At 39.5% G+C, this 1,077,670-nt stretch overlaps 3 protein-coding genes across 15 annotated transcripts; 1 reads left to right on the top strand and 2 right to left on the bottom strand.

Moving 5' to 3' along the window:
- Window positions 1-147,378: 147,378 nt before the first annotated feature.
- On the bottom strand, window positions 147,379-273,657 carry COL21A1 (collagen type XXI alpha 1 chain; the record flags this gene model as incomplete). 2 transcript variants are annotated; one of them, XM_079712152.1, is made up of 29 exons in its annotated part: window positions 147,379-147,566; window positions 148,937-149,014; window positions 149,825-150,025; window positions 150,531-150,585; window positions 150,675-150,821; window positions 151,403-151,435; window positions 153,898-153,942; window positions 156,665-156,700; window positions 158,382-158,453; window positions 160,058-160,111; window positions 163,006-163,059; window positions 164,673-164,726; window positions 166,867-166,911; window positions 196,225-196,278; window positions 210,899-210,952; window positions 211,071-211,124; window positions 211,702-211,755; window positions 212,270-212,323; window positions 224,643-224,696; window positions 224,788-224,841; window positions 238,345-238,407; window positions 245,566-245,649; window positions 245,950-245,958; window positions 247,943-248,020; window positions 249,107-249,280; window positions 252,286-252,502; window positions 252,594-252,762; window positions 267,443-267,994; window positions 273,570-273,657. In XM_079712152.1, 29 exons carry the CDS (start codon window positions 273,655-273,657, stop codon window positions 147,379-147,381), a joined length of 2,874 nt encoding a protein of 957 aa, XP_079568278.1. The 2 variants fall into 2 exon arrangements, with proteins under 2 accessions (XP_079568278.1, XP_079568277.1); XM_079712151.1 differs by lacking the exon at window positions 245,950-245,958.
- A 272,216-nt stretch (window positions 273,658-545,873) lies between these two features.
- DST (dystonin) lies at window positions 545,874-1,033,090 on the bottom strand (the record flags this gene model as incomplete). Of its 12 annotated transcripts, none has more annotated exons than XM_079713903.1 (104): window positions 545,874-546,895; window positions 548,078-548,201; window positions 551,083-551,193; window positions 551,609-551,808; window positions 552,741-552,812; window positions 553,711-553,828; window positions 556,589-556,606; window positions 557,723-557,797; window positions 557,969-558,123; window positions 559,448-559,610; window positions 560,613-560,776; window positions 562,745-562,871; window positions 563,990-564,178; window positions 564,839-564,982; window positions 569,968-570,096; window positions 570,605-570,799; window positions 573,174-573,333; window positions 574,857-575,026; window positions 577,671-577,790; window positions 580,857-581,063; window positions 581,267-581,422; window positions 582,263-582,433; window positions 585,036-585,164; window positions 585,509-585,706; window positions 591,942-592,097; window positions 592,416-592,589; window positions 594,876-594,977; window positions 597,018-597,119; window positions 597,251-597,373; window positions 599,046-599,272; window positions 600,092-600,323; window positions 601,589-601,792; window positions 605,216-605,434; window positions 607,371-607,478; window positions 607,647-607,766; window positions 618,303-618,509; window positions 619,413-619,654; window positions 620,998-621,082; window positions 621,857-622,183; window positions 622,382-622,541; window positions 624,991-625,157; window positions 627,757-627,927; window positions 629,432-629,593; window positions 644,930-646,401; window positions 648,260-648,755; window positions 650,168-650,367; window positions 653,308-653,437; window positions 654,317-654,558; window positions 655,152-655,214; window positions 657,269-657,395; window positions 658,548-658,704; window positions 660,331-660,497; window positions 661,277-661,594; window positions 662,811-663,019; window positions 668,364-668,487; window positions 673,295-673,471; window positions 675,516-676,064; window positions 679,129-679,395; window positions 680,063-680,296; window positions 682,378-682,530; window positions 683,743-683,976; window positions 685,363-685,512; window positions 685,686-685,901; window positions 686,042-686,191; window positions 686,294-691,732; window positions 692,831-692,966; window positions 693,985-694,073; window positions 696,525-696,653; window positions 706,687-706,785; window positions 707,305-707,412; window positions 708,143-708,226; window positions 709,069-709,231; window positions 710,388-710,581; window positions 711,647-711,785; window positions 712,715-712,893; window positions 713,804-713,961; window positions 714,911-715,094; window positions 715,565-715,691; window positions 715,898-716,052; window positions 716,241-716,393; window positions 716,996-717,121; window positions 717,964-718,059; window positions 720,721-720,825; window positions 720,915-721,076; window positions 721,155-721,232; window positions 721,386-721,514; window positions 721,596-722,058; window positions 723,107-723,261; window positions 723,554-723,647; window positions 726,716-726,843; window positions 727,334-727,429; window positions 729,530-729,649; window positions 736,993-737,099; window positions 737,195-737,307; window positions 758,696-758,862; window positions 783,661-783,753; window positions 785,424-785,501; window positions 787,121-787,219; window positions 787,757-787,846; window positions 826,053-826,114; window positions 943,767-943,974; window positions 992,520-992,720; window positions 1,032,281-1,032,342; window positions 1,032,910-1,033,090. In XM_079713903.1, 104 exons carry the CDS (start codon window positions 1,033,088-1,033,090, stop codon window positions 546,633-546,635), a joined length of 23,430 nt encoding a protein of 7,809 aa, XP_079570029.1. The 12 variants fall into 12 exon arrangements, with proteins under 12 accessions (XP_079570029.1, XP_079570034.1, XP_079570033.1 ...); XM_079713908.1 differs by having other exon boundaries at window positions 1,032,308-1,032,342; XM_079713907.1 differs by lacking the exon at window positions 552,741-552,812.
- Window positions 1,033,091-1,052,381: 19,291 nt separating this feature from the next.
- BEND6 (BEN domain containing 6) lies at window positions 1,052,382-1,075,045 on the top strand (the record flags this gene model as incomplete). The annotated part of the gene is made up of 5 exons (XM_079712352.1): window positions 1,052,382-1,052,501; window positions 1,058,241-1,058,418; window positions 1,071,577-1,071,797; window positions 1,073,335-1,073,527; window positions 1,074,918-1,075,045. 5 exons carry the CDS (start codon window positions 1,052,382-1,052,384, stop codon window positions 1,075,043-1,075,045), a joined length of 840 nt encoding a protein of 279 aa, XP_079568478.1.
- Between the last annotated feature and the right edge of the window lie 2,625 nt (window positions 1,075,046-1,077,670).

Genomic DNA, 1,077,670 nt, shown 5'->3' with positions numbered 1-1,077,670 from the left:
TATTAGTCTCAGGTTGTGGCTGAATTAACATGAGATGTATCTGTTCTGTATTTGAAGTTATTTCTAGTTTTTATAAGTTATTAAAGCTTACTTCTTGAAAAATAAAAGGAAGCGTCATAAATTGAGGTTAATTTGCTGTTTGTTAATGACGGACAGATCTCTTTAGAATAAAATACAGTAGAGAATTCACCACCAGTAAATATATTCTAGCTCCCAAAGCAGTAGTTATAATAATTCCATAATGGTGATGAGATGCCCAGGTATAATGATCTTTAAACATCAAAATTTTAAGCAGAAAAGTGTATTCACATTTCTCTTGTTAACTCGGTGCATTTGAAATAAAAATAGCCTAAGATATGGTGTCATGATTCTCAACTTCCAAGTCACTTCAGTTGAAATGTAAACTGACTTACAAATTAGATATTTCCCATAAGTTGTACTCAGTACTTTGATTTGCCTTGACCCATGCAAATAAACACAAGTCAAATATTCTTCATGACTACATGCAGATTGAAATTTGTGTTTTTAAAATCAGATGGGTATAATGGGGAAAGTGCACACCTTTCTAAAATACCATACTTAATCCGGGGAAATGAGCAAAGTAGGTGTTTATCCTTAATGTTTAATGCCTTTAAAATTTGGAAGTCTACAACGTTTTTGTGCAGCTATAATTTTCCTTACAAGCTCCCCCTTAACCTTAGGGCTCACAGTACTTTCATTGTCTGGGATAGTATTCTGATACCAGTTACAGATTTATCAAGCAAATTCTCAAACTATTATGAAATTTTAATGTTTTCCCTTTACTCTACCTAGAGGCGCCTGGTTTCTTATTTAATTTCTTTTTAAATATTTCCTCTGAGTGTCTAAAGCAAAGCCATATTTCTCATAAATCTACAATTTATTGGTGAAGGCAAGATACCAAAAGGGCTTGTGGAATCTTATTGTCTGCATAATTTTTCTTATACAAACTCACTGCAAACTTGATGATGCTGTTGAATATTTGCCCTACTGAAAATACTTTATTAATAGCCAGGTAGGATACCACAGTAGCAGACCCAAATACTGACATACATGGAATACATCTATAGCATCGTTATCCCATGAATAGCAGTAGGGCAGGTTGAAAGGAGGTGAAAGAATACCGTTTCAGTAAGAAATGGTTGAAAGCACTAAAATTTTTGAAACTGTTGATTTCATATACAAACCAAACTAAGAATATTTTGGCCATGGGTGCAGATCCAAATCAATTACTTGGAGATAAAAAAAATTCTCCATTTTTCCTCTGCATTTATTAAACATATCCCAGATAAAGGATACTACCGTTTTTCTCTCTACATTTTAAAAGAAATGATCAAGGTTATGAATTTGCTTCCTGTCTCTAGAGCACAGCATAGAGTTATAAGTAAAAATTGGTTACCCTTGAGGAAGAAACAATTCTTATCTTCCACACGTGCTGATTTTTTTCCCTAAGATCCAACAGAAAAATAAAAATGAGTTTAGGTGTCACAAGTCCCCCAAACTCATTTTCCCAAAGTCTGATTTATAATATCAATCAGTGTAATTGTAATTTAATTGCTTCACCAGGCACAGAGCCTACCTCTAGACTGGAAATCAGTTGCTAGCATTCTTGGTCAGAACTTCTCGTATCCACCCTCCCCCCACCTTCCCTTCCAACTCAGACTAGATTTGGCAAACATTCATTTTTCAAAAGGATCAACATGTGCAAAGAGAGAAAGAAAATAAAGAAGAAAAGAAACCTTCCAGGAAGAGAGGAGAAATGCTAACCACCAAATGAAAAGTCAGGTTCATTTTTAATTAAAAGTAAAGGTGTTTTACCACATCATTGGGATTGCCAGGTTTTTGTGTATCTAAATAAATATGTGAACAATTTAGAAGATTAAGTATTTTGCAGTGGCAAGGTATAAACGTTCCAAATTTCAGAGCATGTATTTAAAAGTCGCATAAGTCACTGAACAGACTGAAGAACTATATTCTGTATGAAAGAAGTTGGGACAGGAGAAACATCCAGGGCATCATAAGAATTGTTCCTAAAGATAAGCACATTCCAAGAAGAGGGGCCTTCATAAAAACCCAACTCTCAGGCGTAGTATTTGCCTGAGGTATATACTAATATAAGAGGCTTTCTGGTGGGAAACAGAGATAATCGAATGCATGGAAGAAGTCCTTCTCCACTACCATCGCTCCTGTTCATTTTTCTCTTTCGCTCACAAAAACTGGACATATTTAGTCTATGGATATGCAAACTGACAACGGAGAGACTGATCCCATTTTCCCCAGCCCTTCAAAAGAAAGTTGGAGCATTTGTAAATCTGTGCTGTTCTGGATGGGTCTTTCTATTTCACTCCTGGTTTTGTTGTTGTTATGTTGGTTTCTCCTTGAAACAAAAATTCCTAACTGAAAGATGTGACTGCAGTGAAAGACAGATACCCAATGTCAGTGGTGTCTGCACTTCTAAATTATCTTTTAAGTTCGAAAACAATTCAAAATCATCTGAATAGGATCTTAAAATTCTTAAGCAGAAGCTATCTTAGATTGCATTGGAGGAAGTGGGGGGTGAGAATGCTTAGGAGGTTGAAGAGGCTACAGCCGTGGGAGAGTCCAGGGGAGACACCATCTTCTAGAATCTTCTTGGTGAACAACTGCACAAGTGCAGAGCAGAGCAGCATCTGTGATATGAAATTGCTCTCAGTTTACTCAAACATAGCACATATACAAACAGAGAATATGGTGTGCATAGGAAAGGTCTGAAGGAAAAGAGTGGAGTTACAACACCACCATCTGACTTGGATTTGCCTGCAGTAACCTGAAAGAGATTGTAATTGTGGAGGCTATACCAGCCTCCACTTTCTGTCTAGTTAATAGTTGTTAAAGAAACCTTGGGGATGAAAAATAAAAGATAGTGACCCAAAACGTTTAAAATGTTTAGTTTTTTTTTTCTTTTTAATGAATGGTGACATCATGTAATACTTGTAAGTGAACAGAGGCTGTGTCAATATGCTTTGTATTATTACATGTTCCTAAGATTGCTTTATATTATTTAATTAGGGTAGGTAGTCTAGTAGTTACTTAAGTGAGAATGAACCAACATTTATCATTAAAAAGGAAACACTGTTAATGAAATACTGTTCTAAGGATTCATCTGACAGATAGACTCGAATTAACTGACCCCAAGACATTTGGTAAGTCAAATTATTAGGGGAGATATTTTATCCATCATCCAAATTGACAGAATATTTAGATAGGTAGGTTGAGCATTAAGCAGTTATATAGTTAATCATGAAAGAATAATCTCATTTGTAGAGCACTTTATAATTTTAAAAACTCATTCACAATAACTCAGCATTTGGAATGATTTATTCATTCAACAAGCATTTACTGAAAGCCTATGTGTGACTACTATGTGCTATATGCTTTACATATACAAAGAAATCAAATAAGATACTTGCCCTCACAGAGTTTACAATCATATATTATAGTTTCAGTTGATTTAAGGGCATAAAATTATTGCTTAAATGTGGTTGTTAATCAAGAGATATTTCTACTTTTTCCTTGAGAGTTTAGCTAGAATGCAAGCAGCATAAAAGTAGGGGCTGAGTTTATTTTTTTCATCAGTGTCAAACAGTACATATTAGCAGCTCAATCAATATTTGTTGATGAGACAATTTTTTAACAAAGATGAACAATATTCCAGGGACTTTTTTAAGGGCAATAGTCTCTGGAAACATTATAAGTTACAAGGATTCATTAGACACACTTGTTTACAAATTGCTGTATCTCTTAACAGGTAGGCTCACCTACACTAGGAAAGGTTCCTTTCATGAGGAAACTGGTCTATTACAGGCTTCATCCCACAGCTGCGAATCAGAGTGCAAATGTCAAAAAAACATCATGTAATGAGTCACATTAGCACTTGCAAAATACCTTGGTCTATCATTACAGGGAGCTCTGATGAGGTGACTGCCCACTGAATTAAAGTGGCCTTTGACCCAAAAGAGCAACTTCTGTTCCTGTCAATTAATATCTCATTCCTTTGACTTTCAATGGCTTATTTGTTTAGTTTAGTTTTGGGTTTTGGTGCTGTTTTTATGACCCATATTACAAGGCAAGAAGCCATGAAAGTGACCACTTTTTGTTTAACAGATATTAACAATGAACACCACACCTGCCAAGACTCGAGTAGGTATATACAGAGTTGAGACACACACTGGGACGAGGTGAAGTCTGAAAATGCCTGGAGCGTGGGAAGAGGCATTTGATAAAGTATGCTGGGGAGTCCCAAAGTCAAAGTCTTTCAACCCACATTTTTCATCCTTCACACTTTAGCAAATGGAAGACTCTAGAAGTATCTGCCAACATACTAACCAATTCAAAATTTGTAGGAGTCTTACAGATCAATGAAAGCCATGACTTCCATTGTATCCCCATAATTCCCACAAATGGTGATTTAGTCCTCAGTGGGAAATACAATTGATAAATGTCACTAGTCATGATATGTTCAAAATGAGACAAGTCAAAGGAAATTTTTAAATTATTTTACCTAATACAAACGTGTCTCAATAGCATACCTACTATTATCTGTAATGCTTTAATTAAATAGCCCTACTTTTCCACTTTTTTTATATAGGAAATAGACACTATTTCATAAACTCCTCATCAAACATTTTAAGGTAAAGCTTAAGGATAAATTTAGAGCCTAATGAATTAGCCCCAATTGTATAACAAAAACTGTCTAACAGCAAAAGAAAAAAAATGTGTAAATGTCACCCAAGATCCATTCCTATTCTGCAATATGAGAGGATATGAACTCTGTTCCCTAAGACAAAATATGCTGAGGAAATATAACTAATAATGAGGATGGACATTAATGATTAATATTCAAACTGTAAGCATATAACACTATCCCTTTAACACAAAAATTTTCAAACCAGGTTACACATTACAATCATAAATGGGGAGCAGGGAGAATTTTTAAGAAATACTAATGGCATTGCTAAGAGAGGAGATCTTACTAAACTAGACTTTTTATATTGATCATTTTGCAATATATACAAATATTAAATCATGTTATACATCTGAAGCTAATATAACATTGTATGTCAATTATGCCTTAATTTTAAAAAAGCACACACACACACACACACAAACTAATGGCTGGACCACACAGAAGACCAATTAAATCATAACTCTTAAGGAGACATCAGTTTTTTTTTTAATACTGATTAATAAGTAGCCAAAGTTAAGAACCCTTAACAAATAGTCTTGGCAACATTCAAACCACTACACACATAATAAGAGGATGTTTCAGTATCATAATAGAGTTTCCAAATTAGAACAAGACCTTTGATTTTTCCTTGATTCCTGCTAAGATTCCCTGGTATACACTAAACTGTTGTTTAAATTTTTAAAGACATACGCAATGCTTGCATCCAAAAAACCTTTTGCACCCGTTTATACACTAAATACAACTTATTTAGCACCTACTATAGCAATGAATAAAACACACAGTCCCCACTCTTTCCAAATTTAGAGGTTAGTTGTTTCTAAACCAATTTCTTTAGATATCTGTATTTGAATGTTGAGCTCAAAATGCGATTTCTTAGACACACAATGCTATTGCATCACAGAAAGAATATATTCCTCAAAATGGCATCTGGTTATTGCACAGTCTTCTTTGCTCTCATTTCCAGTTCCTTCTTGGATTATAACGTAAGGTGAATCGCACGTGCTGCTCCATTACATAACTCTTTAAAGTTCAATTTAAAAAAATAGTCATCTTAACTCACATAGCAGGTGTCCTTCATGCCTATACTGGGTATGTTCATTTCAGAAAATTTCCTACTGTCCTGATTGTTGGAGGGTTGTGCGTGTCGTGTGTGTGTGTGTGTGTGTGTGTGTGTGTGTGTGTGTGTGTGTGCTTGTGTGTGAATGCACGCAAGTTCCTCAGAGCTGCACATGCATTTCTGAAGTTCCCTCTGGCACTGGGACTTCTCTCCATCTTCATTTCCCAGGTACTTTCTATATTTAAGAGCTATTGATTTTCTCTTCTTCACCCTTGCATTCTCTCGATATCTTTTGTTCTTCCATTTTACAATAAACTCTTTATCTTGGTGTCTCCATTTTTAAAAGCCTTATCCTGCCTAGCTCCCTTATCTAGAACTCTCTTTCAAGTATGTGACTGTTTCCTTTATCTCTCACCTTTCACCACCTCTCTCTTCCTGCAGGGTAATCCTACTCTCCCCCTTCCTAATCTCCACTCCTTTCTTCCTTCTAGAATGGTTGTATTTTCTATCACTGTATGTTCATTAGAAAGGCAGTGATAACATCAAATTGCAGTACAATAATATTCTTCCCATTGGATAAATTCATTTTACTTTTAAGCTGTTTCAGGAGAAATAGAAGCAAATATTGTAACCTATCAATCCAACTCTAGATCAGTGTTTTCAGATGCAGATACAAATACTTTTGAAACCTCCACAACTTTTTAATATTTCTGGCTAATATATTAAAAATAGCAACAATAATAATAACTCTGAATTTGTATGTGATATGCAGTGTTATAGTGAAAATATAAGAAAATAACTAAATAGGTACTGAAATTATATCCTGCTGCCAGGCCACACCTAGCATAATAGATAATTATCTTTGAGTGCAAAGAATTAACTTTTTATTCTCAATGTTTTTATATTCTGACATGAGATACATTTCTTTAATAGAAGGCCTTAATTATATATGCAGTATGATTTAATATTGTCTTCTAAAATGTCTTTTAATACTTTTCCTAGAAAATTCTCTAGATATAATGTTTATCAATTGTATGTTATCTTTCAATTTTTTAAGGAAAAAAAGTTAAGCCAAATCATCTACAATTTCTAATGTAATCCAGGAATTCCTCATATGTAGGTATATGACTCATTTACCTATATTTTCAAACATGCTTTCTAAATCAGTTAAAGGCTCATTAGATAAAGACCAATCTGATAAGGTCCCTTAAACTGAGTGGTTTATATGCAGCATTCAGGACTGCTTAAGCTTTTCAAGTGCTTTCTGGGTGGGAAAATTTATTTCCCTGGAAGGCTGGAGCAGTTCAGTTACCCTGAGCTTTTCTCTTCTAAATCTAAAGATGTTAATGGTTGTTTGATTCAAGGAGAATTTGCTGGTATGACCCCTCTAACCAGAATGAAGTACTGAATTATTTATACACGTGGAATCAGAAGCACTTAGAAGCATAAAATCAATAACTACAAGACATAAATTTAAAGCTCACTGCCCTATAATATATACTGCCCTATAATCTATATACCATTTTCTTTGCAAGTATCCAAATGCCATCTGGATGCTTGAATCTTTTCCTAGGAACCCACTATACTTTATCACTTAACACGTGCTCAGAGAAAGTCAGCCAGGAAACTAGATTTATATCTTGGTTTTGCCACATAACTATCTGAATGACCTTGGAAAAGTCATTTTGGAATCATCCAACTAGAGAATAAATAGGAAGGAGTAACTTTTTGGAATCTAAGTTTCTTCACCTGTGAAATCAGAAAAAAACAAGACCTCAGCATGCATAAGATTGAGCCCATTAAAAGGAGAGAATACATGAATAAATGCTTTGTAAAAGTTGATGTATTTCATAACTCATCATGGGCACGTGGCCCAGTAGAATTCAATTTGTGTAAGCTTTTCCACTGGTTGATGCTCATTGATAACTGGAGACAATGTTTGTACCACTGTTTAATCACTGGATGGGGAGAAAAACACTTAAGAATTACTATGAAAAGATCATTCTCCCAAAGAAGGTTGTGATGTCTACAAATAGAAAAAGGTAGACAAAGCCAGGAATTTTATGGTTATCTTTACACACAATCTCCTAACACCTCAAAGGACACAAAGCCTCTCTCTCCTTGGTGATATCCCCTCCCTGTTTTATCAGCCCATCTCCATTCTGGTCCTAGGGTATCCCAGTGCAGTGGTCAAAAAAAAAAAAAAGAGAGTTTTGATTGGCTAACTGCTCCTCCACTGCACAAGAAAGAAAATGTAAAATGCACATCTACCCCAAGATTTTCCATTAGTGTTAATGGAAACTTGGTGAGTGAAAAGAGGGGAAGAGTTAGCTTGCTTAGCTTTGACTCAAGTAAGCCACACATGACCAAGGACTGGGAAAAAGGATTGTCCAAAGCATATGGGCAAAGACAAAGGAAAAGTTTGCTCTACTCAATTTAGAGCACTAGGTTTCGGATCAGAATTGATTCAAGCAGTTGTCCCGGTACTGCCCACTTTGTTCCAGGTGAGAAAGGTCACTTAACACCTCTGCTTCAGTTACTTCATCTTAAAAAAAGTGGCTCTGCATTTATTACTCAGAATACTGTCTTTGAGAGATGTACTGAACAATTCTCACACCTTTACAGAGCGGTGATCCAAAGCATTTAGCAATAGAATAAGCAAAGATATTTTAATGGCCCTGGTGATGCAGAGGAGTTATAGTATGCAGTATTTTCCAAGCAAATTTTACCATTTATCTAAGGAGCTGACTGCTGTTTTGCAAAACACACCCTAGGACTAATCTGCAACCAGCACATTTTGGGAAAGAATTAATCTGTGTCTTGTTATCATTGGAAAGGCAAGATAAAACAGTGATTAAGAGCCTAGGCTCAGAAACCAGAATGAATTTGAATCCTGGCTCCACTATTTTCTAGCTGTGTAACCAGGCTTTGCCTCAATTTCCTGATCTGTAAAATGGGGTTAATTGCAGTTCCTCCCACATAGGGTTTTATAAGGATTAAATGAGTTAATAAGTGTAAAAAAACTTAGCACTGGGCCTGGCACATAATAAATAATAAATGTCACTTACCATTAGATCTCACTGCTTAGTGACCAATTCCTGGAGGACAGGATTTTCTTCTGGTGTCTCACTAGACCTACCCTTCACCCGTCCCCACCCCCGCATGCCTGGCACACACCATTTGGCACAAAAATACCCAATAGAATGAATGTTCATTCATCTGTTTCAAAAATGTTTACTAAGCATATATCTGTAGCTAAACAACAGCAACCATTAAACAAATCAATAAGTATTTACACATCTAATTACCTGACTCATGTAGCATCAAAGTCTATGGAAGGTAGGCCATGATTGTGACTGGTCCACAAAAGTGTTTTCACGTTGATAATACAGCACAAAAAAATTCATCCACAGTTGAATACACAAAATGTCCAAATGCTTATCTCCTAAAGGACGTTTTCTTGTGCCAATGTGACCTTTACCATCACTAGCCAAGGGCAGCAGATGAGCTATAATAAAGGAATCTAGAAATAGGTGCTTTTAACGGTAGTTTTCTTTAGCTGAAAAGACAGTTTCACTTTTTCAGATAATACCTTGAGAAATACTCCATGAACAAAACCAATCGTAATACAAGTCCAAGGTGAAAAAGTCAGTTCATGACTTTCTCTCCTCTTGCTCTCCCTGACCAACTGGAGATAATTTTATTGTCACTTGCATTCTTTCTTTGGCAGGAAAGGACACAGAAGAAACATGAAATAAAAACTAGTCAAACCTGTTCTGTCCTAGAAATTTTTCTTACGTTAGATGGTAAAGGAGCTTTAAAGGAATAAGTAAAGTCATTTAAAAAGACTTTGCCACTAACACAGATAGCTGAAAAAAATGTTTACTCATTTTGATAAAATCAGGTATAAAAACTAATTCTGGTTCACCAACTAAAAACAGCTATCAAGTACATAAAGGCTGTCTTTGAAAGTCATTTTAAAGTGAAAAGTACTATGGATGGTTCATTAATTTGTAGCCAGTATTATTTGCCAAATATAGCCAATTATAATTTTTATATATAGTAGGTGTACAGAGATAAAATCCCCAAGTCCAAAAATGCAACCATAATAAATGGAAGAGTTTATTTTCTCCCCACATTTATGAGAATAAAAATGAAAGTTTTCTGGTGTTCGGACCAAACTTAAAACAAAATTCCTCAACTTCTGTTTTGAAATTTTGATGCCAAGCCTTAGCTAAGGAAGCAACAATCCACAGCACTGTTGCAAAGCTTTAAGAAAGAGGGTTTTATGCAAATACTGAGAGGCTCTGACCACCAGAGGCAATAGAAGGCGCCACCGTAATTGCAGTCTCCTTAAGACGTAACTTATTTCAGGCTAAGAAGGAGAGCCAATATTTTGTATTTTAATTAAGAAATCTGGACTTTGTTTATAATAATTGACTGTTAGGTCAATTCTTGCCAGGATACACTCATAAAATAAATTTTGCCTCATGTAAGCTTTCACTTAAGATTTTGTAGCAGATTTAGGATTTGGGATTGAAATCGTTTTCAATTACTTATTTTAGTTGCTTTCATTGTAATATTAATAGCCTAAGAATATATTTGCATATATTTTCAACCTACTCATCGGTGGCCTTAAATATTTATTATTCACTTGTTGAATAAAAATTTTAATCATAGTGATGAAAATATTTTGTCTGCTATGAACACAAAAGCCAAATTTTTTCCCTCATTAACTAGTTAGACCTGAAAATGAATCTATGCTTGCATAGTGTTATAAAATGAATCAATTAATATTCAAGACAGAGTAGACCAAAGATATAATTGAATAACAAATGAAATATCTTATATGTGAATCATCCATATGCTGATTTTTTAAATGTCCTGTTATTTTTGTTGTTTTTGTTTTTTTGGCTATTCAGGTTAGTGCATTCTATACAATAAATCCTTTAAAGTTCCTGTTGTCAAAAAAAATTTCTTTTCTTCTCAATCATAATTATCTTTTGGCACATGTGATAATAGTAATATTGCTTAATGTTTGTTTTAAGTGTAAATTAAAGACAGAATACATCTGAAAATTATACCTCTACAAAATGAGGTTCCAGAGGAAACCAAATGGAACACTGCCACCTTTTGGTTATACAAATTGTAAAGCTGCAGAAGTTCACTGTAGGTTTTTTTAATGAAAATGTGTAGACATACTTTCAGCTTTTAGAAATAGTAATCCTATCTCTGTTGGTATGAAAATATCCATCTTTCGTTTTTTGTTCCTCAGTTGTGGTCCTTTATTTTTAAGCATTTTGCAAGTTTGTCCCCAAACTCTTGAACTTTAGAACCTGGAAACAATTCTTCCTGTTTATTTTGTAAAGAATGGCAAGTAATGACCCAGTAATGAAAAACACAAAGGGACTTTTATATCCTAGGGCTCTGTTGTGAATATTTCTATTACTTTTCTTTATACCAAACCACACCGCTACCCGGCAGAACAGGATTTTGCAATGACATACTCAAATTCCCTGAATCACATATTGCATTTCTTTCAGCTAGAGGGATTTATGCCTTCTCACCCATAAGTATTTTATGTATACAGTTTTAAATTATAGGGTAAAAGAAATGATACAGTAGGTGCCTAGGTACATATAGGGACTAATTGGTGGGTAAGAAGAAATAAAGGCCTATATATAGACATAGATTTTATTTAGGGCAGGATCTGAAATTATGATGTTTTTCTAAGCATGGGGACAAAACAAGGAAAATAAAGAACGGAAGAGTAGACAGACTATAAATAAAGTAAATAAAGGAACTGGTTGAACAGCATATTATACTATTTTTTTAGTCCAGTTCCTACAACATGGCCCTCTGGCTATAAAAATAGAAAAACAGTAAATAACATATAATCAAAATAATAATAAAAATATACATATGAATTTAAAGAAAAAAAAAGAGAAATTCCTGGGAGCCAGCAACAAAGAAGAAATGTAAAACAAAAGCTTTGTAAAGTGACTCAGTAGATGTTCAGGGGGTTATTAGACTCAAGAAAGGCCTCATTACTAGAGGACACAGATTACATGCCTGTTTGGGATAAGAACACGACCTTGGCGCATGTGAATTTAGGTGCAGGACCTGAGATCCCTATAAAAAGCTGGGTAAATGAAAGAGTGACTCCTGAGTGATAGAGGAAAGGGATAAAATCACTGGGAAAGTAACAAGGATATTGGATTTGGCTTGAGGAACTTAGTGGGGAAAACATAATTCCCCTTTAAAAATTAAAACAAAAGACCACGATACTAGTCTCCAAGGATGATAGTAGAATCCTCAAGCTTAGAAATTAAAGAAAAAAAACAAAAAAAAAAACCCACTAGTCCTAAACCAATTGAACAAACATGAGTACATAGCATCACATCTTAGGGTACACAATATTCCAACAGAGGATATCCTTACTGAAGAGAAGTTCAAAATCACAAATTACAAACTGCACAAAGAAACAATCTAACAATAGCAGGAGTCATCAAATAAAACAGCAAGAGGTGTTGCCCATGCCAGCCTAGAGACAGTGAAGCCAACTGAAGTAGACTGTTTTAAAATATGCTTAAAATGGGGAAAGAGACAGCAGAAGAAATTGAAACCATATTTTTTTTAAAAAAAAAAGCAGGACATATAGTATGACTGGTTCCCTTTGTTATAAAGCAGAAACTAATAAAAAAATAAAAATTTTAAAAAATTAAATAAATAAATAAATAAAAAGCAGGACATTTAAAAAAAGAATAGGATGATTTGGAGAAAAAATTTAACAAAATTTTTAAAAATGATTACCAAAAAATTTTTTTTAATCAATGAATGAGTTAAACACCCAACAAGATACAACTGAAAGAAAAATTAATGAACTAGAAGATCTATCTGGGAAGTTTACCCAAATGCACTACAAAATATAAAGTGAAAGACATGAAAAGGAAGTGTTGGAAATCTCTGCAAAACATTATGGCAGGTTTCTCTTCAAGAAACTTAGGGTCTTGGTCTCAATGTAATATTTTTAAACAGATTTTAGGAACTTCTACCCAGGTGATCACCACTGCCGTACTATCAAATATTGCTTGAAATAATCAGAAAAGATTCTATGTGCAAGTTGCCAAAGAGTAAGTGTTTTTTAAATTATTGTAGTGAAGAATTTTCACATGATCTACAATGCTGAAATTTGAATTCTTCAAGACAATTCTAGCTTTGCAGTTAGGTCCCCTTGAGTACGACAGGCAGCCTCTAAAATAGCTTCCTGGTATTTGTGCCCTAGTGTAATCGCCTCCCCTCGAATGTGGGTTGAACTTATTGACTTGCTTGCTTCTATGAGTAAAAGAAGTAATGGGGAGCTTCCCTGGTGGCGCAGTGGTTGAGAGTCTGCCTGCCGATGCAGGGGACAAGGGTTCGTGCCCTGGTCCGGGAAGATCCCACATGCCACGGAGTGGCTGGGCCCGTAAGCCATGGCCGCTGAGCCTGCGCGTCCGGAGGCTGTGCTCCACAAAGGGAGAAGGGAGAGGCCACAACGGTGAGAGGCCCACGTACCACAAAAAAAAAAAAAGAAGAAGAAGTAATGGGGGTACTTCCCTGGTGGTCCAGTGGTTAAGGCTCCACGCTCCCAATGCAGAGGGCCCGGGTTTGATCCGTGATCAAGGAACTAGATCCCATGTGCTGTGACTAAGACCTGGAGCAGCCAAATAAATAAAATATATATTTTTTAAATTTTTTAATTTATTTTTTGGCTGCTTTGGATCTTTGTTGCTGCACATAGGCGTTCTCTAGTTGTGGTGAGTGGGGGCTACTATTCATTGTGGTGCACAGGCTTCTCGTTGTGGTGCTCGGGCTTCTCATTGTGGTGGCTTCTCTTGTCTTGGAGCACTTGGGCTCTAGGTGCACAAGCCTCAGTAGCTGCACCACGTGGACCGTAGGGTGTGCGGGCATCAGTAGTTGTGGCGCGTCAGCTCAGTAGTTGCGGCACACTGGCTCTAGGGTGCACGGGCTTTGGTAGTTGTAATGCATGGGCTCAGTAGTTGTGGTACACAGGCTAAGTTGCTCCACGTCATGTGGGATCTTCCCAGACCAGGGATCAAACCCGTGTCCCCTGCATTGGCAGGTGGATTCTTAACCACTGCACCACCAGGGAAGTCCCTAAATAAAATATCTTTTTTTAAAAAAAGAAGTAATGGGATCTTACTTTCAAGATTAGGTAATAAAAAAACTGTTGGGCTTCCCTGGTGGTGCAGTGGTTGAGAGTCCGCCTGCCGGTGCACGGCACACGGGTTTGTGCCCCGGTCTGGGAAGATCCCTCATGCCGCAGAGCGACTGGGCCCGTGAGCTGTGGCCGCTGGGCCTGCGCGTCCGGAACCTGTGCTCCACAGCAGGAGGGGCCGCAGCGGTGAGAGGCCCACGTACCGCAGAAAAAAAAAACTGTGGCTCCATCGCAGGTGCTCTCTTTCTCCCTCTCTGGCTCTCTCTCCTGAACCACCAGCTGTCCTGTCATGAGCGCATTCCATCAGCCTATGCAGAGCCCAGTGAAATGAGGAACGGAGGGCTTCTAGCAACCACACGAGTGAGCATGGAAGTAGATATCTCCCCTCATCCACTGCCATCAAACCATCAGAGGATACCACAGCCACCACCACCAGCTGAACTGCAGCATCATTAGAGGTCTTGAGCCATAGGCATCAACTTAGGCTGGGGTCAGATTCCTGACCCACAGAAACTATGAAATAATAAATATTTTTTGTTTTAAGCTTCTAAGTTTGGGGGTTATTTGTTATGTAGCAATGTTTCTTACGTGAGTGAGATGTCCTTTAACTTAGGAAAAGTATTTGTACCAGTATTTCAACAACCATAATGGAATGTGAAAATATATCACCTGAGAGTCCAGTTTCTGAAGAATATGGGTCAACCATCAATCAACTTTACAAATATCAACTCATCAAATAAATTAATATCAAACTCTGTTTTCTGATTTTTAAAAACTGCTAAGAAACAATCTATTTAGAAAAGATAGTCTAATGGACATGTCATCCATCCACTCCTTGAGAAAACTTGATCTAAGGGTGAAGTGTAAAATAAGCTATATTAGTTTAGAACATCTATGATATTGATGTTAAGAACACTGTCCATCTATAAATATATTCCTCTTAAAACATCACATGGAAAATTTGTTTTAAAGTTTAGTACCAGAGGAAAAATGTTTCTTCTGTAATTTCATTCATTCATTCTTTCACTCAATAAATATTGTATTTATTGTCTTACCATAAGTTAGTCATTTAGATTGGTACTGGGAATACATTTGTTAGGAAAAAAAAAAAGGTGTCTCTGCTCTCATAGAAGTAAAAGTCTAAGGAAGAAGGAAACATTAAACAGCTGATCACAAGTAAAAAGATGATAAGGTGGAAGATTTAACTAACACTTTAAGATGACAAATATCAGACATCAAACATAAAATTGTTCAAGGGAGGTTTATAAAAACCAGTTAAGCATTCCATAAGTCCTTCACCTCAAGAGTAGCCAGTGGTCAGAAGTAGAGAAAACTGCTAGTGTGTTGTGGGTCCCTCTTCCTTTTTAGGGGAGGGTGTCTGCTTCTAACAACAAACTGAATTACAAGGATTTCAATGAGTCCTTCAGAGAACTTGACATGTATGCCTTAGAGTTGAGAGTTGCAATGGATGGTGTTATACTCCCACCTAGAAAATGTTAAAGGCAAGAAATCATTTGTTAATGATTCCAATGGTGGGCAAAGGACAGTGGCTGAGTTGAGATGGGCTCCTATTCCAAGAATTCAATAAAGCAAAAGTTATTTGAGGGTTTTCTATAGACCAGATTTGGGCCACAGATGGTGAAGAGTCAATGTGTTGAACTGTGTTAGGATCCAGCCCACAGAGGCTACCTCAAGAGTGACCTGGCTATAGCAGACAGACCTTAGAAGCCATAATCCTGTATGATCTCATCTTAACTAGTTACATCTACAAAGGAAATTACATTTCCAAACAAAGAGGCATTCTAAGGTTCCAGGTGGACGTGTAAGCTTTTATGACAAAATAAACAAAAAATAATTTACATTAATGATGATACAACACTAAAGACAAGATAGATTAGATAGATAGATGATAGATAGATAGATAGATAGATAGATGCATATGCATGTGCAAATAAATTTAAGCTCAGGCATTAATATAATTGCAAAATGTACTTTCTTGGGAAAAATTTTTATTTTCTTATTCTGAGATTTTGCCTTTTCTGATTTTTTATATTAAAATATGTTTTTATGTTTAGTACATTATAGTGAGAGCAGATGGCAGTTCTTTTTTTCATTGTCCTTAATTGCCAAAAATAAATTTAAAATCTAGCAAATTTATGTCACTAAAATTTGAAATTTTATTGGCTTATGAAATCTAAAAGTCTGGGGGTCACACAGAATCTAAGGATAACACTTTCATATGGGCTGCTAGGGAGCAAAAACACAGAAAAATACTCATCAAATAACAAAGGTACTCTCCTTCCACTAATACAATTGCCTGTTTTCCTGTTTTTTACTCTCTTGCCCTCACAGCTGTTAAACTTGTTTTAATTCCTATTTTTACCTCTGATCTCTACACCATATTTCTCAATCCATTCACTTTTTGTTGTCTTACTCATCATAGTTAAAATGATCACTTACTTCAGTGTGACCATTCACAAGGTCTCTGAATTCCTCATCTCCTTACTTTCTATTATTGAATGAAAAATTCTTTCAATTCTATAATAGTGCTTCACAATTTTCAAAAGTTTCACACACATGATTTCATATAATCCCATACTAACCCTTTTTCCCCCATCCCAAGTTGCCCCTCCTCTCTACCCTCTCCCCACTGGTAAACACAAGTTTGTTCTCTATATCTGTGTTCTCTATATCTATCTCTTTTTAGATTCCACATATAAGTAATACCATACAATATTTGTCTTTCTCTCCCTCACTTATTTTACTAAGCATAGTGCTCGCCAAGGGAATCCATGTTGCTGCAAATGGCAAAATTTCATTCTTTTTTATGGCTGAGTAATACTCCATTGTGTGTGTGTGTGTGTGTGTGTGTGTGTGTGTGTGTGTGTGTGTATACGACATCTTCTATATCCATTCATCTGTTACTGGATACTTAGGTTGCTTCCATACCTTGGCAATTGTAAATAGTGCTCTATGAATAGTGGGGTGCATGTATCTTTTCAAATTAGAGTTTTCCTCTTTTCCAGATATATGCCCAGGAGTGGAATTGCTGGGTTATATGGTAGTTCTATATTTAGATTTTTGAGAAACCTCCATACTGTTTTCCACAGTGGCTGGAGGAATCACACTCCGTGACTTCAGACTATACTACAAAGCTACAGGAATCAAAACAGTAAGGTACTTGCACAAAAACAGACACAGAGACAAATGGAACATCTCCTTAAATTTTTAACATTCTCATCTAACAGATATATTTCCTCAGGTCATGCCTACTGACTGTATTCTCTACTTCTGTTCACAGCACCATGCTTCAAGAGCTGGGTCCTCACCATTGCACCATAAGTCATTTATTACCAGATTGCTGCTTCTGTTCACAGCACCATGCTTTATCAGCTGGGTCCTCACCATTGCATCACAAGTCTTTTATTACCAGATTGCTGACTCTGTTTAATGTGTTCCCAGTGGCTCCTCCACTAGCCTAGTCTTCTCAACCTCCCACCCCAATTCTATACTCACCTTACCCATCTTCAGCTGATTGTCATAACTTACTGAGAACTTTTAACAAACCTGAAATGAATCCCCATTTTACCTCAAGATGATTCCATGCCTCCACCTACTTTCTTTTTCTTTTCCATATCCTGTGAAAAGAAGCCTTGACCTTTCCCATCTCCTCCACTTGCAAGGATCCATACCATCCTACTTTGCCCAAGATCATCCTCTACCACTCATTCCCTTTTGAATGTTTTCCACCATCAGCCATTGTCAGTCATTGGACAAACACACACTACTTCCAAATACACATTGGTCTCAATATAATACAAACTCTTTGCTTTCACTTGTCAATCCAGCAAATTATCATTCAATCCCTCTCTTATCCAGACTTCCACAATTCTATCACTATGCATTTTGTTAACTATAGTATTAAGACTTTTTCTCCACCACTTAGCTGAAACTGTTCCCTTACATGTCAACTGTGATATCCTAATTATACTAGAAAATGGGTTTTCTCCATTCTTGACTTCTCTGATAGATCTCAACAGCATTTTGACTGTTGAGATCAACAGTCAAACTCCCCTACATATGAACCTTCAAGTTGCAAACTTTCAAAGATATGAACATGCATTCGCATGTCCAATCACATAAGTTAGTTCACATGTCTGGCATACGTTGTCACATGCATGCATCCTCTACAAGTGGTTGTGCTTTTGTGTACTTTACCATACAGTACTGTATAGAGTACAGTAGTACAGTATCTTTATTTCAAGTCCTGGATGTCCGGAAGCAAGTGTAAAAGCAATGGTGGTGTAACTGCTACTGCTGAGAAGCGCCAAGTGAAATGGTGGAAACAAAAGTGAAAATAACTGAAGAACCAAAGAAATTCATGACGCAGGAAATGGCAAGGGGATTTTCTTTATTTGAGGAAGCACTGTTAGTTTTTGAGGCACAAGACCCAAATATAGAACAGTATGTACACGAAGGTTGCAGCAGCCGTTCAGAATGCAATCCAGTGCTACCGTGTTATCTATGATGAGGAAAAAAAGAGCTACTACCTAGACATCACTGGATCATTTTTTCAAGAGGGTAGATAGAATTGAATCCAGCAAGGAACCTGTGCCATCAACGTCAGGCATGAGTGAAATTGCAGCTTGCCTTTCATCTCCTATTGCTGCCGATCCTTCAGCTCTACCATCTCCCACCTCCTCTTCTTGCCTGTTCACTCGATGCCAGCCCCTGTATGCCAGCTGTTATACTGTACTACTGTACTTTTCAAGGTACTGTACTGTAAGATTAAAAATGTTTTCTTTATTTTTTGTGTTTGTTTGTTATGTATTATTTGTGTGAAAAGTATTATAAACCTATTACAGTACAGTACTGTATAGCTGATTGTGTTAGTTGGGTACCTAGGCTAACTTTGTTGGACTTACGAACAAATTGGACTTATAAACACCCTCTCAGAATGGAACTCGTTTGTATGTAGGGGACTTACTGTAATTACAATATTTAACAATGTTGACTCATTATTTCACCATGAAATTTTTTCTTCTGCTGAATTATATGGGACTGATTCTCCTGTTTGTATTCTAGGGAAGTTTCTGATGTATATTTTTCACTAGCTCTTTGTTTTCCACTGCTCCTCTAAACACACACACATATATATATATGCAATTATATATAATTTTATAACATATTAATATAATATATATGTAATTTTACATGTATGCAATTATATATATTTTATAATATAGCATAATATGTTATATATAATTTTATAATATAATAATATAGTATATTATGTATAATTTTTATAATTTAATGATATGTTTTATATATACATGTGTATGTGCGTGTGTGTATATATATATATATTTTTTTTTTAATCTCAAACTTCTGTAATTTGGCCTCTTTCAGCCTCACTTTGCCCAAAGAGATAAAGTCTACTTTTCATGTGTTAGCTAATACCATCCTGAAGGTTATGACCAAACCAATATTTTCAGTCCTGACTTATTTCTCAACTTCAAGTTCCACATCCCCAGTTGTCCATTTGGTACTTAAAACTGAATAAGCCAATGGCACCTTGGTCTCAATATATAAAAAATGAAATTTATTTGTTCCCCTTTAAAACTAGAGTCCCCTTTATCCCATAAAGGCACTCATACCCTATAGTCACTGCCTGTTAAATGCTCTCTACTCTGATACTATACAAGGCTTTGGATACAGATACAGTTTCTATCCTTAACAAATAACATAGTTTCTACCTTAGGTCTAGTGGAGAAGACAGAAGTATATCATTTGGTGTATTTTCTGAGAGCTAAGCCCAGATTGCTGTAGGTGCCTATCTCAGACTTCAGATGATTCTAGAAGAACTTCTGAAAGGATTGTCTCTAAGCTTTGTCCTGAACAAAATGTAAATCACTAAAAGAGCTCTTGTTCCTTTTTTCTTTGAGATTATTTAACAACAGTACTCAACCTTGTGTGTGCATCACAACAACCTGTAGAACTGTTTTTCAAAATTGAAATGCCTGGACCACAACTGAAAATCTTGATCAGTGGGTCAGAGTGGTGTTAAAACCATTTTATTTTTCCAAAGTCCCCGACTTTAAACCTTCGTACTCATTTAGAATATCACTGATTCCTCCCTCATTGGAAAGAACCAGGATCAACCACAAAGGGGAAGATTTCCTCTGAACATGGGAAAGCACTTCTTGGTCACAAAAACTGGAGGAATGCCCTGGGTTGCTCTCAGATGTTCACCCTTAGATTAACCTTCCAGTACCTTTCCCTCAATTATCGGGATACCACCTGCAATGTATTTCTATCAACATGAGTAAGAGTTGTCTTATCTCTTTTGCCTGCCTGCCTCCTCCAATAGATAATGAGCTCCTTGAAAGCAGGGATTTTTGCTTTTTCCTAAAATGTTTATGAATTAATTAATTAATGGAAATTAACCAAATGAACACTGGCTAAGAAATATTCTAGGAAAATGTAAGAGCAAATGTACAGAGTCCTAAAGGTCAGAAAGAGCATATGCATTCAAGGGTAAGGTGTAAGGAAGGTTGTGGCCAGGGATAAGGCTGGGGAGGTCAGCATGACCCAGGTTGTAAAGGGTCTTTGATCCCGTGCTATAGTTTTGGGACTTTATCCTAAAGGTTATGAGGAGCCTCTGTAAAATGTTTATAAGTACATTGAAATTAAACAAATTTAAGTCATAATTTAAAGTCATATACTCAGGTAGACAAAATTTTAATATCATTTTTCTATAATTTCACTTCAAACTCAATTTTTAATCTACATTATCATACTGTAGTGAATTCTATGGAAACATGTTTAGTTTTAATTTAAATGCTTTCTACCCAAAATTTTCCTTCCACTCTCCTTTCTCTTCAGGGGTATTTAATTTTATGTAATGAAAACAAGGCATCTGGTCTCTGGCCATTGGTATCTGTCCATGCTGTCATCTACTGAAATGCAGAGTCAAGCATGGCTCCTGGGGTCCTAATTGAGTCAATTGGATGATGAATGATATTACCATTTGCCAAGAAAGAGGATAGACAAATAAGAGCAGGTCTGAGGAGGGATCAGAATGGAGAATGTTATCTTTGCAGAGCCAGGGAGACAATAAAGAGATTAACTCAAGCAGGTAATGAGCATCTGGGTCTGGAGCTCAGGAGAAAAAGCCAGGTTGGTGATTTGGGATTAATCAATGCCATGCCTGGGAAAGGTAGATGCTCAATAAACACTTGTCTAAAAAGCATTAGAAGTGACTGTTGAAACAATGCCAGTGCAAATATAGAATAATAAGATATAATGGCTGAAAACAGAAGGTTAGGAAATACCAGTATGCATGAAACAGGTTAAGGATGCATTCATTGTTCTTTAAAGAGCCAGCTATGTAGGAAAAGAAACAAAGAAATAGTGATGTCACAGTACCCAAGATAGCAGAGCATGCAAAAGGGTGGGTTAGATACAATTCTCAAATAGTTTAGTGAGGTCAAGTAAGATAAGGATTAGAAATCATCTGTCACTTTAAGCCACAGATCAATCATCAAAGACCTTTACCTAAAAATTTTCAGTGGTGTGACCTTGATGGAAACCAGATTTCAAAGTGTATGGAAAATGAAATAATGGAAATAATAAATGAAAACAACGATTTTATGAAAGATCTGAAAAGTAAAAAGAAGGGGAGAGATAGTTGTACTAAAGGAAAGTTAAAATACAAGAAAATTGTATATTTGCCTGTCTTTAGAATTGCAGAACATACTTTTTTCACTAGTCAGTTTAATTAGTCTCAGATTTTGGGTGATAATCTTTTCTTCATTATCTATCTATCACCTTTATCAAAATTACTTGCTAAATTCTCCGAGTTCTTTCTAGGTAGCAGTTTCCACATTTGCTTATTTCATTCTCCTATAAAAACTTCTCTAAAGCATGAAGGTGTCACTGTCTTCCTTAGCCACCTTTTACAACAACTGAACTTTATCTTACTGAAGTCTTGCTTTGGTCAAATCACACACCTCCAAAACCTTTTTTTTTTTTCAGTGCTTTACTATTGCCTATTAAATAAAGCAAGCACTACTTTTATTTATGGAGAGAAAAAAACTCAAATTGTTGCTCAGTTCATACAATTAAACATTTCTACAAGATGTTACCACTTTTCATGCCATTTCCTCCTCCTAGAGATAACGTCCTCTCTTTTTTCTCCACTTATCCAAATTCCACTCACCATCTAAAGCTCAGGCCAGATGTCATCTCAACAAGGATATTGCCTTTGATCTCCTCAAGTGGAAGTGAACCCTCTTTCCCAGGCAATCTGGCAGTCTTAAATTTTGACAGCTTCTATCACAGTTTTCACACACCATGTGTGCTAAAATGATTGTTGTGTTTAACTCTCCTATCAGATAGAAGGAGCTTGAAGATTGAGAGTTTGTGTATTTCTCAGCCCTCACAGAGCTTTATAGAGTAGATTTTTTATAACACCAGTAAATATGTGGATCTGCTTGTCAGGATTGTTAATGCAATAAGAATGAGGAAAAAGGTCAGGTGCAGAAGAGTGGAATAAAAAAATTTTACTATCTATTTAGTAATTGCAGTATTCAAATACCTCTATATGTACAAAGACTTCTTAACTAAGTCTGTGAAAAATAAGTTTAAAAAGGAATTCAATATATACAAATAATAATGATACTAATAGTAGGATCCCCAATATACATTAAAAACACCATGGAACTGTGCACTATGAAGGGATTCTATGCCTTCTGGGAAGTGCTGGGTTTTTATCCTGAAGGAGTGTAATAGTGAATGAGGACATTAAGAATGATGGTCCAGGGCTTCCCTGGTGGCTCAGTGGTTGAGAGTCCGCCTGCCGATGCAGGGGATGCGGGTTCTTGCCCCAGTCCTGGAAGATCCCACATGCTGCGGAGCGGCTGGGCCCGTAAGCCACGGCCACTGAGCCTGCCCGTCCGGAGCCTGTGCTCCAACTAAGATGTAATTCCCATTTGATTCATAAAGTAAGTTTGTAGTGCATTTTATGTCCAAAACACTCTGTATTAACATAGTGTGTAATAGAAAGATGGTAAGATACAGGACCTCCCCAAGAATGTTATAGTCTAATAAGACAGACAAGAAGTTGTTAACAGCAGAAGTTTATTACTCCAGCCTCAAAGGCCCAGCACCAAATTTAAGATGTCCATGGTGGTCACCAGGGATCCCAATCATGGCCCCACTGTGGTCCCCAACTGGCTGCCATCTGAGGTAGCCATGGCAGCAGCACCTTGGCCTACACAGACAAGAACCAGAAATCCCCCACTAGACACCTCCTGCAGCTCCAGTTGTGGCTTCTTATCCTGTGGAGCTGGGGCCTCCCAGGTGTGATGGCTACAACCCAGGGGTGACAGCTACATCACAGTGGTGATGGCTGCCACCTAGTGCAGAGGATAAGCCGGGCTCTTCCTGCATCCTGCCAACATTTATGCTATCTCCTCCCCTCTCATCCTGGTTTAATGCCCTTTAACTCATATTTATTGTAGACCAGAGCTATCCAGTAGAAACAGAATGCAACTCAGTGTCCCACATATATAATTTTTAATTTTCTACTAGCTACAACTTTAAAAGGTATAATGAAACTAGTGAAATTTGTTTTAATAATATATTCATTTAATTCAATGTTTCCAACATATTAGCATTTCAACATGTTATCAAAAATTTATTAATGACGTATTTTGCTCTTTTTATACTAAGTCTTTGAAATACAGCGTTGTATTTTATGCTTATAGTACGTTTCAATGCAGACTAACTACATTTCAGCCACATGTACATAGTAACCACCATGTTGCAGAATTCAGCTGTAGACATTTGATATCCATGGGGAGACTGAGGTAGGAAAAGATACTCAACACAATGGATGTCTGCCTTGGCCACCCTAGACTAGCCCAGTAACTGGATTCTGGCAGGGGCATGTGGTCCTCTGAGCCCTGACAGTGGGAATTATCATGCATACTCTTATCTTTAGGACCTGGACATCCTAAACAATGTTGATTATAAGCAATGATACAGAACATTCCTCTTATTCCTGATTCAAAAAGGAGTGTATCTAACTCTCCCCATTAAGCATAATTGCTTTAGATTACCAGTATACACTGTCTTCTAGTTTTAACTTGCTAAGGTCTTTTTTTTTAATCATCAGAGGGTCAGTGGGTTTTGAATCTTATCAAATAATTTATGAAATTCTATTAAGAAAAGTACCTAGATTTTTTTTCCCTCTCTTAAACCATTAATATCACAAATTCATTAACAGACTGTATAATGTCAAGCCAAACTTGAATTTCTGGAATATTAGAATTTCAGTGGGTTTGGGGGTTTTTCTTTTTCTTTTTTTTTTTTTTTTTTTTTGGTTTGGTTTTTGTTGGGGTTTTTTCTTTCTTTTTTTTTTTTTTTTTTTTTTTTTTTTTTTTTTTTTGGTTTTTGTACATCATCTAAATTCAGTTTGGCAATATTTAGCTTGGGATTTTTGGCATATATGCTTAGCAGTAGATTGGCCTGTAATTAACTTTTCTTTTATTATCTTTATTGAATATTGACATCAAGATTATTATAGCATTATAAAATGTGGAGGAGAATATTTCCTGATTTTCTATTGTGGGGAAATATTTGTATGACTGAAATGATCTATTCACTTAAAAATTTGTAGAACTCACTTTATAAAATTACCTAGATCTGAAGTTTTCTTTTGTGGAAAGATTAACTAATGATTCCATTCCTTTAAAAATTATAAACTACTCAGGTTTTCTATCTTTAAAAAACCATAAGAAAAGACCAACTGATATAACTGCTTTACTAGAGATGCAGACCTAACTGCTGTGGAAACATCAGGATGAAGATCACTAAGGAGAAATGGAAAACAGGTTGGAACGCTGACGTATGGTTTTAAAGAGGAGTGAGATGTGATAGAGAACTATCCCTAGTGGTTCTCCCAGGTGGGGCTGGAGAAGGGGCAGAGATCTTACACAGTGTATCACATGAGCAAAGTTTCCAAAGCATCACCTTCAATTTACGTAATCCATTCATGGAGGAGCAAGTGGTCCAGCCTGGGTGTGCTGTGCGGGAAAATATAGAGCAATATGAAAGACAGACTGAAGATTTGAATTCAGGGCTTAAGTGTTTGGACCTGATCTTGATAATTATATGTAGAATGTCAAAAAAATACAATTGTTTCCTTATCTTTGTTCTTTGGCAGATTAGAATTGCCTAATGACATTACGAATCAGCATGCACTACACTATTCTAGACTACTTTTCTCAAAATTTGTCAAAGCTAACAACTCCCATCTTCTATTGTGTTCCAAGAAGGTAACTCTCTGAGGGTCTAGCCAATAGTCATACCACATCTTGAGTGGCTTTGCCTTTTAAATTTTATCTAAAATGAGAGAATCAGGCCCACGATTAACCACTTATTTCCTGGGATAAGATAATTATTTTATTTGGAAAATAATAATTTTATCTGGGAAATAAAAAGGTGGAAAAGTGGAAAAACATAGAAGTTGCTTCAAAACTGATTGAATATATATCTAAATTATCATTTTTATTTTATTATGACTTTAGATTATTTCTATCCTAGCCTGTTTAATATTAGAAATTGCTATGAACTATTATGATATGTAAAGAATGAGCTTCTAGCAGATTCCTGGCCCTAGGAATTTACAGCTTGATAACTGCTGGGGGAAGGGAGAGAGCTACAGTTTATTGACCACTGGTATGTGCCAAGTGCTAAGCTAAGTGTTTTGCATATATAACCTTATTCAATCCCGACGATAACTCTATGAGTTAGATATATCATTTCCTTAGATTAATGATGTAGCTTCAGTTCTGAAATGTACACATTCAATGAATAATCTTAAATTTTATGATGAATTCAAAAATAAATAAATGGCATGTATGGTCTCAAAAATAGTTTTTGCATAAAAAATATTTAATAATATATGGAAGGTCATACATGTACTACTTAGCAGACACAGAATTGAACCCAGGTCTTTAATCCAAGGACCACAATCCAAAACATTGCAGCATGGTTTATAAAACACAATATTGACTAAAATGAAAGGCTGATTTTTATTTGATAAATCTAGGTTTCTTATATGACTGTAAACAATTTAATTCAGCACTAGGCATATTAAAAAAAACAATCAGTTGATAGTGATCATTATTACTAATATAATTAATAATATTAAGACAAGCCTAGCCAAAATATTAAGCAGTAAAATTTCTATTTAAAAAATTGAATTACTGTGTTGGAATTCACCATATGACTATAAATTCTTCGCTGCACTCTGGAATAAAAGAGCACATTTCTATGTGAAATGGATACGGAGGCTTTGTGTCTGCTGCAGAAATGCAGAAAGGGTAGGAGCCAGGCATTCTTCAGAAAAGTTCATAGTATTTGTTTTTCTTTTCCCCAGGCTCAGATTTCCAGAGGGCCCAAACATAAGCAAAAGAAGAAGAAAAAAAACTAAAGAGTTGAAAGGTAAGGTTTAGATAAATGTGACTCATTTGTTCAGAGAGAGAGGCTGAATTCCAAAGAGATAATGGGAAAGAAGCAGCCCTGAGGACCAAAGCTGTCAGAGAAGGGCCTGGGCTGGGTCTGGGTTTTGAAAAGCCATGAAAGCAAGTGTCTATTATAGCAGAAAAGCCAAATAGAGATTTCGATGGCAGGGAGAGCTTATAAACCAAGAAATAGTTCAGAATTGGTTAGGGAACCCCTGACAGCAGAGAATGATACAGTCTCATTTCCCAACTAGATAGCAGCCAAGCTTGAGTATTCAACGTTTGGCCAAAAGATACCAAGATAGATGTTTTTAAAAGTACACAAACTAAAATAAACAGTATTTAAGATAAAAATCCTTGTGGTCTTAGGAGGTGATGTTTAAAAACAGGGGAAAACAAAGGACAGAAGCAAAGCTATACCTTGGCACTCCTCTCTGTCTATCAACAGAAGAGAAAGCAAATGAGAGGCAGAAAATAAATATAATTAGTAAAGAGTAATGATGCCAAGACCTCTGACTTTAGAAAAAGTTACTTCAATGCCTAATTCAAAAGGAATGGTGGTAAATACAAGCAACAAAAACATTTTACCCAGAAGAAAATGATTCCTGTTAAAAGCATTTAGTAGGGACTTCCCTGGTGGTACAGTGGTTAAGAATTGGCCTGCCAATGCAGGAGACACGGATTTGATCCTTAGTCTGGGAAGATCCCACATGCCGCGGAGCAACTAAACCTGTGGTCACAACAACTGAGCCTATGCTCTAAAGCCAGCGAGCCACAACTACTGAGCCCAAGCACCACAACTACTGAAGCCCATGTGCCTAGAGCCTGTGCTCCACAACAAGAGAAGCCACTGTAATGAGAAGCCCGTGAACCGCAATAAAAAGTAGCCCCCACTTGCTGCAACTAGAGAAGGCCCACACGCAGCAATGAAGACCCAATGCAGCCAAAAATAAATAAATAAAATAAATCAATTTAAAAAATAAAAGGAATCCGTTTAAATAAAAAAAGAAAAGCATTTAGTAGTAAAGAACTATTAAGTAACAAAGTATCTAAAGAGAATTAATTTCTAAAAAGGGACCCAAGGAAGAGATCTCCTAATTTAGTTAATCTTGCTCCAACTGAAATTTGAAATAGAACATTTCCCACAGATGTAGACATAACCTATTCATTAAAAAAAAAAATTGTCTTACAAATGTAAGACACCTATTCATTTTTTTTCCCACTTAGGAAACACCCAGGCACTGGGCTCAGTCTCCAGGGAGTAATGAAGGGTAATGACCATAAGCTCAACCCAAGCTTCCAAGTTCCTGACCAATAGGAGGAAGTGGGTACATTTAAACTTTTTTCTAGACACTCTGTTTCTGTTCTGTTTTAGTTTTTTGTTTTTGCAGTGGTGTTTTGTACATGTATTAACTTAATGAAACCAATACCACACTAATCATTGTTGGAGCTCATATGTATCATCAATAATTTTTCCTAATTTGATCTGAGTCCTCAAGAAGACTTTACTCTTTATTACAGAAAGGCCTTTCTTTACCTGAAAAGGTCACTCTTTTCACAACCTTGTGCTTGAGCCAGAATTGGACAGGGAGGAGAAACAGTAAATCTCCTTAGCCATTAGATAAATGAATTCTCACAATGGATTTTGTAGACAAGTTTTCATGCCTATCAAAACTGACCCATAAGAATTTGAGAAGGGAAAGAATCTCCTGGCAATTACACAAAAGTTTAAGACAAGAAAATTCACTTCATACCCCCAAGACCTTTAAGTAGCTAAACTGTAGGGCATGTTTCTAAGCATAGAAGGAAATGAAATCAGGGAAATGAGATGGGGCCAACATGTAGATGATCCTGCTTTCCATGCAAGAACATTTAGTCTGTCAAGAGTGGGAAGTGAAGTTTTTTAGGAGAGAATTTACAAAAGGGAACCCTCGTATGTTGTTAGTGGGAATGCAAATTAGTGCAGCCACAATGGAGAACAGTATGGAGGTTCCTTTAAACACTAAAAATAGAGCTACCATATGAGCCAGCAATCCCACTCCTGGGCATATATCCTGAGGAAAACCGTGGTTCAAATTGATACATGCACCCCAATGTCCATAGCAGCACTATTTATAATAGCCAGGACATGGAAGCAACCTAAATGTCCATCAACAGAGGAATGGATAAAGAAGATGTGATATATATATACAAAGGAATATTACTCAGCCATAAAAAAGAATGAAATAATGCCATCTGCAACAGCATGGATGGACATGGAGATTATCATACTAAGTAAAGTAAGTCAGACAGAGAAAAACAAATATCATATGATATCACTCATATGTGGAATCTACTAAAAAAATGTTACAGGGCTTCCCTGGTGGCGCAGTCGTTGAGAGTCTGCCTGCTGATGCAGGGGACACAGGTTTGTGCCCCGGTCCAGGAAGATCCCACATGCCGCAGAGCGGCTGGGCCTGTGAGCCATGGCTGCTGAGCCTGCACATCCAGAGCCTGTGCTCTACAATGGGAGAGGCCACAGCAGTGAGAGTCCTGTGTACCACACACACACACACAAAAAGATACAAATGAACTCATTTACAAAACAGAAACAGACTCACAGACATAGAAAACAAACTTATGGTTACCAATGGGGAAATGAGGAAGGGATAAACTGGGAGTTTGGGATTAACATATACATACTACTATATATAAAATAGATAACTAACAAGGACCTACTGCATAACACAGGGAACTCTGCTCAATATTCTATAATAACCTAAATGGGAAAAGAATTTGAAAAAGAATAGATATATGTATATGTGTAATTGAATCACTTTGTTGTACACCTGAAACTAACACAACATTGTAAATCAACTACAGTCCAATATAAAATAAAATTTTTAAAAAGGAGAGAATTTTCATAATCACTACCAGTGTGGAAGAGGTTGAAATAGGGGAACATTGAGAGGAGGGAGACCCAGTGAAGGTAATAATTTAGAACTTGAACTAGAAGGAGAATGAAGAGTAGATGTTTCTTTTGTTTTGTTTTGTTTTTGTTTTTGTTTTTTGCTGTACGTGGGCCTCTCACTGTTGTGGCCTCTCCCGTTGAGGAGCACAGGCCCCGGACGTGCAGGCTCAGCGGCCATGGCTCATGGGTCCAGCTGCTCCACGGCATGTGGGATCTTCCCGGACCAGGGCACGAACCCGTGTTCCCTGCATCAGCAGGTGGACTCTCAACCACTGCGCCACCAGGGAAGCCTGAGTAGATGGTTTTTAACTGAATTGCAGAGATGGATTAAAACAATTTTAGAAATAAACATTTTTTTGTATCTCCCTTTTGCTTGGTTTAGATTTGTGACCAATTTTCCTACCTGTAAAATTGAAGCACCTTAGTCAATAAGATTTACCAAATTTTTATACCAGTCATAAATAAAAGGATTTTAATCTTTAAAAAACAAGCAAAATGTTGGGAGTTAAAAAAAAAAAGTCAAAACTTTAAATTGGCAAGCTAATGAATGAGTTATTCAAAGCTTGCCTTAAAAAGTGATATTTGAGGAAGTAACAGTGTTGGAAAGTTTATTCAACTGTTGAATTTAATTAAAGCACCTCCTTAAGTAGTGACCAATAGACTCATAACTTAATTTTACAATATATTTCTTTAAAATGTATAGCTCACCCAATCTATAAGGGATTTCAAATATCTGATAAATGTAATTATATATAATAGAATGGGGGGAAGTTAAACCCCAGAAAGTTAAATGACATAAAGGAAAGCAGCTATAAATACTACTGAAATATGGGCTTATATCATTCTTTCAACTAAGCATTTAAAATTGAGTACCAAACTTCCTGGGAGCATTAATCATTTTTTAATATTGGGGAAAATTCTGCATCAACCATTTCATTTTAAATTCTCAAAAATTCTGTCTTCAGTCATTTCACTTTAAATTCTCTATAGTCAGACTCTTTCAAACTGATATTCAGATATATCCAGTTAGATTTTTCAACCAGACTCTCAAGCAGCATCTAAATCATCACATTCCCCAGTAAACCAGTAGCCCATACTGGCTTCTCTGAAGTGCCTATTAATGACATCATCATTTTTTCAAAACGTAGTTTTGCATTATCAAAATATAAGGCAATAGAGAAAAACACACTGACATAAGCATTGTTAAAATTATATACACATTTTCAAATATGTTCTATATATGCATACATATTATTTTTTAATGATATAATATTTTACATATTATTCTGTGACCTACTTTATTACTTAGATTGTGAATTTTTCCATGTTCAAATATATGGATTTATATCTCCATTTTTGGTTACTCTATTCTATTGGGGTGGCCAAAATTTTCATTCGGACTTTTTGGCCAACCCAATATTTTGCTGAATTATATAGATTTGTTCTAATTTGCTACCTTAGAACCAAACAAGTAAAACCTTTGTTCATACACTTTAACATGCTTGTCTGAAGAGTCCCTTAATTATTAATAATGGTGGAATTGCTGGAAAAAGATATTGTACTTTTGTTTTCACAGTATCTAGTATATATTACCAAATTCCCCACTTAGAGATTTGGCCTATTTATATTTCCATCAGCAATGAATGAAAGTTCTTCTTTTCTAAAATGTGGGTCTTTGACCAATAGTATTTTTATTCTTTTTGTTTCTACTTACATTGTGTGAATTGCAATACATATTGTCTCAATGAGTCACTGTAACCTTTCTTACCACCACCACTATTGTACGTGTCTGCCTTACCCCCACCAGGATGATTGCACAGCAACCTAACCCATCCCCAACTACCAACTACCAACATTTACCCAAATCATTTTACATGCTCTTTTTCTCCATCTTTTTTTCTTTTTAATATCAGAATTTTAACCATGTTATTCTCACATTTAAACTTCTCATTGCCTCCCATTGTTTGGCAGATTAAGTACAAACTCCAGTGTATCACGCAATTCATAAGAAATGAATTGGGCTCCCCTGGTGGTGCAGTGGTTGAGAGTCCGCCTGCCGATGCAAGGGACACAGTTTCGTGCCCCAGTCCGGGAAGATCCCATATGCCATGTAGCGGCTGGGCCCATGAGCCATGGCTGCTGAGCCTGTGCGTCCGGGGCCTGTGCTCTGCAATGGGAGAGGCCACAACAGTGAGAGGCCCGTGTACCACAAACAAACAAACAAACAAAAAAATGAATTTATGAGACCCTAAGATTGTTAACATACATAGACAAATAGCAGAAAAAAAAATCAATCCTCACGAACCTCAACCAAGGTCTCATCCCCCTCTGACCCCCACCCTTGCCCCTCCAAACACAGATCTGTGAAGAAACCATAGGAAAGAATCAGCACTGAGGGAAAAAAACAAGCAGATTTGATCTCACAACACCTGAGATATTGAAGTCTTGAATACAAAATATTAACATTTTGAATGTTTAAAGAAAAAGAATAAATTAAAAAGGTGAAGAAATTAAAAGTCTACTGAAAATGGATGAAGTATATTTTCAAAGAAATAGATTTTTTAGAAATATAAAAACATACCGTCATTAAAATTACACATATTTACTTACAAATTAATTACAATTAGTTATTTACTTTCAGTGTGTGAAAGTAAATATTTGCAACTTATATTACTTACAAAGACCTTATATCCAAAATATATGAATATTTCCTCAAATCAATAAGAGAAAGGCAAACAACTCAGTAAGTGACTTCAACAGACATTTTGCAAAATGGAACAAGCAAATGGTTAGTAACCATATGACAATCATCAAGGGAATAAAAATTATAACTTGAATGAGATTCCACTTCCCACTTTCCAGAATTACTAGTGTTGACTACAGGAACTCTCATAGATTGATTGTGAAAGTGTAGTTGATATAATACTTTGGAAAAGAGTTTCACATTATCTACTAAAGTTGAAGAGGATTATAATCTATGAATTCCACTACTAGGTATAGACCGAAAAGAAATGCCTACACACATATACTGAGAGACGAGATGGAAATGTTGATAGTAGCGTTATTTGCAATAGCTTTAAACTAATAATGACTCAAATTTCTATCAATGAAAGAATGTGGCTTACTCACATGATGTCATGCTATACCAAAAATTAACAAATTGTAGTTATGTCCAACACTATAGGTGAATCTCACCAAAACAATATTCAGTGAGAGAAGACAAAAACATAATATATATTGTGTAATTCCATTTATATAAAGTCAAAAATATAATTAAGCAAAGTTAACCTATGAAGTTAGAATTCAGAATAATAGTTACCTTTGAGGAGGAGGGTAGAGATTGAACAGAAGTTGATTTGCAATGAGATAAGCTTCAGGCCCCTCACTTGCATGGGCCCCTTTCAAGGTCCTAAGGAAACCTGATCAATGTGCTCATGTGATCATATGTTTTTGTAAAATGTTTAAAAGAAGCACACTTAACTGCAGTTGGTTAAGACTGATGACTCATTCCTGTCCAAATTCCGGTCTGTCACATTTCCCCTTTTATTGGATGCCTTAAGAGAGGTAATGGGCATTCAAGGGATCCATATAAAAGGAGGTTGAGTTGGCTATTCATTTAGTTTGACACTAGTGTCAAACTCAACTGCCTAGTATCTAGTATATTTATTTAGTTCACAATTACTTCTGTATATGGTTAAGTTATTGCTACCATTCCAGTGCAGGACTGGCTTCCAGGAATACTTCTATCACTCAACATGTTGACTCCTTAGGTTTGTGACCTAACGGTGTAGAGCCAGAGGTCATATGACAATATAAGTGTATCTTACAGTGCTAGGGTCTGGAAATATTTGGGTAATGGAGAAGAGACAACGTAAAATGAACAGAGCCAGAATTTAGTCCAGGGAAACTCTTCCAATCATGATGTATAAAATTATAGGCAGAGAATTTATATCTCAGTGATGTCTAGTCAAAACAGAAGTCGTCGCTCGACAGGAATATACCAGATAATGCAACATAAACAGTATAAAGCCACCATAAATAGGTTTTCCCTTTTGTGCTGGGAATTAAGAGAAATCGAATTTATTAAAATTCTCAGATTTAGGAAACAATAAATCTCAAGCAGAATCTTTTTAAAAAAGGAAAGAAAACCCCCTATTAGAAACATTGTGGTCAAAATAAACAGAACTTAAAAGCAGTGAGAAGGAAATGAAAGATTACCTACAAAGGAAAAAAAAAACTAAACTTGCAGCTGAAATGTTCAACAGCAACACAGGAGATAATAGAATAGTGGAATCCATTCAAATTTGGGGAGAAATGTCTCTCATATCTCGGTACACAATTGTGTTTCCAACAAAACTGTTTTTCAAGAACAATGAAAAAAAGACTTTTCATACAGAAACAGAGTTTTATGAAAATAAATTCTTAATAGTGATCCAAAAGGAAAAGAAAGGATTTCAGCAGGAAGGTTTGAGATACAGGGAGGAATGAGCAGAGAAACCGGTAAAAGTGTGAATATATACAAATAAGCCTTACCTATGAGGGAGAAAGAAAGAAAGAAAGAAAGAGAAAGAAACAAAGAAACAAAGAAAGAAAGAGAAGGAAAGAAAGAAATTAACATTAGATAATATCCTGAGAGAATAAAGATGTTGATTCACTTTAAAATTCATTATTTTAGGCTGCATGTTATAATTTCTAGGATACTAATTAAAAGAATAGAGAGCAAATAAATCACCTCTAAATGAGAAAGAGAAAAAGGTGAAATAGGGAGGCCAAAAAGAAAATTTAATCTAAAAGACCACAAGAAAGAAGAAGAAAAATAGGAGAGAAAAGGAGAGAGCGATAGAGAAAAGGGAAGAAAGAGAGAAGGAAGGAAGGAAATGAAAGTAGAAGGGAGGGAGGGAGCTGTTCAAGGACAGGCCATACAGGTCACAGAGGAGATGTGCTGGAATTCAGAAGCCACTCTGGATTGAAAGTCAGAGATGAAAAATATTTCAACTGGCAGATACCAAGTGTTGGCTTCACAAGGAAGCAAGAGCTACTGTGGTGAAGATGTCACAATAGAAACAGGTCAGGAAACAAAATGGTGTTCACCAAAAATTCTTTGAGTCTCCTCTGCTACTAATTCACGTTCCATTCTCCTAATTACTGACAGTGCTCGACCTCAGAGTCACTCTGGTGTCATGGTTTTCAAAGCATCCTTGGAAGTTTCTCGTGGTCCCTTCATGGTCACCCATTGATGTATGAAACTTCCTATCCAACAAAATCTCAGGTCGTAAATTCAAGCTATCAACCATAGATAATAACTCTACAGACCTCAGTTTCCACCAGCCCCAACACTTGCATTACATGGGATTTAAAATCAGAAGATTATTTTGAAAAATGGGAAGCAATTTCTTGAAATATTTTAAAGGAAAACATATGTTTAGAAGGTTCCAAATTAGAGAAGTAAATGAAACTGGAAAAGAATTATTCTCTTGTCTTCTTTTCTCTTTTCTATATTAAAGAGAGACAAATGATTAACATTTTTAGTTATAATTTGGGGTCAAATTCTGAGCATTTGTAATTGTATAAAAAAAGGAGAGAATATATTAGCAAAATATATCAGAGACAAATGATCAGATATCATAAAATATTAAGGGCTTTATAAATTGATAAAGATACAAATATACCCTATAGGAAAATGTATAAATGATATGAGTAAGTAATTCATTACAGAAATATAGATGGGCACTAAACATGATAAAATGTTATTTTCAGTAGTAACTGAAGAAATGCAGACTAAAATGGGATATCACTCTCAAGGATCACATTTGATTAATAGAAATATACAATATTATCCAGCTACTATTTCTCATAATTACAGTTTATCATATATAAGGGTGTTTTATGTGTTTAAAATAAATATGATTGAATTATGATTTATTTAACATTTTTAATTTATGAAATCTCTTTCAAACTAAGCTCATTTCCAATTGCTTACTCCTCAACACCTGAAACTCAACATATCAAAAACTAAATTCATCTTTCCACCAAGTAGTCTCTACCCACCACTTTCTCCATCTCAGTAGATAGATACGCTATCCTCCCAGGTCTTTGGTCAAAAACCTTCCCATCATTCTTTATTTCACTCCCTTATCCAATATGAAAAGAAATTCTGTTGGCTCTCCCTTCAAAATCTATCTTGGACGGACAATTTCTCATCCCCTTCACTGCTGGTGGGATGGTCCAAGTCACCATCATTTCTCATTAGTATAATTGAAGTAGCCTCTTATCTGGTCTCTCTGTTCTACTCTTGTACCTCTGCAGCCTGGTACCAACAAAGCAGCCAGAGTGAAATTCTTAAAATGTGAGTCAGATCAAATCACTCTTCTGCTCAAAACCCTTCCCTGGCTCCCCAATTCACTCACATTCAAAAGTAAATTCCTTATATTTGCTTCTGTATTAGTCAGAGTAAGTAATGATAGTTTCCTGTTTAAAAAAGAAATCTTGATGGCATAAGTGTCACAATGTGATGTAGGTTGGTTGGCTCTCCTAGATGTCTCTCCTCCCAAGAGTGACTCAGTAGCCTAGTCTCCTTCCATCATATGACTCTGCTGTTCCCTAAGGCCATCTTGGAACACTCTGCTGGATCTCCACCCAACTGGCCAGTAAGACACACAGACAGAGACAGAGTCAGTTAGAGGAGGTGAGAGTGAACTTGCTGAGAATATGACTGTAGGGTTTAAGGGCCACCTTTAGAAGAGGCGTAAGTCACTTCTGCCCACATTCTGTTGGTAAGAATTCATTTTGTGTCCCCTCCCAAGCTACAGGGAAAAATAATCTAGCTATGTGTCCATGGGGATGGGGCACCAGCTCTTTCCTCTGCCTGGATCACTGTTCCTCAAAATATCAAGACGATGAAATTTTTCATCTTCCTCAAGTGTTGCCCAAATGTCACCTTCTTACCAAGAGCTTTCAGACCATCCAATTTATAGTTGCAACCTGTAATTCCAATCAGCTTTTCCCTACTTTACTTTTTCATTTTTCCAAAGCATATATGTATATCATTTCCTAATATAATTTACCTATCTATTGCGGTCATTGCATAACAACATATGATATAATCTCCACCAGGGCATAGATCTGTGTACGTTTAGTACTTTGTTGTACCTTCTTTTTTTGTGTTGGTGGACCATTTTTAAAGTCTTTATTGAATTTGTTACAATATTGCTTCTGTTTTATGTTTTGGTTTTTTGGCCACGAGGCATGTGGGCTCTTAGCTCCCCGACCAGGGATTGAACCCGCACCCCCTGCATTGGAAGATGAAGTCTTAACCACTGGACCCCCAGGGAAGTCCCTGGTGTATCTTCTAGAACAGTGCTTGGCACAGAATAGGTACTCAGTAACTAGTTTGCAATAAGTATTATAAAAACGGTTATGATCTCATGGCTATCATCTTTGATTTTAAGTTTAAGCTCCTATATGTCAGTTCTCAGAGGTGTGATCTTTTAAACATAACTAGATAAAATTTTATATATTTTTTCCTATGGAAAACAATTCACTTTACTTATTATTTCTCATTTTTTAATGATTTCTACTTACTCATTTCGGCTTTTATGCTTCTGAAAATTACCATGATATTTTCTTATTTTCTGATGTTTTCTAAGTTTTTATTTCAGTATTTAATTATCTGTTAGTCACTTATTTTCATTCTTGTATAATTCCTCCATCCATTACTCTTTCTCAATCCCTGATATGCTATCAACAATATCGTCTGATATTTTAGACTCAGTTTATTATTGTTATTTTTCAGTGTATTTCGCATTTTAGCATTCTCACAACATTTGCATTTTGTACATAATTACAATAATTTTAATTTTTAATAATATTTATTGTTTTCTTTCTAATTTTACTAGCAATGCATGTTCATTGTAGACAACTAGCAATATAAAAAAACATAAAATAAAAAGTAAGAGTCACCCATAAACTCCACCCCCTAGAGATAACAACCATTAACATTTTGGTGCATTTCTTCCCAGTGTCTAAATATTATTTTTGATTGAAGTATAATTGACCTACACCTATATTAGTTCCAGGTGCACAACGTAGTAATTTGATATTTCCAAATATTACAAAATGGTCACCATGATAAGTCTAGTTGCCATCCATCACCATAGAAAGATACTGTAATTGACTATATTCCTACTGCTGTACATTTCATTCCCATGACTCAATTATTTTGTAACCTTGTACCTCTTAATCTCTCTCACTTATTCTCACCTCCCCCCCCATCTGGCAACCACCTGTTAGTTCTCTGTATCTATGAGTCTGTTTCTGTTTTGTTATCTTTGTTCATTTGTTTTGCTTTTTAAATTGAACAGGTAAGTGAAATAATACAGTATTTGTCTTTCTCTGTTTGACTTATTTCACTTAGCATAATAGCCTCTAGGTCCATCCATGTTGTCCAAATGGCAAGATGTCAATCTTATTTATGGTTGAGTAATGTTCCACATCTTTATCCATTCAGCTATGGGTGGGCACATAGGTTATATCCATATCTGGGCTATTGTAAATAATGCTGCAATGACTGCTGGGTTCATATATCTTTTCAAATTAGTGTTTTTGTTTTCTTTGGAAATACACCCAGAAGTGGAATTGTTGGATCATATGGCAGGTCTATTTTTAATTTTTTGTGGAAGCTCCATGCTGTTTTCCATAGTGGTTCAATTTGCATTCCCACCAACAGTGCACAAGGGTTCCCTTTTCTCCACATCCTTGCTAACACTTGTTATTTGTTGTCTTTTTGATAACAGCCATTCTGGTGTGATGTGATATGTCACTGTAATTTTGATTTGCATTTCCCTGATGATTAGTGGCGTTGAGCATTTTTTCATGTGTCTGTGGCCATCTGTACATCTTTGGAAAAAGATAATTACAATGATTTAAACTTCATTTCACTTTTTTCTTTCAATTTTCACTGCTTACTTTTTACAAAATGATGTATTTATAATTTAAATAAATACCAGTTCAGCTGGTAGAGAACTCCTAGATCACAAGTTTTCCCTTAAAAATATATTGTTCCACTATCTCCTTGTATTTAAAGTGTTGTAGATTTTGGGTTGAGCTGGCTTAACTTTCTTTGAAGCTGATAGTTTTATTTCATCCCCTGACCAATTGCTATAGGACTGTTTCCCTGATTTCCAAATTCAAATATTTCACTAGATTTTGCCTTGATGTTAGCCCCTTTTCATTAATATTTTTCTTGTTCCAGGAAAGACTTGTCAATGTATAGATTCAAGTCCATCTTTGGCTCACAAAATGATCTTCCTTATTTCTCTATTGCTTATTACCTTCTTTTTTAATATTATTTTTTATGAGAGCAACAATCTATATTCAAGTTCAGCTCTCAGTTCATAGTTTTAATCCATACCTCCCAGATCTTCCATTGGAATTTAATTGCCTTCATTAGATTTATCTCAGACTATAATCTTTATAGTTTATAATGCAGGTTTTAATTAGGTTATTGCATGCTTGATTTTCTTAGATCACACAGCTAATTCCCTTTGTATTTCTATCTGTTTCTAAACAGGTTCTCATGCTTTCACCATTCATTTTATTAAATTTTTGTCTTTCATTACTTTTAAAGTTACCTTATCAGCATAAATCTGTAAATAAGGTTCCTATCTTAGTGGCAGATCTACAGTTACCTGGGGTCGGTGGGTCCTTGGCTGCAGGTCCTTTTAAATGCCTTAAATTTCAGTAGTGAGAGTCCAAATGGAACGTATCTTTCTCTCCTTAGGGTGCTGTCACCTTCTAAAGGAGATTTCCAGAATTCTCTATGCTAATCTACTTCATCAAAAGGGAAAATTTCAAATTTGGCTTTTAGAGATCCCATCAATCTATACCATATCAAGTATAAATTCCTGAAATGTTATGGACAAACTTACAGTATTTTTTCCTAGCTGCCAGCGTTAATTCTGGATTCCTCTATTATTCTGTCATTACAATCAGAATGCAAGAGGTGAAACTAGAAATCAGTGTTCAGAGAATCATTTTATCTGAAAGTCCTTCAAATAGGTTTTCAATTAAATGTTTTGCAGAGCAGGGAAGAGTAAAGTTAAATTTACAGGGAGTTCATGTCATTGACATTGGTCTTTTTCTCTTACCTTATAACTCCAGCATCAAAAAAGACCAGTGTCATCACAAATTAGTTATATTTAGTGGTATCGGCCCCTTCTTGGCTAAATTTTTCACTCAGAAAGCTTGGGAAATCAGCCCATCTAAATAAGCTTAAGCTCTCCTGTTTGTCATGATGATATTAAGAATGAGCCCCACAAATATTTATTAATAGTTGACAGGCAAGTCTGGCTGCTTTCACTGATGACAAGGGAATTAAAATCCTCAAAGTCAAGTAGGATTATTGCCTACTTCCATTTTTCTCTGCTAGAGACTCGCGATAATCTAAAAGATCTTTATTTCATTAATTAGCCATTTTTTCCTTCATTCAAACATTTCCCAATATAATCCATAGAAGCTGCCTCTGCCTGAAAGAATCTCAATTTTCAGTAGTGTGTCATACATCTTCGGACACAAAGAAAACAAAGGGACAACTGTAATAACCTCAAATTATGTGACTTTTTCATCTGTGCAGCTCTAGAATCAAGTGTAACATCAGACTCCTTTCGAATGCTCTGTAACTACCCAGAATCAACATGGCCACAGTTGCTTCTCATCATTAACTGTACCAAAGACATAGTCAATTACATTCTTCTTGAAAGTTCTATCTCCTCAGTGTCCTTAAACGCAGTTTAAGAGAGGGAGGAATATTTTCCCACCCAAGGTTTTACCGTGATTCCACAAAAAGAGTCATTTTGTTTTTTCTTTAGTTTATACCCATATGGTGCTTAGGAACATTTTTAAATTTTAAAAGAAAAAATGGGGGCTTCCCTGGTGGCGCAGTGGTTGAGAGTCTGCCTGCCGATTCAGGGGACACGGGTTCGTGCCCTGGTCTGGGAAGATCCCACATACCGCAGAGCAGCTGGGCCCGTGAACCATGGCCGCTGAGCTTGAGCGTCCGGAGCCTGTGCTCCGCAACGGGAGAGGCCACAACAGTGAGAGGCCCGCATACCGCAAAAAAAAAAAAAAAAAAAAAAGAAGAAGAAGAAGAAGAAAAGGGGGATAACTTTAGCTTGAATGAAAATGAACTTAATGATTATTAACTATAAAGAAAAAGTCAAGGACCTATTGAAATCCTTTCTCCCAACCTACAAACAACTTTTAAAAAAGACTAGTTTAATTTAATTTTTTTCTTTTCTGTTATGGTTTTTCACAGGTTATTGAATATAGTTCCCTGTGTTATACAGTAGGACCTTGTTGTTTATCCATTCTATATATAATAGTTTGCATCTGCTAATCCCAAACTCCCAATCCTTCTCTCCCCCACTCCCCCCTTGGTAACCACAACTCTGTTCCCTATGTCTGTGAGTCTGTTTCTGTTTCATAGATAAGTTCATTTGTGTAAAAAGACTAATTTTAGAATACTTCCCATTGTGTTATAAACTGAAAATGTTTATATTCAGGCAAATAAACTGCTTTAGCCATTAATGATAGTTTTAATTCCAACTGAACATGATGATATCTATGAGGTTTGGATGGTGGAAAAAAATTAGTCATTGTATCATATTATATGTACACAGAATCTTTATTTCCAGATAGCCTCAAACTGTAAAATTGGGTCAGGACAGAGAAAATAGGTTATAAACAAACACGGTATTCTTGAACAGGGATATATAAACAGGTTTACTGATATAAGTAGACTCGCAGTACCAGCAGTTACTTTAATTTTCAACTTTAGTCCCTTAGTATCTCATGCCAGAATGGTGTTTTGAAGTCCTGTGCTTTCATTTTGAAGAATCTTTACCAAAAAGTCATGAAAGGACTGGCTTTGAATCTGTCAGAATCAAATCTTTCATGAAAGTTCTAATCTTATACTATCATAAAATTCTAATCTTATTTTACACTTTCATTTACATATTATGTATCCTGTGCAAAATATGGAAGACACCGTGCACAGAGTCAATAGGCCAATGATGTTCTAAGAAATGTTCAAAACCAGTTTTCTGGGGAGAGGAGGGGAGGGAAGCTCTGATGTGTATTGTCTGTCAATTGTTATGGTGTAAATATTTCCAGATCTATCTTTCAGCTAGGGTTCTGGATGAAAAATAGATGCCAACAATTAGATGGACTTGCTAAATACTTGGAATGGGAAAAATGAGCCAGAGGCCAATTTCCTCCACTGGAAAACTATGTTGTAAGGGTGTGAGAAGTTCCTGCAAATCATGCCACTGTTCCCTCTCCAGTTGCTGGGAGCCCACAGTCTACTGTGATGGCAGCTCCCTAATCCCAGGATTCCAGTTCCCTTGAGGTCTTCAGGAACTTTGTAGTGCCCACAGAAATCTTAGAGGAAGCAGGAGAAGATTCTGGTGGGTCAATTCTGTGAAGCTGTGAGAGTTTTTCCTGAAGGACCAGCATAGGGTCCAACCCTTCAGCCCTTCCATGCATTGTGTGAATCCTTAATTCCCTCTGTTAAGCTCTTTATGCTTAAAATTTGCCACACAGGACTTCCCTGGTAGTCCAGGTTAAGACTCTGTGCTCCCAGTTCAGGGGCCCTGGGTTCAAACCCTGGTCAAGGAACTAGATCCCGCATGCTGCAACTAAGAGTCTGCATGCCACAACTAAATATCCCACATGCCACAACTAAGACCCATTGCCGCCAAATAAATAAATATTTTTAATATAAAAAAATTTTTAAATTGCCACACAAACTGGATTTCTTGTAGGATCCCATTTAGAACTTGAAATTCTTAACTCCGCAGATCTGACCATATCCTCGCCTCAATTCTCTTGATGGCAACTCCAATATTCATTTGTGAAGTCTTCTTAGACAAAGGTTTCCGTTCCGTTCTCTAAAGTTCCATTACTTCCTGTCTGTTTGCTCTTATGTTACAGGAATCCCAGCTAGGTATAAATCCTTCTCCTTTTAGGATTTAGAGAAGTTCAGGACAGATGAGGTAGGCACAATAATACATCTGCATAAAGACAATAATCTGTGGGAAGAACATTAATCTAAGGGAAGTAAGGGTGACACACAAGATTGGGCCAATATCAACACACTCATTATTAGAGGATCCCAGGGATTTCTGAAACAGACTTCCTTCCCTACCCCTGAGGATTTATGTCTGATCCCAGGGAGAGAGGGAACTACCGGAAAGCAAAGATAAATGACTGCATCACTGAAATTCTGAGTATTATTGGTATACACACCATAAAGGTAGAGAGAAAGAATTTTCCATATTTTTGGTAACACACCATAGCTGTAGAGCCTGAGGACCATCAGCTCTCCCAGCACGGGAAGGGTTTCCACGGCTCACAGAGAAACTGCCACTGTGCCAGCTCTTTGGCACTGAATTTTCAGTAGTGTGGTTAAACAGCGTGTTTGGCAGAACCATGAAAATCCTGTAGGTGGTATCCATGGCTTTGCTACTCTTCTAGTTTGGGCGGTGAGGGGGACAAAGTCATCCCAAGGCAGAAAATGAGTCTGGTATCTTTTAGGATGAAAAGAGGCAACAAAGATAAAATAGATCATCAGCAAGTACCTATTGTATAGCACAGGGAACTCTACTCAATATTCTGTAATAACCTATACGGGAAAAGAATCTGAAAAAGAATGGATATATGTATATGTATAACTGATTCACTTTGCTGTACACCTGAAACTAACACAATATATTGTAAATCAACTATACTGTGATATAAAATTAAAATTTTAAAAAGAAAATAAGAAAAAAAAAGAAGAGGCAACAAGGTGTACACACGCACACACAAATGAAGCTTTTGTTGGCATTCAGTAGCTCTGGTTATTCACCAATAGTTTTTTTGAGCACATGTAACCAAATCATTTCAGGAGAAAAGAAAAAATGGCAGATGGTTACTGTATCCAAAACACCCTATTCTTAGATGGTGTTTAGCCCCCTAAGGAATCCTATAAATAGTTTTAGTGTTGGGGAATATAGTCTAAGAAATAATGTTTTTGAAAAATATGATCCTGTATTTACTTCCAGTTTTTTGTGACTTGGCATTAAGATTAAACAAGTAATGGGAATCCTGTGGTGACATGAATGTCTGTTATCTTCCTATCTAATTGAGCCTATAAACTCCTTCAGGCTTAGTTATGAATTCCACTCAGTACCTATCACAGTGCCTCATACATCATAGGTGAGAAAGATGTGTGGTAAATGAGTGAATACCTTTTACTTTTACACATTTTCTTTTCTACTAAACACTCACACACATACACAAACCTTGCCAACACTATAACTTACATTAATTCAAATTCAACTAATGTAGAAATTGTAAGAACAGGATTTAATATTTGTCCTGAACAAACCCAAAGAACTTTCAATTTTATTTTCTTATTTAAAATCACAATACTTTTCTCAGGTAGTAAAAGTAGAGATTGTTAGTTTCACATTATAAATGAAAATTTGGTATCAATCATTTATTTTTTCTCAGTTTATTTAGTTATTTCACCCTGGAATAGAACTAGAGAAAAAAATTAAATTAAATAACTTGACAATAAGTTTTGTACTAATTTCTCTAAAATATGGTATGTTCTTGAATGTCCACAATACTTCTGATTATGGTTTCTTTTGAAAAATATTTAGTGGGGTTAAAATGATTTTAAAATGTGTAATTATGGATGTAGCAGAAAGTCCTTTTTTCTTTTGGTAGAGTAATTAGAGTTCCTTTTTGGAAAATAAAAAGTGAGTAAATACATCAGCAATTCCAATGTGTGTCTTTAAATACTAGCTCTGCTGATTTCAAAAGAAGCCAATGGTACCATATTTTGCCTTTATGCTCTCAAGAGAGAGCAACCTCATACAAGTCCTGTGTACCTTGAAGACCACCTAATGCTTTACAGCTACAGTGTCTAAAGAAAAACATGACAAAAACATGGCCTGAGGCAGTACCACTTTTTGAAAAAATGTCCCTAAATCACAACGAATATCCTACACTTGACCAAATTTGCATGATTTCTATGTATGTCAGTAACAGTAGCCATTTAATACCATGAGAAAATGTATACACACATATATACACACATTCCTCCTTAAAATCACATCCTATGAAATTCTTAAAAATAATATTCACCACAGATGGACTTCTGATGAGGTTTGAGTCACAGGGACAGAAAAATCTGCTAATCTCCTATCAGGCAGAGTTAAATAACATTGTTACTAGAGACTCTGATGATTTGGGAGGAAAATTTAATAATGACATAAATCAAATGTAAAAATAATCCTCTAAGGAAACTTACTTCATTTGGGAGAAAAATAAAGTTTCACCAGTAACCATAGTGAGTTGATATTATTGCCGTTGTTTTTATAAGTTGTTGCCATGACTTTTTTGACTTTGGGGCTAGATTTTACTTCAAATACAACAGATGGCAATGATTACATTTCTGCAACTTTTTTTTTCTTGAATAACTAAACAGAGCACAATAAAATAAACAGTCGTACACACTAGAGAGTTTCATTTTGTTTCACATTTTATTAAAACTAAAAGTGAATAAAATAACTCAAACCAAATATAAAGTGAGACCTCCATATATCCCAAATTTTACCCACAAATTTTAAAATATCTTATTTTTTACTTCTTTCATGGTTTCAAGCAAACTAAAATAAAATGGAACAAAAATATTGTAAGGAAGAAAGTTTGCAACATCAATGGCTCAAATCGGAAGCAAATGTTGAAAGCCTAGGAGAAAGTTCCTCTGTATCTGTCTCACTTGCTACAAAATTTGAGAAACCGGAATTTAATAGAATTAAAATCTGAAAAAAAAATCTTATAATGGAATCTTTATTCCAAAGATATTCAAATTTATTTCTTAGTATTATGTGATATCTGTGGATACCCTGAATTTTCCTTATCATGACCTCTCCAAAAAAGAAAATTTGGGTAATTTTTAAAATTCAAACTAAAGCTTAAAAAAAAAAAGCCAAATTATGATTATTGTTCACAGGGCATATTTTTATATTAATTCTATAAGGATTATTTAATCAAAGTGGCATAGTTGATGGGAAATATGCTCTAATGAACAGAGCACTTAATTTGAAGTTAGGGACCAGATTTCGTTTCCAGATGTTTAAAATGTTGATGTGTGTCCTTGGGTAACTCATTAAACTTTCATTCTTTATTTTTCCCATTCTAGTAAACGAAGATAATAAATGCTCTGATAAGATAGAATTTGTAAATTATGCTCAAATATTGATATATTATAAATAGATCGGGACTTTAATGCATCATAATAATATCAATGTTGAAATTCTTAGTCATTTCATTGGCATAGATAAAAGTCTTTCTTCAATAGCATGTGGAATGTTTTCTCAAGTGCCAAATTGCCTTTTTAATGATCTCATCGTGATTTCATCCTTTGGTTAAGAGCTTGAGAATTTAATGAAATAAAGTGTTCTGATTAAGCAATACCCAAAGTATTTGCCTATAAAATTTTTATTTTAAAAACAAATCCTGCAGAAATTCAGCAAAATTACTAAAGAAGACCAGCAAAACCAATCTTAGTAATGCTTAAAGATCTAATCCTTCTAGTAAGAATAACTGACACCACAAATCAATACTTAATTACTAAGTATTACAGACCCAAGGCTACTGATCTGAGAAAAAATAGACTGAAGTTTCATATTCAAGACATGTTTCCTGACTATAAAAATAATACTTGATGGGGACTTCCCTGGTGGTCCAGTGGTTAAGACTTCGCCTTCCAATGCAGGGGCTGTGGGTTCAATTCCTGGTCAGGGAGCTAAGATCCCACATGTCACAGGGCCAAAAAACCAAAACATAAAACAGAAGCAATATTGTAACAAATTCAATAAAGACTTTAAAAATGGTCCACATCAAAAAAATCTTAAGGGCTTCCCTGGTGGTGCAGTGGTTGAGAGGCCGCCTGCCAATGCAGGGGACACGGGTTCGTGCCCCGGTCCGGGAAGATCCCACATGCCGCGGAGCGGCTGGGCCTGTGAGCCATGGCCGCTGAGCCTGGGCGTCCGGAGCCTGTGCTCCGCAACGGGAGAGGCCACAACAGTGAGAGGCCCGCGTACCGCAAAAAAAAAAAAAAAAAAAAAAAAATCTTAAAAGAATAATAACAATAACTTGATGATGATTTTTAAAATTCAGAAAAACAGAAAGAGTGAAAGAATATAATAAGCATGCATAATGTTCCAAAACAAACTGTTATATTTTTACTATATATCCTTTCAAGATTTTTTTTTAATGCATGTCCAGGAAGCCCTCTATTTACATATGTTTCTTTCCTGGAAATCTATTTAAAAGTTAGAGGCCTAAAATAATCAAATTTTTAAATAGTACATGTAAATAAATCAGGTTATATTCACAAAGAATTAAATTCACACGTGCACAAGTGTATGCCACACACGTCACAAAGCCTTCTTATTACAGTTCAGATGGGCGCAGGTAGACGAGAAGATCACAGCTCACAGAGATCTCCAGGAAGACGCACGCCCTCTTGTCCAGAGCTGGCCTCTTCCCTCCCTCAATCCTTCTGCAGGGCCAGAAGCAGGAACTCCTCAACCTCCCAGCCTGGATAAGCTGAAGGCCTGGATGGGTGGTGGGGAGAAGGGGGTGGTCTTCCTTGCACACACTCTGACCTGATGGGTCTCAGCAAGCCCTGTACTCTGTGACCATCAACATGAGTGTCCCAACTTGGCTGCCTGTATACAAAACACCCAAGGCCATCTGCCACTCAGTCTATCCTCATCCTGCCCTGACTCCACCATGCAGGAATCATGTAAGTAGGAGCAAAGTTTGAATCAACTCTTCAGGTAGCCATGAGCTTCATGGAGCTCCCTTAGCAAACAGGATGGGAGCGTCAAAGATAAGGGCAGCCCAGAAGGCTGGGTCAGGGTTCTGTCTGCAAGACATGGGGATAGCAGGACCACAGACCAGCCAAAACATACTATCAATGCTGTGTCAACCTGCCCTTTCCTGGCACCTTACTATGGAAGAACTCGAAAGCATTCTGCAAAAATCAACTCTGTACATTACATGTAATGTAATTATGTGTACATTAATCATATGAACTTGTATGCTGTAGAAATGTCATATAATAGGTTTGTATACTGATATATTTATACATGCACATCTGTATACATATGTATATGTATGCATATGTTTAATGATAACACTGGACTATGTGAGCTTTTTTTTATTTTAATAGTTGTTTCCCCATGTTGCTCATTGTATTGTTACTCTCACTTACATTAAGGATTTTATCTTTGCAGGGTGTGGAGAAAAGGAAACCCTCCTACATTGTTGGTGGGAATGTAAATCGGTGCAGCCACTACAAAGAACAGTATTTAGGCTCCTTAAAAAACTAAAAATAGAACTACCATATGACCCTACAATCATACTCCTGGGCATATATCAGAGAAAACTCTATTTCGAAAAGATACATGCACCTCAATGTTCATAGCAGCACTATTTACAATAGCCAAGACATGGAAACAACCTAAATGTCCACTGACAGATGAATGGATAAAGAAGATGTGGTATATATACAACAGAATATTACTCAGCCATAAAAAGAATGAAATAATGCCATTTGCAGCAACATGGATAGACCTAGAGATTATCATACTAAGTGAAGTCAGACAGAGAAAGACAAATACCATATGGTATCATGTATATGTGGAATCTAAAATATGATACAAATGAACTTATTTATAAAACAGAAACAGACTTACAGACATGGAAAACAAATTTATGGTTACCAAAGGAGAAAGGAGGTGGAAAAATTAAGAGTTCTGGATTAACATATACACATTACTATATGTAAAATAGATAAACAACAAGGTCCTACTGTATAGCACAGGGAACTATATTCAGTATCTTGTAATAAACCATAATGGAAAAGAATGTGAAAAAGAATATATATATGAATATACACACACATGTATGTGTGTATATATATATATATATATATATATATACATATATAAAACTGAATCACTTTGCTGTATACCAGAAACTAACACAACATTGTAAATCAAATATACTTCAATTAAAAAAATTTTTTATCTTTGCATCATCATGGCATCCAGCGGGAATTTTATTCCTACAGGTGATAAGAAAAAAATCACATTTTTAAAAAGCCAGGAGAGCTACTGGAGGAAGATGAAAGTGCCCACCTAAATATTCCTGATGTAACATCCTAGGACATGGTGGGGCAGAATGGTTCCAAAACTATTTCCAGAAGGATTGCACAGGAACACCTGATGGAATTTGGAGTTAGAAAATCCAGGGTGAGGTCAGGATCTTTCCAGCTCTTAATGGACATAAGATCTTGGAAATGACACTTAGGTTCTCCTTTCCTCAGTTTCCTTAAGATTTGTTTGTGGATTAAATCAGTCTTTAATCCACTCCTTCCTCAATACTTTAAAAATGCATGTGAGAATAGAATTCACTGATGGAGACAAAACAGGCCAGGAAAAGAATGAAGCTTGGAATGAGCAGAGGATAAACAGAGACAAGTCCACAAATGATCTCGGGGGGAATGTAGCCAGAGAGATGGTGGAGGCGACCCTGAAGTGGAGGGAGAAAAGGGTTTCAGGAAGGAGAGAGGATGTCTCAGAGAAGTCAGGAATGAGAACACAGAAAATCATCTGTTGTCATTTTAGTTTAGTCAAGAGAGAAGCTTGGGGGACCCGGGGAAGATGGCGGAAGAGTAAGACGTGGAGATCACCTTCCTCCCCACAGATACATCAGAAATTCATCTACACGTGGAAAAACTCCTACAGAACACCTACTGAACGCTGACAGAAGACCTCAGACCCCCCAAAAGGCAAGAAACTCCCCACATACCTGGGTAGGGCAAAAGAAAAAAGAATAAACAGAGACAAAAGGATAGGGACGGGACCTGCACCAGTAGGAGGGAGCCGTGAAGGAGGAAAGGTTCCACACACTACAAGCCCCTTCGCGGGCGGAGACTGCAGGTGGTGGAGGGGGAAAGCTTCGGAGTAGCGGAGGAGAGCACAGCAACAGGGGTGTGGAGGGCAAAGCGGAGAGATTCCGGCACAGAGGATCGGTGCCCTCAGGCACACACCAGCCCGAGAGGCTTGTCTGCTCGGCCGCCGGGGCGGGCGGGGCTGGGAGCTGAGGCTCGGGCATCGGCTTTCATTCGGAGCGCAGGGAGAGGACTGGGGCTGGCGGCAGGAAGAGAGCCTGAAGGGGTTAGTGCACCACGGCTAGCCCGGAGAGAGTCAGGGGAAAGGGTCTGGAGCTGCCGAAGAGGCAAGAGGCTTTTTCTTCCCTTTTGTTTCCTGGTGCGCGAGGAGAGGGCATTAAGAGGGCTGCTTTGGGAAGCGCCGGAGACGGGCGCGAGCCACGGCTAAAGGCGCGGACCCCGGAGACGGGCGTGGGACGCTGGGGCTGCTGCTGCTGCCGCCGCCGCGAGGCCTGTGTGCGAGCGCGGGTCACTGTCCGCCCCGCCTTCCGGGGGGCCTGTGCACCCCGCCACTGCCGGGGTCCCGGAACCCGGGGACGGCTTTCCCGGGAAAGCGCACGGAGCGCCTCGGTCTGGTGCAACGTCACGCCGGCCTCTGCCACCGCAGGGCCGCCCCACACTGCGCGCCCCTCCCTCCCCTCTGCCTGAGTGAGCCAGAGCCCCCGAATCAGCGGCTCCTTTAAACCCGTCCTGTCTGAGCGAAGAACGGACGCCCTCCGGCGACCTACGCGCAGAGGCGGGGCCCGGTCCAAGGCTGAGACCCGGGAGCTGTGAGAGCAGAGAAGAGACAGGGAAATCTCTCTGTGCAGCCTCGGAGGCAGCGGATTAAAGCTCCACGGTCCACTTGATGTGCCCTGCGTCTGTGGAGTGCATGAATGGACAGCAAATCATCCCAAATTGAGGAAGTGGACTTTGAGGCCAAGATTTAAGACTTTCCCCCCTTTTCCTCTTTTTACAACGAATTATCCCAAATTAAGGAGGTGGACTTAGAGAGAAAGATTTCAGACTTCTCGCCCTTTTCCTCTTTTTACAACGAAGTATCCCAAATTGAGGAGGTGGACTTGGAGAGCAAGATTTTTGATTTTTCCCCCTGCTCTCTTTTTGTGAATGTGGATGTGTATTCTTCTGTGTAAGATTCTCTCTGTATAGCTTTGCTTCCACCATATGTCACAGGGTTCTATCTGTCCGTTTTTTTTTCAATAATTACTTTTTAATTTTAATAACGCTACTATATTTCATACTTTATTCTATTTTACTTTACCTGCTCTTTCTTTTTTTCCTACCTTCCCTTCCTCCCTCCCTCCCTCCGCCCCTCCTTTCCTTCTTTCTCTCTTTCTTTCCTTCCTCCCTCCCTCCCTCCCTTCTTCCTTTCACTTTCTTCTTTCCTTCCTCCCTCCCTCCTGTCTTTCTTTCATTCCTCCCTCCCTCCCACCCCTCTTCCTTTCACTTTCTTTTTCTTTCCTTCCTCCGTCCCTCCCTCCTGTCTTTCTTTCTTTCTTTCCTTCCTCCCTCCCTTCTTCCATTCACTCTTCATTTTTCTTTCATTCCTCCCTCTCTCCCTCCTTTCTTTCCATCCTTCCTCCCTCCCTCCCTCCTTTCTCTCTTTCTTCCTTCCTTCCTTCCTTCCTTTCTTTCCTTCTTCCTTTCTTTCTCTCTCCCTTTCTTTCTTCTACTAATTCTTTCTTTCTACTTTTTCTCCCTTTTATTCTGAGCCGGGTAGATGAAAGGCTCTAGGTGCTGCAGCCAGGAGTCAGTGCTGTGCCTCTGAGTGGGAGAGCCAACTTCAGGACACAGGTCAACAAGAGACCTCCCAGCTCCACATAATATCAAGCAGCGAAAATCTCCCAGAGATCTCCATCTCAACACCAGCACCCAGCTTCAGTCAACGACCAGCAAACTACAGTGCTGGTCACCCTATGCCAAGCAACTAGCAAGGCAGGAACACAACCCCACCCATTAACAGAGAGGCTGCCTAAAAATATAATAAGGCCACAGGCACCCCAAAACACACCACCAGACGTGGACCTGTCCACCAGAAAGACAAGATCGAGCCTCAACCACAAGAACACAGGCACTAGTCCCCCCCACCAGGAAGCCTACACAACCTACTGAAACAACCTTAGCCACTGGGGACAGACACCAAAAACAACGGGAACTACGAAACTGCAGCCTGCCAAAGAGAGACCCCAAACACAGTAACATAAGCAAAATGAGAGACAGAAAAACACACAGCAAGTGAAGGAGCAAGATAAAAACCTACAAGACCTAACAAATGAAGAGGTAATAGGCAGTCTACCTGAAAAAGAATTCAGAATGCTGAGAGTAAAGATGATCCAAGATTCTATTTCCAAGATCCAAAATCTTGGAAATAGAATAGAAAAAATGCAAGAAACAGTTAACAAGGACCTACAAGAACTAAAGATGAATCAAGCATCAATTAAAAACACAATAAATGTAATGAAAAATACACTAGATGGTATCAATAGCAGAATAACTGAGGCAGAAGAACGGATAAGTGAAATGGAAGATAAAATAGTGGAAATAACTGCTGCAGAGCAAAATAAAGAAAAAAGAATGAAAAGAACAGAGGACAGTCTCAGAAACATCTGGGACAACATTAAAAGCACCAACATTCGAATTATAGGGGTTCCAGAAGAAGAAGAGAAAAAGAAAGGGACTGAGAAAATATTTGAAGAGATTCTAGTTGAAAACTTCCCTAATATGGGAAAGGAAATAGTTAATCAAGTCCAGGAGGCACAGAGAGTCCCATACAGAATAAATCCAAGGAGAAATACGCCAAGACACATATTAATCAAACTGTCAAAAATTAAACACAAAGAAATCATATTAAAAGCAGCAAGGGAAAAACAACAAATAACACACAAGGGAATCCCCATCAGGTTAACAGCTGATCTCTCAGCAGAAACTCTACAAGCCAGAAGGGAGTGGCAGGACATAATTAAAGTGATGAAGGAGAGAAACCTGCAACCAAGATTACTCTACCCAGCAAGGATCTCATTCAGATTTGATGGAGAAATTAAAACGTTTACAGACAAGCAAAAGCTGAGAGAGTTCAGCACCACCAAACCAGCTTTACAACAAATGCTAAAGGAACTTCTCTAGGCAAGAAACACAACAGAAGGAATATACCTACAATAAGGAACCCAAAACAATTAAGGAAATGGGAATAGGAACATACATATCAATGTATGTAAATGTAAATGGACTAAATGCTCCCACCAAAAGACACAGATTGGCTTAATGGATACAAAAACAATACCCATATTTATGCTGTCTACAAGAGACCCACTTCAGACCTAGAGACACATACAGATTGAAAGTAAGGGGATGGAAAAAGATATTCCATGCAAGTGGAATTCAAAAGAAAGCTGGAGTAGCAATTCTTATATCAGACAAAATAGACTTTAAAATAAAGCCTATTAGAAGAGACAAAGAAGGACACTACATAACAATAAAGGGATCGATCCAAGAAGAAGATATAACAATTGTAAATATTTATGCACCCAACATAGGAGCACCTCAATACATAAGACAAATACTAACAGGCATAAAAGGGGAAATCAAGAGTAACACAATCATAGTAGGGGACTTTAACACCCCACTTTCACCAATGGACAGATCATACAAAATGAAAATAAATAAGGAAACACAAGCTTTAAATGATACATTAAACAAGACGGACTTAATTGATATTTATAGGACATTCCATCCAAAAACAACAGAATACACATTTTTCTCAAGTGCTCATGGAACATTCTCCAGGATAGATCATATCTTGGGTCACAAATCAAGCCTTGGTAAATTTAAGAAAATTGAAATTGTATCAAGTATCTTTTCCGACCACACTGCTATGAGACTAGGCATCAATTACAGGAAAAGATCTGTAAAAAATACAAACACATGGAGGCTAAACAATACACTACTCAATAACGAAGTGATCACTGAAGAAATCAAAGAGGAAATTTAAAAATACCTAGAAAAAAATGACAATGGAGACACGACGACCCAAAACCTATGGGACGCAGCAAAAGCAGTTCTAAGGGGGAAGTTTATAGCAATACAATCCCACCTTAAGAAACAGGAATCATCTCGAGCAAACAACCTGACCCTGCACCTAAAGCAGTTAGAGAAAGAAGAACAAAAAACCCCCAAAGCTAGCAGAAGGAAAGAAATCATAAAGATAAGATCAGAAATAAATGAAAAAGAAATGAAGGAAACGATAGCAAAGATCGATAAAACTAAAAGCTGGTTCTTTGAGAAGATAAACAAAATAGACAAACCATTAGCCAGACTCATCAAGAAAAAAAGGGAGAAGACTCAAATCAATAGAATTAGAAATGAAAAAGGAGAAGTAACAACTGACACTGCAGAAATACAAAAGATCATGAGAGATTACTACAAGCAACTCTATGCCAATAAAATGGACAACCTGGAAGAAATGGACAAATTCTTAGAAATGCACAACCTGCCAAGACTGAATCAGGAAGAAATAGAACATATGAACAGACCAATCACAAGCACTGAAATTGAAACTGTGATAAAAAATCTCCCAACAAACAAAAGCCCAGGACCATATGGCTTCACAGGTGAATTCTATCAAACACTTAGAGAAGAGCTAACACCCATCCTTCTCAAATTCTTCCAAACAATTTCAGAGGAAGGAACACTCCCAAACTCATTCTACGAGGCCACCATCACCTTGATACCAAAACCAGGCAAGGATGTCACAAAGAAAGAAAACTACAGGCCAATATCACTGATGAACATAGATGCAAAAATCCTCAACAAAATACTAGCAAACAGAATCCAACAGCACATTAAAAGGATCATATACCATGATCAAGTGGGGTTTATTCCAGGAATGCAAGGATTCTTCAATATATGCAAATCAATCAACGTGATACACCATATTAACAAGTTGAATGAGAAAAACCATATGATCATCTCAATAGATGCAGAGAAAGCTTTCGACAAAATTCAACACCCATTTATGATAAAAACCCTGCAGAAAGTAGGCATAGAGGGAACTTTCCTCAACATAATAAAGGCCATATATGACAAACCCACAGCCAACATTGTCCTCAATGGTGAAAAACTGAAACCATTTCCACTAAGATCAGGAACAAGACAAGGCTGCCCACTCTCACCACTCTTATTCAACTTAGTTTTGGACGTTTTAGCCACAGCAATCAGAGAAGAAAAGGAAATAAAAGGAATCCAAATTGGAAAAGAAGAAGTAAAGCTGTCACTGTTTGCAGATGACATGATACTATACATAGAGAATCCTAAAGATGCTACCAGAAAACTACTAGAGCTAATCAATGAATTTGGTAAAGTAGCAGGATACAAAATTAATGCACAGAAATCTCTGGCATCCCTGTACACTAATGATGAAAAATCTGAAAATGAAATCAAGAAAACACTCCCATTTACCATTGCAACAAAAAGAATAAAATATCTAGGAATAAACCTACCTAAGGAGACAAAAGACCTGTATGCAGAAAATTATAAGACACTGATGAAAGAAATTAAAGATGATACAAATAGATGGAGAGATATACCATGCTCCTGGATTGGAAGAATCAATATTGTGAAAATGACTCTACTACCCAAAGCAATCTACAGATTCAATGCAATCCCTATCAAACTACCACTGGCATTTTTCACAGAACTAGAACAAAAAATTTCAAAATTTGTTTGGAGAAACAAAAGACCCCGAATAGCCAAAGCAATCTTGAGAATGAAAAACGGAGCTGGAGGAATCAGGCTCCCTGACTTCAGACTATACTACAAAGCTACAGTAATCAAGACAGTGTGGTACTGGCACAAAAACAGAAAGATAGATCAATGGAACAGGATAGAAAGCCCAGAGATAAACCCACGCACATATGGTCAACTTATCTTTGATAAAGGAGGCAGGACTGTACAGTGGAGAAAGGACAGCCTCTTCAATAAGTGGTGCTGGGAAAACTCCACAGGGACATGTAAAAGTATGAGATTAGATCATTCCCTAACACCATACACAAAAATAAGCTCAAAATGGATTAAAGACCTAAATGTAAGGCCAGAAACTATCAAACTCTTAGAGGAAAACATAGGCAGAACACTCTATGACATAAATCACAGCAAGATCCTTTTTGACCCACCGCCTAGAGAAATGGAAATAAAGACAAAGATAAACAAATGGGACCTAATGAAACTTAAAAGCTTTTGCACAGCAAAGGAAACCATAAACAAGACCAAAAGAGACCCCTCAGAATGGGAGAAAATATTTGCAAATGAAGCAACTGACAAAGGATTAATCTCCAAAATTTATAAACAGCTCATGCAGCTCAATAGCAAAAAAACAAACAACCCAATCCAAAAATGGGCAGAAGACATAAATAGGCATTTCTCCAAAGAAGATATACAGACTGCCAACAAACACATGAAAGAATGCTCAACATCATTAATCATTAGAGAAATGCAAATCAAAACTACAATGAGATATCATCTCACACCAGTCAGAATGGCCATCATCAAGAAATCTAGAAACAATAAATGCTGGAGAGGGTGTGGAGAAAAGGGAACACTCTTGCACTGCTGGTGGGAATGTGAATTGGTACAGCCACTATGGAGAACAGTATGGAGGTTCCTTAAAAAACTAAAAATAGAACTACCATATGATCCAGCAATCCCACTACTAGGCATATACCCTGAGAAAACCATAATTCAAAAAGAGACATGTACCAAAATGTTCATTGCAACTCTATCCACAATAGCCCGGAGCTGGAAACAACCTAAGTGTCCATCATCGGATGAATGGATAAAGAAGATGTGGCACATATATACAATGGAATATTACTCAGCCATAAAAAGAAACGAAACTGAGCTATTTGTAATGAGGTGGATAGACCTAGAGTCTGTCATACAGAGTGAAGTAAGTCAGAAAGAGAAAGACAAATACCGTATGCTAACACATATATATGGAATTTTTAAAAAATGTCATGAAGAACCTAGGGGTAAAACGGGAATAAAGACACAGACCTACTTGAGAATGGACTTGAGGATATGGGGAGGGGGTAGGGTAAGCTGTGACAAAACGAAAGAGAGGCATGGACATATATACACTACCAAACGTAAGGTAGATAGATAGTGGGAAGCAGCCGCAGAGCACAGGGAGATCAGCTCGGTGCTTTGTGACCGCCTGGAGGGGTGGGATGGGGAGGGTGGGAGGGAGGGAGATGCATGACGGAAGGGATGTGGGAACAGATGTATGTGTATGACTGATTCACTTTGTTATAAAGCAGAAACTAATAAAAAAATAAAAAAATTAAAAAATTAAAAAGTTTTTTAAAAAAGAGAGAAGCTTGATGGCAGTGGAGATGGCAATCATACACAACTCTTTTCAGAATCTTGAAAGCGAAGGAAAGAAAGGGATGGTGTCTGTTAGCCAACTGAAATCTATAGTTTTCTTCTGAAGAGTGGAAGGGGATCTGGTATCTTCACTTAATTAATTAGTCATTTCTTCTTTATTCAAATATTTCCCAACAGAATTCATAGAAAGTGCGCCAACCTCCATGAAGCTCCATTGTTAAACAGTTATGTCAATCACACTCAGAGCTCTAAGTACATAAAGAATGATAGTAAACTCCTCAAATGTATGTGGCTTATTCATCTCTGCAGCTCCAGAAACTATTATAGTGCCAGTTTTGAGTGTTCAACAAAGGCTTAGGGCTCAACATCATTGAAGATCCTTTATGTCACTGTGCTAAGAAAAGCTCAAAGGAGGGTTTGGGGGTTGTTTATTTTGTTTTTATTTTAGGAGGATGGCAATTTAACTTGCTTATGTACAACAATGAAACAACAAAGAGAAACATGAAAATGAAACAACCAAGAGAAACATACAGAAGAAAGGGAGAGATTTCTGACAGACTAAAGATCACCAAGGAGGTGACAGAGGATGGGATCTGGGACCCAGATAGAAGAAGAATTCTTTTCACAGAAGGGGGCAGCGGTGATGGAGATAAGAATGTATGCAGATGCAGACAAGGGTCTCTGGGACTGAGTGGGAAGAGTGGAGGAGGGTGACAGGAAGGAATTTGAAGGAGTTTCAGTCCATGAAGTAGGCAGGTTATCTGCTGGGTGTGAGAGGAGGAAGGGGCACAGTCTGACTCCAGTGGAGCTTCAATGGCTTGGAATAGTTGTTGAGGGTGATAAACTGTTTGAGATTAGGAAGTGAAAGGACCTTCTACATTAAGAAGCCAGAGAGGGATTTTCCTGGTGGTCCAGTGGTTAAGACTTTGCCTTCCAATGCAGGGGGTGCAGGTTCGATCCTTGGTCAGGGAGCTAAGCTTCCACGTGCCTTGCAGCCAAAAAACCAAAACATAAAACAAAAGCAATATTACAACAAATTCAATAAAGACTTTAAAAATGGTCTACATCAAAAAAACAATATTAAAAAAAAAGACGCCAGAGACATGTGTTAACTTAGGTTCTTAATACTATATATGTAAATGTGGTCACAAGACATAATATAAATGCATCTGAAATAAGAAACCAAGTTTATTAATTTAAATACATGAAGACTTCTAAATTGTACAAGAAAGGAAAAAAACTAAAATAGTAAATTTGTAAAACTTGTGAGCATACAAATCATAAAAGAAAAAATGGAAACAAATACTGGGGGAAATTCTTCAATGATGTCAGGAATCAAATAATATATGTCAAGAAGCAAATGTCACCATTTCTGTCTTTCAAATCAGAAAGTGTTTTTCTTCTATAAAAATTACCACATGAGTAATATGTGTTCATCTAATTTAAAAAGTTAATAATGGAAAGGCCCTGAAGAAAAAACAATTCAAAATTACTTGAAATTCAAACATAGGGAGATATTCACTGTTTAAATTTTGCTATATCTGCTTTCAAATTTTTCCTATGCACACACATATATAAATGTGTGCCCGCATTTAGAAATATACAGAAGTATCATATATATTTTCCCAAAACTTGCTTCTTTCACTTAATGTACCACAAATATCCTTTCATGTTATTAAATATTCACACAATTATTGTTAATAGCCATTTATTATCATAATGTAAAAACAGAATCTATTTAACAAAACCTCTTTTGGATATTTTAACTGTTACAATTCGGTCCTATTACAAAGAATCCTTCAAGGAACAGTTTCCTATGTAACATCTTGGTGCATCTGTGTAATTATTTCCTAAGGGAAAAAAAATTTTAAGTGAAATTTCTAAGTCAATGATTTTGCCCATTAAACCCTTTGAAACAAGTATCCTCCAGAAAAGTTATGACAATTTCTGCCCTAAGAGCAGTGAGTAGAGTTTTTCATTTCCCTACATCCATGCCAGTACTGGGTATGGTCCTTTAATCCTTGCCAAACTAATAAACAAAGTATGCTGTTACTTAATTTGCATTTCTTTAAAAACAAATGAGATTGTAATATTTTAACTCCTTTTAATGGTCATATGTATTCTTCCTTTCTAAATTGCTAATTAACATCCTTTGTCTACATACGGTAAATATTTTTAATGGTGATAATATTCAGTGCCAACATCACCAACTATTGGTAAAATTGTAAGTTTAGTCATTGTTGCCTTAGCTATGCCTCATATGCTGTTTAACCCATTCATTAAATTTTCACCTTCAAAAATTTCATGTTATGGATGTTCCTATTTTATTTTTTTTCCTGATTTTCTATTTTATCTTTGTTTTCTTCAAATAGTTCATAATTTAGATTATTATTTCCTCAACAATAGAAATTGCTGTTGCTGCCACTTACTTTCTGTGTCAGTAGTTTGTTTCATTTTACATTTGGTGTCTTTTGAATGTGAGCTTCTCTTGCTGCAAAAAGAGCTTGAATTCAGGGAGGAAGGAAGAAAATGGGCATTTTTATTTATTTATTTTTTTTTTGTTATACGTGGGCCTCTCACTGTTGTGGCCTCTCCCGTTGCAGAGTACAGGCTCCGGACGCGCAGGCTCAGCGGCCATGGCTCACGGGCCCAGCCGCTCCGCGGCATGTGGGATCTTCCCGGACCGGGGCATGAACCCGTGTCCCCTGCATCGGCAGGCGGACTCTCAACCACTGCGCCACCAGGGAAGCCCAGAAAATGGGCATTTTGTAATAAATGACAAGACACAATTTGTCTCTTCTTTTTGTTAGGAATTGTCTGAATTTATGTAACTTAGAGAAGTGCTCACTGCTCTTTCTTTGTTTCAAATGGAGAATCTCCCTCAGCAGGTTTGTGAATGGAAGTGACTACGGTTGCTGGTACCCCAGGCCCCTAGTGAGGTACCCTGTGCCCCTGCCACGCTCCTCAAGACACTGTCTCCTCTCCATTTCCAGATTCTAGAAATTTCTATAAACTTATCAGGCATGTTTCCTCAGGGCAAAGACAATGCCTGCATGTCAACTCACAATAATTTCATCAGTATTTTTCTTAAGTCTGTGAACCCACCATATAATTTCATGGTTCATGCCTCCAAATTTTCCCCCTGACTCTGAATTAGTTGGAAAACCATTCAAACTAAGGGTTGGAAAACCATTCAAACTAATGGTTGGAAAACCCTCTGTTTTTTGGACTTCAAACAGTAAGAGATAAAATTGACAGAGGTTTTGAGAAACAAGTCTTAACCAATTACTCTTTAAACCTGATGCAACGATCCTATTAAAAGTGTGACTTCTGAGCACCCATTAAGTGACGAAGAAGGTGGGTAAGGAAGCAAAGAATTAAACCAGCTTGAGAATTAGGTATAGAAGAGAACTCTGAGTGTGGTGATGGAGAGATGGAAGGGGCTGGAAACAAAGAGCTCAGAAGCCCACAGAGTTTTTGAGCAAAATGTGCTATCTAAACAACCAAGAGTCCAGATGATGAAAAAAAAAAAAAAAGATTGATCGATTCTTAAAGGTTCCTAAGGGACCCTAAACTTTCACTGCCTTTAAAAACTAGGGCAGGTTATAAAGGTATATGGCCACCTTTAAAACAGCCATTTCAGACATTGGCAAGGAGGATGTGGATAAGGAAAATCAATACATAGGGCAAAGGAAAGAGGCACCAAAAATACTGGATAAGAGATTCTATCTTACAGAACAGAATAGGAGATCAACCTACTTTACAAAGAGAACTTTCTACACAGGATTTCAGTACTGCTGTGGACCAGTGATTTCCAGAGGTCTTCCTTCCTCCCCTTTTCCCAGTAAGAGACTTACTGAGTTTATACTTTCTTGATCACTACTGTTCATCAGATGTGGGGAGTGAGGAGCGGGAGGGATGAGGTGCTATGTTAGCATGTAGATTAAAGGATCAAGAGGAGGCAGGTGTGGTCTTGATGGAAAGGACCACAGAGCCTCATGGACCTGGGCTGATGCAGTGACTGCCTGGGATTCCACACTGTCCCCCTGGAGAAGGGGGTGAGTGTGGTCTTCATGGCAGAGGGGAACCCACCCGAGCTTTGGTGTCCAGAGGACAGACAGTGGCAGCCTAGCCCATACGCATGCATTGCTATCTACTCCCCAGCCTTTCTTCAGAGAGGGACTTTCGTGAAAAAGTTTTATCACCTCTTGAGAGAGAAGACACACCCTTGCCCATGTACGTGGAATTGATGTACGCTGCTTATAAGCCTAATCCCAAGTGTGTCTTGAACCTGCTTGTCTTTATCTTCATGTCTGGGACCAAAGGCTTCTGGGATGGAGTCGTTGCTGGATGGAGGCCCAGTCCCTGAGTGACCGTTGTGAAGACAGCCACTCAACCGGCCTCAGACAGCAATGAGAAATAAACCACTAAGATTTGGCACAGGTGAGGATGTTATTTACTCTGAATAACACAAAGCAGATTGTTTGACCGCTCCCAAACCAGGTCATACCCTATAACTGAACCAATGAAGTGCGATTTACTGTAGACACTAAACTTGTAGAAGAATGTTTCTGGGGGGGGGGCAAAAGTGAATGCAAAAAAGGCAGTAATGGACTTACAACCTCCTCCCAGAGGACCAGTGGCGTGTTAAAGGCAAATGATGTATCAGCCCTAGAGTAGGAGAAGCAAGGTGGGGAACGTGGGGGCAGCCATGGAACACAGGATGGCTGTCCTGGATTTAACATGGAATAGGCACTCTTTTTTTCTAAAAGTCAGCTCATGTTTTGAGAGGAAAGGCAGGTCCATGGATGATATATTGATACTGGCTGGGACAGGCTAATGGTATGTAGGAGGCCACCTCAACATCCAGGAACTGCTGAACTGGGGCACACATTAGAGAAACAAGGCAACCGGTGTAGATGCTGCTACATTCTGGAAACTTCAGGATTTACAAAGACCTATGTGGGGTGCTCCGGGAGGCATCTGCACCATAATCTGACCACACGATGGTGAAAATGGAAAGTTTTGGAGACATAAAAATAAAGAAGAGCTGTGGAAACTTCCTAAGTCTCCTCTCTTGAGGATGGCTTGTGGTTTCAAAGCTACAAATGTATCCGTTTGGACTCATGGCAGCTCGTATGCCTTATAATAAGTCCTTTACTGTGTGGTATGCCAAATACCCTAATCTGGCAAAAGCTGAAATTTGTACACACTAACACAGATATACAAAAAAAAAAAAAAATACACTTTTAAAATTCAGAGATGATGTCATCTGTCTCAAGTTTCATTTTCTACTCAGTGGATTAAAAAAATCTTTCAAATATTTTCAAGGGACCTTGGTCCTTTCAGGTTCAACAGACTCTTTGGGGGTATTAGTAACTCAGATTTTTTCATTATACAAATTCATTGAGTTTATAATTATTCCCTGCCTCATTCTTCCTATTTCCCTCCCAAGTGAACCTATGGTTTCAGGAGGTTAAGCTACCTTCCCCTGCAATCACGCTTAACCCAATGAGTCACTGAGAATTTTCTGCCAGTATCTGCTGAGAGGTGTTTGGTCCCACCTGCTTTATTTGGTCTCTGTGCTAGCATCAGCTGAGCTGCCATAGAACGAAGACAAATTTTCCGCAGCCCCCTTATATAATCTGGTTCTTCTAAGCACTTCTGTGTCAGCTGGCAGAACACACAGGAAACTTCTGGGTGGCTGGGACACGATGCTCAGTTTGTGAGGCTGTGAGACTACCATCTCAGCCTGAACCTAGACGTCTGCCTCAACCAGTTCCAATATATTGTCCTGCCTCATCATTCTCAAACCATACTGAGTAGAGAGCTTGGAATTACCCAAGGTCTATCCAGAGATGAGCAGCAACCTTGCTTCCTCAGCATTGTCCTCTACCTTGTCTCCTCCCCCAGGGAGAGGAAGCTCAGACCCTCAATTCTAGTCCCTGACATAATCCCCACCCTCCCTCTCTTTCTCTCCGGCTCCACCACCCAGCAGGGGACAAGATTTCCATTTTCCATGCCTGTAAGATAAGAATTTCCCTGATGATATATTCTTCTTAGATGCAAAAAAGCCTCAGTGCAGAATAGCTTGAGGGGTTGCAGAAGAAACAAGATAACGAAAGCTGAGAGCTCACCCTCCCTGGAGGAAGGGACTTCATGGTTCCATAGTGAATTTGGGGAGTAATCCAAACACTGGTAGTATCTTTCCAAGGAAAATGGATACCTACTTTCCCACGTTCATAGAGGTGGAGTGAACGAATTGTAAAGTACCAAACTGAGAGACTACTCTGAGCAGCTTATAAGCAGACTCAGTAAAAGAGGTCAGATGGAGAGTCTACAGCGTTAAGACAAATGAAAGTAGGACAGCTGGAAGAAACACCTGACTAAATTGTCACAGAAATTATTTTCTTACACATGATATCTAATGGTAATAAATCCTTTATGAGGAAAAAGAACCCACTATACACCCTTTTATAATTTTGGAGTATTTAATAAAATTATATAAATAGAGGGTTCAGTAATTCACAGTGTATTTAGAAGCCTTTGAAAATATAAGGTAAATCTCCTCTATAAATATTTTTATAGATAAATACTTGAATTGGGTAAGTATATCTGACAATGAGAGTCAAAATTCTAGCAGCCAGTGGCCCAAAACTAGGTAAATAGTACCCCTTATAATTGTCTTAACCCTCAGTTCTCTCCAACCATTTGGGCCTTCTTGATTTTCCTCAAAAAAAAAAAAAAACCTGCCTCTGGGTCTTTGCACATCCTGTTCCCTTTGACTGAAAAAGTCCTCCACCCCACATATCACAGAGTTCCCATGCTCCATTCACTCAGGTTTCTGCTCAAATGTTAGCCCATTACAAAAGCATTTTTGGAACAAATTTTATAAAAATAGTACCTCCTTTCAGTCTTTACCTTCTTGCCTCCTTTATTTTTCTTCAAAGCTTCTATTACCTAATGTAATAGATACTTATGTATCTGCATACTATTTTACCTAATAGAATTAGAATCTGTACAACCAAAAACTGTATGACTTTGATGAAAGAAATTGAAGAAGACAGAAATCAATAGAAAGGTGTTCAATGCTCATAGGTTGGAAGAATTAATATTGTTAAAATGTCCATACTACCCAAAGCAATCTATAAATTTAATGCAATCCCTATCAAAATCTGAATGGAGTTTTTCACAGAAATAGAACAATCTTAAAATGTGTATGGAACCATGAAAGACCTCAAATAGTCACAGCAGTCTTGAGAAAGAAGAAAAAATTTGAAAGTATGGGGGCTCCCTAATTGCCAACTATATTACAAAGCTACAGTGGTCAAAACAGGATGCTACTGGCATAAAAACAGACACATAGATCAACGGAGCAGAATAGAGAGTCCAGAAATAAACTTAGAATTTTAGAATTGTAAATAATGGTAATTACATGCATATCATAACTTGGGAGTAATAGTACTTTTTCAGTTTCCAAAAGTGTTTTTGTGAGGATCAAATAAGGTAATAAATGTTAAGTTTTTCTGAAAATGTTATTTTGCTTAGTGGAAAATATTGCATAAATGTAATATTATTTAGGTTAAGGATATATGGTAAAAGTGACTTAGTAAGATAAATAACAGCTAATAAATGATATAGAATACAAACAGATTTGGGAGTCCCTGAATAATCCATATTATCTATCTGCACTTACAGGATTATCTATCATTTTCCTTTACTTATCAGGATACAACCTTCATTAACATCTCCTTCTACTTTCTTCTCTTTCTCAGTATGACAGGTAGCCTTTGAATTATTTCCTAGATTATATATTCCCCAAACCACTTCCATAAAAATATATCTCATATGTAAAAGCAAAACCGGAAATATGTTCTACTAAATATTATGACTTCTAAATTTAATTAAACCATGTTGGAGAACATAGGAAATCTTTTTAGATCACAAATTTTAAGAGGAAACAAACACCTTATTTATGGAGGGACACAGGAAGGATTTGTGCTTGGGAAGGGCCCACAGGGTCCTGCTCTGCTTCATACTTCCTTGAATTAGTACAACTAAGCAAAAGCAATCGAATACAAAGGTAAAAGTAAAAGAAACTGATCCAGTATGGGGTCAGATTTGTTCTTCCCAATTACACATTGAGTTTCTGCAAGGGACCAGGCATTGTAATAGGCACTAGAGAAACAAGGATATTCCCTGTCCTCAAGGATCTTATGTTCTGGTTTGTGAGGAAATGTATAAACTCCATGAAGCCAGACTTTTTGTGTGTGTGTGTGTGTGGTACGCAGGCCTCTCACTGTTGTGAACTCTCCCGTTGTGGAGCACAGGCTCTAGAGGCGCAGGCTCAGCAGCCATGGCTCACAGGCCCAGCCGCTCCGTGGCATATGGGATCCTCCCGGACTGGGGCACGAACACACGTCTCCTGCATGGGCAGGCAGACTCTCAACCACTGTGCCACCAGGGAAGCCCAAAGCCAGAGATTTTTGACTGCTTTTTACTACTGAAATACTTGGACCAAGATTAGTTCCTGGTTCATAAGTTTCAGAAGGACTGGAGAAGAGTAGAGATGAGAATGACTCTCATAATTGTAACAGCTTGGAAATCCTGAACAGAAGCCAGTCTGACAAGGTAGAAAACCATGTGACTGGCAGGGTCTTGGTGCTCCGGCCAAGTATCAGGCCTGAGCCTTCAAGGTGGGAGAGCCAAATCCAGGACATTGGACCACCAGAGACCTTCCGGGCCCACATAAAATCAATCAGCAACAGCTCTCCCAGAGATTTCCGTCTCAACACTAAGACCCAGCTCCACCCCAAGGCCAGCAAGCTCCAGTGCTAGATGGCACACGCCAAACAACTAGCAAGGAACACAACCCCACCCATTAGCAGAGAGGCTGCCTAAAGTCATACTAAGTTCACAGACACCCCAAAACACACCACCAGATGAAGCCCTGCCCACCAGAGGGACAAGATCCAACCCCACCCACCAGAACACAGGCACCAGCCCCCCCACCAGGAATCCTAAACAAGCCACTGAACCAAACTCACTCACTGGGGGCAGACACCAGAAATAAGAGGAACTATGAACCTGCAGCCTGCCAAAAGGAGACCCCAAACACAGTAAGTTAAACAAAATGAGAAGACAGAGAAAGATGCAGCAGATGAAGGAACAAGGTAAAAACCCACCAGACCAAACAAATGAAGAGGAAATAGGCAGTCTACCTGAAAAATAACTCAGAGTAATGATAGTAAAGATGATCCAAAAATCTCAGAAATAGAATGGAGAAAATTCAAGAAACGTTTAACACTGAACTAGAAGAACTAAACAGTAAACAAACAGTGATGAACAACACAATAAGTAAAAGTTAAAATTCTCTAGACAGAATCAATAGCAGAATAACTGAAGCAGAAGAACTGATAACTGACCTGGAAGATAGAATAGTGGAAATAACTGCCACAGAGCAGAATAAAGAAAAAAGAATGAAAAGAATTGAGGACAGTCCCAGAGACTTCTGGGACTACATTCAATGAACCAACATTCGAATAATAGGGGTCCCAGAAGAAGAAGAGAAAAAGAAGGGTCTGAGAAAATATTTGAAGAGATTATAGTTGAAAACCTCCCTAACATGGAAAAGGAAATAGTCAGTCAAGTCCAGGAAGCACAGAGAGTCCCATACAGGATAAATCCAAGGAGAAACATGCCAAAACACATATTAAACAAACTATCAAAAATTAAATACAAAGAAAAAATATTAAAAGCAGCAAGGGAAAAGCAACATATAACATACAAGGGAATCCCCATAAGGTTACTAGCTGATCTTTCAGCAGAAACTGCAAGCCAGAAGGGAGTGGAAGGACATATTTAAAGTGATGAAAGGGAAAAATCTACAACCAAGATTACTACACCCAGCAAGGATCTCATTCAGATTCGACAGAGATATTAAAACCTTTACAGACAAGCAAGAGTTAAGAGAATTCAGCACCACCAAACCAGCTTTACAACAAATTCTAAAGGAACTTCCCTAGCCAGGAGACATAAGAGGAGGAAAAGACCTACAAAAACACACCCAAATGGGACTTCCTCAGTGGTACAGTGGGTAAGAATCCACCTGCCAATGCAGTGGACACAGGTTCGAGCCTAGGTCCAGGTCCAGGAAGATTGCACAGGCAGCAGAGCAACTAAGCCCATGTGCCACAACTACTGAGCCTCTGCTGTAGAGCCCACAAGGCACAACTACTGAGCCCATGTGCAACAACCACTGAATCCCACGAGCCTAGAGTCTATGCTCCACAGCAAGAAAAGCCACCGCAATGAGAAGCCCACTCACTGCAATGAAGAGCAGCCCCTTCTCACCGCAACTGGGGAAAGCCCACGCACAGCAATGAAGACCCAACATAGCCAAAAAATAAATAATTAATTAATTAAAAAATAAAAAATAATTAGTATAAAAAAACCAAAAACAATTAAGAAAACAGTAGTAGGAACATACATATCAATAATTACCTTAAATGAAAATCGATTAAATGCTCCAACCAAAAGACACAGACTGGATAAATGGATACAAAAACAAGACCCATATATACGCTGTCTACAAGAGACCCACTTCAGACCGACGGACACATACAGACTGAAAGTGAGGGGATGGAAAAAAATATTCCATGCAAATGGAAATCAAAAGAAAGCTGGAGTAGCAATACTCATATCAGACAAAATAGACTTTAAAGTAAAAGACTATTCCAAGAAACAAAGAAGGATACTACATAATGATCAAGGGATCAATTGAAGAAGAAGATATAACAATTGTAAGTATTTATGCACCCAACATAGGAGCATCTCAATACATAAGGCAAATGCTAACAGCCATAAAAGGGGAAATTGACAGTAACACAGTCAGAGTAGGGGACTTTAACACCCCACTTTCACCAATGGAAAAATCATCCAAAAAGAAAATAAATAAGGAAACACAATGACACATTCCACCACATGGATTTAATTGATATTTATAGGACATTCTATCCAAAAACAACAGAATAAACTTTCTTCTCAAGGGATCATGGAACACTCTCCAGGATAGATCATATCTTGGGTCACAAATCAAGCCTTGGTAAATTTAATAAAATTGAAATTGAATCAAGTATCTTTTCTGACCACAATACTATGAGACTAGATATCAATTACAGGAAAAAATCTGTAAAAAGTACAAACACATGGAGGCTAAACAATATGCTACTAAATAACCAAGAGATCACTGAAGAAATCAAAGAGGAAATCGAAAAATACCTAGAAAAACATGACAATGAAAACACGATGACCCAAAACATATGGCATCAATTTACATTCCCACCAATAGAGCAAGAGTGTTCCCTTTTCTCCACACCCTCTCCAGCATTTATTGTTTGTAGATTTTTTGATGATGGCCATTCTGACCAGAGTGAGATAATATCTCATTGTAGTCTTGACTTGCATTTCTCTAATGATTAGTGATGTTGAGCATTCTTTCATGTATTTGTTGGCAATCTGTATATCTTCTTTGGAGAAATGTCTATTTAGGGCTTCTGCCCATTTTTGGATTGGGTTGTTTGGTTTTTTTTGTTACTGAGCTGCATGAGCTGCTTGTAAATATTGGAGATTAATCCTTTGTCAGTTACTTAATTTGCAAATATTTTCTCCCATTCTGAGGGTTATCTTTTGGTCTTGTTTATGGTTTCCTTTGCTGTGCAAAAGCTTTGAAGTTTCATTAGGTCCCATTTGTTTATCTTTGTTTTTATTTCCATTTCTCTAGGAGGTGGGTCGAAAAGGATCTTGCTGTGATTTATGTCATAGAGTGTTCTGCCTATGTTTTCCTCTAAGAGTTTGATAGTGTCTGGCCTTACATTTAGGTCTTTAATCCATTTTGAGTTTATTTTTGTGCATGGTGTTAGGGAGTGTTCTAATTTCATACTTTTACATGTACCTGTTCAGTTTTCCCAGCACCACTTATTGAAGAGGCTGTCCTTTCTCCACTGTACATTCCTGCCTCCTTTATCAAAGATAAGGTGACCATATGTGCGTGGGTTTATCTCTGGGGTTTCTATCCTGTTCCATTGATCTATATTTCTGTTTTTGTGCCAGTACCATACTGTCTTGATTACTGTAGCCTTGTAGTATAGTCTGAAGTCAGGGAGCCTGATTCCTCCAGCTCCATTTTTCGTATGGAGACCAGTATAGAAGTTCTTTAAAAAACTAAAAATAGAACTACCATATGACTCAACAATCCTACAACTGGGCATATGCCCTGAGAAAACCATAATTCAAAATGAGTCATGTACCAAAAATGTTCATTGCAGCTGTATTTACAATAGCCAGGACATGGAAGCAGCCTAAGTGTCCATCATCAGATGAATGGATAAAGAAGATGTGGCACATATATACAATGGAATATTACTCAGGCATAAAAAGAAATGAAATTGAGATATTTGTAGTGAGGTGGATGGACCTAGAGTCTGTCATACAGAGTGAAGTAAGTCAGAAAGAGAAAAACAAATACTGTATGCTAACACATATGTATGGAATGTAAGAAAAGAAAAAAAAAGGTCATGAAGAATCTAGGGGTAAGACAGGAATAAAGACACAGACCTACTAGAGAATGGACTTGAGGATATAGGGAGGGGGAAGGGTAAGCTGTGACAAAGTGAGAGAGTGGCATGGACATATATACACTACCAAATGTAAAATAGATAGCTAGTGGGAAGCAGCTGCATAGCACAGGGAGATCAGCTCCTTGGATTGTGACCACCTAGAGGGGTGGGATAGGGATGGTGGGAGGGAGGAGATGCAAGGGGGAAGAGAAATGGGAACATATGTATGTGTATAGCTGATTCACTTTGTTATACAGCAGAAACTAACACACCATTGTAAAGCAATTATACTCCAATAAAGATGTTTAAAAATAAAAGAACAAAATATGGGATGTAGCAAAAGCAGTTCTAAGAGCGAATTTTATAGCAATACAATCCTACCTCAAGGAACAAGAAACATCTCAAATAAACAACCTAACCTTACACCTAAAGCAATTAGAGAAAGGAGAACAACAACAACAAAACAAAAAAACTAAAGTTAGCAGAAGGAAATAAATCATAAAGATCAGATCAGAAATAAATGAAAAAGAAATGATGGAAACAATTGTAAAGATCAGTAAAACTAAAGGCTGATTCTTTGAGAAGATGATAAACAAAATTGATAAACCATTAGCCAGTCTACTCAAGAAAAAAAGGGAGAGTACTCAAATTAACAGAATTAGAAATGAAAAAAGAGAAGTAACAATTGACACTGCAGAAATACAAAGGATCATGAGAGATTACTACAAGCAACTATATGCCAATAAAATAGAAAACCTAGAAGAAATGGACACATTCTTAGAACAGTACAACCTTCCAAGACTGAACCAGGAAGAAATAGAAATTATGAACCGACAAATCACAAGCACTGAAATTGAGACTGTGATTAAAAATTTTCCAATACACGAAAGCCCAGGACCAGATGGTTTCACATGTGAATTCTACCAAACTTGTAGAGAAGAGCTAACACCTATCCTTCTCAAACTCTTCCAAAATATAGCAGAGGGAGGAACACTCCCAAACTCATTCTACAAGGCCACCTTCACCCTGATATGAAAACTAGACAAATATGTCACAACAAAGAAAACTACAGGCCAATATCACTGAGGAACATAGATGCAAAAATCCTCAATAAAATATTAGCAAACAGAATCCAACAGCACTTTAAAAGGATCATCATACACCATGATTAAGTGGGGTTTATCCCAGGAATGCAATGGTTCTTCAATATATGCAAATCAATCTATGTGATACACCATATTAACAAATTGAAGGAGAAAAACCATATGATAATTTCAATAGATGCAGAAAAAGCTTTCGACAAAATTCAACAACCATTTATGATAACGACTCTCCAGAAAGTGCACATAGAGGGAAACCACCTCAACATAATAAAGGCCATATATGACAAACCCACTGCCAACATCCTTCTCAATGGTGAAAAACTGAAACCATTTCCTCTAGGATCAGGAACAAGACAAGGGTGCCACTCTTACCACTATTATTCAACATAGTTTTCGAAGTTTTAGCCACGGCAATAAGAGAAGAAAAACAAATAAAAGGAATCCAAATCAGAAAAGAAGAAGTAAAACTATCACTGTTTGCAGATGACATGATACTATACATAGAGAATCCTAAAGATGTTACCAGAAAATTACTAGAGCTCATCAGTGAATTTGGTAAAGTAGCAGGATACAAAATTAATGCATAGAAATCTCTTGCATTCCTATACACTAACGATGAAAAATCTGAAAGAGAAATTAAGGAACCACTCCCATTTACCACTGCAACAAAAAGAGTAAAATATCTAGGAATAAACCTACCTAAGGAGACAAAAGACCTGTATGAAGAAAACTATAAGACACTGATGAAAGAAATTAAAGATGATACAAACAGATGGAGAGATATACCATGTTCTTGGATTGGAAGAATGAACATTGTGAAAATGACTATTCTACCCAAAGCAATCTACAGATTCAATATAATCCCTATCAAACTACCAATAGCATTTTTCACAGAACCAGAGCAAAAAATTTCACAATTTGTATAGAAACACAAAAGACTCTGAATATCCAAAACAATCTTCAGAAAGAAAAAAGGAGCTGGAGAAATCAGGCTCCTGGGCTTCAGACTATACTACAAAGCTACAGTAATCAAGACAGTATGGTAGTGGTACAAAAACAGACAGATAGATCAATGGAACAGGATAGAAAGCCCAAAGATAATCCTACACACATATGGTCACCTTATCTTTGATAAAGGAGGCAAGAATATACAATTGGGAAGGACAGCCTGTTCAATAAGTGGTGCTGGGAAAACTGGACAGCTACATGTAAAAGAATGAAATTAGAACACTTCCTAACACCATACACAAAAATAAACTCAAAATGGATTAGAGACCTGAATGTAAGGCCAGACACAATAAAACTGTCAGAGGAAAACATAGGCAGAACACATTATGACACAAATCACAGCATGATCCTTTTTGACCCACCTCCTAGAGAAATGGAAGTAAAAACAAAAATTAAAAAATGGGACCTAATGAAACTTAAAACTTTTGCACAACAAAGGAAACTATAAACAAGCCGAAAAGACAACACTCAGAATGGGAAAAAATATTTGCAAACAAAGCAACTGACAAAGATTCATCTCCAAAATATACAAGCAGCTCATGCCACTCAATATCAAAAAAAAAAACAAAACAATGAAATCCAAAAATGGGCAGAAGACCTACATAGACATTTCTCCAAAGACATACGGATTGACAACACATGAAAGGATACTCAACATCACTGACCATTCAAGAAATGCAAATCAAAACTACAATGAGGTATCACCTCACACCAGTCAGAATGGTCATCATCAAAAAATCTACAAACAATAAATGCTGGAGAGGGTGTGGAGAAAAGGGAATCCTCTTGCACTGTTGGTGGGAATGTAAATTGATACAGCCACTATGGAGAACAGTATGGAGGTTCCTCAAAAAACTAAAAATAGAACTACCATACGATCCAGCAATCCCACTACTGGGCATATACCCTGAGAAAACCATAAATCAAAAAGAGACATGTACCACAATGTTCATTGCAGCACTATTTACAGTAGCCAGGACATGGAATCAACCTACGTGTCCATCGACCAATGAATGGATAAAGAAGATTTGGCATGTATATATAATGGATTATTACTCAGCCATACAAAGAAATGAAATTGAGTTATTTGTAGTGAGGTGGATGGACCTAGAGTCTGTCATACAGAATGAAGTAAGTCAGAAAGAGAAAGCAAATACAGTATGCTAACACATATATATGGAATCTAAAAAAAAAAATGGTTCTGATGAACCTAGGGGAAGGACAGGAATAAAGACGCAGACGTAGGGAATGGACTTGAGAACACGGGGAGGGGGAAAGGTAAGCTGGAATGAAGTGAGAGAGCAGCACTGACATAAATACGCTACCAAATGTAAAATAGATAGCTAGTCGGAAGCAGCCGCATAGCACAGGGAGATCAGCTCCATGCTTTGTGACCACCTAGAGTGGTGGGATAGGGAGGATGGGAGGGAGGCACAACAGGGAGGGGATATGGGGATGTATATATACATATAGCTGATTCACTTTGTTATACAGCAGAAACTAACACAACACTGTAAAGCAATTATACTCCAATAAATATGTTTAAAAAAACACCTACTTATAACTAATGACAAAGTAATGCTCGAAATATTAACAATGATATTGAACTCTAGTGCAATGAAAGAAAGAATAGACTAAAATATCAGATATGACAACACATTAAAGTGAGAAACACTCTACCTCATACATGACTTCATACGTGACTCCTCAGGGTTGGAAGCAACCCCTAAAACTTAAATAACTTATAAAATTTTCTGCATCTTCACATCACCCTTAACACTTCTTATTTTATGCTTAGGTAAATATTTTTCCTTCTCCCATCTTCCTATCTTTTGAACACACTGGCCTCTTCCCAGAATACTTAACAAACAGCTGTAAAATCCATTCTAGTATCATTTATGGCTTTGAATTCAAGCCCATAAAGCCAAGAAACCTAAAAGTAGACTATTATTTCTTAGAAATACAGGCTTACTGATACAAAAAGGTAGTAGTAGTAGCACAACTTGTGATAATGGATGCCAATGACCTAAAATAAAAAGTGAATATTTTGTCCTAGCATTGTTTTTACAACCACTACCTGGTATTCTAGTTAGGGACTATTGAGCCAATCAACAAGGTGTTTAATGGGCATAGTGAAGTGCCAATTATGTGATAAAATGCACTTGGTGGTAAAGCTTCTCCAGACCCTCCTTCCCACCAGGCAGACACACAAGCCTTGAGCTCATGCATTTGGATCTAATATTATTTACTAAATGATCAATTTATCTTTTTCTTGTTATTTTTTTCTCTTTACAAAGTTAGCACATGCTTATTGTAGAAAAGGCAAATTATATCAAAAGTATTGCATATCAATACAATATTAAAAGATGAATATCCTCATCTCTAAAATAGAGGTTGTTAAGGGACCTGCTTCAAAGGTAGCTGAGAGGATTCAGTAAGTTAAAACATATAAAGCACTTTCAACAGTGTCTAGAGTTTAATAATTGTTCAATAAATGCTAATTGTCATAAATATTGTTAATATCATCACATCTGGAATACCTAAGATGGTTCCTGAACAAAATAGGCACTTAAGAAACGTTCAGTAAATTCACCATTGAATGAAAAATGGGCTGGTCATGAGCCATTTGGTTCTTTATTAATGATGATAATTCCCTATTCTGCCCTGCAGATAGGTTCTTCTGTACCATTTTTTCTAGATTTCACACATATGTGTTAATATACAATATTTGTTTTTCTCTTTCTGACTTACTTTACTCTGTATGACAGACTCTAGGTCCATCCACATCTCTACAAATGACCCAGTTTCGTTCCTTACACAGACATAGAGAACGGATGTGTGGACACGGCGTGTGGGGGGGGGGCGATTTGTGAAGAGGGGGTGGGATGAATTGGGAGATTGGGATTGACATATATACACTACCATGTGCAAAACAGATAGCTAATGGGAACCTGCTGTGTAGCACAGGGAACACAGCTTGGTGCTCTGTGGTGACCAAGATGGGTGGGATGGGGGGAAGGAGGTCCAAGAGGGAAGGGATACATGTATATTTATAGCTGATTCACTTCGTTGTACATCAGAAACTAATACAACATTGTAAAGCAACTATACCCCAATAAAAAAAATAATGATAATTCCCAAGAGTGTCAGGACAGGCCCCAGCTTGGTGTAGAACTCTGACCATCTAGAGGTCGAGTTTTAGCAAATCAGTTTTTAGTTCTCTATATGTGTGTTCTAAAATGGTTTCAGTGATTCTCAAGGCATCCAGGAAACTCAGGTGATACTGGAATACTGTGTGCTTGCTCAGAATGCAATTGAGAATTAGCAAGATTTAGTAAAGGACCTACTCAGGGTGCCATTCGTGCTCTGTGACCTCATAGCTGGGTGGGTCTGAAGATATTACACCCGATGAATCTGTTTCCTTACATGAAAACTAATGGAGGTAGTACAAGAGATTCAAAGTACTGGGATTATAGTGGGTGCTCAAGAAAAGTTTGTTTACTTCTTTTAATTCCACCATATAAATTAATAACTCTCATCCCTAAACAGGTAGAGACCAGGCAGAGGCAGAATGTATCTGTTACAGTCACACTCTGTCAAGCTTCTCAACTGTGAGACAAGGGGAAAGTGTCTAATTCAATCCAGTCACAAGAACACTTGATTAAACCAAGCATCTAGTGCCAGGAGGGATGTCTTCAGTGACAGGATGCCAAGGTTCACACTGCAGTTGCCAAAACGCACCCACCTCACACTACTATATTTAAAATAGATAACCAACAAGGACCTACTGTATAGCACGGAGAACTCTACTCAATATTCTGTAACAACCTAAATGGGGAAAGAATTTGAAAAAAATAGATACATGTATAACCGAATCACTTTGCTGTACACCTGAACCTAACACGACACTGTTAATCAAATATACCCCAATATAAAATTTTTAAAAATGTGTAATTAAAAAAATTATTAAATGCATGGACAATAGTCAGTGATGAATGTGCAATAGCAAAAATAATACAAGTTTAAAATTTTTTAAAAAAGCAATGCACCCACCTCCTTCTCAACCTGGGCCGCCTGGGAGCATCTTCATGTCAGAACTCTGCTGATCCTGGGTCACTGCTAAACGCCCATCTCTCTGACCATCTTTCCTCTTCCTGTATGGTCACTTCTACACTGTTAGGTACAATCCATTTTCCACCATCCTCTTCACAATCAACTACAGTCGATCTTTGAACAACACAGGTTTGAACTGTACCGGATCCAGTGATACACACATTTTTTTTTTGACTATATACATACTATAGGACTACACCTTCCACAGTTGGTTGAATCTGAGGAGGTAGAAGGGGTTCATATGGAGGGTCAACTGTAAAGTTACATGTGGATTTTGGAATGTGCTGGGGTTGGCGCCCCTAACATCCCTGTTGTTCAAGGGTCAACCGTATTTGTTTACTGGAGACCTTCATTCTATTTAAACCAAACGCATCTTCACTGCCAGCCCTCCCCATCATGCTCTGCACCTGCATTCTTTAAGGAAAACCCAGCTCTTCCCAGACATAGTTCCTGCCACAGCCTCCCTGGGGGGTGACTTCCTTTCCACACCTTAGTCCTTTGCTGCTCCATGTTCACCTACAAAGTCTCTGCTCCTATGAAGCTTACGGTTCCTTTCCCGGTCACCTGGGATTCCTGGTCCCAAATTCTCCCAGATATTTTGCCATCAAACTCCTAGTACTCCTTCCTTCCTGCCTGCCAAGTGCAGAGTTCGCCACACTGTAAATGTGAGAAGGAAAAAAAAGGAAGGAAGGAGCGAGAAGCCTGGCTCTCTGGAGCAGCTGGGGTCTGGAGATATTCCCAGAGGTCTTTGCAAACATATCAGACCTGCATGGGCCTTGATCAAACCCAGCAGGAGAGATCAGCAACACCATAAAGATTTAGGATATGAACCAAAAAAAAGTCTATTAGGTTAGTTAATTATAAGTACTTTATTTGGCAAACAGTGGTATCACTTTTATCATGCTCACAGTGTGATAAATGCTACTCCAAGTTTCTTACATGTATTAATCAATTCGATTCTTACAACCATACAAGGAAACCATACTCTTATGATATTCATTTTGCAGAGAAGAACTGAACGCAAGGGGAGATGACATAACCTGCTCAGATCACACTGGCAGGGGGAGGGTTTGAATCTAGGCGGTCTGACTCTGCAGCCCATGCTCCTCGCCGCTGTGCCCATATGTCTCTTTTAATGACATCCATTCATATAGAAACACTATCCATTACTGATTTCCACAGCTCTGTGTAGAAATTGTTTTTTATTTCATATTTGTTTATAACATGAGCTGAACAAAACACACACACACAAATCAAGAACCAGCTTAGAACTGCAATGGTGGTGAAAGCATCATTTTTTCATATTCAGAGCAGCCAGGAGTTAAAGTAAGGAGTGTCTAAGAACAAGGATGTATTCAGCAGGGAGCTGGGGCTGGTCACTTACTTTCCTAGCAGGTAACATACTAAGTATATGGTATTATTAATATTTAGAGCCCTCTAAGAGCTGTGCTCAGATGAACACTCGAACCTTCTCTCCTCCCTGCTTGTGAGCCAAGGCATGAGACATGAGTACTCTTAGAAAGCCAACAAGTACACAATCTTTCCAAGCAACTAGTCCAACTTGTAAGATTCTACATTACTTTTTCTTCAGTTCAAATCTCTCTCTGTATTGCTACAAATGATGTAGAGGTACGATTTCAAAGAAATGGCATTTGACCAATTTTCTACCTTTGAATATAAAAAAGTTCATCCAATTTTTTTTCCAGACCCACATTTAATGACTGATTAAATGGAAGATGCTCCATATTTATAACAGATTTGTAAAATCTGTATTGCATTCATAATTGCCTTTAAATTGTCTTTCTGGAGTTAATGGAAGATATTCTGTTCTTCAAATGCTTGTTGATGTGCTATAGTTTTGTAGCAAAACTATTAAAGATTTTGGAGATTATAAAGCACTTCTTATAATTTCTCAGGGTCACTTTACACAGCCTGTGGCTCAGTCAGTATAAACTTACCCACTGCCTGACCATTTACAATTTTAATAGTAATATCCATAGCATATTGCATCGAATAATTTTTGAGAAAGCACTGAAAAGCTGAAAATAAATCTTTAAAAATAAATACTTCTCTAGTGAAATAAACATTAAATACACGAAGAGGTGAAAAACATAACTTATTTGTAACTTCAAAATATCTAACACATAGGGAGTATTGCATGATTTTTGTCTACCTTCTTTTCAGAAAATATTTTTCTGTTTTTCTAAATCTTTTTTTAGTTTCCAAAACTTTGAACTTTTCTCTTACCGTGTGCACTCTCGCAAGGATCCTGTGGAGACCCATAAAAACATGTTCTTGTATCCCAGATGGCCCTCTTTTTTTTTTCCACTTTTTAGAGGCACTACTATTTTTTTTTAATTTTATTTGTCTACTAGCTCCCTAGGTTATTTCAAACATTTTCATTGCTTTATTTATTTATTTATTTTTATAAACTTATTTATTTTATTTATTTTATTTTTTCCTGTGTTGGGTCTTCGTTGCTGTGCACGGGTTCTCTCTAGTTGCGGTGAGCGGGGGCTACTCTTTGTTGCGGTGCACGGGCTTCTCATTGCGGTGGCCTCTCCTGTTGTGGAACACGGGCTCTAGGCGTGTGAGCTCAGTAGTTGTGGCTCACGGACTCTATAGCGCAGGCTCAGCAGTTGTGGCGCATGGGCCTAGTTGCTCTGCGGCATGTGGGATCTTCCCGGACCAGGGCTCAAACCCGTGTCCCCTGCATTGGCAGGCGGATTCTCCACCACTGCGCCACAGGGAAGCCCCGAGGCAGTACTACTTAATAGCAGATGGTTAGCAGTTCCTCTACTGAGCGGACTGTTTTTGGTGTTTGAGAATATAATTCTCTAAGGATTTGGGAATATAATTCTCTAAGGATCCATGCTTAAAGAGAAACATAATAGCTACCTATGTGTATTTTAGTAGTAAATTCTGTATTAGCTGAAGTCTGAAGAGTGTTTATTTATGAACATTCAAGGAATACTCAGTAGAAGCTGTACACACCCACACCCACACTTTAATTCATGACATTAATTAGATTTGTCAATAATTTTTTACATATGGAAGAGATTAAGAAATACATTTTAAACTGTGAGTTAAAACAGGGCCAGATCTTAGGAAAACCAATAATCTCAAACAGCTACAAAGCCTGAGCCCAGGCCTAGGTAACCACAGGTCCAGTCACTGACTCTCTTTTTAACGTGGCAACAGGACTGGGCTGGTGTACAGGATTCTTGTCATATCACATAACCTGCCTCAGTAACCTGTTTTCTTTAATCACCTACCTGTCATCATCCGTAGATGGCAGTATAGCTAAGTGCCTATCATGGACTGAATTGTGTCCCCCCAAAATTCATATGTGGAAGTCCTACCCACCCAGGACCTCAGAATATGACTGGATTTGGAAGTAATTAAGAGAAAATAAGGTCCATCCAGTGGGCCCTAATCCAATATAATCGGCATCCTTGTATGAAGAGATTAAGGTACAGACATCAGAGAGCACAGAGGGGAGACCGTGTGAGGACACATGGAGAAGATGATCATCTACAAGCCAAGGAGAGAGGCCTCAGAAGAAACCAACCCTGCCCACACCTTGATTTCAGACTTCCAGCCTCCAGAACCGTGAGAAAATCCATTTCTGTTGTGTAAGCTACCCAGTCTGTGGTACTTTGTTAAAGATGTAGGTCTGCTTCCCTGGATTCCAAGCCCAAAGCATCACATAACCAGTCTCATTCCCTATTTTCTTTAATCACCTACCCAGCTAGTCATCTGTAGAAGGCAACACAGTTAAGCTAGCTTTGAGCCCTTAGCATATACGTGGCTTCAGACAACAGGAACTAATTGAGTAAGAGGAATCAGAAAAATATTTTTGAAAATCAAAGGCTAAGCTGTCTCTTCAGTAGTTAAGAATTTCACATCACCCAGGTTAAAAACCACATGAAGGAGAAAACAAGAAAAAGAATTCATCTTATTTCCCATGAACATATTGTCAACAGTAGTACTGGCAACATTTTCATTTTCATCTCTGTTTTCTATTTCTTAAAGATTATTTGTTATCTAGTCTTGATGAGTACCTTGTGTGGGAGAGTCTCTTGTCTTAATTGTGCCTTCTTGCACCTCATGTGTCTACTGCAATTCCATCAGTAACAACTAAGATGCTTGTTCTAATAACTCCGTCTTTGAAAAGGAAACTTCAACTCTTCGATTACTAAGAAAATATCTTCAGAATTGCATGGGATTGTAAAGGCTGTTTTAGCACTGTGAAGTCAAATCCGTCTCATCTACAGTTGCTTAGTATAATCTATTCCCAAGATCATGAAAAGAAAGTGTGTAAATCCATAAATACTTAGTGCTTTGCAAGTTATAGTGTAAAGTGGTTTAGTGAATCATGAGAGACCCCTATTGACCTTTTCAGGTATTATGAGAAATTCATCACTAGACTAACCCTTCTCTGCATGTCCTGGTGCTTGTGAGTGTTTATATAAATCAAGGGCACTTGAGATCTTGAGATCGGTGGTCGTGTCTGATTTATCTTTGTTTCCTAGTGCCTACTACAGAGCCCAGTAACTATTAGCAGCCCAATAATATCCATTTAGCAATATTGAGTTGGACTGGCTAGAAGTGAACTGTTTACAAGTAAGAGGCTCCCCACTGAGAAGAGGTTAAATGCAAGGGAATTTAAAGAAAGGATAGGGGAAACTCTCACAATTCCAAGAGTGGGACCAGAGTTGGGTCTTAGATACAACTGGAAACTGGCATCTGAATGCAGTCAGGGCTCTCTGTCCGTCTCCCTGCTTGGTTCCTCTCTGGTCATCTCTTTCATTTTTTCCCTCTCTATTCACTTCTCCAGTCCATACAAAAAAAAAATACAGGGAGACCAGCAGAAACTTTTTAAATGTTGTAGTTTTTCACTCTGTTTGGAAAGCCTGCTTTGATTGGTACCTGGTCCAGATTCTCTAGTGGGGTTTAAGCAGAAGAAGCTGCAAGCCTCAGAAGAAAATGAAGACCAGACTTTCCCATTGGAGTCCATTCTGTAGAAGAATGAATGAATGAATGAATGAATGAACAAATAGCTGTCAGCACCAGAATATTAAAACAACCTGAGAATACAAAAAGTATAAAAGGCCCAATACTAATTATCTCTGTCAGATGGCTGTGAAGGGTTAATGTAGTCAATTAATTTAGCAAAGGATATATTATCAAAGTGGCGGGAAAATTTGTTAGTAATGGAAAGTGCCAGAAACACTGAAGAAACTCAAGTCTCATTCATAAACAATGATTTGATGGGGAAGCTGAACTGCATAAAAATTCTTAAAGTGTGAACATTCTTTTTCTTTCCAAAAAAAAAAAAAACGTTGACAGAAAACTTCAGGGTTCGCGGCCTGACAACCTTGTTGCTCCCTGTGAGCTCTGGGTTGGGGAAGCCAGGGGGTGAGGGGGTTACCTGCCAAACCTGGGTTCGCTGGGTGTCACGGGTGGATGCTTGGGTCTGAGACAGAGGCTCCCCAAGAGCAGAACTGACAGGTCTGGAGCAGGGAGTTTCAGCGACCCGTTTGTAGGAGCTCGCAGGACTGCACAGACGCACAAGGCACCGGCTGGTCCTCGGTCTTGGGTGCCACATTACCCATCACGTCCTGGTACAGGGTGTGCACTCGCCTCCTACACAAGTGCACGCGTGCCACCTCTAGAGATGCTCGCTTTCTGCTTTTGCCTCCTTTAGATAATAAGCCCCAAGTAGGGAAGCCAACTGTGTTTTGCTCGGTGGATGAATGACAGAATTTCTCACATACAGATCCAGCCTGGATAATAGTTGGTGCACTGATAAAACATCCATATATGCCCCATCTTCACATTTGTTGGGAGTCCAGTCCTGGCTTCCTTTTAAGAGTTATCTGGGGTCTGTAAGGTCATCTCTACTCAGTAAAATACACTAATTAGGCAGACCTGGGGCTGTGGGTAAGAGCAGGCCGGGATCAACCGCAAACAAACAGTAGGGATCTCTTTGGTGTGATGGAAATGCTCCGAAACTGGATTTTGCTGATGGTTGTGCTGTAATTTTACTAAAAATCGTTGTGCACTTAAAATAGGTAAATTCTACAGTACATAAATTATCTCAGTAAAGGTGTTTAAAAATATTTTTTAAAAGTTTTTATATATAGAATGGATAAATAACAAGGTCTTACTGTATAGCACAGAAAACTATATTCAATATCCTATGATAAACCAGAGTGGAAAAGAATATTTTAAAAGGAATGTATATATAAATATGTATAACTGAATTACTTTGTTGTACAGCAGAAATTAACACAACATTGTAAATCAACTATACTTCAGTAAAAAAAATACTTTTTAAATAAAAAAATTAAAATGTGCTTAATAGCCAAAAAAAAAAAAAAAAAGAAAGAAAAGCTGACAGAGATTTATTTCAAATGTGCATTGACTAGACTACAATATTGGAATATTGGAAAACAGAGCAAAAATCCCCTTTCTGTTGGACATCTGATAAGTTTGCTTTAGTTTTATGTGCATTGTCACTGTTTTTCCCCCCAAGCAGGATTAGCCAGATTGGGTGTGGATTTCATGATTTTTTGCACAGGATTTCTCCCTCTGTCACAAATCTTTGAGGCATGGCTTCTAGAAGTCTTCTGAAGAATTAAAACAATATTTCAGCATCATCCCATCTCCTGCTGCATAGGTTCTCAGTAAATATTTGTTGAAGATGTGAATCTCCTCTGCTTACTTTCTCAACCCTCTGGCAGCAAACTCTGCAGTTTTCTGATAATTTCTGAAGTGGAAAAAGAAGAGGGTGACTAATGAAGTGTAAAGAGCCGAAAATGAGACGGTTTATATGATTTTGAAAGTCAGGGAATTCTATGATAAAATTCTAAATGGCTATGGGTTAGATATTTGGTCTGCCCTTTAGATCAAATTAGGTGTTCTGGGAAGCGCTGATGTCATATGATGGATACCTATAGGCTTTGATGATTCTACAGCAGCTGAGTGATTCCCTAATGTTCCTGTCCATCACGTAGAACTAGCAAATGTTCAAGCCACAGACTTGTGTCAGCAGATCATCAGAGAATAGCTCAGTTCTTTTTTTTTTCTTTTTGCGGTACATGGGCCTCTCACTATTGTGGCTTCTCCCGTTGCAGACCACAGGTTCCGGACGTGCAGTTTCAGCGGCCATGGCTCATGGGTCCAGCCACTCCACGGCATGTGGGATCTTCCCAGACCAGGGCATGAACTCGTGTCCCCTGCATTGACAGGCAGACTCTCAACCACTGCGCCACCAGATAGGCCCAGCTCAGTTCTTTAAAATCTTTGATAGCCTGATAATTTCCAAGAATTTCTAGAAAATAAGGTAATGAAATAAACACTGGGAAATTTCCAAAGACCAACATGTCAACTAGCCCTCATCCTAATGAAATGTACATGAGATGTCTGCAAGGTTGACAAAAAAATACCATCACTTGGTCTGTGCTCTCCATTTTTCCGGTGTATTCCTACATTGAATGTGATAAGGTAAAAATATACCTCCCTCCTCCCCTCCTCCACCCTCTCCTGGAGTTCTTGCTTTATTTCTATTTCTATTTAATTCTAGTTCCATTTATCCTCCTCATCTTCCACACCATGGTCACTTTAACCAAATAATCTCTCATTTTGTCAAGAAAAATCCTGGATTATGATTTGCATTTTCCTTGTTTTTACTGAATAATAGAATTGAGGTATTACAAATCCTACTGGTTTATCCTGTAGAGCTGAAGCATTATTAGTAAGGGGCATGATTTGTTTATGTAGAGATAGAGTTCACTCCACTTCCTCTCTCTGATTCATCTGGAAACTGGGAATTCAATAACCCTTCTCTGACTAAAGCTTACATGGTTCTACCAACACAATTCAAAACAGGCATTAGGTTTAAAGATCCTGTATAATAAATTTTAGTTCTTAGTTTCCAAATCCCATGAACCATCCAAATAAACGTTAGATGATTTGCTTAAATGTTCCCTTTCAGAGCATTTATTTAAAGTGTACAAGAGTTAATGTGCTATGTTATACCTGACTAATGCCCAGTTAAACATTCCAAATTATAAATTTGGCATATTTACCCAGGAGTTAATTTCCCTTATAAATTAAGGTATAGAGTCTTTATTTCAGTCATTTTTCATGCATTTTATCTTTGAATTATATTATAAAATTGCACCATTGCTACTGAAGATGCACTGAGCTGTTAAATTTCCATTACACAATCATAGATGAAGTCACTGTTAACACTCAGCTTAAACTCTCAGCTTCAACAGACTTACCAATTACTCATTTTGATTTTGCATTTTCTCAGGATGCTACTACTGATTTATTCCTCTTCAAAGGGGATTTTAAACGATTTTCATTCCACTCACCATATCTACTCAATATTGTACTGATAATCTAATAGGCTTAGGTATTGTCTTTACTTGCTTTGTTCTCCTAGTCTTAAACATAAGACTTCAGGGCATGTTGATTTATTTGATAATATATTTTAATTGCCTTATTAATTTAAGCTGCTGATTTTTTCACTTCATTTAGAACTAATTCCAAATGAATCAGACCTACATTCAAACATTCATATTGTATATTAGGACTCAGGAAAGGTGTTATATAAGGAGACTACCACTATCTCTTACCTTGATAACCAAAAAAAAAAAAAGGATGATATTCTCAAATGACTTAATTAAATCTTTTAAATGTAGGTTTAATTAACTTCCTAGGATACCTACCATGCCCTTGGGTGATTTAGTATTGGTTTCAGATATCATCTAAATATTATAATTAAAGCTAAGCTCACTAGTTTATAAAGCTTACTAATTTATAAAGTCATACAATTTAATTACTAAATTAGGAACTTTAATACATACAATTTCAAACCAAAGTGTCTTCTAAAATTCTTGCTCTTTTTTTCAACTCTGTGCATTCTTTAAAAACTACTTTCTAAATGTTAAAAAAAATAATTTTATCATTTTAATCGACATATGTTGTAGAATTGGCTTCTGAGATAGTTTTGTAATTAAATCTAGTCTGCTTCAGTTTTCCACAGTCCATCTGCATGTTTTGAACAATATAAACAATCTCACCATGGGGGACTATGAAGAAGAGTGTGTGGAGTAAGTCTTTTTATTTGGATGCAGTTGAAAGTAAAGAAAAGTAAATGCGACAAGTTGTCTCACTCCCTAACAGTTCACTTCTGGACACAAGAGAAGAAATTCTCCCAATATTTGTATTGCTTCTCAGATTGGATGTGGCTGACTCAACTTGGGCTAAGACATTTTTAGTAATCTGAGAATTCACAGAAGTCACAGGAAAATCATTGTGTATTTGATAGGATGAGGGTTAGAGGCTTGGGCCAATTGCACTGAATATTTACATTTCCAAGCACAGGTCTTTCCACACAGAAATTGAAAAAACAAAAACAAGGGAGGAGATCAAGATGGCAGCGTAGGATGTTGTGGAGCTCACCTCCCATGGCGAACATATCAAAACCACATCAAGCATACATGTGGAGCAATTCTCACTGGAAACTACCTGGAGACTGTTGGAAAGACTCTTATACAACCAAGGCTGTAAGAAGGATCCACACACAATCTCGTAGGAAAGGAAAAGAAACAATCAGGTGGGGGAGAGGACACAGAAGAGGAAGATTACATGGGTAGAGACCAGCCCCAGGGAGTAAACAGTTCAAGCTGCATATTGAAGACCCCAGCCCTGGGGTCCAACACTGGGAAGATGAGTCCTCTTGGCTGGTTGGAGGGCCAATGGTACTAACAAGAGTGTTGTGGGAAGTCTGGATCCCTCTCAGGAAGAATGTCCACAGGCTTGCTTACTCCCAAAACAGAGCAGAGAGGGTGGAATGAAACTGACAAAAAAATGTCACTGGCAGTCCCACGACTGCCCTGGCACACACCCAGCCTGAACCTAGCAACTGCTAGGGCCCCACGATATTCACGATGCAGCTTCACACTGGGGCGAGTGCTGCAGTGGCCAAGGAGAGAGAAGAGCTGTGAGGCACAAAGGGCACTCAGACCTGAGGTTGGGGGGAATATTACTGCTGCTAAAACAGGCAGCACCTCAGAAGAACTCCAGGTGGCTAACTGCAGCTGGTCCAACACAGCCCGTCCCCAGACCCCCACCGAGTACCCACACCAGCCCCACTTGCTCCAGCACTGCTCCCCTCTGGGACCAGGGTGCCGGTTCTGGGAACAGGGAGAGCACACAAGGGAATGGATCTGGCTCAGACCTGACTCTCAGGACTTCTGCTCCAGCAACTTGGGACCTGACCCTCCCTCATTATGGCAGTGATGACCACTGAGCAGAGGAGTGACCCCAGCTCACACCTGGCTCTGGCCCTTGCCAAACAACAAGGGAATAAGCTAAAAGAAGAAAAGAACAGATGAGAACTACAAAAATAACCAGAAAACACATAAAGAAATGGCAGTAAGTACATACCTACCTACCTACAATCACTTTAAATAGACTAAATGCTTCAAGCAGAAGACATGGCACCCCAGTTAATTTCATATTCACCCTAAAGTGCTGGAGAACCACTAAAGGATCTTTAAAAGATATTCCCTTTTGGGCTTCCCTGGTGGCACAGTGGTTGAGAGTCCGCCTGCTGATTCAGGGGACACGGGTTCGTGCCCCGGTCCTGGAGGATCCCACATGCAGCAGAGCAGCTGGGCCCATGAGCCATGGTCGCTGAGCCTGTGCGTCCGGAGCCTGTGCTCTGCAACTGGAGAGGCCACGACAGTGACAGGCCCGTGTACCGCAAAAAAAAAAAAAAAAAGATATTCCTTTTTTATCTTTTTTTTTTTTTTGCGGTATGCAGACCTCTCACTGTTGTGGCCTCTCCCGTTGCGGAGCACAGGCTCCGGACGCACAGGCTCAGGCCATGGCTCACGGGCCCAGCCGCTCCACGGCATGTGGGATCTTCCCAGACCGGGGCACGAACCCACGTCCCCTGCATCGGCAGGCGGACTCTCAACCGCTGCACCACCAGGGAAGCCCAATATTCCCTTTTAAATATCCCTTTTGAATATTACTTATGCAATATATATGTATAAAAATACATCCTTCAGCCCCTAGACCCACCTTCCAGGTATGTTTGGGGTTTTTTTTTGGCCACACCCCATGGCAAGTGGATCTTAGTTCCTAGACCAGGGATCAAATCCGTACCCCCTGCAGTGGAAGTACAGAGTCCTAACCATTGGACTGCCAGGGAATTCCCCAGAAATGTTTCTTACACATCCATCCATAAAGAGATTGAGTTAAGCAGAAATGTGGAGTAAACACTAATATAGATCTTGTTATATACCAGATGCTGTTCAAAGTAAGGTGTATTTATTAACCCACATAATTCTTACAACAGCCTTATTAGGGATTTACTATTATCATTTCCATTTTACGAAGAGGAAACTGAGGCCCAGAAAGACTAACTAATTTGCCCAGAGTCGTAGAACTCGTAAGGGGTAGAGTTAGGCTTTGAACCCAGCCAGTACAGCTCCACGATCTATGCTGTTAACCACTAGGCTACACTGTCTCCAATACTTACATGAATTTGCATGTATGCATGCAAAAAACATGAAATAAATATTCTAACACAACTGATTCATACTCTACATTTTACTCTGAACCTTGTTCTTTCAATTAGTAACATACCTTGAAGGTAGTTCCTTGTCAACACATTTTGATCCACTTTATTCTTAAGCACTGCACAGTATTCCATTATGTTAACATTCCAAACTATACTTAAACATATCTATATTGATTAATATTAACATTCTTACAGGTTTGCGTCTCAGAAATAAAGCTGCAACAAAAATAATAGCAGAGGAATTGTTCAAATGAAATATTTATTTTTAATATTCAAAATATGACACAATTGCCTGTTTATAAATAGAGAAGTTCAACAGCCCTCCCATCTGTAGCTGTTAACCCCACGTTCCCACCAGTGGTGAGTTTTCATCAAATTTTGTTTTTAAATTTTCTGCCCATCTGATAAGTAAAAAGTGATCCCTACAGTATTTTTAAAATAGCCTGATGTGATGAAACATGTGTTTCAGAAAGATCATGATGAGGCAGCACAGAGGTTAGCTTGGTCACACCAAGATTCAAGACAGAAAGGACAGATAGGAGACAATGACAACAAACTGTGTAAGAGATGAGCATGACTTACACAGGGCGCTGCCATGAATGTACTGCGAGGAATAAACAAGAGGAAAGGCCCTATCAGAAAGGCCAGCTGTTGAAGTAGATCAACAGACCTTAGTTCATCATATTTAATATTGTGTTAAAATGGGCGAGAAAGAGGAAGGATTTAAGAATGTTATTTCTTAAATAACAGTTATTTAAGAAAACAACTGTTCTAGGAAATACAGAAGAACACAAAGATTTTGGGGGCTTGCCAGAGGACATGGGATGACAAAAGGTCCCTTACAAATTAAAGATTCTATTATTTACTTAGAGAAACTACCTTCATCTGTTGCAGGCACTATTTTAGAATATTCATATATATTTGACGTCACTAAATGAATCATTGAATTTTGCAGAGATATGAAGACCCTTATATCACATTACTTAGCACATTTGTGAAACCAACTGTACCATGCCAGAACATTCTTTTAGTATTCTGCCATCTAGTAAATATCAATCACTGGTGCAACTTGACCTGTAAACTGCTCTTTCAGAACAAAGAAACGGGAATTTTATGCCTTCTTATCGTGCATCTTTTCAGTTTCCACATCATAGAAAAATAAGTTGAAAATGCCTTACATTTTTGGCAAAATCTAATCTCATAATTATTAAATTCTTAAACATAGAGGAAAGAATGAAAGCATAGAACCTATCAGCTTAATCCCAAGTTTTGACCTTGGGCTCATCTTGAAAATGAGTTTCATTAAAGTCAGGGAGGAAGTTATTATGAATTTCCTCTACATTATGCTGTCTCCTTCCATGTAGAAAAATGACAACAAAAGCACAAAAACAAAACAAACCTTTACTCATTAGCAACTTTCTTCTTTGTAATAAATATATTTAAGTAAACAATTTTCATCCATTCCTTGAACAATGCTTAATAATATTATCAAAAATTTATCATCTGTGAGACTTCCCTGGTGGCGCAGTGGTTAAGAATCTGCCTGCCGGGCTTCCCTGGTGGCGCAGTGGTTGAGAGTCCGCCTGCCGATGCAGGGGACATGGGTTCATGCCCCAGTCCGGGAAGATCCCACATGCTGCGGAGCGGCTGAGCCCGTGAGCCATGGCCGCTGGGCCTGTGCGTCCGGAGCCTGTGCTCTGCAACGGGAGAGGCCCCAACAGTGAGAGGCCCGCGTACCGCAAAAAAAAAAAAAGAAAAAAAAAGAATCTGCCTGCCAATGCAGGGAACACGTGTTTGATCCCTGGCCTGGGAAGATGCCACATGCCGCGGAGCAACTAAGCCTGTGTGCCAGAACTACTGAGTCTGCGCTCTAGAGCCTGGAAGCCACAACAGCTGAAGCCCGTGCCCCTACAGTCTGTGCTCCGCAACAAGAGAAGCCACCGCAATGAAAAGCCCTCACACCACAACAAAGAGTAGCCCCCGCTTACCACAACTAGAGAAAGCCAGCATGCAGCAACAAAGACCCAACGCAGCCAAAAAATATAAATAAATAAATAAATAAATAATTTTTGAAAATTTATCATAGAGCTTCCCTGGTGGTGCAGTGGTTGAGAGTCCGCCTGCCGATGAAGGGAACACGGGTTCGCGCCCCAGTCTGGGAAGATCCCACATGCCGTGGAGCGGCTGGGCCCATGAGCCATGGCCGCTGAGCCTGCGCGTCCGGATCCTGTGCTCCGCAACGGGAGAGGCCACAACAGTGAGAGGCCTGCATACCACAAAAACAAACAAACAAATAAATAAAATTTTATCATCTGAAAAATTACCCTATGTCACATGTTATAGATTGTATTTGAATGTTATAGAAGTATTTTAAGAAAAATTTGTTTCCTCTATATTTTTATGAAAACTTCTCTCTCCTGACTTGATTGCTTGTTTTTTTGATTGCTAATACATATTACTTATCAAACTTTATACATATACGTATTTTAATTGTTTTTTGAAAGCCTATCTCCCCAAAGGACCTTTGAATTTCTTGATTGAACAATGTCATATACAGTTTTATATCCCTTTTAACTCTTATGATGTATATAGTACCTATCAGTTTTCAATAAACGTTAATGAATGAATGATTTGAAATGACTGAAAGAATTAATGGCAAATGTTTGAAGTTTCATTAATTTTAATTCAAATTATATTAATATGTAATTTAAAATAAGCAATCACTGCACTCAGCTTCCTTCATGAAGCCTAGAAGAGTCAGACTGGACATATTGTCCAAGTACCTGTGGTGCACTAAAATATAGATGTACACTCATTAGACTTATTGTAGGTAGGCAGACAAAAATCCTCCTTTGAAATTTGTTCTCATAGGTCATGGCAATATCTCCAGGCTTGTCAACTTCTTTCCCTTGGCAGCTCTCTGTGGTCCACTTTTGAACCTGGATGCTGAAATGCTCCAAAGGGAGTATGCCTTATGGATATCTTTATTCTGCATGATTATATGCCAGCAGAATGTATAAACTTGAGCTATCTTGGATTGTCAACTGAAACGGTTCCCAAGAGAGTATTTCATTGCCTTATGGATGACCATGGATGAAATCTCAAAATTATGAAGTTTGTCCTAAGAATTTAGTTGATATTAGTAACGTGCATTAGTTGCAAGTCCTCTGAATCCATCTACATATCTAACCTCTAATTTTACTCTAGCCAAGCTAATTCTAAGGAGTTCAGATAAGGGCCCCATCTATTTTTGTGGTTTTTTGAAATTGTTGTTACCAACTTCTATTCCTTTGGGCAGCATTCCTTTGCATTTTTCTTTTCATTTTAGCACCTCTGCTTTTTAAAAACAAACCTGAGTACTTTGAGGGGATCATTAATTGTATTTGTGTATTTCACAGTGCATTATCCCCTATCTTGTGGTATGAAGGCTGCAGAAAGAGAAAAAAAGCACTATTTATCTTAAGAAACTTAGCCGATTGTAAAATTTATGCCTGATCTCTACAATATACATTTGCCAAAGCTACTGTCTCTTGGACAGCTCTGTGTCTCAGAAAATTTAGAGATGATAGAAGTAATCTTCCTGTTCAGAGTCCCATCAGCGTATACTGAGTGGCGTGCTTGGGAGAAGGAATTAAGCACACATTTTTCCCCTTCTGGGGCCTCCCTCCTTCTCCTTCTCTTTGACAATGGCTTTTCCTCAAGAAACACACATTTCTGCTCCATTAAGCGGTGATGTTGTAGGGTTCACTCCATCATCACCAAAACCCGGGTGGGTGGGGAATGGAGCTGCAGTCATCCAACTCTGGCTATGCATAATAACTTAAATTTAGAATGAAATACTAGAAAATGCCACTTGGCCCCAGGTCCCAGCTATAGTTGGGATCTAAATTAAATTTTGTCTGTAATAAGTGGATATAGTGATAGGCATTTGCTGGATACTTGTGTCTTAGTTCTCAATTAATTCTGAAATTTAAAGGTAAATGGTGTAACATTATTAAACTCCTCAGATGCCAATATATATTGTTAATTATGCTTTCTTTTTTTCAACTCTTGCTATTGACCTGGCTTTTCTTTTCATAATTTTGATGAGGTACCTGATCTGTGAAATACACTGCCTACATTAGGATCTTTAATAGAAAGAGCTTGAAAAGTTGTAAAAAGAACCAATCAGCAAATACAGTCAGCATTCTGCACCTACAGTTTCTGTATCTGCAGATTCAACCAACCGTGGATCAAAAATACTTTTTTTTGTTTTGTTTTGTTTTTTTGCTGCACCACACAGCTTGCAGGATCTTAGTTCCCTGACGAGGGATTGAACCCAGGCCCATGGCAGTGGAAGCACTGAGTTCTAACCACTGGACCACCAGAGAATTCCCAAAAATAGCTATTTTTAAAAGTTCCAAAAAGCAAAACTTAGAGTTTGCTGGACAAGCAACTATTTACATAACATTTACATTGTATTTACAACTACTTACATAATATTTACATTGTATTTTCAACTATTTACATTGTATTAGGTATTATAAGTAATCTAGAGATGATTTAGAGTATATGGGAGGATGTGCATAGGTTATATGTAAATATCACACAATTTAATACAAAGGATTGGGTGTCTGAGGATTTTGGTATCTTGGGGTGTCCTGGAACCAATTCCCATACAGATACTGAGGGACAACTGTAATAGGGAAATAAGAAGTCTCACAAAGTTTGCTTGTTTGTAAGCAACACATTTAAAATAATTATATAAAAGTGATTAAAGGTAATTTTTTAAAAGATTCATACTTAATACTTAAGTAAAAGGAGTCATAATAATATGAGAGTGAACACATTAAAAAGAAAAAGAGCTTTCTCTTTCAGAAAAACCTGAGATAAAAGAATTCTCTCAAGAGGACCCTGAGAACATGAAAGAATTCATGGATTTAATGAATCACCAGATTCTAAAAACATTAAATTATACCTGGCAATTCAGACTCCAGAAAGAATGGCTCAGTCAAGCCATTACCTCAAGGCTTTTTGGATGAACACAGGCTTGTAGGACCGTACAAAGATTACCTCTGGTATCCAAGTGTTCTCCAGACAGAAGACATCTTCGTGCCATAGAATCAGACTTAATACCGATTCAGTAGGTGAGCCCAGACAAGACCCTTTTCTCTTTCAATCCACGTATTGTGGATTTAATAGAGAAAACGCTAGATGCTAGAGTGACTGGGAATCAAAACCTGAGAATTAAGGAGCTCATCCATCTGTTAGCTAAAGAGGCCCCTCTTTGGGTGCTGATCCAACCCTGACTCTTTTTGTCAATTACCATAATTCTTCAGCAGCACCCTGCCATGTCCCCTGCCTCTTTTTGCTAGAAAAACTTTAGCCTTCTATGCCCTCCCTGAGTTCCAAAGAGAAAATTTAATCAGAGAAGTGAGAAAATTCAGAAACAAAGGAAAACAGTCAAGGAAGACATAAAACAAAGTCAAAGACCTTTAGTTCCTCCTCAAAGGCTGTAGGTAATATTTTGATCCATATATTCTGAGATAATATTCCAAGCTGTTTTGCAGGTACCAAAACCCCCACCAGGTGGAAGAAGTTAAATGCATGCTGACCACAAACATGCAGACCTCAGACTGGTTGGAACCAGGAGGTTGATATTTTTGACTTCCAATTACCTCACCACCAACCAATCAGAGAATTATGCACAAGCTGATAATGCACACACCCTGCAACCCTCTCCCTCACCCTGTCTTTAAGAACTTTTCCTGAAAGCCAATGGGGAGTCGAGTCTTTTGAGCGTCAGTGGCCCATACTCCTTGCTTGGCACCCTGCAATAAATGCTGCATTTTCCTCCACCACAACCATGTGTCAGTATGTTGGCTTTACTGTGCATGGGCAAGTGGACCCAAGTTTTGTTCTGTAATAGAAGGAGGTATCTCACTGACCACAGGTGAGCCTGTAGACAAATGCTGTGTAAGACCCACTTAAGACTATAAGACAAACCCAACGGATGTCAGGAAACCAAACCAGTAGCCTAGAAAAGGTGAGAATAGTTTCCTACTATGGAACAAAAAGAAGCCAACATAGGATAAACACAAAAGAAGGCATTAGAATGAAAATGCTGAAGAGAATAAGGACATGTTTAGAGACACTGGTCATTTTCACTTTGTGAGATCAGAGAATCCATCCTAGTAATCTAGGAAGCCACCCAGGAACTGAGTACTGAGGAAAGTTCAGCCATAAGTATCAACAAAGATACCCCTACAGACTTAGAGGATTGGCTACAAAGTAGATCCACCAGGTCTTAGAGCCTTTGATAGTGGAGATTTTCCAGACACCACTGGCTGCCCTGGCTGACTAATATCAGCCTGACCTCATTTCTGTGAAGAGGCCTTAGAGTTGACAATGCTTGCTTCTTGGAAAGTGTAAGGAAGGTCAGGAACCTGTCTTGCATGTGTGTGTGTTGTAACGAGATTTTAGCTATAGATTTGCTATATAAAACATCAGATTTTAAAACTTAGAAAATGGAGAACATTGATACAAATTTAAAATTCAGTAAAATATAAATACAAACAAATTTTTTTACTAATTTTTACATTAGCACAATTGATGTGATCCCTACACCAGCAACATCAGTATCACCAGGGAATCTTTGAGAAATGCCAATTCTTCTTCTATACCCCAGACCTACTGAATTAGAAACTCTACTGGGGGAGGGGGTGGCAATAAGAGTCACAAGCCCTCCAGGTGATTCTGATAAACACTAATGTTGGAGAGCCACTGGGATAGACTATAAAGAAATATATTAACCTCCAAGCCATTTTTTAAAGAATCTCATTCGCAGTTGATGTAATAAACAGATGTTGGGAATTTAAAGTAAAAGAAGTCAAAACCTTATATGGTCACATGGTAATGACGGATGCATTTGATATTACTTACAGGTGGGAGTTGAAAAGTGAGTATTTGTAATTGATATCATGAAGTTTTTATGAAGCTAGAATATTTTCTTAAATCTCTTAAATGTACTCTAACTAGGAAATAATAGAAACAGTGTTATATCGTGTTATATTGTATTGTATTGTTTATTATTTCAGCTCATCTACTCTTGTAAGGAAGTCAATAAAATTTTCAAAGTTTACCCTAACGAAACTAAACTAAATGAGGAAAAAATCAAGTACAAACTCTTTGTGTTTAAGAAGAAAATGTCGGGCTTAAGAAGAACATAGAGCGGGAGGGAGACAGCTGAGTTCAGTGAACAAACCAAATTAAATCAGAAATCTCAGACATCCAACTTCTAGCTCACAATATGAGTGAAATTAGTCTGAATAATTGCACTTTACTGATGATGGAACTTGTTACTGATTCTGAATCTCATGGCATATCTGATAAGAAAGGAAATGGATGGAGATGAAATAAATTCAGCCAACTAGCATACCAGTGGTGTGAGGAAATTGAAAATAATGGATGCCTCACAGATAAACACTGTAGTAACAAGAGTTGAAGATAGAGGCTATTGACAACCCCAGCTGAATGATGAGCTGTCAGGTAGGGGTGAACTGAAAAACAGATAATCTGGCAAATGACATTTTTCCCTGAAGATGAGCAAAGCTTGATGAAAAAAATAAATGTAAATGCTTGCCATGGGAAGTGGAGATCCTTAAAGGAAACCCAGGGACAAACTGACATGTGAAATAAACTGAATTAAGAAGAGGATATGCTAGAGGGGAGGTGGCAGGTTGTAAGATACAGAGAAGAGCAGACTTAAAAGCTAAGAATTTAAGAAATAGAGGGTGAATTGCAGAAGATGAAGCGATTCTAATGAAACTGTATCGCTCCCCTCTGAAGACAATCAATGCCCATGGCTCAGTGCTTCTCACAGCTCTTAAAGTGGGGGGCCTTTAAGGAAGGAAGCCTGTGAGTTTCCATTCCAGCTCATGTACCTTGATTAATTGACAAATGATATAAAACTAAGTGCCATGAAAATATAATGCTTTTCAATAAATTTTAAGCAAAAACAAAAGAAATCCCCCACACCAAACTGTTTACTTACCTGTTATTAGCCTATTACTAAGGACAGCTGATATAAAGAAAGACCTTGTGAATAAATCTGATAGATTTTAAAATAAATATTTATTTTAAAATAAATATTTGAACCAATATCTAAATCTATCATATTTATTCACAAGAGGCATAAATAATTATAATTCTTAAAAGAAAACAAAAACTTGATGATAATAATAGAAAAGTCCCCAATAGGAAGGAAGGGAGTAAAAGGGAGAGAAGTAGAGAAGGAAATAAATTTAGATTTAGTGAGAAGAAAATATCTCTATGAAGGGGTAAGAGGAGATCTGATTGTAGCTCTTACTTTTATCACCAAATCTAAAGGACCTGAGCCACAAGGCGACGACCAGACCTTCCCTTCCCACCAGAGCAGACAGTAGAACACAGACTTCTACTAGAACAGAGACTTGGAGAACTTCTTTAAAAATTCCAAAAGACAAAGGATAAATGAGGTACTGTGCATATGTTTAATCATTCATATTGCTATTATGCTAGGTCACCACTTTTTAAAATTTTTGCCATCTTTTCTGTAAATATTTTTCTAAGCATAGCCATACTGGAACCATGCTATGCTTTTGTGTGTATGATAACAGTGACATATCTTTTTTTATACAATTTTTTAAAGTTACACTGCATTTACAGTTATTACAAAATATTGTCTATATTCCCCATGTTGTATAATACATCCTTGTAGCCTATCTTACAGCCAATAGTTTGTACCTCCCTCCTCCCAACTGCTGTATTCCTCCTCCCACTGGTAACAAACCACTAGCTTGTTCTCTGTATCTGTGAGTCTGTTTCTTTTTTTTTTTAATATTCACTAGATTGTTGTATTTTTTAGATTCTACCTATAAGTGATAACATACAGTATTTGTTTTTCTCTGTCTGACTTACTTCACTTAGCATAATGTCTTCCAAGTCCATCCATGTTGCTGCAAATGGCAAAATTTTGTTCTTTTTTATGGCTGAGTAATATGTATGTATATATATATACATATATATATATATGTATATATATATATATCACATCTTCTTTATCTATTCATCTGTTGATGGACACCTAGGTTGCTTCCATCCTTGGCAATTATAAATAATGCTGCTATGAACATTGGGGTGCATATATGTTTTCAAATTAGTGTTGTTGTTTTTTTTTCAGACATATACCCAGGAAGGTCATATGGTAGTTCTACTTTCAGTTTTTTGAGAAAACTTCATACCGTTTTCCACAGTGGCTGCACCAACCTACATTCCCACCAACAGTGTACAAGCATTCCCTTTTCTCCACATCCTCACCAACACTTGTTATTTGTGCTCTTTTTGATGATGGCCATTCGGACAGGTATGAGGTAATATCTCATTGTGGTTTCGATTTGCATTTCCCTGATGATTAATGATTTTGAGCATCACTGAGAAGTCCCTTATTAGATATATGATATATGATTTGCAAATATTTTCTCCCAGTCTGTGGGTTGTCTTTCCACTTTGTAGATAGGGTGAAGCACAAATTTCTAATTTTGATGAAGTCCAACATGTTTTTCTTTTATGGCTTATAATTTTGGTTTCTAAGACATCATTGACTAATCCAAGATCATGAAGATTTGTGTCTATGTTTTCTTCTATGAGTTTTATGTTTTAACTCTTGCACTTTGTTCGTTGATTCATTCTGAGTTGTTTTGCATCTGTTGTGAATATAGGGTCCAAATGAATTCTTCTGAATGTGGATATCTAATTCCAGCACAATTTGTGGAAAAGAGTATTTTTCCTTGTGAATTGTCTAGGTATTTTGTTGAAAATCAATTGACTACTAATGTAAGGGTGTATTTCTGGGCTCTCAATTATATTTGATTGATCTGCATGTCCATTTTAACAATATTGAGTCTTCTGATCTATGAACACAGATGCTTTCCCATTTATTTAGATCTTCTTTAAGTTTTTCCATTATATTTTGTAGTTCATTAGTGTACAAGTCTCAAACTTCTTTTGGTAAATTTATTCCCATGTAATTTTATTCTTTTTGAATAAAATTGTAATTGCTTTCTTAATTTCATTTTCAGATTATTCATTGATAATGTATAGACATGCAATTGATTTTTACATATTGATCTTGTATCTTACAATCCTGCTGAACTCGTTTATTAGGTCTAGTGTTTTTTTAGTGGATATATATTGTTTTAAAAATCCTTTTTTTCACTTCACAACATATTGATGTGGTTAGCTTTTCAAGTTAGTTCATATATACCTTTTTAATTCCCATTTTAAGAGTGGCATAGTATTCCACATTATGATATAACAAAATGTATGTATTCATCTCCCTATTGGTAGGCACTTATACTGAGTTTTCCTTTTTTGTTTAACTATTATAAAAATACTGAAATGAAAACTCTTCATCATACCTCTGACTACTCACACAGGTTCAAAGAATCTTAAAAACAGAATTGGCTGGTTATAGTGTATATTTATCTAAAATTTATCATATGCCACAAAATTGCCCCTCAGAAGGGTCCGTATTTTTCCATCATCAAAAAAAAGCTAGATTTATTAAAGATGAACAACAAAACAACTAACAGTTCCTCATAATGGTCCTTTAACTCTGATAAAAAGAGTTTCTTTCCAATAAAGCAGCAAGACTCCTCTTGTGATTGTCAGATTAACTTGAGGCTAAGTGTAGACATCCAGCAGAAGTCCTGGGGAAAGCATCTTCCTTCCCCAGACAATTTTAAGCAGAAATAACAGAGAGGAACTAAGAGGATTTACTATGGTTTGTTCAATCAATCAATCAATTATACATGCTTTGAGGCTTTGACATTTTTGCTTACTGATCCTCAGAGGAATGTGGTTTACTAGGTCTCAGAAAGGGTAGCACGTGTTTGGAAAGCAGAAACACATGCAGACTGGTTAGAACCATACACTCAATGAGTTCTTCTCTAAATAAATGATCACTCAAGTTTGTATATTCCTAAAGCACTGATATACAAACATAGACATAGCATCTCTCTGAATATTGGCATGAAACAGTCAACCAGATACCCCCTTGCTGCTGCCAGAGGGGTATATTATAATCATAATCCAAAGGAAGTGTGAAGGTGGTGCCCCCCACCACGAGGTCCTTGTTAAGTTACACCCCAACTTCTTAAGAGCTTTTAAGTACTTCTCCATCACCTCCAAATGCAGGGGCCCTTGGCCATGAAGGAAAGGATGAAGACCAGAGGCCAAATGCCCATACCTTGGAGCAACACTGCCTTATTCTATTTATGTATTTATTTATTTTCTTAAATGACATAGAGTTGATTTACAATATTATATTAGTTTCAGGTGTACAACATAGTGATTCAATATTTTTATAAATTATACTCCATTTAAAGTTATTACAAAAGTCTTATTCTCTTTATATAGTGAAACTGTCCACCAGCAGTGTGCAGAGAAGAAAGAATGGAAACAAGATCTTCAATAGAAATGACTTAATAAAAACTATTCTCTAACTAAGCATATTAGAAAAGGTGAAGGTCTTTCTGCCTTACTAATATGTTCTCAGAAGCAAGAAGTCGACTGAAAATATGACCCCTGTATAAGATGACCAACAGAACCTGGAAAATGAGAAATGTAGGCCATCCCAGACCATAAACTATAACTTTAGCCACGAGATACAAGATAAGGTTAATGAATGATTTTTTAGACAGAAAACTAGTTGACAGTAAAATCCAGGGTACAGGATTTCTAGTTGATAGGAATGTATTTGGAGCTAAGGTAACACTAGAGTAAAATCTGAACTAATATTTGTCAAGATTCCTTGTCTCCAAAATTTAAAAAAAAAATTTTTTTTCCAGTTTTTCTCTCACCCCCAAAGCATATATCTACTAAGAAATTCCTATATAGAATCTCTGGGCAAAACAATAATGGTGATAATGGTTAATAAATAGACCAATAGCCTTGAAATTCTACATTTTTAATATCAAAAACAAAATTATAGTGACTGTCTCTAGATTTGGGGGGGAAGTGTCCTGTGTCATTTATCTCTCTATTTTGACCTTTTTAAAATTACCATGCTTAGATAATGACTTTTGTATTATAATATCTTGTATTCATATTTTAAGAGGTTCCTGTTTTTTAGGTGTAGCATTCCAGTTTCTAGACGATTCTTTCATGTTTATTTTTTCTGATAAATCTTAAAACTGAAAATGGTTTTCTCCCCTAATCTCTTGGAATTGGTTCTGGGATTCTCTGAATATTGTTTAAACAACTCCACCGGGTAGTTATTCTGTCTGATTTTATTTTAACACAATTTCAATAATTATGAGACTTTTTGCAAGAAAACAGCAATAAATGGAAAAATAAGTATAATGAGAAAATTCAGAACGTCAAACATCTCGTCAACAAAGATACACGGAACTTTCCTTACTAGGGAGCCTTGGGGTAAACTGAAAAACCAAAAAAAAACAAAACAAACAAAAAAACACTGCACTGTAACCACCAGAGGGCAGTGCACTCTAAGTAATGGACCCTAGCGATCTTTTAAGATGAAGTCCCATTTCATTTATCTTGAAGATCAAATTTACATAAGAATAACATTAGACTACAAATTTACTTGAAACTCGGTAATAATTACAAAACCAGCATAACATTTATTTAACATATTTAAAGAAGTATAATCACCAGTGAATTATTCATGTTAATTGGTGAGATGCTCCTTCACAGACATATTGGGGAAGACCTCCATAAAACTGGAAGACCTCCATGAAACCGGAAGTGGCTGTGTATGCATGAAAACCCCGTGGATACAGAAACTGTCCTGTCCACCCAGCTGTTTCTTCTGTACATGCATTAGGGTCCAGTTTATAGTGACAATTCAATAAATGTTTGATGAAGAAAAAAATTAAATGATCATAGTTTCAGCCCTACTCAGTTGGTACTCTCCTCAGTCTCCTGCCCTGGGCCCTGCACTTTTCATTTTACAAGAGTTTTGGATTTACAGAAAAAAAATGTAAGCTAGTATGGAGAGATCTCCGTACCACCCGCACCCAGTTTTCTCTACTTTTAAATATCTTAAGATCAGTGTGATATAATTGTTATAATTAATAAGGTTACACTGATACATTATTATTAGCTAAAATTTATACTTTATTCATATTTCCTTTGTTGTTATCAGATGTCCTTTTTCTGTCCCAGGGTCCCATCCAGGATATCACGTGACAAATATTTATGTCCCCTCAGGCTCCTGGAGGCTCTGACAGTTTCTCTGTCCTTGTGTTTGATGACAGTTGTGAGTAGCATTTGTCAGCTACTTTGTAAAATGTCACTCAGTTTGGGTTTGTCTGATGTTGTTCTCATGATGAGACTTGAGGTTATGGGTTTTAGGAGGAGATATAAAGTTTTCAATACAAAATCTCGTGGACGGAAGGGCAAGCTGGCCTTGGGCAAAGTTGGAGAGTGAGAAGAATCCCTGTTTTCTCACTTCGTAGAATCACCCTCAATTCATCCTTCTCTACATCCACACACACCTCCCCCACTTTCCAGCCTGAGTACCCAGAGCTGGCTCCATCCCCTTTGCATGCCTCTCGCATTCTTCTCCGAGGGATGCTTCCACTGCCTCCCTCTCTCCCTCTCACTCTGTGCATCCAGGCTCACTGGCTCACCTTCAGATCCTAGACTCCAGAGCTGTCACACCTGCCACTCTCTGCCTGGAGATTTCTCACAACACATCCCAGAACCCTTGATGCCCACCTGACCCTATTCCACACCCCATTTACCTGTACGTACCTCCCAATCATTCTTCAGGTCTCCAGCAAATGTCAACTTCCTCGAGAAGACCATCTGCCACCTCTGGCCATAGCCTGCCTCTCAGAAAGCCAGATCCTTTGACTCTCAGAGCAGCTTGAGCTGTTCAGAGCATCTGTCTCCGATTGCGATCAGGCACCCTGCAATTCTGTGATTCATGCTTACTCCCTCCTGTAAGCTACATGAGAGAGGGCAGAAAATATGTCTGTTTTATTGACCCAATGTCATCAGTGCCTTGCAGGAATGGTGGACACTCACTACATCTCTGATAGAGGGAGGAAGGGAGATGGGAAGACCATGGCAGTTGCTGGATTTGTCCTTTGACTTGATTCAGCCACCATCTGGGATCTTCAAGATTGCAGCAGTGTAGCTTGACAGATGACACCTCTGTTTTGGGCTAGGCATCCAGTGGGACAAGAATGGACGCTGTTTACTAAGGGGAGAGAATGGACAATTTGAAGCACAAGGGGAAAGGGAGAAGGAATCAAGTGTTCCTAGTTCTGCATGTTAAATGTGGAAGGCCTAATAAAGTGATTGTCTACAAGCAAGGAACCCAAAGATAATTATTCAGGTAACTCGCCCAGGATCGTACACAGCTGGTACATATTCTAGTATTTGAAGTTCAGTACTTTTTCCAAAGTGAATTTGGAGGGGACTTCAGAAATTATCTTATTCATCTTGTATACATACCAGAGAATTAGCCTACTCGTTGCCAAAGATAGATTCAATCTTCTCTGTATCATTCTGGATACTTGAAGAGCAGTATTACCAACAATAAAAGCAAAAATAATTAAAGCATGATCAAATGGAAATCTTTCTCAAATTTGCCTAATGTTAAGGGTCACTTAGCACTTTGTAAGTTCACGATTAACTCAGCCAAGTGGAATTGGGTTGCAAAAATTTGCGTGTCTTCAGGGGGGAATTCACTAACAAGGGTAACTGGTCTAAATATAACTTTGATTGGGTCCTGGAACAGAAAAAGGACATTAACAGAACAACTGCTGAAACCCAAATAGAGCCTGTAGTTTAGTTATTAGCACTACCCCAATGTTTATTTCTTCATTCTGATGAATGCACCATGGTTGTGTAGGATGTTAGGGAAGGAGAGTGAAGGACATGCAGGAACTTGCTGAAATACCTTTGCAACTTTTGTGTAAATCTGACATTATTCCAAAATGATGTTATATAAAAACAACAAAAGGATACTGATATATCTCACAGACCCAAGTGGTTGAAATGCCTCCCAAGGAACTGGAACCATAAAGGAAGAATTAAATAGAGATGGTCATACACAAAATGTTCACCTCACCAGCAATTGAAAAAACACGAATCAACAGGAGATAAAATGTGTTTTTTATGAAATCAGCCAATATAAAGATAACCGATATTGAGTAGATTTGGGGAAAATGATCCTTTATGCACTGTGAGGGATATTCATTGTAACACGCTCTTTTTATGGCAGCTAATAGAAAACTCATCTCAACTGAGACAAGAGGGAACATTTTGGCTTAGGTGTCTGAAAGTTCAAAGTTAAGCCAAGCGTCAAGTAAGGCCTGGCTCCAGTGAGTAAAAATTTGCCTTCTTTCTGCCTCTCCTCTCTGCTTTCTGTGACGTCCACTTTACCCAAAGTTGACTCCCCATATACCACAAGACTTCCAGCAATTCCCACAGCTGTATTCCTCCTCCTTTCCATCAAGGAACAAAGAGAATGATTTTCCTAATAGTCCTGAGAAAGTACATATTTCTCATCTCAATGCCCTGAGTTAAGTCTCGGGTCCAACCCTGAGCCATTCACTCTGGCCAGAAGGATGGCTTCACAGATGGAGCCAGTCTCTCCAAACCTGCTGGATGAGGATACCAGAGGGAAAGTCCATCAAAGGAAATGGACAATACAATTTCCATGAGGGTAGGGTACCCATTAATTTCATTTTTATGGAAGCCTTTTTAAAACAAAGAATTTCAAACAAATCCAACTTTTAAATTTATTTGCAGTAATCAAATTTGTACAGAAAAAGGAATCATGCACAAGAGATGTTCTGGTAATTTTATGCATAAAAAACTCGAAACAATCTAAATTCACAGCAATAGTATGTTTGTTATATAAATTACAATGCACTACTTAATGGACTATCATGCAGCCATTAAATATGATGTTTTCAAAGAATATTTACAGATAGTGAATAAAAGTCATACTGTACTGGTAAGTTCAACAAATATTTATTGATGGCCTGCTCTGTGCCAGGCATTGGGATACATCAGTGAACAAAACAAAGAGCCTGATCTCCTGGAATTAAATTTTAAAAAATACTACACAAAGAACACGTGTCAAAATTTTAAACACCAACATTTGCAGATGCATGCACACAAAAATATCTGCCAAACAACCAACAATTCTTATGTCTGCAGACACAAATATCTGTAAAGTTGTACATCAACATGTTAACAGTAGTTTTTTTTTTTTTCAGCCAGTGGTTTAAATGGGATAGTTTTTATTTCTTCTTGGTCTTTTGCTCTGTTTTCAGAACTGTCTACCATAAACATATGTTTCCTTTAAAGCCAGGAAATAAGTAGCAAATTTGCTATTTTTTAAAAGAGTGGATATTGGTTTCCGTTGATAGTTTGGCATTTGCAGAACACCTGTTAAATGTTTCATCCCCTCTTTCCACTCTTACCAAGCTGGGGTTGGGTGGTGAGAAAAATAGGAGGAAAGGAGGACATTGAACTTACGTTTCTACACTGAGTTCTAATTGCATCTAATTTGCCCAAGTCAAACACTTCTTGCATCAAATCCCGTTTGTTTTTGCAAATGCTGTGATGAATTGATATTTTCCAAGATAGACTTGCCAGTTTTAGATTTGTGTAAAACCAAGATTGCATGCAAGAAATGAGCATCACCTGTTCATATTATCTGAGATATGATTGCAAAGAGAATGACTCTCTCACATTTCAGAATCCCCACAGCATGACTTCTGTCCTGTGTTAAAAATAACTCTAATACTGTCCAAGACATTCTGTATTAACCTTGGTGTGCGAATGCCAAAGCCATTCCCAGAGTAGGGATGTTTCTAGAGCATTTTCCCATGAGAAAGCAAAGCATCTGACCTAGGGTGATATGAAAATACAAAATTCTGCTCAAATAGCCAGCTTTTCTGTTTTAACTACTCATGACCATATCATCAGTGGTAACAACCTTCTTGGCATGTATGGGCTAAAAGTGTTTTGAGATATGAATTCCTATACACAGTTCATACAATGTATTCAAATGAATATGATCGACTTTGACCTTTTAAGGTTGAACAGTTGGTCAAACAAAAGTATAAAGATTCCTTGGAATTCATTGAGAGACTGATGAATGATTTCAAATTGATTCCCAGGAGTATCATAATTATGTAACTATCCACTCATATATTGAAAAAAATCTCTGAAATCCTTGTAGAATTAGGGAAGTCTAAAGACGTCTTAAAGCTGCCCTAGGATTTATCCCAGAAAAAACAAGAACAATTTGGTCACTAAATCTTTGACATTTGTCCTATCACTATTTTAGGGACAACATTTAAAGAATCTTGATTCATCTGAAATAAGTTTCAAGTACCAATTATTTTCATGAATAGGGCACCCAGTGAAGTTATACATGTATCAGATACCTCTCACTTCAAAATGTCTTTGCAGATCTTCAGTAATAACAGATTTTTGCTGTATAAAAATCCATAGTCATTCAGTATGGTTGACTGCTCAAAACCCATGAACTGAACCCATCACTTCCAGAGGGGTGCAGCCTTCATTTACAAGGAATCAAGGCAGCCCAGTCTTCCCATGAGATATTTAATTACTTTTGGAGCAAGGGACTATTACATGACAGAGGCCAATGACAGCCCAATGCTTGACTGCAGGTATTTTCTACAAAAAAGGAAAGTAATTAGAAATAATATCATGCATAAACATGTTAAAATTCCTAACCAGATTAATACTTTTATCAGTGTTATTATTAATATATTTTATGACTTTCTCAAATTTTGAAACTTTTATTAAGCTGTAATCTCAAATAAGATTTGGAGAATAAACATAAATGTTTTTATTTTTTAAAGACTCTGAAACACCCTTCAAAATCAAGGTCCATAGAGCAATGGCAGCAAAAAGTCTTCAGTATTGTTTTTAAATTCTTCTGCAAAATGTCCTATCAATACTGCTCAGGTTAAACATAGGTATATAGAGTTGACACTCATGGCTCAGTACTAAGAAATTCAATGAGAAGAAGGGTTTGAAGATCTTCTAATCCCCAATACCAATCACAGTGCCCAAGTGGAAATTAAAACTGAAGAAAAGTTTCACTCTGGCAGCCAAAAATCACAAAGTCTCCATTACTGCTGTAACACAATATTCTATTTGCCAACAAAATGTACAACTGCTTGGCATTATAAAAATTACCATTTAAGATCACGGAATAGAATAAACTAACAAGCTAAAAATCGGGTAACTAATTGCTAACAATCCACTAGAATGAATGTCAGTCCTGACCTGGCCTTAATCTTCAGGAATTTACACTCTGAGACAGTTGAAGTTAATCTGGACTTTGAGCCTGGAATTAGCAAATTCTGTTATTTATAGCCTTCTACCCTAAAATATATTTACTGTAACACTAGTAAACTAAACACTTCAGCATCTTTCGGGACTTCCCTGGCGGTCCAGTGGCTAAGACTCTGTGCTTCCACTGCAGGGGTCTCAGGTTCAATCCCTGGTGGGGGAACTAAGATTCCATATGCCATGGGGCAAAAAACTTCAGTATCTTTAATGTGCAGGGGCCTTTTTCAAGGCCCTTGAAGGTTCTCTAGTCACTCAGACCTCTTCCCCATCACACCTCTCCTTACACTGGGTCATGCTGCAGGGGCATGGACATTCTGAGAATCTGGCTGAGAGGATGTACAGCTGGGTGTCCCTTTAGTTTTGGTTTGATGGGTTATCTTCACGTGGTTTGCAGTCACTCTCATGTAGAGTTAAATACTTGTTAACCATCTCAGTGTATGAATGGTGTCCAGGAACTGTCCCCCTCCTCCAACTCACCCAGCATCAAAGCACAAGGGTGAAAGACACAAAAGTAAGGATACAAAAATGTCCTATGGTGTCTGGCACCGGAAATATGTGGGTGATAAAGGAGAAACAAAATGATTCAGCTCCTCTGTGATCTGATGAGTGGATTTCAGATCAATTCATGCATAATCTAATCTAATTAAATGGTATTCCGTTTTAGATTATTCCCGCAAAAAATTTTCAAAGCATATCATCTTAATAACACACACTCAAGAGAAAAAAAGGAAGGCTTAGAGTTCTGTTCCTAGTATGAACATATAGTCTGCCTCATTAAAAGATAAAATAATGGTGATCTAATGATTATGTGCCAAGAAGCTACTGTAAATTATTTTTACTGCACAAGAGGAATACTGAAATGTAGGTTTACATCCTTGTCCTAAAGGTACGTTATGCCTTAAGATATTAACTAGTGCTAATAAGAAGACACTCTTCACAACAAGAGCCTTAAAAGCAAACATGCAGAATAAGAAGATAAAACTCTACTGTGAAGTTGTCTCTGAAGATGTCTGAAAATGTTTCTGATATTAGTAAATTTTTTAAATGTTTAAAATATACTATCTCAATATCTTAACTTATATGGTTATAAAGCACACAGTGTGTTAATATTTCTAGCTAACATTTATATTATTCCAGGCAGTGTTCTAAGCACTTTACATGTAAAGACTAATTCTCAAAGCAAATCTATGAGGGGGGTATTATTGTCCCATTTTACAGAAGAGGAAACTGAGTATCTTGCCTTGCTTGGGAGCACACGGCTAGTACAAGATGGAACTGAATTTGAACACAACTCCTTTCCTTACTAGTATTAACCCTCCCCTTTCCTGTCCCCCATCTCCTCCCATAGCACTTTTCACCTTCTGGAACAGGAAACAAAAGTAATAATGACAAGTGATGAAATCAGTAAAAAGTATTCTGATGATGAAAAGGAAGTTTTAATGTAAAAAGATTAGATCACCCAGAGTCCAGGCTGATATGGACAAATTCTTTTACCATCTTCCTTCCCCAAATGGGTAAATTTCTCCTAGCCTTCCAAGGGACATGCTTTATCTTGAGATTTAGTTTACACTCCATGCTTTCCATGGACCCAGTCTCCTATCCCCACTCGGATACAGCACTCAAGATCCTGGAATATTGAGAGCAACATCCGTGCCCGGAGCATCACGCTCTGCCTTTGTTTCTGGCTCCTCCGTATTTCCCTTACTTTCTTTGAGAGCCTCTAGCCCCATGAAAAAAATTCTGTTTCTAACATTTCTAGGTGTCTTACTTGGAGGATTTTCAGGTTTTCTATTCAAAAACTTGTGAGAAACCCCCCACTTGTGTTCCCTTCATCTCCCTGCCATCCACGGCGTCCCTACGAGAGACATGGTACCTCCTCTCCTACCCATTCAGGGCATCCCCGCATCTCACTCACCCTTTCCCAGGCAGAGGCATTTGTTTTTCTCCTTTCCTGAGGAAGGGCAGAATGGCTGACGGGGAGCATGAATTTGGGGAGAGAAGAATGGAAAAATATCAATTTTGAAATGTTAAAATTGTATCTCTTGTGGTGGAGGCTAACTAAATGCTGTCTGATCCTGGTTCCTCTTCCTGGGCGGTCACGAAGGTGACACTTCCCAGCCATCCTTTGCCTTAAGGTGAGACCGACCATCCGGGTAGTTTCCAGCCAATGGGACGTGGAAGGAGGAGGAGGACCACACCCTCAGGCCTGCCGTGCAATCTTCCAGTGATGTACCCCACACCCCGCTCCTCGTTTGTGGATGCTGGCGCTTCCCAGCAGAAGAAACCTGAACCCCTGAATTAGTGACGGCAGGAAAGCCACAAAAGCGCTGCCACACCCTCATGAGATTGGATGTCGGCAAAGAATGAACTTTTATTTTGCTAAGTAACTGAGTTTGGGGGGTTGCTGGCATTAATTATCCAGTCCAATATATTCCCATCACAGTTATCTGAAACATCATTTTAAGCTGAAATGCTCAAATATTTGGTAAGTCCAAAAAATGACCTCATTAGAGTCACAATTATGTTCCTGATTAAACTGAAAAATGCATTTGTAGAGTCTTATCTGTAAGTTTAGGTATAAGTATGAATTGCCTGATTGTTTAATTCAAGCAGCACATCAAAATATTGATGATAATATTCCTGGTAGCTGTACATTTATTTATGCAATAGCAACCCCCAAAATGTTCATTTATAAAAAATAATAATAATAATGGCTTCCTGGAATCTAAATGAAATGCTAAAAACCTGAGTCAATACCAGAGAAAGCAGAGAAGGGGACCCCAACCCACCTGGGTTTTAGGCTGGCCAAAAAGAGAGAGAACCTGGTGGCAAATCTGAGAACAGACTCTAATTCTTCCTTCTCCATTTCTCTCCTGCTTTATGTCTCATTATAAAGATCTTCTTATTCTGAAATAAATCTAAAAATTTTAAAAATAATTTTGTGTTCTGCTTTTTGAAACATATGTACATAATTTTCATGTTTGAGAACAACTTTCCAGCATCAAAATATCTTGTATATTTTCTACTTTTTTGATTTTCTAAACAAAAATATCAAATAAGAATTCCCTTAAACATATTCTTGCAGAAAACTCTGTCTCATTTCCTAATAGAATCCCAGAGTATATAAAATCTTTAATTTCACTGAAGAGGTTTCCGGTTGTTCTTAATCTTTTTATTGTAAAAAGTGTCATAATTTAATATTAGGATGAAATGTGAGTTTCCAAATGAACAAGAAACAAGCTGGATTTTGCAAGCCAACTCTTGTGGAAGTCCTTTTTGATGAGAGTTTCAAGTTAGAATCCTCAAATCTCACTCTCAGAAGCTGTATAATTGTCATCTGAATATAATTTTCCTACAGTTCAATAAACTTCAAATTGTTTGGCTGCAGAATAAGTGACTTCAGCTATTTTAGTGTTAAATCAACATATGTTTAAATCATTTTCAAGATTCTGTTGATGAGGCTAGCCAAGCAATGAAAATACCTTCAATATGAAAGAAATGAATGTTTCTGGGTTTAAACTTACTATTTCATGGGCTAAACTAATTTGCAACATCAAATATTAGTAGTTTAATAGATCAGTTGAAGGATTTTTATCAGATAGGACTCACCTCCTTTGTTTCCCTAGTCTCTCAGGGACCACTGTCTTTTCTTGTCTGATGTGCAGTAGTATCTTGAAAACTTGTTTCATACATTTTGTCTATATTTTTCTTATTGTTGCTTTGGGGAGGGGGTGATAAATATGGTCCTTATTATTCGTCCTCTGCTAGAAGCAAAGTGATTGAACTGATTTTAACAAGGAAGGATTCATGAAATATTTTTGGAAGAAGGAAAGCCTTATGTTGAGATAATTGAAGATGCTGACACTCCAGGCTTTGTGGAATAGCATGGAAAATAATGAATAAAATTTAACTGATATACTGTTTAACCCAAGCACAGGAAAATGGATTTAGTCTGCTCTAGAAATGGGGAAATTGACCATCTTACTTATTAGACAGCTTAGGGTAATTTTTTCAGCAGAAACAAAGAAAACCCTCAAACTCCAATTACTGCTCCAAGACAGGACGCAGGCTGACTAAGCGCCCTCCATCTGGAACATAGCTAGTCTGATGACAGAGGTGAATCTGAAGGCACTGAAACAGCAAAATGTTTTATAGCTTCTGCTCAGATATGGCTCACAGGATATTTATCCATATTTTATTGACCAAAATTAGTCCCATGTTTGGATATAGGTCCCTGTAAAGAGAGGTCCCACTTGTAAGTTTCCTGAATATTTTTAACAATTGTAAAATCTACCATGTTCAATAAAAATTAAACTAGTGGTCCTTAATCTCCTTTGAATTCTTATGACATCTTCCCAGAAAAAAAAATATATATATATGTAACAAACATGAATACTTTTCATATAATATCCTAGGCTTTGTGAAGTCCGTGAACTGTCACCAAGGACCAGAGGCCAGAGACTATAGGATAAGAGCCCCTGATTACATAGCTTTGATGTGTATAGCTTCAGGGCAAGGAGAAGTCTTAGACACTTTACCATAAATTTTATAGAATTGAAAGGTCATATTTTGAGAAAACCAGAATGTACTCTAATTCTGTTCACTATAAACACAAATCTGTTTGTAAACATATCAAAATATTCCATAGAGTGAATATACGTGAATGTATTAAACATTTGTAGGAACAACTCCTACAGAACAACTACTGAACGCTGGCAGAAGACCCCAGACCTCCCAAAAGGCAAGAAACTCCCCACATACCTGGGTAGGGCAAAGCGGAGAGATTCCCGCACAGAGGATCGGTGCCGAGTGGGACTCACCAGCCCGAGAGGCTTGTCTGCTCGCCCGCCGGGGCGGGCGGCGCTGGAAGCTGAGGCTCGGGCTTCGGTCAGAGCGCAGGGAGAGGACTGGGGCTGGCGGCAAGAACTCAGCCTGAAGGGGGCTAATGTGGCACACCTAGCCGAGAGGGAGGCCAGGAAAACTCTGGAGCTGCCAAAGAGGCAAGAGACTTTTTCTTCCCTCTTGGTTTCCTGGTGCGCGAGGAGAGGGGATTAAGAGCGCTGCTTAAAGGAGCCCCACAGACGGGCGCGAGTCGCGACTGAAAGCGCGGAGCCCAGTGACGGGCGTGGGACGCTGGGGCTGCTGCTGCCACCGCCAAGAAGCCTGTGTGCGAGCGCAGGTCACTGTCCACACCGCCCTTCCGGGAGCCTGTGCAGCCCGCCACTGCCGGGGTCCCGGGATCCAGGGGCGGCTTCCCTGGGAGAACGCACGGTGCGCCTCGGGCTGGTGCAACGTCACGCCGGCCTCTGCCGCTGCAGGCTCGCCCCGCACTCAGTGCCCCTCCCTCCCACCCGGTCTGAGTGAGCCAGAGTCCCCGAAGAGGCTGCTCCTTTAACCCTGTCCTGTCTGAGCGAAGAACAGACGCCCTCCGGCGACCTACACGCAGAGGCGGGGCCAAATCCAAAGCTGAGACCCAGGAGCTGTGAGAACAAAGAAGAGAAAGGGAAACCTCTCCCAGCAGCCTCAGAAGCAGCGGAATAAAGCTCCACAATCAACTTGACGTACCCTGCATCTGTGGAATACATGAATAGACAACAAATCATCCCAAATTGAGGAGCCAGGAGTCAGTGCTGTGCCTCTGAGGTGGGAGAGCCAACTTCAGGACACTGGTCCACAAGAGACCTCCCAGCTCCACATAATATCAAACGGCGAAAATCTTCCAGATATCTCCATCTCAACACCAACACCCAGCTTCACTCAACGACCAGCAAGCTACAGTGCTGGACACCCTATGCCAAACAACTAGCAAGACAGGAACACAACGCCACCCATTAGCAGAGAGGCTGCCTAAAATCATAAAAAGTCCGCAGACACCCCAAAACACAAAACCAGACGTGGACCTGCCCACCAGAAAGACAAGATCCAGCCTCATCCACCAGAACACAGGCACTAGTCCCCTCCACCAGGAAGCTTACACAACCCACTAAACCAACTTTAGCCACTGGGGACAGACACCAAAAACAACGGGAACTACGAACCTGCAGCCTGCAAAAAGGAGACCCCAAACACAGTAACATAAGCAAAATGAGAAGACAGAAAAACACACAGCAGGAGAAGAAGCAAGATAAAAACCCACCAGACCTAACAAATGAGGAGGTAATAGGCAGTCTACCTGAAAAAGAATTCAGAATAATGATGGTAAAGATGATCCAAGATTCTATTTCCCAGATCCAAAATCTTGGAAATAGAATAGACAAAACACAAGAAACAGTTAACAAGGACCTAGAAGAACTAAAGATGAATCAAACATCGATTAAGGACACAATAAATGAAATAAAAAATACTCTAGATGGGATCAATAGCAGAATAACTGAGGCAGAAGAACGGATAAGTGAGGTGGAAGATAAAATAGTGGAAATAACTGCTGCAGAGCAAAATAAAGAAAAAAGAATGAAAAGAACAGAGGACAGTCTCAGAGACCTCTGGGACAACATTAAACGCACCAACATTCGAATTATAGGGGTTCCAGAAGAAGAAGAGAAAAAGAAAGGGACTGAGAAAATATTTGAAGAGATTCTAGTTAAAAACTTCCCTAATATGGGAAAGGAAATAGTTAATCAAGTCCAGGAGGCACAGAGAGTCCCATACAGAATAAATCCAAGGAGAAATACGCCAAGACACATATTAATCAATCTGTCAAAAATTAAACACAAAGAAATCATATTAAAGGCAGCAAGGCAAAAACAACAAATAACACACAAGGGAATCCCCATCAGGATAACACCTGATCTCTCAGCAGAAACTCTACAAGCCAGAAGGGAGTGGCAGGACATAATTAAAGTGATGAAGGAGAAAAACCTGCAACCAAGATTACTCTACCTAGCAAGGATCTCATTCAGATTTGATGGAGAAATTAAAACGTTTACAGACAAGCAAAAGCTGAGAGAGTTCAGCACCACCAAACCAGCTTTAAAACAAATGCTAAAGGAACTTCTCTAGGCAAGAAACACAACGAAGAAAAAGACCTACAATAACGAACCCAAAACAATTAAGAAAATCGGAATAGGAACATACATATCGATAATTACCTTAAATGTAAATGGACTAAATGCTCCCACCAAAAGACACAGATTGGCTTAATGGATACAAAAACAAGACCCATATTTATGCTGTCTACAAGAGACCCACTTCAGACCTAGTGACCCATACAGATTGAAAGTAAGGGGATGGAAAAAGATATTCCATGCAAATGGAAACCAAAAGAAAGCTGGAGTAGCAATTCTCATATCAGACAAAATACACTTTAAAATAAAGACTACTAGAAGAGACAAAGAAGGACACTACATAATGATCAAGGGATCGATCCAAGAAGATATAACAATTATAAATATTTATGCACCAAACATAGAAGCACCTCAATACATAAGGCAAATACTAACAGCCATAAAAGGAGAAATCGACAGTAACACAATCATAGTAGGGGACATTAACACCCCACTTTCACCAATGGACACATCATCCAAAATGAAAATAAATAAGGAAACACAAGCTTTAAATGATACATTAAACAAGATGGACTTAATTGATATTTATAGGACATTCCATCCAAAAACAGCAGAATACACATTTTTCTCAAGTGCTAATGGAACATTCTCCAGGGTAGATCGTATCTTGGGTCACAAATCAAGCCTTGGTAAATTTAATAAAATTGAAATTGTATCAAGTATCTTTTCTGACCACAATGCTATGAGACTAGATATCAATTACGGGAAAAGAGCTTTAAAAAATACAAACACATGGCGGCTAACCAATATAGTACTTAATAACGAAGTGATCACTGAAGAAATCAAAGAGGAAATTAAAAAATACCTAGAAACAAATGACAATGGAGACACGACGACCCAAAACCTATGGGATGCAGCAAAAGCAGTACTAAGAGGGAAGTTTATAGCAATACAGTCCCACCTTAAGAAACAGGAAACATCTCGAATAAACAACTTAACCTTGCACCTAAAGCAATTAGAGAAAGAAGAACAAAAACATCCCAAAGTTAGCAGAAGGAAAGAAATCATAAAAATCAGATCAGAAATAAATGAAAAAGAAATGAAGGAAACGATAGCAAAGATCAATAACACTAAAAGCTGGTTCTTTGAGAAGATAAACAAAATTGATAAACCATTAGCCAGACTCATTAGAAAAAAAGAGAGAAGACTCAAATCAATAGAATTAGAAATGAAAAAGGAGAAGTAACAACTGACACTGCAGAAATACAAAAGATCATGAGAGATTACTACAAGCAACTCTATGCCAATAAAATGGACAACTTGGAAGAAATGGACAAATTCTTAGAAATGCACAACCTGCCAAGACTGAATCAGGAAGAAATAGAAAATATGAACAGACCAATCACAAGCATTGAAATTGAAACTGTGATAAAAAAATCTTCCAACAAACAAAAGCCCAGGACCAGATGGCTTCACAGGCGAATTCTATCAAGCATTTAGAGAAGAGCTAACACCTATCCTTCTCAAACTCTTCCAAAACATAGCAGAGGGAGGAGAACTCCCAAACTCATTCTACGAGGCCACCATCACCTTGATACCAAAACCAGACAAAGATGTCACAAAGAAAGAAAACTACAGGCCAATATCACTGATGAACATAGATGCAAAAATCCTCAACAAAATACTAGCAAACAGAATCTAAGAGCACATTAAAAGGATCATACACCATGATCAAGTGGGGTTTATTCCAGGAATGCAAGGATTCTTCAATATATGCAAATCAATCAATGTGATACACCATATTAACAAATTGAAGAAGAAACACCATATGATCATCTCAGTAGATGCAGAGAAAGCTTTCGACAAAATTCAACACCCATTTATGATAAAAACCCTGCAGAAAGTAGGCATAGAGGGAACTTTCCTCAACATAATAAAGGCCATATATGACAAACCCAGAGCCAGCATCATCCTCCATGGTGAAAAACTGAAACCATTTCCACTAAGATCAGGAGCAAGACAAGGTTGCCCACTCTCACCACTCTTATTCAACATAGTTTTGCAACTTTTAGCCACAGCAGTCAGAGAAGAAAAGGAAATAAAAGGAATCCAAATCAGAAAAGAAGAAGTAAAGCTGTCACTGTTTGCAGATGACATGATACTATACATAGAGAATCCTAAAGATGCTACCAGAAAACTACTAGAGCTAATCAATGAATTTGGTAAAGTTGCAGGATACAAAGTTAATGCACAGAAATCTCTGGCATTCCTATATACTAATGATGAAAAATCTGAAAGTGAAATCAAGGAAACACTCCCATTTACCATTGCAACAAAAAGAATAAAATATCTAGGAATAAACCTACCTAAGGAGACAAAAGACCTGTATGCAGAAAATTATAAGACACTGATGAAAGAAATTAAAGATGATACAAATAGATTGAGAGATGTACCATGTTCTTGGATTGGAAGAATCAACATTGTGAAAATGACTCTACTACCCAAAGCAATCTACAGATTCAATGCAATCCCTATCAAACTACCACTGGCATTTTTCACAGAACTAGAGCAAAAAATTTCACAATTTGTATGGAAACACAAAAAACCCCGAATAGCCAAAGCAATCTTGAGACCGAAAAATGGAGCTGGAGGAATCAGGCTCCCTGACTTCAGACTATACTACAAAGCTACAGTAATCAAGACAGTATGGTACTGGCACAAAAACAGAAAGATAGATCAATGGAACAGGATAGAAAACCCAGAGATAAAGCCACGCACATATGGTCACCTTATCTTTGATAAAGGAGGCAGGAATGTACAGTGGAGAAAGGACAGTCTCTTCAATAAGTGGTGCTGGGAAAACTCCACAGGGACATGTAAAAGTATGAGATTAGATCATTCCCTAACACCATACACAAAAATAAGCTCAAAATGGATTAAAGACCTAAATGTAAGGCCAGACACTATCAAACTCTTAGAGGAAAACATAGGCAGAACACTCTATGACATAAATCACAGCAAGATCCTTTTTGACCCACCTCCTAGAGAAATGGAAATAAAGACAAAAATAAACACATGGGACCTAATGAAACTTCAAAGCTTTTGCACAGCAAAGGAAACCATAAACAAGACCAAAAGACAACCCTCAGAATGAGAGAAAATATTTGCCAATGAAGCAACTGACAAAGGATTAATCTCCAAAATTTATAAGCAGCTCATGCAGCTCAATAGCAAAAAAACAAACAACCCAATCCAAAAATGGGCAGAAGACCTAAATAGACATTTCTCCACAGAAGATATACAGACTGCCAACAAACACATGAAAGGATGCTCAACATCTTTACTCATTAGAGAAATGCAAATCAAAACTACAATGAGATATCACCTTACACCTGTCAGAATGGCCATCATCAAAAAATCTGGAAACAATAAATGCTGGAAAGGGTGTGGAAAAAAGGGAACACTCTTACACTGCTGGTGGGAATGTGAATTGATACAGCCACTATGGAGAATGGTATGGAGGTTCCTTAAAAAACTACAAATATAACTACCGTATGACCCAGCAATCCCACTACTTGGCATATGCCCTGAGAAAAACATAATTCAAAAAGAGACATGTACCAAAATGTTCATAACAGCCCTATTTACAATAGCCCGGAGATGGAAACAACCTAAGTGTCCATCATCAGATGAATGGATAAAGAAGATGTGGCACATATATACAATGGAATATTACTCAGCCATAAGAAGAAACGAAATTGAGCTATTTGTAATGAGGTGGATGGACCTAGAGCCTGTCATACAGAGTGAAGTAAGTCAGAAAGAGAAAGACAAATACTGTATGCTGACACATATATATGGAATTTAAGAAAAAAAATGTCATGAAGAACATAGGGGTAAGACAGGAATAAAGACACAGACCTACTAGAGAATGGACTTGAGGATATGGGGAGGGGGAAGGGTAAGCTGTGACAAAGTGAAAGAGCGGCATGGACATATATACACTACCAAACGTAAGGTAGATAGATAGTGGGAAGCAGCCGCATAGCACAGGGAGATCAGCTCGGTGCTTTGTGACCGCCTGGAGGGGTGGGATAGGGAGGGTGGAAGGGAGACGCAAAAGGGAGGGGATATGGAAACATATGTATATGTATAACTGATTAAATTTGTTATAAAGCAAAAAAAAAATAAAAAATAAAGATGACAAAAAAAAACATTTGTAATACATGAAAATTACAAAGTCTTTGAATCTACCATGTTTTATACTCCACTTTCAGAAATCTTAGTTCAGCCATTTTAACAAAACTGTTCTTTAGACTGAATCCAGTCTGCTAAACTTCATCTGAACTTTTAACTCAGTCATTGGATCAGGCCTGTGAGAAAAACAAAACACCTGTTGGTCAAGCAGTGTTACTTCTTTTTCTTTTAAGAAATCTGGCCAGATTTGTCAGGCTGTGAGCCTACACTTGCTCCATTTAAAGTCAGAGAAGAACTCAAAGAAGTACTATTCATTTCTCTTTTGAAGAATAGAAGAGAATAAACCAAGAAGAAGAAACACCAAGAAAGCCCATAGAGTAAATGATTTCTGTTTAGGACACAATTTTATCCATCTCATTTTGTATGTAACATCTGTATTTTTGTTGTTTATACTGATAATCATGATAAAGTACATGAAAATGTGTACGAAAATACTTTGTTTTAAGAAAAGAATATTATTTTTATGTTTGTAATATTTAGTTAGATTCAGATAGTTTACAAATTATAATTTTGTATTTAAAAACAATTAAAACCACATAGATTTTCTTAGGGTTTTTTTTTTTTAGAATAAGCCAAGACTCAAATAAGGTACAGTATGAAGACTGAAAGACCACTGTAATAATCAATCCCAACATTCAAAATAGAAAAATTCTAGGAGTGTTGATTTACAAAGGAACTATTTTCAGAAGGGCAGGCAGAGGGTAAAGGAAGCACAGGAATATTACAGCACTTAGAGTTTACTAAAAAGAAGCTCAAATACAGCAGTGAGAGGACACAGAGCCCAGGACCAGAGTCTTGTAGGGAAATCTACCTGGGGAAGGGAAATGACCTTTAGTGGAAAGTCACCATCATCTCAAATGAACCCCCAGGGAAGAAGGGGTCAATGCCTACCTCACTGTCTGCCTCCCTCTGATCTGCTGGGGCTCCTGTTGGTAAAACCAGCTCAAAGAAGTCAGAAGTCAAGGAAACCATTGACGCTGGGACTAGAGCTCAAGGAGGAAAGGGGAGGAATCTGCCCTAAAGTGTATAAGTACAGAATTGGACAGTTTTGAGAAAATTAAATATTATGAACATATGAGTGGATTGCACTCTAGATCAATCTTTTCATTGCAAAATAGTATTAAATTTTGCTTCATCATTATTTTCCTCCACTCCTCCCATGAGGGTGGTGAGGAAGGGGAACAGGTTTCCTCAAAGTCTCAACAGTCTACAAACTCCTTGAGGCAGGTATCACATCTTATAAATCTTTCTAAGCTACAGCATGTATTTAGCACACAATAAATATTTACTAAATTAGTTGACTGAATAAGTGAACAAATCATGTTTAAGTGGGAAGGGATTGATGTAAATAAATCCCAACAGTGAAAGTGGAAATCTATATAACACAGATTGTTAGTCCTAAAATGCAACTCCTCGGGTGGTTTCTCATAAACTTACGTGAAACTGAGATATTTTAATTCTGTGACACTCTGTTCTATGTTTCAAAATTATTCCTTTAGGTAATTCTATGCAATTCTCTGTATATCTACTCATACAAAAGGTCCTATGTTTCCAATTTATTTTATGGTGAGATAGCTCTCAAATACATCATTACAAATTCCGCCAGTTTTCTTTGGGTGATATATGGTAACATATTCATCTCTAACTGAAAACAGGATGATTTGTTGGAATGAATCAGGACACACTTGGGCCACCCCAGAGAAATAAATCTCAACACTTTCAGGAGAGCCAGGGGAGCCTTTTTCTTTTGGCCTCAACTTGGCTCACCCAGAGAGTGATCCTCTTTAAATAGCAAAACTAAAATCAAAGTCCCATAGAGACCTAAAACGTATAGCCAAATCCATTTTCAAATCAGTTCTCACTTGACTGGAAATGCTGCTCCATGTGTAACTCACTCTCAGAAAGCCCATATCCTCGGGCTAATTATGAAGTCATTCTTCTCTGTCCTTCCCTTTTCCTCCTTTTTTCTCCTATACCAGTGTTACCAAATTTAAGCTCTTTCTGCTCACTTGCGCAACAGGCCAATAAACCGGGAGACAAGTTTTTGGAGCAATGAATAGCGACTTTATATTGAAAGCCAGTGACCAAGAAGATGGCAGACTTACGTCCTAGAGAACCATCTTCCAGGAGTTATAATCCAGGCTTCTTGTATACTAAAAGGGGAGGGAGTGTGGCTGGTTGTTGCAAACTTCTGGTGTCAGAATCCCTTGTTCTTGCATCTGTACCCATAGGGCAGGTCATGACGTTCCTGTAAACCTCTAACAAGACAAATGTTATTCTCTGTTCTGCAACTTTTTATCTCTATATGAATGGAAAATTGTTACCTTTAAAGGTCAGAGCCTTGAGAATGGGCTATCCTGTATATTTCAGGTTATAGGCAACATTCTTTTATAAAAGGTGCTGAGCCAACATGACAGGCAACAGAGGACAAAGGTCAAAGTAACAGAAACAAATCCAACATGGAGTCAGATTTGTTCTTCTCTATTATACCAGGAGACATCTATAATGTTTTATAGATGTCCCCAAGCGACATAGATAATTATACAAAGAAAGAAGGAGGGCAAGAAATAAACATACAATTTGCCAATTTATAGACTTTCTGATAGAACCTGAGGGGTTTTTGTTCAAAGTTTATGCATTCTACCTTGAATGTAGGTACCACAAAAATATCAAAAATCTAGTAGATGGTGGAGGAAGAAATTGAAGAAAGAGGAGGAGAACAGAGAGAAGGATGGAGGGAAGAGGGGAGGGAGAGAGTGAGAGAGAGACTTTTCTTTTACTTATCCATTCATAATTCTTGAGTCAAATTCTTTACATCAAAGTGATAAAGAAAAAATAGAGAAAATGTGTAAGAGAGACATTGTGTGTCACCCCAAATCTTCCAGAACCTTAAATAGATCATGGTCATACTTTGATGGACTTTATACTACAGAGGAAAAGGACTAGAAAGGAAAAGGGGCTTTTATAATACAGGAACATTATATTGACTTGGGTAAACTTTAAGATGAAGATAAAGCAATTTAGGGAAAAGAGATGTGACCTCCATATAAAGAAAGGTCACAGGTTTTGGAGTCACTATGTAGGTTTCTGTTGTGGCTATGACTCCAAGTTTGTCTTTTGACAAAGAAAAACAGGATTCTGATCAGTTACACAATTAAGTATCCATAAGATGAACTAAAAACAGTTACTGAGAAGAAACTTCTCTTCAAACGGAGAAAATTTCTTCTGTGGTTGCTCAGTAAGAAGATATTATGTGATGCAGAGGAAGAAAAACTAAACAATAAATAGGAGGCATTGTTAGATATAACCCATAAGAATATTTCCAACTCCTCCAGAGTGTTCCAAGAACTCTGAGGTCTATTGGGTTACTTCTTTAAATCAAAGCTTTCGTCTTTGGAAGGCTGCTTTCAACAATCAGCCAGCATACAGCTAACAGTCTTACAAAGCATTTCGATACAGTTCATTATCAAAGGGTACATTTTGACAACTAGTTTTTCTTAGTGGTCACAACATGAAATTATAAGGTTTAAAGCTAGACATTCGTTGGATGATTGAGGCTTTAATGGTGGGAATTTAATGACATAACTTTTTTAACTTTACATTTTTAATGTTTTCAAACATGCACATGTCTTGGGATTTGTCAGATGCTAAGATGGGTAGAACCTAGTGGGAAAATGGGGGAAACACAATGAGAATGTCAAAGTAGAAAAAGAACTAGATAACACAGGTTCTGCTGAGCCATGGTAAGAACTCGTATTTTAGTCTCAGAGCAACATGAAGCAATTAAAAAGTTTAAAGCTTAGGGATATATGGCCTGAATTATTATTTCTATGTTGTTTTTGCAGTCTACTGGTTCATGTGCTAAACTACAGATTTTCTAAGGGCAGTGGAAGGAACTTCATCCTTGTTTTTGTTTTTGTTTTTCTTAATCCCCAATCATCTAAAATAATGCCTGATATATGGGACTTGCTGAAGTAACTAAATACTTATGCAGTTGATTGATAGTAATTATGGGGCATGTGGTAGACACCACCCCGCATGATCTCTGCCTCCTGGTGCTCATACCCTCTGTAATCCTCTTCATTTGAGTGTAGACAGAGCCTGTGACTTGTTTCTAACCAACAAAATTTCCATTTGTGATGGAAACTCATTTCCATGCTTAAGTTAGCAAGTTCCATCTTGCTAGCGGACTATGTAGCTTTTCTGTCTACTTTGGTGGAGCAAGATGTTGTGTTGGAGAGATCCACATGACAAGGTATCACCAACAGCCAGCTAGGTACTGAGACCTTCAACCCAACAGCCCTTAATCAGTTAGTTTCTCCTTCCTCAGTCAAGCCTTTGGATGAGACCCCAGGCCTGGCTGACATCTTGACTGCAGCCTCATGACAGACCCTGAAGCAGAGAACCCAGTGAAACCTTGCCCAGACTCCTGACCCACAGAAACTGTACAATAATACATGTATATTGTTTTAAGCCTATACATTTGTAGCAATTATTATAGGACAATAGATACATAGTACTACAAGGAGGGGGCACTCAATTCACATTAATTCATTCTGCTCTGAGGATGTCTTTTCCATGAAGGTGTGCGTGTTCAGGGGCTTTATTTGGGCTAAGACACCAGGCACTCTGGCCACAATATTAGTTAATCCATGGGTCATTTCCTGAGCTGAACTGGGCCATTTGGAATCTGTCTCCCAAGAATTTGACAGTTGGAAAAGAGAGATAATGGCACATTACCACTGCCACTCTAGAGAAAAGGTTGAAATAAGATATTCATTGCTGAAGGTACAAGTCAATAAATTATATTTCTGTCAATGGTAATGGCAAGGTGGGTGAATTTCAAAGAATGTCCTACAGATTTAGACAAAGAACTTGAATTTACACAACCTTTTAAATCATAATTCATGTGTGAAAATAAAATGTTAGAAATTTTTAGTCCCATAAACATAACCTTTCATTTTATATGAAGGGAACTGAGTTAAATTTGTAGACAATACTATTTTTTTGTCAACAATTTTCATTGTGGAAACTTGGGAATACAGGATGCCATCCTTAATCATGGGACTGTGGTTAAAGAAAACAATAAGTGATAAGAATTTAAGCTGGAAGTGGAGGAAGATTAAAATAACTTGTAATTTTGAAAGAATAATATGGAAAATGCAGAGGTATCTTCTTTCTTTCAGGAAATGGAAACTAAAGGAAGGATAAAGTGTGATAAAAATCCATTGTTCTATTTGTAAAATAAATAGATTAGACAGAATGTATTCCTAACCTCTTTTGAAGTTATAACTGTTTAGGACCCTACAAAGAACTCACTATAAGGAAAAATAACAAAACTGAAAAAATGAAAGTGAGAAAACTCCCTTATCTATACTGCTGCCACTCCATCCTCCACCAGAAGAGGGCAGCCCTAAAGAACAGGATCGAAGACGTAACACAGTAAGCCTTCTCATTGACTACCATAAATAAACCACGTTAAAAGAAAGATGCTTGTATCCAAGAAAAACTCAGATAAAACATTCAGAATGTTATTTGTGGGCATAATGCAAAGGTATAAGCTTGAATTATTATTTACTATGATTTATAATTAATCCTGCATCATCCATCAATACAATTACTAATACATGAAAATCACCAACAATCTAATGAGGCCTTAAATTAATATCAGTTTCCTTCCTAAAAGAAGCAGTATTCTTGGTTCACCGGGAGGCATAAAGTGATACTCAAAACGTCAATGTTAATTCTAGGCACAAGGAGGTAGCAGTCCCTCTGACTCTGGAGGCTGTAATCTGAGCAGCATGGCATTCCTGGCTGGGTGATGAGAGCATGGAAATTTGAATAGCCACTTTCCTTGTCTTAAATGTGTACGCATTATCACAAGAGATGGAGAAACTGACTTGTAAAGTTGAAATAAGATGCAAGATTGTTTTTCTGTGTGGTCTTTCTTCTTGAAGTCTAATTCAAACTATTTGCAAAGTCTACCAAAAACATAGACAAGAACAATGGTGGAACTAAATTATTTCAACCTCTTCTTTTTTTACCCCTCAGGCTGTACACAGACGTAACCACCAAAATCTAAATTGTGCCCTTAATTGTGGAAAGGATGCCTTACAAAAAGTCTTATGTGTGGATTTATGGTAGAATTTGACCCAATATCCTATCTTAGGCGGACCCAGTTTTGTTTGTTTGTCACATTTTTCTGGTTCAACAGCCATTACCTTAACTGTAATTTGTTGGCATATCTGTTAGTATATTCTGGAAAAAAAGCTAGAATTATGCAACACATTTTGAAAATAGGAGATATTAAGAATTTATTCAGTTCAGGCATATTTTTCTATAGTGTATGGGCATGTATATATTTTAATCATCACTAGCTCATGTTTATGCAAATACATTTTGCCTGTCAGTAAAAGTCATAGGGTACCCAGTTATTTAAGGGATCCATTTTTTAAATAACTCAAGAAGAGAAACATAATTCAAGAACAAAATTATTCAAATGTCATATAATTCAAGTGTAAAAACGGGGAGGCAGAATTCTAAACTTTATTTTTTATCAATGAAATAATTGTGCTTGAGAATAATGTGATACAACAAAGGTAGTTTGATTTATAGAAAACATTCATAGAGCCTGAAATAAAACATCTAAATCATTTGTATAACAGTGAAAATTGCAGTGTAGTAAATATAAAGATACTGGACTACAGTACAAAAGACAAGGAATTAGAATAGATCTGGCTTCAGCTCAAGTATTAATTCCAAATAACAGGAACCACTTGGAACATTTTGTTGAGAATGAGTTATGAACCATAGCTGGGTTCAGTAAGACAGATACTGATGCTGAATCCAGCCTCTGTACAATGACACCAAATCAAATCTTGGAGACAGAATTTTGGGTGAAGTAGAAAAGAATAGTTTTATTGTTTTGCCAGGCAAAGGGGGCCACAGCAGGCTAATGCCCTCAAAACTATGTGGCCCAACCTGGAGGGGGTATTGAGGCATTTTATAGTAATGATTCAAAGAAGATGTGGTCAGCTTGTGGACATTCTTCTGATTGGTTGGTGGTGAGCTAAGTGGGAGTCAGAATCATCCACCTTCTGGTTCCAACCGGTCTGGGGTCTACATGCTTGTTGGATGCATAGAGTTAACTTCTCCCACCTGGTGAGGGTTTCAATACAGTAAGTCCCCTACATACGAATCTTCAAGTTGAGAACTTTCAAAGATGCTAATGTGTGTTTGCATGTCCAATCACGTAAGTTAGTTCATGTGTCTGTCATTATCTGTGAAAGTTGGGTACATAGGCTAACTTTACTGGACTTATGAACAAATTGGACTTACAAATGCACTCTCAGAATGGAACTTGTTCGTATGTAGGGGACTTAATGTATTTGCAAAATAACTCAAAGATATTGTTATCTGTATCCCTTGAGGGGGAACCAGGACACTGCCCCAAGGCTGAACAATTGTTTCTTGACTGCTCCTTCCTTGTTTCTGTATCCCCTCCCTTCCCTGATTAGCAGCTATTTGAATCTGCCCTTTGGAACTCAGGGAAGGTCATGGAGGCTGAATGAAGCCTATCTCCTACAAATAAGAAACAGGGGACAAAGAAAGACTTTTGTGCCTAGGAGCCCCACAGGGTCCTGCTTGGTTTCGAACTAATTAACAATTTTTACCACAGATAGGTATGGGAAGAAGTGTGTTTATGGGTGGAAGGAGGGAGTCCTGAATGTGTGGCATCTCTGTCCTAAGCAACATTGCCCACAGGTGATCACCTCTGTGTTTTTCCCCATGTCTTTTTTTCAGTTTCACTAGCTGTAAAACAACAGTGTTGGATGATCTTATATTTAATTTTTTTTTCAGTTTTATCATTTTAAGTCTGTGCAAAGTATACCCATGCATTTTAAGGAATCAACACTTAAGAGTATTAAGAACATGAAAACATTGTAAATATATAACCAAATATAATGTTTTTTCTTCAAAAAATTGAGTGAGAAGACATAATTCAGGATTGTCATAAAATCTGACTGAAAAGCTTGTTAAGAGTTTTGCTTACTGGGAACATTACAATTATCCTCCATATATGGATGTACAAAAACAAAATGTACAAAAACAAGAAGAAATCATTGTTTATTGTTTTCACATCAGTAGCTAGAATAATTCCATAAAGAAATCTCATGGCTTAACAGCATGAAAGGTTGAGCACAGTTTAGAGATCTGCCTAAGTGTTTACCTACTCCTCCAGCTATTAAGGACTATATGCCATGTGTAACATGTTTGGAAGACATTATTAACCACAGATACAGATCCATCAATATTTTGTTTATGTCCAACTTTAAAAAGGAGGAAAAGCATGCTGTCAAGATATGACAGGAAAGAAAACCTGTAGTGATTATGGTAAGATGTCTTAATATGGAGTGTTTTAAATCAAACCTGAATCCTTGGTGTCTTGATCTGTGTTAACCCATACCTGAAATTATGACTCCAAATTAAGCCCCAAACTATTGAAACCTTACTGGTAAAATGGAGGTGATGGCGGTGGGGGGGTGCCTCTATTACTTTGATCTTCTTTTTTCTAGTTCTTTTACAGAGGAAAGGAGTAGAAGATGTGGAAATAACCACGTTTTTCTACCTAGAAACTGTTTTATTCAAAAATGGTTCTAAGATTCAGAAGGAAAACCAGAAATATTGAAAGAGAGAATCTGTGTTAAATGCACCAAATGATTTGTAAAACAGCTGTAATTCTGCTCCACCAAACGATTGTTTTTATTTAAGCATAGATGGCAATCTGGATTAGTTGGAGAAAATAATTTAGACACACCATTGCCAAGGTAACTTTTTCTCATTTGGGCAAGATGTTCACAAGTTCTAACATGTAAGAAGGAAACAACCTTCCCCTGTCTTCGTTCTTTCTTGTGAGAAGATAAGTGAGAACATGCGATTGAAAGGTGAATTTAAAACCAACCACATAGGGCTTCCCTGGTGGCGCAGTGGTTGAGAGTCCGCCTGCCGATGCAGGGGACATGGGTTCGTGCCCCGGTGTGGGAAAATCCCACATGCCGCGGAGTAGCTAGGCCTGTGAGCCATGGCTGCTGAGCCTGCGCGTCCAGAGTCTGTGCTCCGCAATGGGAGAGGACACAACAGTGAGAGGCCTGCATACCGCAAAAAAAAAAAAAAACACCAACCACATAGACCAGAAAAAGACGTGTGGCAGACAGCTAAGTTTCCTCACAAAGAGAGTTAGTAAATAATGGCGAGAGATCCAGTGAGGAGGGTTATAAAAGCTGTTAATTATTTTTCTCTTAAGTCTTAAATAGGTTGTTTCTCAGATAAAGCCAGACAAGGCATATTCTCTGGAGGTATTCTGACTCTAAAATGCAGAATTTCTCCTCTCAAGGAAGATTAAATGGTAACCAATAGTATTTGTAGATTTTTGAGCAATGAAGAAAATTGTACATAGGTATTGATGTCTTATTAAATCATTCTTTGTACACAGTTTTCAAAAAGTCCCTTCAGAAAAAAAAAAAAATGGCTGGTTTTCATCAAAATCTATTCCTTCTTTCTTCCTCAGCAAGAAAGTTGAAGCTGGGCTCATCGCTGGGCAGGAAAGACACTTCCCAGATGCCCTTCCAGTCTGCTCTAGCAATGGGCATCCATTCTTTCTGGTCTGGGTCTTGTTTTAACCTTGCAATTTCATGGTCTTTTCTTCCCTCCTGTGAGCTGGAGTGGACACACCTGTGATCCAGTGTGTACTGTGCCAATGAAGACAGAGCCTTGTAGGAATAAGTCTCTGCATGATTCTGTGGAACAGAACTTCCCCAACAACCTGGACTGTTTCTCTAAGGATTCTTATGTGAGAGAGGAATAAATTAATTTTTCTTTAAGCTGTGGCATTTGGGAGGCTCTTTGTTCTAACAACTGAAGTTTTACATTACAAGATTTTCTGCAGGTATTTTTATACGTATTGAGCAATATCATATATATGATAAAACAGTGACCACCCCCATACCCTTCATTCTTATAATCAATGAAACATTACCAATATGGTTATGGTTTCTTTGTGCTCTTTATCAGTCAAAATTCTTCCTTTACCCAACCTCTGAAGTAACTATCAAGTAATCCTGAATTTGATGTTTATTATTCCTAGATATGTCTTTATAGTTTTACTAAACACGTCTGTTAAATTAAACAATATATAGATTTATTTGCATTTTATAATATTATATAAATAGTATCTTCATCAGCTGAGAACCTTAGTTGCAAACGCAAAAGAATCTACTTAGGTTCATTTAAGCAGAAAGGAATTAAGGTTGAAAATCAAGTAGTTCATAGAATCCTCCAGAACTCTCAAAAATGCAGAAACTACATTGTGAAACTACACAATCCAACCACATCACAAAACTTGCTTTAATGAAAACATCAATGTTTCTAAGCAACATCTGTGATACTGTGGGATCTAGAGAAAATATTTTTTGTGTTTCTGCATCTTTTGGGCTTCCTGAATACATTTTGCTGAAAACTAGGAATCCTGGGATATTACAGTGAGAGACTTCCTGAAAGATTGACCTAACCCCAAAGGTATATGTTTACATTTCAAGAGAAAATGAGGCCCAGGACCTTGGAGGCATCTGTAGGTCGTAAAAAGTCAGAGAGATACACAAGGCTCATGCAGTCCCTGGAGAGATGTGTGTACATTCCAGAAGGTTACAGTGAGAACCTAGAGTCCTCCCTATCCCATCTCTACAAAGCAGAGGTTTCTCTCCCTCCTTTCAGGGAAGGCAGCTGCCCTGTGTATAAAGAGAGAGTCCACTCCACTCACCAATGGAGTGTCCAGCTGCTTATGGAGGAGGATTTTCCATCTGGCTCCCATCACGTCCCCTCGTGGGTAAGGACTGAAGTGAGAGAGAATCACACTTGTATTAATGGTAAGGTAATAAACATGAAATCTGTCTCTGATCAAAAATACCTTATGTACACATTCAGAATTAATAAAGATGACTATTAAAATCTCAACAAGTGCCTGAAACTAGATTCTAGAAAGTCCAGCACTACTTCCCACAGAACACTGTACACAGATGCTGTACTAATCTGATGCCTTAGGTCCAGTTATTGGGGAAAACCCTTGGTCAAAGATTTTGGTGCAGGAAGTTTATTGGGAACAGCACTTATGAGAGAGTGAGGGCAGTCATACTGAGCAGAGGGAGAAGATGAACTGTAATAAAGTTGCAGCAGAAACCTCACTCCATCCCTTAGGGAGCTCTGGACATTCTGAAATGTCCCAGATTCAAATCAAGAGATTAGACCCTTAGAATCAACCAGTCATCACATACAAGCTGTCTCTCAGGAGGGGGATTTGGCTGCCCACTGTGGGTAGTTCCTGGAGACAGACTCAGCTGACAGCTATCAGCAGCAACATCCTGGCCACTTGTGTTATTACTGAGTCCAAGCTCATACTGCTGGCTGCACAAGGGGCCAATAAATCAAGAGGTGAGTTGTTGGGGCAAGGAATAATAACTTTATTTGGAAAGCCAGCAGACTGAGAAGATGAGGGACTAGTGTCCCAAAGACCCATCTTGCCCAGGTTTGGATTCTAGTCTCTTTTATAGAACAAAGAGGGGGAGGTGAGGGGGTAAAATAGAAAAGGCAATAAGTTGTTGCAAACATTTTCTGGTTCCAACCAGACTCTGGAGGGGATGGATTAATTTCTTCTTTCCTGCAGCCATTCACAGGAGGGCTGGTCAGGATGTTTCCTGTGAGCTAAACAAAGGTATTTTAGCTTAATACTCAGGCATGGGAGACAGAGTTCCCTGAGATGGGTCATTATGTATACTTCAAGCTATAGGCAACACCCCTTTAGTGATTAAATTGTAGCAAAAGCAATAGTATACAAACCTTAAAGTAAAAGAAAGGGATCCAGTATGGAGTCAGGTTTGTCTGTCCCTGTTACACTTGGAGACTTAGTCTTCAAGGGTGGGATCTGATCACTTCTTCACATTGCTCACTTCTGAATCCAAGGTCCACATGGACGTGTCTGATGGGAGGAAACTTTCAGAAGTATGGTAGTCAGGAAAGGCATACCTAAATCCAAATGTGTATTCCATTAAAGATAAAGTGCTTTCCTGTCCCTGATAGAAGGTGTCATTATACTCAGCCTGCCCTCAGTTGACAACCAGTCCTCCATGTTTTGTGTAGGGCAGGGTGGAGGTGGCAGGGATGGGAAGGAGAGGGTTGGCATCAGGGTTGGGTGCTGCTGCTGGAAACCTAGGCACTTAGAAGTGCCAGTGGCCTGGCCAGCTTTTATGGAGGAACATCTGCACTGAGCAATGAGACCACCATGTTAACAAATATTAATAGTAATTTCAGATGGATGATGAGAGCAGACACAGACATGACATATGGAAATAAAATAAGGTTTACTTATCTAGTAAAGTTTACACATCTTGTCATAGAAAGAAGTTAGTGCCATCAGAATGTTGCCAAGAAATCAGTAACATCATCTTTTAACAGATTTCAGTATGAATTCGCATGATCTCCTAAAAATGGGAATAATTGCAGGTGAAAAGTCTGATTGATAGTTGAGTCAAACTTTCTGAAAGCTCAAATGCTCCCCTTTATCCCAATGTCATATATTTAAACCCAGAAAAGCTCTTCACATAGGCTAGTCTGGATATGTACCAGGAACTGCATCATCTGAGCCAGCCAGACTTCATTAGTGTGGGTGCTACACAGTATAAAACAAGATCATAGAATAGAGCAGAGTTCAATCAGAGGGCTCATTGTCACCTTTTTCACTCATCACCTTTGGCCTCCCTGGTTCTCTCCCAAAATGAGAACTAAGAAACAATGATTATTATTAAGAAGCAAAGATTACGTCTGGGCGTCATGGTACCAGATCCTACTCCTGTTGAACTTGAAGTGGTACGGCTGTCTCTGCAAGGGGAAAGCCAACTCTTTCTGGTTCAGTTATTGAAATGAGGGTGAGGAGGATGTATTTTCCAGATCAATAGCTGCATATCAAGTACCAGGGGCTGTGTCAATTTACTCTGCTAAAACGACTACATCTTCGGTGGAATCCCCACTTGATTAAGCTTATATTCAAACCCTTATTCTCCAAGGCCCAAGTACAACAAAGATAATCACACCTATATCTTTCAAGTTTTGATAGAGCATCTAATCTCTGGGATTCCCCAGGGACACAGTATTTCTTCAGCTTATATTTTGGTGGGGAATTAATATTCCAGTGTTTACCACTTGACTCCATAACAGTCTTCAAGCCATTTTGGAAACCGGCTGAGTATGTGTAATACAACAATATGCTTAGGAAATAGAATGAATAACAGAAAGCTGTGTTTGCACATCTGACTGGCCCACAGTGACATGGTCCTGAGCCAAAATTCCATTTATCACCTAACCTCTGCTCCATTTTAGCCCATCATGACTGGTAAACCAAAAAGATGTTCTGGGTATCAATGTCAGTTTTCTTTTGTTGATGTAAAAAAATGATCACATATTTAGATGCCTAAAACAATGCAAATTTATAATCTCTCAGTTGAGTAGAGTAGAATTATAACAGAGATCTCAGCAGGTTAAAATCAAGATGTCACTTCCAGGCCCTATTCAGCTGTTGGCAGAGTTGAGTTCCATGCACTTGTTGAACTGAGGTCCCCTGTCCTTGCCGGCTTTCATGCAGGGGTCACTCCCACCTTCCAGAGGCCACCTGCACTCCCTGGCTCATGACCCCCTTCATCTTCAAAGCCAGAAATGGCCAATCAACACTTCTTATTCTTTGACTCTCTCTGATGCCCCCTCTGAAGCAGCCCTCTCCTGTCATCCTCTTGTGGTTGTATCACAGTGTACTTTCTCAAGGATGACTGATCTTTTTTCATTACAGAAGCTCTGGGTTTTTGAACTAACTATGGGTTGGGAAGCTGGTAAGATGTCAAGCCTACATTATGTGGCTAAATGGAGTTAGACTATTGGAAAGTAGCACAATATAAACTTGGCTAAAACAAATCTCTAATTCTAATAAGGTTTTAAAACATCAGTTTCCTGTAATAAAGCAATACCTCAAAATGTTTATAATTTGTAGTAATTTAAGTGAGTTGCAAACTTTGTCTTACATGAGGGTTGTATGGTTTCAAATACAGAAAGATAAGACTATAAGCTATTTAAAAATTGGTGCATATATATATAATACTATATGGTGTGTATGTGTGTGTGTACATGTGTGTGTTAATATAGGAATAACAAGCAACAGGTACAACAGAGGACACAGAAAATGTGTTTAGTGTCATATGCAAAATGAATAAAGTAACAACTTGTATTGAAAATGTGCACATGTATTTTTGTACTTCATGTAAAAAGGTAGTATGGTTCACATTAAAGAATAATTGGTATTATTTGTATATTGACAAACCAAATATTTTGGTAGTTAATTTAATGTTTATTAGAATATACATTCAGGAGTATACAGTAGATTTCTAAACTAAGCAAGAAATTTATTTCTCTGTCATCTTGTAACAGTCTGGCCCTGAATGGTCCAAAGCCGGTATGAAGAATCTGTTTCACCAAGTCATCTGTTGGTCTGCTGTCTCTAGCATATTGGCCTGATCTACATAGTCTGAGGACTTGCGATTATGTCCACATTCCAAGAAACAGGATAGAGGAAGGTGACAGAGAGGGCAAGTTCTTCCCCTGTGTGAGCACAACCTACAAATAGCCCCTGGTCACTTCTGAGTACATCCCAGGGGACAGAGCTTGGTCACATGGCCACACAGAACCACAAGAAAGGCTGTGGAATATAGTGGACAGTAAGACCTGCATTTATGAAGCACCTACTTAGTTACTATATAAGCCCTTGATATGGAGTTTTGTTTCTTTTCTTTTGATCGTCACGAGGAAGGTCCATATAACAATTGGTTTGTCTGGAGTCACAAAGTTGAAAAATTAGTACGAGCACTCAAGTTCCCTGATTCCTGGTTATTTTCCCTTTTTGCTGTAGCCCACGTTGGTGGCAATGTGATGATTTTGGAGCCTAGGGCAGAAGAGGTGTATACACACACTACGGTGTAACCTCAAGTTCCAGGAAATCCAACATGAAATTAGAACACCATTTTAGATGTCTTTAGACTATTCCTTTGAGAAGAATAATAAAAATGGAAGGCCCATTGATCTACAAATGATGTTTAACCAGAAGATTTTTGCAACTAAATTCCACATGAGGGAATGAGCATCTCTAAGTTTCAGGACCAGCTTCTGACTGGATGATGCCAACTAAATCATCATGAAAATGCAGTTGTGCATTTTCAGTCACTGTCTTGGGCTTTCTCTACAACACAAGACCCTTTAACAAACTCCCTGCTGAGAACCTTGACCCCAAAGATTTCCCTTCTCGGTACAAATCAAGTTTCCCTTTAAGCAGCTCTTTCCATTGTTGATTAGTGAGATGTTTAACAATGGCAACAAATATTTTATTAGCATCATGATACAGAAAGAACAATGGTCCAGAAAGTCATTCGTGGGGAGCATGGTGCAGCTTAGCAGTTGAATTGGGACAAAGATGACAGTTTATAAAAGTGATGTTGGGGCTTCCCTGGTGGCGCAGTGGTTGAGAGTCCACCTGCCGATGCAGGGGACACGGGTTCGTGCCCCGGTCCGGGAGGATCCCACGTGCCATGGAGCGGCTGGGCCCGTGAGCCATGGCCGCTGAGCCTGCACGTCCAGAGCCTGTGCTCCGCAATGGGAGAGGCCACAGCAGTGAGAGGCCCGCGTACCACAATAAAAAAAAAAAAAAAGCGATGTTGGATTTTAAATATCTTAAAAAAAAAATGCCTTGAGCAACAGCAGTTTACTAAGCTTGCATCTTTCATAAGGACAGAAAATTTAGCCAAACATCAAGGGTCAAAAACTCACCTGGGAAAGTTGGTAAAAGAGAAATGGAAAGCTCATGGCTCTGAGTAGAAAAGTGATGCTACAAACACGTTCAGAAGCAAATCGTCCTGGTGACCGAGCTCTATCATCTTAGGTGCCTTCAGATGTAGAAATGCATCATACTTCCCAGTGGCTCCTTTCTGTGCTTTGAAAAAGAGAAGAGAGAAGGGAGTGGCAAAGTGCTAGCAAGCTGGGACAAATTCCTTTCCAGGGAAGGAACTGTCTCCTCTGACATCTCATTGCACTCGGATGGCCCTTAACTCTCGTGGCAGAAGGGAATGTACGTAACTAGAAACAAAGACAAGATTTCTCCTGCTGTAGCCACTCATCGTTCCACTTCATGGGGGCAATTCCTTCTTTTGCAACCCTTTCCCCTCAAGTAGCAATTATCAAAAGTGGTGAGCGGGGTTAGAAATTCTACCAGGGTCACGAAGGGCTTGATCTCAGCACAAAAGCATGGAACATCTCACGCCTCCTGGCTCCTCCGAGTTTACTGTCCTCTCATGCAAGATGCAGAAATAGACTGAGGAGATTTTGTGGTCTCTAACACAGATCCAAAAGTGCTTTTAGGAGGGGGAAAATATTGGACGATTTTGTCATGAGCAAAGCACACTGGAAATCTTCAGATACACAGATGACTACACAGAAATCCTTGCCTACTGTGGTTTTACATTTTGAGCTAAAACGTAAGTTCAGAATTCATCTTCAGAGGACGGACATGATCTCCATCCCATCCTTCCACCCCAAAAGTTCTTCAGTGGAGAGCAGCTGTGTGGGCAAAGGGTGAAGTGGCTGAAGCTGAGATGCTGTGACATTATCGAGATGTTTCTTATTCCAGTGACTCCTTTCTTTTGAGGAAATAGGAGACCTCCTTCTCTGTCAATGACTGGATGAACCATTTTGTCTGGAAGAAACATCTCCCCTCCCGGACAAACACAATAAAAGAGGGAGAAGGCGGTGGGGAGGAAGCCGTGGGGGCAGGGCTGTCTCAGGGGAAACACACCTGGTTAGTCTCTGCCACCTGGCCCAGGTAGGTGTGGAGTGGCCAGAGGGCAGCCAGGGCCATCTGGCCCCTCCTCTGGTCTCGCAGGCAACTCCTGGCAGCCTTAAAAAGCTTAAGTTCTTGGTTATTTTGGAGGCAATGCTTTTGAAGGCCATGGCGATGCAGATACTCAAAGTGAACCTGGTTGAGAGACCTCCCACGCTGTTTGCACATCTGTCTTCTGTGGCAGGAAATCCTTTGGGCTCTGCACCACGCCTGTGCAGCAGCGGGGATTTCTGTCTCAGCTGAGCTGGCAGCCTCGGCTCATCTCCCAAGTCATCTCTTTGGGCTCCATGGGCTGGGAATTTTCATATTACGTGTAAAGTGCAGTAAGCACAGGTAGCCTCTGAAAACTCCTTTCCTTCCGCTCTTCCTCCTTCCCTCCCTCCTTTCCTTCCTTCCTTCCTTCCTTTCTCCTTCCTTCCTTCTTCCCCCCCACCCCAATCATTGTCTTGGCATCCACCCCCTGAGGTTGGAGCTTCTCTAATTGGTCTGTGGTTTCAGGTTCATTCAGGTTCCTTCTGGCAAACATGATACATAGATTTCTGGGTTTAAACCTGAAGCTGAACTTGTTGAAGGAGCTCCCAACAGCCCCCTGCCAGCCTTGGCTGTTGTCAGAGGGAGAGGGTGGGGTCACACCACAGGGCAAATCCTCCTGTTCACTCACCTGTCTCAGCTGCCCTTGGTGAGGTTACCTCGGTGAGGTTACCCTTGCCAATGCTCTTGAGAAATCAGGGGCTGCCCACATGGGTCTCCTCTTCAGCAGATAGGGTAGCTGAGAGGCACTGCAGCATGTTGGACTTACTGTTGACCTTGGAGTCGTGTCCCAGGGTCATCTTAAAATTTGAAAAAACTGGTGAAAAACTTGGTCCAAATCACCTTAAAAGAAAATCACTTCCAAAGCCCACCTGATGAACTGATCTTCATAATGGAGGCAAAACAATGTACTAGCAAACTAAATTTTAAAAATGAGAAAAATAAAAATAAAAGATAAAGGAAAAAATGAGAAAAAGAATAAAGAAAAAAATTTTAATTAAGAAATAAAAGAATAAAGTGAGGAGAAAAGAAGAGTAAAGGAAAAACACAAACTAATAATAAACTAATAATAATAAAACAGACAAGAAACCCACCATGTCAAGGAGGAGACAACCTGACTTGAATCAAAGTCCCTCAGATCATCAAAAACCAGTTAGAAGGATCACACACCTAGGCCTAACCAAGGCCTTAAAACAGGGGCTTGGAATTCCATAACAATGGTCTAGAAAAGAGCAGGGAATGGACCAAGCCTGGGATAATCCACAATGGTTTTCTCATATTTTAGTCTCAAGGACACTTTACTCTTAAAAAATCAAGGATCTCAAAGATTTTTTGGTTTATGTGGGTTATAGATATCCGTATCTCCTTTATTGGAAATTAAAACCTATAGGATGCTTCAGTGGCCTTTTCATTTCTAGACTGAAAATCTGTAATAATTTTTGGCTCTCAAAGAGCTCATGATATCTATACTTAAAATTTTCCATTTTTTTCTCTGTAAACTCTGAGTGATTGGTGTCAAAATGATGCCAATATTTAACTGGCATCATGATGCCATATGAGAATGTTCTGTTGCAGAAGGTGCATGATTGACATCCATAAAGCTGAAGGAAAGACAGCTTTCATCATAGTTTCATTTTTTATTTACAGATTTGCCAGTTGCTTTGGAATAGATTACTCCTTTCCAAGAGCCAAAGAACTCGCTATGTATGTATGTTTCAGTATCTTTAAATATAGAGTTTACAGCTGTAGGTTGGGAAAGCAAGTCTTCTACACTTTCTTCTTTAAATTGACAATCCATCATGCCCCACGTCCCTTTTATTTAGCATGGGTAGCAGGGTCATGGACATGGTACCAGTACCTCAAGGGAGGGAACCAAGATGCTCCTACATGATTATTTTTACAACTGTTTATTGACATATAATCTAGATTCAGAAAGGTGCACAAATCATCAGTACAGCTTGATAGCTGTTCACACATTGTATTCCCTATTCAACCAGCATACAGATCAAGAAATTGAAATAGAATGATACCAGCTCCCCAGCTTCCCCCAGCCTGCTTCTCAGTCACATCCTCCCCAAGAGTATCCACCATGCTGTTAACAGAATAGATGATTAATTTTTAAACTTTACACAAATAGAATCACACAGCATTAAGTCTTTTATGTCTGTTTCCTTTGCTCAATATTTTTGTGAGATTTAGCTATACTGTTTACTTGGCTATTCTAAGATGCTGTGTAGTAGCCCATTTTGTGACTGTAATGTAATTTGCTTATCTATTCAACTGTTCCTGGGCATTTGAGTGGTTCTCAGTTTGAGGATATTAAGAATAATACTGCTCTAAATATTCTTGTCCAGCTCTTTCAGTTTGCACATCTGTTCTTTTTTGTTGGATATATACCTAGCAATGGAATTGCTAGTTTATAAGGATGCGTATTCTTAATTTTAATAGATACCACAGTTTATACCAATTTAAACACCCAACACCAGTGTGTGAGAGTTGTTTCCTCTCTAATACCTAGTATTGCCTGTTTTTCTAATTTTAACCTTTCTGCGGATGTGTCCTGATGTAGCATTGTGGTTTTAATTTGCATTTCTCTGATGTCTAATGAAGCAGAGCATCTTTTCATGTTCTAATTGGCCATTTCCTCCCTGTGAAGGGCCTGTTCAAATCTTTTGCCCATTTTTGTGTTAGGTTGCCTGCCTTTTTTTCCCTCTTGGTTGAAAATGTTCTTTATATGCATTGGATATGCACTCTTTGTCGGATGTAATCTTGCATGCATTTCCTCTCCTCCCCACCCACTCCTGGTGACTCTTCAATGCCACCTCCTACTATTTTACCTGTTACTTGCTCCTGTCCAGCCACTGGACTTCCTGTTTCTGGAATATGACAGGCCCACCTCCACCTCAGGGCTCTGCACTAACCCCTCCTTCTGCCCAGAACGTACTTCCCCAGAGATCCACACAGCTCCCTTCTTCAAATCTTTGCTTCAAGGTCACCTTAGTGAGGCCTCCCCAATCTCCCTACTTGGTCTTGGAACACCTCTTACCCATCCCATCACCCCCTTTCATTGCCTTTTACTTTTTAAAAAAGCTTTGTATTATAGAAATTTTCAAACATGCACAAAATGAGAAGGAATAGTATAAATACTCTCTCTCATGCATCTGTTATCCAACATCAATAATTACCAACTCTTATAATTCTTTTTTATTTATCCATAAATACTTCAGTTTGCATTTTTAAATAAGTACTTAAAAAAACCACAGACACCAGGACATCGCCAAATTTAACACATCAACAGTATTGTGTAATACCAGTCTGTATTCAAATTTACCAGTTGTCTCAAAGACGTTTTGTTTCAGTTATGTTTGAATAAAGGTCCAAACAAGGTTTGAAAAAGTAATCAATGACTACTTTTTTACCATTTATTCTAGGCTTCAAGCTCTATTCATTGTATCTTTTAATTTTATTTCAAAAACCTGAGGAATTATATGCATTTCAGAGGAATTGTGAGTACATGTTCTGGAAAAGCAGAAGCCAAAGTAAAAATTAGTTCCAAATATGATCTTTCTTCAATATCATGATTATCCAGACTATTTATTGGAACGCAGAGCTACAGATGATGTGCCAAGATTCTCAATTCTTGAAAATCCAAGTGAAAAAATAATTGTAATCCCCAGAGTGGATAGCTTAAAAGTTCATACAAATGTGCTACAGTGTGAAAAATATGTCAATAAAAATAATCAAATATGCGCTAATCTTCATATTAAGAAAGAACAGTGTAATGAAGTTCACAATTGGGAAACATGACTATTTCAAGAAATTAAATTGCATGCATTAAAAGATATGTATTAAATTCTTATTGTTCGTATCCAAGGTCTACATTGTGTGCAGTTATTCAAAGGCTATTAAAACTAATAAAATGTTTATTTATATTGCCTTAGACTGCCTTAGACATAGATTTACAAAAGATTTTTAAAGATTATTTTGATATGGGCACAGAGTAAGGCAGCAGAGATGAGAAGAAAGAAAACACATTGCACTGAGAATTAAGAGATCAAAGCATTGGCATATTCTCTATTTTTAACCAGATATTTTATATTCGTGATGTCAACAATTATTTGCCTCAGCACCCTTCTCTAAAATGAGTTTAAAATCCTCACCCTATCTTTTTCATAGGGGGTAAGTTTGGTTGTAAAGAAGACTTCTCTAAAGATACCAGTAATATTTTCCTTCCAAACATACCATTTTTTTGACAAGCTGTTTTCAACAAATACAAGTGTTTTCTAACTTACTCCTTTTCTTTCCTTTTCTTTGCAAAAACTATAGATACACACATTTAATTTTGAATTGAAAAGAAAATCTCGTAATGTTGAGTTTTCAGTACATGGTGCATTTGGTGGCTATAAACATTGAGGGAAACATGGCCTTCCACATTGGAGTAAGGTCATTCTTTCCAGCTGCAGCCACATCCAAGGGGATTTCACCATTCTCTCCACACACCAATTGAAATACAGTGTTGTGAAGTTGCAGCAACTTTAGAGACACCAAGTGTCCTCATTTCAAAGTTCAGCCAGCTCCCTTGTTCTTTACTGAAATCCACAAACAGGATGGTACTTCACTTGACTTTTGAAAGTACTTCCATATAAATGTTTCTCTCTCCCTTCTTTCTTTCACAGTCAATTTTCTCTCTTCTCCTAATACCTAAGAGAAATGAAAGCATCTCCATCCAGACTTGTAAATGAATATTCATAGCAGTGTGACTCAGAAGAGTCCCACACTGGAAATAACCCAACTTTCTATAAACAGGTGAATGAATAAGTGAAATGTAGTCATACAAAGGAATACTATTCAGCAACAAAAAAGGGAATAAACTATTGGTAGATACAGCATCATGGATGAATCTCAAAAATGTTATGCTTAATGAAAGAAGCCAGAAACAAAAGAATATGTAGTGTATGATTCCGTGTATATGGAACTCTAGAAAAGAAAATTCTCAATCAATAGTGTCAGAAAGCAGATCAGGGGTTAATGCAGCCTGAAGAGGGGTAAATTATCTAAAGAAAGGCTCAAGAAAATGTTTTGGGGGTGATGCAAATGTTCTATAGCTTAACTGTGGTGATGGTTTCACAGGCACATACGTTTGTCAAAGCCTATCAAAATATAGACTTAAAAACAGATGTATGTTATTGTATGTAAATTATCCCTCAATCAAGTTGTTTTTAAAGTTAACCTATTATATTTATTAAATACTTACAGTAAACAAAATCAAGTTTTAGTTTATATTTTGGATTTTAGGAAGAAAAGAAGAGGAAAGAGAAAGGCAGGAGATTAAAAATATATAATACAGATCAATTTCAGGCAGTTTTGAAATTGTGAAATAGTTATTTGATTTGTTTATTTTTGTTTGAGGATCTTTTGTGTACTCAGAAATACAAAACCATTGCAATTATTTTTGCTCTCAGAATTTTCTTTCCCCTGAGTAATATTATGCACAAATTTCATTTCATAGGCTTTCATGCAGATTTTCATATAAATACATATATTTGGGAAATAATGTTTCTTTGCCAATTTCCAACACAGAAATTAGATAATACTAGGCATAAAAAGTTATGTGGTTAAATACTTTTTTTAAATTCCATGCCTAAAGACCAGAATCTCTAAATTCAACAAGCTCTTCTAATTTCATCAGCAGTTAGTCTTATGGAATTCAGAATTTGGCACCAGAAAACCACATTATTCCACTGACAATTAGATAATGTGGTCACGTCCTTAGAAAGCACCAACATTAAACTTCAGAAAAAATGAAACTGGAAATTATGATTTTCCTTAACAGCATGTATATTTTTTTCCTATTATCCACCGTTCCCTCCTTTTCCCCAAGCTGACTAATTTTCTATCTAGTGTTCAATGTTTTCAAGGCATTTAATTAGCTTGAATGCTTAAAATTCTTCAGAGCCTTATTTTCCTATTGACTTTAAAACAATATGGGATTTGGGTATGTTAACAAAGACATCACAGCACTTTTTGCTTTTCACAAAATTTAAAATGGAATAAAATATGTTTGAGTACATTTTTTGTTATCTAGATACAGCAAGTTTCACTCAAATAATAAAAACCAGTTTCACCAGAAGCACAGAAGAAAGTAAGTACTCCACTTCCAAGGAGTTATTTAATGAATGAATTGAATGAGTAAATAGATGAAATAGGAGAAATAGTGGCAATTATCAACAACAATGAGGTTTGATTCCACACAATCTTAGTCATGTCAGATGCATTTATTCAGGAAAAAATGTTATCACCTCTTCCAGGAATTGTGCAGCATTGCCCATTGGCACTTCAGACAAGGGACCAAAGAAGCCACAATCTGGACTGCAGGCAGCCTGTTTAGTTAGTGTAAAAGAGAGCAGTTCCCTAGTTGGCTAGGGTAACAGGGGTGTTACCAAAGGTTTTGCTGGCATTAAAGTAGCAAGGGTGAAAAACAGGAATTCTGTTCTACACATTCACAGTTGTGTGATGGCAGGTTACTCCTAGCAAGTCTGTTTCATAAGCCCTCACCTCCTTGGAGTCACCAAGGATATGGTGGATAGATTCTGGGAGTTTTCCATGATTTTAGTAGGACTAATACTGAAACCAAGCAGGACCCTCTGGGGCTCCTGGGCACTGAAGCCTTTCTGTGTCCCCCTTTCGTGTTTGCAGAGAATAGGTTTCAGCCTCCATGACCTTCTCTGAGTTCCAAAGGGCAGATTCAAACAGTTGCTAATCAGGGAAGGGAGGGGATGCAGAAACAGGGAGGAACAGTCAAGAAACAATAGTGCAGCCTTGGAGCAGGGTTCTGGTTCCACCTTAAGGGATACACATAATAATATCTTTGAGCTCTTCTGCAGAACCAAAGCCCCCACCAAATGGAAGATGTTAACTACTTGATTCCAGAAAGAAGGTCACAGTTTGATAACCTCAAGGACCACAGCTCATCAGGAGACCACCTGAGGCCAGATTTAAGGAATACAAGCCTTGCACACACCCTGATCCTTATCAGCAACCCTGCCCTTGAACCATTGCTATTAAACTCCTCACCAAATCACCCCCAGGTTGGGACACACAGTTTCTGAGGGCACCAGACCGTTGTGTCCCCCTTTGCCTGGCAAATCAATAAAGCTATTTTTTCCTACTTCACCCAAAACTCTTTGATTTCAATTCAGCACTGGCGCACAGAGGCCAAGTTTTGGGCATCAATATGTTGATGTTCTTTTCCCCCATCCCCTCTGCCTCTGTCTTATCCTTTTATCCCCAGGGCCACTGGAATGGCATTTAATTAGCTTTTCCACTTCCAATCTTGTCTGGTTTTATCTATTCTCACTGCAGCCAGAGTGATTTATCTGCAATGCACACCTCTTCCTGCTATTTCCTCATTACAATCTTGAAAGATTCTTTGGTATCTGCTTTCTCCTTCTCCAGCCCTTTTCCCATTCCCTATATCTCTACTCTTATCTTTTGTCACCCTCAACACCAGCTTTCCAAAACCTAAAAATATAGAATGACTATCACTCCCATGGAGCTGTGTTCTCTGGTTGGAAGCCTCGAAGGCAAGGCAGTGATCCCAGAATGTCTGGTGGAACCCCAGCAAGGGAATTTTTTAAAGCTCTCCTGGTGATTCTAATGTACAGCCAGGGTTAAAAAAACACAATAACTTAAACCCTTTGTTTTAAAGATTAAAAAAACAAATTCAGGGAAGTTATCAGATTTATCCAAGGTCACATATCACAGACAACTCCTTTTTTTTTCTTTTGTCAAAATGATTTATTTCAAAATTTCACTTTAAATTTCACTGTATAAGATCTATAGATACTTTTCAAATTTGATTTAATATTATTTTGAAATGGCAACTGAACTGGGGACGCGACAGAAAAACCTTGTTTTTGCTTGTCATTCTCGCTTATTCAGAATGACACTCCAGTCAGCTACTTCAAGTTGTCCTTTTGAAATCTATTTACTCAAAATTTCTCTGTGAAACCTACCTTGGGGAAGGCAGAACCCAGACATAATTTAATGCGTAGGAACAGTAACGTTCCTTATTTCAAATGTGTTATGCAGGGCAAAATAAGATTCTCTATGTAGCTTTTAAGATTAAATTTTGTTAAAACATTTGCAGCCCCATTTTACTAAAGTACAGGTTTATTCCTGGTCTTTGTAAACTACAGACAGACTGTTCATTTGAATTTCCCTCTGTCTCCCCATCACGCCTCAGAGTTTTCGAAGATTAGGCTCACAGTGTCTCAGCCACAGAGTGAGTACTTCGCTGTGTTGACAGCTTACACCATGTACTGTACCAGACCATACGATGTGTGGTTTGACTCTTCACTGTAATCTCTATATAACGATAAGGACAGTTTTCTGCCTGCCTCAGACACAACACAGCTGAGTCGTAGCTAAGGGGCCAGATCTACAACTGAGGAATCCCAGGAGCGAGCTTCAGAACAGCTCCCTGACAATAAAGTTACCACTCTGAAGCTATAATCGAAGGTCCTAGCCAGGGCACTTTAAGTCAATAAACTAAATCATACCAAGGTAAAGCAGATAGGCAAGATATCAAAATATAAACGGCTTCATGAACTCTGGCTTAGGTGTTCAATTTATAAAAACCTTGTGATTATTTTTCTCCTTTGGAATAATTAAGGTTTTAAGGATATAAATCTAACTATGCATACAAAACCGAGAAAATGTTCAGGCTAAATATACACAGTGATAGTTTATATGATTAATATAATGAGAGGAAATTATCATAGCTTATTTCTGTGTATGTGGGTATATATGTATTTTGCTGCCCTCTACTGGGGATAAAAATAATGATCTAGAGATGTAGCTGCAGCTGCATCTCAACTGAAAAATCTCTTCATGATGGAAGTGAAATAATTACCTGGTAAAGTTCTAGGAACCAAGGATAAAATACAGTTGATATAAATACAGCTAATAGATAAAATACAGATAAAATAACTAAAGACTATAAACCCCAGGGGTTTCCTGATTGTTTTCCCGCCTAAATTGTTCCCACTTTATGTTTTAGACCAGGATGAATCAAAATCTGGTCAAGAGAGTCTTTACTGAGAATCGTTGTTACACTTAAGACTGAGGGTTTCATTCTTAATGGCAATGAATCAAATTAACTTTATCAGTGTTAGTTGCACAAATATAAAATGTTTTGAATACGTTTTTTAAATATTTCATCTCAAAATTTGCTAATCTCACATTTTCTGTGTGGCTCTGGTAGATGATCAGACTTTATTCTATGGATTAATATTTTTGTTTTATCTCATTGAATCCTCATAATCCTAATCCTTACTATTAGGTAAGTACTATTAATATTCCTTATTTAACATATGAAGAGACTTAGGCACAAAAAGATAAATACATTTTCTAAAGGTTCCTACTGGAAAAAAACAGTGGGAATTTGAACACAGACAACCTCACTAAGGAAGCCATGCCCTTGTAACTACGCTAAAAGGCCTTGCATGTAAGATGCTGGTACACCATTATGGTCAAAATGTAGTTGCAGGACAAAACCATTCACCTTTCCATTCTTAAACATCAGTGTTTTATGAGTTAGTCTCGAATTTGTACAAGGCAAAAATATGTTAGGACATATATACCATGATAAATTACAGAAATATTTCATCTTGAGGTACCAATTTTAAAAGCAGATACTGAAAGTGAATACGATTTATATTCCCTAGTGATCCCTAGTGAATCGAATCTCAGAGACAGAGTTTTGGGTGAAGTAGAAAAGAATCGGTTTATTGCTTTGCCAGGCAAAGGGGGACACAACAGGCTCACGTCCTGAAAAACTATGTGTCCCAACCTGAGAGGATTTGGTGAGTAGTTTTATAGCAATGATTCAAAGGTGGGGTTGCTGAGAAGATTAGGGTGTGTGCAGGCCCTGCACTCCTTTAATCTGGCCAGGTGATCTCCTAATCTTGATGAACTTCTCTGGTTCCTTTAATCTGGCTTCAGGTAGTTTCTTGGCTGCTCTTCCCTTGTCTCTGTATCCCTCTCCCTTCCTTGATAAGCAACTGCTCGAATCTGCCCTTTGGGACTCAGGGAAGGTTGTGGAGGCTGGAAGCTGTTCCCTAAAAACAAGAAACAAAGAACACAGAAAGTCTTCTGTGCCCAGAAGCCCCACAGGGTCCCACTTGTTTTCACTAGTTTTTGTTCTCAGTTCTCCAGGCCTTTCCTAATCCCCTAGACTTTGCTCATTTTTATTCACTTGACATGACTTGGTGGGCTGCTAATGCCTCCTGGCCTTTCAAATCTCAGTTTATAACTATTGTTTTAGGGAAGCTTTCCCCACGCTCATCTGTTTTATGACTTGGGCTCCCACACAAAACACCACACATGGGGTGGCCTACACAAGAGAAATGGATTTGCTTTTAGTTCTAGAGGCCAAAAGTGCAAGATCAGGGTGGGTGATCTTCCTGGCTCTTTTTTTTTTTTAATGCAATTTTTAAAAATTGAAGTATAGTTGATCTGCAATGTTGTGTTAGTTTCAGGTGTACAGCAAAGTGATTAAGCTATACATATGAATCTATTCTTTTTCAGATTCTTTTCCATTATAGGTTATTACAGGATATTGAATATAGTTCTCTGTACGATACAGGACAGCCTTGTTTGTTATCTATTTTATATACAGTCGTATGTGCATATGTTACTCCCAAACTCCTAATTTATCCCTCCCCCCACCTTTCCACTTTGGTAACTATAAGCTTGTTTTCTATGTCTGTGAATCTATTTCTCTTTTGAAATAAGTTCATTTGTATCATTTTTGTCTTTCTCTGTCTGGCTTACTTCACTTAGTATGATAATTCCTGGCTCTTAAATCATCACCTTAGCACTGTGTGCTCACGTGGTCTTTTGTCATATGTGTGCATGTGGAGAAAGAGGGATTTCCCTCTTCTTCCTTTTATAAAGCCACCAATCATATAGGATTAGTATGCCATCCTTATGACCTTATTGAACCTTAATCACAGTCTAAAAGCCCTACCTCCAAACAGGGTCCCATGAGGGTTAAGGCTTCAACATATGAATTTGGGAGAAACACAATTTAGTCCATAGCATCACCCTATACATTTCTATAGCACTTTCTCCTTTCTTAGAATGTATAGCAAGCACCTGTTTTCCTACCTGTGCCCCATTAGACATGAGTGTCCTCAGGCCAGACCACATGACTATGTCACCAATGTATCCCTGGCCCAGTCCCAGGCATTACATGGCCATGTGAAACAGAGCAGGACCCTGTGGGGCTCCTGGGCATGGAAGCCTTTCTGTCCCCCATCTCTTGTTTGTAGAGAATAGACTCCAGCCTCCATGACCTTCCCTGAGTTCCAAAGGGTAGGTTCAAACAGTTGCTAATCAGGGAAGGGAGGGGGATGCAGAGACAAGGGAGGAGCAGTCAAGAAACAATAGTGCAGCCTTGGGGCAGGGCCGCCTTAAGAGATACACATAACAATGTCTTTGAGCTCTTTACAGAACTAAAACTCCCAATAAATGGGATACGTCAGCATTCTTAATTCCAGAGAAGACCCCCTAAGGCCAGATTAAAGGAACCAGAGAAACTCATCAAGAGGCCAGATTAAAGGAGTGTAGGCCCTGCACACACCCTAATCTTCTCAGCAACCCCACCTTTGAATCATTGCTATAAAACTCCTCACTAAATCCTCCCAAGTTGGGACACATAGTTTTTCAGGGCATGAGCCTGTTGTGTCCCCCTTTGCCTGGCAAAGCAATAAAGCTATTTTTTTCTACTTCACCCAAAACTCTGTCTCTGATATTCGATTTGGCACCGGTGTATAGAGACCAAGTTTTCGGCATCACGTGTGCTCAAAGCTGGTCGAATGAATAAGGGGCAGGAGGAAGTTCCTATTCTGCCCCTTCACCAGGTCTACCAGGAAATGCTACAATTACCAGGAGTAGGTTGGTCAGGTCTAACAGATATCTGGGGCTTTGCTGGAGACAGAACATCAAAACAAGCCTTAAACTAATTCAGCTGCTGAATGTATGGGCTTCAGTCACCTCCAAGGTTCTCATCAAAGTCACAGAAGGACACGTCATCAGTTAAGCTAAACTCTGATTATCAGCCATTCCTGGGCCAGGAAGCAGACGTTGTACCCATCCAGGTGAGTAGCACACAACCCAATTTCTAAGTTTTTATTTCGTATGAGTCAGTGATTTAAAAATAAGGTAAATAATTTAATAAATTATACCCATTGAATAAATGACCATGTCAAATGGATAATATACTCAAGAATCAGTTAAAATTAAGTATAAAAAAAGACACTGCATTCAGGCCTGTACAAAACTTTATTGTACTTTGAATAATAAGCAAAGTAACAAAATTTAGAGCATGATAAAGGATGGAATATCTCAAATTATGTTCCTTACAAAAGCATTAAGTACAGTACACAAAGACTGTTTATAATATTTTAAAGTCTGCTAAAAATATCAAGATATCCTAGGATTTGTGGAGTTACCTTTCCTGTCAACTAGAGCATTGATTCCCACTAGCTTTGCTACAATAAAAGTTAACATATATGAATGTACACATGTAATAACTGAAATGGAAAATGAAGGCATGCAACAAACATTCCAATTACTAAGCAAGTATGAAGAAGAAAGTCTTTTTCGTATTTCTGAACTTACAATTCCTTTGAACATATTGACCAGGTCCAGTGAAACTTTTTTTCCAGAATGTTCAGAGGTGATATTCAAAACACTGAACAACCAACAGTCCATCACCACTGTCTGGTAAGCACAGACACTGGAGTAAGTGCTGATATGGCAATACGGTCTGTTCCCAAACTGAATATCAACCCTGATCTCATCTCCCATGTCCAGATGCATGTTTGGACTAATGTAGAACTGTGAGCTATGAGCTATGAAACATGAAATTCACACAGACAGGGAGTTGAACTCAAATATTCTGCTGCATGGAGGCTGAATGTGAAATTTTTCACAGTGACTGAAATTGACTGGCTGACAGGCAATGGTGTTTTTTTATATTTGACTTTGATTAAAATGAATGGACTTACAAGAAACCCTTGAGATTTAGTTAACGCTACTAATCTAAAGGCTCTGAAGAACTGAGGAGCCTTTAAAATCAGTATATGTGACCTTTTCTGTATTTTTCCTTAAGGAAAGAAACAATAATAAAAACACCGAGGTACATGAGTTTCTTTTCAAGGGATTACTGTTGTTATCTTCCTGAGATGCAAAGACCACAAAAGAAGAGCACCATGCCTAGGCTGCTGAATGAGGCATCAGACACTAATAGTTTGGTCCTTTTCTAAAGGGATCTCTTCTGACAATGACACTAAAACACAGCGATGGATCACAGATGCCCGGGGGTCCTGGCTGCCCTTGGATTCCAGGTTTTCCGTGGTCTCCGTCTTTGCCGGGGAGACCTGGGTCTCCTGAAGGACCTTCTTTGCTTATTCCAGGCGGGCCCTCTGGACCTAGGATGGGACATTAGCAATACATGAACAGAGGAGTTTGGTTTTGTTGCTGACACAGCTGAATCTGCAAAACATATAAACTGGTGAAAAGACTCCCTTGAAACTTTTACGTATTTGCACTAATATGAAAAGAGGAGGTATCCTCTTGCTAATTTTATACACCTTCCATTTTGAAAAGAACTATCCAAAAGTAATTTTTGTAAAACTAGGCCAAGCTATGTTAATATGCAATCATGCTGCTGCTGAAGACACAGAGCTAACATTCTAATATTTTAATTTGTGGATTGTCCAAACTATTTCTTCCTCTCAGCTTATCTTTTGCCAATATTATTATAAATTAGTAGGTAATATATCAGTAAGCTAAAACTCTAATAAAGCCACTTTTGTACCATATTTGTAGTCAAAATGACTATTTCCATTATATACATATATATATATATATATATATATATATATATATATATATATATATATTTTTTTTTTTTTTTAGTTTCCACAATGAAATACATTGTCATTACCATAGTATACTAGTAATCAATACACAGAGGTAATATAACACTAATTTGTGAACCATAACTTAGTTCAATTAGCATGTTCAAAAAAAGAAAAATTAACTCAAGATATTGGCCTTTTAAAGTTGATGACCCAAAATAACAAAAACAAAATATTTAGGTTTGGGGATGGAGCAGAGAGGACTGGGGCACTTTCTACCACTAATGCTTCCTGCTACTACTAATAATAAACATTTATTCAGCACTAAACTACAAATGTAGGTATTGTTCAAAATGCTTTACATACAAAGTATTAAATGACTTGATCCACCCAAAAGCCTCGAGCAGTAATAACATCTACAATAATAATGATAGTACACATTTTTTGAAAACATAACTTTTTCATGCACTGTTCTGAAAGCACGACATGTATTAATTCATTTAATCTTCCACCAATGTCATGATGCAAAAGACATCACATCACTATTTTACAAATGAGGAAACTGACACATGGAGAAGTTAAATAACGCAGCTAGCAGAGGCTGGCTTACAAGTCCATCTCAGCATTATTCTGCTTCCCTGAGAATCATAAAGATTAAACAGTGATATACACTAGGTAAACCTGGGCGACTTGGAACCATCTGAGAACTATTCTAAGGAGTGGTATTCTAAGGAGTCTAAATGATAAGTGATAGAGAATCCTGAATGATTAATGGATATAATATAGGATAAAACTTCTAGTAGTTAGAGCTCAATGTGTTGAATGTGAATCACTCAAAAAAGGAAACTAAAGTCTTGGTTTCAAATCTTTGGACAGAGATTTATGATTTTCTTAAAGCAAAATGTGCAGCAACACTTATGAGCATCATCAGTTCATACCTGGGGGACCAGGAGGACCTTGTATTCCAGGGTACCCAAGCCCTTGGCTCCCCTTTGCCCCATTTCGTCCTGGTAGGCCTGCAGAGTGTCAGAGAGGGGAGTAAGTTTACTTTTCCCATAAAATCACTTCCTCCTAGATTGTTTCTTTCAAAGCTGTTAATACGCACATTAAAAGAAAAATAAATCTTTAAAAATTAGCCAGCCACCTATTCATTATTATTAACAGGACACAGAATTTTTGAAGCAAAAATTTATAAAATGATCAGTGGTCTAGAAAAACTTAATGAAGATTAAATATTAAGAAAGGAAAATGGTTTGGAATTATTAGCTCTTTTTGTTACTCATAGTTGTTCTTTGATTACTTTGATGAAACATCTAAATTGTTCCTATAATATTAAATTAAAAGGAAAGCATCATCAACCAACATTTCACATAAATATTCAAAAACAAAGAGCAGTAAGTTGTGGGCTATTAGGGAGTCTGGTCGCAAAACATCATTTTTCTTATAGAAATGTATAGAAAACAACTTTGAATATGGTTACAGAAGTTACCAAAGTCAAAATAAAAGAAATGGTGTCTGTGATGTTCTATTTAAAGACCTAATTAGACTCAAGCAAAATTTCTAAGTGCATTGTCATCATTTTCTGATTTACGGTTTCACATGCTTCATGACATTGACCTCTCTCTTGACTTTAGTATATTCTTTCATGAAATAGAATGACTGTTCTTTAACTCAGCTGACAAATTATTTAAAGACTTAGGGATAGAAAAATTTTTTTGTCTTCAAGAAAACAAACAGGAACTCTTGCCTGTTAAATAAGTTTAGGATGTGAATACAAAAAATACCCTTTTCTGTTGTTTATTTGCTTACAAATACAAACTAAGTACCTTTTAATCCTTTGGCACCTGGGCGTCCCGGAGCTCCCATTAATCCAGGAACACCATCTCTTCCTGGCAAACCAGGGAATCCTCGGGGACCTTCTGGGCCCATGGGACCAGGTGGCCCAGGAATACCAGGGGAGCCATGCTGGGACTGGCAGTGATCACAACTCTGAATTCTTCCACTTTGAAGTAAGACAGGTAGCTGGGCTTAAAAGCAAAGAAACCCCATCCCTTATGTTTAAATGGTGAGTGAGCATTAATAATATCACTCATATTTTTTCTAAATTTACAGATGCATATCTCTTGGCCAATAATTTCACTTCTAGAAATTTAACTATGGAAATATCCATTGCTCTGTGCAATAATTTTATTGTGGCAATTGCTTCAAGTAAGGGAAAAAAGGAAGTGCCCCTCTAAAAGAAACTGGTAAATTAAATTATAGACATCATATTATGAATAAAATTACCAGAATTATGTCAGGGAAGAAAATTTAATTAATGGTGAAATAATGATAAATTGCTTTATTAAAAAGATTACAAAGGGTACATATAATATTTTACCTTTATAAAAATACTTATCTGGGACAAAAAACAGAGGTTGATAAATGTCCTTTTTTTCCCTCATCTTACTTATATGTTTTATAAGTTCTACAAAGAATTTGTATTACTTTTGAAATTTGAAAGTTATTAAAATCTCTATGTTAGAGACTTACCTCTTAATACATCAGTGCAAACTTGTCGAATAAACTGTTCTGAAAATTCTCTCCCCTGCATCAAATTATTAAGGGTTATAACATTGACTTACCAAGTAAAAAGCAACAGAAATATGAAAACTGTGAAAGAAGCAGAATACATACGGGCTTCCCATCCAGTCCTGGGGGTCCCTGAGGACCTGCTTCCCCGGGTTGCCCCTGGGGACCCGTAGGCCCCATCAGACCATCCACTCCAGATTCTCCTTTGGGTCCAGTGGCACCTCTGGCACCAGGTTCTCCCTTTTCACCTCTCTAAAAACAAAAGAAATCTTTAAAAGTTCTATTTAAATATTTCAGGAGGTATAAATGCATCATAAAAGCCTTAAGGATATGGATATGAAAATATACAAACATATATCTAAGTTATATAGGGAACTGTTGGGAAACACTGTAATTGATCAGGAAGGAAATTTCATATTATATTAAACTGTCATTTATCCATCCATCCAACCCTACAAATAACCACTACCTAGTACATATATTGATTAAGCAATATGCATAGTGCCAGAGATACAATGATGAACGTGACACAGTCCTGTCCCCAAGGAGTTTAAATCCTAGAGAGATAGATGTAGAAATACACAATATTCTTCATTGAAAAACATGCAGAAAAACTTAGCTCCTAATTTAGAAGAAGAATCAATATTACTGGCAAATATGTAACATTTCATACCTAATTCGGTGAAACTACATATTCTGAAAATCTCTATTTAGGAACTATTAAAGAACATGAAAGATATTTTCTGTTTGTGATGTCAATAGCTAGATTTATACAGTATTAAAAATCAAGCCATGAGGACTGAACAGACAGCATAATACATGAAGAAACATACCTCTCCTTTTGTACCATGATGGCCTTGAATTCCCTTTGAAAATTAATAGGGAAAAAATAAATAAATAAGTAAATAAATGTGTAAGCTACAGTACTAGCAATGTGGCATGCACCCTTTACCACACATTTAATCAAACATTAATTTTCAGTTTGGATCTATGTTCATCGGTGATATTGGTCTGTAGTTTTCTTTATTTGTAACATCTTTATCTGGTTTTGGTATCAGGGTGATGGTGGCCTCGTAGAGTGAGTTTGGGAGTGTTCCTCCCTCTGCTATATTTTTAGTGAGGTGGATGGACCTAGAGTCTGTCATACAGGGTGAAGTAAGTCAGAAAGAGAAAAACAAATACCGTATGCTAACACATATATATGGAATCTAAAAAAAAAAAAAATGGCTCTGAATAACCTAGGAACAGGACAGGAATAAAGATGCAGACATAGAGAATGGACTTGAGGACACAGGGAGGGGGAAGGGTAAGCTGGGGTGAAGTGAGAGAGTGTCATGGACATATATACACTACCAAATGTAAAATAGATAGCTAGTGGGAAGCAGCCACATAGCACAGGAAGGTCAGCTCAGTGCTTTGTGACCACCTGGAGGGGTGGGATAGGGACGGTGGGAGGGAGACACAAGAGGGAGGAGATATGGGGATGTATATATATGTACAGCTGATTCACTTTGTTATAAAGCAGAAACTAACACACCACTATAAAGCAATTATACTCCAATAAAGATGTATATAAAAAAGTCGATCAGCAAGTAAAACACTCTCTGTAAGGCTATTGTTTAAATATGGAAGTTTCTGAAGAAATGCAGGGGTTTCTACCAGACAGAATATTACAAATGGAGCCAGAGTAAGAGGAAAGATAAAATAGTAAGCTCTCTGGACTAGAACCAAATGAGAGCTAAAACTGAAAACAGCTGTCATCTGAGAATCCACTAAGATGATTTCATGAGGGAAACATTCGCTTGGACCCCATTCACAACATGAACGCCAGAAAAATCACACACGTGCAGCCCTTGGTAGGATGACAGTTAACTAGGACTTTGTTTACTTTGAGAGATTGGGACAACTATTCAGCTGCTGAGAGGCAATGGCTGTCCTGCTCCCCCCCACCCCGCCCCCTGCCATTCTCCCTGTAGACTCAGTTCCTGGTGGTGGAAAACACAGCTTCCAACACACCCAGGATAGAAGCTTTCTAGGGAACCCAAATCCTGCCTTGGGGGAGGAAACTTCCTCTTTTCCTTGAGAAGTGACATTTAAAAAAAAAAAAAAAAAACGTTAGGGGAAACTTGCAGAGAGTGTCATCTGTCAACCAGTGAGCTAACCAAGTTGTGAACTCAAAATCCAAAGAAAATATCCTTCTATCAGAGAGTTACTGTGAATAACAATTTGGGGTATAAAGCCTGGGTTGCGGAGGGTGATGGGTGAAGGGCTGAGGGTCCTCCTACGAGTAGAGCTGTTTAAAGATGCTGTGTGATTAACTCAGGGAAACAGAGCAGGTCAGAGCAGAATAGGGACAGAGCTTGTTGTCATCCAGTGGTGTGAGTGGAGTGAAGAGACAGGAAAATGAAGACCTTTTGTATTGCACATAACTGTACGCAGGCAAACTCTGTCCATTTCTCCTTTCAGTGACTCTTGCTCTGAAGTTCACTTCTAAGTTCTCAACTTCTTGACATATAACACTCACCCTCCATCTTAGACAACCTTGGGGCCATGTGCTTTCAAAGACTCCCCCCCACACCAATGGTCTCCCCCATTCCTCCAAGTGAGGGACCCAGAGGACCCTGTCCTTGGAGACATCACCTCACAGTTTTATCCCGCTACCTCCAGAGTCAGTGTAATCACTGAATCTTTCTCCCACCCACACTCCCTAATCAGTTGGATGCTTTTATTTGTCCAAGTTGGCTCTGACTGAACCTACATGCCACTTGGCAATCTCACCGAAACATGGCTTCATGAGGAGAGCTTAGTCAAGGAAGAAGCAAGGCAATCTTATTATGTATCTATTGCACAACACAGTTCCTCAAGATGGCATTTTAATTCATCTCTAGTGTAGTAAATTATATCTTTGAACAAACTAGAGGGAAACAAGGACATTCCTTCACTATGTATGGCCTCAACTACTCACATTTCAAGAAGAAAATCAAAACTCAACAGTAGGTACAGAGATGCTGCCACGTATGGCTGCCTTGGGCCAACACTACTCCAAGAAATGGGTGGAACTGTCCACCTTTAGTCATTTATTTGGTCAGAAGAAAAGCATTGAAAATCAAGTTTCACAGCCACTGAGAATATCAGCATGGGAAAATGAAAATATAAATCAAAAGATTAAAGTTGTGATCACCATCACCACTAGAATTCTCATCCTTGGGCACTTAGAATGCAGGCTACATCTCCCCTTCTCCCCACCCATTTTCATTTGCAAGTAACCCTCTCTCAGTATTGTTCATTATGTGATTCATTATTTCATTTTCCATAAAAAAAAGAATACCTGTGGCCCTGGAATCCCTGGTCTTCCATTCTCTCCCTTTTGACCCTTTAAAATTGAATAAATGTTATTCATTAGTTTGCACACATATGATGCAATCATATATACAACACACACTATGTACTGTGCTGTCGTCTAGAAGAAAGGTCACAAGAGCAGTGATGCAAACATGTAAAATGATGTAAGAGAAGAAAAAAAGAAGTGAGAGGAACGTCAACCTAACCTTACAGCTAAAATGGATAAAGACAAGGAATGAACTACTGAATTTGGGGAACGTGTAAATAATGGTAGACAGTTGAGGATGTTCTGCTGAGTCCATGTTCACAGCATGAAAATAATTTAAAAATCCAGTGGCTGTGGTCATTTTCTTAATTTCAATGACATTATTTATGTTTGGTGTTGATTATACACATGTGAGGGCAAGAAGATCACTTGAAGGACATTTTTAAATTAAAAATATACTGTAAAATACATTTTGAATGAAGATCTTTAGGACAAATAGAGAAAAAATTAATAAAGATATAAACACATTTGTCCATTCAATTAATATTTTGGGACATCCTCCTTGTATAAGACATTGGGCCAGACCCTGAAACTCTACTATTTCATCCCTATGTTGAACAGGATAATTAGCAGTTTCTAGCGAAACATACACCTAGATATACAATCAAAGATCTAGTGACTGAAATTGTAAATCACTCCTGCATAGAGGTTTGTTCACTTACTTACTTACATCAATGAATTCCCAGGGGCCCTATATGCTGTAGGGACACTGTTGCAGTGTCCCCATGTTGCCTTCAAGTTGTTTACTGTGTGGTGCAAAAGCTAAGCAATTAATCTCCTTAATAAGCAGTTAAATTCTAAATTTCAAAGTGGCTAAGATACTAAACCTTAACTGTTCTCAACACAAAAACAAACTAACGTGACATGATAAAGGTGTTAGCTAACTGTACAGTAGTAATCATATTGCAATATATAAATTGCACTTTGTACACCTTAAACTTACACAATGGTGTATGTTAATTATATCACCTTAAACTTGTACACCTTAAACTCGTACACCTTAAACTTACACCTTGTACACCTTAAACTTATACATTATTTTATATTAACATTGTGCCCTGTATACCTTAAACTTATACAATGTTATATGTTAATTATATCAATAAAAATATATACAGCTAAATTCTATTGGAATTTTATTGAAAAAAAGAATAATGAAAATACTGTCTGATAAGGATGGTATATAATTATATATCTGGAACGGATACTATTGGGACATAGGGTGGGGCATCTGATAAAGAGGGTAGGAAAAATGACTCCACCTTGAGTGCAGCCCTCAGGGATGTGTAGGTGGTACCCAACTGGAGAAGACAGGGGGGATGTGGCAGGGAGAGCAGACACAGGACAGAGGTGTATAATTTCTTCCAGCTAAAGCAGCAGGGCAGGAGCAGATAATAGTGGGTAGACTGGCAAAGAGATAAGCCTAAAGAAGATTCAGTCCAACAAGGAGGCACTTTATGGGCCGGACTTTATCTTGAAATGTGTGTGGAGCATCACTGAAGGACTCCTAAGCAGTTGTGTAACTTAGTTATTGATGCTGGTAAAAGTGTGGGGGGAAGGGGTGGACCGGACTCAAGGAGACCAGTTAGAAGGATATTACAGTCACCCAGGACCCATGACAAGAAATGGTCAGGACAGTGGGATGGGGGGAAGGGGCTTAGTTCAAGTTTCATTGTCTGAAACACTGTTCAGACTGTGACCTTAGCAGATTTTGATGTTATTATTACCTAAATTTGAAATTTCCTTTTATGCCACCAGATATTTTAGAGTTTTCAAAGTTCTGTGAATTTTGCAAAGTGTTTTACGTAGCAAGACTCAGCCACTGTAGCTGAACTTTTTTTTTTTGGCTACACCGCACAGCATGTGGGGATCTTAGTTCCCAACCAGGGATGAAACCTGTGCTCCCTGCATTGGGAGCACAGATTCTTAACCACTAGACCATCAGGGAAGCCCCTATAGCTGAGCTTTGTAATCTTAAAAACATCATTAAAGTACTGTCTGGACACTTGATTTGTAATTGATGGTTGGAAAAGTCTTACATTTCTAGAACTTAAAAGACTGAAAGACCAACAGATATAGTTTATTCCTGATGAGTGTGTCACTGATTCAGCCAGCGGCGTCCTACTCACGGGTCAGGGTTCAGTTAATGAAAAAACCGTCTGAGGGCCACTCGGACTGAGGTGAAACTGTCCTCATCTCCCAAAGCTGTAGCATGTTTCTCCTCTTTGCCTTTGTTGCTAAGACACCCTAAACCAAACGTCCTTCTAAATCACCCTAGATTTCCTCAGCCTGATCTAATTTTCTGGTATAATTCTCCTTCTGTTTATTAGTTTGCATATGTTTTATATATGGTGTTAACAGTTTCTTATCAAATTTATTTATGCCATAAGCCACGTCAAATCATTTGTGGAAACCAATACACCATAAAATATATAAATAAATAGATATTACAAGCATGTGATAAAATCCGTATATTATTTTGTTGAATCGCTTGGTTCCCAAGTTTCCTACAATAGTGGTGTAGTGAAGAATGTTAAAGTTAGATTTGATGTGTTTTGAGAAGTTTAGTAAAATGAGAAAGCTGGGATTGAACAGATATTGACGGTAAAACAGGAAGGCGCTGGAAAAGCCATGTAAGAATTAAAAAGAATGAAGCCCTGAGTTTTTTGCCAAGCCAAAAAAAAAAAAAAAAAAGCCAGTAACATACCTTAATGCCCTTTTCACCTTGATTTCCTTTGTCCCCCTGCAAAAAGGCCGTTTAATATGTATCATAATGTCATATATTCTGTATCCTTTCAAATAAACATGCTTTTCTTCAGCCAAGAAAAATATATGGTCTCATGCAAATTCGACAAGTGCCTTATAAACAGAAGTTGACTACAACATGATACTTGAGAAGAGAGTAAAAACACATTATGTCAAGATGATGTTCTAAATGAATACTTTCTTGTGCTCTTACATTCAAAAGAAAATTTACTACAATTTCTATTTTATAAGGAAGAAGAAAACTTTTCTATATTGATCACAATCTGAAGTTAAAGAGAGAACTTATTTTGACAAATCTTGTTTTATGAAATCAAACTGAAAAGTCTTCTACTATTAAGCTAATAATGACCACAAATTTATAGGAAAAAATGAAATAAAATAATGTTGAAATAAGATTTTAGAAAACATATGCTTCAAAAATTAACTTTTGGGGGGAAATTCATATTCCTTAATATTGTTTCCTGGAATTTCTCAGCTAGAAGAGATGTTTGAAACCAACTAGTTCAGTGTCTTTGTTCTTATAATGTACCCACAGATCAGGAAAGGTAAGCATTTGCCCAGGGTTGAACTTGGACGCTCTTTCCAAATTTCCCTTCTACCATGCTATCCAAACATAAAGAGTAGAGTTTTGTGTTTATGACAAATAAAATACAGATTTTCTTTTAACTGGCAGGTTTCTGAACAAGGAAATTCTCTAAATCCAAACATATTCACAGTAGATTTACTTAATATTCACTGATGGTCTAACACTTAATTAATTGCTGCTGTGAGGGTCATTCCTGTGTCAGCAAGTACTGCCTGCCGCTCATCAGAGCAAAAGGGACCACACTAGGCACAGTAATCTAGGGGCTGAGCAGGTAATACATGAGGGATAGAAAAAATGAAATGGTAGAAAAACTGAAAAAGCAAGGGATACAAAGACGGAGAAATAACAGTTTGTATCCTTTGCAGAACAAAAGCCGACACATCCACTTTTAACCTGAACTGTATATATCTGCTGGGGCATGGACTTCTCTGACAGGTGGGCAGTCAGTTCTTGCTCAAAGCCTTCAAGCCAACAATAATATTTGTACAGATACAGCTCAGAGTTCCTTTACTTAACAGGAGAGAGAGGGAACCCAAAGTGATGCTGTTTTATCTCACCAAAACATTTTAATGAATATATATGCTTTGTATTTTAAACTCCTTAAATTAATTTTAAGTGAACTATTATGTAATATAATTGTTTCACAGATAAGAAAACCATGGTCAAGCATTCTGGCTGTAATTTTTATTGTTTCAGACTTTTGCCCCAGTTTTTGTAAGAGTGATATTCATATCTTGGTGAGACTGCCTCACATGGAATACTTTCCCTAAAAAGTTCTTGACACATCTGGATTGACCACAGAACAATCTGAATTTACAAGATATTATTTAATTGTACGTTTATATTTTTGATCTGTCTCTTTGAAGATCCTCATCTAGGAGACAGTACCTAATCGGGGACATGAAAGGTGCCACAGCTCTTAGCATGAGGTCGAACATTTTATATGTACACCAAATACATAGGTCAGCTCATCATTGAATGCATAATTGGCCCTTCTATGCTACGTGCACAAAAAGAAGACTTACATAGTAATAGCTGATTAACATTGAATTATATGTCCTAAATATCATACCTTTTTCCCTTGAATTCCAGGTAAACCCAGGTATCCTGGTTCTCCTGGTGGACCCAATGCTCCTGGTTCTCCCTAAGTAATACAGAATTCACATGAAGATCACAGGCTTACTGCTTGTGAAAAACCCCACTGTTTTTATCTCTATATACGTCTCAAATTTAAAACTGATAGTGAAAAATTTTGTTAGAGTTATTACTATAGAAATAGTAAAGAATAGTAAAGTTCACTGAAGTCCCAATAAAACTTCTTATATCTTTTCCTATCTTTGCTAGTTAAGAAATTCTGAGATCATTTCATATTTTAAAATTTTATAAACATTTGGTATTTTTATTATATTTATAATGTCAACAATAAAAAATAAAGCAGTGAAAATAATAAACACAGGTTATGTCTCTTTGTATTTACTAATACTTTCCCATCCTCCTTGAAATTGCTTTTTCTCATAATCCTCCTTTAAAAAACTTATTTTATTGTTACAAAACTGGTAAGTAAATAGAAGTAATAAAATTATTGAAAATCTCATTACCCACTATTTTTACTTGGTTATATGTTTTTCCCTCTACCTCTCACAAACACATACACAACTTAGATACTAAAATGTGCTGTGTATGCATAACTTTATATCATTTACTTCAAAATATATTAATATTGTGAGTTCTTTATATGCCATTATGTTTTTTAAAATTTTAAATTACAGAATAGTATTCAACTATATTGATTTACCATATTTAATAAAATTTCTATTGTTAAACATTCACTTTCACAGTTTTTATTTTTATAAACAATATTGGGGTGAACACCCTTGTAGTTAGATATGCAAATTTATGATTTTTACTTTATATATGTGGAATATTATTTTCTTAGACATAAATTCTTGAGCTGTTTTCAGAACAAGGAATAGTCCATAAGTTATCCTAACTCAGTTTTTCTACTCCCTATCATGTCATAGAGATTATTTCCTTTTTTAAAAAAAACTTACAATGTGAAAGTATATAATGATGACGTATCAACAATATTTAGGTTAAAATTGTAAGAGATAGGACATGCTCCTGAATATGCTTCATGGAGTTTTGGTTTTGCTTTGTTTGCTTTACCATTAGTCCCAAACTCTGTCATATTAACTAAAAACAACTCTCTTCTGTGGAAACTAAGTTCTGTTCTCTTTGCTCACTGTGAGTTGTTGAATATTACTCTAGATTTTTAAAGGCTAGAACAGAATTGAAAATCTGATTGAAATAAACATCAACTATTTGGTTTGGAGGAAACTGGTAAAGGCAAGTGTGACTCCCAGACTGAAAATAAAGTCCCGTCAATCAGCAAACAAAGAAACGGCACCACCAGGGGAGACACACACTCATTCAGCCACATAAGAGCGTGATGTTCTCTGGACCAGAGATGTTCATATTAGCATCCAAATTTTACTAATTCTAGAAAAACCAAACTAAAGCATATTTCATGCCTTTATTACCTAAACTATGATAACATATCCAAAAAACAGAAATGAAATTGGCCCACATTCACCACTGGCTTTCAGGTACCCTAATTTTATGATAAAAGGTAATCCTTCATTTCATCTACCTTTTCTTAAGGGATACAAATGTTAATCTCATCAAATAATGAGAGGAACTCATACTTCTTTGAAAAAATTTCCAAATGCTTCAAAACAAATTAATTACCTTGAGCCCAGAAGCCCCAGGCAGCCCTTGAAGTCCAGGTTCACCTTTATTTCCCTGTCAATGCATCAAAACCATTTGAAATTTTTTGAATTTAGTCACCATATATCTGATACAGACACTTAAGGGAATACCTTTTAAACAACTTTTACATTTACAACTTTCCAACTGTTTGAAATATAGAATCTATATGTTAAGCCTACTTATTAAGAAAAACTCTCTTAAGCAGGGAAGTGAGTCCGCATATTTATAAAGCTTTCTACCAGCCTGTTTGATGCAGGCAGCTCCAAGTAAAAAGAGAGATTCCAATCTTTAGGGACTGGAACTAATTAGCTTGGTCTTTGTGCTGCACAAGCCAGACCCATGTATCTTAATAGCATCCTCTAGGCTGGAAATCTTCATCTTTCTCTGTTTTGCTTTCTCTGTATGACTCATTTTCAGTATGCAACTGAAAAAAAGAAAATTAGCCTCAAATGCACTTTTGAGTGGCTTTTGGAAGAAGCATGAATCAGAAAACTTTTAGTTTGCGTTCTTTTTCAGGATTCCAGTGCAGTCCTTGCTAACAGACATTTGGAAAGCAAGACCAAGTTGTCAGAGCAAAGAATGTAAGATAGGAAAAGAGGATTGGTTATAAAAGACAACCTGCCTCCTGGATCATCAGGAGAGATTGTCAGTAGTGGTTCTGGCTTTCAAATATACTTGGACACCTGAAATCACAACCCAATATTGAGGTTGGTGTGACACCTAGAAGTGGGGGGCGATGATCACCCAGAGCCAGGTCAGGCTCACTGAGCAGTAAAGGGAACCACTTTCATTCTCAACTCACGTTGAGAACCACGTGAGCATACTATTTGGACTTAATTAAAGCATTTAGCACATAACAGCATGATTATACCATAGAACAATGGTTCCTTAAATTGTCTAATTTTACAAATGATTAAGCTGAAACTCAGAGGTGACAGGACTTGCCAAAAGCTACATGACTTGATTATGTTAATATATCCTGATGTCATTTAGATAATATTTTATAAAACTGGAATATGATAGGGTAAAATAGACTTATAAATGGTTCAATGGCTATTTTTAAAAGAGATATTATAATCTAAATTGGAAGTTTTCTAAAGATCTACCACAGAATTTCAGCCTCATCCCTGCCTTGCTTAACACAGCTTTTTTTGTCTTACTCTTGAACTTATATCAATTGTTATTGAAGGCATTAGTTCACAAATATATTAGTTGACAAAACCAGAGGGATAAGGTAACATAGAGGCAAGTAAACTATGGCCTGTGGGCTAAGTCAGCCCAATGCCTCCTTCTGTAAATAAACTTGTACAAAACACGGGCACATCCACACCGTGGCTGCTTTTACATTTCAATAGCAGAGTTGAGTGGCTGCAACAGAAATTATATGGCCCTCAAAGACTAAAACACGTTCTATCTGGCCCTTGGCAGAAAAACTTTCTAAGACCTGAGGTAATATACTGCATGAAAACAAGTTGAAATGTTTCACTGAAAAGATTACATTTAAGAGGTATAATTTTAACATCTTGAATCTATTTTTAACAAAATAATCGTAGAAGGACAAGATGAGGGAAATCAAACTTTATAGTAATTTATGTAAAAACAAACTGTGATGTTAGGATCAGCCATTTGACTCCCTAGCCACAGCAGCAGACCTACCCAAGTGGTGGATGCCACAAATACATTGTTCTAATGTCTTTTATGGAAAATATAGCAGGTTTAGTTGACCTCCAGCTCAGTGTGAGCCAACGATGCTAAGTGGCTAATTAAAAATGCTGACAAAATCTTAGGCTGAGTTCTTAAGAATTAGAGGATCCAGAACATCATGGGAGAGTCCATTGTACCCCAGTTATTTAAGGAATATACAACTACTCCATTGTATCCCAGTTATTTAAGGATTATAAAACTACTCTATTTTTTCTTACAACATGACCTTGCAACATGATGGAGAACCTCCACTTGACAAGTGCACACTTACTACTGCTAGGACTCACAGTGTCCCAAGCACCCACAGGGTCCACCTCTGGTGAGAGGGCAGCTACTTTTCCCTAATCACTGGACTCCCAATGACATTTTATCCTATATCTTTCTCTAGGTACTTTAGAATTAAAAGTAGAGTAGATTAGGCCATCTACTCATTTTGTATACCAGGATCTATTTCCCTGGTCTAGTTAAAGGTTGAATGCTTCCAAAACAGCAATTCCATCACTTCCTTTTAGAAGGCTATCCTAGAATCTACTTATTAAGTAGTCGAGAATAGTTTCTTGAGTTGAGCCAGAAGGTACCCGGTCTGATCCTCTAATAAAAATCTGATCCTCTAATAAAAAGAAATTCTCTTACACATGACTCTGTACACCTAGAAAATGGTCGAATCATGGTACTCAGATTTCCAGTTCTACCTTAAGAATAACCTCACCTGACACCTAAATATATTGTCAAGCGTGCCTTACTTTTTAAATGTGAAAGTTAAGATAATGTGCCATCTTATCCACAGTCCCGAGGGAGGATAAAACTCACTACAAGGCATTTTACAAATAAAAATTCCACTAAATAAAAAACCAAGAAGATGACTTGGAAGTTAGTACAGTTACCCTCAGTGGTCACTACAGATACTCTAGATGGTGGGCTGGGTACAGAGCCCCATAGAGCCCCATAGAGCTCTGGGTATTCCTCAGTCCCCTGAGCTGCCAGTCAGGGAAGAGGGCTGAGTCATGCAGGATCTTGGACCTTTTCCAGCTTAAACCAGACCTGCTTTACGTTAGCATGTTTTATATGCTTAGTTTTTGCCTAAGACTTCATTCCTACAAGTGCTTGTTCATAGAATTCAAACCACATTCAAAATAAAATCAATGTAGTTAAAACTTTGACTGAAGCACCTAAATGGTCATTTTGCACAAAGCCCTCAATCTTGTTAAGTCAGTTTTCTTTACCTTAGATCCTGGGGTTCCAGGCTGACCTGGTGAGCCGTCGCTTCCCATCAAACCCTACATTTTAAGTGGAAATTGCAAGAGCAATTTAGAGAATAATATTTTTAAAATATTCAATCAGTTTTCAAGTTATACATTATCATAATAATCAATCCACTAAAATATAATGCAAGATATGGGAAACATCCCTACAGACATCCAAATAAAGGATAATAAAGAATCAAACTATGCAAGATAACATGAAGGCTGGCAAAGCCCTTGTAAATTGGTTGCTTAAATCACCTACAAATAGCAAAAATGACTGGAGAGCTAGTAAGAGACAAATGTAAAGAAAAGTTTTTTTTTTCTACACTCTACTTTCTTCCTTTCTCATGATGGCCAAGAATTAGATTTCTTCATAGATGTTATTTTGGTCAATTTTACTTATGTTTTCTATTTTCTTGAATAATGATTTTAAAGAATTAAAATCTATAATTTCTCTGAATGTAAGAATGTCTATTCAAGTTACAAATGGCCATATTTTTAGTAACCATATAATTCAAAATAAGACACTGATAACTACTCTAGCAACAAGGAACTAATTTAATTTAGATTCCATTTAAATAGTATTACATATATAAAAAACATTTGCTTTCTCTTAATCACAGCAAAGGAAATGTGATGAGCAAAAAAATATTCAATTGGTATTATCAGAAAACAGAATCTCAGTATAGTCACATTGAAAACAGCATGTCATCACTACTATGGTTTGCTATCAATTCAGGGTCTATTACAACTATAAGATGTAAAATATACTAGTCTTAGCATAGTGTTTTAAATATTAGAAATATTAAATATAGATATTCTTGAAGTTCAATGAAGTTCTAGTCAATGTCTTCATTTTCTGGAGGCTAACTTAAATACTGGTAAATAATCAAGTTTCATTTAATATTTAAATGAAAAAATAATTTGGTCTTGATGATGGAAGTAGAGGAAGAATATTCCATTTAAATCTTTCACCAAGATCTTATCAAATCTTTTCACTGGGTAAAATATCTGCTTTTTTAACTTACATAATTAAATGAAAGGTCAAAAACTGTCCATGTTTTTTTTACTTAAAAATAAGCTATTACGGGCAATTTGATTCATAGATTAAAATACACCTTGCTTCTAACAATTTACTTTTAGAAATTTTTTATGGAGTCCTATACACCATAGGATTATCATAATTTCTAATATCATACTCATATGTCCCTTTACTCCCAAAACTTCCAAAATTACTTGTTCACTAATTTAGGATCTTCCTATACTACCTGTTCTGAATATATTCTCCTTCATTAGTGTAATAAATTTGTAAATTTTCTAAAAAATAACAAAGAATATTTATTGAGTTTTAGATCTTCTCATCGTACTCAGTATTTTTTTTTAGCTAGGATATTTGTTTTCTGGTTTATCTACAGTAAACATTCTTAATCCTTACTTGGGTAGCCAACTTTTTGAGAATCTGAAGAAATCTAGACTCCTCTAGAAAAATGAATATAATCTTTTTCATACAAATGCATGGAATTTGTGGATCCCAAAAATCTCATTGCTGAATCCTCCCACCAGTTTTGTGAATTTCAGAATAAGAACCCCTGGTACATAGTGACAATATTTCAAACACCCCAGTAATAATAATGACATTAACATACAGGTATCCCCGGAGATCCTTTTTTTCCTACTGGTCCTAGAGGCCCAATTTCTCCCTAAAAATCAAATACAGATCAAGTTTAAAATTGCAGAGTATCAATTCATCTTTAGAAATTTCCTACCAAAGCATTATGAAATGAAAACTCAATATCAATCAACCCAATGTGTCTGCCTTTCCTTCCTCTACTGTAAGACGAAGCAATGCAAGGTAAAAATTCAGGAATCTAACACCTTAAAGACGTAGGCCTAGGGTCTGTGGAATTACTAAGGAAAATATTTTCATTAGGAAATCAGGAGTGGCACTGTTATTCTTTCAAAGGAAGACCTAGCAGTTCACACCCAGTTGGTGAGGTGAGACAACAGAGGGAAAAAAATCAAGTGAAAATATTTCTTATTTACCATAATTTAAGAGCTATGATAGTAAGTACAGATTAAGAAAAATTAGGACACAGTTTAATAGCATTTAGACTTCAGATTTTGGGATTGTGGCTGACCTGATGCTCCAAGGGATTTTCTGATTCCAGAACAACAACCCTGAAAAGAATATCCTCTTTGAGAAGCAGGAGAAGTCTTCAAAGATGCCTCACTTTAATAAAATATACTCTCGGCTATGATTGTGATTATGAGGATTTGGAAGTGTGCAGAAACCTCGCTAGAAGTTGAGCTGCAGGAAACAAGAGGGCTGGAGGTGTCTGAGGGGACATGCTCAGCTTTTAGGAAACTGAACACTGGGCCAACCATGGGCAGAGGGCAGGAATCTTTAGTACCTACAATGGCTCAGGACCCTCAAAGGACACTGAAATGGTACCCGTGGCTACCAGCAGGATGCTCTCCATGCCCCAGTTAGGCTGAGAGGAAGCCCACTAACTAGGATGAAGCAATGAGCTCAGCATCAACAATTAAGACAGGAGAGGTAGAAAACCACAAGACTGAGAATCAAGAGGAATAACAATGAACCGCAGCTGTCAGAATGGCTAGAAAGAGAATTTAGAACTATATGTGAAATCTTTACAAATGAAAGAATGGAATCATGAAAGACTACTAGGACTGAAGATAGAACAAGAGACTAGACTATCAAGGATAAAAAGATGTTATAACACAGGGATGTATGTATATATATATATATGTGTGTATATATATATATATATATATATAACTGAATCACTTTGCTGTCCCTTGAAACTAACACAATGGTGTAAATCAACTATACTTCTATAAAAAAAGAATAAAAAGATGTTATTAAAATTTGAAATTCTAGAAATGAAAAATATGATTGTTTAGATTTTTAAAAGATCAATTGATGGCTTAAACAGCAGATTAGACACTGTAAAGGGAGAATAAATAGACTGGAAAATATATCCCAAAAAATTAACCAGAATTTAAGAATCAAGGATATGGAAGTAAGCAATTTAGAGATGTAGAGGACAAAATTAGAAGGAATAAAATTATGTCTAACTAGAATTCCAGAAAGAGGGAAGAGCAGAAGATGAAGAGGAGTAGCATGGAGATTAACAGCTCATGTCTTCCAGAGATAATGGAAATAATTCTACAGAGCCAGGAAGCAAACTAAATTCCCACCTGGATGAATAAAGAGAAATCCATATCTAGATACATTGCAGTGAGTTTTAAGAACACTAAAAACAAATAAAATACCTTAAAAGAATCCCCAAAGAAGGGATAGATCACTTACAAAAGAATGATGATTAGAACAAGAGCAGATTTTTCATAGTTAACCATGGAAGCCAGGAGATGACAGTAGAAAAATTTCAGTGTATTAAGAGGAAATAATCATCAATCTTGAACTGTATACTCTACAAAATCCTCTCTCAAAAACATATTGGTAATTGAATAAAAACTGAAAGTTTATAACCAAAGTAGTTGTACTAAAAGAATTTCTAAAAATACAGTTCAGGAAGTAGTACAATTATCCCAAAAGTATGGTCTAAGAGCACAAGATAGAAAATAACTAAGTAAAATAGAAAGCATGTATGTAAATCCAAATTTATATCTGTATAAAACAACAACAAAAACTAATTGTAAGGTCAAAATAATAGCTTCTGAAATTATATCATGTTTGAACTATTAACTGTTGCCATGAATATGATAAAATGTATTCTATGTGAAGAGACATCACCACTTTGCCCTTTTCATAATCAGATTCCAGTCCCAAATCTTTCAACTTTCATTAGTACTTACTTTTTGTCCCATTAATCCTTGGTTTCCAGGAAATCCTGGGATTCCCTAGAAAGAAATAAAGTAGATTTTTAATCAAAAAAAATTTAGACTGTATCATTAAAGAAGAATAGGCCATAATTGGAGTTTTACCTTGTAAATAATGCAAATCATCAAACATATCTCTTGACTACATGAAACCACTACTTATATTAATCAAATTTTGGAAAAGAAAAAATTTGAGATTTAATATTATATGAACATCTACTGATATTTAAAGTTTTAAATACAGGCTTTTAAAAAAAGGAAGCTATGAAGATATTAATCTTGGCTTTTCTTTCAGACCAACATAAGTGATAAAATAAGAAGAATATTTCATTTGAACACTTTCTTATGTTACTTATAATGATTAATGCAAAAAGACTGTCAAATCATAGGAGTTCAGATTCAGTACAACAGTTCCAAAGGCCCTCATAGTCTCACAACCATAACTGAAAACTAATGAAACTAAATAATTTCCTCCAAATTGAGCCTTGAAACATCAAGGAACCTAACTCCTTGTATAAGATATGGCAATCTTTCTCCTAATGATTCCCTTGCTGATAAAATTGTGGAGCATATCCAGACCAGTTTGTAGAGAGACAGAAAGAAAAAAATAGAGAACTCTTTCACATAGCTGAGCCCAAATGTATGAGTTCTCTAACAAGATTCAGAGAAAATTAATGCTAATTGTCTGAATTTGAGAATAACGTGAGCACATTTAATAATGGGAAAGCAGTTCTATTGTCATTCACTGCATTTTCCAAAATGATCATTTATCACTCCAAACAAACAGTGATGGTACTAATTAATTTTTATTTCTTATTCATTTTTCTTAGCTCCTTTTCTTGATGATACTTCAATTGAAATAATGAATAACATTTGTGTATATATATGTATATATATATATATATAGATGTATATATATATCTATATATAGATAGATAGATAGATATATGTATTGACTTTGGCAGAAAAGGGAATTCAAAGGACAGGGAAATTGGGCACCATCAGTATTTCTTTGAAAGCCCTCTGCATCTTCAGGGCTTTCAAAGAACAGCAGTTGTACTCAGTAAATCAGGGCAACTAGATCAAGTATTTTCAACAACAGGGAAAGTCTGCCATTGTTTTGATTTTCAAATCTTGACTATTAATACAATACTGGTCCATGTGGTAGCCACAATTATGGTGCAAGATATGGCACACAGTTCTAGTTTTAAGATCCAAACTTAAATGATAAATTGGAATTCCGTTTGATCCTATTTGGCTCAATCAGTTCGCCATGGCACTACCTCCTTTGCAGAGAAAAGTTGTATGAGAGCAACGCCCATCAACAAGGGACTAACATACTGGTTGCTTTATAAACATACTAACTAGAGAATAACATAAAACGATATAAAAATTTAAAGTAACATTATAAAACATGAGCACAGTATACCCTATCAGCACTCTAAACATAAAGCGATAGTAAATAATTGAGTTACGAGTATAAAGAAAACAGAGTGAAACGAATTGTGTCCTTTCTAAGGCAGAAAATGCATACTCTCAACACAATCAAAGTCAATATTGTTCAAAATAAAGGCTTCCGTTTCAATAGACCATGACTTGGCATGAAACCACCCAGAACCAACTCCCATTCAAATACACACTCATACAAACTCGCCATAATGATTAAGTTCTGAATTTAAATAAAATTTAAATAAAATCTGTCTGTAGAATCTTATCAGATGCAAGGTGGCCATACATGGTTCTGCAGCTGTGTCAGTGCCGTGTTGCTTGGCCCCAAGAATCTCTAAAGTGGTCCTGCAATTGCCCAGATACTTCTCAGACCTGAGAAGCTGAATTTCGTGCTGTACAGAACTCTTTGTTACTTAAGTTTTCAACCCTATTCAAGTTTCTATGCTCTTACACAATCTATATTAGTAGGAATTAGTTACTCCTCTTTTTGCAGCCAATCCCACTGTCAGCAAGGCTATATTCTCACTCTGGGGAAAAATAAAATTATGCCCAAGCAGTGCCCTGGCCTCACTTCCCAGGAGATCTTGAGAGCACCCCCCCACCCAGGTCACTCCCTGAATTTGATTTAACACCTTTTATCTGAATAATTCTAATTCTGAGCATGGTCTGCATTAGGACATAGCCACAAATCTTATATTATTTCAACATATCCAATAATTAGAGTGCTTGGGGGGATCTCAGATTAGGAAAAAAATAGATTCCTTTTCCTACTGCCTGTGTTCATAAGTTAGTAAAACATGAATACATGTCATAGATATGAAAAAAAGTCATAATGTTTTCTAGGTCCAACTATACCAAGAACTACTAAATACTTACTTTATAAATACCAAGCAAAAAATACATAAAACTATATAATATTAAAAAAACAAAATGTAAAACTGATTTATAAAAGTAATTCTTGGCAAAACTAATATAATGCCATGAGCATGCATGGAATAAAAAAGTGTTGAGAGGGAGGTTCACCAGAAGAACTGAAATCACTCAGAGCTATATTAGTTAATAAAATTCTCCTAGACAATATTTTCCTGGGTTCCCAATACATTCATTGAAATTGACTAAACTTTGCCAATTTTACATGAGTAGAAATATTATTCAAAACCATTTGAAAGTTACCAGTTTGTTGATCCAAAAGTATTTAGCAACAATTACTTCATAGGGTAAATGTTTTTCCAAGCAAACTATTTTATATTTCATTTTCGGCCTGTGTGGTTTTGGGTTCAGGCAACTGTGAACATGTGTAAGTAAAGACAGAAGCAAGAATTTCATCTGGTGAGAATAAAGGGACATATTTCCTCCACTTCTGTGATTTCAGTTTGGGTTTGAGGAAGAGCAGAAAGTCAAATGGAAAATCCTGTGTAATGTTGTGGTGAAAGAATGCTGGCATGAAAAAATGTTCTAGAAGCTTCTCTGTAACCATTAAACCATTGTTGTATAACAAAAAAGCCATTAAAAGTAGAAATGCATAATTTAGAATAAAGGGTTTGGCCCCTATTTCCTAGAGACCACTTTATAATGAAGGAAATGTGTCTATGATGCATTACTTAGAAAAGACAGGATATCACTTTATACTTTTCCACATGCAATGGAATACTTTACTCCTGAAATTAGAGCATCTTGGATCAAATCTGCTGTTAAGTAATGCAATAATTTCAATGTGCTTAAAACAAATCTAATCAACTAATGGTATTTTTAAATCAAAAATTTTAACCTTCCTACAGAGTTGTAGAGATATTTAATATTATACAGTTGTCAAAATATTAGAAGCATATTATGTTTTCTTCTATTATATCAAGAAGTGATTTGTGGGCTTCCCTGGTGGTGCAGTGGTTGAGAGTCCGCCTGCCGATGCAGGGAACACGGGTTCGTGCCCTGGTCTGGGAGGATCCCACATGCCGTGGAGCGGCTAGGCCCGTGAGCCATGGCTGCTGAGCCTGCGTGTCCGGAGCCTGTGCTCCGCAATGGGAGAAGGTCACAACAGTGAGAGGCCCGCGTACCGGGAAAAAAAAAAAAAGAAGTGATTTGTTCGTTATTAAAGATGCAATGAATACAAAACCCATATGTTGAAAGTATCATTCTTATTAGCTACAAAGATTACAATCATTATTAATAAAGAGCATAGAAGAGGCAGTTAAAAGTTTAGATGCTGGAGTCAGCTAGCCAATTATCTCGTGCTGATTGACTCCAGGCCAGTTATTTAAATTGGAATCTCAGTGTTCCCATCTTATACATGAGCAAAAAATAATAGAACTTAGCTCTAGGGTTGTTACATTATATGAATTAGCTCTCACAAGCACTTAGCTCAGTGCTGGGACTAAAATGAACAAATTTTCATGACTTTTCACAGCTCCTCCCTGAACTTTGAAAGTCACAAAATAGATGAAGTCAATTCTTTTCCATGTCTCAAAATTTGTCCTCCTCCATTATGAGGATATCTTTCTTTTTTTTTTTTTTTTTTTTTTTACCATGTCTTTCCACCTTGCCTTTGTCTACCTCATTCCCCAAAGTTTACACTGTATTCAAGATGACTTTGGCAATCTAAGGCTTCTCACTGGGAGGCCCCAACAGGTTTTCATTGCCCCTCATTCATTATCCTTGCCTCTTCATGTTTGGCTGACTTTGATTATAGAAAAATACTACTATGGGGTTCCAGGATCAAGATGGAAAATTAGAAACATCCTGAGCTCACCTCCTCTCATGGACACACCAAAACCACAACTACATATGGAACAAGCATCTCTGAGAACAACCTGAGGACTAGCTGGACAGACCTTCTACAACTAAGAACAAAAAGAGAAGGCCACACATTGAGAGGCAGAGAAGCAGTCTAATTAGAACCCACATCCCCATTGTGAAGACCCACAAACAGGAGGGGTATCACAGCTGGACAGGTGGCCCCGGGGAGTGAGGGGTGTGAGCCCCATGTCAGGCTTCCCAGCCTGAGGCCCTGAGCTGGGAAGATGATCCCCATAATGTCTGGCTTTGAAAACCAGTGGGATTACACTCACTCCAAATCCCAGCACAGACACAGCAGCTTAAAAAGTATCTGGGTCATAGGAGAAGGAGATTCACTGACTAATTTTATGGCAGGTGCTGGGAGGACAGGGATCTGGTCGAACTTGCTCTGGGGACAGAAGCACTGACAGGCATCATTCTTTTTTACTCTCCTTCTACCTAGCTGGCCTGGGGGGGATGGGCACCACTTCTGTCATTCTCCATCAACCTAGCTAACACCATGCGTCCCAGCCCAGCATTCCCCAGAGGACCTGCCCAGGCTAGCTCCTTTAAAGCAGCTCCCACTCTATCATACCCAGCAGACTGTCCCAGCTCCCCTCCAAAACAGCTCCTACTCCAGGGGGCCAGCCCTGCACACCAGGTTGCCTGCAGCAATCACAGCCCAATCACAACAAGAGGGCACATGTGGCCCACATAGGGGATACTCTAGGAGCACCTGGCTCTGGTGAACAGAGGGGACTGCACCACTGGGACCCCATGGGACATCTTGTACATAAGACCACTCTTTCAAGACCAGGAGATGTAGCTGTTATACCTAATGCATAGAAACAGACATAGAGGTTTAGGCAAAATGAAGAGATGAAGGAATACCTTCCATGTGAAAGAAGAAGACATAACCTCAGAAAAAGAACTAAATGAAATGGAGATAAGCAATTTACCAGATAAAGTGTTCAAAGTAATAGTCTTAAAGCTGCTCATTGAACTCTGGAGAAGAATGGTTGAACTCAGTGACACCTTCAATAAAGAGACAGAAAATATAAAAAAGAACCAATCAGAACAGAAGAATACAATAACTGAAGTGAAAAATATACTAGAGGGAATCAACAGCAGATTAGAAGATGCAGAAGAATCAGTGATCTGGAAGACAAGGTAGTGGAAATCACCCAATAAGAAGAGCAAAAAAGTCACACACACACACACACACACACACACACACACACACACACACACACACACACAAATGAGGATAGTTGAAGGGATTTCCGGGACAACATCAAGCATACTAGCATTTTCATTATAGGGGTTCCAGAAGGAGAAGAGAGAGAGAAATGGATAGAGAATATATTCAAAAAAATAATGGATGAAAATTTCCCTAATCTGGCAAAGGAAAGAGACACCAAGTCCAGGAAGCACAGAGAGTCACAAATAAGATGAATCCAAAGACACATTATAATTAAGATATCAAAAATTAAAGAGAGCATCTTAAAAGCAGCAAGAGAAAAGCAAATAGTTACACACAAGGGGATCTCCATAATACTATCACCTTTTACAACAGAAACTTTACAGGTCAGAAAGTACTGGCACAATATATTCAAAGTACTGGAAGGAAAAAAACTTACTACTAAGAATACTCTACCCTGCCAGGTTATCGTTCAGAAATAAAGGCGAGGTAAAGAGTTTCCAGATAAGTGAAAGCTAACGGAGTTCATCACCACTAAATCAACCTTACAAGAAATGCTAAAGGGACTTCTTTAAATAGAAAAAAAAAGGTCATCACTAGAAACAAGAAAATTATGAAAGAAAAAAAATCTCACTGTTAAAGGCAAACATAGTAAATGTAGTAGATCAACCGACTATAAAGCTAGTATGAATTTTAAAGACAAAAGCAGTGAAATCATAATATCTAAAATAGTTAAGTGATACACAAAATAAAAAGATGTAAAATATGACATCAAAAACATAAAACATGGTTGGGGGAGTAAAAATGTAGTGCTTTTTTAATGTGCTCCAACTTAAGCAGCCATCAACTTAAAATAGACTGCTATATACATAGGTTGTTATATATGAACTTCATGGTAAATACAAACCAAAAACCTGTAAGAGATACACAGAAAATAAAGAGAAATGCAAACATAACACTAAAGAAAGCCATCAAATCAAAAGGGAAGAGACAAGAGAGGAAGAAACAGAGAGGAACTATAAAAGCAACCAGAAAACAATTAACCAGATGGCAATAAGTATACCTATCAATAATTACTTTAAATGTAAATGAACAAATGTTCCTATCTCTACAAAGTGGTTATAGAGGGAACATATCTTAACGTAAGAAAGGCCATATATGACAAACCCACAGCTAACATCATACTCAAAGTGAAAAGCTTAAAGCTTTTCCTGTAAGATGAGGAATAAGACAAGGATACCCAGTATCTCCACTTTTTTTCAATATAGTACTGGAAGTTCAATTAGATAAGAAAAAGAGAAAAAAGTATACAAATTGGAAGAGAAGTAAAACTGTCACTATTTGCAGATGACATACTATATATGGAAAACCCTAAATCTCCACTGAAAAACAATTAGAACTCATCAATGAATTCAGTAAAGTTGCAGGATACAAAATTTCTATACGGTTACCTTGAGGAACACTGGATTGAACTGCACAGGTACACTTATATGAAGATTTTTTTCAGTAGTAAATACTACATGATTTGCAGTTGGCCAAATCCAAGGATGTGGAACTCGGATATGGATACGAAGGAACTGAGTATATAGAGGGCCAACTAAAAGTTATATGCAGATTTTTGACTGAGAGGAGTGTTGGTGCTCCTAATTCCCTCATCATTTAAGGGTCAACTGTACAGAAATCTGTTGAATTTCTTTATACTAATAAAGAACTAGCAGAAACAGAAATTAAGAAAACAATCTCATTTACAATTGCATCAAAAAGAATAAAATACCTAGGAATAATTTTAACCAAGGAAGTGAAAGATCTGTACTCTGAAAACTGTAAGGCATTAGGGAAAGAAATTGAAGATGATACAAATAAGTGGAAAGATATACCATGCTCATGGTTGGAAGAATTAACATTGTTAAAATGTCCATACTATCCAAAGAAATCTACAGATTCAATGCAATCTCTAAGAAAATATCAAAAGGCCTCTCTCACAGAACTTGAACAAATAAACCTAAAATTTACATGGAACCACAAAAGACCCCGAATAGCTGAAGCAATCTTAAGAAAGAAGAACAAAGCTGGAGGTATCATGCTCCCTGATTTCAAACTGTACTGGAAAGCTGTGGTAATCATAACATTGTGGTACTGGCACAAAAGAGCCCAGAAAGAAACCTACACTTACATGGTCAATTAATTTACAACTAAGGAGTCAAGAATATAGTGGGGGAAAGAAAGCCTCTTCAATAATTGATATTGGGAAAACTGTACAGCTACATGAAAAATAATCAAAGTGGACCACTTTCTTACACCGTGAATTTGAAATGGATTAAAGACTTAAATGTAAGACCTGAAACCATAAACTCCTAGAAGAAAACAAAGGCAGTAAGCTCTTTGACACTGGTCCTGGCAATATTTTTTTGGACCTGTCTCCTCAAGTAAGGGCAACAAAAGCAAAAATAAACAAATGGGACTATATCAAACTGAAAAGCTTTTGCACAGAAGGAAACCATCAACAAAATGACAATGTCACCTACTGAATGGGAGAAGATATTTGCAAATTATATATGTGATAAGGGGTTAATATCCAAAATATACGAAGGACTCATACAACTCAACACCAAAAAAGTAAAATAATGCATTAAAAAAAATTGGAAGAGGACCTGAATAGACATTTTTCCAAGAAAGACCAACAGACACATAAAAACATGCTCAACATCTCTAAACATCAGGGAAATGCAAATCAAAATCATAATGAGATACCACTTCACACCTGTCAGAATGGCTATAACAAAAAGACAAAAAATAACAACTGTTTGTAAGGATGTGGAGAAAAGGGAACCCTTGTGCACTGTTGGTGGGAACGTAAATTGGTGCACCCACCATGGAGAAGAGTATGGAGGTTCCTCAAAAAATTAAAAATAGATTACGATATGATACAGCACTTCCACTTCTGGGTATTTATCCAAAGAAAACAAAAACACTAATTTAGAAAGATATATGCATCCCTATGTTCACAGCAGCATTATTTACAACAGCCAAGATGTGGAAGCAACCTAAGTGCCCATAAATAGATGAATGGATAAAGAAGTTGTGGTATGTGTACACAATGGAATATTACTCAGCTACAAGCAAAGAATGGAATCTTGCCATTTGCAACAATATGGATGGACCTGGAGAGTATTATGCTAAAGTGAAATAAGTCAGACAGAGAAAGACAAATATCATATGATTTCACTTATACAAGGAATCTTAAAACAAAACAAATGAACAAACTAAACAAAACATTAAAAGTCTCATAGATACAAAGAACAAAGTGGTGGTCAGCAGAGGGGAGAGGTGGGGTGCTGAGTAAAATAGGTGAAGGGGATTAAGGGTCCCAAACTTTGAGTTATAAAATAAATAAACCACAGGGATGTGGGGATGTATTGTACAGCACAGGGAATATAGTCAATAATGTTGTAATAACTTGGCATGGTGATGAATGGTTATTAGACTTATTGTGGTTATCAACTCATAATGTACATAAATGTCTAATAGTAATATAGTATAGTGATATTGTATACCTGAAACAAATGTAATATTCCATGTCAACTATACTACATTTTTTAAAAGGGAAAAAATACTATAATAACTTTTGCTTTTTAAACATCATAAGTATATTTCATTACTATTTTTTCAGAAAGAAATATGGCTAAAAGCTTCAAACATGTAAGTCCACAATGTTTTCCAATTTTTTAAAATTCCACACTAACTGACAGATCATCATGAATGATGTACAAAAGATTATTTTGTGGTAAGATAACTCTAAAGAGAAGTAATTCAAAATCATAGCTGCCAGACCAAAAAGAAACCAATATACAAGTTCTTGCACTAAACCCTTAATAAGGAAATTACCAGCTTTACTACTCCCTTTAATACTTTAATACAGTTTTACTACTCCCTTTCATCTTTAAGGAGAAAAAAGTAACCTAAGTAATAATGGGTGAATTTATTCTCCCCAGCCTACAGACCAGGACTCACATGGGGCTGGGACCAAATTACCCAAAGATAAATAATTTTAACAGAAAATGCTTTGGTAAATATTTTTGATCTACTTGAGTTTATAGACAACAGAAATGTCACCAGTTTGACATAGTAAGTTACAGAATGAGACCAGGGCTATCATAGGAAGGAAGACTACCTGGTAGCCCATGCAAAGTTGCTTCATGTTACTTGCATTTCTCTTTTTCACTTGAAGTCATCTCGACATTTTTTTTCTTTTTAAATTTTTATTGGAATGTAGTTCATTTACAATGCTGTGTTAATTTCACGTGTACAGCAAAGTGAAGATACACATATGTGTGTGTGTGTGTGTGTGTATATATATATATATATATATATATATATATATATATTCTTTTTCAGATTATTTTCCCATACACGTTATTACAGCATATTGAGTAGAGTTCCCTGTGCTATACAGTAGGTCCTTGTTAGTTATCTATTTTATTTATAGTAGTGTGTACATGTTAATCCCAATCTCCTATTTTTTTAAAGCCAAGAAGATATTCTAAACAATTTTGCTGTTGTAAAAATATCATTTTTCAACACAAGACAAAAAAGAAAAATGTTTAGCAAATTAAAATAACATATCTGAAAACCCAGAGGATGCGGGGAAGAGGACTGAGAGTGCCAGGGACAGAATCTGCACTGCCACATAGTGGGAAAGTCACATAACTGCTCTGAACCCCCAAATCTGGGAAAGTAACTTACCCCTTTACATCGGTCAACCGAGATCAAGCACGTAAAGTACTTTAGTGAGTTAAAGGAACATATGCATGTAGATGTATGTAAAACTGAAAAACAATTCCACTTGAAAAAAACCTCCAAAATCATACCAGAGTTGTTCTAAAGTGAGCTTTGACCCTCTGAAAACCTGAAAAGTGCAGACTATACTTTGGGGTCCATGGAATGTTACTGTATTACTCAAAACAAATCATGGTGAATTTCTCCTTAAGGAGAAAACTGAAAATGGATGTTTCAAAGACCTTTCTAGCTGACTCAGTGACTAAGTAGAAGTTGTACACCATTTTTCAGAGAAATCTGCAAATTGTTTTAAGTTTTTTGCAATTTCACATATGATAGAAGTCACCAAACAAAAATATTTTAAAACACCAAATCAAAGGTGAAGCTAGTTTGATGAAGAAAACAAACAGATGAATTTTTAACCTTAGTTAATTTATATGGTAAAAAGTAAATAACCAATTATTTGAAAATTGTAACTAATTTGCTATCTTCTATAACCTCATATTTTTGAAATATTTTGTCTATCTATACTGTTACATCTAAATCACTGTATTTTTCATTGTGTAACTCAGTCCATTGTGAATCTTTTTATGTTTATGTAATACATATCACCATTTTTCCTATTGAAAAATAATGAGATGATAGATTCACTAAAGGAAAAAAATTTAAGGAACTCTTATTACTTTTCTATTAACCCATGACAAGTTACCACAACACACATTTATTATCTTACAGTTCTGTAGGTCACAAGTCCAGCACGGAGCTAAATTCAAGGAGTTGGCAAGGCTGCACAACTTTCTGAAATCTCTAGGGAAGAATCTATTTCCTGTCCATTCAGGTTACTGGCAGAATTTAATTCCTTGCAGTTGAAGGGACCAAAGTCTCCGTTTTCTTGAAGGCTGGAAGCAGAGTGCCATTCCCAGCTTCTGGAGGCATCCACATTCCTTGGTTCATGGCCCCTTCCTCCATCTTCAACACCAGCAATGGCCGGTCAAGTCCTTCTCAAGTTGAATGTTTTCGACCAATTCCTCATTCAGCTTCTTCCACGTTTAATTAGTCATGAATAGTTTGGGCCCATAGGTAATCCAAGATAATATCCTCCTCTCAAAGTCATTAACCTTAATTATATCTGCAATGTTCATTTACCATAGAGGGTAACATATTCACATGCTCCAGGGTTCCAGGGATTATGATATGGATATTTTTTGGGGGGAGGGGGAGTCATTATTTTCCCTACCACAGAAATAATGTATCAATATCAGATTGATATCCTAGGACCAGATAGTTTCCATGTTATTTAAACTTACCCAGGGCATTAAAAAAGATGGAGCTCACTGAAATCCAAATTATGAGGCCATCTTAACCCTAATAACAAAACCAGTCAAGAATAATACCTAAAAAAGAAATCTACAAGCTAAACTAATTTGTTAATACAAATGCAAATAGATTTACTATAATGTGAGTAAATCAAATATAGCAGCACATGAACAAAAGTAAAGCATGATTAAATAGGGCTTGATTCAGGATGCAATGAGTGTTGAACATCAAGAAATATATCCAATTAATATGTTATGTTCATGCAAGTTACTATATTAATAATTTAGAGGAAGAACAATACACAATCTTCTCAAAAGATACTAAAAATGCATTTTGCAAAATTTATCATGCATTATTTAGTGAAAACTCTTACTAATCTAACATTAGAACTTTGTAAACCTGAATCTGAATCAATCAGAAACCAATTGTAAACATCATACTTGATGAAACACTAGACATTCCTGCTTAAAATCAGGAATAAAGCATAGGCTATATTTTGAAGTCATAAATTCGACTTACAGGAATACTTCCTTCCCCAAAATATTGCATAAACTATTTATGCAATAAAACCTTAACCCTAACCCTAAAAGAAGAAAAATTTGGGGGCTGACTGTGGCCTCAGGCAAGGAAAAAATATGTGACATCAATAGAAGTTGAATGAAATGCATCCATGCTTAAACAAAATGAGATGAGACTGATTTTATGTTCTCTTTTATAACCAGATAGGGTAGAATGTCCATAATATTGTGAAGTTAAAGTTTCAATGGACACAATTTTTTATTTTAAAAACGTGTGCTTTCTTGGGCTTCCCTGGTGGTGCAGTGGTTGAGAGTCCGCCTGCCGATGCTAGAGGACACGGTTCGTGCCCCGGTCCGGGAAGATCCCACATGCCGCGGAGCGGCTGGGCCCGTGAGCCATGGCCACTGAGCCTGCGTGTCCGGAGCCTGTGCTCCGCAATGGGAGAGGCCACAACAGTGAGAGGCCCGCGTACAGCAAAATAAATAAATAAATAAATAAAAATAAATTTAAAAACGTGTGCTTTGTTTATGTATTTTTTAAAAATATTTTCAAATTTACTTCTAATCTTCTTTCATTGCATATGCAAAGAAAAAGTTTAGAAAGAATTTCTTTGAATGAGTAACAGTTATTGTCTTTGGTTATGGGAATAGGATTTGGGTAAATGAAGGCAGATTTTCAAACTTCTTTATTTTTTGTCCATTTAATAGCAGTTAAATAAATAAGAATGTATAATAAATAATAAATAAAAAGAATAAATATAACTATAAAATATAATTAAAATGTACAATAAATAATAGTTAGCCTGTAAAATTTTTATCTTTCAAAAAATTCTCAGAAAAAATTCTAAGATCTTTTTTCTTCACACTTAAGTCATCCAAGAAACTATTGTTAAACATCAGTCTTTCAAGTTTTTTCATGGTTGTGGCTATCATTTGCTTAAAAGAAAAATAACAAAAAATCTAAAACAACAAGTAAGAAGCAAGCTGGAAGATCAATGCTGGAAGCCTCTTAACATGACTCACACTTGTGACCTCAGAGACTAGTAACACATTTGCTTAGTTTTCATGCCTCGGGAGGTTATTTCCATGGACAATTTTTCACACATTGCTAAGGATACACTGTTAGACAAAGGCATCAATATTTCTTAGGAAAGGACAACACTGTGTTTAAGAAGCAATTTCTTTCATTTAAAAAAAAAAAAAGGCTAGGAATGTGGCATTTGACAAGATTAGCCTTACCAGGGAGCATGTATCTATTTCCCTACAGTAAGAGTGGTTAACTTTCCCAAATAAAAGTGTTAATACATCAGATCTAAAGATTGTTATATCTTTAAATACTACATAACCTTTAAAGTAAATTTCCAGGAAAATTGATAGCCTAAAAATTCATGTAAAATTGAAGATATAATAAAACAAATTTAAATGACCGAATTCCTATCTTTATCTATCATCATATAAACAAATTTAGTCTTGTTCAATTGTATATAGATGCATCTTTATTGTACAAGACAGAATTGTGCTTTTGTCAAAAATTAATAAGGTACTTTAAACATACCAAGAGAACTGAATCTATTTGGAAATATAATTTCATAGTCTCTTTATGGCAATATTAAAGTTTATTTAGCCAGAGAAAGATATTAAAGCACATATGGCCTAAAATGATAATAAGATGTCATAATTCCATTTTCCTCTACCAATGTCACTAAAATTAAATTTAGTGACATTAATTAACCTACTCGAGTAGGTGACTTTTGTCTTTCTACTACCTTCATATTCCTCTTTTTTGATCATTCTGTAACATAACCTCTATTTCACTAGTTATTAAACTTTACATCAGACCCACACAGGGAAGCCATTAACAATGCAGTTTCCGAGAAGGAGCTTCAAGATGGCGGAAGAGTAAGACGCAGAGATCACCTTCCCCTCCACAAATACATCAGAAATACATCTACACGTGGAACTGCTCCTATAGAACACCTACTGAACGCTGGCAGAAGACCCCAGACCTCCCAAAAGACAAGAAACTCCCCACATACCTGGGTAGGGCAAAAAGAAAAAGAAAAAACAGAGACAAAAGAATAGGGACGGGACTCACACCGGTGGGAGGGAGCTGTGAAGGAGGAAAGGCTTCCACACACTAGGAAGCCCCTTCATGGGCGGAGACTGCGGGTGGCGGAGGGGGGAAGCTTCGGAGCCACGGAGGAGAGTGCAGCCACAGGGCTGCGGAGGGCGAAGCTGAGAGATTCCCACACAGAGGATCGGTGCCGACAGGCACTCACCAGCACGAGAGGCTTGTCTGCTCAGCCACCGGGATGGGCGGGGCTGGGAGCTGAGGCTCGGGCTTCAGTCGGATGCAGGGAGAGGACTGGCGGCGTGAACACAGCCTGAAGGGATTAGTGCACCACGGCTAGACAGGAGGGAGTCCAGGAAAAAGTCTGGACCTGCCAAAGAGGCAAGAGATTTTTTCTTGCCTCTTGGTTTCCTGGTGTGCGAGGAGAGGGGTTTCAGAGTGCCGCTTAACGGAGCTCCAGAGACGGGTGCCAGCTGCGGCTATCAGCTCGGATCCCAGAGATGGGCATGGGATGCTATGGCTGCTGCTGCTGCAGGCACCAAGAAGCCTGTGTGCAAGCACAGCTCATTATCCACACCTGCCCTCATGGGAGGCTGTGCAGCCCGCCACTGCCAGGGTCCAGTGATCCAGGGACAACTTCCCCGGGAGAATGCGCGGTGCGCCTCAGGCTGGTGCAATGTCATGCTGGCCTCTGCCACTGCAGGCTTACCCCTCCATTCCCCCATCCGGAGTGAGGCGGAGCCACTGAATCAGCTGCTCCTTTAACCCAGTCCTGTCTGAGCTGAGAACAGACGCCCGCAGGCGACCTACACGCAGAGGCGGGTCCAAATCCAAAGCTGAACCCCGGGAGCTGTGCAAACAAAGAAGAGAAAGGGAAATCTCTCCCAGCAGCCTCAGGAGCAGAGGATTAAATCTCCACAATCAACTTGATGTACCCTGCATCTGTGGAATACCTGAATAGAAAATGAATCATCCCAAATTGAGGAGGTGGACTTTGGGAGCAAATATATATATATATATATATATATATATATATATATATATATATATATATATATATATATATATATATATATATATATTTTCCCCCCCTTTTCTCTTTTTGTGAGTGTGTATGTGTATGCTTCTGTGTGTGATTTTGTCTTTATAGCTTTGCTTTTAACATTTGTCCTAGGGTTCTGTCTGTGTTTTTTTTTTTAATTACTTTTTAAAATTTTTTTCTTAATAATTATTTTTATTTTAATAATTTTATTTTATGTTATTTTACTTTATTTATTTTATTTATCATTTTCTTTCTTTCTTTCTTTCTTTTTCCTCCCTTTAATCTGAACCATGTGGATGAAAGGATCTTGGTGCTCCAGCCAGGCATCAGGGCTGTGCCTCTGAGGTGGGAGAGCCAAGTTCGTACACTGGTCCACAAGAGACCTCCCAGCTCCATGTAATATCAAACGTCAAAAATCTCCCAGAGATCTCCATCTCAACACCAAGACCCAGCTTCACTCAAGGACCAGCAAGCTACAGTGCTAGACACCCTATGCCAAACAACTAGCAAGATAGGAACACAACCCCATCCATTAGCAGAGAGGCTGCCTAAAATCATAAAAAGGCCAGAGACACCCCAAAACACACCACCAGATGTGGACCTTCCCACCAGAAAGACAAGTTCCAGCCTCATCCACCAGAAGACAGGCACTAGCCCCCTCCACCAGGAAGCTTACACAACCCACTGAACAAACCTTAGCCACTGGGGACAGACACCAAAAACAATGGGAAATACGAGCCAGCAGCCTGAGAAAATGAGACCCCAAACACAGAAAGTTAAGCAAAATGAGAAGACAGAGAAACACACAGCAGATGAAAGAGCAAGGCAAAAACCCACCAGACCTAACAAATGAAGAGGAAATAGGCAGTCTACCTGAAAAAGAATTCAGAATAATGATAGTAAAGAGGATCCAAAATCTTGGAAATAAAATAAATACAAGAAAAGTTTAACAAGGACATAGAAGAACTAAAGAGCAAACAGTGATGAAAAACACAATAAATAAAATTTAAAATTCTCTAGAAGGGATCAATAGCAGAATAACTGAGGCAGAAGAACGAATAAGTGACCTGAAAGATAAAATAGTGGAAATAACTACTGCAGAGCAGAATAAAGGAAAAAAGAATGAAAAGAACTGAGGACAGACTCAGAGACGTCTGGGACAACATTAAACGCACCAACATTTGAATTACGTGGGTCCCAGAAGAAGAAGAGAAAAAGAAAGGGACTGAGAAAATATTTGAAGAGATTATAGTTGAAAATTTCCCTAATATGGGAAAGGAAATAGTCAAGTCCAGGAAGCACAAAGAGTCCCATACAGGATAAATCCAAGGAAAAACATGCCAAGACATATATTAATCAACCTATCAAAAATTAAATACAAAGAAAAAAATATTAAAAGCAGCAAGGGAAAAACAACAAATAACACACAAGGGAATCTCCATAAGGTTAAGAGCTGATATTCCAGCAGAAATTCTGCAAGCTAGAAGGCAGTGGCAGGACATATTTAAAGTGACAAAGGAGAAAAACCTACAACCAAGATTACTCTAACCAGCAAGGATCTCATTCAGATTTCATGGAGAAATTAAAATCTTTACAGACAAGCAAAAGCTAAGAGAATTCAGCAACACCAAACCAGCTTTACAACAAATTCTAAAAGAACGTCTCTAGGCAGGAAACACAAGAGAAGGAAAAGACCTACAATAACAAACCCAAAACAATTGAGAAAATGGTAATAGGAACATACATCTCACTAATTACCTTAAATGTAAATGGATTAAATGCTCCAACCAAAAGACATCAAGTGGCTGAATGGATACAAAAACAAGACCCATATATATGCTGCCTACAAGAGACCCACTTCAGACCTAGGGACACATACAGACTGAAAGTGAGGGGATTGAAAAAGATATTCCATGCAAATGGAAACCAAAAGAAAGCTGGAGTAGCAATTCTCATATCAAACAAAATAGACTTTAAAATAAAGACTATTACAAGACACAAAGAAGGACACTACAAAATGATCAAGGGATCAATACAAGAAGAAGATATAACAATTGTAAATATTTATGCACCCAACATAGGAACACCACAATACATAAGGCAAATACTAACAGCCATAAAAGGGGAATTCGACAGTAACGCGATCATAGTAGGGGACTTTAACACCCCACTTTCACCAATGGACACGTCATCCAAAATGAAAATAAATAAGGAAACACAAGCTTTAAATGATACATTAAGCAAGATGAACTTAATTGATATTTATAGGACATTCCATCCAAAAACAACAGAATACACATTCTTCTCAAGTGCACATGGAACATTCTCCAGGATAGATCATATCTTGGGTCACAAATCAAGCCTTGGTATATCTAAGAAAACTGAAATCATATCAAGTATCTTTTCTGACCACAACGCTATGACACTAGATATCAATTACAGGAAAAAATCTGCAAAAAATACAAACACAAGGAGGCTAAACAATACACTACTTAATAACCAAGAGATCACTGAAGAAATCAAAGAGGAATTCAAAAAATACCTAGAAACAGGGTTTCCCTGGTGGCACAGTGGTTGAGAATCTGCCTGCTAATGTAGGGGACATGGGTTCGAGCCTTTGTCTGGGAGGATCCCACATGCCACGGAGCAGCTGGGCCCGTGAGCCACAACTACTAAGCCTGCATGTCTAGAGCCTGTGCTCTGCAACAAGAGAAGCCGCGATAGTGAGAGGCCCGTGCACCGTGATGAAGAATGGCCCCTGCTTGCCACAACTAGAGAAAGCACTCACACAGAAACGAAGACCCAAACAGCAAAAATAAATTAATTACTTAACAAACTCCTACCCCCAACATCTTCTTAAAAAAAAAAAAAACCTACGAACAAATGACAATGAACACATGACAACCCTAAACCTATAGGATGCAGCAAAAGCAGTTCTAAGAAAGAAGTTTATAGCAATACAGTCCTACCTTAAGAAACAAGAAACATCTCAAATAAACAACCAAACCTTACACCTAAAGCAATTACAGAAAGAACAAAAAAACCCCAAAGTTAGCAGAAGGAAAGAAATCATAAAGATCAGATCAGAAATAAATGAAAAAGAAATGAAGGAAATGATAGCAAAGATCAATAAAACTAAAATCTGGTTCTTTCAGAAGATAAACAAAATTGATAAACCATTAGTCAGACTCATCAAGAGAAAAAGGGAGAAGACTCAAAGCAATAGAATTAGAAATGAAAAAGGAGAAGTAACAACTGACACTGCAGAAATACAAAAGATCATGAGAGATTACTACAAGCAACTCTATGCCAATAAAATGGACAACCTGGAAGAAATGGACAAATTCTTATAAATGCACAACCTTCCGAGGCTGAACCACGAAGAAATAGAAAATATGAACAGTCCAATCAGAAGCACTGAAATTGAAACTGTGATTAAAAATCTTCCAACAAACAAAAGCCCAGGACCAGATGGATTCACAGGTGAATTCTATGAAACATTTAGAGAAGAGCTAAGACCTATCCTTCTCAAAATCTTCCAAAATATAGCAGAGGGAGGAACACTCCCAAACTCATTCTATGAGACCACCATCACCCTGATACTAAAACCAGACAAAGATGTCACAAAGAAAGAAAACTACAGGCCAATACCACTCATGAACATACATGCAAAAATCCTCAACAAAATACTAGCAAACAGAATCCAATAGCACATTAAAAGGATCATACACCATGACCAAGTGGGTGTATATTATCCCAGGAATGCAAGGATTATTCAGTATACACAAATCAATCACTGTGATACACCATCTTAACAAATTGAAGGAGAAAATCCATATGATCATCTCAATAGATGCAGAGAAAGCTTTCGACAAAATTCAACACCCATTTATGATAAAAACTCTCCAGAAAGTAGGCATAGAGGGAACTTTCCTCAACATAATAAAGGCCATATATGACATACCCACAGCCAACATCATCCTCAATGGTGAAAAAGTGAAACCATTTCCACTAAGAATAGGAACAAGAAAACGTTACCCACTCTCACCACTCTTATTCAACATAGTTTTGGAAGTTTCAGCCACAACAATCAGAAAAGAAAAGGACATAAAAGGAATCCAAATCAGAAAAGAAGAAGTAAAGCTCTCACTGTTTGCAGATGACATGATACTATACATAGAGAATCCTAAAGATGCTACCAGAAAACTACTAGAGCTAATCAGTGAATTTGATAAAGTAGTAGGATAAAAAATGAATGCACAGAAATCTCTAGCATTCCTATACACTAATGATGAAAAATCTGAAAGTGAAATTAAGGAAACACTCCCATTTACCATTGCAACAAAAAGAATAAAATATCTAGGAATAGAGCTACCTAAGGAGACAAAAGACCTGTATGCAGAAAATTATAAGACACTAATGAAAGAAATTAATGATGATACAAATAGATGAAGAGAGATACCATGTTCTTGGATTGGAAGAATCAACATTGTGAAAATGACTCTACTGCCCAAAGCAATCTACAGATTCAATGCAATCTCTATCAAACTACCTCTAGCATTTTTCAGAGAACTAGAACAAAAAATTTCACAATTTGTATGGAAACACAAAAGACCCCAAAAAGCCAAAGCAATCTTGAGAAAGAAAAACGGAGCTGGAGGAATCAGGCTCCTGGACTTCAGACTATACTACAAAGCTACAGTAATCAAGACAGTATGGTACTGGCACTAAAACAGAAATATAGATCAATGGAACAGGATAGAATGCCCAGAGATAAACCCACGCACATATGGTCACCTTATCTTTGATAAAGGAGGCAAGAATATACACTGGAGAAAAGACAGCCTCTTCAATAAGTGATGGTGGGATAACTGGACAGCTACACGTAAAAGAATGAAATTATAACACTCCATAACACCATACACAAAAATAAACTCAAAATGGATTAAAGACCTAAATGTAAGGCCAGACACTATCAAACTCTTAGAGGAAAACATAGGCAGAACACTCTATGATATAAATCACAGCAAGATCCTTTTTGACCCACCTCCTAAAGGAATGGAAATAAAAACAAAAATAAACAAATGGGACCTAATGAAACTTCAAAGCTTTTGCACAGCAAAGGAAACCATAAACAAGATGAAAAGACAACCCTCAGAATGGGAGAAAATATTTGCAAATGAAGCAACTGACAAAGGATTAATCTCCAAAATTTATAAGCAGCTCACGCAGCTCAATAGCAACAAAACAAACAACCCAATCCAAAAATGGGCAGAAGACCTAAATAGACATTTCTCCAAAGAAGATATACAGATTGCCAACAAACACATGAAAGAATGCCCTACATCATTAATCATTAGAGAAATACAAATCAAAACTACAATGAGATATCATCTCACACCGGTCGGAATGGCCATCAACAAAAAGTCTACAAACAATAAATGCTGAAGAGGGTGTGGAGAAAAGGGAACACTCTTGCACTGCTGGTGAAAATGTGAATTGATACAGCCATGATGGAGAACAGTATGGAGGTTCCTTAAAAAAACTAAAAATAGAACTACCATATGACCTAGCAATCCCACTACTGGGCATATACCCTGAGAATACCATAATTCCAAAAGAGTCACGTACTAAAATGTTCATGGCAGTTCTATTTACAATAGCCCAGAGATGGAAACAACCTAAGTGTCCATCATCAGATGAATGGGTAAAGAAGATGTGGCACATATATACAATGGAATATTACTCAGCCATAAAAAAAAACGAAATTGAGCTATTTGTAATGAGGTGGATAGACCTAGATTCTGTCATACAGAGTGAAGTAAGTCAGAAAGAGAAAGACAAATACCGTATGCTAACACATATATATGGAATTTAAGAAAAAAGTATATATATCATGAAGAACCTAAGGGTAAAACAGGAATAAAGACACAAACCTACTTGAGAATGGACTTGAGGATATGGGAAGGGGGAAGGGTAAGCTGTGACAAAGCGAGAGAGAGGCATGGACATATATACACTACCAAACATAAGGTAGATAGCTAGTTGGAATCAGCCGCATAGCACAGGGAGATCATATCGGTGCTTTGTGACTGCCTGGAGGGGTGGGATAGGAAGGGTGAGAGGGAGGGAGATGCAAGAGGGAAGGGATATGGGAACAGATGTATATGTATAACTGATTCACTTTGTTATAAAGCAGAAACTAACACACCATTGTGAAGCAATTATACTCCAATAAAGTTGTAAAAAAAAAAAAAGAGTCATGTACCAAAATGTTCATTGCAGCTCTATTTACAATAGCCAGGACATGGAAGCCACCTGTGTCCATCAACAGATGAATGGATAAAGAAGATGTGGCACATATATACAATGGAATATTACTCAACCATAAAAAGAAACGAAATTGAGTTTTTTGTAGTGAGGTGGATGGACCTATAATCTGTCATAAAGAGTGAAGTAAGTCAGAAAGAGAAAAATAAATACCATATGCTAACACATATATATGGAATCTAAGGGGGAAAAAATGGTCATGAAGAACCCAGGAGCAAGACGGGAATAAAGACATAGACCTACTAGAGAATGGACTTGAGGATATGGGGAGGGGGAAGGGTAAGCTGTGATAAAGTGAGAGAGTGGTGTGGACATATATACACTACCAAACGTAAAGTAGATAGCAAGTGGGAAGCAGCCGCATAGCACAGGGAGATCAGCTCGGTGCTTTGTGACCACCTAGAGGGGTGGGATAGGGAGGGTGGGAGGGAGGGAGATGCAAGAGGGAAGAGATATGGGAACATATGTATATCTATAACTGATTCACTTTGTTATAAAGCAGAAACTAACACACCATTGTAAAGCAATTATAGTGCAATAAAGATGTTAAAAAAAAAACCCAAAAAACAATGCAGTTTCCTGTGATTCAGTCCCTGATTCTGACTCATTAGGATGGGGTTCGGCCCAGGAAACTGAATTTTAATAACCATCTCTGGTGATTCTGGCTAAAGTTCTCTGGATCACAGTGCTATTTTTTTTAAGACTCTCTTGAAAATTATTTGCCTTGAGGGTTAAGCTAGGATAGTTATCAAGGGGTTTCTTGTTTGATTTATAATTTTCTACCAATTGAATTTTCATATAATTTACATATGCCTCTGGTTAAAAACTACTACAGTTCATTTTCCTACCAGTCTTTAAACCTTCATCAAAAATCTTAATAGTCTGCCTTTCATGATTAACTTCACTTGTCTTTTTTTTTTTTTTTTTTTTTTTTTTTTGCGGTACGTGGGCCTCTCACTCTTGTGGCCTCTCCCCTTACCCGTTGTGGAGCACAGGCTCCAGACGCGCAGGCTCAGTGGCCATGGCTCACGGGCCTAGCCGCTCCGCAGCATGTGGGATCTTCGCGGACCAGAACACGAACCCATGTCCCCTGCATCGGCATGCGGACTCAACCACTGCGCCACCAGGGAAGCCCTTAACTTCACTTGTCTTTAATGGCTTTCAAGAGTCTTAATCCACTGTAGGATTTTGATATACACCTCTGTACAGTACGTTTCTTGAGTGAATTTTCTACTTCCCTAACTGGAGAATAAATGTCCCATCCAAAACCACCTGGTACAATGTTGTACATTCTGTGATTGTTCAGCAAATATTAGCACCTGACTACACATCTCAATAAGAATCTGCAACAATTTTAAAGCTCTCTACTGGCGGTTTCAATCCATTTTTGAGATACATTGTTCAGAAGTTCTTCACATTTCACCTAAATCCACCAAGTAAGTGCCTTCTTTTTATGTAGACAGCAGAAAGGAATAAAATTATATCACAACAAAGAAATTATTTGTAGTTCTTAGAACAAATAAATCATCATTCAACTCCTTTCCCCTGGTTTAATTTTAATTTTAGTTCATCAAATTACTCTTTATACTTCATTTGCAAGGAAATGAAAAAGTCTAGTGCCTATGTTCTAATTAGTTACTAAAAGAAATTTATATTCTAATATCTTGTGTTGATAATTTCCGTTGGATTAAATTCATTGTGAACCATTAGAGTACTACAGCACTTGTGGAATGTATTCATAAATACTAGTCTACTCATGATTAATATAATCTTTTGTTAAAACATAGCATGTTTTTTTTTCTACAACCCCCAAAGTGTGTATCTTTGCCAAAAGCATTTCAAAGCCATAATCTTTGAAAGAAACAAAATTAAAACCGAGTAGCACACCTAACTATGACTTAACTATTTCTACTTCAAACAATGGAACACTTCAGTTCAGTATTCAACGTTACAAAATTCACTTTATAGATATCTAAGTATCTAGAACTATTGGCAATCAGTTACCTAATCATTAGATGCTTCCCTGATTCTCAGAAATAAAAATGTATTTTCATATAAGCAAAAATTTTCAAGTGCTATTTCCCAGAAATTCCCCATCTGTGTTTTTACATCACTTAAACAAACCTAGAACATCAGTGATTTTCTGGTGTCAACTTTCAAAGGCATCAAACATTTGTGTAGTGCTCAGTGTGGTACACACTGAAGCATTTTGAAAATGTTTTTTAAACATAAAAACCAAGAAAGAGATCTCTAGAATGAAACAATCTAGTTACCAAAGGGTACAGTAATCAAATCATATAAAAAAACATAATTTCCACACTCATGAAAGTAGATTGAGTGCAAAACTTTCTCATTTCATCTGCTAACATAGCCATCTATATGGATCATGAACCGAGTATTAAAATAAATTATGCCTTGTCTTGAACAACACTGTTTTATTAATTCTGTATTTTCATGTTTTGAAAATGGAGAACGTATTTGCACTAATTCAAGAATATTGTATAAGGACCTTATACCAAAGGTTTTTAATGAAAGTGTGCAAAACCACCCCTGGCCCCCATATGACTACAGAACATAATTTTAAAGTCAAAGTCCTAAAAGCTTGAAACCTAGACTCAATATCTTGTAGCAATTTTCCTCTCACCCACTCTCTTCAAAACAGAGATGGGCATCATCAATCCCCACACCAATGGGAACACAGAGGCCCTGGAAACAGCAATGACATGCTATTGACTTGGAGGATATGTCACCCATTCTGAGAATTAATCATGCATTATTTCATACGTTCAATTGATTTAATTCCTCTTGTCATTTCAAGGTTCAGTAAAGCCTCTTTCAAATTACAAAGAAATGAATAAAGAAGATTCATATAAGTATTCTTTTAATGCTTATTAATGGTCTTACAATGATCACATTTAAAAAGATTTCTTCAGAACAACAGTAAAAAAATGATCAGTACCATAGGCACAAAGCTTCTAAATTTAAAATCCATGATGTTGCTTTTTAAAGTCATTTGATGGTGGTCTGGTTTTACTATATCAATAAAATCATTCATGGTAGAAAAGAAACAGATCCATAAGTAAACCTAGTGGGACTTGATTAATTTGTACAGATAATGGGCCAACAGTTGCTTAGTAAGGTTAAAGAAAAAGATATAATATTTTTGCAGTCATGACAATGCCAAATGCCATGCTTTGGGAGACCAAAAAGTTGTAGATATTGCTTACAAATGTAGTCACTCCTGTAGATAAACTGGACATTTACATTATTTAACTCAAAATGCATTCTAAGAGTTATTCTCAATCAGGTTTTAAAACATAACCCTGGAACTAGAATTATTACAATAATAAATACAATTGAATTTTCCAAATTTTCTTAGTTGTTAAATGTGGGCTGCCTTCACACTAAGTGCCATATGAAATTCCTAATGGCAGATATCAGGTTAAGGTTCTTTCACTCAACACATACGGAGGATGTGCCCCTCCTGGTTCATGAAAGAGGAGTGGGAAAAAAAAATCTTACAAACATGTACCGACTTTAAAAAGCTTGCCATACAATTGCAAATCAAATAAGAACAGCATCTCAACTAGTGGGGCTTTTTCCTCCTACCTTTCTCCTAAATCGAAATAAAAAAATACAGTGAAGTGGGTAAATAAAGACACCTCCACAAAGCTAGTATAACAAAGTAGATTATTCCACGTGGGAAACGACCACAGCAAGTCAACATTAACTTCCCCCGAGGATTTTATGCCTTTGACCTCTATGCATAACATGGCATATCACATAATCGCACCATAGAAAAGGTGATTAAACAAAAGATCTACTTGTCTTAAGGCATCCTTAACTAAGAAAGATGTGCTCACCTCTGTAGGTCCAGGAAATGTGGCATCCTTTCTCTCTTCATGGGGCTCCAGGGATCTCAGCTCCAAGAGTAGAACCCAAGTCCTGCCTACAAGTCTTCACCATGAGTCATCATGCCCTGTGCACAGTGGGCAGGCTGGTGATCAGAAAACTAGGGATCTGATGGATCAGATGCCTGAGAAGAAATGCTACACTAAACACAGGACGTCATCAGGCTGGGACCAGCATAGAACAGCTATGATGAACATCAGGGGAAATGATGACAGTTCAGGTAACTTGGTCAACAACAACTGGCCAAAGCCAAGTAGCTGTTCAATGTAATAATTTGGTCGATAAGCTGATTTGATCAAAAATGAATGTGTGCAGTTATTGTTTTTCAACTATGAGTAAATTTGGTGTGCTGCTGCTCCTGTACTGCCCTGTCTCCCCATCCACCTAACTGCACAAGGTAAAATCAGAATGATTTTGCAAGTTAGGAAGACACATTTCCAACAACTGAGCATTCCTTGAAGCAATCTGATGGTTCTCCATTCCTTGGCACAAAAATGGAAACGCAGTCTGACAAGCTTAATATGTTTGAAAAACAAAGAAACACTGCACAACACGCAAAAGCCATGCCTTAATTTTTAAATAATGTATTACAAAAACAATAACATGCTCACAGGAGAAAATAAAGCACAGACAAGCAAAAACTGGAACATAACAGACATCAAAAAGCAACATGGCTGGAAATAAGCAAAGTAACCAAAACATGACTAAACCACATGTTTGCCATGTAGATCCTTCCTTATGCATACATATTCATAGAGTATTATATTTTTACATGACGGTTTACATACATAACACATTACGTATCAGACATTTAAGTTGTTCCAATTGTGCAATATGATGAATAATAGTACAGAGAAGACATATGGGCTAAAAGTTACTAAATAGAATAATGCAAAGATGTAGAAAAATATGAAGTGGACAAAAGAAGTTTTGCAAAACATGTGACAGTTTAACAAACTGATGAATCAGAAAATATTAGTGATTGAGTAGTCTCATTTTTAACCAAATTGTCATTTAAACCTGCTTATCTACTTGCTTTAAGCCCAAATATTTTTGATCAACACATGTGCTACAAAGAGTTTGATATGTATCAGTAGGACTCACAGGCTTTTTACATAGATTCATTACATAAATGATTGTTAAAGATTAGACTAGATGAGAAGCCCAGTGTACTCGTCTACCATGGCTGCTGTAAAAAGTTTCCAGAAACTTGCTAGCTTAAAACAACAGAATGTTATTCTCTCACAGTTCTGGAGGATGGAAATCTGTACTCCCCCAGAGGCTCTAGGGGAGAATCCATCCCTTACCTTTTCTGCCTTCTGCCAGCATTCCTTGACTTGCAGCCACATCACTCCAATTTCACTGCCTCCTCTGAGAAATCTCAGTTCTACTCTTAAGGACTTTCAACTGATTAGATAATCCTCCCTTCAGACAAGCCAGGATAATCTCCTCAAGACCCTTAATTTAATCACACCTGCAAATACCCTTTGTTCAAATATGATAACATTTATCAGTTTTAGTTATTAGGATCTGATATCCTGGTGGGGGGAACACTTTTCAACTTATTACACCTAGTATTCACAGAAATTCTTCTAAAACTGTTTTGAATCTGACCCACTATTTCTTATTGGAACTATATTAGTCCCCATGTTTCCATGTCTGCTCTAAAGATGCAAAGTATAGGCCTCTTATTTGAATGCCTTTCCTATTGTCTGATGTGAAAATATCATAGGATCACCTCCCCAGATGAAATTAATTCTTCTTGCTCTATTTCTTGTTTATTGCTTGGTCTTCCTGTGCCTCGATCCACACAGCAAGACTTTGAGAGTCATCCTTTTTCATGTTACCCACATCCAGTCAATCCCCGAGCTCTGCTGATGCTTTGTTAGTTCATTTCAGATCAGTCCCACTCTCCCTCTCCCAATTCTGAATATTCTTGCCTTAGCTGGAGGTGGAGGTGGCAGGGCTCAGCTGGCCTGCTGCTGGGCTCTGCCCTCTACCTCTGCCCCCCTTTACCCATTCTCTTTTCTGCTGTCAAGTGACCTCTCTAAAACTTTCTAAATCTGAACACCTTGCTTCCCTACTTAGAACCTTTGAATGCCTCCGATTACTCTCAGATTTAAGTCCAAATAGCACAGACATACAAGGCCTTTCTTGATTTGGCCTCTCCCTACCCCTGCAACCTCATCTAGTATTTCTATCCCATCCCCTCCATCTATCCTAAGCAATTTGACATAATTTCAGTTTTCCCAAAGTATCACGATTTCTTTCATTTCTATATTTTGGAATATGTTACAGGTTTCTGCCTTAGGGGACAAACAAGAAGACAACTCCTATTTATACTCCACAATTTGGCTAAGAGAACATCTTGTTTAAGAATGTATCCTTATACTTTTTAAATAGGTAAATTTTATACAGTAGTATGTGAATCATATCTCAATAAATGGTTATTAAACAAGAAGAATGCATCCTTTTCAATGATGTACCAAAACTCATTTAGCATCATATACATCTCCTACAACTTTGCAAGCCTCCCGCACCTCCCTCTATAACATTTATATGATGTTTGCATCTATTGGCTCATCTGACTCCGGAGGGCAGGACCCTGACAAATTCATCTTCATTTTCTCCTCAATTAATATAATGTCTGGCACAAAGCAGACAGTAAATGCTTGTTGAATGAATGACTAAAGGATTATAATCCTTAAACACAGTGATACACAGTTGAAACAAATTCTAATAAATCTAGCAAGTGTTAGAACTGAGTTTATCTCCTGGATTGAAGTCAACTGGGTATCATTTGTCACTTAGAATGTAAATTACCCTAAGGACTAAATTACTCTTAGGATTGACCAACACCAGCCTTTAAATTCCAAGGCACAGTCATGTACATGTAATTGTACTTTAAAGCAATGTAATCATTTCCCAATGAAATACATCCTTTGTCCTCAATTTGAATTCTAAGAGTTAGTGTTCATATTTATCAATCTGCATGCAGGAATGAATCACCATCTGGCTACTATAAGCTGTGTTTAATTAGCTTTAAAGCATTTTTCTAAGAGTGTCCGTCCTTCCAACTTAAGCACCACTAATTTTCTTGGTTGCCACATTATAGAACAAATAAAGTAAACATATCCTTTTTAGTGGGGCCAAAACATTCATTACAAATACTTAACACCAGCATCCACACACAACCCACGAGTCTTCATTTCTTTGCATCACCAAATATATAAACTTTCTTTTTTTTCCTGTTTTCAAAGCTTTTTCACAAATGGTAAAGATCAATCTTCATGAGATATATTACTAACAACGAAGTTTTCATTAATTGTCAAAATAACAGAATAACATAATGCTATATGTTCTTAGTTGGAAGAGAGTACAGCCCAGAAGAATTATATATGGATAACATGGGCAAACTTTAGATACATAGTCTACTGATTACTTTCCTAACAGAGTACATCTCCTGGCACAGCAACCTGGCTTCCTCTCCACCATTCAGCAAGAAAGACAGAGGAGTCAGAGAAAAAGGAATAAGGGATCCTTTCTTGCCTTCTCTGAGCTGATGGGGTGGGGTGGGAGAGGGGATAAAGTCTCACTTAGTAACTCCCAGTTTTCTATCTGCTGGTTTAGGAGGAGAGATTGTATCTAAATAACCTCCACTATCCCACTGCCATGATTCCTTGTCTCAGCACCACGCTTGTCTTTTTTTAGAACTTTGTGATTTAGACTCATCACATAAATTTCTTGTTAGCAAAATTCTTCCCAGTTTGTAAAAGAGGATTGAATATTTTAATATTTTACAGTATTCCACAAAGAGCTTCTACAATCCTAGTCTGGAAGTCACTGAACAAGCATAGGGCATCTGGGAGGAGAACTTAAATAGTCAAAGGATTTCATGACAGGAGAAGGACGTCATTCTTTAGAACTGAATCGAGAAGGTACTCACAGGCTCACCCCGTGATCCATCCTGCCCTGGAGCACCTGGAGGTCCTGCTTCTCCCTTTTAATGATAAAAAGAAATAGAGAATTCCGTTTGTACATATGCTCACTAAAGTAATAATATGTGACATTACATACTAAAGCATGTTAAATATAAACAAAAACAAAAATTACTTCTGTATTTTTTTTCCCTTTCCTTTCTTTTTTTAAAAATTGAAGTATAGTTGATTTACAATGTTGTGTTAGTTTCAGGTGTACAGCAAAGTGATTCAGTTATACATATATATTCAGTTTTATATATTTTTTTTCAGGTTCTTTTCCATTATAGTTTATTACAAGATATTGAATATAGTTCCCTGTGCTATACAGTAGGTCCTTGTTGTATGGATTATTGATATCAACTTTTCCTGACATCAGATAACTCATTCTGAAATTCATAAGGTGACTATATAAATATCAAATCTATACATGACAGCAGATAATTGAGTTGTTATAAAATAACTGGGGTACTTGTATACTTCTTATGAGAATAGGATTATTCTTCTCTTCAAAGTAAATGTGACTTATATCACATTTATATCAGTCTTTTTCATATCTATTTGTATTTTTACTTTAAAATTTTTCACCTGTCGGACATAATGTGACCTTGCCTCTCAAGACTTGCATTTTAAAATCAAAAGAAAACTTTCATTAAGAATGCAGCTATTTATAGGTTATTACTTGAAATTATTTAGCACTTTAATCCAGTATCTATTTAAAATAAATATCTAAAATGTGTATTTTAAGTAACTGTTCAAATTATAATAGTTTTCAGTTATATATCTTTAAATTACTCTGCTCAAATTATTTATGCACCTTATTTTACACCCACTTTCTGGAACGCTATAAGTTTTTCCCAAATGAATCAATTGCTAACATGTAAAAACGTATCTGACACTATGCCTACTAAAACAATAAGTATTAGTTGAATTTAACCCTAAAATGTATAATATCCACAGATCAATACAGGTATTAAAATGCCTGGACGAAAATAAAGAGCGGTTGGGGAGAGTCCCTTGAAATAGACACAGATGCACACCACACACACACCCTCAAACATTTAGACTTTTTGAAACCTATCAGTCATCAAGAGCCTTGATGCTGTGTGCCTGCTCAGCAAAGTATTACATCTTAACAAGCAAAGTTCTCTGCAAACAATTGTGCCACACTTGGCATTGTGCCAGAGAGAACATTTCATCCTACATGAGAGCAAGAGAGAAAGTAAATCAAAAACGAAAATATTTTTCTTGTAAATAACTCAAATACCTGAGTCAAAATAAGTTTAAGGGGGAAAAAGTCTCAGAATACATGTGCTGAAGTATATGCCAACACCATTTTCCATAGTTTCATATTCTAATGAACTCCCCAAATTGTACAAAATGAACCACAGAGGGAAGAACCAATAATACTTGGCTAACACAATCAGCTCTTAGGAAAAAAAATCCAGCCTTATCACATTATATAAACACTGCTTCCCCCACTTTTATGAATTCTTGCAATTCATTAGCACAGTGAAATACCAGCTAAAGCCAAATGTTTCATCTGTTCCAATTTTATTTACAAACACTAGATGACAGTTGAGGATAGAAGGGAAAAGGATAATGTTTTCCTGTAAATTAACCAAACTAGAGGGCAGGGAGGTCCTGCTTACCCAACGGTTCTACAGAAAATCTTATGAAAATATCAGAGAAACAGAGATGGATGTTAGATTCACAAAAGCCACAAGTTAAAAAGCCTAAACGATTAGAGAAAAGGGCTGTGGCAGGGCCTAATGCCAGAGGGAAATTATACAATAACAATCCTGAACTCGACACTCACAGCAGTAGTCAGTGTAAGCAGCTTTGGGCAGGAAAAATCTCTTTGCAGGAAAGAGCTTTCTGCAGGGGGCACCCCTTTGTCTTGACACTAACCTTACACCAGGCACCCCTGTGCTCTACTCATCTCAGGCCCTAGCACACCTTTCAAATATTTTGATCACATAATACTTTGCCTAACTTGTTGGTTATTTCTGTAGATCAAAGAAGTAGAAATGAAGAATAAGTAATTACCAGATGACCAGAATTTTTCCCTAGCTTCCCATTCAGTAATCTCGCAAACTGTGTGAACAAGATAGGATCTAAAGAAAGATCACGAGGAGTTGACAAGTCTGCACTCAAGCTGGCATCCGGGTTGGGGGGGAATGGCAACCACTCTGACCCCCTAGCCCAATGATTAACTGAGATTACTTCCTGTTTCCCTTTAAAAGCTTTCATGGCTGAGCAGAATCTTCGGAGGTGGTTTTTGGGATGACACTGAGTCCATCATCTCCCCAGATTGCTGGCATTCTGATTAAAGGCAACTTTCCTCTCTACCAACATTTTATGAGTATTGATTTTGTAAGTGGTGAACAGTGGGACCAATTTGATAACAGCAGGTGGAATCACCTGTGTTAGTGGTTCTCAAGGATGGTCCCCACCCCAGCCAGATCAGCTTCGCCTCACTTGGGAACTTCAAAACGCAAACTTTCAGGCCTTGCTGCAGAACTACTGAGTCAGAAACTCTGGATGGTGGGACCCAGAAATGTATGTGAAAGCTAATTCTGATGATTTGAGAACGGATGGCAGAGTTGTAAGTCATTAGGTCGCTTAACTTCCCTCACCTCCAGGTACTGTCATATGTGATTGTCGTACTTAAGCAAATCTGTAGTTTAGATCATCTGTATATAAATTAAAAGCGGGAGGAGACTTGTCCAACAGCAGAAACAACTAATTTGGGATTACATGGCTACTTTGGTTGGTAAAGATCTCTCCTTTTACTTTGGTGACCATTAACCCAGTCTTAATATTTTATTCTAATTAGGAGATTTTTTTTAAAAAAAGTAACCATCAGCAACATATATCAATAATGGAGTTCCACAATTATTTGAGAATTTAATTTCTTCTTATTCTTTCTGCTTCTTGTTAGGACAGATAATCAGAATGATACAGAATCATATGAATAAAACAGCATCTACTCTTTATAATATACGGCAGTGATTCTCCAACTCTAGCTGCATCAGAATCACCTGGAGTGTTTGGTAAACTGCAGATGGCAGATCCCATTTCAGAGTTTCTAATTCAGTAGTTCTGGGGTGAATTCCAAGAATCTTCATTTCTAACAAGCTTCCAAGAGGTGCTGATACTGCTGGTCTTGCAATGACACTTTGAGAACCACTGATCTAGCCCAGATCTTAAGAAAGAGACTCCACACCCTTTCTGCCCTCCCCCACCCCTTTCTGTGGAACCACAGTGGCTTTGTATGGCTTTTCACTTGGCACTGAGTTTTACAATGGCCAGATTGTTCAGCAGGTGTCTCTAGGTAGGAACTGTTTTCCTGGCTTGCACATTCTTTAAAGGTAAGAAACACATCCTATGTGAGGTTTTTTTGTTTGTTTGTTTGTTTTAATCACCCAGAATACTTAGAATAGTGCTGAACACAATATACGAATATATGTAAGACTATATGTTCCCTGCTTTGCAAACATTGGAGCACATTAAGGAAGGAGGAATGGATGATTTATTCTTAAGTACTCGATTTTCAGAAGATAAAGGAAATGGGAAAAACATTTGCAGATAGGCCTATCACATATGCTGTTGGATGATTATGCAGTGTAATTATGACAAGATGATGGCCAGTAATCTTTACGTAGGAAAGTTCTCTTCATTCTTTTAATAATGTTTCATTGGGATGATTTCTGCTTAGTCATTTTCTATAAAATTATCCAGTGTGATACACAACTAGTATATGAAATTCAATACTGTAACCAGAACTTAATCTGATCACTTGATTGCTTTTATGACCTGGAGATTCTGGTATAAACCAATATGTTTGGATGGTGGAGAAAAAGGCATATAGCATGTCCTTACCTCTAATTTATCATTTTGTTATTCTATTATTAATTCCTTCTTGATGTAAGATAATTGAGAAAATATCATGCTAACATTATTCCTCAATCCAGTATCTGCAGCTAATGTCAAAGATGATTTATTCCACAAGAAACCAGTTATTTTTAACAAGTAAATTTAATCCGAAACAGAGATGTGAAACTGACATTGCTTGTGTATTTCCTTTCATGTGGTGGTCTTTGGTACTCACCCACAAAAAAATAAAAGGATGGGGATTAATGTAGTTTGTGGCCATTTCAATCCTCAAAATCTGGTGGAAGGTGTGTGACCATTAAAATATAATTTAATTTGGAAGAAGATCCTTACTTTGTTATTAAATACTTTAATTTGACTTTGCTCTTACTTCATGGTTTATTCTTAGTATGTAAACACATCTCTAGCATGCCAGAGAATATATTGAAGATGTAAGGCTGGGGAAGCTTCTCCTGGCTGACCAAATAAACAGACAAGAAGTTTGGAAAGCATGATGCATAAAGGGAATCACACAAACCAGGCCTGGAATTCTGGCTCTGCCATGTAACTGACTGTGCACTTTGGGGTAAATTCTTTAATTGCTCTTAATCTGATCTTAATGTCAAAATGACATTGATATTCCCAACTTCATAGATTTTTTAGGAAAATAAAATAAGAGCCTCTGTGAAAGTGCCTTGCACAGCTCTAGAAACAGAAGGAGAGATCCAGAAAAGTTAGCTAGTCTGCTGCCACCAAAGAATGGGAGTTTTAACGGTTCTTTACTCTTACGATTTGCTTCAGGATACACTATTTTCAAATAACGTTATTTTTTAATTTGTACCGCTATGGTTTGGCATTATAATTTAGGCAGAGTGAATTATTTGTTAACTGCTTGAAACAACACATATTGATTATTTCATAATTTCTGGGGCCAGAAGTCTGGGCATGGCTTTACTGAGTTCTCTGTGTAGGGTCTTATAAGGTGCTAATTGGGAGGTCTGCTGGGCTGTTTTCTCATCTAGAGGCTTGACTGCAGAAGTATCTTCGTCCACATTCACTCACTTTGTTGGCAGAATTTGTTTCATTGCCACCAATGGCTACTTACTTCATCAAGCCAGCAAGGAAATTCCCCAGAGCAAGCAGGCTCTAAGTGGAGCTTTTCATAATGTAACATCGTTACAGGAGTGACATCTGTTGATTAGAAGCAAGTCATAGGTCCTGGGCACACTCAAATGTAGAGGTTTATGAAAAGGCTGGAGCACCAGGAGGTGGTGGCCACTTTCAATTCTGCCTGGCACAATTATTGTCACATATCCCTGTAAGGGTTGTACTATTTTGCTTTGCTTCCAGCAATGTATGAAAATGCTTGTTTTCTCACAGCCTTGCCAAGCAGACTGTACTATCAAGCTTTTGAACTTCTGCCAACCTAATGGGTGGGTAATTATATCTTAGCATGGTTTCAATTTGTATTTCTCTTATTATGAGTGAAGCTGAACATCTTCATACATTCAAGAGCCATTTTACATCTTTTTGGTTTTGAGAATTATATATTCATGTCTTTTTCTCTCTCATCTATGTATTTATTTTTATTGAAATATAGTTGATTTACAATATTATATTAGTTTCAAGAGTACAGCATAGTGATTCAATATTTTTATAGTTTATACTCTCTTTAAAGTTATTACAAAATAACAACTGTATTTTCCTGTGCTGTACAATATATCCTTGTTGCTTGTCTACTTTACACAGAGTACTTTGCATCTATTAATCCCTTATCCCTATCTTGCCCCTCCTCTCTTCCTTCTTCCCACTGGTAACCATTAGTTTGTTCTCTATGTCTGTGAGTCTGTTTCTGTTTTGTTATATAAATTCTTTTATTTTATTTTTTTAGATTCCACATAAAAGTGATAACATATAGTGTTTGTCTTCCTCTGTCTGACTTATTTCACTAAGCATAATACACTCTAGGTCCATCTACATTGTTGTAAATGGCAGAATTTCATTCTTTTTTATGACTGAGTAATATTCCATTGTGTATATACACCACATCTTTATCCATTCATCTGTTGATGGACACTTGGGTTGCTTCTATATCTTAGCTATTGTACATAGTGCTTCTATGAACACCGGGGTGCATGTACCTTTTTGAATTAGTGTTTTAAATTATTCATATATATACCCAGGAGTGGAACTGCTGGGTCACATGGTACTTTTATTTTTAGTTTTTTGAGAAGCCTCCATACTGTTTTCAAAAGTGGCTGCATCGGGCCTCCCTGGTGGCGCAGTGGTTGAGAGTCCGCCTGCCGATGCAGGGGATACGGGTTCGTGCCCCGGTCTGGGAGGATCCCATATGCCGCGGAGCGGCTGGGCCCGTGAGCCATGGCTGCTGAGCCTGCGCATCCGGAGCCTGTGCTCCGCAACGGGAGAGGCCACAACAGTGAGAGGCCCGCATACCACAAAAAAAAAAAAAAAAAAAAAAAGTGGCTGCATCAATTTACATTCCCACCAACAGTGTACAAGTGTTCCTTTCTCTCCACATCCTCTCCAACATTTGTTATTTGTGTTCTTTTTGATGATAGCCGCTCTGACAGATATGAGGTGATATCTCATTGTGATTTTGATCTGCATTTGTCTAACAGTGATGTTGAGCATTTTTCATGTGCCTGCTGTCCATCTGTATGTCTTCTTTGGAAAAATGTCTATTCAGATCTTCTGTCCATTTTTTAACTGGTTTTTTTTTGATATTGAGTTGTATGAGCTGTTTTTATATTTGAGATATTAATCCCTTGTACATCATATCATCTGTAAATATTTTCTCTCACTCAATAAGTTGTCTTTTCATTTTGTTGAGGGTTTCCTGTGCTGTGCAATAGCTTTTAAGTTTAATTAGTTCCCATTTGTTTATTTTTGCTTTCGTTTTTTTTGCCTTAGAAGACAGATCCAAAAAATATTGCTATGATTTATGTCAAAGGTGAATATTGTTAAAATACCCATGCTACCCAAAGCAATTTACAAATTTAATGCAATCCCTATCAAAATACCCATGAGATTTTTCACAGAAGCAGAACAAATAATCCTAAAATTTATATGGAACCACAAAGTTCCTTGAATTGCCAAGGTTACCTTGAGAAAAAAGAACAAAGCTGGAGGTATCACACTCCCTGACTTCAGACTACACTACAAAGTTACAGTAATCAAAGCTGCATGGCACTGCCACAAAAACAGACATACAGATCAATGGAACAGAACTGAGAGCCCATAAATAAACCCACACTCCTATGGTCAAAGGAATCAAGAATTTACAATGGAGACAAAGTCTCTTGAATAAATGGTGCTGGGATAACCAGACAGCTACAAGTAAAAGAATATAATTAGACCACTCTCTAACACCATATACAAAATTAATTCAGAATGAATTAAAGACCTAAATGTAAGACCTGAAACCATAAAACTTCTAGAAGAGAGCATAGGCAGAAATCTCTCACTTCCAATCCAAGAACATGGAATATCTTTCCATTTCTTTGTGTCATCTTCCATTTCTTTCATCAGTGTTTTATAGTTTTTGGAGTATAGTTCTTTCACCTCCTTGGATAAGTTTACTCCTAGGTATTTTATTCTTTTTGGTATAACTTTAAATGAGATTTTTCTTTGGTTTCTCTTTATGCTAGTTCATTATTAGTACATAAAAAAGCAACAGACATTTTATGCATCAATCCTGAATCCTGCAACTTTACTGAATTTATTTATTAGTTCTAATAGCTTTTTTGGTGGAGACTTGTGGGTTTTCTCTATATAGTATCATGTCATCTGGAAGTAATGACAGTTTTACTTTTTCCTTTCCAATTTGGATGCCTTTTTTTTTTTTTTTTTCTGATTGCTGTGGCTAGGACTTCCAATACTATGTTGAATAGAAGTGGTGTGAGTGTGTATCCTTGTCTGGGTCCTGATTTTAGCGGAAAGGCTTTCAGCTTTTCACTGTTAGTATTATTTTGGCTGTGGGTTTGTCATAAATGTCCTTTATTATGTTGAGATATATTCCCTCTATATTCATGTTGATGAGAGGGTTTTTTATTATGAATGGATGTTGAATTTTGTCAAATGTTTTTTCTGCATCTATTGAGATGATCATATGATTTTTGTGTCTTTCCTTTTGTTAAGGTGGTGTATCATATTGATTGATATGTATACGTTGAAGCTTCCTGTGACCCTGGAATACATCCAACTTGATCATAGTGTATGATCATTTTTATGTATTGTTAAATACAGTTTACTAATATTTTGTTGAGGATATATGCATCTACATTCATCAAAGATATTGCCTGTAATTTTTTTTTTTTGTAGTGACTTTGTCTGATTTTAACATCAGGGTAATGGTGGCCTCATAGAATGAATTTGGGAGTGTTACTTCCTCTTCAGTTTTCTGGAATAGTTTGAGAAGGATAGGTATAAATTCTTCTGTATATGTTTGCTAAATTTCCATAGGGAAGTCATCCAGTCCTAGGCTTTTGTTTACTGGAAGTTTCTTTTTTTTTTTATTACAGATTCAATTTCACTTCTAGTGATCAGTCTGTTCAAATCATCTGCTTCTTCTGACTCAGTCTTGAGAGACTGTACATTTTAGAAATTTATCCCTTATTCTATGTTGTCCAATTTATTGGTGTATAATTGTTCATAGTATTGTCTTATGAGTTTTTCTCTCTTTGCGGTATCAGTTGTTATTTCTCCTTTCCTTTCTTATTTTGTTTATTTGGATCCTCTCCTTGTTGGTGAGCCTGGCTAAAGATTTATCAATTTTCTTTATCTTGTTTCCATTGATGTTTTCTGGGATTTTCTCTTTCTTTCTTCTTCTTCCTTTTTTTGTCTCTATTTTATTTGTTTCCTCTTGATCTTTTTTATTTCCTGCTTTTTGCTGACTTTGGGCTTTATTTGTCCTTCTTTTTCTTATCCTTCTAGGTGGTAGATTAGGTTGCTTATTTGAGATTTTTCTTGCTTATTGAGGAAGGCCTATATAGTTATGAACTTCTCTCTCAGCTGCTTTTGCTGCATCCCATATCTTTTGGAAAGTTTTGTTTCCATTTTCATTTGTCTCAAGGTAAATATTTTCTGATTTTCTCTTTGATTTATTCATTGATCCATTGGTTTTTTAGTAGAAAGTTTAGTCTCTGTGTTTGTGTTTTTCCCATTTTCTTTCTGTAATTGATTTCTCATTTCATACTATTGTGGACAGAAAAATTGCTTGATGGAATTTCTATCCTCTTAAATTTGTTAAGATTTGTTTTGTGGCCTAGCATGTGATCTACCCTAGAGAACATTCCATGTGCACTTGAAAACAGTGTGTATTCTGATGTTTTTAGATGGAATGTCCTATAGATATCTGTTAAGTATAAGTGGTTTATGGTGTCATTTAAGACCAGTGTTGTCTTATTGATTTTCTGTCTGAATGATCTTACATTGATACAATTGGTGTGTCAAAGTCCCCTAATATTATTGTATTATTGTCACTTTCTCCCTTTATCTCTCTTAATATTTCCATCTAAGAAGGATATAAAGATTCAGAAAGTGATAGTGGTAGAAGACATTCAAAGAAGTCTTAACATGTCTATAATTGGAGTCCTTAGATATAAACAAAAACAATGTAATAGAATGTCTATTTAAAACTATAATCCAAGAGAATAGTCCAGAATTAACAGTCCTGAATCTACTTATTGACAGGATTTGGGATAACTGAAATTCTTAATTCTGGGACACAACTTATACTATAAACTTTAAACATAAAGAGTTTTTTGTTTTGTTTGTTTGGTTTTTGTGGTACACGGGCCTCTCACTGTTGTGGTCTCTCCCACTGAGGAGCACAGGCTCTGGACGCGCAGGCTCAGTGGCCATGGCTCACGGGCCCAGCCGCTCCACAGCATGTGGGATCCTCCCAGACCAGGGCACGAACCCGTGTCCCCTGCATCGGCAGGCAGACTCTCAACCACTGTGCCACCAGGGAAGCCCAACATAAAGTATTTTTTTAACACTGTGGGCTTTCATGCAAAAAGACAAAGCCACTTACAAGGGAAAGACAATTACCTTGGTCTCAGCAACATACAGGACAGCAATGAAGCAACATTTCAAAGAAATTCAGAGAAAAGCAGTGAAAAGCAGCAGATAAGCATTTAAAGGGATAATGGCAATGGCAAAACAGTGACAGTCAGGCTGTTATTAAAGTAACAAGAATATAGAAAAACATGTTAAAATATAAGAATTCAGAGAATACTGTGTTCACAAGCCCTTCCTGAGGAATATACCAGAGGAGAAGTTTCATCCAGCCCAAATGATGACTATGGGATATTGGTGAAGGGGCTGGTGATGCACATTGAATATATTAATTGCAAATTTGAAACAAAGGTGGGGAAAGAGTGGAAAAATAGTTTATAAATATTATATGATCTGACAAAGTAAAAGTATGATTAAACAATTAAGAAGAAAAGGAAAAGGGAAAGAAGAAAATAGAATAAATTGATTAATTGCCACATAGATGATAGGGTATCATTTAAAGTTAATAAAACGAATAATATATGCCTAAGTAAGGCAAAGGGGGCATAAAGGAACTCTAAAATGTATTTTTATAGACTATTAAAGGTATTAGTATAAAGACCATTAGTAGTTAACTCTGCTATATAGTATATTTGAAAGCTGTTGAGAGTAGATCTTAAGAGTTCTCATCACAAGAAAAAAATTTTTTTCTATATTTTTGTATCTATATGAGTTGATGCACATTCACCAAACATTGTGGTAAACATCTCACAATATGTAACTTAGACAGTGCTGTATGTCAATTATCTCAATGAAACTGCAAGAAAAAAAAAGACCACTAAGAAAAATATACAAATTTTCCTAAATCCCAAATAAAAGCAAAAAGGAAAAAATAACAGATCACATTAAGAAAGAAGTATAGTAAATATAGCATAATGCACATAGTAAGTATAATAAAATTATAACATAATCATTATGACAGAGATAAGACCAATCCTATCAGTCAATAGTAAAAATACTTCAGACTGCTTTAGAAAGGAAAGACCAATTCTATGCTTGATAGAAGAGAAACTAGACAGAGTGATTCAAAAAGCTTAATAAAGCTACACAACAGCAGGATGGGCATTGTTTCTGCAAACAATACAAATAATCAGAAAGGAGAAATGTAATCCTGGTAAAGACAAGGCAGAATTCAAGCTAAAAATTATTAAAAGAGACAAAAATGACATTTTTTAATGCTAAAGCCACAATTCAAAATGAAGTTATAACAGTTGCAAATAACTATGCAACAAACAACATAAAAACCACCTTCACGAAACAGAAGATGGAAGGAGAAGTAGATGGAAATGCATTAAGAGGGACACTAACAAATCACACTCTGTCCAAAGCATGTCAAACAAACCAGAAATTAAGTATATAGATGATCTCAAAAAGATAGTCAGTGAAATAGATCTAATGAATGGATACTGAATTTCACATCTCAAAATAGAGATTCACCTTCTCATATGCACAGGGAATACTCCTGAAAACTGAACATATAATAGTTCAAAGACTAAAATTCAATAAATCCCATAAAGAAGAAATTATACAAATAATATTCTCTGCTGCAGTGTAAGAAGACCAGAAACTGATAACAGAATCAAAATTAAATGCCTCTCAACCTAAAAAAAAACTTTTTTAACTTTTAAATAACTCTTGGGAAAACAAAAATAAAACCAAAATTGCAAACATTCTAAAAAATAATATTAATGGCAACATTACACATTAAAATCAAGGGGGTATAATTGGAGTAATGATCAGAAAAAAATTTATAATTTATATACTAAGAGCAAAAAATAGTGAAAGAATGATAATAAATAAATTTAATTCCCAATTATGAAATATAGAAAAAATATAAGAAAAAAAGATAGAAAGAATATAGATTAACAAGTTTAAAAAACTGGAAATATCAATGAAGTTAATAATTACATTACAATGTTAGATATTTAAATAAAAAACAACTTAGTAGAGAAACCAAAAGCTTACATAATCACACAAAAAAGAGTGGAAAGGGAAAGTATAAATATTCTAAGAAACAACAGAATAATCATTGAAACAGAAAACTTTTCAAAGTTTTAGGGGGTAATCTATATATATATAATATATATATATATACACACATGAAAATATAAATATTTATTTTGATATATATGGTATATAAATATACAATTATATATTGACAAATACATTATAAATAATGTAAATACACACACACATCGTATTTGTTTTGTTTCTCTGGAACAACTCTGACTAATACACAACCAAATGCAGTGCACAAATCTTGATTGTATCAGGTGAAAAAAATAGCTATTTAGAACAATTTTTAAACAATTAGAAAAATTTGAATATGGGCTCATATTAGAAAATAGTATTGTATTGATATTAAATCTCTTGGACATCATAATGGAATTAAAGTATTCTTAGGAGATATAAGCTAAAGTTTTTAGGAGAGGAATGCACGGTGTCTCATTTACTTTCCAGTGGCTCAACAAAAAAAAATTATAGAAATAAATGTTCATATATTTATGAGGTTCAATTTTCTGTAGGACTGAAAAATTCCAAAACAAAAATCTGGGTGGCAGGAAGAAAATAGATTTTAATACGGTCAGAGAAAATTAGGGATGATTCATTATCCGAAGATTCCAAAAAGGAAATATAAACTGTGGACTATCCAGACAAGAATATTATTCAGTACTAAGAAGAAATGAGCTATCAAGTCATGAAAAGACATGGAGAAGGCTTCCCTGGTGGCACAGTGGTTAAGAATCCGCCTGCCAACACAGGGGACATGGGTTCGAGCCCTGATCTGGGAAGATCCCACATGCAGCAGAGCGACTAAGCCTGTGTACCACAACTACTGAGCCTGCACTCTAGAGCCTGCGAGCCACAACTACTGAAGCCTGCACACCTAGAGCCCATGCTCCACAACAAGAGAAGCTACCGCATTGAGAAGACAGTGCACCGCAACAAAGAGTAGCCCCCACTCAATGCAACTAGAGAGAACCCACACACAGCAACAAAGACCCAATGCAGCCATAAATAAATAAATAAATTTATTTATTTTTTTTAAATATAATAATAATAATAATAGGGAGGAAGGAAATTTTTGGAGGTGACAGATATGTTTATGGCATTGATTGCAGTGATGGCTCACTGCATATACTTACATACAAACTCACCAAATTGCCTACATTAAATATGTACAGGTTTTTGTATGTCAATCATACCTCAATAAAGTGTTTTTTTAAAAAAAGCTCAAAAAGGCACCTTAAGGCTATGTTCAAATAAAAAAATAGGCAGTAAATGAATTCCTTATTGAACACTTATTCCTTTATCTTACTCTGTCTCTACCATACCATTCTAAGTAGGTAACATTTACTCCATTTTTGAAATGGAGAAAACTGAAGGTCAAAGAATTTGACATACAACATACAGCTAGTTAGAAAAAGTCATTGAGAGGTGGAACTCCAACTCGCTTCTATTCTCTAAACTCTAGCACCCCAGAAAAAGTATAATCTCATTTCTTGGGGCACAGGGCCTTTTGACAACAGAAGACAAAGAAAAATTAAATTAGATGAATCCCTAATCTGCAGGTAAGGAGAAGAATCTGTGTTCTCTAACATAGAGAAACTAGATTAGCTCCATGAGAGTTTTGTTTTCTTCTATATGTCCAGCCCCTAATAAATATCAATAAATATCTGTTTAATCAACAAACAAATGGGAAATAAAATACAAAACCAGTCAAATATAGTTAACAACACATGACTAAGCTCTTGAAAATGGGCCCCCATATTTTACATTCAGGAAGTACTATCTATAATCTTTAAGGAATCATTGATATTTGGAGAACTTTCATAACCTTTAAGTGAAAAAATGGACAATGTTTCCAAAGGAAAGGAAAACATCTATAGACCAAGAAAATTTGGACTGAATTTCTGAGAAAGTTTGGCCTTCAAAGTGCTGACAATTAGGAAAAATGATGACATCTCTAAATCCAATGCTTGATCAAGTGGTCTTGGTGGTTGATGGATTTACACAAATTCTCTCCTTAGGGATCAAAAAAAACAAAAACAAAACAACGTACAGTAGGACAATGATGTGGATTGTTGGCTCATTCTAGATACACTGACTTGAATACATATACCTACCTGATGTCTTTTGCTTTAATAAGCCACACTATAGAAAGCCTGTTTCTATTTGATAATTGACCCAAAAAAGTTTCTTTATGTAAGAATAAGATGATGCTAACCCACCATCGTAAGGGCATGTGCCTTTGAGTTTTTCCAGGACTGGTGAGTGATTGGCACTTTTGCTGTTCTTGCTCTAATTCTCCCATATTCACACCACACAAGTTGTCAGGGTTAAGGTTGAAATTGTTAGGGTTAAGGGTTCCGTCCCTACTCTCTGAAAAAAAAATGTAATCCCTTGGGAGACACAACTAAGTACTTCTGCCTCTAATCCACCAAACAAACCCATCTGAATGGCTCATCAAAGAAGCTCAACCTTCTAATATCCTGGGATTTTATTTCCAACACAGAAGAATTCATGATAGACTCAAAATAAATTTATAATCATTTTAAAATTACACTAAAACAACTTTTAGTTCATTCATTTTATACCAATGTCATACATAAAAAAAGTCTAATATCTGTACATTTTTCTCATATTCACTCACAAGTTACAGAAATCTTTTTTCTTTTTTGTAAATACCTTGTAACCAGGGCTACCCATTAATCCATCCTTTCCATGTCTTCCTGGTTCTCCCTGAAAAAATAAATACAAGTATTTTAATATTTTTTGCACTAATTTTTTTAAAAGAAGATAGTAGAGGTTACATTTTATTTAAAGTAAAATATTTAAGAACTTTTTCTGTCAAACTCACAGCACGTCCAGGAAGGCCAGGAAAACCAGCATTCCCCTTTTCACCTTTTGCACCCTGTATTAAAAATAAACACTTAAAAACAATCCTTACAATAAGGCTTTAAAATTCCAACTCGAACTTAAATAGGAAAGTAAGCTAACTTCCTTATGGAGTGACAGAATTCATAGAACCACAGCTTACGTTAGCCCTGCAGCTTTCAGCAAAGCATTATTTTACCAGGACACAACATGACATTGAGGATAAGATGGATGCAGAATTACAAGCATCTAAACACAGAAACCACTACTTGGCAAAAGTAAAAAGCAATGGGCATCTTAAATATAAAGAGACTAACATTTCCTTCAATGTGAAAAAATAGGATTCTCAATGGACACTGTTAAACAGCTATCACTTCCAAGGAATCTCTCTGTAAATATTTTTAAAGTTCAGAAGGCTCAATAACACAAAGTATTCTTATAGAATACCATGCATAACAGTCAACAGTTATTTTTCCATTGCTCTGAATAAATCCCCTGAGAAAGGTGAACAAAGCTAATTGCTACAACAGTGGGCTGGGACTGAAATTCAAATTTTCTATTTCCATTGTATTGAAAGTTCAATATGGATACTTTCTTTTGGGATCTATACTTCCCTTTTTGCCATAAAATCCGGGTGATCCTTTATCTCCTTTGGGACCCATTTCACCCTAAAAGATAAAAATATAAATCCTGAATTTTAGAGACATTAATATTTTAATGTCTCTAAAACTAATATTTTGCTTATATATTAAAGAAAAAACAATTCCAATTATAAACAACAGAGGTTAATATGCCCACATCAAAATAAAATAGAAATAAATTATTTAAAGTTTGTTTACAAAAGTCCTATTTCCCAGGCTTTATAACCAAAAGCAAGGAAAAATCAGGGCATTTGTTACTATAACAGGGCCTTATACTAAAAGGCTTATAGTTAAGAGAATTTCTATGTAATGAAAACTACTCATCAATTTTTAAATACTATAAGATTTATGGCTGAAAATTTTAAAGGAAATTTGTAAAAGCTTTATGTAAACTATGATTATTAATCTTAACCCAGTCATTTACTTTAATATACTTTAATTTATATATCAACACTTATTTATAACCCATTTATAACATAAAGTACTTTCAATTTGAAATAAAATATGGCATTGCTTAAGTTTAAGAACAGATTTCTTCAACCTTTGATCCTGGCATTCCATGAAGCCCAGGAAAACCAGGAAGTCCACGGTCACCCTGAAAATGAAATAAATTAATTAAATAAAACACATTTCAGTCTAAAAAAAACAACATATATTCTTCCACCTCATTCTTGTCAAAATTCATTGGAAATAAATCTGCAAACTGTTCAGTGCACATCTACATTAAAACCCTATCTCTATGAAAGACCAATCCTCATTTAACAGCGTTTCATTTATAATCAGAGAAGGAAAGTATTTGGGGCCAGGGGAATCTTATCAGCAATGCTGACTCCACCCTTAGAGAGTAGCCACCTATTCTAAAAATATTTAGGCTCTTACATTGGCAAGGCCTAGGAGTTAATAGAAATGATCAAGTGCCAAGACTGTGGAGAGAGCCATCCTCTGAGGTCCCAGCTCAGTGAGGACAAACCCTGAGCTGAAGGCCTCAAAACACTCTAGGATTCTGTGGAATTTTCTTCCAATTGCTGATCTTAGGAAATTGTTCATAGTAGGTATCTATCCAGATGAGTTTATGAAGAGGAAAGGCCATCTCTCAAAAGGAGGAGAGATGGAGAAAATCACAACAGCTTGATATTTAATGGACATTGTTTTAAGACTTATTTCTGTGGGACATACTGGGTGCTATTGCCTTAGCTTCAAAAATCTTAATTGTCAAGACACAGTTAAGAGAAGCCCAATGGCTGGCACAGCAAGATTTGGGTCAATTCACTTTTATTTAGGCAAATTAAGACATTACCTACAAACAATTCATGATCTTTTTAGCTTGTCTGGTAGGGAGAGAAGAGGATGTGACCAGTTATCTATGATGGATGTAATTCTTAGAAATCTTAATTTAATGAGGGTTATTAATCCACATGTTTTAAAGAGTGACACAGTTATTCAAGGCATAGAACACTTCAAAGGCAACATTACTACTCCATTTTCAGTTTCCAGCACTATCTAATAAATTAATGGTGAGAGAACCACCTGTGCTAACTCAGGCTGAATTGAGATGAGCAGTTGAAGGCCAGGTAGACTAAGATACACTCTTGATAAGATGGAACTTAGCTGGGCAATGAGTACTTAATAAAAGTACAGAAGAAAGGGGCAAAGCAGGATTCCCTTTAAGGATGAACCAAGTCCCAGCTAAGACTTCCCTTCTCTGGCTACAGTTTATAGAGGACACCATCTTCAAACTTTATTTTCCTGAAGATAAGACAAACTCATCTCAGATGAACTGAAAAGACCAGGAGCATTAACCCACATTGGAACCAAAAAAATATATAATCTGGACAAAGCTACCCACATAGTCATAAGCAAGATTTTAAAGTAAAATAAAAGGCACAGCATCCATGTTAACATACAGCAATGAAATGGGGGAGGGGCAGAGAAATTTAGCAAAATGCTTGGGGAATACTAAGACAATACCTACAAAATACAAAACACAAGAAAGTGTGACCCAAATAAAATATACTCAGTCAAGTTGTGTCCAAGGTTTAAAAGTAATGGGTAGCAAATAAGTGGTAAATTTTAGCCAACATCTATCTACAATAGGCACATAACATGAAAGACAAAAAAATGCTCTTGTGCTGGCCATTGAGCCATTGGATCATCAGTTACTGCAGTAAAACTTAGCCTAAGTTAATTAATATAAAAATTGGTATACTAGGCAAGAAGAGGCTGCCAAACAAAAACATTAAAAAATACATTTGGGGGCTTCCCTGAGACTTTGTAAGTCTCAGACTTCATACTAGGAGTCAACCACCATGTTCATAATCCTTTGCCCAAAGAATAAAATAATCGGGTAAAAACAACACTTTGTTTAATACATTAAAAAGAATCTGGGGCTTCCCTGGTGGTGCAGTGGTTGAGAGTCCGCCTGCCAATGCAAGGGACACAGGTTCGTGCCCCGGTCCGGGAGGATCCCACATGCTGCGGAGCGGCTGGGCCCATGAGCCATGGCCGCTGAGCCTGCGCGTCTGGAGCCTGTGCTCCGCAACGGGAGAGGCCACAGCAGTGAGAGGCCCGCATACCGCAAAAAAATAAATAAATAAAAATACATTTGGCAATTGCTTTGGGACTAGGTAGTGGGCAGTGAAAAATAATTTTTGGAGGTTGGAAATACAGTGATTCATGGAATGCAGTGGTGAACAATTGATTTTTTAAAACTTTGCTTTTAATAAATTGCAAAGGCAAATAATGCATCCAATAAACATAACTAAAGAACTGAGAAAAAAGAATGTTGGTATCATGAATCAATTAGCGTTGGCTGTATTTGACAAGGTAACTATAAAAGAGATGAGTTCAGAAAAGAATCGGCCAGTTTGCAAGTCATAGTTAGAAGGCATACAACAAGTCCCAAAATACTGGTATTGGGAGGATACACCTTTTTCTTCTCATCTCTGACAGGTAAATAATGAAACTGGAGAAGGCCTTTAAAAGAACTTCAGTCGAAACTCAGCCTCTGGGAAGGACCAATCAAGAGTGTGGCCATAAACACCATTCTCAAATTCTCTAAATCAGTTCAGGTGGGTCCAAAACATTCTCTCAAGATGGACATAGTGGCTCAAGAAAAAGAAATTATTAATTATTAATAACTAATTAATTAATGTAGAAAGGCCATGACTAAAACAGGACTGTGGATGTTACTGGCTGGAATCAAAAGTCAAAGATACAAAATTACAAATATGTATTTTGCTGTTGAGAGAATTATTCTTCCAAAAGAGCCACAAACCTGCACTAAAAGAGATTGTGACTGTTTGAAGTTTAAAAACAATGTTGCCCAGTATTACCACTATTTTTAATGTTTTTCTAGCCAGTTTTGACTAGCCCATGAGTTTAGACAAAATATAAAAATAAGAGAGGTAAAGCCTAGAAGGAAGAAAACAAATTGTCTTTATTTATGATTACATGTCTAATATGCCGACATACTTAATACCCTGAAATAATTAGTACGAGAAATCAGTTAATTGCTGTCTTAAAAATTAATATACAAAATAGTTTTTATATGTATAAACAATAACCAATATAAAAATATATTAAAGAAAAAGTTCCACTTATAATAGGACCAAAACAGATAAAAATTCCTACATATAAACTTAGGTAATGTTGAGAACCAATAAAAAATAAAATTTTAATATTATTCCATTGAGTTTTAAGTTTGAAATAAAAAGATAAATCACAATCTTGAATAGGAAAATTCAGTATTGAAATTATGTCAGTGCTTCTAAAGCTAATCCATAAATTCAAAGGAATCCTAATTAAATCATAAATAGGAATTTCTAAAAAAAAAATTGAAGAAAAGATACTGAGCTTTATCTGCAAAAATAAACATGTAAGAATAGCCAGGAAATTTTTGATCATAAAGAATAATGAGGAAGGACTAGGCCTGCCAGTATTAAATCATATTATGAAGTGACAATAATTAAAACTGTTTGGCAGTGGAGAAGATGTAGACAGGTAAATGCAACAGAAGGGAAAGCCAAAAACAGCAGACCCAAATGAGAATGGAAATTTAGTGATAATGATGGTTTTCAAATAAATGAGAAAAAAAGTGAAATTTCAAAAATACTGTTTAGCAACTGGCTATCCTTTTAGGAGAAGAAAGGAGAAAATATGAATACTCATCCAACTTTACTCCAAATATCAAAAAATTTAAGATTAAAATATAAAAATTCCAAAAATCAAAGCAGGAGTAATTATATTCAAAATGTTAGAATGCTGAACCTTTCTATACAGATACAAACATAGGAGAAAAGAAATAAAACTTTATATATATATATAAATAGTTAAAATTTCTGTATGTCTAAAATTCCAAAATCCAAATCAAAACACATAAGCCAGAAAAAATATTTTCACACAATTTATGACATGCATATAAAAATCAATTTTTAAAAAGATGAACAGCCCAGTAGGAAAAAATAAAGGATATAAATAAAAGGCAAATTACAGAGAACTAACAATATTTCCAAAAATCATATGACAGGTACTTTATCTTATTCACTAATAAAGGATTGCAAATCAAACCAGTACCATTTTTAACATATATTGATGAAAATCAGAAATTTATTGAAATTCAGTGCTGATAAGGGTGTGAAGAAAGATATTTCACACACTTGTTAGGGGAGTACACACTTTCTGTAAGGTAAATAAGCAATTTGCCTCAAAATTTAATTATGAACTTAACTCTTTGATTCTCTAATCAGTTCCACTTCTGGGAAATTTTCCTATGGATATACTCAGAAAAAGTTACTGAGAAATATATACAAAGATGTTCATACAGTCTTGTTGATAATACACACAAACACATGCACATGTGCACACACACACACACACACACACAAAGTACAGTAAGGAACCACAGCCTCCCTAAGTTATAGAGGTTTCTTAAATTGGGTAAGAACAGCCCCTATAAGTCTGTATCTATGATTAACCTTCGGTTTACAGTTTCTTTCATGAAGCCTTTTTGAATTTTCAACTTTCCTCTCAACTCCTAGAGTTTTATTCAACTCTAATCTTTGGCACTTAACATTTACTCTCTTAAAATAGTTACTTTGTATGTATTGTGTGCTTTATTAGACACCAATCTCTTTGAAAAAAATGTGTTCTTTTTTTTTTTTTTTTTTCGGTATGCGGGCCTCTCACTGTTGTGGCCTCTCCTGTTGCGGAGCACAGGCTCCAGATGCGCAGGTTCAGTGGCCATGGCTCACGGGCCCAGCCGCTCCACTGCATGTGGGATCTTCCCGGACCGGGGCACAAACCCGTGTCCCCAGCATTGGCAGGTGGACTCTCAACCACTGCGCCACCAGGTAAGCCCAAAAATCTGTTCTTGATGCATTCTTATTTCATCTTAGTAGACATGATTATTATTTATCAATATTCAGATTCTCTCTACTTCTAAGCATATGAGGAGGGGGAGGGAATCACGCTTTCCTGACTCTTGAAGTTGGTGTGGTTTACAAAATTTGCTCTAGCTAATTAAAGATGAATAGAAGTGGTTTATGAGCCACTCTTTGATTCTCTAGGGACCTGCTACTGTAATTAGCTATAATCTAGAGGGTGATACTTTTGTTAGCCTGAGTCTGCTAATAAGTGTTCAGTTTGACGAGCAATAAAGCTTTTTTGCTTTAAGGCATTAGCATTTGGCATTTGTGTGTTATTGCAACATAACCTACTCTATCCTAGTGGATGTCTCGCTTGTGATCAATGATAATTTACTGAATATGCAAATACTTTCATTTTCTAAAATATAGTAAACACTCTTGAGTCCTCCAAGAAAATTCCAATGAAAAAATTATTTTGAGGAGTCACACTCTTGATTCCCACTGAGTTTACAAGAGATTAGAATCAAAGAGAATCCAAGGATTGCAGTAAGTTGGTTCCATTTTCCCCAGGTTGCCTCGAAGCTTCCTGACTGATAACAAGACTTTGATGAGCCTGCCAATCTGACAGGTTGATCTAGAGTCTCAGTCTCCAAAGTTACAACAAGATTATTTATTTGAGTAGCAAGAGAATATGAAAACTAATATTTTAAAAATCTCATTCTTTCAAAATTTCTCAGTGTGTCTGTGTTTTGAATGTACATGATCCTTTATTCAGTAGCACTGCATATAATTCATACATATGTATGGGACTACATGCCCCAAAGACTTTCACTGCAATGATTTTGCAGTTTAAAAGTTTGATGATCTACAATCTACAGGGAACTATCCCTCCTCCCTTAAGAGAGTTTTTTTCTTTCTTTCTTAAAGCCTTTATTTTTGAGACATGGAGGAAACATCTCACAGGTACACATGCAAAAGTAAGACCATGAATCCACTATCATGGCACAATCAGTGCAAACCATCACTCATCTAGCCAACCTCCTCCTTCCTCCCCTCCTCCTCTGCCTTCTTCCCCCCTCTCCTCCCCCTCCTCTCCCTCTTCCCTCCCCGCTTCCCTCCCCCTCCTCCTCATCCCCCTCCTCAGCTGCTCACAGGCATTGGGCCTTCTCATGATGCAGGCATAGAGCAAAAGAGGAAGAAATCACACTGTTAAAAACAATTTTGGCCAAAGCAGAAAAATATGGTGAAAAGAAAAGAAAAGAAAGCCAGACTGAGATCCAGACATTTTATTTCAACTCCTGATCCTTGAGTAACTTCAGGCAGATGATTGAAGTTCCTCATTTCTCAGTTTTGAAACTGTACAATAGGGTTCATTTACTTTACAATTAGTGTAAAACGGGCAGAGCATGACTTACTCTACTAACCTCATAGGACTTTTTGTGAGGATGGCATGTGATAGGCAGTGTATGTGGATAATATCCACACAAGACATTTCTAAAAATAAAACAGAAAAACATACACACAACAGGAAACACCTTCAACACCCAACATGTCAAAAGCCTTACACATCTTCCTGTTCCTTCTCTTCTCAGTTAAAAACCACTAAGTGTCACACAGGACCAGAACAAATAATGATTTCCTGGGAAGTGTTTAAATCTACTAAAATGTTCCCTCTCTAACGTGTGATGGGCCTTCCCCTTGGATTTGGGCATCACCTTTGGACTACTCAGGTCTAGGAATAAAGTAGATTCCTAAGCTCCTAATATACTGTCCCTGCCACAGTTTATCCATGAAACAGAGCACACCCAAAATGAAGACGAGAAATAAGAGTTTAGAACCAAGATGAAGCATCTTGTAAAAATTCAGTAAAAGTTGTAAGTTTCCTAATGATGCCAGTAGAGAAAAAGGAAACAGGACAGAAAGCAGCCAAGCAGCCAAGAAATGAGGCAGGACATAGAAGGAATGGTTCATCACCATAAACTGAGATGCTGAATCCATTATAGGGCCCTAAAAGAAAAGAGGCTGAAAGATCAGAAAACAATCAAAACTTTGCAAAAACATTCACAGAAGTAGTGAAAACCTGAGCATACACAGGTCAGCACCACATGGACAGACGGAGGGATGCTCAACCAAGCCTGACTTTAGAGAACATTTTGGGAGGCCCTGCTGCTTTGGAAGAAAAGCCTCTGAGGAAAGGAGGTAGGAAAGAAGGAAAATGTGGTACCACTCCTTGCATAAGAAGGAGGGAAAGTTTTCTGAAAAATCCCTGCTTGTAACAATTTCACAATTTCTCCAGATTCAGATGAAACAAAATATTTATTAGAAAAAAAGAGTGTGTAGATATGTATTTAATAATATTTTATTATTTATTATGTGAATTATACCATTAATTATACCAATATATCAATTATTGCTATGCTTATCACAAATATGTATATACATTTGACACATACATTTAAACTCATATACATTTATATTTAATAATATTACCATAAAAATCTCAAGGGAGGAGAGGAAGATATGGTACATATACAATGGAATACTACTTAGCCATAAAAAAGAATGAAATAATGCCATTTGCAGCAGCACTAGAGATGATCATACTAAGTGAAGTAAGAAAGAGAAAGACAGATATCATATGATGTAACTTATATGTGGAATCTAAAATATGACACAAATGAACTTATCTATGAAACAGAAACAGACTCACAGACATAGAGAGCAGACTTGTGGTTGCCAAAGTGGGTGGGGCAGGAAGGCGTTGGGAGTTTGGGATTAGCAGATGCAAACTATTATGCAGAGAATGGATAAACAACAAGGTCCTACTGTAGAGCATAGGGAACTATATTGAATACATTGTGATAAATCATAATGGAAAAGAATATGAGAAAGACTGTATGTGTGTGTATATATATATATGTATGTGTGTGTGTATAACTGAGTCACTTTGCTGTACAGCAAAAATTAACACAACATTGTAAATCAACTATATTTCAATAAAATAAATTTTTTAACATCTTTATTGGAGTATAATTGCTTTACAATTGTGTGTTAGTTTCTTCTGTATAACAAAGTGAATCAGCTATACATATACATATATCCCCATATCTCCTCCCTCTTGTGTCTCCCTCCCACCCTCCCTATCCCACCCCTCTAGGTGCTCACAAAGCACCGAGCTGATCTCCCTGTGCTATGCGGCTGCTTCCCACTAGCTATCTATTTTACATTGGTAGGGTATATATGTCCATGCCACTCTCTCACTTCATCCCAGCTTACCCTACCCCCTCCCCGTGTCCTCAAGTCCATTCTCTACGTCTGCGTCTTTAGCACAGGAATAAAATAAATTTTTTTAAAAAGAAAGAAAAAACTACTAACACAGTAGAGAGGAGCTAATGAATAACACAAAGTAATGGAGAAGGATGAGACCCAGAGCACAGAGGAGGGCTGGACATTATACATGGACAGTTCATCCATATTAACAGAAGAGAGGGTAGAATATAGGTACACACACAGCAAAGAGGTTAAGTGGGTTGGGAAGAGGTTTAGGGAATTCCTGTCTGATTGCTTCATAAGGGGCACTTCAACACTGTGAGAAACAATAAGGGATAAACTAAAGATATTTTTGGAAACATTTACAAATCGCCACCATCATCATCACTAACTTACCGTGTTTAATTTTGGCCAGGTACATGCATGATTTTATTTAGTCTTTACAGAAAGGCTATGAAGAAATACTTATAGTCCCACTTTCTAGATTTGGGAAACCAGGTTTAAAGAGATTAAGAAGTATGACTAGGAAGGTTAAGCAGTCTGAAATTGGGGAACAGCCTGGAACCTGTCACTGCATTAAGCCTCCCCATCCTGCAAAACACACACACATAACCCCGTGTTTGGGTCATGGTGCTATCAGAAAGCTACATGGGTAGATTACTCTCCCTATTCGAGAAATAAGAGAAAGATGGCCACTTTCCTAAGTTAGTTCTATTTCTCCCTCTTTGTCATTACTGGCTTTGTTTTAATTTTTTAAACTTTTTTTTGTCTTCAGGAACTCTGCAAGAAATAAAGCCACTAGCATGTTAAATTTTTTACATATTATTCCCTAATAACACTTTTCAGCTTGGTCCTTTATTACTGTTCTCTCAACGTATATATTGGAGTTCCTTGATTATGACCAACTATGTAATAGATATCGCTATAACATCACTTCAGCTTTTGCCTTTCAAAGTGCAGATAATGGGGTTTATTCATGTAAGAAAGGCTCGCTCATTACATGATACTCTGTTCTGGATGCTGAGAGCAACGGGACAGTGAGATCTTGAAAGGACAATTCAAATGTTTAACACTCTAATGAAGAAACTAAACAAAATGTATAATTGGTTCCATAAGGATACCTTAGATAGAATTAATATATTTTATTTCTTAAACCCAGAGAAGCCAAGTGATGAGTTGGTATAAATCTGGCTAGATTAAAAAAATTATTAATACTTCCTGTGTCTCCAGAATTGCATTGCCATAGAAAGTTTCATACTCAGTTACAAAACCCATATAACCAATTAGAAATACTCAATTAGAAAACCCATAAAACCCATAAAAACCAACCCAGCTTAACGTAAGTTTTAACAAAGTATATTTCTCCACACGATTTAAATATATTAGGTTTCCTTAAAGCTGAGGAAGTTCTTTGAAGTACTTAAAGTATTTCTTAGAGTCCAAGGAATATCTTTAAAGCATGTTATAAAATGAGTTACCAATTGAAGACAATTTGGTGGATAAAGGGTCCTTTCAATTTTGTAAATTCAGGGGAAAAAACCCATGCAAAATCTATACACATTCTATTTTCTGATATGTGAGGAACAAAGGTTATAGTCAGCAAGAAAGTGCATATAATTTTAATTATCTTAAGTGGAAACTCCCATGGGAATTTCAGTGGAAATCCACAAAATGGAAATTATTCTGGGAAAATATCCTAATAGAGAACATTACCGTGTGGAACAATCCCCTAAAGACCATGGGTGATGTCTGGAAAAAATGCCCTGAGCGATCACAAGTCAAGGCCATCTCCAGGGTATGTTTTCAACCTTCCCATTTCTGAAAGTTAACAAATTGTATTCCAGAGGAACACCCAAGGAAACGCCTTTAACTAACTCACTAAATTATTGTAGCTCTAAATAAAGAAATCCCTGCAGCCAGAAGGAATGTAAGGGGGAATTTAGAGGCAGCACATGGTGATTTTAGGCCCACAATGACGGTGCCAATCAGAGCTGACACCCAAACAACGAACTTCAGAAAACAACACTGAATGAAATCACTACTGGTCTGAAAATAAAGAACTTTACATAAACATACATCTTATTCATCTTATCTTCTTTAATAGAATGTGTGACTTTGTAAAAGTTACCCACTTCTATTTTAAACACAGTGCAATGACCCAAAACAATAGAGCAGTTACCTTAAGATGTGACTAATAGAAGTATTGTTCTTTTAAAAATTTTTTGTTTTATTGAAGTATAGTTGATTTACAATGTTGTGTTAGTTTCTGGTGTATGTCAAAGTGATTTTATATATATATATATATATATATATAATTCTTTTTCATATTCTTTTCAGTTTGGTTTATCACAGGATATTGAATATAGCTCCCTGTGCTATTCAGTAGGACCTTGTTGTTTATCCAGCTTATATGTAATAGTTTGCATCTGCTAATCCCAAACTCCCAATCCATCCCTCTCTCCCTTGGCAACCACAAGTCTGTTCTCTATGTCTATGAGCCTGCTTCTATTTCATAGATTATTGCTCTTTACTTTTAAATAAGGTATTTTACTCCAATTCTTTTAAGATAAATGAATAAAAAGCCTCCTTTTTATTTTGGGTCTCTAAAACCCAAGTCAACACAAAAACAAATAAATGTATTCATCCATCCATTCCTAAATACACTTATTCATACATGCATATTTTTATATATTCCCCACATCCCCAAATCAGGCTACTTGTGAGAATGTTAAAGAAAGAGCAACAATCTTGTAAACTAGAATGTGGGTGAGGTGCCTGGCATGTGGTCTCCTGGGAACAGGTATCCACACCTTCATAGTGGAATCCCCCATTCCCCTAGAGGAGATCAGAGGTCTCTCATGATACCCCCAGAGCATACAAATAAAAGACGTCTCCATTCCTGTGGGCCTGGCCTGCTCTCCAGCACCTCTTAAGATGCACCTCCATCATTTTAAATAGGCAGAGATTGCCAGTGGCTAAAAAGATTCATAGAGGCCCAGGGCCACTGAGGAGATAAGAGGATTTTGTACCACTTCTTCCAGAGTTCTATCAATTATTGCTGTTGTTCTGACTTCCCTGGCTCTCCCCACATTATAGAGCTGTCCTGACCTATTCCATCTTCTCTGTTTCTTTTCCAGACACTAACCCTCTGTTTGCTCTAACATTTCTTGCCCATGACACATGCCAACCCACCCCATGTGACATTCCAACCACAACCTCACTCCTTGATAAGCAAAACAGAACGACAGAATGACAAAACAACAGGCATTTATTTAAGGAAAACCCTGTACCAGAGACCACACTAAGTATTTTTCATATATTATCACATTTAATCCTTACAACAAATCTAAAAAGAAATCCCCACTGAGTCAATGTAGAAAATAAGATTCAAAGACATCAAGTCACGTGCCAAGATCAAACAGTTTGAAAGCAGCAGACCCATCATGAGGTCTGCCAGGAGTCCATCCAGAGATCGTACTTGAGCAGCTACAATTTTCTGTAACCACCATAAGCAACCATAAAAACATAAAATAGATGGAGTCCAGATCAGTGTTTCTCAAGTGTGAATGCTGTGCACACTATTTTTAAAAGGCAATCATTTTGCAAGTATTGGAGCTAGAAAATTAGTACAGGTTTTTATCAAGAGCAAACAGAAGGCCTTCAAAGAACGTAGAAATATGACTGTGCTTTAGGAATTAAGCTAACACATCATCATGGGGATTCGAGCAAATTCCAATGGGCATCTTGGATGTGGACCAGCTACCTGGATGCAGGACTAGATCCCTGGGGAGGTACTAAAATATTGAACATATTTAAAGAACATAGCAAATCTCAAAGCTGTAAAAAAGGAAATCAGACAAATGTTGTGTACCCACTGAATCCTTACAAAAGAAAGAAGTCCAGAAAGGCTGAGATAGATTTCTGCTGTGGAGATGGACAAATGGCTGTCTGTGGCTAACACGGGAACACACTCTATTCACATAATGCTCTTCCCTCTAAGAAGGTAGGTCCCTACAGAGCTTAATCACAGAGAAGGAATATGGTACCAGGACAATGCCAATACCTGTGCCATCTGACAGTGGTCATCTAATGATAACCACTTTGATCTAGTGATAAAAGCCTCCTGTGAGATTGATCAGCCAACGGCCACTGACACATTTCTGAGCTGACATCTTGGAATTCACCAAGACGAACACTATTGAATGGGAGTCATCACAGATTGCATCCTTTGTCTTTGAGTGACTAAAACAACTGAACACACATTTGCTTGTATGTATTTACCTTTTCTCCATCTCTCCCCAATTCTCCTTTATAACCTGGTAGTCCTCGTGCGCCCTAAATTAATCACAAAATAAAATTCTGTTAGTTATGTGTTTTGGTTCACTAGAAATGGTATTTCTAAAATATGTATATACAGATCACATACTTGTATTCCTGGGGATCCTGGAACACCTGGTGATCCTGACATTCCCTGATATCCCTGAAGAAGATGAAACAAGAACTCATTAATATTTCATCATATTTACACAGAGCAGCCCTCCATTTCAGAATTCATTCCTTCTCACATTTCTCACACCTTATGATTTCACTTCATGATTGTTTAAGAAACCAAAATAACAAAGTGGCAAAATTCTTAATAAGGAATTCACATCCTTCAGTCTTTAGGAAAAAAGATCTGAAATATCTCTAGCTCAATAAAATTATCCAGAAATGCTTTGATTAAAAGGAAGGCTCTGGGAGGGAAATAGAGAGCCAATGTTCAGAGTTCCTGGAGAAATGTTCTGCACATTAGAAACATATTCAATGTATTCAAAAGAAAAACATCTAGGATTGGAGGATTAAACAAATGTAATACATTTTTAAATTACCTGATTATGGCCATCCGAGTTAACCTCTGGAATAAACTACACCTGGATGAATATTATTCTTCAAGGTAAGTCTATAACAGCCTTTGGTTTGCCCACTTTAGAAAGTTTACCCCCCGAACATGGCTGTGACATGTCCCCACACCTTCCAAGGCTGAGCCATCTGCTGAGGTCACTTTCATCTCCACTTCTTCCTACACATCCCTCCAGAATCTGGAGCTTTGGTAAAACAGCACAACTTTTTCAGACAGAGTCAAAGTATTCAATCTTCACTCAGAACACGGCAACTAAACTCCAAAACAAACTTGCAGTCTCTCAAAATTTATCTAGGCTTACCAGGGTCAATGTTGGGTTGACTTGGACCACTTGGCACCTGCAAACATTTACCTCTCTTATTCACATCCCATCTTCCTCGGATCTTACTGTTTGGGTACAGTATTCTGTTGTCAAGAGTTATTTACACAAATCTCATTAATGTTTCCAATAACATCTTCATTCTTGAATCTAAAACCTTCATTTCCATGTGGCTATTCATGGGTGTCTGCATGGATCTTTGTATTCACCTACTCAATTGTCAGTACATTTTTAGCTGTAATTTCAGAAACATCAGAATTCCCTGCTTTTCTCGTCCCATTTTCAAATATGCCTCTTACTATTCTTTGCTAGCTGTAGTAACAATAATAGCAATACTAATGGTTGTCCCAGAAAGATCAGTCTTAGATTATTGTTTTTCTCCTTTTATATGCACTTGAAGTTCTAATTTTATAAAATGCTCTCAGCTACTCCCAGAATGAGGATGACTATATAATTTCCATAACCAACCATCAGCCTTTCCCCATTCAGTTGTTCACAGAATTATGTTTTCTCCTGTATTCCTCAAACTCAAATATTTCTCGAGTCCATTGGCCCCATCCTTAAACATTTTACTTCACTGTGAACGAGTCTCATAACGAACCTCTTCATACTCCATACAAAACAACCTGCAATTTTCAAACTCATCATCTGCTCTCTGGGCTGGCACTGTCTCTGTGTCACTGGATTATGCTCCCTTGAGATTAGGGACCAGGTATCATTTATTTCTATATCTCTAGCATTGAACAGAGCATCTGCTACATATTTTGTTAATCAAACGTTGGAAGAATTCACTTCCAAGTTATCCACGCTGCACGCAAGTGTGAAAAAACTCTCTTTCCCCAAGGAACCACGTTTGCTTGAGCTGCTTCCAGTGCCAAATTGAAACTGTTAGTAATACTGCGTGGCTCACGATCAGTGAGGAGAAAGAAGAAAGTCAAGCTACACAGTTTGTTCAGCCTGGTATCTCTGCCAGTCTAGTTATCACTGAATCTCCTTCACTCTGGAATCAGATGGGTCTAGAATTGTATTTCAGCTGTCACTGCTAGCAGATGCCTACACAGAACCAGGTTACTTATAAATGCCACCTCCTAGGATGTTCTTTAGATCCTTCAAAACCCATGTGCACCCTCTGGATAGTCTGTCATACTTGAAACATGCTATTGTAACTGGAATAAATAATAGTAACAATGACTTATATAGTATTTATCATGTTCCAGACTATGTACTTCACATATGTTAATTCACTTAATCCTCATAGCCACCCTTTAACGTAGTTTCTACATTATCCCCATTTGCAGATGAGGAAACTGAGAACTTGCCAAAAGTTGCATAACTAGTAAGTTGATAGAGCAGGTGGAAATACATTCTTATCAGAAAATGCATCATGGCACATCCAATCTTAGGATTCTAGAACAATTCATCGGATTCAAGGGAGTCCATTTGCTAGACTGGTTTTAAATTGGTTAGAATTCTGAAGACCCAGAGGAAAGGAATGTTCATAAAATTCCTCAAAAGAAAGTTACTATGTATCAAAATGGTTGGTTATCAGCAAAGTTCACATTTAATCAATTATTTTCTTTCACTTTTTTTTTCAAAAGTTAAGCCAAATGTCATATCTGCTTTATTACTTTTTTTTCAGAAAGTTAATCTTTTGTAGAAGATCAAAAGTTGCCATGCCATCTCTCCCCTTCTAAGAAGAAATCAATGAACGTGTTGAATTTGTTAGAGAGGACACATCATATTTTAATGGAGTAAAGCAATGCAGAGATGCCCCAAACAATGTTCCCAGCTCACCTCTGACTTAAAATGTGACCTCAGGCAGACTCATCACATTCCCAAATGCTGGGAGGCAACACAGTGAAGTGGAAAGGCAATGAATTTTGAAATTGGAAAAGACCTGGGGCTGAATTTTTCCTCCTCCGTTGACTTTCTGTGGGACTTGGGCTAAGTCATTTTGCCTAGCTAAGCCTCAGTTTCTCACCATAAACTAGGATAATAATACTCACTTTGCTTCTGAAAAGAAACAAATGGACTCACAGGTGAAGAACTCTGGCATAAGGAACTCAGTAAAGGTGAGCTTTTTTTTTTTTTTTACATCTTTATTGGAGTATAATTGCTTTACAGTGGTGTGTTAGTTTCTGCTTTATAACAAAGTGAATCAGTTATACATATACATATGTTCCCATATCTCTTCCCTCTTGCATCTCCCTCCCTCCCTCCCTCCCTCCCTCCCTCCCTCCCTATCCCACCCCTCTAGGTGGTCACAAAGCACCGAGCTGATCTCCCTGTGCTATGCAGCTGCTTCCCACTAGCTATCTATTTTATGTTTGGTAGTGTATATAAGTCCATGCCACTCTCTCACTTTGTCACAGCTTACTCTTTCCCCTCCCCATATCCTCAAGTCCATTCTCTAGTAGGTCTGTGTCTTTATTCCTGAGCTTCTTTCTTGTCTTCAGACTCAGTGACTATTGTGCAAAGCCATGAGAACACTTCTGCAGAATGTTATTTCGTAGTCTTAATGGCCACCGTTAGAGTATGAAGAATGGCATGGCTGGGCATCACATCATGACAACCTTTCTTCAGAATGCATACACATCTAATGCTGAACATGTGAACAAGGTCTCTGTGTATTTTTTAATGGCCCTGTTTGCTTTGTCTTTAGAAGAACTGCAATACAGGAATGCTCAATGCTTCCCACACTATAAGAACCAGCTTGTTGTTGTTTTCTTAATGTACAATGAGATGCATTCTTGAAAACTTAGCTGTATCAATATATTCAATGATTATTTTAGAAGCTAGAGGAAGCGTGATTAGCAACAATAAAGAAAAACCAAAACCACCTTCAAGCTGGGAGATCCCAGGGCAAATCACCAGAAGAAACTGGATGAAATTCAGAACAACAAATTTTGGACTAAAAATCAGGAAAATAAAGGTTAATGGGGAGGAATATTACAACACAGAACACTTTCCGAGAGGAGCAAAAAATAAAACATTGGTTGACTCATAGCAGGGTACATTAAAACAAGAAAAATGCCCTGAAACAGGAAAAATGATAAGCTTTTTATATAGCTTAACTGAGTTTTCCTTTTTCTGAATATATGTGTCTGTCTTTTCTTGTAGAACTGTAACTTTCACATGATCATTGACCAACTAATTGGTCAATAACTAATTGTTCAACATTAATTTTGCCATTTCAAAATTATTAGCAGGCCCAGATACCCACCCTACCCCCAATTGCAAGATTTCTGAGAGTATGTAAGTCTTTTCCATGTTTACACAAAGTCTCTTTGTAAATGAGTCATTTTTAGGAAAAAAATATTCTCGCTGCCAAATTGTAGGGTTGAAGAATACAGAATCAATTTACTTTCTTCCATGATTCAGAGTTCCGATGCTCTAGGAAAGATGTATAGCTTTGAAAAGGAAATTAAGAAAATAAAATCATCAAACGTGCAAGGGTCACAATCTCTTCTGAACCCAGTTCTAACCATACCATAAAATATTCTGCCAATCTAAATGTACAGATTTGTTTCAGTAGTGAGGGTAGAGTCCTTGGTTTCCTTTAAATATTCTAAACTTAAAAACGAGAATGAAATCTAGAGAAATCTCTCTGGATGTCACTCTCCTTTTTAAAATATAAGAAGGTGATTTAAATTTTATACTATTACATAATTTTCTTCAATGTTTCCCAGAGTTCCAACAGAGTCTCTTATGTACCCAGCCAGGGTAATTAGGTAACCAAAATTAAGTGTATACTTTTAATGTGCACTGTGGATTCCTCTAGGCACTGGCAGAGTTTATAACTCTACACAACTAAATTCTAAGAATATTCATAAATCTGTCTTTCTAGGTATATCTACTATAGAAACTAGTTTGTTTGTCACCTAACCCAACTATGAGTCAAGGAGTTTATAGGCTTTAACTGATTGCTCAAATTACTTGAGTAATAGATCACATGAATATCTGTAAAATTTCACCTGCGCTGAGATCTAAGAAAGAACTGTGATGCCATAAGGGTCAAAGGGTAGCAGTCAGGGGAAGCTTCCGGAAGACACAGGCTCAAAGGAACAGTCAAGGAAGCACAGTGCAGCAGAGGGAGCCCTTCAACGTGTCCTGCGGTGTGACGGGATGAGACACATCCACGGAGAAGAAAGAAGAGAGAGAGCATGAAGAAGCAGCCTGCAAAACAGGACCAAAATGGGAGGACGGAGGCTATGCACATAGCATTGTGGGTCTGATGAAGGACTTTGATCTCTATCCAAGCCACTCAATCAGGGGCTCACACAATCAGACTTGAGCTTTGCACATGAAAGGAAAACACTGCCTGCCTTTGACAAATAATCTCTGCAGATACGTTTCTGTTCTCAGATTCACAGATGCAATTAAACTTAGCTAAACTGCCTCATTCCCTGAGTGAGGTTACACTTAAAGTTATACTAAGCTTATTTCAAAAGGAGAATGCACAGCTTTTTAAGGTAACTGATACCTTCTTAGTAATTCTTATTTCCCACCCTAAATCTCTATAGTTATGCTTTACGTTCAAAGGACGATGACCAATAGCTAAACCTCATTCCCTCTCTTGCTGTCCTTTTTTCATAGTATTTTCCACCATCTGATATTATTTACGTATTTATTATTTTATAATTATGAATTTATTACCTCTCTCTCCCCAGTGGAATGTGATATTCAAAACAGCAGGATATTTTTTCTGTTTTCTTCACTGTTATATTCCCTTAGACTAGAAGAACACCCACCAAATATCTAGTATGTGAGTGGATGAATAAAAGAATAAATAAATAAGCAAATATATAAATATTGAGTCCAACCAGTCACCAGTACCTAGGGCTCTAAAAATAATAGTAGAAACAGCCCTGCATTCATATAGATTACAATCAAAAGAAGACACAATGTCGGCATGAATTGACCTTTAAAATCACAAGTGCTAGATGTGACACCAAACAATTCTTTGACTAATTTAATTAAATATACAGATAGCATTCATATACATGTAACGATTATGCACATATTATTATTATTGTATATACTACCTATATAAAGTATAATGTAATCTATTTAAGAGATGCATGACATAAACATGGAAAGATCCATGTATGAGATGATCCATGTATGAGATTTACATAAGGGGTGTGTTGAAGAAAAATGAAGTAGCTAATCCACTAAGCTTTGTCTAGGAAAACTTTATAGAAGAGATGAGTTTTAAATAACGTTTTATTAGAGAAAAGGAAGATAAACTGCCCAAGCAGTGGATACTTCATTTGACACAAATGGTCCACATTTTTTTTTTTTTTTTTTTTTTTTTGGTGGTACACGGGCCTCTCACTGTTGCGGCCTCTCCCGTTGCGGAGCACAGGCTCCAGACACGCAGGCTCAGCAGCCATGGCTCACGGGCCCAGCCGCTCCGTGGCATGTGGGATCTCCCCGGACCGGGGCATGAACCCGTGTCTCGTGCATCGGCAGGCGGACTCTCAACCACTGCGCCACCAGGGAAGCCCAATGGTCCACATTTTAATCTATCAGTGAGACGTTCATAAGGTGTGGGGTGGGGGGTTGTTTAATGGCAGCAGGAGACAGGGAGACCATAAGCATTTTTGGTAAGGAACCAAGACTGAAGGGAAGTGAGTTCAGGTGGAAACTGTTCTCTCTAGAAGGATATTTCATATACTTCATAATGAGGCCGCTTCCTGTTATTCTTTTTTCCAAGCTACATCATAGCCATTTCTTTGGCCTGTATCCTAATGTATCCCGTTTTCCAGGTCCTTCATCTTCATGGCCCTTGGACCCCAAACCCCCACAGCTCTTAAAAGACTGAGTCCACAGTTGGTACCATATTCAATTCAGAGTCGGAAAAGAGGAAAGCATAAAAATCTTGTCTGCTGGGTCCTATTGTTCTATTACTAATTATCCACCCCCCGTCAAACTTACTCTGCAAGCCTAGTTCTCCTCCCTTTCCTCCTTCTCTCTACCACCATTCTGGAGGATTTTAGAATTTGAGAAGAGCATCTTTGCTGGGTTAACACCTGAAGCTCAGTAACTGCCCCCCCACCCCCCGCCGGCTGTCTTCTGAGTTTACTCTCTTCTGAATGAATGAATTCCAGATCCTACATACTTCTAAAGTGTAATATCCCAAACCAAATCCAACACTCCAAAAGCAGGATTGTAGTCTTCCATAATACATACATCACATATTACTAATAAGACCAAAAATTGCATTAGCCTTTGAGGCCACACATTACATATGTTAATTCCTCTTTCGACAAGGTTAAATTTAAATACCGTCTCACAGGCAAATATTCTGGTTGAATTTCAGTTTGTTAGAATGGCCATTCTCCAAGTTGACCAGAGCTTTTTGGATCGTCATGTCATCCCAAATGCCAAAATAAATTCCCAAAATGAAATCAAGAATCAAAAATTCTTGAAAATCATATTAAATCAATGAACAAAGAGTATCGAATGCTCAAAAGAAGAACACTGGAAGAAACAGCAAGAGAAAATATTTAATTGTGGGGAAATTTTACTTTTCTAAAAATTAAAACCAAATTTGTAAACCAAATAAAGAGAAGAACTATTGACAACATCTATAGCAAAGGATTCATTATCTTAATGTATAAGAAGCGCATTAATTGAGATGCAAAATACAAGAAAGGACAGTTCACAAAGAGAACTCCCTCTGAATGCCAGACTTCTATCCTCAATCACCCACTTATAATTTCTACTTGAACGTCTAACATAAAAATCTGATCTATCCAAAGGCAAACTCCTGACTCCCCTTCCCCGATTTTCTCTACCACATCTCATTGGAGTCACCCTTGACTGCTCTCTTGCAAACTCACATCTGATACATCAGTAAATCCTGGGGGCTCTAACTTCAAAATATCCCCAGAGTGTAGGCAATTCCCTTCCCCTCGCTCCTACCATCCTGACGCCAGTCGCCCTCATCTCATTCCTGGATTATTTCAAGAGCCTCCTGTCCTCATCTCCCTGTTTTTGCCCTCATCGCCCTAACATCTATTTTCAACTCAGAAGTCAGAGTCATTTCTTTTACAAATAAGTTATGTCACATCACAGCTTTATTCAAGACCCTCCCATGGCTCCTGAGTTCACTCCAATTGAAACCAAAGTCAAGTGGTCACAAGGGCCTGAAGGCTCTAGGAGGCCCCTCCTTCCTCCCACCTACCTTACACCTTCATCTCGAGTACCTGCCCCACCCCTCTATGTGCAGTGTGAGAAGCCCTGTAACTTTGAAATTCCCCACCTGTGCTGACTACCACTTCTACAAGGTTTAATCCCCCAGAGAAAGCGGGCCCCTTCTGGCATCTCTAGACCATCCAGGGGCACTGCATCACTGAGGTTGACCTGTTGACCAGTGCACTCTTGTCTATCGGAAGTAGTGTATGGTCAGGCTTCCTGGGTCAGTTCTTAAGGCCAATATGGAAAATCGTCTCCAAAATGCTAAAGCTTGGTCTAGTCCACCTTTCTCTCTTAGCAAATATGACTTTAATGAAATCTTAGAAAATCAGCATTGGAGAGAACCTTCTTATTTTCCAGATGAAAAAACTGAGGCCCATAAAAGCAAACCAACTTTCAAAAGCAAAGAAGAAGGCAAAACAGCCCCAGATCTCTCCAACAACTAGCTGGGGCTTTGAGTTCAGGGAAGTACTTTCCTTCATGAAGAGTAATTAATGGCGACAGAAAAGAGATGGAAATGAGCACCATAAAAATACAAACTTCTACAAAATCATAAAATAGTCCTATTATGTTTCAATAAATGGCCTTCTTTTAAAAAAAATCAGTGCTATAGCAGTGCAGTGCCTTTCATAGCTGTACTACTCTGAAGTACCTAACAGGATATATAAACATTTCCTCTGCCTCTGTTTTGATAATGATAAAATAGTAAAATAGTAATATGCTCAGACACTGTGATGAGAGAAGTTATTTAACTGATAGAGAAATTAGAAAGCAGTGGAAGGATTTGAAAATAGTTCTTTAATTTTGGTTGAAGGCATTTTCCTTATGAAAATTACTATTTCTCCAGAGTGGAATAATTTCCTATTTAAAGCTTCAGTTGACTTGGCTTGGTTATGTGAAAAAGATTCAAATTACTGATTGAGGGGGGTTGCACAGAGCCAAATCCAAACAAAGCAGAATTCCCTTAGAATTGTTCCATCCAAGTTTCCTTGGCCAGATGGCTTCAATCACCAGCCAGAGGCCCCACCCACACTGCCCCACTCCCGCTGTGCTGGCCCTGGACACACACTAATGACCCTCAGCTGTTCTGGCTCCCAGGCTCACTTTCTCTTCCTGCCTGGTCACCTAACCTCTTATCTCCAAAGACAAGGGAAAAAGGAGATATTTAAGAAAAAAGTCATCCCTTTAGGTAAACAGGATCAGGGTAGTGTATCAGTTTCCCACTGCTGATGTAACAAATTACCCTAAACAGAGTGGCTTAACACAGCCCATACTTATGTTTCCGGAGGTCAGAAGTTCATAATGGGTCTTAGGGAGCTAAATTCTTGGTGTCACTGGGAGGTTGAATTCCTTCCAGAGGCTCCAGGGGAGAATCTGTCCCTTCCCTTTCCCAGCTTCTAGAAGCTGCCTGCATTCCTTGGTTCACAGCTGCTTCCTTCTGATTTCTGCTTCCATCACCCACTACATCTCCTTCTCTGACTGATACTCCTGCCTCCCTCTTATAAGAACCCTTGTGATGACACTGGGCCACTCAGATTAACCAAGAAAATGTCTTCATCTCAAAGTCCCTTTTGCCATGTAAGGTACCATACATATTCACAGGGCTTGGAGTTAGTATGTGGACATGATTCTGTCTACTACAGTAGATTTCTTCTTTCTCTAACATCAGATATTACCTAATAGCATCTAACATCTAATGTCAGATACTACAGAGCTATATCTATACATACACACACACAAAAACACAAATATACATGTACTGAATGAGATGAGCCAATAAGCCTACTATAGCTTAAATGAGAGTCACAGAGTATAATATCCATGATTATTGTATCAAGCTAATTATAACTAATTTCCAGTACTTCACTCGTGGCAAAAAGGGCAAACTAGAGCTGATAGCCTGTGGAAGGCACTCACCTCTCAATATTGCCTAGGACTTTGCACCACTAGAAAGACAAAAGCCTAAATAATTTGGCAGTGCTGTCAGGGGAGCTCCGTGTCATCACAAAAGGCCAGCAGGTGACAAGTCGACATGTGAAGTGTCTCTGCTTTGGAGTTGAGACAGCACTGCAGCTGCCAGCAACAGAGAGAGCACGTCCCATGGAAGGGGTCTCCAGGCAGAGGGCTCATCTTCATAAAACCCATCCCCCTCAGTATGATCAGGGTAGAACTCCCCCAGGCCCTCGGGCAGTATCTTCAGCGGGATGAAGGGGTTGCAGTGAGGGAATTCACCAAGGTCACATGACACCTGCAGTTATCGCAAGAAAGGGGTGGGTTATAAGAGAAACGACAAGGCAAGGGTTGGCACATAATGGGAGTTGAGGATAAAGGCAAAAGGGGGAGATGCTAGGTTTGGAATCTATTCATTTCATTCAACTCAAATAGAATCAGTCTGATGATAAACTTCTTATCCTTGCACCTAGCAATTTCTGTACTTTTTGGCTTGGCCCTCTAACTCCAATTTGAAGTTTTAACTGCCTAGACTCTTAACCAGGCCACACTTTTCCTCTTGTGACTGGAACCAATGCCCTCTTACCTACCCAAGGATTTTCTTCCTGTAACTATCCCTTATCTCCCAAATCACCCAATTTTCCACTTCTTCCTCATTTTCATCATCATAAAAACATGTTCTAACATCTCCTATTGTTACAAAAAACCCTTTATCCCATATCCTCCCCATGCTACTGCTCCAGTTCTCTGTTCCCCATTACACCCCTCAGAAGTATCTATGTTCACTGTTACCATTTTATCTCCCACTGTCTCTCTTGAACCCATTGTTTAAACCTGCTTTTCCCTGAAACCCCATTTATCAAGGCCCCTAATGACCTCTATCAAGCAAATCCAATGGTCTAGACACAGAGCTCATTTTTATCAACCTCATGGCAGCAGTGACACAATGAATGGCTCCCTTCTTCAAATGCGTTCTGCACTTGGCTTCTGGGATTCCACACCCTTCCCGTGGTCCTCCTACTTCACTGACTATTCTTTCCCAATTTCCTCAGCTGGATCCTCCTCCTATTTTTCTCTGTAACAGAGCCCTAAGCTCAGCTCCCTGCCCCCTTCTCTTCTCCCGTTGTCTGTACTTACTCCCTGAATGATCTCATCGGCTCTGGCAGGCTTAGATACATCCACATGCTACAGAGTCCTAACTGTGTGTTTTCATTCTCCAATACATTCCTGATTCAAGATTCCTGTTTCTAATATCCTAGGAGACACCTTCAGCAGGTTTACAAATGCATTCTCGATGTCTCCCCCAAAAACTTACATCTCTGCCACTGTCACCCAGCTCAGGAAATGGCACCACAATTCACCCAGCTGCCCAAGCTAAGATCCTCTGGGGCTTCCTTGGCACTTTCTCTCATGCCCTCACATCTAACTTGGCAGTGATTCTTCTCAGCTTCACATTAAAAAATACTCCAGACTGACCACTTCTTCCCTCTTCCAGCACATCGCCCTAATCCAGGCCACTCTTACTTCTCACTCAGAATGTTGAAATAACCTCCTGCATGGCCTCCTGTCCCCACTCTTGCCCCATGTGAATGAAAAATGCCACCTGCCATGTCAGTAAACAAAGGATATTGTAGCCATCAATCCGTCACATTACAGCCACCCAGACTGTAATCCCTGAAGCAACTCAGGATGGAAACAGGATGCCCACCATCAAGCCCTCAGCCACTGCAGCCACCCCCAATGATGTACCCTGAGGGGGACTCAGGATGAGAAAACACAGGACACTGGCCCCAGATAGCTGAGGTGCATATCAAAGGAATGATTTCAATGAGCCTGGACTCTTACATCTTCCCATACATAGAAAAGCACTAAATCCCTTAACTTGAGATGTCTGGTTTTCTTTAATGAACCGTAATCTTTTGATGTTTGGACTCCCTGACCTTTGTTGCAAAAACCCCTCTATATCCTGGCCCCTCCCTCACCTCTTCTGAGCAGTCCCTTAGAGCTCTCTGAGAGGCTGCCTTCCAGGCTTGAAGTCCTCAGAAAGTCCGCCGAATAAAACATAATTCTCAACTTTTAGGTTGTGCATTTTTTCAGTTGACACATATAATCTGCTGTTCACAGAATATTCATATTTATCTTTCTAAATAGTAAGTCAGACCACGTCACTTCCTTTCTGCAGGCCCCCTTATGGATCCATCACACTTGGAGTGAATCCACTGAGTCGGCTCAACAGCACCACCCCCATCTCCTGGCAGCGCTTCAGCTCCAAGCTGGCCACCACTTTGTCACCCCTTCAGACTCCTTTCTTTGACATCTCTCTCAGAGAGGCTCACCTGTATATTTAACCCCTTTCTCATGCAACACGGGTGTGAAAGGTGCCAGCACACTGCCACTTCGAAAGTTGGCTGCATTTTTTGTATTAAATTTGTCAGCACACCTCTCTCAGGGACTGAACAAGCTCCCTCTATCCTGATGGTTGGGGTGTTGGTGGTTTAACATGAGGCCTGTGGTTCTTTCGTGCCTTGAAAATTATTGACACATAGTATAAACCTTCCCATGCTTCATGGAAAGAGTTAACATCTTGTGATAAAGTCTCCCAGGAGATACCTTTTTTTGGCGACAACTGTTTAACATTCAAAAGCTATTACCTCATGTTTATTTACTGTGATAAACATGCTGACTTACCAGTAAAAATCTGCCTAAGTTGCTTTAAAGTGGTTTTGCTTTGTTTCCTTAATTCATAAATATCCCTAAAATTCTCTTGAACCTTAGAGGATATTTGTGTAAGTCAGATTATAAGTATACTCCAGTGCATATATTCTGAGGAAAATAACATCACCTTTAGAAAGATTTTTAACTTGAAAACTTTAAGACATGAAGGGAAAAAAGTAAAAGGATTTCTGAGCCCGTATATTCATTGATATTGAGAACTCACTCGGCAATATTTTAATGTAGCAAAGATGTATGCAGTTGTGAAGATACCTAAAAGGAGACTAGAACACTAATTCTATTGACCAAGCTAGCCTAACGTGGCCCTCAGCTTGACTAAACTTTAGCTGCCTTCCTCCCAAGTCTACACCCCTGATCTCCCTTTTCCTACAGCATTTACTTTAGAAAACTGAAAATCAACCATAAATTCTTTATCTGCCCCTTTGAGATGTAAATCTTTTTAAAAGCTTCTTGCCAGTTTTACAACCCAGGTCTCTCTCCAGGACCTGAGAGCCATCTCATTGAAATGGAACCATTAAGGAAACAGCACCCCAACACCCATTAAGGAAACAGAGGAGATGACCCTAAATTGGACAGGTGCCAAGTAGCAAACACAGATGGCCTAACCTTGAGGAAGACCTTTGCCATGCTCAGGAATAACTCCACTTGCTCATCCCATTGATCAATCTCTCCTCAAAGTCCTCCAGTACTTTTCTCCCAGCTCACCCAGCCCTCAGGAGCCCTCCCTCCCCCTGTTTCAGCTGCGTGGAGTTGAGCCTCTCTCCCCTATTACAATAGTCTTGACTAAAGTCTTCCCTGCCTGTTTAATTTTGCCCAGTGCAATGTTACATTGACCCTATAATCCCAGTACTGGAGATGACTAAGCTTTCAGTACTCACAGGCTTACCATCTTGACCAGGTTGTCCAGGGTATCCAGGGTTCCCAGGCTGTCCAGGGTCACCCTAGAGAGGAAAACAAACTTCTCAGTCCAACACAACCAACCACACTGATTCAGCCAGAGGCCATCAAGGTTCAAAGCCAATTCCATTATTTGCAGCTTTTTGTATATTGAAAAACAAACAAACAAAAAATAAACAAACAAATATGGAAATCCCAAAATAGGGTTAGAAAAATGATATCATATCTACCTTAAAAATTAAAGGCATTTTATTATGTAAAACTTTCAGGGATTTAATTCTGTGAGCACAACAGGTATAACAAGGAAAGTACTTTTCGCTGATGTAAAACATCAGTATTTATAACAAGAGACATTTTTAGAATTCTGAACAAACTGTGCAATGTCAGAACAACTATGGTTTCAACGACAGTAGTATTTCACTCAGAAATCTCTAGATTTAATTCTATTCTAGATGTTACACTACAGATATCCATGACCTATGATATAATAATTCAATTGATAATTATTTTTTAATATGATATTGCTTTCAGGTGGAATCTAAAATATGACACCAATGAACTTATCTATGAAACAGGAACAGACTCACAGATATAGATATAGGACAGACTTGTGGTTGCCAAGGGGAAGGGGGGTGGGGGAGGGATGGATTGGGAGTTTGGAATTAGCAGATGCAAACTATTAGATATAGAATGGATAAATGACAAGGTCCTACTATATAGCACAGGGAACTATATTCAATATCCTGTGATAAACCATAATGGAAAAGATTATGAATAAGAATGTGTATATATATGTGTGAGTGTGTGTGTGTGTGTGTATATATATATATATATATATGTTTCATTGAATCAGTTTGCTGTACAGCAGTAATTAACACAAAATTATAAATCAGCTATACTTCAATAAAAAACAAGAATAATTTCTACCTTAAAAAAAAGTATTTTAAAAAAAAACAGCCCATAGGCTAGTGATCTTCCATGTGGGACTCAAGTTTACAGCTGCACAACAGTTATTTCTTTCATTCCAGTCAGTGTGTCTCTGCCTATATTTATAATCTCATTTTAACATAATGATAAACTTCCAGATTTGAATATTTTCGTGAAAGTGAGGCCCAAGCCAAAGAACTCTGTACAACCCCCAGAGTCCCTGAGTACATTTCACACCTAAAAAAGGACCTTTGTCCTCACAAACCAGAGACCTTCAAGGAACATTATTCCATACAGCCTGGCAACGAGCCCAGGCCCAATGGTCAGTACTGACCAGTCAGATGGTCACCACCATGAAAAAAGGCAATGAAAGCAACATTTTTGGTGAAGTGAGGGTGTTTTATAATTTAATTCTAAGAAATACTTCAAAAAATAATATGAGGGAATTCCCTGGTGGCCCAGTGGTTAGGATTCTGTGCTTTCACTGCCGAGGGTACAGGTTCAATCCCTGGTCGGGGAACTAAGATCCCACAAGCTGTGGGGTGTAGCAAAAATAATAATAATAGTAGTAGTAGTAATAATAATAATATCATATCCACGTATTATGGAGTCCATGAGGTCCACATGCGGTATCTCCCCTAAAAACATCACGTCTCGGTCGTCAGTATTGGTAAACTACTACAGACAGACAACTGATTTCAATTCAACAGTGCTTCATATCTACATCAAGAAATCAGTCACACATACCACAGTGATTATACATTAACTAAACACCAGTGCTAAGGGTATTTGCACAGAGCCAAATATGCTGATCTGAAATTCTACTTCAGGCTACTGGCTAGGGACGTTTGTTCCTGAAACATAACAGGAAAAATGGAAAGAACTGTGTGAACTCTACCAAGGAACCAATGAAGAAAGGATGGGTTTTTCACCTACGATTGCCCAAGAGGTTTAGCTTGTGGAAAGGCTGAGAAGAAGGGAAATGCCATTTTTAAGAGATTGAAAAAGAGTAGCTGTAAATCCAGGGAGAAAAATAACACAGGAACATGTAATTTCTTGCTGAAGAGGTACAATTTGTAATTCTAATCCAAAGACACCCAGTGTCAGCTGGACATTAAGGGAGCAGCATTCCTGTTCTCTAGGGTGTTAGATGTCTTTCTTCTTATTTTGAGAGGTTCCACACTAATCTCTGGCTTCCCTGCCATGTTTCTTTAACCATGTTGAGATTGGTCTCACTGACTTTCAACAGATTCGATCTTTTTTTTATCTCCTGGGAAGACTCTTCCTTTTCCATTTGAGTTAATATAACAAAATTTCCAATCACTGCACCTTCCTTGTTACTGCATTTTCTCCTGATGTCTTTTTCTACTGAAATGCTACAGCAGCTCCCATATCACTGATCATTTATTCATAACAAGAGTTTTCTCAAAGTTTTCCCTTGATGGGTCTTCATTTATCATTTGGATTGAGACTCCTTGAAAACATGGTCAGTATTTTCTCCTTTTTTGGACAATGCTGGGTACCAAGTAGAAGTTCAATAACTATTTGCTGACTATTTCCAATCAGATCCAATCTCCTGTTAATGACCTCTTTACTTGCAGAATATTAATTATCAGCAAAATCCAGGACATCAAAAGGATCTGAGAGGCTTTAACTTCTACAATGATGAGGCTGAAATAAAACTTTGGCATGAGAAGAAAAGGGATTTGTGTTTTTATGTTGCATAAAAGTACAAAATATACTTAACAATAATATTTTAAATGAATCAAAACTAAGTTACCAAGGGAAAAAAATCACCCACAAGATAAATCCAATGTGACTTCTTAAGGCACAGGTCAACAGCCCCAAGAGGGAAAATAATCTCTTTTGCAGGTTCTATTATTTCTAGTAGGTTTTACTGGTTATTTTGACTGTTGTCCTACTGGTTTATTTGCAAAAACTCGGGTAGGTTTGCCGTTGTTTCCATAAAATTGGAAGAATAAAGTAAAACCCGAACTGATTTTCGAAGAAAAGCCCAATTAGAATAAAAATTCAATTTTATTACTGTAATAAAATCTGACACCTAACCTTTACTGACTGTTTATTATATGCTAAGCACTGCTCTAAGAGATTTACATGTATTAAATTACTTAATCCTCACAATAACCCCACGAAGCAGGTAATTTTACTGTTCCCATTTTACATATAAGAAAACTGAGACCCAGGAAGGTTAGGTAACTTGCCCAAGGTCACAAAGCAGCAGAGAGATGGGAACTCAGCCAATTCAGCTCCAGACTCCATGCTCCTAAACACTGCTCTCTTTGCCCACATCAAAATGCATACACTGATCAGAACCCAACCCAGGGAGAGCTAGCAAATTTAACATGGAAAAATTTTTCCAAATACATCAAATTAGACATATGACCTATAATTATATAACTGTGACTAAATTCTCAATCTGCTTTCTTCTAATTTAGTTGAAACAGTTGCAATTCTAAAAAATAAGTATTCAGCTGAAAAGCAATTCTTACTTATGATGAACTGATTTTGTGCCACAGGATTTCTGAGTTGCTGACAGGAATGGAAACATCATGGACTAAGTTAAAACATCCCTGCACATGGCCTTGCAAATGTGCAAATGTGAATAATTAAAGTGAGAAACAGTAATGCTTGCAAAAGTAAGCTAATATTTTAAGTTGCTCATCTAAAACAAATGTCTCCTAGGTCCAAATCCCATGTTTTCAAGCTCTCTTCTCAAAACACTTGTGCCTTCAGACTAACTACTGGCCTCCACAAAAGTATCTGACCTAAGACCTATTCCTTTCTCCAAGACCAACCTCTCCCCTCCCTCAAAACTCAAACATTCTCTTCAGCTAAAAGGAATCCACTTAGTTTAGGAAAATTAACATAAAAATGTGAATGCCTAATGGCTCCTGAAATTTTCCAAAGGCTTTTGTATTTTAGACAGAGGCTACTTTGATAATCCAAAGGCGTCTCTAGTCAGAAGAATTATCAGGGTGAAACAAAGGGCATCAATATAGTTGTAGAAAGAATGGTATTTCAGAGAAAATAAGTTATTAAGAAATTGCTCCTTGCTAAAAAAGGGGAAAAAATGCTTTCTTTCCACTTCTGCACTCATAGATTTAAGATTAGATCAAATATGGGGAGTTTGTCCCCATAAATGTTCCTCCAGCTATGAAGTGGGAGAAGAAGCTGCCATTTGAATGGATAGGTCTTTTGGAAGGAAGCTGTTTGTAAATTGGGGATTGCCTGGATCTTTCACATAGAACAAAGGCATTCCACATAGGTTAATCAGGAGGAGGGGTGAACCTTATTTTTGCAATGATTTCATAATTTTTTAAATAAAAAATATATTATTATTAAGCATTGTGCTAGACAGTGGAATTCCAAAGGAGAATTTAGTTTGTATTAACCTTTATTGTGTTTGCATATAAAAGTCATTCCCAGAGAGTCATTAATTTAATCACTCCTTTTGACATTAAGGACACAGAATAAATAAGCCAGCCTCATACAGGGGCTCACAGCCCCGTGACAAATATATTTTTCTATGCATATTGAAGAGTTATAATGTCATGAAAAGTCCAAGTATGGGATACCATAGTTAATTTAACCTGGTTTTGCAATAGGCATGTCATATTTGTTGGAAATTGAGAGAACTTGAAGCAGATGACTGACTTTATCTTGGAATAAGCACTTACCCACCTATCCACACACAAATTTCTCCTCTGTTTCAGTTTCATGACCAAACTCTCAGCTCTGAGAACCCGATTTCTGGCTAATAGGAAGACTACATTCTCCTGCACAGGTAAGTCTGCTTGATGGAAATCTGTAAAACTTTCCAGAGAGCATCTCACAAAAACAGCCAATACGCCTCAGTTGGATCTATAGTAAAATCGATTCACCTGTTTTAGTTCTGATTCTGTTGAACTAATTAAAACTCTATCAATTTCCCAGGCCAGAAATTCTCTAAAGGAAGAACAACTCAGGGTGTTGCTAGGGATTCTGTTTTTCACATGCAGGTCTCCAATGTGGGTAAGGAACCACCTCCAGGGGAAAGAGCCCTAAAAGGATGGAAGAGTGTGTGTGTGTCCTGTCCTCCTGCCAGATTTTCTGAGGAAAATGGAAAGCAGATTAAGAAGGCACGCCAACTTGAAGATCTGTGGAAAACTGCAATTTCACTTAAAGTAGTAGGTGGCAGTGGGGCTAGATGATGACTAAGAAAAGAGAATGAAAATGAGGAACACATGAAACTTGGAAATACTGAAGATCAGAGGCTTTCCCAGATAAGACAAAGGGAGTGCTAAAAATTTGCTATAGAAACATACAGGCATAAAAATTGGTGTCACTTCAAGATGCCTAATGGACCACTAATGATGAATCAGGAAACATGAAAGGCATCAGGTACCCCACACCCGGAAGTGGACAGCCCCTTAGAGCCCCTGGGGGTGGCCTGAGGGGCTGGAAGGTCCTCTGGGCTTAGAGAAGTCAGATGTCATGGGACTCTGATCTCTTACAGATCAAATCATTTCTATGTATAACAACCCAAGTTGAATAAGCTGTATAACTATGTTTCAAAAGATAGTCTGGTTGGAGGTCACGCCATGCTGCCTTGCAAGGTAAATTCTCCCAGAAACATCTTATAGGTATTTTTCCTTTGTATCAGGCATCCTAAATAACATGGTTACTTTAATAGAGAACACTTGGATTAACTTTCCTAAAGGCAATCTAAAAATTGTTCACAATAGTAAATTGATTATAATGGAATGAAGTCAAGTTCCAAGCCAAACAGATTTACTTTGAATGAAGTATTGAATGTATTCTTTTATTTCTTTTTTTTTTTTAAGATTTGATTTTTGATGTGGACTTTTTTTTTTTTTTTGAAGTCTTTATTGAATTTGTTACAATATTGTTTCTGTTTTATGTTTTTGGTTATTTGGCCCCAAGACATGTGGGATCTTAGCTCCCCAACCAGGGATCAAACCTACACCCCCGTATTGGAAGGCGAAGTCTCAATCACTGGACCACCAGGGAAATCCCATTCTTTTAATTCTTAAATTGCATTTCTTTCTTGATTTTAACAGCTAAGTTTGAAGTAGGTCATGAACTATCATCTGAAAATAGAAGGGGAAACATGCACAAACGTTAGGAAGAATCCGACTCTCAGATTACCCGTCTAAAAACTGAAAACTTTTAGTTGTGATGAAAACTAAAACTCTTAAAAACTTAGAACTCTCAGAAAATTCCATCTAAATGAACATTACAACTCATATTTAACAGAACTTATTATGGCCACTTCAAGTAATAGATGAGCAATACACGAACCATTCTTTCTGGCTAGGAAGTCATACTTGCTTTCAAGTTAGACATTATTTTTACCTAGATGATATTTTTAAATAATATTAAATAAACAAGATTTATCTATAGTGGACAAACCACTTAACATCTCAATATCTTAGGCTGAGTCTAAGTGATGCCACGATTAGTATCAACTTACTTAAAAAAATTTAGTCATTCATATTTAACAACACAGAAACATATTCAGAGTATTTGTTATGTTAAAAAGTGACTAGTTATAAAATAGTATGCACATCATGGTTCCAATCATATACAAATGTGTACACAGATGAATATGTAAGTTTTCATATATATACACACACAAATAACACATATACACACAAATAATATATATACAGATACACACACAAATAAATATATAAATGTAACTGAGAGATATGCATGTATGAATATAACTAAAAGTAATTATTACATGATTAAGTAAAATAAATAAATCAATACACATGCACACACATATACACACTTGCCTCTCTTTTTAGAATTGGACATCAAACACAACATTCAAACCAATTTGAAATTTTTTACTTCATTTTTCTATCTGAATAGCATTTTGACAGAATAAGCATTTAGACATTTAAGAATTTAGAACATATTTTAACAAATGACCTTTCTTCATTTTTTACCAGGTTGTAAAGAGGTATCATTCTTGGGATACAGTAGTGGTATTAGGGGAAAAAACAGACAGATAAACAAGCAAACAAACTAATAACACTCCCTCTTTATGTGGTATCAGTTTTAGGTTCAAAGGCAATTACAGATTAGAATCACTTTTTTTAAAAATCACTAAAACTCCCATTTTAAACTATTCTAAGGTATTAGGCAGAAATTTCATAACAGAGTCAATGGTGATTAGGAATTTGGTGTCTACTCAGCTCTTATTTGTGTGTTTTATCAAAAGTAGCATGTTAGGTATTACTCACTTTGGGACCTTGTAGTCCTGGTTTTCCTGGAGGACAAATACAGGGAGCTGCCGTTGAACCAACATCACTGGGACCATTGAAGCACTAAAAGACAAAAATGGAGATAAAGGCACACGGCAAGACACATACATATGTGCACATATGCTTGTGTATGTCTGTATGTGTGTGTGAAATGGTAAAGAGATCTTATATTTACTGTCCAATTTTATTTAGCCCAATCCAATAAGAAATTCAGAATCACAAAAAAGCTATGAATACTAGATACATTCAAACTGCATAAAAATGGGTTCTATTTATCTAACATACTTACAATTGTTGGAAGGAAGCTAAACAGTCCCACAATGCAAATATTACCTTAAGGAGAATAATAGTATCCAGGCCTACCTCACCGTTCTGAAAGAAAAACAACAACAAATGTGTTTTAAGACATGTTTCTAATTAAATTTCTAAATTATCTTCCTAATTTACAGATATTTCCTTGTCCAGGGTAGAGATAAATGAAGTATCAAAACCAGCAAGAGCTAAAACATTTGCTTGCAACGATCCTAAAAAATTACCTATTTATGTTATTCCTATACTTATAATAGGATAAAGGAAGGAAATTAGCAATGATGGAGAGTGTGCTTGGTATAACGGCCACACAGGAACAAAAATACCTCAAGGTGGGGTTTATACGCTCTCTTGAACTTTCTGGGAATCACTTAAGAACCAGAGAAAAAGCCAAAACACATCTAAGAAAGTCACAAACTGCATGCATTCAATTTTTTTGGCAGTATGCGGGCCTCTCACTGTTGTGGCCTCTCCCGTTGTGGAGCACAGGCTCCGGACGCGCAGGCTCACAGGCCATGGCTCACAGACCTAGCCGCTTTGCGGCATGTGAGATCTTCCCGGACTGGGGCAGGAACCCGTGTCCCCTGCATCGGCAGGCGGACTCTCAACCACTGCGCCACCAGGGAAGGCCCTGCATGCATTCAATTTTATGCAAATTACTTTAGAAAAGCTTCTTACTAAGCAATCTCTTTCTTACTGAATGACGCACAATTTTAAAATAGGTTAATAATCTTTCCAAACAATAACAGATTAGATCAGAAAATGAGAAGGTGGGAATGAAGATGAAAAGGGTAAACAAGCCTGAAGAAGTCATACCTGAGAGTGAAGAAGGAGTCATAAAAACACAGAAAAGTGGATGTGAGAATACAGAATCTACAATTTCACTCTGTGCTTCTATTATATGGGGGGGGTCATAGTCATGGCATAACATCAATGGAGAAATAGCAATAAATCAAGTATGTACAATGGACTCTCAAAATGAAATAACTTCTTAATGCTTTTAGGAGAGATTTATATTCCAAGTTATAAGTATCTAAAATAAACATTATAGTGTTTAAACAAAAGAGATTTATATTCCAAATTATAAGTATATAAAATAAAAGTTACAGTGTTTAAACAACTACTTAAGTAGAAAATCCAGAATGAATCATTTCTAGAAGCTTCCATCTTTGATTTTATTACAGATCCTTCAAATGTGCTGCCCTACATCCTCAAATTTTCAGAATATGGATCCATAATTTATTCAGTTTGATAGGAAATAAGAAAATGATGACAGCATGACTATACAAATGAAAAGAACTAGGTAGGGCTCAAATATGACTGGAAATCCACATTGTCAAAAAGTTTTACAACATTTTATCTTATTTTCACTAGCAACAATATACTGTTTCTTGCCCAGGGGAAAAGGGCTTGATCTCACACACACACACACACACACACACACACACACACACACACGTATATGATCAGACTCTATAACATTTTAGCTTATAATCTTTTTCTTCCTAATGCATTAATGAAAATAGCTAAATAAATAGAAAGTTGCTTATATCCTAGAATTATAAGAAAATCCTACTTGGGTGGCAACAACAACAAAAAGAAAAATTTATACTCATTATGGTTTGAGAAAACGTGCTAGTAAACAGGAAAATGAATAATTTTCCACTCTTCAGAATTGTGCCACGTGAGGTATTTCACACACATTTAATAAAGTATAGAAATGTGTTTTACTTACTGGACATTCAGACTACGAATTCTATGTTTTTCTAGAGCAGGTCTATCCCTGCTTCACTTGAGTAGTGGAACAATCAATCTGAGATGAGAAAATATTTCCCGTGGTCTTCCATTTACAGTTGTACACATTATAATTTTTTTTCAGTTATGAACCTCAAAATATGTTTTAATCAGTGTCATTTTATTTACATTGACAATGAAGAAACAAATTAACTCTATATGTTAAATTAAAGTTCGTATATTATCTGCGTTTTATTTCTTGCTTTGAAAGTACTGAAGCAACACTTAGGAAAATATAATCCATCCTACTCACAAATCCAGGAATCTCACATGCTGTCTCCCGGTTGTTCTGCTCTGGGTCACAGTAGATTCGTAACTTTTGGACATCAAACTAGAAACATAAAACCAATCAAGTTAAAGTTGAGGCCCAAGCAAATTGGTTTATAAAAGCAACTCGCATACACAGAAGCAGCCAGTGTAGTTAGCAATCATGTAAGATATAGATCGAAACACTTAGCTTCGTTAACAATAAAAATACAATAAGCAATAAACATACAAAATTTAAATACTTAACATATAGTATAAAGATGCGACGCAACAAAACTCCTAAGAAAAACTTCCCTAGCACCAAAAACAAACCTCTGTCTTCTTTGGGAAACCCAGTGGCGCTTTTGTAGTATCCTTCTATTAAGAGCTCATCTAGACAGCATTTCCTAGACAATTTAAAAGCTTTCCCAGGCTTTCTGTGTTTACCCTATATCTCTTCACATCCCTGATTGCATAGAGTTGCGTCATGAAACCATCTTTAGTTTCAGAGATTTAGTTCTTGGCATGGAGTATTGTGTGATGAGTAAGCCCAGCACCTGTCACTGTTTAAATATTTACTACAATTTGACGTGTGACATTAATACATAGAGACCATATGTGTAATCCTACATTTGAATATGACACAGTCTTCCCTTAATAGAAACAGAGTAGGAAAGACATACCTTTTCAAATAAAGGATTTTTCAAGAAATGGCTATCTTTTACATACACACTTCTCAACCCACACACAGATACTCTAGTTTAAAGAGATACCAAAAAAGTCACCGTTTTGTTTATGAAGAACACTGACATGCATTAATCTAATTTTATCCTCACAGCTGCAAAGAAATTTTTACAACCCCCAATCACAGCTGTAATCCTTTCCCAAATTCATGATATATTCTATACTTCTCCTGGGAAATATGAAATTGATGGTTCATAAGAACATAGAATTCTACCCTGCACCTAGGGGAACAAATTTCTAAGAATTATTATATTAAGTTTGATTTTTCATTTTCACACACACACACAAATACACAATTTCACTAGTGAACTGACCACATTTTCATTAAGTCTCTTAAAGGAATTAAGTTAAATACAGTTAAATGGAATAAATACTATCACCAAAGCTCCATTTTATATAATACGAAAAGCAGATCATTTTTACTCACCTGAACGGTTTCTTGTTTCCCAGTGTATTTTCCAATTTGGGTTTGCCCACTGATGAACATCCCTAAAACTGGATGTAAGGGCTTGTTTTCAATTTGTTGATCATCAATATACAGAGTTACATCTTGTTCAGTTACTAAGAGACGAATTTGATGCCAGCCTTCATCAAATAATGTCTGTAGGAAGAAAATACAGCAGATTCATAAATAGAGTTCCAAACAATCTTTTCATTTCTTTGTTTCTATTCTGTTGTCATCAAGTGTAAATCCACACCACCCAGATTGATCATATCATATTCTAACTCACCCTGACCCAAGCTGGGTCTCAAAGGCCACCCAGCAATTATTTTAATCCCTAGCTGCATTTCCATTTCACATCCCAAAGTGGCTGTACCAAAGTATTTACTGAAACAACTCCCTCAAGGTCACAGATAAGTACCTAATGTCCCAATCCAAGTGGTTGTTTTCATTCCCTCATTTTATTTACTTTATGGCAACTGTGGACCCTGTAACTAGTCCATCCGCGTTGATGGTCTCACTCAGCTTCTGTGATTCAAACCATCTTGATCACCTTCATTCCTTCTTCTACAACTGTCCATTCTCTCTTTGAGGGCTCATCTTCCTCAACCTGACTTTTAATGAGGGCATTCCCCACAGGTCTGTCCTTGACCTTTTCCATTCTCCCCCTGATGATTTCATTCATTCCGACAGTTCAGTTATAACTTTTATGGAATATCTCCCATATCCACATTGACAGCCTGGACCTCTTTCTCACATATGGTAGCTATAATTCTAACATTGGCTAGAATAATTTTGCCAGGAGTTTCACAATCAGTCTGACAGAGTATGTAACAAAATGAACTTGAACAATCCCCCAAACTTTCTTCCTCTCCCGATTTCCCTGGGATAATAGTATCCTCAGTTTCTAAACCATACAAGTGCCTTTACCTCTTTCCCCTTCCCTCAGTTGCCATAACAAATAGATGCAAAATTCTACCAAGGATGTGTCTTAAACACGACTCAAATTCACTTCTCCATTGCCATTCTCATTACCATAATTTAGGCTCATAGATGTCTTGCTTTATTTGAATAATTTTCAAACACATCTCAATCCCTATCCCTTCCCTCTCCAAGACAACCTTCTTACCTCTACTAGAATTAATATTATTAATTTCTGTATTCCTAGGACCTAGCCCAATTCCAGGAAAGGGTCAAAAGTATTCTTTATGAAAGAAGAAGGGAAAGAAGGAGAGGAGAGAGCTACTTTGACCATGACACGCTTGTGATCAAGACCTTTTGATGGAATCCAGTCATCCACTGATTGAAATGCAAAACCCTTTGTAAGGTTCCCACGTCCATGCAAACCGAGCTTATACCTTTCTAGCTTTTGCTTTCATGTATCTTATACTCCAAACACAGGGAACACCACGTTCTATTCTATAAATAAAAACCCTGCATTTCACCACACATGACTACTCAATAATGAACCATTGACTTCCATGTCCTTCTCTCTCTCCAACAAAATCCTGTACATCCTTCATCCTACATTCCAAAAACCATCTCATTTATGAAGACTGGCCCATATTCTGTATTAGAATCCACTTTTCCTTCCACAGTCCACTAACTTTTCATACTTCTATTAAATACCAGAAGCACTGAATATCCCATTATAAATAAATTCCTTGAAGATTAGAAACATGCCTTATTCATTTGTCATTTCTTACATAACTTAGCACATTGCCTTTAATGAAAATGGTAGACAACAATTTTTTTTAATTTATTCTGCTTACCAAATGAAGAAATTGGATAAATGCATAATTTCATGTACAGGTTTGTATATTTCCTAAATTATATAATGTATGATTTGACTATCATAATTACAGTAATAATCAAAATGTAATTGATTTTAACATGGCATCTATATTCTGAACACATTTGACTTGAAAAATACACTTTTAGTTTATGAATTTTATTAAATATATGCTCCTTTTGGGAATATAAACTGTCCTCCAAATAAATGTGAATTCTGTGCATATTTCCTACCTGTATTTAATGTTCTGAAAAATATGAATTTATCTCAATATCCTGTAGGACATGGCAGTACAAAATAGACAAACACAGACTTTGAAAGTGACCAGACCTAAATTAAATTCCTGATGTCACCACTTACTAGCCATGTTACTTGGAAAGAGAATTTAATATCCTTGAACTTTGTTTTTTTGTCTTTAAAATGAGAGCAGTAGCTTCTTCCTTGGGTGATTATTATAATTAAATGTTCCTGGCACCTAGAAGCAGGCATTCAAAAATGTTAGTTCATGCACCCCTTAATCTCATATGAATTAAGAAACAAATTTTCACTTAAAATAGAGTTGCCATATATGATCAAGCAATCCCACTCCCGGACATATATCTAGACAAAACTATAATTCAAAAAGATACATGCACCCCTATGTTCCTAGCAGCACTATTTACAATAGCCAAGACATGGATGCAACCTAAATATCCATCAACAGATGAACAGATAAAGAAGATGTGGTACAAATATACAATAGAATATTACTCAGCCATAAAAAAGGACAAAATAATGCCATTTGCAGCAACATGGATGGACCTAGAGATTATCATACTAAGTGAACTAAATAAGACAGAGAAGGACAAATGTCATACAATATCACTCATATGTGGAAGCTAAAATATGACACAAATGAAATTATCTACAAAACAGAAACAGACTCACAGACACAGAGAAAGAACTGTGCTTGCCAAGGGGAAAGGGGGGTGGGAAAGGGATGGGCTGGGAGTTTGGGATTAGTAAATACAAACTATTATGTATAGAACGGATAAACGACAAGGTCCTACTGTATAGCACAGGGAACTGTATTCAATATCCTGTGATAAACCACAATGGAAAAGAATATGAAAAAGAATACATATATATATGTATGTATAACTGAATCAGTTTTCTGTACAACAGAAATTAATGCCACATTGTAAATCAACTCTACTTCAATTAAAAAAGAAACAAATATTCTTCCTTTGTTCCTTTTAGTCAATGAAGCAAAATTAAAATATGAAATCAATGTTTTTTCAGTCAGGTTCAAATTATGGCTCTCCTCCCCCAAAACACACAAACCTGATGGTCATTCCCCATGAATACCATAATCATACCCAAGCGTCTTTACCTTAACTCGAGGGTCAGCAAAGTTGACCAGTTGTGAGCCATTAATGATGCTGGTTGTTGTAAATAATAAAGTTTTATCCACTCCATTTAAGGTAACTGCTATTTGTGGCCTTCCGTCAATGGATAAAATTCTCCATAAATCCCACACTTTCTTGACCTTAAATCTCTGAGTGGAGACAAATACATATGATGGAGGAAGACCTTCTGGGAAAACGTTGCTGGAAAAAGAAGAACATGTATGAGCTTAAAGAATTCTCAACATGTCTACAGAAACATCAAGAAAACACTGTATCAACACATAACATTTACCTTGTGAGTTCTGATAAATCAACTTTTGATGTCACTTCATATCCTTTTATCTTTGTTGGTGAAAGCTGAATTCTTTTCTTAGCCTTTTTCTTTACACCCAAGCCTAAAAGAATATCAAACCCCTTCTCATCACGAGCTGCCACTGGAATTCGTGTTGGACAGACAGATTCTATAAAGCAAAAGTAAAAGGGGTAGAAGTTGATTAATCATGGGTTACTTCAACAAAAAGAAAATCAAGGGAAGAATATTAAAGAACATAGAATTATAAAATTTCTATATGCACACAAATGTATGTAAATGTATTTCTGAGAAAACATGCGGGAGTGTATTTGGTATTTGAGAATGAAGTCTCAATTACCTTCTTTCTCCCTAAAAAGGGATGAAAGTAAAGAGAAATGTAAAAGGCACATTTATTCATGGATTGTTTTAAGGGCAACACTATGCTGAAATTTACACTTCACTATTTTGCATATGAGGCAACCTAACACCTGGCCAGTAGGAGAGGGCTGGAGCAGGATTCGTGATTCTCATCCAAGATTTTCTGGTAGTCACGCACCCTTGGATAATGCTCTTAAATTTCTTGGATCTAGGAGATGAATTCTGATTGCTTTCTTGCATTCCCAGTATTTGAGGGGTAAAAAATGTGTGTTGTTCCCAATATTCTTTCCAGTTCTAGCAGTTTATAATCCTACAGTTCAAATATCTTGGTTCTCTCACTCTGGAAAAAACTTAACTGTACATCTTTTCTGTTCATGGAAATTCTTCAAATGGGACTATTATCTCATCTATGATTAATCAGATTATATATTATATTAATCACACTTATAAATGAATAAAGACTTTTTCCTTAAGAAGAATCATTAAGGTTTGCATTATACAGTCATTTTTTTAATTTAATTTTATTTTTTTTATACAGCAGGTTCTTATTAGTTATACAGTCATTTATATAAATTATAAAAATGTGATATGCTTTTCAATTCTCTGGGAAACCAGTGTCTCAAATTATGTGGAAAATTCTGTTTGGTTGTAATGCTATTAAACTGTTATATTGTAGGAATATTGCAATATTTTCAGATTCTTCCAAGGCCATCGTATAACATACACATTGAGCCTGACTGCTTATATTTTATAGAGCAACTAAGAGAATAAAAGAACAAACTCCACTAAATGTACTTTAAGACAATCACTCTCTAACAAAACATTAAGAAAAGGGAAAAGTATCATATTTATAAAACAGTAAAAAGTAAGGAGATGAATTTTATTAGCCTAATAATACTGTCATAACTTGTACCATAGAGTATTAGAAATTAAATAAAGGTTTGATATAAATAAAATTAGCTGTATTCCTGGGAAGAGAGGGGCATTTTCCTCTTCAGGTCTGAGGATGCTGAGTTCTTGTTTGTTTGTTTGTTTGTTTTTTAAGTAGCTTTACTGAGGTAAATTGATACTCAGTAAGCTAAACATAAAGTTTACCATCTGATTAGTTTTGACATATGTATACACCTGTAAAACCATCACCACTGACAAGATAACGAACATATGCATCACCCCCAAAAGTTTCCTCATGTTCATTGCAATCTCTGTCTGTCACCATCATCCCACTCCCATCCCCATTCTCAGGCACCACTGACATGCCTTCTGTCATTACAAATAAGTTTGAATTTCATACAGTTCTATAAAAATGGACGCATATTGTATGTACTCCTTCTTGTCTGGCTTCTTTCATTCAGCATGATTATTTTAGATCCACTCTGGTTGTGTGTTTCAGTAGCTCATTCTTTTTTGCTGCTGATTAGAAGTCCATTGTATGGATATATCACAATTTATCTGTATACTTATTGATGGACATTTGGAACATTAATATTGGAAATAAAATAAAGGTTTGATATAAATAAAAATAGATGTGTTCCTGGGAAAGGAGGGGTATTTTCATCTTCAGGTCTGAGGATGCTGAAGTTTGAAGGGACCTATTCAGTCACATTCTTCTTCCTCTGGGAAGCTTAGAGCTAACTGATGGGAAGATACAGAAACCAGGAAAACAGAAGATGCTGGTTAGAGGTGTGATCCAGTGAGTCTGATGAGACTGTACACTGTAATTAACCACCCCCACCTGGCAGCCCAGCAGGGCTGCTTCAATCCCCACCCACCTCAGGAGCAGGACTGCCTGTTAAGTTCACATATGATCTAAAGAGGAAACGGAACACCAGCTCCACACACCTGCTGATCCAAAAGGAAGAACGTCTAAGGTACTTCGCCAGCTAGGACCAGCTTCTTTTATCAAAGTCCCTTATCCAAAAATGCATCTTCTCATCAGTGGTAAAGAGTGAAAGAAGGTGGGGAGAGATCAGAAAAGTCAATCTATATACTCATTGCAGCATTGGTTTTAATTTTGAAGAATAAGAACCAAAAAGAAATTGCCTGAGTCAAGAAAAAAGCCAATTCAGGTGAATTTTGAGCAGAAGAGTGACAAATCAGACTTCACTATTAAACCATCTTTGCACTTTGAAATAATACCTATTCTGACAAATAGTATTCCTTTACTACATTACTGGACTACTGTTTTATTTAGCAAACCTTTTCACCTCTACTTAAAACTGAGATTTGTTATAATTTTAAAACTTTTTAATATAAAATCAAGATGACTTATTAAAAAAAGTCTGGCTGAAGTCCCTCCACATGAAAACATAAGAAGCAGGGAATAAGTTTCCCAATAATACTGTATGACTGAGTTGAAATCATAAATCAATAAACTAAATTAAATTTTTCCTGTCATTATGATGCAGGGCTTGTTTCTAGCTGGGGGCAGGGTAATATAGAACAATAGGAGGCCTCACTTCAAATGCACTTGATTTAAAACTGCAAAAGAAAGTTCAGCTGAAAAGAAAATGTGTTAAACATTACATCATACAAATATTCAGATTTGAATTGCTCCTCTGATTTGCTTTACAAAAGAGAAGTTATAAGATGGTAAACAAAGAGCTCCAACTGAAGACCAGAATCTGAGGTTTAGACCTCAGCCACTCTCTTAACCTCTCATGAACCTCTGGCTTCTCATCTGTGAAGTGAGAATAATGATCTCCTTCACAGGGATTCTTTGGGGATCAAATGTGATGATGTATGTAAAAATGCTTTGTAACTTCAAAAGAGCATGCAAGTGTGGGGGATAAAGCAAGTATTGTGTTCATCCTTTTTCTTTAATCAAATTTTTGCACTGTATTCTAATCCCCAGAATTGTATAGGAAACAGTGTGGCATGGTTCGTGAAATTAGGAATATAAATTAACAATCACGATACAGCCACATTTTCATTACCACCTAGCACATCTCATTAGGAGAAATGTATTTAGATAATTATATTTTCTTTTTTGGCTTTCAATTTTTTTTTAATTGTAAAATATACGTAACATAAAATTTACCATTTTGACTATTTTTAAGTGTACAATTCATTGCCATTAACTACATTCAAATGTTGTATAACCATCACCACTATTTCCAGAAAAGTTTTATTATTCAGAAGCAGAAACTTTGTACCCATTAGACCATAACTCCCCATTCCTCTTTCCTCTCAGCCCCTGGTACACCCATATTTTTTTGAAGAAATAATTCTTTTTCCAAATTTGCTCACCTACAAGAATAATAAAATACCCTTACACATGGAAACTGGAAAGTAAAATGTAGTTAAAATGCTCAAATACAGTTTATATGTTTGCATATACCTAGCTATAGGAAACAGATAGAAGAAAATTTCTATATATAAAAAGCTACTTTGATTGCCAACCAACAATTCTTCCACAAACTTCTAGGGAAACAGAGGTCAATAATTAACTTCCCTATTGTGTAGAAAAAAAGAAATCTATGTATAACTATACAAACACATAGGGGAATGGATACTGGAATTAAAAACTGGAACTTGGAAGCTGTCATTTTAAGTACCAGGAAAATCAAATGCTAAGAGAGAGTCAGTTGGGACTTGCTATAACACATACAACAGGTAAGTAGAACAATCTAGATAAAGCAAGTTAGTTTAAAGGAGTACATTCAGGAGCAAGAACCAAAAAAACCACCTCAAAGCCCTAAGCTCACAAATGGTTTCCTACACAGACCACACAGTTATAATTTTATTTGACTCTAGTATATTCAGAGAGTATTCAGAAAAGGAACACTTTCTGGAGTGGAGCACACATTAGTCCACTTATTTTAAACACTGGGGTCCAGTAATAATTGATTTTCTGTTAAATCCCAGGGCTTAGTAGTATAAGTAATTCAGTCTTATTAGGATCATAAAAATGTGTTTTATTTAAAATCCTGCCATGGACAAGAACACAAAAACTGTGTATCTCTTGAGTCTAACCAGGGAAATCACATGTGTCTAGCTACAGCTTTCTACTTGTAAGTTAATATGATAGGGGGACTATCATATTAATTAATAATGAACACATTATTCCAGATCACACCTAGCCTAGTTTATAAGTGCTTACTTAATCCAATTGCAAGATTGTTTGTAACTCCGCCCTCTGCAGAAGTCACATATTTTAACTGACAACTGGGAATTTTATAAGGAGATTTGTAGTCAGAGACCAAAAGTAATTTTAGTGATCCAGACCCGATAATCCAACAAAACATAGTTGTCTACAGTGCCCCTGGTACAGTTCAGGTCTGTGAAAGCCAGCTTCTTTAAACTTTCCTGGATTGAACTTGGTTTTACTGGTAAGACAAACATGAGTATAGGTGCCAAAGGTGCACAACCCTCAATGGCGTGCAGTGGCAATTTAAAACATTTGCCTTCCTGAAGGTCTATTATATCACCATGGACTTTAACATCATGTACAAATTCATAAAAAAGGAGGCACATTCACCAAGATTGTGATAAGAACTTAGACTCCATCCCATCATATTGGAAATACACTAAAATAACAATAGCAAATCTGAAATAAATTATCCAAGCAGAAATTCTCTTACTAAAGCCCAACTTCACAAAGTTTCTTTTCTCATCACATGACTGAATGATCTCATTCTCTTTTACCAGCAAGTAATCCCACTGTCTTGAAATATAGGTTGATTTAGAATCCTTCATCAGAGGAAGATGTCTGCCAAACGCATGGCTGACATTGGGACATAGTACGTGTAGATTTTTATAACACTCCTTTCAGTGGTGAGTCAATAGGATCAATAAACTCCAATTAGCCTTAAGTACAACTTATGCACAAACCAGAAAAGTCAAAATCTTTTTCACCAGTAAGTAGCCTCACCAACATAGAATATATTATTTTTCAACACTAAGAAAAAAATATAAGAAATGGAAACCCATCCTTGCCTTTAAAAATAGCGAAGGAGAATACAATTTTAAAGGCTTACAAAATTACAGAATAACTCATCTTCTTTTGCCATTTTTCATTGTAAAACCATTGATTATGTAATGAAATGCTTTTTATTTTATTTTTTATTTTTTGGCTGCATTGGGTCTTCATTGCTGAGCATGGGCTTTCTCTAGTTATGGTGAGCGAGGGCTACTCTTCATTGTGGTGTGCGGGCTTCTCATTGCAGTGCTTCTCTTATTGTGGAGCACAGGCTTTAGGCACACGGGCTTCGGTAGTTGCAGCACGCGGGCTCAGTAGTTGTGGAGCACGGGCTTAGTTGCTCTGTGGCGTGTGGGATCTTCACAGACTAGGGCCCAAACCCATGTCCATGCACTGGCAGGTGGATTCTTAACCACTGTGCCACCAGGGAAGTCTGAAATGTTTCTAAGTTACTTTTTCCTGTGACCAAATACTATAGATGAAGAAAGGTAGTGTGTCTTGCCTTTACACGTATCTAGACAATAGTCTGTGTCCAATTCCTGTAACTCATTCTTTACTCCTTTTCTTTTCCATTTTTAATTTGAATGGGAAGATTTTTGTCAGATATTACATTTATGCATCATTTTAACATACAAACTCTATTTTTTAAACAAACATCCATGCATCTTAACATGTCCCTCCGCTGCTCTAGTATCTAGCACACTGATATTAACGTTCATTAGATGTGGTCTCTCTCACGGACAGGGCTGGCCTTCATAACCAATAGGATATTGTAGAAATGAAGGGGTGTGGCTTCCAAGTCTAGACCATGAAAGACGCTGCAGCCCCCCCTTGCTCTCTTGGACCACTCACTTTGGGGGAAGCCAGCTCCCATGTTGCAAGGATGCTCCAGCAGCTCCTTGGAGACGTCCATGTGACCAGGAACTGAAGCCTCCTGCCAATAGCCAGCACTGACTCGACAATCTTGTAAGTGAGTCACCTTAAAAGCAGACCCTCTAGCCCCAGTCATGCTTTCAGCGGCCTGCTGCCTCAACTGACATCTTGACTGCAATTCCTTGGGAGAATCTGAATCAGGACCATTCAGCCCAGCTTCATCCATGTCCCTGATCTACAGGAACTGTATGAGATAATAAATGTTACTACTATTTAAACTGCAAAAAAATAAAATGAGATAAAATAAGGTCTCTATCACCAAGGTTGGAGTCAGCTACTTAGCCTAAGATTTCACTTCAAGAAAGTGATGTTGGGGCTTCCCTGGTGGTGCAGTGGTTAGGAGTCCACCTGCCGGTGCAGGGGACACGGGTTCGTGCCCCGGTCCGGGAGGATCCTACATGCCGTGGAGCGGCTGGGCCCGTGAGCCATGGCTGCTGAGCCTGCACGTCCAGAGCCTGTGCTCCACAACGGGAGAGGCCACAACAGTGAGAGGCCCGCATACCGCAAAAAAAAAAAAAAAAAAAAGAAAGAAAGAAAGAAAGAAAGTGATGTTGACAAAGTCAGGAAACAAACCTGGATCTCATGCTGACTCCAGAGATTGGTCTGGACCACCATTTTCATATGGCCTCAGGTTTAAAGAAAAAACATTCAAGTGCTTTACTTTAATAGATATTGTGCTTACTGAATTTTTAAAAACTTTTTTATTAAGATACAACCTATATTCAGTAAAATGACTTAATCTCAAGTATACAATAGTTCAATTGCTACACATGCCTACACTCACATAGCTAGCCCCAGACAAGACACAGAATCTGTCTAACACCTTGAAAGCAACCTCATGATCCTTCACAGAGGATAACCACCACCATCAGAAGCCAACACTGTTATGATTTCTGTCCCCATTGATTAATTTAGTTTTGTCTGTTCTTGAACTTAATATAAATGAACAATGCAGTATCTTTTTTTAAAATTTGACTTCTCTTGCTCAACATAATGTCTGTGGATTTATCCATGGTTTTTCACATAAGAATGATGTGGTTTTTGTTATGGTATTGCTGTGTAGTATTCTACTATATGAATTATACTATGATGTACTTATATTCATTTTTCTGTGGGCAATCATTTGAGTTGTTTCCAGTTTGGAATTATTTTAAAGAAAGCTGTTATGAACATTCTTGAATAGTCTTTTGGTGAACATATGAGCTTATTTCTTGTAGTTAAATATCTAGGATAGAATTACTGTTTCATAAGATAGCAGTACATTTGCCCTAATAGATAATGTCAAAGACTTTCCCAAAGTGGTTGTACCAATTTTCACTCCTACTGGCTTGCCAACTGTCACTTAAAAAGGATGAAGCTGTTATGAGCATAAAATAGGTAATTAGGTGATAGTTATTATACATCATATTTTAGAGAGAGAGAAAGGATGGGAGAATGAGCATTTTATACAAGCTTTAAATATTCCTAAGAAAATTATTGTGAATGTTTTCTTGTTTATTCCTTTCCTAGAAATAATTAACTTATACAGCTGCATCTAGATCCAATCATAAACACTGAGAGAAAAGTCTGTATGCTATAATTTGTATATTCTCTGAATCATGCCATAGTCATCCTACTTTTTCCAATTTAATACCCAAACATCGCTTTGCACATAAAATATAAACACATCATATTACTTTATTTGAAACATAGCTCTAGCCTCTCTAATTAAATGAATGGAAAATTCATATTTTTGGATATACTACAAGCCCTTGACAATGCAGGTTGTCACCAATTCAGATTAGATTTAAATTCTTTTAATCTACAGATAGAATACAAAAGTATTCCCCTGAATATTCTATGAGGTTTAATGAAATATTATACTCTATCATATCCCATCTGCCCAACTTCACCCCACCTTCCACCTCTCATTTTTCCATGCCCCATCTCTGTGGTTGTGAATTCAAGCATGTGTGTACCAATAGTGGAGAGACAGAAGGGAAGGATATGAGTTTCATGTGAGGGTAGAAAAATTAATCACATACATGTTATGAAATCATGTAAGCTAAAATACTCACTACCTCCAAAAACAACTCTGTTGTCCTGGCCATGGCACCTGATATGTGTGCCTTTACCTTTATGTCTTCTACTGAAATGGAAGTTAAACTGAGTAGGATAGAGTAATATACCAGGCCATTATTATGAAGTATTATAAAGTATTATAAGACTTAAATTAGATAATCAAATTATCCAGCAATCACCAAGCAAAGAGTCATAGAAAATATGAGTAATTTTCAGTGACAGAAAAAGAAATTCAGAAGTCCTGAACATCATTCCAAGTTAAAGTGCATCATGGTGGAAAGCACTGGAGGGAAAAAAGTGCCTAAGTTTTTGGGATGAAAGACACCAAAGTTCCACTTGGGCAAGTGGTATCCCTCTCTCTCTCCCTCCCTCCCTCCCTCTCTCTCTCTCTCTCTCTCTCATCTCTATCTCTATCTTTTTATCTTTCTATCTCTCTGTCTCTCAAGATATGGCTACATTTGCACAGCTAATTGCTAATTCTGACCTCTGGTCTCTCTTGGGTCAAAAACATATACTCTTTTAAGAAATAGATAAGTTTACTGCTTCATCCAAAAGTCAAGATAGTGGAAAATGGAACAGTAAGAATACACAGGCAGTTTTCTAGGGCCTGGTCTTTTAACTACCCACACCTGTGCACAGGCAAGTTCAGCTCACCTGAATCAAAATATGGGCCTTGAAACCCCATCATTCAAGCCACAAGCTGTTGGAAGCCCTTGAAGACACCTAAGGAAGGTATCTTCCAGAGAACAAGGGGAAATTACTTTCTTTTCCCTCCTCATTCTGTTGCACCAAGCCCATGCCTGGTTGACTCATAAAAAGAACAGAGGAGTGAAGTCAGCAAGATGGCAGAATAGAAAGTCCCAACCCACATTCCCCCACTGAAACACAGATTGGACCAAAATACCTTTGTGAGATTCCAGTTAGGAAGCTGAAGTTCCCCAGGTGAGCCAAAGCCAAGAACAGCCTCAATGAAACAGGTAATTAAGAATAATTTCACCTTACCCACATCAGTCCCTCTCCAAGCTGACAAAAATAAGTGCCAGGAGAGATGCCCTAGCTTATAATGACTCCCTCAGGAGGGAAAAAGAAAAGTGGAGCATGCATCCAATGCTCCAGCTTTCAGCTTGTCTTGCCTCATTTGCAGCACTGAAGGAACCAGAATCATTTGGATACCTGTGGACTGCTGAGAACAAATAAAAGTGGGAGGGTGACTTGTTGTGGCTGGCATGGCTCAGCATGATCAGGAGGAGACACACAACCTGAGACTTCTCTCTCAGGAAGAGAAAAGAGTGGAGCATGTATTCAGCATTCTAGATTTTCAAAGGGCTGCCTGAAGGAATGATACTGGTCTTGCCTGACTAAGGGTGCTGACAGGGAACCAGCACACCTGGACATCTGGTGGCCACTGAGAACAAAGGAGTGGGAAACTTGTGGTTAGAGAACTAGAGAACTTGAAGTATTACAGACAGACACCAAAGGGACAGACACAAAAGGGAGTGAAAGATTATGAGCTCCTGAAAAAGAAACCAGTCTCTCTAATTAATGAATTGCTCACACAATTCCAGAGACATCACATTCCTCCAAAAAAAGGTTTCAGAATCTCTATCCAGAGTGATTGCTGAGGTATTTCCCCTGTGCAAAGCCAGTTGGTAAAGACTGGGAGAGGTAACAGTTTTTTCAAATGTGTGAATCTTGAAACAAACTATGAGATACATGACCCAATCAAAAGAACAAAATAACCCTCCAGATACTAACCCTAAAGAAAGGGAGGTATATAATCTGACAAAGAATTCAAAATAGACATCATAGGATGTTCTATGAGCTCAAGAAAATGATGCATCAACAAAGTGAGAAAAAAGACAGAAAATGTAAAGGAGAACCAAACAGAAAGTTTTTGAGCAGAAAATAATAATTGAACTGGAAAATTGACTAGAGGGGTTCAAAATCATCCTTGATCAAGTAGAAGAAAGAATCAGCAGACTTGAAGACAGGTCCTTTGAAATTATCCAGGCAAAATTATAAAGAATGACAAAGATTGAAGAAAGCCTAAGTGTCTTATGCCCACCATCAAGGAGACCAATATATAGATTATGGGAGTTGCAGAAGAAGAAGAAAGAAAGAAGCAATCTTGTTTAAAGAAATAATAACCAAAAACTTTACAAATCTAGGAAAGGAAATGGACATCCAGATTAAAGAACTCAAAGATATCCACATTAAGACACATTATAATCAAATTGTCAAAAACCAAAGACAAAGAGAGAACTTTGAAAGCAGCAAGACAAAAGCAACTCACTATGTACAGGGCACCCCATGACACAATCACCAGATTTCTGAGTAGAAATCTTACAGATCACAAGGGAACAGGATAATATATTCAAAGTGCTCAAAGGAAAAAAACTGCCAACCAAAAATACTATATCTGGCAAAACTGTCCTTCAAAATAGAAAGAGAATTAAACACTTTCCCAGATTAAAAAAAGCTGAGGAAGTTTATTACCACTAGACCTGCCTTATAAGAAATACTAAGGAAGTCCTTCAAATTGAAAGAAAAGAATATTAAACAGCAACACAGAAGCACTGGAAAGTATAAAACTTGCTGATAAAAGCAAATATATAGACAAACTCAGAATACTGTAATTCTGTAACAGTGGTATTTAAATCACTTTTAATTCTGATACAGAAGTTAAAAGACTAAAGTATAAACTATAACTGTGAAATTGTATTAATGAATACACAATATAAGATGATGTAATTTGTGGCATCAATAAAAAAGTGTAAAGAGGGCAGGAATATGCAAAAATACAGAGCATTTGAAGTTATCAACTTAAAATAGATTGATATAACTATATGATGTTTTATGTAACCCCCATGGTAACCACAAAGAAAATACCTATAGAAGATATGCAAAAGTATATTTAAAAGGAAACAAAGCATGTCACTACAAAAAAAATCAATGAAACACAGAAGACAGCAAGAGAGAAAAGAGTGACAAAAAAAAAGCTGAGTCAGAAAACAATAAATGACAGTATTAAATCCTTCCTTATCAGTAATTACTTCAGATGTGAATTGATTAAAATCCCCAATAAAAGGCATAGAGTAGCTAAATGGACTTAAAAAAAAACAACAATATCTATACTATCTGCAAGAAATTTACGTTAGAATTAAGGACACACACAGGATAAAAGCAAAGGGATGGAATAAGATACTCCATACAAATGCTAACCAAAAGAGAGCAAAGGTGGTGACACTTATATTAGTCAAAAACTGTCAAAAGAGACAAAGAAGGACATTATACAAGGAAAAATGGTCAATTTGCCAGCAAAACATAACAATTATAAATACATATGCACTCAACATTACAGCACCAAATATATGAGGCAAACATTGACAAAACTGAAGGGATAAATAGACAGCAACATAATAATAGCAAGGGGCTTGAATGCTCCACTTTTAATAATGGATAGAACATCCAGACAGAAGATCTGTCTGGAAACATCTGGAAACAGAGAATTTGAACAACACTATAGACTAAATGGATCTAAAAGACATATATAGAACAGCGACCCACTGCCACCCCCCACCACCACAGCAGCAGAATACACATTATTCTCAAGCACAAATGAAACTTCTCCAGGACAGGTAACATGTTAGGTCAAAAAAAAAACAAGTCAACAAATTTAAGAAGATTGAAATCATATCAGGTATATGTTCCAACCAAAATGGAATGAAACTAGAAATTAATGCCAGGAAGAAAACTGGAAAATTCACAAATATGTGGAAATTAAACAATATGCTCTTGAACAATCATTATGTCAAAAGGGATATTAGAAATTATCTTGAGATAAACAAAAACTAAAACACAACATACCAAAACTTATGGGATGCTGCAAAAGCAACACTAAGAAGGAAATTCATAGCAATAAAAATCTACATTAAAAAATAATAAAAATCTCAAATAAACAGTCTAACTTTACAAGTCAAAGAACTAAGAAAGAACAAACTAAGCCCAAATTAGAAGAAAGACTCTCAGATAAAGAAAGAAATCATTGTGCATCACTTTTAGGCCGTCCTGAAATAAGGAGTGTATTGCAGAATACACCTCCAAGGAAACAGTAGGTCCATGAAGATGAAATAATCCATGTGGGAACAAAGAGGTGGATAATATTTTGTACATCATGGATCAACCACAGTACAGTATAAAAGTGAACGATATTAAGAAATAGTAATCCTATATGCTAAACACCTCAAAGTAGAAGTTAACTACTTGTCCAAAACAAAAAGTGAATTTGTTAAATAATCAAACAAAAATTACATGATTTGAAGAAGCTGCAATACAGCAATGCATTAATTTAGTGCATTAATCATAACCTAATACAGTACAAAAAGTCAAGTGCAAAAAAGCCCATATCTTCCACAAGTACAATTTCAAAAAGTACATTTTAAAAGATGTCTATTGTACAGTGAACATGCGAACTGAATAGACACAGACATTACTTACATTCTTTTTCTGAGTGTAGATGAAGAAATATTTGGCAAGATTTCGAATTTGATTTTTTTTTACAGATCATACATTTTAACTGAAAGAAATTTTACCCGTTTTCACACAGCAACTCTTTCATGTGTATTTTAAAATTTTTATATAGAGAGAATGCATTTGCCAAAATACAGATCTACAGGAAAAGTCTCTGAAGCAAATACTAAACAGACATATTTAATCAAATTTATATTTTAGGATTAAGATGAATGGTAAGTGGGACTTCCCTGGTGACTCAGTGGTTAAGAATCCACCTGCCAATGCAGGAGACACAGGTTCGAGCCCTGGTCCTGGAAAATCCTACATGCCGTGGAGCAACTAAGCCCATGCGCCACACTACTGAGCCTGCGCTCTAGAGCCTGCAAGCCACAACTACTGAGCCCATGAGCCACAACTACTGAAGCCTGCGTGCCTAGAGCCTGTGCTCCTCAACAAGAGAAGCTACCGCACCGCAACGAAGAGTAGCCCCTGCTCACTGCAATTTGAGAAAGCCCGTGCGTAACAATGAAGACTCAACGCAGCCATAAATAAATACATAAATAAATTTATAAAAAAAGAAAAAAAGACAAATGGTAAGTGAAATTTCACCATGAAAAGTCTATTTTAATAATGAAATATACCTAGCTTCAAAACCAAAGAATTCTAACAACATATTAAAAATTTAAATCCCTTTGACCTGTTCAACACAACAACACAACAAAAGTCAACACAGTCTTACTGTTAGAGATTCATTAAAAAAATAACTGTAATGATCATTTGTACTTACTTGTTAGTACCTTTTTTAAAGTTTTATTAAAGAAAATGCTTAATCTTCTATGCTTTTTTCTCTTTGTTTTGAAGTAGTTGTTTAATATTTCCATGCTTTTTAAAAGAAATAATCCAAAAAGCTTTAAAATGTTTTTCCCTACCATACCTCCCAAATATGAAGAAAATGAAGGAATTAATTTGTTTTCTAAGCCACAATCATTTAGAAATTTTTCTATCAAATGTGAACCAACCTATTTGTGTATTATTTTGTAGGTAAACTAGGAAAAAAGTATTTCCATCTACATGAACATTATTTTTAGGTATACAGTATATTAAGTGCCTATAATATTAAAAATAAAAGATATGAATAAATTATTCTTCCCCCAAAATAATGTGAACACAAGTATGTCTATACACTAACAGGATTAATGTTTACCAAAAACTGGAACTTTCCCATGGGGACCTATCATACACATGAAGTCAGATTTTATGAAATGATATAAACATAATTAATAGACTGGTAAGTACTATATTTTCAAATGTTCCCTCATTGCTGGTGGGAGTTTAAGTTTTTCTCATGTGGAATTTTTAACATCCTTCCAAAGTTTTTAAAATGTTAGTAATTTGATCTTTGTTTTCTGAAGAAATTATGAGAGATTCCCATTCAGAATTAAGTAGAGGAATATTCACTGGTATTTGTATTAGAAAAACTTAGAAATAAACCAAACATACAAAAATGGAGAAATTATTAAATAGATTATCTTAAAAGACTGTCCACTATCATATTAATAGAGTATTAAAATTATATACACAATGAGTATAAATAATATGAAAATAGAGTATGAAATTATTTATACAATATTATCCTTATTTAGGCACATGAATAAATTCTCAGACACACTGAAATCAAAAAAAGAAAAGATTAGGATGAAAAAGACAAAAACTTGTTAGCAGGAGTGATATGATCATGTGTGGTTTACATATATTTTAATTATTTAGGTGTTTTATTTTCTACCATCTCCACAATAAACATATTGTAATTGAAAGGAAAACACAAAATATTATATTTTCCAACTGTAGATTTTATAAGAAAGCAATTGTTTCTAAAAACAAAATTTATCCAGAAAAATATAGCACAAAAATACGTGCTCACCTCATTTCTAACTTAAATAATTTGACATTAAATATAACCATCTTCCCCAGTTCCCAAATGAACAGGTTATAGCAAAATGTAAGAAAGCATCATTATTACTTGTTTCCACATTATATTAAGGCTTACCTTCACAAAGTTTCTGCTTCATCACCTCCCTTATTTTGGATATTGCAATATAGTCTTCCACATAAAACACATAAGTAGATGAAGGCTTGTTGGCAATAGCTCTAAGTTCTGCCTCTTCTGTTTCTGAACCAACACCGATGGCAAATAATGTTATTTTACTGTCTCTTGCTGCTTCTGCCACATCCTTGACTTCATCTTGGGATTTACCATCCGTAAGGACTACTGCTATCTTAGTCAGCAATCGTGAAGACTTGGCAAAAAGGTAATCAAGGGCAAACTGGATGGCCTTTCCAGTCTTTGTGTTTCCTCCCAAGTAGTGTATGGACTCCATGGCTGCCATCAAATTCTCTCCTGATTCATGGCTCCCAAGGGGAATCTCCAGGATGGGGTAGTCACTATACTGAACCACTCCAACCTGAATAAACTTCGGTCCTATGTCAAAGTTTTTTGTGATATTGACAAGCCACTTTTTCACTATTTCAAAGTTTTCTGGGCCAACACTGTAAGAGCCATCCAAGATGAAAACTAAATCTGTTGGAGCAGTACGACAACCTAAGTGAAAAAGAAAACCATCAGAGTATATGTGTTACATAAAAAACAAAAATTAGAGGTTTTAAATGCATGAATTTTTAATTAACCAGACAGGGGGAATCCTTTCACATGTATATACATAAAGTCGCCACAATGTATAGTTTAACTATCTTATAATTTTATATGTCAATTATACCTCAATAATGTTGAATTTTTTTAAAAAAGATAACAATAACCAGTAGTTCATAAGAGCTTTGATTAACTATTGATACACTGCTTAGCTTATGAAATTTTTTTATAAATGAAGGCTATGATTTTTGTTATTTTTTAATTAGCTTATCTTAATTTAAGTATTAATGATTCAGCTTTAAAAATAGGGAATAGGGTCTCTCCCTCTCTCTCTCTCTCTCTCTCTCTCTTTTTCTCTATTACTCCTCTTCCTCTTCCTCTTTCTCTGCTATGTGAGGACACAACAAGAAAGCAACCACCTGTAAGCCAAGAAGAGAGCTCTCACCAGAGCCCAACCACGCTGGCACCTTGACCCCAGACTTCTAGCTTCTAGAACTTATGCAGGCCTCTCACTGCCATGGCCTCTCCCACTGCAGAGTGCAAGCTCTGGACACGCAGGCCCAGCGGCCATGGCTCACAGGCCCAGCCGCTCCGCGGCACGTGGGACCCTCCCGGACCGGGGCATGAACCCGTGTCCCCTGCATCGGCAGGCGGACTATCAACCACTGCGCCACCAGGGAAGCCCTGAATGTGGATCTTGATGTTTGAATATGTTTTAACCTTGCACGATGTCTATACTAACAATGTATGGGTTGTTTGATAAATAAATATTTAAAAATAAAAATTAAAAAATTTAAAAAAAAATAAGGAATAGTGACTTCCCTGGTGGTCCAGTGGTTAAGACTCGGCACTTCCACTGCAGGGGGCATGGGTTTGATCCCTGGTCCGGGAACTAAGGTCCCACATGCTGCGCCACGTGGTCAAATAAAAAAAAATTAAAATAAGGAATAAAAAATGGATGCTGTATATGAATATGATATCTAGATATCTCTTTGTAGGGGCAGGTATTACTATAAAGCAACATTTTATTGTATTTCTCCACTGAATAAATGAAAACACAAAAAATTTTAATAAATGAATGATTTTCAGCTATAGACTAACATCATTGTTTTAAGTTATCAGTGAAACATGTTTAGTTTAATGCTAACCTGAAATATTTATAAAAATTTATATAAACCAATGAATGTGGGGAAGAAATTAAAAACAAATTTTCTGTCATCTTCAGGACTAAAGTAGACAGCAAAGATCCACATTCTTGATATAGTTGAGAAAATGTAAATGAACCCAGGTTACAAAAGCAGTCACTCTTGCACTACATGCAAGATGAATGTTTAAAGGTCTGATTGCTCATCTTCAGTCACAAATGTAGCCAAAACAATAGCTCATGTGAAGTGAATCTATGTTCAAGGGCATAAAGCTATTCCTTTCTCTGTAAAGATTCTTGTTTCAAGATACCAGGAAACATGTGATCAGCACATCTTAGAGTTCTACTAGGGAAAAAAAAGACTATCTGTGGTGTAAGTTATACCCAGACAAGTTCTAAGCACTTGTGAAAAGAAAAAATAATCTTCTTTGCAGCCACTATGGAAAACAGTAAGGAGGTTCCTCAAAAAACTAAAAATAGAGTTGCCATATGATCTAGCAATCCCACCGAGCATATATCTGGACAAAACTATAATTCAAAAAGATACATGCACCCCTACATTCATAGCAGCACTATTCACAATAGCCAAGAAATGGAAAAAACCTAAATGTCTATCAAAAGATGAATGGATAAAGAAGACGTGGTTCATACATTCAATGGAATATTACTCAGCCATTAAAAAGAATAAAATAATGCCATTTGCAGCAACATGGATGGACCTAGAGATTATCATACTAAGTGAAGTAAGTCCGAAGGAGAAAGACAAATACCATATGATATCAGTTATATGTGGAATCTAAAATATGGCACAAATGAGCTTATCTACGAAACAGAAACAGACTCACAGACATAGAGAACAGACCTGTGGTTGCCAAGGGGAAAGGGGGGTGGGGGAGGGATGGGCTGGGAGTTTGTGATTAGTAAATACAAACTATTATGTATAGAATGGATAAACAACAAGGTCCTACTGTATTGCACAGAGAACTATATTCAATATCCTATGATAAAGTATAATGGAAAAGAATATAAAAAAGAATGTATACATATTTATAGCTGAATCACTTTGCTGTACAGCAGAAACTATCACAACATTGTAAATCAACTATACTTCAATAAAAAAAGATTTCCTTAACTCTCTTTTCCACAGTACACAACATGCTTCTAACCCTATCTCATTCTTTCAGTATGTATATATTGAATACCTGTTCTGTCCTTGATATCATGCTAGGTACTGGCTTCAAACATACTTGAGATATCTCAAAAAGCTCCCAGCCTAGTTAAGATGGACAGCTGGCTGGTTAGAGAAAGTACAAAGAATTATGAGAACATTGAGGAGAAGGTGGCAACCTAACTATGTCAATCCAGGGGCAGTTTTGTTGGAAGGCTGAGATCAGAAAGCAAAGTTTTAACCAGGTCAAGAGGATGACATTCTAATCAGAGGGAGCAGCAAGTGCAAAGGTCCAGAGGTGAGAGACAGACACAGCCCCAAAGACAAACTGGTTTGTTTGAGTAATTCCAATGGTTTTGAAACTGCACTCCTCGGGTAGGACTTGAACTCACTCACACCTCAGAGTGGGGCTTGAACCCGTAATCCCTGACTAGGAGGGGACTCGAAACCACTGTCTTTGGATTAAAACCACTCACCTGGGGTCAGGACTTACTGAAGCTCAGGTTCTTCTGTCTCCTCACAGAAGAAATTCAGCGTGAGGCAAAGTGGAAAGCAAAGAGTGAGTTTATTGGCATAGGACGCTTGGGACAGATAAGCGGGCAGGCAAGGGAGTGCAACCCCAGGAACAAAGAGCCCCAGGAACAAAGAGGGCTACATTTTTATAATGAAAGAAAAAGTGGGGAGGGGAGAAGACGACCTTCTTCCTCGTTCTTGGGCAGACATCAAGACTCATATCACTAGTTCCTCCTTTGGCCCTATACGGTCTAACCAGGTCTAACTGCCATAGCACTGTTTAAATCATATGTATATCAGCAAAAGGGTGGTGACATACACTAAAATATGGTAATTCATCTCAGGTTTGGGTATAATATCCCCTTTCACCTGGTTTCTTTCCCTTCACCTCTATTTCTGTCTTGGTTACATGCAGAAACGTTACTCTGCAAGGGCTATCAACTCCCTGACTTCATGTAATAAGATTCAGAGCCAATATCTATTGTCTTGTATTTTAACTATCAGGGTTTGTGGCTTGAGTGTGCCTGGCATTTGGATGCACCTGGTCTTCCTTCAAGGTAGGGTAGATTGTTGCTAGGTTACTGGATTCTTTTCTTGAGTGGTCATTAGCTTACAACGGTCTCCCAAACTCCCTTAAAATTCCCTTTCTGTCTTTAATCCCTTGGTGGGATTTCTAATCTGACTATTTAACTATCCTACTCTATCTCTATCAGTTTGAAGTGGCCAACAGGAAGGAACAGCTGTACTTGCTGCCTTTTTCTCTAACCTCTGCACTCAACTCAGCCAAAATACTACATGGGACAAGGATCCCATGTCCTTGGACATGATGAGTTAGAAGAGGATGAGGTGAGTCACGGTAATGAGATACCAAATTTTACATCCTGTGGTGTTACTCAGGTTAATGGTCTCCCTTAAGTAGTGTCTGGATGCCCAATTTAAAGTTATAATAAGGATGGTTTATTTTCTGTATATATTGCAAATAAGGTATTATAATTGCAAAGATCGGTATCGGAGAAAAAAATGTTTGGTGACAATTAGTATTTTTGCAACTCCTTGGAGTAAATCAATCAATCAACCCATCTCTCCCTCTCTTCACCTTCCTCACTTCCTCCTTTTCTCTCCTTCCTTTCCATTCTTTTCCTTATCTTTGTCCACTTACATATTTGGGATGATGACAAAGCTCCCATGAAGAGGCCTCAATTTCACCATTATCTCACCTCACCTATCACAGTAACTAGCAGAAGTAAACACTATTGTCAGGTGAACACGTATCACAGTCAAGAAGTTCCCCACCCCCCCAAAAAAAAAATTGTCAAAACATGTGTTTGTCTCACAAATATAACTGTGATTATGACACCATCGTAAGATGCTATATGGCAGATGATGTCTCAGTGCAGGGGGTGTGAGGGACACTATTCCAACAACCTCTGTCATGGTGACCACTGCCAGACATCAGGGTAGGGATGGCAAAACTGGGATTCTGCCCAAAGGCATATTTTTTAACCCAAGGGAATGAAGTTTTCCTGTTATTTTTGGAAGCTGAACAGGGATGACAGAGTTATGCTTTTATTGGGGTTTTGTGGGAGAGACAAAAGGACTGGAAGGTTGTGTTTGCAGGACTCTTCGAGGTTGCCCTTCCTCGATGCTATGAGGCTCATTATTGCCTGGACCTGCGAGTGTTTGTATATAACTCGATTCAGTGGTTACAAATTCTTACAGGGTTATTCTTGGCCCTTTCTACCCCTTTCTAGAGCCATGGGGCATTTATTTCATAACTGCATGGACACAAAAGCAAGTACTGCCATTTATAAACCCCAGACAAAATACCACTCCAAGAAACCTCCTCCTCAGAGAGGTGAATCACCAGTGTCATAGGAAAGGAATGCACTGAGGATGAAAAGAAGTGTTCAAATACTAGTTACAGCTCCGACCAGATGTATGACACTATGCAAGGCCCATACATTTTATGCATCTTTTTTCCCACTCAAAAAACAAAGAGTATCTACCCCATAAAGTGCTTGGGTGGATTAAACTATAAAAGGGTTAGGCAAACATTAAATATTATTTTTTTAAATATTTTAAGCCAAATTGAATCAAATTATCAAATCATCTGATTTAACTGTTAGAGAAACCATAATTCATTTATAGTTAGGGGGTTTATGTTTATGAGTTTTAAAATATGCATATAAACACACTTTTAAAAAGAAGTAAACTGTCTTTTTAAAAGTGTCTTTTTAAAAGTAGGATGGCCTACTTCTCTCATGCAAGCTTTCCTACAGGCCATCATAATAACAGTCACCACTTACTGAATGTCACCATGCTAAGTCATTTATATGCATTATCTTATTATCTCTATGAGATAAACTCATAGGATGGTCCTGATAGACATCCTGGGAAGGAGGTACTTTCTTTATCTCCATATTATGAAGCTTATATAAATGGCTGAACATGGACTCAATACCAGAGTGTTTATTCCAAAGCCTGGGTCAATAAAATGCACTATTACCATAGAATTTTCTCAAAATGACTTCTGATAGCTTTTCCTCCCAGTTAATGTGTAACATAGCAATTCATTTATTTTAGGGAATCACAGCATCAAAGACAGTAAGAATAAGATCCTTAAAGCCATTGTTAGAGCTCCTCTAATTTGATTTCCACAATCAATGTGTTGATAACAAAAAGACAATGCTGATAGTTCTTACTTGATCTTATTTCCCCATCTTCAGCTAATACAGAATTCTGAAGAAGCAGGACCAAAATTATCCAAAGGAATGTAATATGGTGAGCCATGTTTCTGTTTTTGTTCTAATGCTTTGGTTTTATGATTCCTAAAAAGAAAGAGAAAAAAAAAGAAAGTTAAATATATTAGAAAAATAAGACAGATACCTTACAATCATAAGTTTGAATTTTTAAATTGCAATACCCAGTCAAAGCACAGTTAATTTTTGCTAACCTTAAAATTAACTTATGTGCCCACAATAGCCACATTTCAAATATATAATACAAGACAACAATGAATGGGAGCTGAGGATGAATGTGATAAGTTTTTAATTCATAATCATCTTGGACAAGCAAAAACTTTTCTAAAACTTTAAGCTTTGTTCAAAATATTTACTAGAATCCCCCTTTTAGCATAGCCTGCAGAGCCCTATCACATTCTTTTTATTATCTCAGTGGTAGCACATATCCTTCTTTTAAATGTGTATTTGCATTTAAGAAACATTCAAAGGGTATCTGGTAAAAAATATCTATAGGATAAAGCTGAATAATAGGATTTAATTTTTTAATGGGCTGTATTTATAAACACTAAGATCTATTTTATTTAATTCATCAACATTCGGTTATGAGACTAATATGTTTTCTAAGTTAGTCCAAGGACTTCACTCCTGGTTAGAATGTGGAACATAGCCAAAGACTGTCACTCTCAACAATGAGAACATGTCAGATAAACTATAAAACTATAGGTTTTTAAAACCCAGCAGAAAAGACAGGGTTTAAAGAAACCTAAAAGATCTAAATTCCAAAAGTTATTAATACTTTATAGGACAGAAAAGATTCAAGGCTGCTTTTGTCCATAGTAGAAAGGGAAACCTGCTCAGGAGGAGGAAGAATTTGCTACAGTACAGAAGCAACCAGTCAAAGCTGGAGTGACATATTAGAATCCCAAGGGGTCCCAGCCACAGAGCAAGGATGCCCCTAGCCAGCAATTCTTCCCCAGGGGCCTTAACTGGGTACACGGAATAGACAAGTAATACAGAGAATATTGAAAGCAGTATAAAACAGTCCAGAGAGATCCTCTCCTTCCCTCTCCCTGTTCAAGTCCCCAGGGAATTCCTCAAATACAAATCCTTGTCTTGCTGAAGGTTAGGGGAGAAGCCACAGAACTGAGAAAAGTCCCTCCAAGGTACTCCAGTCCTTCACTACTGTGGAGAGACATATCTCAAAAAGCAGAAAGGACAAGAGAGAAAAATAGAACTCAAATACAAAAAGCTGGAAACCATACCAACAAGCTGAGACAAATCTCCCAAGGGTCTCCCAAAATATGCGAAGAAACAAAGTTTTATGTCTGATCTGGAGAAAAACACTCAATATAAGCAGATCCAGAAATTATCTAAATGTCAGAAGTATCAAGCAGGGTTTATAAAAAGGCTATGATGAACATGTTAAAGGATCTAATGAATAAGATGGACAACAATTGCAAAAATATGTGAAATTTCAAAAGAGGAATGGAAACTATTAAAAAAAGATACAAGTGAAATGCTTGCAATGAAAATATATATCAAAAAAGAAATCATGCAGTGAGCATGCATACATCAGAGGGAAAGATCAGTAAACTTGAAGATAAGTCAATAGAAAGTATCCAAAATGAAACCCAAAGTCAGGGGAAGAGGGGTGAGAAATAAAAGGAACAGAGCATCTGAAATCTGTGGGACAGTATCAAGTGGTCTTGATTTAGCTTCTCAGATGGAAAGGAGAAACTGAATGAAGAAATATTTTTAAATACAATGGCCAAGAATTTTCCAAATTGACAAAAGCTACCAACAATCAGATCAAACACACCACAAGGAAAGTACAAAGTAAGTCATACCTAGGTATATCATAATCAGTTGAAAGTCAAAATAAAAGAGTAAGTTCTTAAAACAAACCAGAGAAAAAAAGACACATGACATACAGAGGAACAACAATAAGAATTTTAGATGGAAATTTCATGGTAATAAAATTGGCAATGGATCAGAAAGATATAAAAATCCTAAATATGTAGATATCTAATAATAAAGCTTCAGAATTCCTGAAGAAAAGATTTTTTTAAAAAAACTAAAGAAATAGACAAATTCAAATCATAATGTGAGATTTTAAACATCCACTTTTCAATGATTTTTGAAGTAGATAAAAAAATTTTAGTAACAGTACAGAGGTTTGAAAAACTTTATCAACCAACTTCACCTAGTTGACATTCATAGAATGCTCCACCTAACAACAGCAGAATATACATTCTTTTGTAATGCATATGAAAGTCATCAAAATAGACCATATGCTGGAGAAAAAACAAAACTCAAATTCCAAAGAAATGAAATCATGCAGATTATGTTCTTTGACCTAAATGGTATTAATTAGAAAAGGAAGAAAATCCCAAAATACTTGGAATTAACCAATATATTTCTAAATAATCCATGATTTAAAAAAATATCAGAGGGGAAATTTTAGAATATTTCAACTGATCAATAATTGTTTAAAAAATCAAAATTTTATGATACAGCTAAAGCACTACTAAGAGAGAAATTTTGGCTTTAGAAGCATATACTAGAAAAGAAGAAAAATGAAAAATCAATATCTAGGCTTCCATCTTAAGAAAATAAAGAACAACAAATTAAAACTAAAGAGTAAAAAAAAAAGAAGAAGAAAGAAAGAAAGAAAATTATAATCAATGAGATAGAAAATTGAAAAACAATAAAATTAAAGTTAATTCTTTGAACAAATAAATATGCTTATAAATCCTAGCAAGAATAATCAAGAAATAAGACAAAAAACATAAATTACCTAAGTCAATATTGAAACAGGAGATGTCACTATAGAGCTTACAGATCTTAAAAGGATAATAAGTAGACAGATGAAATGGACAAAGTCTTAAGATACACTATTTATTGAAACTGGTCTAAACTGAAATTATTAAAGAAATAAAATTTTTAACCAAAACTTTTCCCACAAAGAAAATTCCAGTGCCAGATAGTTTCACCAGTAATTTCTACAAACATTTAAGGAAAAAAATAATAATCATTTTTATGAAATAACATTAAATGAAAATAGAAGAAGAGGGAACTCTTCTCAACTTTTAGTATGAGGCCAAAATAAAATGATATGAAAAGTCTACAGCTTAGATCACACTGAGTGGTAAAAGACTGAATGCTTTTTCCCCAAAATTAGTAAAAAGTTAAGGATATATTCTCACATCACTTCTATTCAAAAACGTACAGGAAGTCCTAGCCAGTGCCATATTCAAAATAAGAAATAAAGACTATAAAGGAAGAAATAAAACTGTAATTATTTACAGACAACATGATTATCTACATAGAAATTTGAAATCTACCAAAACAATATTAGAACTAATAAGTGAATTTAGCAAGGTCACAGGACACAAGGTTAATAATTTTTTACGTGTTTCTATATAATAGCAACAAAATGGTGGGGGGATATAATATATTCAATAGTATCAAGGCATCATAAACTTAGAAATAAAGTGAATGAAAAATGTGAAAGACCTCCACACTAAAATATAAAATACATTGTTGAGAGAAATTAAAGAAAGCAAATAAGTGGAGTAATCTATATTCATGGGTTAAAAGACTCAATATTGGTTCCATCTTTATCCTCAAATTGATCTAAGGATTCAACACAATCCCAATCAAAATCACAGCAGATTTCTAAAAGAAACTGACAAACTCATTCTAAAATTCTTATAAAATGCAAATGATTTTGAATTAGAAGAACAATCTTCAATGAAGAAGAACAATCTGCATAAAAAACAATCATGATTGAGAAGAACTAAGTGAGAGACTTTATACTATCTGATTTTGACTTACAGTCATCTAGCTACAGGAATCAAGAAAGTGTGTATTGGTGTGGGGATAAATATATTAAATGGAACACAATAGAGTTCAGAAATAGACCCACACTTACATGGTCAGTTGATTTGCAATAAAAGTGTCAAGGTAATTGAATAGAAATGGAAATTCAATAAATGGTGCTGGATCAACAGAATAAACAATAAAATTAACCTTGACCCCATCTCATTCCATATGCGAAAATTAGATGAAGCATATATCTAAGTGTAAAAGCTAAAACTATAAGGCTTCTAGAAGAAAACAGGAGACTCTTTTCACAACCTTGGGATTAGGCAAAATTTCTTAGGACACAAAAAACACTATCAATTTAAAAAATAGATACACATTAGATTTCACCAAAATTAAAAGATACCATTAAGAAAGCAAGTCAATATTCAGAATAAAATACTTACAAAAATGACTCTCATAAAGATTATATATTTTTAATACTCTTACAAATCAACAATAAAAAAGAAAACAATCCAATTTTTTAAATGAGTAAAAGTCTTCAACAGACTTTTTAAATTATTACTTAAGAAAATACAGAAATGGACAATAAGCATATTAAATGGGTCTCATCATTAGTCATCAGAGAAGTGTATGCTAAAACCACAATAGGATATCATTTCACACCAACTAAAATGGCTAAAATTAAAAGACAAAGTATCAAATGTTTATGAGGCTATGTGGAGAAATTGGAACTCATACATTTTTGGTCAGAGTGAAAAATGATGTTACCCCTTCAGAGAAGTGTTAGGTTCAGTTTCTTACAAAATTAAACTATGACCAGCAATCCTTCTGCTAAGTATATAACCTAGAGAAATGAAAACATGTTCCAACAAAAAAGACTTTAACAGTGTTTATAGTAGTTTTATTCATAATAACTCCAAACTGAAAATAACTCAAATGCTATCCACAGAAAAATATTGGATAAACAAGTTGTGTGGTTATATTCACATAATGGAAGAGAGCAACAAAAAATAATAATAAACTTTCTTTATACCCAACAACATGAATAACTTTAAATACATTCTATTTAACGAAAGGAGCCAAACACAAAAGAATACACAGAGCATGATTTCAGGTATACAGAATCCCAAGATAGAAAACTAACCTGCAGTGTTAGAAATCAGGAAACATTTGCCTTTGATGGGAGAAGTCAACTGGAATGTGGCACAAATAAACTTACTGGGTGTTAGAAATAGTCTACATTTGCAGTGATGATATTTGTGCACATAAATTTTTCTAAGGCCATTAGACTGAAGGCTTAAAAACTATATAAATTGTTGTATATAATTTATATCTCAGTGGAAAACAGTAAGTCCAAAATCATCACTGTCAGTTTTTAAATTAGGCTGGCCCTCTGGACAAAGAGCTATAAAGGTCAAAAGATGTCAGCGAGGGGCTTCCCTGGTGGCGCAGTGGTTGAGAGTCCGCCTGCCGATGCAGGAGACACGGGTTCGTGCCCCGGTCCTGGAAGATCCCATATGCCGCGGAGCGGCTGGGCCCGTGAGCCATGGCTGCTGAGCCTGTGCATCCGGAGTCTGTGCTCCGCAACGGGAGAGGCCACATCAGTGAGAGGCCCGCATACCGCAAAAAAAAAAAGATCTCAGTGAGAAGAATTTTTGGTGAGTCATCATCAGGATGTACTGTTTTACGGCAACAATGTGTACTAATAAATACTGACTAATTTCCTCCCCAAAAGCCTCAAATTTAAGTTATTCTGCTCCTCTACCAAAAATATCCTCATTATTTCTATGTGGTATCTAATTCCTTCAGAATCCTTGGGCTAAAGTGAATTGTTTACTTGTATTATATTCTAGATTGACAATCATTAATGTAGACCATATGAAAAGGGCATTAAATAAATACTGCCATCATGTTACCTCACCATTGAAACATAACTCATATACTTCATAAATATACTTTACGGCTATTTAATTGTACATATGCTTATGCACGATGCATATAAACTGAGGCATTTCAAGTTTTACCATTTACTTTAATCACCTGGGGAGCTTGTTAAATATATGGATGCCTTAGCCCTACCCATTAGCTTCAGATTGCAGGGCAAGGAAAGCACCAAACATTTAAAATAAAATAAAGTAAAAAGCTTCCCATAGGCTAATGTCCACCAAAGTTCTAGAAATTCTGGTATAAGGCAATGCAGAAATGATAAGAAAAGAAAAAAAAAAAAAAACCTCCTATTCCCCCAGTAGAGAAGTAAGTTAGCAACCCCAAATAGGAAAGCATAACTCAGAGAACCTCTACAATCAAAACTTTCTAAAGATTGGCTACTCAGAGAGTAGTCAGGCAAACTTAGCATCCCCAATTTTCAAAGGTTAATATGCATACAAATCTGTTAGAAATTCATTAAAATGCACATTCAGTAGGTTTGGTTTACCACCTAAGATCGTTCATTTGAATGAAGGCCTCTAAGGAATATAGGAACATATGCCATCTTTCAACAAAGAAAATTCTGTTTTGGAAAAATTTAACTTTTTAATGCTAAATAAAGAGCTCTTCGTGGATAATGAAAAAGGAAATTACTTTTAACAAAATGTAGGAATGTGGGAATCTAAACTGAGCTCACCTGTTAATGTGGAATATATACTAGGCTAACTATCCATCCACCAGGCAATCCAGATTATAGATTTAACACTGCCTCCAACCCACTATAATTTCATATCTTTCTTATAGTGTTCTAGTGTTCAAAAAAAAAGGAAATGAAACTGGTGATCTGTAATCTTCCTTTCAACTACAAAGACAATAATCCATATTCTACAGCCTCATAGAATTATTGTGATAAGGAAAATTTACAATGTACAGTGTGTGAGACAACACTATGTCATTTAATCTCGGTAAGTGTTTGAGGGAAATAAGGCTGCCTTAGAGAACACGGCTTGCCTCTAAGAAACAGGCTCACAACTAACACTCAGGTTCTCTCACTCCAGAATTCTTTCCACTACTCATTCAATGACAAACATTTATCAAGTACCTATTATGTGACAGATACTCTTTTAGGTGCTGGGAATTCAGAAGTGACCCAGATAAGCTAGATAAGGAATCTGCTTTCATGGAGTTTATGTGCCAGATTTTAAATATATGATTGAGTGAGCTCATTTCAGATAGTGGTGGGTGCTCTAAAGTAATGAAAACAATAATGTAAACTTGGTCCAGGAGCAGAGGAAGAGCTGCTTTCAATTTGGAGCTCAGAGAAGGCATCTGAAAGGATGACCTGTGAGCTGACACTTGAAGGAATGTGAAGGAGCCATCCTTGCCAGGAACTGGGAACCAAACTTTCCTCTGTGGATGGAGCAAGTTTGCTTGTTCTAGGAACAGAAGGAAGGTCAGTGAAGGAGTGAGGGAGGAAGAGGCGGAAAGGCAGAAGCTACAGGGAGGTAACAGGACTCCACGAGGTATGTTACATTTTGAACTGTTTCCCTTAAATGCAAAGTGAATCCATGGAAGGTGTGAAGCAGTTGTGCATCATGATGAGGTTTTCACATTGAGTAGAGCATTCCACTTTCAAAATCAAAGAGCTCTCTAAAATTTAAGAATTAGTGGATTCTCAGAGAAACGAGATCAATTGATAATTATCCTCTTTTAATTTTCATCTCTCTTCCATTTCTTAAATTTATCTGTCATATCATATTCCACTGCCACTGTCACTAATATTTTATGAAAATCAAAATAAATACTTGTAAGTCAATTTCTGAGAACAGTGGGTACAAATGAAAGCAACTTCCTTGTCTCCTTGTAATGAATGCATCTTTCATTGGGTCCACTGGCTGGAAAGGCATGGGAATTCGCATGAGGAGCCACCAGGAACGCATAAAAACTTTGAAAACAAGGGACTGTCATGAAAAATGCCATCTCAAAATGTGGTTGCTGAGCTTGGTTGTAAAGGCATGGGAATTCGCCTGAGGAGCCACCAGGAACGCATAAAAGCTTTGAAAACAAAGGACTGTCAGGAAAAATGCCATCTCAAAATGTGGTTGCTGAGCTTGGTTGTAAAACCTTCAAATAAATTAGAAGACTAAAAATAGTCCCCTCTTGAGACACTAATACTCATGCTTCTTTATATGCTCTGTCTTTGAACTAAATTGTAAAATAGGAAAAGGTGGGGAAACTGAAATTCTGTTCCTCACATTTTTAAACACACACACACACACACACCTATTGTGTTCTATATTTTTAACATTAAGGTGGTAGGAGGAAGCATCAACTGGGACAGGTAGAATTGAAAAAGGCAAAATGCTGGCAAACCAGTGAAAGAATTAAGAATAGGTTCATGTACATATGTATGTATGTAAAGTTTGGTTCGTTTGAGTGATCATTAAAACAACAGAACTAAACGTAATTTTTGGAATTTCATAGGTCAAAATATGCCCCCCAAAATATGTAATTAATCAATGCCACCTTGATTGTGTAAACAGTTCATGGTCAACTAAACAACTGACATTTGTTATCATACTTCTCTAAACAAAAATCTAATATGGTAGCCAGACAGGTAAATATAAATACCCATTTTATAGACAGGAGGTTAAGGGATTCCAAGAAGCTATTATTTTACATTTTGCACAGTTTGCTCTCACGCTGCAGAGTGGATGACTGCTTTCTTGATCTGTTTATAGAGTATATCACATAGCATCCATTAAAGCTGCACAAGAAAAAATGAATGGCAGTACCTTGGTAGAGTTACTGTAGTTTGGTGGAGAGGTTTAAAATCACATCTCTTCTTTAGAAGCCATAGCAGCTTCTAAATATTCAAGCAATGAAAAAATATACATGTCTGTGTAATCATTTGAAATGAGACCAGTAAAAAATAGTCAAGGAACATGGAGTACAGTGTACTTTATTTGCCTATGCCAGCAAATCCACTAAAATCAGGCCATTGGATTCTGTTAGTAATTTTATGCTGTGCTTATAAATATAGCTCTTTTTCCTATCCCTAAATTCCTTTTATATACTAACCTAATTTTTTTTTCTTAACTCAGCTCTAATTTTTACAATAAAGTATCAGGAAAGCAAAGACATCATTCAGAAAGGGAAAGCGAATAACATTTTGATCTTGGAACTCAGGTCAAATTGTTCTCCAACTTCCTAATCTTCCAATTCTTCTATGATACACAAAAAAGAATGCTGGATAACAAGTAATGCAGTGTGAGTTCCGGTCCTAGCTTTGCCTTGTTTACCTGCTTAGAAAATAAAATGTAAGCATTTGCAAAGCTAAATAGCAATACCGGATAATAAATGGATAGATAAAAGAGGAGCCGGGGTGAAATAAAATGGGTGGAAATAAGCAATTAATGTTCAAGTGATATGAAGAAAATCATCAATAAGCAACTCCAGCACCCCAATTACGATTTCTAAATACCATTTCCCATCAAAAGAAATGAGGCTGTTTAGGGAGAATAGTAGATTCCAGATCTGGGGGACATGAGACATGAGACAGAGAAACCTTGTCACTCTAAAAACAAGGAATGTCTCAAAAGCGACTGGGATTATATCAAAAGGACCCAAGAGCTAAGTTGAGGGGCTCCCATAAGCTAAAGAGAAAACCATCTGATCATTAAAAATAATAGTTACTACAATCGATTGATGTACAACAATTTAATAAACCTATGAATTCATGATGATAAATACAAAAAACAAAAAACAACTATTGGTCACCTTTGGAGGTTGCTAGGGTACAAATAAAGAAAAAGAATCAAGCATTTGTTCTACTTTTCCTACATGGATAATACTTCAGGGTAATAAAACAGTTAATGATAAATGCCAGAAGAATATAATTAGAATTAGAAAATCATATTTTGCAACCACTAATGAAATATGGATGTAGGCAAGGATCACCAGTGTGCCGATATGACTGGGTGAAAAGTTAGAGAGGAAATAGGACAGATGCATTGCTTGACTACACCTGAACCCACTCACCTTCCTTAGCATTATTAAGGTAGAATAAGACGTATGTTCCTCCAGACATGACCTAATAAGAGCACATGTCCATCTGTGAATAATTTTTTTTTTTTTTTTTTTTTTGGTACGCGGGCCTCTCACTGTTGTGGCCTCTCCCATTGCGGAGCACAGGCTCCAGACGCGCAGGCTCAGCGGCCATGGCTCACGGGCCCAGCCGCTCCGCGGTATGTGGGATCTTCCCGGACCGGGGCACAAACCCGTGTTCCCTGCATCGGCAGGCGGACTCTCAACCACTGCGCCACCAGGGAAGCCCTGTGAATAATTTTTGGTCAATAAAACGTAACACCTGAATCTACTCAATTCTCTGTATCCGCCCAGTTATAAGAAATTCAGGCATCTATTAAATGACACCAAGAGGATGAAATCAGCGAAAGTGAAAACTTGTGCAATTAATATGTAAGTGGCAAGAAAATAAAAGTAAGGGGACTTAAATTAAATGCAGTTGTGGACTCTGTTGGAATCCTGATTTAAACAACAAACTGTAGATATTTTTGAGACAGAGAAAATTGAACATGGACTGGGTATTAGATGATATGCACCGTTTTTTAAAATTAATTGGGTGTGATAGTAGCATGGTGGTTTTTTTGCTTTAGCTTCTTAGGTGTTTGAAGAAAAAAAGATATAATAAAAGTATCAATATAAACCACCCAGTGGGGAAAATATTTGTAACAGATATAATCAACACAAAATTGTATCCAGAACACAAATTGTCTATTCTAAATGTTTTCTAAGATGAATAGTAAACCCAATTTGTTTTGTCTTATTCTTACTTTAAATCTTTTTAATGGCCAGAGTTTACTAAAAAATATGTCATGAAATTCCTAGGTGAGGCTAATAGCAGCATTGTACTAACAGAGCATGTGTGATAGTACTGTAAACACCAGCCATGGCATGGAAGAAAGCAATATATTGAAGTATTTACCTCCATTCAAAGACAGAAAAAAAAAACCCTCATCTAGTTTGCTAGATGAGGGTTGTAGTAGTGTTTCTACTCTAAACTAATTAACCAAATTGGGGGTAGGGATTCGGAGGGCTGTAGCTTAAATGCATATGTGATATACATAGTAATTAGTGTAATTATTCTCCCTTTTTTAAAACAAATGTTATTTCAGTGGGTCATTCTCTGAAAATTCAAATTTATTTTTCTTCATTAAGTTGCCCCCCTCTCACAGTTACTAGTTTCAAATTAAACTAATTTAAAGCTGCCTAATTAATAAAATACCTCTATACTTTTATCAAAACTCAGTGACTGTCTGTGCCCACACCAGCAATTCTAAGCATGATGCTATATGAGTAGTTATTTTACTGATTTTTCTAACCCAGTTTGATGAGTTTCAAAGATTGTGAAATGGTCAAGTGAACACTGGAGCATAGGACGGCACCAATTCAAGTTTCCTGGAGTGTTTAAGAGACTTGGTTTAACCTGAATAATTTACTCCTAAATCATTCTTAATTCTAAAATAATTAGTGCTAAGCATTTCATTAACATTCCTTATACTCAAACTGTAGTTATGATACAATAAAGGGTTTCCTGGAAATGCTTTATAGTAACTTGGGGCCTCATATAATTGATATGTACTGTGTACTTAGGTTCATTTTTAAAGGTTTAGATCATTATTCTTCTATTTTGAATTATCATGGCTCTATGACTGCTATTGAGAGTTAACCACTGATATATTATTTAATATTAATTGCTAGTCAGAAACAGAGCCCCTCACAAAATAATATTTCTATAATGAATATGAACCACTTAGGTGATTTTATACTATAGTTTTGCTACAAATACAATAACTGATCTTACTCTGAGGTATTCTAGGTTTACAGAAGAAATTCTAGTTTTGTCAGACAACACGTTGACAAAGACAGCAGTTAAGTAGAATATGATTATAATTACCTCTCTGAACTTACAATTTTTCCCTTTCAAGGAAAACAACTAATCACGGGAAATAAAAATGCGTGACACTTAGCATGGAACCCAAGAGAAGACCCAGGGAAAAACTAAAATTTAAAGTCATTGACAAAGAAACAAAATATCACCAAGGAAAAGGCACACACACAAAAAAAATAGGCAAAGGATAAACATAAACATCCTTGTCATCTAATTTAATACAGTACTTAAAGTTCTTAGTGATCTCTAAGAATATGTTGTATAAAGATGTTACACGCATGGTTTCCATAGTTAGATATTTCTACAGTAGCTTATCAAAGCATGAGAAAACAAAGGATATATACTCAAACATTATTAGAATTATCTTTATCCATTAATGATGTATACCTATCTGCTACAAATCAATGAGTGAAAGCATTATGTGGCTTAAAAATATTAGACTGGGTGTTGGAAGACAATATTTAGCCTGATTCTGCCATCATAAGAATTTAAGCAAGAGAGAAAGAAAAAATCAGCTGGAACTGCTCCCTGGGACTTGGTTTCTTTTCTATAAAAAGAAAAGGATTGACCAGTCTGAAATTCTATGAATCTGTGATAATCAGCAAAATCAATTTACATGTATTCTTTTGTGTTTATATATATATATATATATTTATTTATTTATTTATTTATTTATTTATTTATTTATTTGTTCTTTTGGCTGCACTGCGTCTTAGTTGCAGCATGCGGGATCTTTGTTGCAGCATGCAGGATCTTTAAGTTGCAGCATGCGGACTCCTTAGTTGCAGCATGCAGTTAAACAAAAGTATAATTATACCATTGCATTGCTGCTTTACAAAAAAACAAATCATAGACATTTAAGAAACAAATATCAGAGCCAAGATACTATATTCCAGTGCATAAAATACAAATATGCAGTATTGAATAGATACAGTTTAAAGTTCACCATGTAGTAAATAGTGCTTTCATTTACAATTATTCATGATTACTCTCATCCACCTCATTGTTCCTTGTCTGAGCTCCTCCCAACCAGTAACATCTCCAACTTCACTAATGGTTTTCTGTGTAGAAGAATCATCTCTCCAACTAGTACGTGTACTTAATACAGGGCTGGTATTCAAACCCTGGTCCACCAATCACTAGCTTGGGCATATTCTCAAACCCTGCTTAGTCAGTTTCTTCATCTGAAACAAGAAACACCCCTTCTAGGACTATTGTAAAGATTAAATGAGATAGTAAAACTCTCACTCATGTGAGGTTAAATAGCGAGTCACAAGCACTTTACATTTCACTCTTTACCCTCCCTAGATTCCTAATTACAAACAAGAAAGTATTTTACGTATGTCTTTTGTATCCTGCAGAGCCCTCAACAGCACTAAGTTCTCAGAAGGCACTGAAATATTTGTAGCATCATTGACTCAATAAGAATTTATTGAGAATAAACTTGGGTCAGGCTTTGGGGTAGGCATGGGGAGAAAGTAAAAATGAACAAGAATGTTACAGCTCTTTCACTGGAGATTTATAAATCAGCTAGATACCACATAAGGATATTAGAAGTATGAAGTAATTTTCACATAACTTGGAACAATTTTAACTAGAGGTTGACCAGAGTATTTAAAAATACAATACAGAAATAACAAAAATGCATATTAATATCTAAATAGGAAAGATTTGAAGTTATAGCCATTGTTTATAACCCTAGATGAAAGTCCCTTAGATTTAACTCTAATGAGCAAAAAGTGAATTTTTGCCTAATTGGAAACCTGTTTTCTTTTTCTTGGAGCGGGACTCACAGAAAAAACATTGCAGCGATTCAAGTTCCGTGATAAAGGAGAAAAAACAAAATGGGTTTTCATAGACGGGATGAAATCATGTTTCCATAGAAACCCTAAAATGGTTTGTTACAGCCCAACTTAAGTTGGCAATTTTGGCTAATTTCAACTATAAAAATAAATGTGGCAACTTAAAAAAATTTACCCCATTTTATCATGAATATCATTTTCAAATAATATTTAAATACATAGAAATCACCTCACTGGATTAAAGACATATCTTTAAATTTCTTTAATCATTACCAACTTCACCTGGCAAAGATATCATTTAAATTGGAAACAAATCCAATGAACTAACTTGTGCCAGAATAAACAGAATCTACAATATGGTTCTCCTCTGATTCTAATGTTAGACCAAGAACAAGAACAAAGACTTCCTCTATTACAGACTAGCAGAGTCTGTGGGTTTAACAGCTTTCACTGAATCATGATAAGTAAACTAGACACACAATCCTATCCCAAACAGCAAGACTACTTTTTTCATTTAGATTATTTTCTTCAAATTAGAGATCCATTGATCACGGGCACATTCGGCCACAAATAAGTCACCAAGATGTTTATGTTTTATAGTAATGATTTTAAAAATATTTTTGTCCTATTTTTTACTTTCATTAAAGGCTTTACTCTTATTTAAGGACTTCACTGTCAGACAGGGATTGGTCTCAGCCTTTGAATTTGCTTCTTATGAATTTCTTTTGCATGACTCTATGCTTTCAGACATAAGTCAGAAGAGCCAAAGCCCAGGCAAATATGTACCCAAACAATCAACTCTGAATGTACACACTGCTATATATAAAATAGGTAACCAACAAGGACCTACTGTATAGCACAGTGAACTCTGCTCAATACTCTGTAATAACCTAAATGGGAAAAGGATTTGAAAAAGAATAGATGCATGTATATGTATAACTGAACCACTTGGCTGCACATCTGAAATGAACACAATATTGCTAATCAACTATAAAAAAATATTAAAGAAAGAAAGAAAGAAAGAAAGAAAGGAAAGAAAGGGAAAGGAACCTGTCCAGTCACACAACCTAGCTCAGCTCTTCACCACATCCAGTAACCAGCTCACAATCATACGTAACTAAAATTGAGCCTTCTAGGCTTTATCCACCCAACAATTTCAAAGCTGGGAAACTAACAATTAATTCTCAAAGGATCACTCTTCCCTTGACTGTCTTGCGTGCTTGCTCCTTTCTCTCCTTCCCTTCATGGCCAAGTGTCATGAGCAAGGTCTTCATCTGTTTTCCTCCATTTCCCTACCTCCTGCTTAAGCTTCACCCACTACAATCCAAAGTCTGACTCCAGTGTGCTACTGCTACACTGCTCCTGTCAAGGGCACCAGTGATTTCCTAATTGCCAAAGTAAATCAACTCTCTCTGGCCATCTTTCTTAACCTCTCTGTGTTAGGCTCATACAGGTGTTTTGTTTTGTTTTGTTTTTTAACTTTCTCCCTAAAAGTCTTCCTGACATCATTCACCCTGGGAGTGACTTATTTCCAGACTCCTCTGAGAGTCCCTCCTACTATCCACTGTGTGTTTAGGTTCCTGGAGGTTAGCCAGAATCTCTACATTGCTTATTCTGCAAACTCTCACTGGAGAAATGTATCCTCCCCTACAGCTTTAACATCCAGTTTGATACCACTGGATCACAAATGTTTATCTCCAGAGCACACTTCACTCTTTCATTCAAGAGTCCATTTTTAAATAATTATATCCAAAAGTCTAGTGAACATCAACTTTTATACAGCGACATGCATCTCAGTTTCAAAGTTTCAACAAATCCTGAAGTGAGCTCAAAATCTATTCCTGAAAAATGGCTATTGTCTTTCTATTCTCTATTCAAGTAATGACTCTACTATTTACCCAGCTATCCTAAATCAGAACCATGAGTATCTTCCCAAAGCTATTTTCTGTCCATTCTCTCTCACAACAAACAAAAAAAACCTCAAGACTCTATACTCTACATCCACTGTCACTGTTGTAGGCTTAGGGTTTATCATTTCATATCCACCATACTACTGAAATAGATGCAGAAGAAACATTTGGGAATTTCAATACATTCATTATATTGAAATATACAATAACCATTCCTTATTTTAAAATAAAAAGACAAGTTTTTTTAAATATGACAAAGACAAAAACCATTAGAAATCATAATAATTAATAGTAAAATGTTAGAAGAATTCTCTTTTAAAAAAGTCAGAAGTAATACAAGGAGGCCAGCAATCATCTCTGTTTAGCACTTAGACATTCTATCTAAGAAGATAATATAAAAATAAGGTGTAAAGTTTGAGAAAGAAATAAAATTATCAACATTATTAGGGGAAATTACCTAAATTTAAAAATCTCATAAAAATAATTTAAAATAACAACAGAGTTCAGCAAGTTGTTGCATACAAAACCGAGCTTTTTAAAATCTATTCTAGCAGCAAGAAATTCAAAAATGTATTTTTGAAGACTTTGTTCACAGTAGCAGTAAAAATAATGGCACATCTAGCCGAATAAGACAAAATTATAATTGAAGGACAAAATGTTCTAAATATATGGAAAAATAAGTGCATTCATATGGCAAGACTTAATATAAAGGTGACAGATTTTCCCTCAAATTAATCTATAAGTTCAATGCAATTCTCAAGATTGTAATAGGGAAGAACAAATCTGACTCCACATTAGATCTGTTCTGTTGCTTGTGCTTAGTCATGCTGGCTCTGCACCTTTTGTAAAAGAATGTTGCCAGTAGCCTGAAATACACAGGATAGCCTATTCTCAGGGCTCTGACCTATGAGGGTCCATTCATACAGAGATAAAAAGTTTCAGAACAGAGAATAATATTTGTCTCCTTGGAGGTTTGCAGGAACATTGTGACCTGACCTACATGGACAGCTGCAAGAACAAAGGATTCCTACACCAGGAAGTCTGCAACAAACAACCACACCCCACCCTCACTTTGTCTTTAAAAATGCTTTCTTGAAACTCTTTGAGGAGTTTGGGGATTGGGGGGCATGATCCACCTGTCTCCTTGCATGGCCCTGCAGTAAACCTTTCTCTGCTCCAAACTCAGACGTTTTGGCCTCACTGTGCACTGGGCACATGAACTTGCATTTGGTAACATGAGTTCCTAGAAGGCAAGGTTTAAAACCACTAATTCCCTAAACCACACTATGCTTTACATGTTAGAGGTCATCAGTTAATATTTTGATGGCTCATCCACCACTGGTATTGAGTTTTATTTGTTTTCAAAATGGTGATAGATTTATGTTAATCCACCTGCACCTTCTGAGATGATATCTTTTGGGGTCACACATCCATGGAACGACTGGCTAGGACAGAGTGTACACAATGCAGTTGTGGAGGGCTACAAAGTCAACTGACACATGGGACATTTTCCCACACCAGTGGCCATGTTCCAACCAACCAACCTAGCCAGCCCAGATACCATCCAACTCCACAGAGAAGATCAACATTATTATTTTTGGAGAATAACTTATTTTTATAAAATTTATATTTTAGCTTTGAAATTGTAAACCAACTAGAGCCAAAAGGTAATACAACAAAATATAAAAACAGAAAAAAGATATCCATTCCCTATTCACATACACATAAACTTCCTTTTTGGCCCAGGATGACTTAAAACCCAATCCACACTAGGATGACTCAAAGAAATGCTGAGAATCCCATTCTCTCTCCTTCTACTCTGTGCTCTGTTATCCCAATATTCCCATTGGAATACTCACAGAGCCTCTTGACTACAGTCAACCTCACACAGATATGAGGGTGGACAGTTGGACGTAGCCAATGCTGGGTCAGCATTATTCACTGCCGCTGACCATAGGAAGATTCCAGTTCAAGTCCCATCCCTAACTACCTGCAGTCTTGAAGCTATATTTTCTTGACATTGTCAAAACTTCTTAACACAGGAGAGCTAAGCGGTATTCTTCCACATGTTTGCATTTGTAAACAAAAAATCTGTTAAATTATGAAATCATTTGCCTCAACATTTTTCATATTTTTATTTTTTATTTTTTTTTAATTTTATTGAAGTATAGTTGATTTACAATGTTGTGTTAATTTCTACTATACAGCAAATTGATTCAGTTATATATTCTTTTTCATATTCTTTTCCATTATGGTTTATCACAGGATATTGAACATAGTTCCCTGTGCTAGAAGGTAGGACCTTGTTGTTTATCTATCCTATATATAATAGTTTGCATCTGCTAATCCCAAACTCCCAATCCATCCCTCCCCTACTCCCTCTCCCCTTGGCAACCACAAGTCTGTTCTCTGTATCTGTGAGTCTGTTTCTGTTTCATATTATTTTTTAAATTGTAAGATAATTATAGTCATTTCTTTCTGAAAATTAAGAATATGAGAAAATAAATTTGTGTATTTTAGAAGAAGAGCCTTAATTACATATTCCAAAGCAACTTACAAGTATTTCCTATATTAATCAAACATATCATATTCAGTGGTACACATATTCTTCAAATGTGTGAGTTCTTATAAAAATAAGGCCAGTCCGTTTTTTAAGGTGTAGAGTTTGAGTGTCAATTATAAAATATATTAAGTTCCAAAATAAGAAGAACTAGTGTTGGAGAATAGTCTCAAAAGTGATCGAAGTATGATGTTAGTTTTTTAATTAATATGAGATTTCTATGAATGGACACTATATAAGTTTCACTGAATGGTGTCTTCTATCTGGACTCCATTTGGTGGGGTCCCACGGCTGGGTCATCTGAAAACAAATTACTAGTGAATTCCAGACTTTATCTCAGTTAACTTAATCACAAGGTTAGAATAGAAATCCAGTCCAACTGTGGGCACCACAGCAGTGACAACCAAGGATTGACTTTTCTCAGACACTCAGAAGAGTATGCATTAAATACATTGAATGAACAAGAAATTCCCTAGGAAGGGAAAAATAAAGGGAATGGCCCTTAAGAAAAATTAACCAAAGGACTGAAAGGTACTAGAAAGTCCCTCATACCCAATTTCATTGGTTTAAGAAGTTGGAACTCAATGAGGTTAAATATTCTAACCAATATTAAATACAGTGACAGAGCCAACATCAGATAATGTGTTCCCAAATAGGGTTCTCCCCCATCTACCATACTGCCCCCCTTAACTGGGAAAAGGTTCAATATTCTTGTTCTAGAAGCAAACTGTAGGAGTCAGACTATGGTTTATACACCTGTAGTATCTCAAGACACCTCAAGAAAACTCCACCCATTCCTTAAGACTGAGCAGAAACATTGCACTCTAGCCCAGGCTCTGCCAAGCATAAAATCCCTGATCCTCCTGGTCACAGGGCCCCTCTAAGAGCTGGAGGCCACAGGTGCATCCAGAGATAGGAGGCAATCCTAGTCCATGAGGACCAAAGGTGATCATCTTAGTTTCTCATACGGTGACATGTTATACAAAGGCTTAAATATTCTGCATCCCCAAATGAGAAGATACCCAGTCCTTGATCTGTACTATAAAACTATCTGAATACAATTTAGTACCTTTTTCTTTAAAGAAGAACACATTAAAAATATTTATAGAACACTAGCTTGGTACAAAATATTAGAAAGGTACCCAAACTTTTCTAAGGTACAATGCTTTCAAAGTACAGAGAAAACATACTTGATGAATATTCAGTAGTTTTATATGTCTAACTGTTCTCTAATATTATTTCCAGGCATAAAAGTAAAAAAAAAAAAAAAAAAAAAAAAAGCAGTTTCTTTGTAAAAAAAGAAACTATAAGTAAAACTTCAGAATAACTTCATGAAAGTTGTTCATCGTATCATTATTTTGTTCTTAGTACCTTTCCCAACACCTTTTAAAAGCAAAAGTTTTCCTTAAATTAACTGTGCAATAAAATCACCACATGGATTGTCATTGCTATAGATCTACAAGGTAACATCTCCCTCTTAGATGGAAATAAAATGCATCCCTCATCCATTTCAATCACAGAGAAAACACTGGATATATAGTACTCTGTAGCTCCTATCACATATCACCATTTTAAAATAATTGTTTTGAGCTTCCCTGGTGGCACAGTGGTTAAGAATCCGTTTGCCAGGGCTGGGGACACGGGTTCAAGCCCTGGTCCGGGAAGCCTGCTGTGCATCACAACTACTGAGCCTGCGCTTTAGAGCCCGTGAGCCACCACTACTGAGCCCATGCGCCTAGAGCTCATGCTCCACAACAAGAGAAGCCACCACAATAAGAAGCCCGCATACAGCAACGAGGAGTAGCCCCCACTTGCCGCAACTAAAGAAAGCCCGTGCACAGCAAAGGAGACCCAGTGCAGCCAAGGATATTAATTAATTAATTTTAAAAATAAATAAATAAAATAATTGTTTTTCCTTGTATGAAGTGAGGGTTGTTACATAACTTCTTGAAATGTCTTTTAATTCTTGGAGTATTATGTCTCCTTTCTTTATGTTGCATATAGTATAAAATATTGAACACATCTGTTTGGGGCTTTTGAACTGGTATTTTCTATTTCATACATGTTTTTAAATCTTCGAATTGTATTATTTTCAGAAGTAACACTAAAGGGATTCTCTTGCTTGTTCTGTCTTTATCTCAGACATAAGTTTAGTATTTCTATCTGTCCACATAAAGTGGGAAGAAAAAAATTAAATTGGTTTAGGTTTAAGTATGTATTTAAGTACTCCAAGTAACTGACTAAAATCAGTGATTAGGTTAATGGCAGGGTCATCAAACTGACACTTTACTTTTGGAGAAAAACCATTCTAGAGGAAGAAGGTTGTCCCCATTATAATTTTGCTTTGAAAAGTCAACTTATATGGGCAGAGTTTGCAAACCAAAGTAGTGAAAGCTGTTACAAACTTAAATCATTTAAGATAAAGAAATCTGATTTGGTTTACAAAAATGTAATTAGCAAAAATTTCAATACAACATCTATTGCTTTATTGAAGCATATCTATCCTTTGTTATATCATCAGGATAAATTCCATTTCATTACACAATTATGATACACATAATTTGTCAAGCAGCTGACCTTTATTGCAATGAATATTTTGCTGATCTATCCACTGAATGGCACTTTATTATTTTTTTCTTGAGAAAACATTTATCGAGTACCTGATTTATTTAATACCTGACATTTACTGAAAGCCTGATAAGCACTAAGGTATTATGAAGATGTAGTAATCACATTTTAATCAAAGCACTTAACTGTGTAGAGGAAGTTATTATGAATACATCCTGTTTCTCCGATAAAATTAAGAGCTTTTAGGGTATGGCCTGATATGTATCATTTTTTTAATAATACTACATAATACATAGTAAAGACTTAATTAATATTGTGTTTATTATTAAAATATTTGTTAATTTATTCACTCAACAAACATTTATTGCCTGTCTGACTAATGATATAACACATGTACAGTGCATTACATGGCACCTGGTACACAGGGGATTTCAATTAATGTCATGTTAGATGAATAGATAAATAGCTAAATAAATAAATAGATAGATAAATAGATAAATGTCATGTAAGATAAATAGCCAGCCATGACTTGTATCAATACTAGGCAAGGGGCACACAATAGATGTACAAAGAAATGTGATGATGTGGAAACACAGAAAATAGCCTGGGGGAATCCAAGCAAATAACTAACACTAATAAGCAGAGGGAACTCAGGGAACATGTGTGCAAGGAATGAGAGTCATCATCTCAGTATCAAAATACAAAGCAATGGGCCTCCCTGGTGGCGCAGTGGTTGAGAGTCCGCCTGCCAATGCAGGGGATACGGGTTCGTGCCCCGGTCCGGGAGGATCCCATATGCCGTGGAGCGGCTGGGCCCGTGAGCCATGGCCGCTGAGCCTGCGCGTCCGGAGCCTGTGCTCTGCAACGGGAGAGGCCACAACAGCGAGAGGCCCGCGTACCGCAAAAAAAAAAAAAAAAAAAAAAAATACAAAGCAAGTTTAATATCACTGAGTAATACTGTAATAGGGAAGAACAAGTCTGACTCCATATTAGATCTGTTCTGCTGTTTGTGCTTAGTCATGCTGGCTCTGCACCTTTTGTAAAAGAATGTTGCCAATAGCCTGAAATATACAGGATAGCCTATTCTCAGGGCTCTGACTTTCAAGGGTCCATTCATATAGAGGTAAAAAGTTTCAGAACAGAGAATAACTTTTGTCTCCTTGGAGGTTTGCAGGAACATTGTGACCTGACCTACATGGACAGCTGCAAGAACAAAGGATTCCTACACCAGGAATGTTGCAACAACCAACCACACCTCTCCCTCACCTGGCCTTTAAAAGTGCTTTGCTGAAACCCTTCAGGGAGTTTGGGGCTTTGGGGAGTATGATCCACCTGTCTCCTTGCATGGCCCTGCAGTAAACTTTTCTCTGCTCCAAACTCTGATATTTCAATATTGTTAGGCCTGCCTGTGTGTCGGGCACACAAACTTGCTTTCAGTAACAATATCAGTGCTGTCTATGCTTACTCAACCTTACCTAAAATTTCTTAAACACTCAAGGAAAACCATCAATCATTTTATGTTTTAACTAGTAATAGTCTTATAATACTAAGAAAAATGGAACATTTTATAGAGTCAGAAGGAACACAAGATGTTGTCCACACTCTGCTTGAACTTATTCAAGAACAGGAAAACTTGCTGCCTCCTAAACATCAATCTTTAGACAGTTCTAATTGCTACAAGGTTCTTCCTGATAGTTCCTGAATAATAGCTAACTTCACTGAGATCCTATAAGAACCAGGCAATGGACTAAGCAACTACATACGTTACTTCACTTAATCTTATAAGCCCTTGAAGTAGCAACTGTACTATTGGTTCCATTTACAATAGCACAGCGTGCCTCAGAGAGATTTTTAAAAACCTAGTCACACAAAGGGAGAACTAAAAGTTTGAGCGCAGTCCCTCTGAGGCCATATGGCCCCTGCTTTCTACCACACCCATCAATGCTGCATTTGATGCAAAAGTCTGCCTCTTGTTAATAGATATGCTGTGGTTCCTCTTTATGCAGTAAATGCACTACTATTTATTTAGTCCAGGGTTTCTCAACTACTGACATTTGGGACCAGATGAATCTTTAACACAGGGTCTATCCTATGCATTTAAGATGTTTGCAGCATCCCTGGACTATTACCCACTGGATGCCAGTAGTACGCCCTCCCAAATGTGACAACTACAGGTGTACCCAGACATGGCTAGGGGACAAAATCAACCCCACTGAAAATCACTGATTTACTCAATACAGCCTTGCCTCAAGAATTGGCACTTAGAAGACCTTGATGATTGAAACTGCATTTGAACTTTGTAAGTCTCAGATTTCATACTAGGAGTCAACCACCATGTTCATAATCCTTTGCACAAAGAATAAAGCAATCGGGTAAAAACAACACTTTGTTTAAGACATTAAAAAGAATCTGTTGGTTAGCCTTTCCATTTCAGACTTGACATAAGCTCTATTCTTTTACTATCAGGGTTTCTGGGGGTTTGCTTATATTTCAGAATCAAATGTTCTTAAAACAGTAGATATGATATTTAAAAAAATAATAATAATTTAAAAGGAAATAAAGAAACCTACCACACACAGTTCCATCACTTGTATTTGCTTTTCATTTTTTGACCATGAACAAGCGAGTCCTTTTAAAATTGAAAGTATTCTCCTTCTATTTTATTCTGGTTTCACAGACAACTAATTGTAAAACATTATAATAATGTTGCCTATAAGAACTTTTTTATACTTCACTCACATGATAATGGTGGTTATATTTTTCATGTTTCTCAATCCATACATCTGCAAAGCTTTAAGATATCATGCCTAGAATAAATTTGTTATATTATCTGAGTCTTTAGTATATTTAAAGAATATAATACAAAAGAGGTACTGCTTCTCTATGGAGTAAAGTTTAAGGCATGTAATCCATCTCTGTGATGAAATACAGATTTCTCCTTGGAAGACGTATTATTCATTTAAATCAGTTGAGTAGGATAGTACTAAACAAAAACTCATCTGATTACATTTAAGGTTCAGAAAAAATCATGTACAAAAAGATTCTCTGGCTTTGAGCCTAGAGGATTTTTGTGTGATTGTCAGTTGGATATATTTTCATACAGTTTAAGCCCTTTTTTTTTTTTTTCAAAAAAAGGGACTCTCAGAGGTTTTGGAGGAATTTCAAAGTGTATCACACAGATTAGAGCTCCCAGATTTCAAAAAACTAAGCTTACTTGATGACTTTGGCAATGGTAGGTGAATGAACTACAGTAATTCTATGTCCTTTCCTTTTTCCATCCTTTGCATTTTTGTTCTCATACCAAAGAGATCCCATGTGAGTGGCTCATATTTTTATTATTGATTACTTTTTTATTTTTTACAATTTATTTTTGAGAGACTTTTTTTGTTTTGTTTTTTGCCACACTGCACAGCATGTGGAACTTCCCCAACCAGGGATTGAACCCGTGCCCCCTGCAGTGGAAGCACAGAGTCTTAAACACTGGACCACCAGGGAAGTCCTTTATTTTTCATTAAATGCTGCAAAGGTACATATTGAGGAAAGACACATCCTTGGTCTATTCCGAATAAAAAAACTGTTGCAATCCCTAGCTAAGCTATGGTGCGGCCAGTCATCTCTGGCATAAACAGTAGTCCTACCAATATTACTTTCCATGATAATCAATCCATGTATTAGTTGTGTTCATTTGAAGAAAGGCTGACGGTGACAGTAACACAGTGGAAGGGAGGACAGTAACATGTTTTCTTCTATACTCTTTGCTTCTTTAATTTTCATCTTGATTTTATCTTTCTCTTTCCACTGAAGCGTATAAGTGTCCTCCATGAAGGCAATATGAAGGAAAAGGCCTGAAATTTCTTATTTTATATTTTTATTCATGCTTTATTTGGATGTGATAGACAGTAGTCTTTATTCTATAACATGCTTTGCAGAAATACTGGTTTATTTGCATTTCCAAGAAACTAAATCATTAAATTTTAATATAAAATTATATGAAATTCTTCTAGGAATTTAAGTACTAGGTTTATGTCATTTTCTGTATATGTTGGCAAACAACGTGCATTAAAATTTTCTGGAGGCCACCAGTAAATGGTTTCTGGTATAGTTATTACATTGGTTTTCACAGGTAAAGGAATAATTCTAATTCAAAAACTCTATAACATTTTTAATCAGTGTAAAACTACAGTTGCATAATGTATTCATGGTAAACTACCTTTAAATCAAAGATACTCAGGAATATGGTATCATTAGCCAATGCCAGAGTAACAAAATGCACCATGGTTCCTCTGGACAATCACCAAAAACATTTCCACCTGATCAGAACTAAATTAATTGATATATATTAAAATTTTGAATTTTAATTTTCAACTGTAAAGCACTGAAAGACAATTCTGCATGGTGTTTCTATGCCTTTTGAATCAGCTTTTGTCCAGACTATTTCCAAGGATGCTGGGAATATCCCAAATAGCCTTGGGTGATAGATAGTACCTCCCTCCTGAGATGAAGGGTTTGTTTCCTGACTGGTTTAGTAAAGATGATTTCTTCCTCCAGTACAAATGTTGGGCACGTTTTCTAGCATCTTTTTATTAAAAGTATTTCTTAAACTCAGAGATCCTCAGCTGTGGCATAAACCACTGGGTAAGCAGCATCTACCTGGGTCCCTCCACATTGCTCTCATGGGACTCAGGGGACCAAGAGGAACCAATGCAAATATGAAGCTCATACTGTCTGCTGTGTTATAAATAATAAAGTCCTTTATCTCTGACCCAAGAGTCTCCAGTCTGCCAATCTGAAACTATGGCAGACTAACTTCTTAGACTGCATGTAGGGTAAAATCTCAGACTCTTCACAATTTTTGATGTAAGCAGAGTAGACACACAATAATTATTGGTTAAAGAGGCCAAATTACTGTGTCTAGCTGAACTCCATTATTTATTATGTAGATTGACAATTTTCTTTAGCAAAGGTATACATTACAGTCTATACTTTTAGGCACAATTAAAACAAAATATACTGACTCTTTTAATATTTTTCATTCTGATATCTACACACTTTATTTCAATAAGTGACTGGTACTTAACAAGTCTCAATCTCTTTGGAACATGGTAGACAAACAAAAAAATCATATTTAATACTCAAAAAAATGATTGTTTCTAAAAATCAGCAGATTTGACCGAATCAAAACATAAAAACAGTTGACACTATGGGCTATTGTTTTCCTAACACTGCTCTATTTTACCAAGTCCTTTACTGGAAAAAACACATCAGGATGAGCCATTTGATGAAAATAATGACATATTATTGATAGATTTCATTTGGACAACAATGCTGAAATGTTATAGTTAGTATCCCATTGTATGTAACTCCATTATTTAAATAAGTGTATTTAACAAAAAGTACTGTTTTAAACATCACGACTAGTGAACCAAATCACGCCAACCACTTTTTCTAACTCTCTTGGAACTGACAATGATAGAAGATAGCAGGCTCTTGAGTAAGACAAGACACCATGCAACCTAAATTATAACATAACACAACTACTGAAGTCAATAAACAGAGGAAAAAAGACAAAATCCTGACCCTCCAGGATTTTTTTCCTCAAAACTCCAAAAATGATCATTCTAACCACTAAATTCGTTTAAACACCACTGATTCCTTCAAAGCCACAATTAAAATTTTCCCCCCAGAAAACCCTTAAAAGATTCCACTTTCCTTTAACATTATGCAAGTTACAATAAGGCTGCTATTCAAGCAAACAACTTCCTCTGTACTAAATGACCATTTCTTTAAATCATTTTGAAATCCTGAGCTGACGAGAAACTATCTCACCACTGGATCAACTGATCACTATTGGTTCAGAACACCTGCCGTTGAGTGAGACAATGACTCAAAGTTTCTGAAACCCTTTACAGAGCTTCACTTTCAGCGGTTGCTACTGGTTCATCAAGTAAGGAAACTGGAAAGCTTTAAGTAGCTAACTTCTCTGCTCAAGTACAGAGAGAACCTACAGTAATTGGTAGAATGCGGGAAACCAAAACCCACTCTGACCACAGAGCCCTGGCACTTGGTTGCCTCAAGATGCCAGTTGGGAAAATTTTCAGCTTGTTCCTGGCCAAAAGAGGTACTGTTTTCAGGTGCTTAATGAAAAGAAAATCGACTACATTATACAAGAATCTGGTCAAGACTCAGCACAAAAAGACCTTTTTTTAAAAAAAGGACTTCAGGTGGTAAGAAGGGATCACTAATATGAATCACAGGCAAAATTTTGAAAATTTTAAATATATTCATGGCTTTTAATGTTCAAATACATTAATCATTTAACAGAACGTCTTTTATTTTTCAAGGTGTACATACTTATACAAGTTAGCATCAGTATTATGCCTGCTATTTTGTGCTTTTTTCTGTCCTATTTTAAATACTCTTCCCAAGAATAGACAGAGTACAAATACTAAACAGAACTGTTTATATAATACAGATACTAAAGCAAATTGTTTAAAGAATCCATATGTCTTGACTTCTACTTTTCAAACCCAACATCATAAAAGTTACCAACTGTTAAATTCACTCACCAAATAGGAAAATACTGAAATAATCAAGCTTAGCAGAATACCCAACTGGGTAGCTTCAGTCAAGTCTACACTAAGATCAGTCACTTTGATTCCCTCACCTGGAATAATAGTAATGTCATATTATTTGTTTCTAGAAACTAGAGAAAGGTAACTTCCTACCAAATTTCCCTCATCCTTGAATTTACATGGATGCATCTACTAAATGATTCCACTTTTCAAGAGATAAGTATTTGTCCTTCTCCTTCATAATCCTGGAGGAGAAAAGATAACTACTATGAAATATTTTAACTGCTTTCTGAATTAAAACAATATAAAATAAACCAGTTCCTCAATTACTTTGATGTTACTTGGCTTTTCAGGACAGAATTCATTGGGGATGTTGAGAATATAAACAACACCAAAATATTAGCGTTCCAGTCTAACCAGCAGACTTGCTAACTAGCAGGTCTGCTTTGAGTCACATTGTATTCAGAAAACTCCATTTTCCTAACTTAATTTAGCTTGAATTGTTTTTGTGATGGTGTTCTTTGGTTTGCTTTGCTTTTATGGAATAATTTACTGCTTGGTATCTCTACTATTGCAGTTTATATGAAAATCAGATGCTCTTCACATTCATGAAGTATAGAACAAGGTGTCAAAACTAAATTAGGCAAGATTTAAGTTAGTATTGAGAATGAAACTTTTTTAAAATTTTTATTGGCGTATAGTTGATTTACAATGTTGTGTTACTTTCTGCTGTACAGCAAAGTGAATCAGTTATACATCTACATATATCCACCCTTTCTTAGAGAATGAAAATTTGATGAGAGATCAGACATGAAAATGGGTCATTGAGAAAAATTGAGAAACATTTTCTGGGGAGATTTCTTTTTAATGAGACAAGATTCTCATCCCTGTGGGATAGCTTCAAACAGTTGAATGGGCTCTGAATCACCCAAGGGCTTTTCCAAGCCTATAATGGCGACATGGAGGGTCTCCAAAGAAACTAAGGGAGCAAATTTCTTGATAACTAAAAGCAGAATGCAGTTCCAGATCACCAAAACTCTGCAACGCTGGTTTTGTGACCTTGACTCAGAGCCACGGGGATGTACCAGGAAACCACAGTGCTTGGCAGATACACATTTCATGTGCAAACGTTTACCAGATGTGCAGTTCATCCTATCCATGCTGAGCAACAGAAACAAAAGTGAATTTGCTGTATAATCTGACATGCCAGCTCCTCCATGAGCCAGCAGGTGATAGGTCTGGTCTCACATTTAAGGTCTGAATTTTGAGTAGAGAGAACTTCTTAAGCCCCACCCCCAGCCCCAATTAAAACCAATCCCATATGCTTGTTAAGCTTGAAATTCCACCAAGAAAGATTTATTTTTGTAGATTAAGAATTCTATTCTTGTTAAAATGGAAATTCCCTTGGGAGACATAAACTGTTAATCAGTTATTTATACTTCAGTGTAAATGAATTTTAAATCCTGTCTTGACAGCTGGTTTTGATAAGGAGAACACGTGAAGTCTTGTTGTTTGGACTGTAAGAGAGAGGCAAAAAAAATCTTCAGAAGATAGAAGTTAATAAATGAATAACTCTTTTACCACTATTATTCATCTATTCATTCAACAATATTTATGGCCACCCCATTTCAGGCAATGGGGCATTCATCCTAAGCATTGGGGATACAAAGATGGAAAAGCATAATTAATGGCCTTTAAAAATGTAGGGTTAGGGCCTCCCTGGTGGCGCAGTGGTTGAGAGTCCGCCTGCCGATGCAGGGGATACGGGTTCGTGCCCCGGTCTGGGAGAATCCCATATGCCGCGGAGCGGCTGGGCCCGTGAGCCATGGCTGCTGAGCCTGCGCATCCGGAGCCTGTGCTCCGCAACGGGAGAGGCCACAACAGTGAGAGGCCCGCGTACCGCAAAAAAAAAAAAAAAAAAAAAAAAAAAAAAAAAAAATGTAGGGTTAACTTCCTACATTGTTGGTGGGAATGTGTATTGGTGCAGCCACTATAGAAAACAGTATGGAGGTTTCCTCAAAAAACTAAAACTAGAGTTGCCATATGATCCAGCAATCCCACTCCTGGGCACATAGCCAGACAAAACTATAATTCAAAAAGATACATGCACCCCTATGTTCATAGCAGCATTATTCACAATAACCAAGATATGGAAACAACCTCAATGTCCAACAACAGATGAATGGATAAAGAAGATGTGGTACATATATGCAACAAAATACTACTCAGCCATAAAAAAGAATTAAATAATGCCATTTGCACCAACATGGATGGACCTAGAGATTGTCATACTAAGCAAAAAGTAAATCAGAAAGAGAAAGACAAATACTATATGCTATCACTTATATGTGGAATCTAAAATACGACACAAATGAACATATCTATGAAACAGAAACAGATGACAGACATAGAGAGCAGACTTGTGGATGCCAATGGGGAGGAGGGGAGGGGAGGGAGAGATGCACTAGGGGTTTGGGATTAGCAGATGCAAACTCTCATACATAGAATGGATAAACAGCAAGGTTCCACTGTATAGCACAGGGATATACCATATATGCCATATATTCAATATCCTGCGATAAACCATAATGGAAAAGAATATGAAAAAGAATGTACATATATATGGTATAACTGAGTCACTTTGCTGTACAGCCAAAATTAACACATTGTAAATCAACGATACTTCAATAAAATTTTTTTAAAACGTAGGGTTCAGGGCATCCCTGGTGGCGCAGTGGTTGAGAGTCCGCCTGCCGATGCAGGGGACGCGGGTTCGTGCCCAGGTCGGGGAGGATCCCACATGCCGTGGAGCGGCTGGGCCTGTAAGCCATGGCCACTGAGCCTGCGCGTCCGGAGCCTGTGCTCTGCAACAGGAGAGGCCACAACAGTAAGAAGCCCACGTACCGCAAAAAAAAAAAAAAAACAAAAAAAAACGTAGGTTTCAGTGGAAAGACGTCAACTATGCAGTTGCCATAGAAGAGGAGAGATGTTAATGGAGGTATAGGCAAGGCACCAGGGGAGCTCAGAGAAATGAAGACCTAACTCCACCTGGGAGGAGAGATGGGAAAGCCTTCCAGGAGGTGATAAAGTCTGACCTGTGACTTGAAGAAAAACCAGGGATTTGTAGATAACCTTAGGAGGAGAGGAAGATAGTACCTGATTATGCCTGGAAAACAATTAAAGAGCAGGATGCGCTCAGTGAAACAGCTTTCCTAGAGTAAGATTTCTGGAGTGAAGTACTTGTAGGGGATGAGGGGCAGTGTTTTCATCAGCTCTGGCTGCTGTTACAAAGTTCCAGAGACTAGGGGGTTTAAACAAAAGACACATTTCCTCACAGTTCTGGAGGCTGGAGGTCCGAGATGAGGCACCAGCATGGTGGGTTCTGTTGAGACCCCTCTGTAGGTGGGCTGCCATCTTGCTGTCTGTGTGTGTGTTGGGTGGTGGGGTACCAGCCCTCTGGTGTCTCTTCATTTAAGAACACAGATCCTATGATCTCACCCTTATGTCCTCATTTAACCTAAATTCTCTCTCCTTAGTGGCCCTACCTCCAAATACAGGTAAGGGCTTTAACACGTGAATTTGGAGAAGACACAATGCAGTCCACAGCAGGCAGTGAGGGCAATGAATAACAGTGATGGAGAGGGTCCTCAAGAAAAAAATCCATGAAAGCCCTTTTAAATCAAGTGAAGAGCAATGGGTTTTGTCTTTAAAGCTCTTTCTGGGATTCTACAGAGAGATTTTCAGTAGACATAGTCTGGTTCACATTTTAGAAAGTTCACTATAGCAGCAAAAGAGAGAATGATGTACAAGAAAACAGAAAGGCCTCTGCCATCAGGAGGGCCTGAGGCAGGACGTGGGGTGGGACTGGAGTTGAGAGAAATTCAGGAGTTGAGATAGGCCATGTGCTGGATCATGTCGGTGTTGAGGGGAGAAATGAGAATGACCCAGCCTCTGGTCCTTTCCTAAGCAAAAGAACTTAGAAGCAGAACCAGATTAATTGTTTGCTGGGAGATGGAGCAGAGGAAATAAAAAGCTTCTTAATTTTTAGAAAATTAAGTATAAACTTCATATGAGGTACATACATATGGAACTGTTTACTTGACAGCTAATATGTAGACCCACTATGTGCCAGGAGTGGGATTATGAGAAGATACAATTGACACAAAGCAGCATTAGTGGGTGCGGGTCCTACTCTGGCTTACTATTTGCTGTTGGGTGCCCAGGGCTGAGATTTTACTACATTGAAACTCTGTATTAAACCAAACTAAAATGTCTAACAGTATAAGAATAACTTAATAAACCCTGGTTCATCTATAGGTTGGATATACACATATACAGAGGCATGATATTTGTGTATTCCAAGAATATTTAATGACATTAAAAAAAAGTAAGAGAAAAAACAAAATACAAAACTACATAGTAAGCTAATTTTGTCAATATATACATATATATATCTTTCATAAAAATGTCAAAATTGTTTTCTAGGTAGTAGCATCATGAATATGTAACTTTTTAATTATGTTTTCCCAATTTTTCTATAAATAACACATATTGTTTTAAAATCAGAAATAATTAACTTATTTTTAAACTTCTATGTGTTTTTACGCAAAGTTAATATTTCAAATGGAGGTTCTTTCCCACCAGCAGAACACGTAATTGAATTATCATCTACTGAACAGGAAAGGTTAAGCTACGCTGAATAGCAAATATATCCAAAAACTGTAGTGCCTTTTAACAACAAAGGTTTATTTTTAGCTCATATTTTATGTCCACTGGGGGCTGACTACAGGCTCTATGCCATATTACTCATTTTCAGACCCATTCTAAGGAGCATGGTCATTTTCCATGACAGAGGTAAAGAGCTCTGGGGGGTCTCGAACCAGCAATTAAATGTTCCAGTCCAGAAACATATGTTGATTTCCACTGAACTCATTGACTAGAACTAACATGGGGTCAGGAGATGTCAACCAATCATGTACCCAAAATATATTTGGCAAACAAAGTTAATAATAATCACATATAACTACAAATTCATCATCCCCCCCAAAAAAAATTATGGAGGACTTTTACAGCAGTTATTCAAACTGCAAACCATGATCCATCAGTCAATTGTGAAAACAATTTAGTGGGTCATTACCAGTGTTTTCTTAATAGAATGAATGGAAGAGGAAATGTCAGAACATCATACATGTAGAAAAGGTAGATATTTATCATGAAACATTTGGTATACATCTATCAAATAATACAGATGTGCCACAATATAAAATATCTTCCTATGGGTCCTGTTAAAAGAAGTTTTAAAGTCATTGTTCTACGGAGCCCCAACTAAGCCAGATGCATAGAAACATAATAATATCCACACTGGGCTCTTTTAATCCAATATTCTATGACTACCATGGAAGACTGAGGGAAACATGGTATTACATCCATAGTATCAATCTCAAAGAACTGAGTCCAAGTTTTACTCTTTCTTTAATATAATGTTCTCTCAATAATAAATCAATAAAGAAATACCATAAATGGTGGGGGAGGAAAGGATTGGGAGTTTGGGATTAGCAGATGCAAACTATTATATATAGGATGGATAAACAACAAGGTCCTACCTTATAGCACAGGGAACTATATTCAATATCCTGTGATAAACCATAATGGAAAAGAATATAAAAAAGAATGTATATATATGTATAACTGAATCACTTTGCTGTATAGTAGAAATTAACACAACAAAGTAAATCAACTATACTTCAATAAAATTTAAAAAAAAAGAAATGCCAGGGCTTCCCTGGTGGCGCAGTGGTTGGGAGTCCGCCTGCCGATGCAGGGGACACGGGTTCGTGCCCCGGTCTGGGAGGATCCCACGTGCCGCGGAGCGGCTAGGCCCGTGAGCCATGGCTGCTGGGCCTGCGCGTCCGGAGCCTGTGCTCCGCAACGGGAGAGGCCACAGCAGTGAGAAGCCCACGTAATGCAAAAAAAAAAAGAAATGCCATCATGAAGTGACATATTTTTAGCACCTTCCAAGGTTTAAGAATTCCATGACTTTTTATTTCCCCTGAAATAAAAAATTTCAAGCTCCAAAAGATTTTCCTTAATTCTACAGAGCTTAATTATATTGGTGAGGAATATATACAATTCTTATATTAATTTAAATGGCACCCTTGACCAAGATGAATGGTAATAAAAATTATTTTACTTTGTATTGCTATTACCTTATTGTCATGTATGATTTTTATCAGGCTTACTTATGTTTTGATGTTTAAGGGCAGAGCACATATTTCAAAACTGCAAAATAACTACTGCATCTCAGTCCTTGTCACAGACTTAATATTCCCAATTTCCAATATTCTACTTTTTATCTTCAACTAAGAAAATACAAATGTGAAATATGCACATTCTATGTTTCTATTCTATTCTATTCTATTGTTTATGGGGGAAATGAAGTATTTACCTATTTAGTTTCAAATTTCTCCTTTCCAAAATGAATTCATCTTAATTCTTACTTTCTATCTTCCATGTGAAATGTTTGTAAGTGCTTATTTAAATGCAAGAATTTCAACAAATTTCAGTGTTTCCTTACCCTTTTCCCCAAATACACTGTCATGCTCTTTTCCTATGTACCCTTCACAGCACTGCCAGTCCAAAAGCCAGCCTTTTGTTTCTATGGGGGAAATGACTGCTAAACAGCCAAGAATAACAAATAAATATCTCATGCAGTACAATCTTCTTTTACCTCCCAGATGGCTCCACTACCTCACTAGGTATGCCAGAGATATTTCCTGAAGAAAGAAAAGAGCCAATGTGAACAATCTACCGTCCTGACATTCAAGAGAACCAAATAAAACATGATTAACTGCATTAAAAGAATGGAAAACGAAAAGCCCATCCTCAAAAATACACTAGTGTGCAATTTTTTTACCATATAAAAGGAAGCTCTGGCATGGAAAATGATGAACATCTGCATTTGCCAATTAAAGAAGCATTATATTAAGTTCAATAACAATAACTTGTTTAAAAGTGATGAGTCAACAATATTCAGTTCCTTCCTGGCTTTATTCAGCTAGGTGTGGGGAAAAAGGGATTGTTCTGGCAGCTGGACCGTCTGCATCCCAGACCCAGCAAGGCCACGAAGACACCATAAGAATCTGGGCAAGAAAACAAGGCTGGCTGGACTTCAGTATCTCCTCTATCAAACCAGAGGGGAAGAGAGGAGGGAGCTGAAGGATCTCTTCCATTTCAAATTAGACACGGTACTGTTCTCTTAAATGATTTATCGAATTATTTATTCCATTAAATACAAGGTTAACAATTAGCTTCTTAAAACAAATCCCCACAAAAGGTTATTTCTTTCCATTATTCCAAACTGAATGTACTAGATCTAATATACTCTAAATTTTCTCTAAGTTAGTATTTTGTAATCAAAATTAGCATACCTATTTTTATTACATTCAAAGAGCTCCGAAGATACGCACAATGTCACTGATCATTCTCTTTCCATGAAAGTTTTTTTTTTGTTATTGCTAAGTTATCAGACCAAAAAATAATCTCTTGAAAATGGTCATCCTTTTAAACAAATGACAAGTACTACACAAATCCAAGTGAATGCTTGCAGTAGGGTTTTGAATCCTAAAATGTGGCACTTCTTAAACTATTTTACATTGTTCTCCTCAACACACACACACACACACACAAATGTTAGCAAACAAATACCACAGTCGAATTTTGATTTTCTGCCAACTGGGATGGCAGAGAGAACTAGTCTGGATATTCTTAAATGGCAGAGAGTGGGGGGTGTGGGTGGAGGATGTGCAATTGGGCACCGAAATGTGTTTTATTCTTACAGTTTAATAAAACTATGCCTGGTATTCTAGAAAGTGACAATACTGTACCTCAAGCTGAGTATATATGAAACTTTCCTAGGGAAAAACCAACCCAAGAGAACTAGAAAACGTTCTACTTTGTAAATATTTTGGTCCACACCTTGGCAAACGAGAACAGTGTGCAATGTTTAAAAAGATATCTTTAAATCTCTGTTATGGGAGACGAGTGTGTGTGTGACGTTATGTGTGCTGAATTATAGGAGGTGACACTGTCATTAAATACTTATAAAAAGTTCTTGCAGAAAGGAGCCCTAAAAGGTATCATAATACCCGAACTCAAGATAGTATCATTACTATCAAATTTGCTATCTACAATGTAAGAAACTCATGAGGTGGGAAAATCTCATACCTCATTGTTCACTCCCAAACTGGTTGGTTACAATCTCTTATACAGGCTTCCAAATTCCATGGTGAAAGCAGAAACAGCTGCACTGTACTTTGTTCTTGCTGGAAAACTGACATTTCTCTAGCAATTGCCAAGCGCAGACTCAGAATTACAATATTTCAAACATTGTTCAAAAGGAGATGTCCTTCTTTTTCTATAGCATCCAAATGCTGTTCACGAGAAATTGCAAATGATATCCTTAAAACCATATCACCCAAGAGCCCAAGGAGCAATTATGGCTATCCAGATATTGCTTGCTCCAGAATGTTCACTTCAGAGAGGAAATAATAAAGCAGGTGCCAAACTGACTTTTGTTCCTTTCCACAATTACAGGTACTTTAAAATATTGTCAGAGTAATACTGGACGTGACCCTTTCAGAACCCCATTGCCTATACTGCTGGGGAGGTCAGAGGAACAGCGTTGCTCAGAGCTGGAAGAAAAAGGATTCTCAGAGCAGGAGGAGGAAGAACACCCTGATAGAGATGGATACCTCTCAGACTGAGGAAGTGATTTGTGCAGATGAGGAAGAACATGGCCTCCTGGACATTATACAGCTCTCTTCCTTTGGATCCCTGGGAAGCCATGAGTCTGGGCTCTTGGATTGGATGGGCAGAACTGGTCTCAGTTAGGTGTGCCACGAACAAACCCAGGAGGAACAGGAAATAGCCATGTCCAGATGACATGGCACCAGTATGTTGCCCAACCCACAATCATTAGCAGTAAACTACAGTAAACAGAAAAAAAACCTGTACAGTAGTAAACACAAAACTGCAAACACAAAGATGTGAACGATAAAAACCAGCACTGTGGAGGAAGCCCATAAACTCAGCAGGTGTAGTAACTAACACCCATAGAAAGAGTTAATAACAGTCTGAAGAAGACAGACTAGCTTAAATGTCATTCATATATTTAGAGATATGTGTAAGAATATTTGAATATGAATATTAATATATTCAGAGATGTATGTGAAAATAATTGAAGAGGGAAGTAGCTAGATGGAAAACCCAGCTGAAGAATTCTACCAGACCACAATGCAAAGGACACAGATCTTACGAAATATTAAAAAAGAGTTTTCAGAAGGAAAAAGAATACAATGACACATAAGTAGAAATAATGGAAGAAAAGGTAAAATAAAAGCTTTTGGAGCTAAATAAAATTTGAATCTTCAGATTGAGAGGGTCTCACAAGAACCAAATTTCTTGAATGGGGAGGAAAAAGACCTTTTATACAAATACTGGTGAACAATCATAATTCAAAGGATAAAGCAAAACATCCTAAGAGGTTCTGTAAGGCTTAGTGGTAGGGGGCAGGAATGGGGAGGATATTTAAAAGGAATAAAATTCAGATTTCTAGAGCCTTCTTATCACAAAAGTGAAGCTAAACGATAATGGATCAAAATCTTCAAAGTTCTGAAGGAAATAGTTTTTGTTGTTGTTGTTTGGTTTTTGTTTTGTTTATTGGAATACAGTTACTTTCAATGTTGTGTTAGTTTCTGCTGTACCTGAAGGAAATAGGTTTGGACTTAACCAAAGAAACTTTCATTTTTGGATATTTTGAACATTTGAACTCTTCAAAACTCTACTGTCTATTCACTCTCTTCAAAAAATTACAAGAAGATAAAACAAAGGTCTAATTGTGGGATAGAAACTTTTTTTTAATCAACAAAATTTGCTGGCCTCCACTAACCATTCCTTCAAAATAAACTTCAGTCTAAAATCGTTACCAGAAAAAATTAATAACATTCTGGAAATAAAACACAAGCCCTCAAACTGGGAGCTGGTTGTGGAATGGGGGATGGAGGGCAGTGAAGGTGATAAAAATCACGTAAATAGAACAAGTAAGTTATCTTGGGGGAGGGGGATAGATACCAACTAGCTATTAGTAGGAAAATACAAGTTTTAATTGATATAAAGAAATGTAATAGTAATCACTATTATATAAATAAGAATATAACTTCCAGAAATAACTGGTAGAGGAAGAAAATGAAGTAAAATTAATTCCAAACAAAGACGGAAAAAATAAGAGTAACAATCATAATAAAGAATAAGAAAGCATGTTAAACATGGAAAATATAAAGTAAGATGCAGAGAAAGAGTTCAAACATATTAGCAATCATAACAAAATTCAATGAGTTACATTTGACTCTTTAGAATTCAGAAATATTTCAGATTGTGGGCTTTCTTTAAGTCCACCTATATACTTCTTACAAGAAACCCACCTAAAATTCAGTGACAGAAAATGTTGACAATAAAGAGACAGAAAAATAAATCACTAGGCAAATGCTAATAAAACTAAATAGGTACACAACGTAAAATAGACTTGAACGCAAAAAAGTATTAAACAGGGCCAAGAAAGAATATTTCATATTTATAAAAGATCCATTTCCTAAGAAATAAGTTCTAAAACTGTATCCATTTTTCTCTGAATATTTTGACATGAACATTTCTGTATATAAATTTGTTTACTATTTTCTACCTATTATATCTAAAGACATGTTTACTCTTAAACATCATTTTTAATGCTGTTGCATAATCAATGCAGATATCAATCTTCTCTCTAGTACTGAACATTTAGGATATTTTCTATATCTTATACAAATAGTACAATAATAAACACTTCTAGAGATAATTTTTCTAAAAAAAAAAAAAAGAAGAAGAAAGAAAGAAAGAAAGATAAAGAGGAAGTGAAATTGATAACCCAACTGACAGATCCACCAACCAACTGAACCTCAGACTCTCAGGCCATCAGACAGAAAGAGAAATGGATGCTGGTTACATGGGAACTGACTGATATTGTCCAGCTCAACGCAGACACTTTTGAGGAGCTTGGAACCACAACATGCACACCAACCAGTCCACAGTTGACGCCAGACTCTGCTCTCCCCTATTAAGTGTATCATCTCTGTGAATGAGTTGACAATAACCTGAATAATGTGTTATAAACCTTTGTCTTCCCTCTCAGTATTTCTTTTAATAAGAATACCAGCTCCATAAAATAAACACAAGGCAAATGTTAGGGAAGAAGAGCTCTCTAACTTAGGTTTTTTAAAATTTTGTTATCAAAGTATAGTTGATTTACAATATCATGTTAGTTTCAGGTATACAACACAGAGATTCAGATATATAGATAGATATAGATATAGATATAGATAACTTCAGATTCTCTTCCATTATAGGTTATTACAAAATATTGAGTATAGTTCTCCGTGCTATACAGTAGGTCTTTGTTGGTTATCTATTTCTATAGGAGTGTGTATCTGTTAATCCCAACCTCTGATTTACCCCTCTCCCCACACCCCTTTCCCCTTTGTAGCTCAGGTATTAAAGTGAGGTACAATGATAGCCTAGAACCATCTGGAAGGTCATATTTGGAATTCACAATGGCCCACAGAAAACTTTCCACAGCTCCTCCAGTGCGTCCTCATACCTACCCTCCTTCTTCTTTATATTCAAAATCCCTTTCCCTTCACAGATTCAGAGATGGCCAGGACTGAATATTTCTAAAATTGGAGGAACACAAATCTTTGTACTTTTACTTGGAGGATATTCCACAAATTAATTAGCACTTGAGTAATAGAGCCACAAGGGTTTTCCAAGTGCGGTATGGTACTTAAGGGGGAAATGTGCATTCACACTGACATATTAAGTATTCTCTTTAATGAAGGAATATTTTGTAACAATGAAACTATAATGGTAACCAGAAAGGCAGAAAGGTTATGTTTCTCTGCTTAAATCTGCCCCTTCTAGATTCTTCCCTACTGTTTTCCATTGACCATACATTGCAAGCAATTATTATACACGTCTTACAGCTTCAAAAGCTCATCATTCATTTTTTTCTAAAATTCAGTAAAATTGTGCTTACATCCTCATCACCAATGGAAATGCTCACCTGAATATCAATGATTTCCTTATCTCCCAAATGAATGGCTTCCCTCACCCACGCCCCATACCCTGCTCCTTTATCTCCCTCTGTTTAAGATCATACCCTCCATAAAAGTTATTCTTCTTTGAGATAATCAATGCTTTTACAGTGCCCTTGGCAATTTTTTTTCAGTTATCTCTTGAAAGATAGCCCTTTTCTTGATTGGTCTTCTTCTTTTGGACTTTTTCTTTTTGGCCTGTGATTAACAGATCCGTGCTCAGCCAATTGGCCACTGCCCCTTGACCAGAAACAAAGACACCCTCACTGCTTCAGTGACCACTTTCTATGGAAGGGCTCCAGGCCCCACGTACCAAAATATCTCATTTCCTACTCTCCCCACTCTAAGCCCTCCCTTCCCATCAAGCTCCTTAAACAAGCCATACCCATTGCCAGTTCTAAGCCTCTTTCACAACACACCTTAATTTGTGAAATATAAACCAGTGCTCAGGGTCTGAGTAATAAACATCAGGAGCTTATAGAAAGGAGAAAAGAAATAGCTCTGAAGGTCAAGAGCACATATACCTCTGGTAAACCCCCAAGGCTGAGGGTTTAAAACAGTTGTCAGCTGGCAGGAAGCAGTGCTGCCCTGCCATCTTTTCTGACTGCCCTGTGCCCAAGCAGGGAGGCTGATGCCCTGGTTTTTCTGGTTGTTAGATATTCTAAGCCCCACTCCTGTTTGTGAGAACGCACTTACAAAAACTTACAAAGGGAATGAGTCCTAAACATTACACAATGTTTGTCAAGTGCCAAGAATAAATCACATTAAACAGACCTGTACTTTTTTTTCATTTCATTTTTTTAAAATATTTTTTAAATTTTATTGGAGTATATTTGATTTACCATGTTTTGTTAGTTTCAGGTGTACAGCATAGTGATTCAGTTAGATATATACATATATTCATTCCTTTTCAGATACTTTTCCCATATAGGTTATTACAGAATACTAAGTAGAGTTCCTTGTGCTGTACAGTATGACCTGTAGAATACTGTACTTAATGGTATTTCAAAAGTAAAAGCACATAAATGTAATCTGGATATAAAACTTATCAAATGGCTCCCCCGTGGAGAGTAACAGCAGATGCAGGAGGTTTTTAGTGAGATGTTTTAGAATTCTGGCATGCACCCTGTCCAGTTTATTGGTTATTCACAATTTAAGCAAGGAAAATGTTGACCTGAAAATCAAATTTCTAGACAAAGCAAAGCTGAGAAAGATCTCTAACTGACTGAATGAAAGCCTGTGGATAAGATCTCACCTGGATAAATAATGGGACAATGGCAATAAGACAAAATTCAAAAGAAACACATAAAAATCCTGGGATCCAAAATCTGGATTGTGGAGTGCTTAAAAGGAATCTTTGGCCTAACAGCAGGAGGGCTGAGGAGATAAAAAGTCCTTAGCTAATGATAAACTCAAGTTATTAGTGTGAGCTGGCTGCCAGAAACTAGTTTGGGCTATAGTGAGAAAAGAACAGGGCTACACCCTTTCTACTCAGCAACCAATGGCCAGAAAGAATCAAAGCTCAGCGTGTCCAGGGAAGGCCAACCAGACTGGAGATCATGTGCTCATCAGTTTTGTTATAGGGAGAGGTTAACGTATCAAGCATCACTGGTATAAACAACATTTGTATTATAAACAACAATTACTTGTAAGATAATTTCCAACCCTATGATTTATGTTGACTATGGTGTGCATGTAAACCAAGCCACATCTCAAGAGCAGTTTCAAGCCACACATCCTCCATGAAGCAAATCATGACAAAAACAGACCATGTCTTCCAAGGTGCCTACCTCCACTATTAGACCATTTGGAGCTCAGTTACAGAGTCTTATTTGCTCCCCAAAATCATATTTGAAATAGTCCATTTCCCAACCGTATCATAAGCAACCTGGGACCATGGCCAACCTCAGTCTACTCGGTACCCAGGGAGCCACTGAAATTTAACTTGTTGACTCATCACTTTATTCCCATATAGCACAAAATCAACGTTTTTACAGTTATCAACAACTCCTTGTGATGGAATGAAAGACACAGTAACAGCTTCCTTGGGAATTCTTGTTTCCCCTCTGCCCTCTTGATATATCAAAGTTCCTTATTTTGCATTTAAAACTTCCCAACTTCCTAATGAAGACAATGGTTATAGAAACTGAAACCCATTCTTGCTGCTTTTGTGGAAAATAAAATACACCGTCTTCCCTTTTGCCTTAGCACATATCAATAGACGGCTCTGAGAAAGTGGAAATCCCAGGAGAAAGATATTGAAGGAAAAAAAAAGTCAAAATTTGAAATTCTCTAGAGTCTAGAGTAATAGTAGCAAAGTCTTACACTCTGGAGAAGCAGGGCTTTGTCTTCTCTTCACTGCATTTTGGGAAGATTGCAGTCCTGTAACAATCGGATTCCTTGAGGACACTGTCTTGAGTAAAGCAGATTGGCCTTGCCTAAGGATTGGCAATATGAAAACAATGAAAGAAAGGAAAAGGAAAAAGTTTCTTCTTGCAGCTACCTTTATGATATGTGCTCATCTTTGGGGAAAAACTGGAAGAGGGGATAAAGGGGAAAGTGTGCACACATTTGTTTTTAAATTAAAGTCATTAGCATTCATATCAAGCTTGAAAATATGAAATCATAATTGCTTCACTAGTCTTACTTAGACTGCTTTAGGCCCAAAGATCTAAAACATGGCAGGTTACTAGAAGGAAGATGTGGAATTCAACTTGGCAGCCTTATCCGAGACAAAGTAGAAACATTTAAAATGCACAAACTCATTGCCCTACTCAAGCTTAGAATTTAATGAAGTAATAGGTCTGGCCAAAAAGCGTCCGATGTGACATTACACTATCCAGCTAAAAATTAAAATTATTTCGAGGCACAGTTAAGGAAACACAGATGCACAAATGGCTCTCAATATCCTATATTGGTAACTGGCCAGACATTCATTTAATTAACTAATTGAGAAGAATCAGAGCTCAAAAATATTTACACTTTTTTCCAGGGCTCTGACATGTGTAGTCTAAAAATAATCGAGTCTGATTTTCCCAGTATCTCCATAACTTCCTTCTGTCAAACCTCAGTCAATTCAATTCAGTTCATCATGGTTTTTTGCTTAGTTTAGTTTTTGGATTGGTAGACTATGTACCTAGTCTAAACACTTTGTAGAAACTTACTGATGCACATTATATATGTAAAATTCATCGCAGTTTTGAGGAAAACATAGATCCAACCAGGGACCCTAATAATAAACCTTCAGATTAGTGGGTGTGGGAACAATTAACATATGAAGTCAACCACTTCACCCCCCTTGAAGCACTCTACTGTGAGCAACATTGGACTAGGGTTAGGAGCTCTGGGGTATAACAACCAACCCTGACATACCAAGCAGTCATGGGGAAATTTACAAACAGAATGTGAGTCCTTGAGGACAGGGATCATGTCTCATTTTTTGCTGCATCCCTAGGATCTAGATTAATCTATAGAAAGAGCTGGAGAAACTGTTTGCCAGACGGATGAATTAATGTATATCCTATACAGATGCACCAGAGTCTGGGCTGCAGCTGCACAAAGGCCCCTGGCTGAGGAGGGAAATGGGTACTGAAACTCAGGGCTGCCTCTGCCCAGAGACAAAGAGATCTTCTGATTTTCCCAGAGCCTAAGACGGACAATCCAGGGTCCTGACCAAAGAGACCTCTACAACTGCTAAAATCCAGGAGCTCATGAAAAACCACCTGCAGCTGCAAGACAGACTTGAGGACACCCTCAACCCCCCACAACAATCGCAGTGACTGGGGACCATGCCATATGGCAAAGGGTGCCAGACTCCCAGACTCCAGAATCAACACTTAGAGTCATAGGCGTTGCTCTCCAAAGCCTCTGTCATCGCCCCTAGCACACTGCTAGCTTCAGGAGACACCCTCCCCTGCATCTCCCAGAACAAGTGGAGAAGGGTAAAAACCTGGATTTGCCTCTCCTCCATGACCCAGGCTGCCCAGAGGATAGCCTCATCTGAAGAAGCAACCCACTTTCCACAAGGTAGATATCCAAATCACACGTGTGAACAAGCTTATAAGTAGGGAGAATACTTATGATAATAACTAATTTGAGCAAATTTGAGGACTTTTACCTGCCAGGCACTATACTAAAGGGTTCATGTGCATTATTCCATTTACTCCTCCCGACCACAGTATGAAGAAGGTCCTATGATCCTCTCTTGACAGATGGGCAAATTAAGCTTTAAAAGGTTAAAAACCACGCACAAGGTCACACAGGTGCTAAGTGTCAGGGCCACGACTACATAACGCCCACCCCAATCTCAGCTATAATCTTCAATGGCTTTAAGGTATTAGAGTACATAATATTCTTCTGGCTTTCACAAGGAGTAATAAAGTGATGTTCTGATTTTAAGAAAAATTACTTGTGTCATTTTAGCCAGATTTTACTGTTATTAGTGTGTCTGGTATTTCAAAGTACATCTGGCACAACATGTACTTTGTGAATTACAGGAACATAAATGAATCACACTGTAACATCATTCTCTCTCATTTGTATGGGAATTCAAAATTACCATTTCATATGTTTCCTTCTACAAAGCGTGTAGTTATGCACTTATCTTTGCATTATAAATGTAATACATATGTATTAAAAAATAGAGAAAACAAAGAAAAGCAGGAAAGAAAAGATCTATCATGCTACCTCCCAAATGCAATTGTTAACATTTTGGGAAACATGCAATTTTGAGCTCTAAAATAAAATTTGATTACTCATATAAACATGATTCCCCTTACAAAACCCATAATTAAGAAAGAATCAGAATTTTTTTTTCAAGTGTTGAAAAGACAAATGAATATTTTTTACATAATTCCCACATGGAGGCCAAAAAAAATTTGCTTAGGCCTCATGAAAAGGAAAATACAATTTTCTTGAAATAAAAAGACCTGTTATTTCATTATTTCTCATTCACAGTAACGTCCATCTTCAGTGAACATTCAAGAACATTGTTATAGGAATTTTAGGAATGAATGCTATATTTCTCAGGAGACTAATTCCCTAAAGGATGCTACTCTACATTGATTTAAACTCTGGGCACAGATGCTCTAATCTGTTGTTCTTTACATGTTCCAAGATGGTCTCAAATGGTGCTTTTCACCAAGAAAAAGAAAAATATGTGAAGAGCAAAATGAAATAAGACTAAGACTTTACAATCACACCTTCCCAGCTCTCTCTTACTGCAGGTTTTTCTGATAAGCTACCAACTTAGTGAGTTGGTGGTGGGCTGGAATGAGAAACCAGGTTTCCCATTTCCTGGTCCATAGCCTTCTTGGAAATAATGAGGGTGTCTATTTATTTAGTACTTCATATATAAATAGTATTCTACCATACCGTTACTCATACAGTAGAACAGAAATGACACATAACTTAGGTTGTGGGTACTTCCTTGCTCACACTCCACACTGACATGCTTGCTGCCACTAAATATATAGGAGTTTGAATAACGTTCCATGTGCCTCCACATCCCATCAAGAGCTCTGAATCTCACCTTTACTTTTCACCTCTGCTCCCTCCTCATTCCAAAGGGACCTAAGTAGGAAATGCCTAGACCATTCTAGCTAAGACAGTTACCGTGGCATCACTGCTCCCCACAGTGCATCTTTCATTCTCTCTCATTTCAAACCTTAGTCCAGAGGTGCTGTTTAACAAGTGATTTGAACAGGGAATGAAAAGCGAAGGAACTGTGAAAGGATGGAAAGGCAAACTGCCCGAGGGAAGGGGGAGTTTCTACAGGGAGGTAACGGAGTTGCCTGCATTCTCAGGATCGTGGGTGTTTCTCTTCTCTGCAGTGCCTCTCTCTGGGATAACCCCTCCACTTCTTGATAAGATACAAATTCAAATCATACTCATCTGCCGATGGAGACTTAGGTTGCTTCCATGTCTTGGCTATTGTAAATAGTGCTGCTATGAACATTGGGGTGCATGTATCAATGGATAAAGAAGATGTGGTATATATACACAATGGAGTATTACTCAGCCATAAAAAAAGAATGTGATAATGCCATTTGCAGCAACATGGACGGCCCTAGAGATTATCATACTAAGTGAAGTAAGACAGCAAAAGACAAATATCATATGATATCACTTATATATGAAATCTAAAAAAAGCGATACAAATGAACTTATTTTACAAAACAGAAATAGGCCCACAGATATAGAAAACAAACTTATGACTACCAAAGGGGAAGAGGGGGGAGGGATAAATTAGGAGTTTGGGATTAACAGATTCACACTATTGTATATAAAATAAACAACAAGGATTTACTGTATAGCACAGGAACTATACTCAATATCTTGTAATAACCTATAATGGAAAAGAACCTAAAAAAGAACATATACATAACTGAAGCACTGTGTTGTACAACTGAAAGTAACACAACATTATAAATCAACTGTATTTCAAGAGATTTCTTTTTTTAATTCATATTCAATCCTTTCTAAAGATTGCTTCAGGACATTATGTTAAATGGGAATCAAAAATGGTTTGAGAAGAAACAAAGTGACACATCATGCCATGCTTGCTGATTTTTCTAAATTTAAATCAAAACCATTTTTGCCTTATACATTTTTTCACTTAAAAATATGTACAAAATGTTATTTTTATATAATATATTAAAGGGGTTTTTCCATTTAAAAAAGAAAACTGCCAATTGGCTATTAATAGACTTACTAAACCGCACATAGCAACTTCTCTGAATCCCCCTGAGATAGCCAAGCACTGGGTAGGCACTTCAGCGCTATGTGATGATTGGCTGAACACTTACAAAGAATGTTCCTCCCTGCCTTATCTTTAATATTCTATCTAATTCTGGGTACTGGTACGTGCCTAGACATGCCCTCGAGGCGGAATCAAACTCTCTCTTCCTAATAAAGTAGGAATATATATATACAGCAAGGTTTAGCATTTCTAAAAGTATGTAATTCAATAAGTTGTTTCAATCATTGAATCACATGTGGATTTGAAAGTTAACATAAAAATATAAGACATATATTCTGAGTGTTCGTTTTTATTTACCTAATAAAAAGTTAAAAGACTAAATTTCTGAAAAATATATTTAGAAGAATTTCCTATAAAGCTCAAACTTCACTAGAACTTCTTTTCACTTTGAATTTAAAAAGAAAATATTATTGGTCCTTAATCTTTTCTTCTTGACACCAATAACTGTAAAATCAAACAGTTAACAGGTAACATAACACTGCAGTCATGGCTATATTGACCTAGATCAAAACAAGACAAGTCAAAACAAAAATTAAACAGTGAATCAAACACAAGCAACTGGCAGGATTCCCAGAAGGTCATCAAACTTGGACTTGAGAAACTTCTCAATGTTTCCTGAAACTCAAAGATATCTCTGAGTTTTTCATTAGTAAAAGCCAAAATGCTAAAGAAACAGCAGAAGAAAAACTAAATTGAATCCTTAGAAATGGTAAACCTAGTGGAAAAAAAATCATCCTTTTCACAATTGATAGCTACAGGTTTATTTTCTTACAAGGTGACCATATTGGTGTCAGTGGTTTTTCATTTAGAAAAGCTTTTCAATTAATAACCCTGAAATCAAACTGGGTCAAGGGAGACAGGCAGGTCCATAGCATTCCCAGGACACCCTATCTTGGATTATGTGCTTCTGTCACGTTACCTGTTTTCAGAAGACAAGGTAGTTGAATGAAAAATGTACAGAGTAGAACACAGGAAACCTGTTGTCATCTGGTGCCACCACTGACTATTCCTGAGCCCTTAGCCAAGAATGAGGTCTCCAAGACCCTGTTTCCTCATTTAGATTAAGCAAATTCTAATATCCCTAAAAATTCTATCAGTATACGGGAATTCCAGGTATACAGTTAATGTGTACTGTTACACAGCCTCTCTTTTTCAAAGCACATGATTACTACTTTCACAATAAATTAACCCAACTAATTAACTTTTTAATCAGTTTGAGGATCAACATGCTAGAACACTGATCTCCAGTAATTCCAGTGTTCAGTCCAGTTTGGGAACTCATGGAGTGAAGCAGTGATTCTCAAAGTGTGGTCTCAAGCCAGCAGCAGCAGCATTTGGGAAGCTTTAGAATGTTGTTCAAAAGCTTGTATTATTTTCTGAGAAACTTGAAGGACTTCACTTATTCAGAATCAAATTCTCCCACTAGCTAAAACAGAAAAAGCATCAAATGAACATAACCTAAATTAGGACTGCCTTTTCAGGATCCAATTTTCAGAGGTGAAAAGAGAAAAGAGAGGTTCAGCTTAAACCATTTATTAACGTCCAAGGTGAAAGAATAGCAAATTCCTATTAAGCTTTGGCTGTGAGCCAGGCACTGTTGGTAGAACGTTAGAGACATTAACTCATTGACTCCTCATGATAATCCCACTGATGTAGGTACCATTACCCCAATTTTACTAATGAGGAAACAGAAGTAAAGAAAGGTTATGCAACTCGTCCGGGTTCAAACAACTAGTAAGTGACAGAGTCAGGATTCAAGGCTTAGCATTTTGGATTGAGAGTGAGTGTCCTTAACCATGAGATGGAGAAAGTTCGAGAACTCAGCCTCCATGGCTAATTCTCTTTGTGTGAGACTGGATCACTTGCCAGAAATAAATATTTCAACTTGTTTCCCACATGAATGTTAATGAATCAAACTAAAGAATTACCACTGCATGCTGAGAAATATAATCCAAAGATAATAAATACAAAATAAAAACATATAGCCCTTTCCTGTGATTTGTTTTTACTCACAAGACTTTCCAGATTGGCCTTAGTGGTAAAACCATCAACTTTGGAACAAATGGGGCCCTCAAAATAAATGCACTGAAATGAAGGCCATCAAGACCTTTCCAAGTGAGCCAAATTATGGAAAACAAACACAATTAGCTAACTTCTTTTTGATTATCTCTGCCCCGGGATTTGTGGCTGCAAGTGGAGAATCACAAAATTATTGTGGGGCATTGCAGTAGTGATCATTCCTAATTGGCCACTCACTGGGCTGCCACAACTTGTTGCTGAATTGCGACATCACAGATGCTCAGCTCTTCAGTTAAATTATCCAGGATACATAATTTGATTACTAAGCCTTTGAATTGGCTTCCACATGCCTTTATTTTTTCCATCAAGAGAGGTGCCTCTGATCTTCCCTTTTCATGGCCAGAGGCACTCCTCATTTCATACATAGTGAGCCTAAGAGAAAACCCTACATACATTAAATTGTAATTACATTTAATTTAATAACCTTACATTCTTATTATATTGAATTTAATAATATTACATTGTAATTTTAAAAGTGTCCTAATGAAGATCTGATTTCCTGAATGGAGGAGTTACTAAGATGTTTATATGCTGAAACTTGCATTATGTTTAGTCTTCTAGAAGTCACAGAGGATTGGAAACTGCAATGGTACAACCTCTTACATTTAAAGATGGGAGATGAGTCCTAAAAAGGCACCCTAAGTTAGAAATACTAATTCAATTTATAACTGAAATTAAAGGTGAATCAAGACTCATTTCAAAGTACAGAATTATTTGGCATCTTTTTTGGAATTAATACCCACACATTTTTTTTTACTAGAACTATTTGGTCCTAAGAGGATCATCCAGATCAGTTCCAATCAAACTGCTTTTTCTGTATGTGGTTTTGAAGCATTTTGAAATTATTGCATTTAAGGAGGAAAAGGACACTTGAACTACCTCACCAACACTTTTTGCCAGTTTAGTCCTTGATGTGCCCTCAATTTGCTTTCTTTTACATTATCTTGAACAAACCTTGATGTAACTGAATAAGGTTTCATTTCTTTCTCCCTCTCAGGTACCTAGGAAACACCAGATAGTACTTCTAAACTGGTTCTCTTGGGGGATACAGCATGCCATGCCTACCATTTGAATTTTCTTTTATAATGAATGATACTTAAAATCTGGAGAGCCAGGTTTTAAGACTATTTAAATCTGAATGTGATTAGATTATAAATTCCACCAGATGGTAAGATCCTTTACCACAGACAATGAGTAGATACATAACTGGGCTGTTGACTTGAAGATAATCTACTAAAATTTTTTTTCTAGAAAGTTCTATATAAAACATGTAATAAAATTAGGAAGATAATTGGAGGACATCCATATGTTCACATTCTAGTAAGAAGGAAAAACTGTAAATTCTAAGGGTGAGGTTGGTATGTAAATATGTGTAGATAAAAAATGTGACCATGTTACCAACACAGTTTTCATTCCAAAGTGTTTGGGGATTAGGTTTTTGCTTTGTTTTTAGTTTGTGTGGGTGTGTGGGTGTGTGTGTGTGTGTGCACATTTTGAGCTAATAAATATTTCATTGACTATGCTGGAAGCATTATTTCCTTTAACTCTGACAACATGAGAATTAAGAAGTATACATTGTACTACTGCAGTCCCCATTTTACAGATGAGGAAAGTGAGACTCACAGAGTTATGCCACTGCCCCAGAGTGCAGAGAGGCAGGAGAGTAGGTCTTGAACCTGCAGTTTGGGCCTCAGATCCAGGCTCCTAGTCCTCACCACTACCTATATTTCCCCCCAGCATCTAAACACAAGCTTAGGACCTGTCCCTTAAAGGTTTCTCTACCTCGTTACAAATTGGCATGGAAAATAAATGTTCTCTGCACAGGAAGTCTCTGTACACTGAGCAGTGTTCACCCAGCACACATGTTCTAGGACCACAGTCATGCCTATTCTAGCTTTTTTATCCAACGTCAGATTTTTGAATCCATTTAAGCCTATTTGCAAAGTCATTCTATTTCTGTAATAATGACTTAAGAACAGCTGGAATTTTTTTTTCACCGAAATTTTGAAATCTCAGATCTCTGTTAAAAGAAAAAAAAGGAGCCATTCAGAGAGTCCAGAGACCTGCAATGCTGAATTCCCTTTCACTCTGGAGAATTGGCATGAATCCCTGAAACCTCCAATTGCTTTTTTAAAAACTACTTTATATGAGCTTTGTAGCATGCACTGATGACAGGGGTGATGGGGAGCATCGAAGCAGGGGCCAAACATTCATGTTATTACAGCCAGGAGATTCTTAGGTACATTTCTTCTTTGGCTTCAACTCTAAAAAAAAAAAAAGAAAAAGTTCTCTACGACAAAAAATTGCTCGAGATGATGGCTAAGTCTCTGCCCTTTATAGGATCCTCCAAAGTCCATGGTATTTGTTTTTTTTTAATATGGGCAAAACCCTACTGATGAACACCTAAGATTTTCTGAAAAGGGATCTGTTCCCTCCTCCCTCTGCAGGGGAATTCAAAGGTGTCTGCCCTTCCCTGCGCTGAGATCCAGCCCAGAGTTCTCAAAAGTGAGCAAGTGCTAGCATCACCTGGATGGTCCACGAAAACACAAAGGGCTGGGTCCCTACCTCCAGAGTTTCAGATTCAGGAGGTCTAGGCCTCCTTGGAGGGCCCCAGATTTTGCATTTCTAAAAGTTCCCAGCTGCCGCTGCCGCTGCCGCTGCTGTTCAGAAGCCCTCCCACCCCTTCCTTGGAGAACCACGGCTCTCACTCACTGGTTCCCAAACTACTCCACCTAGCAATCACCTGGGAAGTTTTGAGCCCCACTCCTGGAGATTCTGATTTAATTGATCTGGGTGCTGCCGCAGCACCAGATTTTTTTAAGCTCCCCTGAGTGAGCTTCCTGGGCAGCAGCCTCAAAGAGCCTCGGGGGCACCGCGCACAGCCCACCGCCCCGTGCGCTCGCGCCCCACGTGTGGACACCAGAGCCCCTTCCAGAAAGACCGACCGAGGACCAGAGGGGTGAGCTTAGGGGCGTAAATCACCGCGCATTATTCATTCCCAGAGGCCAAACACTCCAAACAGAAATCAGAACCCAGAGAGGCTCCCAAGATTATATGACCACCCAGTAACCTTGCCAGACAAATCCTGCGTCCCAGCCTCCAGCCTGGGCGCGGATTCTACCTCGCAGTTCACCCACCGCCTCCGCGTGCGCGGGAAGAAACTGCACCCTCGGGAGTGCAAACTGGAAACTGCAGCCGCGAGAGAGCCAGCCTGAAGTCCCCTGTTTGTCATTCGGGCGAGGACACTGGAGGAGGAGGTGCTACCTTACCTGGCGCGCGTCCCTTGTCAGGGGTGCCGTCGCAGCCGCTGCGCGCTCCGCGTGGGCCCGGGGTGTCCCGGGAGTGAACGGTCGCGGCCCGGACACGACCTGGGCTAGAGCAGATCAGCAGCCCTCCCGGAGCACGGAGCCTGTCTGCCCGCGGCGGCCGGTGCAGCGCGCGAGGGACACTCCCGGCCCCTGGAGGCGGAGCCCGAGATAAGGTTCGCGCCCCCACCCGCCCCCTTTCCGAGGGCAGCGGCCAGAGGGTGGGTTTTGGATCTGGATTCTCAGTGCAAGCTCCTAGGGAACCCTGGTAGAAGTCAGCTCAGTTCTCCTCCCGCTAGGACTGGGGAGAGGCGGGCTGAGGCACTCCGGGGAAGGAGGAGAGGTCAAGGCCACTCAGAGGTGGAAAGAACGAGGGCGACGGGAGGCAGGACCTGAGAGCAGCACCTGCGTGGATCCAAGGAGGCCCCCTGCCCGGCCTCTGGACTCCAGGGTCAGTCACTTGGCCCGCCCAGCAGCTGACTGGTGGACCTGCCTTTGACCTAAGCTGCCGGAAAACCTGAGGCGAAGTTCATGTTCAAATAGGCAGTTACCTTCGAGGACTCAGGAGTGAGAGGGAAGGTCTGGAATAAGGTGACCGATAAGGGGATGCTCTGCACTCTGCCCCTTTTAGTCCATCGCTCACAGAGCAGCCAGAAAGTTCTTTAACAATCATGCGCTTAGACCCGCCGCCCTCCCCTCCCCGCCAACGTGCTCTGGCCCCAGCTGGCTCTCACCCGTCACTCGCCCCACTTCTCACGCAGCTCCGCCCCGCCCCCCATGGGACTTTCTGCCCTTTCTTATCCACAGCAGTGAGTTCTAGTCTCACTTGCTATTCCTTCTGCCTCCAAAACTCTGTCCCAGACCTTATTAAAGGTGCCTGCTTCTCTTCATTCATGTCTCAAATGCCCCTTCCAGAGAGTTCTTCCTGCCCCGCTCCAGACGGAGCCACTCACAACCATTCCCATCCCCTCACCCCACTTTATTTTCAACAGATCGCTATCTGAAATTTTACTAACAAGTCATTCTTGTGTCTTGCGTCTGTCTCAAGGTGAGCTCTAAGAGGACAGGGAATTGATCTTGCTCCCAGCTTTATCCTCTGCAGCTAGACCCATACCTGGAATATAGTAGGTGCTCAATAAATCTGGGCTGAATGAATGTGTGAATTAATTTCTCCCCAGGGGAGAACCTTCACAAAGAAATGCCTTCATTTTTAGCCATCTCTATGTCTTCTTTGGAGAAATGTCTATTTAGATCTTCCACCCATTTTTTGATTGGGTTGTTTGTTTTTTTGATATTGAGCTGTATGAGCTGTTTGTATATTTTGGATATTAATCCCTCGTTGGTTGCTTCATCTGCAAATATTTTCTCCCATTCTGAGGGTTGTCTTTTCGGGGTTTTTTTATGGTTTCCTTTGCTGCACAAAACTTTTAAGCTTAATTGGGGCCCATTTGTTTATTTTTGTTTTTATTTTTATTACACTAGGAGGTGGATTGAAAAGGATCTTGCTGTAAGTTATGTCAAAGAGTGTTCTGCCTATGTAAGCACATGAAAATATGCTCAACATCACTAATTATTAGAGAAATGCAAATTAAATACTTCATTGTAGGTATCACCTCACACAGGTCAGAATGGCCATCATCAAAAAATCTACAAACAAATCTACAAAAATAAATGCTAGAGAGGGTGTCGAGAAAAGGGAACCCTCCTATGCTGTTAGATGGAAATGTAAATTGGTACAGCCACTATGGAGCACAGTATGGAGGTTCCTTAAAAAACTAAAAATAGAGCTACCATATGATCTAGCAATCCCACTCCTGGGCATATATCCAGAGAAAACCATAATTTGAAAAGATACATGCACCCCAATGTTCACTACAGCACTATTTACAATAGGCAGGACATGGAAGCAAATTAAATGTCCATGGACAGTTGAATGGATAAAGAAGATGTGGTACATATATACAATGGTATATTATTCAGCCATAAAAAAGAATGAAATAATGTCATTTGCAGCAACATGGATGGAACAGAGATTGTCATACTGAGTGAAGTAAGTCAGACAAAGACAAATATTGTACGATATCGCTATGAGGAATCTAACAAAGGGTAAAAATGAACTTATCTATAAAACAGAAATAGAGTTACAGATGTAGAAAACAAACTTATGGTTACCAGCAGGTAAGAGGGGTAGGGGTAAATTGGGAGATTGGGATTGATATATACACACTATATATAAAATAAATAACTAATAAGGACCTACTGTATAGCACAGGGAACTCTAGTCAGTACTGTATAATGGCCTACATGGGAAAAGACTCTAAAAAAGAGTGGATATATTTATGTGTATAACTGATTCACTTTGCTGTACAGCAGGAACTAACACAACATTGTGAATCAACTATACTCCAATTTAAAATTTTTTTAATAAATAAATAAAATAAAATACGAATCAGAAAAAAATAAATGCCTTCCTTCAATAACTGAATCCTACTGAATTCAGGTAAGATATGAATGTCTCGGAATGTTCACCATTTCCCACATTCTCTCATCCATTCATTCAGACATTCCTGTTAGAGTCCATTGTCATGTAAATATGTTTCTTCATGGGTCATATCAATGAATATTTAATAATTTTCCAATATGAAGACCAGGATAGCAAAGTGCATTCCCATGAGAAGTACAAACAAATATTTACTGCACAAAGGAATGAACCTAATGCAACAAGACCAAGGGTCCTGAAACTAGGCTTACTTCTGGGTTAACCCCTTTTGTGTTCATTAAGCACATTTGGCTTGGGTTTCTGTTGCTGTCAACTGGAAGAGCCCTAAATTGAACACCCAAAGCAATTCTGGAGCTGAAAGACCCTTAAGAAAACAGAATGTCTAAGTCCTGCTTATGTTTATAACTTTAAATACTATCAAAGCTTAATATCACAGCTTAGCACCAATATGGATATTTTTATAAGTCCCCTTAAAAGCTCAAGCACCAATAATGGATATTTTTGTAAGCCCCCTTAAAAACCTAAGGAAATTTGACTTATATTCTAGTTGGGTTGGATTATCTGCATGTTTTATTTCTGAGGGCATGTTCTTAGATCCAACTATAAGACCCTCACATTGGCAGGTAAAGATGCAAGAATGAAAATTACAAGTATACACAAAAGTGCACTCCAAGAGAGTTTGGAGATAATCTTTCTACTTTATAACTTCTTTCTTCCTCAATTTCAGAGTCCCAAGTGTTCCTGGCCAAGAGAACACTGAATGAATTCATGTTCCCCAGGGTTTGGGTCACATTTCTTATATTTTTATCTTAAGGCTGACAGGCAAATTCAACTTTCCTCAGATTTAAACCATAACATAGAAGTGAGAAACTAGCCTATTTCTAACCAATGATTTCTTGTGAGGCCTTTTCCCACAGAAACTCTTCAAAAGATGCTTCATTCTGGTTCTCCCAGTGAAGAGGGAGGTCGAGACGTGGTTGGCCTCTGTGTTGGAGTCATTTATACACGGTGATCTTCAAAGGTAGAAGAAAAATAAATGCTTTGTTGGTTCATTCACCTATGACTGAAATTTTGTATCTGAAGTGAAAGTACATATTCAGGACTGGTTTTCCTTTGAGTTACAATTAAAACTTGGAAATAGAGTCCGATCAATAGGATTCTACAAGTCCCTGAATTCTTAATAGAAATTGTTAGTAACAGGCTGGGATAGGTAATAAAGAGTTCAATTTCCATTAACTTTGACGTTAATATATCAATATATAACAAAATAATTGTTTCAAGTTCCAATGGGTGTGTGTGTGTCGGTATGTCTCTGTGTGTGTGTCTCTGTGTGTGTGTATCTGTGTGTGTCTGTGTGTGGTGGGGAGAGAGAGAGACAGAGAGACAGAATGAGAAATGTTTGAAAATATCGAAGTTATTTAATATATTTTCCTAAAAACTCTAACAATCCCAGTTCCTTAACTTTTCTTAAAGGTCACATTTTTATCCCTCCAGTCATTTTCTTAGCACCCCTCTGAGATTTCTTCAAGTGCTGCATAAGTCCCCGAGTAATAATTCACACAGGAAATTATCAGTGATGACTTGGAGAAGACATCCCACAGTATGCTGCTTGCCTTCAAAAAGAAAAGCAATCCTATACTGTTAGCGTCACAATTCATACTAATAATCCCTAGACATTTTTTTCTGTCATCATCAGTCATTTATTATCCAACTTGCAGTTTTTCCCCAGGTAAATGACTCAGCACTCAGTCTCTTAAATTTTATTTCTGTTTCATTCCAAATGCTTTTTGTTTTAAAGATTTTTTGATGTGGACCATTTTTTTTAAGTTTTTATTGACTTTGTTACAATATTGCTTCTGTTTTATGTTTTGGGTTTTTTGGCCCCGAGGCAGGTGGGATCTTAGCTCCCCAACCAGGGATCAAACCCTCACCACTACATTAGAAGGTGAAGCCTTAACAACTGGACCACCAGGGAAGTCCCCCAAATGTTTTTTATAAAGGTCACTTTGACCATATTTAATAGATATTTCATCATATGTCATTGAAAAAATTAGGATGATGGATGAAATGATGTCTCTGTCTTTCCAGATCTAAAGAGCTTGAGCCTCTGTGTCCTCTTTGGGGACAATCACATCATAGTTACAACCATATATTATAACCTGCATTTTTTCCTACTTCCCGTATGCTATAAATCATAGCTAATTTAATAGACTGTCTTCTAGATTCATCGCTTCCTTTTTCAGTGCTCGGTATAAAATCTTTCTTTCCTAACCTTCTAGATTCATCATTGTCCTTCGAAGGTAGTGTGTGTGTACTTAGTGTTTGTGCGGATTTTGCCCCAGAGCCCTGGGAAGCTAATCATTTTTTGAGGATGTATGTGCCTTCTTTATTAGATGCTCTCTCTAGAACTTGCCATCATAAATTAGGCAATCTGCCTGCATGACGTCCTCTTGTAAGGAACAGGGAGAGAAATCTCTTCCTCATGCTCTGCCGCCCAGGTTTTTCCCTGGCTAAAAGCATACTTGGGAAGCCGCCTGGGGCGCTAAGGGCGGGATGAAGACTTGGCTGGCTGCATGCAGCTTCAGAGATACCGTTACTCAAAATTACTTTGCTGGGGCAGAGTCAGTCGTCTGCTAGAATCTGTGTACAGGAGAGATGTGGCTTCCCCCTCAGCCCTTCCGAAAGTTCAAGTTTGAGAATGACTTGGAGGCTGAATTGGAGAAAGCCACAATGCACCTGCTAAAAATAAGGTTTACAAAAGGTCCAGCCCCATTCTCACCTCAGCTGGTCCCTGAGATGGGAGGCCTGCATAGGACCGTCTCTACAGGCTCCCTGCAAAGCTGAACGGTGATGATCCTGGGAGATTTGCGTGGCTCAGCTGAGGGAAAGATCCTCGCCCAAGGCCCCCATCTAGTCACTGATGGAGTCTATGTAAGGATGGATGGAAGGTGATAGTTCTAGTCTCCCTAGGATTTTTTTCTGATTTTTTTGAAAAGGAAAAGTTAAGGGGCTCAAAAGTATTTTCAGTAGAGACTAACCCATTAAATAGTTGTGAGTAAAGGAATGAGATTCTCTAGATGACAATTAGCTTAAAGCCAGGCTAAAATGATTACTGATATCACTTATATGCAGAATCTAAAAAAAGAAAAAAATGATACAGATGAACTTATTTATAAAACAGAAACAGACTCACAGACTTAGGAAACAAACTTATGGTTACCAAAGGGGAAAGGTGGTGGGGGGAAGGGATAAATTAGGAGTTTGGGATTGACATATACACACTACTGTATATAAAATGGATAATCAACAAGGACCTACTGTATAACACAGGGAACTCTGCTCAGTATTCGTAATAACCTATATGGGAAAAGAATCTGAAAAAGAATAGATATATATATAATGTATATATATGTATGTATAACTGAAATCACTTTGCTGTACACCTGAAACTAACACAACATTGTAAATGAACTATACTGCAATAAATTTAAAATTTTTTTAAATATAATATATGTATTATATTATGTAGTACATATTATGTATGATATAACGCGATATACTATGATGTGCTGTAAAAAAAATAATAATAAAATAAAATGATTAGAGACAATTAATTCAATGGTCTTATAACACTTTTTAGCCCCAGTCCCTCTAAGACAGGTTGGGACCTGGAATCTAAACGTATAGTTACCAAAGGGGAAAAGGGGGAGGGTTAAATTAGGAATTTGGGAATAACAGATATACAATACTATATACAAAATAGATAAGCAACAACGTCTTACTGTATAGCACAGGAAACTATATTCAATATCTTGTAATAACCTATAATGGAAAAGAATCTGAAAAAGAATATATATAGTCTTTTATTTATGTAACTTACATATATAATGTAACATATATATCTGAATCACTTTGCTGTACTTCTGAAACATTGTACATCAACTATACTTCAAAAAAAATAAAATTTAAAAAACTGTACTCCCTAGAACAGGGGCCCCCAACCCCCAGGTCGTGGACCAGTACCAGCCCGTGGCCTGTTATGGACCAGGCCACACAGCAGGAGGTGAGCAGCGGGTGAGCGAGCGAGTGAAGCTCCATCTGCCACTTCCCATCGCTCCCCATCGCTCCCCATTGCTAGCATTACCAACTGAACCATCCCCCACCCCCATCCATGGAAAAATTGTCTTCCACGAAACCAGTCCCTGGTGCCAAAAATGTTGGGGTGCCAAAAATGTTGGGGACAGCTGCTCTAGAACATAAATTAGTTTCATGTTAAGGATGGGTAAAAGTTAAACTTAAGACTTTGAAGCCTAAAGATCCATTCTCCAACCAAATAACATTAAAATGAGGGTCACTAGGCCCTTGGCATGGGCACAGCTATACACTTTTTAGCTCCCCATGGGAGTGAAACTAACAATGTTTCCCTGTGAAGGAGGCAAGCATATTTATCAGTTGAAGGAGAAATGGGTGTGAGCAGATTTAAGTGGAATTTGTAAGGCTGATTCTAAAATCAATCATACAAAATACAAGTACATTCACGTAGACAGGCAAAAGGGACCTAACCTGGATTTACACAGAATCAGACACAAATTCTGATGAATCTTCTATTTCCCTTTCTCCATTAAACACTCTTGTTTACAGTGACTGAGAAGCAGGAAGGTTGTATGAGTTCTCACGACAGGAAGTGTTAAGAGCAGTCAGGGCTGCATTGAAAGGAGAAAGAAAAATTATAAAGCATGTGAAACTTACTCCCCAGCAAATCCATGACCAGCAAGGCTGGACTTGACTAATACTGTTTCATTATTAATTGAAAATTGCTTAAGGCAGGGTAGTACAGAGATTATATTGCCAAAAGGAAAATCTGTGCAGCTTTTGTATGCTTCCGGTGGGAGTAACACTTAGTTTGAGCTTTCTGGAAAGAAATTTGACATGTATACATCGGCAGCCTTAAAATATTCATACCTCTTGACACAGTAATTAGGTTTTTAGGAAAATACCCAAAAGAATAATCAGAAAAGTAGGCAAAAATTTATGTGCAACGATATCAGTTAAAATATTATTTATAATGGGCAAAAGAATAACAAAGAAACAAACAGAAGCCTCCAAATTGTGGACTGGTTAAACCAGAGGTCAGCAAAGATTTTTCTTGAAAGGCCCAAAGAGTAAATATTTTAGACTTTGCAGACCCTGCTGTCTCTATCCCAACTACTTCTCTGTCCTTGTGGCAGGAAAACAGCACAGAAACAGCAAAGAAGTGGGTGTGGCTGGGTCCCCGTAAAACTTAGTAATGAAATGTAAATTCATAGAATTTTCAAATATCAGGAAATATTATTGATTTTTTTCAACAATTTTAAAATGTAAAAACCATTCTTAGCTCAGGGCTTTTACAAAAACAGGTGGCAGGCCAGATTTGCCAACCCTTCAATTAAGTTATAAAAATGTTATGTTCAATATTCAATATCAGTCAAAACTACACAATTTGAGAAATGGGGAGAGTAAAGAGGTAAAGAGATGGGAGGGAGGGGAGACTGGAATATAATATGCTAAAAGATTTATAGTAGTTTTTTCTAGATGGAGAGATTATGGATGATAAAGATGATTTTTCTTTTCATTTTATTTTTTATATTTTTGGATTTTTCTACAATAAGTACATGTTATTTTATGATTAAAAATGATATTTTAAGGAGAACTTTTTTGGCTAAGAAGATTCTTTTTTTTCTCATTCTTTAGACATTACTCAGAAACTCTGGACATGCTGAAATTCTTGACAACCTCACACTGTTTTTTAGGAATAACTTTTAAACAACACCAATTTTTTTTTCAACACAAGCTGACAATTCATTTATTTTCAGGGGCATATACCTTTTAAATACTTAGATCGTATCCCCAAAGTAAGACTGTCTCCCTCGCTTTTTCATTTCTCTCCCAGCCACGGACACCCTTCCGCCTCTCCCCAGCAAGTGCACGCAGCCCTCACTCGCCAGCCTGGCATGGTAACACTTCCAACTTCTTCACCTCACCTGCATCCAGCCCAGCATCTCAGACGCACCCCTCTGACCTCAGAGGCTTGCCATTCAAAGCCCATAGGCATGCCCCATTCCCTCGCCTCCAGCTCACCTGTTACTGACTCATTTAACAAGCAACCACTCCCTTGCTGTCAGTACTGTGTTGTGTATACCAGATAACGGCTCACTCTTCAGGACCTCCGGAAATAGCTTTATATTTATTTTAAAAGGAGGTTTGGAATCTTAATGTCTTAACTCAATTGAGTAATTAGCTGACAGGCAAATTTCAGGCATCCAAGCCAACATTCCCCAAGCATATTTCACAAACACTTGTCCTATGAGATATTGCATGGGAAAAAAATAATCTGTGTTTAGATCATTTTGAGAGATGCTGCATACAATATTCCATTTCAGAGACTCACAATTTATATATATACGGCATTGCAAAGTCCAAAAGTAAAGATCCCCATATAACTTTGTTCAACTCATTGTATCCCAAACTTATTTTCAGCCTCCCTTTCCCTCACCCTACCCCTCACCCTTTGTTTTGATGGGAACACATAAACATCCAATACATCTAGCAGAAGTTGCACTCCCAAGGAACACACTTGGGGATATCCTGCCCTGGCCAATAGAAGAGCTGATTTGGAATGAAGGAATGGGATAATACTCTCTAGCATCCCTCAAGTCATTCTGCATTGGACTGTGATGGTCTAAGACTCTGAATCAGACACATCCTAGCCTGGGGTCCACTGCATCCACCCAGCTGCCTGAGCACTGCTTCCATTTGCATTTCTACCAGGCCCCCGAGTGCCTTTGCTCCCTCCTTCTCCACCTGCTGCTTTTACTTCCACAGTCTCCCATTCAGCACCACATGCGCCATCTCTCTTGCACATTCCCATCATTGCCGAGGGCTCACTCACCAAGTGTGTATTTAAATTTAAATTTAAGGCCCCGTGGCTTTCCTTGGCTGCTGTCAACAATTAGCATATGTTTTTAGTATTTATGAGACGTACACGGCTGACATTTTTGGAAACTTACATTCCATCTGCAAAAACATATGTATCCAACTGTGGTGAGATTAGATGTTCCTGCATTTATTTTTCTAAGAATTGAGCACATCCAATATGCAGTCTTCTCTGAATGCCCCTTATTGTTTCTTTTTTGGCAGTATTTTTCAACTATCCAGTCACCAAGGACAGTTATACATGGACCCTTAAGTCAATTAATAACTTCTTAGAAACATATGTACTTGTATTTTCCCCAAAAGCAAGTTTCTACAAAAGACACAGAAGAGACTATTGCTGCCACTTAGGATAGCTTTCACAAAACAAATTATTTCAGATGGCAAATATGTGCCCATAATAAATAACTGTAAAGTAATGCTTGGCCAGTTTGGCATTTGTTGGTTTCCAAGCCACAATACGATATCCTGGATTCGTTCTGGGCCTTTTGCACGACATACTTTCTCACATGAACATCTGGATTCTAACCCAGAGTGTAGGCGTGACCCACTACTACCCCACCACACACACAGTAAAATTTGTTGTTTCAAATTCAACAACTGTGAAAAAGAGAGTTAGAACAAATAAGAAGAGGATTTAACAGGAGCATATTATTCAGGAATCTAGGCTTAAGCTAAATTATTTTTCATCCTCCCTCAAGAAATGACTCTATACCTGGTAGAGTGGTTCTTCTGTAACTATGGACTTAACTCATAAGAAAGTCTTAGGTGAAAATAACTCAATGGAAGTTTGAGGTGCTGTTATATTATGACAGACAAAGTGGAATCTCCAGTGAGGATTTTTTAGAAAGTGGAAGTGGAGGATAACTTTCTTCTCAAAGAAGCCACTTTTGGGAGTACAACCATGCTTTAAATAATGAAAGCAAGTTTTCAATGTCTATATGAAGTCTTCTGGTTTTTGAAATTTCTTTGCCTTACTTTATAGAAAATAAGGAGTAAACTATAATTCCACCACAAATCCAAAGATGATCCAACGGTCTTCGAAGCCACACCTCTCAGGCCTCACCTCCCGCCTGCTCACTCTGCCTGGGTCATGATGTCACTTACTTGCATAAACCTGAGAGTAAGTGCCTCCTATCATCTTGCACCATGGACATCTCTCTTGCCTCACCCCAGGCACGACCCCGATCCAGGAGCTATCATTTTGACCAGGAAGATTCATGGCTGTATTAGTCAGGATAAGCTTGGTGATGCTGCAATAACAAATCAGCCCCCAAATTCTGAAGGGCTTAACTCAACAAAGGATTCTTTCTTGCTCATATGCCATCCCTCTGGAGCACGTGGTCTCTGATCCCTGAAGCAGAGGAAGAGTTTGAACTTGACCCTGCCTCAGCTAGAAGTGACACAGGTCAACCCTCACATGTCATTATCCAGAACTACAAGAGGACTGGGAAAGATCAACTTTACTATTCTGCAAAATGCAAATATATAAGGAACCATAACTGAATACAACAGACATGAATTTTAATTATTAATGTATCCAGTTCAAACCTAGCCTCTTTCTTATCCTCAGTCTTTCTTTTTTTTAAATTTTTATTGGAGTATAGTTGATTTAAAATGTTAGTTTCTGCTGTACAGCAAAGTGAGTCAGTTATACATATACATATACATGTACATATATCCGCTCTTTTTTAGACTCTTTGCCCATATAGGTCATTACAGGGTATTGAGAAGAGTTCCCTGTGCTATACAGTAGGTTCTTATTAGTTATCTATTTTATATATAGTAATGTGTATATGTCAATTCCAATCTCCATATCCAATCTCCTATCCACCTGGTGTATGCGTCCCATCCACTCAATCTTTAGGTCTTGGCTTAGACAGCCTTTCTTCTGAAGATCCTCAGAGAACCCTCCTTCTCTAAACCTAGACCTTCCTTTCTCATTTACTCTTCCCACAAGAATACTAGCTAGCATTTATCATCTACTCTATGCCAGGTACTGTTCTGGGCACTTCCCTTCAAATCCTCACAGTAAGCCATTGAAGTGGTATCCTCATCCAAGCTTCCCTTAGAAAACAGCCTGAGCCCAAAATATATACACTAGCCCTGTATTAGGTGGGCAATGCCAGGGAAGCAGGAGGGTAAGAAGAGGGCAAGGGTGGCAGGAAAGAAGGGAGACATATAAGAGGGATGTTGATACAGAGCTGGCCACGTCTTTGTAACAAGCTGGGTGCTTTCAGGAAATCAAGAGATACTCAAGAGAGGCAGAAGAGTACTAATTGCTATATCTCTGAAAAGTCCATCCCAGCTCCAATTAGACCAGAAGCGGCCACTCTGCAGGACCCAGGTCTATCGTTGTGGCCACAGCCTGGCTCCATGCCCAGGGGAAGAAGACAAGATGTCACCAGGACAGCTCCAGCTAGAAAGCAAGGGAAGACATGTGTCTGGTTAATTCAGGTAGCTGTGATTTATTTCCAGTTTTCCAATGAAGACACTGATGCCTAGAAATATAAACTTTCAACAAGATGACACAGCTCGAGAGTAACAGGACGCAAACCAGGAAAACTGGTCTCCAAGCATGGAGTCATCAACCGCTGGCCTGCCACAGGAATGCAAACTCCAGAAAAGCAAGGACTGCTTTATCCCAGCACCCATCACAAATATAGAGCCTAACACCATCGACACTCAATAAACACTTATTGAAAGAATGAATAAGCTTCAAATAAATGGTATTTCAAGAAAGCCTAAAGAAATCAATAAGAAGGAGAGATCACATTTTATTTGGGTGTCCTGGAAGGTTCCATGGTAGAAGTGACATCGAGTCAGATATTCCAAAGATTTAGAGAAAAGTCTGAAAGTGGCACAAAGGCCATATTTGGAGACTGACGGTTTCCTGAAATAGGGAACCGAGGGGAGAAATGGGAAATAAGGCTTAAAAAGTACATTGGTATCAAACTGTAGAAGCTTTGCCGACTTCAGTGCGGATGGATGCTTAAAGCAGAGAGAAGTTAAGAACTGTGCGTATTTCAAAAGAAAGTCCCACTTGTAGCAATGTCCACAGCCATGGAAACCAAGAACATGCCCCAGAAAGTCCCCAAATCATGGTCCCGTTAAGCCATGTGTTATTCTGTACTCCAGGAACCCGTCATTGTTCATTCTGTTCTAGGCAAAAGTCCATTTTTTTTCTGCTACCCAAGTTTCTAAGGCTTGAGATGAAGCTGTTCTTGTTTTCTATCTGGAGAAATGGAAAACAGCTGCTTACCATTCTCTTTATAATAAGTTTTGTATAATTCAACCAGTTATTTAAACATTTCCTGATATCTGATCATTAACCCAGCACATAGCATAAGAGACACTATAAGAAATCAAGTGATAACATTAGCTTTATAAAGAGAACCACACACACACACACACACACACACACACACACACTCACACACCCAAAGATTTTTAAAAGTCTGTAAAGGATAAAAGTATATTCCTTAATGGGACTATCCCACGGTTTATAATGTTTCCCTTGTGATACATAAAGCATTGTCTTTATGATAAATGAAATCTCTCTGGAATTGATTATAACACACATGGGAAGCAAACAGCTGAAATAAATTTTTATTTAGAAGCATGAACATTCCAGAAAAATCCACAAGCTCCATATTGCTTCCATTTGCATTTGCATTTCCACTTAGTTAATGTCCCCCTGCATCTGTGGAAGCGGCATAAATAGGATAGACACAAGTCACCCGTCCACCACTCACTCCCAACCCCAGCACTTCCCTCTGACTTAAGCATCTTGACCACCTTGGAAACCATCTCCTGGTTTTCCTTCTACCCTTTTGACTGCTTCTTCTCCATCTCCTTGGAATGCTATCCCTTTCCACCAACTATTAATTGTCAGAGTTCCTCCAAGGTCAATTCTAGACCATCTCTTTTCACCCTAGACTGTCTCCCTAGAAGACCTTATTCACAAGACTCATGGATGCAGATCTGCTTCAAGACCTGGCCTTGGAAGCACAAGTAACTAGTTTCCAGTGTAACTTTTCTATCTCAGTGCCTGCAGTAGCATGTAGAACTCAACATGCCAAAAACTGAATTTGTGATAATGAACCCCAACCTGCCCTACTCTGGGGTTCTCCTTGTCTCATCCCCATCTCCTTTACTCCCTATACCTAATCTACTCTACTAATCTACTCACCAAGTCCTATCAATATCATGTCCCAAATATTTCTTTTTCTTTTTTTTTTTTTTTTTTTTTTTTTTGTGGTACGCGGGCCTCTCACTGTTGTGGCCTCCTCTCCCGTTGCAGAGCACAGGCTCTGGACGCGCAGGCTCAGCGGCCATGGCTCACGGGCCCAGCCGCTCCGCGGCATGTGGGATCTTCCCGGACCAGGGCACAAACCCATGTCACCTGCATTGGCAGGCAGACTGTCAACCACTGTGCCACCAGGGAAGCCCAGTGGTTCTTGATGGATCTTTTCTTTATCTATCTACACATGGGGAAGGGAAGGTACTTCTCACCAACCAGGGAGGGAGAGACTATGAAAGAGTTTGGAGATGCCTCATGAAGAGGAGGCTGGCATCTCATTTCACAGTGGGTGTCTGCTTCCCACAGAGGTCTCATCAATTTCCCCACTGTGCTTATTTGAGCAGGAGGAGAAGACAGCTGGAGCAAGATAGGGCTAAGATAGGGTTGGCAATGAAACAGTCTTCAGGCTGCTTGGAAAAATAAGGAGTGTGTAGTTCCCTATGGGTCAAGTGGACGTCCCACAACTCCTGATGGGAACCCCAGGCACCAGAGGCTCTGGGGTGGCCTGCCCTGGGCAGATGCTACATGGGGAGTTGGAAGAGGTCGTAGAATCATGCAAGTTCTTGCTGAGGAGCCAGAGTGTGCTTGCTTTTCACACATGAGTCACCAGAGGCTGGTTAGTGTTAGTCCAAGAAAAAGCAGGAACCAGCGTCTCAAGGGATACAACAAAGACACTTTTCTTTCCCTTCCTTTCTCCCCACCCCCACCTAGAGAAGGGGCTGACCCAAGGACAGACAAGGAGGCCCCCACCCCACTGCAAGGTAAGACTAAGGTCTAGTTCCAAAACATGTGATACATACATGAATGCTAGAGGTATCATAATTCCAAATCTCTTTACTTAAAGAAGACTCTATATCTGATGGTTCCCATATGTGACAGATAACATGACCTTAATTCAGTAGTCAGTAGGCCTACTTTCACCTGTATCATTTAATTAGGTCTCTTTCTAGGATTCTGCCGGTTGCACAGGGTTGTTTTGTATTTTTTCACACGACTTGAAGATGACAACATTTTAAGAAACAATCGCCTCATAGATAGTCTGAAAACATGAACTAAAATGATTGATGCTACCTGGAGTCTTACAGTTAAAGGCTTTTGAAGTAAGAAATTTAAGTTCCATCTACCAGTGAGAAGAAAATTAAGCAAATATTACAACTAAAGTTTCATTAAAGGGGGAGGGATAAATTAGGAGTTTGGGATTAACATATACACACTACTAAATATAAAATGGATAATCAACAAGGACCTACTGTATGGCACAGGGAACTCTACTCAATACTCTGTAATAGCCTAAATGAGAAAAGAATCTGAAAAAGAATGGATATATGTATATGTATAACTGAATCACTTTTCTGTATACCTGAAACTAACACAACATTGTAAATCAACTATAATATTAAATAAAATTAAATTTAATAATTTAAAAAATAAAGTTTCATTAAAGACTAAATTTAATAAGAAAAGCTTAAAGGGATCTTCTCTAGCAGTCACTGAAGACTTTCTCCCAGTGCTTTTAATGGGTCAGTTTGACTCTGGGTAACCAGTAGCCTTTCCGGGCCTGTGGTTTAACAGAGCAGCCAACACAATGATGATTTACAGCTTCATTAATGCTGATGACAAAAGACATAGTGAATTAGTCAATGTTATCTTAGATCATGGTGATGCTTCCCACGAAAAATCAAAGTGAAGTAAAATTCCAAACTCTGTAGAGAGATATCAACTTCAAAAATGTCATAAACATCTAACATGAAATTAGCAAATGTAACCTTTTTAGAAAGTACTGACCTTCTGGAGCAAGAAGTCCGTAAACTTGGCTCACAGACCAAATCCAGGCTGCTTCCTGTGTTTGTAAATAAAGCTTTGTTGAACACGGTCCCAAGGATTTATTTACATATTATCTACAGATGCTTTCACACTAAAATAGCGCAATTGAGTAGTTACAACTGACAGAGACTGGATGGCCTTCTATGCCTGAAAGAGTTACTACCTGGCATTTTACAGAAAATGTTTGCTGACTCCTACTCCAGCTGCAGTGCAGAATCTCCAGTTATGCCAAAATGGCTGCTCTCCTTTGAAAGGAAAAGTACCTGAGTGCATGAACCTTTTCGGGTAAGGCTCATTTAGACAGATAGATACATAAATACATGCATATATACACAGACACGTACATACCTACCTAGAAGATAGATACACAGTACACACATACATAGATGATAGATACATATATGCACACATGCATATATATACATACATACACACATTCATGCATGCATAGGTGATATATGCATGCATCCATACATACATAGAGGACAGATACATACATAGATCATACATACATACACAGATAGAAAGATAGATAGATAGATATGAGGAATTTCTACCCACATGTAACATTTTCTTTTATAGTATCCAAAGGAAATGAATAATAAAGGACAGTGCTTTATTTAATTCATTTTAAGAATCATTTTTATTCCTTAAAGAATGTATTTGATGAAGATTATCTCCATCAAACTATGTCCAAGAAAAGGAAAGAATTTCACCATTCTTTTCCTTTGTGAAGTTAACTTTAATAGTTCCTAACAATGCAGTCATGTCTATATACTTTCCATAACATACAGCCAAGGCCTGAGGGCACATAGTTACTTTAAAAATCCAGTTAACTTAAGCTTGACTTCAGTCTAAAGAACAGATCGTGAGTGTCCTCTTCAACTTCTCCTACAAATAGGTATCTAGATTACCAATCTTGGTTCTCAATTTGGCACACGTTCATACACACAAGATGTTTTATCCTTCATATCTCCTGAAATATAAAGGTGTTATGAAAGACTACATTGACATTCAAAATAATAATACTAATAATAGTCAAAACTGATTGAGTGATAACAATGGGCTAAGGTGGCAAAAACTGTCTAGCTCTTCATCAAACCTGCATCCTCCTCGTCCTAAGGACGCAGCCTGAGTTCTAGCCAATGGATTGTTCCTGGTCCAGAGAAAACTCTTGTGTGTGATCCTTCCTATTTCCCTTTGCACTGATTTGATGGTGATGAGCCCAGCAACCTGGAAAACCACTGAAGAGGGGAGAACCCCACAAAGGAAGAAACCTGGGTTCCCAATCAAAATTTGGAAGAGAGCTCCCTTCCAATCAAGATTCCGTTTCAGACTTTACATGAGTGAGAATTTAACCTCTGTGATCTCTGGCCCATTATACATCTGAAGACTTGTTTGTTACCACAACTGGCAAAACTTTAACAGGTATTTTGTTTAATCAAGAGGGTTTTTATTATCACCACTATGTACGTGTCATGTGTATCATATGCACTAGTCATTTCTATTAAGATTGGCACAATAATTTACAAAAATATGCCAATTCATGTAAATACTTTACAACCGTGTAGCAGATTTTTTAAATGTCCTGAAACTCCTTGATCTTAGAAATCTACCTACTACTTTTTAATCACCTTTTGGGTAAGTCGTTTCAGACATTAAATATCCTCGTTAAAACTAGAGAATACTGGGCTTCCCTGGTGGCACAGTGGTTGAGAGTCCGCCTGCCGATGCAGGGGACACGGGTTCGTGCCCCGGTCCGCGAAGATCCCACATGCCGCGGAGCGGCTAGGCCCGTAAGCCATGGCCGCTGAGCCTGCGTGTCCGGAGCCTGTGCTCTGCAATGGGAGAGGCCACAACAGTGAGAGGCCCACGTACCGCAAAAAAAAAAAAAAAAAAAAAAAAAAACTAGAGAATACTAAATAAGTTCCAGATAAGCACATGGACTACAGCAACGCCAATAATTGTTTGTGAATTCAGATAAGATGTGAAGGTGATGAACAAGGCACGGACTAATATTTATACACCTGACAAGGGAATGATATTGTATTAATTAAACAAAAGCAACAGGGATCCTACTTAAGTGATTTTAAGTGTATTCTCATGTCTTTAAATAATTCTGGTCGAAATGAAAGACCTCTGGAGCATCTTTTATGTGTTGGAGCATGAAAGAATAATATTGTTCAAAGTGGCAATTTCTGTCCTCAATCTGGACTTTATTTCACAATTATGGATATTTGGTGTGGCTTAGATTGCAGTTTTCTTTTGTATGTTTTCCATTTGGCAAACACAAAATTAAATGAGCCCCAGCAGCTTTCATCTTCCTTTCCCATTAGCATTCTGACCCCACCATCGTCCCCCGGGGCATTAAGTCCATATCTCCGTTGATGTGAATAGGCTAGAATCAATGGTGTGATGTTTGAAAAACCCTGAAATAACTGCCTGGGGGTTACACTTCATGATCTCAACGAGCATCTGAGTTGACATGGGCCTGTGTAGAAGCCAAAAGGGAACAGGAGATGTGACGGGAGTGGGTGTTGCAGAGAGAAAGAAAGAAGTCCATTCTTGTAGGTTTATCCCTCCTTCTCCCTTCCTTTCAGGATGTACTGCCTGCAGAGGAGCCTATAAACTCTGCACCCCATTGTCCCCACAACAGGCCAAACTCCTGATCACAGCCCAGGAGGCTCCCCTCTTCCCATGTCCTTGCCCCCTTCCTCCAAATCTGAACAGTATGAAATATACACACTGAGCATGCACACCACTTTGTACATTTCACAAGAACAATGAAAAGCGCTGTACATTTTACAAGAATCCAGATGAAGAAATTGAGGCTGGGGAATGCAAGGGACTCCCCACATCATGCCAATGCCTGGGGACCAAGTGAACCTCCACAGCCCCCCTAAACACCTGAAGACCTCTGATTCTCTAACCACCTCCTCCCTGGACATAGTAATAGAATCCTCTCATCTCCCAGTCCTTAGACAGGAGAATCAAGTTCCTAGTCCTGAGCCAGGGATTCGTGGCAGTAGAAGAAGGGTGAGGGGCATCCCTGAGCTTGTTGGCAGCAGTGCTGGCTGCTGGAAACTCTGCCCAGGCCCCAGCAGTTGTTGGAATCGCCTAGAGCAGCAGCAGGGCGACGAGTGTCTTTCTCTTAACCAGGAGGCAGCAGCCACTCCTCTCTGCTGCAGCCCTCAAGAGAACCATTCAGAGCCTGTTGCAAGATTTGATAACTGCAGGCTTGTGCAGGAAAAACACTGGAAATACTTACAGATGACTCACAAATCTCAGGTGCAAAATTAAAGCTCTGTTCATTTAATTGCTTTAAAAATCAAATAAGGTTCTTTCTCCTATCTCTTAGTTTACACTGGTGAACAATACTGTCTGCAAGCAGCTGGGCTCACAAGAGATGCTAGCAAGAACAAGGGGCAGTCTCTTCCTCTGTCCACCAAGATAGCTTTGTATCTCACTGTCTGAGTCAGGTGAGAATTCTCCCTTTGTATCTGAGACCACCAACCTCCTGCAATAACCTGAATTCATGTTTAACAGCAATGAAAGGAAACTCAGCCTGATAAATCACTCAATCCCCTCAATGGTTCATCTGGACATCCCTTCCCTCCTCTTTCCTTCCTTCCCCACCCCCAACCTCTCTCTCCCTGTTATACACACACACACACACACACACACACACACAAAGCAGGTGACATACGAATGGTTACCACCTTGCCCTACACTCATTACCTTCCAAATAATGTTTTACTTAACTACCATCCATGAGTTAGTTGTATGTCTTCTATTTACTTAATCACTTTTTCATGGATTCAGTGACTGTTTATTCAGTGTCCAACACATGCCAAGCACTCAGCTAGGTCCCCTAATCTCCATTCCACTTACCTTTCTTATGGGGCTCACTTACAAATGTTCTTTTTTTTTTAAAGAAGATGTTGGGGGTAGGAGTTTATTAATTAATTTATTTATTTTGCTGTGTTGGGTCTTAGTTTCTGTGCAAGGGCTTTCTCTAGTTGTGGCAAGCAGGGGCCACTCTTCATCGCGGTGCGTGGGCCTCTCACTATGGCGGCCTCTCTTGTTGCAGAGCACAGGCTCCAGATGCGCCGGCTCAGTAGTTGTGGCTCACGGGCCTAGTTGCTCCACGGCATGTGGGATCTTCCCAGACCAGGGCTCAAACCCATGTCCCCTGCATTAGCAGACAGATTCTCAACCACTGCGCCACCAGGGAAGCCCACAAATGTTCTTTTTAATATCACTCATTCAACAGGTATTGACTAAGCCTCAAACTATCCAGATAAGTTTTAATCAGTGGCATAGGACCAGGCTTTTATTGTTCTGTTCTTCTTTCCAAGTTTCCCAAAGCTTCTCCAAATGCCTGATATTATTATGGATTCTTTTACACAATTGAATGCATCTCAGTGTAACTGCCACTTACAGAGCCTCCAAATTTCTGCCAGGAACTAAAGTGGTCACTGGAGATGGAAAGCAGATCAGAGACAATCCCTACCCTTGAAGGACTCAGCATTTTAGGAGGTGACTGTAATAGGGTGAATGAAACCCAGTCAAAGGCCACAGGCATCTAAGGAAGGAGGATGGTAAACCTTGTGTCTTGCACATTGTATGTGACCAGGTCTGGACTTAACACCCATGATCTTGCATATGAGAGACATTTTGTTATCACCATTCAACAAGGGAGAAAACTGAGGCTCAAAGGGGTGAAATAACTTACCCCAGTCTCTCTGACTCTAAGGTGTATTTCCGCCACACCATACTCTCTCTCCTACAATGCTCATACCTCAGCGTCCCTGCCCTCTGTATACTCTGCAGCTTTCACAGCCCAGGTGTCCCCAGCTGGGAAAACTTCAGACGCAGGACCACAGCCTGTCATGGTGGCTCTGACAGAAAGAAAGAAAATGGGAGCCTTTATATGTCTTTGAAGATAGTTACCTTTAAATGGATAACAACAATATCAAATAACACTTATAAAGTTACATTTATACAAAGACATTTCACATTTAACGCACACATGGTAAAAACTATGGGAGGGCACTAAGAAAGATTTTCTTAAATAGTGTAGTAATGAGAAAAGTTAAGGAAGAAACTTCATCCCCAACCACCACCAATGGGTTCTTCCACCCAAAAAAGCACTCATGCTATGTGGGATCTAGACTTCAAGAATACTTTCAGAGTTTTGTAAAAATAAAATGTCCAATTCTTCTGATTTCTTCCTTATCATAAGCAGTGAATGTTTTGCCATCATTGTACTAAATTATCCATGTCCTCTTTATCCCAGGTAACTTCCTGCTGCTAACCTGGGGCAGCACCTTCAGGACCTGTGAGTTGAGTGGCTGTCTCTTGGTTTAAGGTTGAAAAGATAAGAAATGATAGATCAGTATTATTAAGGAAGTCCCCAATCCTTGCACTAATTGAGCACAGACTAAATGGAAATGTAATAGGGAAGAACAAATCTGACTCCATATCAGATCTGTTCCTTTTGCTTTAACCTTTGTGCTCTGTTGCCTGTGCTTAGTCATGCTGGCTCTGTACCTTTTGTAAAAGAATGTTGCCTATAGCCTGAAATATACAGGCCAGCCCATTCTCAAGGCTATGACCTTTAAAGGTTTAACACTTTTCCATTCATATATAGATAAAAAGTTGCAGAACAGAGAATAACACTGGTCTTCTCTGACCTGACCTACATGGACAGTTGCAAAAACAAAGGATTCCTGCACCAAGAACTTTGCAACAACTAACCACACCCCTCCCTCACCTTACATTTAAAAGTGCTTTGGAGTGCACCACGGCTAGCCCGGAGGGAGTCCGGGGAAAGGGTCTGGAGCTGCCGAAGAGGCAAGAGACTTTTTCTTCCCTTTTGTTTCCTGGTGCGCGAGGAGATGGTATTAAGAGGGCTGCTTGGGGAAGCGCCGGAGACGGGCGCGAGCCGCGGCTAAAGGCGCGGACCCCGGAGACGGGCGTGGGACACTAGGGCTGCTGCTGCCGCCGCCGCGGGGCCTGTGTGCGAGCGCGGGTCACTGTCCGCCCCGCCTTCCGGGGGGCCTGTGCACCCCGCCACTGCCGGGGTCCCGGGACCCGGGGATGGCTTTCCTGGCAAAGCGCACGGAGCGCCTCGGTCTGGTGCAACGTCACGCCGGCCTCTGCCGCCGCAGGCCCGCCCCACACTGCGCACCCCTCCCTCCCCTCTGCCTGAGTGAGCCAGAGCCCCCGAATCAGCGGCTCCTTTAAACCCGTCCTGTCTGAGCGAAGAACGGACGCCCTCCGGCGACCTACGCGCAGAGGCGGGGCCCGGTCCAAGGCTGAGACTCGGGAGCTGTGAGAGCAGAGAAGAGACAGGGAAATCTCTCTGTGCAGCCTCGGAGGCAGCGGATTAAAGCTCCACGGTCCACTTGATGTGCCCTGCGTCTGTGGAGTGCATGAATGGACAGCAAATCATCCCAAATTGAGGAAGTGGACTTTGAGGACAAGATTTAAGACTTTCCCCCCTTTTCCTCTTTTTACAATGAATTATCCCAAATTAAGGAGGTGGACCTAGAGAGCAAGATTTCAGACTTCTCGCCCTTTTCCTCTTTTTACAACGAAGTATCCCAAATTGAGGAGGTGGACTTGGAGAGCAAGATTTTTGATTTTTCCCCCTGCTCTCTTTTTGTGAATGTGGATGTGTATTCTTCTGTGTAAGATTCTCTCTGTATAGCTTTGCTTCCACCATATGTCCCAGGGTTCTATTTGTCCGTTTTTTTTCAATAATTACTTTTTAATTTTAATAACGCTACAATATTTCATACTTTATTCTATTTTACTTTACCTGCTCTTTCTTTTTTTCCTACCTTTCCTTCCTCCCTCCCTCCCTCCACCCCTCCTTTCCTTCTTTCTCTCTTTCTTTCCTTCCTCCCTCCCTCCCTCCCTTCTTCCTTTCACTCTTTCTTTTTCTTTCCTTCCTTCCTCCCTCCCTCCCTCCTGTCTATCTTTCCTTCCTCCCTCCCACCCTTCTTCCTTTCACTTTCTTTTTCTTTCCTTCCTCCCTCCCTCCCTCCTGTCTTTCTTTCTTTTTCTTTCTTTCTTTCTTTCCTTCCTCCCTCGCTCCCTCCCTTCTTCCATTCACCCTTCTTTTTCTTTCATTGCTCCCTCCCTCCTTCCTTTCTTTCTTTCTTTCTTTCCATCCTTCCTCCCTCCCTCCCTCCTTTCTTTCTTTCTTTCTTCCTTCCTTCCTTTCTTTCCTTCTTCCTTTCTTTCTCTCTCTCTTTCTTTCTTCTACTAATTCTTTCTTTCTACTTTTTCTCCCTTTTATTCTGAGCCGGGTAGATGAAAGGCTCTTGGTGCTGCAGCCAGGAGTCAGTGCTGTGCCTCTGAGGTGGGAGAGCCAACTTCAGGACACGGGTCCACAAGAGACCTCCCAGCTCCACATAATATCAAGCAGCGAAAATCTCCCAGAGATCTCCATCTCAACACCAGCACCCAGCTTCACTCAACGACCAGCAAACCACAGTGCTGGCCACCATATGCCAAGCAACTAGCAAGGCAGGAACACAACCCCACCCATTAGCAGAGAGGCTGCCTAAAAACATAATAAGGCCACAGGCATCCCAAAACACACGACCAGACGTGGACCTGTCCACCAGAAAGACAAGATCAAGCCTCAACCACCAGAACACAGGCACTAGTCCCCCCCACCAGGAAGCCTACACAACCTACTGAAACAACCTTAGCCACTGGGGACAGACACCAAAAACAATGGGAACTACGAATCTGCAGCATGCAAAAAGGAGACCCCAAACACAGTAACATAAGCAAAATGAGAAGACAGAAAAACACACAGCAGGAGAAGGAGCAAGATAAAAACCCACCAGACCTAACAAATGAAGAGGTAATAGGCAGTCTACCTGAAAAAGAATTCAGAATAATGATAGTAAAGCTGATCCAAGATTCTATTTCCAAGATCCAAAATCTTGGAAATAGAATAGACAAAACGCAAGAAACAGTTAACAAGGACCTAGAAGAACTAAAGATGAATCAAGCATCGATTAAAAACACAATAAATGAAATGAAAAATACTCTAGATGGGATCAATAGCAGAATAACTGAGGCAGAAGAACGGATAAGTGAGGTGGAAGATAAAATAGTGGAAATAACTGCTGCAGAGCAAAATAAAGAAAAAAGAATGAAAAGAACAGAGGACAGTCTCAGAGACCTCTGGGACAACATTAAACGCACCAACATTCGAATTATAGGGGTTCCAGAAGAAGAAGAGAAAAAGAAAGGGACTGAGAAAATATTTGAAGAGATTATAGTTGAAAACTTCCCTAATATGGGAAAGGAAATAGTTAATCAAGTCCAGGAGGCACAGAGAGTCCCATACAGAATAAATCCAAGGAGAAATATGCCAAGACACATATTAATCAAACTGTCAAAAATTAAACACAAAGAAATCATATTAAAAGCAGCAAGAGAAAAACAACAAATAACACACAAGGGAATCCCCATCAGGATAACACCTGATCTCTCAGCAGAAACTCTACAAGCCAGAAGGGAGTGGCAGGACATAATTAAAGTGATGAAGGAGAAAAACCTGCAACCAAGATTACTCTACCCAGCAAGGATCTCATTCAGATTTCACGGAGAAATTAAAACCTTTACAGACAAGCAAAAGCTGAGAGAGTTCAGCACCACCAAACCAGCTTTACAACAAATGCGAAAGGAACTTCTCTAGGCAAGAAACACAACAGAAGGAATATACCTACAATAACGAACCCAAAACAGTTAAGGAAATGGGAATAGGAACATACATATCAATAATTACCTTAAATGTAAATGGACTAAATGCTCCCACCAAAAGACACAGATTGGCTTAATGGATACAAAAACAACACCCATATATATGCTGCCTACAAGAGACCCACTTCAGACCTAGAGACACATACAGATTGAAAGTAAGGGGATGGAAAAAGATATTCCATGCAAATGGAATTCAAAAGAAAGCTGCAGTAGCAATTCTTATATCAGACAAAATAGACTTTAAAATAAAGACTACTAGAAGAGACAAAGAAGGACACTACATAATGATCAAGGGATTGATCCAAGAAGAAGATATAACAATTGTAAATATTTATGCACCCAACATAGGAGCACCTCAATACATAAGGCAGATACTAACAGCCATAAAAGGGGAAATCGACAGTAACACAATCATAGTAGGGGACTTTAACACCCCACTTTCACCAATGGACAGATCATCCAAAATCAAAATAAATAAGGAAACACAAGCTTTAAATGATACATTAAACAAGATGGACTTAATTGATATTTATAGGACATTCCATCCAAAAACAACAGAATACACATTTTTCTCAAGTGCTCATGGAACATTCTCCAGGACAGATCATATCTTGGGTCACAAATCAAGCCTTGGTAAATTTAAGAAAATTGAAATTGTATCAAGTATCTTTTCCGACCACAATGCTATGAGACTAGGCATCAATTACAGGAAAAGATCTGTAAAAAATACAAACACATGGAGGCTAAACAATACACTCCTCAATAACAAAGTGATCACTGACGAAATCAAAGAGGAAATTAAAAAATACCTAGAAACAAATGACAATGGGGACATGAACACCCAAAACCTATGGAACGCAGCAAAAGCAGTTCTAAGGGGGAAGTTTATAGCAATACAATCCCACCTTAAGAAACAGGAAACATCTCGAGTAAACAACCTGACCCTACACCTAAAGCAATTAGAGAAAGAAGAACAAAAAAAAACCCTAAAGTTAACGGAAGGAAAGAAATCATAAAGATCAGATCAGAAATAAATGAAAAAGAAATGAAGGAAATGATAGCAAAGATCAATAAAACTAAAAGCTGGTTCTTTGAGAAGATAAACAATATTGACAAACCACTAGCCAGACTCATCAAGAAAAAAAGGGAGAAGACTCAAATCAATAGAATTAGAAATGAAAAAGGAGAACTAACAACTGACACTGCAGAAATACAAAAGATCATGAGAGATTACTACAAAAAACTCTATGCCAATAAAACGGACAACCTGGAAGAAATGGACAAATTCTTAGAAATGCACAACCTGCCAAGACTGAATCAGGAAGAAATAGAAAATATGAATAGACCAATCACAAGCACTGAAATTGAAACTGTGATTAAAAATCTTCCAACAAACAAAAGCCCAGGACCAGATGGCTCCACAGGCGAATTCTATCAAACATTTAGAGAAGAGCTAACACCTATCCTTCTCAAACTCTTCCAAAATATAGCAGAGAGAGGAGCACTCCCAAATTCATTCTACGAGGCCACCATCACCTTGATACCAAAACCAGGCAAGGATGTCACAAAGAAAGAAAACTACAGGCCAATATCACTGATGAACATAGATGCAAAAATCCTCAACAAAATACTAGCAAACAGAATCTAAGAGCACATTAAAAGGATCATACACCATGATCAAGTGGGGTTTATTCCAGGAATGCAAGGATTCTTCAATATATGCAAATCAATCAATGTGATACACCATATTAACAAATTGAAGAAGAAAAACCATATGATCATCTCAATAGATGCAGAGAAAGCTTTCGACAAAATTCAACACCCATTTATGATAAAAACCCTGCAGAAAGTAGGCATAGAGGGAACCTTCCTCAATATAATAAAGGCCATATGTGCCAAACCCACAGCCAACATCGTCCTCAATGCTGAAAAACTGAAACCATTTCCACTAAGATCAGGAACAAGACAAGGCTGCCCACTCTCACCACTCTTATTCAACTTAGTTTTGGAAATTTTAGCCACAGCAATCAGAGAAGAAAAGGAAATAAAAGGAATCCAAATTGGAAAAGAAGAAGTAAAGTTGTTGCTGTTTGCAGATGACATGATACTATACATAGAGAATCCTAAAGATGCTACCAGAAAACTACTACTAGAGCTAATCAATGAATTTGGTAAAGTAGCAGGATACAAAATTAATGCACAGAAATCTCTGGCAGTCCTGTACACTAATGATGAAAAATCTGAAAATGAAATCAAGAAAACACTCCCATTTACCATTGCAACAAAAAGAATAAAATATCTAGGAATAAAACTACCTAAGGAGACAAAAGACCTGTATGCAGAAATTATAAGACACTGATGAAAGAAATTAAAGATGACACAACTAGATGGAGAGATATACCATGCTCCTGGATTGGAAGAATCAATATTGTGAAAATGACTCTACTACCCAAAGCAATCTACAGATTCAATGCAATCCCTATCAAACTACCACTGGCATTTTTCACAGAACTAGAACAAAAAATTTCAAAATTTGTTTGGAAAAACAAAAGACCCCGAATAGCCAAAGCAATCTTGAGAACGAAAAACGGAGCTGGAGGAATCAGGCTCCCTGACTTCAGACTATACTACAAAGCTACAGTAATCAAGAGGGTATGGTACTGGCACAAAAACAGAAAGATAGATCAATGGAACAGGATAGAAAGCCCAGAGATAAACCCACGCACATATGGTCAACTTATCTTTGATAAAGGAGGCAGGAATGTACAGTGGAGAAAGGACAGTCTCTTCAATAAGTGGTGCTGGGAAAACTCCACAGGGACATGTAAAAGTATGACATTAGATCATTCCCTAACACCATACACAAAAATAAGCTCAAAATGGATTAAAGACCTAAATGTAAGGCCAGAAACTATCAAACTCTTAGAGGAAAACATAGGTAGAACACTCTATGACATAAATCACAGCAAGATCCTTTTGGACCCACCTCCTAGAGAAATGGAAATAAAAACAAAGATAAACAAATGGGACCTAATGAAACTTCAAAGCTTTTGCACAGCAAAGGAAACCATAAACAAGACCAAAAGACAACCCTCAGAATGGGAGAAAATATTTGCAAATGAAGCAACTGACAAAGGATTAATCTCCAAAATTTATAAACAGCTCATGCAGCTCAATAGCAAAAAAACAAACAACCCAATCCAAAAATGGGCAGAAGATTCTCCAAAGAAGATATACAGACTGCCAACAAACACATGAAAGAATGCTCAACATCATTAATCATTAGAGAAATGCAAATCAAAACTACAATGAGATATCATCTCACACCAGTCAGAATGGCCATCATCAAGAAATCTAGAAATAATAAATGCTGGAGAGGGTGTGGAGAAAAGGGAACACTTTTGCACTGCTGGTGGGAATGTGAATTGGTACAGCCACTATGGAGAACAGTATGGAGGTTCCTTAAAAAACTAAAAATAGAACTACCATATGACCCAGCAATCCCACTACTAGGCATATACCCTGAGAAAACCATAATTCAAAAAGAGACATGTACCAAAATGTTCATTGCAGCTCTATTCACAATAGCCCGGAGCTGGAAGCAACCTAAGTGTCCATCATCGGATGAATGGATAAAGAAGATGTGGCACATATATACAATGGAATATTACTCAGCCATAAAAAGAAACGAAACTGAGCTATTTGTAATGAGGTGGATAGACCTAGAGTCTGTCATACAGAGTGAAGTAAGTCAGAAAGAGAAAGACAAATACCATATGCTAACACATATATATGGAATTTTTAAAAAATGTCATGAAGAACCTAGGGGTAAAACGGGAATAAAGACACAGACCTACTTGAGAATGGACTTGAGGATATGGGGAGGGAGAAGGGTAAGCTGTGACAAAGCAAAAGAGAGGCATGGACATATATACAGTACCAAACATAAGGTAGATAGATAGTGGGAAGCAGCTGCATAGCACAGGGAGATCAGCTCGGTGCTTTGTGACTGCCTGGAGGGGTGGGAGGGAGGGAGACGCAGGAGGGAAGGGATGTGGGAACAGATGTATATGTATGACTGATTCACTTTGTTATAAAGCAGAAACTAATTTAAAAATTAATTAATTAATTAATTTTTTTAAAAAATGATTATTCCTTACTCAGTAAGTAAGATTCCTTGCCACCCAAAATCATGGGGCAAACCTACTGAAAGGTCACTGAGTTAATAAACTCTACTTCTTAAAACATATTTGTCAGTGATTCCCTTCATTAATATAAAAAAAATAAGAATCTGCTGTATCCATTTATCAGGCTATATAATAGCCTATTCATGTTTTTTTCCCATGGTTGTTTTTTCCCATGGCTTTCTCAGCATAGATTTATTTTTTTGGATTAATCCTTCTTGCTTGAAACATTTTCAGTGTAGGTCAGAAGAATCCTTGATTACCATTATAAAACATTATGGATCTGCCCCTCCAAACCAGCTCTACAACAAATGCTAAAAGAACTTCTCTAAGTGGGAAACACAAGAAAAGAAAATGACCTATAAAAACAAACCCAAAACAATTAAGAAAATGGCAATAAGAATATACATTTTGATAATTACCTTAAATGTGAATGGATTATATGCTCAAAACAAAAGACACAAACTGACTGAATGAATGCAAAAACAAGATCTGTATATATGTGGTCTACAAAAAACCGATTTCAGACCTAGGGACACATACAGACTGAAAGTGAGGGGACAGAAAAAGATATTCCATGCAATGGAAATCGAAAGAAAGCTGGAGTAGCAAGACCCATATCAGCCAAAATAGACTTTAAAATAAAGACTATTACAAGAGACAAGGAAGGACACTACATAATGATTAAGGAATCAGTCCAAGAGGAAGCTATAACAATTTTAAATATTTATGCACCCAACATAGGAGCACCTCAATACATAAGGCAAATGCTAACAGCCATAAAAGGGGAAATCGACAGTAACATAATAATAGTAGGGGAATTTAACATCCCACTTACACCAATGGAAAGAGATCATCCAAAATGAAAATAAATAAGGAAACACAAGCATGAAATGACACATTCGCCCACACGGACTTAACTGATATTTAAAAGACATTCCACCCAAAAACAGCATAATACACTTTCTTCTCAAGTGCACACAGAATATTCTCTGGGATAGATCACAACCTGGCTCACGAATCAAGCCTTGGTAAATTTAAGAAAATTAAAATCATATGAAGCACCTTTTCCAACAACAAAATTATGAGACTATATATCAATTACAGGAAAAAAAACTGAAAAAATTTACAAACAAGTGAAAGCTAAACAATACATTACTAAACAACCAAGAGATCACTGAAGAAATCAAAGAGGAAATCAAAAAATACCTAGAAACAAATGGCAATGAAAACACGACAACCCAAAACCTATGGGATGCAGCAAAACAGTTCAAACAGGGAATTTTATAGCAATACAATCCTACCTCAAGAAACAAGAAACATCTCAAATAAACAACCTAACCTTACACCTGAAGCAATTACAGAAAGAAGAGCAAAAAAACCTCCAAAGTTAGCAGAAGTAAAGAAACCATAAAGATCCGATCAGAAATAAATGAAAAACAAATAAAGGAAACAATAGCAAAGATCAATAAAACTAAAATCTGGTTCTTTGAGAATAAACAAAATTGATAAACCATTGGCCTGACTCATCAGGAAAAAAACAGAGAAGACTCAAATCAACAGAATTAGAAATGAAAAAGGAGAAATAACAACTGCACCACAGAAATACAAAGGATCATGAGAGATTACTACAAGCAACTCTATGCCAATAAAATGGATAACCTGGAAGAAATGGACAAATTCTTAGAAAAGCACAACCTTCCAAGACTGAACCAGGTAGAAATAGAAAATATGAACAGACCAATCACAAACTCTGAAATTGAAACTGTGATTAAAAATCTTCCAACAAACAAAAGCCCAGGACCAGATGGCTTCACAGGCGAATTCTATCAAACATTTAGAGAAGAGCTAACACCTATCCTTCTCAAACTCTTCCAAAATATAGCAGAGGGAAGAACACTCCCAAACTCATTCTATGAGGCCAGCATCACCCTGATACCAAAACCAGACAAAGATGTCACAAAGAAAGAAAACTACAGGCCAATATCACTAATGAAAATAGATGCAAAAATCCTCAACAAAATACTAGCAAACAGAATCCAAGAGCACATTAAAAGGATCATACACCATGATCAAGTGGGGTTTATTCCAGGAATGCAAGGATTCTTCCGTAAATGTAAATCAATCAATGTGATATGCCATATTAACAAATTGAAGGTGAAAAACCATATGATCACCTCAATAGATGCAGAAAAAGATTTGACAAAATTCTACACCCACGTATGATAAAAACTCTCCAGAAAGTAGGCTTAGAGGGAACCTACTTCAACATAATAAAGGCTATATATGACAAACCCACAGCCAACATCATTCTCAACAGTGAAAAACTGAAACCATTTCCTCTAAGATCAGGAACAACACAAGGGTGCCCACTCTCACCACTATTATTCAACATAGTTTTGGGAGTTTTAGCCACGGCAATCAGAGAAGAAAAAGAAACAAAAGGAATCCAAATTGGAAAAGAAGAAGTAAAACTGTCACTTTTATAGATGACATGATACTATACATAGATAATCCTAAAGATGCCACCAGAAAACTACTAGAGCTAATCAATGAATTTGGTAAAATAGCAGGATACAAAGTTAATGCATAGAAATCTCTTGCATTCCTATATACTAACAACAAAAAATCAAAAAGAGAAATTAAGGAAACACTCCCATTTACCATTGCAATGAAGAGAATAAAATACCTAGGAATAACCTACGTAAGGAAACAAAGACCTCTATGCAGAACACTATAAACACTGATGAAAGAAATTAAAGACAATACAAACATATGGAGAGATATACCATGTTCTTGGATTGGAAGAATCAACATTGTGAAAATGACTATACTACCCAAAGAAATCTACAGATTCAATGCAATCCCTATCAAACGACCAATGGCATTTTACATAGAACTAGAACAAGAAATTGCAAAATTTGTATGGAAACAAAAAAGATGCTGAATAGCCAAAGCAATCTTCAGAAAGAAAAACGGAGCTGGAGGAATCAGGCTCCCTGACTTCAGACTATACTACAAAGCTACAGTAATCAAGACAGTATGGTACTGGCACAAAAACAGAAATATAGATCAATGGAAAAGGAGAGAAAGCCCAGAGATAAACCCACACACATATTGTCACCTTATCTTTGATAAAGAAGGCAAGAATATACAATGGAGAAAAGACAGCCCTCTTCAAATAGTGGTACTGGGAAAACTGGACGCTCCATGTAAAAGAATGAAATTAGAACACTCTCTAACACCATATGCAAAAATAAACTCAAAATAGATTAAAGACCTAAATGTAAGGCCGGACACTATAAAACTCTTAGAGGAAAATATAGGCAGAACATTCTATGACATAAATCACAGCAAGATCATTTTTGACCCACCTCCTAGAGTAAGGGAAATAAAAACAAAAATAAATAAATGGGACCTAATGAAACTTAAAAGCTTTTGCACAGCGAAGGAAATCATGAACAAGACAAAAAGACAACCCTCAGAATGGGAGAAAATATTTGCAAACAAAGCAACTGACAAAGGATTAATCTCCAAAATATACAAGCAGCTCATCAGCTCAACATCAAAAAAACAAACAACCCAATCCAAAAATGGGCAGAATATCTAAATAAACATTTCTCCAAAGAAGATAAACAGATTGTAAACAAACACATGAAAGGATGCTCAACATGACTAATCATTAGAGAAATGCAAATCAAAACTACAATGAGGTATCACCTCACACCTCACACCAGTCAGAACGGCCATCATCAAAAAATCTACAAACAATAAATGCTGGAGAGGGTGTGGAGAAAAGGGAACTCTCTTGCACTGTTGGTGGGAATGTAAATTGATACAGCCACTATAGAGAACAGTATGGAGGTTCCTCAAAAAACTAAAAATAGAACTACCATATGACCCAACAATCCCACTACTGGGCATATACCCTGAGAAAACCATAATTCAAAAAGAGACATGTACCAGGCCAGGTATAGACAGACATGTACAACAGCCAGGCCATGGAAGCAACCTAAGTGTCCATTGACAGATGAATGGATAAAGAAGATGTGGCACATATATACAATGGCATATTACTCAGCCATAAAAAGAAACAAATTTGAATTATTTGTAGTGAGGTGGATGGACCTAGAGTCTGTCATACAGAGTGAAGTAAGCCAGAAAGTAAAAAACAAATACCATATGCTAACACATATATATGGAATCTAAAAAAAAAACTGTTTCTGATGAACCTAGGGGCAGGACAGGAATAAAGATGCAGACGTAGAGAATGTACTTGAGGACACAGGGAGGGGGAAGGGTAAGCTGAGACGAAGTGAGAGAGTAGCATTGACATATATACACTACCAAATGTAAAATAGATAGCTAGTGGGAAGCAGCTGCATAGCACAGGGAGATCAGCTCAGTGCTTTGTGACCACCTAGAGGGGTGGGACAGGGAGTGTGGGAGGGAGATGAAAGAGGGAGGGGATATGGGGATATATGTATACATATAGCTTATTCACTTTGTTGTACAACAGAAACTAACACAACATTGTAAAGCAATTATACTCCAATAAAGATGTATTTTTAAAAATATATAATGGAGATAAGAAAAATATATTCTAACACTCAATAAATGTGCTCAAAATCTTTGAAAAGGAATTTAGTAATCTATATAAAAGATCTTCAAAGAGAAATATACCTTAACCCAGTAATCCCCCTTTTAAGTAGCTATCTTAAGGGAATCAGACTTTGCAAGATTTACATGCAAGGTCCTCAGTGTAGCATTATTTGTAAAAGTGAAAAAAAATAAAGTCCAACAAAGGTGCATTAGTCAAAAAATTATTAATCGATTTATTGGAATAATATCTCATTAACAAATATAATCATGTGGAGAAATTATCATAATCCAAGGTTAAGAGAAAAAATAGAGAGGGAGAATAAAAATCCTTTTGGAAGCCATCTCTAAACTTTACTAATAAATATAGGCATGAACCAAAGGCATACTTGAAACTAAGATGCTAACAGTATGAGAGAGGTCTGATATGAATAATTCTTCTTCAATTCTTCTACCTTTTATAAGTGTTTACAATGAACATGTACTATTTTTTTAAAGAAAGACATAGACCAAAAACAAATCCTTTCTGTCACTTGGTGCCCAGTGACAGAAAAATAGGAATAATGGTTGGTGATAAGTGAGAGGACCACAAATAAGGAGTAAGTGCTCTCTAAGAGACAAACATATGAAAACCACACACAAATGTGAGTAGCCTTCTGTAGGAGGAACCATGTTGTTAAGGAACCTTGCTGAATAGAGTGCCATAACTCAGAAATGCCAATAAAAAAGATTCAGTCTCAGGAAGGCAGAGCAGGACACACACACACACACACACACACCCCTCCCCAGATGAAGCAAGCTTGCCAATTATTCTGATTTTCTCAATCAACAGATACTAAAACTGTAATTACTAGGATGTGGATGCCTGAAGTTTCTTACTTGATGTTAAAAAGGAATCTTTATATTTGAAAGCATAGTCTGGAAAAGTTAGTGCTTTCTTGGGATCCTCTTTCTTTCCTTGTCAACCGTAGCCAGTTGGTTAGCAGGACAGTGTGAGTCTGACCAAGAACTGTTTACAGAATGTGGCTTTCCATCTCCATTCCCAGTGCCAAAGCTTTTATTCACCTGGACTAAGGCAATAGCCTCCTGGCAATGGTGTCTGTCCCTCCCCAACCATGAACCCCACCCATTCCAGCACTTCCATTCCAAAGTACAAATCTCCTGATGTCCCTTCCTTACAATTCTTCCTTGGTTCTCCAATGGCTGCAGAAGAAAATCCATCTCATTACAATGGCAACCCAGGCCATTCAGAAGCTGAACTCTATCCGCCTATCTTCTTTTTTTTTTTTTTAATTTATTTATTTTATTTATTTATTTCTGGCTGAGTTGGGTCTTCATCGCTGCATGCAGGCTTTCTCTAGTTGTGGCGAGCCGGAGCTACCCCTTGTTGTGGTGCGCGGGCCTCTCACTGAGGTGGCCTCTCTCTTGAGGAGCACGGGCTCTAGAGAGCAGGCTCAGTAGCTGTGGCACACAGGCTCAGTTGCTCCCCGACATGTGGGATCCTCCCAGACCAGGGCTCAAACCCGTGTCCCCTGCACTGGAAGGCGGATTCTTAACCACTGCTCCATCAGGGAAGCCCCTCACCTGTCTGTCTTCTGTCCAGAAGTTCCATCTTCTGGCTAAGATCATCTCACCCTGCACTTTACCTACTCCAAATCACTCATACTTCTCCGACTGTGCCTTGCTCTTCCAAGTTCCTGGGACCTCGGGCATGGTTTTCCCTCCTCCTCTTTTCTTTGCCTTCAAACCAGCTAAATCAGACTCACTCAGGGTGGCATCTGATCATTAGTATTGTTTTTAAGTTCCCAGGTGATTCCAATGTGCAGGCAAATGTTGAGAACCACTGATCTAGTCTCTATCCATCTCCACTTATTTCTGTGTATGTCTCCCTAGCGCCTCCCCTCCCTCTCCCCCACAAAATGAGTCAATCCACTGCAGGGTCTTGTCCGTGGATATTAATTATGTGCCTTTCACATGCCAAGCATTTGCATCTTTACATCTAACCTATTTCTCCTCCTCCTTCCTGCCCACCCAGCACTTAACATAAAGCCTGGCACATTGCTCAATTAAAAATGTGTTCTACTTATCTACAAAACAGAAACAGACACAGACATAGAGAACAGACTTGTGGTTGCCAAGGGCGGTGTGGAGGAGGGATGAAGTGGGAGTTTGGGGTTAGCAGATGCAAACTATTATATACAGGATAGATAAACAACAAATCCTCCTGTATAGCACAGGGAACTCTATTCAATATCGTGTGGTTAAACCATAATGGAAAAGAATATGAAAAATAATGTATATATACATGTATGACTGAATCACTTTGCTGTACAGCAGAAATTAACACAACATTGTAAATCACCTATACTTGACTAAAATAATTTTTTTTTTTTTTTTTTTTTTTGCGGTATGCGGGCCTCTCACTGTTGTGGCCTCTCCCGTTGCAGAGCACAGGCTCAGCAGTCATGGCTCACGGGTCTAGCTGCTCCGCGGCGGCATGTGGAATCTTCCCAGACCGGGGCACGAACCCGGGTCCCCTGCATTGGCAGGCAGACTCCCAACCACTGCGCCACCAGGGAAGCCCTAAAATAAATTTTTTAAATGTGTTCTAATTCGTTGAAATCACCACGAGGATTTTCCTTCAGCTTTTAGGCATGATCTTAAATAGCCTTTTGTTAAAGAGTATCACTCAGTAAAGATGTCAGGCTCTTGCCTCTTTTTAACATTATCCGAGCTTAGTATATTTTAGATCTGGAAAAGATCTTAAAATAGCACGTCCTCAGGATAGAACTCTGAGTTTGTTCTGCAGGCAACACAAGGAATTCATATTTTTAAAAACTTTAGTTTCCAAATGGTTTTATTCTTGGTTAAATGTAAGTACATATATTATATATATATATATATATTCATTTGTGAAGGAATTGTTATACTTATATATATACATTAAACAGGAAGTAGAATCTTCTCATTCCTTTTTGGTTAGGACACCAAGAAGAAAACATATGCTAAAAAAGTGATTCTATTAAATTAGTGAAAAGTCTTCTCCAGTATCCATGTGATGTAATATTTTATTTTTTTGAGGGGACTAAGTGGCTTTATTAGAGAAAGCCAGGATTACAAAGGACTTAAGAGTTGGCATTGGGGCCTTTCTTCTTGCCAAAGGTGGGCACCACATTGACAAAGCGCTGGCTGTGCTGCATTCGCCTCTTGGCCTGGACGCTCTTCTTTTCTCCTGTTTGACCACCCTGGGAGTCTGACCTCTTCCTTTCCCAGCCCAGGCCAGGGAACCATGGACCTAAACTCCAAGCATGCAGTCGGCTACTTCCAGGGTGTCAGAGTCTCCACCCCACCCCAGCTTGGGGCAGCCTCATCCTCTAGGGGCCCGTCTGCCACAAGCACGACTTGATCTTCTGGAGCAATGCCCTCGAGCCAGGCTACCTGAGCCTTGATCCGGACGACCGACCATCCGGAGGGTGTGTAGCTCCAGGGCATGGACCATGGCAGCCGCTCCCGTGAAGACAGAGGAGAAAGAGCTCATATGATGTAATATTTAGATGAAAATGCTCTCGGCCAGCAGCCTCCTGTGGCTCCCGTTTCTCTATCCCGCAAATCCAAGTGATCTTCCCAGCCCTTCACCCCCTCCTCCGGGGCCGCATTACCCCCCACCCTCCTCTCTAGCATCCCACCTTCTCACCATCGTGCAGGCACTCTTTGCAATACAGTTTGCATCCCAAGCACAGTTTGCTTACTCTTTTCTTCCTGCAGTCCACATTTTTCCCTTTTTGACACTTCCAAGAGGAAACAGAAAAGTCAAAAAGAACAAAGGACTTCAAGTCCCCCTTGATAAGTTTTAATTAACTGGCCAATCAGAAATCCTGCTGGTGTTTCAGCTTCTAACTAGGCTGTGGTATGATTTTCTGCAAAGTTTAAACAGGCCGTGTTCAAAACAAGTTAGAGAAGAGGACATCCCTGAAAGAGAAACTGAGGAGAAGTCAGTTTGATTTAAAGCTGCATGTCCATGCCTGTGTATGCTTCTACCACTGACGTTCAGTTACATGCATGCACGCACACTGACACAGGCACACATTAACATGTGCACACGCACAAATACATACACATGTGCTTACACATACTTGCAAACGCACACATGCACACACTCATCCATACACATACACACACACACCTTCACATGCCCATGTACCCCTACACACACACGTGCACACAGGCACAAGTACACACACGCACATCTTACCTGCCAAACAAGATTATAAATTCCATGAGGCTGGTACCATGGCATCTACTTGCATATTCCCATAGCACTTGGCACCCAGCTGAGACCAAAATAAGTACTCAATGAATACAAGTTAACTCAAAATGTTTACACACTTTTCTACATTGGTATGTCTACCTTATTCAAATAACTTAATATCTTGTTTTTTCCCAACTGAAATCCATGGCTGATAACCCTTGCTTATCTCATAGAGTGACAAGGATTCTCAAAGCTGATGACCCTCGAGTGCATGACGTAAAGGGGTGTGCAAGTGTGAGAAGAGTCCATAACCTCATGGCTGGAGATGAAAAGAACATTCACAGAGAGATGGAAGGGTCTCAGGAGCGAGAGTTTGGATTTACTTTTATGAAAAGAGTAGCCTTGTTTCATTTCCTTCTTGACTTTTTGTTTAAAGACAATGCTGATTGCTCCGTGTTCCATGTGACAGTATCATCCTAATTGTTCTTAGAAAAAGAATAGATAGAAAGTGGAGAGTTACTGCTGACAGTCAGGCTTCTGAGTGGATTGGCCACGGCCAGGTGAGTAGAAACCAAAAATAATCCTCAGATTGAGGATCAAAGATGTGGGAGGCACGAACCTGAACCTGATCTACCACTACAGGTGAGCACTTCAAGGCCACCTGCTATGCTTGAGGCAGAATAATTGATCATCAGGCTGTATTTTTCAAACTCTTTTACATTGTAGCCCTGTAGAAGGTAGAATAATGCCCCCCCCCAAAAAATGTCTACATCTTAATATTCAGGACCTTGAATATGTTAGTTAAAGGTCAAAGGGGAGGGCTTCCCTGGTGGTGCAGTGGTTGAGAGTCCGCCTGCCGATGCAGGGGACATGGGTTTGTGCCCCGGTCCGGGAAGATCCCACATGCTGCGGAGCGGCTGGGCTCTTGAGCCATGGCCACTGAGCCTGCGCGTCCGGAGCCTGTGCTCTGCAACGGGAGAGGCCGCAACAGTGAGAGGCCCGCGTACCGCCAAAAAAAAAAAAAAAAAAAAGGTCAAAGGGGAAATAAGGCTCTAATCAATTGACTTTGAGACAAGGAGCCACTCTGGGTTATCCGTGTGCTACGTGAGCCCACTGTGGTCACAGAGGCCTTAAAAGTAGAAGGAGGCAGACCAGACAAGAAAGTCAGAGTGATGTGCTGTGAAAGGGACTCAATCCACCTTTGCTGCTCTGAATGGGGGGATGGGCATGAGCCAAGGAAAGCAAGCGTCCTCCTGAGCTGGGAAAGGCCAGGATCTGGACTTTCTCTTCAGCCCCAGTAGGAAAAAGCCAGCAGACACCTTGATTTTAGCACAATGAGAGTTCTAAACTACAGAACTAAAAGGTAATAAATCTGTGTTATTTTAAGCCTTAAAGAGTTCGGCAATTTGTTGCAGGAGCAACAGGAAATGAGTGCAGGCCCCACATAGAAACATATTCATGGAGCAAAAGTTCCATGAAATAACACTGGGCAGAATGCTCTCTGATATTCTCAAATTCTATTCCAGTGCATATCATTTTTTTTTTTTCAAAAAAGGAAATGCTGGTCATTTGACTTCATGGCCCACTAGGGTTTTCACAGCACTTCTGGTGTGGAAAACACTGCCCTAGGGTGTAAGTAAGGGTAGATCTGGTGGAGTTTAAATAACAGGAAAGAAGAAACTCTGTTACGATTTTGGTGGAATCATCACAATGGTTGCTGCAACCATGCTCTAGAGATAGATGAACTTTCAAGCGACTTGGTGTTTGCTGCCTTTGAAGACACACTGCCTGTCTGCACACCACGCTCACTTGCCAGGGGCCAGCAGAGGACAAGAGGCAGTGGAAGAGCCAAGAGAACAGCTGAGGAAGCAAATGCTCGCCACGGCCACTCCATCTCTGCATGGGGGTTCAGTGTACCATGCAAGCCAAGAGCGGCGGGAGCCTGGGGAAGCTCCCACACCCTGGGGGAAACACAACACTAGGGGCAATGATACAGTACAGGGATGCAAGACATGGTTGCTCGTCAGCAATCCTGTTACAGCTCCAATGTTGACATCACAGCACCTGTGCCACTGAGATTGACACAAGATCATTGCTGGGATGGAAATCCTTAATATTCTTAATGAGAGCCAAGGATATCATTTTCTGAAGTGACACAAACTCTGACCCTTATAAACTATGGAACATTGGCATGTTATTTATGGTCTCCAAGTCTTGGTCCTACTAACTTTACAACAGAGTTAACAAATTTTCCCTCAAAGGGTTAAAAATGATATATCTAGAGTACTTAACAAAGCACCCAGCGCATAGTAGAAGTCCAGCCAATGGAAATTGTTCTTAATTGGCATGCCCTCGTTCATTCTCCCTGAAGTTAACCAGTTCCTCAGTTCTTAAGGATATGCACTGAGTACCATGCTAGCAGCTAAAAGGAGGCTCAGAGAAAAAGATCAGCTTTCTCTCCACTTTGAACTGTCATTCTTTTTTTTTAATTGAAGTATAGTCGATGTACAATATTGTATAAGTTACTAGTGTACAATAGAGTGATTCACAATTTTTGAATATTATACTCCATTTATAGTTATCACAAAATATTGGCTATATTTCCCCATGTTGGACAATATATATCCTTGTAGCTTATTTCATACCTAATAGTTTGTACCTCTCCATCCCCTGCCCCTACATTGCCCCTCCTCCCTTCCCTCTCCCCATGGGTGACCACTAGTTTGTTCTCTAGATCTGTGAGTCTGCTGCTTTTTTTGAACTGTCGCTCTTGAGAGCGACACCTGAGCGCTTGCCAACAATACACAATGGGACAAAGTAGGGTTCTGAAAGAATCCTTGCAGGTTGTACATACACTAGCAAGCCTTACACTCTGCAGTTAACTTCCAGGACCTAAAAGGAAAACAAAGCCTGCTTCTTCACCCAGCAAGCACACAATGGGACTATTTTCTCTCTCCTGAGGTTGTCTGAATACCTGGCTCTCAAATATAGCTTAATCATGGGCACATCTACTCATTCAGAATCTGCATTTCAGTAAGATCCCCAGGGGATCCCCATGCACATCATAGTAAGAGTCCTGCTTTAGGGACGGTCACTTTTTTTATGTATCCTGACTTCTAGACAAGTTATCCCAAGTTAGTCTGTAGCTTGGCAGCAACTCCGACTTTAATCGCCATTCTCTCCCTAAGGCCAAGGATACAAACCATTATTTCAGTGTGGTTTCTTGTCTTACATGTAAAGAGTATCTTCAATGAGAGAAAGAGATGAATGCAGTCTTTGTGTTCTCTTAAAAGGAACGTATGTCCTTGTCTGGTTTTCCCCTGCTATTTCAAAGTATTACAAGCAAAAGCAACTTGTCATCCCTTTGTTTCTTTGCCTTCCTTAAATGACTGAGTAAAATTCAAACACTTCAGTTGTGCAGCTATTATCAACAAAAGAGGGACCCTCAAGGAGACTCAGGGTCCTTTAACTCGCCAGGGCACTAGTGGTACAAGAACTCAAATACTGAGGCACCTCAGCTTCTCTCCGAGAAAGCCCTGTTGGCTGGAGGCTGAGGGCGTCCCTCTCCCAGGCACCCTGCAGGTGTGCCCTGTTGCCACAAGGGAGAGCAGGTGGGTGAGCCCACAGAGGGCATAGCTGGAGACAATCACAGGCCAGCAATGTCCTCCCTAGGAGCATCAACATCTTCTCCTGGGGGCACCACCCGGTGTTCCAGGGCTGGTCTGCTTGTGAGCGTTCCTGGTGCGCTTCTGCCCCCCAGTGGATGTGCTGACTCCTAGGTTTACACTTGAATTGTGAAGTCTAGCATTTTGAATTCATTCAAAGCTTAAGCATTTCAGCTTTTCACTGTTGAGTACTATGTTGGCTGTGGGTTTGTCATAAACAGCTTTTATCATGTTGAGATATGTCCCCTCTGTATCAACTTTGGTAAGACTTTTTATCATGAATTAATCTTGAATTTTATCAAATGCTTTTTCTGCATCTATTGAGATGATCATGTGGTTTTTGTCCTTTCTTTTGTTGATGTGGTGTATCACCCTGATTGATTTGCGTTATGTTGTAATTGTTCCTGAAAATTGCCAATCCTTCTTATAAGTGTATTAAAACTTCCTTTAAAATGGAATATTGGGCTTCCCTGGTGGCGCAGTGGTTGAGCGTCCGCCTGCCGATGCAGGGGACACAGGTTCGTGCCCCGGTCCAGGAAGATCCCACATGCCGCGAAGCGGCTGGGCCCGTGAGCCATGGCCTCTGAGCCTGCGCGTCCGGAGCCTGTGCTCTGCAACGGGAGAGGCCACAACAGTGAGAGGCCCGCGTACCACAAAAAAAAAAAAAAAAAAAAAAAATGGAATATTAACCCTCACCTGGGTTAATATAACTATATATGCATACATATTTAATTTTATATGAGTGGAAACATAGGATATTTTTATAATGGGAACACATTAATGAAAGTGTGAATGAAAACAAAGTGACCTTTTTCAAATGTGGGGAGATTCTTCATAGCTTAAAGAAACACTAACAGTTCCACATATGTGTACATGTTCAGTTTTTAGTTCCAAACATTAAAAATTCTCTTTCCACTTGAAGTAAAAAAAATTGAGTAACGTAAAAAGTGTCAATGATTTTGATTCAAAGGTTCACATTTGTGCTAAAGGCTTGCGAAAACAACTTGATTTTATCAGATCGTTTCTGTTTGTATATGGGGTGATTTTTCCACACAAGTTTTATCGGGCATGGATTGTGAGATCTTCAAGTTCTTTAAACTACATGACATATACGTTACATATGACATTTTGGAATTCTTTTATTTGAGTAAATTGATGGGTAAATATACTGATAAAAATATTATATGATATTCTTCAGAGAACAACAACCAAAAAAGTGTAACTCACAATAACCATACATTCAGTATGAAGGAACCAGGTGTCCTATATTAAAAGGAAAAAAAACCCAGTGTTATACCATCTTATAAATTTATCATTAATTTTTGATAATTAATGAAATAAAACACGAGGTTATACATAAAAACTCTTCTGATATTCTCATTTCCTTAGGCAGCTCCAATTCAGTTACTAACAAACATAGAAATCCTGCTCTGGATTTAAAAAGGAAAATTATCAGAGAAACCTAAGAAGCATTAAGAAAAATTTAAGAAGACTGAGAAGACACACAAAAGCAGATTATTTGGATTTTTAAATTTCATTAAAATAAGTGAAAGTTAGATGACAATTGCCAAACAGTTGGCTAATTACACAAAGTACATTCAGGCACGAAAAACTGATGAAAAGAGAAAAGGCTTCTACTGTGTTAAGTTTCAACTGAACTTGAACTATATCAGTTGAAATGCGTTGGCTTCTTTTGGAATTTACCCAGTGCACTGCAAAGTGCGTATGGTGAAAACTGCATGTGGTGAATCAAACTCAATTAAAATGAAACCAGGAAATTGATTTGAAATGACAATTTAATTGAAACAAAACTGGACCCCAAATTATTTTGTTACTCTACCAATCATAATCATTCCAAATTTCTATCTTCACTTTCCTAAGCTAAATAAAATTATCAGTTCAATTTATATTTTGATATTGAATCATACAAGAGGGCAAGATTGAAATAAGTAGCAAGTCACTGCTATCTCTGTGAGTTTACAGCAATGTGTGAGGGCTTAACTTTTTTGCCCTTTCAGTCAAATTTTTTATTCAATCAATCAATCAACTCTACACAACAAGAACTTTTAAAGGGTCTAGAAAAAAATGCCTATCAGATATATGGTTTGCAAATATTTTCTCCCATTCTATAAGGAGATATTAAACATCTTATATATTTTGGATATTAAATGAGGATTTGTTCAATGGATATAAAATTTCAGTCATGCTAGATGAATTAGTTCTAGAGATCTGCTGTACAACCGTGTGCCTATAATTGTTAATTATACAGTTCTGTGCACTTCAATATTTATGAAGGCGCTAGACAGATCTCGTGTTAAGTGTTCTAACCACAAAGAAAGAAAATGGGACACAAGGAAATTGGGAAGTGTTGGATGTCTATTATCTTGACCATGGTGATGGTATTGCAGGTGTTTGTATGGGTCCAAACTCACAAAATTATATGTACTAAATATGTGCCATTCTTTGTATACCAGTTATACCTCAGCAAAGTTGTTTTACAAAGGAAACAATACATAATATTCAAATTTTCATAATGTATCTTCTGAAGAAATGTAATTTCACACTCTTCCTTTTTAGGTTTACAGAAAATCGAATAGAAAGTACAGAGAGTTTCCATCTACCCCACACACACACACATACACACACACACACACACACACACACACATTCATAGAGTTCCCTCTATTATTAACATGTTACATTAATGTGATACATTTCTTACAATTGATATATTACTGATACATCATTACTAACTAAAGTCCAAAGTTTACATAGGGTTCATTGTTTGTGTTGTACAGTCTATGGGTTTGATAATGTATAATGAATACCATGTATCTACCATTACAGTATCATACAGATGAGTTTCACTGCCCTAAAATCCTCTGTACTCTGTCTATTCATCCCTCCCTCCCTCCCCTTGAATCCCTAGCAACCACTGATCCTTCTTCTGTTTCCATAGTTTGTCCTTTTCCAGAATGTCATACAGTTGTAGTCGTGTAGTATTTTTAGATTGGCTTCTTTAACAGCAATATGCATTTAAGGCCCCTCTATGTCTTTGTGGCTTAATAGTTCCTTTTATCACTGAATGATATTCTATTGTCCAGATAGATGACAGTTTATTTATACAATTACCTATTGAAGAACATCTTGGTTGCTTCCAAGTTTTGGCAATTATGAATAAAGCTGCTATAAATATCTACATACAGGTTTTTGTGTGGACATAAGTTTTCAACTCCTTTGAGTAAATACGAAGGAACTTGATTTCTGAATCATATGGTAAGAGTATGTTTAGTTTTGTTAGAAACTGCCAAAATGTCTTCCAAAGAGGCTGTACCATTTTGCATTACCGCCATCAATGAATTAGAGTTCCTGTTGCTCCATATCCTCACCAGCATTTGGTGCTGTCAGTTTTTTGGCCATTTCTAATAGTTATGTAGTGGCAACTCATTGTTGTTTTAATTTACAGTTCCCTAAATGACATATGGTGTTGATCATCTCCTCATATGTTTATCTTATTTGGTGAAGTGTCTGTTCAGACCTGTTCATTTTTTAAAATTAAATTGTTTTTCTTACTGTTGAGATTTTAGGGATGTCTATACATTTTGGATACCAGCTCTTTATCATATATGTGCTTTGCAAAGATTTTCTCCCAGTCAGTGACTTACCTTTTCATTCTTTTAAAAGTGTCCTTTACAAAGCAGAAGTTTTTAATTTTAATGAAGCCCGATTTCTCACTGCATTTGCTAACCTCGCACAGAGATCCAATATGGACGCAGATATTTTCTATTTTCTAAATTTTAAAGGGAGGGGGACATTAAAAATAGGCCAGGGCTTCCCTGGTGGCGCAGTGGTTGAGAGTTCACCTGTCGATGCAGGGGACACGGGTTCATGCCCCGTTCCGGGAAAATCCCACATGCCGTGGAGCAGCTAGGCCCGTGAGCCATGGCCGCTGAGCCTGCGCGTCCGGAGCCTGTGCTCCGCAACGGGAGAGGCCACAACAGTGAGAGGCCCGCGTACCACAAAAAAAAAAAAAAAAAAAAAAAAAAGAAGAAGGCCAAAATGACAACATACTTTGATTTTAAAAAATACTGAATATAGATCAAGTTACAATGAACTTGAGTTATACAGAATGAATAAAACCCTGGATAAGTAAAACTAGTTTCTGTAATTCTCTGCCCTTTGAAGTTGGCTCAATAAGTCCCCTCCAAAACCTGCATATCTCAAAATGCTCCTCTACTCATACCATTGTTTTGTTTACTCTCTCCAGCTTAAATCAGGTGAAACGTGAGATTACTTTTCACTGACCTTAGAATGTGAGCAGCAGCCAATGACCTTGCAAAAATGGGCAGGTCCCTGTATGTGGGGCAACATACATATTTTTACTTTGGTTAATGTTCTGTCATATGTGAAATAATTCTGACCTGGGAAAAGTGTAGCCAAGAATAATGAAGATATTTACTATGTTCTTTCATTGATTGTAATTTCTTTTTATTTGACTTCATGGGCAACTGATTATTATAACTGACCAAAGAATAACTCAGTTCTTCATTGTTAGCAATTTGAAAATTAAAGTCCTTAAAAAACAAGCATGGGGCTTCCCTGGTGGCGCAGTGGTTGAGAGTCTGCCTGCCGATGCAGGGGACACGGGTTCGTGCCCCGGTCCGGGAAGATCCCACATGCCGCGGAGCGGCTGGGCCCGTGAGCCATGGCCGTTGGGCCTGCGCGTCCGAAGCCTGTGCTCCGCAACGGGAGAGGCCACAACAGTGAGAGGCCCACATACCGCAAAAAAAAAAAAAAACAAGCATGATTTGTAATGATAATAAAATAAAATATTGGAAAGTAGAAACAAGCTATACACGATGAAGTTATGGTTCTCAAAAGGTCACAGCACTGTAGACTGATGGTATCTAAATGTTGTTATTATGATTCAGAATTTGTCCTTTGAGCAGCTGAATATTAGGGTTTAAAACTTGAGAGCCTCCTATCATTTTATCCTGTGGTAAGGCCTCGGTTTTGCACTGTTTATCCTTAGGAGATGCACACATCTCAAGACCTGCAGAAGGGTTATCCGGAAGTTAGTGGAACCCTAGTAAGGAGTCAGAATCTCTACTTCTAACACCCAAGAGTTGTGTTACTGTGAGCAAATCTTTTGGTTGTCCTGATGTTCAGTTTCTATTATGAAAGCAGTATGGATGCTAAAAGAAAAAATACCTTGCATGTGATTATCACCAAGCAGATACACAGACTAGGAGGGTCCGAGTCTAAAGGTGAGGGATGCTGTGGCCCCAGGTCATGAAAGAAATGACAGTGACTAGACACAATATGAGTCATCGGTTTGGAGAGCAGCAAACAGACTGGAGGTATATTTATCTGGTAAAATCAGCAGAATTTGAATTTGCCTGAAGGTGGTGAGTTGGGAGGGGCCGAGTATGGTTCCCAGGTTTTGTCTTGGGCAATTGCAACTTGGGGCATTGTCCTCTGAGACAGTGAACATAGGACAAAGATAGATTCCACAGTGAGATGAGAGAGATGGGCATTGGGAACAGCTGATTTTGCTATACCTGTGAAAAACCTACATGTGCAATTGGAAGCTGGATATATGGTCTGGGGTGGAGGAGAAATTGTCTAAACATAGTCATGCAGAGTAAGGGAGACCCCCTCCACACTCAGCTCTGAGTCAAGGTGGTGGATGGGCAGGTGGTAGAGTCAAGGTAGAACCAAGTTTTAATTAAGCCCAGGAGGTGAGGAAATCTTCAGAGCAAAAGCTGAGGATGTGGGAAGATTGATGTTCTTAGCACAACTATAAACATATCATCACCTTCGCTAATATCAAAAAAAAAATAGAGACCAGAGCAGACTCCTGACCCCCTCTTCTTTCCTCTATTTGTATTTTATCTTTTGGAAATATTTGGCAAAGTTTTATTATGTTAGTTTATGCAAAAATATAGTGTTCAATTTTTTTTTAAATGCAAACTAGGAGATGAATGGATAAAGAAGATGTGATACACACACACACACACACACACACACACAATGGAATATTACTCAGCCATAAAAAAGAATGAAATAATGCCATTTGCAGCGACATGGATGGACCTACAGGTTATCATACTAAATGAAGTAAGTCAGACAGAGAAAGACAAATACCATATGATATCATTTATATGTGTAATCTAAAAAACAGTACAAATGAACTTATTTACAAAACTGAAACAGATTCACAGACATAGAAAACAAATTTATGGTTACCAAAGGGGAAGGGGAGAAAGGGATAAATTGAGAGTTTGGGATTAACAGATACAAGCTACTATATACAAATGAGATAAATAACAAGGACTTACTGTATGGCACAGGGAACTATATTCAATATCTCGTAATAACTTTTCTTGGAAAAGATTCTGAAAAAGAATATATATATAACTGAATCACTTTGCTATATACCAGAAACTAACATTGTAAACAAACTATACTTCAATAAAATGTTGTTTGTTTTGAAAAAAATGCAAACTAGGGCCTCTTCTTATAAATTCATCATGTTAGAGCTTGAAGGGAACCTTAAAACTCACATAACTTCTTGAAACAACTTTTATTCAAAGTCATTTTATTAAAGCACAGATTCGTATACCACCATAGTTAACAGAATCAAATAATTTTCTTCATTTGTCACTTCATCTTTTGTAGATGGGCACACCAACTGGAAGACAGGAAAGTTGGTTTCTTGTCTCTGAACTGACACTTTTTAACTGTGTGACCTTTAGCAATTCACTTAATCCAGAGACTTCTGGGTCCAAACATGGAGCTGAATCAGATCACCTCATATATTCTATTCAGCTAAAAATCATTATGAGTCTATGAATGGAACAGGTGCATAGACGCTTTCTGCTTTGGAGCAGTGACATAACAGGGAATTTCAGCTTGATAAATTTTAGAATGTTAGATTTGGATTTGAAAAAGCAGAAATTGATTTTACTTCATTCTCCAAGTATTTAATTGGTATCCTTATGAATAAAGTACTGTGACTCACATCCATTGAGTGGATAAATTAGTTCTGGTTGATAGTTAAAGATACTAAGACAGAAAGAATTGGCAGAAAGACAGAGGCAACTGTCAATGGTGTTATCATCATCTCCAATTCAGCCAACCCTGATCATGTGCACTTTTATTGACATATTTAATGTATTGAGGAAGGCCATTTATAATCACTGTATACAGATATATATGAAAAGTAGTGCCCAAAAGAAACATTTCATAATTTCACATTTTATGAAACTGTATTCTATACAGCTTTATATTTTCTGACCAAACTTTCATCTTCAACAAAATCTTCTTTCTCACTTCTAGTTTTGCCTTCACTTAATTCTTCCTATGAGAAGTTTTCCCTCAGAATATCCCCTAATCCTGGGAGCTCTCTATGTGTCTTCTCAAACTGGATTATACATGTTTTACCTTAACATTTAATATGTTCCTGAAATGAAAGTGAGCAGAGCTTGGCTTTTCACTCATATTTTCCCTGTGGTTAAGACCTTTCTTTTCTCCTAAATAAAAATGCAAATATTGTTTTAACTCATGTGCAATCTCATATATTTCCACTTTGTAAGCTACTTTTTAAAACATGAATTAAAATAATAGGAAAATTAAACAAGGCTGGCCAGCTTAGCCTTTTCTATGTTTAGTTGCTATGTTTTGTCTTTTAGTACAAAATTCCACATAAGGTAAAGAAAAGACAGTAAATGTCTGCAAGATGATGGAGTGGCCAAAAAGTGCAGGAAGCCAGCATGAATAAGGGGAAATTCATTAACAAATCTGCCCAAATGTGTTTATAAATGAATAAACGTATAGATAAAATGATACGATTTTGGGATTTGCTTGAAAATATGGTTGGGGTGGAGGAGGTGACACGAGCACAGATGAGGACAACATGGGCCATGGGGAGACAGTTGTCTAAGCGGGGTGATGTTGTCTAAGCATGGGGTCTGTTATATGATCCTTCTACTTTTGTATATGTTTAAATTTTATGTGTATAATAATCAAACTGGACATTTTCTATCCTGGACTGTCTTTTTAAAAAACCTAAATTGTTCTCGTAGACATAAAGCCTTAATAAAGTAATCATATAGATTTTCATATACTAATTTCCTTTGTCAAATAAGGTATTAATCTTTAAATGTTCTGGTGATATTATGAAATGCATCAGGAGACATCCCTCCACCCTCTTTGTTCTTGACTTTATTCCTAGAGAATCAGGCAAACAGGCTGTGGCTTTCATGCCTGCATTAGCCTAAGATACATATTTAGCCAAAATGAACAGACCAGGGCAGAATTCTTAAGTCTGTATTTGATTGGGAAGTGATGAATACTGCTCCAAAATCTGTTCTGTGCATCCATTGATCAACTGATTGGTGAATATTTCAATGCATGAAATTCTCAAAATTAATTTGCTGCATCAGATCCACCTCGCTGCTTCATTCACTCAGTCAGCATCTATCAAATACTCTGTTCTTTTATTTTCTTTATTTTTTTATTTGTCCTATTCCATCTTCTTTTTTTAAAATTTTTATTGGAGTATAGTTGATTCACAATATTGCATTAGTTTCTACTGTACAGCAAAGTGTATCAGTTATACATATACATATACATATATCCACTCTTTTTTGGACTCTTTTCCCATATAGGTCATTGCAGAGTACTGAGAAGAGTTTCCTGTGCTATACAGTAGGTTTTTATTAGTTATCTATCATATATTGTAGTATGTATATGTCTATTTCTTTAATCAATTCATTCCAGCAAACATATTTTGAGCACCTATGGTATGAAAGTCACAGCTTTAACCCAGCGATTGAAATCATTGAGACTTACCTGCTGCTTTCAAGGAAGTGGATAGGAAAGCACACGAGAAACTATATACCAGGCACGGTGGGACAAGAAACACTGGTGGAATAGGCCAAACAATGACTCTGCAAAAATATCCATGGCCTAATCCCTGGAACCTGCAAATATGTTATCTTACATGGCAAAAGGCACTGTGAAGGTGTGATTAAATGAAGGATTTTGAGATGAGGAGATTTTCTGGATTGTCCAAGTGGGTCCAGTGTAATCAGAAGTGTCATGCTAAGTGAAAGAGGGAGGTGAGAATGTCAGAGTCAGAGAGACATCTGAAGACCCTACACTGCTGTCTCCGAAGATGGATGAAGGGGCCACAAGCTGAGGAATGCAGATAACCTCAAGGAGGTGGAAGAGGCAAGGAAGCAGATTCACTCCTAGGGCCTCCAGAAAGCACATGGCCCTGACAACACTTTGCTTGTAACCTAGTAAGACCCATTTTGGACTTCTGACCTCCAGAAACTCCAGACCTAAGAACTTAGAATCCTAAATTTTCATTATTTTAAGCCACTATGCTGGTGGAAATTTGTTACAGCAGCAATAGGAAAAGTACAGATAGGAACAAGATTGCTTCTAACCAGAGACATCGGGAACTACTTTTTGGAAATATGACAGAGTTTACCACTTCCGCATCCATTAGAAACCGTACTGTCCAGTACAGCAGCTGCTAACCACAAGAGGCTATTTAAACTTTAAAAATAAAATTTTAAATTCACTTTCTCAGTTGCACTAGCCACATGTCAAGAGCTCAACAACCACAAGTGGCTAATGGATGCTCTGTTGGATAGGATAGTGTCGACTGAAAAAAAATGCACAACCTAAAAGTTGAGAGTTATGTTTTATTCGGTGAACAAATCTGAGAGAACAGCCTCTCAGATAGCTCTAAGGGACAGCTACAAAGAGGTAGGGGAGGAGTCAGGATATACAGGAGTTTTTGCAACAAAGACCAGGTAGTCAGAACACCAAAAGATGACTGTTAATTAAAGAAACCAGACATCTCAAGTTAAGGAATTCAGTGCGCTTCTAAAATGCAAGAATCTGGGCTCACTGAAGTCATTCCTGTGATATGCATCTCAGCTATCTGGGGTCAGTATCCTGTGTTTTCCTATTTTGAGTCTCCTCAGGGTGCAACATCGGGTGTTGGCTACAGCAGTTGACTGCTAGATGGCACGTATTCTTTGCTTCCATCCTGAGTTCCCGGGGGTGGGGGGTGGGTGGAGGGCACCATGGGGAGGGGGTTGGCTGTAATGTGATGGCTTGATGGCCACAACATCTCTGGTTACTGATATGGCAGGTGGCATTCTTAGTTCACAGTAGATATAGAACATTCCCATCATTACAGAAAATTATCTTGGACCACCTGGCTCTAGATCCCTAAGAGTGACATTAATTTCCACCATGCTCCTGGGATGTGCCATGCTTTTGATTTACCATCTCAGCCACGGTGGAGGACAGGGGGGTGGGGCAGATGCAGAAGCTTCCATTTAACCTTCAATTACTTGTTAACAATCAGCCTTTCATTATCAATTCTGTCCGCACATCAAAATGCACTGGGGAGTTTTTAAAAATACTAATGCCCATCCAAATCAACTGGGTTAGACTCTCTAGAAGAAGAGTTTGAATATCAATATCTTTAATGCTCCCCAGATAATGCCAATATCCATCCAAGATCCAAGATGGCAGAAAGGCATGTGAAAGTCTGACAAGCAGGGAGGCTCACAGAGTAGAAATCAGTTCACCACAGTGCAAACTGTGCCCCATAATTATTTACTAGAACCATTAGTGACCAGTAATTTTATTTAAATGTATGTATTCTGATATTGGAACGGTCTTTCTTTTTACTCTTATAAAAGTTACTTGGAGGCCACTTACAAATACGTAATTGCAGCCAGAAAAACGTGTTTGACTAGTTAAGTAAGTCTTATGGCACAAACCTTACCATCTAATGCTAAGGGGTATGTCCAGAACAAATAAAGAAATATGTATTCATTAATATATTTGTGGATTGACTACTACTAATATTTACATTATTTTAGAATATTTAAAATATACCATACACCATATAAACATCTGTTCATATTAGTATAGACATTAATTTTTTTTCTTTCACCAGAAAACTGTTTGTTTGGCCCATGAGCACACTTTAGGAGTAGACATTTAAAACGTGGGTTTTGAACCTTGGCACAGACGTAGCAAATTAATAGACTTAACTCACAAAAGCCAGGAATAATAAACAGCTATCAGTGTTTTAAAGACGTGACATGGGTTTAACAATGAAATGCCAATTTATTTTAAAATACCATTTCCATAAAAAGAAAACTTCCAAAACTCCTAATGCTAATCCATCAAGCATCAGTTCTACAAAATACAATGACTCTTTTCCTGGCCAAGATAAAAGCACAAAGGTCGCAAGTAAAAAAATAAACCAGAGAATACAATTCTTGGATTAGTGAGTAGAAACTGATTCCAGGATATGAGTTGTTACATTAGAACATTTGTTTGAAAACATGTGTTCCTGATACAATGATGGGAGTGGTCCAGATCAGAGCCCCTTGGCAGGGAGTCACTTGGGCCTGTGCAGTGCCACCCTCCTTATTTTAATGTCTTCTCTGGCTCCTTATCAGATAAACAATGAAAAGGATAAAGAACACTGAGAAGAATGCTGCTGGGACCCCTTATAATGAGGATAAAGAAAAATTACAATCCATGTTTTCATGAGTGTACTGGACTCTGACAAAGTAATTTTCCTTCAACTGGATCTGTAGTATAACTCTGGATATTTATAAGAGTTTTACTGTGTTTTTGAAGACAGCAGTTATTTAATGTGTTTATAGCTCTATCAATACATACATTATATATTATAAATGTATATTACATGTACATCTACATATATGTGTACATATATTAATATAATTAATAATTGTGTTATAATTATATAATTAATATATTATAATTATATTAATAATAGAATAATAACAAAATAATTGCATTATAATTAATATAATTGTCTTATATAATTAATAATTATAATTAATATATACATACACAGATATATATATATATCTGTATATATATATATATTGGTTTCCCAAAAGTAGAGGGTTCCTAAAAACTTTTGTAAGCAGAAATGGTATAAAATAAAGAAGCAACTACTATTAATTTATATGAAAAAGTGTTTGAGCATTCCCAGACCCCCAAAATAACCTACCGAATCATATCAAATAGTACATAAAACATAAAATAACACTACCTTATAGTAAAAGCAGAAATGATATGATAAAGACACTTGTACAAAGTAGAAATAATGTACGTGCAGTGTGGTTTCACTCACCAGCATCCAGAGCACAGTTAGCAGGCTGGGAGGCTGAGCAGTGCTGATGGCAGTGTGAGGCTTACTCATCAGAGGTTGGGGTAGCGGGAGGTACAGGAGATGGGAGTGTAGGAAAGACAGGAAGAGGGTCATCTATTAACATCTCATCTCATCGTTGTCTGAACCCCTCAGGACAGGCAGGTCACTCACATCTGCACTTTCTTTGTCTCTTGACTTGATGTCAAAGGTCGAGTTTCATTGTCTGCAGTGGCTGGTGTGGAAGGCTTGACACAAGACAGAATGCTTCCCTGTTTAGTGCCACGCATTTTTCTAGCACGCAATCTTTTGCATGCACTAAAAACATCTTGCAAACCTCCCTGAATGTGCACGCCCTTTCAAAACTAGAGTCAGACTTTCCTTCAATCCGTGCATCGCTGTCGATCCTGGTGAAATTGCACGCAGTGCTTCTCATTCCGCCCCTGGAAGACTTCACTTTCGGGCTCTCCACTATTGTTTTTGGTTTCAGTTTGTATCCTTTCCTCTTGCAACTTCATCCACTCTTCCTCTGTCATTCCGTGGTCATGGGATGCCAAAACCTCTTCAACATCATCATCACTGACGTCCACAAACCTAGCCTCAGTAGCCAAAGTCACTATTGTCCTATTTAATGTTGCTGGTTCGAAGCATTTAAAATCATTCACTGCTTGGGATAGTTTCCTCCAAAAGTCATGTCTCATGGAGACTGTTAGCCTACCAAGAGCATCTCCAGGATTGGTGATTGCCCATTTTATATTGTTTTCTTTTCAGATCTCTTGTAAAGATGCTTCAGCGTTGCCCTATCTCTCAATGGCACTTAACAAAAAAATGCATTTCAGTTTGCAAATAGTGAGCCTTAATCATGGCTGTTAGGTCTTGGCTACAGCAACAACCTCATATTCTGCAGTAAGAACACAACACAAATGTTATCGCCATCCTTGGTCATGCCAAGTGGAGGAACAGCACAGTTTTGACAATCAGAAGACATCTATTATCAAGGTCATTTTCTCTATGGTATTTTTCAACAAAAGGGCTAGTGTGTTCACTCAGGTACAGTGGTCACTTTAATGACCATGAGGGTGGGGATACTCACCCTGCCCAGTCAAAATCCAAGTATAACTTTGCAGTATGCCCTTCATATCTATGGTTCTGCATCCATGGAGTCAAACAACTATGGATTGTACAGTACTGTAGTATTTATTGAAAAAAACCTGCTTAAAAGTGGAGCCCCGCAGTTCATTCTCATGTTGTTCAAGGGTCACTTGTACTCAGAAACAATCACTTGGATATTCCAATTGCTTGAATGTGAACAAAACACAACAGAAAGTGTATTCTCACCAATGTCTTTAAATGCCCTCAGATTTTCTGAATGGCACACTCATAACTGCCTAAGGGCAGCATCACAAGTGGCATTGATAACAGACATCAGGGTAAAACTGAAACTGAGCAGAACCCTGTGGGGCTCCTGGACACAAAAGCCTTTCTGTGTCCCCCATTTTCTTGATTATAGGAAATAGGCTTCATTCAGCCTCCATGACCTTCCCTGAGTTCCAGTGGGCAGGTTCAAGCATTTATTAATCAGGGGAGGGAGAGGATGTGGAGACAAGGGAGGAGCAGTCAAGAAACAATAATGCAGCCTTGGGGCAGGGTCCTGGTTCCCCCTCAAGGGATACACATAACAATATCTTTGAGTTGTTTTGCAGATACTGAAATCCCCACCAGGTGGGAGAAGTTAACTGTATGTTGCCCACAAGTACACAGACCGCAGACAGGTTGGAACCAGAAGGTTCATGATGCTGACTCCCAATTACCTCACCACCAACCAGTCAGAAGAGTGTCCACAAGCTGACCATGCCCACCCTCCTCTTTGGACCCTTAAAATAAAACTCCTCACTACCCACTCCAGGTTGGAACACACAGTTTTTGAGGTCATTAGCGTGCTGTGGCCCCCTTTGCCTGGCAAAGCAATAAAGCTATTCTTTTCTACTTCACCCAAAACTCTGTCTCCGAGATTTAATTCGGTGTCAGGGTACAGAGGCCAGACTCAGCTTCACACCTGTTCTTGGATGCCTGTGTCCAGAGCCTGCTTTTCTTATATCGAAATAAATGTCTTGTTTGGCAACTTTTTCCAATAAATTGCAGTTCCATCACAGTTAAAAAACTTGGTTAGATGAGTAACTACCTTCTGTAATTATTTTCTTCAGTTCTTCTGCGGACTTCCTGACAGCTTCTGTATCAGCTGAAACACCCCCTCCAGAAAGCTTTAAGCCATGAAGCTTCCCTCTCCTCAAAAACCAATCAAACCACCCTAACTACCTTTTCCACTCACAACACTTTCCCCAACATTGTCCAGGGCTTTCTGTTTCAGTTTATTAAAAGACTGATTGATTTCTCCTTAAGTATAAGATAACAGGACACCACGCTTTGGATACCTGTCAACCCACTCAAGCAATAGACTTTCCATTTTTTCCATTACTGGATGCTGATTAAAGGAGGCCACTTTGGTACTAGCAAAACCAATAGGAACCTTGGCAGCTTTCAATGTTCTTCTCTTGTGTAAATAGTATGAATGGTAAATGCAGGCAATTTCAAGCATGTACAATGTCTTGATTTTGTTTACCACTATCCAAACTCGTATTTGTCTCTAGTTTTACAGTAAGCGGCTTTCTTGGATGTTTTTGATACCTTGGAACACATCTTGCTAAGGATACACAAAATAAATCAAGATCAAGCACAGATGCTCACAGACAGTTCAAAGCTCTGGCAGCTTGACGCTGAGATACTGAATGTGGGTCCCCAGGAAGGAGCTTGGTAGTACCACTTTGGCTGTTTGGGGGTGCACACTTCCTCTATAATGGCTGCTGCAAAACAAACGCTGAATTCTATTTTCGATTTTCACATTTTTTCACAAAGTAAAAATCCTCTTCAGATTTCCTCTGACTGGTGAACACAGGTACTAATATAGGGCTTTCATAAAAGTGAAGTGGTGTAACAAGGACTTTAAAAATGTGGGGGATACCTATATGCATATATCTGTAAAAATAAACAGTGACCCAGAAGATATTTAAACTGAAAATTTTGACAAAAAAACCTTGCCCTTAAAATACTTCAGTTTAACAAATGTTTATTAGGACCCATTAAGCATTGGGCTGAATTCTGATTCCACTCCCCCTGAGGAGTGAATAGAGAAGACAGATGAAGTGATAGGTCCAAGGGCAGAGGAATGTGTTCAGGATTCTGTTAGCACAAAAAAAAAGGGCACCCAGCCTAATGTGATATCAGGAAGGCTTCTTGGAGGGGATGACACCTCAACAGAGTATTGAAAGAAATAAGTAATTATAGGCATCATTCTTGCTGAGTGAGGCTTAGAGCTGAGGGTTTGGAGGGGTAGCGAGTTATGGACAGAGAAAAGAGCATAAAGAACTAACAGAATTTATGTAAACAAAGAACTATAAAAAATTTAGCAAACCTGGAATATGGTGTATGATATAAAGGTTACTGGAAATGAGGCTGGAAAGAAAGGCAACGACTATATTATAAGGACCCTATGCACTTTGTTTTAGAGACTGAATGTTCTCCTTTGCAACTGGTCATATTTGCCTTTCCAACTGGTCATATTTGCATTTTAGATTATTCAGTCTGTCTGTGGTAGGAAAGATTTAAGTGGATCAGTAATGGAAGCAGAGAGATGAGTTAGAAGGTTAATGCAAGCCAGCAATGCAGAGATTGTAAACTAGAGTAATGGCAGTAGGGAAGGGGAGAAGGGACGGAGTTTGTGGTTATTTAGGTGATAAATAGAAATTGATGATTGATTGGATAAAGAAGAGTGGGTAGAAGAAAAACGTTGGGACTTGTCCCCAGCTTTCTTGCTGGGGTGACTGGGAAGTTGTTGGTATTTCTGGGTTAAGGAAGGATGAGTTTGAGTAAGAACATTTAATGAATGAAAACGTCTAAGTTCAGATGTACAATTAATATTGAAGTATCCATTAGTGATTCAGATAGAAATATCCAGCATATACGTGATACATGGATCTGAAGCTCAGGAGAGACTTCAAGACAGAAAAGAAAGAAAGAGAAAGCTACTTGGGAGAATACGGGTGGTAGTAAAAACCCAACAACACATAGTACATGAGATTGTTAAAAGAAAAGAACAATAGATAGACACCATTAGGGCACATCAATGCTGTTAACGTGCATGTCGAGGAAAGAATGCCCTTGAAGGGGCAAGGAAGGAAGAGTCAGGAAGAAAGGCAGCCAACAGAAATTGGTATCATGGACACCACAGGAAGAGAGCTTTTCAAGGAGGCTTGGTCCACACTGGCAAAAGCATCAGAGAAATGAGTAAGTGAGTGGAATCCATAGCCATTAATACTGGGAAGACTAGCCCCACAACACATGTCTTTAATTGTTATGACTACTACACCAAGTTTAGTGAATCTCCATTGGTTTCTCAGGATTACTCAAGGTGGGGCAGGGTCGGGGGGGAGGTTGCAGCTTGGAGGTAGCTGCTAAAGAGCTAACATGACCAAAGTACAGCACAGAAGGAATGATCTCGGAATTCAGAATCACACAAACCTTGGCTTGATTAGCGGTTCCACCCCTTACAAGGATGGTAAGTTAACTTCTGAGCCTTAGTTTCCAAAATTTGGAAAATTAATGAAATAATGATAACAGGGTGCCAACATGGTCAAGTTCCAATAAGAACTCTTCCAGGGTTGCATATGGCGCCTTCTAGCTGTGTCATTGAATGACAGAGAAATAGATCTCTCTCTCTCTCTCTCCTTCTTCTCTGAAGAACCCACCCTTATGACCACCCATCTTTATAACCTCACTTAACCTTAATTAGTTCCTTAAAGGCCTATCTCCAAATACAGTCAACTGGGGGTTAGAGCTTCAACATACGAATTGGGACAAGGGGATAAAATTCAGTCCATAGCATAGTCATTCAGATCCCTGATAGAAGGGATTGGTTGCCCCAGCCAACTCACGTTTGTAATCTATTCATTAATTAAGAAAGAACACCTGAGGTCAGAAACATGTAGAGAGGAATTCTTTTAGACCCTCTCCCTCTTGCCTCTACCCTATTCAGTCTATTTTCTCCTCCTCTCCTGCTTTGTCCAGAAAATTCTTTGGAATCAATAAAGAAGGTAATGTTTTTAAACTGCATTATTTTCCTTAAAGAGAAAGAGCATATATCCTCCCCTCCCTTAAAACAAGGAACGGATGGATTTTCTTTTTTAATGTATCACACCTTTTTTTTTTTTTTTTTTTTTTGTGGTACGCTGGCCTCTCAGTTGTTGTGGCCTCTCCCGTTGTGGAGCACAGCCTCCGGACGCGCAGACTAAGCAGCCATGGGTCACAGGCCCAGCCGCTCCACGGCATATGGGATCTTCCAGGACCGGGGCACGAACCCGTGTCCCCTGCATCGGCAGGCGGACTCTCAACCACGGCGCCACCAGGGAAGCCCACACCTTTTTTCTTGATAACATCTTGAGCCTGCATCTTGGGCTCTCTTCCCATTGAATAAGTGTGATTTTATGATGTGGGTTCTGTAAAAGAAAGATTCTCTGCCTGGGAGGCAGGAAACTTGGATTCTAAGCTAAATTCTATTGTAAATTATCTGCAGTAGACCAAGATATTTAAATCTTGGAGCTTGCTTTCTCATTGTAAAATGATTGGGTTGGATTCAGTGGTCTTAAACTTTGTTCCATTCCTTACGTTATTTTATTCTAACAACGTTGACAAGCATTTAAGGTTCAAAACACACAGCTTCCATGGTCTCCAATACAGGATCTTCTACTGGAGTTTGATGGGCCTAGTTGGTGATTTTCTTAGGGTAAGAACTAGATAGATATTGTGATGTTATGGTTCTTGGTGCAGTCTTTAAATGGGACAAAACAGAGTTTCCTTTATAGCTTGGAATTAGGGCAGAAGGTTGCTTTCTACAACAGGGCAGGGCAGTAACTGTAAACCCAAGAGTAAACCACTAGAGGGCAGTACAGTGATAGAGATTTTTGGTACTTGGCATCTCACCTGTACACATGATGTAATCACCGGAATATCTGAGCACTAGCTGTATTATGGGGTGTCACTGAAAACACAGACTATATAGCTTAAAAAAAAAAAATCAGTGCAGCTGGGAATTATTTAATGCTAGCATGATAAATGTTGTAGACATTTTGACTGCCTATAAATAAGGCAAGTGCCTGAATTATAAATTTGAAAAATTGACTTCTTTTCTTTTCCTCCTGATGTCTGATTATACAATACAGAACAGCTCCATTCTGTTCCTGTTTTAAGGGCTATTGTTTCACAAAGGGCTCTGAGCTATTCCCTGTGCAGGGAAGCTATGTCCTCCACCTGTGACAGCTCTCCCTCCTCAGCCTGCCCCCACTGCCCCCGTTTCTTGGTTGGATCCCAGGAGAACAGGTAACCCACAGCCAGGCCAACCATCCTGGAGACAGCTTGATACAAAAGCTCTACACAAACGTGGCCAAGGCTGAATGGTTGCACCAATGAGGTGCTCTCATTCTGAAATTTTAATTCAGAATTATGGAGAGAATCATCCAGTTGATGGGAGGAATAGATATGAGAAGAAAATGCAGAGTGATGATCTCTGATTCCTTCTCCTGAAGGGCCATTTAAAAGGTCCATCTTTAGATCTGGGTTGAGTCTTGAGTCTTTCCCACTTCCAGACTACCATTCCTAGTCCTCGTAGAGTTGTCCCTACCTTCGTTTGAGATTTCTCTCCCTCCCTCTATCCCTTTCTCCCCTTCCTCCCTCTTCTTCCTCCCTCCCCCCTCCCCCCATCCTCCTCACTTCTGTTCTTACACAGGGATCTTGTCAATTATCTGAGTTAGGTCAATTGAGTCATTTTCCCTTCCCTCTGATAAAAGAGCTTAAAAGCACACCCATGGGAATCGCCATGTTGTTAGAACCAGTTTTTGTTTTGCACATGGTCCCTAACCTGTTCCCCTATTGCCACTGCATGAGCATGTCCTTGAACTACGATGGAGTCAAATGATACCTTTATTACATGCTTGCATTTTCAAACAGATTATTCTTTTTCTGAATTATAGTTTTATAAAAATACCAAGAGATTTAACATGAAGAGTTCTGAGCAGCAGACTGGGTTACTGACTGTCCAAATTTCAAGCCCAGTCTATTCATGGAGGCCACTTACTTCTCCAGAATGCCATCTAGGAGATGAAGACTGCAGCCCCCAGATGTTTCTCACTTTTATGCTAGCCCACACTCCACCTCCAGGAACTCATCAAAATTATCATTTAAGTGTTCCTACCCTCACGGTTCTAGTGGCACCTGCTCCAGGTAAGCAGATCCTGGTCATGACTGTCTGAATTCATCTCTCCAGATCTCAGGGTGGTGGTTCATCCCACAACCTCCATTATCTGATGGATCAAGAAAAGCCATTGATTTCTGATTGTTCAGCTTTCTTTTGTTGCAAGGATGGAGTAATGAGTTCCAAGCTCTTTACATCTAAGAACTGGAAGTTCAAAACTGATTTACTGAGCACTTACTATGTGCCTGGCAAAATGTTTCCTAAGCTTCCATATCTTTAATTCTCCCAAAACACCCTGGCTTCCTGTTGTAACCCCCTGTCCCACAGCAATGCCTTCTTGTACCAGTAAGCAACAGACCCCTCAGCAATTCCTCTTCATTTTGAGAAGATTTTAGTTCCTTACACACCAGTTACTCCTGTCATAACCTGGAGAAAGTTCAAAATCCATGTAGATGACTCTTCCAATACTTCAGACTCTTCATTCCTTGACCTCCCGCCTCCCCTCAGTGGACAATGTCTTTCCTCCTCTCTCAGCCCTCTACTCCCAAGGCCACACCAGTGGCAAGTTTGCCATTACAAATAGGAATCTCTCCATAATCTCAATTCCAAACACTGCATTTTCTGACCAGCCCCTCTTATCTCTCCAGCTCAATCTCTCTAGTCCCTCTACCCCAAAAATACTTCAATGAAAACAGTTGTACAATCCATTCATCCTCTCTCGCTCTCGCTCTCTCTCTCTCTCTCTTTTTCTCTCTAACATTTTCTTGTACTTCTCTTCCCCTCACTCCATCCACTCCAGCCAAACATCCTCCCTGCTGCCTTATGATTTCTACAGCTCACCAATCACCAACCTGTCTCTGGGTTTCACATTTTCTGTTTTCTTTACCTGGAAATCTCTTTCCTTTAATATCCACATGGCTTGTACCTTCATTTCTTTCAGATTTCTACTCAATTGTCACCTTAGAAAACCCTTAAAAGTTTGTTAACTTTTCTAAAAGGCAATGCACTCTCACCCAACACTCTACCCAGGACTCTCCATCTTCTCTGCTTTGTTTTATTTTTTTTCCAGCACGTGAATATCTATGACTCACTCTATATTTTTGAGTTTTTAGAATTATCAATATACACCCAGTGAAGTGTAACCTCCATGAGAGCAGGGATTTTTGTCTGCTTTAATTATTGCTTTATTCCCAGTGCTAGAATAGTGCTCTGATGCAGGGACCATTCAATAAATATTAGCTGAAAGAAGACTAAATTTTACAGATGAGAAAACCAGATTTTATAGACTGCACATTAAATGGCTCATCCACTAGGAGTACAGAACTGATAGAAACTGCAAAACTTCTAGTTAAACACAGGTCATCATCATGACATAGTTAGGACTCAGTTCTCCATGGGTCTCTCAGGTGCCTGCATGTTATGAGCAGAGGCATTGATTGCCCTTTGTTCCAGACTATTTTCAAGGATATTTATATACTGATCAGTCCTAGGAATTAGAGATGGTATCTGCCTCCATGAAAAAGGGCAGGCATGCTTGCTGTCTATTAGAAAAAGTTTGGATTCCCTAAGTTCAGGGTTTCTCTCCTGTAATGAGACCTACCACACGTATAGGCAAAATCTGGACCCAACACATTGGTTCCATGGAAATTTGGGCAATGGGATCTAACTCGAACTTGCTGCTTGCTGTGCTGTGAATAATAGAGTCCTTTGTCTCTGACCCGGAAGTTGTGCCTGCCGCCATCACCAAAACTGTGGCAGGCTAACTTGTGAGCTTGCAAGTAGATCTCAGCCCCAGCAAAGTTCTTGAAAAGCACCATACTGCTGTTCCCAGGTACTGCTTCATAGTAGTTTCTATCCCTGCTTCTTAGAAACCTGAAATTTACCAGGTGTTCCATTTAGTTTCCCCTTATTGGATTCTCTGTACAATCATGTAGTCAGCTATAGATGAAAGGCTTGACCCTTTGTGTATATTTAAGCCAAGGTGCCAGGTGAACCTTCAGCAATGCATTGAGGCACAGGTGAGTGTAATTCCTGATGGACAATCCAAGCTGATCGTTGGGCTGCTCGCTCGACTGCAGGAGAAGGGCAACTGGACAATGATTTGGGCTTGTGCCATGGTGGCTGGAAACTTCCTGTCCTCATTCTGCTCCCCGTCTCAGCCCATGATCCCTTTTCTTCCTGCCCTAGTCCAAGGGCCTGGCACTTTCCTCAAAGCAGCAGGGACTGAACACTGACTGTTTGGGTTAAAGGAGGAAACCCTCAGAGATTAAATGATCATGAATTAAGGGTTTTCTCCTTTAACCCAAACAGTCAGCATCTGGTCCATAGACTGGGGCAGAGTGAGGACAATGCATCGCTTAGCAACCCTCTAAGAGGGCAATCTCTCCATCCACTGGCCCTGAACTGGAGGTGCAAGTGGGTCCTAGACACCTGGCCAGAAAAGTGGCATGGAACAGAGGCCACCCCCCACACCTGGAAAGGGAAAACAAGACAGAACCAATGCCCCACCACATCTGGACAGCCATGGAACTGTGCCCCACCCACCTCTAACACATTGCTACAATAATTTAGACCCCCATGTGACTGTGTCATTCTCCCAACAGACATCGAATGAACATTAGTTGTGATAACTGATGAAAAACTGTAACAAGGGCTTCCCTGGTGGCACAGTTGTTGAGAGTCCGCCTGCCGATGCAGGGGACACGGGTTCGTGCCCGGGTCTGGGAAAATCCCACATGCCATGGAGCAGCTCGGCCCATGAGCCATGGCCGCTGAGCCTGCACGTCCAGAGTTTCTGCTCCACAACAGGAGAGGCCACAGCAGTGAGAGGCCTGTATACCACACACACAAAAAAAACTGTAACAAAAAGCAAGAGCAATCTGGGGAAACTCATGGTTCTATTTTAATATCATATTTAATTAGATATGTTGTCTTTTATGATCAAAGTTCTTCACACATTTTAATTAAGTGCATATATAAGACATGAAAAGATAATTAAGTCTTGAAACCCTTTTGATCTTTCTGGAAGTAACCAACGACAGTAACTTTGAATAATGGAATCTTCAATTAGTTTACATTCATTATATTAAAGATATAATTTGTAATTCACATATACTAATTCAAACAGCTTGGGAAATTATAAAAATGTATTGAGTTAGAAGCAACAGAATAATCGCAATTCTCTAAGTCAGAACATAGCGGCAACAGCTGCCATGTATAAATAGTTCTAGGATACCCATTGTTTCTCCCTTGCATAAAATTGCCTTCTTCCTAATTTAATTAGGCTCTCAAATCTTGCCAGAGGAAAGATTCTAAAAGCTAATCTAATTGTAATTTAGTGATACTGCATCACAATTATCACATTATAGCATCACAAATCAAAATGACAGCCCTGTTTTTCTTGCTGGTTGATAATCTTACATGATGATCAGTTGAAACAATTCTTAGAATCCTTCAAAACATTTATTAACAACAAAGTAACTACTTTGACTAAATTAGAGAAGAAATTCTGAAAAACCCTTAATAAAGTAACTATTGATTCAACTCATCTGTTCAGTTAAAAGCACATATTCATTTCTATATGACCAGATCAGAAGTGATGGTATGCAACAGAGGTCTGTTTTAGTGCTAATAGAGACTATCTAAAAAGACAGCCTCATGCCTTTCTCAGCACAGACTAGGCTCTGCTTGGGATCAAACTTCGCAAAATGTTCCTCTTTATCTTCTGCGTGTGAAAACTCTTTTTTCCTACCCCCCAATTTCAACATCAAATATGGAAAATAATTAATTGAGTACCTGCAGACATTTGACATTCTGATTCAAAGTGTAGCTCATGTTCTGCCTTTAGGAACAAACATGTTAATGTTCATATTTTAAAGGGTTCATGATTTACCTCCCCCCAGAACAATTCATGAATTATTTCTAAATCTTTCATTAAATGAGTCCAAATAATTGATAGTTATATAAACCAAGTATATAAACTTGTCTTCACAGTAACAGCTGCAAATACTTTTAAGGTCAACTATTCTTTAAAATTTGAGTTCTTTTCAATGAAAAATTCAAGTTTTGTTTTGTTTTGGTTTTTGGTTTTGTTTTTTTGCAGTACACGGGCCTCTCACTGCTGTGGCCTCTCCCGTTGCGGAGCACAGGTTCCGGATGCGCAGGCTCGGCAGCCATGGCTCACAGGCCCAGCCGCTCTGTGGCATGTGGGATCTTCCCGGACTGGGGCACAAACCCATGTCCCCTGCATCGGCAGGCAGACTCTCAACCACTGCGCCACCAGGGAAGCCCAACTCAAGTATTTTTTGATCTAACCCAATTCAAATTTTATATGACAATATGCATACTGAACACTAGGTACAACACAGAATAGACTTTGTATGACCAAAGTCGGTGTATAATTGTCTTTTCATTTGCCATTAGTTTTAAGACATTCCCAATCACAGGAGTAGTACAGCATAATAAAGTACTTCACCTACTCTAGACAACTCACAGGTGCTACAATTCATCAACAATTTGCTGATTATAGATTAGTCTTTTGCACTGAAAAAAAATCATATAGAGACTCTGCTTGTCATGTTCTACAAATTTTTCAGCCCAGGAAATATTGTTGAATGAATGGCAAGTCATATTGAAGCATTAATATGTGTCTCAGAACAACCAAACTTCCTTCAGTGTGATGAAAGCTATACGTTTGCAAACATACCAAAGGCAGAAACACTTTTGATCCTATCTAACAAAATCATCTTGCAGCATTGATGACAACTCTAAAAAGTTTAGAATTATTTCCTTAAAAAATTTTCAAATTCTTGAGAGAAAGGAGTTACTTTGTAAATATTGATCTCTACTATTCAAGTACGTTTTCCCACCTACTATTTTCAAATATACAACTGAAAAGCATGCTATCAAATGGTAAAGTAGGGAGAAAAATACTAACCAACAAACTCTGCTCACTGAGCCCACAGCATGTGTTTGTTGGAGGGACAGTTGCTCCACCTTGATTACTGGGCTGGCCTAATCCAAATCCCCAGAAGCAGCAAGAGTCTGGCTTCATGGAGACAATTTCAAAAAAGAAGGGTCGTATAGTTCAGAGCCTAGGTTTAGGGCCAGAATAAGCCTGGGTTCAGATCCCAGCCATGTGAGCTAGAGCAAGTGATGGAACCTCTCTAATCTCAGATTTAAAATGAGAAAAGCAACATCCATCTACAAATTGCTCATAATAGCATCAGGCACATAGTACAGGCTCAACAATGAGAGCTATTACCCATCACTACCATGACTAAATGATGTGTATCTACTGCCATTTCAAGTTTCAGGTTTCTTTAAGGACTATCTTAAAAATATTTAATAAAATATTTAATAAATTTTTTGTGTATGCCAAGTAAACTAATCCACAAAACAGAAGCAGACTCACAGACATAGAGAACAGACTTGTGGTTCCAATCTAGATGACTTACAATGCAAGAACAGTCCAATTTTGAATAAAGTAGTGAAAGTGAACACCCTTGGCTTATGACTGATCTTAGGGATAAATCATTCAACATTTCTTTACTTAATAGTAGAGAAATAGTAGAGAAATGTTAACTGTTTTTTATAGATGCATCTTATTAGGTTCAGAGAATTTCATTCCAGTCTTATTTTTTCAAAAATTTTTATCAGGAATGGAAGTTATATATTTTCAAATACTTTTTTCTGTATCTGAGATGATAATACGATTTTCCTTTTTTAGTTTATTAATTTGGTGAATTACATTGGTTTTCTAATGTTGAACCACATAGCCATGATGCATTATCCTTTTTATAAATTGTTGCATTTAATTTGTTAAAAATTTCTATACAATGTTTACTTCTATGTCTATAAAGAATATTAGTTTGTAGTTTTCTTTTCTTGTAATATCTTCATCTGGTTTTGGTATCAGGGTAATTCTGGGTGAGTTGGGTGAATGCATGAATTGTGATGTATTAACCCTCTTCTGCATTCTCGAAAAAATTGGGTAAAATTAGGTATTATTTCTTCCTTAAAAGTTTTTTATAATTTATTTGTGAAACCACCTAGACCTGAAGTTTTCAATGTAAGTAGGTTTTTAACTATAAATTCAATACTTTAGAAGATATAAGGCTATTCAGGATATCTGTTTCTTCTTGAGTGACCTTTAGTAGTATGTTTCAGAGAAGCTGTCTGTTTCATCCAAAGTATTGAATTTATTAGCATAAAATTGGTCATAATATTTCTTTATTATCATTTTGATATATGTACTCTGTAGCATCTATAGTGATGTCACATCTCTTATTCTTAACATTGACCATGTGTGTTTCCTTTCCTTTTTTTCTTTATCAGTCTGGCTAAAACTTTATCAATTTTATTAAACTTCTCAAAGAACTAGTTTTGGTTTTCATTCATTTTTCTTCATTGCTTTATAGTTTTCTATTTCACTGATTTCTGCTCTGACATTTATTATTTCCCTATTTTTACTTAATCTGGGTTTGCTTTGCTCTTCTTTTTTAGTTTCTTAAGGTAGAAACTGAGGTCACAGATTTCAGACTTTCCTTCTTTTCTAGTATATGCATTTAGTGCTATGAATTTCACCACTGAGTACTGCTTTGGCAGCATCCCATGAATTTTGATATGCTATGTTTTTATTTTATTTAGTTCAAAATGCTACTAATTACAGTTTTGATTTTTATTTTGACCCATGAGTTATTTAAAAGTGTGTTGTTTCATTTCTAAGGATTTAGGGATTTTTGAGAGATATTATGTTATTGATTTATAATTTAATTCCATTTTGGTTAGATAACATATTTTGAATGCTTTTAAAGTTGTTGAGACTTCTTTTATGGCCCTGAATACGATCTATATTGGCAAATGTTCTGTATGCACTTGAAAACAATGTATATCCTGCTATTGTTGGATAGATGGTTCTTTACATGTCATTTTGGTCAAGTTAGTTGATAGTCTTATTAAAATCTTTCCTATCCTTTCTGTTTATTTGTACTATCAATTATTAATAGGTAGGTATTAAATTCTCCAATTATAATTGTGGATTTGTCTGTTTCTCCTTGTAGTTCTATCAGTTGTATTTTGAAGCTCTGTTATCAGGTACATAAACTTTTAGAATTATTATGTCCTCTTTGTCCCATCTATTTTTTTTCCTATCTTACTCTTTTTCTGCCTTTAAAAAAAAAAGTTGATTATTTTCTTGTGGTTCTGTTTTCCTTTTTGTTGTTTATTAGCTAAATGCTTTTAAAATTACCTTAGTCATTGCTCTAGTGTTTGTAGTGTACCCCTTTAACTTATTATCATCTACTTTCAAATGATATACCACTTAAATCATGTAAGAATCTTAAAATATTATACTTAATAAATTTAAAATATTAATCTTAAAATAGTATACTCCTATTTCAACCTTCTCAATCCTAAATGTATTTCCCTCCCATTTAGCACACCACAGTGCATTAAGTAGAGTTCACTGTGCTATACATTATGTTCCCCTCAGTTGTCTATTTTATACATAGTATCAATAGTGTATATGTGTCAAACCCAATCTCCCAATTCCTCCCACCCCACCCTTTTCCCTTGGTAAAAACAAGTGATGTGTTTCCCACAAAAACCTGATCCTTTTCCTCAGTGTTTTCTTTCTTTTTTTTTAAATTGAGGTATAGTTGATTTATAGAGTTGTTAATTTCTGCTGTACAGCAAAGTGGCTCAGTTATACACATATATATTCTTATTCATATTCTTTTCCATTACGGCTTATCATAGGACACTGTATACAGTTCCCTGACCTATACAGTAGGACCTTGTTGTTTATCCATCCTATGTAAACTAGTTTGCATCTTGGTGTTTTCTATTTCAGTAAATGGTGTCATAATCAGCTAGTCTCTTAAGTTAGAACTCATAGAATTAACTTAAGACACTCTATCCTACACCTCATCTCTCCCCTACCTTGCCATTTGTAATTGAACACAGCCCTGCTCATTCATTTATGAACTGTCTACAGCTGCCTTTACCCCCACAACAACAGAGTGGAGTAGTAGAAGAACCCACATGAGGCCCACTGGGTCAAGAACATTTACTGCCTGGTCCTTCACAGAGCAGCTTTGCCAGCCCCTAACATAAACTATTACGATAGCCACTCAACTGTCAGGCCTTCAGGCTCTCCTCTTCTAAATCACCCTATACACTCCTGCCAGACGCACATAGCCTGGACGTCATGATCTTGTCTTCCTTATAGTGTCTATTTGGCTCCTTTTCTCACAAGGGCCTCCACAACAGTGTCTCTTCCTCTCTCTCCAGCCCAGTATCAGGTGACTCCTCTTTTGCTCCCCTCCCCGCACCGTCCACAGCCCCACAGTGCTCTCCACGTAGCTGATGTTTTCATGTTACTGACCTTTGACCAACATGCCTTTTCCTCAGCAACCCTCCCCAACTGCCCTCTCTCCCTGCTAGGAAAGTTCCTGCTCATTCTTCAAGGCACAATTAAAATCTCACTCTCTCAACCACTGTGCTTCAGGGTACTTATTGCATGCTATTTATTTGTTTTACTTCCATCTCCCGGATACAATGTGAACTCCCTGGGGTCAGGAATTATCTATTATTATTTCTAACCTTCCTACCTATCAAATGTTTGGCACATCGCAGGTACTAAATTGCCATTTTTGAATGAGTGAAATTGATATAAATTAATTAGCTCATAAATTAATGAATTCCACCCAGGAAAATATGTAAATAAATTATGTAGACAGAAAGATACTGGGGAGAAAAAATAGAGTAAACCCTATGGTAAAGAAAAGACTCACGTTGAGGAGTAGTCAAAATTAATGTTAGAGAGATAGGTTGGAACAAAAATATAAAGGACCTTGAATGGTAACCTGTAATCAAAGGGGAATCTTTTTTTAAAAAAATTTACTAACATTAAATCAAATGCTATTTTCCAGAGCAACTTTAGGTGATAAGCTAAACATTAATTCTAACTCAAAACGTCATCATAAAAATATAGTCATGGTATGAACAAATCAGTAGGTACTTACTTACTAGATAAATATTTGTGCTCAGCAATTCTTGTAGACTTTGCCAGTTAAGGTCTAATTCTCCTTCTCTTTTCAAGCTTTATTCCCTGCCATCTTCATCTTCAGTGTCAGAAGACTTTGAGTCATAACTCACTGAAAAAGGAGGCTTTCAGTTATGAGATCTCACAGCTTCAACCCCCTCCCCACACTTACAAACGTAGCCTCAATTCTCCCTGGCCTTCTCTTCTTCCATCCTCATCTAGGTAAAAAGTTGAACTTCCTCTTGTCCAATGATAATCTCTCCACTCACGTTTTAAATCCCAACTCTTCTCATTTCATCAGGGATCTTCCTCTATCAATCATGTGATTTGCTTCCTGGGTCTCCAGCCTCTTCCCCTCTTCCAGATTCCACATGGTAGGTGTAGGTGATGAAGACACCCTGTGCTTGGAGTGTGGGGCAGATGAGATGTAAAATGTAGATTTGGGAATGGACATCTGAAAGACTTTATTTAAAATCATACAAATGGAAAAGGAGTTTAGTTCATGTAACCCGGAACCGAGAACTTAGAGCATATCATAGTGGGCATCCACTGTTAGGGAATAGGGCATAAAGAAGAGAGAGAAAAAAGTAAAATAAATAAAAGACAACCAGCCAAAGTCATGAAATCCAATGGGGGAGAGCTTCCAGATGGTAAGTCACCAGGGCCAAACACTACAGAGAGATTTAGGACAATGGATGTAAAGACAACTCTGGAGAAGAGAAACTACTTGGGTCTCTGAGTCCTGAGAACATTCAGATGTAGCCTCCAGTTTTAAATTCCCTGGTGTCATGATTCCCTGCTGTGAGTTAGCCTTTCAGAAATATTTTTTTAAAGTGCCACAGAATCAACACTATGTTCTGAGAGCCCAGTTTCAGCAAAGTGTCATCATATCTCAAAGGGCTGCAGAAAGAGAGAGTAGACAGAAAGTTGCTTATTCAGAGTGGTCTTTCTCTGAATGCCCAGTCAAATTTGGATCTTCTCTGTTGTTTGCAACATTAATCACAATTTCTGATTATGTACATACTTGTCCATTTGCTCTGGGTCTCAAAGTTGTCATTCCCCCCCACTCCCCCCTAGCAGCATTGCCATCACCTGTGAACTTTAAGAATTTAAATAATCTCAGCCTGGCTAAATCAGAAACTCATTAGCATGACAAAGATACTACCCACCTGTGACATTGTGATTAATAAGAAGAAATACATCTTTGGTCTTCATTCCTGTTTCTTGCACAGAGTTCCTAAACCCTTGTGATGAGAGTGATATAAATGTCTTTTGTTATATGGATGAGATGACTTTGGGGAGGCACCTAAGGATGGGGGCTGGTTGCCAGAAGAACCAACAATATGATTAGAAGGCTGGAACTTTCAGCCCATCCCCTGACCTCCAGGGGGGAGAGAAGGGAAGAAGGTTGTCAATCACCAACGGCCAATGATTTAATCAATCATGCCTATGCAATGAAGCCTCCATAAAAACCCAAAAGGACAGTATATGGAGAGATTCTCGTTGGTGAAAACATGAAGATTTGGGAAGAGAGTGATGCGTGGAGATGGCACGGAATATCTGCACCCTTTCCCCACACCTTTCCCTCTGCATCTCTTCCATCTGCCTGTCCCTGAGTTATAACCTGTTATAATAAACCAGTAATCTAGTAAGTAAAATGTTTCTCTGAGTTCTGGGAGTTGCTCTAGCAAAATAGTTGCCCCCAAGAGAGGAGGTCAGGGAACCTCTGATTTATAGTCAGTCTGTCAGAAGCACAGGTAACAACCTGGGCTTTCAACTGGCGATAGAAGTGGGTGTGGAAAAGCAGTCTTACAGGACTGAGCCCTTAATCTGTGGATATAACGTGGCAGACACATCAGAATTGAGTTAAATTGTAGGACACCCAGCTGTCGTTCCTAGAATTGTTAGTGTGGAGAAACCCACCTTCACACTCATTGGAAATGAGTGATAGAACCATTGACTACCTTATGTCATTGCTATAGAGATAAAGTGAAATGCCATATGTAAAGCACTTTTGTACCCATTAGCCTGGCACACAAGGAAAACACAATAATTTTGAGTTACAATGGCATTATTACTTCTAGACCCTGGTGTGGTGGCTTCAAGGAGCTGTACAGAGCAAGACAATCATAAGTTAAATGTAAATTACAATGGGGTTGGGTTGTTGCCCATGAAAGAATGGCTGCATGGCCAATGAGAAGCTTGTTGGGTGGCATCAGCTTATAATGTAGTAAATGATAGAATCTGTTCCCTGGTTTTGGTAGGTTTGGCCTAGTGTGCAAAGAATGGGTCATTTCCTTGGATAGAGTAATGCCAATTAGGCTTGCCAGTAACCGATTCAGAAGTGAGCTATTCTGTGAGTTGTGATAAAGATTACAAGCCCCACGAAACTGAGCTATTTGTAATGAGGTGGATAGACCTAGAGTCTGTCATGCAGAGTGAAGTAAGTCAGAAAGAGAAAGACAAATACCGTATGCTAACACATATATATGGAATTTAAAAAAAAAAAAAATGTCATGAAGAACCTAGGGGTAAAACGGGAATAAAGACACAGACCTACTTGAGAATGGACTTGAGGATATGGGGAAGGGGAAGGGTAAGCTGTGACAAAGGGAAAGAGAGGCATGGACATATATACACTACCAAACGTAAGGTAGATAGATAGTGGGAAGCAGCCGCAGAGCACAGGGAGATCAGCTCGGTGCTTTGTGACCGCCTGGAGGGGTGGGATGGGGAGGGTGGGAGGGAGGGAGATGCATGAGGGAGGGGATGTGGGAACAGATGTATATGTATGACTGATTCACTTTGTTATAAAGCAGAAACTAATAAAAAAAAAAAATTGATGATCAAAAAAAAAAAAAAAAAAAAAAAGATTACAAGCCCCACATGGGTTGGATCACTAGCCAGCGCAGTCAAGACTTCCTCTCCCTGTAGTGTCTCTGCATCTTCTACTGAAGATAAAAGGGATAATAACCAGTCCATAGATAAAATTGAACTTGACCCACAACCTGCAGCAGTCTGCCCAGGAAGCCAAGCCCTTATCTACAATCAACAGCCCAGGAAGCCAACCTGCTTTAAGTCAGACCTGCAGGAAAAGCCAGACTGCTATCGCTAGGGACAATGCAGGAAGCTAAACAATAACTTCTGTAACAATCAGCCCCAAATGGCCAGGACTTGTTTAAGAACTGACAGCTGCCAACCTCGGACCAACCAGAGAAAAACAAATACACACCCTAAACAATCACAGGATGCCCTGCTTCTAGCGAGTCCCCCTACAGCTTCCCCATGCCCCAGCCTCCAATCAGGGCACACCTGAAACCTTTCTTTTTTTCCACACTGAAGCTTGCCCACTCCTCTGTCTGCCTTTGAGTCTCTGCCAAAATGCAGGTGATGGTGGCTGACTCCTTTGCTTCCACGGGATCAGAATAAATAGCCTTTGTTTTTCTCATTTGGTTGGTCTTAGTTTGTTTCTACAACTGTACGGATAAGCCAAGCAAGCTGCCCACAAGGGAGGCCTGCCAGGATACCTGGTCTAGTCTGTTCCATGGTAATTGCTCAGGAACGCTGGAAGATGCCTCCATTCTGGAGGCCTAATAATAAAATAATAATTGTATTATCTTAACCATGAGAGTTTGGGGACAGCCTTGCTATTGATTCCTTTCATTATCTATTTGATGATAGTGATGACACTGATGATGAGAAGAAGGAGGAGGACAACAGGATTACAGCTAACATCTATCAGATGCTCACGGTGTGCCAGGTCCTCTGATAGTCGCTATAGTTACATAACTAGTTCTCAAAGTGCATCACTCTCACCTGAGGACATGTTAGAAATGCAAATTCTCTGTTCTCCCCTCTACTGACTGACTCACCCTCCAGCTGATTCTGATGCTGCCAAAGTTTGAGAACCACTGGGATACACCTTGAATTCTTTTTTTTTTTTTTTTTCTGTTTTTGCCTGTTCCTCAAGGCTTGCAGGATCTTATTTCCCCAACCAGGGAATGAACCCGGGCCCTCAGCAGTGAAAGTGCCATGTCCTAACCACTGGACCTCCAGGGAATTCCCTGCTATGAATTCTTTTTTTTTTTTTCTCTGCGGTACGCGGGCCTCTCACTGCTGTGGCCTCTCCCGTTGCGGAGCACAGGCTCCGGACGTGCAGGCTCAGTGGCCATGGCTCACGGGCCCAGCTGCTCCATGGCATGTGGGACCCTCCCAGACCGGGGCACGAACCCGTGTCCCCTGCATCGGCAGGCGGACTCTCAACCACTGCGCCACCAGGGAAGCCCATGAATTCATTTTAATTCATATCATTTTAAGATAAGAACACTGAGGCTCAAGGCAGCTAAGTAACTCGTTCAAACTCCCACATCTAGAAAAGGATAAAGTCTGGGTTCCAACCCTGGCAGCCAGATTCTCTAGTTATGCAGAAAGATACAAAAAGTTTCCAGTCTTCTTGAATTAATCTGTGTGGATTCTATTCACTTTGTGAGATTTTAAAAAATTAAAATGTCAGGGAATTCCCTGGAGATCCAATGGTTGAGACTCCCCGCTTCTACTGCAAGGGGCGCAGGTTTGATCTCTGGTCGGAGAACTAAGATCCCACATGCCACACAGCCAAAAAGTAATAAATAAATAAATAATATGCAAAAGTCATAAAAAAAATTTTTTTTAAGAAATTAAAATGGCAGGAGGGGGCTTCCCTGGTGGCACAGTGGTTGAGAGTCCGCCTGCCAATGCAGGGGACACGGGTTCTATCCCCGGTCCGGGAAGATCCCACATGCCACGGAGCAGCTGGGCCCGTGAGCGATGGCCGCTGAGCCTGCGCATCCGGAGCCTGTGCTCCGCAATGGGAGAGGCCACAACAGTGAGAGGCCCGCGTACCGCAAAAAAAAAAAAAAAAAAAAAAATGGCAGGAGGATAGACATGAGAGGAAAATGTTCTATTAAAGATTTTTTTTTCCCTCAGAGCCCTGAAGAAGTCTCAGGGATTGTTTACATTTCCAAGATTAATGACTTTTCCCAGTGACCATTTTTCCCTCAAGGCTACATAACAGTGAATTACTGAAAAACACAAATTGAGATCAGTCTCAACCAAATGAGATCAGTCATGTGAAGATACATTGTAAGGAGTTCTACAGATTCAAGTTACCACCATTATCATTAGCTAGAACCAATAAAAGTATCTGTAAATCGATCTTCCTTGGTAGCCCGCCCTGTGATTGAGGTTGTGTCTGCTCATTGTCAGTATTTTGGTCAACATGGGAGAAAGAAGCCTGTCAACCCAGTTATTTGGTTCTGTCTAGTCCAAAACAAAGGATGGATCATTATTCATCCAGTTATTCTGGCAAAAACAAGATGGCCTCAGTTGCTTTGTTTGGACCAAGTAAATATCAATACTTTCTATGCCTTTTTCCACATTTAAATCTACATGCGTCCTCCTCTGCTTCCTTAATTGTTTGGTAGGATTGTTCTGAGCTCGATCTTAGCTTTTCCAAGAGATTTGTCTTATTTCACCTTCTCTTTCAAATGTGCTGGACAAACTCACTTTTCCTGAATTTTCTTTTTTGACCTACCAAGATAACAACCATGAGTGGGCATGGCAATACTGGATGTCCACAGTTTTCAAAATGTCCTGGGCAGTGAACCTCTTTGTTATTTAGAATGAGTTTCTCGAGGGCTCTACTACATTAATAATAAAAATAACATAGCATTAACATTTATGTGAAAATTTGATAGTACACGTAACACTGTCTCACATGTCATGTACTTTAAGCATGTATTTCGTTCGAGTTTATCCTAAATGAGTATGTATATTATAATAGTTAATGTGTCATAGTTCACATACTTTTGAGTAAAACTTATTGAAATTAAAATAATAATAATAACAGTTGCATTTACAGCTACAACCACTGATTGAAGGTCTGAGATGTTCCAAGATCTTCCAGCCCTCGTTTCTACACTGCAAGGCTGGAGGATGGAACGATACTGTTAAAAATAAGACAACAGGTCCAAAATAGAGTCGTGTATGCTAAGCCCCATGCTAACAAACTGAGACTTCATTACTATTTTGGATCTCCCAGAAATGGAATCTTAAACCAACCAATCAGACATCACTTGATCAGCTCCAGTGACATAATCCTCCTGACAGATCCTGCCATCCCCTAAAGGGAAGTGACCTTGCCAAAACCTCTCTGCTCTTTTGTCCAGTGTAAGTTTCTTGTTCCTCCTCCTTTCGGCCTATAAAAGTCTTTTATTTTGTACAGAGCTCCTCCGAGCTCTTTTCCATCTGCTGGACTGGAGGCTGACAGATTCATGAAGCTTTGAACAAAGCCAATAAGATCTTTAAAATGGACTCAGTTGAATTTTGGTTTTAACAATATATTCCTCTGAAAATAAATGATTTCTTCAAGGAGTCCTGCCCATAAACATCACTTAGGCTTCTATGAAAATTACACCATACTGAGACTTACGAGTATCAAAATGCTTCAACTTTGTGACTCCTAATTCCTGTTCTCAACCACCATCCCATTCCCTGCCATGCCTCTCTCCATGCCTCAGATTTAATGTCTGTGAAATGGACACGAGGATACTTCTAACTTTATTTTGGAGAGACCCCATTGGTTTGGGATCATTTGTAGGTATTAAAATTAAGAAGTCCCATCTACTTCTCACCAACTTAAAATCACAGTCTCACATTCACTCTAATGCTAATCTCTTCCCCTGAAGTGTCATTAACAGTGTCTGACTTTTAAAATGGTCATTCTTCCTCCCCTGTTCCAAATAACATATGATTGAGTTCCACTGTTTTTAATGTTAAACAAAATTATGTTGGACTCTTGTTTGGAAGTTCTGCACATGTGTTCTAATTTGAGATTCTAGTTTTTGCAAATAAATACTTAAAAAAATAACTTGTTTTCTGCCTTACCTTGGGGAAGGAGAGGGTAAGTTAAGAGCAAGCAAACTTCAGGAAAAATAAAAGTTTGATTCCAAACATGTATGTACCTGGTTTGTGTTAGAAAAACTGCTTTAAACACCCTGGATTATTTTTACTGCAGAATTGAGCTCCATCTAGACCACTTCAGTGTTGGTTATTTTACTTCAGCTCATCCTAACATCTGTATTATTAATTCCATTGACCTGAGGATGAATCTCAGCCATGCACCCTCTAGTCAACTGCTCCATGGTAGCAAGCAGAGGAATCCTAGGGGAAGAGAATTAATCTGACTTGCCCTGATGAGACAAAATTAGTGCATGCACCTTGCATTACCCTCTATAAAATATTTCACATGTATTAGAATTTTACCATCTGGCATATGTATCATCTACTTCCATTTTACAGATGGGAAAACAGTCTAATGTGGCTTGGCCACTAAATACTATGGGTAGAAAACAGAAATTTAGAATTAGCATTATTGTCTCCTTTTAGCAGAAAAGGAAATGGAGACACAGAAACTTTGTAGAAGTAAGTCAGACAGAGAAAGACAAATATCATATATCACTTAAATGTGGAATCTTAAGAAGTGATACAAATGAACTTATTTACAAAACAGAAACAGACTCACAGACTTAGAAAACAAACTTATGGTTACCAAAGGGGAAAAGTAGGGGGAGGGTGATAAATTAGGAGTTCGGATTAGCACATACACACTACTATACATAAAATAGATAATCAACAAGGACCTACTATATAGTTTAGGGAATTCTACTCAGTATTCTGTAATAACCTAAATGGGAAAAGGATTTGAAAAAGGATGGATATATGTATATGTATAATTGTAACACTTTGCTGTACAACTGAAACTGAGACAACAAACTGGAAATCAACTATACTTCAATATAAAATAATTTTTTAAAAGAATAGTAATAAATAAGTAAATTAAAAAATTTAAATTTCAAAAAAGAAATTTTGTAAAGCCAAGTCTCCTGCAATTTAATGAGACTATGGCACCATCATCTGAATCTCCATTCTTCCATGGGCATAATTTTGCCAACACATCATACTGAGAGGTCTGCACCCCTGGGGTTACTGTTCTTAGCTCTCAACCCGTGTGGACCAGGAATCTTGGAGAATGTTTCCAGTTAGAACCTTCCTGGGACCCTAATCAGTTCCTCAGCAGGAAAGAGGTTCTCTTGAAGCTCGGGACTGTGGGACCCACTGCTGACAACCCAGAGCTAGCAATTCAAATGAAGTTTTAAGGCAGAAATTGCCACAGGAGGGACTACCTTGCCTGTCCAGGGACAGAGCCTGGGCTGTCTTCTCAAGACAGCCCCAGGAAAGTGACATTTGCACTCCTGTGGACCCACCTGTGAAGCATCCCCAAGGCTGAGAGGAAGGATTTCCTTTGAAAGTAATCACCATCGGGGCTGCCCAGAGAGACAAGGCAGGTAAGTCGCTAAGTGTCTGTATCTGGTCTTTGAGAAGATCCACAATTCTGAGAGTCCTATTGTGCCTTCTGCCTTGAGGAGTGGCGGGTCACCAGTGCCAGGGAAGACCTGAGACTTACCCCTGCCTTCCTAGTCTGTTATAATAACCTCCAGAACCCCCCGATAATAATTAATACCAAGCTTTTAAAAAATGCATTTTTCTTGCATATGGAAGCAATAACTGTCAACTTCCATCACAATTTAAATGCTGAAACTTAACTCTACCTTTAACCACATTCTATTCTTTCTCATTGGGGGAGTGTTGTTCACCTGCTTTTGCCCGCGGCTCTTTACAGCTTTGCTGGGATGGAGGTGGGGGTTTCTTTGGCCCATCTCAGATGCTTCTGTCCACTTCAGGAGCAAAGTCACCTTCACAATAATAACTAATCGTAAACCAAAGAGAAGTTGAGAGACAATCACATTGGACTGCTGATTTCAGCCAGTTTTCATTGTGAAGAGTAACTCCAATTTCAGAGTTCAAATTTGCCGTCAAAGTTCTCCTACGTTTTAATTTTGTGGCTCAAGTTATTCAAACAAAATACATTACTCAATATTACAGAGATAAAAAAATTACTTTTCCTATAGTCTTTAGCATGAAGCATCTGAGTTAATTACCTTTCTTGTGTATGTCACCAAGCACCTTTCCCCACAGTATGCCTGCCATCATATAATAGTAATAATTTCTTAAAACTTACTGTTAAAATGAAAACAAAAATTCTGTTTCCAGAATTAATGTTTCCAACAAAATTACAATTTTTTCTATTTTCTTCCATGATGGTGCTATACAAATAAGGAAAAGAAATGTTTCACAAGAAAATGTTATGTAAAAAAATTCATAAACTAAATTCTTCAGATACTTAAGTAAAAAATAAAGTAATATTCATCTAACTACAGAACAAGCTTTTCTGAACATTAATGATTAAGAATGTGTTATTGTATGTATATTTATATAACAGATTAATATTCCTATAGTTTTTTAATAATAAGTTGTACTAGAGATCAATTATTAAGCAAATTCCAAGCTCATTCATTCATTTATCCTACATATATTTTTGAAAATCGACCATATGCCAGTTACTGGTTCTGACTCTTGGGATACAGCTGAGAACAAAAAAAAATCCTCCCTCAGGATGCTTACTCCACTGGAGGGTATTTCTAATATTGTCCTTTTCTTTTTTAATATCTAGCCCCTTTATTCCAGTTCAGAAGCCCCTCCAAAGCTGTCCTTTCAAGGGCTCTCCAGTGGGCTGCTGTGTTACACAGATCAAGAGGGCACACATGCTCGGATACCAACCAAGGCCCTGTAGTTGTACAACACAGCAGCCCTACAAGTGGTATCAAACGTAGAAGGTCCCACCATCCTGCAGGAAGTGTATGGAATAGGAGCTACCTAACTCCTGTGCCAGAATCTGGCACCCACCACCAAGCTGGCTTCAGTGATCCTCACTTCCTGGTATCCAAGCCCTTGGGTAGCTGGCTTTCACACCATGACCAATAGAATCTGGCAGAAATGATGTTGCATGGCTCCCAAGGCTAGAGCATAAAAGCATTGCAGCTTCTGCTGGGTTTCTTGAAATGCTCCCTCTGGGAATCCAGTGGCCATGATGTGAGAACGCCCAAGCAGCCCTGTGGAGAGGCCCACACGGAGAGGAACTAAGACAGCCAAGACCAACTTGATGGCCATGAGCATCTTAAAAGTGGAACCTCAGCCCCGGTCCAACTTTCAGATGACTGCAGCCCACCTCTGACACCTAACTGTAACTTCATGAGGAACCCAAGTCAGAACCATGCAGCCAAGCTGCTCCCAAATTCTTGGCTCTCACTGTCTGTGAAGGATAATAAATGATTTATTGCTGTGTTAAGCCACTGAGTTTGGAGGAGGCTTTTACAGAGCAATAGATGACTAAGACACAGGGTTAGTATCAGTCCCAGACACTACCATCCCCTCCCATGAAGTCTCTGTTGGAGTTATCTTCTTCCTAACTTCGGGAGATACTCTCTTGTGTTAAGAAGTTGATATGATAAACTAATAGAGGTTACTGTGTAAAACATTGCAAATATATTAATAGAACATTTTTTCTGTTAAAACATGAGTATTTTTAAAGAATCTTTCAAGTTAACAAACATTAGTTGTTTACCTACATAAATCACTGGGTTGGACCTTCTGTGGGGTGCACAGGTGAACAGAAAAGGGACTTTTCCTTTAAGCACCTTATAAAGTAACAAGGAGATAAAATGCTATATGCAGGCCTCACGTCAGGCAACTAGCATTTGAGTTGGGAGTAGAGAAAGGAAGAAAATTGCAAAAGAACCCAACTGTGTGCACTAAGGTCCATGACTGATGGTGCTATTGGGTAGGTGGTCTTTTGCAATCCTATAATAACAATAATAATGAGTACTCATTTGTGGAGAGTTTGTCATACGCCAAACACTTATATATGACGCAATTTAATCTTCATAGCACAATCTGTCCTCCTTTTGACAGATGAAGAAACAAAGTTTCTAAAAGACCAAGCAACTTTCCCAAGATCACCCTGAAAGGAAACAGCGGATTCAGGTTCTGAACTTATATCTCTGTAATGTTGAATCCAATACTGTCCCCATGGCACCACAATGAAAAGGAGCAAATTTCCAAAGCATTCAGAACATACACAGACATGATCCCTTCATCTTCCAGGACCACTTATATCCCCAGTCTCCCCTCCAAAAAATGCCATTAGGATGTGTTGACAGCTTGGTTTTGATTTTAAAGGAGCCAGTGTGTCTTTAGAAAAATCAATTCCAGGAGGAGAGTTTTGGAAAAATGCTGTGGTAACATAATGGCATCTAAAAATTTCCAAGGGAGAGGGAAGATGTCAGAGGAGGTACAGGGGCTTTTGGTGAAAACACATTTTCCTGATGGCTCATGCCTAACCCCTGTCTTCTCTTTGACTGACTAAGTCAATCCTGGGCAGATTCAAGCACCACATATATTTTTATCCGGCACCATTTACTTTTCAACACTTGGCTTTAGATTTCAACAATTTAGCCCAAGTCTTTGGGAGAAAAATGAGTAGATCTGTTTTCTTTATCTACCCCCTACTTCATTTAGTACTATTTGAATTACAGTTTATATACAATAAAATACACAGCTCTTACATGAACAACTCAGTGGCATTTACATATGATCCATCTATATGTCCACCACCATGACCAACACATGGAACACACTCGCCACCACAGAAAGCCCCCTCATGCATTTCCAGTCAATATCACCACCCCCACCCCAGTGGTCACCACTGTTCTTATTCTGTCCCCACTTACTGTTTTGACTATGGCTCAAATTCATATTCAGGGATTGATACAGCGTGTACTTTGGGGACATGGACTCTTTCGTTTCTTGTTTTTGAATTTCATTCATGTCGTTACTTGCATCAGCAGTTTCTTTTTTATGACTGAGTACTATTCCATTGTGCAAAAGCTACTTTATGTGAAATAGTACTGGGAAATGATCTAGCTTGACTTGGTCAATATCTGAGTTCATTATATTATTTGTATTGGGTTGGCCAACAAGTTCATTTGGGTTTTTCCGTAAGATTGAACTTTTTGGCCAACCCAATATCATCTTACACATTTACATAACTCAACCCAAACATATAAGAAACATAATTTTCTTTATTATCTATAAATGTTCTCATCTGGCCCTCTTGTTCCTGCTTTCACTGATGGCAGAAGACAAACATACATATGACAATGAAAAATAATTCAGTATCTTCAGGCTTAAAATAGAGTGTGCTGGTCTAAATGGGTTTGGGGTTAATATTAATTCAACTCCAATTCCAACTCCCAGGGAGGGCTTCTCAGAGTTGCGGCTAGATAGGGGGAAGGCGTTCCTATCCTCGGGGTAGCAGGAGGTTTCAGACAAGATCCACCCTCCATGTTTTGCTGATGTGCTGCCCAGAGAGAACCCTGTCCCCCTTGGTCTCTTGAGGACCATGATACTACCTACTGTCGTGCTCAGTGATCCTGCAGAGCTCCCAGCAGGGGGTCCTTGCACTCAACCTCAGTTGAGGGAGTCCTTCCCCATCTCAACTTCAGGCCTCTCCACTCAATTTATTTTATTGCCCCCTCTGTAACCCCCTGTGTCCATGGAACTCTCAGTTGCCTTTGCTGCACAAAACTGAAGGGTGAGGGGCTCTGCAGGGTTTCCTTCTGGCTCACCCACTTAGTTCCATTCCTGGACATTTCTAAAATAGCACCCAGGCGGCCCCAGGCTCAGCATCACCTTGAGTACAAGTCTCCCCTATGAGGCTTGGCATTCTCCTGTGAACCATCTGAGAAGCTATGACTAAGTTCCACACCAGGCATCCTCCAGCCTTTCTGGGTGTTCCCACTGCCCCCTGCCCACCCCTGTGCCAGGGCTGCACCCTAGGGAGGGAGTCAAATCACCCCTGTCTGACCTCTTTGCCCTGCTCCCCAACATCTCCCTCTCCTGTGTGATGGAGTCTTTCCCTAAGTCCCATTGTCCAGCCTTCAAACACTACAGTTTACAGAAGTGCTCCCAACTTGGGCTGCTCATAGGTGAGACAGCCTGGGACCTGGGACCCTTTGCTGCAATGCTTGCACCTCACAAACGTCTCTTCGAGCAACAAAATACAAAGAAGCTGTAAGGGACGAAAAATAACTGCGTACATGTGCAATTGGGGCAAATTATGGACAACAAGATACAAAAAGACCCAAAAAACCAAACTGCCACTTCTGAAGAGCCGGGAGCAAAAGCGAGGTATCGGGAGCAAAAGCAGGGTACTGTGAATGCCTCCTGCACACAACCTCCAGGGGGTGGGCAAACCACCCAAGTCATGCCTCCGGCCCAACCCCTGGGCACACCCCTACCCTCACCCCATATAAGGAGCAAGCTCACCCCCTCTTGGGGAAGGAGCAAGGGAACGTGTTACTTGTTTTCGCTCCCCCCCTGTGGCAGCAGGGGCCCCAATAAAGCCTTGCCTGAATTTCTTGTCTGGCCTGTAATCAATTTCTTTTGATTAAGGAGGCCAAGAACCCTGATCAGTATCAGAATCACCTGGGAAACATTGCAGTCATCTGAAATTTTTCCAACCAATGTAAGATTTCTGGTAAAATGAGAATGGAGAGATCATTTTTTAGCATGGGAAGTTTGAGCTGGGTTGAATTCCAGGGCAGTGAGAGAGGCCAGTGAGAAAGAATAACTCACTGGGAGACAGAAATTGTTGATTATTGAAGAGGACCAAGAAGAGCAGTCAGAAAGGTGAGGAAGGTTGGGATTAACATATACTCAATACTGTGTAATAACCTACATGGGAAAAGATTCTGGAAAAGAATAGATATATGTATATGTATAACTGATTCACTTTGCTGTGTAGCTGAAACTAACACAACATTGTAAATGAACTATACTCCAGTATAAAAAAAATTTTTTTTTAAGTAGGAAAACCAAAAACAAAAGGAAAGAAAAAGGAAAAGTGAGAAAGGTGGAGGAAAAAAAGTGTGGGCTCCCTGACAAAACAGGCTGGGCCAGCTGCCCTCTGAACACCCTGGGATTAAATAACAGGAAAATTTCCCTGCTGTGGGATGACAGGGGTGGTCTTTTACAACTTTGTAATTTCTTCTTTTGGGGACTTTTCTTGTTTGAACCAGAATTTACTACAAGTGTTATGACATAATGTATCTATAACTTCAGAAAGGCAAAAGGGACCGGTGTTTTCATTGAATTTGCAGAAAATGGAGCAAGGTAAGAGATAAATATTCAACATAAAAATTTAGACTGGTTAGGCCAGAAGATAAAGATGCTACACATGCCTCTATCACTAAGAGAGGAAGGGGAAATAGACTTTTCATTTGCAGAGTTCCTTCAGGAGAAAAAAATGCCCTAAAGCAGAGAAAGAATCAAAGAATAGATTCTGAAGAAGACAAATTAAAAGGACTATTTCTAATCCTTGGCTAGAGCACTAAAATAAATAAATAAATAAGCCTAGACAATAACCCACTACCTTGATAATTATCAGTTTAGTAAGACAGGAGCTTTCTTGTTGAGAACCTTCATGTTAAACACCCAGAGAAAGTTAAACAAATTGAGGTAAGGAAAGGAACTATGGTTCCTTTAATGTCATGCTTTTTGAAGACAGAGCTTGATAATACATGAAGACCAACCCCTGCCCCCGCCAAAAGTTAACCACATAGACTGAGGAGCTGAGTCATCATAAATCAAAATAACCTTCAGAAAATAAACTCAGTGCACAAAGCCATAATTATCTCAAGTTGCATTCTTGCCAGCAAGTGGTTTTTGACCAAGGACATTGCAGCTGCTAAGGGCTATCACCAAAGTGGTGAAAGATATTCCTACGTGCTTAAATTTTTTTAAGTCATCCATCAGAGATAAAATAATTGAACATTTCAGGACACTGCTTTTTAACTTTCATTCTTAGAAATGTGGGGAGGGGGAGCAGAGCGATAATTTAGAGAAGATGTAAAATTAAGATGCCCATCTACTGAATTAACCAGTCACAATGATTGGCTGGTTCTTCTTTTACATTACTGTTTATACTTCTATTTAGCTTGTATTTCTTTTTCTTTTTTTTTTCATTTTAATCAAGAAGAATTTCATTGTTAAAAGAAAACAAACAACCCAGAAAACCACTCAAGTTGGCACTAACAGGAGTTTTAATCATAAGGAATCAGGCATCTTCTGGAATCCAAGGACAGAAGGATAACTGGCCTGTGGGAGCCATTAGGAACCAAGCAGAATTCTCTCTCCATCTCTCAGAGGCCGACTTGGACTCTTTCCTCAGATCCCCTCTCCCTTTTCTTCTCCCTTTTTTTCTGCTGTGTAGATGATACACTTTCTTTACTAATTAGCCACTGGCCCCAAAAGTCTGCTCAAAATGGCAGTTTCCCATCTGAGCGCACATCGGCATGTAAGCTTTGCCAAATTCAGAACTTGGTCCCAATTCAAAATCATCAGGAGAAGGAATCAAACTGTCCAGCTAGGTTCTGGACACACTTCTGATCCACTCCAAATTGGGGAGCAAGGGACAGCATGCCCAGTGTTCCATGGCCCACCACCGACTTAACAGGGATAAGCCTGCCTGAGAAGGAGACGTGGGCGGGTGGAAGGGCCCTGAGAAGGGGCAGAAACGGTGGTGGAGAAAGGGCTGTCAGCCTCTCAGAGCACTTAGCTGGCAGAACACTAGCTGGCCGTGGAGCAGTGGCCATAGCTTTTTAAATAAGTACTTCTTTTTATCCCTCACAGTGTGCTACATGTTGCCTCTCACAAAATAGGCACAAGCAATGTGTACTGAATGAAAAAACAGAAGGCAAGCTAAATACATTTCAGGGAAATATTGCCCAACAAGAATACTGCTGATGTTTCACTTTAGTTTGATTTTCTGGACCTTCCTCAAAGGGCTTTAAGATTTCATTGCTCTCCTCCAGATGACTCAATTAGCAATCTAGGAGAAGAGGTTGTAAACATGGCTGTGTATAGACCAGAATTGTATTCCAACAGTCCCTGCCAGCTGGGTTTACTTTCTACAAGCCCCAAACCCGGGGCTTTGGACCAGAGAGGCCAGCATGGGGCCAGGTGGGAGGAAGGAGAAGACGTTCCCGTTGAGTCCTCACATCTGGGGTGCCCAGCCAGCCAGCCAGCCCAGGTCCCCGTTTCTGTCTTGGATAATAGAGGCACTTGCCTAATGCTATATTAGCTCATTAATAATTTTTTTTTTTTTTTTTTTTTTTTTTTTTTTGCGGTACACGGGCCTCTCACTGTTGTGGCCTCTCCCGTTGCGGAGCACAGGCTCCGGACGCGCAGGCTCAGCGGCCATGGCTCACGGGCCCAGCCACTCCGCGGCACGTGGGATCCTCCCAGACCGGGGCACGAACCCATGTCCCCTGCATCGGCAGGCGGACTCCCAACCACTGAGCCACCAGGGAAGCCCAAATTTTTAAACTTTGGAAATGTAATTTTCTATAGTCAGAAACAGGCTCACAGACATAGAACACAAACTTATGGTTACCAAAGGGGAAGGGAGAGAGGGATAAATTAGGAGATTGGGTTTAACATATACACACTACTCTATATAAAATAGATAACTAATAAGGACCTATTGTATAGCACAGGGAACTCTACTCAATACTCTGTAATAAACTATATGGGAAAAAATTCTGAAAAAGAATATATATATATATATATATATATATATATATATATATATATATATATATAACTGAATCACTGTGCTATACACCTGAAACTAACACAACATTGTAAATCAACCATACTCCAATATAAAATAAAAAAAATTTTTAAAAGAATGACAGGGCTTCCCTGGTGGCGCAGTGGTTGAGAGTCCGCCTGCCGATTCAGGGGACACGGGTTCGTGCCCCGGTCTGGGAGGATCCCACATGCCACGGAGCGGCTGGGCCCGTGAGCCATGGTCGCTGAGCCTGCGCATCCGGAGCCTGTGCTCCGCAACGGGAGAGGCCACAACAGTGAGAGGCCCACATACGGCAAAAAAAGAATGACAGTCTGAGATTGGCCATGAAACATATGTTACACAATCTTTGATAATAAATAGACTGCATCAAAACAGAACACATAAAAAAAATAATAATTTTCTGTAGTTCAACTTTAAATGGTTATGGTGCTGAAGTCTGTCACTGGAACAGATGATAACAAATATTTATCTAATACCCACCCTGTGCCCAGCCATGTGCCACCTGTTAGAGACACAGCTGTGACAGCACAGGATTGAATCTGACATCCTAGCAGGAACCATAGATTCTACACAAATAACCAGCCACCCAGTTTTATGTAAAGAGCCAATGCGCTATGCAACTTTGGCAGCTCTGCTAAATTCCCCTGGGGATTTTATTGTACTCCTGGAGGCCACTGCAAAAGAAAGTGAATATATTCACTTTCACAAATATTTCTGTAGCAGAGTGACTGATGCTAAGAGAGATACAGGAAAAAATATTGTGAAAAGAGGGTGGGAGAAATTCACATTATATTTTCCCTTCCTCTTGTCTCTTGCAGCCTCTCCTAAGGGCCAGCCCGGTCACTTGTAACTACATAACCCACAGGAGGATAAAACTCTGAGAAAATCTCATCTTTCTGGACAGAATAACCAGTCAGTGGGGAGCTGGGGACTCGAGGATGTGGCTGAAATCTGAGGGAGGGACCCTCTCATTCTGTACATGAGCCGACACAACTTCTTTGATTTGGGATGGAGAAAAACAAGATACTTGCCCTAGATAGTTAAGATACATATCTAAGGAATAATTTCAGTGAGCCCAGACTCTTGCGTTTTTTTTGTGATTAGCAGTAATCTTTGATGTTTGACTATATGGGGTTTTTTTTCCAGCAAAAATCCCTATATATCTTGGGTCCTCCCTTACCTCTTTAGACCAACCCCTCACAGATATCCAAGAGGCTATATCCCGGGCTATAGTCCTCAGTAAGGTCCCCAAATAAAACATAATTCTCAACTTTGAGGTTGTGCATTTTTTTTCAGTCCACATCCTGTACTCCAGCTATATCCCTGACCTGGCTGAGGATGGGTTTTTCATTTCCTGAGATTCTTTATTTTGCCTAAGAGAGCTCTAATTGGATTTCTGTCATGGATTAGTAACAATTTAATACACTCAGGCATAGTACCAGTGTCTGAGGACACAATAGTGACCAAATTACAGTCCTGTCCTCAAGGAACTTAAAGAATAAGGTGAAGAGAGGTAAAGAAATGTAGTTGATTTTAGAACTGTGTTAGCTCTGTGAAGATACTGAGCACAGTGTGCTAACAGCTCACAGGAGAGACACCCAGATGGGCTTTCCAGAAGGGATGCTAATTGTGGGAGCTGATGGACAATTAGGGGCCTGACCAGAGAATCTCAGCCTCGGCATCATTGACATTTGGGGCCTGATAATTCTGTGTTGTGAGGCTGTCTTGTGACTTGCAGTGTTGTCCAACACAAGTTCATGTGCCCAACACACAGTGAGCAGAGAAGGTTTGTTTCAGGGCCCGTCAAGGATAATGGGGCAACTCATGCTCTATGGACCCGAACTCCCCCATGGTTATTTATATATATATATAAATTTATTTTATTTTTTTTTATTTTTGACTGTGTTGGGTCTTCATTGCTGCACGCAGGCTTTCTCTAGTTGCGGCGAGCGGGGGCTACTCTTCGTTGCCATGTGCGGGCGTCTCATTGCGGTGGCTTCCCTTGTTGCAGTGCACGGGCTCTAGGCATTCGGGCTTCAGTAGTTGCTGCACACGGACTCAGCAGTTGTGGCACACGGGCTTAGCTGCTCCACGGCATGTGGTATCTTCCTGGACCAGAGCTCAAACCCGTGTCCCCTGCATTGACAGGCGGATTCTTAACCACTGCGCCACCAGGGAAGCCCCGCCCCAATGGGCTTTATATAAACATTTTTAAAGGCCGGGTGAGGGAGGGGAGTCACAGGGTGTGTGATCAGCTCATGCACAATTCTCTGATTGGTTGATGGTGAGGTCACAGGACCATGTCACAGGTGTTAACATCATCAATCCTCAAGCTCCAGTAGGTCTGGGGGTTATGTGCTCATGATCATCAAGTAGTTAGCTTCCATCTGGTGGGGGTTTTAGCCTCTGTAGAGCAACTCAGGAAATGTGCATCCCATACTAGGTAATTCAGGGAGGAACTAAAGATTCTGTGACTGCCATATGACTGACTTACTGTTTAAATTCTTCCCAGTTCTCCTGGCCCAACTGCTAATTTGTCGCTACCTGTTCACATCCTTTCGATCATTAATTCTTGAGCAGTCTTTTGTGACTCAGAGGAAGCCTGGGAGACGACAGCTTTTCTACAAACCAGAGGCAGTCAGAGGACATAGGGAGAGCAGTCTATCCTGGGAAGGCCCCATAGGGTCCTGCTCGGTTACAGTAGGATAGTCAGCAGCCTCCCTGTTCTCCACCCACTAGATGCCAATAGCACCACCGGCACCACCACCAGATGTGAAAGTCAAAATTGTCCATAGACTCTACCGAATGTCCCCCAGGGTATAAAAAGATATCACTTCTACACAATGTCTCCATAATAACGAGAAAGGGCTGAGCTGCATGGAGAGTGGCCCACTTAAAACAACGACTGCCCTGTGGAGTAATGATGTGATTTCTTCATAAAAGGTATCTTCTGAGGCCAAATGTTGACAGCTTGCTAGCAGCTTACATTCCTCAAGCAGTGCCTTGGAGCCACCTCAGGAAATTTGCTGACACATTCTTGTTTCAATAGGATGGTTTCCTTAGCCACCAAGTCCTGCTATGAACCACTTTCTTTTTCCTTTTTAAAAAATTTTATTGACGTATAGTTGGTTTTTAATGTTGTGTTCATTTCTGCTGTACAGCAAAGTGATTCATTTATATGTGTATGTATATATATATATTCTTTTTCATATTCTTTTCCATTATGATTTATCACAGGATATTGAATATAGTTCCCTGTGCTATACAGTAGGACCTTGTTGTTTATCCATTCTATACATAATAATTTGCATTTGCTAATCCCAAACTCCCACTCCACCCTCCCACAGCCCCCCTTCCCCCTTGGCAACCACACGTCTGCTCTCTATGTCTGTGAGTCTGTTTCTGTTTCACAGATATGTTCATTTGTGTCATGTTTTAGATTCCACATATGAGTGATATCATATGGTATTTGTCTTTCTCTTTTTGACTTACTTCACTTAGTATGATAATCTCTAGGTTCATCCATGTTGCTGCAAATGGCACTGTTTCATTCTTTTTTATGGCTGAGTAGTATTTATTCCATTGTATATATGTACCACATCTTCTTTATCCATTCATCTGTCATGGACATTTAGGTTTTTTCCATGTCTTAGCTATTGTGAATAGCGCTGCTATGAATATAGGGGTGCACATATCTTTTCAAATTATTGTCTGGATATATGCCCAGGAGTGGGTTTGCTGGATCATATGGCAACCTTATTTTTAGTTTTTTGAGGAAGCTCCATACTGTTTTCCACAGTGGCAGTACCAATTTACATTCCCACCAACAGTATAAGAGGGTTCCCTTTTCTCTACACCCTCTCCAGCATTTATTGTACACTTCTGAAAAGGCTTTTGTATCTTTGCTGAAGATGATTAAAATTTTTCCAGGGAGCAGCCTTGCTGCCCATTTACAAATATAACATCAACAGCCCAGTCTCATGATCCTGAAGCAGTCACTGCAGCTTCAATGATTTTGTTTCAGGATACGATGCAAAAATGTTATAGAACATCTCTTTATTTGCTTTTCGGAAATCATAATCAAAGGCCATTTACATTTTATCAGAGCTTTTGCAAATTCTGCAGTATCACGTGAAAATTTTTTCTGGGCCCTCTGAATACATCATTCATAATAAACATGTTTCTTTGAAAACAGGGTACCTGATGTCAGGTGACATGAACTGGTCCAACCGCTTTTTGTTTCTTCTAGTTACTTCAAGGCAACCATCCCTCTTATAGAGTCTGTTCTCTGTATTCTGGAATCTTCCTTCAGGGCTATAGCTTCACAGAATCATCTGTAAATCAGAGAAAACAATCCCTACCTCACAGGTTTATAATCAGGATTAAAGGGTACCACACCACACTTCACTGATTTGGAAAAGCATGTTTCCCCCACATCTGAGCACCTCCAGAATGGGAATGCATCTCAATCTACAGCATTTTAGGTCACCATCAGAAAGGGGGCAGTCACAATCCTGATATCATGGTCTGTCCACGCACAAATTTGCTGTTAACCCTCCTCGCATGACTGGCAACTTAACTTCCAGTCAAAAGACCATTGCAGAATTGTTCAAGGAAGGAGTGTGGGTCCTGGTTCTTGCCTGAAAACCTTCTGCTGACGCATAAGAAAACACCAAACCAAACCTAGCAGAAAAGGTGTCAGCATTGGGGAAGGAAATCCCAGGGGTCATAAGGAAGCAACTTGGAAGAGATGCTGTGTCACCTACATTCTCAAAGGTACAGAAGACTATAATGGTTAGAGAAGCAAGAACCTCGACAGCTCTTAGTGAGAAGTGATTCAATAAACTCTGAACGCAAAAATCAAAGAAAACAAAACTTTTAGGATTCTTTAACCCATTGAATTTGCTTGTATTTTCCTTCTTAGATAAGCACAAGAGCGATATGTGATGAAGTAAACCACCGTTTAGTTAAGTCCAAAACAACTCTTTCAACATTTACACAACAAAAACTCTATATGATAATAACGTGTTTAGTAATACTTTAATTGCACATTTTTTCCTTCCTTGGTGATACACAGAATGATGGTGTATGTCATCTTTGTTTTTGATTTGAGGGAATAAAGTGCAGAGGAGGCCACGAGAGTACCTCAGAACTTAGTTGGTTCTCAACAAACTGTAGAAGTTGTTGTTAGGACTTTATGGCTGTCACATCTGGTTGAATCAAGAGGCAACATTCAAAGATCATGTGTAAATTTATTATGTAAAAAATCCCCCAAATCAAGTGTGGGACAGATGGTGCTAGATTATAACTTACACATCAATGTCCTTTTAAAGTTATTGATTTCATTTGTGAATTTGAACCCCAGAATAATGATGACCCCAAAGTGTGATTTGAACCACATCCTTCCTTACCCTCTCTCCCAGGTTATCAGGTCTATGTCGTAGGGAGCCCAACAGCATTAGGAGGCAAGACAAGAGAACTAGAAAGCAAAACAGCTCTAACCCACTGGCTTACATGCCCATAACTCAGCCTGGTATGTCATTAAGATTCTAGCACTTTTGATATCATCTCACTGAAATTTAAAGGAATTTGGAAGGAAGGAGCACCATCAGAGTATGAAATTCTCCCAAACATGGCCCCATGTCAGGAAAGATATTCAAAGAATATAAATTAAAGAAGAAAAGAAAATATCTAATATCTCCAAATATTCTGGGAAAAGAAGTGATTTTTATTAATAATATTTTAAATTGTATACCTGTTATGGCCAATGGAAAATACCTGTTATGGCCAAATGGAAATATGTGTGGAACCTCTATTTTATACAAACAGTGCAATATGGAGTATTTTCCCTTATGAATGTCAGAAGAATTCTATTTAACAGATGTTTACCTAAAGCAAACCACATTTTATAGTCTTTCAATATTAAGTTTCTACCTATAATATACTAAATAATTTTTATTACAACTTTCATAGAATTTAATAAGAAGTTTAATTGATTATCAATTCCAAAGTATAATTTTCTGCCAAAAGTTATTATAGAATGTACCAACTTATTCCACATCAAAATTACTCTGTAGAAGAATTTCCCTGATAAGTTTCTGAAAGCTAGTTCAAATAGCCAGAGCCAGGTCTGTGTTGTGGAGATGATCAACCGCCAGAGGGCAGCAAAGAGCCTCATAATACTTCTGCTCTTGGTTCATCAACTGAGCTCACGGAATCAGGGTGTTTGTTTTTTCTGTTTATGTTTTTTAAGCCTTTTATTATATTAATTAATAAAGTTAGTTTTTAAACCCTGAAAACATGATGTATTAGAGCATGTGTCATTGATTTTTCTAAAAGCTATGTCTGAGCACATCCTCAAATTTTTCTTCCTGAGTCATGTCCTATTTTTCCATACTGCTTGGAATGGATGTGTTAATGTAGGATGGAAGATAAAGTCTCCCAGTCCTAATCAAGCAGCCTATTAAATTAAACCGGGTGATTTGGGCAGAGGGATCCTTTCTAAGATCTACGTTCCATTATGTGAGTCTGAGAAGCAAGACAAAGAACTGCCGGCGCCTCTGAAGTCCCATCTGAGTCCCACATCAAGGGAAACAGAACTCTTCCTTAATCTAATCCGTGGTTCTCTCTGAGTATAACATCACTGCAAACTGACAAACAAAAAACTAGCGAGATGTGATGTGCCCAGACAACACTGAATAATTATTTTATTTTTGTTGCAAATAAATCATCACAAATAAAAGAATGTCTATCAGTAATCCTTTAAAGAATGATGGAAGGGGTATTGCAGCTCTGATTTTTTGATAGGATTCTAGGTCATCCTCCTGGAATTGGAGGTCCTCACAGACACCAGTGATGGGCACAGAGGGCAGGGAGTGGGGAGAATGCTTCGTGCATCGGGCCCAGCATCCTTCCGGGTCACACAGGGAGATGCCTGGACTACTCTGGTGTCACAACAGTGGGATTCAAGCCACAATGTAAGGGAGAACAGAGGCTGTAACTTTAGGAATGTGCCTGGACTACTTTGGTGTCACAACAGTGAGATTCAAACCACAATGTAAGGGAGAACAGAGGCTGTACCTTTAGGGATGTGCCTGAGATTATTGCAAACCTGATGAAAGACGTGAAAAAGCCCCTTTTATTAAATTAAAAAAGAAATCCCTGACACAGTAAGTGCTCTGAACCTGAACACTAACCTAAGTGACCTGGCAGCCAGAGTTCACAGAAACAAAATTAAATCACAGGAGACAGGACCAGGAAACGGGACAGGTGAAACTGTCTTGGCAAAAAGTTGGCTGCACGAATATAAAAGGCATTGAAAAGGTTTAAAATTAAAATGGTGTGGGTCCACAGGGAGATCAGCTCGGTGCTGTGTGACCACCTAGAGGGGTGGGATAGGGAGGGTGGGAGGGAGATGCAAGAGGGAGGGGATATGGGGATATACATATACATATAGCTGATTCACTTTGTTATACAGCAGGAACAAACACAACATTGTAAAGCAATTTTATTCCAATAAAGTTGCTAGAATTAATTATTTATTTATTTATTTAATTTAAAAAATGGTGTAGGTTGAAGAGAACAAATACCCATGGTACATTTTCAGGGCACCATTCCTTGGAAATAAATGGAAATATATTTGAATAACAAAAAACATATTTCTATAGGCCTCCGGTAGATAGAATGCTGGAATTTTTTTTAAACCTTTTTAAAAAAAATTTTTTTTTTCTGGCTGTGCTGGGTCTTCATTGCTGCACGTGGGCTTTCTCTAGTTGTCACGAGCAGGGGCTACTCTTCATTGCAGTGTGCTGGCTTCTCCTTGCGGTGGCTTCTCTTGTTGCGGAGCACAGGCTCTAGGTGCAAGGGCTTCAGTAGTTGTGGCATGGGGGCTCAGTAGTTGTGGCTCGTAGGCTCTAGAGTGCAGGCTCAGTAGTTGTGGTGCACAGGCTTAGTTGCTCCGTGGCATGTGGGATCTCCTCGGACCAGGGCTCGAACCCGTGTCCCCTGCATTGACAGGTGGATTCTTAACCACTGCACCACCAGGGAAGTCCTTAATGCCGGAATTATTAGCAGCAACTCTCATCTTCTTCTTTTCTTACTTATTTAATTTTTATATCTAACACGATTAAATTTAAACATTAACCAGATAAAGGATACAAGACAGAACGTCAGAAACCTGTAGTTTTCATTCGTTTGTCATGTAATTGGAACAAGTAGTTTAGCTCTGCTACCTCTCAATTTCCTACAGTGTAAACAAAAAGAGATTAAACTACATCCTTCAAAAGCACAGCCAGGGGCGTGTCCATCTCTGGTGTTTCTTCTAGTTTGTGATCTGTCTCATACATGAGTAACCAGGGTGTTTATTAATCACAATTTTGTTCTCAGGTTACACAATTATTTGCTTAACTTTATTTTTAACATGACAAACATGTTAAACATGTTAAACTGTGTTTTAACATGACAAACACTATTTGAAAACAAGTCGAAAGTTGGAAACAAGCTAAATGCTCGACAATAGGAAATTCTTTTCCCTTATTCTAATACATTCAGTGGACGACCAGGCATCCATTTAAAATGATGTAGAACTCCCAATGCTTGCGGATAATGTTCATACAAGGTTGTTACAGGGAGAAAAAGAAGCTGCTTGGGGCGGGGGTGGGGGTGGGGGGTATGTGCTTTGCCCCAACATAAAAAACACACAGAAAAACTGATATCTTTTTGAAGCCTCTGAAAGTCCCAGCTCTACTGAAGCCCAAACCAGGAAGCAAAGCTGGAGGCCAGGGTTCATCCAGGAGGGCCCTGAGTGTTGTTTTCAAGCAGACGTAACCTTTTCATTTGGCTCCCTGGCCATTTGGCCTCCCATCAAGAACAGCCGCCTCTTGGTCACCAGGCGGATGTGAATCAGGTCTCCGGGTCAATGGCACACAATGAGCACTTTCCCCTGGAAACCTTCTCCCACCCCACCCCCCTGACCCGTCCACCATCTCACGCCACACAGAAGCACCCTCTGAACTCACCAGATGACCAGCCCAACTAGAAAGATTCGGTCTTGCAAGTGAAAAAAGAAGAAAGCATCTAAAGTGTGACGTTATTCTTTTTCTTTTATTATTTCTATGTCAGTAATAACACCTGAAGGAAATTCACCGAAATGTTCATCATGGTTCTCTCTCCATGGGACTTTAAGTGCTTTAAATGTTCTTACTTTTGCTTAACTGTTTTCTAAATTTTCTACAATAAATAAGTACTGTTTTGTAATTTTAAATAAAATAATAAGTTATTTTGTTCTTCTAACCATTTAGAATTCTACAATTATTTACTTATTTTTATTTATTTATTTTTCACTGAAGTGTAGTTGACTTGCCATGTTGTGTTAGTTTCAGGTATACAGGAAAGTGATTCAGTTATACATACATATATACATATATATATTCTTTTTCAGATTCTTTTCCCATATAGGTTATTACAAAATATTGAGTAGAGTTACCTGTGCTATATAGTAGGTCCTTGTTGATTATTTTATATACAGTAGTGTGTATATGTTACTCCCAAATTCCTAATTTATCCCTCCTCCCCAGCTTTCCCCTTTGGTATAAATAGACCAACATAAGTAACAGATCTGTAAAGAACTGAATGGTTTAAAACATTGGGATTGTTACTAAATCTATTCAAGGTAGCAACGGTCCTGTGTTTAATGGTGGCCAGGTTTGGAGTCCACTCTATTGCAGCCCATGGGGGCCTTTCCTTGAAGGAACCGTTCCTCCTCCTATTCACCCCCCATGAGACACTTTTCTCTTCTTTCCGTTGGGGGCCGGCCCTCGATTGCCGCTTTTAGACTTGATCTGCGTGGATCCACCCCTCAGTCCCAGCCCTTCTCTTGTGGTCATGCAAGACCCTGGATGTCTGTATGTTTGGACAAAGATGCCAGATCAGTGCCTATCAGAAATCACCTGCCCTGCATTGCCCTTGAGTCCTTAGGGCTTGTTACAGTTCTGCCTCTCTCCCTGTTCCTTTGAAACGTCTCTGCCCTGAATCTCTACCAGGGCCAGGCATGACCAAAGGCCAGAGGAGACTAGCCCTGGTGGTAACTTCTTGGAGAATCCTTTCATGAGATATGAATGGTGACCCCTGTTATGTACAGCCCTGAGTGGAGGGACAGATTGTCTTCCCAAACTAATAAATGAATGTGTGCTTTGTGAGACCCTTGACCTTCTGGGGACCAGGCTGAGGTCTCTTTTTTCTAAGTCAGTGTCCCAGAAAGCAGAAGCCTCAGGCCATATAGACATGATAGATATCATGTGATCACACACTCATCATCTATTTTAATGCTCACAGCCATGTGAGGTAGGTTTTTATACCTTCATTTTACTGAACTAGAAACCAAGGCTTGCAGCCGTTAAGACATTTGGCAGAAGTCACACCACTGGCAAATATTAGAGACTTAAATATGTGTCTCTGTGGCTTTATACAAGGTGACTTCTGTTGTACCATAGTTCACTGTGAGAGATGTTTTGAGTTTGGTCACCTGTGCCATTACCAGTTGGTTGTGTATTTCAGGAGATTTGCTTCACATGGACATAAGTGGACCCTAAGAGGACCCAACCTAAGTCTGAGAGGTAGATGTCAGGCAATATTTCTCACCTGAGACATTTTGGGTGATGCAGTCCTTCCTTGGATGGGTCTGTCCTACATGTTTCGGGGTTGTTAGCATCCTTGATCCCTGTCTACTAAAATCTGATTGGAACAATCCAAAATGCACCCCCCACACACATTTCCGGACACCCTGGGGGTGGCGGGGGGGGGGTGGCTATGCCCTCCCAGGATGAGAACTATAGCAAGAATCTGAGAAGCTCTGATTTAAAAGCAATGCCCATATCCTAGTAGTTGACAAGTCAGAACAGTAACTAGATCAAAAGGAAGGTAATTACTGGCCAGTGCAGATCTTTTGAACTGTACTGACCTGGCCTAACTCGGAGCTTGTATTGAACATCTGAGTTGATGGCTGATGTAATCAACAAGTATTCCCTTGGTTGGCTGCCAAGATAAATGCATTATGAGCATAATGAGGCTGTATGATTCCATTAGATTGGAAAAAACAAACATCTATGTCTTTGACAATGTGCATGTATCTCCCAGTTGTCACTTGAGTTGGCGATGTTGAGTCTTTTAGTGTCCCAGATCCTCATTAAGGTGAAATTCTTTCTAATTGGCAAACGGAACCATCGAGATGGTACTAATGAATCCTGGCAGAAGTAGCCATGTCAGGTGCTGTAAATGAGAAAATCTAGGCAGTGACCTTTCAGAAAAGAGGCAGACAAGAATTAGAAGCCTCAATGATTCCTCCACCTCTATGGAAACAAGGAGTTTCTTTCACCAGCACACAATGCTTTTGCCCAGATACCATCTTCAAGGGCCATTTTCTCCTGGATGTTGTTTATGGATGAATGACTTTCCTGTTTGACCAGGAGAGGGAATTGTGTGCCAAACCCTTTGGGGAGACCCCTCCCATAAATCCAATTTATCTCCGTCCATAGCAAACCATCTGCATCACAGGGTGGCAGGTGAAAGGGCTTTGTGCTGCACTGCTTTCCCATCACAAGCCTTGCCCGGTTCTCAGACAGTTGAGCTGGGTGCCTCTCAGTTTCTCTTGGATGGCTTTGGGGCTACAATTTGCTTTTCCCTGAGTAAAGACTACACAGCAAAAGCAGCTCTGAACTTACTCTACCCAATTTGCTAGACGTTATCTCTCTCTTTAAAGAGCCCAGAAAAAAAAGATTCAGAAATTCAAGCGGTCTGCTCTCTCATGCCGAGGGTGCAATTGTTTACCATAGCTATTATTGGGCACCTTTTCAGGCTTATACGAGAGGGACTATATAAGTTTCAAGAAAGTATTTGAGGGCTTCCCTGGTGGCGCAGTGGTTGAGTCTGCCTGACGATGCAGGGAACACGGGTTCGTGCCCCGGTCTGGGAAGATCCCACGTGCCGCCGAGAGCGGCTGGGCCCCGTGAGCCACGGCTGCTGAGCCTGCGCGTCCGGAGCCTGTGCTCCGCAACGGGAGAGGCAAAAAAAAAAAAAAAAAAAATTTGATTCCATTTTTGTTTCTGAGTCGCTGGCAAATTGAATACTCGAACAGCCCCATGGGGTTGTGTAAAATCCTTTCCCCAAAAGAGGATGCCGGGGTGCTCGGGGCATCTCTCCAGAACCTTGTTCCTGGGCAACATTCCAGAAAACATTTTTTGAGGTTCTTAAAATAGATTCCGTTACCTCCTTTAATCTCAGGAATCCTAAACAATCAGGAGTCAAATCTATCAGGAAAAACGGATTACAGCTCACCATAAACCTCTTTGTCCCCAAACTTCTCAAATCTCTTAATATTTTAAATAGCTATCCACATTTGACAAACATGACTCTCCAGGCGTAAATCATCTTTTCTTCTGTATGTTCAGTTCCCCTATAAAATCCTACATGATAGATTCCTTCCTGAGTTGAAAGCTAGGTTTTCTTTTTTTCTCTTGATGGATTATCAAGGAAGATCATGAGAACTGTATACCCCTTACCCGCTTCTTGATTCTAAGGTCAGCACTAAGTTTTATGCTCCAAAGAATAGTTTAATATAAATAATTTTCTGGTATAAAACAACGCTTACACTTTAACTTCTTCTTCTTGGATCTTTTTTTTTCCCTTGTTTTAATGGTTTTGCTATTTTATTGCTTGAGACTTTTTTAAAAATTTTGTTGAAATATAGTTGATTTACAATGTTGTGTTAGTTTCAGGTGTACAGCAAAGTGATTCAGTTATACATATATATACAAATATATTTATTCTTTTTTACATTCTCTTCCATTATAGGTTATTACAAGATACTGAGTATAGTTCCCTGTGCTATACAGTAGGTCCTTGTTGGTTATCTATTTTATATATAGTAGTGTGTATATTTTAATCCCAAACTTCCAACTTATCACTCCCCTCTCCTTCCCCTTTGGTAACCATAGGTTTGTTTTCTATGTCTGTGAGTTTATTTCTGTTTTGTAAATAAGTTCATTTGTGTCATACTTTAGATTCCACATATAAGTGATATCATATGGTATTTTCCTTTCTCTGTCTGGCTTACTTCACTTAGTATGATAATCTCTAAGTCCATCCACATTGCTGCAAATGGCATTATTTCATACTTCTTTAGGGCTGAGTAATATTCCATTGTATATATGTACCACATCTTCTTTAATGTAAGCTGCCACCACTCTACTTTGGCTGTAGGTAGGACATAAATACAGTGTTTAGGATTTTCTAAGATATTCCTAATCTAAACTTTATCCCCAATAGTCTAGTTTGCTAATAAAGTCAAAGGATCACCCAAAGTTATAAGCCCATGAGTCCCAACGTGGCAGTAAAATGCTCTCATGGCCCTCATTTGTCAGAGCCTCACAGGTGGGGAGGGTGGTGAGCTGGGTTGCCATAGAGCAGTTTCATTGATCTGAGGATTGGACTCTGAACCTTTACATCATCTTAACAATCACTTCTTTCCCAGTCTGTTTTCACTTCCTCACAGCACCCTCTCTCATACTAGGAAGACACCTCAGTATATGGGAGGATTTCAGGGTGCCCAGGAAAAATTCCAACCCCTCAAATAAGAAAAACAAGAAAACAGGAAAGAAAGAAAAGCTTTCTTACTGTCTTTTTTTTAAGACAAAAATGTCACAATTGGAAATGTGTCCTTTGACTTAAAGGTTTGTCTCAATTGAAAATTCAAGGGAAGGATGAATGCAAATGTGTCCCTAACCCTGTAGCATTTACTTTGTATGTTATTGAGTTTATTGGATTCCTTTTCTGAGATTACATTTGGATAGAATGAAAGGGATTTTTTAAAAAGGATGAAAGATAGGAAAACTGCAACGGGAGGAAATGTGGAAATGCAAAAGGACTAGAAGGTGGGACAGTCTGACTCACAGATGAAACCCTGAGTACAGCCTAGCCTTCCACAGCTGAGCCTGTGCAGGCTCATTTCTCCCATGACACCTCCCTCTGCAAATCGAGGAGACTTCTGGGCCTGTGCACGGGCAGGCTTTTAACTTTGAAGGCCAAGTCTTACAACAGGAAAATCTGACGTGTGTCTGGTTGAGATCATGTCAATGGCTCAAAAGCTGAGGCTCAGGAGTGAGCATGGGCTGCTCCCATTTGAAAAGAAATATGTTTTGTAAAATGCAGCAACATCCAAATGTAGAACCAAGCAGTGCCAGAAAAGCAACAAAACCAAGAGGAGGATGTCATGTATAGTCATATTTCTCTCTTCTCTTGCAAGCAATACATCTTGGGAGCCCTGCCCCTCCATCAGGTTGCAAACAAAGGGAAAATTCTTTACTCCTGAGGCCATGGGGCAGGAGCAATTAGGTTGATGGGAATTGGTTTGAACTCGAGACCAGCACCTCTCAAAGGGACAAACGCAGGTTTCTTCCAGATGAGTGTTTCCACAGTACCATGAGTGGAAAATTGTTTCATGGCAAGAAAAAGAGCACAGTGAGTTTAGCAATTGAGGAAGCAATAGTTTGTAAGAGGTTTCATTCCCACTGGGCCAATTTGTGTTTAGAAGGAGAACCAGTCAACCACGATGGACTAATGGCACTTCTAAGGTCTGGGGGTGTTCTTTGTATTGTTAAAAATGCACTTGTATACACTCTACCTTAATTTACTTAGCAAAAAAATATAATTTCTCAAAGATACACCTAGATTAGGAACTTAAAATTTCAAGATGTAAGGTCTCTGTGAGCTCCCAAATAAATACAAATTTTAACGGCACATCAGAAACGTGTAATTTTAGTAGCTTTCCCTTTTTACTTCAGTCAATATTAAAATAGTTAAAACTGATTGAAAATGCCATTATTCCTTGATTATCCTGCATGTGTGGTATATGGGAAATCATTTTCTAATGCTGGTTGTCCAGTCAACAGGCTCTTCCTTCCTTCTTGCTGGTATAACCCCAATTTCGTCTGCTTGTTCATCCCCCATGTAATTCAGAGTGTAAACCCTGATTAGCCTAAACCCACAATGGTCATATTACTTCCCTGGTCAGTGATTCATTTAGGCATGGGTACATGGACTGGATCTGGCCAATGAGATGTGAGGGCAAGTCTTCCGGGGACTTCCGGAAAAATTTTCCACCCTCTCAAAAAACACAAATAAGAGAAAACAGTCATATTCTTCCACAGGATAATTTTGTGTCTGGAAATGATGCTTTGAGACAGTGAGGGGAGATGCCCAACCCCTCCCAACACACTGAGGCCAGAGCAGAGAGGAAGACTCCAGGGCATGAAGCCAGGGAACCAGCCTGCTCTGAGGCATCTGCCTCTGGACCTCTTGTTATATGAGATAATAAATGTCCTCACTATGTATGCCTATTCATCCAGTTCTCTACTACTTGGGAGTGAAATAATTCTTAACTGTGTATCATAATACCCATGAGCATTTGAGTACAATTGCTTTAGCTAAAACACTATTCAGTGAAATCAAGCATTTCAAATTTGTACTAATGTCAATACTCTGATCAGAAACTGCTCAACAATCTCTCCTATGACTCAACAAGGTGAGGGTGGACTGGTATGTGCAGAGTATTTGTATTTTCATACTTTATAAATGACTCTAAATGTTAAGATCAATTATTTTAGAAGAAACTCACCCTTTACAGTTATTCCCTTATTTGTTTAACTATAATTTATGATTCATGGACTAGATAAAAATCAAATTTGAAATCTCTGCATCTATAAACTTTAAAGGGATGTCCTGTAGGTGTGTAGATTCATCACAAAGAGATAAAACGTCATTTTTACAGCGATTTTAGTTGGATGATGAGATGCACATTGGTACAACTTTACTCATGGCAGTGGAAAAAGCTAAAGACTAAATGGTTTGATTTTTCTGTGGCTGAAAGGACTCTAGGTTAAGATGCGGAAGTAGACATGCAGGGCAGCAACCACTTTGTCACATGATTAAGAGTCCAAGTGGTCATACTTTGAACCAGGTCCTCACCCCATACTTTCTTCTCACTCCCATCAAAGTTCATTCACACCTCCCTTTGTTTTAGAATGATCTGCCTTCACCTGCCAGGGAAAGTTTGTTTATATTTCTTGGGAACAAAGCTTCAAGGTCTCTTCCTAACATTAATTGCCTAACAGCAAGTGTCATCTGGGGCATTTCCTGTTCCTATTCTCAACAGTGCTGAGGAAGACAAATTCTCAATGGTGCCTGATTCTCATCCTCCACAATAGTCTTCAAATATATGCTGGTTTACCATTCATTTCACTTACCTGTAACTATTTGGGTGGAAGCATGTCAACATCCTCTAGTATAAATCTTGTACGTTCCTTGCCATAGAATGGGCAGCAGAGTATTTTCTTCCATCTTTGGAAACAAACCAGGTTGAGTATAAATCACTTAGAAGTCAATGCAAGCAAGCACTAATTATAAATCCAGAATATCTATTGAGCTGAACATCAAGAAACAGTTGCTTCAGTCGTATTTATTAACTAGACCTTTGATCCAATTGAAACATTCATTTAAGTTAAAAAATTATTTTAATATTTGTTGGCTTTGTAAAGGGATAATCTGTTAATAGAAGGATTATCTTCATTTTCTCATTGGATATGTAAGACCATAACGTGAAAGCTTATTAAAATTTTCCAGTAAACACAATGAAGTATAGAGGGATTTAAATATCTGATCTTGTTTGACACATTTGGTAAAAAGAAAAATCGTTTAAAACTCCTGCTGTGCCATATTCATATTCAGATATTAGAAATCATTCTTCTCTATGAGGGCTCAGAATACCTCAACAGTGCATAAGTGGCCTGTAGAATAAGAAATTATCAGCTATTGCATTCTATTGTACCCAAAGCTGTGTTTTTTAACACTAAATTAATTTTTTGTTTGTTTTTCCCCCACAGACTACCTGTGTTAAGACGTGGGTGAGAAAAACTACAAAAATATCAAGGAAGAATATAAGGAATGGAGAGAAACATTATGTTCCTGAAGAGGAAAATTTTCCAAAGGAAATTTGACAAAATTTATCAAAAGAAGCTCAACTGGCATAAACAGCCAAGCAAATTCCAAAACAACAGTAAAACAGAGGGAATACTTCCCCTCAGACATGAAAGCACGTTATAAATTTATAAGAGTTCAACCACTGTGGTCATGGTATGAGAACAGATGTAAATCAATTCAAGACAGAAAAGAATAGTCCACAAATGCAAGGACAATTCAAAGCCATCCTGACATCACACAGCAAAAGGAATTCCAGATGTAAGAGGGAGTTGAATGTAAAATTGTGTCTGTGGAAAAACTGGAAGAAAGTGGGTGAAAAGTACACACTCTCGGGGCCCAGAGCTTTTCTGGGCATAAAAGCAGAAGAAAATATAAAGGAAAAAAAAAACCCCGATGTATGTGACCGCATACAGTTGTAAATCTTCCTAATTAAAAATAAAAACACTGGGCTTCCCTGGTAGCGCAGTGGTTGAGAGTCTGCCTGCCGATGCAGGGGACACAGGTTCGTGCCCTGATCCGGGAAGATCCCACATGCTGCGGAGCAGCTGGGCCCGTGAGCCATGGCCGCTGAGCCTGTGCGTCCGGAGCCTGTGCTCTGCAACGGGAGAGGCCACAACAGTGAGAGGCCCGCGTACCGCAAAAAATAAAAACACTGAACAAAATAAGAAGGCAAAAACCTGCAAAATATGTGTTAATATGTTAAACAGAGAGAGATCTTTCTAATCAATTAAGATGAATCCAAGCTCCCCCAATAGAAATATGGACAAAGATATGACTAGGTAGTTCACCAAAGAAGAATTACATAAATGGCCATAAATACGAAAAAAATTTGCTCAACCTCAGTGATCTTCAAATACACAATTAAAACAACCACAACCTGAAACTATCACAACACTCTTAACTATACTCCAATATAAAATAAAAAGTTAAAAATAAATAAATAAAAACACAATATACATTTACACAAAACCTAACTCTCAGAGTGCTTGTACAGCTGTTAAATACAATCATATCCACTCACTAAAGCTTGCCTCCTTTGAATTAATAGCAAAGGAGATGTTCATGATATATTTTAATTGAAAAAGTATTTTACAAAACAGTTTAGTTAAATGTTTGTAATTATTCACAAATCTATGCACAGAGAAAGCCTTGAAGTTTGCAGGTGTTATCTCCAGGTGGTGGGAGACAAGGCAATTTGAAATTTCTTTTTATGCTTTTCTGTATTTGCCTCGTTAACCAAAAAGAATGCACAACCTAAAAGTTGAGAATTACATTTTATTCGGAGGACTTTCTGAGGACCTCAAGCCCGGGAGGCAGTCTCTCCAATAGCTCTGAGGGATGGTTCCAAAGAGGTAGGATGAGCCAGAACATATAGGAGTTTTTGCAACAAAAATCAGGTAGTCGGAACATCAAAAGATGACTGTTAATTAAAGGAAACCAGACATCTCAAGTTAAGGAACTTAGCGCTTTTCTATGTATTGGAAGACGCAAGAGTCTGGGCTCACTGAAATCATTCCTTTGGTACGTACCTCAGCTATCTGGGGCCAGTATCCTGTGCCTTCTCATCCTGAGTCCCCTCAGGTGCACCCTTGGGGAGGGGGCAGCTACAGTGTCAGATGGTTTGATGTCGGGCATCCTGTTTCCATCTTGATTTCCCTCTCAGGGCTCACTGTGGGGGTGGCTATAATGTGATGGCTTGATGGCTGCAACATCCTTTGTTTACTGATATGGCAGGTGGCATGTTTCATTCACAGTCTTTTACTTTATTAATCAACAAACAGAAACAATAAATGCCCCTGTGGTCTCACCTCAGACTGTCTCACCCACATCCCCCTCCCATCAGTGGTCACTTGATGCTTCTGCTTCGGGGCTGCCTGATTCAGCCCCAGATCTGGAATAAAAACCTCTGTCCCCACCTTCCTCCCAGGGCTCAGCTCCACGTCCCTCCCTGACCACAAACCGTGAGAACTGATCAGAGCCTTCCTGCAAAATGGGAGATTTGTCAAATATATGAAAACTAAGCAGTAAAATGTGACACACCAGCTAAATATAGGTGGTGCGAATGTCCAGTTTGAAATAACCTCAGTCCCTCGGAGGAGGGCACTGCCCATGACTAATACAGAACTTCACCCTGTGGCTGGCTGATATTATTCCTGCATTTCTCAAATGCTTCCCCTTGGCCCTTTTCAAAATAAACCAGAGAATTGGGCCTTATGTGCTTATATGGCAAGGTTGCTCCCTAGGATCCCATCACAAGGCTGAAGCATAAAATCTAGTGAAGAGTTCTTGCCAAACCATGAATCAGTTACAGCAGGATATTCTGAACTCTGCTCTTCTTTTTTTTCCATTCTCTAATATTTCTTCACATCACAGCCCAAACAATCGCTCATAATTAAACCGAGTGAAGGAGTGGGCCTGGCAGGAAACATACTTGGCAAGGAGCCCAAATCCCTACATTGTTCTCGGCAGAGAACAATTACATCAGTTCCTTCCATTTCCAGAGGAAGGATGGGTTTTGCAGAGCAATGGATGAAAATGAGAGGAAGCAGACAGCTGATTTACATATTGCTATCAGGTTAATCTATAATTTTTTATGGGCAAAGGAAAAGTCTTAGAGAATGGAAAGGTCAGGGGAAAAGCGGGGGTGGGAGGATGAATTGGGAGATTGGGATTGACATATATACACGAATATGTCTAAAATAGATAACTAATAAGAACCTGCTGTGTAGCACAGGGAACTCCACTTTGCTGTACAGTAGAAACTAACACAACATTGTAAAACAACTATACCCCAATTAAAAAAAAATTTTAAAAAGAAAAAGAATGGAAAGCTCATTGTCAAAACCTGCTTTCACTTCCTCCGGGCTCCACACCACCTGCTGACCACGACCTCTACTGAAAACTTTCCAGGTTCAAAGGGAAATGCGGCCAACACATGTGTGATAGCCCAGAGTCTGGAGGCTTCAAGAGAAGTTAAATGCCATCCCCGTGTTTGAAGAGTTAAAAACATATCATCACTCAGTTCTTAGCATCTGCTATTTACTCAGTAGATTCACTGCGAATCCAAAAGCAGAGAGAGGGATTTAGAGTCTAAATGCGGACACCAAGGTGGGGTAAGATAAGAGATGTCTTTTCTTTTTATTTTATTTTATTTTTTTAATTTTTATTTTATATTGGAGTATAGTTGATTCACAATGCTGTGTTAGTTTCAGGTGTACAGCAAAGTGATTCAGTTATACATATACATCTATCTATTCTTTTTCAAGTTCTTTTCCCATTTAGGTTATTATGGAGTACTGAACAGAGTTCCCTGTGCTAAGGGATGTCTTAAGAGTCGTTTGGCTTTGGCTCGGCTGCATCACAGAGCACCATAGACCACCTGCTGCTTCCTGACGACAAAATGCCTCATCAGCTCACATGTGTGCCAGGGCTCAGGTGCCTCGGGGTCCAGCGAGTGAGGTGAGGCCAGCCCAGCTTAGGTTTACCCTGTCCTTCCCTCTTCTGCCCGTTCGCCAGCTCTTGGCAGTCCAAAATTTATCACAGTTCCCTAGGAAGGGAGAGTTGGGGTTGAGGGGTCAGTTCTCAGAAACCCCAGACATGCTGGGTATGTACAGAATCTGCTCTCCAGCCTCCCAGGTAGATGGGATGAGGGAGCCAGGCTCTCCACAGAGTGTCTCAGGCATCCAGGAGGAAGGTGTACATTCTGGAAGGCCAAGGAGATATTAGACTTCCCCCGTTTTGTTCCCTAAATTCCTTTACCTTTCACCCACTTCTCCTGGACCAAAGGTCTCAAGGCCTCACCCCCAGTGCCATCAGAGAAGGGAAGGCCTCCCACAGACAGGAAGGAGTGTCCAGCCCTCACCCCCATCCCTGCTCTGTGAAGCTGAGGTGACACTGTTACCGAGTCCAAGCTTGCTCCCCTCGCTCCATGACAGGCCAATGAATTGGAGATGAGGTATTGAGGCAAGGAATAGACTTTATTCAGAAAGCCAGCAGACTGAGAAGATGGCAGACTAGTGTCTCTGAAAAACCATCTTATCTGGGTCTGGATGCCAGTTTCTTTTATAGAATCAGAGAGGGAGAGGGTGGTGAGGAAGTAAAGTAAAAGGAATGACCTTTTGCAAAACAAAACATCTCCTGGAATGACCAGCCTCTGTGAGAGGATGTGTTCCTTTCTTTTTTCTTGCAGGCACTAACAGGTCGGCAGGGTTCCCTGAGGCAGGCCATTATGTATGATTATAATAACAAAAGCAACAAAAAGCAAAGGTTAAAGTCAAAGAAACAGATCCAACGTGGAGTCTGATTTAGCTCTTCCCTGTTACAAGGCCCCTTGTGACCAGGGCAAGCCCAAGAAGTAGGGGGACCAGAGGATGAAGGGGGAACTGCAACAAGAGGTCTGCCCTGGAGTCTGAGGGCACAGCTCCAAGACATGCACTCCTCCAGAAGATAAATCTTTGGGGTGCATCCTACACTCAAAAACTAGTTCCACAGGGCCCAGATATGCCAGTTCCTGGAGGGGAAGGATCTGACTCCTGGTCCTGTGCTTACAGACAGACCTCTGAACAAACCCACACATTTTAGAGACAAACTGGACATCTTGATCCTGCAACTGGACACAGAGCATGGCTCTCACAGGCTCACCAGCTGAGAATAATATTCCTTTTTTTTTTTTTTTTTTTTAAGGAAAAGGAAAGACTTTATTGGTTAATGCAACAGAAGAGCCCAAGAATGGATTTCAAGCATGGCTGGATCCAGGACCTCAAACACTGTCCTTAATGCTCTCACGAAGCGTCTTCTGTCCTCTGCATTAACATCACTGTTGGGTCAGGTGTCCTCACGAGGCAGCAAGAAAGACACCCACCGTTCCATGCACCCTCACCGGGACAGGTGCTGCTGGGTCTCCCTTCAAGGAGGAGTCTCCCATCAGTGCAGCTGGCTGACAGCCTCCAGCGGCAGCTCCAGGAGACTGAAGAAAAGTGAGAGAAAAGCTGGGGGGTTGAATGGGAGGGAGCATGTCCCCAGATGAGGCAGACCCCCCACCCACAAGGGGGCTGGCTGGCGGGCAGGGTAATTTCCCTCCTCCTCCTCCCAGGCCTGTCCATGGGCCAAGAAATCAAGTGTATTCAGAAGGTGCTGGCAGAGGAAACTCACGAAAAATGCCCCAATAAAGAGGCAAGAATATGATTTCGACACTAATAAGAAAGCAGCACCATATACGGCAGGAGGCTCTTGTTGACGAGTGACAGATGCTCAACTCAAAAGGGAGTTTGTAACTTAGGCCAAAAGAAGAATTCATCGGCTAACATAAATAGGCCAGGGTTTGTTTGTTTTTTTTAAAGGCTGAAGCACATCTAGATTCAGGGGCTTCAGTCATGTCATCTGGGTTTTGTCTGTCTCTCCATTTCTTGGCTCTTCTTCCCTCTCTACCTAGGCTGAGTTCTGCAGACCGCTTGTCCCGTGACTTTTGTTCCATAGCATCTGGAACTCCTCTCACTTTAGGGACTTTCCCACGTCCTGAGTCTCAGCGGGGCACATGCCCTCCCTTTGCAGAAACTGATGACGTCAGATGCTTCATTTCCCAAACGCCTTTGCAGCTGGGGCTCAGGCATGTAACCCAGGTGACACTGACCAAACACAGCCATCCTACATTTGGAACTAGACACAGAAAAAGCAAAGAAAGAGAGAAGAAAGAAGAGCAGGAACATGGAGTGGGCTTCTCCCTGAGGAGTTCATATTCCTGGTGGTCTCGGGGTCCTGTGCTCAGTGTCAGCTCTGCAGCCTGGAGACCTTGGGGCTCAGCCGTGGTGGCAATGGTGTCCTCACCGGACCTGTTCTAGGGCATAATTGGGGGCCATATTCCCAGTTATTGACAACAGTACCTGATTCTCCAGCCATCCTAGGGATTCTTTCTGATACCCAGTGACATTTTCCTAAATGTCTTTTCTGCTTAAATTATCCAGAGTGCATATAAGAACCTGATTGTAAACAGCTGCTCCAGAGTCACACCAACCCAACTGAAAAACCCCGGATGAAAAGGAACTTCTTTCTTTTAAGAGTTTCTATCAATCCAGGCAAGGATATTATTGGTCCTTAGGGGGTCATATGCCACCCCTCTCCCAATCATGTCACGAGAGGAATGAGACTTTATGACTGTCCCAGTCTGGGGAAGTTGACCGTGAAGCTCATGAAGGATGGCCTGACAAGGACCTTGTGGATGGAGGAGGTGACATTTCCCCAAGGAAATAGCTGTGCGTGATAAACGCTCTCCTTTTCTACAGAATATTCCCGAATTATTTACCAGTCTTTTAAAACTCACAAATACCAGACTGCAAAGAATTGAAAGAAGAGGTCTTGTTTACTAGTTCCACCTCCTCAGAAGAACAAAATAGGACACCTTAAAGTGAAGAAACGAAAAAATACGATAAGCAGAAGGGCTCTTTTGGGTGGAATTTCTCAAAATAAGATATATTATGTTTCCTTGTCTCCAAATCGATGAAAGTTTGTAGAAAAGACGTTTAGTCACACCGAGACATTATTAGGAAATCACAGCTTCTAAACAAAATCCTCACCTCCCCCTTTCCTGATTATCTATCCATTTCAGGTGACCTACAATATAGGGATATTCTCAAGAGTCTTATGGGAAGATAACTCCCCTGGTGGAAGTTTGCCAGGAACCCGACCTTTGCTGAGGGAAATATACAGCTTCAACCAACACATAGTGCCACTGTGCCCCAGAGAGCAGGACCCCTGCCACATGCCGAGTGGATGCTAAAACTCTTGGGAAGTATGCACCAGTCGGAGGCAGAAAGCCAGTTTAGAAGAAAAGTGGGAGAAAGCCAGAACCAAAGGGAATAGGATAGAAAGAATGAGAAAGGTCACATGCACTAATTGCATCAGGGTCAGTAAAACCCTAATATAAATAGTAACAGCTGTCTGCTGCGTCCCTGCAGAAGGAGTCTGTGCTGGATGTTTTCCGTCTGGCTCTCCAGGTCTGCTCTCCAGGCCTGCTCTCCAGGCCGCTCCACTTTGCTCACAGACCTAGAAGACTGAGCTATCTGACTGCATTCACTGGCCCCTGTCTGCTTGCTTCCAGTGGTTTCTGCCTATAGCAGGCACCAGGAGAAGAGAGAAAATGAAGTGAGGTCTGAGAATTTGCTTCCCTGCTTCCCTCCCCAGGACGTCACAGCCCCTATCGGGCAGTCTCCTCTGTCCCCTCACTTTCTGGGGGTCCTGTTCACTGCCCCCTCTCCATACCCTTCAGGACCGGGGTGGAAGGCGCTCTCTGCTGTGCACGGCTCCATCCTTGTTGGTTTCCCCAAACCACAGCCACACTTTGTAAACTGCTCCTTTACACAGTGGTTTTTACACACTTTAATTACACCATGTGAGCAAGCCATCAGTTTCCTGCTGGGACCATGACTGATGCAAAGTCAGAACATTCTTGGAAAGACTTAATGATTGACCACATGTGGCTTAGGATGAGTTGGGGGTGTGTGCAAATGGATAAATTCAAACACAGGAAGAGAACAAGAATGGGACTGAGGATATTAGAGGCGTTGTATTCAGTTCAGACATGTTCCTATATTGCACCCAAGTGGAGACATAAAATATTAATATATGCATGGGGTAGAGGATTCACCACTGGAGATGAGGTTTAGGAACTGTACACATGTCGGTGGTTAATAAAGCTAGGAAAGTAGACAAGGTTGTTTAGGAAACAACAACAGGGTGAGAAAAGATGATTGTCACTTTAAAAAAAACTAATGAAAATCTCCAAGAGCTTACATTTCAATTGGGTAACAGACAACCCTACACTTCATTTATCAACCTTTATAACTGAAATTCCTGTAAATGTTTTGTACCATTTCTTCGAATCAAGGAAGAGCTTTGTCAGAGGCTTCTGGTTTACTTATATGTCAGCATGTATTTCTACAGAAGTCTTCATTGTTGTTGCCATCAAAGTGACAAAATGACCCAGAGATAAAAGTGACCTCTGGAGGAAAAGATTACACATTCTTAATTGAAGCAATTTCCTTTGGGAAATACAAGCATACCTTGGAAATATCATGGTTTAGATTCCAGACCACCTCAATAAAGCAAATATCACAATAAAGAGTGTTACAAGAATTTTTAGGTTTCCTAGTGCATATAAAAGCTGTTTACACTACACTGTAGTCTATTAAGTGTGCAATAGCATTATGTCTAAAAAACAATGTACATGGCTTACTTAAAAAATACTTTATTGCTATAAAGCGCTAACCATCATCTAAGCCTTCAGTGAGTTGAAGTAGTAACAACAAAGATCACTGATCACAGATCACCATAACAAATATAATAATAATTAGCTAGTTTGAAATATTGTGAGAATTACCAAATGTGACACAGAGACACAAACTAAGCAAATGCTGTTGGAAATATGGCACTGGTTGACTTGCCTAACACAGACTTGCTGTGAACCTTCAATTTGTAAAAAAACACAATTATCTGTGAAGTCCAGTAAAGCAAAGTGCAATAAAATGAGGTATTCCTGAAATCATTAAAAACTAGAAAAATTTTAATCCTAAGTAATTATACATGTCCTTTATATACTTTTAATCATATTTTTTGTAGCACATAAAGTAACTACATATCCAAGTAGTATAGTAAATGACAAAAGATGAATGAAACAATTAGCAGATGGCACTAAGTACAAGATTTGAAAAAAATATCCTAACAGGCTTTAGAAAACATAAATGGCCATCAAGAGATGAACGGAGAAACAAAATGTGACATATCCATACAATGAAGTAGTTCTCCACCATAAAAAGAAACCAACTACTGATACTCAAAAACAATATAAATCAAAACATTATACTGGGTGAAAGTAGCAGAAACAAAAGAGTGCATAGTGTATGATTCTACTGATATAAAATTCTAGAAATCACAAACATTAGTAGTGACCAAACATGAATTTCACTGGTTGCTGGAGTCATGGATCAGATGGAGGAATACGCAGCAATGGAAACATTGTTGGATGGTTCTGCTTCCGGATTGTAGTGGTGGATTCGTGAGTGTAGACATTTGTCAAAATTCTTTGAATTGATTTTCAAAGGAAAAAACTAGGATGAGAAGAGCTGTGGGGAGCTGGTGTATTCCCCAGAACACGAGTGTTTAATGGATAAAAGGAAAAATGGGGGCCGACAAGGGGTAGCCAAGAAGTAGGAGTGAAACAGTGGAGTCATGCCGCCCACGTAGCAGAAGTGGGGACTTTAAGAGGAAAGAATGGACTAGTTAAGAGTGTGATGCTAAGAAGAAATCTTTTAAGATAATGGTTGAAACACATCCATTGACCGCAACATCTGAGGAGACATTGATTACCTCTGTCAGAGCAGTTTCCAAAGAGCAGGACTGTGGACCCCAGGGGCCTGGGAATCCCCCAGTAAGGAGGGAAAGGAGGAGGGATGCAGGATGCAGAGACCCGTGTTCAGGCATCTTGGGTGAGAAAAGAAGATAGAATAATAAGATATGACAGTAACCAGAAAGGAAGAAGGGGAAGGGAAAAGAATTTCCCTTTATAAGAGTAACATGGGAATCTTTATATGCAGAAGGGCATAAACCAGCAGAGATGGAGCATTTCAATGTAAGTTCCATTCCTTTAACCAGACAGTTATTGATTTCGATTATCAATACTTTTCCCTTTATAAACAATGCTGCAGTGAATAGCATTGTATGTGTGTCATTTTGCACAGATACAAATACATCTATGGAATGAATTCTTGGAAATGGAATTGGTAGGTGAAGGAACAAGTGATCCCGTATTTAATATCGTATCATTTTACACTGCCACAGGCAGAATATGAGAGTACTTATGCCCTCACAGCCTCTCTAACACAGTATTTTAACAAAAATTTCCATCTTCACTAATATGACAGATTTTAAAATATCTCAATGTAATTTTAATTTAATTTGCATTTCTCTTAATATGAGAGATATTGAGAACCCTTTCATACATTTAGGAGTCATTTGTGCTTCCTACTCTGAGATCTGTCTCTTCATGGCCTTTGCCCATTTTCTACTGGGCAGCTGGTCTTTTTCTTTTTTTTTTTTTTTTTTTTTTTACATCTTTATTGGAGTATAATTGCTTTACAATGGTGTGTTAGTTTCTGCTTTATAACAAAGTGAATCAGTTATACATATACATATGTTCCCATATCTCTTCCCTTTGCATCTTCCTCCCTCCCACCCTCCCTATCCCACCCCTCTAGGTGGTCACAAAGCACCGAGCTGGTCTCCATGTGCTATGCGGCTGCTTCCCACTAGCTATCTATTTTAATTTTGGTAGTGTATATATGTCCATGCCACTCTCTCACTTTGTCACACCTTACCCTTCCCCCTCCCCATATCCTCAAGTCCATTCTCTAGTAGGTCTCTGTCTTTATTCCTGTCTTACCCCTAGGTTCTTCATGACATTTTATTTTTCTTAAATTCCATATATATGTGTTAGCATACGGTATTTGTCTTTCTTTTTCTGACTTACTTCAATCTGTATGACAGACTCTAGCTCCATCCACCTCACTACAAATAACTCAATTTTGTTTCTTTTTCTGGCTGAGTAATATTCCATTGTATATATGTGCCACATCTTCTTTATCCATTCATCTGATGATGGACACTTAGGTTGTTTCCATCTCGTGGCTATTGTAAATAGACCTGTAATGAACATTTTGGTACATGACTCTTTTTGAATTATGGTTTTCTCAAGTATGGTTTTCTCAGGGTATATACCCAGTAGTGGGATTGCTAGGTCATATGGTAGTTTTATTTTTAGATTTTAAGGAACCTCCAAACTGTTCTCCATAGTGGCTGTACAAATTCACATTCCCACCAGCAGTGCAAGAGGGTTCCCTTTTCTCCACACCCTCTCCAGCATTTATTGTTTCTAGACTTTTTGATAATGGCCATTCTGACTGGTGTGAGATGATATCTCATTGTAGTTTTGACCTGCATTTCTCTAATGATTAATGATGTTGAGCGTTCTTCCATGTGTTTGTTGGCAGTCTGTATATCTGCTTTGGAGAAATGTCTATTTAAGTCTTCTGCCCATTTTTGGATTGGGTTGTTTGTTTTTTGTTATTGAGCTGCATGAGCTGCTTGTAAATTTTGGAGATTAATCTTTTGTCAGTTGCTTCATCTGCAGATATTTTCTCCCATTCTGAGGGTTGTCCTTTGGTCTTGTTAGTGGTTTCCTTTGCTGTGCAAAAGCCTTGAAGTTTCATTAGGTCCCATTTGTTTATTTTTGTTTTTATTTCCATTTCTCTAGGAGGTGGGTCAAAAAGGATCTTGCTGTGATTTATGTCATACAGCATTCTGCCTATGTTTTCCTCTAAGAGTTTGATAGTTTCTGGCCTTACATTTAGGTCTTTAATCCATTTTGAGCTTATTTTTGTGTATGGTGTTAGGGAGTGTTCTAATTTCATACTTTTACATGTCCCTGTCCAGTTTTCCCAGCACCACTTATTGAAGAGGCTGACCTTTCTCCACTGTACATTCCTGGCTACTTTATCAAAGATAAGCTGACCATATGTACGTGGGTTTATCTCTGGGCTTTCTATCCTGTTTCATTGATCTATATTTCTGTTTTTGTGCCAGTACCATACCCTCTTGATTACTGTAGCTTTATAGTATAGTCTGAGGTCAAGGAGCCTGATGCCTCCAGCTCCGTTTGTCGTTCTCAAGATTGCTTTGGCTATTCGGGGTCTTTTGTGTTTCTATACAAATTGTGAAAATTTTTGTTCTAGTTCAACATGGTATATCTCTCCATCTATATGTATCATCTTTAATTTCTTTCATCTGTGTCTTATAATTTTCTGCATATAGGTCTTTTGTCTCCTTAGGTAGGTTTATTCCTAGATATTTTATTCTTTTCATTGCAATGGTAAATAGGAGTGTTTTCTTGATTTCACTTTCAGATTTTTCATCATTAGTGTATAGGAATGCAAGGGATTTCTGTGCATTAGTTTTGTATCCTGCTACTTTACCAAATTCACTGATAAGCTCTAGTAGATTTCTGGTAGCATCTTTAGGATTCTCTATGTATAGTATCATGTCATCCACAAACAGTGACAGCTTTACTTCTTCTTTTCCAATTTGGATTCCTTTTATTTCCTTTTCCTCTCTGATTGCTATGGTTAAAACTTCCAAAACTATGTTGAATAAGAGTGGTGACAGTGGGCAACCTTGTCTTGTTCCTGATCTTAGTGGAAATGGTTTCAGTTTTTCACCATTGAGGACGATGCTGGCTGTGGGTTTGTCATATATGACCTTTATTATGTTGAGGAAAGTTCCCTCTATGCCTACTTTCTGCAGGGTTTTTATCATAAATGGGTGTTGAATTTTGTCGAAAGCTTTCTCTGCATCTATTGAGATGACCATATGGTTTTTCTCCTTCAACTTGTTAATATGGTGTATCACGTTGATTGACTTGCATATATTGAAGAATCCTTGCATTCCTGGAATAAACCCCACTTGATCATGGTGTATGATCCTTTTAATGTGCTGTTGGATTCTGTTTGCTAGTATGTTGTTGAGGATTTTTGCATCTATGTTCATCAGTGATATTGGCCTGTAGTTTTCTTCCTTCGTGACATCCTTGTCTGTTTTTGGTATCAGGGTGATGGTGACCTTGTAGAATGAGTTTGGGAGTGTTCCTCCCTCTGCTATATTTTGGAAGAGTTTGAGAAGGATAGGTGTTAGCTCTTCTCTAAATGTTTGAAAGAATTCGCCTGTGAAGCCATCTGGTCCTGGGCTTTTGTTTGTTGGAAGATTTTTACTCACAGTTTCAATTTCAGTGTTTGTGATTGGTCTGTTCATATTTTCTATTTCTTCCTGATTCAGTCTTGGCAGGTTGTGCATTTCTAAGAATTTGTCCATTTCTTCCAGGTTGTCCATTTTATTGGCATAGAGTTGCTTGTAGTAATCTCTCATGATCTTTTGTATTTCTGCAGTGTCAGTTGTTACTTCTCCTTTTTCATTTCTAATTCTATTGATTTGAGTCTTCTCCCTTTTTTTCTTGATGAGTCTGGCTAATGGTTTATCAATTTTGTTTATCTTCTGAAAGAACCACCTTTTAGTTTATTGACCTTTGGTATAGTTTCCTTCATTTCTTTTTCATTTACTTCTGATCTGATCTTTATGATTTCTTTCCTTCTGCTAACTTTGGTGTTTTTTGTTCTTCTTTCTCTAATTGCTTTAGGTTCAAGGTCAGGTTGTTTGTTCGAGATGTTTCCTGTTTCTTAAGGTAGGATTGTATTGCTATAAACTTCCCTCTTAGAACTGCTTTTGCTACCTCCCATAGGTTTTGGGTCGCCGTGTTTTCATTGTCATTTGTTTCTAGGTATTTTTTGATTTCCTCTTTGATTTCTTCAGTGATCACTTCGTTATTAAGTAGTGTATTGTTTAGCCTCCATGTGTTTGTATTTTTTACAGATCTTTTCCTGTAATTGATATCTAGTCTCATAGTGTTGTGGTCGGAAAAGATACTTGATACAAATTCAATTTTCTTAAATTTACCAAGGCTTGATTTGTGACCCAAGATATGATCTATCCTGGAGAATGTTCCATGAGCACTTGAGAAAAATGTGTATTCTGTTGTTTTTGGATGGAATGTCCTATAAATATCAATTAAGTCCATCTTGTTTAATGTATCATTTAAAGCTTGTGTTTCCTTATTTATTTTCATTTTGGATGATGTGTTCATTGGTGAAAGTGGGGTGTTAAAGTCCCCTACTGTGAATGTGTTACTGTCGATTTCCCCTTTTATGGCTGTTAGTATTTGCCTTATGTATTGAGGTGTTCCTATGTTGGGTGCATAAATATTTACTATTGTTATATCTTCTTCTTGGATCGATCCCTTGATCATTATGTAGTGCCCTTCTTTGTCTCTTCTAATAGTCTTTATTTTAAAGTCTATTTTGTCTGATATGAGAATTGCTACTCCAGCTTTCTTTTGGTTTCCATTTGCATGGAATATCTTTTTCCATCCCCTCACTTTCAGTCTGTATGTGTCTCTAGGTCTGAAGTGGGTCTCTTGTAGACAGCATATATATGGGTCTTGTTTTAGTATCCATTCAGCCAGTCTGTGTCTTTTGGTGAGGGGATTTAATCCATTTACTTTTAAGGTAATTATCGATATGTATGTTCCTATTCCCATTTTCTTAATTGTTTTGGGTTTGTTATTGTAGGTCTTTTCCTTCTCTTGTTTTTCTTGCCTAGAGAAGATCCTTTAGCATTTGTTGTAAGGCTGGTTCTGTGGTGCTGAACTCTCTCAGCTTTTGCTTGTCTGTAAGGTTTTTAATTTCTCCATCAAATCTGAATGAGATCCTTGCTGGATAGAGTAATCTTGGTTGTAGGTTCTTCTCCTTCATCACTTTAAATATGTCCTGCCACTCCCTTCTGGCTTGCAGAGTTTCTGCTGAAAGATCAGCTGTTAACCTTATGGGGATTCCCTTGTGTGTTATTTGTTGTTTTTCCCTTGCTGCTTTTAATATGATTTCTTTGTATTTAACTTTTGACAGTTTGATTAATATGTGTCTTAGCGTGTTTCTCCTTGGATTTATCCTGTATGGGACTCTCTATGCTTCCTGGAGTTGATTAACTATTTCCTTTCCCATATTAGGGACGTTTTCAACTAGAATCTCTTCAGATATTTTCTCAGTCCCTTTCTTTTTCTCTTCTTCTTCTGGAACCCCTATAATTCGAATGTTGGTGTGCTTAATGTTGTCCCAGGGGTCTCTGAGACTGTCCCCAGTTCTTTTCATTCTTTTTTCTTTATTCTGCTCTGCAGTAGTTATTTCCCCTACTTTATCTTCCAGGTCAGTTATCCATTCTTCTGCCTCCGTTATTCTGCTATTGATCCCATCTAGAGTATTTTTCATTTCATTTATTGTGTTGTTCATCATTGCTTTTTTCATCTTTAGTTCTTCTAGGTCCTTGTTAAATGTTTCTTGCATTTTCTCTATTCTATTTCCAAGATTTTGGATCATCTTTACTATCATTATTCTGAATTCTTTTTCAGGTAGACTGCCTATTTCCTCTTCATTTGTTAGGACTGGTGGGTTTTTATCTTGCTCCTTCATCTGCTCTGTGTTTTTCTGTCTTCTCATTTTGCTTATCTTATTGTGTTTGTGGTCTCCTTTTTGCAGGCTGCAGGTTCGTAGTTCCCGTTGTTTTTGGTGTCTGTGCCCAGTGGCTAAAGTTTGTTCAGTTGGTTGTGTAGGCTTCCTGGTGGAGGGGGCTAGTGCCTGTGTTCTTGTGGATGAGGCTGGATCTTGTCTTTTTGGTGGGCAGGTCCACATCTGGTGGTGTATTTTGGGATGTCTGTGGACATATTATGATTTTAGGCAGCCTCTCTGCTAATGGGTGGGGCTGTGTTCCTGTCTTGCTAGTTGTTTGGCATAGGGTGTCCAGCACTGTAGCTTGCTGGTCGTTGAGTGAAGCTGGGTGCTGTTGTTGAGATGGAGATCTCTGGGAGATTTTCGCCATTTGATATTATGTGGAGCTGGGAGGTCTCTTGTGGACCAGTGTCTTGAAGTTGGCTCTCCCACCTCAGAGGCACAGCACTGACTCCTGGCTGCAGCAAGCTGTTCTTTTTCTTATTGATTTTTATAAACTCTTTATATATACAGTAGATCTCACTATTTATGAATTCAAGATTGGTGAATTCACCCTCTTGTTAAAATTTTTTTGTAATCCCCAAATCCTTACTCAATGTGCTTTTGTGTTCATTCACAGATACGCACAGAGAGAGGAAAATTCTGTCACCCAATGTGCACAGCTGAGGTCAAGCAAGGCTGTGCCCTGCCTTCTTGTTTCAGCTCCCATACAATAAAAAATGTCCTTTTCATGGTCTACTTAATGCCGCACTTTTACATTTTTGTGTTTTTTAGTTGGTGATTTGGCTATTTAAAATGGCCCCCTAATGTCAGTGCTAAGGTCTGTCTAGTGTTCCTTAGAGCAAGACTGCTGTGAAGTGCCCTATGGATAAAATATGTGTGTTTGACAAGCTTCGTTCAGGCATGAGTTATAGTGCTGTTGGCTGTAAGTATATTAAATAAGGTGTTTTTAAACAGAAACACACATAAAACAAGTTAGCTTATATATTGATTGGTTGACAAAAATGTTGTGACCAAAAGCTCTCAGGAAACGTCCCCTGTGTTTTCCCAGGAGCAATCTCTCAGGATTTGCTAAGACGGTGTTCACAGTGACTTTTTAGAACATTAACTACCTTGAATGATGCAGCCATTCAAGAAATTAGCTCTTTGTGACATAAGTGTGTCTAGCTTGTCATTTTTCTTTTCATCTTGCTTATTTTTTTTTGGCAAGGATATTTTTACTTTTATGTGGTTAATTTATGAAGTTATAGTTACTATAGACCTCTGGTTATTGTGATTTAGTTAAAAGGGGAAAAATGAATGAGTTATAAACACCTGAGTCCAGGTATTACCCGTCATCTGTTCTGCAGACCTTTGCCCAAACAGAAACAAGCCATCTCTCCATCCACTCAAATAAAGCCCACCTAATAGAGAGGTAAAGAGAGACTATATGACAGTTACTTCAAAGAGGAGCAATTAGACTCCCAGGGTATTATTTCACTTTTGTCCTTGAAATATTTATTTGGGGACAGCATGAGTCTATGACCTCAATTACATGCATGAAATGAATAAAAGCTTTTAATTCCATTTCTACATAATTTACAGTAGGAATATTATCATATTTGTGGTGTCCTATTTTCCTTCACCCAACATAAGCTACAAATGTTGCTTTTGGTAATCATCTTCCCTCAAAAGAATGAAGACCTACCTTCTGTCAAAGTGAGGAGTATTTTGTCAATTTTCAGCTAAGAGAGTCCACAAGTTGTATTTTAATGAAGTTGCAAGTGACAAATGACTCCAAATTGGAATCACAGTTCTAGCACCTCAGCTTGTCAAATCTCAGCTGGTGGCCTATTTTCAGACTCTGATAGCAACACCCTTATACAATGGACTAGGCAAAACTTCCCCTGGCCCACAGTCCTCTTGGCCAGTAATTTGACTTCAGCAACAGATATGAATCTGTGACTTACTTGCAAATTATTCCTGATGACCTGGATACGGAACTGTAAAAAGGAGACTAACAAAAGTATCTGGTTTGACCAGTAGTCAAGTTTACCACCAGTAGGTCAATGAGCAGGCCACGCCTTCAGGGCTTGTGAGTTTTATCATGTATGATTTGGTACCACTGGATTCACGGTATGTTGGTGATTAATCCCACATTTATGAACTTCAGTGCCCTGGAATGCTCAAGTCCTCCCTTCTAATTCACTATTGATTTTTACAAAATATTTGTCTTTCATATGAAACAAAAGCATTGTATTGTCTCCACTTTCCCATAATTTTATAGACAAACCAAGTGGATTTACCTGTGTTCTTAAAGAAGACAGTCTTCTGAAGAAGCAGATGTCACCGGAGGAAGGGTTGGAGAATGGGTTCTCTGCTCCCCCTTCACTATCCTCCTTCTCTTTCTGCCTGCTATAGACTGAATTGTGTCCTCCCAAAATTCATATATTGAAGGCCTGACCCCCAATGTGACTGTATTTGGAGCTAGGGTTTTTAGGGGGTAATTACAGTTAAATAAGGTCATAAGGGTGGGGTCCTAATCCAACGGGATTGGTGGCTTTAAAGAAGAGGAAAAGCTAGCTTGCTCTCACTATCTGGCTTTCTCCACTCGCACAGAGAGAAAAGGTCATGTAATTATGCATCAAGATGGGCCATCTCCAGCTAGGAGGAGAGCTCTCACCAGTACCTGGCATGCTGGCACCTTGACCTTGACTTTGGGCTTCCAGAACTGTGAGGACATAAATGTCTATTGTTGAAGCCCCTAGTCTGCAGTGTTTTGCTGTGGCAGCCCAAGCTGACTAGGGCATAGCCCCTCCTTGACTCAAGGGGCTGGTTCTCCCATGTTGGTTCTGAACAGCCTGTGTGTGGCCACACATTTCCCCACATGGCCCCCAGCCTCACCTCAAATAGCACCCATGGTCTTAACTTTTCCAGCAACTTCCTGCTCCTCTTTCTCCCATTACTGTTCCTTGGAGCCCTGTTCTCGTAGGTGATGGATGGTTTGATCAACTACTCCATGCTTCATTATCACATTCATTCCCCACCCTTCTAACCCAGGTATCCAGAGGCAGAATAGGTCTCTTGATACCCATCCAAGATCCTCGCACAGATTTTGAGAAGGGCCCAACAAGCCTGCCAACGCTGACCTTATTTCAGAGCCTGGCAGAGGAAATGGGCCGAAGAAGCACCCACCCGAAGGGTCACCTTTGAAGGCCAACTACTGCCTTCATTATCTGGTCCCTGTTCCTGGGAACAGCCCAAGTGTTCGACTTCTTATTTAATCATCCTTCCAGTTGCACTATTGCCTCCTTCAGTAATTTTAGGATCATCATAATTTTTAAAAAGCTAAAATGGGATCATTTCAGATATTGAAGCAGGGTTTTTTTTTGTTTATTGTTTTTTGGCTGCTCAACATGTGGGCATCTTAGTTTCCGGACCAGGGATCAAACCCGTGCCCCCTGCAGTGGAAACACCAAGTCTTAACCACTGGACCACCAGGGAAGTCCCAGAACAGGACTTCTTATTAGAGAGTAGGAGGATCTTTTAGACAACCTCCAAGTAGCTTGATACTTTTATTCCATTTTTCCACATGTGAGTATGGATCTTAGTCCACAAATTCAAAGATGCAAGAAATACTCATTTTAAAATGTTTTTCCTTAGATTAAGTGAAATACAATTCCTAGCCCCTTTTCTGCCAATCTGTGTGACATCCATCCTTCCAAAACCCCTCTAGCATGCAGTCACACCAGGATCCAAAATGTCAGGACCTTATGGTGGTCAGTTTCTCACGGCACCCCGATGTCCTCATGGGTGAGGCCACCTGTTTCCTTAAACAGAATCTCTTTGCTCTTTTCTTCTGCACCAGAAGTAGGTACAGGGCCTAAGGTGCAACCACCACACGCACCCCATTTCTCTCCTGTGACCTAAGGAAAATAAATCTCTCTTCCTTAGATTGTCCTTAAAAGAGCTCAGCATAAACCTGTCAAATCTGAGGCATTAGAAAAAACAAAAGCCAGAAAGAGAGATATCTCACTGGCAACTTCTGCTTCTGGCTTAATTACAAAACCTTTCTCTAAGCCAAAACAAACATCCACACTTGTGGAACAATGGGGAAAGAGAGAATAGAGAGAGAAAAAATAATACTTTCCTAGAGTGTCCTGGTCTACAAAAAACACATCCTGAATAGAAATGTGTGATACAATTGCAGGAAAGTTCTTCTTGCTGAATTGCATTAGGCAACTCATAACAGCACCAACCTGGAAAGAAGACTCACTCCCAGCTCTTAATAATTCCCTATAAGCCACTTCACCTCTCTGGACTAAATTTTGTCCATTGATACATTCAACAAACTTTTATAAGCACTAGCTCTGCAGGAATTTGGGGAGAGTGTGGTATAGGCCTTGGGGGTTAAATGTATGCCTTGACCTCAAGCTACACATAATCAGCCCAGAGCCAACTGCAAGGAAAGCCACACATCCGGGATGCTATGAGGGTGCCAAGGAAGGGAATTTAACATGGCCTTTTTTAGCAGCTTAAACAACACAGATGTAATTATCTTGCAGGTCACAAGTCTGACACAGGTCTTACTGGGCTAAAGTCAAGGTGTGGCAGGGCTGAGTTCCTTCTGGAATTTCTAGAGGAGAATCCATTTCTTTGCCTTTTCCAGCTTCTTTACCACATGACCCCTTCCTCCATCTTCAAAGCCAGCAAAGGTGAGTCAAGTCCTTCTCACGCTGGCATCACTCTTACCTTTTCTGCCTCCCTCATCCACGTAAAAAAATTTTTTTATTGAGGTGAAATTCCTGTAACATAAAATTACCATTTTAAAGTGCACAATTCACTGGCATTTAGTACATTCACAATGTTGTACAACCACCATGTATATCAAGTTCCAAAACATTTGAATCACCTAAAAAGAAAACTCTGTACCAAAGAAGCAGTCATTCCCCCCACCCCAGCTTCTGGCAACCATTAATCTTATTTTTGTGTCTATAGATTTACCTATTCTAAATAGTGCATATAAATGGAATCATACAATAGGTTACCTTTCGTGACTTCTTTCACATAGCATGTTTTTCAGGTGCATGCATGTTGTTGCATGTATCAGTACATCACTGGTTTTCATGGTTGAGTCATAAATATCCCATTGTATGGATATGCTGCATTTTGTCTAACTGTTCATCCTTTGATGAGCATTTGGATTGTTTCCACTTTTAACTAATGTAAAGAGTGGTGCTATGGGGGCTTCCCTGGTGGCGCAGTGGTTGAGAGTCCGCCTGCCGATGCAGGGGACACGGGTTCGTGCCCCGGTCCGGGAGGATCCCACATGCCGCGGAGCAGCTGGCCCCGTGAGCCATGGCCGCTGCGCCTGCACGTCCGGAGCCTGTGCTCTGCAACGGGAGAGGCCACAGCAGTGAAAGGCCCGCGTACTGCAAAAAAAAAAAAAAAAAAAAAAAGAGTGGTGCTATGAATATTTGTGTTGTTTGAGTGCCTGTTTTTAGTTCTTTTGAGTATATTCTCAGGACCAGAATTGCTGGGTTATATCGTAACTCTATTTAAATTTTAAGAATCCACCAACTTGTTTTCTAAAACAGCCTCACCGTTTGACATTCCTACCAACAATGTATAAGGGCTGCAATCTCTCCACATCCTCATCAGCACTTGTTCTTCTCTGTTTTTGTTGGTGTGTGTGTATTATGTGGTGGGTGTCAGGTGGTATCTTATTGTGATTTTGATTTTGCATTTCCTTAATGACTAACGATGATGCTGAGCCTCTTTTCAAGATTTGCTTTATAAATAACTGAATTTGGAGGATGTGAAGGAAATATTAAAGGAAGTGAAAAGAAAATAGGAAAACCAGATTTACAGATTAAATCTGATGAAGCCATGGATAAACTATGGGAGTGGGGAAAGAGAAGAGGAAACCAACCAGAGAAAAATTCAGAAAGCAAAATTGTCAGATGTTAGGGACCAGTTAACATGGGGGTTAAAGGAAAGGAAGACTCAAAGGGCTCCACCATCCTCATCTGTAAAATGGGAGGGCAGGGCCAGGTGCCCTGGATGCACCCGGCACTGACATTCCTTCTCAGATGGACTCTGCCTTGCAAATATCAAGGAGGCCTATGAGGTGAAATTTACTCAGAGCTCCATAAAATTGACGTTGCACTCATATATTAACTAATTCTGAGAATAAGGCTTACTCAGTGCAGGGACAGCTGAGACAGGACACAATTTAAATGGAAACAATTCAATTTATTTAAAATTAATTGCTAATTAACTGAAGTAATTAATTTAAACCAATGTAACCTCTAAATATCAGTCATCGTGTTTTACATAATATTACACCAGTCAAGTGCCAAAGATTTGTCACCCTGATTAAGCCTACTGCCCTATCAAAACAGGAATACAGATTCTAATGGGAATTATTTTTTAAAGTTTGCACAATGGAAATAAGCCAATGCTCCAATTCCCAATTAAGGACATAAAAGTTTTATTTTATAGTAGCATAATTCCCTGATAAGAAAGGCCAAGGTTACATTGGGAGTCACAGATTTTATAATGTGCAATTTCTTTGGTTTGGGTTCTGGTTTTCTCCATTCTTACAGAAAAATGCCAAAGTTGTCATTCTTCCAAACTTACTTTAGACCTGACTTGATTGGAGCCAAAATGAATGCTTCTTCAAAGCTGTGCATGAATCACCAGAAAATTGTTCATTATACAATCTTCTCTTCACAATTTAGGAATTAATCTAATTCATAAAATAGATTTTTATGGTGTAATCTCAACAAGCAAGAACTGCACCTACTTCAAAAAAAAACAGAAGTGATAAATTTATCATCTGTGTTAATGCTAAATAAATACCATTTGATAGTGCTATGGTGAACACATGATATAACATTTTATATAACATTATGCACTAAAACCCACCCACTCACAATAAAACATCTTTTTTGAAAGATCGATGCATCCTTTGGTTTTATTATCACTATGTCATTAAGATAACAAAAGAATGAAAGAATTTTGCCCCCCATAAGCTATATTAAAAGAGCTTTCGGGCTTCCCTGGTAGCGCAGTGGTTGAGAGTCTGCCTGCCGATGCAGGGGACACGGGTTCGTGCCCCGGTCCGGGAGGATCCCACATGCCGCGGAGCAGCTGGGCCCGTGAACCATGGCCGCTGAGCCTGCGCATCCGGAGCCTGTGCTCCACAATGGGAGAGGCCACAACAGTGAGAGGCCCGCGTACGCAAAAAAAAAAAAAAAAAAGCTTTCATTTTCTCAAGTGCTTTTCTCCCATTCATTCATGCTTGTTCATTTCTTTTCCTCAGCTTAGTCATCTTCAAGGCACACAATTCCATTCAACCATTAAATTGAACTACCATCTGACCAAGTAGTTTATATTCTCTCAATCTTATTCCTAATAAGATATAAAATGTGCATTTTTTTAGGACTCAGCATGATCAGGAAATCCTCTCCACTGAGGGTTCACAGGGAGGCCAGGATTAAAGTTACAGGCTGAACTGTGAGGTTGGTGAGGAAAGGAATTAGAGGCAATGTCTTCTTCCTGATCTCGCCTTCCCCAGATCATATACCTGGAATATTTTTACCTTAACGGGCACTGCTCGTACTGGGACCGGCCAAGTTCCTGAACTTTCCTATAGGGGAAGCAAGCATCCTAACTTCTGACTCTCCCTTTCTTCCCATCCACCAACTCCTCTTTGCAGGATAAAATGTCCTTTGTCTCTAGCCACATTTTGTCTTAAAGTCTATTTTGTCTCATCTTAGTATAGATACGCCAGCTCTCTTATGGTTGCTTCTTGCATGAAATATCTTTTTCCATCTGTGGTGTAATAAAAAAATAAATATTTGGTCTTTGTCCCTGGTTCCTGGCACAGAGCTCCTAAAACACTTGGAACTTAACCATCTTTTGTATGCTAATGGAATGATTCAGGTTGGTGGGGGGAGGGGGAAATGGTACCTAAATAGCTTCAGGATGGGTGCTGGTTGCCAGAAAACCAGCCATATTATTAGAGGGTTGGGAATTTCAGCCCTAACCCCCAACCCCTGATGAGAGGAGTGGTGCTGGAGACAGAGTCCAATCACGCATGTCCATGATTTAATCAATCATGCACACATAATGAAATGGCCATAAAACCCCTAAATGATGGGGTTTGGAGAACCTCTGAGTTGGGAACTACATCCACATGCAAAGAGGGTGGTACACCCAAGAGGCTCTTGTGCTTGGGACACTTCCAGACCCCACTCTATTTACCTCTTCTTCTGGCAGTTCATTGATGTTCTTTATAATAAACTATAATAGTAAGTAGAACACTTTCTTGAGTTTTATGAGTTGTTCTAGCAAATTATTGAAACTGGGGTGATGGGGGTGCTGATCAGTGGAAACTCTAAATTTGTTGTCAGCTTGGCAGATGTGTGGGTTGCCTGGGAACCCCACTTCCGGCTGGTGTTTGAGTGGGAGCCGCTTTGGGGACTAAACCCTTTAACTTGTGGGAAAATATGCTAACTTCAGGCAGGTAGTGTCAGAATAGGATTGAATTGTTGGACATCCAGTTGGTATGAGAGAATTGGAGAATTGGTATGAGAAATAACATGTATTTGGTGTCCAGAAAACATGCACCATCCTTTTATTTCAACCAGTTGTTTCTTTGAATCTGAAGCATGTCTCTTTTAGACAGCAGATAGTTGGATCTTCTTTTTTTTACCAGTTTGATAATTACTACCTTTTGATTTGATTGTTTTGTTCCTTCATATTTCACATGTTATTGACATACAGGCATTCCTCAAACATATCACAGGTTCAGTTCTAGACCACCACAATAAAGTGAATATCACAATAAACAGAGTCACAGGAATTTTTTAGTTTCCCAGTGCATAAAAATGTTATGTTTACACAGTACTGTAGTCTACTAAGTGTGCAATGCATTGTGTCTAAAACAGCAATGTACATAGCTTAATTTAAAGATACCTAATTGCTAAAAATTGCTAACCATCATCCAAGAGCCTTCAGCAAGTCATAATCTTTTTGCTGGTGGAGGGTCTTGCCTGGATGTTGATGGCTGCTGTCTGGTCAGGGTGGTGGTTGCTGAAGGTTGGGTGACTGTGGCAATTTCTTAAAATAAGACAACGATGAAGTTTGCCACATCAATTGACTTCCTTGCATGAATGATTTCTCTGTATCATGCAATGCTGTTTTACCCACAATAGAACTGCTTTTAATATTGGAGTCAATCCTCTCAAACCCTGCTGCTGCTTTATCAACCAAGTTTATGTAATATTCTAAATCCTTTGCTGTCATTTCAACAATTCTCACAGCATCTTCACTAGGAATAGGTCCATTTTTTGAAAACCCCTTTCTTTGCTCATCCAAAAGAAGCAACTACTCATCTGTTCAAGTTCTATCCTGGGATTGCAGCAATTCAGTCACATCTTCAGGCTCCACTTCTAACTCTAGTTCTCTTGCTGTTTCCACCACATCTGCAGTTACTTCCTCCACCGAAGTCTTGAACACCTCACAGTCATCCATGAAGATTGGAATCAGCATCTTCTAAATTCCTGTTAAGATTTTTTGGTATTTTGGCCTCTTCCCATGAATCAAAAATGTTCTTCGTGTCATCTAGAATGGTGAATCCTTTCCAGAATGTTTTCAATTTACTTGTTTCAGATCCATCAGAGGAATCACTATCTATGGCAGCTATAGCCTTACACAATGTATTTCTTAAGCAATAAGGCTTTGAAAGTTGAAATTACTCCTTGATTCATGGGCTGCAGAATGAATGTTGCATTAGCAGACCTGAAACCAACATGAATCTCATTGTACAGCTCCATCAGAGCTCTTAGGTAACCAGGTGTATTGTCAATAAACAGTAATATTTTGAAAGAAATCTTTTTTCTAAGCAGTAGGTCTCAACGGTGGGTTTAAAATATTCAGTAAGCCATGTTGTAAACAGATGTGCTGTCATCTAGGCTTTGTTCTTCCATTTATAGAGCACAGGCAGAGCAGATTTAGCATAATTCTTATGGGTCCTAGAATTTTCAGAATGGTAAATGAGCACTGGCTTCAACTTAAAGTCACCACTTGCATTAGCTCCTAACAAGAGTCAGCCTGTCCTCTGAAGCTTTGAAGGCAGGCGTTGACTCGTCCTCTCCAGCTATGAAAGACCTAGATGGCATCTTCTTCCAATAGAAGGCTGTTTCATCTACATAGAAAACCTGTTGTTTAGTGTAGTCACCTTCATTAATTATCTTAGCTAGATCTTCTGGATAACTTGCTGCAGCTTCTACATCAGCACTTGCTGCTTCACTTTGCACTTTTATGTTATGGGTATGGCTTTTTCCTTAAACCTCATGAACTAACTTCTGCTAGCTTCAGTCTTTCCTTCTGTAGCTTCCTCACCTCTATCAATCTTCTTAGAACTGAAGAGAGTTAGGGACTTGCTGTTTATTAGGATTTGGCTTAAGGGAATGTTGTGGGTGATTTGATCTTCTATCCAGACACCAAAACTTTCTTCATAAAAGCAATAAGGTTGTTTTACTTTCTTATTAATCGTGTATTCACTGGAGTAGCACCTTTAATTTCCTCCAAGAACTTTTCCCTTACATTCACAACTTGGCTAACTCATTGGTACAAGAGGACTAGCTTTCTGCCTATCTCGGCTTTTGACATGCTTCTTCACTGAGCTTAATCACTTCTAGCCTTTGATTTAAAGTGAGAGATGCATGACTCTTCCTTCCATTTGAACACTTAGAAGCCATTGCAGGGCTATTAACTGGCATGGTTTCAATATTTTTGTGTCTCAGGCAATAGGGATGCCCAAGGAGAGGGAGAGAGACAGGAAAATGGCCTCTCAGTGGAGTAGTTAGAACACATACAACATTGATTAAGTTCATGGTCTTACAAGAGTGTGGTTCATGGCATCCAAAACAATTACAATAGTAACATCAAAAATCACTGATCACAGATCACCATAACAAATAAAATAATAATTAAAAAACTTGAAATATTGTGACAGTCACCAAAATGTGACACAGAGACACAAAATAAGCAAGTGCTGTTGGAAAAATGGCACCAATAGGATTGCTCAATGCAGGGTTGCCTCAAACCTTTGATTTGTAAAAAAAAAAAAAAAAAAAACCAACATCTGTAAAGTGCAATAGAGCAAAGCACAATAAAACAAGGTCTGCCTGTAGCTGGATTTATGTCTCATTTTGCTTTATAGTTTCTATGTGTCTCATGTCATTTTTGTTCCTCCATTTTTCCTTCACTGTGTTCTTTTTGCATTAAGTGGACATTTTCTGGCACATGATTTAAATTCCTTTAATGATTTTTAAGGGGTTTTTTTGAGTTATTTTATTAGTGCTTGCTCGAGGGTCAGTAATATTTTAACTTATTAGAATCTACTTCAGATTTATACTAACTTAATTCCTATAATATACAGAAAGTTTGCTCCAATATAGCTCCATTCCCATTCCCTAATTTGCTGTGTTATTATTGTCAGATACATTAAACCTATGTATGTTACAAATGCAAATAATACAGTGCTATAGTTATTATTTTATATAATCTTATGTCTAAAGATAAAAGGGAAAAATATATTCATAGTGTCTTTATATTAACTGACTTATTAACCAGCTCTCATTCTCTTCATTTCTTTCTGTGAATTTGAGTTACTGGCTGACTTCACTTTCTTACTCAGATGTATTTTCATTTCCTCTCCCCCCACTCCTCTGTATCGTTATTGTCAAATAAATTATACCTCTATGCGTTATAGGTCCAACAGTATAATTTCATAGATATTGCTCTGTGCAATTTTAAACCAGTTTCAAAAATAAATATTTATGGCTTCCCTGGTGGCGCAGTGGTTGAGAGTCCGCCTGCCGATGCAGGGGACACAGGTTCGTGCCCCGGTCCGGGAAGTTCCCACATGCCACGGAGCGGCTGGGCCCGTGAGCCATGGCTGCTGAGCCTGCGTGTCTGGAGCCTGTGCTCCACAACAGGAGAGGCCACAGCAGTGAGAGACCCGCGTACCACAAAAAAAAAAAAAAGAAAAAGAAAGAAATATGTAATTATACTTTCTTTTGTAGCTACCCACACAATTACCTTTACCATATATGTTGTTTTTCTATGTGAATTTGAACTACTCCCTCGCTTAAAATATTTTCAGCATCAAGAACTTCCTTTAGTATTTCTTATAAGCCAAGTATGCTAGCAGTGAATTCTCTCAGTTTTTGCTTATCTGGAAATCTTTATTTTGCCTTCATTTTTTTTTTTTTTTTTTTGCGGTACGTGGGTCTCTCACTGTTGTGGCCTCTCCCGTTGCGGAGTACAGGCTCTGGACACGCAGGCTCAGCGGCCATGGCTCATGGACCCAGCCGCTCCGCGGCATGTGGGATCTTCCCAGACCGGGGCACGAACCTGTGTCCCCTGCATTGGCAGGCAGACTCTCAACCACTGCGCCACCGGGGAAGCCCTTGCCTTCATTTTTGAAAGATATTTTGCTAGATCTAGAGTTCTTGGTTGACAAGTTTTTTTCCAGCACATTGAATATATTATCCCACTTTCTTCCAGATGTCACTGTTTCTGACAAAAAGCCAGCTGTTAACCTTATGGAATTCACTTCTATTTGTAGAGTCACTCTTTTCTTGCTGCTTTCAAGATTTTCTCTCTCTTTGTTTAACTGATGCTTCTGAGTGTGGATATATTTGTGTTTAAATTTCTTGGGGCTTATTGAACTTTTTGAAGAGTAAGTTAATGTTTTGTTTTTAGCAAATTTGGAAATTTTTCAGTCATTATTTCCTTGAATATTTTTTCTGCCTCTTCTCTGTCCTCTCCTTTTGGTATTCCCATTACACATATTTTGATGCAATACATTTCTCTGAAAATCTGTTCATTTTTCATATTTTTCCCTGTTTTTCAGCTGCATAGTTTCTATTGATTTAGATTCAAGTCTGCTGATTTTTTTCTTCTACCAGCCAAATACACTGTTGAATCCCTTTGGTGGATTCCTATAAGAATAGTTCATCACTTCCTGCTAATTCCTTTTGCTAAACCCAGCAATTCAATTCTGCCTTCCAGAGGTGACCTAAGCCTGACCCCCAGGCACATCCCTCCTGAGAGATTTCAGGACCTTGTCTTACCAACTTTCCTGGAGGTTTGGTCAACATCACTGGATTCAAGACAAATGCCATTATTCCTGTTTTAAATAAATAAGAAAATTAAAACACAGAATTGAGCAGTAATTTGTTCAGAAAATGAAGGACTGGAGCCGAGGTCTTCAGAGTTTTAATCAAGCCAGTTACTGAGTGTGTATAAGAGTCACCCAGGGATTTGTTTAAAATCTGAGAACAGTTATACAATAGGCAACTAGTTACAGGTTCAAAAGCACTTAGGAGAGAACAACAGGCAAGTCCAAACATTGAAAAATAAAAAGAAGAGAAAATACCTCATTTTCCAGTGGAGAGATTGTTACTACACTGGAGTCAAGAGAAAGGACTGCAAGCTGGGACTTAGTGACCAGATAGTTCTCACCCTTAGTAAGAACTCAGTAAGAACCTTATCTTAGTAAGAACATTATCCTAAGTATGACTAACTTTCCCAACTCCAAATAACCTTAAAGAAAAATCTGACAATTAGAACATTTTAAGCCATTAGCTGAAATGAGAGTTTCAAAGCAGTAGCTTTAGATCACCTCTGGAGATGGATGGTTTCTCTTTTTTTTTTTAAACTTATACCCTATTTTGTTCCAAAAACACTTAAGATTATTTCTGGAATTTATTTTTGTACAAACATTTACCAAGTGTCTATGATGGCAGGCTCTTTTATATAAATGAATAGAGCAAGGCCCTTCCACCAACATCTCAGAAACAGGGAATGGGACACATAGATTCAAACCCAGTCTGTGGAATCAGGCAGCCCTAGATCTGTGCTCCAGCTCCTTTCCTTATTAAGGTAAAACCTTGGACCTGCTATTTGACCTCTTCAATCCTCAGGTTCTTTGTAAAACAGGGAAAACCACATCATCTACTTCACTGGATTTGGTGGCAGTTAAATTGTATAATTCTCCAAATGTTGAAAACATGACTATCTTTCAAACCTATACTGAATGGGAGACACAGTTATTTAACTCACTAATGAGGAAACCAGTAGGGTCACAAAGCTGACTCAAAGGCATATGTGAGAGACATACACATAATAAATGAAAAAAAGTGCTAGAATAAGATTGCTAAATTATTTTTAGACTGGTATGTCCTACAGAGTAATAAAACTTAGTATTTGGGGTTATCTTTTCTATGGAAATTATTTGCATTTCTGCCACCCAAAAATTATTTGAAATGTATCAGTCTGCTACAAGTTGGCATCTAATTCCTCCTGGGCCTGAATCAATAGTAAATGGGAGGTCAAACAAAGATGTATGTCTAGAGAATTAGATAATCTTTGGGTAGTCCTGTTAGACAATATTCCAGCATGAAAAGACATGCTGTCATCATTTTGCCTTATTTCCAACTTTGGGATAATTTTTCTTAATACACCTTAAGTGTTTAGCACAGAGCTTGCTACATAATAAGTGCTGAAAATATGATAGCATATTTATCATTTCATCCTTTATAATCCTAGCTCTGCTGCATACTAGCTGGGTGGTCTTAGGCATGTTTTCTCTTTGCTTTAGTTTTTTCATCTATAAAATGGGGATAATGGTGTTTTCTACCACACAAGGCTATCAGGAGGATTACGTAAATATTTAATATGCACAAGACACTTAGTATCTGGCGCATAGTACTCACTAAATAAGTGAAAGTGAATGCTGTCATTCTCCAGAACACTTGGTGTCACACTACAGCCAATATTTTCACAATATAAGGAAATGAAAGGGGAGGAAATTGCTTTAATGTTGAGAGGATGGGCACAGCTGGTCAGAGAATGCCCAAAGAAGATCTTTGCAGCTTGAACTTGGACTAAAGAACAAGCTATTTATAGCTGTGCTGGGAAACCAGCTCACCCTTGCCTCAAGCATTATTAAAATGGACGTGTTCCAGAGTTCTGAAAGCAAAGATAAATTTCATACTCTTGTCTACTTTTTGTCCTCATTCTCACATAGTAATAATATGCAACACACTTTCACAGGTTACTACAAGCACTGCCCCATTCTTCTAGACCTCTTGTGACCATGACATCTTTCCCTGGGGATGAAAATGTTAATTACTTTTTACTAAAAGCAGCTTCCCCAACACGTTTGACTGCCTTATTTGTTGTGGAAATAGAAAGCAAATGTCATCACCAACCAAATGCTCTACACAATCACAGCCCAAATAGCCAAGAAGCTACGCTATTTTCATATTTTCTCCTCTGTGTGAGTAGCATCTGAACTGTGTGTAGAGAAGACTAATTATTCTCTTCCCACAATCTTCTCCTAGAATTGGTACATTGGGGAATGCACTTTAGACCAATGACCAGCTTAAGCTGGTGTAAATAAGACACCCATCTGAGCGTTGTGGACTTCTCTGTTCCATGAGTCATTATATGAAGGATAAATAACATAACCATAAATACCCAGAACCCCCAGAGTCAGAACAGCTATTTTTTTTCAGTGCACACAAATATTGATGAAAATATGTTTAATGGCAGTTCCTGTGGATACAAGTTACTAGGAGGCCACGTGGAGTTGTGTTTCTCTCCTCCCAGGTCGTGGTTCCTAAGCTGAGATTCAGCTCTGTGAAGCCAGAGAGTTCAGAACTGTGACTGTCACTGAAGATGTGCATTTTAATAAGCCCATTTCAAGGATAAGGCAGGCTATACCGTGTCACCCTATAAACAGGTGATTAGTGTTAAAAGGTTATCATGGCCTTTTCAGAAGTGATTCATCCTTCCCTATTTATTTACTCATCTATTCATTTGTTGACTTTCTCTAATGATAGAAGTAATAACTATATTACTAATTTCAGATAATTGGTATATCACAGAAAAGTACAAGGAAATAGCCAAAAATTCTGCATAATTCCACCACCCAAATATAATCCTTGCAACAGGTGTTTGTTTTGTGTACTTCTAAAGTCGTTCATGAGAGAAAGATTGATCATATCTTTGTACATTTTTTCATACATTTGTTACCTTCCTGGCAGGTGAGAGTTTGTTCCAGTTATCTAAGTCTGCATAACAAACCACTTCCAAACTTAGTAGCTTTAAAAACATCAATATTTATTTTACTCACAAGTCTGCAATTTGGGCAGGGCTTGATGGGGACAGCTTGTTTGTGCTCCACTTAGCTCCAGCCAGGGCAGCTCAAAGGCTGGGGTGGCATTATCTGAAGGCCGCCTAGTTTGAACGCCAGGTGTCTGGGCTGGAAGACTAAGACCTGAGGCTGAACAATTGGGTGTTCCCAGGCACCTCTTGTTTTCTATGTGCTCTGCCCTCATGTTGTCTCCAGCATGGTAGCTTCAGGTGGGCTGGACTTCTTACATGTCAACTTAGGGTTCCCAAATCTTGTGTACTGCCTGGGGTTGGGGGGACACTGTGTCACTTTTATAACTTGGCCTTGAAAGCACACAGCATCACTTCCACCACATTCCACTTGTTAGAATCGAGTCACTAGAACCAGCCTATATACACGGAGAGGGCAAACTGGAATCCATCTTCTCAGAGGAATGTCAAAGAGTTTCTGAGCATGTTTTAAAACCCCAGGGAATTTAGCAACTAAATGAATAGTTGAATAAATGAATAGGGAAGTATGAATCACTTCTGAGAAAGGTTGTGAAAATCTTTTAACACTAATCATCTGTTTCTATTGTGTGCAGTATAGCCCATCTCATTCTTGAAATATACCTATTAAAGAAAATGCATACCTTCTGTGGCAGTAAACATTTGTTGGAATGGACCTAACAAGTCATGAGTATTTTCCTGTATCAGTGAATAATTTAACAGCATGATTTTAAGAGTTGCATTGTGGATTTATCATAATTTATTTAACCAATTTCCAGTCACTCAGTATCAGATATTTAAACCATTTACTTTGTTATATAGATAACTCTATGATTACAGAGTTTTCTGTTTTCTTTTGATAATTTCAGGAACATAGAATTTCTGGGTGAAAGGGATATGTATTTTTAAGGTTTTGACTATCTACTGCAAAAGTGCCCTAGATACTTTAAAAGAAACTTTACTTTTTATGAAATTTTACAAAATTAAGCAGAAGATACAGAGATTTCCCATATGTTCCCACAAGCATAGCCTTCCCCATTATCAACACTTGGTACATTTGTTATATTGATGTACCTACACTGACGCATCATAATCACTCAGAGTCTATAGTTTATACTAGGGCTCACCCTTGGTGTTGTACCTTCTAGGGGTTTGCACAAATGTGTAATAATATATAAGCATCATTATAATATCATACAGAGTATATTCAGCGTGTAATGACATGTATCCACCATTATAGTATCAGACAGAATAGTTTCACTGCCTTAAAATTCCTCTACCTTTTCTCCATCCCTCCCACCAACCACTGGCAACCACTGATCCTTTTGCTGTCCCCATGGGTTTGCGTTTTCCAGAATATCATATAGATTAAATCAAACAGTCTGTAGCTTTTTCAGAATGGTTTCTTTCACTTAGTGATATTTATTAAAATTTCCTCCATGACTTTTCCTGGCCTGATAACTCATTTATTTTTAGCACTAATTAATATTCCATTACCTGAATGTACCAGAGTTTATTTATTCATTTACCTAATTGAAGAACATTTTAGTTGCTTCCAAGTTTTGGCATTTTATGAATAAAGATGTTTTAACATCTCTGTGCAGGGTTTTGTGTGAATATAAATTCTCACCTCCTTTGGTTGTATACCAAGGAACATGACTGCTGGATCATATGATAAGCCAATGTTTAGTTTTTTGAGAAACTGTCTTCCAAAGTGACTGTATCACTTTGCATTTCCACAAGTAATGAATAAAAGTCCCTGTTGCTTCACATCCTCACCAGCATTTGGTGTTGTCAGGGTTCTGGATTTTGACCTTTCTTATAGTTGTGTTGTTCTCTCTGCTTTTTGTTTTAATTTGCATTTCCCTAATGATACAGGATATGAAGCATTTGCCATTTATATATCTTTATATATCTTCTTTGGTGAGGTCTTTGGCCTGTTTTTTAATCAGGTTGTTCTTTTTTTAATTGTTGACTTTTAAGAGTTCTTCATATATTTTGGATAAGAATTCTTTATCAGATGTGTCTTTTTTCCCAGTTTGTGCCTTGTGTTTTCATTCTCTTGACAGTATCTTTTACAAAACAGAAATTTTTACTTTTAATGAAATTCAGCTTATTGATTATTTCTTTCATGGACCATACCTTTGGTATTGTATCTAAAAAGTCTGTGTCAAATCCATGGTCATCCAGATTTTCTATGCTATCTTCTAACTGTTTTATAGTTTTGCATCATACATTTAGGTCTGTGACCCATTTTGAGTTAGCTTTTGTGGAGGGTGTATCATCTGTGTCTACATTCATGTGATGTCCAGTTGTTCCAGCTCCATTTGCTGAAAAGATTACTTTTTCTCCAGTGTATTGCCTTCATTCCTTTGTCAAAAACAAGTTGACTGTATTCATGTGGGTCTACTTCTGCACTTTCTATTCTGTTCCATTCATCTATCTGTCTATTCTTTTGTAAACACTACACTGTCTTGATTATACTTTAGCTTTATAGTAAGTTTTGAAGTCAGATAGTGTCAGTCCTCCAACTTTGTTCTTGTCCATCAATATTGTGTTGGCTATTCTGAGTCTTTTGCCTGTCCATATAAACTTTAGAATCAGTTTATTAATCTCCACATTATAACTTGCTGGAATTTTGATTGGGACGGCATTGAATGTATACGTCAAGTTGGAAAGAACTTACACTTTGACAGTATTGAGTTTTCCTCTCCATGAACATGGAATTTATATCCATTTATTTAGTTTTTCTGATTTATTTCATCAGGGTTTTGTAGTTTTACTCATACAGATCTTGTTAGATTTGTACTTAATTATTTTACATTTTGGAGTGCTAATATACATGGTATTGTGTTTTTACATTATTGTGATTAGTCCATTGCTCGTATCTAGGAAAGAAATTGACTTTTGTATATTAAACTTGTATCCAACAAACTTGCTATAGTAACTTATTAGTTCCAGGAGGTTTTTTTTGTTCTTTCAGATTTTCTCCATAGTCAATCATGTCCTCTGCAAACAAACAGTTTCATTTATTCCTTCCTAATCTGTATACATTTTATTTCCTTTTATTTTCTTATTGCATTAGCTAACACTTCCAGTGTGATGCTGAAAGCTTTGAGTTTCTCTCAATTATAACATGAGCTGTAGACTTTTTGTAGATTTTTTAATCAAGTTGAGGAAGTTCTAGTTCCTAGTTTACTGAGAGTTTTAATCATGAATAGGTGTTGGATTTTGTCACATGGTCTTTTTAATTCTAATGATATGATCATGTGATTTTTCTTCTTTAGCCTGTTGCTGTGACAGATTACATAAATTAATTTTAAGTGTTGAACTAGCCTTGCATACTTGGGATAAATCTCACTTGGTTTTTGTATATAGTTCTTTGTAAACATTGTTGGATTTGATTTGTTAATATTTTATTGAGGATATTTGCATCTATGTTCATGAGAGATATTAGTTTTCTTTTCGTGTAATGCTTTTGTGTGGTTTTGATAGAAGGGTAAAGCTGCCCTCATAGAATGCATTCAGAAGTATGCCCTCGGGGCTTCCCTGGTGGCGCAGTGGTTGAGAGTCAGCCTGCTGATGCAGGGGACACGGGTTCGTGCCCCGGTCCGGGAGGATCCCACATGCCGCGGAGCGGCTGGGCCCGTGAGCCATGGCCGCTGAGCCTGTGTGTCCGGAGCCTGTGTTCCACTACAGAAGGGGCCACAGTGGTGAGAGGCCCGCGTACCTCAAGAAAAAAAAAAAGTATGCCCTCTGCTTCTACTGAAAAAAAATTTTAGAGAATTGGTATAATTTCTTCCTTAAATGTTTGGTAGAATTTACCAGTTAATCCACTTGAGACTGGTGCTTTATATTTTAAAAGGTTATTAATTATTGAGTCAATTTCTTTAATATATATAGGTCTACTCAGATGGTTTATTTCTTCTTGTGTGAGTTCTGGCAGGCTGTGTTGTTCAAGGAATTGATTTATTTAGGTTATCAAAATTGTGGGCATAGAATTGTTCCTAGTATTTCTTCATTATCCTTTTAGTGTCCACAGTATCTGTAGTGATGTGCCATCTTTCATTTCTGATATTGGTAATTTGAGTTTTCACTTTATTTTATTATTTAGCCAAGCTAGAGGCTTATCAATCTTACTGATCTTTTCAGAGCACCAGCTTTTGGTTTCATTGCTATTATTTGGGGGAAAACTGTTAACTGTTAGATAATTTAAGATTAAGAAAAATAAGCTTCATAGTTTACTTTCACTTATTCCTTCTTTGATGTTCTTTCTTTGTATAGATCTAAGTTTCTGACCTATAACGTTTTCCTTCTCTCTAAAAGAACTTTTAACGTTTCTTGCAAGACAGGTCCACTGACAATAAATTCCTTCAGTTTTTGTTTTTCTGCAAAAGTCTTTATATCTCCTTCACTTCTGAAGGATGATTTCACAAGGCACTGAATTCTAGGTTGCTTGGTGACAGGTTTCTCTCAACAACTTAAATATTTCATTCTATCTGTTCTCACTTGCATGGTTTCTGGGGAGAAGTCAGATGTAATTCTTATCTTTGCTTCTCTATAGATAAAATGTTTTCCCCCTCTGGCTTCTTTCAGGAGTTTTCCTTAATCTTCAATTTTCTGTAGTTTGAAAATATATGCCTAGTTGTAGGTTTGGGCAGCTTGAGTGGTTTGTTAGTTTCTGCATTTACCCTGCTTGGTGTTCTCTAAGCTTCTTAGATCTGTGGTTTGGTGTCTGACATTAATTTGGGGAAATTCTCAGTCATTACTGTTTCAAATACTTCTTCTGTTCCTGTCTCTTCTCCTTCTAGTACTCCCGTTCTCATATGTTAAACCTTTTGTAGTTGTTCCATGGTTCTTGGATATTCTGTTTTTTTCCCCAGTCTTTGTTCTCTTTGCTTTTTGGTTTTGGAGCATTCTATTGAGACATCCTCAAGCTCAGAGATTCTTCCCTCAGCTATGTCCAGTTTACTGAAAGCCCATTAAAGGCATTCTTCATTCCTGTCACAACGTTTTCTATCTCAATCATTTCTTTCTGGTTTTTGTCTTAGAATTCCCATCTTTCTTCTTACATTGCCCTTTTGTTCTTATATGCTGTCTACTTTATCCATTAGAGCTCTTAGTATATTAATCATAGTTGTTTTAAATCCCCAGTGTGATCATTCCAACATCTCTCCTTTATCTGAGTCTGGTTCTGATGCTTGTTCTGTCTCTTTAAACTATGTTTTTTGCCTTTTGGTACGTCTTGTAATTTTTCCTTGATAGCCTAGAATGATGTACTGGGTAAAAGCAACTGTTGTAAATAGACATTTAGCAATGTATCAATAGTAGTGAGGTATGAGGGAAGGGAAAGAATTCTATAATCCTATAATTAGGTTTCAGTGTTATGTTTATTTGGATTATGATTCCAGCTGATATCTAATGCAAAAACTGGAGAAAATGTAATTCAAAAAATAACAGGATCCATGTCAAAATGATGTCTGAAAAAAAATGATGTCTGTTCTGACAGTATTTCATATCAGTTGTGCTTCTCAGTATAGCATTATTTTACTCCTTTGCCTATTAACTGCTTTGCTGTGGACAATTTTTTTTAATTGTGCATAACAATTTCTCTTACGTATGAATGATTACCAAATATACAAGATTTTACACTGTGCCTCTCAATCTGCTTCCATTCTTTGGAATGAATTCCTTTCTATTGATCTATTTCTAATTTTGTTTGAAAGTACGGCCTAGTCTTGATATGCAGTGTAAATGGCTTTTGTTGGAACTGAAGATTGTGCTTTCTAGTCCAGCTTTCCTCTAGCTCTGCTTTCAATTAAAGTTCAATTTTGCTCCATTGTTGGCCACAGTATGAGATGCATTATATAAAATCTAATTTGCATATACTGAAACATTAGAAGCACACCAGAGGCACTTCTTATTATTTAAATTCTAAAATTATTCCCTTATCCCACATCTGCTGGGATCATGTAAGGTTCATTTTTTTCCTATCCTCTGAAATCCCCCTGTGAGCCATTAGTGTTAGATGAAATCATCCTCAAAGACTCTGAAAAGAACTTTATCAAAGAGCCATACCTCTAGCATTGTGTTTTCTTATTTTATTCACACATTAAAAAGTCAATATTCACATGAACAGTTTAGCTTTACTTATTTCTACAGGCACAATGGCACTATATTTATACTTAAGAAAGTGAGAAGGATCAATGATTTCTTGGAATTCTCTCTCTCTCTCACAAGGCCTTGTATATATTCTATTTTGGTTGTAACCCCTGTGGTTGCACAAAGCAGAAACCCAAAACAAACAAATGTAACCAAGTGAAAATTCATTGGTTCAAATAACCAGAAACTCCAAGGGCAGATTTTCAGGCACTGATGACCTAAGGGCTATAGATACAAGAGGTATCTTCAGGTCTCAGTCTCAATCTCTCGCTACATTGGACTGGTTTGGATCAGGTGCTTATCCCTGAACCAACCCCTGTGGCCAGAGTGTGAAACCTGTCCCTTGAACAAGTTTGGTCATGTAAATCTCCTGAATCCAAGCCCATACAAACACTTTGACAGAGAGTTGGGAGGGGTATTTCCCATGGAAGGATCAAACTGATTGCCAGAAAATGGTGGTATATTGTGGGAAGTACACAAAATAAATATCCACTAAACTCTGTAGACAGTTTGGAGAATCAAGCATTCCTCCAAACCTGATCTGACTCTCAGCCCTCTTATTCAACTACTGTGTTTAAATAAACGAAATAATTCAGTCAAGAAATTAGGTCAGTGAAAAACATTTGAAAACTTGCACTGTGTTGAAACATGGAGACTCCAAGTATTTCTCTTTTCAAATGGTATGCTGTCATCACACATACCAATGCAGTAGCTCACCATAGTCATCATGCCAGTAAGAGGGTCAGCACCAATGAAAAAGAAGGGTTAATAATTCCAGTCACAATTGAGGCAACATATTTATCTCATCTATCTTCCAAAAGCCCACTAAAATGACAGTAAGAAAAAAATAATTTTAAGAATAAACATGGTAGTACAAAGAGAATCATAGAAGAGATGACAGCAGAAAGATCTTGGAAGCTGGGAAGCAGATGGATAAGACTTGTGAAAGGTGAAAACCGGGCCAGCGAGGGTTGTGGGATCCAGAAGCAAGTCAAATCAAGGCAGAGCGGATGAACGTTAAGGGCTTCGAGTGGAGTTTAGGTGGGGAATCAAAAAATAGGAATCTGACAAAAGATAGGCAGAGAAATAGACATCCAGACCTGTCTTCCAACCCAGAGTAACCTGGGGGCTGGCCTTACAGCACTCGGGTAAAAGACAGGAGGTGTCGTCTGTGGAGGCATTGAAAGAGAGACACTGAAAACATGTGGGCCTCAGGAGAGGTGTGTACTGAAAGGTGCATCCTTCCTCAAGAATTCTAAATTTGATTTTTTTAATGAGATAGAATTGACACTGTGTATGTTTAAGGTGTATGTGTTAATTAGATCAGTCATATATTGCAATATGTCTACCACCCTAAATTTGACCCTGGATTTCCAAGTTATTATGAAGGTATAGTAGTCAGGTAGAAAAATAGAAAATATTTTTAAAATTTATTTTATTGAAGTATAGTTGATTTACAATGTTGTGTTTATTTCTGCTGTATAGCAAATTGATTCCGTTTATATATATATATATATATATATATATATATATATATATATATATTCTTTTAATATTCTTTTCCATTATGGTTTATCACAGGATATTGAAGATAGTTCCCTGTGCTATACAGTAGGACCTTGTTGTTTATCAATTCTATATAAAATAGTTTGCATCTGCTAGTCCCAAACTCCTAATCCATCCTTCTTCCACCCCCTCCCTCTTGGCAACCACAAGTCTAGAACATATTTTATTAGCAATTTGTTAGCTCTATTTATGCTTCTAATGTTGATAGAGATGTAGTATGTGGGCCTCCATGGGTATTCTTGCCTCAGGTCTACAAACAGAGTTCAAAACAAACAGGATAAAAGAACCTTGAGGAACACAGACAGTGTAGGGAACAGAAACAAACAAACAACAACAATCCACACTGTAGATGACATGCTCATAGAGATAATAAGAGATGCTGCCCAAGAGGTGGAAGGAGCCTGAGCCCCTTCCAGTGGCTGCCTCTCCCTGACCTGGGCAGAGCCATTGGCTTGAGTGAACAGAGGTCCCTCAGCATCCTGTGCTGCCTGTAAGAACATCCCCTACTGGAGAGATCCCACATGCACAATTGGCACCACCTTCCAGGCACCTTAGGGGATCCCATGGAGCTCTTGTGCTCATGGCAGAAACTATCCCCCCTCCACCGGCATTCCACTACCGTTAGGCCTGAGCCTGTGTCCCTCAGTCACTGAGAAGAACAGGACAAGAACCTCAGCCCAATGGCATTGAATTCCCTAAACTGCTTCTCCCACCCTTTGTTTCCTAGCCCTGAACCTCCACTCTGACCTCTGGAATATGGGATTAGATACAAACTCCATCACCAGCAAAACCCCTACATCCTCAATTTCTTTTCTGAAAATTCCCTTCACTTTTTGACCCTCAAAGAGACCTGGCTTCTCCTAAAGCTATAGCTTTCCACATGCCTGATACAGGTGGTATCCGTTTTCTCTCCCACACCCCCTGCACCACGGGGCCTCCTCACCATTTCCATTTCTGTCTGCTCCCCCCTAACACCCCTCTGAAGTTCCTCTGAAGCTCAAGTATGCACACTCCATCAGCCACCACCTTTATTAGACTATCTCAAGGTCACTTCCCCTCATTCCATGAAGATCTTAGCACCTGGCTTGTGATCCCTTTCTCCAGTACTAAACCAGCTGTAACATTTGGCATGTCAGTATGGAGATGGTCTAACCAACACCCTGGCTGCTTTGTTCCTTAAGTTTCCCTCCTCCAAGCAACCATTTCCTCAGCTCCCCTGCCCCCAGAACACTTCATCACTACTCTGCATCCATGCCCTGCTCTCTCACTTTGCCAGCTCTCTCAGCCAAACCTCAGTTCCACTCACTCCACATGTGCACCTATGTGGTTGACAGTGGCTGGAAGAAAATGAGGTAACCAGGCTGACTGACCTTATTTAAATTTGTGATCAGTAACCCCACTTGGGCCTTTAGTGCTGATTAGCAGAACGAACACCTTTCTTTCTTCCTTTTCCTCTCCTACTTTCCTAGATTAATATCTTTTCAAACCCTTGTACACTGTTTTTAAGAAGGTAAATTGGTGCAGCTACTATGGAAAAGAGTAAGGAGGTTCCTCAAAAACCTAAAAATAATTACCATATGATCCAGCAATCTCCCTCCTGGGAATATACCAAGATAAAACTCTAATTCAAAAAGATACATGCACCCCTATGTTCATAGCAGCACTGTTTACAATAGCCAAGACATGGAAACTAACTAAATGTCCATCAACAGATGAATGGATAAAGAAGATATGGAGAATGGAGTCCGTGTTTCTGCAGAGCTGGAACTCTTGGCTCGGGGTCTCTTCCCTCCACCATCACTGAACTGTCCCAGAGCCCGAGGGGAGGGCAGCCTCACTGAGGCTGCCAGCTCTGGAGGGGCCCCAGTAGCTGAAGCCATGACAGTCCTGGGGATTGCAGGCTGGATCACTCATCCTGGGGTGAGCCAGCTGCCATGTCATGAGGACACTCAAGCAGCCCTAAGGAGACATCCACGTGGCAAGGAACTGAGGCCTGCTACCTACAGCCATGCCACACCACACAGCATGGGGGACCCTAGCTCCCCAACCAGGGATTGAACCCACACCACCTGCACTGGAATCACAAATTCCCAGGCACTGGACTGCCAGGGAAGTCCCTGTACTTTATTATAAAAAGTGTGAGTACAAGGAGACCTCAGAGCTTCCAAAAGGCTGTTGGTGCTCCAGCCAGGTGTCCGGGCTGTGCCTCTGAGGTGGGAGAGCCAACTTCAGGACACTGGTCCACAAGAAACCTCCCAGCTCCATGAAATATCAAATGGCGAAAACCTCCCAGGGATCTCCATCTCAACACCAAGACACAGCTCCACTCAATGACCGGCAAGATCCAGTGCTGGACACCCTATGCCAAACAACTAGCAAGACAGGAACACAACCACATGCATTAGCAGAGAGGCTGCCTAAAATCATAATAAGGTCAGAGACACCCCAAAACACACCACCAGATGTGGACCTGCCCACCAAAAAGGCAAGATCCAGCCTCATCCACAAGAACACAGGCACTAGTCCCCCCCACCAGGAAGGCTACACAACCCACTGAACCAACCTTAGCCACTGGGGGCAGACACCGAAAAAAAGGGGACCTACAAACCTGCAGCCTGTGAAAAGGAGACCCCAAACACAGTAAGGTAAGCAAAATGAGAAGACAAAGAAACACACAGCAGATGAAGGAGCAAGGGAAAAACTGACCAGACCTAACAAATGAAGTGGAAATAGGCAGTCTACCTGAAAAAGAATTCAGAATAAGGATACTAAAGAGGATCCAAAATCTTGGAAATAGAATAGAGAAAATGCAAGAAACATTTAACAAGGACCTAGAAGAACTAAAGATGAAACAAGCAATGATGAACAACACAATAAATGAAATTAAAAATACTCTAGAAGGGATCAGTAGCAGAATAACGGAGGCAGAAGAATGGATAAGTGACCTGGAAGATAAAATAGTGGAAATAACTACTGCAAAGCAGAATAAAGAAAAAAAAAAGAAAAGAATTGAGGACAGTCTCAGAGATCTCTGTGACAACATTAAATGCACCAACATTTGAATTATAAGCATCCGAGAAGAAGAAGAGAAAAAGAAAAGGACTGAAAAATATTTGAAGAGATTATAGTTGAAAACTTCCCTAATATGGGAAAGGAAATAGTTAATCAAGTCCAGGAGGCACAGAGAGTCCCATACAGGATAAATCCAGGGAGAAACACATCAAGACACATATTAATCAAACTATCAAAAATAAAATACAAAGAAAAAATACTAAAAGCAGCAATGGAAAAAAAAAATAACATAGAAGGGAATCCCCATAAGGTTAACAGCTGATTTTTCAGCGGAAACACCCCAAGCCAGAAGGGAGTGGCAGGACATATTTAAAGTGATGAAGGGGAAAAACCTACAACCAAGATTACTCTATCCAGAAAGAATCTCATTCAGATTTGACAGAGAAATTAAAATCTTTACAGAGAAGCAAAAGCTAAGAGAATTCAGCACCACCAAACCAGCTTTACAACAAATACTAAAGGAACTTCTCTAGGCAAGAAACACAAGAGAAGGAAAAGACCTACAATAACAAACCCAAAACAATTAAGAAAATGGTAATAGGAACATACATATCGATAATTACCTTAAATGTAAATGTATTAAATGCTCCCACCAAAAGACATAGACTGGCTGAATGGATACAAAAACAAGACCCATATATATGCTGTCTACAAGAGCCCACTTCAGACCTAGGGACACATACAGACTGAAAGTGAGGGGATGGAAAAAGATATTCCATGCAAATGGAAAACAGAAGAAAGCTGTAGTAGCAATTCTAATATCAGACAAAATAGACTTTAAAACAAAGACTATTACAGAAGACAAAGAAAGACACTACATAATGATCAAGGGATTGATCCAAGAAGAAGATATAACAACTGTAAATATTTATGCACCCAACATAGGAGCACCTCAATACATAAGGCAAATACTAACAGACATAAAAGGGGCAATCAACATTAACACAATAGTAGGGGACTTTAACACCCCACTTTCACCAATGGACACATCATCCAAAATGAAAATAAATAAGGAAACACAAGCTTTAAATGATACATTAAACAAGATGGACTTAATTGATATTTATAGGACATTCCATCCAAAAACAACAGAATACACTTTCTTCTCAAGTGCTCATGGAACATTCTCCAGGATAGATCATATCTTGGGCCACAAATCAAGCCTTGGTAAATTTAAGAAATTTGAAATCATATCAAGTATTTTTTGCAACCACAATGCTATGAGACTAGATATCAATTACAGGAAAAAATCTGTAAAAAACACAAACACATGGAGGCTAAACAATACACTACTTAATAACCAAGAGATCACTGAAGAAATCAAAGAGGAAATTAAAAAATATGTAGAAACAAATGACAATGAAAACAGGATGACCCAAAACATAAGGGATGCAGCAAAAGCAGTTCTAAGATGGAAGTTTATAGCAATACAATCTTACCTTAAGAAACAAGAAACACCTCAAATAAACAACCTAACTTTACACCTAAAGCAATTAGGCAAAGAAGAAGAAAAAAACCCAAAGTTAGCAGAAGGAAAGAAATCATAAAGATCAGAGCAGAAATAAATGAAAAAGAAATGAAGGAAAAAATAGCAAAGATCAATAAAACTAAAAGCTGGTTTTTTGAGAAGATAAACAAAATTGATAAACCAGTAGCCAGACTTATCAAGAAAAAGGGGAGAAGACTCAAATCAATAGAATTGGAAATGAAACAGGAGAAGTAACAACTGACACTGCAGAAATACAAAGGATCATGAAAGACTACTTCAAGCAACTATATGCCAATAACATGGACAACCTGGAAGAAATGGACAAATTCTTAGAAATGCACAACCTTCTGAGACTGAGCCAGGAAGAATGGAAAATATGAACAGTCCAATCAGAAGCACTGAAACTGAAACTGGAATTAAGACTCTTCCAACAAACAAAAGCCCAGGACCAGATGGCTTCACAGGTGAATTCTATCAAACATTTAGAGAAGAGCTAACACCTATCCTTCTCAAACTCTTCCAAAATATAGCAGAGGGAGGAACACTTCCAAACTCATCCTACGAGGCCACCACCACACTGATACCAAAACCAGAAAAAGATGTCACAAAGAAAGAGAACTACAGGCCAATATCACTGATGAACATAGATGCAAAAATCCTCAACAAAATACTGGCAAACAGAATCCAACAGCACATTAAAGGGATCATACACCATGATCAAGTGGGGTTTATCCCAGGAATGCAAGGATTCTTCAATATATGCAAATCAATCAATGTGATACAGCATATTAACAAATTGAAGGAGAAAATCCACATGATCATCTCAATAGATGAAGAGAAAGCTTACGACAAAATTCAACACCCATTTATGACAAAAACCCTCCAGAAAGTAGGCATAGAGGGAACTTACCTCAACATAATAAAGGTCATATATGACAAACCCACAGCCAGCATCGTCCTCAATGGTGAAAAACTGAAACCATTTCCACTAAGATCAGGAACAAGACAAGTTTGCCCACTCTCACCAATATTATTCAACATAGTTTTGGAAGTTTTAGCCACAGCAATCAGAGAAGAAAAAGAAATAAAAGGAATCCAAATCAGAAAAGAAGAAGTAAAGCTGTCACTGTTTGCAGATGACATGATACTATACATAGAGAATCCTAAAGATGCTACCAGAAAACTACTACTAGAGCTAATCAATGAATTTGGTAAAGTAGCAGGATACAAAATTAATGCACAGAAATCTCTGGCATTCCTATACACTAATGATGAAAAATCTGAAAATGAAATCAAGAAAACACTCCCATTTACCATTGCAACCAAAAGAATAAAATATCTAGGAATAAACCTACCTAAGGAGACAAAAGACCTGTATGCAGAAAATTATAAGACAGTGATGAAAGAAATTAAAGATGATACAAATAGATGGAGAGATATATCATGTTCTTGGATTGGAAGAATGAACATTATGAAAATGACTCTACTACCCAAAGCAACCCACAGATTCAATGCAATCTCTATCAAACTACCACTGGCATTTTTCACAGAACTAGAACAAAAAGTTCACAATTTGTATGGGAACACAAAAGATGCCGAATAGCCAAAGCAATCTTGAGAAAGAAAAATGGAGCTGGAGGAATCACACTCCCTGACTTCAGACTATACTACAAAGCTACAGTAATCAAGACAGTATGGTACTGGTACAAAAACAGAAAGATAGATCAATGGAACAGGATAGAAAGCCCAGAGATAAACCCACACACATATGGTCACCTTATCTTTGATAAAAGAGGCAAGAATATACAGTGGAGAAAAGACAGCCTCTTCAATAAGCGGTGCAGGGAAAACTGGACAGCTACATGTAAAAGAATGAAATTAGAACACTCCCTAACACCATACACAAAAATAAACTCAAAATGGATTAAAGACCTAAATGTAAGGCCAGACACTATCAAACTCTTAGAGGAAAACACAGGCAGAACACTCCATGACATAAATCACAGCAAGATCTTTTTTGACCCACCTCCTAGAGAAATGGAAATAAAAACACAAATAAACAAATGGGACCTAATGAAACTTAAAAGTTTTTGCAAAGCAAGGGAAACCATAAACAAGATGAAAAGACAACCCTCAGAATGGGAGAAAATATTTGCCAATGAAGCAACTGACAAAGGATTAATCTCCAAAATTTACAAGCAGCTCATGCAGTTCAATATCAAAAAAACAAACAACCCAATCCAAAAATGGGCAGAAGACCTAAATAGAGATTTCACCAAAGAAGATATACAGACTGCCAACAAACACATGAAAGAATGCTCAACATCATTAATCATTAGAGAAATGCAAATCAAAACTACAATGAGATATCATCTCACACCAATCAGAATGGTCATCATCAAAAAATCTACAAACGGGGCTTCCCTGGTGGCGCAGTGGTTGGGAGTCCGCCTGCCGATGCAGGGGACGCGGGTTCGTGCCCCGATCCCGGAGGATCCCACGTGCCGCGGAGCGGCTGGGCCCGCGAGCCATGGCCGCGGAGCCTGTGTGTCCGGAGCCTGTGCTCCGCAAACGGGAGAGGCCACGGCAGTGAGAGGCCCACGCACAGCAAAAAAAAAAAAAAAAAAAAAAAAATCTACAAACACTAAATGCTGGAGAAGGTGTGGAGAAAAGGGAACCCTCTTGCACTGTTGGTGGGAATGTAAATTGATACAGCCATGATGGAGAACAGTATGGAGGTTCCTTAAAAATCTACAAATAGAACTACCATATGACCCAGCAATTCCACTACTGGGCATATACCCTGAGAAAACCATAATTCAAAAAGTGTCCAGTACCACAATGTTCATTGCAGCTCTATTTACAATAGCCAGGAAATGGAAGCAACCTAAGTGTCCATCAACAGATGAATGGATAAAGAAGATGTGGCACATATATACAATGGAATATTACTCAGTCATAAAAGGAAACGAAATTGAGTTATTTGTAGTGAGGTGGATGGAGCTAGAGTCTGTCATACAGAGTGAAGTAAGTCAGAAAGAGAAAAACAAATACCGTATGCTAACACATATATATGGAATCTAAAAAAAAAAAAAAAAAAAAGGCCATGAAGAACCTAGGGGTAAGATGGGAATAAAGACACAAGCCTACTAGAGAATGGACTTGAAGTTTGGGGAGGGGGAAGGGTAAGCTGGGACAAAGTGAGAGAGTGGCATAGACATATATACACTACCAAATGTAAAATAGATAGCTAGTGGGAAGAAGCTGCATAGCAGAGGGAGATCAGCTCAGTGCTTTGTGACCACCTAGAGGGGTGGGATAGGGAGGGTGGGAGGGAGGGAGATGCAAGAGGGAAGAGATATGGGGATATATGTATATGTATAACTGATCCACTTTGTTATAAAGCAGAAACTAACACACCATTGTAAAGCAATTATACTCCAATAAAGATGTTAAATAAAAAAGAAGATATGACATATATATACAGTGGAATATTACTCAACCATAAAAAAGAATGAAACAATGCCATTTGCAGCAACATGGATGGACCTAGAGATCATCATACTAAGTGAAGTAAGTCAGATAGAGAAAGACAAATATCACATGATATTGCTTATATGTGGAATCTAAAAGACGACACAAATGAACTTATCTATGAAACAGAAACAGACTCACAGATGCAGAGAACAGACTTGTGGTTTCCAAGGGGTGGGGTGGTGGGGGATGAATGGATTAGGAGTTTGGGATTGATTAGCAGGTGCACACTATTATATATAGAATGGATAAACGATAAGGTCCTACTGTATAGCACAGGGAACTATATTCAATATCTTGTAATAAACCATAATTTAAAAGAAAATATAAAAGAATGTATATATATTTATGTATAACTGAATCACTTTGCTGCGCACCAGAAAGTGACACAATATTATAAATCAATGATAGTCCAATAAATAAATAAATAAAATGTTCACACATTTTCCTTTCTCCTCAAACCTTCAACATCTCCATCCCCATCCTTACCCTCAATTGATGTCCTTGCTTCTTATTTCATCAAATAAAGAGATATAGTCAGAAGAAGGTGTCTACAAGCTACTACCACCAAATCTCCTGGTCTACCTGCATCTGTGCCCATCCACTCTGCCTTTACTCTCATGAAAAATGGATGAGTGGTCCTAGCTCCACTCCAAGGCCAATTCCTTCCATATTTATGAATTCCACACCCCCACCTACTCAAGAAGTGATGTGCTGCAACTGCCCTCTCTCTATTCTGCATCATCAGTTTTCCCTCAAATTAAAAATGAGGGCAGGTGGGGGGGAGAGGAAGAGGAGGCACAAATACGCTTGAACTCCTATCTGTCCCTAGTGGTCACTGCATCGTTCTGCCACCCTTTCAGCAAACTCAGAAAACAGCATCTATACTAGTTGTGTCCAATTCTCTTCCTTCATTCTCCCTTGAATCCACTACAGTTAGACTTTGGCCCTTGTCACTCAATCAGAACAGCTTTTTCTGTTGTCAGTGAAATAGTACTCAGTCCTCATTTTACTCCCTCTAATTGTGGCATTAAAACAGTTAATCCCTCCCTCTCTCCAGGACCATTCTTCTCTTGGTTTCTAGGACTCTCTCTTAGTTTTCCTCCTAACCTTGCCAACCACTCCTCATCAGTCTCCTTTGCTGGTTCCTCCTCACCTTCCCAATCTCTGAATATTGGAATGTCCAGGATGCAGTCCTTGGAGCTCTTTTCTTTCCTTCTCTCTAAATGGCATGGGCTATTGATCTCTCCTAATTTATATCTCTAGTCCAGACGTTTCCTTTGAAATCCAGACTCATCTATCCAACTGCCTTCTTGATAAATGAACTCTTCTTGATAAATGAACTCTAATATGTATTTCAAACTTAACATGATTGAAACCAAGTTTTTTATCTCCCTCTCAACCTGGGTCTTCCTATGTTGTCCTCGTCACAGTAAATGGCAACAATTCCCTTCCTATGCTTGGTCCTAAAACCTTGGATCCATTCTTGATCCCCCAATTCCCTCAGCAACTCTTGTCAGCTCTTCTTTTGAAGTATATTCAGAATCTGGCCACTTCTTGCTCTATTAGTCAGGTCCAAGTTACCATCACCCCTTGCCTGCACTACTGCAACAGTCTCCCAAACATTCCTTCTATTTCACCATTGCTCTCCTATTGTCCCTTCTCCACCAGGCAGTCAGAGCCATAGTTTTTTGCCTTTTGTTTATTTAGTTTTTTTTTAATTGAAGTATAGTTGATTTCCAATGTTGTGTTAGTTTCAGGTGTACAGCACAGTGATTCAGTTACACATATATATACATTCTTTTTCATATTCTTTTCCATTATGGTTTATCACAGGATATTGAATATAGTTCCCTGTGCTATACAATAAAACCTTGTTGTTTATCCATCCTTATATAATACGTTGAACAGCTAATTGCAAACTCCCAGTCCTTCCCTCCCCTACCTCTCCTCCCCCTTGGCAACCACAAGTCTGTTCAGAGCAATATTTTCCAAGTGTAAAAGTCAAACCATGCCTTCCCTGTACTCAAAATCCTCCATGATTTCACACTCCTGATTCCTCTCTGACTTCACCTCTGATCACTCACCCCTTTACTCATCCTGATCCAGCCACACTGGTCTCCTTGACTTTCCTTAAATTTCCCATATCCCCACCTCAAGACATTTGTACTTTCAGTTTTCTGTGCCTAAAAAACTCTTCCCCAATATCACATCTTACTTCCTCACTCCTTTCTAGTCTGTTCACAAATCTCACCTTGCCTTTGAAACCTTTCTTGACTTCCCCTCTTCCCAGTCACTCTCAGCCTTCCTTGACTCTGCATTTTTCTTCAGAGACTTATCACTACCTAATTGACACATTGAATGTTTTTGATTGTGAGCTCCTTTTCGATTGTAAGCTCCTTAAGACAGAGATTTTGTTTGTTTATTCACTGCCAATTCTGTAGTGCCGAGAATAATACCTAGGACATAATAATTGATGCTCAATTAATATTTGTTGAATGAAAATGGTTGATTGATATTAAGTTGAATCACCAAAATAAGAACAAAAGAAAACATCTAGAAAATGGAACCAAAATGCTGTTGAAAATTAAAATATGACTGATGGAATTGAAATCTAGTAGACAAATTTGAAGATTGAGTGGAGAAAATTTTCCCAGGTAAAAAATAGAGACAGGAAATAGGAGAGAAAAGATGACAAAATAAAATGAACTGGATAGAAAGGAAAATACCCAATACTGGGAATTCCAGAAAATGAGATAAGAGAAGAGAAGGAGAAGATGATCAAAGAAAGAATTCAATAAATTTCCCAGAACTGAAGGACATGTGTTTCCAGAATAATTTCTGCATCAAGGGAATACAAAATTACACAACACTCATGTAAAGATATTGGTCTATATCCAACAAAATATATATACATTTACCATTAGACCAAGCAATCCCACTCCAGGGCTGTATCCAAAAGAGATACTTGTAAATATGCCAAATGACATACACACAAGGATATTTATTATAGAGTTATTTGTAGTAATAAAAGACTGATGACAATCCAGATGTTTATCAATAGGAGGGTGATTGAATAAACTGTTATCCAGTTTTAAGTAAAAATTTTGATCATTAGAAGAAATGCAAATATGAAAGGAAAATTGGATAATATTAAGGCATTATTATTTAGTTTTATACAGGTAATAATGGCATCATAAATATGTTAAAAGAAAACTCATCTCTTAGAGAGGCATATTAAAGAATTTATGGGTGAAATAATAGATGTCTTGCATTACCCTTAAAATATTCCACAAAAAAATTTAAAAGAAGGGGATGGATAAAACATGACAGGAAAAATGTTGTAATTGTTTAATCTATATGATTAAACATGATTGTATGTAGACATTCATTATACTATTATCTTTATTTTTGCATATATTTGGAAATTACTGTAATAAAAATATTTATCTCCAAACGCAATGGATTTTTTTATTACCATCATTAATGTACATTATCCAAAAATTAGTATATACTAGAGACAAAATGAAAGTCCTAAAAGCTGAGAGAAAGAGAGAGAGAGAGAGAAGGGGGGGAGGAGAGAGAAAGAGAGAACAGATCACATAAAAAGAATCAAGAATTACAAAAAAAATTCAGTCCATTAAAAAAAAGGAATTACAATGGCACTGGGCTCCTCAATAGCAAACTTGACCCCAGAAGACAATGAAGAAGTGCCTTCAAAATTCTGAGGAAACAACTCACAGAATGGAGAAAATATTTGCAAATCATATAACTGATAAGAGACTTGTGCTCAAAATATAAAAAGAATTTCTACAATTCAACAATATAAAGACATATAACCCAATTAAAATACCAGCAAAGAGTTTAAATAGGCATTTCTCCAAAGAAAATATACAAATTTGGAAATAAGTACATGAAAAGATGCCCAACATCATTAGTCATTAGAGGATGCAAATCAAAACCACATTGAGATACCACTTCACATCCACTAGGTTAGCTATCATGAAAAAGACCATAACAAGTGTTAGCAAGGCTGTGGAGAAAATGGAACCCACATACATTATTGGCAAGACTGTAAAATGGTACAACCCCTTTGGAAAACAGTTTGGTGGGTCCTCAAACTGTTAAACGTGGAGTTTCTGTATGACTTGCAATTTCACTGCTAGGCATAGACCCAAAAGAACTGAAAACATATATCCACATAAAAACGTGTACTTGAATGTTCATAGAAGCATTATCTGTAATAGCCCCAAAGTGGAAACAATTCAAATGTTTATTAAATGATAAATGAGTAAACAAAATAGCAATATCCTCACAATGGAATATTATTTAGCCATAAAAAGGAAAAATTATTGATACTACAACATGAATGAACCTTTGCCAACATATGCTAAGTGAAAGAAACCAGTCAGAAAAGAAGCACATATTTTATGATTCCATTTACATGAAATGTCCAGAATAGGCAAATTCATACAAATGTAAGGATAATTAGTGTTTGCTAGGGGCTGGGGGAAGTGGCAAATGACTGTGAATGATTCAAGGTTTCTTTTGAGGGTAATGAAAATATTCAGGAATTAGATAGTGGTCATGACCGCACAACCCTGTGAATATATTAAAAACCACTTGATTGTGTACTTTAAATGGATGTGTGAGTTATATCTCAATAAATCTGTTATTTTAATATTTTTGAAAGCATGACCATGGATGTCAGTGGGGTCTGTGGCTCAGTCAGTTGGCATCCACTCTTTGACTTCTCTGCTGACCCACCAAACTTTTTAAAAGATGTTCAAGCAGGCTGCTCAGTTTACTTACTAATCCAGAAATTTTTGGCTATTTTGCATGTGCAAATCTTCCCAGTCAAGTCCAGTGAAAGTGCTTTTTTAGTTCATACTGATGATTAAAAATCCATGCTCATAGACTACCCTTGACTGATCTCCAACACAAAATAATTTTACATGGAACAGAGACAATTGAAAAAACTTTCCAAATCAAGGCTTAAAGAGTTAAGATCAAAGAGAGAGAAGGGGTCAAACTGTGACTTACAGCAGTGGTTACACCAAGATATGGTGATATAGCCAACTGCAGGGTTGAATATTATCTCTTACATTGATGAGCAGTTCAAATGTTATCTGTGTGATGAACATGTCTTGAACAGACGGTCATATCACAGAGAACACGATGCATTATTGTTTCTACATTTTCACCTTTTGAGCATGAACTTAAATTATTTGAAGCTAAATTTATGAAGATAATATACATAAACTATTGTATCTGTAATTGCAAAAGTTGAAAACCTTAGTGATAAAATGACCGCCATTGAAGAAGTAGATTCTTGATAAAATTGAAAAACATAACATCAAAGTTTATCACTTCCTAGGAGAAGAATCAGATGAAGATGAAGAGTTTAAAGATCAGACTAGGCTCTCTCAGGTCTCGGATTCCAATTTCTGCAGATAGACATGAATGGCGAAGGGTTAGAAGTCATTGCTCTCCGTGGGGCTTTGTGGGCATGAAGACCCCAGGACAACATGACGGTAGCTGAGCACAGAACTCATCGCCCACCTGCAGAACTCAAGGGGCTAACCCAGGACTTTCACTATGAAAGGCTTAAGAGGAACAACAAAAAAGCAAGGATCTGAATAAAGACCACACCTTGCTGGAAATGCTAATTGCGTGCAAGAGATGAATGCAAGTGAATTTCATGAATGCAGACACAGATGCAAAAGCAAATGCAGGGTGGAAACAGAGATGGCTGTGCTCCTGAGCATCTGTGTAAGGGAACCGCCAGAGGAGGAATGTTGTTATTCATGCAGTTGTTGGAAGAATGCCCATCCTTTTAACAGTTCCTGTGGAATTTAATTTTGCTTTCATTTTTAGATGAAAGATAAAAGCATCTTTTTTTTCTAAAAAGGTACTTTAACATTATTTATCATTGTTATGTTTTTTAATTGTGCTGTAAATTTCTTTTCATTTTTCTTCCTATTTAACCATGAATGCTGGAATTGGCTTTCAATAACTGCTCAGACAGTATCATTAATTAACTTCTTTGAGGTCAATAGACCTAACTAGCTAATCGTTGATTAGAACTATTGATTTATATCAAGAAAAAAATTTCATTAAGTCAGACAGAGAAAGACAGATACCATATGACATTGTTTATATGTGGAATCTAAAAAAATGATACAAATGAACTTATTTACAAAACAAATATAGATTCACAGACATAGAAAACAAACTTATGGTTACCAAGGGGGAATCTGTGTGGGGGAGGGATAAATTAGGAGTTTGGGATTAACATATAAACACTACTGTATATAAAATAGATAAACAACAAGACTTGTAAGACTTGTACAGGCTTGTACAGGCTTACTAAATACAATTAAGAGTTATATCATCTATACCCTAATAAAGATTGAAAATTTACATTCCAGTTTACTCTTTAGTTTAAAGAGTTTAAGTCCACTTCCATACCTATAGAGCCTATTAAGGCTAGATGGGCACACCCCCATCTTTCAGTTCATCCTTAACCCCTTTGTCCTGAGAGAGGAGACTGAGCTGCTTCTTTAGTTCTTCAATGTCTTTTTCTTGCTCTATATTCATTATTTTGTAATAACTTATAATGTAAAAAAATCCAAAAAAGAATATATATAGATATCTCTATCTATCTATCTCTATCTATATATATATATAACTGAATCACTTTGCTGTACACCTGAAACTAATACATTATAAATCAACTACACTTCAATTAAAAATTTTTTTTAATTTTTTTAATTAAAAAAAATTCATTTTAAGTTGTTTTTGAGTGGCAAGATGTCTATCTACTGTTACAGAAAGACTAGCTGATGGGGCCTGGGATGAGGACATCACTGAGCATGCAGTCCCACTTTGTCTCTTTCTTGGTTCTTACTGTGTATGTTTGAGCACAACACTTAAAGCCAGCTTGCAGCTACCATTTAACACAGATAATTTACCTATACACTTACCAAGTAAAACAGTGGAAAACACTATAATGAGAAAAATCATACTTAACTAGCTTTGGAGAAAAAAAAAGAGGCTTCCAGGGGGTAATTTTTAAGGTCCTCTGGATTCTGATGTCAAATAATTTTAAAAGTTAAAGCAATTGCAGTAAACTCATTCTAAGCCATTTTTAGTTTATAATCTTCTAAGCTATTTTTAGTTTATAATCTTCTAAAATGCTTATTCCTCGAAAGTTCATATTGGTTACATTGTGCTACAGAAAAAAAGTCAAAATAGCTTATAAGCTCCAATTATTGGATTTAAATTAGGATTCTTACCTACAAAATGAGAGAGTCAGTAAACTATATTTTCATTAACTAAATTTGAATATAATGTTCTCTCTTTTTAAAGAATTTAAAAAGCCTTAATAGGCCTGTTGCAAAACCATTTTAAAGATCAGTCTCAGCATTATTCATTAGGTTCATTTGGGGGTTAGTCTTCAAGATCCAAGACCCAGGATGCTCTTGTGGGTTTGGCCAAATGGAGCCCTGGTACCTACCAGGCCTTCCTGACTTTGTTCCCTTTTTGGATAGTTTTCTGATGGAATGAGATTAGTAGTGATCACTGTGTCGTGTTTGGATGGTCTCAACCGTTGTCATCCGCTGTTATTTCCTTCATTCTGAGTAATACAAATTTTTCCATATGTTGTCCAAGAATAAGATGTATCTGAAACCAACACCAGTAGATTTCAGGTGCCAAAGGTCAAAGGTACTGATGTTCACCTACTGTGTGCAAAATGTGGCCTTTTTCTTCTTTAGTGTACCTTATTGTGTAGTACACTAATATGGGAGTTGAAATTCAAAGTGTTTGCTTTCTTTCAACATTTCTACTGATATTTTTAAGTTAGTCCCCCAAAATTGATATAATAAGGGAACTAATGGGAGTAAAGACAGCAGTGGGTGTTGGTTTATTTGCATTTTCATTTTCATCAGTGGGAGGTATAGAGATTGAAAAGAAGTTCAATTTAAGGAGAGGGTGGGAGTTTTGTTTTATATTTGGTCAAACCAAAACTAAAAAATGGATAAGTTAAAAATATTAGCTTTGAAGGTATACTACTACAAAAATACTCAAGTTTTTCATTAATACAGCACATTTATCCTCTAGTAACTATGAATGGTCAAATGTGATATGGTTTCCTTTTAAGGAACTTTTTAGCATTTACCTTTAGGAACTCTATCAATATGTTATATTTGAGTTATTATGCATGTTCTTACCAAGAGGAAGTATTCTATGACTTCAGTAGATTACATAGAAGGTCAATTTTTAAAATTATTTTGACATTTGTTAATTATACTAAATTGTTTTATCTATTTGTAAATGACCACTATAAACTAAGCCTTGTGATGCTCCAGTAAAATTACTACTCAGCAGAAGTTAACATTTAATCATGTTTATGAGGGTGAGGGAACCTATAGTTTTGTTCTGTTTTGTTTTGTTTTGCGGTACGCGGGCCTCTCACTGTTGTGGCCTCTCCCGTTGCGGAGCACAGGCTCCAGACGCGCAGGCTCAGCAGCCATGGCTCACGGGCCCAGCCACTCTGCGGCATGTGGAACCTGTGTCCCCTGCATTGGCAGGCGGACTCTCAACCACTGCGCCACCACAGAAGCCCAAACCTATAGTTTTTATGTCATTGTTTTGCTGCCTAGATTTAGAAAAATGATTTTGTTCATTATATTACATTATTTTACCAAGATATTACTAATATCTACCTATAAAAATGTACTTTGGAAACTACTTATTTTACACAACAAATGTATATCTACTAAAATTTTTAATCAATAAAGTACTGTTGTTTATATATTTTCAAAAGTTCTGAAGGAAAATCATTTTAAACCTGGAATTCTAAAATAAACCAAACAATTGTGAGGGCAGGACTAAAATATTTTCAAACATGCAAACTCTCAAAACATTTATTATGCATGCAACTTTTCTTGGAGCAGTATCAAAAAATATGTTATAATAAACCAAGGGAGCAAACCAAGATCATGGAAAGCCTAACTCTGTCCAGCAGGTGGTCCAATCAGAAGAGAGATGAGAGGAGTGCAAGGTGATGACGAAAACAGATCCAAGGGCAACAGACCCAGAGATTGGCCATGGACAGAGGCTCTGAGAGCTTTTCTCTAAGAAATGATAATCGTGATGGACGACCTGATAGGTAAGGACGTTTTGAGAGAAGATCCATGTCTCTGGAAGCGAGTTTTGGGGATAAATTAGAAAAAGACACACTAAAAAATTATTTTGAGGATGTTTTTCTAGAACACTAAAAAAATTATTAGCACCAAGAGAAACAAATTTGTACAAAATAAGAAATGTGATCACAGTATACTATGTGACCCAGGTATGAATAAAATTTACACAGGAATAATAATGGAAGCAAAGAATATTGAGCTAACCAAATATTGTTATATAAGTATATTGGAGGAATGGGGGTGGGTGGTTGTGCGAGTGTGTGTATACTTGTGTGTGTAAACACCTGCAAGACCCCTGCCTTTCTGGGGGTGGGGAGAGCTATAACACCTATATCCTCTTCTGTAAGCAGGCCATCAATAGGTAACAGCTAACACTGCGAAAACCAAGATTCGCAGTATAGTCATTTTATTTAGAAATATGGAGGTAAACTCCAAGAAAAATAGCTAAGAAAGTTGAAAGTGCTTGCCCCTGTGAAGCAGAGATGGGGGGTGAGAGGCAGCGCTTTGTTTTTATAATGAACATTGTGGAGCTGTTCGACTTTGAAAATAGGTACAACTTTGATTAAAATATAAATTTTTAAAAGAAACATAAATAGATAAATATATACACACATGTATGTGTGTATACATATATATATTCAGAATTGACTTAATTCTAGCCACTATTCAATATTCAACTTTACACAAGAGATAAACCTTAAAACAGACGCTCAAAATGTCTTGAATATGTCTTTATTTTGAGAATGAACAGGGACTCCTTTCAGAATCTGATGTAAATGAAGATCTCTCTACCAAGAAAAGATGAACTCAAAATTCCAGAGAGTTCCACAGACTTCCTGAAGCCCATTTATGGATCTTCTGGACATCCACATATCACAGTTTAAGAACCCTCCCTTTGGGCTTCCCTGGTGGCGCAGTGGTTTAGAGTCCGCCTGCCGATGCAGGGGACACGGGTTCGTGCCCCGGTCCTCGAAGATCCCACATGCCGCAGAGCGGCTGGGCCCGTGAGCCATGGCCGCTGAGCCTGCGCTTCCGGAGCCTGTGCTCCGCAACGGGAGAGGCCACAACAGTGGGAGGCCCGCGTACCGCAAAAAAAAAAAAAAAAAAAAAAAAAAGAACCCTTCCTTTGAAGGAAATGTAATAAATACGCAGACACCTGAAAGGGCTTCACTGCTCCCCCGAGGGGCCTTCCTTGGTGGGGATCGTGGGCATGGGGTATGCCATTACACTTTCTCATGCAGGTCACCCTTCCAAGCAGATCTCAAAGAGAGCCAGATTCTGAGCCTCTGAAGTTATTTCCTGAGACCTGAGGACAGTGTTCTTCTCTTTGTTTCAAGAATGAAGGAAAACAATTCACCTCTACCTTGGACATCTGATTGCACAGATCTGATCTCTACGCATTTCCTCTCCATTACCAATGCTGCTGAGTCAGAAAGTGTTGGTGCATGGTTTCATCTTCTGGACCCAATTTGGCCATAAAAGATGAAAGAAACCAAAACCAGATTCTTTTCACATTAAAAATGATGAAGGCCCCATGGAATCTGGTACATGAATGTTTGCTCTTAGCATTTTTCCCAGATTTTGAGTCTTTTGCAAGGGTCCATGTTAGGGTTGTGAGACATATTAAAGAAGACACACACAGACAAAAAACCCACTAAATTAAGAAGCATTAGGTGAAGTTCTAGTCCGGAGTGGCTTTGAACCAGTGAGTTTTCACAGTTGCACATTAACTGGCTGTTGAGTAAGCCACCAATCGCTCTCTTTGGTGATCTACAATTCACATACAACCTGCTGCCAAAATCAAGGGACGCCGAATCACATTAGTTATAAAATGCAGAAGAATATTTAAGGTGCTCTTTTTTGCACGTTGGCAGGCATCCCTACCTAAAAGAAAGAAATTAAGTAAGATTTTGCCAGACACACAACAGAGAAGAATTTTTTTTTTTCAGCCTTTCTAGAACTGGTCAATTACAAAACTAACCTCTCCTCCCCAATTATATTTTGAAAAAGGTAAAAAGCTACCTCAGAAAGTACTAGTTTTCCATATTTGGGCCTGTAGTCAATCGAATTTCACCAAAGCCCTGTCAGTTTCTTTGCTCTTTTCAATAAAAGCCCTTGTAAGCAGGAATATACTGTGAAATTATTTTTCACTATTAGTTAAGAGGCTTCCTTTAATGTTTTTCCACATTAAATAAAAACAAAGACTCCCAAAGGAATTAAAAAATAAGTAAGAATAAAATCAGAAAAAGCACATATTAGTCACATGCAGAGTCATAAGGATATGATAAAAGGCATGTCAAATGGTTTGGCACTTAAGAGGTACTTCTGTAACAGCCATTTAGAGGAGAGGGCTGTAAGCCACCCCATACCTGTAATCACCATGACCTTCAGAATTATGGGTCAGAACCCAGCCAGCCCACCTCGCAGCCAACATGCCATTAATCAGAGGCAAAGTAGAAGTGCATTTTTAATTCCATCAGTCATCTTTTAACTGATCTATCTCAGTACCCGGGACAGGATAATTTGCAAGAGGGTATTTAATAATACTTTTTAAATAGTGGGGAAGGGCAATTGGAAAAATAAATGAAATCTTCCATACACTCAGAAGCTCTATTTGCACTAATGTCATTAGCACCCCCTTCCCCCAAAGCTCTTTCTCTACTTGTCTTATTTACTGGTTTTGCTAACTGAAAGATGAATTGAAGCTACCAAACCTTTTAGAGTTAGAACTCTCTCCTGGATGGCAGGACCAAGATATACATTTGCTTCAGCTCTGTAATCCCAGTGTTTTAGTGTCTTGCCTAATGCTCCTCAACTTCAAATGTTTAAGAGACTGTTTCATCTCTTTCAGACCTACACACATACACCTGGAACACGTCAAGAACTCTATTTAAATTTCTTCTCTTCCTTTGATGGTCCTCCAAGGGCACAGCTGAAGCTCTTGGTTGCCTACACTAAACCCCAATTTTATCGGAATAACCTGCTTCTGCCAAAAAGCCAAAGGCTTCACCAACCTTCCATGGCAATCCCGTCCCCTTGCTATTGATTGCTTTAGGAATGGTCTTATCATGCAATTTTGGCCACTCACTCACCAAGAGACGTCTGCTGGAATTTGCATGGGAAGACGTGCTCTTCAAAAGACATACAGAAAAAAAGACCCACATTTTCTCTGGGCAATGTCTGGAGGTGATGCCTACAATTGTTGTAGGCTCTTGTTACCCTCAATGGATGGTGGGGCCAAGAGGGTCAGAGACAGTACCTAACAAACAGTGTCTGAAACCTGCCCTCCCTCAGGACACCTTGTGATGTGAATTAAGGAATTCCCTTGTTCTTCCAGCCAATTAGGTTGGGGTTTTCTGATCCTTGCAGCAGACAGCAGCCTGACGTATTCAGAGGGTAATCCAGAGGACATTTACCCAGGGGATATTCCTCTTTGGGTCTTTGTTCTTTGCTAGTATTTTCACAATCCCACCCCCAGGGTATAATAAGTAGCTAAACCAAAGGGGAAAACATCCCTAGGCCACAACACTCATAAAATTTCCCTTAACATCATCTGAAATAGGGCCAGATTTCTTTTTAAAAAATCTCAAGATATATCTTTGGGAAAAGCTGGGAAACTAAGTTATAATAATTACCAATGATGTCAAGTAGCACTCCTGCAGAGTGAGCTTGTGGGCAATAACCATTTGATTAATTACTTCCATTCATGTTGAGGGCTTAAAGAAAAAAAAGTGACAATTAATACTTTTTTTAAAAGAACTATCCAGAAGTGATAGAATTAAGGATAAAGTAGGGAGGCATAAATTTAAAAAGAAAAAAAGCAAATATAACAAAAGGATAGAGTTCTCCAACCAAGAGAACTTCACAGACTTTGCTTAAGAGATTTCAATTCTAAATAAATCACATTTTACAATCACCAGTGGAAAAGGGCAATAAACAACTTAATCACCAGTTGTGTATTATCAACATTGAGATCTACAATGTATGCTTCTTTAAGTGGACTACTGAACATGGTGGGGGTGTCTACAGAGAACTGGATCAACTTGTTGACACTGGCAACAAGTCTCACAAACTATTATGTATAGAATGGATAAACAACAAGGTCCTACTGTATACTACAGGGAGCTATATTCAATATGCTGATAAAACATAATGGAAAAGAATATGAAAAAATATACATATATATAAAACTGAATCACTTTGCTGTACAGCAGAAATTAACACAACATTGTAAATCAACTATACTTCAATAAAATAAATTTTTAAAAGAACCATGGAGTAGGGGCCCAACAGTCAGAGGTGGTGTTGGAACGTCATGGGTTTCAGCTAGTCGCTGGGATAACATTCAACACATCAAGTTAGGAATAGAGGACTGTGACCTAACTAGCTTCCCTGCACTTCCTGGAGCATCTGGGTGAATGTCATTCTGCTTTCTTTCAAACAGATGAAACTGACTCTGCAGATGGAATTGATAGAGTGAAAGACTGAGTCTAATGTGGTAAGAAGCTGTTAAAAGATTAGCATTGGCTTTGGGTGGAAAAACAATTATGCTGAATTACAAAGACATCTGCCACACACTCAGCAAACGATCAGAGAAGCCAGATTTTCCTCACATTTTACTTCCTGGACCCTTTTCAATTTTCAAATAGAATACAGTGCTCTGATTATTTTCCTTAAATAAACTCAGAACAAACTTAGCTGGATACTGTTCCCTATAGAACCTTTTTTTCCAACCACTTACCCAGCAGGAAGTAAAAGTGACACCCTCTATTTCTATAGTGCTTCACAATTTTCAAAATTCTTTAATGGGCATTCATTCGATAAACAACATTCGCTCATTCATTTGCATTAATTCGTTTGATAAAAAACAACAAACTTAAGCTTCTTGCAGCTCTGCTTCAAGCAATTCTACAAAGACAGGGTGTGCATTCCTGTCTGCTGTTCCATTCATTCATTCATTCGTTCAATAAATATTCATTGCCTACAATGTGCCAGACACTGTTCTAAACTCTGGGAGCACAGCAGTGGGAAAAGAAATGGACAAAATCCCTGTCCTCCTGTCACTTACATCCTCATAAACACAATATAACTGTTTTACATATTTCCAACTGATTATGGGCCCATCATTAGCAAACAGCTTAGTTTTGCTCTGTGCTGCATTAAGTATGCAAGGAGGTTTAAATAACTTTTTGAAGGAGCAAGACCCAAAAACTAATACCTTGAGACAGGTTACTACTCAACAGTATGGGAAAAGTTTATTAATTCACGAAGGGAAAAAATCAGGCTTCTTTGAAGTATTTCTCAAGTAAGATTTCCACTCACTATAAATCCAGCGAAGAACAAGGAACATCACAGTACTTCTTACACCCATTTATCACACACAGATTCATTATGTGCAGGGCACAGTACATTTGTTTTCACTTGAATACATACATCAATTCCTCGATGTTAGTAAAATTATTTAAAATTTCAAGATTAAACACACACATACACACATCTTGGAAAAGCAAGGTGAAGTTAACTTTGTTGTCAGGCTTCTGTAAGTTAATAGATATGATATGCTAAAAACTGTCTGGCAAAGAGCAAGCATTCGATTAATGTTACCTATTAGTACTATTTCACCACGTTTAAAGATGAGGAAACCCAGGCCCAGAGAGGCAACTTACCCAAGGGGCAAAGTTGGCTGGTGATTGAAGAGGGACCTAGCCCCTCTAGGGGCTCGTCCTGTGGGGATGGGCACAGCTGGCAAAGGAGAAAAAATAAGCGTTCTCTCTTCAGGGGAAAACCTGTCCTTCTCTGTGTCAGTTCAAATTAGTAATCTAAAAGAATTAATCTACTTTAGGACTGTTCTTACCCCTCGGATGCCTCCACACAGCAAAACTTTTGTCAAAATTGCTGATTCTGTACAAGTTCCATTCTCCCAGGTTCACTTTAATTACTAAAACATTTACCCAGTGTGATAGAGGCATGGTTAGTTAGCATGACGACTTCTTTAGACTGACCCTGCTAGATCACACAGAGAACTTTTAGTGAGGGGGGTTTGTATCTTCGTTTAAAGGTATCCTTTCTGACGCTCAGCGCCAGGGTGTTCACCGGATGCTCCGAGGACGGAGCATGCGCACATTTGCCGACGCTCTCTGCGCTACAGCCACCCCCGTCCCCCACCCCGATAAGGCCTATTGGGAGAATATCTTCCTTGTGTACAAGGTTCTGGGGATTGCCGCTGGAAATGACTCTAAACTGAGAAGTCCTACTGCTTCCTTGGGGCTGATAGAATCCCTTCACCTTGGAGGGGCCATTAGAGCATCGGCTGGCCTTCTGGAATGGTCCTCATTGGTCCAGTCCTCAATAGCAGACTGAGGATCAAAGTTCCATCTGTGTATGTGACCTGACCATGGTCCGTTCGGTCTCTCGCCTTAACTCTGGAGGGGCCGTCAGAGCCCTCAGAGCACTGAAACCTCACCCCTCTCCTCCTTCCGCTGCTTGGAGGCTGTTTCTATTTCTCTGAAATCTGGATGCTAGATAAGCTCTGGCTTTAGTTACAAAACCCAAAGGACGCTAGAAAGCCAAGCACGGGTGCCAAGCCGCTCGGACCCGCAGCCTTCATCAAGGACCTGGTTGCAACTGCAACCTTACAGTTTTAGAAAGGAATTTCATTCCAAGGCCAGAAAGAATCATCTGGTATTACATGGGGTAGATTTATTGGTCAAAAGCCTAATGATAAGAGAATTATGAAATCTTCTTAGTCTGTTATTTAAAAGATACAAAAGCATTTAGCGTCCTTCAAATGATAAATGCATAAACATAAGTTTAAGAGATTCTGTTGCCCTCTGTCTGTAAGTCCAGTCATGAGCGCAGGGAAGGCTCTGAAGCCTTGAGAGAGCTATGTCTGGCTGATCCTCTGGGGACACGAGGTGACAGATGCACTGAACCCTCCTTGAGAATCACTGGCCCCCAGCAGCCCCGAGCCATGGAATAACAGAGTTGTGCGCGGCAACCTTGGCAAAGGCATGCAGTCACGCTGGTCATCGAGTTCAAGAGGAGTTCAAGAATTGTGCAGTGCACACCACGCATTACAGGCTATTTGTGGAAAGCCTCATGTGTATTTTCCTTAAGGAAGACCGTATGATGAGGAGATGAAGCTGGCAGTCTGGTATTTAAAGAATCGGTATCATAGGGGCTTCCCTGGTGGCACAGTCGTTGAGAGTCTGCCTGCCGATGCAGGGGACACGGGTTCGTAGCCCAGTCTGGGAAGATCCCACATGCTGCGGAGCGGCTGGGCCCATGAGCCATGGCCACTGAGCCTGCGCGTCCGGAGCCTGTGCTCCGCAGCGGGAGAGGCCACAACAGTGAGAGGCCCGCGTACCGCAAAAAATAATAATAAAATAAAGATAAACAAATAAAGAATCGGTATCACAAACAGAGTAAGTGCAAAAGGGGAATTTCACAAACAAATATTTAGCTCAAAGGGAGATGTGCTGAGATGACAGAGGAAAATGTTTTCCATGGAACATTAAGTGAGGTGACTGTGCCCAAGGTGACAAAACAGTCACAGCCTGCTACAGTGATTCATTTACTGTCCTGCCGACCACAAACCTACCCAGTAAGCCATGAAATTGTGTCTGAAGGCAAACTGTGGCCAAGCCCAGGAAGACCATCTATCACTTTCAGGGATTCCTTTTTTTTTTTTTTTTTTTTTTGCAGTACGCGGGCCTCTCACTGTTGTGGCCTCTCCCGCTGCGGAGCACAGGCTCCGGACACACAGGCTCAGTGGCCACGGCTCACGGGCCCAGCCGCTGCGCGGCATGTGGGATCTTCCCGGACCGGGGCACGAACCCGCGTCCCCTACATTGGCAAGAGGACTGTCAACCACTGCGCCACCAGGGAAACCCCTCTGGGATGACTTTTAAAAAATAAAAATAGGAAAGACTCTATAAAAATTAAAAATAAGAAAGGCTTCATTGTGGGACAAGACTCATTGCGACTAAGAAAATAACTCCATTTAACTTTCTAGTTACAGAACTAGAGAAGAAATGAGGGTTATCTAAAGGACCTCCAAAAATAAGCGAGTTAAGAGACTCTTTCCTCTGCTATTTTCAGACCCTGGCTTTGTGCACCAAGGCACTAGCAGGGGAGTGACTGAAGCCCTGGGAGGTATGTTTCTGTGCCTTCTAGAGAGAATTCCACCCAGTCATAGTTACCTCTGCTTTCTGACAGCATCCGATCTAGAATAAAACCCTGCTTCCTTGAACCCTCACCAAAATCACCTACCACCAGCCCAAACCCTGTAAGAAGTTCTTTCTAATCTCCACTTACTGAGATGCCCCACAATTCCCCATGGAGTTAAGTTTGCCTTTGTTGAACGCATTGATAAACCCAAACTTTCTTCCACTGCAGGTGGATTCCTGGCCATCTCTGTCCAGAGGTCATTGTCAGTGTAATAACAGAAGAAAGTGCTGGTACCATCTTAAAGTTCAATCAGAGGCAGGCAGCTCCCTTGTGCTGTGTCAATACATATCATCCAAAAAGTTAGCTAATGTGGAAAATTCAAATTTCTCTTTTTTAAGAGTCACTCAATCATTCTTTAAAACAGTATCAAAAATCACTAGTCAATACGTATTTGTAGCCTCTTTCCCTGTCTCTACCTCTAAGGAGAATTCTAGGTCATCCTTCCACTCTCCTTGGCCACCTTCCCAACTAGCAATGATACTGACTGGCTTGATCAGCTCTGGGCCGTTGCTGGTATCACATCTGGGCCGTGGTGAGAACGAAAGCACATGAAAGACTCATGGGAGGTGAAACCAGCCCATGTGACAGACAAGGGCTGAGCTGGGGAAGTACAGGAGGGAAGAAAGTCTGCATCAGCTGGGTTTAGAGGGGCCCATTTTGGAGATGAAGTCAGAGTCAGGAAAGAGAAGTAGTAGAGAACTTGGATGTGGATAAGAGGAGGGAAAAGAAGTTTAAAGAAATGTTCCTCACTACTATATATAAAACAGATAACTAATAAGGACCTACTGTATAGCACAGGGAACTCTACTCAATACTATGTAACGACCTATATGGGGAAATAATCTAAAAAAGAGTGGATCTATGTATATGTATAACTGATTCACTGTGCTTTCCAGCAGAAAGTAACACAACACTGTAAATCACCTAGACTCCAATTAAAAAAAAAAAAAGAAACCTTCCTGGGCTTTATAAAAGTACCACATGTGGGCTTCCCTGGTGGCACAGTGGTTGAGAGTCTGCTTGCCGATGCAGGGGACACGGGTTCGTGCCCCGGTCCAGGAGGATCCCACATGCCGCAGAGCAGCTGGGTCCGTGAGCCATGGCCGCTGAGCCTGCGCGTCCGGAGACTGTTCTCCGCAACGGGAGAGGCCACGACAGTGAGAGGCCCGCGTACCGCCAAAAAAAAAAAAAAAAAGTACCACACGCCCCTCCACCCTCTCTCCCCTGTTCACCTTGGTCTTTGGGGACAGAGGTGGGAAAGATTTCGATTTCTTTTCATTATCTCTTGTTGGTGGTCTTTTTTTCAATGTTCTCCCTTCCCCCAGTGACTGAGCCATATGACAGCTGAGCCAAAAAAGTCAGCTCAAGGGTACCTAGATTTTGCCCACATCCCAGCCCTCTCCTGAGCCCACCCCACCTTCCTGTGTTTATATAGCACTCACAGAGGGTGAGGCAGAATGGCCTACAGAATCATTATTTCTAATTGTCAGGTCTGTCTCCCCTACTGAAATGTGGGTTCCTTGAGGGCAGGACCCTACTTATTTAATCCCCTGTGTACAGAGATGCCTAGCATGAGGTACTCACTCAGCATACTTTGTTTTGTTAAGTAAGTATCATCCGGCCTCCTGTTCCAGCCATCACCACCAGCTCTGTCAGCAACAAGGCTTGGGAGAGACCCACGTAAGTCAGCCGGCATTGTCTCCTCCTGAATGCTTCTGCCTCGTCTCTTTCTTTTCTTTTCCAATCCAGGCCCTATTGTAGAATAGTAATAATTAATGCTGCTTACAGACCCTGTGCTAGGCCCTTTATATTCTTTTTTTATACATTCTTTTTTATCTTCTTTTCCATTTTGGTTTATAACAGGATATTGAATATAGTTCCCTGTGCTATACAGTAGGACCTTGTTGTTTGTCAATTCTACATATAATAATTTGCATCTGCTAATCCCAAACTCCCACTTCATCCCTCCCCCAGCCCCCTTCCCCCTTGGCAACCAAAAGTCTGTTCTCTATGTCTGTTTCTGTTTTGTAGATATGTTCATTTGTGCCATACTTTAGATTCCACATATAAGTGATATCATATGGTATTTGTCTTTCTCTTTCTGACTTACTTCACTTTGTATGATAATCTCTGGGTCCATCCATGCTGCCACAAATGACATTATTTCATTCGTTTTTATGGCCAAGTAGTATTCCATTGTATATACATACCACATCTTCTTTATCTATTCATCTGTTGATGGACATTTAGGTTGTTTCCATGTCTTGGCTATTGTGAATAGTGCTGCTATGAACATAGGGGTGTATGTGTCTTTTTGAATTATAGTTTTGTCTGGATATATGCCCAGGAATAGGATTGCTAGATCATATGGTAATTCTCTTTTTAGTTTTTTGAGGAACCTCCATAATGTTTTCCACAGTGGCTGCACTAAGTTACATTCCCACCAACAGTGTAGGAAGGTTCCCTTTCTCCACAACCTCGCCAGCATTTGTAATTTGTAGACTTTTTAGTAATGGCCATTCTGACTGGTATGAGGAGGTACCTCATTGTAGTTTTTTTTATTTGTTTGTTTGGTTGTTTGTTTTGCGATACGTGGGCCTCTCACTGTTGTGGCCTCTCCCGTTGCAGAGCACAGGCTCCAGACACGCAGGCTCAGCGGCCATGGCTCAGGGGCCCAGCTGCTCCACGGTATGTGGGATCTTCCCGGACCAGAGCACTAACCCATGTCCCCTGCATCGGCCGGCGGACTCTCAACCACTGTGCCACCAGGGAAGCCCCCTCATTGTAGTTTTGATTTGCATTTCTCTAATAATTAGCCATGTTAAGCATTTTCTCATGTGCCTATTGGCCATCTGTGTGTCTTCTTTGGAGAAATGTTTATATTAAGGTCTTCTGACCATTTTTCAATTGGTTAGTTTGGTTTTTTGCTGTTGAGTTGTATAAGCTGTTTGTATATTTTGGAAATTAAGCCCTTGTCAGTTGCACCGTTTGCAAATATTTTCTCCCATTCCATAGGTCCTCTTTTTGTTTTGTTTATGGTTTCCTTTGCTGTGCAAAAGCTTGTAAGTTTGATTAGGTCCCATTTGTTTATTTTTGTTTTTATTTCTATTGCCTTGGGAGACAGACCTAAGAAAACACTGGTAAGATTTATGTTAAAGAATGTTATGCCTATGATCTCTTCTAGGAGTTTTACAGTGTCATGTCTTATGTTTAAGTCTTTAAGCCATTTTGAGTTTATTTTTGTGCATGTTCTAACTTCACAATTTACATGTGGGTGTCCAACTTTCCCAGCACCACTTGCTGAAGATACTCTCTTTTTCCCATTGTATATTCTTGACTCCTTTGTTGAAGATTAATTGACTGTAGGTGTATGGGTTTATTTCTGGGCTCTCTATTCTGTTCCATTGATCCATATGTCTGTTTTTATGCTAATACCATGCTATTTTGATTACTGAAACTTTGTAGTATTGTCTGAAGTCTGGGTGGGTTCTGCCTCCTGCTTTGCTCTTTTTCCTCAGATTGCTTTGGCAATTCTGCGTCTTTTATGGTTGCATATCAATTTTAGGATGATTCGTTCTAGTTCTGTGAAAAATGTCATGGGTAATTTGATAGGGATCACATCAAATCTGTAGAATGCTTTGGGTAGTATGGCCATTTCAAAAATATGCATTCTTCCAATCCAAGAGCATGGGGTATCTTTTCATTTATTTGAATCATCTTCAGTTTCCTTTATTAATATTTTATAGTTCTCAGCACATGTCTTTCACCTCCTTGGTCAGGTTTATTCCTGAGGTTTTCTTTGTGTGTGTGTGTGTATGTGTGATTTTATAAGGTATTTTTTTAAGGTTTCCTTTCTGATATTTCATTGCTAATGTAAAGAAATGCAACCAATTCCTGTATGTTAATCTTGTGTCCTGCTACCTTGTTGCAATGTTTCTGTAGAGAAATTAACTGATAGCCTGGTGGGGGTTCCCTTGTAATTAACTCTTTTTCTCTTGCTGCCTTGAAAATCTTCTCTTTAACTTTTGCCATTTTAATTGTACTATGTCTTGATGTAGGTCTGTTTGGATTCATCTTGTTTGGGACTCTCTGTGCTTCCTGCACCTGTATATCTGTTTCCTTCTTTAGCTTTGGGAATTTCTCAGCCGTAATTTCTTTAAATACATTTTCAATCCCCTTTTCTCTTTCTTCTCCTTCTGGAATCCCTATTATGTGTAGATTGGCACACTTTATATTATCCTACAGGCCCCTTATTGCTTTCATCTTTTTTTTTCATTTGTCTTTCTGTCTACTCTTCTGATTGGGTGATTTCCATTATTCTATCTTCCAGATCACTTATTCGTTCTTCTGCATTATTTGTTCTGCTATTCATTGCCTTTAGCTCTGCTTTCATCTCAGCAAATGAGTTTCCTAATTTTTCTTGGCTCCTCTTTATAGTTTCTAGTTCCTTTTTACAGTACTCTGCATTTCTGTTGATAGCCTTTTTTAATTCCTTCAGTATTTTCAGTATCTCCTTTTTGAAATTGGTGTCTATTAGACTGAAGAAGTCTGTTTCACTGCTTGTTCTTTCAGGGGAATTCTCTTGGTCTTTTAACTGGGAGTGGTTCCTCTGCTTCTTCATCTTGCTTATATTTCTCTTACTCTGTGAGTTTAGGAGAAACAATTATCTACTGTAGCATTGGAGGGCTATTTATATGTGGGAGCATTGCTGTGTAGCTTGTGTGGGTTTAATGTTTTTGGTGCAAGGGCTGTTTTTAGTATGGATGCCTGCCACCTCTTTCCTCAGTGTGTGCTGGCCATTATCCCCTTGATGGGGGTTGTGCAGATGTGGCGGCTGGCACCCTCCCCCAGAGCCTATGATGGCGGTGGCTCACGCCTGCCCTCAGAGCCCACAGTGGTGGTGGTGGCTGGCTCACACCACCGGAGACCACCTCTGCAGAGCTCATGTAGGCAGTATACTGTCCCCTGAGAGTGCACACATGCAGGGAAAGAGGCTGCATTGGCGGTTCCCACCCTTCCCCTTGTGTGCCCCCCAAAAAGGGTGCCTCACCTCTACGGCGGGCCTGGGCTTCCTCCATGAACACCCTTGGCTGTGGCAGCACCCACACTCCAGCCTTTTCAGGCTGTCTCCATGCAGCCAACACCAGTCCTTTCCCTTAGCCCAACCTCCAAAGCCCAAGCGTCAGCACCCAGCTCCTCCCTGCCCTGCCCCACACTGGCAGACACAAGTCTCAGGCTTGGGAGTGCTGGGCAGCACTGACTGTGCAGTTCTCTCCCTCTGCTCTGGCTGCAGCAAACCAGTTGCTGCACTCTGCTCCAAGGCTCTGAAGCTCCCCCTCCATCCCAGCTGATCTCCCCAGCAGTGAGGGGGCTCCCCAGGGTGCAGGAACCTTTCCTTTTTCACAGCTCCCTCCCAGGGGCTCAGGTCCCATCCTGAGTCCTTTCTCTTTTTTTTTTTTTTTCTTTTGTCCTACTCAGTTACGTGGAGGTTTTCTTGCCGTTTCAGAAGTCTGAGGTCTTCTGCCAGCGTTCAGTAGATGTTCTCTGAGAACCATTCCATGTGTAGGTGTATTTTTGATGTATTTGTGAGAGGAGGTGAGCTCCATGTTCTACTACTCTGCCATCTTGATCGCTCCCCCTATATACTTTACTTATACTAATTCTCATAACAATTCTGTGAAGTAGGCATTATTTTTCCATTTTAAGGTTAGAAATCTGAATCTTGAAGAAGTTTCATGATGTGCCTGGGACCAAGCTGTAAGTAACAAAAGTGGGGCCTGGGTTTCAGACTTTTCACTGTTGTGTCATGAAGAACAAACTGAATCTCACGCAAAACCCTCCATCAGGCCTACCCTGTGTTATCAGACTTATCTCCCATCACCTCCCCAGAGTTGACTCAACAGGACCACCAGGATTCCCTCCCCATGTGCTCACGAATTGGCTCTGCTGTTGTTCCTCCTGAGGACCACCCCTGGCCTGGCTTCCCATCTTACCCACCCATCCCCAGAGGCCCAAGTCAAATATCTCCACATCACAAAGCCACCCCTGCTTTCTCCATCCTCCACTGGTGTGATCGTGCTTCTCTCTCACATTTAGTGTGATCCTCTCTTATGACACGTATAATATTCTGCCTCAAATGAGAGAAGTTCTGATGCACATCTTTGTACCTCATCTCTCTTTACCTTCCCAATGAGGCACAGTAACAGCAAACACATATAGGGCTTACTTATTGGGTGTCTGGGAATAGTCTAAACAGTGTACATGTATTCAGTAGCTGAATCCTTATAATAACTCCATAAGGTATATGCCATGGCACAGAGAGGGCAGGAAATTTGCCTGGGGTCACAAAACCCACATGTAGCAGTGGCAGGGTTAAACAATCCAGCACCAGTGCTTGGCCAGGAACCAACAAACCAGGCTGCCTACACATAGCAGGATCTCAGGAAGTGTTTTCTGAGTCAAAGAATGAATGAATACACAACAAATTGAATTCAAGGCAACAAATTCAGTGTGAAATTAACCAAGCCAGTCATAGTTTGGGGCTTATTTGACATCCAGTTGCCTCAAATTCATGGCATTATAAAGAATGTTTTTGTATTCATCAGTCACTTTTTTCATTCATCCAACAAATATTCTCTACAAACTATGTGCCAGGCCCAGGGCTAAAGCACATGAGTTTTTGCTCTCGACAGCCCACAACCACCCATGAGAAGAGCTTGCAGGTGCCCACCATTTGCACTGGGGGAAGGTATTGTATAGAAATGTGCTATCAGGACTTTATACATGGCTTTCTTTCTGCAGTGAACCATGACTGAAGCAGCGGTTCAATCCAGGGTGATTCTCCCCTCCCCAGTTGACACTTTTGGTGTCATAACTAGGGGTGGGGTGATACTGCATTAGGTGGGTAGAGTCTAGGGATGTTGCCAAGCATCCTGTGGTACCCAGGACAGACCCCATGACAAAGAGTTACACTGCCCCAAATGTCATTAGTGCCAAGGTTGAGAAACCCTGTACCAAAAATGTAAAGAAAACACCCTGTGCCAAAAATCAAAGATGCATCTAGTATATAAATAAATCCTGGAAACCTAATACACAGTACAGTGATTACAGACAACAAAATTGCATTATAAACATTAAACTTGTTAAGATACTAGACCTTAATTGTTCCCAACACTAGAAGAAATGAGAATTATATGACATGATAGGGGTGTTAGGTGATGCTACAACTGCAATATAAATGCATCAAATCAGTATGTTGTACACTTTGAAGTTACACAGTGTTGTGTCTCAAATATAACTCAATTTTTAAAAATCAAAGTTGAACAAAAAAGCTCACATTTAGGGGGTGCCTCTCGGACCCCTCAGGGAAAAGACCTGTGTAATGTTGAGAAAAATAAAAACTACAGCACTGATAAGGAAATAAGCAAAGCATACACAGCAAAATAAAATCAAGTTCAAAATAAGCCTTGAATCGGTAGTATTGGCAAATTAATCTAATCACCAGGAATTTGGCCAATGCCGTCTGCAGTGCCTGTGTGCTGGCAAGAGGAAGATTCAGTTTCCAGCCTACCCCAGAAATACCCTTAGGTATTTCTAACATCTGTTAGTCAGGAGCATCCATTATTTTAGAAGTTGAATATGGACCCAGAGCCCAACCCTGCAGACTAGCAGACCAGTCCAGAGAGGGGAGAGATGGCAACCCTTTCCTGGCTTCACAGGGCCCTCAGCACGGGCTGCTCTTGGGCTTTGAAGGAGCTCAAGGAGGGGTCCTTATCCCCCAAAATACTCCTACCCAACCCTCAGGGAGAGGAAGCACTCACTCTGAAACAGGACAAAAGGGAGTAACAAACAGGGATTAGCACCAGCCTGCCTGGGTTCAAACCCCAGCCCTACCCTTTTTTAGTGGTGGGATCTTAGATCAATTATTTCACCCCTCAGTACTTCAGTACTGTAATCTGTAAAATGGGGGGTGATGACCCACCATATTAGGTTCTTGGGAAAATGAAGTAAATCAATAAAGGTAAAGCACTTAGAATAATCCCTTGCTCACAAGAAGTGCTATATAAACCTTGGTTGTTGTTCTTAGAATGTGAGCCCCTTCAAGGAAGAGGCCACAGCTTATTTTTATGGCTTTTCCTGGGCTTAGCCTAGTGCCTGAGTGGCTCTCAGAATATGTCTCGGTGACTTAACTCCCAAGAAATTTTGCCTTGGTTTGATGTCAATATTTTATTCAAGGGGCTCTCTCATCAATGTTGATATAATTTTGGGTTTTTCCCAAGTCACTAGATTATCTGAGAACATTTTTTGAATTTATTTAGAGTTAGAACCAAGGGGAAATCTCACAGAAACTTAGACACAGTACCTTAAATGCTTTTTTAAAGTGTTTCATTCAGTCTAGAGAAAAGGAACCGACAAGGGTCCACCTTGGGTGGGAGTGTGGGAGTGGGCGGTGGGAAGAGGAAAACACATATCAAAATAATTTCTCATTTCCATGGAGATTTATTTTTTGTTGCATTTGCTAATTTTTATTTCTACTTGTTTATTGAGTAAAGTTCCCTAATCTAAGTGTACAGGGTGATGAGTGGTGCATACGCATAGATGCTTACAACCATGAGATCACTATCTGGAACAAACACTCCAGCACCCCAGAGAGTCCCCTGCCCCTTCCCAAACCACAGTCCCCTTAAAGGTAACTGCTTTCCAACTTCTATCACTATCAATTAACTTTGTGAATTTTTGAACTTCATAAAGATATTTTTCTATTTTTTGTGTATGGAGTGAACTACAAGTCAAAGTTATATATATATATATATATATGTATATATATATATATATATATGTATATATATATATAATTGCATCATTACAATTTATTGAAAAGACTGTCATTTCCCCACTGGTTGCCGAGGTACCTTTGCTAAAAATCAGTTGACCTCCTACATGGCAGTCTGTTTCTGGACTCTCTATTCTGTTCCTTTGGTATATTTGATTATCCTCTGTCAATACCTTACTGAATTCATTACAATAGTTTTATAGTTTCATAAGTTTTAAAATTTGGTACTGTACAAGTCCTCCAATTCTGTTCTTCAAACTGCCTTGGGATTCTAAGTCGTTTGCATTTCCATATAAATTTTAGCTTCAACTTGTACATTTCTACCAAAACAAAAACAAAAAAAACTCTGTTGGGATTTTGATTAGGATTGCATTGAATCTATATGTCAGTTGGGGAGAAATGGTCTAATAACCATATTTAACCTTTGATGTATGAGCATGGTATATATATATATATATATTTTTTTCTGTTTAGGATTTTTTCTCTATGTTTATGAGCTATGTTGGCCTATAGTTTTCTTTTATCTCCTTTGTCAGCTTGTGGTCTCATTGTTACACTATCTTCATAAAGTAAGTTGGGAAGTGTTCCCTCTTCCTATGTTTTCTAAGATTACAGTTAAGATTGGTATTATTTCTTCCTAAAATATATTTAAGAATTCATCAGCAAAGCTGTTATGACTTGGAGTTTGTCAGAATACTTTAAATTACAGATTCAACTACTTTGATATACACAGGATTATTTAGACTGGCTATTTCTAATTGGGCAGTTTTGGTAAATAATGTTTTCTTTCTTTTTCTTTCTCTTTCCTCCTCCTCCTCCTCCTCCTCCCCCACCCTCACCCTACTCCCCTTTCCCCTCTTCCTTTGTAATTGGTTTAAACTTGCTTTTTATTCCAGCATATGGTCTATTTTGGTGACTGTTCCACCATGGACATTTAAAAAGAATATGTTTCCTACAGTTTTAGAATACTGACTTTTTGTTTTCTTATTTTATCAGGTACTGAGAGAGGTATTTTAAAATCTACATCTATAATTGTGGATTTGTATAGTTCTTTTATTTTGTTTTATATATTTTAAGTATATATTATTAGATACATACATTCCGGTTGAGTTGGCCCTTGTATCATTATGAAATCCTCTTCTTTATATCTCTAGTAATATGCCTTGACTTAAAGTGTACTTTCTCTGATAGGCATAGCCATACTAGCTTTCTCCTCGTCAGTGTCAGCATAGTATATCTTTACCATCCTTTTCCTTTCACCCTGTGTCTTTATATTTAATGTGTAAATTACAAACAGGAAATATTTGGGATAATTTTTAAAATCTAGTCTGGCAATCTTGTTCTCTCGATCATAGTATTTAGTCCACTAATGTTAATGTAATTACTAACATATTTGAGTATAAGTCTACTATATTGCTTTTTGTTTCAGTTAACCACCATTTATTTTGTTGTTGTTCCTTTGTTCCTGCTTTCTAAACTCCTGTTTAATTAATCGAGTATTTTTCGGTATTCCATTTTATCTCTTCTGTTAGCTTTTAGTTAAGAAGCATTTTGTATTAAAGATTATAACATGCATCTCATTCTTGACTAAGTACAATCTACTTTAAATTAATATTTTCACCACTTCATGAATAATGCAAAACAGTTTAATCTCATTTACCTTCCTCCTGCTTTTGTGCTATTGTTTTCTAATATTTTATTTTTACAAATGTTATAAGCCCCCCATAAGACATTACTATTGTTTTTGTTTTAAGTGACTTCTACTTACATAATTTTTGTTGAAAGATTAGCTTTTGTCTTCATGTTGCTCTTTGACGATCTACTCTGTAGCACATATGGTTCTTACACATCTATATTTTCCATCTCCCTCCATCACATAAGTTTCTTGATGGCAGGGACCACATGTGACTTGTTTATTCCCAGCATCTAGAATTGCATGTAGAACCTCTATATTCAATGCATAACTTTTGAGGAAATTTATAAGTGAATGAATGAATTGTATATCATGAGCATAATGCTATATCTAACACAAAGTAGCTGCTTAACAAAGGGTGAATGAGTGACCTTGTTCCTTGACAAGACCCCTCCTCTTATTTCTAAGTTCGCAATGCCATTCAGACTGCTGCACAGACCTCTAGCTTAAATTAAGTTTCACCACTGCATAAACATTATCTTAACCATGTTAGTGGTTTTGATAAACTCTATTTGCATATTATATATCCAGGTAAAAGCATCTAAACACAAGACATTAGTAGAGGTAAGATTCTTTTTTGGTTATTTATTATATTAAAGATGAACCAAGCCAAAACATGTTCCTTTGGAATTAGCTTTCAGATAAATTGACTTCCTAATGTAATTTCCAAAGAATGGAGATTTATTAGACAGATATTAAAAGATATGGTCCTCCTTCTCAGGAATCATCAGCCTTAACAACCAATAAAGTCTAACCTAAAGACAGGTGAAATCTCTTCTTCTTAAAGCAAAGGAAGATTCTGTGTTTTAAAACAAATTGGTCTTGCAGTTTACTTCAGCTACTTTCTGCAGACAAGCACATTCAGTCTTCTTGACTGTTAACAAATTGTACAAATTGTACCAAATCAACATAAGTTTCACCTAAGTGATTACTTAACGACTTCTAGATATCCTCTCTATCACTTTACAACAGAGAAGGCAAGCTTTGGAGCTCAAATGCTTATCCAACCTCAGGTTCTTTAATGGAAAGATAAAACAGATAGGCTGTGTGTTAATCAGACAGAACTATCACTGTGCCATATCCAATAGAGGCTGGAGAAAAGAGTGGGAAAATGGAAAGACTAAATTAAAAAATTAATCTCTGAGTCAACCTTGTGATCTTTGGATAATCCACATCCATGAGTTTCTCTAAGAGCTTAGACCTGGCTGTCTTTGTATTTTAAAACATCTAGGACCAAACTTTCCTAAAATAAAGAATAGCAGTGGATACACTATTAATCTGTTTATTTAACAAATATTTGTTGTGTATTTATTATGTGCTTAGGTAGTAAATAATATAGTCAAAATCATAATGGTCAAGTAGCTCGCATTCAGACTCAGAGCCAGGAGAGAGTGAAAGTGCCATGGTCAGGAAAGGGCAGGATGCAAAGCTGTCAAGACTGGGATGCACAGGAGTTGACCAGGTGACAGGTGGCAGAGACAGTGTGTGGAGATGCAGAAGGCAAGGTGGAGATGAGGAAATTGGGAGCATTCATAATGAGGCAAGTGATTTTCTAGGTACCACGAACACGGAGATGTCAGAAGTTTCTGACTGCGAACACATTCCCCAGGGTAATGGATGCCATGTGAGGCAGAAAAGCACCCATAAAGAGAACTATTCTTGCAAAACTTTCAGAGAATTCCCACAGAGCTGTTAGGGACAATTATTTCTCATAAGTACCTATTAACATGATAATAGCTGTAACTATTTGTTGCGTGCTTGCTCTGGATGGAGCATTGCACTAAGGGCTGTGGAGGATGCCTCACCTCATCCTCTGCTAACATAATGGTGTGGGCATTTGTTGATGTATAACATATATATCCACGGAGACTTGGAGAGGATAATTTGCTCAACTTCACAGAACTAATAAATTGTGGAGCCATGGCATTAGCCTGGGTCTGCTAGATGGCAGAAGTATTGTGTTTGGTAGAGGTCAGAATATGTGATTGAATAACTGGAATTATTCAATGAGTATTTATCCAGTACCCACCATGGCCAGGTACTACACTAAAATTATAAAACAAGGGGGCTTTAAATGCTTCTGGTCCAATCATCACATTTTAGGTTTGCAAAAACTGAGGCTCACAAAATTTGAGGGACTTTATAATAAAGTGCCATGCTATCTTTGTCAGTTATATAGGGGAGACAAAGCTAAGAAAACAGAAGAAATTATAAGTCTATGGATTTTTATTTTAAAATGTTTAAGTGGTGACATCACCAAGATGGCAAAGTAGTAAACCTCAGCCTCCAGTGCCCCCACAAAGATCAACAGTGAGACAGCTATCCACAAGCAAAAGCAGCTCCAGGAGAGCTAAGGGTCCACTTAAGAAACCTCAGAAACACAGAGGAACAAAACACCTGAAAATAACCACACATAATTGGAAGGAAGAGTGAGGAAGAACAGCATCATTTTGCCTGCATCACCCTGCCCCCCAGGCCAGCATTGCTCAGCGCCCAGAGGGAACTCCCCAGCTGCAAAGCGTTCCCCTTGTGGGGACAGTGCAGGCAGGGACATCGAGTAACTTCTCCAGCCTTTCAAGGAACTGACTTGGGTTTCACCCCACCCTGAGACAAGCAAAGCTGAGATAGAAACAATAGGAATGAGGGAGAGAGCAGGGCTACCATTATCAGCCACACAGTAGGAGCAACTGTCATCCCCAGTGACCTACTTTGCAGAGGAGCCCAGCAGCTTTCACCACTGAAGAAAGCAATGGTCAGCACAGTTGCTTCAGCGCCCCCCTGCAGATTTCAATGGGTTTTCACCCCCAAGTACCTGCCTTAGCAGACACCAGCCAAGGAATTGCTCCCCACTCCCTCCATGGCTCCGACCCCCACCAGAGCCCAGGATCCCCACCAGCAGCCAGCATGCCCAGGCCTCTGCAGCTTTAGGAGTGCAAAATGCAAGCTTAGAGACCCTGTGACTGACTCTACCACCATGCGTGAGCTTGAAGCTAGCCTCTCTAGCTGTGCACCCCTGGCCTGACTCCTGACACCAGACTCCACTGCTGTGTCCATACCCACGGTGAGATCCTGCAGTCACAGGAGTGCATGCTGACAGCCACCACCTCTGCAGCTTCCAGGGCACCCAAATCCGATTCAGAAAGGAAGAAGTAAAATTGTCTCTGCTGATGACATGATCTTATGTATACAAAATCCTAACAACTCCACCAAAAAAACTGTTAAAACGAGTAAACAAATTGAGTAAAGTTTCAGGGTATAAAATCAACATATGAAAATCAGTTGCATTTTTATACACTAACACTGAAGTTTCTGAAAAAGAAAGAAAACAATTCCATTTACAATAGCACGCAAAACAATAAAATACTTAGGAATAAGTTTAACCAAAGAACTAAGCTATGAGACATTGGTGAAAGAAATTGAAGAAGACACAAATAAGTAGAAAAATATCCGATGTTCATGAACTGGAAGAATTAATATTGTTAAATTGTCCATACTATTAAAAGCAGTCTACAAATTCAGTGCAATCCCTATCAAAATTCCAGTGGTAGTTTTCACATAAATAGAAAAAATAAATCTAAAATTCATATAGAACTACAAAAGAATCTGAAAGCCAAAGCAATCCTGAGAAAGAAGAAAGCTGAGGCATCACACTTGCTAATTTCAAACTATACTACAAAGCTATAGTAATAAACACAGTATGGCGCTGGCATAAAAACAGACACATAGACCAATAGAACAGAATAGAGAGCCTAGAAATAAACCCTGGCACACACAGTTCCCTTGCATATACACAACTAATAATTGACAAGGGAGCTAAGAATATACAATGGGGGAAAGAGCAGTCTCTTCAATAGATGGTGCTGGAAAAACTGGATATTCCCGTGCAAAAAAGTGAAATTGGACCTCTTTCTTACACCACTCACGAAAAGCATCTCAAAATGTTTTAAGGACTTAAACATAAGACCTCAAACTATAAAACTCCAAGAAAAAAATGGGGAAAAAATCTCCTTGACATTTATCTTGGCAACAATATTTTAGATATGACACCAAAAGTACAAGCAACAAAAGCAAAAATTATCAAGTGAGACTACATCAACCTAGAAAAGTTCCATATAGCAAAAGGAAAAATAAAATGAAAAGGCAACCTACAGAATGAGAGAAAATATTTGTAAATCATGTATCTGGTAAGGGGTTAACATCCAAAATATATAATAAACTCAAACAACTCAAGAGAAAAAAAATCAGAAGATCCAATTAAAAAATGGGCAGAGGACTTGAGTAGACATATTTCCAAAGAAGGTGTACAAATGGCCAACAGACACATGAAAAGGTGCTGAATATAATGAATCATCAAGGAAATGCAGAGCAAAACCACAATGAGATATCACCTCACACCTGCTAGAATGGCTACTGTCAAAAAGAGAAGAGATAACAAATGCTGGTGAAGATGTGGAGAAAAGGGAACCCTTGTGTACAATTTGTGGAAATGTAAATTGGTGCAACCACTATGAAAATCAGTATGACAGTTCCTCAAAAATTGAAAATAGAACTGCCATATGATCCAGCAATCCTACTTCTAGGTATAAATTGAAAGGAAGTGAAATCTCTATCTTGAAGAGATATCTGCACTCCCACGTTCATTGCAGTATTATTTACAATAGTCAAGATATGAAAACAATACAAGTGTCTGTCAAAGGATGAATGGTGGGTAAAGAAGATGCGCAGCCATGAGAAAGAAGGAATTTCTTCCATTTGTGACAATATGTATGGACATAGAGGGTATTATGCTAAGTGAAGTAAGTAAGACAGAAAGACAAATACTGTATGATCTCTTATATGTGAAATCTAAAATCATTGAACTCATAGAAACAGAGAACAGAATGGTGGTTTCCAGGGGCTGAGAGATTAGGGAAATGTAGAGATGTTGGTCAAAAAGTATAAACTTATACCCTTTGTTATAAAATGAATAAGTTCCAGAGACCTAAGGGTAAAGCATGGTCACTAGATTGGGTACTTGAAAGTTGCTATGATGGTAGAGCTTTAATATTATCACCATAGTAACAACGACAAAATGGTAAATATGTGAGGTGATGGATGTGTTAACCAAACTTATTGTGGAAAACATTTTGCAGTATATATGTGTATCAAATCATCACATTGTACGACTTGAACTTACACAATTTTGTATTCAGTGAATAAGTTCTAGGGATCTAATGTACAACATGGTGATTATAGTTAACAATACTGTATTATATAGTTGAAAGTTGCTAAGAGAGCAGATCTTAAATGTTCTCACCACAGGAAAAAAAAAGGTGATTATGTGAGGTGATAGAGGTGTTAACTAACACTACTGTGGTCATCATTTCGTAATGTATAAGTGTATCAAATCAACGTGTTATACACCTAGTGTTATATGTCAATTATATCTGAGTAAAGCTTGAAAAAAGTACTTAAAAGATCAGACATGTAAACATTCCTTCCAAGTTACTGCTATTCTGTTCAGTTAGTCACTTAGAATGAATATGAATTAAAGGAAAGTTTGAATCGAAAGAAGTGAAGTAGCATTAACTTTTTCTCCCCAAAAAATGCTTTCAGGGTTTAGTTTGTGGTTTATATGCCTTGTTGTATTTGCATTTGAACAGTACACTATTGAGTACCATTCCTGGAATTATCTTTCAATGTGGAATTATCCTTCTCATAGTCTGTTTGGAGACTGATCTAATGAAATATGGCACCTGAAAGAAGCAGCACCTCCCCAACAAAGGGCACATGACTTTTAACTGGAGTCAGGAAGACTTGAAGCCTCCCAAAAACTTGGAATTTGCTGTTGCAATGGCATCACGTGAGACGCATTCACTGAATTAACATCTGGGTATGGTTATCAGTTTGTTTTCATTTGGAATATTCATTTTTAAGGTTTGGCCCATGCTTCCCATTTATTTTTCAGAAGGTATATAAGATTCCAAATACTTGAAGCAACCCATGGTAGCTGCCAACATGGCTCAGTTCTTGGAAAGGACTTACAACAGAAACCTCTATGAGCTTAGTCACACCCGAATAATTTGGGCAAATCGCAGTTGGGAGGGAGATGGGGTTGATGCTAATTACTTAGCAAGGACTGGTAAGTCCTTTATATAAACCACAAAGGTAAACTTCAATCCAGTTCCAGGAATCCTCATAGATTTTTATGTAGTGTGTGCTAACAAGCCATGATTTATGTGAGGTCTGTGGCCATGATGATTCTTGTCTTTGGCCAGTAAGAAAGCAATGTTCATGAAAATGAACAGCCATTCTCAAAGTTGCATTCCACAGAAAGTTGGTAGGCAATTAATACGGGAAAAAGTAACTTTTAAAAAGGGTCTTGCAGGCAAAGAGGTTTGGCAAATGCCAGGTGAAATCGAAGTTGAGTTTTTCTACTGGTGATATTTTAGAATGTTCAGTGGTCTATTGTGTATTGTGCCTCTCCAAACTTATTTGAAGATCACCTTTTTTTTTTCTTTTGCAGAGTATCTCACCTTCATCTTTTCCTTGCTGTGTGTCCTCATGTTTTTGGCCCAGTCATTAAACACTCAGACATTCATATTTCTCATTTTCATGATGGAGTAACACTTTATATCTTGGGGTTAATATGAAGGTAAAGTAAAAGTTTATATACATACATAATTGCCTTATAAATGATCAAGTATAATACAAATGGCTGTGTTTTTATGCATGGACATAACTCTGGTGGTAAAGATTAATATATGCCTCTTCACAACTTTTGTTCTATTTAGACCTGTCTACAGCCCTTCACAGCTTCAAAGCATGAAAAGGTTGTCTTTCTTGAGCAACGTCACTTCTGATCACGCTACTCAGAGCTCTGTTTCTTACAATTCTATCCACAGCTTTATCACTGAATTTGTCCTTCCCGATGCTAATAGGTAAATGTACACAGCATTTTCCAAAATGTGAACTGTGGGGGAAACACAGGATTAAACAATGTTCAACAGTTGTGAAATATTTCATTTCAGCAGAATGTCTCAGAGACTTATTTATGCATAACATTGTGAGTCTCCAAGAGGGAACTCTAACTTGTAGTGTATTTTCCAAATTTATTTTACAATGGAATGCCTCTTTTCTTGGAGTATCTGTGGGTCCCAGTGGTCTGAAGGACACACGTTTGGAAATGCTACTGAATAGGCTTGGTGGAAGTGAAATGGCTTCACTGCTACAGAAAAAGCATTTCAGGGACTGTATCCCCAATAATCTCACATTTTCCTTTGATATTGATCTGGAGTTTAAGTACGATATGACATGTAAACCTGAATATGAAATTATGGGAGCTAAATGTGCCTACTGTACCCAGGTAATTACATTATCATCAAAACATTTTGACAATGTCACAGCTAAACAACTCCATAGATGGCAAAATCTGAATAACCTAAATTTCCCAGGGTACAAAATACCTGACTATATTGAGTTTTCTGGTTAATTCAGGTTAATTTATTGTACAAATATTTATAATATGCATAAAATCTATAAGTATACATTTTAGGTTCTGTCAATTCAATAAATAAACATAGTTGAGCATGTTTTGTTGATTTGAGTTCTTTATTTATGTAGGATATTTACTTTATTCAGTGATAATTATAGAGTCCTGCAAAAGTTAGGGGTTCTGGGGGTTTAGTTTGACTCTTTCCTGATCCATGACCTATCCTAGAAGGTATTTTAAAAAATCAACAAAAGCCTGTTTTCTGGACATTTGTGTTGCATCTCAGCATTTTAGGCATGCCAATGATTACCTGAATATTTATATCCTATTGTTAATGATCTTGCAGCATTGATAGTCTTTGGATAGAGGAATTCTCTGCACCACACAGCCCTCATCCTCTGACATGCCACCCCAAGCCCCAGGCACACATGATTGGACCAGGGTAGACTGCTCACACGAGCTTAGCCAATCAGATTTCTTTTCATCAGAATGTGGAAATGGAAACTAAAACTTTGAGTCAGTTGGACAATGATGAGCAGCTGCACTTAAAAGTAATATTTCTTTTGGGCCAAGGGATGCCGAAGTCAGAAGCCAATGAGAGCAAATGATTCATCTATTAGGACACAGATTCAATCATTGTAATAAAGACAAAAATAAAATGGCTTGAACAAGATAGGAGACCTTGGTTTTTCTCTCCAGGTAACAGAAATTTTCTCTCTCAAGTAACAGTCTGAACAGAAATAGTCCAGACTTGATATAACAGCTCCTCATTGCTGGGCACCCAGGCTCCTTTGACCTTGTAACCTATCATCCTTAGATATGCACCACTACCATATCCTTGTTCCAGACAGGAGGATGTAGGAAGGAGCATGCCTCTTTCTATAATCACAAACTTGCATACGATGCTTCCACACCAAACGAGGACCTGGCCACATGGCCACACCTGGCTGCAACAGAGTCCGTAAAATACCATCTTGCTGGGAGAACATGTGTTGTTAAAAGCAAAAAGGAAAAATGGATATTGCAGAACAACTACTGATCTCTATCTCAGGCTGGGAGGAAGCTGAGAAAGGAGGTGCTCGGAGAGAATCAGCAGCCAGGAATCCGCATGCAGCAAGAAGCAGAAATGACACACACAGAGACTGATGGAATCAGAGAGCCATGGAGTGGGTGTCTGTGACTTCCCAGTTCCTGGACACCTGTCTGTCCTTCCTGTGATAGAAACTAGATGCTGTGAAGTTCTTCTGTAGCCCTTTCAACAAGCCCCTTTTTTTCTACAGCTAGAGTCAGTTTATGTTTCTTGCAAATGAAATAATGCAGATAATATTTATTGCATTTACTGAGCACTCGTGATGTGCCAGGCATTGTGCCAGTGGCTTTATATGAACTCTCTCATTGAAACCTCATAGCAACTCTATGAGGTAACTTCTGTTTCTCAATATTTGCTCCTGAGGAAAAGGAGGCTTGGGAAGTTCTCACAGACAGCAGGTGGCAGAGCATAACTTGAACTTAAACCCTAAAGCCTTGTTGCACAGTGATGCTCTTCATCACCACAAAGCCAGGCATGGGCATGTGCACCTACAGCAGGATGAGGTCAGTGTGGGGCTGGGCACTGGTCTGAGTCACTAAAATGGGACAGGTTCTGAAGTGCCATGCCCAGCAATGTGACCCGGGAAGAAGCTCAGCTGGAGGCAGGAACTCAATGTGTGGGGCACAGATGTAAGCGGTTGGGTAGGTCTAACCCAAGTTGTTGATTGTCCATCAGTTGCAGTGATGGTGGATTCCAGAGTAGGCTGGAAGGCTGGCAGGTGGACAGCAATGAATGACATCAGTAGGGTTCCTGGAAACTGATGAAGTCAGAGCACAGAGAAGCACTGTTATAGACCATATTGTGTCCTCCCCAAATTCACATGTTGAAACCCTAATCCCATTGTGATGGTATTAGGAGGTGGAGCCTTTTGGAGGTAATTAGGTCATGACAGTTGAGCCCTCATAACGGGATTAGTGCCCTTAGAAGAAGAGACATGAGAGGGCTTGCTTCTCTGCCCTCCTCCAAGTAAGGATACAAGGAGAAGAAAATCATCTACAGACCAGGAGGTGAGCCCTCACCAAGAACTAAACCTACTGGCACCTTGATCTTGGACCTCCCAGCCTTCAGAATTGTGAGACATAAGGGTCTGTTGTTTAAGCCTCCCAGTCTGTGGTAGTTTGTTATAGCAGCCTGAGCTGACAAGGGCCTCAAAAAAATGGCAGAGACTAGACACCCCTTTACTCCTTCCAGGGAAATAGAGTTGAAAGGCTCCAGTTAGCAGGTTAATTGCATCTTGACTAATTACAGTTTTTGGCTGAACCACGTTAACCTCTGACTTCTGGGAGAGCTCTGGCCTAATGGCTTGTTACCTAGAGGCATGTCTATCATGACACCTTCTGTCCTTATATGGCCCAAACAACATGAACCGGGGCTGCTGTTGGGACTTAAAGCAAAGATAACTTCCACAAATCAGCACCTATAAGTGCGGAGGGGAAGACATTGGCGAAAAGGCCTTCTTCCTACTCTTATCAGTAAGCAGTCCAAACACCCTAATTAATATTAAGAAAAAAATGTTGAATGCACTGAATCACAGATTCTAGAGGTGGTACACCTGAAACCAATCATGGGAATGGACATAATAACAGAATTCGGAAGTCTCCAAAGAGGGAAATTGACTTAGTTTCAAAGTGTTCAGATTGCCAGTCTTCCTCTGTGTGGTCAGGCCATTCAAGATGGCTGTTCTCTTGCTCTCTGCTCAGCCAGTCCCTGCTTCACTCACATGACTATCCAATCCTCTTAATTATAGGGCTCAATTAGTAACTACCTATATTCTTGCCCCCTGCCACAGCCACTGGTTTCTGTGGTAACTGATGAGCCCATCTGACGTCAATTCCCCCAGTACGTGGAAGCCTCCTCCTCCCCCAAGTAGCGAAGATGGCTGCCATGCCCTGCCCACCAGCTGCCGTGCTCGATGGAGTGTCGCTCCAGGACCTTGCTTCAGACAGGTAAGACACCTCCATGTACTAACAAGTGATGTCCCTGATGCTGTCTCCTATCTCTTTCTTTGGTCTTGAGGCTGGGCAACCACAAGGTTTGCAGGCCTGTGGGGTGCAGCCCAATATTCTCCCAATTTTTTCCTGCTAGACTCAAAGTTTCTTGCCTTTCCAGCTGCATATGTGTCTTTAATGTAGCAGCTGCCAGCTGGATATATTTAGAAATAGGTAACTTTTATTAGAATTTTAGAATCATAGAGATCAGGCTCCAGAGGTTTTCCAACAAGCCTTGAACCTAATATTTGCCAGTGTGTATTCCTGCCTGTAAAAATAGTTCAAGGTCAGGTAGGAAAGATATTTTCCTCTACTCCCGTTCCTGACAGGCTAGAGAGATATGAAAGATCAAAAGAGGCACGCTCCTTTTACAGCTGGAATTAAGAAAGGGACTTGTAAGTAAATCATAGAAGAAAACTGGGATGCAGAAGATAATTAGCAGAGGACCAGACCTCTGAGAGCCACCTGTGGTAACCCTCAGAGATCCCACGCTAGGATACTATTGACAGACGGGAGATTAAGAAGATGTATTAATACCATTCATTAATAAGATTAATGAATTGTTCCAAAAATTTAGGTGAGTAGTTCTCAGCCCAGCTCCCCCCCCACCATTAGAATCCCAATGCCCAGGCTACAAATGTAAAAGGCTACAAATGTAAAATGTAGCCCAGGCTACAACTGAGTAAAAGCCTCTAGGTGTGGAACCCAGGTGTCAGTCTTTAAAAATCTCTCCAGTTGATTCCAAAGTGCAGCCAAAATTGAGAACAGCTGATGTAGGCAGGTTGGAGAAAGAAAGATTGAAAAGGACAGGACATGTTATTTAAAGCATAATTAGGTGAGTTTCAGAGTGCAAGAGTGGATGGAAGTATTGATCATCTAAAAGGGAACCTACCCAGGTTCAGGTGAAACCGGGTGGACCCCTGGGAAGAGCAGGTAACAAAATATCCAGCCCTGAGGAGAAGAAATTTCTCAGTGCTCAGGGGCGTTTAAATAATGGAGGTTTTCAGCAGACTGCAAATTTATTAACTTCATCTCTCCCTCACTATTGTGCCATATAATGCAGAAACTGGAGGAGGGTCTCACACGTACTATGAAGAGTTAAAGTAATGAGGACACCATGACTCAGCAGTGTGCTTTTTTAAGCTGAAGTATAGTTGATTTACAATGCTGTTTCTGATGAACAAAAAACTGATTTAGTTATATATAAATATATATATTCTTTATCTTACTTCCTTTTCCATTGGAGTTTATTACAGAATATTGAATGTAGTTCCCTGTGCTATACAGTAGGAACTTGTAGTCTATATATTTTATATATAGTAGTTTGTATCTGCTAATTCTAAACTCCTAGTTTGTCCCTCCCCCATTTTCCCTTTGATAACCATAAGTTTTGTTTTATATGTCCATCAGTCTGTTTCTGTTTGGTAAAAAATTTCATTTGTATCATATTTTAGATTCCACATATAAGTGATATCATGTGGTGTTTGTCTTTCTGTTTCTAACATACTTGACTTAGTATGACAATCTCTAGGTCCATCCATGTTGCTGCAAATGGCATTATTTCGTTCTTTTTTATGGCTGAGTAGTATTCTGTTGTATATGTGTACCACCTCTTCTTTATCCATTCATCTGTCATTGGACATTTAGGTTTCCATGTCTTGGCTATTGTGAATAGTGCTGCCATGAACATAGGGACACATATATTTTTTGAATTAGTTTTTTGCAGATATATGCCCCGGAGTGGGATTGCTGGATCATATGGTAATTCTACTTTTGGTTTTCTGAGGAACCTTCATACTGTTCTCCAAGTGGCTGCACCAACAGTGTAGGAGGGTCCCCTTTTCACCACACTCTCTCCAGCATTTGTTATTTGTAGACTTTTTAATGATGGTCATTCAGACTGGTGTGAGGTGGTACCTCATTGCAGTTTTGATTTGCATTTCTCTAATAATTAGTGATGTTGAGCATCTTTTCATGTGCCTATTGGCCATCTATATGTCTTCTTTGGAGAAATACCTATTTACATCTCCTGCCCATTTTCTGATTGGGTTGTTTGGTTTTTTTGTTGTTGAGTTGTATAAGCTGTTTATATATTTTGGAAGTCAAGCCCTTGGCAGTCACATCGTTTGGAAATATTTTCTCCCAGGGCATAGATTGTCTTTTCATTTTGTTTATGGTTATCTTTGCTGTACAAAACCTTATAAGTTTGATTAGATCCCACATGTTTATTTTTGCTTTTATTTCTATTGCTTGGGAGACTGACCTAAGAAAACATTGCTATGAATTCTGTCAGAGAATGTTTTGCCTATGTTCTCTTCTAGGAGTTATATTGTGTCATGTCTTATATTTAAGTCTTTAAGCCATTTTGAGTTTTTGTGTATGGTGTGAAGGAGAATTGTAACTTCCTTTAGTTACACGTACCTCTCTGAGTTTCCCCACACCAGTTGCTGAAGAGAATGTCTTTTCTCCATTGATACTCTTGCCTCCTTTGTCAAATATTAATTGATCATAGGTGTGTGGGTTTATTTATGGGCTCTCTATTCTGTTCCATTGAGCCACATGTCTGTTTTTGTGCCAATACCATGCTGTTTTGATTACTGTATCTTTGTGGTATTATCTGAAGTCTTGAAGGCTTATGCCTCCAGCTTTGTTCATTTTCCTCAGGATTGCCTTGGCAATTCTGGGTCTTTTGTGGTTCCATATCAATTTTAGGATTATTTGTTCTAGTTCTGTGAAAAATGTCATGGGTAATTTGATAGGGATTGCATTAAATCTGTAGACTGCTTTGGGAAGTATGGCCATTTAAAAAAATATTATAGATAATTCTTCCAATCCTAGAGCATGGATATCTTTACATTTCTTTAAATTATCTTTAATTTCCTTTACCAATGTTTTTATAGTTCTCAGCATATAAGTCTTTCACCTCCTTGGTCAGGTTTCTTCCTAAATATTTTATTTTTATTTGATGCAATTTTAAAAGGGGTTGTTTTTTTTTTTTTACTTTCCCTGTCTGATATTTCATTGTTAGTGTAAATAAATGTGACAGATTTCTGTATGTTAATCCTGTATCCTGCTACATCGCTAAATTCGTTTGTCAGTTCTAGTAGTTTTTGTGTGAAGTCTTTGGGGTTTTCTCTATACAGCATCACACCATCTGCATATAATGACAGTTTTACCACTTCTCTTCCAATTTGGGTACGTTTTATTTCTTTTCCATGTTGGATGCTGTGTCGAGGACTTTGAATACTATATTGAATAGAAGTGGTGAGAGTGGGCATACTTGTCTTGTTCCAGATTTTAGCAGGAAGGATTTCAGCTTTTCACTGCTGAATATTATGTTGGCTGTGGGTTTGTCATAAAGAGCTTCGATTATGTTCAAATATGTTCCCTCTATATTCACTTCATAAGAGTTTTTCTCATGAATGGATGTTGAATGTTATCACTTGCTTTTTCTGTCTCTATTGAAATGATCATGTGGTTTTTGTCTCTTCTTTGGTTGAGGTGGTATATCTTATTGACTTTGTGTATGTTGAACCAGCTTTGGGACCCTGGGAGGAATCCAACTTGATCATGATGTATAATCCTTTTTATGTATTGTGGGATTTGGGATTCGGTTTGGTTATATTTTGAAGATTGTTAAAATTTATTTTCTTGATGTATTGATTTCAATGTTGTGTTCATTTCTGCTGTACAGCAAAGTGATAGTTATGCATATATATACATTCTTATTCGTATTCTTTTCCATTTTAGTTTATCACAGAATAGTGTATATAATTCCCTGTGCTATACAGTAGGACCTTGTTGTTTATCCATTCTATATATAATAGTATGCATCTACTAATCCCAAACTCCCAGTCCATCACTCCCTCACCCCTCCTCAACCTTAACATCCACAAGTCTGTCCAATATGTCTCTGAGTCTGTTTCTGTTTCATAGATAAGTTCATTTGTGTCGTATTTTAGATTCCACCTATAAGTGATATCATGTGGTGTTTGTCTTTCCCTTTCTGATTTACTTCACTTAGTATGAAAATCTCTAGGCAAATCCACGTTGCTGCAAATGACATTTTTCCATTCCTTTTTATGGCTAAGTAGTATTCCATTGTATATGTGTACCACCTCTTCTTTATCCATTCATCTGTCGATGGACATTTAGGTTGTTTCCATGTCCTGGCTATTGTGAATAGTGCTGCTGTGAACATAGGGGTGCATGTATCTTTTTAAATTAGTTTTGCCCAGATATATGCCCAGGAGTGGGATTGCCAGATCATATGGCAACTGTATTTTTAGTTCGTTGAGGTAACTCCATACTGTTTTCCATAGTGGCTGCATCAATTTACATTTTCACCAACAGTGTAAGAGGGTTCCCTTTTCCTGACACCCTCTCCAACATTTGTTATTTGTAGTAATTTAAATGATGGCCATTCTGAGTGGCATGAGATGGCACCTCATTGTAGTTTTGATTTGCGTTTCTCTAATAATTAGCAATGTTGAGCATCTTTTCATGTGTTTCTTGGCCATCTGTATGTCTTTTTTGGAGAAATGTCTAGTTCTCCTGCCCATTTTTGATTGGGTTTTTGTTTTTTTGAATTTGAGCCGTTTGTATATTTTGGGGTTTTTTTTTTTTGTTTTTTTTTTTTGCGGTACGTGGGCCTCTCACCGTTGTGGCCTCTCCCGTTGCGGAGCACAGACTCCGGATGCGCAGGCCCAGCGGCCATGGCCCACAGGCCCAGCCGCTCCGCGGCATGTGGGATACTCCTGGACTGGGGCACGAACCCGTGTCCCCTGCATCGGCAGGCGGACCCTCAACCACTGTGCCACCAGGGAAGCCCCCCGTTTGTATATTTTGGAGATTAATCCCTTGTCCATTGCATCATCTGCAAATATTTTCTCCCATTCTGTAGGTTGTCTTCTTGTTTTGTTTATGGTTTTCTTTCCTTTGTTTATGGTTTAAATTTAATTAGGTCCCATTTGTTTATTTTTGTTTTTATTTCCGTTACTCTAGGAGACAGATCTGAAAAGATATTGCTGCAATTTAAGTCAAAGTGTGTCCTGCTTATGTTTTCCTCTAAGAGTTTTATAGAACCCAGTTTTACATTTAGGTCTCTAGTCCATTTTGAGTTTGTTTTTGTGTATGGTGTTAGAGAATGTGCCAATTTCATTCTTTTACATGAAGCTGTCCAGTTTTCCCAGGACCACTTGTTGAAGAGACTGTCTTTTGTCCATTGTATATTCTTGCCTCCTTTGTCAGAGATTAGGTCATCATAGGTGTGTGGGTTTATCTCTAGGACTTTCTATTCTGTTCCATTGATCTACATTTCTGTTTTGATTACTGTAGCCTTACGTTACAGTCTGAAGTTAAGGAGCATAATTCCTCCCACTCTGCTTTTCTTTCTCAAGATTGCTTTGGCTATTTGGGGTCTTTTGTGGTTCCATACACATTTCAAATTGTTTTGTTCTAGTTCTGTGAAAAATGCCATTGGTAATTTGATAGGAATTGCATTGAATCTGTAGACTGTCTTGGGTCATATAGTCATTTTGAAAATATTGATTCTTCCAATCCAAGAACATGGTATATCTTTCCATCAGTTTGTGTCATGTTTGATTTCTTTCATCAGTGTCTTATAGTTTTCAGCGTTTGAGTTTTGCTTCCTTAGGTAGGTTTATTCCTAGGTATTTTATTCTTTTTTATGCAATGGTAAATGGGATTGTTTCCTTAATTTCTCTTTCTGCTCTTTTGTTGCTACTGTACAGAAACACAACAGCTTTCTGTGTATTAATTTTGTACCCTGCAAATTTACTGAATTCATTGATGAGCTCTAGTAGTTCTCTGGTAGCATCTTTAGGATTTTCCATGTATGGTATCATGTCATCTGCAAACAGTGACAGTTTTACTTCTTCCTTTCCAGTTTGGATTCCTTTTATTTCTTTTTCTTCTCTGATTGCTGTGGCTAGGACTTCCAAAACTATGTTGAATAAAAGTGGCATGTGTGGACATCCTTATCTTGTTCCTTATCTTAGGGAAAATGCCTTCAGCTTTTCACTGTTGAGTATGGTGTAAGCTGTGTGTTTGTCATATATGGCCTTTATTATGTTGAGGTAGGTTCCCTCTATGCTCACTTCCTGGATAGTTTTGGGTTTTTTTTTTTTTTTTTTTGCAGTACGCCGGCCTCTCACTGTTGTGGCCTCTCCCATTGCAGAGCACAGGCTCCGGACGCGCAGGCTCAGCGGCCATGGCTCACGGGCCCAGCCGCTCCGTGGCATGTGGGATCTTCCCGGACCGGGGCACGAACCCGTGTCCCCTGCATAGGCAGGTGGACTCGCAACAACTGCGCCACCAGGGAAGCCCCCTGGATAGTTTTTATCATAAATTTATGTTGAATTTTAGCAAAAGATTTTTCTGCATCTGTTGATGATCATATGGTTTTCATTCTTCAATTTGTTAATATGGTGTAGCATACTGATTGAGTTGTGAATACTGGAAAAACCTTGCATCCCTGGGATAAATCCCACTTGATCATTGTGTATGGTCCTTTTAATGTATTGTTGGATTTGGTTTGTTAGTATTTTATTGAGGATTTTTGTGTCTATGTTCATCAGTGATATTGGCGTCTAATTTTCTTTTGTGTATGTGTGTGTGGTATCTTTGTTTGGTTTTGTTATCAGGGCGATGGTGGCCTCATAGAATAAGTTTGGAAGTGTTCCTTGTTCTGCAATTTTTTGGAATATTTTCAGAAAGATATGTGTTTGATAAATGTTTGATAGGATTTGCCTGTGAAGCCATCTGGTCCTAGACTTTTGTTTGTTTGGGATTTTTAAATCACAGATGCATTTTTAGTACTTGTTATTGTTCTGTTCATATTTTCTATTTCTTCCTGGTTCAGTCTTGGGAGATTGTACCTTTCTAAAAATTTGTTCATTTCTTCTAGGTTGTCCATTTTATTGGCATATAATGGCTTGTAGTAGTGTCTTATTGTCCTTTGTATTTCTCTCATGTCAGTTATAACTTCTTTCTCATTTCTAACTTATCAATTTGGGGCCTCTCCCTTTTTTTTCTTGATGAGTGTGACTAAAGTTTTATCAGTTTTGTTTATCTTCTCAAAGAATCAGCTTTTAGTTTTATTGATCTTTGCTATTGTTTTCTTAGTGTCTATTTCATTTATTTCTCCTCTGATCTTTATGATTTCTTTCCTTCTACTAACTTTATGATTTGTTTGTTTGTCTTTCTCTAGTTGCTTTAAGTGTAAGATTGGGTTATTTGAGATTTTTCTTGTTTCCTGAGGTAAGCTTATATCACAATAAATTTCCTTCTTAGAACTGCTTTTGCTGTGTCCCATAGGTTCTGGGATGTTTTATTTTGTTTTGGTTTGTTTTTTGGCATTGCAGACACATTTTATTTTATTTCATTTTTTATTGAAGTATAGTTGATTTATAATGTTATGTTCATTTCTGCTGTACAGCAGAGTGATTCAGTTTTACAAATATATACACACACATTCTTTTCTATATTCCATTTGGGTTTATCAAAGATATTGAATATAGTTCCCTGTGTTATACAGTAGAACTTTGTTTATCTATTATATATATAACAGTTTGCATCTACAAACCCCAAATTCCCAGTCCATCCCACCCCCACCCCATCTCTCCCTTGACAACCACAAGTCTGTTCTCTATATCTGTGAGTCTGTTTCTGTTTTATAGATAAGTTCAATTGTGTCATATTTTAGATTCCACATATAGGTGATATCATATGGTATTTGTCTTTCTCTTTTTGACTTACTTAGTATGATAATCACTAGTTGCATCCATGTTGCTGCAAATGACATTATTTCATTCTCTTTTATGGCTGAGTAGTATTCCATTGTATATATGTACCACCTCTTCTTTATCCATTTATCTGTCAATGTACATTTATGTTGTTTCCATGTCTTGGCTGTTGGGAACAGTGCTGCCATAAACATAGGGGTGCATGTATCTTTTTGAATTATAGTTTTGTCTGGACATACGCACAGGAGTAGGATTGCTGGATCATATGGCAACTCTATTTTTAGTTTGTTGAGGAACCTCCATACTTTTTTCCATAGTGGCTGCACCAACTTACATTCCCACCAACAGTGAAGGAGGGTTCTCTTTTCTCCACACCCTCTCCAGCTTTTGTTATTTGTAATAATTTAAATGATGGCCATTCTGAGTGGTGTGAGGTGGCACCTCATTGTAGTTTTGATTTGCATTTCTCTAATAATTAGTGATGTTGAGCATCTTTTCACGTGTCTATTGTCCATCTGTATATCTTCATTGGAGAAATGTCTATTTAGGTCTTATGTATTTTTCGATTGGGTTGCTTTCTTTTTTGTTGTTGAGTTGTATGAGCTGTTTGTATATTTTGGAAATTAAGCCCTTGTCAGTCACATCATTTGCAAATATTTCCTCCAAGTCTGTCAGTTGTCTTTTTGTTTTGTTTATGGTTTCCTTTGCTGTACAAAAGCTTGCAAGTTTGACTGGTCCCACTTATTTATTTTTGCTTTTACTTCTATTTCCTTGGGAGACTGACCTAAGAAAATATTGCTACATGTTCTGTTGGAGAATGTTTTGCCTATGTTCTCTTCTAGAAGTTGTTCTCTATGTCTTTTATGGTTTCATATTTTGGGTTTATTTTTATATATGGTGTGAAGGAGTGTTATAACTTCCTTGATTTACATGCAGCTGTCTGGGTGGGGTTTCCACACACCACTTGCTGAGGACACTGTCTTTTCTCTGTTAGTATTCTTGCCTGCTTTGTTTCTTTGCCTGCTTTGCTTTTCCCTTGTTACTTTTAATATTTTCTCTTTTATCTTTAATTTTTGTCAGTTTGATTACTCTGTATCTTGGCATGTTCTTCCTTGGGTTTATCCTGTATGGGACTCTTCAGTGGGCCCTGGACTTGGATGACTGTTTCCTTTCTCATGATAGGGAAGTTTTCAGCTCTTATTCCTTCCAATATTTTCTCAGGCTGTTTGTCTCTTTCTGGGACCCCTATAATGTGAATGTTGGTGTATTTGATGTTTTCCCAGAGATCCCTTAAACTGTCTTCATTTCTTTTCTTTCTTTTTTCTTTATTCTGTTCCACAGCAGTGATTTCCACCACTCTGTCTTTCAGCTCACTTATCCGTTCTTTTTCCTCACTTATTCTGCTATTGATTCCTTCTAGTGTATTTTTCATTTCAGTTATTGAATTCTTCAACTCTGTTTCATTGTTCTTTATATTTTCTAGCTCTTTGTTAAAACTTTTTGTAACTTCTCACTCCACGCATCCATTCTTTTCCTGAGTTCTTGGATCATCTTTACGATCATTATTCTGGAATCTTTCTAGGGTAGATTACCAATCTCCCCTTCACTTAGTTGTTCTTTTGGGGTTATATCTTGTTCCTTCATCTGGAACATATTCTTCTGCTGTCTCATTTCGTCTAAATGTCTATTTGTATGTTTAAGTATGTGAAAAGTTAGTAGTGTTTCTTGGCCTTGGAGAAGTGGCCCTCTCTATGGGATGTTCTATGTGTCCCAGGAGTACACTCCTCTCTCCTCACCCAAGGGCCAGGGACCAGCTGGTCCCAGGGTAGTTTCTGACCTGTGTTTGTGGACTCAGTTCTGCAGGCTGCTGGACTGTAGTTTTCTTGCTTCTGGTATCTGCCCCCTAGTGGGTGAGGCTGGTCTAGAGGCTTGTGCAGGCTTCCTGGTGGGAGGAGCTGGTGTCTGCCCACTGGTGGGTGGAGCTGGCTCTTGTCCCTCTGGTGGGCAGGGCCATGTCAAGGCCTCTGGTTAGAAGCAGCTGTGGGCTCAGAAAGTGTTTAGGCAGCCTTTCTGCTGATGGGTGGGTCTGTGCTCTCACCCTGTTGGTTGTTTGGCCTGAGGGATCCCAGCACTGGAACCTACAGTCTGTTGGGTGAGGCCAGGTCTTGATGCCAAAATGTTGGTCTCCAGGATGGCTCATGCCAATGAATACTCCCCAATACCTCTACCACCAGTGTTCTTGCCCCCACAGTGAGCCACAGCCACCCTCTGCCTCCCTAGGAGGTCCTCCAAGACCAGCAGGTAGGTCTGGCCCAGGCTCCTATGAAGTCACTGCTTTTTCCCTAGGTCCCAGTGTGCATGAGAGTTTGTGTGTGTCCTCCAAGAGTGGAGTCTCTCTTTCCCCCAGTCCTGTGGAGTTCCTGCAATCAAGCCCCACTGGCCTTCAAAGCTGAATGCTCTGGGGGCTCCTCCTCCCAATGCCAGACCCCCAGGCTGGGGAGCATGATGTGGGCTCAGAACTCTCACTCCTGTGGGAGAACTTCTGTGATATAATTATTCTCCAGTTTGTGGGTCCCCTGGGTGATATGGGATTTGATTATATTGTGAGTGTGTCCCTCCTACCATCTCATTGTGGTTTCTTCTTTATGTCTTTGGATGTAGAATATCTTTTTTGGTAGGTTCCAGTCTTTTTTATTGATGGTTGTTCCACAGTTAATTGTGATTTTGGTGTGTTTGTGAGAGGAGGTGAGCTCGAGTTCCTACTCCACCATCTTTGGCTAAACTCCTAAAAGTATATATATTTTAAATTCTCTCTTGTACTGTCAGATTTTTCAGTTTTCAGGGAACATTAACAGTCTTATTTTAAGGGAAAGCAGGTTTCTACCAGTTAAAATAATGAAAACATTTCATAAAATTGGGTATTTTTCTTGTATATTGGTTCCCTGAACACATTGTGACTGTGGCCCCAAATTTCTGGAGGCATTGTCATTTTCCTCATCATTGTAACCTAAAAATACATCTACAGCAACATCACTATCAGCAAGCATAGGCAAACTGGATCTTCATGCCTTGGGCAGCCTGCACTCTGTCCCAGCACCCAGACCAATTGTTTTTACAGTCTTAACAACAGTCTCCAGTAAACAGATCAGCCTGTGTGGGAGAACCAAATTTGAAAAGAGCCTCAGTTGAACTTTTCATTGTTTGTCAATTATCAGCGTGGAGTGACTTCAGGATTTCATGTGACAGATCGTTAATACTATATACTGTAAGGCATCCATTAATGGATGTAAGGCATCCATTAATGGATATAAGGCATCCATTAAGCAAGAATCCTTCTAAAGTGTTTTCTTCAGAAACATTAAGAAATGTTTCCAAAGCAATGGATTCGTCAACCTCAAAATAGGGCCAACTTTTAACTTATCTTATTATGTGATTTGGAGACTCTGCCAGAATTTATTTATTCTAATTTCCTTCTCTAGAAAGAATTCTTCTTTTGCCATATTCTTTTGGGAACAAAACAAAAAAATCTATTGGAGACACTGCCTCTTGGTTGTGAAAATTCCAGAGTTCCTGGTAGGAACACAATCGTCCATGTAGATGTGTTCCCAAGGATTTCCACCACCAACACAGTTCAAGAAATATTAATAAGGAGAAAAATGTCATTCTCTTTTGCACTCTCCACTGTCCTCTGGACCTACCAGGGGCTGGAGAGCAGTGAGTTAATCCTGCCAAAGGAACAAGAAACAAAGAAAATGGAAAGATCATAAAAAGCCACTGTTCCCTCAGTGTTATGAACTGTAGAGTCATTTGGTCCCTCCCCCCAACACCTAGCCCAGCTCTGAACTCAAAGGTGACACCCATGAAGATGAAATCTGGACCCTACTCTCCATACAATCCCAACTGTACTCTCTGACTCTTGGAATCTTGATACCACATCTCCATGTAATCAGTAGTGTTTTTAATCACAGCACCTGGAAATACAACCATTTCCAAATAGGTAGCTAGATATAGCAAATAAGAATACAGGATTAAATTTGAATATCAGATAAACAGTGAATGATGTTTAGTATAAGAATGTCTAATGCAATGTTTGGGACTTATTTATACTAAAATTTTTTCATCATTATTCAAATTTAGCTGGTGTCCTGTATTTTATCTGGCAATTCTTCTCCCAAAGCAGCCACCTTTGGACAACTGAAATGGATAGAAAGTTGTTTCTCATGATGAAATAAAGATCTGTCTTCTATGCACTGGTGGTTCTTCAGAATGTTATTCAGCCCAGTGAAAAGGGCCACAATTCCACAATTCTGAATAATAACAGAAATCTAGAGAAGACTGTTTTCACAAGGGTAAAATACTAAGTTTGCTCTTACCCCTTTCTTAGGGGATGGGGAGGAATGTCAGAGAAATTGTTAGAGGATGTTTACCAGCTGATTACTCTACATATATTCTGTCTCTAGTCTTCATGAAGTCAGGTTCCTAAGTCTGTCATCTTAAAAGTATAAAGAGTATTCCTGTAATATTCAGAGGTTTTAATAGTTATTTCTCAACCACAGTAACTGTAACCTTGAGAGTATGTTTGTTTGTTATAAGAATAAAAGTTAGTTGTCAGAAAATGATTTGTTATTACACTTAAAAGTTTAAGAGAATTTTGTCATCAAACTTGTGATAAGTAACTTGTTAACTGTGATTTCACTAACGTGTTGTAATTAAAGTAAGCAATATACAAGCTGTGTAGTTTTCTTGCAAAAATAGGTTTCTTTGGAATAATTAACTTGCACGTATTTCTGTTAAAACACACATAAAATCTCATTCTTTCATATTATGATGTCCGTTTCTGATATGGCTGGGAACTGCATCCTGGCCCCTCACCTGCAGAGCGTCAGGGTGCCCACATCTTATAATGAGGTACCGCAGTGGAGCAGGACTTCCTCCAACTCCTCTCTGCTGGGCACTGCATTTCTATTAATGTAGCTCAAGGTCATTTACACATCATCAACTGACTGCCACTGAGCTGTCAACTCAAATTTATCCATTGCATAAATAAGAGGGAAAAACTATCTTATATCCTACATTTGGTTTTCTCATTCTCATTTATAAAACTTATTAAATTTTCACTTCTGCATGTAGGTCATCAATCTTGTGTGTCCAGATTGCTTTTGCACTCCTCTAATGCTTCATCTCCTTCTATTTGTTTTTTAAATTCTCCATGATATAGAAACCCAAGAATGACTAAGGACTTTTAGGTTTAAAAACTAAAAGAGATCCCGCTATGTAGAGTTATATTGGAGTGTGTGTGTGTGGGGGGGGTTCTTATCAGCAATTGTTTGGTCACCATCACTTAGGTCAGTTACCAGACAACGTGGGTGACCAGGTGATTAATCACTCTAGTGCCTCTACCTCACAGGGAGGCATGACCAGAAGGTAAATGACAACTATCAATGGTCTTTGCAGTATTCTGAGTTCCGTACAAAAATAGATAAGATTTATTTTGCATTTTCAAATATGTGTTCTAGAATGTGTACTAGAATCAGGTGATTGATTGTTCTTCCCTAGTATTTTCCCACAAACCTGTTGGTAGGTGCACATGATATCATGTTGTAGTTCTCACATTTATAGCCATATACCCAGGTTGAAAGCAGCTATCTGGCAGTGGGCAAGAAAAAGATGCTTCACTCCAGAAGCCATCCTCAATCTTAAGACACGCAAGCACCACATTTCAAAGAGATAGGAGGGAACTCTAAACCAAGATCACTGATTCTTGGCACAGAAGATGGACTCCTCCACCCACTTAGAACCATAATTCAGCCTAATCCTAAACAGTGTTTACATATTATCCTCTAAAACCAAGGATTTTCCTGCAAAGCTGAGCACAAACCAGTTCCGCAGTTTGACTTGACTTCACAGTGTTAAAGACCCACATTTCTTGTTGCTTCCCAGTTGGCATCTTAAATCCTTCTGCCTTTGTCTTTCTGATCTCTCGCCATATGTCACTCTCAGGGAAGGAATGTTTGCATAAACTGGGTGAATTATATTTTTTAAAATATGTGTTTTGTTTCACTTTTTTTGTTGTTGGTGGTGGGAGAAGCAGGATGGGGGAGAATATATGTTCAGGTTTTTTAAGTTGCTAAAGCACTCAAATTAGGAACAAATAAGACAAGAAACTGATGAATAAGATGTGGGCCAGGACACAAAAAATAAGTCTGAAAAATAATAGCTCACACAACATAGTACTTGCCATGGAAAGACCACATAGACTTTGGTTCAGCCAGAACTGGGCTGGTAAACATGGATTCCTCTACTTATTAGCTAGTGATCTTGCTGGTTATTCCTAACCAGCAGTTTGGGATAACTCCTTCCTGAAAGGGTTGGATGAAAATTGAGAAAACATAGTTTTTGGCACAGAGAATCCTGCAAGAATGTCCGGTTCCTGCCAGCCGTTCAGGACGGTCAACAGTGTGTTGGGGGATGGGAGGAGTCAATCTCTCCAAAATGGCGCCAGCATCTTTTGGCTTTTCTCTAGAAGTAATGAAAACTCGAGAAACCACTCTGGCTTCTGAAAGCCAATGTATGTATATGGTATGAAAAGTGCTATCTCAATTGTTTATGGACTGTTTAACAGTAATTCATAGGCAAGCTGGCTCATGGCTGCTGCAAAAATCTCCAACTAACATTGCTTCACTATATATAAAATTTCTTGGATGAACTTTGGTTCGAAGTACACAAAACACTGCCTGTTCACAAGGTGTTTTCTAGGAAACCCTATGAAGCAGTTCCTCTGAATACGAATGTGATCTCACCGGCACAAATCAAGTGTCAAACCACACACGGACGTGATACAAGGGGGGAGGGCCTAGAGGCACGTTTTATCTGCTGCCAAACTTTTTTCCCCTGCTTCACAAGAGTATGGGCCTTTAAAATGTGTGTGCTGCATATGTGGAATCCCTTGGAAGAAAATGTGAGTGAGATTAACCCCCACCAGTTAGTTAATTCCTGGGAGTTCCTAGGTCAGCAGAGGCACACTTGTGTGCCAATGACCACAAGCACATGTACCCCAGCCATGAGAATTGGGTGTTCCCAGTGGAGAGAATCGAATGTGTCCATGTAACAGCAACTTGGAGGGTCCAGCATTACAAGGGGAGGGGAGTCAGAGAAGAAGAATGAGGCAAGGCAACATTTAACCAAGATGGGCTGAGGTGGTTCTTGTTACTTCCCCCATCCACCCTCTCACCGTATTTGGAGAATGCTGTTCATTAACAGCCCTGTGCCTCTCTGTTGTCCTTTTAGGGAGTCACTGATGCCCTTTTGTACTCTAACCTGTTTTGGATGTTTGTGTAGCTCATTTCCCAGTATTATTATGAGTAACTCTTTAGTAGAGTTTTGAAGAAACATTCCTCTTCCAATCTAGATTGTGTTGAACAAGTTATTGACTTTTGATGTGTCCTACTTTTTTTTCCATGGGGAAGCCATAATTTTTATTTTTAAAATTTTTACTGGAGTATAGTTGGTTTATAATGTTGTGTTAGTTTCAGGTGTTCAGCAAAGTGAATCAATTATACATGTACAAATATCCATTGTTTTTTAGATTCTTTTCCCATATAGGTCATTACAGAGTACTGAGTCGAGTTCGCTGTGCTATACAGTAGGTCCATGTTGGTTATCTATTTTATATATAGTGGTGGATATATGTCAACGCCAATCTCCCAATTTGTCCCTCCCCCCTTCCTCGTTGGTAACTGTAAGTTTGTTTTCTACATCTGTGACTCTACTTCTGTTTTGTAGATAAGTTCATTTGTACAATTTTTTTAGATTCCACATATAAATGATATCATATGCTACTTGTCTTTCTGTGTTTAACTTATTTCACTCAGTATGACAATCTCTAGGTCCATCCATGTTGCTGCAAATGGCATTATTTCATTCATTTTTTATGGCTGAGTAATATTCCATTGTATATATATACCACCTCTTCTTTATCCATTCCTCTGTTGATGGACATTTAGGTTACATCCATGTCCTGGCTATTGTGAATAGTGCTGCACTGAACATTGTGGTGCATGTATCTTTTTCGAATCATGGTTTTCTCCAGGCATATGCCTAGGAATGGGATTTCTGGATCATATGGTAGCTCTATTTTTAGTTTTTTAAGGACCCTCCATACTGTTCTCCATAGTGGCTGTACCAATTTACATTTCCACCAACAGTGTAGGAAGGTTCCCTTTTCTCCACACCCTCTCCAACATTTATTGTTTATAGATTTTTTTCTTGATGGCCATTCTGACCGGTGTGAGGTGATACCTCATTGTAGTTTTTATTTGCATTTCTATAATAGTGATGTTGAACATCTTTTCACATACTTTTTTCCCATCTGTATGTCTTCTTTGGAGAAATGTCTATTTAGATCTTCTGCCCATTTTATGTCTGGGGTTTTTTTTGTTTGTTTTTTTGTGGGGGGGTAGTGAGCTATTTGTATATTTTGAAGATTAATCCCTTGTCAGTTGCTTTGTTTGCAAATATTTTCTCCCATCCTGAGGCTTGTCTTTTTGTTTTGCTTTTGGTTTCCTTCACTGTGCAAAAGATTTTAAGTTTAGTTAGTTCCCATTTGTTTATTTTTGTTTTTATTTTCATTACTCTAGGAGGTGGATCAAAAATGATCTTGCTGAAATTTATGTCAGAGAGTGTTCTGCCAATGTTTTCCTCTAAGAGTTTAAAAGTATCCAGCCTTACATTTAGGTTTTTAATCCATTTTGAGTTTATTTTTGTGTATGGTGTTAGGGGGTGTTCTAATTTCATTCTTTTACATGTAGCTGTCCAGTTTTCCCAGCACCAGTTTTTGAAGAGACTGTCTTTTCGCCATCATTCTTGCCTCCTTTGTCAGAGATTAGGTCATCATATGTGTGTGGGTTTATCTCTGGACTTTCTATCCTGTTCCATTGATCTACATTTCTGTTTTTGTGCAAGTACCATACTGTTTTGATTATTGTAACTTTGTAGTGTAGTCTGAAGTCCGGGAGCCTGATCCCTCCAGCTCTGTTTTTCTTTCTCAAGAATGCTTTGGCTATTCAGGGTTTTTTGTGTTTCCATACAAATTGTAAAGTTTTTTGTTCTAATTGTGTGAAAAATGTCATTGGTATTTTGATAGGGGTTGCATTAAATCTGTAGATTGCTTTGTGTAGTACAGTCATTTTCACATTATTGATTCTTTCAATCCAAGAACATGGTATATCTCTCTATCTGTTTGTGTCATCTTTGATTTCTTTTAACAGTATCTTATAGTTTTCAGAGTACAGGTCTTCTGACTCCTTAGGTAGGTTTATTCCTAGGTATTTTATTCTTTTTTTTTTTTTTTGCGGTACGCGGGCCTCTCACTGTTGTGGCCTCTCCTGTTGTGGAGCACAGGCTCCAGACGCACAGGCCCAGGGGCCATGGCTCACAGGCCCAGGGGCCATGGCTCACAGGCCCAGCTGCTCCGCGGCATGTGGGATCTTCCCAGACCGGGGCATGAAGCCATGTCCCCTGCATAGGCAGGCGGACTCTCAACCACTGTGCCACCAGGGAAGTGCTATTTTATTCTTTTTTTTACGATGGTAAATGGGATGGTTTCCTTAATTTCTCTTTCTTATGTTTCATTGTTAGTGTATAGGAATGCAAGAGATTTATGTGTATTAATTTTGTATCCTGCAACTTTACCAAACTCTCTCTCTGGAGAGTTTTTTTTTTTTTTTTATCATAAATGGATGGTGAATTTTGTCAGAAGCTTTTTCTGGATCTATTGAGATGATCATATGGTTTTTATTCTTCAGTTTGTTAATGTGGTGTATCATATTGATTGATTTCCATATATTGAAGAATCCCTCCATCCCTGGGAAAAATCCCACTTGATCATGGCGTATGATACTTTTAATGTGTTGTTGGATTCGGTTTGCTAGTATTTTGTTGAAGTCTTTTGTGTCTATGTTCATCAGTGATATTGGCCTGTAATTTTCTTTTTCTCATTATATCTTTGTCTGGTTTTGGTATCAGGGTGATTGTGGCCTCATAGAATGAACTTGGGAATGTTCCTTTCTCTGCAATATTTTGGAAGAGTTTCAGAAGGATAGGTGTTAACTCTTCTCTAAACGTGTGATGGAACTCAGCTGTGAAGCCATCTGGTCCTGGACTTTAGTCTGTTGGGAGTTTTTAAATCACAGTTTCAATTTTAGTAGTTGTGATTGGTCTGTTCATATTTTCTATTTCTTCCTGGTTCAGGCCCCTGCCCTTGAATGTAGGCTGGACCTTGTGATTTGCTCCTGACTAAGAGAATATGGCTAAAATGATAGGACATAATTTCTAAGCTTAGGTTGTGGAAGACTGTGACTTTGGACTCTATTGCCTCCTTGGTTTGCCCACTTTGATGATGCAAGCTGCCATGCTGGAGGGGCCCATGTGGCAAGGAAATGTGTGTGGCCTCCAGCCAACAGCTAGCAAGGAACTGAGGCCCTTAGTCCAACAACCCACGAGGAATGGAATCTTGACCACCAACCAACCAAGGAGTGAACTGGAAAATAAATCCTGCATCAAATGAACTGAGACACCGATGACTGTGGTCCCAGCTGGAACTTTGACTGCAGCCTTGTAAGAGACCTTGAAGCAGAGGACCCAGGCGAGTTTGCCTGAATTCTTGTTCACACAAACTGCAAAATAAGTTGTTTGAAATCACTGAGTTCTCAGGCAACTGTTGTCCAGCAATAAAAAGCAATACAAGTATCACCCTATTTCCAGTTTTAAAGACTGAAATAACTGGATAAATTACAATGCCTTTGGTCTTTTTAATTTTAAATATGTAATTGGAGATACCAAAATGGAAATACAGTATGACATCAGAAATTCAAAATAATGATAACCCCTCAAATTTATGAGTGATTTATTCCAAGTAGTGGGATGATAGGTGATTTTATTTACTCTTTGTACTTTTATGTATTTGCTACACTTTCTGTAACTAACAAGTGTAAAATTATAATCAGAAGTTGATAATAAAATGTATCATTGAATGTATAAAATATCCTACTCCCCAAATGCCGTCAATATAAATCAAAGGAATGTCCTAAATAAAAGTTCTTCACTGAATTAGCTACATTTCAAAAATGGTTTGACAAAAACCAAATTATTCTGACACTGATACTTAAAAGATACATTTTCAGAGGTGTGTGAGATTAAGAGTAAGCAAAAGAATACACACAAAATAATATACACTAAAGAAAGTACTAACGGGACTTCCCTGGTGGCACAGTGGATAAGAATCCACCTGCCAGTTCAGGGGAGACAAGCTTGAGCCCTGGTCCGGGAAGATCCCACATGCCACGGAGCAAGTAAGCCCATGCGCCATAACTACTGAGCCTGTGCTCTAGAGACTGTGAGCCACAACTACTGAGTCCATGAGCCATAACTACTGAAGCCCGTGTGCCTAGAGCCGGTGCTCCACAACAAGAGAAGACACCAAAAGGAAGAGTAGCCCCCACTCACCGCAACTAGAGAAAGCCCGCGTGCAGCAATGAAGACCCAATGCATCCAAAAATAAATAAAATTAAATCTTTAAAAAAAAAAAAGAACTAACATGATTTGAAACATATTTGAGTGATAGAATCAAGGTAAATGCCTTGGACCACCTTATAAAGTCCTGTAGTCAAACTAACCAAAAATGAAGCAGGAAAAATGTACATCCTTCCTTTTATACTTTTTTTTTTTTTTTTTTTTTTTGCGTTACACGGGCTTCTCACTGCTGTGGCCTCTCCCATTGCGGAGCACAGGCTCCTGGATGCGCAGGCTCAGCGGCCATGGCGCACGGACCCAGCCGCTCCGCGGCATGTGGGATCTTCCCAGACCGGGGCACGAACCCGCATCCCCTGCATCGGCAGGCGGACTCTCAACCACTGCGCCACCAGGGAAGCCCCCTTTTATACTTTTATTAAAACTTTTTTAGTTAGGTCACATTATATATGCCTCCACGTCTAAAATAAATTTTTGAAAACACTACACCATGACATAGTCAGTGAAGAGTTCCAACATTTATCCTCATATATTACCAGTGAACTTAAGCAAAAAGTAGAATATTCAAAAGTTTCATTTGCATTAAGTCATTCAGGATACCTACATGACAGCAAGAGGAGTCAGGACTCTTTGATAGCTAACTGATGAAGCCACTTCACAGGGGAACTCATGACACATCTTTTGATGGTCAGAGAGAAAATAGTGTTAAATATTAGCTGCCTCGAAGCAGGCCGTCTTACTCAGTGAACCAATTTTAAAAGGTCACTACGTTTTTGGAGGAGATAATTTGATGAGACATGAAACAATAGAATATTAATCTAGTTATGGAACCCAAAATATTTCCAACACTCCAGAGAAAAGTCTAAACCTATCTCAGGGTGAAGCTTGCATCTCTGGAAAGTGCAGATGTGGTGTGGTTCCCAAGAGTTCATGACCATGCCTTCCTTATGAAGTCACCATCTTAGGAGCTCAGAGGCCCTGGTGTAATGGTGAGGTGTAGTGGGATGATTACTGGTCTCGGCAGGAAAATATTTATCTACTGGATCATTTTTAGCTGTGTGAGCCTGGAGAAATAACAGCCTCTCTAGCTTTGTTTAAATTATCCGTAAAATTCAAATAGTACTTACCTACTATTTCAGAGACTGGTTGGGAACCTCATATAAGATATATTCAGGGCTTCCCTGGTGGTGCAGTGGTTGAGAGTCCGCCTGCCGATGTAGGGGACACGGGTTCGTGCCCCGGTCCGGGAAGATCCCACATGCCGCGGAGAGGCTGGTCCCGTGAGCCATGGCCACTGAGCCTGCGCGTCCGGAGCCTGTGCTCCGCAACGGGAGGGGCCACAACAGTGAGAGGCCCGAGTACCGCAAAAAAAAAAAAAAAAAAAAAAAAAAGATATATATTCATATGAAGACCTTTATAAACCAAAACTGACTTTAAAAAATCAATCTGGGCGTAATCAATTACCTAAAAAAGCAAAAGGTTACCCAGGAGAAAGAATTCTAAATTAATCCATGATCAGATATGGCTTTGTAAAGTTTATGCTTCATATCTCAAGACATTGCTTCAAACCGATTCTGTTCCCCCGAATTCACTGGTCAGTTCTCAAGCAGGTATTTTGTGACTCAGTTGGTGACCAGATCCCTTGTCCACTGACTGGTTACTTTTGAAACAAACTTTTCTACAATAGGAATTAAAAACATAACCATGTACATTTCTCTACCTACTTAATACTTCTTTCAGAAATGTAGTTTTTATGGTAATCCATTTTTAAGTCATGCCCACAGCCAGATCTAATAGGCATATATCAATGAACCATTTTCATGAGATTTCTGTCTTCTTGAAAAGCCAAGCACACACTTCAGCCTCATTGGAGCTTTGAAGCACAACCAACCAATCCCAGCTGAAATGCAGACCCTTCCACACTCCCCCACCCTATGAGGTGACTATTATTGCTTTCTTCATGGAGATTCAACTACAAGCACAATAAAAATCAACAGACTTGGAACAGCTGAGACTAATTTTTAATGAAATGCTGAGGCCACCAAAATTCACATTCTTGCAGCCCTTAGACAATGTCCCAAAATATGTCCCTCATGGTCATACATCTTTTCCTGTGCTCTCAGCCCTAATGCTCTAGCCTTCCATCAACCTGATCCAAACTCCTATCCACAGTGTGCCTTCCTCCCAAACCCTTTTCTCTGGGTACCCTAAAGCTTGATTCCATCCTCCCCCCTCTGCTTCTTCCCACTGCTTCAATCCCTTGCTCTTCCCGTTGAGCCTGACTGAAAAAACTCCAGCTCCTAACTCCTTTTTTTTTTTTTTTTAAGGAAGTCTTATCAATTTCCTCAAAAAAAAATTTGCTGGAATTTGGCTTGAGATTATATTAGATTTGCAGATTAAGTGGAGGATAATTGACATCTTAACAACATTAACTCTTCTGATCCATAAATATAGCATCTCTCCACTTTTTGTTTTACATTTTTCTCAATGTTTTGTAGTTTGTGTACAATTTTTGTACGTTTTGTCAAATGTATCCCTAAGTACTTTGGATTTTTACTATTATAATTTGTATTATTTTTCAGCTTCCAACAGCTACGATTAGTATGTAAAAATACAACTAATTTTTCTATATTTACTTTATACACAGGGACCTTGCTACAGTCACCTGTAGCTTTTTTGTAAATTCCATAGGATATTCTATGTGGACAATCTTGTCACCTGAGAATTAAAATAATTTCATTCCTCTTTGCCAATCTATACATCTTTTATTCTTTTACTACCCTTTTGTACTGGACTTAGCTTCCAGTAAGATGTTGAATAGGAGTGGTGAGAGAGAACATCTTTGCCTCATCTATGACCTTAGAGGGAAAGCAATCAATCTTTCACCATTAAGTATAATGTTAGCTGTTCTTTATCAGGTTGAGAAAGTTCTTTTCCACTCCTGGTCTGCTGAAACGTTTGTTCTCATGAGTGATTTTTGAAGATTGTCAAATGGTTTTTCTGCACCTGTTGAGTTTATCATACAATTTTTCTTGTTTTTTGGTTGGTTAATATAGTGGGGAAAAAAAGTGCTTAGTTTTCTAATGTTAGTCCAACTTTACTTTCCTGGGATAAACTCTATTTGGTCATTGTATGAGTCTTCTAGGACTGGCATAACAGAATAGCACAGACTGGATGGTTTAAAGAACAGAAATTTATTTCCTCACATTTTTGAGGCTATAGTCCAAGATCAAGATGCTAGTAGGGTTGGTTTCTGGTGAGACGTCTCTTCCTGGCTTGCAGATGGTCCTTCTTGCTGAATCCTCACATGGTCTCTCCTCTGTGCATGTGCAGAGAGAGAGAGAGAGAGAGAGAAATCTTTCGTGTCTCTAGGGCCCCATCTTTATGATATCATTTAACCTTAGTTATCTCTTTAAAGGCCTTATCTCCAACTACAGTTACATTGGGGGTTAGGGCTTCAACCTATGAATTTGGGGGGGACACAATTCAGTCCATAACCGTCATGATGTATTTTTCTTATCATATACTGCTGTATTTAATTTGCTAATTTTTAAAGGATTGTTGTGTCTACATTCATAAGCAATACTGAAAGTTTTCTTTTCTTAAAATGCCTTTGACTTTGGTATCAAGATGATGCCTCATAGAATGAATCGTGAAGTGTTTCTTCCTTTTCTGTTTTCTAGAAGGATTTTTGTAAATTTTTTTTTCCCCTTTAAATGCTAGAATTCACCAAAGAATACAACTGGTACTAGAGTTTTCTTTTGGGTAAAGTTTTTTTTTTTAATTGAAGTATAATTGATTTGCAATATCATGTTTCACATGTACAGTACAGGGATTCAGTTTTATATCTATATAGATCTATATTTATATCTATATATACTTTTTTAGATTCTTCTCCCTCATAGGTTATTACAAAATATTGAGTATAGTTCTCTGTGCTATACAGTAGGTCCTAGTTGGTTATCTATTTTATATATAGTCATGTGTATATGTTAATCTCAACCTCCTATTTTATTCCTCCCTTCCCTTTTCCCCTTTGGTAACCAAAATTTTGTTTTCTATTCTGTGAGTCTCTTTCTCTTTTGGAAATAAGTTCATTTGTATTTTTTTTTTTAGATTCCACATATAAGGGATATCATATGAGATTTGTCTTACTCTGTATGGCTTACTTCACTTAGTGTGATAATCTCTAGGTCCAGCCATGTTTCTACAAATGGCATTATTTCATTATTTTTTATGGCTGAGTAGTATTCCACTGTATATATGTACCACATCTTCCTTATCCATTCATCTGTCGATGGACACTTAGATTGCTTCCATGTCTCGGCTATTGTAAATAGTGCCGCAATGAAAAATTGGGTGCATGTATCCTTTCAAATTATGGTTTTCTCTGGATACATGTCCTGGAGTGGGATTGCAGGATCATATGGTAGCTCTATATTTAGTTTTTAAAGGATACTCTATACTGTTATCTATAGTAGCTCTACCAGTTTACATTCCTACTAACACTATAGGAGGGTTCCTTTTTCTCCACACCCTCTCTAGCATTTATTATTTGTGGCCATTTTGACGATGGGCATTCTGACTGGTGTGAGGTGATACCTCATTGTAGTTTTGATTTGCATTTCTCTAATAATTAGTGATGTTGAGCATTTTCTCATGTGCCTGTTGGCCATCTGTGTGTCTTCTTTGGAGAAATGTCTATATAGACATTCTGCCCATTGTTTTATTGGGTTGTTTTTTTTTTGTTTTTTATTTTGATATTGAGCTATATGAGCTGTTTAGGTATTTTGGAAATTAATCCCTTGTTTGTTGCATCATTTATAAATATTTTCTCCCATTCCGTAGGTTTTCTTTTCTTTTTATTGTTTGCTTTGTTGTGCAAATATTTTTAGTTTAATTAGGTCTCATTTGTTTATCTTTGTTTTTGTTTCCATTACTCTGGGGGATGGATCCAAAAAGTTATTGCTGCGATTTGTGTCAAAGAGTGTTTTCTGGGCTTCCCTGGTGGCACAGTTGTTAAGAATCTGCCTGCCAATGCAGGGGACATGGGTTTGAGCCCTGGTCTGGGAAGATCCCACATGCCGCAGAGCAACTAATCCTGTGCACCACAACTACTGAGCCTGCGTGCTGCAACTACTGAAGCCCGTGTGCCTAGAACCCATGCTCTGCAAAGAGAGGCCACTGCAATGAGAAGCCCATGCACCACAACGAAGAGTAGCCCCCGCTCACCACAACTAGACAAAGCCCGTGCACAGCAACGAAGACCCAATGCAGCCAAAAATAAATAAAAAAATAAATTTATTTAAAAAAAAGAAGGTGGAGGAGTACTCCCCACCTTCCTTATTAGAAAGAAAAAAAAAAGTGTTTGCCTCTGTTTTCCCTAGGAGTTTTATAGTATCAGGTTTACATTTAAATCTTTACTCCAATTTGAGTTTATTTTTGTGTATTATGTTAGAGAATATTCTAATTTCATTCTTTTACATGTAGCTGTCCAGTTTTCCCAGTGCATACTTTTTGAAGAGACTGTCTTTGCTCCATTGTATATTATTGACTCGTTTGTTGTAGATTAATTGACCATAGGTATGTTGGTTCATTTCTGGGCTTTCTATCCTCTTCTATTAATCTATATTTCTGTTTTTGTGCCTGTACTATACTGTTTTAATTACTGTAGCTTTGCAGTATAGTCTGAAGTCAGGGAGCCTGATTCTTCCAGCTCTGTTTTTCTTTCTCAAGATTGCTTTGGCTATACGAGGTCTTTTGGGTTTCCATATAAATCTAAAACTTTTTTATTCTAGTTCTGTGAAAAATGCCATTGGTAATTTAATAGGGATGCATTGAATCTATAGATTGCCTTGGATAGTATAGTCATTTTGACAATATTGATTCTTCCAATCCAAGAACACAGTATATCTTTCCATCTGTTTGTATCACATTTGATTTCTTTCATCAGCATTTTATAGTGTGTGGAGTACAGATTTTTTGCCTCCTAGGCATTTTATTCTTTTTGATGAAATGGTAAATGAGATTGTTTCCTTAATTTCTCTTTCTGATCTTTTGTTTTTATTGTATAGAATTACAAGAGAGTTGTGTATTAATTTTGTATCCTGAAACTTTACCAAATTCATTGATGAGTTCTAGTAGCTTTCTGGTAGTGTCTTTAGGATTTTCTATAAATAGTATCATGTCATCTGCAGACAGTGACAGTTTTACTTCTTCTTTTCCAATTTGGGTTCCTTTTATTTCTTCTTCTTCTCTGATTGCTGTGGCCAGGACTTCCAAAACTATGTTGAATAAAAGTGGTGTGGGTAGACAGTCTTGTCCTTTTCCTGATCTTAAAGGAAATGCTTTCACCTTTTCACCATTGAGTATAATGTAAGCTGTGGGTTTGTAGTATATGGCCTTTATAATGTCGAGTATGTTCTCCCTATGCCCACTTTCTGGAGAGTTTTTATCATAAATATATGTCAAATTTTATCAAAAGCTTTTTCTGCATCTATTGAGATGATCATATGGTTTGTATACTTCAGTTTGTTATTGTGGTGTAGCACACTGATTGATGTATGGATACTGAAAAATCTTTGCATCCCTGGGATAAATCCCACTTGATCATGGTGTATGATCCTTTTAATGTATTGTTGGGCTTGGCTTGCCAGTATTTTATTGAGGATTTTTGCGTCTATGTTCATCAGTGTTATTGGCCTGTAATTTTCTTTTTTTGTGGTATCTTTGTCTGGTTTTGGTATCAGGGTAATGGCAGCCTTTTAGAAAGTGTATGGAAGTGTTCCTTCTGCAATTTTTTGCAATAGTTTCAGAAGGATAAGTGTTAACTCTTTTCTAAATGTTTGATAGAATATATAGGGTCTTGTTTTTGTATCCATTTAGCCAGTCTGTCTTTTGTTTGCAGCATTTAATCCATTTACATTTAAGGTAATTATTGATACGTATGTTCTTATTGCCATATTAATTGTTTTGGATTTGTTTTTTAGGTCTTTTTTCTTCCTTTTCACTTTTGTTCTCTTGTGATTTGATGACTATCATTAGTGTTGTGTTTGGATTCCTTTTTCTGTGTGTATATCTGTTATAGATTTTTGGTTTGCAGTTACCATGAGGTTTTGCTATAGCAATCTATATGTATATGACTGTTTTAATTTATTCATCTATTTTTTAAAAAATTTATTTATTTTAGTTATTTATTTTTGGCTGCGTTGGGTCTTCGTTGCTGTGCATGGGCTTTCTCTAGTTGCAGTGAGTGGGGGCTACTCTTCATTGTGGTGTGCTGGCTTCTCATTGCTGTGTCTTCTCTTGTTGCACAGCACGGGCTCTAGGCATGTGGGCTTCAGTAGTTGTGGTGCATGGGCTCAGTAGTTGTAGCTCACGGGCTCTAGAGTGCAGGCTCAGTAGTTGTGGTGCATGGGTTTAGTTGCTCCACAGCATGTGGGATCTTCCCAGACCAGGGCTTGAACCTGGGTCCCCTGAATTGGCAGGCAGATTCTTAACCACTGCACCACCAGGGAAGCCCCCTAACTTGCTCATCTCTTAATTTCAAATGCATTTCAAATATCCTGCATTTGTACTCTCAAAATTACTGGTTTTGATATATTTGTGTGTGGATGATTTCCCACCTTTACTGTATGTTTGCCTTTACCAGTGAGCTTTCCCATTTTGTAATTTCCTTGTTTCTAGTTGTGGCCTTTTCTTTTCTACCTGGAGAAGTTCCTTTAGCATTTCTTGTAAAGCTGGTTTGGTGGTGCTGAATTCTTTCAGTTCTTGCTTGTCTGTAAACCTCTTGATTTCAGTTCTTAACTTTCAATTAACCTTCTGCCCCCTCTGTTCCTACACCCAGCTGCACTCTGTAGGTCAGGGTAACTACAGACCCCTGATCTCAGGTATTTCAAACCTTTTCGGCTCAACTCAAACACCATAACCTATGACCTTTTCCTTAACTCCAGGCAGGACACCCTGGCTTCTACTTTGCTGAGAGAAATAAGTTAGTGCAGTTAGGTAATGTAACTCCCTTAACTTCTATTTTTCCATCTTTTTTTCCCTTCCAGTTTTATTGTGATATAACTGATGTACAGAACTGTGTAAGTTTAAAGGGTATCTCTTTTCCCACCTTAACCACCCCTTCTTTTGGTCCTTCATTATCGAAAGGCCTGTCCCTCCCCATGGGACCAATTCCTCCAGCCTGACATCTGGAGAAGACATTGAAAGTGAGGCGATAAACAGGCGATCCTGTAGTAGCACAAGTGAGAGGTAACAAGGGCCAGAACTAAATTCAAATTTTCAGAGAACACCTAAGCAGGGAGATAATCACATATAACTGCTGGCACAGGTGTGTGTGTTCTCACATAACTGGGAGCAGAGGAGAAAGAAAGAGTGTAGAACAGTGATCTCTATGTTCGGATGTGGCACGAAAACAAGATGTCTGTTTATATTTACATTTCACCTAAGAGGAGGGGGAGGAAATCAACCTCCATGGACATACTACAGACCAACAGTAACATGTGCCCTATGGTGGCACCCACAGCATCCTCTGTGTCTGTGTCCCCAGGTGATGGGAGGACACAGTGGTTCTCGCAGCATGTGTGGTAGACTGCACTTTATCTGTGTCAACCTGGGTGAATGAACAGATTTTATCATCTCTTTTTAACAAAACAATCTTTAAAAATTGTGGCTTAAACGGATCCCTGCAAATAAACTATGGATTTAAGACACTTACAATGCAAGAAACAAAGAAGAAAAAAGCAGAGAAGACACTCCTAGAACAAGCCTCCCCCAGCCACACCATGAGTTAAACCAGGGAGGGTCTCATCAGATTTGACAAGATTTGGACCAAAAACTTGTCAAGACTATTTGAAATAAGTATATATTCCTACACCAATGTTGTTAAGTGTAAATCTGACACTAAGATTATATTGAACCTTAAGAAATTGGCTAATGATAATATATGCAAAAAATATCTGATAAACACATTGGAAGAGTTTACTCAGAAAATTCTTATTGCTGGAAATACGCTGTCAAAGAAGTAGGGAACCCACTGGCAGAGAAGATAAAGTCTATAAGGCTGTGACAACTGAAATTCCTGGTCTTTGCCCTGGGGCAAAAGTTGCTCTTTTAGGGTGAGGAACTTTTAAAAGAATATTTTATCTGAGGATAACTTTTGAAAACTTTTAATCTCTTTTTATTCTCATCTCCTATGCAGCCTTTAATTTCAAATAATGGGGTACAATAAAAGGGTGGGTAAATGAATATGAAATTCCTTTGAACACATTTTGCTTTGCATGCTTTTTTTTTTAACATCTTTATTGGAGTATAATTGCTTTACAATGGTGTGTTAGTTTCTGCTGTATAACAAAGTGAATCAGCTATACATATACATACATCCCCATATCTCCTCCCTCTTGCATCTCCCTTCCACCCTCCCTATCCCACCCCTCTAGGTGGTCACAAAGCACCAAGCTGATCTCCCTGTGCTATGTGGCTGCTTCCCACTAGCTATCTGTTTTACGTTTGGTAGTGTATATATGTCCATGCCACTCTCTCACTTTGTCCCAGCTTACCCTTCCCCCTCCCCGTGTCCTCAAGTCCATTCTCTATGTCAGCATCTTTAATCCTGTCCTGTCCCTAGGTTCTTCAGAACCTTTTTTTTTTTTTTAGATTCCATATATATGTGTTAGCATACAGTATTTATTTTTCTTTCTTACTTCACTCTATCCTGTTCCTTTGATCTATATTTATGTTTTGTGCCAGTACCATACTGTCTTGATTACTGTAGCTTTGTAATATAGTCTGAAGTCAGGGTGCCTTGCATGTATTCTTAATTTAGCACATAGGAAGCAGAAGCCAGAAAGACTCCATATGTTTGCTGTCATTTATCCTAACTAGATATTCGACATCTCCATTGCACCAAAATTATATGATGTCAACCAAAGTTGTACAGTTGGGCAGGGTAGGTCAGATATTTCACAAAGTCATACAACTCATCTATGACTCTATTCACATCCAAGTAGATTTTGGTGACCATCAAGTTAACCCCTAACAAGACTCAAGGAAACCTAGTTACTAAAGTACTAAGAGACAAGTTTAGTGTCCTTGCCTTCTTCATGGGCCCCCAGAGGTAAGTTCCTGGCCAGGTGGCCACCTCATGAGACACATACAGTAGCTTGGGCACTTGCAAACGTACGGTTGGTGCTATCAGATCACTTGTTTGACAAAAAAGCACAAGCATTTCAAACCACGTTGTCCAAAAAGGAGTAAATGACTGTACCTCATCCCGATTTCCCCTGTTGCAAATATGTGAAGCAAGCTTTAAAAATGATCAAAAAGGAAACAAGATCCTTTCCCTGCCTCTCTTCCTTTTCATTGTTTTACAGGTCAAACCCCAGCAGCCAACAGGGCACTTCCAAGGCCCTCCACCCTTATTTGCCATAAAAGGAGCCAGATCTGAGATTTGTCCAGGCCCATCCCCTTCTGCACTCCATTTTTTCATGAGAATTAGTTTTTATTTTTAAGACAAAAAAATCGACTCCATGATCCAGCTGCCTTAACGCTTAAGAACCGTTCAATTAATTAAACAAGGAGGCCTTTAGACCCAAGTGGCTCTAGTGCCTCGGGGGCCTAGGAAAATAAAACCCAAAATCTAGTTCTATAAATGCCTAGAGGTTATGAAATCAAAGCCTAAGGACAGCCAATCACAAACAGTCAACTGGGCTCTAAGTGACAGCCATTCAATGATTTCCTGGCTCTGCCTCTGCTTTTTCTCCTGTTGGTGGACTCCTAACCACTTCTGGTTTGGCGCTGCCTGATTGGTACTGGTTTTTGCTCAAGTAAACTCTTAAAATTCTTTAGTAAAAATTTTAATTTAAGAATAGCTGATTTACAATGTTGTGTTAATTTCTGCTATACAGCAAAGTGAGTCCATTTTATAGATATATTCTTTTTCATATTCTTTTCCATTATGGTTTATCACAGGATATTAAATATAGTTCTGTGCTGTACAGAACCTTGTTTATCCACCATATATATAATAGTTTGCATCAGTTAACCCCACCCTCCCCTCCCGCTTGGCAACCACAGGGTCTGTTCTCTATGTCTGTGTCTGTTTCTGTTTTGTAGATGTCCTAAAAAGTCTTAATATGCCTCAGTTTATCTTCTAACAGAACCAATCTTTAAGATTTTTAGCTTTGCGATTCATTCCAATGTCATTTTTTTAAAAATAAAAAGTAGGAAAGAAAACAAAAAAAGAGAAAGAAAGACAAAAAGAGAAGGAACGTGTGTAGCAAAGAGGAGGGAAACTTACAGGAGGACCTCAGAAGTCAGCCTGAGGCTCTGGGAAACAAACATTCAAGAGGAAACAAATATCAGGCATCAAAGTGTGAAAAGCTCCCCAGGAGGGCAATTGCTGGTAGCTGGGAACAGTTCCTTAGGACTCTGGAAGTATCTTTCACCACTTCCTACTACAAAAACCAAATTCCCTAGCTCTTTATCAGGGGCAGCATTCAAATGAGCCCAGATAAAATTATTCCCTTAAATTTGTCTTTGAAGTGGAAATGTGATCCTATGCAAAGCACTAAAGAAGTAACAGCAATTTCAACTGCCTTCTCAGACCAGGTGTTTACAATCAAATGCATGAATTACGGCAAGTGGTCCCGTAGGTTAGAATCACCCTTCCCATCAAGGGCATGCACTTGAGACCCATGCTTTGAGAAAGGAGTCACTTAGAAGTGGCACCTAATTTCTGTCTCCGGAAACTCCAGGCCCTTCAATTCAACGCTGGCCTCCATGAAAATGACCATGCGGGGAAAACACGCGACTATCGTAACTAACTCCTGAATCCAAATGCCACCAATGACGTGTGCCGAAATGAATTTACAAAGTCACGGGGCAAATTGTGACCGGTCATACCCAGAGGAACCATCTGCCATCCTTCTAATTATATTTGATGCCATTTTTATATTTAAGAAAATTTTATCATTTGATTTTTAAATGTACACAGGAGGGAATGTAACTACATTACCCTGTCATACATCCCCTGGTTTCAGTTCATGTTTTTTAGTGATTTATTTATTAGCTTTTCCCCCCTTGAATATAAGAGCGCCTCAGGGTTATTTTATCATTTCTTATGTATTATATCCCTGTGTTTTTTGTCCCCCAAACTTAGCCTGTCACACTGTTAGTAAAGAGAGATCGTCCATATAAGCTTTATGTAGAACAAACAGAAAAAGTTCACTTTAAGTAATCAGGTATGCCATATGTTCAAGTGAATATGTTTTATTAAATGCATACTAATATCTTCCTATAGTATGTGAGTATACATAATAAATTAAAAGGTATATATTTATTAAATATAGATATAATACCAGAACATGATTACTTCAGATGAGAAAATCAAAATAAACCCATTTTTAAGTCTCGTTTGGTCACTCCAAATGGATATTTGCTCATAAAAAAATACACTGACTTTTTTCCCTGGGGAAAAAAATTAATTAATTCCATAGCAATGTAGTTAAGGGACATGTTTTATTTCATAGCTTTTCTGCAAGCAAACTTGCTTTGATACAAAATGAGTTCAATGGTACAGGTGCTACTGTCCACTCAAGCAAAAGAAAACCTCACATTTACATGAATGCACTTTATGATGATATTCTTACAGGATAAGAGGGCTCACGTCCAGGACGCCTCTGGCCTCAGGTGAAGCCATGGCACAGAAATGCGCAAGAGTCTGGGAATCTCAGAGCATGGGCAGGTGCAGAAAGGAACTTTCTGTGAGTTCTCCGTCAGGTACAAGGTTAAGAACTGCGGCGGGTGTGTTTGTCTTTTTGCCCCCCCTCTTGCAGTTTACACTTAGATCGTCTCGGAATAGATGGCTGTGGGTGTCTTTCGGCTTTTCAGAGTTTCCAGAGAAGCAAGAAGGTGTCCTGAGGTATCCTTCATGTTAGCTCCCAGTGGAGGGCTGGCTGTCGGGAAGTTGTGGACTTACCTGCAGGTATAGTGGTCTCAGGTGTGCTCCACACGTTCAGTGCAGAAACGTTAGTGCCTATCAAACTCTCTCCCCCCTCACGGAGGATGTGACTAAAACCCCAGACTATCTGACCCAAATTATACAGATAAAAGAAAAAGACAAATACACAAATAAGGCCATCTGCAGAACTTTAAACTCACCTCTTGTATTATTTCACAATAGTCTCTACATCATATGTTACATCTTTCAGACTTAAATAGTGAAGGCTTTAGGAAGGACAGTGGTAGAACCAACTGCACTATCTCTTGGAGGACTTGTCCAATTTGCTGGCAGGTGATTTCCTCTGGGGTGTGGGGATTTTGGAAGGCTTGGCTGCGGACGGCCGAGAATCTGCTCGGGGCGTAGGCCTGTGTGTCTGGGGGACAGTCTCCACGTCGGAGCACACGGACTGGATTTCCGAGATGTCAAAGTCTGATGCATCGCTGCCTCGGCGGCTGCTGGCCCGGCTACCAGCTTTGCTGCCAGCTCGGCTTCCTGGTCGGCTGTGGGTCTTCTTGGGATCTGAGGAGAGAGGGCAGAGAGGGGTCACCCTTCCTACTGCATCCAGCTGCCACCGATTCTTGAAACTCAGTGCCACGTTTAATCTCAGCCAGTTTGCCCACCCAGTGGGCGCTCAAGAAATACATGTTGATTTCATGGCCTTGCTCCCACACTAAGTAGACAAAATATACAAAAAGCTCAATTTACAAACAAAAAGAAGGTTGGGGGGCTACCCCACTTAAAATGGACTTCCATTTACTACACACAGACATAAGGAATAGATATATCACTTGAGATTGTGTTTTCCAAAGTTTGGCAGGTGTAACTCAGGGACGTGTGCAGTACAAACGCACACAGCACAAGCTTTGTGTGTTTTGCCTAGGATAAGTAATTCGAAGCACAAAGGAATTGAAGACAAAAGACTTGAAAGTTTAAAGAAGCTTCAGGGGCTTCCCTGGTGGTGCAGTGGTTGGGAATCTGCCTGCCGATGCGGGGGACATGGGTTCGAGCCCTGGTCTGGGAGGATCCCACATGCCGCGGAGCAGCTGGCCCCGTGAGCCACAATTACTGAGCCTGCGCGTCTGGAGCCTGTGCTCCGCAACAAGAGAGGCCGCGATAATGAGAGGCCCGCGCACCGTGATGAGGAGTGGCCCCCACTTGCCGCAACTAGAGAAAGCCCTCGCACAGAAACGAAGACCCAACACAGCCATAAATAAATAAATAAAATTAAAAAAAAAAAAAAAAAAGCAAAAGAAATCTGAATGAAGTATGGTCTTAAAAAAAAAAAAAGAATAAAAAAAAATAAAATAAATAAAATAAAGAAGCTTCAGGCTTGCTGTGCTTAGGATCCCCGGGGTCAGGGCCAGTGCATCTGGGTTTTTCCAACCACCCCAAACAGAACCCAGTGCAATTTCCAAGCAGCAGAGGAGGCCAGACTTTCGGTCGGAAGGGTTAGATCCTGCCACAGTTTTTCTTCGATTCCACAGTCACTGTCTCATCTTTCTCTGGTACTTTGCAAAAGGGATGTTTGAGTTCCTTATGCCCATGGCTCACTGATCCCCTACCTTTGATGGAGGACTGGGACCACTTGTCATTTCAGAAGAATACAGCAGCATTGATTTGTCTTCCCTGATTAGGAAGAAATGGGATTTTCATATCAGATCACATTGCAAAGCCATGAGAGAAGAAACCCAGCAGACTCACCAGCAAACTGTGTCCGCACTCGGGAAGCTGCGGTTGTGATCAAGCCACTGTCCTCCCCGGAGTGGAAGCCTTTCCCTGATAAATATCCCGGAAGTCGAAGCTTGCTTCCTTGTATCGGCGTTCCCTGTGTCGAATCAGGGAAAAGACATTTCAGATATTGCTCCTGTCCCGTGATTCTCCACTGACACCACTTCACAGACTGGTGGGAACCCTCCACTAGACACTCAGGAGGTGAGGAGGCATGGGGTTCTCACTTACTTTTCTCCACTAATTTCTTATTCTCTCCCTAAATTCAGAGGGACCCCTCTAAAGGAAATGAATTCATGTTGGAGAGAAAACACAAAAGTGGAGATTCCCCGAGGAAACAAAGACAAACTCTGAGTACGTTAGTATCTTTCAGATTGTCAGTGAATTATCACAGAGTTGAGAGAGTACAGCCAAAAAGATGATGGTGGCTGCATGGTCCCAAGAGAAGACTGGCCTCTAAAAAATCGTGCTTGGACTCTCTGCTGCCTGAAAGGTTTTTAGGGAACTAGACAGAAATAAACAAACAGAAATCGAACAGGAAGAAAATAAGGAATGCCTAGACAGCCACCATTTAAACAAACATAACTGCCAAAAAGAAAAAACAGCGACATTCTATAACTTGGTAAGATGTCACTTCCTCTCTTGGCTCCTTCACTGTCTACAGTCCTTACAAGATACCTAGGCAATGTTTGGTGATGATTCTCTTAAAATTCTTACAGGAGTTTGCAGAGAATGTCTAAAGTAATCAAAACTATGACATTTTATTCTAAATCTAAAGTCATTCACTTTTTCTGGATCACTACAACATTTTGGAAATTCTCCCAAAGTTAAGAAAAACCAAAAACCAAAAACAAATCTGGGAAGTATAAAGACATCATATTCCTCAATGAACTCACAGTCAGGGAGCTGTTTGGAGGAACAGATCTAAACAATTACATATGCTTTTTGAAAAATTAATTTTCCTTTATTAAATAGTTTTAAATGATTAATAATAAAGCATATGTAAGACCTTTGGATCTATCAGAGTTGCAATTTATTAATATTAATGATATTCATAATTCATTTACATATGTATTCTCTACATACATTTAAGTATAGAATTTATATAGAATTCATATACATATAATACTTGGGACTTCCCTGGTGGTCCAGTGGTTAAGAGTCTGCACTCCCATGGTAGGGGGCAGGGGTTCGATCCCTGGTGGGGGAACTAAGATCCTGCATGCTACTCAGCACGGCCAAAAAAAAAAAGATGCTTAAGCATTGAAAATACTCTCACAAGTCTAACCACAATTAATCCTCACACTTACCTACTCACTTTTTCACAATTGTGAAAGAGGAGGGCCTGAAGAGGGCAGTAGTTTGCCCGAACCCTGACAGCTCCGCTCCAGTTAAATTCCTAACTCAGAATCTCAACAACCCAGGAGAGAGTGAGGACTCACAGGTGATGAAATGTATCACTCAAGATGACAGTTCATTACCATGAAGGACCAAGAGCATTCTTTTCAGACGCCTTGATATTCTGATTTTATAGTCACAAACCTACCCCGTGCTGTTAAAGACCCTTCCATAGAAGGATACTGTTGTTTTGCCTCATGAGGCTATTTGAAATGAAACCTAGCTTTGTATTAGCCAAAATAATAAGACTTAAATTTGGGGGGGTTTCCACTTTTCAAAAATTTGAACTAACAGAGTAGCACGGCTCTAAATATTTAAAGCAAACATGTCACTTTAGGTTCCTTCAGCTGCTCTCAGTTTTGGCTACAACAGATCCATCAGAAGCGACAGACGCCTCAGACATAACATATGATACTAACATCACGCGCTTGAGGGAAAGGGGAGAAATGAGGGGCTGGGGGATGAGGAAGAGTTGAGGAATGGGCTTCTGCCCCAACTCTATACCACCATCCGCAATCTCCATTTCCATCATTTCAATCTGAGTCAGGGGGGCAATGACATTTTCTCTGCCTACCTCTCATTATGAGTGTGAGGGTTACATAACAGATAAGAGTTTTGAAAAGCACAATAGGCTTTTGAGAGGTACTAAATTAGTTTTATCCGGGAGTCCTTGCCTTTAATATGAAATACCTCCTTGGTTTCAGCAACAGTTCTTTAGGGATTTTTCTCCCTTCCTTATTGTGATTCTAATCAAATATGTGATTTATTTGGTGCCTACATTTATCATTTTACAGAGAACTTTCTTTAAAAGACGTATGGTTGACTTCCAATTGAATATAAATGATCTGATATATAAGTTAATCTCGGCAAATTTTATATCACCTAAATATCTTAGCCCCATATAGCATGTCATTTAAAAAAGTGAGAGGGTCCTGAAAAATATCATTAAGTCTAATAAAGATACATACCTTTTGAGAATGACAATAACTTTTTGCCTATCCAAGCCCCCAGCCCCTTGCACTGATAACTAAAAGGCTTGGGTCTCATCTACCCAGTGTTCTTGGGCAGAAATAAACACACCAGACAAGCAGAAGGACCTTGCCCAGAGAGAACACTCAGTCCACATTCTTTTAATTTAAGTGATTCTCTTGCAAATGATACTGCCTCTCACTCTCACCTAAAAAGGGTTACAGCATTTCTTGCCCAAATTATGTCTAGAAGCAAAAGCATACCATCAGCTTGAAAAGAAACCTGACTTAGGTCTGGGTATAATCTCCTGTTTTGTCACTCTCCCAGGGGAGAAAAGCAAAATTAAGTATGAGAAAGAGAACAAAAAAACAAAAAAGGCTGAGAGCATGCAGAAGTGACTAGATTAGGTTGACACCCTTCGAGGAGCTATAAACTGTCTTTTGTGTTCACCCCTTACTCTCACGTTCCTAGGGTTGAGACTTATTATATAGAAGTCTGTAAAAAGACGACGTATTATCAAAAGTACATTTAGGGTGAGGTGAAGCAGTGTTAGTAGGTGATCGTTTCAGTTAAAGGCGGCTGTTAGGCTGGAATCTGGGGCCTTACGATACCTCTGGAGATGACATGGGGAAGTCTGAGCACTCAGCTGGTTTACAAGGAGTTGACACCTTGCTGTTTGTCAACCAGGGTTTACCATAATTGCGTGTTAAAGGATGGAGAATCTGTATGGAACAATGGCAAATCAAACGTAAAGGACGGCAGGTAAGAAAACAAAGCCACGGAAAGAGAGATTCACAGCCATTCATTTCACAGTAAGAATGATCATCATTAAAAACAAACAGAAAAGGTCTGATGGCAAATCATACACACCAAAAACATGAAAGAAGCTTTAAAAAGAAAAACCAATCTGAAAGGTAACCAAAGCCCCTAAATAGATTGTCTCTATATGGGCCACAGGGCAAAAGCGCGCGCGCACACACACACACACACACACGCACATTTTAAATTCTTTATCTTCCATATTGTGAGAAGGGACACATTTGGAAAAAGCTGGTCCTACAAATTCTAGGGACCCCCCCAAACATTCAAAAGCATACTCTAGACAGTGAGCGCAGAGGAAGAGGAAACGAGTCCTACCTTGGGTGTGCTGGTGGCAGGGACCTGCGGGGAGGCCGCCTGGCCAGCCTGGCTGGACACGGATGTGGACCGGTTGGGCGAGGCTCCCCGGGATGAGGGCCTCGATCTCCGGCCCCGGGGCCGGAAAGCAGCCATTCCCTGACTGGCTCCATCCGCCAAGATGAACTTCTCCCTTAGCTCCATGTTTGTCCTTCCTTTAGCTGGATGACGGAACACACAAGGCACACAAACGAAAGGAAGGAAAAAAAAAGAGGGGCTCAGTCGAGTGCGTGGGGAGGGGAAAACTGCCACCTGGCGCCACAGACCACGTGGAGGTTTGCAAGAACACCTTTTTGCCATGCCAACTCCAACTCAGCATCACAAAAAGTCAAATGCATTCCTTTACAATGCATTCCTTTCGGATACAGGCCAGTTGGGGAAAGAAAAAAATAAAAGTGTGTTTATTCTAACACTAGACACCAGCCAAGAGTAACCACTATTAAAGAGAGAGTCAGCATGAAAATGACAAGCTCATGCTCAAATATTGTTAATCCACCCACTACTGTTGCCTGCAGGGTTTCACTATGCCATCCCCACCCTGAGGGGGACAAGCCAGGGAGGCGGGGACTGTGTCTTTTGCATGTACTACTGAGGTCAGGAAATTGCCAGTTTTTCACCATTGGGATTAATTGGACAATTACACAGAATGAGAGATGGGCTGTTAATCATGATGATGACACAGAAACTTTCAGGTTTTGCGCTTTCAATGAGGCAGGTGGTATTTTTATTTTATGCCTTAAAAACTTGGTTTTACAGCATGCAAAATAACAAACAGCAGACCCCAGGATCCGTGAGGTCATCCGTGATGCAACACTCACACCAACACACGTGCACTCGGAGAAGGCGCTGCCAGAACCCCGTGTGCAGGGTGTTAGCCTGTGTTTGATCACTTACACAACCCCTACATTTGCAACACCCGAAGCGTGTTGAAAGTCCAGAATTTCAATTTGGAAGCACCAGCTCAGCTGGATGTGAGTTAAGCCATACGCGATGGATGAAGCGTGTTATTTTAAAACAAAACGATTAAAGCAAGAATGTCAAAGTAGGAAAGAGGAGAGGTCAGAGGGGAGAGGCAAAGAGAGGGGTCGCCAACCTATAGTAGGCTGAGTAGTAGTAATTGAAGAGTTTGATTCCGAACGTAACATTTTACTCCCATGATGATGAACTAGAAGAAATGACACAGGATACCAATCACATTCAAGAAAACTGTTAGCAGGAGAAGAAACAAAGTACAGTAGTTGATTATGCAAGGATTGCTCAGATCGGGCCTTTAGCGCACAATTTAGGAGAAAAGTGGCACTGGGAAGGGAAACACTCAAAGGTCTGACTCAGGATGAAAAATATATTTGGAAGACTTCGCCCCACCTGAGCTAACTTTCCTAGGCTACCCCACAAAACACTCTGCGTTCTCAATTTTTGTTTCGTAAATGGAGCTGCATTACCTTCAGCTGCATTATTTCCAAAATATAGAAGGAAGGCCTGCTGACTGGCTGCTGGGAACGCACTCCCAGATACCTGAGAGCTATGGTATATTATGTGTGCATATTGTTGAGGCTCTAATCCGTAACTTCAAAATTCAGAGTCAAATTAGCGGTTCATTATTTTAAAAAAATTTTCAATACTGCTTTCCTTGCCTCCCCCTAATTTCACAAAAACTTCCGCTTTTAAACTTTTACTGTACGGTATCTTCAATCTTCGTCGCTCAATTTTCTTTCCCCTTAGTTTGCTACTTAACGACAGAGGAAATCCCTCCCCTGGTTGGTAGAATTGCTCATTTTGAAACTTGCAGATGGGAACGCCTCATAAAGGCAAATCTATTCTAGTGTTTCCTGCCTCCCAGTCTCCTAGTTATCCAGGAGACGTAAAAAAAAAATGATGAGAGGAACACGGTTTACACGGTTGCCACAAGTTCTTTGGGAACTTCAGGCTGACAGACCAATGTGAAACATTCCTTATTGTAATAAATGACCAAAATTAGCCCCACTGTGTTTTTGATGCTGGAAAATAATACAAGATCGATATACTTTCGTGGTGTTATTATCTTGACATAAGTATCTCCTTACCCCTGCAAGGATCATTTTTCACTAAGAACTCATCCAGGGCCATCCATCCACCTCCAACACGAACCATCACAGTACTTCGCAGGATTCGGACAAGCCGGAGTTGCTGGGAGTCTCCAAACTGGGAAGAGGAAGAAAGAAGACCCTCTAATTGTCAAGAGGAAATCTCAAAGGATGAGGTGCGATCTGCGTAAGCAACCAACTCTAACTTCTTGTTTAGTTCACAGTGATTAGTAAAATCTCAGAGAAAGGGGTTTATCATGATCTGCGTTAGACGGCTGCATGCTGATTTAGCCCAAAGGAAATAGTGTGGAAAAAGATCACAAAGGTTATCACATGTAATATTGAAGCTTTCTTCTAAAAATGATTTTTCTCTCTTATGACGGAAACAACATTAGTAAGGCAGTAATGGAAAATGTTTCTAGAGATTAAACACAGCCATGAAAATAAGCACTGGCCCACTCGCTCAGGGCTTCCAGGAGGTAAGATGATTCTAAAGAAAATTTAATAAACTCTGATTATTCTTCATGAAAACTTCCTCTTACACCTGAAACTGTTTTCCACTGAAATCCGTGGGAGAAATCTTTATAAATTTATTCTGTTTTCTCTAAACAGTCCTGACTTAGAGAGATAAAGTAGTAAATGATCATGACTAATAAAAATTTCACAGTTAAATAAAACTTCTGCATCACTAATGATCTGGTAGGCTAATTTGTTAAAGGCTGGATTCATGTGCCATTTTTAGATTACTGTAATATTAGAACAGTCACTGACACATTAGGAATGATACAGCTTTCAAATCTAAAAGGCTTTTCTTTAAAGCTCTATATACGAAAACTGCTGACACTGAGAAGCACTTGTCTTTTTCTTGCCCTTTCAGTGGATCTCCAATCATATACACTACAGATTCTGCAGATCTTGAATAAACGTCTAGACTACAGGTAGTTTCTGATCATAAGGTTTATTTATTATGAAAGCCCATGAGAAATGATTTTATACTTTTAAATCATTTCTAATAAGCTCGTGTCCAACTTATAAAAACCACCAGACTGAATTTCATGGTTGCCAACCTGGTGGATACTATAGCAAAATGAGCAGTCAAGTAGACATAAATAGCTTCTTTTTAAGGCAGGTAACATACAATTGTGACTACTTTTCTGGACTCATGATGGATAAACAGAAAACGTGAAGTAGAAACAATTTGCTGTTTTTCATAAATTTTAACACTGAGTTTCAGGAAGAGAACACTAGGCCAAAGCCAACCATTCCAGACCCTGAAACTCAGAAAGGACCTGGAAAGCATGTAAAATGCACCAGTGGGACTCAGGCGTTTACATCAAACCTTTTCACATCACTTTTTCTAAAACGGTTTTAAAGCCTTGAGACTTCAACTTTCCTGTAGTTGAACCTGCTCTAGAAATGTAAATTAAAGTTTAAAAATCAAAATGCATATTTATTTTGTTAGAAAAAATTTGGTGCTGCTAATAAGCAAAGGGAAAGGAGGGGATTTAAAGAAAATTACCCTTAAGGAACCAGATAATTAGACGATACGCTTTTGTTCCAAGACTATGTTCAAAACAAGTTTTAAGGATATAAATATTTATTTATATCATCATATAAAGAATATAAACATTTTATAGAGATATTTCAATTATTTCCATTATAATAAACACGAATGATTTAAAATTTTATTTTGAGAAGGCATCCTCTGACAACTACCATTGTCTTTAGAATTTCCGTAATTTTCTCAACAGCTAAACTGTGAGACCAAAAAAAAAAAAAAAAGAGACTCTAATGTTGTTCTTTGTGCTGTGAATTAAACCTTTTGAAATATTTCATCCTTTCCATAAACAAAAGATGCTATCCCAATTACTAACTCAGAAAATAACAAGAACGGAGAAGTAACTTTTTATGGAAACTAATGGAAGTTTTCAAAACATCTATTCAAAATAACTGAAAATTTTTATTTGAAAAAATTATTTGCTTGCAATAAATGGGGAGAATAGGTAATTTGAAGCTTAAGATGTAATATGGCTTAGAAACTGAGGGGCAGAATACCAGCTAATAGGATATGGTCAGGTACTATAAATAGCATGGTTCTTTCCAAAAGCACACAGTAAAAAACTCTCCTTGTTTAAATCAAAATCTGATTTCTCTTGTCTTCAGTTCTAAAATTCTGATCATGATGCAGTGCCCTGGACAATTTATCTTGACTTAAATGTGAGGTCAAAATGGCATGAAGTATGACTAAGATTTCGTGTAAGTTATAAGAGAAACATTTCCTCAAAAGGAATGACATCATTTAAAACCTCCAGAGTTAAAGTTTCTACTCAGGATGCTAAGCCCTAAATCAATGAATTAGAGCACAGGGACAACAGCTGCTTTGGAGAGATCACATCACCGTGGCCGAGTGCCATGGTGACCTCTCCCCTGCGCTGTTTTCCCAGGTCACTGGCTGGATGCTGGCCCTTCGCTAGCTACCTTATACCAGAGCATACAGCTTCAATGGCCAAACACCAACGAGGCCACACAGAGATGTGTGGACAATCAACTTTGTGTTGCAATGAATACTTGTATATGATAGATGAAAATAGTATTATTAAAGACAGGAACTGAAAATTGCATTTGTAACACTGTACCCAGCCCAGCCACAGTTGATTATCTGGTTTGCTTAAAGGTAATCTCCTCATTTGAGACACAAGGCAAAAAGGAGTCCTGGATCAAGGACACTTATAGCGTATACAGAAACACCACGCCAACCAACAATGTAGTAGCTAGGGGGACAGCATGGGAAAGATTGGCCAGGGCAAGCTTTAATGACTATGAATTAAAGTTAAAAAAAATTATTGGGAACTTGAGAATACATTCCACTGGTTTATACCTGATTTCCCAGGAAGAACTGATAAAAAATGAAAAATGGAAGAAAGACATAATTAGTTCAACAGGAAACTTTCTATATGACTAGAACACACACACACACACACACACACACACACACGCTCACACTTTGGGTTTCTGGATATAGTATCTAGTTTAGAGATGTGCAGGTACCCATTTTTCTCAGCTTCAAACCAAATTATCAGAAATTTTTCTTGGGCTTCCCTGGTGGCGCAGTGGTTGAGAGTCCGCCTGCAGATGCGGGGGACGCGGGTTCGTGCCCCGGTCTGGGAAGATCCCACGTGCCGCGGAGCGTCTGGGCCCGTGAGCCATGGCCGCTGAGCCTGCGCGTCCGGAGCCTATGCTCCGCGGTGGGAGAGGCCACAGCAGTGAGAGGCCCGCGTACCACAAAAAAAAAAAAAAAAAAAGAAATTTTTCTTTGCAAATTTTTGTGAAAGTCTTTGGGTTTCAAATTTAAGTTAAAAATTCAAATATGTAGATGAATATTTTTCAATGTGGAAATATAAAAGCAAAATGAATAATGTTTCATTTATAAGTAATATACTGTAGGAGGGAAACTCTGCACATTTCCTATCTAGCTACTACAAATAAGAGATGTTCCAAAAAAAGAGAAAAAAGATAGAGAAAGAGTGACAAAGTCACAAGGGTCTTCAAGTAATTGTTTTAAAGAAGGTGAACTGAGTTACTGAGATTTAAATTTTTTTAAATTTCTGCATCAGTGGAAAACACTACCTCTTTTTCACATTTACAAAAATGAGTAAACATTTTAACTTCATTTCCTGGCTTGGAAAAGCTTTGTTACTGAAAATATGACAACTTACCTCTAATCACAATAAAATATAAAGTAATTCGAAGCAACCTAAATATATGAGATGTATTTTTCTGTGAATATTTTTCTCCTTGAATGGATGTATCATACTTGTCAGAGATATGTCCTAATATACAAAATGCAAGCTATCTTTATATGATTAAAAATGACGAAAGTTGGAATTTCATATACCATTATATTTGATAGAAGGTAAAAATAATAAATAACTGGCATTCCTGGGAAACAATGAAGACCAAGTTTTTAATTTTTATCCTTTGAAAGAATGACACAGCTATTCTGAAAACTTACCCTGTATTTGTTATCTCCAATCTGTTCAACTTGGAATCGTTTCGCACATTTGCACTTAGCTACCTGCCTTGTCACCTGCCAGAAGCAATGATGAAACAGTCACTTTCACACGGATATTACATCATGGCATCCTTAAAACCTGTACGCAACAACTAAACATGGAAGTAAAACAACTGCATGAATGGTACACGGTATCTGGGCAGAACACACGGTGCTTGTTCTACCCGGTGGAAAGGTAACGAGTACCTCATCTTCAATTTTGTCAGCATCAGTGATAGGTTTGTATGCGTCTTTATTTGGGTGAAGGGCAGCTACAAATTCATAGTAGTCGATGTATCCATCGCCGTCTCTGTCAAAGATGTCTGCAACCGCACTCATCTCCAGACGACTGGTCGGGAACTCTAAGATTTTCAAAACAATGGTAAGTAGTGCTATTGAGGAATAACTGACAGATAAAACTGTAAGTGTAATCGTAATAATTTGATACATGTATACATTGTGGAGGGATTCCCCCCATCTAGTTAATTAACACATCCATCACCTCACATATTTATCTTTTACTCTTTTGGGGTTTTTTTGGGTGAGAATTAGTTTTACTCCCTCAGCTAATTCCAATTATACAATATGGTGTTATCAACCACAGTCACCATGTTGTACATTAGATACTCAGACCTTATTCATTTTATTGCTGAAAATCTGTACCCTTGTACCAGCCTCTCCCTATTTCCTCCACTTCCCAGCCCCTGGCAATTATTTTTCTACTATCTCTGTGAGTTTCACTTTGGGTTTAGATTCCACATATGAGTGATAATTAAGATATTCTCAGTATAAGTCATACTCTGGTCGTAATGAAAGTTGGTAAGAGCTGCTACTTACAATAACATTTTACAAAAAGATTTACGCCTTAAAGAAAAAGTAAGTAGCATTAACTTGTTAATTCTGCTGTAAGACATTCTTGATCGCACATTTTAATTGTAGTGTGGCCAGTTAAATGATTAGGATGATCAAGTATATTACAATCCTTAAAAAAAACAAAAACAAAAATCTGATTTACATCACACAAGCACAACCACTATATATGTGGCCTAAATTTACCTTTAACTACTATTAGGATGAATCTTATGAAATGGCTGTTTTTCTAGGCTAAAAACTGTTTAATATTAGCAAATTTCATATGGTTCAAGTACCACTTTACTTAAGGAATAATTTACATGAAATTTACTTTAAGAGTGCTTCTAGTAACATCTGCCAGAGAAATCACATACATGTGATCAAAATAATCTATCAAACAAGAAGGGGGCACATACCTTAAGAATTTTTATAGCCTTCTAATTTCCTACTAATAACAATATTAGATCAGAATGTGAACTAAAATGAAAAAGGGAGAGACTGACTTGCATTTATTGATTTCCCATTTTATGCCAGGCAACACAATCTAAGAATTAAGTATTATTAACCTGATTACACTAAATAGGGACACAGCTCCAGTGGAGAAAAGGAGTTTATCTGTGGTGACACAATTAGTAAGTGTGCCTGACTTCAAAGCCATAAATTTTAACTAAGGACAGTTTTTTTTGTGTTTTTGTTTTTGAGGGCAATGACTTCACAGCCAAGTTTAAAGGTGATGCTTTATTAGTAACACAGGTTTACTGGCTCCACAATTTTAAACTGCGCTTATTTTCTTTAAAAATTACATCTGTTATGGCCACCTCTCTTGGGACTTACTCGAGGAAAGAATCCCGTCAATAAATTCTTGTCGGGTTATTTTCCCATCCTGATCTTTATCGATCCTCCTGAAGAAGTCCATCACTCGAGATTTCTTGTGATTCATCCATCGCATGTACTTTTTGCGCCAGACATCGAAATCAAAGTTGGCAAATTCCCTTAGCTGAAGAGGGTAAAAGGCATTTTGCCTGAGTTACTGCTGTGCTCAAATTATATCTTACACAATATGAATACCGTTATTTCGAATGATCCTCTAGATAACCAAAATTATATAATATGAATAATGTTTTTAATGATCCACTAGATAACCAAAATTATATCTTATACAATATGAATGACGTTTTTAATGATCCTCTAGATAACCAAAATTACCTTATACAATATGAATAATGTTATTTATAACGATCCTCTAGATAATAAAAACTATTATCTTATACAATATGAAAAACGTTTTTAATGATCTTTTAGATAACACACAGATCATTCCCTCCAGGAAAGGTATCATCTTGCAAAGGGGACTTGAACATTTTTTCTCTAAAGGTTATTCTGTTACTGTCACTGTTTTTTCTTTACAAATAGAGGAAACAAAACTCCTCAAAAAGTCACACTGAAAATTTCTGATAATGCCGAACTCACAAAGGTGGTGTGGCCCAAGGTGACAGGAGCTCTGTGCCCCAGGGAGCAGGCCCAGCTGAACAAGACCGATTTTACCTACCTTACCCCTCACGTCTCTGCCACCAGCAGCTCCTAACTCCTCACCTTCTAAAAATTTACCAATTCTAGAATCTGACACCCTACACCTCAGATCACAGAGTATATATGATTAAATGATCTGCATTATAAATGATTATAGTTGCCAGATGATGCTGTCAGCAAACATACATCAAGCCAGATCTTTTCCGAAGGAGTCAGCTCCTGATTATGTTACAACATACCTGTTTTTGACTTTGATTCCCTAAATCCAAGGCCCATATATCAGGGTTCCCCCCCCCCCATAAAAACATTCATACCTGTGGCTTTAATTTTAGAAGTAAAATAAGCACTCAGACATCAAGAGTTTTCTTATCTATTATCAGAAACGTTGAAAAAAATCTAGATCTTGGCAATGCGTTCCGGTGAATGAGGGCAGATGACAATATGGTACCCACTGTATGAGTTTTCTCACCTCCTCCAGTCTGTCCAGGGCATCATTAAGCTTCCTCCTTCTTTCCAAGGCGAGCAGCCAGACTTGTTGCCACTTGCTCACCAGTAAGTTGACCCTGGGATTCTTGGTTTCGATTTGTGTCTGTGATCCAGAGGGATAGAAGCTTGATGCTGGGAAGCGTTTTCCTGTTCAAACATAACTTGAGTTAGGATGGCAAAGTCTCCGGGGTTTTGGAATACGTTAAGGCTTGACCTTTACTGTTCCTTGTTCAGACTAAATCAACTTCATTACTAGCTATGAAGTGTAGAAACACCCCAATTTAGGTGATGCACGATATCAGGATCAAATGTGTTTTACTTAACAAGGGTCGCACACCGTTCAGAGACAGCAGAGAAATATTCTTGACAAGAGCCCTGAAATACTGGAAAGTTCTCTCAATACATTGATGCTTCAAACATTTTCCAGTCTAAAATCTGCGCCACTTCAATGACAAAAAAGCATCCTGCGATCCTCCTCTTTGCTACTGCCAGAGCACTGCAGTGAATGTGAATCAGTTTGGGCAAACCCAGCTGAGAGGAGGGCAGGAGGCACTGGGCGGCTCGCCAGCGTCGGACCAAGATACCCGACAAATTCCCAATCAAGTACGGAAGTGTGTGATTATGGTCCTAGCCTTCTTCCAGGTCCATTTTCCACTGAGATTGTGTGTTTCCTGTGCATCATCTCATATCCTAATTTACTGCCTTCCTGAAGTTTCCTCCCTCTTTCTATTATTCACAAGTTTCTATAACTTCACAGAGCAATTATCTCACTGCAGTTTCCTCATCTAACTAAATCGTTCAATGTGACCTAGAAAAATAAATCACTGGCCTAAGCTTTCATAGGAAGTTAGCATCCAAGCTGAGATTTGCCCAGAATTCCTAACTCCCATGGAGCTACATAAAAATATCAATAGCTAATATTTATTGAGCATTTAACAGTATTCCAGGAAGTATGCTAAGCACTTCATACATGAGCTCATTAAGTCTTCACCATAGTCTAATGAGGTTATAATTCTCCCCTTCCACAGATGAGGAAATTGAGGCTCAGAGGGGGTTTAAGTAGCATGTCCAAGGTTGCGTTTCCCAGATGCTGAGGGGTAGGGACAGCCAGGCAGTCTGTGTCCAGAGTTCCTAACAACCTTGTTACCCTGGCTCCTTGTGCAAGACACGACTATGACAGATCCAAAACCACTTTTCTTTAGTAAGGCACATTCAGAAATATATAAACTGCCTGGTATAAATTGTGCTGCTTCTAAATCTTATCTGAGCTAGCTATTATTGTATTTAATATCACTTCGCTGGGTCAAGACAGCCTGAGAAGTCAGTAAATAGAGCCTCAAGTCAAATGGACCTGAGGAAAATCTATCAGATTGCTGGTCACTAGTGAACAGTTAGGTCATGAACTTTATCCAGGTCATGGTCATTCCTGTTCCATTCCACTTTAAGGTTATTTATATAACAGAAGCAGAATGAGTCAATTCAAAGGGGGTGATGACTTCTGTTCTTGTTGAAAGTTATTCCTGATTTCTTCTGGCTAATCTGAAAGATACACTTCGAGCAAATAAAGTTACATATAGAGACCTGGATTTATCCTTTCCTTATTTTTAAATAAGTTGCTATAATACTTAGCCCACATATTCTTTCAAGAAAACCTTTTATGGGACTTCCCTGGTGGCACAGTGGTTAAGAATCCGCCTGCCAATGCAGGGGACACGGGTTCGAGCCCTGGTCCAGGAAGATCCCACATGCCGTGGAACAACTAAGCCCATGCACCACAACTACTAAGCCCGGGTGCCACAACTACTGAAGCCCGCACACCTAGAGCCCGTGCTCCACAACAAGAGAGGCCACCGCAATGAGAAGCCCGCACACCACAACGAAGAGTAACGCCCGCTCACCACAACTAGAGAAAGCCCGCACGCAGCAACAAAGACCCAACACAGCCAAAGATAAATAAATTTAAAAAAAAAAAAAGAAAGAAAGAAAACCTTTTATGATTGAGAGCTCGTGTAGAATCACCTATGGCTCCAAAATATCAAACCATAACTCAAAATAAAAGGAAACTAACTTCCTTGCTTAACCATCCTCATGTTAAAGAAATTAGCCACTGCTTACTTCCTGCTCGCCCCTTATCCAAGACCGGAATGTGGGAATGTAAGGAGGGGTCCGCCACTCTCCTCTTGTAGGTCTTGGTGACTTTGTCCACATCAGGTTGTTTTCTAGTCATTTCCTCCATGAAGGTCTGAAAGAAAGAAATGATGTCAATTAGATACAAGTATATCAGAGAAAACCATCTATAGAAATGAACTAAAAACAAAAAGATAAAAGGACCATACTATGATTTCTGAAAAAAGAACAAAATTTGTTTTATCTAGGGTAAAAAAATCTAACCATCATAATACAGCATTTACAGACTACAAAATGTTAATAGGTGATAAGTAACGACAGTGTTACAAAAGCAATTTGTTTTATTTGAAGACCACAGGGGGAGCAGCTGTATGAGGAACACAACCTGTCTGTGCACCAGCCAGGACCAAGCTTCCAAGCTCTCCCTGAAGAATCTTAAAGTGAGCATTTGTCTACAAAGGAATGAGTTAGCTGAGGTGTCTCTAGGGCTTTCCTGTGACACATCTCACCTACATATCTGAAATACTTAAGATGGCTTTGATATACAGTGACATAAAGCATCCACATAAATGTGGATACATTTAAAATATCCCTATCAATAAATCTGCTCTACCAAGGAGGGTCAAAGTCATTCAGGTTCAAGTTTACATTTAAAAGGTTTGACTATGTTGCCATTTATCTCATCTCCTTGGACTTATTATCATGGTTGACCAGGTGTCCCTGTATCTGGAATCTGTGGCAAAGGCAGAGACTGGTGAAAAGTGATGGGAAAAGGAGAAGGCAGAAAAAAGTGAGAAGTGAAGAAACACATTTCTGGAATGTCTGTCACACTGGAGAACACTGATCACTTTAATACCTCGGATGACAGAGACACTTCAGGGCCATCAAAGGCATCGATATCTTATACTTCTATTAAAATACGATAGCAATAGTGGGAAGCAGCCGCACAGCACAGGGACGGGGGGGGAGCCCATCTGAGATGCGAGCACAGCTCCATGGATGGGGCCGAAAAGGAGGAGCATGGGAAGGTCACACAGGGCAGGAGACACCAGCAAAACGAAGTGGCTCTCCAGAGAGAAGCTCCAGGGCAGCAGTGGCGGCAGAAACCCGGCGGAGGAGTCGAGGAGTGTGTCTGAGGAAGAGCAGGTAAGGAGCACAGAGCAGTCTTCCGGGCAGTACAGTGTGAAGCAAAGACAGTGTCTGAGAAGGCAGGTTAGGATGACATCTATTTACCTGGTGTTCTGCAATGAGGGCTTTCACCTCTTCAATCTCCTGCGGGATGACCTCTTTATCCCTGTCGCTCAGTGTGGTTTCAGCCCACTGCAACCAGGCCAGCAGGGCTTCCAGCAACTCCTGCTTGGCGATGAGTCCTGCCAGGGCACTGGCTAGTCTCTGCTGGTGCTGCTTCGCCCAGGCCAGTACCTGATGGAGAAAACAACTGCTCTGAATTTCTTCCATCTCAGTGAATAATGTAACTGATGTAATGTACACCACATTTAAATGTAAATTAGGATCATCCCAGGCTAGACCCATAACTCTCTGGTCTTTCTAGATCCCATCAGTGGTATCAAGACCCAGCTTGTGGAGGACCCAGGAGCCCTTTGTGATGGTTGTCACCCTCAGAAGTAGATGTACGTCAATCACCCAGGCTTCCCTTCGCCTGCTAATTTAAGTTCAAACATGCATTCCCTGAAGAATCACATATGCTCACTCCGTGTAGCACAGAGTGGAAATAAAAACAGCTAAGATCTTAAATACAGAATGAGTTCACTTGTGTGTGCAATTCATTCCACAAGCATAGGCGGCTCTGAAAAACCTATTCAACACACGTAATCTGGAAGTGGACAGAAAGTCCTACAGTGAACCAAATAGTTTCAGGGACATAGCTGCAGAATGCTTGTAACTTTTTAAAGAAAAGTGGGTGGCAGAGACAGGTAACACACAGAAGAATGGTCTTGTGAAGAACATAAGCCCTTAGGTTCCCACAGCCATAAATGCGTCATTAATTGCCTGAGTTTCCACGCCCCCTCCCCTGACTCTCAAAGCTCCAGCTGCTCTAAAGATGGACTGAGATGCACGAACCTCCTCGAATCTGGCCCGGATGATGGTTATCCAGTGCTTGATGGTGGTGATGGAGTCTGGGTGGCAGATGGCCAGGATGGTGTCTCCCATGCTGGTGGCTTTGTTGAGGGCAGCGCGCTTTTCTTCCAGTCTCTTCATGAATTCCTACAGCGTAAACAAAGACGCGCGGGCTGAAACTAAAAGGCCAGCAACGTCCACTGGACTGTCAGAGCTAAACCAATAAGCAAGAACTTACATCGGTTTATTCACAGCTGGAAATCATCCACCGAGTGAGGAATTAAGGGAGGAGAAGGGACAGTAATCGGATAAAGTACCTTCTCACACTATCTCAAGATCCAAGTACGGGATACTATCTCATGCTTTACAAAATACATTAAACAAAAAAGACACTCTCCTAAATTTGAATATATTATAATTAGATTCATAGAGGCAAGAATTGGGACAGATACTAAGCCAGCGATAGAAACAATATGGATTGCAAAAAAAAAAATGTTCTAGCAAATAAGACGAGGAGGTTAGTATTTAAAGTAGCATTAACCGTATCAGGAATGATAGGAATGTGTATCCAAAAAGTGCCAAGGAAGACAGCAGACTGGCAGGGAACTAGAAAGGCCTGGGTGGTGGGAGAGAAGGTCCAGTGTCCAGTGGGGAAGGAGTCGGGTGAGTCTGGAGCAAGTGGGCCTGACAGCGGCCAGCCTCTGGGGAAAATGTCCCTTAAAGGGCAGTAAAAAGAGCCACTCTCAGCCCTGGAAGGATGAATACACCTCAACAGGCTTTGGAAGGCTGTCAAATCAACCTTTTTATAAATGTCTCACATACTTTACTTTCTACCATCAGAATTGTACCCATAGATTCATGGATCACAGAACTCTGAAAGCGGGGCTAAAAAAATGAGGACTTTTGCCCCCCAAAATGTGAGGCATTTGGGCACATGCTTGTGGGGCACATGCTTCCCAAACCCTGCACTGACTTTCAAACATCCACTGACCCCTCCAATCTACCTGGACCCCACACTAAGAGGGATTCCTTCCACACCTGACAAGGGTGCCATGGGATGGATGGCACTTGTGTTACCCACGCCGTATAACCAGGGGGTCAGAAAGTATAGGTGTTCACATCTAGTGACCTTTTGTTTCTAAACCTCTGAAGCAGCTGTCATACACCTCCTACCCTGGCATTTCGCTCTAATAAAATCTTTCGTTTATATGCACAGCTACTAGATTGTTAAGGTCCACAAGATCAAAAGACTGTGTCTTGGGCTTCCCTGGTGGTGCAGTGGTTGAGAGTCCGCCTGCCGATGCAGGGGACATGGGTTCGTGCCCCGGTCCGGGAAGATCCCACATGCCGCGGAGCGGCTGGGCCTGTGAGCCATGCATGGCCTGTGAGCCTGCGCATCCGGAGCCTGTCCTCCGCAATGGGAGAGGCCACAACAGTGAGAGGCCCGCGTACCGCAAAAAAAAAAAAAAAAAAAAAATTTTGTACCTTTGTGAGTGAATAAATGCTTTTTAACCTTTATTTCCACATTTTTACTGTTGGGGAGTCCAGGTTCAATTACTCTGCTAACATGACCTACTTTTTATTTTTATTTATGTATTAATTTAATTTTTATTTCATATTGGAGTATAGTTGATTTACAATGTTGTGTTAGTTTCAGGTGTACAGCAAAGTGATTCAGTTATACATATACATATATCCATTCTTTTTCAGATTAGGTTCTTTTCCCATATAGGTTATTACAGAACACTGAGTAGAGCAGAGTTCCCTGTGCTATGCACTACAGTAGGTCCTTGTTGGTTACCTGTATTATATATAGTACTGTGTATACGTTACTCCCAAACTCCTAACTTACCCCTCTCCCCACCTTTCCCCCTTGGTAACCATAAGCAAATGAAGTTATTTACAAAACAGAAACAGACTCACGGACTTTGATGACCTACTTTTTAAATTCATGACCTACTTAAAAAATATTTTAATTTTCCCCAAAACAGACCCCTTTTAAGTGAAAGGAAACAAACTTTACTAGGAAGAGAAAACCAGAAGGTTAAGAACGGCTGTGCTTTTCCAGAGGAGAGCTGATCCAATCATGTACTTTTAATCACTCCCACACTGGGCGCCCAGCTCCCACTGGAAACACTGTGGACTGGGTACCAACTCCCAACAGCACCCCGGGCTCCTCCAGGCCAGTCTGAGTGTCGCCTCAGTGGTTTGTGCTCACATGGGAAAATTAGCCAATTTTAGAAGTTGGATTATACTCTAGTCTAGGCTCTAGTCTAAGAAATTAAATATTCTGTTTTTCTTCTATTGGTGAGAATGTGTGACGGGAAGCAAAAGAAATGAAGCAGAACGAACAATATCACTGCAAAATATTATTACAGAGAAGCACTTTATAAAATTGCATGCAATTGGGGCTTCCCTGGTGGCGCAGTGGTTGAGAGTCCGCCTGCCGATGCAGGGGACATGGGTTCGTGCCCCGGTCCGGGAAGATCCCACATGCCGCGGAGCGGCTGGGCCTGTGAGCCATGGCCTGTGAGCCTGCGCATCCGGAGCCTGTCCTCCGCAGCGGGAGAGGCCACAGCAGTGAGGGGCCCGCGAACGGCAAAAAAAAAAAAAAAAAAAAAAAAAAAAAGCATGCAATTGTATGCTAATTTAAAATGTTTAAAGATAATCTGTTCTTGAAACCACTACCCCTTCTGGGATGCCTGCCTCCTGATGTTTCTGGGGGTTTCCTGGCCCTGCTGTGAGAGTGGTGATACCACAGGTAGCCTCGGTTCTGTAGGGCATATATGTACCCTGGGCTTCAGGGGACACTCTTGACACCCAAACCCTAGTATGTCAGTGGAACCCAAAGCAGCTGATCGTCAGCCTATGGTAACATAAACTAGATTTTCAAAAATTTTAACTGAATCAAAAATGTACAGTAAATGTGATGTAATTTTCCTGTTCTTACAGGCCAGCTTCAACTTGAAAAAGTGTATACAGCATTTCCTTCCTCCAGATAATGTTATACAAGCCTGCATCCCTTTTATTAACAACAAGGCAATATTTCATTGCTATAGCGTAAGCAGCCCATCATTGAGAGAGCATCATAATTAACATAAGAAGTCACCACAGATGATGTCATCCATGCTACACTGGAATTATGTATTTCCAACTTGACCTTGAAACACCAGGTTATTCAGTGGTACTAAAAAGATCCTTTACCATTTATAGGAAATTTTGACATCAATACTAAATACACGGAAGTCAACAGGCACATGAAAAGATGCTCAACATCACTAATTATGAGAGAAATGCAAATCAAAACTACGAGATACCACGTCACACCGGTTAGAGTGGCCATCATTAAAGAGTCTACAAATGCTGGAGAGGGTGTAGAGAAAAGGGAACCCTCCTACACTGTTGGTGGGAATGTAAGTTGGTGCAGCCACTATGGAGAATAGTGTGGAGGCTCCTCAGAAAACTAAAAATAGAGCTACCACATGATCCAGCAATCCCACTCCTGGGCATGTATCCAGACAAAACTATAATTCAAAAAGATACATGCACCCCTATGTTCATAGCAGGACTGTTCACAATAGCCAAGACATGGAAACAACCTAAGTGTCCATTGACAGATGAATGGATAAAGAAGAGGTGGTACCTTTAGACAATGGAATACTACTCAGCCATAAAAAGTATGAAATAATGCCACGTGCAGCAACACGATACAACTAGAGATTATCACACTAAGTGAAATAAGTCATAAAGAGAAAGACAAATACCACATGATATCACTTATATCATGTGATATAAGTGATCTACAAAACAGAAACAGACTCATGGACATAGAGAACAGACTTGTGGTTGCCAAGAGGGAGTGCATTGGGTGAGGGATGGAGTGGGAGGCTGGGATTAGCAGATGTAAGCTTTTATATATAGAATGGATAAGCAACAAGGTCCTACTGTAATGCACAGAGAACTATATTCAATATCCTATGATAAACCATAATAGAAAAGAATATTTAAAAAAAGAATGTTTATATGTGTACAACTGAATCACTTTGCTGTGCAGCAGAAATTAACACAACATTGTAAATCAACTATACTTAAAAAAAAAAAAAAAGAATAGAAAAAAACCCTCAAGATACGTAATTTTCAGAACACTACACCCCAGGCGGAAAAAATACTACACTGAATATTAGCATTGCTAACTCCTGACTTTTAGAGTCAAAGGTTAAAAAAATTATCTGTTAAGAACTCTCTGGACCACTCTCTTAAGGGTTTTGCTAGTCCTATGCATCGTCACAGGAAAAATTTTGACCTGAAAATTCAACGGCCAGATTTTTACTTGGTTAATTATTTAATAGTATATCTACTTACATAATCCATTTTTTATTTACAATTTATAAATGGGTTACTTCTTAAAAGAATTTAAAGCAGCTCTTGATTAAAAACAGAATTGGCAGAGGTTTAAAAATAAAATTTGAAGACCAGTTATTAAACTACTTGCTTGTCTTGCTTACAAAGGTAAAAATCATTAATTGACAATTCTAATGGCTATAATTTTATAAATGTCATACTGCTCAGTAAGGAAGTTTCATCTTTGAAATGCACATCTAAGTGCCACAAAATTGACCAGTTTTGCTCAGGAGCCAAAGAGCTCCCTAGAAAAATGTGCTTCCTGGAGATAGGAAAACAGAGTGACTAGTTTTATTTTATTTTATTTTTTTAATTGAAGTATATTATAGTTTTGTCTGGATATATGCTCAGGAGTGGGACTGCTTGGATCATATGGCAGCTCTATTTTTAGTTTTCTGAGGAACCTCCATACTGTTCTCCACAGTGGCTGCACCAACTTACATTCCCACCAACAGTTTAGGAGGGTTCCTTCAGAGTGACTAGTTTTAAAATAACCACCTTCTATAAAGAAGACATTAAAAAAAAAAAAGCCACACATACATGTGCATAGTTGTACGAGGACACACCTATGTAAGGAAGGAGGATACAGATAAATTCTCAAACATACCAGATCTTTCACTACTTCTCAGGAAGGAAGATATTCATGCAGTTGGTATTTGCAATCATGAGTCCATTTTCTCTACTTTGTTTGGCTTTCTCACTTATTTTTACTGGGCGTTTATGTAACTCACTTTATGCTGATCAATGAGAGTCCGAAGGGCATCCTCATCGTCTGGGAGAACGCCATGGAAACGAAGGGTCTGCTCCGCTTCCGCCAGCCACTCCAGGAGGGCATGGACCACCGAGTGAAACTCCTCTGCCTAACGGTTCACATGCGCCCCAAAAAAGATTCCCAAACATGCTTGTTAGTAGAGTCGAGTCTTCCTCTCAATGGAAAAAAAAAGTCTTAAATTTAAACTGATTCATTATATCCATTATTCCCGTTAAAAAGATAAAGATACATGGTGCTGCATTTTACAAATGTAAGAAAACATCTAATCCGTCAAAAAGGCCTATATGAAGAATAATTCACCATTTTAACAATCTGATGTGAGATGAATGGCGGCCCATTATACATTCTAGCTGAAAAAAAGACTCAAAGAGCACTTTTATGGGAAGATTAGAAAGCCTCCCTCTGTTGAGTCATTTAAATTCTTTGGGGAGGCGTTGGGTGGGGAGTGGACCCAGGCAATGATGCTCTAAGAACTTCCTCCCCATGACTATCCTGGCCGAGACACGGGAGCCCTGTGGTCCTTCAGGACAGCAGTTCCTGTTAGGGGTGCAGGACCTTTGTCAGCACACCCAGCAGCTGTAACCCCAGGGCTTTACCTGGCGCAGAGCTGCTTCTAGGCGGGTCTGCTTGGATACGGAGAGTGCACACACTGTCTCCCAGCGTGTGCTCAGCTCCTGCATCTGGACCCTGACCCAGGAGGAGTCATCCTGGCTGCCCTCTATGAGCTCCCGGGCCGAGCGCTTCAGGGCCTGCACGCTGCTGGTCCTCTTCCCCAGCTCCTTCTGGAAGACCTAAGACCAAATTTAAAAAAATTAATTTTAAATTACAAAGCCCAAACAGTAAGACATACTATATGAAATATGTATGTGCACATAACATCATGTATGGCTCTCCAAGACCTACAGTTTAATGACCCACGTTTTCCACAGAATCTGCAGCAAATAAGACAAGACACACCGCTCCTGTGAGGGCACCATCAAGTCTAGGCTTGTATCAATTTGCTCCTCAATCTTGTAATGTTTTCCTGAGTGAATGTTGTTTTTTAAATGACACGTTGGATTTAAATAATGGTGGTCGCCCTTCTTTATTTCAATCCCATGCAAAAATGCATCAACTTCTTTTCTGTGATACTTTGTGAGGGTGTCCCAATCCCTCTGGAATCATTACTGTGTGCGCCCAGTGTGTGCTGGCCACCACACTGCTCTCCATCAGCAAACACACCTAAGAGACTGACCGGTAACTAAGCAGCCCTTGGAGACAAGAGCAGGGCTGGCACATCCTGTTTCCTTTCCTCTGACAATCCTTTGTTGTAGCTTTCACAGCATCCTGGGCACTAACCCATAACGTCAAATTTTAGAGGCTTGACTCCTTAATCTGTCACCTTGGAGGAAAAGCTTTTTATTTTTCTCTCCCGCCCAATTTTGATGAACTCTGATGTGCCAAGGGTTAAAGTGGCTTCTTTTGGTCCCAGACTAAATCCATTTCTGACCCAAGAGTCTGTCTGCAACCAGATCTTTCAAATAACCAACTTCATATATAAACTAAAATCTGCTTATTTTTCTTAGAAATCACCACAAATGAATATTACCAAGCACATTTTATCCTTTTGACTCTATCCATGAGTTTCTATTCTGATATTCGGATCATTCATAAAAGTGAGACTGTCGAAAATAATCCAGAAACAGTGTGATGAGTTCTTTGCTGATTTCACTCTGATAGTGTTAAATGAGGTGTGCCCGCAGAGAGATAAACACACACACACACACACACACACACACACACACACACACACGAACAAACACACAGATACAAGGTACAGCGTCTAACTCTCCCTTTTGTGACAGGACTAGTCCCACGGTTCCGAGTAGGCTTTCCAATGTACTTTGTATACTTAAACTTCTTATTGGGGCTTCCAATTGTATTACTAATGCTGAATGATTAATTCATTCTTGTTGACCTTTAGTATATAAAAAACTAGCCAAGTGCCTAGGGGGGTAAATATTTAGACAGTGAGCTTCTAAAAATGGCATTTATGTACAAAGTAACATTACATTATTCATCAGTCATTGAAGGAGTGCCAGGGGATGGAAAAGTTTGTATTAATCATGCACAAAACATTTGTTTCAGTATAGGCAAAGCAACATAATTTAAAGTTTTTAAAATGTTTGTAGGCCAGATCAATGTTCTTCACCTATTCTCTTATTTTCTGTTAATGTTCAAACATAACAAACTCTCTTCTATGGGTATAATGAGATAATGGGATGAGAAAAGGGGAAATAAATATGCAAAAGGACCAATTATTTTAAAAAGAACAGGTAAGATCAAAATAGCATAACCAGGGAGGTATAAAGAGAACATTTTAAAATGAAATAAGTTTTCTGAACTGAAAAATTATAGAGAGGAATATGACATGAATTCAAGTGTAGTGCTGTAAGAAAATTGTATATATAAAGCCAACCATCCTACATTAGTACTGGGCCTCATGCTGTTTTCAAGGTTCTTTAAGTTGTAACAGTATTTGATCATAATTTAGGACCTTACACTCAGTATATCTCTGGGACGTCTCAAATACCACCTTTGATTTGTACAACAAATTGACATACATATCAGGAGACGGCAAGGAAACCAATTTTCTTGAAGTAATAACCGAACCCCTAATGGCATACGCTGTTGCCTCTTAAACTGCTACAGGTCAAGGGGCAAGGTTAAAACCGTTTTTGAAAAAAAGAGAAGCAGCTGATCATGACCCCCACAGATCATGTCACACATCCAGCACTTCAGCAATGACCTAGTTCCAGGTCACTGAACGAACGATTTTAAATTATATCACATAATTACTTAAATGAATAACAAAAGATACTAAAACATTCTTGAAACACGTTTTAAAGTGCCAGACAATGAAATCACTTTTCAAGTTCTAGCAAGGTTTCAGATAGGGAAATTTAAAACCAAAGTTTTTCACTGATACTGAAGTAATTTTCCTGCATCACTTTTAAAGTTGGCTTTCTTGTTCTCCTCAAATGTCACATATTTCAGTATTAAAGACTATTATGTAGTATGATAGATACTCTGTAGATTTTTATAAAGCTAAATTAAGTGGTTACAGTTCCCTCTACATTCAGAATAATCAAGCCAGATAAAATAAAATGTCCCAGATAACAATACCTTGTGATTATCGATCAGATTCATCACTAGATCGATGTCTCCGTGGACAGGCTGGTCCTCAGCCAGCTGGGGCTCAACCCTGTACAGCCAGTCAATGAGGGCCTGCAGGGCGTCTGTGAATTGCCCAGAAAATAAGAGGGCTTCCTCCAATTTGTTTTGTCTAGGGGAAAAAAATGGAAAAAATCAATCTGAGCAACAAAAAAGCTGCCCTCTATATCCAAACATCTAAAAAACATCCACGAAGGCTAGCAGACCTCAAGAGGAAAAGCAGTATACTGGGACTCACTGCTGTTTCTCTGCTTTCCTTAGAACATAACAAACTTCTCTCCAATTTTCCTTTCATTGCTTAAATCCATGGCACCTGTTCCAGGAAAATTCCCTCATCATCACCTCACGGGCCCTTTAGTTTCGTCATAAAAATATGCCTTTTCAATTAAATTGTGTTTTAAAGTATCATGCAGTAAGTTTGACCTTTGGGGTGTACAGTTCTATGGATTTTAAAACTTGTATATGTTCATGTAACATCACCACAGTCAAGACCCAGAACAGTCTATCAACCCCAGATCTCCCTCAGGCTGGCTTTTCCTGGTCACAGCCTGCCTCCATGCAGACACCTGCCACTCATGGATCTGTTCATCACTGTGATTTTCTGTCTTTTCAAGAATGTCATATAAATTGTCGTGAAATCATTTATAGGACACTGTAAAAAGTATGTAACCTTCTGAGAGAAGATTTTACTGATTCTGAAAAACTAACACTAGAGCTTCCCTGGTGGTGCAGTGGTTGAGAGTCCGCTTGCCGATGCAGGGGACGCGGGTTCGTGCCCCGGTCCAGGAAGATCCCACATGCCGTGGAGTGGCTAGGCCCGTGAGCCATGGCCGCTGAGCCTGCGCGTCTGGAGCCTGTGCCCCGCAACGGGAGAGGCCACAACAGTGAGAGGCCCGCGTACCACAAAAAAACAAAAAAACAAAAAAAACAACTAACACTAAAAAACTTATTATAAAGTTCCCTAGAATGGAATATGATATTCTATTCAATCTGGATACTGACAAAAGTAATAAGACTAAGGATCGATGAAAATTTTGGAAACATGTATAAGATATGTGAACTCTTCAAATACCATTTTAACTTTCTTAGCTACTTTAAAATTTTTTTAACTTTTTGGGTCTTCATGGTTGAAGTGTAATGAGGAGGAAGGAGACTGGGAAGGGGTGGGTGGGGTCAGGCTGGTAGGACCCTGCTCGCCACAGTGACGGGGCCTGTATCCTAATCCACACCCAAGAGTTAGTCCCTAAAGGGTATGAAGAGGGGTTGGGGGGTGACAAGATCCCACTTATACTTTAAGAAGACAGGCCTGCTGGTGATGTGGAAACGGGACTGAGGAGGACCATGGCAGACCTGGGGACCAGTCCAAAGGCAGGTGCTGTAGTTGCATGCGAGATGCGGGAGGCTTGGAGAAGGATGTCATTTTTGAATGAACCGAGCACTTAAACGTAAATAATACTGAACAGCAAAGCCTCTCGGGGGAGGCACTGTGTGCACGGGGTGTCAAGGATGAACAGACATTCTCCAGGCAAAGGAGGTGTGTATTCAAGGTTCCAAACCCTGCCTGCAGAGTGCCAGGACCATGACAGCTGCCAGGGGTCCAGCAAGGTGAGTGAGCGGGTGTCAGGCGCATCTCACCTCTCCACCGACTTCCCACAGATCGTGTCCCACTTGTCTCTGAGCTCACTCAGCATGTCATCCAGCTTCAGGTTGTCGTCAGCCAGGGAGGTCTTCTCCTTCAGAGAACGCCCAGTCCTGTTGGTGGTGTCGTAGACAGAATGCTTGGCTCCGAGGGATTTCTGAAACTCCTGTATATCCAACAAGAGAGCAGCATGTATTTCTACTTGGGACTGATACACAAATAGGTAAGAGGCATCCCTCTTAAATAAATGGAGACATTAGCATCATCAAGTCACATGGTGTAGTGCGTGCTCAACAGGGAACACACCAGGGTAGAGAAGAACTTTTAAACTTTCAAATGGAAGGATTAACTTCTTGCAGAAGCCAAGCACCGACTATTATCAAGCACCTATTATTATTAAGAGCACCTACTAGTATCAAAAAAAACAATTTCAAAGCAAAACAAATCCTGAATCTCTTGTAGACATAAACTACAAACAGTATAAATAGTTATGGTAAAGTGGAATTGCTAATAAACTACTGAGAGACCCACGAGTCCGGAGAGGAAAATGTAGCTCATACTCTATGAGTAAGTATGGGTCCAGTCTGGACACAGAATGACCCAGTAATGTGTAAATTTACTACAGTTGTTTTTTATTGTCAAAAAGATTTTCTGTCACACATTTTGGATTCTCACTGTAATGTTACATGTATTTTATCTGTGAGCCAGGATAAGGGGAAAAGAACCATAGCTCTGGTTCTGTGTTTGGACCCACTCATTCTAGGCATACCTGGGGAGTCCACGTCCCTCCTCCTCACATCCACAATGCCCTACCCAAGTCTGCAAAGGTCTATAGATGACTTTCCACTGCCAAACAGCTACATGGCTAATATGACACCTGTATTTTTCAGCTTTTACAGTGTTAGTGAACCCTTCATGTTTGTGTGTGTATATATGCATGTGGGGGAGGGATGAATTCGAATCTTTCTATATAACTCAGTTATAAGCTTTCATAGAGCAGGGGTATTATCTCTGTAGGACCCTTATTATCATCTTGCATTTTGTGGGTATTTGTAAATATTTAATAGAAAGAGTAAGACAACTGCTATTGAATACATAATCTCAGTGATGAGAAGAAAAAAGGTCAACTTCATGGGCAGCTTAAAAGCTCATAAAATATCAAGGAAACACAAACATGGAGATTCTCAATCCTGGTAGCACATTAGAATCACCCCAGGCAGTAAAATGCTATGCAAATGTAATCTCCCAAAATAACCTCGAGGTTACAATTACCCAATAAATTGTATTGCCTTAAAAATGTTACACACTTGAAGTGTTTCACTAATACCACACTATATATATCTTTTATAATAGGAGGCAACTACATCTGGGAATTTTTTGGCAATAAATCCCATCACAATATGTCACTATTTCTGTAGTCTGTCTTCTGTAATTATTATTTTTTTCATGTTTTTCGAAACAGAACGCTAGCTTTAGAATCATGGTATTGACATAGATTTTCTTATACAAAACATATGTTACAGCTGAATACAGGATAGAGTCAAACTTTTTAAAGACAAAAAGTATCCAAACGATGAACAGAAAAGACTTCTTAAGATAGGCTTAACGTACCCTGTTATCTCAGAGAAATGGTGACTGGTGACAGGTCTCACTAGGAAAAAGAAGTCTAATAGGGTTCTTCACACATTCTTATTCCCAGGATTCTCTACTTTAAATATGCAGTATGCTTTCATCAGACTACGTAACACAACGTCTATGCTCGAGTTCAAATAAGGCATTCTATCTTGAGAAGGAGGGGAGGGGAAAGGGTGCTGATCACAGTCTCTGGGCTGCCAGTGCTAGATGCGGCAGCTCCCAGGCAGAGGGGCCATCAGGACAAGCCACTCGTAAGCCCTCATCCAGCCAAAGAAAGGACCTCAGCATGTTCCCCCATCATCCTAGGACCCTGACCCCTGCAGCTGGTCAGGCCCACTGACGGAAGCAACCAGCCTGGATGAACATGAGGGCTAGAATTTTCTGATGATGCTAAAACTTATATCATTCAATCTTTCCCAGCATTTTAAAAACTATCATGTTTCAAGCAATGATTTATATGTAGATGCCTAAGATTGTAAAATGGTTTGCAGGGATGGTCTCCTTTTACCCACATCCTCACCCTGAGGGCCGATGATCACTTTACAAACAGAATAACAGAAAGACCCAAATTCAAGAGAGTTGGGGAGGATGGGGGGAGGGATGTTCTTTGAATGGCATGTGGTAGGAATATAAAAGGCAGAAAATATAAAACACAGTGTTTCCATATCTTCTTGTCTACACAAGGAAGCCAGTGACTATGTGTCTTTGAGGGGAGGGGTGGAATTTCACGCACATACACAGTAATACCAATTTAGGAAGTGGCAACCAATTTTCCCCACTGCACTGTATGTAGGAATATATATGGCAAAATCTATGTTCCTTTTAGTACATAATTATGTTCTGCATGGCATTTGGTCTATGAAAGAAATTACAAGACGAGGCAGTTGTGATAAACCGAAGTGCCAATGTTCGGCCTCTAGAAATCCTTTATGTGTTTTAGACTGTGGAAGACTTCCAGTTTTAATTCAGTGTGTTTTCTTTTAACAATTAACCCTGGAATCATAATGGAATGATCACTTGACCAATGTAAAGGGCAATTGGTTTTACATTTAATATAGGTCCACGTTGGACAGCCTTTTTCTCCGGTGATGAATAAATACACAATCAGGTAGGAATTTAAAAGTGACCCTGAGATATACAACGACACAATGTGCTTTTCTTAACTGCAGACCCACCTTATGCTGTGCCAGTTGTGCTTTGATTTTGTCTGGGTCGTTGGCAATTTCCAGTTCAGAATCCAAAGACTTCTCTGACTCTTCCAGCCACTCCATAAGCTTACTCCAAGCTTCATGGAACTGTAAAAGAAATTCACATCTTTGTCCAGAAAATTTTCAGACATACTCACTAGATTTGAAATCTAGTACATTTCTAAACAGAAATTGATATTAATGGAAATGTTAACAATTATACATTCAAAACTCTCCCTGAAGAAGAAAAAGAAAGAATATTTTCATCAGCAGATTACAAAATGTCTGTTGACGCTCAACTTTTGTGGTCATGCCCCGTGGTCACTTTGTTATAACTCATTCAAACATGTCAGCTTTAACAAAAATAGAAGTGAGCCTAGAAGCAGTTAGGGAGCATCAGGCAGAATGTCCCACCCTTTCTTTTGTTTAATAAATAATGTAAGCGTAAACTGGCATGCTTTATATTATCCCATAGGTCTCTTACATTGCTTTTCATTTTTTTCATTTGGCTTTCTGTCTGCTGTTCTGATTGGAATCTAAAATACAACACAAATGAACTTATCTACAAAACAGAAACAGACTCACAGACATAGAGAACAGACTTGTGGTTGCCAAGGGGGAGGGAGCGTGGGGGAGGGATGGAGTGGGAGTTTGGGATTAACAGATGCGAACTGGCATATATAGGATGGATAAACAACAAGGTCCTACCGTATATCACAGGGACCTATATTCAATATCCTGTGATAAACCATAATGGAAAAAAACATGAAAAAGAATAGATAGATGTATAACTGAATCACTTTGCTGTACAGCAGAAATTAAACACAACATTGTAAATCAACTATATGTCAATAAAATTAAAAAAATAATAATGTAAGCTTCCACTGTTGTCTCTTGACAGATCTGGATTTACTTCTAAGGTGGTGTTTAATTCTTATGCTAAGAAAGAGGTACAAAAAGGGAGAAGGGAAAGGATAAAGTTTGTAAATTCATTTTAACAAAAAGAGGGCATTACGTTCCTATTTAATGCAAAGACAGTTCAACATCTTTCTTGCTGCTATACAAATCCTCACATCAATGCCTGAGCCTCACATACTGGTTTTATACTTAAGAGCACCCACAGTACTTGAGTTCTAACAAAATAGAATTCTCTTTCGCGTCTACAACCTTGAACTATTCTGGTGCTATATATACTTGATTTCAGCTGTGGTCTCTTTTCTGCTTATCATAAAGAAATAGTAGGTACTATTTTTGGATACCAAACTGGGAAATTAGTTATAAATTATTTCTTCCAAGGAACTAAAGGGAACAGATACATGACAAAAACCTAAGTAATCAAAATAAAATCTGTTTTATATCAAAGAACATTAATAGTGAAATAACAGAAAGACATTTGATACTAAACACAGTGAGAGCACAGAATCACAAAGCTGCAAAGGTCCACTGGAGACTGTCTTGTTAGAGACCTGCTTTCCCCACACGGCCGTCCCTCCCACAAATCTAATCAACTTAGACATGAAAACAGGGAGGCCAGAATAGGCACATAAATTGCCCAAGTCAGAGAACTACAGCCAAGATCTCAGCCAAAACCCGAGGTATTAGAACAAATAAATAAATAAACAGCTAGTGATGCCAGCTTGTCTTTTTTTTTGGCATGCAGGATCTTAGTTCCCCGACCAGGGATCGAACCCGTGCCCCCTGCAGTGGAAGCATGGAATTCTGACCCCTGGACCACCAGGGAAGTCCCTGTCAGCTTGCCTTTCTACAGACAGCACAGCCTATAACAACTGGATGATAAGTACAATGGTACAAACGCACAGGTTCTGAGGCTGGTCCTGCTCTCAAAACTATTTAGAAGCCGTACAAATAGAAGAAATGCCATCCTTTTGCACCGAGAACAGTGGAGAATCCTTATCAATTCAATTCAACAGACTGAGAAAATAAAATTGACTCAATAGAGAAAGGAGGAAGAGGGTAGCCGACTGGCTACTGGCACCCATGAGACTTGAGTAAATCAGATGTTTATAACTCAAAATGCCTCCACTATAGACTACAGGGCTGCACACACGGCGAGAAAAACGTCAGGCTTGGCATGAGGACTGTCTTAAAAGAACATCCGAGACCGATTCTGTTCTAGAGACTCATTTATTACATGGGACATACCATACCTCCCCCTCAAAAAGAAACACGTGGCCTGTAATCCAATCACAGCGCAATGTGTCATTTCGCCAGCCTTTAAATATTTTATGCTGGACAGCTTTAAATCCTGAAACACTGGACTCCCAGGTCATCCTCTGCATCGCCCAGCCTAGCCTAGCTCCCTAAATGACCACGCCCAACACCAATGCCGGACAAATGCAATGGAATGGGGCAGAAAGAGTCATTATAAAATTCACCCTCAATATTACTACACGAAGTTTCTAGTAAAAATCAAAGATATATGCCAAGCAAGGTGGGTGCATCTTCCTCTTCCCTGGAGCACAGAAATGCATAACTGTACTTCTCTGTGTTTAGTCTAGAACAGAATATGAATAACAGATGAAGGAAGGAAGGAAGGAAAGTTCCATGTGAGATTCTCTAGATTTAAAAAAGCAGCCCCCCAAGATTCAAACAGTTAATTTAAAGGTGGGATGAAGCTGTATCCAAATATTAGAAAAGAAAGGAAGCCCTGCCAACAAGTGTACGGATTTGGAGAGGTGAAGAGAAACAACCAGCTCAGACCCAGAGTATGCCTTCAGAAAGATGTCTGGGGCTACACGTGAGAAAATCTGGTTTTGGAACTAAACACAAGTAGCAATATAATAAAGCAGAATGCCTTACTCTAAGTATGAGAGTGGAGGTTGAAAGGACAAGGAAAACCAACCAACCCAACAACAAAACTGTGGAGCCCTTTTTTGTGCCCCAATGATAACTGTCCATCTGTGATATCAAGATATGATCAGTCTTTCCAAGGCTGGTCCCCAGGGCCTGGAGTTGCTGCCAGGTCAGAAAGTGATGTCATCGTCCAAACTGAGGCCATGGCCTTTTTAGGAAATAAACACCTTGGCTTCATGCCATGATTGTTACACAAAGCACAGCCTGCCATAAAAGCACTTTAATAACATAACGTGTATTTAATAACATAACATAGACCTGATTCATTGCCAAGTTCAGAGGATCTTTATAAGGGTTTACCTGCTTGGCCCTCTTCCTTGCATCGTCCAAAGATCTTCCTCTTTCTACTAAGCGCTGGACCACTTTCTCCCAGCGGCTCTGTACACTGATAAGCAGATTCTTAATGAGAACGACATCTTGTTTCTGACTGAAATACTTCAGGTGGGTTCCAGTTTTGTCCAGCTCTATGATCTGCTCCCGGTGAGAATTTACTTCATTGGCAAAGACCTTTCCCAAAAAAAAGGGAGGTGGGTACAATCAGAAACAAAGGAAAAACGCATCTATCTTGAAAATACTTCCGGGCTCATAAGCTGGTTTCAAAGGACAAAAGAAAGTGTTCAAACTACCAAATTTATGCTTTTGCCATTAAAACAGCCTGATGTCTAAAAAGGTCTGAGAAGGGAATGCTGTCCATCCGGGATGCAGCTTACCTTGTGTTCATCAATTTGAAACAAGATGGTGTCCAAGATAAGGCTTGGCCGGGAAGCCACGTTTAGGGTCTGCTCCGCCTGGGTGAGCCAGTTGATGAAGTCCTGGAGGGAACTGTGGAATTCCATTGCCAAGGTGAGGGCCTCTTCCAGTTTAACCTGCAAAGACAGATTATTTAGTATTTCATGGTATTCAAGGTTTCCCTCCTCCCCCCTCCCCGCCCCAACAAGTTTAACCACTCTCTGGCAGATTTCCTTCCCATCCATACTTTATTTATGCATAGTCTATATCCCCCAAACAGTTTTTGAATACTGGCTAACCAAGCCCCTTCAAGTTTAGTAAGAAGCATCTCACTGTAGCTAAAACCATTTTAATATACACTAAAACTGTGGTTTGGGGACAATTAATCACAGAATTACTAAACAGAATCTAGAAAAAGAAAATTTGACATGCATACAATTCATTTTGGTGGTCAAAATACTATGGAATATATATACATTATGCTCTGTCAGCAAGGGCGTATAATCTAGTATTCCTAGCCTATCATTTTTATAGCATTAAATAGCAAGATTTTTAATTCCCCCTCATGGATTTTTGTTATGTAAGTGCTTATTATATGTACAATCATCTCACTTTCTTGCTCTCCCTCCCTCCCCACCCCCGCCTTACATACAGCCTGCCTTTTGCTTAATAAATGTGATTAGAATTACTTAACCACCCAGAATTCCAGTGGTTCACAGATTTAAACTATACCTAGTTAACACTTGATCTATGATATACCTTTATCTATGTCTGAATAGATTCCTTCAACTGTGTTCTCCTGCATTAAGACAGAATACTATTTTCAGCTGAGTCCATGAAATGTCCAAACATATACAAAGAAAACTTAAACATGAATCATTAGATGTTCCACTGACAATTCTACTCGGAGATAAGGTAAGACCCATGAAATGAAACAATGAAAACATTCATTCTATGATATTCATCAAGGCACATACCTTCCTTTCATTGAGCTTGGTTTCCACCGATTCCCATTTTTCTTTCAAGTTATTTATGTCTTGGTCAATATTTGTCTCTGCAGATTTGGGGCATCTTGCAAGCATCTGCTGGCCTTTCTGCATCAGACTCTTATATGTTTCTTCTTTAACATCAAAGGCAGCACAGATTTCCTAAATGGAGATATTCACCCCCCCCCGAAGTTATATCATTTTTAAGAGAACAAAATCTCAGAACTCTTTTTCCATGTCATCAATCCCAAGCCCCTTATTATATACTCAACTCCGTCCAGCACACAGAATAACCCTGACACATTCAAACTTTCCATTATACTGAAAGAACACCTAAACCTAGAGCCACACTCTGCCTACCAAGAAATCTTAGAAATGGTGCTATTGTTATCAATCCACCCCACAAGTGAAGCAGTAATGTTAAATGTTATCAAGAAAGGTTTCAACGTACAGTAACCAATCAGCTCTGTGAACTTGGGCGAGCAACGTAACTTCCCTGAGCCTCAATTTCCTTCTCTGTAAAATGGGTTCTCTAAGTCTCTCCTCGGAACACAAAACAACGACTGTAATATTGTTTTTTTGGTACAATTTAATTCTATGCTCAGAAGACACACAGTGGATAGAAGGTCAAGACCCAGTACAGTAAGACATTTAAGTTGATGACACAGACTTTGGAATCACAGTAGCCAAACTTGTGGTCCTATGAATATTCTTCTCAGTTATAACATTTCTAAAGCTTTCAACTAGAATGCAGTGTGTATCTTCTATAGAGAATATAAAAATACTGCTTAAACAAATTTAGAATTTAAGATAAATGAAACACCAGTTACACTCACGTCAAAAGTAAGACCAGTTCTATTCCATTGATTCAATTACAATGTGAGTCAAATCATAGCTCCCACTGAAAAATTACATACTAACATTTCCAACTTTTTAATTTTTAAAATTGAGATACAATCCATAAAAATCAGCATTTTAAAGTCTAGAATTCAGTGTTTTTAGTATATTCATAAGGCTGTGCAACCATCACTACTAATTCTAGAACATTTTTATTGTCTCAAAACTTTGTAATTTCTTAAACCTTAAAAAAAATCCCTCTCTCAACATATTTACAATATCACCCACTGAAAGCTTTTAATCAAAGCAAAGCTTCTAAATACAGCTAAATCTCAGGAAACAGTAATACTCCAAGTTTTCTAGTTTCCTTCATGTCTAAAAGAACCAAATCAAAAAAACATGACTAAAACAGTATTACAAGTATCAGTAACTCTTTAGAATTTCTTAAATCATGGAATTCTATAATCTGGCAAATGATATCAGCAAACATCCTACCCAAACCAAATATGCTGATAAGTAATATTTTTCTAAAATAAAATATTCTAAAGATAAGCTCTTTGCTTTCCAACTTTTTACTTATATTCTTCTAAATTACCATTTAAAAATATTTATTAGAGAACCATCTCATGCATGTTTGTTCAAGAATTCATTAAACTTATACTTAATGGACTGTAATAGCTATGCAAGTACTTCTAGGAAAGTAAGGAGGTATCTGGAAGACAGCCAAATTTTATGGAAAAGACAAGTGTTCCCAAGTTATTTAGTCAATTATTTTTTCAGTGAACAAATGGGTCCCTTGTGGCACCAAGAAAACAACATATTAACAACAAGAAAACCACATACACAATGATTTTCTAAAAGAAGGAATAGAGATTCTAGAAAATTCTCTACAGGATTAATAGGATTCATTTTAACTGCTTATGGCAATTGTGAAATGAATGTTACTTCTGTTGTATTTCTTCACTCCACCTACAAGATGGTCACTTCCTCTCCAAATCATCAAATTCAAAATTATTCCCAACAAGTGCAGTTTTATTAGTAAGATCTTACAACAACACTAGGCATGACTAAAGAGTACAGACTTTCACGTACAATGGCCCATTTCTTTTGCCAAATCCCTAAGTACTTCTACTTTTATTTCCTAAGAAGCATTCAACATTTGAAAAAGACTGTTTTCTCTTAGAACTTTTAGAGCTAAATTATGATGGGACATGAATAGGAAATGTCAATAGGTCAAATGTAGTCTAAATTTAATTTCTCAGCCCATACTCCTAGGAAAGAAAGCCAGAGTCTCAAGTTTCATTATTTTTCCTCCTTATCTTTAAGAGTTGACAGCCTACAGACTCTGGCCGGGAACAGCCCGCAGGCATGATGTGATGCTCCAGGTCAGACAATTAAACAGAAGCCTCCTCTTGTCCAAACCTGGTGGGTGTGAGGTTGAAGATACGGCCCCATCACCATGAAAAGGAGCAAATACGTAACTTCGTTTTCACAGAACAAGAACATATTTTCCAGCTTTCCATGAAACTGGGTGGGAATCTCATGCTCACAGCAGTAACTGTTAAGTCTCTTCTGATTCCTTTAGGGATTTTTCTTTCCACTCAAGGAGCCACAGTTTATAATTTACCCAATGTTATATTACTATCCGTACAAGTTTATCATTTTATGGGGGAAGGTTTGCTTCTAAAAAATGCCTAGACGGCTAAAACCTCTTTTCATACACTGACACATTAAACTTTAAAATAAAGAATAGGTTCTGACTTCAAAAATTTAATCAACAGCGTTTCTAGCACTTACACATAGAGATTTCCGCTGCAAAACTGGATATCCTTTAAACCTTCTCCCACAGTTTGTTTATCACCAGGGCCTACACAAAATAGTCAGTTTCTTAATCTGAGGCTAGAGCTGTAGGAAATAATATAATTACCATGTGGGCATTAAGCTGTTCCCTGGCTGTTTCCGGTAAACCTCCCAGAGGCTTGGATGCTAACAGATGGCGCTCCGTGTCGGTCAGCCACTGTTGCAAATCCTCGATTTCGCCGTGGAACCCTTTAGCCTGGAGTGAGAGAGAGGTTCAAGTTTGGGCCCCAGATATGGTCACTTTGAAGCCAAAAATGAAGCTTAAACAACCCCAGCCTGCTAAGCCTCTCCATGCATTCTGAACAAGGGCAGGGGCCTCTGGACCACTTGCTTTTCTTCAGCAGGAGAACCAGCAATAAAACTACCATGCTAAGAACTGGAGAGCTGTGTTCTTCTCAGCTCTGTCCTTTATCCCACTTTTTTTTACTCTTCTCCTTGAAGTATAAAAACTAAACAGGGGTGTGAAAACCAATAAAAGAATGCCATGCCATCTTGGTGTTGAAGGCACCAGAAAGTTTCAGGATTTATTCTCTCATTCACCTGGCGTAAGGCACCATCCAGCTGCTGCTTCCTTTGTTCTGTTTTTTCCAAAACATTTTGCCAGCGTTGATTCAAAACCTCTAGTTTGTTCTGAAGGTTGCTCGCTTCTTCTCCGGCACTTGATTTGATCAGATCATTTCCTGCTTTATTCACGGCTTCCACGGTGGACTGATGGGCTAATACATCATTTTGGAGCACCTGAAAATATTCAGATTAACACTTAATATGTTCGCTAGTTTTTAACATGCTAGCATCGTTTCTAATGAAATTCTTTTATTTCCTGGTTATGAAACGTTCTGAAGCTACAACATACATGTAGAGTTTTAATACTAATGAACTTTTTAAAATGGTGAACTTCCTTTCCCTTAACTTTGCAGCTTTATTGGGTATCTCGTCAATCTACCAACATCCCCTGAAATGCTTATGTTGAGAACATTGCTAGTTCTTCCCACTAGAAGAGTTTTGCAATTGATGACATTAAGTATATAGAGATAATAGTTAAAAGGCTCTAAAAATATTCATTTGATTCAAGCTCACTTTAACTGAACTTAATTTCCATGTCTTGAGTAAACAATTTCGAAGATATATATTGCTATATATTCAAATATAAAATTAATACATTGCCATGTTTTACAATTAGCACAATTAAAAAGGAAACATGAGAGGTTACGACAAGCAACAATATGCCAATAAAATGGACAACCTGGAAGAAATGGACAAATTCTTAGAAATGCACAACTTTCCGAGACTGAATCAGGAAGAAGTAGAAAACATGAACAGACCAATCACAAGCACTGAAATTGAAACTGTGATTAAAAATCTCCCAACAAACAAAAGCCCAGGACCAGATGGCTTCACAGGCGAATTCTATCAAACATTTAGAGAAGAGCTAACACCTATCCTTCTCAAACTCTTCCAAAATATAGCAGAGGGAGGAACACTCCCAAACTCATTCTACAAGGCCACCATCACCCTGATACCAAAACCAGACAAAGATGTCACAAAGAAAGAAAACTACCGGCCAATACCACTGATGAAAAATGCACTGATGCAAAAATCCTCAACAAAACACTAGCAAACAGAATCCAACAGCACATTAAAAGGATCATATAACATGATCAAGTGGGGTTTATCCCAGGAATGCAAGGATTCTTCAATATATGCAAATCAATCAACGTGATACACCATATTAACAAATTGAAGGAGAAAAACCATATGATCATCTCAATAGATGCAGAGAAAGCTTTCGACAAAATTCAACACACATTTATGATAAAAACCCTTCAGAACGTAGGCATACAGGGAACTTACCTCAATATAATAAAGGCCATATGTGACAAACCCACAGCCAACATCATCCTCAATGGTGAAAAACTGAAACCATTTCCACTAAGATCAGGAACAAGACAAGGTTGCCCACTCTCACCACTATTACTCAACATAGTTTTGGAAGTTTTAGCCACAGCAATCAGAGAAAAAAAGAAATAAAAGGAATCCAGATAGGAAAAGAAGAGGTAAGGCTGTCACTGTTTGCAGATGACATGATACTATACATAAAGAATGCTAAAGATGCTACCAGAAAATTACTAGAGCTAATCAATGAATTTGGTAAAGCAGCAGGATACAAAATTAATGCACAGAAATCTCTTGCATTCCTATACACTAATGATGAAAAATCTGAAAGTGAAATCAAGGAAACACTCCCATTTACCACTGCAACAACAAGAATAAAATACCTAGGAATAAACCTACCTAAGGAGACAAAAGACCTGTATGCAGAAAATTATAAGACACTGATGAAAGAAATTAAAGATGATACAAATAGATGGAGAGATATACCATGTTCTTGGATTGGAAGAATCAACATTGTGAAAATGACTATACTACCCAAAGCAATCTACAGATTCAATGCAATCCCTGTCAAACTACCACTGGCATTTCTCACAGAACTAGAACAAAAAATTTCAAAATTTGTTTGGAAACACAAAAGTCCCCGAATAGCCAAAGCAATCTTGAGAACGAAAAACGGAGCTGGAGGAATCAGGCTGCTTGACTTCAGACTATATTACAAAGCTACAGTAATCAAGACAGTATGGTACTGGCACAAAAACAGAAATATAGATCAATGGAACAGGACAGAAAGCCCAGAAATAAACCCCCGCACATATGGTCACCTTATCTTTGATAAAGGAGGCAAGAATATACAGTGGAGAAAAGATAGCCTCCCCAATAAATGGTGCTGGGAAACCTGGACAGCTACATGTAAAAGAATGAAATTAGAACACTCCCTAACACCATACACAAAAATAAACTCAAAATGGATTAAAGACCTAAATGTAAGGCCAGACACAATCAAACTCTTAGAGGAAAACACAGGCAGAACACTCTATGACATAAATCACAGCAAGATCCTTTTCGATCCACCTCCTAGAGAAATGGAAATTGAAAACAAAAATAAACAAATGGGGCTTCCCTGGTGGCGCAGTGGTTGAGAGTCCGCCTGCCGATGCAGGGGACACGGGTTCGTGCCCCGGTCTGGGAAGATCCCACATGCTGCGGAGCGGCTAGGCCCGTGAGCCATGGCTGCTGGGCCTGCGCGTCCAGAGCCTGTGCTCCGCAACGGGAGAGGCCACAGCAGTGAGAAGCCCACGTAATGCAAAAAAAAAAAAAAAAAAAAAAAAAAAAATAAACAAATGGGATCTAATGAAAGTTAAAAGCTTTTGCACAGTAAAGGAAACCATAAACAAGATGAAAAGACAACCCTCACAATGGGAGAAAATATTTGCAAATGAAGCAACTGATAAAGGATTAATCTCCAAAATATACAAGCAGCTCATGCAGCTCTATAACAAAAAAACAAACAACCCAATCCAAAAATGGGCAGAAGACCTAAATAGACATTTCTCCAAAGAACATATACAGACTGCCAACAAACACATGAAAGAATGCTCAACATCATTAATCACTAGAGAAACGCAAATCAAAACTACAATGAGATATCATCTCACACCGTTCAGAATGGCCATCATCAAAAAATCTACAAACAATTAATGCTGGAGACGGTGTGGAGAAAAGGGAAAACTCTTGCACTGCTGGTGGGAATGTAAATTGGTACAGCCACTATGGAGAACAGTATGGAGGTTCCTTAAAAAACTACAAATAGAACTACCATATGACCCAGCAATCTCACTACTGGGCATATACCCTGAAAAAACCATAATTCAAAAAGAGTCACGTACGACAATGCTCACTGCAGCTCTATTTACAATAGCCAGGACATGGAAGCAACCTAAGTGTCCATCGACAGATGAATGGATAAAGAAGATGTGGCACATATATACAATGGAATATTACTCAGTCATAAAAAGAAACGAAATTGAGTTATTTGTAGTGAGGTGGATGGACCTAGAGTCTGTCATACAGAGTAAGTCAGAAAGAGAAAAACAAATACCGTATGCTAACACATATATATGGAATCTAGAAAAAAAAAAGTGGTCATGAAGAACCTAGGGGCAAGATGGCAATAAAGGTGCAGACCTACTAGAGAATGGACTTGAGGATATGGGGAGGGGGAAGGGTAAGCTGGGACAAAGTGAGAGAGTGGCATGGACATATATACACTACCAAATGTAAAACAGATAGCTAGGGGGAAGCAGCTGCATAGCACAGGGAGATCAGCTCCGTGCTTTGTGACCACCTAGAAGGGTGGGATAGGGAGGGTGGCAGGGAGGGAGACGCAAGAGGGAAGAGATATGGGGATATATGTATATGTATAACTGATCCACTTTGTTATAAAGCAGAAACTAACACACCATTGTAAAGCAATTATACTCCAATAAAGATGTAAAAAAAAAAAAAAAGGAAACAAATGATCACAGAATACCCTTTTATCATCTCTGGTTTTAAGGGTGCTAGAATTAACTGCTCAGGTGATAGGAACGAACCCCAGGAGGCCCTAACATTAAAGGGAAAGACATTTCACCATTTACTGGGGAATACGTGAGTCCAGCATTCCACAATTTAGCTGTTCTCTTACTAGAAAATACGATATGAAATGACTATGACAGATCCCAGTAAATAATGCCTTCTTATTCTATTATCTGGTGGGAATATAAGAATAGATTAATAACACTTAAATGCACTAACATGGGGCAAGAGTGGTAAGTGCAAAAAACAACTGCGGGCTAAAAAAAACAATTTCTTATACTGAAAAGAATTACCTCAAAGAACAAATACAGCTTAGTAACAGTTTCCTTTCAAGAAGACCGCTATGCTTTTGGAAACCAGAAGAAACCTTCCTCTACTGTTGGTAAAAGTCTGTGATAACCCTTCCCCCTACACTCAGACTCGGGTTGGCAACAGGAGAGAAGAGGAGTGTCATCTGTCATCCTGGGAGGGACAACCCACATCTGGGAAACCCAGACCAGAAGGATTTCAGCCAAGAGCACGAACCGTCCATGATCACTGTTCCTCTGACTCCATCCACTTGTGTTCTGGGGCATCTGGTGAGGGAGGTTTTTCAAAAGCTATAAAATCAACTGAGTAAGGAGTGATCTTTATAAGAAGCAGGTACTTGGATATGTTAACATAGGCATCACTTTCAAAAGGTAAGAGTTAAATATTTTCACAGTCAAAACATAAAAGATAATTCTATAAAATTCGTTCTTATAAATGGTCGGAGCCCTGCTACATAAGCCATGGCCTAGGAGCCAGAGAAGAAGGCGGGACAGGGATGGGAATCTCCCCTCCCTTCCTCCAGCAACTGTGCTGGCAATTCTGAGTCCTTGAACCTTGACCTTCAGAAATGGAAGCAGAGTGGGGAGTGAAGGATTGGGAGTTTGGGGCCAGCAGATGCCAACTAGTATATATGGAGGGTGGGTAAACAACAAGGTCCTACTGTATACCACAGGGAACTATATTCAATATCCTGTGATAAAATATAATGGAAAAGAATATATATGTATAACTGAATCACTTTGCGGAAATTAACACAACATTGTAAATCAACTATACTTCAATAAAATTTTTTAAAAAAGAAAGAAATGGAAGGAGGAAAGATCCCTGACTAAAGGAAACTAAAGGTCCCTAACTCATCTCCGCCAAAATAACTGGACCAGGGTGCCGCATGTTCCCACCTCTACCATCTTCTACAAAGTTCCTGTCACTGATGTATGTGACTTTTAGGACAATGCCTGAGTTTATGAAAATGTAAATGCTATAAACTCACCCTATGAGAATAAACATTTTGGCTACATGCAGAGTCAGTCTGACTGGTCATTATTGCTCTTAGCAAAGGTATAATATAGATATTATATGAGGACAAATATTAATGATGCAAAATAAGTCCTAATTGCTTAATCAGATATGGCTGGGCAATGATTAGAAATACAGACAGAAAGAGGTAAAAAAGGAAGAAAAATTTAAATTAGGGAACAGTTACTGTGGGGAAACACATGAAGGAAGAAGAACTAAAGCAAGAATAATCAAAAATATCATGATCTTAAAGTGCTATAAACCTCTTATTTTAAAATGCTGTTAATATGTAAAATAATCAAATGCTTCTATATGATAATCAAGGAAAACTTATTTAAGATTAGGATTAAGGACCTAACTTTAAGTAAGGTAAAACTATAATGTGAATGTTAAAAGTTCTATGAAAGCCTGCTGAATGTCAGGATAAACTCTACTGGGCATAAATTCTATTCATTAAGCCTCATTGACTTAAGATGGGGAATTTTCTGTTAATAATCATCAACCACGTGCCACAAAGATGACAACAATATGAAACTATTTTGCATATATCTCAAGATAAAAATTTTCCACTTATAAGCTTTCAATCAAGTACATGACATGTAAAAACTCTTCTAAACATAATAAATAGTTTAAAAAACTACCTTGGAAAGAAAAGGACTAAGACACAAAAAGCCAGTGAAAAGTAAGAGAAAGAAACAGAAGGACAAACCCCAACATGATGAGAGATGTACAGACAGACAGAAATATATGACAAGCCAAAAAGCAGCAAGGGAGAGACGCATGGAGGGAAGGGTGACCACAGGAAACACACAGAAGCTGCAGGACAACTGTGACTTGTCAGGCTGCCCCCAAGAGCTTTTAAAACTATGTTACCTTCATCCAAGCACAGGTATAATCAGAAATTTAAACCTCCAGTGTTGGTCATGCAGTCCTCCTAAAATTTAGCCAGAAATTCCCCATTCTTGCTATTTTTGACAATAACTGCCTTGACCGATGAGAAAAACATTTTGATTATCACCTTTTAAGAAGTGCATTTTAAGTAGTTCAACCTTATGTTGCCAGTGTCAAATAGGAACGTGGGCTAAAACCATAAATGCCTAAAAAAGCAGCAGACCAGAAACATCTGGTGACACTAGAAATGCAGAGAGAAGAAGGAGAGGCTGCAGTAACAGCTACGTACATGATGCTTGGCGAGTTCAATTTCAATGGCCTTGGGGTCTCCTCCAACAGGCTTCTGTTCGCTGAGCAAGCCCTCGGTGTGCGTGAGCCACGCCAGCAACTCGTCCAGCGCGTGCTGGAACTGCCCCAGTGCTAACAGAGCGCCCTCCAGCTTGTGCTGCAGACAGAGAGGAGAGGAAGACAATTGATCCACGAGTCTGATAGGATGGATGACCCATATTTATAAAACAAGAGTGAACTGTTCAATTGCTTCATGCTGCATAAGTCTTTAAGCAAATCCAGTGAAGCCCAATCATCATATCCTCATATATTTTAAGTTTGAAATTTTGTGGTTAAAAAAACAGCATGTGAGAAGCAGGAAAAGTTCCAAGGAAATAAGAGAATTTAGGGGCTCCTGAAGTTTATGTCCAGGATCCTAATTTTACTTTTTAACAGTTATTTTACATTATTATACGAGCCTGAAATTGGTATTTACCTGTCTGTTGATGATCCTCTCATCCAGACTGTCCCATATCAATTTCAGCTCCATCAGTGGGTCCTGAACAGTGTGTTTATCACTTTCTTCTGTTACTTTCTTTAGCAGGAGCTCTGCCTGATGGTTCAGTCTCTCCATTTCTATCTGTTGTTGATACGCCTCTGACTTAAATTGCTATTTTTTAAAAAAGGAGGCATACAAGGAAAATTTGTTATACATCAGTAACTTAATTTTTTTGGAATTTTTGAATTTTATTTTATTTATATTTTTAAACAGCAGGTTCTCTTCAGTAACTTTAAACAAACCAAAATTCTACAGGTTAGGTGTTTGTTCTAATTCACACTTTTTATTGGGGTGGGGTGAAGAGCAATTAACACAGAGTTTACTGATGAAAGAACTGTAGATAAAAAATGATTAAAAGAAATCTTTTCTCACACCTGAAACTAGCACAACATTGTAAATCAACTATACTCCAGTATAAAATAAAAATTAAATTAAGAAAAAAATATTTTCTCTTCATTCAACGTTTTCTGATGGAACAATTTTTTATTTATAATTTTGCTATTTCACTTCTGTTCTCTATAATAAAGAACTAACAAATTTCAAGGATGAACTTCTTCCAGTGTCTAATTATACATATTCAATAAATGAGTTCTGAAGTTGTAGGAAAGAAGAAAACAAAATATATATTGACATATATGAAACCCAGAAAAAAAAATCTCTAAGAAACTCACATTAATATTTCCTGCTCAAAACACACACACACATCTTGAAGTCACTGAATACTCTGTGTTTTCTGTAGCTATGCTGTGTTTATTTATTTATTTATATTATTTTTCTTTGTGGCCATGCTATGCGGCTTGCGGGATCTTAGTTCCCTGACCAGGGATCAAACCCGGGCCCCGGCAGTGAAAGTGCTGAGTCCTAACCAATGGACCACCAGGGAATTCCCTGCTATGCTGTGCTTATTAGTATTTATTTATCCTTTGCACTGACTCAGAATAACATTACTCTCACTTGGTGCTTAATGACATGTAGGTAATAATCCTGGCTTTGCCAACCAATACAGGTTAACCAGTGGTTACATGTAATAGGAAACTGTCTTTTCATAAAGTATTGATTTTAATCTCTAATAGTAAATAATTAAATAATAAACAATTAATGGCTAAGCAGTCTCTTAATTTTTTTCAAGCAAATTAAAATAATCATTAAAAATAATAACAAAAGCATAGTGAACACTTGCTATAGTCAAGTTGTTCTCAATAAACTTATAAAGAAAATCATTTTATCCCCAATTAAGCTAAGGACACAGAAGTGAGAGTAGTTAGATAACTTTTCTGAGGCCATTTGGCTAGTAAGTGGATGAAGGGAGATGCAACTTCAGACACCTGATTTCAGGGCAAACACCTCATCTAGTGTGCTGTATGAAAACTGCTGAACTATATGTAAAATCCAAAATAAACCCTCCTCCACACCTGTAATTGTACATAAAGGATATCATGTGTTTACTACATGAGCCGACAGAGTAAAAAAAAAAAAAAAACACAATCTAATGATGGTAACAGTAAAATTCTCAAGAAGAAACAATTTTTTTCTAAATGAAATATTCTATATCACACTTAGAGATAAAAATGCTACTCTTTTAAAGCCAGATAATAATTTTACGTAAAAATCTAGTAGAGTTCATTGAAAGGGCTGTGATGTCTCTGTAGATAGAGACTTTAAAATTAGGGAGGAAATAGCTGCTCCCACTTTGATAAATGAGCATCAGCACAGAGGAATTCAGAGGAAACAGTTCAGCCATTTTCACAGCTGGAGATCAAGAACCACAAAGGAAAAAAAATTACAGAGGAAAGCAGATGGGAAACAACAAGCATTTACAAAACAAACATTTTGGGAAACACTATGATCCCATCCAATCCCATCCACCCACAGGATCCTTCTTTAGCCTGTTGGACTAACTGGATTACTCTGAACACAACGAAGAAAACAGAAATGTTGCTGTATATGTATCAGTGACAATAACACACTATAGAATAATAAAGTTCTAAAAATCCTTACAGTATAGTATACATATGAAATATGTCAAACACACACACACACACACACACACGCTCTCATACCTCATCCTACACCCAGTATGAGGATATATAAAAGGCTATAAATCAAATCTTAGGAGTGCTTGACTCTTGGTACATAACATTTTGTTTTGCTAATTTGCATTTTCTGATTTTTCTATAATGAACAGGAATTGATTTAGTAAGAAAAACTACTAGTATTTTGTATCCTTTATTTAACGAGCACTTATACATAACCTATTATGTGCGGGCACTATATTAAACCAGTTCCATAATCACAATGTAAGACTTCAATTATATAAAATAAATTTGCATAAAGCATCCCATGAATCAAGAACTTAAAAATGCAACGTTTGATGAATTTCTCAGCCCCTACCCATACCTTCAGCTCCTCAATCTGCTGCTTGACAGTTTCAAGATCTGTTCCAATTGGAGACAATGAAGCTAATTTGCCACCTGCAATATCTACCCAGTCGAATATTGCCTGAAAAACACGTTAGGTCATGTTATTATAACAGTATATTTGAAATTACTTCAAGTGCGATAGCAAAGTATAATCATAAATCTATAAAGATATTAAGCAATGAGCCTGTTTTAAAAATAAGGTAAAAGTGGCAATATACTGGAACAGTTATCCCAAATATGAAATAGATGAAACCTCCAATTTTGCATCCAAATTTGCAGAAGAAATTCTATCTTGAATAGAATCTTAGAATATTGAGAACTTTCAAGAAAAGTCTATTTGAAAAAAAAAGTTTTATAAATTCACCACACAAAATAAAATTCTCTGTACTCTGTCTGCCTAAAAGGCAGATTGTATAAATATATTGAAAGAAAAAGATTCAAACCCATCTGTTCATTCAAATAATCAAGAAGTTTACTGTTTGGAATGTGAAACAATTTGTCTCAAGTAAACTCTTCTGTATTACTGAGATTAGCATTAAAATCCTGCACATATAATGATTAAGACCATTATTCTGAACTGCAACAAAACTTCAAAATCTCCCATCTTCTTGTTCGTTTTAGGCAACACAAACAATCTAAAAAGGTTCCACTCACATTTTTTTTTTTCAGGTTCTGAATAAACAAAATTATTCTGCCATTTAATGAAGTTGCCAGGCCATACAGTACTGAGAAAAAAACCTTGGGAAATATCTAGTAGTTTAAACTGATCATGATAAACCCTAAGAACTTAAGTAGCAACTTGGGAAATAAAATGCATTTCACTTTACAATCAAACCTTGAAACCTCTGGAGTGTCTGCAGCTTTGGACACTTACCTACAGCTCTTTTAATCCATCACTGCCTTTCATCCCCACACAGGTGATGCTACTGACCTAGGACCAGCAGGACCTGTGATGGGCCTTGTTTTTCTAGCAACGGTGATGAGACAAGCCTTCGTGTCCAGCTGTGACCCTGACCTCCTGGGGCTAACGGTTGCAGTGGTGGCAGAGCCATCTCCAGCCCCGGGAGAGGATACAACCTCTGTGACCCACCAAACGAAAGTGAAAATCACGATCTGGCCTCACAGTTGGACGTAGAGCCTGACTGGTTACTGGCCACTGCTATCAAACCAATAAATTATCACTCTGGTTAAATAAAAAGGAGGGGGGGTTTATAATAAGGTGTCACGTGTAGTGAATTTTTTATATATTTGCAAAGTTCAAAACACTTTTCTGCTGGCATAAAGCTGGGCTTGTGATATTTATTTTTATGAATATAGAAATGAAGTGGCCTAATAAAAGGGAAAAGATGTTCTCATCTGAGCTTTAAAAATAATATTCTCTTGGTGTTATGGAAATACTTAGAGAGGCCTTTTCCATATGGTTGGATGAAGGATTCAACTGCTGCCAGTCTGTTAGGAAATGGAATAAAGTTAAGGAAGGTAGGGAGAGAAATATCCCTGAGTTGGCCTCAACTGACAGGAGAATTTTTAATATTAAAAAAATAAACTTAAAAACTAGTTAATGAACTGAATGAGAACCCTTGAGGGATGTGAAAAACAACCATTAAAAGGAATTATATACATGGGAAAGAAGAAAACACTTTTTGCATGACAGATTATGACCTAATAAAATAGAAATCTATTTTAGTTCACCGGGAACACTGGCTTCAAATCAAATTTCTTTACATCTGACTTGTGCTACGCTTGGTGATATTTTTAGATAGTGTCTACCCCTTTCATCTTATTCCACTCAACTCTAGAGCAGAACTCAGACTCAGCTCCATTTCACTGTCTGGTGTTGAGCCATTTATGAAAAATACTGTGACTTTCACTTTAAAAAGTTAAAATATTTCTTTTCAAAGTAAATTTCACTGAATGTGTGTATAAGAATGTGATTAGGGGTGTATATGAATCTGTACATATCTCCAGTGTCAGAAATCTCTTCAAAAAGGGAAAGCATGAATTGAAGCAGGTGAGTTAACTGCATCACACTTGCAGCTCCGGGGACATACTGATGCATGAATTTGTAAGCATCACTTATCACCTGATCCCTCCCTCCAGGAGACCCTGCAAGCCTTACCTGCAGTCCATCCTGGTACTGAACAGCAGCCTGCATTGCCTCCTCAAGTCTGTCCACCCGGTCTTTCCAAGCTTTATTTAGAGAATCCCAGGCTGAATTTAACTACAATGTAAATATTAGAACTCTTTCAGTATCATATGCTAAGTTTCCGACTACTTCTATCAAATATGCTTTAGTTAGCAAAATCCTTTAAAAAACCATTCTGATAAGAGTAGAAAATATGCAGGTTGTACCTCGTCTATACTCTTCTTAACAATGGGCTTGTCAGGTTCCCCGCAAGCGGCAATGAGTTCAGAACCCAGGTTAATAACCATATCCAGCTCTTCCTGCAACCCATCTATCTCCTCCCTTATGGCCTAGAATAAGAAATGACAGCCTTACTTTTAAGCCAAGCCACAATGAAACTAAAAAGATGCACACAGACATTGATGGTAGTTATTTCTAGGAGGCAGGATTGTAATCAATTTTTATTTTCTTCGTTCTGTTTTCTAAGTTTTGGCACTAAATTTTTTCAACAAGGGAACACAAGAGCCATTTTAAAGAAAAAACAGTGTCCTTTGAGGAACAAATGTCAAATGCTTATTATAAAGACAGTATTTAGGAAATAATTCCATGTAACATATACCAGAATAAGTCTTTCAAAAAAAAATCAACAATACTGAAAAGCATGGAAAGCCATTTTGTTTTTGTTTTTTAAACCAACTAGTTTGGCAATACACATTTAAAATAGACATAAGTATCATAAGAGTTCAGAGACTTCACACAAATTAATGTAATTTGCTTAGTAGATTTAGGATAATCTAACCCTAGATTTTCATTTAAACCCCAGGACATGTAAAGTACCAAACAAACAAACAAAAACTATGACAGAAATGCAGTATTCTACCTTGCTTTCATTTTCTTGGTTAAATACACTTATTCATTCAAGATGCATTTATTTACCAAGGATGAACGTGCCCCAAACCAGGCATCGGAGATACAGAGAAAATTAGATATGACTATCCCACTCAAGGGGCTCTGAGTCCACTGGGAAAGACACAGGTACAGTCAACGATAAGTCATGCTCTGCGTTAAGTCCTTTGCGTGATGAGAATGTTATATGGATGGACTAACTCAGCTCAGTATACAAGAGGGTGGAGGCTGGCAATCCAACTGAACCTTGAAGCTTGAGTGGGATCTGCCAAGGAGAGTGGCAGGAAAGATATTCTAGGCTAACGAAATAAAATGTGCAAAGGTTCAGATGCTAGAAAGAGCATGGCAGCTTCAGAGAAAGCCATAAGAGAAGGAGCTTGGTAAAGGAGCAGTCGAAAAAAAATGGCTTTGGAAACACAGGCCTGGGCTAGGCTGGGATGGAAAAGGCTGATACCATGTTCCAGGTAGTTTGGACTTTAGGCAGTAGGCAGTGGACACCTTGAGGGCTTTTAACCAGCAGGACAGCAAGAGGAGATCTAGAGGGACAACGGGCAACAAGGTTAGAGGCTGGCAGGAAGAGAGACTCCACAGGCAGGGGTACCGCTCAGATTACTTTCTTAGACAAGAAAGAGAGATGACGAGGCCCCGAAGTAAGGCAGAAACAATGGGGATGGAGAGAAACTTTCTAAATAAACATTCTCCATGGGAAACCTGCGGGTGGACTCTGCCCCCTACTACATCTCTGTGCATTCCACTTTCAGAACCAAATATAAATTTTAATAGCGTAATTCCAAATATTTATACCAAAGGAATCCAACATTCATGCTACCACAACTTACTTTTTAAACTTTTGTTTGTTTGTTTTTTTGTTTTTGCGGTATGCGGGCCTCTCACTGTTGTGGCGTCTCCTGTTGCGGCCTCTCCTGTTGCGGAGCACAGGCTCCGGACGCACAGGCTCAACGGCCATGGCTCACGGGCCCAGCCGCTCCGTGGCATGTGGGATCTTCCCGGACCGGGGCACGAACCCACGTCCCCTGCATCAGCAGGCAGACTCTCAACCACTGCACCACCAGGGAAGCCCTATTTTTTAAACTTTAAATGAGATTCTCTGCTTACCTCTGCTGCTTCTTGCTGTTGTTTTACTACCGAGGGATCAATCCCAGGATCCTCCAGACCCCGGATGAAGTCCTGAGTATCTTTAGTGGTGACCACCAGTGACATGTGATCACACCAGAACTTCTCTGCTAATTCCATCACATCCAGTAGCTTGGCTTCCCTTTCTTCCACCAGTGTGTGTATGTTCTCCCAAATGAAAACCATTTGGTCTAGTTTATCCTGAACAGCTACAGAGCAGAACAATATCAAAAAGACACACCTTTTAAGCAATAAAGCACAACGTTCTCATTCACCCAGGAACAATCATTCAACTTTCCAAGGATCTAAACCTGGACCAAATTTGGGTTGAGCCCAGTCTACTGGGTATCACTGGGCCCAACGGCCTTTCCAGGCAAATACAGGACCTGAGGGTGTCCTGCCCTCCGGAACCAAGGTTTCCTGACAAAAGGCAACGCTCAGAGGCATGTGAACTCAGGGGAGACCTGAGTTCACCAAGGCTGGCCTTAGTATATTCTTTACGCTCTCCAAATCAAGAATAGAGATGTCTGCTTAGTCTCAGGAACACAACAAAGTAGGATACATATTTTGGGCTTACTTCTAGTGTCCTCTTACCATGAATTTCCACTGACCTCTGCACAGGCCCTTCCTTTTGACCCCAGCTCAGACATTTAAGGTGCTTGGCTAGGGTCCTGGTTGCCATTTCTGTGGCTATGGGACAGAGTACCCATGACATAAAGTAGTGTAGTCAGAGGAACAAATACCCCTAGGTTTGGTCTTATTACCATTATGCTTAACCAAGTGATTTAAAGGGCCCGGAGAACATATGGCTTTTGTATCATGGCACATGTTGTAGTTACTCAACTGATTTCACAAACACAGGAAGACATTAACAAGGGACTGGTGTGCATAGCCTTTCCACCCCAAACATGTCACATCTGCAATACCTTTTCTAAAATCTGGTGTCTTGATATGCAACTGGACTGTCAAGGAACATTCACAATTGTTTTGAGTAAAGTTCAGTGGTTCCCTTATCCTGAAAGGATTACCTTTGGCAGATATGTCTTTGTCAGTGCCCTGGGACCGAGCGATCATCTCCTCTCCCCTCTGTCTGAGGGTCTCGTACAGAGGCTGCAGCTTCTCCATGTCCACCGCCACGTTCTTATTCTCATTGACCTGCTCCTTGATCTTCTCCACCTCTGCTGAGATGGAAGGCGGCTGCCGCAGACGCTCCACCACGCGTTCCAGGCTCTCCAGGATCTGGTCGATCTTGTCGTGGAACTGGGAGTGAAAGAGAAGGGCCATTTATGGGGGAAAAGACCTGTGACGCCAAGGGTGGGATTTAAAATGATAACACACCTATCTAATGTCACAGTCAAGAATGAAACCTTGGCCTTTCTGTTAACACATCCATCCAAAGAGTTATATCCAGCTGGTGTGTGAAGACACTCCTAAAATCACAACTCATATGCACCTCTCTGTGTCACACTGCTTATGGGGATGGGACTGCTTCTTGCAAATAACTGAGTAAATTCATTAAGAAACTGTATATGTTAATATATAATTGGACCACTTGACAGCAGCATTTTACTAGTGCTTCATCTTACCATAATTCAAATTAACTTTGAAAATTAGGTTCAATAATCTGGGTGTTTGTCTATCAACACTGATAGTTTTATTCACTTTTACTGATTATTTTGGCATCCTCAAAAAGTTGTATTATTAAATGTAAAATTCATGGGCAGTTTTGATGAGATGAAAGGGATTTCTTAAGTTATGAGTTTCCTGAACTAAAAAGTGTTAAAAAATTTAAAAAAACCAGAAACCTTCCTGATGTTGTCATGGAAGTTTATATTTAATTCCTGGCCAAACACATAGTCAGATCCATGAAAGAATTTTAAATTTCCACTTGCAAAGTCACCACAGACAATGAAGCAAAGTTACGAATACTTGTTCATTTACAGATTCTACACTATCCTCAACGTTAAAGGAATCATCGGTCAGGATTACAGAAAATGGACTGCTCTCATGCCAGTGTATCTAACGATAAAAACCAAAACCTTCAAAACGGAAAATCTGTAGGTAACTGCAAATCAACTTCTTGAAAAAGGTATTTTCAAAACGAAAAAAAAAAATCGATCTCCAACTGCAAATTTTTTCCTTCTTATTCAGCCTAGCATTCATAGTCTTTCTTCTTATTGCTGTCTTGGGAATGTTTCATTAATGATGATAGTAACACTTTCTTTCATCTCTTCGGATGGCAAACACTACATTCTACTCTGCATGGACACTTATTTAGGTATCTGGACAACGATGACAGCTGTATGCTTCTTAAATCATTGAAAATTATGTTTTATTTATATATAAGCAGGCAGAGAAACGTAAGGATGGGACACTGGCAAATATCACCTCAGAGACCAAAACGTCAATACTCAGAGTTAATGCAGTGAAACAATTTTAGCTGGAATTGAATCAGCAGATCCGGGAAATGTCTTTCCACACTCTGCTGTCGGGGAGACCGTCGCACTGCTGGTGCAAAGCATTACCTGAGCAGACTGAGAAATGGCTTCATCCAGCGCCACAGCCCGCTTTTTGACATCTTCTTTAATTTGACTGTAGAGAGTGTCAGCAGCCACGTACTTCTCTTGGATAGAAGAGCCTTCCCTCGGGCTCAATTCCAGTAACTGCGGCCCAGTTTTGTTCATCTTATCTATATGCGGCTTGTGTTCGGCTATCAACTCTCGCAGTTGCTATAACAAAGCAAACAGCGTCTCAGTTTCTCAGAGGCACACCTCCACAGTACAGCTGTCAACATCCGCAGCGCATCCAGCTGGCAAGAAACTCCACACAAACACCCTCTCACCACAAGGCACTGAATGTACAACCCTCTGCCAGGAAGAGATCCCCTGACACAAAGATTAAACAACAGTCTGGTCACGTCAAAGTCCTTTTCAGGGCACATGCAAAAATGCTGGATGAGTGAAATAATGAATCCCAGTTTCATTATGCCTTTCCTACCAAGAGCAGTACAGTCTGACAAGAGTATTAGCCAAGGGTCATATTACATGAAAGGATTATGAACTCACTACATCCCAACCTACAGAGACCAAGCCATAACTCTCTGTATTCCTTTCTGCACACTCATGATACATACAAAAATTATTCAAAAGGAAGGAAGGGAGAGGGAGGGAGAGGAAGAAAGGAAGAGGAAAAAAGCACAGTAGAAGGTAGACACAATGCTGAGAGAGAACAATGACAGATAAAGCTAAGTTAGGGGATTTAAGCCCCCAAGGGGTTGTCATTACATTATATGTAAACCAATGTAAAATATGTCCATATATATTAGATTATATATCTGTGAGTCTGTTCTATGTACATATATGATATGTATGATATATAAACATAAACAAATCTATCTGTATTTATTTTTAAATGTTAATGGCTGCAAGGATAGTCAATCCATCAAATACACAGCTGTATACTGAGCATTATCTATAAAGTGTATTTAAGGAAAAATATGTGACCTATGAATATTCTGCATAATACAGTGTCATCTAATCAAGAGATACAATGGTACTGATGCTAATGAGGGGGTGTGGAATCCAGGTGGAGCCCCATTCCTTCTAGGGAAATGGATCAATCTGGAATCTCTACACTCCACGGAATCCAGGGTCTCCCGTGACTGCCTGCAGGTCTCTCTGAGGCAGACCTCCGTGCGGCACTAAGGTGCCCTCTACTGTACTCCATTATTCACGAGGTTCCCTAATCAGCAGTTTCTCGTCCTCACCAGAAGATGTGTCTCCAAACTGTTTGCTATCCAGCCCATAAGAAAAGCCTGAGAGAAATTCTATTCAGGAAAGATGGTCTAGAGGAAAGTGATCTTTCCATCATTCATCAAGCAGAATCACCAGGACGGCCACATACCTGGATTTTTATTAAAAGTGCCACTAAAATCAGTCATATAAATTATTTCCAAAGTGGTTGAGAAAACTGGTTCATTACATCATGAACAATCCCCAATGTACTATCTCTAGTTTTGAAGTTTTTCTGAAGACGGTCTCAAAACTCTTTTGGAAAAGAGGTAAATAAACACAAATTCAACTTGTAAAAAAAAAAAAAAGGAGGAACGTCTACTGAATCTAACATGCTCTTCACAGCCCCTGGGTGGTCCAGGCTGTGAGTTCCTACTTGTGTTTTACATTGTTTGGTATCTTCATGCTGTTTTACAGAATGGAGGTGGTGACAGTAAGACCAGCCGCCATGCAATCTCATGGAGAAGAAACGTGTCACACGAGCTCTGGCTTCAATATTCTCGAAGGCATGTTTGAAAAACAAGCTCACACTTTGATTACCAAGAGACTCTCAGTAAAGTGAGGAATCTCTGCTGAGAGTTCTTGAGTGGCCTGGAGTCTAAGTAGATCTCACCTGTGTAGCATCACCATGAGACACCTTTGCTGGGAGGTAGCCAGATGAGCCTTCCTAAGACCATTCCATGACAGACAAGAAAACAGCCACGGGATACCTACTTGGGGATGTGTGCACATGGAGAAAGGGCCCAGCAGGAGATGTCTTTTGCCTCATAGGTAACAAAATGATTCTTGGCAGCTATCCTAAGAGTCCACTTATGCTGGAGATACTTAATGTGAACTTAAAAGAGATCTACCATTTATTTATATCATGGCTCTCGGGGCCATTTTTCATTCCTGCCTAGAATGAACTAGAAGATGTTCCCAAGAACAGTGAAGAGGATGCTGTAAAGTTGCAGAAGAAATGCTGCAAATATTCTGAACAATTTAGCTTGAACAATTTGAAGACTTGGCTACGAAGTTTTGAAGCTCCCTTTCTAAATAAAAATCATACATTTGTTTTGAGAACTGAAAGATGATGCCAAACAAGAAAATTAACTCAATTTTGAAATTTTCCATTCAATAATGATCCTTTTCATCCTATTTGATGTTATGCTAGAAAACAGCTATTCAGATCTTACTTCAGAGTAGAAGAAATCCATGAAACATTTTATACTAAAAATCATTCAGTGGGTAGGCATCAGGATTTCTCCCAAAAATAACCTTTCTACTAAAATTAAATTTAATTATACTTAGTTTATAAGTCTTTCTCCCACTGAATTATTTACATAGAACACCATAAAATTTCCATTTTGCATTAAAGTGTTCTCTAAAGCTCTTCTAAACAAATACTTAGAGATATTCTTCAATGTCAATACACTAAAAAAGTAAACAAATACGATTAATAAGTATGTTACATACTTCAAACAATGATGTAATATATCCTGAGTTAAACTTTACACACGCACACACACAGTGGTTAGTCACAATGATCTGTACATCTTGTACAGATCTGGGAGAGCAACTAGGTTCACAAGATCATAAATAACAAGAATTCCAGACTTTCTTCTGACAGTCTTGAATCCTTTCACTCAAACCCTTGCAAAATTTTAAGCTACGTTAACATTTCGGAGACTACTGAAATGAGGGCCTCATAATGCCATTTTATGTGTTTAAAACATGACATATTTGTAGATGGAAATATACTCTCTCGTTTACTCATGTAAACTTATAGAAGCAGAGAACTTCAAAAGATTTCCATGTACAAAAGGAAAAGAAAAAAAGAAGTGGGGGGACAATTTGTCTTTAAACTTCAGCATTTTTTCCTTTTCACAGAATTCGATTTCACAACAATGCTATTTTGACATATTTGTTATAGCGTACATTTTCTCCAAGCTTAATGTCCTTGTCTGCTTGATGTTGCTTCCATGTATTGCTACCTTTTGCTTACATTCTGGATGGCTCTAACCACTATATATTAGTCAAATTAGTGTACACTGAAAGCAATTCAACATGATCAGTTGAAAGTACTTTGAAAGCTTATTTCTCTAACATTTTAAAACAAGGATTTTGTTTCTGTACTCAGTTTACACTGCATACTACTGGGTAAAAGCTGTGCCATCATGATGACATACACAGTGTGCCTGCCCACATGAGTCGTCCCACTGCAAAACTGGACAACAGGGCAGCAACTCGGAGGTAAGCAAACTGTGCAGACCAGAACACTAAAACTTCCTCATCACAGAAGGTGTCTGCATTAGAAACACCCTAAAAATCATGATTCCCTTTCCATGGGGTCTCCAGCACTCTCTCTGGCACCAAGCTTACACGATGTTCTTCCTGCTGTTGCCTCAGGGTTTCGTACTCCAGCGCAGGGGCAGGAAGCTGAGTGATGATCCTCTGTACGTCTGTCAGCCACGGCCAAAGTTCTTCGTATGTTTCCCAGAACTGGTTAACCAGGGACTGTGCCCGTTCTAACTGCAGATACCTCTCTGAGTTTATCTGGCAGATGGCATCATAGTTCTTCAATACCTTGTCCAGTTTTTTCTAGAAAATCAGATGACAATATGTGTTTAACTGGGCAGGCAGGCCAAGGAACACATATATATATACTCCAGAATGCTTGTCCAGCACAATATACCTGGTGCAGAGTAAGCACTCAACAATGCATGGTAAATGAATAAATCAACAGAGGCTAGTTAGATTTTAATTGCTTCTTTGTATAAAAGTTCATTTTAAATTAAAGAAAGGCCCTCCCATGTTGTTGCATAAGGAAGTCCCACCTTTTCAAGGCTGAATAATATTCCATTGTATGCTAATGGTGTGTTCTTACTACAATAAAAAAATTTCATATACACATGTAGAAAATAGCAAAAATGTCTTGAAAGTACAACTGGAGATCAGGCTGATAAAGGACGATATATTCCTGCAGTGGATTTCTATGCAGTTGTCAAAAATCAGGGGATTTGGGCTTCCCTGGTGGCGCAGTGGTTAAGAGTCCGCCTGCCGATGCAGGGGACACGGGTTCGTGCCCCGGTCTGGGAAGATCCCACATGCCGCGGAGCGGCTGGGCCCGTGAGCCATGGCTGCTGAGCCTGCGCGTCCGGAGCCTCTGCTCCGCAATGGGAGAGGCCACAACAGTGAGAGGCCCATGTACCGCAAAAAAAAAAAAAAAAAAAAAAAAAAAAAAAAAAAAAAAAAAAAAAAATCAGGGGATTTGATGACATGGAGAACTTCTCAAAAAAAAAAAAATAGGTGACAAAACCACAAAATAAATAAATAAATAAAAAGCCTCAAGTTTTTATGACTAAGACACTGAGCTTCAAACATAAAAAGCAAAATTCTCCAGCCATTCTTCTAGGTCTTCTAGGTGAGAGAAAGGTCTGGCATGAGCCTGGCCAACACTGACATTACTTTCTGTTAAAACATAAGGACTCTCTTTCACAAATGAAATTCTAAGAGGAGCTGCTGGTCAGCAAAATTAATTAAATAGATGAGAAGCAAAATAGAACATTATGCTATCCACTGATTTTATGGGGTGGTCACAGAGATCTCGATTATGGTACAAATTCACTTCATAATCCAAAAGCAAAAGATAAAGCACAACAGCAATCCAATAAACCACAGAATAACACAAAAATTCTCTCATGATCATCTGTATTTTTCACACCAGGATCTTCACAAAAATAATAAAGGAAAGATTAAATTATAAACAAGTGAAGTGCACTGTAGATTATTTAAATAAAAGATTAATTATTAATATACAGTGCACATTCTATTATTTGCCTATGGTATACCTTAGAAACAATGCACCATCTTTTAAATGTGATCTTACGCATATACATTTGTATATATTATTTTTGCCATGGGATATTTTCCTACCAGAAGCATTAATATGTATTAATTTCTTTAGGCTTCTCAGATGTCTGAATATGAATTGAACTAAACATTTTTATTTATGGCTGGTTTTCCATCAATCTAAAGGATCGTTAAAACTACATAAACTGAATACTTCCTTAACGATTCTGCTCCTTTTTTTCCTATACAGATTACTGTAACTTTATACAGAATGAATTTCAGTTAGAGAGAACCACATATTTTGAGTTTTGTTTCAGCTCCAGCGGCCCCAATGTTCCTGAAGCCTATAAACAACAGCTGACATACAGAATAACAATTTATACTGATAATAACAGTGATAATACAGAGAACATTAATTGGATGCTTAATGTATCCCAGTTACTCAAGGACTCAAACCTTAACAGCTTTTCTGTCTATTAAAAAAGATTATCCCCAGGGTGATTCCCTTAAGGAGTATTCCTTTCACTCTTATTCTATAAGCTTGAAAAATGCCTTATTTGAAACTAATGATTTAGCTGTTTAAACAGCAGCTGTGGATAAAGGAAAAGCGCTTTTCTCAGAGTGAAAGCCCCACACATGCTGTTTGCTCACAAGTCTCACACCAGTCACGTGGACAAGATCATACCTTCATCGGCTGCTTTTCCTCTTCACTGCATGTGCTCATGATTTTATGTCCAGATTTAACAAGCTCATCAATAATATCCTTGTGTCGCAAAATCTCCATGGTGAATGTCTGTATTTACCAAAACAAAGATTTTTTTTTTTTAAAGAGTGTATGACTAAAACAAAAACAATTAGGCAAAGCAGTTAAAATGACCAAGTTACATTCAATCATGCAAGTGCATTTCCTTGGAGCACACTGACAAACCATGTAGATGCAACTGGAAATGTGTGTCTTCACCTTTTGAACCTGCAGCTGAGCGGAGGTCTGGTCTTGCTCAAGCCTGATGTCACCCAGAGATGTCAATTTTTTGTCTGTTTCACTAATCCACGCTAACTCTGCATCAGCCGCTTGGTCAAACTAAACAAAAGATAAATAATCAGGTCAGCAAGTTCCTGTAACTGGTGCCAGAGAAATACCTATCTACATTTCTTTCAAATACCCTTATCACACAAATGGAAAATGTGAGCTGGTCTCTTCATGGCAACCTGAAATAATCCATGATAGTGACTGATGTTATAAAGAAAGGAGAACTTTCCACAGAGAAAGTAAACACAACCTCTTAAAACGTGCTGGATCCATAACACGACATTAATGATGTGAGGACAGCTAACACTGCTGCCTTCTCTCTGGTGGTGGTAAGGATTTTCTCTTTAGCAATACTATACAAATTGTGCAGCACAGGGAACTCTACTTAATGCACTGTGGTGTCCTAAATGGGAGGGAAATCCAAAAGGGAGGGGATATATGTATATGTATGGCTGATTCATTTTGCTGTGCAGTAGAAGCTAACGTAGCATCATAAAGCAACTATACTCCGATAAAAATTAATTAACAAAAAAAAATCATAGTGTGCTCATGATCCTGTACTGCAATAACTGAAGAAAATGAGGAACTCTGCATCTTTCTGACATGGAAAGAGATCTGGAAAAAAAATACTATACAAATTGAAAAGCTATAAAAGTCAGTAGCTGGACACCATCTTTAAATCACTTCATCCTTCACTTTATCACGTTAATATGATAGGCAGGTAGCATGCTGTTATCAAAGTACAAGATCCCTAACAAAAAGAATGACATATTCCCATTTACTTACTCTGTGTGTATATGGGAAATACCTTTCTATGTATGCAGAGTATACCCCCAAATGTCTCATGTATCATTCTTTTACATCTCATTTGATAACAGCAGAAAACATTTTCAAGAGCATTCTTAAATATTTCAAGAGATTTTCTTTTCTTGAGCATAACAATAATTCATGGTAGAAATTTGTGAAGTATGGAAAAATATACAGAAGAAAATTAAAAGCTGGAGTTAATACCGTTGGTATTCTAGTGAATTTTCTTCCAGAAGTTGAGACTTAGAAAGCTCTGGGATAATACTGTATAAACAGTTTCATATCCTGCTTTTTCATTTATCATGAACATTTACCATGTCATATAAATGTGACTTTTTAAATACCATCATTGTATTCTAGCATACCTGGATATTTTCACTTAGGTTCTCTGCATTTTTTCACTATTACATAAACAAGCCTGTAACGAATATCCTTGTATATAAATCTCTGTTGGCATCTCTAATTAGCTCCTTAGGGTAGATTCCTAGAAGTTGACTTCTAAGTCAAAGAGCACGAACATTTTCAGTACCTTGCATCAGATAAACCCCATGCCTTCCAGTTACCATAAATGAGTACAGAGGGCAAGTGACACCACAGCACCAACCATAAATGGTAACTAACAAAGCCTCAGTGGGAAAAGTGCAGGGGGATGGACGCTGTGATTTTCAAGTCCAGTACTGCCCGAACCTCTAATGTTTCAAGAGCACCTGGAAATCCAGATTGGGGTCAGGGGATAACTAAGGGAGGGGAGACAAGGGTGGAGGTAAGGAACTAAACTGGAAAACAGTTCATACTTTTAAGACACTAGGCAACACTCCGCAGACTCACAGGAGGATGGGGTAGACCTACTTTTACCCTATCTCACAAGTACATCTCAGAGCCCTGGGCATTATACACAATGCATACAAGGAACCTCTGGGAGGAGAGAGAAGAAAGCAGAGCTGCTATGAGTCTTGGACCCGAGGAGAAGCACGGGGGTGAGTTCCCTGGGTTTTCTTTGGCTTCCCATACCCTGGACTGGATGCTGGAGAAACTGCCACCCAGGAGCACCCAGAGGTGCAGAAAAAGCCCCAGGAAAACCTGTCTCCAGTCAAAGGAGCAGGAAAGGGGCAGCCTTGCAAGACAGAAAACGTATAGACAATAACCATTCTACTCCAACCAAACACCACAGAAAAAAGCCTTGGCCTCCCCACACTGCTGCCAAGCAAGGCTGAATGGGGAGCCCAGATTTCCACCCGCCTGAGCCTGGGCCCGACACCCCTGCCAGGGTGATGTCAGCGAAGTCGGGAGCTGGAACTTTCACTCCCACAGGCGAACACAGACCCCTGCTCCCGGGTCAGTGGAGACCACAAGGGGAGCCTGGACCTCCCCCTCTCCTCAGGGTGGCATCAGGGAAAGCTTGTGGACAGTCAGGATTTTCACCATGGTGTCAGGGAGCTGGAACTCCCACTCCCACCCAGCAGTGAGTGGCACCCGCCCCACCGCCCTTAGGTGTCCCACGAGGCTGCCTGGGGGACCTGGGATCTCCCTCCACCTGGCAGCATCCCTGCTGCCTCTGCCAGAGCGGTGTCAGGAAAGCCGGCTAAAACAGAAGGCTTAATGAAGACCCAAGACACACAACACCGAGGACCCAGAAGAACTCAAACCGAATTAACGAGGATTATCAGCAGAGGTTAATACCTAGAAGATGATGTCAGAATTATCTGGCAGATTTCAAAGCAACCATGATAAAAATGTTCCATGAGCAATTTCAAACGCAGTGGAAATGAGGGAAAAATTAGAAGGCCTCGGCAACAAAATAGCAAGTCTCAGCAAAGACACAGAATGTATGGAGAAAAACCAAATGGAAATTTTTAGAACTTAAAAATGTAATGGGCTTCCCTGGTGGCGCAGTGGTTGAGAGGCCGCCTGCCGACGCGGGGGATGCAGGTTCGTGCCCCGGTCCGGGAGGATCCCACATGCCGCGGAGCGGCTGGGCCCGTGAGCCATGGCCGCTGAGCCTGCGCGTCTGGAGCCTGTGCTCCGCAACGGGAGAGGCCACAACAGTGAGAGGCCCGCGTACCGGAAAAAAAAAAAATAAAAAAAAGTAATAACTGAAATAAAAGCTCAGTTGATGAGACCAAGGAAGAGGACAGAGGAAAGAATGAGTGAAGCAGAAAACAGAATCACAGAAATCACCCAGCCTGAATAACAGAAAATAGACTGAAAAAAATGAACAGAGCCCAGGGCCTGAGGAACTATAATAAAAGAAAATTGAAGTCACTGAGTCCCAGAAGGAGAGGAGAAGTTGGCTATGGCTGGAAAGTACTCAAACATTCTTGAAATAATAAAGTTAGAAAAATGGAGACCAGATTTGTGGCCAGGAGTTGAGGAAGAGGCAGAGGTGGGAGGGGACGGGTGTGGCTATAACAGGGCAGCAAGAGGGGTCCCTGTGACAGCAACGTTCCCTGTCTTGACGGCAGCCGTGTCAATTCCCTGCTCATGACGTTGTACCATAATTTTGCGAGATGCTACCACTGGGGAAACTGGGTGGATGGTACAACGGAACCTCTGTATTCTGTTTTACAGCTGCATGTGAATCTACAGTTATCTTAAAACAAGTTAATTGAAAAAAAATAACTCTGCGTGGGTAACCTCTCATCTGTAAGTCCTGTCTGCATTTTCGCTTTTAGATCTATGCTACCAAGTTGCCCTGGATGTACTGATTCATATTCCCAAGAGCAGAGTTTGGCTATCCCCTCATCAAAATGGGGTACATAATTTATTCTTTAATAATCTTTGTCAAGCTTCTCAGTGAACTTTTCTTAATTATAAGGGCATAACCTGCCAGTGCAGCCTGGCACAAAAGACAGCACTGATTAAGTCATTGTGATGGTTCCAATCTCACAGGTAAAAAATTACCAATTATATAAGTGAAAAATTCTTAATATTACTGAATTATTATTTGTTTACATTTTTTTTCTACCTATCATGAACCCACTTGCTTTCACCTTTACTAAGTAATGAATGAGTAAGTGAATACTAAAGCTATTTGCAGGTCAAGTTCTTTTAGTCAACAAGTTTAGACAGAAAAAAATTTAGATAATCATCTAAATATGGGCCAAAGCAGAAGTATAACAGGGGTTAAAATAATACTTTTACATTTACCTTTAAAAACCAATGGCATAAAGATATGAAAAGGAAGATATGGTGTAACAGACCTTTACTTAATCTCCAAAAGTGCTACCGAACAAAATCTGAATATAAACCAACATCTAACAAAAAATCGTGCAAAGTTAGGGTGCTCTGAGACTCCTCTGGTGTCGGGGCAGCCGTCACACTGTCATGTGTGAGGACTGGACACATATCCCATGGGTCCTCCTCCAAGTGTCACACATCTGAGAGGATCGCTGACAGGCAAAGTTGCTCCAGACAGAAATGCAGAGCTTTAGTCGTCAGAGTGGGCGAGCTCCCCGATAAGGGCAGTACCTCTAAAATGACTCCGTACGTTTATATATTCAAGCAGAAGTCTTTCTCTTTCCTCTGTTTCCCATAACGGCATGCACTGTTTTCTGAAGCCGCCTCGTGATTTGCACGTAGCAGTGTTAATAAATATTCTGCCCACTAATTCATTACTTTTGCTGCTATGGGGACAAGTCAGAACAATGTGGACTCCAGAAGGAATCCTGATAAGCCATTTGAAAAATTCTATCTTCATCTGGTTCAATAACTGTTACATGACTTAGTTTCAAATGGAACTACTCATTAGCAATTGCTGATTAATGTGAAAAGGAAAAAAAATTTCATCAACTAATTCAGCAGCTTCAGATGTGGAAAAAGAAATCGTCACAACAAACAAGTGGAAGAGTCTGATCATTCGCTTTCAAGCCGCACATGGTGGAACTCCAGGGTAAAGCTCTACTATGTGATGCACTCAGCACAAAACTGAGAAAAAATAGTCCAGCCCTTTCTACCAGAGTGCAAATGCTGCAAGATATCAAGAATAAAATTTAACAGGAACTTTTTTTCTTCTACTGGTCCCTGAAAAAAATAAAGTGATGTCCCCACCCCTCTTGTTTGTGTTCAGGCTATTTTTAGGATTTATATGACAGTCCTCATAAAGAAAGGCAGATTGCTGGTGTTAATATTAGTTTAATAATAAGTCTCCCTTTCTGGAAGAAAAAAAACAAAAAGCATCCGATGAAAACCAGTATGATGACACCATCCAAGTTGCCAAAAGAGAAAGCTGAAACTCAAACACTGTTTCTTGAACCAAGGCAAATATTTGCTCTGCTAAAAGAAAACAAGACTTCAAGCAGAAATTTCCCTCTGTCCTTTGAAAGGTTTTTTTATTACATTAGAAAATATTTAATGTCCAACAATGAAAGGAGTAGTCCCAGGGTCTACATGAAGCAATTTACAGTCAAGCAAGGCATTTTTATTTAGGTCTGTGACTCTTTCAAACAACTACTTAATATGAGTATTTCTAACAGACCATGAAATGGCTTATTTCACACGTGAGTAACGTGGACAGCAAGCTCCCTATACCAAATTTTAATAAATTTGCTTACTACTCATACAAGTAGCAAAAAAATGACTTCAAATGAATTGTAGAGAGTGTTAGCATCCTTAACTGCATTCTGGGAAATATTCTAATACGCATCATCCCTGGAGTCCAACTATCAACCCCAGTTACTGTTGAACTAGTATTTCAGAAACTTCCTACAAGTTGGTGAAAAACATTTTAATTGGCTAATCTCTAAATATTCCTGAAAAACACACTGTAAAACAGTAACTGCCAACATTCTACTGAACACACTGTTCTAAGTGCTTGAACATGCAAGAATATACAGTTGCTGTCAGGATAAAAGGACATAATGTGGGTATTACCACTAATCCCATTTACAGCCGAGGAAGCCAAGGCAGAGAGAGGTTAACTGACTCACCAGAGGTTACCCAGCTTGTAAATGTCGGGTCTGAGATTCAAACCATGGTGGTCTGACCCCAGAGCCTACACTTGCGGTTGCCCTGTTACATCCCTCGTGCTTGTACACAATTTGGGCTCAGTCACTCAAAATATTCATGGAATTTCACCAATATCGGCTCAAATACCACAACAGTCAATAAGTGGTGGGTTTTCACTTACTATTTAAACGTTTCTCCCATGTCTGACAAACTGCTTTTGTAATTATCTAGAAAGTTTCTCTTGCGTGGAAGCAGAGGTTTAAGAAAGACAGAGTGATAAGCAAACTTTAACCTCCAGGACATCCTCTTACTCCCTTCCCCTGGCGAGGGTCTTAGCGTTTGCTTTCTTTTGATTAGCATTTCCTTCCATTTTTCTTCACATTATTCATAACCCAGCCCATATTTTCCCACCGTAAACAAATCTCACTTCCGTGGGGGAGGTTTCCTTCTAGTTCTTTAAAAGAAATTAATAGGTGTTATTTTTCTCCCAAGCTGATCCCTAATGACCCAATGAACTGTTTATTTTAATTGCACCCATGTGCCTTTATATTGGGGGGTTATGAAGGCCCAATAAAATAAGCCAGGCAATTAGAACTGTCAGAGAGTGCCTGGGATGCCCAGACCCAGTGAAATACACACTTTAGCACCTTCTGATAACTGCACATTTATAAGAGGCAAAGGCCAACAAAATGCTCTGGGGTTTAAACAATCACAGTGATCTGAATTCAGGCTGTAAGTCTGTACATCTTTCAAGCAAAAGCTCCTTTCCCCATTTCCACATGGGTCATTTGGTTCAGTGTGCAATTAGAGAAAGAAAGCAGTAAAGCTAGGTTACTTTGTGTAGGTTTAACGTGCAAAAATACCCACAGTTTCTAACTCAGATAATGGCAGGCATTGTGAGAAGGAGGCAGCTGTTTTGCTTTTTTCTAAAGCTCACAATCACTGTTTACTAAGCTGCCTTATTCCACTCAGATTTTTCTTAAAACTTATGAATGGGCCCAATTAAAAAAAAATCCTCTTCAGAATATTGATGCCAGCAAATCTGCAGAGTCAGACTCAGGAGCTTATTAACTGGTCACAATGAATGTACACCGTCCTCAGGCATCTGCCAATAACTGAGGCTGTTCCATTATTTCCAAAATAATAATAAACATCGCTCTACTTTACATAAGGCTCTTGGCCCTATGATCTCAAAATTCAATGACACATATGTGATACAGAATTAACATGAAAAATCTAACCACGTCACATCAGAAGTTTTTTGAAAACTAAACGTATACCGGATGGATACGAAGCACACGCTAACGAGAAGGTATCTGGACGCCCCCTTCCCTCCTCTCTTCAGACCTCAGCCCTTTTCCACGTTTGCCTGACATCTTCCATGTCAATCAACACCCTCTGTGATGGTGGCCTGACTGTTCACAATGTCCCTACACGGCTGCTGAATTCCAAAATGCAGGTTATACCGGTAAAAAGGAAGCAGGTCTGTACATAAACAATCTTAATGTCAAAAGATGGAAACATCTTAAGAGAAAGCTGCTTGGAAAACAGGACATTCAGTTATTTTCAATCTAGTTGAATTTAGTCCGGTTATTCGGGGAGGAAGCATCAAATCTATAAATTTAAAAACTACCAAGTCATTTGCAAGGCCCATATCCTCACTCCATCACTCGTGGTTGGGTATGCTGGGGGAGGGATCTGGAAGGAGTAGCTCTTAATAAAACAAGATGTATGTGCCTAAGGTATGCAGAAAAAGATGGACTGCTGTCAGATCATGTCCACGGTTCAGGTGGAGAAGAAACAGAATGGTAGATGATTTGTTTATACAACGTAAAACAAATCATACAAAATATGCGGTTCATATCCAAGTCTAAAGATTTTTTTTTGCACCATTTCTTTTGTATTTCATGGACACATTATCACTGGATAAAGAGAAAACAAGTATTTTAGTATCAAACTGTACTCTGGTCCTAATTCCAAACATCTATAAGTGGGCAAGGTTATAAAACAACTTTCAGTGATATATTAGGTCCTTTCTAAACTTGTTAATTATGAGTTTAGAAACTATTCTTTTGAGTGCAAAACTAAATCTCTGCCAAGCCAGAAAGACAGGTACCAGTGTTCTTAAATTTGCCGAGAGAGAGAGAGAGAGAGAGAGAGAGAGAGAGAGAGAGAGAGAGAGAGATTTCCTGATTCTTTCAGTTTACTTGCCCAAGTCTCACAGGCCTTACGGTTGGAAATATCCTCATACTTCTATTTTGCTGCAATATCGGCGCCTTCCTTCGGATTACTGAAGGAGGTTAGAAAAAAATGGATCACCTCCTGCCTTAGGATTTTTCCTCTCTACCTGATTTATAAAGAGGCCCTTTGGGGAGGTAGAATGAGATCTGGATTAAGCCCTGGTTACAACTCCACCACACACTAGCTGTGGGACCCCAGGCAGGTCACCTGCCCACACACTGCATATGCTCCTCCCAGCTCTAAACGGTACATCTCAGCCTTACTGGAAAGGTATTCTCTTCTTTCCTTTTTTTTTAAATTGGCTTAAGTGAATTTTATTGGTTTTATTACTGGAGGTATTCCATTGGGCAGACTTGCAGGCATTTCAAAGGAATGCACATACAAGTACAGAATAAATACATATAAACAACCAGAAGATATTAATATATTAATAGCACTAATATTAGTTATGACCTACTGGTAGTGAGATACTTTTACTAAACAATCTCCCCCTCTCTCACAAGGAAGGCTTGAAGGATAGAGACCACAGTGTTTGCACGTTCTTGCTTCTACGAGTTTTTCTGTATTCTTTCACAAAGTCTTGAAACTTTCAGTAAGAAATGGTTTTATCCAGAAAAAAAGCCCCAATAATTGTTATTTTCCTACAGGGTATATGTTTTAGATTCGAGAAAACACAGACCAACCTGTGGAAAACATTTGCAAAACTCTGAATAGAACTGAGCTACAGTTAATGACCTTGGCACCTGGCAGAGCTTACAAACCGGTAGGTGCTCAGCCTGTCACCTGCCCTTGAAAGCAGCTCCTTTGCCCCTTTCCTGTTTGCCCATTTCTGTTCCCCTCTAACCTTAGAAGAGCCTAATTATAGGAATGAGATCACTAAGCAATTGAAACTAACTCCTGACTTATGTTCTCCTGAATGTGCACCATGCCTTGTCTAACCTGTGGATTCTTTTCCTAGATTTCAAGAAGTAAGAATGAAGAATTAAGCAGTTAAAAATGACTAGCTCTCTACCTCCAACAGCCCCCTTAGCAATCCTGCAGAAGATCATGGGGGCAAGATAACATGTGAAGAGAGAGTCAGCCAGTCTGCACCCAATGGACAAGGATGCAGAACCCAACCTCCTGCCTCGATGATTCACTGAGATTCTTTTCCCTTTAAAAACTGTCATGGCTGAGGAGAATCTTCAGAATTGGTCTCTGGACACAAGTCCACCTTCTCCCCAGACTGCTGGCTTTTCTGATTAAAGCACTTTCCTTTCTACTGACACTTGCCTCTCGAGTTATTGGCTTATGAGCAGCAAGCAGCCAAACCTCGGTTTGGTTACACCCTTATTACTGTCTTCCTTCCCTGAACTAGCCAACCACACTCAGCTTCTCAAGAAAATTCTACTCCCAAGAGGACAGAATATTTGTCGTGCTATTTAGAGAAGTCTTCAGTGCCAACTATGAAAGGTCGAAAGAAATTTTGGTGAAAAACAATCCAACTCTTTTCAAATAGTTGAATAAACTTCACAAATAAACACGCTTATTATCCTATGATAATGAGGCATACAAATTCCTCCAAACTTTGAAAACAGAGCCATGCAAATGCATTCCTCAGGCATGAAGGCCTCCCTCACAAAAATGTCTGAGGCAGGCCTTTTGCTATCGTTGTATTCCATCGGCTTTTGTGATTCCAGAGCACGGCACTGAAATGAGAAGTGAGGCGCCATGTTTTAGAACTAGATAAATTACACTTTTACAGCAACCTTAGAGAATGAATTTTGGATGCTCCACACGAGCTGCTTGATTTGTGTTTCTTGCTTTTGGCTGGGATGTGCAAAGGCTGAGTCATCCACCTTCCCAAGCCCTGTTCCACAGTACACAGCAAAACCCTACTAACTCTGTCAGAGCAAGTCTGCAACAAGAGGCTGATGACTTAATATAAATATTCAGAGATTTCCATAAAAGTTAATCAAAACATGTATTACAAGCTTCTAGATCCAGGACCCCTCCACCCCCTTTTTGCCCATAGTCTTCTGAGAGAGCTGTGGCTAAGGGGTGGGGTCTATAAAACTCTCTGGAACCAGAAACCGTACGAGTTGCAGACAGGTCAGCAACGATCATTTTTTCCCCTTTCAGTCATCTTCAGAAAAAAACTGCATCACCAACACAACTGTTTCCTTTTTAGAAAGAATTCAGCCTTTCTTTGCCATGTACATCAAGGAACAGTTAATAGTGACTTACACGATAACTCAAAATATTTACTCACACACAGATTAGATGCAGCCAGGGCATAAAATTAACATGAGCAGCATGCACACATGTACACAAAAGGCATTTTGTCTGGACAGCAGGAGAACGGCGCTAGTCCTGCCAGTGGCTGACTTGCTGAGGCTGGGAGACCAGCAGGTAGATGGCTGCCAACAATGTAGAGATGAGCCTTGCCCAGCACTCAGATGTCCAAGTACCCCAGCTAAATGCTTTTCAAACCCCTTCTGTTGTGGAAGCATAACCAATGAATGGAAACACCACCCACCGTCATCTCTGATCAGGTGGAGGCCCTGGGAGCAAGTGGAGGAAACAAACTGCCCAGACGCCCAAGTGTTCGCCTACCTGCTGGGACCTCAGGATGGCCGCGTCAATCTCCTCCACCTTCTGTGTGATGGTGTCGCTCACCAAGCGGTAGCGTTCGTTGTCCTTGGCCACCATTTTTTCCAGCCCTTCCCTCGCCCTCCAGGGCACCAGCTCCAGGAGAGCAGAGCTCACTTCATTAAGGGAGTCCAGCAGGGCTTTGCTGCTCTTAGCTTCCTTCTTTAGCTCCTGAAAACAGAAGGAAGAAAACACAAACCTGTGGGAAACGCCAAGTCTGAACGGGCTTCTCCTCTAACTGTCCTTGGGGCTAAAGCCCTTCACAGGCCAACGTGATGCACGGATCACCTTAATGCCGGTTACCCCAGTTCTATACCCCTTGGTTACTTAAAGCTATTTTTCAGAAAGGAAAGTGTTCCCTGAGAAGTTCCAAAGAACACTTCCTTTGTCAACATGGCAAGACTTTAGCTTTGAAATGTAATATAATTTAAAAATTGGGAACCCGAACCTGGCAAGTTAACCCAGCAAGTTAATCCAGCTTGCTGGTAACCTCAGAGTAATCAGGTACCAGAAAACTAAAGAGGAAAGTCCAAACCAGAATCAAGGGACCCTCAAAACGAGGACACACTGGCTTTAAATCATCCCAGTTGAATCATTATAGGCTCAGTGGACCTGACCTCCCAGACTGCCTTCATCCATGTGTGATCGTACTTCAGGGATGATAAAAACTGAGGCGGACAACTCTAAGGATGATCAGCATGAGAGAATACCACTCGTGCAATATAATTAGAAAAGCCACCTCATGCTTGGCATCTATCTTATAAAGGTATCACTATTCTAACCAAATTATGTGTATCTCTGAAAACAGTGATCATTTTCCTTTTTTTTTTTTCTGTTTTCATCATTCTGTTTCTATAAGATTCGAGAAACAAATGACAATATGCTGTTTTCATGTCTGGGCTCCTAAAAGTTTAAAGAGCTGATCTGCTGCCAATTTCTGTTGGGTCCATGCCCACCAAGGCATCCTTAAGTATATTAGTAATGACACGTGATAAATATCACTTCGCCCCTGTGTGAATAAGGCTCCCTGAGAGATAACAAGCGGATCCAAAGAGTGTATAAATTGGAGCGTACTTTTTGCCTTGCGTGTGCTTGGCTGGAGGCTTCTCCCTTCAGAACCTGCGTTTCGTATGAACGCAACTCGACCTCCACCTTGTCCAGCCAGGCGCACAGCCCCTCGTGCGTGGAGTGCAGTTGCCTCGCGAGCTGCAGTGCCTGATCCAGGGTCTTGGCGACGTCTGTGCTCAGTTTAGTGATGTCTTGGTACCTCGCTTTAATGGCTTCCAATTTATCTTGAATTATTAAAACTTCATCACCTAGAATTTCAAAGGCATGTCATATCTCATGAAAGGGGAAGACGAGTTCTTCAGCTAAAGAAGTTCTGACCCAAGAAAAGCCCTTTCCTAGGTTTGAATTTTTCTGAGGATATCTGGCAAATGTAAACAGCTCTGAAAATGCAAATATAAAAACTGTAAAGGGCTATGTGGAAAGCACCACCTTTGCAACTATTTGTATGGTCTTCCCATTTTCAAGCACTGGGGTTAAAAACTGCTTAGGTTTGCATACTGAGTTTGTGGCTCACTATCTTGCACAAGATACTTCACCTCTCTCTGTGCCCCTGGTTACTTATCATTACGAATAGAACTTACTTCATAAAGTTGTGATAAAAATTCAATGAGTTTACATTTGCAAAATGTTTAGCACAGTGCCTGCCACATATACACATTTATATATGTATAATCTATGCATGTGTGTGTGTGTGTGTGTTAAAAATAATAAACTCGGGGCTTCCCTGGTGGTGCAGTGGTTGAGAGTCCGCCTGCCGATGCAGGGGACACGGGTTCGTGCCCCGGTCTGGGAAGATTCCACATGCCACGGAGCGGCTAGGCCTGTGAGCCATGGCTGCTGAGCCTGCGTGTCTGGAGCCTGTGCTCCACAACGGGAGAGACCACAACAGTGAGAGGCCCACGTACCGCAAAAAAAAAAAAAATAATAAATAAAAATAAACTCACCTGTACTATTCCAATAAATCCTCACCTGCCTCTATTTAATTTTCAGACACACAGAGAAATTGTGTCCTGGGCTTCAGAGTCCAAGTGCAAGGCTCTCGATACTATATCAAATTCTTCCCATTCATAATGAATGGTACCTGTCCCCCCACCACACACATGTGCTGAATTGGATATAAATACAATGAAACATCCCTACAGCCAAAGGAATTACTAAAACAAGGTAATATCTGTTTTCTTGGTGAGTTCAAGCACAGAGAAATGAAGCCTGGGCATAGTCACACTATGTGTCACTGAATGCCATCTATCTTAAAAATTTTTAAAGCTGTCTACAACCTATGTGCTCATCTAGAACAACTGCCTTCCACAAGTGGAAAACTAATGTCACTCTGCCATGGGATTCTCTGACCAATGCTTGGTGTTATGAGTAATACACAAAACTTCCATTAAAAACTCAGTGAGATCATGAGAAAAACAATGAAATCATAGTCTAAACCCCCCTCGGTCGGCCTTCAAAGCATTCTCCAGGATGAAATCTTGGAGTGGCCCCAAAATTCGAGTGTGCTTTGTGTTTTTCCCCATCTCTAAAATATTTTGAAACCAACACAAAATGCTCACGTCATGAGGATTTGATTTGAAAGGTATCTCACCTGTTGTTCGTTTAAGTAGTTCTAAACCATTTAGTAAGGCCTGATCTACGTCTTGTTTTCTGAGTACGATGTCCTCTTGCAGAACCTAAAACACAGGTATCATTTTTATGCGGGGGAAAAGAAATTTAAATAAGCATTGGCATTATCAGTTAAACTTATTTGAGGAAAGACCTTGCAAATATTCCTCACTGTTCTCATGTTTACCCATCTTTTTTCCACCACTGTGCCCATGTCTCAGTTCATCTATCATAATTCACTCCCCTCTTCAGAAAATGGGTGATGTGGAGACACTGGAGTACTGGTTAATTATGGGCCTTTGTGTACAAAGATGAAATAACAAAATGAAAAGTCAACAATCCAGCTATTGGATAAATTAAATCTCTTCTTACATGTGACTTCATTAAAAGTAACTGAGTACAACACTACTTACTCTATATAAAATAGATAAACAACAAGGACCTACAGTACAGCACTGGGAACTCTGCTCAATACTTCGTAATAACCTATATGGGAAAAGAATCTGAAAAAGTGTATATATATACACACACATATATACATATACATATATATATGTGTGTGTGTGTGTATGTATGTGTGTGTGTGTATATATATATATATATATATATATATATACACACATACATACACTGAATCCCTATGCTGTACACCTGAAACTAACACAACATTGTTAATCAAGTATACTTCAATTAAAAAAAGTCACTGTATACATAGGCAATGTCTTATTTGAGTACAGCAACTCACCTAAATCACAGTGAACATAAAATAATACAGAAATAAGGAAGACTGAGAAAATGAGGACAACTGAAATGAGAAAATAAAGTAAAATAAATCAAAATACCCGCAGCTCAGCCTGCTGTGTCCACAGCCCCTCAGGGCTGGAATCCTGGACCGAGAGCCTCCTCAGCTTGTCATGCACTTCACTCAGCCAGTTCATCAGCTCCACTTCATCTTCCCCAAAAATCTTAGCATTACACAGAGCCTGCTGGAGAAGCTCAGACCTGCCATGGCTTTTCTCTTGAATCTCAATGTACCACACTTGAGAGGAGTCTAGTTTACTCTGCACCATGTCTTTATCCTCCCTGGAGCTCAAAACCTTTAACGACTGGCCAATGCTAACCGCCCGGTGTAAATGTTTATTATGATGGTTGATGTCATCTTCTAAGGCCTAAATAAAGTTTAAAAAAGGAAACAAAAAGAATGGACAAATAAAAATGACAACATAAATTGAACAAAAAGATGACACATGAAATGGGTCTAAGGTTGCACGGATGCATCACACAACAGTACAAAACTCAAATGCATGTCATAAAACCACAAAGGGCACAGAAAACTGGATCTCACTAACGTGTGACGGGAACCTTACTTTGTGCTGGGCAATCTGTTCCTCCAGCTTGGACGCTTGGGTTCCAATGGGTTCGCTATTCGCCAGCCTCTTTTCTGTGGTTGTCAGCCACTCGTTCAGTGGTTCCAAGGTTTCGTGAAACTGCTGTGCTACCACTGAGATACCTTCCAACTGACGATTCCTGAAAACGTGCCAAGAGGAAGGTCATTCAGGGATGAGAAACGTGGGAAACTGTCAACAGAAATCTTCACTCGTGCTCCCGCGTTCCACTCCAAACGGTTTTTGTAGAAAACATCTAACGTTAAAATTAAAATCTGTCGCACGGAGAGGACACTTTAAAATATTTCTCCTATTCTCCATGCTTCCACTGCCGGGGGCCGGGGTTCGATCCCTGGTCGGGGAACTAAGATCCCACAAACCATGTGACATGGCCAAAAAAAAAAAAAAAGAAATATCTATGAAAAACTTTAAAAATAGTTCTCCTATTAAATAAAAGTAAAGCTGAACAACACATCAACCTCAAGTGCCTGAATCTTGTGAAAGTCTTAAGTAACCTGGTTGTAATACTTACAATAATAATAGGTATAATCATAGTAATGTTATAATAACAATAGTAGCCATAATAATGATAGTAATAGGTAATACTTACTGAACATATATTCTGTGCTTTATGTAACAGTTAACCTCAATCAGAGCATCAGTTACTGAGATTGCTTTAATCAAATGGTCAAAATTAGATTTAAATTTTGAAGAATAACTATAGCATCCCCTGTGCTGGAATTACTAGTGAGTCCTCCTTTAAAAAGTACACTGTCAGGTATATTTCCCCAAGGCAACAGTTAATATTTTATGGACTAAAATATCATGAAAGAGGAGAAATATTCCCCAGACTTTAACTTGTAACAGAGTTTGAACGCTTTTAGAAAACCCATTGTTTCCTCCCTTAAAAAGGTACCACGTAAGTTAAAACCTACTTGCACCGTCCTCGGTTTTTATCTACGGCAAGTGATTGTGCTGGTCTGTATACAGAGGACTTGATTCTGTATCCAGTCCTGTGAATTATTTTTGCTGGGACCAAGAGCTGCTGTCTTAACCTGTTATCATGTTTAATTCGTAGAGAATTACATGATTTGAGAAATGAGCTTTCTATGGGGACAAAGGGAATTATGGACAACTGGCACATGCTACCGAACATAATTTCTATACCTTCATATCACAAATTACATATGCATATATTTTTAAAACCTTCAGTTGAAATACATTTGATCTTTTTAAAAAAATGAATAAAATTACTACATTATTTTTGACTTCTGGATTATCACTATTTATGACTCTTTTTAAAAATTCTAATATCCAATCACCTAGAATCACTGGAAAGAACTATTTTGCAACTAGGTTTAATTGACTATGATTTAAATTGTAAGGGAATCTATTAGTCTGTGTGTGAATCATAGCATCACCACCATCCCTCCACTTAATACCGCTGTGAGGAAGGTTTAGGGAAAAAAAAGGACAGTCATGGGAGTAAAGCAGAGATCTCGACTTTCATTTATTAAAAAAAAAGTATTGAGAGTCTCTCCCATGGCAGTAATTCTGGGGCATTACACAGAAGGAATAATCTACTGACACACATTAAAAAATAACATGAAACTTCCAGCCTCCTTCGGAGCCCCTTATTCAATGGTCCTAGAATGATAACTCCTTCTGCTCCGTAATTCAAGATTGGACAAACCCTTCTCTGCACCATCTTAGTTCCAAAGAAGGTAGGAATGTATGGAGATGCTCATTCTCTTCAGTGGGTCATCTATTTCCAACCCAGCCAGTGTACACTTCAATGTTGCTACAACATGACATCGGTCAATGTGGTGCCAGTGAAGAGAATGAAGAAAGAACTATATTCAATATCTTATGATAAACCATAATGGAAAAGAATATTTTAAAAAAGAATGTATACGTATGTATAACTGAGTCACTCTGCTGTACAGGAGAAATTCATACAACATTGTAAATCAACTATACTTCAATTAAAAAAATTAAAAAGAAAAAAACCCAAAGTGTAATGAAGCCCGGTGGAGCCACGCTCCAGCTTCCGGTCCTGGTAGACGTCACAGCACTCTTCATCTGCCTCACTTCCCAGATAACTCCCACTCCTCCTTTAAAACAGAGCTTAGCTGTCACTTTCCTGCCCCAGGCCAGGTTCCTCCTGTTCTCTGCTTCCACAGCACCCTGTGCCCAGGTTTCACTTTGAACCATCACATTTGTCATTAGTCTTCAATGGCTATGAAACCCTGCTAGGCTGTCCCTTGTCTGAGGGCAGGGATGATCTGACCAGCGCACCCGTGAGGAAGGCCCAGCTCTGCCTGATGCACGGTAGGCAGGCGATAACTACGTTATAAACGAATGAACGAATGACCCCCAAAGGAAATACTCTTCTTAAGAGTTGGGATAGATTTGGAGACTACAGGACATCCCCATAGGGGAATAAGGACAGAGGTGCCATAGCCCTTGACCTCCATGTTCACATACATGATAAACACAGGAAAATAACAATTTGAAGAAAAGCATTACCAAAATACAAGAAATCAGTATGAACGCCACTGGTGCTCTTTCCAAAGACTGGAAGCATTTACCTTGTTTCAGCCTTATTAAGCAAGGCCGCCCATCTGCTATCCAAGAGACTCAGTTGTTTCAAAATCTTCACTTTATCTGCAGGTTCTGCTGTGGCGGCAATTTTTTCTCCTTCCCGTTTGATCACCTCCACGGTAGATTTGCGGTCATCTAACAATCTCTGAAGAAGCTTAAGACAAAATAGTAAATTTTTAAAAAAATAAATAAAAAGAAAGGAAACAAAGCGATAATTTTATCAACATATGGAAAACATACACAAAGTACTTTTGATATGTAACAAAAATAACTTTGGGGCTTCCCTGGTGGCGCAGTGGTTGAGAGTCCGCCTGCCGATGCAGGGGACGCAGGTTCGCGCCCCGGTCTGGGGGGACCCCGCATGCCGCGGAGCAGCTGGGCCCGTGGGCCATGGCCGCTGAGCCTGCGTGTCTGGAGCCTGTGCTCCGCAACGGGAGAGGCCACAACAGTGAGAGGGCTGCGTACCGCAAAAAAAAAAAAAAAAAAAAAACTTTGTGTGGATTCACATACAAAAGGACCTGAGAAGTAGGATTTTTTCAAAAAAACCTCATTTTGTTTAATGATTCATTACTATTGTGTCAAACATTGTGGTGGCGGCTTTTCACACTAAATAAAACGAATATTGATAAGGCCACTGAACTATTCGTTATTAACTTGTTAATATAAAGTAATGGAGTAGAATGTGCCGCTTAGGATAACTCCTCTGCACTGATAGCGCAAAATCCCAATTATTATAATGAAGTGGGAATGTCCTAAACAATCAACAGTGATCTGTCCCACTGAGATAGAAAAGGTCATTATAAATCACTGCTGTTTTCAAAACCTCTTCCCATGTTAAACAATCCACCGCAGAAGGGAAGTTGAAAGTCAGACCAAGTTCACAAGCTAGTGAGGCTACAGCTAGAGGCTCTTGGTTGCTTTTAGGGGGTAAGATAGCTCCTAAAATTCTTTACGAGGATGAAAACTAAAAAGAGCCTTTAAATATCATTTCCACAATGAACCGAGGGGGAAACATGTCAGAAATCCCCAAAGCTGGCTAAAGAAGACTAATATTTCAGGATTGAGCCGTGGAAAAAAATCCAATTTAATGCTTCATTTTGAGAAGCCTGGAAGGGAGTGTTTGACATAGGTAGCCAGAAATCAGGATTCCCTTCCTCCAATGAATCAAAACAAGTATTTCAGGAATAAGTGCAATCCCCCGGCCCTGTGTGAAGAGCAGTGAGGAAGGCACAGGTGTACAGAATGCTGAGTACCGCACTGCTTCCTTAACCTGACCCTGACTGATGCCTAAGGACCAAAGGCACAGACAGTCACCCAGAAGTAACAAGCTGGAAGGGTATTTTCTCACTGTCACTTTGGGATCAAGGCCACCACAGCAGGAAGGGAGAGGAACAGGGCCAAAGAGAAGGGGAAGAGATGCCCTCTCTTGACACAGGTCAGAGTCATCATAAAATTAAAGTACAACAGGTGGTTTAGGCAGTAAAGAGAACAATTAAGTGGATTACTTTTGGTAAACTTTAACGAGCAGCTTCTAGCAATTAAGAAAGCAAAATCAATAGACAGGTTTTGTTGGCTAAGCATAGTTCATTAACTCTGGGCAAATAATAAGTGTTTAAATTAAATCGTGAATGGTAGCAATTATTATATTTAACACCAGATTATATTATATATTTATTACATTATATAAATTATACATATATATTATTTTATTACATATTATTATATATTACCATATTTTTTCAAAAATCAAACAAATGCAATGTGTTTCCTGTTATATTTCTTTAATCCATACCTATAAATCTATTTCTAATAAGTTAATTTCCCAAGATACTAAAGTCTTCGAAGAATTTTTAGAGAGAGTAGTACTGGATGTCAAAACCCAATTAAGCCTCTTAATCCAGTCTCTTCTTTCTAAAGGTCCCGTCTTTTTAAAGAGAAACCTTATCAGTGTGCTGTGTGCCAGGTGCCACCCCACCATGTGTCATTTCAAGTCATGGCTGACAAATCAATATTGGACAAGTCACTAAATGCTTCCTAATGACCACAAAAATTGTACATGTGGCCCCAAGTAGTCACCATCCCTCTAAGAAGTGTCTTTCCAACTGGGTCCTGTATTTGCAGAATCAAAAGACACAGCAGCATGGTTCTCAGTGTATGTGAATCAACTCTCTGCCATGTCAGTACAGGCTGAACCATAACAAACTGCCCATACGGACTCGATAAAATAGGCAATTGCATGTGCATCAACCTAATACACAGGAGAATGATATTTCTGTTCTAAGTCACCTTTTCGGTAAGTGATGTCTTCGAACTCAACTACACTATTTTTTAAAATTGTACACACACACACCCCCACTCAGCACTTCCTGTCCCCCACCCTTGCGCTCTGTCTCTTGCTAATAACTCTTATCTCCCATCCCAGTGTTATTTATCGATGGCTAATGTAACACCATTTACGTGTTTACTTTGTTTATTGTCTCTCTCTCCCCGTTCCTCTCTTCCCAATAAACCTTAAACTCGATGAGGAACGTCTATGGTTTGTATACAATGATATATCTCCAGCACCTGGAACCATGGCTGACCTGTGGCAGATGGTCCACAAATATTTGTTGAATGACTAACAAAACAATGTCTACAGCGTTGATTACCAGTTAAGGAGGATATCCTATTAACACAAAGAGAGTCACAAGGTGAACTTTTACTCTCATTGTTAAGATTTAACATGAAACAGTACGGAAGCTCCGCTAACTTACCTTCTGCTCTTGTATCTGGGCCTTCACCACCTTGAACTCAGCCGATGGGGGCTTCTGATTGGCCACAAGCTCCTCGGTGTCCACCATCCAGCTGAGTAGGGACTCCAGGGCGTCCTGGAACCTCCCGCAGTGCAGCAGGGCCTCCTGCAGCTGGGCTGCTCGCTGGGCCACCTGCACAGCACCAGGGATCCCCAGTTATCTACTGCGTTCATGAGAAATGAAATTTGCCCACCAGCCAACACTTTCCACGCTCATCTTCCCATTTGGTCACAAATTTTCTTTTCCTTCTCACTTAAAATTCACCCAAAGCATTGCTAGTGGGCAGGATACAGATGGAAAGGAGACAAACTCAAACTTAGCAAGTAAGCCAAGGAGATAAGGTTGCCATCTCAACCAGTCAGTGCAAAAGGGGAAGCTTTGAGATTCTGGAAGTATCCAATACATTTATGATTAGCAATGAATGGTTCAAATATTTTAAGGTTACTGAAAGAAACAGTGCCTTATTCATTTTTATCATTATCCCTGGTATTCATTCTTTATTTCCTACTGTTGAATATTTTTTTAAAGACTAAGATTTAAACAACAATATTATTATGGAGAGAATCAGAATTACATTCTGCTAGGCAAAATAACTATGAAGTATCCAATTAAATTCTGCTAGATCCAAGCTCTATAGAGTCCTTTCTTGACAAGCCAGGGCCTTTGTCGCCCAGTAAATGGAGTCTCTGTGTTCTGCACAGAGATATCCTATTGCCCCCTCAAAGGTCTTTTCTTTTTGGGCTGAAAAAGTAGTTGGCAAGATATTTTAAGCTCCATGGAAAGTATTCACACCTGACACTGCATCCCAGTTGTATTTGAGGAGTGCTGCGGTACAAATCGAACTCTAAAGAAGGATAAATGTCATTCTGAGATCCAGCCACTGCTTAAGATTTCAACGCAAGGAAAACTCCAAGAACAATCCCCCACCACTACCACCACTAGACGAGCACTGCCATCCCGAAATCCTTTTCTGATCATTTCTGTCACATAAAGAGCTGCCACTGTGAGTCAGCATCACCTTCTTAAGATATCAGAGCATTATTTTCCAGTGTTTTCCATCATGGGCATTTAGAAAAAGGCGGGATCTACATCTTATCAGTAAAATGGTATTTGGACTTAATGATCTATAGCGAGGTGCAAACCCTTAGTCCAGGGCAAACAGACACAGAGCTGTACTGTGTGACCTATGACACAGTGTGGAGTGAGTTGCTGACATCTGAAAATTAGGTTTCACATAAAAAGTGAGAGTTCCAAGTTCTTTGCAAAATAAGTAAACGATATGGCAACAGGGAGCCCAGGTCCCTATGGGACACTGATTATGGAGCCAAGTAGCCCCTGTGCCCTTGGAGGTGCGTGTGCTCCCACCATCCCAGGGCCAGGATCCTGGCTGCCTGCCATCACAGCTGTGCGGCCGGGTCCCTATCCGCATGGGAGTGGTGGGTGGGGGAGGTCCTTCCTGCATCTGTGCTGCCCAGCAAGCCCTGGGGACATCTAGGGTGGGCTATCAGTTCATGGGGATGGCAAGGAACGGGCAGGTTTAGGGAAGCTTGGTTACTAGAAATACGACTGGTGGTCACAGCAAATGCTGGAGAAGAACAATCCACAGAAATGACAACGAAGGGGGTGGCAACGTCACCTTCTTGTTGAGGGTCTTCCATCGCGCACTGGCATTGTCCAGGTCCCGCTCCAAAGCCTGGGTGCTGGTGCCCTTAGCGGCACTCTGAATGAGGCCTTGGCCCAGCCAGTTCACCTCCTGCTGTTTAACCTGCAAGGGTTCAATCTCTTCTTTTTGGAACACCTGCATTGGAAAGAATAATTATATGAATTATAGTACCTAACAGCCACCAAATATAAACATCTGTCCAATCATCAGGTATAGATTATTAGAAATAAAGATCATTTTTGTTGCCTAGTCATGTGTTACAGCTGCTTTACGAATAATAATGAGAAAGTAAACTAAATATAAATTCACAATATTATCAAAACCATTCAGGTCAGAAAGAGAACGATAAATACCATATGATATCACTTACATGTGGAATCCAAAATATGACACAAATGAACTTATCTATGAAGCAGAAACAGACTCACAGACATGGAGAACAGCTTTGTGGGACTTCCCTGGTGGCGCAGTGGTTAAGAATCCACCTGCCAAATGCAGGGGACACAGGTTCGATCCCTGGTCCGGGAAGATCCCACATGCTGTGGAGCAACTAAGCCCGTGCGCCACAACTACTGAGCCTGCGCTCTAGAGCCCACAAGCCACAACTACTGAAGCCCATGCGCCTAGAGCTCATGCTCTGCAACAAGAGGAGCCACTGCAATGAGAAGCTCACGCACCACAACAAAGAGTAGCTCCCCCTTGCCGCAACTAGAGAGAGCCCGCGCGCAGCAACGAAGACCCAATGCAACGCAAAATTAATTAATTAATTAATTAATTAATTAATTTAAAAAAGAGAGAACAGACTTGTGGTTGCCAAGGTCGGGGGAGGGATGCACTGGGAGTTTAGAGTTAGTAGATGCAAACTATTACGTATAGGATGGATAAACAACGAGTTCCCTTACTGTAGAGCACAGGGAACTATATTCAATATCCTGTGATAAACCATAATAGAAAAGAATAGAAAAAAGAATGTATGTATATGTATAACTGAGTCACTTTGCTGTACAGGAGAAATTAACACAACATTGTAAGTCAACTATACTTCAATTAAAAAAAAAAAGAAGGTATAGAAAATGCTAAGGAGCAAAATGGTAACAAGGCCCAAGATGAGCCTTCCTGGCAAGAATCCTTATAGGCCCTTCCAAGGATGCCTGCTGATAACTGGCAAATGACATTTGAGACTCAAATTGGAAATGGGGGTCACTGACAAGAAGATGACGTGAGCCAGAGGGGCAAATACAGGGAAAGAAACAGAAAAAAGAGGTAGATGGGCACTGCAATAGTGTGGATCCCTACACGTCTAGCCCCTCAACATCTGTCAAGATGCCGACGGGCTTGCAGGATGCACGGAGGCCTCACCCCATGGATCTGATCACGCAGGGCCGGCACAGCAACCCTGGTCACCCTTGGATCACTGCCTGCACTGTCGGCAGTTTTCCAGCACGCTCCCTGCCGACTCTCCATCCCACCCAACTTAAAGGCCCCGCTGCCTGTAACTGGCAAAAGATCTAATTAATGTATTAGGGTAAAATGCAAGTTCCACGAAAGCACAAATTTCTCTTTTCCTTATAGTCATTCTACACCCTGGACTTACCACAGTACCTAGCTTGTAATATGGACCTGTTAATGATTTGCCAAATGAATATCAGTATAGAAAATTTTATTTATACCTTGGGGTATATGATGATAACCCCTCAACAGATAATACTGGGGGGGTACATCAACTCTTTCACAGATAATACAAATGTTTTTAATATAGGGCTTGAAGGATGCTAGGAGGGCAAATAAATTAATTTAACTAAGGAAGGAAAGCTTCAGCTAGAGATTAAGGTAAGACAAGGTTTGGGGCACTGAGTCATTATACTACAGGCCACTATATAAGTATATCAACAGTCCAAGTGAATGAACAGTTAAACAGAATATATGAAAACAATAAAAACAAATATCAAAATAGGACTTAAGAAAAAATTACAGGCACAGTATGGAAAATAATTTTGAAAGATGTAGAGGCTGCCAGAGACAAACTCCGCTGACTCTGGAGCAAGCCCGGCACACAGGATACTTCTGTGTTATAGTGTGAATGAGTAAATTAAAGAACAGCAAACAAATAAATGATCATCTCTTCTAAAAGTCCCCTCTTAGCAAAAAGCCCAAACTTCTTCCACAGAAAATCCAGACAGTTTCCACACTGGCTAATTGTTTCTATATAACAATACTCAGTATAAAAAGTCAACTACACATAAACAAAGAATTATAAGAATTCCCCAAATCATTGGGAAAAAATTACCATATGTCTTTCATGATTTTTAAAAAAGGCATTAATTTACCTAATAAGTCAATAGAAACTTACAGGAAGGTAGTGAAAACAGAATTTGGTGCTATGATCCTACTTCTTTTCTATACCACTTTCCAAGTTACTATTTCTAGGAACTAATAGCTGTAGATATGTTTTATTACTTACCAAGAAGAAGAGGGCGGAGGGAAACTGCTACATTTTAAATTCCAGGAACTTGTCTGGTATATAAGGATGCAGGGAAAAGTTTTATTCTCCCTCACAGCTAATTTTCAGGGCAAAACAAAACAAAACAAAAACCTAATAAAAACGTTCCAGTAAATTGCCTTAACCCCTGGACTTGGTTTTAAAGAAATGAATTTCAGGGTTGCCTATCAGCGTAGTTCTGGGTTGAGTCTGTGGTAATTTTCTCAAGTGCTAACAAAAATACACTAAGGGTTTAAAAAAAAGATAACTACTAAAGAATCTATATACTCCTAACAGTTTAATTACTTTCTACAAATAAACTGCAAAATACAGTAAAAAAAAAAAAAGGTACTCTGCTAAGCTTTCAAACTAGCATGCCATTTAATGCAACCTCAGGGAAAGGGCATCCCTGATTAGAGCAATTATTTCATAGACTGATAGTGTCCAAATTCCTTATCTCTCAGTAACAAAATACCTAGGAAGAGAGACCCTCCCCCCAATTGAACCCATGAGTACACAAACACAACAGAAGCTTAAAATAAAATAAAATTACCTCTGAGGCAAAGTTTACCAGAAGAGCTTAGGAAAAGGACCAAAATAGCTGAACTTCAATCTAAGTGGGAAGAAAAAAATTACAGGCTTGACAACCAACCTCTCCCTATTACAAGGCAGTACGCTTTACTTGCTTACCTCACTCACCACTTACCAAAAGTGAGGGGCTATACAAGTGAGGGGCATAATACAGCACAATTACCTCTCTCCTCCATGCAGAGCTACTGAGAGAACACTTTCAGAACGTGTAAAAAGTCCTCAATTTGAGGAGAGCACTTCTCAGACCATAACAATACTGTGTTGGTACCTTCCTAAGCCCGTTCGAGCTTAATAAATCCAATATAACTGCCCTTAAATGGCAAGGTCTTAAACCACAATTTGTGGAAAAGCCTAAGCCTAACATAAATTCACAGTGGAGGCATTCAAATGAAAGGGAACAGCCACCGTCTCTACAACCAGGAGCAGGACTCCAAACAGCTGGGGATAATCAGGCTCCTCAAAAATGGTCCCTAATTAATTTGTTGTTATGATCATATCAATATCTGCCATCTGGTAGGGTACTAGTCAACCCCCCCCAAAGACAAGACCGGATTGACCATGATTGGAAACACCAGTGGCCACTTGACAACACTACCACAGACCTTGGGCATCACAGAGTTTCCCATCTCCAGTTAATTACCTGAACTGAGTGAAAGCCATTACAGACAGGGTCCAAGGTTCCTGCCCGGGCCCTTGTTTTGCGGACAGCGGCTTTCTTTCTTACTGCTCTGAATTTTGGGGAGCATTGCATAGGGATCGCCTCCATCTCCTGGGAAGAAAGGGGAGCCTCCATGTCCTCTTTAGATGTTACGTTGGATTCTTCCAAATTGTACTGTGTCAATAATGTCAGGTTTTCTACTAAACTTGCGCTACCCCCATCTATATCATTTCCCCCCAGATCTGTGTGAGGGAGAGCCAAATCCTCAGGAGAACCTCCCATATATTCCCTACTTCGTGCTGTGCTTTGTAATTCTCCTGGTCCGTATGTTTTTCCTTCTTCTCCGGGGTTAGAAATACACTTGTTTTCTCCCTCTCTTGGCAAAATGAATGGGTCAGCCTTAAGAGTGCTCTCTTTGACATCATTCTGCAGGCAGCAATTTTCACCACGGATTTCCTTTTGACCGTTGACACGTTTTGTTTCCTCTGGTGGAGAAACATCATGTAAAATCGTTTTGAAGTTGTCATCAAGGTGGGCGCTTCTGCATGAAAGCAAGGGGATTTTCTGTTCGCTGATGGAATTAACAGAAAAAAAGGGTCTATATTGCTCTGCTATGTGAATATCTTCAGCAGAAGACAAGCTTCTAATTCGGGTTGGGTCTCCAGGTAAAATGCCCTGTGTTTCTTCCCTCTCGGCTGGAGGACTGCATAACCCAGAGTCATCCTCCTCCGACGTGGGAGAATGACTACCCCCTCTGCACTTGCCAGCCTTGGTAACAGCATCTGACAGATCAGGAGGTTCAACAAAAGAGCTTTCACTTTTGTTTGCATAATCCATAAAATTGGCTGGGACGAACATTCGCCATGACCGTCTATGCTCTTTCTTTTCTGCGTGAGATTTGGCTTTGGGTAATCCTGTGCTTCTGATGATATCGCTATTTAGTTTGAGGGCATCGAAGATCATCTTTTCATCGAGTTTGTGAGTTTCACGGCCTCTCAGCTCAAATGCACTGGAAGAAGCAAGGGCACCATTGGAGCATAAAGAACTGACATCCAGTGTTCTGTGACTGTAGGGTAAAGTCCGATCTGTGAAATGCCTAGAAGACAGGCTCCCCTTGGAACCAGAGTCAATCTGCTCATTCAGCCTAACCGTGTCATAGATGGAGCGCTGCGGGACGTAACAGTCCTCGATGTTGAGGTCCTCCTCTTCCTCACCCTTCCCTACACAGGGGGGATTCTGACGTAAACAGTCCGGTCTGCTCAGCGGCTTGCCCATTTTGGAGACAGTTAAAACAAATATTGCAGCTCCTGACACAGGAAGTGGGAAATAAGGCAACACATCTTTCAGCAAAGCACACTTCTGAACAGGACTATAAAGTGTCTCCAGCCCAAGGACGCACCTCACATAACACACGTCGTCATAGATGAGGTGTTTAAGGCCAGCAGCAGGGCACCGGTCTACTTTGCAACCCTCCCTTTACCTGGTGGTTTGAGAATGATTCTCAAAAATAAAGTGCATCAAGAGCAGAGGATAGAACTCTCCTTCCTCCTCCTACCCAGAAAGGCCCCCAGAGTTCCCTTTCACAAACTCCAAAACACAGAAAAAAGAAAACAAATAATACACTTAACAGTGGCTCAAACACTTAGAACATTCCATTGTCGGTCCATTTCCCTTTTTATTCTAATTTTGCATCTGAGATTTCCAGGTTAAAATTTCCAAAGGAGCCAGCATCTTAACCGGCTGAATGCTAATTTCAGCAGTGCTCTGGTTAACTGTAATCCACTTAAAGACGGCTGCAAAACTCCATCCCTTTTATAAATAAACCAAGGTTCAGAAACTTAAAAGACAAACTCAGGGACCATGGACTGTTCCAATGAAGGCACAGAACAAGTCTTCAGAGAAAAATAAGTTAAGTCTAATGCGGTAAGAAAGTTCAAATTTTCTTTTACTCTTTTTGGGAGTAGCTATAAATAATCTTGATTCGAAAGGCAAGTCTTTCTACCCATATTAAGCTTCTTCGAGACTATTCAGAATTATCCAAAGAGGAAAAAATAGGCTTTTGGGCGGCCAGGCCAGTACAATCCAGCGACAGTTTAAAGTAAACAGAAAGCACGGTGTACTATAAACTCCCCTTTAAAAAAAAAAAAAAGCCACTTTCAAAGACTCTTATCTGATCCTCCTTAAGACGACGGATCCACCTGAGGCAACTGCAGCAGAGAAGAGCTCCGGGCTTCCTCTAAGGCTCGGGCAGCTGGGACCCCGCCGGCCTTGAAAGACGCAGCTGGAGGCGGCGGGCGGGCGTCCCGAGCCCGGGCGTTGCCGGGGGCGCATCTGCCGCGCGCCCCTCGCCGCCGCGGGGCCCGGGCTCCCACTCCGCCGCTACGCGCTCCCGAGACCGGACTCCGTGGGCATATCCCCCGGACTCCGGCCCCGTCCGGCCGGGAGCCCTCGAGCCTTTGAGGGGGAGGTGCCCAGAGGCGGGCGGCTGCGAGGCAACCGCCTGGTGGTGACATCAGCGCGAACCAGACCCGGTCCTGGAGGCGCGGGGAGGGCGGCGCGGGTTCGCGTATCTGGTAACTGGGGACGTGGGGGAGGGGCGAGCAGAGGCGGAACAGACACCAGGAGCCCCGCCGGGACTGCACCCCTGGGAATAGGAAACAGGGATAAGGGCTAACAGGTCCCCATCCTTCAGCTGAAACCATACTCCCGTGCGCTGCAGCTGCGGACTCTTAGACGTTTAGTGTCTGCGAATGCAGAGCGCGCATCACTTTCAAGTCGACTCTTGTGTCATTCTTTTTAAAACCCAAGTTCAAGTAGAACTGTTCTCCAGAGTCAATTATTCCTAAGGGCCCAGAGCCCTGGGCACCGCGGACATGAATATTAGTCATTACTAATAACCATGCATTCCTCTTGAATTTGACGCAAGGGTCGGGCAAAGATGAAGGGCAGTTAAATGACTCTGGATATTTCATTAACAAAATCACATCCACTTTTTTTAATCTACTGAATAAACACTCTTTAAAAATACTGTTTGAAAATTAACTCAGCAAGCCAAATCTTAGCCTTTGGGGGGGGAATTTCATAGATTCATTTAAATAAAGTAAAATGTATCAATTCCTTATCTTATGAAATAAGCAACCATGCCAGAGTAGCAGATAGAGGGCAGATTTTCTTTCCTCAATCTCACAAAATAATCATTTGAACATAAGTAAAACTGTGCTGGCCCCAAGTGAAGACAGTTCTATTAAAAACAACCCTATACTTTCTCTGATAATTTTACAGAAAAGATGTGGGATGGACCTTTTGCACCTTTCATGAGAAAATGTTCCAAAATGATTTTTATAAACCTAAGAACTGAATCTTAAAAAAAAAAAAAAATCTATCCATAACCGGAACTCTACAGGTTACGCACCCATTCAACAATTATTAGATACAACTCAGTATATGGCCATCATGAAGTTGGAAAAAATATCTATAGCCAACTATAAGGGAATATATACATAATAAACAACCCATCAACATGATAATATCAAAGACCACTCTTCAGAGTCAAGAAGTGAAATACTGCAACAAGCACTTGATCCTGTCTAAGCACACAGGCTGTTTTGACATGTGGATCATAAGACAAAGAAAAACGTGCCCACAGTTACCACGTTTGAACAGTGGGTCGTGCACTAGGCTGGAATCAGCAGAAACTAAGGGTTTGACGGTCAGTTGCCACTACCTTCCCATATAAGCTATTTATTCGTAGCTACATGAATAATGTTTCCACAGAATGTGGACCAGGGCCTTTCTCTAAACAGAGATCCTCCCAGAACTTTTCATAAGAAAAAATGGCCCTAATTCTGCCCAACTTAGGCTCTAACTCTGGATCATTAGCACAATTCTATTCTAGTCTTCTAACCTTCTGTAAAGCTAAGAACAGCAACCTCACATTTCAGGTGGATAGTACACTTTTAAAGCTACATAGACAATTCATTCATAAACTCAACCATTCATTAAACAGTGCCCACTATTGCCAAACAGCACGGAGAGCCCTGGCAAAGAGCTGGTGCCCAGAGATGCAGCACCCCCGCCCCTTCATGGCTTACAGTAAAGTGGAGAATATGGATGAGAAAGTGAGCAGAGTACAGCTGGGAAGCAGGAAGTGCTATGGGAAAATGTCCTCTAGTTGATTATGTTTAAGGATGTGCCATTTATTTAATAATTGAATTCCTATTTTATTAAGCTGATTTCAACTAACTCTACAAAGGACGATCCTAATAGATTCTGATTCAAATTGAAATTTGTACTCTTAATATTACATTGGTATTGATGACAACAACTTGCATAGTTATCTTTGTGACTTGGAATCAGATTCCAAAGATCTATCTGGATAACATAAAAAAACTCACGTTTAGAGCAGAACCGGACTGGCTGACCTTTTCTTCCTAAATTCGGTTTATGCAGCTACTTTCAATGCTATGGTCTCTAAAGTTAGTAAAATTGAGATGTACTGAACTGTGTTAAATACTAATCGTGATACCTAGGTCTCTCACATTTTCGTAAGAGAGAAACACACAATGAATAAAATGAGCAAGGTTTTTCTGAAAAGTAGTCAACAGTATTATTTCATACATACAGAAATCACAATGTTAAACTGGTCTCAAAACATAACTTTACACAGCCTACTAGATGTGATTCAGTTAAAAAATCTTCTAAAGGCAGATGATATTAGAAAAGTACACAAATACTAATTGAATTATAAGCAAAATAGTATAATTTTCTCATTCTATATTTCTAAAATTAAATTAAATCTTTTAAAAAGAAAAGTTCCTGAAAAATCTTACCACAAAGTACAGTGATCCACATCATAGAAAAGATAAAAGACTAATTTTACCAACTGAAACATGGAGTTTTTAGAGCTGAAAGGCTAGAGATATTAGGAAATTCAAGTGCAGTAAGTGGACAATGTTTGTGAGTAAATGCACTATTATCCATAAAAACTGACCAAAGTATCTTCCTGGCCCAGTTGCTCCTGAAATATGGATTAGAAGCCAAACAAGAGATGTGTTTTTTTGCTGTGAGTACAAAACTAGGCCTTAGAAACAACAATTTCTATTATTCTTTCTAAAATAGATATGCCATTAGCTCAGGAAAATGGAAAGCAACCTGTGTTCTTAGTTTTCAAACTGATAAACAACTTCACACAAATGGGTCAAGGGTTTTCAAGGATAGTCATCAGATGAACATGCAGTAGCTATTTATTTCAGTGGAAAATAATTTATATTTGAAGGAAAATAGGATATTCAGACCCCATGACAAAAGCAAACAAATTCAGAAACACTTAATAGGGTGACTGATCTTGATGGGAATTTATCTTGAATGTTAAGTAGGATCTGTAATATGCACTCCTCTTCTTCCTGGAAGTTACCACCACAGCATTTACCTACCCAAAGCTATTATTTAATGAATGATTACAGACCTAGAGAAACATTTAAAAAACATTAACCCATCAAATTTTCTTATCAAGAAACCAACGCATCATTTCGTAACAACAAAGCAAATTCCTCCCTCTCTGCTCCCATTTCTCACACACACACACACACACACACACACACACACACACACACCTTTAAGCAACTTTCCATGAGAGTAAAATAAATTATGTAGATCTCCTTTTATCTAAGGAAGGCTCATGATAATGACAGGAGATGCTACAGCCTGGCGCTTTGTGTGTGCCGGTGGCTGTGTCTGGGCTGGGGGTGGCGGGGAGAACCACTTTAAAATGAAGATACAAATTTATCCGGTTAACAACAAAACCACCAAAAAATCTCCTGGTATAAAATCTCTGGCTGGAACTGCATTCAGAACAACCTACATGAACTCCTTGATCTTTTTTTTTTTTTTTTTTAACTGGAGTATAGTTGAGTTACAATGTTGTATTAGTTTTAGGTGCACAGCAAAGAAGTGATTCAGTTATATACATATAACTGAATATATATAGTATATATATACCATTTATGACAAGATATTGAATATAGTTCCCTGTGCTATAGTAAGTCCTGTTGTTCATTTTATATAGTATAGTAGTATGTATCTGCTAATCCCAAACTCCTAATTTATCCCTCCCTCCCTCCTTTCTTCCCCTTTGGTAACCATAAGTTGGTTATCTATGTCTAACTCCTGGATCTTAAATGAAGCCATAGGAGTTAAGAGGCCACAGGACACCAAGAGCATGGCGTTAGTTAGAAGCAAACATGGAAAGAGCCCTCGTGCCATGTTCCCCACCAGGACAGCCTTTCGGAGCAGGAAGGAGGCCCCACCGGCTCTGCTGGTGTGTGTGGTGGGACCACGGAGTCTTACGAACCTTGCCATCACATCAACGCCATCATAGTGGCCTCATGCAGCCTCTGCTTTGGTGGGCCTTCTCTGTTGCCCAGCATAGGTGATATTTTTTCTTCCTAACATCTTAAAGCCACTCTGATATAGCTGACTGAATAATGTGACCTTCCTACAAAGCCCATGCATCAAAGTACAGTTTCTATAGTGAAAACATTGTCACCTTTAAAAATACCACAGGAAGGTGTTACGAAACCTCCCTGATAACACAGGTTCATTAACAAAAATCCAGTCAAGTAAGAATATTTCCCCAAGAAAAACCTCTTCTGCGACAGCTTTACTGAATTTGCTCCTGTTTTTGACAAAAACAGAGAACAATTTGTCATTGACCTCTGTGTAACAATACGGGCCACTGAGAAATCATTGTTAAAGCATTCTTTGGACAGTTTAATTTTATCTCTAAAAATATGGTGACATTACAGTGGTTGTTGTAGGATCATTTAATAAGTATCTTAAGAGGATACTTGGAAACTGATTTTTTTCAGCCATACCACTTACAATTAGGACGCAAACCTCCCGGCTTCCCCAGCTTCACGGCGCCTGGCATTCTAGTTCAACCAACATACACAGGAGGATGCCTGGGTTCCACACTGCCTTTCCCTGGACCAGAGAACATTTATCACAGCACAATTACATGTGTTCCGGTCTCTGTCTCTGGTTTCAACTCGGCTTAAAAATTCCCTGCTTTAAGAAATCTTTGGTTCAGAGAGACTTGTACCAGGGATGTGTTCATTTGTGGGAACATACCGAATGACAACTGGAGCAGCAACAGAGTGGCCAGAAAAGCCAGTAAGCAGGTTGTGGGTAAGACTTTTTACCACGGCCTAGATGGAGCTGGGGAAGGTCATATATTTAGCTGGGATGTGACTGTATATGTTCGCTAAAACATCAAGTTTCTGTGCTCTTCACTGAGATGAAATCAATTCAGTGTGGGGATAATTGGCTGTTGATGACATCATAGGAAGGGTGGCACGTATTCCTTGTATAGAGTTGGTATGTCTTTGAAAAATAAAATAGAAATGTGGAAACGTTAATATTACCTGATAATGTAGTTTAGATTTGAAGATAATCTTGAGCAGGAATCTTTAACAGGAGGTAGGGATGGGGGGACTTTTTCCTTTCTGCCTAGGAGTTTATGACAGGTGTACACAGAATTTAATGCAATAATACAGAAGTATAAGTAGAAAAATGGTACTCTGGGTTATCAACAGTAATAGAAAATACCTCAGTCTTTAGACATTTTAATCCAATGACTAATATTTAGAAGTAGGAAAACAATCCAAATTGTTTAAAAACCTAGCTAAAGTAACATAAAGGGTAGTACCAATCTCTTTTCAGAAACTTGGAATAGCTTTCACTGACAGTGAATTAGGACTTTTGGTTCAGAACAGCATTTGTTTTCAATCATTATGTTTGGGTTGGTATTAAACATAAATTAATTTTATCCTGTCAAGGACATTAACTGCTGTTTCCTAGGTTAAGTTTAAGGGAAAAAAAAAAAAGAATGGAACCCAAGAGGTCTTACCTAGTTTAAATAATCCATTATGCTTCCAGTGAATATAACGTACCCCTACTGAGTAACTGGGTAACAGCTATGAAGCTCCAGAAAGACTCTGAAGGCAGCTTATTCTATAGTATGAAAAACTGTTATAAGATTTTACCCATGACATTAGGTTAAACAAAAGCTACCAGGTAGAGTCATGTCAAACTGCATTATATTTTGAAGTCTGTAATGAAAATAGACCCAGTACTTCTCTGTTTCATTTTTAGAAACTATAAAATAGCAAAATACTAGTTTTTTACTCAATACAAATTATTCCACTTAAAGCAATTTTTAAAATCTTCCTAAAATATTATGTTAAAACTAATGTCCATGGGCTTCCCTGGTGGCACAGTGGTTGAGAGTCCACCTGCCAATGCAGGGGACATGGGTTCGTGCCCCGGTCTGGGAAGATCCCACATGCCGCGAAGCGGCTGGGCCCGTGAGCCATGGCCGCTAAGCCTGCACGTCCGGAGCCTGTGCTCCACAACGGGAGAGGCCACAACAGTGAGAGGCCCGTGTACCGCAAAAAAAAAAAAACCAAAAAACAAAAAACTAATGTCCAACCAAAGCTTAATCTCCAACAAAAACTAAGTGAAGATCTGAACTGAGATAATTTACAACTTCGATCAAGAAAGACATAATCACTAAGACAAGGAAATGTTTGGTGCTGGTGGTAACTGTCATTATCCTCATCACAACATCTAGAGATCCATTTCTAAGACAACACACACACACATTCACCTCCTGTTATCATAGTGGCTGGCTTTACAGAACACGTTCCTTAAGTGAGTGTTCCTGGTGTTCTGGGTTAAAATAAACAATGGCTGATTGATAGATGAATGGACAAAAAAGATTTGGTACATATATACAAAGGAATATTACTCAGCCATAAAAGAGAAGGAAATAATGCCATTTGCAGCAACATGGATGGACCTAGAGATTGTCATATTGAGTGAAGTCAGAGAAAGACAAATATCATATGATATTGCTTTTATGCAGAATCTAAAAAAAAAATACAAATGAACTTATTTACAAGACAGAAAGAGACTCACAGACATAGAAAACAAATTTATGGTTACCAAAGGGGAAAGGTTGGGGGGGGAGGGATAAATTAGGAACTTGGGATTAACACATACACACTAATATACATAAAGTAGATAAACAACAAGGACCTCTGTATAGCACAGGGAACTATACTCAGTATTATGTAATAACCTATAAGGGAAAAGAATCTGAAAGAGAATATATATATATATATATATACACACACACACACACACACACACACACACACACACACATATACATATATATATATAAAACTGAATCACTGTACTGTACACCTGAAACAAACACAATATTGTAAATCAACTATACTTCAATTTTAAAAAATCAGAAAAACAAACAAACCAACAACAATGGCTGGTTACTCAGGCCACCCGAATCAGTCTACAGCAAAGATGACTGGAAAATTTCCCAGAGAAGTGTAAGATGTACAATGTGATGAATAAAGTTGACCAAAACACTGCATTATATCCACCAAAACATCCAGGCTCTGACACTTACTACCCGTGTGACCTTGGGAAAGTCACTTCCCCTCCCTGGGTCTCTGCTTCCTTACAATAAGATGGGGATAATGATAGTACCCAGTTCTCAGGACTGTCAAAAGGATTAAAGACAGTCTAGAGTCATGCTTGACACACAGTAAGCCCATAATAAATGTTAACTGCTGTAACTGTTAGTTGTTAGAACATACACTCGCAAACACACACACACACACACACAGAAAACAGAATCAGCGATTGTGTAAGCATCTTTATTTACCATAATATTCTTATTGTTTTTTACCTATGGCACTGGCATATACCAAATGCAGATGACTGTCTGCTTGGAAACTTTCATTTCAGTCACTGGGTCTCATGACACTGAAGGTATGTCATGATATTCTTTATTACTGAATTTCATTAAAATCAGTCAACTCCTTCCAAAGTAATGAGAAAACACATAGACACAGCACACCAAGTGGCTTATTTTAGAAGACATGACCACTTTGTTTTTCTTCACAGTCAAATAAAGCAATCTGTGTAACCATGAAAGGTAACGATGCTTATTTAGTGCTTTTCAGTTTGCAAAATAATTTCAAAGCAACGCGTGAGCGAGCCCCTCCTATCCCTTGCTTTTGCTTCCTTTCCAAAGACTTCTCCACAGCAGAGCCATGTTTTTCACTGTCCTCATGCCTGGGGACCCAAAGAGGGGGCGTGGACAAAGCAGCAGCACCGATATTATTACTTTTGCTCATTTTCCTATAAGTAGTTGAAGCAGTGAAGAGAGATGAAGGCCTGCTCTCTTTTTCTAAACAAAGTCACAGAAAACCCAGAGAAGTGATAACGTTTCACAAAAGCATGCTCAACTTTCATCAGCACAAAGACCACCTGATCACTGTCATGGAAGTGTTCAAGCTTTGTCAGGTCCCACAGAAAATTCCAGAGACTCACTCCTAAGCGCCCCCCCTACACCGTCTTCCAAGCAGCAACTGCCACAGAACTTTGTTTTTCTAACAGACAGTTCTCTTATATGAAATCTTTATTTTGCATACCACAGTGTGAAAGTGTGACAGAGTAATGAAGTTAAATCAACAGTGAGGCAGCTTCCTTCACCTTCCAGAATCAAGACCCAAATACAGAACCGCAGGTTCTTAAGCCCTGAAGAAACTGGGCTTCAAAGGCACTCTAGAAACAGCAAACAACCATAATAGTAACAAAGAAGAAAAAGAAGCTACTTTGAAGTTACTTTTCAAAATTCAGTCACCTAAAAATAACACCACAAAAGAGAAACAAAGGAAAGACTCTGTCAAGTACAACAGCACAGAATTCAGGAGGTCTATTTGATTTATATTCATTTCTCCTGGGAAATGATTTGTTGTTTTGCAAATTCTGTTTCTACTTGATCCTATTTGATGCTTCACGGGCTGGTGGTGGGACTCAGCATCACACCAGCCTTTACTGGAAAGTAAAACGTACCTCATGAATAGAACAGGATCCCCTGCAACCCCACAGGTTCCTGTCGGCCCTGTGCAGCAAAGGCTGGACAGCTAGGACCCTCCCTGTGCAGGTGACCCTCTCTCTGTCCCCAATGAGATGCGAGTTCTGCACCTGCTACCCTAAGCGGGTCCACATCGCTGACCCTAGACCTGGCCCACCCTCTCCTCCGACTCCATCATCGGGCATCACTGGGTGCTGCCGGGCGGTACACATTTCTCAGCCCCAAGGCGCTCAGAGTCCCATCAGAAATAATTTACTCCCAATCGTCTGGGGCCAGGATTACAACAGGGAACTCTACCCTGCCTTTTAAAATAGGAACTTGGGGAAGAAATTCAATTAAGAAAGGAGGAGAAGACTATAAAAAGGGAAAGAGCAGGAAAAGACTATAATTCACCATGAAAGAAAATGCTGGGACACAAACATGAAGAGAACACACTTTTGATGTGATGGATGGGCCTCCGTGGTCGAGTTTAAAACACGGACGTGGTCACTCCAGAGGGCAGCTGTGAGTGACATCAGAAACAGATACCAGCTTTCCAAGCACCCTTTGACTTCCTAATTCATCACAGGCCTTACCCCATGAGGGTCCAAAGCCCCAGGAAGCTTGGACTCACCCCACGTACCTGGATATCCCCTCCGCCCACGGATGCTCATTTAAGCTCCAACACTGCATGACGATCCTACTTGAAGATGCTATAAAATAGGCCATCTCCTTCTATACCGATCAGTAATATCTTTGAATAACCAAAATGCAGAGTACAAAGGAAGCACTCCCTACCTTGAACACATCAAGCTGTTGGTTAATCATCTCTGTTTCCATGCCAACAGGGCCTTGAGACTCCTCGTGCTCTTCAGCCTTCTGGAGTAGAGTAGAAAATTCCTTGAGTTTGCTGTAGAATTCTTCGAGGCGCGTGATGGTCCCTTCCACCTGCTCTTCTCTGGCTTGTGCACGGTCCCGAAGCTTGTTGCACTGTTTGCTTAAAGCCTCCAGGTCCCGTTTGATGCCAACCAGGTCAGGAGAGGCCTCCTCCGTGGCCAGCATCATCTTGCAGGTCTTATTGGCATTGGTGTTGCTTGCGATGAGCGCTTCCAGTTTCTCCAAGAAGGCTTTAATAGCCTCCCTTTGCTTCTGCAGCGTTTCCACATCTCTCCCCACTGGGGCCATGCTGTCCAACTCATCATCAAACTCCGCAAACTGAGAAAACATCTCTCGGATGGTGTTCTGGAAATGGCCGATGCCCTGAAGCTTGGTTTCTAAGAAGGAGCACTTTTCATCCACCTGCTGGCTGAGGGCGCTGTGCTCCTGGGCTAAGGCTTCTGCTTGGAGGAGAACCTCGGAGGTGCCCTTGGAGTCGGAGGCCCCCGCCACAAGGTCCCGGGCGAGGCCCTGGGCCAGATCGACCTGAGGCTTCAAGGTCTGAAGGGCTTTCTGCTGAGTCTGCAACACAGTCAGGGACTTACTGCTGTGAGCCTGGGGCCCCAGAGAGTCGTGCATATCTAGCTGTTCCTTTGCACACTGAAGCTGCCTCTGAGCTTCTTTGGAAACTTCTTGAAATTCTTTAAACTTCTGGGCCATGTTCTCCAGAGAGAATTTCTTCCTGTGCACTTGCTCGGTGGCCATGTCCAGCTTCTGGAGCAGGGTTTCCTTCTCCTCTGCCACCACTTCTTTGTCCACTTCACAGACACGGAACAGGCTGCTGGCTGCACTGTTTAGCTGTTCCACCATCCCGAAGTGCTGGTCCCTCTCCTTCTGCAGAGACTTTAACTGGGCAAGAGATTTCTCTGTCTCAGCAGGATCCAAGCTACACTTTATTTCCTTGAGGCTGTTTTGACACCTGTCTATCCATGGCTGGAGCATCTCCACATGTTCTTTATACTTGAGAGCTTTTTCCAGTGAATCTTTCACCCTGTCTTCTCTTTCTTTCACCTGCTTCTGAAATCCATCCCAGTTGGTTTTAATCGTGTTCAGTTGTAACTGTAACGCTACCTTCTCAGACCCTTGTGTTTTTAGTAACAGGTTTTCACCTTCCGCCATGGTTTTCTCATAAATGTGAGACTGGGCGGTCAAAGTTTTCCTGAAGTCTTTCTGATCTTTCATTAATGACTCCAAGACCTCGACTTTGGCTGATATCGGGGGAGACTTGTTCTGTTCTTCCTTCTTGGTATCCAGCCAAGCCTGGAAATCTCTAGACATTTGCTGAAATTGATGAGAGCTGGCACAGGCTGACTGAAGATGCTGGACATGGTTCTCTAAAAAATAAAACCACAGACATGTTTATTTTACATCAAAATGTTGAATAAATCTGCAAAAAGCCAAGAGAAAAACCACCAAATAAATACATAGAATAGTCTAAATGCAAGGGCTACTAGCACTGACTATGAGAACGACAAAAGCGCTTATGTTATGGACAGGCGGTGGGGGAAGGGCAAGAGGTGAGGACTGCGGCAAGAAAAGAGACAATGGAGGCTGGATACTAGAGCCACCTCCATCCCAGGGCGGGGAAGTGACAACTGTTCAAAGCTCTAGGTGATGCTCATAAATAACCAATCTCTTATTAAATGTGACTTTTCCACCTGTGTGATTTTTTTTCCTTTGGCCCTGCGGCATGCAGGGTCTCAGTTCCCCGACTAGGGACTGAACCTGTGCCCCCTGCAGTGGAAGCATGGAATCTTAACCACTGGACCGCCGGGGAACTCTCCACCTGTGTAATTTTTACCCATCACGGAGGCAATGTAAGGCAGTCCGTGGGGACGACATGGGTCTGGATCCCAACTCAGCTTCTCAAGAGCTGGAGGGCCTAGGGTGAACGATTAAACCTCTGGGCCTCATTTCCCCAAGTGTGAGCTGGCAACACTGATAGAAGCTGTCGTGGCAATGAGGTGACAGTGCGTGCAAGTAAAGCTCTGAGCTGAATGCCTGTCACAGAAAAGAGCTCCTAACAATAGTCACCATCACTGTAATCATCACAGCTAATGTCTGCTATCCACATCACGTCAAAATCAGGGAGTAAGTCTGAAACGGTTGCTATGATCATTATACAAATCCAATCAATTATTAAAAAACATAAGCTGAGTGCCTAGGGTTACTTGGCAAATGACAAACACAGCAACCAACGGGCTCTCCTCTGGCCGGCCCTTCTCGGGCCCAGAAACTGCTGCTGCTGCCTTGGACCATCCTGGGCTCGGCGGCCACAGAGTGATGGCCACAGCAGGCGAGAGAGGAAACCGTGCATAATGCTTCTCTCTCACACGTTTCTCTGGAAAAGCTTCCATGATGGAACCAGACGAACTAGCTGTTATCAAGAAGATGATGTCAAGTCTTTTTTAATAACTGTAGTCGTCTCCTTTTCTGGTGAAACAAGACTGTCGCATAGCATAAACACTGACACCTTTAAAAACCAATTTGTTTTTTTTACTGTTTCTTTAAATTGAAGTATAGTTGATTTACAATGTTGTGTTATTTTCTACTGTACAGGAAAGTAATTCAGTTATACATATATACACACTCTTTTTCATATTCTTTTCCATTTTGGTTTATCACAGGAGACTGAATAGAGTTCCCTGTGCTATGCGGTAGGTCCCTGTTGGTTATCCATTCTATATAGTATCCTACAATAAACCATAATGGAAAAGAATATTAAAAAATAATGTATATATATGTATAACTGAGTCACTTTGCTGTACAGAAGAAATTAACACAAGATTGTAAATCAACTCTACTTCAATTAAAAAAATTTGTTTTAATAGTTTGCATCTGCTAATCCCAAACTGCCCCCTCCATCTCTCTTCTACCTCACCCGCCCCTTGGCAACCACAAGTCTGTTCTCTATGTCTGAAAGTCTGTAAAAACCAATCTGGAGTACCTGAAGTTTCCGTGGGCCTATGCGAAGTGGACTTTGCCGGCACGGGGTCCCCCTGTCATCTGTGCAGAACCCCCCACCCCTGCAACACTGTGTGTGCATGTGAACCCAAATCTACCCTCCTTGCATGCACCTCTCACTGCGGGCAGGTTCACTTTAGGGGGCTGATTTCCCCAACAGCTTGGAAATAGGGAGTTCACTGATCCTTATTTCCAGGAAATACATGCATTCAAAGAAGACACACAAACCTGCTTTTAGTTCAAGATCCTTAAATGATTTTAAGATGCCTTCCAGTTGTCGACTAAGTTCAGCTTTCAAGTACTCTTCTTTAACCAGGGCTGCCAGATCCTCTCCCAGAGCCTGGGCCACTTTGATCTGCTTCGTTTCCTGCTCTATTTCCTGCTTCATTTTCTGGGCTGTTTCCAGCTGCTCGTTCATCGCATCAGGGTGTGTGCTCCCGGCCACACTGCTGCTGAGTTTATTATCCAAGTCGGCCAGCTTATCAGAAAGGCTTCTCAGCAGGCTTTGATACTGGGTGCTTTTAACAATGGCCTGGTCAATCCGGTCACATCTGTCCCTCAATTGTCCCGTGAGGCTGTCCCATTTTTGGGTTACAGCTGCCAGCTGTTCCTTCACAATCCCATGGAAGGATGGGTGCTCCCCAGGTCTGTGCAGTATGCCCTGACCAGCCACTGTTAGCTGTTCATACTGAGGTTTCCGGGTATCAAATTCTTGCAGGAGAATCTAAGGTAAAGAGGTGACAAGGGCAAATAAACACACAAATGACTGGAGAATTAATTACAGAAAACATACCTTTAAGTTTCTAAACAGATAGAAATGGTAGTTAATTATCTAGTTTTTATTTTATTTTTGTTACTGCTTTCCTAGCTTTTATTTCAAAGGCAGTGCAATTATCATAAACTAATCCAAAGAGCAATGGTGCTTCAGAGATTAACATTTTGTCTAAAATAATATCCCCCAAGGGAGACAAAAGAGAATAAATATTTTTGCTAGTGTGGGGAAAAGGAACAAAAATTTATGTACAAATTTTCACACACAAAGAGAAATACTGCTTTTAGACAAGTTTCCATCGCACTAACACCAATTTGATTTTTTCCTTTTTGCATTTTTCTTTTTACAGGATTTTTTAAATGCTCTATAGCATTTTACACCAAAGGAAATACACAGTGATAACAGTGTTAGGATATACGAACTCATGGTGTATTGATTTACAAAGGTTCTTTTTAAACATAAGATCGACGTTTACAGTCTTTTTTGTAAAGATTTAGCCAATAAATCATGCCGCTCTGAGCGTGCGGGCTCACACTGGCTTTCATTATAAAACGAATGATCCCCAAATGTCCTTCTTTTAGTAGAATATTTTATCTATCTCTGGGAGACTATGGATAATTATTTCTCCTCAAATGTTTCTTTATATCTTTTGTTTCCATCTATTCAGATGAAGAACATACATGCCTAGGACAGCATGTGACTCAACTACCCAGACTGTTGTGTATTTTCAGAGTATGGATCAGCTTCCATGCCCCGAAACCACCACCTGCACAGAAAGAAAGCTCACCAAGACCACAGCGGAGCACCTGCGATTACGTCTGACTTACAATTTACTTATGTTTCTCCCCCTGTGGATTTATCTGCTCATAATTAGATGAGTCTAACTAACCCTGCGGGTTTCAAGGTTCCTCCTCTTCTTCCCTTCTTCTTTCTCTTCTTACTTTTTCTCCCCCACTCAGGGATGTTTTGCATGAGCTTTATAAGTTTCATTATCTAGTACCATAATCAAAATGAATAAAACCTCAAAAGGAGTCATTTCTAAACAATATACTAGCTTCTCATAAAAATGTTATTACTTATGCAATCATATTAATACTTCAAAGAAAGTCCTCTTTAACAGGGTCCCTACAAACCACAATATGACTGAAACGATCAAGGGACCTGACCATACTCGTGGGCTCGGTGGACCCCTCAGGGATGCTCCAGAGCTTTGCTTCTCTGGGGGTTTCCTGCCAGCCTCATGACAGTACCTCGTGGGCATCTGACACATTACAAATACCCTCCGAGGCAGGCAGAGCACATACCGTCCAAGGTAATGTATTTCTAATGAAAACATCTGTCTTGTTAAGTCAGGTAGGACTCACCTGCACCTGCTGCCTTTGTGTGTTCAGCATATTTGGGTCAATCGACAAGGGCCCAAGGACACTGACCATCAGTTCTTTTTCCACAAGCCACTGTTTTAACTGAGCCTCCACGGTCTGGAATTGGGTTAGATTATTTGAGGATTCTTCCAGTTTTTGTCGTCTATCAACTGTTAACTGATTGAGTTCTTGCCACTTAGAATCTAGAAGAAAAAAGATAAAGGATGAAACAGATATTTGTTTTTTATACATTTAATACAACTGTATCTATGAAGACTGTAGGACAGGACTCTCCTTACATAGTCAATTAAAGACTAACCTGTGCGTTAATTGCATTTAACGATACAGATTTTATGGTCCCAATGGTTTGTGTCAACTGAAGTGTAAGAAAAATAGATTTGAATCTGATTTTGGAAGATGCTGTAGATTATGGAATATTCCTGAGAACCCTCATTCCTTCTAGAAGTCCTACAGAGTCTGTTTATTCAACTAGAACTGACCCACTAGAACAATGAACATGTATCCTTTTCTTTTCTTTTTTTTTTTTTTTTGCTGTACGCAGGCCTCTCACTGTTGTGGCCTCTCCCATTGCAGAGCACAGGCTCTGGATGCGCAGGCTCAGTGGCCATGGCTCACGGGCCCAGCCGCGCCGCAGCATGTGGGACCTTCCCGGTCTGGGACATGAACCCGTGTCCCCTGCATTGGCAGGCGGACTCTCAACCACTGTGCCACCAGGGAAGCCCCTGTATCCTTTTCTTTAATAGCAAACCTTCAACGACCAGATGGAGGTAAGTGACTCCCAAATGTGTGTATCTACACCCAACTATGCTCTTCTACGCAAATCACACATCAGCAGCCAGCTGCTCAGAAGTTACAATAGGAAATCTCACCAACCCTTTAAATTCCATGTTGGAGGAAAAAACTCACGATATTCCTATCAAAATGGGTAGGTTTTTCCGACTTTTAGACTTCTTTTGCAGGTTATTCTCATGCACATCATGAAATGCCATAATTCAGGATGTTCTTTCATGACTCTCCTATATCCTCAATCACAAACCCTTAAACCCAGTCCTTCCGTTCCCAATACCCAACTCCACGTTGGTTCTCATCGTGTTTTGCCAAGACCAGTACTTCTCAAGCTGGAGCTGCATCAGAGACCCCTAGAGGGTCTGGTCACACAGGTGCTGGGCCCACCCCCGGAGGCACTGATCAGCAGGTCTGAAGTGAGGTCTGAATGTGCATTTCTAACACGTCCCCAGGGGATGCTCCACTCTTGCTGCCAGGAGCACCCTTTCCAGAACTGCACACCTAGACCAAGAGCCTTCTAACCAGCTTACCTGCGATTCGTGATCCTCAGCTGCAATGAATTTGGTTCTAAAATAATTTCCCTTAAACGTCACTGAATATGTCACTTCTGGGCTCAAACCCCTCAATAATTTACTCGTCACCAAGTAGATGGCAAAATCTGATGACCTCTGCTTGACCTCCAGGGTCTCCCACAAAAGGGCCCTCATGTGCTCATCCAAGAAGGTCTGTCCTCCGTGAGGAAGCCCTCATCTGCCCACTGATCACACGTCCTCATGGCAACAGGCTGGGCGCGCAGGGGCCCCACAGCTCACATGCTCCATCCCTCCCCCTGTCCCTGCCCCATCCCACTTGCACTATCCCACTAGGTCTCACCCTCCACTAGGATGCCCTGCCTGCTCCCCCAGCCCTGAGGACGGCATGCTCCTTGAAGCCCAGAATTTCAGACCATCCCTCAACACATGAGTCACTCAACACTGATGGTGTGAAGAGCTGATCTGACAGATTTTTTTCACCTAGTGTAATGCACTGAAGAGCTGCTTTTCTTAAGAGTCCAGCCCCTGAAACGTTTACCTAAACAACGTCACACTATACGGCGTGTTCTAGTCAATCACAATCTGGTAATGAAATAATGCAACTCAAACCATAAATGGAGAAGGAGAAATATCAAAATCTTATCAGGAAGCTTTTCTGAAATATGCATTCCTTGCTCCCTCCGCTATTCTAAGATGCCTTGAAAATATTCCTTCGGGTAATTCTGATATTCTAGGTGAGAGCCACTGAATTAGGGCCCAATTAATTATAATGCAACAGGAGTCTCTATTGTTGTATTAAATACACCTTTCCACATTAAGATCTCTTAGGATGACTCTTTTTCTTTTACTGGAGTATAGTTGATTTACAATGTTGTGTCAGTTTCAGGTGCACAGCAAAGTGAAGCAGTTATATGTATAAGGATGACTCTTATTAAACTAAAACGTACTTAGAAACTTCTAAATTTATCACAGCATATCTGACTCTAGAGGAAGGACAAGATTTAGCTAAATATAATGGAACAATTCAAAGTAAAATGATTCTTGTGATAGTCATAGTAAACACACTTACTATGTACCAGATACTGTTTGTCTGAGCTGCACACACATTAACTCACTGAATTCTCCAAATACTATGAAGTAGGGAAAATGAGTATCACTGTCTTACACTCACTCCCATATCATTACAATAAGGAAAAGGGGTGATAAGCTAACAGAGCTTGTGAAGGAAATTCTGCATCTCCGAGGAACGGTTTATATAGGGACAGGATGGAGATGGGAGAAGGACTCTGGGTACAGAGCAAAACCCCAGACTCCTGTGGGGAGCAGTCTTCTCAGGCTGGTTGGGAAAGGGACCAGCAGCATGAAACAGGGGCTGGTGGGGTCCCATCAGGAACTCCATGGTGGAGAAAGGCACCCACCTTTTCCAGACAAACAAACAAAAAGGACTCTCCACACTAAAATATAACAAAGCATAAAAAATTAGAAGCACCCAAAACCTAGTAAAAAAATAAACCATAATGAAAACATGTGATTCAATACACAGCATTCTATTAACTGGTATCTACCTTCTTCATAAACATAAATTTCGTTACTGTGTTTGGTGAGAAAAACACAAGATATGCCAAGGCCTAGCACCATGTAATATGAAATGACACTTTAGAATATGCAAAGATCGATTCTGAAACAGGAAAGCAAATCCCAAAGTCAGTGAGATTGTTGGATAGATGTTTTCTGATAGAGATTATGATTTTTAAAAAATGACTGTGCTTCTGTTCACGGCCTCTGGTGTAAGTGGTAACATACCTATTTCCGTCAACATCTGCTTCCACTTGGGGGCCTCCGGAGTGTCTGGGTTCTCCTCCAGCAGCTCCGTCAGCTTGTCTTTCAACTCCTGCACTTTGTTTACATTTTGCTTCAGTTCTGCCTCAAATGACTAACAAGGAAATAAAAAAAGTAACTTCTTTAAAGTATGTCAACATCAAAAGACAAAAACACAATTTCAATAGAGCACTTCTTTCTCCAACATGACCAAAAGAGGGGAAAAAAATCCACTGTTAAAGGCTTAAGTCAATGAGGACCGGATTCAGCAGTGAATTATATTTTCTTTTCCTCTTCATAACTATTCTTTGACTAGGTGATAACAGAATCCCAAGGAGGAATGCTAGAGCTACAGAGATAATGACCCTCATCCCATCACCTAGAAAGAATTTCAAGGTATTCTCAAATCCCTTTGGAAAAAAAGGAAAATGACATCAGTAAGATTGTAATTAATCAGAAAATCAGTCTTGATAAAGGCTGCAAGATTTGAGACTACTAGCAAATAAGCACTTTTCTGGACAACACGTTACAGAGTTCAAAGATAAGTTAGTCATCTGGAGACATTTTTGCCAGCATTGCCAGAGTGCAAAACCGTTTTCCCAACCTTGGCAGTTGTAGAAAGAAATACTGTGTATTAAACAAAGGGAAAGCAGGAGCTCCCCTATTTTATACTGGACAGAACAGATTCCTAATACACTTAGCCCTTAAATACATCTTTTCCAGTAAGTACTGGTTAAAATCCAAGACTTAAACTAATTTGAAGGCAGCAAAGTTGCTTGCACCCAACAGCTCACTCATCTTTATAACATCTGCGTGTAAAAATAAGTGACTATTAGCATCAGTCTCTACAGAAAGTCATGTTCAACAAAGCTGGCAGCTATGTGTTGAAGGTTATAGAGCCAGAAACCAGAATGGGGCTCCTGACCCCCAGGGTTCAGTTCTGAGCACTAATCTGTTCTCTCACATCTTCGGTAAATGGACCCACATAAGATACCTTGTTCTGTTCAACTTGACTCTTCACAGCCTCAGTGTCTGTAGGTGTAGGTGCCTGATGCCATTTCGTGGCAGTTTTGTTCATCGTCTGTAACCACTGCATCATGGCACTTGATTCTTCCTGAGCCTTTTGCAATCTGGAGAGTTTGGTACTCAGTTCAGCTATTTTGTCTTTAAGTAAGAGGCCAAGATCTTCATAGCCATGGCTTATGTCAGTCATATCCTTTTTAATGGACATTAATCCTAAACGTAAGAAGAAAAATTATATTGACACATTTTCAGGGTGTTTAGAGCTCTAGAAATAAAAATTTGTTTCACGTGCTATTTCCTTCTATTTTGTCAATATTAAGTCTACTATGATAAAGTCATAGAGTTTCTAGAACTAAAATGTTACATCATCTTACAATGCTACTTAATGACAAATACTTTAGGTATACTGCATAATACAAGTGAAATGAGATAGATATTTTAAATGGAATAAAAAACCCAAATCATGAAATGATGCTTATTAATTCCTCAGGCATCAAATTAAAAAAACATAGCTCAAATAATGTTATCCCAAGTGAGAAAATATCTCAAATTAACCCGAAAGAAGGAAACATAAACCAAATGCCAAGCTGAATTACTGGATTTCATTAAGTTCAGATGAACAAAATTGCATGGAATGTTATATAAACATGTTATTTATGGAGAACATGACTATACTCATACCATTTTAATTCAAGTTTGAAATTTCGATATAACTACTTTTCATCCCTAAAAAGATTTTCTCTCTCTCTCAAAAGAAACACCATACCAAGTAATTTAATCAATAAGCACTTAAAGTTACCATTTACCTTTATTTGCCAAAATATCCTGAGTATCTATGGCTGTTCCTTCACCATTTAATATTACTCCACCTGCAAAAATATTAAAACTGAAGTCATCATAGATTTCTATTGTATTTTATATATATTAATAGTAGGTGGCATTAAAGCAAACGCCATAAACAGTAATTCTTTTAAAATGTTATTACTATTTGAAAATGTAAAATACTGATTCAATTTCAAAATCAAATGAAAGATCAAGCTATATCCTCTCTTTTGCATAAAATTTATTCTTAAAGTCATAACATGATCAACTTAAACAGTAGAGTTTCAGTAACTTTAGATTATATACATTAATCATTAACTGTTAATTTATAAGAAAATTTGGGGATAAGGTTGCTTTAAAGCTGAAGTTATTTTAGTGATACAGTCCCTGAAGCACAGAAGCTGGTCACTACATGTGTTGCTTGAAGCATAAATGCCTGACGGACAAAAGAATGTCTGTCTCAAGTTAAGAAACTGAAAATTGTCTGCTGTAGTTACAGTGTTTTCATGGGTTTAACGGAGGTGGAATAAGGTAAAAAGACATTAAAGAAAAGTTAAAAGTAAAAGAAACCATTACTGTATCAACATAGAGGAAGGAGGTACAGTGGCTGGGGCACCTGGGCCCTGGCATATGTCTCACCTGAACTTAAACCCCAGCCCCACTAATGACTTCCTGTGAGGCTGCACAGGTGAATCCATCTGTGCAGCCTCTGCTGGGGAGAATAACACGTATCTCGCGAGACCACTGTGGGCATTAAAGACAGTTACCCTACTGCCTAGCAAATAGGAACTACTTGGTGAGCCGTAGTAATTATTTCTCTTTAATTCCATAAACACCTAGCACCGGTTCCTTTTTCATAACCAGAATATTAAAAAATCAATTAGACCTTCTCATGTTAGTATGCCTTGGCTCTCTATCCAAAACACAAAAATATTTCCCCAAACTAACCACATGAGAACAAGCCTAAACAAAAACATTTAAATATCTGAACCTTAATCTAAGTTTTGTCCCTTTAAAAAAAAAAATCACACACACCGTGGCATTTCAGATGGAAGTGAAAATACCCTTTAGATACTTGAGATTAATTCCTACCATGCTTGGGAGTTGTCAAGAGTAGGAAAAAAATACTTTTTACTTATTACTAATATAGAATGGGCATGAAGAACTAATGTAAAACACCACAGAATTCCCTTCTTTAAAAAAAAAACAAAAAACCTTGACATTTCAGGAAATCTGATTAGGAGAGAAAGAAGAGATCATCACACATGTATACTATGAGGATTGCCTGAAATGGGATTAATAGAGCAGAATAAATGGCAGGTGGAGACGGGCCCAGCTCAACATCAGCCTCACAATGGGAACAGCTGGGGGCTGAGCAGGGCAGATAAACCACAGAGGATCATCAGAAACCCTCAGAATAAAGATATGAGATCTGCCTTTGGTCTACTCTTGGATTATGTGAAACCTGATAGTGACAACAATATAAATATGTTTTAAACTTAAAACTCTATCCACAACTTAATTTTAGAACCATTATTTATACATGACTCTCCCCTTCTGTTAGAAGTCTAGGAAGATTGTGATTCAGACATGCTGGCTAACACAGTATAGAACTGTTTTCTTTGGGAATAGTGTAAGGAATAAAGCAGATGGGAAGAAATTAAGAGGGGCTCACTCAACAGAAAAGAACCTGTTTCCTTTCCTTATTTCCTTCTTTCCCAGGAGACCAGATTCATTTCTTTATCAAAGATTTCAAATACAATTTCTACATCCCCATCAATTAGGTAAAAACAAACAAACTGGAATCTGATCTTTCCCCTTCCCCAATATAATGTTCCTTATTCTTACAGATGAATTTGGTTACATTTTAAATTGTAGTATTTAATAAGATGAAACCTAAGAGATCTGAAATTTGACCAGAACAGACACTTTTCCGTGGCAGCGTTTAGGTTGTTTAGAGATGCCATCTTTCTTGTCACTTTCCCTTCGTGTTTGAGGTTATTTTATGCATTAATTTTTAAAAATAACATACACAAAGAAAATCAACATGGGTGGACCCAGTTCTTATGGGTTTTACCACAAACGTAAATAAAGCACTTACCTGACTTAACTGCTGCTATGGCCTTTGCAGGGGTCATCACAGCACTTATTAGGTTACATAGCGAGATACCACTGTTGTTGACTTTCTGAATCTCTGGTGTCTTTAAGCTCCACTTCTCTTGTAATTTCTGGAGATATAAAAACACATTATTTTTCAGTCTTTGTAATCTTTTCCAAGTTACATATTATAATTCAATGTCTTAAATATATCTTAAAACAGTGATGATTGTGGGTTCTGACTTATGGGATGGAAGAAAAGGACAGCATCTCTATTTGTTCCAATGGCCCAGGTGACTGTTAATACTGTTAATAGTGAGGAGTGGGGTGGGGTACATCCTGAATTCTGCTCCCAGACACAGTGGAAGCCAGGCTAGTCCCAGCTGCCACGGGTTCCAAAGTAACTGTCAACTGTAAGTCTGCAAAACTGTACTAGGTAACAGCCAAGTTACAAAAAAAAAAAAAAAAAAAAAAAAGGAGTAGAAACAATTTAAAAAAATGGAAATTCAGAATTCCATTTAATAGTGAATTTTAATTAATTAATTAATTTATTTATTTATTTATTATTATTTTTTGCGGTACGCGAGCCTCTCACTGCTGTGGCCCCTCCCACTGCGGGGCACAGGCTCCAGACGCGCAGGGTCAGAGGCCATGGCTCACGGGCCTAGCTGCTCCGCGGCATGTGGTATTTTCCCGGGCCAGGGCACGAACCCGTGTCCCCTGCATCGGCAGGCGGACTCTCAACCACTGCGCCACCAGGGAAGCCACCACAATAGTGAATTTTAATCATCAAAACTTCAATGAATTTTAAAGGACACACAACTCCACAAATTTAGAGTGGAAAACTTGCCATAACTGGTCATACATTTTATGACTGAGTCAGATGACAAGACTGACACACTAGAGATTCAAATAACTTCCATCTTCAAATACTGGTTAGAGTGATATATCCAAACTAGAGCAAAAGGCTGAGTTGAAGAGAAGGATCTTTTACTAACATTATGAAAAAATGGTATAAAAAATAAACTAAGTAGAGATGTGGTGGGGAAAGAAACTTGGACCAGTCAGCAACTCACAAATACGTCTCTTTAAAAAAGCAAATTAACTGAAAGTCTGTGTCCTTCTTCAAAAGGATCAGTTAAACCCGTCATGATTTCCAAATATCACCAAAATACACTGTACATACATGAGGCTCTAACTTATGCGCTATTAGATAAAAGGAAACCTCTCATTCCTAACGCAAGCAAATGAGAAATTCTTATCAGACATGGACAATGATTCACCTTAGTTTCTTCCAAAGATTTCCCCAAATCCTCTGCACCAAAAGAAGGCTGCACAACGGGAACTCTTTCTGTGGTTTCTTTTATCCATGACTTTAATGATTTAACCAGAACTTGAAAGGCATCCATCTGTTCTTGACAAGAAGATACAGCTTCTTTTCTAGATCACAAACATCATTGACAAATTTAAGCCACAAAGGGAGATACTCCAAAGGACTAATTACTAAAAAGTAAATTACTATTCCCATTTCAAGCTTAGCATTAAGAAAACATCTTCCCCCAGGCACATTTCAATCCTCAGATACAGGAAGAAAGGTTTCATAGGTGGCAAGTGAAATCAGCTAAATTACTCCTTGTCTATATCCTCAGTAAAGTCTGTAGATCACGATAGGAACAGTTAAGATATTTGTAACCCATGAGTAACGGCTCTCTATAATGCTACGTACACTCTAAAGCCATATAAACAGCTTTAACATGATTTAGAGCCAGTGAGCTTTTATCTGTCCGCTTTATATGGTGCTAAACGCCAGCAGGCTGAGAACCAGAGGGGAAACACAAGTCACTAACATGAGGGAAACACAGCGCCACCTAGTGTCACTACAGTCACTTTAGCGGATGGGTAAACTGGGTCTTTACAGAGAGAGAGGACAGGTTTGAGTTTCCAAAAACGAGGTGAGACCTAGTGATGCAGAACTTAATGTGCACCTCCCCCATGGATACTCAGAAAGCTCCACAGTGAACTATACGGATCTCTCTGTACAGTCTCTGTACATTACACAGAGGGAGGGCACACGACTGGCACAGGTACAGCTATGAGGGCAGTTAGATTTGGTAACTGGATACCATGTAGACGGCATGTGCACGTGTGCAGGTGTGTGGATTATTAGCAGAGAGTACATGGCTGGTAAACTAATCACTGATGACCACATGGTTTTATAACTGGACCCATCTGACAGAAGAAACAACCTAGAGTTTACCCAAGGAAACCAAGAATATTTCTTCTGCACCATGTGAATTAAATAGGATGGAAATGATAGCTCTGTGAGTAGTCCAGAAAGCACTCAAAAGTTTTAGGTAGACAATTCCAAAGAAATGACGAAGAATAGCTGAAAGAGAAATGGCTACTTTCTATCTTTTGGGTGGCTTCTGTATGAACTTTGGCAAAACCAGATGTATATTCTCAACTAGCACGAGATCAGAAATATAAAACTCAATCACAAGGCTCACACCCCTGTACATTTTTTTACCTTAATTTAGGTTCATTCTCTTGTTTCTTACCTTGTTTGTTCGTGAAATCATGTCTGATCTACAACTCTTCAAAAAGGAAACTATTTTACAAAAAAAAAAAAAAAGCCATACAGAACTATCCAGAACTAGGCTGGAATGATGCATCATTTCTGAATTGAGCCCAGAAAGCAATGAACCATGGGCCATCTTTTATTTCTGCCTTTGCAAATAAAAATGTAATAGCCAAAGGCTTCAGACTACAGTGAGTTTAAACTACTTTCAGTAAAACACTACCACCACCATTTTCCTCACACAGTGCTTTCTATAAATAAATACTTTCATGTAAGAAGTAGTGAATTTCCCTCCTAAATACTTTAGCAAAAACTATACTTAGTTTTAACAGCAAAAAAATTATCAATATTAAAGTACTTATAAAGTAGCCCTAAGCTTATTCTCAAGTTTCCAAAAACTATTCCAGGTAGCTACATAACTAAATAAAAATCATGCATTCCAATTAGTATCAAGTAGAATAAAATCCAATTTTTTAAGTGGTGCTTACTTTTCTTTGACAGTATCCTCCATTTCCTTGAATTTCTTTGACAAATTATTTGTTTTTTCAAAAACCAGAGCTTTATCCCCTGGCAAGCCATAGCTGGAGATCTCCTTCAACAGATTATGCAAAACTTCGAGATCTTTCCTGCGTTCTAGCAGTTCAGAAGTTGATTCCTACAAAGCATTTAGATATTTCATAATATAAGATGTTGCTACGAACATAAAGAACAGACTGGTGGTTGCCCAGGGGGAGGGGCTTGGGGGAGGGATGGAGTGGGAGGTTGGGGTTAGCAGATGTAAGCTTTTTATATATGGAATGGATACAGAACAAGGTCCTACTGTAGCACAGAGAAATATATTCAATAGCCTACGAAAAACCATAATGGAAAAGAATATTTAAAAAAGAATGTATATATATATATATATGTGTGTGTGTAACTGAGTCACTTTGCTGGACAGCAGTAATTAACACAACATTGTAAATCAACTATACTTCAATACAAAAATTAAAAAATATATAAGGTGTTGCTAGATCTTCAAAGGGCATCCCATCAAGATGTAGGTAGGCATGGGACCAGAATGGCTCCACTCAGAATTTCACAGAATGATCCTGCCTATGGTCTAAGCATAAACAAACATACAGGCAGGCTGTTTGAAAGAGAACAGTTTTTAATTTAAATATGCACTCTTTACATTCTGCCTCTGTGGGCTCTGGAATATGTATATCACCTATGATATACAGAAAATGAGAGATGGTGTTCACTTCTGATTAATGACCAAAGGCTTCAAGGAGAAGATGAGCTTTGAAGTTTTTAAAGGAGGAAAGCATAGATCTAACCAATCCATCAGCAATGAAAATGATGCTTGTTAGTCATAACCCTGCCAATAAATGTATGAGCTTGTCTTTGCTGTTGAATATTTGATCAGCCTTGTGAATTCCATGGGAAACATACCTGCATAAACTGAGACAACTCAGTAACATCCTTCTCAGGCACATCTGCCTCAGTAAGAGCCTGGGTTTTGGTTTCTAAGAATGTCTGGAGCTTTTCTGAGAGGTTCTCAAACAGCTCCACTTTGGTTTTGAGTTCCTCCATTTGGGCAAGTTTTTCTCTGTGTTTGCGACTTGCTTCTGAAAAGCGAAGGGCTAAGTCCTTCATCCTGGCCTGCAGCGAGGATGCGGTGGACGGGTCCGTGGTCTCTGTGAACCTCTTCACTTTCTCATTCATGGCATTTATGCTGCTCTGCCGCCCCGCGATGTCCTGGTCCAACAACTGAAATGAACCAAATACCGCACACGTAACACAATGATATTTACAAATAACGTCAGACTTGTAAAAATTACTATTCAGAACAACAGACGTTTGAGCCACCTGTGACTAAGGAAGCTAATGGGAGTGACAGACAAGCTGATTGGTCCCTAGAGGAATCCCATCCCCAGTCCCCGCAAGGAGACTGGAGAACAGCTGGCTGGCTGCCCTGGCGAGGCAGGAGACAGCCGCCACTCAGCAACCCCGGGATCTCCTGCAGCCCAGGGATTATCCACGGTCCTGATTTTTCAAAGGCTAGACAACAACAAGACTGATCTGATTAACCTCCTGGGCAGCTGGCTAAAGCCGTGAGGAACAAACAGGACCCAGTGTGCGGGGATGCCGTGTACCATGAGTGATGTTCATGAAAAGTACACAGAGGGAAGTCCCTCTGTGCTCCTTCACAGAAAATCGCTTCACACACTTCTCTCTATGCAAGCGCTACCTTCCACGTTGTTATATTCAGGAGACATCTCTTTATGCCTTAAATTTCTCTTAAATCTACCCATCCTTGGAGCTTACTATATTTTTTCAATATATTACAATTTTTTAATTGAGATATAATTGACATTTGTATAACTATCTGTTATAATAATGTTATAACAGTAAATTAGTTTCAGGTGTACAACATAATGATTCGATAATTGTAAATATTGCCAAATGTCACCACAATAAGTCTAGGTAATGTCCATCACCACACACAGTTACAATTTTTTTTCTTGTGATGAAAACTTTTAAGTTCTACTCTCTTAGTAACTTTCATACAATTATTTTTAATTTATCCAATATCCAGTGTTGTTTTAGCAAGAGAACCCAATAGTATATACAGTTCAAGTTCCTGGGAAGAATAAGTCTGTGTTTTTTCTTAAAGAGAATTATAAGGTTCTGGTCCCTGCCATCTAGAATGATCTTTATAACCCACGATTCATATGCTGAGGAAGATACACAGATAAAAGAGCAAATAATGTTACACTAACAAGAACATTCAAGTTCTTCATATATAGGTTTATGTCTGCACATGGAAAAACCCAGGATATATGAATTTTAGGGATGAAAATGTGTAGTGAAAATCAGTGAAAGGCTTTGATATGGGCAGAGCATGAAAACATCCACACTTTTTGAATAACCTGAGATGCTGGGTTTATTTTCATCTAAAAGTGGTTTGTTGGAAGTCACTTACGATGTTTTTACTGATGACGTCCTGCAGAGCGGCGGAGTTCAAGGGCACGGGGCGCTGCTCTTCCAGCGAGCGCTCCACACCCACCATCCAGTCCAGCATCTCATCCAGGCCGTCCTGCACACTCAGAGAGCGGGTCAGGGTTATCTGCAGCTTCTCGTTTCGTTCACTGACAGACTTGGACAGGTCATCATATCTCCCAACAATGTCACCTAGTCCAAAAGGATTGGGAAACTTTAACCACTAAGTTCTCTTTGCGCTGTTCCTTTGCAAAACCCACTACGGAGAGTCACAAAAATTTCTATACTAGAATTGGAAGAGGAAAAAAGGTTGAAATGATAAATTCATAATGCATCATCAGAACACCACCAAAACCTGAAAAAAGAAAGAAAAGATCCTAGTGGAAAATAAAAAGCTAAAAATTTTTAAATAGTATATATGTGTAAATATAATTGTGTGTGTGTGTGTGTGTGTGTGTGTGTGTATATATATATATATTCTTCATTTGAAAAAAAGATTTTTGGATTCATAAACATTTGAATTGTCCAGAGAAATGAAAGTGATCCAAACAGCCAATCTTTGGAATAAATATTGGTTTTCAACCTGACTTTTCAAATTAGCCACACTTGATAACTACATGGAAAAAAAAAAAGGTGACAGTCTTACAGAGCTAATCTCAAGAAACAATATACTCTTATAAAGATTTATTAAGAATTAACCTTTACGCATAAAAATTATTTCAATCTTTCTTGCTCACGCATGCTCTCTCTCTCACGTACACACACACACACACACACACACACACACACACAGATTTAAGTTTTTCTCATCCTTCACATCCTAAGCAAAGTACTCAAATGCACAGAAGTTAGCAGATGCAAATGTACTGAGAAAATAGACAACACACAATGAAAATTCACATAAAATACAGAAGGTTGAGATGATGCTTCTAAGATAACACAGATAGAATGTATTTGATAAGTTTAATAGCAGGCAAAGGGAAAAATAAACAATGTTAGCAGGCTGACCTGTCTTAGATAAGATTTACTTTCAATTCTAAAGACTTAAGATGTTTTAAAAAAAAAACCTTTCTGGCTAGTTTTCATTCATATATAAAGCTCTGTATTTTAACAACCTACATTCTATGCTGCAAGACCAATGAGAAGTTCAAAGAACAGTAGTTTTTAATGTATTCACCTCTCCCTCCCCCGACTCCACCTCTCTGGAAAACAATGTTCTTAATCATCAATTTATCACTTACTGTCCAAGAATCTGAAAAGAATTTTAATTATTTCTGATACACTGTAAAATGTTTCAGTGGAAGAAAATATTGACATCTCTATAAAAATGAAACCTCTTACATGCTTATGTTCGGCTCATGGCACATAATCCATATAAACAAACAATATTTCTTTTTGCTTGTTCTAATATTATCTCATGAGAAAACAGTTTGACGAATTTTCACTGAATTGAGAGGTTAAGCTTGGATGACTGAAAGAGACAATCATGCTCCTTTCACGAAAACACAATGAAGCCCCTGAGAAGGGTAACAGGGAGGGGACAGAGTTTAATATGCACCAAGAGGCTGAGGGCAGACAAGCAGCGGGTTCAAGTGCAGCCCTGATTTGAAAGTCACAGAGCAGATCATCTGAACTGCAGGCTGTGAATGGCAGGTGAGCTGTTTCTCAAATGGACGGCTCTGTGCTTCAACAGGGCACCATCATATCTGTTTAGCTATGGTAAGTGATTTCCCAAGCAAAGTCAGCTATTTTAATAAAGTTCACACACACAACATTGTAAATCAACTATACTTCAATAAAAAAATTTTTAAATTAACACATTGTATTAGTTTATTTTTGGACTCCTTAGTAATAAAATATTGTCACTGAAGTAAATTCTTGATTTTAGTAATTAAAAAATACTTTAGAAAAAGGTACAAACAAAATTTACTTTAAGAATGTTACTTTTTTAAGTGGTTGGTTTTCTTAGAAGTCAAATAGATCTTAGAGAAACTCCTCTATATCTTAAATATACTTTCACATATTCCTAAAAAACTAGGTCAGAGAGAAGCTTTAGTCTTAAAATAATGTAACATGGATTTTAAACAAATGAAAGTGAAATTGTGTACAGTTAACAATGGGAAGGTGTCAAAATGCCTCTTCAAATACCAGAACTACATATAATATCATCTTTTCTCCCCCAAGCCCCTGTCCCAAGAGCAGTGGTTGCCAAGGTGGGAGGTGAAGACAGTGTTCTGGGACACAGGATCATTCGCAGTTTTATCTTCTACTTTAACATTTTATATTTTGGGGTCTTATAATGTACATAATATGCTAAGATAGCAATAGGTTTATGTAATTAATAAATACATGTGCATCTCTGAGCATCTATATACACATGCTGAAAATTATGTGACAAGGTGCATGATCAAAAGATTCTGAATGTCTCTAGAGAACAGACTGGAGGTTGCCAAGGCGGAGGGGGCTGGAGGAGGGATGCAGTGGGAGGTTGGGGTTAGCAGATGTAAACTCTTATATATAGAATGGATAAACAACAAGGTCCTACTGTATAGCACAAGGACCTATATTCAATAACCTGTGATAAACCATAATGGAAAAGAATATAAAAAAAAGAATGTATATATATGTACAACCGAATCACTTTGCTGTACAGCAGTAATTAACACAACACTGTATATCAACTATACTTCAATTTAAAAATATTGATAGGGACTTCTCTGGTGGCTCAGGGGTTAAGAATCCGCCTGCCAATGCAAGGGACATGGGTTCGAGCCCTGGTCCGGGAAGGTCCCACATGCTGCAGAGCAGCTAAGCCCACGCGCCACAACTACTGAGCCTGTGCTCTAGAGCCCGCAAGACACAACTACTGAAGCCCGTGTGCCACAGCTTCTGAAGCTCATGTGCCTAGAGCCAGTGCTCCGCAACAAGAGAAGCCACCGCAATGAGAAGTCCGCGCACCGCAACGAAGAGTAGCCCCAGCCCGCCACAACTAGAGAAAGCCCATAAGCAGCAACAAAGACACAATGCAGCCAAAAATAAATAAAAATAAAATAAATAAATATATTTTTAAAATATTGATAAAAAATTGCACTATATCAGTGTTTAAATCCATGATGAAATATTGTAACAGAAAATGTATAAATTTTTTTTTTTTTTACATTTTCTTGAAACAGTGCAGGACTTTATGTCATATTACTGATATTTCGCCTCAAGGGTTTTTGCCTCTTTGAATACAAAATCCCGTTGGGCAAAGTAAGATGAAATATTTTTCCTGTAGGTTAGAAGGAGCATATCATACACTGCTGGAAACAAATCATCTGAAAATAAATTAAAAAAAAAAGATTCTGAATGTCCGTAAGAAAGAAAAAGGTTTGACTTCTACAGAGTGGTTTTAGAAGAGCAAAGCTTCATCCTTCTCTTTACCTACAATTTCAACTCAGATTTTAATGCCAGCTCTCTTGAGGTGAAAGGTATGTTAATCATTTGCTATGTTAAAGTTTTTATTTCACACTGAGAAATATTTAATAACCTGAAACCACACATTAAATATAGGAAAAGTAGCAAAGTCAAAACAAAAAGTATAATAAGACAATAAACAATGTTAGTTGATAATCCACTGTGCGTTTAGTTTAAACTAAATACTGTGAGTCGATACAAAGGTAATACACAACAGCTCTTTCCTCAAGAAAGGCACCACCTAACATGAGAGGCTGCAAAAGCATCGCTGTAACTGGACAGGGTTTCTAGGATCACGGAAGAACCCTGTGAGGCCATTCAAAGACCCCACGAAAAGGAGAAGCAGGAACATCTCAACCTCTTAACCCCTTGCTCCTGCTTTTGACAAGAACATCCCTCCAAGAGTCTGCTGAGTCTGTTCTGGCCTTAGGTTGAGAGTCTAGCTTGGCCAAATCCCATCAACCCACAGAATCTTGTTAGGTTCTACTTTCTGTGACTGTTGCATACATAAAGAGTTTTTTGTAAATCAACTATACTCTAATATAAAATAAAAATTTAAAAAACCCTAAATGTAAGGCTGGGTATTATAAAACACTTAGAAGAAAACATAGTCTTCTGAATGTCTGCAAGAATGAACGATTTATGTCTTTGACATAAATCGCAGCAATATCTTTTTGGATCCATCTCCTTGAGTAATAAAAATAAAAACAAAAATAAATAAATGGGACCTAATTAAACTTAAAAGGTTTTGCACAGCAAAGGAAACCATAAACAAAATGAAAAGACAACCCACAGAATGGGAGAAAATATTTGCAAATGAAGCAACCAACAAGGGATTGATCTCCAAAATATACAAACAGCACATGCAGCTCAGTACCAAAAAAACAAACAACCCAATCAAAAATTGGGCAGAAGATCTAAACAGACATTTCTCCAAAGAAGACATTAACCAAAAGCACATGAAAAGATGTTCAACATCACTAATTGCTAGAGAAATGGACATCAAAACTACAACGAAGTATTCACCACACACCAGTCAGAATGGCCATCATCAAAAAGTCCACAAACAATAAATGCTGGAGAGGGTGTGAAGAACAGGGAACCCTTCTACACTGTTGGTGGGAATGTAAATTGGTACAACCACTATGGAAAACAGTATGGAGGTTCCTCAAAAAACTAAGAATAGAACTATCATATGATCCAGCAATCCCACCCCTGGGCATATATCCAGAGAAAACCATAATTCGAAAAGATACATGCAGCACTGTTTACAATAGCCAAGACATGGAAGCAACCTAAATGTCCATGAATGGATAAGGAAGATATGGTACATATATACAATGCAATCATACTCAGCCATAAAAAAGAATGAACTAATGCCATTTGCAGCAACATGGATGGACCTAGAAGTTATCATACTGAGTTTAGTAAGTCAGGCAGAGAAAGACAAATATCATGTGATATCACTTATATGCAGAATCTAAAAGAAAAATGATACAAATGAACTTATTTACAAAATAGAAACAGACTCACAGACTTCGAAAACAAACTTATGGTTACCAAAGGAGAAACGTAGCAGGGAGGGATAAGTTAGGAGTTTGGGATTAACAAATACACACTACTATATATAAAATAGATAAAATCAACAAGGACCTGCTGTACAGCACAGGGAACTCTACTCAATGTTCTGTAATAATCTATATAGGAAAAGAATCTGAAAAAGAATGGATATATGTATATGTGTAACTGTATCACTTTGCTGTACACGTGAAACTAAACACAACACTGTACATCAGCTATACTCTAATATTAAATTTAAATTTTTTTTAAAGTTTTTGCTACATTTTCTAAATAAAAAATTAAAATTTAGGTATGCAAACCACAGAGCCCAGTCCCCACTCCCAAGATCCTAATACACCTGCCAAGGAGGGTGTGCCTCTGCCCTGACCGAGAAGGGCCATTTCACAGTGAAAGGACAGAGTGACGCAGAATATGCCAGCGAGCGACGTCTCCGTATGTACTATGAGACCTGCATTTAGAATGGACACATAAGACCAGACGCAAGGAAATGCACACTCACCCAGTGTTTTCTGGATGTCGTTCTTGGCGGGAAGTAAAGATCCCCTGGCGTCTAACAACACTTCAGCTGTTTTTTTCAGTTTCTCTACAGCCACCTGCTGACTTGATATCTGTCCCTGTAGAGCCTGGAGGATTGAATGCCTCAATTATATTCAGTAGGACTAAATAACAGATTTCCAGTACGAAAAAAAGATTTACAGTAAGATAAATTGGACAGAGCAGACGTGTCATCAGTAGAAGCTTACTTGAGAATTCTTAGAATAAGGCCAGTTATAAAGTGACATTAGCAAAACCATCAGCCAGTCAGGAACATTCAAGTTCAGTCCTGGAATAAACCCTCAGCATATGCTCATGATAACCAGCCTGATTCCTGACCCTGAAACCCTCCACCCTCAGCCTGAGTTCCCCTCAATCCCACTCCCAGACTCTACACAATACCCCCACACCACCAGAAAACAAAGACAAGTAAAAAACACACAAGCAGCAGAACCCCTTTGAGACCATTTCTGACTCCAGGGAAGGAGATAATTAAGGACTTGCACATCCTGACCCAATGCTGAGTCATATTTATTTCCATTAATGCAACAAAAGTTACTTAACATCTAACAAATTCCAAAAAAGCTTGCTACGTTTTGTGAAAATACAAAAATCAAACAGACACAAAGCTTACCCATGGGGATCTTCTAGTCTAAGGCAGGAAGTGGTAAGTGCCAAAGATGAATAAGAAAAAGGTTGAGGGAGGAGGACCTGGGAAGGGAGGAGGGGCCTCCTCCATGGGGTGGCCCTGGGGCAGGTCCTGGGGAAGGTGTGGATTTGGGCATCCTCCTGGGGCTGCATCATCACCCAGGTGGTACCTGAGCCTCTTCTTTCCTTCCCACCTGCAAACCAACCACAAGCCCTGACAATTTCACCTGCTTAATATTTTTTTCAAATCTGGCTCTGGTTCTGTATTTCTGAATCACTACAGGACAATCTCTCACTTAACTGGAAAAAGCATCCTAACTGTGCCCCTGTCTCCAGTCTCTCCCCTGATACAGCCCCTGATATGTTTTATGGAAGATACATACCTGACTGCACCACTCCCCTCTTAAAATCTTTCATAGCTTCCTCTTGCTTCAGAATAAAGGGGATACTGGAGCCTGCCATCAATTGTCCAAGGGAATCTATTCCTTAATTCTATCTTCAATCTCATCTTTCTCCCCATCCTGTTCCAGAAGCATCCCACGACACAGCTATCCCTCAGCGATTTGCTCTTGCTGGACCCAAGGCCCTAGCATCTCTACACACAGACCTTGGGAGGCGACCCTGAGCTTGGCTCTTACCTGTAACATTCAGCTAGGAGGCCTTCCCTGTCTTTCCTCACCCCGAGTTGGAGCACTGCCCCCAGAAGCTCCCACACATGCCCTGTGAATAACACTGCACTGATTTGTCTCTTCTCTCAAACTGGAACCTCCCTGAGAACTAGAAATTGATAGTATTCAGCTTTCTATTATCACTGCCTAGCCCAGTGCTGGGCACATGGCATTAACGAAAGTTTCTGGAATAAACAACTGAATGAATAAGTAAATAAATGAAGATATCAAGTGTAAGGTTTTAAAAGATCCCCCTCCATTTCAGCCTTCAACAACAAAAAAAAGCAAATGTCTAAAGCCAATGGCAAAATGTTCCTCAATTAATTCTCATATCCAAGAAACTGTGATAATATACAGGCAGCTGTGCATATGTCCAAAGGCCCAACAATCTATGACCAGCATGGGATCTGTGATCTGAATACCAGATCCTACAATTGTTCTAAGAGGCCAAAGAATCTGCATCAGAGTGATCAGTTTGGGAAATTCTCCCACAAGTTTAGTTGCAGTTAAGTGTAAGAAATTCCTCAAAATAGGAACTTTACCTATAACGGACTGAAGTCTAAGCCACACGTACAGCTTATTTGCATCACACAGTTATATAGGAAATGAAATAAATATAAAAGCACCTCCAAAAATTATTTTTTAGAATGTGGGTTCCCCAAGGACAGACATAGGTTTTTTGAAGACACAAAGGGGTTAAAACCCCAACAGTGGGCCTAGAACATAAATGTCTCTGACTGAATAAATTTATGTAAAAGTGATCATGGTTTTATAAAACATCCAGTACCAAAGATGGCCCTACCTACCATCCTAAAACTTAGAAATGGATTACAAGAAAAGCACCTCTTCTTCACCTCTTCTCTTCAAAACATCCCATGCCTTTTCTCTTCATAATCATGTTCAAGAGAGTCAGTAGCTTTTAGCTCCTAACGTTATCAGGTTTTAATTTAGCTATGGTAGTGGTTTATAACACTACTTTGGGACAAAACTGCAGATTAAAGTATTCAAATGGGTGCCATATATTGTTTTTAATGGACTTCAATGAAATCAAAACATGAAAGAAGCATCTGTGACAGGCAACACTGCAAGATGATGACCTTGCTCTCCAGCCTGGACCAGAAAAGGGTGAAGTTTACAAAGCCGTGGGCACTCGTCCAGCTCATAAAAGTTTCCCGACATTCATCACCCTCCCAGAGATCAGAGCAAGCCTGGAAGGTTGATGTTGTCAATGTTACCTGGCCCCATGCCTGGCTCCAAACCCAGGCCTCTAGAAGGGTCCCAGGATCCTGCCTTTCTGTGCTTCGTATGAAGCTAAAATCTCGTTTCGTCCACTGATATGAAGAGCATCATTCTAGCCCAGGGGTATCAGACTGCTGACAACACAGCCAACAGCCACTTTAAAAATAATGCTAGTAGCAATGTGTTATTGGCCAAAAATGTTTCAAATGTACCCACTGGGTGCCCCAAATTACATTTATCATACAACAGAATATAAGTAGAAGTTAGTATTGTAAATGTAGAAAAGCCTGATTGTTTGGTAGTAGTCTTATGTGTTTGTATTACTGTTAAAAGAAAAATGATTGTAAGATGTTGGTAATAAAATGAAAGATATGGAGACTCCTTAATCCTCATAAAAATGTATCCTCTCTACCTGCTGAGATCATCTTTGAGGAAAACACATCCATATGCCAGGAACAACTTTAATCACGCATTTAATTCTAAAATTATGCTGTGGCTTAATTGGAATGAATTCGCCTTTGAGACGTTGCACTCTTTTGCTATTTCTTTGGCTGCCTGAGGACTAGAGGAGTCTTTTTCCTCAGCACATACCAAGGTAGTATTCCAGTTCTAGAATTAATCCATGTTTCCATTTCATTAAAAAGCCATAGCATTCATTTCATTTTTTTGTTTGTTTGTTTTGCTTTAGTTACATTAAAACTACTTTTACACAGGATGTAAATCAGTTTGCTAGTACAGACCTAACTTAAAATGTGTTATGTCTATTTCACAGTTTCTGATGCTAAAAATACCTAACTTCCTAATTAAATGTAATACAAGCAATCTTAATAATTATGCTGCTCCTGGCATTTCCTATTAAAATAATGGCCTTTATGTCACACCATCTCCTCTGCCAACATATACTGCCCTTGGACCCGTCATCCCGTGGGGACCAAAAGCTTTATTAAGACAGATCTGTTCTTGGGCTTGTCGGAAAGAGAGAGAAAAAAACAAACCAAAAAAAAAAAAAAAAAAAAAAGCCTCAAGACTGAAAATGCACCCCTGAAGTGGGGAAGCTGCATCAACTCAGGGCTGACCTGGCCCAGGACATGGCCCTGGTGCCTGTGTAGCGCTGGGTAAACTCCAGCCCAGGAAAACACAGAGCTCTCCATCTTTTCAGCCCCAGCCCCTCCTCCCTCCTCTCACCCCACGCTTCCTCCCCCTTCTCTCTGCTTGGCCTTAACCTGCCACAGTTCACCCCAGGGTAAGGCAGCTTTCTTCCAGCCAGAAGACACTGGTCTCAGGCAATACCTAACATTAAGCTAAGTCAGTAGGGTATCTGTTTCCCTTGTTAACGCACAATAATGATTTCTGACTCTGTAACTAACAGATGCAACCAAATTCTGAAAGGCAGTAGTTTCCCTGGCATTACCGTGTTTGCTTTCTATCTAGGCAGAAATGAGCTATTGCTACCCACCTGCTAAAAGGAAGCACAGAAAAGATTTAAGACATGAAACTTTCAAACTCAAAATTATTGGTCATATGGAAGAAGAATAAAATTTTTCAAAACTTCTCTCCCCTCACATGAGGATTTTAAAATATGCTTGGAATGTAAGAAATGGCTAGACTCTCTCTGCCACTGTGGGTGGGGCTGAGACATTTACACAATTCCCCCCTCAAGTCTCAATGTTCAAAAGGGCAGGCGGCCCTCTGAGAAACAGGCAAGGTGATAACTGAAGTGTGTACTTCTGAGAATTGGGGGTAACCCAACAGAAACCCACACGGAGTGTGACAGTGACACCCCCTCCATCCCCCGGTCCATTCATGAACAAATGTTCATCAAGGACCTACGAGGGCCCAGGGATACAGCAGTGAACAAAACAGACCAAGCATCTGCCCTGTGGAGCTTGGTGGTAATGCAGCAGAAGACAATGAACAAGGATGGGAGGGGAGTCTGGGGGAGAATGGGTACATGTATATGTATATGTATGGCTGAGTTGCTTTGTTGTGCACCTGAAACTATCACAACGTTGTTAATCAGCTACACTCCAATATAAAATAAGAAGTTTAAAAAAAAAAAAAAGTGTAAAGGTCACAAGTGGCCCAGGCAGGACTGGTCTTTGTCTGGGGATGAGGAGGTGGGGAATACGAACCATGACAGCAATGTCAGACCAGCTAAACAACAGTAGAAGAAAGAGAAACGAACAGACGTCAAGTTGTAACTCCCCCCAGAGGGAGACACACACCTTCCCATCCCTTCCTCCTCTGATCTTGGGGGAACGATCACAGAAGTGGGGGAGAGCGGAGGGCATTCCATGGGACTACCTTGGGGCTGGATCTCTCTTTTTCCTCTTTTTTTTACCTTCATCTCTTCTAGTTGCCTCTGCAGATTTTTAGGGTCCACGGCAACGGGTTCAGATAAGTGTCTGCTCGCCGTGGCCTCGCAAGCCTGGAGCCCAGAGAGAAGCCCACACGAAGCATCTTCATAGTGTTGGTATTTATCCACCAGATCTTTGAGGTTATTCCCAAGGACATTGCACTGAAAATCGAAAGAGAGAAGGGTGGGGATTAAAATCCACTACTTTTATATATAATCTTCAGGATCTATGGGTTACACCACCTGTGAAAAACCAGATTTCAACCAAAGTGAGCAAAAACTGTAGGGTGAAGATTTTCTCCTTTATAAGAAGACGCTTCCTCTAACAAGTCAAAAACTAACCAATTCAAAAACATCTGCACGAGGGCTGGATCTTAATCCAGAATGAAGGGTTTAGGTGTCAATCATCAGAGGGGGCTCGTCTCCACGGAGTTTACACACCACGTGTACAGTATGCATCAGATGGAAAGGTTTTCAAGGTGATTCATAAATCACTTCTATATGCTGCACAAGACTGATTAACACAAGGAGGGCAAATAATCTAGACCAGAAGGAAGCCAAGGCCAACAGCCAACGATGCTTTTCAAGACATTTGTGCAGCCTGGTCAGCTTATATTCTAAACAGGGACATGTTTTCTCAGTTTTGCTTTTTTTAAAACAAAACTCTCTTATTGGTCCACGAGAATAATAAAATTGAAACAGTCTGTTAGCCATTAAGTATTAAAATAATACACAGACCAAATATATGTGTAAAACGAATTCCTCGTGAAGGGAGTTATCTGAGAGGAAGCTTCAGTTCTCAAGCTTCAGAGGCTGCAAACAGCAAACCACTGTTTCGAGTCAAAATATACCCGCCACCTGCTGGGCAAAAGAGGTATTACAGAGTTTTACAGCTAGGGCTGCCTGGAAATCACCCCAAATGAACTTAATAAATAACGTTACGTTCCTAATCTTTAAACATATTTTTCAGAAGTAAAGCAGATGAATAAGACTGAGGGAAGTAGGATGAAAATGCTTTATTTTCCCTGCTTCAGTTTTCAGATTTCTTGCTTCTAATTCCAAAACTAAAGAGGACAGAACGAAAACTACACGCACAGACTCCTCATGCCTTAAAATGAAACTACCTTACTGCACAGAAAAGGAAACTATAAATAAAATGAAAAGACAACCTACGGAATTTGCAAACGATGCAACCGGCAAGGGCTTAATTTCCAAAATATACAAACAGCTCATACAACTCAACAACAAAAAGACAAACAACCCAATCAAAAAATGGGAAGGAGAACGATAGACATTTCTCCAAAGACACACAGATGGCCAAGAGGCACAGGAAAAGATGCTCAACATTGCTATTTATCAGAGAAATGCAAATCAAAGCTACAATGAGGTATCACCTCACACCGGTCAGAATAGCCATCATCAAAAAGTCTACAAAAAATAAATGCTGGAGAGGGTGTGGAGAAAAGGGAACCCTCCTGCACTGTTGGTGGGAATGTAAACTGATACAGCCACTATGGAGAACAGTATGGAGGGTCCTTAAAAAACTAAAAATAAAGCTACCATATGATCCTGCAACCCCACTCCTGGTCATATACCCAGACAAAACTATAATTCAAAAAGATGTGCACCCCTGTGTTCATAGCAGAACTATTTACAATAGCCAGGACTTGGAAGCAACCTAAATGTCCACCGACAGATGAATGGATAAAGAAGACGTGGTACATATATACAATGGAATATTGCTTAGGCATAATAATGAACAAAGTAATATCATTTGCAGCAACATGGATGGACCTAGAGATGATCACAGTAAGTAAAGTAAGTCAGAAAGAGAAAGACAAATACCATATGATATCACTTATATGTGGAATCTAAAGTATGACACGAATGAAGTTATCTAGGAAATAGAAACAGACTCACAGACATAGAGAACAGACCTGTGGTTGCCAAGGTGGAGTGGGGTGGGGAGAGAAGGATTCAGAGTCTGGGATGAGCAGATGCAAACTATTATATAAGGATGGATAAACAACAAGGTCCTACTTTATAGCACAGGGAACTATAGTCAATATCCTGAGATAAACCATAATGAAAAGAATATGAAAAGGAATATATATATATATGTATAACTGAAACACTTCGCTGTATAGCAGAAATTAACACAACATTGTAAATCGACTGTACTTCAATTTAAAAAAAATGAAGTTACCTTCGTGTAGAGGGACCTGAAGCGGTCAGTGGCGCGGTCCAGCCTGCCCTGGACTTCCCTGTGGGTGGCAGAGGTGTCCAGGTGGCCCCGCTCAGCCCGGTCGCCTCCCTCTCTCCTGCTGCAAGACTTGGCTGCTTCCAACACTCTGTTTCCAGAGATCGTGATGTACCTCAAGTCTCCTTTGTGCGAAATAACATCTTCCGAGAAGCTCTTCTGCCTCTTCAGTTTGGCCGTCAGACCACCGAGGTCGTCGGCACCTGCTTCCAGGTTCTCCAGCTCTTGTTCTGACTGCTGCAGCCACTGCTCAAACTCGCCGTAGTCGGCGTCGAACTTCTCCAGCTCCTCCTGCAGGGAGTGGGTCAGCCGCATCCTCTTCTCCGACTCGGCCAGCGCGCCTTCGTAACGCGCCTTCAGCTCCTTGACGTTCCTCTGCAGCTTCTCCTTTTCTTCCGGGCAGAGGTGGTGGCCCTGCTTCTCCAGCAAGGCCTGGGCCGCCTGGGTGGCCACAAGGACAGCCTGGTGCTGGGCCGCGAGCTCCGCGTGCCGGGCCTGCGGGAGAGCAGATCAGGCATCACGTGGATGCAGGACCCACAGACCCAGGACCCGCAGGCCTGCTTCCCATCAACCTGTCTAGGGTGCCCACTGTTTCCCTCTTAATGGTGAACTTCCTAAAAGCAAAAGCTGCTTTGTGAGCAGCTAATTTTAAAATCTAATTTTAAAATTTCCAATCTTCTCTGGAAAGTACTGTTTTTGAGAAGTTTGGAAAAAATGGAACAAATTTCTGTTCCAGCCTTAAAACAAGCATCTACAATGTGCTCTCATTTTACTCATCCCTTCCTTATGAGCCCCTGAAGGGACTGTCAATGTCTTTACCTAATTATTGATCAAGGAAGTACAATATTTTTTCTTACGAAACGATCCTGAAAAGATATTTAATAGGAAAAAAAGAATCTATAATTTGAAACCTATAAAAACACTACGATAATCAGTAAGCAAGAACAACATACATTCGGAGAAGCCCAAAGGAAGTTAGAGGAACACGTATAATAAAGGAGCATCTTGGAGCTACTCAGCTGACTGGGTCTCAGTTTCCTGCATGTGGAAAAGGGGACAATAACCCTACACATCACAGGTTTGCTGAAAGGAGCATAGGAAACCGCACACAGAGAACGCTGCCTGTTGAGCCTGGCACATGTCAGGGATCAAAGTCCACCCTGGAGGCAAGAGCAGAGCGTCTGGCAGGTCACAGGTGTGGGGCAGAAAGGTCACAGGTGTGCACAGCTACCTGCCCTCAGCCCTCAGCCGTGTGGGCCTCAGCGGCTAGAGTCCCTTCCTCTCCAGCCATAACCAGCTTCTCCCATCCACCCCAATATGCCATTAAAATGTGGTAAACAGCATAATGGAAAAGAATATAGAAAAGAATGCATACATATGTATAACTGAATCACTTTGCTGTACAGCAGAAACTAATACAACATTATAAATCAACTCTACTTCAATTAAAAAAAAAAAAGCATAGTAATCCTTTTGGGCCATCTTCCACATTTCTTGTAATGGCTTACGTGGAGCCATACAGCCTGATCCCATCACCTCCGAGCTCCCTCTCCGACCTGGCCCTTCCCCATCCCGACACCACACACTCGGCCTCCCACCTCTACCCCCACCCCAACCCGTGGGCACGTCTGGACCTCTTTCTCCAGCTGTTCTCTTGTCCGGTTCCGGCTCTCCCCTCAGACACCTGCCTGCAACCCCTACCTCCTCTGAGTCTTTGCAGGAATCTCATCCCCTCGTGTGGACCTACTCTGACGAGCCTATTAACCCTGAAAGGTGGTCCCACCCCATCCGCCCACCCGTACTGAACTTGGCAAAAAGTTACCACCTTCCAGCATCCCACAGAATTTGGATGTTCGCTGCCTGCCCTATCATCGTCACCCCCCCAGCAGGCAAGCACCAAGACAGGGAATTTATTTTGCTCACTACCTAGAACAGGGCACTCAGGGGCTGAGAAAATCTCACTCTATGCCATCAAGGGAAAAGGGCCAAGAAGCACCGCTGTGGGACAGCTGTTCCCGTGAAGTCTGATCCCAGCCGCCAGCCGAGAACAGACTCATCAATCCTTGTCCCCTTGTCTGTGACAATACCTGACACACAGTGGGCACAGGACAAATACTTTTGTCTAAATAACTTTTCTCCCGCAGGCTTTTCTCTCTCTTCGGTATTTGAATTATATTCATACACCATCTCCATCTGGTAGGTCAGACAGATGTATATAAGACCTATAAACTATCTGACCCATCCCTTCCTTTTACAGATGAGAGGAGACAGGCTGCAGGAGGAGAGGCACTGGGCCCAGGACACGTAGCACAGAGAGTTAGTATGAGAGCCCTCGTGTCTCCAGAGCCTCTGGACCATCTCTCCACTTTGCCAGGAGAGCAGGAATTTGTGAAGCACTTTCAGATTCTCCTACTCTTATCAGTGAAAAGTTCAGAAGGCAAACTTCGTGCTGTGGCTAAAAACAAGTGTTTCCGGTAAGGCACCTGTATGTCTGGGTCCACCCTGGTATTTTTCACTCCTTTGGTCAAGTTCCTAACCTTTCCTAACTCCTTTGTACCTGACTCACAGGTTCCTTTAGGAATTCATTAGATTTTTCATTTTAAGACACAATTACAGTCAGGTTCTGGAATAGCCCCTTGAAATTGTGATGTAATGAATATCCCAGCTCTTCTGGTTTCCTTTCTACTTCCTGTACTAGAAGAGCTTCACAGAAAGCATTCTATTCCCAAGACACCAAAGATAAAGACTCGGAGGCAAACAGCAGAACTGCAAATGTTCCCGAGGCCCAGGCATCTGCCCATCAAAAGCCACACACTGAAATAAAATGATCAACTATGTGACTCTTTAAAAATGGCTTTCAAATGTTCCCTTGGCTCCTGTAGCAGCATTAATGTTAGCCCTAGATTTTTCACGCAGTGAATTTTCACTCCTCTTCTCAGCCACAGCCTTCACCAAAAAGATGACCTGAAGTCTGGAGAGAACTTGAGTAAACTCAGGAGGGCACAGCAAGCCCGGGCTGGAATTTAGCAGAGGGACTGAGCTCACAGCCTAGTTTAAAATCCCAACTCCATCCCTTACTAAAAGTGTAACCTCAGGCAAGACACCTCATTCTGTAAGTTACAGTTTCCCCATCTGTAAAATGAGAATAAGAATAACATTAATAATAATAATTTCATCACCATAATAATGATATTCTCATTTGACAGAGCGGTGGGGAGAACTAAATGAACAGAGTAATGAGTCACGATGGGAAGAGCTTGGAAGAGTGCCTGGCCCACTGTCACTGCTCTATGAACATTAGCTATTATTGTTATTTCTATTAATTCCTTACAACTCTGCTTCATGGAGAAGAACACCACATCCAGTGATGTATTTCCCAGTTTTTCACTTGCTTAGAATTCTCACCATAACTTACATGGACATACTGATGACCCTAAAACAAAGACTTTACTCTCAAGGGTCCCTGAGGTTTGAAAAGATAACTCGCGTGCTAAGTGCTTCCTGTCTTTACAGACATGAAAATAGACTTTAACAAAATCATCTGTTGAAAACCACTCACCTTCATCTTCTGGTACTGCTGGTTCAGGTTCTCCTTGGTGGTCCCGACGTGCCCGTCAACCTCGACATCCAACAGGTTACCATTCACTTCATCCTCTTCTCCCACCACCGACTTGCCACCACCCTCTTGAAAATGAGTCCCATTCTGTTCAATGACCTGTTTCTGTTCCATCCCTGCCCTTCCTGAGTCTCTGTCAACATTTGCCAACCAGTCCAAAAGGTTTTCGATTTTGGTTTTGCTCTCTTCCAGCTGCTTTACAGCTGCAACCTAGGCAGGAAAGGTCACAATAGATAACCCTGAACGTGGGCCGAGGCAAGACTTTCCAAAAGCAAATACTTAAATCGTTGAAAATCAGAGTAGGGAAATTAAGCCAGACCCACAATGAAAACTGAACACACTGAAATTAAGCCTTACAGCGACAGGCAGTTACCCTGAAGTTTCCACTGTTCTTAAAAACACATTCCAAAGTTTTAACTGTAATTAATGGACCTCACACATTTCACAAGTAGAAAGCCTGACAATCCCACTTAAATTGTTTTTAAAAGTTTAACAAAGCCTACAAACTACTATGTATAAAATAAGTAAGCTACTAAGATATATTGTACAACCCAGGGAAGATAGCCAATATTTTATAATAACTCGAAATGGAGTATAACCTTTAAAAATTATGAATCACTATGTTGTGTACCTAACACATATAATATTGCACATCAACTATACCTCAATAAAAAAATTTTTTTTAAAGTTCAACAAAGCCAATTCTTCAAACTTTGTAGTATTTGGTCAATTGCATACATGAAAACCCAGAATTCTAGTCTCTGGTGCTAATCATCACTTATGACCACCTGATACCACGTAATAAATCAAGGTGCTGTTACACTCATCATTTTCAACAGAGCCGTAAGAACAGGGTACCACATATTTGAGTAAGGACCTTTTCCGTTTCTTCCTTGATTGCTGTCGTCACAACTTTATCCAGGTCTTTTTTCGACTGTTCTGCCTTTAAATTAAGCTGTTCACACTTTATCTTAGCTTCATTAAGTTTCTGTTCAATCAGAGCCTTATCTTCTCGTGACAGTTTTTCACCACTCTCTTTTAAGAACTTCTCTGTGTTTTTCACTATTTCTGCCAATGCCTGTGCACTTCCTTGCATATCTTTCTGTAATTCCTTATAACACAAAAGAAAAATAAAATCTTAGTAAATTACTACCTATTTAATTCTTCCACAGTTGTAATTCTAAAACAGGGTGGGGGGGGTGCAGAGAAGAATCTAGCACATACAGGTTGAAAAAGCATATTCAATACTGTTAATTTGAGTTGGTTTATTTAAATCACAATATTTAATATAATTTGAAACCTCAAAGAACATTAAAGAAAGGTATGAGATTTGCATGTTTAACAAATGGATGTGGTTTGTAAAACACTGAAAATTAAGTATTTACAAATGTAATCTATACAGATTTGCACATACCAGATTTTTTTACATTATGTGAGTACATTTATAAAAGCTTTTAAATACATGGTAATATTATCTGTTCTGTTTTTAAACATTTAATTTTAACATATATGTACTGCTCAGGATAAAAACAAATAGTTCTCAAAGTTATGAGCTAAATTATTCCTAATGTAATTTCTATATTAAGATGATGACTTCTTCTAAATACCAGAGCTCTATAAAATAAAATGTTTGCTTCTTTGCCCTAGCTGCTAGGAAGCTCAGAGTAAGATCTCTCCTCAACAGTTACAGCTTTCCTTCTTCTGGAGTTCTCTAAGTAATTTTTCCTCCTTTACACTTTCATTCTCTATAGAGTACTATGTTTAACTCTTCATATTATTTTTCTCCATAGTTTTATTTTAAGCCTCCCCAAATTTTTCCAGGAAATATTTGAATTGAAAGAGATACTGTCCAGTTTTCCCAGCACCACTTAGCGAAGAGACTGTCTTTTCCCCATTGCATATTTTGCCTCCTGTGTTGTAGATTAAGTGACCATAGCTGTGTGAGTTTATCTCTGGGCTATTTATCCTGTTCCATTGATCTCTGTGTCTGTTTTTGTGCCAGTACCATACTGTTTTATTACTATAGCATTGTAGGATAGTTTGAAATCCAGGAGTACGATAACTCTAGCTTTGTTCTTTCTCAAAGTTGCTCTGGCTATTTGGGGTCTTTTGTGGTTCCATATAAATTTTAGGATTATTTGTTCCAGTTCTGTGAAACATGTCATGGGTATTTTGATAGGGATCACAATGAATCTGTAGATTTCTTTGAGTGGTATGGACATTTTAACAATATTAATTCTTCTAATCCATGAATGCTATGTATAGAATACAAAAAACACAAGGATATATTGTACAGCACAGAGAACGCAGCCAATATGTTAGAATAATTTTAAATGGTGTATCATCTATTGTGTTGGCCAAAAAGTTCGTTCTGGTTTTTCCATAAGATGTTACAGGAAAACCCAAAGGAACTTTTTGGCCAACCCAATATTAAATGTTGAATCACTGTGCTGTACATCTGAAACTAATATAATATTGTAAATCAACTATACTTTAAAATAAATAAATATTTTTTAAAAAAGAAAGAGACACTCTTTACTGAGCCACTACTATATGACATTAACTGTGCTGGTCACTTCACATAAAATATTTATTTAAGTCTGACAATAACGTGGCAGTGGAAGTTTGAGCAAAGGCAGTGAGGCCCAGAGAGATTAAGTTACAAAGCTGACAATGTGTAGAGTCTGGGATTGGAACCTGGATGATCTCGTTACAATGAGAATGTTCTTTCTCCTGACACCAAAATAAAACTTTCTTTATCTGTCATTATTGTTTGTTCCTTCAGTGAAAAAAAAACAAATTCCAGAGAACAGTGAAAGGAATAGGATGAGGCTAAGAAAGAAAAAGAACCCAAAATCGTGGCTATGTCTCCTGATTTGCAAGTGAGTTGGGCTTCAACAGATCCAGATTCTAACTCATCACACAAGGTATTTCCACTATCAAATCTCCTTTATATCACCTCCACTCGATGTCTCACCAAAAAAAAAGCCAGGAAAATTACCTGGCTTGTTGGAGCTGGACGTATGACTCTTTGTATAAAGTTTCAAGCTCAGGTCTGGGGGCGCCTTGGGTGCACCTTTGCCTCCAAAAAGCTAAAATGATGACTACTTTCCAATAACCTGAACTGCTTTCCAAATACTAGTAATCAGTCTTAACATCAACTCAACCCACTAATGCAAAGCTAGATTCTACCTCCTGCTTGGACTGGTACTTCTTTAACTCAGCCGTGCCGTCTCCAATCATGAAGGCTTCCTGGTGACCAATGAGGCGGTTTTCGGTTTGGGTGAGGAGGTCACAGATGCCCTGGAGTTTCTCTCTGTACTCCTGCTGACGCTCCTCCACCATCTGAAGGGAGCAAAAGCAAAGCCTCGTGAATGCGGTCACCAACTCACTACTGTCATAGCTCTTTACAAGAACACATTTTGCAAGTTTCCTCTACATAAGCTCTCCTAAGTATGCTGTAAACATGATAGCAGTGGGGTACACACTGAGCAAGGGACACAGAAAGTGAGAGCATGTCTCATGTACAAGGAAGGAGATCCCGTTTGGATGACACAGCTCAACAGAACACTGGCCACGCATATGTGTAAGAGATGGAGCTTCTGACCGACAGGAAGAAACAGCCCACTTTCTGAAGCTCTTGAAACCTGCGACACACACAATTAATTCTGCAAAAGGATATCAAAACAGAAGTTAGGCGTGATTTGTCTGTTAAAATATTCGATAAGTGTAAACAGGTTACCATGCTGGAGACCATGCTTGTGCTTCCAAAAGTGATCAAAGGAGCCTTGCACGTAATATCTCTCCTTAATCACTGTGGCTAATTCCATCCCCACCTCTGCTCATTATTGCTATTGGATGGACCACCTCGATATAATTCGTTAAATCACCCTAAGAGATTAATTCAGCCATTACTTGCATCTTTTGTTTTCCTTTTATGTACATACTAGTTATTCATTCTATAGCCATATAGCCATAGATCATGTTGACACATGCCAGGCAAGGTCCTGAGGGTTTTAAATTCTTTCTTTCATCAGTGCCCACAATACTACCAGGCAAGCACTGCTACGATTTCCAATTTCCCAATGAGAAAACTGGTTCAGTGACTTGCCCTGGGTCCCACAGCAAGTGAGTGGTATAAATGGGATGTAAACTCAGGCAGCCTGGCTCCAGAGCCTGGCCCTACCCTGCCATGCCCGCCCACCTCCCAAAGGGAAAAGACGCCCTTAACCTTCTCTATCCACATGTTCATCAATTTATCCCTGGAAATTTCTCAATGCATCCACATTTCCTCCTCCTAGAAAAAAATCAAAACTCTCCTCTAAAAACAGTAGTTTGAGGGAGGTCATGAAAGTTAAAAGCAACTAATTATAGCCTTCTTATGGCACACAGTACTTTTACATATTGTAGGATCGCTATATTATACCCTGTTCACTCATTGCCAGTCCAGAAAATCTCTCCTGTCTTCTCTTATCCACAACCCCTGGGGTTTACATTACAGGTTTCACACTGAAGACCTAAATACCAAGAATCCCCACTCCGCAAAGAGAGGCGGACCTTCTGACGATCGAGATCTTGTTCTAGCTGTAACTGAGCCTCTAAATGTTCCACCTGGGTAGTTACTGATTCCTGCACGTCAAGGAAACCCTTCTGAGTTGTATTTAAGAGCCTCAGCAGTTGTCTGCTTTGGGCGGGAGACAGATCTTGTGCGTGTTCAGAGATGAAGAACTGCACGTCAAAGGCAGTGGTCTCCAGCTGCGTTTTGGTGTGTCCGAGGTCTTTTAACACATTCTGTGAACAAAGTAGTATGAGTTACCGACAGTGAGTTAAGCCACAATAGAACGTTTCTATTAACAATAACATTTATTATAAAATATGCTTCTTCTATCAGGGATTCAAGCTTTTACTGACATTTTTTCACAATTCACTGAGTCAAGTCATTCATTCGTCCTGAATGGTAGTGATGAAATTATTTCAATACTATGGTCATTAATACATTAAAAAATAATCCCTCTCAGAATATATTAACCTTGTCTGGCAGAGTTACTTGACATGTAACTCCGCCAAAAGGTAAAGATCTAACTTGTGTACGTTTAGCACATTGAAGGGAAACATCATTAAAAAACTGAATGGATAAAGAAGATGTGGCACGTATATACAATGGAATATTACTCAGCCACAAAAAGAAACGAAGTTGAGTTATTTCTAATGAGGTGGATGGACCTAGAGTCTGTCATACAGAGTGAAGTAAGTCAGAAAGAGAAAAACAAATACTTTATGCTAACACATATATATGGAATCTAAAAAAAAAATGGTTCTGAAGAACCTAGGGGCAGGACAGGAATAAAGACGCAGACGTAGAGAATGAACTTGAGGACACAGGGAGGGGGAAGGGTAAGCTGGGACGAAGTGAGAGAGTGGCATGGACATATATACACTACCAAATGTAAAATAGGTAGCTAGTGAGAAGCAGCCACATAGCACAGGGAGATCAGCTCAGTGCTTTGTGACCACCTAGAGGGGTGGGATAGGGAGGATGGGAGGGAGACACAAGAGGGAGGAGATATGGGGATGTATGTATATGTATAGCTGATTCACTTTGTTATACAGCAGAAACTAACACACCATGGTAAAGCAATTATACTCCAATAAAGATGTTAAAAAAATATATTCCTTGCTAATATTTATAATACCCATGTAATTGTGGCAGCACATACACGAGACTGTAGGAATTTAAAACATAAATCCAATAGGCCAGAATTTCAGTTTTCTGACTTGCAGGCCAGGAGTGTCACTGCCCGCCATTCATGAGGGATGCTGTTCACATTAAGAATTGGGGGGAAAAGGCATGACAAAAATGATTAATACCATGAAGCAGCTACAGGGCTGATTTAAATGATTATGTCTCTATGTGACTGATACATACATAAATACATAAATACCAACCTCAACATGCAGCAGTAGTAAGAGTTTTATAAAGGCTGCAGGGACCTCATCAGAATGACATCTGTAAGGTTGTGATTATTTTATAGCTGAGTCAGCTGTGAACAAACACCTCTTAGAGAAAAAGGAAATAATCCTTTATAGCTTCAGCAGAGTCACATTTTTTCTAAACCTTTGTTACATTAAATCCACAGGTTTTCTGATGTACTTGGTCGTACTGACTTTGATACCTGCCTTGAGAAACTCCAAGCTTTGCTTTACGTGTCCAGTATCTTGAACCATCACGACCTCCACATCCTTCACAGATGTGCTCGTCTCTGATATCCAACGTGAGAACAACTGAAGTTTGTGCAGAAATGCTTCATGGGAAACTGCTAGTTTAGACTAGAAAACAAAATTGCGTGTTCATTTCTGTCTGTCCCCAAATTTCAAATTCCTACAAATAATGATCCTGTGTTAAGAGCTTAACAGTTTATCATCTTATGACTAAATTTTCAAACCCTCAATTTTCTCCCAAACACTAGTTCTGACTCAGTGTGAGACGGTCTGCTACCTACCATCTCGGAGTCGATAGCCAGCGTGATGTGGTTCATTCTTTCCGAAGACAAGGCATGGAGGGAAGAGAAGGCCATCTGCAGACTCTGGAGGCTTACACTCAGGTCCTCGAGATGTCCCCTGGGGAAGTCACCTGGCAGAGACTTTAAAAACTCCTCTGCCAGCGTCATGTCTTTTCTTAAAATCACACCAATTGGAGCCAATCCCAATTCAAATGTCTGCAAAAAATACACATCCCAGATATATCTAGTGAGAAGCACAAATATAACTAATACTCAAAATATAAAAATGCTCTTTTTAATTTTCCAAATTAATATCAGCTGACTACCCTCCATAACCGGCAGCAGACAATTCTTACCTCTAGCTGTTTAAGTTGGTTCTTCAAAGCTTCTAGATTGTTATCCAGAAAATCCTGGTTACCTAAGGGAGGCCTCATATCTTGAAGCAACGCCAAATACTCGCACATCTTTGATCTGTGCTGTAAACACTGCTGTAGCTCATTGGAAAACTAAACACAAATGTGGACATGTCAATTCAATAGGCTTTATGCAGATTTTTCAAGCAAATAAAATGTATGGGATTATTCCCAAATGCAGTAAAGTCCACTTACTTGTTCCATCAAGCCGTCTCCAGAAGCCATGTCTTTTGACCCTGAAATACATTCCAAACAGTTTGGGGATTCAGCGCATAGCTCCTCCAGCCTCCCGCCTCTTGGCAATGCTGCTGCACAGACAGGAGAGTTTTCTGGTCCATTTTCTTTCATATTTTGTAAATTAAGGGAATGGGGGTTTTCTCTCTTGCTGTTAAGATAATCAAGAATGTGTGGCTTTTCATCCATCATCTCAGAAGCTGTAGATGAGTTTTGATTCAATTCTCCACCCTGTCCTCCTTTCTCTGAATATCCATCAGCAAGCAGCTTGCAGAAAACATTTTCAAGTTGCAGAGGAAGAACTTCAGATGTCCTACCTCTTTTCTCTAGATCACACTCCATCTGAGTTAATTCTTTCATCAATTCAAATGCTCCTGTAATTTTCTGGCTATACTGATTTTGCTTAAGTATATCGAGAAGCAGCTCAGACTTGAGGTTTGCAGTACAGAGCGGATCCTCTCTGCCCTCTGCTTTTAGTTCTGGTGAGTTATTCATGGGGGAAATGCCATAGTCACTGGTTTTAGAGTCGCCAGATGCACCAAATGCTTCACTTACCAATGATGATGAGCTAACTCTTTTAATTAAGTTTTGAATTGAAATGTTAGTATCTGCACAGGCTGAAGGTTCTCCAAGCTCTTGAGGATTCATATGACCTTCTTTCAATCTACCTTTTAAGATGTCCTTGACATCCTCAATCAAGACCTGAGATAACTCAGGAATCTGAACCTCGTTTTCCTGGACTCCTGGAGATGAGGCTGGTTCTTTTCGTGCCTGTTGCTCAATTACTCCTTTCTCACTGTTAATTTCTAAGGATGAGCAGTCAGTGTTTAAAGTGTTACTGGCGTTATTTCTTATTCCATCTGCACAGAGTTCTGACTGCACAAAATCCGTATGTTTCCCAAGGCCTTCTGCATCTCTAAGAGGGAAGATTGAAGGTGTGCTTTCATCTCTTTCTGGTGTGAACTCAGGAATTTCTGATCCTCCTTCTGAGACACTTTCTTTAGTAGGAAGATCCTTCTGTTGGACCATCTCCTTTGGAGGTAAGTCTTCTTGGGCAAGAGCTGCCTTCTCTTTTGCATTAACGCCTAATTGCACGTGCTCATTCCTGGGAGGGGAAGCTACCAGAATACAGCTTGGGGTATCTTCATTTGGTTTCAGTATGTCTTTTGCTTTCAGATTTTTAGCACAATGTTTTAAATAAGTAAACAGATCAAGCTCTTTTTCAGGTCCATCGGTGAATGAATCTTTCTCAATCCTTGTATTCCTTTCAGACAAGGTCATGTCTGAAGTCATGTCATCAGTGATCACTTGGGAAACTGAGGAATCGAATATTTCTTCATGATTCTCAATTTGAATGGGACTTTTGCTAACTATTGTTGGCAGATTCTTTGGTTCATCTTTAAGAGCTACTGTTGCTTTTTTAAGGCTTCCTTCCTGATTATGTTCTTCACTGTGTGTGATGTGTGGGAATGGAAACGGACTATTAACTAAATCAAGACTCTCCCTTGTACTTTTACTGGGCAAAAGTCTGAGACATTTATTATCTTCTACAGGACCTTCTATAAGCACTTCTCCTTTACCTGCACACATTTTATGAACCAGTGTTTCATCTTCTATTAGTATATTGTTTTTGTCAGCTCTCATTTTAATTAGATCTTTTCCATTGCCTTGAGGATCTTTGTCAGTTACAGAGACTCTGGATGACAAATGGCTTTCCTCCGCAGGTTTTACTATTAAACTGGGCTCAGAACAAATATCTTTATCAGAAAATGAGTCACCCTGAAGTGTCACAGTCTCATAATATGGATTTCCACCTTTCACAGAGTCCATAGATTCTGGCCCTTGAATCAACTTAACCCCTGTGTTCTTTAGATCATCCGCTAGTTCAGAAGTTGAACCAACACTAGTATTATGTAAAACACCAACAGGGCTTAAAGCGTTTTCCGATTCAGTGTCTTTCATGACAGACAGCAATTTATCCTTAAGGACCATCTCATGATTGAACAGATCTTTGCTTTTTCGAACAACCTCAGTTGCATACTCTGGAACGTTACTTCTTTCAGGAACCAAGCTACTTTTACTACTTGATTCTGGCTGCAAAACATTAACACTTTGCTGTTTTTCCAAAGAATTTTGATCTGGAAGAATCGTTTTATTGCTACTTGGACTTGCATGGCTGTTTCCCGGTTTGGGTGCAGTGGTGACACACACGGGGACATCCACATCCTCAGCCTCATCCTGGCACATGGGCTTTCCAGCCTCACTTCCTGCTCCTTCTTCTTGGGCATCACCACCATCGTCATCATCGTCGTCCTGATCATTACTGTCACACTCAGAGTCCCCATAACTTTCTTCATTTTGCACAGAATCTAAACGATCAGGATCAGATTTAAATTCTTGTCCAGTTACGTACTCTTCTCTCCCTCTCCAACAGCCAGCATCCTCAGAATTTAATGGAGTCCTGAAGCTCTCTTTTCTTCCTACAATTTCATGGTCAGTCAATGAGTCAGACTTGTCACCTTCAAGGTCATCTGTGCTGTCCCTTTCTGATACGATTTCCATCAACCATCCATTCACCTCATAAGAGGCAAGTGAATTTAAATGGATTCTTTCACCAGAATCGAATTCTGCTTTCTCAGCAACTATGAGAAAATCTTGCAGAGACTGTGCTTCTCCCCTCACACCTAAGCTATCAACCAGTCCCCCTTGGGTCCCCAAAGAATGTTCATCCTCTTTAGAAACATCATAAAAAGCCTCTCCAGGAGGAGCGGCCCAGTCATCTTCCTCTGGCAGCGTGTCATAGTCCTCGGGCTGCAGACAATCATGGTCTTCACCTTCCAGAGGCAGGGAATCATGGGCATCATCTTCAAACAAGGGTGTGTCATAAAAGTCAGCATCGCTGTCTGTATCTGTTTCTGTGTCGCTCTGCTGATCACCCAGCAGTGATGTTTCATAGTCCCCAGCACTGGCGCTGACAGTTTCTTCAAATGATGGGGTATGAATGTGAGCCATGTTGATGTGATGACTACCACCCCTCAGGGGCGGGGCACAGTAGGACCCTTCCACCGCGGACTCACTTTGCTCGTCTTTGGGTTCCTGATGAGAAGCAGCAAGCATTTTCCCATCATTCTGATCTTGTACCTGAGGATTACTATAACCAATACTGAAAGATTTGTGTACAGTGTGTTCTCCCTGTAAACTGATGTTGATAGCTGCAATTCCCAGAAACTGGTCTTGAAATTTTTCTCTTATTCTTTGACCCGATAACACGGTTTGGTCATTGAATGGCAACATAGAGGCTTCACATTTATTTCCATTGTTCTCTGCGGTGTGTGCATCATGAAAACTTCCCTGACCGGTCCTCAGTTTATCATGACTTAACAAGGCACTCAGCCTGGGGGAATAGTCCAAGAGAGTTGAACCCCTGCTAATATTATCTTCATTGACCGTTTCATTCAAATCACAGATTCTACTAGCTTTTGATTTTACTATAGGACTTCTCAAATCACTTGCAAAGTTTTGAAGGTTTTTAGAATGACTACATTCATCTGCATGTTCCTTTGTTTCTATTTGGCTTTGATTTTCACCATTTTCAAGTTTGTCTTCAGAGTCTTGTCTGAGCAGGCTAACTTCAGCAAATCCAGGCTCTGTTAAATGTGATATCAAACTATGAACACAGAGGCTGGATGAAGTCTTAACTTTATAATCAGTTGCTAGCATATCTGCCACGTTTTCTGACTGGCAAAATTCACTCCTGGTAACATTAGTTCCCAGTTCCTGAAACTCTTCATCTATGGCATTTTCAGAGGTTCCTTTACGTTTAAGTTCTCTGCAATGACATCTATCAAAACTACCTGGTGTAGCTGTACTTTCACTCGTTTCTTTACTTGCAGCATTATTCAGAAATACACCAGGGAGTCTTATGACATCAAGACATTCTTTTACAGGCGTGTTCTCATCAATTTCTGCACCACAGCCTTCCAGGAGCATCCCGACAGCGTCATTCAAGTCTCCATCGTACAGCAAAAGCCTCTGCCCTGTGTTTGCATCCATATAGCTATTTATCATCAAATAAGACAGGAATAATCTTTTAGTCTGTTCTGAGCTCTGAGTCACCACTGGCTCTTCTCCATCAAAAACATCTTCTTCTTGCCTGTAATCATGGACCATGGATGGTTGGAATTTACAAAAAGAGAGCCATCTTCTGGAATTTTCACAAGCTTCAAAATCTCCCAAATCTGGCATTTTATCGGGCAGCGTTATACTTTTTAAAATCGATGCTGTGTGATTATCTATGATTCCGAGTTGCGCGGCAACGTCCAAACCAATGACTTGAGATGTTTCTGGAATGTAAAGAGCAGCAATCTTTTGCCTGCCGTTCAGGATCTTAGACGCCAATTCATTGGTAATCAACTCCTGCTGCAGGGAAGAAGATGTAGGGAATATCTCCCCAGAGTGAGGCCAGATGAGGCCCACGTAGCCTCGCTGAGCCTCGAGCACCAGAAGGGCACTGCTGGATGTTATCAGATCACACTGGACTGCCTCATCGACAGTTAAACGCTTGGCGGGATTGCATTGGATGATTCCACCTGTTTCCACCTGGTAGGTGAAGATACTGTTGGCAGTGTCTCTGTCCATCACCCCCTCTGCCACGGCTTCTTCTACAGTCAGTCTCTGACCAGACTTGGAATGGATCAGACCTCCTGAAAGCAGCTGCGCACCCAGTAACCTGAACATGGTCTCACGGTCTATGAGGCCTTCGTGAGCTGCCCTTAAAATGCTTAAGTTTCTCCCACATTTTAACATTATCCTGCCTCCTTCTTGTGGCCTCACAGGCAGAAGCCGCACCCCTGTGTTTTCCTGTAAAATACTTCTTTGCATGATATCTATTAAAGACACCTTCTCAGAGGTGGAGGGGTCGATAAGATCTTTACACAGATTCTGCCGTTCCAGGATTTTAGAAAATAAGGCAGAGGAAACCAGGTGCTGCTGGAAAGCCTTCTGCAGCGTCAGCTGTTCTCCTGTGGCCGGAATAATGAGAGAGCCCGTGGAAAGCAGGATCTCAAGGACTCTGATGGCCATGGGTTCTGAGATCACACCTTCAGCCAGAGCATCCAGCACTGGAACCGTGGTGGACGACACAGCAGAAATAATCTCCTTCGTTTCACTGAGCTCTTGGAGTTGGCTAAGAACTTGCTCATCAATAAGGCCATGATTTTGGGCATCTTTGAGGTCAAAGCATGTTTTTAATTCTGGTGAAACAAGCCCAGAAATCATGAGCTGGGTCTCAAGCAATCGGATGCCCGTGTCATAATCAATGAGGCCTCTTAACACGGCCTGAAAGACAGAAAGGACTTCTCCCGTGCCCTGATCAATGGTGCCTGCGATGACTTTATCCAGCTGAAAGGAAAGCATGAAGTCTCAGTCAGTGACACGAGGGTGGGCAGGGTGTCATGAAACTTAGTTTGCATTTTCTTATAAAAAAGACACTTCGACATAAAAATCCTCTACTTACCGAGACGCGGCAAGGCTGTGAGTGTTAAGCAGCTCAAATGCACAAGTGATCTATGTCAGTGATCTATTCGAGAGCACAGGATGTGATAAAGCTTTGAAAACGACATGCATCTGTGAACTGAAAACTTCATATCGTGTACATTAAGAAGGTTAGTGAGGACACAGGAAATGATGAGGGTGAGGAAACAGGACACACACCTAGAAGGCAAACCATGCTCTCTGCAATCGGGTGAGATTAGTCTCCTGACACAAGAGAGAGTTTCAAACCCCATGCTATTGATGTTTACAGCATACAGACTTCTTCACAGATAGCCAAAACCCATGAGCCAGAAAAATTGTTACATACCCTCAAAATACGACAAATAGTATGTAAAGTACTCCAGGGAGTGAGGGAATTGAGTATAAAGGTAACTTTTTGAATACTGGATTTTGTGTTGAATATGTGTTGTCAAGTTTTAAAAGTTTAAGGATAGGCCAAATTTTAAGCTATTTCTGTTATATTTTAAGAAGATGCTAGAGCATCCTCGCTAAAACATATGGCCCAGTATTTCTCAAATAAATCTCATGGATATCTCTGAAAATCAGACAAATCCCCTAATACTTCAATGTCACCTTTAGAGGTGACTCACAGACTATTTTATACCATCATATTTATATAGTAAAATATCTATCATATCTATATAACATATATCTATATAACAGTAGAGGAATGGCTTTGACAGAGAAGAGTTAGAAAAATGAATGATTCTCTCCTTTTACCATGCAAGGCAGAGATTAAGATGTCACAGAAATTGATGACAGCAAGTGTAAGACTGCATTTAATGAACAACACTGAAATCTCCTAGTACTTAAATAAACCCCACCCATGTTTCTTCCACATACACAACTCAAGGTCATTTCTTTGTCATTGACATATATTTCTACAATCATGCAGTTAAACTAAGAGTCTTAAAACAGCCTCATGTTCTAAATAAATAACATTACCTTCTCCTCTACCTTTATATCTCCTAAGGTTTCTGATTGTTGTAGTTGTTTCAGAGATTCACTAAAGAGTAAATTATAACTTTCTTGGAGAGTTTTCACTTGTTTTTCCAATTCATTTCTTTCTTCGTCTGTCATTCTAAAATAACCAGAAAGTACGAAAAGACGAATATAAGTCTTCAAGTGATAAAGATGACACACTAGCCTCGATGATTTTGTAAAGAATACTTTCCTAAATTAGCATAGGGTCATAAAATATAATATAATCTCATACACAGATTACTCAGGTCTTAGAATGGTTGTATATGAAAATTAAGGATGGCCCTTATGACCCTAAAAACATCCAGGAATTCTTCTCTTGCCTGGAAAAGGACTAAAGGAAAAGAGTGTAAACTAATATATCAGCACCTCTCTAGCCTCTCTAGCATACACAAATTTCTAAAATAACAACTGCCGTTATCTGACAGAGGGAAAGATCCCATTGTTAGTTCCAACACGGAAAAGGGACAAGTAAGGTACCATGACTCAAGGTGAAACTTGTTCAAGCAGAAGGATGAATAAATAGGAAATTTATAAGGAAATTAACCCAATTTCCTTATAAATTTAACCTAAGGTACAATATAAAATAATTCTAGAGTAATTCTAAAGATGACAGACAAAAAATACTTAAGAAAAGCGTAGATTCCTTCCCTGCCTGAGGCATTAGCTGAAATATATGAAGTGCCTTGTTGTAATAAGTAGGACCAAACCACTAGAAATTAAGTTGCCACAATTCCCAGCTAAGAAAATGAAGAACGTATTTACACACATTTTCCAGAAGGTAGGTCTTGGAGAGTAAGTACTACTCAGAATCAAGACTTGGCTTGGCATCTTTACAACTCACTAGCTACAGATCCTAAACTCTATGAGCCTGTTTTCTCATCAGCAATATATGGGGATAATAAGTACATTTCAGGGTTTTGGTAAAGACCAAGAGTGATGAAAAGCGACAATTAAATAGCCAAGTTTATAGTCTTAGGTTATTATATTACTAAGTAAATTTGTGATTGAGTCCCATTTTTAAACTCTACATTGCAATTTACCATCCTCTACTTTGCTAAGAGTTTTGAAGACCACCCCCCTACTTCAAATAAAAGACCTAATGAAAACCAACATACTTGTCTCCGTGTTTAGCCAGAAAGAGCTGCATAGTTTGCAGTGCTTCAGATAATTGTTCCTTCTTGACTGATATTTCCTCACTGGAAATCTGCGAGGTAAAGAAAACACACTCAAGCTCTTCCTTCACAAAGACGAGACAACAGTCATTTTAAAAAACTCTAAGTTTCCATCAAGACCCACACGATGGGAATATTTTCAGGTGATCTGAGTCAATAACCCATCAGTTATTACTGGTTCGCAGGCCTGGATAAGAAGACTGCTTTATTGAGAATGCACGATGAAGGAAAGCCGCTCCCTCTAACCCTAAGGCCATCATTTCCACAAGGAAATAATAATACCGCATGATATGGTTCTTGCATTTGTCCTGGCCCAACCACGAATAGAGAATGCCTTAATGATACCCCAGGTGGCCAGACGTTCAGCACTGGAAGAACATCGCCATCCTCAAAAAGATACATGGGGCTTCCCTGGTGGCACAGTGGTTGAGAGTCTGCCTGCCGATGCAGGGGACGCGGGTTCGTGCCCCGATCCGGGAAGATCCCACATGCCGCGGAGCGGCTGGGCCCGTGAGCCATGGTTGCTGAGCCTGCACGTCCGGAGCCTGTGCTCCGCAACAGTAGAGGCCACAACAGTGGGAGGCCCACGTACCGCAAAAAAAAAAAAAAAAAAAAAAGATACATGAACATGGAACAAAAACCTTCCCTTCCTTCCCCCAGGCTCCTGGATACAATGCTCCTTTGGAAAAAAATTCCTCTCTAGAAGTATTCCTCTCTAGGTCTGCAGGTCAAGATTAAATAATTTCTATTACTAGGACTTCACTTGCAAAAGTCGCCTGTGACAGACAGAGAAATAAAATTGACCTGTTTACTTTCTCCTAATTCCTCTCTGTATCATTTCTGAAGACATAATATCAGAAAGTAAATGCCATTCTTTTAAGTGAGCGAAATGAAATGATGGGACAATGAAAAGGTGTATTTTCCCCAGACATATTCTACTGAGAGTCAACCTAAAGTCTATTTTTCACGGCTATAGGTAATCATGAGGCCATACTGATTTTTTGAAAGACACATTTATTACTGAAATCAAATTACCTTAAATTTCCTTCAACAGAGAGACCATCGAGTGTTATTCAAGATTTATAACTGGGGCCATGATCTGCATTGCAAAGGTATCTGTCTACTTTTATGTCTGCTAGGTCTAAAACTAAAACTGGTCGGTAAAATTTTGGAGAATTTAAAACTACAGAATGAGGAAATACCAAGCGTTTATAAACCACGTTCCTGAAAAGAAACTTGTTCTCTCAAGAAATCCTTGCTAAGTTTGTGTCCCTATTTTAGCTCTTTTCCTATTTGACAGGGGGAAAATGAAGATGTTTTAAACTAAATATTCGCATAGAATTGCTTTGAAGGTTTTGCGTTTAAAACACTAAATGTAATTTTCCTTTCCAACTTATTTCCCCCACACTCTACAAAATGTAGCTTGCTAGACTATGAGCTAAGCTGGCTTTATTTCAACTGAATGAGAATTCAAGTAAATACTCAGGTCTATAAACGTCTCCCGGGGGAACCTCAAATAAGGTTCATCTGCCTCATACCATAGACAAAATGAGACAAGATGTTGAAGCTTTCTGCTATTGGATTATGTCAAAAATGTCTGTTTCAAGTGATGACAAGTGTGTACTGATGCAGAGCTGGAAGGGAAAGCTAATGATCGCCTCTGTAGTTTCCACAGGTCAGGCGGGAGCAGCAGGGCAGTGCAGGAAACATAATCAAGAAAAATACTGCTTACTTAGTGGAAATTTATTTTTTAAAATATAGCAGCAATTCCAGCATTATCAGTAGCAGCAGCAAAACTGCTTAACTCAGTGCCCTAAGAGCTTCAGGTGGGACAGCCCAAAGGACACCTCAGAGCAGTAACATCTCACGAAATGCAGCCACTCAACTTATGTCAAGTAGTGGGGTTCAGAACACAGCCTACAGAACTAAAGACTTCATTTAGGGAAGGGAAAGAATCTAGAATTTCCAGTGGATGACGGGAGAACACTTCTTTCGGAAATAGAAAAGACCCAGAAAAGCACAACTAAATGAGATCCGCAAATGTTAACATCTTGGTCTGCAGTTTGTTGCTCTTGAAACTTTTTGTTTCTATTCTAAGAACGAGCTTGCAACTCTTTATGACACAGAGTGCGTGAATGTACTCAGGGCACAAAACAGAGCGACTCTGCTCCCCTGCAACGCTCATCAAAACGATCAGGAAGCAGATCTCACTGTGAGGAAAAGCAGTCCCACATATTGGTTGACTGACAGTGAGACTAATATTGATGAAGTCCAGGTTTTGGAAGCAGAGACAGCTTCTTCTGCCACATACTGTGATTCCTTGGGCAAGTTACTTAACGTCTCTGATCCTCATTATAACTGCATATAGAAATGGGGGAAACTAAAGAATTAAAGGGTTTTTTTTAGGTGGACTGTATCAACTCAGTAAATTCTCCCCACTATAATTATTGACATTATTATTAAACCAGGACCTCGGTGAGTACCTTTTGCTTAAAGAAGGAAGACTTTTCAGCCTTCTCTCCGTCTTTCAATGTCTTGCTGATATTTGATACCCATTTTTGTAATTCTTTGGCTTTTTCAACATGCTCTTTCTTTTCTTCTTCCAGTGACTTCTGACAGGTGTGAGTGGTTAAAAAGAAAAAAAGATATATTCCAGTAAATTACCGAGCCATTAAAGTGATCTCTCCACAGAAAACAAAGATTTAAAAATATTTTTTCATCACACACAGGTTACCGAGATATTTTATTCATTTTTTACCATATTCAACACGTCACGTAGCAGATGTACTTCCAAAATGTTTATGGTAGCAAAGCAAGCTGTGAGAAATAGTCTTGAATGATCAGCCTAAGCTCCCAGCTAGTCTATTAATATGACACATTTAAAAACTCAACTTTATTCATGAAGCACTTGAAGAAATCTGAATTGCTGCCTTTGCATTAGCATTACAATCATAATTGTAGTGACAGAAAAGTATCAGACAATGGAAAGCTGAAAGAATAAAGTCTACACAAAACAAAAAATACATAGAACAAAGAAAAACCTTCCCTCTCCTCCAACACATAACCCATTCATAATGCTGCTTTTAATTACAAAGTCGTAACTAGAAATGGGAGATGGTGGTAAAATATAATATGTAAAGAAGATTACAACATACGGAAACACTAAAAATGTTCATTTTTCAAGGCAATCTGAAACACTACAGCCTCACGGATGTGAGAACAAGTTTACATTTTCCTCTGTGATTCCACGGTTCTTTTTTAAGTGCTCTTTCAGTGAGTGTAATGAATCATTTAACAAATGGGAACCCTGACACCGGGCTGGATCCAGGCAGTGATGCAGAGTTCTGAAGAAAGGATGCTGTAAACTCGCTGGAAATCCTCAAGCTTATCCCATATTCCAGGTAAAATACTTTTATTTTAGTTTGGGTAGGAGTCAAAAAACGAATCTCAAAGCTAAATGGAACCATTATAAACAGCAGTAAATCTTTTTTTATTTTCCATTTTAAAAGTATTCTCTCTTGGGCAGAATGGAGTCTAAAATCCAAGCCTCCTGACGTTCAGTCTAAAGGAGTGATGCAAATTCTTCCCGATCAGGAGACAGCAAACTTTATTCTGGAAAGGACCAGAGAGCAAATATTTTAGGCTTTGTGAGCCATATGGTTACTGTTAGAACTACTCACCTCTGTCCTTGTACCCAAAAATAGCCAAAGACAATATGTACACAACAATGTGTCTGCATTCCAATAAAACTTTACCTAAAAAAATTAAAAATTTTTTTAAATTAAAAGTATTCTCTCTTCTGAGCAGTCAGGTGTTTCCAGCCCTCAAGAAATTAACAGTGCTTCAGGCATGTCACACAATTACTAGGCCGTGGATCTCATACCATCAAGCTGTGGACAAAGCAGACGAACTAGACAGCATCACCCCTGACTCTGGTTCTATAAACAGGTCCTATTGTGAAGAATAGTAGAGGCTGGAAATCCCTGTCATCAAGGGCTCAGATGCTTCTAGGAGCTTAAGTCCTGTGTGGAAATCAAAATCAGCTTTTTCTAAGGCTTCTTTATATGTCAACTTTCTTTTCGTTTGAGGACAGAGGATGTTTCTGACATAGGACTTTTGATCTTTGAGCTTTGTAGCAATGAAGACATCTATAATCCCTACTTGGAGGGCTTCTTCAATCGACAAGCGGGACTGGGCCTGGGGCTCAATCAGCCCCCCTGTCAAGTACTGAAATTCCAGACAGCGGATTCCCATGTCCTTACTTATGATATTTGCACTCACAGCTTCCACCACTGACATCACTTTGTTACTGATAGGGTGACTGATCCCCGTGACGACTAACTCACACTGCCGCAGCTGCTGCGCAAACCCCTCGTCCACCAGGCCTCTGTGCAAGGCCTCGGCCACCCGGTACCTCTTGCCGGTCAGAGGGTCAATGATGCCCCCGGTACTGACTTGGGCTTCAAGGCATCGGAGGGCGGTGATCCGATCAACCAGATTCCGACGTGTGGCCTTCAGCACAGAGATCCTCTCCCCACAGAAAGTCAGCCAGTATCCCGCCACTGGACTGTGCAAGTCCTTCTTGGGGACTAACCTGCTCAGCAAGGAATCAGCGAGTTCTGTGAGTGTGAGGAAGCCTTCCTGATACTTTTTGATGGAGGCTTTGTCAACGGTTCCCTGCTCTATGGCCTCACTGATACTGAACTGTAATCCTGTCTTAGTATCGATCAGCATACGACAGGGATGCCCATAGGACTCAAAAAACGTGGCTTCCTTCCACTGATACTGCTGCCCCGACAGCTCAAGGTAGGTACTTTTCTCAATCAGGTTTCTCTGGAAAGCCTCATAGGCAGTCAGTTCTGCTCCTGTCTTAGTACTGACGACAGCAATCCTGTGAGTTTTCGCTACATTGAGATTGGAAATGTTCCTCTCCCCAAATGGAAACAGAAAGCACTGCCCGTCGACGTCAAAGACACACATGCGCAGTAATTCTGAGTAATACAGCGTTCGCTTGTTATTGGGATTGGGAAAGGCTCTGGTGTTGCTGGATGGCTCATGTAGAAACTGCAGGATGGCATTGTTTAGCAGCCCCTGCTGCAGGGCAACTTCTGGAGGAACCCGAATGCCCCTCACGGGGTCGATGACGCCCCCACTGGCAATCTGCACCTCCAACATATGTTTGCCCCTTTGCCTGTCAAGCATTCTATTTTCCATGGCTTGAAACACTGACAGTGTCTTAGAAGAACATGGATACCCCAGGGCCGCCTTCTCTGCCTCAAGGAGCCTGATTTTGTATTCGGGGTCAACCACACCTTTAAGGACTGCATCCTCAACAGAATAGGTCTGCCCTGAAAGGGGGTCAATTATGAAACCCGTGGCCGCCTGAGCTTCTAAAAATGCTAAAGTAATCATCTTATCGATGATGATTTTCTTGGCAGCTGAGGAAAATGAAATCTTTTCTGTTGTGGATTCTAGGTAAAGCCCTGCGATGGAGGTGGCTTTCGTCAAAAACTTGCTCAGAGTTTTCTGGACTTCTTCAACGGTCTTAAGGCCAAGTCGCAGCTGCTCAACTGTTTTCATGTCCAGAAGCTTAACTTCGACCAACTGCCTGGCCGTCACAGTGTGCCGGAGCCCTTGGAATTGAAAATCATCATCCCTGACCGAGCATGCATGATCACCACCAAAGTTCTGAAAGGTCTCTGGTTCTGAGCCCTTCTTAAGAAAATCTCTTTTGAGTCCACCCAGTGCCCTGCACCCTTCAAGCAGCCATTCATCAGCACTGGGGACTGGGCTCTTTTCTTGCTTTAATGCCGTGACTTCTGTGTGCATAGCATACTGCTTGTTCTTAGCTATCTGTAACGGGAATTTATAAGACGTTAAAAGTCATCTAAAGAACATTGTCATGTTACCCACTCTTAATCCAAATATAATTCCTAGAATAACAAAGATGAGATAAGAGAAAAACACTTTCAAGCCAAAGAGGGTTCAGGAACAAGAAATATTATTTTGACAGTCTGAAGTTTAAACTTTAGATGACAATTAAGGTATTAAAATGCTATGTCTAAAAAAGACAGGAGATAAAATCTGTCCACAAAACGTGTTAGAAATTAAAGTTAACTGCTTGGTTTTTCTAGTTTTTTTTTTAGGGTCAAATTTTTCGGAATAGAATCCCACAGATATGACAGGATAGCCATGACCTCTGTGTTTTTCATCTCAAACATTTAAAAATTGAAGACTGTAGTTTGTAGTAATGATTCAAGTAAATCACTAGAAAATCATAGCATGATTTTCTATCGGACTGCAAAGAGCCACTCACATTCAACACGGTTAAAAAATGTAGCCTAGCAGAGAAAGAAAATAAGAGCGGAAACTTGACAGAGGGTAGCTGACAAGGTTCCAGAATCCAGGGTATACCTCTAAGGGCGCCAGAAGCGTCACCAGGTCTATTTCACACTTGTCATCTTGCCACCTGACAGCGGGTCTGGAATTGTACAGACCTTGATTTCTTAGCTTCTCGATTTCTGACGGTCTTGCAACAGGGTTCATCTCATCAAAAGTTATCTGTAACTCGGTGCTTGTTTGAGAAAAGTATTCAGAGTAACACTGCTGACTTTTCTCTTTCTCAACCGGAGCCCCTGACGGCCCACCCTGGCCCTCCTTCTGCATCTGTTCAGCACCCCGATGCTGCCATCTTTCCTCCGAAGGCTGTGGTTCCTGAATCCACCTCTGTAGAGGGGACCTGGCCGTGGGGGGAGAGGAGGAGAAGTCCCCTGGGCGCTGATACTCCTTCACTGCCATCTCAAGATGTGGCTTGAAGGCTGGGTTCTTTTTCTGGACTTCACACTGGAGCACCACTAACTGATGCTCCTGTTCTTTTATCTGCTGATCCATCTTTTGCTTCAGGTTTTCCACCTCCCGTTTCTGGGAGACCAGCTTATCTGTGAGCTTCCGACATTTCTGGTAGTGATGTGCCTCCCCATCCTGCCCTCGGTGCATCTGCTCATGATATTGCTGGAGCTGCCTCTCAAGTTCTCGGATATTTGTTTCACAGAGCCTCGCGTTCTCTTGCGCCCTGAAGTTTTCCCGCTGGAGAGACACAAAGTCGAGCTGGATGCCCGAAATATCATGTTCCGTGATAACTTTGGAGTCCATCAATTTTTCCATCTTTTTCTGAAACTCCTCTGCAGAACGTTTGAATTTCTCAGATTCCTCCTGAAACAGAACCATCTTCCTGTGGGTCACCTGCTCCTCTAGGATCTTTAAGTGCAGTTCGTCTTGCACCTTTTTCAATCTGTCGTTCAGGTCCTGCACCTGTGCCCACTGCATCTGCACTGTCTGCTCCCCAAGGCGTTTCTCCTCTTTGGATGCACTTAGCTCAGCACTCAGACTTTGCACCTCCTTCTCCGTGTTCTGGATGATGAGGTCCTGCTGGTCGCACTTCTGCTTAAATTCACTTACTAAATGTTGACTTTGGGCCAGGTCTTCTTCCAGGCATTTGATCCTCCTCTGGAAATCCTGTTCCGTTTTCGTCTGTTTGTGCAAGTGTTTGTTTGTGGCACAAAGCTGGTCTTTAAAACCATCCGCCTGGATTTTCAGTGCTTCACATCTTTGCTGGATGGCTTGTTTCTCTAAGACCACGTTTGCCGATTCTGCCTGAATTCTCTCCATCATTAACTTGGTTTCGTTATTCTGCCTGGTGAGCTCATCCACTTTGTGCTTTAGTGTGTCTGCACAGTCATTACTTCTCTCCAATTCCTCTTTAAGCTTTTGGATTTTCTCATTATTCTCCTTTTCAGCTTGAATATTTTGAAGCAACTGTGCGTGGCTTTTCTCAAATTGTTCTTTCAGGTGATCTGACTTTCTCTGGCAGGATCGTGCTCTTTCGCCAGAGAAGTCCTTGTCATCCTGCAAGGAAGTAACTTGTGAATTTAAATGCTGGATGCTCCTCTTGGTGACGGCCTGTGTCCTGGTGATCCTGTCCACCTCCCTCTGCAGCTTCCCTTTCTCCTGCTGCAGAGATTCCAGTTCTAGCTCATAGTTGTGCTTTATCCTCTTAAGGTCATTGGCCTCCTGCCTGACCTCTTCTGCCTTCCCTGTGGTCTGGCTCAGCTGCCTGCCCAGCTCCCGGAGCTGCTGAGAGAACCCCTCCTCCGCCTGGTCCTTCCTTTGCAACTCCAGCTTGAGGCATCTCAGTGCATTGCTGGTTTCACCCAGTTTTTCTTTGAGCAAGTGAGCCTTCTCCTCCGATGAAGTTTTCTTGAGCTGCAGGGCACTGAGTTCAGACTTCAGCTCCCTCATGTCCTTCTCTGCCTTTCTATTGGCCACTGTCAGCTCACCCACCTGCTGCTTCAGTTCCTCAGCCTGGGTGCTCGTACAAGCTGGCAGTGTGTTTTCTTTGTACAAACACTGCATCTCGGTTAGTTTTCTTCTGGCTTCCGATTCAATTTTCTGCTTTTCCTTCAGCTGTTTCTCTGCCACCTGTTTCTGGAACGTGAGGTCTTTCTCCATCTGCTCGACCAGCTTCAGGAGCTCCTCTTCGTGGTCCTTCTTTCTCCTTAGTTCCTCCATCAGCTTATCTTTCTGCTGCTCCACCTCGTGGAGGCTGGAGTCTTTCCTCTTCAGATGGTTCTCCAGGGCCCTCCTGGTGGTGGTGTGCTCCTCCAGCTGTTTCCGGAAGCCACGCAGGTTCCTCTCCACAGCCTCCCTCTGGGCCTCGGCCTCGGCCGTGAGCCTCCACACGCGCTCCAGCTCGCGCTGCGCCGCCTCCTTCTCCCCCTCGACGGCCTCCAGCTCCCGGCGGTACCTCTGGGCCTCGCCCTCCGCCCGCATCTTCTGCAGGGTGATGTCCGCTGCATCCCTCTGCTGCTTCCTCAGCTCGTTCTCCGCTGCCTCCCTGACCTTTGGAAGCTCCTCCTCAACCCGGGACTTCTGCTTCTCAAGCTCAGCCAGCATCCTCTCCAGCTCTGTTATCTTCCCCGTGAGTTTGCGATTCTCCAGCATCGTCGCCTCCTGCCGCTGGAGCAGATCTGAATACACCCCGTGCTCAGAAGCCTCCTGACACCTTTTCATCTATGAGAGACGTTCAGAAGGGTCAAACCTGTTCAACTCCAATCTGTCTTCAAGAATCTGAAGCCATGCTCATGAAAGGACTTACACAGACCAGTGAAACAAACCAAAGGCAGAACAAACCCCACCACCAACACCACCACCATCTGCAGAGAAGAAGCTTCAGAAAGTCAGTAGTCGCAGAAGACGAAAAACCCTGCGTGTCAGGTTTTTCTAAATCAAGGCATCTTTTCTTTTCTTTCTTTTTTTTTTTTGGTCTCTTAGGAATAATTCTGCTTTTAAAATTAGCTAGCTCAGAATTTTACATCAAGAAGGAACCTTACAGTATGACCCTCACCCCAGATGAGGACACTGAGGTCTAGGAAGGTTAAATAATTTTGAAAACTCACACAACAGGCAAGTGACAAAGTAGGAACCAAAATTCTCACAACAGTCCTCCTTCTGCTTTCACACACAACTCAGTCCTATGGGCTAAGAAGAAACATACAATGTGTAGGAATTGAATGACATTAGAGAATTTAGTTTTCATTTTCTAGCCCAATGGAAATTTGAAATGATATTTACATTCTCCTGTCTTACAGTGAAAGAAGAAAGATACAGAACTTTGGAACAGAGAGCCAATTGAGCAAATAATACTTAACATAAGGAAGGAGGAAAATTATATACAAATCTGTAATTTCTACAATCAAATGCCTCACTAATTTATATTTGCCCTACTATGATACTTACAAAAGTCAGAATTGCTAATGCAAAGGCACCTATAGGCCCTGGTGGCTTTAGAAAAGATGTGCTTCATATACTCAATGATTTTGTTGTTGTCCTTAATGACGTGGCTCATATGAATCCACCTTGACAAGAACCTTCAGTTACTCCATAAACATAAAGATATTTGTTAAATATAAATGCTTGTAAAAGTGTACTTAGGGATTCAGATCCAATTAAGAAACTGTGTTTACTCTACTGACTACAGAATCAATCTCAGCTGGGAGAAATACACGACTACAGAACATGATCAGGGCTAGTTTATAATCACAATTTAATTTCTCTTTATTAATACCGTAAGGTTTTTAGTGTCATATCATCAGCTCAAAATCATCATAGTTAGAAATAATTTAGACAAAAGGAGGGAAATTATTCTAAATAGCAGATTTTATTTTCATTGAAAAGCCCTGGTGAATCTCAAGAATTTAGTTTGTATTACAGACCATGCATCTTATTTTTCTTCCTCTCATTTCTTCATCCCCAATAATTTTGATGAGAATTTTAGATGTTTCCTTTGCTAACCTAAATATGATTTTTAATAAGAATTCATATGAAAACAAATCTCATCACAGTCTGCAATATTTAGTGTTCTATTTTCTTTATTTTCTTATCAGGGTCAACTCTCAGTGATACTGAAGCATTTTATCTGCTTACACATTAGGTGTTCAACATGTTTTCAGCAGACGATTTCTAAAAGGGTCTTTCTCAATTCCTCATCAAACTCTGTTTAAAACTTAGCTGTTGCTCAGAAGTTTTAAGTCCCTCCCTTTTTTTCTTGGTCATGCTCTAAGGTTTAAAAAAATGAAAATTCTCTCAGAAAAAAATGTTTGTTGTCAAAATCTCAGTGTTTTGGAGTCATTTTAGTGACTGATAATAATCTCATGTTGCCTGGATAACTCTGAATTTTTTTAGCAAATATTAGAAAAATTACTAGAAACAATTTAGTCCTATTGCTGATTTGCTTTCTTGTATATCTCAAACTTATTCAAATAAAAATAACTTCAAGTTTTATCTAAATGTTCCCCAAGGAGACATGCTGTTCTTTAATCTCAGCAATTAACATCTAATATATTTTGCGATCAACAAAGACTAGAGAAATATCTTTATCCATCTATCTATTACAGACACTCTACTAATATTTCTGTAACTAATTTGGTATTATCTTTGAAATTAACTTGAATCCCTCTTTGATTTCATGTTTATCATGGAAAATTCTGCTCTCTGACCAAGATCTCTCATGTGAGTCTTTATAGACCCAGTTTCAGAAACACTACTCTTTGGAATCTGAAAACTGAGCTATGTATCTTTTATAAGATATTCCATTATTAATATCCGTAAGTGGTGAATTTTTAACAAGGAATTTAAAAATCTATTTTAAATTATAATAATCTTTGCATGGTCTTCCATAAGCTACATTGTTTTGACTTTAAATTCAACATAATCTTTTATATTTCAAAGGATGACAAGCATAATTTTGGATATATTTCAGGCTTTTTGAAATATCTTTTGCTTCTATCAACTTCTACTATTCTACTTCATCAGATACATTGAGCAAATTGGCTCATATATGTGCAGACATACATTGTAAGAAAGGGAAGGGCTTAAATTATTTATATTACATTTAACTACAAAATACACAATTTAAAAGATCTATATACCATTTAAAATGGAATCATATCTCTTAAAAATTAAGAATGTAAAAAAATTATGGACTTTCCTTCATAGATGAGAAGTGTATGCCAGTTATTTGAATGTGAAAATATTCTGGTTCTCCTTTCTAAACCCAAAGGAAGTTAGTTATAAAGACTTGCAAGTAGCCATGTTAGTGATTTAGTTGCCGAAAACTATTAACTCTGAACAGACAAAAGTAGTTTACCAAAGCGGTCATAATTTTAGAAACTAAGAAAGCAACATCTATTAGACATTTACTACCATTTTGGTTCTCTCATTACATGAATGGAGTTACACTAAGTACAGTCACCTACAGAATTTCAACAACAGTCTAATTTAAATGGCTAATGCCCACAATTTACTTACTACAGCATTTGGTTTACTATTTTTATCTGTTCTGAGGTTAGGAACAGAAAGCATATCAAGATAATAGAGCAGAGCATACTTTCAAAATTAGATACAATAGCCTTCTATGAAAATATATTTCCATAAATAACTCCTTATTCCTTCTGTTTCTGAATATATTTTAAATGCATAATCAAAGGCACTGAAGTTCTCCAAATTAGAATGGCACTTCGTCTTTTTAACATACACCATATCTTTTTGGCAAAGCTAAAAACAAAAACAAAATAAAACCCCCCACAATTCTTAAAAAGTCCTACCATTTTGTATAAACACCTGCTACTTCTAACTTATTGGCTTTCATGTTTTAAATCCTTGAAGATGTAAATTAATTTAAAATGCATAAAACAAATGTGTTTATGTAATATTTCTGCAGATATCATAACAGTAGTAACTATACTTCAAAGAACAATGCTTCTCAACTGTGAGAAAACTGAAAAACATTCTGCTGAACTGCCAACATTCCATAATTTAAATAGAACCACTTAATGACATTAACACTCTCACACTAGAGCCCTAGAGTAAAAATAAAACTTCTTTTTCCAAAAAGGTTGTTCCTTTCTTTTTTGTAATGTTTTTCAGTTCGAGAGAATCTTAATAACAAACCAAAAAACCCTACGCCTCTACTGTTTTTCACTGTAATTCTATAATTAATCACTTATACATTAGCTCTCAACCACATGAGTTTATCATGAAACCGTCTCGTGGCTCCTTTTCAGTAACCTGCCCATGGTTAATGGTTACCTCCTCCTCCTCCAGACGCTTCAATGAGTCCCCAGCAAATTTAATATATTGTGTCATGAGGGTCACCAGAGCCGTATACCGGGTCCTCAGGTCCATGAACTGCAAGTAAGGAAAAATAAAAATAAAAACAGAACCTCCAGTTGCCCTAAATGAGCTGAATGAACACTGAGCATTAATTAAAATATTAACTAGTCTATGGAACAGGGAAGTTCACGACTCCCCAGCAATGATAACTGAGTAGGAATGAGATTACTGCTGTGCAATCCACAGTGATGACAATCCTCCTCTAAATTTAATCATGATACACATTTATTATTCTCTGCAATTCATTCATCTTGAATGAAGATTTTCAAAGGTTTTTTAAAACCCTTAATAAGATGCATTGTTATAGGTAGAGAGCATCTGTTTGGGATGATGGAATGTTCTGGAAATGGATTGTGTTCAAGGTTGTACAACATTACAAATGTACTGAACGCCACTGAATTGTATGCTTAAAAATGGCTAAAATGGTGAATTTTCTATTATGGACATTTTACCACAGTACAAACGTATAAATGTAAAATTGCTAAAGTGTTGCTTCTCTCTTTTACACCCTCCCCATCTCTGGACGGGTATCACCTCTTGAATGACGAGGTCTGCTGAGCTCTGCATTCTCCGGCGTTTCACTGGAGACTTTTGCTGTGAATCCACCATAGCCCGGTAGGTCATCGTTTGTAATTCGTAGTCCTGTATAAAGGAAATGGTAAGATTAATTAAAGCGAAGCACGAACCCTTCATTCTGGAGTAATTTGATGCAGAGAAAGGGCATCTACTTTCACTGAGTAAGTCAAGAAAATATTGCAAAACTACATTTTCAAGAATCAATCCAATCCTGACATGTTTCCAAGGTGGTAATAAAAATCAGGAACATTTAGGGTGGCCAGGAAAGTTCCTAAGTCTCTTTAGGAGTTCATGGAGACATATAGGGACAGTGTGCCAGTTATTTTCAGCCTCCCTCTCCTCTAGTTAGGAAATGGGACTGCAGATCCGGATGGGTGAAGCTGAGGTGTGGTGTGGTGACTTAGAGCACAAGGTAGACGTTCTTCCACAGAATATTCCAGCAATACTTCCATGGAGTACTCTAGCAATACTTGCAATGGAACACTCTAGCAAGGAGGGGAGAGGGGAAGCAAAGTGGTAAGACGTGGATTACAGAGCTACAGTTTATTCTGGTGCACATGGGGGTGTGGCCAGGCTGTGCATGTGCGTGACACAGAGAGAGAATGAAAGAACCAGGGGTCGTCACGTGACTCACACTTTCACAAAGAATTAACAGATAAGTGACAAAGAGGGAAGATTCTCTGTTTCACTTTTTAACACAGATTGAATGACCTGCAAAGGCTTTAAAAGTGCACCGTAGAAGCACCTCCCTGAATATCTGAACATGAAATCTGATGCAAGGAACTGGTCTTCTCACCTTCACCGCAGTGGAGTACTGTTCTGCGTATTTCTGACACTCATCCATTTTGCTCTGTTTCATTTCTATTTCAGACACCAGCATCTATAAGCACACACAGGTTAGGAGAAAAAGGGCAAGGAACCCTATGCTATCCAACAACTTGAGATCTCAGGCACTAAGAAATATCTACATCACTTAAGACTGCAGCTCTCTACCCCACTGCACTTTTTTTTTAATTGTAGCCTTTATTTATTGATCGATTGATTTATTTGGCTGCACCACATGGCTTGTGGGATCTTAGTTTCCCAACCAGGGATTGAACCTGTGCCCTCGGCAGTGAAAGCACCAAGTCCTAACCACTGGATTGCCAGGGAATTCCCTCTACCCCACTGCACTTAATGTCATCTGCCTCATGGGTAAAGTCCAAGCTTTCAAGATTAAGCCACTATGTGACACCCCCTCATGAGGCTTCCAAAGCAGAAATTACTAAACTCCATGGGAATTATCCATAAGTAGACTTGAAACCCTTAGCCCCCACCTAATCCTGATCTAAAGAGAGCTAGAAATTACTGGCCTCTCAAGATGGAACAAAAATCTCAAAGCATTTAACTCTTGGTCACATGTGGCTGTTTAATTTTCTATGACTAACCTTTTTTTTTTTTTAATTTAGGATCCCATAAAACTATTGCAGCCAGCAAAGTACCAAAGAGATTTCCATACGATTAAATGATCATTAGAAACTTGAACTGTCCCAACACGCAACTTTCTTAAATCAAAATAAGGGATGGATGTAGGTTTGAGTGCAAATTTTTCACATTTGTGATTTATTCCCTGCCTTCCTTGAAATAGCTGCTGACTTATCGTACTAACAAGAGAAAGGAAGGTCAAGGTCTGAGTGACCAAATGCAGACAGAACCCTAGCACAAGGAACTGTGTTTACACACCTTCTGTTGATTCAATTGTGTGGCTAGGGTTTTACTGTTTTCAGGCTGGTTTTCCTGAATCTTTCTCTGAGTAGTTTCAACTTGCTGGATCCAGTCATCTAAAGGGTGATAGGTATCTCTGTAGTACTTCAGAGACTTCCCAATGCCTTCCAAGTCCCGTAACCTAAGAGGTTAACAAAGGAATAGTCACGGTTTCCAAGAGTAACCAATAGGAAGGTGGAAGGTGTAGAAAAAAAGGGAGGGACAAAATATTACTGTCCTAAGATGCACTAAGCACAACAACAGGGGTGTGTCAAGAATTCAAGGCCACAGCATCCCAGGCCCATCTCCAAGGGCACCTACACTGCCTTGGGTTGAATACAAATTCTTTTTCTCCAAGACTTGCGCCATTTATCGGTACTAATTATTCTAGGGACAAGCCTGAGAGACTAAAGCTAAAAAGCAGGAAAACTGGAAAGTTAACCATAATAATTATCAATCAGCAAGTCTTAAAGACCCAAAGTTTGCAGTAATGGCAGTTCACTTCTGAAAAAATGACATGGTAGCAATGAATGGTTCAACATGGACTCAGAGGATACTTTCTAGGAGCTGTGATTAAACACCCCAGTTTCTATGATTTTAAAACCACTACATTAAACCTATAGATCATGTATTTTAGAGATTAGATACTAATATTTAAACATAATTTATTTCTCACAAATGGTACTATATAATAAATGCATTTTAGTTGAATTAATAAAAACATAAAAAGTGAATGAGAAGGAACACTATTCCATTTCTTTTAAGATGAGCCCCCAAAACCATCCCATTTCTTTTCACTTTTTTATTTCAATCGGTGGGCAAATGATTTTGACTTTCTTGTATCTTTGATTAAAATGAGCATTAGGACATTTCAGTTTCTTTACGCTTCCTGTCTAGTATAGATGCTACATCCGGCCCTAGGAAATGAATGACCCACCCTCCTCTTACTAACTCATGGTTATTTTGATATTATCAGTGGTAATAATTAGAGAACTACGTTGTTTTTTCCTTCAGAAAAGGCAAGTAGATTAACTATATAAATGCCAGAGTACATCAACAGTTGTAATAACACAGAATGGAAAAATAACTTACTTGGAAGTTAAATATCTTACTAAAGGCCACCTTATAAAAAAGAAACATAATTGGACAGAGCTCTTGCAATTAACACAATTAACTACATATGGAAATTAACTCTATGGAATGAATTACATATGGAAGTAAAAAGCCTAATACATTTAGACTTTACCCAGAATACAGAGATTAAATCTGAGCTAAAACTGAATGAAAAGGGTACTAACCTGTTGTCAATCTGAGCATGAACATTCTGCCACCTCTCAACCAACTGATCTGCTTTTTCTTTGTGCCAGTCAAAGTCAAGGTCACGCTCTTTGTAGGTTTTAAACATCTCATCACTGATGGTCTTCGCTCTCTGTAGCTCATCCTCCAGTGCATGGAAGACCTCTCTCTTTTCATCCACTTCAGATCTCCATTGCTAAAATACATCAATTTATAAAGTTACAAAAACGTAACAACCGCTCATTGTGTAAACACATTATTCACCTAATTTTAATATTCATTTACAAATGACTGCTACAAAATCAGAAAATGGAAAGAATATCTTTCATATACAAAATATTACATTAGCTTGAACCTTATAAAATTGCCAATATTTGACTGTACTTTGACCTAAAAAACCAACAGTTTTATAGAGTTCAGTCTAACAAAATTTGCATATCAATAAAATAAAATATATTTCATAATCAAGTCTGCTACCTCGGTAAGTCTTTTTCATTGTTTGTTTTTTAAATATCTACTGATCTCATTGTTTAAAAATGAACACATGCATTAAAAAGTCACTGAGAAAACTTTTCACAATTGTTTTACGATATCTTTACTCAGGGCTTTATAAATGGAAGAAGAGAAACAGACGAGTATAACTATCAGCCTTTTTCCTTCTTAGATTAACTACTCTACTCACCTCCTTGATTACTTAAAATAATTGCCTCTTTCCACAAGAGAATCTATTACCAATAATTTACTTTTTAGCTTCAACTCCTCTTGCTGCCAACATGAACAGACTATAAAAACCTACCGTCCAGGGCCTCCCTGGTGGCGCAGTGGTTGAGAGTCCGCCTGCCGATGCAGGGGATACGGGTTCGTGCCCCGGTCTGGGAGGATCCCATATGCCGCGGAGCGGCTGGGCCCGTGAGCCATGGCTGCTGAGCCTGCGCATCCGGAGCCTGTGCTCCGCAACGGGAGAGGCCACAACAGTGAGAGGCCCGCGTACCACAAAAAAAAAAAAAAAAAAAAAAAAAAAAAAAAAAACCTACCGTCCAAAAGATCCAAACTTCAAATGAAAAGAACTCACCTCAAACTAAAAATGAATGAACACACTTATTTACAGTAAGCCATGGTACTACAGAGATAGGACATGGAATGGACAGAAATGTATTCAAGTTCAGATACTTAATGCTTGATGTCTGAAGACCTGGGCCAAGTGCTAGAGAAATACTTTTAAAGGATAATCTTAAAAAATAGCCAGCAGTGAAACGCATACCTTTAAAGTACTCATTAGATTCTCAATGTTATTCTTGTCAGCTGTAACTGCTTCCTCTTCACACAGTTTAGTTTCATAGAATTTTACAAGGGCTTCTGCAGCATGAGTGTTTTTTAACACCAAGTTGACAATTTTCAACCTGAAAAAGAGAATTAAACAACACCCCCTTTTGGTAAGCGTTTATTTTCCCGCAATACAGTCCCAAAGCACCATGAGGGTGCATGATGCAGCATGTTCTTCATCCCGAGACACTGACACTTTTATTACAAGATTAATATCCCACTAAGTAAGTCAGACAGAGAAAGACAAATGCCATATGATATCACCTATATGTGGAATCTAAAACATGACTCAAATGAACTTATCTACGAAACAGAACCAGACTCACAAACACAGAGATCAGAATTGTGGTTGCCAAGGGGGAGGGGGTTAGGGGAGGGATGGAGTGGGAGTTTGGGGTTAGCAGATGAAAACTGTTATATAGTGAATGGATAAAGAACAAGGTCCAATGTAGAGCACAGGGAACTACATTCAATATCCTGGGATAAACCACAATGGAAAAGAATATGAAAAAGAATGTATATATGTGTATAACTGAATCACTTTGCTGTAGCAGTGACTCGGCAGTAAATAACACAACACTGTAAATCAACTATACTTCAATAAAATTTTAAAAAAAGGATTAACATCCCACTAACTGTCTTCTAACAGAACCCATGCCCTGCCCCCACAGTGGTCTTCAGCAGGAGAGTCCAACAGCAGAGGGGCTTCTTTCAAACCTAATTTAGACCAAGCCTGGTAGGAAAGTCCTATAGGCTACAACAGCTGAGCTACCAAAACTATAGGCAACATATGGGAAGATCATTAATGCTCTAGTCTCTGAAGCTCACATTCCCTTTCAGCATGAAGATGCATCATAAGTCCACAGAAATATTTCATATATTTGTTATTAAGAAAAAAATTTTGTATTCTTAAAAATGAACATTTTTGGCTAAACAGCCTATATATATAAGTGGCACTTTTATGAAGCCAGTTTAGATGATTTCTATTAAGGCAGTGGTTCCATACTTCTCTATGTAGGTGGAGGACATGGAATAGACGTGGTTCATGCTCTGGACGACCACGCTGAGCTCGGATCGCAAGGTGGGAGCCGTGGAAGAGGCGGCTGCCTGACTGAAAAAGTCGTCGCATTTACTCGTGATTGTGGCCAAATCACCTTTAAGTCGCTCCAGCTCTTTCTTTAGTTTCTACACAACAGAGAACAAACATAAGGATTAGGCTATCACTCCAGATGGTGTTTCTTTCTTCAAACACTTTAAAAATACACATTTCCCATTATGACCCTTGACTTAAACATGTACGTATTCTTTTTTCTTAATTGAAGTGTAGTTGATTTACAATGTTGTGTTAATTTCTGCTGTACAGCCAAGTGATTCAGTTAAACACATACATACATTTTGTTCATATTCTTTTCCATCATGGTTTATCACAGGATATTGAATATAGTTCCCTGTGCTATACAGTAGGACCTTGTTGTTTATCCAGTCTATATATAATAGTTTGCATCTGCTAATCCCAAACTCCTAGTACTTCCCTCCCCCACCCCCCTTCCCTTTGGCAACCACAAGTCTGACCTCTATGTCTGTGAGTCTGGTTCTGTTTTGTAGATATGTTCATTTGTGTCGTATTTTAGATTCCACATATAAGTGATAACATACGGTATTTGTCTTTTTCTGATTTACTTCACTTAGTATGATCATCTCTAGTTGCAGAACATTTACATACCCTTTACTTTTTCTTTGTCAAAGAAATGAAGCCAAAGCAGTCAAGTTTCATAATCAATCATTCCCTCACTGTCCATCTCCTCGGGCCCAAACATCTAATTCAGTGCTTGTGCATAGAGCAGGTGAGAAACTGTGAGAAGCCCTCACAGCCTCCACATAAATGGGTGAGAAAGTACGTGTTCTTGTGTTTACCCAAGTGAGAGACAGAACTGAATTACAGAATCCTGGTCTGTCATCAGCGTTAAGTACATAGGCAGACCTCACCAAGTGACCCCTGGCAAAGGGAGCATGTGAGAGGTTGCAGAGTCGACAGTAAAGGTCATTAAGACAGTAATCTGTGCTAATCTTGTCCCCACACGCTTCTCAGCCTCACCTCCTGCTCTGAGATTCTGAACACGCTTTCGTGAAGGTCATCTCTCTCCAGTGGGGTGCGGATCTGTCTGATGAGATGGTCTTCACAGCTCTCAAGCCGAAGCCTGAGGTTTCGGACTTCAGAAATGTAGAGATTATAAGCTGATTCTTCTTGCTCCTCTGTGAAAATAAATGTAATGTTTAGAAAATACCTCATTTTCTATCTTTTGGATGTTCTCATCCATGATTCAACATGGCAGTTTTACTACTACTAAAACACAGCTAGTCAAACTAATGTTACCAGTTATCACCACAAATCCACCCAAGGATATAAACCTTGAAATCATGGACATTACAATTTACGAAGATTTAATAAAATTTCCCCAATGCCACTTAAAGTACCAATATCTGATTTATGATATTATGATATTTCCTTTTTCTAAGGAAAGTAATATATTGCTCTGTTTTGTGTTCACAAAAATGTGAATTATGTTAGTAGCAGATTAGTAATAAAAACTAAATTAAAATCCTTTAAAATGAAAGGTAAAGATTATGTTAATGTTTAAAAATTTTTTAAATAGAGTATCACTACTAAGTTTTTTTGGTCTCTAAGTTATATCAAGTGTTTGGAATAAAATTTATATTTAACAAAAGTTAACAAGACAAAATCTTTTCCTTCAACCCCTGTATAAAATTCAGGTTTGGTTGTAGGAAATCTCTGCCCTTTGCTCTCAGTTTTGCTGTGAATCTAAAACTGCTCTAAGAAAAAGTCTTTAAAAAAATCCAAGTTTGGTATACGGAAAAATAATTGAAACTTTTCTGAAACTAAAAGATCATCATTCTGAACATTACATTGCAAAATAGTGAAAATGTTTAAAAGTAGATACACTAAGAATTCATTGTCATACGACTTGGTTGACATCTTTTTATTAATTCATCATTTGGAAATAACTGAATCCCTCCTTGAATCTTCCTACCTCAAACATGCATTTAATGTTCCAATCATTGTTTCTACCTATTACAGGTGGAGTGACAAAATATACCTAAGATTGAGATTCCCACTGATAGCAGAAAATAGCCTGGATTAAAAACCCATGGGGAAAAAAAGGCAAGGATTCCCATGCTTTACCTCTTTCTGCCGATTTAAGAAGTTCTTGATAATACTGCTTACACACATTAACCTCCTTTTCCAGTTGTGTTATATCTGAACCTGAAAATATCTGGGATTCCTGGCTATCTTCGAGAAAATCTTCAAAACGAGACTGTAGATTACTCAGAACTTGCTGATGTTCACCAGGTAACATTGTCTTTATCTAAAGAAGACCAGTGATCCATTATAGAACTAAGAGTAAAATTTCCAAAGGACAGATCTCAAGTGGGTCTCATGGGACATGAGTTTATGTTAATAGTCATAAATAGAAAACCACTGGAAATTAATTTTTTCTTCATTTACAATCTTAGGTTTTAAAAGATGAGAAAAAACAAGACTATAAAATTTAATAAATGAAATCAAACTACACCCATCTCTATATGCCCAAACACTATACCGTGTCTCCCAATGAAAATGTAAGCCCTGAATGAAGTATGGGATTTCCAGATCCCCCAGTCCTTAGAAAATGCCTCATATACAGCAGGCGTAGGACAGATATTCATTGAATGAATGACTATTATCATGGATCTGCTCAACTCCATCGTACCCCAGAGAAAATACAAAACCCACCCCTCGTGACAAGGGGCCCCAAATCTTTGGACAGGTTAGGTGGATGTGTAGATTTATACTTACTGAAGCCACATTGCTAGCTCGGATTCTGTCAATTTCATTGATGAGATAGTGCCAGGAGACCACACTCTTCATGTTTATGTGAGACTCATGCCAAAGGGTCAGGACGTTCTGATACTGCTGCTCGATTCTGAAATATATAAAAGAAAACTCAAATTTAGCCTTTCCACTCCCTCTGAACACATGCTACAATTTTTCTTTGTGTTTGTGACATATACTAGGTTTCCTAGTTCTAGGTCCTCCTGATCCTATGAGCCTTGTCAAAGCACTGATTGTTTCTTTACCCTTCAGAGAATTCCACAGCCAGGCCTACATCTGGAGCTAGTGCGCACAAACCTGTTTGCAAAGTCGACTGCCTCTTTATTTGGAGGAGGGACACTGAAGCACACAGACGGGACCATGGCTTCGTTCCCAGTGGGGCTGATGACCTTCCACTTAGCACGATGAGAGTTGTTCGCCAAAACACATTCATCATCTTTGAAAATGGTTATCTGGTTTTAAAAGAAGAACAGAATAACAAGATGAGGTCACTGTGGTACTCATCTTTTTCCACGTCCAACCTTGGGATGTTTTTTGTATTTTTGAGGTGGAAAACTTTACCACTAATGAGCAATATGACCTCATTTTTTAAATATATGAATAATGCCAGAATCTGGTCTGTTTCTAGGAGTTAAAGTACCTCAATTTGTCTGTAGTCACAGATGGCTTTGATCGGAATAGAAGTTTTGAGTGGACAGTCAGGATTTCTTGGCTTCAGCTGAATGATTGTTTTTGCTCTCCCCATCAGGCTTGCGACTGTGCTTTTATACTGCAAAAGCTCTTCTTTCTCTTCCTAGGGAACAAACCAGATGGATTTTTAAAGTAAAAAACGTGTGCGCTCTCTTCTTTTAGGGCTTTGCCTAAACGAACTTGACCAGAAGAATCTTCCCTGACCACCAGGTCTAAGCTTTCAATCCCTCCCACCCCCGCTGACACCTCTCTTCCCTTGTTTTGATTGGTTGTTTCTTTCCTCCTTCGCATTTACCACTATCTAACATACTACGTATATTTTACTAATTTATCATGTTTATTGAGCCCCATCCCCAGCCTATAAGCAGGATTCTTGTCTGTTTTCTTCACTGTTCTATCCCCAGCACCTAAAATAGTGTCTGGGATACAGAAATGCTAACAAGTATTTATGGAATGAATGACTAAACACAGACATACACACCACAGTGAAAGCATTTTAAAATATTGAGGCAATCACATGAAAAACACTTTTGTTGTATTTGTTACCAAAAAACCCTAAAACTGAATGTTTAAATGCTTGATTGAGGCAGAAATATCAAGAGTACCAATGAAACATGAAGTTCTGCGCATAGAAAATATAATAAAGCACTAATCTAGTCCTCACTATACATCACTGATGAAACTTGCAGGTTTTCCTGTTCATACCATTGATTCCTGAACGAGGTCCTCCAGCTTGTGAATGCTGCTGGACCTGTCACAGCTGTACTTCCGCTGAATGGCGTCTTTCAGATTCCTCAAGTAATCCGTGGCTTCTTTGGCATCATTGAAAAACTAAGGAAAGATGAAAACTGGCAGTTAAAGTGTATGCAATGTCAGCAAAGCCCAGAGTTGTCACGTTCGAGTACCAGAGCCCTGTGTGGACCCCTCCTACGTGGGAACAGAATAAGATCACAAGACAACTTAGTCAAAATCATTCCTTTAACCAAACAGCAATTCTTGAACTTGGATGATGATGAATGAATTCTAACTGTCCATCCAAAGTTTATGTCTATAGAGATCAGACTGGACGCTGCCAAGGGGGAGGGAAGGTGGGGGAGGGATGGATGGATTGCAAGTTTAGGATTAGAAGATGCAAACCGGTATATATAGGATGGATAAACAACAAGGTCCTACTGTATAGCACAGGAAACTATATCCAATATCCTGTGATAAACCAAAATGGAAAAGAACATGAAAACTAATATGTACATATATATATAACAAAGTTTCTCTCTGTACTGTGGTTTTGGCTCGATATTATTTTGACTGAACTTCTATTTCACTTTAGGATCCAAACAGCTGTTAATCGGGGGTGAAATTCCAAGAATATTTTAAAACTTCTGAAGAACAGAAAGGAAGCTCTCTGTAATGAAACAGTTCCTTAATAAGAGAAGCATGGACAAAATTAAGATTTTCTGACATTTTAAGCAGTTTTTAAAGTATTTCTTCCTTACTAGAATGCTTCCATTTACCCTGAAGAACATATATCCCTGTACCTGACAAAGAAAACATTTTGGTTTCTTTCCCCCTGAACACTACACACATGCATCTTAACAGTACATTATGGAAATGTTTTCTGTAACTCAGCCAAAATTGCAATACCATTGATCGACATGGTGATTCTGCCTCCATACCTCGAAATAAGCACCGTTCTCCTTTATGTGCTTCTCTACGCACTGGCAGAGCTGCAGGATCCAGCTCCACTGCGTCTGCATCGCCGCTCGGTAGGCCTGACAGGTAAAACATAGCCACTGTTGTCGTCTGGACAGTAAGACACACGGCTTACTTCTCAAGCATAAAAGACTCTAGTGTCTACATAGATGATGAGAATTCTTTAACAGAGTAAGACTTGAAGAATCGGGGTAGTCAAATGTCCCTCTAAACTACGAGCTCCCAGTTGTACAAAGCCAGCCCTAAAAGTTTAAATATAAATTTTTCAATAAGTCCAGTCACTTTCTTTCAAATTTTTAGCTTCTTGACATTTTTTTCTTAAAATATATGGAAAAAGCTAGCTCTGGCTGTTTTTCCATGAAAACCTCTTTAATATTAGAAATGGATGCAAGCTTTCCCAGCTTTTTAGAAAACCAACCCTCCACCTGCCAACACTCGCCTATATGGCATCTTCAGATATGCCTCCTTCATGACATTTTCCTTCATCTTTCTTTTTTCTGAATTTTTCTATTACTGGATCATAAAATACCCCTCCTGACACAAAAATAGATGGTCTGTAGTTTTCTCTGTCTTTGCTTCCAAAACTAGTCTGGAAGCTCTTGGCAGGGGTGGGGGTGATTTGTTTGTTTTTACTGGGACTGTTTGGGGAGGGTGGAAAAGGGCATAAGCAATCCCTTATTAGTGTAATTCTGGAATTACATTCAAGATAATATTAGGGGGACTTCCCTGGTGGCACAGTGGTTAAGAATCTGCCTGCCAATGCAGGGGACATGGGTTCGAGCCCTGGTCAGGGAAGATCCCACATGCCGCGGAGCAACTAAGCCTGTGCGCCACAACTACTGAGCCTGTGCTCTAGAGCCCACGAGCCACAACTACTGAGCCCACGTGCCACAACTACTGAAGGCCACGTGCCTGGAGCCCGTGCTCGGCAACAAGAGAAGCCACCGCAATGAGAAGCCCGCGCACCGCAACAAACTGTAGCCCCTGCTCACTGCTACTAGAGAAAGCCGACGTGCGGCAACGAAGACCCAACACGGCCAAAAATTAAAAACAAAGAAAAGATAATACTAGGAATTTTTATTTCATACGTTTTTACTTGAATTTTTATTTACCACTTGGTGTCTCCTTCCTGAGAGCAAAAATATTGTAGAAAAGACACCTACTTACTAGAAAACATGAAACACCCTTTCATATTTAAGGTTCAGTTCACTGGCTTCCAGAAGAGGGCGCCCTTGATGCTCTAATGACTGTCTTACGTAAGCCTGTCCTTCCTCCTGGAAAAAACACTCCTGCTGAGCTCTGTCCAGGCAGCTTTCTGGATGGAATGCATAAGGCAGCACTGGAAATCTGGCAATACATCCTGATCACACTACCTGCCCCCTCCAAGTAAGCTACTTGAGTAAATTGGCTATAAAAGACACATCGTGCGTGGTCAGATTATTAGTTTCTTTTTCACATAAAATATAAAAGAGGAAATAATTAACTATTATCCATTGCCCACAAGACATTGGATGGGCCCATGGAATCATAAGGACGACTACGGCTTAATTCTATTGTTCCAGACTTTCAGTTAATCAGACTAACAGCTCTACCTGAAAGTAATCAGGTTCACATCCACATTTTCCATTCCCATCAAAACTCTCAACCTACAATCGTATTTCCTAACAGCTTTCATCTCTCTACTCCAAAGAATATCTATCCCACTTTTAGTTGATCATCATAGAAAAGTATATCCCGACCCTTCATGATTCTAATTTCCTTTCTCTAGTGCCACCCTACCTTCTGTGTCTTTAACATTCCTATGCAGCATTTCCTGGGGATGAAAACCATGTTTTTATATGAAAGAAGGTCACCTATAATATTCCCAAGACCACCAAGTGAGGCCTAGAATTTTATTTTCTTAATTTTTGTGTCACGAAGACTTATTTCAGTGAACAAAGACTCTCAGATTCCTTTCTTCAACTGCGTGTCCCATTGTAAGCATAGCTTCATTCTTCTTCCTCTGGAAATACACCACATCTGTCCACGTTACATGCTTCTCGCCCTCTTACATCACCCCCTGCACATTCAGACAGTCACTAACTCTAACCAGTAGATATCAGGCCCCACAAGTAAACACACCCCACCCCACCGCCACCCACGGGCAGCCTGATAAACCCTAGGTCAACCCTCCCCTTCTGGGTCTGAAATGTGTGTGTTACACCCTGAGGACACACCTCACAAAACCAGATCATGAATACAATTAGTAAATTAAATAATAATAACTAGTACTTCTTGAGAACCTATTGTGTACCAAGAACTGAACTAAATAGTAAGAGTACATTCTTCTTCTTCTCTCACAACTCTATGGGTTAGAAACAATTTCCCCCATTTTAGGTAAGTGAATGGGACTGAGCAAGGTTACGTCCCTGGGGCAGTGTCATATGGTTAGGAAGAAATATCAGCCTCAAAGCCTGTCAAGTCAAGGTCCTTCACAGTTACTGTACTACATCTCTTTGGCCATAGGGGTTGACAAAGTACCTTTATTGGAAGTGATGAGTGGGTGACACACTTCAGAACTGAAGGCAAATCAGTATGATCTGTCAGAAACATTCTTTTTGATTCAGGTTATGATAGAAGTTTGATAGTTTGCATTTTTCAATTTATCAACAATAGAAGAATCTGAAGGGTAATAATCAAATGTCTGTATTCCACTGTGACTATTACACTTTCTGACTTACCTCAATGGTTAATCGGGCTGGGTGATTTTCCAGAAGCAGCTGCTCTGCTATCTCCTGAACTGATTTAATATTTTCTTCCTTTTGATCAAGTTCTCTCATTAATTCCTAATTTAAAGAAACAAGCAAGAAATATGTTAGAAAATGATAAAACCTGAAATGCATTTTTAACATCCAGTTACAGAAGTCATACTCACAGCATGGTAATCTTTTTTCCGGGCTATGTTGGTATTTCTTTCACTCCAGTCATAAGCAACTTCCTCCTCTTCTTTTTCATTCAACCAAATAAGCTCAGTAGTTGCACGAGTTACAAAATTGTGGAGTGTATCAAGGTGCCGTTCCTGATTCCTGGATGTGTTCTTTACAAGGAGTATCATTGTAAGAATCGTGTCTTTGCCACATAGAGGTAAGCGGAACAGAAAGTTAAAAAAACTTACCAAGAGTTTTGCATACTGATTTTCTAATCGGTGCAACTTTTCTGCATAAGTTAGTTTAAGAGGTGCCGTCATCTGGATCTATAACATGGAATAAAAAGACAGCAAGGTTAGGAATCTTAAGGAATTCTGATTCACAAGCAATGTATCGTTACCCTGTTACAACAGGGTCTTTATAGAAAGAGCAAAACAAGAAGCTGGGATGAAATACATACAGATTTCAAATTCACATACCTCACTGATCTTAGCTTCTTTGAGGCTAGATTCAAATTCTTCAATAGCTTGGTGAACATTTTTATGATTTTCTAAATGGCTTTCAACACTTGGCAAATCTGATCCCCATTCAGTGCGGTCCAGCTGCACCTTTAAATAGAAAGATATAAGGTTTGAAAAAGAAACTGGTAGCAATAAAGCCTGAAATTCAGGTAAAGTAAATATTTTTACCTGCATCTCATCAACCCAATTCAAAAGATCCTGGACAAATTTCATGTTGATTTCCTCTTCTGTTAAATTCTGATCCAGTAAAGACGACTTGAGAAGGGGCTTTCGGATCTGCATCAGCTTCAGAGTTTGCAGGGAATTTGTCTCCACTCCTGAGCTGAAATTTGGAACTAATCCTGATGGGAAGCCAGGTGTATATGCAGGAGTGACAGATGGGGTCAGGCGGGAAGTCAGCCCTGATGACAGGCCTGAGGTCACGCTGGACGGGGTCAGGGAAGGCGTTAGACCCTGGGTCAGCCCTGAGTTCAGACTGGCGTTTAAGGTCTGTGCAAACCCTGAGTTTAAACTCTGAGTGATTCCTGATATCATGAGCTTCGTCTGCTCCGCTGTCAGCACGCGGCCTTTGCTGTACACTGAGGAACATTCATTCCTTAAGGCCAGGATGTCATCGCGCAGTTTTGCAACCCTGAAAAGAAAATCAAAAGGGACAAGCTATAATATAAGAGGCATTTTTCTCAAAGAGTGAACTCTAATGTAAACTAGGGACTTTAATTAACAATAGTGTATCAATATTGGCTCATCAGCTGTAACAAATGCATCACACTAGTGCAAGACGTTACTAACAGCAGAAGGGGCTTTGAGGGGGGATATGGGAACTCTGGACTTTCCACTCAATTTTTCTATAAACCTAAACTTCTCAAATAAATAAAGTCTATTTTAAAATGTCATTGTAATCATATTGATGAAAGTTTGCATCACAATTTTTTTCACTGAATGTTGTACTATAAGTACTCTGCATATTATCACGATTTTTATAACTATAATTTATAACGAACACAATTACTACACTATAATATGATCATTCTCCTACTGTTTGACATGTCAGATTCCAAATTTTTGTTACTATAAAATATTTCTGACATGAACAAAGGCTTTTTCTCCTATATTTATTTAGATATTTTCTATATTTAGAATTACTATAGATTCCTAAAAGTGGACTTACTGGGCCAAAGCATCATTTATAATTTTTGCTTTATATATCTCATATATTTAGATATTTACATATATAATATATATAGTATTCAACCTGAAAGGTTCCATTCCTACTCCCAAACCTACTTCTCAGAGATACAGATGTTTATGCACATATATTCCTTCCAATACTTTATTAGAAACATCTTCATGATAAGATAAACAGAATACTGACATGCTGACTTAAAAGATAATTTTCTCATACTGTCCCTTTTTCAAATATCACACATGAATATTTCAACTGTATGTTAGTTACTACAGCATTAAATATTATATGTATCATAAAATTGTTTTCTATTACTTATCTTTGAAGAACAAAACCTACTAAACATACCCAAATATGACAGAATTAACGTGACACACATTTTCAACAAAAAAGAGCTGGAGAAATATTTCATAAAATTGTCACACTCTGCATTCTTAATGCAGGTGCCATGAAACAGTCACCCAGAAGGACAGGGCTGACTAACAAGCACTCTTACCTCTGTACCAACTGGTCTGCCTGGTAGTATTTTCCATCAATAAGAATCTGTACATCAATTACATGCTGGCGTAAAAGGTTCTCACATTCAAGGACATAACCGGCAATTTCTGCTTCATTCTGAAACTGCACCCCGGATTCTAATCTTTTAGAATCCTGTATTTTTAAAAGAACTCAATATTAATTCTACATTAATTAATTAATTAAACACGTTTCAAAACTAGCCTCAAATATAAAACTCGAAGTATTAGAACAGAAGCTATTTGGATTTTCTCTGATTTCCCTTTTGCTTCAAAAACATGATTTTCCTCAAGAAAGCAAAGTAATCATAATCTTTAACAAACTTTGTTTCAGTAGACCAATCTATCCTATGTTATGCAAAGTTTTAGTTCATCCGAACACACTGACCCATCTACTGCAATCCCAACTGCTCCTAAAATGAACTTACAGACTGGAGAGCATTTTGGGCAAGCATCAGTTTGTCTTCACAAATGACACTGCCCCTCTGAACTCGGCTGGCAATCTGCTGCAACATGTCCAACCTAAAAGAAGGAACGCAATAAAATAAAGCCTCTCCCTCTCAAGTCGTAGAGTTGGCCATCCCTGAAAAATGCAGCCCACCAAAAGAAAAAACACAATCCCACATCAATGACTCCATACCTGTGTCCATCAAAGGATTCATTGCCAAAGCTAATGCAGGAATTGATCAGCGTTGGACCACAATGAACTGAGAGGAAATTTTCATTTGAATCAAGACTGGTTCGTGTGCTAGTCGTGTTACTAAACACAGAATCACTGCTACGGTAACTGTAACTACTGCTGTGCATTCTTATCCTTGTAATGATGTTCCTTCCTCACCATTAAAAGTAGACTCAAAAGTAGAAGGTCTACAAAAAGCGCTACTTCTAACGGTGAAGAGTGGCAGCTGAATGGTACAGCTTTTAATGGCTCCTTAAATATGCCCCAACGTGCATATTCAACACACAGCAAATAATACACTGATAGGTATTCAGAAGGATCTCACCTAGAGCCATGGGTTTACTAGCTGAGGTCTGCCTTTTGTAGCCTGCACTAAAGCCCTACAAGTATGGACAAGGCAGGCTGACTGGGGCGTCACTGGAGAAGACTTGCCAAATATTTTCACCAAGAGTCATCCATTTGCAACTGCCTCAAAAACAACTTTGATGCCTCCCAGGAGCCCAGGTACAATTAGAAAAGGTTATTCCGGCAAATCATCAGCTAAAAGAACACAAATAGTCAATCAGACCCTGATCACAGCTTTTTAGAAAAGGCCAGGTCTGTACTGAACAACACTGGGTTAAAAACTGATACTTACAGGCACCTATAAACAAATGAGTTTGAGGAGAAGCAAAGTACTTTTCCTTTTTAACCACCATGGTGTTTGTTGATTAGGTTAAATTAACTGGAAAATTGTCCATTTACCTTTCTTTATAGGATTCGCTCCCAGGAATGTTAGGTCTAATCGTACTAAAGTTACTTTACATTTTTAAAAGCCAAAGTGCTAAGAAGAATATCAGTGCAATGCTTGCAAATTTAATTTGTCTGTGCTTATTTTTCCTTTCTATAGGTTATTACCTGGCCTAAGATCATTGGCTCTTTCGCATCTGTTTCTTACACACTCCCATGCTGCACAGCTATTATTTTGCAATACAGAGCTAATGCCAAAAAAAGAACTTGTTGCATCAAGAAAAATGAAGGCATTGAATCAGCCAAGCTCCTAAATATTTTCCTATCCCTAACACTGCAAGGCCAAACTGTTGCTTCTCCACCTAGAGGTAGATACTGTTCTTTTCAGAAGTCAAGAAAAGGAAATTTGAGAGTGCCATGTCAGATGTAGTCAGGAAAAAGAAAAGCACAAATAGTAATAGCAGCCAGCACCTAACATTTCTGAAGCAATTGTTACATGCCAGGAAATTAACTCATCATTTTACAGACATACTCAGAACCACCAAATGCTGTAGGTACTATTACATCCTGTTTACAAACGAAGAAACTGAAGCTTAGAGAAGTTACTGAATCTAAGATTACATGGCTTGTACACTGAGCTAATAATTCATCCAGGATTGACTGGCTCCTAGACCTCGAACTCTTAACCATAGCATTCTTTCATTAACATATTAAAATCCAGCTGCTATTCTGTCGACTAAAATCTACTGTGTACTCTTTTCTGTGGCATCCTTTTCCACTCTTTCCGATGAGAAGCTGAGCATCCCATCTGAACCACCCAGAATTATCTCCTCCATAAAAGGTCCATCCTGGGTATTTCGAGCTTGTTCTGGTTCTAATGACCTAGTTATGTAGATAGAACATGCTGCTTTAACAACAGTGTCATCAGTGATTTAATAAAGGCCTGACAAGTTAGAATTGCCCCTATATCTTCAACACATTAGCTCATATTTCTTCCATGTGGAAGTTACGAGGGGGCGCAGAGAGCATCAGGATACTGATAGCAGGCAGGGTGGTAAGTGTCGGCGACACAAGGAACTACAAAAACAGGAATTTGTCTCCACGTTACTAGAGCTCACACTGTAGAATGGGCAGCCCTTAACCAATCACAGACACATATACAAAATTACAACGGAGATGAGGGTTATGAAGGAGGAATCCATATAGACAGGAGCGTTATCACCAAGACATCTGAACCAACCTGGGAGACTGTGGAAAGTTTCTGGAGGAAATTACATTGAAGCCGAGATCTGAGAAAGATGAGGAGTAAAGAGGGGATGAAAGAGACTTCCCAGCCAAAGGATCAGACAGTGCAGAGATCTCACACATGGGGGAGGCTGGGACCTTGGCAAGTCAGAGCTCCTGAGAGGCAGACGGCGTGACCGCACTGTAGAAGCGAGGTGGGGTGGGGCCAGTCGGGCCTGAGGGCGATGCCTGGTCTGGCCACCGGTCAGGCTGTAAGGCCAGCCCCGTGGACTCAGGCCACACAAGCCCCACACACCACAAGTCAGGCTGGGATGTAAGGACTACCCCAGAGACACATCCATCCAACAAATGTGTCCTGAAGACCAAGGAGGACCTTCCCCGGCAGCTGGGTGTAGCGGGAGAGAAAGGATGAAGGTCAGTGATGTTTTCAGGGCAAAAAAGCAGAGAGGGAACTTGAGCCAGCATTTACTAAGTGTTCTCTAGAAGCGGCCTCACTGCCCTTCAAATAGAGGGTTCACTGCCCCGTAGAAAGAGGGCCGTAGCCAAAAATACAACAAGAAACAAGATAAGTTCATGGTTAGTCTATGTTATGTATGGATGACCTTCTGGATCCAGGCCTTGGCGACTTTAAAGTCAGTTGGAGAAATTCTCACGGGTCATCCTGACTGGCTTTAAAACTGTAACCATCGTATGAGATGAGATTTTACACACCAACCTAGGCCCTCTTCAAACACTACTTCACTGATCCCTCCTCAAACCTCTTGGAAGAGTTTCTAGACAAGAAAATGGAGAATCAGAAAGGCTAAGTGACTTATTCAAGGTCACACAGCCAAGTGAATGAAAAAGGTAAATGTTGGTCTCCAAAGCTTAAGTTCTTTCCACGACACACGCTGACCCCTCCCACTGGACACCCAGGGCAGAGGACATCCCCACTCACCTTTCCACTTCGGGACGAAGTGCCTTCTCCCTCTCAAGCATGGCAATGATGAGCTTTCCCCACTCCTTTTCTATGTCATTGGGATGATAACCTTGAAGGAGTTTGATGCGTCCAAATTCTATCCAAATCTAGAGAAAACAACAACAAAAAAGTTAATGTGAAGCAAAGACGTAAAAAATTATGTTTCTTACATCAAGGTATATTATTAAAGATAATATTGGATACCTTATGATACCACTTATATGTGGAATCTAAAATATGGCACAAATGAACTTTACGGAATAGAAACAGACTCACAGACATAGAGAACAGACTTGTGGTTGCCAAGGGGGAAGAGGGGTGAGGGAGGGATGGATTGGGAGTTTGGGGTTAGCAGACACAAACTATTATATATAGGATGGATAAACAACAAGGTCCTACTGTATAGCACAGGGAGCTATATTCATTATGCTATGATAAACCATAATGGAAAAGAGTATGAAAAAGAATATACACATATGTATAACTGAATCACTTTGCTGTACAACAGAAATTAACACAACACTGTAAATCAAGTATACTTCAATAAAATTCTTTTAAAATATTACATTTGACAATACAAAGGAAATTTCTGCTTACCTCTAATAATTTATACAGGCGTTTAATTTTTGATTTTTCTGTCTCCTTTGGTGGAATTTCTGTTTCTTTAAACTGTAAATACTGAGTATAAAGTGCCTAAAAAGAAAGGGAAAATAAATGAAGGGCCAAACTTCAAAGACCTGTTTTCATTATCACATAATGCCACCACTTCAAATGCTATTTACTCTGTCTAGTGCCCTCAGTGGCATTCCTTTATAAAACAGACACTCAAGGACCCTGCTGATTCCCAGCCAGTCGGTAAGCAGGCTGTATGGGATCTGAGGAGGGTGTAATTATGGCTATGAGCCCTGATGCAACATAGGCTACCCAGCCATCTGGATAGTGAAAACCACAGCAGTATCTACTATGGCTCTACTGACAATCTCTCATTATCCAAACAAGAAGATACATACTTTAAAAGATCCACTTCCAAAATGCTGTACTTTAGCTTTTAGTTTTTGGAAAAATCATCTGATGCAATTCCCATAAAAAGGGGTGGGGAGCATTCTCCTCTATTTCATGGTCTATCCTTGAAAACAGAATTCTCATCAGATAGATAGGACTAAAATTTCATTTCAATGTCCCATTGACCAAATTAAGCAGAACTTATAAGTAAACGAAGACAGATGCTATTGGTCGCTGCTATTATTATAAAAGTTTGAACCATATAATTAAATTACTATCTAATTTATAGATATTAACTTGGGAATCTCTTAAATATGTTTATTATATTTATTAACAAGGACCTTATAAAAATTATGTTGGTAAAGCATCTCCACATTTAATAAGTGTATGCTAATTATTTCATCCTAATTCGTGCTGCTTTAAAACAAGTCCCTCCAAACATTCAGGCAGACACATTTCTTTGAAGGATTCCATTTAATGTTTTGCTGGCTAATAAAATTATTTGGTATTTCCCCACAATATACTTTTTTCCTGTATCACGTCCTATCCCAGGCACCAGTCAGTAATCTGTGTAGTCACTCGAACTTCTTTAATAATTTAAGAATCTGTATTAATCAGAAGCCAGCAAGAATTTACTCAAATGTCTGGACAAAAGGAATCCATCTGGAAATAAATGGAACTCGAAATCTGAAAATTGGTTTAAACTCAAAATGCACCATTTCAGGATGTCCATAGGTGAATAAGCACGGAATGCCCTCATGGACTACCCACTGTTCACAGCAGACATGCTGATAGAAGGGGGAGGAAAGCTTTCCTGCCAGGAGAGGTTCCAGCCACAGAGGCAGACATCACACAAACAGCTTCAGAGAGAACTTAAACAGCATCACATCGACACACACCAAGGAACTTTGTGCCAAGGACAAGTTCCCCATGGCAACGTGAATAAAAGCTATTCCACAGATGTTCCATATAGACGCATGGACACAATTACTAACTTTAACAGGGCCCACACCGGGTTAGGACCGTTTTTTGCAATGCTAGTCTCATCCAGAAAGCAAAGTCTGCAATTCAAGGAGTTAGACTTTGTTGTTCATACTCGCATTACCCAGTTCTTGAAATAAAGTACACTACTTTGCTATGACAAATCCCAATGTACAAAATGAGACAACTTATTTTCAATACGTTTCTGTAAAGGTACTATCTTTTAATATTTCTATAATGTCTCTGCTCAAAGAGATGGACCCAGGTTCTTAGGTAGTAGTAAATGTTCTACTAAACCAGGAACTCATTTACTCTGGGAGTCAGGTATGTATTTTTGAATTCGTGGTGAAAGACGGTATGTACCTCTTGCCGTACCACATGAGCCTCTGAGGCCGTTTTTTAACAGGATGTGACCACAGGCACAGGCCCTGCCACGGTCACATTGCACAAGCTCCCGCCCGCCTCGTGCCCCAGCCATCTGCTGGCTCCAGGCATCTCCCAGGCACCAAAAAGAATCTGGCAACGTCACTTCCAGAAACCTTCCCAAATTAAACCTTAAAACTCTCAACAATTCAAACCAAAGGGATTATACATTTCTTTAAGATGTTGTCACTATTATCTTTTAATTATTAATGTTCACTTCCATTTTCTCTGTACAATAGGAGACGAATAAATAAATAATTTGCCTGATGATTAGTACCTTGCCAAGGGCAATTTTTCTTCAATTTCTGAAATGACAGAACCATTTCAGCATTATTTAAAAGTTTAATAATAAACTCAATCCTACTCAACTTCTATAGGGACACAGACCTTGAGTTCTACGGGATTATTAGGAAATGTTCTCTCGGACATAGTGGTCACATGGTGTCTGATCCACTGGACGAGGTAGTTGACCATATTCTGGTATTCAATCCATTTGACTTCAACATCCTACAACGAGAAGATGGCAGAGAAGGTCTATATCTGCAGATTGTAACATTCACGCCTAACACAATCTGGCCAGAGGTCATTCTGTGGATTTGCGGGGCTTTAAGCCTGATGGAGAGGACCAGCTCCATGTTTTCTTCCTTTCCACCCAGTCCTAATCCTTTCCACTTAAACAGCCTTCAAAACACACTATCAACATCTGACCACTAAGACTAGCCTAAGGAGTGCCAGCTCTATCCAGGGATCCAGGCTGCTTGAAGCACTGTGTTACAAAGGCTTCAGAGGCTGCATTGAAATGTAGCAGAAAAAAAAGAACACTCTGATCAATCTGAGGTGTTTTCCAGGCACTCGAGAAAGGCACTCAAAAGGTTTAGCCTGCATAAGCCAAATCAGTTGCCCTCTCTGCCAACCTTTCTAAGTCCACCTTATATCTGAAACTCAAAGAGCTACGCGATACATAGGAAACCAGACAGGAGTGAAAACTAGAGGAAATGTACATGTGGGATGATTCAAGTACTGTTAGGCAAACATTTTTTAAAATGGAGGAGACTGGAAAATTGTAAACTGCTATATTCAATTAAGTATTTGATGACTGCTTATGATGTTCAAAGCATGTGCTAAGCATTGTAATAAAAATATAATACTTCAAGACATGACCTCTTTTATCAAAGAGTTTCTGTCTAGATGAGGAGGCAAGAGAGAGTCATAATATAAACAGTTACGCAAAACGAAAAGCAGCATTTAACAAGTGCTGAAATAACGGAAACGGGTAGTACATGTGAGGCGCTAAGGTAAGAATTAGGTGAGCATAAATGTGCCTCAAAATGATCACTGAAGGTTTCCTGGGAGAGGGAATCCCTGAGCAGTTGTACAATGGCCAGTAATTGTTGGTGGCTGGCAGAAGGAGCAGAGAAAAGATGGGGGAGGGGGGTCAAGGGAGTCAGGACTCTGGAACAGAAATGCCCCGGACACCACAAACAGTTCATGTGGGGAATGATGTGGGTAAGCAGAACTGATAAAAGGCAGAATTGTGGACGCCAGAACATCTAGACTGGGTTGAACCTTACAAGCCACATGGAGCCACGGAAGTTTTTCTAGCTAATGTGGCAACAATGTACAGAGTTCATGGGAAGAGAAAAACAATGGAGAAAGTAAAGCCACAAGAAAGCTCTCATCCTTATTCTAGTGAAGGGATAAGAGTGAGGAACTGGGTACAGGCAGTGAGAAGACCAAGCAAGGAACAGCCACAATAACATTTTGGAGCAACATTCAACCCTGAGTCACTGGCAGACACTGAAGCAGAGGAGGAGCATGGGACCAAGTCACTTGGGCACCAGCCTTTGTGAGAAAGAACATGAGGAGAGAATGGAAACAAGCCTCAAGCAATAGCACACAGAGGCGAAATAAGAGACCTGAAAGGGGAGCTCCCAAACCTTCAAAGTGAGACAGAATAAAGGAGAAATCTGCAGGAGGAGTGGAGAAGTCAGGGGGAGGGGGGTCCCCCCAAATGCACGTCATGTACAGGGTGCCCTGTCCTCCAGAAACGCACAGCACTTGTCAGCAGGACCCGCACAAAACGCACCGCTGAAATGAACTGCACAGACTTTGGGAAGCAGTGGACTAAATAAAGAGCCCAAAGCTGCTTGTCAGAGACCGTGCCCTGCTACGAAGAAGCTCCGTTAATTTGGCAAAATCAAATCGCCCTCCTCCGGGCCTCACCTTTAAATGAGAAACAAGGCAGAGCTACCTTATATCCTGGGATCACATAAGTTAAAAAACTTGAAAGTGATTTCAAAAGTGAGATATTCTCTGCGTACCTTCTCTGCAGAGAAGGATACCAAATAGGGCAGCTGTAAAACAGCAGTAAGTTTAAAAAGAAAATCTCTAAATTAAGTGACCTATTAACTCAAATCCTTTAAAAAATATTTGATAATTAAAAACTGTAAACTCATACAACTTGACAGCAAAAAAAATAATCCAATCAAAAAGAGGGCAGAAGACCTAAATAGACATTTCTCCACAGAAGAAATACAAATGGCCAACAGGCACATGAAAATATGCTCAACCGCGCTAATTATTACAGAAATGCAAATCAAACCTACAACGAGGTACCACTTCACACTGGTCAGAATGGCCACCATTAAAAAGTCTACAAATAACAAATGCTGGAGAGGGTATGGAGAAAAGGGAACCCTCCTACACTGTTGGTGGGAATGTAAATTGTTGCAGCCACTATGGAGAACAGTACGGGGGTTCCTCAGAAAACTAAAACTATAATTACCATAAGATCCAGCAATCGAGCCTCATCTACCAGAGGGCAGACAGCAGAAGCAAGAAGAACTACAATCCTGCTGCCAGTGGACCGAAAACCACATTCACAGAAAGACAGACAAAATGAAAAGGCAGAGGACTATGTACCAGATGAAGGAACAAGATAGAACCCCAGAAAAACAACTAAATGAAGTGGAGATAGGCAACCTTCCAGAAAAAGAATTCAGAATGATAGTGAAGATGATCCAGGACCTCGGAAAAAGAATGGAGGCATAGATCGAGAAGACACAAGAAATGTTTAACAAAGACCTAGAAGAATTAAAGAACAAACACCTAGAAGAATTAAAAAACAAACAAATAGAGATGAACAATACAATAACTGAAATGAAAAATACACTAGAAGGAAGCAATAGCAAATAACTGAGGCAGAAGAACGGATAAGTGACCCGGAAGACAGAATGGTGGAATTCACTGCCATGGAACAGAATAAAGAAAAGAGAATGAAAAGAAATGAAGACAACCTAAGGGACCTCTGGGACAGCATGAAACGCACCAACATTAGCATTATAGGGGTGCCAGAAGGAGAAGGGAGAGAGAGAAAGGACCAGAGAAAATATCTGAAGAGATTATAGCTGAAAACGTCCCTAACATGGGAAACAAAATGGCCATCCAAGTCCAGGAAGTGCAGAGAGTCCCAGGCAGGTTAAACCCAAGAAGAAACATGCCAAGATATGCAGTAATCAAACTGACAAAAATTAAAGACAAAGAAAGATTACTAAAAGCAACAAGGGGAAAATGACAGCGTACAAGGGAACTCCCATAAGGTTACAGCTGATTTCTCAGCAGAAACTCTACAAGCCAGAAGGGAGTGGCACGATATATTTAAAGTGATGAAAGGGAAGAACCTACAACCAAGATTACTCTACCCAGAAAGGATCTCATTCAGATTTGATGGAGAAATCAAAAGCTTTACAGACAAGCAAAAGTTAAGAGAATTCAGCACCACCAAACCAGGTCTACAACAAATGCAAAAGGAACTTCTCTAAGTGGGAAACACAAGAGAAGAAAAGGACCTACAAAAACAAACCCAAAACAATTAAGAAAATGGTAATAGGAACATAGATATCGATAATTACCTTAACTGTAAATGGATAAAATGCTTCAACCAAAAGACACAGGCTCGCTCAATGGATACCAAAACAAGACCCAAATATATGCTGTCTACAAGAGACCCACTTCAGACCTAGGGACACATACAGACTGAAAGTGAGGGGATGGAAAAAGATATTCCATGCAAATGGAAATCAAAAGACAGCTGGAGTAGTAATACTCATATCAGATAAAATAAACTTTAAAATAAAGAATGTTAAAAGAGATAAGGAAGAACACTACATAATGATTAAGGGATCAATCCAAGAAGAAAATATAACAATTATAAATATATAAGCACCCCCAACATAGGAGCATCTCAATACATAAGGCAAATGCTAACAGCTATAAAAGAGGAAATCAACAGTAACACAATAGTGGGGGACTTTAACACATCACTTACACCAATGGACAGATCATCCAGACAGAAAATTAATAAGGAAACACAAGCTTTAAATGACACAATACACCAGACATATTTAATTGATATTTATAAGACATTCCAGGGCTTCCCTGGTGGCGCAGTGGTTGAGAGTCCGCCTGCTGATGCAGGGGACACGGGTTCGTGTCCCGGTCCGGGAAGATCCCACATGCCGCGGAGCGGCTGGACCCGTGAGCCATGGCCGCTGAGCCTGCGTGTCTGGAGCCTGTGCTCCACAACGGGAGAGGCCACAATGGTGAGAGGCCTGCGTACCGCAAAAAAAAAAAAAAAAAAAAAAAAAAAAAGACATTCCATCCAAAAACAGCAGATTGCACCTTCTTCTCAAGTGCACATGGAACACTCTCCAAGACAGATCACATCTTGGGTCACAAATCAAGCCTCGGTAAATTTAAGAAAATTGAAATCATATCAAGCATCTTTTCCAACCACAACGCTATGAGATTAGAAATAAATTACAGGGAAAATAACATAAAAAACACAAACACATGGAGGCTAAACAATATGTTACTAAATAACCAAGAGATCACTGAAGAAATCAAAGAGGAAATCAAAAAATACCTAGAGACAAATGACAACGAAAACATGACGATCCAAAACCTATAGGATGCAGCAAAAGCAGTTCTAAGAGGGAAGTTTATAGCAATACAATCCTACCTCAAGAAACAAGAAAAATCTCAAATAAACAATCTAACCTTACACCTAAAGGAACTAGAGAAAGAAGAACAAACAAAAGCTAAAGTTAGTAGAAGGAAAGAAATCATAAAGATCAGAGCAGAAATAAATGAAATAGAACAACAACAAAAAAAAACAACAGCAAAGATCAATAAAATGAAAAGCTGGTTCTCTGAGAAGATAAAACTGATAAACCTTTAGCCAGACTCAAGACGGAGAGGACTCAAATCAATAAAATTAGAAATGAAAAAGGAGAACTTACAACTGACACCGCAGAATTACAAAGCATCATAAGAGACTACTACAAGCAACTCTGTACCAATAAAATGGACAACCTGGAAGAAATGGACAAATTCTTAGAAAGGTATAACTTTCCAAGACTGAACCAAGAAGAAACAGAAAATATTAACAGACCAACTACAAGTAATGAAATTGAAGCTGTGATTAAAAATCTTCCAACAAACAAAAAGTCCAGGACCAGATGGCTTCACAGGTGAATTCTATCAAACATTTAGAGAAGAGGTAACACCCATCCTTCTCAAACTCTTCCAAAAAATTGCAGAGGAGGGAACACTGCCAAACTCATTCTATGAGGCCACTGTCCCCCTGACCTCAAAAGCAGACCAAGATACTACAACAAAAGAAAATTACAGACCAATATCACTGATGAATATAGATGCAAAAATCCTCAACAAAATACTAGCCAACAGAATCCAACAACACATTAAAAACATAATACACCATGATCAAGTGGGATTTATCCCGGGGATGCAAGGGTTCTTCAATATATGCAAATCAATCAATGTGATACACCATAGTAACAAATCGAAGAATAAAAACCGTATGATCATCTCAGTAGATGCAGACAAAGCTTTTGACAAAATTCAACACCTATTTATGATAAAAACTCTCCAGAAAGTGGGCACAGAGGGAATCTACCTCAACATAATAAAGGCCATATATGACAAACCTGCAGTGAACATCATTCTCAATGGTGAAAAATTGAAAGCATTTCCTCTAAGATCAGGAACAAGACAAGGATGTCCACTCTCATCACTATTATTCAACATAGTTTTGGAAGTTCTAGCCACACAATCAGAGAAGAAAAATAAAAGGAATCCAAATTGGAAAAAAAGAAGTAAAACTGTCACTCTTTGCAGATGACATGACACTATACATAGATAATCCTAAAGATGCCACCAGCTAATCAATGCATTTGGTGAAGTGGCAGGATACAAAATTAATGCACAGAAATCTCTTGCATTCCTACACACTAACAACGAAAGATCAGAAAGAGAAATTAAGGAAACAATCCCATTCACTACTGCAACAAAAAGAATAAAATACCTAGGAATAAACCTACCTAAGGAGGTAAAAGACCTGTACTCAGAAAACTGTAAGACACTGATGAAAGAAATCAAAGACGACACAAATAGTTGGAGAGATATATCATGTTCTTGGATTGGAAGAATCAATATTATGAAAATGACCATACTACCCAAAGCAATCTACAGATTCAGTGCAATCCCTATCAAATTACCAATAGCATTTTTTACAGAACTAGAACAAAAAAATCTTAAAATTTGTATGGAGACACAAAAGACATCGAATAGCCAAAGCAATCTTGAGGGAAAAAAACGGAGCTGGAGGAATCAGACTCCCTGACTTCAGACTATACTACAAAGCTACAGTAATCAAGACAATATGGTATTGGCTCAAAAACAGAAATATAGATCAATGGAACAGGATAGAAAACCCAGAGATAAACCCACACACCTATGGTCACCTAATCTATGACAAAGGAGGCAAGGATATACAATGGAGAAAAGGCAGTCTCTTTAATAAGTGGTGCTGGGAAAACTGGACAGCTATATGTAAAAGACTGAAATTAGAACACTCCCTAATACCATACACAAAAGTAAACTTAAAGTGGATTAAAGACCTAGATGTAAAACCAGACACTATAAAACTCTCAGAGGAAAACATAGGAAGAATGCTCCTTGACATAAATCACAGCAAGATCTTTTTTGACCCATTTCCTAGAGTAATGGAAATGAAAACAAACAAACAAAGAAACAAACAAATGGGACCTAATGAAACTTAAAAGCTTTTGCACAGCAAAGGAAACTATAAAAAAAAAACAACAAAAAAAAAGAGGAATCCCATGCCTGGGCATATATCCAGACAAAATTCTAATTCAAAAAGATACATGCACCCCAATGTTCACAGAAGCACTATTTACAATAGCCAAGACATGGAAACAACTTAAATGTCCATTGACAGATGAATGGATAAAGATGTGACACATATACATACAATGGAATATTACTCAGCTGTAAGAAAGAATGAAATAATGCCATTTGCAGCAATGTGGATGGACCTAGAGATTTTCATACTAAGTGAAGTCAGAAAGAGAAAGACAAATACCATATGATATCACTTATATGTGCTATCTAAAATGACACAAATGAACTTATCTATGAAACAGAAACAGAATCACAGACACAGACAGCAGACTTGTGGTTGCCAAGGGAGAGGGGGTTAGGGAAGGCGTGGAGTGGGAGGTTGAAGTTAGCAGAACTATATTCAATATCCTATGATAAACCATAATGGAAAATAACATTAAACAATGTGTGTGTGTGTGTGTGTGTATAACTGAATCACTTTGTTGTACAGCAGAAATTAACACAACATTGTAAATCGACTATATTTCAATTTTAAAAAGTCATATTAAAAAAACTGTAAACAGCACTATCAGAGAATTCAGTCAATTCTGAGTCAGCAGCTTCAGAATGGAAAAATCAATACTCACGTTTGCACCAATGCCTTCACCACCTTCAGGGACTTTGGGAAATGCGTCATAGAGAGATGATACATAAGTTATTACTGATTTTTCATCAGGTGAGGAGACATCAACATCTAAAAGCAGCAACATGAATTATTTCAAAATGCTGATCAATTACTTTGGATCAGACTTTCCAGCCCGGGGACATCTGGTCAAAATAATCACTCACCTTCAGGATCCAGAAGTCTTATAACACCGATTTTTTCTGCTACATAGAAAGCGTGCTCTAAATTTGCAAGGTTGCTTTGAACAGCAACAGTATTCATGTCTATCAGGTCCGGCCTAGGAAAAAATGCACCATATTAATGGTGTTTTTCACTTGCCAATTCAACATGAAATTTACATGTATACCTATTGACATAACAACTCCTGCAAATATTATTATGAAGCCTGTGTTGAAATACAGAGTTTTTCATCCAGTCTTTAACACTGCTCATGTGAACTAAAAATGCCCCCTGTCATATCAGTAAACAAAGGATGTTGCAGCCTTGAAGCCATCACATTACAGCCACCCCGACGTTGAGACCTAAGGGAACTCAGGAAGGAAACAGGATGCCCGCCATCAAACCATTAGACACTGCAGTCACCCCTGATGATGCACCCTGAGAAGACTCAGAATGAGAAAAGCAGGATACTGGCCCCAGACAGCTGAGGTGCATATCAAAGGAATGATTTCAGTAAGCCCAGGCTCTTGCATCTTTCCATAGAAAAGCGCTAAATTCCTTAACTTGAGATGTCTGCTTCTCTTTAATTAACAGTAATCATTTGATGTTCCAACTCCCTGGTCTTTGTTGCTCCCCACTTGCTGGCTCCCCACTTGTCTCTTCAGAGCAGTCCCTCAGAGCTATCTGAGATGCTGTGTCCTGGGATTAAGTCCTCAGTTTTGTCCACCAAATAAAACATAACTCTCAACTTTTAGGTTGTACATTTTTCAGCCAACACTCGCTTCTCTCAGAAACTTTTGTGTGCCAAAAGCAAATGTAGGAAAATATAACAATTTTAATGTATAAACTTTCAGCAAAGTCTACAAATTCCTCAAGATCAGAACATATTGAGTTGGCCAAAAAGTTCCTTCACATTTTAAGTAAAAATAAAAGACACATTTTTCATTTTCAACAAGAACTTTATTGAATAACATATTCACTGTTTTGTTCCACTACCTTCTGCCATTTTTCAGGCAACTTCATAATTCCATCTGCCCAAAACTTTTTATCTTTTTGAGCAAAGAACTGTTCCAGGTGCCTTTTACAGTCTTCCAGGGAAATGACATTTTTTCCATTAAGAGAATTTTGTAAAGACTGAAATAAATGGAAATCCAAAGATGCAATATCTGGTGAATATGGTGGATGAATCAGAACTTCCCAGCCAAGCTGTAACAGTTTTTGCCAGGTCATCAAAGAAACATGTGGTCTTGCATTACCCTAATGGAAGATTATGCATTTTCTGTTGACTAATTCTGGACACTTTTCGTCGAGTGCTGCTTTCAGTTGGTCTAATTGGGATCAGCACTTGTTGGAATTAATCGTTTGGTTTGTCTGGAAGGAGCTCATAATAAAGGACTCCCTTCCAATCCCACCATATACACAACATCACCTTCTTTGCATGAAGACCAGCCTTTGGTGGGGTTGGTGGTGGTTCATTTCTCTTCCGTTCCATATCATTGTACAGTATCTGCCTTTCATCACCCATCACAATTTGTTTTAAAAATGGAACATCTTCATTTTGCTTAAGTACAGAATTGCACGCGGAAACACAGTCAAGAAAGTTTTTTTCACTTCACTTATGTGGATCCCAAACATCAAAGCTATTAACATAACCAAGCTGGTGCAAATAATTTTCAATGCTTGATTTGGATATTTTGAGTATGGCGGCTATCTCCCGCATGGTATAAGGTTGATTGTTCTCAGTTAATGTCTCGATTTGATCACTATCAACTTCAACTGGTCTACCCAACCATGGAGCATTGTCCAGTGAGAAATCTCCAGCACGAAACTTCACAAACCACTTTTGACACATTCAATCAGTCACAGCACCTTCTCCATACACTACACAAATCTCTTTTTGCGTTTCAGTTGCGTTTTTACCTTTCTTGAAGTAATAAAGCATAATATGCCAAAAATGTTGCTTTTCTTCTTCCATCTTCAATATTAAAATGGCTACACAAAAATTCACCGATTTTGACAAGTTTCTTTTTTTTTAATGCACACTGCTATGATAGCTGTCACAATACAAGCTAACAAAATTGTTTCGAATGAAGTTAAAGACAACTAAGCACTACTAGAAGCATCTTAATGGAAAAAAACAACAAACCTTTTGGCCTACTCAATATATGAATATGTGTCGCATTCAATCTATTTAAACCCCACTACCTCAAAAGCATCCATCTAATCCAACTAGCAACTTCTCAGGGTTTCTCCCCAAACACAAAGAGCTTATGCCCAGTGCACTGTCATTCTCAGGGCAACCCCCACGCAGGACGCCTTTTCCTGTCACTGACAAATTCCTCAATTCTTCTCATCCTGGGAGCAGAGATCAAGCCCTATCTCCTCTGTGGTGCCTTCACTCATCTTTCCAGCCCTCATTTTCTTCCCCTCTGTTCCCTGAACTCTTTATAGTCTTGGGCCTGTGCCAGTTAATTTGGCACCTGGAATAATCACATACTTCTTTGCCCTCTAAATTCACTGTTCAATGTGCAGGCACATCTTGTTTCTCCCGACTGGTCAACTCTATGACTGTAAGAACCATGTGGTTTTAATGAACCTTTGTATTTTATCCTTCTGCTGAGATAAAGAGTGGCATATGCATTGTAGACACTCAATAAATATCTACCAATAAATTGGTAAGTAGGTTGGTTAGTAAATTGAATCATAAATCATATTTTAGTCTTTCGACTAAAATAAGCATTAGCTTATATCTTCACAAGCACACATTACACACATACACACCCCAGATTTCACCTCTAATTTGTGAGACTTCCATGATGCTCTAAACCACAGGGATAACTGAGGCTGGCTCTATCTACATATAAGACAAGAAAAGACTTCCTGAATACTCCTTGAATACAAAGTGACAAAACACAGTAGCTGGAAACTTAACTCAAGGCCAGAAGCCAGTCAAGGAACTTTCCTCTCAAAACCAAAGCATTAAAAGAATGCAGAAACAAATGTGAAAACAGTAAAGTCTTCAAAAAGAGTGGCACCCACCTTTAAAATCTCTAAGAACCTGTTTCTCAACATCTAAGGAAAGGCTCTCTTTCCAACCTCCAAGGGCAATCTGCTTTTCTCAAAATAACCCTTTGAGGGTCTGCAGAAAGAGTGGGAGGGCTCAGAGGTAGCATGGGAGGATGAAATACAATTTTTCTGAACACTATGAGAAGACTGTTTACATGAGGAAAATATATCATTTATCTGAGGGAGGGAAACAGCAATCTGTACTCTTATTTTTATCTGATGAGAAAGCAGACCTCCAAAGAAATCTAGTCACAGTTTTATAGCCCTTTGAAGTGTTCATAACCCTGATTTTTTTTTTTTTTTTTTTTTGCAGCATTGGGTCTTCATTGCTGCACGTGGGCTTTCTCTAGTTGCGGCGAGCGGGGGCTACTCTTCATTGTGGTGCGTGGGCTTCTCACTGCAGTAGTTTCTCTTGTTGTGGAGCATGGGCTCTAGGCACATGGGCTTCAGTAGTTGTGGCACATGGGCTCAGTAGTTGCGGCTCGCGGGCTCTGCAGCACAGGCTCAGTAATTGTGGTGCATGGGCTTAGTTGCTCCGCAGCATGTGGGATCTTTCAGAACTAGGGATTGAACCTGTGTCCCCTGCATTGGCAGGCAGATTCTTAACCACTGCACCACCAGGGAAGTCGAGAAGTGTTCGTAACCTTGAAATGTAACTACCTACCTACCTATTTCCCAGGAATTATTTGGAAATTCTTTAATTCTTTTCACATTGCCACCAATATGATCACTGAAAAGGGAACCCACATTGATTATACGAACTATGAATCTACTGACAACAACAGAGGTAAATGACATACCTAAAAATAACATTTTTTACTCACACAGAACTATTTTGAAGAATCTTCCAACTTCAAGATTACTAAACAAGTGTGGATGATAGTCTAGACAAAAACAAACCTCTGAAGTTCAAAAAATAGTTTTTCATCCACAAAGTTCTGACATTTTAAAGAAATAAAAAACCAACGTTTCTGAGTTTGCCAAATCTCCGGACAAGAAAGGGCACGTTACCATGCAAAGCCTGCCATTAGCAAAGAAAGTAAACACTGAGTAATCCCCGAGAATGAATAAAGTCATTGAAGAATTTAGTTCTCCACTGAGAGAACAAAACATAAAACCTCCTTCAGAATGACATAGTTGTTTCAGCACAAAAGCAGCTGTGTAATGCATCAATCTGGGGTAAGTCATCTCTTTTTTCATGATATTTAACCCTTTAATGGCACAAAAGCTGCAATGGTTTTCCTCCACTGAAAGACTGCAGTAGACAAGCCTTAATGAAGGAAAATGTTTTTTTAAAACTACTGTGAAAAAGTAGCAGCCTCCAACTTGTCATAATTCTACCCTCCCCTGGCGTCCCTTTTCAGTCTCCCATCCTGCTTTTTCCTCTGTTTGTCTGGAGCTTCCAGAAGTCACACGTGCTGTGACCTACCTTTCTTTCTCCTTCATCGCCTCACTGGGATCATATAACCCTTGAAAACTTCAACTATTTTCCACCTACAGAAGATTTTTATTTTCATTCTAAAGGTTCCATTTTACTGTAACATCTCCCTTTCGGGGCACTTTTACAGGAAATTTTATTCCCATCTGAGGTTTGACTAAGCAAAGGCTGTGAGCAATGAAGTTCCTGTATTAGTTTAGATAGTTGAGTGTTAACTAGTGTAATTTCCCTGTTCACTGAAGACCACTGAAAATTGTATAATGTAATCCTCTGCCACTAAAATAATATATACTAGTCCTTTTATGGAAAAAAAGCCATAGTGACTCTTACTTGTATTATTATTCTATGATATTGTAATCTTTTCTAAATGACTCGATCATCATGGATAGCAGTTTTTAAAACATATTTATATCCCACCCTTTTCCCATTAAATGAGTAAAAACAGATTACAAATTAATAAAAACAAGAGATGGTCACATACATTTTAAATTAGAAATATAAAACCAAGATAAGGCCATAAGATGAAGTTGAAAGAAAGGCCAAAAATTGCAAGCCACTTCTATGCATGCTTAGTGTCTTTGATTTATTCCCAAAAATACAGGACAAAAAGGTATCAAACGAAACAATAACGGTCATAATGCAAAATAATTTTGGATAAAAGTAATGCTTATCTTGCATACAACACCCATATTAAAAGTGCATTCTCCCTGGACAAAATACATATATATATACACCCACAAGCATATATACATATATATGTATGGTATTTATGTATATAGAGGCATTTGGAGAGAGATATATGTTTGTGTGTGTGTGTGTATATATAAAATATAAAGATATCATCCCCACACTGATAGCCAAACTAGTGGAACATTAAAATTCTATAAGAGATTTTTTGGTATAGACACCCCAAACAGTCTTCAAACACTTTAACATATTAGCTCACATAAGAATTAGATATGATTCTGAGAGAAAATGTGACTTAGTGTCACAAATGGCTGAAGATTAGGCTTCCATATTTTATCACGTCAAACACCAATTAGCCCAACTACAAGGAGCATGAAGCAAAGTCAAAATACCTGGAAAGAAAGTCCTTAGAAATTGCCATCGGAACATACCAGAGAGGGCACTGATAAAAGTTAGCTAAGAAGGGCTTCCCTGGTGGCGCAGTGGTTGAGAGTCCGCCTGCCGATGCAGGGGACACGGGTTCATACCCCAGTCTGGGAGGATCCCACATGCCGCGGAGTGGCTGGGCCCGTGAGCCATGGCCGCTGAGCCTGCGCGTCCGGAGCCTGTGCTCCGCAATGGGAGAGGCCACAACAGTGAGAGGCCCGCGTACCGCAAAAAAAAAAAAAAAAGTTAGCTAAGGAAAGAATACAGTAGTGCAGACACAAGATTACCAAATCCTGAACCAAAAATGTGACAACTACTGAAAGGACATATATAAGAAATATCAATAGTCAAAGTCCAAATCAGGATTTGTTTCCAAAGTATGGAAAAAAATGATTTAAATTCATAGAGTTTGTTTCAACCTAAATATCCATTGACAGATGAATGCATGAAGAAGATGTGATACACACACACACACACACACACACACACACACACACACAATGGAATATTACTCAGCCATAAAAAAGAATGAAATAATGCCATTTGCAGCAACATGGATGCAACTAGAGATTATCACGCTAAGAGAAGTCAGAAATAGAAAGACAAATACCATATGATATCACTTACATGTGGAATCTAAAATAGGACACAAATGTACCTATCTACAAAACAGAAACAGACTCATAGACATAGAGAACAGACTGGTGGTTGCCAAGGGGGTGGGGGGTGGGAGAGTGTAGGAGTGGGAGTTTGCCATTAGCAGATGCAATAGAGCAGAAATTAACACAACACTGTAATCAACTACACTTCACTTTAAAAAAAGGAAAAAGAAAAGATACATGCACCCCTATGTTCATAGCAGCACTATTTACAGTAGCCAAGATATGTAAACAACCTAAATGTCCATGACAGATGAACGGATAAAGATGTGGTACATATAAAAAGAAATTTCATAGAGTTTGTTGGTTGTACTGTCTCTCAGTTGGCACTCGGCAGTCATTTATGGAGTGAGTATAGACTTAAGTCTTGGCTACCCAGGATCTGAACCCTCAACCTATGTTTGAGAAATTTCCCTTTTACAAACATGAGGGAGAGAAGCAGAGTCTATTAATACAAAACAAAAACATCAGGTTTTTCTTGTCTCTCCTTTGCTCAGGAAATGTCCACTGCACACTTCACCCCAACGAGATGACATGACCTGGTCAACTCAAATTCTCCTGCAAGACTTGGTTCCAGCACTGTCTCCTCCAGCAAATGCTCTTCTCTGTTCCCAGTGTTCTGTGCTACCTTTATTTCTGTAGTTACCACAGTTTGTTACAACTATGCATTTGTCCATCTCTCACAGTGGACTGCGGGCTTCCTGAAGGCAGAACCCATGTTTTATCCACATCTCTATCCTCAATATCCAGCCTAATGTCCAGCACATGAACACTTGAGGAATGAATGGATAATAAAGGAACAGATGAGCTTTGTGGACTGAAAAGTACCACTAATTCAAATTTCTGGAGATAGTCTCCATTTTAGGTTTGATCCTTTTCTTTTCACTAATTTCTACAGACAAAGCCACCATCTAAGGCTTCCAATCAGGATCTGAAATCCTCATCAAAATCCATGGGGAACAGGATCCGATGTCACAGCTCCTCCATCACCCAAACAAATACACATGGTTTTGAGGTTTCCCAAGGGCTTTTCTCTACTGAAAACAATCTGGAAAATAGGCGTGGGGTGAAAACAACATGCAAGGGATCAATTATAACATTTTCAGAAGCACTAATTACTTCTCCTGGGTTCTGAATCCTCCCTTCTCGTGTTCTCATGTGCATTCAGCTTCAGCTTTTGGCCATGTTCCCAGCTGGGATGCCTTATAAAATAATAACAGTCACAAAACAACAATAGGGATTCATATGTATTGCTATCTACTACGTGGCAGGCAGTGCACTACAGGCTTTAAAGGCACTGTTTCACTTTATCTTCTTGACAACCCTGAGCAGCAGGGTGTGTTATTGTCCTGAATTTACAGACGGAAAAACTGAAGCTTAAGGACGTTACATAACTGGGACAAGGGCAGAATCTGACAAGGAGCAGTCAGTATTTGAAGCCAGGTCTGTCTCCATGCAAAGCCCGAGCCAAAATGCTGCATTCTGCTGGCATTATACACTGAGAACTCATCAAACAGTCGTGTCCAATATGAAGCTGAAAAATCAGGATAAAGAAAATACAGATGAATTCATGCTTCTGCTGCTGGGGAAAACGATACTGACGGTAATTCCCAGAAAGAAACACCACAAAGTGTATGTGCGCACACTGGCATACTCAGAAAAATAAACTGTAAGAATTAAGATGTAGTTCCAGCTTATTAACAAAACAGTATTCATCGAATATACGAACGCTTCCCTTACTTGGAATGGTTTGATCCAGACTGTGGAAGGCCTGGACATCTCTATTTTAACAAGGTTCGCCCCTTCCCCCAGGTGAATCTTATCAGGGAAGTTGGGAACTAAACCATCTTAGAATTCCCCTTGTCTCTAATCTTTCCTTTCAAAATTATTAACATTTTGTACTGGAAAAAAAATCCTCAATAATATCAGATATAACAAGACAAACAGGACAATCACAAACACGCCTTATACCCTCAACCAGGAGACAGCAAACCTTTTCATTCTTTTCCAGTGTTGATTTTTACTGTTTAAATCTAGAGGCAAAGAACACACTTAGGCCTGGAGTGGCAGACGGCGGTGTTTCATGCTGGTCTAACTCTGGAAGACACTATAAAATGATGACGTCGGGAAAAGATACCATTTGGTAACAGATTTTTTAATTTTTATTTTTTTATTGAAGTATGGTTGATTTACAATGTTGTGTTAATTTCCGCTGTGCAGCAAAGTGACTCAGTGATACATATATATTCTTATATATATATATATTTCCATTTCCATTACAGAATATAATAGGATATTGAATACAGTTCCCTGTGCTATACAGTAGGACCTTTTTGTTTATCCATCCTATATATAAAAGCTTACATCTGCTAACCCCAACCTCTCACCCCATCCCTCCCCCAACCCCCTTTGCCTTGGCAACCACCAGTCTGTTCTCTATGTCCATGATTCATAACAGATTGTTTTAAAAATAAAATCAAAACCACTGAAATAAACCTTGTGGTTTGAGACATCTGATCATCTGACAGGACACTGAGCAATAATTTTCTTTCTTAGCTGGAAAAAAAATAGAAAGTAGAATGGTGGTTGCCAGGGTCTAGGGGGAGGGGGAGGGGGAGTTACTATGTAATGAGCACAGAGTTTCAGTTTTGCAAGATGAAAACAGTTCTGGAGACGGATGGTGGTGATGGTTGTACAATATTGTGAATGTATTTAATACCAGTGAACTGTATACTTAAAAATAGTTAAGATGGCCAAGTTTACGTTACGTACCATGGTCCCTCAGTATCCATGGTGGATCAGTTCCAGGACCCACAAGGACACCCAAGTCCACGGATGCTCAACTCCTTTACAAGCCACCTCGTATAGGCAGTTCTGCATAAGTGGATACAACCAGCCCCAGATCGTGTAGTATTTTTGATCCCTGGTTGGTTGAATCTGCAGATCCCATTACCTATGGATACTGAGGGCTGACTGTATATTTTACCACAGTTTTTTAAAGTTTCCAAAAATTATTAAAGACAGATTTTTACATATTTGAGGGAAAAAGGTTATACTGAGGTGGAAAAAGGCTATACTGAGGTGGAAAAAGTCAAAGGGCTGTGATTCAGGTGTCCTGTGATTTAGTCCTAACTTGCTTTGACTTTGAACACACATCCAGACACCTGTGTCACACTTCCCGTCTACAAAAAATGTGTACGGGGTGGAGGGAGGGCGTTGGGGGCTGCTGCACCATATGGTTTGAAAAACCCCACTGATTTGCCCAAAGTCTCAAGAGAAGATCCATATGAAAGTACTTGGGGAACTAAGTATACAGAGCAATGTACAGAAGTTATTAAGAAGTTATCTATGGGCATACAAACAATGTAACACAATGTAATCAGAGAAGCAGAATGTGGTGCTTTGGTATGCTAATTATAAATAATCCTTCCCAGGCAACAAACTAGGAGTTCATCCATTCACTCAATATTTAATAAGCATCTACTATGTGCCTGGCAGTAAGGCATTAAGAATACAGGACTCCAGGGCTTCCCTGGTGGCGCAGTGGTTGAGGGTTCGCCTGCTGATGCAGGGTACGCGGGTTCATGCCCCAGTCCAGGAAGATCCCACATGTTGCGGAGCAGCTGGGCCCGTGAGCCATGGCCGCTGAGCCTGCGCGTCCGGAGCCTGTGCTCCGCAACGGGAGAGGCCACAACAGTGACAGGCCCGCATACCGCAAAAAAAAAAAAATATATATATATATATATATAAGAATACAGGACTCTGATTTCATTTCTCTAATAATTAGCAATTTTGAACATGTCTTCACGTGCCTACTGGCCATCTGTGTGTCTTCTTTGGAGAAATATCTAATTAGGTCTTCTGCACATTTTTCGACGCAAACTAGTATACACAGGATGGATAAACAAGGTCCTATTGTATAGCACAGGGAACTATATTCAGTATCCTGTGATAAACCAAAATAGAAAAGAATATATATAATGTATAACTGAATCACTTTGCTGTACAGCAGAAGTTAACAAAACATTATAAATCAACCATACTTCAACAAAATTTAAAATTTTTTTTAAAGAATATTGGACTCTGTGTATGGAGAGCTCAGAGCTCTGAAGGGAGCTGGGGGGAAACCAGGAGAAAACCTGGTGGAAGAGTGCCAGGCAGGAGGCAAAAGCACACACGTGCACTGTGTTAGAGGGAGCGTGTGTACAAGGGGACCAGTGCTCTGGCAACAAGCCAGCAAGCAGCAGGGGGACACAGGGAGAGACAAGGCTGGATGAATAGCAGGACCCAAGATGATGCAGAATCTCATGAACTTCTTAAGGGATTTTGAACATTTTCCCAAGAACTACGGAAAACTATTAAAATGCATTAAGGAGGATTAAGAGATTAAGCTTTCAGCTCTGAGGTCAGACAGAGAAGAAATGTAAAAGGGTGAAAGCACTCCCAGAGAATCCAGGGAGAGGTCAGGGTGACTTGCAAAGGAACGTGGCAGCAGTGGGGAGAAGTGGACAGGCTGGGAGACAGAAGGTCAAATGCATAGAGCCAGGGGTGTAGGTACGGACGAGAGTCAACACAGAGAGAAGAGAAAGGCAGACAGGCAACCTTGAAGAACTCCCATGTCCACCAGCCTGTGAGACAGTCCGGGTGTGGAAAGGGTCCTGAGCAGGAACGGTCCAGGAAACGGAGGAAAACCAGGGCAGGGTGGGGCCAGAAAAGAAAAAGAGCATTTCGTGAAGAAAAGATACCTGCAGTCAGTAGGGTCAAATGCTGACAAATAAGATGAGGCCTGGAAAATGTGTACTGGATACCCACATTTATCCTGAAATCACTCATGACCCTAGAAGAAGTGGTTTTGGTGGATTTGGGGGCCAGAAGCCAGATTCAAGTGGGTTGAAGAATAAGTATGGGGTGAAGAAATGAAAACAGAAGGTGCGGACAATTCTTTTTGAGAAGTCTTCCCTTTAAGGAAAGAAATGGTCTATGGCAGTAGATGGATAAAAGCATGGGGTTGAGAGAGGGGTTTTTTTTAATTGTTTTATTAATGAAGAGGCTTCAGTGGGCTTAAAATCCAGTGAGAAAGATCTGTTGAGAGAGAAAAGTTTACTAGAAGGAGAAAGAAGGTTTCTGAGGCAACAGTTGGGATGAGGTCCAGAGCAGGGGAGGAGGGGACAGCCCTGGACAGGTGGAGGCAGGACGCCCATCAAACCGGGGAAAAGATGGCGAGATGGATGTAGAGGAAGGTAGGCTTGTATCTTTGGGAGCCAAAATAAAGACTTTCCACCTTCTGGCCTCAAAATCTTCTGAAAGCAGGAGTGAGGAAGGACAGAGGGTGTGAGGGAAAGAAGGGGTGAGTTAACATGTATAGAAGAGACGGCTGGGCAGAACCATGAGGCTGGGAATCCACCCTGAAGTTGCACTTTCTCCACTGTGCTTCATTTGCTGGGTACAGGCACAGAACAAGCAGAGAGCTGGGCTCAGACAGGTCAGGCTTTGCTGGGAAACTGGTGTGTACTCAGCAGAATGGAAGGAGCTGAAAGGGATGCAGGGAGGGAGGAAAGGAGGGAAGGAAGGAAGGAAGGAGGGAAGGAAGGAGGGAGGGAAGGGGGAGGGAGGGAGGGAGGGAAGGGGGAGGAAGGGAGGGAGGGAAGGGGAGGAAGGGAGGGAGGGAAGGGGGAGGGAGGGAGGGAGGGAAGGAAGGAGGGAGAGAAGGGGGAGGGAGGGAGGGAGGGAAGGGGGAGGAAGGGAGGGAGGGAAGGGGGAGGGAGGGAGGGAGGGAAGGGGGAGGAAGGGAGGGAGGGAAGGGGGAGGGAGGGAGGGAGGGAAGGGGGAGGGAGGGAGGGAAGGAGGGAAGGAAGGAGGGAGGGAAGGGGAAGGGAGGGGGGAAGGAAGGAAGGAAGGAAGGAAGGGGGAGGGGGGAAGGGGGAGGGGGAAGGGGGAGGGAGGGAGGGAAGGAAGGAAGGAAGGGAGAGGGGGGAAGGGGGAGGGAGGGAGGGAAGGAGGGAAGGAAGGAGGGAGGGAAGAGGGAGGGAGGGAAGGAAGGAAGGAAAGAAGGAGGGAGAGAAGGGGAGGGAGGGAGGGAAGGAAGGAAGGAAGGAAGGGGGGAGGGAGGGAAGGAGGGAGAAACTCACTCCATTCACCTAGACATCAGTCTTAGCCCAACCTCTGTGCTCAGCACACAGCACACCAACTCACACACAGATGTACGAAGCCACCCGTGTCACTTCCATCCGTTCTCAGATACATCACACAACACAAACATGCATTAACGATGCCTCACTTAGTCTATGATGGCAGGACAGTCACCATGACAAATTCCTGAAGATGACTGTTTGGACTAAATCGTGTTCAGGCTTAGCATATTCTTACTGTTCTTATTGGTGGGAAAAAGCATCTCACCTCGGCCCCTTCCCCGCAAGAGGGAAAAAAAAAAAGACCTGTAATATGGTCCTTCCCTTCCCCCAGCAAATAACTACAAATGTGCAGGAGACCCACCCACAGTTGTGTAACTGGGTGTAGACAGTCCTTTATGCTCATATTTGGGTACATATTGTTGAAGAAACAAAGCCAAGAGCTCCAAGGTAGCAACAAGCTATAAAAGTAACTCTCCCTTTTCTCAAAAGGAGATGAATGAATTTACTTCCAATATTCTTCTTTTTTTTTCCTACAAAGTGACTCTCTCCTACCAACAAGGCAGAAAGCAAAGAATGAGAAACACTATAAAGAACAGAAACATGTATATGTGTAACTGAATCACTTTGCTGTACACCTGAAACTAACACAACACTGTTAATCAACTATGCTCCAGTCCAGTATAAAAAAGAAATTTAAAAAAAAAGAAAAGAAACACTATAATTCACAGCAAGCTTTGTTAGGACCTCAAGATTAGAATCTAACGCGAGACATTAGAAGATATGTAATGAATTATAACTCTCACTTCTTCACAAAGAACAATTAACCCCATAACAGCCTCACAGACTTTACTAAACACAGAGAATAGTATTGGTTTTGACAGAGTAACTCCTTCAGTTCCTATGTTTAAGTGACCTTAAATTGTAGAGAGAGAGTAAACTGTAAGTAAATCTAGGGGCTAGATACCACCCTCCCCCACAAAGAAAAGGGGTGTGTGTGTGGGATGAATCAACTTATTTACTCTGGGAGAAAATATTAAACTACTTCTTTCAGAGAATAACATGAGAATATGAATCTATCAATGAGCCAAAATAAACGAGGTGCTGCAACAAAACAGAGGGACCTATCAGAGAACAAGAGATGAAGAGCACACAGCCACTGGTCCTGCACTGCAGGAGAAATCTCAGGGTAGGAGAAGGTCAGAGAATGCTGAGGGGAAGCTGATGAAGGAAGAATGCATCAGGTTCGCAGTAAGGGGAGTCTTTAATCAAAGCCCATCTTCTCCTGAGCCTCCTAGCCACAGCCCTGTTATTAGTGGGTCAGCAGCAGCCTGGAGGGAGGGAAGGAAACTGACATTTATTACATGCTTCCTAAATCTGGCGTGACAGGCACATTCTCATCTGTTATCTCAAGACACCGGCCTCCCTCCCCGCTGGTATTCTAAATACACAGAAAAAATACACAGAAGATACTAAAAACAGTCAACGGATATGAACACTAACTCACACGCCTCTCGTGGATACAGATGCATTACCAGCCATGCACCTGAGCTCCCTATGGATTTTAAAATGTGATAATGTTTACAAGTCACCCACATATGCCCTCACAGTTCAAGTGTTTTAAGTTTATTTGGTAAGGTAAATAATCAATTTGATTTTGCCTCACAAACTGAAATGTTTGTGACTTTTTTTTTTTTTTTTTTTTTTTTTTTTTTTTTTTTTTGCGGTACGCAGGCCTCTCACTGTTGTGGCCTCTCCCGGGCGGAGCACAGGCTCCGGACCCGCAGGCTCAGCGGCCATGGCTCACGGGCCCAGCCGCTCCGCAGCATGTGGGATCCTCCCGGACCAGGGCACGAACCCGTGTCCCCTGCATCGGCAGGCGGCCTCCCAACCACCGCGCCACCAGAGAAGCCCTGTGACTTTTTTAAAAATGAACAACCATCAAGGCTCTGTCTGTGTCTAGCTCATGGCCATACAAACCTTACCTGTGTACACACACACACACACACACACCCTCGTACCTCTGGGTTCTGCAGCCTGAGGGCAGACCAGGTTCTGAGAGAGAAAAAATCCCTAGTCAACACTAATCCAACTTCCTATGGGAACATTTCAAACCCTAAAGGGCCTCCTCCCAGTATTAAACCAGTCCAATCCAGTATAGCTTGTAAGGTGTGACTGAATCCAGGTATGAGGCTGAATCACAGCCTCCAGGTTCTATTAAAGAAGATGACTCTGACAATGGCCTCACAGCCTAACCTTCCCAATTACAGCGTCTTTAAAGATTTAATAGAATGCTATTAGGATGGTCCCATTAAATTCTAATTCCAAATGAAGACAATGAACAAAATCACTGCTACCCAACTGCACACTCAGAAAAGTGAAAAATTCCTGGCTGCCTAATTAGAAAATATTTATATGGCATGCTTCTAAAACACAACCTGTTCCAAAAACGTTGTCTTACTTGGGTAATAGATTTAAAACAGGCTTGTGAAAAGGATGCCAGGGGCTTGAAAAGGAGAGTTAAATAAATGAATGCGATAATTTAAGAACAAGAAGGGGACAAGCAGAAACTAGTGAGCTGAAATAATTTCTCTACAAAACACCCCCAGCATTTCAGTCCTGACATACTTATTAGTAACTTGACGTGTGGCCACCTGAGGCTCGCCTGGCCCCGCTGCACAGTCTGTGCTCTTTGTTCTGGCCCATGGGTGCCCATTCTTGTCTCTGCCTGTCGGACAGAAATGTTTTCACGCTGAGTGATGCTGGGCGCTGCTGAGTTGGAACTTGGCTTCCATCAGTGCTCCAGGGTAGGGACTGATAAAGTCAGACAAGTTGGGGGCTGAGTTCAAGCTGGAAATCAGAGCTTTATTTCTCAGAAAGGAAAAAGCCCATTTTCCGGTGTGTACGAGCATACTTGAGAGCACAGAAGTCTCAGGTGAACCCTCTACTGTTATCACCTGCCTCTAAAAAACGTGTGCTACTGTCAGGAATTTCACTCCTCTGTGTGTGTCTTAACTCCTGGTGACTTACCCATCGACTGGTGTCTAGAGGATACTCCTAGAATCCCCTGGCTATTGGTTCTCAGTTAATTCTACTTCATCCTCTCTCGCTTTTAAGCTCCTTACTCACCAAATGCTCTTGTGACATCCTTGTCATCTAAGTCCATCAAATCCAAGTCTGCTTTGTTATTCTTTCAAATGAAAAGTAAGGTGAGGGGCAACAGTGAGGCTTATTTACCTAAGATGTCTCACCAGTTGTGGTTTTTGGTGAAAAGGTTTTAATACGCTTTAAAGAAAATTTAAATTTTATAAACAAAACAAGCAGAAACTAGTATAGATATGTGGTATTTTTATTATTTGAACCCTTTGCATGGAAAACTGAATATAACAAATGAACGTGCCTAGAAGGAATTAGGAACAGAATTTCCTAAGACAGAAGTAATATAAAAACAATGTATTTATCAGTGGCCTATTTAAATAGAACCCACAGAACCATGCCTCGTAATCTCTTCTACTAAATCATATTACTTTATCATCCTTACTATTGAAACCGAGCAGGACCCTGTGGGTGGGGCTCCTGAGCATGGAAGCTTTTCTGTCCCATGTCTCTTGTCTGTAGGGAACAGACTCCAGCCTCCATGATCTTCCCTAAGTCCTAAAGGGCAGATTCGAACAGCTGCCAATCAGGGAAGGGAGGGGGATGCAGAGACAAGAGAGGACCAGCCCTGGGGCAGGGTCCTGGTTGTGCCTCAAGGGATACACATATCAATATCTTTGAGCTCTTTACAGAACTAAAACCCCCAATAAATGGAAGATGTCAGCATTCTTGGACTCTGAGGCCAGATTAAAGGAACCAGAGAAGCTCATCAAGATTAGGAGATCACCTGAGCCCAGATTAAAGGAGTGCAGGCCCTGCACACACCCTAATCTTATCAGCAACCCCACCCTTGTACCACTGCTATAAAACTCCTCACCAAATCCTCCTGGGATGGGACATGCAGTTTTGAGGGGCACAAGCCCGCTCTGGCGCCCTCTACCTGGCAGAGCAATAAAGCTATCCTTTCCTACCCTACCCAAAACCCTGTCTCTGAGATTCAGTTTGGCACCGGTGCACAGAGGCTGAGTTTTCAGCATCACTATCCATCGCACAATCCAGGCTATCCACCCTCTGTAGGATAACATGACACACTAAAACTACAGAATAGTCCATTTGTGATTTTCCTCTTACTGGTACTAAGTATTTTAATGTTCTCTTATTATCTACAACTTTCCTCACTACATTACAGTTGTTGGTGATGCTATTTTCAGAGATGGCTGATTCTAAGTTAAACAGTTAATGCTGTCCTCATTTATTTCTTACAAGGGACCAAGATCTTAGCTGGCAGTTATGTATGATACTACTCATTTGGTCATCTTGTAAGCAGATAGGGTAGGGGGTCCCCGGAGAAAGAGAACCAGGCACGGCTTTCCTGATATAAGAGGAGCCATTTTTGGTCTAAGCCATCTTGTGATCTAAGCCTGGCCACAGTGCTTGCCCTTGAACAGATCTCAGTAATTAATTATCTTAATGGAACAAAAGAAAGCAGAAACATTGCCTGTTATCAGGCAAGAGAAGTAACAATAGCAAAGATAATATATCAGTTGTAAAGATTCCCAGTTCTGTTTCAATGAGCCTGAAATGCTCAACCACCAGATAAACTAGAACCTCAGAGATGACGATGGTGACCTTTTCTGACCCTTGTGACTTCAATCAACTAAAGCTTGGGCTCTGTCCACCACCCAAGCCCCTTCATGAATATGCATGTACTGTTAGCTTAAAACTTCCCCAATTTTGCTGTTTGTGGAGACACTGCTTCTGGAAAGATCTTCAGTGTTCTCCTTACTTGCTGCAAGTAAAATAAATCCTTCCCGATCTTTGGTTTGGTTGTGTCTTTTGGCTGGACGCCCACCAAAAGGCAAACCCAGTTTTCAGGTAACAATTTCTTAAATCCATCAAGAATTTTCACGTCTCTGCTGAATATCATTAGTCTTCAAGGATGCACTACCACAGCTTCTCTGGCCAAAAGTTCCATTTCTTGATATGTAGTCTGCCTACAGGAAATTACCTAAGTATTTACACAGACGTATACGAGGACTTGAGAATCCAGAGCAATCACCTCCATTATTTAAAAGTGTATGTGATATGGAGCATATGAGTTACTCTTTGAGCCTCAGTTTAATAATTTAACAATTTGATAACAAATTGATAACAATGGAAATAGTGCCATCTATTTCACAGGACTGTGATAATATTTTTTTTTTTTTTTTTTTTTTGCAGTACCCGGGCCTCTCACTGCTGTGGCCTCTCCCGTTGCGGAGCACAGGCTCCGGATACACAGGCTCAGCGGCCATGGCTCACGGGCCCAGCTGCTCCGCGGCATGTGGGATCTTCCCGGACTGGACTGTGATAATTTTAAAAGCTACCATATGTTAAAAAGAGGCAGGACAGGAATTAATACCTGGTCAACATCCTGCATCTATTTCCTGGGTACCTGCTATGTGACAGTTACTTTCTTTTCACCTCCATGGAACATTCTTAGTGTGTAACATCTATAAATCAGTCTTATGAAAATTTCTCTTCATTTTTAAGTCATATAATAGTTCTTTCGAAAAACAGAATTTTAGAAAATTAAGCTTCTATGGAACTTTTAGAATAAAAGTTAGTAAACTGTTAGTAAAGTGCTGTTTACTGGGGTTAACAAACACACTCTCCACTTTCAAAAGTCATAATCTATGGGGGGGGACACTAATAGAAATATGCTAGACAATCCAAATTAATGTGCTTGATTCACAACTGTTGACAGTACTCACATCAATACAGAATCTGAAGGATGCTATTACCTTCCCATTTCAGATCTTAATTCTAAATCTTAGAAGATACTAAGTGCAGTTGGCCCTCTGTATCTACGGTTTCCGCATCCTCAAATTCAACTAACCACGGATCAAAAAGATTTGAAAAAAAACTCCAGAAAGTTCCAAAAAGCAAAACTTGAATTTGCCGTGTGCTGGCAACTATGTACACAGCATTTCCATTGTATTAGGTATTAGAAGTAACCTAGAGATGATTTAAAGTATATGGAGGATGTATGAGGTTATATGCAAACACTACACCATGCTATGTAGGGGACTTGAGCATCCACAGATTTTGTTATCTGTGGGGGTCCTAAAGCCAATCCCCCCGGCAGATACCAGGGGACAACTGTACACAAAAAACTTACTAAATCAGTTATTACAAATAATACTGGTTTATTCTTAAATGATAAACACTATTTTCCTTCTCATCTCTAGAGAAATCTCTCGCATTCTATCTACTGCAGGTGACCTTGTCACATCAGGGAACCATAACCCTCTTTCCATTCACTGCCCCAATCACGAGGTTGTTTCCTGTGAAGCCCTCCTTCCCTCTTAAGGGCCTTCTCAATTAAGTATCCTATATGGTTAGACTTGGCATCTGAGTAGAAACCAAACCCATGTGCCACCTCAGAGGATTTTTATTACGGAAGTCAAGTAAAATTCATATAAATAATAAAATTTCTTATCTGAAAAAATCCAAAAAGCCCAATGAAGTGGGTATGTTTCCAGAGTGAATCCAAATAAATACATCACAAAATTTAAGAGAATAATTATTACGTAAAGACAACTGTTAAGTAAAACACTACTCTCTAAATGTGATTAGTACTGCCCAATAGCCAAAAATCCGCTAACAGTGATTTCATAATTGTTCATAACTTTGTCTCCTTTGTTTCTAGAGTAAATCAAGGCTGTCAACAAAGAAAACCATGTGGAGCTCAATGCCACCTACTTAATTCTTACACATACTAGGAAAAAAAAGTACTCATTTGTTTTTTAAGTAAAAAGAAAGGCCCAAGGACTTACAAAAAATACAGTTCTACAGATGAAAGATTTCTTCTAGTAAAAGAAACCACAGTAATTCTAGGCATAGGGTAACTTAACAAAACTTCAGCAACAAAGAAATCTTCGAAGTATTTAAACCTGATATTCAGTATTTTTACCATGAACTCCAACAAGGGAAAACAAAGCACACTAGGAAATCCAAGTTCAAAGTTAAAGCTAACATACTACTATATACAAATAGACAGTACACAGAACTCTACACAATACTTCATAATAACCTATAAGGGAAAAGAATCTGAAAAAGAATAGATACATATGCAGCTGAATCACTTTTCTGTACACCTAAAACTAACACAACATTGTTAATCAACTATACTTCCATTAAAAAAAAAAGTTAAAGCTAAGCAATGTTCTAAAATGATCACTCTGTCAAAATAAAAGTTCAAAACAAATCACTTTCACAAGATCCAAATCTTCTCCTAAAACAACGTGAGCTCTGTAACATTAAACAGGAAATTTTAGGATCTTTGACACAGCAGTGACTTATTTAAGTATAAAAACGCACAGCAGGTATATACCAATTGGTACTCATAATCCTTCCTAAGTATTGAAGAGACAATGCCTGGAGACCAGTTGTTTTTAAAAGTCAATTATTTTAGAAGAATAGCTGGCTTCTAAATGTTTTGCTTCTAAGCTAAAAAACTTCAGAGAGCAGAGCACACCCTCAAAATGCATCGTGACACACATCCTTTGGTGTAACAATCCAAATACTGTCATTCAAAGGCTAAGAAGACCTTTCCACCCCCGGTACAGAACAGGTGAGACTTCCGACGGCCTGTGTTCTAAGTCACATGGGACACAGTGTGATCATCACACTGTCTGTGACCATGAAACCCTCTTGGCACTGTGTCCCTCAAGGAGAGCTGGCACTTTACTCTGGGCAAGCACAGGATTTTCTTTTTAACTCAGCAATCTACACCTACCTCTACTGAAATGTTGTCCTGTAAAGGAAGCAGACTATGACAGCATTTAAAGGGGACTCTTGGGTGTGGACCCATGGGAGACTCAGTACAGTTCTGTAGATGTCAAAGTCTCCAAAATAAAAAAGAGAGGGGAGAAAGGGGAGAGAAAGGAAAGGAAGAAAGAGAAAGGGAGAGATGGGGTTCCAGGCAAACAGACTGGGTGAGAACCTAGCTCTGCAACCTGGTGGCAGTGTGACCCTGGCTAACCTGAAGTTGCCCATCTATAAAAGTGGGTGACAGCAGCTCCTGCTTTATAGGACTCTGGGAGATGAGTGAGATAACATAAGGAAAGCATTTAACAGAATGTCTCACATGCAGAAAGTTATCAAAATATGAACTATTCTGCCTAATATTTTTATTGCAATCAAATAAGTTTGTCAGTTTAGTGAGCTACTCTATTTAGGAAGATATTCAGTTCTTTAACGACATGATATAATCCTTGCAAAACTAAGAAAAATAACGGAGATCAATACATCATTTTCAGTAAAGAATTTCCAGGGATTTCATTCCTTATAAGGCAATAGGAGTCTGGACTCAACAGGCAAGTACCTGGGTTTGAATATCAAGCCCGACACTCATGGTTTTGTGACCTGAAGCAAGTATTTACTCTGGTCTCAGTTTCTGTCTGTTAACTCAGGGAGGACAAGATTCCCTTAGGGATGCTGTGTGGCCTGAGTGAATGAACATATGTAAACTGCTTAGGACAGCACCTGGCACTTAGTAGGTGCTATGTCAGTGTTAACTCAGATCTTGGGGTTCACAATTCTCACCGGGAAACTGTTTACCACCCCGAAGTTGGCCATCGTTAAACCCAGCTACTCACTAGAGTAACTAGATGAGGAGGCTATGACATGGAAACTTGTGAGGCTTAGTCTGAACCTTGACCTCACTAATCATCAGCTCTCTGCATACACAATCTTGGTCCTCCACCTACAGATTCTACGCATCAGCGCTTACTCTCCACTAAGTCACTGACAAAATCCAAAGACACACCATAGCTCTGCGTATCTGAGTGACGATCTCTGGGTAGTGGAACTGTGATTTTTTTTTCACTTGTCTGTATTTCTAATGTTCTGCCATACACATTCAGTGCTTGTCTAATAATAAAAGGTTATTTTAAAATTTGGAAATGAAAGAAACACTTCTCAGATTTGTCAAAGGGGGAAAAAACCCAACCAATTCCATACCTGTATTTATGAATGATGGCATTAAATAGTTTTCCGTCTCTCCAGCAGGTGGTGAAATTTTCACACCGAATCCCCGCGTAACCCTCTGTGGCCTGCTGTGTCCACAGTAACAATCTCTCTTTTGCAGACATGTCTTCTGACTCACCAGTAACATGGATATCAGATATCTAAACGGAACAGAAAACATTAAACCATTAGGAAGGAAGGAAACTAACACAGATTAAGAACCTACTATGTGCCAAGCACTTTACAAGTGCTGGTTCACTTAATCCTCCTAACTCTCACTTGTAAGAGGAGTATATTTTTCCCATTTTACATATAGGGAAACTGAGTTTCAAAGAGGTTAACAGATGGAAAAGTCGGATTTAACCCAAGCATCTCATTTTTTTTCATTCCAAAATGTCCCAGTGTTGAAAATTCTCCATTCCACTTTACGAATTAGATCTGTTCAAACAACTTAAGCACATGTTTTTCCAAGTTCAAATGGATCAAAGCAGAACCTAAAAATTAAACTACGTTACTACCTGCAGAGAAAAACTTGATCCAACAGGTATTCTGTGTAAAGAACAGAAAAGGAAAACAGCACCCTCTCCAATTAACCACATTACATAACAATTTGGCTTGAGGTCTCTCTAATTTTCTCATGCATCCTCATTCAGCTTACTCAATGGGAAACTTTTATCAAATAATTTTCCCTATACTTTATTTTCATTAATTTTTTAAGGTCTCTTCCACTAAACGATAATAAAACAGGCCCCCAGTTCACACGATTTACGTCTGCAAGTCGCCCTTTGATAAGGGTCCTACTTAACCTGCTGATAATGACATTGAGGCACCAAGTGACTTCGGCAGGGGTCACACAGTGATTTCCAAACTGGGAGTAACACCAGCAAACTGTTCCCTCAGCCAGTGCAGGAGCAAAGCCAGGGGATCAAGAGGACAGGCGGCCAGCCGGGGTCAGATGGGAAGCAAAACAGAGCGGGGGCAAGTCATCCTGCACCAGAAAGAAAATCCCTGAAGTCATGACACTGGCCCCAGTCCTGGCTGCTAGTCCCATAGCTTTGAACGCGTCATTTCACATCCATGAGTCAACAGCCTCATCTATGAGGAAGAAGGAGGCAGAAGCAGATAATGTTCAAGACTCTTTTCAGTCTAAACTCTGAGAGGCTAAGACACTGTAAAAACAACACAGAAGGCAAAGGTCCAAACAGGCAGTCAGGCAACTGAAAGTAGAAAACCCAGACCAAAGATAGCCCTTAGTCTAGAAAGATGAATGGATAAAGAAGATGTGGCACGCACGCACACACACACACACACACACACACACACACACACACACAGTGGAATATTACTCAGCCGTAAAAAAGGAATGAAATAATGCCATTTGCAGCAATATGGATGGACCTAGAGATTATCATACTAAGCGAATTAAGTCAGACAGAGAAAGACAAGTACCATATGATATCACTTATATGTGGAGTCTAAAATATGGCACAAATGAAGTTATCTACGAAACAGAAACAGACTCAAAGACACAGAGGACAGACTTGTGGTTACCAAGGGGAGGGGGGGTGGGGGAGGGATGGACTGGGAGTTTGGAATTAGCAGATGCAAACTATTATACATAGAATGGAAAAACAACAAGGTCCTACTGTATAGCACAGGGAACTATATTCAATATCCTGTGATAAACCATAATAAAAAATATGAAAAAGAATATATATGTATAATAACTGAGTCACTTTGCTCTACAGCAGAAATTAACATGACATTGTCAATCAACTATACTTCAATAACATTTAAAAAAATAAAATAAAACAAAGAAAGCCTTTTACACTGGGCAATGCTAGGTGCAAACAGAAAGCCCTTTATTCCTACCACTGCCCCAGGAGCCAGAGGACTAGAGGCCAACCCAGGGACCTGGGGCAGGAACACGTGGCAGTTAAGCCCACCCTAGGCCTACCAGCTCTGCCAGCACCCCGTGGAAGGGATGTAGGCCCACACGCCTCTCTCCATCCGGTACTGGGTGAGGTAGCCGTGCCAGGGAGCTCACACCCAGACACAGCCGGAGCAAGGCTCCCTACACAGGGCCAGTATTTGAAAGTGCAGGAGTATCTCAATTTAGTCATCTTTCCTAGGAATCTGTGCTCATCTCCACAGCACAGGAAAGAACTGTGTGCATGAACATGTTATATAGGATATATGGGAAGGATTTCTTTTTGTTTGTTTTTGTTTTCATTTTATTGAAGTATAGTTGATTTACAAGGCTGTGTTAGTTTCAGGTGTACAGCAAAGTGATTCAGTTACATATTTATATATTCTTTTCCAGATTCTTTTCCCTTATAGATTATTATAAGATAGTGAGTACAGTTCCCTGTGCTATAAGGTAGGTCCTTGTTGGTTATCTCTTTTATATATAGTAGTGTATATCTATTAATCCCAAATTCCTAATTTATCCTTCCCCCCGCCTCTCCTCTTTGGTAATCTTTTTTTTAAAACATGGGGAAAAAAAGAGCAGAAACATCGCCCAACTTCCAACTGACATTCTGCCCTAAAATCATGCTGGCGAGCCTTTCCAGCACATCCCAGGAGTTCAAATCCCAGCTCTACCACCTATATGTTCAAGTTACTTATCTGCTTTAAGATCGTTCTCTCACTTGTAAAACAAGGATGATAACAGACATTACACTGTGTTGTGCAAATTCAACAACATGGACACAGAGTAATGCCTGGCACACAGTAAGTACACTTTCAATTTGTTGGCTATTTTATTGCTGTGGTTATTCTTTTTTTTTTGACAAAGGGAGAAGCAAATACTTGGCTTTATTATTCTCCCAATTCTCTTAGTAAAAGGAGTAAAAGATAAAAGTTTTCAAATTTGTTGCCTCAAACCAATTGAAATCTCTGAAAACAAGGTTCAGAGAAACGAATCTAGGAAACTGTAAATGAAAAGTTGAACCTCTACGTAAAATTTCACAAGAGCCTTTACAGATTATAAAATCAGCTGCTTTTGGACTTGTGGTTGCGAAGGGGGAGGTGGGTGGGGGAAGGATGGACTGGGAGTTTGGGATTAGCAGATGCAAATTAGAATATATATGATGGATATAAGCAACAAGGTCCTACTGTATAATAAATAGCACAGGGAACTATATCTAATATCCTATGATAAACCATAATGGAAAAGAATATATATAAAAATGTATATATGTATAACTGAGTCACTTTGCTGTACAGCAGAAATGAACACAACATTGTTAATCAACTATACTTCAATAAAATTAAAAAATATATATATATATATAAAATCAGCTGCTTCTGGGAACCCTAAGAATGCAGGAGCTACGTGGGTGGTATCTATAGCTATATGAAGAAAGGGGCGATAGCTGGGCAGAGGCGGGGACAGGTTTCTGCCGGGTCAAGAACGTTCCACGCCAGTCCAGTCACAAAGGTAACTGCCTGTTAACAAGGGCTGCCAAAACGTTTCAACCACAGGGTAAGTTTAATAGTTGCAGCGCTGCCCAGCACACCCAGGGAAAGATATTAAGGAAGAAGAGTTTAGAGGTCTGAATATGGCTAAACATCAACCAGGAGAAAATAATATATTTTATTAAATAAGTTCCCGAAAGTTCCCAAATCATATTTCAGCACGTTATTCTCACACACACCGTATCAGACCATTACACATGCATACACTGACTCAGAAGCTATAGTTTTAAAGGGTATTTTCAAATATATTATGAACCAAACTTTAACATATCGAAGACCACTATCACGTTAAGTCTTTCAGCTTCTCCTGGGATTTCCAATTAACTGAGTAGTAACCCCATAGGGAAATCAAGGCATTTTTAGATATACTGTTACCACTAGCCACTACCTATCTGAGTTTATCAAACTTTTCATGATACAGTGTAAACAAAATTAAAAAGCAAAATAAACCAAACACTCAACGTTGTTAAGTCTGCAGTTGCCACTCATGACTCCTAATGTAAAATCTGTGCATTCAGCAAAACAGCCTGACTCTTCCATCAAGGGCAGGCCAGGTGGGATTCCAGGAAGTAACCAAGGCTCCTCCCTTCGAATCCTGGAGGCACACAGAGAGCAGAGATGGTTTCAGTTCCTGCTGCCTGCATTCAAATCCCAACTGCAACCACTAAGAGGATTAAGACCCAGAGCTACTCAACATGGATGGACCTACAGACTATCATACTAAGTGAAGTAAGTCAGACAGGGAAAGACAAATATATGATATAGCTTATATATGGAATCTAAAAGAAATGATACAAAGGAACTTATTTACAAAACAGAAAGAGACTCGCAGGCATAGAAAACAAACATGGTTACCAAAGGGCAAAGCGGGGGAGGGATAAATTAGGAGATTGGGATTAACAGATACACACGACTATATACAAAAGAGATAAAGAACAAGGACCTACTGTACCGCACAGGGCACTCTATTCAACATCTTGTAATAACCTGTAATGGAAAAGAATCTAAAAATATATATATAAATATATGTATACTTGAATCACTTTGCTGTACACCTACAACCAACACCACATGGTAAATTAACTATCCTTCAATTAAAACAAAGAAAAGATTCTCCTCATTTTTAAGACTTAAATGATGCCATAATAACATCTTCCTCCTGGAGCAGTTCTAAAGTTTAGACAAGATAATCTGCATTATCTCAGCACAGGGCCTGGCAGATAGAAAACTCTACAAATGTCAGCTTCTCCCACCACAACTTCATGAGCAGTGTTTGCTGCTTCAAGCCTCTCACCAGCGATCTGTCAGCTCACATCTAACACAAACAAGAAACTTTAGACCCAAGTTCCTTTCGAAACTGGAAGCCCTCAAGCCACTCATCCGGGTCACTGCTGCTGCCCCCCAAGCGCAAGTTCTTCCTCCCACTGAGCCTCTCCGGCCACGTTTCATCTCTGCTTCATCTCCCAGGCCCAGACTGCCTCCACTCCCAACTTTCCAGAAGTATCTATTCCACGGAAAACCAAGTCCGCCTCAGCGTCATTACCCTGCCCCGCTTTTTACTGAAACCCAGGCCCGCCCACTGCACTGTGTTAACTCAAGTCCTGGACACCACCGGGCCCACGGGCAGGGCATGTGTTTCTAATGCTCCCAGTGAAAACCGGTAGTTTTCAAACCATTATCCACGGGCACAAAGACCTTGCCTTCACACAGCAGGTCACTCTTGTGCCACCATCTTCTTCCTGTCCTCAAGATGACCCACACTCCCCAGCGGTCTGACACCGGGCTGGCTGTCCCCGTCTGCATCCAGGGACCCATCCTCACAAGGCTTTGTCTTCCCTCCATGTCAGCCGGTCACACACACCTGTGGCCACAGTCTGGATCCTGTCACATTGAACCCGACCTAGTCCACTTCAGGTCTGTACCTTCTGATAGCAATGTCCACTCTTCCAGTACTTTCATTCCTTAACTCCAGCTGGACCAACCACCAGGCTCAGCAACATCTCACATTCCTCCACTGGCCTGATTCTGCCCCATCTCTGAGCCCTCGGCTCTCTTTACCTCCTTCTCCATTCGGTTTGCACCACATGATCCATCACTTCAACCACCATCCTCAACTCCCTCACCCCGTCCTCACCTTGCAAACACCAGCCAACCCTCAACCCTGATCCAGGCAGCGGTATGTCTTCTCCACCCCTGCCCTGAGTATACACCTGAACTAGAGGAAACCATACCACCACGTGGACCACTGCCTCCACGAATCCCAGCTCTGATCTCAGCCGGGGGCTCCAGGAAACTTGCCTTTTCTTCTCAGTGTCCTAAACAGCCGGTTTTTCTATCCCTCACAGCATCTCTGCCAACTCTTCACGAAATGCCTGAAGCTCGTACCCCACCCACCCTTCTTTCCACACCTGGCATCACTTTTTCATCTTCTTTACAGAGAAAACAGTGACACACATAAGAGCCCCCTCACTGTCTCACCCTGTCACCCTTGACCTTTGCTTCCTCCTGACCTGCTTCCCTCCTGTGAATCCTCCGCCTCCTGGTGGGGGGAGGGGGGGCGGTGTCTCACTATCAGTGACCCTCCCCTCACCTGGGTCTTTTGCTCTGAGTATATAAGATGCCCAAGGCTCTTCCATCCTAAAATAAATAAAAACAAATAACCCTCATAAACCCAGTTTCCTCTGTACTTAGCACCAACTCTCTTCTCAGTAAAGCAACTGGAAAAAAAAACATTCTGTGTTTTATAATCTTTATTATCTTTACTCCTCAACCCGTCCAGACTTGGCTTCCACCCCAAACACTCCACGAAAAGTAAGGAGAGGTGACCAGATAAAAAGGGAGGGGGTTCTTGCTCATGATTCTGTTTTCTCAGGAAAGAAGGAAATTAGACGGTTGGTGGAACGTCACAGAGGAAGTGGTGGGCACAGGAGGGGATCAGGCACTGAGAGACGGCACAGGGTCACCGGTCTCTCCTCCAGTTCCCCATCCTGACCTTGCCGAGGCAGCAGTTCTGCCAAAACTGCTCATCTGCGAATTGCCCACGAACCCAGGGAGACCGAAGTACCTGATTCCAGGGGTGCATGAGCTGCCCCAAGACTGTCTTCAAGGGAGAAGAGGGTCTTATAGCCCCATTTCTTCTGTTTCCCCATGGCCAACGATGAGCTGAAGCAACTATTATCTTTACTCAGGACCATCGCCTCTAGTCTCCAGTGTCAATACCAACAATACCAGGCTCAGGAGAGCTTCCCCTTCCTCTGGAACTAAGCCTTGGTGTCAGGACTAGTAACAGCCTCCTAACCAGCTGCACTGGACCACGTCTGCCCTGCTCTCACTCCGCAGACACCTTAATCCAGGTCAGTCTCGGCTGGTCTGCCCAGACCCAAGCCATTCTCCTTCTATTCCACGATCAAACCATACGAACATCAGACCATGTGGACTACACACTCCCTCTCTCCTCAGGTCCTCTGTTCAGGCTACTTCTCCCCTTGGAACATCCTCCCCATACCCTGCCCAACGTGGTCAGACTAGGTGCTCACTTACCATCTGCTGAGTAAGAGGCGGGAGACAGAGAGGGAAGGGGGAGGAAAGGAGGGGAGGGGGGAGGGGAGGGGGGAGGGAAGGGAGAGGGAGGGAGGGAGGGAGGGAAGGAGGGAAAGGAGGAAAGAGGGAAGGAGGGAGGAAAGGGGGAGGAAAGGAGGGGAGGGGGGAGGGAAGGGGGAGGAAGGAAGGGAGGGAGGGAAGGAGGGAAAGGAGGAAAGAGGGAAGGAGGGAGGAGGGAGGGAGGGAGGAGGGAGGAGGGTGGGGGGGGAGGCGGGGAGGAAAGATCAGAAAAACGTGTCATGTTTTCATTTGGTATGAATGGGTTTTAGCCTCTCATGTAAACCTTGTCATCTTACAAAGTAAATGGCTGCCAATTAAGCTCACTTTGCAATAATCACCAAACACCCTGACCACGGCCCAGGAGTGCCCGGGAGGTGAGCCCAGCCCCAGAGATTACTCTCCAGAGCCCTGCCCGCCAATCCCCATTTCTCTGGGTGTGTCCGCCTCTGTGTCTCCAGCAGCCCATCATCCCCTTTCGCGTCCTCCTGGCCTCACGTGTCCCCATGTCTGTGTCTCGTGGCCCCATGTCCCTGGGTGTCTCTGTGGCCTGGGTGGGTCTTTCTGAGGTGGCTGCCCCACGCTCCCCCTCCTGCTGCCCCAGTCCTGCCCCCAGTGTTATTTATGCTCCCCCAGCCTGTGACAGCCACTGCCACGCCCCTCACAGTGTCCCAAGGGAGGAGGGGCATCCCTGCCAGGAGCCCTCTGCCCATCTCCCTCCCTGCCTCGCAAGCGCCCACCCACCACCCTCACGTGGCTCACGTTCAACTGCCAGAAGTTTTGCTGTCAATAAAACGTCTGAGGATTGCAAAAAAAAAAAAAAAAAGGGAGAGCCCCACATTACCTAAGTGTCATCGAAATCATTTCTGTAAAACAATTTCATAAACTTGACCCAGGACATAGCCTTGAAATGCTTTTTCAATGAAAGAAAACAAGCCAACACCCCCCATCTGAGAGTTCACTCTGATTTCTCTCCCAGCTGACAGCGGACTGGCCCCGCTATCTGCTGCGGGAATCGCCACAGCCTCCGGGTTCTGGTCAGCTGAGGCTGCAAGCCTGGAAGTCCTCTGAGTAAAGTCAATGCCACTAGACGACTGCGCGACAGCCACACCTGATTTTTATGGATGTTTTCATGGTTCTGGCATGCAGGGAGGGGAGGGCACACCAACAGCCAACTTCCAAAGCTGACTCACATACTCCCTAGGAGACTATTCACATTTTTATTGTATTTTATTCTATACAAGGCAAATATGCAACTTAAAAAAAAATTTAAATAACTATAATTTATTGAAAAGGTTAAAAAGTTTAATCAAATTTACTATTTAAATAATCGACATGTGACACCAGAAAGGCAATGTGTCTGAGGTTAAGAGAACTGAGAAATTTAACTTAGGGAGGCTATAAAAATAGTAAAGGATTAAGGAATCTGGGGAACACAAACTGGAAGGTCACAAAGCCCTCTGGCAACTCCCTGGTTTCACTGGTGAACAAGCTGAGGCCAAAGGAGGCGAGGGGACTGGCCCAGGGTCTCAGCACTCGAGCAGGCAGGGGCCGAGGGGATGGACCTATGTCTCCTAAATTCCAACTCAGAATTTGCAAGAGGAGAGTGAAATCTCTCCTTCATATTTAGAAAAGAAATCTACCCGTACAACTCAGACTGATCTTTCCTCAGGAGGCCCAGTGGGTGCTCACTCTTCAAGGCTGGGGAGATGTCTGCACCCAGGTTGGGTTAGGGTTAGGGGTATCCCCTAGCTCCCCTCAACCCTAAGGTCAAGACCCTTCCCCCGGAGCTTGCCAGAGTCTACACGGGCAAAGCAGCTGCTACAGAGAACACTTCTCATTTTCAGAGGAGGACCCACCCCTGGATCTCTCACAGGAACCAAGAGTCAGGGTTCACAGAGGTCCCCTCACTAGACTAGACACATGCCCTTGACTGCCAGGCTCGCCACAGAGCAGCAGAGCTGCCCCTAGATTCACATCCTTCCTCTTCTTCCAGAGCTGCTGCAATAGGCCCTCTGGATGCATCTGGACTGAGCTGCAAATAAACATATTAGTTTTACGACTCGGTCCCCCCACAGGGGTTATTTCTGTTCCAAGAGGTTAACAGAATTTTAAGCTAATGGTGGAATTAGAGAACACACTGTCTGACACGTTACAGGTATTCACTAAACATCTACTGAAGAAACGGTCAAAAGAAGAATGGACCTGGGGGATGAGAGGCAGCTCTGCTGGTGCAGAAGGATACCTTATGTCCAAGGAAAGAAAGAAGTGCTCTTCACAACAGATGGTCGCAACATGTGTCCTCTTTTCAACTGGAGCAGAAGACAGTGGTGAGATGGAAGTTATAAAGCGCCTACAACCTCCTAAGTCTTTCTCCCACATACTACTTCATTGATCCTCAGAACAAGAAACCACCCTAGTTCACAGACATGGGAAGTATGACCTGCATTAAATGTAAGTCTTCTGGTTTCTCCAAAGAAGACATACAGATGACCAATAGGCACATGAAAAGATGCTCAACATCACTAATTATTAGAGAAATGCAAATCAAAACTACAATGAGGCACCACCTCACACCGGTCAGAATGACCATCATTAAAAAGTCTACAGGGACTTCCCTGGTGTCACAGTGGTTAAGAATCTGCCTGCCAATGCAGGGGACACGGGTTCAAGCCCTGGTCTGGGAAGATCCACAAGTTGCAGAGCAACTTAGCCCATGCGCCACAACTATTGAGCCTGTGCTCTAGAGCCCATGAGCCACAATTACTGAAGCCCGTGAGCCTAGAGCCACAAGAGAAGCCACCGCAATGAGAAGCCCATGCACCGCAACTAGAGAAAGTCCGTGCAGAGCAACAAAGACCCAATGCAGCCAAAAATAAATAAATAAAGTCTACAAATAACAAATGCTGGAGAGGGTGTGGAGAAATGGAAACACTTCTACACTGTTGGTGGGAATGTAAGTTGTTGCAGCCACTGTGGAAAAGAGTATGGAGGTTCCTCAGAAAACTAAAATAGAATTACCATATGATCCAGCAATCCCACTCCTGGGCATATATCCAGAAAAAATTATAATTCAAAAAGATATATGCACCTCTATGTTCACAGCAGCACTGTTCACAGTAGCCAAGACATGAGAACAACCTAAATGTCCATCAACAAATGAATGAATAAAGAAGATGCGATACATATGTACAATGGAATACTACTCAGCCATGAAAAAGAACAAAATAATGCCATTTGCGGCAACATGGATGCAACTAGAGATTATCATACTAAGTGAAGTAAGTCAGAAAGAGAAAGACAAATAACATATGATATCACTTATATGTGGAATCTGAAATAGGACACAAATGAACCTATCTACAAAACAGAAACAGACTCACGGACATGGAGAACAGACTGGTGGTTGCCAAGGGGGAGGGGGTTGGGGGGAAGGATGAAGTGGGAGGTTGGGATTAGCAGATGTAAGCTTTTATGTATAGAATGCATAAACAACAAGGTCCTACTGTGTAGCACAGAGAACTATATTCAATATCCTGTGATAAACCGTAATGGAAAAGAATATAAAAAAGAATGTATGTATAACTGAATCACTTTGCTGTACAGTAGAAATTAACACAACATTGTAAATCAACTATATTTCAATAAAAAAAATGAAACTGAAGAGCTCCTAAGTCCCCTTTCCTCTGCTACAGCCAAATCTATAGCGACACCCTACAGCATTTCAGGAAGAGTTTTATCTATCAATGAACCAGCTCATTTTACAGAAGGAAAAACTGATTTAAGGGATACACAGTGGATATGGGAATGGTAGCTGTCAAATGTTCTCCCTGCAGAACCCAAATCCCTACTGGCTAGACACGAGTATCATCCAGGGAATTTCAATTCCTTCATATATTTTTGTTAAAATAAACGACAGTTTATACTCTAATTGAGAGAGTTCAGGTATTAACAGGGATGAAAGCAGCAGGTTGGAAAAGGTGATCTCAAGGTGCTTCCACCTCTTTTAACATAATTATTTCAAGAGTGAAAGTTTATCATTGGGAGCAAGGTTGTCGCAGAGCTGTGGAGGGTGGTGACCTATGTTCCATCCCCGACCCCACCGCTTACTGGGCCTTGGTTTCCTCTCATCAAGATGCCGACACGCACACATGGTTCAGAATGGTGCCTGCCCCACATAAGTGGAAGTGACTGCACCAGACTGAGGATTATCCCCTACATTTTTTTGCCCACATTGCTTGACACTGTATTCAGGCAAAAGCAAATTCCACATTGAATGTGTCAAAACACTCAAATATTTCCAAGCCAGGATGTTTGCTTCCAAAGATAATCTCTTCAACGATGTTTCAACTATTTTGGCAGAAACCAATGTAATCAACACATTTTTAGTGTCTGCTTCCAAGTTTCAAAAATGTGTGAAAAGGCTCCACAAAATATTCTTAACTGTAAAGACAGCACACACATTTTGAAAATGCTATCTGGTTAAAACACTGCCTTCCTGAAAGGAAGAGTTAAATTGAGGATAAAAGTAAAAAGTTGATAAAGTTCAAGTGCTAATGCTTTACGTTGATGGCTACCTTTAGCAAATGTTCATTTATTTCTTATTCAAATTATGGGGGAAAACTAACACAGATATGACTATTTTTCTTGTACAGTAAAGGATTTTAAACTTGGCATGTCCTTCAATTAACTGAAAAGATAGAGGCATTCCATTGCTGATAGAGATCCAATTCTGTGCAACGATTTTAAAACTAAACTTTCACAAACTGGGTCATGAAATCCAAATGAAGACTAGAAATTTAAAAATCTATAAACTCATTTTCACTAAAAAAGATGAAATGGTTCAGAAAGAAATGTTAATTAGTCAACTATAAACCAAATGACCTTTGCTTTCAAGATCTATAGAGCAAAGCTACCGTGGAAAAGTAGAAATATTTAGATTTTACCCTAGTCCTTGAATTCTAAGCATGATTCTATAGCCTAAGATTCATAGAAGACTCAGTTAAAGAAAAAAATACTGAATAAATATTATATTTCAGTGAGGTTGAATATTAATGTATTATTATAACATTCTGAGATAGTTCTCAATTATTTTGTTTTTATAATTTAGAAAGTCAATGAATGAAAATATCTAACCCATCATTACTCAGATGCTGATAATGTAATTTGTACACTATCCACACCCCTCGCCACCCTTCCCTCCTTGGCTTCTCTCCTGTACTTCACTGCCCTGTTTACTGCAATTCACCAAAGGATGAAAAGGAACATGAAAAGAGTTCAATGTTCAGTAGTTAACACAGCTATATGACAGAGTGGGACGTTAAAATGACAACAGTCCCCCTTATCCACAGTTTTGCTTTCCATGGTTTCAATAACCAAAGTCAAACACAGTCCAAAAATATTCAATGGAAAATTCCCAGAATAAACAATTCTTTTTTTTTTTTTTTTTTTTGTGGTATGCGGGCCTCTCACTGTTGTGGCCTCTCCCGTTGCGGAGCACAGTCTCCGGACGCCCAGGCTCAGCGGCCATGGCTCACGGGCCCAGCCGCTCCGCGGCATGTGGGATCTTCCCAGACCAGGGCACGAACCCGCGTCCCCTGCATCGGCAGGCAGACTCTCAACCACTACGCCACCAAGGAAGCCCCCCAGAATAAACAATTCTTAAGTTTTAAATGGCACGACATTCGGAGGAGCAGGATGAGATCTTGCACCATCCCGGTCTGCCCCACCCCCAACAGGAATCATCTCACTAGTCACTTCGTATATGTCTTGGTTATCAGACTGACTGTTGCGGTGTCCCACTGCTTGTGTTCAAGGAACCCTTATTTTATTTAATAACTTAATAACAAAGTGCAAAAGCAGTGATGCTGGCAACTTGGATAGTCTCCTAATGTGCCTAATGTATAAACTTTATCATAGGTATGTAAGTACAGGAAAAAGCACAGTATATACACAGAGAGTTCAGTACTATCCAGTTTCAGGCCTCCACTGGGAGCCTTGGAATGTATCCCCTGCGGGTAAAGGGGGAACAACTATATTAAGCATCCTCATCCCCAAAGCCTTTCAGGTGACTAAGTTTATAGCCACTGTCCCCATCATTTATAATGAACAAACAATGGGATATAAGTGCCTAGTGTTGGTTCAGTATATAACAGGTGCCTAAGAAATGTTTGGTAGAGGAATCAAAGAAGAGACGGATGGAAGAAGGGGTGAAAACACTCAACTAAAAGGTATGCAATGAAACGCATGGATTTGTAGGAATTTAAAAGTGAAAGAGCTGTATGTGGGGAAAGGTAGGGAAATGACGTCAGTTCAAAGTTCAGCTTGGAGATAATTCTGGGTGAGATCCAAGCCCTTCCATGTCCTGGCTGAGTGACTTGAGCAAGTCACTATGTCTCCTGAGGCTCCATGTCCTCCTCTGTAAATGCAGCAAACAACAGAACCATTTCATGATGGTTAAACAGCACAGTGGGGGGTGTCTGGCATGCAGCAGGACTCCGCAAATACCATGCCTAATAACAGTCGTGTCGTCATCCAGTCCCACATCCTACTTTTCTGGAAAATGAAGCCGAGGCCCGGAGAAATGAAGAAGGCGTCCAAGGCACACAGCTCTCTGGCAGCAAAGCTTGGCGAGAACTCACACCTCCTGCCTCCAGGCCCGTGATCCACACTGCTTGTCAGAAAACCCACGATGAGGAGAAAACGAAGGGTGAAGCTGGTTCTCAGAATTTAGCATATTTTCAAGAAACATGTGAGAGGGCGCCTGAAACATATGCAGTGTTCTCACGTTCCGTCATAAGATATTCTGATTCAGTTAAATCTTCATCTGGAAGATGAAGGGTAAAGCTTCATCTGGAGATGATTCAAGCACCACAGGGACCCTGGGGTCCACTTGAGAACATGAAGAGTAACGAGCGCCTAGCCACAGTCTTGACCATCAGAATCACTGGCCCACGGTGATCCATTATATTAGAATCACTAGAGTTGACATCCAGGCACCTATATTTTTCTTTTAGTATTTATTTTATTTATTTATTTTCTTTATCTTTTTTTTTGTTTTTTTATTTTTTGGCTGCATCAGGTCTTAGTTGCAGCATGCAGGATCTTTCGTTGCAGTGCACAGGCTTCTCTCTAGTTGTGACATGCAGGTTTTCTCTCCAGTTGTGGTGCACGGGCTTCTCTCTAGTTGTGGTGCACAGGCTTCTCTCTAGTTGTGGCATGCGAGTTTTCTCTCTCTAGTTGTGGTGCGTGGGCTCCAGAGCAAGTGGGCTCTCTAGTTTGCTGCAGGTGAGCTCTCTAGTTGAGGCGCGCAAGCTCAGTAGTTGTGGCACACGAGCTTAGTTGCCACCAAGCATGTGGGTTCTTAGTTCCCCGACCAGGATTGAACCCTCGTTCCCTGCACTGGAAGGTGGATTCTTTACCACTGGTAAGTCCCCAGGCACCTATATTTTTAAAAGCTCCTTAGGTGACACTTACATGTGGTCTGCTAGAGAACCAATGACCTATAAATAGAGAAAACAACAATCTTGGCTGAGAGCAACATCACAAGACTGGGAAGAGGTGGGATTTGTGAAACTCAAGAAAGAAGAATGCTTTGTGGGCACAGCTCGAGGGGAAAGGCAGGACTCCCCGTCACAAGTCCGGGGAGCATGTGAGTCAGAAAAAGAAGGGACCCTGCACAAGGTGCAGACCCTGAGCTCATCACTCCCTGTCCCCAAACGTGCTCTGCCTCTGCCACCTCTGTTGGTAACACTCATCCTCCCCAGATGAACATCAGCTCTTCTAAACTTCAACCCCTGCTCCAAGTTCACAGCATCTCCTTCAGAACTCTGACAGCTCATCAAAGTAGGATGCTGTGCCATCATTTAAACTCAGCTACTCCCATCTGCTGTGTTCCCTTAAGGACCTTATTTAACCTGAGTTTCCATTTCTTCCTTCCAAAGAGGAACTGTCTATTTCACCTATTTAATACAGTTGTTAAGAATGATCAAAAGACACAATGTGTCTGAAAGTGTTTTTCCACTTCCAAAGCAATATGCAAATCTAAGATACTTCCTTTGTTTACTTACACCTCTTTACCCTAGTGAAGTTATCACAGGTTATGAGATTTACATTCAGTAGATGCCCAAGAAGGGGCGGCTGAGCCTGCTCCACAGAACCCCAGGGCCTGGAGGGCCACCCAAGGTTGGCTTACGATGGCAAGGATTAAAGAGGAGGCAGGCTGGTCACCTAGACTAAGAATGACAAATATCACAGGACCTGGGAAGTTCAAGTCAGAGGCTTAAACTAAGTCTAAGCTTAAGATAAGTTCAAAGAATTGTGCATTATTCTACTTTGGAGATTAACCCAAACGTCACTGAGCCCAACCCTGCACACAAATGAATGAGCAAAAATGGCTCAAATAGAGAAGATATGGAAAAGATTTTGAAGGGACAATGTCTTGCAAAGGAATGCTGGCTAACAGGCCATTTCTGGGATGGAATACTAGTGAAGGGGCTGACAGCTCTCATTTGCATCCAATCCTGCAATGAAAAATGGAGAATCCAATCCAAGATAAAGAGGGCCGTGCACAGTTCTAACCAAAGATAATTAGGCAGAGTCCACCTCCAAAGTACCGGGAAGAATGCATTTACGAGGAACAGCCGAGCTGTTGGTCTGACTCTGCCACCAAAGAGTCTTTATCTGGACCACGGGGAAGTTAAGATGTCAAACTCCTCAGATAAAATAAAGACTATCCCTTATCAAAAAGTCTACAAACAATAAATGCTGGAGGAGGTGTGGAGAAAAGGGAACCCTCCTACACTGTTGGTGGGAATGTAAGTTGGTGCAGCCACTATGGAGAACAGAAATGGAGGTTCCTCAAAAAACTAAGAACAGAGCTACCATATGACCCAGCATTCCCACTCCTGGGCATATATCCGGAGAAAACCGTAATTCAAAAAGATACATGCAACCCAATGTTCATAGCAGCACTATTTACAATAGCCAAGATATGGAAACAACCTAAATGTCCATCAACAGAGGAATGGATAAAGAAGATGTAGTACCTATATACAATGGAATATTACTCAGCCATTAAAAGGAATGAAGTAATGCCACGTGCAGCAACATGGATGGACCTAGAGATTATCATACTAACTGAAGTAAGTCAGAGAGAGAAAGACAAATGTATGATACCACTTACATGTGGAATCTAAAAAAAATGATACAAATGAACTTATTTACAAAACAGAAACAGACTCACAAACTTAGAAAACAAATTTATGGTTACCAAAGGGGAAAGTGGGGGGAATGGATAAATTAGGAGTTGGGGATTAACATATACACACTACTATATATAAAATAGATAATCGACAAGGACCTACGGTATAGCACAGGGAACTCTACTCAATATTCTATAATAAACTTAAATAGGAAAAGAATCTGAAAAACAATGGATATATATAAATATATAACTGAATCACTTTGCTGTACACCTGAAACTAATACAACATTGTAAATCAACCATACTCCAATATAAAATAAAAAATTTTTTAAAAGTGAAAAAAAAAAGGATTATCTCATTCAGCATTTCCCTAGAAGATATGAGGCTTTAAGTACCTCCATATCACAATTATTTAACAAATCTGACTGACAGGTTTATGACTTATTTTCACATGTATTTTCCATTGACGTTTCAAAAATCATTAGCTACACAAAGTAGAAAGAAGGGGTAAAATCCTTGGCATGAATATAATACAAGTGGGAAAAAAGGCTTAGGCACCACTAGGAAACAGATTTTATGAGTTTCCACTAATGAAAACATGTGAGGCTTACTTGAAGCCAAATTATGCAAAAAACAGATGGAAAACATATGTGAGCAAAGCAAGTGGTTACATTCATAAACACACAGCAGCCAAGCGGCTTTCTTTTTCACTGACCTTCATGCCAGACCTACGCAGACAAGGCCTAGACCGGATGCTTTCTTTTTAAATGTAACCACTGTAAAATGTAAATAGAATGCACGACATAACATTGGCAAGGCGTGTTCGTGGATACAAACAGGGGAGCCAGCTTCAGGAGGACCAGCGGCCAAGGCCAATGATGATTCCACACCCAGACCCTACTAAAACCTCATCTGACCACTGGGCCAAGGATCTCTGCCCAGCGATACAACGACCTTGCAATGAATGTTTCATGTTCCATATACCACTTAACATCCAGATTTTTTCCTAAAAGGCAAAGTTAGGAACAGCTTAAATGAAAAAGCCATCAGCTGCCAAGTGGTACCATGTACAGGACGTTGCTTGGGTGATGCACTTATCAGGCAAGTAAATCAATATTCACTTACATTTTAAAGACAAGTAAAAACCCCAGAGAAGCAACTTGTCTAAAGCTAAATATCCATGTTAGGAATAAAGATCACAACTTCCTGGCAGCCTGAGTCATATTCAGATTCCTATGACCCGCTGCCCAAGTGAGTTCTGATTTTAGACTTGGCCGGGGAGTAACTCAAGTAACAGAGACAGAATAGATTTGGGCAGTTTCATCTGTGCCTGTCACCCCCAAAGCGCACACACACACACACACACACAAGCATACACAGATACACACACGGAACTGAAAGCAATTATGTCAGTGTCCCTGTGTATGGAAACGGACAGAGAACTAGAATTGGGGTTTTGGATCAAACCTACAGATCAGCAGGTCAGGACTGACTGATCATTGTAGCATCTCCTCCCTATATCTGTCTTGTCATAACTGCTTTTTGATTTAACTTTTGTTTCCAAAGGCTATTCCATCGGAAAAGTCAAGACACATGAACTACAGAAATTCAAAAGACGTGCATTATCTTAGAGCAGTGGTTCACTAAGTCTTCCAACAGTAACAAAAATGTATAGGGTTTGGAATAAAGGTGGGATTAAAGAATGTACCACCAAAAATAAAATCATAGTAACAAAACCTAAGGCTACAAATGAAATGCACCAAGAGCTCTACAGCTTTCACATAAATGAATATGAAAAGAATGTTTACAAAGGACAAATTACGGAACCTCAGCCAGGTGTGAGCACCTGGAGTCCTTATTTACACGTTCAACTCGGGCTCTGTGTTGCACTTACCTCCTTTCCACTTGTGTCCTTGGAAGGAAAGGACACGTTATCACAGAGGGAAGGACATCTCTTTTTCTCAAACTGGAAATGACATGTTGCATGAGGGTAGGATCTCTCCATGTTTTGCTTTTCTTGAACACCGCAGTCATTTTTTGATGGGTCTTCAGAAAACCCACTTTTTTCAAGCACTCTCTCTGTACCATAGTGAATGGAATTTAAGCTGGCTGCCTTTCGGAAAGAAAAACTATCAGTTCTTCTCTGGAATGTTATTTCTCTTGGGTTGACATCATCGAAATGGTCCTTCCTCTTTGCACAGTAGGGAGTGCTGTCTTTTTCTGAAATCCTTTCCTCTAGTTCATTAACTTTGACTTCTGTTTCCTGGTGTTGAGGAGGAGAAGGGCTCCCAGGGTGACACCGACCGCTCACCGTCTCATGCTGGACACCCGCTTCCAGAGTGAGGCTGGGGCTGGCACATCCCTCCTGCACCAGCCCCTTGGACCAGGGGGCTGCCTGCTCCCTGGAGAGCAGGATGCTGCTCCTCTTCCCTTCATTTTCATGCTTTGGCTCTCCTGACTCTGTGTCACCTACAGTTTTCTTGGTCGGTTCTCTTCTAAAGTACTCTCTTCTTCCAGCAGAATATTTTTCAAGGCTCAGAGGAGTTTTGGCAGGATCTAAATATTGTTCTTCTTTCTCCGCTCGGACACATCCACAGACATTCCCCATGTGATTTGCAGGAAATCACAGTTGCTCAGTGTCACTCATTTCAAAAGCCAGGGCTTACTCAGATCTCCATGCAGTCTAATTCTTCAGACTTCATGACCATCCTTTTCAGCATGAGGCCATTTTGCTTATGAGAAAGGCACCCGCAAGAAATGCCGTGGCATCCTGCCCAGCCGGTCCCTGGGTCTCATTAGACACCCCGTGGCTTACTTCTGGCCACCAATCCTCTTAGACAAACATCACTGCTCACTGTCAAATGACACGCTGATGAGCTTTCAAGGCAAACCCTTAACTTTATTGCACGAAAAATTCTGACCCTTGCTTTACTTTCAGTTTTCTGAAATGCAGTTACACTACCAAAGTTTGAATTAACCTTTGGAACCACTGGTGATTCAGCAAACATGAGCACAAACAGAAAGCAAATCCCAGTCAAACTTAGTTTCAAAGTGCCTTTCAAATTTAGTTTCAGAGATTCTCCACCATACAATTTTTTTTTCTTAAGAAACACAAACTAATGTTGGCACTTGCCCCCCAAAAAAGGGCTCAAAAACCTCTATAAACTGTACTGACTCTTATTCAAAAACAGCAGCCATAAAAAAAGAACAGGATGATTCAATAGCTGAAGGAGAGATAATACATGCTAAATGCCTAAAACACTCTATTCAAATTGTTTCTAAAATCAATCTCTTCGAATAGTTTGTCATATTTTTCATATGACAAATTTCCAACCATTTCTCTTTTTATGATCATTAGGATTTTCATATGAGGAAATTGATAAATTTTATGATTTAAAGCATGGAACTCTTAGCCAAAAGAAACATCTGTGTGTACTTATACATGAATTAAGGCAGTTGAATTTTACTTGTAACTTTTATAATTGTACCCTAGTTAAATATTACACAGTTTTACCAGGGCCATGGTGTATACATAATAAATCAGTATGGAACCCGATGACCTAAAGTGTGCATATTTCTAACACTGAGTCATCAATATGGTAAAAAGGAAATTAGTATCACATGACTAGTCTTATGCATAAGCTGACTAGAGTCCACGAGCCACAACTACTGAAGCCCGCATGCCTAGAGCCCGTGTTCTGCAACAAGAGAAGTCACTGCAATGAGAAGCCTGCACACCACAATGAAGAGGAGCCCCCGTGCACCACAACTAGAGAAAGCCTGCGTGCAACAATGAAGACCCAACGCAGCCAAAAATAAATAAATAAAATAAATAAATTTATTTTAAAAAAAGGAAAGAAAATTGATAATTGCCTTTCTCTAGGTTGTCGTTAGACTGATCAAAGATGGAACTCATGTTTCTAAATAAAATTATTCAATTAAATAGTCAAGTTAGCAATGTGGCTGATATTTGTCAATAACAGACCTGCATGGTGAGGTTTTCCTTAATCATTTCAAGGGGAAATTAATCTCCAACAGAAAAAAACCCTGAATATCCTAGAAGACAAGCTGGTAAAAATAAAGCTTCAGGTTTGTTGGTTTGTTTCTTTTTAATTTGATTTTCAATGTCTTCATTGGCAATGGAACATTATTCAAGAGAATTTCAAAGTATAATGGCTGGTATTTGCACTAACACGATGATAGAGGCGAAACCAGTGATTTGCAATTGCTTCCAGCCTTGCCAAACAGAGCAAATGCCCATTTTCAGGCCACTGCACACTGCTCCCTCCCCCAGAAATGGCCCCACTTCAGTCTCTGCCTGGTAACTGGCATTCATCTTGCAAAGCCTATCAGTGATAATTTCCTTTATTCTCTAAAACCTTCTTAATCCTACCACAACACACCCTCCTCTACAACCCTATTCTTATTTGTATTGTGATAGACTCATCACCCCAGAATATAGTCGGTTTTACAAGCAGTCTCCCAATAGAACAATATACTTCATCATCTGAATGAGATAGGCTTTGCTGCAGTGTTACAGTGCTTGCACCTGGACACATCTCTCCTCCAGCAACAAAATACAAAGAAACTATATGCGACTAAAAATAACTGCATGCATTTGCAGTTGGGGCAAATTCTGGACAAAAGATACAAAGAGCCAAAAAAACCCAACTGCCACTTTTGAGGAGCCCAGAGCAAAAAGCAGGGTACGGCATGTGCCCCTGCACTCAACATCACCTAAGCCACCACTCTGGCCCGACTCCTGGACACACCCCTACCCTCACCCCATATAAGGAACAAGCTTGTCCCCTGCCTCAGGCAACAAGAACAAGCCAGGGAACCTGTTGCTTGTTCTCACTCCCTCTGCTGCAGCAGGGGCCCCAATAAAGCCTTGCCTGAATTTCTTGTTTGGTCTCTAGTCAATTTCTATTGATTAAGGAGGCCAAGAACCCTGGTTAGTAACAATTAGTATCTCTGGATCTAGCGTATGGTAAATAATACAGGATTACTGTATTGATAATGCTTACCTTCTGTAACATATTCAATTTGCAATGCTCAAATATTTTTAAATCAATAAATAAGGCTCTGCCTTGGCATAACCAGTAAAATCGTTCTAATCTTAAATTATCATAGGACTAAGAAAAGTATTTCTTTAAATGAAAAGGAACATTTTAATTGTACCAAAAAATTTATATGTTTCATTTTAAATAAATCTTGGTCTAACTTTTAAATACTGGTGATAATTTAACAGTCATAATATCTTGTAACTCAGGTCCTAAAATACACTGGATTTCATAATATATGCCACAGGATCATATTAAGAAGCAAAACTCTTGGGAGTTTGGGATTAGCAGATGCAAACTATTATATAGAGGATGAATAAACAACAAGGTCTTACTGTATAGCACAGGGAACTATATTCAATATCCTGGGATAAACCACAATGGAAAAGAATATGAAATAGAATGTATACATGTGTATAACTAACTCACTCTGCTGTACAGCAGAAATTAACCCAACACTGTAAATCAACTATACTTCAATAAAATAGATGTTAAAGAAAAGAAACAAAACTTCTTTGGTCCTTCTATGGCTAGTCCTCTTCTGTCCTCCAAAGACACCTGAACCCCAAAGAGCTTTCTTAATATGTAATTCTTTTTTGAATGATCTTTTGCTTTACAATTCTTTCAATTTAGGGTCTAACCATACTGCCTTTAATTTCCTACCATCTACTCACATTTTGGTCTGTTACTTTCTGGTTTCTGCTCCCAGGAACTTGGGGGGACCTTCTCCAAGGTCCCCAATGTCTTTTTCCTAGACAAAACTACTAACCCGTACTCAATCTTAACTGCTTCAGGCTCTCCGGTGGCATTTCACAGTGCTCACCGTTCCTTTCTACTTGCAATTATCTTCCCTTGGTTTCGTCAATACTACATTTTCTTTGCTCTATCTATTGGGAGAATGTTGGTAAAACTGACTATCATCTAGGGCTGTGATGAATCTATCTCAATATAAATAAAAAGAGGGATGTAGAGGAGTGTTGTAGGATCAGGAAGGTGTTAGAGAAAAAGGGAGATGCTCACTGATATTAGAGATAGGCTTTGCCAGATGGATGCCAGCTGCCAGCCAGAGGTCTCCAACTGTTCCTTTTCTGTTTCCCCAGATGGAACGTCTTCCTCCTGCACCCCTAATCATGGGCCTTCCCCAAATTTCTGTCCTTTGCCCTCTGCTCTTCTCCACACGTGCTCTTCCCTTGGATCCTCTGAAGATCCCTTCTCTCTGACAGACTCAAGGACCACTTGTGCTCTGGAAACTCCCCGGTTTATCACCTGTACCTCTGACTCCCCAGTTCTGCTCTGCTCACACATTTCCAGCTGCTCAGCAGACAGAAGCCCAGGGTATCCCACCAGAACGTCAAACCCACGCAGAAGGTCATTACCTTTCACTTTACCCTCACCTCCATTACTGGTTCTTATCTCCCAGGCTTAACCTTTCAGAGCCATCTTTAATCCCCCTCCTGCATCCTCCACGCCCTGTCACCAAGTCCCTTCCTTTCTTTCTTCAAAACACCAGCCCCTGGATTCAACTTTTCTTCCCCATCTGAGTCCTGCCCGGCCTCTATCACTCCACTCGGAGGGCACCACCTCGGCCTCTCAGCTTATACCCCTGACTATGGCCTGTGATCATTTCTGTTTGTTTTTCTACTGGAGCCCACAGAATGGTTAGGTGACTTGTTCGATGCCTTCATGGCCACAGATAAAAGAGCCAATGATGACACTCAGCTCTCCCTCTCTCCAGAGCCTGGGTGTGCCCCAAAGGGGTTCCCACTCTGACCTTCAAAATCCAGACTCAGCCCGTATCACCAGCTGTCAGTAATGATGGGATTGGTTTGCAGGCCTCTAACCTCCCTATATGGGGCTCTTGCATTTTCAACCCTATAAGTTCTGGGTCCCTGAGAAAGCTGCTGAGAAACACCATGTGAAATCTGCTTTTTTGGCCAGTTCTAGCTAGACTTCACCTGTGCTGGTAACAAGGTCTGGGGTCTGCTCCATGACCAAATCCCTGCCTTGGGTAAGTACTCAGCACCCCAGGTCCCCTAAGGATGGGGCCCTCTAGTAATGAGGGTCCTGCTTCCACTTCCTGATACTGGATCTCCCAGCCATCAATAGCCCAGCTGAGTGGACATTCACCTGTATTAGCTGCCCTGTTGTCTGGCAGGCTGACACCTGGTTACCTGGTCTCCTGGGACCTGGGTCTCCTCCTCCGAATTCCTACCGCTGCAACTCTGTTGCCTGTCCAGGTCCTGGAACCTACGAGACTCTACTTCCTATACCTGTCCATCCCTGCCAGATTTATCCTGTTCCCAAATGAGCCCTGACTACATTATTTTCCACCATTCTCCTACAAACCCTGTATCCCAGTCAAATTTTTTAAAGATTAGAAATAAGTCTTCTTCCTCCCAAAATTTGGTCCAAAACCCCAGCTCCTTTCTGAAGTCAGCAAGTTCTCTCTTCCTCCTGCAAGGTCCACCACACAGCTGTCAATCAGTAAGACCCGCTGTGTGACCACTACAGACCAGGCTCTGCGCGCTGCACACACAATGCTGCGTGATCACACAAGGGATTGACAAACCCAAAGCCAGTTCCAAAACTAGGACTCACCTTAAATCAAATGAAGAAGATTTTTTTTTAAATGCATCATTTTATAAAAACCAAAGATCAAGATCAGCCTTTAACTGGCACTGGTAATTAGATAATAATTCATAGTTAATACATTTGCCTTTACTCTCCTTAAACCTCGTTTGAGAAAGTGCAGCTCTACAGGAAATATGGATGGTTCTAGTTCAAGAGATGTCTTTATGAGAACGATACTGCCACCTAGTGTCTATAAAACTAGGAGAAAACAGCTGGCATAGTTGAGAAACTGTAGTATCAATGAAACCCATTCTAAACAAGGATTGAATCATAAAACTTTTATGTATCTAAATCAGGTAATGCTGGCCAATAAACAAAGAAATGTGGCTACATTCAAAAAAAAGGGAATCTCTGTCTTCGAACACGGAGATTACAAGTATTTTAAGCTTTCAACAACATGAAATGGGGTGCCAAGTTCATTAGCAGCAAGTTACTGAGAGGAACAATACAAATACATTGTTTAAGAAACACAGCCTAAACATCATATGATATCACTTATATGTGGAATCTAAAAAAAAAATGATACAAATGAACTTATTTAAAAACAGCAACAGACTCACAGACTTAGAAAACAAACTTACGGTTGCCAAAGGGGAAGGTGGGGGGAGGGATACATTAGGAGGTTGGGATTAACATATTCACACTACTATATATAAAACAGATAAATAACAAGGACCTACTGTACAGCACAGGGAACTCTACTCAAAATTCTGTAATAATCTATATGAGAAAAGAATCTGAAAAAGAATGGATATATGTATATGTATAACTGAATCACTTTGCTGTACACCTGAACCAAACATAACATTGTAAAGCAACCATACTCCAATATAAAATTTAAAATTAAATTTTAAAAGAAAGAAAGAAAGCCTGAAATTTATCTTCCTCCTTTGGATGTGAATGCGTAATTCACCCTTCATATGAACCACCTGAAAACTAGCAATGAGGCTAAAAGAAATGACAGTTAAGAAAATCAGGCTTACCTGAAAGTGCAAAATTATTGTCCATATTAATCCCAAAGTCAATTTGGGATTTCCATCTGTTATGTCATCATTTCTAATGTTCACTAATTTCACCTGTTTTGTATGTGAAGAAGAGATAAAACAAAATATTTTTCAAACCAGCACGAGTTATTTTTACCTACATAAAAGTGATTCAAAATTACAGATACAAAAAAAAGCCTGAATAAGTTAAATAACAGTAATCCTTAAATTACTGTTTTACTACCATCCCCACTCGTTTTAGATTGCAAATTATAGAGGAACTACAAAGGAAAAAAATCAATATTATTTTGGTTTTGTCTTCTACAGCAAGTATTAAAAGTACACTTGTCAAAACAAAAACACAATTCAAGCGAGAAGTCCTAAATACTTAAGATTTTTAAATTAGAAATAATTCTGCCTTTTGAAAATAAGCGTTATTTTACAATTAAGTAGGAAACTATTCTGAACCATCAAATAATTTTAACAACTTTCTTACACTTCGGTCATAAAGAGTGTTTAAAAAAAAAAACTAGCATTATTATTCTATTTGTCTGCCATAGATTGCTACCAAGATAAGTAACTATATAACTCACTGGACATTTGGAAGACTGTTCAAAACTTTAAAAATAATACAATAATCAGACTTAAAGCTTATCAACTGTCCAATTATGCATTCAGGTAAATAAATGTAAGGATGATATTTAACATTTACTTCCTGGTAAAAGAATTAAATATCTATCATGAATTCAAGACAATGATACCTAACATTTTGCTTCCTGGACAAATCACTGTCAAAAATATTTCGACAAGGAGACATAATTAACCATTAATCCTTCTGTAAACTTCCACTAGAATTAAGAAGAGTAAGGCAAATACCAATATCATTTAAAATATAAGCACTGAGTATTTGCTAGAATTTAGTAACTAAAAGCACTTTGATGCTCATAACAAACTAAATGAAGGTCTAATAAACAGACAGTGTTTCCTGCTCCTCCTTGCCTCCTCTCTTCTCTTCTTCCCACTCCATTAAAAAGCAAAATTGTTGCCACCTCTGATTTCTCACTGTTTTCAGTAACTTTCAGTTATCCTGAGTTTCTCTGACTCCTCCTTTTTCTACTAATTGAAAATACCGATTATTTGCCTTATATCTCTATCATACACAATGCTACCAAATCAAGATCACACCCAATACGTTGTTCATTCTTCTCCACCATTTCTTCTGAAACCTCAAGCCAGTCGGGGATTGTTGTCAGAACTGTTTTATTTTTAACTACTTCTAGATTATCCAGTTGTATCTACTTATAAAAAAATAAACTATTGCTTCCTCACTACTATGTATTAAAAATACATATGCAAAGTTTTTTAAAAGTATTATGTAAACTATCTTTTATAAAAATAAGGTAATTTTAGTAAAAAATGAAGTATTGTCTCCCCACTACTAAGAACTGTTCATAGACATTCTTAACATTCTGTTGCTACTAAAATGTCATTAAATTCCTAAGCAAAAGCATTCCAGTTCCAACAGAAGGAAAACTCAGTAGCTCCTATTCAGATGGAAATGTAGCCACTTACACCTACTATTAACCTCCTTTTCTTTGGAACAAATGTTTAAAAACATTTTAAAACATCTGTCTCATGAAAGCACAAGTTTAATGATTATAATTCAGAGTCAACTTTAACCTTTTCATTCCCTGACATGGTCCTATGCATATTTATTCAGTCACGTATGTTTATATGATTACAGTCTTTGAAAAACATCATACCTGGCGTCTTTTCAAATAGTCAAGTGCAATTTGTACATTCTGTAGTCTGTGAAAACGCATCCGACCTTTCTCTCTGGGCTAAGAACGGAAAAATGCAGGGTATAAAAAACACTGTATTTTCTGATATCACTGATCATGCTAAATACACGTATGCTGAATATACTATATAAATATACTGTATGCTCATCTTAATATGTCAAAACAGTATTTACTGCTTGGGTAGATCCATTAAATTTTTTAATGATATTTTTAATTTTTTGCATTATCTGAGATTGAATTTAAACTTGGGATTTTTCTGAGTATTTTTTATTTTAAACATATCCTTTATTCCAAATATTTAAACAAAAGAAAAAGAGAAAATACCACGGAACATATACACTTTTCATATTCACTATCTTATAATTCTAGCCTACAGTTATTTAGCTACAGATGCACAAAAAGAATTAAATACCATTCCCCATTTTGCCTTCTTAATAAACTTTAAATCAAGAAGGTTTTTATAATTATATATGTATGGCATGTTAATGAAAATGAGGTAAAGTAGCATCAGTTGGTATAAAAATCACCAAGAAGGAGAAAGACAGTGGAGGTTTACTTAGCCATGATAGATGAAGAGAGAAAAGCAATTAAGGCCATGTAATATATTTCCTCTTTATTTTATATTCGTTTTGCACAAATCGGTTGGACTCGATAATAGTTTTACACTGCTTGGGGATGGACATGATGATTTGCTGTCTCAGCAAAACTGACAAACCGTTAACTCTTTTCCTTGATGCCATTTCCCTTAAGAAATGTCACAAGTTAGCAGAAGGAAAACATAAGGAAACAGACCTGAGAAAATGTTCAACAAAAATACAAAGAATGGAGCTGAAATTTACCACATAAAGTCTTCCAAAGGGAAAACAAGAAAAAAGAAAACTGACAGCTGAGCTGCTCAAACATGAATAGGTTGCTGAAGCCAAAGGCAGCAGAATTAAAACAGATAGCAGAGCACAGAATGGGAAAATAAGTTCCATATAACACGAGAAATGATGGTGATGAGTTCCCCACTGGATCCACAAAAGCACAAATTCCAATAAAATCAGGGGGCTCTAGGGACGTGATGACAAAAGAAGCACATCTGTCTTGCAAAGGTAGGCTGAGTTAGTTGAGTGTCACCGGGACTAAACAGCTCTGTGAGCTCTGTCAGGATTCTAGCATTTTAAATATTCCCCCCCTAAATAAAATGAGACATATAAGGTAGGTAAAGAAGGTCCCTCAAATACCTACTGCCAGTAGGAATGATTTAAAGCATAATTTTAAACATTAAATAAATGTCCATAAGTTTCTTCAAATAAAACAAAAGACAGTTATGTTGGAAATATTAATTTCAGAAGTGGAACAGATTTGTATTAAAATTAGTGGGCTGGTTGTAAGATTTCCATACTTATACAAAAGGTATATAAATTTCTTTAGCTCAAATGCCATCCTGTAATTTAAGCACATATGTTCAAATACCATGCAGTGCACAGAAATAAATTTAAAGAGAAAATATGTCCTTTGTCCAAGTTGCTGGTACACACACATCCATCTCCCTGTGGGTTTTGGTCCTTTCTATAGTTTTCTAAAAAGGAGCCCAAACCCGTGGGTTACTCTATCGTGTTAGCGCTCACCGCATGTAAAGCTAGGTTAGTGGAGTTACGGGGGCCGACACCTACCCCCTTATCCTCATCCTCCACATCCTCATGCTGTTCATATTCGCATGCTTCTGTGGCACTCACCAATCGTAAGGTCTTCAAAATATCTCGTTCCCTTGGCTAATGAATATAACAGACAGAAGATAGGACAGCAAAGACACAAGACAGACCAGAAATGAAAAGAAGAGCATGAACAGAACTTAATGAAGGAGACCAGGTAACCAAGAAGGGGGAGAAATGTTCACAAAAAAGGAGATGACACCTGCGGAGGGGGTTAGACCATCTGTCAGAAAGTGATGCTTATTTCCTTGCTATTTGTGAGTCTTTTAATAGGGGGTTATATTATGCATCCAACTTCTGATAAGAAAAAAAAAAACAAAAAAAACCCCAAAGGTAAAAAAGAACAGAAGTAGTATTTTAATTATAGAATTGATTATATAAGCAAGGTCATCAAAGTACTTCCATCTCCCAAATGCACATCATTTAAAGTGTGAAAATGCTTCATAATCTAACCAGAACTCTTTTTCCAGGCAGAATTCACAGCAGCTCAAAAGACGAATGCTGCAAAACTCTGGACAGTCTGTGCTGAAAACATATTAGTCATATGCAAAAAGGATTACATGTTCTTCAAAATAAATTACGAAATTTAAAACTTACCAAGGTGTCTCCTGAAAGAACCTCTAAAAGAGAGATCAAATTGTGTCCGTCCCTCAAGTCTTCATAGAGATCATTCACGTGTTTTCGAACCTACACAGAAAAAAGCAAGTTAAAATTTTCGGTCCTAGAACCCAGATCACCCTTAAGACTCAAACAAGAAAGGGGACAAGGAGAAAACATTCCTTCATGTACATGTGTTCACTCATGTAGTGTTTTTAAAAATATTAGTATTCTCTCACTACTTAAAAAATAAAATTTAAAAACTAAAAAAATAAATTTCAGATTAATAATTCATACAAGTAAAACTGTTAAATTTTTAACACAACAGAATATATAAAAATCTGGACAACTACATAGAGTTACAATTTCTAAAATACAGGCAATGCCCTGACCTGAATCATGATTCCTGATACAGCAACCAAAGCCACCTCAGCAAGAGGGGTGAGTTTTTATCCCCCGGTTGGTCTTCCTAATCTCTGGGCCACAAAATCCAGGATGCCAGAGGCACACACTCCACACTTTAAAAATCCACTGATGTAGGCTGGGGAAAGGGTACATGAGACTCTGTATACTATTTCTGAAAATTCCTGTGAGTCTATGATAACTTCAAAATAAAAGGTTTTTAAAAATTCATATATGTGAGGTCATAAGACCTCTGTCCAAAATTCTTCTGCACAGCGTAAATCTTCCTGTGGTGGAGAGTTTTCTTTCTTTCTTTCTTTCTTTTTTTTTTTTGATACCTTCTTTTTTAATATTTTACTTTACACTGAAGTAATTTGATTTACAATGTTGGGTTAGTTTCAGGTGTACAGCAAAGTGATTTAGTTATACATATACCTATTCTTTTTCAGCTTCTTTTCCCATATAGGTTATTACAGAGTACTGAGCAGAGTTCCCTGTACTATGCAGTAGGTCCTTGTTGATTATCTATTTTATATATAGTAGTGTATATATGTTAATCCCAACCTCCTAATTTATCCCTCCCATTGGAGGGTTTTCATAACCACATTTACACTTGCTGCAAGTTAACAGGCCTCGTTTAAGTTTCTGATTTTAGAGCTCAAACCACCAAAGATTTCCCCCAAACTCTGCTAGTTGGCCACACAGGGACACTTCCTGTGAATTAATGCTTGGCCCACTGTAAGGCGTCTGCCAGACAGACAAGGACAGAGCAGGCTGTGAGAATGGCTGTCCCACAGTGGGCTGGTTCATCTCCACGTTCTCACCTTTGGGTGGTTCTGGGCTGCGTTACTTTGCACTGCTCTCAGGAAAGGAGTCAAGGAAGTGGTCCAGAAAGAGGCAAAGACCAGCATTCCCCTTGCATCACTTGGGCACAGCCCTACATGCTCCCTGTCTGTGTGGTACACTCTGGAGGTTTATATACATGAGTCAAACTCCTTTGCGCTTGCGAAATGTCAAGTGAATATACAGCAGAAAGTAATACAGAGATCCAAAGTATAGTCAAAACTCTCTGACTACAGAGCAACCAGCAAGAAAGGGCCTAATGGAAACTAGAAGCAAGCCTTTGATGGGTAAGTCTTCTGGGTCTAAAAAAGAAGCTAAATTTTATTATCTTAACTATCTACATGTTTTGCAGTATGTTTTATCGTCAGAAAATATTTTTGATTAGTGAAGAAAAAACTTCCCTTAAGAGTTTCGTATCAAATTTACCACCTCCTATAACAGTATTTTGGGACTTTCTGCCTAAGTCACAGAACCTTTTAATATTCCATTAATTTAATATTCAATTATCCATCTATGCATCATTATTACAAAAAATATAGGCATTAAACTCGGGCCCAACAGCTCTAAGTAATTGCTAATTCCTATAGTACCTATAAAGTGGCAAGGAAAACTGAAACAGTCAAATTACTTTTAACCAAGTGTCCCCATTTTCACAAGCTAACATTTTTATTTTGATTTCCTAATTCCCAAGGAATATCAGCTGACTCTTTGGTGTCACAAGATACAACAGTAATAGAAAGCTCAAAAATACTTCACTTTTATTTAAAAAACAGCATATCATAACACATTTCAGGCAATCCTTATTTAGAAAATCTATACATATCCAAATAAGTTACAAAGAGATTATTCCTTCCATTAAATATTGGGTTGGCCAAAAAGTCTGTTCGGGTTCCTCCATAAGATGCTACGGAAAAAACTTTTTGGCCAACTCAGTATTTACCTTCCATTCAATAAATACCATTAAATGACAATCCCCTGAAGTACAATTACATTTCAGAGATGAACCAATTTCCAAGGATCTTTTCAGGAACAAATCTATGACATACATGACACACATGCGTGCAGAAAAGCAACTTTATGAAATGAGTACTAATACTTAATTTTCTTTTTTTTTTTTTTTGCGGTATGCGGGCCTCTCACTGTTGTGGCCTCTCCCATTGCGAAGCACAGGCTCTGGACACACAGGCTCAGCGGTCATGGCTCACGGGCCTAGCCACTCCGCGGCATGTGGGATCATCCCGGACCGGGGCACGAACCCATGTACCCTGTATCGGCAAGCAGGCTCTCAACCACTGCACCACCAGGGAAGCCCTAATACTTAATTTTCTACTCACATACTAGAGCACTGTAAGAATTCACTTGGTCTCATTCCAAGCCATGAGCTTGAATTTATAAGCCTAAGGGCCTACTTGAAAACAAGACAGAGGATGTCCATGGATGGATGAATGAATAAAGAAGATGTGATATATACACAGTGGAATATTACTCAGCCAGTAAAATGAAATCTTGCCATTTGCAACAACATGGACCTTGAGGGAATTAGACTAGGTGAAATAAGTCAGACAGAGAAGAACAAATACCATATGATTTCACTTATAAGTGGAATCTAAAAAAACAACAAATGAGCAAACTAAACAAAACAAAAATCATAGATACAGAGAACAGAATGGTGGTTGCCAGAGGAGAAGGGGTATGGGGAGTGGGTGAAACAGGCAAAGGGGATCAAAACATACCAACTTCCAGTTATAAAATAAGTAAGTCATGGGGATGTAACGTACAGCATGGTGTCTACAGTCAATAATATTGTAGCACATACTTGAAAGCTGCCAAGAGAATAAATCCTGAAAGGTAACTTTGTCTGGTGATGGATGGTAACTATAAATTTTTGTGGTGATCATATTGCAATGTATACAAATATCAAATCATGATGATGTACACCTGAACCCAATACAATGTTATCTGCCAATTATACCTCAATTAAAAAAACAAGGCAGAGGAGCTAAGCTTGTGAATTTCATGCACATCACTGCATTTAAATCTATGTACTCCTCTATGTATCTCCAGTGTAACCAGAAAGCAGACTAACTCTAAGAGCCTGAGCAGGGACATGAGAGATCACATATACATAAACAATATTATGCAGCTCCTGACCCTTGGCCAGCTGCTGAATCCCTCAAAATAGACAACTCCATAGTGTACCTCTGACATCTTCAGAAGGTACAGTAGGACACAAGGGCATGGTCAGGATGGGGTCCCGCAGGGCAGTAACCAACACACAGAGCTGAGTACGCCATGCGCTCTGGACCCCTTTACCCACCGAGGCCTGCCTGAGTCACACTTCAATCCACATGCACTTCCTCTGTCTTTCTCACTTCAGGACAGTCAAAGATGGTGTGTAATTAATAGCCAAGACATGGAAACAACCTAAACGTCCATCGACAAACGAACGGATAAACAAGATGTGGTACATATATACAATAGAATATTACTCAGCCATAAAAAAAGAACAAAATAATGCCATTTGCAGCAACATGGATGCACCTAGAGATTGTCATACTGAGTGAAGTAAGTCAGAAAGACAACAACAAACACCATATGCTATCACATATATGTGGAATCTAAAAGGGGACACAAATGAACCTATCTAATGAAACAGAAACAGAATCACAGACATAGAGAACAGACTTGTGGTTGCCTATCTATGAAACAGAAACAGAATCACGGACATAGAGAACAGACTAGTGGTTGCCAAGAAGGAGAGGGTTGGTGGGGGGATGGACTGGGAGTTTGGGATTAGCAGATGTAAGCTTTTATATATAGAATGGATAAAGAAGAAGGTCCTACAGTATAGCACAGAGAACTATATTCAATATCCTATGATAAATCATAATGGAAAAGAATATAAAAAAAGAATTATTTATATGTAAAACCAAATCACTTTGATACACAACAGTAATTAACACATTATAATCAACTATACTTCAATAAAAGAAAAAAAAAGATGGGTACGATTCTGAACACATATTTCACAGGAAAGCAATTTCACAACTTGCCAGATTGAACCAAACCATCTACATCAGGGAAACTTTCCACAGCAAGGTGTCCTTTTCCACCATCATATTTATGCAACAATAAAGAAAAATCAAATTAGGCATGTTTAGAGAAGAAGAAGATTATGCCAAGTAAAACCACATTAGGAAAAGAGAAAACATGTTATAAAGGGGGAAAAAATTAGGATTTTAGTCATGTCTCTGCCATAGGTCTCATGAACTAGTACCAACTGCCAAAACTCTCTGAGCCTCAATTTTCTCACCTGCAAAATGAAAGTTTGAAAACAGAAGGCCTCAAGTTCAAACCAGAGAACAAAAATTCTGTGATCTGAAAATAAAATTGTCATTGTTTTAAAAAAATCAATGTGTCAACTTAAAAGAGAAAATATGTAAAACGGAAAGCTGCTCTTAAGCCTTCTGGCTTAATTTCTTAAGAATTTTAGAAAAAAATACATAAATAGAATAATTTAGCTTCTATAATGCTTGAAAACATCCTGAGTCATTGGTTATCATGGAATATTGCTTGTTTTTCCTGTCTCAGAGGATCATTCTGAGGGTCCAGAGAAATACTGTATATGAAAAACACTACATAAATGTAAGATACCATTATTCTCATCTTTATCACTCTGTATAAAACAAATGCCACCAGTATTAACAAAAATAAACAAAAATATATAAACAATGAGTTATTACTAGGCACCCGACCCTGTTTAAGTGCTTTATAAGTCATGGCTCATTTTCTTCACCACAAAAGAATAGGGTAAAAGAGAATGTTAATTAAAAATTAAATATCAACATTATGGAAAAAAAGAAAAAAATTAACATTATGGGGAAGGAGTGGTAATGGATGAACTGCGTGGTAATAACTGGGGTCCTAGAGAAATATCTGATCATGTGATCAACTGGGGGTGAAAAAAGGAAGGGATTAAATAGTTAAGCTGACACAGAAAAGCCTTTTATTTTGTCCAAAGTCTGAGTCATAGACTTTTGGCCTGGTAACTTTCCTTCACAGATGACTGCAAACTGCCAACAGTCTCAACCTTCCGCTTTCACTTTTTAATAAAACATTCTTTCTTCCCATTTTGGATATTCTCTCCCTGTGGGACAAAAAACTGTCTGAATAAACAGTGCTCGAGGAAGTGAGGAGCAACGTGAAAGCACTCTGAGACACTCTGTGGTTGAATTATATAACTTGAATTACGTAACAGGGATGAAGCATCCTTTTCTATATTTCATACAATACTCCCAGAATTTTGCAGTGCTTTTTAAAACATGTGTACAGCATTGCACCTACAGTTCACCCCTAGAGGGCGCTCATCTTCTGCTTAAGAAGAGTTTCCTAAGGAAGGGAAATAAAAGTAGGAGGTTAGGCTGAGATTCCAAACAAGGTCCTGATGATGACATACTAAACATTTCCGTTTTATTTTTGATAGAGAACAGAGTAGATCATGCCAGGTCTGTATCATCTAAATGGCTTAACTGTTCAAAATACCACTCAAAATTTTTATTTTTTTAACTTGTAATTGTTTGATTTTACGTGGGCTAAATCAAATTCAACTTTGAAGATCAGATCATCATATAGCTGCTTATGTAATGTTCAAGGATACCTTTTTCAAAAGTCTGACTCTGCAGTGGTTGATGTCAATCTAGACAAATTCCACAAAAATTTTACTTCCCATACCTAAACTTACTGCCACAGTGGAGATGCAGTTCAGTTCAAGTCACCAAATATTTAGTAAGCATCCATCATATGCCAGGGTATCAATTGACTTCTAAGGGTGCAAAGTTGAATAAGAGCATGCCACCTCTTGAGGCCCACAGGCTAGGATGACAGAAATTTACAGAGGGGTCTGGAGTCGGAGAAGTCCCCCCACAAAGATGGGAGTGTTCCAGGTGGAAGAAAGAACCAGAACAAAGAGCCAGGTGAGGGTGCGTGCAGCTGTAGGGTGAGTTTCAGGGAAGGAAAGCGCTCATGAACCAAGGAAACGAGGTAGGGGATGAGGGTGGAAGGGGGCCGGGGCGTGGAGGGGGCTTGACCTGCCACTTGAACAAGGACAGACCTTCCCTGAGCAAAGCAAAGACAGCCACTGAAGGCTTCCACGCAGAATGAGGACACAGTATCTGACCAATATAAACCTTCTAACTATCTTGAGCAAACCTGAAGCACAGATAAAGCCGCCAAAGGTCCAATCTGTAGACAGGATGGAGGAAAGGTACCTTGCTGGGGGACGGGGGGAGCAAACAGAGGCCACTTGGTAAAATGCACGCCTCCCAACCCAGCAGCAAGGAGCAAAATGCCAGAAAGGACTGCCAGGCTTCTCTTAAAGCAGTCCTACATCTGAAGGACACAGTATTCTGGAAAACAACCCCTATCGTTAGAAAGCCACATAAAGAATAAAAGAAGCCTTGTCCCAAGTGAGAGCGCCTCACTGCCTTAGGTGGAGAGAAAGGGGACAGTCAGCTTCAGGGAAAACTATAAGTGAAAACGTTTTTCAATGTAATTTTCTGACTTCAAACAAACACACTCAGGAAAAATAAGCAACTACATTCTCCTGGGAGAGCTCCTTACAAGTCCTACTCTATGAATATGTTACCATATAAATTATTGATAAGTAAATTGATGCTTTAAAAATACACAGAAATGCTTCAAAACAATGTATTCGCTTAGGTGCCTTATCTGAACAGTTATTACAAACTTATTTCAGTACTATTTCTTTAAGAATGGTGAAAAAATAAAACCACAGCTCAGACTCTTCCTAAATTACCATAAATTCTAAATTGGTGCAGGTAAATATAAAAGGGAAATATCCTTATCTGATGTAATAAAAAGGTGATCATGTTTTTTCCTAGGCAGTATATTAGGTCAGCATTAAGGCCATACATAATTTATCTCCTTCACTGTTTTTTAACCATAAAATAAAGATATTCGTCATACATCATAGGGTATTAATGAATAAAATAATGAAGAGTTTTAAACAAATCAGTGCTGGCCCTAAGTAGTACAAATAATCTGTCTACTCCATATTGGACCTGATTAGTTCTCGGACAAAGAAGATTTCTCTTTTAAGCTTTCAGGTTGACGATCTACAATCAGTTAAAAAACAAGCAAAAAACAACAAGGTCTTCTCTAGTCTTTCACTACAAGGTAGAACTATAGGTTGTTAAATAAAATAAGAGCATCTTTCTTACTGATAAACACTTTATGATTTGGGGGCATTTTAGTCACGGTTTCACTCAGGTACTTCTTATACTCTCTTCTGTACAGTTTCACCACTGTCGTAGGAACCTTTACAAAAGGCGATTCCGAATTTTAGAAATTTTAAAGCAAGAAGCTCTTTTCTGTAACAATTTGTTTGGGGTTTGGTGGCTGGTTCTGGTTTGGTTTGGTCTGATTTGGGTCTACCTTTCCTTCCAGGTCTTCCTTTTAGTCCACAGGAAAACAGACAAAAATCTATTTTTGCATGAGTCTCCCCATTGCCCTGTGGATCTTTTATTGCCTGCAGACCTGTATAGGCCTTGGTGCTGAACACTTATAAATAATGTAATTGAAAGGGAAAAATAAACTTAGAAATCAATTACTCTGCATATTAATTATTTTGTATCTGCCCACTGTTTTTGAAGTTAATTTTCATTAAAGATGTGGTCTAGGGACCTCCCTCCTGGCGCCGTAGTTAAGAATCCGCCTGCCAATGCAGGGGACACGGGTTTGAGCCCTGGTCTGGGAAGATCCCACATGCTGCAGAGCAACTAAGCCCATGCGCCACAACTACTGAACCTGTGCTCTAGAGCCCACGAGCTACACCTACTGAGCCCACGAGCCACAGCTACTGAAGCCAGTGCGCCTAGAGCTCGTGCTCTGCAACAAGAGAAGCCACCACAATGAGAAGCCTGCGCACCGCAACGAGAATAGCCCCCACTCGCCGCAACTAGAGAAAGCCCATGAGCACCAACAAAGACCCAACACAGCCAAAAATAAATAAATAAATTTATTTTTAAAAAAGATGTGGTCTAAACAACCTCTATACTACAATGTCAAACAAAGGAGCACGGGTTCACAAAGACATCAGCGTCATCCACTCCTTGTAGGCTTTAAAAGGTAGGAGGGGGCTTTTTCAGATGAGACTAAAGGATGTTTCTGCCCAAGACTGTCCTGAGGGTCAAATACTGCGATGTTTTGGCTGGAGGATGTGGGCCTCTCCTTTTAAAAGTTTATAAAATATCTTCCTAGCTCACTACTTACATAAACCTTTCTTTAAACTATTTATCACTTCAAGAAATCACAGCAAGTCCTAATCTATCAGAACAGTTTTCAATGATAACATAAGGAAAAGGAAAGGTACCAATCACTGGCATTTTTATACTCACCTCTTTGCCATTCACCTTCTCATAATTTGGGCAAAAGGAAGAAAAAGCTGGGAAAATGGGAATCAGAATCACTTACTTCTAATTAATAGTTAATAAGCTAGTCAATGAAACTAAATTTTGAAATAAATGTAAATGTGTGACTACAGTGATGTAACAAGACAAATGATGACAACTCTGCTGAATACTTTTAAACCAGTGATGCACTACATGAGCTCATATGTGCCAAGTCCTAAAAACAGAACTGGATGTAAAATGAGCCTGTTTGACACAGGTAACCCATAGCTACAGTATCAAAGTCCTGCTCCATTATCACCAACATTTTAAACAGATTCCACTGTATTGTCAAATTCTAGCCTTTACTGGAAAAGTTTTGAAACAGAATTGTGCATATTTTTCAAGAAAAATCATGTAAAATTATTTTCTTAAACTTTCATTTAAGTTACAGACATGACCAAAATTTACAACTAGTTCAAACAATGTGTATATCCTCAATAAGCCCCCACTTAATGACTCCAACATCGTAAGTTAGGTTCAGATTAATTATTAGAAACTGGAGATGCATTCAGGTAAATATATCCAGTTCCCAGATGAAAATAAAGACAGCTCCTGGAATAGAGAAACATACCAGTCATTGCCCCTTAATGCCAAGTCACTTTAGCAGACTGATTTTCTTCTTAACACCTGTCTATTATCCATTTCAAAGAAGCCTCGACCATGGTTGGCGATAAGACGGAATAACTTTGGGGGTTGGAGGAGGGGGAGGGAGGCACCGCAGGGCACCCAGGAATCCAGAGTGAGAGCTTTGAACACTGAGGAGGAGGCAGGAGGACCCTCGGCAGCTGCTGAGTGGGGAGAGAAGAGTCCAGGAGAGGCACAGAGGGGAGTGACAAAAACTCTCCTTACCGAACACTTTTGAGCTGAATCATCTCCTTGGGGCTTGTTTCAAAAGCCCTACAGGCTGTCAATGCCAGACCTGTTCCACAGTAATTCAACAATGAAGTAGACACTTGCCCCAAATAGGAACTGTCCTCTTTCCTTTTGGCACCCTGTAAAATACCTTTTACAGGAACCCTCCTACACTGTTGTTGGGAATGTAAGTTGGTAACAGCCACTATGGAGGTTCCTTAAAAAACTAAAAATAGAGCTACCATATGATCCTGCAATCCCACTCCTGGGCATGTATCCAGAGAAAACCATCATTCAAAAAGATACATGCACCCTAATGTTCATTGAAGCACTATTCACAATAGCCAAGACATGGAAGCAACCTAAATGTCCATCGACAGATGAATAGATAAAGAAGATATGGGGTGTGTGTGTTTTGTGTTTTGTGTGTGTGTGTGTGTGTGTGTGTGTGTGTATATATAAAAGGATGGAATAATGCCACCTGCAGAAACCTAGAGATTATCATACTAAGTAAGCCAGACAGAGGAGGACAAATACCATACAATATTGCTTAAATATGGAATCTAAAAAAATGATACAAAAGAACTTATTTACAAAACAGAAAGAGACTCACAGACATAGAAAACAAACTTACGGTTACCAAAGGGGAAAAGGGCGTGAGGGAGGGATAAATTAGGAGGTTGGGATTAACATGTACACACTACTATACATAAAATAGATAGCCAACAAGGTCCTACTGTATAGCACAGGGAACTTTACTCAATATTTTGTAATAACCTATAAGGGAAAAGGATCTGAAAAGGAATATACATATCTACATATATATATAGATATATATAAACTGAATCACTGTGCTGTATACCTGAAACTAACATGATATTGTAAACAACTATACTTCAATTAAAAAAATTTTTAACGAATAAAATACCTTTTACAACATAGCTGTTTATAGCAAAAAGAAGCACAATCACAGGGCACACAGAAAAGCCAAGAACCAACTGAGCCCTCAAGGACTAACTTCATCTCCTTCACGGAGGATGATAGCCACTTGTGTGCCACTTGATGGAATGGTTATCACATGAGTCAGGCTGCAGGCTGGCGAGGAATCAGGACCCTCGTGGAGGGAGCGGGGCAGGTACTGTGGGTAAAGCACCAGGGCTGGGGAGCCGGTGAGCAGGGCTGCCTTCTGGTCACACCAACACGGGCACTTCCCGCGTCGCTTTCAGAACACTGGGCGAGAGACTTCCAAAGGGGGATGACACAAGTGGTTGCTTCACGGCTTTTGAAGTCTCAAGGAATGGAAAATCTCAGGGGTCTCTCAGGAGCACATTTTATAGTTCTGAGGCCTTAACAATACGATGATGCTCTCTGATACTTTACATGCAACTAACTCACCCTTCTTTAAACATAAGCCCATGTCCTCAAGTCCTTACAAGTAAACAACTGAGAACAACTGGTTGCATCCTCCTCACTAAACCTTTGAAATAACCCGGGATTATGACCAAGACAACTGCAATGGGGAGATGAACACGGAAACTATTTTTAAAGACACCCCCAGACGATGCAATTGCTCTGCCTCTGCTCTCATCCATGCTAATGCCTAAAACCTCTTGCCTGTTAAAATGTTTCCTTAAATCCAGATGAAACTCCAAGGTCCCCAGTACCATGATTTATATTTTCCAAACTAAAACCACTGCTAAACATATCTAGGAAACAGATATGTTTGGAGGGAATCATAAATACTGGATTATTCCATTAATTACTTAATGAAAAATTTTTTGACAAATGTTATATATACTGTTGTTGAAACAAATCTCTGCCACAGAATTATATCTTCTGTGGGAAGATTCAAACTTGCAAAGATGCCATCAATTTCTTCAAAGTGATCACCTCCCAGGGATGGAGTGGGAGGCTGGGGTTAGCAGATGTAAGCTTTTATATATAGAATGGATAAGCAACAAGGTCCTATGTATAGCACAGGGAACTATATTCAATGTCCTATGATAAACCATAATGGAAAAGAATATTAAAAAAAGAAGGTATATATATGTAAAACTGAATCACTTTGCTGTACAGCAGAAATTAACACAACACTGTAAATCAACTATACTTCAATTTTTAAAAAGTGATCATCTCCTAAACGGCATTACAATTTTGCCAAATTTCCAGATGCCAACCTGCTCGACAGAGACTCATGGACCACAAATGCTCAACAGCTACTCCGCACAGGTGTTCACGACCAGAATCAGAGGTGATGCCCATGTATATATCACATACTAAAGCCTAAAATCTAAGTTGGACACTATTTCCCCTCCAGCCCCTGTTCTGAGCATCCTCTCTTTTAAACAGACACATTTCACCAAGAGAAGGCTGGAGCCAGGTACCACCTAGCAAATCAGGGGTCACATTTCCAAAGGTGAACCCAGGACACAGCTGTGGGTACACTGCAGGACATGTAGGTCCCAATGCCTTAACGGGACAGCTGCACGTCCAGTCCCAAAAGCTAAGAGGATTTGAAAGGAATGTTGACTGAATAGTTGAGGTCATATTCTCAAAGCCCCCACTGTCGGTTGTATTTCTCTGCTTGCTTCATGGTTAGTCCTTCTACCCAAAATGCTGTTCTGTCCCATTCCTCCTCCGGCTATTGAATCTTACTTTTCCTTCAAGGTCAAGCTCTAATGTTGCCCAAACCATGCAGGCTTCCCTCTTCTGTCCTCCCACATTTCTTGGTTTATACCAAGACACCGATCATCATTTTCCTTAAAGAATAGTTTTACGTATATGATATACACAAGCATAAGCCCCTTAAAAGGACACAGCTATGTCTTAGGGCCTCACTATAAATGCCTCATGCTTTGCACATTACCTTTCACACAGTAGACTGTCAAAGAAGTTTTGTTCAATAAATAAAAGATTAGTCATCTGTACTTTGCCTGTGACCTTAGCCTTGCCCTCGGCTGTGGGCCCCTGAGTGCCTGCCCAGTGATGGGGAAAAAAGAGAAACTCAGGAAATAAAATTATGAACTCCACCACCTACTTCCCAGCAGGGGATTTGTCTTTGCCTGCAAGGCCCACCACGGCATCTGTGAGAGTTAGTACCTATCACAAAGGTGGAGCTAAATAAATGCTGCTGAAGGACTAACACGCAGAGGGAGACCGCCATTCCTGAACACCAAGTCTTCTAAGTGTTCCCCCTGACCCATCTAAATTGGTCTGATAAATGACCAATGACAGAATGGTGTTCATACAAATCAAATTTCAAGACTTAGTAAAGAATCTTTTAAAAAATGTTTTTGGTAAAAATGTATACATCAGTGGAACCCAATCCAGAAATAGACTCACACATTTATGGACAACTGGTTTTTGATGAAAGAACAAAGGCAATTCAGTGTTGAATCTTTTCAACAACTGACGCTGGGAAACTAATATCTATGTGCAAAAGGATTCATTTGGACCTTTTCCTCAAAGTGGATCAGAGACCTAAATATAAGAGCTAAAACTATACAACTGTTAGATGAAAACATACAAGTAAATCTTTGCGACCTTGGCTTAGGCAAAGATCTCTTACAAATGACACCAAAAGCATAAGTGGTAAAAGAAAACTCAGTAATAAGAGGGCATATAACCCAACTAAAAAATAGGCAAAGATCTGAATAGATACTTCACCAAAGATATAAAAATGGCCAATAAGCTCATGAAAAGAGGCTCAATGTCATTACTTGTTAAGAGAAACACGATAGCTAAAATCAAAAAGACAGACAAGAACAAGTATTAGCAAGGATTTAGAGAAACCAGAACCCTCACACATTGCTAGTGAAAATACAAAATGGTGCAACCACTTTGGAAAATAGATTGGCAGTTTTTTAAACTGTTAAGTAGATTTACCAAATGACCCAGCAATTCCACTCCTAGATGAATATCCAAGATAAATGAAAACATGTGTTCATACAAAGACTTGTATGTTTATGTTTATAGCAGCATTGTTCATAATAGCCAAAAAGTGGAAACAACCCAAATGTCAATCTACTGTTAAACAGAAAAACAAAACGTGATATATGCATAGAATGGAATACTGCTTGACAATAAAAAAGAATGAATACCTGCTACCACATGGACAAACATCAAAAAACAACAACAGCAAAACAACAACAAAAACCCAATGCTAAGTGGGAGAAGCCAGAGCCAAAAAAACACATATCATAATGATTCTATTTATGTGAAATATCCAGAAAAGGCAAATCTCTTGAGGTATCAGTGGTTTCCTAGGGCTGAGGGGAGTGGGAAGAACAAAGCAAATGAGCACAATGTTTCTTTTCGGGGCAATGGAAGTGCTTTAAAATTAGACTGGTGGTGATGTCACAACTCTATAAATTTACTAAAAATCATTCAATTTTATATACACTTTTAAAAAGTGATTTTTATGGTATGTAAAATATATCTCCTAAAAGCTGGTCTTAGAAATATTTAACTCACACTCCCTTTGAGTTATTGAGTGGCAGAAATGTTTGCACATGGGACATGTCTACACTCATCACAATTCAACAGGAATTAATAACAGTGCCCAGAATATAGGACAGGATGTCAGACTGTTCTAACCTGGAAGTAAACACAACAGAAATACATTTAAAAGCATGTATACTTTGTATTTATTGAAAAAAGTTCCAAAAATAATCAATTAATATTTAATTAAATAAAAGGACTAATCATAATACTAATAAAGCTGGAAAAGCTGGCAATGCCAACCACTACAAAACCTTTCACCTAAACCAAAAAGGAGAATCTATCTTAGAAGAGCAAAGAGTAAATGGGATAGTCAAATTTAAAGGGCTACCCAGTGATCTACTTGGGAAACATCTAAATTTGAGGGACAAGGGACACATTTTCTCGGCTTTCCATCAGCTTACTTACTAAACTCTTATTTGAAGTGGGTGTATCTTTCATGACTACATCTTGACTCAAAGAGGATTATCACAGAAAGAAAATTTTGCCTAAGAAATAAAGCAATGTACTGAGCTGGCCTTTTCAAATACCATTTTGTTAAGTAAATTAAAGAGGGAAGCACATTCAGCAAAGGAGCTGTAAAAAAATTAATAAACAAAAACCTCAACTAAATAGAGTCAGGAAACCAGCAGGGGGAGCTCTCAAGCCCTGTGATGACAGCAGAGCCCAACAGGAAGAAGGCTTATCTTCCTTGCTGGCGAAGGCTCAGCCAATGAAAAGCCATGGACTCTGTTAATTACAGCCCTCCCACCTTCCTTTCCACTCTATAAAAGCAGCTCCCTCCCTTGCCATGTGGAGACTTGAACGTGGCTCCTCAAGGCTGCAGGCCCTGAACTGCAATTGTCTGCAGATCTTGAATAAACCATCTCTGCTGGAGAAATATCTGGCAGTCTAATTTGTTTCAGGTCAATGCAGCTATGGTATAAAACTACATTCACAGAACCATAGCTGGCCTTACATGTAGGGAAAGAAAGCCATCTTCACAAATGGATTTGGAGGAAAGTGAATACACACAAAACCTTACCCTAAATATATACAAAACCTCACCCGGAGATAGAGCTCCACAAATATTTTCTGTGATGAGCCAGACGTTAAATATTTTTGGCTTTAAGGGTCACGTGGTACAATAATACATAAACGAATGGCTCTGGCTGGGTTCAGTATAATTATTTATGGACAATGAATTCTGAATTTCATATAATTTTCATGTGTCCCCAAATAATATTCCTCTTTTGATTTGTTTTCAATTCTTTAAAAATGTAAAAAAAATTCTTAGCTCATGGGCTGTTCCAAAGGACAGGTTGTGGCCTGGTTTGGCCCTCAGGCCATGTTTGCAGGCCTCTCCCACCAGAACTACCACCAAGATATTTGAAACACAAATACCCTTAGGAATAGCAAAACATTAGTCATTATCAGGCCATTCCTGCAAAGGAGATGAATTATTCAATTGCCTTCCCTTCCCATAGCAAATTCAGAGTGGAAAAGACTAAGATTTACAAAATAACATTATCTTGCTCTTTTCTGAAAACAAAATCAATACTTGTTCTTTGTAGAAAAACTGGAAAATGGTTAAGACTAAAGGAGTTATCCTACGACAAAGGAGAAAAAATCTGTAAAGCTAAGTAAACAGGTAAACAGGTCAACACATACTAAGGTAGGGAGGTGGAAGGTCACAGATAATGTAAAAGGAGTTGACCCATGGAGTAGATAACTTTGGCCCATGCTCTTACTGTACAGCTGTGATTACTGGGTAGACTTTCCTTCAACTCATTTTCTGCCTTCAACTCAAGAGTCTTAACAATTTCAAAAGTAAAAACTCAAACAGAACATGCTAGAAAAAGAAAGGTATGACATAAAAATCCTATCATATAAAAATGAAATAAAGGAGATGGAAGTATCGACTGACAGAAAAGTTTTAAGAAAGGGACAAAATAATTTCTTCACATATTTAAGAGCTGACCTATGTGTTTTATACCATTCTGAGGGGCTGTCTCAAGATAAGAGGGTGAGAGTTATAATAGACAAACTCTGGGCAATGAAAGACATAGCTCAGCTACAGCTCAAGTAGACCAAAAGTGTAAGTTATCTATAAATTAGAAAACCAATGACCCATAAGAAAGGCTGTGAGAAAACATTCCTGCAATGACAACCAAATTAACTAGATCCTGTCCAAATCTGGGATTCGAATTAACACAAAATTAATTAAACTTGCTTAAAAGCAGTCATTTCCAAAACTCTCCTGCAGGATTTCTCAAAGGGATGTTAATAGATATTCTTTGATAAAAAGAATCCATGACCAAGCGAATTTGTGAAACACTGGATTTAACAGGGTTCTTTACCACAGAAGTTCAGTCTTTAATATGCTAATATGTACCATAAATCTCTTCAATCTGGGAAGGCTGCTTTCCAAACTCTCTTGGCAAAGGAAACCTTTTTATCCCCACAAGGCATCTCACAACACTGGTGTCCCTGGGAAGCTGATTTGAAAAATGCTGCTCTTTGCAAAAAAAAAAAAATGTTTTTATTTGATCTTGTCAACTCTGGAAAATTAATTTTTAAATCCAGCAAGAAAAGTCTTAATCAGAAATTAATTTACAAGACAAAAGTTTGGAATTTAACAACCAAGAAGAAACATTAAAACTGCTCTATTATAAACTCACAGGTGTAGAGAACAAACTAGTGGTTACCAGTGGGGAGAGGGAAGGGGAGAAGGCAAGATAGGGGTAGGGGATTAAGAGGTACAAACTATTATGTAGAAAATAAATAAGCTACAAGGATATACTGTACAACACAGGGAACACAGCCAATATTTTATGATAACTATAAATGGAGTATAAACTTTAAAAATAGTGAATCACTATTTTGTACATCTGTAACTTACATAACATCATACATCAACTATACCTTGACTTTTAAAAACTGTTCTGTTATATACAATGCTCAGTAACATCAAAGTGTCTGCAAATACGGCTTCTTAAGGTTTTTTTTTTTTTGCGGTACGCAGGCCTCTCACTGTTGTGGCCTCTCCCGTTGCGGAGCACAGGCTCTGGACGTACAGGCTCAGCGGCCATGGCTCACGGGCCCAGCTGCTCCGCAGCATGTGGGATCTTCCCAAACCGGGGCATGAACCTGTGTGCCCTGCATCAGCAGGCGGACTCTCAACCACTGCGCCACCAGGGAAGCCCCGGCTTCTTAAGTTTTTTAAGCTTATGTATAATAAGAGTTAGATGTTTAAAACATTTGGGAACAATAACATATTGTGAGATTAATAAAAGGATAACCCTGAAACTCATTAACTTGGACAAAAGATCTATAGGAAACATTTCTACTTTTAGAAACTGTCAGGGCACCTATATTATATCTTTTTGGCATAACTGTACTTAAATCTAAGAAATGGAATTTTTTCACTATTCTTTAAGAATTTATTAAATAGTACTGTTTTTTGGAGATTTTAAAGCACTGCTCTGTGGATTATTTTATCTAGGCTAAACTCAACCAGGGATGTGATAGCGCACAAATAATCCAGTGGGCTGCCAACACTCACAGCATCTCACCTCCACTGCCATGCCCACAGGAAGGAAAAAGGTGTTAGCACGGGCCTCGGCCAGACCATGAAAAACACACTCCCTTATTTAGAGTTCATCGTCTAACTGGCATCCAGCACCGTAATAGAAAAAAAACACTGCCCCTGTACATACTGGCCGTCTTCTCTTGCCAATATATAGGCAATAATATGATTCAAACCCATAAAAACGCAAACATAAGGACCACCACTGCCACTGTTATGGAAGACAGGAGTACAAACCTGAAGCTCTTTGATGATCTTAAACGTCCCTAAAGAGGGCACTATTCTCTGTTTTACAGATGAGGAAACAGAAACTTAGAAAGGTTCAAAGTTAATTTTATACACACACACACACACTCACACACATATACATACACACACACACGTATAACCGAATCGCTGTGCTGTATACCTGAAACTTACACGATATTGTAAATCAACTGTATTTCAATTTAAATTTTTTTTTTTTTTTTTTTTTTGCGGTACGCGGGCTTCTCACTGCTGTGGTCTCTCCTGTTGCGCGGCACAGGCTCCAGACGAGCAGGCCCAGCGGCCATGGCTCACGGGCCCAGCCGCTCTGCGGCATGTGGGATCTTCCTGGACTGGGACACGAACCCTGGTCCTCTGCATTGGCAGGCAGATTCCCAACCACTGAGCCACCAGGGAAGCCCTCAATTTAAATTTTTTAAATAAAAATAAAAAGAGGGAGAGGCTTTTATAAATCAAAAAAAAAAAAAAGGTTCAAGGTCACACATCTCTAGCATGTGAGCCCAAGCAGCTCAGTCCAGGGCCCGTGCTTTCAACCACCACACTGCACCACCTCCTCTGAGCTCCACAGCACAGTAAGGGAAGATGCTGCAACAAGTAGGACTAGCTTAGAAAAACTACCCACCAGGACAGACTCCAGGCATGACTAGCTTATTTCTATGCTGCCTTCCTACCCGCCCTGCCCCCAGGCGTTTTTTTTTTTCCTCCAGCTTGTCTGAATTCCACCATAGACATATTTATAGACTGCAGTGAATCTGATGCCCATCAGTCTTTTCCATCAGGGCTTCCCCCAGACCCTCACAGAGACCAGCTACCCTGGGAGTCCAGGACGGAATGTGAAGAGTCAGGAGGACACACTCATGCGCTGGGCCCCTGGGGAAACAGCGGGGGAAGTGTAAGAAATGAACAGAGAAACGGAGCAATGTTTGAAACCTACACCTCTGTGTGAGTGGTGGGGGGGGCACTCTAGTGTGTTATGGCTCCTTGATCTCAGAACTTAATGAAGCTCTTAACATCCGTAAACCAGGACAACCACTAGATTGCATCAAGGGCAGCCCGGTACCCTAGTTCAACCACATGGGGAAATGTAGTTCTCTAAAAATGACTGACATATGTGAAGGACTGTGTAAACGCGTAGTATCAAAAAACGATCTGATCACGAATGCCACGGTGTCCCTAAACTTTATTTGAAAACTAGTAGTGGGGCTTCCCTGGTGGCGCTAGTGGTTGAGAGTCCGCCTGCCAATGCAGGGGACATGGGTTCATGCCCCGGTCCGGGAAGATCCCACATGCCACGGAGCGGCTGGGCCCGTGAGCCATGGCCGCTGGGCCTGTGCGTCCAGAGCCTGTGCTCTGCAGCAGGAGAGGCCACAACAGTGAGAGGCCCGTGTACCGCAAAAAAAAACCCAAAAAACTAGTAGTATATTTCCGTGAGAGTTTTTTTTAAATCACAAACAAGAGTACTTGAACAATTTTGATAAGAAATTCTTTAAGCAGGTAAGAAAGCCAGAAAATAATATATTTAAAAGTTCCTGGGCTTCCCTGGTGGCGCAGTGGTTGAGAGTCCGCCTGCTGATGCAGGAGACACGGGTTCGTGCCCCGGTCCGGGAGGATCCCACATGCCGCGGAGCGGCTGGGCCCGTGAGCCATGGCCGCTGAGCCTGTGCGTCCGGAGCCTGTGCTCCACTACAGGAGAGGTCACAACAGTGAAAGGCCCGCGTACCGAAAAAAAAAAAAAACACAACAAAAGTTCCTAATAAAAGACATATGGGGGGAACTCCCTGGTGGTCCAGTGGTTAAGACTCTGCGCTTCCACTGCAGGGGACATGGAACTATCCATGGTCAGGGAACTAAGATCCCGCATGCCGTACAGCACAGTCAAAAAATGTTTTTTAATTAAAAAAAATTTTTTTTAAAGACCTATGGGTTGCCAATAAATATCATTTCCCATACCCCTATAATGGACATGCAATTTAAAGGTTGGCATACTCCTGGATCAATTTTGTTTCCATTACAATGGAACTGGAAAATTTTGGCAATGAATGAGTAAAATGCATTGTGAGGAAGTAATTAAAATAAAAATATATTCTTGTCCATATTATGTTGGTAGATGTTCTTACATTTATTTCAGTTATTGATTCTGTCACAAATGCATCTGAATACCATGCGTAAATATTAAGCAACAGCACTTTAGTAATACTCTGTATTTCCTGTATACCATATCATACACATCTCGTTGGAAAATCCTACAAAACAGGTAGATCTTTTGCTACTTTCATTTGTGAAACATATTCCTCTTTTAATTGAAAATAAAATAGGTAAAAAAAAGTTGTTAAAAGTGGACATCTCACTGTTTGCAGATGACATGATACTATATATAGAGAATCCTAAGATGCTACGAGAAAACTACTAGAGCTAATCAATGAATTTGGTAAAGTAGCATGATACAAAATTAATACACAGGAATCTCTGGCATTCCTATACACTAATGATGAAAAATCTGAAAGTGAAATCAAGAAAACTTTCCCATTTAACACTGTAACAAAAAGAATATCTATCTAGGAATAATATATTCCTAGATATCTAGGAATATCTAGGATAAACCTAGATATATCTAGGAATAAACCTACCTAAGGAGACAAAAGACCTGTATGCAGAAAATTATAAGACACTGATGAAAGAAATTAAAGATGATACAAATAGATGGAGAGATATACCATGCTCCTGGATTGGAAGAATCAACATTGTGAAAATGACTCTACTACCCAAAGCAATATACAGATTCAATGCAATCCCTATCAAACTACCAATGGCATTTTTCACAGAACTAGAACAAAAAATTTCACAATTTGTATGGAAACACAAAAACCCCGAATAGCTGATGCAGTCTTGGCAAAGAAAAACGGAGCTGGAGGAATCAGGCTCCCTGACTTCAGACTATACTACAAAGCTACAGTAATCAAGACAGTATGGTACTGGCACAAAAACAGAAAGATAGATCAATGGAACAGGATAGAAAGCCCAGAGATAAACCCACACACATATGGTCACCTTATCTTTGATAAAGGAGGCAGGAATGTACAGTGGAGAAAGGACAGTCTCTTCAATAAGTGGTGCTGGGAAAACTGGACAGGGACATGTAAAAGTATGAGATTAGATCACTCCCTAACACCATACACAAAAATAAGCTCAAAATGGATTAAAGACCTAAATGTAAGGCCAGAAACTATCAAACTCTTAGAGGAAAACATAGGCAGAACACTCTATGACATAAATCACAGCAAGATCCTTTTTGACTCACCTCCTAGAGAAATGGAAATAAGAACAAAAATAAACAAATGGGACCTAGTGAAACTTAAAAGCTTTTGCACAGCAAAGGAAACCATAAACAAGACCAAGAGACAACCCTCAGAATGGGAGAAAATATTGGCAAATGAAGCAACTGACAAGAGATTAATCTCCCAAATTTATAAGCAGCTCATGCAGCTCAATAACAAAAAACCAAACAACCCAATCCAAAAATGGGCAGAAGACCTAAATAGGCATTTCTCCAAAGAAGATATACAGACTGCCAACAAACACATGAAAGAATGCTCAACTTCATTAATCATTAGAGAAATGCAAATCAAAACTACAATGAGATATCATCTCACACCAGTCAGAATGGCCATCATCAAAAAATCTAGAAACAATAAATGCTGGAGAGGGTGTGGAGAAAAGGGAACCCTCTTGCACTGTTAGTGGGAATGTGAATTGGTACAGCCACTATGGAGAACAGTATGGAGGTTCCTTAAAAAACTACAAACAGAACTACCATAGGACCCAGCAATCCCACTACTGGGCATATACCCTGAGAAAACCATAATTCAAAAAGAGTCATCTACCAAAATGTTCACTGCAGCTCTATTTACAATAGCCAGGACATGGAAGCAACCTAAGTGTCCATGACAAATGAATGGATAAAGAAGATGTGGCTCATATATACAATGGAATATTACTCAGCCATAGAAAGAAACGAAATTGAGCTATTTGTAATGAGGTGGATAGACCTAGAGTCTGTCATAGAGAGTGAAGTAAGTCAGAAAGAGAAAGACAAATACCGTATGCTGACACATATATATGGAATTTAAGGAAAAAAAATGTCATGAAGAACCTAGGGATAAAACAGGAATAAAGACCCAGACCTACTTGAGAATGGACTTGAGGATATGGGAAGGGGGAAGGGTAAGCTATGACAAAGTGAGAGAGAGGCACAGACATATATACACTACCAAACGTAAAGTAGATAGCTAGTGGGAAGCAGCCGCATAGCACAGGGAGATCAGATCGGTGCTTTGTGACCGCCTGGAGGGGTGGGATAGGGAGGGTGGGAGGGAGGGAGACGCAAGAGGGAAGAGATATGGGAACAGATGTATATGTATAGCTGATTCACTTTGTTATAAAGCAGAAACTAACACACCATTGTGAAGCAATTATATGCCAATAAAGTTGTAAAAAAAAAAAAGTGGACATCTTATGCAAACTATTATATACAGGATGGGTAAACAACTAGGTCCTACTGTACAGCACAGGGAACCAAAAACAATCTCCTCGGATAAACCATAATGGAAAAGAATATGAAAAAGAATATATATATGTATAACTGAATCACTTTGCTGTACAGCGAAACACAACACTGTAAGTCAACTATATTTCAATAAAATTTTAAAAAATTAAAAATTAAAAAATTAAAATTAAAAAAGTGAACGTCTTACATGAATACATCATAAGTGAAAGATTAAACATTAACCTAGACTAATGTAATATAAATTGAACCAATGATATGAAAACTCCTTAGAACATGTCATTTGAGGGGAACTATTCAAGTGAAGTGACAAGAGCACGTGAAGACTCAGGGAAATCATCAATAAGAGAGATATTTGTTCATATATTTCTACGTTCAAGATTATAAAGTAACTGAGTTGACCTGTCAGGTAAATGTAAATACCTAATTTACAACTAAGGACACAGAGCCTTAAAAATGTCATATTACTTGACCAAATTTGCACATCTTTAAACTTAGCTTTGTTAGATTCCACAGCTGTTACCAGCTTTATACCCTTCATGATCACTTAGGGTAGTGTAGCTTTAATACACATGTGAATCCCTAACAGATAAAAGAACAGTTAAAAACCTGCACTGAATTGAGCCTATAATCACACATCAATCATCTCAATTAAACAAAACTCTCAAATAAGTATTAGGCATATAAAGTACAACATGATTAACGTAATTAACAGTGCTGTATGTTATATATGAAAATTGTTAAGAGTGAATCCTAAGACTTTTCATCCTAAGAAAAAAGTTTTTTCTTTTTCTTTTATTTTATATCTGTATGAGACAATGGATGTTCACTAAACTTATTGTGATCATTATTTCATGATGTATGCAAGTCAAATCATTATGCTGCACACCTAAAACTTATACAGGGCTGTACGTCAATTGTATCTCAATAAAACTGGAAGAAGGGAAAAAAAGAAATTCTTTAAGCCGACATCAGTGTCAGAATATGTTAGCACTGTGAATCCACAGCCCAGACCATCGGCATTTAGTTTAGCACTTTTTTTTTTTAAGGGCTTCAAATGCTTGGCATTCATTCATTCATTCATTTATTTATTTATGGGTGTGTTCGGTCTTCATTTCTGTGCGAGGGCTTTCTCTAGTTGTGGCAAGCGGGGGCCACTCTTCATCGCCGTGCGCGGGCCTCTCACTGTCACGGCCTCTCTTGTTGCCGAACACAGGCTCCAGATGCGCAGGCTCAGTAGTTGTGGCTCGCAGGCCTAGTTGCTCCGCGGCATGTGGGATCTTCCCAGACCAGGGCTCGAACCCGTGTCCCCTGCATTAGCAGGCAGATTCTCAACCACTGCACCACCAGGGAAGCCCTAGTTTAGCATTTTTAGACGTACACAATAGCCTTCCCAGCTTCAACGGCTTCCCTCTGAAGCCATCCCTCTCTCCCTTTTTCACACACAGACAACTCTTCTATATCACTTTAAGATCAAATGACTGTATTATATAGGCAACTGTTTCCAACCTCCTAGGCCAGACCAATGTGACCCACTGCGGCCCCTGACACCCTGACCACTTTCTGTGTCAAGTTCTCCCCCACCCACCCTGCAGAGCACAGCCCCTCTGCGCTCCCTCATCACTGGTTTCTGCCTCCTACTTCTCTTCCTTATCAGCCCCTTTTAAACCAGTTTCTGAATCTTCCCTCAGGTTTGCAGCACAGCAAACACTGACCAGGGCCTGGAAACAGGGCTTTCTGTTAGATTCTATGGAAAGGAGCATCTTAGATAACCTTCAAAGAAACCTAACCACACCTGCATGACAGGGCTCAGGATACACTACCCCAAACAGGGCACCTGGACAGACTGAATGTTTTCTTTAAGCTGAAGAAGCTGGGAAACAGCAGGTGCTGGCAGGGCTCTGTCATTCCCCCCACCCCCCTCTCCTCTGAGCAGGTCATGAGACCCTCATGTGAGAGGTGCCCTCCCTGTACCTGGAGGAAAGGAGCATCCTTATCTCTGCAGGTGACAGGAATCTGAACAGACGGGCCTTCCTAAGCTTCCCCAGTTTATTACTCTCAGCTCACACCCTTCTGTCCTGTCACGTTTTCCCAGGACCCTCTACTCTGCATCAAATCTAGTGTTAAAAACACTCAGGTTTAATGGTTTCTTCGGGTCTTCATTTCCTCATGAAGGTTCCTGGATCACATTAAACTCTTATGAAATACATCTGTATGCTTTTCTCTTATTAATCTGTCTTTTGTTCTACAGCCCAACCAAGAACGTAGAAGCGTAGAAGGAAAAGATTTCTTCTTCCTTCCCTACCTGCAATAAGGCTACAGAGAATCTAGTATTATCAGTATATTATTAGAGAATTCCCAAGTGAGGAAAATCTAGCTCTAGCCAATATCTGCTAAATCCTGAACTGAGGAAAATAACGGTGGGTAAGTATGGCAAAGCTAATTTATTTATTTACTTATTTATTTATATGCCTTTAATTTACTTTTATATTATATTTTTATTATGTGTATTCTTATTTATTTGTATGTATTTATTTTTTATTATATTTTTATTATATGTATTTATTTATTTATATGTATTTAACCTTAGATAAATACATTAATTTCGTCTATTAATATGAGTAAACTTCCTACTACCAACACGAATGGAGAAACTGAATTGTGGCATGGAAAGAACACGCAGAGGCCTCAAAAGGATGATCAAAACATGGTCCTGGGCTTCCCTGGTGGCGCAGTGGCTAAGAGTCTGCCTGCCGATGCAGGGGACACGGGTTCGTGCCCTGGTCCGGGAGGATCCCACATGGCGCGGAGCGGCTGGGCCCGTGAGCCATGGCCGCTGAGCCTGTGCGTCCGGAGCCTGTGCTCCGCAACGGGAGAGGCCACAACAGTGAGAGGCCCGCGTATCGCAAAAAAAAAAAAAAAAAGTGGTCCTGACGATACTTCTGTTTGACTTGGGGCCTCAGTTTCTGTCCCTATAGTGCAATAGGTATCTTCAGCTTTAAAAGAAGGAAGTCATCACAGATTTATTTTTCTTCCAGACTAACTTTTATCTCACTCCCAACAAAGCAATCTTTTTACTTTCCCATCACAGTAGTCATAGTTCTGTATTATAAACTAGGGAGGGAAAGTTTCACCTGGTTTCAGATTCACTCATGAAGCAAAAAATTCCTCAGGGATCTGAGGGAAACAGTGTATCAGGCACTGTGCTGGGGCTGAGAGGCCCTGTTTAGTGAGACAAACACAGGGCAGTCCTCATGTGGCTTCGAGTCCAGTATAAACAACAAGCCAAGTCTTCTGCTTAAATCCACCCACTACAGAACGCGTGCGCTGAGGTGAAGCCCTATATAACATGACTTAGGAGATGTCAGCACTGCTGATCAAAGTGTAATTTTTTCTTTGAAAAATGCCTTAGTCAGTGCCCTTCTCTGATTAAACTGTCACCTTCAGGAATGCTGCTTGGCTTTTTCATATACTTTTATCTATATCTCTAAATTCTTGCAAAGTGTATTGATTAGAGAAGAATGCAAATAAAAATTTATGGCTGAACCATCATGGCAAAGACTTGAAGTAATGCTGGGAGAGATGAGAACTGAGGAAAGCAGAAATGTACCTCAGCATAGTGCTTTACCCCTACTTCTGTGTCTTCATTTCTTTTTTTTTTTTTTTGCGGTACAGGGGCCTCTCACTGTTGTGGCCTCTCCCGCTGCGGAGCACAGGCTCCGGACGCGCAGGCTCAGCGGCCATGGCGGGCCCAGCCGCTCCGCGGCATGTGGGATTTTCCCGGACCAGGGCACAAACCCGCGTCCCCTGCATCAGCAGGTGGACTCTCAACCCCTGTGCCATCAGGGAAGCCCTGTGTCTTCATTTCTTGATCATTCTTTAGCCCTGTGACCCTACTGAGGCAAAATGGGGCAGGATGACAGAGTTTTTCTGTGGCCCCAGAAGGACCAAGGACTGACCCTCAGCTCCACCACATTCCAGCCCCTTCACGCTGGGCAGGTAACGGTGCTCCCTGAGCTTCCCAAATGTCACTGGTTAACCAAGGATTCAACCAGACAACCCACGTTATGCATCCCGTCCAGGACGTGCACAGCCTAAATATTTAAAATGGCAGTGTTGGGAGCACAAGTACTAATAATAACAATAAGGAAATCAAGAAGAAGAAAAATTATAATTGACCACAAGATGGAACTAAAGTTATCTGATGAAATTAGTCAAATTTTGGTGTTCTTAATTTGAAAAGGTAATTCACTACTATATCAAAAAACACTAAAATCACTTGTAACTACTTAAATGACTCTCCCTGGGAAAAAAAGGTTTGTCTTCTTGTCATAAAATAAATTTAAGTTCAAAATATATTTTACTATTAACTCATCCTCCATTCTCTATAAATAAACCCCTGCTCTGTAGTCTTCAAAAATGCTCATGTCATAAAAATCTGTAAAAGTGCTGTGAAACTGTTCCCAGTTAAAGCAGAATAAAGGGACATGACAACTAAATACAACGCTGACCATGATCTGGACGCTGCCCTGGGGAAATGGTGTAAAGGACCAACCACAAAACTGGGGCATAGAAAACGGACTGTAAAGCAGCGTAGCTTTAAGAAGTGGGTAAATGTGTGGTTATGAAAAAACATCCCTACTCTTGGGAAATGCTGAAGTATTGAGGGTGAAAGGGCTATGGGGTATAGAACTTAGCCCCACATGGTTCAGATAAAAAAGCACACACACACACACACACACACCGTGTTGGGGTCATGATACAGAAAACAGGGTAAATGTCAACAAGAGTCAATCTGGGTAAAGAGCATACCAGGGCAGGGTTCCTTGTACTACTTTTACTTTTGCAACTTGTTAAAGCATAACATTATTTCCAACAATTTAAAAATATAAAAATAAATCTCTGGTCTATCTCTGTTAATTAGTATTTTGCACACCTTGTCCTCTAAACCAGGGGTTCCCAACGGGTACCGGTCCACGGCCTGTTAGGAGCCAGGCCACAAAGCAGGAGGTGAGAGGCGGGCGAGGGAGCAAAGCTCCATCTGCCGCTCCCCATCACTCCCCATCACTCACATTACCGCCTGAACCATCCCCCAACCCCCCGACCGTAGAAAACTTGTCTTCCGCGAAACCAGTCCCTGGTGCCGAAAAGGTGGGGGACCACTGCTCTAAACAAATGATATGATTATATCATCTTGGTCTGCTTGGAAAGCATCTTTGACACCACCTAGTCCACCCTCCAACCAATGCATGAACCATTTCTGTTGCATCTCTGATAGACTCTAACTACATCTCCACAGGATTTTGGTAGAAATTTCCTAACAGCTGGGGAGTGCCTGTCCCATGAAGCCATGGTTGACTTCACACCAGGCAGTTTTAATAGTTCATATGTAATAGGATGATCGTGGCCCCAAAGATATCAGGTCCTAATCCCTGGAAACTGAATGTTGTCTTATTTGGAAAAGAGTCTTTGCAGATGTGTTAAGAATTTTGTAATGGGAAGATTATCCTGGATTATCCCAGTGAGCTCGAAATCCAATCCCAAGCGTCCTCATAAAAGAGAGGCACTGGAGGGTTTCCTTGGTGGTGCAGTGGTTAAGAATCTGCCTGCCAATGCAGGAGACACAGGTTCGAGCCCTGGTCCGGGAAGATGCCACATGCTTCAGAGCAACTAAGCCCATGCGCCACAACTACTGAGCCTGAGCTCTAGAGCCCGTGTGCCACAACTACTGAGCCCACGCACCTAGAGCCCGTGCTCCGCAACAAGAGAAGCCATGACAATGAGAAGCCCGCGCACCGCAATGAAGAGTAGCCTCCGCTCGCCACAACCAGAGAAAACCCGCGCAGTGACAAAGACCCAATGCAGCCGAAAATAAGATAAGATAAAATAAAATAAATAAATAAATAAATTTTTTAAGATAAAAATAAAAAAAGAGAGAGGTACTGCGAACCTGACACACATAGACCAGGAGGAGGCGCTGTGACTGTGGAGGCAGACTAAAATGGTGTGGCCACAAGTCAGGGAATGCTGGAGCCACCAGACCCTGAAAGAAACAAGGATGGAATTCTCCCCGAGAGCTTCTGGGGGAAGCATGGCTTTGTTAACACCTGATTTCAGCCCAGAAAAACTGAGTTCAGATTTCTACCCTCCAGAACTGTGAGAGTATAGGTTTCATTGCTCTAAGTCACCGAGTGTGTGTAATTTGTTACAGCAGCCATCAGAAACTAATAATATATCCTTAGATCAAAAAGCACTTAACTGAATGCCTATTACTGGGCACTGCAGATGTCTAGAGAGAGGTTTTATACTGAATTTAATGCTTCAAACTTGGAAGTATTCATCAATCTTTGGATCAAATAAACCCCAAACTGCACTCTTTCTTATATGACTACCCTGTCAATATCTGAAAACACATTTCTCTGTAAGCCTCTCTTCTCAAAGCCACCTTCCCCACTTGTCTCTGTCATCCCTCATCCGAGAGATGGTTTCCAGATGCTCACCATCATGGTTGCCTCCTGTGGTCACTTTCTTTTTGACCGTCCCTTAAAACGCACTGTCATGACCTGAACAAAACACCCTGGATGTGGGCTGACCAGAGCATATTCAGCTCTGCTAAGACAGCCTGAGACTGCATGTAGGCGCATCACTGTTGTCAATCTGTAGTCAGCAGGACCCCCCAGCTCTGATTGCATGAATCGCTGCCCCACCAGGCCTTCTGTGTCCTACAGGGAAATATTTCAATCTTTGAGCAGAACTTTACATTTTCCACCATTAAGTTCTATCTTTTTGATGAGACTAGAGGTCCAGCTTTCTTGATCTATTTATTACACTAAGTATCCCTCCAACCTATAATCTGATTAGCAGGCATTCTCCAACTCCATCTGAGTACCTACTACAAAACAAAGGAAAGACAGAGGCCCCAGTAGTCCCCTCCCTGTAGGTTCCCTCATTCAGCAAACACAGTCAGTCCCTTCATAGAATTCACAATATTCACAATATAGTTACTTCTAGTTGCCTACGTGTGAAATTCACAGTTCTTCTTAAAATACCAGTTACGTTACGTTGCTTTTGTCCTCAAAAACTTCCAGTGACATCCTTGGCTAACCCATCACATCTGCTTCTTACCTGGCTTCACCATTTCTTTCTTTTTTTTTTTTAATTTTTACTGAAATATAGTCGACTGACAATGTTGTGTTAGTTTCAGGTGTGGCTTCACCATTTCTATCCAATCTGGTCTCGTTCCAGCAAACCCTAGTGGTCCAGTACATCAGGCGCACAGCACACGGCCCCAGCCCATCCCCTCCTCTGCACCCAGCTTAAGCCAACGTCCCTACCCTGTCACAGTCCCTGACTACTCAGGGCCAAGTCTCCTGGCTCTGATCTCGTAAAACCCTTACTGTCTCCTACTCATTCTGGCACTTCATCCTATGCTGCCTGGCATAACTGGTAATGGTTTTACACAAATGTATCTACTGTGTCCAACAAAACAGGAAGCTGCATGAAAACAGTACTTTCTAAACTGTATTTCAGATACAGCACTGCTCATACCAAAGTTCAACACAGCCCTGCTGAAAGTGAACTGAGTGTTATTCTGGACCTTTTTTTATTGATGAGGAATTTTATCACAAAGAAATTGTTATTCTTCATCATGAGAAGATATTCAGAGTTTCTCAATCCCAAGCTACTAGTCACCTACGTACTAGCAGGTGACTTCACACTCCTCTATGTTATCTCTTACAATCTTGAAGTTGTCAAGATTACCAAGTCAACTATTTTTTTCACATTTACAAAAACCTGATTTGCTTCTATATTCTACACTTCGAGCCTTTAACCAGACATTTCCTCCAAAAGCTTTCAACCCTTCCTCTACTACGTACACTATCTCTTACACCACAACAGAAATAATTTAAATGTCACGTCATAAGCTCAGCTTCCCCCTTTAGCTTTGATCACTAAATTCATCCTTAAAAATTTAGTACAGTAGAGAGAGAACAAGATCCAGAGACAGCCAGACTAGGGTGTCATCCTCCCTTCCTCCTCAGACAGGTGTACTCTCCCTTAGCCTTATTTTCCATACACATCCTGAGAATTATTAGCTATATGACCTGGGGAAATTATGGAATCTCTCTGGGCATCAGTTTCATCATCTGTAACGTGGGGATTAAGAACAGTCAGGATACAGATGAATAGATAAAGAAGATGTGGTACATATATACAAGGAAATACTACTCAGCTATAAAAAAATAATGAAATAGGGCTTCCCTGGTGGCGCAGTGGTTGAGAGTCCGCCTGCCGATGCAGGGGATGCGAGTTCGTGCCCCGATTCGGGAGGATCCCACATGTCGTGGAGCAGCTGGGCCCGTGAGCCATGGCCACTGAGCCTGCACGTCCAGAGCCTGTGCTCCACAACGGGAGAGGCCACAACAGTGAGAGGCCGACGTACCGCAAAAAATAAATAAATAAAATAATAATGAAATAATGCCATTTGCAGCTACATGGATGGACCTAGAGATGATCATACTAAGTGACGTAAATCAGACAAAGACAAATATCATATGATATCACTTTATGTGGAATCTAAAATATGACACAAATAAATTGATTTATGAAACAGAAACAGACTCACGGTTGCCAAGAGGGAGAGGAGTGGGAGGTTGGGGTTATCAGATGCAAACTACTATATATAGAATGGATAAACAACAAGGTCCTGCTGTATAACACAGGGAACTATATTCAATATCCTGTGATAAACCTTAATGGAAAAGAATATGAAAAGAATGTATGGTTGTGTGTGTGTGTGTATATATATATAGATATATATAGATATATATAGATATATATAGATAAAACTGAATCACTTTGCTGTACAGCAAAAATTAACATAACATTATAAATCAACTATACTTCAATTAAATAAATTAAAAAAAAATAGGTCCTGTCCATAAGAACTGTTGTGAGAAATACATTAAGACGCGAAAGTGACAGCCTGGCATGTGGTTTGCTCTCAAATAACATTAGCAGCTATTAGTAGTAGTAGTAATAGTATTAATATTATAAATATCAATAAATTAATTATTAATTTATTATTATTAATTAATAAACATAGCATACAGTAGAGGTGCAATAGCTACTATTTTTTAAACATTATCAGAATATTTGTTGGTTATATCAAATGAAACTGATGGTTCATTACAATATTTATCATTTTATCTATGACAGGTGCTCTCATAGTGTGGCCCCAGCTAAGCAGCATCAGCTTTTTGTTAGAAACCCAACTTCCTGGAACTTATTAGAATGGGAAATTTTCAGGCCCCACCCCAGATCCAGTGAATATGAAGCCTTGGGCTGGGGCCCAACCATCTATTTTAACAAGCCCTCCATGTGGCTCTGATGCAGCTAAAGTTTAAGAATCACGTGTGTAAGTCTAAGGTCTTGAAAAAATACCTTATTTGCCAATTTTAAGAACCACAACCTGCATTATACTTTCAGAAAAGGTATTTTTCATTAGCCCTTTAAAGGTCGATGCTTCAAAAATTTTCGTCTCTCATCTGTGCCCACAGATGGTAAAATTACTCAAGAAGTATGCAGTGGTCGAGAACACAGAGCAAATAGAGATTTCTCCCTATTCCCTAAAAGTTATCACTGTGTTCTCAGCTTGGGGATTTACATTTCCTCCCAGCCACCAAATCACAAAACAAAGAATAGTGTGATTGATTCAGCAGGGCCATGAAGTCATTGCCTTTACAATGTGTGCAAAGGAGGTCTATGCTGTAAGTAAATCAAGCTTTCCAAAGACAAGATGGAACAGAGATAAAAGTGTAATCATCAGTTAGGTATCTCCCAGGTGGTAACCAAGCAGGTTACTAAGAGGGTGTGGTTCAATATGGAATCCAGGGCCTCTTCCTCTCCAAATGCATTTATGTATCAATAAAGTAAAACTCAGACCAAACATCCAATTATACAATGTTAATTAATACATTTACAGTACAGCTAACCAGTGCTGAAGAATATATTTCCGCCATGAACAGTTATTTAGATGGATCCAACACAAGTAAAGTACATTATATGAATTCTCCAGACTGCAATCTTGCAAAAATTTTTCACCCCCTTAAATTATTCCTCTTCAATGCAGCCTCTCATTCACGGCTCAAGTTCTAATTCTGGGCCCAGGCAAACAATGAGTTAAAAAGGAATCTTCTGATCTTTAAAGTGCTTCAGAAAATAAAGGACTTCCTTTCTTCTTGTTTCCTCAGAGCAAGGCAAAAGCTACATCATTGGTACTTAGATCTGGGTGCCATCTGTTATATATACTCATCAATTTCTAGACAGCAAGACAGAACTGCATGTGATCAGGAATAACAAAAATTAAATAGTGACCTAAGACCCTCTAGTTTATAAAGTGCCATGGGTAGAATGGGCATAAATAAATACTGTAAATAATAGAAGGCCAACAATTTTATATTTTAGAACAACTCTCTGGGTAAAATTTAGCTAACTGAAGTTACAGGTATTTTCAATAACAACCAGCTCATGTTTCAGTACTATAATTTAAATTATGCTAAAGAATAATACATAATTGTTTCTGACAACCATAGTTTACCTAGAGATCATAACTTGCAAGGTAAACAATCCAATATATTTAGCATGGGAAGAATCTTGTAGAGGCAGCAGTTGTGAATGTGTTAACTGGGCTTCATCCTTAAATATATTTTGCAGAATGATGAATCAAAAGGAAAACATTCTTGCCAGAACAATCAGTTTAAATAAGGACAGGCTTAGTCATAAACTGAAATACCAGAGCACTAAAATTTAGATACATCTGGAAAAAAGCCAAAGACGTCTGCTCACCAACAAACATGAGTTTTAATTAAGCAAACTGTTTAAACAAATGTAATTTTAGCTCTGATAAATATAAGTCTATATTAATTTTTTTCTGGAGAAAAAGCTATATTAAAAAATCCTAACCAAGTATTTTAAGGAAACAGTGTTTACACATATGGATATAATAGTAACTTAAGCAATCATCTAAAAGTTCCACAATGTTTACTTTTCTCAGTCACAAACTTAAAAATTGACCTTGCTAGAAGCATCCCCTGGGCACTGGGTAAACGCTAGTTTACTGCTGCATAAATCCTAACTTCCTAAATCACGGGGATTAACTAGCAATTATCTGAAAGTATAAGGTGGAGAAAAGTAAACAGTCTAACAGCCAAGGGGAACCTGCTGGCATCTGCAAAAGTCCCAGTGCACGAAGGAGCCCAAGGCTGACCTGGGCCCCCAGCCAAGCTCTGCTCTCACTATGTGGCTTCTGATGCAGCTAGACCAGGAGGGGCTGTGGCGGGTGCCCCTTCTCTTTTTTTTTTTTTTTAAAGAAAATGTTGGGGGTAGGAGTTTATTTATTTATTTTTGCTGTGTTGGGTCTTCGTTTCTGTGCGAGGGCTTTCTCTAGTTGTGGCAAGCAAGGACCACTCTTCATTGCAGTGCACGGGCCTCTCACTATCGCGGCCTCTCTTGTTGCAGAGCACAGGCTCCAGACACGCAGGCTCAGTAGTTGCGGCTCATGGGCCTAGTTGCTCCGCAGCATGTGGGATCCTCCCAGACCAGGGCTCGAACCTGTGTCCCCCGCATTAGCAGGCAGACTCTCAACCACTGCGCCACCAGGGAAGCCCCGGGTGCCCCTTCTCTTAAATCAGGCAAGCAAACTGGACAATTCGAAAGCTATCCTCCAAGCGCGAATCCAAGTGAAGGTACAACCGAGGACCAGGAGTGTGCTGAGTCTTCACAGACACCCTTTCTGCGAGGGGAGTGTGTGGGAGAAGAGGAAAACAGGCCTTTGGGTCCCCAAGATCAACCCAAAGACCACAAGGGAGGGGTGTGTAGAGAGGGTGTGGCTCAAGTGACCCAGCAGGACTCCAAGGCAAGACGGCCAATCTATCTCCCCCATAGATTCTGACCCCCAAACCCTAGCTTTTTCGAAAACAGATGTACTAAGAGGGAAAGTACTTGAGGTAAAGAAGAGACTTGGATAAGGCAGGGAGCAGGGCACGAGAGGCACCCCACCCCTGCTTTACTATTTGGTTTGCAGCCATCCATACCAGCCCACTCTTCCACCAGCTCTCACTGACTGAGTGTTGACAATCTGCCAAGCACCATACTTTATGCTTAGATGGACGATCTCATCAAATCCTCACACTAATCCACTATTTACAGATGAGGGCAAAGAAGGTTACAGTCACACCAATGATAAAGTGTAGAGCTGTCTACCTTCCATCTTTGCCTTACATGCCACAGACTGACAACCTTGTAGGAGAGTCTTCTTTCAAAGACAAAATATACTATTTATCAAATGAAAAGGAAAATCCAGTGAAGAAGGTCTGTTCTGGAACTAAGCTCTCAATTACCTCACTGCCCAAAGGAGCAGAACTACTAACAACAGATCTCCTTGGAGCCACAACTTGGGTAAAATCATTACATAATATGAAACCACAATAAACACATAAAATAATCACTTAGAAAGGGCAAAATTTTTAAGAATTATTTCAAAAGATGGGGAGCACACTCTGGCCTGCGTCAGCAGCCCAGGCAGCTAATAAGCCCAGGGCAGAGTCTCCGGAACTTGGTCCCAGCATACAACTCCCGGGCTATGGTGGGCAGCCCAGGGCACAAAGTAGGCATCCTTCCCCTCTTTTCCCCCTTTAACCTCCTCCACACCTTCTTCTCTCTTTTCTCTTCTAACCCCCTTTCCCCCTCCCTTCCCCATTGTTTAAGGGGAAGGTCTACAGTTAAAATGACAAAACAGAGTGAGTACACACATAAACTTACTCGAACATTATCTAAATGATTTTATTCCCACTTTTTTTCTCTCTTTTCCCATCAATTATTCCTTCAATTTGCTGACTCGTTCCTCATGGTCACCCTTTCCCTTAACATTTATATAACATAATCTAATTTTATGAAAAACTCTTCAAATAACATACTTTCATTCGTTGCAAGGGAATGAGGTAAGGCAAGAAAGGTAAGAGATCTGCTTCTCTCCTGTCCCTGTTTCTCCCCGAATATGCTCAATATTTCAAGGGAAGAATATAAGATCAACACAGAAGAAATATTTCTTTCTAATATAGAGATTTTTAATCTAAAATCCATTTACTTACTCTGTATTTCCTACTAATTGGGTTACAACCAAATGGCCCCCAACAGCAACAGTATCCAACATTCCTCTTATCATCACATGGGTGAAACATGGAAAAGATGACATGAAATCTGGCCTTTCTCTGGTCAACTCACAACACAAACCTGAAGAGCCTCGTGCCCCAAAACGTTTAGGGGTATCTGATGATTTTTCTTCACTTGAGGGTAATGCTCTAGCTTCCAAACATAAAAGAATAAATGTTAAAAAAAAAACTATGTTCTCACATATGTGAGTTTTGGGTCAGAAATTTCAGTGCACAATTTTTCAATAAGAGTGAATTTTAAATTCTGCCCTACTTCAAGAAACAAATAAGCTAATTTGATGATAACCCTAATTAGTTAGACTGGCATCTATCTAATGGCTGTTGTGCATAAAATACTTATTTTCCTAATTCTTACTGGGTTGCAGCAGAAGTAAGCCTAAAATCTTCTAGATGTGTCATTGTATCAAAAAAAGAGGTCACATACTCCAAGTAAATCAGGATTTGAACCCTTGCTGTCTGACTGTGCCGGCTTTGTGGGCCTAACCACTAAATTAAACCACCTTGGAGGACTGTTGGAGAATTAAGAGATTTAAAACTTGCCATGGGCGTTACACATGGTGAGAACATTCTTGCCAGGCCCCATGATGCACCCTAGGAGTGGATAATGCAGACTTGTCCTCAAAAAGCTCAACTAGTGTTTTGAATTTTGAGCAAAGGCAGCTTCCTTACACGCATTCATCCAATTTACAAGCTGCTCGTAAGGTGAGTGGCCCAGCCCAACACGCCCAGTACCCAGTAGGTCCCCAAGGAACATCCGTCTTGTGCCAGTGCTGCGTTCCCACAGGAGTCATCCTCATGGGTTTCTACCCTCCACTGCCAACACTGTGACTTACACTCCCGAAGACACAGGGAAGCCCTCTGTGTCTCCGACATGCCACCCCCAGATGGCCACAGCCACAAAGACTGCCAGGCCAGGAGCCACCAAAGGGGCATCTCTTCATCCAAAACCTTGCTCCCCCTGGACTCAGCTCAGAGATGGGGAAGTCCTGTCAAAGCCTTCAGCTCCAAAATTCCACAATGCAACCCTCACATCAGCCCACCTCTGCCCTAGCCTGTAGCAGAGTCCTGCTTACACGGTGTGTGTGGGACACAAAAGATGACACAAAAGACTGGGGGAGGGCAGGTAAACTGCTGATGTGATACCTTCCTCAGAATTCACAAGACACTGCCTCATGAGAGCATCATAAAGCAGAGGGTCTCCACCTTTTATCTCCAGCCAACACATCAGAGGATTAGTAACAGAAATCCCAGTAGTAACAGAAATCCTTACAGAAGTGAGTCTCAGTTGGCGGGTGAATGACATGGCCCCCCAGAAGGACGTAACAGATTTGGGAAAAGGATTCTGTCCATGGGTGATGATAGAGAGGAGACTAAAACTTCTCTCAGGTAATCTGATATGCTCCCTGAAATAAGAATCACTTTTAGAGAAGGTTATTAAATGCTATTACAGTACTGGCACCATCCCCCTAGGGTACATGATGGTTTGAATAGGATCTGTAGGATAGCTTAGGAATATAACCACATTAACATAATGTTTCTATGCGAGAAGACTCTTTCCAAGTCCCAAACAACAGATTTAAAATATTACCTTCTCTCCGACTTCAGGACTGTCCATAAAAGGGGAAGAAAGTGACTAAGAGTTAATCGTGAAATCCCATGGGCTCTTTAGCCGAGATTTATGGAGTTATTGGGTCCCACCGATCGAATAATTCTACTGGAATTGGGACCCAATAACTCCATGAAATTGTATGCAAACGTTGTGCACATGTGTATTTTTTGGAAGAGCTTACATCAGATTCTCAAAGGGACCCATGGCACACAAATAAATATTAATTTAAGAACCACAACTATTAACTGCTTCACAGAGAAACATACACATAAGCACCAATCTCTGGGTCATACTAAATACAAGAGATAAACTGATTTGTCTAGACTTCTGTCTGTAATCCATCCTTTTTATCTTTTTCTTAAAGATCTTTTTTTTATGTGGACCATTTTTAAAGTCTTTTATTGAATTTGTTACAATACTGCTTCTGTTTAATGTTTTGGTTTTTTGGCCGCAAGGCATGTGGGATCTTAGCTCCCTGACCAGGAATCAAACCCGCTGCCCCCTGCAATGGAAGGCGAAGTCTTAACCACTGGACCACCAGGGTAGTCCCTTTTTTTTTTTTTTTTTTTTTTTTAAATAAACCATCCTTAGTCCCACCTAACTCTCTGCCATCTGCATAAATCTGATGCCAGAACTTGCTTGGAATCTTGAGAGGAAAAAACATTACTGAGAATTGCAGTTTTTTTATGCCCTAACATGTAAATATTTACATATTTCTTAACCTGCTGAGATTTTTTAGAGTCCAATAATAAGAGGTTTTACTCATGCCACAGAAGACACTGCAATCACTGGGCACTCATCTACCACCCCCATCATGACCCACAGGCCATATACCAAATAATAAGAGATGCCTGAAATGCATGTGAAATGCTCTAGAACTGAAACTTCCCACTTGATACTGAAAAGCTGTGCTTCACAGCCATACAACCAAGTACTGCACAATAAATTAAAACCTGCAAGACAATCCAAGATGCAAAAGAAATATACACTGACCTTCATGAGATGCTGATTTATCCATTTTGTGAATGTCTTCTTCTGAACTTTGTCCCGTTCATCTGGAAGGGGGAAAAAAGATATAAAAGAAGGTTGGTAAAATCTATGAATAGGAGACTTTCATTATCACTATGCAAATAAAGAAGAGTAAGGTGTTCAAAAAGTACTGTTCGGTGCACTTGAATTTTCTTGGTAAGTTTTGGCACCTTGAGACTACCTGTGAGAAAGACTGGCCTCTTCCCAGTGTGGTGTTTGCCAGCACTGCCCTCCACACACTCTGCTGCATCATCCCCTCCGCCGCCACCACCAGGAAGTCCTCTCACCTCCACCGCCACCACCAGCCTCCACTGAGCCCCTGCATGAACTTCCCAAAGCACCTGACCACAGATTACATCCCAGCTGGTCTTCACGGCCACAAGAGGGAAGGGAGGCAGTGTCACTCCCATCTCATATAAGAGGAGACCAGGAGGTCGAGAGGTCAAAGGACTTGTCGACAATTATTCTGAAAAAAGGCTTAAAGCTGTGATAAAAGGCAGGACTGAATTCAGGTCTTCTGGCTGGAAGTGGACACTGGTTTAATCACGAACCATGCTGCTCTTCTCCTAGATTCCCTGTGTTGAACGATCTGGTAACAACAAAACGCCCCACTAGATCCTTGCCATAGAGAGTGATACTGTCCTGGTTACTAGACACGGTGCAGAGAAGGGTGAGGGGAGGTCTTATGATGCAGGTGGAAGAGCACTGGAACGTTCCGGTTCATCAAGTTATTATTTCAAAGACAATCCTAATCTCCAACATCTAGAGAGGATGCTGGAAGCCACACTCTCTCCCCGTCCTGCTCCCAGGCAGCAAACCCCACTCTCCTGAGTCCTCTTCCCTCCTCTCTACATCTGGGGCCGGCTCTTCTTTCTCCCCGTGGTCCTCTTTCTTTTCCCACCCCTGGTCCACATCTCCATCCTTCCCCTAGGGGCAAACAGGCCTCGCTCTCTTCATCTCTTTCTCTGCTCATTCTTCATCCCTGAGCCCCATAAACTACTTTAAATGGAACGAAAGTTTCTTTGAAAATGCTATGATCCAGCAATCCTACTCCTGGGCATATGTCTGAAGAAAAGCATAATTCGAAAAGACACATGCACCCCAATGTTCATTGCAGCACTATTTACAATAGCCAAGACATGGAAACAACCTAAATGTCCATCAACAGAAGAATGCATAAAGAAAACATGGTACACATATATACAATGCAGTACTACTTGGCCATAAGAAAGAATGAAATGATGCCATTTGCAGCAACATGGATGGACCTAGAGATCATCATACTAAGTGAAGTAAGTCAGACAGAGAAAGACAAATATCATATGATATCACTCTTATGTGGAATTCAATTTTTTTTAATATACAAATGAATTTATTTACAAAACAGAAACAGACTTACAGATCTTGAAAACAAACTTATGGTTACCAAAGGGGAAACATGGGTGGGGGGGTGATAAATCAGGAGCTTGGGATTAACACACACACACTACCATATATGACAGATAACCAGCAAGGACCTACTGTATAGCAAAGGGAACTCTACTCAATATTCTGTAATAACCTATGTGGGAAAAGAATCTGAGAAAAAATGAATATATGTATATGTATAACTGAATCACCTTGCTGTATACCTGAAACTAACACAATATTGTAAATCAACTATACTCCAATAAAATTTTAAAAAAAGAAGAAGAAAAGAAAATGCTTGTCCTATTCATGAAAAGTATTTACGTGCTTTACACTAATTTAAACATAAATTAAAATACTTAAATATGTCAACTGGGAAAAATATCTGTAAAATGGGACACAGATTACTAATATTAATACAAAATAAAAATAAAAAAGAATAAGATGAACATCAATGTATAACTGGGGAAAAGCAGACAATGAAAATGATTAAAAATTTATGAAATGAAATTAATTTTAAAAATGAAAAAAAGTAAATGCCCACAGGTACTCAACCTCACTAACAAATAATAATATAGAAAAAAAATAAGCTTTTTTACCTATCAAGTTGTCAAGATTTTATGAAAAAAATTCATGTTGACGAGGGCATGGGGAACAGATACATTTATATATATCTGTGGATATGCATATGCATATATATATATATATATATATATATATAGCTAGTGGAAATGTAATTTGTTTGAAATCTCCTAGACCTGCACTGTCAATACTGCAGCCCATAGTCACAGATGTGGCTATTTAACTTCAAACCAAAATTAATCAAAATAAAATAAAATTAACAATTCAGTTCCTTGGTAACACCAGTCACAATTCAAGTGTGCACTAACTAACGCTGGACAGGGTACGGATACAGAACATTCCCACTGTCACAAAAAATTTCTACTGGACAGTGCTGCTCTACGACAATTTGCCAATAAATATCAAAAGCCTTAAAAATATATTTAATTATATTTTGTACCCTTTATAATAATAAAGGGTATTATTATATTTAATACCCTTTCCCAGTAAGTCCACTTCTAAAATTTATCTTAAAACTATCATCATGGTTGTGCACAAAATGTATCTATGAGAATACAAATCAGTGTTATTATTTCCAAATAAAAGTTTAGGAAAAAACATAAATGTTCAATGATTTTTAAAAATGGATGAATTTTAATAAAGCAACCCAAAGGTTTGTTCAGATTCGATTCTTTGCATAGCTACCCAGTGATGGCATATTATTTAGAGCTCTCCTACCTTTTAATGCCGACATGAAAGGGCAGGGGAGGGACCCTGTAATTTCCCTTGTATTTCACAAGCATTTCTTCTCCAGAGTATCCCCTTGAAACCCTTCCCACTTCTGATCACCATCAGGGAGAATCCAAAAGGCACCTAAATAGGGCCTTGCATTTTGTACCGCCAATAACACATTCCTTTTCAGTGCCCAAACCTCTAGTCTCATTCTTGACTTCACTTTGGGTATTAAAAATTGGAAAAGCTGACCAAGAAGACAGAAGTTTGCTAAATCTGAATATAAATGCTCAGAATTTATGCTGAAATTATTAAACTTGCCTGATCCCCAACATAAAATCCCCAGGCACTTTGCATATAACTACTCCGCCAAGACCAATTTTATCAATAATTGTTAACCAACATTATCATCCACAAAATATTTATGAATTCCCCTGTTGGCCCCTCTGGGGCATGATCTCGACCTCAGTCATCTTTGTCTACGCACACTAGATGCCATGATGCTTCTATACACTCAACAAACAAATGCCCATGATGTGAATTAATTAGGTTTCCCAAAGGATAATCCTACTCAGGATAACAAGGTATAATTCCTTATATACTTAGACACGGTGGTATATATTACTGTATCTCTTAAAGTAATAATGATGTTGTAAATGTCTTTCAGCCTTGCTATTCCTAAAGAGGTCAGAACGAACCTAAATAATTAGTACGTAAGGCAAGAACAAAGAAGAAGAAGCAATCTGCTAGTCCCAGCTTCCCTCACTCACTCATCCCAGCATCCATCAGATCCTTGGATGAGCCCAGTGCTGTGTAGTGCTGGGCCCCCCAGACTGGACAGATAGAGCACTGGCCCTTGTTCTCTGGAGCTGTCACCTAGAGAGGGCACCTGACAGGAAGGTAGTGTGACAAGCACGCCAGCTGAGCAAAGGATGTGGCACTCACCAGGCAAGCAGTACAAAGGAGAGAAAGGCCACCCCTGTCCAGGGCAGGCAAGTGGGGCTGGAAGGAGGGCAAGGAGATTAATTAGCAAGACAGAAGCCAGCCCTGGTGCAGACTTCTCCATCAAAAAGAAACCCTCCACACCCTCTCCAGCATTTATTATTTGTAGATTTTTTGATGATGGCCGTTCTGACTGGTGTGAGATGATACCTCACTGTAGTTTTGATTTGCATTTCCCTAATAATTAGGGAATTTAAACTGGTGCAGCCACTATGCAGAACAGTATGGAGGTTCCTTAAAAAACTAAAAATAGAGCTACCATATGATCCAGCAATCCCACTCCCGGACATATATCCAGAGAATACCATAATTGAAAAAGATACATGCACCCTTATGTTCATAGCACCACTGTTTACAGTAGCCAACATGGAAGCAACCTAAATGTCTATTGACAGATGAATGGATAAAGAAGATGTGATACACATATACAATGAATATTACTCAGCCATAAAAAAGAATGAAATAATGTCATTTGCAGCCACATGGATGGACCTAGAGATTATCATATTATCATATTAAGTACAGTAAGTCAGACAGAGGACAAATATATATATATTTTATATATATATGTAAGCTATATATATATATATATAGCTTATATGTGGAATCTAAAAAAATGATACAAATGAACTTATTTACATAACAGACATAAACTCACACACATAGAAAACAAACTTATGGTTACCAAAGGGGAAAGGTTGGGGGGTCGAGATAAACTAGGAATTTGGGAGTAACATATACACACTACTATATATAAAATAGATAAATAACAAGGACCTACTGTATCTCTACTCAATATTCTGTAATAACCTATGTGGGAAAGGATCTGAAAAAGAATAGATATAATACTGGGTTGGCCAAAAAGTTCGTTCAGGTTTTCCGTAGGATGTTATGGAAAAACCCGAACAAACTTTTGGCCAACCCAATACATTTACAATGTTGTGTTAGTTTAAGGTGTACAGCACAGTGATTCAGTTTCTTTCAGGTATGCAGCACAGTGATTCAGCTTTACGTATAAAAAACTGTGTTGTGATTACGCAACACTGTAAATCAACTATAATTTGATAAAAATAAATTAATTTAAAAAAAGAAACCCTGATCTCATAATTTCAGGTTGAAAGAGGCTTAGTTAGAACTCAAGTGTCGTGATTCCCCCCAGAATTGCTTCCACTACCCCAAGATCCTGCCACCTTTCCTTTCAAAAGGAAGTACTGAGCACACCCCAGTCACAGACAGTGCTGGGGAGCCAGGCCCTCCTGACGGCTGTGAACTTTGGACAAGCGAGTGCAAACAAGGGAACCTGCTCAACAAAGTCTAGGGCTCCTATCACATTTCGGCAGTGCTTTTCTAACCTCCAGCAAAGAAAACAGAGTGAGGGAAAAAAAAAAAGAGTACTTCCTAGGCAATATCCACATTAATACCATCTAATTAATAACCTAGGACCCTAATGTTAAATCGTCAAGTAAAAAACAAAATGTACTATTAAAAATCCTTGTTCAAGAATAGACAGCTTCCATATCAAGTTATGAAATATGAGATGAAAAGCATTCCTGTAACTATCTACCAAAATTTCATTAATTTATTGAATCATCGCATAATAATATGAACTCTAACAAATTTACTCTGTCCCATTAAATTTAACATATGATGTGTATTATACAAACTCCTCTTGGTACATAATGGTTAATAAAATATATTTATTTTTAAAAAAGAATGTATATATATGTATAACTGAATCACTCTGCTGTACAGCAGAAATTAACACACTGTAAATCAACTATACTTCAATTAAAAAATAAATTTACAAAAATAAAATATATCTCTTTGGGTTGTGAAAAGCCATATACATTGATATGTTAATTGCATAATTTATGATGGAAAAATTAGAAGAATCTAATTATCTAATATTTGAGGATTATTAAATTCTGATTTGTCCTTTTAAAATATATATATATATATATATATATATATATATATATATTTACTTCTTTCTAAATTAATAAAAACCGGTCCTATATTTTAAGGAACATGAAGAATGGAACACACGTTCTTAAAAAATAATCTTTTAATGGTTAATTTTTTAGCCACGTGGTAGATCAAGAAAGCTGATTCAATCAAAGGATCAAATAATGAGAAATTCACTTAAATTATACAACCATAAAATAGCTTTTTTGATCACTGAGGTTTTGTTGTGGTTGTTGCTAGCAGCTTTTCAAAAGCACTGCTGAAAATATAAGGTGGGAGCTAAACATCTAGCAGGTTAATACTGAGGTAACACCTCGGGATTATGATCCACAGCTAAAGTACTGGCTAAGGTACAAAGACTAAAGTGAACTAAATAACACATGATTCACAGATTCTGATACTGTTTTCTAACAGTAACAACCTAATCTTTTCTTTTAAACTTCAATAAACCTAGATGATTCCCCTTCAAGTACACCAAGGGAGGTTCTTTAACATGTGAAGTTTCCCACAATGCTACAAGAATGAGGAAAGAGTTAATGTGGACATTAGGGGCTCAACTTTCTTCAGGAAAGCAACTTACAATCTGGGAATACTTTAAGCCTGAGGAGACTGTGATTTACCGCTTTTCATACCCATTATTTCAAAAGGGAGTATTCCTGATGATACCATCTAATTTTCCAAGTCTCATAATGGTTCTTTATTTCACTTCAGTGAGGGTTGTCTAACACTGAGATTTATATTTAGGGCAACGCTGCTAAGACAACAAAAAGGAAAAATCACTCCTGAGTTTTTAACTGATCCTACTGGTTTTACAGACTATCCATCTATTTTTCTGAATGAAGTTTTATAACATCCCTCTATTGGAAAATTATTTCATTTAGAGAGTACGTTTTAAATGAAAATATACATATATGATCAACTCGTAAAGTACAACATGGTTGAACATTCTATAAGGACACAGAATGCAAACAACAGAATTTGAAAAAAACAAAAAAGTACAAAAAGAGCACCAATTATTACAACTTACACTGTCTGGTCTTCAGTAAAATCCAATCAAAGCTAAATCCACTTCATATCACACACAAAATAACTATTAAGATTATTTCAACGCATAGCCTATGCCCAACAACAGGGGGAAGTTCTGTCCAGGGAGCCTCAGGAGTTGTCACGGGAGTCTGTCCAGATTTCCAGAAGGTGCCCCACAGTCTGCTATAGCCCCGCTGTGCGAACCCACTCAGGTCCTGCAACTTCCCTCTCCAATCCTGCAGCACGAAAGTGAGATAACGGGTAGGCTACTGACCCATGCAGCACATCAGCCCCACCAGCCTCGCGTTCCAGGCGCCATCATCTTTCAGGACCTGCCCCATCCTTGCGCGGGAAATCGGTCCAGCAACTCCCTAAACTTTCCATACCAAAGCTCATGTGTCAGAGTCCTGGTAAGTTTCTGGGTAGAAAGGAAAACACTGACTAGACACTCCCACTCACAAGCTGACAACCAGTCCACTCCCCCTTTTAAACAAACATGAGCAAAGCCAGCCTCCGCCACTATTTTGCAGGGGACGCAGACAACACTTACTAAAAAGAAACTAAATCATCTCTTTCTCCTTTGACGCTTAAAGCTGTTCAAATGAAGTCCCTTAAAAAGAGAGTTTTGATTGCCTAACTTTTTTGCAACGAGGCAAACCAATCGGATGTTGGATTTCACTGCTGCACCAGCTCATCACATTCCCTCCTCTAACACCCCAGGCAGGATTCCCCTGGGATAAAAAAAAAAACAAAACAACCACCAGCTCAACTAGTTTCACTCATCCCTGATATGTGTGCTATGAAGGTGGTTTAGGAAGCCCAACTTTATAGGCTAGACACACCTCCTTCAGGGGAAACACCACTATCAGGTATTTCTGCACCTTCACACATTTCCACGTGAATCTCACAGCGATTCTTTGAGCTGGATGGTACATCTTCGTTTTAAAGATGTAACAAACAAGGCTTGGGGAGATTAAGAAACTAGCCTGAGATTTCACAGTCTAAGTGGGATCTGAAATCTGATTCTAAAACCCACTTCTCTTCTATGTCATCAAATAACAGAACTTTTCTATGTCATCAAATAACAGAGCCCCCAATCTAATAATGCAAGAAAAACAAGGAGTCTCCAGCTTATAAGGACTTCACTTTCGAGGATGAAGAAAAGTGTCAGGAAAAGAGAATCCTTGCTCTAAAGAAGCACCAGACCAAGTGTCCCCAGCACGACTCTGTTTGCCTGAGACTTTAGACAAACAGACCTGCCCGAACAGAAACTGTACAAACAGTAACTCCACAAACAACAAACAGGAAATGATCACTACTTATTTTTGGCAACAGGGAATCAGCCAATTTGATCATGCCGAGGGAAGAGACAATGCCATGTTAACAGTGGCTTGAATGTGCTTTGAAACATTCAAGTATGATTTCTAACTCTACTCTAAATAGACTGTAAATGACAATTATATCAACTTCTGCAAAAGTTTAAAGTATCCTTCACTTTCTCTCCCTTTCCAATTGTCTGTTTCAGAGCCATGACCTCCACTATCGAAAAGCCTAAGCCTACCTATCTCCCTGAAAGAGAGTAATAATAATAGCAAACACTCACGGAGCGCTTGCTATGTGCCAGGTACTGTTTTCACCTACACGCATGTAACACAGACGGCATGGCATCCTCACACAACCATAATAGGATCATGCCACTCACAGAAGGACCCGAGGCACTTGAAGCTTAAACATTTGCCTGGGGGCTTCCCTGGTGGCGCAGTGGTTGAGAGTCCGCCTGCCGATGCAGGGGACACGGGTTCGTGCCCCGGTCCGGGAGGATCCCGCATGCCGTGGAGCGGCTGGGCCCGTGAGCCATGGCCGCTGAGCCTGAGCATCCGGAGCCTGTGCTCCGCAACGGGAGAGGCCACAACAGTGAGAGGCCCGCGTACCGCAAAAAAAAAAAAAAATTTGCCTGAGATCACAGAGCTACTAAGTGCAGGGGGTGGTGGGGAGAAGATGCAGTTTGCAAAAGCATGTTCAATATTATAATTTCATACTCGGAAAACAAAATACTAACTTTTAAAAAATTAGTTAACAAAAAGGAAAACCTGAGGCTTGGCCAAATCTTCAGTAGTGGGGATACACAAAAGATGTAATTCACACTCTGCACATCAGTGATTGTAGAGAGTGGAGGAAGGGTACTCAGGATGATTTCCAAGGAGGTCAGAATTTAGGATAAGGACGAGACTTCCGCATTTATTAATAAAGGTCAGGTGTGAATTTTAGAAGACGACCGGGAAACACTTGGCAAAAGGCTCTATCTAAAAAAAGAAAGAGAGAAAAAGAAGAAAGGAAGGAAGGAACAGAAGGATGGAAGAGGAAAGGAGGGAGGGAAAAGAAAAGATGAAGTGGTGGAGTTTTGTGGGAAAAAAGATGGGAGGAAAAGGAAAAAGGGGATCTAGGCAATTTCCCCGCTATTGCTGGGAAATAGCTCTGTAATACAATACAGTGAAAACAACAGGGGAAAAGCTGTAAGATTTCTTTCATTACAGAAGAAGGAAAACTGGCTGGAAGAAATAGTTGGGATCAGTGCGAAGACTAGCTCCTGAAAACTGAAAGACAATGTCCAGCTGTGACCAGGGAGCTGGGTGAGAGGGGGTCAGACCTGCTGCCATCATCACCCCTCAGGCCCCCTGTGAGCCTCACCCCTCATCACCTGGGGCCCCTTGGCCTCATCCCAGTAACAACAGCCCTGCCCACTTGACAGGACCTTCACCCACAGTGGTCTTGGCCAACATCACTGGGACAGGAGGTTGGAGGTGCAATGGATAAGAGATGGGAGTCCCTGCTCCTGTTTTGGTTGAAAACTCTTCCCAAATATTCCCACAGAAGCATCATGTTCCCATGAGCACAGAGGTGCAGCTGATGTCCATTTCCGGTTCACCCATTGGTCTGTGTGTCCTGCTTCTGTGGGACCACGGACGTAGAGGAAGAAACTGAACATCTCTGAGGCATAGCCACGCCCACCCCTTCCCCATTTTGTTAAAAGCAAGATTCTTTTCAGGACAATTCCACCAAAATTATGCCATTGACCTGTCCGTCATTTTATAAAAGGTTGCAAAACATCATGAATGAAAGTATACCAATGTTATTTCCCAGTAATTCTTTAGCTTAGTCACAACTCCAAAGTCCCATATATCAATACTTCAAGCCTATAGCTGATCTCCCAATAAGAAGGCCTATTCCAGATATGCTGTCTTTACTTCTGGCCACAGCAGACCTCGGGCTTTTGCATGATGCAAAGACACACTTTAACACTTTGATGGAGAGAGGTTCTCTTCTCTCATTTTCAAGGTCCAATTCTTCTTAGCTTAAACAGAATTCTTTCTCTTCTACAAGAAATGACAGCATCAAAAACTCTAGGGCTGGCCTTCCCTGGTGGCGCAGTGGCTGAGAGTCTGCCTGCCGATGCAGGGGACACGGGTTCGTGCCCCAGTCCGGGAAGATCCCACATGCCGTGGAGCGGCTGGGCCTGTGAGCCATGGCTGCTGAGCCTGCGCGTCTGGAGCCTGTGCTCCGCAACGGGAGAGGCCACAACAATGAGAGGCCCACGTACCACAAAAAAAAAAAAAAAAAAAAAAAAACTCTAGGGCTGTCCTTTTCTCATTACTGGTTTTATCAACTTAAATTCCCAATGCTGATTATTTTCTTAGCATTTGTTTTTTATAACTATTATTTTTTAAGATCTGAATCTGAATGAAATTGACATTATTTTCTATCGTCATCCCTCCTTGATCAGAGCATGATAAACCTACTGCTTCTGTGCTAGATCTAAGCATGGTCAAAAACCACATTTAAAAAGGAGTTATTTAAAAAAAAAAAAAAGGAGTTATTTGCATATCTAAATGATAATCTTCATAGAAAAGCTCTTCACGTTTTCAGAAATCCTTAAACCTTCTGCCAAGGAAATGAAGGCAGCTTAAAAAGGAGATGGAACTGACAATACATCTCAGACACACAGTATAATAAAATCTTCAGATTTATGCTCCCTGGCAGTACATGAGGAAATTATACAATATTAGAAATGAGAATAAGAAAAAGTTTAAAATAAAAAATTTTTAATTCTAAATAAACCATTTAAAAGAAAGTATAGAAAATTATGTTCTATAAATAGTTGGGTAGGAAGAGTGTTTCAAAACAAGTTATAAAACCCAAAAGAAACTAGACATATAATGGCTAACAAATTTGACAAAGCAGATGCTATAAATGAAGTTTAAAAAAAACATGAGCAACAAAGAAAATAAATGCTACATATATAATACACACCAAGAATATCCAAAATAGATGCAAAAGTCCTATTAATATTCAGTAAGAAGAAAAGGCAGCCCCTCCCCAACTACACAAGTCAAAGGAATGAAAAAGATTCAGGGAAAGGCTCCCCCAGCCTTCCAATCAGGAAATGCACGTGAAGCAAATTATTTCATACTGGCAAAAATTTTATAAGAATGACAATAACTAATGCAGAGACAGGCAGACCCATGTGTACAATGGCAAAAAAATTTTGAGAGCAATTTGTCAGGATCCACTACAAATTAAAATGCATACAACTTTCTGTATGAACAATTCTACCGGTAGTAAAACTAAAGAAATACTTGCATATATATGATCAGCATACAAGAATGTTTACTGTAGCAAAATATATGAAGCCACTTAAATGTCAGTCAATAGGAAGCTAGATGAATGAATTATATATACTTCACCCACCTTCTAGAATATTAATAAGGGAAAACTTGTACGTAGTGACATAAAAAGATTCCAAGATACACAGTTAAGTGGAAAAATGCAAAATAATAAATACACATAAAAGAGGCACATCAAATTGAGAAAGCCATTTCATCATTAAGAGTGGAAGCTGGGCTTCCCTGGTGGCGCAGTGGTTGCGAGTCCGCCTGCCGATGCAGGGGATGTGGGTTCGTGCCCCGGTCTGGGAAGATCCCACATGCCGCGGAGCGGCTGGGCCCGTGAGCCATGGCCGCTGAGCCTGCGCATCCGGAGCCTGTGCTCCGCAACGGGAGAGGCCACAGCAGTGAGAAGCCCGCGTACCGCAAAAAAAAAAAAAAAAAAAAAAAAAAAAAAAAAAAAAGAGTGGAAGCTAGAAGAGGAGGGGGTTGGTGTCAAAAATTTCACATTTCATTCTGCATATTTCTAGACGGAGTGTTTCAATCTTTTACAAGGAAGATGTATCTGTGTATTACTATTAACAATAATTGTGAGGAAAAAAGTGTTTCAAGTTATTTTATTCATTTAGGTATTCAATACTCCGGTAGACTCTACAGAAGATACAGGGAAAAGACGGACAGCCGGAGCACCCCCAACTCAGATCCGAAGATGGAGAGAAGCACCTCAGCTGTGGGTAGGCTTGTTCTTAGGCTGCTGGGGGCAGAAGGGAGGGAGAAAAGGAGGGAGGGGATGGAGAAGCGGGGTGGAGAAGGGGGGAGGGGGGAGGGAGAAGAGAGGGGAGGGACAGGGAGGGGAGGAGGAAGGGAAAGGGGAGGAGTCAGAGGCCGGGAGAAGAACAGGAGGGGCAGCTGGTGACACCTCTTCAGAGGATGGCTGCCCAGGCTGGGATACTAAAGGATGAGTCTTTAGAGAGTCTCTGAAAGAAGAATCAGTAACTGAGAAAATACTCAGAAATTACCCTGCTTGGAGGGCATCCTCGGTCGAAGTTTAACTGCCATGCAGCAAAATGCAGTCTGGTTTTGTCCTGGTTGTCAGGAATCCAGAAATAGCACAGGGGTGGAATGTGATAAGTAAGCTAAGGCATAGATGATGGAGAACAATAGACCCCATAAATCCTTGCCACAAACACCCTTTTGTGTATCTGCTGCCCCGTCCCCATCAATGATCAGATCACATGCTCCGCTGTCAGGACAGCGGCTGCGGACCAACAGGATCAGATCAACAGGATCGGATCAACAGTACCAGGTGCTAATGGGTTCTGCTCTGAAGAAGAATTTACTGGTATCTGTTCTCACGATTGGCCAAGAATTGAACATAAAACTCCTAGTATCTGCTTTTTATCTTTCTCCCACCTGAGAATAAAGAACCTTCCAGTTACAGCTACACTGTTGGAAGGTAAGTGCTGTCTTCGAGCTGACTGCTGCTGTTCTGAGTCACTGTGCAGGACAGAAAGTCTCTGCAGTTCTCTGTCTGTGTTACACTAGCTTCCCAAGTCCATGAAAATATAGGGTGACTCACACGCACAACACTTTCCCTCCTGTAACAGTCCGGCCAGACCCAGAGTGAGTCAGCAGCGGGGATAAGAAGGTGGAGATCACCAAAGACAAGACCCTGAAGCACTGGGGAAACGTTCAACCTAGGCTTGTTTCACACTGAGACTGCCTCCTGCCCAAGGTTTTTTTTTTTTTTTCTTTCCATACTGATTTTTTATTTATTTGTTCATCTAAATGGAAAGAAAAGTCAGGGTTTTAAGGTCTGTAGAAATGGACAAACTTTTCCAGGCCTCTGAAGCACTTGAAGATACAATTAAAAAGAAAAGCTTCCTTATTCTCTTGTCTGCATAGTTATGGCAGTAACTCAACTTAAAACAGAGCAGGGCTGCTGGTTAAAACAGAATTAATGTTAGTCCAATTACACCCTCACTTTTTTTTGGCTGTTTTTTTTATTTTTTTTTAACATCTTTACCGGAGTATAATTGCTTTACAATGGTGTATTGGTTTCTGCTGTATAACAAAGTGAATCAACTACATGTATACATATATCCCCATATCCCCTACCTCTTGTGCCTCCCTCCCTCGCTTTATTTAAATGTAGTTTACAGCTCGTGGGGACATGTGCCTTAGTTACAGGATCACCAAGCATGCCCTGGTAGGCTTTAGGAGCCACACACCAGGTGACCTAACCCATCCCAGAAAGGCTCTGCCACCACCCCATCACCACCACCGCACCCCTCCCAGGAGCACTGATGAGCAAAAGGGAGAGGCAGGCAGATGACTAAATGTCTGGGGTGCCAGGAGAGTCCTCCCTCAGCCTTACTTCCTCTTGTGCAGAGAAGACCTTCAAACCTGAGTTAGCCAGGGCTGCATTCTCCTAACCTAGAGCTCACCTAGAACATCACAGATGACACAGATGACGGACATAAAATAGCTCTGACTGAAGTCAGAGGAGCAAAGAGCTTCTCGCCAAGTTACCCACTAGAATATCACCTTGGGTTGATCATGTCCGTGCCTCTGCTTTCTGCAGAAATCTTGCTTTGTCCACAGGTTTTTTTTCCTTGAAAACCAAAGGCAAATTTTGAAGAAGTGGATCCTCAGAGATCCTTCCAAGCATTTTTAAATACTCTATGTACCTTTAGTATCTACTATTAGAATAGTGGTCCCAAACTTTCCACTTCCTTGACCCCTCCACCCATCTTTAATGAGAAAGCAACGTGTCTATCCTAGTCCCTAAAAAGAAGAAGAAAATATAAGAAGCTGGTCAGTGCACACTTCTATTAATGATATATTATACAACGAAAGTCAGGGCTCCAAGGGAAAAGAGGAGAAACTGAATGATCACGTGCCAATGGCGATGGATGCTCACGAGGAAGTTTTGCTAATAGCTGATTCTGTGTGGGAAAACGGGCACCCTGAGGTGGTGCTGATGAGGGACCCCACTGGTATGATCTTTGGGAATTTGGCAACAGTGATAAAGGAGCCTTTAGAATGTTCATAATATTCCTGCATTCTGACATAGATGGAAAATGACTGATATTTATACAACACTTCCTGTGCCAGGCCCTGCCCCAATCATTTGATATCTTCACCGTGGAGGTCTATTATTAATCCTCCACCTTCACAGTGGAGGAAACTAAGGCACGGGACATTATTTGGTCAAGGTCAAAAAGGAATACGGTAAGGCAAGAAAGGTAAGGGACCTGCTTCTCTCCTGTCCCTGTTTCTCCCTGAATATGTTAAATATTTCAAGTGAGAATATAAGAAAATCAATAGAGAAGAAATATTTCTTTCTAACAGATAGGATTTTTCATCTAAAATTTATATACTTATATTTCCTACTAATTGGATTAGTAGAGAATCTGGGATCAAGCCCCACAATCCATACTCTTAATCCCCAATGACACCCTGCTTCTAGAATACAGTCTATAGAAAATCCAAAATTTAGACTATGTTTTACATAAGGAAATATTCATCTCAACACTAAATATACCTGAAACTAACACAAAATTGTAAATCAACTACACTTCAATAAAAAATAATTTTAAAAAAAGAAGACATTCTTTCTTCTATGCCATGCTCCCTTGTTTATTATGTGTGGCTCTACAAATTTCTGGCCATATAATTTTTAGATAATTACAAATTCTTTGCCTCATTTGTAAATTGAGGGTAACAATAAAAAGCTGCTAATGACCAAAAAAACCACTAAGTATAATTCTTGCTTGATAAATACTCAAAATGTATAAAGGTATTAATTATTACCTATTAACAGAAAAACATGAAATAATCTCAACATCCAAGGACAGAAAAGTGAGCAACTCAGTTACGGCACGGCCACAAAATGATTGTGCTTTCATTAAATAAACAATGCACTGTTGCCGGGACATGGAATATACCAATTACAACATCACTATTTTCTTTCCATTTTTCTTCAAGGAATATACATTATTTTTTACAACTGGAAGGAAGAGTTGTGTAGCAGGCATTCTTGTGAGAGTTTTGCTTTGAGAACCCCTCAATTTGCACAATCCTTTAAAAAAATATCTTATACCTTCCCTTCCTGGCTCCTCCTGGTGTCACCTTAAACACGTGTGGCTGACACTGAAACGCCAGACTCAGGCAGACATTTAAAATGCTGGGGAATTTTTCCATTTAAAGTTACTGGGTTCCCCCAGAAAGCAGAGCACCACCACGTGGCTCATTAGCCAGAAATCAACTGAGCATTCAGTACCTCTGCCTGGCTGCCGAAATGAAATTTGTAAACTCAAATTTATTTCAATAATGAAGTTCTTTCAAGGTCCCTAAGGCCAGAGGTGTGACTCAGCGATCTGCTCCAGCCCAAACTTATTCCTTAAAAAAATGGAGAGATGGCTAGAGAAATGATGTTAGTTTAAACTTCAGGCATCACCTGACATTTAGAGACTAAAACACTCAAAGCAAACCACTAAAAATATACAAACTCAGTCTCCACTTTTTTGTATGCAAATCTCTGTAACTACTTAAATTCATAATGGCTTGAACTACATCTCCCATGAAGCTTAGATTTCCAGGCACCTAAAGATCATATTAAACCTCTTCCTGGGGCCCCCACTATTTCCAAACCTACTCTTTTATTTTAATGAGCCAGGCTTCTTCAGAAGGTAGCGTTCCATGCATTCAACAAGCATCTCTTGAGAACCCAGAGTAGAAGAACAAAACTTGCCAACCCAACGTGTCTCTTTGGCCTGTGGATTCTTTCCAGCTGAAAACAATCAAGGCCCAAACAAGACTCAGGAAGAAACTTTGACTTTCCCCATAACTGTCTGAAGAATTCAGATAGACGGACTGTTCCCAGAACAGAGGAATCTCCAGAGTTATCTGCAAAGAATATGGGTTACGTGTGGTCAGGAGAACAGGGCCTACAGGTCAGAGTCCACTCTGTGTCCCATTGCCTCTGCCTGGCCCAGCAAACATTTATCAAACCTTTGCCTTTCCATCTTCATGGGAATTGCCTTCCTCCCCTTTGAAGTCCCAAACCACTACCCCCAACATCCTCTTCTGTCTTTAGCTGAAGATGGTATTTAAGGGGAGGACTTCAGCCACACAGGCAAGTTTTCTCTTGGGTCTCTCCCATGTACACGTTATTAAAATTTTGTTTGATTTTCTCCTGTTAATCTGTTTCCTATCAACTTAATTCTTAGACCAGCCAGAACCTAGAAGAGCAGAGGAATTTCTTCTTCCCCAATACCACGAGGTGTCAGGCAAGTGCTAGGCACGGGTGCTACAAAATGGGAAGAGTCCCACACTTACCACGGTCCAGAGGGAAAGAGACCCGGAACCAAGAATTCGCAAAACTGCCTGACAAGTGCTATGACAGAATTATGCAAAAGGACCTTAGCCTGATTTCATTTCATTTCTTAAATTGAGGTTTAACTAACAAAATAAAACAGGTAAATACTAAGTGTTCAGTTCAGAGAGTTTTGACAGTTGTTTGCATCCTATGCCCGGCACCCAAAACAAGACAGAAAACATTTCCACCCCCTTGTGCCCCTTTGCAGTCTATCCCCACACCCCTCCCATAGGCAACATGATTTTTATCACCGTAGTTTCTCATGTTCTAAAAGTTCACATAAATAGAACCTATTTGATTCTAGCTTTTTTGTTTGTTTGTTTGTTTGTTTTTGCGGTACGCGGGCCTCTCACTGTTGTGGCCTCTCCCGTTGCGGAGCACAGGCTCCGGACGCGCAGGCTCAGCGGCCATGGCTCACGGGCCCAGCCGCTCCGCAGCATGTGGGATCTTCCCAGACCGGGGCACGAACCCGTGTCCCCTGCATCGGCAGGCGGACTCTCAACCACTGCGCCACCAGGGAAGCCCTGATTCTAGCTTTTTAAGATTCATCCGTGTTGCTGTGTGTATCCATGATTTGTTCCTTGTGATGGCTGACAGGCATTTCACCATATGGACCTGCCAGTTTGGTTATTCACTCACCTGCTGATGGAGGCTGGGCACTTTCCAACAGTATCGTAGCAACTTGCGCTACTACAGTTAAGGTTGAGTTTCTTCTGTTTTGGTTCATCTCTTTGATTTATATTTGTATGTGTTTTTAATGTAGGGGGCAAGGAGGCAGAGAGTGTTACGGTTGGAACCAATAGGGTTCGCACAGAAGATAGATCGGGGAGAAGGCAAAATCCTGAGAAAATTAAAGGTATGATGTTAGGCGTGGATGAAGTACAGGATGTGTGTAAAAGAGTCCTGGACGACTGGGCAGGACAGAGGCCTATAAAGACACGCCAAGCTAAGGAGCTGGGACTCTATGAGGAAGGCATTAGGAACAGTGAACAGAACCTCAATTTTCCTTACAACCTCGGAGAGGTGGTTTCAAAGCACACCTATTTTGAAGGCAGAAAGACCTGGCCTCAAATCCCTCTCTTGCTACTAACTCTGTGGGCTGAGGCAAGTTAATAAAATTCCCTAAGATTTATTTTCTTCATCTGTAAAATGGAGAAAATGCCACCCATTTCAAAGACCTGTAAAGAGGCTAAAAAGAAACCATGAAAGCCACACAGCTAAGAGAACACTTAGCATAAAATGGGAGCCCCTCCTAGTGCTGTGGGATGGATTTAAATGCACTCACCTCAAACAGGGCTGGAATCTAACCAACAGCACCATCAGAAGCACCCTGGAGAGCCTCTGCTAATCTCACACCACTTCAGAAACTGCAGATTTACCTCTAGTAACCAATTTTTGAAGCTATTTTTGAATTAAGTTAACCAATTTTCTCTGGAGAAGATTTTTAGGGAGATACAAAAAGAGTGAGCGCAAGCGAACAGAATGAAGTTTGGAGTAGCAATAGGACATGAATCAGGGCTACATATTCAACTCGACCCTGATCACAGGTTACTATTGCCATGAAAAACAAGTCTGATTATCCAGGAACAGTGCAACAGCAAAGCCACTTAAATGCCCACAGCTCCAAAATGCATCAAAGAACACAGTAATGCTTCTTAAAACAGAACTTTTTGTTTAAATGAACCATTTCAGAAATCCACTTCTACTGAAAATGAAATTTTCAATTACAAAAGAAATAAAACTTTCTGCACCTTTTAGCAATAGGAATGAAAAATAAATGAAAGTATTAAATCGTGATACATGCCCTCTAAGTGAAAATACCATAACTTTTATAAAGTGAAACTTTTTCAAAGAAATTAACTCAACAGAAGAAATATAAAGCTGATTTATAGATGCTGACCTTTTAAAAAGTATAAACAAAATACCCTGACGTTCATAATAAAGGCAGATTTTTGTCTGACTTCATAAAATTTTTTTTCTTTCTTTTTACTGATAGTTTTTTTTCTTGAGGTATAGTTGATGTACAGTATTAAACAAGTTACAGGTGTACAAAATAGTGATTCACAATTTTTAAAGGTCATACTCCAGTTATAGTTATTGTAAAATATTGGCAATACTCCCTGTGCTGTACAATATATCCTTGTAGCTTATTTATTTAATACACAGTTGTTTGTACCTCTTCATCCCCTACACCTCTCTGGCCCCTCCCCCCTTCCCTCTTCCACCACTAGTTCGTTCTCTATATCCATACAATTTTTAAATTCTATTTCTGCAGATGGGGTCTGTAGGACTCATTCTTTCTGGAGTCTGTGCTCTTTGCTGAGAGATCTAGACTTACTTTACTTTAGCACATCATCCACCACAGGGCCTGAAGAGTAATGTGCTCAACTGACTCTGAACATAGGCCATCTCCTCTATCCTCCCCTGAGCCTCATGAATATTTATTAGCTAAATATATGTGAAATCAGAGATGGCTTAATTACAGTAACTGAAGATGCAGTCCTTGAGAAGATCCAAGAGCTATGTAAACATGGCCACCAAAATCATATTCTTGCTAAAACTACCAGCAAAGAGACTGACTTAGAGGATGCCAAGTTTAAGAAGACTGAAATTTTAATGAATGCTGGAGAGGGTCTGGAGAAAAGGGAATCCTCCTACATTGTTAGTGGGAATGTAAACTGGTGCAGCCACTCTGGAGAACAGTATGGAGGTTCCTTAAAAAACTAAAAATAGAGCTACCATATGATCCAGCAATCCCACTCCTGGGCATGTACCGGAAAAAACTATAATTCAACCCCTATGTAGCAGCACTATTTACAATAGCCAAGACATGGAAGCAACCTAAATGTCCACCTACAGATGAATGGATAAAGAAGGTGTGTGCAAAGTAAGTCAGAAAGAGAAAGACAAATACCATATGATATCACTTATATGTGGAATCTAAAATAAGACACAAATAGACATATCTATAAAACAGAAACAGACTCACAGACATAAAGAACAGACTTGTGTTTGCCAAGGGGGAGGGTAGGTGGGAGAGGGAAGGATTGGGAGCTTGATTTGGACATTTTTTTTGGGGGGGGGGCATGCCATTCGGCTTGCAGGATCTCAGTTCCCTGACCAGAGATTGAACTCAGGGCCATGGCAGTGAAAGCGCCAAGTCCTAACCACTGGACCGCCAGGGAAATCGGGAGCATGATATTAACAGATGCAAACTATTATGTATAGAGTGGATAAACAACAAGGTCCTACTGTATAGCACAGGGAACTATATTCAATATCCTGTGATAAAGCATAATGGAAAAGAATGTGAAAAAGAATATATGTATGTATAACTGAACCACTTTGCTATACAGCAGAAATTAACACATTGTAAATCAACTATACTGCAATACATTTTTTTTAAAAAAGACCAGGGAAATTTCCACACACCTTAAAATCAAGTGTCATAACATATTTTGAAAAATAATCATATGTTCTCCTTTGTCTCTAGACATAAAGTGTTCATCACCCTAAAAAAAAAGAAATTATAGAAATGCTACCAAAAAGATGGATAATCACTTCCAATTTACAAACTGGGATTATTCAGCAAAACTACATAACTCTGCTAGCCATGCTATTATCTAGAGAATTTTACAAATTGCTTTATTCCTTTCCCCTCCTTGCCTCTGTTGCATCAGGAGTTCATAGAAGTCTCCTCCAGGGTAGAAAAGATACCCTTCCAGTCTAACAGCAAAGCCACAGGGCCAGCTAAAAGGAGCACGGTGTGGGCTATGAAATGGACAGATTGTGGGAGACAGGCGAGGAAGTCAGGGGCCGGACCAACTTCCCCTGTCCAGGCCGTGGGAAGAGGGGGTGAGGAGTCATTGGAGGCAGAAGGCAGCTCCTGGCCTTCCTCCCTATTTGGGACCCTTGGTTCTACTTGGTGAAGACTGAACACAGCAGGACCTGTGAGCCTGGCTGGGGCGCTGGTCAAAGGTCACCTGGCAGGGAGAAGGGGCTCTGTCACTGGGCTACAGAGCAGTTCACGTGGGCTGAGAACACGGGAGCATCCCAGCCAGACCTCCCAGGGGTTGCAGCCCCCAAAGGATCCCAGGTGAAGTCAAGTAAATGAAGGATGTGGCCTGAGCCACAAGAATGGGCCCCAAGTTCACGGTTACTGACTTGGAATCAGTGGCCAATAGAGCACCAGGCATCAGGTAGGGAAGAGGCATCACTGGGAGGGAGAGGCACTAAAAGGGCAGGATAAAGACTCTGGTGGTGCAGGCACACTGCTTCCCCAGGAAGGCGAGGTTGCAGAAGCCACCACCCTCCCCACAGGTGCCCAGAAGAAAAGGAGGGGGGTGCTACCCGCCAGACCAAGCATTCCTAACCAGGAGACACAGGACCAGAGAAGCTGTTCACGTAAGCACACCAAACTAAGCTTAAAAACAGGTTCAACTTTGCACATTTTCTCTACTAGTCAGGGGGTGAGACTCACTGAGATAACCAGAGCAGCTAGAAAATAAAAGAAAATATTTTCAGGTTTTTTCATACTCTTTTCCATTATGATTTATCACAGGATATTGAATATACTTCCATGTGCTATACAGTAGGACCTGGTTGTTTATCTATGCTAAATGTAACAGTTTGCATCTGCTAACCCCAAACTCCCAGTCCGTCCCTCCCCCACCCCCCTCACCCTTGGCAGCCACAAGTCTGTTCCCTAGTCTGTGATTCTGTTTCTGTTTCATAGATAACTTCATTTGTGTCACATTTTAGATTCCACATGTTACTGATATCATATGGTATTTGTCTTTCTCTTTCTGACTTAATTCACTCAGTTTGATCATCTCTAGGTCCATCCATGTTGCTGCAAATGGCATTATTTTGTTCTTTTTTATGGCTGAGTAATACTCCATTGTGTGTATATGTATGTGTGTGTGTGTGTGTATATATATATATATATATATATATATATATATATATATATATACCACACCTTCTTTATCTATTCATCTGTAGATGGACATTTAGGTGGTTTCCATGTCTTGGCTATTGTGAATAGTGCCGCTATGAATATAGGGGCGCATGGATCTTTTTGAACTAAGAGTTTTGTCTGGATATATGCCCAGGAGTGGACTGCTGGATCATATCGTAATTCTGTTTTTAGTTTTCAGAGGAACCTCTATACTGTTTTCCATAGTGACTGCACTAACTTACATTCCCACCAACAGTGTAGGAGGGTTCCCTTTTGAAAGAAAATATTATCTTTGCATTTCCAAGTTTAATTGTGAATCAAATCTTTCCACCCTGCTACACATGCAAAAAAGTTGCTTTTTACAGAGAACAACAAAGAGTCATGGTATTTTCTCAGGAGAGGTCTTAAGACAAAAGTTCTGTAGCCACCGTATGTGGTCCAGGGAAGAATCAGTGTCTCACAGCTAGTTCAGTCTTGAGCCAGAAATGGCTAAAATAGTCATTCAGACTATTTCAATTCTAAGACAAAGGGGAAAAATCTTTCCAGGGAGCAAAAAAAAAGAGTCCACTTTTAGAAAAGCAGCACCTCAAACAAAGCAACTTTGGACCACTGAAAGACAGTGACAGACAGCCCTATTATGTACATACTAGAAACAGGATTGTTCTTTTTCAGGAAAGGCTTTGAGGGTCGAAGCTAAAACAGTGACAGTCTGTACACGGCCGTGTGTAGTCGGCCAGTAAACATCAGATGTCCCTACAAACCCAAGTGTTTAAAAGGATGGGGGAGGAACAGCTGAGAGCCTCATGTGAACACAAACGTAGATCAACAAAATCTTACTCTGCATTTTCTAACCATTTTCTGTCCATGTTGCAGCATATCACACGGATGATAGTTCTTCCCAAACTGACAGAGTGTAGCAGAGCCTGATTCCTTAGTAATAGAAACTCTGATTCTGATGGGTCACACTGTTGCCTGAAATAGCAACCACGCTTTCCAGCCTTCCTTCAGCAGGCATGGCCAAATGATGAAGTTCTGGTCAACGGAATGAAAGTAGTAGTGTCATACGGCGACTTCTAGGAATTTTCTTTGAAAGATACCTGGTTCCCCTCTATCCCTTCTTCCCTCTTTCTTCCTTTCTACTGGCTGGGAAGCTGACCTGATGGAGAAGTTCAAGCAGCCATCCTGGACCACAAGGCAGCTCCCTAAGGCTCCTGCAGGAGCAAGGTTCAAGGAGCCTGGGTTATTGACGGTGGTGGTGTTTCCAGTATTTGGGCTGAGCCAGCCCTGGATTCTACATAAAAGAGAAGTAAACTTCATTCCTGTTAAGTCGCTGCTATTTTGTCTTCGTTTGTAAAATACCATCATTATTAGCTGATTCTAGTCCTGACCAAAATACAGTTTTCCAGCAAATCTGCTACTGAGAGCTCTTTGAAATGGAAAATCTCCTAGGAAAGAAACAGACACCATTTACAAAGTACAAAGTAAAGAATTTAGTACATAAGTGAAGTAAGTCAGGAAGAGAAAGACAAACACCAAATGATATCACTTATAGGTGGAATCTAAAATACGACACAAATGAACTTATTTACGAAAGAGAAACAGACACACAGACATAGAGAACAGACTTGTGGTTGCCAGGGGAAGGGGAGGGGTGGATGGATTCGGAGTGTGGGGTTAGCAGATGCAAACTATCATAATATATAGAATGGATAAACAATAAAGTCCTACTGTATAGCAGTATGGTTTATCCTATGATAAACCATAATGGAAAAAATACTTTTTAAAATGTATATATATGTATAACTGAATCACTTTGCTATATAGCAGAAATTAATACAACATTGTAAATCAACTAATACTTCAGTTTTTAAAAGAAGAATTTAGTATAATCAAGCCAACACAACTCTACATGTACCCTTCTCGCTCAAGGAAAGAAAGAGCTCCCCTAATTTTTAGCTAGGTACATGATCACCAAGAACAAATACACCCCTCCCAGGCTTTCCTGAGTTAGATGTGGCCGTGCTGTGGCTAAGTTCTGGCCCACGAGATGTGAGAAGTGATTATGCTACTTCTGGGGCATGTCCTTCAGGAGAAAGGCAGTGCCTTTTCTGTACATCCTTGGTCCAGATGACTGGGAAGCAGCTGTGGTGGCCAAACATTTCAGAACCATGCAACGGTAACAACCTAGGAAGGCAAAGCAAGGTGACACAAGACACCTGGGTCCCTGTCCCAGTCACTGGTGCTGGTAACAAACTACTCCAACACTGAACTCTGTAGAACAACCATTTTATTATGCTCACAGACTCTGTGGGCCAGAAATTCAAACCAGGCACAAGGGGGACGTCTTGTCTCTGCTCTGGGATGTCCGGACCTCAGCTGGTCAAACTCAACAGCTAGAATGGCTTGACGGCTGGAGGCTGGGATCACACGGAAGCATCTTTACTCATATGTCTAGTGGTTGATGCTCACTATTAGCTGGGACCTCAGTTGGGGAGCAGCCAGGCAGACCACTGACAGGTGGCCTCAGCATGTGGCCTGACAGAACGATGGCCTCAGGGTTCCAGGGAACAAGGCAGAAGCGGCATCACCTTTCCTACCTAACTTCACAAGTCATGTAGCATCACTGACCCCACTGTCTACTGGTTACAAGTGAGCAGGTGACCCACAGATTGAAGGGGAGGAGACGAGAACCAACCCTTCAATGGGAAAAGCAGCAAAGAAACTGCACAGGTGTTTTAAAACCACCACAGTCCGTGACCCTGAGTAGCACACCAGGCTGGACACCCACCTAAGTACAAACAAAAGTGATCGTTTTTAAGCCACTGTTATTGTGGGTCTCTGAGGCAAAATTTTAGGAAATACTAACGTACCCCAATATTTAAAAATAAATCATCAAACACAAGTAACAACAATGTCTATCTCAAGAAACTAATGTTGTAACTACTAGAATCACATTGTAGCTATAATGTATATTATGTTATCAGTGGTTGGCACATTTTCTTCATCCAAAAAATGTTCATGAATACCAGAAACCCCCAATACAGTACAATTCTTCTGTCACTTGCATGCTGCCAATTCCCCTTCCTGGTTTGGGGCACTGAGGGGTTTCTGAGCCCAGACAATAAGGATGCTGACGTAGCCGAGAAACTGCAGTCTGAAAACAAAGAGTTCCAGATGCGAATGTGCTAAATGGCTCTGAAGCCCCTCAAAGACCCCACCCCAGGCCAAGGAAATCACCCACTCCCCTGCCTCTCTTGTCAGCTACGTAAAACTAAGCCAAGCAAATCCTTACAAATCTAATAGCTTCACAGAATCACATCACATTCTAATCATTTAGTATACACGGGATATGTCATTATTCTTTTTTTTAATAAATTTATTTATTTTATTTATTTATTTTTGGCTGCACTGGGCCTTCATTGCTGCTCACGGGCTTTCTCTAGTTGCGGCGAGCGGGGGCTACTCTTCCTTGTGGTGTGAGGGCTTCTCATTGCAGTGGCTTCTCTTGTTGCAGAGCGCGGGCTCTAGGCACGCGGGCTTCAGTAGTTGTGGCTCGTGGGCTCAGTAGTTGCGGCTCGCAGGCTCCAGAGCGCAGGCTCAGCAGCTGTGGCGCACGGGCCCAGCTGCTCCGCGGCATGTGGGATCTTCCCGGACCAGGGCTCGAACCCACGTCCCCTGCATTGGCAGGCTCTCAATCACTGCGCCACCAGGGAAGCCCCATTATTCTTTTTTTAAAAATCAACAAATAATAGGATTTCTACCTCCCCAAACCCATACAAAGCAAAGCGTGTAAAAGGAACATTGGTTCCTTTATGTCCCCACAAAACAAAAAAGAAACCAACCTCTGAGAGCATACTAGCTTCACAGAAAATTGTGAAAGTCTGATCATCTCAAAATATATTCAAAACCACATACAACTCTGAAATATGTCCCTAGAGGAGAATACTTTAATATCAAAATCTATGAATGTAGAATTCAGAAAAATAAGGGCTTCAGAAACAGGTCGAGTTAAAATCAAGTTCCACAACTTCCCAGCTGTGCAACCTGAGGGAAGTGACTCAACCAACCCTCCCTGAGCCCTGGTTCACCCACGTCTATAAGATGGAACCAACCATCAGAGATGCCAGGACTAAATACCATGCCTGGCACAGTGTACGTTAGACTAGTGGTCCCCAACCTTTCTGGCACCAGGGACCAGTTTCATGGAAGACAATTTTTCCACGGACAGGGGATGGTGCGAGGTGGGGAATGGTTCAGGAGGTAATGCAGGCGATGGGGAGCTGCAGATGAAGTTTCGCTCGCTTGCCCACCACTCACCTCCTGCTGTGCGGCCCAGGGCCTGGGGACCCCTGCATTAGACTCTCTTCAATTCATGGACCTCTGACTCACTAAATGACCGGGCACACCCCCCAACCTCTCCACGGTTTCCTTCCCAGATCACAGAAAGCCCACCTCACTTCCAAAAGGTTGTATCCAACTCTGCTGGTGTTTTAACTAACGGAGAAGAGGCAATATTTACTTAAACAGAAAAGCATAGATTCTCTTTGACAGCAGGGCGCTAGAATTAGACCATCTCGTGAGCTGCTGCTGGATGGCACACACTATATTTTTCTCAAGAAAAAGCCAACATGCATCCTCTCCACTGCCTTTATCTGCCCATCACAGAGCGGCCAGCAGAACGCTGTGTCATCCACAGACTGACATGGTCCTCGAAGGGTACATGTGGTGATTTCTGCTGGAACAGACCAGTAACAGCACAGTGGTCAAGTAGGGCCAGTACTGCTTTTCCATGAGGCTTTGGAGTTCATCTTTCTCCCAGGTGTCCACCTGTATTTAGCAATTGAACTTAAGAGTTGTGTTTGTGGAGGGGAGGGATAAATCGGGAGTTTGGGATTAACATATACACACTACTATATATAAAACAAACAACAGGGACCTACTGTGTAGCACAGGGAACTCTGCTCAAAGTTCTGTAATAACCTAAAATGGAAAAGAATTTGAAAAAGAACAGATATACGTATATGTATAACTGAATCACTTTGCTGTACACCTGAAACTAACACAATATTGTAAATCAACTATAGTTCAATATAAAATAAAAAATTTGTAAATAAAAAATAAAACAAAAATAAATTTTTTAAAGAGTTGTGTTTGTGGTTTGTAGAACATAATTTAAAGGAGGTTTATTACCTAGTTTAAAGGAGACCTCACCTGCAAGATGACTATGCATTTAGCTGCCCAGGAAAGATCTTTTTTAAAGAACTCTACAGAAAAATTTGAACGAAAATACTGAGAAAAGTACGATGAGCTGCCATGTATGGATGCACAGATCTCCATCACCAGCTCCAACCATTATCAATGCACAGACCACCCTGATCCATCAATATCCCACCCAGTCCCTCCCACCAAAAACCGTCTGAGTAGATCTCAGACAGCATGCTATTTCATCAGGAATAGTTCAGCATTTATCTCTAGCAGTAAACACTTCATTAATACCATGAAACAAAGTGTCCAAACCTCCCCATGCATCTGTAAGTTTCTTTCCCGTTTCTTCCTTTGACTCAGGGTGTTGGTGAGTCCATACACTGCAGCTGCCAGATACATGTCCTCAGTCTCTTCCAATCTATGGGGTCCCCTCCTCTCTCTCCATCTTTATCTCATTGCAGTTGAGATAAAGATAACTTATCTGTTGAAGTAACGGGAGCATCTGTCCCATGGTTTCCCAAATTTGACTTCTGGTGACTGCATCCCCATGGTGTCATTTAGAATATTCCTAATGTTTCCTGTAAATCAGAAGTTGGATGGAGACCACTGGTGAGACTCAAGCACATAAAACCTGGTTATCTCTTTTTTGTAAGTTAGCAGTCGAGACAGCATTAGATGTTGTACTCATTCTTCACTTGAAAGCTAAATTATCTCTATAAAGATATCTTACTTTCATTAAATTTTTTGCCCTGAGGTATAGGTACAGTTCATACAAGTAAATGCTTGATTCTTTCCCTTTATTTCAAGTTTTCAGAATAATAAGTTGGTTCCGTAGACTCTTCTAGGACTAGGTAACTGACAGACAAATAGGAGGAGGAAATAAGGGGGAGAGCTTTATATTCCCAAAGTTCTAGGTTTTGATAAGCCATGTTTTGAGTTAGAGAAAACACAAGAAAAGTGTAACAGGGAAGAAAATGCTCCATTCCGACCACAGTAAGTTAAACGGGTGGGTACACTGGTCTAAATTTCTCTTACATTTTAGCTTTTTGGTTCTGGTATATATTCTTTGGTTTATAGTTAGTAACTCTTTCTGGTAAACCAGATGCTAATTGCTACGGGAAAATTTGACGAAACTAGAAAGAAGCTAAAAGATTTTTCACCTTTTAGAAAATAATGTGTTGGCTTTTCCTTCCTCCTTTAAGTGGTAATTTAAAAAAAAATACTCTGCAGGGGCTTCCCTGGTGGCGCAGTGGTTGAGAATCTGCCTGCCAATGCAGTGGACATGGGTTCAAGCCCTGGTCTGGGAAGATCCCACATGCCGTGGAGCAACTGGGCCCGTGAGCCACAACTACTGAGCCTGCGCGTCTGGAGCCTGTGCTCCGCAACAAGAGAGGCCGCGACAGTGAGAGGCCCGCGCTCCACGATGAAGAGTGGCCCCCACTCGCCGCAGCTAGAGTAAGACCTCACACAGAAACGAAGACCCAACACAGCCAAAAATAAATAAATTAATTAATTTTTAAAAAATACTCTGCAAAAAGAGTATGATCTTGTTTCTCAAAAGAAACTCACTGTGTGTGTGTGTGTGCGTGTAAAATAAAAAAGTGTGAATTCATGGTTTCATACATTTTATGAGAAACTAAGGGGAGAATGTAAATAAAACATTTATAGTAGTTATCACAGGAAAAGCAGGATGGGGAGAGAGGGAAACAACTCTGCTTGTTGCGACAAATTTCTGTTGCTTTCCAAACTGAAAGCTGATGACTGAGAGCAACGATTTGCAACCTACGCCATTTGCAGAGTCCAGGAATGATGGCGGATTCCTTTACTTCCAGATGCTGAGAGGCCACCTCTGCCATGATAAGCCAGCACTGAAGAGACAAAGGAGAATTTCCAGGGCCTCTGTGGGCACTGCTGACGTGCTGATGGCTGAAAAATGACAAAGGTCTACAAAACCACTTCCTAAGCCAGCGCAGGGCAGGACAGGATAAGGGATAAGCTAACACCTTTTATTCTGCACAGCAGGAGACCCTCAAAGGAATAACTAACCCTCCTTTTAGGAAGACAACAGGCCCTATAGGTCAAAAAGGTAGGCACCACAGCTTTGAAATGTTTCCATTTGCTTTCTTAAATGGTATTACAATGACTTACATTACAAGATTGTTTGGTATTTAAATAAGGGTTTTTTAAAAAACTTTATTAAGCAGTAAAGCAATTTATGGCTGTGTATCCAAATTGCTCGACCAGAAAGCTACTACCTCTGGCTTTGAGTCACTGAAGGGGTCAGAGAGGAGGAAAAGACAAGGAGGAAGCCAGAAGCTGTGCTGACAGACAGGTCACGCTGGCCCCTGCCACCCTGGGGGCTCCGAGTCCAGATGAAGGTGGGAAATCACTAAAGACCACGGACTCAAGATACTTCTCTCAGTTGTGATAGAATGGATTCAAAAGGAACCTGACTCTAACAGAAAAAATCAAAGGAATATTCATTCAGAACCTTTAAATGAAAATGTAAACATATCCTACAGAAACAGAATTCAGATATACATTAACCCAAAATCTACCTACCAGGTAAATAAACACCAATATAGCACAAACTATAACTACCTTTTTAAGGAAAAAAGAATCAAAGAATCGTAATGATTCCAACACAACTGATAAAATCAAAGGATGGTTCTCCTACACACAGCGAGCGTCATTCAGATGTCATCTGTCAATCACGCCCTTCCGGCATCCGTGGTGTTCCCATCATAGCAATAGTCTTTCACTGAAGGATCAACTCTCCCAGGGTGCAGGGTTTCTCTTGGGGGTGATAAAAATATTCTAAATTTGATTATAGTGATGGTTGCACAATTCTGTGAATATTCTAAAAATCATTGAATTGTACACTTCAAACGGGTGAATTGTATAGTATGCGAATTGTATCTCAGTAAATCTACTACCAAAATAAAGAAGTAGGGGGTAGTTAGTTCTCTATACACATGCTCCTTACAGAAACAAAGATGTAGACTAATTCATGCTTAAAATGAGATTCTGACTATAGAAAGATGACACTTCTAAACAAGAGTACAGAAAAAGGACTTAACTGATGAGTTTAGTACATAGAGAAAAGCCAGTTCTGTCTTAATTTCTTATATAGGAAAAGTGACAGACTCTCATTCCCTAAATTCAAGTAAAACCCATCATAATACATGAAGATGTGCAATCACTGTATATTACAAATCTACTTACAGATACTACGTTTGCAATTTTTTTAACTTTCAATTCTGAAATAATTTCAGACTTACAAGAAAGTCACAAAAGTCATACAAAAAATTCCCACATACCGCTTCATCTGCATGTCCCAAATGTTAAGATCTTTCTCCATCATAATATTAGCTACCCGCTAAAATGACATAAAACGCCTAAAATGATGTAACAGAAGAAGCAAAAAATTATTAATAAATCCCAATCCATAAATCCCAAGCTTTTCTTAGAAACGGGGAGATCAGAAGTCGACGTGGCGTTTAATGACAGTATACTCTTTTAATGGCTTCTCTCTGGCTAATTACTAAATGGGAATTCCAGTTGTACCCGTAGATCGAATGTAGCTGTCAGATACTGCTCACAAGATGCCATGGAAGTACGCACTGTGGTCTAGGGAATTCAATCTCACTGCTGTCCTACAGGCAAGAGCCGGGGGCAAATATAATACTTGCTTATAGTCAAAATCACCCTGGTACCAAATGCCTTTAACCATGCAATATACAAGTGTATCAAATCAGCACATAGTACACCTTCAATCCACACAACGGTATATGTCAATTATATCTCAGTAAAGCTGGGAAAGTCATTTGTGCAACTTCTTAAAAATACAGATGCCTAAGCTTCACCTTCAAAGATTCATACAGGCCTGGGCTAGGGTCCTGGTATCTTCACGGCAGGTTAAAACCTGTGAAAAAACAAGCTTGAACTCTCACCAATGGCACTTAAATTCCTTCTGACAACTCAGAAAAGGATTAATCAGGCTTTCACTCACTGACACTTCAAATCAAGGAATAAGATCTTATATCACAATCACTTTTTACCAAATAACTGTATACAGAAACTTGACTTATGAACTGAATACAACTTTTGCTTTCAGGACTCACTGATGACTACTTAAGGCACGTTACAGCCGAGCATCTGAAACCCCAAAAGCAATTTCTATTCATTACCCAGTCTTCTGCCTACTCGGGGCACAGATGTCAACCCTAGGCAATGGTGTGGAAATTTTAAAACAGACTCACAAAACTTGAAAGTCAGAAGCGGCTTTAGAAGCCACCTTGTGTGGTCTGCTTACCTCCTCCGCCTCCAGCAAAGACACAGCTCCTCAAGGCTCTAGACCCCAAGCTGCCATCTGCAAACCTTAAACACGGTTACCTCTGCTCACAGCTCGTACTGCATCCCTTAATACTATCTGTGCATGGCTGTCTCTCTTCAGCATACCTCTTCGAATACAGGAATCCTGCCTTACCTCCTTTGTACTCCCTTCTTTCAGCGTCATTCACTCAATAAATGTTTGCTGAACAAGACACAGTAAAAACAAAACGAAAGTGATTTTTTCTTGATTATTGTACTCACTCAACAAGCACTTACTTTAACACCTACTACGTCCCATTACATGGGTAAAAGAAATTGATGAGAAAAAAATACCTTTACAGAAAGTAGTTCCTCCTTGTTTATCCTTAGGAATTTGGCATCTGTGGCCATGTGTTCTAATTTTCTCCTTACATATTCTAGGCATATTCACGTAAGCATTAATTCAGGCCTCATCTCTCTGATCATTTGCCTAATTATGTCAAAGTGCCTCCTCTCTCTGCCTGGATCAAGTCAACATGTCCTAGATTTTCTCTAAGATTAATTTAATTGATAGAAAAAGAGAAAGAGGGAAGGCTAAAGGATTCACCTTGTAAACTACCATTTGCTTCAAGAAACAAGGAACTCTAGTGTTATAACACCTACATTGTTTACCATTCAAGAATGTACTTACAGTAAGTACACAATTACCTAAGATTTGGAATATTTTTGTTATTATTAGGATATTCCCCTCTACCCGCCTGTTCCTTAAAGGCAAAGCCTTTCCCAGCATGCGCGCACGCGCGCGCACACACACACACACACACACACACACACACACACACACACACACACTCAGTCCCAGATGCCCTGTGAAGAGACACAGGGACACGGTCCTGGTCTAACCACTCCTACCTGGACAGGAGCCTCTCTGAAAGTCAAGGCCCAATTGTCCCGCGCCCCCTAGTGGCTATAGTGAAAAATGCAAGTGACCAACAAGCAAAGCAACAAGCAGATCTTCCAGGACGTTTCTTTTTTTTTGGTCAAACCACTTCAACAGCAAATAACGTTTGCTCTTCTGCTGGGCCACCTCCTTTGGTCACTACCACTCTTCTCCAACTTCGCTGCCATCACATTCTTGGCCTCCCTCGCTCACTCAGCACCAGTGGCCTGGGATCCCCAACTGCAGGCTCGGGTCTCTGCAAACAAGCCCAGTCACCTCACAGCTCACGACACAATTTGAGAGCAAGGATCTTGTTTCATTCGTCTTTATATTCCCAGCAAGCACACTGCCCAGCAGAGAGAAGATATTCAAATATTTGGTTAAAAAAAAAAAGGGAAGAAAATTAGGACAGGAAGGAGGAAGGAAGGAAGAATGTCAGGAAAGAGGCAAGCAAGGGAAGAAGCAAATACACCAAATTCAGACTCAGCAAGTCTGTGCGTGATCGCCGCCCACTGGCTAACTGGATGGGCAGTTTCAGCTTAGTCACTGGGCCCGGGGTTCATCATCTGTAGATTGACTGGGCTGTGGTCCACGATCTCAGAGACCCCCTGATCTGTACATTCCAGTATCTTACTGTCTTACAAAAATGCTCATCATGCTTGTGAAGGTCAGGGAGGAAACACCCATTTTCAGTGAGATTTTCCAAAGCCAAGCCTCTACCACCTTTGCCACTTCACATCTCCGCAGATGCCATTTCCGCCCTAATTTTGTTTTTCAAGAATAGTTTTTGTTTCACAACAGTTATGAACACCGAAATGCCAACACTTAGTACTTGCAAGTGTTATCTTCAACTTATCATCCTAGAACTATGGTAGGAAGTCACTGCAAATTTGTATGGAAACACAAAAGAACCTGAATAGCCAAAGCAATCTTGAGAAAGAAAAACAGAGCTGGAGGAATCAGGCTCCCTGACTTCAGACTATACTACAAAGCTACAGTAATCAAGACAGTATGGTACTGGCACAAAAACAGAAAGATAGATCAATGGAACAGGACAGAAAGCCCAGAGATAAACCCACACACATATGATCACCTTATCTTTGATAAAGGAGGCAAGAATATACAATGGAGAAAAGACCGCCTCTTCAATAAGTGGTGCTGGGAAAACTGGACAGCTACATGTAGAAGAATGAAATTAGAACACCTCCTAACACCATACACAAAAATAAACTCAAAATGAATTAAAGACCTAAATGTAAGGCCAGACACTATCAAACTCTTAGAGGAAAACATAGGCAGAACACTCCATGACATAAATCACAGTAAGATCCTTTTTGACCCACCTCCTAGAGAAATGGAAATAAAAACAAAAATAAACAAATGGGACCTAATGAAACTTAAAAGCTTTTGCACAGCAAAGGAAACCATAAACAAGACGAAAAGACAACCCTCAGAATGGCAGAAAATATTTGCAAACGAAGCATCTGACAAAGGATTAATCTCCAAAATATACAGGCAGCTCATGCAGCTCAATATCAAAAAACAAACAACCTAATCCAAAAATGGGCAGAAGACCTAAATAGACATTTCTCCAAAGAAGATTTACAGATTGCCAACAAACACATGAAAGGATGCTCAACATCACTAATCATCAGAGAAATGCAAATCAAATCTACAATGAGGTATCACCGCACACCAGTCAGAATGGCCATCATCAAAAAATCTACAAACAATAAATGCTGAAGAGGGTGTGGAGAAAAGGGAACCCTCTTGCACTGTTGGTGGGAATGTAAATTGATACAGCCACTATGGAGAACAGTACAGAGGTTCCTTAAAAAACTAAAAATAGAACTACCATACAACCCATCAATCCCAATACTGGGCATATACCCTGAGAAAACCATAATTCAAAAGGACACATGTACCCCAATGTTCACTGCAGCACTATTTACAATAGCCAGAACATGGAAGCAACCTAAATGTCCATCTACAGATGAATGTATAAAGATGTGGCACATATATACAATGGAATATTACTCAGCCATAAAAAGGAATGAAATTGGGTCATTTATAGAGATGTGGATGGACCTAGAATCTGTCATAGAGAGTGAAGTAAGCCAGAAGGAGAAAAACAAATATTGTGTATTAACGCATAAATGTGGAATGTAGAAAAATGGTACAGATGAACCTATTTGTAGGGCAGGAATAGAAACGCAGACGTAGAGAACAGACATGTGGACACAGCGGAGGAAGGGGAGTGTGGGACAAACTGGGAGATTAGGTTTGACATAAATACACTACCATGTGTAAAATAGACAGCTAGTTGGAACCTGCTATATAGCACAGGGAGCTTAGCTCAGTGCTCTGTGATGACCTAGATGGGTGGGATGGGGGGCGGTGGGAGGTCCAAGAGGTAGGGCATATAGGTATACATATAGCTGATTCACTTCATTGTACAGTAGAAACTAACACAACATTGTAAAGCAGTTTTACTCCAATAAAAAAAAAAGATTGGTTGAGAGTGTAGAGGTTGAAGGAGAGGAAGGGGCAAGCTGGAATTTCAAATAAAATCATCAGAAAGATCATTATTGGGAAGGCTGCATATGAATAAGACTTGAAAGAGATGAAGGACTTAGCCATGCAGACATCTGGGGAAAGACATCCAAGGCGGAGGCAACAGCCCTGCTAAAGCCCTAAGACAAGGTGCGCCTGGTGTGTTCAAGGAAGTCACAGTGTCCAGAAGGAAGAGATGAGGTTGGAGAGGGAACAGGAGAGCTGGGAACTGGAGGACCAGCAAGTCATTTCAAGGACCTTCAATTTGACCCTCACTGAAATGGGAAACTACTGGAGGGATTTTTGGCAGAATAACAGATCGGACTTAAGTTTTAAAAAGATCACTATAGCTGCTCTATTGGAAAAAAGATTCTCAACAAATAATGTTTACCAAGTGCTTATTCTTGAGGTAAAAAAAAACTATCCCAACCCAGAACAGCCAACACAGTACTGAAGAAGAACAAAGTCAGAGGAGGGACACTCCCCGACTTCAAGACTTACTGTAAAGCTACAGTCATCAAGACAGTGTGGTGTCGGCGAGAGAGCAAACAGGTCAATGGAACAGAACAGGGAGCCCAGAAAGAGAACAACACAAATATAGCAACCGATCTTTGATAAAGAAGCAAAGGCAATTCAACTGAGAAAGGGGAATCTTTTCAACAAATGGTGCTGGAAGAACTAGACATTCACATGCAAAGGAAGTGAATCTAGGCTCAGACCTTCCACAAAAATTAACTCGAAATGGATCACAGACCTAATGTAAAACTGTAGAACTTTTAGATGATAACACAGAAGAAAATCTAGGTGACCTTGGATTGGGTGATGGCTTTATAAATATAATATCACAATCCATGAGAAAGAAAAGCCATAAGTTGGACTTCATTAAAATTTAAAACTTCTGCTCAGCAGAAGACACTGTTAAGAGAACAAAAAAGACAAGCCACATACTGAGAGAAAATATTTTGCAAAATACATATCTAAAAAAGGCCTATTAGGGGCTTCCCTGGTGGCGCAGTGGTTGAGAGTCCGCCTGCCAATGCAGGGAACACGGGTTCGTGCCCCAGTCCGGGAAGATCCCACATGCCGCGGAGTGGCTGGGCCCGTGAGCCATGGCCGCTGAGCCTGCGCGTCCGGACCCTGTGCTCCGCAACGGGAGAGGCCACAACAGTGAGAGGCCCGCGTACCACAAAAAAAAAAAATTAAAAAAAATAAAAAAGGCCTATTATACAAAACAAAGAACTCTTAAAACTCAACAAGAAAACAAACAATCTAACTGAAAAGCAGCAAAAGATCTGAACAGACACCTCACCAAAGGAGATTCACAAATGGTAAATAAGCACTGAAAACGTGCTCCACATCATATGTCATCAGGGAACTGCAAATTAAAACAACAATGAAATATCACTACACACCTACTAGAACGGCCAAAATCTTAAAACACTAGACAACACCAAATGCTGACAAGAATGTGGAGCATCAGAAACTCTCATTCATTGTTGATAGAAATGCAAATAGTACAGCTACTTTGGAAGACAGGTCAGCAATTTCTTCCCAAGCTAAACATAGTCTTACCATACAAACCATTTATCATGCTCATAGGTATTTACTCAAATGAACTGAAAACTCATGCCCACACACAATGTGCACATGAATGTTTACTGCAGCTTTATTCATAATTGACAAAAACTAAAAGCAACCAAGATGTCCTTCAATAGGTGAATGAACAAACATCCATTTAATGGAATATTATTCTGCAGTAAGAAAAAAATGAGTGAACAGGGTATAAATTTATTTTTTCATTTTAAATGCTATAAAAGAAAAAAATGAGCTATCAAGCCACAAGAAGATACAGAGTAACATTAATAGTAAATTGCTAAGTGAATGAAGACAAAAGGCTACACAATTCCAACTACAGAACATTCTGGAAAAGGCAAACCTATAAAGACAAAAAAGATCAGTGAGGGCAGAGAGGAAGAGAGGGATAAACAGGTGGAGGACAGAGGATTTTTAGGGCAGTGAAATGCATCTCTATGATACTGTAATGGTAGGTGTAAGACATTACGCATCTCTATTCACAGAGCTTTACAACACCCTAATGTAAACTGTGGATTTTGGTTAATAATAATATATCCCTATTGGTTCATCAATTATAATCAATGTACCAAAACTAACACAAAATGTTAACAACAAGGAAAACTGTGGGGGTGGATGGGGTACATGGGAACTCTCTATACCTTATGCCCAGCTCTTCTGTAAACTTAAAACTGCTGTAAAAGTCTATCAATTTAAAAAATTATTCCTGCCCTCAAAATGCTTATTTTCATATTACTTTATTATCCATATCCTGCCCACTTCCAAAATGGAGCTCAGATAACACACACAGAAGAAGGATACTAAAAGTAAAAATAAAATATGGTGGTGTGGTGTTAAGGGTCCGCCTGCCAATACAGGAGACACGGGTTCGAGCCCTGGTCCAGGAGGATCCCACATGCAGCGAAGCAACTAAGTCCGTGCACCACAACTACTGAGCCTGCGTTCTAGGGCCCACGAGCCACAGCTACTGGAGCCCATGCTCCACAACAAGAGAGGCCACCTCATTGAGAAGCCTGAGAACCACAAGGAAGAGTAGCCCCTGCTCGCCGCAACTAAAGAAAGCCTGCACGCAGCAACAAAGACCCAATGCAGCCAAAAATAAATAAATAAATTTATATTAAAACTATAAAAAAAATCAAAAACCACGAGTAAGGAAAGCGATACAATTATTCCAAAAATTCAAGCTAAGTGTTACTTTCAATATTTCTTCACTGACTTCCCTCCATCAAACTTCATCACACTCTCTCATTGCTGCACGAATCTGCCCTTCACAGCACCTACTCCAGTGATAATTTTACAGGTATGTGATGATTTCATCAGTGTCTGCCCCATACTAGACTCCTTAAGAGCAGAGAAAGGAGTTTAGTGACACCATAGTAACCAAGAAGCCAAAAATGTGGTAAACAACCTGAAGTACAGGAAAGTTAAATAAATGACAAAAAGTCCCAGCTTACAAATGGCACAGCCAGGATTTCCACACCTGGACTGTTAAGACTCCAGGGCCTCCTGGTCCTGGTGTTGCACCATAAAGTATGATATAATTTTTGTACTATATTTTACCTTCCAGCTCTCAGAGGTAGTGACACAATAAACACAACTACTATATATAAAATAGATAACCAACAAGGACCTACCGTATAGCACAGGGAACTCAATATTCTGTAATAACCTATCTGGGAAAAGAATCTGAAAAAGAATGGATATATGTATTGATATATGTGTAACTGAACCACTGTGCTGCACACCTGAAACTAACAACATTGTATCAACTACACTCCAATAAAATTTAGAAAATAAAATAAATGTAACTTAGTGGTTAAGCTGGAAACCAGCCTAATTTAATCAAAAAAGATCATAATTGCCCCTAACTTTAAGGCCTGTTAATAAATTAAAACCCAGAGTGTGAGATGCCCTATTTTATTCCCTACATCTTCCCAGAGCCGGGTCCACTACTGATAGGACATAACTCTGCCATGCTTGATTTACTCAGTCCTGCAAGGTAATAAGGGTTTGAAAAGATGAACTAAAACATTCCCCAGACTAGTTTTGGCTGCACCCCTAAAATGGGACTCTGGGTAAAACCTTGCTGCCTTTAAACATGGAAACAAAGAAATAACCAGCCAGGAAACTAAATTACTGAGGAGTAAGGTAGGAGCTGGAGAAAGGAGAGCTCTATTTATAAAAGTATCTCTTCTGGACAATAGACACACAACCTTAGAGCTACCACATCCCAGAATAACTTATCTTTTAAAATGATTCTGACCATACAATTACCAGCAGACATCTTAACAGCATTCCTGTTAGATAATAAAGTCTCTTTAAAAGGGAAGAGAATGATAAACATTACCTAAGAAAACTGGGTATTACTTTAGAAGCTCAGAAATTCTCTTCCACGGGGCCCCCAATTTAGACTAACACTAATCCTCACACTGGTTATGTGACTAAAATTGTCTGCAAAGAGCAGTTGTTCAACTGACATTCTGGCCGTGTCTGTAATGTAATAGTTAAAGAATGTGGTGTCATTTAAGGAGACACTAGAATTTCCTGAACTGAATGTAGAGTATTAAAACGTTTATAAAACATTACATTGTAAAAATTATTATTTCTAACCATTCTAAATATATAAGTACTCATCAAAGAAGTGCAAAACCCCTGGGTCAAAATATTCAAGTCGTGTTTTGGTTTTGAGTATTTATGGGCAAAATGCCGAGACTCCATTTTCCGATCTGAAAATTAGAAATATCTGTGCACAAACTACACATACATAACAGCAAAATTAATCACACCTAGGGGACAAAACTGCATTAAACACTGAGAGTCATTAGTAGTTTGGGGATCGTAGGTTCCCTCAAGAATCTGAAGGAACCTGTGGGCTTTCTTCCAAATGCACATAGTACATGGTAAACGAACACAAAATTTTACCTACAAGTTTAGGGAAGGCATGACTTTTTAACCTCAGCTTAAAAACTTTAAACCTGGAGAAAAACCCCACTGCAATAATTACATCAGAGTCACTAGGCTAGTGCTCCGGACTGTAAGATCATGGGAGAGTGACTTATACATAAAGTGCTAGTATTCCAGTGAGAAAATAAAGGAACAGCAGCATGACTAATAAAATGCACTCTGAAAGAGAAATCACAACGGAAGCAGGGAAAAGCTACACCTTATCCTGTGGGGTCGGGCTATTTTAGTATTAGGCAAGGCAAAGAATGCTGACCCATCCAAATCTCAAATTTTAAAGTAGGTATAATTTTAGACATTTAACCAACTTCTGCTCTATAAGCACTTTATCATTTGGTAAAACCAAATGTCAAATGTATACATTAAGAGACACAAGGTAAAATTTCAATATAACATCTGTATTCTTTCACTGCAGGGAAAATAAGATTTCCAAAAGATGTAAGTTATTTATTAGCTGAATCATGAGAAGTTTCTTAAAGTGGTGTTTTTATGTGATAATGCTCCCTGTACTGGAGGGTATGAGGCTGTAGCCAAATCACATTCTCCTGCAAGTCAAGGGTCTGCTGTCTGTTACTAGATTTGCAGTCACGTGACTCTGATCAACTCATTATCTCGCAGCCTCTCAATTCTAAAAAACTATAAAAATAAGGGAATGAACAACATGATCTTTAAAACTCCTAATTATTTTTATTTTAGATTTATGAGTATATCAAAAGTAAACAATGAGAGTCGGGGTCAGTTAGCAGAACAGAACAATTAGAATCACAAATAATTTTATTCCAGGGTGACTAAAGTGGCATCACATACAGAGGACAGAGCCCTCAGAAGGCAGCAGCCAAGGGTATGTGGTCTGTCAGAGTCACTGTGATGGCAGTGCCCCCCAATAATCCCCCCAGGGTCACTCTGGTACTCCCCACCTTCTGCAGTTCACACTGCCTGTAGTCTATTCCCATGTGTGACTACCGGCACATGGCAGAAATGACACATCACTTCAAGGTTAGGTTACAAACGACAGAGCCATCCTCCCGGGGGCCCACTCTCTCCCCCTCCTCTTGGGTCTCTGGCTCCCCGGAAAGCCCGCTGCCCTGCTGTGAGCGCATGTGGCTTCCGGGAACAGCAAGCGGAGACCGAGGCCTGGACAAGCACATGGGGGCCTGGAGGTGGATTCCCTGGGGCTCCCGCTGAGCTGGAGACCCGGGGCCACAGACTCCCAGCTGAGTTGCCCACAGATACCTGGTGAGATGATAAATATTGATTGTGTAAAGCTTCTAGGTTGTTGAGTAATCTGTTATACAGAACATTGCAGCAATGTGGATGGATCTAGAAATTATCATACCAAGTGAAGTCAGACAGAGAAAGACAAATATCATATGATATTGCTTATCTGTGGAATCTAAAAAAATGATACAAATGAACTTATTTACAAAAGAGAAACAGACTCAGGGACATAGAAAACAAACTTACGGTTACCAAAGGGGAAGGTGGTGGGGAGGAATAAATTAGGAGTTTGGGATTAACATATACACAATACTATATATAAAATAGATAAACAACGAGGTCCTACAGTATAGCACAGGGAACTACATTCAATATCTTGTAATAACCTATAACAGAAAAGGATATGAAAAAGAATGTATATATATGTATAACTGAATCACTTTGCTGTACACTGAAGCTAACACAACATTGTAAATTAACTATACCTCAATAAAAAAAATTTATTATACAGAACAGAAAACATACAGTTATCTTTGCATTCTTTTCTCAGCCTCCTGGCCCTTATAAGTAATCGGTCACCAGTTAACTTTGTTTTCACCATGTATCCTATATAACCATACATACATACACTTTTTTCACTTCCTCTCCCACCACCCAGACCTTGGTCCCTTGTATCTCACCATTACAAATACCACAAAAGCCTACACCCTACACACAAAAGGTTGCCATCTACATACCTCTGAACCAAGGACCCCACGTTCAAACACACACAGGAGACACGCAGGCAGTGTCGATGACCTACCTAGGTGATGTGGGCTAAGTTCAAGGTAACAGGGATGTGGGGAGCCAGGGTGACGGTCAGGATGTTTGACCTTCTTAAGGGGCATCTTCTGCTCAGCTTCTGCCAATTGTCTCCTTGGAGGATGTGGGCCCAGTGTTACCAGATGGCTTGTTTTTTCAAGAGGAGCCTAGACTCTGAATTTTTTTTTAGATTTCCCAATTTTTAAATATTGGTTTAAATTTTTACAACAGTATACGGGATAAAACATACATACCGTCTGGATTCAGCCTGTGAGCTACCAATTTCCAACCTCTACTCTAGAAGAATCTTTCTAGAATTTCTCTCTGACCCATATTCCCCTGCTCAAGATCTTCAACGGTTACCCAAGAGCTACTTAACTGAGACCAAGCCACTCCACCCGGCTTTGACACACCTCGTCCCCATGACCCCAACTTACCCTTCCAGCCTTCCAGCCCCCTTTGGAATGTTCTATTACAGCAGACAGGCCTGTCGAACTCCCTCTGGAACAGCCTTGTGTCTCCCACTCATGCCGTTCCTGACTATTGCCCCATCCACATCCCATCTATGTTTAAAACCAACCAGATTATCATACTAAGTGAAGTAAGTCAGACACAGAAAGACAAATATCATATGATATCACTCATATGTGGAATCTAATTTTTAAAAATGATACAAATGAACTTATTTACAAAACAGAAACAGACTCAGAGACATAGAAAGCAAACCTATGGTTACCAAAGGGGAAACATGGGGGGGAGGGATAAATCAGGAGCTTAGAATGAACATGCACACACTACTACATATATATAAGATAGATAACCAACAAGGACCTACTGTATAGCACAGGGAACTCTACTCAATATTCTCTGATAACCTATAAGAGAAAAGAACCTTAAAAAAATGAATATATGTATATGTGTAACTGAATCACTTTGCTGTACACCTGAAACTAACACAACATTTGGAGATTGGGATTGACATATACACACTACTATATATAAAACAGATAACTAATAAGAATCTACTGTACAGCACAGGGAACTCTACTCAATACTCTGTAATGACCTATATGGGAAGAGAATCTAAAAAAGAGTGGATATATGTATATATATAACTGATTCACTTTGCTGCACAATAGAAACTAACACAACACTGTAAATCAACTATACTCCAATAGAAATTAATTATTAAAAAACTTTAAAAAAAGAAACAAGTGAAATAATTTAATATATCTAAATATTATCATATTAAAATCATTAATGAGGAAAAAAATAAAACCAAACCAAATGTCACTTCCTCTGGCAAAGTCTCCCAACTCCCAGCCACCTCCTCAAGTCCTGCAGCAGAGAACTGTGAGGACATTCATGTAATCATTAACCCCGGATCAGGTCAGTGACTCTTACTACCATCTTGAACTTTCATTTGAACCTGGTATATTCACTCAGCTTTTCAAACTTGCATATTGTTCAGGAACGATTCTGTAATACTGTATATATGATTCTCTGAATTCAGTTCATTCACAATCCATAACACCCAGAAGTGCTCACTTACTATACTCTGTGCTAAAGATTATACAAAGGTGAGACACAATCCCTGCCCTCAAGGAGCTCACAGATTCTTGGGAAAGCCAGATGCAAACAGTGTGATCAGTGCTGAGGGTAACAGGTGAAGCAACAACGGAGCTCTTTCAAGAAGGAGAGAAAGAAGAGGTTACAGCTGAATCAAAACTACAGTGAGGTACCACCTCACACCAGCCAGAATGGCCATGATTAAAAACTCTACAAATAACAAATGCTGGTGAGGGTGTGGAGAAAAAGGAACCCTCCTACACTGTTGGTGGGAATGTAAGTTGGTGCAGCCACTATGGAGAACAGTATGGAGTTTCCTTAAAAAACTAAAAATAGAGCTACCATATGATCCAGCAATCCCACTCCTAGGGATGTATCCAGACAAAGCTAAATCAAAAAGATACATGTACCCTTATGTTCATAACAGCATTATTTACAATAGCCAACATATGGAAACAACCTAAATGTCCATCGACAAAGGAATGGATAAAGAAGATGTATATATACAATGGAATATTACTGAGCCGTAAAAAAGAATGAAATAGTGCCATCTGCAGCAACATGAATGCAACTAGAGATTATCACACTAAGTGAAGTCAGTCAGAAACAGAAAGACAAATACCATATGATATCACTTATATGTGGAATCTAAAATATGACACTAATGAACCTATCTAAAAAACAGAAACACGGACATGGAGAACAGACTGGTGGTTGCTGGGGGGGTGGGGGTTGGACTGGGAGTTTTAGGATCAGCAGATGTAAGCTATTTTACATTGGATGGATAAAAACAACAAGGTCCTACTGCATAGCACAGGGAACTACATTTAATATCTGGTGATAAACCATAATGGAAAAGAATATAAAAAGAATGTATATATATGTATAACTGAATCACTCTGCTGTACAGCAAAAGTAACATAGCATTGTAAATCAACTATAGTTCAATAAAAAAAAAAAAAAGGTTACAGCTGAGCAGGGCTGGGACTAGTCAAAGGTTCACCGCAATAAAGAAGCCTCCCCCAACCCTGCTCAGCAAGGAGGGAGCCTCTGGTCACAGCCTCAGGCACAGCCAGCATCCCACAGCTCACATAATTTGAAGCTTAACCTTAAATGTCTCCTTCTTACCTCTAAACGAAACTATAACCACCATAATTATGCATATAACGGGTGCCAGTAACTATTTCACCTATTTTTTTAAAAATATTTATTTATTTATTTGGCTGCACCAGGTCCTAGTTGCAGCATGTGAACTCTTAGTTGCAGCATGCAGGATCTAGTTCCCTGACCAGGGATCGAACCTGGACCCCCTGCATTGGGAGCTCGGAGTCTTAGCCACTGGACCACCAGGGAAGTCCCACCAGTAACTATGTCAGCTAATAACGGAAAACCAGTCTAACGTTTTATAAGATATGATTCCAAAATACTAGCAGTACTCTTAAAATCAGATGACAAAACATTTCAAAGGCCCAGTGCTGAGATATTGGTTTCTCAAACCATCTCTGAAAAAAGGAACCAAGGCTCCTGGGAGAAATGGTTGATTCCAAGGCTGGGACAGGGAAGATACAAAATGAGCCTAGAACATTCGGTCATGTCAGAAAAGGAAAGTAGTACTCAAAAAACAAAGCATAGGGGACATGCCAAAGGCACAAAGAAACCACCCTGAAGGAGCTCCTAGGTGATTAATTTTTTTTATTTTCTGAGTGAAAAAGAGGACTCTGAACTTAAGCTTTATACTAAATCTTTATACTAAACACTAACCTGTTATTCATTTTTATTTTAAAAATCTTTTAAAAACTTTTCTTGCTCACTAAACCCCCTTTATCACATCCAGAGATTTTATCCTGAATAGTATTACAAAAACAAATTGTCTCTCCAAAGATCCCAGTCAAATCAAGACCTAGAGGAAAGTAAGTTTCAAGGATACAGACACCATGACCATTCATTTGAAACGTTACTAATAATTATGGTAGTGGAACATCTGGGCAAATACTAACAGGCACTCACAGGGACCTTTATGCTCTACAGATTAATTCACTAGAAATTAAGAACCAATCTTGCTCATCTTCCTGCAGAGAGGAACATGCACCTTCACAGCTGATGGTTCTTTCCTTGGCAATGGCTCCTAATACTTTACTTGAATGAAGCGTGGTTTCTCTACACAAATCATAAATGGCATGGAATTCAACTCAGAAATGCAAGGCCTAAGGAAAGCAAGGATCTATGTCTTCAGGAGAGCCAGCAAATAGAAGAAACACTGTTTCCTGTCCAAACTCTAAACCAATTCAGAAATGAAATAAACCTGATGAGCACTAAGAGAAATAACATAGCTAGATGGATAAGAGGAGAGAAATGAGAAGGCAAACGGGAGACCGAAGTGTCACATTTACTCCCCATAAAACCTAAACTGGAGAACACTGCTTACTGCAGACAAGGAGGTGGTTTCCAAACACTGAACCCCACTCCCTGGTTGAACAGACAGGTGCCCTGGGGGTGGGACCGCGTGTCCCTGTAGCACTGGTAGCAGGGGGGACAGAGGGGAAAGTGGGGGGAGGGGGCACATGCCTGCCTTTTCATCCCAAACTCACCAGACAGGCTGGGCTACCTCTACTCCCCTGAAACGGACAGGGAGGGCTACATGACGGCATCGCCACCATGTGAAGCACACATCTTGAATGGGGAAGAAGCATCTCCCCCACCAGGGAACAGGGAAACAATCACCATTTATTTTGCTGCATCGTGTTAGGTATTACAAAGAATATTTTAAAATGCAAACAAGGACCCACTGTATAACACAGGGAAATCTACTCAATATTCTGTAATCTCCTAAGTGGGAAAAGAATTTGAAAAAGAATAGATATATGTACATGTATAAGTGAATCACTCTGCTATACACCTGAAACTAACACAGCACTGTAAATCAACTATACTTCAATACAAAATAAAAATTTTTAAATAAAAAATAAAAATGCAAACGAAAGTCTAACAATTTAAATATCCATATTCCTTGTGCCTCTTTCACGACGGCCAATTTCTTCCATGGATGTAAAATCACAGAGGCTGAGTCAGTCTAAGAAGTCCTTGGATTCCAAGGAATTGGGAGTCTTCATCTCTGCCTCCTCTAAGCAATGCCATGAATTAGAACAAAAAGAAAACCAAATTGTCCAGGGTCTCATTGTACAGAACTGAGGCAGGAATATAACAAAAGGATTACAGACCTGGAGGCCCACTGACGGAGTCTTTCTTATTTGTTATTTGGCTCTTAGCCCGGTTTCCTTATACTTGAAGGACACCCAGCAGCTATGAGCCTCTTCATCTACACCTACATGTTCATTCTGTGCCATTATCCTTCAGTCTCTAGGGAATCATCTGCTCATCCTCACCACTCACCTCAGTGCCTGTCACACATGAGTTAAAAGTAAGTGCCTCTGGGTCTTAAATCTTGTAAAAAGAAAAGAAAGCAACAAGAGCTGCTTCCAGGATGTGATCCCATCCCCCCCCAAGATGTGGCTTGTGATAAGATACAATCCTTACAACTTTCAGGTTCACCCATTTCTTAGGGATCCCTCGCATTTGATAAACATGTGTTTCTTCTACTAGCAGGTAACAACCCTAAATTCTTCAGCATTTAACCCTAATCTTTGTCTGACCACGTTCCAGTGTTGGAGTTCCCCATCAGTCCAAAGGCAAGAGCCAAAGACCTACTTGCTGACTTCTGTGTTTATCACCAAGCCTTGAAGATCTGGATTATTCCTTCCCTTGATATTATGCTCCTAGCATCCCAGTCCTAGTACATTTTTAACCCGAGATGTACCTAAGAATAGCAAACTGTCCTACTGTCCTAAGCACGGAAACCAAAGGTCCATCAGTGATGGGGCAGAACATCCCCCATCGCCTGAATGTGAGCCACGTGCTGCCTTCTTAAAATTCCCGCACTAGCTGGATCAGAAAGCAAGGGCTGAGAAAATGGGTTCAGGAGGACTTGGTGGCCATCAGAATATTCACGAGAAAACAGCCTAAGTTCTCAACTCCAAGGTCAGACAGAATCCTGATTTTTAAGAATCTTCTGCTCCTTTTTTTTGATCTTAGTCTACTGCAATAGGACATCAGCTCCCTGGAGAAGCAAAATCTAAATTGATCGCTAGGCACAGCGCAATTTCCCTGAAACCATGATGTGTTGCATAGTAAAAAAAATATATATATATCCACTAATTGGTAAGTTCTTATTTACTGAAACATTAAAAGTTTTAAATTGTAAAGTACCATCACAGATTCTGAACTAAGATAATAACAATAGCATTTATCGCATGATTGAGTTACCAGGCACTCTTCCAAGAAATCTACATGCAGTAACTTACATCCACTTCGCAATAACTCTATGAAATGCATACAATGACTCCTCCCATTTTGTAAGTGAGGCATGAGGATGTTCAAACTCTCAGAGCACAAGATGGCACGATGGACCCAGCAACTGGGCTTGTACAGTGAACTGCCTAAGATAAATGCACCTCAGATGAATAATACTTTATTCACAAAAGTTAAATTTCAGATGAGTAAACTGATGCTCAGAGAGATACAGTAATTTAACCAAGGTCACTTAAATCAAGACTTGACTTGGAAGGTCAGTCTTCTCTAAAACAAACTAGACTAAATGCTTTGCATTCATAGACACTGCACAAAATGATACAAAATAGCTTAGGTATTTTATGGGCTTAAGTATTTCATTATTTAAGACAGGCTGCAATTCTCACCAGAGTTAGCATGGAAAAATATAAAACACTGTAACATACACCACAAAAGATAAAATTAGACTTCCATCTCTTCAGAATGAAACTCAAAGCTTACAGAGAAGCACACTAATTAATCATGGGTATTTCTTGATCATCTTATTTGTAGACTAATGACCAAATAAATGCCAGACATTGTTTTAAAAAAAAGAAAGAAAAAGAAGCATGTCTATGAAGAGATTCTAACATGGAATTGTTTAATAACTTTCTCTGTACAAGTGAATAATGTTAACTTGATAAATGAATATTAGGAAAGGCAACTCTCATGAAATATACACTCTCTTAAAAATCAGACCTGAACAACACTTAATTTAATTATATAGTCATAAAGAAAGATGTTATTAAGTTCTTCCTCCTCAAATATTTTGAGTAGCAAAAGCTTATGAAATACTGAATTGTATAAAATACACTATTAGTTGGTGTCCAGCTTTTGAAAAAAGGGCTAGAATAATTTGCATAATCAAGAGAATCCCTCTGTTACAGTGGCTACAGCACAGTATGTAGAGTTAAGAATCTTGAGTTCTGTCATTTATACATGAAACCTACATTTTTTTCAAGTATTAACAGAATCAAGATATTCTTCAATGTCAAGATATATCTCTACAGCCATCTATTCCAATGAAATGATGGATACACCATAATCTAACCAATTCTCCAATTGCTTCCAACTTTTCATTATTATTATAAATAGTGCTGTAACCAATACCCTTATTAAACCTTTATGCATACCGACTACTCCCTTATAATAAATTCTTAAAAGTAAAATTTCAGTCAACATGAATATGTACATTAACTTGTGGAAAGATTGTATCATTTTTAGTCTGTGTATCTTTTAGCCTTTTATCTTCTAGAAATACTGTTCAAAATAGCACAATATGAAATACATATAAGTCTATACTAGTTTTTAAATATTTGTGTATTATAACCATACATATATAGATACATATGTTAGTCCATATTTACGTATACACATATCTCTATTATATATAAATACAAACAGTATCTTTAAACTCCTGTGCTTTTTTATTTTATTAAAAAATGTATAACATAAAATTTACCATCTTAACCATTTTTAAGGGTATGGTTCATGTGTTAAATATATTCACATTGCTGTGCAGCCAACCTCCAGAACTTTTCATCTCATAAAATTTAAACTCTATACTCATTAAACAACTCCTTCATTTCTGTCCCCACTCTATCCACCATTCCTGGTAATTCTGTTTCTATGAATTTGACTACTCCAGGTACCACATATAAGTGGACTCATACAGTATTTGTCTTTTTGTGTCTGGCATATTTCACCCAGCACAATGTCCTCAAGGTCCGTCCATGTTGTCGCAGGTGTCAGAATTTCCTTCCTTCTTAAGGATGAATAATATCGCATTGCCTGTATAGACCATATTTTGTTTATTCAGCTGTCGATGCACACTTGGGTTGCTTCCACCTCTTGGCTATTGTGAATGGTGCTGCCATATAAAATATTGTGCTTATTTACAAATATTCATCAACACAGTGAAACTCTATGGGAGAAGTCCTTGGCAAAAAGAACACCAATTACGCCATGAAGGACAGAGGATAATTCCACTTGACATGGTCTACCACTTCCACTTACTGGCTAGACCAGAATGTGCCACTTGTGAGCACATTGAACACATTTTAGAAACAAATCACACACTAGGCAAGAAAAACTAACAAACATTATCTCCCTGGGTGGGGGGAGGGGAGGATGAGAATGTCTACCCCTCCCACCTCTCAGCTCCTGGAGCTCCCATGCTGAGCATGGAGTCACTCAAGACTCACTGGTGGGAATGGGAACTCACCTCACCTGCCCTGACAAGGTGTCAGGCTCCAGCCTCTACCATGCAGCCCAGCAAGTCCACTTCCAGCCATGGCTGCCCCCAACCTCTCTCACTGCTGCTCCTTGGGTGTCCAGATCACACCTCTTAGAGACGGTCCTTCTGCTACCCTTCCTGGCCATGTTTTTACTTGCTTTCACTGGGGATCCATTATTTCTCCAGAGCTGGGATTTCTGACTTATAAGAAAGTAAGGGGGGGCTTCCCTGGTGGCGCAGTGGTTGAGAGTCCGCCTGCCGATGCAGGGGACATGGGTTTGTGCCCCGGTCCGGGAGGATCCCACATACCGCGGAGCGGCTGGACCCGTGAGCCATGGCCCCTGAGCCTGTGCGTCCGGAGCCTGTGCTCCGCGACATGAGAGGCCACAAAAGTGAGAGGCCCGCGTACCGCAAAAAAAAAAAAAAAAAAAAAAAAAGAAAGTAAGGTTAAAAAAAATTTTTTGGTCTAATCCTCTATGATTTCTCACTTACAGTTACTACCTACTATGGTAGATAGTAGGTGTTAGGATGCCCATTTTACAAAAGGGAAAACTGAGGCTCAGACTGCATTAGTCAACTACCCAATGTCACAAAGTGTGAATAAGCCAAGCCAAATTTGGAACTTAAGTCTGTTAACTTGAAAGCTTATGTTCACTATTTTATGCTACATTTCACAAAATTTCTTGTTAATTCTCAGTCACTAACACCTATAATAGATTTTTTAAAAATTATTCTTCTTAGAACATCAAGTTCACACACTTTGGGCACTTACTTTCTCTTCTGATTCAGAAATCGAGGGAGAAAACACACCCTTTTCCTCCTTTGGGGATGCCTCTAAGATGCCATCAGTAGCTAACTATATCTGCCCTGTGTATTGACTTTCATTTGTTCAGAAAGAGACTACAGTTTGCTAGTTGGCAAGCTGGAAACTAAACACGTTTTACTACCTTATTTTCTAAATTACTCATGAGCTTAAAATACACCATTAACCATACTTCTGGGGGAAGGAATATACAGCCATTCTAAGAAAAATAAAAGCCAGTTTGTACCAGTTCACAAAACCTGTAAGTGTCCAGTGATTACACTGCCCGAACAGGAGAAAGCAGCCAGATGCTTTCAACAAAGAAATCCCACCGCCCTGCCCTTGGCCAACAATACCAAAGGTACCATCCAACAGATGCTACTGATGAGTGGGTAAATAATCAACCTGATAAATTCCTCCTCACTTGGGAAGGCTGAAGGTGGGAGAAGAGAAGCAGAGGTGCCTAGAACGAAAAAGAAATACCAACCAAGGCCAAGAGAGCAGGTGGACAGAAGCAGCTGATGCCAAAAGCTGCCTTAGATCCGGGCCACCACGTATCCCTACACTAAATCCTTTATCCTTTCATCCTTTTCCAGTAGGTAGCCTGGGCGAGTCTCTGTACCTTGAAACCAAATAAGACTGTTAAGGATAAGATGTAGAAACAGAGGCACTATTCTGTGAGAGAGCAATTAGGTACATATACAAATGCTGTTAGGAACCAAAGAAGAACCCCATGATACCAGATTCAAATAGTGACCATCATTAATAAACTTACGATTTGAAAACAGATATCTATTTCCTAGCTATTTTCCATTGAAAGGAGCTAGAAGCAGTGGTAACCAGGTAACAATAAACGCATCTAGCACCCAGATCTCAACTTCTAAAAACAAATCACCACTGAAATAAACCAGGACTCCTTAGAGAGATAACTGATTACAGGTCTGGGACATGTAAAGCACAAGGTGAGCTGTAAACATCTTGTGCCAGAAAGCAAAGGGATGCTTCAAGGTTAATAAGAATGTGGTAAAAAGACACAGAAGCCGGCTGCAAGGGGCTCCCACTAGCCAAACCTGGGACAATTTAAGCATCAAAAAGAATAGCAATGGTAATGGATTCTAACACACTGAGTAAAAAAAAGAATCCGTGAGTCAACAGTGATGTTTAAAAAAGAAAAGAGGGGGTGGGGAGAAGAAAACTCTTCTTTACAGAAGAGTACCAGCTAATCAATGAGAAAGAAATGTTCATCATTTTTATAATAATTGAATCAAGCAAGAATCATAAGAAAAATACAGATGTGGAACATTCTTTTAGACAACTGGTGAGGAGGGGGTTTTTTCTAGAATAAAATGAGACTAAAGATATATACCAACTAAGTGCAATATGTAATCCTTGTCTGGACCTTGGGGTCCTGGGGGCCAGGGGAGGGTGGAGAGCTAAAGGTTGGGAAAAATGGGGGAAGAATGTGTGTTATATGTTAGATACTATTACAGACATTTTCTTAGGGATGAAGGTGGTATGCTGATTATGTAAGAGAAAGTCCATATTCTGAGGACATACATAATTATTTAGGGACAAGGTGGCATGATGTGTAAACAATGTTTAATGGTTCAATAAAAATTAAAAATATAGAGACAGAGCACAAAGTCACCAAAATGTTAATAATCAGTGACCCTAAGTGAAGGGTATACACAGAGTTCATTTAACTCTTCTTTCAACTTTCCTACAGATTTTAAGTTTTGCCAAATAAAATAGAGGGAAAACAAACTACCCACAGAGAATTCTAACAACCAAAAGAGGTTCTGAGATAGGCAAGAACACCGAAGAGGAGAAAAATATTTACCAAAAAAAGGAAGTTTCTGGTTAGTATAAACATTAAAAATCTGGCTTTTTCTTAGTTCAGCAAATACAGCCTAATTTCACACTGGTTTTCTCAATTTAAAAGAATATGCAGTGAAGAATGTACACATTGTCCCTGATATGTAAGTAATGACAAAAACTTACACCCAAAACATATTCTTATTAAAAGTTCCTTGAGATGCTGTTATCAATTCCCTAAAGGAAGAAAAAGGTCTTAAAATGAAACATTACATTACACAGTTTCTATTTTAAATGTACAATAAAAGAATCGATATGAGTTGTGAGACATCTGGGTGAGGTAGACCTGATATTGTGGAAAAAAAATGTTTAAAATGCCACAGTCAACAAGTAATTTAAGGAGAAAATGTAAGCTCTTTTGGTGGAAACCGACACAGCATTTTTAGGGTTTCTAAACTAAACATTTTATTTTAATACCGGCTGTCAACCTGCACTGCAGCACAAGAGTTTAAATAACTTTTCCAAATTTAACTCTTCTGTCCAACGAACGGCAGCTAGATCCACCACGAAAGAACACCAGACATAAGCTCCTGCCAGGTCTCTGCAGACACTTATACAGCAAGTAACCTGACTGGAGGTCAGAGCTGATGTGCAAAGTCGAATCATTACGACAATCTGAAGCCTTTTACCATCTCTTTATCTTTCGCTTGTCACAATCACATTGTTCAGTTCTGATTAAATAGGGCAGGTTGAACTCCCAGCTCTCCTCTCCTCTCCTGAAAGCACTACCATTGACAGTAAGGGGATTGACTTTTATGATATCCCCCTACAAACAAGGAGAAAGGAAAAAGAATTGTTAGGAACAAGACTTGGGAACTATATTCAATATCTTGTGACAAACCATAATGGAAAAGAATATGAAAAAGAATATATGTATGTATAACTGAGTAACTTTGTTGTACAGAAGGAACTAACAAAACACTGTAAATCAACTATACTTCAATAAAATTCAAAAAAAGAACAAGATTTGGGAGCCAGAAGGCAAAAGAACTGGTGATGCCCGACCCAACAGACAAAGAGCTGAATCCTCAGCCAACAGCAGAAGCAGCCCGGTTCATAAACCCTGCCGGGTCCCCACCAGAAATTAATGGACCAGGTAGCTCTGGAAGGAAGAGGGGCGGGCCTTGAAACAGAAGGGACAGCCTCAGAAGCAGATGCCCCTCCCTCCATGATGGCCCAACTGACAAAAAGGCTGTAGGCTCATCCCCTGGAGAGAGGGTTAGAGAGACAGGGTCTCATCTGCACGAGAGACACAGATGACAAAGGAGGTCACACAAAAACTGGACATCCTCTTGGATCTAAAGATGATCATACTAAGTGAAGTAAGTCAGAGAAAGACAAATATCCTACGATATCACTTATATGTAGAATCTAAAAAAAATGATCAATGAATTTATTTACAAAACAGAAACAGACTCACAGACTTAAAAAACAAACTTATGGTTATGAAAGGGGAAAGGCTGGAGGGGAGAGATAAATTAGGAGGTTGCGATTAACGTATATACACTACTATATATAAACAGGTCGTCAACAAGGACCTACTATAGCACAGGGAACTCTACTTAATACTCTGTAACAACCTAAATGGGAAAAGAGTCTGAAAAAGAATAGACCTATGTATATGTATAAATGAATCACTTTGTTGTGCACTTGAAACTAACACAACACTGTAAATCAACCATACTCCAATATAAAATAAAAATTAAAAAAAAAAAAACTGGACATCCTCCCACCACCTTCCACCCACTGGGCTCCCTCAGCTGGAGCTGAAAACCGTTTTCTCTGAAGAATCTGAGCAGCCCAATAGAAAAGACCCTAAGACACTGATAGCAGGGACTCCCCCACCCCCACCCTGATGCAGTGGCCCAGCCAGATCACCCCAGAGGAAAGGCTAAAATTGACAGAGACAGAGCTTCACGATCACCTTTTAAACATGAGCAAGCAGGCAGCTAAGGAAGAGCACTGAGGAAAGCCTCTAACAGGAAAGGAGGGCACTGAAACAAATGATGGATGTTTAAAAATGGACTTAGAGGAAAAAGAGCCAGGAAGGGAAGTGAAAACTTAACAGAAAGTTATTAACATCTTTGGAAAGGAGGGAAGGCATTGCATCCATAAAACAAGAATAGGAGGCCATCTACGCCAACAGGCACATGAAAAGATACTCAACATTGCTAATCCTCAGGGAAATGCCAATCAAACCACAATGAGGTATCACCACACCTGTCAGAATGGCTGTTATCAAAAAGACAAAAGACAAGTGTTGGTGTAGATGTGGAGAAAGGGGAACCCTTGTGCACAGTTGGTGGGAATACACATTGGTGCAGCCACTATGGAAAAGAGTATGGAGGTTCCTCAAAAAAATAAAATGTAACCCAGCAATCCCACTTCTGAGTATATATCTGAAGAAAATGAAATCACTATTTTGAAGAGCTATCTGCACCCCCATGTTTGTTGCAGCATTATTCACAGCAGCCAAGATATGGAAACAACCTAAGTGTCCACAAATAAATAAAGAAAATGTGATGTATACAATGAAATATTATTCAGCCCTAAAAAGAAGGGAGCCCTACCATATGCCACAACATGGATGAACCTTGAAGGCATTATGCTAAGTAAAATAAGTCAGAGAAAAAATATTACATGATCTTACTTACATGTGGAATCTAAAAAAAAACAAACTCACAGAAACAGAGAGTAGACTGATGGTTGCCAGGGGTGGGGGAAATGGAGAGGTATTGGTCAAAAGGTACAAACTTTCAGTTATAAGATGAATAAGTTCTGGGGATCTAATGTACAGCATAGTGGCTATAGTTAATATACTGCATAATATACCTGAAAGGTGGTAAGAGAGTAAATATTATTTTTAAATTTACTTTATCGAAGTACACTTGATTTACACTGTTGTGTTAATCTCTGCTGTACAGCAAAGTGGTTCAGTCATACATATATATACATTCTTTTCCGCATTCTTTTCCATTACGGTTTATCATAAGATATTGAACATAGTCCCCTGTGCTATACAGTAGGATTTGTTGTTTATCCATTCTATATATAGGAGTTTGCATCTACTAACCCCAAACTCCCAATCCATCCCTCCGGCTAGGACAGTAAATCTTAAGTGTTGTCACCACACACAAAAAAAGGCACCTATGTAAGGTGACAGAGGTGTTAACTAATCTCATTGTGATAATCTTTTCACAATATATACATGTATCAAATCATCACCTTGTACACCTTAAACTGACACAATGGTATATATCAATTACCACACATCTCAATAAATACGTGGGTGGGTGGGTAAGAATAGGAGTCCATAAAAATAGAATATTCAGAGCATGAAAAGTAAACTCTTGGGCCTCCCTGGTGGCGCAGTGGTTGAGAGTCCGCCTGCCGATGCAGGGGATACGGGTTCGTGCCCCGGTCTGGGAGGATCCCATATGCCGCGGAGCGGCTGGGCCCGTGAGCCATGGCTGCTGAGCCTGCGCATCCGGAGCCTGTGCTCCGCAACGGGAGAGGCCACAACAGTGAGAGGCCCGCGTACCACAAAAAAAAAAAAAAAAAAAAAAAAAAAAAAAGTAAACTCTTGAAAAATAAAAATATAATAAAGAAGAAAAACTCAATGTAAGGGTTGTAAGATCAAACTGAGGAAATCATTTAAAAACAAAAACAAAAAGGAAAAAGTTAAAGAAAACAGAAGATAGAAGCAGAGGAATAGAACAGGACAACTTGAAGGAAGAAAAGCAAAACCTTCCCAAATTTAAAGGACATAAATTTCCAGATTAATGGGACAACCAAGCACCTAGCACGATGGATGAAGAGACCCCCATCACGGTGTACTGTGAAAAGTCAGTGTATTCAAGACAAAGACCTTGAAACAGAGGTTCTCAACCCTGGCTACATATCAGAACTACCAGGGAACCTTCCAGAAATACTTATGTTTGGGCTCCACTCTAGACCAATTATTTCAAAATCTCTCATACTAGGATTTGGTCAAAGTTTGCAGACAATTTTACGAGGAGCCAGGGTTGAGAATCACTGTCCTAAAATTGCCCAGAAAAAAAAAAAAAAGAGAGAGACAAGGAGGAGGAAAGATTTTGAGATTTATTAACAGCAATAGTGAGAGCCCAAAGACAACAGATCAGACTTTCAAAATTGTGAAGGAAAACTTATTTTCAACCTGGAGATTAACAATTAAGTGTAACACACAATAAAAGTTTCCAGACCCCTGAGGTCTCACAAAATGTATCCTCCCTGCCGCTTTCCTCAGGGTGCTTCTTGAGAAGGGAGTCCACCAAAGCCTGGCTGCAAAGCAAGAAAGAGGAAAGCATGGGACCCTGCAAACAGGGATCCAATCAGGGGACAGACTAATGGTCCCTGAATGATGGCTGAGCACCCCAGGATACAGGGCAACTGATCCAGAACAGAGAACAGTATCCAAACAGATAAAATTATGTATCTGAATGTACTGAGAGAAAATTCTAACTGGGAGACAACACGTGTGATAAGCACATAAAAAACTAAGCAAAAAACAAGACAATTATTAACTCCAGGCAACACAAAAAGTTGTCCACGGAAGGGAAAGTCATCACAATTATTCCGTGCCTCAGCTGTGAACAGCATTTACTACATCACAACACTGTGAACACGGAATATACTGATCTGGACAAATGAATGACGTGATCACACCAGGAGAACAGAGGATGCGGTGGGATGCATCTGATGGTCAGGGGTGGGGAGGGGAACAGACACTCACCTTCCACAGAAAGAGCCCAACAGACAACACATGAAACAGAAATTCAAAAAGTCCATCCACAGGGCCTCCCTGGTGGCGCAGTGGTTGAGAGTCCGCCTGCCGATGCAGGGGATACGGGTTCGTGCCCCGGTCTTGGAGGATCCCATATGCCGCGGAGCGGCTGGGCCCGTGAGCCATGGCTGCTGAGCCTGTGCATCCGGAGCCTGTGCTCCGCAACGGGAGAGGCCACAACAGTGAGAGGCCCGCGTACCACAAAAAAAAAAAAAAAAAAAAAAAAAAGTCCATCCACAAACATGTTATGTAATGACATGATTTAAATACTAAAAATGACTGGGGTGGTGGGGTGAGCGGTTAAAGAAGGGACTGATTTCTATAATAAGCAGTGTAGACTTTTAAACTATAAACATGAACAATTTTGATAAAAATTAAAACTAAATTACAGGCATAGAAAGGAGGGCCTCTGGAGTGTGGAAATCCAGAGTTTGGAGCCATGTGGCTGACAGGGTCTTGGTGCCACGGCCGGGTGTCAGGCCTGAGCCTCTTAGGTGGAAGAGCCAAGTTCAGGACATTGGTCCACCAGAGATCTCCCAGCCCCACGTAATATCAAACAGCAAAAGCTCTCCTAGAGACCTCCATCTCAATGCTAAGACCCAGCTTCACTCAATGACCAGCAAGCTCCAGTGATAGACACTCCATGCCAGACAACTAGCAAGACAGGAACACAACCCCACCCATTAGCACAGAGACTGCCTAAAAATCTTAATAAGGTCACAGACACTCCAAAAACACACCACCGGACTTGGTCCTGCCCAGCAGAAAGACAAGATCCAGCCTCATCCACCAGAACACAGGCACCAGTCCCCTCCACCAGGAAGCCTACACAACCCACTAAACCAACCTTACCCACTAGGGGCCGACATCAACAACAACGGGAACTACAAACCTGCAGCCTGCAAAAAGAAGACCCCAAACGCAGTAAGTTAAGCAAAATGAGAAGACAGAGAAATACACAGCAGATGAAGGAGGAAAATAAAAACCCACCAGACACAACAAATGAAGAGGAAATAGGCAGTCTACATGAAAAAGAATTCAGTGATGATAGTAAAGATGATCCAAAATCTTGGAAACAGAATGGAGAAAATACAAGAAATGTTTAACAAGAACCTAGAAGAACTAAAGATCAAACAAACATTGATGAACAACACAATAAATGAAATTAAAAATTCTCTAGAAGGAATCAATAGCAGAATAACTGAGGCAGAAGAACGGATAAGTGACCTGAAAGATAAAATAGTGGAAATAGCTACCACAGAGCAAAATAAAGAAAAAATAATGAAAAGAATTGAGGACAGTCTCAGAGACCTCTGGGACAACACTAAAGCCACCAACATTCGAATTATAGGGGTCCCAGAAGAAGAAGAGAAAAAGAAATGGACTGAGAAAATATTTGAAGAGATTATAGTTGAAAACTTCCCTAATATGGGAAAGGAAATAGTCAATCAAGTCCAGGAAGTGCAGAGAGTCACATACAGGATAAATCCAAGGAGAAACATGCCAAGACACATACAAATCAAACTATCAAAAATTAAATACAAAGAAAAAATATTAAAGGCAGCAAGGGAAAAGCAACAAATAACATACAAGGGAATCCCCATACAGTTAACAGCTGATCTTTCAGCAGAAACTCTGCAAGCCAGAAGGGTGTGGCAGGACATTTTGAAGCGATGAAAGGGAAAAACCTACAACCAAGATTACTCTACCCAGCAACGATCTCATTCAGATTCGATGGAGAAATTAAAACCTTTACAGACAAGCAAAAGCTAAGAGAATACAGCACCACCAAAACAGCTTTATAACAAATGCTAAAGGAACTTCTCTAGGCAGGAAACACAAGAGAAGGAAAAGACCTACAGTAACAAACCCAAAACAATTAAGAAAAAGGTAACAGGAACATACCTATCGATAATTACCTTAAATGTAAATGGATTACATGCTCCAACCAAAAGACAAAGACTGGCTGAATGGATTAAAAAACAAGACCCATATATATGCTGTCTACAAGAGACCCACTTCAGACCTAGATAAGCATACAGACTGTAAGTGATGGGATGGAAAAACATATTCCATAGAAATGAAAATCAAAAGAAAGCTGCAGTAGCAATTCTCATATCAGACAAATACAGTTTAAAATAAAGAATGTTACAAGAGACAAAGAAGGACACTACATAATGATCAAGGGATCAATCCAAGAGGAAGATATAACAATTCTAAATATTTATGCACCCAGCATAGGACCACCTCAAGACATAAGGCAAATGCTAACAGCCATAAAAGGGGAAATCAACAGTAACACAATCAGAGTAGGGCACTTTAACACCCCACTTTAACAAATGGACAGATCATCCAAAATGAAAATAAATAAGGAAACACAAGCTTTAAATGATACATTAAACAAGATGAACTTAATTGATATTTATAGGACATTCCAACCAAAAACAACAGAATACACTTTCTTCTCAAGTGCTCATGGAACATTCTCCAGGATAGATCATATCCTGGGTCACAACTCAAGCCTTGGTAAATTTAAGAAAATTGAAATCATACTAAGTATCTTTTCTGACCACAATGCTATGAGACTAGATACCAATTACAGGGAAAAAATCTGTAAAAAATACAAACACATGGAGGCTAAACAATACACTCCTAAATAACCAAGAGATCACTGAAGAAATCAAAGAGGAAATCAAAAAATACCTAGAAACAAATGACAATGAAAACACCATGACCCAAAACCTATGGGATGCAGCAAAAGCAGTTCTAAGAGGGAAGTTTATAGCAATACAATCCTACCTCAAGAAACAAGAAACATCTCAAATAAACAACCTAACCTTACACCTAAAGCAATTAGAGAAAGAAGAACAAAAAAAAAACAAAAGTTAGCAGAAGGAAAGAAATCATAAAGATCAGATAAATGAAAAAGAAATTAAGGAAATGATAGCAAAGATCAATAAAACTAAAAGCTGGTCCTTTGAGAAGATAAACAAAATTGATAAACCATTAGCCAGGCTCATCAAGAAAAAAAGGGAGAAGACTCAAATCAATAGTATTAGAAATGAAAAAGGAGAAGTAACAACTGACACTGCAGAAATACAAAAGATCATCAGAGATTACTACAAGCAACTATATACCAATAAAACGGACAACCTGGAAGAAACGGACAAATTCGTAGAAAAGCACAACCTTCCGACACTGAACCAGGAAGAAGTAGAAAATATAAACAGACCAATCACAAGCACTGAAATTGAAACTGTGATTGAAAATCTTCCAACAAACCAAAGCCCAAGATCAGATGACTTCACAGGCGAATTCTATCAAACATTTAGAGAAGAACTAACACCTACCCTTCTCAAACTCTTCCAAAATATAGCAGAGGGAGGAACACTCCCCAACTCATTCTATGAGGCCACCATCACCCTGATACCAAAACCAGACAAAGATGTCACAAAGAAAGAAAACTACAGGCCAATATTACTGACGAACATAGATGCAAAAATACTCAATAAAATACTAGCAAACAGAATCCAACAGCACATTAAAAGGATCATACACGATGATCAAGTGGGGTTTATCACAGAAATGCAAGGATTCTTCAATAAACACAAATCAATCAATGTGATAAACCATGGTGACAAACTGAAGGAGAAGAACCATATGATCATCTCAATAGATGCAGAAAAAGCTTTTGACAAAATTCAACACCCATTTATGATAAAAACTCTCCAGAAAGTGGGCACAGAGGGAACCTACCTCAACATAATAAAGGCCATATATGACAAAACCACAGCCAACGTCGTTCTCAATGGTGAAAAACTGAAACCATTTCCACTAAGATCAGGAACAAGACAACGTTGCCCACTCTCACCACTATTATTCAACAAAGTTGTGGAAGTTTTAGCCACAGCAATCAGAGAAGAAAAATAAATAAAAGGAATCCAAATTGGAAAAGAAGAAGTAAAGCTGTCACTGTTTGAAGATGACATGACACTATACATAGGGAATCCTAAAGATACTACCAGAAAACTACTAGAGCTAATCAATGAATTTGGTAGAGTAGCAGGAGAGAAAATTAATGCACAGAAAACTCTTGCATTCCTACACACTAATGATGAAAAATCTGAAAGAGAAATTAAGGAAACACTCCCATTTACCATTGCAACAAAAAGAATAAAATAACTAGGAATAAACCTGCCTAAGGAGACAAAAGACCTGTATGCAGAAAACTATAAGACACTGATGAAAGAAATAAAAGATGATACAAACAGATGGAGAGATATACCATGTTCTTGGACTGGAAGAAGCAACATTGTGAAAATGACTATACTACCCTTAGCAATCTACAGATTCAATGCAATCCCTATCAAACTACCAATGGCATTTTTCACAGAACTAGAATAAAAAATTTCACAATTTGTATGGAAACACAAAAGCCCCGAATAGCTGAAGCCATCTTGGTAAAGAAAAATGGAGCTGGAGGAATCACGCTCCCTGACTTCAGACTATACTACAAAGCTACAGTAATCAAGACACTAAGGTATTGGCACAAAAACAGAAATATAGATCAATGGAACAGGATAGAAAGCCCAGAGATAAACCCACACACATATGGTCACCTTATTTTTGATAAAGGAGGCAAGAATATACAATGGAGAAAAGACCGCCTCTTCAATAAGTGGTGCTGGGAAAACTGGACAGCTACATGTAAAAGAATGAAATTAGAACACTCCCTAACACCACACACAAAAATAAACTCAAAATGGATTAAAGACCTAAATGTAAGGCCAGACACTATCAAACTCTACAGAGGAAAACAAAGGCAGAACACTCTATGACATACATCACAGCAAGATCCTTTTTGACCCACCTCCTAGAGAAATGGAAATAAAAACAAAAATAAACAAATGGGACCTAATGAAACTTAAAAGCTTTTGCACAGCAAAGGAAACCATAAACAAGATGAAAAGACAACCCTCAGAATGGCAGAAAATATTTGCAAATGAAGCAACTGACAAAGGATTAATCTCCAAAATTTATAAGTAGCTCATGAAGCTCAATATCAAAAAAACAAACAGCCCAATCCAAAAATGGGCAGAAGACCTAAATAGACATTTCTCCAAAGAAGATATACAGATTGCCAACAAACACATGAAAGGATGCTCAACATCACTAATCATTAGGGAAATGCAAATCAAAACTACAATGAGATATTACCTCACACCAGTCAGAATGGCCATCATCAAGAAATCTACAAACAATAAATGCTGGAGAGGGTGTGGAGAAAAAGGAACACTCTTGCACTGTTGGTGGGAATGAAAATTGACACAGCCACTATGGAGAACAGTATGGAGGTTCCTTAAAAAACTAAAAATAGAACTACCATACGACCCAGCAATCCCACTACTGGGCATATACACTGAGAAAACCATAATTCAAAGAGTCATGTTCCACAGTGTTCACTGCAGCTCTCTTTACAATAGCCAGAACATGGAAGCAACGTAAGTGTCCACTGACAGATGAATGGATAAAGAATATGTGGCACATATATACAATGGAATATTACTCAGCTATAAAAAGAAACGAAACTGAGTTACTTGTAGTGATGTGGATGGACCCAGAGACTGTGATACAGAATGAAGTAAGTCAGAAAGAGAAAAACAAATACCGTATGCTAGCACATACATATGGAATCTAAAATAAAAAAGGTGTTCTGATGAACCTAGGGGCAGGCCAGGAATAAAGACACAGATATAGAGAATGGACTTGAGGACACAGGGAGGCGGAAGGGTAAGCTTGGATGAAGTAAGAGAGTGGCATGGACATATACTACCAAATGTAAAATAGATAGCTAGTGGGAAGTAGCCACATAGCACAGGGAGATCAGCTCAGTGCTTTGCAACCACCTAGAGGGGTGGGATAGGGAGCGTGGGAGGGAGACGCAAGAGGGAAGAGATATGGGGATATGGGGATATGTATAGCTGATTCACTTTGTTATACAGCAGAAACTAATACACCATTGTAAAGCAATTATACTCCAATAAAGATGTTAAAAAAATAAAATTTAAATTTAAAAAAACCCTAAATTACAAAAAAGCATTCTATAAGCAGGGTAATTCTTCATCTATCATAACAGGAATTAACAGAAAATGTCTACAGTTAGTATAGTTGTTTAAAATAGCGTCAAAAACATCCTATTTAGAGACCTGAAAGGAACCACCAGAAAAACCAAGACATGATTCCAAATGGCTTTTAGGGAATGAAAAAGGGAAGAAATGGAGCTGAAACTATTCATTTTCATTATAAATGCTCTGTACTGTTGGATTTTGTAATGATGGACACATAGTATAAAAAAAGTATATTAAAAATATTCAAAAAGAAGGCATGTTTTGGTAACTTACTTTATTTACTTACATTAAGTTTAGAGTTACCTCTGTTGACACAATTCTAGCTCATTTTCCTAACTGATATGTAGCACTCACTGCCCAGTTACACGGCCCTCTATTTATTCATTATAATGTTGACAGGCACTTAGGTTATTTCCAAAGTTTCCCTATTAAAAGCAACAGTACAATAAAATTGTGTTGTATCTACTTGCACACATGTGATATTTTCATGTTCAGCTGCCTTCACACTTTTTGCCTCGTGTTTCCCCACCCCTAGTTTTTTAACTCCTTATACTTTTTTTAAAAAACGAAACTCCAGACTTTATTTGGATTTCAGTACTTTTCCCATTAATGTCCTCTTTTTGTTCCAGGATCCCATCCAGAGTACAATGCTGCATTTAACAATGCATTTACACACCTTTCCAGTCTCAAGGGCTGTTTTTTGCTTACACTCAGGAGAAAGTTGTTTAAGCAATGCCAACCGTTAAACCAAAACAACTCATTTTAACCTCTCTGAGTCCTTTGCTGTAAAATGAGCAAATACCATTATTTGAGAATATCTAATAAGATAATGATATGAAGAGCCCTATAAACTGTTTTCCCTACCCGAAGTATGTATTTAATATATATTATTCACAAGCTAGACAAGGATCAGAAATATCTTCTTTTGGGACTTCCCTGGTGGCGCAGTGTTAAGAATCCACTTGCCAATGCAGGGCACACAGGTTCGAGCCCTGCTCTGGGAAGATCCCACATGCCACGGAGCACCTGAGCCCATGCACCACAACTACTGAGACTGCGTGCCACAACTACTGAAACCCGCGCGACTAGAGCCTGTGCTCTGCAATGAGAAGCCACCACAGTGAGAAGCCCGAGCACCACAATGAAGAGTAGCCCCTGCTCGCTGCAACTAGAGAAAGCCCGCACGCAGCAACAAAGACCCAAAGTGGCCCAAAATAAATAAATATATATATAAAAAAAAGAAATATCTTATAAAATGTCCAGAAAAGAATTAAAACCCTCCTTTTTCCCTAGATCGTGCAACTTCATCTTTATAATAACATGGAGAATTCAAAGACTCTTGACATGTTCATAAAGGACTTGTATATAATGAAATTTTTGAGAAACTCTAGGGAAAAAAGTTATAATTAGCCTGGAGAAATAACAATGTAAAACTTACCAAACGTTCTAATCTTGCTAATACATGTCACATAATAAATCTTAAGGGAGAAACTAAAGCTGATCTCTAATTTCTTAATATCCACTCCCATTTCTACTTCTTGATTATTTGTTTTTTCATCAATCTACTTATCTTTTATATTTAAGGAATAGTCAGAAAATGGGTTTGAAAACTGAGCATTATAAGTAGAATGAATTATGACATGAATTAAATGACAATGAGAACATATTTAAATTTTAGAATTCTATAAATAATTAGAATTACATTTTCTGATTCCATGGACAATGAGAAAAATTTTTCTTAACTTTATGGGTTCAATTACACTTATCTTAAAACTCTTGGGGAAAAGATTTAATTCAATCTTTAATTTTTATTTTTTTACATTTTACTGAAGTATAAGTTGATTTGCAGTGTTGTGTTAATTAAATCAGTCTCTCAAATTTGGTAACAAGAATTAACTTCTTAGCAAAGGTCACTTTAACAAAGTGTTAACATGTAAAATTTTAATAAATATTTTTGTTTGGGCTTTAATACCACTAGTTTTTTGACAAACTCAGTATATCCTAGTAACATTTAACCACTGAAAATCGTACCAAATATTGATTCTTTACTACTAGCTAGACTCTAAGGACCCCAAGACAAAGACACCTTTTAGGATAAATATGAGCTCATGGGAACATACTAATTTATCTCATAGAGCACATGGCCCTACGTTTAGCAGCAAGACCTTTCCCTTGCTCTACACACATAACACCCATTGATATCCATGGGCAAGGGCAGGCAAGGGGCACCATGCAGCCTCTTGTAAAGGGAAAAATTTATGTCTCCTTTTCAATGGTGTTTGCCACCTGGCTTCCAGCCAATCCAATATAAACATCACCATTCATGAAGTGCTGGAAAATTCCCTGTCTTCTGTGAATTCCAGACTTTTGAAAAGGTCAAAATTCTATTTGAAAAGAAGCAAATCATTATATTTAAGAAGGCCCAGAACATAGAAATATCACACAGTATAAGTGCAATACTGACAAATGATCCAAAATACTCTACTGTAGCAGACGTGAAAATCTATGCAATAATAGTGGCCATTTTGGGGTGTTTGCTATGTATTATATCATCCCATTTCCTTCTCACAAAAATCCTGTAAGTGGTTATGAACCATATTTTGCAGGTGAGGAAGGTAAATTTAGAGAGGTAAACTGGCAGAGCTAAGATTATAAAACTCTGGTACTCTTCTAATACTACGACCTATCTACCATTAACTCTAGAACATGGGTAATGACATTAACTGTTTGAAACTAGCCTAATCCTTTGGAAATACTTTTTTAAATGTATGCTACAATTTTAGTTGATACCTTCCTTTATTTTCTAGGGGAACTGTTTTTTACTTTCCCCTCCTTAATCTCTATAATAGTGACACTATTGCTTAAATACATCTTCAGTCTCTTAAGTGTTCAGGAGACTGAAAAATATAATAGGAAAGAATTTATAGGATCAAATAATCTGAGTACAAGCATCTTCTATTTGTTCAAGAGACTGCAAAATATAATAGGGAAGAATTTATAGGATCGTCTTAAATTAAATACTCTGAGTATAAGATGTTCTATGGAAGTTCACCCATGCTATTTTCTTTTGATAAAATTCTCGAACATCTACCAAACATTTCCCTGACTGCCAGAGACAGGACCCCTTTCAATGAGAAAGCTAGGGGGAAATGCTGTTCCACCCCCTGATATGAATCTTACAAGCAGGCCAAATTGGCCAGCAAGTTGACACCCATCCTAACAGAGCAAGAGATCAAACACTGACTAATAGTATGGAGACCCAGACCTTTAGAGTATTCCAAGACGTCACCTTCCTCTGTTAAAGATTTAAGACAATTCCCCAGGATGCAATACACAGGGATTTGTGTGGTTCATGGGGAGTCTGGCAGCACAGGTACAATTTCTTTGTAACCCACTTTCCTAAAGTGGGAATCAGGGCACCGGAAAGGGAGACAGTTTTCCCATCACATAAACGCAAAGAACAGAGGTCAAAGGCCAAGACCCCATCTCACTGACTCTCCGAACACGTGAACAAAGTCAGTCTTCCAAATTACTACAATTTAGTCATTTTCTTTACCGCATGAATTTCAACGTATCATTTAAAGTACAGGTTTCATTCGTGAAACCAGCTATCAAGATACAGGCTACACTCATGTATACACACTGAAAACTTAAGTACCAAAACAGGCCAGGGGCTCTAACTACAACTAGCTTTGACCTTAAGGATTGAACAGATGGTAATCAGACAGATCATCTGTAATCCGGCAATCTGCAGGATTTAGACAATTTCTGATCTTGAACAAGTTATGGCAATGACTTTGAAATCCAGTTCTGAGAAAAGGTGTCATTAAAGAAGATATTTAAAATGTAAAAAGAAAAAGAAATTAACATAGCTTTAAGGTAGTTATGACCCTAGTTACACCGAGACCAGTGTTTTGGAACTACTGAAGTTTCACTGATATACTAGTTTAAAGAGAAGGAAGAAACATGAAATATTATACTGCTTATTCTAAAAACTCCTCCATTTCCTGGGGCTTTTAAATAAATATATCTCAGTCTCTTTTGACAATTAAAGTTTGCAAAGGTAAGACACAGATTTACCTGAAATTCTATTGCCATAGTTCATTTCTCCAGGACCATATCACAAAAGAGGCAGGACCCTAATGACCACATGGAAGTAGGTCCATTACATACATGTTCACAGGGGAGACGGACGTACCTGTATTAAACCAAACTCTGATCCTCCACAGATCTTCTTAGAGCAAGTTTTTCAATCTAGTGATAACAATAATCAGTAATGCCTTACAAGTAAGAACACTTTTTCCCCATGACCGATTCATAAAAGTAGAATCAGAAAATTTTGCTACCATATTTCTGAATGTGAAAATTGAATTTTGGTTTCTACCTTAATGCTCTATATTCCCCTTTTTACTTTTTCTTTGTGGAATATTTTTCCCAGCAGTATTTCACATTGTTCACTTGCTTTCAAGCACCATGGTCCTGAATGAAACTTTTGTCATCATGTCTGGGTGGTTGTAAGACTAAGTAAGCCATATCTATCATTTCAAGCTGAAATCGCTTACCTGATTTTGAACTCACTGTGCAAAAACATAGAAATATTGACCCCTTTCAATTCTGAATTACTTTTCATCAAATTTCCTTCTGGAGTACAAAATGTGGAGGGTTTTGATTAATAATTAAAATATAAAATGAAAAAATATGGAAATGATCTTTATTAGATCATTTCCATATTTTTTCATTTTATATTTTAATTCTTTAAATAAATGTATACGTACTCATAAGTGAGCACTTATTCATTAGAATCACTCAGATTATTTTTGAAGTCTTTAAAACAAGTTCCAAACAATTGAGAGAGTTCTTAAGCTAACTTGATGCACGATTCATAAATCATGTGTATCATGCAGTTTCTAAGGAAACTGAATCATATGGGACAGGGGAAACAAACGATGAGCCAAGAGTTGTGATTTCCTTTGTGGCTCTGAGCAAATTGAATACTTTCCTCGTGACTCGGTGAGTTTATGTAGAAACAAGGTGAAACACAGGATCTTTGGAAAATCAGGTTCAATATTTGAATGTTAAAATTCCATGTTATTTTAAAAAATAAAACTGAACTTGACATGACCTAGTATTTGAAAAATAATAGCACCATGGAGTCAAAAGACTATCTCTGAGCTACTACAGGAGCTCAGAAGTAAAAACAAGGACATTCACATTTTAAATGGAAAAAACCCTCAGCATTTCCTATGTAAGCAAAATGGTTAAACAATGAAACAACCAGTTAAACCGTCAATTTGGCTAAATGATTTGTACTGAACAAAGCAAATATAGGATGTCCCTCTTCAAAGAACTGCAATAAAATAGGCTGCCAACATTTACTGAGAACCTGCCGTGGTCCAGCGCTGTTCTGAGAGTTTCACTTAATGTAATCCTCAAAATAGACAGGTACGAGTTCCCATTTATCCCCATTTAGAAATAAGGAAGCAAGCACAGATGAGATACATGCCTCGCCCAGAATTACATGGTTAGGGAGCGGCATATTTTGTTCTAAAATCAATACTGAAAAGTCAGACAGAGAAAGACAAGTATATGATATCACTTATATGTGGAATCAGAAAATACGATACAAATGAACTTATTTACAAAACGGAAACAGACTCAGAGACGTAGAGAACAGACTTATGGTTACCAAAGGGGAAAGGGGGGAGGGATAAATTAGGAGGTTGGGATTAACAGATTCACACTATTGTATATAAAATAGATAAAGAACAAGGACCGACTGTATGGCACAGGGAACTATATTCAGTATCTTATAATAACCTATAGTGAACAAGAATCTGAAAAGGAATATACACACATACACACACACATATATACATACGTGTGTGTATAACTGAATCATTTGCTGTATGCCTAAAACTAACCCGACATTGTAAATCAACTATAGTTCAATTAAATAAATAAATAAATAAAATCAATACTGAATAAACATAATAATATCTGACGATTCAGAAAAGAGTAGAATATCTAGTGCTGAATGCAGAACACTCTTCCTGAGTATGTGCACACAGGCAGACATGACCCTTGCCCTGGGATCATCCCTGGGAGGGACAGTGCCACCAGCAAACCCCCCAGGGATGGGGTAAGAGGGCAGGGTCTAACTCCCAAACAGCAGGCTTCCTGGATCAGGACAACTGGAAGGAACATGAAAACTACAGGCTGACTGAGACAACATCAAATTATTTTCTACAACAGCATTCACATCTTTAAAACATTTTAGAAGAAAAATACATAAAAATCTCATCCTAGGGGCTTCCCTGGTGGCACAGTGGTTAAGAGTCTGCCTGCCGATGCAGGGGACACGGGTTTGAGCCCTGGTCTGGGAAGATCCCACATGCCGCGGAGCGGCTGGGCCCGTGAGCCATGGCTGCTGAGCCTGCGCATCCGGAGCCTGTGCTCCGCAACGGGAGAGGCCACAACAGTGAGAGGCCCACGTATCGCAAAAAAAAAAAAAATCTCATCCTGCTTTTCCCCACTTTCCCATAAATGAGGCAAAATTTACAAATACATATCCTGCATAAAAGTTTAAAATATGCTATCCTAATCAACGTAAATTATTACACAATCTACAAAACATTCAAATGGAGACTCAGGTGATGGGGAGTGAGGCAGCCCCCAGACTCCACAAGCGAAACTCATCCAACAAACACATGATAGGAGGGTTCATCGCACACTGGGGACAGAAGAACACTTAGGACAAAATCTTCCAAGCAAAAGCAGAGACCAAGACTGGAAAATCGGGAAAAGACTGGACTGAACGCGAAGGAAAGCTGAAGTCTAATCAATGGTATGAACACAGTACAAAGAAAGAGACACCACAGGACCCACTGGAGAAGGTCAGAAAGCCCACAGAGAGCCCGAAGAGCAGGCAGGTGCAGTGGTACCAGCCATGCAACCAGGAAGGGGGCCTGAGCAGCTGTGCCAAACCGACTGGGGGCTGAGCAACGACAGCCTGGGCATTAAGGACAACAGGGACAGTGGTGGTGACAACTAACTTTTACTGTGCACTGGACTCTGCCCTTTACATACATTACTTCATCTAACCCTTCCACGAAACCAAGAGGCACTATCCCTATTTTACAGATGAGGACACCAAGGCTCACAGGAGCTCAGTCACTTGCTCAAGGTCATCACATGGTCACTGCAGAGCCATGATCTGAACACTTCACAGTCTATGCTCTGCTACCCATTAAAATATTATACCTGTAAAGATTGCTGAGAGAAATTAAAGGAGATCTAAATAAATACTGTGTTCATGGATCAGGAGGCTCACACTGGTAACATTCAATTTTCCCCAAGTGACCTAGAGACTCAATACAATCACAATCAAAATCACAGCAAACTTCTTTATGGAAATGAACAAGCTGATCAAAAAATGTATATGGAAATAGAAAGGAATAGAAAAGCCAAAACAATTTTGTAAAAGAACAAAATCGTACAACTTGTGCTACCTAATTTCAACACTTAAACCTAGAATCATCAAAATGGTGTGGGAGTGGCATAAAATTAGGCACACGGATCACTGGAAAAGAACAGACCAGGGCTTCCTTGGTGGCACAGTGGTTGAGAGTCTGCCTGCCGATGCAGGGGACACGGGTTCGTGTCCCGGTCCAGGAAGATCCCACATGCCATGGAGCAGCTGGGCCCGTGAGCCATGGCCGCTGAGCCTGCACGTCCGGAGCCTGTGCTCCGCAGCGGGAGAGGCCACAACAGTGAGAGGCCCGCGTACCGCAAAAAAAAAAAAAAAAAAAAAAAAGAACAGACCAGAAAGACCCAACCATCCGTGGTCAATACATCCTCAACAAATGTGCCAAGGTCACCCAGTGGGGGAAAGATAGTCGTTTCAACAAATGGTGCTGGAACAACTAGCCTTATGTACCCAGCACCATATACAAAAATTAATTCAAAATGAAAAGAATGAGTATATATGTATAACTGAATCACTTTGCTGTACAGCAGAAATTAACACAAGATTGTAAATCAACTATACTTCAATAAAATAAATTTTTTAAAAATTAATTCAAAATGGACCATAGTTCTAAATTGAAGAGACAAAATTATAAAACTTTTAGAAGAAAATATGGGTGACAATCTTTATGATCTTGGGTTAGGCAAAGACTTCTTAAATATGACATCAAAAGATGAACCACAAAAGAAAACACTGATTAACTGGACGTCATCAAATAAAAAATTTTGCTCTTCAAAATGATCTATGTAATTCCCACTTCCATGTACAGCACGGCTCTCCTATAGCTTTTCTGATGGGGAGAATCCAGCACTGAAGTCCAATCCACCTGACAGCTGGATTATTTTCACTGTATATTAATAAACTGACATTCTGGTTTACACATCAGTGTCCTGAAAGTTCATTCAGCCAGAAAAAGTCATTCTCCCTGGGTGGGGAGCATTAATAAGACTCAGTTTCTACTCCCACAAAACTAAACCTAGACCCTGGGCTATGATGCCTTCATCCAAGTAACAGCCCAATGACTCCTAGGCCACCCACCCAAACCTAGTAAAGTCTCTCTCCCTCTATCTATTTTTTAAGTATAAGAAACAGTACTTTTGAAAATCTGTACTTTGTTTAAGAAATCAACTGAACTTTCCCACACTGATTTTTTTTTTTTTTCAGAAAAACAAAAAGTTTGCTTAGGCCTGTTGCAAGAATTAACACTTGCTACTAAATGCTCCAGCAAGTCTGGGAACAAAAAGGACAAAGAGAAATGAATGATTTGAGATGAAAACAAAGAAAACCATAATCACGAATTAACAAAATCCAAGACAGTGGAGGAAAAAACCCTTAAAATACGCTTTCCATAATTATAAAGAAATAAAGGATAATATTTTGTGATAATTTCCTAAATTAAATAATGAAATTATATGCAATTCAGTCTAACCAACATTTTTTAATAAAGAAAACTACAGATGTGGCTACTTAGCCTGAAATATCATTCTATTTACTAACTGCTATTCAAATTATATATTAAAATGATTTCCCATAACCAGTAAGAAACAGTCTACTTCAGTCAGCTTTAACTAAGAGATTAAAAACAATGAACCACTGATATTTTTATAATTAGCAGATGAAGTACAATCTAATAATAGACACTGGACAACATTTTCTACCACCTGCTAGTAGTCTGTGGTTATTAGTCAGTGATGAAGATCTCAATAATTTCTGAATAATGGTTGGTGGGCAAATGTGTTACATGAGGCCCAACACAGCGGCAGATGCCGGACTGTGTGATGTGGGTCCCTTGGTGCTGCATGGTCCTCCCCATCACCCACCGCCCTACAAGGCCATCTGGGGCCAAAGCAACAGCTGGGACGCAGAATGGTGTGATAACCACCTCTATCCACTGTTGGTCACTCCTCCCAAATCCCTCTCTTGGGAAACACTAATCCCTCTTTTGCCCCCTGACTTGCTGTTTTCTGCCCTCCCTCCAGGCTCCAGGACACCACCCCACCCCAAATTCCTTCCATCTCTCCCCTTCAAGGCAGTCTCCCCAGTCACAAGCATGCAAGGAATGGGGCGGCCCCAGGGCACAGCCCTGCACTGCCTCTCCCTGAGCAAAGCTAACTTCTAGAGGGTTCTAGCATCTTCTCCAGAGTCAGGGTGCTGTCTGAAAAGGGGTATACAAACCTTTCAGGACTATATTAAACAACCCTGTTTCCAAGCCTAGCCATCTGGGTGGTAGCATAAATTAAATTTTTAAATATTGCCACCTTATAATTAATGTATTATGCAGTAAAACATTAGAAACCCAACAAACTACAGCCTCCAGTATACCATCCCTCACAGCTCCACTTGAAAGGAAAAAATGCAAATGATTTGAATACAAATTGATTGTTGGTGGATGTCAGCAAACATTTAGTTTAACCTCCCACCTTCCACATGGACAGCTGGTAAAATCACAGTGAATGTTCCACGGATAACTCGTCCTCTGCCAACATAAAGCGTCAGCGATGTTTACCACCTTGAATTAAGGAACACCAGGAGAGAGATCATATTTTAAATAGTTTTTCAATCACAAGAGTCTAACTTTTAAAAATCTTTTCTCTGCTTCACTTTCACATAAGAAATTCCATGAACCACTTAAACTTTGCAAACTTTTAGGAATTTTAAACATGTTTATAGATAAATATTACTTCACTTTCTTACATGTTTGCCTCCCAGGAGCACTTAATATGTTAGGTTACAGAAAATAAAAGAATGACAACCTGTACTTTCAGTAAACAGCTAAAAGAGCATATTTTAGATATTATTGATATATTAATATTTCTGTACAATATGAGATCAGCCCCACCAGACATCGTGGCATTTCATTAGTAATACACGGAGATTATAATGTCAGTTATTCATTATATACTCCATTCTAAACATCCTAATTCTAAGGAGTTTCTTGTTCAATGATGGGTAAAAGTTTGTGTATTCTATGTTAAAAAAATCCTGTTCTCCTAACTTTTAAGAACCGAATCATTTGTAAACCCCCTTCTGAACTATGTGATCATTGCAATGTTAAAGCAGGAAGGAACATTAGAGGTAACCTAATACAATCTACTCACCAGACACACTAACTACAATCACCAAAAAAAAAAGTTAAATGATGTGTCCAAGGTCTCACAGCAGGGAAACAGCAGCAACTGGATAATTCCAGGTATCCTGACTCCAAGTGGGTTTTTGGTTGTTTTTTTTAACTGAAGTATAGTTGATTTACAATGTTGTATTAATTTCTGCTGTACAGCAAAGTGATTCAGTTATACATATATATACATTCTTTTTTTTATATTCTTTGCCATTATGGTTTATCATAGGATACTGAATATAGTTCCCTGTGCTATATGTTAGGACCTTGTTGCTTACCCATTCTCTATATAATAGTTTGCATCTACTAATCCCAAACTCCACTCTATCTCTCCCCCAGCCACCCCCCTTGGCAACCACAAGTCTGTTCTCCATGTCCCTGTTTCTGTTTCATAGATAAGTTCATTTTTGCCCTATTTTAGATTCCACGTATAAGTGGTATCATATGGTATATGTCTTTCTCTTTCTGACTTACTGCACTTAGTATGATAATCTCTAGTTGCATCCATGTTGCTGCAAATGGCATTATTTCGGGGGTTTTTTGTTTGTTGGCTTGTTTTTGGCTGCACCACAAGCCATGCAGGATCTTAATTCCCTGACCAGGGATTGAACCCATGCCCCCTGCAGTGGAAGCGCAGAGTCTTAACCACTGCACCACCACAGAAGTCCCCTTTATGGGTTTTTTTTTTCATTCTTCTTTATAGCTGAGTAATATTCCATTGTATATATATACCACATCTTCTTTATTCATTCCTCTGTCAATGGACATTTAGGTTGTTTCCAAGTTTTGCCTATGGTGAATAGTGCTGCTGTGAACATAGGGAGGGTGCATGTATCTTATTGAATTATAGTTTTGTCTGAATTATGCTCATGAGTGAGATTGCTGGATTGTACGGTAGCTCTAATTTTAGTTTTTTGAGAAACCTCCATACTGTTTGCCATAGAGGTGCACCAATTTATATTCCCACTAACAGTGTAAGAGGGTTCCCTTTTCTCCACACCCTCTCCAGAATTTGTTGTTTGTCAACGTTTTTTTTTTTTTTTTTTTTTTTTGCGGTATGCGGGCTTCTCACTGCTGTGGCCTCTCCCGTTGCAGAGCACAGGCTCCGAATGCGCAGGCTCAGCGGCCATGGCGCACGGACCCAGCCGCTCCGCGGCATGTGGGATCTTCCCGGACCGGGGCACGAACCCGTGTCCCCTGCATCGGCAGGCGGACTCTCAACCACTGCGCCACCAGGGAAGCCCTGTCAACGTTTTAATGATGGCCATTCTGACTGGTGTTAAGGTGATACTTCACTGTAGTTATGATCTGCATTTCTCTAATAATTAGCAATGTTGACGCCTATTGGCCATTTGTGTTTCTTCTTTGGAGAAATGTCTATTTAGGTCTGCTGCCCATTTTTCAATTGGGTTGTTTGTTTTTTTGTTGTTGAGTTGTATGAGCTGTTTGTATATTCTGGAAAATATACAAACAGTGACCAACAAGGGCTGACTCCAAGTGGTTTATTTCTCCTGCTACATGGTATGTCTAATTAAACAGAATAAGAGGCAGCCCTCGTCCTGCTGGACAACCTCCAATTTACAAGGGACCCTCCCCAGCAGGAAGTCCTGCCTCCCCTGCAGCTGCCAGGGAGAAGATGGGGTGGGGGACACATTCCCAGCCCCAAGCAGGCAAGAAGCACTGGGTCCCGGGGGGGCGTCTCAGGTGGTAGACATGGGGAGGGGTCAGAGAGAAGCCAGCCCTTCTCCACCTGCTCCAAAAGGACCCAGGCTGGCTGGCTGGGCTGCAAGGCAGGGCCATGCATCCAGGTGTCTGACTAAGAATGGAACTAAGGGTCTGCTTCTCCCATAGAAATGCAGGAGGCTGTAGCGCCATCAACAGGCTGCCCTGGTTTCCTAAACAACAATAAGGAACCGTGCAGAGGTCCAGAAAGTGAATTTAACAAGAAACTTGGAAACAAACCCATCTGTTAATTAGATACTGAACGTTCTTTAAAGAAAAAAAGGGGGGGGGGTCTACAAGCTGGTAATGAAACTGTCAACTTCATTCTCCCCTTTACCAGGTAAACTCAGTGACCTGTCAGAGGACGCCTTCATTGTCAGAATCTGATACATCAAGTTCAAGGTTGTGTTGCAAACAGACAAAAGCACTTACTTCTCTAATAGATAATGTGACTAGGAAGACAAGCTCCTTGGTAAGAAAACAACAAATACAGCACTTCTTAATGATTACGGTGATGGATACAAGTCTAACAAAAGTCCTCAGCAGATATACAATGTGGGAGGCATATCTTTTAACCAGTTACTTAATTTTATTTATTTTTTAATTGAAATATAGTTGATTCACAATGTTGTGTTAATTTCTGCTGTACAGCAACGTGACTCAGTTATACATATATATATTCTTTTTTATATTCTTTTCCATTATGGTTTATCACAGGATATTAAATATAGTTCTCCGTGCTATACAGTAGGACCTTGTTATTTATCCATTCTATATATAATAGCTTGCATCTACTAATCCCAAACTCCCAATCCATCCATCCCAACCCCCTTTCCCCTCGGCAACCACAAATCTGTTCTCTACATCTGTGAGTCAGTTACTTAATTTTAAATTAAGCTTTTCTTTTTAATTGCTTACTTGAAACTAAAATTACACTTTTACAAATAAACTCCTCATATAATACTGTAAATCAACTATACTTCAATTAAATATAAAATAATAATAAGTAAAAGAAACTCAAATGTTTTTTACCTGCTTTAAAAAAGATCAAACTAATTCTAATTAAGATGAGAATTTACTAATAAGTGTAAAAGTTTTTTCAGAAAAAAGTCTAAAAACAGAAGAAAATGTAACCCAAAGACATAAACTATATTCCACAAAAGGAGAAAAAATCCTGATGTAAGGTTGATAAGGGGCAAAATTTTTCAAAGGGCAAATCTAAACCAAAATCTATTTGCCAAAAAAATAACTTCTAATCTTCTGAAACATTTATGCTAAATAAAGTTGACTAATGTTTTAAATGTGGGACATTATCGAAGACCTCAAATTCTTCTGTGAAACACTGAATAGAAACAGTTACAACATGGTCTGAGTATCTTCAAACCTCAGAATAACATATATTTAAACACGTCTTGATGCAACTATACTCGCTTCATTTGAGCTCTTCATTTATGAAGCAAATATTTTTAAATCCTATTTTAATATATTTAATTCTTATGCTACTTAAATATGTATTTGCCTAAACAAACTACAAACACTAAAAATATTCCAGCTCTTTTATTCCCCAACAGCCAATCTTCTCAAATAACATAAATGAAATCACTATCTTTCATCACTCATTTTTTTAAATTGTTGAGACTAAACATGCTTTCTGTATCACTAACTCAAGCTGGTTCCCAAAGAGAAAATAATTAAGAACATGAATATAATTGTGATGATATCAACACACAAACTAAATTACTTGTTATGATTTATTATTACATTTATTATGTAAATATAAGTGGATATACGGAAAGTGTGCTTCTACATGACTTCATTTTTGAAGTGTAAGATTCATGTCTGTGAAAAATGAGCAAAGAAAATGAGCTATTTCACTTTAAATTTTATTTTTACTGTTACACAGGGTATTTCTATGTGAAATACGACGCTGTGTCTCACTAAATAAACAAGAAGCAAAAAGCACTCTTTGATCAAAATCCTTCCACAAATGGAGGGATTGAGAGAATGACAGAATGCTTCTATTTGGGGCTGTCACTGCATTAAAAATGAGTAGAGAACATCCTGGTGACAGAAGCGGCACCTGCCCCTGACAGTCCTTCCAAGCAGGATCTGACCTATTCAGTCCATGACGGACCAGAGAAACACTTTACTGCCGCCTCCCCTTCAGCCCCACTCACAACAGCACTTGTCAACAACACTCACAACTGTGTTCTTTGAGAAAGAAACCCTAACTGACCACACAACACAACTACCCAAAGCAAACCCTGAACAATGGGAAACCAATCTGATATCAGCCAGAATCTAAGAGGACTCCAAGGCTGATTCTAGAGGTATATTTTGGTCAAGGTATCTCACGCTATCCTAAGAAGCTGAGTTGCTCAATCAAAATATTACTGAACAAAAATAGGGGTTCCATCCAAAAACAACAACAGAATACACATTTTTCTCAAGTGCTCATGGAACATTCTCCAGGATAGATCATATCTTGGGTCACAAATCAAGCCTTGGTAAATTTAAGAAAATTGAAATTGTATCAATTATCTTTTCCGACCACAATGCTATGAGACTAGATATCAATTACAGGAAAAGAGCTGTAAAAAATACAAACACATGGAGGCTAAACAATACACTACTTAATAACGAAGTGATCACTGAAGAAATCAAAGAGGAAATTAAAAAATACCTAGAAACAAATGACAATGGAGACACGACGACCCAAAACCTATGGGATGCAGCAAAAGCAGTTCTAAGAGGGAAGTTTATAGCAATACAATCCCACCTTAAGAAACAGGAAACATCTCGAATAAACAACCTAACCTTGCACCTAAAGCAATTAGAGAAAGAAGAACAAAAACATCCCAAAGTTAGCAGAAGGAAAGAAATCATAAAGATCAGATCAGAAATAAATGAAAAAGAAATGAAGGAAATGATAGCAAAGATCAGTAAAACTAAAAGCTGGTTCTTTGAGAAGATAAACAAAATTGATAAACCATTAGCCAGACTCATCAAGAAAAAAAGGGAGAAGACTCAAATCAATAGAATTAGAAATGAAAAAGGACAAGTAACAACTGACACTGCAGAAATACAAAAGATCATGAGAGATTACTATAAGCAACTCTATGCCAATAAAATGGACAACCTGGAAGAAATGGACAAATTCTTAGAAATGCACAACCTGCCAAGACTGAATCAGGAAGAAATAGAAAATATGAACAGACCAATCACAAGCACTGAAATTGAAACTGTGATAAAAAATCTTCCAACAAACAAAAGCCCAGGACCAGATGGCTTCACAGGCGAATTCTATCAAGCATTTAGAGAAGAACTAACACCTATCCTTCTCAAACTCTTCCAAAATATAGCAGAGGGAGGAACACTCCCAAACTCATTCTACGAGGCCACCATCACCTTGATACCAAAACCAGGCAAGGATGTCACAAAGAAAGAAAACTACAGGCCAATATCACTGATGAACATAGATGCAAAAATCCTCAACAAAATACTAGCAAACAGAATCCAACAGCACATTAAAAGGATCATACACCATGATCAAGTGGGGTTTACTCCAGGAATGCAAGGATTCTTCAATATACGCAAATCAATCAACGTGATACACCATATTAACAAATTGAAGGAGAAAAACCATATGATCATCTCAATAGATGCAGAGAAAGCCTTCGACAAAATTCAACACCCATTTATCATAAAAACCCTGCAGAAAGTAGGCATAGAGGGAACTTTCCTCAACATAATAAAGGCCATATATGACAAACCCACAGCCAACATCGTCCTCAATGGTGAAAAACTGAAACCATTTCCACTAAGATCAGGAACAAGACAAGGTTGCCCACTCTCACCACTCTTATTCAACATAGTTTTGGAAGTTTTAGCCACAGCAATCAGAGAAGAAAAGGAAATAAAAGGAATCCAAATTGGAAAAGAAGAAGTAAAGCTGTCACTGTTTGCAGATGACATGATACTATACATAGAGAATCCTAAAGATGCTACCAGAAAACTACTAGAGCTAATCAGTGAATTTGGTAAAGTTGCAGGATACAAAATTAATACACAGAAATCTCTGGCATTCCTATATACTAATGATGAAAAATCTGAAAGTGAAATCAAGGAAACACTCCCATTTACCATTGCAACAAAAAGAATAAAATATCTAGGAATAAACCTACCTAAGGAGACAAAAGACCTGTATGCAGAAAATTATAAGACACTGATGAAAGAAATTAAAGATGATACAAATAGATGGAGAGATGTACCATGTTCTTGGATTGGAAGAATCAACATTGTGAAAATGACTCTACTACCCAAAGCAATCTACAGATTCAATGCAATCCCTATCAAACTACCACTGGCATTTTTCACAGAACTAGAGCAAAAAATTTCACAATTTGTATGGAAACACAAAAGACCCCGAATAGCCAAAGCAATCTTGAGAATGAAAAATGGAGCTGGAGGAATCAGGCTCCCTGACTTCAGACTATACTACAAAGCTACAGTAATCAAGACAGTATGGTACTGGCACAAAAACAGAAAGATAGTCAATGGAACAGGATAGAAAGCCCAGAGATAAACCCACGGACATATGGTCACCTTATCTTTGATAAAGGATGCAGGAATGTACAGTGGAGAAAGGACAGTCTCTTCAATAAGTGGTGCTGGGAAAACTGGATAGGGACATGTAAAAGTATGAGATTAGATCACTCCCTAACACCATACACAAAAATAAGCTCAAAATGGATTAAAGACCTAAATGTAAGGCCAGACACTATCAAACTCTTAGAGGAAAACATAGGCAGAACACTCTATGACATAAATCACAGCAAGATCCTTTTTGACCCACCTCCTAGAGAAATGGACATAAAGACAAAAATAAACACATGGGACCTAATGAAACTTCAAAGCTTTTGCACAGCAAAGGAAACCATAAACAAGACCAAAAGACAACCCTCAGAATGGGAGAAAATATTTGCAAATGAAGCAACTGACAAAGGATTAATCTCCCAAATTTATAAGCAGCTCATGCAGCTCAATAACAAAAAAACAAACAGCCCAATCCAAAAATGGGCAGAAGACCTAAATAGACATTTCTCCACAGAAGATATACAGACTGCCAACAAACACATGAAAGGATGCTCAACATCTTTACTCATTAGAGAAATGCAAATCAAAACTACAATGAGATATCATCTCACACCAGTCAGAATGGCCATCATCAAAAAATCTAGAAACAATAAATGCTGGAGAGGGTGTGGAAAAAAGGGAACACTCTTGCACTGCTGGTGGGAATGTGAATTGGTACAGCCACTATGGAGAACGGTATGGAGGTTCCTTAAAAAACTACAAATAGAACTACCATATGACCCGGCAATCCCACTACTGGGCATATACCCTGAGAAAACCATAATTCAAAAAGAGACATGTACCAAAATGTTCATAGCAGCCCTATTTACAATAGCCCAGAGATGGAAACAACCTAAGTGTCCATCATCGGATGAATGGGTAAAGAAGATGTGGCACATATATACAATCGAATATTACTCAGCCATAAAAAGAAATGAAATTGAGCTATTTGTAATGAGGTGGATGGACCTAGAGTCTGTCATACAGAGTGAAGTAAGTCAGAAAGAGAAAGACAAATACTGTATGCTGACACATATATATGGAATTTAAGAAAAAAAAATGTCATGAAGAACATAGGGGTAAGACAGGAATAAAGACACAGACCTACTAGAGAATGGACTTGAGGATATGGGGAGGGGGAAGGGTAAGCTGTGACAAAGTGAAAGAGCGGCATGGACATATATACACTACCAAACGTAAGGTAGATAGCTAGTGGGAAGCAGCCGCATAGCACAGGGAGATCAGCTCGGTGCTTTGTGACCGCCTGGAGGGGTGGGATAGGGAGGATGGGAGGGAGACGCAAAAGGGAGGGGATATGGGAACATATGTATATGTATAACTGATTAAATTTGTTATAAAGCAAAAAAAAAAAAAAAAAAATAGGGGCAACATATACGCTGCAGGGTTTCATCTGTTTGTTTACTGGTACCCCCACCATGTTCCAAAAATGATTTGAAGTTACTTAGAAAATTACAGCAAGACATTATAAAACAGAAGTGGGACTGAGACAGCAGACAACAGACGGGGTAGAGACAGCAGTGTAGGCGGGAGATACGGGGGCAGGAATCACCACTCTGCCACTCGCTATATCCCCGTGTGACCTCGGGGGATGCGGGGCCGGTCCCTCACCCTCTCTGCATGCCCATTTCCTCATCTGAAAAATGGGAAGGATGAAACTTAGCTGGTGGGGCCATTGTGCAAAATAACATGTGTAAAGCATCTAGAACAGTGCCTGACAAGTCGTGTCTTTTACAGAAATGTCAGCCTAAGGAGGAAAGGTGGGGAGGGAACAAGACTAGGAACAGAAAACAATCCATATATAGGACCAGCGCACACAGCCCTCTATAATGTGCTATGTAATAAGTCGTATTTTTATTTTATCCATACTTACCATTGAAACAAGGTATAAAAATTCAAATTTAAAACCGTGGGCATTTGTACCCATTCTATTGCTACACGACAAGACAGCTTTAGTATATGATGTCTTGACTGGCCAAATCAATTAAGCACTGTCTACAGCTGACAGGCGTTTGCCATATCTTTCCAAAAAGGAGTGTGACCGATCCAGGCAATTCTGACAGCACAGTGGGAGTGCTCCACTTTTAGAACTGGGTGAAAGGTCTGTGCACATGCCCTTTAAAGACCATCCCCAGAAGCCCCAAACCAGGCACCTCCACCTCTCCTAACTTGAGGGCTTGAGGCCACTGCTGAGGACAAGGGGAGTGCCAATGAGGTTGAACTGGAACAGCGAACCCTGAAAGTAAACTATAAAATATTGTAAACATCCGGTTTCCCACTCTTTGGGGAATTCTACCTCAATACTCTGTAATAACCTATACGGGAAAAGAATCTGAAAAAGAATGGATATATGTATACGTATAACTGAACCACTCTGCTGTACACCTGAAACTAGCACAACATTGTAAATCAACTCTACCCCAATGTAAAATAAAAATTAAATCAAAAAACTAATAAAAAATAAATTTAAAAAATATTTTAGTCAATGACTCAAATAATGGTATCAATTATATTAAAATAAAAAGCACTGCAAAGTCACTATATAAAATGTATTTTAACCTATTAACAAATATTTGCTAGCATCTAAACAGATACAGACATTCAGGACACAATGATTCCTTCATCTGATTTAGGAGCTGGTTAGTAAAATGACCGAAGGTTAAGGTCTCCTGCCCCAGTCCTGAACAAAATGAGGACTGAGTAGTTTACTTCATTTTTCTTTCTTCCTCTGCTTTCCGTGAGAATTTATGGTTCCAATAACAAATGTCTGTACAGGGCATCCCTGAGTTTTGATCACAGGGGTAACTTTAGGGGAGAGAAATTAACACCCTAAAAGGTCTCCTCCATGTCACAGGCCCACTCCTTTCTCCCTAAAACTGCCTGCTGAATTCGCTCCAGTTTTTTATCACCTTTTAATGAATTCAGTTCTCTAACAAAGTCACAGGGAATGAGGTGTTAATGAACGGATGGAAATTTATGAACCCTGGGAAACAGCTTACCTGATATTTTTTAGCATCCCATAAAGCCAAATGAATGCGGAAAGAAGCTCACTACTCCCGCAGGAGGACAGTGAGACCCGCGTCTCTACAGCCCCTTAGACACACCCTGCTTCACAAGGAGAGGAGGCTGCCTCGCCTCCACGTTACACAGGGCAAGCACAGTGAGCTGGCAGAGCCCCCAAGAGCTGGGTCACGTGTGACAGCCCTCACCTGTGTCCCACAAGCATCATCACAGGCCTGCACATTGACGTGTGGCAACAGCCTCTAGTAACAACCACGCTGGTTGCTCGCTGGCCTCCTGGCAGTTTATCAACGAGTCTCACCTATAAAATAAAGGGCCAAAGGAGTCCCCGACCTGTGTGAGGGCTCGCACGGGTTGGTGAGCAGGAAACACCCAACAAGCCTCGAAGTTCCCCGTCTGTTAGTCTACGTCTCCCTTAATTTCAAATGTCGTATTTCCAGAAATATATTCTAAGTAAAAGAAGAAATGGTTTATTTTCCTTTTCAGATGAAGATGAAAGATGTTCTTAATATATATGTATTTGGATATCTGAAAAGCAATTTGTAAGAATAAGACTTCTGATGTGATACTGTAGGACAGATGTTTCATTTTTTTTCGATACCCTTAGTATTTTATCACTAAACTCCAAATACCAATATTTCCAAATTCCATATTTCCTTTGAATATTTTCCCCCATTTTAACTCAAAACAGCACAATGCAAATTAGCCAAATTTGTCAAACATTTTTAAATTTTTAAAAACTTTTTAAAATTAATTAATTTATTTATTTGTGGCTGCACTGGGTCTTTGTTGCTGCGTGTGGGCTTTCTCTAGTTGCGGCGGGCGGGGGCTTCTCTTCTTGCGGAGCACAGGCTCTAGGCGAGCGGGCTTCAGTAGTTGTGGCGCGTGGGCTCAGCAGTTGTAGCTCGCAGGCTCTAGAGCACAGGCTCAGTAGTTGTGGTGCACGGGCTTAGTTGCTCCGCGGCATGTGGGATCTTCCTGGACCAGGGCTCGAACCCGTGTCCCCTGCATTGGCAGGCGGATTCTTAACCACTGTGCCACTAGGGGAAGCCCCTGTCATACTTTTTTTTAATTAAATCATATTTATGTGTTAAAAGAAATCATGATGATTTTTCTAAAGGTTAGTGGACACCATCTCTGGTCTCCATTATGATCAACTAATATAGAAGAAGTTGTGCTATCTGGTATTTTATCAGAAAGTTCTAAAAACTTCTGTGGCAGGCAGAAAACTAAGATATCCACACCCTAATCTGCAGAACCTCTAAATACATTACCATCCATGGAAAAGAGAATTTGCAAATGTCATTAAGCTAAAGGTCATGAGACAGGGAGACCAGCCTCCAATTACCTGGGAGGACCCAGCGTCATCCCATGGGTCCTCACAGAGGGAGGGAAGATGTGACAAAGACACAGAGGTGGAAGTGGTTTGGCCCTGAGCTAAGGAATGAGGGCAGCTTCTAGAAGCCAGAAAAGGCAAGGAAACAGATTCTCCCCTCCCACACTCAGAAGGGACAGCTCTGCTGACACCTAGATTTTAACAAGACCCACTTTGGACTGCTGACCGCCAAGGCTGCTTGATAATACATGTGTGTTATATAAGCCGCTAAGTTGGTGGTAACTTGTTACAGCAGCAGTAGGAAACTAACACCAGTTCCTCTGGAGCAAATTGCCCTTTTTGTTTTTTAAAAAGAACCAGTGCTATCTATCATGAAAGGAAGGGCGGGAGGGAGGAAAAGTAAGGGTAGGAAGGAAAGGTTCCTGCCTCCGGAGGACTCAGCAAAGGAAACAGGTACCGGAGTGAAGCATAGTGTTTTTACCTGTGATGGGCTGGTCTATGGCAGGAGGAGTGACTAGGTTTAACACCCCTTTTACTCTATCTGTGCTCCACCCTTCACCACCCCCCAAATGAATTACACTTAATAAGTAATCATTTTTCTTTTCAATTAGACATATTGCAGAGTCAATTAGATACGTTCATCAACATAGAACTCAGAATAAATGAATATAACTTCAGCTAAAAACAAAAGAACTTGATAATCTGACCAACCTTATTTGGGAGGTTTCTGGAATACAGAGAAGGGTCCAGACCCCAAGAGTTTCAAGTGCTCTGATATGTAAGCCCCGACAGAGAGAATATGATTACCTTTCAGTAAATTGTATACTTTCTAAAGAAACCCGCTCCATGCCATCTCTCCCAGGTGCCGAAAAAGACAGCTTTCACTTTAATCTTAATGCATGTACACACTTGGGCTGGATCTGACCTTGGGTCACCATCATTCAGTCAGTCAACGTTTGTCCCTTTTCCTTCTTCTTCCCCTTACTGCCTTTTCCATCTTCAGAAGGAAATGCTACTGGAAGTCCCTGATTTCCCACACCAAGAGATGACAAGTCTATTAACATCACTAAAACCCTTCTTTCAAACCAACTCAAAAAGCTCTAATTCCTAATCTCCAAAATTCAGCTGTCAGCACCAAAAACATTATTCTGATATGTCTCACCATATCTCGAGGCAATTCACAACATCCTTCAGAAGTCCCTGTGAGCTCAGAGGTGGCCAAAATTACATCTTCCAGAGAGAAGGAAGAGACGGAAAGCTGAGAAAAGACACACTGTGAAACATCAGTCTCTGAACGGTACAGGGAGTACTGTGCATTCCTCAAAAAGGTTTGTAGATAAGCAGCTCGATGCATTAAAACTTCACTACCTGTAACCTAAAGGCTCTAGAAATTTCATAGCAATTTCTCATAATTCCACTAGGTCTCAAATTTAGGAATATCAATTTTACATATTGAAATTACATAAAACAGCATATACTGATTCTTTATTATAATTAAGAAAAAAACTGATTAGGCCTTTGCATCCTTGTTTGAACTTAGGGTTTTTTAATAATAAAATGTCTCTAACAATACAGTAAGAAACACCTTCCTGAAACTTTTCCTTTCTTTAATTAAGGCAACATTAGAAAATAGCCTTATATAAGGAGAAGGTCAAGAAATCTTTACATATGCTTCATTAAGACATGTAAAAAATTAACAGGAATAAAATGGTCTTTATGGAGCCTTGATCTGGGTCAGGTACTCTGCAAGGCTGGGACTGACATCGCAGTGAGGAGAATGGACACTGTCCCTGCTTTCACTGCCCACAGGCCATGGCCAGTTCTCATGAATTGCCTATTGAAATCACTGGGCTGTTTTTCTACTGGAGAGAGTGCTGCTTTTCTTGCTGATTTACATAAACACTTCATATATTAAAGACAGTAACACTTTATCATAAATGAAAATTCAAATCAAATCTAAACAATTACTGAAACAAGTCATAAAATAACTCTGAAGAATGAGTAGTTTTACTTAAAATTTATCATAGCTACGACGGCCTCATGTTAAGAATATCTTTAACCTCAAGAGGCAGTACTGCAAGAGGGTTAAGAGGACAGGCTCTAGGAACAGGTGGCCTGGTTCTGAACCCCAGCTCAGCTACCCCCAAACTGTGACCTGGGCAATTACTACACTTCTGTGTGCCTCCACTTTATCAACTGCATAATGGAGATTATCTAAGCACCTACTTCATAGGGTTAATCTGAAGTGACATAATTCATGCAAAACACTTAGACTATGCCTGGCAGACAGTATGTGCTCAATAAATGTTACCTATTTTCAGCAGTAGGCTAGCTTGAGTGAACTGCTGAATTTCCAGAATTTTGTTAGCCAATTGTTAACTACAGCCATCATTAAAAAATTAAATTAGGGCTTCCCTGGTGGCACAGTGGTTGAGAGTCTGCCTGCTGATGCAGGGGACACGGGTTCGTGCCCCGGTCCGGGAGGATCCCACGTGCTGCGGAGCGGCTGGGCCCGTGAGCCATGGGCGCTGAGCCTGCGCATCCGGAGCCTGTGCTCCGCAACGGGAGAGGCTACAGCAGTGAGAGGCGCACGTACCGCCAAAAAAAAAAAAAAAAAATTAAATTACCTAAAGCTACAATTAAACAAGTTACATTAAAAACCAAGATGATAAATATTCACAACTTGTCACTTACTAATGATGTCACTACATTTTACCATTTACATCTATGGCACCTGCATGGTGGAAGCACCAGGTCATGGTGAGATACTACACCTCTCTTTCCAACTCTGCATTCAGTGATGTCAAGCTGGTACCGTGAAATCAATCTTGGTGAAAATACTTACACCATGGAAAAGCAAAAATGCTATAAATCAAGACTTTATCCTGGAAGAATCAGTTGTCAAAAATTTACCAGCACACTACTGCCTGTTATTACAGATTTATTATAATAAATCATCTTTCATTTCTTTCCTTTTCACAGGAAAAAAAGAAAGGGTGGCAAATCAAAATGTTAGTTATCTCTAGTCTCCTTGTCCCTACGTGGTAGTGTGTATACAAACCTGACTACCAAGTTAAGGTTCCTTTTCAAAACTGTGTCCCCAAAGAACCACGTACCCTTGTGTATAACTATGCCAGCCTTGCCTTTTCTGCACTGTCAAAGCCAGACGGAGTCAGTATTCTTTAAAAATAACAGGACTAATCTGCCATGGTTCAATATGAAGGCCACCTTAAGGAGGTAAAAGTCAAGTGCCAAACCGTCATCAGATACAATCAATACATCTCTGAAAATTGTTTTGACCTTCTGACATTACTTCACAAGTCAAGTCAATATCAAACAGTCACTCCCGCTGAAACACAAATATAAACTTTCAAAATAATGGTCAAGGGCTTCCCTGGTGGCGCAGTGGTTGAGAGTCTGCCTGCCGATGCAGGGGACACGGGTTCGTGCCCCGGTCCAGGAAGATCCCACATGCCGCGGAGCGGCTAGGCCCATGAGCCGTGGCCGCTGGGCCTGCGTGGCCGGAGCCTGTGCTCTGCAACGGGAGAGGCCACAACAGTGAGAGGCCCGCATACCGCAAAAAAAAAAAAAAAACAAAATAATGGTCAAGCACTCAACTGTCTCCCAACTGCTCAGTGTCTATCTCTGTTAGGACCTAATGCAATACAGAATAATGTGTTCAGAGGGACCAACCAAATGTTCCAATTCAAGCCAAAAGTACGGCAGAATTTACACAGTACAGAACAAAGCCTGCAAGAAAACAGGCTGCTGGGCCCTAAGACTCACACTACGTGGTCGGGCCCAGGAAGAAGAGAAGTACAGCACATGCATCTGGGTGCTTCGAAGTACAAAGACAGCATGATTAAGTGGGAAATGCTACAAATTAGAATTCCTGGGCTCCAGTTCTAACTCTAGTTCTAACTAGTTCAAGGAGCTTAATATCTCTGAGCCCAATTCTTCTCAGCCATAAAATGCAAATGCTAAATGATGCAATCTCAGCTCTATGATTCTGCTCTATTTTTCAGAGTCAATGTGCTGTCGCTAAAAAAAGAATCCTTCCCTCCTCCCCACCTGACTATGGTAACATCCTTTAATTAAACTGACTCAAGTTTAAATATCACATAAATAGAAACATTTTTGTTAATGTGAAAATACTGAAATCTATGTGTCATGTCTTCATTCTCTGGCTGTATAATGATGCTCTCATCTCAGGGTCATCATACTAACATGAAGGCAACACATGAACTGGGACCATGCTTTTTCCTTCCCCAACTTTCACCAGCCAAGTCCAGAGCACCTAGCAAACAGAAAGAACGTAATAAACGTGTAGATGAACTGTATATGCAGGACTTTGAGGGTTTTAAGTCTACATTTCTATAATCCATCTAGTTGTAACAAAAGAAAATTTATGCACAAGTTATATGCACATAAGCCTTCTTTAAAGAGAAAAGAAGGGCTTCCTGGTGGTACAGTGGTTAAGAATCCACCTGCCAATGCAGGGGACACGGGTTTGAGCCTTGGTCCAGGAAGATTCCACATGCGATGGAGCAACTAAGCCCACGCACCACAACTGCTGAGCCCATGTGCCACAACTGCTGAGCCCGTTGCCACAACTACTGAAGCCCTTGCACCTACAGCCCATACTCTGCAACAAGAGAAGCCACCGCAATGAGAAGCCGTGCACTGCAATGAAGAGTAGCCCTCACTTGCCACAACTAGAGAAAGCCTGCATGCAGCAACGAAGACCCAACGCAGTCAAAAACAAATAGATAAAATAAATAAATTTTTAAAAAATAAAAACAGAGAAAAGCAGGACCTTCCACCTCTGGGCAAGATGGAGGAGTAGGAACTGGATTCACTCTCCCACTTGACACAACTATATTTGTCTCTAAAAAGAGAGACAAAATTTATGGAACCACAGTTTTTGGACATTACACAATAGACAGAACAGCCAACAGTGATTTCTGAGAAAAGGGAAACAAGGTGAGCCTTTATCACCACCACCCCCCCACCAGCGAACTGCGTGGAGTGAGTTTCCAGGCTACAGTGCAGGCGTTGGGGGAACTGGGGTCGGGGAGGGAGAAGGTGGTCTCCCTCAGAGGAGGAGACAGCTCACCTGAGGAGGTCAAGACCATCAGAAATTTCAGTGCAGAGAAAAGGAAAGAGCTGCAAAAAGGCCAAGTCTGGAGATACACAAGGGGTTGCATTTACCTGAGGTGTGTACATATGTGTAAGGAAACTACCAGAGCCAGGTGAAGAACCACCAGAAAAGAGCAGGCAGAATGCAAAAGGGTGCTGCCTCAGTCGCGGGGAAAACGAGCCCTAGGCTAAAGCTGATCTGGTCCTGCCTAACAAAGCTTAAAAGCAAACCTTAAAAGGGTCAGTCTATTCTGAATACTTAACTGTATCACAAACAAAACTCAAAAACACTTAAAAGAAGATTAAAAAAATTCAGCACCCAACTAAGTAAAATTAACAATGTCTGGCAGCTACACAAAAAATTACCAGACATGCAATGAAGCTGGAAAATGTGACCATAATGTGGAGAAACAGTAATCAAAGGAACAGACCCAGAAAATGACACAAGAAGTAGAAGCAGTAGACCGGGATATTAAAACAGCTATTATTAATATACTCCACATGTCCAAAAAGATAGAGAAAAGCATAAGCATATTAAGGAGAGACACAGAAGACACAAAAGAAGAGAAAAAAACCCCAAACTGACCTTCTAGAGATGAAAAATATACTGCAGAGCCTTAACAACAGATTAGAAACCGAAAAGAAAGTATTAATGAACCTTAAGACAGAGTAACTCTATTTAGCTTTATTAAGAAACTGAATTCAGAAAATCTTAAAGCCCAAACCCTCAATAGAAATCCATTCATTCAATCAGTTAAAAAATGAAATAATTATTAAGCATTTACAATATTCCAAGTACCATGATAAGCACTAGAAATATTTAAAAGACTTAAAAAATATTTGCTATAGTTTCCCAACTTGTCAAAACTATTCAATATTCCCTGTGTGATGATCCTATAAACAAATATGCAATTCATTTTCCTCAGTCTCCCTGCTATGTATCCATATCATCTATTAGTATTAGGTATTCCCTTATAACCCTGGGGTTATGTTATATTCCAATCCACAGCAAAAGAAAATGTTGTACTATAACAGGGCTCTCCTATAATTTCTGTATTCCTGCTTGTCAGAGAAATAAAACCTTATGAAAGAAGCTAAGAAATACAGGGCATGCTGGCCTCACCAGGTAAAGGGTGTAAGAAAGTCACCCATTGGATACTTTATTCATACTGCATGTACAGCATTGTAATTGTTCCATAATTCATCTTGCTGGTTTTCCCAACAGACTGAGATCTCCTAAAACAAAAAGCAACACCATTTCTTTTCATCTTTGTGTATGTCATGGGCACTCAATACATTTTCAGATAAGTTGTTAAATAAATGAGTAAAAAATGAAGCCATATAAGAAAACAAACAGAACTGTGGCTAAGGACAGCACTCCTTAGAGACCACGGTTCCATCTGCCTGACTATTTGAGTCAGCACCTTCTCGCCCCACTGGACTTTGCCTGCAAGTGTCTGATCAAATCAGATGCTAAGAATGATAGCTGAGGTCATAATGAACCACCTCAGACATAAGGACCACACAAACCATAAGTCTGTAAATTGTTCATGAAAGTGCCAGATGGTCTATTAAGCCAATGTCACTTAATACCCACAATGTTGCTTATAAATTATACCTGTCCGATTCACATGGAGGAAGCCATTCTCAGAAACCAGCACTGTTTCATCACATACACACTAATATTTAATAATTTTCTTCTTTTAAACGTTCTACTTTATTTGTGGTGGTACTTATATTTATTACAGAAGTAATAGCTACTTTTTTTAAATGTTAAATACCGAGATTTAAAAAAAAAAAATCTTACCCCCTGGAGTTAACCACTATTAACAGTTCGGTTTCTAACCTTCATCTCTCTCCCTATGTTTCAGTATAAAATTTTTTCTTTTTCCCTTTCTTTATAAAAATGCCATACACATTAGTCCTCTGCCTTTTAATTTTTCTTAATAATACATTGGGGGACTTCCCTGGTGGTCCAGTGGTTAAGACTCCATGCTCCCGGTGAAGGGGGCCCAGGTTCAATCCCTGGTTAGGGAACTAGATCCCACATGCCGCGACTAAGATCCTGCATGCTGCAACTAAAGGGCTCGCATGCCGCAACGAAGATCACGTGTGCTGCAACTAAGACCCAGCACGGCCAAATAAATAAATTATTTTTTTTAATAATAATAATACATCGGTAAAATGTTATGGGTCAATAATTAGACATCTAACTCATATTTTTTACTAGTTCCTTAACACTTCAAGGTACTGAAGTATCTAAATTTATTCAACTATCCCCTAGTCATTCAGGTTGTTTCTAGTATTTTGCTATCATAAACAATGCCACAATAAATATCTTGAATTCTACCTGTAGGGAAGATGCTGAAATTTGGGGTCACAGTAGGTGTGACTTCAGCAGCAACCTCCTTTCCACAGAGATGGTAATGAAGCACGTGTCAGAAGCAATGCATGGAGTACTGTTACCCCACCCCTCCCTGCCAGTCCTGGATGTTATACTAAATGCTTTTGGAAGATGATAATAAGAATAAAAGTGGTTACTAACTTTAAAAAAATACTCTAACTTTTTTCTAAAATCCTTTAAATTTCTCCCTGGACCTGCCCCCGGTCAAAAATTTGCCAGTGAAAATTTTACTATAGAAATTTACTTGTAAATTCCAAACAACCAACTTAGAACACATTTTCTCTTAAAAATGCTTTTTAAATAAAGATTAGATAACCCCAGTAGTACAAAGCTCTATTTTTAATTTTAAGAATGGTAAAACAACATTATTGCTGTACAACATACATTGACATTTTGGAGTCATATCTAGAAAAATTAAAATATATAACACTGGATCTATACAAAATAAAGTTTAATAAATACATACGATAGGCATGTTCCTATTGGAAACACACTTTCCAAATCACATCCTCCCAACCACGTACTTGTCTGCTGCTGTCACAGGGGTGCTGAGGAGCCTGGACCAGCCAGCAGAAGCACACCTGAGCACAGAGCGTATGGGGGAGGTAAATGTTAAGTACACAGTACCAAAGATGGGCAATGGAGTCAGGCCACCGTTCACCTAAAACCTACACCTCCGACTTCCCAGAAACACCAAGAGATAAGCTCCCTCTCCTCTTTCCATTCCCTTCCCTTCTACACACACCCCCCCAACCCCCCACACACACCACATGCCCCTCTGGGGTGTGAGCAAACCCAAACTTCCCATCCCTTCCACTGTCGCTCCCACTCTGGACGCGGACTAGAACTGGGGTCATAAAGTACCACCTCCTCCTCTGTCAGTCCTCATCCACAGCAGAAGTGATTGCTCCAGATGCCCACACATCCTCAGAAGGCAGACCATGGGGAAGGGGCAAGAGTGGGAGTGGTCGGTGGCCCAGACCTGCCTGCCTGGAGCCTGAATCCTGTAGTTAACTAGGAAACAGCCAGGTATCCACACGCTGACCCAAAGCTGCAGCCAAACTGTCACTGAACCTTTCAAAATGGAGGAATATTTTAACTGCATGTTATGAATCCAATTTATATTATGCCTAATCTCTTTCTTAAAGCTCCAGAACAGTGATGAGCCTGCTGCATGCAATTTATCTTCACTGACATCCCACTGGTCCCCGAAGTCCATAAACATCAAAGGCAACACTGAAACCTCAGCATCCCTTTCATTGCATGTCTAGAATGACACTACCACACTACTTCTGGCTCCCTGTTGCTTCACTTTTTCCACTCATTTCTTCTACATTAATTTCCTTACTAATTCTCTAATAAGGCATGGCTTTTTCAATAAGTGGCTTAGACATAGCCAATGAAAGCACCTCTTCTATCTACCAGCGAGCAGAAAAGGAGACAGAGTGGTGTGGAGACGCAGAGATCAGGAGACCTCAATGCAGATCTTGCTTTTCCCTTTGCTGACACCCCCTTCCCTGGACTTCAGCTCTCTCCAGTATAAAATAAAAGGAAGGAAAATCAGCACACTCACTGTTTCTATCTTTTCTCTGTATCAACCACAAGCAATGGTAATTCTCAAAGATGGGCCGGCAGGAGAGCAGAATCAGGGTTAGATGCGAAACTGCAGTAAGTCCCCTACATAGGAACAAGTGCCACTCCGAGAGCACATTCTTAAGTCCAATTTGTTTGTAAGTCCAACAAAGTTAGCCTAGGTACCCAACTAACACAATTGGCTATACAGTACTGTACTGTAATAGGTTTATAATACTATTCACATAAATAATACATAAAAAACAAACAAAAAATAAAGAAAACATTTTTAATTTTACAGTACAGTACCTTGAAAAGTACAGTAGTACCAGTTACATCACTGCTACTTTTACGCTTGCTTCTGGGCATCCTGGGCTTGAAATAAAGATACTGTACTCTATACACTACTGTACAGTAAAGTACACAAAAGCACAACCACCTGTAGAGAATGCATGCACATGACAATGTACGCCAGACACGTGAACTAGCTTACGTGATTGGACATACGAACACACGTTTGCATCTTTGAAACGTGTGTTCGTATGAAAGTTCGCAACTTGAAGGTTCGTATGCGGGGGACTTACTGTACAGTTCTGTTTACTGGTGGGGGGGAGTGGTTAATGAGGGAAGAGGAAAAGAAATCAAAACAGCTTAAGCAACTCCCCAGATTGAAGGCGTTCAAAACTGAAGGCCACAGTCCCCAGTCCTGAGGGGGGAGCTTCACCTCAGACTCAAAGAATGGGCAACCAGAAATTTTCTGTTCACATTCATTCCCAAAGTGAAGAACTAAAAGTACAAGAGAAATGTTCCATTTAACTAGAGATGGAAGGAGAAGTCTTGGAGGGGATGACATTTAGGCCTTTCTCAAGTTGTATAAGGCCATCATTTAACCAAACTCTAAAGAAATGCAAAGCTAGACATACAAGTACAGCACACAGCAATTAAGACAGAGAACAGTTTTAAAACCTCCCAAAAAAGGTCATTTGCACACACTCGAAGGCACCAAGTTTACATATCATTAATGCATGTGAAGAAGGTGGAAAAAGGTTTTAAATTATGAATTTCTTCCAAAGTTCTACTTCAATGAATGTTACCAATAAACCTAGTCCCCCCAAATACTGCTAAATTCAGCACCATTAACAAAGAGTATAATCTTGAAGACTAGCACAAGTAATGAAAGGTAAATGCAATCAACGATTACAGCCTATATCAAAAGTCCTGAAGGCATTTTCAAAAGGTTTTCAAAAGGAATCAATAAGAGTTCCATAAATAAATTAAAACTACGAATATGGTGATCAGCTCAAATAAAAAATGACGTGGATGCCAAAAACAGTAAATGGAAAGTATGTCAGAGAGTGATGTCAAGGAGAACCAGATAGATCATCACATCAGAATAAAGTGATACGTCCACAACTCAACAAGGAAAATAAAAGACCACTGACTTCCTTATGTCGATCACCATAAGGATCTAGCATACTTACTATCACACAAGAAACACTCAATGAATGTTTTCTAAATGAATAAATGATTAATTAATTCATTAAGGAAAGTATTATAGGATGAGGAGGCAATCATTCCTTTAATTTATAAGCCCATCCAAGACTAGCTAGTTAATATCAAGATCCAGGAATGGAAACCAGATCTCTACATTATTAGTCACTGCTTCCTTTATTGTGGAATTTCTAGAATTCAGACTGATTATAATTTTTTAATTGGATCTATAACTCAAGAATCTACTCAGTCATGAATTAGGCAGTATCTTATAAACAATTAATTGTTAAGTGGCTTATATAATCCATATGATTTCTTTCTGATCTTGAAAACTTCTATTTCTGAAGCTTGTAATTAGAGGCAATGATACCAAAGTAGTAATATTAACCAAATCCATCAGAGTACAAAATTACTTAAATGGTGTCATGACATTATTTATCACTATACATAACAGAATACATGCATCAGTCATGAAAAATATTTTGAAACAATATTTAATAGCATTAGAAAATACCATGATAGATTAAGTAGATAAGCAGGATACAGTTTTACATACATGGTCCAAATTTTTATATGTTACATATTAAGGAGAAAATAGAAATGGAAAAGGAGAGGAAATATATCAGAACATTAATTAGTATACTGGATAATGGAACTACAGATTATTTTTTGTTCCTATTTTGTACATTTCAAACATGCTAGCTAGTTTGTGTCATAGATTTTTCTTCTCACATTCCACACAAAACTTACATAGTTCCTCCTTTTCCACTAATACAGAAATTATACCTTTAGTCAATGGGATAGTTTTTCTGTCTAAACATAAACCTCTATAATTTTAAGAGCTGCTTCAATTAACAATGGAAGTAAAAGATAACAGAGTTTTTCCCTCAGGTACCTAAATCCCCAATAGCCAGCAAGAGAATTTTTCACTGAAGTTTATAGATTAAGGATAGCCCCAAACAAAGTTACACAAAAAAGGAACTCGTATTTATCTCCTTCCTAAATATAGGTCTCTACCAATAATTCCAGGACATATTCAATAGCTGTTTACTTAAACTGAGGCTATTCACCTCTCATCACATACATCACTTATAATCTATACGTTAATAATAAACTGTGAATGCATATAAAGATGGGCCACAATTACCAAAAGTAGAGGGCTCTGGACTGGCTGTCAGAATGCCAATCAGCCACCCGTCAATGCAATCATGGGAACCTGGTTTCCTTGGCTACAAAATAAGGGAACTGATGCTTATGTTACCTATCTCAGAGAGGAGGCGTAAGAATGAAACTATAACATGTATATAAAAATATGATCAATATGCAAGGTGTTATAATTATGATCATCGACCTAACTCAGAATTTCCTACACTGTGTTAAGGTTGTCTCAATCAACAATGAAAACAGAACCATACAAAATCTATGGGATGCAGCAAAAGCAGTTCTTAGAGGGAAGTTCATAGCAATACAGGCCTTCCTCAAAAAACAACATGTCTCAATCAGTCTTTACATTTGTTGAGCCATGCCTAAAAGTTATTTCTCACGACTGAATCCTCAGATTTGATAATATATTCATGGTATTGATAATATATTTGATAATATATTCAGAGTTCTTAAAAGCAGAGGATAAAATTTACAGCTTAACACTGATTACCTACAAACAAAATCTGTCTGGTTTAAAGTACTGATTAAATCATTATGATAATACTCTTCCCACAATGCAAAGCAGGAAGTGCAAGGTCAGACTGTGCAGATGAAAAGGCAGGTGCAGAAAACCCTCCACCGACACTGCCCATCCTCATCCACAACACAGAGCCTCCTCCCACTGGTATCTGCCTCCTTTCAGATGCCGGCCCCACTCCTTAGACTTTTGGATGCTCGGCTGGGTCCTCTTTGAGGCTCTAACTTACACTGCATGGAGCTGGCCGTGCATCCTCACCCATCTCTGCTCTTCCAGAGGCTACAGTCCTGTAGCCTGGGTTCCTCTTCTTTCCACAGGCCCTAGTTCCTCTGAACATTTTTAAAGTATATGATCAAAAACCATTTAGAATTAAACCACATATTTCAATTTGGTGAAGATCAATTTCTTGGCCCCAGTGCTTCCTCTCTGTCCAGCTTTCCTAAGGAAAGCTGATTAGAACATGTGACGGAGGCTTGGGGAGGGTGTAAGTGACACAGTAATTTGTGCAACTGAGCATGTAATCAATTAATTCCTGATGAGAAATATGAGAAAGATGAGGTTGGGAACAATATTGCTTGAATGTTTTCAATGAAAGACTAATTACAAAAATATTTTCTTCTGTTTATTTTATTTTAATTCTACTGAAGCACAAATATTAATTTCTATATAGTTTTCTAAATGGGAAAGCATAGAGATTAAGTACATCTGTTTTTCCACAAGAAATATAAAGCACGCTTGCATTTTGCTTTCTGTAATTTAGAATTCTTCAATCCTTCTTCTGTTCTTCAAAGAGAAGTATAAAGACTAAGATGTCTGTAGTAACTAAGTTGTTCTAGCTTCTGAGATTGCTTGAAAGACACATTCAAGTAATACTACAAATGCCTTCATAACCATAAGCCCTCCCTTAAAAAGATTATAAAATTTACTCTATATGCAAAATCAAACTCTGAATTTCAACCACTTGGTTTTTATCTACCAAGTATTTTCAATATTCTCTAGTTTCTGTTATGCAGATAAAGTTATCACAAAGATCACAAAATGAACAACCAAAAACAGAAAATCAAGTAATCTTGCTGTACCTCATAACTCACGGTTTTAAAACTCAAATATGATCATTTACCTGCTGCTTAATTCTAAGTGGTAACATAAAACTTTGTGTTATTAGACATTATATATATATATATATATGGCATGACACCCAGGCTATAATCAAATCACCATCACAAAAATTCTCTAAAAAATTATACAAACTACTATCTATGTAGCCCTACTTATGATTACATTTTAAAAGAAGTAATTCAATATGCTAAGAGTTCAACTTTCCATATTTTGCAGGACCTGGACTACTAATGTCAGCCTATCCTTAAAATAGAACAGTTCAACTAATTTTAGACTCAAGTGTTATAAAGCGTCATAGCTGCCAGTGCCAGATACCTGAACTGTAGCAGCAGCACATGTAGATACACCAAAGCAAACTGTCAGATTGCTGAACTCTGAGCCACCCCATGCAAGTCCACATTACAAGGTCCACAGGATGTACGTACCCAAAACAAAACAGTACTTATAAATAACATGCCCATATGAAAGGAAATACCCAGGGCCTTATTTATTTAAATAATATCTATAATATGCAATGGTTCAAAAGTGTCAAGAGGAGGTAAGAATATAAAAAGACTACTAACATATACACACTACTATATATAAGATAGATAACTGACAAGGACCTACTGTATAGCACAGCAAACTCTACTCAATATTCTGTAGTACCTATATGGGAAAAGAATCTTAAAAAGAATGGATTTATGAATATGTATAACTCAATCACTTTGCTTTACTCCTGAAACTAACACAACATTGTAAATCAGCTATACTCTAATATAAAATAAATATAAAACATTTTTGAAATGGAATTAAAACTCAAACTTAATTAATAAAATTGACATTTAAGTAAACTTTTAAAAAAATAAAAAGACTACTAACCATTTGCAAAACATGTAATAAAGGACTGACATCTAAAAGATACAAAGGACTCTTAAAACTCAACAGGAAGAAAACAAACAACCCAATTAAAAAGTAGGCAAAAGATCTGAACAGACAACTCGCCAAAGGAGATATACAAATGCAAATACACATATGAAAAGATGCTCCACATCATATGCCATTAGGGAAATGCAAATTAAACCAATTCAATGCTACTACACACCTATCAGAATGGCTAAAATCCAAAACACTGACAACACCAAATGGTGGTGAGGATGTGGAGTAACAGGAACTCTCATTCACTGCTGGGGGAAATGAAAAGTGGTACAGCCACTGTGGAAGACAGTTTGGCAGTTTCTTACAAGATAAAAACAGTCTTACCTATGATCCAGCAGTCATACTCCCAGGTATTTACCCAAAGCAGTTGGAAACTTATGTCCACTCAAAAACCTGCACACAAATGTTTAAGCATCTTTACTCAAAACTGACAAACGCTGAAAGCAACCAAGATGTCCTTCAAAAGGTGAATGAAGAAACAAACTGTGGTAAATCTATACAATGGAATATTATTCAACAATAAAAAGAATTGAGCTATCAAGTCATGAAGAGTCATGGAGGAAACTTAAATGCATGTTACTAAGTGGAAGAAGCCAGTCTGAAGAGGCTACATACTGTACAACTCCAACTACGGGAAATTCTGGAAAAGATAAAACTACATGGAGACAAAAAATGATCAGTGGTTGCCAGAGGCATGGGCATGGGGAGGATGAACAGGTAGAACACAGGATCTGTGGGCTGTTGAACTATTCTATATGATACTGCAGTGGTGGACATGTGACATGCATCTGTCAACTCCCAAAGAACTGTACATATTCAACATCGTTTTGGAAGTCCTAGCCACAGCAATCAGACAAGAAAAAGAAATAAAAGGAATCCAAATTGGGAAAAAAGAAGTAAAACTGTCACTGTCTGCAGATGACATGATACTATACATAGAAAATCCTAAAGGCACCACCAGAAAACTACTAGAGCTCATCAATGAATTCAGTAAAGCTGCAGGATGCAAAATTAATATACAGAAATCTCTTGCAGGTCTATACACTAATAATGAACTATCAGAAAGAAATTAAGGCAACAATCCCACTTACCATTGCATCAAAAAGAATAAAATATCTAGGAATAAACCTACCTAAGGAGGTAAAAGACCTGTACTCAGAAAACTATAAGACAATGGTGAAAGAAATCAAATATGTCACAGTTGGAGAGATATACAATGTTTGGGGGTTGGAAGAATTAATATTGTTAAAATGACCATACCACCCAAGGCAATCTACAGATTCGATGAAATCCCTATCAAAATATTGATGACATTTTTCACAGAACTAGAACAAATAATTTTAAAATTTGTATGGAAACACAAAAGACCCTGAATAGCCAAAACAATCTTCAGAAGGAAGAACAGAGCTGGAGGAATCAGGCTCCCTGACTTCAGACCATATACAAAGCTACAGTAATCAAAAGAGTATGATACGGGCACAAAAACAGACACATAAATCAATGGAACAGGATAGAGAGCCCAGAAAGAACTGTGCAATGTTACTAATACAAATTGAATCTTAGTTAATAATAATGTATTAATATTCGTTCATCAATTAAAACAAATGTACCACACCAATGCAAAATATCAAAAAGGGAAATTGTGGGGAAGGAAGGGAGTACTGAAGAACTCTGTACTTTCTGCTCAATTCTTCCATAAAACTAAAGCTGCTCTAAAAAACAGTCTATTTTTTTAAGGCTACTGCCCTAGGAGCAGACAGAGGACTTGCGTTCTTAGGTCTTCCTCATTCACTGACTGACTATGTAATCTCTATTGCTCAAAAGACTTCATATGCCCTATTTTATCCCACCTTTATTAACCCAGTGAGGTAGAGAGTGAAGGAGATGTGCCTCTCACTGCAGGAAGGATAAAGTAAGCCACCAAGTAGTATCATTTCATGCCCCACATCAAGAATACAAATTGTCACACTGGCAAAGCCAGCAGAGAGAACTATAACACTGAATATAGGGGCATGTCTTTAATTCACTGGGACAATGGTATCTTTGTATAATGTCTTTAATACCAGGATTCACTGGGAAATATTTTCACCCACTAGAGAAAAATCGGGACTTTGTCAACTCCCTTTGACGATTCTTTCCAGGAAACATCTCAGGCATGTATCAAAGCAGCCACATTCATCAGTGACATTTACAAAATTTAATCATTTTCAAAAATCTCCTCAACCTAAATACACACTGGAAAAGCTCATATTAAAATTTTCTTTTCTTTTCATGGATATCTATTCATTAGAATTTACAGTCCAGCTAAGATATAACAGTTCAAGCTCCAAAGTCTATTTAATATTTGAATTGAACTAAATCTCTATGGATTTTTAAACTATTAATTTTTATTTCATGTATCCATTTAACACACCTCAGAAAGTTTTAGTATTAATCAAAATCATAATTCTAATAAAAATATGCTTATAAGCACTATTTTTGCAACATTTCCTGGTCAATGTAGCAAAACTCAAAATACGTAGTTTATATCGAATATACACTTGATGTTCAAATGGCATTGCTACCGCGGTCTTTTAGCTATATGATTTCAGGAAAATTAACTTCTCTAAGCCTCAATGTCCATATTGGCAGAACAGCGGTAGTTGTAGTCAAGATAAAGAGTTACGAGATTTATAAATAATAGATAACTCATTTGCAAGACCCTGCACTGTGCCTGTCATATAAGTAGGTAGGAATATAAGTGGTAGCTATTATTTCGACTATTTTAAGTTAAAAATTAAACCCTTAACACATAAATTCAAGAATGGCTTAGACCTTATATTAAATGATCATATAACCACTGATCTTCTTATAGACCAAACAAAACTGACTCTAAAAATCTGCTGAAGTTTATGTAGAAAAAAACAACAAATAAATTAAGAGGTTGTTCTGAAATAAAACCAAACAAAAAAAAGTTGTTGAAATATATTAAAATATTGATTTTTAATCATTAATACTTTTAAAAAGGATCTGAAACCAATCATTTTATTTGCTTTTAGAAAACAGATTCACTGCTCTAACATACTATAAATCATGCTGAGAGGATTGCCAACAACAAGACTGGTAAGATATTTCTTCAGGAACCTACATTAAATAGAACATTCCAGTTTTCTAGGTCACTCTATGGCTGTATTTCCAAGGTCAAGCAAACAGCCCTGACTCCATTTCTCTAAAAAGGGAGGTCTAGCAATGATTAATATTAAGAATTTGTTTCTAATGTTATGTCAACTACACCTCAATTTTAAAAAAGAGAAAAAAGAAAAAGAAAAAACTGCTGTTTCAAAACCATTTTTTTTGGAGAAATATTTATGCATTTACTGAATTTACTGGATTCATCTATCTATAGCTTAAGCTAAATGTCTATTTAATAGCAGCTTTAAATTAATTTTTAAAACTCAAAACCATATTTTCTAATGAACACATACTACAAATGATTTTTTACAAATGAAAAAGAACACACTCCAAGTATCTTCGACTGCAACTTCAACAACGAAGTCATTGCACCCCATGCTGTCCCCACACACAGAACCAACCATCAGCCGTGCTGTCAGCTTCTGAAATAAGTTTCTCTCTATCCAGCCTTCCATTCAAACCACCCCAATTTTACGGTGGCCTCCTGCCCTGTCTCCCTGCTGCCTGAGTCTCCCTTCCCATTCAACCATCCACACCGTTACCAGAGTCATCTTCCTAAAACTGATCTCATTGGTAACATCCTGCCAAGGATCATTAGAGTTCCCCTCCCTGCCTAGAGAAGAAACCCCAAACTCGGTGCTGGCTGTAGCATCCCAGGCTCTTTTCAATCTGGTCCAACATAACCCTCCATATTCACCCGTATCCATCTTCCCATAACCTCCATCCAATCCCATCCCTAAAACCTACTAAAGCTTACTGTGCACTTTAGCCAAACTTTCCAAACGGGTTCTGCTAATGAAATGGAATACCCCTGCCAGCCCCTCCTCCTGAGAATTCCCACCCTGCTGCCTTCAGCCTCTCTCAGGGTAAAATCCCATTTGACTCAAAGGACAAAGCTTTCCCCAACACCCAACCCCAGCAGAACTATTTGCTCCCTCTTCTGAGAGACAAGAAAGTAGGGTGGAAAACTCTAGCAAATAAAATTGCATTAAAGGGATAGACCATACAATGGAATATTACTCAGACATAAAAAAGTGAAATAATGCCATTTGCAGCAACAAGGATGGACCTAGAAATTATCGTACTAAGTGAAGTAAGTCAGAAAGAGTAAGACAAATACCACATTCTATGTCTTATATGTGGAATCTAAAAAAAAAATGACACAAATGAACTTATTTACAAAACAGAAAGACATTCACAGACATAGAAAACAAACTTATGGTTACCAAAGGGGAAATAGGGGAGTGGGAAGGGATAAATAAGAAGTATGGGATTAACACATACACACTACTATATATAAAACAGATAAACAATAAGGACCTACTATATAGCACAGGGAACTACACTCAATAGTTTGTAATAACCTATAAGGGAAAAGAACCTGAAAAAGAATGGAGAAATATATACAGAGTTTTATATATTTATAAAACTGAATCACTTTGGTGTACACCTGAAACTAACACAATATTGTAAATCAACCATACTCCAATAAAAAAAGAGATAAACCAAAAATAAATATATATATATATATAAAAGCCTTATTTGATTGCTTATAAAATAATGATATACTTCAGCAGATAGCTGCCTGAAATTCCTCTTTGGTAGAAGGCAGATATGTGCTCTAAATTAGTAAGAGCTGAAAAATGAACACAGAAGACTTTCTTCAAAAGCCACTGTAAAGAGAGGGGCCCCATATAACAGAAGCACATGAGTCTCTTAAATTAATATGAAATACTAAACACTGCAAACTACAAATATTCTCACTCAATCATCAGGCTTATAGAGGCAAATAATCTCAGTGCGGTTTTGTTTTTTTTTAACATCTTTATTGGAGTATAATTGCTTTGCAATGGTGTGTTAGTTTCTGCTTTATAACAAAGTGAATCAGTTATATATATACATATGTTCCCATATCTCTTCCCTCTTGCATGGCCCTCCCTCCCACCCTCCCTATCCCACCCCTCTAGGTGGTCACAAAGCACCAAGCTGATCTCCTTGTGCTACGTGGCTGCTTCCCACTAGCTATCTATTTTACGTTTGGTAGTGTAAAATCCATGTAGTAGTGGAAGTGACCCAGGCGGTTCAGCCTGCGGTCACCCCCCAGGGCAATAGCATCTCCGAAGAGAAACCTGGCAGGAAAAGGGCAGAGGCCAAAAGCAACAGAAGCTGGTTGGAGGAGCCCCTTAAATGCAGTGACAATGAACAAGGTACGCACGGGGCAGGGTGCGCTCCTGGAGGGTGGATCACCCACCCTCTGTGGGAAATGGCCCTGGAGGGGACCTGAGCGCCATCCAAGTTGACAAGAGTAGCGTGTAAAATCCATGCCACTCTCTCACTTTGTCACAGCTTACCCTTCCCCCTCCCCATATCCTCAAGTCCCTTCTCCAGCAGGTCTGGGTCTTTATTCCCATCTTACCCCTAGGTTCTTCATGACCTTTTTTTTTTTCTTAGATTCCATATATATGTGTTAGCATACAGTATTTGTTTTTCTCTTTCTGAGTTACTTCACTCTGTATGACAGACTCTAGGTCCATCCACCTCACTACAAATATCTCAATTTCGTTTCTTTTTATGGCTGAGTAATATTCCATTGTATATATGTCACATCTTCTTTATCCATTCATCTGTAGATGGACACTTAGGTTGCTTCCATGTCCTGGCTATTGTAAATAGAGCTGCAATGAACATTTTGGTAGATGACTCTTTTTGAATTATGGTTTTCTCAGGGTATATGCCCAGTAGTGGGATTGCTGGGTCATATGGTAGTTCTATTTTTAGTTTTTTAAGGAACCTCCATACTGTTCTCCATAGTGGCTGTAGCCATTTACATTCCCACCAACAATGCAAGAGTGTTCCCTTTTCTCCACACCCTCTCCAGCATTTATTGTTTCTAGATTTTTTGATGATGGCCATTCTGACCAGAGTGAGATGATATCTCATTGTAGTTTTGATTTGCATTTCTCTAATGATTAATGAAGTTGAGCATTCTTTCATGTGTTTGTTGGCAATCTGTATATGTTCTTTGGAGAAATGTCTATTTAGGTCTTCTGCCCATTTTTGGATTGGGTTGTTTGGTTTTTTGTTATTGAGCTGCATGAGCTGCTTGTAAATCTTGGAGATTAATCCTTTGTCAGTTGATGAACATAGATGCAAAAATCCTCAACAAAATACTAGCAAACAGAATCCAACAGCACATTAAAAGGATCATACACCATGATCAAGTGGGGTTATCCCAGGAATGCAAGGGTTCTTCACTATATGCAAATCAATCAACGTGATACACCATATTAACAAAATTGAAGGAGAAAAACCATATGATCGACTCAGTAGAAGTAGAGAAAGCTTTTGACAAAATTCAACACCCATTTATGATAAAAACCCTGCAGAAAGTAGGCATAGAGGGAACTTTCCTCAACATAATAAAGGCCATAAATGACAAACCCACAGCCAACATCATCCTCAATGGTGAAAAACTGAAACCATCTCCACTAAGATCAGGAACAAGACAAGGTTGCCCACTCTCACCACTCTTATTCAACATAGTTTTGGAAGTTTTAGCCACAGCAATCAGAGAAGAAAAAGAAATAAAAGGAATCCAAATTGGAAAAGAAGAAGTGAAACTGTCACTGTTTGCAGATGACATGATACTCTACATAGAGAATCCTAAAGATGCTACCAGAAAACTACTAGAGCTAATCAATGAATTTGGTAAAGTAGCAGGATACAAAATTAATGCACAGAAATCTTTTGCACTCCTATACACTAATGATGAAAAATCTGAAAGTGAAATTAAGAAAACACTTCCATTTACCATTGCAACAAAAAGAATAAAATATCTAGGAATAAACCTACCTAAGGAGACAAAAGACCTGTATGCAGAAAATTATAAGACACTGATGAAAGAAATGAAAGATGATACAAATAGATGGAGAGATAAACCATGTTCTTGGATTGGAAGAATCAACATTGTGAAAATGACTCTACTACCCAAAGCAATCTACAGATTCAATGCAATCCCTATCAAACTACCACTGGCATTTTTCACAGAACTAGAACAAAAAACTTCACAATTTGTATGGAAACACAAAAGACCCCGACTAGCCAAAGCAATCTTGAGAATGAAAAACGGAGCTGGAGGAATCAGGCTCCCTGACTTCAGACTATACTACAAAGCTACAGTAATCAAGACAGTATGGTACTGGCACAAAAACAGAATGATAGATCAATGGAACAGGATAGAAAGCCCAGAGATAAACCCACGCACATATGGTCACCTTATCTTTGATAAAGGAGGCAAGAATATGCAGTGGAGAAAAGACAGCCTCAGTGCGTTTTATACATTTGTATACTCAGTTGTGGAGCTAAAATGGAAAGGGACACATGACAGCCTAGAAATTCCATCTCTGTGTTACCTGTGTAGCTTCTGATGTTCTTTTTTTTTTTTTTTGGTGGTACGCGGGCCTCTCACTGTTGTGGCCTCTCCCGTTGCGGAGCACAGGCTCCTGACGCGCAGGCTCAGCGGCCATGGCTCACGGGCCCAGCCACTCCGCGGCATGTGGGATCTTCCCGGACTGGGGCACGAACCTGTGTCCCCTGCATCGGCAGGCGGACTCTCAACCACTGTGCCACCAGGGAAGGCCACTTCTGATGTTCTTAAGATCTCAGTCTCAAGATGCTTTGGTCAAACCCCCCAGCTCCCCACAGAGCCAGGCTGCTGGGCACACAGGACCCAGAGGCAGAAACACAAACTCTTCTCTGCCTGGCTGCAGATTAACATTAAGACAAATTGCTCTCACCACCTTTCCTTACATATCATTTAGTACCTGAAACCGTCATTACACCAGAAAAACAAGCATCTCCAAATTGTTCAAATAAAAAGTTTTTAAAAGCATAAAGCTTTTTTTAAAGTCCCTGACTAAATAAATGTTGAGATAACCATATAAGGCTAAATCAGAACAACAGCAACAACAACAAAAAAAACTGAAGGAGCATGAGCGTGATGTTTTGGGTTCAAAGTTAAATTCACTAACAGTAGCTAATAACCCATTACATTCCTGAACTGATATGTGTTCCTTATAGTGTAAGGCAATGAACAAGGTCTTTGGCCAATTTAAATCCTAATTATTTGGTGGAAATTACTTTTCAAATCCATGTTGCAACATCATAAAACACTCAACTGTGTCATCTGCAAAATCCTCAGAGACGTCAAGGGAGCTCTCAAATTCTCTCCAACTAGAGCAAAATCGCATACATTGTATTATGGTTGTTAATGCGTCCAGAGTTTAGGTTTCCAATTTCAGGACAGACATTGCAGGTTGCAAACACGATATCCATTCCCTCCTTATTCTTTACCAACAGAATTTCACTTTTGTTCAGGGCCAGCTAAAGTGGGGCCAGCTAAAATGTCTGTTTTCCTAGTCTGCCTTGCAGACAGCAGTGACCCCTATAACAGTTCTGGCCAGTGAAATACAAGCAAAAACTGCTAAGTGGGCTTCTAAAAAAGATCTTTAAAAGGAGGCTGAATCAACTTGTTTGGATCTTTTGTCCTTTGTCCTTGTACTTCCCCTTCTTCCCATATGGAATTGAGACACAAATGCTGGAAGAGCAGCAGCCATGTTGTAGTGAGAGAACAACCACACGATGTACTACAAGTGGCCAAGAAGAAACATAGGAGTCTGGGTCCTACTGGCAAATAGAGGTGCCCTACAGCCCTCCCAGTCCTACCTGAGGCCTCTCAGTCCCTGAGAAAAAGAAAACACTATCATCTGTTTCTGCTACAAACAGTCAAACACAATCTTAACTAACAGTCATTACCAGTTAAGCCTATTTCATTTTTTAAAAGAAAAGAAAAAGCTCAGACTAATACTGTCATAACTAGCTACAATGCAACACTATTATGATATAGCCCTGTTAAAGGTCACTTATTACACAACTGACTATGAAGCCCCAGGAGGAGATGAAATCTGAAATCAAGATTTTGCAGAATCCTAAAGCCAGCTGAAAACCACTGAGGCCACACTGTATGAAGGAAGCAAAGTAAAGAAACCTTTACACTCCAGCTTCAATTCAACCGGCACCAGAGTTAATTTACACAGTAAAAGACAAGATTTTGACCATTCACATATCTACATAAGGACTTAAAACTGAACTGAAAATGAAAACTACTGGCTGTGAGTAGTTCTCAGTTCATTTTGTCACCATGGGCATAAGCAGAATCACACGGCTCTAATGAGAGAAGGGACTTTAGCAATTGCTTTGGCAATTCCTCAACATTTTCATGAGAAACAGAAAATTTTGCCTTTTTCTTAATCGAAGAGGGTTTTTTTAGTGATATATAGATAGATAGAGATATAGATAAGTAAGAAATCTGCCACTTGGTTTTCATAGAGAATAATAATGAAATCCTTTTTATAGCTGTCTGGGGATAACTGATTAATTTCCAAGTCAATGGAAAAATATCCATTATCTTGGACCAAAATAATTTACCTTCCTTGTCCGTTAAGTCTAAAATGTATAGAATAAAATTTATTGGGTTCACATTAGTGATCTCATTTTCACACTTAGTATCAATTTTAAAAAGTAACAATGTGTTAAGGAAAGAAAATCTTCCAATGATAGACTCAAACAGCAGAATTTCATAGATCAGAGTGACATCTAGTTAATATCGATAATATAATAATATATAATAATTATAATAACAGTATGTAGGTTAGTTTCCTTATACTGACAGGAAAGACAAGAGGGATGTTCTGCATCTTTTGTGCTAACCTACTAAAAATGTTTTCTATTTACATGGTAAATAAACTGCATAATTCACTATAGATATTAAAGAAAGCCACTGACACGGGCAACTTCTAGCATAAACAATAATAAAGAAATACATTTTATTCGAAAATAAATGTCTTTATTCACCCTGACTGTGGTAATCTGCTGAAGTAATGAGATTTTTTTTTAATCAGATGCCCTGAATATCCTGGCAATGAATATATTTTATAAGCAAAGGGATTGGAATATGAATCAGGACACTGCACCCTTCTCTGCAGCAAATAGCTCTTTCTGTGTTATTCTAATTCAGCAAACAGTTGCCTATTTTCACTCAGAAGTAAAGGACCAAAGTAAGACCCAAGAATAGACCACGCCATAAATAATTAGGGCTCGCTCACTTGCCGCTATTCTTGTTTTGCTCCAGAAGGCTAGGTCTGAAGTCCTTCCAAAGCCATCTGAGGACTAAACTCTCAACTTCTAAACCTAACAGTCATAACTGCTAACATTACAGGTTATTGTAATTCTACGTTTCTGTCACAGACTCTGGATTTGTTACAGCTGACCCCACCGCTTACACATTCAACAGCTGGGGCATATGATCACTTGGCAACCTGATAACACTCCAGCCAAATGCAAAGTCATCCTGGAACCAAGGAACTCGGGCAGAAATGAAAATCAAAATAAGCTCTCTTACGTTCAAATAGGAATGGAAAATGTTTTGAACAATGCACGATTTCAGAAAATGCAGCAACTGTACTTTGAAAGTTGAGTGAACTGACACTCCCTATTCAAAGCCTACAATTCTTTTCTGATTAGATCAGCCCCCACAGCAAGTCATCAGGATAATAAGCTCTGTAATGAAGTCATCGAATTGGATACTGATGGGAAATCATAACCGGCTTCAAAACACATCGGGAAACAATGAGTTTTCCAGGTCTCTAGCTTTCCACGTAATACTCTGGCCAATACTCTTACTCTCCTTTCCAAGACCAGATGAAACACAGAACATCTATAAAGCCGGGGACAAATTGATGACCTAAGCATTTTAAAACCACAAAGAAAACGACCTTCACTTTTTCGGTGAAATTCGGGACTATATGTTTGAAAAAGTGTACATGTAAGTGCAATACTGATCATTAGGTTATAATTAAAATGAAGTGTAGTGAAGACTGCAATGGCCTCCAGGTCTTCAATTTCCCTTTAGTTCCAAAGGCAAATAAAAACCATCTTTTAAATAACATCCACTTCCTCAAGGCAAGTCAAATCAGCTCAGTTATGTCTGTTTTCCGAGTCACCTGCAATCACCCACGTGTCACAGAGGTAAAACTTGGTGGGACAAAAATTCATACAGCTATCATTTTTTTCAAAAGTAAAAAAGGTACATACTTTCAAACTTTCAGACATTTTTCTTTCTGACCTTAAAGAGCATAGGTGTACATCTTCCATGAGGTTTATTAGTATATTGCAATATTTCTCATTTTTAAGATTCTGGAACGACTGATTAAGAACCTTATTTTTAAATGGGAGGACAGATGTAAACATGAGTGTATTGCACATGAACACACACACAGATGCTACAAATGTGCTTTAGCCTAAAATATCATTGCACTTGCTCAGTGGTAGTGTCATACACAATAGAGTCTTGGCACAAAGGAATTCTGATTGTGCTGTTTACAGAATTCTACATGGATTAAAGGAATGTCAATAATAAAACATGTTCTAGAAGGAGATGAAATATATTCATGGGTAGATTTTGAGCTCTGGGGGGATTTGGAATTTAATTATTCAGTTCAGGATTCTATATTTCTATTTTTTACAAACAGAAAACTACTGATACATGCATTTTTAACCATATAATCCCCATTCAATTTACAGAAATTGAGTTTCTTAAGACCACAGCAAATATTCAAAAGATGCAAAACCACTAGAATGCAACCGATGAAATAGGCCACTATTCACCATGAACATATTAAGGCTCTGGGAGCTACCCCTGGGTGTGGAGCGCTTAGAAGCCACAGTTAGGAGACCGTCTGGACACACTGAAAAATAATTTCCAGAGACAAAAATACCCTTTAAGATGAGAAGATGCTCTTTATCTAACGTCACATTTAGCTATAAAGTCAAAATAAACATGATACTAAAATATCAATACTATTTATCATAGAATTTCCCCAACATAAAGGATAGGCAGAAAAATATCTCAAAATATACTCCTTTACGTTTAAATTTACCACAGGCTCACTGACGAAAGTCTTTCATGCATCACACTATCAAGTAATCTTTATCATACGTAAGAATAGATATATAGTCACAAACCACAAACTTTTTTCATATAAGATCATTTTAAGAAAAATGATTTGGTGATGCTCTCAGTGGTGAAACAGTCCATGTATTTAAGAAGCCAAGGACCTTTTTGATAGGGTTAACCAATACGCCATACCAAGCAAGAGCAGCAATGCCTTAGTAATCCTATGGAGAATTAATCGGTCTCCACCCTCCCAGGAAGAATTATGATGATGCGTAGTGCTTAAAAGCTTTTGCAAGGGAGAGAAAACGCAACGTGCTTCTTGGAAACCAAACCCCTCCCCCGCACTGTACAGCTCGTCCTAGGGCGTCTACGGGCCGTCGCTCACCCCACCACCCTCCCTGCGCTGGGGTACGGAATTCCATCCCCAAAAGACCTGGTCCATTCCCAAGACTGGTCCAGACACCTGTTTACTTGTGCCCAAGCAGTGGTGGCTCGGGTTAAGCAAAGGCGACGGTCACCCCTCTGGTCCCTGCCAAGCCCCGCGGCCCGGGAGCGGGGAACCACATACCTTTGTACCTCTCCAGGACATCCTCGTAGGCCTGGAGGTACTCCTGCTCCTCCACGTACAGGTAAGCGGCTGGGGATAGGTACCCCGCCATGCCCAAGTTTTCCTAAGCGACGACTGGCCGATTCCCCTCTCCCGCTCGAACCCCGGACAGGATCGCAGTCAGCAAGATGCAGCCTTGGTAATGGAAACGCGGAAGGAGGGAAGGCTGGGGGAGAGCGCCGGGGTGCAGAGCTGGGGACGCAGAGCCGGGGACGCAGAGCCGGGAGAGCAGAGCCAGAGCCGGCCGGGGAGACGCCCAGGCCCCCTGGCGGGCCGCGGGTGCGGGGCCGCCCGGCCCCCAGGAGCCACCGTCCTCTCAGGTTTCAGCAGCGGCCAATCTCGGCGACCCCGGGGGCGGCGACCGGCAGCGCCACGCCGCGCTGAGAAGCCCGGGACCCGGCGGGGACAGGCGGAGGGCTGCGGGCGCCGGGACCCTCGGAGGCCGAGGCGGCCGCCACCCTGGCTCTGCGCTGGGCGCCTGCTCGCAGCCGGGAGGACGCGCGCGCTGCCTCCGCCCGGGATGCTGCGCGGCGCATCTGCGGCATTTCCTGGCCGCCGCGCCGCAGACACTCGCCCGCGCCCCGGGGAGAAGAAGGGAGGGCACAGCGGGGGAGAGAGGAGGGAGGGCGGAAAGGAGGGGGCGAGGCGGCGGTCAGCGCCCCGGCTGGCTCGGCTCCGGCCCGCGCCGCCCGGCCCCTCCCGCAGGCAGCGCCGCGGCGCCCGGGCCCCTCTCCGGCCCGCCCACCAGGTCCACCGCGCGGCCAAGCCCGCCCACCCCGGACGCTGGCTGGCCGGCCCGGCTCCCAAGGGCGAGGTTTCTATTTGGGACCCACAACAGGTGCCTGGGAAACAAAGCCGCGGATCGCGCCACCCGCGCGCGCAGCCCCCGCGGGGCTCCCGGGAGAAGAGTGGGAAATACTCTTCGATCCGGCCGGTGTCACTGAAGGACCAGGTCGCTGGGACAGCGCGAGGCGGGGAGAGCCGGGGCTCCGCGCCCCAGGCGCATCTGGGGGCGGGCGGGGGTCCTGACAGCCTGGAGACGCCTGCGCCTGCGCGCCCGCCGCCCCGCGGCCTGGGGACCAGACGGCGGTCCCTCCCTTCCGCCCCCCAGAGCCGGCCCGCGCATCTGCCGCGGCCACAGCCCCAGTCGATTCACAGCACCCATCTCACTTTGCCACCTCCCTCCTTCTCCCTACCGTTATTCACCCCACACAGCACTAGTCTCCACTGAATGTGAGTAAAATGGGTACAATTCCCTTCGCTTTGGCATCTATCATATACTAAAGTGGTGAGTTTAAGAGTCCACTGGAGAAACCGGTTGGTACCCAGACATGTAAGCAGGTGTGTTTAAGAGGACTGACAGAAGTCAGCCGGCCTTGGAAGGAATCCAGGCTCCTGACTAACTATGTGACGTGGCCAAGTTACTTATCCTGTCTTCATCAGGATAATCATATCATAAAGTTCATCATATATCATCATATCATAAAGTTGTGATATCTCAACTTTATGATAACTTTATCAGTGTTAGCTGTTGTTGTTATGATCACTAGATGAACCAGCTCATTGTTGACTCTGATTTATGACAACTTCACCTCTGCCCACATCTCCCCTTCCTATTTCTTCTTTCATAAGTACTGACTTTTTGTCCTTGATGATTCTTTTTTCTTTTTCAATGATGTGAACCTGGATCATTTTCCATGAATTGTGAGATGGGAATGAGTACTCTTGGAAAACTGTATACTCTTGATAAAACTTACTTGAGTTAGAATTGGAAAGCTTTACTTCTCATCAGTAATTGGCCTATTTTTGTTACTCCAAACAGAGCAAGACCACACCTCTCTTTTCTGTCCTGACCACTGATCTGAGTTTGATCCACTAAGCCTTTAGGATCACTAGAGTTTTCTTGCAACTTGGCATGTATTTATGTACACATTAGTTCATGAAGTAACAAACAGGGATCATATGGGACACCTTCTGGAAATGAAAAGGTTAGCAATTCGATCCCTAAGAGTCATCCCATATACAGACCACATATATACAAATGGAGATCTCTCAAAACTGTCTTGTCTCCCTCACAGTGAGTAAGGTCATTAAGGGCACAGTCTGATCCTTCATCAGAAATTGACACCCAGTAGCACCCAGTTTTGTGAATACAATCACTGCACACTGCAGTGATTTTAACTGTCTGTTGAAGGAACCAGTCAAAATGAACAAGCAGCATTTGAGGATGTTGGTAAAAACAGCCTTTACCCCATGCATTCTTGGAAAGATAATAAAGGATCAATCTGCTAATAATAATAGTGTATTCCATAGGGAAGCAGCAAAAGCAGAGCAGTTAAGAGCTTGGCCTCTGGAGTCAAGACGGCCTGAATTCAGATCCTAGCTCAACCACTTCCTATGACCTTGGGAAGAGTCTCTCCTCTCTCAGCAGATTTCTGGACTGAAAAATGGAGAAAATAATAGTACCTACTTCATAAAATTGTTGGGAAACCTAAATGAAATAACATATTAGGTGCTTATGAGAGCATCCAGCCATCAGTCAGCTGTCGTTTATAGAGCATTTTCCATGTGCCAGGGAATCTGCAAAATGTTTTGCATTTACGACTTTAATCACCACAGCCATGATCTTTTGATAGAGAAAATGAAGCTGAGAAATGTTCAGTAAGTTGTCCAAGAAAACACAACTGGTTCATGATAGAGGAAGAATTAAAGTCCAAAGTCCGACTCTGCCAAGGTCCTTCCATTCTAACTTCAAAGAATTCACATGGGTCAAATATCCATACTTTAAAATAACACTGTCACTGGGCTTCCCTGGTGGCGACGTGGTTGAGAGTCCGCCTGCCAATGCAGGGGACACGGGTTCATGCCCCGGTCCAGGAAGATCCCACATGCCACGGAGCGGCTAGGTCCGTGAGCCATGGCCACTGAGCCTGCATGTCCGGAGCCTGTGCTCCACAACGGGAGAGGCCACAACAGTGAGAGGCCCGCGTACAGCAAAAATAAATAAATAAATAACACTGTCACTAACAAACCATGTACCTTTACAGGCACTTCAAGACTGAAAACCCCAACTTACAGTATCCTGCAAGTAAGAACAGCAGATCTGTCTTACGATGATGTTAAAGGCATTTACAGTGGGTACAAAGCCCCTTTCTTTCCATGTTACCATGTCATTCTCACTTTGACCCTGAGAGATCAAAAGGGCATATATTATAGTCTCAGATTTTAAAATGAAGACACTACAATAAATGCAAAAGCACTTTTAAAAATATAAGTATCAGACATGTGACACCATCACCAAAAAGACTTTCGGAAATGTACATCTGATTATGTCACTGCACTGCTTAAAAATCTTCAGGTGATTCCCCACCAGTTACAGCATAAATAGTCCAATCTCCTTGGAATTGCCCGAAAGCACCCTTACAGTTTCTGCTCTTCCCTACAAATCCCAGGCTTTAGCTACACAGATGACTTGCAGTTTCCATTTGAACCCATCTCCCTGCTGTGTTCCTGTAGCTCCATCCCTCGGAAGTGGCCTTTCCTTTCACTCTAGTCCATAAAGCTCGTTAAAGCTCCACTCAAAAGGTGATCCCCTCAGGAACCTCTCAGGAACCTCCCATGCCTCCCTCTCCATCCAAGGTCATTAGATTCTCCACTGGGTTCTTTTAATACAGGTACTCACAGCCATTACAGCTAATCTCTCACCGTGTTGTCTCACAGCACATCCATGGTCATGTTAGACTAGAACTTTTTTCAATGCAGAGCTGTGTGCTTATCTTCATTTTATTCCAGAGGCTTAATAAATATGTATTAAATGTGAATGACTTAAGGGATTCCCCCTGACCATATGGTCTTTTTGACTCTAGACATTTTCATTCTATTTTATTTTTATGACCTTAAAAACAAATAAAAATATGAGACTTTCAATTCCTTTATTACTAAGTAACAAACATGATGGATGGACATCCTCACACCATTTCTGACCCTTGCTCCGTCTTCTACTAGGGATGAACTTCACCGACGGGCCGAGTTTCAGGCCAAGTGTGAAAATACCTAATAAAATGGGAAGTTGAAATCTGAATGGTATGTTTTCCAACTACCCACTGCACCAAATGCCCTCAGATGCCCTGTTCCCTTATCCTCACGCTGGATGATCTTTGGCAAATTTAACACAAAATCTATCTGGATTTCACAGTTTAGCCACATGACAATGAAACAGATATCTGCAGACTGGCCCCTGAGCCTATGCTGGGGCCAGTGATGAAATGATTATGATTTGTGTGGCAACAGCCTATTTACCAATATTTATTTTAAACACAGTAAGTAGTACATGTCCATACTAGGGCTGCGTATTCTGTTTGTTGTTTTATTTTGTTATATTTTTGAAGAATTGATATAATCTTAAAAGTGTGTAACTCAGAGGTCTCCAGTGCCGCAACTACCAGTAACTTCATAGTAAACCTTTTACAACGAGTAAGACATGGCCCCTGCCCTCCCAGAGCCTACAGTCCACTGACCCCAGCACCCGCTTGTCCACGGCACCCAGCAGAACCCCCAGGTCCTCCATTCCTTCCCTACCGGCAGTGTACACCGACCACTACTACCACCAGCCTCTCCTGACTTCCTGTCTCTTAGTTTATATAACCTCATTCCCCACTGATATTTCTGCTGAGCCAGATATCTGGTACCCTGGTTCTGGCACTGTCTCCTCCACTCCCTTGGCGGTGTCCTGACAGGGCAAGGAATCAGGCCTCGGTGGCCAAACACTTTTTGGTACTCGCCCAGCTCTGCGCCTCTCCCAGGCCACCCCTGCCCACTCTCACTTGGCCCCCAAGCTGTCTCCATCCTCCCTCCACCCCATTCTCCCCCTCCACCCTCCTCTTCGAAGGCCTGGGTGAGACCAGCCAGCATCTCACAACAGAAGCCAGAAGAAGCTCAAAGCTGTTGCCCCAGAAACCTGGACTAGAGAATGGCTGGCTGGGCCCTGTTTGTTTTTCCCGTAATCAGAAAATCCCACTGGGGGACACTAGGGGGACTCTCAGCCGCCATGATGGCTGGGAGCTGAGCTAGTCCCCTCCAGCACTGCCCCCCCACCCCCGAAGGAGTACAAGTACCAACTTCGCATGATGGTGGAAGGCAAAAGAAACTGAGTGGGAAGGGGCCTGGGGGAGAGAGTGGGGGAGGGGGGAGAGGCCCGATCCGCTGCAGAAACCAACTCCAATAAACACCTGGCCTTTGGCCTTTGCAAGAGAGCTCCCGAAGACACACCCCAATCTACCGCATTACCATTTCTGAGAAAAAAAACTGAGGAACAACCACCCCAGAAAGCACAGCTCACATACACACAAACCACACAGGCACTGCAGGCGGGGGGATAGATTTCCACAGCAGGCTCAGCTTTCAGCCAAGTAAAACAAGCCATCACCTCTGGGACCTAAAGGCAGTGCAAGGGAACACTGGGTAACAGAACAGAAACACTGGCTCCTCCCAGGTATTAATTAATCAGGGATGCATGATGGCTAAACCCTCAAAAGCACCGGGGCAGAAGCTGCTACAAACACATGATGCTGACAGAGATGCTACACTTAAAAAAAAAAAAAACACACACACACACACACACAAAACCGCATCCAGGTTGCTAAAATACCCTCCGCAATTCTGGGTACCAGAACCCAGGAACCTACCCCCCCAACCCCCGTTAAATGTGGTCGCTCAGAGCTCCTATGCAAACATGGAAACGAAGCTTCCAGCAAACACACCGGGAATCACTGAGTTAATACTTTCAGATTGGCACGGTGGCGACTGCACATAAATAGGAAACTTCAATGCAGATGCCTGTAAATATCCCCTTGGTTTCAACGGTATCGATTCCTCCAACTAGAAGACGGGGCCAAACAGCTTAGTCACCAGCAGGCAGAGCCAATCGCTCTTTTGATAAATCAGGACAGAAAATAAACATGGTCATCCTCCTCCTCCACCTTGAGCGCAGGTCTCTGCCCAGAGCATCAGCTCCCAGCCAGACAGGGCCCCCGAGGATTCCGTGGGTGAATTTCCGCAACTCTCCTCGCACCTCCCTCTATCCCCTGCCCCCGCCCCCACTCGCTCTTACCTGCTATCCTAAGCACTGCCCTCTCCGCAGGGTCCAGCACCGAGCCCCCGTGGATCTTTCTTTTCGATCTCTCATGTTTAGGCAAATTCCAGGGTAAGGTATCTCCAGGAGCTGGAGATGCAGAGCCAGATTTCTGGCTGAAATCATCTTCATCGGAAAAATCCGCAGAGGAAGACATCGAGCAGCGGTAGGACGCATTCCCGGAACTCTACAGGGGATGACACAGAAAAAAGCATCAACAGCAAAACACTCACGTCGGCTCGTCCATCTCAGCAGCCCCCTCCCTGCCCCCAAACGGAGTCCGGCATCCTGCATCATCTTCAGCGCGGACGGGGGACCCACACCAGAACCGACACCCAAGGCTCACCATCTTCCCTGGGCCACGGCTCCGACACCGGCCACAAGCCCCGGGCAGCTCCGGTTCATGGAATATTTGCACCCAAGTGTGTGGCCTGCGGTCCGGCCACCAGCTCACAAATGACTGGCCCAACAATGAAGCCAGAATCCACAGCCTTCCTGTTACAAACCGATAGTATTTGGCTCCCCCACCAGGCCAGGACCGATATTTTCCATTACTAGCCTGCTGCTTAATTCATTAACGCAACTCACTCCAAGTTGCAAAAATAAAGCACAAATGCAGGATGCTGAGTTCCAATTCCTTTCCGTTTCCAGTCGGAGTCTCCCCTCTAACCAGGTTTGAGCCCCTCGTCCTCTTTAGTTAATTTTCTTCCTGAGCTTGAAGCTGGCTCCCAGAAGAGAGCAAGGAGGGAGGAAGGGCTGATTCTGAGAAGAGCCTTTTCTGAAGACCGGGAGGACACAAAAGACTGTTTTCAGAAGCCAAAGGCAGTGCCAATAAACAAACATCTGAACTCAGCTTAGAGTTCTTGAGATCATTTAAACTCCTAGCAAAGTAACAGCTGCCAGTGACGGAAATGAGAATGATGCAGCAGCTCCCCTCCGCCCCTGGTCATTACACAATGAAATGAGAAACGTGAGGCTTTGACCCACATGCTTGGCCTGACCTCAGTCTCCCTTCCAGGAACAGAAGCCGGTCTGCAGGGCGTATCTCGCATTAAAGGGCTCTGTCTTCCCCACAGGGAAAAGGCACCAGACGTTATCCCTTCCTCCTTGGTTAAGTTTGTGATGATTCAGGGAGCCACCAGCTTACCATGGAAACGAGGATGCTGACTATCTGTGCTGAGAACAGGGTTCTAAACAAGATAAAGCATCCAAGGGAAATCTTCACTTCCCCATTTAGAACTTTGCTGAGGCTCAGGATGCAAAACTGGTGTAACTCGAATTCCTGAAATGGAACTTGCAGCCTCAGATTCCTACAGGTGGTAGGAAGGAATCAGTGGCGTGCTCCCATCAGAGTAGAAACCCTGGGCTGCTCACAAAAACAGTGGTGACGCAGCAAAAACAGGCTGTGTGACAACATCCCAAGGCGTGTGGAATAAACTAGAAGTGTATCAGGACCTCGCCTCCATCTATTCAGGCATGACAGTCCTTATTCCTTTCTAGTGGCCAACGCCATCATTTTTTTTTTTGTCTTTTTTTTTGGAGTAAAATTGCTCTACAATGTTGTGTTAGTTTCTGCTGTACAATGAAATGAATCAACTATATGTATACCTATATCCCCTCCCTCTTGGACCTCCCTCCCACCCCCCCCATCCCACCCATCTAGGTCATCACAGAGCACTGAGCTGAGCTCCCTGTGCTATACAGCAGGTTCCCACTAGCTATCTATTTTACACATGGTAGTGTATTTATGTCAAACCTAATCTCCCAATTCATCCCACCCTTCCCCTCCACCCCATGTCCACATGTCCATTCTCTACATCTCTATTCCTGCCCTACAAATAGGTTCATCTGTACCAGTTTTCTACATTCCACATATATGCGTTAATATACGATATTTGTTTTTCTCTTTCTGGCTTACTTCACTCTGTATGGCAGACTCTAGGTCCATCCACATCTCTACAAATGACCCAATTTCGTTCCTTTTTATGGCTGAGTAATATCCCATTGTATATATGTACCACATCTTCTTTATCCATTCATCTATCATTGGACATTTAGGTTGTTTCCATGTCCTGGCTATTGTAAATAGTGCTGCAATGAACACTGGGGGACATGTGTCCTTTTGAATTATGGTTTTCTCAGGGTATATGCCCAGTAGTGGGATTGCTGGGTCATATGGTAGTTCTATTTTTAGTTTTTTAAGGAACCCAACACCATCATTTTAAAAGTACACATACTATTTCCTGTAAAGTGTCTAAGATTTACCTTTAGCTTTATTCTTTCTCCCCAAAAGCAGTCTTCCATTTTACTTTACATGAAATGTCATCACCTTGGTTAATTATTAACTTATTTAGATTTTGTGTGTTTTCCTAGTGGCAATCATGTACTACGCAAATAAATAAATAAAATTGATTTTCTGTATTCGCTGGAGTCCACAGAGAGTTGTGAGGAGCATTAAGTCAGTCACAGGATGCTATCAACCTACTTTATTTTCCATGCTTTTCTGAAAATTCATCTTGAGCTCTCTGAGGCTGTGTTGCCGGCTGGATTGGTGAAAAAGGATGACATTCTTAAAGACTTTTTCAAAAGGATATTGGGTTTCCTTGGTTGCCTTCTGTCTTCCTTAAAATGGCTTCCTACCTGTCCTTATGAAAGGTCATCTTTTATCTGTGAGCTTGTATTTCTTGTTGTTTCCTACACTCTTTCAGTGAGGATAGTAATTTGATTGTTTATCTTTACAGAGAGACTTGGGGAATAACTGTTAAAGGACTGCCCCCATTCAGAAATCCCTGGTTACTGATTTTTGTAGACAGAGTAAATTTTTTTAATGGTTAGCATCTCAGCTGATGGAACAGCAAAATGTGATTTATGCCATGACATAAACACCACTCATCACACATAGCCAGATGGGAACAGTTACTACCCTGGACCCAAGGGTGTTGACTGGTGCAGCCTCTAATCTGAACGTGTCTTTGGTAAATGGATAAGAGAGAAAGGAAGACAAGACAATCGGCAAAACCTCTTTCAACAACATGGCACAGGGAAATACGGACACACGCAGACAGAGGAAAAGCACGCTGACTTATACACGACAAAGTCTCTCCCCTGGCTACGTGACTCGAGCGTTTTAACCATTAAAGTATTCAATTTTTCCCCACAATAATTTTCATGAAGACTTCTTAAATATAAGGTAAACTAAACAAAATTAGGCCCATTTGAACCTTGGAAATTGAGAATCGATTTTTTTTATCATTTATATGTTTTATGTTCTGAGAATTACCTTTTAATTCACTTTTGAATTTTTAGACATATGCGCTCTTCGGTATAGAAATTTCTTTTTTTTAGCCTTATTTGGTTGCTTTATTTAATTTGAAGTTTCTTTTTCTTCTCAGTAGTGTTTATTTGAAGTTGGCTCTTTAGCAGCCAATGAGGTAGAGACTAAATTGGCCACCTTTTAAGGGCTACTGAATTTAGTCTTTTAGGCTACAAGTGTGTGATTCAGTAAATGAGCTTACTTTAGTGAATGAAAGGTTGTCTGTGGTTTCTGTCTTCAAATTTTGGGAAATTATATTTGGAATCTTAATAAATTTTCATTCACTGTTATGTCGGTGGCATTCATATCAATGAATAAAGTAGACTTTATAAAACAAGCATTCCAGGTGGGATGCTGTAAATTCTGTCACTAACTTGTTCTTTCCTAGTATCAGGCAAACTGGCTGATCAGATAGCCGAATTTTTTTTGTTTCTTTGTTGTTGTCGATTCTTTTTTTATTGAAGTATAATTGATTTACAATGTTGTGTTAGTTTGAGGATTCTTTTTTAGATTCTTTTCTCTGAGAATGGATTAAAATGAAGCTGCTTTGGGCCTCCCTGGTGGCGCAGTGGTTGAGAGTCCACCTGCCGATGCAGGGGATACGGGTTCGTGCCCCGGTCTGGGAGGATCCCATATACCGCGGAGCGGCTGGGCCCGTGAGCCATGGCTGCTGAGCCTGTGCATCCGGAGCCTGTGCTCCGCAACGGGAGAGGCCACAACAGTGAGAGGCCCGCGTACCACAAAAAAAAAAAAAAAAAAAAAAAAAAAAAAAAAAAAAAAAAAAAAAAAATGAAGCTGCTTTGAAGTCAATTGACCCTCTAAAACTATTCTTTATTGATTTCAAATGACTTGCCAATTCACATCTCTACCTTTGGGGGTTAGAGGAATGAGTGTGAAAGTACAGTTTTCCTTTCTTATGGAAAAAGCAAACATATTCTCTGACCCAAAGTCCAGAGCCTAACCTTTTTCTTTTTTTTTTTGCGGTACGCCGGCCTCTCACTGTTTGTGGTCTCTCCCATTGCGGAGCACAGGCTCCGGACGCACAGGCTCAGCGGCCATGGCTCACAGGCCCAGCCACTCCGCGGCATGTGGGATCTTCCCGGACCGGGGCACAAACCTGTGTCCCCTGCATCGGCAGGCGGACTCTCAACCACTGCGCCACCGGGGAAGCCCCAGAGCCTAACCTTTGATGTGGGGCTTGGAAGGTAAGACAAAGGAAGAGGGCTCTTGGGACCAGCAAAACCCTGAGTTCCTCCTGTCTCTTCCTCTACTCCTGTTGCTTAAGGTTTGATTCCTGTTAAAATATAAATATCTATGTCCATGAAAGAAGATTGGTTAAATAAGTGACAGTATATCCATACAATGGACTACCTTGCAGCAATTAAACAAAAATGTTATTGATCTACATTTAGCAAAGGGGGAAGGGTTCATATAGAATGATTCCTTTAAAAAATATCTGTGTGTGTGTGTGTGTGTGTGTGTGTAGACAGACAGGCAGTAAGGTGATTTCTAGATGAATAGGTAGATACATGATAGGTAGATAGGTAACTATCTACAAATGTGTAAACAGCAGTTATTTCTGGGTGATGACTAATACTATGAATGAATTTAATTGTATTCCTTATAATTTTTTAATCCAAAACAAATAGTACACAAAAAGATTACTAAGAAGAAAAAGATACTACGTCAAGGGTCAGAGAAAATATCAAAGGTTGTAGGAGGAAATAATTATTTAAGCCAGTGTTTTTAACTATTTGAAGCTCACAGACACCTCTGAAAAGTTGACGAAATCTAGGGAAGCCTCTCTTCAGATCAAAGCCCATCAGCAAATACACACAAACTTTGCATGTGATTTTATGGAATTCACTGCCCCAGGTTAAGCCCCCAATTTACAACCATGAACTGTCAACCCCATTTGGCATGTGTGTTGAAAATGGAAAAAAAAAAGGGGGGGGGAAGAATGTGGAGTATTCAGAAGAGGAGAAAGGTAATTAGGATAGTAAAGACAAAGTTGGCCCAGGTCATCATGTTTTTAACATTTGGCTTTTTTTTTTTTTTTTAATAAAGGACTGTGAAATACCTCTGGCCTGCTATTGGATCCCTACAACCAAAAAAAAACAGAAACAAAAAAAACCACTAGGTTGTGAGAAACTAAAAACCCAAGCATTGTGTCTTATTACAACCTACTTATTAAGGCAGTTTGAACAATTGAATTAGATCACCGAAAGCTTTAAAATGACTTTCCTAATTGCCAATTCATTCACATGGTATAAAAACAACCCAAATCTCCTAAAGCCAGGATAATTACATAATGTGACATTTTTAGAAGGGGAACTAAACAATAACTCCTCTAACTGAAACCCCGGTGGGGGATCTGAGACTAGTACAATGGAGCTGCCTACCCTGGAAGCTGCCCAGCCTCAGTACCATGAACCAGAGGAAAGTGCCAGGAAGTTGCCTCTGCCCCAAGCAGCAAGAAACAAGTGCAGAGATAAGGCCTTGGGAGGCTTCCAGATAAGGCTCCCAGAATCCCAGAGGCTGGAACGTGGTATTTCACAAACCCGCATACCTGAGATTTATGCACATTTCTGTAAGCATAGTTCCAAAAATTTAACCAAAAAGTAAAAATAAAAAACCTATGAAGGATCAATTAGACAAATCCAGATTGGGGGGCATTCTACAAGATAATTATCCTGGTCTCTTCCAAAAAGGAAAAAGGTCAATGTCACGAAACATACACCACCCCAAAGCAGGGACTCTTCTAAATTTAAAAAGACTACAGAAGCATAACAACAAAGTTATGAACCTTGATGGGAGCCTGTATTTCTTTTTAAGCTGAAAAGACATGTTAGGGACCATGGGGAGAATCTGAACCTGGATCATGGATTGTTTATCAGCTGATATTGGGAAATTACTGTTAATTTTCTAAGGTGTGCTAATGGTATTTTGGTTATGTAGGAACACATCCTTATTTAAACTCGTGCTGTCTGCACTTGTTCTCAGTTGTTTCAATAAAAACAGAGAATTGTGTTTATATTGGCATGTGGCAATAGGTTAACAGTAAGTCTTCACTGTACTACTCTCCCAACTTTCCTGTAAATTTGAATATTTTCAAAACAAAGGGTTGGGGAAACACAGAGCAAGGTCTTTTTTGGTTTTGTTTTTGTTTTAAGTGTTGCTTAGTCTAGGCCTGTTCTCACAAGATCACATCACCCGGGTCTACATCCACGGTGACAGCACCCAGCTAAGTAATTTCCCGTAGCATCTCCTCATAGAAACTTGGAGGAAGCAAGGGGCTGACTTCAAGGGGACCCCAGAGCAAGGTGATCTGCCTGCTTCTGTCCGGATCACAGATTTAGATGGAAGAATATTAAAAAAGCACCTCTGTGTTATCCACTTACTACACAATCCAGTGAACACAAAGTTAGTATAATATCACATAATTTTTTACATTTTATATAAACCCAAAGAAACCACCAAAATTCAGAGTAAGTGAAGATCTAATTTTGTTTAAAATTCCGTTGATTCGGTAAGTACAAATACTAACTTCTTATATATTGCATAAAAATATGCAATCTGGCCCAAGACTATCATTCTATACCAGTTTTTTATTTGGAAGTAAGTCCAAAAGCAAGAGCACATTATCTGATTTTAGAAATCCCAAGGAAAACCATCTCTACCACAAAGATATAGGTGTAGAAGAAAAGAGTTAAGGAAAATGTAAGAAAATGTGTTTAACCCCTTGAAGACAAAATGACCTAAGGAAAACTTTGGGGGCTGCGTGCTTATTTTAGTTTTAAATTTTTTTCAAAACTAGTTGAACAATTCAGGTACTTGCTCATCAAATAAATAACTCTTAATCAGCCTCTTAACTGGAAGCCACCTTGAAATAGTAAAGGGGGGACTCTGGTTTGGCGGGGCCTAGGCTGGCTTTCACTCTCTCCTTTTAGGGGAGATTTGCAGGAGCCATACCCCAAAGAGGAAGGGGAGCCTGGTGAAGCTAGAGAAGACGGTGGAGGTAGTGGTCAAAAGGAGGGGAAGCTGGAAGGTTCTTGTGTCTGAATCAGGGAGGAGTTTTGGGGGAGAGAGTGAATGAAAACCAAGGTTTCCTTCTGGATGGAGAAGCCCAGTTCATCAGCCTCTGAAAGAAGAGCGCTGGGATTCAGGACACAAACTCTTTCTCTCTTACACTCTCTAGGGTGTTAAGACTGTGCACTGGTTGCAGTGTTTCTTGGTGTTAGGTTTCTGGGGCAACCGGGCTCACTGATGGGATACAGGCAGGAGGAAGTGCTCCTCATCACTCTCCGGCAGCTGTGTGGGACGCTCTACAAGGTAAGCACCAAAGACTCATTTCCCGAGGAGCCTGGCCTTGGATTCTAGGCTGTCTTGGCTCAGCTCTAAGGCATTCTGCAAGACTTCCTTCCTTTCAGTTTAACCAGCAAGTTCTAACTCCCTGCATCACTTATTGAGTGACTGCAGTCAGGGGCTGTACTGGGTATTTTCACTCACTATCTTATTTAATACTCACCATAACCCGATAAGGAAACCTCCCCTAAAGGGAGGTTAAGTCACTTGTCCACAGCCATTCTGTCAGTCCAAGGTGGAGCCTGGATTCCATCTGGGTCCTTTGGACCCCCAAGTGCCCTAGAATGTGGTCCCAGGCCCTCAGAGGAATACACAACATGCTCACAGCCCTCAACGATCTTACCGTGGATGTGGAGAGCCCAAAAGGGTTAGACTTGCTCTGTGTTTAATTCAGTTCAAAGCATGGAAATGACCAGGAGACAGGTATCAGTTCACAGTGAGGAAAAACCATCCAAAAAGATACAACTTCTCAGAAGAGGAAAGGACAGCTGTGGGGGGCAGGGAGCTCCCTCCTACCCGAGGGACCAAGCCTTCACTGAGGAGAACATCACACTGACTCCCTGTTCTTCCAACACCAACACTCTGGTCCTGGGTGCTCTCACACTTCCACAAATCCTCTCTCCAAACAGGACAAATAAAAGAAAGACCATGTTTTAAGTATCAAAACATGAAACTGTATGAAAATTGTAAAAATATTTCAAAAGTACCACAAATTTTTTTGCAAGTCCACCTTAATGAGATCATGTTAAAATTATATAAATAGAGACATCGAGAACTAGTTTGAGGAATCTAAAATATGACACAGATGAACTTATCTATGAAGCAGAAACAGACTCACAAACATAGAGAACAGACTTGTGGTTGCCAAGGGGAAGGGGGATAGGAGAGGGATGGACTGGGAGTTTGGGATCAGCAGATACAAACCATTATATATAGAATGGATAAACAACAAGGTCTTATTGTATAGCACAGAGAACTATTATATATTCAATATCCTGTGATAAATCATAATGGAAAAGAATATGAAAAAGAAAATAATAGTTTGCCTTTGAGCACCTGCAAGTAGTCTTTCCAAACTGAGGAAGGACATTTTAAATAATATGCCTAAAAGAAAAGCAAAACATAACTCTGAAAATCGTCCCACAACACAGAAACACATTAAGAAGACCAACAAACACTGAAAACATCTCTTTACCTAGAGAATACTTAATGTTATATTTCAAACATGTTTATTTACATCAATCCATTAAAAATATATCTTAAGCACCCATAAGCTTCTGCCTTGGAGGAGTTTAACAGCCAGGTGGGAGAGTAAACGTGATAAGAGAGCCAACTTATAACTGAATATTATCATTTTATCTTCACGTATTAGGCTGAAAAAATAAGTCTTCCCGCGGAATAACATAAATACATACATAAAAATATGGTTTATAGCCTAAAGTCAATTAGGAGAGGGGGGGCTGATTCAGGAACAGACTGGAGCAGCTCTGGTCCCTTTGGAAGCCAGGATGGAGATGCAGGTGTTCCCCGCCACCTGCCTTCCTCCAACAGTATCATCCAAAACTGGCAATGCTGAGAGATGTGTTGTCGTGGCCTGCCATTTTATTTTATTTTAATTTATCTTATTTTATATTTACTGGCTGTGCAGCACAGCATGCAGGATCTTAGTTCCCCAACCAGGGATTGAACCTGTGCCCCCTGCAGTGGAAGTGTGAGGTCTTAACCACTGGACCGCCAGGGAAGTCCCTTATTTTATTTTTTTAGAATTTATTTTATTGAAGTATAGTTGATTTACAAAGTTGTGTTAACTTCTGCTGTACAGCACACTGACTCAGTTATACATACATATGCATTCTTTTTCATATTATTTTCCATTTTGGCTTATCACAGGATATTGAATATAGTTCCCTGTGTTCTTGGGCCTTGTAGTTTATTCATTCCATATATAATAGTCTGAATCTGCTAATCCCAAACTCCCAATCCTTGGCAACCACAAGTCTGTTGTTCTCTATGTCTGTGAGTCTCTTTCATAAATAAGTTCATTTGTGTCATATCTTGGATTCCACATATAAGTGATATCATATGGTATTTGTCTTTCTCTTTCTGACTTACTTCACTTAGTATGATAATCTCTAGTTGCATCCACGTTGCTGCAAATGGCATTATCTCATTCCTTTTTATGACTAATATTCCATTGTATATATGTACCACAGCTTCTTTATCCATTCATCTGTCCACGGACATTTAGGTTGTTTCCATGTCTTTGGCCTGCCCGCTTTTAAAAAGTAACTGTTGGCAAACATTTAAAAGTTGGGAATTTTACATGAAAATACAGATCCTAGAGGTAGTTTCCCCTTTTTAGAAGGAATGTATGCTTTCCAGGCTGATACAGAGCTTACCAGCCTCTTTATCCATTTATGACACCTGCCCCTGCAGGCATCTGACTTTGGGCCCCTGCCATAAATTAAGGCAGGGGTGACATTGTTGCATTCAGAGATTACAAAATGACGGTGGGGGGGTGGGAATGTAGGGATAATGGTAATCAATAAAAAGGGGCTGGCAGTTTAAAAATAAAGGAGAAGAGAACTGAAGAGGAGGCTACAAAACCAAACCAAAAGAAGAAGGCTAAGAAAGATCTCAGTTAAATTAGTGTCAAACAGAAATGGGTGATGCCATTCCTACTGACGCCCCTGTGCTGATCTCATTCTGCTCCATCCCCAATAACCCTGGAAACAGGACCCACTGTATGACTCTGGAAGTGCTGGCCCATGAGCTCCGTGAATCTAGCTGGACCACCCCGCCCCCAACTACTGCTGAGCCCTCTGGTTTTGTTCCTGCCCCTCCCCATGCACAAGCCTGCTCCCCACATGTTCCTCCCACCCTGATCTAGGTCAGGGGGAGGCTTGGATGCCAAGCTCTTCAGACAGCCAGGACACGGCTCTGACTTCCACTGGTAAGAAGACGTGGGCTATGATCACGCCCGGAACCCTAAGGTATTAGCACAGGATGTTTGCAGAGACCAGATCCCAACTACCATCCACACTGTTAGCCATAAAGTTAAAGATATGTGCATGACCTGCCAAATATTGAATGTCGGGGAAAAGCTTTACAACCTTGGAAAACTGCTTGGCCTTTCTGGGCTTTGCTTTGCTCATCCGAGAAATAGGAGATGCAACAGTACATAAGACACAGGGCTGGGGGGGGCGCGGTGGCAGAATAAGCAATACTTGAAAAGCGCCCAACACATAGAGACCATTCAGCAAACCTGAGCATCACGTGATGTTACCTATTCACATCCTTACCCTATCATACCTTATTCCACAATGGGTAGCATTAAGGTAACTAATGAGAAGATGGTGGGGAGTGGGGAGAAGGCTGTGTGATCCCGGGGCAGAGCACTAAGTCCAGTTAAGCCTATACGACTGTCACTCCAGGAAACTGGAAACAACAAACAGACGCGGAGACTGGAAGTGACTCGAACTAGGTCACATTAACAGCCGCTCTCAGGAGGCAGACCCATGTCGTCCCCACATCTGTCCTTCCCAACCTTGATTACTGAGCCTTCAGCCCTTTGGGATGCCCTTGTATCTTTCCAATGCATTCCTCTTTTTTTTTCTTTTTTTGTAGGCAGCGCCACACAACGTTTGGAATCTTAGTTCCCCGACCAGGGATTGAACCCGGGCCCTCGGCAATGAAAGCGCGGAGTCCTAACCACTGGGCAGCCAGGGAATTTCCTTTTTCTTTCTTTTAAATTCAATTTTTTTTCTTTTAAATTCATTGTCTCCATTGTTGGAGACAACAACAAAAACTTAGACAAACACGATCTACAAAAAAAGCAATTCTTCCCTGTTGAAACATAAGCAAGGCTATGTCTTTACACCTTCATGTTCATTACGTGTCTTCATTGATGAGACTCTGGATAACAGCTTCTACAAAGCCATTCTCTCACTTCAGTTACTACTGCAATGAAGTGGAAGAATTACTTTTTCATTAAGAAAAAAAAGCTTTTATTATTGAACCGAAGACAAGTCCATGAAACTTTAAGTACCTGGCTTCTACCGCCTGAGGAAGACAGGGCTGGCTCCATGGCTCCATGTGCTTTCAGTGAAAATAACCCTGTGCCGTGAGCTACACCTGAGTGGGACCAGGGAGCAGGGCCTGACACAAGGAGAGCCACTGCCACAGAGCTGGCTGAATGGGAAACTGCCCAACCAGGATGCTTCACCCTGGAGCTGGCAACCCAGTCCAATCACAGTGCTACGTGCATTCCAAATGCCCTTCACTGATACTTGAGTTTTCCCAAAGATCCCAACCCCAGAACACTTCAGATCCAGGCAGAACAACCATGTAGTCCAAAGACCCTACATCTACAATAAGGGCCACCCAGGTGTCCTCTGGTCTTTGTAACAGATCTCTCTATCAGAAGGTAATCTGAAAATCTTCCTCACTTTATTCCTACGGAACTCTAGGTGTCCAGGCAGGAAGCAGAAACAGGCTGCATGCATACCCGGCTTGTATTTTCCACAAACCTAAACCTGTTTAGGCTAAGGTTATAGAAAAAGGCAGATAGCAGCGCTATTCACCATAGCCAAGACATGGAAACAACCTAAATACCCATCGACATAAGAACGGATAAAGAAGATGTGGTATATATACACAATGGAATATTACTCAGTCATAAAAAGGAATGAAATAATGACATTTGCAGCAACATGGATGGAACTAGGGATTACTATACTAAGTGAAGTAAGTCAAAAAGAGAAAGACAAATACCAAATGATATCACTTATATGTGGAATCTAAAATATGACACAAATGAACTCACCTATGAAACAGAAACAGACTCACAGACATAGAGAACAGACTTGTGGTTGCCAAGGCGGAGGGGGTGGGAGAGGGGTGGACTGGGAGTTTGGGGTTAGTAGATGCAAACTGTTACATATAGAACAGGTAAACAACAAGGTACTAATGTATAGCACAGAGAACTATATTCAGTATCCTGTGATAAACCATAATGAAAAAGAATATGAAAAAGAATATACATATGTATAACTGAGTCATTTTGCTGTACAGCAGAAATTAACACATTGTAAATCAACTATATTTCAATTAAAAAAAATAATGCCTAAGGCAAAAAAAAAAAAAGCTCTCCTTAGTAATAAACTTCTTACTTCCAAAAAAAGAAAAAGGCAGAGTGCTCTGGAGCAGAAGACTTTCCCAGCCTAAAAACTGTGCCCTTAGGCTAGAGGGAGCATCTGTGGATCCTGGAGACGGCAGCTTCCTGAATCCCAGAGGACTCCCCAGAGACAGGTGGTGCCTGCTGTGTTCAGGGGACAGACTACTGGTCAACCTTCCAAAAGACTGCTGTCCTGAGAGTGACCTGGAGTGGCCTCCTGGGCCTGGGGAGCAGTTATGGGCAGCGGGGGGTGGGGGGCACCCTAACCTGGAGACACACATGCTCCCTCCTATCCGCTGCCACTCTGGCATCTTTCTAAGACCCCAGAACCTTAACACAACACCAAGGTGGAGGTGGAAGAAGTAAGGACCACCAGGTGTGGCAAGAGAGGAGACTGAGAGTCAGAAACTAAGCTGAGATGAAAAAAAAGAAAGTGGTCTATCTTGTAGGCTAAGCTTCAAACTCACTCTGTGGGCACTGCCTGTTTCCCGACTTCAGAACCCCAGTCTCAGGAGTGGACCCCACAACTGCCTGCCAAATGGACCCACTGGCTCAGCAGCCTGGCCTTGGCAGCAGGTCCCAAGGGAGAAGAGACTCAGGAGGAAGCCATGCCAAGGAGGGCTAAAAATGCCTTGAGGGTCTGTCTGTCTGTCTCTCTCTCACACACACACACACACACACAGCCCACCAACAAAATCACCTCCTGCTCCACCTCCTCCTTTCCAGCACCAGTTTTCATTTTAAGGCTATCTGAATGACTCTAGAACCAGAGAAGAAGGGAATTTATCTGCTTGCTGTTGCCACCTTATTCCAAAAAGGTATTAAGGTAACTAATAAGGAGACAGTGGGAAGAGGGGAGAAGGTGCTTGAGACCCACGAGTTCTCCAGCCAGTACCCCAGAACCGGACATGGGGAGAGCATGGGGTGCTTAGGAAGATCCAGTAAAAGTGGCCGCAGGTGAGGCTGGGGAAGCAGGTGGCAAATGAGGGCCTTACGTCCAGAAAATGAAGACACCTAAGCTAAACCACTGTTCTCGGGGATGGAGAGGAGAGGATGGTTTGAGAAGTATTTAGAACTGAAAGTGAGGGGATGGAAAAAGATATTCAATGCAAATGGAAATCAAAAGCTGGAGTAGCAATTCTCATATCAGACAAAACAGACTTTAAAATAAAGACTATTACAAGAGACAAAGAAGGACACTACATAATGATCAAGGGATCAATCCAAGAAGAAGACATAACAATTCTAAATATTTATGAACCCAACATAGGAGCACCTCAATACATAAGGCAAATACTAACAGCCATAAAAGGGGAAATCAACAGTAACACAATCATAGTAGGGGACTTTAACACCCCACTTTCACCAATGGACAGATCATCCAAAATGAAAATAAATAAGGAAACACAAGCTTTAAATGATACATTAAACAAGATGGAATTAATTGATATTTACAGGATGTTCCATCCAAAAACAACAGAATACACTTTCTTCTCAAGTGCTCATGGAACATTCTCCAGGATAGATAATATCTTGGGTCACAAATCAAGCCTTGGTAAATTTAAGAAAATTGAAATCATATCAAGTACCTTTTCTGACCACAACGCTATGAGACTAGATGTCAATTACAGGAAAAAATCTGTAAAAAATACAAACACATGGAGGCTAAACAATACACTACTTAATAACCAAGAGATCACTGAAGAAATCAAAGAGGAAATCCAAAAATACCTAGAAACAAATGACAATGAAAACATGATGATCTAAAACCTATGGGATGCAGCAAAAGCAGTTCTAAGAGGGAAGTTTATAGCAATAAAATCCTACCTCAAGAAACAAGAAACATCTCAAATAAACAACCTAACCTTACACCTAACGCAATTAGAGAAAGAACAACAAAAAACCCCAAAAGCTAGCAGAAGGAAAGAAATCATAAAGATCAGATCAGAAATAAATGAAAAAGAAATGAAAGAAACAGTAGCTAAGATCAATAAAACTAAAAGCTGGTTTTTTGAGAAGATAAACAAAATTGATAAACCATTAGCCAGACTCAACAAGAAAAAAAGGGAGATGACTCAAATCAATAGTATTAGAAATGAAAAAGGAGAAGTAACAACTGACACTGCAGAAATACAAAAGATCATGAGAGATTACTACAAGCAACTATATGCCAATACAATGGACAACCTGGAAGAAGTGGACAAATTCTTAGAAAAGCACAAACTTCTGACACTGAACCAGGAAGAAGTAGAAAATATAAACAGACCAATCACAAGCACTGAAATTGAGACTGTGATTAAAAATCTTCCAACAAACAAAAGCGCAGGACCAGATGGCTTCACAGGTGAATTCTATCAAACATTTAGAGAAGAGCTAACACCTATCCTTCTCAAACTCTTCCAAAATATAGCAGAGGGAGGAACACTCCCAAACTCATCCTACGAGGCCACCATCACCCTGATACCAAAATCAGACAAAGATGTCACAAAGAAAGGAAACTACAGGCCAATATCACCGATGAACATAGATGCAAAAATCCTCAACAAAATACTAGCAAACAGAATCCAACAGCACATTAAAAGGATCATACACCATGATCAAGTGGGATTTATCCCAGGAATGCAAGGATTCTTCAGTATATGCAAATCAATCAATGTGATACACCATATTAGCAAATTGAAGGAGAAAAACCATATGATCATCTCAATAGATGCAGCAAAAGCTTTCAACAAAATTCAACACCCACTTATGATAAAAACCCTCCAGAAAGTAGGTATAGAGGGAACTCACCTCAACATAATAAAGGCCATATATGACAAAACCACAGCCAACATCGTTCTCAATGGTGAAAAACTAAAACCATTTCCACTAAGATCAGGAACAAGACAAGGTTGCCCACTCTCACCACCATTAGTCAACATAGTTTTGCAAGTTTTAGCCACAGCAATCAGAGAAGAAAAAGAAATAAAAGGAATCCAAATCAGAAAATAAAAAGTAAAGCTGTCACTGTTTGCAGATGACATGACACTATACATAGAGAATCCCAAAGACACTACCAGAAAACGACTACAGCTAATCAATGAATTTGGTAAATTAGCAGGATACAAAATTAATGCACAGAAATCTCTTGTATTCCTATACACTAATGATGAAAAATCTGAAAGAGAAATTAAGGAAACACTCCCATTTACCATTGCAACAAAAAGAATAAAATACCTAGGAATAAACCTACCTAAGGAGACAAAAGACCTGTATGCAGAAAACCATAAGACACTGATGAAAGAAATGAAAGATGATACAAACAGATGGAGAGATATACCATGTCCTTGGATTGGAAGAATCAACATTGTGAAAATGACTCTACTACCCTTAGCAATCTACAGATTCAATGCAATCCTTATCAAACTACCACTGGCATTTTTCACAGAACTAGAACAAAAAATTTCACAATTTGTATGGAACACAAAAGACCCCAAATAGCCAAAGCAATCTTGAGAAAGAAAAACGAAGATGGAAGAATCACGCTCCCTGACTTCAGACTATACTACAAAGCTACAGTAATCAAGACAGTATGGTACTTGCGCAAAAACAGCAATATAGATCAATGGAACAGGATAGAAAGCCCAGAGATAAACCCATGCACATATGGTCACCTTATCTTTGATAAAGGAGGCAAGACTATACAATGGAGAAAAGACAGCCTCTTCAATAAGTGGTGCTGGGAAAGCTGGACAGCTACATGTAAAAGAATGAAATAAGAACACTCCCCAACACCATACACAAAAATAAACTCAAAATGGATTAAAGACCTAAATGTAAGGTCAGATACTATCAAACTCTTAGAGGAAAACGTAGGCAGAACACTCTATGACATATAACACTGCAAGACCCTTTTTGACCCACCTCCTAGAGAAATGGAAATAAAAACAAAAATAAACAAATGGGACCTAATGACACTTAAAAGCTTTTGCATAGCAAAGGAAACCATAAACAAGTCGAAAAGACAACCCTCAGAATGGCAGAAAATACTTGCAAATGAAGCAACTGACAAAGGATTAATCTCCAAAATTTACAAGCAGCTCATGCAGCTCAATATCAAAACAACAACCCAATCCAAAAATGGGCAGAAGACCTAAATAGACATTTCTCCAAAGAACATATACAGATTGCCAACAAACACATGAAAAAATGCTCAACATCACTAATCATTAGAGAAATGTAAATCAAAACTACAATGAGGTATCACATCACACCAGGCAGAATGGCCATCATCAAAAAATCTACAAACAATAAATGCTGGAGAGGGTGTGGACAAAAGGGAACCCTCTTGCACTGTTGGTGGGAATGTAAATTGATACAGCCACTATGGAGAACAGTACGGAACTTCCTTAAAAAACTAAAAATAGAACTACCATACGACCCAGCAATCCCACTACTGGGCATATACCCTGAGAAAACCATAATTCAAAAAGAGTCATGTACCACAATGTTCACTGCAGCTCTATTTACAATAACCAGGACATGGAAGCAACCCAAGTGTCCACTGACAGATGAATGGATAAAGAAGATGTGGCACATATATACAATGGAATATTACTCAGCTATAAAAAGAAATGAATTTGAACTATTTGTAGTGAGGTGGATGGACCTAGAGTCTGTCATACAGAGTAAGTCACAAAGAGAAAGACAAATACCGTATGCTAACATATATATGGAATCTTAAAAAAAAGAAATGTTTATGAAGAACCTAGGGGCAGGACACGAATAAAGACGCAGATGTAGAGAATGGACTTGAGGACACAGGGATGGGGGGAAGGGTAATCTGGGATGAAGTGAGAGAGTGGCATGGACATATATACACTACCAAACGTAAAATAGATAGCTAGTGGGAAGCAGCCGCACAGGGAGATCAGCTCGGTGCTTTGTGACCACCTAGAGGGGTGCGATAGGGAGGGTAGGAGGGAGACGCAAGAGGGAGGATATATGGGGATATGTGTATATGTATAGCTGATTCACTTTGTTGTAAAGCAGCAACTAACACACCATTGTAAAGCAGCTATACTCCAATAAAGATGTTAAAAAACAAAAAGTATTTAGAGATGGGGGGAAAAGGGAAGGAGACAGCAGGCTGCGCTGCGGCGGATGGGGAAGAGGTTAAGGCAGTCACCTGGAAGAAGCAGGAAGGTCAGGAGTCAGGCCTCAGTGTCACCAGTGGGGAGCCAGAGGAGGGCTGAGGAGAAGTGAGAGGGTCCCACAGGCCTGTCATACAAGGAGGCACGAGATGGCCACCAAGTGCATGCTGACCCAGACTGGCTTGAGCAGGAGGCTGGCTGGTCACCACCCTCCAAGAGACCTGCATTTCCCTCCCACTCAGGCCCTGGCCCCCCACCCCACCCTGGTCCTTAGGGATGCTGCAAGGCTTTGCTGAGATGGCATCGCGTGCACCAAAGCATCCTGCATTCGTCCCCTCCTCCCGCACACGAAGGGCAGGCGTGTGCTGCCCTCGGGCTCACTGTCCCCTTTCACACAGAGATGGTACTGGAGAAGCTAACGGATGTGCCGTTCGCACGTATTTCTTGTAACATTTTATGAATCATGATATTACATGACTTAAAAACACAGAAATAACAATATTGGAGGAGGGGTGGGGGAGGGATGGAGTGGGAGTTTGGGGTTGGTAGGTGCAAACTAGTATATATAGGATGGATAAACAACAAGGTCCTACTGTATAGCACAGGGAACTATATTCAATATCCTGTGATAAACCATAATGGAAAAGAATATGAAAAAGAATGTGCGTATATATGTGTGTGTGTGTGTGTGTGTGTGTGTGTGTGTGTGTGTGTGTGTAACTTAATCACTTTGCTGTACAGCAGAAATTAACACAACATTGTAAATCAACTAGACTTCAATAAAATTTTAAAAATAGTAACAATACCCATAATTTTTCTGATATCTATTGTCTGTAACAAGAAACAGGCAAACTCTTTCCCCTGCACTTATAAAGCAAATTCATTCCCTCTTTCACAGAGCCGACCACACGGTGCTCTTATCAAATCCTGTGTCCCACACCATGAGTCATACTGTACACTTGGGATTTCTGTGAATTCCAACCCCACCTTCCTCCCCTTCCCAGCTGCACTTCTGACTCTGAAATATTGCTTGAGGGTTTTTCTCCCTTCTCCTTCTCAACTGGTGCTTTCCCAGCCAGTCTGAGAGCTCCCTCCAACAATAACATAAGATCAAGAAGTTTTCTAAGTTGACATCTGTGTCCAGGAAACAATACGATGACTCCTATCAGAAACACATACACGCCATGGAAGAAATGAAGAGCTGTTCCCTGGTGGCCCCGCTGCACTTCCTCCTAAACTGGTTCTGTGTCTGTATCCACAGCAAAACAAGAACCAGCTGGAAGGTTAGCAGGTAAAGAATCCAGGTAACTTGAAAAAAAAATCTATTCAGTGAAAACCACTGTTTATTAATGTGTCAATTTCACTAGGCCATGGCATACAGTTTTTGGCAAAACACCAGTCTAGATGTTGCTGTAAAGGTATTTTTTAAAGGTGATTTCAAGCAAAGCCCCTCCATAGTGTGGGTAGGCCTCATCCAAGCAGTTGAAGGCCTTAAGAGCAAAGACTAAGGTTTCTTGAAAAAGAAGGAATTTTCCTCAAGAATGAAACACAGAAACCCTACCTGAGTTGCCAGCCTGATGTCCTGCGGAATTCGGACTCAAGGCTGCAGTATCAACTCTTACCTGAATTTCTAGGCTGCCAACCTGTCCTACAAATGTTGGATTTTCCAGCCCCACAATCAGGTGAGACAATTCTTCAAGATAAATTGTGTGTGTGTGTCCCGTGGGTTCTGTTTCCCTAGAGAACACTAACCTGACTCACACCTCATATAATTCACATTTCCCGGGAAGGAAGACCAGGCAGGACCCACACCAGGCTGAGGTAGGAGGTGTTTCCTCCAGCCCCATGCTCACCACCCAAACTACCACAAGAAAGTCACTTAGTCTCTCTTATTTGCCCATATTCTAAATGCGGTGAATCAAACCCACCTCCTTGGATGTTAGACAGCATTAAAATGAGATAATGTGTGTAGAGCATCTAATACAATGCCTGCCTTGCACACGATCCTCATTACATTTCTACAGCATTTCATCCTACAGTGAAAAGATCAAATGAAAGCCAGGTAGAAAGTACTCAGAATAGCAATGATCATAGACAGTTATATTACAAAAAGTATATCATTTTGAGGACCTGAAGATTTTTTTCACCTCCCTTCACATCACCTGCATACTGAAGCCTAAAATTCCAGCAATAAAGATTCATTCTTTTTTTTTTAATTGAAATGTAGTTGATTTACAATGTTGTGTTAGGTTCAGGTATACAGCAAAGTGATTCAGTTATACATACATATTCTTTTTCAGATTCTTTTCCCTTATAGATTTTTACAAGATACTGAGTATAGTTCCCCATGCTATTGTTGGTTATCTATTTTATACATAGTCGTGTGTATCTGCTAACCCCAAACTCCTAATTTATTCCTCACCCCCCCTTTCCCCTTTGATAACCATAAGTTTGTTTTCTCTGTCTGTAATTCTATTTCTGTTTTGTAAATAAATTCATTCATATCATTTTTTTAGATTCCACAAATAAGTGATATCATGGGATATTTGTCTTTCTCTGTCTGGCTTACTTCACTTAGTATGATAATCTCTAGGTCCATCCATGTAGCTGCAAATGGCGTTATTTCATTCTTTTTATGGCTGGGTAATATTCCACTGTATATATACCACATCTTCTTTATCCATTCATCTGTCAATGGACATTTAGGCTGTTTCCATGTCTTGGCTATTGTGAATAGTGCTGCAATGAATATTGGGGTGCATGTATCTTTTCGAATTATAGTTTTCTCCAAATATATGCCCAGGAGTGGGATTGCATGATCATATGGTAACTCTAAAGACTGTTAAAATAAAGATTCATTCTTTTAGTTTAAAGCTTTTTATTTCTAATCCAACTTCTCATAGACAGGAAACAGTAAGTGATATCAGTCATTTACCTTTTAGTGTGAATAAGGTCATCAGAGTACATCCTGAAGGATATTTTGATAAAAGGAAGAGGGAACATGGAAGCTCTTAGATGTAAAGCAAGATAAACTCTGTCTGCCTCACCGTTTCCCCTGGAGCCAGTGCTGACTCACAGAGATTCAAGGAGCTGAAGGAGTCTCTGTCCTAACAGAACCGCAGCCTGGTCCTAATTCAGATCATAGCTTAAGAGAAACACTGCCTGAGGTACATGCTTTTAATTCAGATGTGACCGTCCTCTCTTCTGCTTCCCTGGCTCAGAGTTCAGACTCTCGCTCCCACTCTGTTGAGCCATACAGACAGACGGACTCGTCTTCTCTCCTGCCTTCTGACTGTCCAAGGAGAACACAATCTCTCACGCGATCTGATGGAGTCAGAAGATCTGCCACCAAACCTGGTGCCACAGTGTCTGGAATCCTTCTATTAGGAACTCATTCTTCAGTGTTCCTCTCCTTGTGATAGGCTTGTAAACTGTACATACTTACAGGAGGGTTAATAAAACACATAAAGGCTCCCTAAGCTATTAGCACCGTAGGCAATTTCCCCAAAAAAAGAATGGTGTGGATCACCTGAAAGCAATCAAAGCCACAGGGAAAAGGTAGAAGGGTGAAAAGAGTAAAATTGTTCACAATTTTGTAAATTCTCTGCCTTACCATTATGAAGTAGAAGGCCTACAGATCAGGTCTTCGAGTCCCAGTTCGGCCACTTAACTAGTTACGTGGCCTTGTAGGAAGTCTTAAGTCACACCTTCTGTGAACCCTGGATTCCTCGTCTACAATTGGGAATAACACATACCTCTCAGAGTTGTTACAGAAAAGGAACATACCCAAGGTACTGAGGACCACATCTAGCACACAGGAGGACACTCCAAATGACAGTTGTCATTTTAAAGAGCTACACCAAAACCATTGGATAGAGAGTCCTACAGTCACAGACAGCTGTGCAGCCTTAAGCAAACTTCTAAGCCACTGGGAGCTCTTCACTCCTATCTTAATAACTTAATTCAACGGGATTTACTGAAAAGATCAGAAGTGATAGATGTAAAGCGCATAGTAGGCAATGAAGAAATGAGAGCCATGCTGTTCTTACCCCAAGTCTCTCAAAGGTATATTCCCCATACAGAAGCTAGACTGAGTCTTTAAAAACACCAGTCAGAGTACGCCAGGCCTGTCCTCAAACCCTCCAGCGATGTCCCACTGAGCTCAGGGTGAACCCCAAAGCCTGTGCCCTGGCCCACGAGGCCTCATAGTCTGTCTTTAGCTTTCTACTCAAATGTCGTCTTTTTTTTTTTTTTTTTGCGGTACGCGGGCCTCTCACTGTTGTGGCCTCTCCCGTTGCAGAGCACAGGCTCCGGACGCGCAGGCTCAGCGGCCATGGCTCACGGGCCCAGCCGCTCCGCGGTATGTGGGATCTTCCCAGACCAGGGCACGAACCCATGTCCCCTGCATCAGCAGGCGGACTCTCAACCACTGCGCCACCAGGGAAGCCCTCAAATGTCATCTTTTTAAAGAAAGTTCTTCCCAAACAATCTGATACGATAACATTACCCCCCCATCACTCCACACCCCTCAACCTCCTTCAATTTCCCCACAGCACCTGTTACCCGACACGTTGTACACATCCATGGTAATCTGTGTGCTGTCTGTCTCCCCCACTGGAAAATGTGCTCTGGGAGTACAGGGACTTTGTTTTCTTCCTGGTTTGGTCACCAGTTCTTGGCCCAGTGACAAACCCATAGCAGGCGCTCAGTCAGTATTTGTGGAATGGAAGAATAAATAATGAGTGGAATTTGCAAAAGCATCTGTCCTGCCCAGCACACAGTACGTGCTCAGTAAATACTGATTTCCTTCACTAAATATCAGTCCCTTCTCCCTGATCCCCACAGTCATTGCCTGTCAGACTTGCCCTGAAGCTTGTCTTGGAAAAAGAGGTTCAAAGCATCACCTAGTGTCACAACCCACAGTAAACTTTCTAACCAAACAGCAGAAGTGAAACCGCTCTCAGCAAGCTCAGGGAGGAGAATCAGAGACCCGAGGTCAGACACAGCCCTGGGGGATGCAGGGCACCGGCCCCACGCCCGCCTCACCATTCACCTGCCACACAACTGTGGACCAGCCACTGACCTGCTCTGAGCTTTGGTTTCCTAATCTACAAAGAGAATCGACTTCCTAGGGTTGCTGCTGGGATTAAGTGAGCCCAGCGCCTGGCTCCCAGGAAGTGCTTGAGAAATGCCAGCTACTGTTATCATTAACTATCACCAATAAAAATGCTGTCGACGTGAAAGGTCTGCGTGTCTTTGCAGCCTGTTTTCTTGGACGGTTTCACTTATTTGTGGTTATCTCTGGAGCTAATGATGTCCCAAAACAGTTTTTAAGAGGATCTAAAAACGGGAAATAATGATAGTCTTTTGTTCATAAAAAGCAGCATTCTCACTTCAGAAGCCACTTTTCACTTCCCCAGGATCCTGAAACGTCTACATCTCAGACTTCCTGATTCGTAGGCTCTAATAACAAGATGAATTTGCCCGGAGTCATGGTGATTACATGTATTCTAGAAATAAACTTAAGGCATCTGTGTGGTCTGTGTAATACTCTCATAAATACCAAAGATTACTGTAGACTTTTTTTAATGTAAGATGTCGGGGTTTTCTAAATTAATTTCAAACGTGGAGTGGGGGGTTAGTTTATTTTACAAAACATAAATATACATTTTTAAAAATTTATAGATATAAAGAATTTGAAATGTTTAGCTAAACTGGGCATATAAACCGAGAAACAATCCAACACACAAAAGAGTGAGTTCAAAGAGGGGTTCTGTTTTCAGTTGTGAGTCTGAAAGTCACAAGATATATGATGTCTGGCATCTCAGGTCACTTTTCTGGGCCTCATTTCCTCAAAGGGGCAACTCGGGCTGGATGATTTTTGAGGTTCCTAAATTGTCCACGAATCCATCATCTCTAAAGTTTATTTGCTGACCTAATTCCAGTCATTTTAAAGTTTTGTCCTCAAACAGAGCCTAAGTATATACTTATCCTGAACCAAATTTTAAAGCTAATGAATCAGAGTTATCAGGTACTGAGTATCACACGTAAGAAAGAAAACGAAAAATATCCTCTCCTGATCCCATAAATCATCCTCCCCTCTGAAAACAAGTGCCTTTTGGACTACAACATTTTTTTCACGAAGTTGTTCATTACCAAAAACAATTAATAAAAATTAATAAATAAAATAGCTTGACAACCACAATTGCTATTTCATGATGTATCTACATTTTTTTGGTCATAAAAATATTACATCAATATTTTCTCCACTTGAGGTTTTTATGTTCAACTCTAAAATATAACAAACACTGTGCCGTTAGGAAGTTGATTTGGCCCAACTGAAATGACAATTCTGTACTGAGATTTGAGGCTTGAAAATAAGTTAAGTCACTAAAGTCCTTCTCAGTCTCTGTAAGCATGTATTCACCTGCGGGAAATGAAGGTACTGTGTCATCTGCTTTAAGGTGAAGAGAGAAGAAGCAATTGCCTCAACATACTGCCCAGCTGGAAGGGAAATGAAGTTATACTGGAAATGAGAATTAAAAGTCAAGCCCTGGCTCCTGGATGGGGGGCAGGGCATACTTGGACATATATGGATGGCACAACCCAGCTACAGGGATGGAGGGTAGAACTTTGGGGACATGTAGCTCTGATCTAAGAGACCCATTTGGGGGAACCTCTCTAGTCACACAAAAATAAGACAAGGGTTTCTCAGATTTATTGCAGATATGACATCCTAACAAGCCTTCCCACTACACAATACCTAAAAATTATGGATAAAATAACCATAATATTATGGTTATTTTAATGCATCAGTGAGGTGGCAGGAAAGTAAGGTCAATACTCAAAACGAGAGAGATGAAGCAAAAGCACAATCACAGAGATGATTCACTAATTCCTGTGACCTAAAGCCTCTCTTTGATGGCCAAGTCCCTGGGCAGGGGCAGGAGACAATAGCAAGGAAGTCTGGCTGGAACACTCTCAAATAAAGCCAGGGAAAGCACACATTAGGTAAACAAAATAAAGCACCCTGAGATACCCAGACAGTGGTGTGTCTCAAGCCTGAGACTGGACAGAGTAGGAAAGCACAGGCTGGTTCTCAGGTGTGTTTTGTGGCCAATTACACACCTCCGCAGGATGAAGGGCTTTGATGCTGGGAATTTATTTTTACGTTTCTTGGCGTTAATAAAGCTTGGCAGAAATTAAATAAAATCCTCTATGGAAAAATGTACCTTCAATCCAAGCCTCAAAAATGACCACAAAGTTGCAGCCAAGGAAAGCTTGTGAAAAAAGTTGCAAAACAAAGGTGGGGGTGGGCAAAGTGAGTGAGGGTATCCACAGGTACAAACTTCCCGTTACAAAAGAAATAAGCCTATTTAGGTCTTCCGCCCATTTTTTTTTTTTTTTGCGGTATGCAGGCCTCTCACTGTTGTGGCCTCTCCCGTTGCGGAGCACAGGCTCCGGACGCGCAGGCTCAGCGGCCATGGCTCACGGGCCCAGCCACTCCGCGGCATGTGGGATCTTCCCAGACCGGGACACGAACCCGTGTCCCCTGCATCGGCAGGCGGACTCTCAACCACTGCACCACCAGGGAAGCCCTGTATTTTATATTTTTAAAGAAAGAAAAGTGTATCAAAAGTAGGAGTTAAGAAAATGAGATTATCAAAAATAACCAAGCAATGAAAACTATAAATGAAATTCAAACTCAGTGAACAGAAATAAAGAACTCCTACACACCAATAAGAGAAGCACAAACACCAAACAAGGAAAAGGCCAAGTGAAATGGACAGACATATTGCAGGAGAGGAAACACATATGGCTCATGAACCTACTAAAAAATGGCATCATGGGGCTTCCCTGGTGGCGCAGTGGTTGAGAGTCCGCCTGCCGATGCAGGGGACACGGGTTCGAGCCCTGGTCTGGGAAGATCCCACATGCCGCGGAGCAGTTAGGCCTGTGAGCCATGGTCGCTGAGTCTGCGCGTCCGGAGCCTGTGCTCCGCAACAGGAGAGGCCACAACAGTGAGAGGCCCACGTACCGCAAAAAAAAAAAAAAAAAAAAAAAGATATTGGTTATAATTCCCTGTGTTATACACTAAATCCTTGTTGCTTGTCTATTTTACGTATAGTAGTTTGTAACTGTCCCTCCCCCTCCTCCCCCAGTCAGTAAATCTATTTAATCTAAAGATGCATATCCTACAGCTCTGGGAACTTTTGTTGTTGTTTTCTTTCTTTGATAATTTTCTCCTATTTTTCTCTTCTCTCTTCCTTTTTTTCAGATGTGGGCTCTCCTGGGGCCATTCTATAATGTTCTTATCTCTTCTCTCCTATTGTCTGTTTTTCTACTTTCTGGAAGATTTCCTCAACTATCACCTGGGGAGGGGATACTATCATTTTTAATTTCCAGAAGCTCTTTGTTTTTTCTTTTTTGATGGCTCCTTATTATTTTTAATTCCATATTGTTTTTCCTTCATGGATGTGTCAGGAAAATGTGCCCAAGACTTGGAAATAAGCAAAAAGACTATTAGCTGTTCTTTCAATGGACTGTGGAGCACTGTCCAATGAACACTCTGGGGATTATCTAATTCTGTAGGGATGGGCACCTTTTTTAATGATTTCTTTTGTTTTTTTTTAATTGGCATATAGTTGATTTACAATGTGTTAGTTTCTGCCGTACAGCAAAGTGATTCAGTTATGTACACACACACACACACACACTTTTTTTTTTAAGTGGGTAAAGCATTTATTAGAAGCAGAGTACATGTGAAAAGGACACATGAGTGGGCTCAGAGAGAGAGCTGTGCTTTGGGGTGGCTTAAATTGCTTATGTGGGGGCAGTTTTCCAGGTTCCCTCTGGCCAATCATCTTGCAGGTTTCCTCTGGCCAATCATCTTGCTCATTGCTCATATCTGGTCTGACTCAGGGCCCTATCCGATGTGCACGTGCATCTTTTAGCCAAGATGGATTCCAGCGCAAGAGTCTCTGGGAGGTTGGCAGGACATATTATTATGGGTTGGTGCCCCCTCCCTTCCCTGACCCCTGAGGATCTTTTCTGCACATGTACACACACATTCTTTTCATATTCTTTTCCACTATGGTTTATCACAGGATACTGAATAGAGTTCCCTGTGCTACACAGTAAGAGCTTGTTGTTTATCCATCCTATATATAATAGTTTGCATCTGCTAATCCCAAACTCCCAATCTATCCCTCCCCCACCCCCTTCCCCCTTGGCAACCACAAGTCTCTTCTCTGTGTCTGTATATTTCTGTTTCATAGATAGGTTCATTTGTGTCATATTTTAGATTCCACATATAAGTGATACCATATGGATTTGTCTTTCTCTGTCTGACTTACTTCACTTAGCATGATAATCTCTAGTTGCATCCATGTTGCTGCAAATGGCATTATTTCATTCTTATGGCTGAGTAGAATTCCACTGTATATATGTACCACATCTTCTTTATCCATTCATCTGCTGATGAACATTTAGGTTGCTTCCATGTCTTGGCTACTGTAAATAGTGCTGCTATGAACATAGGGGTGTATGTATCTTTTTGAATTATAGTTTTGGCCAGATAAATGTCCAGGAGTGGGACTGCTGGATCATATGGCAACTCTATCTTTAGTTTTTTGAGGAACCTCCATACTGTTCTCCATAGTGGCTGCACCAATTTACATTCCCACCAACAGTGTAGGAGGGTTCCTTTTTCTGGAATGGGCACCTCTGATTGACTTTCTGTTGACTAAACCAGTGGTTGTCCCACTTCGTCATGCATCAGTATCACCTGGAGGGCTTGCAAAACACAGACCGCTGGACTCCACTCCCAGAATTTCTTAATGCATAGATAAGAACAAAGAACAAGCTCCCAGGTGATTCTGAGGCTGCTGGACTAGGAACCACATTTTGAGAAGCACTAGACCAGGCTATTACATCCCCGTAAGCATAAAGGACTGAAGTAAAGCAAAGGATTCTTGTCCAAAGCAATACAAATGAGTTTTGTCCAGTATCTATCTAATGGACTTTATTTCCACCCTATAAAAATAACCTCAATATTACACGTTATCCCCCTATAGGATATCAACCTGTTTTGCATCTATGAGCAGATTCATTTCTGCACTCTTGACTGATTATATATGTCCCTCAAATTCTCCTTTGAATTGATCTTACTATCTGACTGGCTCCCCCATTAATTAATGAGTTGAATAAAATCTTTAATGCATGCTCATTTTATATTTGCATAAAGGTCCTGTTTTAATTTTTTGAAAATTATACTTTAATAGATGCAACATCTTCTCTTACCCTTTTCAGGACATTAAGAATGGTTAGGAATTTCCTTCAGCTCCCCATATCGTCACTCTTTCTTCTGAGTTCCTCTTTTTTTTCCTCTTTTAATAAAGTCGGGATTTTTGTTGTTCTTCTCTCCTCTTTTTTTTAAATTTTAATTTTAATTTTTAAATTTTTTTTGGCTGCATTGGGTCTTTGTTGCTGTGCACAGTCTTTCTCTAGTTGCAGCAAGCGGGGGCTACTCTTCGTTGCAGTGCGCAGGTTTCTCATTGCGGTGGCTTCCCTTGTTGCAGAGCACAGGCTCTAGGCACGTGGGTTTCAGTAGTTGTGGCACGCAGGCTCAGTAGTTGTGGCTCACGGGCTCTAGAGCACGGGCTCAGTAGTTGTGGCACATGGGTTTAGTTGCTCCACGGCATATGGGATCTTCGAACCCGCATCCCCTGCGTTGGCAAGCGGATTCGTAACCACTGCGCCACCAGGGAAGTCCCTTCTCTCTCCTTTATGTTGGAGGCTTTCTCCAATTTCTGGTGATACTTAGCTGTCCATTCACACTCAGGACTGAAGTTTTTGTCAACCAGGGGATTCATGACCAGGAGACTAGGCGGCAGTTGGCCTTTTCATAAGAGACCCACTCATCTCTGTGTCTTCCAGTCCCCTCCTAGGAAGGATAAGCCTGGAGGCCAGCGTCTGGGGTGTGGGAGTTGGATGGGGGTAAAGGGGCAGAAGCCCTATCAGATTTACTCATGCCCACAATTCACTCCCGCCTTCCTCAGTGCCTGTTTTCGAGTCCACAGCCTCTCTGACTCGATTTATTCAGAAAATACACTTCTCGTCCCCTGCGGGAATGAGGAAGAAGGTGTCTGACTGAGTCACGAAGGTGCCTGGTGACGATGTTCCTTATGGAGACTTTTCGACAATTCCTATCTGCAGGCCCCACCTCACTTCCACCTGCAACAAAGCCTGATGATTCCTACTCCTGTCGGGTCCAGAGTGCTAGGAGGGCTGATGGTTGGATTCCCTGTGAACAAGTCCTCTTCTTGGAGAAGTCGTTCACCTTCTCCATTCTCTTTTATCTTCACCTGTTGTGGTTCAAGATTACAAGTGTCTCTCAGGCTCGTCAAACACTGACTTTGTCTCAGTGTCTTGCTGGCCTTGTTTGGAGTGACTTTGCAAGAAGAATCAGATGGTTTTCACTTGGTGTCTTGAAATCAAAAGTCCCGTGTACTCTAACCCACTGAAATACAACTAAAATTTCCTCCTTGCAAAACACACAAGTCCTCTTTGTGGCTTAAATCCAGAGCACAAATTCATTCTTCACCCTTCTTAACAATAATGTTATTATTAATTAAAAATATAAATTAAATTTTAATATTTTAATATTTTCTATCATTACCACTTTCTTCCTGGAATTCCCTCTTCTCTTGGTCCCCATGATACCATTCTCCCTGGTTTTCTTCTCTGGTTGCTTCTTTTGTTTCATCCTGACGACTTTCTCTTCCACCATTGAACCCTCGTGTATACCCTCATATATTACTATGTGGAATCTCAGCATAGTATCTGGGATCTCATCTCCTTTTCTCACTCTACAGCCCTGACTAATCTATTCACGCTCAGCTTTAACAACAAGTGACTATGTAATGTCTCTTGCCAGCTTTCTCTTTTCCCGGGAATTCCGTATTCTAATACCCAAATGCTTCCTAGACATCACTGCTCAGGTCTCCGGCAGGCACTTCAAGATCAACACACACAAAATCCAACATAGCTCTCCACCGGACACCACCCTATGCCTCTCATCTTGCTTAATCCCATTTTAGTGAGAAACCCTAGAACCTATTCATTTGCTAAAGCTAGAAACCAAATATATAGAGAGAGATAAAGATAAAAAGAGAAATATGTATATATGAGTTATATATATATATGATCATCATATATATTATAGATATATAATTTCTCTTTTTTTCTCACCCCTCATATTATTTGTTACCAAGTTTTATTTATTCTACTCCTTTATAGCTCTCAAATTCATTCCTCTCTTTTCACCTACACTATTACTATCTTAATTCAGACCCTAATCATTTCTTTTTTTTTTTTTTTTTTTGCCGAACGCAGGCCTCTCACTGTTGTGGCCTCTCCCGTTGAGGAGCACAGGCTCCGGACGCACAGGCCCAGCAGCCGTGGCTCACGGGCCTAGCCACTCTGCGGCATGTGGGATCCTCCTGGACCGGGGCACGAACCCGTGTCCCCTGCATCAGCAGGTGGACTCTCAACCACTGCGCCACTGGGGAAGCCCCCTAATCATTTCTTACTCAGACCAAAGCACCTGTCTCCCTGACTCTAACCCTGTCCCTTCCAATCCAATCGCCACACTGGCACCAATCTTTCTAAACTGTAATTCCCATCACAACACATCATCCCACCTTCCTCATTGCCCTTCAGGGACCCTGGAGCCAAAGGATAAAGGCCCGAACTCTGTCGCAGGACAAGCAGGGCCCTTCATGACCAGACCCACCCAGCTTCACCCTCCACACCAGCTTCACTAGGAACTGCTCCCAGCTCCCAGAAGGGACAGAGCTCTCTCCTTCTCCTGCTCCTTCAAGCACGCAGCTCCTTCTGCTTGGAAGGCTCGTCCCTCTTTCTTCAATTAGTCCCTCCCTACTCAGCTCACCAACCCCTTCTCCCAAGAGGCCTTTGCTGACCTTCTTAGAGCTAAGTGTCTAATACTCTCCTAGAACACCCCTATCCTACTACGTGGTAAAAGCTATTTGTCCACGTCCACGAGACTCGAAAGTCCTGGAGTTCGGGGCATTATGTCACCCACCCTCCATGTCTCCAGGATCCAATCCACCTGGAACCCTATCCCAAGCCAGGATGTCAATGAGGAAAAGCAGTAAACAGATGCAGCACTGTTATGTGCCAAGTACTCTTTTGAGCACAATGAAAAGATGATGCTCACAGTAACATGCTGAAGTTATGGACACCCTTCTATTGTTGAGGAATCGAGGCCCAGTGGAGGTAAACGAAGTCACAGCACCCACAGCCCTGAGCTACAAAGTGCTAAAGCCAGAAATGAAACTCACACAGCCATGTGGCTCCAGAACACACACTCTCAGCCTCTCCATCAGACTGCTTACACTGCTCAAAAGCTTGTCTTAGCTCAAGCAAAATTAAATTAGGCCCAGCCTGCTAATAAACCAGGTGCTGTTGTAGCATATTATATACAAATGTTCACAAACTTCGGTTCCCAGGATGAATAGATGACTTTAAAAAGAGTATCAAGAAAGGTACATTTGGATATATAAACTACAATCTAACTTGGCTATTTGTCACGATAACTGAGTCTATGATTTTCCTTTTCTCCACGCCTCCTTGCCCTGATTTCTCACTTTTCTCTTACTCCATGATGACTAAGCAATAACCATTCAGAAAAGAAGGCGATCAGAGGTTCATTATTAAACATTTATTGAAACCCCACAATTCCCTAGGGCTGAGGCTTAGAACACAAAGTCCAGTCTTTTTCTTCTGAGGGGACATCATTCCTCTCATTAGGTTTTTCTTTTTAATTTTATTGAAGTATAGCTGATTCACAATGCTGTGTTAATTTCTGCTGTGTAGCAAAGTGACTCAGTTATATATATATATATATATATATATATATATATATATATATATATATATATATTCTTTTTCATATTCTTTTCCATTATGGTTTATCACAAAATATTGAATATAGTTCCCATTCTTCTTATTATTAAAGTCAGAACAGAGACAAGACTACAATGAAGCAATGGCTTTGTAAAGACAATTTTCGCATGTTTCTAAGAAAGCAGTACTGTCCTGTTTTTCAACTTACTTGGCTCCACAATTAGGGAAAGAGAGATTTTAAAACATCAGCTAATAAGATACTTATACAATGCCTAGCAATATAAAATACTCTCTTACTCAAATTATATATACCTAGGGAAACAAAAAGAACCAGTGAAAATAACTAAGAATTTAAAGCAAACACCAAGTAACTCCCAGAAGAATCAGACAATGCCTGACATCCAACTGACTCATCTTCCCACTCTGCCTCCACCTTCAGACCCATTTTATTTTTATATTAAAAAAGGAAGCATCCGGGGCTTCCCTGGTGGCACAGTGGTTGAGAGTCCGCCTGCCAATGCAGGGGACGTGGGTTGGTGCCCCGGTCCGGGAGGATCCCACATGCCGCGGAGCGGCTGGGCCTATGAGCCATGGCCACTGGGCCTGTGTGTCCAGAGCCTGTGCTCTGCAACGGGAGAGGCCACAACAGTGAGAGGCCCGCGTACCGCAAAAAAAAAAAAAAAAAAAAGAAGACGCATCCACGTTTTTAAGATCAGGCCATGGACCACAGAATTCTAAAACTCTCCAGCCATACTCAATTTTTTACTCTTGAGAACAGATAATAACACAACTCAAAAGCAATCAACAATCATATCTAAACCATGTGATTTTTTTTATCGGTGAAATTTAATTTGTCATCAGTGGAAAAAGTCAAGTCTAGTTCACACTTTATTAAATAAATGGGAGGCTAATCTGTTTCACAGAGACCAAAAAACAAAAAGCATCAAACATAAGGATGGAAAAGGTGCCAACAATGAATGACTTTTCTGACCTCCCTTGTTTAAAATTCCCAAGAGCTCAATGGAACCCCACTTGAAAGTGTATGTTCAGGTTGAATAGATAATTTTTGTCCTTGTGAACTCGGGACAAAGGTTGATGCTCAAAAATGTTTAACCTTCTTGGAACGCAGGAGGAAAGGTTGATAGTGAATTGTCACAACTGATTATAATCACGGTTCAAGGGAAAGGTTACTCTGACAGCTAAAAAAAAAGGGGGGAGCTCACTTTCAACACTTATGCTGCCTATTTAAAAAGAATTATTTTTCTGCAGCAGCAAGTTGTAAAAATTAGTAGCATGAAAGCACACATCCTGTAAGAACTCCATTGCTTCTTAAAGATCCACACTTAGCTGTCCAGTTTAGCAAAAGTAAACAGAGGTGTGTTTTTTTGTTTTGTTTTGGGGGGGTTTTTTGCATTTGGCAAAGCAGCTAAAAATTATAATCCATTCTCAATTATCCATGCCCATTTCTAATAGGGCTAAATAAAATTCACAGAGTTAATGAGAGTTTCAAGCTGTCTTAAGTAAGCTTTGAACAGAACTGGAAATGTGATCAGCTCTTGGCCTTATTTAGCAACAAAGAAGTACAAGTATGAGCAGCAAAATGAAAGCAATAATCTACCTCCGGAAAACCATCTCCTGAGCAGAGTCACATAATGGAACGTGATGTCAATACTAAAGATTAACTCAAATCGATTAGGCGACTCAATTGCTCACATTTCAGCCCTCATCAAAATTTCATAAGCTCTGTGAGAAGACATAAGTGCAATCTGCTGTAGTAAAGTAATACTGGAATGGAAGAATTCCACTTACTATGAAAAGACTGTAAGACTAGGTATCATTTGAGTTTCAGCAAGACAAAGTCATGCCATGTGATGCCATGTTGCCTTCAGGTTAGTTTTGTTTCAATAATGATTGTTCTCATATTAATAAATCTACAAAGAACCAAAATAGCAATCTCAGGGAAAAATCAGCTTTTAGATATTACAATGGAAGAATATGCCTATATAATTGCCCCATCTGTTTTAGAGTAGTTGTTTAAATTTTAAATAATAAGCACATTTTCCCACCATTCACGAACATGGTTTTATAAAATGTTCCAAGTGAAAAGCCAACAAATAAGCAAATAGTCCTTTGTTAAGAGAAAAAAGAAGTAAAAAGCATCAAAAGATAGCCATGGGAATATTGCCCCCTTCTGTCTTTCTAAAAACCTTCTCATAGTAAATATCTGAATATGAAAAAGAAAATGTACATATTCTCTGCTGTACACCAGAAACTACCACAACGTTGTAAATCAACTATACTTTACATTTTCTAAGTAAATATCTGAAATCTGGAAATGATATTTACAAAAATTTAGGCTCACTCTATGGAAAACGAAAGCCAGAGGAGGGACTTGATGAAGCAAAGTGTTGATGAGGTAAATTTTAAATGAAGATGTGCTTCTTTTTTTTAAAGGTCTTAAACCTTTCATTATAAAAAAAATTCAAGTTTATACAACAATAGAAAAATTTTAAAAACTACCATTTACACACACCCAGCTTCAACAATTACCATCTCCTGGTCAGTGTTGTTTGAATGAAACCCCAACCCACATTTCTCTCCGTCGCCCCTCATTGGATTATTTTGAAGCAAACTCCAGGGATCTTATTATTTCATTGCTAAATACTGTAGTACATATCTCTAAAAGATAATGACTTTTTAACAAAATCACAAAACCATTACCAATGTAAACATTAATATAAATTTCTTAATACCATCAAATATCCAATCAGTCCCCAATTTTCTCAAGAATTCTTTTTACATTTGGTTTGCTCATTGAAACAAGGCTTACACATTACATTTGGTTGGTAGGTCCCTTCAATCTCTTTTAACCTATAGATTACTCCTCCTGCTTTTTATTTCTTACAATTTATTCGTCAAAGAAATTGGGGTGTTTGCCCCGAAGTTCCCCAGAGTCTGCATTTTGCTAACTCTGTCTTCAGTATATCACCTAACACATAGCTCCACCCTATGTTCTGTGTAACTCTGTAATTAGTACTAGCAGTTTGATACTAAGTGTTACCAGTCCTTTCATCAGCAGGCACCTAATGTTTCTCCTGCAGTGTCAGCGTCACTGACGATCACCATCACCGTCTAAGAGGTCATTATTCACTTGGATTTGCAAAGTGGTGACATCGAATTCCATCACTCCTTCCCTCCACAACACCATCTGATTACCATGTAGAATAAACTCTTACAGCAAAGACATGACAATGCTTGATTCTTTCTCTTTATTATTTTCCAGAAAAGTGAGTTAGTTCACTTAGCATTCTCCAAAGGTCAACAATGAGGGTTTGGTTTTTTTTGAAATGTCATACATCACGGATTTTAAATATACTGATGTGATATTCAATCCACTGTGATCATTATTCTTATTGACTAGGCAGTAGGAGCCTCTCCAAGTTTAACTCCTGGCTCCTCTGACAAGACCACAGTCATCATTGATGCTTCCTTGTCTTCTGGTTTGACAAGATGTGCCTGGCTTTATGAAGTCTTGAAACAGGTACTATTACTTTACATGTATCTTAATGTAATATTAATAAACCACATATTACATACTCTCCTATGGTTCCAAACTTGGTAGCCAGTGTGTATATTAAAGGAGACTAAGTAAAGAGGTCAGTTTATTGACCATTAAATGTAGAATGGGATCCTGGATGGAAAAAACAAAGGCCAATACTGGAACAACTGGAAAATTTGAACACGGGTACACGTTAGACAATAGTGTTGAATCAATGTTAAATTTCCTGAATTTGATAACTGAAATGTAACATATAAGAGAAAGTCCTTGTTCTTAGGTGATACATATTTTAAGTATTTAGGGATGAAGAGTTATAATGTGTGCAACTTCCACAAACTGTTCCCAAAAATGTGTGTGTGTGTTTGTATGTACAGAGAAATCAAATGGCAAAATGCTTACTGATGATCTAGAGGAAGATTATAGTGTTCATAGTTATTACTCTTGAACTTGTAAGTTTGAAATTTCAAAAAATAAAGAGTTGTCGATAAAAGGCAAAAAAAAAAAAAAAAAAAAAGATGTGTCGGGCTCATCCTCCCTTTCTCATTCTAGACCTGGAATCAGCCATTTCTCCAAGGAGCCTGTGATGGCTGCTGAGTGCCCGGCCACCCATCCCTCCATCCTTCTCTCCAGCTGTTGACCCTAATTGCTCACAGCTGCCTCTTCTTCACAGCACTCCCCTGGGCTACCCCAAGCTTCCTCACACCCTCCCTCTCCAGGAGCCCAGAGCCTGTGACTAACTCAGGTGGGGACAAAAGGCTGGCTTCCAGCTGAGATGAACTCTGTGCATTGGTCCCCTGGAGCCAATGCAGGACCAGGCAGAGCCGGCCCCTGCCAAGCCAGCATCTGACTTTGCCCCCACCTGCCCTGCTTCCCCTGTTCCTCTCCTGACCCTCCCCCTCAATACATCACTTACGCTGCAGCACCCCTCTCAGGCTGTGCCTAAGGAACCTGACCCAAGACACAGCCTGGGTTTGTTTCCATAAGAAAGAGAATCCCCTGGCAGTCCAGTGGTTAGGACTCCGCACTTCCACAGCAGGGGGCGCAGTTTCGATCCCTGGTTGGGGAACTAAGATCCCGCATGCCACGTGGTGCAGCCAAAAAAAGAAAAAAAGAAAAAAAAATCTTAAAAATAAATAAATAAAATCTACCAATAAAAAAAAAAAAGGAAATGACACAGGGAATTATAGTCATTATCCTGTAATAACCTACAATGGAGTATAATCTGCAAAAATACTGAATCACTATGCAATACACCTGAAACTCACATAATACTGTAAATCAACTATACTTCAATTTAAAAAATGAATTAATTTTGAAAAAGGAATGACATTAGGATACCGTAATACTGTATGGGCATTTCTACTGGGTTGGTCACTGTTTCTAGTCCTGTTCAGTGGGCAGAGCCAGGAAATTTTTTTTTTAATGAAAAAACCTCACCATGTGTTCAAACTGATATTTCCAATTCAATTAGGGATTTACTTCACTTTCCTGATTTCACACCTGCATCTCTTCTCTCTCCCAACTGAAAACCCTGGCTCTGAACACCATCAACATATCTACTTTATTTCTGAAGTTTTTCTGACACGAGAACACAAACCGATCACAAAATAACACAATCTTTTGACTTAAAATGCAAGTTTACATTGTTTTAGATCAATCTTGCTTATTCCGGAGTATAATATTTTAACTCATGCAAATGTATGATACAATAGCCCTTAAAACCTCAACTAAGACTTTACATTCTAAGGAGTTTCTCTTTTCTAAGAATGATGGTTATCAACTGTCATTTCATGCATATGAAACAGCATGTCTTGCCATGTGACATTCAATCCACAGTCATGCCTGCACCAGGTATATAAGGACACGTCCTCCAATTAGCAAGTGAGTCCTTCCTTAGCATTTGCTACTTGTAATTACCTTGTGCTTCTCACACTCCATGAGCTTTTTATTTAAAATAAGCTAAATGTATCTTCTCTGATGTTCTTATCATTTGGCCCTTATTCTGTGAACCTTTACCGTGATTCTTCTGCCTCCTTGCCTGCAGCTGCTGTTTAAACTCAATTTCTTTTTAATTTCAGTAAAATACACAAAACATAAAATCTACCATCTTAACCTTTTTAAAGCATACAGTTCGGTACTATTAAGCACATTCACCTTGTTGAGCACCCAATCTCCGAACTCTTCCCCCCAACCACTGAACTATCTATCTATCTATCTATCTATCTATTTATTTATTTATTTATTTATTTGCCACGCCATGCAGCTTGCGGGATCTTAGTTCCCCACCCAGGGACCGAACCCAGGGCCACGGCAGTGAAAGCAGGCCTAACCACTGGACCGCCAGGGAATTTCCCCCAAACTCTTTTAATCTTGCAAAACTAAAAGGTCATACTCATCAGACAACTCCCCACTCCCTCCTCCCCCACCCCTGGCAACCACCACATTCTGCTTTTGTAACAGAGCAGGACCCTATGGGGCCTTCCTGGGACAGGGCTTCCCCCCATATCCTCCGCTTTAGCTCCTCTCTGAAGTACCTAGATAATAGTATTTCATGCAAATTTCCCGAGTGGTTTTGCAGATGTGAAACCCCACCACCACTACCAAATGGAAGAACTACTTGATGACCATGAGCACATAGTCCCAGGCCTCCTGGAGCCTAAGGACTGATAATGTTAACCCCTGTGACACCACCCTGCTGCCTCACCATCAGCCAATCAGAGAACTGTGCACAAGCTGATCACATACCCTGAGACCCCTCCTCTCCTGGCCCTTAAAAATGCTTTGCCAAAACCCTTCGGGGAGCTCAAGGCTTTTCTGGGCAAGCCACCTCATCTCCTTGTATGGCCTTGCAATAAACCTTTCTCTGCTCCAAACTCCGATGTTTCGGTTTGTTTGGCCTCACTGTGCGTCGGGCACAGGAACTTGCGCTAACAATTTCTGTCTCTACGATTTTGCTACTCGAGGAACCTCACAGAGTATTTGTCCTTTTGTGACTATCTTATTTCACTCAGCATAATATCTTCAAGATCCATCCATATTGCAGCGTGTGTCATGATTTCCTTCCTTATTAAGGCTGAATAATATTCCATTGTATGGATACATCACATTTTGTTTATAATTAATCCATCAATGCACCTTTTGGGGTGCTTCTACCTTTTGGCTAATACAAATAATGCTACTATGAACATGGGTGTACAAACATCTCTTTCCCAGACCCTGCTTTCAATCCTTTTGGGTATATATCCAGAAGTAGAAATGCTGGACCTTACAATTTCTATTTTTAATTTTTGAGGAAGTGCCATACTGTTTTCCAGAGCAGCTGCACCATTCCACATTCCCAGGAACAGTACACAAGAGTATTTAAATCTCATCTTAACATTAATTTAGGTATCTGATCTTCATCCACCATACAGATGCTGAGCTGCACGTAGTGGGGGGTCAGTGCTGACAGGTCAAGGATATTCCCCAGCATCAGAGTTAATTAGCTACTTTACCATGTGATAACGGAGCAGAAAGTGTGGAGGCTGCGGCATGGACTTGGTAGTATTAGACCAAAGTGGACCTGCCAATATATTGGTACCCTGGGGTGGCGGTACAGATAATGCAGGCTGTGAGCACGCTCTCAAAGATATATAGCTACTCCTCAGGAATGAGTCAGGATGAAAACATGTATAACTCCTCCAGTCTACTGGAATCTATATTCTTGTCCCTGGAATTTCTCACCCAATCCCCAAGTGCTCTTGGAGCTGAAGCTCTTCCTAACAGACGGCAGGGACAAGGGACATCTGCTTCCATCTAGACTGGTGACCTGGGCCAGTCCTTACTCTCTGAAACTCACTTTTGTCAGATTGGGTTAACAATATAAGTCCCACTCAAGGTACAAATTGCTTGTGCAGATTAAATGAGATCATGCATATGAACACACTTTTCAAAATATGAAGTGTGAAAAAAATGCACAACCTAAAAGTTGAGAGTTATGTTATATTCGGCAGACAAAACTGAGGACTTAATCCAGCGACACAGCCTCTCAGCTAGCTCTGAGGGACGGCTCCAAAGAGGCAAGGGGGGAGCCAGGATATACAGGAGTTTTTGCAACAAAGACCAGGTAGTCAGAACATCAAAAGATGACTGTTAATAAAGAAAACCAGACATCTCAAGTTAAGGAATTTAGCACTTTTCTATGTATGGGAAGAGCCTATGTCTAGGCTAATTGAAATCTTCCTTTGATATGTACCTCAGCTATCTGGGGCCAGTATCCTGTGCTTTCTCATCCTGAGTCCCTTTGGTGGGGTGCACAATGAGGGGAGACTGCAGTGACTGACTGCTAGATGGCGGGCATTCTTTGTTTCCATCCTGAGTTCCCCCAGGGCTCACCGTCAGGTGGCTATAATGTGATGGCTTGATGGCTGCAACATCTTCTGCTTACTAATATGGCAGGCGGCATTTTTCATTCACAAGTGTTACTGCAAAGCAGTAGTTTTCCTGAAACATCACTGTCGTTTCCAGAACTGACCACTTTTCTCCCAAGGCACAAACTAAATTCTGTTTGGATATGTTTGATTGTTCAGTTTCCACAGTTTGATTTTTTTGAACCACACTCATCACCTCACAATTGAGAGAAAAAAAAAAAAAAAAGAGGCACTATTGAGAGAAATTAGATGGATTCTTGCCACTCACCAGGAGGGGGCTGAGAGGAGCACAACAGTGATATTTGGAAAAACTGAGAATTAGGTCTAGGAGAAAAGGTCCAGAGAGATGGAACCATGAGCCCAGAAAAGAAGCAGCTCTTTGATTCTCAAGTACAATGAACTGGCTACGAATACAAGCCATCAGACAAGGGGAGACCTCATCATTGAAAGCACTGGACGAAGAGAAGTGAGACAAGCTCTAGATCTTTCACAGTACCTCTTCACAGATGGTACAATAGGAAATGGTTTTAAGTTGTAACCCACAGGATTTAGGCAAAGGTCTAGGAGTCACCCCAGGCAAACACGGCTGTTAAACATCAAACAGAATTCCAAGGGAAGAGCTAACTGTGTCCTTTAAAATAAAGAAATTTATACCCATCTTCCCGGAACAATTTAACATTCTGGTTAGGTTAGAAATAAAGTAAAGACTGTTCTGGTAAAGTAATAAACTAGACCATCTCTAAAGGAGCTATCTTTTCAGCTCTTTTATCCATCCTGTCCATGGAAACTTTGAAGGCACAAGTGGCTATCTAAAAATTTTCTGGGGAAAAAAAAAAAAAAAAAAGACTAAAGCACGCCTGGAGCCCATGCTCCGCAACAGGAGAGGTCACTGTGGTGAGGGGCCCGCAGGCCGTGGCAAGGGGTGGCCCCCGCTCGCCACAGCTAGAGGGAGCCCATGCGCAGCAATGAAGACCCAATGCAGCCAAAAATAAAAAGATAAAAAAATAATTAACTAATTAAATTTTTAATTTTTTAAATTAAATTTTAATTTTTAATTAAATTAATTAATTAAATTTCTGTAAGTTGTATTTGCTTGGAGCTTAAAGAATTTAAGGTTTTCAAGACAGCAGGTGGTGCTGAGTATAAGAAAGACAAAAAGAATGGCAACAGGCCTTGCTTCAGTCAAATGCTGGCTTCGAAAAGAATCATCAGTTAGAAGAATGTGTTTATTTTTCTCCAAGCAGAGTACATGAACCCCTTCACCAAGTTCATTTTGGTTTCATGAGCTGTTTGAGAAACTAAACTCTATCTACATTAGCACCATTCATTTAATATAGACCACGTACCCTGCATGACCCTGTGCACCAATTATTCTTATACCTACTGATAGCAATTTTATAATAAATGAAACCTTTGGTAAGGTCCTGTAAGGGAGGTGTAGCAATGAGCACAGACTCAGTAAGCTGAAGAGACATTACTCCACAAAATCCTTCTGAAGCAGTTAGCAAAAGAAATTTGACTTTATTCATTCAGTTCATTCTCTAGAACTCCAAAGGGAAAAGGAAACAAACATTTCCTTTAGGAGCTTTGTATTTGCCAATTAATTAACCCAAAGGAAGGTGTGAGCTGTAAGCAAGCCTTCCCCAGAAAGGGAAGTGTCCCGAGGTTATGCAAATAAAGCCGCATGGGGCTACACACTGGAAAAGGAAAGGGAAAGGGAAGACCACTGAACAACCTAAGCAGGAAAGGGACGGAGAAACATCCTACATTCTCAACAAGATCAAGGATGTCTGGCTAGTCTTTTCTACACAGCAGTAGGCTCCCGACTACAAAGATGACCTGAAACCTGTTAATATTAATTTAAAACAAAGAAAAACTATGCAAAAGGGACTTCCATGGTGGTCCAGTGGGTAAGACTCCGCACTCCCAATGCAGGGGGCCTGGGTTTGATCCCTGGTCGGGGAACTAGATCCCACATGCCGCAACTAATGATCCCGCGTGCCACAGCAAAGATCTGGCACAGCCAAATTAATTAATTAATTAATTAAAAAAAAAAAAACTGTGCAATGTTCCAAAGTATCTTGCTGCCTTACAATGACCTAAGCTGCAAAGAGAAAACCAGAAAATTTCCCCAAGACTCGAAAACAAAATCCAACAACAGAAGGAAAAGGAAGGTGAGGTCAAGGAAGTGGTCTAGTAGGAGAAAGGGCAAGGCTGGGGAGGAGTAATGCATTTGCATGGGAAATCCTTTCCTGCTGCTCTTTAAAGTTTCTACCTGTGATGCTGCCATTTCTTGGTGGAAGACGAACATCCTTCAGTGAAAGTCAAGAGCCCTGGACCCACCTCTGCCTAAGGCACCTGTAATTTTTTTTCCTTTTTTCTTTCATTCTTTTTTTTTTTTTTGGTGTATTCAAGGGTGTGTTTTTCTGTGTCACTGAAAACAACGGATGTATTCAGCTGTGTGTACTTTTTTAAATTGTGTTTTCCCCTACCCCCACCCCCCTACCTCTGGCGACCACCAATCTGCTCTCTGCATCTGTCTTTCTGAAGGAAGGCATCAGAAGTTAAAGGGAACCTCCATCCTCTTCGTAACCTCTTGGCTCTGGAGGACCCCAACTGAGCCCTCAATGCCCTTCGCTATCAGTATTCACTTCCTGGGTTATCCCAATCAGTCTCCTGGATTTGATAATATCCGTGTACTGACAACCCCATGAAATCCAGACCCTAGGAAATCTAGTAGATATTTCAGACTTAACATATCCAAACTGGAAATTTGATTTCCACCCCTCAGGCCACACCAGCTTCTTCCCCAGTGTTCACCTTTCAGAAAGCAGGACCACCAATCGTCTGCGTTAAGCCTGCCTGTCCTCCAACCTGAGTCAGAAGTACCAGGCTTAAGACATGGAAACAACTTAAGTGTCCACTGACAGATAAATGGATAAAGAAGATGTGGTACATAGATGCAATGGAATATTAGCCATAAAAAAGAATGAAATAATGCCATTTGCAGCAACATGGATGGACCTAGAGATTATCATAAGTGATGTAAGTCAGAGAAAGACAAATATATGATATCACTTCTAAGTGGAATCTAAAATATGACACAAATGAACCTATCTACAGAACAGAAACAGACTCACAGACACAGAGAACAGACTTGTCGTTGCCAAGCGGGAGGGTGGTGGGAGAGGGAAGGATTGGGAGTTTGGGATTAGCAAATGCAAACTATTATATAAGGATGGATAAACAACAAGGTCCTAAGATATAGCCCAGGGAACTATATGCAATATCCTGTGATAAACCAGAGTGGAAAAGGATATGAAAAAGAATATATATATATATATGTGTGTGCAACTGAATCACTTTGCTGTACAGCAGAAATTAACACAACATTAAATCAACTACACTTCAATAAAATTTTTTTTAAATGTATCAGGCTTGATAATCCCGTTACTTGGGGAAGGAGCCCCAGAGTGAAGGACAGAAGCTCATGGGCCTCGGTTTTGCCAGCACAGGGAGAGGGCTACCGCTTGGCCGGTACCTGGGGGCGCTGGCAGTTTTTAATCAGATAGTCCTTCACCTCTATGAGCTAGTGTCAGAGACTCTAAGTCCAGGAAATGCAGGCGATGGGGTTGAAATGTGCACAAAACTGGAATCAGTGAAACGTAACAGGGACAGAGTCAGGGTGCCTGGTTATTTTCAGGTGCTCTAAAGTTTTGATTTCCCCTTTTTGTTCTACATTAACAGGCTCAAGTGAGGGCACTAGGTAGAAGGACTCTTGCTGCCTCCCAGGTCCTCTGCCCCAGGAGGAGAGGCTGAACGAAAAGCATGGCAAGAGTGAGGTTTGGGGATTATCTATGCTTTTCAGTACCATTTAAAAATAGGTTTTGGGCTTCCCTGATGGCGCAGTGGTTGAGAATCTGCCTGCCAATGCAGGGGACACGGGTTCGAGCCCTGGTCTGGGAAGATCCCACGTGCCGCGGAGCAACAAGGCCCGTGAGCCACAACTACTGAGCCTGCGCATCTGGAGCCTGTGCTCCGCAACAAGAGAGGCCACAATAGTGAGAGGCCCGCGCACTGTGATGAAGAGTGGCCCCCGCTTGCCGCAACTAGAGAAAGCCCAGGCACAGAAATGAAGACCCAACACAGCCAAAAATAAGTAAATAAATTAATTAATTTAAAAAATAAATTAAAAAAATAAATAAAAATAGGTTTTGATTGATGCAAAAGTTTAAAAACTTCTATGCAGCTAGGAAACCTGACACTCAAACTGATGAAAGTACTTTAGGAGGGTTCATTAGGATAAACCTCTAGGCCTAGAAACATGATCATTTGTATCTATTCCAACTGCTCCGGTCGGAACACTTGGGTTTATATCTTCATTCCATCATCCACCAGCTGTGTGACCTTGACAGGTTTCCTCCTCCAGAGAGTGAGCACCTGCCCCAGAGAACTGCTGGGAAGATGAAAGGGGAGAAAACAGGGAAGCACAGAGACACCTGCTGCCTGTGGGCGAGCATGCAGTGATGTGAGCGTGCAGTGATGTGAGCGCTCCGGTGATGGTGGTGATGATGGTGATGTTTCAAGCTCTAGGATTCAGACCCAACTGCAATGTCAAAATACTAAAGAACCAAGGGAGATGTGGATCTAATGATCTCTTCTGCTCCAAGGTGGTAAAAATTCCTAAATGTTCCAGTGACATGTCTCAATATATAGGATAAGTCCCAAGACCTAAGAGAGAAAATCAGGAGAAATGTTTGGCTTACTCACTCTTAGAAACATCTCATTTTTCAAAAGAGGGGGAAAGAAAACACATATATTACTAATTATGTTTATATCAGTGATCTCCGTTACTAGTTCTTATAGCCACGTTGGAGTATAAGTGATGAATTCAGAAAAAGTAAATAGGTTGGAGCAGCCGGAGATGCTAAAGTATAATGCATTCCATGTGGCTCGGGGCCCGCTTCCTGGCTGAAAGTGCACTGTCACAGCTTCTGAGTCATCTCCTTCACTGCTACGTCCTGTGTCAGTCTTTTGACTCGTGGGCCTGTTTCTTACTCAGACTGCTGCTAGAAACGCCTGGAGTGCTTCACATAAAGTCATTCAAATAATCCTGAGTCACCACAGCTGATTTATTTTTATTTCATCTCCAGGCCACCATCAGAGTTGACACTGACTCGTCCCCCCCTCCCTCCCACTGTGTAAGCTGGAAAAGGCACAGGCTCTGGGCTCATGTGCTGGCCCTACTGGCTGCACCTAACCAAACCCAGAAGAGGACCCAAGGCCGGCGCTCAAGTCCACCTACAGCATGAAAACAGGGAAATGTCAGCAGAGGCTGAGCAGGAATCACATGACATACGAAGCCAACAGCCTCCTGCTACCAACTCTGATGATTTCCAGTCTACAAAACAACGACCCTAGGAGAAGCACACAGATGGAGGAAGTGAGCTTTACCCGCCCCAGAGAAGCTCCTGGAATGTTTTTATTGCCCCTAGCAACAAGGCAGCCTCCACTGCTATTTCCTGTCCTCTAAGCCTGCTCCCTTCCAAATGATCCTTCCGAAGAAGAGAGGGCAAAGGCCTTCCTCAGGTTCCCTACCAGCAGTGACCACCAGATGCCGGCAGAGAGCTACAGGCAATGTCCAAGTTCAGGTCCTAATCACTGGACACCCAGGCCGCTGCAGTAGCTACTGACCCGGCCCTGTCCTGCTCCCCTCTGACCCACCCTGCTCAGGTTTAATTCCTAAAATCCTGCTATGATGATGCTACTCATCTCTTCCAGTGTCTCCACAAAGCACAGAAAATGAAGTTTGAACACAGTGGTATTCCGGCCCCATCTCTTTTTCCAGCTTTATCTTGTACATTTCTTACAATCCCCCACAACCAGCCAAACAGTTCTCAGCACTTCTGCTTACTCTATTTCCCAGAGCTGACGTCGGCTGGCTCTCCAATTCCTACCCATAATTAAGCCCAACTCAGTCCCGTCTCTTCTGTGAAGTAGCTACCCCCTAACCACCTTATTTCGGGGGTAAAAGAAAAAACCTCTCCATTCTCTGAATTCCTAAAGTGCCTAACCTACACGTCATGTATAAATATCATTCATTCATTTGTTCAATAAAATGCATCAGATGTCATATGCAGAAAATATGCTAGGCCAGATGATATGGACCCCAAGGAAGTCAAGGTCTGGGGGGGAAGGAGAGAAAGGAATTATCATGTACTGAGTATTTATGCCAAGCAGGCCACCTAATTCCACTCGTCAGTTCATCCTCACCCCTCAGTGAGGTCGCCGTTGTTATTATCACTTCACAGTAAGAAAGCTGAGTCTCGAGGAGTTGAACAGCTCGGCAAAGATGACCACAAATGTTTTTTACTTGCCAGGGTCCCTGTCTGTCCCCTCAGACTCTGCCCATCCTTGGTGACTCTGCCCTGCCCCCTTCCTGACTCACTGGGTTCTGGCCGGGCTGCACGCCTCGGCCACAGCTCCTGGGGAAGGCTGCTTCCTTGGCTCCAGTCCTCTGACCAGGACCCAGCAAGGCCCCTGCCGTCTGCCACCCCTGCAGGCGAGGGGTGGAAGGAAGGTAGGTAGGTAGGTAGGTAGGTAGTTCCACCTGAAGGCTGCTGGAGCATCTCAGCCTTGCCCATGCTTCTGGAACCAGTCTTTCCATTAAACTCTTATGGTGCCAGTTGTTTCCTGCCGGATACACAGAGCAGGAGTCGAACCCGTGTCCGTCTCACTACTGAGCCTGCCTTTTTCACTTGAGTAACTGCGCTGCTGGAGATCTGTACAAAGGACCGAGGACCAAAGCAGAACGCACCTCACTGTGATGTGAAGGATCAGAAAAGACTTTCCTGAACAAGCCGCCTGATCTCAAGTCAGTGTTCAGAGGTGAACTGGAATTCTCCAGGCAAACAGAGAGCAAGGAGAGGTGCTCCAGGGCAGAGTCACCGGGCATGGGGACTATGTCTTATTGCCAAGGCAGTTAGGTACAGTGCTCAGGAGGGAATAAGGAGGGGTGGAGGGTTCCTAAAGTTTGATGATGATCACATACTTCTCCATCCACATGGGGAGATTAGAAGAAAGAATGAGCTAGATTCTAAGCAGGAGAACCAATGTGCCTGTACCCTACCTTCAACAGAGCCCCGTCACAGAAGATAAACCCAACGACTCAGCATAATATATCCCTTAATGACCCTGGTCTCATCTACCAGCACCACCTCGAGCTGTTGTTCCCCCGAGCCTGCCACGCCGTCACGCCTCTGTGCTCTTGTACACGTTCTCCTCGTCAGAGACGCCTCCCTCCACTTCCCACTGAATCAACTCCTCCTCTTTCAGGACGCGCCTCAGGCGTCTGCTTCTCTGCAAGTATTTCTGGCCGTGCGCCATGTTCCCTAGTGCCGGGTGCACGGTCCACGGCAGCACTTCCCTAACAGAGGCCTGCACTCCGTTTACTCGTGTGCGTGTCTGTCCGTGGACTCAGCTGTGAGGTGCTGGGGCGCAGGAAGGCAGAAGGTTGCAGAGGAAGTGCTGGGGCCCTGGAGGCCGCCGCCAAGACCCAAACCCTAGACTCTGCCCCCAAACAACTGGGTCAACTTAGGCAAGTTATTTACCTCTCTGGGCCTCACTTTCATCATTCAGAAGGTGAATAATTTCAGTTACACAAGTAAGCCCTCAATAACCGTTAGTTATTAATACATACCTGTGCACCTCTTATTTCCTGTATTAAAAAACTTACGTTTGTTGAATGAATAAATTTTCCTACAATTTCCTGTTGCTCCACGTAGATACCAAATTCTACTTAGCCTTTGTTTTATTCAATCATGAAAGGAAGGCTCTCGTCTCTAAGTATGTGCTTATTTTACCATTGGCTAAACAGGACCTTATCTGTAAAGGAATTCAGTTTCTTGCCATTGTCACTGGCCTGGCAGCAAACTCCACATGCGTCTGCTACACAGTTACCCCACAGAAGGGCAGGTCTGTTTTAATAATTTACAGAGACATATTATCACGTCAAATCTTGCTGGCTCCCCTCAGCTGGCATGAGTCACGACAATCATGGGCTCTCCACAGCACAGGAGGGACCCATAGGGAAACTTTTTTAATGCTGAAGCAATGCAAGATTACTGCAGTCATGAAATACTCCTTGAAAGTTTTTTAAATGTCAGTGTCTAAGCCCCAAATCCTTAACTGTCACAGCCCTGGCAACAAGTCCCTGTGTAAGAGCCCCAACCAAGACAGAAGGTCAGAGCACGTGGAACAGTGTGCTCAGGAGATGAGAAGGGGTGAAGACCAGGTGGGCACCAGTTCCCAGGTAACTGTTCAGGTAACTTCCCTGGTAACTGTCCAGGTAAGGCAGCTCGGCTGACAGAGACCCAGGGCACTTGCTGGAAGAGGACAGCAGTGCCGCCTTGGAGCAACATAAAAGCCATCCGGAGGGGCCAGCTCCCTCAGCATCACCCGGAGGACAGCTGCAGATGAGGGGGTCGGCCCCTCCCTCCACGCCTCCCCATCCCGATGCTGCTTTGTTTGTCCCCCCCCATCCGCCAGCTCAGCTCTCACCACTGCAGGCTTCAGCTGGGTAACTCCGTGGCCCCATCCCGGCTCTAGACCCCACTCTCATGTGGTCAGGATTCACCAGCTTTCAATCCCCCCGCCCACCGCTGACCAGCGCTTCCTGGGAAACCACATTCCTCGCTGGCACTCAACGTGAGTTCCCGACAACTTGCTGGGACAATAAGAGAATAACCGAATTACTTAAAGTCAATCTGATCATTTTTGAAGACTAAGAGAAGGACCACCCCATGTGACAACGTATTTAATATTCTTTGAAAAGACAATTCCCTACTTACAGGTCTTCTGGTGGAAGCGCCTTGGACGGAGTGGTAGAATTCTGGCTGGACGCGGCTGCTTTTCTTGATTCTTCGTTTCCTCACTGAGATCTCCTGCTCGCTCTGGTGGTGAACCTCCATGGCAGGCTTGGCTTCTTCCAGCCGGGCAGCTGCAGCTGCTGCGGCCCGTCTCCTAAGGTGCCGAGGACTGGCTCGGAATCCCTGGGGCAGGAAACACAAGCGAACAGATGCAGATTGGTCCTGGGTCAGTTGGGCAGTTCTCTGGGGCTAGTTGTACAGAGACGTCCAAAGACACCAGCTCTGTGAGCTCTTTGACCACCCAAAGTGAGCTCAAAGCGTAGCAAGGTTTGTGTGTCCTGGAAAGCATCTCGTGTTCCGAGACCCAGAGTTATTCTACCTTAAGAGATGTTTTAATCCAGAAATGCTAGTTTAAAAAAAAGTAGGCGGGCATACTGCTTTAGTTATGTGGATATAAGTCAAACTAAGTGTGAAGAAGGGGGGCTCCAGGTGGGCGTGAGGATAGTACAGGGAAAGGACCCAGTATTACCCCAGGGAAAAGGATGCTCTGCTTCCCTGGAAGTGGACTGTGCGGGGAGGAAGGCAGGAATGCAAGGCCTCATCATGAAACACCTTAAAGGGAGGGTCTAACACCAAATGGCGGCAGGACAGTGCAGCAAACGGTATGGGTTTGGGGGGTCAGGTGGGCTTGGGTCTAAATGCTGACCTGTTCATTATAGCTACACATTTATTAAACACTGATGATCTAATTTTTCCAGCCTAAGAAATGGATAACATTCTCCTCACAGGGTTTTTAGGTTTTAAATAACGTAACAGACGTAAAAGCAAATGTAAGCAGATACTATGCTTAGACGTAAAATTCTAAGCACAGTATCTGGCAGATACCAGGTACTCAATGAAATGTTAACTTTCCTTCTTTTTTACAGTATGGTGAGTATAAGGACAACTTGCTGGGCAAGGAAACAAGTTCAGCTGTGCATCTGGGAACGTGCACACGGTTTTGGAAAATACCAAAGAATTACATAAAATAACCTCTGTCCTGGAGTAGCTGACGATTTGCATCAGAGCAGAAGTCTGCTGCAGAGTATATGAGCAGACTGGGATGGGCGATGCGCGGTGAGGGGCAGTGGAGGGCGCGAGGTGCAGACAGACCCTACAGGAGGAATCAATCGATGAAGCTGAGCTCAGCGGATCAGTGGAATGTGGAGAAGGGACAGAATTTATGTTCCAGGCAAGGGAACAACATAAGGCAAGAATGAAGAAGTAAAGTGATGGATGGATGGATGGATGGATGGAATGTTTATGTAGCTGTAAGAAACATTGTTTGATGATGTGTACACCCACATGCAGGGGAGCTCACACAGGGACGAGGGAAGAGCCTTCAGTCTGATGATGGGGCCCTAGACACCAGGCTGAGGATGAAGGAGAAAAAGACAGAAGTTCCGCGTGAGCCGCAAAGTCAAAGGAGGGCGGAGGTCAACAGAAATCAACAAGGGAGGAAATGCAAATGGATTTGGCAAAACTGAGGTCACAGTTTGGGCACTTTCTTCTTACCCCAAACACATGAGCCTGTTTCCACGTCTCCTCTGTGCGCAGGCCTGGGGGGAAGGCGTTCCTCAACCCCAAACAGGCCCAGAACATGCCCAGACTCCCATGTAATCCCAGGGCTGTGCAGCAGGTGCCGTGAAAAGGATGGAGAAGGGGAAACTGGGCCGATGGCTAAGCCGGGCTGCTTTTGAAATATGCAGGTTCCTGGATGTCTTCCCCCTACGCCCTCCCTCCCCACACACACTCCGAGCACACATACACCACACTCTGATAGCTACTGAGGGGTTTAGTCACCACTAGGTGGCACTGATTTCCAGAAACATGTGCTCTGGTGGAATGAACTGAGTGTTCTGATGATACACTAGCTTCTGTCCCAGTGGGGTGAGCTAAGCATATTTCTTAAGTAAATATGCAGACTCTCCTTCTCTTATGCTCTTAGGAGTAACAAACAACCAAATTTTACTTAACTTCTATCATTACCAATAGTCCTCGAGGGCCTACAAATTCTAGAAACGCTTAGGAAAACTACATAAAACTCACTTAAAGTGACCTAAATAAATAAATAAAAAAGTAAAACATGCTGGTACAGTCATTCTGGAGAACAATAACCCAGTAAATCCACACCCCTGTATCTACTCTGGAGAAACTCTGGCAAGTAGGCCCAAGAAGATATTCAAGCATTGCTTACAATAAAAATTAGAAACTGTTTAAATCAGTCTTTCCTAAACTTCTGTCACTTTCATTCCACCTTCACATTTTTCTAAGATTTGACCACCATCATACACTCCTCTGTGATTTATCTTATATCCAAATATACGTGGACTATTTTAAAATAACTTCTTACAAGCACTACAGGGCAGTACACAGACAGCAAGCAACCCCTGCTCTGCAGTATCCTGTAGGGCTTGGAGCACTCTGCCTCTTTCACAGACTGAGAAGTAACTCTGACTCGGCGTTTTGGGTCGGCTAATCTGTGCTCTGGCCCAACAACCTGGTCTGTGAAATATACAGGTCAGTCTAATATCCCTCTGGCAGCCTGGTCTACTCCGTCTGTTTGTGGTTTCACAGGCAGATTTAACAACATCTGTTACACTGTTTCATCAAACACACAGATGATATTATCAAAGGATGTACTTGCATTATTTTCTTATAAGGATTATGCCTATTCCCCGACCATTTTTTTATATTTGGACTGTAACCACCAAGCCAAAGGTTTGCACAAATTTATCAACCCTACAGCTTTTGATACGACAGCTTTCACGCCTTCACCATTCCCACCTCCTGCTTTGGTTTTGCAAGATAAAGCCATCAGCACAGAGCGACAGTGAACTTTATGGGCAGTGGCTGTCCAGTAAGGCAAGGCTTATTCTGTTGAAACTGGCCTTGCTGATGGAATTCATCATCATTTTTTTTTTTACCAAAATGAACCATAAAAAGAATATAAGTATGCTTGGCTTTTAAAAGACTCAGAATATGGAACCTACATTACGTTCACATTAAAATCAAGTTCAAAGTAGGGTAGAAATTGCATCTACTTACTCAAAACTAGAAGAAGGGCATTTCAGTGGATGCTGTGGGGTACCACCCAAACTCCAGCTTCATGAGCCAGATGCTAAGACTGCTGGCAGCCCCTGGCTTTTAGCTGAACCCCTATGTGGGAATTACCCTCAGCCTGAGCACGAGCTGCCTGGCCACCGTCAGCCCCTCTTCCAGGGCAAAAGCTGGTCAGAGTCGTTCGTTGCCTCAGTTACAAAGAACTCTGAAGAGCCCTCAGCTCTAGAACACTGTGGGATCAGTTGAGGCCTCTGCTGCATAAGCATCAGTATCGCAATTCAACTTCCTCCTCTGCGGGATCCTGCTTCCCTGTTCCCTTTAAGTTTTCTTCCTGAGGGCACCCTCCCCTCCCTGTAAATCTCCTGCACATAATTTTCATCTCAAAGTCTGTTTCCCTGGGAAACTGACCTGCAACAAACATGAAGTCTGATTTCCTAAGCAGTGCCATCAATAACTGATGCGCCATATTTAACATCCATGACAGCAAAGAATCGGCAGTAAAGAGATACTGGGGACAGTAAATCCATCAGTACAAAAAATGACAGCAACAGCAAAACATTGGGCAGTCTGTACATCAAACACAGGTAGCATCAGGATAGAGAAGGAGCAGGCATCTGGGAAGTGAGGTGGGGGGTAGATGGAGGTCTAGAGCAAGGCTAAGGAGGGCAAAACAGGAGAGTCATTGCCATCTGCTCTCCTGCAGCCGGAGCTCCCGGGAGCAGACAGTCATGTGCAGTGGCAGTCTCTATAAATAGCAAAGCAACCAGCAAATCATAACCCAGCCTTTGTAATTACACACTGAGGGAGTCTCACAGATGATTCTTTAGATATGAGCACGGTCAGCTTGCAGGCAGCCTTTTCTGAACGACCCACTCACAGACAGTAACCAGCCACTGTGTCTACTAAATAGTCAGTTTAAAATAGGAATATGCCAGAGACACCGTCCTTTTCAAGATAAAAAGCTAGAGAGTATAAAACAGGAAGCGTGTTTTGTGGAGTGTTTACAACTTCCCAGTTGCTAAGATGCCAAACAGCACTCAAACAGCAAGATGACTGAAGTGGTAAACAGTCACACAAAGCAGAGGTCATAAACATCAGTCCTAAGAAAGAAGGCAGCCCAGAGGCAGCCCAAAGGAACAACAAAAAGGGCACGGGGAGGAAAGGCAGAGGAGATGTGACGCCGTGTGCTCACTGAGTGTGCAGGAGAAAACGAAGACGTGAAAGGAAAGAAGGAGAATAGGAAAGGGAGGAAAAATCCAACTTGTGCTCATTTGCAACAAGTCACAGCAAAGTCCTAGCAAGTGGTCACTCAGTCTTTTCAAGGGCATCCGTAAGCATCTTCAATACCTGTTACAAAATCAGAGTCTTTACTACGAGACTAAAGTCCATTTATCAGACAGTGCAGCAGAAACCACTCAAGACACAGGCGAGGGCAGCAGACTACGTATGACCAAGACAAAATAAAAGACCTAAATGTGTATGCAAATTGAATAACTAACACTCTACACAAAGAAAGAACGGTGGTTAAATTAACCTTACAAGTACAGTTATATCCACAGCGTCCCCAACAAGTTATTCTCAATTAACAGCTCAGTCTTAAGGTCCAGCTTAATCCCAATATGATATTGTTTCATGAGAAATTCCTAAATTGAGGCTGATATGACTCAGGACAACTCAGGCACGAGACAGATGGTGTAGCAACCAGGCCTGCCAAGGGTCACGAGTCTATACAGGCAAAGATCCTGTGGGTGGGCACAGCCGTGGGAGGCTCCAGTGGGGTGTGCAGGAGTATTAGGGCACCGGCTGATTAGCTCAGGCAGAGCGGGGCCTGGGTGGCCCTAAGGGGTAGAAGCCCCAAGACCCCTGGGTGTCCTCTCTGTTGCTCACCTCCTTCCCACTCTGAGCTCCTGAACTTCCCCCAGGGTCTAGCAACTAAAAGGCATCAGCCCTTCGGTCGGCACCTGTTCTGACTGATCAGTGCCCACTGCTCAGGACAGGATTTCAAGTCCCAAAGGTGAGCTACAGCACTAGCACAGGGAAGTGCAGGAGGCATTTACTGAGCCCTGGGCCAGGAGTAGGGGATGGATGCTTGCCAAGCTCAGCACCAAGCCCCAGGCACATGCCTGGGAAGCAAGCCAGAGACTCGATGGGTACAAGCTTCCAGCACACACAGCGACGATGAGAAATGTCTCCGAAGTATCACCAGTCCCCACTGGGGATGCACAGGGCGCTCCCAATCACACTCTGAAGGCTGAACCTTTGCCCCCAAAGAAACTAACTGAATGTGTACTTGGTCTGTGTTCCAAGTCTTTAATGTTTTTCGGGCAGCACATTTACCCTCTAAGTCTGCTTACCCTGAAGACCGACTCATCAGCAAGAAGAAAATAATTGTTTTCACAACCTAATATCTTCTGATAACTGATACTAAGTAAAGAGAGAGAGAGAAGGAGCAGAGAGCTTAAAGGACCAAGGGCCAAACAAAAACAGCTAATCAGACACTGAGAAACGTGAGCTAGTCCAGTCTGGGGGTAGCTGCGGCATCACTTATGGTGCATTTCTGCTGTCTTTGACCTATATCACACGGACATCAGCAAAATCTCTGCATTAGAAGTCACCTTGTACTGACTGTTTTTCCTGAGATGATGTTATTGAATAGTAGCTAAAAGCTTTAAAGAGATTTGGTTACTCCCTCTTGCAGTTATTTGGGCTAAGGGCTAGGGACTTTTTAACCTGGATCATATGATCCTGTTGACTTTCCCAGTAGACGGATTAAAGTGGTGTTTATTTCAATGTGGCTTTTTTTTTTTAAACAGCATTTACCACAGTTTGACTCATTTAAAATGTATTTGTGGATATGAAGTCAGAAACAGGCTTCTTTTTCCTTTGTCCTTCATTGCTCCTACCTGTACATGGCACAAAGTCCATTCTCATTCAGTTTGGGGTTTGATTTTCTGTTTTAAAGATCTAGTTGTCCAAAAATTGCAGACAAGAACAAATTAGAAAGTTAAACCCTCCCAAACGAGTATACCACACTCTTTTCAAAGTATATAAATCAATGGATGTCCCTGTTTTGTACCTCGAAACACATCTCTCCAGAGTAATACCTGGGAAGTTAGTAAATAGCATCCTGATTTTTTTCCTATGCTTACACAGATATTTACAGACAAATAAACAATAGTTTTTCACAAAAATAGGATCTTGCTATACATATTGGGTTGCACTTTGCTCTTTTTTTTTTTTTTTTTTTTTTTTTTTTTTGTGGTACGCGGGCCTCTCACTGTTGTGGCCTCTCCCGTTGCGGAGCACAGGCTCCGGATGCACAGGCCCAGCAGCCATGGCTCACGGGCCCAGCCGCTCCGCGGCATATGGGATCCTCCCAGACCGGGGCACGAACCCGTATCCCCTGCATCGGCAGGCGGACTCTCAACCACTGCGCCACCAGGGAGGCCCTGCACTTTGCTCTTTTTATCTAACAATGATAGAGATAGCATTTCAGATTTACATTATTTTTAACAGCTGAATAATTTTCCAGTATACTGGTATGCCATACTTTAGTTAGCTATACTCCTATTGTTTAAAATTTGGAATATTTCAGGTTTTTTCTTTTATAAACAGTGCAATAAATAAGATATATATATATCTTTAACTAAATCTTTACTTTGAAATGGAATTACCAGGCCACAGAAAAATTACATTGTAAAGATACCACCAAATGTGTCTCTAAAACTGCTGAACCAACCACATTTCTAGCAATGCTCTGAAAGCCCTGTTTCCTCCTATCCCCATCAACACTGGAGAGTATCAATCGTTTTATTTCTTGCCAGTCTGATGGGTAAAAAACAAGTCTTAATTTGTATTTTTTATTAGTAAACAAATATGGAAATCTTTTCATATTTTTATCAGCCTTTTTTTTGTTTTCTTCTTTGAATTGTCCATCCACATCCTTTACTCATTTTTCTAAAAATTGTATGTCTGTGCCATATTGCTTTTGTGGAAGCTTTTTATATAATACGAATACAATTATTTGCTATATGTGCAGCAAGTATGTCTGCCTAGGTTACAACCTGCCTTTTAATCTTACAGTACAGAAGTCTACAATTCTTTTACTCAAAGCTGCCCATCTTTTCCTTTATGATTTCTTTTTTTTTAATTTTTATTGAAATAATAGTTGATCTACAATGTTGTGTTAGTTTCAGGAACTAACAGCAAAGTGATTCAGTTATACATATACATATGAATATATATTCTTTTTTTACATTCTCTTCCATTATAGGTCATTACAAGATATTGAGTATAGTTCCTTGAATACAGTTCCCTGTGCTATACAGTAGGTCCTTGTTGGTTATCTATTTTATATATAGTAGTGTGTATATTTTAATCCAAAACTCCTAATTTATCCGTCCCCCCTCCTTTATGACTTCTAAATTTTGTTTTTTCCTAGGAAGTTTCTCCCAGATTGCAAGATTACAAAATGTTCTCCTGTATCTTCTTCGATTCCTTACCTCCTTTAAGTGCACATTTACAATACATCTGGAATTAATTACATGCATATTTTTAATCCATCTGAAATTAATTTTTGAGTATAGTGTGAAGTATAGACTAATTTTACTTCCAATGGGGAATATCATCCATTGAATTATCTATTCTTTCTCCAGAGTTTATTTTATTTATTTTTAATTTTTTAAATGTTTATTTTTTATTATAGAAAATTTCAAAATATATAAAATGAAGTAGAAGTCAGGTAAGCTGGGACCTGGGGCCCTCTACCTGAACACTTGCACATGCACCTGGACAAACGTCTCCCCCAGCAACAGATATAAAGAAACTATAAGGGACTAAAAATAACTACACCCATGCCCAGTTGGGGCAAATTATGAACAATAAGAAACAAAACGGCCAAGAATCAACTTCTGAGGTGTGGAGAGCAAAAGCAGGGTACTGCGCATGATCCCTGCCTCACCAAGGCGGGGCACCAGCAAGGGGGTGGGCAGCCCACCTAAGCCACCCCTCTGGCCCCACCCATCCAACTGCCCCCACCCAAACCCTATTTAAGGGACCAGCTTGCTCCACCTCAGGGAGTGAGCAAGGGCACCTGTTGCTTGTTTTCCCTCCCTCCTGCTGCTGCTCGAACTCCAATAAGGCCTTGCCTGAATTTCTCGTCTGGCCTCTTATCAATTTCTATTGATTAAAGAGTCCAACGACCCAAGTTGGTAACAAAAGAGTATAAAGAACTCTAAGTACCCACCACCCAGCCTCAGCAACTATCAATCCATCCCTTTTGATTCAAAATGCCATTTTTATCATTTATTAAACCTCTATGTATACTTGGACATACATCTGAACAATCTGCTCTGTTCCACGTTAATCAACGTGGTTATTTTTATGAAAATATAGAAACACATAAAAATTTTTGTAAAAACAACAAGAATATACTCTTTATACTACATTATAATGACCTGAAAAATATAGTAAAATACAAGCCCATTACTGTAACAAATAAATCCAAAAGTACGGTGATATAAACAAGATAGAAATTCATCTTCCTCGCGGCTAATTCTTGCGGCTGCCAGGTGCCTCTAACCCATGAGATCAGCCAAGGACCAGGATCCTACTCCATTGCTGCTGTGCCTTCCCCAAAGGCATGCCTTGTCCACATGGTTGAACTTGGTCACCCACCACCACAATTCCTTTCCAAACAGAGGAAAGGAAGGTACCACAGGAGACAAGCAACTCTCTATGAAGGACTCAACCTGCAACGTGTGTGCATAATTTCCGCTAACATTCAACTGAACAAAACTGCAGGAGAGGCTGAGAAATGGAGGCTGTCGCTAGTTCACCATATGCCCAGTTATAACCACAGCATTTATATTACAAAAATAAGCGAAGGATGAACTTTGAGGAAAAATCACAGTTCTTACTATAAAAAAGAGTGTAAAAATTGTGTACCATAGACTTGTATTGATTATCTTTAAAGGCACTTAAAAGAGTCATCAAATTTAAAAGCAAATTATGCTGTTTCATATTATAGAAAGACAAGAATTCCAAAATTTCTAACTCTAAGTGATGACAGGAAGCCATGAGTAGCAGATATTTTCACACAAATCAGACAAATAAAGGTGATGTTTGAATAACAAATGAGAAAGTTAACTGCTGTTTTAAGTTTGTAGACTAGAATAAGTGTTTTGAAAATGGATATTTGGACACAATTCTACTAACACAGGACTTTGTTCCCCTAAAAAATGTAAGTTTATTACCTAGAAAAGCTCTAATTTTACAGATTTTTTAATTTTTCAAGAGAGTTCTTCAATCTGCTTAAAACCACCCAAATGAAGATTTTCAGTGACTTTTGGCATCATTTGCTAAAAACACAAAAATCTGTTCCATCAGATTCATTTATAAGAAAACAAACTGACATCAGGAAAAATGAAAATTTACTACTAAATTTTATTTTAAAATAATTTTGCATAATCAGCAAATGAAATTGAAAAATGAATGTCATCTTTAGTAAGAGCAGTTACCAGTGCACTTTTTCCAGTTATCTTTTTCAAATATAACAATGGCTAAAACCAAATATTAAAATAAATTGAGCTTAAAATAATTGACATTTGAATTGTTGAATTACACAGTATTAAGCAAAGATTTTTCAAAAATTAAGAATGTTTACATTTTTCTCCAAATGAAGTTTGTTATAATATACATAATACATTAACATAGAGGTATGTGTATATAATTTATAAAAGAATACATATATATATTGAGTGTACATACTTACATCTTACTGGGGAGTATATAGGCAAATTTGTGAGGACTACTGGTAGAAAAGGACACCTTCATTATCTTGTATATTTATCTTTAACATATAAAAGAGGAAGAAAACTCTAAATGGACCAATAATCATAGAATATACTAAAGAGGATAGACACTATAACATGAAATAAAGTTCTAGGCATAAAGAGTTTTATTCACATGGCCCCCATTCAATTCCACCCACAGAGCACTAAATTATTATACTATAGTTTGTTTCTAAAACAATTTCCTTTATGTAAAGGGATATATATGGATATAAATGTATGAGTATGTATGTATTTAAGGAAATTAATTAATATTAATTATAATATTAATTAAAATAATAGATTATATATATCAGCAGTTCCCATCCTTTTTGGCACCAGGGACTGGTTTTGTGGAAGACAATTTTCCCACGGACGGGGTGCAGGGGAGGACAGCGATGGTTCAGGAGGTAATGCGAGCAATGGGGAGCGGCAGATGAAGCTTCGCTCACTCGCCCACCGCGCACCACCTGCTGTGAGGCCCAGTTTCCAAAAGGCCCCGGACTGGTACCAGTCCACGGCCCAGGGGTTGGAGACCCCTGATATATACACATATACATCCCTTTTAAAATATACTCTAGGGCTTCCCTGGTGGCGCAGTGGTTAAGAATCCGCCTGTCAATGCAGGGGATGTGGGTTAGAGCCCTGGTCTCGGAAGATCCCACATGCTGCAGAGCAACACAACTACTGAGCCTGCGCTCTAGAGTCCATGAGCCACAACTACTGAGCCCATGTGCCACAACTACTGAAGCCCGCATGCCTAGAGTCTGTGCTCTGCAACAAGAGAAGCGACCACAATGAGAAGCCCACGTACTGCAATGAAGAGTAGCCCCCGCTTGCCGCAACTAGAGAAAGCCCTCACACAGCAACAAAGACCCAACTCAGCCAAAAATAAATAAATTAAAAATAAATATATAAATATAAATAAATATATATATATATATATATACTCTAAATTCCTACTGCCATTAACAATTAAAATTTCTGTGTTTCCCATATGCTATACGCCAGTGTAGCTCCCAGGCAGTACATATACTTCAAGCTGATAAGCACCAGTGTGCACTTTGCCATAAGCTCTCCCAGTCACAGAGGGTTTTGTAGCATACTGAGCATATGCTACTACAACATATAAGAATTACTCTACTCTGGTCTGTCTGTATTTTGTGTTCTGGCTAAAAGTTTTGACCCACAATTACTGACCAAGAAGTGTGCCAGTGAAAATTCTAGACCTGTGTGCCAAGATAAACAAAATAGGATACATTGAATAACAAAGTAGAAGTGTCACAAAGACTCAAAACACCTTGAAAGAAACAACTTAAGAAACAGAGAACAGAGATGTGAAACTAACTATAACCTGGTGGATATCCTTGATGGAAGGACTAACCAATAGCTTGATGAACCACAGCCAGAAAAATGGCTACAAAACATTATTTACTCCACAGAATCGGAGGAGAACAGGAGAATGACTGTCAACTTACAGAGGCAGGAAACACATCCCAACAGCACTGACTCAGTTCACACTCTCATATACTTTATGCTAAAAGGGGCACCTTCAAGCTCTATCTAACCTTAAAACAGATAATTACTTTATCATTCAAATTACTCCAAGGAATAGAAAAATATGAAATTTTTTCTTAATTTCAAGATGCTAACACGGTGTAAAAACAAAACTTGATAAATTCAAGAAAAGAAACAACGACACCAATCTAACACAGGGAGCTAAATAGAAAGATCCTGAATGAAATCTTACCAAAACTACAGCAGTGAGTGAAAACAATAACATTCCAAGATGAAATAGTTTATTCCAATGATTAAAGGCTGATTCAACAACAGGGAACCCATCATCATAATTTATTGCAGTCATAAGTTAAAGAAAAAATAATGATATCAATAGGCACACCAAAATTGCAAATAAATTCAAGAGCAACTGTTGATGAAAAACTGAGTGAAATGGAAATAGAAGGAAACTTCCTAAATTTTAAAAGGATTACCTATCAGGAATCAACAGCAAACATTATGATAAATGTGAAATAGTAAAGGCATTACCTTAAAGTAAACCCAAGCCAAGGGTACTCACTATCACAATTATTTTAAAAATTTTAGGAGACAATAGCTAATGAAATAGGACACAAAAAAATAAGTAGTGTGAGCATTAGTAAAAAAAAAAAAAAGTCAAAGTTCATTTATGAATGTGTCTGAGTAGCAGAAAAATCTAAGCAATCAATTAAAAAACTGTCAGAAATCATTGAGTTGGGTAAGATAAAGGGATAAATATACAAAGAAATAAATATACAAAATTCAATAAGCATTTCACTGAAATATTAACTGGCTTATTGTTACAGTTCTGTTTTCCAATAACCAGTCTTGTAACTAGCAGGTGCTTATTTGGGAATATCTGATTTTTTCCCTAGACTAGATGGAGACAGTGGCTGCTGGTAAATGGGCTCACTGGTTGCAGGTGGTGGTGGGGGGAGTCTATGATGGCGTGTTTGCCACTTTCCATGAGGTAAATATTCCCATTGCGGTCATGATGTCTCTGAACACTGAACACACAATGGGAAAGAGATGCATACACGTGGCTCCCCCTCTGATAAAAGCCGGCTCCAGACCACCACTGGATGGAGACTAATTCTACCTTTTTTTTTATACTGATACGGATATATATTTATATATACACACACACAAAGAGTTCCAGTTTTCCTGTGTTCAAGGACGACCTAAGAACATTCTTAATATGCTTAAACAAGAAGATCTGAGAGGACAGTGTCTTGCTGACACAATTTATATTGTTTCTTCTCAGCTTTGGTCATCTTAGGTTTCTACTAATATTCTTTTTGGCGGAGGAAATGTGACAAAGGCAATAAATTAAACATATCTAGAAAGCCAGACTTTTTTTTATCACTGAACATGTCCAAACTAGAAAAGTGTTCTTTTCTTGTTTTCGAACACATATCTCACTTATTTTAATGTAATCATCAAAAGTATGGGTTACCTCCACAGTAGAGAAAGGTCTCGCACTTCACCTTGTCTTCTGTGCCCTAAAATGTTCCTAAATAACTTCTCACCGCAGTAAAAAAAAAAAATCAAATCAAGGGAGGCTAAAATGAGAGGCTCTGCTCTTACACGATGGGAACGGGCTGATTCTCTCACCTGTATGGTTAGAACACCTCCAACAGAAGAGTGAGCATCAAAATTCTGTGGGCATTGTGGGGGTTACAGAGTTCTATATGTGGCCATATGAGTTTAAAGAAAAACCCAAAATTCAAATGCTTGCTTTAAAAAGAAATTATTCCTTTAATCTTATGAGGAAGGAGAAGGGGGACCACGACATTCCACCTCATGCCAAACTTTGATTGAATTGGTTGACATTGTATTTTTATGTACTTTTTTTTATGGGGATTAAGGATAATTCATTTGGGTACCCTTATGGTTGGCTAATTTAAAAAGCTTTCTTAGCATAGTAATGTGAGGCCAACTGGTCACAAAAATATACAGTCAAAGCAGCATTAAGCAGGAAGAGTGTGACTTTCTCATCTAGACCCTGCAGAGACTGTCAAAGCCAGGAATCATGAGCCAGAGCTCACCCTGCCCTTCTCAGAGAATGAGAAAAGGAGAAAGCACCGACCTTCACAGGACGCCTGATGCTAGGGGTGAGGGAGGGAGGGGGGATGCAAAGTCTAGGACAAGAGAAAACACCTGTGTGCCTAGGATGTAGAGAGACCAAAAAACAACAAGAGTTAAAGGGTAAAAGAGATCCAAAGGTCTGGGCAGCAAGGCCTAGGCTGGCCCTTGACAGAGCCTTGACCCTCTCTCTTCCCACCCCCCGCATTTTGGAGCATTCAGTTAAAGCCTTACTGGATCTTACTGGGATCCAATGTGCATCGATGTCAAGGACAGGAGGCAGCAGGGGTGTCCACACTGTGTGCCCTTGGAGAGGAGGAGCGTCTCCCCGGGGAGGAGGGGAGGACACTTTGTCTGAAGAAACCACAAGATCAACCCCCTACAGGCTCCATCCTGCACCCACAGCCCTCATCCCCCACCAAGAGAAGACAGAAATGAGCTCTGGTGGGTAGAATGAAGCACTCATATTGATTTACAGGTAAGAATTAACCTTCTTCGGGACTTCCCTGGGGGTCCAGTGGTAAAGAATCTGCCTTCTAATGCAGGGGACGGGGGTTCAATCCCTGATCAGGGAACTAAGATCCCACACACCACGGGGCAACTAAGCCCACGCGCCACAACTACTGAGCTCACGCACCTCAACCAGAGAGCCTGCGTGCCGCAAACTACAGAGCCCAAACTCTCAGGAACCTGCACGACACAACTACAGAGCCCACACGCCCTGGAGCCCAAGCGCCACTAGAGAAGAGAAAACCCGCAGGCCACAACTCGAGAGAAGCCTGCACGCTGCAATGAAAAATCCCACATGCCTCAACGAATATCCTGTGGGCCGCATCTAAGACCTGATGCAACCAAAAATAAATAAATAAATAAAATATTTTAAAAGAATTAAACTTCTTCTAACACAGTGGATAAAGTGAAAAAGAAAAACACTTCTGAAGCCAAGTTATAAAATCAGCAAATTCATACTGTCACCATTGAATAATTTTCCTGCATTTTGGAGTGATGCTAAACTCTTTATAAAGATTAATTTTGACCACTTACGCAATTCAATAATAAGCATAGACACATGTGCAAATCTCTTCCAAAACTGTCCCTACACGATTCAGCATGACTAAACATAATTTAGTACATCGATAAGAAAAACTGGCACATAAAATATCTACCTAGAGAGTAAGAATAAAGAACACACGAATACACTGGGATGTACTCTGGGCAGGTAGCATTAGTGGAGTCGTAAGATAAGGATAACAGGTTCTGATGGTCTGGAATAATTTCTGTGGCTAAAGTGGGTCCAAGGAATTTGAAATTCCTCCCTTTGTCATCCAAACAGCACTTGCCAATTAAAAATTTTCCAGGACTTCCCTGGTGGTGCAATGGTTAAGAATCTCCCTACCAATGCAGGGGACACGGGTTCGAGCCCTGGTCCAGGAAGGACCCACATGCTGCGGAGCAACTAAGCCCGTGCGCCACAACTAATGAGTCTGCGCTCTAGAGCCCGTGAGCCACAACTACTGAACCCACATGCCACAACTACTGAAGCCCGCACACCTAGAGCCCATGCTCCGCAACGAGAAGCCACCGCAATGAGAAGCCCGCGCACCGCAAGGAAGAACAGCCCTCACTTGCCGCAACTAGAGAAGGCCTGCGTGCAGCAACAAAGACCCAGCACAGCCAAAAATAAATAAATAAATTTATAAAAAATAAAATAAGATAAAATTTTTCCAGCAGCTCAAGATGGGAACACATTCAAGCAAAACCTAATCCCATGTTCTATTTATATTTACACTTTGCAGGTGGAGGCATCACGAAAAGAGCTTTGATTTCCCGCAAACCCCTCAATTTAATCCTCCACTCTCGGGTCAGCCCATCTCCCCAAAGATCTATACTTAGCCCCTGTATTACTCCCTTTGTGTCCCTTACCTCTCCTATCATCATTTCCTGAAGCAGGAAGGAAAAACACAAATTTCCTGATACAAAAGGTGAATTATTATAAAGCCGCCAGAGGCTTTTAGATTTTGAAAACCGTCTTTCTGACTTATTCTGATGTACATCTTCTGAGTAAGCAGATTTAAAACGTGTGTTGCCAGGAAGGCATCCGCAATGTAAACATATCAAATATAAATTAAATTCCCTCTGAATGAAAACACCATGTTTGCTTTCATACAGTTGCAAGTGAACTATTTTTAAAAACCCTTTTAGTTTCTGGCACACAGTATTGAAGCCCCTTCAGGGTCCATTTATCCATTTGCTATCCATCTTTCTTTGTGTCCACATTTACTTGGGTTTCATTTATTCAATAATTCAACTAAGATATTTGAGGCCTCCTATGTGCAGCACTGTAAGCCCTGGAAACAAAAGTGAAGAGACACAGAACGCAGCCCAGGAGTGGCCAGTCCAGAGGGGAATGCAGACGTAAAGCAAGGGATGCAATGAAGGTAACGTGAAGTGTGCTCAGGAGACACTGCACTGCAATTGAGGAGATGGTCAGTTCATGGGGGAGGGAAGCACTGAGTGAGAAGCCAGGGTCACAGCTTCAAAAACGAGTCAAGGGCAAGGAAAGGCCTGCTGGCCAGAGAAAGGGTGAAAATAATTGATGAGATAGGAGGCTAGAGTTGAGATCAGAAACTTGACAAGGTGTTATTCCATTTTTTCCTTTACTTACTCCAAGGTAGCTACGTGGTGACCCTGATGGGTTTTTTAAAGAAGGTTGGGGACCCCCTAACGTTCCTGAGCGGAAAGCTTATTAACTGAGTCCATGGGAAGATGCACTCTCCCCAACCTGGTACACTTATGCCTCACCTCAGACTTTTGGAGAACCTAAAAGAGAAGACAGAGGGGACACAGAAAATGAAGTACTAGGACCCAAGAATCTGTCATGACCACATTCATGATTCTGCTATTAAAATGCAAGCATTTCTCAACCAACAAGGACTTTATTTCCAAAATATACAAAAAGCTTATACAACTCAATAACAAAATGACAAACAGCCCAATCAAAAACTGAGCAGAAGATCTAAATAGACATTTCTCCAAAGAAGACATACAGATGGCCAACAGGCACATGAAAAGATGCTCAACATCGCTAATTACTAGAGAAATGCAAATCAAAACTACAACGAGGTACACCTCACACCCGTCAAAATGGCCATCATCACAAAGTCTACAAATAAGGACTTCCCTGGTGGTCCAGTGGTAATGAATCTGCCTTCCAATGCAGGGGACGCAGGTTCGATGCCTGCTTGGGAACTAAGATCCCACATGCTGCGGCACAACTAAGCCCGCGTGCCACAACTATTGAGCTCGTGAGTCTCAATGAGAGAGGCCGCGTGCCGCAAACTACAGAGCCCACACGCTCTGGAGCCTACACACCACAACTACAGAGCCCACGCACTCTGGAGCCCACAAGCCACAACTACAGAGACCATGTGCCCTGGAGCCCACATGCCACAAACAGAGAAAGAAAACCCACATGCCACAACTAGAGAGAAGCCTGAGGGCCACAACTACAGAGAAGCCCGAGCGCCACAACAAAGGATCCCACATGCCTCAACGAAGATCCCATGTGCTGCGACTAAGACCGGATACAGCCAAAAAGAATAAAGAAAATAAATAATAATATTTTTTTATTAAAGTCTACAAATAATAAATGCTGGAGAGAGCGTGGAGAAAAGGGATCCCTCCTACACTGTTGGTGGGAATGTAAATTGGTGCAGCCACTATGGAGAACAGTACAGTTTAAAAAACTAAATATAGAGCTACCATATGATCCAGAAATCCCACTCCTGGGCATATATCCAGACAAAAGTATAATTCAAAAAGATATATGCACTCTTATGTTCATAGCAGCACTATTTACAATAGCCAAGACATGGATACAACCTAAATGTCCATCAACAGATGAATGGGTAAAGAAGATGTGGCATATATATACCATAGAACATTACTCAGCCATAAAAAAGAATGAAATAGGGCTTCCCTGGTGGCGCAGTGGTTGGGAGTCCACCTGCCGATGCAGGGGACACGGGTTCATGCCCCACCCCGGGAGGATCCCACATGCCGCGGAGCAGCTGGGTCCGTGAGCCATGGCCGCTGAGCCTGCGCGTCCGGAGCCTGTGCTCCGCAGCGGGAGAGGCCACAACAGTGAGAGGCCAGCGTACCGCAAAAAAAAGAATGAAATAATGCCATTTACAGCAATCTGGATGGCCCTAGAGATTATCATACTAAGTGAAGTCAGAAAGAGAAAGACAAATACCATATGATATTACTTATATGTGGAATCTAAAATATGACACAAATGAACTTACCTACGAAACAGAAACAGACTCACAGACATAGAGAACAGACTTGTGGTTGCCAAGGGTGGGGTGGCGGGGAGGGAAGTACTGGGAGTTTGGGATTAGCAGATGCAAACTATTATACTATTATATACAGAATGGATAAACAACAAGGTCCTACTGTATAGCACAGGGAACTATATTCAATATCCTGTGATAAACCATAATGAAAAAGAATATATATTTTAAAAAGTATATATATAATATATATATATATTATATATATATATCTGAGTCACTTTGCTCTACACCAGAAACTAACACATTGCAAATCAACTATACTTCAATAAAATAAATTTAAAAATTAAAAAATTGTAAGCATTTGGGTCATATCCCCAAAACTGTACCAGTTAGTAGCAGGAAACCTCAGCAGGGACTGGCATCAGAATAGGACAGAAAAGAGGAGCAGGTAAGAGGGGAAATTACTTAGACACATGAGTACAATGATCATGGGATTAAAAGGGCACCAGAGACACACTGCGGGTTTCACAGCTTGGTTTGGACCAGCTCTGGCACCCACAAAACCTTTTCTCAACTAGCTCAGCTAATGCAGCATCAGACATCATAGATCTCCCATTATATGATACCAAACAAGCACCAATCCCAGAGAATCTCATAAAGGAATGCCACCAAACTTTAAGAAATAAAATGAGATAAAATAACAGAAACCAGGAATGGTTAATGTTAAATGTTATTTGAATGGTTCCAGAGCTTAGAAAAAACATGGGAAACCCCAAATGTTCACAAAGCAACTAACAGCATTGAAATGAAAACCTGACACAGACCACCCAAAAAGAGCAAACTTCAGACCAGTCTCATATGCAAATGTTAATGCAAAAATCTTAATGAAAATATCAGCTAGTAGAATCAGCAGCCCATGAGACAAATACAACATGATGAAGGGAGATTTATTACAGTAATTCAAGAAAAGTCCAGCATTAGAAAATCCATTATCATGTTTCATGGGTCTAAAGAAAAAACCACACACACAGTCACCTCCATTGGCACAGAAAAAGCATTGGGGAAAAAATTTCAGGAAACAATCTTAATAAAAACATTCAATAAAACAGGAACAGATGAGTCATCGGACTGGGTGCTTTCAGAAAAGCAGAAAGTATTTCAAAAGAGGGGATTAAATAAAGGGAATTGGTGAAACAGGTGCTAGAGGACTGGAACGGTAGAACGTTAACCTAGCGATAACAAATGCAGGAAGCCGCTAACACCCATTGAGCTGGAGGGAGGGGAAGTAATCAGGTTACAAGAATGTCGGGACTCAGAGGAGAGGCCCCACAAAGCTGGAGCTCGGACCTGTGAGAAGAGCCCACAGCTCAGGTGCTGTCAGCCCCTCAGGGGCTCAGAGGAGGGCTCACACCTCCAGGGAGGGACACAGCCTGGCTGCCGTACCTATGAGCAGAGGTGAGGCTGGTTCTCAAAGTCTAAAGAAGAAGCTGGAGGCTGTGCTGAGAGCCTCTACTGGGCACCTCTGCCAGGAGCAGAGGAGACAGGAAGTGTTCCTCCCTCCTAATGACAGATCCCATCAGGAAGCAGCTATCACAGGCATCTGGAGAATGTTGTCTACAGAGCCCCAGCTCCACACCGGAGTACAGGATTCAAAGGCGAGGTGAAGCCAGGAGGCCAAGGGTAAACCAGCACAGAGGGATACTTCTGAAGCATGATAAAATGTATTTATCTCAACCCAAAAGCTTCACAGGGAAACCCCAGGAACATTCTCATAAAGTCAGGAACAGGAAAAGGATACCTACTCTTATTACTATTACTTAACATTTTGTGGGATGTCCTAGCCAATGCAAACATACAAGTGAAATGAATAAGAAATGTGAAAGTTGGGAAGGAGGATGTACAATAATCTCTGGTCTCAGACGATGTGTTTTATACCTGGAAAACCCAAAGGGAGTCCACGGAGAAGTACTACAAACCATGAAATGATGAAGTATGTTAGACGATTACAAGATTAAGATAATGAAACCAACAGTTTGTACAGAACTACAAATAGAAGATATAATGGAAAAGAAAGACTCACTTTTAACCACAACCAAAAAGATAAAATACTAGAAATAATCTTAACCAAAAATGTGAAAGAACTACATGAAAAACACTCCTCCACAAAAGAAGAATTGAACTAATAGAAAAGGATACCAGTTTTTAGACAGGAAAACTCAAAATGATAAAGATTCCATTCTCCTTTAGCAAAATTCCCATTCAATTTGGCCTCAAATAAAAATACTATGTTTTCCCTTAGAATTAGACAACCTGCAAGAAGGAAATCATTCAAAAGAATAGCAAAGCAAAAGTGTATTTTAATAAGAGAGGACTACAACATGTTATGAAGCCTCAATAATTAAAACAGACCATTATGGAGGGCCATATGGTAACATTTATCAAAATGGAAATATATAACTTTTGACCCCATAATTCTCCTTCTGAAAGTTCATCCTACAGATAATATTTGCACACATGTGAAATGACTAAGGTTTTACATTTAAGCATTGTTTATAACAACTAAAGATTAGAAAATTCCCAAGTGTCAGTAACAGGAGGATGGTTAATTGCCTTATATGCTTGCATCTAATGGAATACTATGTTGCCATAAAAAGAAATAGAATACTCCTAATGGAAAGTTCAGCTAGGTGCATTGAGTAAAACAAGATGCAAATAGCATACACAGTTACTATTCATATAAGAGAAAAATAAAATGAATTTCTACTTCCTCATATATAGAAAAATAATGAGAAGATTCACAAGAAACTGAGTGGTTATCTAAATTTCCTAAAAAGTGAGGAACAAGAATGGGATAAAGAATTTTCACTGATATATTTTTATATGTTCTAGTTTTTGACTATTGAATATTTGAATACCTATGCAAAACTTAAAATACTATTAAAATAAACAGTAACAGCAAATGCTACCAAACTAAATCTTTAATCCCACAGGGAAGAGACATCAGCACACAGAAAGTTTTTCCTGTTACCTTTCTCCACTCCCCCAGTCCCATTATGAAAATCTTACATGTAGAGTCAGAAAAAACACACACACAATAATCCCAGTTTACACTTTGACTCTGCATCCAAGACACAGAAACTTGGGGAAATGCAGGTACAGCCAAAGAAGAGAAGAAAGGAAGCATTCACACTAACTTCAATGAATGACAAATTTCTCATCAGCTTACACATCACTGTGCGATTAAATTAAAAAAAAAAAAAAGAAGAAGAAGAAAAAGAGAGCTCCTCAAAGGTAGGGGCAGGTCTTATTCAACTTGATTTTATTCCAAGGTTTCTGATGGAAGGCCTCTCTCGGTCAGCTGGGTTCACTCTTCTGGTTAGACTGAGCCCTTCAAAGATAATGGTCCAGAGTAAGCTGTCCTCTAGGCTCTGGTGGTTCCCAGATGGGTAAGGAAAACAGGTAAGGAAAGTGGTGATGGTTTGCAGAGCCTCTGGCCTCTTCTTGTGGGTGCCAGTACCCAACCCAGGGCATATGCCACAGCCTGGCTTACAGGGCCCTGACCTTGGGATCTACTAAATTAGTTGTAGCAAAGGTATTGGCGAGATTCCAGCTGTTAGAAGGGTTTAAACCAAGAGTTAATAACATCCAAGAGGGGGCAGCTTAAAGGTAACCCGGGCACATCTTCCTTACCTTTTACAGGCAGCCCCTCCTCTGTACAAAATGTGTTTGTGAAAGCACAGAAGAAATGAAATGTGTGGAATTCACATAAGAGATATTTAGGTTGGAGGCCCAGAAACTAAAACATAAGATAAAAAATCCTTAGTAGGGCTTCCCTGGTGGCGCAGCGGTTGAGAGTCCGCCTGCCGATGCAGGGGACACGGGTTCGTGCCCCGGTCCAGGAAGATCCCACATGCCGCGGAGCGGCTGGGCCCGAGAGCCATGGCAGCTGGGCCTGCACGTCCGGAGCCTGTGCTCCGCCGCAGCAGGAGAGGCCACAACAGTGAGAGGCCCGCGTACTGCAAAAAAAAATCCTTAGTAATAGCTCCCCCTTTACACACAACCTTCAAGGACAGAGTTTGAGAATTCCAGACGGGTCCCTTGCTTTGCCTTTTTTTTCCTATGTAATAAAAGACTGTAGATGGCCTTCAATTCCATGAGCAGACATTTGAGGCTAAGAATTGACTCTCTTGCCTCACCTGATGATTTTGTACATCTCTGTCTGAAGTGCATTAGCTGTATGAGATTTAATATCCCAACACCAGCATCAGCAGTCATTTTTCCAATGTTCAGTCATTTACGTAAAAAAGAAGATGCAAAAAAGTATTCAAATTATTGACAAATGCTGCTGAACAAAGGCAGTAATTTTACTGAAATGGGTCACAGGCAAGGCAGCTCTCAAAATATTCCTTTGTCATGACTAAATAACATAATCCAAAATCCTGGCATTAAAAACCTGTGTAGAGAGGGCATTAATATACTGCATGAAAGGGAAGGTAATATATTCAGTCAGAAATCTGAACAGACAAGCAACCCCGTGTATTGTTAAATGGAAATTTCAGACACTTCCTGGGGACTCTCTGTCAGTCTTTTATAACATGGAATGAATTAGGTTGACGTGATTATCCTCTAATTATGTCTAGCTGCATTCTTCAGTACGGAAATGGCATTCTGACTGGAGCTGAAGGTAGAAGTCTGGGGAGGAAAGGGTGTTGTAGGAGACCAGGGGCACTTGGGGTAAGGCAAGCCTATTAGACCCGGAGGAAAGTGCTCTGGGAAACCAAAAAACAGCCTGAGAGCAGTGGTACCCAGAGGAGAAGGAGGATGAGAAAGAGGAGGGAAAACAGCAGAACCAAACTTCAAGTACTTTGTGTTTTCTCACATATGCCCTAGTGACTCCAACTATTTTACCCACTTAATCCCATTCATCGTTTCATCAAACATTTACCGAACATCAAATATTCAACACACAGTGAGTAAGGACCCATCACACGCCAAATGCCACACAAGGCTATGGAGAAACAAGATGAAAAGTACACAGTACCTGCTTTGGGAAGACAGATGTGTCAGTCCCCACACCTGGGGTCCTCATCAGGTCCCGGAGGGAGATGTGCAGGAGGATTGTGAGATAAACGGAGGAAAGAGGCGATGTTTAATCCTCCTTTTGAAGTAGGAGTAGGAATTACCACACACACACACACAAAAGAGTAGAGTTCCAGCACTGGCAACAGTATGAAAACACAGGACAGTGAACATGGGGCAGCTGAGCCTTGTCTGAGTTTAGGGTATGCACCCGTTGGAGGTGGTTGGAGCTGAGGCTGCAGAAAAGTTACTAATCTCGCAGGCAGACAGTGTGGGAAGTCAGATCTGACTACAGGTAACTAATTCTGCCAACAGTATAGCAAGAGGCGGACTGGAACCAGAGGCAAGGAGACCAGATAAGAGCCGGTTCCTTCCCTGTCCCCAGCTTTATGTTTGTCACCACGACATTGTGTTTCATCAGATGCCCCTCACCTCTCCAGCTACTGCCCTTATCAGGTGACTACACAATTCATCTTCCAAACAGGTACATTCTTAAGACTGAGTGGAAGTACCAAAACAATAGGCATAAACTCAAATTCTTTCTGGCAAAGAGGATGATCAAATCTCTCCATCACTGGGGCAGGGGGGCATGTTAGCACAACACAGATTTTGATCTGAGAAAAATGGCAACTCTTGCTTTTCCATTTAGTTTCTATCTTTTAAATTACTGTTTGGTATGCTCTGAGTTTATAAATTCTAGCATGTGGGCTGTCAACAGTTCAGCTCAAGAGGGGAACAGTTTACTGATTTGCTGATATTCAACCCACCAGTGCATTCCACTGGGGCATGTAAACAACCTCCATTATCAAAATCGAAATAGCATCCATTCTGTGACCACCCTAGGTTGGCTACCCTCCGGGCTGGCCTTCCATCTGTCAGTTAACGTGTACTCAGGAAATATAAATTCATTTGAACATTACTCTTAAAAAACATGATCAGGAAACTATATTCTCTTAAATATATATATATAACATTTCCAAAGTCAAATACTGATATCCAGTAAAAAAGCTTCCTACCATTTCTTTGAACAATATAGAGAACAAAGAATTATCAAACAGATTTAAGATGAATTTTTTTTAGTTGTCTGGATTATTCCTGTACACTCTCCCTATCAGTTGGCAGCATCTCTCTGTTTTCCTAAGCCACACACACTACTTCAGCTTTAATTAAAAGGCCCGTTGCCATAGTTTCTCCAAGAAAAGCTCGAGGCATGCTTGAGTCCATTATTTTCTTGAGGTTTCTAGAGAAATTGTAACACAGCAGTAGCCAGCCAAAATTTCCCAATTTTACCTCCCACCCAGTACAGCAGATGACTCAGACATACAGCTAGGTATTCCGAATATTTTTAAGAGAGTCTAAACAACTAGGAATGTTACTTAAAATTCAGCCTTTGCTTTCTTCTGTTCTGTCACGTCGGTAATGTAACCAGCAGACCCAGAATGAGGGGGAATTCAGTCTAACAAATACACTGACTGCATCTGTGGAAACACCAGCACATTTTTCTTTCTAACAATAATGGAGAAAATGCACTGTATTTGCATGTTGTTATAATCTTATTGCTCTATATCTTATAACTCAGAAATGTAAATTCCAGTATGTTGGAAAAAAAGCTCTCAGAAAATAAATTAAATAATGGAAATTCATTTCTTTGAGGATTTCAAAAATTAACAAGTGGAGCTCAGAGAACCTTACTTCTTTAAGTTAAAACTTGCTTCCGGGACTTCCCTGGTGGCGCAGTGGTTAAGAATCCATGTTCCAATGCAGGGGACACAGGTTCAAGCCCTGGTCCGGGAAGATCCCACGTGCCACAGAGCAACTAAGCTCATGCACCACAACTACTGAGCCTGCGCTCTAGAGCCTGTGAGCCACAACTACTGAGCCCGTGTACTGCAACTACCGAAGCCCGCGCACCTACAGCCCGTGCTCCACAACAAGAGAAGCCACCGCGATGAGAAGCCCACGCACAGCAATGAAGACCCAACGCAGCCAAAATTTAATTAATTTATTTAATTTTAATTAATAATAAAAGAAAACTTGCTTCTATCTGAGTCCCCACCCTGCTTTCAGATGGCAATTACCACTATCTCTAAGTCCTGAAGAGCAAGCTCAAAGGTTATTCTCAGTTTTCAAGGTTAAAGGCTGTGAATTAACACTGATCCCTATGAACCTTAGGAAGGGCAAATGCCAGTTCAGCTCATTGTAAGTCAGCCCCACTTTCCTGTTTCTCGGTAGCTATGAGCATGGGCTCTGCAAGTAAAAGAGCCAGGGCTGGGATTTCAGCTTTGGGAGTCACTGGGCAAGAGCTGATTAAATGAGATAGATAGAACATCTATAAAGATAGGCACACTCTCAGAAAATGGCAGCTATTATCATTCCCCATAACTAGGTCATCTCCAGCACAGGATGTAGAGCAGGATGAGATCTCACTATTTTCAGAAGAGCCTAAAATCACCCTGCTCCCCTTGACTATCATTTTAAAAACTAATATAGGGGTGGGATAGGGAGGGTGGGAGGGAGGGAGATGCAAGAGGGAAGAGATATGGGAACATATGTATATGTATAACTGATTCACTGTTATAAAGCAGAAACTAACACACCATTGTAAAGCAATTATACTCCAATAAAGATGTTAAAAAAAAACGAATATAAACTACTCAATTACTGATCTTTCCAACCTAAATGTCATACAAATCATTTGACTTCCTCATTCTGTATCACCAAACTTCCTTTTATTCTCTCCTCTATATACAATGAAGAGATTCTAAAAAGTATTTGAGAGATAGAAGGGCCATTTTCCCAACCAGGAGCATAGGGAAATTAAATATGTCCTGTGGTATTAGATGACAGGTATTTACTATCATCTAATGTGGTGAATAAATGCGTGGTGAATGAAGGTGCCATTCTGTCATAGCTATTATGCTATGCATCCCTTTATCTTTCCATTTGAGTGGCTTAGGTATTTTAAAAATCACATATATTACTGTCACTGATTCTCACAGGTCCTGTTAAAAGATAGAGGGACTTCCCTGGTGGTCCAGTGGTTAAGACTCCACGCTTCCAATGCAGGGGGTACAGGTTTGATCCCTGGTTGGCGAACTAAAATCCCACATGCTACAAGGCGTGGCCAAAAATAAATAAACAAATAAAATTGTAAAAAAAAAAAAAAAGAACAGGCATTGCTATTCCTAGTTTACCAAAAGAGAAGGGAATCTCAGCAATAATAAGTGACTTACCCACAAGGTGAGCTAAGGAACAGGCTTGACCGCAGGTCTTCAATGCCTAAGTCAGGACCCTCCCTACCACCTCTCTATGTAGTCAGGACCCTCCCCACTACACCTCTCACGCGGCCCTATCACTGCAGCATGATGAAGGGGGGCTGAGAAACATCTCCCCAGGGAGCTTCTGTAGCCCCATATATTCCTGAACACACACTTCTTCAGTTCAAACAAACAAACAAACAAACTTGGAGCAATCGCATCAGCCTGAAGGGTACCTCCTACCTCCTGGCTGCAGGAAAAAGATCTGAGCTGGCATTACAAGTTGTAGACTGGGGAAAACTTGGTGAATTACTATTTCTCCAAGTATCACGGGTAATTTACAGGAGGTTTTCTACCACATCTCACACCTGAGCTCAATCCGCCCTGCCAAGGCACTGCCCAGGGCGAACCTAACTAGGCAGGATATCTGGTCAGTTCACTGCAGGAGTTCTTAACTGGGGTCTACCTCTGCCCTAGGATCCCCAGATGAGCATGAAGAGGGCCCCTGAAGGCACTTGAAAGTATGTGAGAAAGTATACGTCTATGTAGCTCTAATTTTTCTGGAGATGTGGACCAGAGCTTTCATCAGATTCTCAGAATGCCCACCAAGAGTTAAGATCCTGTAGAAGGACTTCAGAACAGTAGAAATTCATTAGACCTCATTATTATTATTTTATTTTTAAAAATTTTAAGTTTCTATTTGTGACTACTCACTTAAAAAAAAAACAGTTGGACAATCTCACCAAATCTTCCCAAATATATCTGTAATTCCTTCGGAACGCCCTACAGCAGCTTTCAAAACAACAGAGTTACAATCTAGATCTGCTGGAAATGCTCTCAGAGGCCTGCTGCCTCCTCGCTGCAACTACTACAGACTGGGTCAGGTCAGGGATTTGATTCTCCAGAGCTGGTCAGTTAGTTATTGAAACTTAACAGTCTATTGCTAAATTACTTCTTTTTTTTTTTTTTAATAAATTTATTTTATTTATTTATTTTTGGCTGCATTGGGTCTTCCTCGCTGCGCGTGTGCTTTCTCTAGTTGTGGCAGGTGAGGGCTGCTCTTCGTTGCCGTGCGTGGGCTTCTCATTGCAGTGGCTTCTCTTGTTGCAGAGCACAGGCACTAGGCACACAGGCTTCAGTAGTTGTGGCACACGGGCTCAAGAGCACAGGCTCAGTAGTTGCGGTGCATGGACTTAGTTGCTCCGTGGCATGTGGGATCTTCCTGGACCAGGGCTTGAACGCGTGTCCCCTGCATTGGCAGGTGGATTCTTAACCACTGCGCCACCAGGGAAGCCCCTGCTAAATTACTTCTTAATGTGAGAGTTCTATTCTCTTTGTAAATAAAATCTGCAGGTATCTCAATCTATTTGGTTTTCAAGAATTAGTGGGAAATCCAGGAAATCCAGAAAATCTGGAGAATGACGAGACCGAACAAAAAGAAAAGAAAGTTTTTTCAAATGACAATGTATTGAAGTTAGATTCCTAAAAATTCTGCATAATAATGAAATAGGGGGACTCTTCTGTACTGCATGAGTTATATGTAGCAATACACATCTCTGCCAACATCATCTTAATTAGATGGCAAAATGCTATGAGATTTTCCAAAAACTAAATAATAAAAGAAGGAAAGCAACAGGCTTAAGGTGGAGGGTGGATAGACTAATTAAAAACAGACTGGTTCTGGGACTTCCCTGGTGGTCCAGTGGGTAAGACTCCACATTCCCAATGCAGGGGGCCCAGGTTTGATCCCTGGTCGGGGAACTACAGCCCACATGCCGCAACTATGAGCCCACATGCCACAACTAAAAAAGATCCCACAGGCCTCAACAAAGATCCTGTGTGCCGTAACACCCAGCGCAGCCAAAAATAAATAAATAAATATATTTTTTAAAACAGACTGGTTCTGGTTATAATAAATTAGAACAAGCACATGCCTCCCACTGAGCATGGCTGTACACCTGGACAGAATGCACTGAGTGGCTTCTGAGGATCCTGAAAAGCAAAGAGTAGCAAGAGGCTTGAAGTGAAAAGGCCAGAATTCAAAGTACCACCAAACCAGTGATAAGTTTGCCATGTTTGCTCTCCAGTAGCCCCCAGACTGAATGCAAGCCAGCAGCGCAGCCTGAAACCCAGAGCTGGGTACTGAGCTGAGGCAGAGACAGCTCCAGGAAAAGTCCCCTCATTCTCGCTTGAGGAGTGAAGAAGAGAATTCTTAAGACTCAGAGTGCAGAAATCCCCCATCTTTTTCTTCTCTGAGTTCTCTTAAGCCTCAGCTTTCAAGCAATCCCACGAGCAGTGACATTAGAAATCCCAAAGGAGGAGAAAATAAAACTCTTAGGAAGGAAACCTCCCTTTCTGATCCCAAGAAACTAGGACAAACTCCCATTGTATTCTTTCTCTCTCTTCCTGCCACTTGGCCCTGGACACAAGCATAGTCACAGAAGTGTGCAACAGAACAGGAGAGCAAACCCCAACTTTCTGGCTGGATGAACACAAAAGGAACCAACAAAAGTACTACCAACCCTACAGAAATTAAAAGGAGCAAAAGAGAATACTATTAGGCCAACAAATTAGACAATTTAGATAAAATGAACAAATTTCTAGAAAGACACAAATTATCAAACTGACTCAAGAAAAAATAGAAAATCTTAAGAGGTATATATAAAGAATTTGAATACTTAAATTTTAAATTAAAATCATCAATTATGTGAAGAATTGCTCCAGATGACTGGCCAGGAGACTATTCAAGATTTCCTGCAGTGGAGGAAATTTCTTTAAGAAGATGACTTGGTTTGCTAGAACTTTCCATTTTATTTCGTTTCTGTAACGAATGTATTGTCCAAAATGCCCGTTTCATTTTTAAAGATGGAACTCGAAACTCAGTATTTCAATAAAGTAAAAAATAAAATAAAATAAAAATGGGCAAAGATTTGAACATTTCACTAAGGAAGATCTCTGAACTGCTAACAAGCACACGAAAACAATGCTCAAAATCATTAGTCATTAGGGAAATGCAAATGAAAACTAAAGCGATACCACTTCAGACCCACTAGAAGAGCTATGATCAAAAAGACAATAACAAGTATTGTCAAGGATGTGGAGAAACTGGAACCCTCATACCCTGCTGTTGAGAATGTTAAATTGAACAGCCACTTTGGAAAAGTTTGACAATTTCCTCAAAAAATTAAACACATACTTACCATACAAGCTAGGAATTCTACTCCTAGGTATCTGCCCAAGATAAATAGAAACATATGCCCACACAAAGATTTCAAGCAAATATTCACAGCAGCATCATTTATAATAGCTAAAAATTGGGGGAAAATCCAATGTCCATCAACTGGCGAATGGATAAATGAAGTGTGGTATAGTCATAGAATAAAATACTATTTAGCAATAAAAATGAACAAACTATTGATAGTAATTGTCAAAGTCATTGTGGCAGAGGTACTAACTGGATGAGCAAAGTGAGAATAACAGTGAAAGTTTCTCTGTAGAGTTGATTAAGGGTCTCTACTGAGCAGAAAGGCAAGTGAAGTTAAATCAGAAAGTGCTCACAGGCTGAAACCTAGGGAAGCAAGAAACTCACTAACAGATCACAATGAGATGCATAGACAGGCAGATATGTGGTCAAAGAGAGATATTTCAGAACTCAAGATCTGGGGGTTAGAGCAGTTCTAATACATGATGAAATATGCACAGGTCGGATGAGTGGATAGATAATTAGAGACCTATAGGTAGATACTTGTCCATTTCACCTAAGTTGTCAAATTTCTTGGCATAAAGTTGTACAGAAAATTCTCTTTTCCTTTTAACGTCTGTGGGTTCTGTAGTTATAACCTCTCTTCCATGTGTCATACCAGTGATTTGCGGTTTTTTGCCTTGATCAGTCTAGCCTGATATTTGTAAACTTTGTTGACCTTTTCAAAAAACCAACTTTAATATATACACACTACTATATATGAAACAGATAAACAACAAGGACCTACTGTATAGCACAGGGACCTATATTCAATATCTTGTAATAACCTATACTGGGAAAGAATCTGAAAAAGAATACACATGTATATATAACTGAATCAATTTGCTGTACACCTGAAACTAACACAACATTGTAGATTAATTATACTTCAATTAAAAAATAATTTTAAAAAACCAACCTTGGCTTTGTTAATTTTCTCTATTGTATGTCTTTTCTCTATTTCATCAATGTCTACTCTTATTTTTATTATCTCCTTCCTTCTGCTTATTTTGCATTTACTTTTCCTTTTTTATCCCCTAGCTTCTTAAAGTTGAAAGTTTGTTAGATTTTAGACCTTTCTTTTTAATATAAGCAGTTAAAGCTATATGTTTTCCTCTGAGTTCTGCTTTGGCTGCAACCCACAATTTTGAGATACTATGTTTTCATTATCGTTCAGTTCAAAATATTTTCTAATTTTTCTTATGGTTTCTTTTTTGATGCATGAATTTTCTGAAGCATGTTATTTAATTTCCAAATATGTGAGGTTTTCCTGGAGATATTATTGTTATTGATTCCTAGTTTGATTATGTTATGATCAGAGTATGATCATACTCTATATGATTTCAACCCTTTCAAATTTAAATTAATTTTATTGTGAATTGATTTATGGCCTAGAATATAGTGTGTCTTTGGGAATGAGTCAAGTGGGTATGGCGTTCTATAAATATCAATTAGGTCAAGATAGTTGATAGGATTATTAAGATCACTTATATTTTTACTGTTTTTCTATATGGATATTCTACCAATTACTGAGAGAAGGATGTTAAAATCATCAACTATGACTCCAAAATTGTCTATTTCTCGCTTTAATTTTGACAGTGTTTACTCCATGCATTTTAAGGCTCTGTACATACACATTTATAATTATGTTTTCCTGAACAGTCTTTTTATCATTATGGAACGTCCCTCTTATCTCTGTTAATACTATTTGCCTATTTATTATTGAAGAGGTATAAAAATCTATTCAATAATAAATAAAAATGTCAGGAAATATTTTCAACTCACTTTAAAAAGTGCCTGAATCTGCGTATTTTTGAAGTAAACACAGGATGTTAACTAAGGCACAACTGTGAGTATGTCTGAAATAAAAAATGAAAAGAACCTGTCTCCCTTTAAGTAAAAGAAGGATACAGGAATATCTAGAAAGTTAGAATCCATGAGAATTGAGAATTAAACTGACTTTAGAAAGCATCAAATATATTCATTCCTTCAGCAAACATTTACTGAGCTTTATTTTGTACCAGACACTGAGCTAAGAACCAGGGATTCAGACTACCTTCAAGGTGCAATCTTGTAGGAGAGACAAATAAAAAAACTCAATTATTATCATTATTATGAGGAGGGAGCTAAGAAAGTTCCCTGGTGATGACCTATGAACTGGGTTTTTGGGGGTATTTTTTGTGGTACGTGGGCCTCTCACTGCTGTGGCCTCTCCCATTGCGGAGCACAGGCTCCGGACGCGCAGGCTCAGTGGCCATGGCTCACGGGCCCAGCCACTCCACGGCATGTGGGATCTTCCCGGACTGGGGCACGAACCCATGTCCCCTGCATCGGCAGGTGGACTCTCAACCACTGCGCCACCAGGGAAGCCCTGAACTGGGTTTTGAAGGAAGAACAAGAGTTAGCCTTTCGTGCCTGAGTATTTCCTCTTTAGTCAGGGGTGAGTGGCCAAAGAAAGAAAAGGAAGACAAAGAAGGGCTTTCTTAGCTGGAAATAACATGGTCAAAAACAATAATCCAAAAAGTCATGGTCTGCTTGGAGAATAACCATCACCAGGACATCAGCATAGGGATCCCTCTGATGTCACATTAAGAAGGTCAAACTTTACCACCTGGAAGAAAGTGGAAAGCCACTGAAGGATTTTAAGTAGGGAAAGAATATGGCTTACCCAACCCTTTCTCCCTGCCTACCTCTACCACAGAAGCCAGGAAAAATGAAAGCTCATATCCCAAGCTTCCTTTGCAGTGAGAGACGGCTTTGTGACACAGTTCTGACCAGTGAAGTGCAAGGAGAAATCTAACTGGAAAGCCCTCCATCCAGCAAAGATTTTGATTTCCTGATGAATATCTTTCCTTGACTGGCTCTCCCTTTTCCCCTCCTTCCTTCCTTGAATTTGGGCACAATGTCTGGAATGGTGCAGCCATCTTGCAACCATGAGGGAAAGGCCAGGATTATCCCAATCACCCCAGCAGTGACACAGTGGGGCTGTTGCAGAAAAGCCTACATCATGTCTAGACTTCTTGCCATGAGAGAACAGAAATCCTTGGTTATTAATAACCCATCTTATGTTGGGATCACTTCAATCTGAATGTCTCCCTGACTAATAAAAGTTTTAAGGCTTAATCTGTATTTTAGAATGATCCTTATCAGATTAGGGTGTTTGGATTGGGGGTGGGGAGTCAGGGAGATTTGTCTGGAGGCTTGTTACAGGGACTGAAGCAAGGTACCATCAGGAGGATGGTAAGAAAGGCAAACTCCAGAGGTATGTAAAAGAGGACAGGATGGATAAGGAGGGGTCTGTCATAGCTTCTAGACTACTAGTTTGGGCAACTGCAGAGGTAGGGGTAAGGGTTGTACCACTCTCCACAACAGTGGCAGATGTTCAGTTTAAGACCTGCGGTGCATCCATGTAAAAAGGAGGGAAAAGGGCTGACTCTGTATCTCGAGGTCAAGAGTGTAGCCTGAATCTGACATAGAGATTTCAGAGTAACCATTCTGTGAGGACGAACTAAAACAGGAAATATGGTGAGATCCTACAAGCAAAGTTTGAATAGGGTGAGCAAAAACAAGGCCCAGCAAATCTACTAAGACAAAACTAGATTAGCAGTTGCCTAGGGTTGGGGTGTGGAGGTGGGAGGTGAATGGGGAGTGACTGTCAACAGGTGTGGGGTTTCTTTGGGGGGTAATGAAAATGTTTTCAATTAAATTGTGTGATGGCTGTACAACGTTGTAAACACACTAAAAATCACTGAATGGTACATTTTTAATGGGTGAATTGTACAGTATGTGAATTATATCTCAATAAAGCTGTTTGAAAAATTATGAGCAAGGGAATACATTGGGAATGTCAACATCTAAGTAGGAAGAGGGTCCAGTGCAGGAACAGAGGGAGCTGTGGCCAGAGAAAAAAGGTGGGGGGTGGGGGAGAGTTTCAAGAAGGGATCAGTGGCCAACAAAGTCCAATGCAAGATAAGTCGATTAAACCTAAGACGGAAATATGTGATGTAACAATTTAGAACTCAATGTTGAGCTAAGGGTGAGTGGTTTCAAGTCGTAGCAGCAGAAGCCAGATTTTACTAAGTTGAGGAGTAAATGAGAGGCGAGGATTAGGAGGTGGCAGATTTCAGAGAACTTTTCTTAAGAGAAGAGCTGGTGGTATAGGGAGGTTTACATTGTTTTCAAAAGGACGCACCTATGATGTTTATGTGTTAGAAACACGGGCCAGGAGAGAGGGAGCATCAGAAGAGAAAGGAGGGGACGACTCACAGAACAGCCCCCAAGAGACAGGAAGACAAGGAATTCATGGCATAAGCATAAAATACCCATAGGGAGGACAGATGAAGTTTTCCTTGGGCTGGGAGGGAAGATTAAGATGCCACTTAGTTTGTAGGGACAAGAAGTTGTTCTCCGTGAGTTAGGAGACAGAAGTCACTGGCTGAGGGCGAAGGGCTAGGCTTGAGGATTTGAGGAGGAAATAGGCATTCAGATTATTATGGGAGAGGGATTTTCTTCAAGGAAGAAGTTTAAAAGCAGAGACACATTTCAAATACTTCTAAAAACTGTAATATATTACATAGCCTTGTACATAATAAATTGCCTGCAAATTTATTATGCTTTGCATTAGGAGCTGTAATGACCACAGGAGCAGGTTGTCACATACCCCTGGACATATGGTGTCTGCAGTCATATATAACCTAGTGATGCTTGAGCACTAGACCTGAAACATGCAATGCCCTGCAAGAGCACAGCTTCGGCGTGACCAGAAAGGTCTCCAGCCAGTCATGGTCCCAGGCCTCTGCAGCTGAGGCCACAACTCTCCACTCTCCGTGACAGAGAAAAAAGAGTGATCAGGCTGTTTGACCGTAGTTACTAGAAAAGAAATCAAAAGTCTTTCCTTCTCTTGAGAGGGCTCACAGCAGGTGCCCTCCTAAGGCACTCAAGTAAAATAATGTTCTGTCGAAGCCTCTGTCAGCTGTCAAGTGGTACACAAAAATTATTTTTTATTATAGCTGGCACCTACTTATATTTCCATCTTGATGTGATCTCAAGACCCCTTTCTTCTAATCATATTGGCGTGTTCTGAGCTCTGAAAGCAGGTGTGTTTCCTTAATCGTTGCCTATTCTTAAACGGTTCTGCTGGCCTGGGGGTTTGCTCTGAGCCCCTGTCTGTCTAGCCAGGTACTACTCAGCCTGCATGCTGCAGCAGAAATATCACCTCCTCCTGGAAGGCTTCTCTGATCACCCCAGCCAGAGCAATCATGTCATCAGAAGTATTCCAACCATTCCTTTTCTATACATAATTTGTTACTTTGTGTTTATGCTAATTATATCTTTATTTTTACCTGCCTTCAGTTCCTAGAAGGAATCACGTTTTACATGATGCCTTTTTTTAGCAGGATGCTTTTTTGCACATAGCAGAAACAGGGCCTGTTTACTCTGAAGGAGATTCAGAGATCATCTTAATGTTACCAGTGAAAACAGCAAGTCTGAATCTCAGAGACCCTAAAAGACTAGACCAAGACGGCACAGTTAGTGGCAGAGCTGGAACCCGAAGCCAGGACTTTGAACTCTTATTCCTGTAATCCTTTCATTAAACCAATACTTGTTATTAGCCTGTTTCTATGTCGTAACTGCAATCTCAAAAAGAGTCATTCCTAAACCTTGAGGTTAGACAAAGATTTCAGACTTCTCCGAAAAAGCTTTTGTTTCCACTTTCATCTAGACTGGATTTAAAAGGTTTGGATGCATGAAAAAAAAAAGTGGGTTTTTTTCTTTTTTCTTCTTCTTCTTTTGCTTTTAGCATTCTGCTTCGTTGCCACGTAGCTGAAGTAAGGGTAAATTATATGGCGGTAGTGACTTTGGTGAATGGGGTGAATTTGTCTTTTTCACAAATGTACTGGCTCTACTTGCACAGCTTGGCCTCTGATGCTCCCACCAGATTTGTGATTCATAGTTGGATGTCAGTTCAGTTACTGGAGCAGAAGAAACCAGTAACTATAAAATTTCAGCACTGATACTGGGAGTGACTTGGGAGTCATCATCAAGGCAGGGACTATACCTCAGACCCATTGTTATTCCTATCCTCTAATATCATACCTCATAAAGGATGAAAAAATAAATGTTTGTTTTTAAAATAATTGCGTGAAACAAAATGAACCCTGTATCATGTGTGGAATTCAACTTTAGACCGATTTAATTAGCATAAACTAACTTAGAGCTAGAATTTAACTCTAGGCAAAGAATTTATTTATAAAGATAACCTAATTGTAAAAGAGAGCTAAATAATAAACTATCAGTTTCTCTAATCCACTGAGTAACCCTTAATGAAAGATGCAAATTCCACAACAAGCTGTGAACTATGGGTATTCCACTGACCATTTTTCCACGGTTTGGTGCAGGGATTCTCTGGAAACATGATGAGGCCAAGAGGGTCAGTGTGGACCATCCTTTCATCTACGATAACGTGGAAAATCACTGGAAAAACCTAAAGGATTTGCCTATTCAGCTTTGTAAGAAATGGCCACTAAAAATTCACTCCACTTAGCCTCTCTCTTTCATTGAGAATTTTGGGCATATGATTCTTTGAACTGTGAGTGACACAGTTAAACACTACACGGCAGACAAAATGTAGCTGGGGGTTCTTGTCTTACTGAGTCCTTATCTCGCTTGAGTTAACTAGAGTTAACTCTTTTGGTTCCTTTCTCTTAAACAGGAAGTGAAGATATTTACTCAATCCTGATGGACACAAAACACCCTCCTGCCTCTGCTGATATCAAACAAGGCTGCCCTTATTCCACCGAGCTGATGAATAGGGATCATGTACCACTGTTCATGCTGGGTATTCTCCAAGGGCATTATATGTAATTGTCTTCACTCTACTGAAGGGCTCACAAGGTTCTTTCTTGTAATCTAATGGTACCTCAATTACCCATATCACTTTCTGAGATTTCCTTAAAATCAGGACTGTCACTGTCTGATCTTCACCACAGGCATCTAGGGAAACAGTTAAGCATTGTGTGAAGTCACAGCATGAAACATTATTAAGTCCCCAGGAAAAGTATCCTTCTTAGAGACCCAGAATGAACACTTGGTTTCCAGACTGTGTCCCATATCGATGTGAAATCACTTCTCATCACTATATATATTGTTTACTACTATATATATGGTACAAGTATTTTATTTTCATATACAAAGCACATATTTCTAGCTATCTAACTGGGCCTTTTATCTGTCAGAGAATTGGAGATTGAGCCCTTGCTGAGTGGATTAATAATTTTACATTCTCATATGCTATTATTAAAATTTAGAGAACTCTTAAGCCAGTAGAGATGAGTTTACAAGTATATGAAAATAAAAAGGGGCTGTTGGTGGTTATGGTTCCCAAACATCTCATAAATCTCTGAATCATTTATTTCTAGCTTCATGAGGAAGAAACTGAGTTGAAGAACGGTGTTTATTAACCACTTAGTGAGGGGGGGAAAAGCTGCAGCCCCTCACAAGAGATACGTGGCTTTTTTTTCCTGCTGCAGAACTTCCCCAAAGCACACTGAGTCCTGATGCCATGGTTTCCCCCCGGAGAAGTATTTCTCTCCCTACCTGGGAAGAAACATCCTGAAATTTCCTCTCCAACTGGCCTTCCCTGACGTGTGGAAAGCAGAAGCAATATCCTCTGCCAAGTAAAGCAGCCAAGAGCTAACTGAACTTCCTCATGTGTTCCAGGGCTTTCCCAAAGCTCTTTCACATTTCAATATAAGTCCACAGATCCTAAACCCATTTTCCTCATTTGACAGCTATGGAAATACTGAGAGTGAATTATCTACTGACTGAGATTGGGATGAGGAATAGAATACTCGACAGGACTATAACTTGTAGGAAAATCAAAACATTTTCTTTGATACTTATTTTGCAGCAGCTACTGCTAAAAAGCAACAAGAAGAATAGTCATTATGTGACACAAGTTCTAATTTTCTAACACGCTAGAATCCAAACACTTCAGAGGTATTTCTCAAGGAGAAAATCCTGCTAGAAATGGCATTTTGGTAGAAACGGAGAAGGAAAAAAAATCCCCTCTGTTTTCCTAGAGGAAAATGTCATATTTGTGGCAAACATGAAACAATGATGAAATATTACTTTCTCATGGAACAGTCTCATGATTTTTACTTATAAAATGACATTCTTTGAGTAGTTTAACACAGGAACATGGTATGAAAAGGAACATGGGGGGCCTATCAACAAATGAAGCTAATACTGCATTGAACTTTCTGAGAAAAAAAAAATCTAACCAAATACATTTTGTTATAATTAGTGATTTACATTTTTTAACACAAACTCCAGGGCAATGTTTTAAAGTCTAGAAAGATAAAATAAGAGTTGGGATTCAGCAAATGTTGAATTCTGAGCAATGTCCTGAGAATGTGCATTTTTCTTTTTGGCCCAATTCTGAGTTGTATTTGCCCAGTTATGCGAACTGGCACTCAGAGAATTTTTCACTCATTTGATAAATACTTATTAAGAGCCCATTATACACCAGGCAGTGGGGATATAGCCCTAAACAAGAGAGACCTGGTCCATGCCGTCAAGATGTTCCCAGCCCAGCAGACAAGGCAAATACGAAGCACACACAGGATGTCAACCTGTACCTGGAATCTTGTGAAATGAGCTATGGCATTAAACAATCACTCCCAGCTTTCCTAACCAAATGCAAGCTCAGGACAAATGCTTAACTGACAGATAACTAAACAAAACGTAGACCTATCTCATTTTTTCTGCCTATGCTTTAGCTGAAACACTTGATGCCTAATCTAACAACCCATAACAGGATTCTTATTCTGGTTCTATCATTTACATGTACTGGACTGGTGATCTCCTTTTAAAATGAAAATCCTAAATTTTGGTGTTCGCACCCTGACTGTGATTTATTTTTTGTCACCTCTAAATGGGTTATTCTATTAAATTAATCAGGTATTCAAAAAGTGTTGGTTCATAACAGGCACAGCTTATGCTGTTTCACATAACTTTGAATTAATTAATCTAATAAAGACTTTAAGATTTGTGGACAGATCTTCTATTTTTACACATTTTTAATTCAATTTTACAAAATGTAATGATACCTATCCAGTACTGAAGAGCTACTATGAACTAAGTGGGGTTTTGTTAACATGATTACTGGTAAACCCTGCCCTCCCCCTACAGCCCTATAAGGTACTATTGGCCCTATTTTATAGTTGAAGGTCTGAGAAGTTGAGAGAGTTTCCCAGCACCACACAGCTAGTTAGTGTAAAGGCAGCAATGGAACCTCTGATTATCTGACTGGTTATTTTATTCTCTTTACAGTCCTAAATTGAGTTAAGAGTTCTCACCCACTGGGGCTCCATGTAGAATTGTGCCACATTGTGCCGCATTATAACGATGTGATAGTAATGCAGTAAAAGCTTTCAAGCAACCAGAGTCCAATCAAACATCTAGGGTGCAACAAAACATTGGATTAACTAGTGAAATGAAATGTGAAATAACTTCTCAGGTAAATGGCAAGTCAATGGAGCGTTTCTAACTATGAAGTCTTTGCTAAAATGACAAATGGCATCAAGCGTTGCTACCAGCACCCTCCTGGCTGTGTGAAACTCGTGGGAAAACAGGGACAGTCACCTCGCATTAAGTGGGGGGTTGGCCTGGAAATCCATCAAGAAATGCTGGGTCAGGGAGAGCTTGTGTTTCTCATTTTCGTCTATCTCCAGCGGAACTAGTCCTACAACAATTCCACTGAATTGCTGCGAGGCCAGGTCACCTGTTTATGGAGGGATGGTCCACGTTTTGTTAGTAAAGCCAGATCACTACCACCATCGCTCTGCAAAAATCATCAGACATCCCCAGTAAAATATGGAGCTCTTTCTGGGTGAATAGGAATATAAACTTGAAAGTCTAAAGGGAAATGCACATGGATCAAGCTACTCTGCACCAGCTCCCTAAAAGCTCCCAGCTGAGGTTAGATACCCAAGTGAACTGCCGCGGCCAGCTGACTGCACCCAGAAAGCTTCGGGCGACTTACAGATTGTCAAGGAAGCTGAGATCCATCCCGAGGCTCAGTTCCTAAGGTATGACCGCTTTTAAGGGCTGTCTCACCCCTTCCAGCACAGCGGCTCCAGGACAACAAGAGATCTGCCAATACCGTTCACTGGGCACTCATGCTGGGGAGTCACTTAAAAGGAAACACGTCCCTTTCGGCTTGGGGGTAGCATGCTCGCCATTCAACGCCCTACTGGCTTCTGAACACCCATATGATTAATATTGGTACCCAGCAAATAGAACTTCTTCTGACCTTGAGCGTGCGCGCTAAATAAATTACCTCGGAACGAAAGTGGTGTGATCGCAAAACAGCATCTGGGGAAAAAAAAGAAAAACGAGACTTCAATTAACTCCTTGTTCTTCACCTGCCGAGTCACCGACGACTTACCCGGGGGACAAGGGTCGGGGAGGCGCGTTCCGGACGCCTCTAACGCAGTGGGGACAGCCTGCAGGGAGGGCTGTTTACTAGGCCATCGGTCTCTACGTGATTTCTCCGCGAGAAGTTTCAGGGAAAGTTCTGGGGGAGTTGGGGAGCCCCGAACTCTCCATGCCCCACGCTCCAGCGCCGGCCGGAGGGTGGGGGTGGACGAGGCTGCCGCAGCCAGGACTCCGCTCCAGCCATCCCCAGGGCTTAAGCACACTGACACCAAGCATCTGGTGCGTTCCCCCCACCTCCCGGCGCTCTGCCTCGCCGCGGTCACCCCAATCCGGCAGACCCGAGGAGGGGGACAGGGACGCTAAACACGGAAACGCACTGGGCTAGGGGAGCGGGCGCGGATGGGGTAGAGGCGGCAGCGCGGAAGCCAGAGAGCTGCGCTTCCCTCTCCAAATCGGCTTAAAGGTTCCTCCCAGCCCGAGTAAGCCCGTCGCGGGGTGTCTTACCTCGGCTCCTTGAACGACCCGAAAAGACCGATTTCATCGGATGCCTCCCCTTCTGGAGCCTGCGGTGCCAGCAGCAGAAGAAGATGATGGTGGCGATGGTGCCCAGCAGAAGCAACAAGAGGAAAAGGGCACATTGGATGCTGTAGGGTCTCAGCAAGACGAGGAAAGCGGCGGCAATCATGGTGCGGGGCGAAGCGGGGGCGGCTGCCGGCGGGGCTGGAGGGCGGCGGCACAGGCACCCGCGCGGGGCGCACGCTGAGCTGCGGGCACGGGCGAGCGCGGCTCAGCGCGTCATGCCCGACGCTTGCGGCCCCGCGCCCGGCCCAATGGCTGCGCACTCGCGCCCGCCGCGCTACGCGAGTGAGCCCGGGCTGCGGGGAGCGCTGGCCATGACTCAGCAAACGGCGACCTGGCGGAGACTTGGCTGCGGGTAGCCCACCCCGCCCTCCCCGGGCGCCCCCGCCCCCACCCGTGCGCAGCCCCCGGGCGTAGCCCCGCCGGAGACGCGGCGGACGGGGAGGGGCAACGCCGCCGGCAACGGGGCCACCCGGGCTCTGCGCATCGTCCCACGGCAACCGCCGGCCTCAGCATCCCCGAAGCCGGGAGCACGTGGGGCGGGGCGGGGACGCGGCGGCCCGCGGGGGGCGGGCGTGGGGCGCCGTGGCGGGGGCTCAACGGATGACATCACGGCCGGGCTGCGGCAGCGCGGGCGCGCGGACATGGCTGCTACGGCTCCGGCGGCGGCCGCGGGCTGCGCCAGGGCCTGAGCGCCCAGCGCCCTCCCGCGGGCCCGCCCGCCGGTCCGCACCGTCCGGGGGTCACGGGCCGGGCGCCCCTCCGTTCCCGGACGCCCGGGCTGCCACCTCTCCAGCCTCCCGTGCCCAGATCGCTGGAAGCCCGGCGACAGGGGGCGCCCCGGAGCCAGGGGGAGACCGCGAGGCGCCGACTGGAGCCTGCAGGCGGTGCTGCCCCCGCCTCCCACCTCCCAGCGCCCCACCCCGAGGCTGGGGCTTCGGAGGATGCAGCTGGGTGAGCTATTGCTTGCGGGGGGTTCCTGCACGCCGAAGCGTGAGCCCCGGGCAGGGCCTTTCCTGGGAATCGGGGTCCCCCGGAACGGGGGGGCCCGTCCCGTCCGTCCCCCCTGAACTGGGCGCGCTCCCCGGCGGAGCGCTCGGGTCTGCAGACTTGAACTCTGCCACTCAGCCGAGAAGGGGGCACTTTGCATCCTCTTGTATCCATGTTGACCCTAAAACCTTGCCTCCTTTAGTGCAATTGGAGGGAGAGGCAATTTCAGATTTAGGAACCAGCAGTTGGAGGAAGTTGGAGATTGGCTTGTAAATATTTTGAGGAGCGATTTTGTAGGGCGAGTGAGGAGGTAGTGATCTATCACACTCAAAACGCACACACTCCCTTTCTCCCTCTTGCCCCCTCCCCTTTCTTCGTAATCAGCAAAAGGAATCCTGCAGTTGGAGATTTTCCCGGGGCCGCTGGCGCAGTGCGGACGCGGGAGGCGCGGCTGGGGCGCTGCAGTGGCCTCTGTCCCTGAGGCCGCCGGGCCACCTGGCCCGGACCAGTTGCGACAGTGACCTCAGCCGGCCGGTGCTCTGTCGCCTTCTGCTGCTCCCGAGCCAGTGCTGGCTTTTCCCGTGCGGGGCTGGGTTTTGCTTGTTTTGTTTGCTCGCGTAGAGAAACTGCAATTATAGTGACAAGGTAACCCATTACTGCATCTGTGGAGTTGCTACTATACTACTAGGGTGGACTCTGGAATATTTCGGAGACTGAAGAAATTGTGTCCCAATAAAGTATTTTGTAAAATTCCGGAAAGCAGTTTAAAAATCGATGACAATACTTAATTTTGTTATTTGCTTGTAGGATCTCAAGATCAGTGTGGTTTTCTAACTATACAAAATACACTATTCAGCTCTGCATAAAGGCTTACCATTGATGTTCTTAAGGCCTTTAACGTATTACCACGTGTAAGCATTAAAGGACACTCAAAAAGGCATTGACTAATGCACGTCTTAAATGCCAGATTCATCACCATGGGAAACAATGGATTGAGTTTTCTTATGTACATCTTGTTTCCTAAGACAAAATAAGCATTATCTCATTCAGTTGTTCTGGTTTGAAGGTGGACCTTGCTTGCAGATGCTGTATAAAGTGAGAATGGTGAATCAGAGTGCCTGCAGGATGGGCTTACAAGGTCCCTGGCTCTGGGGCTGACAGGTAGCACTGCATTTGTGCAGGTAGCTCAAAGGTTTCCTGATACCGCAGCCACTGCAGTGGGAGACCGCATTCCCATCCACTGTGCAGGGATTATTGAGGAGAAGCCTGGGAGTCTGCCCTGTGGGGCACAACAGGAAAGGAAGAATTCTGTATGGCATTGCCTCACAGTGGCCTGGTGGAGTAATTTAAAACAACAAAACTGAATTAACCTTTTGCAAACATTGGGAGAAATAACTAATGAGGAAGGTCATCATTACTTTATACTTCTCATTGAGGAAAATTTGTGAGTGAGCTGAAATGGCCCTAAATATCCTTGAAACATGCCTAAGACCGCAAATACAGCATAGTAACCAATTTGCCCCAAACTGTGCATTTATAACAACAGAAAGCAACTAAATAGCAGTTATGATTTTGAGTTACGACTTTAGCACAATTGTTATCACTCTTAGTCTTGCTGCAGCTATTTGTAAGTTTGAAGTGCACACAAGAACATCATTTATCTCTTTTGGCAGGCAAATACTTAACTGCCCTGCAGTAGGATTATAGATATTTCTTTTTAGATGCGTTCATTTCTGTTCTTTGCATCAGTTATCTCAAGGATACTAATAATAAGCAAACCAAATCGTTGAAAGAATTTAGTATTTAGGTTCCATTGTTTTCTCTTTGTTTGTTGCTAATTTATCACTCCCTTCTCCAAATAATGGCATGTTATTAATTGCTTCTTTCTGTGTGTTTGTGTGATGCTAATGCGTTGTGGAATTCAATAAATATTAAATCAACCAATCAATCCTTTTTGGAAGTTAATTTAGTAAAATTCATACCTTTTCTTTCTGATAGATTTTCATTAAAAAACGAATAATTAACATTATATCAAATTCACAAATTTAAAGTATGGAGGTAGGGGTGGAGGAGGAAAGTCCATGGCCAAATCTTTCACACCAAAGAATGAAAAAATGAAGATGGCAAAGTATATATAATTTTTTGACTTTTTATGATAGTGAGCTAGCACTGTCACCCAAGAGAAGACAAATGAGTTGGGGAAATTAGTTAAGAGAGTTTGGTATCTGGTATGTAGAAGATGGTCCACCCTGCAGCCCTTTTTCCCTTTAGATGCTCAACCAAATTGAGAACACACACGAGGAACCAAAAGGAAATTAAAATGTTAACCTTATTCAGGGTGAAGTCAGATTGAAGAGCATAGCTTAGGCTCAAAGCCAAAATGGGGCATCTTATTCCTTTTCTACTAACTCTGCACCCCCGTCCAGTCACAGCTAGGAGTTACAGTCCTTCCCAACAGTAAAGCAGGAAAGAACCCTACCTGTACTACTTCTCACCTGAAGACCAGAGGCTAAAAAGAGCCTGACACTTTCCAATCCACGAGGCCTGCAGCACGAGTGAGCAAGAGGCAGGACCGTGTGTGAGGAGGGACCTTTCATATACCAGCCCTGCCCATTGGTGGCCCCTCCCCCAGGCCCCTCATCACTGAGTTGTTCTGCTCCCAAAGATAAGAGTAAGGGGCTTTAATAACATGACAGAAACATCTTCTGTAGTACCTCCCTAGAGGTAGGAAGTTATGGCACAAATTCCTGATGTTTGGGTCAGGGAGAAATATAGAAAAGAAGAGAAGGATCCATCTAAGCTGTGTGGCGACCAATTGAGGGAAAGGCAGGGATTGCAGAGGACTCAAGTTTTGGGCTCGGGTGAAGGAAGAGTTGTGAAGGCAGAGGTGACAAACTGAGTTTCAGACCCATTGAGGGGCAGAGGTGTCAGAAGGTCATCCGTGTGAAATTACCCATGAAAACACGGCTGGAGACTGAGAACCAGAGACAGATGGGAATCACCCACATCAATTATAGTTGAAGTCACAGATGTGGACAAAATGACTATGGAAGAGAAAGTGTAGAAAGAACTCGTTTCAGTTGAGGTCTATCCCGATGGGGCTTTTTCTGTAAACCTACATCGCTGGAAATGCCTCGTAGAGTAACTATGTGGTTTCCTTTACTCATAGAACTACATGTTAGATCTGTGGGGAAGAACTACAAGACAGAGCTGCCAAGTGAACTGTGAAAAGCCAAACAGTCAAGCTTTTTTTATCTTAGGTATTGGCACATCCCAATGATCTCTACTGTTCTAGGGTGTGACAGCTTAGGAGTGAATATGATTTGAACTTAATGCTTTTTTTTTTTTTTTTTTTTTTTGCGGTACGCGGGCCTCTCACTGTCGTGGCCTCTCCTGTTGTGGAGCACAGGCTCCAGACGCGCAGGCTCAACGGCCATGGCTCATGGGCCCAGCCGCTCCGCAGCATGTGGGATCTTCCTGGACCAGGGCACGAACCCGTGTCCCCTGCATCGGCAGGCGGACTCTCAACCACTGTGCCACCAGGGAAGCCCTGAACTTAATGCATTTTTAAAGGGTATCTAAAATTCAGAACCAGGCAGATCCATCTCCTGACCCTAAACATGGTCCTAAAGAAAACTGCATGAGGAAATTGGATCCCAAAGATTACAGGTGGGGAATTTTGAAGTTTGTCCATATTCCATTGGAGATCAAAGAAGCCCAACTAAAACGATTGTGGACGGACTGACATGACAACTGTGGATTGAGCAAAACTTCTTTTTGCAAGGGCTACCTTATCTTGAAGGTTCTGGCTTTGGAGGAACAAAGGTGATTGGCAGTGGAAAAAATCAGAATATGTGAAATTCCTTAAAAATTTATTGACTGAAATAATTTTGCCTATGTTACACATAATTTAATAAAAAGAAAAAAAACCTTTACACTTTGTGCAGAAAGTAAAAAAAAAAAAAAAAAAACTGGAATCAGAGCTTTGGAGATATCTTCCCTTTGTGGACTGGAGAAGGAGAGCAGATGACACGTGGGAAGTGCTTCCAGTTCAGGGGTTCCCAGGACAGATGCACATCTGGGGTAAGGAGCCTGAGGACTGAGGACCAGTGATGAGGAGCCCTATGCACACCTTCCGGGGAACTGGCTCATCGCAGTGGGAGAGGCTGAACCCAGACGGGAGTGGATTGGAGAGGGACGAGGACGTGGGAAAGAGGCAAGAGCGCTGTCTACAGTCTTTGGAGAAATTTAACTCTAGAATGCATGGGTAGAAATGCAAGTAAAGCCTGAGTAAAGGGCAGCACATGGGCTTTTGTCAGGACAGGGGTACAACTTGGGAGATGGAGCCAGCAGTGGGAGAGAAACTGAGAGTTGAAGGGAGGGGAGAAGATGACCTCTCCAATGCGTTTGTGGTTTAGATACTTGTCCTCACGCTCCCTGGGTCCCCCAGACCAGTTCTTTCTGCTCTCAGACTGCCTTTGACTCTGCAGAATTAAAACTGACCCTGACTTGTTGTGATGGCTCCCTGACCCTGGGCCCCTCCCCACCAACCCTGGCTACTAATGCTCAGACTAGAAGAAGGATTTTTAGGGAAAGAGAACGAATGCCTTGGAATGTATCTCTGGCTGTTTGTAAGCGTTTATTACAAACCTCGATAGAAGTTAGTAGATGACCCAACTGGTAATCACACAGAGACATTCCATTGGAATGTTACCCCCTTGAAAACAAGAAGTTTGGGTAAGAATGGCTCTAGCAATAAATGATTTGAAATAAATCATACTGACTTTGGACTGGCAACCTTCTTGACCCTAAGTGAAGTTTTTTACTCTCAGAAATCAATGGCATGAAAGGAATTGGGAGGAATCTGAGGAAACATGTTGTATGCCTGTTTATTCCCAAATGGTTTTCATGGCAGTCTGAGACCAGGGCCTATGCCAACCATATACATGTTCTTGTATTGAAAGTTCAAGGAGCTACATCATTTGGGAGCACCTACAGCAACTAACATAATCTTGGAGGCAATTTCCAGCCACCAGAATCAGGGGAGCCATCATATAGATGCATCACTATTGTCTTTGTAAATTTTGCATTTTTGAAGGAGAAACAATTGTTATTTGCAATAATATCAAATATTTGCAGCAAATATATCCCAGGAAAGGACTTTATTTTACAATAATAAAAACTTGGAAAATAACTTAAAGGCATCATTGTAAGAGAAAATATTTCAAATGACATCATCCCAAATTGTTCTTTTAATGTTTTAGAAATTTTAGAGCCTAGTTAGGATTTGTTGTCCTATGGGTGGCAAAATCCATGATAATGCTTGGAGGGAGGGGTTGTTCTTTTTTGTGAACATTACAGACTTCTCAAAAAAGTCTGCTGAGTTTGATAATTTAAAAACATCAGTATAATTGAATTCATCTACTCTATAATGCTTTGCAGACAGTTTTCGTAAAGTAATCATTTATTATCCACAAGCAAATAGAATTCATTTCCACAGTTTCCACAATGAGTGTGGGATTAGTCATACAGCAAAATACTGAGTCATTTGGCCAGAAAGTTTACTCAGAGTTGTATGAACTGCCAATGGAAAATCTGAGAGCTGTTCATAAATCAAATTATAAAGCTCTCAGAGTTATAAATCACTGTGCAGCCTTGTTCCTTATTATTCAGATAGTGTGAAATATTTCCACCATTTCTAAGAATGGGCAACTTACAAAGCCAGTTTGAAAGCAGAAGTCATTGCCTTCTAGATCCAAGATAAGAGTTGCCATGTTCATTACAAGCATTTCAACATTCTTAAGGGAAAAAAGTAAGGTAAGAGGTTTATAAGTTACATAGTAAATATGTTATGAGATGAATAAATTCTTGATTAACTGATGTTTATGAATTAAATTCCAGATTGTCTTAATAAAACAACAGCAATATTTAATAGCTAAATTATCTCCATTTCTTACAATAATTTTTTGTAGGACTTTTTCGTTAAATATTTTGTGGTAGTAGCTTTGTATGCTAATGCATCAGCATGCTGATGGCCTGAAAGAATGTCACTAAGAGAACAGAGATAGCAAGCGTATCAAGGAAAATGGGATGAGTAACCGAAAATTAGTAAAAGTTGTTTCAAACACACACAGTTCCAGAGAGTATTGAAATTATCCCAGTGTAATGACATCTCATGGATTTAGGAACAGAAAGAAAAATATGTCTTAAAATGTCTTTGTGGTTCCAAAATACTTTATGGAGTAAGACAGGGAAACAAATAGCAAACTCACTGAATTAGAGTACAGTAAAGTTTACATTTCAAAGAAGAAAGCCAAAAACCTAAAGCCTGTTCTTGCTGGTCTTATCTCTGCTGTAGGAGCTTTTAACCTGGAATTCACGAACAGGATTCTAGGGACCTGAAATTATATGTAAAACTGTGAGTCTCTTTAGAGGGACATGGTCCATAGTTTTCACCAGGTTCTTAAGGAATTATGACCAAAAAGAAAAAGAGAATCCTCAAAACCATACAAATCCACACAGATAACCAAGGCTTCTGCAGCATCAAATCATTCTCTCATCCATCGGCATCACATCACCTAAGTGCCTCCCCTGAGACTGGGAGAAGGGTCTGGAGCACCCACCGTCAGCCTAGGATGAGCCCAGGAAGCACTCAGCTCTAACCTATACAAGTTCAGGGACATTTCCCCAATGCAGGCGAACACCGCCCACCCTACGGCTAAGTGGAGACAGTGTTCTCTGAGTTTCCTTGTCTTCCCGAGACTTTAAACAGATTGGGAGAGGGGCAAGAGAGTTCACTCAGTAACTTTCATTGGGGTGTCAGTTTCAGCCCTGAGAAGGGAAGCCTGTATTAACTATCTAGGGCCACTCCACAACCATCTAGATGTTTGAACGCATAAGCCCATTCTGAGCGAAAAACACTGGTCCTAGAATTCAGTCTTCAGCTGAGTCTGCAAGGATCTCCATAGTCTTAAGGCTAAAAGAGAGGCAAGGACTTAGGCTCCCAGAAACTACTCCTGGATATCCTGGTGAATGTAGCGGCCACTCCTCCTACATCCTGCCTAAGGCTCGGCTGTGAGGCTTTTCAACATCCAGCCTTCCCCGGACACCTGGGAGCCGGGGCCCTGGATCCTACCAGGATAACCTGCCTGTGGTGTGGAAGACCGCCCACCCATCCTAGTGGCTGAGCTCCATCCACCCACTGTCTCTGGCTTCCCACGCTTGCCGTGCCTGTGAACCCCGCCCCCCATATTCCCAGGACACTAGGTCCCCATGTCCTGTCACTGTGATCACATTACAAGGCTGGTTATTTCATCATGGGACTTCCTCACTCCAGGGGGCAAGTCCAGTTTCCAGGGTGTCCTACTCTCTCAGCCTGGTGGTTCTATCTCCTCCAGGTTCCCTGCTGACCCCGTAGGCTGTGAAGGGTTTTGTACAATATTCATGCATTCCACCCAGAGACAGCCTTTGAACCACAATTTCCTGAGTGTCTCAGATCCCTCTGGGTCTATTCTTTGCAGTTTCATTTTGGGGCCATCTGCAGTGAAGCAGGAACCCACCTTGAGCAGACACTGCAGGGTCACAGTTAGTGTCCCCCACGTCCTGGCGGTCTGCCCCAGGTGAGCTGATGGAGTCTGGGTCTAGGTGCCTGGATTAAGGGGCACCAGCACCCCGGGAGTCGGCTGGTATGGTCCCTGTTTACTTCTCCTCACTCACAGGGCACAGGACCATGTCCTGGGTTTCCTCATCAGGGAATGTAATGTTGCTTCAACAGGGTACAAAAGAATATTAGAGCAAGAAATTGGTAGTAATAATATTGTATTGAAATAATATTAGTATCTAATATTGGTAGTAGATGAGGGGGCAAAGCAGTTAAGATGATTGATTGAGTAAATTATCGGAAATATGTGACTCAGCAGATTAATTATGTTAGACCTAAACTTTCAAGACTATTAAAGTACAAAATTAATAGACACATTGGTAAATGGTATACACTTAATTTCATTAATATACGATATTAACATGGCAGATATTTCAAAGAGAAATTAGCTTGTCCTTTCATGTTATAACTGATAAGATAAATTAATATTTGAAAGTTGCATCACTCCTGATTTTTATGCATAGGCATTGATTCCTGCATCAAAATTATTACATTTTGTGAATTTTAAAAATTGGTCTGAAACTTATTAATGTTCTAGAATATGGTTCCTTAAAGCAAAAATCTTAATGATCTCATCTTGCACTCAAATTTCAAGATGGATAGAATGTTCTACATTAATCAAAAAAATGTGAAATGGAAGATGGTTTACATGACTTAACAGTCATCCTAAAATAGAACTTTTCATTGTTCTTACTCTTCTTTAGGTGTAACTCTGCACTTGTGTTTCTGATAAATGGGGAAAAGGCACATAAATATCAAGGGTGGGGACAGGTAATAACATAAGAATAGCCAAGGAGAAAAATACTCACAAAAATTGATATTCCTTAGAAAAGGTTTTGGAGGCCCTAGAACCATAGGAAAACTTATCCAGAGTCCCTCTGAGTTTTGCATATACTTTTTTGTGCAGACTTGCAGGTGGTCCCACATACACACACAGCTACAGGCTTTTTAATTTTTTAATGGAAGTATAGTTGATTTACAATGTTGTGTTAATTTCTGCTATACAGCAAAGTGACTCAGTTATACATATATATATTCTTTTTCATATTCTTTTCCATTATAGTTTATCACAGGATATTGAATATAGCTCCCTGTGCTCTACAGCAGGACCTTGTTGTTTATCCGTTTTTATATATACTAGTTTGCATCTGCTAACCCCAACCTCCAAATCCATCTCTCCCCCAACTCCCCTCCCCCTTGGCAACTGCAAGTCTGTTCTCTATGTGGCTACAGGCTTTTCGTAGACATTTGAGGGGACAGGTGACATTGTGGAGCAGGTGAAGATTATCTTCCAATGGTCCCAGCCTCTGATTTCTGCACTATTATCTCTCTGCTGTAGGCGTCTTGTTCCTGAACACATCGAGATGAAAATGAACTGGTCTCACTGTCTCATTACAGATGAGACAGAGGCTGAGCCATTTGGCATCTGGCTTTCCTGCCAGGTCAGGAGCAGCAGAGAGACTCTGGTTCAGATGATGAAGTTCGTGTCTTTCTCTGTTCAAACTGCTATAACAAAATACCAGAGAATGGGTAGCTTATAAACAACAGTAATGTATTTCTCACAATTCTGGAGGCTGGCAGTCCTAAATCAGGTGCCAGCATGGTTGGGTTCTGGTGAAACCCCTCTTCCGTGCTGTAGACTGCCGACTTCTCACCGTGTCCTCACCTGGCAGAAGGGGCTGAGGATCCCTCTGGAGACTGTTTAATAAGGACACTAATCCCATTCATGACAGCTCCCCCCATCATGACCTAATCACCTCCCAAGGGCCCCATCACCTGATACCATTACCTATGAGGGTTAGGATTTCAACATACGGATTTTGGGAGGACCCATTCTGACCATAGCAGCTGGGTGTAGGCAAACCAGGAGGAACAGTGCTGTACCTCAGGGCTCGTCATAATGGAAATGTCACCAGCTGTAGGCTTACAGGGAGAGGGAAGGAAGTGGTTATCGCAACCTGAAAGGAGAGGGTCACATAGACAAGTCAAGCCCACAGGAAGGGAGGCAGGAGGATACATCCTCCTAACTCCCTATTCTCCTTCCCTCTGATCTGCTGCTTGGATATGCTGTTGGCTGAACCCAGCTGGGACGAGGGCAAGGGAGCCCAAGCGTGTCAACCTCCAGGCTTAGAGAGCAGCTTAAAGATTGGGGGAAGAAGGGATCAGAGGGGCAAAGAGAGGGTCTCCAGCCCTGGTGGCTGAGCAGGATGAGAGTCCTGAGAAGCTCTGATGATCCTGTCAAGACTCCAGTCTCTGGGGAAATGGGACTATGAGGCAGAACTTGGCAAGGAGGGCCCTGTAAGAGCTTCATCAAGCAAAGAAAGCAAAAGCTAGTTACTGGAGATGATAGAATTTGCTGAAAAGCTGACTTGATGATTAGTTTCTAACTTCTGGCTCGAGTCCTTCTTATGGGTTAGTGACTGGGATTGGTTGCCAGGGTCCACTGGGGCCCCAGTTTCCTCATCTGTTAAGTGTGAATAATCCTTGGACCTACCCTGGAGCACGACGGTGAGAATTAAATGAGGTAGTACAGGTTAAATGCTTTGAATGGTATAGTAAGTACTCAGTAAATATTAACTATATATTTTTTGTTATTAAATGAAGCAGACAGGATTGGAAAGATCTAAGGATGTCAGGTAGGGCAGGATGGGGAGCTAAATGAATTCCTTTCCTAGATAATGGTTGCATGCACGACAGTGCATGACATCACAGCTCATTGGTTAAATTAGCTTTAGTAAAAGTGCATCCACAAACTCTGGCCTTATGAGACTGTTTTTCTTTCCTTTCTCATCATGGGAAGTTGAAAATGATTCAGGTCTAGAGTCCCTTAAACATACTTAGTGTTTCTGAGGTTCACACACGGTCTCCAATCAGTCTAAGTCATGCAATCATAGTTTGGCAGCATTGCCGAATCATCCTAAAGTATATTGATCATCTTTTTAGTTGGGGTATTTCTGGAACAACTTGGAAATTGAAAACACGTTAGATGGCATTTGGAAATGGCGAGAGGAAAAAGAGTGAGTTGAAATGCTCCCTAATAGATATTAGTAAAACCCTGTAATTTCTCTCCAGAAGTCAAGAACACTTTGATGAGGAAGCACTTGCTTTGCTCAGTAGAGCGCTGTGCTTGCTGCAGGAAAGGGCACCCAACCCTTCAGAGCCATTCTGATCTTTGGTGGTTTTTTTTTTTTTTTGCAGATTTTCAATTTTAAAAAAAATTGAAGTGTAGTTGATTCAGAGCCATTCCAATACTGATTTGCCTTCTTCTAGTGTATATATAATTAAAAATAATAATATGGACATGTCCCTCCTCCATAACTGCCAAAGGCTGAGCTGAAACTAGTAGCCCATTTTACAGAGAACATTAGACCAGCCACTGGATATTTAGAAATATGTTGGCACTTTTTTCCTGGCACTTTGGAACTCATTTAGAGGGGAGTCTTCGGTTCATACTCTGACTTGAGTACTGAAGAGGACCTTCTATGTCTGTACATTCCAAAACCGATACGTATAGAAAACAATCCAAAACTTTTGGCAATTTGAAAGGGTACTTAAGTTTTATTGTAGTGCAGTACTTGCATTTCATGATTTTTATTTAATTCATAACAGAGAATTTTTATTTAAATACAAAGGGAGGTGAGATACCTGAATGATATTTTGATGTTCATTTAGTTTCCTTAAATGTGGTCCCTTGGGCTTCCTCAGGTGTCACAGTGGTTAAGAATCTGCCTGCCAATGCAGGAGACATGGGTTCGAGCCCTGGTCTGGGAAGATCCCACATGCCGCGGAGCAACTAAGCCAGTGCACCAAAACTACTGAAGCCTGCGCGTCTAGAGCCCGTGCTCCACAACAAGAGAAGCCCGCATACCACAACGAAGAGTAGCCCCTGCTCACTGCAGCTAGAGAAAGCCCGCGCGCACAGCAATGAAGACCCAACACAGCCAAAAATAAAATAAATAAATTTATTTTTTTAAAATATGGTGCCTTTTGTTTCTTAGAATTTCAGAGGCGGCTTTTGTATTTTGAACTCCTGCATTAATTGTAGTATTGACATATTAAAAGTAAACCTAAATGCATTAATAATTTATATTTTTATTAATTTCATTTGCTTTCATTAGTTACAAAGTTCTCCTTTCTCTATGTCTTATTTCTCATACATGTTTTTCATAACTTGGAGGCTGGTTAGAACATTTTTCAAGCTATGGGTTATAACCCATTAGTGAGTTGCGAAATCAACTTAACATGCTGTGATCAGTCAGCACTTATTAAAATGAAATAAAATACAGTAGATAGAATAGAAACTGAAAGAATGCATCACATGCAGTAAAAATGAGTATGTTTTCTGAAATTTTGCTTTAGTTTTGTGTGTGTGGGTGTATGTGTGTATGTGTGTTTTCTGGATCAAAATGTAGAATGTATATTTTGCCGTGAGCTACAAAAGATTGGAAAAAAATTGAAAGCCATTGACATGTTATTCATCCAACCACATATCTTGGGAGAGTCTCATGGCTGTGGTTATATTTAATCTTGCCACTTACAGCTACCTGGGAATTAATCAAATGGTTTCTGTCAGCAAATAAATAAATAAAATATAAAGCGGGGCAGGGACTTCCCTGGTGGCACAGTGGTTAAGAATCCGCCTGCCAATGCAGGGGACATGGGTTTGAGCCCTAGTCCAGGCAGAAACCACATGCTGTGGAGCAACTAAGCCCGTGCACCTCAACTATTGAGCCTGCGCTCTACAGCCCACAAGCCACAACTACTGAGCCTGAGTGCCACAGCTACTGAAGCCCAGGCACCTAGAGCCCGTGCTCTGCAACAAGAGAAGCCACTGCAATGAGATCATCTCAACTAGAGAAAGCCCGCGTGCAGCAGCGAAGACCCAAAACGGCCAAAAATAAATAAATAATTAAAAAAAAAAATTAATAAGGAGTGGCAGATAACTCCATGGTAAATTTTTTTTACCAACTATAGGAACTAGTAGTGTTTAATATATAGCCATATTCATAATACCCATTCTGAATTTGCTAATTGGCAGGTAGTACAAACCTTGACCCACCTGTCTGTGGATGTAAGAACAGTGACCTGAAATCTACTGAAAAGTAGAGCTTTTAAAAGAGGTCTGATATGTCCATTCTGGTTGGTCTTGAATGAATTGTGTGTTTGTGAAGAAACCTGAGGATTTGCTCTTTAATGAAATCATATCAGCAGGAGAAAATTTTAGTACAGTTAGGATATTACAAAATCTTTATTTTTGCAAACTAATTCTTTTCCAATTTTTTTATTGTGGTAAGAGCACATAACATCAAATTTACATCTTAACCATTTTAAGTGTATAGTTCAAGGGCCTAAAGTACATTCACATTGTTGTGCAACCGTCACCATCATCCGTCTCCAGACCGCTTTTCATCTTGCAAAACTGAACTCTATACCCATTAATCAGTAACTTCCCAGTCCCCCCTCTCCCACCCTGGGCTTATCAGCAAAGCCTGTGAACCAGGACTCTAGCATCTGTTACCATCACTAAATAATACTTATTATTTAGTGATGGTGACCAGTTAAATCTGGCAAAATCCAGTTTTATCAAATAATAACAATTTGCTGTAGGATCTGACTGGCTATGTATTGTGTCTCTCAAGTACTGCTCTAAATGTTTAGTAATAATGTGCAGTGAAGTAAGGCACTAGGGAGAAAGAAGTTAAAGCGATTGTTCTGCTTGCCAGGAACAGAAATGAGGATGGCAGAAAAGGAAGCATGTGACACATCTGAATTCCTTTTCAATGTGATAACTGAGCCCCTAGGTCAGGGTTCAGCAGCCTGCTGCCCCTCTGCCTGCCTCCTGTTTCTGTACCGCCTGTAAGCTAAGAATGTTTTTTACAGTTTTAAATAGTTGAAAAAAAACAATATAAGAATAGCATATCATGATATGTGAAAACCGTATAAAATTCAAGTTTCAGTGTCCACAGGTAAAGTTTTATTGGAGCACATCCACACTGCTGTGTTTACAGATTGCCTGTGTGCTTTCATGGTGCAAGGGCGGAGCTGAGTAGTTGTGACAGAGAACACACGGGGTAGCCTGCTCAGTGCAGCACAAACCACAGTGATGCCATTGTAATAATTTGACATTGTTTTAGTGTTGTGCATATCGTCATGCCATTGTATGACATTGCATTTTACTTTTTTACTACCAGTGTATGCCAAAGCAAGAAAAGAAAGAGAAAATTTGACTTAGTGCTTTTTTTTTTTTTTTTTGTGCGGTACACGGGCCTCTCACTGTTGCGGCCTCTCCTGTTGCAGAGCACAGGCTCCGGACGCGCAGGCTCAGCGGCCATGGCTCACGGGCCCAGCCGCTCCGCGGCATGTGGAATCATCCCGGACTGGGGTACGAACCCGTGTCCCCTGCATCGGCAGGCGGACTCTCAACCACTGCGCCACCAGGGAAGCCCTGACTTAGTACCTTTAAAGCAGAGTGGCATGTGGATTGTTTTGTTACCAAACTAGATGGCAAAGCATTGTGTGTATTATACACTGACACTATAGCTGTGCTTAAAAAAAAAACATATATATGTCACATTACCAAACTCAGCATTCATCCAACTCACAGGACAAGTCACAACAATTAGAAAATTTTTAATGAAATATCACAGCAGAGTTTCTTCACAAAAATGAGAAATGAAAATGAGTCTGTAACCAAAATAAGTTTCTGGGTGGTTTGTTTGTTAGCCAATTAAGGAAAGCCATTTACCAATAGTGAGTTAATTAAATCGTGTTTTATTGCAGTAGCTTAAGGCATGTGCCCAGAAAAAAATAAACTTACTTAAGACTATTTGCCTTTCAGCAAAAACAGTTATTCAAAGGAATGAGGACATCAGGAGCAACATAATTAAAACACACGGCAAATGACTCTGAGTTTTTCTTGGCTCTTGACAAATCAACAGATGTTACTGATATTGCTCAGTTCTTATTTATTTGAGGAGTAATTGCTGATGAATTTAGAGTGACTCACAAATTAGCCATTATAAATAGTCTGTGAAACAACTGTGGCAGAGAATATTTCCAAAGAGGTTGAGAAAACACAAATTCAGTACAACCTGAGGTGGAATCTGCTAAGACGTGATACAATTGATGGTGGTTAAAAATGTGTGTGGAGCAGGAGAAATGTTTGTTGGAAAATTTTACAAAACTTGTGAAAATGTAAGGTCCTTAAAGCCTACAGTTATTCATTTTATTATTCATCAGAAGGTACTTTGCAGAAAATATTTGAACCTATTATGTATTTAAATAGTTGTATTGAAATATTATTCACATGCAATTCACCCACTTGAAGTACATATTTCAATGGCTTTTTGTTTGTTTGTTTATTCACAGGGTTTGTGCAACAAACACCACAATCCAATTTTTAAAAAATGTTTTTGTCCCCATTGAAAGAAACCCATTAGCAGGCATTCCTCCCCCAATCCCCCAATCTCTCACTCCTAAGAAACCAATAATCTGTTTTCTGTCTCTATAAATTTGATGATTCTTTACATTTCACGTAAATGGAATCATACAATGTATGATCTTTGGGGACTGATGTCTCACACTTAGCATAAAGTTCCCAAGGCTCATTTATGTTGTGGCATGTATCAGAACTTCATTTCTTCTTATTGCTGAATCATATTTCACTGTACGGATGCACCACATTTTATTTATCTATTCATGAGTTGATAGACATTTGTTTTTTTCCACTTTTTAGCTATTATGGCTAATACTGCTATGAAGGTTTGTGTACAAGTTTTTGTATGGATGTATGCTTTCACTTCTCTTGGGTACATACGTAGGAATGAAGTTGATGTGTCATATGATGACGTAATATTTAACTTTTAGAGCTGCCAGACTTTTCCAAAATGCCTGCACTATTTTACAATCCCACCAGCAAGATATAAGGGTTCCAATTTCTCCACGTCTTTACCAAAACTTCTTGTTTTCTGTCTTTTTTGATTATAGTCATCTTCGTGCATATGAAGAGGCCTCTCATTGTAGTTTTTATGAGCATTTATGTAGTGATTAATGATGCTAAGCCTCTCTTCCTGTGCTTACTTGCTATTTATATATCTTCTTTGAAGTGATGTCTGTTTAAATCCTTTGTCCATTTAAAAAACTCGGGCATTTGTCTTTTTATTATTGTGTTGTAAGAGTTCTTTATATATCTTGTATTCATGTCCCTTGTGAGATCTATTTTCATATATTTCCTTCCATTGTGTAAGTTGTCTTTACTTTCTTGATGGTATCATTTGTGAAAATGTTTTTGTTGTCATATCTATGAAATCATTGCCTAACCCAAGGTCACAAAATTCATAAAATTTCATAATGGGTCAGCATTGGCAAGTGAGCATTTGCCATTAATTCTGATGGTAGGGAACACTTTGAACCCTAATTAAACAAGATATCTTTTTTAGTTCCAGTCTCATTTTTAGGCCTGTCTGACAAAAAATTATACTCAATTATTATTAGTATAGTTTCAATTTTATGAATAAAACTTTTGTGAAGATTTATTTTCTTCTTGCTTATAAGTACCTACATAATATCCTTGAATTTGCCCTTTGGCCTGCAAAGCCTAAAATATGTACTATCTGACACTTCACAGAAAATGTGTGTTGACCTTGCTCTGAGTAAACAGATGATTGATATTTGCTACAAGTGGAGTTTTTGCTATGGAATGCTCTTAACTGTGTATCCCTGATTTAAAATTGTCTATGGCAAACATACCTAGGATCTAGGGATTTATAACTCCCTAGAGAAGGTCATGCAAGCTGTACAACTCTGAGGTATAAAATGGAGAAGTGTCACGACTTAAACACACCCACTGTGTGAGGTGACCACCAAACCTCAGTTAGAGGCCTCACCTCTTATTCTAGAAGGAAGAACCTACAAAGCCAGGATGTCCTAGACCTCCCCATTCTGCCTGTGCCTTTTGATTGCTTGTATCTTTGAAATTATTAATAAAGCTTGATACTAAGTAAGATCTCTGATATTTGTGAGTTAGATGTTACAGTCCAGTCCCATGTGTTAGCTGAAGCACTATTCATGTATTTGAAAACATAAAGTAAGTTTTCAAAAAGTCATAACAAGCAATCTTGGAAAGACTAAATATAATTTTATGCTTGGAGTAGAGAATAATGAATTTCTCTTAAAATAGGTAAAAGAACCATATTTTCTAAAAGGATTACTTGGTGTAATTTGGTAAAGAGTATAATTACCTTCTACTCAACAATCCACATATTTGTCAAACTCCCTTTAAGCTAGTCTCTTCTGTAAAGTTTTATTATTTTTAATTAAATATCTTTTAATGAAAACAAACCAACATATGCAAGTAATAAGGATGCTACAGGGACTTCCCTCATGGTCCAGTGGCTAAGACTCCATGCTCCCAATGCAGCAGGCCTGGGTTCAATCCCTGGTCAGGGAACTAGATCCCACATGCCACAGTGAAGATCCCGCAGGCAGCAAGGAAGATCCTGTGTGCTGCAACTAAGACCCGGCACAGGCAGATAAATAAATATTAAAAAAAAAAAAATGCTATGACCAAAAGTGTTGAATCATCCATACACAGCAAAAGCTAGATTTGATCATTTCAAAACTATTAAACCTAAAAACTATCATCTGTTTTATCAGGTTTTGAAAAAATGATTCTACCTGAAAATTTTAATGAAATGCATTGTTGCCTTTGAGATTTTTTTGCATTCTTTATGGTGCTACTCTTAAGTTTACACCAAAGAAGATCTTCCATCTCAAAACTTAAGAGTTTTCAGAAAAAAACAGAACAAATTTCTAGGCCATTCTTATTGATCTCCCTTGGAATATTTTTGGTCCTGATGAGATCTGCTATTATTATTTTTAAAGATTTATTTATTATTTTCATTTATTTATTTATTTTATTATTATTTTATTTATCCTTGGCTGCGTCGGCTCTTAGTTGCGGCACACAGGATCTTCAATGAGGCCTGCAGGATCTCTGTTGAGGTGTGTGGGCTCTTCGTTGAGGCACATGGGCTTCTCTCTAGTTGTGGCAAGCAGGTTTTCTCTTCTCTAGTTGTGGTGCACAGGCTCCAGGGCTCGTGGGCTCTATAGTTTGTGGCACACAGGCTCTCTAGTTGAGGTGCGTGAGCTCAGTAGTTGTGGTGCGCGGGCCTAGTTGCCCCACGGCATGTGGGATCTTAGTTCCCTGACCAGGGATCGAACTTGCATCCCCTGCATTGGAAGGCGGATTCTTTACCACTGGACCACCAGGGAAGTCCCTAGATCTGCTATTATTAATGTCTTTTTCCTAAAGTTATATAACTTCAGTCCTCAAATCATTTGCATAATTTTACAAGGTTTCTACTTTGCTTTTTAGACTCCTCATAACTGATTGACAAGAAAAAACTTGAAAAGATGGAAAAAATTTATACTATTTGATTTTATAAATGACAACTTCCTGTATCCCATGTTCTGGAAACATGATATCCTCATGATTTTGAACCAAGTGAAAGTGTGTCCTAAATTAGCCAGTGGGAGAAAGAATGACAGGAAGTATTGAGTAAAATAATTTACTTGAGCTGCTAGTCCCTTTATGAAACATACAGTTGTAAACATATTATGGATCCTTTTGTTTGTTTTTCATTTTAAGGAAAAACATTAACTTTTGGACTACATCCAGAGTAGCATCATCTCATGGGCATTCCCTCCTCCTACAATTTCAGAAAACCTTTGGTAACTAACTGAGAAAATGCAGAAGATCTTGCAAACAGAGGAAATTACCAATACCCAAGCTCTTAGAAAAGGAAAGAGGAAAAGGACGGAGACGATGGACTCAGAGAATGCGAACAGTGACCTGGATAAAGGGCAGGTTGGTGTGCTGCTGTTGTGGTTGTATTTTCTTCCCTTGCTCTGCCATAATTCCATAATTCCTTTCACAATTTATTAGTGCATTTCCCCCTCTTGTATTAATAGATTCTTCCCTTTAATTCTTTATTCAACTGAAGGAATAAAATTTCATGTTCTCTTTTTAATGTTAAACAAGTTGAATTAGAAACATATTCACAAGCCATTTTACCAGCTTCTATTGAAGTGTGGCCAACTATACATTGTTCAAACTTTCCTTGATCTCCTGGGACATTAAAGATCAGCAAACTGTCAGAAAATATTTTTTTCCTCCCAAAACCACTGGAGAAATTGGAGCACCTCTTCTAAAATTTATTGCTTTTTTTTTTTTTTTGACTCCAGTTTGCAGCCCATCCTCATCACAGGTTTGGCCAGGGCCCCTTTCTTATTTGTATTTATTCATTTATTCCTTTTTGATCTGAATTCCCCACTCCCATTCTCCTCTTACACTTTGGACAAACTATCCACCTGTTTATCCTTTATTTTTTATTTGTGTGTCTTTGTAATACATGGAGTGCTTATGTGCATGTATTTTCATTTAATTTTTAAAATACATACTGTACATTCTCATGGTTTAGAATATATTTTACTCTCCAGGGATAGTGTCTGGAGGCACTGAGACGGTCCAGCATCTGGCATGCCACACATCCTAGGCTGCCCCACAACACAGCCTCTGACAAAACGAGGCTGTCCCGAACCCCTGGCAATAGAATTCTTTATTCTTAAACCCAGAAGGTTGGGAAAGCACCAAAATCTGCGTGTGGAATGTGCCCAGGCCGACTTTGAGAAGTTGTTGCTGTGAGACCTAAAGTTCTTATGAGGTTTCCTAAAACGAAACGACATGTCAACCGGGCCTATGGTGGGTCCATGTCTGCTAAGCATGTCTGTGACCGGTCGCATATGCTTTCCTATGGAGGGGCAGAAAATCCTTGTGGAAGTGTTGAAGGCACAAGCACAGAGTCAGAAAGCTAAATTTAAAATGAAGCTTTTTTGAGTAATAAAAAAATCAAAAGCCTAAAAATTATATATCTGTGTGTGAAAAGTCTCCCATACAGCTGCCCCACTCACCCTGTTCCTGCCTCCTGGCCCCCTACCACATGTAACCACTTTATGGCTTTCTTGTTTATCCTCCCAGTGTTTCTTTGTTCAAATAAAGCAAATATGAATAGAGATATTCTTATCCCCTCTTTTGCACAAAAAGTAACTTACTAGATAGGCTGCTTTGTACTTTGCTTTTTTACTTAACGTATTCTGACAATCTTTCCATTAGTATATAAAGAACTTTCTCTTTTGTACATCATCACCCACTGTCCCCTAGCATGGATATGGCTTGTTTCCATATCCATGCTTTGTCTGTTTACAAATCACGCTGCACTGTACAACCTTATGGCTCCATCATTTCACACATCATTTAGTAGTACATTGGTATCATAATATATAGCTCAATCTGTTTGGTTTTTCAATCAGCACTGTTTTTAACATCTATATTGCTATTATATACGATACGTTGCATCTAACAAAGCATAGCATCATTTTACTTGTCCTTTCCTCCAATGATGAAAACCTAGATTTCCTCCAGCATCTTGGTACTACAAACAATGACAAAATAAATGTCCGCATACATGTCCATTTAAGAAACAGCGTGAGAATGTCTCTGGAATAAACACTTAGAAGGGTGAGTAATGGCTTTCATATGACAATGAAATTGCTTTCCAGAATGTCCACATCAGTCCACATGCCCAGCAGCAGTGCATAAGGGGTTCCATGTTGTGCTTCCCTGCCAACACTTAGCATTTATGTCCTTATTTCATATATTTGGCAATTGATGGGAGAAAATGATATCTTGTTTCAATTTGCTGGTGCAGGTTTTGGGTGGTGGGGGGTTGTCCAGTGGTTCCTTGAGGGCAAAATAGTCGCCTGCTCTAGCAGGCCAGTAGTATGGTTTCTTTTGCAATTTGTGTTTCTCAAAAACTTAATAGCTTTCCAAACTATTTCTTTCTGTTTGGTTTCATTGCAAGTAACTGCAGCCAGAGATCTTATTTGGTCATACATAAGCCTGAAACCTCTCCTCTATTATTACGGCTGCTCAGCCTCTTTTCTCTCCAACTTTTGGCAGTGACTTAATTGCCATATGAAACAAAAAGCTTGAAGATAATGCACTGAAGCTGAGGCTTACCATTGGGATGGATTTCAGTGTCTGGCAGAGAACACTTAAAGAGAAGCTCTTGAGAAAGCCTTGAGTTCACAGGCTTTTTTTCTTATCTCTTACAATTTAGATGTAGATGCCATTCATTTTTTTCAAACCTTGGAGATTTAACATGACTGGACTCAGTTTAAATTGCATGCTACATTCTAAATGTAGACGGAAGGAGAAAGCCTTCCATTTCTGCAAACTAGCTAGCACTGACAAGAAGTCACTGATACACACAGACATTCTTTTTCCAGTCTCAATAAGCACATGGTGTGCCTTCCAAGGCATTGCGGGTGACAGTTTTACCAAATGTGTCATCACCAAGGTCTAACAAGAGTCAACAACCTTCCAGCATGTTATACCTTTGCTCTTTTTGACCATAACCTGAGCTCTAAGTAATTCAAACATATGTCAAGTTTTGGGTATCCGGCTTCTAGGTACCAAAATCTGCATTAGTTAAGATGCATGTTGCAAAGGCTGTAACAAAGACCCAAATATCACAGTGGCATATAAAGATGGAAGTTTATTTCCCTTTCATGGAATAGCAAGAGCAGTCCTGGTTGCTGTAGCAGTGCCAAAATGTTGAGGATCCGTCTTATCTTGTTCATTTACCTTCCTGAACACACAGCCTCTGTCCCTGGGTCAAGGTGACTACTCCAGCTCCCACCTGCATGCCTTCCTCTCTGCCAACAAAAATAGAATTCAGGCAGGAGAAGGCCAGCCCATTCCTCCTAAGGTCATGACCCAGTAGTGGTACACATTGTTTCTACTCCTATTTGACTGGCAGAAGCTTAGTCACATAGCCACACTGAGCTGTCCGCGAGTCTGGGAAATGTAATCTAGCTGACACCTACCTGCTGAGCTAAAAACCTATTACTGTAGAAGAATGGGAGAACAAATACCTGGTGATAGCCAGCGGTCTCTACCACTGTCCTTTTCTCTATTGAGTTTTTATAGTTTCTGTTGGGTTTCTTAGTCTGTTCTGGTGGGTTCCTGTTCTATTCTTATTGATTGGCACATATACCATATCTACTGTAGAAATTAGTTTCATGTGGTTTTAGATTTTGCAAATATCTTATCCCAATCTATTGTCTATTAACTTTGTCTTCCAATAATGCTTATAAATGGATTTATGCTTGATTTCATTTCTCTCTTGTGGGAAATTGCTGCAAGAACTAGACCATATATTCTATTTTTTCCCAATTACTCTGCATAGAACTATGATCTCAGTAGGCATCCTTCAGTTTTTTTAATAAATATTTCATTTCTTTTTAAGCAAATGCATCAGTTTTTTTATTAAAGATTTATATATCTAGCATGAGTACTTTAGCTACTTGCCAACATAGGACAAGAGTAATTTTCATTACCATTATATATATTATATATGTCATACACACGTGGAATAATGAAATATGTATACATACATAGATTGGTATACCTATAAAATAAGAAGTGAGGTTGAATGTATACATTGCTGATCATACAAAAATATAATTGTATTTTCTATAACTGATCTCATCTGGCTTTCAATTCTCCATCCCTGGTAGATAAGAAAAGGGGGAGAAAAAAAAAAAGCTTGAACTTGCCCATTGACAGTGAATTACAGAGTGTTCTTTTTTTTTTAATTTTAATTTTATTTTTGGCTGTGTTGGGTCTTTGTTGCTGCGCACGGGCTTATCTCTGGTTGCTGGGAGAGGGAGCTACTCTTCGTTGCGGCGCGCGGGCTTCTCATGGCGGTGGCTCCTCTTGTTGCAGAGCACAGGCTAGGCGCACGGGCTTCAGTAGTTGTCGCTCGCGGACTCTAGAACGCAGGCTCGGTAGTTGTGGCGCAGGGACTTAGTTGCTCTGCGGCATGTGGGATCTTCCCAAACCAGGGCTTGAATCCGTGTGTCCTGCATTGGCAGGAGGATTCTTAACCACTGTGCCACCAGGGAAGCCCAGTTAGAGTGTTCTGGTGTTTAAAATCCCTTTGAGGTATTGGTATAGTTTCAGTCACTTCAGGGTTTAAGTCTCAATGGAGACTAGCTTCTCACTCTCCTCCACTTCTTGTTTTTTTCCTGGGAAGTGTTTCAAGTTTTGAGGAGTCTTACATATCATCCAGCCTCTGGGGAGGGACAGCTGGTCTTCTGCCCAGGCTCTAAGTTTTCTGCCTGTTTCCTTAGTGTCCAGTACTGTCACTGCTGAGGCACAGCATTCCTTCCAGCTCCCGGGGGGTTCTGTTGGCACCATCTGCTGATGTTTGCTGTGCTGGGACCCGCTGCCAACTTCTGTAAGGTTCTGGCACCCTGTAGCCTCTCTGTTCACCAGTTCCCCCAGCACTTACCCAGTTCCTTACCAGGACACAGGGATCCTCCGGATTCTCCAGCTGCTTTGCATGAGTTCTGGGGAGTCTGGACACTGTCTCTGGTCCATTTGTCCAGACACCAATTTTGTCCATTTCTGATCCGTGGCCCAGAAGGTGCCGTGTTGCCCTGATGTTGCTGGACATGGGGCCCCTTTAGGGCATTTATGATGTGCTGAGAAGCACGGAGCCGGCCCTGCTGCCCTGGGACTGCCCCTCATTCATCTGGATGTTTCTATCACCTACCCTGACCCCTGTGATCCACCTCACTTCCCCACAAAGGTCGGGGCAGGAAGAGCAGACACTGGAATCTGACTTTCTGTCCTTCCTGTTCCGAATTCCTCCTGCTCCTCAGCCTGGCCCCAGGAGGTCTCTTCGCTTCCTGTTCAGCAGAAACTTTCTTGATCTCTCTCTATTTTCAAAATTTTTATTGGAATATAGTTGATTCACAATGTTGTGTTCTGGTGTACATGTGCCTTTATCTCTTCTACTCTAAAGTTTATTTTTATAAACATCATACTCCAGGCTTCTAGATTTGGATCTTTATAAATTTCATTCTGTGCTCCAATTTTCCAGATTTGGATTAATATAAATATAAAGGCCAGCTTAGTAATTGGAGAAAATTCTTTTCTGCCTCAACAAAGCCTGGGTTTTACGACTCAAATGCATATGTTTTCGGACTATTGTCCTGCTGTCCTTAAAAATATTTTTTAAACTAAAAGGTAGACATCAGTGCTTTGTTCTGGGTAAATCTTTCTTCTTTCTCTGATGGAATAAACCCCCAAATTAGCCTTATGGCATAGTCTCAACAGAGAGGCTGTGGATGAGGTGTCGGGAGAGAAATGGAGGACGTAGATGAGTTACAAAGATCTGAATGGTGGTCTGGTTGATTCGACTCTGTTATACTATTTTTCTACTTTGTGTTTTTCGTGAAGTTAGGCCGAAAGTCAGAATCCTGATTATTGTTTTGAAAGAGATGTGTGCGTGAAACTTTGATGTCCTCTTTTATTCTGAGTTCCCCTGGATAGTGGAGGACCAAGCTGAGGCTAGATCACTCGCCTCCTGGAAGAGCAGGAGCCTGTAGGTCTAATTAAGTCCCAGCAGCATCCGGAACACAGGATAAACCACGAGAGCTCCCTTGATGCTTTTGTTGTGCCTGCCTTGTATTTTAGAGAGACCCATATTCGGGAAATGCCTTTCTGCCTGGTGAGAGCTCCAGTGAGGATGAAGAGCCTCTAGCAGAATTGTCGAAGGAGGAACTGTGCACAAAAATAAGAGGCCTGAAACAAAAACTAACAAACATCCGGAAAGAAAACAGCCGCCTTCGACAGTCTTTGGTCATGCTTCAAGGTAAACTTAGAGAAAATTGACAATTTTAGATGAATGGAAAAATACTTGATGAGGGAAGGTATTGAAATCAGCAGTCAAGAATGAAAAAATCAGTACCTTAGAGAAAAAAAAATCAAAAACCACATTTTAAGAAAATCTATGATTGCATAATTTAATATGGATGCACTCTATTGAAGCCCCTAGTTTATTGATTAAAAAATTTTAGATTATTCCTACAAAATACCAAATGTCATATTCATTTAATACTGTCCAACAAATATTTATTGAGTGTTTAATATAGGCTTAGAGAGAAAAGATCAGTAAGACAACAGATATGTCAAGGTGTTCATGATGTACTTATCTCATTCTCCTCTGCTAAGGAAAGCACTAGAAAATGGGGCCTGTTGTGATCTCTTATAGACTCACTGGGATTAAAGATTCCATATATTAAGTTTCAGGTTTGGGGTTGGGAGCAATGGTCTGGAAAATAATCACATTCCATTGAAGACATAAAGGGGAAAGACAGGCCCAAGAAAATTAAAAACAACCTGGAATAATGCCTTTTTCCAGAATCCTATATTGTGTTTAAGTGTTTATTTTTTTAAAATTATGTTTTCCATTTGCAGTTAGGCATCATGCACTATTTTGTACAGCTGAATATTTGGCAATATATCCTATGTGGGGCAGCATTCTGTTATAAAACAGTAAATACACAGAGTATTTAAAAAATAAATCCCTCTGGCTTCTGTGTACAAAATGAGTACAAGGGGCACAGAAAGGAGAGTGGGGGAGAACCACTTTTGAAAGGTATTACAGTCATTGGACTAACAGGATGGCAGCCTTGCCTAGGTCAATGGCTGTGGAAATAAAGAAGACAATTCCACAATATTTGGGGAGGCAGAAATGGTAGGAGACAGAACATTGTGGTGAGCTAGATTGACAGAGTAATGGCTCAGACGAGTTCCTACAAATATTGATTAAATTGAAGGCTTCCTAGTTTTAAGTAGAAACAGGCAGACATGAATGGAAATAAGATGTTTATTCCACCAACAAGCCATTCTCTCCTTATTTTTTATGCTTTAAATATGGCATCTTTATAACTGATGGTTTTTCCTGGTGAGGTTTTTGCAATTTTCGAAGAACAGATTGTTCTTATTTTTATATCATCTGTTCCAGAACGTAGAGTAAGATGAAAAGCTAGTTGATAAAGTTGGCATACATTGCTGGTTCAAGTATTGATCTTGAAGTCTCCGACTTTGGTTTGAATCCCAACCCTGCTTACTAGCTGTAAGCCTTGGCCCTGTCACTGTCCTGCCCTCAGCCCCAGCTTCACTTTCCTCATCTACACAGTGGAGCCAATCTCTCATGTCCCTCTTGCCAAGATGATTAAATTAGATAATTAGAAGAAATGCTTTACCAGGGCCTGATACGTGATAGGTGCTCAGTAATCATCGTTCTTGTTTCTGTCTCTGTTTTTATTAACACCAGAACTTGACACATGGACCCCCCCCAAAAGAAAATTAGATCAATTTTTTTCATAAATTTAGATGAGAAAATTCTAAATGCAAGAGGAGCAAATCACTTTCAATAGTATATGAAGGGGACTTCTCTGACAGTCCAGTGGTTAAGACTCCATGCTTCCAGTTAAGGGGATGAGGGTTCCATCCCTGGTCGGGAACTAAGATCCCACATGCCACGTGGCACGGACAAAAAATAAAATTAAAAAATAGTATATGAAAAGAATCATCACTATGAACAGTTTCTCTCTGTCCCTCACTCTGGAGTTGCTGTTTCATTTTCTCCTCTCTCTGCCAGCTTCCCACACTTTCCATATCCTCGCTCTCAGCTGATGCCTTTGCTTCACGGAGAACTTGGAGGATGTGAATAGACTGTCAGCTCCCTGCACCTGTGCTTGTATTAACTTCCACGTCCTCTCCTGTCACCCATGAGTGGCCTGTCCTCTTGTCCAGCCAAAGGCAGTATATCCATCTGTGCATCCTCTTTCTGCTAATCAAGGACAGAGCTCCAGAGAGCCTCCCCTGCTCTCTCTAATGAATCATCCCATTAGCATCAGACATACAATTATTTCTCCCATTAAAAAAAACAAACAAACCAGAAAAACCCCACCTTTCTCAGGCCATTTGCTTCTCTGCCTTTCACCCTGTTTCTCTCCTTCCCTTTGTAGGAAAACTCCTTACATGTTGACTCTATACACTGTTTTCAATTTTCCCCCTTTTATTCCCTTTGGATCCCAATTCAATTAGGTCCTTGTCATTCCATTGTAATGTCTCTTCTCATGATTGCCAATGACCTCCATGTATTAGTTTCCTAGGGCTGCAGTGGTAAAGTATCACAAACTGGGTGGCTTAAACAGCAGAATTCTAAAATCAAGGTGTCAGCAGGGCCACGCTTCCTCTGATGGCGCTGGGGAAGGCCTCTCTCCTAGCTTCTGGTTGATCCTTGGCCTGAGGCAGCATTAAGACCAGTCTTCATGTGATGACCTCACTGTGTGCTTGTCTGTCTCTGTGTCCAGACTTCCCCCTTTTTATAAGGATGTCAGTCATTTTGGATTAAGGCCCACTCTAATGACCTCATTTTAACTTGATTACATCTATAAAGGCCCTATTTCCAAATAAGGTCACATTCTAAGGTCCTGAGGGTTAGACTTCAACATCTCTTTTTGGGGGGACACAATTTAACCCATAACATTTCATATTGCTAACCCCGAAGGTAATTTCTCAAGGGTCATATTAAGTGCCCTCTTACATCTGACACCTTGGCTACCTCTCCTTCCTTGGCTTCTAGGGCACCACATTCCTCCTCCACTGCTGAGCTTTCCGTCTCAGTTTATATGGCTGCCTCATTTCATCATCTTACCCTCTAAATATTTGATGATGCCCCAGGCTCAGTCCTTGGGCTTCTTTCTTTTCTATCTGCTTTCACTCCATAGGGGATCATATCCAATTCTATGGTGTTAAATCCATCAATAACTGTGACTTATCTCCAGTCTGGACTTATCCCTTTAGTTCCAGACTCATGGGCTAACTGTGTATTGACAAGACTGGCGGGCATCTCAGACAAACCCCCCCCAACCCGACCACATTCCCACCCTTCCCCTGCCACCTGCTCCTCTCTTTCTTCCTCGTCTCGGTTAATGCTAACTTCATTGTTCCAGTTTCTCAACTCAAAAACCACGATGCTGTCTTGTATTTCTGTATTTCTTTTACACCCTACACTCAGTCCATTGGCAAATCCTACTGGCTTCACCTTCAAAATATCTCTGGAATACAGTTCTTTGTACCACCCCCACTACAGCCACTCTGGTCCAAACCACCAGCATCTCTCACCCAGGTGATCATGGTGGCTTCCTCACTGGTGTTGCCACTTCTGCTCATGCTGCTGTGCAGTCCACTATCAACACAGCAGCAAGAACATCCTGCTAAATGTAGGCCAGCTCACGTCACTCCTCTCTGCAGACACTTCCAGTGCATGTCTACCTCACATGGGGTAAAACTGAAGTCAGTTTTATGATCTTTGAGTCCTTACGTGATCCGGCCACCTCCCCTCCACATACCTTTCTGGCCTTGTTTTCTACTCTCTCCCCATCGTTCTCTGTGATCCAGCCACACCGGACCACTTGCTTTCCCTCCAAAGACATCAGACGTGACCTGATGTCGGCATCTCTGTACTGGCTGTTCCTTTGGCCTGGGATGTTCTTTCCCCAAATATCCACATAGTTTGCACCCTACATACTTCAAATCTTCACTGTAAATTCATCTTTGCCCTGACCTCCTCCCTCCATCTAAACTTTCAACCTCTCTCTCCCTGCAACGTTTTTTTATCCCTTCCCGTTTCGTTTCCTCTTTGGCACTTAAAAGTCTACATACCCTATTCTGTATTTCATATTGTCTGCCCCTCTGCATGCACACACACTAGAATGTACCCTTAGAAACCAAAGTAAAGTTGGCTATTGGTTAGACTTCAAGCAACAGGAAGAGTCAGGAACTGCCAACTGCCACTGCAGTATTCATGCATGCATTTCTTCTTTCAGTCAATACTTACAAGGTCCTCTATATGTCAGGCACTGCTCTGAGTACCTAGGAAAACCCGGTGAACAAAACAAAGATCGCCACTCTCACAGAGCTCACATTCCAGTGAGGCGAGCAGTCAAAATCATGAAAAATAACAATTAAGTAAAATTAAGTAAATTATACAATATGTTAGCTAGTGATAAATGCTATGGAAAAAATAGGAGAGGTAAAGGAGGATGGGGATTTGAGAGAGAGGGGGTGTTTTACAGTTTAAAATAACATGGTCATAGTAGGTCTCCTTGTGAAGCTACAGTTGGGAACTAGGAAGATGTCAGAAAGTTGAAATTTAATGTATAATCCAAATAAGAAAGGGGTCTGAGAGAAGAGTGCAGAGTGGTTAGTTAGCCTTTGCTCAGCAATAGTCCTCTTTGAACTAAGAATCAGAGCTGTTTATCTGTCTATAAAGCTTGCTAACTAAGAAAAATAGCAGAATGTATATGCCATTCTAGACATTCAGAATGACAGACGTGTGTGTGCTCTATGTGCATGTGTTAAACATTTGAAACATATCTTGTGGACCACAACTGGCCAGCACAATAAGATATAAAAGGAAAAAAGTGGCATGTCTATTGTACAAAAGGGTATTAAATTATCACTATTTGTAAAGAATGAATGTATACCCAGGGAAAACAATGCCTCAGCCGAAAACTCCACTCTATTAACTAATGAGTAAAGAAGGAAAAATCAATTAAGTTTTGCCCAGGTTCATTTAAATATAGCAGAAAGCTGTCAAAGTTTCAGAAATAGCCAAAGTAAAACCAGTGAATCACTGAAGTAGTAATTAGTAAAAGTTTATTGTGTGCACATCAAAAAGATACCACCAAAAGCAAAAAGGCTTATCTAAGCCATAACAGTGTGAAATTTCAGAACACCAGGAAGGGAAAATCTTCAGAGAGAAGGAGCATGTTACCCGCTAAGGAGTGGGAGTCAGATGACATTGGACTTTTCACCAGCAACACTGGAAGCTCTAAGATAATTGAGCAATGCATTTAAAATTCTAAAGGGAAATGATTTAAACCTAGACTTCTATACCCAGTGAAACCATCAACCAAGTGTGAGGGCAGAATAATAATATTTTCATACTTATGAAGTCTCAATGTACTTCCTGTGCTTTCTTTTTCAAAAGCTAAGGGAGGGTGTGCTCCTTCAAAATGAGAGTGAATCTAGAAAGTCAATCAGAAAACAGGTAGTCCAGTACAGGACATAGCCACAGAATAATAGTGAGGGGACACTCCAGGGTGACAGGTCCACAGTAGCCTGGAAGCAGCTGGTCTAGAGGTGGACTGGTACAGGGGTTACAGGAGAGAGATCACTGAGAAAAACAAGAAATTGATAGATGACATGATGTCATGTACCAAACATACTGCAAGGAGATTTTACACCTCTGGTAGGAAGTTTTGAGATGTTTAAGTCAGAGAAACAGTTAAATAATAATAATAAGCAAGCTTTTAAAAATGAGATCATTTTAACTCTAGGAAAAAAGTCATGTTTTAAAGGAAAGGAATTGAGAATTACATCACTATAATAATGTAAGCACAGTATTTATTGAACTAGCAGTTGTGTTAAAACTATCCTGGGATGATGGAGAGAAGAGTGTGTATGTGTTTGCACATGTGGGTACCACGTGTGTGTGTTTCTGTGTGGCCGGGGGAGGAGTTGAAAGAGGGCTGCCTTGTCATGTTACGTAGTTGAAAGTCAATAAATAATTATACGAATCTGAAAAAATAAAAGAATAATTGTATATGCTTATTATTACTTAAGACTATGGAGGTAACTACCAGAGAAACAGGTAAGTGGATCAGAAGTTCTCCCTCTAGGAGTAGTAGGTAATCCAGGGTGGTGAGCGGTAGGGCAGAGAACTGCTATTTTTCATTATAAGCCTTATTGTATTTAAAAAATAATAAATGCCTGGTACATAATAGGTGCCCCAAATCTAATAGCTACCATTTTTTTTTAAAAATCAGTAATTTCCTTATAGATCAGAAATTGCTGATTTTAATCCTAAAAAAAAAATAAAAAAGAATCTACACATTAATTACAAATAACTATAAAATATCTACTAGTTACCCTAACAAGAAATGTGTAGGATCTATGATGAAAAATTAAAAAGTCAGCGGAGAAATAGACAAATCTAAATAGAGAGACATCAAATTCATAGATGAGAAGATGCCAATTCATCTCAAAATAACTCACAGTTTGACTAGAATCCCAATCAAATGCCCATAATTGTTTTGTTTTGATTTTTATTTTTGTGGTAATTTGACAATAATTATATTAAAGTTAACCTGAAAGAATAAATAGGCAAAATCAATTAAGAACATTCTGAAAAAGAATCTGAGGGCATAACTGTCAACATGAAATCATATAAAGTTCTGATAATTAAAAGCAACTTACTAGGATAAGAGCCAGCAGGTCGATGGAACAGAACACACATCCCTGGATAATACCTCCCGTACAGGGAAGAAATGTCCCGGAGCCACTGTGGCACAGAGGGTTTACAGGGGCCAAGCCACTTGGGTTCAAATCCTGGCTCTGCCACCTACTAGCTGTGTAACTGAGTGTGAGATGAATGGAAATGATAAAAGTACTTCCCTGGGTGACATGTAAAGTCTTCAGAGCAGAACCTGGTAAGGTGACTGCCATACAGTGTCTGCTTATCACTGTAGGATGACCAGTGCAGTCACACTGGGCCCTGCTCCTAGGAAGGCCCCACATACTGGTTAAAAATACTGTTATCATATTAAAATTCTGAAGAAGCTTTGAACAAGGAGTCCTGCATTTTCCATTTGCAATGGGCCTGACAATTTACATAGCGAGTCCTGCAAGCCATTTAGGACAAGGATGAATTATTCAACAAATGGTGCTGGGAAAACTGATATTCCAATGTGGCGGGGAGGGGCAGGTTTAAGTTAGGTTCTCATTTCACACCATGTGGCATACTAAAAACATAACTGTACAGTTTAAATTAAAACTCCATGTTCTGAATTTGCATGAGTACTGGTTTCCACACAGGATGAATTTTTATCTTTAAAAATTAATAGTATGTATATTCTAATACTGTTCACCAAAGAGGCCTAGAAACAAGAACCCAATAGCAAAGAGCACTCCCAGCACTTGGGTGTGGCCTTGAAATACCGTTCCCCACTAAAGGGAGCTGGGGTTCCCTGGAGAAACGGCTGATTCCAGAACTTGCACAGGAAATGGACAAGATTTGTCAGGAGCCTCAAACAGGAAATATAGATGAAAATCTTGTCCTACCAGAAAGCAAGGAGGTCAGCAAAGACCGTGTGGATGTGTCAACTGGAAGAGGTTCCCACTGGCTAAAGATCATTATTATTGGAGCATCAATAATAATGATCAGGGCAACTGGTTATCATGTATATTTACATGTATGACTTCATTCAAAAGAGAAAAAACTTAATGGTCATCTGAAAGAACCAACTCATTATTTTGAAAACTGGCAAATACAGACTGAAAAATCAAGCATTTATCCTGCCATTATTATATGAAATGAACCTCAGGGTAGCCAAATAGTTGATGAGAGAAAGTTTCCTTTGGTAGAATTCTAGCTAAATGAAGAATTAGGATATCACCATTTTGCAACCCCTGATGAATCTAGGCAGTGATCATCAGTGACCGCTAATATCGCAACAAAAGGTAACCATGCATTCAATGCCACCTGCTGGAAGTTAAAACACTGATCAAGCCTTTAGATCTAACTACAGGGAAGAATATGTTAAACACCCCCTTAGGGGTGCAATCAGCAAAATCCGGACTGTGGGAAACCCTGCAGGACAAAGGACCCAGTTTCTTCAACTAATAAATTGCAAGGAAAAAACAAGGAGATGAAAAGGAAACCTACAGTTTGTAAAAGAGACAGCAACTAATTGTAATGTATGGACTTTATTTGGATTCTGATTCAAACAAGCTAAAAACAAGAACAAAAACAACGAGACAATCAGAGAAATTTGAACACTTGCTAATTTGGTTTTTTTAAAAAATGATATTCAAGAACTATTGCTAAGTATTTCTGGCTGTGACAGTGGTGTTATGGTTATATATATATATATATATATATATATATATATACATATAACCATATATTATATATATATATATATTTAAATTTCTTACCTTTGGAGATATACATGGAAATATTTACAGATAAAATGAAATGATGCCTGTGATTTGCTTGAAGTAATTTTGGAGGTGGGGAGAAAGTGGGTGGGGATACAGGTGGAACAAGATTGGCCATGAGTTGGAAACTAGGGCATGGGGTACATGGGAGTTTACTATTTTGTGTGTGTGTTTAAATTTTTACATTAAAAGTTAGAAAAAATTATATCCAGGGAGGAAAAAAACTTACTTGTGAAAAGATGTTTAAACTGTATGAAATATATGAGTGAATATTTAAGTGATCTGAATGACTTGCTAAGCATAAAGTAAATGAATGAACTAAGGAAATGAACTAAGGAAAAGACTGCTACTTTTTTTTAACATCTTTATTGGAGTATAATTGCTTTACAATGGTGTGTTAGTTTCCGCTTTATATCAAAGTGAATCAGCTATACATATACATATATCCCCGTATCTCTCCCCTCTTGCATCTCCCTCCCTCCCACCCTCCCTATCCCAACCCTCTAGGTAGTCACAAGGCACCGAGCTGATGTCCCTGTGCTACGCAGCTGCTTCCCACTAGTTATCGGTTTTACATTTGGTAGTGTATATATGTTCATGCCACTCTCTCACTTTGTCCCAGCTTACCCTTCCCCCTCCCCGTGTCCTCAAGTCCATTCTCTAGTAGGTCTGTGTCTTTTTTCCCATCCTGCCCCTAGGTTATTCATGATCAGGTTTTTTTTTTTAGATTTCATATATATGTGTTAGCATACGGTATTTGTTTTTCTCTTTCTGACTAACTTCACTCTGTATGACAGACTTTAGGTCCATCCACCTCACTACAAATAACTCAATTTTGTTTCTTCTTATGGCTGAGTAATATTCCATTGTATATATGTGCCACATCTTCTTTATCCATTCATCTGTCGATGGACACTTAGGTTGCTTCCATAAGACTGCTACTTTTAATTAAGTAAAAACTAAAAATATGTGTGTGCTTTTAAAAAAAATTTATTTTATTTATTTATTTTATACAGCAGGTTGTTATTAGTTATCTATTTTGTACATGTGTGCATTTAAAACATACTAAAATTAAAATACTCTAAGAAAAATAATTGCAACTTATGACAAATTAGAGGTTAAAGTGCTTAAGATATAAGGGAATTAATAATAATAGCTAATACATTGTGTTTATAATGCACTAGGCATTCCTATAAGCACTTTACAAAAACCATCTAAGCTATCATAAAATAAAAAAAGTACTAACATTCTTTGGTCTAATAGGTATCTCATAGAATAAGTTCAAATAATCAATAAACAAATAAATATGTATTCAACTTCACAATAATCAAATAATTGCAATAATTTAAATAATTGTACTAAAATTTTAACCTATCAAAATAGTGAATATTTTTGTTAATTATGAACACCTCTTGCTGATGGTGCAGTGATGTGGCTGACTTCTTACCTTGCTAGTGGGCATTTAAGTTGGAAGACCCTTTTTGGAGAGCCATTCAGTGACACTAACTGAGTCTTGGAAACATTTATACCTCTGAGCCTATTGTTTCGCTTTCAGGAATTTATAGCATTGACACGATAAGAGATGCATATAAAGATGTGTGTGGTAGGTGGTTCATAAGAGTTTTGTCCGTAATCAAGAAAAATTGGAAGCAACCTAAATTCCAAAAAGAAAAAAAGAAGCATTTGAATAAATTAGAGGACATCAATACCTTGAGATATTAGGGAATCCTTAAAGTCGTGTGTTCAAGTGGAAAATAACCGATCAGCAGGTGAATGGATACTTTAATTGTGGAGCATCCATGTAATTAAATATCAGTCAGCAACAAAAAAGAATATATATATATATATATATATATATATATACCTGAATCACTTTGCTATACACCTGAAACACTGTAAATCAACTATACTTCAATAAAAAATAAAAATAATATTCATCCTCCTGAAAAAAGAATGACTAACTGACACAACAACATGAATGAATCTCAAAACATTATGCAGAAAAACAACAACAAAAAAGTCAGACCAAAACACGGAGAATATACTGTTTGTATCCATTTACATGGAATCCTAGAACAGTTAAAACGTGTCTCTGACTAAAGAAGTCACATTAATGGTTGCCCCTGAGGTGAGTCCAGGGATTGATTTGGAAGGAACATGAGGCAAATTTCTGGGTGGGCAGAAATGTTCTATATCTCGAACATATTAGTGTGAGCTAATTGGGTATATTCTTTTGTCAAACTCATCCCCCTCTACCTACTTAAATTCTGCTCAGACTTCACATAAGATCTTGACTTTGATTCTAAGCAAATTAGACCTCAAAAGATCATATTTTCCAAGATTTAATAAAATAGGTAAAATATTCAGTTTATGGCCTTAATTGGAAAAAAGAACCATGATACAATGCTATGCATATAGCATTGTCCTAATTATGTAAAAGAAAATATAGATAGAGATATACAAAGATAGAAATGGCAAGAAGGATATACTCCAATGAACATGTATAACTTTCATTATTAGAAAAAACAGTGAATATTCTCTAAACCCCACTTTAATGCAGAATTCCCTTTTTCTCTTTACATTCCAGCTTCAGTTCCTCAAATACAGAACTTGTGTTTCCTATGCTTCTGATGACCTCCTCATTCCCTCTGGCTATTTAATTCCTGCTCAGCCTTCAGGTTTCAGATCAATCTTGAGCTCCTAAGAGAAGCCCTCTGTGGCCCTTCCCTCTCTAGGCTGTTTGCCTCTTCTCTGTGACCTTAACAACTGTGATTTTTCATTTCTTTGCATGCACCTTGAGTTAGCCAAACCACAAGGTTAAGGGCACAGCCCTCTAGATTGCCAAGTCTTCTAAGACTTCTGATACTGACTGCAAGTTTAGGGGTTTTCCAAAACCACCCTCAGGTCCAGTAATTTGCCAGAGAAATTTAATTCACCAAAACCTATTTTATTCATGTTTACATTTATTACAGGGAAAGAATACAAATTAGAACCAGGCAAAGTTGGAAGAGGCACATAGGGCAGAGTCTGGTTAGTTTCCAAGTGAGGAACTTCTGTCCTCAGGATACATTACCTACTAGTCTTTATATGTTACAACAAAATGCACAGAGGATTGTCCACCCAGGAAGCTCTCTGAGCTGGGGTGTCCAAAGTTTTTACTGAGGGTTCATTACATGAGCATGATTGAGTCACTGATTGATTGCCCACGTGGTCTTTCTGGCTTTCTGGCTATGGCCAGCTTCTACCCTAAGATTATTGGGTGTGACTGTCCCCACCCTGAGAAACTCCTTAGCATAAACATAAATCAGGTGTGTTCTAAGGGGATCACCATGAATAACAAAGACACTCCTGCTATCGCTCGGGAAATTCAAGGGTTGAGAGGTTACTTCCCAGGAACTGGGGGGTGGTGGGTGGCGGTTAGGACAGGTGGCCAGACCTTCTTTGAGCGGGCCAAATTCTTACACACAGCATGGGTAGGTAAACAATACTCTCTACCCCCTCCCAGTTCCAAGAGTCTAGGATCACATCTGGTTTTGCTCCCAGTCTCATCCCTGGCACCTAACAGAGTGGTGGGCAAATGTTGAGAGTTGGCATGACATAGAAGTTTATAGCATGGAATTGGCAGAGTCCGAATTTGAATGTTGGCTCTTCTTTTCACTGAGTTGACCCTGATGGGTTATTTAACCTCTTGTTGCCTAACTGTCCTCATCTGTAAATTGCGGGTAATGATAATACCTATCTCAGAGAGTTGCAATGAGGAGTAAACAAGTGAACATCAGTAAAGTTCCCAGAATAGTGCCTGGCACAGAGTAGAAGCTAGATAAATGTCTAATATTATTAAGTGCTCAATAAATAATTGCTGATTGAACAACTGTCTGGCACATGAGAGGTGCTTAGCAAATATTACTTGAAAAAAATATAAAATAAGGTTTTCTTCTTTAGCAGATTTTTAAATTTTTCTATTAACATAGTACTAAATGTATTGATTTGGACATGTCATCAATATGTCTGATTTTCAGGTCTCCAATCAGCAATTATTCCAAAGATTATATAGCTCAATAATATGCTTAGAAAAGTACAAAAAAGTTTCAGACTCTTTTCGCCTCTCCAGCAGGCATTACTCCCAACCATAGAGTGAGGAGTTGAATTAGACAGGGTTCAAGGTGTCTTCCAACTCCAACAAAATGTTATTTGTCCTTAGGAAACAAACTAGATATAACAAGAGAAGACCATTTAACATGGAGGCATGAAAGCTTTGAATGTGTAAGTTTCCATTTAAAAAAAGGAACAAAGAGAACATTCAGTTGATTACCAAAATCCATCTTTAATATGTGAACACATAGATTTGAACTGTGGCCATGAATTTTTACTAATTTGATGGCCTTTGACTCCCTGGCAAATCACGCACTAAGGCCATAGAAAATTTATTTCAATCTGTGAAAAACAGTTTATTTTATCTTGTCACTTAAACTGGCCTGATGGAAGGTGATAAAATCAGTAATGTCTCCTTAAACACCTTCAAATAATATCATTAGCAATTAGAAAAAGAATCAAGTCTTAAAAACATTATGTTAGGGCTTCCCTGGTGGCGCAGTGGTTGAGAGTCCGCCTGCCGATGCAGGGGACACGGGTTCGTGCCCCGGTCCGGGAAGATCCCACATGCCGCAGAGTGGCTGGGCCCGTGAGCCATGGCTGCTGAGCCTAAGCTTCTGGAGCCTGTGCTCCGCAACGGAAGAGGCCGCAACAGTGAGAGGCCCGCGTACCGGAAAAAAAAAAAAAAAAAAAAAGTAAATATGTTCCAACCATTCTTCTTACCATGTTTATTTTCCAAAGATAGCAAGTGTTAACAGTTTGTTCTACATACTTCTATGCATATACACATCATAGAAAATATGTATCTATGCTGCTATGACAAGTATTTGTAAAGTACTACTTTTTCTTGCCATTTTAGTTTTACCACAGGCCGTCACCCAGTTTGAAGAATTGGTTGGTATGGCGGAGGCCCTGCTCAAGGGTGGAGGAACCCTGTCCACGTCTGCGTCCACCCTCTGGAGAGCAACAAATAACTCCTCACCAGATTCATTTGCCTCCACATGTAGTAATTCTAATTCTAATTCCAGTTCACCAATTTCCTTGAAAGCTGAGGAAGAGCATCACGCGGATGAGAAACAGGTCAGCTGGAAGACCATCCCATCTTTCTCTGGGATACAGTTACATACAAAATTAAAATTACTGTACAACATAATCACTGCCTTATCAGATCACTTTATGTAACTTTAGGTCAATCATAATATTCTGACTACATAAAACAGTGTTTTTGCAATAAATCTAATATTTGTGAAATGAATATCCAGTTCAGAAAATTAAAGTCAAATGGTGGACAATGATGAAGTTATTAAACTAGGAAATTCTTAAACCAGTGACAGAAGGACAACTATGCATTAAAGGTTATAAAACTGTATCATTAAGACAAGGTGAATTTTAGGCTGTACATGCTGGCAGAACACAATTCTTCTACTTTCCCGACTTCTCTTAATCAAGAAATAGAAGCTAAAAATACAAGTTTTGTTAGAATTGGCCTGGGAAATTATGCTTTCAAGAGCAATAATTAAATGCTCACTATCTAACATTCAGAATATTTGAATCTTAGTGTACCGGTTTCCTTTGCTGTGTAACAGATTCCCACAAACTTAGTGATTTATAATAATACAAACTTACCACCTCAGAGTTCTGTAGGTCAGAAATGCGGTAAAATCAAGGTGTTGGCAGGTACTCTCCTTTTTTGGAGGCTCTGGAGAAGAATCTGTTTCCTGTCCATGGGGGTTGTTGTAGAACTCAGTTTCTTATGGTTCTAGAGCCGAGTTCCCTGTTTTCTGTTTTCTGTTTTCTTGTCGACTATAAACTGAAGGCCATTCCCACTTCTAGAGGCAGCCCCCTTCACTGGTTCATAGTCCAGTTCCATCATCTTCAAAGCCAGTCAGGGCAGACAAAGCCCTCTCACTCTTCTATTCTCTCCTCCTTCCTCTGTGTCTTCTTTCTGCTTCCCTCTTCTGCAGTTAAGGGCTCATGTGAGTGCTCAATAAATGTTAGCCATTTTCATTATTATTATTAACATTTATGGTGTGCTTACTACGTACCAGATACTGTGTGTATATATTTATAAACATAAAGTTATATGTGTATGTAAATATACATATTCGTACCTGCAATAAAGTACACAAATTTTAAGTGTTAAAAAAAAAAAAAGGCTCACATGATTGGACTGGACCCACCTGGATAACTCAGCATACTCTCCCCATCTCAAGGTACTTTAATGACACGTACAAAGTTGATTTTCCCATATAAGGTAACATATTCAAAGGTTACAGGGATAACGATGTGAATATTGTCAGTGGGCCATTATTATGCTACCACACTTAGTAGGAAATGTTAAGTATGGATTAATCCTTAAAGCACCAAATCCAGATTACATGACAAGAATTTGTATACACTCTAGAACAAATACCTCATAAATGTTGGGAATTATCTCAAAGTTAACATCTAACTCTAACCCCTGAAATGTACAATATATATTAAAAGTATCATACATCACCTTAAAGACTTTGGTTTTGTTTTCTGCTCTGTATTCATTCAATGAGTAATATATTTCTTCAGATATTCCTTTCCTTTCCTTTTTCAGTTATTTCAATTATTATTTTTAATTTTTTAGTTCAAGATTGAAAAATGGCAGATTGCCCGTTGCAACAAGAGCAAGCCTCAGAAGTTTATTAATGATTTAATGCAAGTGCTCTACACAAATGAATACATGGCCACACACAGCCTGACGGGGGCAAAATCCTCTACTTCAAGGGACAAGGCAGTGAAACCAGCTATGAATCAGAATGAAGTTCAAGAAATCATAGGTGATAATGTGTTTGTATTATATTGGCACATGAATCCGAAATTATTTTACCATTCAACTTTAAGTTGTTCTTTCATTATCTTTTTTTTTTCTTCAAGTTTATTTTTCTATGAGAGAAAAATCTGAGGATAGCCTAAACCTCTTATGATATATGTGGAATTTTGTAGAAAAACTTTACATTAAAAAGGGTTATTAAGGGCTTCCCTGGTGGCGCAGTGGTTGAGAGTCCGCCTGCTGATGCAGGGGACACGGGTTCGTGCCCCGGTCCGGGAAGATCCCACATGCCGCAGAGCGGCTGGGCCCGTGAGCCATGGCCACTGAGCCTGTGCGTCTGGAGCCTGTGCTCTGCAATGGGAGAGGCCACAGCAGTGAGAGGCCCGCGTACCGCAAAAAAAAAAAAAAATGGTTATTAAAATAAAAATGAATTTTATATTACTGAAAAGTTTGGATTCATAAAATTCATAGCTTTAGAAAAGTAAATTTTCAAAATCCTTTCCAACAAAATTTTAGTAACAGTTTATTTTTCTTATCTTGGTTAGAAATATCCCTTATCTTTTATTCAGAAAAAAACAGAGGTTAATTTAACCATCCTACTTATGGTTTTTAAGTTAATTAATCTCCTTAAATATGATAATTTAGGTTAGCAAGTAATTTTTTTGCAAATATCCAACAAATTTAAGGACTCACTGAATCACAGCTCTCTATATTTTAATAGTGCATCATTTCTTAGTTGGAAAAGAGTCAGAATCTGCTTGTTTCATCTGATGTTGGGAATGGATAAAAATAAATTCCCAGCATTTTGGATCAAGGGCACTTAGCATTCAGAGCAAGCAGCAAGGTTAAAGCTGAATGGTACCATAGGAAGACGTATATGTATGCTCTCAGTTTATGATATAGACTTTTGTTATCTCTTGCTTTGCTTTGAAAACTCTGCCTACAGATTCATCTATTTAAATATCTCATGAGTGTTGGGCTGCTTTTTCAAAATAGAGACAAAATTATAATGTGAATTGCTTGGTGTTTTATTTCAGTTCATACCTTAAGATGCAAAGGCCTGATAAAGTGGTTTTTTAAAATTAATTAATTTATTTTTATTCAAGTATAGTTGATGTATAGTATTACATAAGTTACAGGTGTACAATATAGTATTTCACAATTTTTAATGTTTATGTTCCATTTATACTTATAAAATATTGGCTATATTGCCAGTTGTACAATATATCCTTATAACTTATTTTATACATAGTAGTTTGTACCTCTTACCCCCACTACCCAGTATTGCCCCTCCCCCATCCCTCTCCCCACTGGCAGTCACTGGTTTGTTCTCTGCATCTGTGAGTCTACATCCTTCTGACAAAGTGTTTTTCTGTGTTTTGTTGTTGTTTTTACAGGAATCACAAAACAATTATTTCCCAACACAGATGATGTTTCAATTAGGAGAATGATAGGGCAAAAGCTAAACAATTGTACCAAGAAGCCAAATTTGAGCAAAAATCTGAACTCTCAGGATATTAAGTAGATCCTTTTGGTAAGTCTTGTAAATCTTCACAATCCTTTCAATGTAGCAAGAAGACACAATACTTGTATCTATGGAATAGCATTTCCCAAACACTCTACTAGAGGAGACTAGAGGCCTGTGAGATGCTAATGAGTATTCCTGGGGGTGAAGGTAGGGACGGGGATGGGGATTTAAACTTGGGAAATGCTGAGTCAGTTACACGGATTCTCCTTTCCTAGAGCCTCTCAAATATTTTGATGCCTTTTAAATATGCCCAAGTGCACCAGAAATCTCTAAGAAGGGCATATAGTGTAGAGTGTTTTCCAAATGTGTTTCACTATGTAACTTTTCTTTTTCTTCACACAACACATGTTATCTTGTGGGTAAGGGTAGAAAGCAGCCAAAGGAGGGACACGTGGCAATTTAGGAAGTGCTTCTCTAGAATAAGGGAGATACAGACCTTTAGGAGGTCTCTGAGGTACATTAGTGCACTCTACCATCCCCATCCTGCTTCTCAATGTCTTTAAATCTTTAAGTCAGTTGTTATAGTTTGTATTTGTTTGATAAGGATTTTTACCAATATGTTTGTATTAAAATACTAAAAGGAAGAAATATTTGTTTTCAGCGAGTTCTAAAGGAAATACACTTTATGGTCAGGCCCTGCCCTAGGCAAGCCTGTGATGAGGAACTTTGTGTTTGCTTTAGCAACTCAAAGTCCTGGCCATTCCACCTGTCCTCACCCTTCCTCTCCATTATTTTGATGGAAAATATATGACAAATATGCATTGTTGTGCTATTAATATTTTAATTGATAAACAGACATATATGATAAACACATGAGGGCAGGTTTTCCATTTTCTTTACTTCTATCTTTGATTTCCATTTTGCCTGCTCTTCGCCTGAGACCATGTCACTTGTCTTTTTCTTCTGACCATGTTTTAAATGGGATGTGGACCCACCCCACCCCCCACCCACTGTTTTAACTACTGCCCCATCCTCCTGGAGGGTCCCTTAGTATGTTACTATTCAATTAAGGCTACCTCTGCTGATGGTCAATAACAGTCTCTCTTCCTTAAAAGAACAAAACAAAATAACCAAAAACCTACTTATAACAGCTGCAGCGAAATTCTTTCTCTTGGTTCATACATACTGGTAGACTGGCCTGAAGATTTATAAAAGATAAACATATTTGTATCCTTTTTCTCCCCAAGGGATTAAAAATTTCAGTACATGGTGAATTGCACAACTTCCCAGTTAAGAGATAATTGCTTAAATGAGCCCTTAAAACTTCTCGTTTTGTTTTGTTTTTTTAATTGAAGTATAGTTGATGGACAATGTTGTGTTAATTTCTACTATACAGCAAAGTGATTTAATTATACATATATAAAAATTCTTTTTCATATTCTTTTTCATTATGGCTTATCACAGTATATTGAATACATAGAACTTCTCGTTTTGATGTTAGGCTATCCAGTTGTCCTGGTGTATCACGGCCAAGTTCCCTGTTTAAATGCCATGTAACCAGACCTCCAGGTCATAGGGCTGTCTTCTGGAGCACATTGTATTTCAGAGCTCTGCAAAGCATTTTAATATCCTAACCTCTGCCTTTTTTATATCCCAGGCTGATGAGGGTAGGCATGAAACTCATCTCTGATAACAGTCAGCAAAGTATTGAAGAAATTGAAGTTAAAAAGGTTTTATATCAGTTTTGCTTGTACTGGCCAGTCGCAGTGTTATCAAATCACCTGGCGATAGCATTAATTAAAATTGGAAAAAAGGAGGTCTTCCCTGGTGGCGCAGTGGTTGAGAGTCCACCTGCCGATGCAGGGGACACGGGTTCGTGCCCCGGTCTGGGAAGATCCCACATGCTGCAGAGCGGCTGGGCCCGTGAGCCATGGCCACTGAGCCTGCGCGTCCAGAGCCTGTGCTCTGCAACAGGAGAGGCCACAGCAGTGAGAGGCCCGCGTACTGCAAAAAAAAAAAAAAAAAGGGAGAAATCTTTTGTTATGAACACAATATGTTCTAGCGCCTTCTGCGCCTGAGCTTGGTTGTCAAGATAGATCCTTGGAATATAAATGTATATATTTTGAGTCAGAAGTAGAGATTTACACTAGAATGGAAATTTTTTTTCAACCAGCAGATATCTTTCATTTGAAGTATAGCTCAATCCACATTATTTCAAAAGGACTGAGAAAATACACTGGGAGAGACAGGGTCACAGAAAACCTAATTCAGCCGTGCTTGGTGAATGAGTCAGATATAGCACCACCTGGTGGAATGCTGCTATACTTTTCTCTTCTTGCTCATTTAACTAATAGGAGCCTAAAGTGAACACATTTATTCAGGCAAACCATACCCTTCCTCCCCCTGCCCTCAAAAGTATTCTTTGGAAAAACAACTGTCCTCCCATTACTATAAGCAAGGCAATAGGTACTGTGAAACCATGTAGATTTCTACAAATTCCAATACATCCAGGAAGCCCAGCAACCCCACCAGGGGCCCTGGTAGACTGTGCCCTCCACTCAGGACTGAGCTCGAAGTTGCCACTTGCTTGCATTTGTAAGGACAACCATTTCCCTGCTAAGATTCATTTCTGTGAAAGCAAGAGCTAAATCCCATCCTGCCTCCTTTGTGATCTATTTGTTC

The sequence above is a fragment of the Hyperoodon ampullatus genome, assembly GCF_949752795.1.
Source record: "Hyperoodon ampullatus genome assembly, chromosome: 10".
In the NCBI taxonomy this organism is placed as follows: Eukaryota; Metazoa; Chordata; class Mammalia; order Artiodactyla; family Ziphiidae; genus Hyperoodon; species Hyperoodon ampullatus.
The sequence above is the reverse complement of the archived record's forward strand: the minus strand, read 5'-3'. Positions and strand labels throughout refer to the sequence as shown.